The 1,010,850-nt window shown below is 41.2% G+C and overlaps 4 protein-coding genes, 1 non-coding gene and 3 pseudogenes across 13 annotated transcripts; 4 read left to right on the forward strand and 4 right to left on the reverse strand.

Annotated features, from left to right (window-relative positions):
• Positions 1-41,302: 41,302 nt before the first annotated feature.
• Positions 41,303-659,690, reverse strand: FARS2 (phenylalanyl-tRNA synthetase 2, mitochondrial). Of its 4 annotated transcripts, none has more exons than XM_037844227.1 (7): positions 659,670-659,690; positions 504,720-505,337; positions 446,292-446,451; positions 424,816-424,947; positions 285,495-285,655; positions 214,670-214,821; positions 41,303-41,587 (listed from the first exon to the last, which is right to left on the reverse strand). In XM_037844227.1, the coding sequence occupies exons 2-7, from the start codon at positions 505,314-505,316 to the stop codon at positions 41,449-41,451; spliced, it is 1,341 nt and encodes a 446-aa protein (XP_037700155.1). In that variant the 5' UTR covers positions 505,317-505,337; positions 659,670-659,690; the 3' UTR covers positions 41,303-41,448. The 4 variants fall into 4 exon arrangements, with proteins under 4 accessions (XP_037700155.1, XP_037700153.1, XP_037700154.1 ...); XM_037844225.1 differs by lacking the exon at positions 659,670-659,690 and adding an exon at positions 659,505-659,642; XM_037844226.1 differs by lacking the exon at positions 659,670-659,690 and adding an exon at positions 659,509-659,601.
• On the reverse strand, positions 191,599-191,654 carry LOC119541012 (annotated as a pseudogene).
• TRNAI-GAU lies at positions 332,162-332,240 on the reverse strand. Its single transcript has one exon. It is a non-coding gene; the product is annotated as a tRNA-Ile (tRNA).
• Positions 461,244-472,647, forward strand: LOC119539641 (annotated as a pseudogene).
• A 279-nt stretch (positions 659,691-659,969) lies between the features above and the next one.
• On the forward strand, positions 659,970-804,942 carry LYRM4 (LYR motif containing 4). 4 transcript variants are annotated; one of them, XM_037844230.1, is made up of 4 exons: positions 659,977-660,584; positions 699,007-699,127; positions 753,092-753,228; positions 804,509-804,942. In XM_037844230.1, the coding sequence occupies exons 1-4, from the start codon at positions 660,499-660,501 to the stop codon at positions 804,690-804,692; spliced, it is 528 nt and encodes a 175-aa protein (XP_037700158.1). In that variant the 5' UTR covers positions 659,977-660,498; the 3' UTR covers positions 804,693-804,942. The 4 variants fall into 4 exon arrangements, with proteins under 4 accessions (XP_037700159.1, XP_037700158.1, XP_037700161.1 ...); XM_037844231.1 differs by lacking the exons at positions 753,092-753,228; positions 804,509-804,942 and adding an exon at positions 728,609-729,536 and having other exon boundaries at positions 659,970-660,584; XM_037844233.1 differs by lacking the exons at positions 753,092-753,228; positions 804,509-804,942 and adding an exon at positions 699,267-699,360.
• On the reverse strand, positions 763,897-828,043 carry PPP1R3G (protein phosphatase 1 regulatory subunit 3G). Of its 2 annotated transcripts, XR_005218046.1 has the most exons (2): positions 824,786-828,043; positions 763,897-763,964 (listed from the first exon to the last, which is right to left on the reverse strand). XR_005218046.1 is itself a non-coding variant. In XM_037844229.1 (1 exon), exon 1 carries the CDS (start codon positions 827,180-827,182, stop codon positions 826,118-826,120), a length of 1,065 nt encoding a protein of 354 aa, XP_037700157.1. In that variant the 5' UTR covers positions 827,183-828,043; the 3' UTR covers positions 818,834-826,117. The 2 variants fall into 2 exon arrangements, 1 of the variants encoding a protein (XP_037700157.1); XM_037844229.1 differs by lacking the exon at positions 763,897-763,964 and having other exon boundaries at positions 818,834-828,043.
• Positions 828,044-927,610: 99,567 nt separating this feature from the next.
• On the forward strand, positions 927,611-943,930 carry RPP40 (ribonuclease P/MRP subunit p40). 2 transcript variants are annotated; one of them, XM_037843359.1, is made up of 8 exons: positions 927,611-927,772; positions 929,052-929,196; positions 933,942-934,010; positions 934,574-934,669; positions 935,395-935,520; positions 937,313-937,511; positions 937,634-937,768; positions 943,699-943,930. In XM_037843359.1, the coding sequence occupies exons 1-8, from the start codon at positions 927,650-927,652 to the stop codon at positions 943,895-943,897; spliced, it is 1,092 nt and encodes a 363-aa protein (XP_037699287.1). In that variant the 5' UTR covers positions 927,611-927,649; the 3' UTR covers positions 943,898-943,930. The 2 variants fall into 2 exon arrangements, with proteins under 2 accessions (XP_037699287.1, XP_037699288.1); XM_037843360.1 differs by lacking the exon at positions 927,611-927,772 and adding an exon at positions 928,018-928,395.
• A 32,067-nt stretch (positions 943,931-975,997) lies between these two features.
• Positions 975,998-976,228, forward strand: LOC119539009 (annotated as a pseudogene).
• The last annotated feature ends 34,622 nt before the right edge of the window (positions 976,229-1,010,850 follow it).

Here is a 1,010,850-nt window from a genome sequence, read left to right on the forward strand (position 1 = left end):
ATTGAGCTGTGGGGCTGGTTTACAGGTGACATGTGGTCGTGTGAGCTGGAGGGGGCAGTGGGCTCGAGTCACCTGCGGTGATACAGACACCAGTGCTGGGTCCCACCTTCCCCTCAGATACCCCAGCTGAAGGCTGCTTACCTCTTGCTCTTCCTAAGAGCATTGTAAGGCTCAATAAGCGGGCATTTGTTTGGGGCTGTGGCCCTCTTAGCTCTCCCTTGAGAACCAACCAGGCTCATCCAGTACAGTCCTTGCAATGGGAGGGCACAGGCTTCCCTGATGCCCCTCATGGAGCCTGCCCTCCTCTCCTTGGCTAATTGCCACATGGGAGTGCCAACAGATGCCTTTGAGGCTGCTTGCTGTGGGCAGGCCTACAGGGCCGCTCGACAGTGCTGTGATTTTCTCACTGGCCCCTTCACAGGGCACTCATGGAGAAAGCATTTGGAAAGCGCCTTCCCCCTAGTCCACAGAAGCTGCCCCCCTCCCCTGCCCCAGCTGCTTCCTCTCCCTGAGATGAAAGTTCAAAGCCAGCGCATACCAGACACCAACAGCCACGATATGGTGGGCCCAGGGGAAGCCAGGTGAGGGGCCATGGTAGACTGAATTATGGACCCCAAAAATGCATGTTCTGTCTTAATCCGTGTCCCTGCACGTGTGCACCCATTGCAAATAGGACCTTTTGAAGATGTCATCTTTAGTTAAGATGTGGCCTGATTGAAGCAGGATGGGCCTTGACCCAGACAACTGGAGGCCTTATAAGAAGAACCTGGAAGTCACGGAAGCCAGAAAGGAGAGGATACGGCCATGGGATGGGAGATGGAAATACAAGTCAAGGAACCTGTTCTGGTTTGCTAACGCTGCTGTTTTGCAAAACACCAGAAATGGATTGGCTTTTATAAAGGGGTTTATCTGGTTACAAAGTTACAGTCTTAAGGCCATAAAGGGTCCAAGATAAGGCATCAACTATAGGGTACCTTCACTGGAGAAAGGCCATTGGCGTCCAGAAAACCCATTAGCTGCAAAGGCACGTGGCCTGCTTGCTCCCAGGTTGCATTTCACAATGGCGTTCTCCAAAATGCCAGCGTCAGCTTTCAATGGCAGTCTTCAAAATGACTCTCTTGGCTGTAGCTACTCTGAAGTCCTTCTGCTTGTGAGCTTTTATAGGGCTCTAGTAAACTAATCAATACCCACCCTCCATGGAAATAATCTAATCAAGGGTATTACCCACAGTTGGGTGGGTCACATCTCCATGGAAACAACCTAATCCAAAGGTTCCAACTTAATCAACACTAATACGTCTGCCCCTACAAGATTGCATTGAAGAACATGGCATTTTAGGGGGCATAATACATCCAAACCAGCACAGAACCCCAAGGATTGCTGACAGCCAGCACCAGAAGGCAAGTCTCTGGGGAGAAAGATCACCTGAACAAGCCTTGATTTGAGACATCTTCTAGACTCAAAACCGAGAGCCAGTATATTCCTGTGGTTTCAGCCCACCGTTGTCTGGTAATTGTGATTGCAGGCTGGCAACCTCAGACACAAGCCAGTATGGGAAAACCAAAGGGGCCAAAACTGGGGAAGTTGAACCCTGACATCAGGTCCCAGGAAAGAGTTCAGGGCTGAAAACAGAAGGCGAGGCCAAGAGGGTCAGACTCTGGGATTTCTGTGTACAATGGGGAAGAGAAAGCTGGGAGCAAGGCAGGTGGATGGCAGAGGTCTCCAGCAAGCAGGCAGGGATGTCTGGATGCTTCCTTGCTGTGGCCTCTGCTGTGGAGCCCAGAGGTCGGGCTAGATTGGGCACAGCATATGCCAGGCTTGCATCTCTCTCTTCCTTGGGCTCCTTCTCCAAACCCTGCCCCAGGCTTAGATGCTGGCTTGCTATGTGCTACCGAGTCCCAGAGACCAGCTTCCAACAGCCTTCAGTCATGGCAGTGTATATGGGGCCAGGGGCTGTTGATAGAAGAAACTATCTCCTGCCCCTAAGTTCCGCAAGCTGACCCCTAAGAGTTTGCAACATGCTTTGACAGCGGTTCCAGCTTCTTCTCAGACGAAGGAAGAAGCTGAGCCAGGACTTGGTACTTGATGAATGTAATTAACACCACTGAATTGTATACTTGGAAGTGGTTTAAATGGGAAATGTTAGGTTGTTTATATGTTACTAGAATAAATTAAATTTTAAAAACCTCAGAACTGTACAACACAAAGAGTGAAACCTAATATAACCTATGGACTATTGTTAATACAATTGTAATCATAGTGGCTCATAAATTCTAACAAAGGTACCATGCGAATGTGGAAGGTTAAAATTTAGGGAAAACTGTGTGTGTGTTGGGGGTGGAGGATATATGGGATCTCTGTACTTTCTTCATGATCTTCCTGGAAGCCTACAACTGCTCTAATAAAAAAAGAAACGAAAGAAAATTAAGTCCTAAGGATCTTATTTTTATTAAAACAACAGCAATACACACCAAATTGAGATTCTCTAGTGGACTCTTGAGAATGCATGAGCTGCAGGTTGTTTTGTTGTCTTGTTTCTGCCCCAGCTTTGCGAATGTGATGAATCTTTACATCTTTATATTAACTATTTTCTGAAGTTTCACATTGCCTCTGTCACTGTTTTAAACAAAAGACGTTCAGCTAAATAAGCCTTAATTTTTTTTCATGTTGACAGCAAAAAAAAAAAAAAAAAAAAAAAAGGCTTTAATTGAAAAAGCAAAACAAAACAAAAGACCTCAGTGCTTACTCTGGAAGTCCAGAAGTCCTGGTACCATCTGATGCCCATCTCTGAATCCTTGGTTGATAAGACCAGAGTTCTGGGGTGCAGCCTCAACCTCCTGCCCCTCGGGACATTTGTCCAAACCTTCTCCAGCTCTGGTTCTCCTGCCCATGGGGTGGGCACCTACCAGCCTCGTGGTGCCTTAACCGCTCCCCCATGGCCCCAGGGGGTGACCCTCTGCAGCCCCTCTCACAGACCTCAGTGCTAGGCTCAGGGAAGCCCTGCTTTGGCAGACCCTCTCTACTCTCCTATTAAGCTCTGGTTTCTGGAACGTAAATTCAAACCACCCTGCCACCACTGATCATAACCTTCTCTTTCTATCTTCCAACATCTTTGGACCAGGTGCTGGCTACAAATGAGGCTCAACAACCCCAGCCACAAACCTCAAAGAGTCCCATTTGAGTCTAGTCTCCACAACTGTCTCCTTAACTGAGTTCCTCTTACCTGCCTTAGACTGAGCCATCTTGGGGCCTGTCTTCTCTTTCTTTGCAGGTGGGAGTAAGAAGTTCCTGCAGCACAGTCAGCCTTGGGATCACTGTGGTTTGCCTTGAGCAGGCAGAATAAAGTGTTAATTTTGTTATGATCCCTTTCTTGCAGGCCTTTGGATCCCCACCATGTTCTGGAAATAGTCCATGAAGTTCCTCTATAGCCTTTTCCTAGCACAGGGCTAAGGACAAACATTTCAAAATGATTGCTTCCAAGATTCCCACTCATGCACTTCAGGGAAGTTTTAGAGGCAAAGAGAAAGGAAGTGTGTATTGGAAATATTCTTTCAGTTAATTGTTGCTACTATTATGAATTCTTAAATACTTACTCTCAAATACCAATAGACACTCACACTATTTACCAAGCATCTACTATGAGTTGTACACTAACCCAAATGGGAGTGTCCAAAAGCCCTTCTTTGAGGTATGTCATTCATTAGTGGGGTCTATTTGAAGGACACCACTTTTCAGCTTTAGGGATGCTCTCTGGGTTGGTCAATGGGACCAAAGAGACAGAAGGGGGGAAAGAAAGAAGAAGGATTGTATGATAGTTAACTTCATGTGTCAGCTTGGCTGGGTTATGGCATCTGTGCTGGTTTGAATGTATTATGTCCCCCAGAAAAAGCCATATTCTTTGATGCAATCTTGTGGGGCAGACATAATAGTGGGGATTAAGTTGGAACGTTTGGTTTAGGTTGTTTGCATGGAGATGCGCCCCACCCAACTGTAGATGATAACTGATGGGATATTTCCATGGAGGCGTGGCCCCACCCATTCAGGGTGGGCCTTGATCAGTGGAGCCATATAAACGTGCTGACTCAGGGAGATGGAACTCAGTGCAGCTGTGAGTGACGTTTTGAAGAGGCGCAAGCTTGCTAGAGAGGAACGTCCTGGGAGAAAGCCATTTTGAAACCAGAACTTCGGAGCAGACGCCAGCCACGTGCCTTCCCAGCTAACAGAGGTTTTCTGGATGCCATTGGCCATCCTCCAGTGAAGGTACCCAATTACTGATGTGTTACCTTGGACACTTTATGGCCTTAAGACTGTAACTGTGTAGCCAAATAAACCCCCTTTTTATAAAAGCCAATCCATCTCTGCTGTTTTGCATTCCACAGCATTAGCAAACTAGAACAGCATCCACTTGTTTGTTCAAGCAGGCACTGGCCTGACTGTTATTGTGAGGATATTTCATAGATTTGCATGTATGGTCAACTGATTGCATCTACAGCTGAATGCATCTACAATCAACAAAGGAGATGGCCCTCAGCAATGAGGAGAATCTCCTCATCCAATTGGTTGGAGATCTTAAATCAAGAAGTGAGAATTTCAGCAGTCAGAAAGAATTTCTATCTCTGCTTCAGCCAACCAGCTTCTCCCGGGGAACTCAACATCGCTTTTATCAGCATTTCCAATGTGCAGCCTGCTCTATGGAATTCAGACTTGCCAGTTCCCAAAGTCATGCGAGTGAATTCCTGTAATAAACCCCTCCATATTTTCATATCTATGTCATATCTAGATATGTTTCTATCCATCTATCTATCTATCTATCTATCTATCTATCTGTCTGTCTGTCTATCTATATACCTATCTGGAGAACCTTAATACAGATGGGAAAAGGTAGGAAGAAATATAGAAGAAAATGTCTCCTCTTTCACACTCAGACTTTCCCTCAATCCTCTGCTTACACTCTGGAGAAGAGCCTCCAACTCCACATTTGTTTGCTCAGGAGATTGCTCTGGATTGCTTTCCACTGGGGTCTGGGTTTGGTAGATCCAAGCTTCACTAAGGCAGAGGGAAGCCTGGGTGAACCCAAAAGTTCATGATCTTACTCCCAAGGAAGATGCTGTCCCAAGCATTGGGGAACTCTGATGTAGTTGTAGGTGAGCTCTGCCCTCCAAGAGTTGCTGTCTGCCAGTGGAAAACATCCATCCTTTAGAGCTAGCCCAGGTTGAGGGGAGTACGCAGAGGGTGGGCAGGGGGAGAGTGGGGTAGGATTGAAGTAAAGCAACACCAGAGTGAAAGCAATGGTGGGGTAGGGTGGGGAGCATGGAAGATGAGAAAGTCTTCATCAACACCTAATTACATTTGCGGAGCAGCTAGTGCAGTGCAGAGCATGTAAGAGACCCTCTTAAAGAATGCTTGTTGTATCAGTACTAGAGGCTGGCCCATCCCCAAATCTTGTGAAATGGGAGGTTTCCACAGCAGCGGCAACGGCTTTCTCCTCTCAGGTTGCTGTCCACCCACCTCTGCCTTATTTGTAGAAAACAGGGGCTCATAGTATGGTTTTAGGAACTCTACAAGTTGCCCAGGGGTGCCTTAGCAACCAGGTTGGTAAGAAAGGGATGCTGAATGGGTAGGACAGCCCACCAGCCCTCCATCCAAGGAGAGTACTTCAGCTTTGATCTATTTTACTTATATTGGCCTGTTTAAGGAAAGAAGTAGAAGGAAGTTCCTCTGCTTTAAAAAAAAAAGTGTGTAAACTACTGTTCTGGAAACTCACTGAGGACAACCTGTGGGACCCCAAACCACCCCAGTCATTGCAAATGGCAGAGAGTACCAGATGCCCATGATCCTATTAGCCATGAGGAGCTGACCAGGTCCAAGGTGGTCTCTCCTCCTTCCTCAAGGAGTGAGCAATTTGGACCACATCCCCTACCTGGACAGGGCAGGTATGTGTTCCTCACACCAGGAACTGCTGCCCCTGGGAGTCAGGAAGGGCTGGGGAATGGCCAACCTACTGAATTCGGAATTGTCCGAAGGAGTTCCAGGTGGGGCCAGGATGCTGGATGCTCAGAACGGACACCTCCTTTGGGGCCTGGTGTCTATCAAAGGGAGTGGCGGGGGGGCGGCTTCACATGTTGAATTTGCTGCTATCTTCCCATGAGACATTTTCTAGAAAGCTAAAATTGATTTTTGGTCAAATGAAGGCCAATGATAGAAATGTTTCATAAAACATAACTAACAGTTGGCCATTTAACCAGTTCCCTTATTGTTCTCAAAGTCTCAGTGTCTCTATCTAGGTAGGGAAACTGACTACAAATCCACCCAAACTGAAGACTCTGGTTTCTGCACCCAAATCAGTGATTCTGAACCCTGGCTGTGCATCATAACCATCCGGTGAGTTTCTTTAACACCGAGGCCCCAGCCACACCCCCACAGATTGATGTTATGGTCATAGGAATTGTTCAAATGCTCACCAAGCGATCATGAAGGGGAGCCAGGGGTGACAGCCAGTGCTCCAGAATAAGTTGCATAACGTAGCAGGGGCAGATTCTTCTCACACTGTTCATTGCATTGAACTTTTGATTAGTGAAACAGAAGAGTGACACATTCTCCAGAGATTCTAATCATGCATGTATCGATAAACATGAAATAATTAAAGTCTGTTGCTGGTTGATGTGGTGACAACAGCATTTTTTCAGGGAAGAGTTAATATAAATGTTTCCCCTTGGCCAGTCCTCAAGACCAGGCTGATGACTGGCCCAGCCCTCATTAGGGGCCTTCCAGAAGAAAAGGACTCCCAATAAAAAAAGGCCACGCCCAGAATTCTACACCTCCAGGTTCAACCCTTTCTAAGTGCTATGGGTTGAGTTGTATCTCTCACAGAAGATGTGTTTGAGTCCTAACCTCTGGTCCCATTCATGAGAACTTGCTCACAACATCTTGTATGGAAATAGGGCCTTTGAAGATGTGAGTAAAGATGAGACCAAACTCATCTTTTAGGCAGGCCCTAATCCAATCTCACTGGTGCCCCTGTAACATAAGAAGGGGAGAATTGACCACACAGACAGACATCAGGGAGAATACAGCCACGCGAAGATCGAATAGGCAAGCACTGGAGTGACGCATCTACAAGACAAGGCTTGCCAAAGATTGTCGGCACACCAGAAGCTAGGAGATGCAAGGAAGGATTCTCCCCTATGGGTTTCAGAGGGAGCATGGCTTAACTGGCAAGTTGATTTTCACTTTCCAGCTTTCAGAACTGGGAGGCAGTACATTTCTAATGTTTTAAGCCACCCAGAGTCTATGGGACCCTGTTATGGCAGCCCTAGAAAACCAAGACCCTGATATTCCTGGCAGAGTGCCTGCCCCAAGTGTCAGTAGTTATGCACCCATCAGAACTTCATTATATGTTTTCCTAAGAGCAGGCCTTGATAGGGAAGGGGTGAGGAGCACATGGTTGAGAAGAGGGTTGCTTCCTCCTTCTTGCCACTTGCAAACTTGTTTCCAGGACCAGCCCTGGAGGCGAGGCCCACTGTAGGGAGGGCAGTGGGTGGGGCCCTTCTCCTCTGGCTCTCTAGCAGGCCCAGCTATTGGCCAGTTTCCCTGGAGGGGTGGTAGGTCCCAACTATTGCAGCCACCCCAACTGGAGAGAAGCTGAGTATGTGGGCACTGAGTCTCCATGCTACGCCGCCAACTCCAGGCAATTGTGCACAGACTATAAGAAAAGGAAAGAATCCATGAAAAACTCCATGCTAAGAGCTCAGCTTCTCTGTACCTCTCCTAAAAACTTCTTTAGGAGTTCTTAGTTCTTGGAGAAGCACTAGTGGGTCAATCCAGGAAGTGGGGCTCCTAGGAGGTGGAGGTTGACTTGCTCCCTGCAGGGCATTAATTCCATATGTAGCACATTTAAATGAAAACACTCTGCACTGACCCCAGTATCCATTCACAGATGAATGGATAAACAAAAAGTCGCATATACATACAATGGAATATTATTCAGCCCTAAAAGGCAATGAAGTTTTGATACACGTGACAGCATCGATGAACATTGAAGATGTTATGTTGAGTGAAAGACGCTAGACACAAAAGGACAAATGTATGCTCTCACGCCTAAGAAATAATTCGAATATGCAAATTCATAGAATCAGAAATTTGAATATAGGTTACCTGGGTCAGGAATGGAGGTGGGGAATAAGCAGGTAATGCTTAACTGGTACAGAGTTTCTGTTTGGGGTGATGGACAAGTTTTGGTAATGGATGTTGGTGATGGTAGCACATTGTGAATGTCATTAACACTGCTAAATTTTATATTTGAAAGTGGCTAAAATGAGAAATTTTAGGCTGTATATATATATTACCAGAAAAATTAAAATTAAAAAATTAAAATTAAAAATTAAAGAAAATCCCCCAAAAACAACCAAACAACCAACCAACCAAAAAGTGCTCTGCACTCAGGGCCAGAGAGGGACATGTGCTGAGATGTTTCCCAGACCATGGCCACACCATGGCCCAGCTCTCTCACCCATACCCCTCTGAGAGTGTCAGCACGTCTGCTGGGCCGGAGGTGAAGTGAGGTCTTGGAATGGCCCTGGACTGCCTCACCTCTGGGAGGAAACATGATGGAATGAGGTGGGCAGAGTGTTAGGCCCAGGGTCAACAGACCTTCCATTTACAAATCCATAGTCTTACTCTCCCTAAACCTCCATTTCTTCATTTCTAATTTGAGGCAAATAGCCCTGCGGCACCTACCATTCTGTAAGGTTGTAAGGATCCAATGATGGTGGGGAGGGGCAGCAGGTAAACTTTAAAACTGCATAGAGATTTCCAGATATAAGTGAACATTGTCATCATTTGCCTGATCTCCCAGCAGCCCTTTGGGAGAAATGGGATCAGTGTTCAACCAAGTGTGACCGACGGAGAAGTCAAGACAGAGGGGGGTTAATCCACTGAGAAAATTGGTTGTACTGGGTGGGTCCCATCTCTCAAGTCAGAGGTGCAATAATTCTTCCAGGTTGCATGATGTGGTCTTGGTGGTTACCAAGGTTATGTCTTCCATGTTAAATTCAAATATTAAAAAAGTTCTCATCAGAGTTTCCTGAGAAAAGAACTTTGTTTTAAGGTCTCTTTTTGCAGAGGACAATTAATGATAACAACAATAACAATAATAATATCCTCGATTCTGTTGCTAGATCAGTTGTTTGGGATCACAAGGCTTTGCAGACCCTAAAGAGTTGCCTGAGGCTGCTGTCCGAGGAGGAAGCTGTGGGCATGGTCATGAGCCATGACTGGCACCTTGGAAACTCACAGCCTGGCAAGGTGGTTGACCAAAGTGCAGGAGAAAAGAGGAGAGTGGCGCTCACAGCTCCCATCTTCTTAAGAACTGCAAAGGGCCAACCACCCAGACCCCGAGGACAGCTCCCTTTGTTTCTTCTCCAGGCAGCTCTTGGCTGCCCCAGAAGTTACATGACAACCACATGCCTTATAAGCAGATTCCTCCAGCTGGGGGAGTTGATGGTTTCAAGAACTCTGTTAGAAGAAACTGCCAGCATTGCAATCCTGGCAAAATTCTGTGGCTTGTCCCCCCCATGTTAACAGTTAAAATTCATCTCCGACATTGCACAAGCAAAAGAAATCAGCAGCCTCTTATCGGATCCCAAATCTGTCAGCCAATGTCTACCAGCCACCGGGAGCCAAAAGTCTTTTTGCACATTTGGGATTTGAGCTGAAAAGGGATGGGGACAACAGTGCAGGCAGCTCTGTTCTGGCACCCTTGTTCTCAAACATTTGCTCATTTAAAGCACAGGGAGCAGTGATGTCTCTGCTGCCTTCTACCTTGGTCCTGTGGGCATCCAAACATGGGCCAAGCACCTCCTTGGCATACCTTAGCCCCACACCACACTCTGAAGCCAGGAACCAAATTCGTGGCTCTTCTCCAATCCTTCTAGGCAGGCCCTGATCTCCTGGGGTGGGTAGGAGCTGGGGCACTGTAGAGAAGCTATGGTGCCTCAACCACTGGGCTTGGCCCACTGGGAGAGGGAGAAGCCCAGTACCCCGGGACAGGACTAACCCAAACACCTGCCCTGGGGGCTGAATGCTTTGTCCCTGGGCAGTGGCTCTGGCCAGACTGGCCCCAGAGAGTGCTGCTGCAACAAAATACCACGGACTGGCTGGCTTAAACAGCAGGATCGGGTTTTCTCCAAAGTCTAGCATTCCAGTGGTGTCTCAGCAGCTGTCCATAATGCAGCCTCTGCCTTTGCCTGATGGTTGTCTGTCTCCTTCTGTCTCCTTCCACTCCTACTACTGTGTCCAAATTTCCCCTGCTTCTAAGGCCCCTGTCACATTGGATTAAGGCCACCCTCATCCAGTTTGGCCTCACTTTAATGAATAATATCTTCAATGGTCCTATTTACAAAGGGCACCCCACACATAGGACTGGGGGTGAGGACTTGAGCATGTCTTTGTGGGGGACATGACTCAAACCATGACAGATCCCATTGTACATCTCTCTAAGATGCATCCTTCCGTTCATAAGTTTCCTGAGAGCAGTTTCAGGTTCTCGTCCATCCCAGGCCCGGCATATAAGACATACTAATACTAGTAAGTACATCTATGGGGCACCCCCCCCCATATGCTAAGCATCCCTCTTGTGGCTACTAATAATTCTTTTTAAGGAGACATTACATTATATAATGATCGGTGAATGATACATGAATGAATGAATGAATGAATCTGTTTTCCCATTTATTAATCAGTCTGTCAGTCAGTCTGTTTATCTGCCTGTCTGAACATAACCAGAAGGAGGTGTCCGGGTCTGAGTGTCTGAGGTGGGGGAGCCCCACCAGCGCTGCCCAGGTGAGGGGTGCGGTTTCCAGGTAAACGGTGTTAGTGCACACACCTGGCAGAGGTGTCTCGCCCTCACCTGCCACCTTCATGCCTCAACCTCACAGCGGATAGAGCCATAAAGGGGATGTTCTAGATGCTGTAGCACACAGAGAGAGACCAGGAAGGGGTCTCTCTCTTTGCTGGGTGAAAAAGAAGCCTGGTGGACACACTTGGCCGGCCCACACCCATAAAGCTAAAGAGATGGCCTACATCTCTCTGGTGGCATCATGCCTTTCTGCAGCATCTTTGCCCTGATGAGCTCAGGCTCTGTGCGTGATTTACACCTCCTGAGATGAAGCAGAGAGTGAGGGTAAAGAGCAGAAGCCAGTGTGATTGGCCCACCTACCCTCTCCCATGGGATCTCCTGGGCCTGTACCCCAACCTTCTTGTGCAGGTAGAGCTCAGCAGTCTGGGAGCAGTTGGATGGTGGGGCATCAACACGATGCTTTTGGAAATATTTGCCAAAGGACTGAAGTGTGGCTTCTGCCCCTTACTAGGAGTCCCCCTACTGTCACCTGCTCCTGCTCAAATGGCTCCTCCCAACCCTTCCCTGGGTCTTGGCCTCTGGCTTGAGTCATCTGTCATCCTCCCTGCCCTCACCCGGAGCAAGCAGAGCCCCAAGGCTGCCTCGGAGAGGTGTGTCTGTTACTGCCGCTGCCGCCGGCACCCCATGTCACAGACGGACACACAGACAGACAGCTCGAAGGCACAGACCCAAGAAGAAGGCCTTCTGGGACCCTGCAGGAAAACGCAACCAGCCACTCACAGTTATTGAGCTCTGACTACGTCCCCAGCCCTGTGCTGAGCCCTGAGCTGATCTGAGAGCAGAGAGAGGTGGATGGATCAGGCACAGCCTTCCGGGCACAGAAGGTCTGCCCTGGGCATTGTATGTCCAAGAAAATACAATCATGTTAACATTTTCAGATAGGAGCATATCCAGGAAAACTCCCTCTCTGGATTGAAAACTAGAAGATTATGTCTCTGCAGCCATCTGTGGAGCTACAGCCACCATCATCACTCATTGACTCTGTGGTGGTGCATGGGGGCCAGTGAGAACTGGGCACTGAGCTAGACCCTGCATGGCTGGGCCAGCCCTTCCCACCTCTCCAACCACATCTCCCACACCTTCCTGGGCCCCAGCTCCTGCCACACCCAGAGCTCCTCACCATCCCTTTGCCCCTCTGCCTCACATTCCCCCTACTTGCCCACCACTCCCATCTTGCCCGGGAAACATGCCCTCTTGCTTCAAGTCTCAGCTTGAAAGCAGCTGTTGGGGACTGAATCCTGTCCCCCAGGCCTGTGGGTGTGAACCCATTTGTAATTAGAGCTTTTGGAGATGCTATTCTTAGTTAAGGTGTGGACTCACTTGTGACTGGGACCTTCAAAGATCCTATTTAGATGAGGTCAAATTGAATCAGGGTGGGCCATCGTCCACATGACTGGAGGCCTTATAAGCAAAGGAGATTGGACACGGAGGTAGAAGCCAGAAACCAGAAGGTGCCAGAAGTCAGGAAGACAAAGCCACAGGGGAGGCCACGGAGACAGATCAGCATATGACACAGTCAGAGATGCCAGCCAAGGGGCCCCAGGGACTGCAGCAAGCCAGCATCACAGTGCTCCAGCCCCAGGAGAAAGCAGAGCCTGCTGGGACCTTGGCACTGGACTTCTGGTCTCCAAAGCCATAGGACAATGCATTCCTGCTGTTTAAGCCAACCAGGGTGCGGCAGTCCCAGGAGCTCCGGCACACTAAGGCAGAGGCCAGCCTCCCCGACAACCACAGAGCTGCTCCGCCTCTAGGCTTCCACTCACGTGCTTGCTATTTCATTGGTTCATGTACCACATAAATGTTGATCTGCCTACAAGCCAGACACCTCTGCTCAAGTTCAGAAATCTGCCTGTGGACTCTCTCTATCTAAATGCCCCAGAGATGCATGGGGCTGTTTATGTTGAGGGCTCAGTCTTCTCCCCAATGGATCTGACCTATGGTGGGTGTTCCAGTTTGCTAATGTTGCCATTATGCAAAATACCAGAAATGGATTGGCTTTTATAAAGGGGATTTATTAGGTTACAAATTTATAGCCCTAAGGCCATAAAAGAGTCCAAACTAGGGCATCAACAAGAGGATACCTTCACTGAAGAAAGGCCAATGGCATCCAGAACACCTCTGTCAGCTGGAAAGGCACATGGCTGGCATCTGCTGGTCCTTTGCTCCCAGGTTGAGTTTCAAAACGGCTTTCTAAAAATGTCTCTGGGATTCTGTCTTCACTCCTCTCTCTTAGCTCCTGTGGTCTTTGCTTCTTTCTCCTAGGGTGTTTCCCTCTAAGCATTTTGGGGTCCTGTCTTAGCTTCTCAGGGTAAACTCTGGACTTCGTCTCTTAGCTAAGCATCTCCAAACATCCCTTCTGTCTGCATCTCCAAGTGTCTCCAAGCATCAGTGTCAGCGTCTGTGTCAGCTCTTGAGCACTCTTAAGTCTCCAGTGAACCAATCAAGACCCACCTTGAATGGATGCTGTTCTAGTTTGCTAATGCTGCTGGAATGCAAAACACCAGAAATGTATTGGCTTTTAAAAAGAGGGGTTATTTGATTACACAGTTACAGTCTTACATAAAGTGTCCATCAACAAAGGATACCTTCATTGGAGAAAGGCCAATGGTGTCCGGAAAACCTCTGTCAGCTCAGAAGGCACGTGGCTGGTGTCTGCTTGCTCCCAGGTTGCATTTCAAAATGTCGTTCTCCAGAATGTCTGCATCAGCTTCCAACAGCCGTCTTCAAAATGTCTGTCTCAGCTACAGCTCGCAGTGAGCTCCTTCTGTCTGAGCTTATATAAGGCTCTAGTAAACTAATCAAGGCCCACGCTGAATGGGCGTGGCCACACCTCCAAGGAAATACTGAACCAACAGGTTCCAACCTAATCTATACTAACACGTCTGCCCCCACAAGATTGCATTAAAGAATATGGCTTTTTCTGGGGGACATAATATATACAAATTAGCACAGGTGGGGTCCGCACCTCCATGGAAATAACCCACTCAAAGTTTCCACCCTTTGTTTTAATTGAAGAAGAATTACTTGAGCTACAACTGAGGGCAGATGATGTGACATTTGGAAGGTTAAGTAACTGTGAAAGGCACAAGAGGAGTAGTCCAAAGGTGCATGGTCTGTACCTAAAGAGGCCTACATTTGGGAAGTGCTAATAGAAGGGAGGGAGGGAAGAGATAAAGAGAGAGAAGGGATGAAGAATGGAGGGAGGGAAGGAGAAGGGAAAGAGGCAGATAGGGAAGGAGAGAAGGTTTTCTAGAGAATTGAAATCAAGTTTCTGAAATGCTTTTTCTTTTTATCCTTTTTTGAAACAAAATGCCATTTGGCAGCCCCCAGATTTCCACACTTCTCCGGGCCCCAGGTTGTAGGGCTCCCCTTCTGTGTCTCTGATTCTGAGTTCTCTGAGAGAAAGAGCTGCTCGCTGAGTCACTCTCCTGGCTGGCTGGAGAAGCCCTGGATGGCTCCGTTCCCTTCACGGAGGGAGGACTCCCAGTACAAGCTGGAGCAAGGGGGTCTGCCTCTGGGACCCACACCAGCCTCCCCGGCAGGTGCCTCCTGCCCTGCACGCCGCCCAGCACCTGGGACAGCGACTGGCCCCAGCCTGTTTGCAAGCATCAGCTTATGCTGGGGCTCAGCCTTCTCGACCGCATCCCCATAGGCTCATGCCTCTCATTAATTTTTCTTTGTTGATGTCCCCTGTTTCCACCTTCTGAAGGTGGCCTCATAAACTCTGTGCTCAACGCCGAGTTCCTGGGTATCTCAGCAAGGTCATCAGTGGCAGATCCGCTTTCCACAATGGGGAAGGGGAACTGTGTCAATTGGTTGGTTAACTTTTACTTTCCTTGGACTTGTATATTCAGAATTAAAATTTGATTCTGTCTCAGTGTAATTCTTTATATATATTATTTCTTTTTATAAGCTTTCCCCTGAAGTCTAGAGATATGGGGCTATGCTCAGCACTAAGAATCCTAAAATGTCATTTTCCCTTATACCAAGATTCTTCTTCATTGATGAAAAATAAATTCAGATCATAGATCCCCTTATTGCTTCCTCTCTTTTCTTTTCTTTCATTGCAGAGCTAATCCAATATTTCCTAGAAAATATTGTGAAATATTTAAGATGCACACAGAATAGAGAAAAATTCAATGATCTACTATATAATGACCATACAATTTAACAGACAAAATATTAACAATATATTAAAGCTCTCTGGTTAACAACCAGTCCCTGGCTGCAGTGATCACCCCACCGTCAAACAATGAAATTAGACTTTATGATCACTGTGCTCTTCTTTAAATGTTACTATGTAGGCATGTGTCTCTATACAGCATTTAGTATGGTTTTTCATGCTTAATACTTATTATAAATGGAGTATGCACTCTATTGCAGCTTGCTTTTCTTACCCAAAATTATGTTTTTTAAAAATAATTTATTACAGAAGTTGTAGTTTTACAGGAAAATCATGCAGAGAACAGAATTCCCATAAACCCCCTCCCCCCAAACACACACATGCTGTTTTCCTTATTATTATTACTTTTCATTACTGTGGTAACTTTGTTACAATTGATACAATATTATTATAATATTTTATTAAATATAGTCCATAATTTACATTAGGATTCACTGTCTGTTTTGTACACTGTTATGATTTTTTTAAATGTTATTCTATTAACATACATACAACCTAAAATTTCTCCCTTTAAGCCACATTCAAATATATAATTCAGTGGAGTTAATTGCCATCACCACTTTCCATTGCCAAACTTTTCCATCACCCCAAACAGTAACTCTGTATGAATTCAGTATTAACTCCCCATTCTCTATCCCTTCCCTGACCCCTGGCATCATTATTCTACTTTCTGACTCTATGACTTTGCTTATTCTAATTCTTTCCTATCAGTGAGATCATACAACCTTTGTCCTTTTGTGTCTGGCTTATTTCACTCACATGTGTCTTCAAGACACAGGTATCAGCACTTCACACATATCAGCATTTCATTCCTTTTTGTGATTGAATAATATTCCATTGTATGTATATATCACATTTTGTTTATCCTTCATCTGTTGATGGACACTTAGGTTGCTTCCACCTGGCGATTGTGAATAATGCTGCTATGAACATTGGTGTGCAAATATCTGAGTTCCTGCTTTCAATTCTTTTGGATATAGACCTAGAAGTGAGATTGTCAGGTAATGTGGTTAGTCTATACTTAATTTTCTGAGGAACTGCCAAAAAGTTTTCCACAGTGGCTGCACCATATTACATTTCCACCAAAAATAAATGAGTGTTCCTATTTCTCTGCAACCTCTCCGACACTTATTTTCCATTTTTTAAATAGTAGTCATTTGAATGGGTATGAGGTGGCATCTCACAGGGGTTTTGACTGGCGTTTCCCTAATGGCTAATGATGTTGAACATCTTTTCATGTGCATTTTGGCAGTCTGTATATCTTCTTTGGAGAAATGTGTATTCAAGTCTTTTGTCTATATTTAAACTGGGTTGTACGTCTTTTTATTGTTGAATAGTAGGATTTCTTTATATATTCTGGATATAAACCCTTATTGGATATGTGATTTCCAAATATTTCCTCCATTTTTACTTTTATTATGAAGACTTTTGATGCACACAATTTTTAAATTTTGATGAAGTCCCATTTATCTATTTTTTCTTTTGTGGCTTGTGTTTTGGGTATAAGGTTGAAGAAACCACTGCCTACCATGAAGTCCTGAAGATGCTTCCTTCTGTTTTCTTCTAGGAGTTTCATAATTTGGTTTCTCATATTTAGGTCTTTGATCCATTTTGAATTAAGTTTTGTAAACAGTGTGAGGTAGGGGTCCACCTTCATACTTAGGCATACACATAACCAGTTTTCGCAGCACCATTTGTTGAGGAGACCATTATTTTCCAAATGGGTGGACTTTGTGTCCTTGTCAAAAATCAATTGGCCAGGCGGGGCAAGATGGCGGCATAGAGAGGAGTGGAAGCTAAGTAGTCCCCCTGGAACAACTACAGAAAACCAGAAACAACTAGTAAATAATCCAGAATAACTGCGGGGGGACAAACGAGACCATCCACTCATCATACACCAACCTGAATTGGGAGGAATGCCCAAGAACACAGCATAAAATCTGTAAGTAAAACCTGCGGATCCAAGTCGGGAGACCCCCTCCCCCATAGCCCGAGCTGCAAAGCCTCGTGGTGCCAGAGAGAAGCTCTCTCCCAGCAAGCAAATACAGCTCAGCTGAGCTCCAACTGGGGTTTTAAGCAGCGAGTGTGAACTGCTCACTACAGGTACGAATCCCCAAAAAACAGACAGAGGCTTTGGGTGACAACTGACCTTGGAAAGCTGGAGGGTCGCCTTGGACTGGCTCTGAAGGGGACTATCTGTTTCTTTTTCAGCTCAGTGGAGAAAGCCCCAGTTATTTTCAGTTTCCAGGGCTGTGACTCCAGGAAGGTTGGAGACAGCACAAGCAGAGAGCGAGACCATTGAAATGCTAATGACCTCCACCTGGGGGGTCTGTCTTCTCTAGAAGGAAAGGGGTGGGGCCCTTTCCATTCAGAACCAGACCCCAGAGCCTGGGGGAACACGGCCATACCTCCTCACACCAGTCAAGAATTATAGGCTAACAGGCATCACCTGCTGGGCAGAAAAGCACAGTGACCCGAGGCATCAAAGGGTGGAGCAATTTTCTAAGACACACCTGCAGGGAAACCAGATACTGAATATTTCTTCCCTCTGGGACCTGAGCCTGTTCTGGTCTGGGAAAACCTGATTTGGATAACCAAGGAAACCATGCCTAGACAACAGAAAATTACAACCTACACTAAGAAAAACAAAGTTATGGCCCAGTCAGAGGAACAAATGTACACTTCAACTGAGATACAGGAATCTAAACAACTAATGCTAAATCAATTAAAAAAGTTTAGAGAAGATATTGCAAAAGAGATAGAGGCTGTAAAGGAAACACTGGGCATATATATGGCAGAAAACAAAAGTTCAAAAAAACAACTAGTGGAATCTATGGAAATGAAAGGCACAACACAAGAGATGAAAGACACAATGGAAACATAAAACAGCAGATCTCAAGAGGCAGAAGAAAACACTCAGGAACTGGAGAACAAAATACCTGAAAGCCTACATGCAAAGGAGCAGATGGAGAAAAGAATGAAAAAATATGAGCAACATCTCCGGGAACTCAAGGATGAAACAAAGTACAATAATGTACGTATCATTGGTGTCCCAGAAGGAGAAGAGAAGGGAAAGGGGGCAGAAGCAATAATAGAGGAAATAATTAATGAAAATTTCCCATCTCTTATGAAAGTCATAAAATTACAGATCCAAGAAGCGCAGCGTACTCCAAACAGAAGAGATATGAAGAGGCCTACGCCAAGACACTTAATAATCAGATTATCAAATGTCAAAGACAAAGAGAGAATCCTGAAAGCAGCAAGAGAAAAGCAATCCATTACATACAAAGGAAGCTTAATAAGACTATGTGTGGATCTTTCAGCAGAAATGATGGCGGCAAGAAGGAAGTGGTGTGATATATTTAAGATACTGAAAGAGAAAAACCACCAACCAAGAATCCTATATCCAGCAAAGCTGTCCTTCAAATATGAGGGAGAGCTCAAAATATTTTCTGACAAACAGACAATGAGAGACTTTGTGAATAAGACACCCACCCTACAGGAAATACTAAAGGGAGCACTACAGGGTGACAGAAGACAGGAGTGCGTGGTTTGGAACACAATTTTGGGAGATGGTAGCACAACAATGTAAGTACACTGAACAAAGGTAACTATGAATACGGTTGAGAGAGGAAGGTGGGGAGCATGTGAGACACCACAGGAAAGGAGGAAAGATAAAAACTGGGACTGTGTAACTTGGTGAAATCTAGAGTGTTCAACAATTGTGATAAGAAGTACAAATATGTTCTTTGACGAGGGAGAACAAGCAAATGTCAACCTTGCAAGGTGTTAAAAATGGGGAGGCATTGGGGGAGGGATGCAATCAGCATAAACTAGAGACTGTAACTAATAGAATCATTGTATTATGCTTCCTTTAATGTAACAAAGGTGATATACCAAGGTGAATGCAGATAAGAGGGGGGGGATAGGGGAGGCATGTTAGATACTTGACATTGGTGGTATTGTCTGATTCTTTATTCTACTTTGATTTAAGGTTATTTTTCCTTTTGCTGCTTCCTAGCTGTCATTTTTTTCCTCTTTCTTTTGCCTCTCTACCTTCTTTGACTCTCCCTCCTGCCTTGTGGAAGAAATGTAGATGCCCTTATATAGATAGTGGTGAAGGTGGTGAACACGTAAATGTATGACCATGCAGAGAACCATCGATTATTTACTTGGGATGGAATGTATGGTGAGTGAACAAAACCATATTAAAAAAAAAAAAAATGGGTTGATGACAAAACCTCGAGGGCAATATACTGAGTGAAATAAGCCAGACACATTAGGACAATTATTGCAGGGTCTCACTGATAGGAACTAATTATAATATGTAAACTCATAGACATGAAATATAAGGTACCAAGATACAGGACGAGGCTTAAGGATGGGGAGTGGTTGCTTAGTATGAGCAGAATGTTCAATTAGGATGAACTTAAATGTTTGGAAATGAACAGGGGTGTTGGTAGCAAGATGTGAGAATAACTAACAGCACCGAATGGTGTGTGAATGAGGTGGAAAGGGGAAGCTCAGAGTCATATATGTCACCAGAAGGAAAGTTGGAGGTCAAAAGATGGGAAGGTATAAAACTGAATCCTATGGTGGGCAATGTCCATGATCAACTGTACAAATACTAGAAATCGCTTCCATGAACCAGAACAAATGTATGACAATACAATTAGAAGTTAATAATAGAGGGGCATATAGGGAAGAACTATATACCTATTACAAACTATATACTACAGTTAGTAGTATTTCAACATTTTTTCATAAACAGTAACAAATGTACTATACCAATACTATGAGTCAAAAATTGAGGGGGGTTGGTTAGGGATAGGGGAGGATTAGAGTTTCCTTTTCTTATTTTCTTTTTTCATCTTTCACTTTATTTCTTGTCTGGAGTAATGAAAAGTTTCTAAAAATTGAACAAAAATTAAGTGTGATGGATGCACAGCTGTATGAGGGTACCCAGGGGCAAGTGATTGTACACTTTGGATCTTTGGATAATTGTATGGTACCTGAACAATCTCAATAAAAATGAAAAAAAATCAATTGGCCATAGATATGAGGGTTTATTTCTAAACTCTCAATTTGATTCCATTGATATACATGTCTGTCCTTGCACCAGTACCATGTTGTTTTGATTACTGTAGCTTTCTAATCAGTTTTAAAAAATTGGGAAGTGTGAGTCCTCCAACTTCACTCTTCTTTTTCAAGATGATTTTGGCTATTCAGGGCTCCTTTCTCTTTCATTAAATTTGAAGATTGGATTTTCCACTTCTGCAAAGAAGCCTGTGGGAATTTTGATTGGGATTGTATTGAATCTGTAAATTGCTTTGGGCAGAATTGACATCTTAACAATATTTAGACTTCCAATCCATGAGCACAGATTGTTTTCCCATTTATTTAGGTCTTCTTTGCTGTGTTTCAGGAATATTTTGTAATTTTCTGTGTATAAGTCCTCTACATCCTTGGTTAAATTTATTCCTAGATATTTTATTCTTTTACTTGTTATTGTAAATGGATTTTTCCTTTATTTCCTCTTCAGATTGCTCATTATAGTGTATACAAACACTACTGATTTTTGCATGTTGATCTTGTACCTGTCACTTTACTGAATTTGTTTATTAGCTCCGGTAGCTTTGTTGAGGATTTGTCAGGATTTTCTATACATAGGATCATGTCATCTGCATGACATTTGCTTGAGCAGCCTAGGAAACTAAAGCACTAACTCTAGGGTGGGCTGGAGAAATGTCACCTACATGGCCAGGTGCTGCTTTGCAGGTGGAAATTGCTAATACTGGGATCTCAATTTGGGAAAGAAACACAGGCCCCATCTTACTGAGAGATGATGGATCACTTGGATGAGAAGTACATCTTTATGAGGACACAAGGATTTGCAAAGGAGATTATTTGGCACAGTGTTATTTTGAGATATTAACTGGTGTGTGTGTGTGTGCGTGCGCGTGTCTGTGTGTGTAGTGGTTCTTCCAGGATCTTCCCCTTCACCCCCCACCCCCATTTATGCAAGTCAGCCGCTGTGCCTAATGCCCCTAAGGTCTAAAACCAAAGTAATTTAAGGTAATTTCCTTCTGGCTTTTTAATTTTTTTAGGAAACCCTAAACACGTGGGGGAAGGGAGTTCACAGAGCACCTTGAAGAAATGTAAAGGAACAAAGAATCGTGCAGGCTTAAAAGAAAGCTCCCTGTCACTTCATCATCCCCCAAACCCTGGCTTTCCCCTCAGAGAGGCAGAAGAGCCCAGAAAGGAAGTGCTCCATGATGTGTCTAGATGGCAGGACCACAGGCAGAAGCACAGGATTTTTTTTTGCCCCAGGTGTGACACAGAAGAACATTAGGAAGATGCCAGAGGTTCTGTCACCATGGGTATCTCAGCAGCAACCTGGGTGTACTGATGCCCAAAGACCAGGTGGGTCCCCCCTGCCCCAGCCAATCAGTACTTTGTTAAGCCCCATAAGCCTAGCCCAACACTAGGAAAAGGGAGAAACCCTGGGAAGAACGGCAGCTATGTTTTTATCTTCCCTCGTGGATGCTCAGCTTTAAAAGATATATTATAGAAAATGCAAAAAGAATTATATTTTTGCACTCCCAGTTTTTGGGCTATGAGTTATACATGCTACACATCAATAAGTGGTAAATTCTTTTTTTTTTTATCTCTTGTTAGCACAAAGCTGCAACTAAACCTAGGTCATTGGTTTATGGCTGCAACTGCAGACAATGCACTAGGTATGAATCCACAGCATCCTGAATTCTGGTCTTGCAAACTCATACACAATAAAAGGTAGCAAACCACCTAGAGATTCAGCTCTCAGTCTCTGTCAGCTGATTTAAAAAAAATTGTGGTAATATTTGTGAAACATAAAATTTGCCGTTTTAAACATTTAATGTGTACAATTCAGTGGCATTAATAACTTTTATAATGGGATAGTAACATCACCATTTTCCATTACCAAAATTTTTGATCACCCAGAAACTCTGCACACATTAAACAATAACTCTCCCTCCCCAAGCCCCCCAGCCCTGCTAATCTCTAATTGACTTTCTGCCTTCATGAATTTGCTCATTCTAAATAGTTCTTAAAAGTAGAATCACACAATATTTGTCTTGTGTCTGGTTTCTTACACTCAGCATGTTCCAAGCTTAATCCATGTTGTTGCATGTATCAGAACTTCATTCCTTTTTAAGGCTTAATAATATTCTATTGTGTGTATATACCACATTTTGTTTATCCATTCATCTGTTGATGGACAGTTGGGTTGCTTCTACCTTTTGGTTTTTGTCGATAATGCTGCTATGGACATTGGTGTGCAAATATCTGTCTGAGTCCCTGCTTTCAATTATTTGGGGTATATATTTAGTGGGATTGTTGGGCCATATGGTAACTCTGTTTCACTTCTTCAGGAACTGCCAAACTGTGTTCTGTAATGGCTGCACCATTTTACAATCCCACCAGCCATGCAGAAATGTTCAGATTTCTCCACACCCTTGCTAACACTTGTTGTTTTCCTTTTCTTAAACTAACAGTGATCCCAGTGAGTGTGAAGTGGTATCTCATTGTGGTTTTGATTTCCATTTCCCTAATGGCTAATGATGTTGAGCATCTTTTCATGTGCTTGTTGGCCATTTGTATATCTTCTTTGGAGAAATGTCTATGCAAGTCTTCTGCAAGGATAGTTTTAAAGCTGAGAAAAGCCAGTGGGGATGTGGAAAATCCAGTGAGGAGAAAGGTGATGGAGACTTCTGAGTTTCCTTTTGAGCAGCTGGGTATGACATGCTCCTAGGCCCCGATGGTCTGATAATAACAATGGAGCCAGGGCAGAGACAGAGCACATGAGTCTGAGCTCCCAAGTTTCTGATTTCTACATGACCAGATTAATCATTCTATTATGCCTCATTGTATTTCTCATTGGGCCCCTGGTGAGTTCATGCAGCAGGGACATTTGGCACACCACAGGCTGTAGGTAATTAGATGCCACAGAACACACTGGTGGTTCTATTTTATTAAAGAAAAATGGAAATAAATTCACCCAAGAGAAAAGGTCCAACCATGAAGTCATACAGAAAAAGAAATGGACCAGACGGTTCTCTGTATTGTTCTGGGCACTGATTCCTGGGGTTAACAGTTCAATTGTCTTTTTAAACCATTTCTTTTTTCCCCCCTTTTTGAACTAATTCTGTCTAACCTTCAAGCACAGATACAGAACTGTTAACCTGTTAAAGAAGGGAAATGTGAAGGTCTCCTTGGTAACTGGTGTCTGTATGCCGGTTCTGAAGTGTTCAGAATTGTTCTCAGCATCTTTGCCTGGGGACATCAAGAAAGGTTTAGAGAGACGAGCATGACACTTCTCTGTGTTCGCAGCAGGATTTATGACTTGGTAACACAGGCCCTGCTTCTCCCTTAGTGTTATAAAATTCCTTCATTGGTGCCTGCTGCAAATCTGCCTTTTTCTATTTTATCTTCAAGTCTATGTTCAGATCATCCACAATGATTTTTTTTTTTTAAATAAAATAGTTGCCTTTGACCCAGAAATTCCCACTTAGGAGTCTAGCCAAACAAAATAACCCACAGGATAGATAAAGCTGAAGATGTTCACTGCAGTATGCTTTATACTAGTGACTGATGGATAGAAACTTACATTTTAAACAATAGGGAGATGATTGTGCAAATTGTGGTGTATCTAGGCATTATAGTATGTTGCCACCAACAAAATTATAATTAGCAATATGTGGCGACATAGAAAAACACATATTGGTAGCTTAAGTCCAAAAAGAATACAAAATGATACATATAGTAAGTAAAAAATAGCTGCACATGATAAAAGATTAGAAGGGAACCTGCAAAATGATACCCGTTACTGGGTGAGGTGAGTAGCTTGAAGCATAATTTTCCCTCCTGCTTTTGTAAGTAAAATTTCAAATACAAACTAGCATGATAATTATTCAGAGAGATCTCTGTTTCAATTTGCTAAAGCTGCTGGAATGCAATATACCAGAAATGTGTTGGCTTTTTCAATGGGGATTTGTTAGTTTACAAATATACAGTTCTATGAAATTGTCCAAATTAAGGCATCAAGACATACGTAACATGTCTGTGGAAAGGCCAATGGTTTCTGAGTTTCCTCTGACACATGGGAAGGCACATGGTGATGTCCACTGGTCCTTCTCTCCTGGGTTCTGGTTTCAATGGCTCTCTTCAAAATGTCTCTGGGTTCTGGTTTCAAAATTGCTCTCTCAGTTTCTGTGCATCCTTCTTGATTCTCCCAAAGTGTTTCTCATCTCTCTGCCCTCTTTCATAAGGGCTCCAGGAAAGGATTAAGACCCACCTTGAATTGGGTGGGTCACATCCTAACTGAAACAACCTAATCAAAGTTCCCGCACACAGTAGATCTGCCCCCACAAGAATGGATTAAAAGAACATGGTGTTTTCTGGGTGCACATACAGCTTCAAACCAGCACAGTCTCCTACCATTTTTTTTTTTTTCAACTGAACCTGTTAAGTATGGAGCCAAGAAAAATTAAAAGCTGAGCTTTTTGGAGCTGAAAAATCTCCAAATTTGAAAAATTTGGTAAAAGATCTTTTTTCATCTTACTGCTTTTCTTTCTACCCCAGTTTTGTTCTAGTTTTGTTAGGGAAAATACTGTGTTTGTCTCTGTATCTATCTGTCCATCTGTCTGCCTATCTATAGCTATCTATCCATCTACGCATTTTCTGTTGATATCCATCTATCTAATCTATCAATTATCTATCTATGTGTCTATGTATCTATTCATCTATCATCTATCTATTTACCTTTCTACCTACCTACCTACCTATCTACTTATCTACCTATCTATCATCTACCATCTGCCTACCATGCCACCTTTGGATCTTCAGATGACTATTTCCCAGTTGATTCTCTCATCCTCACTGCATCAGCAGGCTCAGATAATCATCACATGTTAGAACCGAAAGGAATCTTAGAATTTATCTGTTCAATGTCCCTCACATCATGGTCACTTGTAGCAGGGGAAAGATGTCCAAGTCTGTTTTACGTCCTTCTTTAATTTACTTCAGATTGATAACTGTATAATAGCTATAACACATAAGGATTAAACTTGGTTTTATAATTATGAATATCTAAGTATCATTGCAACAGAAATGTTTTCAGTCCAACAATAAGGAAACACGAGGAAGTTTTTTCTTTATAGGGGACCAATTCTTATGACATCTCCACCTATTTTCATATGTTAAGGAAACTGAGTCCAAGGGAGGAGAATTGACTGGATCCTGCTCACTCAGTTGTGAGGATTAGAACATGTTCTTTCTACTCCACTCAGGGCTTAGGAGTCCCTGCTAGTTCTGGCCTGTCGGACCCTATGCCCCAAGTCTAAGAGTTCAGTGATGATGTTGGCTTCCCGATGCCATCTCCACAATGATGATGAAGTGTTTATACCCAGCCCAGACCCACGTTCACATATCCAGCTGCATACTTGGTGCCTCCTCTGGGATGACTCACACCTAACACAGCCCTAACAGAATCCTGGGTTTCTCCCTCTCCCACCACAACTACCCCCACAAACCCATGCACCTGTAGTTTTCTGCACCATCTGCCCAGCGGCTTGACCCATAAAACCCAGGCAAGCCTCATTCATGATTCTTCCCCTCCCCTTGTTCTTTGCATCCAGTCAATCCATTTTAAATCTGCCCACTCTCTGTCCATCTGCCACTACCTTAGTGTTCACCACCACGACCTCCAGTCAAATGACTGCCACCTCCTTTGGCTGTCTCCCCACATTCACTTCTCTGAGATTAAAATCCATACTCCCCCAATGGCTGATATGGCACATCTGATTGTCCCAAACCCTCCCCTGCATCTTCATCTCACTGTCACCCCCCTGCCACTCTCTCTGCTCTGGGCAGTGTGCCGAGCCTATTTCAGCTTCTCAAGCACCCCATCTCCTCCTCTTCTCAGAGTCTTTCCCGGGCTCTGCCCTGGCTTGGATCACTGTCTTCCACTCAGCTGCACCTTCTCATCCTTTGGGCCTCAGATTAAATAACAAATCTGACCAATGCACATAAGTAGTAGAACCCTGTACCCTATTCCAGGCTGTTGCTAATGTCCTGCATAGCACCCATCTCAATGTGAAAATATTTGGCTGTTTGTCTGTCTTCACTTTTCTCTCCCATTAGAATGTAAGCTCCATGAGGGCAGAGCAGTGTCTTCTTCTTTCACCATCATCTTCCCATGCCCAGGGGAGTTGTAAATGCTCCATCAGAATGTGTTGGCAGTTGGCTGGCATGTACTGGATGGTCCCCTCAGCCCTCTCCCAGCATTTTACCCTGACTGCTGGTAGGTGTTGGGCCTGAGGCTGCCCCTGTCGGTAAGGACACTACACTTGACCAGGTGAGCATGTGGAGAACTGTGTACCACCTAATGAAAACAAGGGGCACCTCAGGGTGGGAATCTGGAGAAGGCTTCCACACATCACTGGCCCTCTTCTGAACCAGATGCCAGCCACCATGGTGCAAAGAACTTGGGCTAGAAAAGTGAAAGATGAGCCCACATGTGAAGTTGAAGAGGCCATGTGGAAGAGCCCTGAGACACCAGACATGTGAACGAAACCTTCTGGTACTTTCTACACCAGCTCACCCATGGCCTGCCTGAATTCCTGACTCACAGAACAATAAATTATTGTTGTTTTAAATAAAAAAATTTTTTTGAAGTGTTAGATGACTTCATTGAACCTTGAGTCAACAACATTTGAGTTTTCACGTAAGCCCTTTAGTTCCGCTGTTCCACATGACCTCCATTTGCAGAGCAAAGAACTTGGTCTTCCTGATGGAGCCTGAATCTTGTTGGTTCCAAACAGCTTCTGCTCCTCAACCTTCCACAGCCAAATGCTGGATGCATTTTAAAAGGGAGATAACTCTCTTTTATTGTTAGCCTGAAAGTAGCACTGGGTGTCCTTACATTTTATGTTATGAAGTAGAAGGGGGGGGTGTGTCACATGACATGACATTTTGACATCACGGGGGCAATGGGCGGATGAGCTTGTTCCAAAGCCCATTGAAACTGAGTTTTTTTGCCAAGTTGAAATGCACCCAAAGTTATATTTTGGGAAATGTGATACCCCTTCAGCACAACAACAGAGCAAGTTCATAGAGGGAGGTTGCTAGGAATAAAATTAAATATAAAAACATTTTGTTGTTTTCCTGTTTCATTTCAGCTTGCAACTAAACTGTCAGGTAACAGCTTTTTACTGAGTGGTTGTTTCATGTACAAAGATCTCTGTGAATGCCCTGCTCTGTCTGCCCCAGCTGACCCCACAGGGCTTGGGGCAGCAGCCTCCTCAGGAAACTTCTTTCTTCAAATGAGACCTCACCCTCTTTAAGTTGAATAGCTTCCAAATGTGGACACAACAGGCTCACAAAACAGATGACTGGTGACAGAGGGGACACATGCAGAGGAAGGCCTTAAATAGGCGAGAGGGAGCCAGGTTAGGTAGAGCTTGGTTAACCTGTCCACAAAAACAGGAGGTGGGGGGCAGGGGCCGGGGTGCAGCACATGGGGGCAGATTGGGTGGAGGGCTTGCGGTGTGCCCTCCTGATCGCCTCCATTCTCCAGAGGAACAAGAACTGAGATGGCCTGAGTATGGGGAGAAGGAAGGGCTGTTGGAAAAGGGTAAGAAGTCGTGATGTCGTTGTCTAGGAAGAGAAGTGAACTGACTGGTAAAAGGTAGCAAGATTGTCTGCGGTGCTGAGGGACCACCGGAGGTGCTGTGCTCACAGATTTAGAGCCACCCCATCAGCACTGGTTGACTGGGGGGATCCTGGTCAGGGCTGGTTGTTGGAGTGATGCAGGAAGTGCTGACAGGTCTTTTCCTCTGGGAGAGAGTGTACTTGGGTGCATGGGTGGCATAGAAGAAGAGTTACCTGTAAGCAGGGAGGGGTTTGCCAGGGAGGATGATGAAGACAGAGAGGTCAACCCATTTGTACATGTTTGCCTGAGAGTTAGTAAAATGATGGTGTCTGGGGTCTCTTATTGTTAAGTTCTTTTGGGGGTCCTGCCCATCCATCGTTCCAGCTGTCCCAAGCCTTGTGGACCAGGTAGAACGTGGTCTACTCCATTCTGTCTAGCCCTCCAGGCCTGCCTTCCACCATTCCTAAGATCAGGTCTCTACTCTGGGCCCACTTTTTGTTAGGTGAAAGATGCATTAATATATCAAAGGACAAGAAGGCTGAAGAGACTGTCCCTCCAAACTAGGGAGACCGTTTTTCTAGACTGTTACTCAACTAAGTCAAATATTTAAAAATCTGATTCATAAAATACCACCTGGAATGTTCCAGCAACATTTCCTCATTTGTACATTTAAGCACAAGTGGTTGACTAATTCGTAAGGTTTAAGCCTGTGGTACTTTGTTCGTCTCACATGTGTGTTTAGCTTCTTCTTGCTCCATTCTTTTGTTATTTATATTAAGTTCCAAATCAAAAGGACCTTTTGTGTAACGTTAAGGAGAGATAATGAAATCAGATGAATCCACCTGGAATTGAAAGTGAGTATATTGGATTAAGTTTGTTCCAAATATGAAATTATAGAGTGGGGCACAAGTAAGAAGCACTCTTGATTATGTGTGTATGTATTGATGTATAAACTCTGGACAAAATATTTAAAAAAAAAAACAAAAAACAACAATTTGAAGACACTGGAGAGCAAATATGCAGAAACTTAGGAGTCAACTTTTGAAAGAAGGGACGTGCTCTGTGAGAAGGCTCCTTTTTGCCTGGGTCTCTACCTGGTCCACAAAGCTTGGGACAGCTGGAGCAAGGTCTTACTGCCTCCGGGAGTCAGAGGATGGAGGGTGGGCTGCCCTAGTGGCTGGAGAACAAGGGAGAAAATAGAAGACAGAAAGGAGCCAGAGAGGGAAGTCCTAAAATCTGCATAGCAAATCCACCCCGTCCTTGTCTGTCCCGTGAACCGCACACACAGCGGGAACCTCCAGGGCCCTGGGGACGGGGGCAGGTGAAAGACTCAGGGGAGGGACATAGAAGAAGACACAATACCTTTCAAAAAGCAATGTTCTCTGACCACAGTGGAATTAAACCAGAAACTAGTAAATAAAGGATCATTTGGAAACCCTCAAATAGCTCTAAAGAACAGTATTGGAACAACGGATGACTTTTGAATATAGACTAAAGACCAATGTTACATTTTCCAATGTTGATAATAACCACTGTGGTTATATAAAAGATTGTCTTTGTTCTTAGGGAATACACACTTTAGTCTTTAGAAGTAAAGTGGCACAATTAGAGAGAGGGAGGGAGAGAGAGAGAATTACAAGGTAAATGGACTAAAAATTGGTGAATTTGGGCAAAGGGTTTATGGACGTTCCTTGTACTATTTGTGCAACTTTTCTGAAAGTTTGAGATTATACCAGAATAAATTCTACCTGTTTATTTGGCTTCCATTTTCTTCTTGAGTTGGCTGTATCAGAGTCAAGACTTTGCATATGAGGTGACCTTCCTTCCTTACTGAGGCAGAGCAAACAAGGATACTGAGCACACAGCAGACAGGGCTGACTGCCCCAGTGAGGAGGGCAAACCTTGTCCTCCCATCTCCAGGATCCCTCCTTGCACCTTCTCACTGCTGATTGGCTTCTTAGTCGACATGGCCAGGTCCCGCATTCAACTGTCGAGCTGATCTCAGAAAGCCAAAGACAAGGATTAGCATCCACCAGATAAATGACTAGCTGCTATTGTCATCACGTTCAAATAAAGAAACCTCTAAACTAGGAAGGCGAGAGAGCGGTTGTATTTGAATCATGAATTAGTGTGTGGTGGTGTTGGTGGGGTGCTCAGAGATGGGCGAAGAGGAAATGGAAAGGTTGCCTGTCATCAATAACCTCTTAAAATGCAGTAGTTATTTTGTGAATCTGCTTCTATGTTAACATTTCAAAGGAGGAAAGACACAATCACCAGCGTTTCTGTGCATCCACCATGTGCCAGGTACTTTATATGTGTCCTCTTTAATCTCCACGGTAGGTTTTAGTGTGGTGCAGGTTTGTCATTCTTTTTGGCTGCCCCACCCCAAATCATCTTCCCTTGTTTCCAGAATTTCCCATCTCTGGCGTCTTGATGGGAGGCAGAGCCTGACACCCGAACAGTAGAAGATGCAAATGCCAGGGGCTTGTTTCCTCAGTCTTCCTTGCAGCTAAGGGATGGAGATGTGACCCAGACTCCCCCAGGCAGATGTATCTATCCCAGAGCCCTGGGGACCTGGGATCTCTCTTGGGTGGCCCTTGTGGCTGCAGGAGATGGAGAACCTGGGCCAGAGGTGGAAGTGACAGCACCTGGTGACTGGAATAAGCAGGGCCTGTAGTGGCTGCAGCTGTGGGGTCTCCACGAATGAGCTCAGTGGTTTCCAGCTATGGGCACCAAGCCTGCTCCCCAGCACTCCCAGCTACTCCACAAGGCACCCACCTTTCAATACATTCTTTTCTGCTTAACATGTGCAGGGTTTGTTTCTGTTGCTTGCAACTAAGAATCCTGACTAACAGCTCATTCCCAGCTTACCGATGAGACAACTGAGGCTCAGGAAGCGTGAGTGACTTGTCAAGGGCTCCTGGCTGGTGGGGGCTTCAAGTTCTTCAATGATTTAGTGGTAAGAGCTCCGGGACAGTAAGTTTCCCGCTGCATCTTACTTGCTGCTGAATATGGTTCAGTAGTTCCTAACCAGGGTCCCTGGAGGCCCAGGGCTCCATGAATTAGTGACAGGGGTCTGGGAGCGATTTTAAATATTTCACAAAGTGTAATGGCAAACCTACAAATTCCTACAATGAAGTTGCTTAGGCTAACAAAAACCTAGAGTTTCTTTGCATTTGGCAGGGATTAAATCAACCCACGATGGTAATAAGGGTTATCTCCTGCTGATCAGAGACTCTGGATGGCAGTTATGTATATTTTTGATTAATTTTAAAAATGGGAAAATGAATAAAGTATTACTTGATAAATGCAGTTGTTTGGTAGATGAAAATCTTTTAAAACATGGGGTCCTTGGGGAGAAAAATCACAAATGAGTTTCATGGTGGTAAAAAAAAATCATGAAAGCATTAAGAAAAAATTGTTCACCAAGGAGCCTGGAGTTCTGCATTCTGTTGCTTGCATCTAAGAATCCTAACAGCTCATTCCCAGCTTACTGATGGGACAACTGAGGCTCAGGAAGCTTGAGTGACTTGTCAAGGGCTCCTGGCTGTGGGGGCTTCAAGTTCTTCCACTACTTAGTAGTAAGAGCTTTGGGACAGGGATTGTACATGGCTGGGCCCCAGTCTCCTCCTCTCCACCATCGGGGAGTTGGATTGCTGATTTCTAGGGGCCATTCTGGATGTGGTACCCTATGATTCTAATCCACTTTCCTGGAAAAGAGGCAATGAAGAGGGAAGGGGGAATTCATTCTTCTAGATGGCAGCATCACAGTCTGGCTTCCCTGAGCTGTGCCTTCCCTACCCAGGATACAGCAGTGTGCTCGGTGATGGGAGTTCCCTACAGACAGAGAAAATGTGGACACAGGTACCTTGAAAGTAAAGGGTATCCCATCTCTCTCTGTCCTTTCCTTCTCCTGCTGTGTCCTCTGCCTCATTGAAGGACACCACCATTCACCCCATCCACATTCATCAACTTAATCAGGCCCCAGTTCCTTTCTACATCCTTAGGATCCCTCCTCCATGACCACACCTTCCTATCCCCTCTGTTGTCTCCCACAGGACTAATGCTGGGCTCCGAGCCTCAGTCTGGGCTCCTCCTGGCCACTCCCCAATGCTCTCCTGGAGAACTTTCCAGAACATGGAAGTGTTCTTCTCCTCCTACCTATGGAGGTGTGGTCACGTCACTCCTCAGCCAGCATCCAAAGCTGGCTAGGACCCCTCTTGCCCTCTCGAGGTCCATGGTCCTGTGCTCCAGCCATAGGGAAACAAGTGCAGTTACCAAAAGGGCCCACTGTTCCATGCCTCCAAACCATTGGGCCACCCATAGTTAGTTTTCCGATGTTTGGCTTCAAAAAGTGACAAAGGGCTTTGCATTTTGATTTCTGGTCACAAATACTGCCCCTGACAAACCCAGAATGTCGTGTTTCTGTTTGGTTTTGAGCTGCCCTGTATTCTCTGCATCTGAATACTCTTATCTTTGGAAAGGATATGTGCCATCTACCTAACCATGAGTTATGGATATAAATAAATTAACATTTTTAAAAAGCTTAAAAACACTCAAAGGAAAGGTGCCCATCAGTGAGTAAACACTTTGTAAATCTGGAAGGCAATCTTTTGGGTCATGAATACCAACTTCTTCGGCGAATCCACAGATGGATGCTGGCCACCCTCTTTGACAAACTTCCCTGATGCAGAAGTCTTGAGGGTTGAGCCCAGTGGGAAGCTGGTTGGATGTCCCAGTTGAGTTGCCTCGTCAGGTCCCAGCACGCCTAGGCTGTCCTCCCTCCCTCACCTGGGACTCCAATCTGAGGGCTCTAGAAGCAGATGACAATAAAAGAGAATCGTGGCCTGTCCTGGATTCTCAAACAACATATGCCATTCACTTTGGGCTCCAAGTACAGCTTAATTAGTCTCCCAGCCAGGGATATTTTCCTCTCCTCCTGCCCTTCATGGTGACCTATTTTTAAAGGCCCTGCCCAATGGAGAGGCAGCACACTACAGGGAGAGAGATTCAGAAACGGGGGCATTGGGCCTGGAATTAAGAGAAATGGGTTTTAGTGGTCCCCATTGCTAGTTACCAAATAGCTGAATGACTTCAGGCAAGTCTGGGGGACACAGATGGTCACCTATAAAATACCATTCCCCATTCCCTTTATTTTTTCTAGTAGAGTGTTTTTCCTACATTTGAGGCTGGAAATGCTAGATACTCCCTTTCCCAGTTGTGGTTGCAGCTGGAGTGTGGGTCTGGCCAATGGGACTTAAAGGGAAGTTGGTTGAGGAAATACCTGAGAAAGATTTTCCCTCTTGTGGTGGGTTGAATTATGTACCCCGATTTAGACCTGTTCTTGGACTTAAACACTTTCCCGTAGTGTGAACCAACTGTAAGTAGGATCTCTTGAAGCTGTTATTTTTAGTAAAGGTATGACCCAACTGATTGAGGTTGGGGGTCCTTTATAAGCAGAAGAAATTCAGACAATGTGAAAAAAAGCCAATGGGAGGCAATGGAAGCTGGAAGTCAACAGAACCTGGAGGAGAAAGGGGAGGACATTGCCATGTGACGGGAAAGCCAAGGAACTCAAGGAACTCAACTCACAGAATGCTGGCCAGCCAGAATGCTGCTGATCCTTGGAGAAAGCAAGTCTTCTAGCCTCTGAAACCAAGAGCCAATATATATTCTTGTTGTTGAGCTAACCTATTATGTGGTATTGGTCTTAGCAGCCTGAAAAACTAAGATACCTATGATAAAAAGAAATACACGAAGAGAAATCAAGAGCCTTGCCCTCTTCCTCCCTGCTTTTGGTGGTGGTTGTGTGGGGAAATGCTGGTTGATGCTTTTGCAGCCACATTGCAACCACAAGGGAAGACACTGCCAACATTCTGTGGTTGGCAATGCAAAGATGGGAAGAGCCTGTGTACTTGAGGACAGGTTGAGCCACTGACCAGCCCTGTCACCTCCAGACTTCTTGTTCTAGGACATAATTATTTAAGTCAAATTAGATTGGGTATTCTGATGCTTATAATTGGAATCATCCAAATAATATAAGTCATTTTACTTCTCTGGACCTAAGCAATTCATCTCTAAAATGGGGGCACTTGACAAAATGATCTCCAAAGTTCCTTTAAGCTCAGAACTTCTGGTATGCTACCTACTGTCCCATCTTTCCAGAAGCTTCCAGACCTTTCCGTTCAATTAGATGGTGGCCCTCTCTGAACCCACAGCTAGATTCCCATTATCCCTTTCGTTGTCTACTTACCAGGCTTAATGCTAGCAGCTTTCATGTATGCTGTCTTCTAATCCTTATGACAATCTGGTGTCCCATTCTGCAGAGGAGGCTCAGTGAGGTTAAGTGGTCTGCTCAGGGGCACTGCGTTTGAAATTGCATCTGCCAGATTCCCAAGCCTGAGCTCTTAGCCCCTCTGTTGAAAATGTGCTTTAGGTCACTCCTCTGTTAAAAAGTTCTCTCAAGCCCTGATACACACATGGCATAAGCTCCAAAAGGTAACACTGTCTGTCCTGGCCTCAGTGGAGTCACCAGCAAATACCATTCAGAGCCTGCTGGAGAGGCTGGCACAGAAAAGGCTGTGCCCATCTGGAATAGCACAGCTTAACTGCATCAGAGCCAATCAGCCCGAAGTGTGATGTAGGGGTCCTGGCATTGCTTATAGTTCCCTCTTACGGGATTCTGTGGGTGGGCCCTTCAGGAAGGGACAGAGAGGCCGAGTGAGCATGTTGTCCCCATGCTATTACCAGGCCTGGCTGCCTTTGCCCGTCCTGGGCATGCAGCTGATTAATGCACAGCGACAGGAGAGTTGGCCTGCTGCCCTCAGCCGGGAGCCCTAATTTGCCAGGCGACATTTCCATAATCAGAGGGGGTGAGCAGGTGACCAGGCCCAGGGTACTTCCCGCTGGCAGGGGCTGTGGCTCCATTCCCATCGTCTAGGTTGGAATTAAATCCAGGCAGGAGCAGCCTTCCATAGGTGTGCTGGGCAGGAGGCAGATAGAGAGGGGAAAGAGGGAGGGAGGGACAGACAGAGGGATGGAGGGACAGAGCAACTGAAGGATGGAAGGAGCACTGCCCAGCTGCCTGAGCTGGGGCTTTGCAGGTTAGGGAAAACGAGTGACAAAGGGATTGAAGATGTCACTCGTGTTGTCCTCGGTTATCCCTGTGGGCAGTCCAGACTTCCTTTGCCTGGGTCAAGTTGGGGAAGCCATGACATGTGGCTGACTACGGGGGCACAGTAAAGCCCTCATCAACAAGCCACTACCTGCCAACAGGGGTGGAACAGGAGTCTGAGCTATGGCCTGTGGGGTTAATGGGCTCCCAATGGGCTCCAGTTAAATTCTGCTACTCCTCTTCCCAACCACAGTGGCGAATTCCCTGGGGACCCTGAACACCGTCGCCTGGGAGGGCAGACACCCCCGGGAGTATGTGAGGATGCCCCTCAGTTTCTCCCTGGTGAGCATGGGCAGCCAGTGGCCCTCTGCCCTGCTGGGCCCAGATGCCAAGGTCACAGTCAGCAGAACCCACAATCGTGCCCCTCTCTGCACAGGCAGGCCCTCCGCAGCCGACTTTGTCCCACTTAGGAGCTCGCCGGCCCGGTTGGCTCCTCTGAGTGTCGGCCACATGTTCTGGGCTCTGTGGCTTGATCCTGGGGTTCTCTCCAGGGCACCCCTCCAGGGGCTGCACAGATCACCTGGAGACCTTGTTAAAATGCAGGTTCAGATTCAGCAGGTCCGGGGAGGGACCGGGGGATCTGCATTTCTAGCAAGCTCCCCAGTAATGCCAGTCCAGGAACCTCACTTTCAATAGCCAGAAGCTGGTTTATCGAGCCTCGTTGAAGAGGTCAAGTACAGCCGGCTGCCCTGGGGAGAGGTGGAGAGGAGCAAGGTTCGTGTGTTGTAAGGGCAGAAATGAGAATGTTCCGGCTTAATATTCACCAAAATATATTTTCCACAGTACAGGTGTACGGCCAGATACGCCCCAAGCCTTCCTCGCTAGAAGCTGCCAGCTGTTTTTTCAGTGGCCAAATCCCTGGGAAGGTGGGAAGGACAGACTGCTGGTTTCAAGATGTGTTTCCACCTGAGCTCCGACTCAGTAAAATTACCAAGCAGCTCCCAGGTTCCCCTTTACATGCAGGCGTCTTCCAGGGCACGGGGAATTTTCATGTGATCGAGGAGAATCAAGTATTTGCCCTCGTGGAGCTTCTATTTGAGTCAGAGGAGCACAGAGCAGGCACATGGCTGCACAAACGCAACTTACAACTAGGTCAAGTGCTCCAAAGGAGAAACTGAAGTGCTCTTAGGAGAGGGCATGGAGCAGGGGGCCTGGCCTCTGCTAAGCGGGTCAGGGAAGTCTTACCTGAACGTGACATTCGAGCTGGGACCTTGCGGTTAGGTAGGAGTTTGGCAGCAGGGACAGCACTGCAGGTAGAGGGAACGGCATCCAGCGAGTATAGCATCCTTGGGGCTTCCCCGGCTTTCACTGGGGGGCCTGCCAGTGCCAGGCAGGAATGGGGGGGTCAATAGACCACTTACAGGAATTTAGCAAATGGTGAGCTACTCCTTCCTTTACACCCTCACTCATTTCCAGAGGAAATTCAGCCTCAGGGATGTAATGTGACTCATCTATGGTGGGCTGATCTTAGAATACTGACCTCAACTCAGCCTTGGGCTTGTTCCAGGACCCAGGAGGTGCCTCCGTTCAGCTCCCCTCCCAAGAGCAGCCCCTGAGCTCAGGGATGGGCTTTAGGCCAATGAAGGCAAGAAAAAGGACCAGCCCAGGGGGGGTCTCACCAGCACTGCTGGAAACCTGCCTGCAGCCCCTGCTCTTCAAGGGGGCATTGGCTTTTGTTGGTGGTGGTGACGGCTTTTGTTTTTGTTTTTGGCTTTTACAGCAATGGGACATTGCCCAGTACAGAAGCCACATAGGAGGCTCAGAGCCAACACAATCTTGAGCAATTGTTGAAGTCAGGAACAACTCATGACCTCCTCTCTCTGGTCCCTCCCCTGGTGCTAGGATACCTCCTGGGAATATGAGCCATTCTTGCTCGGTCCTTAGATGCCTCAGCTTCAAAGTTTCTTCCGTCACTCAGGAGCTGACCCTTCAGCTGCGACTGTGTCCTTGCATCCGATTTTCTGACCTGAAGGAGCTGTGGTTGCAACTGCTGACCCATCGACCGACCCCTTTGAACGTCTGAGAATAAAGAGGGGTTTCTAAGAGCTTCAACGTAGAGCCCATGGCTGCCTCCCAGGGTCCCCGTCACACAGCCAGCACCTCACCGATAGGTCCTGTGGCTGTTGTGGTGGCTGCTGCCACCATGCTGGGGACGTGGCTGCCACAACGTGGCTCACCTGCCGTCACCAAGGTCCGGAGGGCTCTGCCGTGGGAGAACCTGGGCAAGTGTGTGGGGAGGAGCAGAAAGCAAGGGTGGGTAGGCTGGGAGACGGGGTCTTGCCGTTCATTGCTCACCTGGAGAATGGAGATCATGGTGGTCCCAGCCTCATGGGGTTGTGAGGATTGAAGAAGAGGCACACGAAGTCCACAAGGGCTGGTCCTTTTCTGCTTTGTTTACAGCTCCATCTCCTACCCCAGAGCAGTGCCCATAACTCTCCGAAAGGCTGAAGGTATGTAGAGCACGTTCCTGGGACACTGTCAGTGGTGTTCCATCACCTCTGCCATCACTGTTGATGGCGAGGGCATCCCCTTCCCATATGAGGCAAACAATGACGTGACCTACACATGGGGGTCAGTGGGGCCATCTCAGCAGGAACTGCTATGTGCTACCTAAGTGATGATGACCGCTGGGAAGAGAGGAAACAGTTGGGCCCCTTCAGGTGTCTGGGCAGGCAGGACCAGCTGGGTGGGTGTTTGGAGGCTGCCATATATTCTTTGAGTTCCTCTTATATAAGAGAAAGGAAAAGAACGTCCAGTGCCGCAGGGCTTCCTTTTTCATTTCTTAAGTGCCCCGACCACCAGGCAGAGCTGTGAGCATCAGGTCACCGTTCAACCAGGTTGACGGGCACAAGCCCCAGGGACTGACTCAACGGGGTCTGGCTCAGTGGGAAGACGAAGGGTGAGGATGGGATGAGGGCACAAATGAGCTCTCCACCACAGCTCTGAGAGTCTGTGGCTGCAGAATTTGTCTTCTGGGGATTTGGGGGCACCTGCTGTCCTCAGTTCAACTGGTCTCTTTAGAGGTCTGGTCCTATGGATGGGTGAGACATGCAATGAAAGAGAAGGATGCTTTGTCCTCCCCTCTAGGATGTGGGCTTTAGATCATCCCAAGAATAGGAAAACCCCTCCCCTGAGTGTTCTCTCCTGCCTCGCTGGCTCCTAGGATGTCCTGCCCGTGAAGGAGGGTCTGAGAAGGACCAGACAGCAGCAGTGCAGAGATGTCCTCCAGGTGACTAAAGCCCATGGCTCTTTTGGGAGCCACCAGCTTTCCCAAGGGGCTGCAGCCTCAGTGGGAATCTCCCTGACCAGGGCTCTTCAGGGTCCTTACACAAAGACACGCTCAGTATGTGCAATCAGATATGGTGTTAGGAAATATCAGCTCTGGAAATCCAGCTTCTAGGCCCAGCTCTGCAGTAATTAGCTATGCCCTTGGGTATGTCATTTTCATCCCTTTCTTAGTTTCCCAAGGCTGCTGTATCAGAGTGCCAGGAACTTAAAACAACGGAAGTTTATTGTTTCGCAGTTCTGGAGGCTGAATTCCAAAATCAAGGTGTTGGCAGGGCCACGCTCCCTCTAAAACCTGTAGGGGCAGAATCCTTGCTTGCCTCTCCTGGCTTCCGGTGTGTGCCAGCCACCCTTGGGATTCCTTGGCTTGCAGCTGCAGCCCTTCAATCTCGGCTTCTCTTGTCACATCGTGCTCTGTGTGTCCCAATCTCCTCTTTTTGCAAGGACAACAAATCATATTGGTTCAGGGCCCACCCTAACCCCATTAAGCCTTGTCTTCACTAATCATGGCTTCAAATACCCTGTTTCCAACGAGGGTCACGTTCACAGGAGCAGGTGTTAGGACTGGAACATGTCTCTTTGGGGGACACAATTCAACCCTTTGGTGTCCCCAATTAGAGAATAAGGACAAGGGGATGATTGAAATATTGCAGGCTTCTATCTTTTTACTTGAATAATAATAATCAGAGCAGGTATTATTTCCTCATGGCTTGTTGGGGGATAGGTTCTGTGTTAAGTGTAGTGCAGGCGACAGGTCATTCAATCCTCATAGCAAACCTCTGAAGCAGGTGTTATTATGAAGCAGGTATTATTTTTATTCTCATTTTACAAAGGAGGGGCTGAGGACTCCCAGAGGGTCACAGGGATGGCTGGGATCAGCCACAGTCGTACTTCTGCCGTATGGGAATTGTATGTTTCTTGAACTGCAAAGTGGCTGTTCGTTTTGTGGATTAAATTATCCTCCTTTTAAATTTTTTTCCTTTTGAATTATTTTCCTGCGGGCATCTGTCTTAGTTTCCTAGGGTGACTGTGACAAAGACCCACAGAGTAGGTGACTTCAAAGAAGCAGAACTTTATTGTCTTACAGTTCTGGAGGCTGAAAATCCAAAATCAAGGTATCGGCAAGGCCAAGTGCTCCCCAAAGCCACGAGGGGAGGATCCTTTCTTGCATCTTCCAGGTTCTGGTGTTTGCATCCTTGGCGTTCCTCGGCTGTAGCACTTTAATAATCGCTGCATCTCTTGTCACAGGGAAGTCTCCTCTCTGTCTGCCTGGGTCCAAACTCCCTCTCCTTATAAGGACACTGGTCATATCTGCTTAGGGCCAGCCCCAATCCAGTGCGGCTTCATCTTAACTAATTCCATCTTCAAATACCCTATTTCCAAATATGCTGACACTCATGGGACTGGGGCTTAGGACTTGAACATGTGTTTTGGGGCTTTGCTATTCAATCCACCACAGCATCCCATGAGAGAGTAAAGAGCTGGCTTCCCTGGTGGTAGAGCAGGTTTGCTGCTGCCTGGGTGCCAGCTAGCCAGAGTGGGACCCTGAGGGCAGCCCCCACAAGCCCTTACAAGACAGAACGGAGCCCCAGAGAGCAGGAGGGACGTGCAGACACCACTGACAGCTAAACTTCTGTTGGGTAGAGATTCCTATCTGGAAGCAGAAGGCTGGAGCTAGTGTGAGTCTTGTCACGTCCTGGTTATTTTCTGGTCAAGTCCTTGACTTCCTGAAGCTTCTGAGCCTCATTTGTAAAACTTAGACTTGAGAGGCAAGCGGGAGAAAGCCCCCTGGGAGCTTCTGGAATGTTGGCCCCACCCCAGGCGCTATAGCATGCAGGGCTCGGCACAAGTATAGATTTCACAAACGTTTGCTTCTCAGAATGAAAGCTCAAGCTGCAGGCTATGGGGCAGCACCATTGTTTTGAGCATTAGCTATGCAGCTTGTTTTGCCAGGGGATATTAACAAATGCTTAACCCATCCTGGAGAGGAAGGGCATTTCTCAAAATGCAGCTCCAAGCTGGGTCAGAAAGGGTCTGCTTAGCAAATGCTGCCGAAGGAGGGAACTGCTGATTGTGTTGTGCATTCCAGAGCTGGTCCGTTCATTGGAGAAATTGCTCATGGTGGACCCAGGACCCTGGACAGAGGGCGGTTGACTTTTGGCTTCCAGCCTAGGGTATGGGATATGGGGCCCGGCTCCCTTGATTCCATGAAAAGCCAAATGAATCAAAACTGAGAAGCCCAATCGAATAACATGGTCAGATGACATTAAAGCTCATTTCTTCCCTTTGGGAAGCAGCTGCCCACCCCCCATCACCTTTAGCTGGTAATGGCCACCGCTCATCAAATATTGATCCCAACACTTGCAAACTGGAGGCCAGCGATGGAATCTGCTTATTAAAACTGGTCATGAATGAAGCAGGCAGACTACAAAGTGCCTGGGATGGGAAGGGGGGACTTCAAAGCCCCACATTCTTCCATAAAGATTGTCTTTGGAAGCAGAGACCTCCTGTTAGGAAAAAAGCTCTAAGGGATTTCAAGGAACTGGCCCCTCTCTGAGCCTCCAAGACCCCAGAGCAGCGCTCTCTCCTTTTTTTCCCTCTTCTGTGGGGCAAGAGGCAGATAAGCCCAAGCCCTGGGGCCAGAAGGGTTTATGAAAAGCAAACAGAAGTCTCACCCCAGCTCAGAGATGTGGCTCCCTTCTCTTTTGAGGGGAGCCCTGGCATTTCATTAGCATCCTCTTTGAAGTCTGCCCTTTAAAAAACAGGGTGGAAAAAAGAGAAGGGAGAAAGGAACCGAGGCTGACTCAAAAAGCTTTCTGTATCAGAGTTTCGGGATGTTCCCAAGTGTTTGGCTTCACTCATTACATGGATGGAAGAGCCTGTCAAGCAAGAAATAATATCTGGTGTTTTCACTTAATGGAATCCAAGGATCAAATAACAACGCTGAGCACCAACAGGCAACACATTTGTAAAAGGAATCACAGGGAGCTCTTACATGACGGCTCCTTTCTTCCCCTTTCTCCAAATAAGAGACAAACGCTATGCCAACTCTTTCTCAAAAGTGATCCTTTATTTTCTGAAAGTCCTAAAACTGACTCATTTATCAAAAGATGCCTGATGCCCTGGTTCAGGTACAATATCTTTTCCTCTTTCAGCTGTGAGCCATTGGGGGCACCCAGCCTGGGGGAAGTGTGACATCAAAACCTGCCCTCCACGCCCAGGTCCCGCACGGCGGCCTCTTGGATGGCCTGGTGGACGTGCTTGAGCTCCCTCTGGGACAGGGTGCGCTCCATGTGGCGGTAGGTGATGCGGTAGCAGTGGCTGGTCTTGTGCGTCCTGGAAGATGGAAGAGAAAGGCGGGTGAGAGAGGGACAAAGGGGCCTGCCTTCTGCATCCCCGCGTGGCCCGTATCTCCACAGACACAAGTGGAGAATCGAGGACACATCTGAGTACCAAGACATGACACTGCAAAAATATCGTTTGCCCCTATGACCTGGCATCTTCGGGGGGGGATGATGGTTAGGGAAACCTTAGCCTTGAATAACCGAGATTGCTGGTTCCCATTGGCTGGATGTATCCGAGTCCTCTGGGAAGCTTCTTAGGAATTTGATTCAGCAGGTGGGAGGTGGGACTTGGGCTTCTGGCTTTTTCCCGTGCTCCCAGGTGATTCGGACAAGCAGATGGGGTTAGAGACCATTGCCAGGGCTCCTCTGCCCTTTCTACATTGTGGAAAATCATCTTGTTTGTAAGGCACACTGCAGTAACTGGGGAGGCTGTGCCAGGGGCTTTGGCCACTCGGGAGGCTGAGGGGCTGTACCCACCCAGCACCCCTGTAGGCCCTGGGGGGCATTCACGGGGCCACCTGGTCAGTTACTTTAATCCTCTGCTTTTACAATGGTGGTGCTGACTCAGCTTCAGGAATAAATGGGTGGTTATTGAGTATATGGAATAAATGGGTAATTATTGCACATGTGGAATAAAGGCATAATTCTCAAATATGTAAAAACCATGCTAGTAAGGCCTTCTATTTGCATGACAGTTTCTAAGACATACTATATGGTAGTGAATTTGGCCTCCAAAGTGAGGTCTGGCCTTTGTCTCTGGAAGCTGGGAGATACTCTTGGAATGTTTGGAATTTCCCATGATAGGAGTGTCTCTTGACCAATGCTCCTGATTTCAGTGTACCAGACTCCACACACACCCAAGCCCCAGGTACCAAACGCCAGTTAGACAGAAATATTGGCGTAGAGGGAAACTGAGATGCCCCCACGAGTGGGAGATGATCATACGGTGCACCCAAGACCCCTGCTGCTGCCAAGTTCAGCGAATGCCCCAATTGTGGACAACTGACCTTCTACGAGGGCGCCAAGACCATTCAATGGGGCCATCTTGTAGCCTTCCCTATGGAATTTGGATTTGCCAATCCCACAGTTGCATAAGCCAATTCCTATAATAAATCTCTTAATATTCACACACATACACATATGTATATATATGCATATATGTGTATATACATATGTATATATATGTGTGTGTGTGTGTGTGTGTGTGTGTGTGTGTGTGTGTGTGTGTGTATCCTGTCAGTTCTGTACCTCTAGAGACTAATACAGACCCTTTTCTCACACCATAGAAAAAAAAATAACTCGAAGATGGCAGACTGGTGAGCTGTATGTTTTAGTTACTCCTCCAGGAAAGTAGGTAAAAAGCCAGGAACTGCGTGGACTGGACACCACAGAGCAATCTGTCTTTGGGCATACTTCATACAACACTCATGAAAACGTGGAACTGCTGAGATCAGCGAAATCTGTAAGTTTTTGCGGCCAGGGGACCCGCGCCCCTCCCTGCCAGGCTCAGTCCCGGGGGAGGAGGGGCTGTCAGCTCCAGGAAGGAGAAGGGAGAATTGCAGTGGCTGCTCTTACCGGAAACTCATTCTACTGATTCAAACTCCAACCATAGATAGACTGAGGCCAGACACCAGAGACTCTGAGAGCAGCCAGCCCAGCAGAGAGGAGACAGGCATAGAAAAAAAACAACACGAAAAACTCCAAAATAAAAGCAGAGGATTTTTGGAGTTCTGGTGAACACAGAAAGGGGAAGGGCGGAGATCAGGCCTTGAGGCGCATATGCAAATCCCGAAGCAAGGCTGATCTCTCTGCCCTGGGCACCTTTCCTTAATGGCCCTGGTTGCTTTGTCTATTAGCATTTCAATAACCCATTAGATCTCTGAGGAGGGCCGTTTTTTTTTTTTTTTTTTTTAAATCCTTTTTCCTTTTTCTAAAACAATTACTCTAAGAAGCTCAATACAGAAAGCTTCAAAGAATTGAAATTTGGGCACGTCAAGTCAAGAGCAGAACTAAGAGAACTCTGAGACAAAAGGCAATAATCCAGTGGCTGAGAAAATTCACTAAACAACACAACTTCCCAAGAAAAGGGGGGTGTCCGCTCACAGCCACCATCCTGGTGGACAGGAAACACTCCTGCCCATCGCCAGCCCCATAGCCCAGAGCTGCCCCAGACAACCCAGTGTGACGGAAGTGCTTCAAATAACAGGCACACACCACAAAACTGGGCGTGGACATTAGCCTTCCCTGCAACCTCAGCTGAATGTCCCAGAGCTGGGAAGGGGGAGCAGTGTGAATTAACAGAGCCCCATTCAGCCATCATTTGAGCAGACTGGGAGCCTCCCAACACAGCCCAGCAGCCCAGAACTGCCCTGGGGGGACGGCACTCACCTGCGACATAGCACAGTCATCCCTCAACAGAGGACCCGGGGTGCACAGCCTGGAAGAGGGGCCCACTTGCAAGTCTCAGGAGCCATACGCCAATACCAAAGACTTGTGGGTCAGTGGCAGAGACAAACTGTGGCAGGACGGAACTGAAGGATTAGACTATTGCAGTAGCTTTAAAACTCTAGGATCATCAGGGAGATTTGATTGTTAGGGCCACCCCCCCTCCCCGACTGCCCAGAAACACGCCCCACATACAGGGCAGGCAACACCAACTACACACGCAAGCTTGGGACACCAATTGGGCCCCACAAGACTCACTCCCCCACTCACCAAAAAGGCTAAGCAGGGGAGATCTGGCTTGTGGAGAACAGGTGGCTCGTGGACGCCACCTGCTGGTTAGTTAGAGAAAGTGTACTCCACGAAGCTGTAGATCTGATAAATTAGAGATAAGGACTTCAACTGGTCTACAAACCCTAAAAGAACCCTATCAAGGTCAGCAAATGCCACGAGGCCAAAAACAACAGAAAATTATAAAGCATATGAAAAAACCAGACGATATGGATAACCCAAGCCCAAGCACCCAAATCAAAAGACCAGAAGAGACACACCTAGAGCAGCTACTCAAAGAACTAAAGATGAACAATGAGACCCTAGTACGGGATATGAAGGAAATCAAGAAGACCCTAGAAGAGCATAAAGAAGACATTGCAAGACTAAATAAAAAAATGGATGATCTTATGGAAATTAAAGAAACTGTTGACCAAATTAAAAAGATTCTGGACACTCATAGTACAAGACTAGAGGAAGTTGAACAACGAATCAGTGACCTGGAAGATGAGAGAATGGAAAATGAAAGCATAAAAGAAAGAATGGGGAAAAAAAATTGAAAAACTCGAAATGGACCTCAGGGATATGATAGATAATATGAAACGTCCGAATATAAGACTCATTGGTGTCCCAGAAGGGGAAGAAAAGGGTAAAGGTCTAGGAAGAGTATTCAAAGAAATTGTTGGGGAAAACTTCCCAAATCTTCTAAACAACATAAATACACAAATCATAAATGCTCAGCGAACTCCAAATAGAATAAATCCAAAAAAACCCACTCTGAGACATATACTGATCACACTGTCAAACATAGAAGAGAAGGAGCAAGTTCTGAAAGCAGCAAGAGAAAAGCAATTCACCACATACAAAGGAAACAGCATAAGACTAAGTAGTGACTACTCAGCAGCCACCATGGAGGCGAGAAGGCAGTGGCACGATATATTTAAAATTCTGAGTGAGAGGAATTTCCAGCCAAGAATACTTTATCCAGCAAAGCTCTCCTTCAAATTTGAGGGAGAGCTTAAATTTTTCACAGACAAAGAAATGCTGAGAGAATTTGCTAACAAGAGACCTGCCCTACTGGAGATACTAAAGGGAGCCCTACAGACAGAGAAACAAAGACAGGACAGAGAGACTTGGAGAAAGGTTCAGTACTAAAGAGATTCGGTATGGGTACAATAAAGGATATTAATAGAGAGAGGGAAAAATATGGCAAACATAATCCAAAGGATAAGATGGCCGATTCAAGAAATGCCTTCACGGTTTTAACGTTGAATGTAAATGGATTAAACTCCCCAATTAAAAGATATAGATTCGCAGAATGGATCAAAAAAAATGAACCATCAATATGTTGCATACAAGAGACTCATCTTAGACACAGGGACACAAAGAAACTGAAAGTGAAAGGATGGAAAAAAATATTTCATGCAAGCTACAGCCAAAAGAAAGCAGGTGTAGCAATATTAATCTCAGATAAAATAGACTTCAAATGCAGGGATGTTTTGAGAGACAAAGAAGGCCACTACATACTAATAAAAGGGGCAATTCAGCAAGAAGAAATAACAATCGTAAATGTCTATGCACCCAATCAAGGTGCCACAAAATACATGAGAGAAACATTGGCAAAACTAAAGGAAGCAATTGATGTTTCCACAATAATTGTGGGAGACTTCAACACATCACTCTCTCCTATAGATAGATCAACCAGACAGAAGACCAATAAGGAAATTGAAAACCTAAACAATCTGATAAATGAATTAGATTTAACAGACATCTACAGGACATTACATCCCAAATCAACAGGATACACATACTTTTCTAGTGCTCACGGAACTTTCTCCAGAATAGATCATATGCTGGGACATAAAACAAGCCTCAATAAATTTAAAAAGATTGAAATGATTCAAAGCACATTCTCTGACCACAATGGAATACAATTAGTAGTCAATAACCATCAGAGACTTAGAAAATTCACAAATACCTGGAGGTTAAACAACACACTCCTAAACAATCAGTGGGTTAAAGAAGAAATAGCAAGAGAAATTGCTAAATATATAGAGACGAATGAAAATGAGAACACAACATACCAAAACCTATGGGATGCAGCAAAAGCAGTGCTAAGGGGGAAATTTATAGCACTAAACGCATATATTAAAAAGGAAGAAAGAGCCAAAATCAAAGAACTAATGGATCAACTGAAGAAGCTAGAAAATGAACAGCAAACCAATCCTAAACCAAGTACAAGAAAAGAAATAACAAGGATTAAAGCAGAAATAAATGACATAGAGAACAAAAAAACAATAGAAAGGATAAATATCACCAAAAGTTGGTTCTTTGAGAAGATCAACAAGATTGACAAGCCCCTAGCTAGACTGACAAAATCAAAAAGAGAGAAGACCCATATAAACAAAATAATGAATGAAAAAGGTGACATAACTGCAGATCCTGAAGAAATTAAAAAAATTATAAGAGGATATTATGAACAACTGTATGGCAACAAACTGGATAATGTAGAAGAAATGGACAATTTCCTGGAAACATATGAACAACCTAGACTGACCAGAGAAGAAATAGAAGACCTCAACCAACCCATCACAAGCAAAGAGATCCAATCAGTCATCAAAAATCTTCCCACAAATAAATGCCCAGGGCCAGATGGCTTCACAGGGGAATTCTACCAAACTTTCCAGAAAGAACTGATACCAATCTTACTCAAACTCTTTCAAAACATTGAAAAAAATGGAACACTACCTAACTCATTTTATGAAGCTAACATCAATCTAATACCAAAACCAGGCAAAGATGCTACAAAAAAGGAAAACTACCGGCCAATCTCCCTAATGAATATAGATGCAAAAATCCTCAACAAAATACTTGCAAATCGAATCCAAAGACACATTAAAAAAATCATACACCATGACCAAGTGGGGTTCATTCCAGGCATGCAAGGATGGTTCAACATAAGAAAAACAATCAATGTATTACAACACATTAAAAACTCGAAAGGGAAAAATCAATTGATCATCTCAATAGATGCTGAAAAAGCATTTGACAAAATCCAACATCCCTTTTTGATAAAAACACTTCAAAAGGTAGGAATTGAAGGAAACTTCCTCAACATGATAAAGAGCATATATGAAAAACCCACAGCCAGCATAGTACTCAATGGTGAGAGACTGAAAGCCTTCCCTCTAAGATCAGGAACAAGACAAGGATGCCCGCTGTCACCACTGTTATTCAACATTGTGCTGGAAGTGCTAGCCAGGGCAATCCGGCAAGACAAAGAAATAAAAGGCATCCAAATTGGAAAAGAAGAAGTAAAACTGTCATTGTTTGCAGATGATATGATCTTATATCTAGAAAACCCTGAGAAATCAACGATACACCTACTAGAGCTAATAAACAAATTTAGCAAAGTAGCGGGATACAAGATTAATGCACATAAGTCAGTAATGTTTCTATATGCTAGAAATGAACAAACTGAAGAGACACTCAAGAAAAAGATACCATTTTCAATAGCAACTAAAAAAATCAAGTACCTAGGAATAAACTTAACCAAAGATGTAAAAGACCTATACAAAGAAAACTACATAACTCTACTAAAAGAAATAGAAGGGGACCTTAAAAGATGGAAAAATATTCCATGTTCATGGATAGGAAGGCTAAATGTCATTAAGATGTCAATTCTACCCAAACTCATCTACAGATTCAATGCAATCCCAATCAAAATTCCAACAACCTACTTTGCAGACTTGGAAAAGCTAGTTATCAAATTTATTTGGAAAGGGAAGATGCCTCGAATTGCTAAAGACACTTTAAAAAAGAAAAACGAAGTGGGAGGACTTACACTCCCTGACTTTGAAGCTTATTATAAAGCCACAGTTGCCAAAACAGCATGGTACTGGCACAAAGATAGACATATAGATCAATGGAATCGAATTGAGAATTCAGAGATAGACCCTCAGATCTATGGCCGACTGATCTTTGATAAGGCCCCCAAAGTCACCGAACTGAGCCATAATGGTCTTTTCAACAAATGGGGCTGGGAGAGTTGGATATCCATATCCAAAAGAATGAAAGAGGACCCCTACCTCACCCCCTACACAAAAATTAACTCAAAATGGACCAAAGATCTCAATATAAAAGAAAGTACCATTAAACTCCTAGAAGATAATGTAGGAAAACATCTTCAAGACCTTGTATTAGGAGGCCACTTCCTAGACTTTACACCCAAAGCACAAGCAACAAAAGAGAAAATAGATAAATGGGAACTCCTCAAGCTTAGAAGTTTCTGCACCTCAAAGGAATTTCTCAAAAAGGTAAAGAGGCAGCCAACTCAATGGGAAAAAATTTTTGGAAACCATGTATCTGACAAAAGAGTGATATCTTGCATATACAAAGAAATCCTACAACTCAATGACAATAGTACAGACAGCCCAATTATAAAATGGGCAAAAGATATGAAAAGACAGTTCTCTGAAGAGGAAATACAAATGGCCAAGAAACACATGAAAAAATGTTCAGCTTCACTAGCTATTAGAGAGATGAAAATGAAGACCACAATGAGATACCATCTAACACCGGTTAGAATGGCTGCCATTAAACAAACAGGAAACTACAAATGCTGGAGGGGATGTGGAGAAATTGGAACTCTTATTCATTGTTGGTGGGACTGTATAATGGTTCAGCCACTCTGGAAGTCAGTCTGGCAGTTCCTTAGAAAACTAGAGATAGAGCTACCATTCGATCCAGCGATTGCACTTCTCGGGATATACCCGGAAGATCGGAAAGCAGTGACACGAACAGATATCTGCAAGCCAATGTTCATAGCAGCATTATTCACAATTGCCAAGAGATGGAAACAACCCAAATGTCCATCAACAGATGAGTGGATAAATAAAATGTGGTATATACACACGATGGAATACTACGCGGCAGTAAGAAGGAACGATCTGGTGAAACATATGACAACATGGATGAACCTTGAAGACATAATGCTGAGCGAAATAAGCCAGGCACAAAAAGAGAAATATTATATGCTACCACTAATGTGAACTTTGAAAAATGTAAAACAAATGGTTTATAATGTAGAATGTAGGGGAACTAGCAGTAGAGAGCAATTAAGGAAGGGGGAACAATAATCCAAGAAGAACAGATAAGCTATTTAACGTTCTGGGGATGCCCAGAAATGACTATGGTCTGTTAATTTCTGATGGATGTAGTAGGAACAAGTTCACTGAAATGTTGCTATAGTATGTAACTTTCTTGGGGTAAAGTAGGAACATGTTGGAAGTTAAGCAGTTATCTTAGGTTAGTTGTCTTTTTCTTACTCCCTTGCTATGGTCTCTTTGAAATGTTCTTTTATTGTATGTTTGTTTTCTTTTTAACTTTTTTTTCCATACAGTTGATTTGAAAAAAGAAGGGAAAGTTAAAAAAAAAAAAAAAAAGAAAAAAGACAAACAAGGAAAAAAAAAACAAACAAAAAAAAACGATGTAGTGCCCCCTTGAGGAGCCTGTGGAGAATGCAGGGGTATTCGCCTACCCCACCTCCATGGTTGCTAACATGACCACAGACATAGGGGACTGGTGGTTTGATGGGTTGAGCCCTCTACCATAAGTTTTACCCTTGGGAAGACGGTTGCTGCAAAGGAGAGGCTAGGCCTCCCTGTATTTGTGCCTAAGAGTCTCCTCCTGAATGCCTCTTTGTTGCTCAGATGTGGCCCTCTCTCTCTGGCTAAGCCAACTTGAAAGGTGAAATCACTGCCCTCCCCCCTACGTGGGATCAGACACCCAGGGAAGTGAATCTCCCTGGCAATGTGGAATATGACTCCCGGGGAGGAATGTAGACCCGGCATCGTGGGATGGAGAACATCTTCTTGACCAAAAGGGGGATGTGAAAGGAAATGAAATAAGCTTCAGTGGCAGAGAGATTCCAAAACGAGCCGAGAGATCACTCTGGTGGGCACTCTTACGCACACTTTAGACAACCTTTTTTAGGTTCTAAAGAATTGGGGTAGCTGGTGGTGGATACCTGAAACTATTAAACTACAACCCAGAACCCATGAATCTCGAAGACAGTTGTATAAAAATGTAGCTTATGAGGGGTGACAGTGGGATTGGGAATGCCATAAGGACCAAACTCCACTTTGTCTAGTTTATGGATCGATGTGTAGAAAAGTAGGGGAAGCAAACAAACAGACAAAGGTACCTAGTGTTCTTTTTTACTTCAATTGCTCTTTTTCACTCTAATTATTATTCTTGTTATTTTTGTGTGTGTGCTAATGAAGGTGTCAGGGATTGATTTAGGTGATGAATGTACAACTATGTAAGGGTACTGTAAACAATCGAAAGTACAATTTGTTTTGTATGACTGCGTGGTATGTGAATATATCTCAATAAAATGATGATTAAAAAAAAAAAAATAACTCAAAATGGGCCACATATCTAAATGTAAAACCTAAGACTATAATATTCTTAGAAGAAAATATAGGAGTAAATCTTTATGACCCTTGCTTAGTTAGGAAAAGCCTTCTTAGGTATGGTACCAAAAATATAAATAAATAAATAAATAAATAAATAAATAAAAATTAAAAATAAAAGTAAAGAAAAAATAGATAAATTGGACATCTTCGAAATTTAAAACTTTTGCGCTTCAAAGGATAACACTGTGAAAGTGAAAAGACAACCCACAGAATGGGAGAAAATCTTTGCAAAACAGATATCTGATAAGGGACTTGTATCAAGAAAATATAAAGAACCCTTACAACTCAACAACAAAAAATACAACCCAACATATATAAAACATAGGCTAAGGATTTGAATAGACATTTCTCCAAAGAAGAAATCCAAATGCCCAATGTACATGAAAAGATGCTCAAAATCATTAGTCATTAGGGAAATGCAAATCGAAACCACAGTGAGATGCCACTTCACCCCTGCTAGGATGGTCACAATAAAAAAGACAGACAATAGCAAGTGTTAGCAAGGCTGTGGAGAAACAGGAACCCTCCTACATTGTAAAACGTTTTGGTCACTTTGGAAATGGTTCAGTGGTTCTCAAATTGTTAAACACAGCTGGTATATTAAAAAAAATTAAAAAGAAAGACCTGCTGGGTTCTGGGTGGGTCTGCACTTCTGCAGCAACTGAGCACCTCCCTGAGGGCTCTGACTTGTCTCAAACTGTCTCCCTCACACTGCATTCCTGGAGGGCAGGAGCAGACTCTTTTTCTACTTTACACCTCTGTGCCCAGGGCAATGTCTGGTACACAGCAGGTGATGAAAAAACCTGCTAAGTGAAGCTCATGCAATACAGATACTTGGAACATCTGGCTGGGGAATCCACTTTAATGCCTAAGCATAGCCTTGCAAAGTATTGGGGAAGAGTATTCCTTTGACCTGCCAAGTTTCCATGGCCCCTACCCATGTTCGGCCTTGCCTTTCTCCCTCTCCTCTTCTAATGGTGACGGAGGCTGTGGTGGTTAGTTTCACTTGTCAACTTGGCTAGGTTATGGTGTACAGTTGTGTGTTCAAGCCCTGGCCTGCTTGTTGCTGTGAGGGTATTTTGTAGATGATATTTGCATCTACAAGCAGTTGATTGCATCTACAATAAACAAAGGCAAAGGTGCAGCTGCCCTGGAAGTGGGAGACCCACCTGCCCTTCCCTCCTGGGCCAAACATGTGGCCTTTCTCTCTCCTTACATCAAAAAGGAGGGAGGTTGCAGATTCCTGATTTTTCTCAGTGATGGAAGGTTCTAGGGGAGGGGAATTTAGTCAAAGAGCCAGAAAAAGGCAGAGGAATTGTGAGCTGCTTGATGATGGCTTAGCTCTCGCCATGGTGGGTACTCCATAGAACAGGAGTTTTAGTCCTAGTTCCCTGTCCTGGGTCCTTTCCTAATTCACACAGAGGCTCCTTGGGAGTAGGCAGGGGCCTGCTGGGTCTACTCCCAGCTCCTGCACTTCCTGGCTTTGATGTAACTTCATTAAATGTCCGTTTCTTCACCACTAACAGAGGTGACAGCACTGAGCCCATCAACCTTTACAACCAGGTGCAGTGACTTTGTGCAAAGTGATGGGACTCTGTAAATTATAAAGTACTGTATGAGTGTGAGATGAAAGCATAATTATAATTCTTATACTTTTATTTTAGTTTTGTACTTGGTTTACTCTGGTGCCTCTTAACCTAAGAGCTGGCAATGTGGCCAGCTCTTAAATTATACTTTTTAAGTTGGTTTTGTTATACGTTTAGCTATTACTTTATTTTTATATTCATAGCTGTTACTTTATTATTATTCTTTTAGCTATATAATACTTGTAGCCATGATTATACTTCTTTAGCTGGTTTACTCAGCTGCCTCTTAGTATATGTGGCCAGCTATACAAGTTGAGATTTATTACCAAAGATGAATGGGAAAAAAAAAGTTATTTTCCTGTTTCTATGTGCTTATAAAGGGGCTCTGGTAAGGACTCCTGGGATTCAAACAGCTTTTACAAAACATTTTGATGAGTTAGATGTACATGAATCTTAAACATATGGATTAATGTTATGAATTGAGAGAAATAGTATTTGGTAGAATGTTTGGGGATAATTCAGAAGATTCAACAGAAAACCAACCAGGTTTGCTTTTTCCTAACCTCAGTGGAGACAGTGAGGGCTTCCTTTGATTTGTACTCTGGAAACTTCTGTTTGGAGCTTTCAGGTGGCGAGATGCACCCCTGCCCTCCTTTTGCATGTGGGAGACTGAAAGGAAGGGGAGCTGCAACTGGGCATGAATTAAATCTGGCTTACGATCCAGGTGTCCTTGTTCTTGTGAAAACCCCGGATTAGGGAGCTGGGGGAACATGTAGCTTATCATTGAGGGGGTAAGAAAACAGGTTCTTCAAAGGAACATCCACCCCTCAGCATCCAACCAGCAGAAGTTAGCCCCAAGTGTCTGCAGTAGAGCTCTTTTGAGTCTTGCCTGCCATCTAATGCCACCTCCTTGAGCCCCGAGCTTCTCAATCTTTCTTCCGCCCTGCCCAACTGTCCCTCCACAGTAGCTAATGTTCATGTAGCACTCTTTATGGATCAAGCACTGCTCCAAGCCCAAATGTAACCCATAAAAGCACTGCAACCCCGTTGGGGAGACAGATTATTGTCCCTGTGACATGGATGAGAAACTGGGGCATGGAAGGGTCACACAGCTAACAAGTGGCAGGAGGGGGTTCAAGGTCAGGCAAACTGGGGCCAGAATCCAGCTAATGTCATACTTGACTGCTCTGTCTTAGTCCTCCTCTCCTTCTTTCCACATGTCCAATCTCTTCCTTCTATTGCAGCTTCTCCTAAAAAGTGACAAGGTTTGCAAACTACCGAGAAGAGTAACTTTCTCTAATCGTTCTGTGCAGGAAAGAGCCAGAGCAGGCTCCGTGTTCCTTTCCACCTCTGACCTCCTATTAACAGAGGGGGTGTTTTGGGTGTTCTGTGGAAGTTCTCTGGGTGATGAGGCGCAAACACGGACAGCAGCCAGCAGGGAAGGCATGGAAGGACACCTTCATCAGCTGAAAGGCCCTGGATGGGGAGGGCAGCCTGGGGCTCACCTAACCCAGGCTCCTGGGAGGGTCCGTGGTAGGGGGAGCACATGTGGGTCCTGGACTCCTGCTTTCACTGTCACCCAGAGAGGAGGGGCAGAGCTTTCAAACTACACAGTGCGAAAAGCAGAAGCAGCAAGGGCCATTCATGAAAGCTGGAGGCAGCATCCTATCAGGCCTTGATGGTTGCAGTTCTGCCCCGAGCAGGGCTAGCCGGGGTTGTTCACTCAAAAAGGGGACTTACGACTAGGCCAGGCAGGATAACGAAGCACCAAATATAATTTCTTTTGTGGCCCATAACCGAGGGCAAAGCTGGAGAGGAGCTAGTAACTGTGACCCAGGGACAGGGATGCTTGGGGAATGGTCCTTTCTGGTTAGAGGTCATTACATGGTGGGCTGCAGAAGTGAAGCAGCTAGCTGGGAAAACAAGAGGGCTGCAGGGAGAGGGTGGAGGCTGGAGGCGGGGCACAGCCACAGCTGGTCTCCACCCCGATAGGTGGGCAGCACTGGCGGCCGCCAAAGCCTCCCATCCTCCCCACACTCAGCTCGGGCACACACAGCCTTCAGGAGGAGAAACCCTTCCCAAGCAGGGAATATGCTGCATTTACAATCTGGGGTTTCAAAGGCAGCTTCTGCTCACAGGCAAAGTAAACTAGATTACTCATTACTTACTTTTAGAGGTCAAATCCCATTATAATGAGCTTGAAGAGAAAGTACTCAGCTTTGGGGGAATTGCATTGCATTGGAGTATTGGCTAAAATGAGTTGGTCACCGGCTGAAGCTTGAATTTTTTTTAAAGAGAGAGATGGTGTAAGGATCTTAGAATGCTGGGGTTGCAAGGGCTTCCTTCAGCTATCACCAGTTCGGCCCTTGCATTTCATAGATTCGTTTAGTCGTTCAACAAACACGGTGTTCTGGGTACTGAGCTAAACAGAGATGAGCACGTGAACAGACCCTGTACCTGCCTTCCTCAACTCATGTCCACCCAAGGTTCTGCAGCAACCAGGCAGGAGCCCAAGTGGAGGACCCCTCCCTCCTCTTTCTGCTCATTCTGATGGTGCTTGTACCTCCACAGCTGCTAAGGGCAGCTCACGGTCAAGTTAGTCCTGTCACATCCCACGCAGAAGCTCGTGGACTCCAGAGATGAGCCCCTTCTGCAAATGAATTTTTTAGTCCAGTACTTCCCAGTGAGCATTTACATGGTGCTATTTGTCTAGCTCAGTGCTGGCTGCTACACGGCACACAGAAGGAACGTCAAGTCATCTGCCCTAATTTGGGGGCTGACAATCTAGTCTGGGGGAGATAGGACGTAAAGCAGCCCACATGCAGCAGTGATCAGCTAGGTTAGAGCAGTGCCATGGTACCTGCTGTCCCCACCCCTCTAACTCTTCTACTTTCACAACCGACCTCCCATCAGCTCCCATTCTGAGAGAGTCAGCCTGCCTTGTGAATAAGAAACAGGGTGCAGATATTTTTGGACACTTACTTTCGCTTGGATCCTGTGCCCTGGCTCCAGTGATCATTAAGGCCTTCCCGGCTTTACCAGGCTGCACATGTGGGAGGTGGGGCTTGGTGGGCTTCCCTGAGTGGACCAGGGGGCCGGATAGCTGGCACACCAGCAGGGAGGGGCTGTGGATTTTGGTGCTTCTTCCTCCCAAAGCCCTGACTATGGATCCAAGGCAAAGGCTGTGTAAAGGATTGCCCAAAGGATTGAGGTTTAAAAGAGGCCCTTTTGAAAGTAGATTAGAGTTTACCAGGGGTCAGGGTAATGGGAGTTATTGTTAATAAATACTGAGTTTCTGTTTGCGGTGATGGAAAAGTTTTGGTAATGGATGGTGGTGATGGGAGAAAACATTGTGAATGTAATTAACGCCACTGAATTGTAAACTTAAAGCGGTTAAAATGGGAAATTCTGTTTTATATGTATTACCACAATAAAATTGAAGAAAAAAAGGATCCTTTCCCAGTCCTGTCGTATTTTTTTAACCGATGAATTAAATGATAAAACTAACAAGTACATTCCTCCCTCAAAGTCCTCTCTCGACAATCTTGTTAAAAATATTGTTGCTCTCCAGTTTAAAGGGTGGCCAACAACAGATCTTCTAAAAGAATGTAAGACAATCAAGCCTCGTTGGAAAGAAGGCACAACGGGTCAGAGTGTTAGCGAGGGCTGAAATGTTTCAACGAAATTGAAATTATACAACCACTTGACTCATCTTAGCAACTAAGCAGGATCCGAACTTGAAATAAAAGCCTTTCAAGGGATCCAGCCAAACCCCAGCTCTTACAACATACACAGTGGTCTGCTTTCCCATCTGTGACAGGAGCAGTCATCTCACGTTCTTGGATTGTGACGCCAATACCTCCTGGAATAGATCATCTCTGATCACTGGTCATTTCAGATACCACCTGTTTATGCCAGAGATCCCTCAGCAGGAGAGAAGATGCTGTCATGGGGTAGGTTCCGTTTTCTGACTAACAAAAAACAGTTTGTAGAATGCGGGAGCTCAGTCTGAACCCCCACAAGGTAGAAGCACTGCACCCCATGGGAAGGATTAATACATGCAACACTTTCATGGGCAACTCTTGTCCCAGTGTTTGACTCAGGCGAGAGGACAGTGGGAGGGGAGGATGGAGGGAGGGATATTTGTTCATGGCCGATCCTGGAAATACAAAATTAAATAGGGCATGGTGGAGTGGAGAAGAACACAGAGTTTGTAGTTAGGGAACTGGGGTTCAAATCCCTACTCTGCCCTTTGCTATCTGGATGACTGGGGTGATCTTCTTACTCCTTGAGCCTCAGTGACCTTATCTGTAAAGGGAGGATGACAACACTTGCTTCCTGGAGTAGGCGATGATCGGATGAAGGAAGCATCTAGAGTGAGAATGGAGCATCTGGCCCAGGGCAGGTGCTCAATGTCTACTAGTCTATCCTGTCCTCTTCCTTCATTCATGTGGCTTCTTTGAGAGAGGAATGAACTTTGGAGGGGGCTCGTATTTCCTGTGTGTTTCTTTTAATCTCCCTCTTTGGGTTTGGAATCTGACACTTAGACCGAGGATAGGACAGGCTTCCTTCCTACAGAGCACTGAGCAAATCAGATAGTTTTGGCTGGAAAAGTTCAGAGAAGAACGAAAAGTCAGGTAGAGTGTTGAGTGATTATTACTAGAATGGAGCACAATTTAAGTAAGTGATTTGGTAACGGGATCATTTTTTTGTAACTTTACCTTCCTTATATTAAAAAATAAAAGCCAGAAGGGAAGAAGAGAAAACGAAATTCTGATAATAAGACCTAGGATCCAGTGATTCTAACAGCTTTTCCTAGTGAACTGCTATTGGGTTTTTAAGAAAGAAGGGGTTGTCGGTTCAACCTAGTGGAAAAGACACAGGCCTGGGAGGCTGGAGATGTGGGTTCTGGTTCCCATTGCCAGTGACAGCTGACTAATCCATAAAATGAGGAGACTGGATGGAATGGATGCTGAGGTTCCTTCCAGTTCTGGTGACCCAAGACTCTCAGTTCAGATGACAGGGTTGATGCCCATGGAGTGAAAGAGAAGGGGACCCCAATCTTGGGGAATTTAAGATAGGCTAAGGCACAGTCAGAAGATGTGTTAGTGATTTTGCTCATGAAGATAGACAGCAGGGCAGGACCCACCAAGAAAACCATCCTGCACAAAGGTGTATCTGGAGTTGTAACTTACACAAGCTGGGTACCTTTTAGAGCCTCTCCATCAACCACCAACCCCTTGCCCATTCTCCTCCCAACCGCTATGCACACATCCTCTCCAAAAATAAGAGGTTTGCCTTCTCCTTCTCGGAATGGTCTGTTTTAGACCTGGAACACCCAAGAGAGCCCTTCTGAGCAGGGAGCCATCCCCCAGTCCATGGCTAGGGAATATCAGGGTTGTCTCTCACGGCAGCCACTGTTGTTGCAGTTTCTTCCCAGAGGGCTTTCTGTTCCTGGGAGTCAGTCACCAGAAACCAAACCAGATGGCACCTCTGACAGGTGCTGCCTTGGGAGAGACAGCTCAGATCCAGGCCCTGATCAGGGGAGGCCAGACCCAGGGAAAGAGAAGCTTGCTGGGGCACAGTAGAGCAGTCTGCCTTCCAAGTACCCCGAGCCCTTGGCAGCTAGTTGTCCCTACCAGGTTGGCAACTTAACGGTTCTTTGGGAGACACACGTTTTGCAGACAAGAAATGCTTTTTAGCATCAAATACTTGCCAAGTCCTTGGGGAAGTTTCAGAGCACCCCCCAGTTTTCCATCCCCATCACTCCCCGTAACTTTTCCTGGTACTTGTGGGTTGAGCGTCTCGCGCAAGCACCTCAGTGGAAGGAGTTCTTGCTGTGGTCTCCTGGAGGGTGGGGATGATGTTCTTGATCTTTCTGCATCTCGCAGGCATACCTATGAAAATACCTGCTTTGGGGGAATCTTTTAATAGGATTTTACATGGAGGGGCATGAGAATGTGCTGCAACCACTTCCCAGCTACAGGAAGCTGGGTCAGAGCTTCATCTCACTCTGGCCCAGCCTCCTTAGTTTTGAGACACAGATAATGAACTCACAGGGTTTTGGAAAAATCGAGTGAAAAAATATACGTAAAGTGTTTAGCAGAGTTCAGGCTTGTCGCTAACAACTGGCATCATTATTTCTGGAGTTAAAGATTTTAGAGTCTCCACTTTGGACCACACAGGCAGAAAGACCTGAATGACCTTAGACAAATTACCTGAACTTCAACTTCTTCTTTGGTAAAGATGACTAACTGGCATGCACCTGGCAGGGCTGTTGCAAGGCTATGAGGTGATTGGTTTCTATCCTCCCCAGATGGCTCATCTCCTTGATTTCATTAACTTAGCAACTAAGCAGTCCTACATTTTATACAAGTGATATTTATAGACCTCCCCCCATCCCCACCCCAACACTTCTAATGTTATGGCAGGGTCTTACCATAACTTAACAAGCACTTTCCAACTATTTCCTTGTCTTCCAAACCAACCTCTTCCATTTCTAACAAATTGAAATAATGTCTTGCTTTGCACAGATTTCTAAAGCTCTGTGATTTTTAGTTGCATGGAAAACTTGGATGAGATTTTATTTTTCTCTCTGGCTTGGTCTGCCGAGCCAAAGTCAATAGAGCCAACTGTAACTCTGTACTGCTACAAGGCAACTTCCCAATTGTTTTGACACCTGGGTGGATAAGGCAGGTTAAAAAGCAGATTTGTAGTAGGTGAAGTGCTACATTTCCAATTCTGTCAAGTGATCAGCAATTATTTATTCTGTGCTGAGCTAGACATTACAGGAGAGACACAAAACACATCTACGAATGGCTTGATCAATACATAAATATTCATGGAGGGGCTGTGCTGTGCATGCATGATGTTAGTGTAAGGGACAGAAGCATTCCAAAGTAATACAAACAAGGATTAGGCTAGATTACCCTCTACTTGGGGGGTTAAGACATTCACACCTGCGAACACAGCTACTCCTGCTAAATGCTAAATAAATGGCACAGGAGGTTAGGAAAGATTTGCAGAGGACGAGATTTGATTTAGATCTTGAAGTATGAGTAGGCTTTTGACAGTTAAAGGGTGGGGAGGGCATTCTAGCTAGCAAAACAACACACATTATATAGGTCACAGGAGAAGGCGCTTATTGCATTTTTTCCCTCTTTCATTTCAACAAACATTTGCTGAGTGTGTGTTCCAGGTATAAATGGTCCAATGAGGATGAGAAACCTGGGCTCCAGATGACCCCTGATCTACTAGGAGAAGATACGTGCAGTCGTCGTGGGAAGCCTGTTTGATGGTGGTAGGGACAGGAAGTGGTCAGTCTGCCCAGGAGAGATCAGAACAGTTCCACAGACTGGTGCCATGTGAACCAGAGATGGAAAGATGGGGCATGAGTTTGACATGTAGGTAAGTGGAAAAGAAAGGTCATCTCGGCAAAGGGCAAAAACAGAATTGTGAACATGCGTGGGCAGGTTCACAGAAAGGCCACTAGTTGAGAATGGCTGGTTTGGGTGTGCAGAGGAAAAGGCAGACAAGGGGTGAGGCAGGAGGCTTCAAGGTCAGTCAAGGTCACAGTGCCTTATATACTGGCTAAGAAGTCTCAGCTGAAAATGCATCGTTAGGCAGTCACCTCATGTTTCTGTTTGCAAAAGCTGCTGAAATGCAATATGCCAGAAATGGGTTGGGCTTTACACTGGGAATTTATTAGCTTACAAATGTACACTTCTAATGCTGTGAAATGTCAAAATTAAGGCATCAACAGGACAACATCTTCTCTGAAGAAAGGCTGCTGGCATCTGGGACACCTCTGTCACATGGCCGGTGTCTGCTGGTCCTTCTCTCCTGGGTTTTGTTGCTTTCATCTTCTGGTTTCTGTGGCATCCTCTCTCAGCTTCTGTGGGTGTGTCCTCGTCTCTCAGCTTCTCTGGGGCTTTTCTGAACTCTATGGGTTTTTTTCTGTGTGTCCTTTATCTTCTTATAAGGGATTCCAGTAAGGGAATTAAGACCCACCTTGAGTGAGGTGGGCCACATCTCAACTGAAATAACCTAATCAAAAGGTCCCACCTACAGTAGGTCTGCACCCACAGGAATGGATTAAAAGAACATGGTCTTTTCTGGGGTACATACAGCTTCAAATCACCACACCCAAAAACAACTGCATCCAGGATCAGGTCTCTACAGAATCCCAGGAAAGGATCGGGGGAGCTTGCTTAGGCAGTTTCACTGCATAAAGAGGCTGGCCCTTGGTTAACTTCACATCTCATTCCCTCCAAGTGATAGGAGACTACTGGAAAATTATGCATACTGTTTCACATATCTTATTAATAGTCATCTAAACAAGGATTATTATCTAGATTCTTCCTCAACCCCCATAATCCATGAATAGAATTTCCCATGACCATATTATGCTGTAATTAAGAAGGAACTATGCATTAGTAAAGAAAAACTTTTATATACATTTCCCGAGCAAAACAGTAACTGTCTTGCAAATACCTCTGGGCCATTTAATAAGGCCATCTCTTGACAAATAGTGAGTGATTGAGGCAGAAATGGACAAAACTGGACTTGATTGTCAGAATGAGCTTCCTAGATCCGTAACACTCTAGGCTGGAATACAACAGCTGATCTTAAGTATTCATCACACAAGTAACATTTTATGGAATCAAAGAATCTAGGATGAGACCTCAAAGATTGCTTCCAGTCCATGCTTGAGTTTCTTCCTAAAAGCCCTGACCAAGTAGTCACACAGCTTGTTTAGAACTGCTCCCGGAACAGGCCATTCCAGACTCTGACAGTGTGGGCTGAGAGAGAGCTCCTCTTCACACAGAGCTGACCATGCTCCCCATGCTTCTCCTCATTGGTCCTGGATTCGCTGCATCCTTCTCCTACATGATGTCCCATCAACTCCCTGACTCACTATCAGCAGCAAAATAGCAGGATGGTGGTGGCTGGGGACTCCCAGGACCATTGGTGATGAGAGTGGGAAGTGGCCTTGGAGGCAGCAATGCAATGTTTAACAACACTGTCCCAGGGGCATCCATCCATCCACCCATCCATCCATACACCCATCCATCCACCCATCCACCCACCCACCCATCCATCCACCCATCCACCCACCCACCCATCCATCCACCCATCCATCCATCCACCCTCCACCCATCCGTCCATTCATCCATCTCATGAACAGTGAACACCCACTCTATGTCTGGTGTTCTACTGGGTACTGAAGCTTTGGGGTCTTGACACTGTAGGATCTTTTTTAAAATTGGAGATATTTTATAAATAATAACAGCCCCAACAATAATGACAATTAATGATTATAAAGTTCTGAAGCTTCCAGAACATCTGGACCTATGTATTCTCCTTTGTTGTGGTCTACACAGCAGTTCTGAGAGGAAGATGTTGTCACCTCCATTTGCAGGGCAGGAAATGAGCCCAGAGAGATGGAGTGACTTACTGAGGGTTACCATCTAGAATGTGGCCTGCCCGGGGCTTCCCTCCCTTTCTATTCACTAAATTCTGTTGACTTGTACCCAACACATTCTATTCAGTTTATTAATGTCCACTTCAGCCATCTGTAACTGCCTTTAACATGGATATCACAGGCACAATTATTATTTACCAACTAAATTCTAGGATGCTTCTAGAAATATGATTACAGGCTTATCAAAAAAAAGAGAGAGAAAGTCCATGAGTTTAAATATGACTTAGCAGAAAAACTATTTGCTGTAAAAAGAAAGAAAAGGTGAAAGGTGAGGGGAGAAAGAAACTTCTTTAAAGGGAAGAATGATCTATTATGTATTAAATGATAACCACTTCAATGTGTCTCATTTTATCCTAATTAATAGAAAATATGAATAAAATTAAAAAGCAGAATGAGGGAAAATATAAGGTTGATGAAGTCAGGAAATCAGACCTGGAAAAATGGAGCACAGAGGTGCAGGGTATGAGTTAAACTAGGGGAGATACAAACTTGGTTTAGAACTCACACTCAACACAAAAGGAAAGCCTGATCAATTACGTAGTTTGCATAGACCAAGAAGAGAAAAGATCATAGTTCTTTGGGAAGCAAATTTTACCCCAACATGATATTCTAAAAGAAATTTCTCAGGTGGGGCTCTGTGTAGGGAACTTTATGATGATGATGATGGCCATTATTTATGAGTCACTCATTATGTCACTGATAATCCACATGTATTATCTCATTTAATTCTTAAAACAGTCCTATCATAATGGGAATGACTTTCCCTCTTTTGCAGGCGAGGAAAATATAGCTCAGAGAGGTTACAAGGAATTTGCCCAAGGTCTCCCAAGTAGTAGGTGACAGAAGTAGGATTCCAACTTAGGTGCCCCACTGCCTCCAAAGCCAAGTTCTTAATCTTGGGCTGGAGACTACATTTTGGGCCAATGTCTCAACCATATCCCTACTTCAACGCAGTAGCAGCCTTCATAAGGCTATTCCCTTGATGAAACTGGAGGCACTAGCCCTAAAATGTACTTTAGTGAAAAAGGAATATTGCCTGGGGCAAGGATGGGTGGGGGCAGTGTTCCAGGAGACAGCTGTTTTGGGAGTCTGGCAATCTTTGCTACTTGGATAAATCTATTGACCTCTGGAGGTCTCAATAAAACAGAAACAATGCTATTCCTTACTATTGCTCAGTTAGGAAAAAGCGAAGTCATGTGAGCAAAGCATTGTCAGCAACTTGGGAGGAAGGTATAATAAAGTAAAAGTCAGAGTCCATAAACCATTTCAAAATATTATTGAATTGCAGTTGTCCATTTTTAGACTCAGCAAAGAGAAGTGTTCTCTATTTGGTATTTTCTTACTTCAAAAAAAAAAAAAAAACAGATGTCAGGTTATGTTTCTGTTATACTGAGGAGAAACAATCAATTTCCTAAAACTGATTTATGTCCATTATAAATGCTTAGGTGAAATTCAATAAGACTGCCAATGGATTAATTCTAATGGTAAAATGCCAGTATATCTCATGCATACGTTCAAGGGGCAGACGTTGTCACGCCTTGAAGAAACCATTGGTGCGGTCCAGCATCTTTGGGTTCCCCTACTTCATGCTGAAGTTTTTACTGGGCAAAGGAATTAGTAGAGGGTTGAGTATGTGTTTTGGACAGATTGCTGGAACAGGTGATCCAAGAGTATGTCTGTTTCTTTCCCTACTATAATCTGCCCCATGTATGACAATTACTTCAAAAAAAGATAGTAATGACTTAGGAAGGTTCCAGAAAGTTGGCAGAATAAAACAAACTAAAGATCCTATTACTACAAACCCTTAGATATACTGAATAACATATTAGAACATTGAATTTTTAAAAAAAATCTGAGTAGAAAATAAGAAAGCAACGGGGAAATCTCCAGGTACAAAAAATGAAGAGAGAAAACTTGAGCAGTAAGTGTCTAATGTTTCAGCTGCCTGGAGTCAGAAGCAGTCCAAGCTGTTGTAACCTAGGGCTTAGATCTCAATGTCCACTTAGGAGTAGAAGATGAACGCCCACATGAGGCAAGAAATTGGAACTGAGTCTCCGGCACAAAGCTAGTACCCTAAAGGGCTGCATCTTTGATGAAATGGTAGTCTAGGAAAAAAAAATCCCTTGGCACAGAGAGGAGAAAAGGTCTTGTTTCTTTCTGGATTCTGAAAATAGAGTAGGAATCTACTCTGAGAATCAAACCACCAGGTCTATGTCTCAACCAGATTTGGGATCCAAAACATACAGTACTTTAGTGGTCTAAAGACCCTCAAGCTGAGAAATTAACATAAAATTGGTCCTGGGATGGTGCTAACCCTATGATGCTTAGCAGAAGACAGTGTAGCACAGCCTGGGAGAGAAGACTGGTGATGTGTGATCACTGCAGGAAACAACCCACTAAAATTAACCTCATATTCAAAAACTACAGAACATATGAGGAAACAACCCATTATAAGGAAGAGTCATTAGACACACACAAAGATAGTGTTTTAGTTTCCTGGCTGCTGAAACAGATACCACGGGGGGGGGGGGGGGGGCTTAAACAATGGGAATTTATTGGCTTATGGTTTTGAGGTTACAGAAGTCCAAAATCAAGGTGTCAAACAGGCAATGCTTTCTCCCAGATGACTGTGGCATTCTGGGGTTGGCTGCCGGTGATCCTTGGTCCTTGGCTTTTCTATCACATGGCAATGCACATGGCAGCCTCTTCTGTTTCTCCTTTTTTTTTCTGGGTTCTGTTTACTTCTAGTTTCTGGCAGCTCCCTATGTCTTTCTTTTCTGATGCTGTCTCTGTAAGTCCTCCAGTAATAGGATTAAGACTCATCCTGATTCAGTTGGGCCACATCTTAACTGAAGGAACCTCATCAAAAGGTCCTATTTATAATGGCTCACACCCATAGGAATGGATTAAGTTTAAAAATATGTTTTTTTTTCTGGGGAGATCTAAGCAACCAGTTAGTTTCCCAAGAATTTCAAATATAAGACAAATCTAAATTATGTTTAAAAATGGTTACAATTAATTAAAACACTCAGAAATGTTTAACATGATTAAAGACATCTAAGAATCACAGGAAAAGAACATTATGGAGAAAGAACAGGTGGTCCGGAAAAGATCTACATGAAAAATTTACAGAAATAAAATTGTAATCATGATTTTCAAAAGTATGGAAGGGTTAAACAGCAGATTAGTCTCAGGTGACTGGAGAATTAGTAAACTGGAAGATAGATCTGTGGAATTATTTAGAAATCATTTAGAGAAACAGTAAAGAAATGGAAAATATGAGAGAGGTTATGAAACATGGAGGATGAAATACAAGTACCCGGGGAAAGACTATAGAGAGAACAAAGAGAGGCAATATCTGAAGAGAAAATGGCTGAGAGAAATGAAAAAAGTTCACACCTAGACATATTGTAATGGCACTGCAGAACACCAAAGACAAAGAGATGACGTGACAACAGCTAGAGAGGAAAAACAGAGAACTCATGAATGAACAACCAAGAAAAAGCAGACTCCTAGCTACAAAGAGGTCAGGAGATCATGGAATAATGCCAATAATATATCAACCTATATCAGTTATACCCAGCTAAGTTGTTGTTCTAGAATGATGGCAAAATAAAAACATTTTCAGGCAAAGTTTGAGAAAGTTTACTGCTCACTAATACACCTTCACTGAAAGACCTGTGAGGGATCTATTTCAGGAAAAAGGAAACTGAACCAAGCAATAATATGATGGTTTAGACCACAACCTTGTGAAAGCTAGGTTTATGCTCCATCAGGACTCTTTTGAAGCAGTTTTATACCAGTTTTTCAGGGATAGTCTCCACCTGAGATGATGTCTTAGTTTCCTAGGCTGCCATGACACATTACTACCAACTGGGTGGCTTAAAGCAGCAGAAATCTACTATCTTACGCTTCTGGAGGCCACAAGTCCAAATCCAAGGTGTCGGCAGGAACATGCTCCCTTCAATGGTCCTAGGGTCTTAAGAATCCTTCCTTTCCTCTTCCAGCTTCTGGTGGCTCCAGGCGTTCCTTGGCTTGTGGCAGCAAAACTCCAATCTCTGCTTCTGTCTTCATGCGGTCTTCCCCTGTCCCTGTGCTCTCTTCTCCTCTTATAAAGTACACCAGTCATTGGATTTGGGGCTCACCCTAAGGATCTCATCTTCAGATCCTTAACTTGTTACATCTGCAAAGACCCTATTTCCAAAGAAGGTCACATTTTGAGGTTCTGGGTGGACATGAATTTTGGGGGGACACTATTTAACCCAGTACAGAAGCATTCCCATAATTGACTAGGTTGGAGTAAATAGCTCAGGAAAGACAATCTTCTCTGGTCTGTACATCAGTAGCAGGCTTCCCAGAGAACCTGGAGCATACAATGAGGACAGATGGTAGAAGGACTGAGAGCTTTGGAGTCCCACAGGCCCGATCTCGGCAAATATGAGGTGCAATTTCCTTCAGGCAAGTTACTGCCCCTCTCTAAGCTTTCAGTTTTGATGCCTTTAAATGGGGCTAATGAAACCGACTTTATAGATATATGTATGTAAGATCCTAACAGAGTGTCTGACACAAAATACATACTCAAAAAAGGAAAGCAATTACTCTAATTATAATTAACACTATAAGCTTTGTTAATGCGCAGTGCATCCATTCATTCAGCTTAATAAAAAGCTATGCCTCCCTGGATTACCTTAGAAAGCAAAAAATAAACACAAATATCAATATCAACTGATATTCATTGAGCTCCATGTGCTGAGCACTGTACACTCATCTTTTCATCACCCCTGGCCTGTGAGCATGTCCAACTGAATGAAATCTAAGCAGGTCCTCTGTCGGCACCACTGAGGGGCTGATTCAACCCGAATAGTGAGATGTCATGAAAACTTACAGGGAAGTGGGCTGGTGAGACTCTCTGAAAAACTGTATTGACCATACTTGATCTGGAAGCCATCTCCTGACTGTGTGTTTTTTGTTTGCTTGTACTCACTCTTGGCAATTACCTCTGTATGCAGGAAAAAAATCAAATAAGGAGAGAGAAAAGACAGATCCCGCTGTTTCCTTTTCAACAGAGAGGACGAAGCTAGGAAATTTATATACAATTTAACATGGGGAAGCGATGCTGGCAAAAGTGAGGCCTGGATTACTGATGGCTCCATGCCATGGCCAATCATTTTGTGTGCACTAAAAGACACACATTCCCCTTAGATTTGGCATATTCCAGCAACAAAAACAACTCAGAAGACAGGCAAGAGTCCAAGGAGGAAAACTGCAGCAGGATGTAATGTCTTGTTGGTAGACACCGAGCAGAGCTCTGCAGCTGGAAGACAGGTAGAAGTAGACATTCTGGGCCCTCAAGCAAAAATGCCAGAGAGGCTCCCCTTTCTCTTTGTTATCACCTATGAATGGATGCCCAAAGCAGAGCCCTCTCTGGCCACAGTCTCTTTTCCAGGGTTTGTAGAAGTGACTTTGATTCATAATACTTTTAAACCACACATGTGTTCTCTCACTCCTTCTCCTTCTCCCTCCTTTTGTCTCAATGCCCCCAAATCAAGATTCCATGGATTTTGAAGTGCCATGTTTCTACTTTGTGTTGGGCTCTTTCATACAACCATCTCATAGAGTCCATAAAACTCTCCTCCGTATTATTACTCCCATGTTAACAACAAGGAAACCGAGAGCCAGGAAGGGATTTGTGATTTGCCCATGTCACACATTTCACTGGGGACAGAGCCACGGGCAGGAGCTCTGTCTGCAAGATCTTTTCTACTGCACCATCCCTCTCCCCTCCCCTCTGGGTTAGAGCCGCCGTGGGTGCAGGGAAGGAGCCAGGCACTGGATGTCAGGAGGCTGGGGTTCCCGTGTGGTTATCTTTATTCCACAGCAGTAATCCTGAGCAAGAGCTCAACATCTCTGGGCCTCAGTTCCTTCTTCTGTAAATGAGGGGGCCGGATGAGATGACGCTAGGACCTCTGCCTCTTCAGTTCCCAGTTGCATAGAGCTGCCGTTATCAGGCAATGGTGAGAACAGACCAAAAGCTGGGATGGTAGGGGGAAAGCACATTTCTGACGCACTACAGACCTGGACATTGGTTCCATTCCACCCTGGCCATGATAATTGCTGATAACAAACAGGCTGATCACGGGCTTGGAGATCTGGCTGTTTGAGGCATCTGAAACCAGACATCCTGAATAAGTAGCTACAAAGCTGCTAATTGGAATCGGCAAGTTGCTGACTCACTGTCAGTTGTAAGAGCCGGTTGCTCTGCACAGCCCAGGAGGCCGAGCCTGTCAGCAGCAGAGATCCTTTGCTTTGTGATTAAAAAGAACAGGAGCGTGCAAAGCTGTAACTGTGGGTTAGCAGCCACAATATCTGATGAGTAATTAAAATCTAACAGACCACGATTAGAAAGCATCCACCACAACCTTATTTTGCCATTTGTCTTTTAATTAAATACATCCCATGATTTAGTTTTAACTCCGACCAGATCTCTCATCGGGGCGGGGAAGAAACACAGAGAGCTTGGAAGGCGCCCTGACGCATTTGTTACATCTTCCCATGGAAGGAGGGTAGAGAGAAGAATCTTAAGTGTTTCGTATAAATCACTGATTGCTTGCTTCTCTGGAACTTTGCACATCATCACTGAGATACTAAACCATCCTGCACCTTGCAAAGATGGGTTTGGAGCAGAGCTGGCTGGAGGAATTTTTTTTTTATCTTCCACCACTGGCAGGGTGACAAGTAGGAGAAATGCGCCATTATGCCATCAAAAAGAAATGCTCGCTGGGGTGGGGAAGATAAGTTTTAAATGGAAGAATTCAGATCAAGTCCTTTTTTGGGGATTTCAGTGGCTTGTCATGAATATGCAGTGATTTAGGGTACGGCACATCCGGGGCAACTGTGTAGAATCGGAGTGATGGAGAAGGGGGTCATGGAGCCAATGTCCTTGGGTAGGAACTGTCTCCCTGGCTGCAGCCCTGGTGGCACCTGAAGGGAGCACAGCATCCCTCCTGGTCCACCCCCAGGCTAGACCCTGGCATTACTCCTCTACCTCCTTATTTGGAGGAGGGCAGAGGGGAAGATGGTCCATTCTGGAAGCTTAGGAAAGATCCATGATTGGAATTAGATCTACTGACTCTCCTTTAAAGAGTTTCTCACTAGAACAGATGCTGGTGAGGGCAGAGTTGAAGGCAGTTCACATAAGGGATCATTCTTAAGCTTGCTTTGCTCTTTGGTTAAAAGGTACCTACTGCCTCCTGAGAACAGCTGCCTTTTCATTATTCAGCAACCATCGAGTCCCCAGAACGGCAGCTGGAACCCCAGGCTGCAACGTGCCATATGCTGAGGATCCTGAGAGTAGAGACGGGAACCCCAAGCCTAATGCCCTGAGTCACTTTGCCAGTACTCCTGGCTTCCCTCCCTACATTGACATGTCAAGGAGGCTTGATGTCTTGCACCATTTCCCAAAAAAGACAAAATCACTTAGAAAGGATCCTTTATAGAGTGTCACGATCCAAAATACCATGTACAGGCCAGTGACTTTGGGCCTGGAATGCTCACTGCTGTAATCTCAGGGCCTAGCACAGAGCAGGGGCTTAATCAATATTAATATATATTGATTATTTGTATCAAGTGATATATATTGTTATGGGCACTGAGGGGTAAGACTCAGTGCCCTAACACCCCAGTCCCCCCAGCTATCTGCTCAGTTTCCTCCTAAATGAGCCCCCAATCTCACCATCCACATCCTGCTGCTGCCTAGAGGCTGAGGGTTAGGGGTTGAATTGCATACCCCAGAAAGACACATTCGAGTCTTAACCCCCAGTCCTATGAATATTTATTTGGAAATAGGGTCTTGGAAGATGTTATTAGTTAAGACGAGGCCAAACAGCATTAGGGAGGCCCTACTTCAATATGGTTGGTGTCGTTAAAAGAAAGGGAGAACTGGACACAGACAGGAGAAATCACGGAATGCCGGCAAGCCACCATCGGAAGCCAGGAGAGAAGCAAGGAACACATTCTTCGCTACAGATATCAGAGGTTGATGGCTCTGCTGCCATCTTGATTTTGGACTTCTGGCTTCTGGAACAGTGAGACAATAAATTCCTGTTGTTTTCAATCATCCAGTAGGGTATTACTTTGTAACAGCAGTACTAGGAAATCAAGACACCGGGCCACTCTCTACGGAAGACCCCAGGTCTGAGTAAGGGCTGTGTTTCCAGAGAACTCCATTTGGTAAAACTAAGAGCACACCGCCACCCTCGGTGGCTGGGGGATTCCGAGGGGCAGTGGCCCAACAGCAGGGTCTCAGAAAGCCACTTTCCATTGTACTCCACGTGCAAATGAACGTAAGGCAAGCAGAAAAGAACCGCCATTTGTAACACACACAAACTGAAGGCAACTGCGATGGAAGTAGAGTGCATATTTTTACTTTTTGACTTCCTCTTCCATGTTCCATCTAAGGACCATTGGGTGAGCCTGACACAGACTCGTCACCAGGAAGGGCAGGGTGTGACTACTGGAAAAAATCCAGCCTGGCTTTGTGCTGGTCTCCACAGTGTAAAGAGACAATGATCTGCTGCTTGCCTGGGAATTTAAGGTATCCGAGAGATGCCTTAGTAATTCAAATAATGAAAGGAGTCATTAGGGCTAGAAGATATTTTTTGCCTTTTTAATTGAATACTCTAAGGAAGGGTTAAAATACGAATTGGTGAGGATCGTTCTGATTAATCTGTTTCATAATTATGGCACATACCAGCTGGGTGCTTGTTTCCACATCACAGGCTTTTGGGGTTCCTTTTAATGGTGGGCTTTTCCCAGTGTCCCCTCTGGACACCACACCCTACAGGGTCACGGAGTTCTCACTTTAAGTATAATAGGTGGCTATAAAGCCCGTGGATTTATTTTTTCTCTTATTTATTATTCTCTTACTTGCAGCAAATGGACATTCTGTGCTTTCTTCAAACAGACTTTTTTATTCCGCTGTCTCTGAAAAGAGCTAATAAAGAATCAATTACAAAAAATATACACAAACATAAATAGGTATGTCTCTATGCGGGATAACTGCTGAAAAGTAAAAAGATCATTAAACCACAGGCACACATAATGAAGTGTGTCTACGTAAGATCACCCACACAAGTGCCAGTGTTCCCTGGCTCTCCAACAGGAGGAAAGGGAAAGGGCCAGGCAGTGGGCAGGTGTAAGGGGAGGCAGTTATCCACTCTATACATTTGGAAATCTCTGTAGATGCTGTTTCCCCCCCCTGTGAATCTCGCATCACAAGAGCCAGAAAATAGAACAGGGCTAATAATACTTCATTGTTGCTATGGTCCTAATTCAGAAAGTCAGTTTCTTTCTTCTTTTTTTAAATAACTTTTTTCTAGGATACCATTTGGAGGGTATATTTGTTGCAGTTTATTATGGTATAAACGGTTTATTTAAGGAATAAATAGTATAAACACCATTATTTTCCCTACAGAGTGGCAAATGCTACAGATGAAATTACTGATGTCACCAGGCTGAGAAGATTGGCTAAGATGATAAGAGCTATTCCTTGACCACACACATTCAAGTGCCAAATAGATTAAGCCTGAGATCTTCTCTTCACAGTGGTTCACTAAACAGTCCATTTATATTGTATGTGCTTTTCTGCATGTCCGTTAGACTGAACAATAAAAAGGTTAAATGACTGAGGGGCTGCCTACCATGTGGTTTCCAATATGAGGGCACTGCAGAAGTCATGGAGATTGGCTATGCTCTGACTTTTATTCACTTTGCTCCAAAGCCTTCCTCCTCCTCCCACCAGAAAAGTGAGTGCCTCCCCGATGGCAAGTTGGTAAGGGCCTGAGAATGGACAGAAATCCTGGGCAGCAGAGGGCAGGCTTCAGAACCACCTAGAACAGGGTGGGTCTCCTAGCTCAGCTACTTAGGACTTGTGAGATCTGGTAAGTTGCCCCACAAAGCTTCTGCATCTTCCTCTCTGCAAGGTCACTATAACAGTGCTTATTGCAGAGGATTGTTGTAAGGGTTAATTTGTAAACATGGATTCAGTGCTGGTTATGGGTAACAGAAACCCCAAATTGAATGGGCTCAAAGAATGCAGAAATTTGTTGCATCAAATTTGTTTTGTTAAGATGTGGGATAAGTGAGAGGGCTATCTTCCAGCAGTGGATCTGGGCTTGGTTTCTCTCAGCTCTGCTTCCTACATATGCTGGCTGCCTCCCCAGTATTCTATCAACAGGACTGCAACAGGTCCAGGCCTCCCATCCACACAGATGACATCGGTCCTATGGTCTCTACAAGAAAGGAAACACTTCCCAGGAGCCCTCAGATACCTTACATCCTCCTCTTTAATACCGGTCTGGAACGGGCTATCATCCATTCCTAAACCAATCCATGTTACTTAGGAAGGATCATTCACTGATTGTCTTAGACCTGGGTTGAATGAATGGAATGGCCTTCATTACCTTGGATTAATTAGGGTCACCCTGGAGCTGGGGTCAATGACCCAATCTGTAGGGCTGTTATAATAATAATTAAGAGGGGGAAGGATGTTGCCTTAGTTTGCCAGGACTTCTATGACAAACACCACACAATGGGTTGGCTTGAACAGCAAGCATCTATTGTCCCATGGTTTTGAAGGCTAGAAGTCCAACACCAAGATGCTGGGAAGGCTGTGCTTTCTCCTGGCAATCCTCCATCACAGGGTGAGCTCGCTCCCTTCTCTGGCTTCTGATTTCTGGCTCCTCCTGGTTTCTTGTTTCCACTGACTGACGACGTCTGAATTCCCTCTCTTTATAAGGCTTCCAGTCATCTGTATTAAGACCTACCCTGATGCAATTTGGTCACACCTTAACTAATAAAAACATTGTCAAAAGATCCTATTTATGAATGGTTTCATGACCACAGGAAGGTGGATTAGGATTTGAACATGTGGGGGACCTGATTCAACCCCCAAAAGCTGTTGAGGAGAAAGGCACTGTGAGCATTACATGGGCACAAAATGTTCCCAGGATGCTCTTATCACTGAACCAGCCACTGCTGTGCACGAGATCCCTGTTTAGAGAATAAATTTGTTTTTGACTTCCTCAAAGGAGACTCTGAAACAGCTAAATCTAACCTCAGCATATTTTCAATGAATATGTTTCCCAAACCTCCATTCACCTCTCCTCCAACCCCTCCAGACCATGCTTGTGACCAACAACGATCTCCCATTGAAGCCACACTAACATGAAAACAATTTTGGTCCAAGTGTGTACCTTCAACAGCAGTGTTAGATGGAATATGGCTTTCTTCTAAGCCAGGCTTGTTACTGATCAAATGCTAGCATGAAACTTTCATAAGGTTATTATAAAGCATGGCCTTAACCTTCTAATATTCAAGCTGTTTACAGTTGTAAACAGACAACAAAACTAGGAGCATTGATTAAGTGCTTCTACCAATCAATACAAACACAGTAGCCTTTCTGCCTCTGCAAGAAAGGCAACATATGATCTTCATCTCACCTGTTGTCCCCCAGAGCTCGTGGACAATGTTCCATAATAGCTGGGCTATGGATTCCAGTGTTAGGAGTGGGGTGGACAAAAGTAGATATGCACTGCATTCAATGTGGCAGATCAGTTTGAAGGATGAAAGTGATCAACTCAAGGTCGTTTCATCATGAGGATTGTAGAGACGAGAAAAGTGAAAAGTTCAAAAAGGAGCTTAAGCAGACACTTAAGTTATTGGCACTCTTAAAGAACTTATCTCAAGGTTCTCAAGAGGGCTGGATTATAGTCAGGAAAATTTTCAAAACTCAAATAACTAGGCATAGCCTATAAGGCAGTACACTGATAATGTTATTGAAATTACTGGACCCATATGTCCTGCCTCTGTCTCATAACCCCATAATCCTCACATACCCCACTCCCTCCCCCCATACACACATATATCATCCATTGGCCATCAGGCAAAAGAATAACTTCTCTGAAGGGTACTGTGACCACATTTCTCAGCAGGGCTGTAGAATCCCACATCTTTCCTTCTACATCCAAGAATTCCCTTTAAGACTATCATAATTTTTTTCTTAGACAGGAAATTTATTTGTTTAGAAAATGTTACCTGACACCTTTTCCTTGTTTGCAACACCCTCAAACATATACCCATTTTTGCAGACACTCAAAAGGCTTGGGATAAGTGGAGAAGGAGAGGAGGAGGGGGTGGGGGTGTGCCAGTTTGGATGCATTATGTCCCCCCAAAAGCCATATTCTTTAATGCAATCTTGTGGGGGTAGATGTATTAGTGTTGATAAGGCTGGAATCTTTTGATTGTTTCCATGGAGATGTGACTTAATCAACTCTGGGTGAAAAGTTTGATTAAATTATTTCCATGGAGATATGGACCCCACCCATTCAGGGTAGGTCTTGATTTAATCACTGGAGTCCTATAAAAGAGCTCATAACAGAAGGAGCTCAGAGCAGCTGAGAGGGACATTTTGTAGAGAAGCTGAGAGCTGACACTGACACTGACAATGGAGATGCTTGGAGATGCTAGCACAGAGTTTGCTCTGGAGAAGCTAAGAGAGAACCTGGATGCTTAGATGCACAGGAGCTGAAGAAGCAAAGAGAGACAAGCCCAGAAACATTTTGGAGAAAGCCATGTTGAAACATAATGCAGGAGCAAAGGATCAGCAGATGCCAGCCACGCACCTTCCCAGCTGACAGAGGTGTTCCAGACACCATTGGCCATCCTTCAGTGAAGACTTCATCTTGTTGATGTCTTAGTTTAGACATTTTTATGGCCTTAGAATGGTAAATTTATAACTTAATAAATCCCCTTTATGAAAGCCAATCCATTTCTGGTATTTTGCATAATGGCAGCATTAGCAAACCGGAACAGGGGATATGAGAGTATGAAAAAGCAACCAACCAAACATACAAGCCCACAAAAAATTCTGCCAGATCAAAAATAAAAAGTTTTTATAGGGAAAAACTCCAAAATTCTTTTAAAGACTCTCCAACAGCAAATTGTTATCAAAGTCAGTGAATAGAGGGTACAACATATAATGGGAAAAAATAAAATACACTTAATTCTTGAGAATCATCAACCCTTTCTCCACCCTCACCCCTTAGACTAATTGATTTAGTTATTTTATAGAAACTATATATTGAATCAAAAGGAAACAGTCCCCAGAAGAGAAGCAGTGAAAGAAGAAAGGACCAGATAAAAGATGGGAGAAATGCGGGAAGATGAAAAGCAAAGTGGTGAGAGGGTAAACACCTGCACCCCCTAATTGGATCTGTGGGAAATCCCATTCATAAAGATACCTAGAAAATATCAAGAGCCTATTGACCATGGAGGCATGGAAGAGAAGTCTCTTGGCATCTGAACTCCACTCGATTGTGACTGTCTTGGCAATGTATAATTGGGGAGGATTTGGGAGCAAGCAAACCTGGGTAATAGTGTCAAGTAGACTTTAGGTTATTCCATTATATCCATAAATCTTAGAGATGAAAGAGTGTCTGTCCCAAGGACAAATCAACACAGAAACTTTCTGTCTCAAGTTAAATGGAAAGTTGGTGCTCAAGGCTGTATTCATAAAGATACCTAGAAAATATCAAGAGCCTATTGAACATGGAGGCATGGAAGAGAAGCTCTTGGCATGGCCAGGCTAGGAAGCTGCTGTATGGGCCACGGACATTAGCTTATAGCCACAGCTCATAAAATGATGGTCTGGCAAGAGAGTCTACAAGAGACTCACCTTAGACCCAGAGTTATAAATAGGTTGAAAGTGAAAGGTTGGAAAAAGATATTCCACACAAAGCTTAGATTGCTATACTAATATCATACAAAATACTAATATCATAAAAATATCATAAAAATATCATACTAATATCATACAAAATAGACTTTAAATGCATCATACAAAATACTAATATCATACAAAATACTAATATCATACAAAATAGACTTTAAATGCAAAATGACTGAGAACGTAGACAAAGAAGGAACACTATATATATATATGAAGGGGAATCCACAAAGAAGAAATAATAATCATAAATAATTATGTTCCTAACCATGGAGCCCCAAAATACATTCGGTAAACACTGGCAAAACTGAAGGGAGAAACAGACATCTTTACAATAATAGTTGGCTATTTCAATACACCACTTACATCAATAGATAGAACATCTAGAGAGAGGGTCAATCAGGAAAAGGAGAATTTGAATAATATGGTAAAAGAACTAGACCTAAAAGACATAGAACACTGCATCCCAAAGCAGTAGGTAATACATTCTTCTCAAGTGATCATGGATCATTGCCCAGGATAGACCACATGTTGGGTCACAAAAGAAGTCTCAAAACATTTAAAAAGATTGAAATTTTACAAAGAACTTTCTCTGACCATAATGGAATGAAGCTGAAAATCAACAATGGGCAGAGGACTGAAAAATTCAGAAACATATGGCGGTCAAACAACATGCTCTTAAACAATTAGTGGGTCAAAGAAGAAATTGCAAGAGAAATCAGTAAATATCTTGAGATAAATGAAAACAAGAACACAACATATCAAAACTTATGGGATGCAGTGACAGCAGTGCTGAGAACCCTAACTGCTTACAGCAAAAAAGAAGAAAGGGCTAAATAAAAGACCTAACTGCACACCTAGAGGAACTAGAATAAGAGAAGCAAAGTAAAATCAAAGCAAGGAGAAGGAAGAAAATAACAACTAGAGCAGAAATAAATGACATTGAGAATTAAAAAAACAAAAGAGAGAATTAATGAAACCAAAAGTTGGTTCTTTAAGATCAATAAAATTGACACTTAGCAAGACTGAGAAGAAAAAAAGAGAAGAAGCAAATAAATAAAATCATAAATGAGAGGGGGGACATTACTACTGACTCCAGAGAAATAAAATTAGACAACATAGATGAAATGGGCAAATTTCTAAAAACACATGAACAACCTACACTGACTCTAGAAGAAATACAATATCTCAACAGACTAATTACAAGTAAAGAGATTGAATTAGTCATCAAAAACCTTCCAACAAAGAAAACCCAAGGACCAGATGTCTCTACAGGGGATTTCTACCAATCATTCCAAGAAGAATTAATGCCAATCCTGCTCAAACTCTTTCGAAAATTGAGGAGGGAATGCTACCTAATGCATCCTATGAGGCCATCGTCACCCTAATACCAAAGTCAGATAAAGATACTACAAGAATAGAAAATTACAGACCAATTTATCTTATGAATATAGGTGTGAAAATTCTCAACAACATACATGGAAATTGAATCCAGCAGCACATCAGAAGAATAATTCACAATGATAATCTCTCCCTTGCTCAGTCTTCACCATTCCTCAATTTATTGTGTCATTATACTTGCCTGTTTGAACCACATTCTTAGTTGACACACTGCCCACCAATTCTAAGCTTATGACCACCACAGCTGAACGTGGTTGGAGATAAACACCACTTTTCATTCATGATTAGGTGGGCTCTTGATGTTGCCTGGAAATCATGGTGTATAACTGCAAGTCCATTTTCTCTCCCAATTTCCTAGGGGACTCTATCATACATTTTCCTCAAATTTCTATCGCCTTTACTCTCATTCTCATTCACAGCTGCTGACCTTTTACTCTCTTTTACTTAGCATATGCAAGGAAGCAGAAGAGAACTTCCACATCTAACCACCCAACTGATTGTGCACATAAAATAATTATTTTGCAGTTCATGCTCCAAGTTAAGGCCAACACCTCCTCTAGATAACTAGACTGCATCTCTAATCGTAATGAATCATGATGAACATACAATCTAAGTTGAGTAAGGAGAAAAATAAAGACCAAATGAAGATAGTTTAGCGAGAGACAGAAATCCATGCATTACCTTCATTGTATGGAGTGTTTATATTTATCAAAAATTACTGGCTTTGAAGAGAAGTGTATGAAAGAACTTGTGACAATAATTTCCAAAAGTTCTTGTGGTTTGAGCTTTAAGGCATTAGACACACAACCTCTTTGTGTTCCTTGTCTTTTGTTTTTTGCTCTAAAATGACAAGAGAAAAAGCCATACCAATCAAATGTTTGGGGAATTTTCTTTTTAATATTGTTCAAAATTGTAAACTGTAAAAAAAACATAGATATTGCTTCATATAATAAACTCTGCATACTCAGAAAAAGAATTATACACAATGATCAAGTGGGTATGCAAGGGTGGTTCAACATAAGAAAATCAATTAATGTAATACACTATATCAACAAAACAAATGGGAAAAATCACGATTGTCTCAATTGATGCAGAAAACGCATTTGACAAAATTCAGCATCTTTTCTTGGTAGAAAGTACTTAGAAAAATAGGACTAGGAGGAAACTTCCTCAACACAATGAAGGGCATATATGAAAATCCCACAGCAAACATCATACTCAATGGTGAAAGACCAAAGTCTTTTCCTCTAAATTGGGAACAAGCCAAGGATGTCCACTGTCACCTCTGTTAATTGAACATTGTACTGGAAGTTCTAGTCAGAGCAATTACACAAGAAAAAGAAATAAAACGTAACCAAATTGGAAAGAAAGAAGTAAAACTTTCACTATTTGCAGAGACTGTGATCCTTTATATAGAAAGTCCCGAAAAATCTACAACAAACTTACTAGGGCAAATAAATGAATTCAGCAAAGTGGCAGGGCACAAGATCAAAAGGCAAAAATCAGTAGTGTTTCTGAATACTAATAAGGAGCAATCTGAGGGGGAAATCAAGAAAGAAATTCCATTTACAATAGCAACTAAAAGAATCAAATATCTAGGAATAAACTTATCCAAGGATGTAAAGGGCTTGTACACAGAAAACTACAAAACATTGCTAAAACAAATCAAAGAAGACCTAAATAAATGGAAGGACATTCTGTGTTTATGGATTGGAAGTCTAAATAATTTTAAGATGTTAATTATACCCAACTTATCAATGCAATCCCAATCAAAATTCCAACAGCCTACTTTTCAGAAATGGACAAGCCCATTATCAAACTTATTTGGATAGGTAAGGGGCCCCAAATAGCCAAAAACATCTTGAAAAGGAAGACTGAGTTGGAGGACTCACACTGCCTGACTTTAAAGCATATTACAAAGCTACTGTGGTCAAAACAGCATGGTACTGGCATGAAAATAGATATATTGACCAATGGACTCAAATAGAGAATTAAGAAATAGACCCTCATATCTATGGCTGATATATTTGACAAGGCTGTCAAATCCACTCAACTGGGAAAGAAAAGGCTCTTCAACAAATAGTGCTGGGAGAACTGGATATCCATATGCAAAAGAATGAAAGAGGACCTTTATCTCACACCATACATAAAAATTAACTCAAAATGGATCAAAGAACTAAATATAAGAATCAGGACCATAAAACTCCTAGGAAAAAATGTAGAGAAGTATCTTCACGATCAAGTGGTAAGCAATGGTTTCTTAGACTTTACACCCCAAGTACAAACAGCAAAAGAAAAAATAGGTAAAAACTTTTGTGCGTCAAAGGACTTTGTCATGAAAGTGAAAAAACAACCTATTAATTGGGGAGACAATATTTGGAAACCACATATCCAGCAAGGGTTTATTATTCAGAATATATAAAGAGATCCTGCAACTCAACAATAAAAAGGCAAACAGCCCAGTTAAAAAATGGACAAAAGACTTGAATAGATATTTTTCCAAAAAGGAAATTCAAATGGCTAAAAAATACATGAAAAGATGTTCAACATCACTAGTTATTAGGGAAATGCAAATCAAAACCACAATGAGATATCATTTCACATCTACAAGAAAGGCTACTATTTAAAAAAACAAAAACAGAAAACTACAGGTGTTGGAGAGGATGTGGAGAAATAGGAAAACTCATTCCTTGCTGGTGGGAATGTACAATGGTGCAGCTGCTGTGGAAGACAGTTTGGCGTTTCCCCAGGAAACTAAGTATAGCGTTGCCAAATGTTCTGGCAATTCTGCTACTAGGTATACACACAGAAGAACTGAAAGCAGGGACTTGAACAGACATTTGCAAACTGATTTTCATAGCAGTATTATTCACAATTGCCAAAAGATGGAAGGAACCCAAGTGTCCATCAACTGATGAATAGATAAACATAATATAGCGTATATAAATATGATGAAATATTATTCAGCTGTAAGAAGGAATGAAGTCCCGATGCATTCAACAACATGGATGAATCTTTAGGACATTATGTTGAGGGAAAAAAGCAGACACAGAGGACAAATATTGTAGGATCTCACTGTTATGAACTAATTATAATAAGCAAGCTCATAGAGTAGAATCTAGAATATCAGTGACCAGGAAATGGATTGGGGTTAGAGAATGGGGAGTTGATGCTTATCTTGTACAGAATTGCTGTTTAGGCCAATGGTAAGGGTTTGGAAAGATGGTGGTGATGTAGCACATTATTGTGTGTGTAATCAACAGCACTGGACTGAATGGGTGAATGTGGTTAAAAGAGGAAACTTCAGGATATATATATATATATATATATATATACATATATATATATACACATATATATATATATACATATATATATATACACATACATACACACACACACATATATTTATTACTAGAATAAAAATTAAAAGGTAAAACATAGAACCGTACAGCACAGTGAATTGCAGTGTAGACGATGGGCTATAGTTAATAGTACAAGTTTAAGAATGTTCTTTCATGGGTTATAACAAATGTATGATACTAATACGGGGTGGTAAGAATAGAGTGGTATAAGGGAAAAATACACCTAATGTAAATGATGGACAATAGATGGAACTATTTTAATCTTTCATCATTTGTAACAAAGGTAAGTACTGATAAAAAAATAGTACATTATAAAAAAGGGCTATCATCAACAGTAACAAATGTTCTGCAACAATGCAAGGTGTTGGTAGTGTGGTGGTATATGGGAATCCTATATTTTACGTATGAACGTTTTATAAACTCCAGACTTCTCTTATTTAAAAAAAAAGGTTAATTTTCAGGGGTGCAGGGAGGAGGAAATGGGAAGTTATTGCTAAAAGAGTATGAGATTTGGTTTGGGATAATGAAAATAATCTGGAAATAGTGGTGAAAGTTACACAGGATAGTCAATGTACTTAATGCCAAAGAATTGTCTGCTTAAAATGGTTAAAATTATTTTTATGTTAAATATATTTAACCATGATTAAAAATAAATAATTTATTTTTTTAAAAAAAGAAAGAGAACCCCAGTGATCCTGGAGAAAATGCCCCCTCCCCATAGTTTGGTTTTATAACTTTCCACTGGAGAGCTGGGAACAGAAGCAGCAGATGTAAAGGGGCAGAAAAAGACTCAACGTCATATTATGGAAAGAGCTGCCCCACAGATTTTGTGTGCCGCAATATCCTCCAGGATCCCTGGAGCCAGCAAAGCCAACACAGGTACTGTCTGTGCACTTCCCGAGTTTGCTGGAAGAATAAAATTTGCAGATGAGAATAGGGTCTCATTTGTATTTGGTTAAGCGCTCCCTCTTCATACTTAAAAGTGTATTTTTTTTTCATAACAGAGGGAGAAATTCATGCACCAGCCCTCTTGCATGTGCTGGAGATTATGCAGAGGCTGGGAAGCTGGGAGGCTGGTGTGGGAGGGGAGGGGACATTTCTCCAGGCGCCCTGGAGGGCCCTGATGGGGTCCTCTGGGATGACGGACCTGGTTGGAAAGGGGGTCAGAAGCTGCCCCATTTCATTTTTCGTTGACCCGGTGGCTTGTTGCACATATTCTGCCTCAGTCAGGCTCCTGGGAAGGAGAGCACACCACGAAGGGCAGAGTGCACCGACATTTATTCTCTCAGCGACTGTCTCCAAGAGGCAAAGCTGGTGAATAGGATGCAACAAAAATCCTAGGGGCCAGGCTTTAGTAGCTCTACTCCCCACAGGCTACAGAGTAACAGCTCGTTTCCCTCATTTATTTCCCCAGATAATGTGTCTATTTGCTTATCGTGGGTAAAAGGCAAGTCTCCCGAGAGGGCTCCCCTCTGGCCCAGGTGAAGCTAGGTGAGATTGGTCTTTTCACTTCCTGTAAGCACTGAGCTACCTGCAAATGTGACATCTTAGGATGTGAGTTCTTTGTGGTTTCCTGATAATTCTGGGTGGGATGTTTTCCAACATCCTCAATGGGGTTGCTTAAACTAGGCTGAAGGATCTGTTTTTACAACCAAACCAAACCAAACAAACAAAATAACAGCCACAAGGCAGCAGATGGGGAGTAGGAGAGAAAGGAAGATTTTCTTTTAAAAGCTTTGCTTCTCACTTTAGCCACTAAAAGATCAGTTGACATTTTATTTTTATTAGAGACGATTCTTACGCAGCCCAGTGCTTCCACAGTCTTAAGAAACCTCCATTGCTTACTTACCTCATTGGGAAAAACTAAAACGGCCTCAAAGACCCAGGAGGTTCAAAATCACCAACGCAAGGCAAGCCCCCACAACATGAACCTCCCCGCATTGTAATTCTAACGGTCTCCTTATTTTAAAGTAATAGCTTAAATTTTCGTATGTGTGTTATAGCACCCCTTAGATTCAAAAGTTCTGAAGGGCTAGTGACAGATGAATGGATAAACAAAATGTGGTCTATCCATACAATGGAATATTGTTCAGCCATAAAAAGAAAAGAAGTTCTGATACACGCTACAACATGAATGAACCTTGAAAATTACGCTGAGTGAAATAAGCCAGACACAAAAGGACACATATTGTGTGGTTCCACTTATTTGAAATGTCTAGAATGGGCAGATTCACAGAGACAGAGAGTAGATTAGAGGTTAAAAGGAGCACGGGGAGGGAGAATGGGGAGTTATTGCTTAATGGGTGCAGTTTCTGTTTGGAATGATGAAAGGGTTTTGGTGATGGATGGCGGTTATAGCAGCACAACATTGGGAATGCAATTAATATCACTGAATCGCACACTTAAAAATGGTTAAAATGGAAAATTTTATATTATATATATGTTACCATAATGAAATTCCAAAAGAAAAAAGGTTCTGAAGGGCCATGACCCAGAACTTGGGGAATCTCAAGAATCCTGGTGGCCTCCAGGTACCTGTTTTCTGAATCACAGGTGACAGATGCTGATGTACCAGGGGGTTTGTCTCTTTTCACTTTGTACTAAAAGGAGTGAAACTCATCTGGACTAAAATAAAGGACTCGGGGGCCCTTTAAACCTCAGTTCAAGTTCTACAGTTTACTACATAACCTTGGGGAGATTAGTTAATTTTCCTAAGCCTCCATTTCTTCCCCTGTAAATGTGTCAGTAACTATCGCATAAGAGTTGTTGAGAGGACTAAATAAAATAATGTGAGGCACGCATTATCAGTGTGGCTGGGACATAATAGGTCCAAAGAATAGAGAGAGATCTAGCTCCAGACCTGGCTCTAAAATGCCACTTGAGCATGGGGCAGAACAGGGATTCTTCTGCTTTGATTCCCCCTTCTGGTTGGGGAACTCACCCCCTGCCCTCTGGCATCCCAAGCAAGGATTACAGAGGAAGTTCTGGGTTAGAGGGGGATCCATTTTGATAAATACTCCAGAATTCTGCTAGAAGTGAATCTTGCAGAAGTGAAGTGAAGTGGAAATGGGATTCTGTGCACAGGTCCCAGGGTTCCGAGGGCCCGAGGCCACTGTTCCTCCCCTCCTAGGCAGTTTTTAACTAATTTTAAAAGCCAAAAAAAAAAACAATCCACTACTTCACATTTAATTACCGCTTCCCAGGGAGGTGTTGTTCAAACAAAAGAGTGTCCTAACTTCCCCAAAGTTGGAAATGACTGAGTTAGAAGTTATGATTCTTGATACCTTTTGATACACACAACTTGGATGGCTCTTGAGGGTATTGGGCTGAGTGAAAAAAGCCAATCACAAAAGTTGCACATTCATGTACATAGTATCTTCACAATGACAGAAATCATAGAGATGGAAAACAGGTTAGAATGGTGAGGGGAAAGGGTGCATGTAGCCCTTTAAAGGAGGAGCAGGGGGGAGACCTCTAAGTATTCTGTATCTTGATTGTGAAGTGGTTACACAAAACTACACATCTGATAAAATGACACAGAACTACACACACATATAACTAACCCACAGCTTTGGTTTTAATCATTGCCTCTTAGGGCCCTTCATTCAACAATCATTCAAACAATAGGCCAGTGTCCTAACTTCTCTAAAGTGGAAAATTACTGGGCCAGATGTTAGGATTCTTGTTTTTTGTTCATCCATTTTCACTGTGTCTAAAAATGAGGTACTAGAGTGTTGTGAAAGCAAAACAAAACCAGTGCAGAGACAGAAACCACACAATCCCATCCATCGCCTGGCGCATTAACATTTTGCCCAATTCAACAGTGACAACATTGAAAATGTTCACCAAATGTATGTACAATGGAAACATAATTCGGTGTCACACACATGATTTTCCTCCTTAGCCTTCCCAGGGCTGATCCTGATGTTTTATCCCAATGCAGACAACCCTGTGGCTATGACACACATCTCTTCAGTGCCCAGGCCAGAGCGTTGTTAGACATTTTGAATATAATACCTAGGTCTTACAGGACTTTGTTCTGTATTCTACAAATGAAAAACAAAACAAAACAAATGCACAACTCTGATGAAAGTTTTATACTTCTGGGAGTCTTGAAACTTGCTTTTTTTTCTCTCTCTCTAAATGTAGGGTCTGTGATGAATATTTCGAGTTTAACTGTTGGGAGAGAAATCCGTGACTAGATTCGTGACTTGTAACCAACTTTTCTTGCTGTTACCATATGGTGTTTCCTTTAATAAAAACATTGTGCAGAAATAATGATAAAAAAATCACTTTAAGCTTTTGTAAAAGTTAGATGTTGCTGGCAATAAAAAACATTCCTTAAAATTATTAAGATAACTTTGTGTCTGGTGAACCGGAAAACTCCACTCCCCTTGTTACTTTCCTTCTAAGAAACGAGGATGCAATCTGCCCAGGCCATTCATCCTTAGACATTTTCTGAACACCTCATCCATGGACCTCTTTTTAGATCTCAGCCATGGACTTCACAGATCCTGTTCCATTGAAGTATTCATCTCCATTTAATCTTTGTAATAGGACAACAATTCCGCCTCTGCAGAGCTCTGAGTTCTGATGAGTTCAGCTGACTTGGCTTAAACACATAAACAACTTCTGGAGGCAAGCAGATCAGGGATACAGCAGCCATCAGGGATACTACGAGGGCTCTGGGCTCTTTCTTCTTTCTGTTCCACCATCCTAATCATGCCACTGTTATCCTCAGACAAGCTCACTAATGGTGACAAGACAACTGCTCCATCTCCAGACCTCACATCAGCATCTCAGATGGAAAGACAGAAGAAGGGCTGCACAGTAAAAAGCCAAAGGGGCATGCCAGGCAGAAAGCCTTCCAGAAACCTCACCCAGTAGCTTCTGCTTACATCTCAATAGTCAGAACTGGGTTGCACAGCCACCTTGAGCCAGGAAGAGGGAAGTTAGGGATGAGGACCAGGTTATCCCACCCATACCATCTTCCACTCACATGATTCCAGAAAGAGATGGGTGGGGTGGGGTGTAGGGGATAGTGGAAAGGGCTTGCTTGCCTTACCATAGGATCTGATTTCTGAAGGTTATTCTCCTTCTTGTTTTCCCCACTCTCTTTCAGAATCCCTGTGAGTGGTTCTTAGTGCTTATGTGTGTGAGGTTTGGGCTGCTCAATTTTACCTCTGTGGGAAGCCACCAGGCTGTCCTCTTTCAGGCTAACCCTCTGTTCCTGAGGTATAGTACCTATGAAGTTTAATTTCATTTCCTTACATTAATTCACAGGGCAAAGTGAAAGCAGGGTAAGTTTAAATCACTGTCTTCATCCAAAATAATCTGCTTTAGTACAGAGGGGAGGAGGGAGCAGCTTTATGCACGTATGGAAATAGTAGGGGACAGGGAAGAGCTGAGTAATGTGGATTACAGATTATTCTACATGACAATAACTGAAGCAGTAAACTGGTTTCATCAGTATGTATTTAACTGTCATTCTTAGATAACTTCCCACCTCTGGATTCAAGAAAGGAGTGCTCTAGACCGGGCAATGGTTTCAAATTCATAAAAGAGCTGAATTCATGTTGGTTCATAGTTAAAAGGTCTGTAGCTATTCTGTAATAAATAGCGGTGGATATATATAGTTCTAAAACAAACAAACAACAAACCCTGGAGGCTAAACGGAAAATACAAGTTTCTAGCTTTTGTTTTAAAACTAATTATTGGTTGGGGTGCATGCTCTTAAATACAACCCAAAAAATAACCAGGTGACTTGTGTTGGAATAAAAGTGAACTTAAGCTTCTTCTAAAAGCCTGCTTGGCATATTGGGTTGGTCTTTTTTTAGAGGCAAGAGTTGTGGCAAGAAGGAGAATTATCTCAGTTTTCCAGAGATGAGAATAAACTACTTAGGGGAGCCAGCCTCTGAGATGGCCTCCAGAGATCCCACATTGTCATGTGGTCCCATCCTACACTGCATCAGGGCTGCTCTGTGTGACCTTTAGAATATGGCAGTAGTGACGGCAGGCCACTTTGGTTGTAAAGACACTGTGGCGTCTGCCTGGCCCTCTCTCTCGGATCACTCACTTGTGTTGCCCTATGGAGAAGCCTCATGAGGTGGACCAGCCACATCCGAGCCCCAGTCAAGCCTTCGGATGAACGCAGCCCCATCAAGCATCTTGACTGCAACATTAGAAGTGAAACCTGGGGCCAGAACCATGCAGCTCTGGCACTCTTGCATCCCTGAGCACAGGAACTATGAGAAAATAAACATCCACTGCTTGAAATCACTAAGTTTTGGGATAAATCATTATGCAGCAACAGATAACGAATCTACCACCCTTTTGCCTTCTGAAATGGCTCAAGCCAGCTTTCTAATGTTCTCAAGAACAGTTTCCTAAAAGAAGGACATCAATGGTTGGCATGGTACTCAGTCTTTTTTTGTAATTTGTGGAAAGTCAAAATGATACAACACAGAATATGATTGCCATAGACAACCCACAAGATGTGTTTGATAGGCAGGGAGTCGGGGCAATTTGCCAAATAGTGAATTTGAACATTTAGGATATTACCCTATTGACTTAAAGTTATCGATAGTAACAATATTCAGAGGTTGACAATGGCTTTTAAAACTTCACCCTACCCTACAAGTAGGCAAAAGAAGAAGTCCTGGGAGATAGCAGGCTATTTATCATAATCGCAATTACCACTTATGCCCTGATGCCTTACATTCATTATCTCATCTTAAGCTCACAATAACCCCACAAGAAATGGAGGCCCAGTGAGCTTAAGTAACTAGAGAACAAGGAAATGACAACATCAGTGGAATCTGGAATTGGGCCGTGAGTTTTCTTACTACAAAGCCCCAATGCTTTATATGTATATATGTTGTTGTAGTTTGTTTTGTTTTGTTTTATTCTTTCTGTGGAGGAACTTTCCAGGCTCTGATTGCTTGTCCTCATTCTGTGTCAATTCTCTGAAGTGTGAAACGGGCACCAAATAAATACCAACCTCATAGACTTATCATGAAGGTTAAATGGGTTAATTCATGCAAAGCAATAAAATAAATCATCTGGCCATGTTAAGCTCTATGCACATGTTTATCATCATTGTTAAAATCATCATCTGTTTGCGCCTCCTCTAAGGAAAGGGATTCTGAGCTGATGAGCTGAGTTTCAGGACTCAGTGGGGAGTGGGTGGGATTACCGTGGGCTTAAACGGCAGCCGCTGAGGGCAAGCTCCCCCTTGCTTTATCTCACCATGCAAAGAAGGTAATAGGCCCAAGGCCTGTTTCTTCTTTTGTGTACTTGGACTCCTAAAGAGGTCCAGCTCTTCTTCCTCCTTAGGAGAGCCCACGTCCCTTCCCTTCTCAGGTGACCATGCATGCAAGACCTCAATCTCTCGCCCTCCAGTGGTAAGATCCCGAGTGCTGGTTCGGGGGCTGGTGAAAGAGGTCTCTTAGGTCTCTAGGACAGGCCTCATACTCCAGTCCAGTTTTCCAAAATTCTCATAAACCTGGTGTGGTTGGTACTATATGTCCCATTGCTCCTTATGTGTAAATCTGCCATTGGGACTTTTTAGGAAGCACAGGTCACTGCATTCATTTCATCCTCACAACTCTAACCAGGAGTTATTCTAATGTTGGGGAAACTGAAGCTCAGGGAGGGAGGTGATTTCTAAGAGTCGCAGATTTAGTGGCTAGGCCTCTCTAACTTAGAGAACCACTGCCTTAGGAGCCTGCCATTGATTGACGCATAGCAGCTACTAGCTCTTCAACTTGATTTCATCATGTGAAGGAGAATCTAGATGGGGCATATTGTATGGATGCCATGGTTTTGACGACAAGCCCAGCTCCGGGCTACTAATCTTTCTAAGTTCTAGGGTAAAGGGTGGGTAAAGACCAGAGAATCAGGGTGTCTACATAAATCAGGTGTGGCAGTGGGGAGGAGAGAAAATAAAATAGACAGGATCCCAGTTTGGTCCATGCAATGTTTTTGATGTTTTGCAAAGAGAATCAATGGTTAGGATAGAAAATAACATCATGTGTTTATTTTTTTTTTAAAAATAAACATGCCCTTTCTTACTTAGGCCATGGGATTGCAAAGGTTAAAGAAAATGTGCCACACGATTCCCTGCTAGGATCTGAAGTGACTCAGGACACACTTGAACCTAGATTGGGAAATGAAAGCCAGGCTGACAAAACTTCAATTTCCTCTGTTGAAAACCAAATCCCATTTTCACTTGGGGGTATTTCATTCATCTTTGCTTTTTTTGCTTTTCTTAATTACATAGCAGAAAGTGCTCCTGTAATTTCCTCTCCACGTGGCAACAGCATTATTCATCAGGAAGCTTTTAATTCCATATGGCAATTGCTTCTCTTCAAAAGTCTGATTTCAATCTCTGCAGAGGCAGAAGGGGCATGTTTTTTTCACCTCAGGGTTAATTACCTGCAAATAAGTTAAAATCACACAAAACCTCATGCTGGGAAAAGGGAATCCAAGTGCAACCCTTGGCTTTACCTATCTCATCGTCTTGGGGTGCTGGGCAACACAAGCGTCTTCATTTTCAATACCCCTTGGTCAAGTCTACTACACCAGCTGGAAGGTCAGGCTGGGTGCCCTGTTTCATGTTTGTCTGCCCTGCCAGACTGATCTCTGGGAGAAAGGGGGCAGACGTGTCTTGTTCACCTGTGCAATTTCAGAGCCTAGCACAGTACCTGGCTCATAGGATGGACTCAATCAATGTTGGAGAATGAATGGAAGAAGAGATTTTGAAACATTCCTGATTTTAAGAAAAGAAAAGCAAAGTGTATGAGAAGGCCCTGTTTCTTCAGAAAAAAAGAAAGGAGACTCATCTGGGGTCATCAAAGGACTAGTAACAGACCCCAGAGGAGGAAAGCTTGATTTATCCTTTGTCTTCCTCCCAGACTCTCCTCTCCCAATCACTTGGATCTCCACCACTTAATTCTCTTTCTCAGCAATCATCTCCTCTTCTCTCTCCAACTTCTCAAATTCCCTCTTGACGGACCCAACCTTCCCTTACTGTTGCTTCATTTTGATTAGCAAGTATTTCTGAGCACTGTATGTATGGCACCATATTGGAACTTGGGGGGAATGGGCTGGAAGGAAGAGGAGGTACACGGACAGGAACGGTGATCACTGACATCTATGGAGGGTTTCCTATGTGCCAGATGCATTGCAAGCATCTTCCAAGGGTTAACCCATTTACTCCTCACTGCATCCCTATGGGGCTGATAAGATACACGTCCTGCCCTCCTTTGAGGGCCACTGCCAGACCACTCACTATGTCACTACACACATGTGTCTCTGTGACACCTCCAAGGACTGCTAGCTCACTTTTGTATCCCCAGCACCTGGCACAGCGGCTGGCACACAAGAAGTGCTGAACGATGCTTCTCGTGTTACTTAAGAGGAAGGACATGCATGGGAAAAACAATGGCAAAACCAGGCACAAAGGGTTATCAGAGGGGCCAGGGGTGGGCAGAACCAGCGATACTCATTGGAACCCTGGGGCTGAGGGCAGCTTTGGGATCTTGTCTCAGGGAATCCTGGGATTGAGAGCAGGTTTGAGATGTTGTCTCAGGGAACCCTGGGGTTGAGGGCAGCTTTGGGATCTTGTCTCAGGGATGTTGGTCAGAGGACCCAAGGACAGGAGAGCAGGAGGTCGGGGGTACAGGAGAACAGCACAGGCTCCCTGAAGTTCTGAGGTGGCTGGGCCATACCGGAGCTCAGACTAGACAGCATGTGATGTCTCACTTTAGGACAGTGATAAGGAACAGGTCTCCCAGACAGGGCTAATAAAAGCTGAGGCCCCCAGAGGGACTGCTGGGCCCTATTTTTATGATCTTCAGTTTTTAATGGGAAAAAATGTCTGAGAAAACACACAGAGATCAAACAATGTGCCCCCAACTGAAAGCAACTAAGCTTGTGATGTAATTTCACTGCAAAGGGGCTTTGAGCTCCAAGTATATAATATGCCCCAGCTTCTGCCCCTCTGCAACGGACACGATGCTACCTACAGTGTAAGGAGCAAAAGGCCAAAGGGCAAAACCGAAGTAAAAACCGGAAATCAAAGCCACTTTCTTGTGTATGGAAAATGCTCAATGAATGGGACCCATAGCTTCAAATCCCAGCAGGAGCCTGTGGCATGGGTTCAGAGGCTGAAAACAGCAGGGAGGAGGTTATCAGCATCCAGAGTCACATTCTCCTGGGGGCTGGGACCACTGCCCAGAAAAGGAGATGAGCTTTGCTGGCTGAGTAGTGAGAGAAGGGGGATCTGACGAGGAAGGAAAAGAAGGAGGGAGGAAAGAAGAGGAAGGAGAAGGAAGGAGGTGGAAAGAGGAGGGAAAAAAGAGTTGATAGGGAAAGTTTTTCTTTCTGGAGTGGCAGTCCCTGGGGTATGTCCAATGAATTCAGTCTCCTTCCCCAGCTTCTTTGTGGCTTTTTTTCTTTAAAAAACAAAAAACAAAAAACAAAAAACAAATTCCCATATTCTCTTAAAGGGCCAAGATCTCAGATATCCTTCCTAAGATCAGCGGAGTTTCCTGAGAGTCATCAGCCCCTTGGCTGGCACGGTGGTGATTTACATCACCCAGGTCTCAATGTCTTCTCCAGACAGATGAGTAGCAGTTGGGGCCAGTGGTTTTAGAGTCAGACTGTGTGAGTCTACCTCCCGGCTCTACTGCTTAGTAGCTGTGTGACGCTGGGCAAGTTACTTAACCTTGCTGTGCCCATGTTTCCTCATCTTAAAACTAACCTCCTAGGGTTGAGAGGATTTAATCCATGTAAAGCTCTTAGAATAGTGCTTAATGCATATTAAAAATACAGTGAGCCATTGTTATTACTAATCCACAATGACTAGAGGAGGTAAGATCTCCACTAACAGAGGAACTAGTTAGTAAGAGTGAACACGAGAAAACTTAGCTCATGATCTCTGAAAGATTGCTGGCTCTTGTACAATCTGTATTTTGTAATGAACATTTTTGATGTCTTGGAATAGAAGCTCTTAGAAGGAGGCTTAATTTCTCTCTCCTAGCCTTGTGCTCGTCCATAGCAACCGATGATAATGAATTACTGCCCTATGATATATTTTGGGAAAATAAATCCAAGAAAAACAATTCCAGCTGGACAAAGATCCTCTGTGAGCCAGTAAATCCTCCTGCATAAACAGCTAGGACTGGAGTTAAGTAAAGTCATCACTTAAGCATCATTTTCTTCCTCATCATTCTTTCCTCTCTTTCCCATTTGTCTTTCCTTCCCCTGGTCTCAAAAAAGAAGTATCTATCCTCTTCCCATGTTATCAACACCCAACCTGACCCTTTATTGCCTTGGACCCAGTCACGTTTCCTCATTATCTCCTCTATCTTCAATTACTGCTTCTTTCCCAGAAAACAGTTCACATTTCCCTCATTTTATACATATACATATAAACAAACAAACAACAACAACAACAAAAAAACGAAAATCAAAGGCTAGCATCCCATGTGTTCCGGTTTGCTAATGCTGCCGGAATGCAAAACACCAAAAATGGATTGGCTTTTATAAAAGGGGGTTTATTTGGTTACACAGTTACAGTCTTAAGGCCGTAAGTGTCCAAAGTAAGTAATCAACAATTGGGTACCTTCACTGGAGGATGGCCAATGGTGTCCAGAAAACCTCTGTTAGCTGGGAAGGCACATGGCTGGTGTCTGCTCTGGAGTTCTGGTTTCAAAATGGCTTTCTCCCAGGATGTTCCTCCCCAGGCATCCTGGGAGTAACTCTTAGTTACTCTTGGGGCATTTGTCCTCTCTTAGCATCTCCAGAGCGGAAGTCTGCTTTCAAAGGCCATCTCCAAAATGTCTCTGTAAGCTGAAGCTCCTCTTTCAGCAACTGTGCATTCTTCAAAGCATCCCTCTTGGCTGTAGCAAGCTTGCTCCTTCTGTCTGAGCTTATATAGTGCTCTAGTAAACTAATCAAGGCCCATGCTGAATGGGCGGGGCCACACCTCCATGGAAACTATCCAGTGAAAAATCTCGCCCACAGTTGAGTGATCACATCTGCATGGAAACATCCAATCAAAAGTCTCCAACCCAATCAACACCAATACATTTCCTGCCCACACAAGACTGCATCAAAGATAAATGGATTTTGGGGGACACAATACATCCAAACCAGCACACCATGCCTTTCATTTTTGCTGACAAACTTCTTGAAACGGTATATTATGCTTTTTGCCTCTTCTTACTCATTCTTAATTCCTAACAAAAAGGCTTCCATCAACACCATCTTGAGGTCTTCAATAACCTCATAAAAGGCCCTTTACCCCAGGCTTTGCTTCCTCTTTACCAACATTTAGACTTTTTTGAGTTTGCCACAGTTGACCTCGACTTCCTCCATGAAGCAATTCACTCCCAGACCTCCCTGAAGAGTCTAAAGGACTGTTTTGTCTTGGGCTCTGAATGTGCTTCCCCTTTCCAGCCTCCTCACCTCTCCCACTTCCTTATGTCACCCGTTGACCCTGGATGTGGTGTTCCTGAAGGATCTACCCTTGACCCTTTCCTCTTCTAAGTTTGTGCTCTTCACTTTGTCTAGCACTTTGTCTAGTTTTCCATAAAGAGAACTCTGGTGCTAAACTCCCCTGCAGTCACACACTTTTAAATGCCTGCTGGGCACCCCCAGATAACCTCGGGTCGTATCGGGCTCAGACTCAACAGGGCCCAAAATGAGCCCATCTCTCCTCCTGCTCTTTGCCTTGGGTTCCACCACTCTGATCACAATACATCGTGCTCTCATCCATTTGGATACTTTCAAAGCCTTGGGGTCACCTCAGACTCTTTTTCTGGCCTTCACATCTAAATCCTAACAATTCTGCACTCTCCAGTGGACTTCACCTCCCATCAATTCTCCCTAATCATTTCCCAGTTCAGCTCCTCTTGACCAGCTTTCTGCTTTAGCCTTCTCTCCAGACTCTCCGCCATCAGTCTTTCCCCAGTTCCAGGCCATCTTCTTTGCTGCGAAGTCCAATCTAATTCCAGCCCTGTCCTATTTTCTACCAGGTGGACATTTTTCTCCTCTTTTACAGATGAGCAAAGTGAGGTTCAGAGATGTCAAGCATAAAGTCATACCATTAGTAAGCAGTAGGGCCAGAATTTAAATTCAAATATGTCTAGCTCCAAAGGTGACTAATGGACAGATGAGTGGATAAACATACTGGCAACTAAATGAGTAGTCTAAGAACTGAGAAGGATCCATCCCGCCATGTCTGGATAGCTGCCTTGACATGACTCCTTTAGCCAGTGGTTCCTAACTGGGGGAGATTTTGTCCCCCAGGAGACACCTGGCTATGTCTGGAGACATTTTTGGTGTCACACCTGGGGGAGGGATGCTACTGGCATCTAGTGGGTGAAGGTCAGGGATGTTGGTAAACATCCTACAGTGCATAGGACAGCCCCACCCAAAGGATTATCCAGCCCATTACATCAGTAGTACTGAGGTTGAGAAAACCTGCTTGGGAGAGATTCAGAAAGTCAATCCCTTGAGAAACAGGCAGGTTTTTTGAGGGAAGAGAGAAGAAATATAGTGAGCAATTTTAGACTTGCAAACCTGTGCCTTAAAAACAAAAGCAAACAAAAAAAGCACAACCAGAGAAAGCAGGGCGTGTCCTATGGAGCCTTGTGCTTAAAAGAATGATGGCTGAGGGGCTTGTGAGTGATCACCTGGTCCATCCCTCAGAGGCAAAGCAGCAGAGAGGAGGAGGACAGAAATGGGACTCTGACTACAGGGGAAAGCAAAGTGTGTTACATACCGAAAATGTGCAATAAAATGTGCAATAAAATTAGCACAGGCTTCACCCCTGGAAACTACACACAGCCAGATGCCTGCTGCTTTCTCTGAGCAACCTCCCCTGTGTCCTTTCCTCATTGTCTTTGCAAACCTGTTCCAGCCTCCTCCTCCCTGTCTTCCCTGGGGAGGCCCCCCCCAGGAGCCCCCAAGTCCAGGCCCGGGCCCCAGGAGCAGGCTCTGAGGCTCTCTCGCCTGGATAGAGCTTCAGCGTGACAATGGTGCAGGGAGCCTGGCCCCAGCCCTAACCCTGATGGGGCCTCAGGGGCTCTGGAAACACCTCATTCATTAGCACAAGCTACCAATTTCAGTTACCTTGGGGGGAAGTGGAGTCAATGCACACACAAAACCAATGCCAAACAACAGCTGTGCGGTGTTTGTCCCTGTAGTGGGAAGACAGATTCTGGGACTCAACACCTGCTTTCTGAAGTGTCCTTTGCAGTTAAGTTTTAAAAATGGAAACAACAGCCATCTGCAGGATGGGGGAGCGCTGCAGATGCCCAAAGCTATTGGATCCCACTGCCTGGGGACAAGGGACATCTACCCTGCCCCTGTCAAAAGTCAATCAAAGAGTTGCTGGGGAGCTTGGGTAGTTCTCAACCCAACAGGCTTGGCATATACCCAGAATACAAGGTCATCAGTGGAGGAGCAGGGGCCGAGGCAGAGAGCTGCTTGCTTCCTCCTGGTGGAAGATTTTCCCAAAAAGCACAGCTCACACTGGGCAAGGACCTGGTTATGTTCTGGGGTGGGGAAAACCCAGCCACGAGAGGCTCACAACTGGACCTGACATTTCCAGTACTCTAAACTGAGATGCTATTCCTTTTCTGCAGTGAGATTCACCCAAAGTACAGCGAGCTGTGTACACCAAAGCTTTCTTCGTGATTTAACCCAAATCGCTGCCAGCTATAGCTATCCACAGCACGCAATGTGTTTCTCCTGTCACTTATGGCAGGGAGAGAATCATGTGACCATGTTCTCAGCTTTGCCAACAGCAAAAATCATTTTGGAGGAGGCCTTCTTTCTAGATGAGTGGAATTATTCCCTATTCCTCCACTCCCCCTCCCCACCATGAATAAACAGTCATTTCAGCCTTAGCGAACCTTGTTTCAAAAACAGGCAAAGCAAAAGAAAACAATAAAGCCGTAATGCTCTAAAATCCATAATTCCCCTTCAAATGTCACCGTGCAAAAGCGCTTTAGCAAGCAATACCAGGCCATTCCCAGTTATTACACTATTTGGAAATAAACCCAAATTATTGGGTGGAACTGCAGGCCAGACATAATTCCTCCATTTAAGTTTCTCATGAAACTGTATCCCCATGATTGGAAACTCCAGCTACCATTCAAAATTAACAAAGGATGCAGACACTGTCGATGAAACATTAATGCCCAATCTGCAAATGTTCTCAGAACCCCTCAGTTCATCTCGGGTTCATCAGTGCATCAGTGCCCCCACCCATCTCTCACTTTATTCTTTTAATTATTCAGCATCCATTAAGCACCCACAGTAAGCTAAGATTCCAGTGACCTCTCACCTGCGTTACTTCCCTTCTCATAGCTTCATTCACTTAGAGGCTCTTCCAGCTGCAGGAGCCAATAGGCATTTGCCTTAAGACAGGAAGCTCAGTTGGAAATCACTCCCTGTTGGCATCCCTTGCTTTGCATTTCCAAGTGCTGAGAACACTGGGCAATATGCATGATGTGACAGAAGCTGTAGAAAGTTTTCTGGGCTGTTGCAATGCATTAGAGAGAACTGTCTCTGCAGATGAGGTCCTTGGGGTACCCTGATCTTTGAACTCCTCAGGTCCACTTTACTTAATTAATTTAGTCATCTATCATGTATTTACTGGCTGTCTGCAACGTCCCAAGCACTGTATTGGTGGGAAGGAGAGGCAGATAAGCAGATGGTAGCAATGGAATCAGTTGCCGCTGCAATAGAGGGCCAAGCAGTGTTGTGGGGTGTAGTGGGTTGAATTATGTAGTCCCATTTAGACACGTTCTTAATCTTAATCCGTGTCCCTGTGGGTATGAGCCCCTTGTAAATAGGATCTCTTATAGATGTTATGTTTCGTAAGTTGTGGTCCAACTGAATGAGGATGGGACTTAATCTGGATATTGGAGGCCTTATAAGGAACCAGAAGCTGGAAGTCTGCTGGAATCTGGAGGAAAAAGGAAAGGCCATCCCCATGTGAGGGGAAAGGCCAAGGAACCCAAGGATTGCTAGCAAGCCAGAAGGCTACAACCTTAGGAGGAAGAAGGCCTTCTAGACTTTGATAACCTGAGCCAATAAATTCCTGTTGTCCAAACAAGCCGTTGTGTGGTCTTTATCATAGCAGCCTGTCTCACGTGAAGGAGTTCTGATCACACTGATTTGGGGCCCACCCTCACATAAGTGGAGGAAGGATGGTTTGAGATGGACGGGGAAGGTCCTCCTGGTTTCATGATGCACCCTTCCCTGCCTGTTACAGGGACTCATATGCATCTCTTAAGGCATACAGACCAAATGCAGAAGACCCCCTACTACGCTTTCTTCAGTTACCTGAAACCCAAGAAGGCAGCATTTCTATGGGGCCCTTTCCTATGTTCTGGTTACTTGGCACCACCAATTACCCCTGAAATGGAGTGTTGAATATAAATGACACTGCTACCATGAAGGAAGCGGCAGATCCTATAAAACAGGCACGAACCCAATGTTCTGGGAGATGGGGTGGGGTGGGGAGATAACTCCTGGCAGAGGAACGAGGTCCAACCTCACAGAGAAGGAAGCATTTGAGCCAGCCATTGAATGATGGTTCTCTCCAATAAAACTCACAAACATTAACAACCTCCTGCTGCAACAGCCACCACTGGTCATGGAGCAATTCCCCAAGTGCCAAGCACCAGGCTCATGCTTTTCCGACTTTTGGTACTAGTAGAAGCCCAGTGAAGAAGATTAACCCTGTTTTACAGATGGTAAAGATGAGGCTCAATGAGGGTAAGTATCTTGCCCAAGGTCACAACCATGTACACAAGATGGTGGCAAAGGCGGACTCTGAATAGTGCTTGTTTTAACCGAAACCATCCCGAAGATGGCCTAAGGACTCTACACTTTCGCCCAAATGCCCAGTTAACCGGAAACCTCACTCTGGAAGGGCCCAAGGTCCTAGGGAGCCTTGTCCATGCAGAAGAGAGGAGCCCCCAGTCTTTGACAGAAGGTGCAGGAGCTATTCGCTAGGTCTGTCCAACAGCAGATAAGAGGGGAAGTTCTGTGCTGGAGAGAGCTCTGCAGAGAATGAACTGGGCCTTTAGTTAATGACATTCTCCAACCTTCTGTAGCCCCTCATGTCTCCTAAAGCAGTGGCTGGTCTGCAGTGGGGTTCTCCAAGGCACACAGGACTTACTTGGCAAGTGCTCCCTCCTTGATTTTTTCTGCTTTTTCCATGTTGCTAAAACAATTACAGATACATTGAAGAGATAACAGTTGATGTGCTCACCCTCTCCACATCTTAATGCAACTGTTGTCTGCCATTTAGCCACTTAACTGTTCAAACTCTCCCACCTTCCTTCCAATTAATGTTCCTAAAATAATGATGATGGTGACAGTGATAATCACAATACCAGCTAACACTTACATAGCGCTTTTCACATGCTGGGCACTGCTTGCTCAAATGCATCCATGTTTTTATACTGTCATGATCATCACGGATGTACAATTTTAGGTTTTAGCTCTTTTCATTTAACATTACAGCCTAAGCATTTCCCGATGTTGCTGTATGGCTTGCTGAATGACCACTCTGATGGTGGGCTTCGGTCATCAGTGAACCCTTCCTCAGGCATGGGGGCCTCCGGTGGGAGGGGGAGGCACCTGGGAATTCCTCCTTCAAACCAGCACATGGGAAGCATGGCCCCAAACTTGCACATGCACATTTTACACCCAGATGAATGAGTTCAGAGTGTAAATAATTCCAGGCAGGGACTAAAAAAAAAGATTTAAAAAAGAGCCATGCTTCTATTTGCATCTCGATGGCAGGGGTGGAGGAAGAGAACACCTGGAGAAGGTGCCGCTGGGGGATGACTACGATTGAGCCCAACAAGTCTATGAAAGTCGGGCCTCGTCAGGCTGTGTGTTCGACTGAGACAGCCACTTAACTGTTCAAACTCTCCCACCTTCCTTCCAATTAATGTTCCTAAAATAATGATGATGGTGACAGTGATAATCACAATACCAGCTAACACTTACCTAGCGCTTTTCACATGCTGGGCACTGCTCTGAAAGCTTAACATGCATTGGCCCATCCAATCTTTACAACTGCCCCATTGAAGACATACTCTGATTATTGCCATTTTACGGATGTGAAAACTGAGGCTCAGGGAGGACAACTGCTTTTCCCACGGCCAGTGGCCAGGATGTGAACCTGGGCAGCCAGGCTTCGGAGGCCATGCTCTGAACCATTTTACAGTAACTGCCTCAAGGGCCAGCCTTAAAACTCAGATCCCATCTCCCTCCCTGCTGAAAGCTCCTTTCTTACCTCCTGTTGACTATCAAATTCAGTTCCAGTTGGTTAGCATGGCACTTAAAGCCCCATACAACTTGCCACAAAACCCTTTTCCAGTTTTCCCTCCAGGAATCCCCTTCAAAACTGCTTCAATCTAGCCAGGTCCAAATATAGGAGAATGTCCCTCTGTCTTTCTGCAGATACAAATCTTACCCATTTTTCTGCTCAAATACAACCTCCCCAGGAAGTTTTCTCTTCTCCCATCTCCATCTCCCCCTTTTCCAAAGCCTAGAAATAGTGTTGTATCTTAGGATGCCTCCCTCCAACCCTCGATGTTGAAGTTCTCAGATGGGAAGGAAGAGGATTATACTGCACAGCACACAGCTAAACTTAATCCCCCCTTTTCATTTTCTCTCTGCACCCCCTCCCTAGTCTTGGATTTTCCCCTCCTTTGGGGTTGAGGTTCATCTGTATTTGTGACTGACCCTCAAAGTCGTGGAAGGAGCAGTTTTGGGAGGGCATTCAGGCTGCTTCAGTTTCCTTCTAAGGTCCCTGAGTTTTTGAAGGGCAGAAAAATGTGTTGGCCGAGCATTTTTACTCTTAGGTACAATTTGCTACAAATTGCTCTCTTGCCAGAACCATAACAAACAGGTGCATCCTTCTGCCTTCCTTGGACCTGGTCAGCACTTTGTTTATTCCTAAATCTACCCCACCTCCTTTTGGCTAGCATGTAACCCAACCTGCAACATTGGAAACACTGGGGCCCATCTCTGGCTGCATTGGGTAGCTCTTAGAAGCACTTTGAATAGGGACAGGAAAACGGCCTGCCACCCTTTGCAATCCTACCTGGGGCATCACCCACTCAGGATCTGACCCGAGGGGGCTCAGGCATGACTCATACTTTTACCTGGTGTTATTCTCATTTGAAAAGATGTCTTACATTCCCTACAAGATCCTGAGCTTCTCAGAGGCTAGGTTTAATATCCTATTTTTATTTATACCCCCCACCATGCTTAGTGTAATACCTGACACTTGGTAGATATTCAGTAAATGTTTGATGAATGAATAAATGACTTCATTCAACAGGCCCAATATTATAAACCCAGGAAGAATTAATTAATAATAAAGAAGTTATTCAACATCATATTGGAGGCCTAGTCAGTGTAATAAGACAAGAAAAACAAATAAAAGACATATAGATTGGAGGAAATAAAACATCCTCTATTTACAAATGACATGGTTTGTCTATGTAGAAAATCCCAAGGAGTCTACCAATAGAAACTACTAGAATTTAGCAAGGTCACAAAATACGAAGCCAAGATATAACAACTAATTGTATTTCTATAAGCTAGCGATAAACAATTAGAAATCAAAATAATAAAAACAGCACCCCTTACAGTAGCACCAAACCCCACGAAATGCATAAGTATACATCTTACAAAATAAGTGCAAGATCTGTATGGTGAAAACTATGAGCACTGATGAAATAAATCAGAGACCCAAACGAATAGTGAGATATACCATGGTCATGGATTGAAAGATTCAACAGTATTTTGATGTTAATTCTTCCTGGACTAGTCTATAGATTCAATGCAATTCCCATTAATATCCGAGTAGAAGTTTTTGTAGAAATCAAAGAAACTAGAACATCCAAAACAATTTTGAAGATAAGGACATGGTTTGAAGGCTCACACTATGACATTTCAAGATTTACTATAAAGCAGCATGAGGAGGCCAGCACACAGGTAAAAAGAGCAGAACAGAGAATGCAGAACTCGGGCCACATGGATACGGTCAATTGATTTCTAACACAGCTGAAGATGCAGTTGAATGAAGAAGGGAGAGTCTTTCCAACATGGTGCTGGAACAATGGGATATCCATGTGTCCATATGTAAACAACAACAACAAAAACAAACCTTCATTCATATCTTGCATTCTATGCAAATATGAACTCAAAAGGATAAAAGGCATCAGTGTAAAACCTAGCACGTTGTCATCTTGGATTAGGTAAAGATATAAGATAAAATACCAAATGCCTGATCTATAAAAGAAACATGACAAATTGGCCTTCATTAAAATTAACAGCTTCTGCACTTTGAAAGATACTGTTAAGGGTATGAGAAGACAAGCCACAGACTGGGAAAAAATCTGTGACTCTCCTATCTCCTAGTGAACATGTGTGCCGGTTTGGATGTATTATGTCCCCCCAAACGCCATTCTCTTTGATGCAATCTTGTGTGGGCAGAAGTATTAGTGTTGGTTAGATTGTAATTCTTTGAGTGTTTCCATGGAGACACGACCCACCCAACTGTAGGTGATAATTCTGATTAGATAATTTCCATGGAGGTTTGGCCCTGCCCATTCAGTGTGGGCCTTGATTAGTTTAAGCTCATACAGAAGGAGCAAGCTTGCCACAGCCAAGAGGGACACTTTGAAGAAAGCACAGGAGCTGAGAGAGGAGCTGCAGTTTATAGACACATTTTGGAGACAGCCTTTGAAAGCAGACTTTTGCTCCGGAGAAGCTAAGAGAGGACAAACGCCCCAAAAGCAGCTAAAAGTGACATTTTGGAGAGCAACCGAAAGTGACATTATGAAGAGCCGCTGCAGCTAAGAGAAGACAAAACACCCCAAGGGCAACACTTTGGAGAACGCCATCTTGAAACGCAATCTGGGAGCAAGAGGACACCAGCCACATGCCTTCCAAGCTAACAGAGGTTTTCCAGACACCAATGGCCATCCTTCAGTGAAGGTACCCTGTTGTTGGACACTTTATGGCCTTAAGACTATAACTTTGTAATCAAATAAGCCCCCTTTATAAAAGCAATTTCTGGTGTTTTGCGAAAAGGCAGCATTAGCAAACTGGAACATGTATTAAGAATACATAAAGAATCCTCAGAATTCAATAATAAGGAAATAAACAACCCAATTTTAAAAATGGACCAGAGATATGAACAGACAATTCACCAAAGAAGTTAGATATGTGACAAATTAACAAGCGAAAAGATACTCAACATCATTTGATAATTGCTAAATGAAAATTAAAACCACAATAATATAGCACTACACCAATTTAGCTCAGCTAAAAACAGAACAAAAACCTGACATTACCAAGTGCTGGTGAGGATATTGGCGAGGATGCTGAGCAACCGGAACTCTTGGGCATTGCCGGTGGGAATTTAAAATGGTATAGTCACTTCGGACAACTACTTGGCAGCTTCTTGGAAACTTAAAAATACATTTACCATATGGCCCAGCAATCCCACTCCTAGGTATTTACCCAAGTGAAATGAAACTTATATTCACACAGACATCTGTGTGTGAACATTTACAGCAGCTTTATTTGTATTTACCAAAGACTGGAAACAACTCAAATATCCCTCAACTGGAAAATGGACCAAAGCTGAGATTCAGTCATAGAATGGAATGTCATTCAGCAATAAAAAGGAACAAACTACTGATCCACCAAATGACATGGATGGATCTCAAATGCATTACACTTAATGAAAGAGACGAGTCTCAAAAAGTCACATACTTTATGATTCCACTTATAGGACATTCTGGAAAAGGCAAAAGTGCAGTATCAAAAAACAGACCAGTGGTTGCTATGGGCTGTGAGTGGGAGGAAAGGAGAACAGGGATATTTGGGGGGGAGGGGGCTGGTGGACCTGTTCTCTATCATGGTTTGTAGTGGTAACACAAATATATGTGTTTGTCAAAATTTGCAGAACTGTCCACTAAAAAGGATTATGTAAATATACCTAAACGAAAATGGAAATAAATAGAAAAATTGAATAAAAAATTTAAGTTCATTGGAAATCTGTGAAACAAGCACGCTTTCTGTCTTGGCCTTGGTCCACCCTGTAATTTTAGAAAAATGTGTTTCTGTTTGGTCACGTAAGCCCTACCTTGGCAGCATTTACAGAAACTACCCACAGAAGTTCCCTCAACTAGTCTCTTTTCTGTTTTGTTCATTCCATTCCATATACTTTGAATTTCCCCATAAGCCTCTGGCTCTTGAATCTTTGTCTTCTACCCAGTCCCTAAACTCTGCCCTAGAGCTGTGGAAGCTATGGGGGAGGCAAATTTCGGCTCAATGTGAAAATGATTCGCAGTTGTTCTCCAATAAGATGGGGCTGCCCTGAAGGGTTTAGGGACTGCTTGGAAGAGCTCGCTTGGGAGACGGCATGGAAGATGGGTTTGCAAGGGGTTCGAAGGCCTCTAGGATTCTTCGGTCCAGGATATTCTGAGCCTCTGGCTGGTCACGCAGTAGAGCTCTGTGCTTGGTGTTGGGGTGCCCTAGCTGCAGGAGGGGCTGGCTTTCGCATGGTCAGTCCCGGAGCATTCTTGGGCTCCCTCTGCACTGGGCTGGGGCCTCTTTCTGTTTCCCAAGGGAACTCTCCCCCTCAGCTGGTGGACCATTCCCGGGGACTCAGAGCCTGCCTCCTGGACCCCTTCTCATGGGCAGGCAATCCTGAGACTCACACTGCGATGCCATCCCATGCTCCTGCTTCTCTTCAGATGGGCACAGAGGGAAGCCATGGCTGTGGCAATGGATCTCACGTGGCATCTCCCACATGTGAGGGTCTTGTTTGCTCCTTGTCCCTGGGGACACGCAGGGCCTTAGGAGCTCCTCTTTATGATCCCTGCAATACTCTGCACCTCCTGGGCCTGGTGAGGAGGGGTGGGGTCTTTATGCCTGACAGCCACGGCCACCCCACCCTCTCTTAGGAGCATGGTTCTGTTGGTTTGGATGTATTACATCCCCCAAAACGCCATGTTCTTTAGTGCAATCTTGTGGGGGCGGAGGTATTAGTGTTGATTAGGTTGGAGTCTTTTGATTGAGTGTTTCCATGGGGATGTGACCCAACCAACTGTGAGTGACACCCTTGATTAGGGTGTGACCTCTTGACTGAATGCTCCATGGAAATGTGGTCCTGCCCATTCCGTGTGGGTCTTTGATTTAATCACTGGAGTCCTATATAGGAGCTCAAACAGAAGGAGCTCGCAGCTGCAGCTGAGAGACATTTTGGAGAATGCCATTTTGAAACACAACCTAGGAGCAAGCAGACACCAGCCATGTGCCTTCCCAGCTAGCAGAGGGTTTCCAGACGCCATCGGTGTTCTTCAGTGAAGGACCCTACTGTTCATGCCTTTGTTTGGACATTTGCATGGCCATAAGACTGTAACTTTGTAACCAAATAAACTCCCTTTATAAAAGCCAATCCATTTCTGGTATTTTGCAGAATGGCAATGTTAGCAAATTGGAACAATGGTCTAGGTTGTAGAAACTGCCTAATCTTGCAGATTCCAAAATCCCTGTCACAGAGAGCTGAGATCCTGGTGTGCAGGGGGAAAGCATTCTACAAATTTGTGAAACACGAGCCTGGCGAGGTCTCCTCTGACACACACCGGGGTGCCCTTCCTCTCCTCTGGAGCCCACACTTTCTGGAGGGCTCCTGCATGGCAGGCAGCAGTGTGCACACCACGGGGTGGCCCTGCTGTCCCAGGGGGCTGTGCCTGCCACCAGCAGGGTCTCACACAACAGAGGTGGCCTGCTGCGGTGGCTTCAAAATCCATTGAAAGCCACATTTTTGGCCTGAAGCCCTGAAGCCTCTTTTCAGGAAGAAAACTCAGAGCCTCCCCATTTTATTTTGTTTTCTTACTGCTTGTTCAAAGAACAATCATAGAGATCAAAATACCATCCTCAGGCAAAGCAAATTTAATTCAAACATTCTTAAGCACAGATTCAACAACATTTTCCTCACAAATAAAACAAAAAACAAACCTGCTTCATTCTTGGTTTTTCCCATTACACAAAGAAAGAAAACATGGAAAGAAGAAGGTGATATTTACAGGAAGGATAATTTTCACCGGCTCAGCACATGTGACTGGGAAAAAAATAAATGAACCACTTAGAGACCTAGTAACAAGCATTTCATGGGCATTATCTCATTAACTCCCAATAGCCCTAAGCGAGGGATCCCACTATTATCCCACTTTAGAGATGAAGACATGGGGCTAGGGGCTAAGCGATGTCTCCACAGTTGCAAAGCTTATGCTGCACAAAACAAAGCTGTGACTCCACACAGTCTTATGATGCTACATTGACATTTGCCTAAGTATGGTCAGGAAAAGCTAAGAGGTTGACTTTTGGTCATGAAGAAATGAGTGGGGGTTCTATTTGTTTCTTCCCCACTTTTACTTTTCATAGAAGTCTCAGGCACACATTTTTGAAGTCTCAGGTGCACAGTTTAATGATTGGTCCGTGCATGGCCTTTTTGCTTCTTAAGATATCAAGCATCCTTGCAATCACCATTCAAGATGAGAACGAGCATTTTGGAAAAAGACTTATTCTACCTGTGTTGTGTTCTACCAACCTGTCTTTCCGACTCCCCTATCTGAAGGAATGTTCTGAATGTTTATTTATTATTCTCTTGGTTTCCTTTTAACATAGCTTTATCACAATTGTAATATTTTTATAAGTTGTTTTGTATTTTTTAAAAAGAGTAGCATGCTGTATTTTGTCTTTTGGAACCTTTTTTCACTTGTATGAGCAATTTCAAACCCAGCAATTGTCACCTAGAGAAGAAGGAAGTGAAAGGGGGAAAGAAGATGTGTTCCCCTGGGGAAGCAGTGCAAGGCAGCCATTCCCTTTCCCGTTTGCTGAAACCAGGGTGTCCTCATCACCCCTAGAATAAGATCCAGCTCCCTACCTGGGTTTCTGGGGCCCAGCCTGGTGTGGTCCTTGATAACCCCACTGACCTTCTCCCTCACCACGTCCTTCTTACTCTGCTCTGCAGCAGCTGGCGTCCCCTTGCTGTCCCTTGAATGTTCCAAGTCTGCTTCTACTGCAGAGCCTGAGCTGTCCACTCTATCTGCTCTGAAGTTCTAGCTTAAATGTCACCTCCTTCAAGTGGCTTTCCATGATCATCCAACCTGAAACAGCCCCTCTATCACACTGTCCCATCTTATTTCCACAATAGCACTGGCATTTTCTCGTTCATTATTTGTCTTCCCCCTCTACAGGAAGAAAGACTTGTGTCTGTCAAACTGTATATCTAGTTGTTCCAGTTTGCTAATGCGGCTATTATACAAAATACCAGAAAAGGATTGACTTTTATAAAGGGGGTTTATTTGGTTACAAATTTACAGTCTGAAGGCCATGAAAACGTCCAAATTAAGGCATTAACATCAGTATACCTTCACCGAAGGAAGGTCAATGGCATCTGGAAAACCTCTGTTAGCTGGGAAGGCACATGGCTGGTGTCTGCTGATCCCAGGTTGTGTTCCAGCTCCACTCTCAGCTCCCGTGCATTCTTCAAAATGTTGCCCTTGAGGCATCTGTCCTCTTCAGCTTCTCTGGAGCAAACTCTGGGCTAGTATCTCCAAAGTGTCAGCAAAAGTCTGCTTTCAACGGCAGTCTCCAAAATGTCACTCTCAGCTGCTTTCAGTTCCTTCTGTCTGTGAACTCTTTTATAGGACTCTAGTGACTTAATGAGACCCACCCTGAATGAGTGGGGTAACACCTCCATGGAAATTATCCAATCAAAAGTCTCGCCCATAGTTGATTGAGTCACATCTCCATGGAAACACTCAATCAATAGGTTCCAACCTAATCAACACTAATGCATCTGCCCCCACAAGACAGCATTAAAGAACATGGCATTTTGGGGGACATAATACATCCAAAGCAGCACACTAGTACAGAGATTTTTTAAAGAATGGTCTTCACCTCTGGGGATCTCCAAGACCCTTTGGGGGGATCCATGATGTCAAAAACATTTTCATAATAATATTAAGACTCTTTTTGCCCTTTCCACTGTGTTGACTTTAACACTGATGGTATAAAAGCAAAAGTGGGTAGAACTGACAGTGCCATCAGTGGTACCAATTTGTACGAGTAATCATTGAACATTTTACCATCTCACAATTGTAGGAGGAAAACAACACCATTTCACTTAAAAATGTCCCTCACAAAGCAGTAAAAATTCTTTGCTTTATTAAATCTTAACCTTGAGAACATGTCTTTTGTATATTCTGTGTAACTAAATGGAAAATACACATCAAACACTTCTACTGCACAGCGAAGTGAGAGGGCTGTCTCAGGGAGAAGCACTCTGCAATCATTTGAGATGTCAGCTAAACTTGTCACTTTTTTCACAGAGTACCACTTTTACATGATAGACTATTGTTGTTCAAATGAGGGGATTTGGCAGAAATTTTCTCAAAAATGAAAAAAGTGAGCCTGTCACTTCAAAGAAAAGAACTGATAGTATTTTTTTTTTTTTTTTTTTTTTTGCCAATTATAAAATCCAAAATGTCAAGCAAAATCTGAATTTTGGAAAACTTGTATTTGCCAATGCTTTTCAATACTTATAACTTTTCTGATGGGACTGACAATGATATTAATGGATGTGTGTGTGTGTGTGTGTGTGTGTGTGTGTTTTAATCTCAGCTAATGAAATGTGTCAACATTTTAAAGAGCTCCACAACCCAGTAAATCAACATTTTTCCATTTGACTGATGTATGATGTCACAAAATCATGCATGACTAAAAGATCCACTCAAAGTGCAAGGCAAAGCAGTAGAGTTTAATATAACAAGTACAAAAAAGTTCACTGATATAGTTTCAGGTTTCACTTTGCAATAAACCTTGAAAATGATCACTTGCAGAGTTTTGGCATAATATCAAAGAAGAAAATACACAATTTTCTCAACAGGGTTTTAAGACACTTCTTCCTTATCCAACCACCCAGCTGTACAAGCTCTGATTCTTCTTCATATATTTCAACCAAAACAGGTGGAATACAGAGCAGATGTAAGAATCCAGCTATCTTCTATTAAGCCAGATATTAAAAAGACTTGCAAAAATATACATCAATGCCATTCTTTTCATTAAGACTTACATGGTTATTTTGCACAAAAATTTGTTAATTATGTTACCATGTGTGCCAGTTTGAATGTATTATGTCCCCCAAAATGCCATTATCTTTGATGCAATCTTGTGTGGGCAGACATATTAGTGTTGATTAGATTTGTAATTCTTTGAGTGTTTCTATAGATGCGACCTGCCCAACTGTAGGTGATAACTCTGATTGGATGATTTCCATGGAGGTGTGGCCCTGCCCATTCAGCCTGGGCCTTGATTAGTTTACTAAAGCACTACTATATAAGCTCAGAGAGAAGGAGCGAGCTTGCTACAGCCAAGAGGAACACTTTGAAGAATTCACAGGAGCTAAGAGAAGAGCTGCAGATGAGAGACAGTTTGAAGACAGCCCCTAAAACAGACTCTTGCTCTGGAGAAGCTAAGAGGACAAATGCCCCAAGAGCAACTGAGAGTGACATTTTGAGGAGCTGTGGCCTAGAGAGGAATGTCCTAGGAGAAAGCCATTTTGAAACCAGTACTTGGAGCTGATGCCAGCCACGTGCCTTCCCAGCTAACAGAGGTTTTCCGGGCACCATTGGCCATCCTCCAGTGAAGGTACCCGATTGCTGATGTGTTACCTTGGACACTTTATGGCCTTAAGACAGTAACTGTGTAACCAAATAAACCCCCTTTATAAAAGCCAATCCATTTCTGGTGTTTTGCAATCTGGCAGTATTGGCAAACTAGAACACCATGTAATGGGTTTATTATAATGTATACACGAATTAATAAATAAATATTTTTAAAATGTCCCAGTTTTAATTTCTAATATGGCAAATATCAGTTAGATATAACCCCACATAAACAAAAGCACTCTGGGTCTTTGATAGTTTTTAAGAGTATAAAAGGGATCTTGAGACCAAGTTTGAAAACTACTGTTCTAATGTCTAGCATAGTCTAAGTACTCAGCGAATGTTGTTGAATGACTATTTCCTTTGTTCTTTCATCATCTGCCAAATTAACTTCTGGAAAATCCTTTAATTTATTTTATTTTGTGAGCCATAAAGCTTTGATCAGGTTCCTAAGTGTTCGAGTAATGCTAGTGAGGTTAAGACCCAAGGATATCAACATGCAAGCCCCCAGAAGAGCTTAGAAGTTTCCCTCAGAATCACCATAAATGCCTCATTTTTCCCATCCTTTTCTTTTTCTTAAGTGCCTGCATCAAGATAAGAAATTTAAAAACTAGTTCCAAACTTGTTGACTGTGATTGCTTTTATTTTAATTACTGGTGTTGCTGCAGTGCTATTTTGTACTCTGTTCACTGTGAATGCAGGGTGATCTAGCCACACTGAATGCCAAATAGGAGCCTAGCGATCATTTTAACATCACTTTTTATAGGAAAACACATGCTGCGCTGGTTTGAATGTATTATGTCCCCTAAAACGCCATTATCTTTGATGCAATCTTGTGTGGGCAGAGGTTATTAGTGTTGATCAGATTGTAATTCTTTGATTGAGTGTTTCCATGGAGCTGTGACCCATCCAACTGTAGGTGATAACGCTGATTAGATAATTTCCATGGAGGTGTGGCCCTGCCCATTCAGCATGGGCCTTGATTAGCTCTCTGGAGCCCTGTAAAAGCTCAGACAGAAGGAGTGAGCTTGCCACAGCCAAGAGGGACACTGAAGAACACACAGTTGCTGAGAGAGGATCTTCAGCTTAGAGACATTTTGGAGACGGCCTTTGAAAGCAAACTTTTGCCCTGGAGAAGCTAAGAGAGGACAAACGCCCAAGAGCAACTAGGAGTGATCTTTTTGAGGAACTGCAGCCTAGAGAGGAACGTCCTGGGAGAAAGCCATTTTGAAACCAGAACTCCAGAGCAGATGCCATCCACATGCCTTCCCAGCTAACAGAGGTTTTCCGGACGCCATTGGTCATCCTCCAGTGAAGGTACCCCCTTACCTTGGACGCTTTATGGCCTTAACACTATAACTGTGTAACCAAATAAAACCCCTTTATAAAAGCCAATCTATTTCTGGTGTTTTCCATTCCAGCAGCATTAGCAAACTGGAACACATGCCAAGTGTTGAAAGTGATCCTCAAACTTTTGGGGGGCAAATTTACATGGTGGATATAACAGTTTCAATGGTACAACACAGAGAGCTCACAAAAGGTTTCCATCACTCTAAAAGAAAGCCACCTTTAGAAGCTATTGCACGTAAAAGTAAAAACACTGTGCGTTATGTAACACCAACTACATGTTTTTAGAAGGACTGAATGATGCTGCAGAACCTGAACTTGGAATCACTTTGTCCTGGAAAGGTGCACTCTCCCTCTTGGTGTCTCATCAGTGGTGACCAGTGACAGCGACAAACTCTTGGCTGGCCATGTTCCCAGAGATGCTCACATCCACACAAAGATGTTTTTGTGTTGCAGCTTGAGAGGGAGTTCACACACAGGGCACCGACTGTGGCCTCACAACTACCTTCCCCCGAATTCCCGAAAGAGGTCTTCTACTTCTCAAATCCCAGGTCAGCAAAGTGGTTTATTTCAGTCGCAGGCAGCCTTTCTTATCAGATAAGAATAAGTAAGGGAAGGAGATGGGAGAAAACCTCAGATCCTGACAACGATGCCAATTATGATGCACCATGTGTAAAAGTTGTGAGTGGTAAGGCTCAAAGTGGGATTACAGACAGTCATGTGATTCTCCACAGGTAGACTAACGAGACAGATACTGGTGCAGAAGAACCGAAGATTCAGTGTTAACAGGAAGATGCTAGATAAAATGTTCCTCTCCTTGCAACATACCTAAACTGGATTTAATAAAATTTAATAAAAACATTTTATTTACAAATTCAAAGTAAGAGGCCATATATTGCCTTGGGCTGAGAGTCAGATTTCACAATCTATGAAGGAATAGGCTAAATAGAAAAAAAAGGTAACTTGCATTTAAATTATGGCTCTTGAATTTGACATCCCAAATGTCCCCTTTGTATACCCACAGGTTACAGCCTAGTTCACCTGGTTTACTGCCCAACAGTGGTATCAGTCAAAACCAGGGAAGTCCTTTAAAACTTATCAGCAGGTTTCTCCACTCTTGAATATCATCATAGATTCAGGATTCCTTTTTAAAATTCTAGATGTATAAGCCATTGTAGACATTGAAGCTAACAAAACAAAACAAAAAAACCTATGAACAGATATGTTGTCAACCCGGGTACACAGGAAGTCTTAGATGAGGGTATATTTGCCATTTTACTCAACACATACTTAGTGAGTTCCTACCATGGATCAGGCTTGTGGAGAGTACAGAAGATCCAGTAATAAACAATACAGGCCTAGTTCCTGCCCTCAGGAAGTTTTCAATCCAGCAGGGGAGAGTTAAGTAAATTCTAACAGAATTAATATAAAAAATAAAATATCCCCTTAATTACTGATACCTCCTCATTTTCATGCCTTTGCAATGTCAGGGAAATGGCATATGATGAAAAGAGCACCGTTGCACCACTGCATCCTTGGGGCACATTTTAACAGACATAAATAATGGATCTAGGCAATGCTCATCAATACCTGAGAGACCCAATAGGAAAGAGTTGATGGGGCTATTTTACAATGGATATTCTAAGCTGACAACATTTGGATCCATTGATCAATCTTAATGTCACAAAGAGAGAGAGAGAGATGGAAGTACAGAACTGCACCCACAGAGTAGTCTCGACACGCACACACGCACAAGCAAGCCTTAATCTGATCAAGCCTCTAGATTTGTAGGAACTATAGAGGTCAGAAGACCATGTCAAATGACCCTGTGGGGATGCAATTTTGCAAAATTCAGAATGTGGAAAACCCTACATGACCCCAACAACTCAGTTTCTTTAACAACAACAACAAAATAACACACACACACAAAAGGGCAGGGAGGGGAAACAAAGATTAAAAGAGACTTAAGACACATATCAGCCAAATGCAAATGTGGGACCCCTGTAGGTCTGCATTCAACCAACTATTCAAAAAAGCATGGAACAAACAGGGAAAACAGGAAAATTTGAACATTGATTGCATATTTGATAACTTAGGAATTTGTTAAGTAGTTACAGTAACATTGTGCTTACGATTGTTTGAAAAGTATTTTTTCTTTTACAGGTACACACGTGAGATTTTATAGATGAAATGATAAGACAGGGATTAGGTTAAAAAAGAAAGCACATATAAAGATGCTTAGCCCATTATTAGCCATCAGGGAAATGCAAATCTGAACCACTTCACACTCATTAGGATAGCCAGAATAAAAAAAAACAGATAAAAAAGTGTTGGCAAGGATGTGGAAAAATTGAAACCTTCATACACTGCTGGTGGGAATGCAAAATGGTGCAGCCACTTTGGAAAATAGTCTGGCAGTTCCTCAAGCAGTTAAACATACATATACCACATGTCCCAGCAATTTCGCTCCCAGGTATATACCCAAGAGAAATGAAAATATATGTACACACATACACACACACACACACACACACACACACACACACACAAAATGTGAATGTTTGTAGCAGCATTATTTATAATAGCTAAAAAGTAGAAACAACCCAAATGTACATCAAATAATGAATGGATAAATAAATTGTGGTGTATCCATAGAACAGAATATTATTTGGCAATGAAAAGGAATGAAGCTCTGATACATGCTACAATATGGACGAATCTTGAAAACATTATGCTAAGTAAAAAAGGCAGTCACAAAAAACTACATATTGTATGGTTCCATTAAATGAAATGCCCAGAAGAGGGGACTCAATAGAGATTAGAAAGTAGATTTAGTGATCACCTAGGATTGGGGAGCAAAGCGAGATGGGTGAATTGGGGGGGTAAATGCTAAGGGTTGCTGAGTTTCTTTTTGGGGTAATGAAAATGTTTAAAAATCGGTCATGTTGATAGATGTACAATTCAGTGAATATGCTAAAAAACAGTGAAGTGTATACTTTAACAGAAAAAAGAATTGGGGAGGGGATGTGTAAGGATACAGTGAAATATAATTTCACTGGGTTGAAAATTTTTAAAATGTGCAGGCTATGTCGTCAGAATCCTGGACCTGCCAATTACTAGCTGTGTGATCCTAGGCAAGATATTTAACCTCTTTGAACCTCAGTCTCCCCAAATGCATAATGGGGATAATAATACAGGTTTGTATGGATTAAATGAGGTTGGTACATTTAGAGCACTCAGAACAGTGTCTGCAACACAGAAAATGCTTGGTTTACAGTAGCGATTATTATCCTCATCTGTCTTTCTCAGGCCAGCTCCTTCAAGAGCCTACACTTCCCTAGCATCTCCCTTAGAAACCACAGTGGTACGGCCATTTAGCAGATGCTAACAAAGTCTTCCTGATATTTTGTGATTCTTTTGCTGGTCTTTTCCTTCTTAATTTTGATGATTCTCCTTCATGAGGCATTACCGTTCAAAAAGTTTAGATTTTTAATTAGTTTGCTAGTTTCCTGCTGGTTTCAGGCTACAGATGGGGAGCTGGAGAAGCAGCAAGAGATACAAGGAGACCAACTGTAGCCGTATCAATGAACATTCTTCCAGAATGTCTGACTTCCTTACCTAAGGATAAGTCCCACAGCTGATCCTTCCAGACCCCTCACCTTGGGGGATGCCATAGGAATGAGGCTGGTTCAACCCAGAGCCAGTTGCATTTTGTTAACATTAATTGACCTACCAATGCCCCCTGCCCCCCAAAGTCTCTTTCTCTGCATTCTAATGTTATCATGTGCCACAGTGGTTACTAGTGTACCCTGACAATGTCCTCCTAAATTAGCAAAGTGCTTTGGCTCCTTTTCCCTAACAAAGGCTCTACAGGAGGCTAAATGGGTAAAACGATGATAAATATTTTATAAATGGCACTCTGAAAGCACAGCTCAGAAACACACACACACAAAATGAAATTTATAGGCTCACATATGCTTTCCAAGCAGAACTGCTGCATTTTCTCCCATTCAGATTTGCTCCCAAACAGATTTTTTAATTTTTATTTTCCTGTACTGTATGTATCAACTGCACAAGGCAATCAGCCAAGCAAAGATTTAGACATATGGACTAAATTTCACAGCTTTGGAAAACATGGTGGAGCAAGATAGTGAAATGGTCTTTTCTGCACTCTGTGGCAGCCACCCTGCTGGGGTAGGTTCCTGCCGTGCTTGGGAACAACTCACTCCAAGGCCACAGTGTTGAAGCAGTGCACCATCTCAGCAACCGCATCACATCTCTGCTCTGGCCAAATATGCAGAGAAAGGTTCCTGGGAAAGCTGTTTTAGGGCAGCTCTACTCAGTGTTCTTTTTCCCTTAAAAAAAATGCTCCTTTGCATGCAAGACCCATCTCCCTGGATATACTCAGAATCAGTGAGGCAATTAGTAATGCTAAATTTCTGTGTGTGCATGCATTTGATATGTTACAAGTGGGCAAGATTAAATGTTCAATAAATTACATTTTTTTTTCCTAAGTGTCAATTTTTCCAGACCTCTAATTCATTCACAGGGCGAGCAACTATGTACTACAAACAAATAAACCAAAAATCGACTTGATGTTACTGGTTGCTGCTATGTTATAATACCTATAATTTACAATATTGATAAAATGAATGGTGTTCTTTCAATTTATGTGCATAATCTTTGGTCTCCTCTGGGTGGTAACTGAGACGGAAATATTTATTGTATTGCTTTGCTTGGATACAATGTTGATAATGATGCACTATTTCTTGTAACCAAAATGCTGCCACCTCTGGGTCCTTGGCACATCCTCAACTACATGGTATATACTCTTGCCTTCTTCCTTGTCAAATGTATCCACTCCCAGGTAAAGAAAATAAAGGTAACTTAAAAAAAAAATCACAACTCAGCAGCTCCACAGCAATGCCAAATTGTCATAGCCATTGAAAGTGTGTTGGTTCCCACTGAGGGCAAAGGGAAGGACAACCCTAGAGACGGGATCAACCCATTGGAACTTGGCTCCTGTTCTTCCTTCCGGAAGCTTTTTGGGATGGAAGGATCATAACTGTGACAGCGACTGTGAGTAGCAGGTGCTCAATAAGTAGTAACAGTGGCAGCCCCTCGACTCAGCAGACCCCCTGCCTCACTCCTGCATGTCCTCCCACCGCACTGCTCCCAGGAGACCAGGAGGGTTCTTGAAGGGTTTATTCTTTCTCTTCAAGTACAGCTCAGACTTCAAGCTGGGGTTGACCTGATTTATTTTACAATTAAATAATGAAGGGATTTTTAGAGCTTTACTGAAGGTGAATAAGAATGAAAGGGGTTGTTTAAAGGCATGTTTCCCACAGATCAGCACCACAAATATAGACAGGTGCTTGCATGCTATACTTCTAAGGTATGACATTGGCACAGAGAGGTGACAACAGAAGGGCACATGGGAAAAATCTACACATTGCGTACGAGGGACTACAATTAACAAGAATACCATACTCGATAAAAGTTTCACTCACTAAGTTCATTTGTTAGAAACTTAAATTCTTCAGAGTGCCCCTATGCCAGCTAAGTCCCAAAACCCAGGGCAATAGCCCCTTCAAGAACATCAATTAGAAGTGTCCTCTTTGCTGATAAAGTTGACACCACTTTTCAACATGAACAGGTTAGGGTGGTCACTGCCTAGACATCCCTGAAGATTGGGAAACTGAGTAAACTAGAGAAAGGGGTAGCAACAGACATGATGGAATTTAACAAAGGATTATGAATACTGAATCTCTATATAATTTTCTTTTCCTTAGTTGCTAGGGTATTAGAATAGTTAGAAGGAAAAAAAAACTGAAATTTGTTCCATAGCTACTTTTTAAATTGTAATTTGAAAGCTGTATCTTTTTTGAAATTTGTTCTATACCTACTTTTTAAATTGTTCTATAGCTACTTTTTAAATTGTAATTTGAAAGCTGTATCTTTTTGTGTATATGTTAGATTTCACAATAAGGAAATGACTGCAACCTATGGTACTATAACTCATAATAACTTTGGAAATTTCCCTATATACCTACTAGTTAAATCATGCTTTGGGAAATAGTACCTTTTTGTATATATGTTATGTTTCATAATAAGGAAAGAACTAAAACTGTGGAACTGTAACCTATAATATTCTCTGAAATTTGCTAATTACTTGTTAAATTACAATTGGAAAGTTATCACTTTTATGGATATATATTATATTCTACAATAAAAAATGATAAAAAATAATTTAGGGTTTTGACTTAAATTTATTATGCAGTTTGAACTGTGTGGAGCCATCAAGGATGTCTGGGATGGCTGTCGTGGAGGGGAAGGGAAAGAGAGGAAGGAAAAAGGAGGAAAAGAGAGAGCTGCTTCCGCTGGACTGGATGTCATATTCAGGTGCCTTGTTAATATTCTGAGAAATCTTGTGAAGCAGACCTTTTTTTTTTTTTTAATTTTGAGTCTTCATTACCTTTGTTTTTAATATAACTTATTTAATTGAAAGTTTACAATTATTTTTAATAAACTTAATTTTAGAATAGTTTTAGATTTGCAGGAAAAAAACAAAGTAGCAGAAAGAGTCTCCAAACACCCCACACCCAGTTTCCCCTATTATTAACATTTCACATTTGTAGGATAAATTTGTCACAATTAATGGACCAATATTGATGCATTTTTACTAAATAAACTCCACATTTTGTTGGGTTTCCTTCATTTTCCCCCAATGTCCTTTTCCTGTTCCAGGATCCCATCCAGATCCCATATTATATTTAGTCGTCACATCTCCTTAGGCTCCAGTTGGCTGGGACTATTGATCTGACTCTCCTTGTTTTTGAGGACTTTGAAATTTTTGAGGAGTACTGGTCAAGTATTTTGTATAGACTGTCCCTCATTTGGTGTTTTTCTCATGGTTAGACTGAGGTATTGGGTTTGGGGAGGAAGACCCCAGAGTCAAAGTACCATTTTCATCGCCTCAAATCAATGGTACACAGCTTCGCCATGACTCGTCATTGAGGTTGACCTTGACCATCGGGCTGAAGTGGTGCCTGTCTGCCAGGTTTCTCCACTGTAAAGATACCTTTAATCTCCCCTTCCCATTTTGTCCTCTTTGGAAGGAAGTCACTGCACAGCCCTTGAGGGTAGAGTATAGTCACTGATCATTTGGAAATTTTCTGCACAAGAGATTTGTCCGTTCTCCCCCATTCACTATTTATTCAATCATTTCTTTCTATCAGTGTGGAGTCATGGCTATTTATGGCATATTTTGAATTATAATCCAATACTACTTATTTGCTTTCTTGCTTAGATTTACAGCTCCACCTTTGGCCATTGGGGGCTCTTTCAATTGGCTTCTGTGTCCCTACGGCTCATCTATATATTATCAGCCCCAGTCCTAGAATCAGCCAGTTCCAGAGGAGCCCTGTAGGGTTGCTTTTAATCTTTGTTGGAGCAGCCTTTAATCCAGGGCTAGCTTTTTCCCCAAACCATTGAGACCATACCCTTCTGAGTTACTAGACCAAGTTTTTTCTCCTTTAGCTGGTGGGAACAGGAATGCCTCTCTGCCCCCTATATGCTCAGAGATTGCCCTGTCTTCTCCCTCCTGGTAGTTGTTTCCTGGGCCTCATGTGCTGATTCTCGCTCAGGTGAAGTCTGGAGGGGCCTGCAGGTCCCCTCTCTCTCTCTCAGGAGCTCTCCTCTCTGGTACTCTGCCCTGTAGATTCTAGCTGCCTTGGCCTCCAGGAATTCTTAACTCTCTCCCAGTGACTCCTGGACTCTGTGTGGGTCTCCCCTACCTCTGCTCTTCCCAGGCAGGAAGCTGGGGCAATTGTAGGGCTCACCTCATTCGCTTCCTTCCTCTCTGAGATCACTATTCTACGCTACCTTACGTCCAGTATCTGAAAACTATTGTTTCATAAAGTTTGCCTAGATTTTCAGTTGTTTATGTCATTCCCGTTCACCATGTAAAGGGTTTCATTTAGAAATGCTATTGGCTTTGCTAAGGATACGAAGTAGTCTTGTCACAGTCAGTGTTCTGCAGAGTCTTCTCCTGACCAAGTGAGGGAAAATGGCTTTGACCACGCAGCATTTGGTGGCTAAATGAATGCAGCAGGGTTTGTCTGTATTCATACATAGGAGATGGCTGATGGTGCAAAATGTAAATATGATTAAACCTGGAAGCTCCAAAAGCCTGCCCATGTTCTTGACAGAAATATCAGAAAGCTGCTGGGGGAGGAGGGCTGCCCCATCACCTACAACTGCTCTTCTGAGGAGGAAAAAGGGCCTGGGCTGACAGCAGCCAACAAGGAGGTCAAGTGAAAAGAGTCCACATGAGTGACGTGCAAACGTCTGCACAAGTAGCCTTAACAGCCTCCAGAAGAATGATGGAGTTCACAGATTTCCCCCTCATCCCTGGCAGGCAGAGAAATGCTGGTTAATATGAGTTCTCACCAGTGGCTTGAAAAGTTACTTGCTAACAAGGATGGATGATGGACAATAATGAAAATGGCCCCCTGGGGCTCCACTCAGAGTTTTCCCTGTACCTCCACTACAGGTGGAATCAGTGACGCACACATGCACGCATGCACACACACATGCCCTTTTGGAACATAAGCAGGGAATGATAATTTTCTTCTGGGTCTCTCAATTTCATTGTCTTTGGATCGTAGAACTCTTACTCTCAAAACAGTGATGTAAGCTTTAGAGATTTGCAAATCAATCTTTTCTAAAATCTAGCAATGGATACTTTGCACCAGATTTGGAAGTCAGAAACACTGCAAAGGAAATTTTCTTTGAGCAGCTTTTCACATTCCTTAGAACTCCCCCAAATGGTCAATCTACTTAGAGTTCACAACAGGGAACCCTGAAGGCATCTCTGAGCCAGTTAAGGTTACCACAATCTCCCTCCTCCTTCAGTTGAACCCTAGACAGGGAAGGCTGCTAAGGAGCAGCAGGCTCCCCTCTTTTGCCCAGGAACAACTTGTCAGGATGCCTTCCTACTGAGCGTGGGGTCCACCATCAGCACCACGAGCCTCGTTCCCCTTCTTCCATTCCATTCCATGCCTCCTACAACCTTACTAATTCTGGTCCACCCAAAGTAAAGTAGCACTTAGACAAATGAAAATATTTCTCATAATAATGCTGGAGACTCCTAATTAATGAACTAACTATAAATAACCATTGGTTCAAACGTAGAGTTTCTTCAAGAAATTAGGAAGTGCCCCCATTAAGGTAGATGGGGGCTAGCACCTGGTTTTAGAGTTACTGCATATTCTTGTGTTAAAAGGGGTAGGGTATGGGGGGAGGGATGGGAATGGATGAGGGATAGTGGTTGCCATGAGTTCACCTCCAGCAGGGAGTCTGCTTTGAGCTGTTTTGTCCAGAAGTTTTGCATTAAGTTGGCCCTCAACAAATCTGTGTTGAATTAAACCCAAGTGCTTCCAATGACTGGTCACCCCCTTTCACCATGTTTCCTTCAGGATAACTGTCTATAGTCACAGCTGTGAATTCCCACACCCTGGGAGACCACAGGATAAGCTGAGGCTAAGTGACCATTAAGGACTTATTGACAAATGCTCTGACCACAAGATAGTCAGTGACAGATTCCCTTGGATCTCACATCCTGATAGAGTGAAATTAGGATAAAAAAGAATCAATGCAAATGCAAATGTAGATTAAAGTTCAAACTATGAAGAAATTCCTTATCCTGAGTGCATCTAAGGGATACACGTTTCCAGCAAAAATAAAATGTTATTTTCCTCAATGACCCCTTGTGACCTGCAGGACAATGCATAAAACCCCCCAGCCCAGGCATTTAGCTGGAACTCCCAACTGCTCATGGCCCCACAAGCATAGCAGGAACTTCTAGGTCTGGATGTTTCCATTCTACCCACAACATCCTTCCCACCTGTTCCACATGGCAAGTTCTTGATCATTCTTTAGGATTCTAGTCAAATGTCGGCTTCTCCACAAGGCACCCCCTAACATCTGGCAATAATGAATTAATAACAAATGCCTTCCTTCCCTGGTTCCTGCAGCAGGAATCCCCTGTATCGTAACCATTTGTTAAATGGTTGGCTTATGTTGGGCAATGTGAGGCTCTTGTGGGCAGGGGCTGTGCTTCATTCGTCTTTGTAACTCCTGAACACCCCAAAAATGCCTGCATGTGTTGGGGGCTCAATGGGATGTGAACCAGATGGATGGATGCTTGAAAAGATTGAAAACAAATGAGTGCGTTCATGTAGAGCTTCTAGGATGTTCAGAGTAGGGGTGTACATACCATCTTGTTTGCCCCTCCCTACCTTGGGAGACACATAAGGCATTATTCACACTCTGCTCAGAAGGACACTGATGCTAAGAAATAAATGAGAGGGGGTCCAACGCTGTGCAAAGTCCTGGACTACAAGTCAAGAGACCTAAGTTGTAGTCTTGACTTTCCTACAAATGGGGCTGGGTGACTTTGAGCAAGTCTGTGGGGCCTGGCTGTAAGAAATTATCTAAATGATCCCTAGTCCAATTGTATAAGTCCCTGCCTTATCTTAGGTCATCTGTCCCCCAAGTGGTAAAGCCTGAACTAGGATCAAGATTTCCTGACTCTTGGATCCTGGTGCCCCTTCAAAGTTCACTTCTGAATTCACTTCATTCTCAGATGCCACATTTGTTTTTCAGATCCGTGTAATATTGGAATAACGGCTGTTCCCAAACTGGTAATGAAAAGCTGTTTTTACGAGTGAAAACCATATCACCAGCCCTGCTTGAGCTGGGCCCATGCTGCTAGCTCCAGACAAGGGATTGGCGGGAAACTGCGGGGAAAGATTTGTTTCTTTCAGCAAATATGGCAACAAAGTGATGATATCAAGCAGGTCCCTAATAAAAGGAAGTGGGAAAAGGACATAGATGAAAGAATGAAAGTAAGAACAACCAAGCACTTACAGGTACTGGGCTGATTGTGCCTTTGTTAAAACAAAAAAACAAAACATTTCGATTCATCAAGGCACTTTGGAGAAAGTTAAGCTGTATCTGTTCAGTCTTTATTACAGCTTTGCTGGCTGCAAAATGGAAACAACAGGAGCCTGTAAATGGATGGAAAGATTGCAATTTCTTGTACCGCATCAAAGTATCACAAAAGTTCTATCTAAATGTTGTTCTGATAATTTCATCAAGCAAAATTTGGCAAATCTCGAGGCTGGAGAGGTAGCAACAGAATTAACAGAAGGAAGAGGAATGGAAGGGTAAGCTTGATGTATTTCTCTGTCATAAACAACAAGACACAACACAGAAAGGTAAAAGACTGTCAGCTATTAGCAACTGGCTCTCTTGGTTTAGTAGCCAAAAGCCCTTATTCGAAACCCAACAGAATTTGTAGCCTGGTGTTTGTAAAGAACTTCCTCTCGCTACTCTTGTTCCCCTGCAAGTGAATCCCACGAGCTGTTGGACCAAGTCTTGTGATCCTCAAGTTTGTGAGAAGTTGCTATCACTGTAGTGGAACTGAAGTAATGGGGAAAGCACTGGCCCATTCTAGTTGCAGAACTATCTACTGTTAGCCTATTAGATGGGATGGTGTGCTGATTTGAATCTATTATGTCCCCCACAAAAGCCACCGTCTTTAATACAATTTTGTGGGGGCAGACTTATTAGTCTTGATTAGGGTAGAATCTTTAGATTGAGTGTCTCCATGGAGATGTGACTCCACTCATTTGGGTGGGTCTTGATTAGTTTACTGGAGTCCTTTAAGAAAGCTCATGGAGAGAAGCAGCTCAGCAAAGCTGAGAGAGACATTTTGGAATGAAGCTAAAATACATAATCCATAGTTTGTCCTCAGGAGAAGTTAAGTAGCAGACACAAACCCAATCGTTTGGAGATGCTTGGAGATGCAGACAGAAAGATGTTTGGAGATGCTAAGCTAAGAGACGAAGCCCAGAGTTTGCCTAGGAGAAGCTAGGAGAGGACACCAAGATGCTTAGAGAGAAACGTCCTGGCAGAACAAGCAAAGATGCACAGGAGCTGAGAGAGAAACTAAGAGACACAGAAGCCCAGAGACATTTTGGAGAAAGCCATTTGAAACCAGAACCTGGGAGCTAATGGCCAGCAGATGCCAGCCATGTGCCTTCCCAACTGATGGGTATTCCGATGCCATCGGCCGTTCTTCAGTGAAGGTATCCTCTTGTTGATGCCTTAGTTTGGACACTTTTATGACCTTAGAACTGTAAATTTGTAACCTAATAAATCCCCTTTATAAAAGCCAATCCATTGCTGGTATTTTGCATAACTGTAGCATCAGCAAACCAGAACAGAGGGTATAGTAGTGATTCAGACACAGCTCCTGCCCTCACAGAGCCTGCAATCTAATGGAGGGAATGAGCAGAGCAGATGGAGGTAATGAATTATAAACAAGGAATAGATGGCAGTGTGATCCAGGTTCGGAGGAGGGAATGGCTTCGTGTGAGCAGGTGCAATTTAGATGGGCAATGGAAAATGGGTAAGATTTCGAAAGCAGAGACGGCAAGGTACAGAAGGACAAGCATGAGCAAAGGTTTGGGCTGCGGTGTGTGGAGGGTGTTTAAGAAATAGGAACATTCCAAAATGAGGCTGGGCATGGGCTGCATGAGAAGGACAATAGAAGGAAATAAAGCTGAGAATATGATGGTGTCTTATGTTTTTCAGACTGCACTGACAAACACCAGTACCACACAATGGCTTGACTTAACCAATGGGAATTTTCTGGCTCACAGTTTTGAGGCTAGGAGAACTCCAATTCAAGTCGTAAGCAAGGCCATGCTTTCTCCCCCAAATCTGTAACATTCTGGTAATGGCTTGCTGACAGTCCTTTGGGTTTCTTGGCTTGCATCTCTGCCTCATGTCACATGGCGATGTCTTCTCTTTTCTCTTCCAGGTTTCACTGATATCCATCTTCCAGCTCCTTCCCATGGCTTTCTCTGACTTATGTGTGAATTTCTTCTGCTTATAAGGGCTCCAGTAATCGGAATTAAGCCTACCCTTATTTAGTTGGGCCACCCCTTAACTAAAATTAACATCTTCAAAAAGTCCTATTTACATTGGGTTCACACCCACAAGACTGCAGATGAAAACTAAGAACATGTCCAAATTGGGGTACATAATCCAACCCACCACAGAGAGAATTAGATCAAAAGGGTCTAGAGCACTAGACTTGGATTTTAGGAGGGGAGAAGGGAGAACCACTGTGGTTTCCATAGAAAGGGAGGTTTAGGACTGTACTCTAGGAAGATTAATCAGACAGTAAAATTTAAGATGAATTCAGATTGGAGATGGGCAAAGGAGAAACTAATTGGCCATTTAGAAAGTAGCTTAAATAAAAGTTGATTAGAATTTGCCTTAGTCTTATAATCCAGGAGGAAGTAAAAAGAAAGTTGGGTATGAAAGTGAGCAAGTTCCAGAGACCAGGAAAAGAAGGGAGTCAGGAGAAGGAAGTGGGAAGTGATGCTGAGGTCCCATGCCCAAGTGACCTAGAGAAGGCTGAAGCCATTTAGAGATGGGAAGTCAGAGGGACAGAAAGAGTCCTGTTTTGTCCCCAGTGCAGACACATTATCCAGGTCAGCGTATCCAGCAGGCAGCTGGAGATGTGATCCTGAGGTTCAGGAGAGACATCAGCTTGAGAAACGTGGCACCCGGAGCCATCTGCTGGCTGCTGACAGCGGAGGAGTGGGTAAGCAGGCAGGAGGAGGGGGCCTCAGAGCGCACCTCAGGGATCACATATTTAGGGGATGATGGAGTAAGAGAAATCAGCCATTGGAGAGGGAGGGGGGGGGGCCAGCAGAGAGACCTGGGAGCATCAGGCAGTACATCTTAGCCTGAAGGAGAGGATCTTAGGAAAGAGATTGTGGCCACACCTCAGTTCGTGTTCTCCTCCTGCCAAGGGATTCCTTTGACATAGGTGCAGTGTGATTGCATAAAGATGATGGGTGCAGGCAAGGAGAACAGAAGGGTGGTAAAGACATTTCCCAGTTTTTCAAGGTAGAAGCCCTGGCCCTTCAATTTTAATAGGAGGAAAATACCTCTCACTATAACTGCTCCCCAGCACCAGCTAAAGAAACTCGGTACTTCCTATGCCAGCCTAGCTTTTCTTTGGCATTGGAGGATGACTAAGGGCATTTGTTACACACGTGGGCTGATATTATTTGGTGATTTAAAAAATAGTTGACTAAATCCTGAATAACAAAAATGAAACCATTTCCTGGGTAAGTCACTAAGCTCTGATGCCTCCACGTTCTCAAGAGTAAAATGGGGACAGCAACTGAACCCACGTTGCAGGGGCATTAGAGGGGTTGCAGAAGGTAATGTGTGTAAAGGGAAGCTCTAAGAACAGAAGACCATGTGGCACAGAGAAAGTCTCAAAAGTCAAAACTATGACTATCATCCCTACTGACACTTTGCTTGTTAGTACTCTTCTCCATTTCTTCTAGAATCAAAAATGCTAAATCACAATTACAGTCATTTGCACAAGGGCAAGTGTTCAGTGGCTTTGTTAAGATAGTTGTAGTCAGATCATAAGTCCATGAACACATAAAACACTCCAGAGCTACCAGGTTAAACATTCTGACTAGGGAGAGTGCAGTGGGCAATTCTTTTGCTGTCTTTGGTTCTGCAAAGTATTTCTTCATGTTCTGTAGTAGCATTCGGATGTAGCATTCTCATAAGTGAAGAGAAACAAAAGGAAAGAGGCCAACTTTCAGAAATCAAGTCTTTGCACTGCAAAGTCAGTTTAGTTGATGAAGTTCTGTTATTGCACCCTCAGAGTTTAAAAAGGGTGATAGTTCAGTGATAGTTTGGGGCTATTCAAAGTACTGCATATATCTCCTTGATTTCTTAAGTTCTTGAAATCATGGAGAGGCTTTCTACTGGCATTGTCACTGTCACAAGGAAATAGTGTCTTGTCCTTCATTTCATAACCCATGTGAGCAAATAAATATAATTCCATTTATGTGAAACCCAACAACAGGCAAAACTAATCCATGGTGACAGAAGTCAGAAAGTGGTTGCCTCTGGGGGGTGGGGTGGGGAGTGGTACTGACTGGAAAGGGGCATGAGGGAACCTTCTGGGGTGATGGAAATTTCTTTATCTTGTTTTGCATGGTGGTTACATGGGTGTGTACAACCGTTAAAGCTCATAGTACTGAATAATTCAGATTTATGCATTTTCTAGTATATAAATTACATCTCAATTAGAAGCATAATTTAAAAAAAAAAATTCTATGTGAACACATTTCCCTTCACCAGCCAAAAGCCTCAGTGTAGAACAGAAAAGTGAGGTGTATCCATTGTCTCTCCCTGTACAGGACACTGAAAAAACAAAGGTTTGCCCTGAGAGACCCTTGCACCTAGCTGTAACTCTCTTTCAGCACTGGATCTGGGTCAGGAAGCATCTGGTCGACCTCCACTATGGGTTGCCAGCATGTGGGAAGGGTATTTGGGAGCCAGTCTCTTTCTTCTCATAGAAACACCTTCTTCATAGTAACACATCAATATTGATTCCAGTGTGCTTTTTCCAATTTACAGCACACCTTAGGAATAAATATCATTCCCTAAATGAAAATTGTTTCATGGATTGGATTTGAGCAAATAAATACACAGAAAGTTGAGTGTTTCTTCAAATACCTTCCTTGCCTACGTGAAGAGCTGTGCTCTGTGGATCAGGCAGCCTGTGAAGGGCAGTGTCTGCTAACTCACCCAGTGACTGTACCTGCTCTTCACTATGTATGCACCTGAAATCCTTGAGCTCCTGCATGGTCAATTTACAGAGGATTTTGCCAATAGCTCACTCGGCTTTTACTCTGAGCATTATGTTAATTTGAAACATACGGAATTCCTGATGTTTAACCATTTTGGACTTACAAAAATGGCAAGTTCATGTTTCTAATTATATTTGCTATTTGCTTTTTGATTTATTTGGCCATGTTGTAGCCTGCACCACCTTTTGCAACTATGAATGATACTGCTACAATTTTGGTCACTTCAGCAACTTGCACAACAGAATTTATCACTTCAGTACTGAAAATGCTGTTTCATTTGTTCTACAGAGATCACCATGCTTTATGTTAATAATAATAGTAATAATAAGTAGAATAATGATAACATAGCAGTAGAGCATATGATGTATACTCTAAGCATTCCACAAATAATGACTCATTTATTCCTCACAACAATTCCGAGGTAAGTTCAGTTATTGCCTCCATACACAGACGAGGAAACTATTTTGCAGAATTTCACAACAGATGATTACCAGTAGGAAGAAAAAAGTTCAAATTTTCAAAAGTTCATTATCATACTGCCTATTTTTATTCTTTTGGCTGCTTTTGAAAAATCATCATGCTTGTAGATTCACAATCCACAGACACACTAGAAGCCTGTTAACTATTACCATTTACATAGTTGATTTGGGTTACAGAATTTAAATACTCTTTTCACTCTTTTTAGACTTTGATGAACCACTTCAAACTGCTCTTGTAACCACTGTTGGCAAATGCAAATTTAGCATATGTAAATATTAACATGTAAATGAGTGAAAATATATTTGCAGAGAATTACACCCTTTTAACTGAATGTTAGCTGCCTACTGAGACAGTCTGTGCAGCCTATGCGTGATACTTACAATTGTCACCTGAACTATTAAGAAAAATATCTGACCAGTGTTGGCGTATCACTGCATGCCCCGCCACCCATAGGAAGGAGAATCCAGCATTGTGTTTCTACAGCCCAGCAAAGGGAGGTGATGCTGAGTTGCCCAGAAAGGAAGGAGATGGAGGAAAGGGCTTGAAGGAGGAGGAAGAAGATGCTGGATTGGAGGCAGCTCAGGAGCCACAAGCCGGGGAAGGTGAAAAGGGTGTGGAGTGTCCTGAGAGAAGAGGAAAACAGTAGCCCATGCCTGCACAGGATCTCCTCGGGGGAGCTCAGGGATATGGGTGGGCCAAACAAAAGCTTCTGGAATCCTGGAGAAAGGCCTTGTGCACAGCTTTGCAAAGAAGCAGAGCAGCTGTCTGCCTTTAAGTGACTCTTGGGCTTAAACAGGGTGCTGGGTCAGCAGTTAGGAGCAGTGTAGCCTGGTCTGGGGTTGATGGTGCCCTTTCCCACATGTTCTCAAGTCTTTCACCCAACCTGGTGTGTGTGTGTGTGTGGTGGGGGAGTGATGGGAGGTGGGGGTAGTGTGAAATAGACCAAACCAAAATGGAGACAAAGGAACGTGGCATTTCTTACACCCAGAGTTGTGGGATAAAATGCTTACCTGCTATAAACCCAAGAGTTATTAAGAAAACAATGGGATATTTGCAAAAGTCACAATTAATCTTATATATTTTACATTTTCTCTAAACATGTTAAACTGCCAAGAAATCCACGAAAGATCACCAGTGGTCCATGTGCTACATTTTAAACAACGTGAGGGCAGAGACTTTTCAGCCCCTACCCAATAGGAAGCATACAGCAAAAATGTGTTTAAATGAACTGGTGATGTTTGACTATAGTCGAAGTTTCATGACTTCTATGAGAATCATAAAACAGTACGAAAATCTCCCATCTCAGGAGACACCAGAGGCTCAATCATTCTTTGGAGCCATAACATATTATTCACAGGACCTTACGGCCATATTTGCTTTTGATAATTGTCTGAATTTTATCAAACAAGAATTTATAAGGAAAATCATTTGTTTCCATGAAGATTTTTCTTTTTTAATATCTTGATTGTGGAAGTTTTCAAGTTTGTGAAGACCTCATTTAACTTTGAAGCAGAAGGATCTCATAAACACTGAAAAGTCTATATCCATAAAATGAAACTTGTATGTGTTGATGTTCTCCCAAAGTCCCTTCCTGTGAAATCTTCTGTTGTTCCTGAGGGGTGTCTGCGAGGGACAGTGAGACAAATCCAGCTGGCCTTTCTTAAATGGCCAGTCCCTCCCACCAGCCTACCCAAGATCCCCTCCAGCACGGGCTCCCCACTGCAAGACCTTATCCCAAACTGTTTGGGGTATGGCAATGAGTTGAAGGGAAGGGAAAACCAAAAGAATTTCATCCAAAAAATCTTAATTAACTGAAACCTCAAAGCTAGAATCCTCAAGCAAGCTTTTTTTTTCACTGCTTCATGTCACTTTTAGATGTTAGATGGAGCATTTGTTTTTCAACAAATGAAACGAAAACTTCTTAAATACAACTTAGGGACTATCCAACTTTAGCCTGGAATTCCTATATGTTCTAAAGTTTTACAATAAGAACTGACTTTCATTAATTCGTGGAATATTTATTGCCTTTCCACCAAGTTCTAGGAACATTTGTGATCATAACCTATCAAGAAAAAAATGCCGATATCAAATAAAGCTTATGGTGATATTTTATCTACACGACTTGCTAAAACAGAAAGTATAAATATATTATAGAAAGATAAGCAATAAGAATAGAAACAAAGGGTTTTCTTTATTAATTTCAATTAATAAAAATATGAATTAACCAGAAAGCACACTTCCTAGAATATTCCATTTAATTGAGGTTGACCTGTTGCAAACAATGGACTATAGTTAACATTATATCTTAATATTCTTTCATCAACAGTAACAAATGTACCACATCAATACTAGGGGTCAATATGGGGGGATTGGGGGTAAGGGGAATAGGATGTTTTGGGTTTTCTTTTCTTTTTTTTTACTGAGTAATGAAAATGTTCTAAACTTGGTTGTAAGTGATGAATGTATAACTATGTGATGATACTGTGAGCCACTGATTGTATACTTTGGATGAATTGTATGGTGTGTGAATATATCTCAATAAAATTGCATTAAAAAAAAAAAAGAAGCCACTGCCTCTGTAAACATTGCCAAGAAAAAAGTTTACTCCTTTTTTCAACATTGAAGAAAATTACTATTATAAATCTGAAAATATATTTGCTAAAGGAACATTTTGAAATACTTCACTTTCTGGTATGCCGGTTAAATAGCAAAAAAATTCCATTTCCATTAGGGAGAAAAATGTTTAAATGCTTTGTTTGTTGTTGTTTATTTGCTTACTTTTAATAGAACATTTAAAAAGGATATATACCATTGGTTTTCAAAGTCTCAGCTTTCTGGCTATGTTTTGGAAGTTATACCCAAAATCCAATTTGAGGTAATGTCAAGTACAACAGTGAAATAAAACAGAAGTCAGAGAACAGCTGGATTAGGATTAAAAATAGCCAATAGGAATTTGGAAATAGGGTTAGGACACACACATAGGCACACTGCTGTATTTCATATCTGACAAGTAACCCATCTATTTCCACCCACATTACTACTCTCAAAATCTATGTTAATATTTATCGTGTGTTCATAAAAATGAGCAGTGACCAAACCCACAACTCAACCCCGTGCCATGCATAACCCATATAGTACGAACAATTTACTGATCATTAGCATACACTGAGAATTCCAAATAGCCATTTTATTTACTAACATGTTGTAAATACAGCAGTTGACAAGAAGTTAACCATCCTGTGCATTTAATTTCTTCTACTTTAATGATTATTTCTTCATTTTTTCTGTTTCAGGAATGAAGCCAGAAATCATGAAAAACAAAAGCATTGCCAGGACTATCATTGTCAGACCTGATATTAACATGTTAAAAAAAAACTGTGGTAGATGAGCAACAAAAGAAAAAATAGATAAATGGTTCTCAAGCAAACTTTAAAACTTCTGTGCACCAAAGAACATTATCAAGAAAATCCAAAGGCAACCTACAATATGGGAGAAAATATTTGGAAACCATATCTTTAATAAGGGTACAATATCTAGAATATATAAAGAACTCCTACAACTCCACAACAAAAAGACAAAACAACCCACTTTACAAAAATGGATGTGGTGCTGGTAGCAAAACATTGTGCATGTAATTAACAGAACTGAATTACATATTTGAAATGATAAAAGGGGAAATTTTAGGTTGTAGATATGTTATTAGAATAAAAATTAAAAACAACAACATAGGACTGTACAACACAAACAGTGAACCCTAATGGAAACCATGGACTATAGTAATAGTACAATTATAATAATATTCTTTCATCACTTGTAACAAATGTACCACACTATTTCAAGGTGTTAATAATAGGGGGGTATATGGGAACTCTGTATTTTTTGCATGATTTTTCTGTAAACCTACAATGTCTCTAATAAAAAAATTATATTAAAAAATAGAATAGACATTTCTCCACAGAAGACACACAAGTGGTCAATAAGCTCATGAAAATATGCTCAATACCATTAGCCATTAGGGAAATACAAAGCGAAACCACTGTTAGATATGATTTCACACCCACTAGAATGGCTGCTATTAAAATACGAAACAACAAGGCTTGGAGAGGGAGTAGAGAAATAGGAAAGCTCGTGCATTCTTGGTGGGAAGGTAAAACTTTGGAGCCACTGTGGAAGACAGTTTGGCAGTTCCTCAGAAACTGAAGTATAAAATTACATACAAGCCAGCAATGCAACTTCTAGGATTATACGCCAAAGAGTTGAAAACAGGGATTTCAACAGATATTTGCACACTGATGTTCACAGAGGCATTACTCATCATTGTCAAAAAACGGAAGCAACGCAAGTGTCCATCAATGGAAGAATGGATAAACAAAATGTGATATATACATAAAATGGAATAGTATTCAGTCATAAAATTTAATGAAGTTCTGATACATACCACAGCATAGATGAACCTGGATGATATCATATTGAGAGAAATAAGCCAGACACAAAAGTACAAATATTGTATGACTTTGCATAAATGAAATACTTAGAATATGCAAATTCATAGTCAGAAATCAAAATGCAGGTTACTGGGGCAGGGGGGAGGGTGGGTAATGGGGAGTTAAGGCTTAAATTGTACAGAGTTTCTATTTGGAATGATGGAAAGGTTTTGGTGATGGATGGTAGTGATGTTAGAACAACACTGTGAATGTAATTAACTCAACCAAATTGTACACTTGAAAGCAATTAAAATGATTAATTTTAGGTTGTATATATGCTATCAGGATTAAAAAAAACAGCCATAGGATTGTACAACACAAAGAGTGATCTCTAATGTGAACTATAGACTATAATTAATAGTATAATTATTATAATAATGTTTCATCAATTGTAACAAAGGTACCACACTATGCAAAATGTAAATAATAGGGAAAACGAGGTATGTGTGTGTGGGGAGAGGGTTTATATGGGAACTCTGTACTTTCCACGTTTCTGTAAACCTACAGCTGATTTAACAATAATAATAATAATAATAAAATTGTGCGAGAGAACCTATTATTCTGATGTCTGCCATTTCACTCGCCCTCTAATTCCACCCCTGTTCAAAGCTGTGGCTGTGTGCAAAGTTTCTAGTCCCGTTAGGAGCCCAGCAAGGAGGCCCCAGGACATGCTTTCACGACTCCTTTACACAGGGAGAGAATAAGACTCTCGAGCTGCATGCTTTCCACAATGACACACACCCCATGCCTCCGGGCTGTCCAGTGAATGCAAAGAGCATGATTCCGAGGGCCATCTGCTGCTCCAGCTCCGAGGTGAGGAGACTTTCGGGGCTCAGATCACTAATACCAGGTTTTCGTGTGCTTGCCCAGTGGTCTTTCTGGAGCAAAGCCACAAACAAGCCTACACGGGGGCTGGGGGCTGAGCGCAGGGAATTTGAGGAGCTGAACACACTGGATCTCCCGATGCAGGGGCCCGGCACCTGCAAACTAGTCTCAAATGGGCAATAAATTATCTGCCTTGGTCCCCAAATGCCATGGATCTTTTGAGTCATGCATGGTAGGTATTTCATGCCTTGAATCTTATTTAATGGTCACACGAAGAAGGAACGGCTGCTCACTGTGCTCATCAGTCTTGTTGACAATTTAAACCTTGCTCAAATACAAACACAAAGAAAAGTATTTCTACTTTTCTGAGGATGTTTGGGAAAGAAGACACTGTACCCCTGACACTTGTTCAGGCTTTGTTGAGAGCAGGGCCAGCTCCAAAAGGTGGGGTTTGGTGTTGTGAACGCAGACCGGCAGGGAGAGTACTTGCAGCCTCATTTCGTTAGCAAAAGGAATTAAAGAGGTCAGAGATCTTCATTTGACCTGTCTCCAAAGCCAGGGGTCTCTCAAACATGTCACTACTCACAAGTTCACTGTGTTGAAGGAGTGAGAGTAATTAAAAGCAGTTTACCACTGCTACTACTACATGTACTTTTTTTTTAAAAGGTCCCACCCTCTGTTTACAATCCTCAAATGAAATCAAGCACATTCTTTCCAACATCTAACATATTTTTGAGGTTCAATAGAGAATAAAATAAAAAAGGAAATGTGGTAACATAGTAAAGCAATCTGAAGCTATCATCTAGGGGAATCAAGTTTTAAATTTTACTACCAGGAAAACACATTAAATATTCAGGTTAGTGAATTATTGCATTTTTATCTCAAGTTTCTGTTGAGAAATCAACAGCAGATATCTGTAAATATTATGAGATTTTATAAAATTGTCTCATGCAACTATGGAGATGCATGAGTCTAAACTCTGTAGGGCAGGCTGCAAGCTGGGAACTCCAATAAAGGTTTTTGATGAATTCCCCAGGAGAAGCTGGCCAGCTGAAGTAGAGATGAAAATTCTCTCTTTTGACTGCTGAAGTCATCACTTCTTTTAAAGTCTTCAGCTGATTGGATGAAGCATCTCTCATTGCTGAAGACCATCTCCTCAGTTGATTGTGGAAGTAATCAGCCATAGATGTAATCAACTCACTGATTATTTAAGTCCATGAAATATCCTCACAGTAACAATCAGGCCAGCGCTTGCTTGATCAAACAACTTGGCACCATAAACTGGCCTAGTTGATGCATGAACCTAACCAGCACACTGGGTAAGAGAATTTTTTAAAAAAAGCTTTCCAGCTTAAAACAAAATAAAACATACTCCAATGTGCTATCAAATCTGAGAAGCAATGCTATGGATAAGTACCATCCAAACTTTAATGTGCATGTGAGTCACCTGGAGATCTTGCTAAAATGCAGATTCTGATTCAGTAGGTCTGGGTGAGGCCCGAGGTGAATAAGATCCCAAGAGGTGCTGCTGCTGCTGGTTCATGGATTACTCTGAGTAGCAAAACCACAGACAACGGGAAACCACTGAAAATTTCTATAAGTTGGATTATATAATCAACACTGAGCCTTCCAAAATAGTCTTAAGGGGGAGAGACTGAAGGTCGGGAAACCAGTAAGGAAGCTACTGAAAGAGGCTAAGAAATGGGACTAATGATTCCTGGGAGCAGAATCACTGAGGAGAAGTGACGTCATAATTCAGTGCTGCCCCGCAAGAGGCTGTTGCTATGGGTTGGGCTTGCAGATGGTTGGGCTTGCAGATGGCCTTGCAGATGGCCTGACAGGGATAAAAAGAGACCCTATAAAAGTATCATCTACTTTGGTCTGCGGTCCTGCCCAGCAGTTTGAATTACTACACAGCACAGCATGGGTTATAGACACCAGTGCCTTTGGCTTCTACTCCTTTCTTCCCTGCTCCCCAACGTGCGGAAAAACTTCCATTGCTCCCCGTATCACTTCTTCTCTCCTTCCAGGCACACACGAGGATCACAATCTCCTGACCCTCTGAAGGTGGGAGGGCCATGTGACTGGTCTGATGCAGCGGCTGTGGGTAAAGGTGATGCCTGTCATGTCCGGGGCCAGAGCCTGCACCCACCATTGCTAAGGCCTCACCTTCCCCTTCACCAGGAACAGTTGAAGGAGTGGATCCTCCATGGAAGGATATGGAGAGCACCCCCACCAACAGGGTGGGAATCATACTTTTGTTGGGTTAAATCAAGGTTGGGATATTTGTCAGTGCAACATAGCCTGGTCAATCCTGACTGATACACTAACCGAATGGTCCCACACCTTGGTGCAGTCTCAGGAGATGGGTAGGTGAGATCTGAGGCTCCTAGTGGACCACTGCCCAGCTAAGAAGTGCCCAAATCTGGTGCACTATGGAGGTGCTGCTTGAAGATCCTGATCTTAATGACTTGCTTGATGCACAGGACCAATATGGAAACTTCTCAAGGCCACATATTTCAGAAGGATTTCCTAAGCCCCTGAAGCAGTCCTTGGGAATAAGACATTTCTGAAATAAGTACACTTGGTCAAGGTGTTTTATCTTTTCTTCAAGAGCTGAACCCTTGTCCTCCGTTACCATGGCTAGAGAAAATCAGATATTATTATTTGGCTTTCAACTTTAATCCAGCATATTAGTTAGGGTTTCCAGAGAAACAGAACCAAAAGGAGGATAAATATATATGTATGTATACACTTTTTTAAAGGAATTGGCTCATGTGACTATGGGGATTGGCAAGTCTGGATCTGTAGGGCAGGCCAGAAGTTGGAAACTTGATGAAGGTGAGGGTGAACTCCCCAGGAGAAGCTGGCTGACAAAGTAGAGATAGAAATTCTTCTTTCTGACAGCTGAAATCCTCAGCTCTCACTTTAAGACCTCCCAACTGATTGGATGAGGAGATTCCTCTGCCTGTTTAGGGCAGCCTCCTTTTCTGATTGTAGATACAATCAACCATAGATGCAAGTATTCAGTAATGATTTAAATCCATCTACAAAATACCCTCACAGTAACAATCAGGCCAGTGCTTGCTTCACCAAATAACTGACACTATAATCCAGTCAGGTTGATGCATGAAATTAACCATCACATCCAGATTCCCTCAAATCCAGTTTTCTACCTTCAGAGTGTTAAATAAAGAATGTGACACAAATCTGTTAAGAAGATTCAAATAACATTGGAAGGTTTTTTTAAATTAAAAAATAAGTTTTGTTTGCAAGTTGCGGATTTAGCTTGCTATTCTTTCAGACCTCTCACTTCACACCAAACCAAAGACAGTTCAGAGGGCTCTAATGTTACTCAGTTAAATTTCACTGTGAAATTAGGTATTTGAAGGCTGCAAATGAATGTAGAACAAGTTCTATGGAGCACAGTGTCACAATAATGACTTGAAACCACTTCAAAGGTGAATCGTCAATTTTAGTTTTATTTCATGATTTTGTCTCTGTTGAAAGCCGTACCTATTTCTCGAGTGAATAAGGAGCAATGCCCTAAGGAAATATTCTTCTTTCATCAGGAAGTATCAGGAAGGTCAAAGAATATCGTTTTGGGTACTACATAAATATTTTTAAATGACATTAATGACTAAACCAGACCTAAATTTCTCCTTTGTCAAGCAAAGGAGTTAAAAATCGTTTTCACCTCTCGAGCTTTTGTGCAATGCTGGTTTAGCATTCTCTTTAGAGGAAGATGTGAACCTATCTTGGCTGGAGACTTGAGTGTTTTTCAAAGAATTGCTGTTCTTTTCTCAGATTCTCTTATACACCCTCCAACTCTCCATCCATCATAATGTTTCCTTTAATCTCTCAGACAACACAATTTAAAAAAAGTCTAAAAATTTATTTTAATCAGTCATCGATTAAGCCATCAATCTGTTCTCTTTGTTTAGGAATATCTTGTCATTGTTATCCGAGTCTAAATTTATAGTCCATTAAAAATAAAGACCACGTGAGATTTTAATTCTGTTCTTTGAGCTTACTGGTATATTCCAAAATTTTGATAACGAACGTGCCACTTTTGTAAATAGAAAAAAAATTAATATATGTGAAATTGGACAACATCTTGGAAAGTGTCCTTCCAAAACAAGTTTATTTTCCTATTTCTGCTAGGCTGAAAAACTCATCTAGCCAGAGAGACTCATTCCCCAAAGAGTCTAGTTGATCTTGCTGAAATTTTTATTACCTTTATTAAGTTGTTGATATCTGTTCTTTATGGTTGGTTAAATTCTATGTCAACACAGATGACCCACCTAAAAATACACTGCTTCCTACAAAATCAGGGCCCTACCCAAAACACTGGGTATTTTAAAATTATCTTTTATTGTAAAAATAATATCTGCTCATAGCAAAAATTTTAAATTATACAGAGGGGGTAAGAACTGAAAAGTAGAAGATACCCACAAATTACAAATTATTTGAAGAAATAACAATTATTAACGTGTTAGACTGTTAATCAGAATCCTTTATATCTTTTTAGATATTTTCTAAGCATGCATGAAAAAGCCCACATTTATCTTTAAAAATACATGCAAAGGGAAAATGTGTTAATGGTATGTATAATGTTCTAAACTTGGTTCTTTCACTATATCTTGGTCAACTTTCCTTTTTGCTAGATATCAGTCTTTGTAATGGCTACATGTATTCCATGGTGTGCTGGTTTGGAGCTGTTATGTACCCCACAAAAGGCTGTGTTCTTTTAATCTATCCCTGTGGCGGCAGACCTAATGTGGGTGGGACCTTTTGGTTCAATTAAGACCCATTCGGGGTGAGTCTTAATCACTTTACTGGGGTCCTTTATGAGGATAACAGAGAGAAATCACCCAGAGACAGTTTGGAGAGAGCCACTGAAATCAAAACCCAGGAGAGAAGGACCAGCAGATGTTGCCAAGTGCCTTCCCATGTGACAGAGGAACCCTGGATGCCAGCAGCCTTTCTTCGGAGAAGGTATCTTCTTCTTGATGCCTTAATTTGGACATTTTCATGGACTTGGAACTGTAAATTTGTAACCTAATAAATCCCCATTTCTGATATCCCTCATTCCGTTTGGCAAACCGAAACACATGGTATGGACACTGTATAACATTTAATCAGTCTTCTATTGATGAATAGTTCTTGGTATTATATGCAACAATGCAATGAACATAGTGGTACACACAGCTTTGAATTATTACCAACATTAAGATATTTCTGGGATAAATAAATTTTGGATTGAAGAGTATGTACATTTTTAATTTTGATATATATTATGAAACTGGCTTCCAAAAGAGTTGCACCACTTTGCACTTCCACAAATAATATAGATGGATAGCACCTGCTCTCCTACACAGTTGACAGTCTTGAATATTGTCAACTTTGCCAATCTGACAGGTGACAAATGGCAACTTGTGGTTATTAATCTGCATTTCTCTAATCATGAGTGAGGCTGAGCACCTTTTTCTGTGTCTATTAGCAGTCTGTATTTCTCATTCTCACTGACTGATAAGAGCTCTGTGTTAAGAAAATTAGCCTTTTATCATGGCATGACAATTATCTACCTTCTTCCCCCCAACTTTGTCAAATGTCCTTGATTCTATTTTTTGGTACATTTTGTTGATCAGAACCTTTAGATTTTTATGTGGACAAATTCATCATTTCTTTCCTTTATGGCTTCTGAGTTTCCTATTAGGTTTATTTTTCAGATAGTAAGGAGTGCTTCTAAATTAATCTCTATAAACCTTGGAAAGCAATCAGTGATCCTGGCTCTATTACTTATATACGGTGTGACCTCCTGGAATTTCAATTTCCTCATCTGTAAAACTGGGATAAAGAAAGCTACCTGAAAGGATTATTGTGAAAACCAAATAAAAGAATGTAGTTACAGCTTAGTACCCAACACATAGAAAATGTTCGATAAATGGTAGCTTGGTTTCTCCCAGATTCTAAATATGGCTGTCATTTAACAATCCAGGGAATGAGGAATAGACCCATGCTGAGTTTTTCATTCCCTGGGAAGGAAAGAAAAGACTGAAAGTCACAGCACAACTACCCACGGGCCCATCAGCTTGTTGTGGTGTTGCCACAAATGCTTATGCTGGGTATTTTCCCAGAAGACAAAATGCATTCTTAGCATGATTCTTAGATTACTTTTGGATAAAAGACTTTTAGATCATTTGGGATCTGAGCAGCAAACAAAGCTCACTTGAAAGGCTCAGGACAAATGGTGGAAACCACAGGCCTCGAAGGTACCTGGACACACAGCTTTTGGGGTAAGCAAAATGTCTCTACCTTAACTTTGTGAGCATGAAGGGAAGAAATTGCCCAGGAGCAAAAAATGAACTGAAGCAAGAGATTTAAAGTGTAAAAGCTAATATGGCATTGCACATGGTATTCATAGATGAGAAATCATGAGCCCTATACATTGGCAAGATCCTTTACAAAATGAAGAGGAACACAGATGAAGATCGTATTTAAGAGATATGCTGAACACTCACAGTCTTTCATCTGATTTTGTTTACAAGGACTAAACAGATCAAGAAAATGAAAAAATATCTTCAAAGAACTCGATTATTGAAAAATTGCTTATATTAACCAAATACACTCAAATTTTAGGCAATTTTTATATGAGAGAATCTACCTTCCCTATATGTTCTAGTCATTGTAACATCACTATTATTCCAGAAAAAAAGCCAGCCTAGACCTAAGCTGTCATGACATTATAGATTCAAACTGGCAGTAGCTGTTTTTTTAAATTAAATTTTAATTTTCATGGGGCTAAAAAGCACTCATATTGGGTATCCATCGTTAACTCTGCACTCTGGTCTATTGTTCAACTATGAGGTCTTGCATAAAATGACCTTAGAGAGCACGAGATAAAGTCAGTCATATTCCTTAAACACATGGGAAACCAATTTGTTTCTTTCCTACAGAAATCTCCACATGGAGTGTGACATAATCCCAAAGATGGCACAACATTTTCCATCCAACATGCTCTTCTCATAATGCAATCTTGAAAATCCTCCCATTTTGAGAGGGGGGAGGGGTCTCTGTCTTTGGAAATGGGTGGGCTTTTGGAAATAGAGGGCAACAGAAATGATGCTATGTGACTTCCATGGAATGTCACAGAAACAGCACAGATTCCCTCTTGCTCAGTGGAACACTTGTTCTTGAAGCCATCAGCAACCATATAAGGGGTCTATTAGGAGGCCACCATCATGAGGAAGCCCAGGCCACATGGAGAGGCCATCTGTTGGTAGTCCAGCCAATTCCCAGCTGAAGCCCCAGATGACAGTCAGCATCAATGGCCAGACAGGTGTGAAGACACCTCCATTCCAGTGCCAGCCATCAAGTCACTCACACAATTTAAGACTCCTCAGATGAGGCCCCAGACATCACGGGCCAGAGACAGGCCATTTCTTCTGCCCTGTCTGAACTTGTGACCCACACGATGCATGAGCATAATAAAATAAATGTTCCATGTCACAAAGTTTGGGGATCATTTGTTATACAGCAATAGATAACTAGATTTTTACTCAAGGTTTATTTCAAAATAGGCTACCTTGCAACTGGTAAGGATAAATGACTCCCCAAAGCACTGCAAAACTCCTGCAGGAAAAATGTGAATAGATTATCCACCTCACCCATTAATATCATGCTAAACAGCCACACTTTGGAAGCAATCATTCTTCTCTTATGCCCTACAAGAAAGCAAAATGATGGATTCCCCATAAATCATCAGGCTGCTCAGAGATTAGTGATGAGGGGACAGGTCTGGTGAGGGTTTTCCAAAAAGAAAATAAAATATTTAGATCATCATGCAAGTTGCTGTTCAATGCTACATTTTTCTTTCTTCAGTTCCAGCTGACAATGTTTGACAGTTGTCTCTGTGGCTGTTTATACTTAAAACCATTTATCCTGAGAAAATTAAAGATGAATGTCAGCCTGGATCTGTTATATATAGAAGTGATAGGATGTTAGTGGGTCAAAAGAGTATAATAATAAATTCTTGCTATTATTAATATTTGTTTCGTAAAATTGATGAAATACAAATTCCCTGATACAGGTTCTAATACAAATTACTGGGATGGAGAAGCAGAAATATGGTACCAGTTAACCTGAAGCTATAAGGATTCTCATTCCTGGCAATACAGAAAAAGTTGGGAGGGTAGAATAAAGAGCTATGGGAGTTTTCCATGGAGTTTGAGATGTTGGCAGGAATCTTTTGTGGCTCATGACTGTGGTAGTTTGGAGCTTATGTTCCCCAGGAAACATGCTCTTAAACTTAATCCATTCCAGTGGGTGTAAACCCATTGTAAATAGGACCTTTTGATAAGGCTATTTCAGTTAAGGTGTGGCCCATCTCCATCAGGATGGGTCTTAATCCTATTACTGGAGTCCTTTATAAGAGAATGAAACTCAGATACAGAAAGAGAAAGCCACAGAGAGTGCAGCCAGAAGCTGAACGTCAATGGAACCTGGAAGAGAAAGGAGAAGCCAAAAGAGGCCGCCATGTGCATTGCCATGTGACAAGCTAAGGACCAAGGACCACCAGCAGCCCTCCCCAGAATGCCAGTCCTTAGAAGAAAGCAGCGTCTTAAAGATGCCTTGATTTGGACCTTCTCTTAGCCTCAAAACGTGAGCTAATAAATCCCCATTGTTTAAGCCAATCTATTACACTGTATTTGCTTTAACAGCCAAGGAAACTAGAACAGTAACAGTAAAACTGATTTGGCTTTAATAACATGTTCTAAACATTTGGACCAACATATGAGGACACAAATGCAAAATAGCTACACATATTATCCCACAGGTTTACATGGCATAAATGCAATATATTAGTAGACATAAGTTTTCATGTCAGCATCTATTAAAGTGGATTTTTTTTTCAGTAAATGTTGTTAGCAGTAAATGGACTAAATTTTTGAACCATTAAGCGTTACTTTTTTAAGACCACTAGCTTCTACAGGGGTATTTGATCTTAATATTAAGTTTTCTAAGATCCCATTGTCAAAGTACCATTGCTTCACAGAACCTGGCCCAGCTGCTGGTGCAGAGAGGCCTGAACTAGTAGTATTTTATGACTGTCAGAAAAGGAAGCCTGAAACCAAGAGAGTTTAAGTGGCTTGCCAAAGGATACACTGATGGCTAGCTATTATTTTGAAAGCTGAGGTTGAGGTCAGTTTTAAACAGCATAAAAAAATTCACGGAAACAAAGACTGTTATCAGCAATGTAAAATATATACATTTTTTACACTGTGGACTATGCTAGGTACTGCAAGAGAAGCAGAGATGAATCTCTTCATTCAGGACAGCCTTCCTTAGGCATGTTTTAGGGTGCTATAATTTAGGGCCGGGCATCATTTTCACCATTTTCCATGTGAATACTGAGAAAGTAGAGTGCCGTCTGAATATCTACCCAGTGGCATGATAGGAACTATAAAGATCTTCAGCTCAAATAGTATCCTTTAAAATTTATAGTTTCCATTCTTCTTGCTAAGGCAAGGAAGGTTTTTTTTACTGTAACATTTTTGGTTTGCTAAGCTGCCAGAATGCAATTGTGCCAGTTTAAAACTGTTAAATACTCCAGGAAACACTATGTTCTTTAATGCAATCTTGTGGGGACAGACTTATTATGGATGGGATCTTTTGATTTGGTTGTTTCCATGGAGATGTGACCCACCCAACTGTGGGTGAGGCCTTTTGATTAGATTGTTTCCATGGAGGTGTTACCCTGCCCATTCAAGGTGGGTCTTGATTAGTTTATTGGAATCCTTAAGAGAGTTAAGAGCTGACCCAGATGCTTTGAGATGCAGACAGAAAGATGTTTGCAGATACTAAGCTAAGAGATAAAGCCCAGAGTTTGCCCTGGAGAAGCTAGGAGAGGACCCCCAGAGACTCAGAAAGAAACACCCTGGGACAACAAGCAAGGATGTACAGGAGCTGAAAGAGAGAAGCTAAGAGAGACAAAAGCCCAGAAACATTTTGGAGAAAGTCATTTTGAAATCATAGTCTGGGAGCAAAGGACTAGCAGATGCCAGCCACGTGCCTTCCCAGCTGACAGAGGTGTTTCAGATGCCATCGGCCTTTCTTCAGTGAAGGAATCTTCTTGTTGATGCCTTAGTTTGGAGACTTTTATGGCCTTAGAGCTGTGAAATTGTAACCCAATAAATCCCTTTTATAAAAGCCAATCCATTTCTGGTATTTTGCAATAGGGCAGCTTTAGCAAACCAGAACAACAATATACCAGAAATGGGTTGGTGTTTATAATGGAGATATATTAGTTACAAATTTACAGTTCTAAGGCCATGAAAATGTCCAAATTAAGGCATCAAGAGGAAGATACCTTCTCTGAGGAAAGGCTGCTGGCATCTGGGGCTCCTCTTTCACACAAGAAGGCACATGGTGATGTCTGCTGGTCCTTCTCTCCTGGTTCTGGTTTCAGTGGCTGTCTCCAAATGTCTCTGGGCATTTCTATCAGCTCTTTGTGCTTTTACTGTCTTTTGTCTTGTCGACAAGGGACTCCAGTAAAGACCGACCTTGAATTGGGTGGGTCACATCTCAATTGAGAGCCTAACCAAAAGGTCCCACCCACAATAGGTGTGCCCCCACAGGGAGGGTCAAAAGAACATGGCCTTTTATGGGTACATAACAGCTCCAAACTAGCACACTGACAAAAGTGGAAATAATGTCAAGGCAACTAGACTTGAATTGGAAGTAACAGACCAAATATGATCCTTTTTGCAGGAAGACGTTGGATAGGATCTCTCTCTGGACCCGGGCCCTATCTTTAGAGGCCTGTCCAAGAGTGGTGAAGCCAACCTCCTCTTATGCCCATGTCCAGCCTGAGACCAACATCTGGAACCACAGATATTTTATTTATTGCAGGTAGAATTTAAATTGCTTCCTCCAGATTAGAGAGTCACTCTGGCTTAAACTGCTCACAAAATGAAGTCTTTCCTTTTTTCTACTCAGCAGAGAAAGTGGGGCTACTGGAAATGTGATCATCATACAGCATTCACAAGCAAAGGTCAGGTATGTATGGATTAAGCCATTCTATTGCAACAGTGACCTTGTAGTATGTCAGAAAACAGACCTTTCAGTTTACTTCAACTGTTGCAATATGCCAGGCTGGGGTTCGAAGGTGTCAAAAGGACAGTTTTGAAGTCAACCATTTGCTCTATAAACTTAAATCAGTTCACTACTTTGGTCTGTAGAAAGAAGAGGGAGAGGCTTACAGGAAAGCAAGGAGAAAGTCTCAGTTCCTACACCTGGTTCGATAATAATGAATCTTTTATGCAAAAGTAATTATATATATATATATATATATATATATATATATATATATATGAGGAGAAAAATATATTTCCCTGAAAGGGCTGAAATGAAGAAAATGTGGATTGGGTTTGGCCCCAGTCAACAAGACCTCTTCCCTTTTCCCGTTGGCCTGCATTTTGGGTTGCTCAGCTTCCTCCAGGACTCCATCAGGCTGTAATTGCCTCCTGACACTGGGGCAGTTACATCTTTTGAGGTGAATTTCTTCTCATTGTCATTAGCCTCCATGAATTCCATAGATTTTTGGGTCAAGGATTTTGAATTTCTTCATATCAAGACGGCAGAAGGGGAAGCTTCAAGAATCAGTCCCTCCACCAGAAAAACTATTAAACAGGCAGGAAGTGTCCAAATGCACTATTAAGACAATCCTGAGTCCAGTAGAACACAGTACAGCATCCAGAGAAGAGAGGAACAAAACTGGTAAATTATGGCAAATATCTGTAAACTGCTCTCTCCGTGGGGCAGTTACTGGCAACACTCTAGCAGCAGGCAGCAGTAGGGTCCAGCCCCAGGCGTAGGTGGCCGGTGCCACAGAAGACATAAAAATCCACTTCCCCAAGATCCAGGATGGGGAGAGAGCAGGCTGATCGCTGATCATGGCTTTTGATTAGCTATTTCAGGTCACTTAGGGCCTGGCTCTGAGGGCAGCCATTGTTCCAACCTGTCCCCAACAAAGGCAATGGCCGAGACTTAAAGACAGCACACTTCCTCAGAGCTGTGGAAGACAGTTGAAGATTTGCCTTGGCTGGAGTCAAGAAAGTGCAGCTTTGGGGATCTGTGGAAGGAGCTCCTGGCACCCCTCCTGGCCCTTTCTTTTTTGCTTACATTTTCTTGGTTTTATTAAGTCCTGATGCTCAAAAAAATCTGTCATATAGCTAGCTGGTTATAGGCTCAAGAAACAGATGTCTCAAGGAATAAACGCCAGAGTTAACATTTTACAATATTAAAATGTAGAGTGTGCAACAAAAGATTACAAGATGAACAAAGAAACAGGACATGATGGCCCATGCAAAGGAAGAGAATAAAAATCCAGAAAATATCAACAAAGAAGACCAGGTTGTGGCTATATGGAAAAAAGACTTTTTTTTTTTTTTTAAAAAAAATATCTTCTATATGCTCAAGGGGATGAAGGAAAAATATAGAGCAAGAATGAAAGGATATCAGGAAAATAATGAATGTACAATATGAGAATCTATAATGTGATAGAAATTTTAAAAAGAAACTGGAGTTGCAGACCACAATAACAGACACGAAAAATTCCCAGGAAGATTTCAACAGAAGATTGGAGCTGGCAGAAGAAAGAATCAAGACAACTGAAATGAGTCAGGCTGAGGAGCAGATAGAAAAAAAAAGTGGGAATAGCCTAAGAGACCTGTGGGGACACCATCAAGTGTACCAATATATGCATTTTGGGAGTCTGAGACAGAGAAGACAGACAGGAATGGGCAGGAGGAGTAGTCATAGAAATAATAACAAAAAACATTCAAAATTGGCAAAAGATGTGAATACGCATATTCAAGAAGCCTGAAAAATACCAAACAGCAAAAACTTGAAGAAAAACACATCATTTCACATATTGATCAAACTGTCAAATACAAAGAACAAGGGAAGATTCCCTACAGCTGCAAAAGAAAAGTAACGTGTTATGTACGAGGAGGTTCCAATTAGACAGAGTACTGGTTTCACATCAGACACCATGGAGCAAGAAGGCAATGGATTGAAATACTGAAAGTGCTGAAGGAAAACAATTGCCAATCAAAAATTTTATATCTGGAAAGGCTTTCTTTCAAAAATGAGGGAGAGATTAAGACATTCCAGGATAAACAAAAGCTGAGGGAGTGCACTGCCACTAGCCTGCACTACAAGCAATGCTACAGGGAGCTCTTCAAACTGAAAGGAAAGGATACTAGACAGTGGTTGAAAACAGCTTCAAGAAATAAAGACCTCTGGTAAAGGTAACCATTTGGGTAAATATAAATGTAGGCCTACTGCATTGTATTATTTTGGTATGTAACTCTACTTCTTATTCCCTGCAGGTACAAAAATCCAAATGCATAAAAAGTAATGAGGGTTCTATGGTTTTAGAAAATAATTTGTGAAGATATAATTTGTAACAAGTACAAAAAAAAAGGTGTGGGGATGGAAGAGCATGGGAACAATATATGGATATACTATGGAAGTCAAGTTGGTATAAAACCACATATGATTATTATATATTTAGGATGTTAAATTTCAACCCCATGGTAATCATAAGGAAAATATATGAAAAATATATCCAGACAGAAATGAGAAGGGACTTAATATGATATAATACAAACATAAAATAAATATGAAAGTAGGCATTAATGGAAGAACTGAGGGACAAAAATGGTATAAGACTTACACAGACTAAATAGCAAAATGGCAGAAGAAATCCTGCATTACCAGTAGTGACTTTAAATGTAAATGGATTAAACTCTCCAGTCAAAAGGCAGAGATTGGCAGAATGGATTAAAAAAAAGCATGACCCAACTCTATGCTGTTTATAAGAGACTCACCTTAAATTAAAAAATGTATGTAGGCTGAAAGTGAAAGGATGGAAAAACATATACCATGAAAATAGTAATCAAAAAAGAGCTGGGGTAGCTATACTAATATCAGATAAAATAGACTTTAAGTCAAAAACTCTTACAAGGGCCAAAGAAGGTCATTATATACTGAAAAAGGGATCAACTCAATAAGAAGACATAACAATTATAAATATATATGCACCTAACAGCAGAGCCCAAACATACAGAAAACAAATACTAGACAGATTTGAAGGGAGAAATTGAAGGTCCCACATTAATAGTAGAAGAATTTCACATGTTTGTACCTCAAAGGACTTTATAATGTAAGATGACAACCTACACAATTAGAGAAAATATTTGGAAACCATATACCCAATAAGGATTTACTATCCAGAATACATAAAGAAATCCTTCAACTCAACAACCAAAAGACAAACAGCCCAATTTAAAAATGGGCAAAATACTTGAATAGACATTTTTCCAGAGAAGATATACAAATGGCAAGAAAGCACATGAAAAGATGCTGTGCTGGCTGGATGTATTATGTCCCCTAAATACCATTATCTTTGATTCAGTCTTGTGTGGGCAGGAAATGTACTGGTGTTGATTGGGTTGGAGACTTTTGATTGGATGTTTCCATGGAGATGTGATCACTCGACTGTGGGTGAGATCTGTCATTGAATAATTTCCATGGAGGTGTGGCCCTGCCCATTCAGCACGGGCCTTGATTAGTTTACTGGAGCACTATATAAGCTCAGGCAGAAGAAGTGGGCTTGCTACAGCCAAGAGGGACACTTTGAAGAATGCACAGGAGCTGAGAGAGGAACTGCAGTTTACAGAGTCATTTTGAAGATGGCCGTTGAAAGCAGACTTTTGCTCTGGAGAAGCTAAGAGAGGACAAATGCCCCAAGAGCAACTAAGAGGGACATTTTTGAGGAGCTGCAGCCTAGAGAGGAACATCCTGGGAGAAAGCCATTTTGAAACCAGAACTCCAGAGCAGATATCAGCCACGTGCCTTCCCAGCTAACAGAGGTTTTCTGGATGCCATTGGCCATCCTCCAGTGAAGGTACCCAATTGTTGATGTGTTACCTTGGACACTTTATGGCCTTAAGACTGTAACTGTGTAACCAAATAACACTCCTTTTATAAAAGCCAATCCGTTTCTGGTGTTTTGCATTTCAGCAGCATTAGCAAACTGGAACAGATGTTTAACATCATTAGCCATTAGGGAAATACAAACCAAAATCACAATGAAATATTCCACACTCACTAGAATAGCTAGTATTAAAAATACGGAAAATGACAAGTCTTGGAAAGGATGTAGAGAAAAACAGGAACACACATTTTTTGTTGGAGGGAATGTAAAACGGTGCAATTGCTATGGAAGACTGTTTAGCAGTTCCTCAGAAAGTTAAGAATAAAATTACCATATGACCTGGCAATCCCACTTCTAGTTCTATACTCAAAAGAATTGAAAACAGGAACCTGAACAGATATTTGCACACTGATGTTTATGGTGGCATTATTCACAATTGCCAAAAGATGGAAGCAACTCAAGTGTCCATTAACTGATGAATGGATACACAAAATGTGGTATATATATATACAATCGAATATATATTCGATGAAGCTATGATACATGTAACAATGTGGATGAACCCTGAACACATCATGTTGAAAGAAATAAGCTAGTTACTAAAGGACAAATATTGTATGACCTTACTGATATGAAATAATTAGAATAAGCAAATGCAGAATCAGAATCTAGAATATAGGTTACCAAGGGAGGGGTGGGGGTAGGGAATAGGGAATTAAGACTTAAAGTTCACAGAGTTTCTATTTGGAATAATGGAAACATTTTGGTAATGGATGTTGGTGACGGTAGCACAACATTGTGAGTGTAATTAACATTTAATGAATTATATATTTGAATGTGGTTAAAAGGCGGAAATTTTAGGTTGTATATATGTTACTAGAATAAAAATTTTTAAAAAATCCATGGAACTGAATAACTCAAAGAGTAACCTCTAAGTTAAACCATGGGCTATAGTTAATAGTTATAAAAATATGCTTTCATCAATTGCAACAAATGTACCACACTAATACAAGGTGTTAATAAGAGAGAGGTATATGGGAACCCATATTTTATGTATGATTTTTCTGTAAACTCACAACTTCTCTTCCAAAAAAAAAAAAAAAAAAAAGAAAGAATAGAAATTATACAAGGAAATAATTGCTCTCTGGCTCCTCTTCTTCTTTTTTAAAAAATTCATATAGGGACAGACTGACTTGTTTTTCTCCAGCTGGTGAACTGGCAATTTGAATGTATTCAGAAGTTTAAATAGACTACTAGAAGTCAAAGAAACTTGTTTTAATAGAGTCTGCCACTGCTGTAATAGAATCAGGCCCCTGTGAGCAAGGAAAGCATCTAAGGGCTGAGATTAGCTCCCTAAATTGTCCTTTCAAATCCACTCTACCCTTCCCTTGGATGTGTAAGATACCTCCTGCGGGTGACAGGCACTTGGACTTTTCAAGATGCCATGTGAGGGGGAAAAAGGAAAGAAGTTCACTGAGGAGAACTATTAGGCAGTCCTTGGAAAGGTGAAATTCTCGTGATGTGGCTTCCCACTTATATGGCTGGGCTTAATTGGAGTAAGGGTGACAGAAAGTTCCCTTGAAAAGAAAAGGCAGCATCTGCCAACACAGGCGGCAGTGATCACGAAAAACAGTCCATCTCAGCCCACAGGAATCCAAGGAGAAGGAAATACAAATTTAATTTTCTGGCTACTTGGGGATTGTGCCGATTTGGATGTATTATGTCCCCCAAAATGCCATGTTTTGTGATGCATTCTTGTGGGGGCAGATGTATTAGTGTTGATTAGACTGGAATTCTTTGATTGAGTGTTTCCATGGAGATGTGAGTCAATCAACTGTGGGTGAAACATTTGATTGGATAATTTCCATGGAGGTGTTACCCCGCCCATTCAGGGTGGGTGTTAATTGAATCACTGGAGTCATATAAAGGAGTTCACAGACAGAATGACCTCAGAGCAACTGAGAGTGACATTTTGAAGAACAGCTGCAGCTAAGAGAGAACAAAATGCCTCAAGAGCAACACTTTGGAGAATGCCATCTTGAAATGCAACCTGGGAGCAAGCAGATGCCAGCCACGTACCTTCCAAGCTAACAGGTTTTCTGGATGCCAATGGCCATCCTTCACTGAAGGTACCCTGTTGTTGGACACCTGATGGCCTTAAGACTGTAACTCTGTAACCAAATAAACTGCCTTTACAAATGCAATCCATTTCTGGTATTTTGCATTCTGGCAGCATTAGCAAACTGGAACAGGGATGAACTGGAACATCCTTTTTGTTTCACTCTTGAAGGAAATCCTTCTAAGGCATTACCTTTATGTGCTGGTGCGCTGAGCTCACATGATGAGGAGCCGAAGAATGAAAGGACACATTTTATTCATAGCCACAGCACATCCATGGGGACCCCCGATGCCTGGTGCTTCTGCAGTGTCTGGGTTGCGATTCTAAGTATGAATTCTCACCGTGAAGTACTGCAAGTAGCAGTGACAATGGCACTGTGTGTCTGTTTTCAACTTTGGACAGTTTCCACAGCTGTTAAAGATAGGCCTGGGCAGATATTCCTCCCATTTCATAGGAAACTGCAAGTCAGAGAGGTGACGTGATTTGCCCAAGACCGATCTGCTGGTTTGTAGCAGAGGTGGCCTAAAATCAAGTTTCCTGCCTCCAAAGGAGTCCGCCACTCTCTCCACTGTACCAGGAAACCTCTTTCCTGCTCTGATGATGCAGCTATGGAATTCTGGAATTAACAGCAGCATTCAAGCTGACCCAGTACCCTGGAGTCAGATCTAGGGAACTTTCCACCAAGAAGTATTAAAACCCACTCTTTCGGGACATGACATCACCATTTATCCCATCACTCATTCCAAAACCTAGGACTTGTCCTGTCTCCTCTCTTCCTCACACCCCACATCCAATCCATAGGCATGTCCTACATGCCCTGCCTTCAAAATATAACCTTACTCTCTCCTTACCTATGACTGTCAACCCAGTCCAAGCCACCTGCCTCTCTCGTCTGTTCTGCTGGAATGCCTCTAGTTGGTTCTCTGCTTTCCCTCTTGTTCTCAGACAGTCCATTCTCTAACAAGAAGTCAAATGACACCCTCAAAACCTGCCATCACACTGAGAGTAGCTCCCTTGGTGTGGCCCAGCCCACCTCCCTGAACTCCCTTCTTCCCGGGAACACGCTGACCTTTGCCCCCACAGGGCCTTGGCACCTTCTACTCCCTCTGCCCGCCCCACACAGTACATGGCTTGCGTCGCTTCAACAAAAACGTTCCCTACTTTCTGAGAGGCGTCTTCCCCAACTGTCCTTTGCACAAGCCACCCTTTTCCAATTTCACTCTTTCACTTGTCTTCACTGCATGTATTCAGTACTTGGAACTATACTGCGAATGAAGGTGGTTAGTTGTTATTAGTGCTCTCCTTTCCAACAGACTGGAGACTCCACGAAGGCAGAGACTTGTTGGTCGTGTCCCTGCTGTGTCATCCACAGCTGGAACGGAACCTGGTTCAATATCCATGAATGTACAGATGAATGAATAACATGCAAAGAAGGGGGAGAAAAGCCATGTCTAGTAAGTGTTACACGGATCCAGGGTGGAAAAGACTCATATATTGACTGTCCCCTTTAGAGACAGCTGCCCATGGTAATATCTTTGAAAATGGGCTCTACCACCCTTACTGCAGTTTCATTTCTTTAAAATTTAACCTAGTACACAAACCACATTAAAAAAACAACCACCAACAAACCACACATGGGCCTAGCAGTGTCAGACATATGGTGAGCTCTCAATAAACATTGTTGAATTCGAAAAAAATTCTCTGCCATCAAATTATTTCCATTTTTCCGTGCTTTCTATTTCCTTTCAACACATGTATATATTGTTACATTTTTGTAACCACATAAAAGTATCAATTTGTTTGCAGCTTGTTAAAATAATGCTTCTGATGTCACAACCTAGTTTTTATAATTGTGAGTGGTTATGTAATATTCTATCAAGTTGATATGCTATAATAAATATATCCATTCTTTTCTTGTTGACTACTCCAAGTTCACTGAAAGTAAAACAGTAAATCGAGGTAGTATGGGAAACATCTTTTTACTAGACCTGAAACCACATTCTGAGGATGGCAGAGTAAAAGTGCATGATGGGCTGTCACTAGGCAGACATAATTCAGACTCTTTAGTTTATCGTAGCAAATGCAGCTTGTTGTCAGAACGATCTAAATCACTTCACAAATTATTTATGAAAGAATTATTTCAACCACCGACCAAATGTAGCCAGCCTCAGGAAAAAGCAACAGAGGAAGGAGGGAAGGAGCCAGAGGAGGATGAGAAGGAGAAGAAAACAGTTGTGGGAAACCTGAAAAGACATTATTAAAGGGCTGGCCAGAGCCTTCACCATCTCTTTGACCTCTTGAGAAAATAGGCAGTTAGTGGGTAGACTAATCAAAGCCAGAAAGGGGGAAAAAAGGATTCTACATCCCAAAGATTTTCCCATCCTGCATTGTTAAAGCACTTGATAAGCTGCTTTAAGATGTGGATTGTCTTGTCCTTTTTAAGTTACATTTTCTCTCTATATACAAATGAAATACTCACCCGTTGAAAATAATTTGGAAAAAATGGGTAAGGATACAGAAAATCAAAATCACCTGTAGTCCTATCAGTCAATGAAAACCACTGTTAAAGTTGTATTTGCTTGTTGCACTCTTCCTTAGGGGTACATATGCATATATTTATAAAATCTGAATTAGAACCCACATTCTTTTCTTTACTCTTTGTGATATCTTGTTTCTATGCACCCCAGAAAAGCATGTTCTTACTCTGAATCCATTCCTGTGGGTGTGAAACAATTGTAAATAAGATGTTTTGATAAGGTTACTTCAGTTAAGGTGTAGCCCAAAACGAATTGGTTTAATCTGGATTACTGGAGTCCTTTATAAGCAAAATGAAATTCAGACACATAGAAAGAAAGCCACAGGAAAAGTGGAAGTCAACAGAACCCAGAAAAGCCAGGAGAGGCCGCCACGTGCATTTCCATGTGACAGAAAAGCCAAGGACCAAGGATCACTGGCAGGCAGCCCTAGAATGCCGCACTCTACTAGGAGAGAGCATTGCTTTGATGATGACTTCATTTTGGACTTCCCCGAGCCTCAAAACTACGATAAAATAAAACAATCAATTCCCACTGTTTAAGCCAACCCGTTGAAAAGTATGTTTCAGAAGCCAGGAAACTAAAACACCCTTTAAACCTATTGTTATATTGTGAATATATATCTATTTTAATGTCAGTAACAACTCTTTAAAGTGTTGTAAATAATCTGCAAAATACAGCTCATTTTTCAGATGAATAAACCATAATTTGTTTCTCTATGGGTAAACGTTTAGGTTGTTTCTAAATTTTCACTCTTGTAAGTGATAATGCAGAAATCTTTAAACCCTTCTCAGATAAATTCCTCAGCACCAGTTTTTAAAAGAATTATTGGATCAAGGGTATGGATGCTTTAAAGCTGATTCATATTGCCAAATTATACTCCTGGAGATTTACACTCAATTCAGCCTTGTATGAGAACAGTTTTATCACTACTTTCTTATCAGAATAGATATTGTTTTTATATTTTTAACTGCAGATGAAGAATGGAATCATTATTTTAAATTGCATTTCTTTGATCACTGTTGAGGTAGACCTTTTAAAATTTGTTTTCTGGCTATAAATTTAGATACACTGTATATTGAATTGCTTTCTATTGAACTTTCCATCTTGCTATTAAAACAAGTAAATTTTTCTATGATTGTTTCAGCTACTGTAATAATACTTTTAAAGCAAAATAATCTATATTCATTTTAAACACAACTTTGCAAAAGAAAAAAATTATGTATAGTAACAGGATTAGAAGGAAATATACTAAAATGTTAAACCATGTGATTAGGTGGTGATACTATGTGGACTTGCTGAATTTTCTGGAAGGAGCATAATAAAAGGGTAACAGTAAACCATCTTCTATATAAACTGCATGTGGTGATGATGGCAGGAAAGACAGGGCAACTGGGTAAGAAATACAGGGAGTTCTGATTTTCTTTTTTTCCAATTTACCATAAAGTTATCATTTATCATTTTCCCTCTGTCCACCTCTATCAGGGATAGAGATACCGACCAGAAATCCTTTTCTATTTGACCCTGTCGGTAAACAAAGAAGGGTGATATCTGGATAATCTGATGGTTTGGATTACTTTGTGCAAGCCTTTACCATCAGAATTACAGTCTTGTTTTCCTGTTCATATACCTGGGTATTGGAAGCTGACATTGATCCAATAATTCTTCTTTTAAAAACTGGTGCTGAGGGATTTATCTGAGAATCTGCATTATCACTTATAAGAGTGAAAATTTGGAAACAACCTAAACATTTACCCATAGAGAAACAAATTATGGTTTATTCATCTGAAAAATGAGCTGTATTTTGCTCAGGACCACAGACTGAAATACAATTTTATCTAAATTTACACAATGTTCAGGTATATACAAATGCTCTGACCACAATATAATTTCTAATGACCTTACCCAGTCTCAAAAAGCTGCTACGATAGCTACTGGAGTTTGTTGAAATCCAATTGTCATTATATACCAGGAAGAAAAAAAAAAAGGCTATTAAAATATACCTGACTACTGCTGTTTCTACACTAAGTTGGGGGTTAAAATTCAGCTTTAGAGAGAGAAAGCCTCTTTAAGTTAAGAAAACACTTTAATTATTTAAAAAAATATTTTTAAATTACTTTCAATTTTTAATGACTTTTAAAAAGTAAGCCCTCTGGAAAAGGGAAGTTGAAACAGAGGAAGCTAAACTGCTCTCCACAATTAAATAAAAGGAGATCACCGTAGGTGATTGTTAGGAAGGAAGCTGATTTGTGGGGATTTCCTCTGCATCAGGCCAAAGGGAAAGGAGTTTTGGGGAGACCAGGCACTCAGGGGAAACCAGGAAATGGTAGAAGCTTCCTCTAATGAGATAACTGACCATGAATCCTTTCCTATTTGACCCTGTGGGTAAACAAAGAAGGGTGATAGCTCCACAATCCGATGATCTGGAAAACCTGGTGCAACCTGCAGCGACTTTTACCGTCAGGATTACCATCCTGCTTTCCTGGTCACATGTCTGGGTGGTGGCAGGGCACCTCTGCTCCAGAGCGCAGTGATCTGGAAACAGGTGAGATGGCCAGGAACAGTCTCTGTGGTGGGAAATGACTGATACGCTGCAACAAATGTGAAGCAGGAAGTTCAATTTTGAGTAGCGTCCTCTCCATTATTTCCAAACTTTTGCAAGCCATTGCACTGTTTAGGGTACGATGGGGAAAGAAGGGAGGTGGGGTGATCAGTATTGCAAAGTATTGATGAGCTGGCTGGGGTGAAGGAGGGTCTGGAAGCAAGAATTCAGAGCTACAGGACACAGAAAGACATAAATACCCCAGGCAATCTGTAAAAAAAAAAAAAAAAAATGCTCAAGGGGCTCCAGATGTCAGTTAAATAGGGCTTAATTTTTTTTTTTATTTGGATTTTAAAGGAAAGGCTGAGAGGCGACTGGCGACCTGAGGGTGTATTTTGGTAACAATTCTTTTCCCAAGGTCAGTGATCACTCATTTCAAGGACGCAGACTTTTAATGTCTAGCACAGTTAAGGTCTCTAAGGACATCAAGCATATCACTCCTAAAATGTAGCCTGAAGGAAACATTAGAAAGTAAAAGGCTTCCTTTGTCACTTTGCTTTCTGGCCTTTAACGGAAGGCCAATTGCGACATGTCATCTCTTCACTGGCTAAACATTTGGGAGACTATTTCCTCGGGACAGGCCTCTGGCAGGATGTTCCTACAGTTTAGCCGACTACTCTGACCACAAATCAATGTGTTTGAGACATTCCCTTCTGGTCCAAGAGACGCCGCTTCTCAATCAAGACAGCACTGCAGCCTAACTCATTTGGCTATCAAACAGAGAGTGGACAAAGACCCCAGGAAGCATGTGGCATTATTTGCCAAACTTTTCAGAGAAGTTCCAAAACTTTGGAGAACAAGGGGGTGAACATAGAAAAGGAATTATTTACAATATTCTCTTTGTGACTAACAGACTTGAAAGAGCTCGTATCAAGTTCTTTTCCTCCTATATATCTCTCATCTCAATGGATCCCTCTTCAGCATTTCTGATAGAGGAGGAAAGGATGTAGGAATTAGATGTTTGCAGCTCCACAGGCTGATGGACAGCTTCCACCCGCCCCGGCATAAACGTGCCCAGGCAGCCTTCGTGTTGTAAAGGATGGCAGGCTATGAAATGAGGGGACTCTCCTCCATCAGACATTATTTATTTAGAAATTAAGAGGTGCTCTGGAGCAGTGGCTTAGGGCACAGAATTTACAACCTAGATGGTTGTAAGGGGCTAATCCTAATTGGCAGTTATCCTCTAGAGGAGGGGAATCGACAAGGCTAGGAAAGCTTTCTTCCACAGCATCCTCAAGGCACCAGTCTCCCAAGTCTACAAAGGCTGGTGACCTTCAGGAATTGATGGATATGTTCTTTAAAACACGTGCATCTCCTAAGTCTATAAAACAGTTATTTTCTGTAACAAGTAATTTATCTGAAATCCGATCTCCAGGAAGCTGGATGGGGCATGGTAAGGGGAGACTTGAGATGGTAGGAAACTAAGGGCTGTCTAGATACTGCTTCTTAGAGAAGAGTATTTTTGACAGACTGTTTGTAAACTTCCATTCAACTTGTCTAAAAGTAAATTGGTCACTTTCCCTCGTAATATTCCTCTGGCCGAGTTCTCTATTTCTTTCACTATCTCCAGGATTCTCCTTTTTGCTCAGTACGAGATCTTGGAGTCATTGACTCTTGGCATCTCCTCAAGGACTTTCTCTTAATTTCACCTCCCTGCTTTTCACGTCCATCCATTCCTTGCAATTTTCAATGGTATCATTGGAATCCATGCCCTTGTTATTGCTCCTTGTATCAACTGATTGGCTGACAGACTGCTTCATTCATTCATTCATTCTTTCATTCCCTCACTCCACAAGTTTACTGGTGCCTCCTTTGTGACAGGTGTAAGACATAATTCCTGCCCTCAGGAATTTCACAATCAAATGGGTGAAAAAGATGTGAACATTTCAAATAACTGCAGAACAAAATCAGAAGTGTTGATGAAAGGTACATACGCCATGATACAAACATACAGAGGAAGGAATGATAACTCTGGACTTTGGTAACAGCTCCAACTTATCTCCCAGTGGGTGTCCGTCCTTCCCCGTCCCACTCAAGCCAGGTGGATTTCCAAGGCCATTGTCACTAACAGAGATTCATCCAGCACCTACAGAGGCTTCCTCTGTTCTTGAAGGCAGCTGCCTGTTTCTTTGTACTTGGCTACAAGTGTTAGAAAGTTTTTTGGAACAGAGCATCCTAAACGTGCTAGGCAAGTCTGAAAGAATTTTATCACACTGGTTCACTGCCAAGTTCTTAAAAGCTATTATGGTGTGAGGGGGAAAGGCAGGGGCCAGGGGCACTTGAACCTTGCAGCAAAAGAAGGTGGGGAGAAAGAACTTGCTGAAAGGGGGATTGGGAAAGGAGATGAAAGAAAGCTGAACACACACGTTTCCTACTTCACAGTTCTCTGATGGCCTGATCCTTTTCAATTCCGGTGCTTTGATTCTCAGCATTTTTATACTGTGCCCATATAAAAAGGAAAGTGAGACACATGGTTTGATAAAGAATTTGCTCTGATTCAATAAATTTATATAAAAGTTTTACAAAGAGATAAGCATGAATCCTCTGAGGTTATACATTTCAGATATTTTTAATTAAAAGAATAGCATTTCATGAAACTAATTGAGAAAAATCTTAGCTGTGTGAGCACTGGAAATATGCCTCTTAATGACAGAAAGATTTTTAAAGAAATATATTGGTCACTCTTCAAGTAAAGCAGGCAAAGTAATTCTTTCCAACCATAATGACCATTGCTTGGTTGTTCCAGGAATGACTATACTTGTTGGTCTTCTCAACTAGAATTTTCTTTGTACCAGGTTAAATATTGAGACAACATTTAGGTTGGCTCAAGTCTGTCTAGATTGGCTTCAATAAACAGAAAATATCGTGGGACAGACTCTGGATTGAGGGAGGGAGTTTATGATCAAAATTACCAAGGCAAGATGGGGCATATATTTAAGATTGGCTACTAGGATTTTTCCTTAATATTACAGAACAAAAGCACATACTAAGCCCTATTATGTTCAGAAAACTTAATAAATAATTAAACAAAATGAAACTTTCACATTCAGAAATACAGCTCCACGTAGAATTCTTTTAACTGCTTTAAGCCATTTGACATAAAATCCTACTTGCAATTATTTAATATATTATTACAAGGCACATGGTTTACAGTCTGTCTTAATGCGACACTATAAATGTCCTTATGGCTAGCTTAGAATGATACTGAAAGCTAAAGTAAGTTCCAAATCAGAACACCATAGCCATGTGCAGTAAAACATAGTTACTCTCAGGATTAAAAAATGGGAAATTATATAACTCTAACTTTCTGAATATGTGTCCAGTCTCATACATATGATATTGTTTAGACTGAACAAATACAAAATCCAATTGAATGCATAATAGGTGTGGGGTTTCTCTTTGGGGTGATGGGAAAGTTCTGGTAATGGAGGGTGGTGAGGGTATCACAACATTATGAATGTGATTAATCCCACAATTTAAAAAAAGAGGAAGAGAGATTAAAGAGACAATGACAATTAAATGCAATCCATGATCCTGGATCGTATCTAATAATAGAGGCAAAAATGCCCAAAAGGACATTATTGGGACATATGAAAAAACTGGACTATAGACTATGTTTTATATCAATGTTAAATTTCTTGAACTTGATCACAGTACTAGTTTAGTTGATAGCTGTGTAGGTCACATAAGTATCCTTGTTCTTAGGAAATGGATATGTAAGAAATAAGCGTTCCAGAAACATGATGTATACAACTTACTCTTAAATGTTTAGACAATAGATACATAGCCTCCTATTACTAGCTATATAAATACCCATATAAAGATAGATGGATTGATTGATAGGTAGGTATGTAGGCAGGCAGGTGATAGATAGATAGATATGGCAAATGTGGTAAAACATTACAAGTTGGTAGATATGGGTAACTGATTGGGGAGATATGTTGGAGTTCTCTGTATGGGTTTTGTGTTATCTTTGCCATTGTCCAGTAAATTTGAAATCATTTCAAAATAAAAAGTTAAACAAATCCAGTTGGAGTTAAAAGGACTTAACAAGAGAATGAAGGAGAGAAAGAGAAGGATCAAATAAAATCATCAAAAATAGACAAACAGAAACTCCTCTTTCATCTAATGCTCTACGCAAGTGAGTTTCATAGATAACTGAAATTGATATCAAGTGCCATTAAGAAAATCTTCTTGCATACAAACAGTGTTTTATATTAAACCTTTCTGTCACAAATATGAGTCAGGTTGTTTTGCTATTTTATTATCATTTTTAAATGAACCTAACCAAATTTAATAGTAGTTATCTTGATTTTGATTTATACTTTAAATGCCTCCCCCATTCAATAAAAAAGTGAAACTTCTGTCAGGTTGGGAAAAAAAAACTAATGATTTTCACCACAGTTTCAATTAGCACATGTCAGGATTATGACCAAGACATTTCCCAATATGTGAAAAAGCTGACTAAGAAAACAAATTTTATGATATGCAAAAGAAAATGGAATGAACTTCCTGATGGATATGCTTATCCAATAGAAAACATGATGATAACAATGCATCTTCCGTAGGATATTTATGAGTTTTCTCTCAACCTTTAATTCTATTTTGGTAAAGATTAGCTCGCCCAGGCACTTATACTGTACTTGTCTGAATATTTTCTAAGTCACTCTTTCAAGATGGAATTTGAGAAACTTTATAATTACTGGGTAATTTCCTACAGTGCTTGGCTCTGTGATGTATCCTATTTTAACATGAAAATTTTTAACACTATATTTGTTACATGTGGAAAGACACGTAACACAGTTCAGGAGTAAACAAAGAGTTACTGTCCAGATACCAAAACATATGCACACTGGCATGTGTGGCTTTCTCACGTCAACAGTTCTGTTAGGTGTTTACAGATAAGGAATACATTTCTTGTGGCTCCTAGACCTCTCCATCATTCTTCTCCAAAGCTTTCCCCTTTGAATAGAGCCATATAGGCTGGGGACATGTGACAATTATGTGCTTCTTCTGACTGAGAACAGACCTCCTCTTCCAGCTGTCTATTGCCCAGTGTCTCTGTGTGTGTGTTAAAATGGACTCAGTAGGTAAACATGTGCAAGTTTTGCAAACACCTTTTTCACCAAATATTTACTGACTGCCTATCTTGTACCAAACACTGTGTTATTTTTAATTTCTTTTCCCCTCAAAAAATACAGATTAGAAAACTTTTGTTTTGTTGTTGCCAATAATAATTGGGAAACTTAGGTAAATAGTACAGAATATTAGAAGTGGTAAAAAGAGACGTGGGCTCAGCTGTGTCAGTAACCACTTATGTGACATTGAGCATTTCCCTTTGCCTGCGCTGATCTCAACTTTTTCATTTGTACATTGAAAGAAATGGACCAGACAATCTTTTTTTTTTTTTAAAATCCCTCTGAGTCCTCAAATACCACAGTTCCAAATACGGATGTACTGGATAATGCCGGAAACTGGCAAAAATAGTACTTCTTCCAGAAGAACTTACGGATATGGTTCGCATTTAGGTTACAGGCATTCCTATTTCAGGATAATGTAACAAATATTTCCTGTCCTCTCCCTGTAAGGATCTGAGCCTAGGCCAAAAGAAATTAGGCATTCACAGAACTGTTGTCGAGAAAGTAAATCTGAATGACCATAAACATTTTGCAACTGTAGCATGCCATCAAACGCAGCTGTCAAATCGCCACTCCTTGTCTATAGACCCGGGGTAAGCGGAGGATGAGAACAGAAACCTCTAGCCTCCTTCAGCACGGATCTGTAAGATCCAAAGGTCAAATTAAGAACCGCCAACATCCAGTGGAGCTTTGCCAATTTTTACATCTGACCAGTAGGTTTTTTATCTCCTAAAATATTTATCAAACATATCCCTAACCAGAAGTTAACTTTATGAGAATTGGATACTGGAAAAAGTTAGCTGTTTGAACAGATAATAAGTTTGGAATCAAAGATAATGAATGGTGTGACTCAATCAATATGCAACAATTTCTCTGGTTTGTGACATCTGCTTTCTCTCTCCCTTCCTCCTTCCCTCCCTCCCTCCCTCCTTTCCTTCCTTCCATCCATCCTTCCATTTTGGTTTGGAAGAGAAGGCACAAACTGATAATAGTCATTTTTAAACTGACAACAAAAAAGGAGGACATTGCCTTAGGGCAAATGGTTTTCAAGCCAGTGCTTGAATATAACCTATACATAAATCTTTGGCTGGACCAGCACATCTCTGGTAAGTTTCACTTTGACATTTTTGCTAGTAGTTGGTTGGCTTAAAATATTACATGATGAATCCATATACTTTATTTAAAAATTAAAATATACAAATAAGCAAAAACAAAATATACTAAAATATAGGATGCCATCCAGAGATTACCACAATTAACACCTGATGTCTAGCCAGCCTTCTAGTCTTCTGGAATGTACATATATATATATTACTATAAGTCTGTAGCTATATCTATATTTATATATAAAATCCAGCCCATACTTCAGGCATGCCCAGTTATCCAGAGAGCTGAGGAGATCATTATCTAAGCACACCCACGATCCACCCACTATACATCTGTGTGCTAAGGAACCCTCTTTGGGGAAGTCCTGCTCTAGATTTCCTATAAGTTTGAGTTTGTGTTAAATAAGCACCACAGGCATTGCAGCTCAACCCCTTCAACTCTTGGAAAATCCCCATGCTTCTTATAACTGTCCCTCACTTCTACAGAGCAGGCACAAATCCAACTCTCTTAAGTGTAGCCACATTTTAAGTGAAAGCCAGGAAGCATAGACTTCTTTTCTGCTCAAGCCCCATTTTTTAAATAAAAATAACGTAACTGCTCTTGTTGACATGGATTTCCTCTCCTTTCCCCAGACAGATGCAACAGGGTGGACAGGCACCAATGGTGGCCTTCTTACTTCTGGCCCCCTGGGGTGGGGATGGAGGAATGGTGGGCCGGTGTGAAACCTTTATGGACCCCAGAAGAGCCATGATCTTTTAATCCATTCTTGTAGGGTAGAACCTTTTGATTCAACTGTGGGTGAGACCTCTGATTAAATTATTTCCATGGAGGTGTGGACCCCAACCATCCAGTGATTAGCTCACTGGAGTCCTTTAAGAGAGCTCATGGAGAGAAGGAGCTCAGAGAAGCTGAGAGAGACATTTTGGAGAGAAGCTAAGATACATTATCCAGAGTTTGCCCCAGAGATGCTAAGAGAGGACCCCCTGGATGTTTAGAGAGAAATGCCTGGGAGAACAAGCAAGGATGCACAGGGGCTGAGAAGGAGAAGCTAAGAGAGACAAAAGCCCAGAGACATTTTGGAGAAAGCCATTTTGAAACTAGAACCTAAGAGCAAAGGATCAGCAGATGCCAGCCATGTGCCTTCCCAGCTGACAGAGGTGTTCCAGATGCCACTGGTCTTTCTTCAGTGAAGGTATCCTCTTATTGATGCCTTAGTCTTGATGCTTTTATGGCCTAGAACTGTAAATCTGTAACCTAATAAACACCTTTATAAAAGCTAATCCATTCTGGTATTTTGCATAATGGCAGCACTAGCAAACCAGAACAAACAGCATACTGCCTGAGTCATTCTGTTTACCTGGGAAGGAAGAAGGTGCTGGAGGCAGTACCAACTCACTGCAGTTCAACAATCAAATATGTGCCAGACATTGTGCATTGAGCAAATGGGACGTGGCTCTTGTCCTCAAGGTGCAAACTGGTTAGAAGGGAAATAGACCCATAGGATTGTAATCAAGAGGGGAAGCAAAGAATATGTTTTTCATTGGTTTATGTTTTCCAAAGTGATTTTAAACTGGGGGACCACATCTATTCAACCTTTTGCCTGTTCAAGACTGGAAGCACAGTTCAGGGCATGCTGAATGTGCCTGCACAGTTGGTAGGTAGATTGACCTTGATATTAACCTGAAATGGTAGATGAAGTAAATTACCTTCATAGATTTAGGCTCTGTGGGCCTTTGGTTGTGCCAGTGACACGTCTTCCCCTAATAAATGGCTAGGCACTCTGTGTCACAGCAGGATGGCCAAGAGAGCTCATTAATTGCGGTGGCTCATTGCATCCCGGTACTTGCACTGTGCAAAGGTGCCTCTACTCCAAAGGCAAAATATGGTGTCACCAAACTCCAGGGACAGAACAGAAAGAATGCACGTTGTCAATGGCAACCAAACTTAGTTTCTCTCATGAATCACTGTGGCCTCATTCTGACAGGTCCAGTTGCAAAATAGCCCTGGATCACAGACACAAGGACACTTCAGGTGCTATTTTTAAGGGGGCAGGGGGTGTTGGAGGGGAGCAGGGGAAGGAAGAAGGTGTAGGGACGCTATATCATTTTTTCCTGAATTTTAACAGCCCCTACTAAATCTTTAGTTTGAGATCAGAATTCTGGAAAAGTTAAACCAGTCCTTGAAATTATGTAACACATGAAGTTTACTTTTTATATCACAGTTTGCCCATTAAAAGTCACAAATCCTTCCTCAGGCCCAAATGTATTTGAGCAAAATGGAAAAGGGGAGTTTACAGAAGGGTCTGGGGCCCAGGGAAACAACCTTGGTGCAGTGAAAAGAGCACTAGATTAAGAGTCAGGTTTAGAAGCTGGGACGTGAGCAGATGGTGGCGAGGCTGGGCCAGGGTCCCAGGTGGAGTCTCAGGTGGGCTATGGGGCACAGGTAGGTGGGCCCACCTGGCTGGCTCTGCCCTTTGGATTTGGCGAAAGAGCTCATCCACCCCAATTCAGCTCCCGTTGACTCCAATCCCATGTTCTTTCCATCCTTGTCTTCCCCGTGAGGAGGCTTTGTTGTTTTCTAACTCCGCTTTCACAGAGCAATCTCCTGATTCCTGTGTCCACTTACTCATCCTTCTCTGGCCTTTCTCCAACTGCTTCCTTCTCTTGAGCAATTAGAGCAATGCACATATTTCAGAGTAGATACATGACATTTTTTTTGTGTGGGAAAAGTAGGATGTTTTCTTCCAATACAACTTCCTCATGATGATCAGAATATAGTTTCCTCTCCTGGCAGTGGTCCTTGTCTTCAAGGCAACAGTCCACCTATGATATTGTTTAGTTTTTTTTGTCCCTTGAGAGAAGCTGATGGCTCAGAGGTGATCCTCTCGTACACCTCTTACAGAGGAGTCCCCCTCTGAACTCGCTGGTGGGGTAAATCAGCCAGGCTCGGAGGAGTTCTCATCAGGCAAAATCTGTTCTACAAAGGGTTCATCAGGTGGAAGCATCTTTAAAAGGTTAAACCACTCTCTGTAATATGTTTGTTTCTTTGAAAGATTCCTTTTTTTGATTTTTTCCAGAGCAAACACACTTCCAGGCTGGAAGGCCTAGGAAGAAATAACAGCCAACTTGCACCTATTGTTTTGAGAGGAAGGGGAGCATGGAAGGAGGGGGCAACCGATCTGCTGAGAAAGTAGTCGATATCGCCACGACTGCATGGAAGAGTTCCTTCTGTTACTTTAGGAGATTCAAAACTGAAATAGAGAGGAGAACTAACCAGAAGCTCAGTTTAGTTCTGAGATTCCCTCTTGCCACAACACATTAATCCAGTGTTAGCTCATAAACCAACAATTTTCAGCAATGAATCCATCCAACTCTGGGGAAAACAGGATGGAGACAGAGTGGGCGAAGCCCTCATGCCCTGTTCTAGAAGTTCCACTGCAGTGCCTCATTTCACTTTCTAAGAGGAACTCATGGATGCTGAAACTTCCTCCTCCTCACTGTTGGCCAGCAACAGGCCCTAAATTAGTTAAATTTAACTATAATAAACATGCTGCAAATGAATTATATTTAACTATAACAACCACCTCAGGGTTTGTCTTGAGATGGAATAATTTTAGCTTTGCTGCCATGAGTCCCCTAACTAAGGCAGGAAGCAATTACCTGAGGATTTCCCATAATGAGCTCACTGACACTCATTATTTATAGTATGTGAACGTTCAAATCCGTTATATAGTCAGGCATGGACTGCAGACTTCTGGATAGAGAGTCTTGGGGAGGACACAATAAGGACACTGAAAATAAAAATGTTTCGGGTAAATACTAATTCAATAAAGCGACCTGATTTCAGATTCACTCACTAAGAATTATTAACGATGATAAAGAATCGCAGTTGAATTTTAGACTGTCGGTAGAATAGGGCCTGCTAAGAAAATGTACAATGTAAACCAGAGAATAAGTTTTTGAGAGAGTAAACCAGGGTGAAATGCTTACTAAGTGTATTTACTTAAAAAAAAATGTAATTGGGTGTTCTAGCTTGCTAATGCTGCCGGAATGCAAAACACCAGAAATGGATTGGCTTTTATAAAGCAGGTTTATTTGGTTACAAAGTTACAGTCTTAGGGCCATGAAGTGTCCAAGGTAACATATCAGCAATCAGGTACCTTCACTGGAGGATGGCCAATGGTGTCTGGAAAACTTCTGTTAGCTGGGAAGGCACGTGGCTGGCGTCTGCTCCAGAGTTCTGGTTTCAAAATGGCTTTCTCCCAGGATGTTCCTCTCTAGGCTGCAGTTCCTCAAAAATGTCACTCTCAGTTGCTCTTCGGGCATTTGCCCTCTCTTAACTACTCCAGAGCAAAAGTCTGCTTTCAACGGCTGTCTTCAAACTGTCTCTCATCTGCAGCTCCTCTCTTCTCAGCTCCTGTGCATCCTTCAAAGTGTCCCTCTTGGCAGTAGCAAGCTCGCTCCTTCTGTCTGAGCTTATATAGTGCTCCAGTGAACTAATCAAGGCCCATGCTGGATGGGTGGGGTCACACCTCCGTGGAAATCATCCAAAGAAAGATCCTGCCCAAAGTTGAGTGATCACATCTCCACAGAAACATCCAATCAAAAGTCTTCAACCCAATCAACACCAATACATTTCCTGCCCACACAAGACTGCATCAAAGATAATGGCGTTTTGGGAGACATAATACACCCAAACCAGCACACTGGGCTTCAGCGCTGTGTATGCTAATTAGGAATCACATTTATCCATTAACACAGGTCTCACTCAGAGCATTTGTTTAGGAGACCTACAAGAAATCACAACTTGGCCCAAAAGCCATTCGTTATAAAATAGTCTGATATCCTATAATCTCCCTATTATAAACTTTTCATATCCATTCATCCTGCTTGCATTTATTGTTCATCAGTTACAGGCCAAGGACCATGAGAATTAGAACAAAAAAAACTTGGTCTCTGCTCTCCAGAAGCTAAAGTTTAGTAGAGGACCCAGCCTTGTGAATGAATACTTTCCGGCAGTATGCTACCTGCAGTGATTAGTGAGGTTTACTGCCTGTTAAATGCAAACTAATTGCTCAGTATTGATTTAGGTGATTTGGGTGGAATACCCAAATGTATCATGTGTCCAAAGGCCACATGTGCATGCGGCATAATCAGCCATGTTTGGGTACACATGTCATTACCACGCTACACCTAATTTGTATATACGTATCTGGGAAACTAGGTGTTTACATCTTGCCTCATTGTACGAAGGATTTGAAGAGGCATACAAAAGGCAAGATATGATAAAATAATGTTTAGACATGAACAAAAATAAAGAATGAATATCCTGGATAGGGTGGGACTGATACTTTTCTCAAGCCACTCTTACTTCTGCCCATTCCTGTCTCGTTCCCCTGCCAGCGTCTCTAAACTGATAGAGCCACACATAGTGGGTAAAGGGATCCTAACAGTTAAGACTCAGAATGAGGTAGCAGCTGTGCTTGAGCCAATTCAGCCTCTTCCAGGACTCTGGATGGGAGTTCTGGGGGCTCATACAGTTAACGAGAGGGTACCTGGTGACCTGTCCTATTTTGTTCCATGCATGACTCTTAGGAACCCCAGGAGGGCCCCAATCTCATGGGGCAGGACTGGGCAATTCTTGAGCAGTAGCTGTAATGCCAGCTAACAGCATCAAAACCACTCCTGACACAGGACAGTATGACCAGGGAAAATGTTAGTAAGAGTAGGACTCCCTGAGATCGGGGGAAGAGCGATGCAAACAGCTAGCCCTGGCGGCTTAGGCACAGAACCAGCAGAGCTTGAGGTTTGGCTCTGAGCCTCTCAGCAGCCAAAGCACCAAGTTGCAAGGTCAGTAACCAGATTCTGAAGATTAGATTTGCCTGCACTGTGCAGCAAGCTAAATTTCTCTCAGCATGAGACTCTTAAGAAAGTTCTCACCAAGGGGTTCATACAGGGGGTGCTGAGTGATACAGAGGATGAGACCTTCCTCCACAGTCTCACCATCAGCCACGCAGTCACTGATGTCCCATGGCCGCTGCTTATAGCATCTGTGGCAGACGCCAAGTGAAAATGTCCAGGAACCTATTGATGAAGGCCAAGATCCAGGAAGCCAGAGAAGCCCCATCTGGTTGGTTTTATGGAAGTACTCACCTCTCATTTTTCCATTCCAAGGTTACTTACTTTTTTTTTAGGAGGAAGGGAATTAACATGTGTGTATTTATTCTAGGTGCTGTGTTGGCTATCTCATATTGATTATTAAAATATAACTCTCTTACCTGCTTATAATTGGCCCAAGAGTCTCCCCCTGAGTACCTCTCTGTTGCTCAGATGTGGCCCTCTCTCTCTCTAGCTAAATCAACTTGGCAGGTGATCTCACTGCCTTCCCCCCTACATGGGACCTGACTCCCAGAGGTGTAAATCTCCCTGGCAATGCAGGATATGACTCCTGGGGATGAATCTGGACCTGGCATCATGGGATTGAGAACATCTTCTTGACCAAAAGGGGGATGCGAAATGAAACAAAATAAAGCTTCAGTGGCTGAGAAATTTCAAATGGAGTCGAGAGGTCATCTGGTGGGCTTTCTTAAGCACTATATAGAAACACTTTTTAGGTTTTAATGTACTGGAAGAGCTAGAAGTAAGTACCTGAAACTATCAAACTCCAACCCAGTAGCCTTGACTCTTGAAGACGATTGTATAACAATGTAGATTACAAGGGTTGACAGTGTGATTGTGAAAACCTTGTGGATTGCACTCCCCTTATCCAGTGTATGGATGGATGAGTAGAAAAATGGGAACAAAAACTAAATGAAAAATGGGGGGGGGATGATTTGGGTGTTCTTTTTTACTTTCTTTTTTTTATTCTGATTCTGATTCTTTCTGGTGTAAGGAAAATGTTCAAAAACAGATTGGGGTGATGAATACACAACTATATGATGGTACTGTGAACAGTTGATTGCATACCATGGGTGACTGTATGGTATGTGAATATATCTCAATAAAACTGAATTAAATATATATATATATAACCCTCTTGAAACCACTATGAAGTAAGTAATACCATCCCTATGAAAAATGAAAAGCATGGGGGCCCGGAGAAGTTAAATGATCTGCTTGAGGTTACAAAGCAGCTCAGTGGTAAAAACCAGGATGCAAATGGATCCTTCTCCAGAGTCATACATTTCTTTTTTTTAGTTAAACTTTTTATTTTGATATAATTTCTAACTTACAAGACAGTTGCAAAAATAATACAAAACTCATACACAGAACTCTGACAAACCCCCACTCAGATAATACCCAGATCCTCCAACTTTTCGCATTTTGCCAGAAGTGCCATATCATTCTATCATCTATCTATCTATCTATCTATCTATCTATCTATCTATCTATCTATCTCCACAAAGCCATGCATTTTTGTCTTGGCGGTTTCTACATAAAGAATACTAGATTAATTGTTTTGCCTGAATCAAGCAGTGAAAATCATCTAAAAAAATCAATCCATTTAGTCAAACAAGTCTTAGAGATCTTTTCCCACTGGTTTCTGACTGTTAGAAATGACCAAATTGATCAGTTATTTTAGTATCGTAGGGACATGTGGAAAACCCTAACAGTGAGCTGAGTATCCACCATGCTTCCTCAAAGTCAGGTCCTCCCAAGCTTGAATTGATACGATAGAATATACATTAGCTGTCACTGCAGGACAAGTGCAAGAGGGAAAATAAATATTTGCTCTCTATGGCTGCACATGAAACGCATGGAAAACAGAAAGTAAACCTCACTTAAAAGCAAGTTCTCAACATTCATAAGTAAAATTCAACATAACAGAAGTAACTAAACTCCGCATCATCCCTTGGGGGAAGAAGCAAAACTTAAAAACCTCTCATCTGTACTCAGACATCCTATTTATTATTGGTGTATAGAGACTTCTGGAGGAACAGAGCAGGGAAAGAGTAAAGCAAACCTCTTTGATGATGTGCTTTAAAGGAATCTGCACGACAAACCAATAAAGTAGGGGACTGTGAAAAAGCTGGGCGGCTTACGAATACTGCATTCTGGAGATAAAATTTCTCACAAACACCAGAAAGCGTTTTTCTTGCTCTGAGAGTCAGTCAACAGCAACCCCAATATTTTTATAGGAAACAGGGTCTGCCTCTTTCAACCTGCTAAATTTAAAGTGCATTTACCCACTGCAAATGCAGCCAGAAAGAAATGCAAACTAAAGGTTGCCAACAACTTTACCTCATTGGGCCTCAGTTTCCCCATCTGTAAAACAACAGATTTGGAAATGATTGCTTTAAGGACTCATCGAGCTCTGGCATTCTATAAATCTACGGGTCCAGCCAGCTAGTGCTATACTTAGTATTGATAGCTTCTTTAATAAGGGGTTATCTTTAATGTAATATGACATCTATTTCCCCCACCAAATTTGGATTTTGTTGGATTTTTGTTTCTTAATCACATTTTAATTATTTTGCCTCCTTGGTCTATCTTCTCTCCAGTGTCTAGGACTGAGCATTCCTAGTATGTAGCAAACCTACCAAGTACTAAATGTTTATTAAATTGCACTCCCTCCTTTCAACTGGCAAGTATACTGAGGCTCCAGGGACTGTATTGGAGAGGATCAAATATTGCTCCTGCACAGTCTGGTTGGCCGCTCTCCCATTATGAAGGCATGTTCACCAGAGTGGCTAGGTGGTAGCCCCTTCAACTCCAAGCCCATTCTGGGACCTGCCGTGGTCATTAACCAGCAGATGTTTACTGGGGACACTGATGTGCCTGCTCTGTATAAAAAGCAAAAAACGACTGGTGACTCTTAATTGTCTTCCTCTCAGGTGAGAAATAAATATTAGTGGAGGGATGCAATGGCTAATTTCATATGCCTTTGGCTCAGTTATGGTGTTCAGCTGTTTGGTCAAACACTGGCTTAGTAGTTGCTTCTATGAAGATATTTTGTAGGTGGGGTTAACATCTACAATCAATTGACTTTAAGTAAAGGAGATCACTCTCAATAATGTGGGTAGACCTCATCCAATCAATTGAAGACCTTAAGAGCAAGAACTGTGGTTTCCAGAAGAAGAAGAAATTCTGCCTCAAGATTGCACCATCTACTCCTTTCTGAGTTTCCAGCCTGCTGGCCTCTTCTCTGGACTTCGGACTCAAGACTTCAACATCACCATGAATGGAATTTCTAGCCTGTTGGCCTGCCCTACAGATTTTGGACTTGCCAGCCCTCACAAGTGTGTGGGGCAATTCCTTAAAAAAATCTATCTATCTATCTATCTATCTATCTATCTATCTATCTATCTATCTATCTATCCATCTATCTATCTATCTCTCCTGTTGGTTTTATTTCTCTAAAGAACCCTGATGCCTCGACAAAGTCAAAGGAGCCACTGATTCTTATTTTTATCATCCAACATTCCTAGTATGAGATACTGCAAAATGGAAGTACCCAGTGTTCGGGGGTTACCTGAGATAAATGAATCAATGAACACCATAGCCTTCTCTAGCATCCTCAGAACAACATCCCTACGTGAGCGCACAGCTTCTCCCAACACATCCAGTGCTGGGGAACTCACCCTCCCCTCCCAAATAACTCCCATCCTTAGAAAGTTCTTCGCCTTTTATCATTTTCTCCCACTGGTCCCAGTTCTGCCCTTGAAGCAGTAAGTATATGCCCTTTTCACCATGAACTGTCTCTAGAACAGAACAGATCAAACAATCAACCAGCATCGCTGCATCTGGAAAGACACGGGAAACTAGGTTAAGAGAATTGGCATGACTAAATTGATAAAGATAAATAAATATTTTTGGGGGAAACTAGCTAAAGGGCAATACAAAAAGAGATCCTTTTAACTTCTTTGCCCAACTGCCCTTGGGTAGTAGATCCATAGGAGTCTCCAGAGATCACGGTTATAAACTTCAAAAGGCATACAGGAAATTCCGCTCTGAGGAAAGTTCCAGGGCTGGAACAAACAGTACAAAGATGACCAAGACAAGGTTCTCCTCCTCAGCCCCTCATAGTCTACTAAGAGAAACAGAAGGGTAGACACACCTAGAGCTCAATGTTAACACAAGCTTTGTTAATGTATATTCAAAGAATTTACAGTTGTGGAACTATTGGCTTTTTTGCATGCTTTTGAGAGGATGCATTTTATGAATTATTGATTTGAAACAGAAATGGAGGAAATCAGGAGGAAAATATTGGGGTCTGGATACATGAAGGACTCACTGGTGCGAGACCAGCGAGAAACAGGCAGTCCCTTTGGCTCCTGAATTATGTCCACCAAAATGCCATGTTCTTCAATGCAATCTTGTGGGGGCAGACGTATTAGTGTTGATTAGGTTGGAATCTTTGGATTAGTATGTTTCCATGGAGATGTGACCCACTCAACTATGGGCAATACCTTTGATTAGATTATTTCCATGGAGGTGTGGCCCTGCCCATTCAGCGTGGGTCTTGATTTAATCTTTGGAGTCCTATATAAGAGCTCAGACAGAAGGAGCTCACTGCTGAAGCCAACAGAGACATTTTGAAGACGGCCATTGAATGTAGACTTTTGCTACTCCAGAGTCTGCCTGGGAGAAACTAAGAGAATACGCCTAGAGAAAAACATCCTGGGAGAAAGCCATTTTGAAACACAACCTGGGAGCAAAAGAAGAAGATGCCAGCCATGTGCCTTCCCAGCTAACAGAGGTGTTCCAGACGCCATTGGCCATTCTTCAGTGAAGGTACCCTATTGTTGACATGTTAGCTTGGACACTTTTATGGCCTTAAGACTGTAACTTTGTAACCAAATAAACCCCCTTCAGAAAAGCCCATCCATTTCTGGTCTTTTGCATAATGGCAGCATTAGCAAACCGGAAAAATGCCCAAGGCTTGATGCTGTATCCTGAATGGGAGGAAGCCTGTCACTTCCAGAGCGTAACCCTCATGTAACTCCGGGTATCTTGAGGGCGAGGAAAACCTCACAGACATTTCTCAGTAGGACTGATTTGAGGAATTCCATCTCAGTCACTCATAAAGTCTTTGATTTCCCAACCCTTTCTTCCCTTTTCTGATGTGTAGAGTCCTATTTTCAGCATAAGATTAGCATAGAGATGAAACCATTTCAGGGAACACGCAGTGGATTGACACAGGAGACATTAAGTTTTTTGCTTCTAAAATGAAAACAAGTTGTCCTTTTTCTTTAAAACCCCAAAGCTGCCCTTTAATTTGTGTTGTGATTGTGCTTCCACTGCTGAGCTGTCCCCAGTGCACCAGAGAAGGGAAAGAGGAGGAGCCAACGAGGAAGATGACAAGGAGGGCCTATTTCAGATCCATCCATTATGGGAACTTGAAGGCGCTGCAATGGCACAGAATTCAGGGAGCAAGCAGACGATTTGTCCTTTGCAACTCCAGCAAACACACTGACATCACCCAGGAGCTAACGCTAGTGCAGAATAAATCTTTCCTCCAAGATCTACAGGGCGGGACCTGCTCCAACGCTGCTACATCTCTGTCTCCAGTTTCCTTCGCAATCTTTCAAAGACATCTTCACTGCTCTTTTCCACAGGACTGTGCTGGAAAAATGATTCTGAGTAACTGGGCTGAGATGGATGACAAATTTGTCTCTGAGCCAGCTCTAGCCTTTCTTCCATGCCAACATTTGTTTTATTTCTTTTTTAGTTTCCCACATCCCCCCATCTCTGCTCTTTGCAGCTCTCCAAGTGCTCTCCACTCTTTAGTGGATGACTTCTGATCTCAATGGAAAACATTCTCTGAGTCACTAGCAATATAAGACCCTAAAGAAACCCCAAAGGCAACCCCTCTGAGGAGTCAATGTCAGGGCTTTTCAATTAAATGAGCTCAGAGCAGCTTTGAATACTGCTGGATCTTTACAACAACCAAACCAATCCAAATGCACTTGCAGAAGAATGTTTTTTGAAAGTTCAATCATCTGATTCTTCTGCTGCACAGTTTAAACAGCTGAAAAAGAAAGTGTTTTTATCTGTGCCACAATAGCTGAAGATAATCTCTGCAACAGAAGGGCCAGACAGTGCTGGGGTGTGTGTGTTTGCTTTTATGCAAAGGAAAAAGATATTGGTGATTACACATGCGGGAGATGATGGATATTCAGATACTGTAAAATTTTAGTATTGTAGACTGTTAATTTAGACATTGTGAAAAATTAGACAAAGAATAGCCTTCTTTTAGAATTGTATAGGACTAAGTGTTTCCTAAATGAAACTGCCAACAAGTGGAGGCAGAAGAAGATAACAAACTTCTGAAGCATCGCTGTATCTGAAGTGATCTCATAATAGTTGACTTTATTAAGTACTTATTATGTGCCAGCTGAGCTTTATGTGAATTAACTCATTTTAGCCTTAGAATAAGCCTATGAGGAAGAACCTATTATGTCTATTTTATGGAGAAGTAAACTGAGGCACAAAGAAGTTATAATCTGCCCAGTGTCACTCATGGCCAGCAAGTGGCAGCACCCCCAGGCACCTGACCTCAGAGCCTGAGAAATGACTACTTAGCAAGATTTTCTTAGCCAATTGCAGTTTTGAGAAATCACTGTAAGTAAAGCCATGCATCTTTACATGCACGTGAATTAATCTAGACACACCTTTCCCGGAGGTAGTTCAAACAGTAAATACTAGCAACACCTCCTTCTATGGCTGTCCCGAGAAAAATCAGGGAAGGCTCCTGCCAGCTTGTGCCATGAATACAAGTGGCAATATGAAGCCCTGAAAGCTGGCAGTGTGGGTGCCTCCTTCCACTGCTGTTTGAGTGTGTTATGTGTCGGGACTGTGTTGAGGTGTTATGGCAACCACGGTCAGATTTCATGAATTGCATTCCACTATTCACAGGGAAGTCTCTGCAAAACTGAAGTAATAATATGCATACTGAAGAGCAATGCAATAATAATATTGTATGTAACACACTGCAAGGATGGAAAAATATAACAAATGAAATGTATTGTCTGTAATAAAAGAGCTGACAGAGGAGAAAAGAAGATTGCAAAAACCTTGGTGGATTTAAAATTACGTTGAGGTGGAATAACACACAGTCAGAAACCAATAAAAATGACAGTGGCCTGACCCATGTCAAAGATAAGCCCCAAACGAAAATGTCAGTGAAACAATGAAATATATTTTTCCTTTCCTTTTTTCAGTAGAAGAGAGGAAGATAGCAGAGCAGGATTTTCAGCCTGTTTTAAAATGCAAAGACCCTGAGAAGGCATGTTTTAAAGTTCACGCTATTGGCTAACACATGAAATATGTGTGAAAACTCTAGAAGGATTTGGCAAGATGAAACTGTGCCTTTGCTGTGCTTTGCTATAGTTATGTCACAATTCCTTTAACACTTCTTGGTACTTTCTCCTTTATATGCCTGTTACCTTCAACTAGATTTTAAATTGCCTGAGGGCAAGGACCAGTAAATAGCACTGAAGTGGCTCTGGTGTCCAGCAGAGCTCAGGCCCTTATAAATGATTTTTCATGAATGACTCTGTTTCTGTTTGCTAAAGCTGCCAGAATGCAACATAGCAGAAATGGGTTGGCTTTTACAATGGGGATTTATTAGTTTACAAATATACAGTTCTAAGGCCATGAAAATGTCCAAATTAAGGCATCAACAGGATGCTACCTTCTCTGAAGAAAGACCACTGGCATCTGGGGTTCCTCTGTCCGACAGCAAGGCACATGGCTGGAGTCTGCTGGTCCTTCTCTCCTGGGTTTTGTTGCTTTCAGCTCCTGGCTTCAGAGGCTCTCTCAGCTCCTCCGGGAGCTTTTCCTCTAAGCTCTCTCCAGGTGTTTCTCTGTCACCTCTCTCTCAGTATTTCTCTCTGGGGTTTTTATGTCCTTTATCTTCTCATAAAGGACTCTAGTAAAATGGATTAAGACCCACCTTGAATGGGCTGGGTCACATCTCAATTGAAACAACCTAATCCAAAGGTCCCACCCACAATAGGTCTGCCCCTACAGGAATGGATTAAAAGAACATGGCATTTTCTGGGGTATATAACAGCTTCAAACCAGCACAGACTCATAGATTAAAAAAAATAAATGAATGGATAAATGGAACAATAGGCATCAAAATCAAGTTACCTATTTTATGATTGGGTGGATGGACAAGAAGTTGAATCAGTAGCTACCACCTTACCAGTGTAGGGGATGAGTAACAGGCTGGAAATTAGAAGCCAATTCTGTAATTGTCTGCTCACCTGATTGCCACCCCACTTAACTGTGAGCTCCTCACATGGCGGCGGGGACTTTTTATTTGTCCTCATTCCTCTTCATTTGGTTGCCAAATGAATTAAAGTCCAGTCCTAGCTCTGACACTAACTGGCTGGGTAGTGCTGGACAAGTCTCATCTCTTGGCTCAATAATCTTGAAAGTAAAAGGAGACAGTAGGACTAGACAATCTCAAAGCCCTCTCTCTCTGTGTTGACATCTGATGAATCTGTAACGAACCCAGTGAACAAGTGGAGAAAAGCTGGCGATGGGCATGGCGTACACTACTGCACCAGTCACCATGGGTCATGTGCAATTTAAAAAAATCTTCCATTGTGCTTAACATATCAGATAGTGCTAAGATGGACTGTGGTCCAGAAATAACTGATTCAACATGGGCAAGCTGCATAGAAGTCTCTGAATACGTTCAAAGCCTTAAAGGGAACAGTGGTGAAATGCACAGGGGGTGTGGTGGGGTCAAGCAGTCCCGAAGCTGAGGAGGCAATAATTCAAGTACAAAAATAACCAAACTCTAAAACTGGATATTAGCAAACTCTAAAACTGGATATTAGATTAAATAGTTGAGTCCACGGAAAGGATGATTAAGCAATCTGTCATCAATTAAAAATGACCCAATAACTTGTTTTTTTCTTCAGGGGAAAAATGCTTAATTTCTTCTTTTAGAAAATTCATCTCCTTGAAAATGTCTATGAAAGAAATCCCAATCTTAAGTTTTGCCGACACCGTGTCCCATTCCGGAAACATTTGGATCTTTCCTGGGAAATTCTTGGTCACTTCCCTCCAGTTGACACAATGTCAACCCCGTCACGGCCAGGGCAATGAAACACTGAGCAATATACATTCCTTAAAGAAGCAAATGTAAGAGTAGATAACTTGTGACCATCTGGGATCCCAGAAAGACATTTGAACAGCTCAATGTTCATGCCCTGGAAGCAAATATATTTTTAAAATTTTCTTATAACTATTTGGATGAAAATCTTTATAAAATGTCTTAATGCGTATTTCAATAAAACTGAATTTAATAAAAAAAAAAATGTCTTAATGCTTCCAAGGTATTCTCTGCAGAATAGTAACAATAATAACAATACCAGTAGCAACCACCAGCACTTATTGTGCACTGACTTCATCCAGGCACTGTTCTTGGGTGCTTTTATGGGTTAACTTATTTCATCTTCACAACAGTCCCAATCGTGAGGACGGCACTATTATTATTACCCAATTCACAGATGTGCAAATTGAGGCACATAGAAGCTAACTTGTCTGAGATCACAGAGCTCATCAGTGGTGGAGTTAAGACTTGAACCCAGGCAGTCTGCCTCTGAGCCCACATGCCTAACCACGATGCTACACTGCTCCTTTATAAACTCTTGACCATAATATAAACTTTTATTGGAAACCAAGAGTTATCCTTCTGAATGTCAAGGTTTGAAAATGATGCTGTATTCCCTTTCTCTGCTTTTAAAATCCGTTAATGCAATTCAGGCTTCATGTAGCTAAATGCATGTAAATCCCAGTAGAGCACTAACAATCCAAAGCCCCTCCAAAGGGGCAGAGGATGCTAAAGCAAAACAGCCAGCCAAGACCAGTTTCACAGTCACTGCCTTCCTGTATCTTAAGGGTGAAAAACTCCGGGCCCCCTATTATGTTGACTTCAGTGATCCTATGATGGGAGGGCAAATATTTTAAATAACTTCCCACCTCTTATCTTCCATGCCATTTCCTGTTCTAAGCTTGATTGGGCAATTTCTTCAGTGCAGCAAAATGGAAAAGATGCTTTCATTGCACCTTAATCTGTATTCAGCCAGAGGGAGTTAGGCTCCTAGGTCTTCCTTTTGGGAAAGGCTCTATCTTAAAACATATAGGGATCAGGCTTCTAAGCTGAGAGGGAGCTAGTATCCGAACAATGATAAAGGGCACTTCCTAGTATGTATTTTAAAAAATATATATAACCCCCCAAAAAAGAGGGTTAGGGGATAAGAGTTGAATTCTCAAGGCTTTTAAATTAAAGCATATTATTAAAGTTTCTGCCAACAGCCTATTGTGGGACGTTGGCTGGGCTGCCAAGATGCATCCAACACGAATGGCCATGCATGAGGTTTGCATTCTCATGGCATACATAGCAAGGAGGCTTACAACGGCTGTGTCAGAGAACAAGATTTTAAAGAGAATGTAGTACCGGTCTAGGGTTTGTTCAAAGTATCACTGTCCTGGGCAAGAATTAAAATGTAAGCAGAAGTGGACTGAGCACTCAACCTTGAGCACATGATTCACTCAGCTTATTTTCATCTGCAGGAAGCAGAATCCACAACAACCACGTAAACAAGGACAGCCACGGCAGCAGCAGCGAAAAGGGACTACCCTCTTCCTTGCCTTCCACTCTCTTATTTGGAGGTAGAGGGAGAGTTTCCAAGAAAAACAGAGATTTTGGTTTTACTAGAGGGCTAACGATGCCTTAGGATTATATGCAATACACTTGGACTTCAAGTCAAGCTTTCAGAGTGATAATTCATGACCATTGGCCAAGATAACTTAGTTGCCTCATAACTGTTTTAAAGAACTAATAGAAATTTGCTAAAATTTCTTAATTTGTGACCAGGAAGTAGTTAATGCATTTTCAAAACTTGGTCCATAAATACTCTAGTGATGGTGAAGGGGAAAAGAAACAACCCATTTAATTTTTAATTTTTAATTAGCTTCTGTGATAGGCAAAATAATGTGCCCCCTCCTTCCTCAAAGTTTTCCACATCCTAATCCTGAAATCTGTAAATATACTGCTTTACATAACAATAGGGGATTTGCAGATGTGATTCGGTTAAGGATTGTTACAGTTTGCTAATGCTGCCGTTTTGCAAAACATCAGAAATGGATTGGCTTCTATAAAGGGGGTTTCTTTGGTTACAAAGTTACGGTGTTAAGGCCATAGAAGTGTCCAAACCAAGGCATAAACACAAGTATACTTTCACTGGAGAAGGGCCATTGGCATCAGGAAAACCTCTGTTAGCTGGGAAGGCACGTGGCTGGCATCTGCTTGCTCCCAGGTTGCATTTCAAAATGGCGTTCTCCAAAATGTCTGCATCAGCTTTCAACGGCCGTCTTCAAAATGTCTCTGTAAGCTGCAGCAGTTGCTCTGAGGTCTTTCTGTTTGTGAACTTTTACAGTGCTCCAATAAACTAATCAAGACCCATGCTGAATGGGTGGGGCCACACCTCCATGGAAATAACCTAATGAAAGGTATTACCCACAGTTGGGTGGGTCACATCTCCCTAGAAACAACCTAATCCAAAGATTCCAACCCAATCAACACTAATACCCCTGTCCCCACAAGACTGCATTAAAGAACATGGCATTTTGGGGGACATAATACATCCCAACTGGCACAAGAATCTTGAGACGGAATGTTCTGGATTACTGGTTGGACCCACTGTAATCTTCATAAAAGGGAGGCAGGGGTCAGAGAAGGAGCTGGGATGCCGGGAGCAGAAGTCAGTCATGTGAGAAGGGGCTACCAGCCAAAGACACAGGCAGCCTCTAGAAGCTGCAAAGTGCAAGGGGATGGGTTCTCCCCTAGAGCCTCCGGAAGGAACACAGCCCTTTTCAACACCTCGATTTTAGCCCAGTTAAGCTGATTTTGGACTGTTGACCTCCAGAACTGTAAGGTAATACATGTGTGTCATTCTAAGCCACCATTTGTGGGAATTTGTTATAGCAGCCATAGGGAAACTAATACAGCTATGATGTAGTGAAAAGTGGGATCCCATACACCAAAATGAATGAACAAAGATCCAGTTGAAAAGGATTATTACTCAAATGCTAAAGAAAGAGTTTTCTCAGATCACACAGTGGAAACCAGGCTCTCCTGGGTTTAGGGAGACAATGTTTAGTTAGAGAAACACAGGGAGAAAAGAGCAGCGCTTACCGAAAGGACGGCAGCTGGAAGGTACTCACAGCCTGGCCTTAGGAGCATGCCAATAAGCGCTTCCAACACACGGAAGCTTTAAATATCTTCTGCACGGTCTTTACAATGCCAGGAATTCCGTCCTTGCAAAGTTTCAGATCTTTTGGTCTTAAAAGCTTTTTGGCCTTACCAAACATCCCGCTGATCCTACGGAGACAGGCAACATCCTAACCCTAGGGGCAACTAATGTAGTCCAGGCTATTAGTCACAAAGGATGGATCTGTCTGACAATATTGTTCTTTTAGGGATAAATATTTAAAAAATCAACTCTGGGAAAACATTTTAAAATTCTGATTTAATCTCTCTGAACCTGTGATCAGCTCACAGTGTGTAGAGTTGGGAAAGCGTCAGCTGGCACCACGATCTGCCTGAAGGGAACAGGATGGAGGCGGTGGGTAGGTCCGCCCTACCACCATGACCCTGTGGGGTCTGGGGGAGCCCTGGCTTTCACCCATGGCTTGCTGCTCGCTGCCACTCCCCTGAGGCCTGAGGGCCCTAATGCAGACTTAGAGGACCAGGGTGTGAGCTTCTACCCCTTATCAGGTAATGCCCACTTGCTGGAGACACTGGGAAAGTGCCAGAGAACTTGGGTGCCATTGAAACTGGATGTATGTACAGCACCCATTCCAGCCAAACCCCAAGACTGCCAAGAACTGCCCAGCCTTGCTGAAGGCTAATTTCACACTGAAGACTAACGTCCCACTGGCGTCACACAGGGAACTTCCAAATGGTCGTGGAAAGCAAGCAAGAGTTTTAACAAAGGAGAGGCAGCCTGACCTTTCTCGATTCTTGAAGGGGGCTCTGGCTGATCTGTGCACTCCATGAAGGCAGGGTCCTGTTTTGTTCACTGACGCGCCCCTGGTGTCCAGAGCAGCAACTGGTGTGCAGTAGGCACTCAGATTTGCGGAACGGTTCATTGAATGAATGAATGAATGAATGAAAGAGAAGAGGCTGGAGGTGTGTTTATTTTATAATTAGAATAGAGCAAATCCCTAAGAGTCAACTCATGCTGTTTCTTCCTCATTCCTGAAATGAGATCGTGTCCCCTCCGCACCCCTAGGAAGGAGGCTGTTTGTTCCTCTCATAGGCTATTCTTTGCAGTCTTGTGTTGTTACTTAGTTCTCATTATTTTCCTTCTCCAAAAAAATTGTAAGAGGCTAAGCGTTGAGCCTGCTTTACCTTTGTATCCACTGCGGCCAGCCCCATGCCTTCCATATAGGAAGTACCCAATATATATCTGTGGACTTGAATCAGCAAAGAATCTTTTCCCCAATTTTTTTTGGAGGGGTAGGGACTGCATTTAAAAGGTTACGTGGATTCCTGAGCAGAAGAGTATAGTAAGTCAATGTACTCTTTTTTAAAAAATCAAAATCATAATTACTCTATAATAAGAACTGCTATAAAATAATAAGATAATAATAATAATAATAATAATAACATGAGATCCCCCAATAAGAGGGTCCAGGCTCATTATGCCTGAGGGGCTGCTAGAAGTAAAAAGCATTTTTTAACCAATGCATAATCATTTTGATATATATGCTAATACATACACACATAGACAAATGACGATTTACTAATTAATAGGCTTTCTCTTCCTTGAAGTAAGAAGAGATAAAAATAAAACGGCATATTGCATTAAACAACAGGCATATGGAGAGCTTTATAAATATACACACTGGCTCTCTCTCCCTTATACAACATGCAAACCCCGAACTCTCTGACTTCCAAGATACTGGCCTCTTGCCCTAGTTTGAGACGCTAAACTGAAACAGTTAGGATCTTTGACACCATCATTTCCTTACAGACTGTCTGGGGGGGAGTTTTCCATTACTACCAGCCAGGAAATGCACTGGGTGCTCATTCCTCAGGATGCAATCAGATGCTTTCAGTGCCCTTCCCATCAAAGCCAGAGGCTTCTCTCCAACCGTATTAGTTCCACCCTAGGGCAGCCATTTGCTGAGCCTCGGTCCAGGCTCCCAAGAAGCCCACAGATGCTAACAAGTGCTCATCAAAGGGTTCTGTCAACAGATTCTCTACTGTTCTCTCCTTGGTTGGAAGTCAATGATCATGAAATGAAAGGGCAAGGGGTAGACGGGAAACTCGGAGAGAGGAAAATGGTGGGTCAACATAGCAGAATGTCAATCGGATTTCTGCATGTGATTGGAATTTGTTCCTAAAGGAAATAGGAAGGAGGAAAGCTAGCTAATTTACGGAGTTTCTAGGAAGATGAAACAACTTTATTTCATACCAATACTATAAGTATTTATTCCTTCCTAAAAGGTAGTTTCTATTTTTACCAAAGTTATATTTGCACGTACATGAAGAGTCAAATAGTTCTACAAGGCTTATTAAGGAAGATAGCAGCCCTCCACCCCTGGTTCTGTCATAGCCGGCTCTGCAGAGACTACCCATTTTCAACTCTTCTAGTTCATACTTTGGGTATTTCTCTCTATATCTTTAAATAAGATACTTTTATTGTACTTCTTGCCTTTTTTTTCCTCTTCTCTCTCCCTCCCTCCCTTCCTTCCTCCCGCCTTTCCTTCCTTCCTTTCTTGTGGTTTTAGGCATTAGATATTAGCTGTCCACTACAGAAAAGAAGCCTTTACCTCTTTTTTTCTTCCCTCTCCCCCAACCCCGAGTCCAGGCACACTCATGTCCCACCATCTTCTCAATAACCTTATGTTGTAGGTTTTGTTAGATCGCCATTGGGTTTTCACATTGTTAGGTAAACACATTCCCTACTGAGCCCCTTAGTAAACTATGAGTCCTTCTCCTTTCTTTTGTAACTTTGTGTTTGTCCCTAGCATTAATAACTGTGCTGATTTTTCATGTGCTCCATTTGCTATGTACTTATTCATTCCCACACTCTCCTGTTATGAGGGAGGTGGAAGTATGGTGTGATCCTTGTAAGCATGCACTTGGTAGCCAAACTGCCTGGGTTCAAATCTCAGTTCGGCCACGTACTAGATGTGTCTTTGGGTGGATTATTTAAGAACTGAGTGCCTCAATTTCCTCATTTGTAAGATGAGGATAATAGTGATTATCTACCCAACAAGGCTACTATTAGGATTTAACAAGTTGATTCATGTAGGCTTAGAATTGTTTAACCACACTGAACACAATAAATACAAGTGACGATGATGATGATTAGGTATTCAATGAATTTCATCCTCCTGAAGACGTCTCCCTTGCCCCGAACTGGACTGACTGCCCTCTGGGTTGATGGCTTCATAGTTGTTGGTTTGGGGCCACCCTTCACAGCCTCCTGGGGATTCCCTTTGCCTCCATCTCATGGATCTCATGTTTCGTGGAGCTGGTCTTGGTTTACTTCTCATTTTGGTGGGGCGCACCCTCCAGTGGTCTGAAATATCTGAAAGCATCATTCCACCTTCAGGTTTGACTGATGGTTTAGCTGAGCATCAGTCAGATTCTAGGTCGAAAATTATTTCTGTTTAAGCTTTGGAAGGAATTACTCTTCTGGTTTCTAGAGCTACTATTGAGATGCCTGGTATCATACTAACTCCTAATTTATAACTCTTTCTCCCAGCTTTTAGGATCTTCTCTTTTGTTTCCCTCATTTGGAACGGCACTGAGCGGTCTTGGTGCAGCTCTATTTTCAGTCATTGCACTGGGCACTTGGTGAGTCCTTTCAATTTGGAAACTCAAATTCTTTGGTTTGGAGAAATTTTATTTAATTGTTTCTTTGTGGAGTTCCTCTTCTACCTTTTCTCTGTCCTCTCTTTCTGGAACTCTTCTTATTTGGATGTTCCAATCCCTGCACTGTGCTCTAATTTTCTTATGTTTTCTTTAAAGTTTCTCTTTTTCATTTTACTCCTCTTTTTAGGAGATTTCCTCCATCTTATTTTTCATCCCTTCAACTGACTTTTACATTTTTGCTGTCACATTTCTAATACTTATTTTGTTCTTATTTTGTTCTCTTAATATTCCATTTTTTAATTGAATCTTCGTTTTGCTACCAAATGCAATCAATATTTTCTCTTCCTTCTCTGAGCATGTTTATTGCAAGATTTCTTTTCTTCTCCCTCCAAAGTCTGATGCCTTCAAGCTGCTCTTATTGTCTGTCTTGGTTTTGCTTCTTTGTTATCTTTGCAAATGCCTGGCATTTCCTGGACGTGTGCTCACGTTTAAGAGTGGGCTGCTTAGTGTCCAGCATGTTTATGCATGGGTATGCACATGAAGGCTGGGGTTTAGCGACTGGGGGGTTTACCGTAGAGTAATCTGGATGCTTGTTTCTTGGGGAACCACTGGTGTCAGTATACTTAGCTCTTCCCTGATAAGCTGGTTAGAGGGTAGGAGTGTATAAACCCAGCCGACTGTGTCCAGGAAGGCAACAGGAAGAATGGGATCTTGTGGTAGGTGGAATTATGCACCCCAATTTAGACATTTTCTAATTTTTAGAAATTAATCCACATTCCTGTGGGTGTGAACCCACTGTAAATAGGACCTCTTAAAGATGTTAGTTTTCACCAAGGTGTGTATCAACTGAATGAGTGTGGTCTTAAGCCAGATTGCCAGATTCCTCTATATGCAGAAGAAATTCAGATACAGTAGGGGAGAATGCCTCAGGGAGGAGCCAGAAGCTGAAGTCGATGGAACACAGAAGAGAAAGGAGACAACATTGCCACATGACACAAGGCAGGGACACAAGCCAAGAAACCCCAAGGATCACTGGCAGCCAGCACCAGAACGTTACAGACTTTGGGGAGAAAGCATGGTCTTGCTGACACCTCGATTTTGGACTTCTAGCCTCAAAACCATGAGCCAATAAATTCCCAACCTATTTTGTGGTATTTACCATAGCAGTATGGCAGAATAAGACAGATCTCAACATCCTGCTAATCAACTTTCACTTCATCCCCTTTCCCTTCAGGTATCCCAAAGCCAGAGATCCTCTGCTCTATCCTCTCCAGAGAAGTCTCCAGGCTTCCACCAAGAGGAAGGCTTGTTGGGCATTGGGCTGGGTGGTCATTTTGCTGCACAGACTTGGAAAGGAAATCTGGGGTTCTTTTCCAACAGGCTTTCAACAACACAGTCCTGGTCTTAGTCCTATTGTTGCTCGTTTTTCCAGAGGAAATTGGCACTACTAATTCCTGAATCTTTTGGGGTTCTATAGTTTAAGTTGGGCTGCTTTTTCACTTGGATTTGATTCTGCTAAGATAGCTACCACATCTCCATTTACTTTTCAGCTTCCAAAATTAAGCTGCTGATGTCTCCTCTCCCATTCACTTAGTCCTTGGTTAATTTATGCCTAAAAAAAAAAAACCCACAAACCCTTTATTGCTACCATAATAGCATTTTGAGAGGCAACTGAGGTTAATGCTTGCATTCAATCTGTCAGCTTTAATCAAAAGTCTATTAACCTTACTTCTTACCAGTAAGGTAACTGAGGCACCGGGAGAGGGTAAGTGATTTGTTCCAGCTCACAAAACCAGTAAGAGACTACATGAGAGTGTTAAAACAGATCTGCTGTGTCCTTTCCATGATGACACATTCTCTCTCTGGATGAACCTGAGCCTCTTGCTTGGAGCAGACTACTTAGAGATGTGTCCTACTTTGAGATCAGTAGCACGATAATATCATTCGACCTTGGAGATTCAGGTCACGTTCCTCAGCCTACAGCTGTTGCACATACCATTCCACATGCCACTCTTCCCCACCCCACTACTGCTCCATGAATCCTATCAAAAGCCCAGATTGGGCTCTGACCCCAGTTTGAAAGGGTTCCTAACAGGGAGGGGGGTGGGGCCCAACAGTGCCACCTATTTCCCTTTCTTTCCCAGTATCGTAACTGTCCACTGTTACTTTCCCCAGGCATCCAAATACTTCTGGGAAATCAAAGACACCCCTTCTCAGAAGAAAATCAGGGGTCTTTTTACTAAAAATGAGTGAGTGACAGGGACACTCCAAGTCCTACCTTGCCAACAGTTGTTGCTTTTCATTCTCGTTAGCAACCCCTAGTCCCCGTTGTTGAACTTGTTCTGTGGGTCCCTGGCAGCCCAAGTTCTAAGAGCACAGGTTCTAGAATCAGCCAGGACTTAAATCTCAGCCATGTCACTTACTACTTGCGTCACTTTGGGCAAGTGGACTTCTATTCTCTAAGCCCTCAGTTTTTCCATTTATAAAATGGTTAGTAATGGTATTTAATTAATTTAATTAACTCCATTTAATTTATGGAGTTGCCATCAGGTTTTAAATGAGGTAATGTACGTTAAACGTTCAGCACACCATACTGTCAGTGCATGGTCAAAGAGGCCTAGCTAATGTTTTCTTTTTCTTATTCATATTCAAGAAATGTTTATTTGTAAATTCATTAGAGATTCATTAAAACATCATTGTATATAGAATTGTGTTATGCCTTGTAGAGAACACAAGAATCAATAAAAGAGGAGTGGTTTGCAGTGTGGTGCCAGGCAGGGCGAGCCGTGTGGGTACCCTGTATGATGTTTTTGGGACAGCCAGCCAGCAGTCACCAGGTAAGCCGTGGGGCCACCAGAAGCTGGCTACAGAGTCCCTGGGGTTGCTCCCACTCATTCGTATCTTCTAAACAATTTGAACTGAGGATGGAAGCTTTGGTTTCTAAAACTTTAATAGAATAAAATGATGTAAGCTACTTTGAGGACTCTGGAGATGAACGATCTATTTATATTTTTATGCTGAAGACAGAAGTAGAGAAAAACACGGCACCCAAAGAAATGTTCCTTAAAATATATGAACAGCACAGATGAGAGATGCAGGCACAGAACAAACAGATGCTAACTATTCACTTTTTCACATCAGCCATAACTCTACAAGACTCATTAATTCATGGAGACTTAAAAGCACATTGTAATTGCAGAAATTAATTCTCTGAAAAATTGGGGCATGGTGTGTGTTGGTGATTTTTTCAAGACATTTTGTAATAAGACTGTCAAGACAGAATAATGAGGTGCTCCAAATTACCAGCCTTGACTATTATCCCACAACACTGTAAATACACAGGACAGTGTTGTTTTTGTGTTCTATTTGTTCAGCCTCTATTTACCAGGGGTCTGCTAAGTGCTAGACTATGTCCTGGGCACTGGAAGGAGAGCACACACCCTACAGAGTTCTTGTTTCATGCTGTGTTCTCTCCAGTGAAGGGAGATGGCCACTAGGCATGCTAATAAGTAATATTTTCATATAATTAAAAATGCTTTAAAGAAAATAAGAAAGGATAGTGCACTTGAATGATATACTTCAAATGAAGAGAGTTGAGAAAAAAAAAATCTAGCCTTTGGGATTTGTATTCTTGAAGGGTAGAGAGAGAAGTAAAAAGGAGAGAGTGAAAGAGAAGAAAAGAAAACATCATGAAAGAGGCTAAAGAGCTCTGGGGCTTCTTGAACAGGAACCAAGAGAAGACACTTGCCTGGAGAACTTCAGGTCCAAAGGACCCCACTTTCCCCCTTCCCTGCCTCTGTCCCACCTGGGTGAATCGCAGCCCATAGGAGGGAGCCAGCTCTGCCTCATACTCCAGGACACACAGTGGTCCAGGCAGGGAAAGGAACAAGCTGGTCCAGGAGAACCTGATGCCATCAGAAGATGAGAAGCTCAGGCTGCCTGGAGATCTGGTGGGAACTCATGCTCTTGCCAGCAAATGAGAGCAGGAATGGAAAGTTCCACTTAGGAAGCCAGTGCTGTTTCTGAAGTTTGAAAGAGGCCTGGGTATCAGTGCGCTGGCAAAAGAGGCTGGCTGGCTGTTCAGAGATGTCCCAAGGTGGTATTCAACCTGGTGAATTTATCCTGGTGCAGGATATATGACTTTATCAGCTCTCCTGATGGGAACTGCTCTGGAATTATTCTGACCATGTCTTTCAGACCATGTAGAAACCAAACTAGAGTAGATTTGCTTACAGTAAGAAATAAAAACTGCCATGGAGACCAGAATGTAGCATGCCTGGCAATTTACAGATATTAATTCATTTAATTCTCACCGCCAATTGCAGCAGAAGGTATTGTTAGCGCCACTTTACAGATCAGGAAACTGAGGCACAGAGAGCTTAAAATTAACAGCAAGTGAGCTATGACTTGAGCCCAGGCGGTCTGGCTCCTAAGTTCATGCTCTTAACCACTGGGTTACACTCCAAAGGCGGGAGTTGAGTAAATCAGGAAGGTTGTTTGGGTCCCTGGGTGTTTATGTCTATGTATATTATGTATGTTATATTTTTATATGTTTATGTTATATTATACATTGTCATTCATTGGTGATTCTATAGAAATTAAGGTGCATGTTGGTATTTTACTTGTACTTAAGTCTAGTCATCTTGCATTCTGATTCTTTAATCTGTGGCCGCCATGCTGTATTTTGAATCTTTTTGTTCTACTGAATTCAAAGTCTGATGCTACACATGTAAGGGACTAACTTTAACTTCCTGAATGAAGAAAGCAGTGATTTGAGTGAGTTTGGTAAAACGAGTTATATATTTTCCATGATGACACAGAAATCATAGGTAGTCAATCAATGATGAAAACTTTTTTGGTAGACATTGGTCTCTATTTATGCAGGAAATGTACCTTTCAGGTCCAGCCTGGGGAGTAACTTTGTGCTCTGCCTTTCCTGGTTTATAACATTAGCTTCCATTTTATTTTGTGAACATGATTGGTTATTTTAAATTCTAGTTTTAATTCTATGTATTCCTTCTCATCTTCTTGGTCTTGTCTATAGATGAATGTGGTCAACAAATATATTTTGATTATCTGCTATGGGCGAAACAATGCCAAGGATACAAAGAGGAATAAGGCACTGGCCCCTAGCAGGGAGAGAAGGCAAGTGGGCCTAAAGTCAACCTCGCTGTTTGGAATGGGATGAACGTGAAACCCACCCTGACAAAAGAGTAGCTAAGGATAGGTAACAATTACACCCTTACTAACTGTGGGTGAGGAATACAGCAAAATAACTAAACCAAAATTACATTCGCGCCATCATTTCCTTCTTCTGTTCCCAAATCTCAAACCAGTCAGTGCCAACAGCTAGCAAGGAGACATGGTACCCCCTCCCTGGTGAAAATATCCACCCAGAGAATGGAAAACATCAAAAAATGTTGCATATATTCCAAAACCTGAAGTGTTCCTAAGAAAAGGAGTTGATAAAGCATCTTGGAGATAATACTAATGGTTGTAATAAACAGGTTCATAATCCAAGTCCTATCTGTTCCTTTTAAAACCCCTCATCTGCTCTGGGACAGAGGGGCCACTGACTGGACTTCAGGGCCTAAGATACAGAACCAGACTCTTGATACTGAAAGGGACTATAAGAATCACATCGAATCCTCTGACTTTACGGGTGGGAAGCAGGCTCAGGGAGGCTAAGTGACTTGTCCAAGGTCACTCAGCTAGTTAGTGGCAGAGCCACTGTGCCTAGATGTTCTTCCCTAATCTAACTGTCATTGCAATATTGTAGCCTCAATATAAGGGACAGCATCAGACACGCTCTGAAAAGAATGAGATGCCGTGGGAATATGAAGGCCCTTAAAAAGTCATTATTAGGAATGAAAAAGGGTGTAGCCACCATGGAAAGCAAAATGGCAGTTCCTCAAAAAATTAAATATACAATTACCATATGTCCCGGCAATTCCACTCCTATGTATGTACCCAAAGACAGTGAATAGATACTTATACACCAAAGTCTACAGCAGCATTATTCATAAAAGGTAGAAACAACCCAAGTGTACATCAATAGACCAATGATAAACGAAATGTGGTATATCCATTCAGTGGGATATTATTTGGCCATAAGAGAGAATGAAGTTATGAGACCTGCTGCAACATGGAAGAACCTCGGAAACATTATGTTCAGTGAAATAAGCAAGGAACAAAAGGTCAAAGGTTGTATGATGTCATTTACAAGAGATGATTAGAAATACCAAATTTGCTGTGATATAAAGTAGATTAGAGGTGTCAGGGGATGCAGAGAAGGTGGGAAGGGGGAGTGTTTGGAAAATAGAAAGAAAGGGAAGGAGAGAGAAAGTCATAATTAGGGAGACAAAGTAACCCCCCAAAAAACCTTACCACATTTCTCCAGGGTCTCCTTGCTCCTGCCACTCTTTCCTCCCTGTTCTGGTTTCTTACTCCACTTGAAAACTCATCTTCATCCCCACCAGCAAATCCAGGAGAGACTTACACTGAAAACTAACAGCTAGATCCTGAGAACCGGATGGCATCTTTGCACCACCCCAGTCCTCCACCTCCGATGGCCTGTGAGTGAAAAACCACATAAACATGCCTCGCTCCTTTGATGAAGTGTGAGATGGTCAGTCATCACATGGCACTAAAAATGGTAGTGCTGACAAGGTTCTTTGTTGAAACGCACATAGGTTATTTATCCTCCAGCCCTCAGAAACATATGAGGACCGTACAATTAATTTTAATGTTCCCATGTGTTGATGTTTGAAGCACCAGGTCGATTCAATGCAGCCTACTGTGCCAGAAAACAGATTTGCCAAAACAAAGGCAGGGTTCGACCCAAGCACTTCTCAGATTCGGCCCCTTTCTTAACCCTGGCAGCCTCCACACACCGGTTTTATTTCTGGGGCTGTCCTGTTGCCGAGACTGCCGCAGCTTGTGCTTGGAGGGAAATTTTCAGAGGACAGCAAAGCAGGGGGTGGCTGTGTGCACTGAACAAAGGCAGGTTTGAGCTTCTGCCTTCCTTCTCTTCTTTCCTAAATGAATCTGTGAAACGCGGCTGCCTGAGCATGGGGCAGAGGGAGAGCCTGGCACTTTCCTTTGGTCCCTTAGGGTTTGTTCACCTATTTACTCTCTCTTTCAAGGTAATACTCAAATCCACCAAACAGCTTAATTTACTTTGCTCGTGACTCTAATTGAATGAATCTGAGATGACTGAATAGATGCCCTGGCCTTGAGCCTTGGCCAAATTCCTCCTTAAGTACTTGAAGCTTGTTCTGGCTTTTTCAGTTCAGCCTGGAAGTGGTTAAAGGCACTCTTGTCCCGCAGACTCCCGCCGATAATTTCACACCTGTGACACAACGATGGGCATTTGCTGTTTCAGAGGGAGCTAATATTTACCGATGGATGAAAGGATTGCAGGATATATAATCTAGGAAGGATTTACGCATCCTTGATGGTCTTATTCAAATCAGTTGGTCAGCTTTCAACACAAAGATGCTCAATAAGATACTATTCTGTCCCTAAATAGGACTTCTTCAAAATCATAAGATCTGAATTGCCAATAGGAGTTTATTTAGTCTATTTTCTAAGTTACATCAAGGTGAGTTCTGGGTGACCCTGAGTGTGTAGCTATTCCCATTTATGAACATATTCAGAGAATGGCCACTCTACTGAGTCTGCCACTTGTCCTAGCTTCTCTCAACCCCTTTGCAGGAGGTAAGAATTTTAAAAACTCTCTCATTAGCTACTGGGAGTAGATGCAGGATCAAGCCATGGAATCATCGTCAGATAAGCAAGCATCCGGTGACATGGAAACTGGCAGATGGAACCTTGGAGCTTCCCAGCTTTCCTCTGGGGGAAGAAGGGGGAAGGTGGGGAGATGCTCTAGCAAAAATGCTTTCACGGGTACCACATGGCTAAGGACGCTGAGTGCATTCTTAAGATCCTCTGAGTAGCTATGCTGGCATTCGTTCGCCTGCCCCAGGTGAAGACAAGGATGAAAAGGAACTTCTAGCCAGGTTGGTACCTCTCAAGGAAGGCACAGCCCAAGGGTGGTTGTCTGCAGCCAAGGAGGGATCCTCCGTGCTGTGGACAAATGAGGACTTTCTCTACCTGGGCACTGCCCTAGAGGGAGAAGGTCACCACAAGGAACATTTCTGCTCCTCAGCACGAGAGGGTTCTCATATCCTGAAGAGTTTGGAAACTCACTCTTTTGGGTACAGTAAATGCCCCAGCAAGCATTTGAGGCCAAGGATCTCTTCCCTCTTCTACAGAAAACAAATGGTCTCCACTTTCTCCACAATCCCACCATGCCACTGGCACTAAGGCTCTTCTCGAGTGCTTCCTCCAGTGGTGGAGTTATCCCAATTCTTTTATTCCTTTCCCCAGGTCCCTGGTGTCTCGTCGGGGACAAATGAGGCCCTGGTTCAACCACTGTCCGTGCTTGGAAATTGGTCCCTGAACCCCTGGGGAGCCAGAATCCACCTTTGCTACCGGAACACCCCTGAATTCAGGCTCGCACTTCCAGAGAGTCAGCCAGTCGCCCTGGCTTTGTCTAAAAAGAGCAGAATGTGCAAAGTGACCATAGCCCCTCTGCTGCTATCATCCGGGTGGCCCCGAAGAGTGGGGGAAATGTGATGAACAAATGAGCAAACGACTCCTTCGCTGCCTGGGGTGAGCCTCTGGGCTTATTAACTAGCCCCCGCCCACGCAAAGCAGCTCTGATTTGAGATTTTCCTTTCTTATATTCATTTTATGCCCCTCTAATCTCACATCTTGTTTTTAATCACAGCCCAGAGTGAAACACATGTAAGGTAATTACTCCTCCGTGCGCTGCGCTGGTGCTCATTGATTAGAAATCATTTTGAGAGAACGCTAGAACAAGGAGTTGTGATCAAAGCAGGATTAGGATTTCAGGTCTTTGACTCCCCCTCCTCCGGGAAGAAATTTATTGTGAGCGTGTGAAGATAGACCATCGGGAGTTAAGAGAGTTTTTTTTCAGGGTGGAGCTACTAATTCCCTTAACGAATCTAAAGTAAATATTCCTAAAAACAAAACAGCTAGCAATCAAGCTGGTACCTGAAGTTCATGTTCTGAACCCATCATGCCATTTCCCGTCAAACCCATCTCCCTTGGTTGAGACTGTGTCAGGTCAGGATGCCCTACACCGCGGGGCCAGACCCAACCCCAGCCAGAGCGAGTGCGACTCATCCAATCTGTCTGGCCCTGGGGACCAGGATTCGGTGGTAGCTTTCAAGACATGAAATACGGCGGTGGACGGTTTGATGCTCCAGCAAGTTTCACGCGGGTCCAAATTTTCTGTGCCTGCCTTACCAGACGACTTGGCTCTTAAGGGAGGGCCATGTAAATAGCATAAAGCATTTCAAATTTTTCCTTCTCTTAAGCATCTTAGACCGTGCAAATTATTCCCTTGTTTATTTAATACTGGAGAGCAGGTGTCCAAGGTCTGAGACAGAATCTGGGAGAGATGCACAGGAGGAAGTCATCTTTTGGGGATGGGGGCATTAAAAAATTCCTCTTCCATTTTTCTTCTGGAGCCGCTAGGTTTCCATTCCACATACAGGGGGAAAGGCAGAACATGCTATAACGTCAACTCTCAATTATTGCTTTAGATGGCGAAAGAGTCATGTTTGGTACCCCAAAAGTTTTGAAATCTGAGACTATTTTTTTTCAGAGTACTAGTTTTACCTCGGAGTCAACCATCGTTCGTCCTTAATCCAAACTAATCAGAAAGCTTAAACAATGGACAAATGACTTAAAATCAAAAAATTAAAAAGGTCTCATCAGGGATTTACAGCATTCAGAAGAACACTTCCCATGGATTGTTCTGGAACAGTACAGCTCTGGCTTATGTCTCTGTGCATTCTACACTTATAGTAATACACATTCCCACCCACCACCCCCCAAAAATGATGACCTACATGTGTTTAAAATATGTATTATATATATGTGTACATACCTATGTATATATGTTATAATACATGTATGCTCACATATATATACATACACACACACACCTACAGATTCATACACACATATATATGAATTATTAGTGTAAGTCTTTGGCTAAGGAGTTTTGTTCTGTTTTGTTTTTTGAGGGTTTTCTGGCTTTAGCCAAATTCTAAAAGAGCTAGACAAATTCTAAAAGAGCTGTAACACTGGCTAAGGGAGTTTTATTCATTTGGTGAATATTTATGGTAGGCGTTGAGGATAAAAGATTAAAAAGCATTCCCACCCTTGAGTTTTACTCTAGTAGGAGACACATAAAAACAGCAAGTGAAGTAAAATGTTAGTGGCCTTCCAACAGATGCCCATGTACGTATAGTGAAAACCAACGATGAACAACTTCCCTTAGAAAACAGAAGCATCATGGACGGTTTTCTAAAGGTGCATCTGGAAGGTGTTTGCCCAGTGGCCTCTGTAGTTGAGCTCTTTGATACCCGGTCACCCAGGCTCGAAAAACGTGGTAACTCCTGGATCACCAGTTTGGATGAGCAGGCATCTTCGACATTGGCTCACTGGACTAACAAGGGTCCTGAGTTTCATTACCTGAGTACATACTGCTTTGGCGCCAAGGGATTGCAGCCTGGGACAGTGTGGTTATGAGAACTATTGATGCACAGAACACAATGGGCAGCTCAGTGGGCAGAGAGGACACTGGACCGAGATGCCTGTTGGATGGGATTGGCCGGTGCCCTTTCTGATTCTGATGATGCACCACTGTGGAAAAGAAGGGCACTGAAGGAATGAGGTTTTGAAAATAAGAACCATCTTATGGAACAGCTGTTTACTATCCTCCCAGGGCTCCTCCTCCCTGTAGGAAGAGAACTGGCCTTGTCTCAGTGTGCACTGGGAGCAGGGCAGTGTGGGCTTTATTATGCAGCCTCTGCTGCTGTCCTAGTAGCTATTTGAGCAAGCCAGGCCCAGAAGAAATAAAATCCTGGTGTTTTAGTGGGGGGACGTGCAACTCCCAGATTTAATTTGGTTGTTCTGCATGCTATGAAGCAGAGTCAGGCCTGATGTGTCTCCTTTAAACCCTGCCACTGTATTTAGTAGTCATGTGACCTTAGGGAAGTAAGTCGGACTCAGTTTTCTTATTTGAACCACTTTGAAATATAGTAATACCTTATACAGAACAGGTGTTCAATACTGTATGTGCATACACATACACACACACCCCTAAGGCAAGTACCCATATTGAATTACAGGAAAAACAGACCAGAAAGACACATACTCATGAAAAAGTTAATATCTTGGATATATAGCCTTCAAAATCTTAGTCCAATAGTGAAGAAGTGATAGCAAAATGGAGCTTGGCATAATAAATCAGACACCCACCAGATGAGTTCAGAGCTTTATTAGTAAAAGAGATAGACGATTTACCTTAGGAAAAGCACGGGAACCCATCTGGGAAGGAATGCTCTGAAACGAGGGACAGAAAACAGGTGGCCCTTCAAAGACCCTCAGTATTCTGGCTTGATGCCCCAGAAACCTGGAGAAAAAGATGGGCAGCTCTATGTACACAAGCCTAGGGGAAAACCAACCCATCCTTGTGGAAGGTAAATGTCCTGGCTGTGAAAGAAGCAGATGGCCTGTTGGTCAATGAAATGTTCCAAGTACAATATATCATATGGCCTTTCCAAGACCTGGCTTCAAGTGCTCTCCTTTGACATTGTTCTTAGCTGAGCCATTGGCAAATAAAGAACACAACTTTGACTAAAGAAGAGAGGAAGATAGATCTGATTCCCGGATTCTCAATGGAACATGGCCCTTCCCAGGCAGCAAAGAGTTCCCACATGGCATTTATGCAAATGAACTGATGCACCTCCCAACCCAACCCTGTCCTTCTGCTGGGGCAAGCAGAATCCACTTCTCATTCCTGAAAATTCCCAAAGATATTCTGGAGATAACTGACCTGACTGCCAAATGGGTGCAAATCTTTATGAGTTCTTTAAGTGTGGGGTGTAAACATTATAACATTTCATATGCAAATTTAAAATAATACCTGAGAACACCATGGTTTCTGGTTAAGTGATAAATCCCATAACGGGACATGAAATATAAAGAGAGAGTAGCAGGCGCTGGGAATACATTGGCAGCCAAACAGAAGGCTGAGAAAACGTGTTAAAATTAAAAATTCAATCACCTTGGCTTTTAAATATTTTGATGTAATTGAAGTACTTCAACTTATTTTAGAATTCTGGTACTGCTTAGGAGGTAGAGTTGTTATACCAATATTTTAGATGATGAATCAGTGGCTCAAAGAGACCAAGTGAGTTGCTCAAATGAGAGAGAAGCTTGGGGGTGGGCTGGAATGCAGGTCCCTTTCTACTACACCAACTGATGTAATTATATATGCTTTTTGGAGAAACCTCTTTAAAAAGTAGATTTTATCTTGCAGCAGAAGGCTGTGTAAGCTACCTGCCAGTGAAGAATACCTCGTGGGAAGCACAGGACCCCTTTAGCAGGCCTCAGGTGACTGGACCAGGGATGGGTTGATCACCCAGCCCAGGGTGGCCTGAGCTCTGCCCAGTGGAGACCCTTAGCCTGCTTGGTGACTCTCTGAGCCAGTGAGGTTCTCTCTCCTGGGAAGGTTGGATACACCACACCCAAGAAGAGGGACAGTGACAGCAGCAAGTCCAGTGAAAGCAGCCAACATCCGGCACCTGGGCACCAGGATGGCTGCACCCTGGAGCAGGGAATACATAGTAGAGGAGGGGGGCAAGCTCAGGGGTGGCTGGTGAGGAACCCTATCCAGAAACAGAGGTCAGATCTCAGGGAGGCTCTATGTCTTCCAACCAGCTTGTACAACCTCCCCAGAAACCTTCACTCCCCGAAGTAGTCTTTGCATTGAAACATTATTAAAAGAGCAAAGTAGAGTACTTTTTAAAGACTTGTTTTAGAACGCAGGGTCAGAGAGTGACTCACCCACCATCCATCTCCCTGCATAATGTACAGCACCCTCAGGCAGGTCTGGCTAAGGCACCATTTTGGCAATGGCTCTTTGCTTACACTGCTCACCTGGACGTCAGGCTTGGACTGACCTCGAGAGCTATCCATACAACACTCTGGAGGGTCTCTGTTAAAGATACCAAGGAGGAATGCAAGTGCTTACACCCATATGCTGGAAGCAATATAATGATTTGGTAAGAACAGTCTCCTGGGTTCAGGCTTCTGAGGGTTGAGTGCTAGTTTCCTTGAGTAAGTGGCTTTGCTTCACAGTTTTTGTTTTTTTTTTTTTGCCTTGCACAACTCAGACGTGTAAAAGTCTTACCATCGGACATTTGGTAAACACTGCACTCAGGAAATGTGTGCTTTTATTCTTACACAGTTAAATGAGCCATTATCATATACAACTAACCTCACCAGGGAGGAGGATGTTATCGTATACGTCTTCCTCATCAGGGAAGGTTGAAAACCATCAGTCTGACTTGGCAATAAAAAAGCATCCTCTTTCATCCCTGGAACTCCCTTGTTCCTGAGTGCCGTTCCATGCCAGGATGGTTGTGTGTGTGTATTTGTTTCTGGATTCTCAGGCTTTTCCTATGCACTTTCCTGAAGTTCCCTTTAACCCTAGAGTGTTTATGGGAAGTTGTGGTGAAGAGGCATTCCTTCTTATCAGATGTTCCAGGGAATTCTACTCGTTATTTGGTGCCTGGAGTGGCTCTTGGTCTGTGAAGCTGGAAAGCACTCTGTTCCTAACTGGTCTGCAGGCTGCTACTGCTAGATAGTGGTATCAGGAAGTATAACTTACTAACTAAGATACCAATGGAGGCTGTGCCAGTTTGCATATATTATATCCACCAAAATGCCATGTTCTTTGATGCAATCTTGTGGGGCCAGATGTCTTAGTGTTGATTAGATTGGAATTCTTTGGTTGAGTGTTTTCATGGAGACGTGACTCAATCAACTGTGAGTGAAATGTTTGATTGGATAATTTCCATGGAGGTGTTACCCCGCCCATTCAGAGTGGGTGTTAGTTGGATCACTGGAGTCATATAAAGGAGTTCACAGACAGAAGGACCTCAGAGCAACTGAGAGTGACATTTTGAAGAGGAGCTGCAGCTAAGAGAGGACAAAATGCCCCAAGAGCAACATTTTGGAGAACGTCATTTTGAAATGCATCCTGGGGGCAAGCAGATGCCAGCCACGTGCCTTCCCAGCTAACAGAGGTTTTCCAGATGCCAATGGCCATTCTTCAGTGAAGGTACCCTATTGATGCCTTACCTTGGACACTTTATGGCCTTAAGACTGTAGCTGTGTATCCAAATAAACCCCCTCTATAAAAGCCAGTCCATTTCTGGTATTTCACATAATGGCAGCATCAGCAAACCAGAACAGAGGCTAAAAACAAAAGCTGTCAGTGGACAGAAGCAGGGACACATTATACCTCCAGTGTGTGTCTGCTGGACTCGTGGGGACGAGTCATAGAAATCTACCATGCTGGCCTGACCAAGAAGGGGAACTTGTTTCAGGAGGCAAGGACCAGGCGAGGAAGGTCTGCCAGCCCCAAAAAGGACAGGGGTGAGGGACTTGAATGTCCTCTGGAATCTCTCCTGGTCTCCTGCTTCTGCTTCCCTCTCCCCCTCAACTTGGTTCTCTTCTCTGGAGAATCATTCTTTGTGTCTCTAGTTCTCGAGGCAAGCAGATGACACCAACCCCAAAGCTCCTGTGAAGGTACAGCTGTCAAGAGAAGGCTAAATCTCTCTCATCCCCAATGGAAAATTCTCATTGTGGGTCAAATGCCTCCCTGGTCCAATCAGCTGAGACTCCATGTGAGAGAGAAAGCCTCATTGCACAAAATGGCTGCCAGAGCCTACTGCTCTGCATTGGGAGAGAAGAGCAGTTACCGGAGAAGAAGAAATCCTTGGGAGCCAGGAAGATACCCCAAATGTTACCACCACACTGTCAAGCCTTAGTTGAAAGAACTCAGGGTTTTATAGTCAAATTATATCAAACCCTCTATCATATGGAGCATACTTTCTTACTGAGATTTCTCCCTTCAGTCTTCTTTATAAGTGTTGCCACTTCCTTAGCTACAGCTGGTTTCATATATAATTTTAAATTCTGTAATGCTCATTAGATAAAACAAAACAAAACAAAACTATCACACTTCTTTAAAATCCTACCCCAAGAGAAACACGATAGCTTTTTGTAAATTAGTATTGCGCTGCTGTTTTAAAATAGATGTCTAGTAGCTGATATGTTTTAGAAATCATTTTACCATGAAATAGATTTTAAAACATCAACAGATTATGAAAAAATAGTGTCCATTTCCTAAAAATGATTGATGTCCCTAATTTCATGAACAGGGCCAGCAACTATTTGGTATTCACTTACATCACCAAATCCACTGCTTGTTGAATACCAAATCGGAATGCAAAGCACCATCTGCCTTAGGAAGGCTCCCTCTGGCATTTAGACTCTAAGGGGTAGACCTTGGGACCTGAATCCAACCTTGAGAAATAAAGGGGCAGGCTGGACATCTTGTCAAATTCCTCTTTCCAAGCAGATGAGCTGGCTGCAGATCCCAGGGCTGCCACTTCAGTAGTACGAAGGAGCTTCTCGTTTCCTCCAATAGCACACATTTCCTATGTCCTCTAGTTCTTCCTCTCTACACACAAAAAATGTATATTGCAACCTCTTTTCAAAGGTTCCTTTCCCAGATCTTAAACCCCTTCACACTTTTCTTCCCTTGTCATATCCTCAAGCTGCTTTGTTCTTTTTTTTTTTCACTTTTCGTATCAAAACAATCAGTCTTTCAGAAAGCTACTTTCATGTTTGGACTAAATTATCATCAAGCAACTGACTGCCTATTTTGAGTATGATCTTAACTACAGAAAATGTAATACACAGAGAACTTTTCAACTGGAAGCTTTATGGTTCTTGGTGTGTATTTAAGTGATTGCACTTATTAATTTCTCCCCAAAGAAACTCACCAGTAGAATATGGTCACCACCATCAACAACAGTAGCTAACATTTATCGTGTACTCATTATATGCCAGGCACTGTAAAATAACCTTTGAAGGTAGGTTCTAATGGTAAACTGATTTTAAAGATAAAGAAACTGGGGCTCAGAGACATAAAGTAACTGGCTCAAGGTCCCATAGCCCAGTAAGTGACAAAGCCAGGACTTGAACTCAGGGCTGCCTCCAAAGCTCAGGCTGTAACCACTATTCTAAAATGCATCACAGCACCAAGAAATGGCATATTCCTTCCTTGTAGGATGTATTGAGAAATAAGACAGAAAATGACAAGACAGCCCCTGCAGGTCAACTGATCCCCAGAATCAAGATCAATCTGACCAGATAAAGATTTGTTTGTGGCAAGGGGACGTGTTGAGGTTTTGCTGCCCAGTTACCACTGACAACAAAACTGGGACAAGGGTACAGCTATATGGCAATTCTGATCTGAAATTAACGTGGGGCTACTCTTTTGGTAAAAACAGAAATACACACAAACCAAGGTACAGGTGATCTGGTTCATACAGAAGCCAGTGCTTAAAGTGACTTTAAAAAAACTGAGCAAAATAATTCCTGTTTATGCAACAGATTCATTTACAGCAAATTATTAAACTTTTAAATGGTATTAAGAAAGGTGGTTAACTGTTTAGTTTACAAAGTTTTATCCTTTTACATCACAACACCATAACAAATTTCAGAAAAAACTAGGAATAAAAGTTTTAAAAATGAACAACATAAGAGAAAAGTAAATAAATATTCACATGATCTTGTGATGGAAAATGACTTTTTAAATGTATAAACAACGGGAGAAATTAACAAAAAAAAAAGTTAGCTATGACTGTACAAAAAAAAGTTCTCCATGTCACAAACACCATACAGTATAAATAATGCCAGATAATCCGAAAAAATATTTGTAACAAAAATGAGAGAAAATAGACTAGTATTCTGAGTATATAAATAGCTTATAACAATTGATATGGGAAAATAATAAAAGCTCCTCAAATTCATCTTGTATGATTAAGAGAGGAACACAATGCTTAACAAGTACATAGAAAGTTCCTATTTCATTAGTCACTAAAAGAACAAAGATGCTGTGATAGATTTATGCAAATGAAACATAACTTCCCCACGTCAAACAAGCATTAAAATGTTAAAATTACCAAAACAAAATTCTTTGAGTACATGTATGCATGCTATATCTACACTGTTTTTAAAAAGGCTCGCAAAAAGATATTAAAATGTGAACAGTGCCTAACTCTGGGTGGTAGAATTAGGGATAATTTAAATTTTCTTCCTTATACTTTTCTTTTCTAAAATAAAGATTCCTTATTTTTAATATCAAAATCCAACACTTTCAGTATGGTAAGAAGGAAGGAAGGGAGGGAGGAAGGGAGGGAGGGAGGGAGAATTCTTAGCCTTCAAGAGGAAGAGGTTAGGGACAATCAAAAAGTTTGAAGTGGTTTTTCTATAGGACTCTTATCTGAAAGCAGAACAATTTATGATAGATATGTCATACATTCCCAAATCTGGGAGACTTTGGATTCAGACGTAAAATGCAGTAGAGTAAGTGATACAGGTGAAGATATTCTCCACCTTACACATCAATTTTTAATTGCTATGTTAGCTAGTGGGCAAATTTTACGTATGGACTGTTTACATCTAGCTTTTCCTAGGATGCAATATTTTATGTGATATTTTAAGAGATATATTTTCTTTATCTTTACTGGGGGGCGGGAGGGAAACTGGTTTAAAAACAATGCAAAGGCTGAAGTCATAAACAAATATAAATTTTTGAAATTATTGATGCTGTTGAACTTTAATTGTTGCATTTACTGATAAAAAAAAAGAACCAAAGCCACCATCATCCAACTAAAATTATTAGCCACTCAAGGAAGCATACCAACAGATCATAATAGCTATTTTTCACAGTTGCTTAAAAGTGTGTCAGAGCAGCTGAATGGGATTTTAATTAAACAAATATGCAATTATGAGTACAATAACTGCCTTGCCGTTTTTACTTTACAGCTTGAGCTAGAGGGAATAAAAATCTTCCTTTTATAGGAGCAAGCATGCAACCTAAGTAAAAGTACTATGCAAAACAGTTAGTTGGTGGAATTACAATAAATAAATGTATAAATCTGGTCCCATTCCAACCTCCATTTGGTACCACCAATGGCCTAGAAAACCTGCCATTGGGGCAGGGTGGTCCCCAAGAGCTTAGAACCTTGCAGGGCTTTGAGGGGCACCCCACCCCAGAAAGGACGGGGAGAATCATGCTAGCACAACTTGCCTGGAGGGGTTCTAGACTAAAATCTCTAAGAGTCACTTGTTTCCTGAGAAGCATTTGAGACAGCTTTGATTTGAAGGTCATAGGAAACTTGAAATTTGATTTTCTATTACCTATTATGATTTTTCCATCTGGAATATCCATATTGATCTCCTTTACTTAAACTATGCTAAGAATAGCTTCTATTCAGATAAGTCTTCTCAAGAATTTGATCTGTTTAATATAGCCAGATATATTCCCATATCCCTTATCAGACATGTTATATGGCATTATTGGGGATTCAATATTTAGTCTCTTGCAGTAGGAATCCTAAAACTAAGAAGTTCAATGCACAAGTATAGGTCCTTGCTGATTTAATCTAGGTTAAGAAAAATACGCTTCTAAATATAATCAACTCTCCTGATATGTTCCTCACATCCTCCTTTCCTAGCTTTCTTCTTCTCATTTTGGAAAGTCTATTTTTGGCTTGAGAGGTGAGCGGAGGTCAGGTCTGCTTTCAAGAACTGTGTGTTCTTTGTATTGTATTGGAATTTGCTTCCCAAGGAGTGGATGAGACTATACCACCCGGCAGGTGAAAGGATTCCCCTGCGTGCAAAACTGAAAAGTATATGAAACTTTAAGGACAGTTGTTTCCAACGTGCCATTTTAGGAAATGCTGATCAAAATACTGTTCAAAGTACATGCAGATTTTCAGGTCTTAATTTGCATATCAGATCCTTTTTGAAGTTAAATGCACTGGATGCATCCTATGAAATAAACTTAATGAGGCTTGTTTTAAGTGGGCTGCCCCAGTGCTGGGATTCATTCCATCTATATAATTCTTCCTTCTCGAAGAGGACCTACAGGAGGTCTTTTATCTTATTTCATTCTTCCAACTCTAAATAAGCTATCCAGGGAGGGCAAAAAGAAACAGATAAATTTGTCAGGGAAGTAAAACTTCCCTACAACGTTATTCCCAGTGATGATTACCAGACACATAACAATGGAGGGGAAGGTCTAGTTTACAGATTCAGGAAATTTTGTTGGTTCCATAAGACATCAACCCTTTCTATAACAACAACAACAACAACAGCACAAAATTGACTATTCTCTAGTTACTAACGTTTGTGCAATCAAAAATATAAGTCAAGGTACAACAGGGGGAAATGTGAAGAAATATGGTTACTCAGATACAAAATATCTCCAGTCATTGAATTTACTGTCGCTAGGACTTCCTGATGGACAAATCCAACCAGGCTCAGTCTGTGTTCTGATTGCTCTATATTATCTTGCTCCTGCAAGACACCTCGCTTTCCACAGCTTTCATTCTCCAGCCTCTGCTCCTCCACCTTCTTGGTTCCTTCATTCCTTGTTTCTCTCCAACATCCCTTAAACCTTGGGTGTTCCCTGGGGCTCTTTCCTCATCGTGACTCTTCCTCTTGTTCTCAGTCATTTCTGGAGCTCCAGCTGCCAGCCTTAGGCTGATGATGGCCAAATAGACGTTCTAATCCTGACTTCTTCTCAGGAGCTCTCAGATGCTTATGTGAAGTGAACACACCCACATGTTCCACTGCAAACCCCGTAAGTCAGAAAGCACTAACAAAATCTTCTCTATCAAAGCATTCCTCCCCTTATTTAATCCCTATCTCAGTTCTTCCAACACAAATCAGGACTCTGGGAGTTAGTTAGCACCTAAAATAATGCCATGCTCTCGCCCTCTTGCCCTGAAATCAGCTCACATTTCCTATGGACTTTAACTCCTAAATATATATATATTTCCCATTAGGCAGTGTTTTAGTTTGGCAGGGCTGCTATGACAAATATCACACAATGGGTTGGCTTAAACAACAGGAATTTATTGTCTAATGGTTTTGGAGGCCAGAAGATGTCCAAAATCAAGGTCTTGATGGGCTGTGCTTTCTCTGAGTCTGTAGCTAGCTTGCTGCAATCCTTGGGGTTCCTTGGTTTTCACCTCTGCCTCTGTCACATGGTGTCCTCCAGTGGCTTTCTCTGACTTCTGCTTTCAATGAACTGACTGTGTCTGAACTTCCTCTCTTTATAAAGCCTCCAGTCATATGGATTCAAGCCCACCCTGAATCAGTTTGGACTCATCTAAATATTGGACTATTCACAAATGAAGCCACATCTTAATTCATAATAACGTCTCCAGAGGTCCTGTTTATAAATGGGTTTGCATGCGCAGGAATGTGGATTAAGCCTTGAACCCATCTTTTGTGGGGAACATGATTCAATCCCCAGCCATCTGCTTCTTGCAACTAGTCACCTGCCACTCTCTCAGTTCAGACTCTCATTGTCATTTGCTTCTATTTATTTCCCTACCTCCTACCTTGCTCCTCGCCAACACAGTCTCCACAGGGAAGAGGGAACAATCATTTTTACAAAGGCAAGTATTTGAATCAGTTCAATGATTCTCTGTATTTTCTGCCAGAGAAATCCACATTGTTTATAAGGGAATACAAGACCTTTAAAATCCAGCCTCTTCATAACTCTCCAGCTTCATTTCTTCCCACTGGGCCATGCTCCCTCTATCACAGTCAGACTCAATGACTCTCACACCTTCGTCTTGAAGTCTTTGTAAATATTGCCTTTCTGCCGAGAATATCTCAGCCCCTTCCAGACCTAATGCCTACTTGTTTTTCGAGATACAGTGAACCATGATCTGTCAACATGTCTTGAGCATCTAAGACAGAGGTAGGGGCCACCCCTCTTTGAGATCATGGTGCTTGTCTCATATAAGATACTTTTCATACTGGATTGAAAAAATCTGTGGGCATTTACCTCCCACTGGTCTGAGCTCCTTGAAGACAGTAGCTCACGTTTTTTAAAAAAATCATTTTCCTATCTCCTGGCCATAAATCTCACAGAGCACATACTGCCCCATCGGTGTAAGTGTTCAATACAAGTTCACTTGAATAAATGACTCACAATTGAATTACTGTTGATTTTTGGTTACTGTTGCTAAGAAGGAAAAAACACTTTCAGTCCACAGTGAATAGAAATGTTTGATTCCTCAAGTCCAAACAGCCTCACCTCTTTGGTGCTCCAGACTTCTCTGACATGGAAGTGGCTCACTTTAGCTTGCTACTTCTTCCTTCTTGCCCTCTCCAAAGCCAAGTCTTCAGTTATATACTGTAGTAGGACTCATTTGGTCTCGGAACCTCAACTGAAGCCTTCACCCTTGTTTTGCCCCTGAGCCCAATCCTGTCTCCAGGGTGGAGGCAGTGAAGTTTCCAGCTTATGGCCAGCAGGTCACTGCTGAGCTCCCAGGCATTCCTGCTGACGGTTCAGCTGCAACATCGGGTCTCAAATCCCAGGAAGTTGGTCTCCCACACTCCTCTGCAACTAGTGACTGGACTTCTGTCCCTAAGCCCAGCTACTCCGTGGCTGCCTGTCTGCATCCATATAGACCTCCACCATGCATGCTGGCTGCTTGGCCTTTGACCAAACACCCCCAATAAGACAGATGCCCTGGATCCTGGGCACCCTAGGGACCACTGACTGATATTTGTAGGCACTATTTGTCCTGTCCCTGGGAGTGGACTTCCCGCCTGCCCCCTGCCTTCTTTGGTACCCCTTCCTGGTACCTTACCTGTTGTCTGAGCATCAGTTGTGACCAACTTAAGGAAAAGAATGAGATCAAGAGAAATACAGGGCTGGCGCCTTGTGCTGCTCCAGCCTGCACCGCCATGGGAGGGACGTCCCAGTGTGGCATGATGCCGGAACCCAGAGTGACCAGCTGCAGGAAAGCTGGTGCTTCCTGCTCAGGAGGAGACCAGCAAGGCGAGGCCCAAGTCGGCCAGGCCTGTCTTGGCTTTTCAGAAATTTGAATTTTTGAGACATGACCCTAATAGGACCCAACTCTATGTCCTTGTGGCTTCATTATTAATCATTAATCTGTCTTTAGGGACTTAATTCCCAAATTTATAATTAGGAAACCTATTCCCTTGAGGCTGTATTTGAATTCATAGATCTCTTGGTCATTAAGAAAATATCATTAAATGTGAGGACTGTGGTCTGTTCAAGGTAGAGCTGCCTGGGGGGTGTGATCTAGGGTAACAGACACAGGTATAAATGGTTGGGGGAGGAGACTCAACCACCAGATTTGGGCATCAAAATTTGGTGGTTGTGATGGTTAGTTTCGCATGTGTCCACTTGTTTGGTCAAGCAAGCACTGGTCTGATTGTTAACATGGGGGTATTTTGTAGCTGGATTAGAATCTATAGGAAGTTGATTGCATCTACAGGTGATTGTATCTATGGCTGACTGCATCTACAATCAACAAAGGAGCTTGACCTCAGTAATGAGAGAAGCCTCCTTATCCAATTGGTTGATGCTCTTAAAGGCCAGAAATGAAGATTTCAGAAGTCAGAAAGAAGAATTTCTGCCTCACCTTCCCCTGGGGAATTCAGACTCAACTTCAAAATCACTTTTATTGAATTTTCCAGCTTATGGCCTGCCCTATGGATTTCCAACTTGCCAGTCTCCATGGTCACATGAGCCAATTCCCAATAATAAATCAAGCTCTCTCTCTCTTTTTTTGCTCTCTATTTCTATATATATTATGTCAGTTCTGTTTCTCTAGAAAACCTTGACTAATACAGTAGTAGTCAGTAGAAAAAAGTGACTTGTGATCTGGAATAGCAAATTTAAAGACCCCAAACACTTTAGAGCCGTGGGTGGGGCTGCCTCCCCCATCCCACTTTCGTGGTTCTATGACTTACTTTCCCCTCTGCAGGTGCTCTTGGGGTGCAGTTTAACTTGGTTAAATGTGACTGTCAGGAGAAGGGAAAAGGAAGCATCAGGGGATGTGAGACACTCTCACCTTGCATCTTGCAAATAGTTTTCTACTTCTACACCACAAGATGGTGCCCAGAATACCCAAAGAAGACAGCATCCAAAGGCCCCCCCTCCCCTAAAAGCTGCTAATTAAAAGTTAAAGAGAAAAGGGTGACTGCACGTTAATTTAGGTCACTGAAGAGATGGTTTGCTCAGTTTCTGTTTCTCTCCTTGTGTCATGCAACCCCTGCCCCTTAACTGACCTGTGAAGAGATGCTACTCTGGACCCAGTTGGGGGGGGGCACTGAAGGTAACCCCAAAAATCCTTCAGGCAATGGGATGTGCTGGGGGATAAACAAGTGTTCAGGATCTGAACTAATTGCATTTTGATTTATCTAACACTGGTGGCAAACGGGGCACTGACTGTGATGAAATGCCTCCCTTGTGCAACGCTTTGAAACCAGGCTTGGGGATGGAGGGAAGGGAAGGAAGAGAGGGGGAAAAAGTATCCAGACTAAAAATAGCTTACTGAGAATTGCTTTGTTGGCTGTTCGAACCACAACAATAAAAATCCTCATACCCACACACCACCATTGCAATGAAAATGGAAAATAAAAAAGGAAAGGAAGGCAGGAGTGTTCTGAAGCAGGTCTGGCCTCCTGCTGCCATCTCCTTGGTACCACATGCTGTCCATTGCAAGGGGACACAACTTCTGACAAGCTCCCTGAACTCAGGGCTCGCCCAAGCTCCTGATGGGAGGGTTAAGCTGTAGTGAGTTCTTCACTGCTGGGTAATGTTTAAATCCAGATAAGTGCACTTAACTTGGCTCTGTCCAAAGAATCAAGACCAGAGATTGATTTGTAAACCAGAGATATCATCCCTCCCCACCCCAAATTCCCAGTCTTTTCCCAATACACTTCTCAGAAAACAGCCCATTGACTACACAGCTCTGCTGCCTGGCCAGCATCTCTGCCATTTTACAAACGGTTTTAATGTTTTCTGATTAAAATTTTACTTCTTAAGTTGCAGGAGAAACATGCATCATCGCAGAATGGCAGTTTTCCATGAAGTCTTGTGCTGTTTCCCTTTGTAACTGGAACTTCCTAGTCATATATATTTGGTTGCACAATCCAAGTCTCCTAGTTGCACTGGGGTTATACTTTATTTTAAGGAACAAGTTGGGTTGACTCTGGAAGTTGTTATTTACTTTAATAACTAATGATTCTTTTAGAACACTGTGAAATTTGAAAGCATTTCACATACACAGCCTCATGTGATTTTTACATGATTTTTCATGATTTTTACCATTTAAGGGCAGTACTATTACTCCCAGCTTGCAGACGAAGAAACTGAGGTTCAGAGAGTACCCTGTATCAGATATCCAAGATATGGAGAGTCGGGACTCAAACCTGTGCCTTCAGACTTTAAATTCTGAGCTCTTTCCCTTAAACTACATTGCCTCTTTTTCTTATGTCATGGGCTATTTCCAGTCATTTAATAAAAACACCTTTAAGGAATGAAGAAGGATCAATTAACCATCAACCAAGCATTACACAGTGAACCTCTTCCATTATTAAACATTGAAGGAAGATGGAAATGTGCTACTGTGCCCTGGGCCCCCAAAGGGTTTCCATCAAGTGGAACAACCTAGAAAAGTTTAAATGCAAATAAAGATATAAATGAGCTAAAAATTAGGAGCAATTACAGAGTTCCATACATCCATATAGACCGGTGGGGTGGAGGAGGAAAGAGGAAAGTAGTACTTGGGTGTTTGACCTGAAAAAGCAAACACTTCTGGATGAAACTGCCCTACCCATGGCTTCCTGCTCTGGAAACAGGCTGGACTGTTTGTTAATGGCCCTTGACTCAATCATCAATGGTTTCTTGACCTGAGAGCAGTCCATCTCCAGATTGCCCAGAGACCCAGGGGGCAGCCTGGTGCAAAGGGCTCTGCCCAAAAGGGATGATGATCATTAGCTTGGCCAGTCAGATTCATTCCTTCCAGAATATGTACTGGGAAAACTGGGGGGACTGGTCAGAAAAGACCAGAACAGGTGATGCAGGAAGAGGCAGAAATGTTTATGTCGGGGGAGGAGCCGGGGGTGGAAGACTGGAGACAGGATCTCTGGCCCCTTGACCTCCTGGGTTCCAGTTGGTTTTCCAGTTTGGATTCAGGGAATTCTTAAATACTTTTTGTATTAAAGTAAGTTTGCTCTGGCTACAATAAGAGCCTAACAATCCAGAGTTCTTTTTTACAGAAACTGAGGGTTTCTACTACAGAGCACCCCCTCACAACTGTGTACATCTCATTCACAAGATTGCAGAAGGAAGAAAGACGAAGAGACAGACAGACAGGGTTTGCTATCCTGTCCCCACAGAGAGCTTTCCCAGACCAATGACCTTTCTCTCCTCTGAATCTATAGGCCTAGACGGTTGCCTCTCATTTCAAGTCAATGGAAGTTTACTGAGCATCAATTACGTGCAAGACATGGTGCTGGCCATTCATTTGGCTCAGCCAGTGCCTTAGTTTCCTATGCTTGCCATAACTAAGTAACAAAATGGGGTGGCATAAAACAACCAGAACATATCATCTCACAGTCTGGAGCTAGAAGTCCAAATCAAGGTGTAGGGAGGGCCATACTCTGTCTGAATTCTGTAGGGTTCTGGTGGTGGCTTGCCGACAATCCATGGTACCCTGTGGCATTACTCAATCTTGACCACTGTCATAGGGCTGTCTTCTTTGTCTCTTTACCACTGACTGTGTCCAAATTTCTTCACCTTGTGAAGACACTTAGTCATATTGGATTAGTATCCACCATAATTCAGTTTGGCCTCATCTTAACTAATAATATTTGCAACCATCTTATTTGCAAATAGAATCATACTCATGGGACCAGTGTTTAGGGTTTAAACAGATCTTTTTGGGGGACACACAAATCAACCCTTAACAGCCAGCCTTATTGTCATTGTATGCTTTTTATTGCTACTTGGCTTTTTTGTGTTTTATTTAGCACCATAAGAATTGGGGTCTTGCCCCAACATCCTTGTAGCTCTCATGGCCATTAGTCCATGTTTCCCATAACAAAGGAACTCAGGAGTCACTTGGTAAATTTATTATGGCACGCCTCTTCGTGTGAATTTCAAGGAAGTCTAAAAATGGTCGTGCCTGAAAATGAGAAGCGACTTTGTTTAGGATAAAGAGAAAACAAAGAAGGATCTGTATAAACAGTAAGCCTGTTGACTTGTACAGGAAGATCAGAGACCTGTCCACCTGACGCCCATGACTAATTAGACCCAGGGCGGGCACCTGGCTCAAGTGAAGCCCACCCACCTTGTGGTCAGCGACCTGTGACCTGCCAAGGAAAGCTGAGTTGGGTCACCCAGATCCCTGTGCCAAGAGAACTGGGCGAGGGACTTGCAGCTGGTGATGGGTGCTGGAACCTGAGGGTCATTTAGATTCAGGGGCTGGGCAGTGTTCTCGTGGAGTGTTAGCAGTGGGAGACAAAGGTTAACTTTCCCTTTGCTCTTCTTTGCTCCTTCTCACACCCCAGGCAAAGAAATATTTTGAACAATTGAGTTCTAGAAGAAAACCAACACTCCACACTATAATTTCTTCAGTTACATGGTCTTAGAGACTAAAGGTGATCCGTGTGTTCACATATGTGTTGGAGGGTGTACCAGTTTGTATATATTATGTGCCCCAGAAAAAGCCATGTTCTTTGATGCAATCTTGTGGGGGCAGACATACTAGTGGGGATTAAGTTGGAACATTTGGATTAGGTTGTTTCCATGGAAATGCACCCCACCCAACTGTGGGTGGTGACTCTGGATAGTTTCTGTGGAGGTGTGGTCCCACCCATTCAGCATGGGCCTTGATTAGTTTACTGGAGCACTATATAAGCTCAAACAGAAGGAGAAAGCTTGCCACAGCCAAGAGGGACACTTTGAAGAATGCACAGGAGCTGAGAGAGGAGCTGCAGATGAGAGACAGTTTGAAGACAGCTGTTGACAGCAGACTCTTGCTCTGGAGAAGCTAAGAGAGGACAAATACCCGAAAAGCAACTAAGAGTGACATTTTTGAGGAACTGCAGCCTAGAGAGGAATGTCCTGGGAGAAGGCCATTTTGAAACCAGAATTTTGGAGCACCAGCCAGGTGCCTTTCCAGCTAACAGAATTTCTGGACACCACTGGCCATCCTCCAGTGAAGGTACCCTTTATTGATGGACACTTTATGGCCTTAAGACTGTAACTGTGTAACCAATAACCCCCCTTTTATAAAAACCAATCCATTTCTGGTGTTTTGCATTCTGGCAGCATTAGCAAACCGGAACAGAGGGATATCTGGGTTCAGATGTTGAAAAACATAATTTATTTTCTTCAGTTTTCTCATGGGTCAATACATGCATAGAGTGCAACATTCTAAAGCTTCCCAAGGGTACATAGGGAAGAGCATCTCCCTCTCACCACTGACCCTAGGCCTCCAGCTCTCCTCCCCAGGGTTGATCCCTGTTATATACATAGTTTTAATTTTAAAAATATTTTCCATTTTAACCATTTTTAAGTGCATACATTGGTGGTATTAATTACATACACAATATTCTATCACCAAGACGTTTCATGATCCCAAAGAGATGCTTCATGACCCCAAACAGAAACTCTGCACACATTAGGCATTAACTCCCCATCCACCTCCCTCCTCTCCAGCCCTGGGAGCCTCTAATCCTCTTTCTGTCCCTAAGAATTTTCCTATTCTAGATAATTTTGTATAAGTGAAATCAAACAATATTTGTCCTTTTTGTGTCTGCCTTATTTGAGTCAGCATATGTCTTCAATGCTCATCCATGTTGTAGCTGCACCAGAACTTCACTCCTTTCTATGGTTGAATAACTTTCCATTGTGGGTATGAACCACATTTTGTTTATCCATTGTTCTGTTGATGGACACTTGGGCTGTCTCCACATTTTGGTTATTATGAAGAACGTTGCTACGAACATTGGTGCGCAAGCTATCTTTTTTCCTGCTCTCAGTTCTTTGGAGAATAATATTCCTAAGAGTGGAGCAGCTGGTTCCTAATTGTATGCTTAGCTTTTTGAGGAGCTGCCAAACTGTTCTGTACAGAGCTTTTGTTGTTGTTGTTACATTAAATTTTTGAACCATAAGAACTCTTCTGCATATTAAGTGGCTTATAGATTAAATGGCAATGATCCTCTGAAAGAAGGTTCTGAATGACCAGCTGGAACAAAATGCCAACTTCTTACAAGGTGAACATCTATCCTCCTTCAGCACATAAACTTATTTGTAATCAAGAAAACATTTCTCCATTTGTCTAAAATTATGAAATTACATTCATTATCCAATAGTTTGTCACCCTAAACATCCTGTGACTTGTCTTTGTTCAAAAAATAACACCCAATTTGTTCAAGAAATAGCACCCAACTTTCTTAAACTATTTTTTAGTTTGAGAGTATCCCTTGTCTTTCATTTAGTCCTAGCATTTCCCACACTTTTGATGTTTAGCAAGGAAAGGGTTGGAGTTCTTCTGAACTATCTAGCAATATTTTCATTTGCATGCTTTGAAAAGAAGATAAGTCTTGAGGTCAAGGCATACATTGGTGAGTACAAGGCCTGCCATCACCTAAATCAAGAATTCTTAATTGGGGGAGAAAGAGGGCACAGGGTACTTAAGGAAGGATGACCTCCTAGTGGAGTCTGAATGGAAGGTTTTAAAAAATCATGCATGTCTCCCTCCCCTAGATCAGGGGTTGGCAAACTAGAGTCCCTGGACCAAATCCAGCCCACTGCCTGTTTTTGTAATAAAAGCTTTGTTGGAACACAGCCATGTTTGCTTGTGAATATAATGTCTATGGTTGCTTTCACAATGGCAGAGTTGAGTAGCTGTGACAGAGACTGCCTGGCCCGTTAGGTCTGAAATATTTACTATCTCTCCCTTAACAGAAAAAGCTTGTCAACACTTGGCCTAGATATTTCCTGAGAATCATCACACCATGAGCCACCATTACTAATTACTGCCTTTTTCTTCAGGTATGTCCTATTCCTTAGGTACGTTTCTTGGTGCTGAATTAATTAGGTTTGGCTCTGGCAATCAGAAAAAAAGATCCGAAAAATAATGACTTAAATAAGATATTTCTCTCTTATATAGAAGTCCAGGGCTGAATTGACACTCCACGGCCTCAGGGACCCAGGCTACTTCTATGTAGTTGCTTCACTGCATACAGCTTCCATTGCCAAGGTCATGCCATGGTCCAAAACGGCTGCCAGAGGACCAGCCATTACATTCATATCCAGGTAGCAAGAAGGTAAAAGGACAGCCTCAACCCACCTTGTCAGGAAACTTCCTGGATATACCACTGAATACTCCCACTTATAAATGATGGGCTGAATTTGGTCACACAGATATATCTAACTGTAATAGAGATTCAAAAGTGTAGATTTTTAGTTGAATGGCAGGTTGCTTAGTGAAAAATCAGGGCTATGTAGTTAGAAGGGAGGGCAGGGCACAGAGGAAATTGGATATTGAGAGAAGCCCCTTATTAAGATAGGTGCACACCCTGTCTTAGGCTCACCCTTTCAATTAGCTCCAGTATGATGGTCTATAAATATTTATGCAACATTTATTTAAGAGATGGGGAGATCACTGCCAGTGAGAAGTGTTTTGGGTTGCTTGGTTGTTTTTAAATTTCCAAACAAAAGCACTGCCTCCTTCAGAAGGCAAAGGACAAATTTACCTTTTACTGCTTTTTATGGAGCTGTATGTAGGCCTGCGTTAGTAACCCATGTCTGTAACAGTCCAGTGATGCTGTATTGCATTTTACAGATCTGTGTCCCAGGCATGTGCCTATCTGATCTGTCCCTGAGTCCACAGGAGCCCTACACTATCCACTCCCATTAAGATCTATCCAATTAACATGCAAATCATTTACAAGTCAGAAAGATTCATGTTTGCAATCATTTTAAGCTCCCCTCCCAAGTTACCCTTCCTTCAAAACACATTTACCCACACAATCAGGATAACAGCAATTTCTCTCAGCTTCCTAGGTAGTACATAGGTTTTTAACCTCTCTCTCTAACCTAGTAGACTGATAATCACCACCTAAAAAGGGCTATTTATCTAACTTTTAGCATTGAAGGTGCAAGAGGCAGGGGTGGAGCTAAGACAATATCACGGAGTTAGAGATAGCTCCGTTTTAAAGTCCAAATTTAAAATGAATTTCTGGATCCTTGCTTTCAGAGGGTTTTCTGCATAATAAGCAAGGGTGGAAAAAATGAAAAGTCACATGCCTATAGGCATTATCAATTAGTACAATTAGTACAAATTAGTACAACTAGTACTTTTGTTCCCATATTTTCCCTCCTGCTCAAAAACCCGACTTTCAGTATCTACATGGAAACTCCTGAAACTTCTCTCTTGCATAAAAAGTCCAGGGCTGAATTGGCACTCCATAGCTTCAGGAACCCAGGCTACTAAAGCAAACCCTATGAATTCTATTTTCTGTAAAGTTAGGAGGCAGATATCATGTCCAAGTTCCAAAATATATTTAAACGCTTCCAAAAGCAGCTAAAATCAGATAGAAGCCAAATGGGAGGAAGTGAGGGGAAGAAACACACAGAGTGGCATATCTCAGAAAAGACCAGCAAAAACACATTTTTTTCAGAGCTGAGGGTTACAATCTGAAGTTCAAAATCTTTATCATTAACAAGTGCTGAAATTGGGGTAAGAAAATCTAAACTTTTCATTTATAACAAGTATGGAATTGGGGTGGAAGGTAGACCTACACGAAGAATCAAAACCTTACGTTTGTAAAAACAAACTCACCTCGTGCAGTTGACAAAGGAAACTCAGTGCATCCATTTGAGGGGGAAAAAGGCACTCATTTGTGCAACACTGATACATCAGTTCAAAAATATTTGAGAAAAAAAATGAGGATAATGGCAAAAAACCTCACTAACAGACCAAGAGAAATCATAGAAAAATATTGCCATTGGAGCATATGAAAATTCTGGCTAAATATTTTGCAATGAATTAAAAAGAAAAACCAACAAAATGAAAAAATTTCTTTATGGAGGAAGACCACAAAGCAGAGCTAATTTAGAGAAGAGACGGCAAGAAAACAGGAGGAGATGTAATGTGAACTTGCAGATCTCAGAAGAGGGAAAACAATGTAACTGAAGAAGGAAACGGAAGGCCCACGAGAGTAAATAGATCCCAAGAAAGCACAGTATGGGACAGAGAAGATAACAAACAGGGAAGTCGACCAAACGGAATGAAAAGAAAGAGTTTCAAAACATTAGTGAGAAAATAATGGGTGACAGAAGTCGGACAAAGGAGAGCCTACTCATGCATAACTGGAATCCTGAAGAATGAAACAGAAGAGAACAATGGACCAGAATAAATCTTTAAAGATATAATTAAAGAAAACTTTCTGAAAACAAAAGCAGGGCCCACTCTGTATAGTGAGAGATGACAATAACTACTAGGCGGAATAGATCAACACTGAAAAGGAACCTGATAAAGTTTTTAAACATTTCATATAAAGAAATAACTCTTTGGAATGAAGAGCAAGAAGATCAAATCTTGCCTCAGATTTCTTTGTATCAGATTAAGTGAGAAAGCAATTGTTGACACAAGATCCTCAATGAAAGAAAGGATGGGCCAATGAATGTATGTCCCACCAAATTGTCATTCGAGTATAGTATAAACAGATAAACAGTTTTGAACATGCCAGAGCTCTGGGAATATTGTTTCCACAATTTTTGAACAAACTTCTAGAGGAAGTGGCAGTGAGCACTGAACATCTTTATCTAGAGAACTAAGACTTTCAACAAACTACTACCAGAAAGGTAGGGGCTGAATATCAGGATAGAATGTGAGTGCCATATGCCCTGGTAGACATGACACAGTTACAAAAACTAGGAAGGAAGGAAAGAAAGGGTATGTGAGTTAGACAACATTTAGCAATTGCTCCTTCTCTAATAGCTGGGAGTCAAACGGACTCATTTAAAGGTGACAAGCCAGAAATGTCACTTACCTCCTCTGCTCCTAGCCTTCTGTGGCTTCCAGTTGCATTTAAGATAAAATCCCATGTCTCAGACTTTGCAAGTTCTGGCCCCTGCCTGGCTTTGTAACTGCATTTCCACCTCTTAATCATTACTCTTCACCCACTTCCCCTCTTACTTAGTTCCTTGAGTCTCCATGTGCTTTACTGCCTTACACATTTCAAATAGGCCACTTCGTCTCACAGGGATTCATATACGCCATCTCCCCCCACCATGGGTACACAGGCTACCCCCCCACTCCACCCCCACACACAGGGATTCATATATGCCATCTTCCCCTGTCCCCTGGGTTCACACAGGCCATTTCCCCCACCCCACAGGGAATCATATATACTCCACCTTCCCACCATGGTATTCACATAGGCTATTTCCCCCCACAGGGATTCATATATACCATCTTCCCCCATCATGGGTACGCAGGCTATTTCCCCCCACAGGAGTCTAAGTATGCTATCCAGAAGGCGCTTTGGCACCACTACCCCTCATACTTCTAACCCCAGCTTAAATGTCACCTCCTCAGTGAGGCCTTCTCTTTCAGTTTTTTGATTATGCTCGGTGGATTTTCCCTTCATAACACTTATGACAACTTTGTGTAATTATTTATTTAATACCTGCATCTCCCACAAGACTGTAGACTCCACCAAGGCAGAGCTAAGTCCGGTTTAGAACACATTTAATTCCTAGGACTTAATATAGGGCCTGGTGTGTGGTAAATGCTTAACAAATATTTACTTAGACCAACGAAACAGCCTTTTCTCCACGAAAGGCTCATTCCTAGAATGTGATATTGTAAGAGATCACTTCCCAAAAACAATACTGAAAAACTGCAAGATCTTTAAAACACTCTTACTTATTCTTTCTTTATCATGCAGCAAAGACCAAAAATGCATTTTAGCAAGATTTTCAGAAAGGATTGGTGTAAAAGTATTTTCTGATAATCTATTTGTTTACTATAAAATTCAGAAGATGCTTGTCTCTTAAGCTTTGGGTTTAAAGCAAAATGTTATTATAGGTTTCCATATGCCATTTGTCACAAAGAGAGTGAAGAAAACAGTGAGAAAACTGTTTACTTACTTTGGATGTTTGAACTTGTCTATAAGGTCCACCTTTTCCACCAGGTCTCCTCCAATTGTTCGGACTAAGTCATAGAAATCATTCTCTGTGTAATTCTCAGACGGCAACCAGAATGAAATGTCATTGATCACAGCAGGATATTTGCTAAGAGGCTAACAAAACAAGAGAAGAAAAGATAGATTGACTTGTTAGTTGGATGAGAATGTTTAAATCTTTCATGGAACGTTTCACTTGGCTAATCAGGAAAGGCTGGTAAAACATTATTTTGTCACCTGAATTTTCAGGGACAAAATGTACTTATAAGATAAGTCAATATCTAAAATAAGCAAGTTCCATATGAATGTTACAGACTCTTATCACATTCATGTGTATCACTACCATATAGTATATTTATATCCCTATTATTGTTCAATTTAGTATAAAGCAGCTTGAAAGTATCATAGTTTAGTTTTTCCCATTTGAATACTACAGAAGAAAAGTTCACATTTAATTAACATGTGATTCATTAACTTCTGTGATACTATCAGGAAGCCATATTAATAGAGAAATAAGTAGGGGCTTGTCAAAATTGATACTTCAATTAGTAATGTCATTATGTGTTAGTATTCCTAATTATTAAAATAAAGGACTGGGTTGATAAGTAGTCATTTAGGGAGCTATGCCTTTGAAGATGCAATAAGTGTGAATGTAGCCATTTCCCCCATTTTATTCCTTTTTTTTTCCAGTTTATCTGAGCTCAATGGGTTACCATTATATTGAACAGTCTTTTAATATCAGAGTTACACTTTTAGCAATTACTGTATTTATTTACATGGCTTACACATATGTACATCAATACTATATATATAGGCTTTGTTCTATGAGTTACTGCCATAAAAAAAATTGTTTTGTTAAATGTTTCATTATATCACTATGAAATTCTAAGGAAATATCTGCTAAAGCTACAGATTTGTTAAATGGGCAAATTTACATATTGATTTATATCAAGCCTGGTATCACTATAAATCCTTTGGTGAATCCCTGATCAGATACAGAATAAAACTTTTAAAATGGCAAAAATCTCTGAAGAATCAAATACAGAAACATAAATGATAATTCAACTTGATAGATCAATAAAGTTGTCAGACAAATGCATCTGTTAAGAACACACATTTCTAAGGTGAATGTGACAAAGTTCCCATATTGGTGCTCTTGAAAAAGATCCTACATTTTCTCTCCTAGAGTAGAGCCACGCTGATGTGATAAATAACCCATGGGTTAGTGCCACACACGCTGATGGGGGTTTGGTGGTGATGAAGGAAAATCCTTTTACAAGTTGCTCTTCCTTCTGCCCTTGCAGAACATGGGAGCTCACTGCACTAGGGCACTGATGAGGTAACGGCTGGTACTGCCGAGAATTAGCATGCAATCTCCTCCTCGGGTAATCCAGGCTGAGGTTAAACGCAGGATGTGACTCCAGTGACAGAGAACTGGGAGAAGGTGCCCCCATCGAGCCACTGAGTCAGCATGACACGGGCCACAGTCAGTGTGAAAACACAGTCAGCTACCAGACAGCTACCCAACACACAGTTCTCTAGTACAGTGCTGACTTCTGAGATTTTATACACGATCATGGTAAACAAAGCTTTAAAAACCATGGAGTGAAAGAACAACTTACTGGATTGCAAATCTAGCTCAAGCCAGGAAATTGTAACGAGTTTAAGCAGCAGTTTAACTAAAGGAAGAAGCATTCACTACGCTGGGTAATGGGGATGCTTCAGAGATGGGAGGCCTGCCAGTGACCCTTGCTTTTTTGAGGGGAACCATAAGGTTTTGCTTTGAAAATAGGAAGCTAATTCTACAGATCCAGGGTTACTGAGATGTAGGTTTTCAGTTGCTTTCCCAAGGTGGTACAAGTGGTTTCCCATTGCTCCAAGAGTAAAGTCTCTAATTTTTACAACGCTCTTCCTCTTTGCATCTTTCTCCAGGCTCAGGCCAGCCCGTCTAAATCCCAAATTCTTGAACAAATGCACTAATCTTCCTACAGACTGTTCCCTGCTCTTCTGTCCCCTTCCTCTCCACCACTTTCACTTCTCTGCTCCTCCCCTATACATCTCTTTCATGGTGCTTTTCATAATTGCAATTATTCACGCCATTTTTTATTTCATGTCTGTTTTCCTGTATGTTACAGTTCTTGAGGGAGAGGTGTGTATCCCTTTTTTCACCTCTGAATCTCTAATATCTTGCACTGTCCTGCTATATTATAGGTGTTCAACAGGAATAAATTCCAGCTCTGCCTTCTGAGAGCAATAGCATACTCAATCCATTCAGTTGTTCTTTCTGTTCGAAGCAGGCCAGCTCATGAACAAATACGGTGAGTAAAGGGCTGGAGACTTGCCTCCATCCCTTGCTTATGCTAAGATGAGGCAATAGTGAACACATGGAATGACAAAGAGGCTGGAGCTGGACAGAAAAGTAACCTAGTAGGGATGTGATAATTCACAATTATAGACATGGGATTTTAGAGCTGGAAGGGAACTTAAGTGGCATCTAACATTTTTTGTGTGTTTTCATATTTCTTTTCTTGAACTAGAACTATTTTATTAGCTTGAACTTGAACTTGAACTATTTTATTAGCTTTATCAGATAACCACATACTGATTACTTCTTTTGTTAATCCTCTCTATATTTCTTGTTTGATTATGTTTTAAAGAATTGAAAGATCAAAACAACAGATTAGTAGGGACTTTAAAAATCACAAGTAAATATCTAATAAAAATGAATTTTAAAACTTGGATTAAATGGATGTTTTTCATTCAAAATAGAAATCTTAATTAAACCAATGACTTATGTACCACATTGAATCATCAGGCAAATCTCTCTATAACAAAAACATTAGACTCAGATGGCTCACAGTGTAATTTTATCAAGCGTTAAAGTTAAGGTTGTCCCTTTCAAATGCAAACTATTTCAGGGAGCAAAGACAAGACAAGAAAGCTACCCAACTAATTTTATGAGGTTTTTCTAGACTTGAAACCAGATCTGGACAAGCACAGCACAATTCGTGAAAAATTTTAGGCCAATTTCCCTTAAAACCTAAATGAAAAATCCTGAATATAACTTTAGCAAACACAATTCAACATAATATTACACTATGACCAAGTGTGGTTTATTTCAGAATTTCAGGAATGTTATGAAATCAAAATTAATCTACTAATCAACATATAAAGGAGAAAAAACATGTGATTATTTCCTAGATGGAGAGAAAGTATTTGATGAATGTAATACTTATTCATTATAAGAATTTTTTTTTAGCAAACTAAAAATAGAAGAAAACTTCCTTAAACTCATAAGGTTATTTATTGAAAACCCTCAAAAAAACCATCATACTTAATGTTAAAATGTTAGGAGTATTCCAACCGAAATCAAGAGTAGGAAAATGAAAACACCACCTGTTCACGGATGGGAAGACTTAATAATGTTAAGATGGCATTCTACTCAAATCGATCTACAGATTCAACTGAGTACATATCAAAATCCCTGCTGGATTTTTGGTAGAGATTGACAAGCTGATTCTAAATTCATATGGAATTGAAAGGGACCCAGAATAGCCAAAACCATCTTGAGAAAGAAGAACAAAGTAGGAGGATTCAGACTTCCCCATATCAAAACTTCTCGCAAAGCAGCGATAATCAAGACAGTGTGGTACTGCCTAAAGAAAGACATAAAGATCAACATAATAGAATTGAGAATTAAGAAATAATCCTGGGAGGAACCTAAGATGGTGACTAGGTGAGACAAGGAAAAAACAACTCCGTGGAAAACACTAGATAAAAAACCAGAAAGGACCCAGAACACCACTTCCAGAGTAGCACCAGCTGGACAAGTTCTGCTAAAGCCACAGGGAATGTGTGTTTGGTGAAACCAGGAGTCTGCATTCTGAAACGAGTGAGTGAGTTGGCTGAATCCCTCGGGCACGCTGCGGTGTGGGGAAACGGTGGGTTGGCGTTTTTTTTTTTTTAAAAAAAAAAGAAGCCCGGGAACAGCTGCAGATAAGACGGGAGGTCTGGACTAACGCCTCGGTGTCTGGGGTGGAGGATAACCCCTCCCACACCCACTGCTGATTGTCTCGGGTCCAGGGGAGCAAAGGGGAGATGCACAACTTGCAGCTGTCTCCCCAGCGGGCGGGGCTACTCCTGCCCGGGGCTGAACACACAGCGCAGCCCAGCCAAGAAACCCAGCCTGACAGGGAGTCTCTCCCGCAGCACTGCTCACACGACACAATATTGGCCGTGGGCAGTGGCCTTGAATACACCCATGGCTGATTGTCCCGGAGCTGGGAGAGCGGAGCTGTGAGGAAAGGGGGAAGTTAACGCGTCCCATTCAACCATCTTTGAAGCGGGCTGGGAACGCCCCTACACAGCCCGGCGGCCCAGGGCTTCCCTGGAGGCTGGTGCTCACTTGTGACGTGGCACGGCCCTCCCTCAGCAGAGGTCCTGGAAAAGCACAGCAGGGAGGGGGGAACCACTCGGAAATCCCAGGGAACCTACACCAATACCAAGGACTTTTGTGTCAGTGGCAGAGAACAGCCTTAAATCTCTTGGGACACCTGGGAGGTCTGATTGTTAAACCTGCCCTTCCTCCCTAAGCATTCAGGCACACGCCCCTCATTGAGGTCACACAGCACCAACAACACACCCAAATTAAGTGCACCAATTGGACCCAAAAAGAATCAGATCCCCACACACCACAAAGTTGGGGAGAACTGACTTGAGGGGAATAAGTGACTCATGGACGCCATCTGCTGGTTAGTTAGAGAAAGTGTATGTCACCAAGCTGCAATTCTAACAAATTAAAGATCAAGTAAAGCAAATGCCAAGAGGCCAGAAACAACAGAAAATCTTAAAGCATATGATAAAACCAGACGACATGGAGAACCCGAACTCAAACACTCAAATCAAAAGATCCGAAGGCACACAGTTCCTGGCAGAATTAATCAAAGAACTACAGATAGGCAATGAGAGCATGACACGGGATATAAAAGACTTGAAGAAGAGCATGGCACAGAATATAAAAGACATAAAGAAACCCTAGAAGAGCATAAAGAACAAATTGCAAGAGTAAATAAAAAAATAGAAGATCTTATGGAAATTAAAGAAACTGTAGGCCAAATTAAAAAGACTCTGGATACTCATAATACAAGATTAGAGGAAGTTGAACAACAACTCAGCCTCCTCGAGGACCACAGAACAGAAAATGAAAGAACAAAAGAAAGAATGGGGAAAAAAATAGAAAAAATTGAAATGGATCTCAGGGATATGATAGATAAAATAAAACGTCCAAATTTAAGACTCATTGGTGTCCCAGAAGGGGAAGAGAAGGGTAAAGGTCTAGAAAGAGTATTCAAAGAAACTGTTGGGGAAAACTTCCCAAACCTTCTACACAATATAAATACACAAAGCATAAATGCCCAGTGAACTCTAAATAGAATAAATTCAAACAAACCCACTCCAAGACATATTCTGATCAGACTGTCAAATACTGAAGAGAAGGAGCCAAGTTCTGAAAGCAGCAAGAGAAAAGCAATTCACCACATACAAAGGAAACAACAGAAGACTAAGTAGTGACTACTCAGCGGCCACCATGGAGGCGAGAAGGCAGTGACATGACATATTTAAAATTCTGAGAGAGAAAAATTTCCAACCAAGAATACTTTATCCAGCAAAACTCTCCTTCAAATTTGAGGGAGAGCTTAAATTTTTCACAAATGCTGAGAGAGTTTGCTAATAAAAGACCTGCCCTACTTCAGATACTAAAGCGAGCCCTACCAACAGAGAAACAAAGAAAGGAGAGAGAGCTATAGAGACTTTTAACAGATATATATAGAATATTACATCCCAGGTCACTGGGACACACATTCTTCACTAGTGATCACGGATCTTTCTCCAGAATGGACTGTATGCGGGGACATAAAAACAAGCCTCAATAAAATAAAAAATAAAAAAATGAATTTGTTCAAAGCACAGTCTCTGACCACAGTGGAATACAAATAGAAGTCAATAACCATCAGAGACTTGGAGAATTCACAAACACCTGAAGGATAAAAATGAGGGGGAGATGAAAACATTCCCAGATAATCAAAAGCTGAGGGACTTCATCACCAGTAGATCAGTCCTAAGCAGGCTGAAAGGAAGAGACACTAAACAATTGACTGAAACCACATGAAGAAATAAAGATTTCCAGTAAAGATCACATGGTAAATATAAACACCAATACTACTGTATTGTTGATTTATAACTCCACTATTTACTTCCTACAGGATCTAAAATATATAAACTGTAATGATAAATTGATGGTTTTGGACTCAATGTAAAATATGTAATTCTTGATAAGAACTACATAAAGGTGGGGGAATGGAGGAATATAGGAACACAGTTTTCGTGTCCTATTGAAGTTAAGTTGGTATCAAAGAAAAGCAAGATTGTTATAGATTTAAGAGGTTAAACTTAAGCCCCATGGTAAACAGAAAGAAAGTATCAGAGAATATGACCAAAGAGATGAAAAGTAGAGTAGGGGTTCCAAGAAGTGGGGGAAGGGGCAATGGGGAGTTAAGAAATGAGAGTAGGGGTTTTGGTTTGGGGTGAAGGGAAACTTCTAGAAATGGATGGTCGGAAGGTGATAGCATTGCAACATTCTAAATGTGATTAATCCCACTAATGGAATGCTAGGGAGGGGTGGAATAGGAAGATTTAGGCTATATATATCTTTCCACAATTGAAAAAAAAAATAAGACAGTCTAAACAGATGACAAATGCCAAGGATGATCCTGGATGGGATCTGAGGTTGGAGGAGAGGAGGCTCAAAGGGACACAGATGGGACATAAGGGAAAAAAAAAAAAAAAAAAAAGGAAATACAGAATGTAAGCTTTATATCAATGTTGAATTTCTTGAACTTCTTAGCTGCGTTTAATGAGATTGCATAAAATAATGTTCTTGTTCATGGGAAAGGTATATGTGAATTATATTGTTTGTTCACAGATATGTGCAGCTTTCTCTCATATGTTCAGAGGATAGAGCAATAGATGATGGGTGTTAGGGAGGGAGGGAGGGAGGGAGAGAGGGAGGGAAAGAAAGAGACAGTGGTGTGACAGGATCTTAAAGGTGATGGATTGGGGTATCGGGGGAGGGAGGTCAGGGTATGATGGAGTTCTATGTATGGGGTTTGTACTGTTTTTACAACTGTTCCTGTAAGATTGAACTTATTTCAAAATAAAATTTATTATATATAAAAAAAAAAGAAAGAATCCTTCACATCTATGGTCAACTGATTTTCGACAAGGATGTCAAGCTCATTCAGTGGGGAAAGAGCAGTCTCTTCAACAAACGAGTAGCCACACGTAAAAGAATGAAATTGGAACCTCACCCTACACCAGACACAAAAAAATAACTCAAAATGGATCAAAGACCTAAATTTAAGCACTAAAACTATAAAACTCTTAGAAGTAAGTATAGGAGTGCATGTCCTTGGATTTGGCAATGTATTCTTAGATATGGCACCAAAAGCACAAGCAATAAAAGAAAAACTAAATTGTATTTCATCAAAATTTAAAACTTTTGTACTTCAAAGGATACCATCAAGAAAGTAAAAAGACAAGGCATAGAATGGGAGAAAACACTTACAAATCATATAGCTGATAAGGAACTTATATGTAAAGAATTCCTAAAACAATATTAAAAAGACAAATAGCTCAATTTTTAAAATGGGCAAAGGACTTGATAGACATTTCTCCAAAGATATACAAATGGCTAATAAGTACATGAAGAGATGCTTGGTATCAGTCATCAGGAAAACGCAAACCCAAGTCACAATGAGATACCACCTCACACTCTGTAGAATGGCTACTACTAAAAAGGAAAGTAGGGATGTGGGGAAATCAGCACACTCATACACTGTTGGTGGGAATGTAAAATGGTGTAGTCACTTTGGAAAATAGACTGGCAGGAACTCAAATGGTTAAATATAGAGCTACCATAAGACCCAGCGATTCCATTCCTAGGTCACATACTAAGAGAAATGAAAACATCTGTCTATGCAAACACTCGTACATGAATAGCAGGACTATTCCCAATGGCCAAGAGGTGGAAACAGCCCAAATGCCCATCAACTGATGAATGGATAAACAAAATGTGGCATACTCATACAATGGAATATTATTTGTTGATAAAAAGGAATGAATTGATGGTACATGCTACAATATGGGTGAACCTTGAAAACATTATGCTAAGGGAAAGAGGCCAGCCATAAAAGACTATGTATTAGACTGCTTCATCTATATGACATGTGGACATGGTAAGTCTATAGAGGCAGAAAGTAGGTTATTGTTTGTTTAGGGATGGGGTGGGGCACAGATAGGGAGTTAGGGTGTGACAGCTAAAGTGTATGGGATTTCTTTTTCTTTTCCTAAATTAAATTCAGTTTTATTGTAATATATTCAAATACCATACAATCATCCATGGTGTACAATCAGCTGTTCACAGTATCATCATATAGCTGTGCATTCATCACCCCAATCTATTTTTGAACATTTTCCTTACATCAGAAAGAATCAGAATAAGAATAAAAAATAAAAGTAAAAAAGAACACCCAAATCACACCCCCCATCCCACCCTACTTTTCATTCAGTTTTTGTCCCCATTTTTCTACTCATCCATCCATACACTGGATAAAGGGAGTGTGATCCACAAGGCTTTCACAATCACACTGTCACCCCTTGTAATCTACATTGTTATACAATCATCTTCAGAAGTCAAGACTACTGGGTTGGAGTTTGGTAGTTTCAAGTATTTACTTCTAGCTATTCCAACATATTAAAACCTAAAAAGACTTATCTATATAGTGCATAAGAATGTCCATCAGAGTGACCTCTCGACTCTATTTGAAATCTCTGAGCCACTGAAGCTTTATTTTGTTTCATTTTGCATCCCCCTTTTGGTCAAGAAGATATTCTCAATACCATGTTGCTGGGTCCAGATTCATCCCTGGGAGTCATAAGGATTTCTTTTTAAGGTGATGAAAATGTTCTAAAATTGACTGTGGTGCAAAATTCTGTGAATATATGAAAAGCCAGTGAATTGTACATTTTAAATGGGTGAATTGTATGGTATGTGAATTATGAATCAATAAATTTCTTATTAAGGAAAAAAAAAGAGTAAAATAAGGATGTCATTCTCTCCCTTGCTCTGTAACATTCCACTGGAAGTCCTAGCAATGCAACAAACAAGAACAGGATATGCATTAAAAGAATTGGAATATAATATATATTATACACATAAAATTTACAGGTTATGACAAATGAATTGGAGATTCATGTATCCCTATGCCTAAAACTCAAAAATATAAAGTTGAATTTTCTTTTAAAAAAATAAGTTATTAAGATGTGTTCTGTATGATATTTATATGAAATTTAAAAACAGGTATAGCAATAATATGTATGTACAAATTGTATTAAAACATGTGAGAAGGTGATATGCCAACTCTAGAACAATGATTACCTCTGGGGAAGGAGGGGAAAAGAGATTCAGGAGGGATATAAAAGGGATTTCCACCTTATCTTTAAGATGCAAAAAGAGTTAAATTTCAACCTTGATTTATGCAGCAAATGTACTTAGGGATGACTGCAGGCTAAGGGTATTGGTTGGGTTAAGGTGGAGTAGGGCAGTGTAACCAGAAGCAAAGAGCAGCCATAGCTCATACTTCATTTTCTTGATGCAGATTGGATGCTAAACATTCTTGTGACACTTTCTTCTTTGCCCAGTATTAATTGCATTGCTACTATCTCTAAATGTCTTGAAATTACATCCTTATTTTATTAGGTTGGACTAATCCTAAGGATCTATAAATGTTTTTCACAGTTCACCATTTTTTAAACCTCCTATTGGTGCCAATTTTTGATACATCCAACTCCCAAGAATTGTGTCCTTCCTTGTTGTGGGGGATGGGAGAGAACACATGAAGTTTTGTGTTTCCCTGAGCCCAGCACTACCCAGACCCCAGGTGGTATTTAGTGCCCCACTAAATATTAGTGAGAAGACACAGATAAAATTGAGGTGCATTTCTTGCCCTCTCCCCCTATTAATTTCTGTTCTCATCTTTATGATGTCCTTTCTTTGTCCCTAATTGGTCTTATTTGTTCTTTTTCCAGCTTCTTGAGTTGAATGGGATTAACTCATGTATTTGGGGGCTTTCTTATTTTTTAAATAAAAGCATTTAAGGCTATAAATGTACCTCTAAATGCCTCTTTAGATATATCCCATAAGCTTTTTATATCATATTTTTTTATTGTGGAATATAACATACATACATAGAAGTGATAACTTTCCAAGTGCAATTTAACACATAGTTAGAGAACAAATTTCAAAGAATGTTATGGGTTACAAGTCCACAGTTTCAGTTATTTCCTTATTGTTAAGTATAACATATATGCAAGAAGATACTATCTTTCAAAGTATGATTTAACAAGAACTTATATATGAAATTTCCAAAAAAGTTATGAGTTACAGTACCAAAGTTTCAGTTATTTCCTTATTGTGAAATGTAACATATATACAAAAAGGTGATAATGTTCAAAGTACAATTTAACACGTAGCTACAGAACAAATTTCAAAGGATACTATGTGTTATAGTTCCACTATTTCAGTTCTTTCCTTCGAGTCATTCTAACACCCTAGCAACTAAGAAGAAGCAAATTATATAGAGATTCAGTATTCATAATCCTTTATTAAATTCCATCTTGTCTGTTGCTACCCCTTCCTCTAGTTCAATCACTTTCCCAATCTTCAGGGATGTCTAGGCAGTGATCACCCTAACTTGTACATGTTGAAAAGGGGTGTCGACTTTATGAGAAAAGGGGACACATCTGGTTGATGTTCTTGAAGAGGCTATTGCCTCTGGGTTTAAGCTTTTATATGCACTATTTCATTGTCCAAGTTCTAATTATTTGTACATATAATATAAATATTGCTGTATTTTCTTTATTTGAGAGTGCACTCTTTAGTTTTCAAATATGTGAATTTTTTTTTTTTTCTTATTAGAGAAGTCATAAGTTGACAGAAAAATCATGCAGAAACTCCCATATAACCCCTCCCCCCAATTATTAACATTCTGCATTGGTGTGGTGCCTTGTCCATTACAAAACTTTTCCATCACTGTAAACAGTAATTCTGTACCAATTAAGCATTAACTCCCCATTACCACCCCACACCCCAGCCCCTGGTACCTTGTATTCTGTTTTCTGATTCTATGAATTTGCCTACTCTAAATAATTTCATATCAGTGAGAGAATCAAATATGTGAATTTTTGTGTCCTTTAAAATTGCCTTTTAATTATTTACTTCAAACTTATTTGCATTGGGTCAGAGAACATAGTATGATGCTCATTCTTGGAATTTGGCTGAAACTTGCTTTGTAACCTATAATGTAGTCAATTTTTGTAAATGTTCTGATTGTGTTTGTTTAAAAAGTTTATTATCTATCATTTGGACATGGAATTCTACATATATTCTCAAGAAACTTCTTACTTGTATTGTTCAAACCATCTTTATCCTTTCTGATATTTTTATTGGCTTGATCTTTATCAGTTTCTGCTAAAAAAAAGTTATATCTCCCACTATGACTGTGATTTTATAAATTTCTCTCAGCTTCATATATTTTGCTTCATATATATTGAAGCTACATTGTTCCACATATCTTTCTAGTGGATTTTTTTCTTTCCCTCAGCATTTTTAATGTTCTTGTAATCTCTATTAAGTCTTTTACCTTGAATTAGGACTTGTTTTATCAGCTTTTTAAAATTTAGCATTTGCTTGGTACATATATATAGATATATTTTCAATCTCTTTGATTTCAACTTTTCTATGTTGTTTACTTAACGATATTTTCCTTAAACAAGCTAAATTTCATTTAAAATCCAATAGCTTCTGAGTTAATACGACAGCTTAACCTATTTATGTTCATTGTAATTAACAATGTTTTTACTTCCAACATCTTCATCTATGTTTTCTGTTAACCAGTCTTTTTTTTCCCATAACTTTTCTCCTTTCCTGCCCTCTGCTAAGTTTTTAAATACTATAATTTTCCCTCTTCTGTTTTAGAAGCTATAAATTGTATTGCTTCTTTAAGTAATTACATATATGTGTGTGTATGCACGTGTGCAAGTGCATGTATGTTTGTATCCCCCTTACCACATTGTTCTAAAGCCCAAAGTTATTTAGTGTCCCTAGTCAGCTCCGAAGCAAGACAGGAACCTTAGTTTTCTTTAGCAGCTCTTCTCCCCAACTATCCATCTTCCTCATTATTATTTAGTTTTATTTTGTCTTTTTAAAAAAGCACACACAAAACAAGACATTGTTTAAGTCAACTGCTAATTTTAAGTTAAACATTAAAAAAAAATTCCCTGTTTCTTGCATTCCATCTATTTGTTGGGAGACAATTCTCCATGGAATTTCCGAACATCTTGTGACTGCTTGTATAAGAGTCTTGGAGGAGAGAGGTAGTTTTTCCCTCTGGACAGAGAGCAGATTTGTTTCCCAACAAGGATAGTAAAGATAATGCCTTCCTCCGGGGCAAAGATTAGCCAAGTTTGCAAATATTCCTTTTAAAACATTGGGATGAAACAAACAAGCAAGCAAATAAACAAAAACACAGGAAAAGGTGGGGGGGAGGGTGTTCCTAAACTTGAGCTTTTCTGGCTGTGATACAAACCCACTGTGTGTGCGGTATCAACCTGAGCTATTCCACATTGGCCCTATGGAACTCGGGGACAAGGTGAGGTGATGCAAATGTGAAGCTTGTGCTGCCCTCTATGCCATGAGCAATAGCCTTTTGTCTCTGACCCAGGAGTATCGTTTCATCCTGCCAGCATCTACCTCTACAAGCAGCTTCCTTGTTAACTTGCAAGAAGTATAAAATCTCACCTCCGTCCTGTCACAGTTCCCAACATACTTATTTTTCACTTTTTTTCTTGCAGAAGAATATCATTTCATAATTTTCAGTGTTTTTACTTCCACTATCTCCATTTATGTTTTCTGCTAACCAGTCTCTCTCTTTTTTTTTTTTTTTTTTTCATAACTTTTCTCCTTTCCTGCCTTCTGTTGGTCTATCAAGTTTTTAAATGAAAGTTTTGGGAGGCAAACTATCTCAATATTTATATATTTGACACCCTTCACACTTAAGTAATTTGGTGGGACATAAAACTGTAGGTTTACAGTTGTCTTGCCTCAGCACTTTGAAAATATTTTTCTGGCATCTATTAGTAATGATGATAAGTCTGCTGTTAGTCATTGCTGTTTCTTCATAGGTAATCTGTCTTTTGTTCATGGAGGTATGAAGCATTTTATCTTTATCCCTGAGGCTCTGCAGTTTGACTCTGTTTAGGCCAGGTGTGCATTTATCTTTATTTTGCTCAGTGCTCAGGGTGCACTTTCCATCAGGGATTCATGTCTTGTTCCAGTCCTGAAAAATTCTAGCCATTCCTCCCATTCTCTCCTGTAACTGCAATAATACATATTTTGGAGCTTCATCTGTATTCACTTTCTCTTAACTGCTCTTTTTAGGTCTTTATCTTTGTCTATTTCTGTTGCATTTGGGGTGAACTCCTCAGTACTAGTTTCTTATTTACTAATTCTCCCTTCAACTGGGTCTAGTCTCTTCTGTTTGTATTCCTCATTTCAATGAATCTATTTCTCATTTCCACAATTTATACTTGTTGTGTCTTTTTCCCATATCTACTTACACTTCATGCTGTTTGTTTCCACCCCTTATGCAGAATTTTCTGTTCCTTCTGTTTGCTTTAATGGTTGTTATTATTCAATATCTCTCTTTGAGGACATTAGATGTTTTCTTTTAGATTGCTTTTTTATTTTATTTTCAACTCCAGAGAATTCAGATTTGGATTGCTGATTTGGTTGACTGGTACTCTAAGGTCAGAGGTCTTCAGGTGGTTTGGAGTTTGGGTGTGCAGGCTCACCTGGTATGTGAGATAATGGTTTATGTCCTCTCACTCATTGCCTCTCCTTGGTTAGAGGTTTTTGTGGTTCCCCTGCTTGCACCCCTAGCCCAGAACCAATTCCATAGTGGTGGTCTGGGTTCCCGCCCAATGACGATATTGCTGATGGCCTACATTCAGTCACTGGGATAAGGGTGGCTGATCTCAGTTCCTGAGAAGGAAGCCATGGCTCTGAAATTCTCTCTCCCTAGGATAAAGCTCCACACAAGTAGAGGGGAGAGCAGCCAGCAGTGGGAGCAGTGATCACTGGCCTCTTTTCCTGAGTTGGAGAGCACAAGCACCTCCATCCTCACCCTATTTTCCAGCATCGAGTAGGCTTGGACCCCACCCATTACACAGACCTCTTCCACTCCCTGACCTCCAGATAAACTTTGGGCTGCCCCCTCTTGCTTATGACCCTGGAACCCAGTAGGGTCTTCAGTCTCACAGTCTACTAGGTGTTTATGTAAATTTCTCATCTGTAGAGAGATATCTTTTGGAGGAAAGGGGAGGAATGCTTATGATTTTCACAATATCCCTTTTTAGATTTTTATCACTGCTGCGTGTTTGGAGCAGGTAAAGAGCAGCCTACAAAGCAACACCAACTTGATTCTATATATATTTTTTTACATAATGATTCTTAACTTTGTGCGGGAGGGGGCCACTGCTCTCTCCAAGATATGATGCAAGATTCAAACCCTTATTCCAGAAAGTAGCCATTTTTACAGACATAGAGTTTTGCATAGATAGTCTAGGGACTCACCAACCCATTAAAATTCATGCAAGGAGTCTGAATAAGGACGCTAACTATGAACCACACTCAAAATTGTGTCATGTGCTTTAAGCACAGTTAATTGAAATTGTTGTCCAAAAATACCCAAAGCATACTTTACTGTCATATGATATATAGATACATGCATGTGTGTATGTAAACTCAGGATACATCTACACTGTAAAGCATGTATACGTCAAGACAATAAAACTATACATGAAGGTGTCACTGTCTTGCAGTAGTTACTTGAAATGCAACCCTATTTATTTAAATAAAAATCTGCTTTTCTATGGGCTGCACTAAGAAACCTCGCACTGCGTCTGGGGACAGCTCTGAAGGGCCATCCTGGTTTTGGAACTGCCAGTGGAGGCCTTTGTGACTGTATCATAGCCCAACATCTCCCTCCGTTCCATCCTGCTTCCTTCCCATCCACAGGTATCGACCCTGAGAACATGTGCTAATAAACGTCTAGTACACTAATCTCCATCTGAGTCTGCTTTCTGGGGGAATCTGACCTGAGACTTTCAGATACCGACAAAATGTCAGTAAACAGTTGGCAACACAATTTGGCATGTCTAGGGGGATAACAGTGTTATAAACTCATGGGGAGATGGATCAGGAGTGGAATTTGGCTCTGCATTACCAGCTGTAGGACAGAGAGGGACGACTCTGCCGTGGTGCCCCTGCACATACCCACGTGGGCCATGCAGACAAGGCTTGACCTGCAGCTGCAGCTTGTCTAAGTCTTGGCAGGATGCCTGGTGGTCTTCCTGGGACAAGCTCTGAGGCCACCTCCCACTCCCCTCCCTGTCTCCCCGGGGAGGCTGCCAGTAGTTTCTCAGGGCCTCCTGGGTCCTAAAGACGTATGAGGGTTCCTGTCTTGCCCCATCAGATCAGAGCTGTAGCATATACACCTACCTCTTAGCTGCAGCCAAGAGCTATCTCCTAAGCAACGGGCATCTCACAGCAAGTGTTACAATCATCCAGCCCTGTTTGTCTTGTGTCGTTCTTTTTTTGGTGTGAGGGACAAAAACTACAGAGCTGGCACCTTGGGCTAATCTTTCCTCCACTGTCCATGGAAGTAGTATAAACTGTCTGCATCTAAAAGCACGGGCTGTGTCTTTATCAGCCAGCTCGGTCAGGGTGGTCTTGCCTTATGTGCCATGTGCTTGCCCCATGACTGATGCCAAGTTGCCTCACAGTTTCTTCTATAAAGCAGAGACAGCAACTACTTCAGCAAACAGTGGTGAAGAGTAAATGAAATAACATTCATAAACCACATACACAATAATAACTCGATAAACATTGGTTCCTTTCCCCTGCTAAGAGTGGTACTAGGGGTGCCACTCCAATGACTCGGCATAGACCTGGTATTGACAGGGCCTGGGGCTGAAAGCCAAAACATTTTTCTGGACACTTCCAACAGATATGCAAGTTTGACAGTTGCCTGTGATCCAGTTACGAATTACAAGCTTCCCAAAATGATTGGGTGGTCTAAAATGTGGATACAAATTACCGGTACTATTTCATCCTAACTGGTCCCCCTGCTTCCAGACTTACCCTGATATCTAAAATGCACATTTCTATGTACCTCCCAGGTTAAAATCCTCAAAGACTCCCTTATCATAATTCCATGGATAAAAACAAAATTCTGGAGCCCCACTGGACCTGTTCATAAATATTCTCAAGGAAGATAATCTTGCACTGTCAGTTGGTAACATAATCTGGTACAGCGATGCCTGTATTCCAGTGAAGTTTGTTTTTACATCAAAATCATCTTCTTGACTTCAACTTCCTCCTCTTTTTTTAGCGTTAAGGCAGGATAACATGATCATCCTCTGTTATGCATGTTTTTCTATACTAGTTTACCTATAAAGTTGATCTAGGATCTTCTTCCCTTTAGGTTGTTATTCTGACTTCCTTCCTTCCTTCCTTCCTTCCTTCCTTCCTTCCTTCCTTCCCCCCTCCCTCCCTCCCTCCCTCTCTTTCTTTCTTGTTCAGAAAAAGAACCAAAAGGAACCTTTTGACAGAAAGGCAATCAAACAGTAGAGGGTCTCTGGTTTCTCTACAAGATCTCCAGTGTACTGAAATTATCAAGGTAACTTTGAGTCAGCTTCTAACCGTGACCAAATTTAGTCAAAGGATTACTTTGTAGCTTTTATAGGCATTTTCTCTTTCTAGACTGGAATGCATATCCCCTTGATTTGTATTGTGATTATACTATTAACAATGGATCTCATTCATGAGGTGCTTACTGTTTGCCAGGGACAGGGCTGAGCTCTGTGTGCCATCTCAGTAAGCACCCCACAAGCCTGCAACTATTACCAATTCTATTAGTAATTCTGTTAATCCGATTATTGTTATTCCCATTGGGTAGATGGGAAAACCGAGGTTTAGAGATTTTAAGTAATTGGCCTAAAGTCCAACAGCCAGTAAGTGACAGAGCCAAGATCCAAAGGCAGGTCTAGCCAGAATTATGCTCTTACTCTCTAAACCCTTTAAATCTAAGGACTTGTATAAAACATCTTAGCTTCAAGTACTATTTCAAGAAGAAGTCCATTCAGCCTAATTAATAATTATGTAAATAAGACCAGACCTAACATTTATCCCTACGGGGTCTTCCGTGACATTTCCTTTTCAGATGATTCATTTGTCTTTTGGATTAATTATCTTTAGTTATAAGCACTTGTAGTCTGTTTACTGTCCCTGTGTTGTGTTCTTCCCTAAAGCAACTTAAAAAAAAATCTGTTTGACCCATACAGATAGGATGTGCTACCAATTACTCAGCTTTCCATCCAAATGTTTGATAGTCCTTCCTTCAATTACATCTCCTCATTTTGTAATTTAAACAGCTTATCAAATTTGGCTGGAAGGTTTGGTACTTTATGAATTCAGGTTGTTCTAACTCAGCTCCTGCTGCCTGGAATGTTGACAGATTTTCTTTGTTCCAATATTTTAGTTTTATTCTTACTTAATTTCACCGAGTGCCAGGACAAGCCTGAGTTGGTCGGAAAAAGGCACAGTTCCTACTTTTGTTCTGCTCCTTCAGCAAAAGAGCACAGGAGACCCAAGTTCTAGACATTTTTCTAAACTTCAAGTAAGTTTCCTATCATATCAGCACTCATGCCTAGCTTTTGATAAAATTTCAGTTCTATTTGAAGAGTCACAGAAAACAAAGTACTTCCGTGAAGAAAGTCTAGAACAATCATTTTGGCAACCCTGTATTCAATGAACTTCTCATGCTCCTACATCAGGGTCCCCCAACTACCTCATGAAGTCCTTGAGGCAGAAACAGACTTTCAATCCGTTTTTAATCCTCTCCAATATACATTAAAGCTCTAAAACTCTTTATTTTAAACAAATCTTATTCCACAATGCATTAAAAAAAACTAAAAGATTAAACTCCGTGCTACTCCAGGTAAGCAGTGTGAGGGTGCTAAGTCTCTTCCTTCCCCCCACTGCAGGGTGACCCCACATTTGCTGTGAGACTCCTAGGGATTCAGAGCATGGGTTCAAGGCCCCTGCTCAAATGTAAAGGTTTTCAACTTAAAAATAAAAACAAAGCAAGCCTTAAAAATCTTTGTTCAAATAAAATACGGCACATGACTTTGGTTAAAGAAGTAATTATGGAGGCAGTGGGGAAAATATGAAGCATTATTTCCTTTTGCACTAAATCCAAACGAGTTCAATGAAGTCCATGACAAGACAATGTAAGACCTGAGTTAAAAGTAGATGAAATGTGAATTCAGCATTCTGATAGAGAAACACCCACTCTGGTGGGCTCAGGTGACAAAGTCTAGGACAAAACAATGTAAAGCCTGAGTTAAAAGTAGATGAAATGTGAATTTTGTGCTCTGATAAATGCCCACTCTCGTGGGCTCGGGTGACAATGTCCAGGACAAACCAATGTAAGTCCTGAGTTAAAAGTAGATGAAATGTGAATTCCATGCTCTGATAGAGAAATGCCTACTCTCATGGGCTCAGGTGACAAAGTCCAGGACAAACCAATGTAAAGCCTGAGTTAAAAGTAGACGAAATGTGAATTCCACACTCTGATAGAGAAACACCCACTCTCGTGGGCTCAGGTGACAAAGTCCAGGACAAACCAATGTGAGGCGTGAGTTAAAAGTAGATGAAATGTGAATTCCATGCTCTGATAGAGAAACACCCACTCTTGTGGGCTCAGTAACAAAGCCCAGGACAAAACAATGTAAAGCCTGAGTTAAAAGCAGATGAAATGTGAATTTAGCACTCTGATAGAGAAATGCCCACTCTTGTAGGCTCAGGTGAGAACTATGTGTCCTGACTGTGTCGACTGCTCTGGCCACTCAGATGTTGTCCCAGCCTCCCTGAGCTCACAGACTGGTGGGAGGAAGACCACAAAAGGTGGTCAGCACATGCTGAGGTAATCTGTACTGGGGGCAGAGGGAAGATCCCCTCGAGGCATGGAAGCAAAAACAAACTTCGTTGTAAATACTGGTTAAAAGCCCGTGTCAGGCTACCTGCCCTTTCCCCTTAGAAACCACACCTCCTCTCCATTAAGTAAAAGTCTTGGTAACCTAAGTTCATTAGAATAATAAAACATGGGATGCATGTTAAAAGGTTTTTGGCTGTTTGACTCATCGAAAAATCAAACCTGACAGGAACACCTGTGATCTGTGTCTTTTCTGGAGAAGATGCTGCCTTCACAGAGAGATCAGGCACAGGGCTGTGACTCTAGACCAAGGCCTGTTTCTCACGGAGGCTTCACTGTGGACAAACCACCAGCTCTCCGGGCCCCAAGTTTCCTCATCTGTAAAATAAGGTGCTTAGCACTTCACAAGCAGTAGTGAAAAGAACACTGTTCCATAGGATGCTACGAGGTTGAACTAGGGTTCTCCAGAGAAACAGAACCAACAGGATATATATCTAAGTCCATCTATATTCCCATCTCTCTCTCTCTCCATATATATCTATATTTATAAGTAGATCTAGATAGATATTAATAAATTACAGGAACTGTCTCATTTGACCATGGGGGCCAGCAAGCAGGCTGGAAACTCTAATAAAAGTGATGCTGAAGTCCTAAGTCCCAATTCCCCTGGAGAAGCTGACTGGCTGAAAATTCCAGCAAGAGCCAACACTGAAGTTTAGGCAGAAATTCTTCTTCCGACTACTGAAATCCTCAGTTTTGGCTTCTAAGACCTATAACTGATTGGATAAGGAGATTCTCCATGTTGCTGAGTGCAATCTCCTTTGTTGATAGTAGATGCAACCAAGTGATTGTAGATGCAAATCCCACGTCAACATACCTTCACGTTAACAAGTAGGCCAGCGCTTGTCCACACTACTAGACACCATGATCTAGCCACGCTGGCACATGAAATTAACCATCACAGAGGGGTAGCTTGAAAAACCTAGGCCGTTGTCAAGTATATCTGGAAAATGCTGGGTTTAACCAAGTTAGGCAGGGGAAGACCTGAAAAAGTGGGCTTTGTCCTTTTGAATTTAAAAAAAGAAAATCCAATGCAACCCAAAGTTTGAACATCTTGGGTGACACAAGTTGCACCTAGGCACCTCTCATGCACCAGAAGAGAACTCAGCAGGATGTTTAATGTACATTCCCCTGTCCTACTTCTCAGGGTTCCTCGGGCCTCACTTCCATCCAAATCAATCCCTGCCTTTAAAATGATTCTGGGCTGCTTATCAATTTTAAAATCTTAAATGCTTGGAGTTAAAAACACCAGCTTTTTAAGAGTTCCAAAAGATATTCCGCATAGTGTCACTAAGGCCACAAGCAAGCAAATGCATTACCCATGAGGTCATATCACATGCCCATCAATGATTAATTTCCCTAATGCAAAATGAATGATGATGTTTCTCTGCAGCTGAGCAGCCATGATGCTCAATTTTGTGATTTCTTCTTTTCTCCATCAACTAGCACATATGCTGGTTATCTGCATAGGACAGCAAGCGTCTTCACCTTTCATTTAACCATCCTAAGTAAGGCAGGTGGTATTATCTGGCTCTTATGGATGGATACACTGAAATACAGAGAGGTTAACTAGTCTGCTCAATGGTACACAGTTTATGAGTGAGATGTGAACACAGGTACATCTGATCCCCCAAGTCTCCAACTCACCCATTAAATCACACTACCCCCAGCAAAGTGTCCCCTCTTCCTGAAGGCCTTCCCAAATATGCTGAACCTACAGTGGCCTTGCCACCTGTGCCAGTTTGTATATAATATGTCCCCGAAAAAAAGCCATATTCTTTAATGCAACCTTGTGGGGGCAGATGTATTAGTGTGGATTAGGTTGGAAACTATCGGTTCAGTACTTCCACGGAGGTGTGGCCATGCCCATTCAGCGTGGGCCTTGATTAGTTCACTGGAGCTCTATGAAAGCTCAGACAGAACAAGCTCACAACTAGCTGGAGCTGAGACAGACATTTTGAAGATGGCCATTGGAAGCTGATGCAGACATTTTGGAGAATGCCATTTTGAAACGCAACCTAGGAGCAAGCAGACATCAGCCACGTGCCTTCCCAGCTCAACAGAGGTTTTCCAGATGCCAATGGCCTTTCTCCAGTGAAGGTAACCTTTGTTGATGGGCACTTTATGGCCTTAAGACTGCAACTTTGTAACCAAATAAACCCCCTTTTTAAAAGCCATTCCATTTCTGGTATTTTGCATAATGGGCAGCATTAGCAAACCGGAACACCACTTTTTTTATATCTCCTAGCTATGAGTCATGTCCCTTAGCTCCATGTAGACCCATCCATAAAAACAGGAATGATATCCTTATCTCTTGAATTATTACGAAAATCCGATGGGATTATGTATATTAAAAACTTTATAAATTATAAAACACCATACATGGCATGGTCACTTATCCTTTTCTCTTTTCTTGTGAGCTTTTTTTTTAATTCATCAGATTAAAAAAATAATAATAGCTATCTTTTAGTTGGTGCTTTCCATGTGCCAGGGGGCTGTTACCTCGTTTCGTCGTCAAGTTGAACCTATGAGGGAGGTTACTCAGCAGGTACAACTTAGACACTTACTAGTTTTGTGACCTTGGGCAGTTCCTTTGTCTCTTGGCCCCCCACATGTAAAAGGGGGATAATGCCAGTGCTCCCTTATGGGGCTGTTGTGACGATGAAAGGAGTTAATATACACAAAGCACATAGTTGGCACCTACGCATTTCTATTTTATTTCTCATCTGATATGTTGGAACTGCCATTCGACTCAGATCCAGCTGATTCTACAACCTTGTAGCCTTTGTTATCGTGGTGTGTAATCTCTCAGGGTGAGTTCACATATCTGTTTGCTTCATCTGATTCAAAATGTTTTAAGGGCAAGGACCACATCTTCCTCTTTCTGTTAATCATGGTAACTGGCAGAGAGTGGAAATAACGAATGTCAGCGGAATTGAATTAGAAAGCCCCTGGCTCTCTTTTCTGAGACCTGGCTTCACCAACCTTGATTTGGCTGTGGCATGAGGGAAGCTGGATCTCAGGGGAAGGAAGCCAGAAAAGAGGGCGATGGGCCATCAAAGAGATGCTGATAGATGAGAAAACCTACTGTAAAGAGCAAACAACTGGAAGGTAGAGCTGCGACTTCACTTTCCCCTTAGGTACATACATCAAAGGATTAAGGGACAGATACCTTTTGGCAGAGGGGATGAAGGGATTACAAATTGGAAACTTGGAAATGCTGAGGGTCTCTCAGACTTTTCTTTCAGAGAGCTAAGGGGTCAGGTCCAGAGCCTGGAAAGTAGGATACAAGAACAGGATGCTCAAGTCCAAGCGATGGGTTGGAGGAAGGCCCTTCTATTTCATCACAGGCTGGCAATGCGGGTCCCTGGGATGATGCCAATTCCTAAGCTGCTGCCTCTCAGCTCCCAAACCCTCTGTCCGCCTTGTGATGCTCCTGCCAGGCTCTGCCAATTGGCCCTGGAGGGAGGCAGCTGGCTGGAGCCTTGAGAAGGCACAGTCCCTTCTTGTCATCCTCCTGCTCCCCTCATCAGCACAGCTGGTGCCCCCCAGCAATGCCAGTTGGGACCAGGAACAGCAGCTGAAGCTGGGCTGCAGTCTGTCCAACAGCGGAACAGCCTCATCACACCCCCTGCTCAGAGACCCCATGGGTCCCTCCTCCGGGCTCCGAGACACCCCCACTTCCTCCTCCTCAGAGGTCTGGGTCTTTGCTCTGAGGACACTTTCACAAGCTTTAAAGTGTTATTAATTCCAGCCTAGAAGGGCAAATGTTCTCCCTTTGTCTTTCTAGTTAGTTGGTTAACATCCTTATTATGTTCAGTTCTCTGTGTTAAACACACACACACATGCACACACAAGAAACTGATGTGGTTTCTGTGTCCTGTCTGGCTCCGGCCGATCCCATGAAGGCAGGACAGGAGAGAGATTTACATTTGCCAGCAAGAATCTCTGATCTCTAATCCTGTGATCACCGCAGATTCTAATAAATTACAGAAATAAGATCCAGAATAGCCAACGCACACCCAAATCTAAACAAAGAAAAGAGGGGAAAAGGGTGTCAATTAGTTACTCGGGATAAGGCATTTGCTTCAAGCCCCAGTATTCTGCTCACTTTGGGACACCTCAAAGGCACCACGGGGACCTCCTTGTCTTACAAAGCTAAATAAAGAAACACTCTCCAAGCACCCTACCTTCTCCCCCATGATTGCTCACCTTGCTTTCCTTTCCTTTATCAAACAAAACTCAGGAGAGGCTCAGTGAGGTGCGGGGTGTGGGGAGGAGGTGTCGGGGCTGTGTGGAACATGGCAGCAGGGGCATGGCACTAAGTGGCAAGTCGCCCCTTCTATGGCTCGGCAGCCAGAGGGGTTCAGCCACCGCCTGTGCAGCCGCCTTCTACCCCAAGGGGCCATATTCAGTTGTATTTGATAAATAGCACCGAGTCAGCAAGCATGTGCTCTGGGTTTTTCTGGGGTTCCCCTCTCGCTGGGGCTTCTCCTCGCCTTGCAAAGTCCTAAGAAACTCAGCCTGAGCCTGAATAAAATGGAAGCAAACGTCCCTGTAGGCTGCTTTTTCAATAACTTCCTCCCGATATAATCTGAGGATGCAAAATGCTCTTTGTTCCCCTGAAAAGGGTGGGGAACTTGAATGTGACAACCTGGATACAAGGTCATTTTTTTTTGGCAGGGTTTTCCGAGGTTCTGATTTAATATATTCATGTAGGGAGGGGAGGGGTTTTGGGGATAAAGGGAAGGCACGCTGGCTCCTCATGTCAGGCATCTGCAAGATTTTCTCTGGTTTTTCTCTGCTGCGTCTGTTCTCTTACCTTCATCACCTTGTCCCTGATCCCTGCATTACTGTTTTTAGCACCCTGCTGGGCACAGTGCTGCTCCCCGGGGGTTGGGAGGGTGTTGGCAGAGGGTGGGGTGGGGGGAGCTGCAGTTTCTGTGCAGAGGTGCTTCCTCCAGGCGCACACCTTCCAAGAGAAATGGCCTACGGAGGAGCTCCAGGACCTCAAACTTCCTTGAGTTGATGGGCTCATTACTCCCTGCCTGTCCTGGGGGAGTCTGTCTGCTCTGCCTGTCCCCTCACACTTGCTCGGTGTTCCTAATGAACCAGAACCCTGTCTGGGCTCAGAAAGGCTTTGGCTGGCTCACCCCTTCTCTGACTGTGACCAGGGAATAAGGGAGAAGGTGGAAGGAAGAACTGAGGGCTGGGGAGGAGTGGGGTGAGGGTGTAAGGAAGAGCCGGCCCATCAGCCAATTGGCTAAAGAGCTGGGCTGAGAGTGGGGCTGGGCTGGGAGCAGGGCCCTGCCTGGGGTGCGGGTGATGGCTGAGCCCTTCAGGCTCTCAGCAGTCCGTGTCCGTGCCACAGCCTTCTCCCTGGGCTGCTCTCGCTTTTGGGGCAGGCAGGGAGGGCAGAAAGTACTGTAAATATGAAGTATTTCCTTGGTAAGAGGAAGTGAGGGGAGACAGAGAGGCTACCACAACACCAGAGCCACTGTCTGCCCTCTTTTCTCATTCTTAGTGGCTCTGGACTGTGGGTGGCTGAAATATGGGATCCCCTCAGTGGACTGGCAGAAGCCCTTGCAGCTCCATGCCAAGGGCTCCAGATCAATCCAGAAAAACAGAGGAAAAGCTTGGTTTGGAGGCTAAGCCTATCTGAGAGTTGGCTGTTTGGTGAATTTCCTGCTCTTCAATCTCACCTCAGTTTAACACTGTTTAAAAATATGACAAATCATAGTAGAGGTTGGACTCTCTTGAAGATTTGAGCCAATCAAAGCACAAATGGCACATTCTGGAAAGGCTAAAGTGAGGATATAAAAATATGAACATGTACAAAATGTCTGCAAAACACACTTTGCCATAAATCAGCCCCTCTGCGCTGGTCTTACCCTTTCTTATTTACCCTATTCCTTCCTTCATTCAACAAATATTTATTGAACTCTATGTGCAAAGAAACACATAAAGTACACTAGAGACACTGTGATTAATAAAATATTCTTTTTCTCAAGAAGTTCACAATCCGGTAGAGGAGATAAGCATGGGTTAAACTAAGTGTTTAATTTAAAAATAGGTTAAATTAGAATGAGGTCTAAACACAGTACTATGGGACTCCAAAGAACCATTATTACCAGTTGAGGCACTATGTGAAGGGAAGGGCCATTTGAATCTGCATCACAGAGAGGGAGAGAGGGAAGAGAAGGCTCTCAGGGCCAGAAGAAATGGTGTGAACAAAGATGTTATATCAGCAAAACCCAATAGGTACTATCTGAAGTTCCTCCCAGCTCCAAATGCTAAGAAACAGATGAACTATGTTGAGTGCAGTGGATCTGAAACACAATCAAGTGGACACATCTAGAAGGCCACTGGATTGTCTATCATGAGAAAGAGCTGAGGCAAGAAGCAAGCTTCATGAGAGCAGAAGATCCATGTGGTATGGTCTTTCCCACAACATCCCAACAAGAGGTTGCTCAAAGAAATTGACGTAACGCATAGAGATAACCTGAGATTTCTTGTCACACCCAATCAACTCCCAAATGTAAGAAGTTGACAGCTGTTCTGGTTTGCTAATGCTGCAGTTATGTGAAATACCAGAAATTAATTGGCTTTTATAAAGGGGATTTATTAGATTACAAATTTACAGCTCCAAGGCCATTAAAAGTGTCCAAACTAAGGCATCAACAAGAAGATACCTTCACTGAAGAAAGGCCAATGGTGTCTGGAACACGTCTGTCAGCTGGGAAGGTATGAGGCTGGTGCCTGCTAGTCCCTTGCTCCCGGGTTGTGTTTCAAAATGGTTTTCTCCAAAATGTCTCTGGGCTTCTGTCTCTCTTAGCTTCTCTCAGCTCTCTGCTTGGTTCTCCTGAGGTGTTTCTCTCCAAGGGTCTGGGGGTCCTCTCTTAGCTTCTCCAGGGCAAACTCTGGGCTTCATCTCTTAGCTTAGCATCTCCAAACATCCTTCTGTCTGCATCTCCAAGCATCTTTAAGCCCTCTGTCATCTCTTAGCTTCTCCCAGGGAAAAAGTCTGGATTACATATCTTAGCTCCTCTCTAAAATGTCTCTCAGCTTCTCTGATTTCCTTGTTTCCATGAGCTCTCTTTAAGGACTCCAGTTATCTAATTAAGACCCACCCATTGGGTGGGGTCTCATGTCCATGGAAATAATTTAATCAAAGGTCTCACTCACAGTTGGGTGAGTCACATCTCCATGGAAACACTTAATCAAAAGGTTCCACCCAACAAGATTGGGTTAAAAGATCATAGCTCTTGTTATTGCTGCTTGGCCTTGGGTCTCTTGGCATGAGTTTTGGCATCTAAATTTCATTTAAGTATGGTATTATTTCCCCCAAGTTCCAGGAAATTAATTTACAGTTTTGTCAAAAAAAGATGAGGTTAAACTGCATTAACACCAAGGCATTCCCTCGTCCATCCCCAAAGTTTTAGTAAACAGATGTCTGTCTGGGTTTATTACAAAAGTGTAATGCTGCATTTGTATTTGTTCCTCAGCTCCATCTTTCTTTAATGTTAATGATTTAGAAATTCTAATGACCTTAGAATAAATATTCATAGCTGGTTTTGATGACTGCTAATTGTCATGATTAATCCAATTCACCAGGAATTTCACTCTATGTTAGGAAAATAAAAATGAATAAAAAAGAGTCCTTTTCAACAGGAGCTTACAATTTAGTGAAAGTGAAAGGTCTTGAGATACATATAACCTGAGTGAGGCCTGATAGGCTATATGCAAAAGGGAAGAAAAAAAATTTTTTTCCAAAAAATTAAAGTCCTGACAAACTCAGTGTGATTTACGAAGCGAAATTAAGCATAAAATCTAATGGGTCAGGTACTCCATACGAGGCGTTTAGGGGTAAAAGATGAACGCAAATACTATATCGGTCCCATTTCCCACCCAAATCCCTATTAGCAGACCAGATATTGGGAATGCTTTCCTCAGAGGTGGGATGGCTGTGAACGACACTCATACTCAGCCTGTCCCTCACCAGTGAGGGCACTTCTTTGTGCTGGCCTCCGCTGAGGTGCAGGTGGCAATGTGGGCATGGTCAGGCACATCACCCCAGGCAGTACCTGGCTGTCACCTGGGTAGCTGCAAAGCAGGTGTGCTGGCCCAGGAGTTCTCAACTGGCTGTCTGGGAGGATCTGCATCTCGCGGGGCATGGCCTGGCATTGTCTCTTCTAAAAGCTCCATCGGCAATCCTGATGGCCATGGAGGGCGGAGAACTGCCGCTCCAGCCTAATGCAACATGCTTACCTCACTCTGTAAAAGGCCACAGGCATTGCTTTTCCCTCTCACCTTTGCCTGCACTGAGACCCAAATCACTAGCACTGTCAATTTTAAACATATTATCTAACATTTACTGAGCACTTATTAGGTGCAAGGCACTGAGCTAAGGACCTTATGTACATGTTGACATTTCATCTTCAAAACAACCTTTGGAAGCCAGTATTATTTGTTCCCCAGTACACAGATGGAGAAACTGTAAACTTACAGAGGGTACGTGACTTGCTCAGTCATGCAGCTATTCTGGGCTGCAGCTGGGACTTGAACCCCGTCTGCTTGGCATTGAAGTTGGTACTTCTAACCATGAAGATGTACTGGCTCATTTATGTGTATGGAACATTTCTTTTTAAAAATGTATTCCTGCATTTATGCTCAAAAGGCTATTTTGATATATATTTCTCCAAGAAATGGAGAAAAATAAAATGTGTGCTTCCAGTTGGTGATTTACCAAAGGGATATATATTCATAAGGTAAGAAAATTAAAAAAAAAAATAAAAATACTGAAGAAAAGGATATTTGGTCAGCATCTGTTCTCATAAAACATTTTGCTGATTGTGCACCTCCAATCTCAGCATCCCAAATCTCAACACCGTGACCCCAGATACGGAGTGTCCCACTGTGCTTTGTCGAACACTGGGGAGCCACTGAAGGAAGACTGCCTTGTTCTAGCACTGCAGAGCAGCCGCTTTCAGCCACAACTCGAACTCGTGTGGAGAAACTTGAGGTTGCCAGGTGAAGGTATGGGACTTTCGTTGTGTTTGAGATAAAAGGTTTTTCTTATATTGTTCTAGAGAAGATTCCTGCCAAAGACAAACTAGTTTTCTGAGCTTATTTCTCTAATTAGCCTTTGTTGCCCTCCTGCCACACTAACAGCAACCTGACTACTACTAAACACTTAACATTTGTGGGCCAGTTACTGTCCCCGTCTTTATATTTAATCCTCACACCAACCCCATGAGGTAAGGGCATTTATTATCTTCACTCTACAGACGTGGAAACTGAGGCCCAGAGAAGCTCAGGCACTTGCCAAGGTTGCGGAGCTGGGACCGGAACCCAGGTGGTCTGACTCAGTTCCGGAGCTCCCCACCGCCCCTTCTTCCTGTGTGCCAGGCTCAGTGATTATAAATAAAAGCTGAGGGGCGCCATTTGCAATAGAGACAGGGCAGGGAGGGCCAGTTCTGGGTGTGAGTCTACAGAGTGACCTAAAGACGTCAGGAGAAACTATCAAGAAAGGCTTCATTCGATAGTCTTTATTCCCAGAAACTGGTCCTCTGGGAAGCTAATAACCTGAGCCAGTCAGTGTGAATATGGAGAGAGGTGTAGAAGATGAGGCGTGAGGTGGGGCCTTTGGATTCTCATGGAGCTGGGTTTGAGGCTTGACTCAGTTTCCTGGGAGGGACCTTCAGGGTGGTGCAGGGATTACAAGATTAGGCAGCGGGATCCTTATAAGGGATCAAATGTGAGAGAATCTACCCAGAGCCTGGCTCCTAGGGGCAATCAGTGAATAAATGGTGATTAATTGGGCAGGGAGGACTCAGAGGAAAAAGGGTCCTGGATGAGAAAAGAGGGACCAATTGGCAGAACCAAAGGGACCCCTTCATTTAACACAAGTGGTGGGCTTCCTTCCCTCTTAGCAAGGGGAAAGGGGAGGAGTCAGAGCAAAGCTGAAAGGTGGGCAACGCGGCAGGGCAGGGAGAAGGTAACACCTGTGATCTGGTCAGCAGAGATGCCTGGGAGTTTGCTTTTAATGCAGAGGTTGCAAAACAGACAGTTCTTAGGCTAAACATGTTGTCTGGTGTTTTAATCTGAATAATATGCCTACATCAAAAAATCAGGAATGGTTACACCCATCTGGCTTTCTAAGAACTTTAAAAAGCAGATGTGGCAACACTGGGCTTACTTCTACAAGGCAATGGCAGTGGCCCTTTTGATAATGGGGTTGCAATACCCTATACTGAGAGGACTGCCATAAACACCCCCTTACCTTCACCTGGGTCCCCTAACTCCATTACGGCCCATTGGTCACCCTAAGCTGAGATACTGAAAACAACAGGCAATAAGGCCCCAATTCTCCTGAGAGTTGGAAGCAGATGTAAGTCCCATGGATGAACAGTATTCCTGAAAACCCCAGGGAGTGCCCTGGGTTCTAAGTCTCTTTAAAAGTTTTTCTTAGTAAGTTTATTTTTTTAGAAACTTAAGGTCTCCAGATTGCTCCTATGCCAGATAAGCCCTGAAGCCCAGGGGTACCAGTCTCTCCAAGAACATCAACCAGTTTCATTCCTCTACCCCATAAGGTTGACTCCCCTTTCCAGCATGAATAAATTTAAAATGGTCATTGTCCAGATATCCCTGAAGATTGAGAGAAAGATCAAATGAGAGGGAGGAGGTGTAACTGAGAAATTTGGGTTTAACAGATGACTGCAAATACTGACTCATTATATAGATATTTCTTTTTAGCGTCTAGTGTTTTAGAATAGCCAGAAGGAAATACCTTAAGTTGTTAAGCTGTAATCCAGTAGTCTTGATCTTTGATAATGATTGTATAAAACTATATAGCAAAACGAAACAGAACCAAAAAAAAATGTCGGTTGCTCATGTTTGTATGTATCTACTTGTGGATGTGTTGTTCCATTCCACTGATCTATATATCTACCTCTGACAACATTACACTGTTTTAGTTAACTACCTCTACTGTAAGCCTTAAAATTGGGTAGAATGCAATATTAGAGATCAATAAGAGGGGGGCATAAGGGATATGGGATGTTTGGGGTCTTCTTTTTTCTTTTTATTTCTTTTTCTGGAGCAATGCAAATGTTCTAAAAGTGATCATGGTGATGAATACAAAAATATGTGATGATACTGTAAACCATTGATTGTATACTCTGGATGGATTGCATGGTGTGTGAATATATCTCCATAAAATTACTTAAAAAAAAAAAAGACCCATGGATGTCCTGTGGATGGATTTGGGGACTACGCTTCACAGTAGTGAAGAGGTCAGACTGCCGTCTCCATCGTGGTGTAGAGCCCAGGTGGCAGCCACCGGCCTACAAGTGCTTCCAATCCACCTTCTGCCCCCCACCTCCCCCTCCCAAATCAGAGTTCCACATGCCTTTAAATGTGCTGGCCCATGCTTTACAGACAGTATCTCCGTTAATGACACATGCATTAAAGCATGTATTATCTCACTTAACAACCCCATAAGGGAAATATTATGTTATACAAATGAGATGATGGAGGCTAAGAGAGGGAAGTGATTTGTCCACACAGCTGAGATCTGCACGTGGCTCATGGACTTGAGCTCCGGGTCTGCTGGACCTGTAGAATGTCCCTAGGGGCTATCTTTAAAAAGGTTCCACAGTCAATGAAGTTTGGGAAATGCTGGCTTCCTTCACGTTTCTTAAAATACTAATGGGCTTTGTGAATCTCCAAATAAGGGAAGCCATCTTCCCGAATTAGCCATGAAATCTTCTTTTGCAAGGCATGTGACAAGAGGGATGCTCTGTTGGATTCTGGAGGTGGATTCTGGGTAGATTCTGGAGCCAAATGATTCAAAACTTTTAATATGGGTTAAGCAGCACAGACTTTGCAAACCAAATCAAGTGCATAGAAACTTCATATTTTTGGAAATATTTATAGAAATCAAGTAGCTGATGAACCCACCTTTTCCTCACTTGTCTGAAATCTCAATTAAAATAAACCCTGTTCTAAATTCTATTCATCTGAAATTTTATTCACCACTACTCTAACACACCCATGATAGCAAGATAAAAACAATCTTACCCATATAGGAAATTTTGACATTTATTGCTTTGCACATTCCTCAGTACAACCTTTGTGAATTAGGAATCATTGCAGTCCCGTTTTATAGATGAAGAGAACGACGCCCAAAGAGGATAAATGAATTGACAAAGATGAAAGAGCTCCCTAAAACGTTAACCCACTGAAACACATCCTCAAGGGCTGCACGATACTGATGTACCTACTAAATACAAATTTAATCATGTCTAACATAGTTTTGATATTAAATGCATTTTGTGTTCTTATTTATCAGTCATTTGAAAATTAGTCATATGGTTAAGTCATGTTGCTCCCAATTAACTACATATTTTGATGAAACCCATTCCTCAGCTGTGGTGGTTTATAAAAGACATATCAGTGATTCTAAATAATGTGGCTTAGCCACATTGTGATTACAACACATTGTAATCCACCAAGGAGCCAACCCTAAGGGCCGATAGTTTTTAAAATGGAAACCTGGAAGGTTTTTATTTTTAGCCTACGTAACAGTAAATATTTATTTTCCCCACTCAGTTCTGTTTTGTTTTTATATACAGTTGTTCCTACAGCTCTCTAGCCCCATGTTTGGGTATGAAAAAGGATATGGGAACCTGGAGATTCCAATAATCACAGCGAATCTCTCCTCCCTGGGCTGCCTCCTGTCATTTAGTTTCCATGTAAGCTAATTCTTATTCTGATCAGAGCAGAAGGCACTGAAAGCCAGGATTTTATTAACACCACCTATATCTAACCACACTCAGGCACATGAACAAACACAGCCTTCTTGTTTTCTAATTACACATTTTTCAGAGGAGCTTCTTGGGTTGCTCTTGATACAGGTGATGAATAAAGTAGCTTTTGTTTTTCGAGATTGATTTCTGAGACCTCTTCATTAAATGCTCTTTGGGAGCAGATACATGTCTACGGAAGATTAAAAAACAACAACATGATGATAAAATAGTCATATATCAAGGACGTGTGCTTCTGACAGAACCCAAGATGCTCTTTCTCCAAAGGACACATTCTAAGATGTAAATACACACACACACACACACACACACACACACACACACGAGGAGGGAGGGAGGAAAAAAACAACAGAAGGAGTGCCTTTTCAAAAGGATTTAAAAACCTATTTGAAATATATATATAAAATTCCTGTCTATAGAATAATAAGCACTTGAAGATATGGCTGGAATACGAAGGGCTGAGGTTTGTTCAAAGTCAAACCAAGAAGTCTGTCTGTTGTTTGTTATGATGTTGGTACAGGGGAGAAACAGATGACAGTGTTGCACAATTGGCCAGTTCTTGCAGAGAGTTTGGTAAATCCTGCTATTTCTGTCTTGCAGTGTGGATAAATGGGTTTATGAACATAAAAGGAAGCATGGAAAGTAGAATTCTGATAAGGGGGTGGTGCAAACAACCAGAGGTGGGCAACCCATCCTTGAGCTCTGGTTTCTTACCTTCCAGGCAGAACCCCAGGGCCTGCCTGTGCCCTCAGGGTGAATGGGGGAGGGGGGCGTTTGGGATGGTGGTTATTCCACAATAGCAATGGTGGAGAGGGCTCCAGGAAAATCCCCTGCTTGCTTCTGAATCCTCCCACAAACTGGGTGAAAAAGCCATTTAACCCTGAGGCAGCAGCCATAGTTTTCACAGGAAATTAAGTCCAGAATGTCTCAGATTTAGGGACACAAAAGAGAACCCATCCAGTGCAGACTTCCCCAGTGAAAACAGCTGCTGTCTGAGCCAGGGGGTGGAGGGGGTGGGATGGGGTGGGCGGGACACTAGAAGGTTTATCATGTGTACAGCAGACAGCCTGAGTGCAAAAGCTGGCCCCACCACCTACCATTCAAGCTGTGTGGTCTTGGCCTGTTAGTTAACCTTTCTGGGTATCAGTCTCCTCATCTGTAAAATGGGGATATCAACCATTTCCGTGTCATAGGGTTTTTATGAGGCTTAAATAAGCCAGTCTTTGTAAAATGCTTAGGACGGCTTCTGGAAGCAAGATGTAAGGATGTGTTAAAGCAACCAAATCTAATTGTGAATATAGGAGAGAGGGAGAGCTGGTTCTTGCCATTGAACAATCTGATTTATTAATAACTCAAAAGGCATCCATATTTCTCTGGAAGGTTTTAAACTGCTCCACAGATGAAATCCCTTGGAAGAAGAGCAATTTTCATTCACTATATAAATTGGGAAACTGAGGCACCAAGCAAACATCCTCGAGCACATATAATTCTTTTGTAAGCCCTGCACAGTGCCTCTCCTCAGGATGCACCCACAGCAGGTGCTCAGCAAATGCTTGTGGCCGGAAGCGAATTTCCTGAGGATTGAGAACTAACCAGGAAGGTAAGTGAAACAGAAATATTCTTCTTTATTCTCATTTCATTCATTTTACAGCTTCTAATCATTAAGGAATAAAAGTGACACATCTGGCATACTGAACCATTTGCATTTTCATAATGTTTTTTTTTTTTTAAGCATGAGAGCTATGTATTGGGCATAAGGAATACACATTCTTTGGTAAAATGTTTGTTTAAAAACTGTCAGTGGTCTAATGATGAATGAATGAGGGCTGGAAATCACCAAACCCTGCAGCACGTTTATTTCTTAAAGGCCAATTAAGGCCTTGGATAAGTGCTAATTTAATAAGCCTCAAACAGCTCCTAGGTGAGCTTCACGTGTTACCTTGCTATGAAAAACAAGTCATCAAAACTACACCAACATATGACATCACGGCACCTGCAAGGGTGAACAGTGTTATGTCAGTAATGACAATACAAGCTCCAAGATTTGTGTGTGTGTGTGTGTGTGTGTGTGTGTGTGTGTGTGTATTTCTTTTTTTTAAACTTCTGCAAAGGTCATCTACTCAACTTGTGAAATCTGATTAAAAGTCAGCCCAACTCCGGAGAGTCTGACATCAATTATATGTGCACAAGCTTAAAGCCATCGAGAAACAAAGACTGCCCCAAAGTATCAGATGGAACCAGAGGAAGCTGTGAATAATTGGCCATTTTGACCTCAAAAAGGCAATTTCACATGGTTCAACATAATAGTTATGTAACTTAGGACAAATTTCTAGGTTCCCCAAATCTCCATCTCAGTGTCTAAGTGGGGATACTCTTACTACTTACTTTACGGTGTTACTGTCAAGATTACAGAACACACATATGAAAAGTCCTCAGCCCAGCGACTGGGGGTCCGTAGTGCTTTTCGATAAAGGTTAGTCACGCTTCCCGGTCCTGATATGAGCAACTGGTTCTGACAATGATCTACTGAAGCAAATTCTAAGGATCATTTTGAAAGGAGTCAAGCTTCTTCGTTAGAAGCCACCCTGACGCCCCTGCGCACAGGCTGGACACCTGCCCTTCCTTCTTCTGTCCCTCCTGGGCATTTACAGCAGCAGCAGTTTTCACACAGCAGCTATCAGCCGGAGGAAGGTTCTGGAGCTGCAGGGTAAACACGCAGGCCCCACGGCTGGCACACACCTGGCTGGGAAATTCTGCCTGTGAGGGCTGCCCAGAGTGAGGGCACCCTGTGGGATGGTGGTCAGCATTAAACCAGCTGGTTGCTTTAGCAGCTGCACTAGCAGCCAACGGCATATGATGAATTTTTAATTTTTTTTTTTTGAAAAAGCAAAGTAAAATGCATACAAAGGCACTCTGAAAATCTACTTTTTCTGCCCACTATGGCCTGCCCTTCTTTCTCCTTTTTTTTTTTTCAAAAAAAACTTTCTTTTGCATCCCTAGTCAAGGGGGCAGATAAATACTCTGAAATTGTTTCTCTGCTTCTTGTGCATTAGTATTCTCTCCCCAGCTCCAGTGAGCACTGTCCAAGGCTGGAGCGCCCTTCCCCCACCTCTGTGCTGGGCACACCCCAGGAGTCCCCAACCCTGCCCCCAGGGCTGGGCTCTCAATAAAGGGATGGTGAATAATTGATGCTGCAAATGCAGTTGCGAAAATGGCTCCCGGTCCTCAATCACTCTGCATGCTTTTAGGTGCTGCAAACCTTCCAAACAAAAACCATCTTCTTTTTAGACTTCCTGCAAACTTGTCAGGCTGCTGTAATTTCAAACACTTACCCACTTTATGCACACAGAGGGATAACTTTACATAACCAAGGGATATATGATTTTTCCCACCAGCTCCCTTTCTCCATTATGCTAAACAAAGGTGGGTCTTGGCAGCTACGCTTTGCTTTTCTTTTTCCCCCACTAATTGCACATATTGACAGATATTTACATTGGAGATAAAAAGCAGAATTCCACGTGGGAATGAAGAGGGCTCCACAGAAGGGGAAGGGTGAGGCCCTCGCCCTGCAAAAGGCTTTCCTGACCTTCACATCACCAATAAAGGTCTCCAGAGGCAGAATGGTAATTGACATTTTGGTGGCATCATCCTGCACTGTCTTGTACGTTGAGTGATTTCACAGGCCAGGTCTTAGTCTTATATTCTGTGATGTAAGTAGGGGAGGCTTTACACCCTCTCTACAGGGAGGGAAACTGGGTTTAGAGAGGGTCAGCATCCATCTGGCAGTTGGTGCTGCTGTCCATTTGGGTATGGGGGTGAGGATGGGCATTGGGGGATGGGGTGAAGCTATTGGGAGGGTAGGTGATTTCTGTGTGGTGGTCTTTCTGCCAACCAGGTGACAGTGTAGTAAAAACACCTTGAGGCCTCAGTTTCTTCAAATAGAAAATGGGGGTAAAAGACAATCCAGAGAACCAAACATGTCTTAAACTTCATCGTCCACCATTTGCTATTGGCCCCGTGTTACGACAAAGGAAAAGTAGATGAAAACAAAGGCAAAAAAAAAAAAAAAAAAAAAAAGGACTAAGCAAGATTGTATGGGTACTTGATCCCAAATGGAAGGGCAATATTAAAAAAACCACAAAGCTATTTAATTTTTAACTAGGCTGGCAGGTACCTGTAAGTCTTATTTGCATCACCAGCAAGTGACGGTGTTGCCATGGTGATGACTAACCTGTACAGGAAGGAAATAGCCATAGAGAAATCATCAATGGCTCAACAAGCTATTGGCTCTCGGTCACAAACGATAAAGCACACACATCCCTTCCGTGTGGGATGTAAAGCATGTTCAGATGGAGCAAGGGTATTATTGATTGGGGGAAAAATAACTGGGACCCAAGAACAGGCATTAATGTCTTATTATTTATCCTATCTGTGGGGGAAGCCATTCCAGTAAAAAAAAATAAAAATTGTCTAAAAAAATTGTAGTGCATTTGCTCTCAATTTTAAGCACATATATTAACTCTGGACAGAGCAGGAGATTTTTTTTTTTTATATATACAAGCACTTGATATAATCATCTGCATACACATAAAGCATCTACCATAAATATTCATGTCAACATCTGTATCTATAATAGTTGTGAGTTACCGAGAATTTACTGTATGTCAGCCACTGTTCAAAGGATTTTACACATATTTAACATATTTATCCTACAGATAGAAATTAATATTATTCCCATTTTACAGAGGAGAAAACAGGACTGGAAGTTTCATACCCTAGTAAGTGGTAGTGTTGGTATCTGAATTCAGGTGATCTGGCACCAGAGTTCTTGTCTAACCACCATTTTTATTATTTATCTTTGCATCTCTTTTTAAAATAACTGTCATTTAAATTGAAAAAGTAATAAAGTCCATTTCCCCCACCCCTACCCCATGCACACAGGCTTCTTCATTTTGGCCAGTCATGCATGGAGTGTAACGCAGGCTGGATGTCGAGAAGGGGATTTGCTTGAGCACGGACCCTTCCCCAAGGTGCTGGAGCCTTGCCCAGAGAGAAAGGGCATTGCCTGAGCCGCTAAGGGTGGGCTGGAGAGTGGGTGCTGGGCCCTGGCTGTGAGAGCCCTCTTAGACACTGGTCCCCAACAGGTGTTAAGGGAGGAGCTGCTGAGCAGACACCAGGAAACTTAAAAACTATTCTTTCTAAGAAGGGATGCAGATAGACATCGGCACACTGATGTTCACGTGGCAGTATTAAAAAATTGCCAAAAGACGAAAGCAACCCAAATGCCCATAACAGATGAGTGGAAAAACAAAATGTGATACATACATATGATGGAATATTATTCAGAGGTAAGAAGGAATGAATTCCTGAATGAATCTTGAGGACATTATGTTAAGTGAAATAAGCCAGACACAAAAGGACAAATATGATATGATCTCCCTGATATGAACTAACTATAATATGTACACTCAGACATAGAATATAGAATACAGGATACCAGGATATAGAATGAGGCTAAAGAATGGGGAGCAGTTGCTTAATAGGTACAGAATGTTTAACTAGGTTGAACTTAAATGTTTGGAAATGGACAGAGGTGACAGTAGCAGGTTGTTGCAAGAATAATTAACAGTACTGAATGGTGTGTGAGTGTGGTGGAAAGGGGAAATTTAGAGTCATGTATGTCACCAAAAGCAAACTTGGAGGTTAAAAAATGGGAATCTATAACATGGTGAATCTTGTGGTAGACAATGTCCATGATTAACTGTACAAATATAAAAAAGTTCTTTCACATATGACACTGTTACAAGGAGTTAATAATAGAGAGGTATATGGGGAAAATGTACCTACTGTAAACTAAGGACTATAATTAAAAGTAATATTTTAATATTCTTTCATCAACAGTAACAAATGTACCACACCAAAACTATGGGTCAATAACAGGGCAGGATAAGGGTATGGGAGGATTTGGGTTCTTTTTTATTTTTATTTCTTTTCTGGAGTAATGAAAATGGTCTAAAATTGATAATGGGGAAGTATGCCAACTATTCATTCTAATCGGCATGGAATGGAAATATTACCAAATTTCAGGGAATATCAGCTTAAGTTTAATACCTGCAAGAGGACACTATGAATGACACAGTGGCATTTAAATTATTATTATTTTTTTTAATCAAAAGCAATTGCTAAATGTTGGTATTTCCTGCTTTTCTGGATCTATGATTATCCATGATTATCAAGGATTCCCTGGCCTCACTTTTCCAAAGTTTTGGTAAGCAGTTTGAAGGAAAAGAAAATGCAACTGGAGACTTCAGAAATAATTGTGAAGGAAGAAAATGTTAAGAAATCATAAAATTATTTCCAATTCCACAAAATAGTCCAGGCTCATCTTATACTTTCCTTCCCCAGCCATGGAATCAGCCCTTTCTACAAAGGGCACCTGCTTCCTTTTAGTGGCGAGCGGTATTTAGAAACCAAGATCCGAAGACTATGTGTGCTCACTGCTACTTTTGTATCATTGTTTAAGGGTGGATTCAAAGTTGGCAAAGCTAGGGAAAGGGGCAGGGTACACCCACATGTAAACACACATTTATATTTTAAATCTAAAAAAACCATGAGTTTACACCAACCCATGACTCCATTCTAAAAGCCAAAGCTTATTCTTGCCTTTCTTTTATCCATATCTATAACTCCCTTTCCAACAATGAGAAACCTAACTCCCATTGCCCTCAATATATTTATGTCTGCTCAAGCAATGTAGAATATACTCACACCACTGCAGAAAAAGACCCTCCTAACTAGAGTTCGTTTTTAAAGTCTTTTTTTTAAATTTACATACAATGACACATACAAATCATAAAAGTAAATTCCCTTGGGTTATGATAGATGTGTACAACTTTACAACCCACTGTCTACCCATTACGTTGGAGAGCATTTACAAATACCCCAGAAAATGCAAATGTGGGTCTAAGAATGACAGGGATGTCAAAGGACACAGGAGCTGGCCTGAAGACACTCCCACTGGCCAAATTTGGGAAAATCAGAGGTTTGAAATAAAACACATAGTACTGGATTATAACCCATTGAATAAAATATAAAGCATAAGTCCTTCTGATATAAATGAATGAATGGTATGAATGAATGGTAGAAGAGGAAAAGCTCTTCCTTATGATAGAATGCCAACAATAAATATTAATTTCCAAGTATCATTCATGGATGCTAAAACCTGAGAATGAAAGGTTGATGAAATGCAAGATTTTCAGAATATCTCCTTATTACTTACAAAAGAAAAAGACTAATTTTGTGGTGGAGAAACACAGGGGGCACTCCCTTAACCCCCTGATGAAAGCTATTACCACCAGTGTGGGAGGAAACTGACATCACACTCTTCCTGACAAGGACAAGACATTGCTTCTGTGCTATGCCTGCCAAGAGTGCACAATCTGAATCCAACCATGAGGAAACTTTGGACAAATCAAACGGAAACATATTCTACGGAATAACTGGTCTGTCTCTAAGGTCAAGAAGCACAAAGAAGGGCTTAGAAATGATTCCAGAGTGAAGGAGACCAAAGAGATATGACAACCACATGCAAAGTACGAACTTTTACTGAATGCTGGAATGCAAAGAAAATAGCAACAAAGGACATTATTGGGACAACTGCACACATAGATATGTATCTGAGTATAAGGCCTTCTGAGTAAAGGCGTTCAAGTGTTCTTGACTATTCTTCCAATTTTCTGTAAGTTTGAATTTATATGAAAATGATAAGTTACAAAAAAACCATGTCAAGTATAAAACAAAAGCAAAAACATAATATAGGTGCACTGTAAATAGCTCAAATGTTATAAAATAATATAAAATAAAAAGGATGTCTCTCTTCTAAATCAGACTACCAGACTCCTTCCCCACATTCAATCACTGCTACTAATCTCTTGGGTATACCTCTAGGGAATACACAGAGGCATAGATATCGGTCCCAACCCCTGGTCCTGTGTGTGAACTCGTTTGTAAACAGGACTTTGGAAGATGTTATTAGCTAAGGTACTGAAAGATGGTGGGCCTTAGTCCAGTATGGCTGAATCCTTATAAGGAAAGGAAATTGGATACAGAGAGAGAAAGCCCCGGGAAGAAGATGGAAGTCAACGCAACCTGGAAGAAAAAGGAAAAGATGCCACCATGTGCACTGCCATGTGACAGAAAAAGCCAAGGACCAACGATCACAGTAGCCAGCCTGAGAACGCCAGTCTCCTGCGAGAAAGCATCACCTTGCTGACAACTGGACTTTACAATTCTCCTAGCGTCAAAACCGGGGGCCCATAAAGTCCCATTGTTGGTATTTGCTTTAGCAGTCAAGAAACTAAGACATCAAGTAACTCTGGCACCTGGCATTGAACCTCCAAATGGCAGGAGAAAAAACAAGGTGTCAGAGTCATTAGGCCACGTAGGACAGTGACTGAAACAATGGGCAATGGAGAACAAAGTGGGAAAAGGGGTCTTAACCAGAGGGCTCGTGATTCAAAGGAGCAGTATCTGAAAATGCCAAACCTAGAGAACCCTAATCAAGTTCTCACTGTGCTTTCTTTCCTAATTTTGTTGCTCAGAGGGGCAGGATTCCCTCCCTGTTTCTTGGAGACCTGATTTTTCATACGATTCAACAATCTTTTCCTTTAAATTGTTTATTATTATTTAATAGCTAAGTAATCATCTACATCATCTTGAAATGACGGTATTTCACCCACATCAAGAAAGGGGCATAAATTAAGTCAGACCAAAATGAAATTGACAGGCCCACCTCGCGGAGTTTTATACATTCCTATAGACGCTCCTCTGATTACAATAAAACTAGTTAGTCGATAAATAATGTTTGAGGCTCTACCTCATTTGTTCAGAGCTCAAGTTCAATTTACATACTAATGGCTGCACATTTGCCTTTAATAAATGCACTATGTGAAAGCAAATGTAATTAATGAATAACTATTTAAGTGTAAAGTTACCATGTCTTGATGAAAAATCAGAAAATGAAACAGCCAGTAACTCTATTTACTTCTTCTATTCTAGGAAATAGAGCTAATCACAGAATGAGGTGACAAATGAACATTCTTTCATAGTGGTACAGGAGTGGAAGTGTCTCAAGGTCTCTCCATAAAGAAATGAACAGAAACGGACAGAAAAGAACAGGTCTCTCATCAGGCTTGACTTCTGTGATTTGGAATTGGAAATGTATGGCCAGCTGCCAGGACTGGGCAGATATTCTTTCCAGGATCAAGGGACCTGTCAATAATCTTTCTTGCTCTCTTTCTAGAATCTGTCGAATAATCAGGGTGAGTTTTCCAATCAGCAATAACACAGAGGCTCCACACCCAGAGACATTACTTCCATTGAGGCTAAATTAACCGACTGACAGGGAACATTTTTCATTCTCTCTTTTTTACTTAAAAAAAAAAAAAAAAAGAGGTTAAATAACACTGTGCTGGCTTGAATGTATTATATCCCCCAGAAAAAGACATATTCTTTGATTCAATTTTGTGGGGCAGACATATTAGTGGAGATTAAGTTGGAACATTTGGATTAGGTTGTTTCCATGGAAATGTGCCCCACCCTACTGTGGGTGATAACTCTGATTGGATAATTTCACGGAGGTGTGGCCCCGCCCATTCAGTGTGGGCCTTGATTAGTTTACTGGAGCACTATATAAGCTCAGACAGAAGGAGCAAGCTTGCTACAGCCAAGAGGGACACTTTGAAGAATGCACAGAAGCTGAGAGAGTAGCTGCAGATGAGAGACAGTTTGAAGATGGCCGTCGAAAGTAGACTTGCTCTGGAGAAACTAAGAGAGGACAAACACCCAAAGAGCAACTAAGAGTGACATTTTTGAGGAACTGCAGCCTAGAGAGGAATATCCCAGGAGAAAGCCATTTTGAAACCAGAACTTTGGAACAGATGCCAGCCACGTGACTTCCCAGCTAACAGAGGTTTTCTGGACACCATTGGCCATCCTCCAGTGAAGGCACCCAATTGCTGACATGTTACCTTGGACACTTTATGGCCTTAAGACCATAACTGTGTAACCAAATAACCCCCCTTTTATAAAAGCCAATCCATTTCTGGTGTTTTGCATTCTGGCAGCATTAGCAAACTAGAACAAACACAATACAACTTTCTGTGCTGCAGCTGTATAGCTAACAAGGACCTAACTGGGAAACTGGGTGCGAAGGAAAAAAATCCCATAAAACTAGAAATTTGCATCATCTGAGAAGAGGAATAATTTACCTTTAGAAGATGCAAACATCCTGGAAATACAATGTTAAATATGCATATTTAAGCCCATAAGAGTGGAAAAGAGAGAGAGAGAGACGTTATGGTTTTTACCATTCCACCAGAATGCTGAGAGTGTGCTGTAGTAGTCAAGATTATGAAGCTTTAAATAAAGAATGCAAACCAACTTTCAATATTTTCCCCTTTCCCACATGTCTGCCAAAACAAGCACATTAGGAAGATCTTCCAAACATTCAAACGTGGATAGCTTTTACTGGAATATTTGATTCTAACTTTTTTTCTTTCACTTATTAGTCCTTAGTCAAGGAAGAAATAATTTTCTATTTAAAATACAGAGACAACCCCAAGAGAAGAGATTTCTGAATGCTTAAGACAACTGTGAATTTTTAAGTTTTTTGTCTTAATAACTTGTCTTCAGTAATGATTAGAATTTGCACAACTTTTCCAAAGCAAGGCTAGTGAGCCTTAAGCATCTTTATGGAATCACAGCAGATGGACCCGTGAGCTGAGCAGGCACCAGTGGAGAAGAATATATGGCTGCCCCTACAATCCCTCCTGGATTCTACCTCCACCTCTGTCAACACACTCCTCATTTCTGGAGGATGCCTCAACTTTATCTTATCTGTTGGCTTTTGTACTCTGTCCCCTTTACAGCAATTCCCCAACCTCCAACACCAACCCATGCTAGTACTTGCTACCCAACTACATCTTACTTGTAATGATATGCACTCCCCAACTTTAATCTGCCCTGGGCCACCCTCTCCAAAGGACTCAGCTTTAACTCATCCTCCACAACGATTTCTGACCTGGATTGAGTTGTCACTTGGACACAGCTACACCTTCAACTATTGCCCAACTGAGGACCTAATTCTTCTGATCAAAACAAAAACAACAACAACAAAAGCAGTGATGACCAAAAACCCTAAGTTTAAATTTTTACACCCATGTACTCAACTTGATCAAAATTGTTGGTTTTCTTCTCCAAATCTGTTTTTCCTCTTATTTCCTGTCCACCCAGCTCCCAAGCCAGAAGTCTGGGAATCATCCCCTTTCCGCTTATCTCAGCTGAAGGTGATCATGCACCCAGGTGGCCCAGGCCAGTCCCAGGTGGACCTGTTGTTGCAGCATCGTTACCAACACAGCTGCTTGAAGCCTCAAAGTGCACCAAAACACAATTTAAATGATAAATTGTATGATCACTGCATCTCTGCCTCCCATCAGGCCCCAAGATCTTTCCATTTTGTCTCCTAAAATCATTTGAACACAAACCCCACTGTCTAGCCTCTCTACTGCTTCTCTATTCAATCTCAAGTCATTTCTTCCCTAGTCATTGCACTAGGCCTCGAGGGGACACCTAGCCTCACTGCCCCCAACCCATCCTCCAGCCCTGGGACCTGCCTAAAATACAAATCTCATCACGTCACACAAAATTTGAAGTCTTGCCAATTGCCTTCCAGAGAAAATTCAAACCCCTAATCATCACATCCTAAAATTTGCCCTTGCCCATCTTTCCAACTCTATCTCAGGCCACTTCCCTGTAAACATTCTAATCTGAACCACATGCTATGGCTTGTTGTAGGCCTCCCTTTCCTTCTCGCCATTGCCTGGATTACCTCCTGCATTCATTTCCTAGGGCTGCCATAACAAAGTACTACAAGCTGAATGGCTTTCAACAGAACCTTATTATTGCCTTGCAGATCTGGAGGCTGGAAGTGTGAATCAAGGTGTCAGCAGGGCCATGCATCCTCTGAAGCCTGAGGGTGATGGCGGTGGCTTGCCAGCAATCCATGGTGTTCCTTAGCTTGCAGCATAACTCGATCCCTGCCTCCACTGCATGGCCGTCTTCTCTCTCTCTGTACATGTCCAATTTCCTCTTCTTATAAGGACACTAGTCATACTGGATTAGGGCCCACTCTAATCCAGTTGGCCTTATTCTAACTAACATCTTCAAAGATCCTATTTCCAAACAGAGTCGCAGTCATGAAAAGTGGGGGGTTAGGACTTGAACCATCTTTTTGGAGGACAGGATTCAACCCATTACACCCACACTCAACCCAGACTCTCTAGGCCTACCTGTAACACAGCACTTGCATATCATATGAATGTTCCCTCCATTAGTCCAAAGGCAGGAAACTAAGCTCTCTTTGTATCCCATGTCTAGCACAAGGCCTGGCACAAAGCAGAAGCTCCAGGAAGTTTTCAGAATAAATAACTGATAATATTCCTGTGTTTGGAATAAATCCTGTCAAATTCCACACACTCATCAATGATTTCAATAAACAGCAGGGAAGTAACTCCCTTTCCGGATTTCATGCAGCCTGGACCCATTTCCTCCTTGGTAGTTTGCCAACCTAAATCAGATCAGAACCACATACTCAGAGAATGACAGAGACAGAAAACATCAAGTAGAAAAAGACAGCAAGAGAAACAGAGAGAGACATGGGATAATGGAGACAGATGCAAAGACAGAAGCAGAGAGAAAGGCAAAGAGAGGGGCTTTTGTCCCACACTGTTGGCTTAGATAATCACTAGTCAACTGAGAAAGGGATTCTTCAACAATATCCACAGCCTTTATCTATTGCCCAGAGTGAGAAATAATCCACATGTCTAGCCCTGCAGAGGGGAGGGGTAAGGACATCCAAATCCATGGGAGGTACAGCTCTTGAGGCTCCTTAATAAATAGCAGTTTTAAAGGAAATAGTTTTAAAAGCTAAAGATTTGGTTCTCCCTCCCTGATGTCGTATTACTATCTCCTTTCTGTTCCTCTTGATTTTAGAACCAAAAATCAGTTTTGAGGTATTTGTACCATCTGGCAGGACTAGTCTAGAACCAGTCATAATTTCTTTCCATATAAAACACTTTTTAAACTATTAAAATTTAATCAAAATGAATGTCAGGCGTAACATTCTAATCTCAGAAATTCAAGAAGAGGAGATAAGGAAATTCTACTCACCTTCATAGCACATAGAATATGGTCTTTGAGAATATCAGACTAAACTTATTTACCAGCTAGGGAACTTAGTAACAGAGTGGTTAGATGAGTGGCTCAGACCAAATATAGCTAGAGTCTAACAAAATAGGACTAAAGCCTAAGGCTTCTAAATTCCAGAACAATTTTTTCCTACCATACATTCAAAGCTGATGTTGGGGGTGGATTTTCCTAGTCTGTTATAAACTAATTACATGCATGATTTGCAAAGGCTGCTAGGGATCAACTGTTTCTCTTCCTTCTAATGTTTGAACCTTAGGGTGAACACACTAGACTGTACTCAGGGAATAGGTCTGTATCTAGAAAAAATACAGGAGTAATAAAAAAGGGTGACAAAATAATCACTTAAAAATAATACCAATTATCTTATAGCCAACAATGGCCTATGTGTTATAGAAGGAGTTTTATACCCTGCTAAATTATCATTCAAGAGGGAGGGCAACATGAAGACATTTTCAGATATACAAAGACCAAAAGTGTCCACCTCCTAAATGCCTCACAGAAAGAATATTTGATATGGGTATGCCATAATAATAAGGAAAGCAAACACTAAGAGAAGGCTTGGAATGCAGGAAAAAAATGGTGAGCACAAAAATTGATAAAATATCAGTAAATGTGCTTAATTATTGACAGCTTAAAAAATGAAATGTGTGTTTTCTAAAAATGTTGGGATAATAAGAGAATGTTATAAACAACTTTATTCCAATAAATTGGAAAATTTAGATGAAATGGACAAATTTCTAGAAAAACTACAATTTATCAAAACTGACACAAAACAGAAAATCAGAATACCATAATAACTATTAAGAAATTTAATCTGTGAACATGAACTCCCCACAAAGAAAACTCCAGATCCAGATGACTTCACTGGTAAATTTGATCAAACACTTAAGAAAGGAAAACAATGTCAATTAAAAAAAAATTATTCCATAGAATAGTAAAGGAAACCCATCCCAAATAGTTTTATGAGGATAACATAGTCTTAATATCAAAACCTGATAAGGACATTAAAAAAAGAGGAAATTTTCAGGCCAATCTCACCTCTGAACATAGATCTGTAAATCCTAAACAAATATGAGCAAATCAAATCTAGAAATATGTTTCAAAATATATCACAATCAAGTTATGCTTGTTTCAGGAATACAAGCCTGGTAAACACTTAGAAACAGTCACTATAAGTCACTACATTAATGGAATAAAGGCCCAAAATCTTGAAATCAACCACCTCAAAAGATACAGAAGGGTTTAATAAATTTTAACATCCGTTTATGATAAAAAGTCCTAGCAAACTAGAAATAGAAGGAACCATCTCTAATTTGATAAAAGGCTTTAAGAAAAAACCTACCGCAAACACTTTAAGTAAATACTTCTTTCAAAACTTTGAGACTAGACATTTAATTAGGCTCTAATTTTACATTACCATAGTTCATTTAGTTCAATCTCCCAAATTCAATTTACTTTAATAAGAATCAAAGAATCACTCATGGTAAAATGACTTTTTCAAAGGCAGTAAGCTAATAAACTGCCTTTCGCATTAAGACCTACAACTCTCCTGGAATTTACTTTTTAATAATTAGGAATATGGAGTCAAGTTTTCTTTTTTCCAAATGGATGTCCAATTATCCTTGTTCCGTTTGTACAAAACACTTTTCCTCTTGCCTCTGTTCAATGGTGTCAGTGATGTTATAAACCTAGCATAATAATAAGGTGTCTTTGTGGGACCTTTACTACATTCATGGATGTGTACGTCTATCCGCTCATCAGTTCCACACTCTCACAATTATTGTAAGCTTTCCAAAATGACTGGACATATAATTAAGCAAATCTGTCTACTTGTTTTTTTGGCTCTTCTTGGTCCTCTGCATTTCCATATAAATTTTAGAATCCACTCATCAAATTTCTCACAAAACTTCTCTGGATTTATATAAAATTATCTCTGGCAATTTAATATCAATTTTGTAAAAAAATTCTATAAATTGTTTCTGGATATATGGAAATGCAGAAAGAGTATAAAAACAAATGTGGGAGAGGAACTTAAGATGGCAGCTAGGTGAGACAGGGCAAAAAAAACACCTCCATGAAAAATACTAGATAAAAACCAGAAAGTGACCCAGAACACCAGTTTCAGTGATGCACCAGCCAGACAAAGTCTGCTAAATCCACAGGGACCATGCATTTGGTGAAAACGGGAGTCTGCATTCTGAAACGAGTGAATGAGACGGCTGAAAGTCCGGCGGCCACGCTGCGGTGTGGGGAAAATGTGGGTTGGCGTTTGGAGATGGACTAGTTCGTTTTTTTTTTTTTTTTTAAAAAAACCAGGAATGGCTGTAGATATGGTGGGGAGAACTGCACAGTGAAGCATGGCAGGAGCGGGCTGTACCAATGCCTCTGTATCTGGCGTGGAGGATAGCCCTTCCCACACCTGCTGTTGATTGTCTTGGGGGCAGAGGGGAGCCAAAAGGAGAAAGAAACCACGTCCCTTGCAGCCATCTCCCTGGCGGGCTGGGGACGCTCCTGCCCGGGGCCAGACCCACAGCCCAGAGCTGCGCCAAGAAACCCAGTGCGACAGGGAGTGTTTCCTGCAGCACCGTGCACACGCCACAATATCAGCCATGGACAGTGGACTTTAGTGCACCCACAGCTGATTGTCCCGGAGCAGGGAGGGCAGAGCTGTGTGAAAAGGGCGAAATTAACACGCCCCATTCAACCACCTTTGCATTGGGATGGGAACGCCCCTGCATGGCCCGGTGGCCCAGGGCTTCCCTGGAGGGCTGGCGCACACTTGTGACGTGGCACAACCTTCCCTCAGCAGAGGTCCTGGAAGAGCATGGCTGAGAAGGGGGACCTTCTCGGAAATCCCAGGGACCCTATGCCAATACCAAGGACTTGTGGGTCAGCAGCAGAGACAATCTGTGGCAAGACTGAAATGAAGGCTTAGACTCTTGCAACAGCCTTAAATCTCCAGCAACACCTGGGAGGTTTGATTATTAAAGCTGCCCTGCCTCCCTAACCACCCAGACACACGCCCCGCATTCAGGGCGGACAGCACCAACAACACACCCAAACTTAGTGCACCAATTGAACCCCACAAGAATAAGATCCCCACACACCATAAAGACAAAGTTGGGGAGAACTGACTTGAGGGGAATAGGTGACTCGCAGACGCCATCTGCTGGTTAGAGAAAGTGTATGCCACCAAGCTATAGATCTGACAAATTAGAGATCGGTATTTTTTATAACCTGAAGGAACCCTATCAAGTGAAGCAAATGCCAAGAGGCCAAAAAACAACAGAAAATCTTAAAGCATATGATAAAACCAGACGATATGGAGAACCCAAACCAAAACACCCAAATGAAAAGATCAGAAGAGACACAGTACTTGGCACAATTAATCAAACAACTAAAGACAAACAACGAGAGCATGGCACAGGATATAAAGGACAAGAAGAATATGCTAGAAGAGCATAAAGAAGAAATTGCAAGAGTAAATAAAAAAATAGAAGATCTTATGGAAATAAAAGAAACTATTGGCCAAATTAAAAAGACTCTAGATACTCATAATACAAGATTAGAGGAAGTTGAACAACAACTTGGCATCCTCGAGGACCACAGCACGGAACATGAAAGAACAAAAGAAAGAATGGGGAAAAAAATCAAAAGGATTGAAATGGATCTCAGGGATATGATAGATAAAATAAAACGTCCAGATTTAGGACTCATTGGTGTCCCAGAAGGGGAAGAGAAGGGTAAAGGTCTAGGAAGAGTATTCAAAGAAATTGTTGGGGAAAACTTCCCAAACCTTCTACACAATATAAGTACACAAACCATAAATGCCCAGCAAACTCCAAATAGAATAAATCCAAATAAACCCACTCCAAGACATATTCTGATCAGACTGTCAAATACTGAAGAGAAGGAGCCAAGTTCTGAAAGCAGCAAGAGAAAAGCAATTCACCACATACAAAGGAAACAACATGAGACTAAGTAATGACTACTCAGCAGCCACCATGGAGGTGAGAAGGCAGTGGCATGACATATTTAAAATTCTGAGAGAGAAACATTTCCAACCAAGAATACTTTATCCAGCAAAACTCTCCTTCAAATTTGAGGGAGAGCTTAAATTTTTCACAAAGAAATGCTGAGAGAGTTTGCTAATAAAAGACCTGCCCTACTTCAGATACTAAAGGGAGCCCTACCAACAGAGAAGCAAAGAAAGGAGAGAGAGATAGAGAGAAATTTAACAGACATATATAGAACATTACATCCCAGGTCACCAGGACACACATTCTTCTCTAGTGATCACAGATCTTTCTCCAGAATGGACTGTATCCTGGGACATAAAACAAGCCTCAATAAATTAAAAAAAAAAATTGCATTTGTTCAAAGCACATTTTCTGAGCGCAATGGAATACAAATAGAAGTCAATAACCATCAGAGACTTGGAGAATTCACAAACACCTGGAGGGTAAAAATGAGGGGGAGATGAAAACGTTCCCAGATAATCAAAAGCTGAGGGACTTCACCACCAGTAGATCAGTCCTATAAGAAATGCTAAAGGGAATTGAGCAGGCTGAAAGGAAGGGACACTAAACAATTGACTGAAACTACATAAAGAAATAAAGATTTCCAGTAAAGATCACATGGTAAATATAAAGACCAATACTATGGTATTTTTTATTTGTAACTCTACTATTTACTTCCTACAGGATCTACAGTACATAAACTGTAATGATAAATCAGTGGTTTTGGACTCAATGTAAAATATGTAATTTTTGACAAGAATTACATAAAGGTGGGGGAATGGAGGAGTATAGGAACATAGTTTAAATGTCCTATTGAAGTTAAGTTGGTATCAAAGAAAAACAAGATTGTTATAGATTTAAGAGGTTAAATTTAAGCCCCACGGTAAACACAAAGAAAGTATCAGAGAATATGACCATAGAGATGAAAAGTAGAGTATGGGTTACAAGAAGTGGGGGAAAGGATAATGGGGAGTTAAGAAATGAGTGTAGGGTTTCTGTTTGGGGTGAAGGGAAATTTCTAGTAATGGATGGTGGGAAGGTGATAGCATTGCAACATTCTAAATGAGATTAATCCCACTAATGGAATGCTAGGGAGAGCTTGGAATGGGAAGATTTAGGCTGTATATATGTTTCCACAATTGAAAAAAAAAAAAGACAGTCTAAACAGATGACAATTAAATGCCAAGGATGACCCTGGATGGGATCTGAGGATGGAGGAGAGGACGCTGAAAGGGACACAGACGGGACGTAATTAAAAAAAAAAAGGAAACAGAGAATGTAAGCTTTGTATCAATGTTGAATTTCTTGAACTTAACTGCACTTAATGGGATTGTATAAAAGAATGTTCTTGTTCATGGGAAATGTATATGTGTATAATGTAAACAATTATATTGCTTGTTCAAGGATGTGTGCAGCTTGCTCTCATATGTTCAGAAGACAGAACAATAGATGATGGATGATAGGGAGGGAGGGCGGGAAGGAAAGAAATGTTGGTGTGACACGATGTTAAAGTTGGTGGATCGGGGTATTGGGGGAGGGGGGTCAGGGTATGCTGATGTTCTGTGTATGGAATTTGCATTGTTTTTGCAACTGTTCCTGTAAGTTTGAATTTTTTCAAAAAAAAAAAAATGTGGGAGCATGAACAGCAAACTGAAGTTGGTGTTTACTTCTAGAAAGGAGAGTAGGAGGGGGGATGTCATCCAGGAGCCTTAGCCATTTCAACTGCATTGCTAGTCCTTTTACTCTTTAAAAGAGTCCAGAGCAAAATCCTAGGATTTGATAGAGGTAGAGAGCTGGGTGGTGAGCACAAGGTTCTATGTGAGCTTCTTTATGTTTGAAATATTTCATCATTTTAGAAATGTATAAAAATAAATATAGGAGGCGGGGCAAGATGGCGGAGTGGTGAGGAGCAGAATTTCGTCTCTCCCCTAGAGCAGCTGGCAATTACCCAAGAACTATATGAAACAGTGTTTTCGGGGTCTCCAGTAACCAGCCACACATTGGACACAAGTTTGGAATTGGAGAAAAAGCTGAGATCGCAGCGAACATTGTAAGTTCCCCGGACCAGGGGTCTGGTGCCCCTCCCCACCCAGACCTCACAGACTGTCTTGCTGCCGGCTCCCTGAAAGGGGGGAAAAAAAACAAAAAACAGCAATCTGCTGAGGGCAAGAAGGGAGGCTCAACCCAGCCTCAACTGTAGAATGAATTAACAAATTAATTGACTAACTTTGGGAGCTTGGGTGCTAAAGAAGGGCTGGACTCTCAGAAGTGGGAGCATGTAAAAGCAGGCACCCATTCCCAGACTCCAAAAAAGCCATTTTTTTTCCTACATTTTGTCCCTTCTGGCTTCTCACTGATCCCTTATCTTTTTGCATTTCAGTAGCCCCCAGCAGGGGTGGAACTGAAGCGGTTGGAGAGTAATTATCAGACAATAGCCCAAAGCATATCTTTAAATGCTCTATTCTGACACTGACAAAACTTCCAGGCTGGGGAAAGACTTTTAAAAGAGACTCTTTTTTTTTTTTTTTTTTTTTCCTTTTTTCTTTTTCTTGATTTCTTTTCTATTTTTTTTTTTTAATCTAAAAGTAATATATGTGGTTATTTTCCATCAGAAAGCCTAGGTTGAGGGACTAGGCTGGGCTTGTGGGAGACAGAGTACCCACAGTGTCTTTGAATTCCATATTCACTACTGAAGGCCTCCACCCCCGTCTTTAATTGGCAACTCAGGCTGACCAAGGAATCTACCCAGAGAGGCCCCAAAGAGGAGAGGGGAGAAGGATATAATGCCCCTGAGAGACAACTGGAGTTCTGAGGATTGGGAGAGTAGAGGGAAGTCCAGCTCAACTGGCAGTCCTCCTTCTGGGAATTCAGACCCCAGGGGCTGGAATTCAGATTCCAGCTTCAGTTAGCCATGCCCCTGACAGGATCAGAGTCACCAGGAGAACTAAAGTCTACATACCTCCTTACACTGGTCGGGGAGCTGCGGGCTGGCAAGCGCCACCTGCTGGACAGGAGAGAAAAAGCACCAATTCTAAAGGCCTCATAGGAGGGTCTCATTCTCAGGAAAACTCCATACCCTCCCAATGAGACCTGGGCCTCACCAGACTGGGAAAATCTGACTAGGGTCGACCATATCTGAGGAGACCCACTCACAAAAAGGTTACACAGAGGCAGAGCAAGAAACAGAAAAAACAAGAGGGGAAAAATTCTGATCAACTAAATAGAACCTAAGTTAGAGGTCTAGAATAAGTTGAACTGAATAACAGAGGCCAGAGAACAAAGCCAACCAACAAGAAAACCACTAGGTAAAAGACAGAAAACAAGCTCCAAAATAAAGTAATCAAGAAAATCAGATGCCTAGACAACTTAAGATAACAAGTCATACCAGGAAACACGAAAACATGGACCAGCCAAAAGGAACAAACTAATAGCTCAGCTGAGACACAGGAGTGGAGGCAACTAATGCTAAATAAATTTGATGAAATGAAGGAAGATATAGCAAAAGAGCTGAAGGATATAAAGAAGACACTGGCTGACCATAAAGAAGAATTCATAAACTTAAAAAAACAAAAGGCAGAACTCATGGGAATGAAGGCCACAATGGAGGAGATGAAAAACACAATGGAGGGACACAACAGTAGATTTGAACACGCAGAAGAAAGGATCAGTGAACTGGAAGACAGGTCATTCGAATTCATACACACAAAAGAACAGATGGTGAAAAAAAATGGAAAAATATGAGCAGGGTCTTAGGGAGCTGAGTGACAATATGAAACGCACAAATATACGTGTTATGGGTATCCCAGAAGGAGAAGAGAGGGGAAAGGGGGCAGAAAGAGTAATAGAAGACATATTCACTGAAAATTTCCCAACTCTTATAAAAGACAGAAAATTAGAGATTCAAGAAGTACAATGTACCCCAAATAGAATAGATCCCAATAGACGTACTCCAAGACACTTCCTGGTCAGATTGTCCAATGTCAAAGACAAAGAGAGGATTCTGAAAGCAGCAAGAGAAAAGCAATCCATCACATACAAGGGAAGGTCAATAAGACTATGTACAGATTTCTCTGCAGAAACCATGGAGGCAAGAAGACAGTGGCATGATATATTTAAGATACTGAAAGAGAAAAACTGCCAACCAAGAATTCTATATCCAGCAAAACTTTCCTTCAAAAATGAGGGAGAGATTAAAACATTTTCAGACAGACACTGAGAGAGTTTGTGAATAAGAGACCGGCACTACAAGAAATACTAAAGGGAGTGCTACAGGCTGATAGGATAAGACAGGAGAGAGAGTTGGAGAAGAGTGCAGAAATGACGATTATCAGGAAAGGTAAAAGGAGAGGAAAAAATAAGATATGACATATAAATTCCAAAAAACAAAATGGTAGTAGAAAGTACTGCCCTTACAGTAATAACACTAAATGTAAATGGATTAAACTCCCCAATAAAAAGACACAGACTGGCAGAATGGATTAAAAAACAGGACCCATCTATATGCTGTCTACAAGAAACTCACTTTAGATACAAGGACAAACATAGACTGAAAGTGAAAGGTTGGAAAAAGATATTTCATGCAAACAACAACCAGAAAAAAGCGGGAGTAGCTATATTAATATCAGACAAGTTAGACTTCAAAAGTGAAACAATTAAAAGAGACAAAGAAGGACACTATATATTAATAAAAGGGTCAATTCATCAAGAAAACATAACAGTCATAAATATTTATGCACCAAACCAGAATGCCCCAAAATTCATGAGGCAAACACTGTGATCACTGAAAGGAGAAATAGATACGTCTACAATAATAGTTGGAGACTTCAATACACCACTCTCATCAATGGATAGAACATCTAGACAGAGGATCACTAAAGAAACAGAGATGTTGAATTGTATGATAAATGAACTAGAATTGACGGACATTTATAGAACACTACATCCAAGAACAGCAGGATACACTTTTTTCTCAAGTGCTCATGGAACATTCTCTAGGATAGACCACATGTTGGGTCACAAAGCAAGTCTCAACAAATTTAAAAATATTGATATTATACAAAACACTTTCTCATACCACAATGGAATGAAGTTGGAAATAAATAAAAGGCAGACGGTCATAAAATTCACAAACATATGGAGGCTAAACAACACCCTCTTAGAAAACCAGTGGGTAAAGAAAGAAATTACAAGAGAAATTAGTAAATACCTCGAGGCAAATGACAATGAAAACAGAAGTTACCAAAACTTATGGGATGCAGCAAAGGCGGTGATGAGAGGGAAATTTACTGCCCTAAATGCCTATATTAAAACAGAAGAGAGAGCAAAAATTGAAGAGTTAACTGCTCACCTGGAGGAATTAGAGAAAGAACAGCAAACTAACCCCAAAGCAAGCAGAAGGGAAGAAATAACAAAGATTAGAGCAGAAATAAATGCAATTGAGAACAGGAAAACAATAGAGAGAATCAACAAAACCAGAAGTTGGTTCTTTGAGAAAATCAATAAAATCGATGGACCACTGGCTAGGCTAACAAAAAAAAAGAGAGAACAGATGCAAATAAATGCAATCAGAAAAGGGAAAGGAAATATAACTACTGACCCTGCAGAAATTAAGGGGATAATGAGAAGATACGATGAGCAACTATATGCTAATAAACTAGACAACTTAGATGAAATGGACAACTTCCTAGAAAAGCATAAACAACCAACATTAACTCAAGAAGAAATAGATGACCTCAACAAACCAATCACAAGTAAAGAGATTGAGTCAGTCATCAAAAAGCCCCCAAAAAGGAAAAGCCCAGGACCAGATGGTTTCACATGTGAATTCTACCAAGCATTCAAGAATGAATTAGTACCAATCCTGCTCAATCTCTTCAAAAAAATTGAAGAAGAGGAAAAGCTACCTAATTCTTTCTATGAAGCCATCATCACCCTAATACCAAAACCAGGCAAAGATACTACGAAAAAAGAAAATTATAGACCAATTTCTTTAATGCATATAGACGCAAAAATCCTCAACAAAATACTCGCAAATCGAATCCAGCAGCACATTAAAAGAATTATACACCACAACCAGGTGGGATTTATTCCAGGTATGCAAGGCTGGTTCAACACAAGAAAATCAATTAATGTGATACACCACATCAATAAATCAAAGCAGAAGAACCACATGATCATCTCAATTGATGCAGAAAAGGCATTTGACAAAATTCAACATCCTTTCCTGATGAAAACACTTCAAAGGATAGGAATAGAAGGGAACTTTTTCAATATGATAAAGGCAATATATGAAAAACCCACAGCTAACATCACACTCAATGGGGAGAGATTGAAAGCTTTTCCTCTAAGATCAGGAACAAGACAGGGATGCCCACTATCACCATTGTTATTCAACACTGTGCTGGAAGTTCTAGGTAGAGCAATTAGGCGAGAAAAAGAAATAAAAGGCATCCAAATTGGAGAGGAAGAAGTAAAACTTTCACTATTTGCAGATAACATGATTCTATATGTAGGAAATCCAGAAAAATCTACAGCAAAGCTACTAGAACTAGTCAATGAATACAGCAAAGTAGCAGGCTACAAGATCAACTCACAAAAATCTGTAGTGTTCCTATACACAAGTAATGTGCAACAAGAGGAGGAAATCAAGAAAAAAAATCCCATTTACAATAGCAACCAAAAGAATCAAGTATTTAGGAATAAACTTAACCAAGGACACAAAAGACCTTTATATAGAAAACTATAAGAAACTGCTAAAAGAAATTGAACAAGACCTGAAAAAATGGAAGAACATACCATGTTCATGGATTGGAAGACTAAATATAGTTAAGATGGCAATTTTACCTAAACTGATTTACAGATTCAATGCAATACCAATTCAAATCCCAACAACTTACTTTACAGAAATAGAAAAACCAATAACTAAATTTATTTGGAAGGGTAAGGTGCCCCGAATAGCCAAAAATGTCTTGAGAAAGAGGAGGGAAGTGGGAGGTCTCACACTACCTGACTTTGAAGCATATTACAAAGCTACAGTGCTCAAAACAGCATGGTACTGGCATAAGGACAGATATACTGATCAATGGAATCGAATTGAGTGTTCAGAAGTAGACCCTCACATCTATGGACAACTGATCTTTGATAAGGCAGTGAAGCCGAAGCAACTGGGAAAGAGCAGCCTGTTCAATAAATGGTGTTTGGAGAACTGGATATCCATTTCCAAAAGAATGAAAGAGGATGTCCATCTCACACCTTATACCAAAATTAACTCAAAGTGGATCAAAGACCTAAACATTAGCACCAAGACCATAAAACCCTTAGAAGAAAATGTAGGGCAATATCTTAAAGATCTTGTGAAAGGAGCTGGTTTCTTAGACCTCACACCCAAGGCACGAGCAACCAAAGAACAAATAGACAAATGGGATCTCCTCAAAATTAAACACTTTTGTACATCAAAGGACTTTGTCAGAAAAGTAAAAAGGCAACCTACACAATGGGAGATGATATTTGGAAACCACATATCAGATAAGGGTTTAATATCCCGAATATATAAAGGAATCCTGCATCTCAATAACAGAAAGACAAACAATCCAATTAAAAAATGGGCAAAAGACATGAACAGACATTTTTCTGAAGAGGAAATACAAATGGCTCAAAAGCATATGAAAAAATGCTCAACTTCACTGACTATTAAGGAAATGCAAATCAAAACCACAATGAGATATCATCTCACACCTACCAGAATGGCCATTATCCAAAAAACAGAAAATGACAAGTGCTGGAGAGGATGTGGAGAAAGAGGCACACTTATTCATTGTTGGTGGGAATGTAGAATGGTGCAACCACTCTGGAAGACAGTATGGAGCTTCCTCAGGAAGGTAAATATAGATTTGCCATATGACCCAGCTATTCCATTGCTGGGTATATACTCAGAGGAACTGAAACTTAAGACACAAACAGACATTTGTAAACCAGTGTTTATTGCAGCATTATTCACAATTGCCAAGAGATGGAAACAGCCCAAATATCCATCAAAGGACGAGTGGATAAACAAACTGTGGTATATACACATGATGGAATATTATGCAGCTGTAAGACAGAGCAAAGACATGGATCATGTAATAATGTGGATGAACCTTGAGGACATTATGTTGAGTGAAGTTAGCCAGAAGCAAAAGGACAGATTCTGTATGGTCTCACTAATATGAACAGACATTAATGAACAAACTTTGGGAGTTAAAAGCTGACAATACAGGCGACCCGGAGATAGAAAGAGGGCAGAGATCAGCCATTTGATGCTGAAGGACTACAGAATGTTTAGGATTGATTGCATAGATCCAGAAATAGATAGCATAATACTGTGTGATGGTAGCACGGTATTGTAAGTACACTGAACAAAGATGTCTATGAGTAAAGCTGAAGGAGGTGGGACAGGAGAATGTATGACACCAGAGGTAAAGATAGATGATAAAGACTGGGACTGTATAATGTGGCAAAAACTGGAGTGGCCAATGACTGTTACTAAATATACAAATATAAAAATGTTTTTGCATGTGGGAAAGCAAATGAATGTCAACCATGTAGAAATTTGAAAAAGGGATGGTATTCAGGAAAAAACATAATCAAAGCAAACTGGAGTTTATGGTCAACAGTAACATTGTAATATACCTCCATTAAATGTAACAAAGGCAATATGCTAATGCTAAATGTATATGAGAGGGGGATATAGGGGAGGAATATGGGATTCTTGGTAGTGGTGTTATTTGCTGTCCTTAGTAGTATATTGTATTGTATGACATGTTATTTTTCTTTTTATCATTTTTTCTTATTGCTAAAAAAAAAAAACAATTTTTCTTGTAGTAATCAATATGTTCAAGTGCTGATTGTGGTGATAAATGTACAACTTTATGATGATACCATGAACAACTGATTGTACACTGTGGATAAATGTATGGTATGTGAATATAACTCTATAAAATTGTAGGAAAATATATATATAGGAGTAAAAGTATTGGAGAAAACATGGTGAGAGGGATGATGCCTCACCAATATGGACTAACTGCAATGTGTAAACTCAGAATTGAATCTTAGAACATAGCCTAACGTGGACACAATAATTGTAATGGTCCCTAGATTGTAAGCTCTTACAGCAGTTAACTCTATCCCTGAAATGTAAGGCCTATCTCTAAACTTTGAGATGCTGATCCCCTAGCGTATAACCTGATTGGTCTCTGGAACAATGCATATCTCTGAGACACCTGAAACTCAGAGCTAGAGCTCAGCAGATATGAATGTCAGTATTAGTGCATACAGCCACTGTCAAAAAAAAAAAAAAAAAAAAAGCTGAAAAAGAGCCCAGACTTCAGTTAGTGATATGAATGAAGCAGGTCTGGTTAAGACCAGGGCCAGCCAGGCCAAAGGGTAAAGGTTGAAACTGATTGTGTTTTAAAACTTCAACTTTCATATGAGACCAAGGGAATAGATATCTATTTGGTACAGCATCTAAATTTTCTAAACGGTACAACTCTACAGTCGATTTGTTCAAACACCACAATTGCATGGAACTTTGAATAGGAAGTGAGATACGGTAGGTTAGTATAGGCTGGAGTGAAATAGTGACACATCCTAGAGTAATTTGGGCAGATAATAAAAAATATATTTACAGCCTCCCCCTCCCCAGCCCCAAGGATCTGGGGGAAGGTGCGGATGTGTTGGACATCCTCACCTGGACTGGTGTTGATGTTGTCACAAACATTGGGACTGGCGGTTTGATGTGCTGAGCCCTTGAGCATGAGACTTGCCCTTATGAAGCTCATTACCACAAAGGAGAGTCTAAAGTTGTATGTAATGGTGCCTAAGAGTCTCCCCCTGAGTACCTCTTTGTTGCTCAGATGTGGCCCTCTCTCTCTCTAACTGAGCCATCTCGACAGGTGAACTCGCTGCCCTCCCCCCTACGTGGGACCCAACTCCCAGGGATGTAAATCTCCCTGGCAATGCAGAGTATGACTCCCGGAGATGAATGTGGACCCAGCATCATGGGACTGAGAGTATCTTCTTCACCAAAAGGGGGATGCAAAATGAGATGAAATAGTTTCAGTGGCTGAGAGATTCCAAATGGAGTCGAGAGGTCAGTCTGGTGGACACTCTTATGCACTATATAGATAACACCTCTTAGGCTTTAATGTATTGGAATAGCTAGAAGTAAATACCTGAAACTACCAAACTCCAACCCAGCAGTCTGGACTCCTGAAGACAATTATATAATAATGTAGATTACAAGGGGTGACAGTGTGATTGTGAAGACCTTGTGGATCACACCCCCTTTATCTAGTGTATGGATGAATGGAGGAATGGGGATTAAAAACTAAAGGACAAATTGTGTGGGATGAGGGGATGATTTGGGTGTTCTTTTTTCAATTTTATTTTTTATTCTTGTTCTGGTTCTTTCTGATGTAAGGAAAATGTTCAGAGATAGATTGTGGTGATGAACGCATAACTATGTTATCATACTGTGGACAGTGGATTGTATATCATGGATGACTGTATGGTGTGTGAATGTATTTCAATAAAACTGAATTTAATAAAAAAAATAAAAATAAAAATAAATACAAAATTGCTATTTGGTCTTCAAACAGCAGTTAACCTGGGGTTCAAACTCTGCCAAATGGACTCTTATCGGGGCCATCTATTTCTAATTCACTATTCCTGTAGTGAATTATAACCTATCATTGTAATTTATGAATCTTACAGGGAGGCTTTTTAGAAAATAAATTCTCCCCTCACATTGAAAGAAAACATTTGACTCACTACTTAGTCATATTAATAAGAAGAATAATTAAGCTATCCACTATGTAAATTACTGCTTGCTTTAACCACATTCTTCATTTTCAAGATCATAAAATTACACACACAAAATGCCAATATAAATGAGCAAAGTTTGAAAAGCTCTGTGATAATGTAATCACAAAGTAATTCCCATTTCTTTGTCTAAACACAAGTGGCCTCTAAGTCCTAACATTTCAGATGAACCCAAATGCTTCCCTTTTCCTTTGGGTGAAGGAGCAGAACATGTCTCTAATTGAAAGAGTGAAGAGATTATTAGATTATTTTTTCTTTTGTAAAGGAAGAGGCAAATTAAAGACTCAGTACAACTGCATTTACCTCTCCTGGCTAATTAATCTTAGTAAGGTAAATTACACTGATTTCATTTGATCCTCAGAATATTAATAGGAACCATGAATTTTCCATTTGAATTGGTCCCTATCAACATCTGGTATTTCTTTCATAAATCTGAGGCGCTCATTCCTATGTTGAGTGACCTTGAACCTTGAATTTAGTATTTCAGCCTTTTTTTTTTTTTTTTTTTTTTGCCTTTGGGCCACCAAAGCTAAACTTAGCTGATATGCCACAAGAACCCTGATTTCTATATGCTCAATTTCGAAGAGAAAAAAAAAAGGTTTTATAGCCACATATGCCCACTTATCCCATTTAGTCATCCTATAGAAGGAGGCACAGCCAGTTCTAGGCCAAAGGAATATTTTACATTTGACTACAGATAAAAGCATTAAACTAAATGAAGAACATTCCAAGGTGATGTCAATCATTAGCCAGCAGAAGATAAAGATTTTAGGCTGCCAATAGTTTTTCCAGGACTCCTATTACCACATTTAATAAGTAATTGTTCATAGAAATGGCTGCAGCTATAAGTGATACCCTTGCCTATAGGACATAATTGTACATATTTGACGTTATTGGTTGTGAAATCATCAAAAGCATAAACCTTATAGGCAAGAGCTTGATATAAATTCAGAAAACAGCTAGCTAACTTCACAGACTACTCCAACTACCTTGACAAGGAGGTATGAGTAAAGTCTGCTGGGGACCTAGAAAACTTTTCTCCTTTAAAAAAGAAAACAAGGGTGTTCCATTTTCAGCCTCTGGACTGTGTTGTAAGAAGTCAGGTTGGTGCTCCTGCTGCCATTTTTTGGTCTGGAGGGGACAAGCCTGGGAGAAAAATGCTAGGAGTTCTAATGCCTGGCTTTATTGAGGGCCACCTGCTATTGTGTGATATCATCCATCTTCTTATATATGCCATTTTGGGTTGGACCTTTTCTTAGTTGAAGAGGCAAGCATCCTTACTGCTACCAGGTAACCATTATAGCTCATGTTCACATCCAGAAAACACCACTGCCCTATCCATACTCACATAATTGACATGTTTATAACTTATCTCATCCTAAGTCAATTCCTTCAAACTTGTATTTGCTTCTGGTCCCTATTTTTGATGGTCTCTTTCAAAAACCATAACTTAAACTTTACGATCCAGCTACTATCAGTCTCCAGTTCAGTATAATTTTAAAGTATCCTGGTTCCAGAGACAGAAAATATCAAAACCTCTTCTAGTGACACAGCAATTCCTGAAATAGATTGCCCATAATCCGTCAAATTGTATAGATGTTGGCAAGATTTAAATCTTAATGAGTTCTCTATAAATAGTAAGTTCTTGTACATTTCCATAAGGTTAATAGACAAGAAAATGTAATGAGGATATTGAATGTGTGTACATATAAATTGCACAGAACACACATCCTTCAAAACTACCCTACAAGAAATCTGTAGAAGAAGAGGCCAAGAATCCTGTTATTAATTCTTTTTAAGTATCTTAATAAATAAGAAAGAAGTTTGTGGTTGCAATTCTCTACACATGTCAAACATAACACAAGACCCCCTTAGAACATGATAGGTTCTCTAATGAATGAATGGTGTACATGTAAGCACTATTATGATTCCTGGTTTTCAAATGAGACAACTGAGGCACACAGAGGAGAGGTTAGCACCTTGTACAAAGTCCCACAGGCAGAGCAAAGCCATGATTGGAACCCAACCTTCTGGGTTATTGAAGTCAGGCTCATAATCATGACATCACAATTGCTTCTCTCAGTAGAGGGCCTACTCTTAGTTGGTGCACAGTAGGACTCAGGGAAAACAGGTGATGGCAATGACCTGTGGTGCTTCCTAGGTCTTTGCTTTAAGCATTACACAAAAACATAAAAAATTTGGCATGGAAATCATCTGGTCAAGTCCCCTTCTTTTACAGTTGAGTAACTTGAGACCCAGAGAGGCACACTGACTTGCTCAAGCAAAACAGGCAGTCAGTGGTAAGGCCAGAGCTAGAACTCAGGTCTCTTCATTCCCAGCCCAGAGAGTGACACTTACAACTGAAGAAGAGTATCTCCATCAAGATGATCAAGACTGTCATTCAAAACTGACAGGGTGTAAGAGCCTTTTGTATAACGTACCAAATGGACACATGGACTATGGAGTTTGCATGGAGGCAAGTAAGATAGGAAAGATAGCGAAATCCTGGAATCGCCAGTCTATTCACACGGGTGGACCAGATGTCTTTCTTGATGCTTTCACTACTTTCAGTCATCTACCATCGTCTCTTGAGGATTTTAGCTTCTAGTTCACTGTACGATTCCTAAACTCGTTCTGACTGACTTTAGTATCAACACAGATCATCTTTCAAATGCCCTGACCTCTCAGTTCCTTGAACTCCTCTTTCAAATGTCTTATTCACCAACCTACCTAAGCAACTAACTGCCATAGTCATATTTTACGTTGTAATGATCAGTGTTCCAGTTTGCTAATGCTGCCAATATGCAAAACACCAGTAATGGATTGACTTTTATAAAGGGGATTTATTTGGTTACAAATTTACAGTCTGAAGGCCATGAAAATGTCCAAATTAAGGCACCAACACGAGTATACCTTCACCAAAGGAAGGCTGATGGCATATGGAAAACTTCTGTTAGCTGGGAAGGCACGTGGCTGGTGTCTGGTAATCCCAGGTTGTGTTCCAGCTCCTCTCTCAGCTCCTGCGCATTCTTCAAAATGTTGCTCTTGGGGCATTTGTCCTCTCTTAGCTTCTCTGGAGCAAAGTGTCAACAAATGTCTGCTTTTAAAGGCCATTTCCAAAATGTCTCTCTAAGTTGCTCTGAGGGCCTTCTGTCTGTTAGCTCTTTTACAGGATTCCAGTGATTAAATCAAGACCCGCCTTTAATGGGCAGGATCCCTAGCTACATGGAAATAATCCAATCAAACATTCACTCACAGTTGATTGAGTCACATCTCCATGGAAACACTCAAAGGATTCCAACCCAATCAACACTAATACATCTGTCCCCACAACATTGCATTAAAGAACATGGCATTTTGGGGGACATAATACATCTGAGCCAGTTCGATGTATTGTATCCCCCCAAACGCCATTATCTTTGATGCAGTCTTGTGTGGGCAGACATATTAGTGTTGATGAGATTTTGGAATCCTTTGAATGTTTCCATGGATATGTGACCCACCCAACTGTAAGTGATAACTCTGATGAGATAATTTCCATGGAGGCGTGGCCCTGCCGATTCAGCATAGGCCTTGATAACTGGAGCAGTATATAAGCTCAGACAGAAGGAGCAAGCTTGCTACAGCCAAGAGGGACATTTTGAAGAACGCACAGAGCTGAGAGAGGAGCTTCAGCTTACAGAGACATTTTGGAGATGGCCGTTGAAAGCAGACTTTTGCTCTGGAGAAGCTAAGAGAGGACAAATGCCCCAAGAGCAACTGAGAGTGACATTTTGGAGAGAAGCCGAAGCTTAGAGAGGAACATCCTGGGAGAAAATCATTTTGAAACCACAACTTGGAGCAGATGCCAGCCACGTGCCTTCCCAGCTAACAGAGGTTTTCCAGATGCCACTGGCCTTCCTCCAGTGAAGGTACCCAATTGTTGATGCGTTACCTTGGACACTTTATGGCCTTAAGACTGTAACTGTGTAACCAAATAAACCCCCTTTATAAAAGCCAATCCATTTCTGGTGTTTTGCATTTCGGCAGCATTAGCAAACTAGAACAACATTCAAACCAGCATAAGCAGCAACTGAAATCCCTCCTAAATCTTAATTTCAAAGATCCCACACTCTAACCACCACCTTCTAAGATCATTCCTCTAGTATCCTGACTCCAGTAATCCTTACACCTGCTTACCTAGGACCTGTAATCCATAAATCCCATCACCTTCTCCCATGGTTCCTCTCTTGTTCACACTTACCTCTTTATCTAGCAAAATTCTCTTTTGCTCCTCTCTTATATTCACTTAACAAAATCCAAATCCTACTTAAATCCAATGTTCCCCCTACTAGGTATCTGCCACCACAAGGTGAGCATGGCTTGAAAAATAAGCACCACCAAGCTGCCTGTTCTCACTTAAAATTTATGACCCTCAACCTAAAGTGGGTTCTCAATGCTGCCCATTTACAGACAGTATGACTAAGGATTGCGCTGGTGGTTTCAGGCCAACGTTTATCAAAGCAAGGTGGACTTCCAAGAAATCATGGAAATTAGATCTAGAAGCTGTCTCATTGAAAGTACAATGCCAAATTTCCCTATACACAAGCCATTTACATATCCCATTGTCTTCATTCTCTGGCTTCTGTCTAGACTGCACATGTGTTGGAGGCATGGTCAATATCTCAGCAATGTTTGTATTGAACACATAATTGAATGTAGCCCCTTGGTAGAACAAGCAGTCAAAGGAAAATTATCTAGTCTCCTGGTCACTGCGTCTCTCCTCCTTTGTCAGTCAACAGTGCTTACTGGGCACATATAAAAGGTTCTAGCCTTGGCCATCTTCACCATTTCTTCCTCTACCTCTTTCTTTCAGCTTATTCTGGATAAACAAATGAAGGATGTTTCCATTGCATCCCTTTTCCAGGAAAAGAAAAACATCTGTGCATTTATTTTGCATGTGAGACGGGAAAAATATGCATGGACATGTGGAAAGTTTGAGATCTGATAATTTCATCGCAGCACCATGAAGCTGATGGGCTTCTCACAGCTGGATTTATTGGGCAATAGAGTGAGGAAACTGTAAATGCTGCATTAAGTCTCTCCCAGACAACATTTATGATGACAACAACAAAACTAGATCTAGGAGCTATTCCAAGCCAAGGAGATTAGCAAATAATCGCAGGCTCAGGTCCTAATACAATTCTGGAGAGACACAGAAGTATTTACAAAATTAAATAGCAAAACAGGATTAAAAGAAGATGCAGAAAATTTTGACTTCTACATTCATTGGTCAATACCTTAGTTAAATTCTACATTCACCTCTGTATGGCTTCAACACTGTACTTCCACATTATTCTACAAATCTCCCTTGGCTTATCTGTCTCCTCCCCTAGATTAGAAATGACATGAAGGCAGGAACTGTGGATATCACCTCACTGGCTTGAGCATCTAGCACAGAGCTTCACTACATGCATCAGAATAGCTTACTAGTTCAATATTAGGAGCTCTCTGGAGTCGGCTTGGGTTCAAATCCTGGCTCCATCACTTACTAGCAGAATTATTATGGCTGAGTTACTCGATGGCAACAAGCCTTGGTTTTATCATCTGTGATATGGGTCTGTAGTATCCACCCCATTGGATTATGGTGAATAAAAGCTATAATATAGTGAAAGCATTAAGTTGAATGCCTGGCACTTAGCATGCAACAAATGCTAAGTATTATAAAGTATTTGATGAAATAACGGACATACGGTGCACTGAACTGTGGTTGCTAGAAAGCACAGATAAGGGAAAAGGGCCAGCCTTGGCCTTAAGAAACTTCCAGTCCTCAAGCAATAAAGCATTCACTACTGATGCCTAGTCCTGGGGGGTGGGCAGGGATCAACGTGATTGACCTCAGCCATGACTGAGGCGGCACAAGACCCTTTCATAGTCACCATCCGCCCATGCCTACCACATGCTTTGCCGTTTGAGTTCCATCTTTCATCATCTCTAGTTCATTGGTTTCTGATTTAAACACTAACACTTTCCCTTCACAAATTACTTAAAGCGCACAACGACCAATGAACATGTTTTTAAATGTGCATTTAAATTACATGAGTTTATTTACACAGAGCCTCACCTTAACAGAAGCAAATAGAAGGAGAGGGTGGAGGGAGAGTGGGAAAGAGAAAGAGAGAGTGAGTGAGAGAGAGAAGAGGGGGAAGAGAGAGGGAGGGTGGGGAAGGAAGGAGAGGAGGGAAGGAAGGAAGGAAGGAAGGAGGGAAGGAAGGAAGGAAATCTTATGGCGCTCATCCCCAAAAAAGTGTAACGGTATTACAACTCTGTTTCAGATTCATAGTAACAAAATTTAGGGCAAGAAGAAGGAAGCAAGGGTTTAAGTGCTAATGGTAACATAAATTATAGAGTGCAGCAGAGAAGGAAGTGAGCATAATCACCTGGTCAGACCATCTCATTTTGTAGATGGGGGAACTGGGGCCCTGACAAGTTAAATGATCTTGTCCATCACTACTTAGATCCTGGCAATTGAATATGTGAGCTGTGGACCAGCAGCTTCTGCATCACCTGGAGCTTGTCGGGAAGGCAGAATTTCAGGCGCCACCCACTCCTCCAGAATCAGAAACTGCATTTTAACAAGATCCCCCAGGTAATCATGCACCTTAGTTTAAGAAATATTAATTAGAGCTGACTGGCTACCAATAAGTTCATTAGTTAAATAATTTAAACTCAGTGCCTTATTTTGCTGTAAAATGGATGCCAAACTTTGAGTTTGTTAGAAAAATTTAAATCCTTTGGCTCTGAATAATCAATCAATTTAAGAAGTTTTTACTCAAGATAAAACTTTATGAAATAGCTCCTTTAGCCCTTAATGAATTTTATGTTGTGGTAACACTGAAATTAAGATGACTACTCAGTTACAGTTTCCTCATTTGTAAAATGGAGATAATAATGGTAGCTAAACTCAGAGGGTTATTGAGATGATTAACTAAGTTAATACACGTAAAGCCTTTAGAATAGTGCTTGACATTGAGCAAGGCCTAAATGACTGCTGGCTACTAACCATGATATTATTATCTTGCATAGGGTGTTGTAATGGGGTGAATTACATCCCCCAAAAGACGAGTTCAAGTCCCAATTCATGGTCCCTTGAATGTGACCTTATTTGAAATAGATCTCTGCAGACGTAATCAAGTTAAGAGGAGGTCATGCTGGATCAGGGCAGGCCCTAAATTCAGTATTACTGGGGTTCTTATAAGAAGAGGGGAACTTGGATGCAGAGACACACAGACAGGGGAGAAGGCCAGGTGAAGACGGAGGTGGAGATCAGAGTGTTGCATCTACAGGCCAAAGAAACCCAAGGATGGCTGGCAAACCCCAGAAGCTAGAAGAGGCAGGGAGGAGTCTCCCCTACAAGTTTCAGAGGGAGCACGGCCCTGCTGACACTTTGATTTTGGACTCCTGTCCTCCAGAACTGTGAGACGATAACTTTCTGTTGTTTTAATCCACCCCGAGTGGCACGTTGTTACGGCAGTCCTCTGCAGACTAACATGGGAGTGGCACAAAAGATGTGGGCTACCACCCATCCATTCCATCTACTTCTCTTGCTGTGAGAAATGTTTGTGGCCATAGCCAGTATTGGGAATAAAAAGAGCCTGGGCCATAGAAGAGATCGAGAAAAACCCCTCACCTGGGAGAAAAGGCAATAGCCTACATTAAGAAATTATTTCATCAAAGCAGGAGTGAAAGTGTGATGCCGTGAGCCCCTATGGACAGACATGGAGTTAATAATTCTTAAGTAAGACATATGAATAAAATTTACAGCATTGAGTAATGAATGCTTTTCAAATACAAGTATTATTCTGCTTAAGATGAGACAAGGAATTCAGAATTTGGGGCTGCTAAAAAAAATTATTTTAAGAATGAATAAAGGTTGGATTATTGATTACTCGATTTGATGCACCAAAACAGCACAAGTTGGCAGGAGCATGTGTAACCAACGCTCAGATGCACGGGACGAGCACAGCATGGGAGGAGCTGTCCACTTGCACGATAAACCAGCCAAACTGTCCATTCACTTATTTCAAGTGCCAGTCCAGGATGCTAGAGGGACACAATGGGCAAAGTACTCAACCCAAAAGAGGGCAAACAAAAGCTGAAAATTAAAAATCGCATTATAACTTGCATTCCCTACTTCCTAGATTTAAGCAATGATTTCCAAGGCGCTCAGGAAGGGAGCCCCATAGAGGGGGTCTTGGGGTGACATAACTCAGAGACTGTTGCTATAATCACAGCTAGGTGCATGGATTTAAAGGGCTGTGGAGACCATGGCTTGAAGAGGCTATTGCAGAAGCCAAGAGAGCCTAGAGTATGATTTAGGAGGGCCTGAAGAGAGAGGAAGAGAAACCTCTGTCTCCTGCTGGCCGAGTACAACAGAGTTCCCAAGGGCTCCCAGGGTGGCCGGGCCAGAGAAACTGGAGATCCCAGCTGCCAGCACCTCTTTGCCCCCATGAGTCCCTGCTTTGGGGAAGAGTTTTGCATAGGTTTATACTCATATTATATATTCCCCTTAGGACAGGTCAATTAGATTAAGCAACAAAACTGGTTTTCTATTCCCTTCTTTTATATATATGGTATATATGCATGTATAATGTATATATATAGAGAGAGAGAGAGAGTACTGCTCCATACAAATAATGAAAACTGCTAACACTTTAATGCCAACTACATTGTTTATCCTTAACTACAAAATCCTGCTGTTATTTATGAAGAAAAGCAATTTGTCAAGATAAAAAAGTGAACATATAAAGGTATATAATCAATAGGCACTAATTTTAAATAAATAATTAAGAATCAGCTCTCTATCATCTGCAGTCTACGAAGTGGTCTACAGATATGTATTCTTCAGTGATCAAATCCTAAGTGCCCCATCAGAAGTTCTTAAGTTTATTGTGATGCAAACACAACCACATGGATGATACAAAAATGCAGATTTATATACATGAACTTCTGACTTTAAAGGCAGAAAAGAGAAAAAAATGTTATTCAATACAAGAGACCCAGTGTAGTCCCCTAAGAGAATAATGCTGTGTGTATGGTTAAAATTGGATTTAGGCCACCAAATTGTGGTAGCAACTGTGTCATTTATCTCTGTAGCCCCATTACAGCATGGAATACCTGCTTGGTGCAATGTGGTAGTCCATAAATGTTTGCCGAATAAATAAAAGACTGAATAAATGAAAGAGTGTCTGAGAAGAAAAAGCTTCCTCCTTAGCCAGATTTTCCTTTTGATCTTTTATAGAAAATGAGGGAGATTTATTTCAAATTACCTGGAAGGACTTGATGCTAAAATAAAAATAAATGTCTTATTTTAAAAAATAATAGGGCTGTTTCTTTAAAAAAGGCCACAGAAGTTGAAACTTTAAAACATTAAATAAATAAGAGGAGGTTCCACTTCTAGTTAAGATGCAGCAGAGACAGAGAACCAAAAACCCATCAGCCTCACTGTAACAATGAGAAAATAAAAAACTAAAAAATTCGTGTTTTTCCTTACAGAGGATGAAGAGGTATGGACACAAATCTAAATGAACTGAATTCCAGGGTGGGATCAGCCCTTCAGAAGTGGGCAGAGAATGGCAGCTGCTTTCATCACTGGGGCAAGCAAAAGAGTTGTCTAGCCCTTCATAGGCAAAGAAACTGTGCTGAAATAAGGGGAAACCGGCCAAACTTATCAGCTAAGCATGGGCTGGTGTGGCAGATTGGAAAATGGAGAAACAGAGCCAGTCGTCACTGTCAGCCAACTCTTCAAAATATTTCTGCTGAGTAAGGGCTGTTGATCGGAGAAGCTGGGATTAGGTTGGAAAGCAGAAAGAGATCTCATAGGCTCACATATATAAATCCCAAACTGCTGCAGGGCCCGATCTCACCCTCCAGATGAAATCAGAAGTGAAAATGAAATCAAATAAAGCAGCAACCCAGAACTAACCCTGCTCAACTATTGAACAGAAAAACAGATCAGCCCTAGCCATCTCATTTGCTGGAAGAGGTCTTTCTGGAGGTAAAAACTATGTACCTTAGTTTCTATGTTCTTTTAAACAAAATTTAAAAGTATAAGACAACTGAAGAAGCAGAAAAACAATGACCCATAACCAAGAGGGAAAAAAAAGTTAATAGAAGACCAATAGATAAGTTGTTGGAAATAACAGTCAAGGACTTCAAAAGACTATTAAGAATAAAAAGACTTTGAAGGAAAAACTGATAAAATGGGTGAAAATGCAAATAAGTTCGACAGAGAAATGGAAATTCTGAAGAAGGAGCAAAAAGAAGTGCTAGACTTGAAAACTACAATACATAAAATAATGAATGCATCAAATGGCCTTAATGGTAGAATAGATACAATGGAAAAAAAATAATAGTAAGCTCCAATATAAATTGATAAAAATTATTGAAAATAAAGCACAGTGAGAAAACCATCAATACTAAAAAATTTAGAGCCTCTTCAAATCCACATTATTTTTTATTTCAATAATTTTCTTTTCAAGTACATGAACCTTTCTATCCTTGAAAGCCGTTTTTATTGTTATTTACTTCATTCTTGCAAGATGTTTTACCTGAAATTTTACGTTCTGGTTGATATCAGCCACGTGGAACTGCTTCAGGAAACGCTCATCCTCACTCCAGAAGAGGCGGATGTCAGGGATGTCGTACAGGATCATAGCCAGTCTTTCCAACCCCAGGCCAAAGGCCCAGCCGATCTTCTCTTGAGCACCAGCTACAGTTAGAAAACAAAACAATCATTTTAAAAAGTGGAAAGGTTACAGCAACAAAAAGACAAACAACCCAATTAAAACATGGGCAGAGGATTAGAATAGAAACTTCTCCAAAGAAGATATGCAAATGGCCAATAGGCACAAGAAAAGATGTTCAACATCACCAGCTGTTAGGGAAATACAAATCGAAACTACAAGAAGCTAGCACTTTACACCCACCAGGATGGGCATTGTTCTAGTTTGCTAATGCTGCAGAATGCAAAACACCAGAGACGGATTGGCTTTTATAAAAAGGGGGTTTATTTGGCTACACAGTTACAGTCTTAAGGCCATAAAGTGTCCAAGGTAACACATCAGTAATCGGGTACCTTCACTGGAGGATGGCCAATGGCGTCTGGAAAACCTCTGTTAGCCAGGAAGGCACGTGGCTGGCGTCTGCTCCAAAGTTCTGGTTTCAAAATGGCTTTCTCCCAGGACGTTCCTCTCTAGCAAGTTTGCTCCTCTTCAGAACGTCACTCACAGCTGCACTGAGTTCCTTCTCTTTGAGTCAGCTCATTTATATGGCTCCACTGATCAAGGCCCACCCTGAATGGGTGGGGCCATGCCTCCATGGGAATATCTCATCAGAGTCATCACCCACAGCTGGGTGGGGCACATTCCAAGCAAATCTAATCAGCACCAAAACATCTGCCCCACAAGACTACATCAAAGATAATGGCGTTTGGGGGACACAATACTTTCAAACTGGCACAGGCATTAATAAACATAAAAGAAAACAAAACATGGAAAGTAAGTGTTGTTGATGATGCAGAGAATTGGAACCCTCCTACAGTGTTGGGGGGAATGTAAAATGGTGCAGCCACTGTGGAAGACAGTTGGGCAGTTCCTAAGAAAGTTCAACACAGAATTACCATATGACCCGGCAACTCTACTACTACATCTACCCAAAGGAGTTGAAAACAGCGACTCAAAGAGATACTTGCACACCAATGTTCATAACAGCATTATTCACAATAGTCAAAAGGTGGAAGCAACCCTAGTGACCATCAGCAGATAAATGGATAAACCAAATGTGATATATACTCACAATGAAATATTATTCAGCTATAAAAAAGAAATGATGCTCATAACATGCTACAACATGGATGAACCTTGAAGACATTGGGTTGAGGGAAATAAGCCAGACACAAAAGGACACATGTTGTAGTCTTCCATTTATGAGGTGTCTAGAAAGGGAAAATTCATAGAGACAGAAAGTAGAATAGTGGTTACCAGAGACTGGGGGAAGAGGGGAATGAGAAGTTATTGCTTAATGGGTATGGAGTTTCTGTTCGGGGTGATGAAAATGTTCTGGAAATAGTGGTGAAAATTATACAATGTTGTCAGTGTACTTAATGCCATTGAACTGTGAACTTAAAATGGTTCAAATGGGAAATATTATGTATATTTTACTGCAGTAAGAAAAATGCTAAAAATAAAGTATAAAGATCAGACAGGCAGATACTATTCCCTGATAACTACCAGCAGCATGGACTGAGACCCTGCTGGTAGGAAAGTGCTGGGAGGAGCTGCACAGACATCCAAGTGTGTGTTCACTCTCATATTTTTCTCCATTCCCATGTTCCTGACCTCCTTCATTCAGCCACTCTGGAGTCACATTGTCTCTAACATTTGTCTTTCATTCCTGATTAAATTCCAGGCTCTGTTAAGCCCTGGTTGCTGCATCTGAGCTATTATTTTTACTATAATCCTAACTTGCCCTGACTCAAGCCTTTAGCTGACTCAGTACAGAGTGGGGAGAAAAGAGTGTCTATGTCCCCATGTGGTTTACTAGGTGGGCAGGTATGTTCAAAACATATCACAGTCGACTCCTAACGTTAACAGAAAGTGTGTGTCAGGCCTTCAGGAACTTTCCGCCTCATGGAAACACCACAATCCTTGAGGTAAGAACTCCTTCAGCAATGGGTCGAGAGCAACCAGACAAAGGCGAAATGCAAACCAAGCACCACTCACCCCAAAGGTAACACCTGCCATTCAGATATTGCCCACACCATGCCTTCTAAGGTCTACTTCACACACGTGAGGCAGAGCATGAGAAAAGATATAAACTGCCATATGAAGAAGGTAAGGGAGCAATTCAGACGGCTGGGAAAGCTTCAGAGGAGCTCATGAAAGGAGCCTACTTTCATCAGGGCACGAAAAGATGGGTGGGATCCGGTGGAGGGCTGAATTCTGTGACGTGATCCCAGAGTCCACCCCCTGGTGCCCGTGCCCTGTGGAGCGCCCACCCCCAAGTGTGGGTGGGACGGTGGACATGACAGGATGGTGGCCTCTATGATCAGGTTAGTTCCAGAAGACTCCATCTTGGGTGACTGGAGGGAAAGGCAGCCCCATGTTGTCAGAGGGCCAGGTGGTTAGGAGCAGGGGCAGCCTCAAGGAGCCGGGAGGGCCCCGACAGCCAGCAAGAAAACAGGGTCCTCAGTCCTACAACCCGAAGGAACTGAATCCAGCTGAGAACCTGGATGGTCTTGGAAGAGGGTTCCAAGCCCCAGAGGAGAAGGAAGCCTGGCCAACACCTTGATTTCCACCTAGAGGGAACCTGGAGGGACCCTGAGGCGGCGAAACTGGGAGATAATAGATTGCATTGGTTTAAGCCACTAAATATCAGGTCATTTGTTAGGCAGCAACAGAAAATAGTACTGATCAAAAACGTGGAACAAGACAAAAGGAACCTTTGGACCCAGGGAAGCCCTTCAATGGCAGAAGGGCAGAGGCAGAGTAGAGAGAGACCACAGTGGAACCTCCAAGCACTGATGGCGCAGGGCTGTTGTGGGCACATCACCGGGATGTGGGTCAGCTTTCAGCCAGGGGCTGAAACAACAAGGATGACTATAACATAATTGGAGAGCAAAGGGGTGGGAGCTCCTGGGGGATATATGGATTTAAACAACATTCAAATGAGATCACAAAAGGCAAATTATACAGAAAGTAAGAGAATGGCTCAATAAGTGGGAGGGACAGTACACTTAAATGAAAAGTGTCTAGGTTAACTGCTAAGAGAATCTGTGCTGGTAAGAAGGAAAGCCCAGTAAGGAAGAGGAGAAAGGAGGGTATTCAACTCCAGGACTCAAGAGATGATAAACCAGTGTCAGCAACTCCTGATAGCTGCTCAATTGCTAAGAAATCAATGAAGATGGAGGCAAAAACATTTAGAGTAATTCACACTGATGTATGAAAACATTACTAAAGAGACTCTGATGACTAAAGACATGAAAATTAATATAACCCTGATATAACATGTTATATCTATTATAAGATTACTTTGTCCTTTTCTTTTTTTGATACCACCCAGTCCTGGAGAATGTGGTCCTGGCACGAGTATCCTTCTTCATTGCTGGTTGCAATAAAAATTTTTACAAGAGTTTGGAAAACAATATGGCAACACACAAGAAGACCCATGAAATTGTTCATCCAGTTGGGAATTTATTCTAAGGAAATAATTCAACAGAAGCAAAAAGCTAAATAAAGGAGCATATGCCTGGCAATATTACTTACAGATGCAAAAACATGGGAGCAGCTCAAGTGCCCAAAATTAGGCTTAAAAATTATAGCACATTTTAGTGTAGTCATCAAAAATCATAAATGCAGAAATAAATGTTAAGTGGCAGACTATAATGAAACATGAAAAGTACTTATGATAAAGTGAATAGTCCCTGTGTTACTACTACTTAACATAGTACAAGTGAGGAATGTACCGTGGAAAAGTAATTTAAAAAATGATGTTTGATGATTATAATAGATGACAGTTTGAAACTCCTTCAAAACAGTTTTCTGTACTTGTTATAGTCTTTGCAAATAAAAAATAATAATGCAAAGTCGGAGTGTTACTGTTGTTTCTTGATTCAGGCTTTTCTTTGTTCATGAAATCTTTTTAATTTTATGTATCAAATTTTTAGAGAAAACTACCACCAGGAGCCCTGTATCTGCAACACTGAATGAGCAGCAGAGTTAGGGTATTTGATTTTATTTAGGATCTAGCAATTTTTTAGTATCTTAGCTTTTCTGCTTTTCTACCATCATCCCTCAAAAGCCTCAACTTCCCAATTCTCCCAAACTTTCTAAAATAAGTTAACAAAATCAGCAAAAATAAGAACAACAAGGAGCCCCTATGTATAGGTTAAGAAAATGTTGATCAACCTAATTTAAAAATGGGCAAAGAATATAAACAGACCTTCACATTAAACGAAAGGAGAATGGTCATTAGCAAATGGAAAACCTTACTTAAGAAAAACGCAAAACAAAATTGCACCAAGATACCATTTTTTACATATAAAACATTTGATCACATGTGTGAAAGCAAGGTGGAGAGAAAACAAGCTCTCTCACACACTGCTGGTGGAATGACCTAAGGAAGATAATGTAGCAATAGTTATCAAAATTACAAATGCATATTCCACTTATCATCTACTTTTGGAATGTATCCTACATATTGAGAATTATAAATGTACAAGGTTACTTATTGGAGTACTGTTAATAATAGCAAAAGATTGGAAACAACCCAGTGTCCACCAATAGGGAACTGGTTGAGCAAATTATGCTATGCCCGTATAATGGAATATTACTATAAAAGTCTTTGACAGGTTTCAGAAACTGAAAACAGCACTTTTTAAAATTTTGGATACAGAAAGAACTGGGCAAATGCAGGATAAGGGTGGGGAAGACTTATAATGACAAGAAACATTTCAAGAAACAGAAATGTAGTAATTTGTTTTCTGTCCACCCCCCACCGCAAGAATGTTATAAGGAGTCAAAGTATTCCGTTTTTTCTCACACTAGTAACAAACCTTCAGAAGAATCATGAATAGTATGACCCCTTTCAGCCAGCATTGGTCTCTTTCTCCCCCTTACAACTAACACATTTCTAAGCCTATAAATTAGTGTCATCATCTGTGGCCACGAATCCTTACAAACCCCACCCTTGAATCTTGGCGGGCTTGTGATTGCTTCAATCAGTGCAGACCGTGAAGTGATGGATGCTATGTGATTTCTGAGGTCAGGTCAGAAAAGGCCACTCAACTAATGCCTGCTCTTCTAGGAATGCTCACTTTCCAAAAACTCCTTTCCAGGGTGCTGCTCCCTCTTAGAGGAGACCTCTTGGAACTCAGCTGCCATGCTGTGAAAAGTGCCCCAGAAGCCGGTGTCCGGTGTCCAGTAGACTCAGCCTTCCAAGTCCCCTAGCTCATCAGCAGGCAGGGGATGAAAAAGACTCGAGAGCGTTCCAGCCCCCAGCTCTGTGAATCACCCCCAGCTGTTAAGTCTTCCCAGCAGAGGTCTTAGAAATTGTAGATGAGACTGAAATCATCCCCATTGCATCCTGTCTGAATTTGTGAGCACAGAATAATAAAATGACTGCTGTTTTATGCTGTTACGCTTAGAGTGGTCTGTTATGCAGGAAGAAATAACCAGAACATCGCCCTTTTAAAGCCATCTGGGTTTTGCTTTGATTACAAATATCTCCCATTGTGGTAAAAATAAGGCTAAATAAACTACTACTACGTTTCTTGTTTTCCAGATATAAGAATGATACAAATAATGACTAGATAAGGTTTCGGATATGATAGATCAGAAATGAAGAGTTTAAAATAAAATGAATCCACTCTATGACATTACATACTATGTGTAATATCCATTCATCTAACCAAAGGCCATGTCACCCCATGTCATTTATCACACTGTTCATCCTGGAAACAAACCAGGCTGTCCTAAGACAAGCCTACCCAGTACCCCTTCTGCAAACCAACTACTGCTCTTCTCAGTTTTCTATATTGGTGTGTGGGATCATCATCCATACAGAGACTCAAGGCAGAAACCAGAGAGTGAAGTTTGACTCCAATCACAACCTCATTTCAGAAACAGACCTTTAAATTATATCTCAGAAATTCTCTCGACACCATCACTTCACTCCAGTCCTATAATCACTGCACACTTGAGCCCTGAACAAACATCTCTCATGGTGACTATTCCAAGAAACCCAAGTAGTCACCCTTTGTCTCTCCATCCAATCTGTGACAGTGCCACCAATTTTCTTTCTAAAACATATATCTGAGCACCATGACACGAGTAGATGCATGTGGCATGTGGGACAGTGCCTGACTGGTATCACAGAGCTACATTTAACATTTTGTTGTTTTATATTGCATTTAATGTCCCTCTAAAACATTTAAAAACTAGTTTTTTTCACAGCTCCCCGTTTACTCTAGCTGAATTGGAACACTTGTGAAGCCACAAGACTAAATATACAAGATCCAGTTGGAAAACCACTTTATTATAAGTTAAATACTGGTAGCATTTGTTATCGCTTGACACCAAGGTAATCAGAAAGACACATGCAAACATGGGCATTCTGTAAGTTACAGAGAGGTTGAGAAGCACTGATCTCTAGCGGATAACTTTTTAAAAAAACCTCCACCACATCACAGGCTGATAATTTTGTAGCATACAAAATTATGCACATGACACTCCAACAGTATAATTCACATTTTTCTCAAGTGCACGTGAATCATTCACTACCTCTGACCATTTTCTGGAACATAAAACAGATATTGAAAAAATTAAAAGGACTGAAAATGTACAAAGCATGTTCTGTTATTAAAATTGAATTAAATCAGAAATCAATAAGAAAAAGATATCTGGAAAAAAAAACAAATACTGGGAAGTTAAATAACAAATCTTAAAATAACATGAGTCAAAAAAGAAACGACAAGGGAAACTTGAAAATACTTTGAAATGAATAAAGATATTGTGCCAGTTTGAATGTATTGTGTCCCCCAAACACCATTATCTTTGATGTAGACTTGTGGGGCAGATGTTTTGGTGATGATTAGATTTGCTTGGAATGTGCCCCACCCAGCTGTGGATGATGACACTGATGAGATATTCCCATGGAGGCATGGCCCCACCCATTCAGGGTTGGCCTTGATCAGTGAAGCCATATAAATGAGCTGACTCAAACAGAAGGAACTCAGTGCAGCTGTGAGTCACATTCTGAAGAGGAGCAAGCTTGCTAGAGAGGACCGTCCTGGGAGAAAGCCATTTTGAAACCAGAACTTTGGAGCAGACGCCAGCCACGTGCCTTCCCAGCTAACAGAAGTTTTCCGGACGCCATTGGCCATCCTCCAGTGAAGGTACCTGATTACTGATGTGTTACCTTGGATACTTTATGGCCTTAAGACTGTAACTGTGTAGCCAAATAAACCCCCTTTTTATAAAAGCCAATCCATCCCTGGCGTTTTGCATTCTGCAGCATTAGCAAACTAGAACGGATTTTGGTACCAGAGAAGTGGGGTGCTTTTGCTGCTGAGTCTGCAAATACCAAACATGTTGGAACAGCTTTTCAAATGGATAAGGGGAAGATTCTGGAAGAATTGTGAGGAGCTTGACAGAAAAGGCCAAAACTGCTTTAAAGAGACTGTTTATGGAAATATGGACTCTAAAGATACTTCTGATGAGGACTTGAGCGGAAATGAATACTTAGCTGAGGAGATCTCCAGACTACATGTGGAGGATGTACCCTGGCTTTTCAAAGGGATAAGGGGAAGATTCTGGAAGGATTGTACGGAGCTTGATAGAAAAGGCCAAAACTGCTTTAAAGAGACTGTTTATGGAAATATGGACTCTAAAGATACTTCTGATGAAGACTTGAGCAGAAATGATGAATGTGTTGTTGCAAACTGGAAGAAAGGCAATCCTTGTTTTAAAATGGCAGAGAATTTGGCAAAATTGAGTCCTGGTGTCAGATGGAAGGAAGAATTTGAAAGTGACAACCTGGAATACTTAGCTGAGGAGATCTCCAGACTACATGTGGAGGATGTACCCTGGCTTCTTCTTGCAGCTTATAGTAAAATGCAAGCAGAGAGAGATAAACCTAGAACTGAACTCTTGGGTTCAAAGAAACCAGAAGCTAACAGCTTGGAAAATTATGAGCTTCCAGGGGGTGGAATCTCAGAAGCTACAGGACAACGTGAGGATGTAACCAAACATGGAACCCAGACACCATTTCAGTACAAGCCAAGATTGGAGATGGAATAATCCAGAAAGGATTTGTGGAAAGTCCTATTGTCTGATGGCTTTGACCCCTGCATGCTTCATGCGAAGCCAAGAGAATTTTTGCAAGATCTTTACAGACAGAGCCATTGCCAGTCTGGACTGGAGAAGACAGACAAGGAACAAACTGAAGGAAAAATTTCTTCAAAGACAGAGCCACGGAGGTTGAGGTCTGGAGTCAAGAGGTCTTGGGCTGGGAGAGTGGAGTGGCCCACATGCATGGAAAGGGTGAGTTTGCCCTGGAGGTCGAGGGCGGGCCTTCCGCCTCCATGCTCAGGAAATGTCTTGCCACCCCAAGCCCCAAAGAGGGTGGAGCACATTCCCAGGGAATTGGGGAGAGCCTGGCTGCCACCACATTGTTCTGAAGGGGTTGAGCATGTGCCCCGGAGATGGAAGGGAATCCGGGAGCTGCCTCAAAGTTTGAGGAGGGTGGGGCCAAGAAGGTGGTCTCCCCATTGTGTGGATATGTTGGAGCACTCACCCAAGTGTTTGGAGAGGAAAGGGCTGCCACAAAGGCCCTTAGGAAGGGTTCCACTCCCACTCTCTCAAGCCCCAAGGATGCAACATTGTTCTGTAAATGACTCTCAGACTTTGAAATCTAATGGAGTTTGTCCTGTGGGTTTTGGGAACTGTTTTGGTCCTGTTAACCCTGTTTTCCTTACTCTTTCTCCTTATGGCAATGGGAATGTTTATCCTATAAATGTCCCTCCTTTGTATATTGGAAGCATATAACTTGCTCTAAGTCCACAGATCCAAAGCTAAAGGAGAATTATGCCTTAGGACCCACCACACCTGTAATTGATTTTGATAGGATCTTGTACTTAACTTTTGTTACTGAAATGATTTAAGTTTTTGTGATATTATGATGGAATGAGTGTATTTTGTATTTGGAAAGATAATGTTATTTTGGGGTCCAAGGGGTGGAATGTGCCAGTTTGAATGTATTGTGTCCCCCAAATGCCATTATCTTTGATGTAGTCTTGTGGGGCAGATGTTTTGGTGATGATTAGATTTGCTTGGAATGTGCCCCACCCAGCTGTGGGTGATGACTCTGATGAGATATTCCCATGGAGGCATAGCCCCACCCATTCAGGGTGGGCCTTGATCAGTGGAGCCATATAAACGTGCTGACTCAAAGAGAAGGAACTCAGTGCAGCTGTGAGTGACGTTTTGAAGAGGAGCAAGCTTTCTAGAGAGGACCATCCTGGGAGAAAGCCATTTTGAAACCAGAACTTTGGAGCAGACGCCAGCCACGTGCCTTCCCAGCTAACAGAAGTTTACCGGACACCATTGGCCATCCTCCAGTGAAGGTACCCGATTACTGATGTGTTACCTTGGACACTTTATGACCTTAAGACTGTAACTGTGTAGCCAAATAAACCCCATTTTTATAAAAGCCAATCCTTCTCTGGTGTTTTGCATTCTGCAGCATTAGCAAACTAGAACAGAGATAAAACATCAAAATTTGTTGGTTGCACCAAAAGGAGAGTTTCAAAAGAAACTTAGAGCACTAAATGTTTATATTAGAAAATAAAAGACTCGAATCAATGATCTGAGCTACCGCCTTAAGAAACAAGACAAAAAAAGAGAAAGTAAATCAAAACAAAGTAAGTAGAAGCAAGGAAACAATAAAGGTAACAGAATAGGCAATTAAACAGAAAACAGAAAAATAATAGAGAAAATCAATGAAACCAAAAGTTAGTTCTTTGAAAGGATCAATGCAACTGATAAACTGCTTGCTAGGATAATAAGGGAAAAATATGGAAAATACAAAATAACAATGTCAGGAATGGTAAAGGACCTCAATAAAGATCCCAGAGACAGTAAGAGGATAAGAAGAAGATACTGTGAACAACATTATGCCAATGAATTTAACAATTCCTTAATAGACACAAAGTGCCAAAGCTCATTAAGAAGAAATATATCAATTAAAGACTTTAAATTTAAACATCTTCCCACAAAGAGAACTCCAGACTTAGGTGGCTTCACTGCTGAAACTACCAAACAGTAAGGGAAGAAATAATACCAATTTTGTAAAACTCTTCCAGAAAATAGAAAAGGATGGAATATCTCCCAACACGTTTTATGAGATGAGGATCATCCTTACACCAAAACCAGACAAAGATATTACAAGAAAAGAAAACTGTAGGCCAATATGCCTCATGACCATAAAAAACAAAAACCTTGAACAAAATATTAACAAACAGAATTCAGCCATACATAAAGGAAACACTCCACCACCACCAAGTGGGGTTTATCCCAGGAATGCAAGGTTGGTTCAACAACCAAAAATCAATCAATATATTTCATTATACAAACAGATCAAAAAGAAAACACATGATCATCTCAATAGAAACAACCATTCATTTTAAAAACTCTCACAAATGAGGAGCAAAAAGAAATTTCCTAAATCTGATAAAAGGCATCCATGAAAAACCAACAACTAATATACACTCAGTCATCAAAAACTGATTGCTTACCCTCTAAGGTCAGGTTGCAGGGAAGGATGTCTACTCTCACTACTTCTATTCAATACCAGTGAAACAAGGGGGAAAAAGGGCAAAATAAAGGACAGAAAACATACTAACAGATTGGAAAGGAAAAAGTAAAACTGTCTTTCTTTGCAGGTGATATGATTGCCCATATAAATATTCTCCGAGATATACTTAATAGAATGAATTAGTGAATTTAGGAATATCACAACATACAAAAATCAATTGTCTTTCTAAAGAAGAGTTATCTGACCCAAAATGTTAATAGAGTAACACTGCATTAAATAAACATTTAGCATGTATCACAGCAATTCCTTTCCTAAGTTTTTATCCAAGATATGGAAACATATGTGTACTTAAGGACCAACATACAAAAGTTCGTAACAGCTTTTTTCATAACGGTCCTCAAATTGGAAACAATCTAAATGCCCAAAACCAGTGTATGGATAAACAGACTCTAGTATTGCCATAGAATGTAATAATACTCAGTATTAAAGAAATGAATTACTCATACATACAGCAACATGGGTGACTCTCAAAAGCATTAAGCCTAGTGAAAGGAGAGAATCACCAGAGACTATATTTAACATGATTCAATTTATATGACATTCTAGAAAAGGTGAAACTATAAGGACAAAGAATAGATCAGTGGTTGGCTAGGGTGGAACATTGCGGTCGCAGTTGATTCGTCGGGGGGGGGGGGTGGCGGCCGGTTGCTAAATCCTAGGCTCTCAGGATTGCTTGGAGGGTACCGGCGGCGGGGGCTCTTTCCCGGAGGTGAGGGCGAGGCGGAGGACTGGGCCCGGTCCCCGGCGGGGGCGTGCAAAGTATGGAGGGCGGCGAGAAAGGAACAGGCGGGACACGGTTCTTTTAGGGTGAAGAAACCAAGAGAGTTTATTAGGGGAGAGTACAAGCTTATATTGGGCGTTTAGAGGGCGGGGTAGCTGTAGAGGTTAAAGGCTTGGATTGGTTCTGAGAGGGCGCGGAGGTTGATTGAAAAGGGGCGAGAGTTGCTCCGGTAATGGTGTCTGGCAACAATGTATGCACACTGGTGGTGATGGGAGTTGCACTGGCAACGGGGAGTGTCCGGGCAAGATAAGGGGGTGGGGAAAAGGCGGTTCCCTCCGGCAAGCCTCCCCTAACAGTGTTATTTTGGGTGAGGAAATGGGGCCTGCCTCCGGCCTCACTTTCCCAGGCCCCGGGGGCTGCGGAGGGCGCTGTCGCCCGTGCCCACCACCCTCCCCAGGGGCTGATCAGGTCCCCCAGCCCAGGCCCGCCAAGTTGAAGCACGTAATCAGTGTCCCGCATTTCCCCCTTCTTTTCTAATTAAAGGAAGAAGCTTACCGGAGAGGCCCGCTAAGGGATGAGGGAAGGGGGAGGCCGGGGAGGGGAAAAAGGGGTTGACGGTGGCTCAGCGAGGCTGAAGCTCGGCGTTGGTGTGGTGCCCGGGCGCTCGACAGGGGCCTTGCTGCTTGCGGGATGGACGAGGGTGGGGGGTTTAAAGTTGGAGGTTCAGAGAAGCTGGAGCTCGAGGTTGGTGCGATGTTCAGGCGATCGAGAAGGGCCTCGCGGTCGGCGGGTTGACCGGTGGCAGTGAGGTCGCGGAGGGTTGGTTGTCATTTCGGAGTAGGGAGTGTCAGAGGTGGCGAGTCGCTGGTACTGGACTTGCACGAACGAGGAGAAAATAGCATCCGTTTGTTTCCTTACAAGCTGGACAATTCTGCGGATAATGCAGGGTCCTAAGGTGAGAGCTAGAATAATCATTAGTAGGGGGCCGAGGAGAGGGAGGAGGTAAGGGAGGAGGGGGGTAAAGATGTGGGACCAATAGCTGGTGGCTTCACGGTCTCTTTTGCGTTGTTCCAGTCCCTCTCGGACCTTCTTTAGGCTGTCCTCGGCGAGACCCGTGGAATTGGCATATACACAGCACTCTTCTCCTAGGGCAGCGCAAAGGCCTCCTTCTTTGAGGAGGAGAAGGTCGAGACCTCGGCGGTTTTGGAGTACTACCTCAGAGAGGGAGTTAACAGAATTTTTAAGATGGGAAATAGCGTTTTGTAGGTGACGAATGTCCTCGTCAACAGCCTCCTGGAGGTGAGTTAGGGCGGAGCCTTGACTGGCTAATGCAGCGATTCCGGTGCCAGCGCCTGCAAGACCTAGGAGGGAGGCAATCGTGAGGACGGTGATGGGTTCTCGCTTTTGCAGAGTGGCAGGAACTGCAGTTCTTTCCAGGCGGAGGAAGAAGTCTTCCTCGCTGTGGTATAGGACCCTAGGGATAAGGACAATTAGGAGGCAAGTTTCATTAGTTGTATTGAGGGTTTGCATGTTAAGGCAGGGGGTAAGCCCTGTAGAGGAGCAGAGCCATTGGGAGGAGTTATGAGGAATGAGAAATTTTGCAGAGCTGCTGGGAGATGAGTAGTCGGCACAAGCTGTGAGGTTGGGAGAGTTACTTGAGCGAGGGCGGATGCACTTTCCTGTAAAGGAGGCTGAATGAAAGGTTAGGGGGACGGCAGAGGTATTCCAATTGCATTCCGAGGGGCTGTCCTCTGTGTTTTCTGAAAAGGAGAGGTTGGAGGCAACTGGCTCATACAGGGGGGAGGAAGTGGAGAGGCAAAGCCAACAAGAGGAGGTAAGATTGGGGTTGGAGAAATTTACCGAGGTGAAGGCTGCTTGGATAAGGCCGAGGAGGGGAGAGGAGTAATGAGAGGGGGGCAGAAAAGGTTGGGGTGGTGGGGTTGGCAATGCGCTGTTTGTAGCTGAGGTGCGGTTTCCAGATGTGCTGCTTGTAGTTGAGGTGCGGCTGGAGGGCTTTCGAGCGCAGGTTTCTTCGACTCTGGAGACAAAGGTGGCGAAAGGCTTACTCGGCTCCTGGAAGAGCTTGGTGAATTTATTAGGCCGACAGGCAGAGCAGTTGGCAAACGCTCGTAAGGCGATTCCCCAAAGGATAGGCCAAAAGGTGGCAGGTGCATTAATATAGGCAGATGCATTTATAAACGCTCCCGTGCCTAAATAGGCTTCGGGGTGATGATAGACTCCAGTGGCTGTGTCTTGCTCACTTTGTTTAGCTGCTTCCGCCTGGAAGTGAGCACGCCAATCAACAAACTGGCCGGGGTTAAGAATGGAACGGGCAAGCGAGGCCCAGTCTTGGGGGATGCAAAAGTCCATGCTGAGATCCTGCAGTATTTGGGAAGCGTATGGGCTACTTAACCTGTCCTCCTTGACGGCCCTGCGAAGCTGCTTAATAGTATCAGAGTCAATGGGATACCAGTCATACGGTTTCTGTGGTGTGGGGGTAAGGTTAAGAGGAAAGCAGCGAAAAGCACGAGAGAAAGGAGGACGCGCTTGCAGAGGGCTTGGCGCGGGAGTGGGGGTAGGGGGAGCGTTGCCCCAAGGGTTGCCTTGAGGTGTAGAAGGCAGCCAGGGGTTGTTAGTCGGCAGGGTGGGAGGAGCGGCGGCAGCTGCCGGTAGCGGCTCCGAGGGGGAGCTCGCCGGAGGGGGAGGCGGGAGTGGGAGGCCCCAAGCGTCGCAAGACGGCGGCGCGGTGGGAGTGGCTAAGGCATAAGATGGGGGACTAGCTCCGCCCTGTGAAAGGGCGGGGTAAAGCGCATGCGGTTTCCGGCCCAGCTTAGGGCTGACGTCATCGCCGGAGCACTTCCTCCCCTCGATGGAAGAAGAAGGAGGAGGAGGAAGTTCGCCATCTTGGCGAGGCTCAGTGTTATTTTGTTTTTTGGGAGTCACTTCGAGCGCATTGTTAATCTGCTCGACTAAGGACTCTGTGTCCGAATCGTGGTCTACATTAGTATCGCTGTCTGAATCTGTTGACTGGGTTGATAGGGCCTCCTTGGATTTAATGGGGCCTCGATCAGGGGGGAGGGAGCCTTGAAGGCAGGAGCGGACGGTTATTAAGGTGGGGAGCAAGCCGGGAGGGAAGCGCTTGCTCTCATGTTCCATGGCGTTGGTGACCCGATCAATAAGGCGATTATAAGTAACAGGGTCCCAAAGATGGCAAGTGGTGAGCCATGGGTTAAAGGGCAGCAGGAGGTCCCAGTATACTTGCAGCTGCCGGACAGACACCTTACAGCGATGTGTGTCTAGGAGACCAGCCAGAGCACGAACTTGGGGTGCTTGGCGTGAAGATAGACGATTACCCATAGCGGAGTGAGAAAAGAAAAAGGGGGGTTGATTATTGAGTAAAGAAAATGAGGTAAACCGTGGTCGCGAGGCCGAAGGAGACGGCGAGAATAGAAGGCAGGAGCCTCTAGTAGCGAGAGCAGTTTGGGGGGGGCGGTCGCAAAGAGGCACACCGCGCGAAACAAAGAAACAAAGACACAAAGGACCACAGCAAAGTAATGGAGGGGAAGAGGGAAAGCTACTGGAGGAAGAGTGTTAGGAGGAATGGGGGGACATAGGAAGAGAGGACGAAAGGTAGTCGGGGGTAAGAGTTAGGTTAACACGGGAAAGGAAGAGCGGCCCGGGCGCGGAGCGGCGTGGGAGAGGCGGCTCCAGACGTGGAGCGGCGAGGGAGAGGCGGCTCCGCGGGGCGGCGAGGGAGAGGCGGCCCTTACTTTGCAGGCGAGGAGAAGGGGAGCTGGAGAGGCGTCCGGGCGAGCGGGTGGTTTTACTGGACCGCTGCGTGGAGAGGACTTTTAATTCCAGGGGCCCCACGTTGGGCGCCAGTTGCGGTCGCAGTTGATTCGTCGGGGGGGGGGGTGGCGGCCGGTTGCTAAATCCTAGGCTCTCAGGATTGCTTGGAGGGTACCGGCGGCGGGGGCTCTTTCCCGGAGGCGAGGGCGAGGCGGAGGACTGGGCCCGGTCCCCGGCGGGGGCGTGCAAAGTATGGAGGGCGGCGAGAAAGGAACAGGCGGGACACGGTTCTTTTAGGGTGAAGAAACCAAGAGAGTTTATTAGGGGAGAGTACAAGCTTATATTGGGCGTTTAGAGGGCGGGGTAGCTGTAGAGGTTAAAGGCTTGGATTGGTTCTGAGAGGGCGCAGAGGTTGATTGAAAAGGGGCGAGAGTTGCTCCGGTAACGGTGTCTGGCAACAATGTATGCGCACTGGTGGTGATGGGAGTTGCACTGGCAACGGGGAGTGTCCGGGCAAGATAAGGGGGTGGGGAAAAGGCGGTTCCCTCCGGCAAGCCTCCCCTAACAGTGTTATTTTGGGTGAGGAAATGGGGCCTGCCTCCGGCCTCACTTTCCCAGGCCCGGGGGGCTGCGGAGGGCGCTGTCGCCCGTGCCCACCACCCTCCCCAGGGGCTGATCAGGTCCCCCAGCCCAGGCCCGCCAAGTTGAAGCACGTAATCAGTGTCCCGCAGAACATGAGGGAAATTGGGGAGTGCCAGAAACATTCTTTATCTTTGATTGTGGGGTGGTTAAATGACTATATATTTGTCAAACTAATCTCACTGTATGCTTCAAAAATGTGAATTTCATTGTAAACAACATTGCAGTATTTTAAAATCAAGCACTTGAATGTCAAGGGAATGTCAAATTGCTGTAAGTTCCTAAATACATACTTCCAATTTCTATGGTGGAAACAAACAATTTATGGACCAGCATCACTAAAAGGACCACACTTTGAGCAACGATTTGGATGATCTACAATATGCTTATGACATTTTAAAAACAAAAACACAAAGTTAAGAAATTCCATAGAAAACTCCTACAGTAAGAATTTGTCTGTGGACCCCTAGGAATCTGCAGACCCCAGGTTGAAATGAGGTCTGGTTGTAGACCAGGAAATGAAATATAAACCTCTATGTGTAGCCCTGCAGGCCTTCCATGCCTTGGCTACGTCTGACTCCCCAGGCTCCCAAGGAATGGACACTGGCTCTGCTTGAGAGCACCCAATGCTAAGATGAGGGGTCATCCTATCAGGCACTTTAATCTCAAACCTCTGCCTTGGATGTCACAGCATACGGATCAGACCTTCATTAGCAACAGGGAGTAGATGCACTCCAGGTATTCTTACCAAAAACCCTGGCTGTGACAATTGTTTACCATGGAGGTTTGCAAGAAAAGAAGTGGCATCTACTTAATGGCTGAGCTGTGGCAAACTTTGCCATTGAAACACATTTGCTTTGCTCTCATCTAGACTGACTGATTCTGAATTGTACCCCTGCATTGTGCCATTGGCCTCTTACATTATTCAGACAGACTACGAACTCCTATCGAGGATGTCAATCATTCTATTACGGTCTTCTCTGGGAGACCTCGTGAAAGACATTTATCTCAGATCTAAGAAAATCCCTTTGGGTCTTGGGAATAGAAAAGGCTTCCTGCTCTTGAACAAGTGGGTTATTTTTAATTTTAAGGATACCATGACTTACATAATTGATTATAATTCGCTCCGCTCCTTGGTCCCATGTAAGCTGAGAGCCAAACTTAAAGATTGCTTGAAAACTATACAAGTATATGAGGAGGTATTTTTCTGTGTGATTCTTGTCCCAGTTTTATTTCCTTATCCTTATTTCCTCTTTGTCCTGATTATCTCAGCTATTTTTTTATCCTCTTGTATGTACTTTTACAAGCAGTTCAAATTTTTTATGGAAGAAAATGAGTCATAAATAAATAGACACTTAAAGAGATTGTCAACTGAGGTTGGTATAATTTTCAGGTCTTTGGCACTCCTCAGCTGCAATTTGTTGCTGGATGCTCAAGGGCTGCCAGGGCTTGAAGGCAATATTTTAACTTCCCATTCCAAAACTAGAGGGTTTCAGTAGATTAGACTATCCACAGCAGAAAACTGACTGAAAAGAAATATCATCAATTAAATAGAATATTCAGAGTGGGAAGCAATTAGGAGTGCTAACTGATGTAACCTGGTACCACACTGAGTCTCCCAGGCAGGAAAAATTTTGTTGCTGTTGTTGCTGAAAATCTTTCTGAAAAGACCAGACCATATATAGAAGCATAAGAAAGTGGGACAAGAGTCCAGAGGTGGAAAAGGTGGGGGGATAAGAGAGTGGCAATGTAAACAAGGACAGTAAGAGGCCATCAGTCTGAAAGTGGAGAAACTAAATTGGTATTAGAGACTCTGGAGTTCTGGAAGACCACCTAATCCCATGGTGTTCCTTTTACAGCAGATGACTCTCCAGGCTCTCAGAAAGGCCAAGCGTGGAGGCTCTGAGCTCTGTGTGTGCATCCCCCAGACTGCAACTCCGACACAGGGACCCTATGGGCATGGGGCATCTCCAGAGTGACAGGGGGCACACTGGGTATGGGGTCAGGCTGGGGAGCAAAGAGCATCAGGGGAAGAGTGAAAATGGATGCTATTGCCTGATCCCTACCTTGGAAGGCCTAAGACCTCTGTGCTTTGTGTGGAAGTTCTTACAGGTACCATTGGGCCAGGCAGAAGGTACACATCCCCAGTTAAGGGCTGCGGGTGGCCAGTTCATTGAACATGCAACTGAAGTCCGGGCAAGTGCAAACGAGGATTTGTGCTGGACAGAGGCAAGTGAAGGCTACGTGCCTCAACCTAAGGCTGGTCAAGGTAAGAACATGAGGAAATGGGGGAGAAAAAACTGAATTTCAAAGGTGTCTTCTGTTAAGTGATTACCCTTAACTTTCAAGAAAATGAAAAGTTTTGGTTTAATCATTTGTGAAGGGTTTAGAATAATTCAGTTGGAAAGCATAGAATGTTTTAATGAAGTCCGACCTAACTGCGAGTGTTTTATTTAAAGAAGGTGTTATAGTAAGAAGATCACTCCCATTCTCTTCTGAGATCAACCGATCAATTTTTAATCAATGACCTATTTAGCCTTTTGGAAACTATGAGTAACACTCTTGCGTCAGCACGCAATTTAAATCAGATTATATTGAACCCCAAACACATCAATTTTTCAGAGATGAAATATAATATTTAGTTTGGTTTTTGCTGTGCTTTGTGTGATGGATGAGAAAGTAGAGGTGTTAGAGTATCAACTGATGAATGTTCTGTTTTCCTGGCCTTCTTATAGCAACTACCTTCCTAACCCTTACCCTACTAGTAAATGTCAGAGTGCTCTTAGCTTGCACAAAAGGAGGGGTTCACAGCATACACTTCCATTTGTTCAGAGATTATAATACCAGAGGAATAAAGATGAATTAAAACTAAAGATAAATTCAGTTAAAGATAACTGAGTTTTAAAATAAAATTAAGCTTCAGAGGATCTAAACATCTACAAAATTTGCAAGAAACTTCTGTGTGTTCTTCACGTTCTGAACGGAAAACAATACATTTTCTCTCAATACCATATCCATCTCTAAAGACAGTGAGATCTTCTAAGTGACCCATTATGTCATCCATTATTTCATGCCCTCAGCCTCCTCTCCCACACGTTGAAAGATCAGCAATAAGGGAGTTTCTGAAATTCCTTCCAGCTTTAACGGTCTATGGTTTCAATCAGTTTAGAAGTAGTTAACTGAGGTTTCTGCTCTAAATCAACTTTCAATGAAAGGCCAACTGTCTAAAAATAATTGTGGTTAATATTTAACAGCATAGAACAATCCAAGAATAGAATTAAGAAAACAATTCCATTCACAGCAGCATCAAAAAGAATAAAATATTTAGGAATAAATATTTTACACTTTCCTATGTTATTGGAAGTGCAAAACTTATACTCTGAAAACCACAAAACATTGTTGAAAGAAATTATGAAGATCCAAATAAATGGAGAAGTATCCATGTTCACAGACTGGAAGATGTAACATGGTTACGAAGGTAATACTTCCCAAACTGATCTTCAGGTTCAGCGCAATCCCTATCAGAATCCCAGCTGGCTTCTTTGTAGAAATCAGAAAGCTGATTCTAAAATTCACATGGAACTGTAGGTAGCCCACAATAGCCAACTCAATCTTGAAAAAGAAAAAGTAGGAGGACTCACACGTCCCAATTTCAAATCCTACTATGAGTCAGTGATAATCAATACAGTGTGATACTGGCATGAGGATAGACAGAGAGATCAATGGAATAGAATTGAAAGTCCAGGAATAAGTTCGCACATCTATGGTCTCAACCCTTGACAAGGATGTCAAGACCACCTAAAGGGAAAAGAATAGTCATTTCAACAAATGGTGCTGGGGCAACTGGATGGCCGTATGCAAAACCTCACACCGTATACAAAAATAAACTGAAAATGGATCAAAGACATGAAACTAAAAAATCTAAAACTAAACAGCTCTTAGAAGAAAACATAGGTTTGACATAGGAGTCTTAGATCTTACACCAAAACATGACAAGAAAAAAGTAAAGTGGACTTTATCAAAATTAAAAACATTTATGCTTCAAAGGACACTATAAAGAATGTAAAAAGACAATCCACAGAATGGGAGAAAATATATGCAAATCATGGATCTGATAAGGGACTTATAACTAGAATATATAAAGAACTCTCATAATGCAATAATAAAAAGACAACCCAACTAAAATGCAGACAAGTATTTAAAGAGACATTTCCCTAAAGAAGATACACAAACAGCCAATAAGCACATGCAAAGATGCTTGTCATTAGACAAATGCAAATCAAAACCACAATAAGATATCACTTCACACCCACTTGGATGGTTAGGAGAGAAAAACAAACAAACAAACAAAAACAGCAGCCAGAAAATAAAATTGTTGGCAATTGTGCCAGTTTGTGTGTATTGTGTCCCCCAAATGCCATTGTCTTTGTGGTCTTGTGTGGGGCAGAAATTTTGGTGCTGGTTAGATTTGCTTGGAATGTGCCCCACCCAGCTGTGGGTGATAATTTTGATGAGATGTTCCCATGCAGGTGGGCCATTCGGGGTGGGCCTTGATCGGTGGAGCTATATAAATGAGCTGACTCAAAGAGAGGAAACGGAGTGCAGCTGTGAGTGATGTTTTGAGGAGGAGCAAGCTTGCTGGAGAGGAACGTCCTGGGAGAAAGCCGTTTTGAGGCCAGAGCTTTGGAGCAGATGCTGGCTGCCTTCCTAGCTAGCAGAGATTTTTCCGGACGCCATTGGCCATCCTCTGGTGAAGGTACCCGATTGCTGAGGTGTTATCTTGGACGTTTTGTGGCCTTAAGACTGTAACTGTGTAGCAAAATAAACACCCGTTTTATAAAAGCCTATCCATCTCTGGTGTTTTGCTTTCTGCAGCATTAGCAAACTAGAACAGCAATGATGCAGAAAAACTGGAACCCTTGTATACTATAGGTGGGAGTGTAAAATGGAGCAGCTTTTTTGGAAAACAGTCTGACAGTTTCTCAAACAAGGAAACACAGGGTTACTTTATGACGCAGCAACTCCACTCCTAAGTATAGACCCAAGAGAAACGAAATCAAGTGTCCACATAAAGACTTGTATGCAAATGTTCATACCAGCATTATTCATAATAGCCAAAATATGGAAACAACCCAAATACTCATCAATAGACAAATAGATAAAGAAAATATTGTATATCCACACAATGGAATATTATTCGGCCACAAAAAGGAATGATGTTTTGGTGGTATATGGGAACTCTGTGTTTTATGCATGAATTTTCTGTAAGTCTACAACTTCTCTAATTAGAAAACAAAACAAAAAGAAAGAAAAAATGCATAGCACATATTAGAGATCCTTTTAAAAGAGAGTATGTGTGTGTGAGAGAGAGAGAGAGAGAGAGAGAGCGATGATGTTTTGACACATGCTACAAAGTGGATGGCCCTTGAAAAACAATGCGAACTGAAAGGAGCCAGTTGTGAAATACAAAAAATGACATACTATATAATTCCATTCACATGAAATAGGGAACTCTATGGCGACAGAAAGTAGATTAATGGTTGGTTGCTTAGGGCTGGGGGCTGGGGTTGAAGAACAGGGACTGGGGGTCCGTGAGAGCTAACGGGGAAGAGGGGTTTCTTTTTGAGGCGATGACATGTTCTAAAATTGGCTGTGGTGACGGTTGCGCATATCTGTGAATATATGTAAAGACTAAATTGTACACTTTAAATGGGTAAATTGTATGGTATGTTGAGTTATCATAATAAAGCTGTTAAAACGTAATAAACAGTGTAACAAATGATCTCTGTGAACTGCACTCTCTCCTCTGGCTGACCCAGCCTCCTTGTTATCCTTCAGACAGGGAGATACGTGTAGGCTGAGCTCTTTGCAGTACCTCCTGCGGGAATGGTTTTTCCTCCATCTTTTTCAAGTCTTTGTTCAAATATCACTTTCTCAATGAAGCCCTCCTGGACCACCCAGTAAAAAACTGCAAACCTCTCTCCAACAACCTATACTCCCAATCCCCCTAACTCTGTTCTCTGTTTTTCAGGCTTCATCACCTTCTAACATACTACAACATTTGAAATTTATTTCACTTATTGTTTATTGTCTGACTCCCTCACTAGACTGTAATTCATACTTCATGATGGCAGGAATCTTCCTTTTTGTTGTTACTGTTGTTACAGTTTTGTTTTTTTTTTTTTTAAACCTAAAAAAGAAGAAAAACCATCAGGGAAACCAGACACTGGATATTTCCTCCTTCTGTGACCTGAGCTTGTTCTCCTCTGGGAAAACCTGACTGGGGTGGCCTAGGAGGTCAGATGCCTAGACAGCAGAACACTACAACCTACACTAAGAAAAACGAAGTTATGGCCCAGTCAAAGGAACACACTTACACTTCAACTGAGATACAGGAGTTTAAACAACTAATGCTAAATCAATTCAAAAAGTTTAGAGAAGATATGGCAAAAGAGATAAAGGCTATAAAGAAAACACTGGGCATACATAAGGCAGAAATCAAAAGTTCAAAAAAACAACCAGCAGAATCTACGGAAATGAAAGGCACAACATAAGAGACAAAAGACACAGTGGAAACATACAACAGAAGATCTCAGGAGGCAGAAGAAAACACTCAGGAACTGGGGAACAAAACACCTAAAAGCCTACATGTAAAGGAGCAGATGGAGAAAAGAATGAAAAAATATGAGCAACGTCTCCAGGAACTTAAGAATGAAACGAAATGCAAGAATGTACATATCATTGGTGTCCCAGAAGGAGAAGAGAAGGGAAAAGGGGCAGAAGCAATAATAGAGGAAATAATCAATGAAAAAAATTTCCCATCTCTTACGAAAGACAAAAAATTACAGATCCAAGAAGCGCAGCGCACTCCAAACAGAAGAGATCTTAATAGGCCTATGCCAAGATACTTAATAATCAGATTATCAAATGTCAAAGACAAAGAGAATCCTGAAAGCAGCAAGAGAAAAGTGATCCATCACATACAAAGGAAGCTTAATAAGACTATGTGCAGATCTCTCAGCAGAAACCATGGAGGCAAGAAGGAAGTGGTGTGATATATTTAAGATACTGAAAGAGAAAAACCGCCAACCAAGAACCCTATATCCAGCAAAGCTGTCCTTCAAATAAGAGAAAGAGCTCAAAATATTTTCCAACAAACAGACAATGAGAGACTTTGTGAACAGGACACCTGCCCTATAGGAAATACTAAAGGGAGCACTATAGGGTGATAGAAGACAGGAGTGCGTGGTTTGGAACACAGTTTTGGGAGATGGTAGCCCAGCAATGTAAGTACACTGAACAAAGGTAACTATGAATATGGTTGAGAGAGGAAGGTTGGGAGCATGTGAGACACCAGAAGAAAGGAGGAAAGATAAAGACTGGGACTATGTAACTCGGTGAAATCTAGAGTGTTCAACAATTGAGATAAAATGTACAAATATGTTCTTTCATGAGGGAGAACAAGTGAATGTCAACTTGCAAGGTGTTAAAAATGGGGAGACATTGGGGGAGGGATGCAATCAACTAGAGACTGTAATTAACAGAATCATTGTATTATGATTCCTTTAATGTAACAAAAGTGATATACCAAGGTAAATGCAGATAAGAGGGAGATAGGGGAGGGGTGTGAGACACTTGACATTGGTGGTGCTGTCTGACTCTTTATTCTACTTTGATTTAAGGTTATCTTTCCTTTTGCTGCTTCCTAGCTGTCATTTTTTTTCTTCCTCTTTCTTTTTCCTTTTTCTTTTGCCTCTCTACCTTCTTTGACTTTCCCTCCTGCCTTGTGGAAGAAATGCAGATGCCCTTATATAGATAACGGTGAGGGTGGTGAACACATAAATATGTGACTATACAGGGAACCACTGATCGTTTACTTAGGGTGGAATGTATGATGTGAACAAAACCATCTTAAAAAGAATGGGTTGATGAAGAAATCTTGCGGGCAATATACTGAGTGACATAAGTCATACACATACGGACAAATATTGCAGGGTCTCTCTGATAGGAACTAACTGTAATACGTAAACTCACAGACATGAAATACAAGGTGCCAAGATATAGAAGGAGGCTAAAGAATGGGGAGTGGTTGATTCGTACGAGCAGAATGTTCAACTATGGTGAACTTAGATGTTTAGAAATGAACAGAGGTGTCAGTAGCAAGATGTGAGAATAACTAACAGTGCTGAATGGTGTGTGAATGAGGTGGAAAGAGGAAGCTCAGAGTCAGATATGTCACCAGAAGGAAAGCTGGAGGTCAAAAGATGGGAATGTATAAAACTGAATCCTATGGTGGGCAATATCCATGATTAATTGTACAAATATTAGAAATCTCTTCCATGAACCAGAACAAATGTATGACAGTACAACTAGAAATTAATAATAGGCATATAGGGAAAAAATATATACCTATTGCAAACTATATACTACAGTTAGTAGTATTTCAACGTTCTTTCATAAACAGTAACAAATGTACTATACCAATACTACAAGTCGACAATGGAGGGGGTTTGGTTAGGGATATGGGAGGATTCAAGTTTCCTTTTCTTTTCTTTTCTTTTTTTTCTTTTTTCTTTTCTTTTCTTCTTTCACTCTATTTCTTATCTGGAGTAATGAAAAGATTCTAAAAATTGAACAAAAATTAAGTGTGGTGATGGATGCACAGCTGTATGACAGCAACAGGGGCAACTGATTGTACACTTCGGATCTTTGGATAATTGCCTAGTATGTGAACAATCTCAATAAAAATTAAAAAAAAAACTAAAAAAAAATGTATTGTAGTAGTACATACACACACACATATAAAACATAAAGTCTGCCATTTTAACCATTTTTAAGTGTACAATTCAGTGGTATTAATTACATTCACAATGTTGTACTACCACCACCACCATCCATTACTGAAACTTTTTCATGGCCTTGTTATGGATTGAATCATGTCTCCCACAAGGACATGTTCAAGTCCTACCTCCAGCTCTGCAGATGTGAACTCATCTGTAAATAGGATCTTCGAAGATCCTATGAAGATGAGGCCATACTGAATCAAGGTGGGTCTTAACTCAACAGAACTAGAATCCTTGTAAGAGAGGAAATTTGGGCAGAGATACAGGTGCCTGAGTAGGGGACAGGAGCAGACAGAAGGAGACAGTAGACAGAGGGCCAGGGGACAGAGGCTGAGACTGGGTTATGGGTTGCCTGCAAGCTAGCGCCGGAACACTTAACACTTTCAGATAAAGCACAGGCTGGCCAACACCTTGATTTTTGCCTCCAGCCTCCAAACCCATGAGGCAATCAATTCCTGTGGTTTAAGCCAACCAGACTGTGGTATTTGTAACAGCAGCCCTGGCAAACTAAGATGTATCCCACACAGAAACTCTGTACCCATTAAAGGAATCTCTCCTTTTTTAATCACTGATGTATCTCAAGTGGCTTAAACGGTGCCTAGCACATACGGATGCTAAGTAAATATTCGTTGAAGAAATGAATGAATGAATGAATGAATGAATGAAATTTTCCACTTTTTTTAATTTTCTTGCTTCATGTAAGTGGGTAAAATTATAAAAGACTTCATACTTCAAATGCAGTTTTCACAAAAGGAGTGACTTTCTTAATTTTGAATATGTGAGAGTTTTTTCCTCTTATATCATGAAGCGAAATTTTAACAGTAGTACTATCAAAGGTGTCATTTCTGAAAAGACATCTCAGAAAGGAAAGACAAAGAACAAAAAGAAGGAACAGCAGGGAAAACAAGTATTTTACCAACTCACCACTCCCTGAAGTCATTATTTACTGAGCTCTATTCTGTATAAAGTTGAAGGCAAGGAGCCCAGGATATTATCACCACTTATGCTGTTTATTCTATCGTCAAGCCTTTATTTTACTTTCTTCCTCAGTAAATGTTGAAATGTAAATAGCTCCTGCATCCTGAGATTTTCTTCTCATAAGCCTGAGGCTTTGTTCTATTTCAAAGCCAAGGTTAAACAAAAACTTTACACTGTTATATATCAAAAAATATTTTTAAATTATATTAAGTATATTTTTCTTTCTTTATCCAAAGGCCTGATTTCTAGGAATTCTTTACCTTAATGAACTGACATTTCCCCCAAATAAGTGCTAACGAGTTACACTGAAACAACCTAGCAATCAACTTTCATATCTGATTATGAATTGATGGAACTTTTACCTATTACAAAACATTTTATCTAGTTTATCTTGACTTTGATCCTATGAGGAACGTCAAACTGATGTTATTCGTTACATTTAAAAAATAATCCCTGTTTAAGCAACATCACCTAGAGATTGGGACTCAAATCTATGTATTCTGACTTCAAGTACACATCCCAGCAAAGGTTCACACACTAACTAGAGGGGCAAGGTTCAAAGAAAGTCAAAACATCAGAAACCTCCACATATGTCTGTGTACTTTCTAATTTGTTATTGCTAGATTCCTGGTGGACCTCATCATTCTTCCCTGAAAGCTAGTGAATTGGCTTTCATAAGTGGGTGTGAGGTTATCTATCCCATAACACTGGATGCTAATATTCAGTTTTGCCCATATTGACAAATGAGATTGATGCTCCAAATTGACACATATACAGCACAGAAGTGAGAAGTCAGAGATAGGAGTTTACCTGGAAACTCCCAAACATCACTCTTCAGAATGTTGGTTTTCATCACTCCCAACACACCCTGCACACGGGATTTGACTGTAGCATGTACACAGATTCACAGAGTTATCAGACAGGGAGTGTGTTTTGCAGTAGTATTGGACCAAAACTTCCACTTCTCTTGATGATTATTTATAATGACAGGCAAGTGGGAATAAAAGCTTCACAATATCCTATAAGCCCCACACATCCAGAGGCCAGCCGAGAAAGGCCGCTGGCTACTACATATATTCTGATTTCTTCTTCTCTTGTCACCAAGGACTTACTCTTTGATCCCCTGCTTTCCAGAAACAATTCTTTAACTGTTCCTTCAGAGACTTGCCACTGGTGATTGACTTTTAAGCTGTGCCCAAAGATCAATTTCTTGCCTGAAAAATTTCACTAGTGGTATATATCATTGGCTCCACGCACTTCTGTCAATAAGTCTTTCACACTATCCAAATGCAGAACTGTCTTTTTTTTAAAAAACAACAACAACAACTTTTCCATGGTATGGAACAGACTGTGGATCAGATTTTATAAACCTGGAACAGAGTTTTCCTCAATAAATCAGAGTTAGACTATGTAATAATCAACTTACAGCAAGAAAAATTTAATAGACACCTTAAAAAGCACACTTTGGACTACTGCCTTTTCTTTCTGGGTCCTAGATTTCAATTTTCTGTAGTTTCAAGAGACAGTAGTCTCTGGTGCACCTACTAAGCAATAGTACATGAAACAATTCCCCAATTGTCTTGCCCAGTAAGATTTTCCTTATAGATGTCTTCAGCTTCCCTCAGGGATATATTTCCTAGAAATTTTCATCCTTCTGCTCCTTCAGGTTTTGGTCTAGGTGAGGTGGACACAGTTAATTGTTTCTCCAATGGCTATTCTTCCTTCTTTGGGATTTGGAAAATGACATACCAACCCCCAGGGGATGGACCTTGCTGGTCTCGGCCATTTATGGCAACCCCGGTTTCCAGTGACTGATCTAGGGGTAGGCATGGCCAATGAGATGTAAGGATAACTCTGCTAGGATGTTTCTAGGAGAATGTATCTGTCTGAAAAAATACCACAGGAATAAAAGGCCCTTTGGAACTCTTCCCTTCTTACTTCTTACTTCAGATGTGAGCACATGAAAATGTGATGTCTGAGCCATAGCAGCCACCATGTGACATGGAGACCTAAGACTGAGGTAGAAAGCCAATGTGCTGAGGATAGGGGAGTGGAGAAATGCAAGTATCCCAGACCTCTCAGAAGCAACACTACAACTTCTACATTAGACCTTCCTATGAGATGAATGATAAAAAAATGTTGTTTTTTTTTTTTTTAACCACTGTTTTCTGCCTCTTGCTGCCAGACACATAAAAACTGATAAACCAAGGAATGGAGATAGAAACATATAGGGCTATTTGGAGGACAGGCCCTTTTGGAGAGACAGGGTAATTTTAAGGAATAAATTCTGGCCTCCTTGAACCTTTCTCTCAGGACTCCAGACAAATATTAAATTTCAGCTTTTATTTGGGTCTCTGATTGCTTTCTTTAAAATCTAATCATATTTGTTTTGTATGACTGCATGGTATGTGAATATATCTCAATAAAATGATGATTAAAAAAAAAAAAAAAAAAAATCTAATCATCAAGCACCAAGGGGAGACATGCAGACCCAGGGCATGAGCCTCTATGGCACCAGACATGGAATTTAAGGTGTTAATAAGATTCTAAACAACCAATCTAAGGGGAGCAAGACTATGCAGGAAGTTCTGGAAAAACGAATCCAAAGAAGGCCATAGAGATTCACCCAAAACACTCAGAAAGTCTGTGATATACTTATTCTGTCACTGCTGCCAGAGAAGGATGACCTCAACTCTCATCAGAGCCCAGAAGATGACCCTGAGAAGATGGCCACATGATTGATCACTTCTCCAATGTGTCCGACAACTCAGAAGTGCAGCAGTCAGGCCTCCATGTAATATGCAGACATCTCTGGATGCAAAGTAAGTTGGTATCACCACCAGAGACAGGATGGGATTGAAGCCGCTGTGCCTAGTAGCACACTACCTAAAGGAAGCAAACTGACAAGCACATGCCTCCATCCCTGTGCTCCAATGAAAGGGCACCAGAAATCAGTGGTGTCAACAAGGATAAGGCAAGTGGTAGTCATCGCAGGTCACTGACCAAAAATGAGAGCAGAAGAACCCTAAACTCCAGATGGTAACCATCCTAGCACGGTAATAATCCTACAAGGAGAAAAGGGCAGCATGGGTGGTTAGTGTCTTGGTATTATAGGCTGGGAATTAGCAATGCTGTTTTGTTTTTGCTCTCATAACCCTCTTGAGGGTCACCTGTAATATCATTTTATCTGCATGTACTAAGAGGTGCAATTTACAGAAGACTGTACACACCCCCTAAAAACTTGCAAAAACTTTCCTTAATCAAAAAGAGTACGGCCAGGGCTGTAGCAGTTACTTTTTGCTGTAAAACATACCACCCCAAAACTTAGTGGTTGCAGACAACAGCTATTCATTTAGCTCACTATTTCTAGGCACTTGGTGCTGGGCTCCAGTGGAAGGTTCTTCTGTTCTCTACTGGGCTCACCCATGCATCTATAGCCAGCTGGCAGTCAGTGACCTCACTCATGTGTCTGGAGTTGACTGACTGTTGGCTACGGCACTTTAGTTGTCTCTCGTTACCCAACAAGCCAGCTCGGGCTCATTCACATAGTGACCACAGGGTTCTAAGAGCAGCAGGAGGGCAAGCCCCAATGTGAAAACACTTTTGAAGCCTGTGTCAGATTTGCTGCTTCCCTACTGGACAAAGCAAGTTGCATGGTGAAGTCAAATTTAAGAGGTAGAGAAAGATTCAATTCCTTAATGGGAAGATTAGAATTTGTGGCCATTTTCACAACACACCACTGTGGTAGAGTGGCTTTACTGCCTAGAGCTATTCTCCAAAACCTTCTCTCTCCTGACTGCCCTGATTCTCAGAAGGCTTTCTGCACCATACTCAGTAATTATCAAGTCTGTGGGAGAAGAAAGCAGTAGCTTATCTTGCAAAGACTGCTCAACTGATCTATTCCAATATTCGTTACTCATTCAACATATATTTTTTTTTGTGGCTTACTTTTATGCAAAAACAGTATAGTAGAAGCTTTCTGGGAAATGATATTATTTATTAGGGAAGGAACAATTATCTGCTTACCATGTACCAGAAAATAGTGATTATTTTATTTAATCCTCACATCAACTCTGTTAAATCACTCATTAGCTCCACTGTATAGATGAGAAAACTGAAGTTTAGAGAGTTGGACTAATTTGCCCCAGATTACACAGCTACCTAGAAATGCTTCTGGCTGCAAGTAACAGAAAACCCTAACAAGAGCAGCTTAAATAATAGATATTTAATTTCCAACATAAGGGTTCTGGAAGTAGGCATCTCCAGATTTGGCATAACAGATCAAGGATGCCATTAAGGATCCTTGCTCTTTCTATATTTCTTCTCCACCACCCTAAGCAGTTTGGTTTCCATCCTTATGGTTGTGAGCTTTGTGGCTGCAAGATGGATTGTCCCATATCCAGTCATCATAACCAAGCCAGGAAAAAGGCAGAAGGAGCAGTTCCAGTGAGTGCCATTCTCATGCCTATTGGTTTTAATGGTGCAACAAACACATCCCCAGCAGCCCCCTAAACTTCTTCTGCATTTCGCTGCCCAGAACCAGGTCACTTGGCCACCTGTAGATATAAGGGATGTGAGCAACATGCCTGCCTGGCTTCCCAGACTCTAAAGTCGGGGATGCCCGAGGGAAAATGGGGTTGGGAAGGGCATTGTGTTAGCCACCCCCAGTTCATGGTCTCAAGAGAGAAAAACGTATTATGTTATGGAATCAAGGAATAATAGTCACCTGCCTTGTAGTCTGAAAAATTGTGCCTTCCTATCTGTATTAGAAAAATTGCTTTTCAAAATGAAAGTTAATAGTTATACATATGTGATAAGTGCCATGGGTGGTAGAAACTAGGTTCTATAGGACCAAAGAGGAAGAAGAGGAGGATGGTTTGGAAGGGTCAGTCAAGTATGGTGTTAAAGGTTTGAAAAGGTAAAACTACCAGCCAGAGGGAAAACTAAAAGCAAACACATGGAGGGAGGCAGAAAGGTGAAACAAAGTTGAGTTGACCACATTGGCTACAGTGTGGGCTAATCCAAAACCTCTGAAAATGTGAAGGGAAATAGTCATGACCTCTTTAGTCTAAGAGTTAAAGACCAAAAATATTGACTTGAACATAATCAACCAAGGACTCATATCCCACCTCTTATATTTGCCTTTGACTATCCTAAACAAACCATGGTATTTATCTCTTTCACCCTCTTTCCTCAAATTTCAATGTAAGATCCTAGAACTCATGAGAATTAAGTACTGATTAGCAAAACATTCAGCAAGAATTGCCTCCCTAACAGTTTACTAGCTTTGGACATTTTCCATTTTTTGAGAAAGAAGTTGTTTTGGTTGGATTGTCTGTCTGTTTGTTGTTGCATGTGTTTCTAAATTAATTGCTTGAATGCATACAGAGCTTCAGGTAACAGTGTATTCCCCCAAATTACGGGTGAGACATTTTTTTAAAAGTGTATTAAGATGGTCATTAATTAAAATAATCACTGTCAACTAAATGTGATTTCATGAAGTGGATTTTTAAGAGGTGGGTCATATCCATTCTGTGTGGTAGAGGAAACACTGCCAAATGATATAGAGAGTTCTTAATGTTGGGAAATGTTTTCACTAACTTCAAAGGTATCAGTAGTTTTCCTTATTAACAAGAGCTATCAAAACTGGGCCACAACCAGAAAGTTTACTGGAATTTATTGAGGTTACTACATAAAAAGAAGTCTATAGGAAGAAAGGAGCAGAAATGGAAAGAGATTCAGCAAGCACCTTGAGCCAAAATCACAGGAACACTGTGAAACTGGGAGACGAGCCTTTCAGATGGTGTGGCCAACACAGTCCTTCTTACATACAGACACCCCTATCCTTTTCCTGCTCCAATTTCACTTACCATGAAACACAGATTTACAGGGTCAGCTCCATCTTGCAAATGTCACTTGGTCCATCCCCTTGCTGACAGATCAGAGTACAGCCCAAGAGCTAACAGAGATGAAAGCACAGCCACTCCATGTTTGTACAGTAAGTGCCATGGAAGAATGACTTCTTCGTTTCTGGGTGTGAAGAACATGAAAACCCACTGATGGACCTTTTAAGTATTTTGACCCATTGCTAAAATTCCTGAAGTATTAAGTTAGATGCATTTATTTGTTTCTTTCTGATATGGAATTGAGGAATAATAGTTGCCTCCCTTGTAGTCTGAAAAATCGTGCCTTCCTATTTGTATTAGAAAAATTGCTTTCCAAAATAAAAGTTAATAGTGCTCTATTTCTCATCACACTGTTGTAATTTTTTTAACCATGAAAGGAACTTAATTTAGAGTAAGTAATGCCACTGTCACTTAAATATATGAATGATAAAAGAAATGTCAGCTGTTCTAATTCTATAATTCCAAAGTAATGACAATTAATGAAATACTCTTTACTAGTGGGAGTCGTTTTAAGCAGAAGATAAAGGAGCTGCTGAGCCTTTTAAGATTTACTCTCATAACAAAATTGCATCTCTCTTCATCATTATCAAAAATATAATTAAAAGATGACATTTAAAAACAAACAAAAAATTAAATCCACCCCCACAGGAAAAGCAACTGACAGACAACTCTTTACTTCCACTCTGAGAGCTAATAGGAGTTTCCTTTTTCTAACTTCTCACTTTTGTGCTATATGTAGGTCAACTTGGAGCATCAATCTCACTCATCAATACAGAAAAAGCTGAATAATATTAGCATTGAATATTATTGGATAGATATTAATTGGATTGTTTCTAGGCTGTAGAAATATTCTCTGACCTTTCCAAAAAGAAAAATCAGTAAGAGGAACTTGTAAAAATTTCTGTTTTCTTCCTCAGTTTGCTCCAATAGTCTAAAACATATTGAGTTATGTATTTGTGGTCCTAATTGTTTTAGACCATTTGCCCCAGGAATTATCTACACCAAGAGAAAAGGCACTCTTTAATATTATCCCAAACACAACATTCAGTGGTCTGTACAACTCCTTGGCTGAAGCCAAGTTAATTATCAATACATACAACAAAAAATTTCTATGCCAAAGCTGAATAGATTGATCCAAGCTTTTCCTAAATAGATTGTATCACTCCTCTCCTCTCTGCTCAACCCTCTTTACTCCTTGCTCTCTGCCCAATCAGTGCCATGCCTCAAGCTGCCAAACCTGTGTCCCTATCCTGAGCTGAAGCAGGGATAAAAGCTTTGAGTTGGTTGGAAGACTGCACCATACTTGAAAATGACCAGAAAACCTATAGGATCTGGTTGAAATTTCCCTGTGTATGAGGAAGAATGATTCGACAGGACTTGTAGAAGCCAGTGGTGTGGAAAGACAAAGCTATTTTATAACCTCAGCTCTACTGAGTCCAATACATTCAATACAATGGCTACGAATGTGTTTTACTTTCATACCCACCCACCCCCACCATCCCAAATGGCTTCATTCAGTTCTCTCTTCATTTGGGCTTCCCTCTGCTCTCCACCTGGTCTTGACTTCTTATGCCTCTAGGCAACAAATAAAGACTTGAAATGTTTAAACATGTTATTTCTGACCCAAATCAGAGTGGCACCTAACGTTAAATTGAGTAGAAATGATGGGGAATGGAAAAGTGAAATAGAAGAATGTGGGTTAAATGTGCCCTATTTCTCCATTCATATTACTTTTATTCAATGTTCAATCGTGCCCAAAATTCACCCACAAGTCAAGAAAATAGCTCACTCTTCAAGCAAATCCAATGCATGTTTAAGCCATGGCTATGGATTATAAGAGATAAAACAGATGGAGGAGAACTTAAAAGGACATTGGAAAAAAAGTTGGATAAAAATAAGATCTCGGTTGGCAAAGCCAAAAACACACTTCTATAGGTCCAAGCCCATGAAATTTTTCTAACATAATGAGTTAGTCAGGCAGACAAAATTGGTAGAGCTTATCTCTGGAACAACAATACAGAATGAGCCCTTCCTCAACAAACTCCGTCAAGTCTCATCGGGGCCAGTGAGAATAATCTGTGTGAGAGAAAAAGCTTCATGAAAACCAAACCCTGCTTATTTCTTGGCCTCCTGGCCACAAAGGCAGAGGAGTGTCTCCTAGTCCTTGAAGACAGACTGGGGGCCATGTAACTGTGTTCTTGCTAAAGGAATCTGAGCCCCCTTTTTGAGACCCTACCCTTTCAAGACCATCTTCCCCTGGCTGTGGGGTCTTCGGCAGTTAATGGGTTTCAAATGTTACAACTATGGATGGAGGACCCCACACTGGTCTTTGCCTGGTTGAGAAATAAATCTTCAACATCTGAAGCTACTGAGACTTCTGGGGCCTTCTTTGTTAACACAGATTACCTGGCCTAGCCTAACTATAATCAGCCTTAACATTCTGGTTCACTAGAGTAATCTGGAGTCACCGAACAGCTGCACCAAACTCTTAAGATCCACTTTACACTTGTCCTATCAAAATAAGTTTGCTAACTCAGTATATGACTTTCATTTAAGCCATGGAGATCTGTAGAGACTCAACCAGTCAAAAATAGTCATTAAGAAGTGACGTCCTGCAACTATGTAAAGGTCCAACTAGCAAGAAGTATGCTAAAATATGTATTTTTAAAAATCCTTCAATGTCTAAGGAACTAAACCCTGGAACGGGTTCCCCAGGGAGGTCATACAATGATGAGTTTTGGAAGTCTCTATAATTAAGACTGACAATTACCCAGTCTTCCTGCATCAAAAATTGAGTTAGTTTGTTGCCTAGCTAGAGCCTCAGATTTTGGTCAGAATGTCCAGAAGAATTTTTCCAGTTTTATAATTCTTTGTGCAAGCAGTCGCCTCCTACTATAGGAAGAAAACAAAGTGAACTCAAGTGTGCATTCATTCAACACTTATTTAGTGGACACTGGCTATGTACATACCAACACTCCATGAGGATAAGGGATACAACAGTGAGTGAAAGAGGTTCTGCTCCTCCTTTCGTGATTTTGTAGTCATGTGTCATTTTAGGGCATCCCTCAATTTTATTCAGTAGGACAAGATCAGCATCACGTGTTGAACACCGCTTCTCAAACTTCAGCATCAACTGTCGAATGCCTGCCAGTCAACTAAATGCCACCAAATGTCAATGCACAATGTTTCCCACTGTCTGTCATCACCAAAAACCAAATCTTAGATTAAAACTTGCAAGAAATCATCAGGATTTTCTTTATGCTTCCTAGGATTTGGTCGTGCCAGAAATTTTTATTTTAAACATTAAAAAAGAGAAGCAAATCAAACAGAAAAACAAAAATAAAGAAGAAAGGAAGGATGTCTGTCAATTCTTGAGAGCACGTTAAAAAGCTTATAAGAACCAGAGCTGTTCTTTGTGTGATTTTATCAGGAAAGAAAAAAGTACAGGGCTATCATTCTTGTGGTTAAATAACACATGCCAGAAGAAAGCCTAGCCTGATTCCTTGGGGGTTGCAGCCAAATCCATCATTCAGCGGCCAATCAAAATCCAAGACGTTCAAAATACCCCGATTCACAAACATACATATATGTCAATATTTTCTCACTTTCAACTTTAATAAATTTACCATGAATTTTTAATCAATATTGTGTTTCCTTTTGGGGATGTGTTTATCTCTCAGAAGTTATCCTGCATGTGCTATCAATTCTCAGGAACTCTGAGGATAGTTTGAAAATACGGCTTCATCGTTTTTTCACTCATCAGACTGGTAAACATTTAAGTTTAATGATGAAAAATGGTTCCAAGAAGGTGGACAAATAGGTCTTTTACCCATTCCTGCTTGGGAGAAGGTGGAGTACAGAGTGGGTTTCCGTTGAATCTGTAATGTCTTATTTCTGGAGCTGGTAGTATGAAAAGGGTGTCTTTATACTTTGTGGAACGCTCAAAAAGTTTCATCATCATAGTTTTTGAAATGTGTCTTTGCGAGAGCAGAGACAGGATGGATCACTCCCTTCATACACTGTCAGATACAAAGAAATAATTATGCAAGTTCAGCCTAAGAAAAGAAGAGAGGCGTAACACTTTCCTAACCAAGAAGTTTTGTGCTGCCTGTGGCTATTTGCAGCAGAGAGTCAGAACTAAGACACCACGGGCCGTCATAGCCTATTCTTAAATGCTTATTCTCAGGCTAGAACTAACACAATTCTTAAAAAAAAAAATGACCCAACATTCTGCTCCATCTTTGAATGACATTTATGACCCTCGGGTTCTGCTCACCCTAGAGTACAGCTGGGGTCTGGGCTTTAGGGTACATTTTTGGTTTTGGTTCAGAGGGAGAACTATGGTCTACCTTCCCATCCCCATCCCCGTAAGACTCTGATGGTCCAGAATCGTGGGGCAATTGGCCAGGACTGTTCTGCAAAAGCACCCCAATGCTAATTATTCCACCCACTAGGAAGTAAAGTTGAATTTTAAGTCAGTCACCTAAGGTCATGGCTAAAAGCAACACAATAAAATTATTAACAGACAAACCATTCACTTTCTCCATGCAGTTCAACATTAAAATCCTGCCTGTACCCGTGCAGGTGAGAAACATGGAACAAACACTGTGATGGTATCTACAACTTGACAACTAAATTTGATAACACAATGGACCCATATTTTACTTTATTTGTTTAATTCCACAGGGGACTAAGAGAGTCAAATCATCTTTAGGGGATGCTGAAAAAAACGATGCATTGAATATGGAACTGCTCTTTCATCAGAGCTGCCTTCTTCCTTGGCCTTGTTGGGGGGTACAGGAATGCTGGAGAAATTAAAAGCATTATTTGTGTTCCAAGCCCAGGCTTTACTTACCTGGTGGACAGTGTATTAGTTAGGGTTCTCTAGGGAAACAGAACCAAGAGGAGATATCTGTAAATAGGACATTTTATAAAACTGTCTCATGCAACTGTGAGGATGCATGAGTCTAAATTTTATAGTACAGGAAGCAAGAGTCCGAATTCCTTAGGGCAGGCAGTGAGCTGGCAACTCCGATGAAGGTGTTTGATAAACTCCCCAGGAGAGGCTGGCTGGCTGAAGAAGTGAAAGTTCTCTCTCTTCTCCCTTAAGAGTCTTCAGCTGATTGGATTAAACCCAGTTGACTCAGTTCTCTCCTTGCAGAAGACACGCCCTTTGTTAATGTTATCAGCCACAGATGCAGTCAATTGACTGATAATTTAATAAACCAGCCTTTTGGTTTATTAACGAGCCACAGATGTCCTTGCAGTGACGGTTAGGACAGTGCTTGCTTGACCAGACACCTGGGTACCATCACATGGCCAAGTTGACACGTGAACCTAACCATCACACAGACAGTGACTTCATTTTTCAACCAATCAACATGCTTAAAGCTCTTCCATCACTACAAACCCTCCTTGACCTCTGTAGCTTCTAGCTACCTGTCTGATTTTACTTCCCTTCTGGACTAGCTTCTTGACCAAGCAGTCTACGCTCATTGCTTCTGCTTCCTCAACTCCCATGGAGTCTGAAGCACAATTCATTTTAACTGCAATCTGGCCTCTACCTCACCATTCCATCAAAACTGCTCTCACCGACAGTGACAAAATCCCCTAAAGGCCAAATTCAAGTCTGTTCTGTATGATCTTATAGCAGCTCTGCTGCTTCTGACACCTGATGACAACACTCCCTTTTTGAAGGGTCCACATTCATCCCTTGCGATGGGTGCTTTCTGAGGTTTTGCTTAGACAAGTCATTGCTCATATACCCAACACAAAGGCACTAGCAAACTTCTTGCTTAGTCACCGCTAGAGCCCATTCGCTCCTGCTGAGTCAGCACTAGACCTGGCCTTGGACAAACTTTCCCAACATGCTTTTCATTCAATGTAGAGTTCTGTGCGTTATACACTGTATCCAGGGTTAATGCATGAACATTTCATAGGTAACATTTTACCTAAAAAAAAAATCATTCTTATTATGTGCACAAATGGTTCCTTAAAGCATTGCAAGTATTCTGTTGGTTCACACTAATTTGGAAATCTCTAAACATCAGGCAAAACTGCAAGTGCTGATGTTACAACTGCTACAGAGCTCCTGTTTGCTCCAGAAATTCTTAGATTTGATTAGGAGCTGGTTTTGGTACTTACCAGGAAGTAGTTTAATTAGGAATATATATATATAAATACATATATAGTAATTATCAAAACATATTTCCTGCTTGATATGAAAGCTCATATTGCCACTAATAGAAATACTATACTTTTAACATTTAATGATAATAAAAATCATTGATCCTTTATGGAATTAATTGTGGGCAAATTTCTAATATATTTTGTAATCAATCACAGCCATATATGTTCACCTATTTTCCTCTGTCCCTTCCTTGAATGTCTGTTCCTCAGGGAACTATTATGTCTCACTTTCTATTCTCTCCAGGTGACCTTGTTGAATCTCATTGCTTATCTACCACCTGTTTAGCCTGATCACCCCACCCCAATCCATCCCTCTACTCCAGTCTCTGTCCAGAGCTTCAGATCCATCTACCCAAATGTCTTTTGAATGTGCCACAGCCAACTCATATCAATGCATCCAAATCTACAGTCATTACTACCCTTCCCAGTGCATAATCCACTTCTCCCCCAGTTCACAGTCTCAGTTTGTGACACAACCACCCACAGCCACTCCAGAAGGAACCCAAGTGTCACCCTTGACACCACTGAGCTCTGAGTCTCCAACTCTCCAGCTCCATAATTTCTACCATAGCTCCATGCAAGCCCTCATTTTTCTTTCCCTGGATCCTGCAACAGCTTTCTGACCTGTCTCCCATCCTCCACACTGGAGTCCCTCGCCCCATTGTCCCCATAGGCCTGAACTAACTAAAACACAAATCTGACCTTGGGACTCTCCACTTTTACATAGCTAAAGACTAAACCCCTTAGAGAAAAGCAACTAAGGCTCTCTCCATACCTCAACTGCCGTCACGCTCTGCACCATCAACTCCTGCCCCCTTTTGCCCTACAAGCTATGTTCTAGCACAGCCCTGTCCAAGAGCAATAGAATGTGAGCCACACAGTTTAAAATTTTCCAGCCGACACCTTACAAAGTGAAGAGAAACAGGTGAAATTAATATTAGCCATATTTTTAAATTTAATCTAACATAGCCTAAATATTCATTTGACCAAGTGATCAATCTGAAGAAACTCATAGTGGGCTATTTTATATTCCTGTTTTAGTACAAAGTCTTTGGAATTCGGCGTATATTTTACATTCAAAACAAATCTGCACTCCAACTAATCATGATCCAGTGCTCAGCAGCCACATGTGAAAGAAGCTCCCACACTGGACAGCGCAGCTCAAGTGCTAACTAAACACCCGATGCACTTCCCATATACCACGCTCGCTTTGCCTTGGGCTTCTGTTTGTTTCCAGATTAACTCATACTCATTCCTTGAGATTCGGCTCGCACAGCCCTTCCCACCTCCTGAGCTGTGCCAGGCACAGTGCCTCAGAGCCCATCAACTGGTTATATCGGCGCCATCGCAGTGCATCCTAATCATGCTGAATGCGGCATCTGTCTACATGTCAGTCCACAACACTAGGTCACTTCTCCTAGAGCAAAATCTGACCAGATCTATTCGTTTTTACGTTCTGAGCACCTTGCGAAATGCTAGTATACAGTAGAGGACAAATAAATTTTTATTGGACTAAAAAGATTCAGAATAACATGAGCACCACTGAAGACAGAGTTTTAAGTTTAAATTCTGATCTCCTGAGTCAACATTTTATGTTCTTGGTTAACCAAAAAATGTGAAAATATATTGCAAACATACAAGGTCCTTTTATAGGTTCTCTTTCAATGCAACGTCTACTTTTAAAAATGTTATATCTATGGTTATAGCTCGGGTAGAATAAAGAAATTTAGATTGTGGGGTTCTCAGACATAATCTAGTTATTTTATAAATGAGGAAGAATACTGGCAAGGGTTTTAGTGGCCAAGACAAATTCCAGTTAACCCAGAACTAGCACCATAACCAGGTGCCCGGTTCCCAATAACTTTTCATTATATTGCTGCTTGTGTCAACTACACACGTTAATACATTTTAATATTAAAATCCATTTAAAAGTTCAGGAAAACTATAACCGAAACTCTATTTTTTTGTCATTGTTGCTGTCGATTCCTTTCAAGATGGCATGGCAGAGAATATGTTCTGCTCAACGAATATTCCTTGTGCCCCACGTTTTGGTCCTCCCACATTCTAGTCAGTGAAATACGTGCGGAAGTGACAAGTGTCACTGCTGGGGCAAGGCATGTAAGAGTTGGTGTGACAGCTCCATCCTTCTCTTCCCTGACCCTGGAAATCAGTACTGGGATGGCAGTGTCACAAGATAGAAAGAACCTGCTGTGCCGAGCTACCAAATCAAGGGTGCCAGTCTCCACTGAACATTTAGCACTTTACAAGAGTAAGAAATAAGCTTTTGTGGTGCTAAATTACGGAGATGAGGTTTTTCTGTTGCTGCAGCTCGTGGTTAATTACCCTGACTAATGTAGACAGCCAACTAAGTTAAATATCAAAGAGTATGTATCTTAAGAATTTCAGTATTCTGCCAAATATAATTAACATCACTTTAAATGACTAAATATAAATTCACTTTAAAAATATTTTTCTGCTACCATTTTTCTTTTTGAAATGACAGGCTAAACTATAAATTAAATTTAAGATATATCAGGGTGTAAAATCTGGCTCAAACCACTTAAAATTATCAATGCAGAGAACTCACTGGCAAGATAAAATGCTGAATCGGGTTTTACTACCAGTTACTTTGTGTACATAAGACAATATTCCTATGAAATGGCTATACCAGTCAAAGTCATTGTCTGGGCCTGAGAGCCTAGAGTTCTTTCCCCATTGTGGGGACTTTACTCAAAGAGATAATCTTATCGGTAAGTGTACCATGGAATTCCAAGCAGACTGTGGGGGACCACCGTTGGATAACACTGATGCATCTCCTTATTTCTGCAACTACAAAAAATAAAAAAACCATGTTTTTACTATTACTGTCAGATGTAACTCTTTAAAGTTTACTAGTTGCAAATTATTTCCCGTTCTACACATATATTACAATATATCCTTTTAATTAAGCCACAAATGCCACTTTGGGGAGGATTGGTGATGTACAATTTGAAACTCATGACTGCACATGTAGGGATGTCAGAATAAGCTTGTTTTGGAACATTCGGAAAGAGAGTTGGTGTCAATTTTAGAGGAAATACTGTTCACCAGGCAGAGCCGCTCACAGCAATAATTATTTTGCAAACTGAAAACAGGATCATTTGTGTTTCAGCCAGAATAGTCACAGCCAATTGTAGGGTGAATTCCCTGAGCCCCAGAATGTCTGAATTTTAAATTTGTACTGAAAAACCTTTAGACATTTAGAATAGATTTTCATAGATGTTTAGACTTTTAAATGCTTCCAAGACTTTCTAAATAATGGATTCAACCAGGCAATTCCCAATTACTTTTGCAGAATGACTATGCACAGCAAAGCTACCCACATCTCTGGGATATTCAAGAATTTCGTCTTTTTAATGTTCCTCTGAAGTACATTTCCTTCCATTAAAAATCTGTACTTGGTTGGAAAGAATTTCATTATAATCCACAGAACTTGTTTTAACTAGATGGTTGGCAGATTACTTGTGCTTCATTTAAGAGTCTGATTGAATATTTGTCACTTTGGAATATTTTTTTAATTTTTAAAAATCAAAAATTAAAAAAATTTTAATCAAACTACACTTGGGACATTACTAGATTCACTTTACCTTATAGTTTTCCCTATCCCTGATTTTTATTTTCATTTGCTCATTTTTTCCCTATCTTACCATATTGTGTGTTTTCCTATAAGCAGCCTCAAATCCTCTGTGTAACCTCAGAGATTCCCAAATGAAGAGATCAAACATCACAAATAATCAATAGACTGTTTAAAAAACCTAATGTGTGCTTCATAAAGTCCTTTCTTCTTAAAGTCTTTAGGAGTTGTGATGGTTGATAAAGCCTCCTCCAGCATGAGAACCTGACAGAGCTTCGTAGAAACGTCCCTTGCTGGGGCCCAAGTGACAACTTAGAAGCAACAACCCCTAAGGACCCAGTTCCGTTTTCTTTGGCTGAAGGTTGCTAAAGTAGACTTGTAGAACAAAGCCGTTTAATAAATAGTAGATACCATGTCAATTTTCATCATTACTGTCACCCTGGCCAACCCACTGCCTCCCAAGACTGACCAAAAAAGCCTCCTGGAACAGCAGGCCAAGAGGCAAAGCCAAAGCTAGAGAGGAGGAAAAGGCAGCACCCAGAGCAAAAAGAGAATTGAATCCTAGGTGGAAATTAAGAGTCACAAAACATTGCAAATTCCTACTCCATCTTCCCTGCTCAATGCCAATTTTCTTTCAACCTTAGGCTAACTCTCTTTTCTTCAGGGAGGCCTTCCCTGACCCTCTGGATTAGGATACATTTCCATGCCACACAGTCCCTGAAAATCTTGTATTGCTCTTTTTGTAATATTCAGATATTCACTTGAAGCATCCTTATTGAGCACTTGGGCACTAAGGGCCGGCACTGGTCTGGGTAATGTGAACACAGCATGATCGATCTGGACAATCTGGCTCCCTTCCCTGAAGTTCCAGTCTCAGTTAATGACCTCACCATTTACCTGGACACCCAAGAGAGAAGCCTCAGAATTTATGTCCTGACCCCTTGCTCTCCTTCACTCCTCCCACTAACTGAAGCACCACGTCTTGCTGCTTTTGGCCTCTGGATTCTCTCTTGCCTCTAGCTTCTCTGCATCCCACCCACAACTTCCTAGCACAGTTGTCATCCCCTCCCCTGAGAAACATTCCCACAGCCTCCATCTGCTCTTCCAGTCTTCTCCCACCCAACCTCTGTACCTACAACTGCAGCTCCTGGAATGAAACCGGATCACATTGCTCTCCTGCTTCCAACCTTTCTAGGGTTGCCCCTACATTTATGGTGATTTGACGCTGGTTGACCTTTGACCCTCAACTCCCGTATCCCCCCCCATTGGAACCCTGTGCTACCACTAGGCTGAATGATTTGCAGGTTTCCACTTAGGTTCAACTCGTTTGTGCCCATCAGTGACAACTATCATGGCTCTTGGCACATAGTATATGCTTAAAAAATATTTGGAAGAATGAACAGATGAAGGAATTGATGATCTTATACATATTGGGCCTTCTGCTTGAAATGTTCTTTATCTCTGATTGTCAATGTCCTCATCACATTTGCATCCCAAATGCCTCACACAGCATCCATAACCTAGGATATGCTCAATTATGTTTGCAGAATAAATGGATGAACAAAATGATTGACGGACAAATCCTCTATCTTAGTTTAGGAGATAAAGTAGGTAGACAGGAAGGGTTTTCTCCTCTGTAGATGCCCCCAAACTTCAGCTAGTTTCCTTTATAAACATGAACTACGTAAGTCTTGAGTGGTAAAATCAGAGTAACCTGCCAGAGTGACCCCAAAGAGGAAACATGCCCCTCTTGTTTCATTTTGCTTTCAATTCAGCCGATATTGATTGAGGCAACATAAAAGCAGCCCCATGTAATGGAAACAGCTTTGCCCTGGGAGACAGAGGGCCTGCAGCAAATTCCACCAGATCCAACCACTTCACAAACCAGCCCACCCCTCAGAATTCCTACTCAAGTGAGGCTGGAAATTCCTTTTTTGCTTAAGTTGTTGTTACCCTTGAAACTGATAGGCTGACTAATACACCACTCCTATCTTCACTAGTGGTTGTACTACTGTGTGGGGAAGACAAAAAATACCAAAGCTAAAGCATACTTTGATAAGAGCAAAGCATTTGGCTAAAGTCTCTTATGATATACTCCTGAAAGAGAAGAGAGGGCTTGAGAGCTCACTTAGATATACCTGAAACTTGTTGAACTGATACATGCTAAAAGTTTTGATTAATGGATGCACACACACGGAGAGAGGCCTCTGGCCTGTCTCTCTTCTATTCAGTGTTCCCAGCAGCCACTTGGAGAGAAAAAGGTGGGTTGATCAGATTTTGAGGTTTTCCCCAAGCTGAGAGGAAGTTACTGTTATAGATGCTTGAATCAAGATTCCCTGGTTCAAAATTAACAGGATGAGTTTAATAAGGGGCACAGAGTAAAGGCCCAAATAGGATGCAAGTTTCTGAAATGACCCTTGGCGCCACATTTCCTCAACATTACCTAGTCTAGGAAATGACACTTTTTTGTCTTCTTTTTTGTTCTTTTATGACTTGTTATGAGGTTTCTTGTTTCTTTGCATATCTCTATTATGCTTTATGGATAAGGCACTATTTCATAATTCTAACTATTTGTAGAGTTATTTGGGAAAGATGCCCATTTATGATTAATTAGCTTTTTGATTATTTCATCTTTAAGAGCCTTGAGGCCTAAGAGCATATGTACCTGAAAATTAAAATGTATTAACAGTAACAAAATGAAATCTAAATGATTTTATGTAGCTGCATGATTTATCTTTATTTGGAAGGTTACTAAAATGTAATTCACAGGTGCTTTCTTGCCAGTTCAACTGCTTTCCTTCTCCTCATTTTCACCTACAGGAAAATTCTGAGATTTCTTATATTCCTTCTCATTCGAAAAATCTTCTTCTTGGGTTCTATTATTTCTTGTCATTCCTTTGGTCCCCCTGTGCTTTCCCCTTATTTGCTCATTTCGACTAAGAGCTTGCACCTCCTTGCCTTCATTTTCCCCACTGTCTACAGAGTGAAGGATGTGCAGTCCCCTCTCTGAGCTCAGAAGAGATGAGGAAGGGAGAATTCTCACTCTGCTCCTCAGGGCCACACTAGCCCCGAAAATGGAGAGAGACAAGGAGAGGGGAAAACTCAGATAGGATTCCAGACCCTAACATGGGCTCCAACTCTGCTTCTCAGGAAAACCCGGCCCAGAAGGAGGGGTAGTGGACTTCAGACCGCCATGAACAAACAGTAGTTCATTTCTCAGTGGGTTTTTATTTTTGTGGGTTTAGCTCCTGTGCCGGTTTGTGTGGATTGTGTCCCCTAGAAAAAGCCATGTTCTTTGATGCAATCTTGTGGGGGCAGACATGTTAGTGGGGATTAAGTTGGAACATTTGGATTAGGTTGTTTCCATGGAAATGTGACCCACCCAACTGTGGGTGATGACTCTGATTGGATAATTTCCATGGAGGTGTGGCCAGCCCATTCAGCATGGGCCTTGATTAGTTTACTGGAGCACTATATAAGCTCAGACAGAAGGAGTGAGCTTGATGCTTTGAAGGAAGCACAGGAGCTGAGAGAGAAGCTGCAGCTTACAGAGGCATTTTGGAGACGGCCTTTGAAAGCAGACTTTTGCTCCGGAGAAGCTAAGAGAGGACAAATGCCCCAAGAGCAACTAGGAGTGATATTTAAGAGGAACTGAAGCCTAGAGAGAAACACCACTGGCCATCCTCCAGTGAAGGTTCCTGATTGTCGACGTGTTACCTTGGACACTTTATGGCCTTAAGACTGTAACTGTGTAACCAAATAAACCCCCTTTTATAAAAGCCAATTCATTTCTGGTGTTTTGCATACTGGCAGCATTAGCAAACTAGAACAGCTGCCCTGGTGGTTAATCCCAGAAGGGAGGAGAGGACGGTGGTAGGATTTCAGAACCCCTTCCACTATATTCATAGTCAAGCTCACACCTCAGTATAATCATTCACTTATTTCCTCATTCAGCAAACACTGGTTCATGTGCTAGGGTCTCTACTGGGGTCAGAGATACAAAGATGAAGACAACACAGGCTCTGTCCTCAGATAGCTCAAGTCCTTCCACTCATTCGCCAGGGATTAGATGCCTGCGATGTGCAAGGACCACTCACATTGCTCTGGGAAGCTCAAGAAGCTTAATGACTAGGAGGAAAGAAAACTATGCTGCGGTGAAAGAAAGCAGTCTTTGAGGTGTGAAAAGGGAGTAACCGTATCAGGTACATGGATGTGAAAGGGTGTCATGGGAGAAAGCTAGCCAGGACATTGTCACTGCAGGGAGAAGGCAAATTCCTTCACTCTTTAACTACAGAATCAACAAATTAAAAAAAAATTTTTGAAATGAGGCGAAATCTTTGTTTAAAAGGAAAAGGGAGTGTGGTGGTTTGAAGCTGTTATAGACTGCAAAAGGCCGTGTTCTTTCAATCCATTCCTGTGGGTGTAGACCTATTGTGAATGGAACCTTTTAATTAGATTATTTGAATTGAGATGTGACGCACCCCATTCAAGGTGGGTCTTAATCCACTTACTGTAGTCCTTTATGAGAGGATAAAACATACAGAAGCCAAGAGAGATGAAATTAACAGAAGCTCATAGAGAAAATCCCCAGAGAGGCTGAGAGAGAACCCACAGAAGCTCAGAGAGGAAACCACTGGAACCAGAAGCTGAAAGCAACGAGACCTGGGAGAGAAGGACCAACAGGTGCCAGCAATGTGCCTTCCTGTGGGGAGCCGCTTTCCGGGTTAGGGCCTAGTGGACACGCCGCGACCTGCTCCAGAGTAGCCCCCGCCCATCGTTTGAGCCAGGATGGCGCCCGTATCCTGCTTCCGCATATGACGCATGAGGCAGCGGTTGCTGCTAGCCTATTGTACACGCTTGCGTACTGCCAGCACATTGGTTGTAACTATTGTATATAAGAAATTACCCGGGCTAGCCTCGGGGAGACAGCCCACAGGGAGCCGTGCCTGACGGCCGCATAGAGGTTGTTCTCCCACGGGGTATAGGGCCTCGTGTGGAATATGTAACAGAGAAAATTTTCTTCCTGGCTCCAGTAAAAGGCTTGCATTCACTGCCATTGCGTACCTCAAGTGTCAGTTTGTCTGCGTCTCTCCCTCTTTCCCTCTGTTCTCCTTGCCGGCCGAGGACAGGACGCGCGGGACAGAGCGAGAAGGCGCCGGACAAGTGGTGGCCCGTACGGGGATCGAACCCGCGACCTTGGCGTTATCAGCACCAAGCTCTAACCAACTGAGCTAACCGTACGGGGCACATACCTTTCGCCTCGCTCCTTTTTCACTGCAGCGGACTTCCCGCGCCTGATCAGCGCGAGAAGGTGAGTGTTTCTTTTACGTGAGAGTCAGGGCCCGTGGGTTTTCAGGTGACCCCGGGGGACTCGGAAGAGCTCTCCGAGTGACTGAAGTATAGTGCTGACTGCAATCATGGGGCAGTCCGGAAGTTCATCTCTCTTAGCTCCCTTAAAGAACCTTTTGAAACAACGGGGTATCTCGGTCAGGAAAAGCTCCCTTCAGCGTTTTCTTGATGATGTTGATACTTTTGCCCCTTGGTTTGCCTGCACCGGCAGCCTTAGCCTACCCTCTTGGATGAAGCTCGGTCGCGACATAGACCGAGCGCGCCAGACGGGCGTGTGTATGGACCCGATTCTAGTACCCATATGGGAGACCGTCCGTGCGGTCCTTGAACTAGAATCGGCTGCCGGCCTAAGCCCGTCCTCTGCCTTGCAAGAAGCACGGTGCGCGCTCCAAGAAACCCAGTCAGTTTCGTCAGCGGACGGCTCCTATAAGGGCAAACCGCCGGAGTCCAGTGACTCTGACTCAGAGTCAGATAGCGATACCGACGAGGAGGCGGAAGCATCCCCGCTAATTGAGTGGGAGGAGCCTCCCGCCACACCCGTGCGGCCTTCCGCCCCGCCAATGTCTACCGCTGCACCCCCAGGGACACCCCAGCTCCCAACTGACGCCTTGGGCGGTCCCACCAAAGGACCTCGCCGAGAGCTCCCTCTAGTGGCCATGCCCAGTAAATGTAATTATCCTTTGCTGCCAGACCCGGAAACCCCGATGGGCCGGTCAGGGGAGGGGCAACCTTTGCCGTACCCCCCGCCCGAGTACAAAGGCCCTGACCCGGTGCTCAGCTGGGCCAGAGGCTCTGTTTGTGTTTTTCCCCAGGAACCAGGACGTCAACCAGTGTGGGTTCCGGAAAGATTGGTGAGAACCGTGCAGTCGCCTGAGAACACCAAAGAACTGCAGCCTGACGGGTCGTTAAACCCCCAACGTGACCTGTTGGATCCAGTCCTCAACTCGCGTGATGAGCGGTCAAATGATGTCGACGGTGTCGACCACTCCCCAGCAGACCGGGAAGAGGGCCAGGAATATTGACCTTTTTTCCCTCCTGGTTCTCTTGGCCTAATCTGACCAACTGGGTTCTTCTTGCTGTGAGGTTATTAGTAGGTTTGATCATTGTTAAGAGTTTGCTGGAGCGTTTGTTTCAAAGACAACAGCAATTACGTGTTACCGCCATGATGGCCATGTCCTCTGCCTGTAACCCTCCTGATGACTATAGTCCCTCTGCCCAGCACCCATCCCAACCACTCGAAGCGGGGCATTTGGGGGCAAGGTTCGCAGCTAAGTATTTGGCAAAATCCCGGATATAAATAATCGGCACCAGTGGTCCTATTTTTGTCTCAGGTAGATCTCTTGGGCAGGGTCCTAGTTGTGGCCAGACGGGACCCCTGCCATTGCACAGAGACACCTAGTGACGCCCTCGACACTGGCTACCGTTCTCCTAACCCTCTTGTCCCCCAGTTGCGAGACTGAGTACTGCAAGGAGAGCCACATGGTTTCCAGCTCATGGGCTCTCCGGTCTCTATATGAGGTAAGCATTCTGGTCGGTGCCAGAGGTTCCGCCGTAAAATGGCAGGGGCCTAGTCCAGACTCCCCAAAGCACCAAAACATGTAGTGGGTCACTCAGGCCCACGGGAGTACACTCATCAATGGAGACACTGGGTTGAAATATATAAAAAAGGGGGAGATGTGGGGAGCCGCTTTCCGGGTTAGGGCCTAGTGGACACGCCGCGACCTGCTCCAGAGTAGCCCCCGCCCATCGTTTGAGCCAGGATGGCGCCCGTATCCTGCTTCCGCATATGACGCATGAGGCAGCGGTTGCTGCTAGCCTATTGTACACGCTTGCGTACTGCCAGCACATTGGTTGTAACTATTGTATATAAGAAATTACCCGGGCTAGCCTCGGGGAGACAGCCCACAGGGAGCCGTGCCTGACGGCCGCATAGAGGTTGTTCTCCCACGGGGTATAGGGCCTCGTGTGGAATATGTAACAGAGAAAATTTTCTTCCTGGCTCCAGTAAAAGGCTTGCATTCACTGCCATTGCGTACCTCAAGTGTCAGTTTGTCTGCGTCTCTCCCTCTTTCCCTCTGTTCTCCTTGCCGGCCGAGGACAGGACGCGCGGGACAGAGCGAGAAGGCGCCGGACACCTTCCCACGTGACAGAGGTGTCCCAGATGTCAGAGGCATCCTCAGAGTCCACATATCATCCTGTTGACACTTTGAGTTGGACATTTTCACAGCCAAACAACTGTAAATTGTAAGTTAATAAATCCCCATTGTAAAAGCCAATCCAGTTCTGGTATGTTGCATTTAGCAAACCAAAGCAGGGAGCAAATAAAATAAAATAAATAAATAAACCCTTAACCTGTGCCTCCTCTTTAAAACATGTGTGGCTACTGCGATTCCTTGCCTTCTATATAGATGGAAGTCTCTTCTTCTCTAACCCAATATTTGGCAAGCAGGCCTCACAAAATGCAAAGCTAAAATGACACTTGACACCACCATATAGAGCTCCAGGTGAAATCAGAAAACAAAATTGGGAGACATCATGTATTTTGAGTAAAAGGGAAATAAACTAAAAGCCATGTATTTATATAAACACATAAAGAAATATACATATGGTATATGTTGGTATATATAGATGTTGTACTGTGGAAAACGCTCTTTGCAGGAACCTGTTTTTCAAAAAACAGTAAACTACAGCAGATATCCACATAAAGAAACCACCCACTGTCTGAGAAGACAGTCCTGAAAAATCAAAAGCATTTGTCCTGCCTACTCTCGCTCTGTTCCCTGCTCTCCAGTTCTAGTGTCAAGATTGAATTCTTACCCTGCTGACGTCTTTTCCTCACTCATCACCTACAGCCTGGAAAAGTAAGTCACTTAGAAGTTACCAGCACCTCTTGTCTTCTCCTTAAGAAACTGCTCTCCTGGCCCCAGGCCCTTCTCTCTGCCCCTCATTTTTGGAGCTGCATTCCAATGTAAAAGCTGGGGTCAATTTTATTCTAACACCGTCAGCTCCTTTCCCCAATACGCTCACTGAATTTCACCCTGATGCTTTCCTCACCTCCATAATGTAAGCCAGGAATTTGTTTGAAAAACAGGTTACTGCAAAGAGCATTTTCCACAGTACAACATCTATATATACCAACATATACCGTATGTATATGTCTCTATGTGTTTATGTCAACACTTACCGGACAGAGGTCCAGCTGCTGAAGGCACCAGTGGGTTGTCCTGGGGGGTCATGCTAGGGACGGCTGGGATCGATGGAACGGGGCGATGTTGGACTTGGACTATCTCAGGAAGAAAGTTCTACTGCCATTCTGATTGGGCATAATGAAATCTTGGTCGTGGGGTGACCATTTTATCCCTAATGACCATTTCTATGCCCTTGGAAGAAAAATGTTTCTTTTCATTCCTTAAATCAAGGATTGGCAAACTCTGGCTCCTAAATCTGGCCACACGATTCAGGCTTTTGCACTAATGGCAGAGCCAAGCAGTGACAGAGAGCAGCTGAAGACTGGACCCCAAAGCTAAAAATACTTACTCTCTGGACCTTTACAGAAAAGATTTGCCAACCCCTGCCTTAGATGCATCACAAGTACTATCACTTCTTCCTCCAAGACAATCCTCAACAACTCAATGCCCCCTCCTTTCTGATGGCAGTGCTCGGATTCCGCTGTCTTCGCCTCCTGGAGTGGGGCCTCTCCCCTTTCCAGTCTTTGTGCACATTGCTGACTGGCTGAGCTCCTAAACCACCTGCTGAATCCTCTTACACCCTGGCCCAAGAACTGACATGCTCTTCATTACACCAAAGCCAATTGCCCAATTCTGATGTTTAAGGCCCTCAATTCAAACATCTCTCACTTCTTTCTTCTGCTACCACTGGGCTGGCTCTACTCCTCTCCATCTGTACGGCTCTGAGGCCCCGAGATTTCCTCTGCTTGGGGGCCCTGACCCTCTTGCTCCCTCTGCCCACCTGGCCTTGATGCTGCTCCCACATCCTCAATGTGTCTTCTCCCGACGACCGGCACATTCCCTGCCGGCCACCCCACATGCTACCCCTCTGCTCAGTCCGTGCTGCCAGGGAATCATGTATGTGACATTGCTTGCTGAATTATCTGCTCACCTTACTGATTCCAACAATGGCAGAAAAAAATAGTAATAAATTAGAATATCTGTTCTTGATAAATGTACATGGAAGTATTTTGTGTTCAAGGATCATGATGCATATACCCTACTCTCAAATGTTTAGAAAACTGATAGATAAATGACAGACAGACTGAAAGGCAGATAGATGGTTGGATTGACAGATAGGTAGATAGATAGAATGATATGGCAGAGGTGGCAAAACATTAAAATTCATGGATCTGCCTTTCTTGGGGGATATGAAGGAATTCTCTCTTTGGATTTTGTGTGGTTTTAGCAACTCTTCTGTAATTTTGAAATTATTGCAAAAGTAAAAATTTAAGAGAAAAAGGTAAAGAAAGAGAAAATTAGAAAAAAGGTATAGGAGATTCTGCTGAGAGGAATTCATTTTAGGGGTGACCCCCTCTTAGATGCGATATCTACAACTCTATGTGGACCACCTACGCTTTAGGTAAAATTTCCTCTCTCAATACAGGTTGCATTTACAGTTTAGATCACGTGTTTAATTGTTTTAAATTTCACATTTTTGCCCTTTATCCCCTCAGAGAGTTGGCATATGGGATAGGCATTGCAGTGCCAGGCAATAGGAGAGGAAGTAAAAAAAATGCTAAATTGTGGGACATAGAAATGCCCTGCTTTAATAAAATTTAGCCGTTTGTCTTCCTTCCATATCTGCATATGAAAAATCAGAACTTTAAATCACTTGCTTGACAGATACTCCGAATTTGGGAAGAAAATGGAAACTCCTCCAGTGGGGTATATTCTCTGATCCCAGAGACCCATTTGGATGGTCGGGTCTTGAATAGGTTGAACATTTATAAATATACTTTCAACATGATAAAAATCTTACTGTGAAATCTCTAAGAAGGATAGGCTGGAATTTTCCCCCCTTGTTCTGCCTTGTATTTATTCCTCTGTTAATCTTCTTGGTCTTTTTTCCACACTAGGAGAAAGGCACTACTTTTGACCTACTATCAAACAGCTCTCTGACTGCTGGGCCAGACCACTGGAAAACGAGGTTAACTTAGAAATTAAGCACAGATTACAATTTCTGCCTCTCTTAAAAGCAATTACCACTGACAATATCTCTGCCTTCCCTTTACATTCTATTAAAACCATTGCTAGTCTCCAGCCTTCTCCCCAGCCGGCCAGTTACTGAATGCTTTCTGGAAACTTATAGTTTCCAACTGCTTTTTTCCACCATAAATGAAGATGCTAAAAATGAATAGCTGAAAGAAGAGATGAAAGGATGAGGCTTCAAACTCAGTTTTAGCTATTACAAGCCAAGAGGAGCTAAACTTCTTCAGCCTCTTAAAACAAAACAAAACCTAACAAAACAAAGCTGCCTGTTTGCGAACGAGTGCAACATGGGTGGGAGAATGGGTTTTTGAACATGAAAATGTACGTCCCTAAATAAAGGCTGGCCAGTGTGACCACTCTTAACAAAGGGAAAGCTTGTGAGCCTTGGTGGGCTTAAGTAACCGCTATCGTCAACCACACTGTTAATGTCTTAGGTGCCATCTATTTTTTGCTGTCAAATCTCAAAGCCTCTGACTTTGAACAGCGGTGAGCACTGCATTCACAGAGAAGGTAGGTGGCAGAAAGGGGTTGGAGAGGTTAGGTATCTGTGTGAATCAGCTTTTACAAAGATCTGAAACTCTGAGCAGCAGTGGGCATGCACTCAAAAGTGTAAAACTGGAAACAAGTAACCCTGTGTTGAGCAATCAAAGCCATTTACAGTAGACACAGATCCAGGAAAGGGGGGCTGTCTTTAAATATATAGTTAGCCTCTTAGCCTCTCTCTGTGGAAAACTCTGGATTGCCCGGAGCAACAGAAAAGATGTATTATTATAGTCAGATTTTCCCTGCTATGTTATTGTTTGTGAACTTTCAGAGTGATTTTCCTTCTAGCTGTTTTCACAAATGCCAAAATGATCAACCACTGCAGCAGATGGCTTTTCTCATGAGTAGCCACATCTATTCATTATATCTGCTGTGTCCTCCCCAAAACAGAACCTTCCCAGGTCCAAAGCATCATTAATATTGTGACCGACAAGTTTTAATTATTCTAGGCAGCCATTTGTAAGTGGTAGTCTTCAACAGACTTGATGTACACTGGAAATCTTAAGGGAGGGGTGTGGGCTGCTAGAGACAAACCAGTGAGCCTTACTCACTGAGCCCAACAAAAACATGGTGAGGTGGCTCAAAGAATCATAAACAGAGAGCCATGAGGTTGTTAAGCTGCGGGCAGAGCAGGGATATGCTGGATTTCCTGCCCCACCCCACCCTCTCCCCGGGCGCTCTAGCTGTCCATTGAATGTTGCACGTGAGGACCACCAGTGGAGTGTCTATAAATCTTCAGAGTTTAGGTTCACGTTGTCAAAAGGACTTGTGGTGGGGCATCCTCCTGTTTGCTGGCCTCGTGTGTCCATCTGTAGAGAACCGTCCACTAGGGGAACTCTTCTCCTGCCAGAGGAGGAGTAAGTTCCCTGACTGGGAGGTGATCTCTCTTGGTCCATATTTCTGGATGCAGTAGTACACATCTACTGAAAGGCCTCAAATATTGGCAGTATGCTTTTGGTCTGTGCTGTCCACCTCAGAGAGACAAGAAATAGCCATTTTGGAGACTGTGCTCTGTAGACACAACCACTCCCATAAGTGAGCTAGAGTGGACGGTGGGATGGACAGAGGAGGGTTATCAGGCCCTCTGCGATGGAGAGCTCGACGGAGAGCTCAGGCCATGTGGTCCAATCAGCTCATGGAAATTCAAGTCCCGTTTTCCTCCATCTACTTCAATGTCTTTTTCTCAACTGGCTTTAAACTCTGAAGGAAAAGACAAGACTCTTATGGTTGCAAATGACAGCAGTCAAAATGGAATTTATAATAGCAAAGGGTTAACTTACAAAAATATTCAGGTGTCTGGTGGAACCAAAGGGGAAAAATTGGTGCCTCTCACTCGGCATTTGCTTTTGAGTTCTTTTTCTCTCCATCTGCAGACTGGCTATCTCTGCTTCTCAAGTCCAAAGGATGAGATACATGGGTTAACAGTTCTTAAGCTTCACATCTTATAGCTTCAGGCACTAAAAATAGAGACTGTACTATTTCTTGTCTTAAATCCAAAATTCCTGGGCAAAAATTGTGATTGGCCCAGCTGGGGTCAAGGGCCCATTCCTAGACGGTCAACTGCCCAAGATGAAGTAGAGCTAATCAATGACAGAGGGAGGTGGGGGACAATGTGGAGCATAATAGCTGTTCTCACGGTTACCATGTGGTTGGGGAAAGTAGGTGCCTACCACAGATTGCATAACCAGATGTCATGCAACCCAACCATCATGCATTCACTCAACAAACGTGTTGGATACTACTCCAGGTAACACAGTAGGTCTATTAAAAAAGCAAAAAATGAAAACTATCAATGTAAGCAAACATAAATATTATACATACAGAGAACATTGGGGTCAACATGTCAGGATCTATTTTGTTTTATATGATGCTACTGTTCTTGTAACCTTGATCATTTACTACATTATGAATTTTTGACTCAGATTCAGGGGGAAGAAACTCAGTTTTTAAACACCTGGATTTTTAAAGACTGGAGAGATTTCTTTCTTTTTAATAATTATTTTAACCTTTTATTTCATTCTCATTGCAAAATAGGGAAAAAGCCTTCATCAGGAAGTTATTTGATTATTCACAGATGCTAAATGTTGGCTAATGCTGCTATGGTGCCCCAAAAAGAGGGTGGGGTGAAAGGAAGTCACACAGGAAAATGCAGCAGAAGCCAGACCAGGCTTAAGCAGAGTCTGTGTCAGCGGACCCTTAAAAAGTCCTTACTGTGCTCATCTTAGATCTCCTGATTGACAACACCAGTGGTGAGGGCTGAAGGGCTGGAAATTAGACAAATGGGGAGGGGGGCTGGTGGCAGTAGTGATTCCCACCACTCCCAGAATGGGAGATGTGCAAGGCAAAGGTGAGGAGGCAGATATGGTTTCTGCCTTTGCAGACCTCAGGATACGTAATAACTAGAAAACACAATCAATGCTATCATAACAGAAGAAACAAACAACTAAGGCACAACCAGATGTTAATTGCCAAGCTGGACAGACTAACGAACCCCCAAAGGAATGAGTTTCTGGGTTCCCAAACCCTTTACAATCTGATCTTATATTAACTTCCACCATGTTTCAATCCTCATACCACAGCTATTAATACATGGAATGTCCATATGATTTATCATCCAAACCAGGACACTGGTTAGGGTAGGTGCCAGAAATAATCAAAATCGTGTTGTTTAAATATTTCCTTATTGACTAACAAACTGGTTTTCTTGTATTGGTGGATCTATAGAATTGCTTTCTTCAGAAATTATTTCAAAAAAGAAAAACTTCCTTAAAAATATGCCCATGTAAATTAAAGGGAAATAGAAAACAGTCTTTAGATTAATTTTCTGAACATTTAAAAGTAACATAAACAATTGCTCTTGGCATATATTTACATACCTAGATCAGTTTCTTAACTGTATCTTTTTAAAACTATCCCTAGTATTTTTCTAAAAATATATGTTTTCAATGTGATCCTGGAAGTTTTAATTTTTACCATGAGGTTGCCTATAATCTTGGTAGTTGCATTTTGTGCAACTGGAAATTATTGATACTTCAATGGACTCTTCTGTGAAGTCTGTTACTATTTTGAATTTTGAAAACATTCTCCCTCAAGTTCTGAGGTATCTGGTAAGCTCAGAGCAAGTCTTTCCAAATGGAGAATATTCTCATTTCCATTTTTTATTGGAATGCATAAATGTTTCAGCCTTAATATTTTCGAAGGAACTGTCTTTTGCTTCCATTCAACAGAACGAAGATCTTCATATAAATTGTCTCTATTTATTATTCCTTTGAATGTTTTACCAAATTTGGATGAGAAAATATTGTAGGCTTTCTCAACTTCATTCCAATCTGCTATAGAATAAAAATTTATCAAGTTAAATACAGAAGTGCCATCAGAAATTCTTTCCACAAGCAGAGCTATTCTAAATCAACATTATAGAATTCCAAAATTAAATATACTAGGGTCCTCATTGTATCATTTGTTGAGTCTCTCTTTTGCTTTTGTAGGGCTATAGTACAATGTCTTCTACTTTCCAGGCTTTGCTTTTAATAATTGCCATTCTCTAGAAGCTTCAAATGTTGAAATTACTGGTGCTTCATTAATTGAATACTTTAAGATTTCCAACTGATTTGGGATAAAGGTGCAATTAAAATTCAAAGAACTCATACATTCAACAACATTGTTCAATCATTAGTGTGAGATAAAAGAAGTTTTTCAAAGGTTGCCACATTTATAAAATTCGGTTGATGGGTGGCAAAGAGAGTAAATGTGTTCTTGCCATACTAAGGTAAATTTTTTTCTATTTAACTTCAGCCTTGTCATAAAAATTTTGTAGTTCACTTATTCTGTATAAATATATAAATGTTTGTAAATTCTTTTACTACAACAGCTTCTAATTCTATTGGTAGAATATCGTAGCTTCTTTGAATTACTAGTTTTCTACATATATAACCACAACTTATTCCATGTATATTTTTGTTCCACTTTTCTTAATTTAGTAAGAATAACATTTTTATTAAAACACTGTGCTCCACAAAATTTTTCATTATACTGTTGTTGTAAAAGCAAAGAATTTGATCGTAAATGTTAAACTTCTGGATTTACAGTCACAAGTACGATAATGTCAGATGTGTTATGCTCAGCAGAATGGACTTCCAAAAGCTTTCTTTTGAGTTCATGAACTGGATGAAAAATTTAATTATTGAAATTAATATAGCTGATTTTCTATTTTAAGTATCTGATGAGACTACAGTGATTAAAAAAATCACATGCATCACTTAACTCTTTGCCAAGTGCAGCTATCACTACACTTTTTGCGTGCACACAAGATAACATGAAATCTAAAATGAGTGAAATTAAGTTAGAACAATAGTTACTTGATCTAAATGAAAAGTCATTCTTCACAAAACATTTCACAACATATGTTAAAAACACCTTCCATGACTGCATGTTTTAAATTGCCATCTTTGGAATTTTTAAAGTAAATGCCAATGCTGCTTCTTTTGGCTTTTTCATGGCCAGTAACATCACTATGATCTTCATGTGAAGGACAAATATTGACAGGTTACACAATCAATATCGACTTTCAAGAGAAATGGAAATCTGGTATTTCATTTTTCCTTACAAAGGTGCTTTTTTTTAAAAAAAAGAATCACTAGGGGTGCTATGATAAATACCACAAAATGGAATTCATTGTCTCACGGTAGTTTTGGAGGCTCGAAGACCAGAATCAAGGTGTCAGTAGTATCTCCACTTAAGGATTGAGAATAAAACTGCAATTTGTGGAAATATACTGTCATTTCAATAACTTTTGTGTTAATTACTGAAATGCAGATGCAATCAGTCCCATGCTTAGCAGGAATTTCAAAAAAAGTAGAAATATAAAAAAAGTCTTGAATGATACTTGTATTACTATCTTTAAAAATCTTCATCTCTCTATACTACAAAGCTACTTTAATCATAAAAATAAATAAATAAATAAATAAAAATAAAAACAACCCAAAATAGGGCAAGCTATCAGTATAAAATTGTTTGAAGCAATTTGCCATAGTAAAAGTTATCATTTGATAAGAGAATTTTCTATTTGGTATTCTGTGTCAGTGTCAAGCAAGAATAAAATATTGCTTAAATATCGTAAAAAAAAATAAACAGAAAAAAAAAGGTGCTGGCAGGGCCATGCTTTCTCTAAAGTCTGTAGAGTTCTGGTGGTGGCTTGCTGGCAGTTTCTGCCTCCATCACATAGCTGTCTATAGCCTTCTGTCTTCTGCTATGCTATGTCCAGTTTCCTCTGACTGATTATAAGGACTCCAGTCCTACTGCCTTAAGGCTCACATGATTCTGTTTGGCCTCACCTTAACTAATAACATTGTGCCAGTTTGAATGTATTATGTTCCCCAAAACGCCCTTATCTTTGATGAAATCTTGTGTGGGCAGATGTATCAGTGTTGATTAGATTGTAATTCTTTGAGTGTTTCCATGGAGATGTGACCCACCCAACTGTGGGTAATGACTCTGATTGGATAATTTCCATGGAGGTGTGTCCCCACCCATCCAGCACGGGCCTTGATTAGTTTACTGGAGCACTATATAAGCTCAGACAGAAGGAGTGAGCTTTGCTACAGCCAAGAGGGACACTTTGAAGAAAGCACAGGAGCTGAGAGAGGAGCTGCAGTTTACAGAGACAGTTTGAAGACAGTCTTTGAAAGGAGACTCTTGCTCCAGAGAAGCTAAGAGAGGACAAACACCATTTTGAAACCAGTACTTGGAGCAGACGCCAGCGGCATGCCTTCCCAACTAACAGGTTTTCTGGATGCCGTTGGCCATTCTCCAGTGAAGGTACCCGATTGCTGATGCATTAACTTGGACACTTTATGGCCTTAAGACTGTAACTTTGTAAACAAATAAACCCCCTTTTATAAAAGCCAATCCATTTCTGGTGTTTTGCATCCCAGCAGCATTAGCAAACTAGAACAAACATCTTCAAAGATCCTTCTCACAAATGGGGTCACACCACAGGACTGGGGGTCAGGACCTGAACATGTCTTTATGGGGGGACATGATTCAATCCACAACAGTTCCCCAAAGTGATTATTGTAAAATAACAAACATTACCCCAAAGCAAAACAAATGAAGCATTTCAGATTTATACCCTCAAAAATACAACGACCCCCTGTAGCAACGACATGTAGTACTCATCTTTACAGATGTGGGCCCTGTTGCTGGCTTGACCAGCCTCTTTCCTGCCACATATTTCAACCTAGAATTTTTCAAGTTCCCGCTGACCCTACTGATGGAGGGCCAGCAGCTTTGCACATCCTGAAAGCTATGGAATGGGCATGTCACAGCTGGCTGCTTGGCCACATGGCAGGTAGGGGAGCGGTATCAAATTCTTCTCCACCACCACACTGGACTGGAGGAGTTAACTGCTGCCAGCTGGGAGCCTCTCAGCTCACTTTGTTACATCAGTGAATATCCTGCATCCTGTCCTTAAAGGGGAGGTGCTAGTGAAGCTGCATCTTGCAAAGCTTGGGAAAAGAGAGGAAGATTATCGATGGTGAAATTTATATTCCACTAAAAATCGTGACCACTGCACATGCATCTCACATACTCCTGGAGGAAACCAAGGCAGAAGTTGGAAATATAAAACTAAGGTCTATCAAACCCATCCCAGTGCTATCTTAATGCAACCATTAATAATGATACTTCACTTTTAAAACAATGAGAAATCCAAGACAAATGCTAATTTGGAAGAGGGAAAGGCATAAATCAGTATCATTTGGAGCAAAATGGGATGTGTAGTCACCCATCAGCTAATGGCTATGCTAAGAAAATATAATTAACAGAGCCAAAAATCCTTGAGTACTTACTAACCACAAAGCATACACTAAGAGCTTTACAGGCATTTCTTCATTATTTAATGCCCCCAGTGAGCCTATCTATGAAACAAGCATTATTATTTTTTTCAGCAGATTTATGTTCTTTGGTTTTCTTGGGTAATACCTCAAAACTAAGATATTCAAGGTATTCCCCAAGTCTTTAAAATTTCAAATATTAAGATGCCAACTGGTAGAATTCATTTATAGATCATATGTATCATGATATAGCATATATATCATTTATCAGATCAAAGCTGTAGGTTTGGTCTTTTGGTAACGGTACCCCAAATTTCTTTCAGTGAACTAGCCTTGTGTGTATATTAATCACTATGCCTTCCCACACCAAAAAAAAAAAATAGAGAGCAAGTCCAGACCAACTCTCTCTCTCTATCTTTTTCAGGGATTTCAACCTTGAATGAAATGTCACAAGGACAGAAAATGTTTTGTTCCCATCACTTCAATGGCTGTTCTGGATTCTAGAGCTACCCTCATCCCTATCCTTTTTGAGGGCTAAATGTTCAACTCTTCCATCAGTTCCATGAATAGGACTTTTTTTTTTTATTTTTAATTTAAGTACCTGGAATTGTTTCCAATGCCTTATATCCAAAGAACCCTAACTCCCACAGGAATTAAATCCGGGTCTGCCTGACTCAGTCTGTGCTCCGAACCTTGGCAGCGTGGTATCTTCCATGGCACTACCTGGTGCCAGGTATGCCTGCACATTGCAGTGTGATGAGGACACAGCGATGGACAGAAAGAGCACAGGCCTCTCCTCTGGAAGACTCCATCAGAAGCACGTCACCATCCATGGCTGGGAAGCATGGTGCCTGTCTTCACCCCACTCTCTGCTGGCTCGGCCGGCTTTGATGTCCACTGGGTTGTCCATTGGGAGAGATAACTTTGCAAAGTGCTGTTTACTTCCTCAGGCTGTCCTCAGTCTAAATTCTGCTTCAGTAGAACCACAGGGAGCTGTGAGCAGCCATGAGAAAGCAGCATTTCTATAAATACTTTCCTAGCTCCACATCAGTCTTTTCTCAAGATGCTGAAGAAAACTCATTACCCAAGTGAACAGGACTGTTCACTGTAAACTACACACACTTTCTCAAGCTGGAGAAAATAGTTTCCCAGGGGCAGGAAGGGAAAGAAAGGGAAGGGTAGAAGGGAAGCCACATAATTGAGTAATAGAGAATTGGATCAGACATCCAACAGGCTTTCCCAAGGACATCAACTGACAAAACTGTTGATGCAAAGGATCATGTAAAAAAATATATCTTCATAAAATAACACATTCACAAAGGACACGGCCCCTGTACCTGCTACGTTGGCTTGGCACAACTGGCATTTGCTCCTGGCAAAATCTCGGGTGCCCCTTATGGTGATTTATACAGAGGAAAGAGAGAAGGCTCTGCCAGGGAAGGAACCAAAGAACCCTATATATATCCAAAGTTGAAAACCAACACAAAATGAACAGGAAATGTCGACCAATGGTGTGACTCAAAATTTAAGTCGTTAGTGACTCCTATGAGTCAGATTTGGTTTTAACAAGTAAAAGAGCAACATATGATCTTATCAAAGATATTTTGGCACATAGGACTGGATAAATGCCTTTGTATCAGTTTTCTATTTCTACATGCAATGACATCACCAACCAAAAGGAACCAAACTGGGAAAAAAATGATTCTTAAGTTTCAACTATAACAAACAGGGAACGTTCTATGGAGAACTTAAGGAAGTGAAGAGCAGCAGCAATTAGCTGTGAGTTAATTCAACTCACTCATCTTATGGATGAACATATTGAGGTCCAGAGAGTTTAAATGAGTTGCTCCAGGTCACAGATACAATCAGTGGTGGACCTGAAATTAGAATCAAGCCACTAACTCCAACCTCACCATTCCTTCCTGTTCACCACGTGGCCCTGATTCACATATTGCTAGGCTGAAGGATACCGGACTGTGCAGCCTACATCCCACGAGGCAAGGATGGGGCCTACCTGACTAAGAAAACCACCGGGGATCACCACGGGCTGACTTGCTTTCCTTCTTTCTACTCTCAAAGTCATTTGCTCCATCTCAGGTTCAGTGGGGTACACTTTGGTCAGAACCTGGATAGAGTGCAAAGTCCACCAAAGAATCAGTGAATACCTCACTCCAAACTTCTTCAATAACACAAAGATATTGCTTGCTTCAATGGAAAAGCAAACTTGCAAATATAAATTGCGAGCATCCTGACTCATTGATGTTCTAGGTTCTCCCTATTTAATTGAGGACCTTCTCTTCTGGATGCAGCCACAGCAATCTAACCTTCTATCACATGCCATCCTACTGAGCTAAAGGCAGGGGTTCAACCTCAAAGTGACTAAATGCTGGAGAGGGTTACAGTGGCAGCTGCTTTTGGAGGGCTGGCGGAGTCATTTACAGGAAAGTTCAAGCCAATTCTGCTCTTTGGGGAAGTGGAAAACAAAACAAAACAAAAATACATGGATCCCAAATAGAATTCAAGAACTCAACTCAGCCTACATGGACTGAGGGGTCTGGTGTGTGGTCACTCTCTGTGGCGTTGGGGAGTTAAGTGATGAACAGATTCCTCACTCAGGGAACCTAAACCTAGAGGAGAAACACAAAAATAAGAAAATCGAAACACCTTTAGTCTTATGATGAGTAAAATAGGCTATATCAGACTTCCTGGTGTCAGATAGTTAACTTAGCCCAGCTGATTTTCTCTCTGGTATTTCTTTTCCCATGCTGACACTCTTGAGCAATGACTCTGAAAAATGAAATAGCCAAAAGCCTGATGACAAAGAGGACAAGGGGAAAAAATAAGGATCCTGGAACCACCTCAAAATCCAAATAATCATATTTTCTAAGATAATCTAGAACTGCCTAGTTTTTCATCATATTAGGTTGTGTTTCCCATTTAGAACTCTGATATATGAGAAACTGTATTTTTTGTACACAGATGTTGATAGTTTTATTCATAACAGAGCAAAACTGGAAGCAATTATGAAAAAATGGTGACAAAAATATTTAAATCATATCTTATCCTTGAAGATTGTGTCCTAGATTCCATTCGGTGGAACTACAAGTAGCCTAGAATTTGCCTAACTCAAATATGCAGGTCTTAATCACCCCCAGAGAGCCTGCCCCCACTCCCCCAGCGTCCCCAACACAGGCCACTGGAGCAGATGTGTTTGGAGGAGATATTTATTCCTCTCAAAACTGGCTCTAGAGCTGTATAACTAGCTACGCAATTCCTAAATTATAGCAGTCTGGGGAAAGAGGGCTGCAAACTATTTGTTTATTCACAATGAACGATAATGTAAAACATTTAATTGGCTTCAAATGCTCCAGCTCATATTACAATGAAAGGTTAATGGATTACTTATTCGGGATACAGGGAAATAAATTAAGGAATTATATATTTAAAACTGATAATTTCTTCAAATTCTATTTAAAAACGAACCTAAGAGTAATAAAATCACCCACATCCACGACTCGATCAAAACATTGAGGAAAACATTTAAAATCTACTCAGAGAACTGTAAGAAGTTTGAATGTTACCACTGCATTCGTTTTCCATATTAATAGCTTATTTACCATGATAATAGTTAATGCAGGCTTTTAATTGAAGGTGTGAAATTATTTTTGGTGAAATATTTTGATTTCTATTAACAAAGGGAACATAATATTCCTTTTACTCATCTTTCTGACATTTAATCCATGACAGCAAATCATTTCAGGCACTGTTTGGTTTTCCTTCACCCCACAATAAAAATTTTATTCTCAACAGCCCTGCCAAAACGTTGTTTTAGAACTGTTCTGAACTCCGTGGTGTTTCCAGGATGCTAATTTTTTGATCCTGACCCATCATGCTGATTTCCTCCTCTGCAGAGACTAATTTCACTGGTATTCTTAGAAAAAGTATCATAAATTCAAACTCTTTATATCCTCATATGGACAGGGCCATTTCAAATAACATTTTTATAACTTTATTACATTAAAATAATCATTATATTTACTTTTATGTGCTACATAATGAGTATGGTGCTACCATTCTTATAGGAGGGATATGGAATTTTCAAAATCTGCACACCCCAGATTTCTTTTAACTCACAGTACAGTACGATAAGGGGCAATGCTTAGTCTAATTTTTCCACTAAATACTGAAGGTAGCAGAGGTTGTAATCTGCCCACAGAGTTCTCAGTCATGGGATTAGAACTTAGGCACTGCCCATCTCTTAGATGCTCTACATAGATCACAGGTTTTAGGTAGAAGAAATTCACTAACTTCCCAAAACTCTTTCCTCGCTTGTCGAATGCTGAACACCTACCTCATGAGGTCTTACATTCAATAAGCTGAGACTTATGAGCTTAGACTTATGACCAACATGAGTTGTCATCTAAAAACATTTAAATGACAAAAAAACACATGACAACTGACACGAGCATGCCCTGCTAAGCAACTTGAGACACGCGCAACATACTCAAAAACGAATGGTAAATAGAATGAATTTAAATAGAGTGAGATTTACAAAACCACAAAAAAGATGAGGAAAGGAAATACATAGTTTTATATGATGAAAGTAAATGGGAAGAAACTTATCAGAGGAGTCAGCTGGGGAGGAAAGGGTAATCATAGTGGAAAACCAGGTAATAGTAATTTGTGGGTCATTGATGTAACAAGATGGGTTTTCTCTCATATGCAGACAGGAGTGGAGGGAAATGAACATTAGGCCAAAAAATGTTTTGCCAACATTTAAGAGCAAAACCTTTATTCTTGCAGGAAAGACATGATCTTGAAAGAAACACAGAAGTTTTCATGCTAAACATTATGCTAAATTAAACAAAGAAACAAGTTATAAAGGACATGCTGTCAATCGAAGATCTAACTATTCTGGTAGCTTCCTAAGATCAAGGGAAGTCCAATGGATCAACTAAATCCCTTTCCATATCTATTTTCACTCAATGCCAGTTGATGTACAATTATTTGAGAAAACAGTTTTTCTTCCTTTTTCTGTTTTGCTATATTTTTTTGGACCATGTTGCTGCTCTACAGTACCTACATACAAGGAAACAAAGGAAATCAAAAAGGTGAAATTAGAGAAAAAAATCTTAAGAGACTTTAGAGGTCACCTGATCCAGCTCTATAAATGTTAAAATTCTTTAGCAATTCTTGCAATTGAAAAAAAAGTTACTAGAAAAGGAGGATGACGCTATTGGCTGCAGATCTATTTACTTCTTTGATTCACATTAGCCCTGGTTCCTTCCCCTCCAGGTAAGTGTAAGAAAGGAATAAGTTTCGTTTTCACATAGAGACAGCATGGAATAAGGGAAATGGAGGCAAAACCAGTTTAAACAAGCCCCAGACAAAGAGAAGAGAGAATCTGCCTGATGTAAAGAGACATGAGGTAGTATCAGAGGCGGGAACTCACAACAAAAAAAATAAAAATTTGGGGGGGGCATTGGCTAATCAGTTCAAAATCTCAATAATGAGCTAGTTGGCTCTCTGGGATTGGCTGTACAAATTAAAATCTCAAAAGATGAATTAGTTAGTGTTCTCGGATAGGCTGTAACCTCTGTAGTACCCAGTCAATGGGGAAACAGGGGAGGGACTTGCGAATTAGGAGTAGGAGATTTAAACATCGCCATTCTCTTCCTCTGGCGCGCCAGCCTTCCACGTGTTTGGCTGGACGCCCCATCTTGCAAGATCGTAAATAAATTCTTTTCTCCTCCAGAACCGAGAGAGCGTTTATTCCCTTACAGGTACCACTTTATTTCCGACAACTTGGGGGCTCGTCCGGGATCCAAAGCTTCGGAGGGGGACCCCCGAGGTGGACAAAGGGAAGGCGCGCCCCGCTGATTGAGCGGTCTCGGACTCCGCCATTGGGGGCCCATCTCCGGCAGCTAAAGGGCCCGAGACCAGATGCTTGGATCTGCCGGTTGTGGATGAGAAAAGGGGGAAAAGAAAAGGCCTGCCTCTGGTTAACCAGGCAACTCCGTGCACGGACCAAGGTAAGGAAAGAAATATTATATTACCTTGGTGGTTAAAGCATTCTGAAAGTCTGGGGCTGATCCTGAGGGAAAGATGCCCAAACAAGACTCAGAATGGGGACATTCTGATGAGCCTAGAGCTGATCCTAAGGGAAAGATGCTCAGGCAAGACTCAGAATGGGGAATAGAGGCAGTCAGCCGGCCGGGAATAAAGGGAAGGGGGTACCTTTAGGGTCCCCGGGGAACATTCCTCTAAATAATCCATTGGGAAACATGTTAAAACATTGGGCTAAAAGTAATTGGACCAAGGAAAAGGGTAAAAGAAAATGATCAAATATTATTGTTATGTTTAGACAAAAAAAAAAAAAAAAAAAAAAGGCATTTTGCTGCCAAATATATTCTGGCCAAAATATAAGGCAGATAAGAGTTGGCTTTGTGCTGACCTCGTGTGTCATGTTAATAAAAATAAACCTTTTTCCAAGGCAGAATTGAACTGTGCCATGTGGTGGCTGCAGGGAAAAAAGAAACTAAAACCTGGGATAAGCATTCCCCCCACCTTATGGTTTCCCCTCCCCCACTGGGGCGGGAACCATTAAAGCCTGGGGTTTTGGTGGAAGCAGTCTATGCCCCCAGGCAATTGGAGAGCCAGTTAATGCTGACTGCTCCAGTAATTACAACCCACCAAAAGTTAAAAAAAAAAAAAAAATGGAGAGATTTCCAAAAGTTTCTGTTTCTAAAGGCTCTTAAAGAAAGGAAGGTAAGAATCATTAATAAAAAGCCTAGCAAGGCTAGCTGAATAACAATTAACTTGATTCTTAAAATCTGGTTTATGTAAATATCCCTTTCTTCGGAGAAGAAAGGGAAATCGGAAAGAGGGCGGCTATGAGAGAAAGAGAGAGACTGCATCCACCTAAAATAAAATTGGCTGTACCCATATCCCCAAAGAACGATGAAAGTTGAGGTCTGAAGTCAAGTGGTCTCAGGCTGGGAGAGTGGAGTGGCCCACATGCATGAAAAGGGTGAGTTTGCCCTGCGGGTTGAGGGTGGGCCTTCCGCCTCAATGCTCTAGAAAAGTTTTGCCGCCTCAGGACCCAGAGGGTGGAGCGCATTCCCAGGGGAATGGGAAAAGCCTGGCTGCCACCCCACTGTTAGGTAGAGCCTTTACCCCGAAGAGGCAGAGTCTGGGTGGCACCCCGATGTTTAAGAAGGGTGGGGCCAAAAAGGTAATCTCCCCAACATCACCCCAGACTTTGAAAAGAAAAGGGCTGCCACAAAAGCCTCTAAAAAGGGTTGGACTCCCACTCCCTCAAGCCCCAAGAATACAATGTCATTCTGTTAATAACTCAGACTTTAAAAGGTCAGCTATGTAAAGGAATTTTAGCCTAATATTCAGAGAAGATCCAAAAATCGATGAATGGCTGAATAAGCCATTAGAGGAAATATTCAGAGAGTCAACAAGCCAGGGAGGAAACAGACAAAAGTGAGATAGAGAAGTAATTGGAGCAGTTTAAAATAAAAAAAAAGGAGGAAGGAAATTTGTAGCATGGGGTTTGTGTGATTCTCTATTCATATACTTATGTGGGGCTAAACAGGTATTAATAAATACATTTACATATTTTAGTGTGCTGTGTAATTAAGTCTAAGGCATGTGGAAGCTACATTTAAAGTCCCTTAATGTGTGTATCAGGGTATATAGAAAGTTATATGCACATTTTTTAGGACTGTATTTGGATGCATTCTGAGAGTTAAAACTTCATGAATCTAATGGGAGTTTAAGTTGTATGTTTACACAAGAATGTGGGATAGTTGTATTTGTATGTAATAAAAGCATGTAATATAATTACGTAGGAGTCTTTCAAACTGTTAAAGTTTGTCAGTGTGTAATTTAAAACTTGGCAAAAATTTCCTGTGTACTCATCTATAGTAAACTGAAGCTATTTCTTTGTGTCTTTATAGCGTATACTAGTTTGTGTGTACTCTAAAGCTGGGCAATTGTGTGCAGTTTCACAATAGTGTGAAAAATGAAAAAAAGTGAGAAAAACTGTGTAAAAGTTTTCTATGTATGTGTAACAGTAGTGTATTGGCTATACATGCTTGTAAATGGGAATGTATGTCTGTTTCGTATGGTTATGAGTGTGTATATAAGTTATATGTGTCTGTATTCCAGATATATGAGACTGTGTATTCTTGTAAAAAGCAGAATAATTTTTCTGATATATTTTGGGCAAAAGCAAAAGGTCCATACTCAAAGTGCAAGTAAATGTTCCTATAAAAGGGTTTAAGGTTCACTAAAGCTGAATTAAACAAACTTAGAACAGTGAATGGTTCATATCTCTTCCCAGGTCTCCATTTGTTAATGCCAGGTTGCTATCTTAACATTAAGTCTAATAGGAATAAAGACACCACATATATTGTCAAATACTACACACCAAGGCTTGTCCTCCTCTCCCTGGAGAGTGGGTTTTTACTCATCTAACAGCAAAACTTGTGTGTATGTTCAGGGTATGCATATATGTGAATCACGTATATTCAAGCATCACTAAACTAGGTGTACTAAAAACTGAATTTTAAGTTAGCATTTAAGAGTGGTAAGCCTTTTTATGTTCATTAATCTTAGGTTATTGTAAATTATTGTTGTCCTTTAGTCTAATTGTTCTAGCCTGAAATGTTGGTAAGTTCTTGCTGCTCTTCATACACATGACTTCAGGAGTGTCTGTACCTAAAGCAGGTATTAGCAGTTTTACACTAGGGGAGTCATTAGAGGGGTGCAAGCCATGTGTAATTTAGTACTTAGGCAATTACAAGGTGTAGGCCTTTGGTTTTTGGTTTGCCTTTCCCCAGGAGGACTGGAGAGCTCCCCTCCCTAGACACAAAGGATCTTTTTCTTAAGAATTATATACTGGCCTTGTCTTCTACTTTATCATCTCTCAGGCACCGTGAACTGCTGGCTCAGACCCCGCCTCTTGAATTTGCTGCCCATCGACATCAGCCTGGCAGCTGGGTTCTGATCCAGTCGTGAAAAGAATCCAAACTTCAACCGATCTGGGAAGGACCCTATCAAGTCTTGCTGACAACTGAGACGGCAGTCCGAATGGCAGAAAGAGGCTGGACTCATTACACACAAGTGAAGGGACCGGTGCCTGAACCAAACGATAAGTATCCAGCAACTCAACCTGAATCCTGGAAAGTGACTCCTACCTCAGATCCCCTAAGGATCACTTTAAATAGGCAACAGTTAAAGGAACATATTAGAAGGGAGAAAGGGCTGAATTAAACCCTATGTTTGCATTGTGCTCTGTGTATAGCTTAATGATGAAATTGCTTATGCTGATCATAATGTTCTATATTCAAGGAGTAACAGGTTCTGCTAAGCTGGTTATAAGTGTAGTCAAAGGCTTAAAGTCTCAAACTGTACAATTTGATGTTTGTCAAGTAATGAGCTGTAAAAATCTAAAACATCAGCAACAACTGAGGGAGGAATATAAGCATTTATGTAAGCAGACTGTTCAAATAGAAAGCAAGATTGTTGGGGGGCGAACATTTGAGAGTATAACTTATAAGACACCTAACCCCTGTTATTCTTGGAACACTGCTTGGTGGACCACACAGTATGAGGGATGGGTCTTACCCAGGTTGGAGGAAAAACCATTAAGGAAAACTTGGCTGGAATTTAACTCTCCAGTACAAATTGACCCCAAGGTCATTAGAATACTTAAGACCAAAGACTTAAAGCAAACCACAGAAATAGAGACAGGTTATGGAAATACAAATGCCTGGGTAGAATGGGGCAAACATACCATCCAGAGTCTAAACAGAAGTGACTGTTATGCTTGTACAACCAAACAACCCACTGTTCAGATTATGCCCTTCCCCTTGGAGATAAAAAAGCATGAAAGGGAGTTTAAATGTATAACACTCCTCTTTCAAAATGCTACTCCTGGTGAAAGTTGTAGTACGTTGTCCTCCCTTTTCCCTCCAGTCCAGGAGGGAAGTGTCAAAGCCATACCAGCGTCTCACCTTGGTCCCGGAAACCACTCTGCCTGTCTCTCCAGATGGGAAGAAGGGCTCCAGGATCTTGGTACCATGGCTTTGTGTACACAGGTGTGGAATGTGAGCAAGGATAGTACTGGCAACTTCTCCAGCCTAACTATACCCCGAGCAGACCTCTGGTGGTACTGTGGGAAGGGCATCCTCTGGCCAACACTACCTGAAAGGTGGGGAGGAACCTGTGCTCTGGTTCAATTGGCTATCTCATTTACCCTGGCATTTGAAAGTAATAAAGTACCAACCCAAGGCAAAGGAGAAAAGAAAAATGTACAAAGTGTACCTAGTTCCTTCAATAAAAAAATGTTTGTAGATAGTATAGGGGTTCCCCAGAAAGTTCCTAATGAGTTTAAAGCTAGAAATCAATTAGCTGCAGAATTTAAATCGTCCTTATTCTGGTGGGTCACCATCAATAAAAATGTCAATCATCAGCTAAAATTTATCAACTATACCAGGAATGTCATTAAAGAAATAGCAGAACAGTTAGATGCCACTAGCCAAATGGCATGGGAAAACAGAATGGCCCTAGACACGATGCTAGCTGAAAAAGGAGGCATCTGTGCTATAGTTGGGGGAAATTGTCGTACATTCATCCCCAATAATACCGCACCTAATGAAACTATCACCAAAGCCCTACAAGGCTTAACAGCCTTATTTCAGAAACTAGAAAAGAATTCTAGCATTAACAACCCACTCATAGAATGGTTGAAAAATTGGTTCGAGAAATGGAAAGGAATTGCAACATCTATTTTAATTTTCCTTATCATTCCAGCCAAAATGTTTATAACAGCTGGGTGCTACATAATCCCGTGTGCTCAAAGGCTAGTTCAAAAAGCCATCAAAACCACTAGAATCAAAAATAAGAAAGATCCCTATGATGAGGAATGTAAAAAAGCCCTTAGCAAATTTGAAAATCTAAAATGTGAAAACTAAGAGTGTTTAAAAAAAAAAAGAGGAGGGAATCTGTAAGAAAGGAATAAGTTTCGTTTTCACATAGAGACAGCATGGAATAAGGGAAATGGAGGCAAAACCAGTTTAAACAAGCCCCAGACAAAGAGAAGAGAGAATCTGCCTGATGTAAAGAGACATGAGGTAGTATCAGAGGCGGGAACTCACAACAAAAAAATAAAAATTTGGGGGGGGCATTGGCTAATCAGTTCAAAATCTCAATAATGAGCTAGTTGGCTCTCTGGGATTGGCTGTACAAATTAAAATCTCAAAAGATGAATTAGTTAGTGTTCTCGGATAGGCTGTAACCTCTGTAGTACCCAGTCAATGGGGAAACAGGGGAGGGACTTGCGAATTAGGAGTAGGAGATTTAAACATCGCCATTCTCTTCCTCTGGCACGCCAGCCTTCCGCGTGTTTGGCTGGACGCCCCATCTTGCAAGATCGTAAATAAATTCTTTTCTCCTCCAGAACCGAGAGAGCGTTTATTCCCTTACAGGTACCACTTTATTTCCGACATAAGTGTCCAGGGGTTTTGGTATTGAATCACTTTCACATCCAGCTTTTCTCAATATAGAAGCATAGTAAGTATACTAAAAACTCTCCAATACCATAATAATACCCGAATGTTTAAATGATTTTCATTTCATTCATTCACTCAACACACGTCTCTTGAATGTTTATGGTGTGCCAGGCACAGACGTAGGTATCAAAGAGGCAATGGTGGATGGAAAGACATTTTCCTTGCCCTCACAGAGCTTAAATTCTAGTTAGTGTACAATGCAATAGTGTGAGTTCAATTCAAGGGAAGGTGGTAACGAAGTGAGGGGCTGGTAAGCTGCCCAGGCAGGACCTCACAGCTTTAACAGGTTTGCCCATTTATCTCTTGCAATCCTTCTAAGGCTAGCACTCGCCAATCGGCTACTTTGAGTTGATACAGGAGTTCTACTCTATTTACTATTCATGCTTAGAACATGAGAATTTAAACAAAAATCTCACTCAGATTCCCAATAATTCTACTTAGTTTCTGCTCTTGTGGACTTCAGCTGGGGAGATAATTAGTGGGCATCAAGCCAATGAAGAACAGTAATGATCCACTGCCTCAACCTTGGCCGTTTAATTTTGGATAAAACCCAACTGATGAACTTCTGACCCAAATAAAAGAGAAAATTTGGAGTAGATAACCTAAAGGTTGAAGGATTTGTGTTCCATTATGAGCACTTTACCCTGAAAATAGGTTCCATTTTCTCTTCCTATCTCTAGATCCTTTTTTTCCACCTTTTTGTATTTCTTTTAGAATAGACCCTGGAAATACCAGCAGAACAGAGGCTGTGTCCCATTTCCAATTCACTTTTAATTATAGAAAACAGTTGGCAAAATATCAAAACCCCATGTACAATTTCTTCTGGTTCTACTGGGAGCAGAGAGGTTTACCAAAGGGAGCGAATAACAGAAAAGCAGTAAAGTTTGAGAATTATGACAATGCAGAAAAGGAAAGAAGAGATAAAAATGAAACAAAGGGCAGAAAATGTGACAAATTTACCTCTTTCCAGCTGGCACATCACCTTGGACCAAAAGCTAAAAATGTGCAGTCTAATTTACAGTGGCTACAATTGTCACTGGGCTTACCCCAAGTCACATTTCTGACCTCTACAGTTTCTATAGTTAGAAAAAAGATTTCATTATTTGAGAGGGTAGAAAATGAAGGTCATGAGAAGTGGGGAAGAAAAACACCAAAGATCTCCACCCTGGCCAACCTCCGCCTTCCGGAATGTGCCATCTGACACAGCTAGTCATTTAGGACCTGTGTTCCAGACAGAAAAGCAATTACTTCCTTAAATGGGCCAACCTGTTCATTTGTTTAAAAGGGTCAAAAAGAAAGAAGGGATTAATCTTAACTAGAAGGAAGCATGTAATAGAGTTATTTTCCATTGCTTTGTCCTCACCTAGTTTTCATTTGACATTTCAGATCATTAGGATGCCTTCAACACTTTAGCTCTGGGGTTAGTGGGGAGGTAGGGAAAAGGGGAAAGAATGTAGCCTCTCAGTATAGAAAGTGTTTGAAATATCATTCATCAAACATGTGAACTCGTGCAGGCATTATGGTAAGAGAGACTCAGGAAAGATAAAGGAAGATAAAATGTGAAAAGCACAAGGGCAGAAGAGAACACCCACAGTGAAAATGGTGGTTGCTGGGGAGAGAGAGAACAGATCAGTGGGAGTGGACCAAAATAAATGGGGCTTGCCCTGCCCACTGGAATATCACCCTCCTAAACATGTGAAATAAGACTTCCCAGTGTTCACATTATCTGCTCACATTAATCACTGGAAGACGCAAAGGGAAAGAGGACATGCCAAAGACACCCAGATGCAGCAGGGTGGTTAGGTGTATGTATGACACGTGATGAGAAGTGACGCTGTGTGGAGGGCAGAAAGCATGGGCCTGGGTTGCAGTCCCATGGCTCCATTGACTAGCTCTGCCACCTCAGGCTTCTTGAACCCTCTGAGCCTCACTAGTAAAATTAAGAAGGGTTAGACAGGTTGATGTCCAAGGTTTCTGCAGCTTCTAAAATGTTACAATCCCAGAATCCAGGATTTTACTTTTTAAAACCAAATCTGACCCAAATAGTGGTCATTAGCTATTTAAACTTTGGATATATACCCCAATTGTTAAGCCCTCCCCACGAAGACTGCTTGAATTATGTACCCTAATTTACAGATATTCTTAATCTTATTCCACTTTCCTGTGGGTGTGGACCCATTGTAAAGAAGATGGCTTGAAGATGTTATTTTTAGGTACTGTGGTAGTTTGGAAGCTCTGTGTATCCCAGAGAGGATCATGTTCTTTTAATCCATTTGTGTGGGTGCAGATATATTGCAGGTGGGACATTTGGATTAGGTTGTTTCATTTGAGATGTGACCCACCTCATTCAAGGTGGGTCTTAATCCTCTCACTTAATCCTTTATAAGAGGATGAAAGCCCCAGAGATGCTGAGAGGTGAAATTAAGAAAAGCTCACAGAAAAAAGGCCCCAGAGAAGCTGGGAGACAAGAAAACATGCAGAGGTTCAGAGAACAGGCTGCTGAAGCCAAAAACTGGAAGCAACGAAACTTGAGAGAGAAGGAGAGACCAGCAGACATCGCCATGTGCCTTCCCATGTGACACAGGAAACCCCAGATGCCATCGGCCTTCCTTCAGGGAGGAGGTATCTGTTCTGTGGAAGCCTTCATTTTCACAGCCTTAGAACAGTAAACTTGCAAGGTAATAAATCCCCATTGCTAAAAGCCAGTCCATTTTATGGTATATTGCCTTTTCTCAGCTTTAGCAAACCAAAACAGTTACCAGTGAATGAAACTGGGTCTTAATCTGGATTACTAAAGTCTTTATAAGCAGAAGAAATTCAGACACAGTGAGAGAAAGCCATGGGCAGGAGTCAGAGGGCAACAGAATCTGGAAGTGAAAGGAGAGGAAGTCACCATGTGACAGGAAAGCCAAGGAACCTGAGGATTACTGACCCCAGGAGGAAGCAAGCCTTCTAGGCTCCAAAACCATGAGCCAATAAATTCCCATTGTTAAAGCCAAAGCATCATGTGTTATTTGTCATAGCAACCCGGTAAACCAAGACACCATAGAAAAAGAAAAAAGAAAAGGGAAAACAGAAAAGGAGAAAAATAAGTAATACCCAGAGTAGTGACTGCCTCCCACAACGACCCAAGATCAACTTTTTGGCACCACTACAACTCAGTTTTGTCCCTGAGTGTTCCACTCTTCCTCTCATTGCTTCTGATAATAAACCCATGGTATCTGCAAATTGAACAAATATTTTCATAATATAGAGGGATGTAATATTAACACCACAGACAAAATAAAAGCAAATCACAGTCATATATTTGAAAACAGTACTTTATAAAGTGATTTGTCATAATATTTCTAGAGCTCTATAACAAAAATATTGTAAATAAATTTTAAAATATTTTGAGCACCTATAGATGTAAGAGATAACCTTCTAAATCCTTTTTGTGTATCACTTTTCTTAATCCTCAAAAGAATTCTATGACTAGCTAATTATTGTCCCCATTTTATAGATGAGGAAATTGAGGCTAAAGATCATTAAGGCCCTTGTCCAAGACTGTGAGCTCACTAGCAGTACAGCTAGAACTCAGAAGCCATGGCCTGGCTTGGAGGCCTGGTGGCACACCTAAGGTCCTACTTTGGAGACTATGACCTTGACCCCCTCAAAGGTCAATGTAATGCAATCTTGATCTAGCCATGCAACACAAGATGCAGATCTGCCTCAGACATGCTCCTAAAGTTGTAGGGAGACAGTTCTAGTTAGATCCAGACCCTTAGAGACTCTGGGCACATAACTGTGTTATCAGTTTGTTGTTCTGGTGTGTTTCCTACATGCCAGAGGCTGTGTTAATCACTTTGCATGCATTATCTCAATTTATCTTCACAACAACCTCAGGAAGAAGGTACAATGATAACCACATGTTATAGAGTAGAAGCTTGAGGTTGAGGAACCTGCCCAAGATCACGTGGCAGGGCCCTAACTCCCTACCTCTGATGCCACTATTCTCAACCATGTGGCTAGCCCCACTTGGACCTTCCCAGGTCCTCTGAATGGAGACTGTTCCAGTTTGCTAATGCTACCGTTATGCAAAATACCAGAAATGGATTGGCTTTTATAAAGGGGGTTTATTTGGTTACAAATTTAGAGTCTGAAGGTCATGAAAATGACCAAATTAAGGCATCAACACAAGTATAACTCCACCAAAGGAAGGCCAATGATGTCCGGAAAACCTCTGTTAGCTGGGAAGGCACATGGCTGGCATCTGCTGATCCTGGGTTGTGTTCCAGCTCCTCTCTCAGCTCCTGTGCATTCTTCAAAATGTTGCTCTTGGGGTGTTGTGTCCTCTCTTAGCTTCTCTGGAGCAAACTCTGGGCTGGCATCTCCAAATCGTCAGCAAAAGTCTGCTTTCAACAGCTGTCTCCAAAATGTCACTCTCAGCTGCTCTGAGCTCCTTCTGTTTGTGAGCTCTTTTATAGGACTCCAGTGATTAAATCAAGACCCATCCTGAATGGGTGGGGTCCATATCTCCACGGAGACAATTTAATCAAACGGCTCATTCATAGTTGATTGCGTCACATCTCCATGAAACACTCAAAGGATTCCATCCTAATCAACACTAATATGTCTGCCCCCACAAGACTGCATCAAAGAACATGGTGTTTTGGGGAACATAATATATCCAAACCGGCACAGAGACTGACCTAGGGTTGGCCTGCACCTATAGGATCCAGCCTTGTCCAGGTTTGATTCATTCCCTATGACTCGCCAAAGAGCGCGAGCTATGGGTAGGGAAGATAGGGACAGATGCACAGACATTTACTCTCAATATTTTGTCACATTCTTTCTCTGTAAACAATATTTCTTAAATATTCCTCTGCATCATATTCTCTACTAATAGATAGGGTGATCCCTACTTGCAAGAATATTAAAATCTAACTGGAGAGATGAGGTAGGAACAAATGGAAAGTAAAAGCAACTTTCCAAGAGTTCAGTAACAAGATGGCAATGGAATGTTATATGTCATTTGTTTCTAAATGAGAAGTACAGAGAATAAATGGGAGAAAAAGGCCAAGGTAGGGATTTTTAGGTGCTTTTGTAAGCCACCGAGACCATACTGATATGAAGATTAGAGAGAAATATTAGACCCATTCCACAAAGGCAGACTTTTAAAGCTGAAACCCTTTAAAGTGGTAGATGGCAGGACTGGCGCGTGGCCTGCTGAGTCTAACACGGAGCAAGCCGACTGCTGCCACTAAGAAAAGTACATAAGCAAAAGGTGGCAGGGAAAGATAATAAATTGGTGAAGTATTACAGAATGTATGAAGTTAGAATAAAGTAACTTTTTAGACTACATTAATTTAGGCTCCAATTATATAACAAAGGCATTGAGATAATCAAATTGCAGAGCCCCAAATGCATTTAATAATCACAAAAAAAGAAGGAAGAAAAAGGAGGAGGAGGAGGCGGCGGCGGCAGCAAAGGAGGAGAAGCAGCAGCAAATGCACTAATGAGCTTAGCATAACCTGGGTCATTGCTGAGAAAAAGAAAAGAGTAATGAGTCACAAAAGTAAAAAGAAAGACATCAGATATGCTCTTCTCTCTCTAAAATCTTCTGCACATTCTTTGTTCCAGTAGCACCTGCCTTGCCTAATAAAGAGCGAAGAACATTCAGAAACTTTTTGTACTTTGGTTCCCATCTTGGACCTTCTAGAACGTCCTTTCCTAACTCTTGACATCTGGTTGGGGAACTCCTATTTGCCTTCCAAAACTGCCCCAATGTTACCTTTTCTGGCATATTGAGGCAGAACTAAACCTTCTGCCTTGGGCTTTGCATGGACACCTCCCACTGTATTCAACATTGTCCCACAGAGAATAAAAGTCTGCACGGCTGCCTCCCTGATAGCAAACTCCCTAACTATAAAATCCTTAGCTCATTCACTGTCATTTCTCCACAGCCTAACATTACGTCCAGACATGGTAGGGGCTTGATAAATACTTTTGGATTATAAAATAAATTGAAATTCATTGAAAATATGCCAACTGCCAACACTGGCATTTACAGACCTAGGACAATGCTTAACACATAACAAAATACTCAGTAAATATTTTCTGATATGATTATATTGCTGGGTAGAATCTAAAATCTGTGCTTAAAATAAAGCTGTGAGGAAATGCCCATTTAAACAAAAGCAGCAATAAATAGTAATATTGTAACAATGTTTGCATAATACTTTTTACTTGTTCAAAGTATATACCCCATCTTATCTCTTAAGCTAGAAAAGTCCAGACATACATTATCCTATTAGAGCTTTACAACAACTCCGTGAAGTGGAAGTTATGAAAATTCTCCTAATCTGATTGAATACCACTCTACTAGAATTCTCTGTGATTTATACTTAAATTTGAAATGCCATAGGAATAGTATTAAGCCCATGACAAATCTGGTAAGTACAAAAGCTGTGAGTGTTAAAGGAACCAGTGAGAAAGACAGTGAGATTATGATGGAAACAAAATTAGAGATGATTGTGAAATGTGAACAAGGAATGAAAATGAATTTTGCATGTGCATGTGGAATGAAGCAGATGGTAGGAGAAAAAATTCTAAGGGCAGAGAAAGAATCATGCAACCTGGGGAAGGTAATTTGTATCTGCGACTCTCAGGACTTGGCAAGAGACAAGGAAAAGTAATTAATGATACGGAAAAGCTTTTGAGTGGTGGCCCTAGATGATTAGCATCAATGACAGGTGATTATTAACTCCATGTCACTTCAGAAAAAGGCAAGGAGATCAAATATGTAAGGCTAAATCATTTGAAATGCTACTAAAAAAACGTTGCAAAGTGTTTTAGTTTGCCACAGCTGATGAAATGCAATATACCAGAAATGGGTTGGCTTTTACAATGGGGATTTATTAACTTACAAGTTTTGCAGCTCTGAGGCTGTGAAAATGTTCAAATCAAGGCATCAACAGGACGATGTCTTCTTTCTGAAGAAAGGCTGCTGGCAATCTGGGACTCCTCTGTCACATGGGAAGGCACATGGTGGCACCTGCTGGTCCTTCTCTCCTGGGTTTTGTTGCTTTCAGCTTCTGGCTGCCCTGTCTCTCAGCTTCTCTGGCTTTTCTCTCTTGGCTTCTCTCTTTTAGCTTCTTTATCTTTTTTTCTGTCAGCTTCTCTCTGTTTTTATGCTCTTATAAAAAGGACTCCAGCAAGAGGATTAAGATCCACCCTGATTGAGGTGGGTCACATCTCAAGTTAAGATCCTGCTCATCAAAAAGATCCTATTTACAGTGGGTCCACATCCACGGGAATAGATTAGCTTTAAGAACATGGTATTTTCTGGAGTACATACCACCACACAAAGCCTACCTGATTCAGCACAACCACCATTACAGAGGTCATGACTCATAAGGATTCACACAACTACTCTTGTGGAGATGTGCATCAGATTTTCAGGGAAGACAAAAGAAAACAAAACAGAAAGACAAAGAATACAATTTGTAAAATGGGCAAAGGACTTGAACAGACGTGTCACAAAAGAAGATCCACAAATGGCCATCAAGAACACGAAGAGATGCTCACCATCACTGGTCATCAGAGAAATACAAATTAGAACCACAGTGCAATACCACTGATCACCTACTAGAATGAAAAGTTAAAAAGACTGACAATATCAAAGGTGGCTGAGGATGTGGAGGAACTGGAACTCTTGTTGTGTTAGTTATAAATTGCTGCATAACAAATTATCCCCCAGGCTTGGCAGCTTAAAATACAAACATTAATGATCTCACACAGTTTCTGATGGTAAAAAAATCGACAAGCAGATGAGCTGAGAAGTTCTGCCTCAGGTTCTTTATCAAGGTTGCAGTCAAGATGCTGCCCAAGACTGCAAGCATCTGGAGATAAAATTGGACTAGAAAATCTGCGTCCATGCTCACTCACCTGGCTGCTCCTAGGAGGTATCATTTCTCATGGACTACTGGCCAGAAGCTGCAGTTCCTTACCATGAGGGCCCTTGCACAGGGCTGCCTGTCTAGGCAGAGAGCATCTGGTTCTCCCAAAGTGAAGGATTCAAGATAGAGAGACAGAGACAGAGATAGAGACAGAGAGGGAGAGAGAGACAGAGAGGACAACTAACCAAGATGGAAGTTGCAGTGTATTTTATAACCTAACCCTGGAAATGACCTCCCGCCACTTCTGCCGTGTTCTATCAATCACACAAACTGAAGCTGATACAATGTGGGAGGAGAATACATAGAGGAACGGATACCAGGAAACACGATCACTGGCGGCCATCCTGCAGGCTGGCTACAGTACTCTCACATTGCTGGGGGGATGCAGAACAGCACAATAACTTTGGAAAATAATACGACAATATCTTATAAAGATAAATATACAGTCACATGACCCTTCAATTCTAGTCATGTTTACCCAAGAGAAATGGGCACATACGTCGACACAGAGACGTATGCATAAGTGTTCATAGCAACACTATACATACTAGTGCCAAACTAGAAATGTCCATCAGCTGGTGAATGAATAAACAAATTGGGATAAATCCGCACTATGGAATACTACTCAGCTGTAAAAAGACAAAATATCAATACACCCAACATAGATGAATCTTAAAAATACTGTTTTCTTTTAAGAAATCAAACACAAAAATCTACATATTATATGAGTCCATTTATATGAAATTCTAGCAAAGACAAACTATAATGATAGGAAGCAAATCAGTGATTGCCTGGGGTAGGGAAGGGAGAGGGAGAGCAACTGCAAAGGACTATGAGGAAGTCTTTAAGGACAAGGCAAGTCTCTATATCTTGACCATGGTGGTGGTGATGTGATCATATATGCTTAGCAAAATTCATCAAACTGTACATTTGAAATGGATGAGTTTTATTTTAAGCATACCTAAATTAAAAAAAAAAAAATTCATGCTTGCCTGACATTATTGTATGCTCCTCAACTCCAAAGAAAATAATGGAAATCTATTAAAGTCCATAATACTTTCATAAAATATTCATTCACATATAAGTTCAATATACAACAAATTCAAAAATATTTCTATAGGCCAGTGATGACTAATCAGAAAACTCAAACAGAAAAGAGATGAGTGACTTGTAGACCCATCTGAAGACTAATGCAACCGAACAGGAGAGAATGAGCTAGAATTAATGGCAGTGTGAGCAGAGAAGAGGAAATAGATGGAAGCTGTATTACATAGGTTGAACTGATTGAATTTGTCAACAGATTGAAGGTAAAGGAGAATCAAAGGAGACATTCAAATATGACTTTTGGGAGGGCCATGAAACCATTAACCCATCAAATGTCACCTTTCTAATGAGACATCTCCTGTCTGTTCTATTTTACACTGAAATGCCTTCACCCACAGCCCCTACCCCCACCCTCAGCACTTTCCATCCTCCCTCCCTGCTACTTTTTTCACTATATTATTTACGAACTTATGGAACTAAAAAACATACTTTATACATTTACTTTACTGATTGTCCACCCCCGTCAGACTGTAAGCTCCACAAAGGAATGGTTTTGATCTGTTTTGTTCACTGTTATACGCCCAATCTAGAAAAGTACCTGGTACATAGTAAGAGCTCAATACACATTTACTGAGTGAACTGAATGAATGCATTAAAAGACATAAGGGAATCAGAAAAAGAAATGGGTGTGTATGTGGATGTCTTTTTGAGGGAGCAGGGAGAAATGAAGGGTTCAGATTTGGATATGCAGAGTTTGAAGAGTTGAACAGCTGAATACGGGCCAGAGACTGCAGGAGACGTTGAGGTTGGCGATTTGCTCAGAGACGATGGCTGAAGCTCTGCGAAGACAAGAGGGTCCCCAAGAGGCACCTCAAAGTCAACAAGTCCACAGCTAAACTCTCCTTCTCCATTAAACATGCCCTCTTTCAACAGAGAGGGTCTACGACAAACAAACAAATCTAAAACATTTACTTCAGCCCTGTACTTCACTGTGCTGCATCTCTGGGTCTGAACATAATATTCACCTTGTAGTGAAGACTTTGTGCATCATCAAATATCAGTTCAGGGCAAATAATCCTGCCCCTTATACTGTTTGCTCTGCTGTCAGGCCACCTGGGGGTGACTCCAGGCTCTGCCACCTACTAAATGTGTGACTTTGGCACTTATTACTTAGGGTTCTCTAGGGAAACAGAATCAATGAGAGGTGTCTACGGCTACAAAATTTATAAAAGTGACTCATGCAACTGTGGGTATGCACGAGTCCAAATTCTGTAGAGCAGTCAGCAAACTGTCACAACCCCAAGGAAGATGTCCAATGAACTCAGGAAACGAATCGGCAACTTCAACGAACTCCTCAGGAAACGCTTCGCTGGGCAGCCGAAGAAGAAGTGAAGGTCCTCTATCTGTCTCGCTTATAAGTCTTAAGCTGACTAATTGGTTTAAATCCAGCCAACTGCATTCTCTCATTGTGGAAGACACGCCCTTAGGTGAGTCATCAGTAACAGCGGCAGTCAATTGACTGATAATTTAATAAACCAGCCTGTTGGTTTATTAACCAGCCACAACCTCGCAGCAATTGTTAGGCCAGTGCTTGCTTGACCAGACTGCTGGGTACTACCACCTGGCCAAGTTGACACATGAACCTAACCATCACAGGCATGTTACTTTCTCCACGCTTCAGTTTCAGTATCAGAAAAATGGGAAGAGCAACAATAGTGCCAAATATACATATCAGGTTGTTGTAAGTAGTAAATGAGATATGTGAGGTAGGTTGCTTTGCTGACCTTGGGAGCTGGCACAGAGTTGCTAAGGGTTCAAAATAAGCCAGCAAGCAATTGAAATTCTGTTTTTGGAGTGGTTATTAGAGGATGGTATTTACTAATATTAGACTCTGATCCAGGGTTCAGGGTCGCTGGTGGTGATGGTTGGAATGTGCCCCCCAAAAGGATATGTTCAAGTCCTAATTCTTGGTCCCTTGAATGTGACCTTACTTAGAAATAAGGGCTTTGAAAATGGGATTAGTTAAGATCAGACCAAATTGGAGTAGGGCGGGCCTAATCCAATATGACTGGGGTCCTTTAAAGAAGAGGGATATTTGGATGTGGAGACATACAAAGGGAAGGAGGTCATTTGAAGACAGAGACAGAGATGGAAGGCTGCAGCTGCAAGCCAAGGCACACCAGGGACGGCTGGCAAACACCAGAAGCCAGGAAGAAGCCTGGAAGGATTCTCCCTCTACAGGTTTCAGGGGAAGGATGGCCCTCCTGACACCTTGATTTTAGACTTCTAGCCTGCAGAACAGTGAGACAAGGAATTCCTGTTGCTTTAAATCACCAGGCTGTGGCGCTTTCTTATGGGAGCCCTAGGAAACTAAGACTGAGTTATTTGGCTTGACTTGCCTTCATCAGCCTTTGGTCTAGATGGCTTGTTCCTAAAATGTCCCCACTCTGTGCATAAGGGCTGGTCCCTGCCTGCCCAAACACCCTTTGCCCCAGAGGCCCCATCCTTTGGCTCCCACCTGCCAGCATCAGCGGTTCTCCAGCCCCTCCTCAGAAGGCAGAGGACACCACTGGCTGAGCAAGGAGGCCGGGCATATCCACGGTGGTGCTCTGCCAAGCCCTCCAGCAGGCCTGGGCATCGTGAAGGGGATCCATCCCGTTGGGAAACACAGAAGTCCAGGCGCACAACAGGACTGCACATCTCAGACAGGAAACAACAAGACACCTGGACGCACAAATGAAAAACCAACCAGAGAGCCTTCTTCATACATGCAGGGTTATTTCCGCTGAGTACTGTCTTTCTATACCCCTCACGTTGTAACTTCTCTGAGATAATCACCAAAACCCCTGGACATGAGCAGCCAACATCCCTCCACTTTCTTTCCTGTCAATGATGGGGCCTTCTAGGGTTCCACAATATGATACATGCAGCCGGAAAAACAAGTGACGGAGCCCGGACGTCTTATAATTCAACTGATTAAAGGCCCATTCGAAATTGCTAGTAATTTAAAATTGTAAAGTGATGCTACTAACACTTAAAGACCAAGATCTCTCTCTGGAGAGGGCAGAGGCAGATCACATTGCAGAGGAAGAGAAAAGGGTTAACTCTCAGTGAGCTGCTCCTGCATTCCCAGGGTGTAACTATGGCTGGCAGGTGTCTGCCAGGGTATAAAAAGGCCACAATGCCACGCTTAAGGAAGCCATGACCTGACCACTGGGCCTCCTGACATTACATTTGGCTCATTACAATATATAAAAGAAATTTTGTTGCTTAGCAACAAGTACTACAGCTGTGCTGCAGGAGAAGTTAATCAATATAGCATTGACTGTAACTCCTTTATAAGCAAAAGTAAAACAGTAATTTACTCTGAAATTCTGATTGCCGAGCATTGTCCCTGGTGAGTTAACCTTTCTCTCTACCCCACCGCTAAGCTGAACAAATATTTATCATGGATTTTTCACGAAATTACCACAGGGTGAGCACTAACCTGCCTAGAAGGTTAAAATGAAAATAAGGCACAGCAATGACAGGCAACAAGAAGTGGGAACTTGGGCAAGGACTTAGAAGAACACTTCCCTCCTCGTCAACTCCAAAGACCCCTAACCAAAACCTTATCTCACAAATAGTCTGGAAAAGGGATGAGGATCCCTTTTACCAAGTATAACTTTTTTTGAAAGCTGAGCTTTCTTAGAATCAGCAGTAACAGAACTGCAACTGCCAGGCTAAGTCCTGGACAGTCACGAAAACCCTTATACCTCCTTGAGAAACATAACGTTAAAATTTCCATTGCACAGATGAGGGAGCCAACGGAGGCTCAAAAAAGATCAATAACTAGTCTAAGTCTACACGGCTAGTAAGTGGCAAAGTGAAGATTCCCCCTAACCCCAGAGCTGTGCTGCCCAATAGAACTTTCTGTGGCCAGCAATGTTTTCTCTCCGTGCTGCCCAGTTCTGTAGCCAACAGTCACCTCTGGCTACCGGGCACGTGAAATGCGGTTGGTGAGGCTAAGGAGTTGGATTTTAAATTTTATTTGGTTTTCTTTATTTTAAATTTATGTAACCACATGTGGCTAGTGGCTGTCATATTGGATGTTGCAGCTGTAGAGCCTATTTTTGTAGGGCCACGAACTAAGAATGTTTTTCGTAGTTTTAAAAGGTTGTTTTTGAAGAAGGAAGAGCAGGAGGAGGAGGAGGAGGAAGAGAAGGAGGAGAAGGTGGAGAAGGAGAATCAGCAGCAGCAGCAACAGACAGTACACAGCTTGCAAAGCCTACAATATTTACTATCTAGCTCTCAATAGAAAAAGTTTGCCAACCCCTGCCATGGCACACCATGAATCGCTGCCCCTGGGAAGATATTTCAAACCCAGGCCCAATAATTAAACATTAACTGCCTGAGGATAAGCTTAAAAAGCATATCATATGAGCATTTCCGTAGGATCCACGAACAAAACTTGAACAAAACCAAAAACACTGCCAAAGTTACACCCTAATTAAGTTCTGTACAGTCAGCCACCAAAACAGGACTTGACATCTACAAGCTGCTTTGCCATTTGTTTACTCACGTTTTATTGAAAACAACCTCACAAGCAAGTATGCCCATTTTCTGAAGGGGAAAACTGAGGCACAATGGGGTTAAGTACCGTATTAAAGAAGTGGCAGCTCCAAGTCCCCTGATTTATCCAAGAAATGGCATTTCTGTTGATGCTAAAGAAAATGGCACAAGGCCTGAGGGCCTAAGAAGTTTGACTTACCCGAGCAAAGCAGTGAAGGCCATATGTTTTCACCCTTGGGAGAAGCAGCCTCTGTTTTCTTCACCAAGTAAATGGGTGCAGAGGGAGAGGTGAGACAGGGCTCCCCCAGGGCTCTCGCTGTTTCTAGAACATGCGCGGTCTCTGAAGGCAATGGAAGCTTTCTCCCAGGGGCATCTGAAACCCAACAGGAACCACTCCCAGGGGTCCAGTCCTCCTGGAAAGTGTGGGCAGTCTTGTCCCCTCCACCTGACCCTCGAGTGGGCCCATTCATGATGAATTCCACTCTCGCTGCAGGAACCAAGACCCTCATCTCACTGTGCTGCTCCAAAGAGCTCAGAAGTCTTCTCTCTGACCAATAGATCTGACATCCTCCATGTTCCTCCTGTGTACCTCGGACGTGAGGACCCTCTGGGACTTGCGGTATGTAGCAAACTATATAGTATTTTCTGCCCTAGGCCCATTACTGTCACCAGGTTTTTCTATAGGTTGCATATACAGGCCTTGAGGATTTTGTATCCTTTTTCTTATGCTCTAAGGCTGCACTGTCCAGTATGGTAGCTACTAGCTATATGTGTGTCTTAGCTGGCCAGAGATGCTATGATAAATAGCACATGATGGGTTGGCTTATTAGACAACAAACATTTCTGGTCTCACAGTTTTGAAGGATAGAAGTACACAATCGAGATGCTGGCTGCCAAGGCCAGGCCTTCCCCCAGGGTCAGTGGTGCCCTCGGGATGGCAGTCCTCTGTCACATGGTGATCTCTCTCTCCTTCCTGGCTTCTCCCGACTTCTGGCTTCTACTGGTTCCTTCGGATGGCCTATGTCTGAATTTCCTCAGTTTATAAAGCCTCTAGTTATATGGATTAAGGCCTACCTCAATTTCATTTGGCCACATGGAAAACAGTATCTTAAAAAATCCTAATCACAAATGATAACTAATAAAATAATCTTCAAAGGTCCTATTTACAAATGGGTCCACACCCACAGGAATGTGGATTAAGACTTGAACATATCTTTAGGGGGGACATGGTGCAATTCCCCACAATATGGCTACTTCAATTTAAATGAATTCAAACGAAATAAAACTAAAACTCCATTTTCTTAGTCACACTGGCCACATTTCAAGTGCTCACCTGTAGCTGGGGGCTCCTGTATTAGCACAGACCTAGAAAATTCCCAATATCCAAGAAAGTTCTGGACTGCACAGCAGCCTAAAAGCTAACATCCACCTAATCCTGAGGAGATGCAAATATGTCATGAGGGAAAGCATTCCTTTCTTCTAACCTCTGATTGGTCACAGAACAACGCCACATAACCTTTACCAAATTGTTTCTATCGATTACTAATAAAACTTTTTCACAGCTCCATAAATTCAACATCTTATCATGATTATTTTTTGAACGCTGCCCTCCACAAGTTCCTCTCGGCCCATGACAATCTATTCATTTATTTATGGGCTTGCCCAGAAGTTTCACCTGGAATTTTCCCTTCCAAATCTCCTTTCTCACCTGGAATGCCCTGCACTTGATGTCTAGCAGCAAATCTATCCAAATTAACATTACCATGAGAATCACTAAGAGCTCAGAAACACAGGTGTCCATTTAACCTCTATCTGGTTAGCTCTTTGTTGTCTTTTTCTTATGCCTTCCTTGACCTACTCATCCTCTTCTCCATCTCCATCTTTGGGCCCACTTTGTCATGCTAGTTTTAAAATATATTCTAAATCTCCTCAATACAAGCCTTAAGTAATTATGATTGAAGGAAATCTCAGTAGCAAATTAGTTTGGCTTGCATCAGAAGCAGGTGGGTTTGGGGTGGAGGTTGGGGTGGGGGTTGATCCCAGGAAGCCAGAGTGAAGGACAAGGAGAGTGAGAAAAATAAAGAGCAAGCTAAAATAAAGATCTCATGAGGTCACCACTGGTGAGCAGTAGGGTCTCAGATACACCATATAAAATACTCTAGGAATTAGCAGCCTGAAACAATGGGATTTGGGGGGCATTTATTGCCCAGATCTGATCCCTCATTAACAGATGGCTGCATTTGAAAGACGTCCTTGTACATGGGCCTGGTGAGCTCCCACAGAGCTGGAGAAGTCTCTGGGGTGAACACGGGGAGATGTGCAAGGTGGGATCCTCACAGCAGAATGGGAATCTGAGCTTTCGTGATTCTTTCCACTGCAGCTGTGGCTGAAACCAGAGCTGGGCTGGGGAGGTGGGGTGTGTGTGTGTTGGGGGTGGGGGGGGGAGGACAGGGGGACAGGGATGGGGCATTGTATTATGCAGGTGCCCAAGGTTTCTTCCACCAATGAGAACAAGTGATCTTTTTCTTATTGTAATTTCTTACCTGTGCCAACCATGAACTTTCTTTTATCATCTTTTAAGCCTCAGCTTGAGTTGCTCTATCCTTGAAGCTTTTCCTGCTGAACTTTGGGCTGGGTGCTGCTTCTCTGTGCTTTCCCAGCATCTTGCAAGGCTCGCTGCATTGAATTCTAAGTATGTGTTTACTGGGTCTGTCTCTCTCCACTAGACTCGGAAGTCCCTGAGGACCGGGCTACCCTTCCTCTCCAGGAAGCTGCACCCAGACTCCACGCCTGCAGACTGAACAAATGGAAGGAGGAAAAGAAGGAAATGAACATCCTAGACATCAAGTGGGAAATACAGATGCCAAACCTCGATCCATGAATCACAGGGTAAAGGACAAGTTCACAACAAAAGTAAATAAGCGTTTAGAGAGCCCTGCCCTTCTCATGATATGTCAACGGCCGTGGTGGGTTAGGCCAGATTTCATCAAATCTGAGATGCTGCTGCTTCTTCTAAGATGCTGCTTTATTTTATTTACCATTAGCAAAAGAAAATAATCCCGCCAAAATAATTAAAAAGTGATATTGACTGTAAGATAAATACTGTTTTCAAAGACAATAAAACGGGGGTTGGGGGAAGTCTGTACTTCCTATAATTAGTGAAATAGGATATTTATTAATTTCCCACTTAGTTCAATAAAAAGATTTCAGGTGGCAATCTTAATATCTCCCTTGAAGATATTATTATTTGCATTTAACCAATGAAAAAATTGAGGCTTATAAGGAAGACTGTATTTCCTTTGCTTTCCTCCCAGCCACACAGGAAGCTCAGTTTTCAGTTTGGTAAGAAAAGCCTTTGATGAACTCATGTGTGCTGAGAATGAACTTACAAGGACAGTCTTCCAGGGAAATCCTGGATATTCCAGGTGTATTTACAATTTGAACAGAAGAGCAAGAAGCTCTCTTTGAGGTCTCTAATTGTGAAAATTTAGCATCAAAAAGCAGACTGGTATCCTTGATTCTTGAAGGCAAGCATATAATTATGTAGTTTATATGATGTGACAGTGTGATTGTGAAAGCCTTGTGGATCACACTCCCTTCACCCAGTGTATGCACAGATGAGTAGAAAAATAGGGACCAACAAGGAAATGAATATTATGGGGAAGGAGGGGTATGGGGCGATTTGGGTGTTCTTTTTGCTTTTATTTTTATTCTTATTTTTATCTTTTGGAGTAATGAAAATGCTCAAAAATTGTGCTGATGAATGCACAACTATATGATGATACTGTCAACAACTGTTTTACACTTTGGATGATTATCTGGTATGTGAATATATTTCAGTAAAAAGAAAATAAATAAAAAAAAAAGCAGACTAGGAAAGTATATTTGGAAGCCAGGGAATATTTTCAACAGAGCCTGTCACTGCAACTCGGATAGGTACCCTGTCCGAATGTTTACTAGCACAGACACTCCAATTCCACAGGACCAAAAAAAAAAAAAAGTCTCACTTAAGCTAAAATAACCAACAAGAAATTTAAAAAGAATTTCTCAGGAAGCTGTGTAACTAAAGCAAGCAACAAATCAGACTGTGATTCTGAAAGATAATGGAATCGGCGATGGGGGAAACTCTATCAGATTTTTGTTTTCAGCTGAAGAGTCAACTTAATGATTGCAGAGCATAGACTACAAATGGTTAGAGCCAGCTCCCCACTTCCCCAAGCCTAAGAATAATGAACTCAGGAGGGACCCGGAGAAGAGGAAGGCAGAACAGAAGCCGTGGTAGTAATTACAACTTGCCACTGGAGCCTGATTGACAGCTTGCAATATGTCGCACTTCTTTTATGCTCTCTTCATAACACCACAGGTGGCCGTAACCAGCTCATGAATAGGCGTCAGCAGCTAAATGTTTGGTGATGCTCCAGCACCCCTCCTTGCCCAGTCTTGACTCCCCACCACTAACTATTAGCCGGCCAGCCTGGCACGCATCCACGGTCCATGTGGCGTGCCTAGCAGGGACGCATGGAGGGCTCCCCTGGGCTCCGAGAGGCAGGTGGTACCCGCTCAGAAGCAAGGCTTTTGCCAGAATATTTCTTTCCAGAGAGAAGAGACAGGGGATTGAAAGGGAGGTGTAAGACGTGGCATAGAGGCCTCGTTGCCTTCCCCTGCTGCCAGTCAACACTCTGCTGCAGGCTAACTGCAAAAAAAAAAAAAAAAAAAAAAGACTTAAAAGAGTGCTTTCATTTTTAATTTTGCAAAATGGATTCAACCAACAGTCTGGCACAAATGGATGCGTGAATGCACAGACACACAATGCTTTTTTCATTTTTTAGTGCCTTCTGTGGAGCCTTTAGGGAAGGCTGTTTTACAAAGAGGAAACCATTAAAACATTTTAAACTCACAAAACAGCTAAATCTACTTGGGGGAGGGGTAAAGACTTCTTTCTAATCAGTGAGAAAAGGAGACATGTAAATGATAGCTTTTGTTTTCAGTGGTAGCAGTAGCAGAGGGATAGGGTGGCAGAGAGCAAAGAGGGGGAAAGCAAAGGGCAGGGCAGATGTTGACAGTCTCAGGCTTCCAGGATGTGCTTTGAAATGCTCATTTCCCTGTTCAAAGAGTTTATACAAAAGTTACATATCTCAACATAGCTCACCTTGCAATTAGAAATATTTCCACTTGACCCACTAAAATAGGTACACTTCTTGGTTATACAGAATTCTAGTACATCTCTGGTAAGGGAAAAAAAGAAAGAACCCAGTAGATGGAATAACCCAAATGTGGTTTGCTCAGTATTATTACCTTTCTGGAACTGCACATTGTGCTTCCATAATATCCTCGAAATTTTCCAACTGCCTTATTATAAGCTAACTCATATTGAATTTATGACAAATTAAGTCCTCTACCTCTCGTAACCCGAGAATTGTGCAATTAATTTTTTAAACCTAAATTAAAGACTTCATATTTATCTTTACTATTTTTCACCCTATTTCTGGCACATCATTTTAGAGTCGAGATCTTCTTGACTCCTGTTCAAGTCACTAATCATATTAGCTATCCCTCCCAGCCTTGTGACAACTGCCAATTTGACAAACATGTCTTCATCAGAGTCATTGATAACAATGGTGAGCAAGACAAGTCTGAGGACAGGGCTCTGCATCACTCCGCTATAAATATCCCTCCAGGTTAACATTCATCCAATAATCAACAATGTGGAAAGATCTGTCCAAGTAAATATAGATCTAACTAAATGCATTATTCTTCTACCCCAGTCCACATTTTTTCCATGTAACTCATGAGGGCCTCTGTGGAGATTTTATCAAATGCCTTGTGGATGTACAATATACTATGTCATCTCTTGATGTGTTGTTAGATAAAATGAGGTATTGAGCTCTGGTGGGAGGGGAGTAGAGAAGAGAGGAAGGGAGCAAAGGGCAGGGGGGGGAGGGGAGGGAGGGGGTTTTCAGCCAAGTCTTGACAGCATCGTGGCCAGGATGACCTGACACCCCCAGTCTCAAAAAAGTAGGGAATCACCATAAATTCCTTCTTACACAGAACATCATCTCTGTATCAGGAAATGGCATGATGACTTACATATGCTATTTATCAGAGGTGTGCATATTGGTGGGTTAAACATCTGAGGTCTCATCTTCAAACATAAAACAAAAGAAATGGAAAATCTGAGGTTAACTTTAAAAAAGCCTCTCACAATGAAAGCACAAAACACAAAGCCCTTGGCAATCTATACCAGAAGGGATGTCGAACTGGGTCTCAGAAGACATATTACTAGAGCTAGTAAATGCTATGGCCCTGGTCATGTAATTTGTCTTCTGTGTATTTCAATCTCCTTATGTATACAAGGAAGGAGCTGACTTAGGTGTCTCTCAGGTACATGAGCTCTTCAATTCTACAGAAACCTTTACTTGCCCTCATTCAGCGAAGCCTCTTTTTCACGTTGGGGCACTGGGACTAACCTGCTGGGGACCAAAATATCTCAATAGACTGTGTGTGTGTGAGTGTGTACCTACCTGTATGTGTGTCTTGCATAAGTGTATGTGTGATTACTATAGTAGAGAAGTGCAGGATCCACAAGACACAAACTTGAGAGCACAAGACAGTTAGTCTCTAAATCTTCCAATCATCCTCCCCTCCTCTTGTTCATAAAGAGCAGGGTGTTGCAATAGAATAGCATGCATCAAGACGGCAGGCTGATGTCTCCTTAAGTTGGCAAATTCAGCAAGTAGAGCTGTGTAGGTCTTGTCTTTACATCAAAGTTGTTACTTAATCTTTAAAATCAAGCTGTAATGTATTCAAGACTATAGCTCAAACCAGAACGGGTATTTTTTAATCATTCTGGAATTTTATATATATAATGCCATCAGAATTGGGTCACTGCACAGGGCTTTGGCAATTGTTTTACTGTGCAGAGAATTGAGCTATACCAAAATTTGCTTCAAGATGCTGTAACTTCTATAGCTAAGTTATGCAAAAGTAGACAATGGGAATCAGAAGTGTGAATGAAATTAAAAAGATAAACCATAACATAAGAAATGGTTTCACCATGCTGGGAGAAAGGACCAGATGAATTCACGGAGAGCCTTCTGTTCTTGGGTTTTCAAGAAGAGAGTCATGAATGATCACAGGGTAATAGAGGAAAGTGGAACTCCATTTGCAGTAGATTGCTGTATGTGCCCCAACAAGCACATATTCTTAATCTGAATCCATTTCCCTGTGGGTATGAATCATTGTAAGTAGGACCTCTTGAAGATGTTATTTTTAGTTAAGGTGTGGCCCAGCTGAATGAGGGTAGATCTTAAAATCTGGATGACTGGAGGCCTTATACAGAGAACCAGGAAGCCACAAAATGAGAAAGGTGAAGACACCACCATTTAACTGGAAGCAGAAATCCAAGTCAAGGAACCACAAGGAGTGCTGGCAGCCAGCATCAGAATAGACTCCGCGGGAAATGAAGTCTTGCCACTATTTCAATTTTTTAATTATTCTAGCCTCAAACAATGAACCAATTAATTCCCATTGCTTAAGTGAACCCATTGTGTGATATTTGTCATAGCAGCTCTGGCAAACTAAGATACCATTCTTTGTACAGAGTTCTTAAACTTATTATACTTCACACTGCCTCTCTCACAGTGCCATTACTGGAATAGATATAACCAATTTTTTTAGCAGAATGAATGGAATATAACTATGCCAACAAGAAAGATCAAACAAATCTAACACATTCTGAAGGTGACATGTTAAATACTGTGCAAGGATTTCTGAACAAAGGGATCCCAAGTGAAGAGATCCATATACCGAGACCCAAACATCCTCTGGATTCTTTATTGTGGCTGGGAGAAACTCCAGGCATCTGTAAGTAGCTATTAGAAACACAGAGTCACAGGGTAAGCACAAAGCCATAATTGTGCTGAATGATAAATCATTTTAAATACTTTAAACATTAAAATAAATGCAGTTAGTATTTTGGGTATTTTATAGTCAAGAAAAGACAGGCAGCTTCCAAATACATTTGCCCTTACAACAAGCACTTGGGGCGCTGTCTCACAGCCCCACGGGCTTGAGGCCTCCCTTCTCTGCTGCGAGGGAAAAGTGCGTGTGTTGTGGGGGGAGCCCTGAGAAGAACTGCTACATGTGGATCAGAAAGAATTGATTAAACTGTAACCACCTGACCATTCCTGGATGCTCGGACTACAACATGAGACAGCCCAACTAGCAGCAATTTAGGGGAGCAGATGGTAAATCTACCTTAAATAAAGTAATGAATTTACGGGACCACCAAATCCAACCATTTTAATAGTTCTGTGGCAGTTGCCATTGTTTTCTGCTTGCAGGACGGGAGTTCTGAGCCAATTTAAGAGAACCATGATGGTTTGGGCATGTATTCCCTAAGCTTCTGAGTGTTCATTCTACCCTCCAAGGGTAGCATGGCATTAACAGATGGGCAGCTCCAGCCAAGGGCTAGGAAACAGGATGCTCAAGCTCTACTTACGGTTCTGCCACAAGTTATCAGGACATTTAGCCTGACTATGCCTAAGCTTCCTGATTCATAAAACAGGAACGATATTATCTGTCTGTTCTCAATCAAGGTGGCTGTCTGTCAGGCTGACATCAGAGAGTGAATGAGAATGTGATCTGCAAAAGCACCATACAATTTAGAAATATATCATTATTATCTGGAAAATTATTTCTACCTCTATCATTCTAGAATTTTATTTAGATTTGGAAAAAGCTACTGGTGGACAGATGGGTTAAATAGTATCTGGTTCTTTCAATTAGACCCCACACAGTTGCTGAGTACACCCATAGGCCACAGCACTGACATTGCACTTTATGGGTTCTAAGCACTGTTCTACACACTGAGGCTCAAAGAGATTAAGGAATTTGCCCAGAGTCACCAGCTAGTAAGATAAGACTCAATTCAGCAGTCTGTTCTTAATCGCTGTGCAATATATCCTGGAGACACCACAGTGAGCCAAGACTAGAGGTGACCTGCTCTCATGGACCAAACAAACAAACAAAGTTCAGCTTTCAGGAAAGTAGCAGGTGCTATGAAGAAAAGAAAATAGGGTAACCAAGTTGGAATGCCAGAAATAGGCCTGCTTGTTGGCTGAGACTCTGCTCAGAAATCTGCCCTAGGCATCTCAGATTAATCCAAACTACTTCCAGGACTGGTTCTGCTCGGCCGTTAGAACCAGGGACGGTCAAGGCACTTTGTTTGTTTTTGCATGCTTTTAATGAAGGGATTATGTGCAAAGTATCGTGACAGGCACACACACATCAGGGACCTTGGACACATCAGGCTGAACTGGGCATGGTTGTGGATGGAATTGTGTCCCCCATAAAGACATGTCCTGTGGGTGTGACCCCATTTGTAAATAGGATCTTTGAAGGGTTAAGTTAAGGTGAGGCCAAACTGAATCAGGAAGGGCCTTAATCAAGCATGACTGGAGTCCTTATAAGAAGCAGCAACTTGGACACAGTCAGCAGGAGACAGATGGGGAGACAGTCGGCCAAGTGACAGAGGCAGAGCTTGAGGCACGGATTGCTGCCAAGCTGTCACCAGCATGCTTAACAACCTCAGAGAAAGCATGATCCTGCCAACACCTTGATTACAGTCTTCTAGCCTCCCGGTCTGAGAGATGATAAATCCCTGCTGTTTACTCCAACCAGACTATGTATGGTATTTGTTACAGCAGCCTTGGCAAACTAAGTTAAGCACAGATCCAGGTCTGAGTAACGTATAGCAAGTAGGAAAGAGAAGATCCAATTGCCAGGCCTGGTTATCTTTATGAAACAAGTGGGGGATATTTTCTTCTGATTATCAAAGAAGTATATCCTCATCACTGCATTTTCAATTATCAGCTAGATCTAATTGGCACTTAAAATATGACATTTCCAAAACACACTTCCTTGTTTTCCCCCATGACTCCTGTTCTTCCTTCTACATTCCCATTTCCTCCAATGACCCTGGCTACAAGTCTCAGGGGTAAATTTCGCTCCTCCTCTTTTTCTCCCCCAGATTCCAGTTTGATCAGTTGCTGTTCCGGTTTGCTAATGCTGCCATTATGCAAAACACCAGAAATGGATTGGCTTTTATAAAGGGGCTTTATTTGGTTACACAGTTACAGTCTTAAGGCCATAAAATGTCCGAGGTAAGGCATCAACAATAGAGTACCTTCGCTGAAGGATGGCCAATGGCGTCTGGAAAACCTCTGTTGGCTCAGAAGGCACATAGCTGGCATCTTCTTCCTTTGCTCCCAAGTTGTGTTTCCAAATGGCTTTCTCCCAGGACATTTCTCTCTAGGCGTCTGGGGGTATTCTCTTCATTTCTCCCATGCAAACTCTGGAGTAGCAAAAGTCTACTTTCAATGGTCATCTTCAAAATATCTCTTAGCTGCTCTCCAAAATGTCACTCACAGCTGCTCTGAGCTCCTTCTGTTTGCTAGCTCTTTTATATGGCTCCAGTGATTTAATTCAGACCCACCCTGAATGGGTGGGGTAACACCTCCATGGAAATTATTCAATCAAAGGTCTTGCCCAAAGTTGATTGAGTCAACTCCATGGAAACACTCAATAGGTTCCAACCAAATCAACACTAACACATCTGCCCCCACAAGACTGCATCAAAGAACATGCACTTTGGGGGACATAATACATCCAAACTGGCACAGTTGCCAAGTCCTGTTTGGTCTATAACGTGCCTCTTGTCTGGCCTCTCCACCATGCCCCTGCCACAACTGAGGTTCAGGTTCTCACTGCAGCTTTTATGAACTTTTCTGCCATAGCAGCAGCCTCCAACCAGCTCTCTCAACCCCTTCTCCATGATATTTTTTATACCAAACCACACTGACCTCCTTCCCTTGCTCCATTTATTTATCCATTCATTCAATAAATATATCTCGATCACACTGTTGGAGGAGCCGGCTGATCGATAGTCCACAAGACAGGTAAGTTGCTGCCCAAAGGAAGCTTAAATTCTAGTAGGGAAGACAGACATCAAAATGTAAATAAATAAATAAAGAGGCTCATTTCATATAACGATAAAGGCCATGAAAAAAATAAAACAGGACAATATGAAAGAAAGCACATCAGTTAGAATGCTTTCAACTCAGGTGGTAGAAAACCTGACTCAAAGGGATTTGAAAAAGGACTAACATCTCACAAGAGAAAAAGTCTAGGTGTGGCGGGGGTCCGGGTATGCCCCATCAGGATGCAGGCTCCTGTGGTTCTCTTGGTGCTGTCTTCCCCTGGGGATTGGTTTGGGCAGCACGCTGGAACATCTCCTCCCAACAGTGACCTTCCAGAGGGAGGAGAGAGAACATCTCATCCTCCAACGCTTCCTCAGATGTGAGAACACTTCTTCCAGAGGCCCCTGGTTGACTGTCCCTGTGTCTCATTGGCCAGGATGGGTCACATGCTTATGACTAAACCAATCACTGGTAAGAAGAGGATTACTCTGCCCTAATTAGACCAATCAGGAGCCATCCCCCTGAAGAAGGGACAAGGGCACCTTCCCCTGATGATCTGGAACAAAATCAGGGCAGTGACCACCTGGAAAGAGCCCCCTGGAGGTGGGGCATGGAGGTTGGGAAAGGGTTAGATGCTCAAAGAAGGTCTCTCTGAGCCGCCCCCTAAATAGTGAGAAAAAGGGAGCCACGCCAAGCCCCGGGGAAAGAGTGTTTCCGCTGAAGAGAAGAAACTGTGAGGAGAAGACAAGCTCAGCACATTTAGGAAACAGAAAGATGAAGAGCATGACTACTACGGGGTGAGAGAAGGACACAGTGGTCGACACAGCCAAAGAAGTAGGCAGGTGGGATAAGGCAGGAGGTGTGGGCTGTGGCCTGGAGGGAGTGCTCTACCTCAAGTTTCCAGGGAAGCCTCTAGAGGATGTAGTCAGGGGATTGACCAATGTAAAACACCAGTGATTCATGAAACGCCCTCTTCTATTGTGACTCTGCTGCCTCAACTATTCACTGCCTCTAAAACTAAGTCCAAACTCCTTGGCTGCGTATTTAAGGTCTTCCATGATCTGGCTCCAAACGACTGTTCCAACCAACATCGTGCGTTCAAATCAAACTCTCTTTCCTTGTTCTGTTCTAAGTTTTATTACTCCCACATTCTTGCCATGCCTAGAATATACCGCTTTTCAAGCCTACATATCCAACTCAATACTTTTAGAGAACTGTTCAAGAAATTTAGTCTTTTGAACACTGGTTATGACTGCATTGGGAATCTCTTCAAAGATCAAGTCAAATGCCACGAAACCTTCCCCAGTACCCAAGGAGAAGTCATTTCTCCCACCCACAATCACTTCATCTAGGTTTCCTCTTGTGGCACCTGCCAATTTCTACCCTCTATTCATTCTTTCTTTATATATCTTATCTCTAGAATACACTTCCAGCATAAAATATATATGCGTGAGTCTCCCCAACTTCTACCTTCCTTCACCTGCACTTCAAGCATCTAGTACATAGCCTGGCATATTGTCAACTGCTCAGTAAATAATAAATTAATTAATTAGTGAATTAACAAGTAAATGAACAAACAGCCTTTGGGCTGGCCCTGACCATTAGAACTCCAGGAGAAATCAACAGAAGTAGACAGTGGCATCTGCCATTAGAGAATACTGATTTTAAAATGCAATGGTATACATCCCAAAGTAATTTGGGCAGAGAACAAAAATGTATTTGCAAAGCCCTTCTGAGCAAGTGGAAAATTAAACTTCCCCACCTGAGGAATTACTGATATTCTTACAATTTAGAAGGCCAAACCCTCAATCTTGGGGCTTGCCTTATGAAGCCTGTTACTGCAAAGGAGAGGCTAAGCCTACTTATAATTGTGCCTAAGAGTCACCCCCAGAGAAACTCTTTTGTTGCTCAGATGTGGCCCTCTCTCTCTAAGCCCACTCGGCAGGTAAACTCACTGCCCTCCCCGCTACATGGGACATGACTCCCAGGGATGAACCTGGGCCTGGCATGGTGGGATTGAGAAAGACTTCTTGACTAAAAGGGGGAAGAGAAATGAAAGAAAATAAAGTTTCAGTGGCTGAGAGATTTCAAATAGAGTCTGAGAGGTCATTCTGGAGGTTATTCTTATGCATTATATCGATATCCCCTTTTAGTTTTTAGTGTACTATAATAAACAGCTAGAAAGAAATACTTGAAACTGTTGAACTGCAACCTAGTAGCCTTGATTTTTGAAGACGACTGTATAACTATGTAGCTTACATGGTGTGACTGCGTGATTGTGAAAACCTTGTGGCTACCACTCCCTTTATCCAGTGTATGGACAGATGAGTACAAAAATGGGAATAAAAAGTAAATGAATAATAGGGGAGCTGGGGGATGGGATGTTTTGGTTGTTCTTCATTACTTGCATTTTTATTCTTATTTTTATTTTTATTTTTTGGAGTAATGAAAATGTTCAAAAATTGATTTTGGTGATGAATGCACAACTATATGATGGTACCATGAACAACTAATTGTACACTGTGGATGACTGTAGGGTATGTGAATATATCTCAATAAAACTGAATTAAAACTAATTTTTAAAAATGCAATGGTAGCCAAGAAGCATGTAGCTACTTTAGTAGGGTGGGTATTTCAGGGATGATGTGTGTATTCATTTCCTACGGCTGCTGTAACAAATTAACACCAACTTAAAGGCTTAAAACAACAGAAATTTATTTTGTAGCAACTCTGGTGGCCAGAAAGGCACAATCAAGGTGTTGGTGGGGCCGTCTAGGGGTGAAACCTCCCTTGCCTCTTCCCACTTCCGGTAGCTCCAGCAGTTCCTTGACATTCTCCGAATTACAGTTGCATCGCTACAAAATCTGCCTCTGTCCTCACATGGTCTTCTCCTATCTCCCTCCTCTTCCATCTGTGTCAAATCTCCCTCTGCCTTCCTCTTACAAGGATACTTGTCATCGGATTTCGGGCACACCCAGGTAATCCAGGATGATCTCATTTCAAGATCGTTAACTTAACTGCATCTGCAAAGACCCTTTGTTCAAATACGTGAACATTCACAAGGCTGACCTGGACATATCTTTTTGCATCCCACCACTCAACTCATTTTCCTTCAGATTAATTCCTGGCAAAAATGAAGGGCAAGTTATAGTGAGGGCACAAATGTGGGTTCCTGAGGTTCCCAAATCATCTCCAGCTGGACAGAGTTTATTGGTAAGCGCTTTAAAAAGTAGAGATTTTAGTGATCAGGAATGTAGGTATCCAGAAGTATCCAATGGACAGCATCTCTAGTGCACAAACACTGTGGTGAGATCTTCGCTTTAGGTGGTTACTTCCTTTTACTACCATGTTGAAGGATGCGTCTACTCGCATCCAAACAAATCCTTTCTTTATATGCCTAGGTAGAACAAGAAGCTGCAAGTGACAAAGATAATTCAATTTAGTCTGCAGATTAAAAAAAAAAAGAAAACTGAGTCTTCCACTGAATTCCCTTTAAACACAGCAATGGAATAACCCTAAGAACTCTGAAAGAAGAAAAACCATGCACGTGTGTATAATTCAATATTCTCTAAGGCTTTAGATGCCCTGTCATAAATTGGGAGTGGGATATTCTTCACTCACACAAAGCATACGAGGTGCATAAGTTATAAACATGAGGCTTTGCTTTTGCTGGCTTGTGCATGACTTCCGTGGTGTCACTTAAATGTAATGTTTGTATGCAAATATGAATAACACCAAAACTAAAACAAGAACAAAATAAGAACGGTACATACTGCTTAAAAATAATCCCGTGTATGAACATGTTTATGGACTCCAAACATCACTCTCTTAAGCTATAAAAATATATTTGCAGATAGTTCATCCAAATGTCAGCATGATTTTGTTCCTGGTGCACAAAATTCTGTACATGACGTAGACTGTGTCTGTGCTCCTCTTATTTAACAAAGTTGTGTGTACATCCTTCTTCCTTCCACCCAAATAAATCAGCAGATGGGCATCACAAGGTTTCTTTCTGCTTAGGCAGAATATTGAGCAAACAAATATTTATTCTGGGTTACTCAGCTGTGATACATAAGGGGATTCATGACATGCTATGTCTGGTGTCTGCTTAGCTTTTACGAGATAATTGCACCTTGGACCACCTAGAACACTGCTTTCAATGGAAAGACCTGATTTTAAAATTTAAAAAACATGGAGTGGGCAGAATTTAATCAGTCATGCGTCCATAAAATTAAGAGAGATGGAAACAAATGGGCAATAGGAAGGTGCAATAAAACCAGGATTAATCAAACTGTGATTAATGCAGGATCAGATTAAAGCCAACAGTGCCAGCTGTATCAGTTCCATTTGGCGGCATTGTCCTCTTCTGCTCCTTTTTGTTACCCCTCTTCCCTCCTTCCCAGTCCCCTTTGCTCTCACCCCCAGGGCACCCTCCACAGTGGATAAACCTGCAGGAGAGTTAATTGTCACATACATGGATTTAATCACATTGTCCATCACATTTGGGGGCCCTGCCTTCAGCGATCCATGACTAATTGTTGTGGTAATTTTTCAATCATTAACAGGGGCGCATATGCTGCAGACAAATCCCAAGGTGCCTACTAAGCCTCAGTGACAAGGGGCAAGCAAGCTCCAGAAGGTTCCCCCCTCGCCTCGCCCGAGCCCCCAGACCCAATCCTATTAGTCACGCATGGTCATTAATACACAAGTCTTCCTGGGATGTGTCAGCCTGCGGTGAGGTCGGAGGGGCTCCTGCCTGCTCCATCACAGAGCCTAGTTTTCGATCTATTCTTTAGAAAAGGAAAAGGAAAGGGAAAGGGAAATTATAACTCCATGCGGGACAGCTCGCTGAAGCCTGTTTCTCAATTCCCTCGCTTCTCATTCATTTGCAGGCAGCCTCCGGAGCTGCCGCAAGCGCCCTTTCTTTGGGTGTCCGCGGTATTAGCGGTCGCCATGGCAACCAGGGGCGCTCAGCTGCTGCGCGCGCCGCAGCTCCCTGGGCTCAATTCTCAAGTGGCCCTGGTGTCAGACGGGGCACGCTCAGGCGCTGGTGGGACGAGACCTTGCCTTGGGGAGTCGTCCAGTTGATTGAAGCCCTCCTCTAATCACCACATAATATGAGTGAGCAGGATCACACGGAATATGATTTTCCTGCCTGGGTTCCAAGAATGCTGTTTATTTTTCATTTTCCTTTTTTTTTTTTTAAGGGTCTTTGTTGCTTAAAAGCAAAGAGTCACTAAAAGAACTATCTTACAAAAGGGATTAATTTTAAAATAGGCGGCAGAGTATTGTGGGGAACTGGTTTATCTAAAGGCATAGGCTCAGATCCTTTGCATTAAAGGAACTGTTCAATGGAAATGAAACTCCTGGGTTTTCCCTTAGGTTCCTCCTAAATGAGGCACACTTGGGATGGTACTTAGAGGCTGGAAAGGCAAGAGAAGGATTCCTGGGTTATTATCCAATTGTGACTCTTCCTTTAGAGTTTCAGGAAATCTCCTCAAATACCCAGTTTCCCTGATATTTAAAATAAGATCTACTTATTTTAGGCACTTAGCACTGGATCATTGAACAAGGCCTCAGCAAGACTTAATTAATACGTGCAATTCATTTTTAGCTCTTCAAATGAAAGATGTTGGGTGCAAGCTCCTTTATTATGAAATGAGGGGCCGAGCGCCCTCTACTGCTGCTTCAAGGTCCTTTCCATCTTTCTGAAATTCCGTGACTAGGGGTCACTTATTATTAGCACGTATTCTTATACTCTGCTTGAGGAGGCATTTACTGATAAGTAGGAACAGGAGGAAAAGTGTAAGGGGAGAGGAAGAGAAAATCTGGTAACAGACTGGCTGTTATGAATAGAAAATCCCTGTACCAAGACTAGTTAACGCTGTCTGAGGTTATGTACAGCACAGCGAGAGAGGTCTCTAATTCAGGGTGCTCGGTTACATCATGAACATGCATTAAAAGGATTAAAATGGAGTCTTTTACTTTCTCATTCATATTCTTCCTGGACAAGGGGGAAAACCAAAATACAGGATAGCAATAGAATCTTGCAGATTGCTCTGTTTTCTAGAAAAGTCAGTGAAAAAGAAAGTCCCATCCTTCTTGGAATTTTTACATTAACGACAATAGTGAGTACTCAACAGCCTTTCTGAGTTTAGTTTGAACAAATTCAGACTCATACTCCAGAAAACCACACAGAACAAATCCACTTTTGAGCCTATACATACTTATTCGTTATTACAATAAACAAAAATTATACCAATGAGAAAATAAAACAATTTGAACATTGTTTCACTTTCTTTTTCCTTTTCTTTTTTTCCACTATAAATGACCCTTAAACATTTAAACAACTGCAACCACAAGTTCAGCTTTGACCTGAAATTGGGCAGCATATTGAAGCAATTCTGCTTCTTTATTAAAAAAATCATTCCTTTTGGAAACACAGTGATAAGAATAATCATAATGATAACAACACAGCAAATAATATATTAAAATCAAATATGTATTCATGAGCTTGCATTCTTCATCAGAAACTGTTCTGAGTGCTTTACATGCACCATTCTGTAATGTTTACAACTCTTCAAGGTCAATACAAATACTATTCCAATTTTTGAGGTGAGAAAAAATGAGACTCAGGGAGGTTATCTTGTGACAAACCCAGAGTTCAAATCTAAACCCGAAGCCCACAAACATAACCACAAAGCTATGTTGAAGAACTCGGAGGAGAATCAAATTCTGAGAATCCTGTAGTCAGAATTTAAAAATTCGTGATCATGAATCTAGTTCCTTAAAAAAAAAAAGAATTATGAAAGCTCTGTTTATTTTATGTTAACTCCTCCAAACCCAAACTTTATCTTTTTGGAAATAAAGATCACAAAACCTATGTATTTGCCATCACTTTTAATATTTTCATGGGGCATCATCAGTTTTACCCTAGGACCAAGTCACTGTCACTGAGAGAAACCCAGCTCCCCTAAGGAGAGCTGGGGCCAGTGCTTAGAATTCTACATGACTGAATTCCAGGACCTGGCAGATGGGCTGTGAATCACTGTAACAGCAATTAGCAGCTAGCTGCTGGATTCTGACATGCTGGAGAGTGGAGAAGGGGTTTTCTGGGCTCTGAGCAGTTGTCTAGGGAGAAGGACAAGAAAGGAACTAGCCACTAGTCACCCTCACTGAGTCTTTTCGGTGGATGCTGGGAGGCACACAGAGTAAAACGAGTCTAATGCATGCAGTGGGGCATCCACGAGATGGGTAGGAGGTTCTGCCATAAGTTGGCACCAACAGAGCAGGCGTGGAAGGCATATAGCGCTGTGCAGTGGAGGAACCTGAGGGGTCTGATGAGTGGTGACGCGGCATGTGGGAAAACAACAGAGGACAGTGGTCCAGCTGTGGGCCTGGTCACTGAACGTCCCCAAGAAATGGCCACAGTGGAAGTGGCAATGGTGAAAGATTGGTTGCTGTCAAGGCATTTGTGTTAGTTTCTGGTCCTTTTCAGGACCCTTTTGAAGTGACTAGCCTCCAGCAAACCAAGATCGGAAGGAAGACATATTTTCAAATTTTGCTTGTCATAGAATAGATGGAAAAGGGGGTTATGGGATGCCAAGTCAAATACATACCTACATTTTACAGATACAAATTCCGGATACAGAAATCTTTAACTTTCATCATCTAAAAGAGGTATAGGCTCCAGAGGCACATGTCATACAGCCTATGATGAAGACAAATGAAAGGATCCTTTCACTCTTATCTCACTATTATTTTCCAATGTATTTATATAAGAACAGGAACTGCTTCCTAGACATCCCACTTTTGCATAAAGTGTGAAGAATCTGCTAGTTGTTAGGATACAAAATGGTTTACAGATTATGAAGGGAATCTGTAACCTATTCTGTAGACGTAGCAAAAAGATGAAAGATCAAACACTGCTATTCGGAATGACTTCATTACATTTTATGAATGAAATGGCTCCTGTGAAATAGATGTTTAGATTTCTGGTCAGATTATACTTAGAAAATAAGTATTCTTTCTATAATGGAATGGATTCTCCTTAAACAGCTCTCTCTTTAAATATGAAATGTTTGATGAGCATATGAAAGGGAAGTGTTACCCTAATAAGACACATTATTTTACTATCACACAGATCCTCCTTTCATTTGATTATATGGCTAAAAGAAGTTTATCTATCACCTACTAGGCATAAAAAGATCTAATTGGCATGCTCTGAAATATTAAGCTAACTGTGGTGCTACAGATGTGCAGTCTTTTGCAGCTCAGGAATATTATGTTGCAGTGTACTACAGGATGTGAAGTACCACGTAGGAAATCACGGGTTTTGATGTTGCTCTGAAAGAAGGGTTTGCATGACATCAAGCTCTTCAAAGTTTATCTTGATTGTATAACATATCACCAGAATCCTCAGATTGTGAAAACTTTCTGCAGGGACAAGACGATCCCTTAGGTCCCTTCCGGCTCTGATATTTGGTGAGCGTAGATTTTTACCAGTGGTCTCAGTCTCTGAATATATACTGCAACAGTTACATACCCAATTTAATGGAATTTGGAAATTAAACATATTATTAAGGAAAAAATAATCTGAAACATGGCTCATCATACCCTTCAGATAACTTTCTTAAAGCAACGAACACCTATGTCATCAAAGTGCATATCTAAAATCACAGACCCCTAAAACAGTAAAGGCCCAAAGAATTGCAGATATACTCTTTCAGTCCAACCCCATCTATTTTATTGATGTGGAAACTGAGGCCCAGAGGAACGTCATAATTATAACATATTATTATTATTAACAGCTAACGTGTACTAAAAGGTAAATGTGTTCAAAAAACTATCCTAAGTATTTTATATACATAATCTTCTTTAATCTTCTCAAGAGCACTAAGAAATAAAAATTAATATTATCATCCCCATTTTATCAGATGAAGAAACTGAGGCACAAGGATCTTAAATAACTCATGCAAGTTTATCCAGATGGCAAGTGATAGAAGAAAGATCAGAACCTAATAGTCTGACTCCACAGCCAATGCTTTTAACCACATGAAACCATGAGATACCACACTTTTCTGGACAGACTAACCAAATTCTTACAGTTAAATGCATATGACTAACCTAACACTGGCTATATAGTTCAGGATTACTGTGCCCCAGTTTTTAGTATCCTCTCTATGCCACCGACTAGAGGGGTAAGAAGGGAACTCTACCCTCAGACCAAGGAGCTAAGACCATCAAATGCAGAGACGAAGACCTCCAAGGACTGTCACAGTCTAAAGACAGATGCAGACAGTGAGTGATCCAGCAGACAGAACCCAAACCATGCTGAGAAGCACACTCTGGGAATGACATAGGATCTTTGAAAGTAGGACTGCCTGGGAACACCTGGGCCTCAAAAGCCACCCCAGCTGCAAAGCAGAGATTCCTACAGGGGGACCTAGTAGTCTGTACTTTAAAGTTAGAAAGGGAGAAAGGGGAAGGGAATGTTTATTTAGTGGCTACTACCTGAAATACAATGAAGACACCTTTTACCTTCTTGTATTCTATCTCAAAATAGGAGCCCAGAATCCCATGTGAATATTCAGTCTTCAAAATGGCAATTTTCATCCTCACTATCTGTACCAGTTTGTATATATTCTGTCCCCCAGAAAAAGCCATGTTCTTTGATGCAATCTTGTGGGGGTAGGAATATTAGTGTTGATTAAATTGGAACATTTGGATTCGGTTGTTTCCATGGAGATGTGACCCACCCAACTGTGGGTGATGACTCTGACTGGATAATTTCCATGGAGGTGTGGCCCCGCCCATTCAGCATGGGCCTTGATTAGTTTACTAGGGCACTATATAAGCTCAGACAGAAGGAGTGAGCTTGCTACAGCCAAGAGGGACCCTTTGAAGAACCCACAGAAGCTGAGAGAGAAGCTGCAACTTACAGAGAAATTTTGGAGATGGCCGTTGAAAGCAGATTTTTGCTCCGGAGAAGCTAAGAGAGAACAAACGCCCCAAGAGCAACTTAGAGTGACACTTCAGAGAGAAGCTGAAGCCTAGAGAGGACCGTCCTGGGAGAAAGCCATTTTGAAACCAGAACTCTGGAGCAGACACCAGCCACGTGCCTTCCCAGCTAACAGAGGTTTTCTAGACACCATTGGCCATCCTCCAGTGAAGGTACCTGATTGTTGACACCTTACCTTGGATACTTTATGGCCTTAAGACTGTAACTTTGTAACCAAATAACCCCCCTTTATAAAAGCTGATCCATTTCTGGTATTTTGCATCCTGGCAGCATTAGCAAACCAGAACACTATCCTCTGAGAAAACACGGCCATGAGGTGATGAGATGATTGGCCAGACGCCTCCATAGATAAGGGTGGAAGCTACTGGAAAAAATTAGATTACTCAACTATAGCCTATAGCAAGGAGAAATAAAGGGGAAAAAAACTGTCAAATACTGAAAACCTAGGAAAATGGAAATACCTACATTTTGGGAGTTAAAAAAAGGCAGTCAAAGAAAGAAAAAAGAAGAGACTGAGAAAATAGATCACTAAGCGAAGAGTATTCTATTAACATTTCAGATCTATTCTATCTTATTTCTGCATCTACAAAATCTCCACGGGTAACTGCTATTAGGTCACAACTACATTGGCCCGGGGTCAAGGACACTCAGATATTACAAGGAGAAAGTACTTGGCAATGATGACGGCAAATTTTTCAGAAATGCAATGGGCCCCGAACCTGGGCTTCTGAAGCTTCAAAAGTGATTCCTTACCCCGGTAAAAGATTGTTACTTGCAGCTTAAAATGTCCATTCAAGGACTGGCTCATAATAGGTGACAATCTGGGAAAAAGAATCATTAACACATTCATATAAAGAACCTAAGCCACATGCAGAAACACCCGATTTGCACACACTGATTCTTAACAATGTAGGTCTTAACCAATAGACGGGACTGGATGATTCACCATGGGTATCCTGTTTGCCAGTTATAGAACTTGAATTTGTATTCTAATTTTCAGGAACGCATTGGTTGTACGAATTGAGGAAGACGTGCCTCTTATGAGTCCTGCAAAGAAGATCGCAGGCTGTCTCATGAAGAAAGAAGCTCTTGCAGCAGATGATCTGGATGTCCACGTCCCGGGCAACCTGGAAGCCAGAGAAGAGCAGGCCCAGGGCCGCTGCCCCAAAGCTGGCTCCTTAACCAAATGACCTCAGAGCTTCTTGGAATGGCTAACTTCTCCCTGCACCAAAACTACTGGGGTGGAGGTAGGCAGCACTGCTTCAAACTGCACATCGCAGAGCACCCACATAGTCAGAATCCAGATCTTGGGGGGAATCTGCATTTTAACCAGCTTCCCAGGTTTGAGACCCACCGTGCTAAGGCTAAGTTGTGGAGTCAAAAGAGAGAGGGAGCATTATCCAACACTGTGCAAGTAGGAACTATATATATGTATAGGAGCTGCGTGGGAGAAATAAGGCTCCAAAAGAATGCTGGGGTCGGAAAGCATGGGCAGGAATATAACGCTAAGGGTTACCTACACATTAAACCTACACAGGTTTAATGAGATATGTTAAAAATAAGGACAAGGTTGATTCCTCTGCAATGGAAGCATTTTAGCATTAACCCTGCAGAGAGTCAAAAGTATATTTTTAAAAGAATATGATTGTGAAGAAAAAAAGAATATGGTTGTGAAGAGGTTCTTATGATATTTAGGTTAAAATTTTTAAAAAATAAAAAAATTGATGCATACTCAAGAAAACTTCTGATAAAGGTACGTTTTATATTAATGAGAGGAAAAAGCTCCTAGTCAAAGGGCTTGGCTTTCCTAAAGCACTTAGGCTGGGGCAGCTATAAAGGTACCACTGGACTGAGAATTGGAAGTGTGTCCATCTGGGTGGAGGTAAAGGGAGAATAACATGTAAGTGGACAGACTTACCAGGGATCTTTAAAAAGTCATGCATGACACACCCCCTTTATCTAGTGTATGGATGAGTGGAGGAATGGGGATAAAAACTAAAGGACAAATGGGGTGGGATGGGGGGATGATTTGGGTGTTTTTTTTCACTTTTATTTTTTATTCTTGTTCTGGTTCTTTCTGATGTAAGGAAAATGTTCAGAGATAGACTGTGGTGATGAACGCATAACTATGTTATCATACTGTGGACAGTGGATTGTATATCATGGATGATTATATGGTGTGTGAATGTATTTCAATAAAACTGAATTTAATAAAAAAAAAAAAAAAAGTCATGCATGAGTAAGAACAGAAAATCAGTTGGGGATGTAGGCAGAAGCCAGTCTAATAGCTCTGCTCCAGATGCAAGCTTCGGAGCTGGTCAGATTTTGGCTAGAAGTCAATCGGCAAAAGTGTAAGTAAACAATAATCTGAAGATAAGACCGGCATGGAGCCCAGGCTGAGTTAAGTTTAAATGAATGTGAGTTAACTTGAAATGAAGAAACAAATAAATGAATAAAACACACACACAACAACATCGACAACCATCATCTAGCTAACTCTCTTCTCTCAAAACTGTTCTCATTGCTTCTACTTTTTCATATGGCAGAGACGTAGTTGAGATGGTCACTAAAGGCACAGAACGCATGTTCAATTGGAATCCAAACCGAACATCACAATTAAGTAGTTAAAATTTTGATTTTACTTCTTTTCTGCTTTTAAATAAATAAATGTGATAGACACATGTAGCTGAAATGGATTTGCCAGAGGACAACCCATAAACCCCAACTCCTTTCAAGTCAGAGTGTGGTTAAAACACCCCCAGGAGAAGAAAATTGAGCCACTAAATTTTTAAAGGTTCAGCATACACTAAGTATGTATCAGTTCCATCTTCCCCAATCTTCATGTGCTAGACAGCCTTCCCTGCATCTAACCTAAAGCCCTCATACCGCAGTTTGCATGCTGCATCTAACCGTGCCTTCAAAGACGACGAAGAGACATGTCTTCTTCATAGAAATTTCCAATCTAGTAGACGAATGGCCATTTTGCTATATTTGGTTTGTACAGGCTAAATACTACAAACATATACATCAGTTATTAACCTCTCTGAAATATAGTTTTCTGATTTATACAGAAGGGGTATTATTCTCTGGCATGGGGTACTTGATAGTTGAAAATGGTTAAAGTAAAAAAGTAAGGGATGCTGGTACTGCTGCTGATTTCACAACTGCATGAAGACATGACACAAGGTCCCTACATTATAAGACCTTATAAGTCAAAGAGGAAAGCAGACATTGATTAGGTTGAGATAAAGTTGAGTACTATTAAAGAATGTTCACATCAATGGCAATTAAATAAAGGAGAGGAGGTGTTCAAAATGGAGAGAGGACAAACTGACAAAGCAATTGGATACGTTCAGCAAAGTATTTCTCTACCAGAGATTCTTTTCCCCAATGTATCTCTAGTAGTGAGAAGGACTTGGCGGGTAAGGTGTAAGGCAGTCCGGAAACCCAGTGACCCCACCCAGACTGCCCTAGTAGACTAGAAGATATCTGCTGAGAGCCAGTCAAGGTCATGACCATCCGTTCGTGGGCGTGTGGGATCTCTCCATGAGGTGGAAACAGTCCACCAACTCGGCTGCTATGCTGGGTCTCATCCTACAAGCTCGGAGGATGGCAGCTCAGGAAACTATCTCCATCTCATTCCAAATGGAGCCCTGACTCCTTAAAAGGGCTTACTTTTCTTTGCATTTCTAGAAACAGCACCCAGCAGATGCTGAATAAATGCTGCCAAATAAATGAATAAATCGGTTAATGAGTGAACAAATAAACAAACAGTGATCACTAAAATTAGCCTCCAAGAGACATATATGGCCTGAAACACGGAGAACAGCAAGCAGATGTGTATGCTTGAGGTCAGAGGCTGAGCCTTGGCCCTGCACTTCCTGCTGGCATGAACTCTTTGCACTAGGACAATGTCTTACAAAACCTCCCTTGTCTTAAAAAGATCAACATGAGCATGTTACCGTATTAAAGACTTTTCTATTTTTCCCCTTTAACAAGGCCCTTCCAATTTGATTATTGGGGGGTGGGAGGGAGAGAACCAGTGATGCAAGCAAAAAGAAAAATGAAAATAATCTAGGCTTGAAACATGCAGTTGAGGGACTCTGCCGTGAAGAATCAGAAAATCAGTTTTCATGCAGAGAAGCAAGGAGAAACTGGTACATGAGATGTGCCTCAATGCAGCATGTTTTTGGAAAACAAATCTGCTCATAAATAGCACAGACCTAAGCAAGCTTACTTTACAAATGCTGTTTATGTATTTATGCCACAGGCACAGGAATAGAAATCTACAGATTATCTGTACTATTAACGTTTCATCACACCTATTATTGTTGTAAATTTTTCCTATGATATTTTAAGGAGAGACATAGTAATATACCTGTGCTGTTTGATTTTTCCTTACAAAGACAAGCTGAAAAACTAACCCCCTAAACAATGGATGAACATGGACCCACTCCAGGGTATATAAGGTGAAGTTTCAGAACACTGGGGACAAACTGAGCTTTCTAATTAGTCCCAGGAATCCCCCAAAATATCTAGAACCAATAAGCAAGTTTAACAAAGTCACAGGACACAAGATCAAGATTTAAAAATAATTATTTCTATTCACTAGCAGCGAACAAACTGAAAATGAAATAAGAAAGCAATTCCATTCACAACACCATTAAAAAGAATAAAATACTTAAAAATAAATTTCATAAAATAAGTGCAAGATTTCTAGACTGAAAACTACAAAACACTGCTGAAAGAAATTAAAGATGCTCTAAATCAGAGTTCTGCAATCAACAGCTCACAGCCTGGCCATCTGCTTTTGTAAATAAAGTGTCACTGGAATCCATCGTCACTCATTCATTTATGCATCATCCCAGGCTGATTTCTTGCTGCAACAGCAAAGCTGAGTAGTGTGACAGAAAGACTGTGTGGCCCATAAGCATAAAATATTTACTATTTGGCCCTTTAAGAAAAACTCTACCAACATCTGACCTAAATAAATGGAGAGCCATTGCATATTAACTGAATATTGTTGCGATGGCAATTCTCCCTGAAATGATTAATAGATTCAGTGCAGTCTCTATCAGAATCCAATAGGTTGTTTTCCTTTTTTTTTTTTTTTTTTGGTGACATTGACGAGCCAATTCTAAAAATCGTATATTGAAATACAAAGGAGCCAGAAGAGTCAAAAGAATTTTGAAAAAAGAAAAATGTTCAAGGTATTTCATTACCCAATTTTGAAATATGCTATAAAGCTATGATAATCAAGACCATATCAATTTTCAACAAAGATACCAAGATGATTCAATGGGGAAGGAGTGATCTTCTCAGCAAATGGTTCTGGGACAACTGGATATCCAATTCAAATTGATGAACTTAGAACCTTACCTTCCATCATATATGAAAATTAAATCAAAATGGAATATATATCTACACTCAAGAGATAAAACAATACATTTCTCTAAGAAAATATAGGAGAAAATCATTGTGACTTGAGTTAGGAAAAGAGTTCTTAGATGACACACTAAAAGTACACTCCACAAAAGAAAAAAAATGAGAAATTGGATTTCATCAAAATTAAGAACTATTGTTCTTCAAAAGACACCAATAACAAAATAAAAAGGCAAGCCATAGACTAGGAGAAAATATATGCAAGTCCTATATACAATAAAGACAATAAGGAACTTAGAATACCTGAAGAACTCTCACAACTCAATTATAAGACAAACCACCCAATTAAAAATGGGAAAAATATATGAAAAGGCATTTCACCAAAGAAATGCAAATGCCTAGAAAAGACGCTTAACATCATTATTCATGAGGAAAATGTAAATTAAAAATATAATGATATACCACTACAAACTGGAGTGACTATTATCAAAAAGACAGACGATACCAAGTATTGGTGAGGATGAGGAGATATTGGGACCCTCATGCTATGCTGATGGGAAAGTAAAATGGCTCAGCTGCTGTGGAAAACAGTTGGCTGGTTCCTCAAAAATTTAAACATAGAATTACCATATGATTTGGCAATTCAACTCACAGGTATATATTCAACACATCTCAAAGTAATTTGGGCAGAGAATAAAAATATATATTTGGGGTCTCTCTGAGGAGCTGGGGGAGGATGCAGAGGTGTTGGACTTCCTCACCTGGATTGCTGCTGATGTTCTCACAAACACTGGGGACTAGCGGTTTGATGTGCTGAGCCCTCTGTCTTGGGGCTTGCCCCTATGAAGTTTGTTACTACAAAGGAGAGGCTAAACCTGCTTACAATTGTGCCTGAGTCTCCCCCTGAGTACCTCTTTGTTGCTCAGATGTGGCCCTCTATCTCTAGCTAAGCCACCTTGGCAGGTGATCTCACTGCCCTCCCCGCTACGTGGAACCTGACTCCCAGGGTGTAAATCTCCCTGGCAACACAGGCTATGACTCCCGGGGATGAATATGGACCTGGCATCGTGGGATTTAGAACATCTTCTTGACCAAAAGGGGGATACAAAATGAAACGAAATAAAGCTTCAGTGGCTGAGAGATTTCAAACGGAGTCAAGAGGTCACTCTGGTGGACATTCTTATGCACTATATAGATAAAACTTTTTAGGTTTTAATGGATTGGAATACCTAGAAGTAAATACCTGAAATGACCAAACTCCAACCCAGTAGCCTTGATTCTTGAAGACGATTGTATAACAATGTAGATTACAAGGGGTGACAGTGTGATTGTGAAAACTTTGTGGATCACACTCTCTTTATCCAGTGTATGGATGGATAAGAAGAAAAATGGGGACAAAAACTAAATGAAAAATAGGATGGGATGGGGGCGGGGGATGATTTGGATGTTCTTTTTTACTATTTTTTTAATCTTTATTCTGATTCTTTATGGTATAAGGAAAATGTTCAAAAATAGATTGCGGTGATGAATGCACAACTATATGACGGTACTGTGAACAGTTGATTGTACACCATGGATGACTGTATGGTATGTATCTCAATAAAATTGAATTTTAAAAAAAGTTAATCATAAGATTACCATACAACCAGAAATTCTACTCCTGGATACTTACAAGAAATGAACTTGTATGTCCAAAAACAGACCTGCATGAATATTCATAGCAGCATTACTCATAATGGTCTCAAACTGAGAACAACCCAAAAGTCCAACTGGTGAACGAATAAACGAAATGTGGTATATCTGTACAATATTATCCGATAATATTGTACAATAAGGAACTAAAATATTGGATACTTTATTAGGGATGAACCACAAAAACATAATGGTCAGGAAAAGAAGCCATATACAAGAGATAAAATACTATATAATTCCATTAATAAAAAAATATCTAAAAAGATATGTTTATAGAAACAAAAGTACAACAGCGGGAGGGTAGGAGTGGTGACTGACTGCTACAGGACACACAGAAATTTTGGGGGATGATAGATACGTTGTAAAAATAGATTATGGCACTGGTTACAAAACTCTACAAATTTACTAAACAACCCTTGAATTGTAAAATTACAATGGATGAATTTTATGTTATGTAAATTACCCTCAAAAAAGCTGTTTTGTTAAAAAAAATTAAGTCCCAGGGAGAAAATCTGGTCACTAATAAATAATCAGGAATTAAAATATCTTCAAAATTCTAAACAGGAACACTAGAATCTGTAAGACAACATTCTAAAACAAAATGATTGTCACAGAAAACATAACCTGACAAATTGCAAGTATAAGGACAGAACAAATTACTTTCAGACAAGCAAGGACTCAAAGAATTTGCTTCCCACACATCCTTTCTCAGAAAGGTACTAGAGGATGAGATCCATCAAAACAAGAGCGTAAACCAAAAAAAGCCAAGACACCAACGACATGAAGAGCTAAGTATGGTGGAATGGCACTTAGCAATCATTCCCACTTCTCAGTGCCTTTTCTGTACTGCAGAAGCTGGAAAGTAAACAGTGTATTTCCTGGTCTTCCTTGCAACTAGGCTCCTTGAGACAAATTAGGTTCCTCCAATCAGATGCACTCAAGTAAGATGCGGATAATAGAAGTGGAAGCCATTCTTCTGCAGCTTTGGCTCTCTTTGTGGTCTACACAGTGAAGGAGCCAGTGGGTTTTTGCACAACCAACCAGTGTGCAGTCACCAGCTTCATGGCTATTAACAGAGCAGTTATAACAGGTTCTGATCCTTGGGCTGCAGCCACAGCAGAATGTTGGAGCAAGCAGTCCCAGAGGTGGGTTCCTGACTCACTCACGGCCCAGGGTGGCAGAGACGGGGGCACCCCTGGCAGGACAGTGCACCAGTGTGCTAGGTGCATTCCCGGAGGGCCAGCTGCAAGCCTACACCCTCAGCCCTTCCAATAATTTTGAAGGCATCTAATCCCTGTTTTCAATCCCTTTCTGTCTAAAATAGCTAGTGTGGCATCAGTTTCCCTGTCTAACCTGTGAATAATATAATATATGGAAAGACACAGGAAACAGTATATCCCAAACAAAAGAGAAGTAAATGGGATTTCCAAGAGATTGCCAAGGAGAGACACCAAGATGACTGCCAGTGCCTGGCAGAGAGACCAAGCCTACCAGACAGGAGCAGGTCAGAAGGCTCTGGGAGAGACATCTCCAATAAATGAAACATAGAAAAGACCTACATGACTATCTTCAGAGTAGGCCCAGACAATTTGCAGAGAGTGTGGTGTTCAATTAATGATAAGTATACAGCAAACCAGGCAAAGAAACAGACAAAAAAGTCTAAGTAAAAGGTTGTGTAGGAGAGGAAAGGAAATCACGGTGTACTAAATATTCCATCTGTAAATAGCAGTTTAGATAGGCAAAATGACCAAATGCAGAATGCTGATCTAGCCCAAAGGTATGCCATGAGTGGAGAAGCTAGGGATAAGAGGGCATATGTGTTGGTTTTACAGTGGAGAGGAAAACAGCTAAGTCTCATAACTTCATAATCCATAGTCAAAAGAGAATGATTGAAACTGGAAAAACAAATAGCAAGCTGAGCACATTACTTAGAGATATAGAGAGTGGTGCCAAAGAATCAGCTGAAAGATTGCAACTGGCTACCCTAAATGAGGAGGGAATGGGGGGGAGGAGAGGGAGAGGGGTAAGGTCTGGCCCCATTGAATCAGATTACCGGATGCCTTTATTAGCAGAGTGAAAGTCAGATGCAGAGGAAAGCCAGGAGGAGTACCAGAAGCTGAAGTCAACAGAACCAGAAGAGAAAGGAGAAGACGCTGCCATGTGACAGAAAAGCCAAAGAACCCCAAAGACTGCCAACCAGCCAGCAGATGCCTACCTCCGGAGGAAGCCAGCCTTCTAGGCTCTGAAACTGTGAGCCAACAAATTCCTCTTCTGAGTCAATAAATTCCTGTTGTGGTATTAAAACTGTTTTGTTTTCCCGGCTGCTAAAACGGGTGGTGCTGGGTGGGCTGGGGTGGGGGCTGTTTTTTTGTTACTAAACCTTGTACAATTACTTGAGCCCTTAAACTATGGCATGAGGAAACTTCAATTAAAAGGAAAAAATATATATTTTAAAAGAGTAAAGGAAGGTGAGGTGGCTTCTCCCCTGTTATCCTGAGGCCAAGCTGCTATGGGTTTGGAAGTTCCACCTGCTCTTTGCCCTGTGGCTGCCAGCTCTGGACACACCAAGAGGGACAGCACGCAACTGGGCGTGTCCCCCTCTTGTCTACAGGTGGCCGGGTCACTGAGAGCCAGGAACCCAAAGGAGGAAATAAGCTCAAGTAAAACTGTAGCTTCAGTGTCACAAGAAGACCAGATATAAAAGTGACATCCCGGTATACTGAGGGTCAAGTCAGAAGTCATAAACTGGTTTTCAGAGATGAAAAATGCTCTGAAATAAGTTTGAGGCCGCCACGCACTATCTAAAACAGTTGTGCAGATGCCAACATTTGGAGCTAAAGGTTAATTAAGTTGCCTAAATTCAAATTTGCTTTTGAACCCTCCAAGAGTTACAGTTCCCAGAAATATATGAAACTAATCTGTTTTCCTTGGAAGTAGAGTTGGTCTAAGATACAGCTCTGTACTGTGCTCAGAGGAATCATATTTCCTTCTGTGCTGTCTGCATGGCCCAGTTTTCACCAGTTCTGCTAAATATCATGGGTGATGAGTCAATGCAAACGCTTTTATGAAGTGACATATTTGAGCTGAAATAGACTCCCTTTAATCAAATTAATATATTTTGTCCATTAGTTTTTAGCCTAATTCTTCTGAAAGGACAAAAAGAGAATAAAAACTACCACTAGCCTCCTGGTTAGAATTTATCTTCAGGGTCAGATTGCATGATCGACACCAGAATGGACCATCTCATCACAATAGCTAAATTTGCACTTGCCTGAGCAAAATTTCATTCTTCCTGCCATCAAATTGCTACCAGCATGTTTGTGAACACTATAAATCTGCCCGTGTTGATTCCTGAAATGAAAAATATCAGGGGAAATAAATAACCCCTTATGCTCTGCCATGCTCCTATATAAAAAACAAGAGACTGCGATGAGGAGAAACAATAAAAGTGTCCTCACTTAGGAGACTTCTATTTGGGAGCTCTAGCCACAGTATAACCCATGTGTCCTGGGCAGGTTATATAACTGCTCAGGTCTGAAGCTCGGTGTGGAAAACAAGGTCCTGATTTTATGATGTTAATAATTCATTATAGTTAAAAGTATTGGGGACAGGGGAGAGGGGGTGCTCCGCATCACCTCCAGCTCTTTGCATTTGTGAATTCATATGCCACGTTAGACCACGGAGGCCCTCGATCTGGCTGGCCAAGGGGCTGGTGGACCTCTTTTCTGGAAAAGAGCTGCCCCACGATCCTGGGCAGGAACCGGGCGTCTTGCACCCCTAGTGGAGGGCGGGCCTCAGGGTTCTTACAAGGAGCACAGCCAGTTCTTGCCCAAGCACCTTCCCTGTCCAGCCAGGGCTGCATTTTCCAAGCGGGGATGGCCCTTGTTCGACACGACTACAAAGTACTAAACCCAGACAGACCGGGAGAGCAGAAGGCAGAGTCAGGCCAAAGTGGAGTTAAGAGAAGGAAACCAAGGGGACTTGGCAGCAGAAGCAGACGCACAAGCTGTGCCTGGAGCGGCTCGCAGGCCCGTGAACCACAGGCAAGGCCCAGAAAAGGGGCCCATGGCTGCCACAGGGAAGCTGTAGGAATGAGCGAAGGGTGCGTCTATGCCTTAAATCACAGGCTCGGCTGATGCCAACGCAAAGCCACTCAGCTTCAGGAGGCTTTGCAGCAAACAGAGCATAATTTATATATACAGAGCTGAGTGTGAAAGGTAAGAAACACTTCTACATGAAGGGAGGGATTTGGAAGCTCTTTAAAATGATGCTGCTCTTTTACTGCTTCGTTTCTCTCTGATCTCTCTGCCACCTTGCCCAATTTTTAGCCTGGGCTGTGACATAAGCTCATGAGTTATTTATGTTTCTTTAACTCAGTCCTGTCCCCCCCACCACCACACACACACACAAAGAAACAGGAGTGAAAACCATGTGCTTCTCTCCTGCAAATTCAATTATACAAGAATTAATTCAATTCTGTTTATTTCAGGTCATTAAATATTTATTGAGTCCAGGAACCAGGTGCTTCGGGGGATTAAAAAATAAATAAATAAAGTCCAGACCCTGCTGTCAAGGAGCTCAGGTTCTAGGAGGCAAAATGAAATCCTCAAATAACCACACTGCAAGGTGAAACGCAGTAAATATCGTAGGAGATTATGGTGACGGTCAACTGACAAACCATTTTTGTGGCTCAGGCATGTGCCAGGCATTGTGTTAGGCACAGAAGATAAGAAGACAAATAAGAGTTAGTCCTCACCCTGAAGCTGTCAGCAGTCCAGGGGGACTGTGGTGCCTCAAGGGAGGGTTGAGATGACATCTGATCATGGTGGTCGAGAGTCCAGTGAGAGGAGTCAAACAGGTTGACGGAAGTGCTACCACTTGATTTGCACTCTGATAGAAGGAGAAAACTGTGGGAAACACCACACAGGCTTGGAGCTGGTCAGTGGGCACCCAGGGAGCTGAGGGAGTGCCAAGTTGCCCATTGGCCACACCCAGTGGCACCCATAGAGGAGAGGGAGACGGGTGATTTGGACCCTCATTGGAAACGTAGGTGTTTGCCCTTTACGCTCTGATGATGGAGGATCACTGAACATTTTGGAGGGTTGCAACTGGAAGCTAACAGCTATTCTCACAGGCAGGATGGCACAAACTCTTAGCCAGAATTGACGGTTTGGGCCCACGGATACAAAGGCCTGATACTAACCTTCACTCCAACTTCCTGCTGTTATGCTGGTAGAGCTTTGCCAGGAAGTGGGGAGGACAGGAACAGGACAAGTAGCATCCGTTCCTCCCTGCTAACCCTCAGGTGCTGCTGGAAACACCTGGGGAGAGCAGACTGTCCATTTCAACATCCAAAACAAGACAGAGCAGTGCTTTTCAAGTCCTGCCTGGCCAACAACGCTGCCCACCAGCCATAGTCTCTAACCATGCAACCCTTTAATCACATAGACTCTTTAAAACCCTGGTAACTCACTAAATATCAGGAAGCCCCTGAAATCCCCCTAGAATGCAAGCTCTAGGAGGGCAAGCGTCTCCACTGGTTTGCTCTCTGCTGTATCACAAGCACCTCGTAGAGCACCTGATACACAGTAAGCATGCAATAAATATTTGCTTGTTGAACAAACGAAGATTGATGCACGGGGAAGAGTGTAAACTGAGACTATAAGCAATCTTAAGTACCATCTCTAATCTTTTCCTTTTGCAGATAAGGAAACCGGGGCTCTGAGGTGTTCAAGGACTCCCCTGGGGTCACACAGTCCGCCAGAGAGTTCTTCAGTTAGTTTTAAAACCATAACTATCATCCAAGTCTCCTGACACTGAGTATAAAGCTCCTTCATCATAGGCGCGTGTCACCTCTGTTCTTTGCATTTTCAGTACCCTATAATTAAGAGCAATGAAATTAGAAAGGAGCAGTTTATGGATCTCTAAAGAATTTTCCCCTAAAGATGTTTTAGAACCTCCATGACACAGAATATTAAAGTAATAAAAACAAATTGGGAGTTGGATGGGGAAAACATCCCGATTTCAGGTCAAGGAGATGAAAGCGACACTCTCTCTGCGCTTTTACAACGCTGCTGTTTGGAATTTCTGAGATTACCTCTATTACTTTGCTTTGAAATTGCTCAGTAAACTACATCAGACATGACTCAACTAGCACTCTCACAGTCTAGCCTTCCCTGCTGGGTCCCCAGAGACTAACACATACCCAAGCTTCAAAAATCTTCCCCTGGCACTAAAAGTGTATATATTTTAAAAGGTAACAAATAGAGGCTTGTGTCATCCTTGGATGGCATTTTGGGATCTTCCGCAAAGACTAGAAATCAAAATGCCGCTTGGTAGCCATCTGCAGGATAAGAAACAAATAATAAATGAGCGATACCCAAAGCAGTTTTGAATGAAGACCAGAAAAGGAAACCTGACGATGACACCATCCTTCAAACACAGGTAACTGTGGGCACCATCTCCATGCCAGGCACTGTGAAGGCCATGAGTGATCCTGTTCTCAGGGCGTGCCTCAGTTTCCCAGGGCTGCCATATCAAAGTACCACAAACTGGGTGGCTTTAAATGACAGAAATTTATTGTCTCACGGCTCTGGTAGCTGGAAGTCCAAAGTCAAGGTGTCAGCAGGGCCATGTTCCATCCGAAGTCAGTAGGAGACAGTGTGTCCCATGCCTCTCCCCTGGCTTCTGGCGGTGGCCTACCTCCTTGGTGTTTCCTGGCTTGTGGCATCACTCAGCGTCTGCCTCCATTGCCACATGACCTTCTCCCCCGTGTTTGTCTATCTCCTCTCCCCTTTCAATAAGGACAGCCAGTCATGCTGAATTAAGGGTCTATCCTACTCCAGTATGACTTCATTTTAACTCAACTAAGTGCATCTGCAATGACCCTATTTCCAAATAAGGGCACACTCTGAGGTCCGGGGCTTACTAAATTTCAACCATACCCTTTTGGAGGACACAGATTGTGCTGGTTTGAATGTATTGTGTCCCCCAAATGCCATTATCTTTATGGTCCTGTGGGGCAGACGTTTTGGTGCTGGTTAGATTTGCTTGGACTGTGCCCCACTCAGCTGTGGGTGATGATTTTGATGAGATGTTCCCATGGAGGCATGGCCCCGCCCATTCAGGGTGGGCCTTGATCAGTGGAGCCATATAAATGAGCTGACTCAAAGAGAGGGAACTGAGTGCAGCCGTGAGTGATGTTTTGAAGAGGAGCAAGCTTGCTAGAGAGGAACGTCCTGGGAGAGGGCCGTTTTGAGGCCAGAGCTTTGGAGCAGATGCCGGCTGCCTTCCCAGCTAACAGAGGTTTTCCGGACGCCATTGGCCATCCTCCAGTGAAGGTACCCGATTGCTGATGTGTTAGCTTGGACACTTTATGGCCTTAAGACTGTAACTGTGTAGCTAAATAAACCCCCTTTTTATAAAAGCCAATCCATCTCTGGTGTTTTGCATTCCTCAGCATTAGCAAACTAGAACACAGATCAACCTATAACATGGTGCTTAGAGTCTCAGGGGGTTCATGCCTAGCCTGCCCACCAGGATGGGAAGCCCCTTAAGAAATTCCTGCTCAACTCTGTCCCATCCTGGGTACCCAGTCAGGTACTGTGCACACAGGAGCTGCAGGAATTGACTGCAAGTGAGTGACTGGAAAGAGACAGAAAATGGGGCATGGAAAGGACTTGTGAATTTGGGTTATCCATGTTTGACCTCTCCCTCAAAGAAAGGAAATTCTTGAAGATCTGCCACAATTAACTTCATTATCTGTTAAACAGGGCAAATGAAACCCTTATCACCACTGCTAAGAAGAGGCTAACACAGCTCTGCAAATAAACTCACTGCCCTCCCTGCTAAGTGGGATCTGACTCCCAGGGGTGTAAATCTCCCTGGCAATGTGGGGCATGACTCCCGGGGATGAACCTCACCCTGGTTTCAGGGGATTGAGAAAGTCTTCTTGGCTAAAAAGGGGAAGAGAAATGAAACAAAATAAAGTTTCAGTGGCTGAGAGATTTCAGATGGAGTCGAGAGGTCATTCTGGAGATTATTCTTATGTATTATATAGATATCCCTTTTTAGTTTTTAGTGTATTAGAATAGCTAGAAGGCAACACCTGAAATTGTTGAACTTCAGTCCAGTAGACTTGGTTTTGATGGTAATTGTATAACTATATAGCTTTTATCGTGTGACCGTGTGATTATGGAAACCTTGTGGCTCACACTCCCTTTACCCAGTGTATGGGCAGATAAGTAATAAAATAAAGACAAAAAAAAAAAAAAAAAAAAAAAACAGAAGCTAAGGGACATTTAAAAAAAAGGGACAATGAAACACATTCTTGCATCCTTGTTTTTGATGCTATTCTGCCTCATAGATGGGGGAATTTTCTCTCAGGTTTCAATGTCTAGAATAGTGTGCTTTCTCTGAAAAAAATAAAATGGGCTTGTTTTTATTTTGCAGACACTACACCATTAATGTTTCCCTCTTTTCTTTTACTAGTAGGCAACTAAATTTGTCCCCTTGCAGCAACAGAAGACATGTATATTTTTTTGTTGCCACCTTATCCCAGTTTTATTTATTTTCCTATTCTTATTTCCCCGTTCCCTGGCCCCTCAATTTTTGTTTTAGCCATACATATCCACATCTATAAGCATCATTACGTCACTGTCGTTGTAGAACTATGTTCTGAATAAATCTGTAAACAAATTAAGTAATTAAGCAGAGGATGCTTCAGTGCCCCACGATTTACTGTTTTGCAACCTTCAATACTAAGAGAGTTTTTCAAGCCAAGGTAGTTCATTCTCAGTGAAGCTGATTTTCAGCCAAACCCACACAAGTGGCTTCTCCTGCCCCCAACTCCTGTACCAGGGAGTGACATGATCAGGTACAGCATCAGGCATGAACCCTCAGGGCTCTCTAATTCTGCTGCTTCCCGGGGCACTTCACACCCATTCTATTAGTTGATTGCTGGGTCCTGAAAGTTTTACATTCTCAGGCCTCCAGAATCTATTTCCTTCTTTGACTTTCTGCTGCCACAGATGTAACTCAAGCCCCCAACACTTCTCTGCTAGGCTACTAGCCGATGCTCCCAGCCAATCTGCCTGTCCCCCATCTCTGCTCAAACCAATCTGTCTTTCAGTCCTGTAGGAGAGTTTTTAGGCCAAACTGCATCCACCCATCCAGGCGTTCAACAAATATCTACTGAGTGCCAACTAAAGGGGAGGCGGACGTGAGGCTCTGGTGACAAAGAAATAAAGAAACTGGATCTCCTCGTTTAAATAGCTCATGAGCTGTGCAGAGCGGACTAATAAGCTACAGTGCAGTATGATAATATGGGATGCCTGGCGTCTGTTGGGAAACACGGAACATGTGCACAGCACATTCAAGTAGTGGCAAGAAGCTCCTTGGAGCACAGGATGCCGACAGGGGGCAAAGTGGGGAAAGCGAGAGACGCAGGCAAAGCCAGACCTCGAAGGGTCTCATGTGCCAGAATGACCTCAATATATGATTTATGATTCTCCTTAGAAGCTTAAGGGGTTCCCCATTTCAAACCCTGAAGTATGGCATTTTCTGCCTCCCGATCTGGCCACCACCCCACTTTTCCAAGTCATTTCTAACTTTTAGCTCTGTGCTCACAGCCCACCATGTATGTGTCCCTCCTCAAAGGCTCGGTGTCTTTCGTGCCCTTGTTCACTATCGCATCTCATCCACTTCCCAACCTGCTGGTACTGTTTGTTTCATTTTTTTTTTTTTTAATCTCACAACATATGAATTAAATATGGTTCCTACTCTTAGGAGATTGGAGTCTTGTGGGAAAAAAAGGGCAAACTCTAATACTAACTATGAAAAAATGTGGTACTGATGTGTTATGTGTTATTTCTGTAAAATAATTACATAATTGCAATAACAACATAGGGCAGGTGATCAGTTGCTGGAGTGTACAGAATTGGAGAATGCCTCAAGAAGAGAAAGCAGCATTTCATCTAACCCCTCTTGGTTGAGTAATAGGGTGCAACCAATCAGAACAGACAACCAATACCAGCCCCACTTGTAACTCCTCCCATCTCTTATTATTGTTCCTTGCCCACAGCAGAACCTTGAAAATTGCCTGCTGATTAAATCAACCAAATATAAGAAATTCCAAAAGCTAATATTAATCATGGAGAGCATTCTCGTTAATATTTCTTCTCTTTACAAAAAAATCTAGAGGGACTATTAGCTTGTATGATGGCTGTACTGATGAGATGGGCACTCCCAATGGGCCCACAGATGGGGTTAGGGCTGCAGTGACAAGAAGTCTCCACTGGCCATTTCCCCATTGATTATAAAAGTGAGCAGTGAGGTCAAAATCCCAAATTTGTAGAACAGCTCAAGAACCACGCCACGGACTTACTTTGGAATTGAATACTAAGCAGAACATGTTTCCGGGAGACAGGGATAATTGAATTTTCATGAAACATAATGCAATGTTTGTTCATTCTATGTAAACATAACACAGATTGCGAGGAAGGCCAGAGTAATTCCTTCAAGGCACACTAGATTTCCACAATCCTAATGAAGCTGTCGGAGGTAATAAAGCTTTAGAAGTCAACATTTGAAGACTTTTTCATTTATTTCCTTCTACCTGAAGTGGCAGGATAAAAATGAGACAAAAATATGGGACTTTTATATGTAAATTAATACCAACGTAATTTTTCCAAGAAATATACAAAAAGCTCAGATTGCAAGCAAACTGCATAGGCGTATAAAGGAATGAAATATATGAGTATGACCTAGAAAGCACTGGAAATGTTTATAGTACCTCTGCTCCTATTAAAATACGATGGTATATACTGATGGAGCAAAAGCTTTCCCAACAACTCCCAGTAAGGGAAGAAAAGCCTTTCAGAAGGGAAGCCGAGGCAAACAAGCAGACAACGAGGGTGGAGGACCTCAAAAACCTTCATGAAGAATCATGGTAAGTTTTTCAGAAAAGCACAGAAATAACGAGAGGTGGTCCAAAAAGATGTATGCAGTGATTGCATGCAGGGTAGACCCTAGGGGCAAGGAGACCAGCTAAGAAAAGGACACTGCAAAGTCCCCAGTGCACTCTCTTTTGCATCCCAACCTTTGAACTACAACCTTTTACCTTGAATACGGGGTAAGCAAACTGTAGCCTCAGGGCAAATCTGGGTCACTGCCTGTTTTTGGCACAGCCTGCAAGCTAAGAACGAATTTTACATTTTTAAGTGGTTGCAAAAATGTATTGAAGTAAGAATCCTATTTCGTGGCACATGAAAATGATATGAAATTCAAATTTCAGGGTCCATAAATAAAGTTTTATTGGCACACAGCCACACTGTTTGTGTACACATGCCTAGGGCTGCGCTTGCACTGTAGAGGCAGAGCTGAGTAGTTTTGACAGGGACCAGACGGCTAGCGCAACCTAAAATGTTTACCATCTGGCCCCTTACTAGTAAAATTTGCCGCTTCTGGGCCTTGAACATGCTTCCCTTGCTCCCCCTTTCAGTAGACTAACTTTCCACTCATTCTCCATGTCTCAGATTAGACATCACTTCCCAGAGGAGTCCTTTATAAAGTCAAGACTCCCCCACTGGCTCCAAGTGTTTGCCACCTCTTTTGGTTTGCATGGCGCAGAATTCTCCCCCACCACAGCGGGTATCACACCATACTGTGATCACATGCTTATTTGTCCACCCTCCCCATCAGGCTCTACAAGGGCAGGGGCTATCTTTACTTTTTCTTATTTTTATCACTACTTGATAATATCAGGTATTCAGTAAATACTGAATGAAGCAATGTAAAAATGATGAATGAATGAATGAAGACCTAAACCATGCTGGGAACTCTCCTTTTATGCCAAGTCTAATGAATTCAATAGATGAAGTAACCCCAGAGAATATTTATTTTTCTGATACTGTTTCCACCATGACCCTTCTTTGTCTATGATGAGCTATTTATTATCTCAATGTCATGACTCTTAGCTACACTGATGACTCAAAACTTTCTTACAAAACTCTCTTACAGCCTCCAATCTTGTTTGTCTGATTATCTCCTAGATGTTTCTAGCTGGGTGTCCAGCATTTCTTTGCACAAGCTGCTCTCTTTGTCTGGAAAAGATCTCTTCCCTTTGTCTGGCCAACTCAACATTTACTGCTGAGCTTAAACATCACATCCTCTGCAAAGCCTGGCCCAATCTCTCGAGGAACTGTTTCCTCCTTCCTCTGTTTCCATGGCACTTTGAACACATCCCTCCCTGGTCTAGCTCTTCCTTCGCTGCAGTAATTTCTCTGTCAGTCTCTAACCTAGAACTATGTCTTCAACAGCAAAATCCACCTCTCTAGCCACTGCAACAGCATGGCACACAAGTACTTGATAAATGTTTCTAGAAGGAATGGAAAGAGGGAGGGAAGGCTTCTAATAAGTGGAAATGTCAAATATGCATAACGGATTTTGTAGGTTTTCCTTCTTAATGCCTTCAAAGCCCACAAGCCCTCGATTCTCAGAGCTCCACAGACAAGTACTCTTAACCCCCAAAAGAATCTTCTAAATGACTTATGTTAATACCAGCTATTTCCCTTCATATTGAAAGCATTCCTCAAGGTAAAATTAAAAAAGAGTGTCTTACTTTGGTTTGTCACTACTTCTCCAAAATGTAATTCTGTCGGCCTCTTAGTTTACTGTCAACCCCAGCAGTCAATGGACAAGCCTTTCCCACTGCACAAAAACTCTTTCACAAAAGGATTCTGAGGTCACGTGAGTTTGGGAAACGCTGTGCACCCTGTTCCTTACATGGAGCTAGTCCTTCCTAGCTCTGAAACATTCTCCAGCCCAGAAAGCCGTTGAACTTTTTCCATCCATCCTTTTCCACACTCAGTTGGCTAAGAAAATCTTTTTGCCACCAAACCCCTAATAATATCCAGTGTTTTACGTAACATACTTTGAAAAATGCTCCACTTGACCAACTCCTAAATTACACCAATTAAAAAGCACAGTTTGAAAATCTGGTATATATTCAGTGTAATTATATTACTTCATAATGACATGGCCATTTCACGAAGACATTGCTCCCAGCTTAAAGCCCGGAAATGAACCTTGAAAGAAAGACATAAGAAAAATAACTAAGGAGATTGTGTTTATCCCCACAGTACTATAAATAATTTCTAAACTTCTAAGTTGTCTTTTTGCAACATACAAAATAAAGTTGAGCCATTAAGGGGCATATCACTATCTGCCTGCAAAGCTGTTGTGCATCCATGAAGCAAGGGTTTCATAAAGAGTTTAAATAAAATTCAATTATATGAGCATCCTTTTATTTTTTTAAAAAAGCTCTGAGAGTTTCTTTAAGGGGGGAAAACCTGATCAACCAACCATATTCACCAAAGTCCTGCTATGCAATTTTCCATGCAGTGCTATAAAACAAAGCATAGTCCCCTGTGCATTTGATTAATATTAAAAATCTCTAGCTTGCTTAGGAGCAGAATCCTATAATTTGAGAGCTAAAAGGAAATTCTGATATTAAATAATCTGGACTCCTCATTTTACAGATAAAGGAACCAAGACCCAAGAGACTTACCCTGATCACTAGCCCAGAAAAGGGACAGGTCTGGCTGACCCAGGAGTCCCTAATTCCAAGTCCATGAGCTTCCTGTTGGTCCAGCCTTTTTGACGCAGGGATTACCCCGAGCTGTGGAGGGCAGCTAGAGCCAAGGGCCAGCCTGGAAGACTAGGTCAGTTTTCCTCCACATTTCCACTGCTTCCATGAGCCTAGAGAAAGGAGCACTCACCCTGGAGTTTCTATCCACTCAGGCACTCATCCATCCATATTATAAATAGGGACTGAGTGCATAAATGTGTCACACATTGTTCATGGGGAATGCAACAGTAATCAAAACAAAAACAAATTCCGTGTCCTCATGAAGCTTACATGCTAGTGATTCCAGAATTTTCTATCTGAGCTTAATTAAATACAGACAGCTGGCACAATGGCTTCTCCAACGTAGAAAGGAAATAGAAAACATCAAGCTCTTTTGACACATCTTTCCTGCTAAGTTAGAAGGGGAGGTGGTGAGGAAAAGATTGAAAAAATAAGTGAATTCTGCTGAGCTTTCAGTGAAATGGTATTGGCTGATAGAATCTTAAGATCGGCCAAGAAAGAATATACAAGACAACCATAAAGCACATTTTATCAACAGGCTCCTGCTGATTGACAAGCAACTACACAGTCTCAGCAGCAGACAACAGCAACCACGCTTCTGGGAAGCTGGGCTTCAGCTGCTCCAGACCAGGCTGAACTCTAGCCCACAGGTCTGGAACAGGTCACTCCACATGTTACTTATTGTTCTGGAACCAGCAGGCTACTTGGGAGCATGTTCACCTCGGAACAAATGCGGAGGTGAAAAAGAGCAAAACCAAATGCCTAAGTACATTTCAGTCCTCTCATTTTGTCTTATCTGCTAAGCTCCCTTTAGCCAAAGTAGCCACATGACCAAGTCCAAAATCAATGGGGCAGAGAAGAACCTTCTTCCCATAGTGGAAAGTGCTTCAAAGTCAGCTGGCAAAGGCACGAAAACTGACAGGGATGAGGAATCAGGAACAGTAAAGGAATCCGATCAAAGAAGGGCCAATTGCAGAGATCCAAACTTGCCACATGTCTCTTTCTTTCCAATCCAGCCTCTTATTTTGAAAACTCATAAACGACCCCATCAGCTTCAAAGTGTCAAGAGCTAATGGTTTGAATTGGTGTTATAGGGGACCCCGTTTTAGATGCTGGGGGAGACAGTGGGAAAAGGAAGACCAGTTGACAATGAGAAGTAAAGTTCACACTGATGGGATAAGGCCCAGGGAAGTAAACAGTAGTTGATTTAAATTGGCCAGAAATATACAAGATCTAGACACTGGAAAGAATACCCAGGAAAGACTGTACTTTCCAGAATTCCCTACGTAGATGAATCAGGTCAAAAGTCACTATGCCACCCATCCCATAACAGCAGCAGACTTATCAGAAACACACACAAGTTGAAGCAAGTGGCCAAAGCCCCGACTTTTATTACAGTGACAGAAATGCTACCGCGGATTGGGGGTGGGGAGGGCATGACTTGGAAGCAGGAAGAGAGAGTACCATATATACCAGAAAATAAATCTTATTTTGTCAGAATGGCATAATTTGGGTCCTCAGGCAAGCTCCTAGCTACATTTCCTATTCAAACTAGCACATCCTCAAGCATATATCTTCCCAAATGAGAGAAAATGTCAGAGAGGGTGGGACCCAATCTGACAAACATTGGGAAAGTGAAGGTGGATGCTTGACAGTCATTAAACATTTAGAATCTCTGTGCTGTTGAACATAGACATTCTGCGGAAATAACATCAGAGAATTAAACTACCCGAAATCAAGCATGACAAGCAGGAGGGTTATCCTCATGAAACTTGTCAACTTACACCCACTCCATAGTCCCTGATGAAGTGACTTTTCGGAGAGTAATGTTATATAAAGAAATCTACAGCTACTCTTGAAAGAAATATATATTCTACTTGTGAAAGAACAATTTAAAAAGAGAAAAGAAAAAAAGAAAAGAAAAAGCCACAAACCTGGAGAATATAATTATAAGACATAAAACTGACAAATGCTTAGTATCCAAAATAAATTGAAGAACTCCAAAAAATCAATTTTAAATGATACAATGAGCCCCAGAACAATGAGCCCCTCCAAAATGAACAAAGGAAGAAACATAAATGTCAAGTAAATGTCCTGATGACCTTATTAGTCATCAGGAAAATGCAAACAGAAACCACAGTGAAAGTCTATGTTAAACTCATCCGGTTGGCAAAATAAGTTGAAGAAGACCATGTATTAAAGAGCGTGGAGAGACACAGGAATTTTCCCAGTGCTGAATCGTGTAAATTGGCCCAATCGCTTTGGGAACAATTGGGAAATATCCAACAAAGCTAAAGATTCTCACAATCGCTGATTTAGCAATGTCAGTGCTAGATAAAATACACTATAGAGAAACTCTTACATTTATGCTTCCAGGAAGAACAAGAGTGTTCAGCAGGAGTGTCTGTAATAGTAAAAAAAAAAAAAAAAAAAGGACAGGAAATAACCCAAATGCCCACTGATTGGAGAATGGATGAATAAACTGCGGCCCACTCATCCAGTGGAATTTGAGCAGTGAAAACAGACGAGTTATATAACTCTACACGGAACAATGGAGATGGACTGCATGATGTTGCCTGAAAAACTAAAGCCCCAAAAGGATGTATAGTGGGGTTTCCTTTGTTAAAATATAAAAGCATGAGAAATTAACTACCTTTAAAATACATAAAGTAAAACTATAATGACAACCAAGGTAATAGAATAAAATCAGAATTGTGGTTGCTCAGAGGAGGGAAGTAAGGAAAAAGAAAGATACTGACAGGGTACACAGGGGACTTCCACATTATAATGTCCTATATCTTGAGCTGGGTGGTGGATACCCAGCTGATAGATATAATAAAGAATTGGAAAATAGATAATGAGAAAGAGAGAGAGAGAGATCACAGATATGATGGAAGGAAGGAAAGAAGGAAGGAAGGAAGGAAGGAAGGAAGGAAGGAAGGAAGGAAGGAAGGGAAGGAAGGAAGGAAGGAAGGGAAGGAAAGGAAATTCTTGCACTTGAATAAAGTATTTCAATTAAAGTTGGGATTTTTAAATGGAATTTTTTCCCAAAAAGCTAGGAAGACTTGTGTATGCCTATGGCAGAGTAAAGAACAGATGAGAAAATATGAAACAAAAATGTAAGGAAAAGTGATGCAGAAAGATTCCAGAGAGGAAGGGAGGCATGGTGCCCAGGGCCGTTGCCACTTAGTTGTGGGGAAGAGAAGAGGTGGCTTAAAGATACAGAGAAGAGGGATATTGAGAGAGTTCACTTTAGGGGACGTAGCTGTTCGCAGTTAAATGGGAAATAGACAAGAGCACAGAGATGACATAAGGTTATGGATTTGAGGTAGGGGGAAAAGAGAGCATGCATATATTTATCCTAGCTTCCTTTCCTTAAAAACAGACTGAGCTAATAACTTCTAAAAATATATTCAATTCACTAGTGACCAAATTAAAGCAAAAAAACAGAACAATGTTTAAATGTTTTTTTCTCTCAAATGCAAAGAGTAAAGAGACTGATGGTGTTCAGTGTTGGTGAGGATGTGGGAAAAGAGGTACTTTCAAATAGTGCAATTTCCTGGTGTAGATCTGGCCAAACCCATCATCAATCAACCTTGGGGATGGGGTGGAGGGAAAGCCAGCAATTTCAACTCTATAAATTTGTCCCAGGGAAATACTATGGCAAGTATCAAGACTGTTGATTTTCAATAACTCATTGATACAGAACTGGCCAAACATGATCCATCAGTAATGACAATGCAACCATTAACACTGATAATGTAGATGGGTATTTGGTGATATGAAACGGTATTATGTCCTATTTGTAATGAAAGAAAAACAATACAAAAAACATTCAAAGTGTGATTCTATTTTTATAAAACATGCATATATAATTTCTCTATATAGGTATATCTGACAATTGTGTATTCACAAAAATTTTTAAAAATTAAAGTTTTATTTAGGTGATGATACAGTTATTTTTATATTCTTTTTATACTTAAGTTTCTCAATTTTTTCAAAGATGACAGATTGCTTTTCTAAAAGAAAAAATCTTGACACCTTATTATCCATTTTGAGAAAGAAAAAAAGACAAAAGGTAAGTACATATTTCAACAGATATATCTATTCTAACAGCTTGAAAGTAAGTCACTAGGAGGTACTAGAAAGCAAAAACTACCCATGAGGCTGACATGTACTTGTTTGCCAAAAGGGCACTAAAAAGGCCAGTGCTAGCTTAAAGGAAGGGAGGAAAGTTAGAAGGGTGGGAATTAAAGAAGCAAATAAGAAAGAATGAGAAGGGAAGTGAGGGAGTGAGAGAGAGGAAGGGAAAGAGAAAGGAAGGGAAAGAACCAGGGCTTGACATTTCTTAAGTCTCAACTGGTTGTTTTACCTCAAAAATCTATCATGCTTAATTCAGATTAATCAAGTTCTGGATTCAATATACAAGTGGAATCAATACACCCGTACTTTTCTCTCACCACATATTTGCATTTTGCAATCGCTTCACCCAGAGTGCCTTCCCCAATCATCCTAGAGTTTGGGTCACCCTCCTGGGGCATGAGCCACTGCAGTCTATCCCTCTTTCCAACTGCAACTAAAATCAAACAACTAACAGAGGACTCTGAAATTAAACAAATGTAGGCAAAGTGTGAAGGAGAGTCAAATTTGGAGATATAACCCACATGGGCCCCAGGTGCAGCGCTGCACAATAACCTGGATGACTAAACATCTAAGAGAAACCTGTCTTTCTGCAAGCAGGTTTCTCACTGGTAAATGCCTCTGTGAGCTGGAAAGTCTGTGGGGATGATCCTGGAGTGAAGAGAGCCAAAGAAGGGATGTCCTAATTCTATGTGTGAATCCGCACAAGCATCACTGCAATCCCTGAGCTACGCTGCATGGCAGGGACCCAATCCAGCATTTTAAAAGCTTAGAGAACAGAATTGAGATGGGAACCATTCATATAAGTTTCAGACAGACCTCTGAAGTACACGTGTGCGGGACAGAACAGATGCAAATGAGCACAGCAAAGCTGTAGAGATGTGAATCATTGCTCGCAGGAAGCAAGTCAGAACTTTTGACTTAAACTTAATGAGTTTAATCACCTAAGGAAACAAGCTAATAACATTTGCTACAAGATTATAATAGGACCCAGAGTGTGAACAACTTCCAGGATACAATGCATTTGACAAAAAAACCAGGAAAATGTGACCAATTCTCAATAAATGTCAATCCCAACATCTCCAAGGTATTAGAACTATCAGGCAGCGGCTTAAAAGCAACTATTATAACTATGTTCCATGAGGGAAAGAAAAGCACACTGGATAAGAATGAAATTATAGGAATTCTCAGCTGAGAAACAGGAACTATGAAAAAAGAACCAAAGAGAAATTTTGAACCTGAAAAAAAAAACAAAACATCTGAAATAAAAAATTTACTTGATGACCAGTAATCCAATCTGAAAAACAGAAAAAAAAGATTGGGGAAAAATGAAGGGAGCCTTAGGGTCTTCTGGGATGAAATCAAAAAAGTCTAACATTGGTGTAATTTGAATTCCAAAGGGAGAGGCAAAAGAGATTGAGGCAGACAAGTTTTCTAAAGGAATAATGGCCAAAAGCTTTCCAAAATTGGTGAAAGACATAAATTTAGAGATTCAAGCTCACTGAACCCCGAAATAGATAAACTCAAAGATGTATCATAAAATCTCATGGCTGAAAACCAAAGATAAAGAAGAAATATCTTGAAAGTAGCAAGAGAAAGACAACATATTATATATAGGGGAACAGTGATTGAAATGATGTTGGATTTCTCATCAGAAACCAAGGTGGCAGAAGACAGTGGGATAACATCAATCCAAAATTCTATATTAAATAAAAATGTGCTTGTGATAAAGACATTCTCAGTTAAAGGAACACTAAGAACTTCGTCACCAGCAGACTTGCTAAAGAAAGTATGGGTCTTCAGGAATAAAGGAAGAATGGTAAGCGATGGGTAAATATAAAATAATACTATTTTACTCAAGTTTTTAAAAATGCATGTGATTGTTCAAGACAAAAATTATAACAGTGAATGGCGAAGATTGCAACGTACATAGACATAATACCTGTAACTCTAACAAAAAGGTAACTAGGGTGGGGGAGTGGGGGAAAAGCTGGGGTGATTATTTTCATATAAAATAAACAGACTCCATAAAAAGAGATCTACCAGAGAAAAAGACAGAAATTTCATAACGATATAAGGGGCAATTCATCAGGAAGACATACAGCTACTTAAGTAGCTGTATATACTTAATAATATAGCCTCAAAATACATGAAAAAAAAATGTCAGAATTGAAGGGCAAAACAGACAAGTCCATAAGCATAATAGGACATTTAACACTCTTTTCTGAGAAACTGATAGAACTGAGACCAAAAACATCAATAGACATAAAAGTTCTGAACAGCACCATTCAATTGCATTGATCTAACTGACATTTATATGCCATTCCATTACTAGGTTCTTTCTCGATAGAAATAGAAACATGTGTCCATATGAAAATTATACAAAAATATTCATAGCCCCTTTATATATAATATCCCCAAACTGGAAACAACTCAAATGTCCATAAATGGGTGAATAGATAAACAAATTGGGGTATATCCATACAATGGAACACTGGTCAAAATCAAAAGGAATAAGCTATTGATGCAAACAGCAACACAAATGGATCTCAAAATCACTATGCTGAGTGAAAGAAGGCAGGTATAAAGAATACAAACTGTATGATTCCATTTATACAAAATTCTAGAAGATTCCAAGTAATCTAAAGTGACTGAAGATAGATCAGTGGTTGCCTCGGGACAGAGCTGGAGGAAGAGGTAGGTTACAAAGGGGCACGAGGAAACATTGGTTGGTGATGGAAATGTTTATTATGTTGACTGTGGTGATGGTTTCACGAATTCATATATATGTCAAAAACTGGTCAAATGGTATACTTTACATATGTACAGTTCATTATATTTTAATTGTACTCCAGTGAGGTTGGGGCAAAAAACTCAACCTACTGAAGCATGATCTAAGCATGGGTCACTCATAGAAAAATAATTTATTTGTTTAAAATGCACACCCCAGTCCCCATCACAGAATCTGATATTCTCTGAGAAGACATTGCAAATTCTCCAGGTGATTACTAGGCACACATTTGAGAACCACTGTTTAAGGCCACTTCTATCCATTCTCCAGTGACACATATTTCCTTCTTCTCGTGTCTGAAAGCTTCTTCTCTCAAATGGCACTTATACTGCATGTTCTAATTACCTAGTTTTATCTTCCCTGCCACACTGTAAGTTTTGCAGGGAAAAGTCACGTCTTATCCACGTTTGTGTCTTCCTCTTTGTCTAGCACAGGGCCTTGCACACAGAAGAAGGCATGCCTACTTGTAGAAAACACCATGTTGGCTACCTTTGTCCATGCTGTCGAAAAGTTCTCCAGCTTAGATGAATAGCACTGAACAGTCCAAGTGTGTGCACAGGCTCCTATGATCAGCTACAAAGGAGGAACAGACTGGAAATCAACTCACTCATATAGGAGAAGAAGCATTTGGTGTGTCCACAGGGCAGCCAAGCAGACACAGCTTCTTGCAAAGAGGAGCCTACCTCCCTCTGTGGTGCACATCTTAAACACCTACGTCACCACTTTCACATCCCCAACGTGACCAGGACAAGACTTAGGAACAATTTTCTCCAATCCCTCACCCCCAAAGTCCCTCTGCCCACTGTACCTCTCTTAGGAACACTCATCACATGTTAATGTATCATTTATTTTTATGTCTGTGTGTACTAAGATATTTTTAAAGGCAGGAACAATGGTGTGTCGGTTTCAATGTATTACGTCCCTCAAACGCCATTATCTTTGATGCAATCTTGTGGGGCAGACATTTTAGTTCTGATTAGATTGGAATTCTTTGAGTGTTTCCATGGAATGTGCCCCACTCAACTGTAGGTGATAACTCTGATGAGATATTTCCATGGAGGTGTGGCCCCATCCATTCAGTGTGGGCCTTGATCAGTGGAGCTATATAAATGAGCTGACAGGCAGAGGGAACTCAGTGCAACTGTGAGTGACATTTTGAAGAGGAGCTACAGCCAAGACGGACACTTTGAAGAAAGCACAGGAGCTGCAGATGAGAGACAGTTTGAAGACGGCCGTTGAAAGCAGACTCTTGCTCCAGAGAAGCTGAGAGAGGACAAATATCCCAAGTGCAACTTAGAGTGACATTTTTGAGGAACTGCAGCCTGGAGAGGAACATCCTGGGAGAAAGCCATTTTGAAACCAGAACTCTGGAGCAGACGCCAGCCACGTGCCTTCCCAGCTAACAGAGGTTTTCCAGACACCATTGGCCATCCTCCAGTGAAGGTACCTGATTGTTGATGTGTTACCTTGGACACTTTATGGCCTTAAGACTGTAACTGTGTAACCCAATAAACCCCCTTTTATAAAAGCCAATCCATCTCAGGTGTTTTGCATTCTGGCAGCATTAGCAAACTAGAACAAATGGTTATTCAGTTTTCCATAGCCTTAGAAAGACTTTAGGAAATAGTTAACAAACAAGTTAACAAACAAACCAATGACTGTCTAAAACTGGAAACTGCTCATGTATGTATTTACAAGGTTTTCCCAAAATAGTCAATGTTTAAATTTTAATGAAGAGATAAGGAAGGAGAGGCAGTTTTTAAAAGGTTATTTTCCACCATTGAGAGCCCCCCCCCCCCCCCCGCCCCCAGCCTATGAGAAATCTTCTAAACTTCTCAGGGGCTCAATAGATAGTAAATTTCTTCCTGGTACATTCACCGCCTATGGCCACCCTGGTGATCGTTTTAGATGTCCATGTTCCATAGACTATATGAAAAGGCATTAGCAGCCTGAGTCAGCCCAATGGGAAATAAGTGTGTATTATCTGGGGGCATGACTCAGTACAGCCCTCAAAATACCTCACTCAGGAAAAAAACAATCAAATCATCATCGAGATGTCATCACCCACATCACAGTGACTATATCTAAGGGGCCTGAAAAGCAATGGTGAAGAAACTATAACTTAAGGAAGGAGAAATAAAGTAAAATTCTGTAAGCTACCCAGAAAAGTCTCATTCCATGCCCAAAATACACATGTGCTATGGTCCCCTTCAATGTGTAACAACATGCTTTCATCAACTGTTCAAATTAGCAATCTGACTTTGTGCTTGGAATTAAATACGCTCGAACACAGGAGATAACGTACATGGTGGTCTAGCCCTTCAACAAGAAAATACACAAGTGCTATGGTCCCCTTCAATGTGTAATGATATGCTTTCATCCACTGTTCAAATTAGCAATCCAACTTTATGCTTGGAATTAAATACACTCGATCACAGGAGATAACGTACATGGTGGTCTAGCCCTTCAACAAGAAACTATGGAACACATTGCCACTTGTTTGTTTTCTATTGATTTTAGTTTGTCATTCCAAGTAAGGCAGGGCAATTTATTTGAAATGAATTTGTAGCCGTTTCAAAATTATACCTGAACTAACAGGGCAATTTACTAATCAGGCCGCAGAGCAGTTTACTCTGGTGTCAGGAAGATGTGGTCAAGTATTACCGCCACTGTCTAGCTACTTGATCCTGGTCACCTTTCTAGGGCTGTGAAATGAGGATAATAATAGCACCTAACTCAGGTCCAGTTATGAAGGCTCAATGAAATAAAGCACACTGAGCACTTAGTGAGATGCCTGGCATACAGCTGGGGCTCAACTGATGCTTGCTGTCATCATTGCTCCACATAGTTTCTTTCATTTATGGTCATTTCAGCATTACCTGCACGTCTGTAAGAAATCTAAAAAAAAGAAGGAGAATCTATAATAGTAAATTTCATTACTTGTTGGAAGTTCTGGTAACAGGGAAGGGAAGGAGAAGGGAGCAGAGAGGGGGAGGGGATGGAGGAGAGGGGAAGGAAAGGAAAGGAAGAAAATGATAGAAGAAAGGATAGAAAAAATGGCAAAACTGAACGAGAAGGATGAAATCTACATAACCAGTCTATGCCATAGGAACTCAGAAAACATAAAATTGTCTGTACTTGTAAATAATGCTTGTGGTTAGTGACTGTCAGGCACATAGTTTAAAAACCTGAACTGCAGTGTCAAAACACATTCGAGTCTGAAAATACAGAGCAGAACTTTGTCACAATAACTTCAAGTTCGAAGAGCAAAGCCTACACAGATTTGCCTTTATAAAAAAGTCCCCTCTTCATTGCTCCAGTCTCCCTCCCTTGCAAGATGTCCACTTCAAATTTTATATTCACAATTTCCAAACAACTTGCAGCACATCCTACCATCTCTGTGACTCTCCCAGACCTATCTGCATCTTAGGTGTTCTTTGCTTCTTGTTTTTTTCACTTTGCCACTCTCTTCCACAATCCCTGAGTCGCAGGCTGATCTAACTGTAGAACAGTGGCCTTATTAACGCTCAGTAATGACCGGGAAGCCTGCTTCAGATAACTACATTCAGGCAATTACTGTGTGAATAAACCTCACAAAAACCCATCAAGGATACTGGAAAACAAAAGGCAAGCACAATTCCAAGTGACAACTGAGATGAGAGCTGAACAATCCTGGTTTGCTTTAGCTCTGGCCCCATAGCACCGGACACAACTGGGAAAGAAGCATGGGATTTATTCAAAGTTTTTGTCTAAAAAACAAAATAAAACTAAACAAACAAAAATGTTGCACAACTCTTTGAGATGAACTCCTACTCTGGAAGAGATTAAAAAACACATTTGCTCCTAGTATTTTGTGCTTTCTGATGCGATGCATGTGCATTTATTAGGCTGGTTTTCCTTTCCTTCATGTTTCTTATTTATCTATCCTCTTTTTTTCTTTTTCTCTCTAAAATCAATTACTTGATCTAGAATCATGGAAACAGATGACTAAAGATCAAAGAGGTAAATTAGTTCCTCCTGATTAGAAATCATTCCTTCTACATCCAGGAAAGCCTGTTTAAATATTTCCTACCGTCTTAGAGTTCTCCAGAAATACAGAACACACACATATGTAAAATAATCAATAGATATGTAAATGTTAAGAGATTTATTATAAGAATTGGCTTATGCGACTGTGGGGATTGGCAAGTCTGAATTCCGTAGGGCAGGCTGCAAGTTGAAAACTTAATGAAGGTGAATTTGAATTCCCTGGGATTAGCTGAAGTAGAGACAGAAATTCTCTGTTACTGTTGAAATCCTCACTTCTTGGTTTAAGGCTTCCAACTGATTGGATGAGGAGATGTCTCTCTGCTAAAAGCAATCTCTTTTATTGATTGTAGATGCAGTCAGCTGTAGATGCAATCAACTGACTATAGATGCAAGCCCATCTATAAAATACCTTCACGGTCACAATCTAGGCCAGAACTTTCTTGACCAAAAAACTTGGACACCATAACCTAGCCAAGATGACACAGGAAATTAAGCATCATACCTACCAGAGAGAGCGCGCATTGCCATAAATGGACTTTCTGTTGCTAAGTAGCTCTATTAACTATAACATTTAAATACAACAACAGCAGCAATTGATTTTTACTGCATGTTTATTATGTGTCAGACCCTGTGTTAAGCACTTCAGGATCACCTCAATAAATCCTCATAATTACACTCTGAGGCAGATAGTGTTGTGTCCACTTGAACTACGGAAACCAAGACCAACAGGGGTTAAGCAACTTGCTCAAAGACACATCAACTGACAAAGTGTATAACAAAAGCCCAGGCCTCAAAAGCTTGACTCACAGGCCCTAATTTTCCACCTCTATGCTCATTCTTCTACAGGACAGCCCTTAAAGGCCCTTCAAATGTTTGATGAAAACATCACTGAAGAATTTGGAACTATGTGAGGCTTTCCCCCAAGCCTTCCCTGGTAGAACGGAGAGAGCACGTCGATTTTATTGAGCACAGCATCCTCCAAACGCAGGATACATGAGAGTAAGAATGGAAGGCCATGGCTCCAGTCTCCCAGCCCAGGTAGGATTAAATGCCATGCCTCACTGCCACCCTGTCTCTGCATTGTCACCACAATGCTTACTCTCCAACTCCTTGACCAGGTATCACACCCAGACCCCACGGTTGCTCCACACCGCCAGTCACAAACAGGGAGCTCTCCTTTCTGCTGTAGGAGGCTGGCCAACAACCCCCAGGCCAGAGTCACCCTCCAGCCCCACCAGCAAACATCCTTCTATAGGAGAAGGATGGAGAGCCCAATGACAAGTGGCAACCATTTCTCTTCACTAGGTGCTTACGCCATGAACACAGGCTCAGATGCCCATTTCCAACTGACATCCCCTGAGGATTTATACTCCAAAAACATGTTTTCATTAAATTCAGAGAGTGATTTCTTGTTATATCACAGCTCTGAAATTAAGTTTAGAAATAATCATTTTTTTATTAAGAAGTGGTCCTGCAAAAAGGAGTTTGAGAGACCTTTATCAAGTCCCTACAGACATGAGAAGAATTTAATGAAAAACTTGTCTTTTACTCTCCTTCAGTCAGAGGGCACCAAGAACCTAGAGAGTGGCTAAAATTACAAACTATAGGCCTACTTAGCTTTTTAAATGTGTCTTATTGCATTTATAAAATCTCTTCTGAATTTGGGACACTACACTAAATGCCATAAGGACTAAACGATTGTGCATTGGCTTTGTTCTTAAATAGTTTGGAAGACAAAATGCATTTGGTGTGATACACAGCAAAATACCTTTGGGATAATTATAAAGAAAAGCATCAACAAATGTGAAATTACAACATACAGATCCAATGCCTAAATGCTAACCATGAAGATTTTTAAGAACAAGAAGCCTTCGCACAATTAGATGTGAGAGATTACTTTCTTCCCTGGTTAAGTATCAGAGAGAAATCTAGGGGACAGTGAGAGCAGAGAAAGATTGCGATGTGATCCCCAGATGAGTATGGAAATACATGTGCATGAGCATGGAAATGACATCAAATGGGTAGAAAGTGGTTTTCAGAAGAGGCTGTGAATGAAGTTCTGGATTCTCGTCTACCTGAATTGACCAGTTGTTGTTCCATCACCCCACAGCCAAGGATCTCCAGCCATTCTCCACGGAAATTGACTTCCATCTCAAAGGAAGGATGAGTGAAGGGGAAGTAGCAGTCCACCCATCTTATCTCCAGCCCTGCAAACAGGCCAAATAAAAAACAAATGAACAATTTGAAAAGGCCTTTTACACATTTTTGTGACCAAACTGGCCCTTCAGCTAATGATACCAATTACTACATTACCAGTTAAATAAATAGCAAACAAACTAATTTGCAACACTGTAGGGAGAGGCCATAAATCCTAAAACTTGTGGAAAACAGGGCATGTCTTTTCCAATATGAAAAACACTTTGTTCAGTTCCAGGAGCCTCTGAAACCAAATTGATCATCTGTCAAATCCCTGCAACCAGCTGGTAGAGAAAAAATTAGGCCGAGATTGTGGGAAAGCAGGTAATTGTTAGTTTCTGTTACAGAAAATGACATCTTTTCAGAGTTAAAGAAACTGTATTTTTACCATATTGTTCTTCAGACTCATATATCAACAATATGGCCAATTTAAGTTAAACTGATAAACTTTCATTTCCATAAATTTATGTGGTATATGTATTAATTTAAAGTATATGTATTAGTGTATGTATTGTTACATTTATAAGCAATGATGAAAATGTTAAGTCAAAAAGATAAATAAAAGAAGAACTATCAGTCAAATTTAAGCAAAACATTTACAAGTCAAACTGTTTTTCCTACATACGAATGATAAATATGCTCACACCTAAACAAAAAGAAGAAAATGCTGAATGTCAGAGTAGATTTCTCAATCGGAAATCATAAACATGGAACATCTGAGCAATAATCTTACTATTTTACAAAGGAAAAGAGCAATGATTTCAAAACAATTAAAATCTCCAAAGAGTGGAAGTCACAAAAAGCAAAGAAACCAGAGGAGCTGGACGTCTCCTAGGAGCGACAGAAATGTGGACGCTTTACAAATCACCTTCCACGTTCCCCTGCCTCTTGTCCCTTTCGCTTCATGTAATGACCTTTCTCTTTTTCATTCAAGCAACACTGCCTCCTTGCTAAAAAATCCAATTCTCCATGTTAACATGTCCCCCTGTGGATTTAAAATACCATATTTTTCTCCTAAGATTAAGCCTTGGACTAATCAGAATGTGACAATAATAATAACCATAATTGTTTCCACTAATTGAGTACTAACTATGACTCTATTATCCCATTTCACAGACAGGGGGAAAAAAACAATCCTCCTAGAAAGGTCAAGTGTCTTGCACAAAGTTGCACAGCTAGCAGATGACTAGGCCAAACCCAAGTCTGCCCAACTTCAAACTACTGCTCTTGGTAATTACAACATAATCCCCTGCCTGTCAAAAAACGCATTTCAAGGTGGGAGAGGAATTATGAAACAAATTTTGGGTGTGCATGTGTTTTCCATAGTTGGCTCAAATTTTACCAGAAGGGGAACCAAACTCAGGGTTAACATCATGATTTCATCATGATCTAATTAAATATTGCCTAGATGCCAGTTATGAAATTACACAAAATAAGGTAGAGGTTGTATCTTTGATTCTTCTGCTTTAATTTTATTTTTTTTTCCTGGTTACCTACAGTCTATGGCATGAGACAACTGATTTCTGTTTATAAATGTAATCATTTCCCTCATTTTTAAAGGTGTATTGAGGTATAATGAACATGTGATAAATTGTATATACATAAAGTGCACAATTTGAGAAATGTTGACATATGTATACACCCATCAAACCGTCACCACGATCAAGGTTATGAACATATCTATCATCCCCAAAAGCTTCCTCGGGCCCCTTTATAATTCTACTTATGTGTTCATTGCCCCTATCACTTCTGCTGGCTCCCCACCGATCCCCAGGCCACCATGGATCCAAAGGCTGTCACTAGAATTAGTTTGCATTTGCTAGAATTTTATAAGAACGAAATCATATAGTATGTATCCCTTTTCTGTCTGGCATCTTTCACTCAGCATAATTATTTGAGACTCAATAATATGTCAATAGTGTGCTCCTGTTTATTGCTGAGTGTGTTTCACCAACACTTTTTCTAGCTAGGAAAAAAGCAGGCCCTGCTGCAGACCTTTGGGAAAATGTCCACAAGTCTCCAAGGTAGTCCAAACTGTTCTGTATGGAAGCTCATACAGAAGAGCAATTGTTTATTTGCAATTGTAATTTTGCAAAGATGGTATCTGTGCACCGGTATGCTTGTTCATCGTTGGGACCGATATTTTCATTTAAAAGCACCAGAGATAATCCTGCTGGCAAACAGAAATGTGTGAAGCATTGGAATATATAACCAGGAGAAGGAGTGGCACACAAAACCATTTTTATCATACTCTTTTGGAACTCCTGGCAGGTAAGCACAAATGGCTTTCAGGAGAACAAATTAGAAAAACAAATTGCGTGTGCATGGCTTTTCATACCTGGCTAGAATTTTACCAAAAGTGGAACCAGACTCAGGGTTAACATTGTGATTTCATCGTGATCTAATTAAATATTACCTAAGTGCCAAAAACATGGTAGTTGGGTGAGATCTACACAAGTTAATTCTCTTTGTATGTCTCTACTTTATTTATTGGACAGAGGTTAGCTTATATAGATTTATATCTCATACCTATAATATCTCGGGTTCCTCTAGCCAGAAGGCAAGAATTTTAAAGACATTAATAGCACTTAAAATAATTAAGTGTTGACTGAAGTCATTGCATTATCAAAGTTTATTAAGCCCTAACTAAATACTTACTGCAGAAGGTCTAATGGGAATCTGAGCTTTTATAGATATGGGAAGCTCTTTACCTGCCACCCATTTGAGCTATTTTTATTGAAGAGGCTTGAACTGCACTAGGATCAAATAAAAAGGGGGACGATGACTGTTCCCCTTCTCCAGGACATTCTTTGATTGACAGGCTTTTCCTTTATCACTTCAAAAATTAGAAAAATTCTTACTTTGCATTACAACATTTTTATACTGTTGAATAAATTCGTAAGATAAAATGTCCTTCTGCTGCATCTCCCCTTTGTTCTCTTTGGTAATATGGTTTAAGACCTTGGCCATAATGGCCTGTTTATTCTACTTGCTCAATCTTCCTACAGATGTCTCTTTCAAATTGCAATGAAAGTAACTAGTCTCCACTAAAAGCTACACGCATCAAAGCACGAAAAGGGAGGGAAGTTAGCCAACTTCTCAGAATCCATGAAGATGATAAAGATTAAAGAGTTGTGGAGAAGAATATATTGATAACAATATCACAGAATCTAAGATGGAAACCACAGACTGGGAAAAGTTGTATCCAAAGTATAGGGGAATTTTTCATTCCTTAGTAGCCTCTCATATCCGTTGCACAAATAGATTACTTTTTAAATCTACATGACCCTGCAAAGAATGCAAAATCTATAAATCATTCATTTCCTTTGTTCTACCACCTTAAGGGGTTCTTCACTTCTCAAGTTTTCTTTCTCCACGTAGTCAGGCAAAAGCCGAAATCCGCAAAATCATATTTTTGAGCATTTTATGGCAACACTTCAAACAAAAACTGAGTATTTGAAAGTGAATTATATTAATGTGCATATTTTGTCAAAACATAGTGTTATGTATTCTAGAAATTAAAATTAAAATTACATATGACATATTAACAGTGATTTTTCTTTATAATTGGTAGAGGAATTATTTATTGAATACTTTTACCCCAGAAATAACCTTGCTTCTTGATTTTCCCCCATGACCTCAAAACGATAGTAAATACTGTTATATATGGTTGAAACACATTTTTTCATGCACCTTATATTAAAAGATTTTATAATGAATAATTGGCTCAAAACCCTATTAAGTATGGCAAATGTACAAAGTCAGAAAGTAGAGTAGAGGTTTTTAGGGGATGGGAGTGGGGGCATTTTTGAATGGTAGATATTAGAATGTTTGTAAATTAAAAAATTTTTTAATTATATTCATTATGTCACTATCAGGAGTAAGTGAAAATATTCACTACAACTATGTGTTTGAGTTATATATTACTAGAGGGAAATTTTTAGTAAGCATGTTCAAATCTTATGGATTCATTTTACATTAGACTAATAATTTCTTATTGCAGTTAGAGAAAAATTAAATGGACATGAATTATATATCTAATGAAATATAATGCCAAGTTTTTTCTTTTCTTTCTTTTATTCTCTTTCTCTCTCTCTCTCTCTCGTATCCTTTATTTACTAAACCATTTCATTAATGAAGCTCAAAGCTTTCTTCAAAATAATCTTAGAAATCTTGAGATTATAGCAAATATCAAAAGTATACACCTTAATATTTGGCCTTGAAGTAGAAGAAAGAGCACTTTAGAATAAACTGGTTTGTATGGTAAGTCTACATTTAACTTTCTGAGGAACAACCAAACTGTCTTCCATAGTGGCTGCACCATTTTACATTCTCATCCACAATGAATGAGTGTTCCTATGTTTCCATGTCCTCTCCAACACATATTTTCCATTTTGTAAATAGCAGCATTCAAGTGGGTATAAAATGGTATCTCATGATGTTTATTTGCATTTCTCAATGATCTTGAATATTTTTCATGTGCTTTTTAATCATTTGCACATCTATCTTCTTTAGAGAAATATCTATACAAGTCTTTTGCCCATTTTTAAGTTGGATATGTCTTTTCATTGTTGACTTGTAAGAATTCTTTATATATTCTAGATACTAAACCCTTATCAGATATGCGGTTTCCAAATATTTTCTCTTATTCTGTAGGCTACTTTTTCCCTTCATGATGAAGTCCTTTGATGTACAGGAGTTTTAAATGTTGATCAGGTCCCATTTATCTATTTTTACTTTTGTTGCTTGTGCTTTGGCTATAAAGCCTAAAAAGCCATTACTTAACACAAGGTCCTGAAGATGCTTTCCTATGTTTTCTTCTACTAGTTTTATATTTCTGGTTCTTATATCCATTTTATATCCCTTACATATAAGGGATATATATATAAATTGACCAATTTTGAGTTCATTTTTGTATACAGTGTGATGTAGGGGTCCACCTTCATTCTTTTTGCATATGGACATCCAATTTTCCCAGCAACATTTGTTGAAAAGACTATTGTTTCTCAATTGAGTGGACTTGGCACCCTTGTCAAAAATCAGCTGGCCATAGATGTGAGGGTTGATTTCTGAACTCTCAATTTGGTTCCACTGGATTATATGTCTGTCCTTGTACCAGTACCATAATGTTTTGATTACTGTGACTTTGTAGAAAGGTTTAAGATTGGGAAATGTGAGTCCTCCAACTTTGTTCTTCTTTTTCAAGAGGGTTTTGGCTAGTCAGGGCTCCTTACCCTTCCATGCAAATTTGAAGTCTGGCTTTTCCATTTCTGCAGGGAATGCTCTTGGAATTTTGATTAGTATTGCATTGAATCTGTAAATTGCTTTGAGTAGAATTGACATCTTAACAGCATTTAGTCTTCTAATCCAGGAACACAGTATATTCTTCCATTTATTTGGATCTTCTTTGATTTCTTTTAACAATGCTTTGTAGTTTTTTGCATTCAAGTATTTTACGTCCTTGGTTTGATCTAGTCCTAGATACTAGATTCTTGTAACACCTTTTCTAAATGGGATTTTTTTTCTTCATTTCCTTTTCAGTTTGTTCATTACTAGTGTATAGAAACACTACTAATTTATGTGTATCGGTCTTGTACTCCACCACTTTGCTGAACTCAAACAGATATTTGTGCACCCGGGGTCATAGTGGTATTATTCACAATTGCCAAAAAATGGAAGCAACCCAAATATCCATCAACTGATGAGTGGATAAACAAAATGTGCTATGTACAGACAATGGAATAGTATTCAGCCATATAAAGGAATAAAGTACTGATACATGCAACAGTATGGATGAACTTTGAAGATGTCATGTCAAGTGAAATAAGTCACACAAAAAAAGAAAATATATTGCTTGATCTCACTGATATGAAATAATTAGAATAAGCAAACTTATAAAGTCAGAAACCAGAATATATGTTACCAGAAGCTGAGGTAGGAGTAGGGAAGAAGAAGTTAATGCTCAAATTGTACAGTTTCTATTTGGCGTGATGAAAAAGTTGGTAATTTGATGATGGTGATGGTAGCCCAACTTTGTGAACATAACAGCACTGAATTCAATATTTAAATGTGGATAAAATGGGAAATGTTAGGTTACACACACACACACACACACACACACACACACAAACAGAATAATTATTTTTTTAAATCAACCTTGGGACTGTACAACACAATTAGTAAACTATGGACTTTAGTTAATAGTACAATTATAATATTATTTCATCAATCATAACAAAGATACCACCTTAATGCAAAATGTTAATCGTAAGGCATGGGGTGGTATATGGGAACACTGCATTTTCTGCATTATTTTTCTGTAACTCTCAGCTGCTCTAATTAAAAAAAAAAAAAAAGAACAAAGCAAACCTGGGTTCAAATCTCAGACCTGTACATTTTCCTGTGTAACTGGGGACAAGCTGATGAACTTCTGAGCCCCAGCTGCCTCATCTCTACACTGCGGATAATAATTGCTATGCCAGGCAGCTGTTTTAAGAGAAGCACACGCAGGAGCACAGGTCTTCTCAAGAGCCAGAGCTCCCCTTTGGACTTTGGGGCACTGAATCTGCTTTTTCTCCTGAATGAGGGTCTGAGTTTGTCCAAGAATGAGGAGAGCCCAATATCTAGAAGCGTTCCCTCAACTGGGACCTCATAAATTATGAGTGCTGATTCCTTCAGCATAGTGATATGAGTCCACATGGAAGAAGTGAAGCAAGAATCTGAATCTTTCTCAACTCTGGCAGGACACTACCCGCCACCACCTTCACAGGAGTCCCGGGGCATGGGCAAGGCAGCCTTGCACCTATTCCGCTGCGTGTGCTCGCCGCCCAATGCTGTACCCTAGGCCAGTCACGTCAGGGACACATGCCGGCGTGTCTGTGCATGTGTGGACTCTTCCCCCAATGCCAACTGCCATGCGGTGAGGGAGCCCTCTGCGCTCTGACATATAGGAAATGTCAACTAGGGCCATTCCATCCCGGCCTCGATGCACCTTCATGATCGATCTCATATTGAATCAAAGCAACATTTAATTTTCATGACTTATTGACTCATTAAACAGATTCTTCCTTTGTTTCCTACATGCCTTATATTTGAAGATGGCACTCTGCTATCAAAACTGCCTCCCAGAGGGGGTAGAACTCAATTTTAAAGCTTAATGATCAAATTAGGACAAAACAAACAAATAAACAACAACAACAACAAAAAAAAAACAGTGATTTTTCTATATCCTACCAAAGCTACTCTTCAATGAAACAGATAATTTTAAAAATTGACTGTATAGATACGCAAATTAATCATGACTGTTTGGCATTAATTTTTCAATGGGTTTCTCTTTGGTTGGTGCCAGAAAAATAGAAGAGTACAGCACCCTGGTCATGGTTCCTGAACAATACACAGTGTGTATGGGTCCAGGGAAGGAAAAGATGGTGGGAGAGAAAAAGGAAGGAAGGTGCTCTCTGGCCAGAAATGAATTCTCGAAAAATTGGGATTATTCTCTGTGATCACACCCTAACTAGGGAAATGACCCAGCTGCACTGTCATGGGCACTTGACAATTCCATCTCTTTTGCTTCTGTTTAAGATCCATAACCTCTTTTGTTTAAAATTGTGGCAAGAGATATACAACACAAAATTGGCCATTTCAACCACTTTTAAGTGTAGATTCAGTGGCATTAATTAATTTCAAAATGTTGTTCAGCCATCACCACCATTCATTACCAAAATTTTTTTATCACCCCAAAAAGAAACTCTGTATCCATTAAGCAATAATAATTTAATAATAAAAAGAAAAATGATAAAAATAATAACTCCTCTTCCTGGCCCCGGTAACCTTTAATCCACTTCTGTCTCTGTGCATTTGCCTGGTCTAGATAGTCATATAAGTGGAATCATACAACATTTGTCCTTTTGTGTGTGGTTTCATTTGCTTTGTGTAATGTTTTCAAGGTTCATCCATGTTGTAGCATGTGCCAGCACTTCATTCCTCTTTACAGCTGAATAATATCCCATTGCATGGATATACCACATTTGTTTATCCATTCATCTGTGGATGGACACTTGGATTGTTTCATCTTTTGGCAATTGTGAACAACGCTTCTATGAACATTGGTGTGCGAGTGTTTGAGTACATGTTTTCAATTCTTTTGGGTGTGGAATCACAGCCTTTTAAACTGAATACATAACAAGTAGCATACAGACCATCTTTTCCTGATTTCTCAATATTGTTCTACTCTAATAGTTTTCCTTTAACATAATTTTTTGCTTTGAATAGGCAATGCATTCACAGGATTCACACATCAGAACAGGATGCATCTCACTGCATAACAGGGTGTACAGGGAGAAGGCTCATTCACATCCCATTCCTTCTGGGCCCCTATAAATATACTCCTGTGGTTTCCCTTTTATGGCCAGATGTAAGCAAATACAAACATGTATTTCTATTTTCCATCTTTTCTTATATAAAAGATAGCATACTATATGCATTTTTCTCTAACATACTTTTTTCACATAATTATAGGTTCTGAGCCAAATGCACAGATCCATCTCCTTATTCACTTTCTTCTAGTGAAAAGCATTCCACCATGTGGCTTTAGCATTGTTTCTATAAGCACACCCCACTGATATACACTTGAATTATCTCCAGTATGTTACTATTAAAAACAATGCTGCAACAAACAACACTGGTATGTCAAAGAGTAAATGCCTTTGTAACTTTAATAAATATTACTAAACATCCTCAATCAGAGTTGGGCCATTTTGTACTCCTATTAGTTGGATGCATTTCAAGGACAACAAAGCTACACAACTAACTAGTGAAAGAGCCAAAAACTAGAACTCAGGTCCCTGGAAGAAGATCCAGGACTTTGCTTATAAAAGACCACCAGCTTGACCTCCTTACCCAGCTCTCGCTTAGCTAATGTAACCCTGGGAGAATGTGCAGTGCACTCATGGCCAAGAGTTGCAGGTTACAGGTTCCTCCTGGCTTCCCTGCTGTGAGTCTTCATCTTCATCTCTTCCCTGGCAAAGGAAGTCCTCTGGACCAAGTACCCATGTGGCTGACAGTATGAGAAAGAGGAGGCACATGTAAGAGCAGAAAGCATACACGTGGGAGCACAAAAGTTGATCCCACTTCCAAAGCCTGCCTCACCAGTAGAATGAGGTAACTGATGATTTACAGTTCACCCCCTATCAAGAGCCATACAAACCTGGCAACACCAACACTGTGAGTCATCAGTGTGCCCTGTGTATATCCTGTGTGTCCACCCAGCCACATACCCTTGATTCCAGTACTCGAGACTTCTAAGTGGAAGAAAAATCATTCCTACAACAAAGCAAATGCTGAACATTACCTTTTCCCTCTTGTAGAAGGTAAAAAAATATCCTCTGGTATGGGACCTCCATAGCACACAGAAGATCTTAGCACTATTTCAGTCCCAATGACTCCCTCTGCTGAGACATGCACAAAGTAACAAGGGAAAGTAAAAAGGCTAGTGAAATCCCCTACTATTGATAATGGTGTAACTGATCCACAGCTATTAGCCTTCCATTTGTTGGAAAGACCAGTCTATTCAAGTGTTCTTGCAGGCTATTGCCCTGGGACTCCCATGAACAGGAACCCTTTCCAAGAAGGTTTTGTCCTTAAGACGATATTGTCATTTCTCTACCCTCCCCACCCCCAGTGTGGTTAGAGATGGAGTGTGGCAACATTTAACGTGCCCCCTCATTCTAAATTCTGGGCATGGGGTCAGGGGCACTAAAATAAGTGACCACTCCCCTGCTATTTATCAAGCACACAGAGGGGACATGATTCACAAAATCCAGTCTAAGGGCGAGACACAACTACAGGCCCTTTGGTTCTCAACCCCCTCTCCAACCCATTCGCAAAGGAAATTATTTTCAGACCTCTACCAGCTACACAGACATGCCTTACAGACAGAAGTGGCACACACCATCCTGCAAGAAGCATCTAATCGGTCAAAGCCACGTGAGTGGGCAGGGCCTAAGTGTATGGCCCAAGGCTCAAATCCCAGCTTTGCAACTTTCAGGTAACGAACCTCAGGCAAGTTAACTGACCTCTCACTACATTAGTTTCATTTAAAATAAGAATAATACTTACCTCCAAGAGTTTTTATGACAATTTGCTAAGGTAAATGAGTATAAAGAACCTAACAGAGGGCTTGGAAGTTAGTAATTGCTCAATGGGTGATTCATGAACTGGGTGTCATGGAAAATCAGGCCATAATCTAAAATGCGTTCACAGTTTAAAATATTAAAACATAAATACTTATATTTGTGTTCCTAAGGCAATTAGCATATGTTACTCAATTACTAAATGCTAAATGTGGTGCTAAATACTTTCATATCTTATCTCATTTAATTCTTACACAGATGGAAGGCTATCATAAACACTGCACAACCAGTAATATGACTCCTGTTTTACAGATGAAGTAAATGTGGCTCAGAGAGCTTACGTAACTAATCTGAGTTTATATAGTGATTGCTAAGATCAGAATTCAAAACCAGGTTAACTGACAACAAAGCCCTATGCTGCCCTCCACTGGAGCAGATAATAAAAAACTGCATCAATATCACTTCCCATTTAATGGAGGTTCACACACCAGGATGGTACCAGACCAGGTGGCCCAGTGAGGTGAGTCTGTTTGTTCACCAAAAACAAAACAATGGCAAATATCAGAAAAAGAGAAAATAAAAAAGGCATAGGCTATCCAAGACTTATGAGTCTCAAAATTTATAAACTGGAAGAAAACATAGGAAAATATCTTCAGAGCCTTATATTAAGCAATGGTTTCTCAGACGTTATACCAAAAGCACAAGCAATAAACAAAAACATGGATAAATGGGACCATATTAAAATTAAAAACTCTTGTGCATAAAAGGACTTCATCATGAAAGAAAAAAGACAATGCACAGAATGGGTGAAAACATTTGGAAACCATATATCTGATAAGGATTTAATATCTAGAAAATATAAAGAAATCCTACAACTTAACAACAAAAAGATAACCCAATTAAAAAATAGGCAAAAGACTCGAATAGTTATTCCTCCAAAGAAGATACAGAAATGGCCAATTGGCAGAAGATGCTCAACAGCATTAGCCATTAGGGAAATCCAAACTGAAATCACAACCACTAGAATGGCTACAATAACAAAAAAAAAAGGGACAATAACAAGTGTTGGAGAGGATGTGGAAAGATAAGAACTCTCACACATTCTTGGTGGGAATGTGAAACAGCACAGCCACTAAGGAAAGCCGTTTGGTGGTTGTTCCAAAAGTTATCTAAAGAATTACCATATGAGCTGGCAATCCCACTTCGAGGTGTATACCCCCAAAAATTGAAAGCAGAGACTCAAACAGATATGGGCACACTGATGCTCATAGCAGCATTATTCACAATTGCCAAAAGATGGACGCAAACCAAGTGTCCATCAACTGATGAATGGATAAACAAAAGCTGGTGTATACATACAAAGGAATATTATTGAGCCATAAAAAGGAATGAAGTTCTGATACATGCTACAACATGGATGAACCTTGAGGACATCATGTTGAGCAAAATAAAGCAGACACAAAAGGACAAATATTGTAGGATCTCACCAATATAAAATAATTAGAATAATTATATATTTCTAAATTATTAATTTATAGAGTCAGAAACAAGAATACAGGTTGCCAGGGGCTGGGGTGGGGTGTAAGGAGTGGAGAGTTAATGCTTAATGGGCACAGAGTTTCTGTTTGGGGTGATGGAAAAGTACTGGTAAGGGATGGTGGTCATGGTAGCACAACATTGAATTATATATTTGAAAGTGATTAAAATCATAAATTTTAGCTAGTACATGATACCAGAGTAAAAATTAAAAAACAAAACAAAAGACTGCACAACAAAAACAGTGAATCATAATGGAAACTAGGGACTACAGTTAATAGTACAACTATAGTAATATTGTTCTATCAATTGTAACAAGGGACTACACTAATTCAAAATGTCAACAATAGGGAAAATTCTTTGGGGGGTGGGGCATATGTGAACTCTGTACCTTTGGCAGGATTTTTTTATAAAAGCCTATAACTGTTCTAATAAAAAAATTTTAACAGAAAAGACAGAGCCTATGTTCAAAAACAAGATTACTACCTCTCTAAGTATGAGAAGATAAAGCATGGGTTTGCTGGGCTTGGGGACACCCCCAGGTATAGGAAGCCAGCAGCTTGATTTCTACAGGAAAAAAGACAACCTAAATGTCCATTGACAGCTAAAAAAGATAAACAACTTGTAGAATATCCATATAATACAATACTGCTCAGCAGTAAAAAGGAATGAACTATTGATAGAGTCTGCAGCAGAGACGAATCTCAAAATAATTACACTGAGTAAAAGAAGCCAGACAAAATAAGAGTACATATTGTACGGTTCCATTTCTATAAACCTAGAAAATGCAAACTCATCTATAGTGACAGAAAGCAGATCTCAGGTTACCGAGGAATGAAGTGGTAGGGAGACTGAATGGAAGAGGTGGAAAGAGAGATGACGAAAGGGCATAAGGAAAGTTTTGGGGTGACGGACACATTCACTATCTTGTTTGTGGTGATGATTTCAGATGTGTACACATAAGCCACAAACTTATCAGCTTGTACATGTTTAAACATGTTCAGCTTACTGGAAACCAATTACAATTTAATAAAGCTGTTTTTAAAAATCGAGCAGAGAGTCTCAGCGTAATAAGTACCTTCCCCAATCTGTTGTCTTTTGTAATATGGAGTTCACTGTGACCTTGACAGAAACAGTTAAAATGAAACCTAACCAACACTGCACAGCTTGAGAAAAGTAGTAGTTCATGAAGTGTGGCTGAAAAAGAAAAGAAGAAGTTATCAGAGTAGGACGGAAGGCCAAATGATGGCATTTGTTTATTTGTTTTATTTCAGGGATGATACAGACTGGAACATATTTTAAAGAGATAATGGTGGAAACAAGGTCCTGGAGAAGATGCTGGAATGGGAGTCAAGGGGAATGGGATCAGAAGCTCAAGTAAGTGTAAAGTTCACATCTAATCGCCTAAATTGTCTTCATGAAATAGAAGAGCTTATCCTCTGACAATGAGTAGGAAAGTTGAGTGGTTGTGGTCTGCAGTAACTGAGAAAGGCACTTGCACAGCAAGCTGGTCAAAGATAGAACAAAGACAGCCAGCCTCCTTGACTTGGTGGTGGATCAGAATTGCAGAAGCACCAAACCGAACAGCTGTAGGAGGAAGAAGCAGGGAGAGTAGATTTGGGAGTCAATTCAAGGTTAAGTCTTTATCAAGTGAGTAACAGTGCAGGCTAAAGTGTAAAGGAGTTGAAGGGTATATTAGTTAGGGTTCTCTAGGGAAACAGAATCAACAAGAGACATCTATAAATATAAGATTTATAAAAGTGTCTCATACAACTGTGGGTATGCATGAATCCAAATTCCGTAGGGCAGGCAGCAAACTGGCAACTCCAATGAAGATGTTCAATGAACTTCTCAGGTAGCAAACTGGCAACTTTGATGAACGTGTTCAATGAACTCCTCAGGAAGCGAACTGGCAACTTCAATGAACTCCTCAGGAAACGCTTCGCTGGGCAGCTGAAGAAGAAGTGAAGGTCCTCTATCTGTCTTGCTTAAAAGTCTTCAACTGACTGGATTAAATCCAGCTGATTGCATTCTCTCATTGTGGAAGAGAAACCCTTCATTGATGTAATCAGTCACAGTTGCAGCCAATTGACTGATGATTTAGTAAACCAGCCTTCTGGTTTATTAACCAGCCACAAATGTCCTTTCAGTAACGGTTAGGCCAGTGCTTGCTTGACCAGACACCTGGACACCATCACCTGGCCAAGTTGACACATGAACCTAACCATCACAAAGAGGTTGAGAAGAGAGGAAGGAGTTTAGATAACTACCCTTGGTTTGATTATCTATCCCTTGCTAGAGATAGACGAGAGGCCAGAAAAGAAGTGACAGAAATGAATCAAGGATTTGGAGCCTTCTATAAATCTAAGGAGTAGAGAGGGAACTTTCCTTCTTTCCCTAAATTTTACTGATCTCCAGATTGTCCATACTCCAACCACCTGAAAGACTTATTAATACCAGTAGAAATAGTATGCAATAGGTGTGGTTCCAGGGACATTAATCCTTCTGGTTGCAATATCCTTAAAATCTTATGTACTTCTTTCACTGCACCACCAGGCCTCAAAACTTTATTACAATTAACATAAAACCCCAAACAATTTCAATTTTTTGTTTCCCTAGAGTCTGGACCCTATCTGCTGGCACCTGTCCAATTACCATAGAATCACAGACTTTTTAAGACTCCTTAGAAGTTTTTCAGTTTGATACAAATATTGCTATCTCAAGCCTTCTCCCATGAGGCTTCCTTGGGCCAATTCCTTAGGCCAAAAATGTCAACTGTAATATATGTTATCTACATTCAGCAGGAAGCTAAGGAAAAGCTGGCCTTAGGTCCCAGTCCAACCTCATTTCTGAGGTGACGTCCTATTTCCTCTAACTGAGCACATCTCCTGGGCACAATGTGAAGCATTTCACATCTCCATTTCGTAGCTAATGACCCCAAGATTCAGAGAGGTTGAACCCATCAGCCAGTGTTCATCAGAAAGTGCAGCCCCTGTGAACTACATCCAAGACCCAGTGAAAGAAGGCAACTCAAGGAACAAAAGTTGGTGGTTCTTTCAAAATTGTTTGAGGGCAACTATTTCTTTGAAGCCTTCCATTCTAGAAGAACTCTGAGAAAGACAACTGTCTCTGACTCAGACAACACCAGAGTCCAGATTTAAAAAAAATTTTAAGTAAAATAGCATGCTTAAAAATAATTTAAAAAATTGATTCAATTTAAGGAAAAAAAAGTAGATCTAACAATTATATTTCTAATTTTTGTTCTCAATCCCTTTCGTTTCATTTAGATTAAAAGGGATTCATAGCTAGAGAAAGATATGAAAAGATGTGGAAGACCTGGGGTACTTATAACCATTGTCAGGTGACCTCCCTGCAGACGAAGCCATTATCTGCAACAGAATGAGGGTTCTAGAAGGTTCCACTGGATGGAACCACATACAGCTCCTGATGCTGGCTGGGTTCTCCTGAAGCAGACACTGAGATGAGTCCGGGAAGCAGGTCATTTGGGGGAATCAACACCTATGGAAGAAAGGGGGTGGAAGCAGTTCAGGACAGAGGGAGAAGGCAATGAACTGCAACGTAGGCCCAATGAAGTCTTAGCCAACTTCAAGAAAGTTCGGGAGCTTTTACAGTGTATCAGAGTTGCCCCATGGTGGGTCAAAATGTTGAGTCACTATGGTTCTGCCCCAATTAGCTTTTGGATGTAGACTACTCTGGGAAGAGGATGTCCTGGGCAAGGAAGATCTCTGCAGTGGAGGCAATGCCTGAAGGCACCAACAGCTGGAGGCCATCTGCCGTCACACCCCCATCATCTGAAGATCCTGGAAGGGGCCTCTCAGTGACCACCATGGGCCTTTCATGCACTTAAATGAAGGGACAGGGAAGAACCTGACTTGGCAAGGTGACATGCCTAGTCAACGGCAGAGGATCATAATGCATCTCTCCTTCCAACCAGTGAACCTGAACTGAGTTATGAGGCCCATGCTTTAAAAAAGGAAATTCCAATGTTTATCAAAGAGACTGTGCCAAAGAAGGGCCATAAACCCTGAAGGATAAAAAGAGAAATTAAAATTAAAATGTTAGGAATCCCTAAATCCTCACCTTAGTTGCTCTGCAAGAAATGATTGGCCAAACACGGTCCAAATATATACAGAAAACAATTTAGAAATGTTAAAAATGACGAGGAATCCCACAGACATAAAAGAAGTCTAAAGAGCTATTTGATTTCTTTCTAATTCTGAAATGGTAACTTCTGTTACAATAGCCTTAGGATGCCAGTACAACTGAAATATTAGCAGAAATAATAAACTACATATGGGGGTGGAAGGGAGGACTAAAACCAAAGCAGATATAACAATGAAAAGTTGCCACAAGGAAATCATGTGTTCTGATTCTTAATTTTGCTTTTCAAGAGCAAAGGAATCTAACAGTAAGGTGAAAAAATCCAAAGCTTAGACTATATATATATATACACGCACACACACACACATATGCATACATATATATATATATATATATATATATATATATATATATGAAGAGTTGTTGACTATACCCCATGCCTGCCCAAGCAGTTTTCATTCATTAACTAATTTTTAAAAGAATGAAGTTTTAATTATAATCATCTTTGGTATCCACAATGTAATTGGATATGATATAGTAAATATGGGCTTTAGCAAAGCTAGCTCTGGAGAGTGGAAGGAGGTGGGAGAAAGGAGTCAAAGAATACCTGGGGAGAGGCCCATTGTTGGGGATTTTTAATAACACTATGGCTTTGTTAGGCCTCCTGGTCTCAAAGATCTTATTAAAACCCCATTTCTTCTATCCTTTCAAAAGAACGAACCTTGAAGATGGGCTCTGAAGTCAGTCTGCCTGAGCGCAAATGGTGCCCCAAATCCTTACCAGCTGTATGGTATTCAACATGCTTCTTAATTTCTCTGTGTCTCTTCTCTGAAGCCTGTGATAGGACTTATATCACAGATGCAGGCCAAAAGAAATAATCTTTGTAAAGGTTCTTAGTACAAGCTCTGACACTGTTCACAATTATCTCTGTTATTTTCATTATCAGTATTCTTATTGCTACTATTAATCCAAAAGACATCCATGTTGTTTGTTGTTTGTACCCAGATAGGCTTATCAAAACACTTTTCAGAAGCTAAAAAAAAAAAAAAAAAATACAAAAAAAAAACCAATAACGCCTCTGAAATGTGCCTGGAATAGGATCAAGATTTGTCTTCAGAGTTCAGAAGAAATGGCCCAGAATCTTGAGGGAGTTGTTAATATTCAGTGTGAACACTAGGAAAGCGCACCACACCTGTCTTTTCTGTAATACATAACCTTTCAACCTTGTAGTTCATAAAACAAGCCTGGGTCTGAGTTACCTTTCCACCCCACTTAGCATCTCCACTGTAAAGCTTCCCAGCAGATGTTGCAAACATGGTAAATACAGCCCAGGACAAGCTCCCACATCTCTGCCAATGACAACTTCCTTAGCAATAAACGCAACCAAGATGCATAAGGAGTGAGACCAAGATATAAGGCTAATGTACCTTTAAGGATTTTCAGGTTAGCTACTGTGTGAACTGAGTTAAAAAATGATCTGATGAGCTCAAAGGAAAGAAAAAAACAAAAGACTTTTTTTTTCATAGTTATACTTTAGTGTATATGAACAGCAAATATCCTCCAAGCAGATGGATTTTCAAATTTAATTCCATTCTACCATTCTGCTGACTCTGCCTCACAAAGAAAAAGTACATTTGAGGATTTTTAAAAGCGTAACACTAATCTGTGTTAAAATCTGTAGCCTAAAAGTCTAGGCCTATAGCATTTTTAAAATCATATAGCAAAGGTTCTCCTGAAATAGAGCAGCTACAAGTTTTATTGCCGTCTTAGAATTTAAGATTCTTAATTCTTGGCCGTGAGCATGTCAAGATAGATATTGCAGTCAGAAAAATCATATACTGCAGAAATGTTTTTTTTGCTAAGAAAACTGCTGCATGGAAACTTTGACCTCAATGCATAGCTTTGAAAGTCATACAAATACAAATATTAAAAATAATAACACAAAATTTAGGATTATATATGCAGGGAAATATATATCATCAAGGCCCCAGGGAAAGCTTTTATAATCATGATTTTTGCTTTATAAAAAATTTTGCTCAGTGAAGATGATAAGGCCATCATCTATCCCAAAATAACTGCTGTTATCTTTTAGTGGAAAGCTACATCTCATTTCACTTGACACAATAAAGATAAATCAACCATGACTACTGTTCTTTGATTATATTAGTATAGCCTCATCCTCTCCCTATTTCTAGTGCTTTGTCTTAATTTTCCTTTCCCTCTACATACCTTCATTTTTCTCATATTTACAATTTAATAATTTCTACTTACAAGGCACCCTTCACATATTATCTCACTACATTCTCAAGAGAAATAGGTGTTGTTATCGTGATTTCAAAAATTAGAAAACATACCTAAAACACTAAATGACATGATCAAGATTTCAGGGTACATGGATGAAAGAGAACTTAAATTTAGTTTTTCCAATTCCACGCTGCCACTTTCCAGTGGTCATAAGGTTCTTCAGTCAATTGTTTTCCTCCCTTTCTCCTCTTCTTTTTTTTCATTCCTTAATGGAGTACCCTTTTATGCTTGTTCTCTATGATAAGTATTTGGGTCTGTCCTTTTGCTGTGTTTCATTCCTTGCCTAGTCCCCACCAGCCCCTGCTCCTGGCTGCTTCTTGCTTATTCCCTGGGTGTCAGTTTGGCCGCCCACCTCGGTAAGAAACCTTTATGGAAGCTCCTAGACTGCCACGGATGAGAGGCCTCTACAAGGAGCTCCCAGGATGTGTGTTTCCCTAGGAAGGCATTCAAGATGCGCAGCGGCCTGAAGACGGGGCGCACATCTAACTTATTCCACGTTGTGATGCTTGCAAACTGGAAGAAACCCGGGGGTTCTGACTGTTCAGGAAATTAAAAACAAATGCCCCAGAAGAGTTTATGAGCCACTGAGAAAGGAGACAACCTGCCTACTCAGAACCATTCAGTTATATCACTGTTAGCTAGTTCTAAATCTCACAGACAGCAAATCATTTGATTAGAAATATGGAAGACAGAAATAAGGAGAGCTCTAATAAATATTCTCCCCATAGTTTGACAATGGGAAAACTCTGACCATCCAGAATCTCGCTGTAAAGCCACCTGAGGCAACACTATCTCAAGACACTAGGCTCTCCCTTTTCCACCCTGCCTTAAAATGGGCCCAAACAACACAACCCAACTCCCTGAAACTCAGTGTTAAACAGACCGTATTACAGTTAAAAATACCACAAGTCCTTTTCTTTTATCACAAAAGTAAAGAGAAGTTGACTCTAATAGTTTTCACATCAGATATCTCTACGCTGAAACCTGTTTCACTATTATATTATACCATTTTAACATGAAATGTTTCAAACTTAGAGATAGGAATGGGCAGTAACAAACACCCTTGGATTCTATTCAGTTTTATCAAATCATAATGAACATAATCAAACATTATGGACACACTTGATGCCTTGTTTCTACCACCTTTTTGATAACATTTCCAAATCCTAGGAAAAGGCACTATCCAGATGTCAACGTATACTCTTCACATGCATGGTTTTATGCTCTTTTAAAGAACGCATATATAAAGAATATATAGCATTATTTAGTGGGTGATAAAACATTATATGAACTATGCATTTGACAATATGGCAATCTAGACATTCTGAAAAACCTAGCCCAAACAGAGCAGCAGAAGCCCAATAAATTACAATAAAAATCCTTTTAAATGCCTATTTAGCTCACAATAGGTAGGGGAAATCTGGAGGTGCTAAAAACTATAGCTAAAACTAGCAAAATAAGTAAATCCTAAAGTCCCACCTGGGGGAGTGTAAACTGAGACTCCTACAAAAGGCCAGCATTCTTCGTAGTATACCCTATTTCTCCATACCTTATAAATGTTAGGCTTTTAATTTTTTTTCCCATATGAAGGATAACAAATGACAGATGATGGTAGCTACCATTTGCATTTCCCTGATTATGAATTGGGATGTGGGGGCATCTTTTCATGTATCCATTGGTTATTCTAGACTCATTATTTGTCAACTTTGTGTTCAGCAATTTCTTTCTGAGGTCACTTTACTTGTTTATTTGGAGGACTCCTCAGTATATGCTGAATGCTTACTCAAGATACCACCACACATATATTAGAATGGCTAAAATTCAAATAATTGACAATTCCAGGTGCTACAGGGGATGTGGAGCACCTGGAATTCTCATGAACTAAAAGCAGAAAGGTATTCTGGTGCAGCCACTATGGAAAACAGTTTAGCAGTTTCTTAAAAAGTGAAACATGCACCTAATCTGTGATCCAGCCATTCCCCTCCTAGATATTTACCCAAGAAAACTGAAAGCATATCTTCAAACAAAATGTACATGACTGTTCACAGAAGCTTTATTTGTGATAGCAAAAAAACTGGAAATAACCCAAACGTCTATCAATGGATGAATAGATAAACAAAATGTGGAATGGAATACTACCCAGCAATAAAAAGGAATGACCTACTGATACATGCTACAACATCAAAGGATCTGAAAATAACTAGGCTAAGTTATTTACTAGGCTAAGTGAAACAAGCAAAACAATAAAAGAATGTATACCAGAGGATTCTATTTATTTACATAAAACTCTAGAAAATGCAGATGACTCCATAGTATAAGAAAGCAGATCGATGGTTGGCTAGGGTGAGGGAATGTGGAGAGAGCAGGAAGAAGGGATTACCCAGAGACAGAAGAAATTTTGGGGGTAACGGATATGTTCCTTACCTTGATTCTAGTGATGTCATGGGTGCAAAGAGTGATAAACTTGTGCAAATATGTTCAGTAGTATTTTGAATGTTATTTTATCAAATTGTATGCTTTAAATATGTATAGTTTATTGTATATCAGTTATACCTCAATAAAGCTGTTTTTTAAAGATTAACAAGAATAAGAGAACAAAGACGCATCCTAACCACACCAGGTTTCTCTCTTGTAAGCATTTTTTGAGTGCTAGGTCATAATTAAGGAACATCTCCTAGCTTTCTCTTCCCATCTCTCTAAAAAGAAACAAAATATTCTCTTAGATTACAAATACTTGCAGAAGGGAGGCACAGCACTGCCAACAAAAAATTTCTTGCAAAATAATGAAGGGGAAAGGACTAAAGAGAGACACCAGGTCTTAGCAATATTTCTTTCCCTACAGGAAATTTACTGTTAATATTCCTGTTGTTGATAATATTAGTCAGTGTGTCAATAAATAAAATTTATTTACATGATTAAGAACCTTGCAACACTGGCCAAGTCCAATCCAATCATAATATACCAATCCAATAACACTAATAAACCTGCACAATTTCTGCCAATTGATGATAGGGATCTAGCCCATTAGCCTCTTTATCAAGGGTTATACTCATTTTTTCTTTATCTAGCTAATTCCATCTCATACCTAATGGATCAAATCAAATAAACCAGGAAATCCATAAAATCTACCCACGCCAAGGACCTGAAGCATTACGCTACAACTTAGACTAAAAAATCTAGACACAACCAGCCACAGTGATTTCAGTAGCAAGGCAATTGTTGAACACTGAAGACCCCAAAGACAAAGGCATATGGGTACCTACCATCTCCAAAAAGATGTGTCACCAGCCTGGTAAGTGTCTGTTTCAGGTCAAACTCTACTAGCTTGACAGCCTCCATCGTATGTGTCTCTTGTTTGTGGGCAGAACGAGAATTCTGTTCAAAGAGCTGCAGGCTTTCTCCATCCTTTATGCCAACAAATAACTGTAAACCAAGAGGAATAATACAAATAAATAAAAATAGTATCCTGGCCCAAAACTGCTAAGACTGGATGGTATTTTATAGTTAGAGTTTCCTCAGATGGATAGATTTGCAGACAGCAGGGAAACAAAAAAATGGCACAGACTTTCTTACTCAAAAATAAAAGCAATTTCTTAATTTGACAATTATAATATGGTTACCTAAGATGTTAACATTAGGGGAAGGTGTGTGAAGGGTATTTGAAAATGTAAAATTAATTGAAATAAAAACTAAAAAAAAGAAAAAAAATTGATGTGGATGTGAGGAGTGAATAGGTTGAGAGAGAAAACAGGATTGGCCATAAGGTGATAATCTTGAAGCTGGATGATCAGTACAGGAGGTCCATTATATGACTTTCTCTGACATTTTCAATAACCACCCTTTAATATGATTAAATAAGAAAGAAAGGCATCTGAGGAAGAATTATGCTCAATTCAACTTCAGTATAGTGTTCAAGTACTAAAAGGTATCCTAACAGATAAGAGCTACAGTAGCTACACTAATACCATAAATCAGACTTTAATTCAAAAACTCCTACAAAAGACAAAAACGGTCACTATATGCTGATGAAGGAGTCAAGTCAACAAGAAAACATAACAATTATAAATATATATACACCTAACAGGAGAGCCCCAAAGTATATGAAGCAAATATTGGCAGATTTAAAGGTAGAAATCAATGTAATAGATTAATAGTAGGAGACTTCAATATACCACTTTTAAAGATGGATAGAAAACCAGGCAGAAGACCAATAAGGAAATAGAAGACTTGAATGATACTATAAACCAACTAGACCTAACAGACATATAGAGAGCACTTCACTCAATGGCAGCAGAATATACATTTTTCTCTGGTGCACATGGGTCATTCTCCAGGATAGACCATATGCTAGATCACAAAACAAGCCTCAATAAATTTTAAAATATTGAGATTTTGCAACGTATCATCTCCGACCACAATGGAATGAAGCTAGAAATCAACAACAAAGGGAGAACTGGAAAATTCAGAAATATATGGAAATTTAAACAACATACTCTTGAACAACCAGTGGGTCAAGGAAGAAATCAAAATGGAAATTGAGAAATATCTTGAGGTGAATGAAAACAAAAACACAATATACCAAAACAAATGGGATGCAGCAAAGGCAGTGAGAAAAGGAAATCTATAGCAAAGAATGCCTACGTTAAAAAAGAAGGAAGATCTCTAATCAAAGGCCTAATCTCACAACTGGAGAATCTAGAAAAAGAACAACAAACTAGACCCAAAGAAGCAGAAAGAAGGAAATAACAAAGATCAGAGTAGAAATGAATGTAATAAAGAATGAAAATACAATAAAGAATGAATGAAACCAAAATTCGGTCCTTTGAAAAGACCATTAAAATCAACAAAGCTTCAGGTAAGTGACAAATTAGAAAGCGAGGGTGCAATAACTAAAATCAGAAATGCAAGGGGGACATTACTACTGACCCCAAAGAAATAAGGTTTATAAGAGGATACTTTGAACAACTGTATGCCAATAAATTAGATAACCTAGATGAAATGAACAAATTTCTAAAAACACACCAACTACCTAAACTGATTCAAGAAGAAATAGAAGATCTCAACAGAACAATAACAAGTAAAGAGATTGAATCACTAACCAAAAACGTCCCAACAAAGAAAAGCCCAGGACCAAACGGCTTACCAGGTCAGCAAATACAGGTTACAAGGCACTGGGGCCGGTGGGGGGCTGGGGGTGGAATGGGGAATTAGTGTTTAATTGGCACAGAGTTTCTGTTTGGGGCAAAGAAAAGTTTTGGTAATGGTGATGATGGTAGCACAACATTGTGAATATAATTAACACCACCAAATTGTATATGTTAAAGTGGTTAAAATAGAAAGTTTTAGGTTGCCCATACACTACTACAATAAAAATTACAAACAAACATAAGACACACATGGAGTGAACCCTAATGTAAAATATAGACTAAGCTTAATAGTATAATTATAAGAATATTGTTTCATCAATTGTAACAAAACCACCACAAATATTAATAATAGGGAAAATTGGGGGAAGGGAATTATGTGGGAACTCTGTACTTTCCGCAGTTTTCTATAAACCTACAACTTCTGTAATAAAAAAAAAATGAATTCAGCAAAGTGGCTGGGTACCAGATCAGGATGCAAAAATCAGTGGTGTTTCTATACACTGACAAAGAAAAATCTTAAAAGGAAATCAAGAAAAAAATTCCATTTACAATAGTACCTAAAAGAATAAAGTATATCAGAATAAATTTAGCAAAATATGTAAAGAACTTGTGTGCAGAAAACTACAAATCATTACTGAAAGAAATTAAAGATGACATAAATAAACGAAAAGATTATTTTTATTAGAGAAGTGATTAGTTTACAGGAAAAGTATGCAGAAAATACAGATTTCCTATATGCCACCCTCACCCCTCACACACAGTTTTCCCTCTTATTGACACTTTGAATTAGTGTGGTTCTTTTGTTAAAATAATATGAAAGTGGACCATTACACCTAACACAATATACAAAAATTAACTCAAAATAGATCAACAACCTAAACAGAAGAGCTTAAATTATAAAACCATTAGAAGAAAACATAAGGAAACATCTTCAGGACCTTGTATTGGGTACATGGATTCTTAGACTTTACACCCAAAGCAAAAGCAATAAACAAATAAATAGATAAGTTGAACTTCATCAAAATTTAAAACTGTGAGCATCAAAGAACATTACCAAGAAGGCGAAAAGACAACCAACAGACTGGGAGAAACTATTTGGAAACTATTTGGAAATGATAAATCTGATAAGGGTTTAATATCCAGAATATATAAAGAACCCACACAACTCAACAACAACGAGAAAAAAACAAACAACCCAATTTAAAAAATGAGCAAAGGACTTGAATAGGCATTTCTCCAAAGATAAACAACTGGCAATAAGCACATAAAAAGATACTCAACATCTTCAGCCATCAGAGAAATGCAAATCAAAACCACAATGAGATACCACCTAACACCAACCAGAATGGCTATTATTAAAAAAAAAAAAAAAAGGAAAATAATAAGGGCTGTTGAGCACTTATTATTGTCAGATGGAATGTAAAATGGTAAAACTGCTACGGAAAACAGTTTGGCAGTTCCTCAAAAAGTTAAACAAAGAACTACCATATCTACCATATGACCTGGCAATCCCACACCATATACTCAAAAGAATTGAAAAGACTCAGACAGATACTTGAACACCAGCCCAGTCTCCAGTTTTCACATGTGCTGCTCCTCCCAGCTCTCATTGCAGTTCATTTCCCCCAACCCTCTCCTTTAAAACTTCTCTCTGCGAACCTAAGAAATAAGGTAAAATTATTTTATGCGGCATCTAGTTGGTTTTTTAGTTAGCATGTCTAGTCTGCCATACAGGGAGACGAAGCTCCTGGAATCCACTTTTTAAACTTCTTTCAGAGTCAGATCATGACCCACCCAGGGCCAAAAAAAATCCTTCATTCTTTCACACCTTGTTCTTAATTAAAAATGGTTACCACCCAGCTTGATCGCCCTGCTCGCCCTGGGTCCAAATGAGTTTTGATTGTATTCAAAAACCAAATTTCTCAAGTGACAAAGTTTTGGTACCAATGACAATTTATATAGTGGAACTGAAGACAATTCTAAAAATATTTTGAGCAATTGCAGCATCTCTGGAATTAATATCTCTGGAGGAGATAAAATGAAAGATAATAGCCTTTTAATTACTAGAATCTGTTTCAAAGTTGTCTTGAAACCTTTAAACATAATATACATGTAACACTTGAGCTCTTGGGAAAAGAACATCTATGAATTCAAGGCTTCAACAAAAATTTTCTTCTTTAATAACAACAAATTTATTAAATACAACAGCTTAAATCAGCAAGAAATATTTATTTTTCTTTGTAGAACACCTAAATGAGAAATTAGGAAGCAACAATATTCCATTACAGAAGCATTGTGGGCCCTGACATCAAAATTAAAACCCAAGATTTAAAGCAAAACCATAACATTGGAGAAATATGTCATCAATAGGTGATAAGATTACCCTTAACTTCTTCTACTTGGTGCTTTTCTGTTAGTTCATATGTTTTCCCAATGAGGAGGGGAACATTTGAGGCTATAGAGGAAATAATAAACATCAGTTGAAGGAGGAAAAGGGGAATGGGAAAGAATTCAAATGTCAGTATCTCCTATTGCAAAAAACACTGTGCTGTCTCTAAAATCTTTACACACAAAAAAGACTTTTATGCAAAAAACTCAGGACATAGCTGTTTAATATTCCAACAGAGAAAGGTAAAGTTGGGTTACTTTTTTTTTTTGGCCAAGGATGAGAACTATTCCAAGGTTACATTAATTAGTGAGAAATAAGGAGTACAGAATAGAGAAAGTAGGATGAGATGGAAGGGAACAGTTCATTAGCATTAATGCAAAGAAACGAAGTCTTCTTGGTCATAATGTGGATCTAAGGTAAAAAGTGTCATCCCTAAAAAATAAATAACGGATCAGGGCAATAGGAGCCCCGGGTTTCAAGAGATACTTTTGCAATTTGGCAATCGCCTCAATATCCTGTTACCTGATCTTAAGCATTTACTAACAATTATACATTAAAAGAAAAAAAAAATCAGTACAACGTTGAAGGTCATTCAACTAGAAAAGAAGACCAGAACTGGGTCTTGCAGAATAAGTCTGGTTTAACTAATAGCAAAACTCATAAGGGGTCCCACAGTGTGACAGCCCTACTCTGTTCAATTCGAGGATGAGGATAACCAGTTTTACAAGGTGGAGTGTGGTTCTTGTACCGCTTCAAAGGTCAAAATGGGTGTCACGTGAAAAGTTAACGAGCACCAAGAAATAGCATCTTTTTATGCTGTTATTTAAGAACACTGAATATTTAAAATAAAAAAATAAAAATAAATAAAAAATGAAAAAAGAAACAAAAACCTGTTCTCCATATTAACAACATGGATACTTCAAAGTGATACTGGGAGGTGAAAAACCAATAGCTTTTGTCACTTACAAAAGGCACATAGGAAATGGCAGGCATCTCCATCAGACACTTCCTAATTGGAAACTCAGATTGTAAAATCCCAGAAGGGCAACAAAGCCTTTATTGTTGCATTGTAACCTTGTAATAACTTTTTAAAAAATTTATTAAATGAGCTTTATGCTCCTCTGTGTTCTGAAGCTGAAATGCAAGCCAAGGTCATTACACTATTATGAAAAAAAAAAAAAGGAATCCAGCCTCAAATTTCCACTCAAGCCAATGAGAAAGGCTTGCTTGCGTAGGAAGTCGGGACTTGAGTGCAATGCGGTCATGCTCCTGGTTTTCACAGGCAAAAACTGAGGATGACGAGTCCTGGGACAAAAACTAAAGCAAACACTCTTTTAGCCTGACTGAATTATAACACGGAGCTCAAGAGGTCCCGTTTATCCTGCTCCTTCTGTAATGGACATGGAACATATTGTTGAGTAGATGGACAAAGACAATAGCGCCACCAGCCGTGGCCGCAGAGTTCCTTTTTCCAAATGTGATGTGCTTGCTGATAATATTAATTATACTTCCCATTTGCAGTGTATGATGACTAAAAAAGCAGTATCATAATCCACTATTCCTTTCCATCTGCTAAAATAATCCTCCCACTGTACACCTGCCGTGCCTGCCAGCTCCCACAACCACCATCACCACCATTTACAAAGACAGAATCTAACTCTTGAAGAGGGTAGATCTGGACCAACATCCCACAGTGGGCTTATAATAACCCCGGGAGTCTGATCGTGGCCCACCTAGTTTCAGTAGATCAAGCCGAAGCACTGGATACGTACAGAAAACATATCAAAAATAGTGGAGGTGGGGAGAGGGGTTGAAGCACCAAATCCAAAACCCAGCCAATCCAGAAAAATCTCAAGCTGTCATTAGAGATTAGTGAAAAAATCATCATTACGGTTCTGTAAAAAGACCCAGATGACCACCTTCAGGAAGCAAAGACCTGTGAAATAAAAAGACAGGTGAGAAGTGGACTTGGCTAAGAAACAGCCGGTAGGAGGAAAGGAAGTAGTGCCCCATGCAGGTGCTCCATGAGGGTGATGGCACCTGTGGGTCAGCACAGAGAGCCATTTCTGAAAGAAAGCGCCCATGGAGGGACGGCTATTTCATTAGCACACCCTCGCCAGCATCAGGTACATCAGCCCTTCTTTCCTGATGACAGGGCAATCCCCTTATTTTGAACACACGTCCTTCCGACTCTTCCCCTCCCACAGCCTTTCTATCCCTTCTCCTCTGCCCCATCTCCTTTGCCAGTTGCCATGGTGAACCCTCTGCCCTACATGTGACACAATGCTGTCACCACAGAGCAGAAGAGAGCTGCCAGCTCTCTCAAGGTATAAAACTAACTCTGGGCTTGTCAGCATTTTCAAGGAGGTATTTCCCAAAACATGGAGCATTTTCCATTTAGAAGATTGAGGGAGGTACAGAGATAAATACTTTCTTAATAGTTACGTACGGATTTCAATGCGTATGGTGGAACTGCCATACCAAGTCCACGCTGTCAGAGATACTATGGCTTAGGATAATGCTAAGTAAAAGAAGTCAGTCAACTTAAGGCTGTTTTTTTTTTAAAGTATTAAGTTTAAAAGTATTAAGATCTAATAGTGCAGTGTATGGACAAGACCAAAAAAAATGCATGTAATACATACTAAAGGTTGAAGTTTGGAGAACTCAGAAATGAGGAAACATGGTAATTTGTAAGGCCATCAGCACTACACAGAAGAATAAGACCACAGAAACAAGTCAGCAAGTATTTCTAGAGGAATATAGTATCAGAGCCAAAAGGGCTTTAACGATCAACTAAGCCAACCTCCAACTAAGGAAATAAATCCAGAGAGGTGAATACCCAGACAGGCTAAGACCACTTAAATTGAGTCAGAACCAAAACACCTATCTCATCCCAGATTCCAGGGGCCTTAAGTGGCCTCCTCTCTCTTACCCCGCAGTTGGAAAGACCTCACAGTGTTTATGGAATTAAATTATACTTCCATTAACTGCACAAAATAGGCTGTGCCATGTATTTTTCCACTAGTACTTCTTCTATCTCACTAACATTTTCTTGAGTGTCCTTATACAAACCCAAATGACCCAGAACACAAAATTTCAATCTGGCTCACAGAAGCCAGGACAAATATTTCGCCAACGAGAAAAGAACAGGAGCGAGAAATTAATTCTAATTTAGCTTAAGAATAAAAGTGGATTGCAAAAGCCAATTAACTTTGAAATTTAGAAAGCCGAGAGTTTTAAAAATGGCCCCAATTTTAAATGCACATTTAAAAAGCAAATAAAAAAGCAAGCAGTCAGAATAATAATATCCATCTATGCAAAATCCCATGAACAGCCAGGGGAAAATGCAGCTTGGATGACCACGGAATTTCAGCGAGTTATTTAGGATTGGTCTGCGGTTCCCAAAGCAGTCATTTTTCCATTCAGCTGTTTAAAAATATACATTGATCATTGGTTTAATCTGTTCAGGCTGCCTTACAGATTGATGCTAAATACTTACCCATTCTTCTCTCTCTCAGTTCCTGAGACAGATGTAATGACCCTGTAACAAAGTTGACCGCAGCAGCTTGCGCCACTCTTGGCTAATATTGATTGATCATTTACTATACTTGCTACCTTATTTGGTGCTTACCTTACTTAAGATATGGTCTCATTTCATGCTCACACTCCTCATTATTGCCCCATCTCTCAGATAAGAAAACTGAGACTCAAAAAAGTTAAGTAACTTGGCATTTTACACGGCACATGAGGGAGCACGAATTCAAACCCAAATCTTTCGGACTAGCTACCCCATTCTAGGCTCCATGTTTCTCTCCATGACTGTGGCACCTACAATGATCCCAGTGCCTTACAAAGGTTATCACAGCCTGTAGGGAACCAAAGGGAAACGGCAGTAGAAATGTGGGAAAGAAATGCTTGAGACCGAACGATGAACTGATTCTCAAAAGGAAGCTTTATTGCTCAAACCCAAAAGCTGTTTAGAAGAAACCCTCCAGACGGAAAAGACATGAGTTTGTGATATTGTTATTCATTTTATAAAACTCTGAAACACGATTTTAGGGATCGAATCATGTCCCCGTGTTCCGAGTCTTAATCCACGTCCCAGTGGGGGTGACCCCATCTGTAAATACGACCTTTGAAGACGTCTCATTAAAGTGTGGACTCTTTGATGAATGGCGTCTTCGAAGATCCTATTTAGAGGAAGCCAAATTGAATCAGGACGGGCCTTAATCCAGATGACTTGAGTCCTTATAAGCAAAAGAAATTTGGACATCAGTCAAAAGTAACCAGAAGTCAGCAGAAATCAGAGGAGCTGACACAAGGACAAAGAGATGACCACACAAGGCAGGGCTGCTGGGTGCTGAAGGCTTAAGCAGAAAGCAAGAGAAAATAATCAAAATAAAACCTTAACTCAAGTAGTCCCCGTAGTAGGGAGCCCATAAAAGGCAGGGTCCCTCAAGGGTGCCCAGTAGGGATATTTTAAGGTGTGGGGTGCACAATAGCATATATTTATTGCCTTTTAAATTAATCCCAGTGCTGATGAAATAATTCCTCCTAGTTGTCCTGGACCCAGACATTGGTTTGGGGGCAAGCCCAATCTCACAGAGAAAGAAATTATTAGTGCCTGCTTTCTGAGTTCTGGAACAAGAAAGCATGGTAGCCGTCTCAATAAACATTTAGGAGACTGCAAATTAGAAAGAGATGTAACATTGTCAAATTACAGGGTCTCTCCCCCCTACGTGGGACCGGACTCCCAGGGGTAGAAATCTCCCTGGCAACACAGTATATGACTCCCGGGATGAGCCTGGACCCGGCATCCTGGGATTGGGAACACCTTCTTAACCAAAAGGGGGACGCAAGATGAAGCAAAGTGAAGCTTTGGTGGCTGCGAGATTTCAAATGGAGTCGAGAGGTCACTCTGGTGGGCCCTCCTGCATGCTATATGGATAACCCTCTTTAGGTTTTAGTGTGTTGGAATAGCTAGAATTAAATACCTGACACTATCAAACTCCAACCCAGTAGCCTTAACTCTTGAATACAAGTGTACTGCAACATAGATTGCAAGGGGTGGCAGCATGATTGTGGAGACCTTGTGGATCGCACTCCCTTTGTCCACTGTATGGATGGATGAGTGGAAAAACGGGGACAAAAACTAAATGAAAAATAGGGTGGGATGGGGGTAAGATTTGGGTGTTCTTTTTTACTTTTGTTTTTTGTTCTTATTCTGATTCTTTCTGGTGTAGGGAAGGTGTTTGAGAATGGACTGGGGTAATGGGTGCATAGCTATGTGGTGGTGCTGAACAGTTGACTGTGTGCCATGGATGGTTGTATGGTGTGTGAATATATCTCAATAAAACTGAATGTTTTAAAAAATTACAGGGCCTTTCAGCATTGCAGCATTGGAACAAATATGATAAGGTCACTTCAACAGCATTTGAAATTTGAATCAGATGCTACGTGAGAAAGTCAACAGTATATCACCAAAATACTTAATTTGAGGTACATGAGTCAATCTTTGCCTGAGGTACTAGAGCAACAGTCTAAAGCTCTATGGGAAAGACCCTAACAGCTTTCTTGCTCTATGCCCCGTCAAATGCAACCACAAGTGACATAAGCAGTGCAGAGATGTTCCAAGATAATCTTAATAGAAAAACTGCTGGGTGAGGCAGCCAGGCAAAATAGTTTAAGCAGAAAGGTTGAGTATGGGAAAGAAATGAGGTCATATCTACGTATTCAGGCTGTGCAAACCAGTATTCAAATGAGGAGGAGGGAGAAGGAGAGTGGAAGGAGCAGCAGTTTAAAAATTCAACAATAGCACCCAAGTGACATTCTGGTCTGTCGATGCACATTGTACAAGAATACATTATGGGGATGCTGTGCTTAAAGTCATAAAACATTTTTAAAATGTTTAATTTAGGTGTATGATTTCCACTACAAAGGATCTGGCTATAAAGATTACCAGTTTAATTAGAAGGAAAAAAACATGATTTTCTGAGTAATAAGAGAATTCTTTGGCAGTTGGGGGCATCGGTGGGCTTTTCTGTGGAGGACAATAATAAATTGATAGGATTGGGAGGTAAGAATCCAAAGGTAACTCAACACACTCAGGGAACACAGATAGCTCTGCATGTTGAAGATAATTTCTTTTAAGGGTTTTGAAATTTCCTGGGGCTGGGAGATGGGTGCCAGAAAACGAGATTCTACTGGAAGAATGGCTGAGAACAGCTCTGCACTGCAACAGAAAAGGGACTTGGAGAGGACGGCTGGAGGATCCATTAGAATGATTTCACTGCAGGTTCCATGATACAAAGCCTCTCCTCCATCTTATTCATGAAACTATCAGCAAATTCCACCTCATTCATTAACGATTTTGTATGACCAGACTCTTGCAGGAACTTAAGTAAAAGAGGTACCTAGTTCTGGGTTCTGCTTGGATTGAAATGAAAACAGAGTGCACAAGGAAATGCAGAAATAATGCTAACCCAAAAAGAAGACACTTTTTTATTCCAAATGGTGTTGCTTCAAATTTAAATGCCTCTATAAAATAGGGGCCATCTAGGGACAAAGAGGAGGTAAGTGGCTGCTTTCCACAGGTGATGGTGCACAATCTTGCCACTGTAAAGGATTCATTTAATCATTTACCCCCCATCATTTATCCTCATCCTTTCAAAGGTTTTTGCCTAACAAACTGCATTCCCAAGGTAATAATACTTCTTTAATAAAGATGCATATCTAATACCAGGGTCATAATGATTTGATAAAATTTCCCCTGCAGTCTTTTGTTTCTTATAGTATCATTTCTATAAAAGACAAGAAGGAAGTTTTAGGATAAGACAACACCAAAGTTCAAATTATTGTTTCATCTCAGGTTTCTGAAGGATCAGTAGATAGTAAGAGTGCTCCTCCCAAAGGACAAGATAAGCAAGAAAGTTTGGAAATAAAGACATAAAATGGATATCAGTAATACACTATAAATGCTGGTTCATTCATTATGACAAATGTACCAAATTAACGTAAGATGTTCATAATAGGGAAAACTGGGTGTGGGGTGTATGGGAAGTCTCTGGCCTATTCTGCAATTTTTTCCACCAAGCTATGATGATTCTGAAATGAAAAGATTATTAAAAAATTGAATATATGGGGCTATATATTCCTCTGACTGGGGTGAGCATACTATAAAAGGATAAAGTGCAAAGAGTCACAGTACTGGCTCTTAAGAGCAGAGAACACGTGCTTGCATGGTTTTTAACCAACCTAAGAGCAACAGGGATGGGCTGTGTGGATCGTGGCCTGACACAGCGCCTTGAACTTAGCAGGCGCTTCCTGCATGTCTTTTTCATTACTTGATTAATTTAGAACTGCCCCTATCAGTACCTGCTGAGTCAAGAACCAGATCATGGAGAAGGAAGTATTCACTGTTCTCTCCAATTAACTCCAGAGCCTCCTCTAAACACTGCTTAAAACATCACTCCCACCCACACTACTTTCACCTGGGGAAAAAAAAATGATGGCTTTCCTTCTTCCTGGCTGAGAAAAAAGAAGCCATCGGCTAAGAAACGCCTAATATTCAGCCCTCCAGACCCAGTAATAAATGCTTCAGTCTTTGTAGCCATACTTTAATCCTTCACCCCACCTTAGTTTAAAAAAAAAAAAAAAAAAAGGTACACCTTCTTCCTGGAAAACTCCAGTCCAACCCCTCTCCCTGGGTCTTGGATCCACTCCATCCCATTTCCTTCCATCTCCTCATGGTTCTTACTTAAAAATCATCCCAGCTTCCGGAGAAGATGGCAGCATAGAGATGAGTGGAAGTTAGTCCCCCCAGAGCAACTAATAAAAAACCAGGAACAACTAGTAAAACATCTGGAATAACTGCTGGGAGATGACCAAGCCTGTCCACACATCGTGCAACAATCTAGATTGGGAGGAATGCCCGAGATCTCAGCATAAAATCTGTAGGTAAAAACTGTGGACCCACGCTGAGAGCCCCTCCCTCACAGCAGCCTGAACTGCAAAGCCTCGCTGTGATAGGGAGCAGCACTCTCTGAACAAGCGAATATACCTCAGCCCAGCTCCAACTGGGTTTTTAATTAACAAATGTTAACTTCTCAATACAAACTACAAATCCCCAACAAGAGGACAGAGGCTTTTGGTGACGACTGACCTTGGAGAGTCAGGGGACGTATCTGTCTCAGGATGGGGAGTTCAAAGGATCAGGTGCTATCTCTGGCCGATGAGTGAACCTGGGGGCCAAAGACAGACCCTGAAAGGGGACTTTCTGTCCCTTTCTCTCTCTCTCAATCTGGGCGGCTCAGTGGAGAAGCCTCAGCTGTTTTCAGCTTGCAGTGCTCTGCAGTAGAGAAAGCCTCAGCCACTTTAAACTCGTAGCACTCTGACCCAGACAAGGGTAGAGAGAGCAGAGTCTGAGAAACAAAGAATCTATTTATATGCAAATAACCTCTCTCTAGGGAGCATATCTTCCCTAAGAGGAAGAAGGTGGTGCCAAGCTCTACTACCCACCTTCCATTCAGAACCAGACCCCAGAGCCTGGGCATAAACAGCCACGGGCCACACCTCCTTACACCAGTCTGGAGTGACAGGCTGACAGGTGCCACCTGCTGGGCAGAAAAGCACAGGGAGTGTCAATCCTCTAAGACACACCATCAGGGAAACCGGATATTGAATATTTCTTCCTTCTGGGACCTGAGTCAGTTCTCGACTGGGAAAACCTGACTGGGGTGGCCAAGGAGGCCAGATGCCTAGACAACAAAAAACTACAGTCTACACTAAGAAAAATGAAGTTATGGCCCAGTCAAAGGAACAACCTTACACTTCAACTGAGATACAGGAATTTAAACAACTAATGCTAAATCAATTCAAAAAGTTTAGGGAAGATACGGCAAAAGATAACGGCTATAAAGAAAACACTGGGCATACACATAAGGCAGAAATTGAAAGTTTGAAAAAACAACTGCCAGAATCTATGGAAATGAAAGGCACAACACAAGAGATGAAAGTCACAATGGAAACATACAACAGCAGATCTCAAGAAGCAGAAGAAAACACTCAGGAACTGAAGAACAAGGCACCTGAAACCCTACACACAAAAGAACAGATAGAGAAAAGAATGGAAAAATACGAGCAGTGTCTCCGGGAACTTAAGGACAAAACAAAATTCAGGAATGTACATGTCATTGGTGTCCCAGAAGAGAAGGGAAAAGGGGCAGAAGCAATAATAGAGTAAATAATCAATGAAAATTTCCCATCTCTTATGAAAGACATAAAATTAGAGACCCAAGAAACGCGGCGTACTCCAAACAGAATAGATCTGAACAGGCCTACGCCAAGACACTTAATAATCAGATTATCAAATGTCAAAGATAAAGAGAGAAGCCTGAAAGTAGCAAGAGAAAAGTGATCCATCACATAGAAAGAAAGCTTGATAAGACTATGTGCAGATTTCTCAGCAGAAACCATGGAGGCAAGAAGGAAGTGGGGTGATACATTTAAGATACTGAAAGAGAAAAACCGCCAACCAAGAATCCTATATCCAGCAAAACTGTCCTTCAAATATGAGGGAGAGCTCAAAATATTCTCTGACAAACAGACAATGACCAAGTTTGTGAACAAGATACCTGCTCTACAGGAAACACTAAAGGGAGCACTACAGACAGAAAGGAAAAGACAGGAGAGGTTTGGAACACAATTTTGGGTGATGGTAACACAGCAGTGTAAGCACACTGAACAAAGATAACTGTGAATATGGTTGAAAGAGGAAGGTTAGGAGCATGTGGGACACCAGAAGAAAAGAGGAAAGATAAAGACCGGGACTGCATAACTCAGTGAAACCTAGAGTGTTCAATAATTGTGATAAAATGTACAACTATGTTTTCTCATGTGGGAGAACAAACGAATGTCAACCTTTCAAAGTGTTAAAAATGGGGAGGTATTGGGGGAAAAATACAATCAACATAAACTAGAGACTATAATTAACAGAAACGTTGTATTACGCTTCCTTTAATGTAACAAAGGCAATATATACAAAGGCTAAATGCATATAAGAGGGTGGCATAAGGGAGGGGTATGGGACTCTTGGCATTGGTAATGTTGTCTGACTCTGTATGCTACTTTAATTTAAGGTTATCTTTCCTTTTGCTGCTTCCTAGCTGCCACATTGTTTTTGTTTTTGTTTTTGTTTTCTCTTTCTCTTTTCTTTTTCTTTTGCCTCTCTGCCTTCTTTGACTCTTCCTCCTGCTTTGTGGAGGAAGTGTATGTAGATGTCCTTATATAGATAGTGGTGAGGGTGGTGAGCACACAAATACGTGACTATACAGGGAACCATCAATTGTTTACTTAGGATGGAATGTATGGGGTGTGAACAAAACCATCTTAAAACAAAAACGGGTTGATGAAGAAACCTTGAGGACACTATATTGAGTGAAATAAGACAGACACATAAGGACAAATATTGCAGGGTCTCACTGATAGGAACTAATTATTATATATAAACTCAGAGACATGAAATATAATTTATCAGGACATAGAACGAGGCCAAAGAATGGGGAGCAGTTGCTTATTATGAGCAGAATGTTAAACTAGGTTGAACTTAAACGTTTGGAAATGAACAGAGGTGATGGTAGCACATTGTGAGAATAACTAACAGTGCTGAAAGGTGTGTGAAGATGGCGGAAAGGGTAAAGCTCAGAGTCACGTATGTCACCACAAGGAAGGTTGGAGGTTAAAAGATGGGAATGTATAAACAGTGAACCTTGTGGTGGGCAATCTCCAAGATTAACTGTACAAATATAAGAAATCTCTGTCATGAACCAGAACAAATGTATGACATTATAACTAGAGGTTAATAATAGAGGGGCATATAGGAAAATATATATCTATTGCAAACTAAAAAAAAAAAAAAAAAAAAAAAAAAAAAATCCTCTCTCTCCTCTCTCCTGCACCTGTAATCTTTCTTTTGGCTCTTTCTCTGCAATGAACATACCCAATTATGCCCTTTAAATAAACACCCCAGGAAACAAACAGGGCTCCCTCTCAACCCGGATCACGCTACCACTACCTTCTTTCCTCTTGACAGTTAGGCTGGCTGCTCTGTCTTGGGCATCTTCATCACTTCCCCTTCCAGACCTGCTGCTAAGTATTTGTGGTCAGCAGGCCTCCTTTTCAGGCCTGCATCCTGCTCACTCTGCATAGTCTCCCCCAGGTGGATTTGCACCAAGTCCCAACATTGCCAACCTTCTGTATGCAGGTGCGTCCTCAATATCTGTCACCAGGGGCCCAGACACAAAAAGATAGCCACCTCCCAGACACCTCCACTTGCTAAACATACCCCAAACTAAACTTTCTCCCCCAGACCTCTACCCCAAATGTGCCCCTCCTTCTGTGTTCCCTAACTCTGCAAACAGGACCAAGAAAACACCCCAAGAGTTCATTTAGCTGCTTTTCCCTTTCCCTCACATCCCCCACATTCAGCCACCAAAGCCAGCAAATTCTACCTCCTTAATATCTTGGTTCTGTCCGTCATTGCTGCCGCCTCTGCCATTTCTATGGCTTGGCCTGCACTGCTGCTCTCTTGGGTGGTTCCAATCATCTCCCAGGGACACTCCCCATCTCCACAAGCCTGCCCAATGTTGCTCCACACCACAGGCTACCCTGCAGGATTATTTTTCTAGAACGGCAATCTGATTGCTTTGTTCTTATGTTTAAAAATCATCAGTGCCCCCTCACTCTTTTTAAAACTAAAGTTCAAATTCCCCAAAGCTGGACAGAAGGGCCTTCGTGAAGCCGTCAGTGCCTCCCTCTCTGACTTTATCCCCTATCCCTTCCCCATGCACCCCCACCCACCCACCCACCGACACACACACACACACACACATTGCACATACAGTCCAGGCACTCAGCACACGACTCCACATCTTCAGGCCTTCAAATCTGCTACTCCCACCAGCAAGAACACAGCACCCTCTTCTCTGCCTGGATCCCTTCAACTCTGGGTTTAAGAATCTCTGGGAAGCCTCCTATGAGCATCCCTCTCACCCCAGGGGTGGAGATTTCCCTCTTCGGTGCCTTAGCCATCTCTGTTCCACTGTGCTGACCGTGCTGTGTATAATTCTCACTTTCAGACCTGCACCCTGCTCACTCTGCATAGTCTCTGCTTATTTATTTCTTTCTCTCACCAGCCTGTAAACCAACAGAGGAGTGCTTAGTCAGGATCCTATTTTACAATGATCCTGACTAGGATGAGGCTCCCAAGAACACACTGCATCCAAACCCAGAGACCATTTATATCCAACTGAGCCTGACAAACCTGTCACTAAGCAGGTCCCCTGCGAGCCCCGGAGACAAGCCAGTCATTGCAGAGTGACAGACACAGCCTGTAACGTTGATGAATTACAGCCTCGTAGATGTGGCAGACCCACTGCTTATTAATTCCCAGTTCACAGACGGAGAAATAAGTAAGAATCCATTCTAAAAATAAGCACATTCACATATCTTACCACAGGCACTCCCAAACCTTCATTTCCCCCAAATGTAGCAAGCAAATTCAATTACGTTATTCAAATCCAACTAAAGCATTTCAGCAAATATTAAGTATTCAAATTACTTTGGAGGGAGGATTGGTATGTCTTAGCGAGATGAATAGACAAGACATATTAAAGGAATGTCAGGCTCATCCAAGTGGATTTTAGCTTCTAATTTTGCAGTTTTTAATTTCTTCAGACAACTGGGCCCTAAGTGAGAACCGCTTGATCTCAGCATTTGGGAAGACTGGTGTATTAAAGGCCCAGTTAAATACAACTTGTCCCAGGGTCTCTGTGGGAAGTACATTTCTGTTTTAGCTAATTGATATTGAATCATTTCTGTCATTCCTGGATTTTTCTGTAACTCACCACATGCCAATTAATCAAGTTACAGAGATTAGTGCGGGGGAGGTAATGCATTAAAGCTCTGTACCGCGAAAAGCAGACTTTAGTTTCTCCCTGCTGCTTGCCTCATTTCCTCTCCTTGCAATGAGATTTTGTGCCAGAGGAGTAATGGGAAGAGATTTGAAACAGTCAGTGTTCTCTGGTGAAAGATGCTGCACAAACATGTCAGTGGCGGAGAAGTAATTTGTGCCAGGCAGCTGAACAAAATACTGGCTGTCAGGGGCGCTGCAGAAGATGAAAAACTCAAGCTTCACAAGAACAAGTCCCTCTGTTTAAATCTAAGCTTTCTCAGGGAACCCCCTCCATCCCAGGCCTTCATTTTCAAATTCAATCAGGTCTTTGTTGGAGAGATTATGGTCTTTCCAAATCCCCCACTCACTGATGCCTCTAAGGGAGAAAATTCAAGTTCAGTATATCACAGAGGCTATTTAACTCCTTGTTTAGTGACAAAAGTACATTGTCTCAAGAGGCCAGGGTCAAGGCCAGTCCCCAGGACAAGAAGGTACATCCGAAGTGCCTCTACACCCAGCTGTTGTCTTGAGTCAAGGGCTTCCCTCTCGGAGCTGCTAGCAGGATATCTCCTGCCCTGACTCCTTGTGCTCCCCGCAAAAGTACAGCCAAATGCTTCCGGATATTTCAGCAATCTGGCCAGTTGTCTTGCCTGCTTTTATTCACCTTGACATATCATGACAAGTGCATTTATCGGCCCTTTTCTTCTCTTAGGGGTTTCTGTAGGGGCACCAGTGAGAGCAGAGAGTAGATTAATAGTTTGCCAAGCACAAGGAAAATATCAGAAGCTTCAATCAGTCCAGGCAAGGAAGTTACATGAAGCTGTGTGCAAACTGCATGAGAGACAAAATGTCTAAATGTGTGGGGGCAAAAAGTAACAGCAGCAACGACAAAAAGCACTCCGTCTCAGTGCAAATCGGTGCTCCTAACAACCGCCATTGACAAGAAGAGAAGACATCATCTGCTCTGCCATGGGCTTTAAAATTATGATCTCCCACCATCCTCCTCCTAGGCCATGATGGCAGATAAAACACAGAGAAGGAGACAGCATTTTCTTCTTCAGGTGACTCAGCATCTCATTCATGATGCCAGTGAGTGAAATATAACAGGCCCAAGGCCCCATCTAAATTCTATCAGCTACTCTAAATAAAAGGAGGAAGACAAAAGATATATTACCATCTGAAGGGAGAAGACAAAAGACATAAATTACTAATCAGTCAGTTACTGACGGCAATGGCTTAAGGAAAAATTAAAAGAAGAAAGCAGATCAGACTTACAGAGTAGGACCCAGGAGAAATCTGATTCACATCAATGATATTCAGGTAAATCTACACCTAATCAGTACTAAAGGAGCAAACATCTGTTCTAAAGATGAAGACGAGGGGATGGGACACAGTCTTCGGGCCAAGCCATGGTGGACATTTCGAGGGCAGCCTATGAACCCGGAACCACCTCTTGCTGGAAACCAGAGACCACACCAAACCTTTCTCCCTTTGTCTCAGAACCAAGTCCACCGATGAGAATGCTAATTCACTAGCTGCCCACCTTCACAGACTCAAGAACAAAGGGAGAGACAGCACAGAAATGAGGGGCATCGTATAGAAGTTAATGTGGAGCTGAGGAAGGGTGACCAGATGCTGAAAAAGAAGAAATGTCAGCTCTTTTCCTGGTGATGCCACTTCTCCACCACAGGAAAACCGTAATAACCAGGACACTGTAAATTGGTCTGTTGATGACATTGTCAAAGACATATATAGCAACAATTTGGAAAGCCAGCTCCAAGCTACTCAAGCTTATAGGAAACTGCTTTCCAGGGAAAAACAGCCCCTCAAAGACAACATAATCTGGGCCGGTTTGATTCCAAAATTGTGTTCTTCTTGGGCAGAACTGACTGCACTCCTATTCAGTTTGCATCTCCTTGGGTGCTCACTAACATTGTTTCTGGGACATCAGAACAGACCAAGGCTGTGGTGGATGGAGTGGCTATCCCAGCACTCATCTTTCTGTTGGCAGCTCCCTATGGTCACATCATTGAACACGCAGCATGGACTCTAGGAACATGGCAGGTGATGGCTCATCTTTCCGAGACTTGGTTATCAAGAATGACACGTCGATTCTCTGTTGGCTTTACTTGCAGTTCCCAATATGTCATTTTAGCGTGCAGTTACTTACATAATCTTACCTGGACACTTTCAAATCTTTGTTGCAATAAGAACCCTGTACCCCCTGTGCCAGTTTGTATGTATTATGTCCCCCAAAATGCCATTATCTTTGATGTAATCTTGTGGGGGCAGATTACTGGTGTTGATTAGGTTGGAACCTTGTAATTGAGTGTTTCCATGGAGATGTGACCCACCCAACTGTGAGTGACACCTTTGATTAGGGTGTGGAGGTGTGGAGGTGTGTAGGGGTTTCTGTAGGGGCACCAGTGAGAGCAGAGAGTAGATTAGGGTGTGGAGGTGTGGTTCCACCCATTCAGAGTGGATCATAATTGAATCTCTGGAGTACTTTAAAAACAGCCACCAAGGCCCAGACGCTGCTGTAGCCTAGATAGGAACATCCTGGGAGAAAGCCATTTTGAAACCAGAACTCTGGAGCAGATGCCAGCCACGTGCCTTCCCAGCTAACAGAGGTTTTCCGGACACCATTGGCCATCCTCCAGTGAAGGTACCTGATTGTTGATGACTTACCTTGGACACTTTATGGCCTTAAGACTGTAACTTAGTAACCAAATAAACCCCCTTTATAAAAGTCAATCCATTTCTGGTATTTTGCATAACGGCAACATTAGCAAACTGGAACCCCCCCGTTAGAGGCTGTTGAGCAGATTCTTCCTACTTTAGTGCATCTCCTGCTTCATGATGATCCAGAAGTACTAGCAGATACTTGCTGGGCCATTTCCGATCTTACAGATGGTCCAAATGAAGGGACTGAAACTGTTGTGAAAACTGGAAAATGGTTGTGAAGCGTCTAGGGGCTACTGAATTGCCACGTGTGACTCCTGCACTAAGAGCCACAGGTAATATTGCCACTGGGACAGATGAACAGACTCAAGTTGTAATAGATGCAGGAGCCCTTCCCGTCTTTCACGGCCTGCTAACTAACCCCAAAACTAATATTCAGAAGGAAGCTACATGGACAATGTCAAACATCACAGCTGGCAGTCAGGACCAGATGCGGCGAGTAGTAAATTGTGGATTGGCCCCTTTGCTTGTTAGCATTCTTTCCAAAGCAGACTTGAAGACACAAAAGGGAACTGTGTGGGCTGTGACCAACTATACAAGTGGTGGGACAGTGGAATGGATTGTATACCTTGTCCACTGTGGCATAATAGAACCATTGATATGTCTTTTAACTGCAAAAGATACCAAAAGTATTCTGGTTATTCTGGATGCCATGTCAATTATCTTTTAGGCTGCTGAAAAACTAGGTGAAACTGAGAAACTTAAAATAATGATGGAGGAATGTGGAGGCATGGACAAAATTGAAGCTCTACAAAACCATGAAAATGAGTCTGTGTACAAGGCTTAACGAAGCCTGACTGCGAAGTCTTTCCCTGGAGTGGAAGCAGAAGATCAGAATATTGAGCCAGAAACAACCTCTTCCAAGTTCAGCATGCTACTCCTCAGACTTTTAACTTGGAGATTGTACAGCTGCAGTACAAAGTTGTTTGTGTACTATGTTTGGTATAAGTTTGTCTTGCTGTTTATCTACTAAGAACTCATTTTAAATGTGATTTGTTATGTAGCACTTTTTGTAACAAAACTCTACTTGAACAGTTCCAAACTGTACATACTGTATAAAGCTCCTCCTCTCAATGCATTTATTTCTGTGTAGAATTTCGTATCTTGCAGTATCCGGTAAATAAAGATTAAATTCTAAGGGAAAAAAAAAAGCGATGGGAGAAGTGGCATTTATTAAGCACCTCCTACTCCACAGGGAGTATGCTAGGCTCTTTAACCATGACTTGGGCATTGTCCTCATTTTAGGTGAAGAAACAGAGGCTCAAAATAGATAAATAACTTAATTACGGACTCCAGAGAATGAGATGCAGAGCAAGGATTTGACTCTCCTCTCACCAGCTCAAAGGTTAGCAACATTTCCAGAATACCAGAGCACCACAACCTGAAACAATGGGCTCCAGAAGCCAACACCCCAGAAGTTCAAGTCCTTGTTATTCAGTCTTGAAAGATGAAGGGTGCAAAACTCTGCATTCCTCTACTTTCATGCACTAATAAAGGCTCTTTGCTAGTAACTAAGTGGTTTATTAAGGGTTACAAAAATGTGACTTCCATAGAACACATTTAAATAGTTATTACAGTTAACAGGGGATTTTCTGTCATTCTCCAAAGTCTGGCTGTCCAAGAATGAAAAACCCTGAAAAGCTCCTATAGCCCTTGCACACATTTGAAAAGTTGGAATCAGCACAATTCTCAGGAAGGAAATTATCAGTAGATCTTCAGTGGTATCCTGGGCTGGTTATAGATGTAATCCTGGTTCATCATTATGGATGAATTTTTTATGATTTCCTTGATAAACTCTAAAGCATATATTGATGCATGATAGCATCAACCTCCAACAACTAGACCTTAAAATTGTACTTAAGACCTTGTAGTTGAAATTAGAATCACTTATACCACTATTGCCAAAGCACTGGTATACATAGTCTACATAGTTCCTCCATCAAATTCCCTATGGAATAGCACATTGCTATTCCTGAGTTTTTTCTGCACTGCAAAAGGGTAAAGTATTGGGGCAAGTGAACTGAGAGGTCTCTCGCCTTATCTTGAAGCCCACGGCTTACAGATATTGAGAACAGTCATCCTGGAGAAGGGAGCTCAAGTTTCCTTTGTAACTCATTCTCCTACTCAGAATTCTTATAGAGAGAAAGTTATTCTTGCCATTTCTCTAAGGTAAATCCTTCTGTGGTTTGATTTAAGCTTAGCTCATAAATCTATACAATGTGTTATCTAAAGCCCAACACTAAGAGGACTCCAAGGGTCAACTTCTGGATGCAGGGTCAGATCTGCAACCCACTGCTCCATGCTACCCAACCCTGTACCTCAGCCCCATCTCCAGGTCTTAAACTTGCCTTCTCTTCCTTACAGCTTTCTAAATAGGTCAGATATTTTTACTTCTTGGTTCTGGGATAAACACTACATAGGAATTCTTCCTACCCCAGGAGAGAAGTTCTCAGACTTAGGCAGAAACTGCCCCCTTGGTTCCCCTGAATACATTCATCTCCCCCTCCTATTCCTTAACATCCAACTTGACCCCCAATCCTCCAAACACCCCAGGTGCTGACATCCGCTATTCCCCAGTTAAGACAGCATTCTCTGCCCTCCCAGAGCTACCTTAACCCTAATTTCTACTGATGTTCATGGAATCCACCACCAAACACAATTTCAGAATGGTAACATGATCCAACAAAAGCATGAAGAAGCAGCACTGGAAATGAGAACAGAGGGAATTTCTGGGAGAAAATCAAGAACAATAGATTTTCCAGTCTACTACAAATCTAGGTTGGCAATTACCCACATGGAGAATGAAACCATCTCCTTGATCCTGACTTCTAATTGCATAATCTAATGCAAGATCCTATGCAACCATAATTGTGCCTAAGAGTCTCCCCCTGAGTACCTCTTTATTGCTCAGATGTGGCCCTCTCTCTCTCTAACTGAGCCACCTTGGCGGGTGATCTTGCTGCCCTCTCCCCTATGTCGGACCTGACTCCCAGGGACGTAAATCTCCCTGGCAATGCACGATATGACTCCCGGGGATGAATCTGGATCCAGCATCGTGGGATTGAGAATATCTTCTTGACCAAAAGGGGGATGCGAAATGAGACAAAATAGTTTCAGTTGCTGAGAGATTTCAAATGGAGTCGAGAGGTCACTCTGGTAGACATTCTTACGCACTATATAGATAATACTTCTTTGGTTTTAATATATTGGAAAAGCTAGAAGTAAATACCTGAAACTATCAAACTCCAACCCAGTAGTCTGGACTCCTGAAGACGATTGTGTAACAATGTAGATTACAAGGGGTAACAGCGTGATTGTGAAAACCTTGTGGATCACACTCCCTTTATCCAGTGTATGGACGGATGAGTAGAAAAATGGGGACAAAAACTAAACGAAAAATAGGGTGGGATGGGGGGATGGTTTGGGTTGTTCTTTTTAACTCTTATTTTTTATCCTTATTCTGATTCTTTCTGATGTAAGGAAAATGTTCAGAAATAGATTGTTGTGATGAATGGATAACTATGTGATCATACTCTGAAAAGTTGATTGTACACCATGAATGACTGTATGGTATATGAATATATTTCAATAAAACTGAATTTAATTTAAAAAAAAAAGATCCTATGCAACCCCTTAAACAATAAGAAAAAAATGTGCATGTATATATAGGGGGATGTGTCCAAAGCTCTCATCAGATTTTGAGATGGTGAAAGAGATAGGAATCATTGTTACATTGAAATGCTACCAGTCATATACAAAAATCATATAAAGTTTCCACACAGCTAAAAATAACTACATGGTACTTAGATAACATATTTAGTTAATGAAAACTCAAACTCATTTGTATTAACAAAAGTTTACAATTTCACAGAGATCTACCCCAGAATGAGTGGAGAGGATAACGTTAGAAAATAGGTTCGAAGGCAAAGGCCCAGAAAGGGGACACTTCAAGTACCAGTTAAATGGCACATTATTTGTCAGTAAGCAGCATTTTAATCTTTTACACCCACGAGTAGACTAAGGAATGTGAACAGACAATATAACTGGATGTTGTCAAAGGTTGCTAGCAGGTTCTGGAGGCTGGTTGGTAAACAAAAACTCCTTCCCATCTACTGCCCCACTTGCATCTACCAAGCTGAAAATGTGAAGTTATTCCACACCACCTGTACGAGTACCAGTCAGTATTTCACACCAGGCAAAGAAACATAGCCCATAGCAGGGTGTGAAGTCTACTGTGAAAAAGCATAATACTGCTGTGAAAATATTACTTCTGTGAAAATATTTTTGTTGCATTCACACACACTTCAGCTGGTACAAAAAAGTTTTGTTACTGTAATTACATGGATTCGGTAAAACCTAATAAGGCCCCTCTGGTCTCCAAGAGAAAATGCAGAAAGTAAATGGCAATAATTTTCCTGGAATCTCAGAGGAATGAAATGTAGTGGATATTCATCTGTTTTTCTCCAGATACTACTATTAGTTCAAAAACACAAGCATTTATCCACTGGAAGACCCTCCATCCTCTACAAAATCCATGTACTGAGAACCAGTAACCAGAAGGCTTCCTCACTACCTATATTATGTTCAGAAATTCTAAATTAGAATGACAAAGAAACATTTTTGCCTTCCTAAATGTGACTTTCCCTAGAGACTCATTTATTGGGCAAATAGTGGCCTTTCTCCCTAAAGACTTCCAGACATTCAGGAAAGGTGGCAAGCCTACTGTGTCAATTATCAATCTATTGCGTCTCAATCACAAACCAATCCTTCATCACCCGCCCTGTAAAAGCTGAGTTGGGCCCTTTAAACATGTTTGCTTTGCCAGCTGGCACAATGTTGTTTCGTCACTAGAGGGCGCTGGAGAGACATTACAGGAGGGAGGCATTCTTGCTGCTTCCAGGGTGCTCCTTTTCCCCAGCCCTGCAGTGCAGGTGGCAGCACCCGGATCCCCAGGGGCTCCCGCAGCAGCCAGCAGCTTCCCCAGAAGCCCTCTAGTGCGGTTTCATAGCAGAGTGCAATCTGCAAGGTACATCCCCAAGAAGAGCTTTCCCCAGCATGCTAGAAATCAGATTTCCAGCAAGTTCCAGAGTGTGGACCTCCAGCAAACTGCACCGGGGCAGCACCACTGCCACTTCACTACCATTCAGTGCACCCCCAGTGCACCACAGCTCGGGGTGCCACAAGGGTAAGGACTGCTCCTTATAGCTCCTGGTCCAGAGTTCTTTAGAATCCTCTTTACTTCTTAGTAGCCAGTGCTTCACTACTCCAATCCTGACTGGTAATTCTTTACGTAAAACTTTTCGTGGTTTCTGTCTCCTGTTTGGACCCTGGTGGATATGCCTCCTATCCACTCCTCTGGAAGGACAGAGGGTGAGAAGTAGCTCAGGAATGCCCAACCACAAAAACAGGCAGGTGAAAGGAGAGGCTAAACCTGCTTTTAATTGCGCCTAAGAGTCTCCTCCAGAGAACCCCTTTTGTTGCTCAGATGTGGCCCTCTCTCTCTAGCTAACCCAACTCGGCACCTGAACTCGCTGCCCTCCCCACTGCATGTGATCTGACTCCCAGGGGTGTAAATCTCCCTGGCAATGCAGGATATGACTCTCAAGGATGAATCTGGACCCAGCACCATGGGATTGAAAACATCTTCTTGACCAAAACGGGGATGTGAAATGAAACAAAACAAAGTTTCAGTGGCTGAGAGAATCCAAATGGAGTTGAGAGGTCATTCTGGAGGTTATTCTTATGTATTACATAGATATCCCTTTCTAGTTTTTAGTGTATTGGAATAGCTAGATGGAAATCCCTGAAAATATCAAACTGCAACCCAGTGGCCTTGACTCTGGAAGACCATTGTGTGGCAATGTGGCTTACGGGGGGTGGCAGTGTGGTTGTGGGGGCCTTGTGGATCATACTCCCTTTGTGCAGTGTGTGGATGGATTGGTGGAAAAATGGGGACAGAGGCTAGGTAAGGAATGAGGTGGGGGGGGGTGATTTGGATGTTCCTTTCTTACTTTTATTTTTTATTCTTATTTTTACTTTTTCTGGTATAAGGAAGGTGTTCAAGCGATGGATTGGGGTGATGGGTGCGCAGCTGTGTGGTGGTGCTGTGGATGGTTGCTTGCGCACCACAGACGGTTATGTGATTTGTGAATATATCTCAATAAAACTGAATTAAAAAAAAAAAAAGCAGGCAGGTGAGCTGCCACACAGGTAACCATGGTGGCCGCCATCTTTTGGCCAAGTGGGAGTTGCCAGAGGAGAATGAAGGACACATCTGAGTGCCAGGTTTGCTGACTGCTCCTCTGTGCAGGTCCCTGGGTTACAACGAGGAGGCGCAGAGAAGACAGAGTGCCACCCTAGCCAGGTCGAGACGCCAGACATGCACAAACTGACAGCTCAAGGTGGTGAGTGCTGAAAGATACATGAGGGTCATGAGCAATAAATGCTAAGGGGCAGTGACAGGGTCTCAGGTTGAAAGGCTAATAGTGTCTGCCTTGTCACGAGCACAAACTAATTATCAGCAAAAACCCCATGCTGCTGAAAAGGCATTTCCCATTTAAAAAGTCCTTCCTAGGCCCTTTTCTCTGCAATAATGGGGTATTACTAAAGTACAATATGCCAAGGACTCCTCGCTGTGCACTATCAAGAGATATGACGAAGTAAACATTGGGGCAGAGAAAAGAAGAAAAACGATTTCAATTTAACTGCATCTTTGACTGGAGGAGACCTTCCTAAAAGATTTTAAAGAAGAGATTAGGGAAACATGGGGACTGTAATCTATCAAAGCCAAATAAAAGTGCCTTCAATAAAGCTCCTCAACAGGAGGCTATTAAGGAAACCCAATGGCCACATGGTGGAGAATAAAACCCTGTCACTCACTGAAAGATAGAAGAGTGATTCAGGGCAGAAAGCAAAAATAGACTACCTTTGGCTCATCGCAAGAAAAACAGTGGGGAGACTAGAAAAAAGAAGCCCAAGAGCAGGTGGGCTCTAATTAACCATCTGGAAAGTGGGAGAGAACATCAAAGGGAGCAAAAGAGAAATATTCTAATGATAAAGGAGGGAGGTTTTCGGACAAGGATAAACCACAAAGGATGCAAAGTGGAGTGTTTGAAATGAAGGATACTCCCTCAAAGAGGACTGAATCATTGTAGGCAAGGAGCACAAACTCTGGAAGGAACCACTTAAGGACACTCCTACATGAATGAATGGAGAAATGACAGCAATTATTTTAAAAAGGGAGGGGGGATTTGAAATTGATGATCTGATGGAAGCACCATTTCAATAATGAGTTGTGGTCAAGAATATACCAAAAGTTCATTTCTCTGTACACCTTCACTCACCTCTTCTATAAAATCATCTCCTTCTGATTATATGTGAACATTCAGAAATCATATATTAACTATATAATATTATAATGTCTCCATAACATAACTATGTTCTTTGTTTATTAAAACCTAAATTTTTGGACTTCGTGGACCAGTAAAATTTTCAAAAAGTTCTAAGCACTAAGATAAGGTTGGCAATACTTTATTTTGCCAATTATAGGCATATTTTAATAATACAGTTACTCTCACTTCATAAGAGAAAGAATATTTTAAGACCAAAGAAGGTAGCAAGGAAATCATCTCAGGATAAAGGAGAGCCCTTTAAAGTGAGTAAATATACCTTTATAAAAATTGCTATATTGGAATGGACCCAGACTAGTTTTTAGATTCAAGTTTGAGAAAAGTTAGCCAAGAGGACAAGGGACAAGACAAATACACATATTCTGACATAAAATTAAAAGAAAACATAAGAAGTATTTAGAAAAAAAGTTTTTTGGATAATGAAGACAGATGTAGGAAGGATGAGAGGCTCATCACCGAATTATTAGAAAATTCAGGAGGAAATAATGCTTGCATATGTGTGTGTAGGCGAGAGAAAGAGCCTGGATGAATCTGACCTAGAGGGTGAAGACAAACTAAGAAAACAAAGACTGTAGCCAAAAAGAATGAGCTGTAAAATGTTGGCCTCCCATACAACTCCTGTGTACACCCACAGCCCAGCTGATAAAACATGAGGAGGCACCTCCAGCGACAAGAGGAAAATATAACTTCTCTGAGCCCTGGTCCATGTATGAACTTTTTGATTAATATTTTTAAATCAGATTAAATAGAAACAGGATGGGTTCCCTCTGATGGATGTGTCAAATCCATAAAAAATGCCATCAGGTCCAAAAGAAATGGCAAAATAAATGCATTGTAAAAATTTTGATTTGAAGCTAAAGAACATTGCTTCTCAAACTTTTTCTATGTAAATTTTTGCTAATCAATTAAGAAGCATAACATTTAGCATCATTTGCAAACCTCGATCTTATAGGTGAGCACTATCCTGATTTTGGATACATGTATTTTTGTTTCATGCCTATCTATATATGTATCTAAGTGGAAAAAAATTTGTGTTTGAGATTTGTGTGTCTGTGTGTGGAAAGAGGAGGAGAGAGAGGGAGAAAGAGACAGATGCAATGAGTGAAATAGGGAGATAGAGATGAGGGCGGGGGCGGAGAATGGGAGAGGAATCACAAGCAAGTACACAAGGACATGCTTTTTTGGGTGTTCTTCAAATATCTAAAAAAGATGTCACAGTTTTGTATTACTTACAAGTTATTTCTTTCCCTCAACACTGTTTTTAAACCTCAGCCATACTGACAAAGATAACTCTAGTTTATTTTAATTGCTATAAAGTATTCAATGTACAAATTAGAGCTCATTTTACTTCTGTTCTTCTATTATTTTAATTTTAAACTTTTTATTGTAGTAACAAATATATATCTGAAAACTGCCCACTTACATCACACTGAAGTATATAATTCAGTAGTATTGATTACATTCACAATATGGTGTTACCACCAATATACATAACCTCCAACAAAAACTCTTCACCCGTTAAGCTATAACTTTCTTACTGCCCCACTCCACACACCCTCACCCCTGGTAACCTATAAATTACTATCTACTATCTATCTCTATGAAGTTTACTTCTTCTAGGTGTTTCATATAAGCGAAATCATACAATAGTTTTCCTATTGTGCCTGGCTTATTTCACTCAAAGTGATGTCGTCGGAGTTCATCCATGTTATAACACATATCAGAACTCCATTCCTTTTGCTGGCTGAATAATAGTCCATTGAGTATATATACCATATTTTGTTTATCCATTCTTCTGGTGATGAACACTTGCGTTGTTTCCATGTTTTGGCCATTGTGAATAATGCCACTATGAACATTGGTGTATAAATATTTGTTTGAGTCTGTTTTGGTTTGCTAAAGCTACCAAGATGCAATATACCAGAAATGGGTTGGCTTTTACAATGGGGGTTTATCATCTTACAACTTACAGTTCTAAACCTGTGAAAATGTCTAAATTAAGGAATCAACTGGACGATACCTTCTCTGAAGAAAGGCTTCTGGCAACCTTGGGCTCCTCTGTCAGATAGCAAGGCATGGCAAAGTCTGCTCTTCTCTCCCAGGTTTCATTGCTTTCAGCGTCTGGCTTCAGTGGCTTCCTCTCTCAACTCTTCTGGGTGTTGCTCTCTCAGCTTCTCTGGAGTTTGTCCGTGAGCTTCTCTTAATTTCATCTCTTACCTTCTATGTGTGTTTTATCCTCTTATAAGGGACTCCAGTCAGAGGATTAAGACCCACCTTGAATGAGGTGGGTCACATCTCAATTGAAATAACCTAATCAAAAGTCCCCACCTACAATAGTCTATACCCACAGGAATGGAGTAAAAGAACATGGCCTTTTCTAGGTACATAATAACTTCAACTAACACAGAGTCCCTGGTTTCAATTAATTTGGGTACATGCAAATAAGTGGGATTGCTGGGTCATATGGTACTTATATTTTTAATTTTCTGAGGAACTGCCAAATTGATTTCCACAGTGGCTATACCATTCTACAGTGCCACTAGCAGTGCAAAAGGGTTCCTATTTCTCTACATCCTGACAAAAATTTATTATTTTCTGTTTTTTATAATGGCCATCCCAGTACCCACTGGGTATCACATTGTGGTTTTGATTTGCCTTTCTCTCTTCATCAATGATGTTGAATCTTTTCATGCACTTACTGACAATTTGTACATCTTCCTTACAGCAATGTCTAGTCAAGTCTTTTGCCAATTTTTTAATTAGGTTGTCTTTTTGTTGTTGAGTTGTAGCAGTTCTTTATATTCTGGAAATGAAACACTTATCAGATGTATGGTTTGCAATTATTTTATCCCATTCTTTTCCCTTTTTTGATGGTGTCCTTTGACGTAGAAAAGTTTAGTGGTTTCTTTTTTTAAAAAAATTGACAAAGTCCATTTTATCTACTTTTTCTTTAGTTCCTCATGCTTTACGTGTCATATTTAAAAAAATCACTACCAAATACAAATTTACCAAGGTTCCCCTCTATGTTTTCTTCTAGGAGTTTTAGAGTTTTAGCTCTTACGTTTATATCCGTGATCCATTCAGAATTAATTTTTATACATGGTATTAAGTAAGTGTCCAAATCCGTTCTGTTCCAAGTGGATATCCACTTACCCCAGCACCGTCTATTGAAGAGAATGTTTCTTTATGTAATTAATGGACTGGATAGCCTTCTCAAAAATCAACTGACCACGGATGTAAGGGTTCATTTCTGAACTCTCAATTCTATTCCATCGGTTCTATGTGTCTATCTTCATACCAGTACCGCATTGTTTTGATTACTGTGTTTGTGTAGTAAGTTTTGAAATAAGGAAGAGTGATACCTCCAACTTTGTTCTCCCTTTGCAATATTGATTCGGCTATTCAGGACCCCTTACAATTCCATATGAATTTAGGGATAGGCCTTTCCATTTCGGCAGAAACAGCTGTTGGGGTTTTGATACACATTGTACTCATTCTGTATATAGCTTAGGTGGCACTGACATCTTAATAATATTAAGCATTCCTATCCATTAACACAGGATATCTTGTCATTTATTTAGGTCAGCAACATTTTGTAGTATGCAGTGTGCAAGTTCATGGTTAAATTTATTCCTAATTACTTTATTATTTTATGAGCTATTGTGACTGGAATTTTTTTTTTAATTTCAATTTCAGAATAGTCCTTGCTAATGTACAGAAACACAACTGATTTCACATGTTAATCTTCTAGCCTGCAACTTCACTGAATTAGTGTTATCATTTCTTACAGTTTTCTTGTGGATTCTTTGGGATTTTTTACATTAAGGATCATGTCATCTGTAAATAGAGATAATTTTACTTCTTCCTTTCCAGTTGGTGGTTTTTATTTCTTTTTCTTGCCTAATTGCACTGGCTAGAACTTCCAGAGGTGAGAGCAGGCATCCTTGTCTTGTGCCTGACCTCCAAGGGAAAGCTTTCTGTCTTTCACCATTGAATATGTCAGCTGTGGGCTTTTCATATATGTCATTTATCATGTTAATGAAGTTACCTGCTATTCTACATTTCTGAGTGCTTGTACCATGAGAGGGTATTGGATTTTGTCAAATGCTTTTTCTGCATCAATTGAGATGACAAGTGATATTTTTTTGCCTTCATTTTGTTAATGTGGTATATCATATTAATTGATTTTCTTATGTGGAATACTACCTGCATTCCTGGGATAAATCCCAATTGGTCATGGTGTATAATTCTATTAATGTACTCTTGGATTCAATTTGTTAGTAATTTATTGAGAATTTTTTCACCTATATTCATAAGGGATATTGGTCTGTAGAGTTCTTTTCTTGTGATGCCTTTCTCTGGCTTACGGTATGGTTGGCCTCATAGAATGAGTTCGGAAGAGTTCCCTCCTCAATTTTCTGGAAAAAATTGAGACGGACTGGCATTAATTGTAGTTTCAATGTTTGGTAGAATTCAACAGTGAAGCCGTCTGGTCCTGGATTTTTCTCTGTTGGAAGGTTTTTTATTACAATTCAATTTCTTTAGTTATTATTGGTCTGTTGAGATCTTATATTCTACTTGAGTCAGTTTACGCAAGTTGTATGTTTCTAGTAATTTGTCCATATCTTTCAAATTATCTAATTTGTTAGCACATAATCATTCATGGTATCTTCTCGTAATACTTTTAATTTCTGCAAGCTCAGTGGTAATGCCCTTGCTTTCATTTTGGATTTTAGTTATTTGTATCACCTCTTTTTTTCCTGTCAGTCTAGCTAAAGGTTTGTCAATTTTATTGATCTTTTTCAACAACCAACTCTTGGTTTCATGGATTCTCTCAGTTCTTTTTCTGTTCTGTATTTCATTTATCTCTGCTCTAATCTTTATTATTTCTTTCCTTCTACTTGCTTTAGGTTTAACATGCTTTTCTTTTTCTAGTTTCTCCAGGTGTGAAGTTAGGTTACTGATTTGAGATCTTTCTTCTCTTTAAATGTAGGCATTCATTGCTATAAATTTCCCTCTGAGCACTGCCTCCACTGTGCCCCATAAGTTTGGATATGTTGTGTTCTCATAGTCATTCAAGATATTTCCTGATTTCTCTTGTGAGTTCTTCTTTGACCCATTGATTGTTTAAGAGTGTGTTGTTTAACTTCCATATATTTGTGGATTTCCAGTTCTCTGTCATTATTGATTTCTAGCTTCATTCCATTGTGATCAGAGAAGATGCTTTTTAATTTCATATTTTAAAATTTATTGAGACTTGCTTTGTGACCTACCCATGTTGTCTATCCTGGAGAATGATCCATGAGTACTTGAGCAGAACATGTTTTCTTTGCTGTTGTTGGATATAGTGCTCCGTATATAAATGTTAAGTGTGTAGCTCATTTATAGTACAGTTCAAATCCTCTATTTCCTACTGATCTTCTGTCTAGATGATTTTATCCATATTTAATGAAAGTGGTGCACTGAAGTCTCCAACTATTACTGTAAAAGGATCTATTCTTTCCCTTCAATTTTGTCAGTGTTTGCCTCATGTATTTTGGGGCTCTGAGATTAGGTGTATATATATTTGTAATTGTTATATTTTCTTGGTAGTTTTGTCCTGTTATTAATATATAGCATCCGTTGTCTCTTGTATCAGCTTTTTACTTAAAATTTACTTTGCCCAATAGTATAGCCATTCCAGCTCTCTTGTTGTTATTATTGCATGGAATATTTTTTCCATTCTTCCACCTTTTGTGAAAGTGTACTTGGGTCTAAAGTGAGGTTTCTTCTAACAACGTATAGTTGGATTGTGCTTTTTTATCCATTCTGCCAATCTGTGTCTTTTGTTGGAGAGTTTAATTCATTTGCATTCAGAGTAATTACTGAAAAAGGAGGGCTTACTTCAGCCATTTTGTCCTTTGTTCCTGTATGTCTTTTACCATTTTGTCCCTCTTTTTCTTCATTGCAGCCTCTGAGTATAGTTGCTCTTTTGTAATGAAACAGATAGCTCCCCTTCTCATTTCTGTTTCTGTATATACTTTAAACATATTCTTTGCAGTTACCATAGAGGTTGTATTTAATAACTTAAATCTATAACTAACTAGTTTGAAATGATAATCTCAATAGTAGCATAAATAGTCTTGCTCTTATATTCCTCCATTACCCCTCTTTATGTTGTTTTTGCAAACATTACCTCTTTATATTTTGTGTGCCCATATCATAGAAATATGATTATTTCTTCTTCTATTCAAAATCTTGTAAAAAAAAAAAAATAAGAAGTAGAGCTACATAATGAAAATACAGTAATACTGGCATTTGTATTTACCCATGTAATTACCTTTATAGACGTCTTTATTTCATCATATGGCTCCAAGATACTATCTATTGTTCCTTTCAACCTGAAGAATTCCCTTTAGCATTTCTTATAGGGCTGGTCTCGTGGTGATGAATTCCCTCAGCTTTTGCTTATCCAGGAATGTATTAAACACTCCCTCATTTTCTTTAATTCCTTTATAGAGAAGTTGTGGGGTTTACAGAACAATCATGCATAAAATACAGAATTCCCATATACCACCCCACCACAAACACTTGCACTGGGTAGAACTTTGTTAAAATTAATGATAGCACATCTCTATATCTCTACTATTAATTCAAGTCCATGGTTTAAATATCCCTCATTTTTTTTAAATTCAGTTTATTGAGATAATATTCACATATCATACACATATCATACAATCATCCATGGTGTACAATCAACTGTCCACAGTACATAAACTTGCGCATTCATCACCCCAATCTATTTCTTTTTGAACATTTTCCTTATACCAGAAAAAGGAAAATAAGAATAAAAAATAAAAGTAAAAAAGAACTCCCAAATCAACACCACCCCCCCATTGTTCATTTAGTTTTGTTCCCATTCTTCTACTCATCCATCCATACACCAGATAAAGGGAGTGTGATCCACAAGGATTTCACAATCACACTGCCACCCTCTGTAAGCTATACTGTTATACAATCAACTTTAAGAGTCAAGGCTTCTGGGTTGCAGTTTGATAGTTTCAGGTATTTACTTCTAGCTATACCAGTAGATTGAAACCTAAAAAGGGTTATCTGTATAGTGCATAAGAATGTCCACCAGAGTGACCTCTCAACTCTATTTGGAATCTCTCAGCCACTGAAACTTTATTTTGATTCATTCCACATCCCCCTTTTGGTTAAGAAGATGTGCTCAATCCCATGATGTCGGGTCCAGATTCATACTCGAGAGTCATATTCTGCATTGCCAGGGAGTAAATCTCCCTCATTTTTGAAGGACAGTCTTGCTGGATACAGAATCCTTGGCTGGCCGTTTTTCTCTTTTAGTACTGTAAATATGGTGTACCATTGCCTTCTTGCCTCCATGCTTTCTATTGTAAAAATGACACTTAACCTTACCAAGAATCCCTTATATGTGGTGAATATACTTCTCTCTTGCTGGTTTCAGAATTCTCTTTTTATCCTTGCCATTCGACAGTTTGATTACATGCCTTGGAGTGAGTCTATTTGTGTTTATCCTGTTTGGAGTGCCTTGGGCTTTTTGGATATGTATACTCATGTCTTTCTTCAGAATTCGTAAGTTTTTGGCCATTATTTCCTCAAATATTCATTCTGCCCCTTTTTCCTTCTCCTCTCATTCCTGGACTCACAAAATGCATATATTGGTATGCTTCATGTTGTCTGAAAGATCCCATAGGGTCTACTCACCTTTTTTCATTCTTTTCTCTATCTGCACTTAAGACTGTATGATTTTGATTGTCCTGTTTTCTATTTCACAGATACTTTCTTCTGATTGTTCAAATCTGCTTTGAATGCCTCTCATGTATTTTTAATCACCATTACTGTACTTTTTCATCCCAAAAAGTTCTGTTTGGTTCCTTTTAAAATTTTTAATTCCTCCTTTTGCTCATGCATAATTGTCTTTATTTCCTTTAGTTCTACATCCATGTTTCCCTTTAACTCACTGAACTACTTAGGAGATTTGACTGTACATTGTTTATTAATTGTTCTAATGTCTGTGCTTCGTCTGTTGTTTTAATTTGTTCCTGTAAGTGGGCCATCTCTTCCTGTTTCTTGTATGGCTTGTGATGTTTTTTAAATGTCTGAGCATTTGGCTATTTTGATGTACTATATCTGGAAGTCAGTTTCTCCCCCTTCCCTAAGGTTTTAATGTAGATTGGCTGTGTGCTAAGTCTCTTCTTCAACACTTAGTCCAGTTTATACCAAACCTTTAGCACAGCCCATTGCTAACAGTTTAGTTTTTCTCAGGTATCTCTGAGCCTGAGTCCTGTCCTGGACATGTGCAGTAACTTTCAAGATTTCTCTAACATGCCAAGCGTCTTCTTCTCCAGGGGAGGATTTCCTCACTCCAGCAACTCATCTTGAAGTCCTGGGCAGTGCTATTTGTTTTTGTATAGTTCTTCCTGCCTAGTGTCTACCTTTATCTCAGTTCCTCTCCCACATTCTATTCTGCCCTTTCACTCCAGCTCTCAGTCCTGGGTCTACTCTGCTCCTCATTTCCAGATTTTCTGCTCCCAGTAATTTCCAGGGTAGGGTTCCCAGACCCGAACCCGAGGTCTGTTTTCCACAGAAGCAGAGGGGTTGATGTTTAAAGATACCCAATATTTTCATTTAGGTGGAGCGGTAACCAGATTCCAGGGCCCTGGACTAGTCACCAAAGTGACACCAAGGATTTGGTCAAGCTTCAGGAAACCGTACTGTAAAGCAAACACAAAGTGACACCATGGATTTTTCAAGCTTGAGGAAGCCATATAAGAATGCAAACACGGACTGCCACACATGGGTTTTTAGGACCTCAGGGCTCCAAGTTTGAATGTGTGTGGGTTGCCCAACCACCATTACAGGTGAATCAGTTGTCAGGGTCTGGGAGTAGATTGTGCCCTGTCCACAGAGCCCCTGTCATGAGTCACACAAACTGCCACATGGATCCAATCACGAGGGAGAGCCACAGACCAGTAAATGTGCCCATCACTATACTGTTTCATAGATGATTTTTTTTGACTCAGTGTTCATTAAGTTGTTCTCTAATCTCCACCATCTTAAGAGCCCTGATTTTGCCCTTCTATTTTGTGCTTCTTAAGGGAGAGAATTTACCCAGATATCCAACACTATCATTTTGATGATGTCACCCTTCTCTATGCTCTGAGTGATGGTCATTTAAATTGATTCTTGTTTTGTACACTTAAAAAAACTACCAGGTCATAAAGCATTCAAATAAAAAGCAAATAATGGCAATTATCAAACTACTCTCCAAAGTGGGGGCAACTATTTACACTGCCAATAAGAGAGTATAAAACTTCCTCCAATCACTTGGTAGTGTCAGAATTCTTAATTTTTGCTAATCTGATGGATTTTAAGTGGTATCTGGTTGTTTTAATTTTTGCATTTTCTTAATTACTAATAAAGCTGATTTTTGTTTACTGGCCATTCACATGTCCTCTTCTATCAATAGGCAGTTTGTTTTCTTTGCCCAATTTTCTTTATTTAAAAAAAATTATGAAATAAGTCATACATATAAAAAGCATATATTTAAAAAATGAAAAAAATAAAAATATGTGTGCATGTGTGTCCACCACCCATACCCTACTTCAGAAAAAAGACTAGTACCAGAAATTCCAAAAGCCCCTTCATATTCCTCCCTGATCACATATGCCCCAACCCCACTACTCACAGACATAACCTCTAAATTCAATTTTTTAAAATTATTGAGGGAGAACCTAAGATGGCAGCTAGGGGAGACAGGGCAAAAAAATACCTCTGTGAAAAATACTAGATAAAAGCCAGAAAGTGACCCAGAACACCAGTTCCAATGATGCACCAGCCGGAAAAGGTCTGCTAAATCCACAGGAACCGTGCACTTGGTGAAACTGGGAGTCAGCATTCTGAAATGTGTGAGTGAACAGGCTGAAAGTCCGGTGGCCACGCTGTGGTGCGGGAAAACCGTGGGTTGGCATTTGGAGATGGACTAGTTCTTTAAAAAAAAAAAAAAAACCCAGAAGCGTCTGTGGATATGGTGGCGAGAACCGCACAGGGAAGCGCGGCAGGAATGGGCTGTGCCAATGCCTCAATATCTGGTGTGGAGGATAGCCCTTCCCACACCTGCTGCTAATTGTCTCGGAGCCAGGAGGGCAGAGGGGAGCCAAAAGGAGAAAGAAACTGCGCCTCTTGCAGCCATCTTCCCGGCAAGCTGGGGACACTCCTGCCCGGGGCTGGAGTTACAGCCAAGAGCCACGCCAAGGGTCCCAGTATGACGGGGAGTGTTTCCCACAGAACTGCGTGCACGCCACATTATCAGCCGTGGACAGTGGCCTTTAGTGCACCCACAGCTAATTGTCCTGGAGCTGGGAAGGTGGAGCTGTGAAAAATGGGGGAAATTAACACGCCCCATTCAGCCATCTTTGCAGCAGGCTAGGAATGCCCCTGCACAGCCCAGTTGCCCAGGGCTTCCCTGAAGGGCTGGCGTGCAATTGTGATGTGGCACAGCCTTCCCTCAGCAGAGGTCCTAGGAAAGCACAGCTGAGAAGGGGGACCCACTTGGAAATCCCAGGGACCCTACGCCAATACCAAGGACTTGTGGGTCAGCAGCAGAGACAATCTGTGGCAAGACTGAAATGAAAGTTTAGACTCTTGCAACAGCCTTAAATCTCCGGGAACAACTGGGAGGTTTGATTATTAAAGCTGCCCTGACTCCCTAACCACTCAGACACACACCCCACACTCAGGGCGGACAGCACCAACAACACACCCAAACTTGGTGCACCAATTGAACCCCAAAAGAATCAGACCCCCACACACCAAAAAGACAAAGTTGGGGAGAACTGACTTGAGGAGAATAGGTGACTCGCGGATGCCATCTGCTGGTTAGTTAGTGAAAGTGTGCGGCACCAAGCTGTAGATCTGACAAATTAGAGATTGGTATTTTTCATATCCTGAAGAATATTATCAAGTAAAGCAAATGCCAAGAGGCCAAAAACAACAGAAAATTTTAAAGCATATGATAAAAGCAGACAATATGGAGAACCCAAACCCAAACGCCCAAATCAAAAGATCAGAAGAGACACAGTACTTGGAGCAATTAATCAAAGAACTAAAGACAAACAACGAGAGCATGGCACAGGATATAAAGGACATAAGGAAGACCCTGGAAGAGCATAAAGAAGAAATTGCAAGAGTAAATAAAAAAACAGATGATCTTATGGAAATAAAAGAAACTGTAGACCAAATTAAAAAGATTCTGGGTACTCATACTACAACACTAGAGCAAGCTGAACAATGACTCAGCATCCTCAAGGACCACAGAATGGAAAATGAAAGAACAAAAGAAAAAATAGGGAAAAAAATTGAAAAAATTGAAATGGATCTCAGGGATAAAATAGATAAAATAAAATGTCCAAATATAAGACTCATTGGTGTCCCAGAAGGGGAAGAGAAGGGTAAAGGTCTAGAAAGAGTATTCAAAGAAATTGTTGGAGAAAACTTCCCAAACCTTTTACACAATGTAAATACACAAAGCATAAATGCCCAGTAAACTCCAAATAGAATAAATCCAAATAAACCCACTCCAAGACATATTCTGATCAGACTCTCAAATACTGAAGAGAAGGAGCAAGTTCTGAAAGCAGCAAGAGAAAAGCAATTCACCACATACAAAGGAAACAACATAAGACTAAGTAGTGACTACTCAGCGGCCACCATGGAGGTGAGAAGACAGTGGCATGACATATTTAAAATTCTGAGAGAGAAAAATTTCCAGCCAAGAATACTTTATCCAGCAAAACTCCCCTTCAAATTTGAGGGAGAGCTTAAATTTTTCACAGACAAAGAAATGCTGAGAGATTTTGCTAATAAAAGACCTGCCCTACTTCAGATACTAAAGGGAGCCCTACCTACAGAGAAAGAAAGGAGAGAGATATATAGAGAAAATTAACAGACATATATAGAACATTACATCCCAAATCACCAGGACACACATTCTTCTCTAGTGATCATGGATCTTTCTCCAGAATAGACCATATGCTGGGACATAAACAAGCCTCAATAAATTTTAAAAAAATTGAATTTATTCAAAGCACATTCTCTGACCACAATGGAATACATTTCAAAGTCAATAACCATCAGAGACTTAGAAAATTCACAAACACCTGGAGATTAAAAATGAGGTGGAGATGAAAACATTCCCAGATAATCAAAAGCTGAGGGACTTCATCACCAGTAGATCAGTCCTATAAGAAATACTAAAGGGAATTGAGCAGGCTGAAAGGAAGGGACACTAAACAATTGACTGAAACCACATGAAGAAATAAAGATTTCCAGTAAAGATCACATGGTAAATATAAAGACCAATACTACTGTATTTTTGATTTGTAACTCCACTATTTACTTCCTAGAGGATCTAAAATACATAAACTGTAATGATAAATCAGTGGTTTTGGACTCAATATAAAATATGTAATTTTTGACAAGAACTACATAAAGGTGTGGGAATGGAGGAGTATAGGAACATAGTTTATATGCCCTACTGAAGTTAAGTTGGTACCTAAGAAAAACAAGATTGTTATAGAGTTAAGATGTTAAATTTAAGCCCCATGGTAAACACAAAGAAAGTATCAGAGAATATGACCATAGAGATGAAAAGTAGAGTATGGGTTACAAGAAGTGGGGGAAGGGGCAATGGGGAGTTAAGAAATGAGTGTAAGGTTTCTGTTTGGGGTGAAGGGAAACTTCTAGAAAGGGATGGTGGGAAGACGATAGCATTGCAACATTCTAAATGTGATTAATCCCACTAATGGAATGCTAGGGAGGGGTTGGAATGGGAACACTTAGGCTGTATATATGTTTCCACAATTGGAAAAAAATAAAAGTAAAAAGACAGTCTAAACAGATAATGACAATTAAATGCCAAGGATGATCCTGGATGGGATCTGAGGATGGAGGAGAGAAGGCTCAAAGGGACAGTTGGGACATAAGAAAAAAAAGGAAATAAAGAATGTAAGCTTTGTATCAATGTTGAATTTCTTGAACTTCTTAGCTGCACTTAATGGGATTGCATAAAAGGATTTTCCTGTTTATGGGAAATGCATATGTGAATTATATCGTTTGTTCAAGGATGTGTGCAGCTTGCTCTCATCTGTTCAGAAGACAGAGCAATAGATGATGGATGATAGGGAGGGAGGGCGGGGAAGAAAGAAATGGTGGTGTGACAAGATGTTGAAGTTGGTGGATCGGGGTATCGGGGTATACTGGAGTTCTGTGTATGGAGTTTGTATTGTTTTTGCAACTGTTCCTCTAAGTTTGAATTTATTTCAAAATAAAATTTTTAAAAAAATACAAAACAAACAAAAAATTATTCCCTTGCTTTTTATACTTACGAACCCCTAAATAATATGTTGGTTAATTTCACTCCTATCTTTTATTTTATGTAAATTTAGTCATACAGCGTATGCTTAACATTATTTTCCATGTTCCATGTTGACAGAAATAGTTGACTGCGATTTATTCATTTTCATGATGACATGATATACATTCATTGTAGAAATATGCTGCAATTTACTTATGGGCCCAACTCTTGGTGGATATTTGGGCAGTTTGGGGCTATTACTGACAATGCTATGCACATTCTCATCTCATCTGTGTCCTGATGCAAGCACACAAGAATTTCTCCAAAGTATACACCGAAGAGTGGAATTTCAGGCATGAGTTTTTACGCACCTGCCAGCTTAATGAGCATTCTCCATTGCTACACAAATTGGCCAACATTTGTCACTGTCGGACATTTTTCCTATTGGATTCTTTTTATCATACTGAAATCCTTCTATATTATCAATATTAATCTTCCATCAGTTATATGCATAGCAAAAATCTTCACCCAGTGTGTAGCTTGTCTTTTAACTTCAGTTATGGAGTCTTTTATTAACAAAAGTTTTACTTTAATGTAAACTTGAACATTTTACAAATTGAACATTTTTTTAAATAGGATTTTCCTTCTACTGTGTTTAAGAAATCATCTACCCCGAGGAAATTAATCTCCCTTTTTTTCTTCTGAATGTTTCAAAGACTTTCTTTTCACAAATGAATTGTTGATCCATGCAGAATTGAATCTTTCATTTGGTGCTAGGTAGAGATCAATGTTTTTCCTATATAGATAACAGTCTCAGAACAATTTATGAAGAATCTATCATCTCCCCACTTATTTGATGTCACTTTTGTTTTATAACAAGTTCCTAAACATGTATAGAGCTGTGTCTGTGTTCCCTATTTGACTAACCTTGTGCCAATACTAAACCATCCTAATAACTATGGCATTACTAAGTCTTGATACCTAGAAGGCATGTTCCTTGACACTGATGCTCTTAAAAATTATTCTGGCTATTCTTAAACTTGTTCTTCCTATGAATTTGAAGATCAGTCTTTCAATTCCCCCAAAACGTTCACTGGACATTTTGATTAGATTTGCACTGAATTTATACATTAATTTTAGGAGAATTATCATCTTCATGATATTGTTTTCCTATCTAGGAATCTATGAACATGGTATATGTCTGCTTTTTCTTCTTTTTCTCCTACATCTTTTAATAATATTTGATAAATTTATATGTAAATATCTTGAGCATTTTCTGCAAGTTTATACCTAAGCCTTTCAAAGTTTAGTTCATACTATGAATGAAATCTTTATTCTGTTACATTTTCTAATTGATTATTACTTGCAGATAAGAAGGATATTAATTGTTCTATATTGCCCTTGGACCCAGGAAGTTTGCTGAACTGTCCTGTTAGTTCTAATAATTGATCTATATATTCTATCCAATGCTTTTATTTCTTGTACTGGTTCACTGCATATGCTATAACTTCCCACACAATAAGGAACAGAAGCAATGATGACAGGAAATCCAGAATTTTTGCCCATTTTATTAAAAATATTTATAGTGATTCACAATTAATTATGATGCTTAGTGAGTGCTTGATAGGTATCATTTATGAAGTTACAGAAGTTCCCTTCTATTCCTAGTTTGTAAAGATTATTTACCACTAGTCATTCAATGTCATCAGATGCTTTTTCTACATCTATTGAGATGATCATGTGTTTTTCCTCCTTGTATCTATTAATGGTGCAATGCAACACAAGTATAATAATAATGTGACAGCACACAATATCCCAATGGATTACATTTATAAATATTTCATTTAATAATTCTGCATCTGTTCATTAAAGAAACAAAAGTGATTCTGTTCAAAAGGATGAGTCTTCTAAATTTTTTTTATTACCTAGTTTGGATACTAACATGTCTAATCTCATAAAATGAACTTGACAGCCCTTTCTTTTTCTATTCTCTGAAAGAGACTGAACAAAATCAACAGTTCTTCCACAATTTGGTAAAAACTCCCATGCGAAATCATCTGGGACTGATGTCCTTGACGGGAGAGAAGCTATTAATTATAGACTTAAGTATTTTCAGTTTTCTATTGCATGCAGGTATGCTCTTATCATTAATACTTCCTGCCTTCATTTTAAAAAGAATCGTAATGCTCAAAGGTCTTCCCCATGAAAGCAGGGAAGGAACTCACGACTGTTTGATTCCTTCGTACAGTTCTGGATTCCAGTAGATGCTCAGCAAATATTTTTTTGACTGACTGACTGGTCCCAATGTTGTCCTTCTTGTTTTTTTGTCAAAAATTCCAAATATTAGAAAAATAGAAAAGATAATGATTCCTCATTTATCTAACACCCAGCTTCAACCATTAACAATTCACGACCAATCCACTTTCATCCATACCCCACCACCCAGCACCCTTCTCATGTTATCTTGAAAAAAATCCCAGACATTATATTATTTCACTCATAGATATTTCAGTATATATTGCTAAAAGCAAAGGAATTTCTAAAAATATAATGCAACTATCATACCTAAGAAAAAAACGGATTCCTTAATTTCAAATATCCAATGGTTTCAATGTTATAGGTTTGGGTTTGTTTTTTTTTTTTGTTTTTGTTTTTTTTTGGGGGGGGTTTGTTTTTAATATGGTTCCTCTGGGTCAGAAGCTACACATTGTAATTGGTTGATGTGATTTTCTCTTAATCTCCTGGTTATATCTTTTGTTTTTCCTGCAATCTATTTGGAAAAAAAAAAAAGGGATCATTTATCATGGAGTGCAGGGCTTCTCAAAGTGTCTGTGTGTGGTAAAGAGACAGTTTTAGATCTCCAGTCCATCATGAACTGACACCTGGTCCTACCGTACGTAACTACTACATAGACTGCACCACATGCAACTCACCAAGAGCGTTTAAGAATACCTGAAACAGTTTACACGCTGGTCAACAAAGTAAGTCCACTGATAAACGTGCTTAGACATTTCTCAACACTGAAACATTTCTCTGGAGTACTCTACTTCATTATGCAGACTGCGTCTTGAATAGCAGGGCTGTAGGTTCCCACAGTTTGGATTTTGTGTATTACATCTCCATGGTGTAACGTTCCTCTGTCCTTGTACTTCCTAGAAATTTGGCAGTTGGATCTAAAGACTTGATCAGACTCAAGTTACAATTTTTTGGCAGGACATCATAGTTGATAAAGTGTCCTCCCATCAGGAGGCAAAGCACACCTGGTAGTCCTTCTTTTTGTGATGTGAGCAGCTATTGAGGAACAATGTTACTAATTGTTGCACAATAAATTCTAAGGTTATCTAAGGTCCAAGCCTGTTCTCTGGGAGACTCCCAAGAAAGCTCTGCTTTTGGCAAGCCCCATAGCTTCCCTCCACTTCCTCAGTTTCTCTCACAATATAGATCTTCTAGCTGTCTGCTCTTAGTTGGAGCCCACCCATGACGGAGGACCTTGGGGAGATCTCGTCACCTGGTTGCATTGTAGATATGTTGCCTGAGTTTTCAGTTGCACTGTCCGCGTGGAGGGATTTAGGGAGATTCAAAATCTATACATCCACCCCACCCCCCTACATTTTTAGAAGAATGATGTTTGTTTTAACATTAAACACTTAATTCATTGATTTTTCAGGTTTTTTTTTTATTTTTTAAATAAACGCATTTAAAGTTAAATGTGCCACAAGTGTCTTTTTAGCTGCATCCTATCAGATTTTTTTTTAATGTTAACTCTGATCATATGGTTTAAGTAGGGTCCACTTATTTGATTAATTAAGTTACTCCATAATATAGTGACTATTTTTTCCCTACGTCTCAATGGTTTTGAAGTGAGTATTTCCATTGTTGCTCAGTTATAAGTAATTTTCAATTCATGGACATTTTTCTCTTTAATCCATGAATCTATAGTTATACATTTTTAAATTTCTGAACATATGGAAAGTTTTTATTATCCTTTTCTTACGGCTTTCTGCCTAAACTGTATTGTAGACAAGCAGAGTTCTATTTATATTACTGATTCTTTAACATTTGTTTCGACTTGAACTTCTGAACTAGCAAATGGACAATTTATTTTAAATATTCCATGTGACTCAAAAAGAATGTATACCGCTGACTCCTGGGAACGGAATTCAAATATGGTTGTGTGTGTGTGTGTGTGTGTGTGTGTGTGTGTGTGTTTACTGTATCTTAGAAATAAATATATCAAACTTGTTAATAATGTTGTTCTAATTGTCTACATCTTTACTCATTTATCTGATTAATCCATTGTTTTTGATAGAGGTAATTTTCAATCTTCTACCATGATAATGAATTTGCATACTTACTTTTAATTCCTCAGTTTTGATTTATCTATTAAGGCTATAAATGATGGGTACCTAAAATTCATAATTCATAAAGCTTCTTGGTTGATGTATTGACCCTCTTTATTGCTATTTATCATTTTTGCCATAAATTCTATTTTACCTAATATTAATATTGCTGCACCAGCTTTCTTTTAGTAAGTATTTGCTTGATATATCCTTTTCCTGCCCTTTATATTCAACCTCTGGTGTGGTTTCGTTTTAGGTTTCTCTTTGAAAAATGTCCAATATCTGATCATCTATGTCTTTAACTGGTGAGTTAACCCATTTGAATTTGTGAATACTGCTATATTTTGACTTATATCTACATCCTTATTTGGGGTTTTCCACTTACTATTCTTTTCCTTTCTTTCATTTTCCTGACTTCTGTTAAATTGAGAACATTTTCTATTTTCCTTCCTTTCCGCATTATAAATTTGGAATGTAGAGATTGTAGAGACTGTATTGCAGTCTATTTTTTTTTTTCCAACAAAGTCTAAAGTTACTCAGCATTTCTATACTTTGCCTAAATGTGGTAAGAACCTTAGCAGGCTGTGATTACTTACTGTGACTACTTCTCCCAATTTAGTATTGTTGGTTAGAAATCTTGCCTTTTTTTCTGAAACAAGCAATTTTTTTCCCCACAATTAATAGTTAAATGTATTTGCTGTCATAGCTCATCCATTTCTATGCTTGTCATTGTTTCTTTTATCCCTTATCTCTCTATTCACTTTTCCTCTTGTTGGAATATACTGTGCAGTGACTAAAATCATGATTACAAAGGTTATTAAATAGCAAGAAAACTGTGAAACATACTATAATTTTTAATATAACATATGCAGCATGATTACAACTATCAAAAAACTCCTATTTACAGGAGAAACAACTGACAGAGGAAGAAGCCTTTTCTTGGGAGTGTTACAGGACTAAGATGGTGGATTTTCTGCCCAATGTGCAGAAAATTGCTAAGATACCCAGGTTTCAAAGAGAGAGTTTTCTCGATAGGTGCAAAGCAGGACAGCAGATAGCCTATCGGCCCAAAATCTGTCTCCCTGAGCTGCAGTAACTCTGAGAGTTTCATAGTATCAAAAGATGGGCAGGTTTTAGGATAATGAAGACAGTGGCCCAGATGATATAATTAGAGGTGATCTAATTATTAGAGGTGATTGATTACATGCTTACTCACAGAACGTATGTAAGAAAATGGGGGCCTTAATATGATAATGGGCGTGATTTTTAGTATTATAATGAAGTATAGGTGATATATACGTTAAAGTCTAAGCTGCTGCACATGTCATTTTGGTTAGATCCAGCTTCGGTTATCAGGATAACTTGGGACTTGGGGTGGGTTAGTTCTGGGCTGACCCAAGGTCCTTCATTAATAAACATCAGGGACTCTTTAGTAATCATAGACTTTAAAGTCGAAAAACTGGATAAATGGATACAAGTGAAGCTTAGTCACAAGGTTTTTACAATTACCAGGGCACAAGATAAAAGCTAAACAATCAGTATTAGAGATCAGGGCAGCTGGATTACAGTACAGAGCTATCAGGTATTTCCCTCTGTCTACTCTAATACACCAGAAAGTAAAAGGGAGTATCTATATAATGATTCTGTAATCGTAATCATTCCCTAAATCCTAACTTCTCAGTTACAAGAATTAAGATTAAGTAAGATTAGAGCCGGCCCTTCAGTGAAGACCAGAAAATCAGAGAGCAACACTACCTTCTTCCCCAACACAAGCAGGGCTCACTTAGGAAAGCAGATTCAGCTGTCTCTCGGAAGCTCAGCCTAGCATAGTAAAATGAGCAATGAACTCGGAAGGCACGAGTTCAGGTTTTAGCTCTGTCAGACTGGGACACGCTGGGGCAAGTCATTAGGACTGCAGTAAGCGGAAATAATCTACCCTACGAGGCTTTTGTTTAGAGGAGCAAATGAAACCATGAATATGAAAGCATGTTATAAAACTCTAAGGGGATTTTTTTTAAGCATTTTTATTGATAAATTTCAAAACATAGTTTAACAGGTAGTTATAGAGCAAATTTCAGAGTACAGTATGGGTTAGAGTTCCACAATTTCAGGCATTTCTTTCTGGCAGTTCAAATACACTGGAAACTAAAAAGAAATATCTATATAATGATTCAGTAGTCATAATCATTGGTTAAATCTTAACTTCTCTGTTACAACTCCTCCCTCTCATTTGATCATTTTCTCAGTCTTCAGGGATATTTGGGCAATGACCTTTCTAACTTCTTCATGCTGAAAAGGGGTGTTGACATTATTGGGTAGGGAGATCCAACTGGTTGATGTATAGGAGAGATTGGTACCTCTAAGTTCAGGGCTTATCTGGCATAGGAGGCTTTAAGTTTCTGGAAAATAAGCTTAATAAGTAAAACTTTTATAGTCTTAGATACAGCCCTAGGTTTTCTTTAGGGTTTTCAGGAAAACTGTTCGTTGCACTTGACATACCATGGCAATTTATAATATCTGTCTGAAGCTTGCTTAAGAGTAACCTCCAGAATGACCTCTCAACTCTATTTGAAATCTCTTAGCCACTGAAACCTTATTTTGTTACATTTCTTTTCCCCTTTCTAGTTAAAGGGATTTTTTTATATATGCACACAAACATAGGTTTATGTGCGTGTATAATTTTTAGACTTTAAGGCAGTGTTCTAGTTTGCTAATGCTGCTGGAATGCAAAACACCAGAAATGGATTGGCTTTTATAAAAGGGGGTTTATTTGTTTACACAGTTACAGTCTTAAGGCCATAAAGTGCCAAGGTAACACATCAGCAAGCGGGTACCTTCACTGGAGGATGGCCAGTGGTGTCCAGAAAACCTCTGTTAGCTGGGAAGGCACGTGGCTGGTGTCTGCTCCAAGTTCTGGTTTCAAATGGCTTTCTCCCAGGACGTTCCTCTCTAGGCTACAGTTCCTCAAAAATGTCACTCTCAGTTGTTCTTGGGGTGTTTGTCCTCTCTTAGCTTCTCCAGAGCAAGAGTCTGTTTTCAACAGCTGTCTTCAAAATGTCTCTCATCTGCAGCTCCTGTGCTTTCTTCAAAGTGTCCCTCTTGACTGTGCCAGCTCATTTATATGGCTCCAGTGACTTAATTTAGACCCACCCTAAATGGGCGGGGTAATACCTCTGTGGAAATTATCCAGTTAGGGTCATCACCCACAGTTGGGTGGGGCACATCTCCATGAAAACAACCCAATCCAAACGTTCCAACTTAATCCCCACTAATATGTCTGCCCCACAAGATTACATCAAAGAACATGGCTTTTTCTGGGGGACATAATACATTCAAACCAGCACAGGCAGGATATATAGTCACATTATCACACTCAATTAGCCACGTGTGCTACCCCAGATAGACTGGATTGAACCCAAAACAAACTATGAAACAAGACAAGGGCTAATCCCCCACCCCACTTCCTAATGTCCATCTTCCGTGAGAACCTTGATTTTTTCCTCCGTTAAGACACTAGTTTGGTCATGCAGCATTCATTACCACTTTCAGGGCATGCAGCTTACAAATTAGCAGACACTTTCCCTTTTCCCTTTCTTTAATGAGCTAAGCTGGGCTGAGCACCTGTCAACTGCCATGACTGGGATTCGGTCCTGCTGGCCTCACGGCTCCGCTTGCCCATTAATTGTAAGCGGCATTCTATCACTTTGTCATGCTTTCCAGACTTGCACCTGTCTTTGCTCATTTCCTTTCAGTATCTTACTAGGTCCTTAGCTTTCTTACTAGTTACTATCCCTAAATTAGAAGGTAGTCCGCTATTTCAAGTAGTAAGACTACTCATCCCAGCTCCTTTGAGGTCAGGAGTGGATGGTGTTTTCGCATAAGATGAACTCGTGGCTGTACCACAATATGCTCCCGGGACACAAGCAGGTCCTGACACACCAGGAAGGAAACCCAAAGCAGGGGAGGCAGTCTGGTTCAGTTGTCTCTTTCTTCACGACTTGTTTACTTGTTTACTAAAACCAAGCAACAGTTATTTATTAGCCTAAGCATCCTATACTAAATGTTTTCAAATTAAGAACCCATTTAGCTTGTGCTTCCAGGAGGGAGCCTGTGATGATAATTATACTTCCTGTTCCAATGAACAAATCATGCCTGAACGTATGAGAAATGCTAACGGAGTGAAGTGAAGAACTCCCCATGTGCCTTGGTTTGCCAGGGATATATGACAAATACCACAGACTGGTTGCCTTCAAGAACAGGAATTTACTGCCTTGTAGATTTGGAGGCTAGAGTCCAAAATCAAGTTCTCGACCAGCTATGCCTCCTCTCCGAGTCTGTAGTGATTTGCTGCTGGCTTGCCACAATCTTTGGGGCTCCTTGGCATGCATCTCTGCCTCTGCTGCGTGCTTCTCCTTCTGGCTTTTATTTTGCCTGTTCAGTCCTCTGTGCTTCTGTCCAGGTTCCCTCTCCTTAATGGACTTCAGCCATATGGGTCAAAGACCACCCTGATTCAATTTGGCCTCATCTAAATAGAATCGTCAAGAGATCCGATTCACAAATGAGTTCACACCTTAATAACAACTTCAAAGGTCCTACTTACAAATGGGTTCACCCCCGCAGGAATGCAGATTAAGGCTTGCAGCTGTCTTTTGTGGGGGACATGATTCAATCCCCAACACTGGACTTCGCTTATTTCTGCATATTTCTTTACGTAAAAACGGAGATAGTTCAAAAGTATATGAATGAAGGAAAAGTTGTATTACAGGCTTTTAGGAAATGAACTCAAGCTTTTAGGGACTTTAACAGTTTGCCACACACCTGCAAAAAAAAAAAAAATGTATGCACTATATTAGGATGGCAGCTAACAGATGCAGGCAGTTGATGCTTTTGCGAAAGGCCTGAAGATCAGACTTCTTAGTCAAAATGGCTCTATTCATCTAAATATATACTTTAAGAATAGCAGCAGGAGGCGGGGCAAGATGGCAGACTGGTGAGCTGTATGTTTTAGTTACTCCTCCAGGAAAGTAGGTAAAAAGCCAGGAACTGCGTGGACTGGACACCACAGAGCAATCTGTCTTTGGGCATACTTCATACAACACTCATGAAAACGTGGAACTGCTGAGATCAGCGAAATCTGTAAGTTTTTGCGGCCAGGGGACCCGCGCCCCTCCCTGCCAGGCTCAGTCCCGGGGGAGGAGGGGCTGTCAGCTCCAGGAAGGAGAAGGGAGAATTGCAGTGGCTGCTCTTACCGGAAACTCATTCTACTGATTCAAACTCCAACCATAGATAGACTGAGGCCAGACACCAGAGACTCTGAGAGCAGCCAGCCCAGCAGAGAGGAGACAGGCATAGAAAAAAAACAACACGAAAAACTCCAAAATAAAAGCAGAGGATTTTTGGAGTTCTGGTGAACACAGAAAGGGGAAGGGCGGAGATCAGGCCTTGAGGCGCATATGCAAATCCCAAAGCAAGGCTGATCTCTCTGCCCTGGGCACTTTTCCTTAATGGCCCTGGTTGCTTTGTCTATTAGCATTTCAATAACCCATTAGATCTCTGAGGAGGGCCATTTTTTTTTTTTTTTTTTTAAATCCTTTTTGCTTGTTCTAAAACAATTACTCTAAGAAGCTCAATACAGAAAGCTTCAAAGAATTGAAATTTGGGAACGTCAAGTCAAGAGCAGAACTAAGAGAGCTCTGAGACAAAAGGCAATAATCCAGTGGCTGAGAAAATTCACTAAACAACACAACTTCCCAAGAAAAGGGGGGTGTCTGCTCACAGCCACCATCCTGGTGGACAGGAAACACTCCTGCCCATCGCCAGCCCCATAGACCAGAGCTGCCCCAGACAACCCAGTGTGACGGAAGTGCTTCAAATAACAGGCACACACCACAAAACTGGGCGTGGACATTAGCCTTCCCTGCAACCTCAGCTGAATGTCCCAGAGCTGGGAAGGGGGAGCAGTGTGAATTAACAGAGCCCCATTCAGCCATCATTTGAGCAGACTGGGAGCCTCCCAACACAGCCCAGCAGCCCAGAACTGCCCTGGGGGGACGGCACTCACCTGCGACATAGCACAGTCATCCCTCAACAGAGGATCCGGGGTGCACAGCCTGGAAGAGGGGCCCACTTGCAAGTCTCAGGAGCCATACGCCAATACCAAAGACTTGTGGGTCAGTGGCAGAGACAAACTGTGGCAGGACTGAACTGAAGGATTAGACTATTGCAGTAGCTTTAAAACTCTAGGATCATCAGGGAGATTTGATTGTTAGGGCCACCCCCCCTCCCCGACTGCCCAGAAACACGCCCCACATACAGGGCAGGCAACACCAACTACACACGCAGGCTTGGGACACCAATTGGGCCCCACAAGACTCACTCCCCCACTCACCAAAAAGGCTAAGCAGGGGAGATCTGGCTTGTGGAGAACAGGTGGCTCGTGGACGCCACCTGCTGGTTAGTTAGAGAAAGTGTACTCCACGAAGCTGTAGATCTGATAAATTAGAGATAAGGACTTCAACTGGTCTACAAACCCTAAAAGAACCCTATCAAGGTCAGCAAATGCCACGAGGCCAAAAACAACAGAAAATTATAAAGCATATGAAAAAACCAGACGATATGGATAACCCAAGCCCAAGCACCCAAATCAAAAGACCAGAAGAGACACACTTAGAGCAGCTACTCAAAGAACTAAAGATGAACAATGAGACCCTAGTACGGGATATGAAGGAAATCAAGAAGACCCTAGAAGAGCATAAAGAAGACATTGCAAGACTAAATAAAAAAATGGATGATCTTATGGAAATTAAAGAAACTGTTGACCAAATTAAAAAGATTCTGGACACTCATAGTACAAGACTAGAGGAAGTTGAACAACGAATCAGTGACCTGGAAGATGACAGAATGGAAAATGAAAACATAAAAGAAAGAATGGGGAAAAAAATTGAAAAACTCGAAATGGACCTCAGGGATATGATAGATAATATGAAACGTCCGAATATAAGACTCATTGGTGTCCCAGAAGGGGAAGAAAAGGGTAAAGGTCTAGGAAGAGTATTCAAAGAAATTGTTGGGGAAAACTTCCCAAATCTTCTAAACAACATAAATACACAAATCATAAATGCTCAGCGAACTCCAAATAGAATAAATCCAAAAAAACCCACTCCGAGACATATACTGATCACACTGTCAAACATAGAAGAGAAGGAGCAAGTTCTGAAAGCAGCAAGAGAAAAGCAATTCACCACATACAAAGGAAACAGCATAAGACTAAGTAGTGACTACTCAGCAGCCACCATGGAGGCGAGAAGGCAGTGGCACGATATATTTAAAATTCTGAGTGAGAGGAATTTCCAGCCAAGAATACTTTATCCAGCAAAGCTCTCCTTCAAATTTGAGGGAGAGCTTAAATTTTTCACAGACAAAGAAATGCTGAGAGAATTTGCTAACAAGAGACCTGCCCTACTGGAGATACTAAAGGGAGCCCTACAGACAGAGAAACAAAGACAGGACAGAGAGACTTGGAGAAAGGTTCAGTACTAAAGAGATTCGGTATGGGTACAATAAAGGATATTAATAGAGAGAGGGAAAAATATGGCAAACATAATCCAAAGGATAAGATGGCCGATTCAAGAAATGCCTTCACGGTTTTAACGTTGAATGTAAATGGATTAAACTCCCCAATTAAAAGATATAGATTCGCAGAATGGATCAAAAAAAATGAACCATCAATATGTTGCATACAAGAGACTCATCTTAGACACAGGGACACAAAGAAACTGAAAGTGAAAGGATGGAAAAAAATATTTCATGCAAGCTACAGCCAAAAGAAAGCAGGTGTAGCAATATTAATCTCAGATAAAATAGACTTCAAATGCAGGGATGTTTTGAGAGACAAAGAAGGCCACTACATACTAATAAAAGGGGCAATTCAGCAAGAAGAAATAACAATCGTAAATGTCTATGCACCCAATCAAGGTGCCACAAAATACATGAGAGAAACATTGGCAAAACTAAAGGAAGCAATTGATGTTTCCACAATAATTGTGGGAGACTTCAACACATCACTCTCTCCTATAGATAGATCAACCAGACAGAAGACCAATAAGGAAATTGAAAACCTAAACAATCTGATAAATGAATTAGATTTAACAGACATCTACAGGACATTACATCCCAAATCAACAGGATACACATACTTTTCTAGTGCTCACGGAACTTTCTCCAGAATAGATCATATGCTGGGACATAAAACAAGCCTCAATAAATTTAAAAAGATTGAAATTATTCAAAGCACATTCTCTGACCACAATGGAATACAATTAGAAGTCAATAACCATCAGAGACTTAGAAAATTCACAAATACCTGGAGGTTAAACAACACACTCCTAAACAATCAGTGGGTTAAAGAAGAAATAGCAAGAGAAATTGCTAAATATATAGAGACGAATGAAAATGAGAACACAACATACCAAAACCTATGGGATGCAGCAAAAGCAGTGCTAAGGGGGAAATTTATAGCACTAAACGCATATATTAAAAAGGAAGAAAGAGCCAAAATCAAAGAACTAATGGATCAACTGAAGAAGCTAGAAAATGAACAGCAAACCAATCCTAAACCAAGTACAAGAAAAGAAATAACAAGGATTAAAGCAGAAATAAATGACATAGAGAACAAAAAAACAATAGAAAGGATAAATATCACCAAAAGTTGGTTCTTTGAGAAGATCAACAAGATTGACAAGCCCCTAGCTAGACTGACAAAATCAAAAAGAGAGAAGACCCATATAAACAAAATAATGAATGAAAAAGGTGACATAACTGCAGATCCTGAAGAAATTAAAAAAATTATAAGAGGATATTATGAACAACTGTATGGCAACAAACTGGATAATGTAGAAGAAATGGACAATTTCCTGGAAACATATGAACAACCTAGACTGACCAGAGAAGAAATAGAAGACCTCAACCAACCCATCACAAGCAAAGAGATCCAATCAGTCATCAAAAATCCTCCCACAAATAAATGCCCAGGGCCAGATGGCTTCACAGGGGAATTCTACCAAACTTTCCAGAAAGAACTGACACCAATCTTACTCAAACTCTTTCAAAACATTGAAAAAAATGGAACACTACCTAACTCATTTTATGAAGCTAACATCAATCTAATACCAAAACCAGGCAAAGATGCTACAAAAAAGGAAAACTACCGGCCAATCTCCCTAATGAATATAGATGCAAAAATCCTCAACAAAATACTTGCAAATCGAATCCAAAGACACATTAAAAAAATCATACACCATGACCAAGTGGGGTTCATTCCAGGCATGCAAGGATGGTTCAACATAAGAAAAACAATCAATGTATTACAACACATTAAAAACTCGAAAGGGAAAAATCAATTGATCATCTCAATAGATGCTGAAAAAGCATTTGACAAAATCCAACATCCGTTTTTGATAAAAACACTTCAAAAGGTAGGAATTGAAGGAAACTTCCTCAACATGATAAAGAGCATATATGAAAAACCCACAGCCAGCATAGTACTCAATGGTGAGAGACTGAAAGCCTTCCCTCTAAGATCAGGAACAAGACAAGGATGCCCGCTGTCACCACTGTTATTCAACATTGTGCTGGAAGTGCTAGCCAGGGCAATCCGGCAAGACAAAGAAATAAAAGGCATCCAAATTGGAAAAGAAGAAGTAAAACTGTCATTGTTTGCAGATGATATGATCTTATATCTAGAAAACCCTGAGAAATCAACGATACACCTACTAGAGCTAATAAACAAATTTAGCAAAGTAGCGGGATACAAGGTTAATGCACATAAGTCAGTAATGTTTCTATATGCTAGAAATGAACAAACTGAAGAGACACTCAAGAAAAAGATACCATTTTCAATAGCAACTAAAAAAATCAAGTACCTAGGAATAAACTTAACCAAAGATGTAAAAGACCTATACAAAGAAAACTACATAACTCTACTAAAAGAAATAGAAGGGGACCTTAAAAGATGGAAAAATATTCCATGTTCATGGATAGGAAGGCTAAATGTCATTAAGATGTCAATTTTACCCAAACTCATCTACAGATTCAATGCAATCCCAATCAAAATTCCAACAACCTACTTTGCAGACTTGGAAAAGCTAGTTATCAAATTTATTTGGAAAGGGAAGATGCCTCGAATTGCTAAAGACACTTTAAAAAAGAAAAACGAAGTGGGAGGACTTACACTCCCTGACTTTGAAGCTTATTATAAAGCCACAGTTGCCAAAACAGCATGGTACTGGCACAAAGATAGACATATAGATCAATGGAATCGAATTGAGAATTCAGAGATAGACCCTCAGATCTATGGCCGACTGATCTTTGATAAGGCCCCCAAAGTCACCGAACTCAGCCATAATGGTCTTTTCAACAAATGGGGCTGGGAGAGTTGGATATCCATATCCAAAAGAATGAAAGAGGACCCCTACCTCACCCCCTACACAAAAATTAACTCAAAATGGACCAAAGATCTCAATATAAAAGAAAGTACCATTAAACTCCTAGAAGATAATGTAGGAAAACATCTTCAAGACCTTGTATTAGGAGGCCACTTCCTAGACTTTACACCCAAAGCACAAGCAACAAAAGAGAAAATAGATAAATGGGAACTCCTCAAGCTTAGAAGTTTCTGCACCTCAAAGGAATTTCTCAAAAAGGTAAAGAGGCAGCCAACTCAATGGGAAAAAATTTTTGGAAACCATGTATCTGACAAAAGACTGATATCTTGCATATACAAAGAAATCCTACAACTCAATGACAATAGTACAGACAGCCCAATTATAAAATGGGCAAAAGATATGAAAAGACAGTTCTCTGAAGAGGAAATACAAATGGCCAAGAAACACATGAAAAAATGTTCAGCTTCACTAGCTATTAGAGAGATGCAAATTAAGACCACAATGAGATACCATCTAACACCGGTTAGAATGGCTGCCATTAAACAAACAGGAAACTACAAATGCTGGAGGGGATGTGGAGAAATTGGAACTCTTATTCATTGTTGGTGGGACTGTATAATGGTTCAGCCACTCTGGAAGTCAGTCTGGCAGTTCCTTAGAAAACTAGAGATAGAGCTACCATTCGATCCAGCGATTGCACTTCTCGGGATATACCCGGAAGATCGGAAAGCAGTGACACGAACAGATATCTGCACGCCAATGTTCATAGCAGCATTATTCACAATTGCCAAGAGATGGAAACAACCCAAATGTCCATCAACAGATGAGTGGATAAATAAAATGTGGTATATACACACGATGGAATACTACGCGGCAGTAAGAAGGAACGATCTGGTGAAACATATGACAACATGGATGAACCTTGAAGACATAATGCTGAGCGAAATAAGCCAGGCACAAAAAGAGAAATATTATATGCTACCACTAATGTGAACTTTGAAAAATGTAAAACAAATGGTTTATAATGTAGAATGTAGGGGAACTAGCAGTAGAGAGCAATTAAGGAAGGGGGAACAATAATCCAAGAAGAACAGATAAGCTATTTAACGTTCTGGGGATGCCCAGAAATGACTATGGTCTGTTAATTTCTGATGGATGTAGTAGGAACAAGTTCACTGAAATGTTGCTATAGTATGTAACTTTCTTGGGGTAAAGTAGGAACATGTTGGAAGTTAAGCAGTTATCTTAGGTTAGTTGTCTTTTTCTTACTCCCTTGCTATGGTCTCTTTGAAATGTTCTTTTATTGTATGTTTGTTTTCTTTTTAACTTTTTTTTTCATACAGTTGATTTGAAAAAAGAAGGGAAAGTTAAAAAAAAAAAAAAAGAAAAAAGACAAACAAGGAAAAAAAAAAAAAAAAAAAACAAAACGATGTAGTGCCCCCTTGAGGAGCCTGTGGAGAATGCAGGGGTATTCGCCTACCCCACCTCCATGGTTGCTAACATGACCACAGACATAGGGGACTGGTGGTTTGATGGGTTGAGCCCTCTACCATAAGTTTTACCCTTGGGAAGACGGTTGCTGCAAAGGAGAGGCTAGGCCTCCCTGTATTTGTGCCTAAGAGTCTCCTCCTGAATGCCTCTTTGTTGCTCAGATGTGGCCCTCTCTCTCTGGCTAAGCCAACTTGAAAGGTGAAATCACTGCCCTCCCCCCTACGTGGGATCAGACACCCAGGGAAGTGAATCTCCCTGGCAACGTGGAATATGACTCCCGGGGAGGAATGTAGACCCGGCATCGTGGGATGGAGAACATCTTCTTGACCAAAAGGGGGATGTGAAAGGAAATGAAATAAGCTTCAGTGGCAGAGAGATTCCAAAACGAGCCGAGAGATCACTCTGGTGGGCACTCTTACGCACACTTTAGACAACCTTTTTTAGGTTCTAAAGAATTGGGGTAGCTGGTGGTGGATACCTGAAACTATTAAACTACAACCCAGAACCCATGAATCTCGAAGACAGTTGTATAAAAATGTAGCTTATGAGGGGTGACAGTGGGATTGGGAATGCCATAAGGACCAAACTCCACTTTGTCTAGTTTATGGATCGATGTGTAGAAAAGTAGGGGAAGCAAACAAACAGACAAAGGTACCTAGTGTTCTTTTTTACTTCAATTGCTCTTTTTCACTCTAATTATTATTCTTGTTATTTTTGTGTGTGTGCTAATGAAGGTGTCAGGGATTGATTTAGGTGATGAATGTACAACCATGTAATGGTACTGTAAACAATCGAAAGTACAATTTGTTTTGTATGACTGCGTGGTATGTGAATATATCTCAATAAAATGATGATTAAAAAAAAAAAAAAAAAAAAAAGAATAGCAGCAATTAAATCACCCCCATACCATCCTGCAAAGCAGGGGAGGGTAAGGAAGGAGCCCAGGGACAAGAACACAGTTAACGATCCAAGCCAACAGGTCACCAGTCCCCATCTGCTATATAAGAAATTCGTTAACCTCTAATAGCATGACACATAATTAACTTCTCCTGTCTGAGAACCGGAATCATGAAACCACAGGTATCAATCAGTGTTGTTCCTTCACTTGTCTTGCATTAAGGGTGAACTGAGCCAAAGACTGTCAATGGACATAAAAAAAAAAAAAACCCAGGGAAAGGCAGGTTTGGAACTGAGAGAAAGCATAAGGGCAAACAAGTGACAGCAAAGGCCTACCAATTTCTATGGTTACCACCCCAACAAATCCATCAAAACAGATTGAGACGTGGCCCGCACAAGGGACTTCATTAAGTACGGAAGATACTAAAGCAAAATGAGATCCAGGATGACCATGATGCTTTCATAAAGATAAATGTTAACGACCTCAGCAACAAATGTCCCAGGACTCACCTCGTGCTTGGAGAAGAGCCGGACGCCCTCCAGCTGGTGGAAGACTGGGTAGTGCTGGGCGTCGATCTGGTCCCGTCGGTAGACGTCCCCCACCACCAGGAAGGCGTCCAGCCCCGAGTGGATCAAGTCCCACTGGTGCGCTGACGTGTGCGCCCTCAGCATGTGGGTCCGGTTCAGGTAGTAGTTGTCACCCTTTTTCCGGCTGGGGTGATCGGCTGGGATGAGCAGGCTGTCAAAGTTCTGCCAGGTGGTGACCACTGGAGGTAGGTTGTCGTAGACAGAGAACAGTGGGGTTCTGGAGCGGCCCAGGTACTGCCTGTAGAAGTGCTCCTTCACCCTCTCCTTGATCAGCCATAATGGGTGGTGTGGCTGGTTGTGCAGGTTCCTGCCAACCTTGGAGAGCACCTTCCTGGTGAGGTTGGTGTAGGTGTCCTGACAGTAGGCTTTGCCTAGCAACTCCACCTCACAGCCTGGGGCTCCCTGGGCGCTGGACCCAGGGCTCAAGGCCCTGTGCTGCTGACCTCTGGAGACACTGCTGATCTTTCTCACCAGGTAAACACCTGCACGGGCAACTCTCCTGAGACCCGAACAAACCATGGCAGAAACTTCTCGCGGATTCTGGAAAGAGCACACAGGCGAAGCACAAGTCAAATTTCACTTTGTGGAAAGGGATAAACCTGCCCTGCGAGCCTCCTGCCATCTCTCCCGTCCTTTTGACATCTTTGCCTCCCCAACAACACCACCTCCACGCAGCTGCAAGACTCAACTAAGGAAGTCTGCACTAAGTCCAAAGACTCTTGAAGTCACTTTCAGATCCATGGTCATTTCTAACAGTCCTCCCCTTGCTGTTTAGATTCCTGGCTTTGTAGGGATTCCCCTTTAACAGGTTATGTCATGCTCTCAACCCCTCACATGGGACATGACATTGGATGGGGCAGCTTCTTTTTGTTTTTACTACATTTTAGAGCCAAAAAACACTCTAAAGGGATCACTTAAGACAGAGTTTGGTAAGACCCTAGCAGGGTCTCATTAATTAAAGGATGCACTATACATGTACACCTCTGCAATACGGTAAAAGTGGTGACTTTCTAAACAGCCATCCTGCACAATTCTGCCTTTCATTCTCGTCTACCCAGTTCTGCATGACTTCCAGATTATTTTATTATGTCACAAAGTGACTTTGCCAATATATATATTTTTTAACATTTTGAATAAAATGTATCAAGATAGCTGGCTGTTATTTTTACTTAATTTTTTAAAAAAATAAAACTGGAAGAATTATACAAAGTGATAGACCACCCCAATGGACAGCTGAGACTATTTTTATAACGCAAATCTTTTCAGTCCTCACATCTGGTCATGTCATTTAGGTTTAATGCCATTTTGACATCCCATCAATTATATTTTTGGTTGGTAAAAGAATAAATTATTACACACACAATAAACCAGATGCTGGACTAAATCTACTGAGGTAGGGGTACAGAGCAGCCAGATGACAGAGTACTGATCCAGGATGTTTTTTTAAGATGCCCAGAATTTAATGAGAAGATCACCAAGTTTCAGGGATGCAAGTTTCCTCCAAAGCCATCTAGTAGAGGCCCTTCCTGTCACAGATGAGGCGACAAAGACCCAGAGTATAAGCAGACCTTGTCAAACCATAGAGTCATGAGACAGTTAAGACAACAGCGAAGGATTCTGGACCACTAACATAGTGGGTTTTAACCGCTTCCAAGGAAGCCATGCTTTAAAATCATACTAAAAATCATTAGATGGCAAGCCTCTATGCTCATAAATAATTTACTGTGAATGCACATCACTCAATTCTATCTTTCAAAACTTGGGATTTTTAACCACCAGACTATTATGAAGCATACAAACATGTGGTTGCTATACTTCAGGGCCATGCAATCATGCAAAGAAAACACATAACTGCATGGCACTGAACAAGCAGATTGAGCAGAATAAGGAATTATCGAGTTTCACGTGACCACCAGAGACATATTTAATACGTACCTGGGCATCTCAGTTCACCTAGTGCAGAAATGGAACTGAAAATCTCTTCCTATGCATGTGTGGTTGCTTATTAAAAGTCATTGTGTTGCACCCTGGTCTGAGACTGTCTTCATCTGAGAAGTTTTCAATGATACCCAGAAACTCTCTGAATTCATTCATTTATGGGACTGTTTTGTCAGGGTTGTTTTGAAAGTGTTTTTGGCTGAGCTTCAGCTGAAATATGTCCTCCCATCTATATTGTTCAGCGGCTTGTCACTGCAGTGGATATGAATTTTAAATATGCATATGCAGCCTTACACATCTTAGCACAAAGTCAGACCCAGCTTGGCACCCTTGCCGAGACACAAGAAAGATTTCTTCTTTCCTAAGTCAAATGCTGTCATACAAAGTTCAGAATCGTGCTGGGAAAGGGGTTTTTGATGCAATCCTGCATAGTGTGCTGACTACACTTTCCTTCTCAGTTTCCAGACCCTCAGACCCTCAAACCCACTTCTGGGGTTCGGTTCCCACTCCTCAATTCCTTTCGTTCTCCTCCTCACCCCCACCCCAGCTTAGCCAAGAAAGCTGAACTGACTTGCCCTCATTTTTAGGTCTTTTATCTATCCACTCAACCCCTGCTTATATCCCCCCTTCTCATTTGTCCCCAACCCAAACAATTCTTTGTTCTTTCTGTCATCTGTCTCACAGAGATTAATACCTAGGATAGCTTTCCCATTTCCATCCGAGAAATCAATTCTTTCTGACACTGTCGAGCTGCACTTTAAGAAATATTTCTTCCTCATTTTTGAAGGACAGCTTTGCTAGATAGAGAATTCTCGGCTAAAGAGTGGGGAGCAGTTGCTTACTATGTAGTATGTTTAACGAGGTTGAACTTAAATATTGGGAAATGGATAGAGGTGACAGTAGCATGTTATTGTGAGAATAACTAACAGTGCTGAATGGTATGTGAGCGTGGTGGAAAGGGGAAGTTTAGAGTCGTGTAGGTCACCAGAAGGAAAGTTGGAGGTCAAAACATGGGAAGGTTTGTCTTGTGGTAGACAATGTTCATGATTAACTGTAAAAATATAAAAAAGTTCTTTCATAAACTAGAGCAAATGTATGACAGTTATAAGGAATAAATAATAAATGAATGTATGGCAAAAAAATTTACCTATTACAAACTATGGACTAATGTTACTGTTAAATATTAAAATATTCTTTCATCAACAGTACAGAAAATAAAAATAAGGAGAAATATCAGATTTTTAAAGGAGACGCAAAGCAAATTTAGAGGAAGTGTGAATTCAGAATGCCTAAGGAAACACCTGTGGTACAGTAACAAATGTACCACATCAATACTATGGGTCAATAATATGGGGGAATAAGGAGGATTAGGGTTTTCTTTTTTATTTTTATTTCTTTTCTGGAGTAATGAAAATGTTCTAAATTTGATCACGGGGATGTATGCACAACTATGTGATGATAGTGTGAGCCAGTGATTGTATGCTTCAGATGGTTTCTATGGTGTGTGACTATATCTCAATAAAATTGCATTTTTAAAAAAGGGACAAAAATGAGAGAGAGAGACATGACATGAGCACATGCTATTGGAAAAATAGCACTGAGAGACTTGCTCAACTCAGGGTTGCCACAAACCTTCAATTTGTAAAAAATGCAATGCCTGCAAAATGCAATAAGTTCAGTGCAATTTAAAAAAAAAAAACAAGAACAAACAAACAAAAAAATAAACAGACCCAGGACCGCTAAATTCAAATGACAACTCTTCAATCACCTCCCTAAAGTTTGATTTATCTTATTTAGGTTAGACATCTATGCATTTTAAATACATAAATGAATGCATGAATGAATAAATAAATAAATCCAATAAAACTCATTTGGTTGGATGGTGGAAATGAAGTAACTATTTAACTCAGGGTCTGAGGAAGAGTTTCTTTTCCTGGCTGGATTCTGATAAAAAAAGTTTTTTTGGAAGACAGCAATGAGAGAATGGATAAAGATATTAAAAACTTCTAAGGCAGAAGGCAGGGAAGTTGGGGGAATTTTTAATAGATGGCCCTGATTTCCTTAGAAAAGCTTTAAAATTTGTATAAGTAAATAAGTTTTAAACAATATATTTTAAAACAATCATTCTATATCATTTTAACACTCACCAAGTAAATCTGATTTACCAAAGAAGAATGCTATGGTTTAGAATGAGAATTTGTGAATATTAGGGAGCAAGGTTGGGGGGGGGGGGGGGGTCCTATATATGAAATCAAGAGGAATCCCTTTAAGAATTATTTGTGGAAAATAAAAATTAGGAGAAGTATCAGATTTTTAAAGGAGACGCAAAGTAGATTTAGAAGAAGTGTGAATTCGGAATGCATAAGGAAACACCAGAGGAAGAAAGATGATTGACACAATTTCTGGAACCTCAAGAATCAGCCAGAAAAGAAGTACAGGCACACCTAGGAGACACTGTGGTTTTGGTTTGCAGACCACCACAATAAAGCAAATATCACAATAAAGCAAGTCACATGAATTTTTTTATTTCCCAGTGCATGAAAAAGTTATGTTTATACTACAACGTAGTCTGTTAAGTGTGCAATAGCATTATGTCTTAAAAAAATGTACAGACCTTAATTAAAATGTGACATTGTATAACATACAGTGACACTGTATAACATAGTGAATCCTGTTATGGATGATGATGGTGGTTAATAATACAAATATAAGAATGTTCTTCCAAGAACTAGAACAAATGTGTGTCACTATTACAAAGTGTTAATAGGGTGGTATATGGGAAAAATACTACTAATGCAAACCATGGACTCTAGTTAATAGCAATATTTTAATATTCTGTCATCAATTATAACAAAGGTACCACACCAAGTCAAAGTGGCAGTAATAAGGGGGTACAAGGATATGGGTTTTTCCTTTTCAGAGCAATGAGAATGTTCTCAAATTGATTGTGATGTGATACTATGAGCCACTGATTGTATACTTTGGATGGACTGTATGGTGTGTGAATACATCTCAATAAAATTACATTTAAAAAAAAAAGGAAAAAACTGATTGTGGTGATGAAAGCACACCTCTGGTTAAATGAGAGCTAACGATTGTACACATCAGATGGATTGTGTGGTGTCTGAAAAAAACTGCTTTAAAAAAAAAAGTTTTAAAAAAAAATACAACACAGAAACGCAAAGTGAGCCCATGCTGTTGGGAAAATGGCGCCAATGGACTCATGTGACACAGGTTGGCCACAAACCTTCAATGTATAAAAAAATCAGTATCTGTGAAGCCCAAAAAAATGAGGTATGCCTGTATCATTTTAACACTTACCAAGTAAATCTGATTTATCAAAGAAGGATGCTATGATATCCAGAAAAGCCTAACAGCAGAGAGCACTCACTAGAAGACTTTTTCTACACAGACTGAAAGGACATAGATTTAAAAAAAAATTTTTTTAATATATATTCTGGGAAGTGACTACCAAGGGCTCAATGGCTGTGAGATAGTACACTGACATGAACACTACTTGGTACCAGATGATCTGTCCCCAGAACAATAGGACAGCTGGTGATCATGTTCCTAACATGTTAATGTTATCTTTTGACAAGTAATTATAATAACAAGAGTGCTTGACATTTTAAAAAATATTTTCACAAACATTTTATTACTGATTCCCATCGTATCTCCTGAAGAACATACAATTATTATTCTCAATTCATAGATAAAGAAATATTGGTCCATAAATGACATACCTCAGTTCCCATGGCTAAAAATTTGCAAAGATGGGCCTCAAATCTTTGCCTTCTAACTTTAAAATCACATATTCTTTCCACTCTGCCCTAAGCCCCTTAATAAAAAAAAATGATACATGAAATAATTAAAACAAGCAAACCTTTAGAGTCAGAAACTAGAATACTGGTTACCAGGAGCTGGCACGGGGGTAAAGAAAGAGGAGGTAAAGCTTAATTAGTGTCGGAAATAAAGCGGTACCTGTAAGGGAATAAACGCTCTCTCGGTTCTGGAGGAGAAAAGAATTTATTTACAATCTTGCAAGATGGGGCGTCCAGCCAAACACGCGGAAGGCTGGCGCCCCCGAGGAAGAGAATGGTGATGTTTAAATCTCCTACTCCTAATTCGCAAGTCCCTCCCCTGTTTCCCCATTGACTGGGTACTACAGAGGTTACAGCCTATCCGAGAACACTAACTAATTCATCTTTTGAGATTTTAATTTGTACAGCCAATCCCAGAGAGCCAACTAGCTCATTATTGAGATTTTGAACTAATTAGCCAATCCCCCCCCCAAATTTTTATTTTTTTGCTGTGAGTTCCCGCCTCTGATACTACCTCATGTCTCTTTACATCAGGCAGATTCTCTCTTCTCTTTGTCTGGGGCTTGTTTAAACTGGTTTTGCCTCCATTTCCCTTATTCCATGCTGTCTCTATGTGAAAACGAAACTTATTCCTTTCTTACAATTAGTATAGACTTTCTGTTTGGGGTCATGGAAAAACTTTGGTACTGAATGATAATGATGGTGGCACAACATTGTAAGTGTAATTAACAGAACCAAATTATATATTTGAGTGTAGTTAAAAGGAGAAATTTTAGGTTACATATTTGTCAGAAGAATTTTAAAAATCTGACAAACCATGTACAACATAAACAGTGAACCCTAATGTAAACTATGAACTATAATCAATAGTATAATTATAATAATACTGTTTAATTGATTGTAACAAAGTCACAGCATAATGCAAAGTATTAACAATAGGGAAAATTGTGTGCATGGTGGAGTTACGAGAACTCTATTCTCTGCATGATTTTTCTCTAAACCTAGAACTTCTCTAATAAAAAAAATATTTTTTTTTAAAAAAAGGCCACACTGAGAGCACAGTAAACTCCGTTATAGCACAGTGACTAGAACTGGTAGAGGACTCAATAAATGTTCTTTTTGTTTAGAATAAACAGATTTTAGAACGGTTTCGACAGTCTTTCCTTGCAACCCCCTCTTCCCTGTGTGTGAATGAGAAGCTCAGCAGGACACAAACTCTTCTTGACAGATAATCTCTCTGAAGTACAGCTATTGGAAAAGGCCACAGTAAGCAAATGTGGCCAATAAATGGCCACGAGCATACAAAAGAGAGCAAGCCCCTTCCATTAGCCTCCAGCTGCAGTACTTCACCAGTTTCTACTGGCAAAAATGAAGCCTGGTAATGAAAATGTTCAAAAATTGAACGTGACGATGAACGCACAACTATATAATGGTACTGTGAACAACTGACTGTACACCGTGGATTACTGTATGGTTTGTGAATATAGCTCAATAAAATTGAATTTTAAGAAAAAAATGAAGCTTGGTTCAGTCAACACACAGTTTACTATACACGTTTTAGTCTACTAAATAATGGTGGGAAAATGGTCAACTCCCATTAACTTTTACCCTAAAAGGGCAAGACAGGAGTATGTTTATGTTCCTGCATACTAGTATGAATTAAAAAAAATATATATCCCTAAGCAGGCACTTTCCTATTTACTGGTGGGAGTGTTATCGGAGCAATGTTTCTAGAAAGCAATTCTCTACTATCAAGAGATTTAAAACTGTTCATACCCTTTGAAAGAGTAATTACCCTTCAAGGAATTTATCACAAGAAAAGAATGTAAAAGGAAGACAAAAGTTATATGCAAAGAAGATTCATTATAATATTATTCATAATAGGAAAAAAATTATAAACAACATAAATGTCCCCCAACAAGGGAATGGTTAAGCAAATTATAGCAAAACCATACAATAAAATATTATGCAGTCATTAAATAAAATGTTTGCAAAGACTTTTAATGATATGCTGTGTACTGATAAAGTGATAAACAAGATAGAAAATTGTACGTATGATATGATATTAACTACGTGAATATATAGCTGCCTGTAAGTACATCTGAACTGTAATTAGAAACCCTGGGAAGAACTATGCAGAAGAATTAATAGTGATTATCCCTGGTGCTTATTTTCTATTTTATACTTTTATATATATGTAAATTTTATAAATGTACATTTATTACATTCTGATTGGAAACAGTTATTACTTTTATATAAAGAAAAAGTTATTTAAAAATCTATGTCAACCCTTTTCAACATGAATAAATTAGAATGGTCATTACCCAAATATCCTGGAAGAAAATGATCAAATGAGAGGAAGAAGTTGTAACAGAGAAGTTAAGATTTAACAAATGATTATGACTACTGAATCATATAGATATTTCTTTTTAGTTTCTGGTATATTAGAACAGCCAGAAGGAAACATCTGAAATTATGAAACTGTAACCCATACTATACTTTGAAATTTACTCTATAACTATCTGTTAAACTGTATTTTGAAATTTATCACTTTTCTGTATATATGTTACTTTTCACAATTAAAAATGTTTAAATATATATATGTCAAGACGAGCTCCAGCAATTTCAAAAGTCTGTATTAAAGGTACTTTTAATTATATCAAGAATAAAAGTCAGTGTAAGTGCAACATTGCAAAAGGTAGCTTAGTTAATTGTGCTCCATGGCCAGCAAGCAATTATTTTGGTAACATTGACGGTGGAATGCTTGGCAATGCACAAAATTTATTTACCTTTCCAATTTTCTTTCACTAGCTATAAACCAACTGTCAATCGCATAATGCCAAATACTCAGTGCTATTTTCCCAAGGCATTTAGATTTTCTAGGAAACTGATAATACCGGATTCTATACCGAATAGAAGTTTCTAAATTACATCCATTAAATAATTTTTCAATTCATTTTAAAGCTCAAATGCTACATTATGTTTAGTCAGAAGAAAATATTTCTTACTTCTAAGGGAAAAAATACATTAAAACATAGTTCTGGAATTAGGCAAGAAAAAAATTCAAAGGCATCCAATTTCAAAGAAAGAAGTAAAACTATCCCTATTCACAGATGACATGGCCCTACGTAGACAAAATCCAAAAGAAACTGCAAGAAAGCTACTAGAGCTAATAAATGAATTCAACAAAGTGGTGGAGTACAAGATCAATACACAAAAGACAATGATGTTTCTACACATTAGTAAGGAAGAATTTGAAGAGAAAATCAAGAAACCAAGGACGTAAAGGACTTGTATATGGAAAACCACAAAACGCTTCTGAAAAAAAGACCTAAGTAAATGAAAGGATATTCCATGCTCATGAATTGGATACTTAATATTGTTAAGATGTGAATACTACCCTAAGCGATTTACAGATTAACACAATCCAGATCAAAATTCCAATGGCCTACTTCACTAAAATGGGAAAGATAATCATCAAATTCATATGGAAGGGCAAAGGACCCCAAATAGCCAAAACAACCTTGAAAGAGAAGAACAAAGTTTGAGTACTCACACTTCCTGATTTTAAAATTTATTGCAAAGTGACAGTAATAACAACAGTGTGTGGTACTGGCACAAGGACAGACACAGAGACCAAAAAATTAGAACTGAGTCCACAGAAATAAAACTACATATCTACAGCCAAATGATTTTTAACAAAGGTGCCAAGTCCACTCGATGGGGACAGAACAGTCTCTTCAACAAATTGTGCTAGGGAAACTGGATATCCACATGCGAAAGAATGAAAGAGGACCCCTAACTCACAAAATACAAAAATTAACTCAAAATGGATCAATGAACTACATATGAGAGCTAAAGCTATAAAAGTCTTAGAAGAGGGCCTGGGGAAATATTTTGGGACTTTGTATTAGTCAATAGATTCTTAGACTTCACACCAAAAGCAATAGCAACAAAAATAAGTACACTACACTTCATAAAAATTTTAAAAACTTTTGCACACCAAAGGACATTATCATGGAAGTGAAAAGACAACCAAAAGAATGGGAGTAAACATTTGGAAACCACATGTTTGATGAAGGTTTAATATCTAGAATATATAAAGAACTACAACTCAACAACTAAAAGCCAAACAACTGAATTTTAAAATGGGTAAAGGATGTGAATAGACATTTCTCCAAAGAAGATATTCAAATGGATAATAAGCACATGAAAAGATGCTCAATATCATGAGCCACTAGGGAAATGCAAATCAAAACCAAAATGAGAAACCACCATTTTACACCCACTAGAATGGCTATTATTAAAAAAACAAAAAAAAAAAACACACACACATACAAAAAAAACAGAATATGTGCTGCTAAGGATGTGGAGAAATAGGAACACTCATGCATTGTTGGTGGGAATATAAAATGGTGAGACCACTGTGGAAAATAGTTTGGCAGTTACTCAAAAGGTTAAACACAGAACTACCATATGACCCAGCAATCCCACTTCTAGGTACATACCAAGAGAACTGTAAGCAGGGACTCAGGCAGATATTTGTATAACAATGTGCATTATTCACAATAGCCAAAAGGTGGAAGCAGCCCAAATTTCCATTAGGAAATGAATGGATAAACGTAATGTGGAATATACTTATAATGGAATACTACTCAGCCTTAAAAAGCAATGAAGTGATGTAGGGAAAATGTTTGGAAATGGATTGTGGTGATGGATGCATAACTGTGTGGTGGTGCTGAGAGCAATTGATTGTGTACCATGGATGACTGTGTGGTATGTGAGTGTATTTCAATAAAATTGAACTTAATTAAAAAAAAAAAAAAAAAAAAGCAATGAAGTTCTGATACATGCCACGGCATAGATGAACCTTGAAGATATAATATTTAGTGAAATAAGTCAGACAAAAGGGACAGATACTGTATGATTCCAGTTATATGAAATAATTTGAATATGTAAACGCATAGAGACAGAAAGTAGATTACAGTTTACTAGGGGCAGGGGTGGGGAGGAGGGATGAGGAGTTAATGCATAACGGGTATAGCATTTCTGTTTGGGGTGATGGGGAAATTCTGGTAATGGATGGTTGTGAGGGTATCACAACATTATGAAAGTGACTAATCCTACTGAAGAGTATGGCAGGCAAGGTTTGAGATGCCAAAGTTTATGTCATGGATATGTTTCCACAATTTTTCAAAAAGAAAAAAGAAAAAAAAGCAACTAACAGACAATGACAAATAAATGTAATACACAATACTGGACTGGATCTAATAATGGAAGAGAAAAGGTCCAAAAGGACATAATTGGGACATAAGAAAAAACTGGAGAACAGACTGAAGGCTTTATATTAATATTAAATTCTTGGACTTGATAACTGTACCTAAGGTCATTACATAAATGAATATTATAGTTCTTAGGAAATGTACATGGAAATATTATATCTTCAAGGAACATGATATATACAGCCTCCTCTAAAATTGATAGGACAGATAGATGGACAGACAGATATAGATGAATGGATGGATGGATGGATGGATGGACAGACATATATATAATGGACAGATGGAATAAATGTGGCAAAATGTTAAAATTGGTGGATCTGGGTACAAGGTTGCTGGAGTATGTCAGGGTTCTCTATATGGGTTTTGTCTTCTATTTGCAACTGTCCTGTAAGTTTGAAATTATTATAAAATAAATAGTTTAAGGGGGAAAAAAAAAAACTTAGTTCAAACTTAGCTCAATCCCTCATTGTATCTGGTTGCCTGAGGACCATAGAGAAGTGGGCAGCATCATTGTAATCATCAGCGTCAATCTGGACATCTATTGGTGGGCCTGGAACATCATTCTCAAGAGACAGGCATGCCCTATGATAGAGGTTCTTTAAAAAGGCTCATTCCTGAATAAAAATATATATATTTGGGGCCCCCCTGAAGAGCTGGGGGAGGATGCAGAGGTGATGGACTTCCTCACCTGGATTGTTGCTGATGTTCTCACGAACATTGAGGACTGACAGCTTGATGGGCTGAGCCCTCTATCATGGGACTTGCCCCTATGAAGCTTATTACTGCAAAAGAGAAGTAAACCTGCTTATAATTGTGCCTAAGTGTCTCCCCCTGAGTGCCTCTTTGTTGCTCAGATGTGGCTCTCTCTCTCTCTAACTAAGCCAACTTGGTGGGTGCCCTCCCCACCATGTGGGACCTGACTCCCAGGGGTGTAAATCTCCCTGGCAACACAGGATATGACTCCCGGGGATGAATCTGGACCCGGCATCATGGGATTGAGAACATCTTCTTGACCAAAAGGGGGATGCAAAATGAAATGAAATGAAGTTTCAGAGGCTGAGAGATTTCAAATGGAGTTGACAGGTCACTCTGGTGGACATTCTTACACACTATATAGATAACCCTTTTTAGGTTTTAATATATTGGAATAGCTAGAAGTAAATACCTGAAACTACCAAACTCCAACCCAGTAGCCTTGACTCTTGAAGATGCTTGTATAACAAGCAGATTACAAGGGGTGACAGTGTGATTGTGGATCACACTCCCTTTATCCAGTGTATGGATGGATGAGTAGAAAAATGGGGACAAAACCTAAATGAAAAATAGGGTGGGATGGGGGGAGATTTGGGTGTTCATTTTTATTTTTATTTTTTAATCTTATTCTGATTCTTTCTCGTATAAGGAAAACGTTCAAAAATAGATTGGGGTGATGAATGCATAACTGTATGATGACACTATGAACAGTTGATTGTACACTGTGGATGATTGCGTGGTATGTGAATATATCTCAGTAAAACTGAATTAAAAAAACAAAAAGGCTCATTCCTGTGTCTCACATCTTTTAACATAAGTTTCTGTTCAAGCTATCTTTTCTTAATTGAGTAATCTCTTGGTCCCTGTGATCACTGCACGTTATTCAAGGCTGGTAATTAACTGATCACACATTTTTCACCAGATAGCTTATGGGGGCTCATTTACCTGTATCCATGTCCTCATCATTATCACTATTCTCCTCATATTCCAGCAATTTTCCCGTCACTCAAAGATTGAGCAATAGGTGCATCATATAATGTTCAGCATTTATTCAAGTTATTTACAGTTCTTTCGGCATGAGAAGTGTGATACAATCTTTTCATTTAGCGACATGAAATCCTTCAATGCCTTCTTTGCAGATTCAGTTTCAAACATCACTGTTGTACAAAGACAGTGACAAGTGTTTGTAAATGTTGATTTATCAATCTCATTTTAAGTATCAGCAACGGCATAAAAAGCATTTTTTTAATACATTGAATTTATTTAATGAGTGGATACATTCTGTTTATTCTGCTTTTCTGTGCTACTTGTAGAAGCTGTCTTTTGCATTGTTTGGATGGAGGTCTTAATTACTCATTCAATCCCTCAGATACCACATCAACAACAAATAGCATTTTTAAGGCTGAATTCTTTCAGAAGGTCTTGAAACCCTAGGAATCCATTAACTATGGCAAGCATATTTTTTTTGTTTTCTTTTTAATTATATATGCTTTTTCTGTAAAAAAAGCATAGAATTTCTTTGATGCAAGTCTCTACTACAGATGTCATATTGTGGGAAAGCAGATGCCAAAAGCATCACTTTTCACGAGAAGTTGAAAAGGAAGCTGTGTGGAAAAGTCGTCTAGGAAAAACAAAATCTTAGTTTTTCTTCAGTTCAGCTTATCTTTGGTGAGCCTGCATTGCTGGTACAAGGTAGAACTGAACTGGTGAGAAAATATTTCTCTGGTTACCCATGCTTTCATATACACGTATACATTTATATGTCTATAATGTACTAGCAAATTGTGTACACCTTCCAGACATCTTAAAGTAGGTTTTTTCTAGAATTGCTACCCACTTTATCTTGAGTGTGTAGCACCAACACACCCAAGCACAGTCATACAACCAGTTGTTGCTTTCTCATCTGGAAGCCTTAATGCCTTTCTAGAAACCCAGCACCAGTACAACAATATTTCGTCAACCCTGCAAATTTATTCAGGACTAAAGTTTTCAATGACTATTATCTTAGGAAATTCATCAATGGGATTTTCAGCCAGCTTCTCATGAGCAAAAGCTTTCTCATCACAGGATTTTCAGATATTTTACATCATAAAGACTCCTACATATCTGCAGCTAATCTCTGAAAAGTCACACTCATCTTTGATGTTGAATTTGTTTATGGTTGATTCTAAGTTACTTCATACCCAATAAACCATTCAGTGGTGCACTGTCAGTTTTTCACTATCACAATCCACTCTATTAATGTTTAGTCAGTATCTGCATTTTTTGTCTGTTTTAGTTTCCTTGGTTGCTCAAGCAAATACCATGCAATGGGTCAGCTTACATAATGGGAATTTATTAGCTCACAGTTTTGAGGCTACAAGAAAGTCCAAATCAAGGCATTATCAAGGCAATGTTTTCTTCCTGAAGACTGGTGTTCTGGGGCTGGCTGCCTGTGACCCATGGTCCGTGGCTCCTCTGCTACATAGCAGTGCACATGGCGGCCTCTCCCAGACTCTCCAAACCCTTCAGATGAATTCCAGCTTCTTGCTTCTCATGGCTTTCTCTCTGTCTGAATTTCATTCTGCTTAAAAAGGACCCCAATAACAGGATTATGACCCATCCTGATTGAGGCGGGACACACCTAAACTGAAGTAACCTCATAGAAAGTTCTACTTTCAGTGGGTTCCACCCACAGGTATGGATTATGCTTCAGAACATGTTTTCTGGGGTCTATACAGCTCCAAACCACCACATTGCCCATTTCAGATTTTCCTATTTTTCATTCATTCTTGGTCATTGCTGTCACTGTAAAACTTCCACAACTCGTCTTTCTGTTTCTTCAGGTTATATTGGGCGGTTTCCCACATACATTCTTTAGTAACAGGCACACCACAATCAGATTTATAATAACTCTAATATTCTGTGTTCCAGTTCTTTTCACTGTTACCCCCAGGGCCATCTCTTAACTCTTTTTCATATTTTCACAGTGAAAACTTTCAGGTTTCAGTGCTTTTTTCAGATTTTGAATTTGCAAATAAAGAGCTCATGAGCCTGTAGCTACTAGCTTTCCCTGGGTTGCAATTCCATGATTTCACGGTTGGCCACTGCTCTGGTCCCTTTCATTGGCTTTTTCACCTTCAAATCCTTCCCACACTGTGTGTCCAGGGACATCCCTTTTGAAACACATATTTGACAAGGTCACTTCTCTGCTGGAAAACTCTTAAAAGTTCCCAATATGAAGTCTAGATTTCTTTACAGCCCAATCCCAAACCAACATTCCTATCTCCTCTTGGACTCGACACCCTCCAGGTTTCAGTTCTCAGTCACCTAAGTCTTGGAGAACAATACCAGGATTGTGAGTTCTAACATAAACAGCATTTTCTGTAGTGCTAATATGGCAATATGAGTATGCTAACAGCTGTATTCAAATTTTAATTAAATGGAAAAAAATTATAATTAGGCTCAATAAAGTGGTTTCACCTCACATAAATGATAGGTGACATTGTTCAGAAGAGAAATGTACCTTCGTATGTTGGAGAAATAAAATACATCAGGTTACATGAGTAGAAGAAGCAGGTGTTAACTCAACATTCTGAATTCAGGAAAATCTATATCAGTACTCAAGACATTTTAGAGAAAGTGACAACGTAAAACTATCATATGCTTACATATACTGATCACAAGAGTTGGAGAAGCCCACAACACAGGTGAACCTTCACCAAATAGGACAAAGGTCTTAAAGATTAAACCACACAAGCCCTGCTCCTGGTTCTGGTTAACTTGGCCAGAGGCCCTTCCCCTAGAGAGTGAAACTAATGAAAAACGCCACATGGAAATGAAGTCGGTCCTCAGAGAGGAGACCACACTTCATCTTGAGGGGTTTTGTACAATACACAAAGAACAGACTCACCAAGGGTCAGCTTGAATGTGCATAAAAAAAACAGAACAGACTGAGTCTACAAATTCTGGAACTAACTGGGCACCAAGGAAACCTATTTCCCACTAGCTTGGTTGAGAGCAACATAAATAACCTGGATGTTTAAAATAGAAATATTCACACTTTTCATGCCAGATAACCTTAGTAGAAATTATCCATGGACATGCATATCTCTCCCAGTAGAAGATAACCCTTTGAGGACAGGAGCCATTCATTTATTTGCATCTATAATAAGGTATATGAAGAACCTGTTCAAAGAAAGTGCTTGTTCAATGAATGAAATGCATAAACAAATGAGTGAATGGCCTTCCACTGCGTTGCACATGTAATTGTTTCCAGTGAGTTCAAGATGATGAAACAACTGAAAAGTATGACCATTCAACTAATACAGGGTTCAATGGACAGTGTGTTATCAAATAATGAACTTGCAGTAACATGAAATTTCTGGGAGAACCTTTCAACACAGTTGCTGAGAACCTCCCCCACCCTCTCCCTGAGTTGTGCCCACCTAGACTTAATTATTAGTTTCACAGAATCCAGGGTGCCTAATTCCTAAAAATGATCGCAGCCTCTGATCAACAATCTTGCTTCCGCCATGGACACTTCAACAGCCTTGAAGAGCTTGAGATAAATAAACTCTTTTCTCCTAGGGTGCATCGTGGTGTGTTTTTCTGATTGATTCTGGAGAATGCAAGCAACAAAAGGGGAGCCGCTGAGGCAGGAAACTTCAGTCCCAGCACGCAGGAAGGCCTATAGCTCCTCACCACTCACAAACGCTCTTGGCTTGCCTGGGCAAATGCAAGTCATTTTTAGCTCAAATGACTATTTATTAATCCATCATTGGTCTCAACAAAGTATTCAAGGCATGGCTTGTGACCACCAGCAGGAAACTGGCACTGCACTTTGCCACCTGGGGCACATGGCTTCCACGGCTAGGAAGAGGCACATTGCAATATTAATGAGTATGTCACATGTCAAGACAATTACGGAAGAACTTATTAGCATTCGCACAAAGAGGCAGGTCCTGTAAGAGAAAGCACCAGGGCACACTGATCAGAGACGGCGAGAAATCACCTGACTCTTCAGTCTTGTTTTGTAACAATTACATTTTGTGGACATAATGTCTTTAAAAAAAAATAATAAATGTCTAAAGGAAATGGGGGGGGAGCAATTCTAAACACAATCATTATCTGAATACACAATGCCATCTTCCCATTCAGAAGAGCTGTCCTCTCATCACTTCAACTCAGCTGGGAAATGACAACAAATACCTTTTTTTTTTTGCTAATAAAATGCCATATTATCAAGAATGAGAGATTTGAAGATTTTCCATCACATGGGAAGCTTCTTTACTATTCAAGAATAGTAGAGCACCCCAGAGATAAGCATCTTGCTGGACACGAAAACAAATGGGAAAATACAATTTTTAAAGGCTGTGGCAGTCTTTAAGCCCACAATTATTAAATAGACACTAACATCCTGAAATATTTCTCCACCTATAACTGTTGACATATTATCTCCTTCTCTATGATGCCTTTTCCTTTTTTAAAAAATATTTGTTTCATTTAATCCTCACAACAACACCATGAGCCTGCTATTATTTTAAATAGCTCACAATTAAAGAAGCTGAGGCACAGAGACAGAGACATAGTTTGCCCAACGGAAAACAATGAATGGCAGCCTTGGGAGTCAAACCCAGGTCCTCTAGTTCTTATCCAGTTGCACTCCACCCTTCTGGTTCCATTACTTGAAATCAGCTCACCAAATTGTCTACTTTGCTTTTTTCAATAGATGTAGTCCTGAAAAATTCCTTGTGACTCAAAACACAGCTTCCCATTGACATGATTCAGAACTCCCGAGATGCATTATCTCTAGGAAACCCAGTCTTAACCCCATTTGCCTCCTTAGGTGGCACAGAACGCTCTCTTCTTTCTTCCCAGTGTTTCCTATACACAGTTCATTCATGGCATCTAAAACACACATCGAACTCAGCAGTCAGGATACCAGTTCATCTACCACATCTCACGCTACTTGAGCACAGGGACAATCATTGTCCTTGGAGTCTTGCACATTTGATGGATGAAGAAAGAGTAAAAGAAATGTTTTCCCAAGTCAAAGGAGTAAGCACAAATCTACTGATAAAGCAGTCAAAAACCCAAAGCATAGCACTGAAGTCCACTCAGCAAGACACTTACAAGGATGGAAATCAAACTACACTTTTCAATTCCCAATGCAAAGAAGGCTGCTTTGTGCACGTGAAACATAACCTGAACAAGATGGTAAAAGAGAGGAATTTAGACCTAAATACCAGGGTTCCCTCTTCAGCCCCAGTTATAAGTATTGTGTTCTCTGCTAAAAATCTCCTTAAAAAAAAAAAATAGTTCTGCATTTCTCTATAAACTTTGTTTAGTCTGCTCTAAGGATAGGCTAGCAATTGAAAGCATTTAATTGAAATTGCTAAGTATCTAGGAAATAACCATGAAATTAATGAACATATATTTTTTTTTTATTTGATAACAGTAGCTGCCTCCAAAAGAAAGAGCTTGGTGGCTAGGAGACAGAAGTGGAAGGGAAATTTGCTTTTTACCATATAACTTCTTAACCTTCTGAATTGTGTACTGCATGTACATGAATATGTTTGTGAGTGTGGGTGCATACTATCTATTCACAGCATTAATTGCCAAAGCTAGACTCAGACAAAATAGCCTTAAACACATTAATTATCTAAAACAAGCAAAATAATTTAGCATTGAGTTCAAGGAGTTAATAAAGGACAATAAAATAAAATTAAGAGGCGGGGCAAGATGGCAGACTGGTGAGCTGTATGTTTTAGTTACTCCTCCAGGAAAGTAGGTAAAAAGCCAGGAACTGCGTGGACTGGACACCACAGAGCAATCTGTCTTTGGGCATACTTCATACAACACTCATGAAAACGTGGAACTGCTGAGATCAGCGAAATCTGTAAGTTTTTGCGGCCAGGGGACCCGCGCCCCTCCCTGCCAGGCTCAGTCCCGGGGGAGGAGGGGCTGTCAGCTCCGGGAAGGAGAAGGGAGAATTGCAGTGGCTGCTCTTATCGGAAACTCATTCTACTGATTCAAACTCCAACCATAGATAGACTGAGGCCAGACACCAGAGACTCTGAGAGCAGCCAGCCCAGCAGAGAGGAGACGGGCATACAAGGAAAACAACACGAGAAGCTCCAACGTAAAAGCAGAGGATTTTTGGAGTTCTGGTGAACACAGAAAGGGGAAGGGCGGAGATCAGGCCTTGAGGCGCATATGCAAATCCCGAAGCAAGGCTGATCTCTCTGCCCTGTGCACCTTTCCTTAATGGCCCTGGTTGCTTTGTCTATTAGCATTTCAATAACCCATTAGATCTCTGTGGAGGGCCGTTTTTTTTTTTTTTTTTTTTTTTAAATCCTTTTTGCTTTTTCTAAAACAATTACTCTAAGAAGCTCAATACAGAAAGCTTCAAAGAATTGCAATTTGGGCACGTCAAGTCAAGAGCAGAACTAAGAGAGCTCTGAGACAAAAGGCAATAATCCAGTGGCTGAGAAAATTCACTAAACAACACAACTTCCCAAGAAAAGGGGGGTGTCCGCTCACAGCCACCATCCTGGTGGACAGGAAACACTCCTGCCCATCGCCAGCCCCATAGCCCAGAGCTGCCCCAGACAACCCAGTGTGACGGAAGTGCTTCAAATAACAGGCACACACCACAAAACTGGGCGTGGACATTAGCCTTCCCTGCAACCTCAGCTGAATGTCCCAGAGCTGGGAAGGGGGAGCAGTGTGAATTAACAGAGCCCCATTCAGCCATCATTTGAGCAGACTGGGAGCCTCCCAACACAGCCCAGCAGCCCAGAACTGCCCTGGGGGGACGGCACTCACCTGTGACATAGCACAGTCATCCCTCAACAGAGGACCCGGGGTGCACAGCCTGGAAGAGGGGCCCACTTGCAAGTCTCAGGACCCATACGCCAATACCAAAGACTTGTGGGTCAGTGGCAGAGACAAACTGTGACAGGACTGAACTGAAGGATTGGACTATTGCAGTAGCTTTGGGACTCTAGGATCATCAGGGAGATTTGATTGTTAGGGCCACCCCCCCTCCCCGACTGCCCGGAAACACGCCCCACATACAGGGCAGGCAACACCAACTACACACGCAGGCTTGGGACACCAATTGGGCCCCACAAGACTCACTCCCCCACTCACCAAAAAGGCTAAGCAGGGGAGATCTGGCTTGTGGAGAACAGGTGGCTCGTGGACGCCACCTGCTGGTTAGTTGGAGAGAGTGTACTCCACGAAGCTGTAGATCTGATAAATTAGAGATAAGGACTTCAACTGGTCTACAAACCCTAAAAGAACCCTATCAAGGTCAGCAAATGCCACGAGGCCAAAAACAACAGAAAATTATAAAGCATATGAAAAAACCAGACGATATGGATAACCCAAGCCCAAGCACCCAAATCAAAAGACCAGAAGAGACACACCTAGAGCAGCTACTCAAAGAACTAAAGATGAACAATGAGACCCTAGTACGGGATATGAAGGAAATCAAGAAGACCCTAGAAGAGCATAAAGAAGACATTGCAAGACTAAATAAAAAAATGGATGATCTTATGGAAATTAAAGAAACTGTTGACCAAATTAAAAAGATTCTGGACACTCATAGTACAAGACTAGAGGAAGTTGAACAACGAATCAGTGACCTCGAAGATGACAGAATGGAAAATGAAAGCATAAAAGAAAGAATGGGGAAAAAAATTGAAAAACTCGAAATGGACCTCAGGGATATGATAGATAATATGAAACGTCCGAATATAAGACTCATTGGTGTCCCAGAAGGGGAAGAAAAGGGTAAAGGTCTAGGAAGAGTATTCAAAGAAATTGTTGGGGAAAACTTCCCAAATCTTCTAAACAACATAAATACACAAATCATAAATGCTCAGCGAACTCCAAATAGAATAAATCCAAAAAAACCCACTCCGAGACATATACTGATCACACTGTCAAACATAGAAGAGAAGGAGCAAGTTCTGAAAGCAGCAAGAGAAAAGCAATTCACCACATACAAAGGAAACAGCATAAGACTAAGTAGTGACTACTCAGCAGCCACCATGGAGGCGAGAGAAGGCAGTGGCACGATATATTTAAAATTCTGAGAGAGAGGAATTTCCAGCCAAGAATACTTTATCCAGCAAAGCTCTCCTTCAAATTTGAGGGAGAGCTTAAATTTTTCACAGACAAAGAAATGCTGAGAGAATTTGCTAACAAGAGACCTGCCCTGCTGGAGATACTAAAGGGAGCCCTACAGACAGAGAAACAAAGACAGGACAGAGAGACTTGGAGAAAGGTTCAGTACTAAAGAGATTCGATATGGGTACAATAAAGGATATTAATAGAGAGAGGGAAAAATATGGCAAACATAATCCAAAGGATAAGATGGCCGATTCAAGAAATGCCTTCACGGTTTTAACGTTGAATGTAAATGGATTAAACTCCCCAATTAAAAGATATAGATTCGCAGAATGGATCAAAAAAAATGAACCATCAATATGTTGCATACAAGAGACTCATCTTAGACACAGGGACACAAAGAAATTGAAAGTGAAAGGATGGAAAAAAATATTTCATGCAAGCTACAGCCAAAAGAAAGCAGGTGTAGCAATATTAATCTCAGATAAAATAGACTTCAAATGCAGGGATGTTTTGAGAGACAAAGAAGGCCACTACATACTAATAAAAGGGGCAATTCAGCAAGAAGAAATAACAATCGTAAATGTCTATGCACCCAATCAAGGTGCCACAAAATACATGAGAGAAACATTGGCAAAACTAAAGGAAGCAATTGATGTTTCCACAATAATTGTGGGAGACTTCAACACATCACTCTCTCCTGTAGATAGATCAACCAGACAGAAGACCAATAAGGAAATTGAAAACCTAAACAATCTGATAAATGAATTAGATTTAACAGACATATACAGGACATTACATCCCAAATCACCAGGATACACATACTTTTCTAGTGCTCACGGAACTTTCTCCAGAATAGATCATATGCTGGGACATAAAACAAGCCTCAATAAATTTAAAAAGATTGAAATTATTCAAAGCACATTCTCTGACCACAATGGAATACAATTAGAAGTCAATAACCATCAGAGACTTAGAAAATTCACAAATACCTGGAGGTTAAACAACACACTCCTAAACAATCAGTGGCTTAAAGAAGAAATAGCAAGAGAAATTGCTAAATATATAGAGACGAATGAAAATGAGAACACAACATACCAAAACCTATGGGATGCAGCAAAAGCAGTGCTAAGGGGGAAATTTATAGCACTAAACGCATATATTAAAAAGGAAGAAAGAGCCAAAATCAAAGAACTAATGGATCAACTGAAGAAGCTAGAAAATGAACAGCCAACCAATCCTAAACCAAGTAGAAGAAAAGAAATAACAAGGATTAAAGCAGAAATAAATGACATAGAGAACAAAAAAACAATAGAAAGGATAAATATCACCAAAAGTTGGTTCTTTGAGAAGATCAACAAGATTGACAAGCCCCTAGCTAGACTGACAAAATCAAAAAGAGAGAAGACCCATATAAACAAAATAATGAATGAAAAAGGTGACATAACTGCAGATCCTGAAGAAATTAAAAAAATTATAAGAGGATATTATGAACAACTGTATGGCAACAAACTGGACAATGTAGAAGAAATGGACAATTTCCTGGAAACATATGAACAACCTAGACTGACCAGAGAAGAAATAGAAGACCTCAACCAACCCATCACAAGCAAAGAGATCCAATCAGTCATCAAAATCTTCCCACAAATAAATGCCCAGGGCCAGATGGCTTCACAGGGGAATTCTACCAAACTTTCCAGAAAGAACTGACACCAATCTTACTCAAACTCTTTCAAAACATTGAAAAAAATGGAACACTACCTAACTCATTTTATGAAGCTAACATCAATCTAATACCAAAACCAGGCAAAGATGCTACAAAAAAGGAAAACTACCGGCCAATCTCCCTAATGAATATAGATGCAAAAATCCTCAACAAAATACTTGCAAATCGAATCCAAAGACACATTAAAAAAATCATACACCATGACCAAGTGGGGTTCATTCCAGGCATGCAAGGATGGTTCAACATAAGAAAAACAATCAATGTATTACAACACATTAAAAACTCGAAAGGGAAAAATCAATTGATCATCTCAATAGATGCTGAAAAAGCATTTGACAAAATCCAACATCCCTTTTTGATAAAAACACTTCAAAAGGTAGGAATTGAAGGAAACTTCCTCAACATGATAAAGAGCATATATGAAAAACCCACAGCCAGCATAGTACTCAATGGTGAGAGACTGAAAGCCTTCCCTCTAAGATCAGGAACAAGACAAGGATGCCCGCTGTCACCACTGTTATTCAACATTGTGCTGGAAGTGCTAGCCAGGGCAATCCGGCAAGACAAAGAAATAAAAGGCATCCAAATTGGAAAAGAAGAAGTAAAACTGTCATTGTTTGCAGATGATATGATCTTATTTCTAGAAAACCCTGAGAAATCAATGATACACCTACTAGAGCTAATAAACAAATTTAGCAAAGTAGCGGGATACAAGATTAATGCACATAAGTCAGTAATGTTTCTATATGCTAGAAATGAACAAACTGAAGAGACACTCAAGAAAAAGATACCATTTTCAATAGCAACTAAAAAAATCAAGTACCTAGGAATAAACTTAACCAAAGATGTAAAAGACCTATACAAAGAAAACTACATAACTCTACTAAAAGAAATAGAAGGGGACCTTAAAAGATGGAAAAATATTCCATGTTCATGGATAGGAAGGCTAAATGTCATTAAGATGTCAATTCTACCCAAACTCATCTACAGATTCAATGCAATCCCAATCAAAATTCCAACAACCTACTTTGCAGACTTGGAAAAGCTAGTTATCAAATTTATTTGGAAAGGGAAGATGCCTCGAATTGCTAAAGACACTCTAAAAAAGAAAAACGAAGTGGGAGGACTTACACTCCCTGACTTTGAAGCTTATTATAAAGCCACAGTTGCCAAAACAGCATGGTACTGGCACAAAGATAGACATATAGATCAATGGAATCGAATTGAGAATTCAGAGATAGACCCTCAGATCTATGGCCGACTGATCTTTGATAAGGCCCCCAAAGTCACCGAACTGAGCCATAATGGTCTTTTCAACAAATGGGGCTGGGAGAGTTGGATATCCATATCCAAAAGAATGAAAGAGGACCCCTACCTCACCCCCTACACAAAAATTAACTCAAAATGGACCAAAGATCTCAATATAAAAGAAAGTACCATAAAACTCCTAGAAGATAATGTAGGAAAACATCTTCAAGACCTTGTATTAGGAGGCCACTTCCTAGACTTTACACCCAAAGCACAAGCAACAAAAGAGAAAATAGATAAATGGGAACTCCTCAAGCTTAGAAGTTTCTGCACCTCAAAGGAATTTCTCAAAAAGGTAAAGAGGCAGCCAACTCAATGGGAAAAAATTTTTGGAAACCATGTATCTGACAAAAGACTGATATCTTGCATATACAAAGAAATCCTACAACTCAATGACAATAGTACAGACAGCCCAATTATAAAATGGGCAAAAGATATGAAAAGACAGTTCTCTGAAGAGGAAATACAAATGACCAAGAAACACATGAAAAAATGTTCAGCTTCACTAGCTATTAGAGAGATGCAAATTAAGACCACAATGAGATACCATCTAACACCGGTTAGAATGGCTGCCATTAAACAAACAGGAAACTACAAATGCTGGAGGGGATGTGGAGAAATTGGAACTCTTATTCATTGTTGGTGGGACTGTATAATGGTTCAGCCACTCTGGAAGTCAGTCTGGCAGTTCCTTAGAAAACTAGATATAGAGTTACCATTCGATCCAGCGATTGCACTTCTTGGTATATACCCGGAAGATCGGAAAGCAGTGACACGAACAGATATCTGCACGCCAATGTTCATAGCAGCATTATTCACAATTGCCAAGAGATGGAAACAACCCAAATGTCCTTCAACAGATGAGTGGATAAATAAAATGTGGTATATACACACGATGGAATACTACGCGGCAGTAAGAAGGAACGATCTGGTGAAACATATGACAAAATGGATGAACCTTGAAGACATAATGCTGAGCGAAATAAGCCAGGCACAAAAAGAGAAATATTATATGCTACCACTAATGTGAACTTTGAAAAATGTAAAACAAATGGTTTATAATGTAGAATGTAGGGGAACTAGCAGTAGAGAGCAATTAGGGAAGGGGGAACAGTGATCCAGGAAGAACAGATAAGCTATTTAACGTTCTGGGGATGCCCAGGGATGACTATGGTCTGTTAATTTCTGATGGATGTAGTAGGAACAAGTTCACTGAAATGTTGCTATATTATGTAACTTTCTTGGGGTAAAGTAGGAGCATGTTGGAAGTTAAGCAGTTATCTTAGGTTAGTTGTCTTTTTCTTACTCCCTTGCTATGGTCTCTTTGAAATGTTCTTTTATTGTATGTTTGTTTTCTTTTTAACTTTTTTTTTTCATACAGTTGATTTGAAAAAAGAAGGGAAAGTTAAAAAAAAAAAAAGAAAAAAGAAAAAAGACAAACAAGGAAAAAAAAGATGTAGTGCCCCCTTGAGGAGCCTGTGGAGAATGCAGGGATATTCGCCTACCCCACCTCCATGGTTGCTAACATGACCACAGACACAGGGGACTGGTGGTTTGATGGGTTGAGCCCTCTACCATAAGTTTTACCCTTGGGAAGACGGTTGCTGCAAAGGAGAGGCTAGGCCTCCCTGTATTTGTGCCTAAGAGTCTCCTCCTGAATGCCTCTTTGTTGCTCAGATGTGGCCCTCTCTCTCTGGCTAAGCCAACTTGAAAGGTGAAATCACTGCCCTCCCCCCTACGTGGGATCAGACACCCAGGGAAGTGAATCTCGCTGGCAACGTGGAATATGACTCCCGGGGAGGAATGTAGACCCGGCATCGTGGGATGGAGAACATCTTCTTGACCAAAAGGGGGATGTGAAAGGAAATGAAATAAGCTTCAGTGGCAGAGAGATTCCAAAATGAGCCGAGAGATCACTCTGGTGGGCACTCTTACGCACACTTTAGACAACCTTTTTTAGGTTCTAAAGAATTGGGGTAGCTGGTGGTGGATACCTGAAACTATTAAACTACAACCCAGAACCCATGAATCTCGAAGACAGTTGTATAAAAATGTAGCTTATGAGGGGTGACAGTGGGATTGGGAATGCCATAAGGACCAAACTCCACTTTGTCTAGTTTATGGATGGATGTGTAGAAAAGTAGGGGAAGCAAACAAACAGACAAAGGTACCTAGTGTTCTTTTTTACTTCAATTGCTCTTTTTCACTCTAATTATTATTCTTGTTATTTTTGTGTGTGTGCTAATGAAGGTGTCAGGGATTGATTTAGGTGATGAATGTACAACTATGTAATGGTACTGTAAACAATCGAAAGTACAATTTGTTTTGTATGACTGCATGGTATGTGAATATATCTCAATAAAATGATGATAAAAAAAAAAAAATAAAATAAAAAAAAAAATAAAATTAAGAGAAGGGGAAAAATAATGAGGGCAGAAAGAAACAAATTAAAAATTTTAAAAAGGACAAATATTTGGAGTTTATATTGAGGAAAATAAGAGCAAACTCTCCTAGTAGGCAATGGCATAGAGAATTATTTAAAGGCAAAGAACTACATTAGCTCAAGTTCTCAACTCCCACCTAAGGAGGGGAGAGAGCAAGGATGATACAAAATGAAGATACTTTAAAAATAACTATGCAGTAAGGAATGAGCTTTACACATAAGTGATTTCTATACAGAAATTTTACAATTTTAAACACCACCAAATAAGTCTGTATAGAACACTGGTTCTATATCAGTCGGTCCCTGAACCAGCAACATCTAACTCGGCATCACCGGAGAAGCTGTTGGAAATATGGATCTGAGGCCCCATCCCAGACCCAGGAATCAGGAACTCTGGGGCAGGGTCCAGCAGTCTGTGCTTTATCAAGCCCTCAGCATGATTCTGATGATGCACAGTAAAGTCTGACAACCACCAGTATAGAAATACTTTAACACGTTATTATACCATAAACAGAAGCTAAAGACAAATAATTCTCAATTTCCTAAAATCATTCTTTAGCAAAAGCTATTGCTATTCTGTGCAAGCATAGAGTTTTTCAGTGTTTTTCATTTTGGGGGGCTCCTCCTTTGATTTCAGTCAGCCAGCAGATCCTGAAATATTATTATAATAGAAGTTCCAATAGCTCTGCCATCACCCCTGAGTTTGAGACTTTCACTGTGTTGTAAGCTAGGAAGGAAGTGAGATAATTAAGTTCATTAGAAGTGAAAGCTAAGCAGGCATCAGTAAGGCTGGAATGAAGACCAAGGAATAAAAGGCTTGGTTAATTTGTGTAGGAACATCGGAATGGCCATCTTTTACCTGTGGAGGCTTTTTAAAAAAATGGTGGTAACAAATATATAATGTAAAATTTGCCATTTTAACCATTTTTAAGTGTACAATTCAGTGGCAATCGTTGCTTTTACAATGTTGTGCTACCATTGCCACCTTCCATTACCAAAACTTTTTCATCAAAAAACCAATAGTTGGAATACAAACATAAATAAACAATGGTTCTATACTTAAGGCTTATGGCCTGATGGAGACAGTTATGGGGAATTAGACATAATACAGTGAAACAAGTATGGCCTTCATGCTTTCTGAAGCTATGTATTCTCCCTGGGTAACATCCTACCATTTACATACTAGTGAGTCCCAAATATTTATATCCTGACTTGTGCCCAGTTTTTACATTTTCAGAACCCATCAGTGAATTCAGCAGACAGTAGGGGCTCAGTAAATGATGAATGAGTAAATGACTAAATAAATATATCAAAGTGCTAGAAGGCAACCCAGACCTCCAAAGGAGTTAACTTTTAAGATGCATTTTTTAATTGAAATGTTTTTTTTAATTTTGAGATAACTACAGATTTGCATGCAGTTATAAGAGATAATACAAAGAGATCCTACACAGCCTTTACCCCAGCGATCTTGGAAAAATGACAATACCATATCACAACTAGGATACCGGCATTGATACAACCAACATACAGAACATTTCCATCACCGCAAAATCCCTCATGTCGCCCTTTTATAACTGCACCCACTAAGTGGACATGGGATTGGATCAAGAGTTCAATGGCCCACTCCAAGAGGAGGGATCTTAGCCCCTACGTCTATTTTTCCAATACTATGGCTCTGTGGAAGTGGCTCAGGGGCTGCTCAGAGAGACGAGACAGGAAAGTGGGGCTCAGGCCACAATGAACCCACAGCAGCTCTACTTGTATATATTTCATAACATGCATTTCATGTTAAATAGTCTTCAAGGCTCCAATGATACAAAGAAACACACACAGACACACACATACACACACAAACAGAAAATCACTGCTGGTGGTGAGGATGAATTTCATCTATGCAAGTAACACAGGCCTCAGTGGGTAAGAAAATATCTATGCGGAATGGTGGAGTAAAATATGCAGGTTGGTGCCGCATGTGTATGCTCATAGATTCAGGAGGCGGGAAGGGACATTGATGTCACCTGGTTTGGCATCTTGGTTTAACAGATGGGAAACCTGAGTGCGAGAGAGGTGAGACCTGCAGGCAGGCGTCTGGGGAAAGCCAGGAGAAATGAAGGAGGAGATTAGGCTCCCCCACACCACCACATCCTGCCGTCACCCCAGCGCTCCCGAAGATTCTCTGAGTGAGATTTTCTAGATATTTCGGTGACCGGCATTTTGTTGTTGTTGTTGTTAAAAAACTTTTTATTGTAGTAACTTATATACAACTCAAACTTTACCATTGTATCCACTTTCAAGTGTAAAGTTCAGTAGTATTAATTATATTTGCAATATTGTGCTATCATCACCAATATCCATTACCCCAATGTTTCATCGCCTCAAACAGAAACTCTGCACACAGTTAAGCATTAACTCTCTCTCCACGACCCCTGGCCCCTGGTAACCTGTAAACTATTATCTGTCTCTAAGAAATTTGTTCCTTTTAGGTATTTCATATAAGTGAGATCATTTTATGGCTGAATAACAGGGTGCCTCTTTTTTTTTTTAAGAAAAATGTTAAATTTTATTGTGGAACGAGGTTGGGACTGGGGTGAGGCAAGTGAGGTGCCTGGGCACTGTTCAAGGGGTGCTCGCTGGCAGGCAGGGGGACTCTGTCTGGTGTGACCCCAAGAGCGAGCAACAGGTTCCATCTTGGGGCCCTCCCTCAGTCTGGTCCCAGCCCCGCTGTGGATCAGAGAAGATGTGAAAAACAATGAGCTGTGTCAGGAACTCAGATGGGAAGGCTGTGCATGGTAAAAAGTACCAATTTTTCTTGAAATAAGTCAGTGACAGGCATTTGAAAAATAGCGTCTGTGCTTCATATGACAAAACACTTCAAGAAGAGAAAGTCCATTTTCTTCCTAGCTGCCTATTGAAAGATTATAGGCCTATTTTCTGCTTTTGACATTTATTTGCAATTCAGATTGTACTGTATAACCTAATACGAGCTATGAAGATAATTAATATAAATGTGAAAATCTCAGGGTGGAACGGGAGGACTGAGGAAAGGGGACATTCTTAAAGTTCAAGCCGCTTTGCTGAGCCACGACACATTTAAGGGTCTGCTATTCGCAAACACAAAATTCAAACATTATGTTTGCAACGACTCTCTTCTCTAAATCTGCTCTTACCTGTTTTGAACGACAAGCATGTGCACTTCATCATATACATATCTGAGAAGCTGGGGGTAAATTGCTATTTAAAGGAACCCTAAACTTTATCTTTCACTGTAGTCAAGATCCTTTGCTGTAATCAAGCCTCTCTTAATTTAATTTACCTGAAGGGGAGGTGACACACCTGTAAAACATGCTCTGTTAATCCTCTGATCTTTTTGATAGAAGCTTGCCATTTCATTGACCCATCTCTGGAGCAGATCAAAGAAGAAATCTCTATAAGCTGAGTTTTCTACTTACTAACTCCTCCATGAAAAGTCTGGTGGAAGAACAGATGAATAATAGAAACAATAACAATAATAAAAACATTATTATTTCTTGAGTCACTGACTGGGCACTTTATATAAATCATCTCATTTATTCATCAGCACAACTCAAGACTGATATCATTTTGTCAAAAGGGCAAATGAGGCTCTATGGTCAAACAGCAAAAGGGAGGTAGTGGCAAGAACCGGAAGCCTGGGTCTCACTCCAAAGCCCACACTTATCCCACTGAACTTGGACTGTGGATAAATTTCTATGGTCTAGGCCCTCTCACTGTACAGCCTCTGGTGGGTCAGGGAGAGCTTATCATTTGGGGTGATGTGTCCTTCAATGCAGATGTGGGCTTCAGGGACAATGGGTTGCCCCGGAACTGCTCTAACAAAATGCTTCCACCTGCTCCACTGCCAAGCCCTGGCCTTTCCACCCAGCGGAGGAGAGAGGTACAATGACTCCAAGAGAATCAACACAGGTTGCCGGAGACATGGGATTAGGACAGGCAGCTACCCTGAGAGGAAATAGATTTATCTCCTGAGGGCCTTTCTTGGGGTCAGTTTGATCTTTCTGGAAGTCAGCCTTGTCATTTCTTTCTGGGCCTACGGTATCCCTGCTCCATCCACTCTCCCCTTCTGTGCAGCGATGGCGTTAAGATCAGACAGCAAACGACCCCCCTCTTTGCCCACCACCGCAGCCAGCCTCTCCCCAGGGCACAGCAGCAGGGGCCTTTCAGAATCACAGTTTGGGACCCGGATAAACTGGCCCTGGGTAAAGTTTGCTTTGAAGGCACCAAATCAAATGTACAGATTGTGTGACATTGGGTTACAGGAACCTAAGTGATCATTTAGGGAACCACACACCAGAAGCAGTCAGAAAGACCTCTGGTAAGGAAGGTGAGCAGGGCAGAGCTGCCCCGAGGCTGCCATCAAAGGGGCAGCCCAGTGCCCTTCAGGACCAAGGATGCTCAGCCTTCACCATCACCAGGCGTAAGTAACACACCAGTAGTTCAGTGTGTTATTTGAGCAAATAAATTATTTTTTTCTTTCAAAGGGGCTGGGGAGGTAAATTTCATTTTTGGAATTCTTAAGGGGCAAAACTGACACCCACAGTCCTAAGAGGAGAGGGATCTGTAGGTTAAACAGCTAAGGAAATGCCTTCTCACTCCCCACAGCAGAATCCCCAGGCAGAGTACAGCTGACAGCAGCCTGAAAAAAAAGGACCCTCCCTCCCTCTCTCAGTGACCCTCTCTGCTCTATACGTCCACACCCCTTTCCACGGGCAGGCTCCCAGTGGCCTACATAGGTGTGTCATTTTTGGGTGGCTTTCGTTTTCCACTTTCATTTCTATTTCCCTACTTGTGACTATTTACTTTTATATTTTAGCATAAATATATATCCCTGTTGTAAACTGCCTTCAATGACTTGAGTTAAGAGCAAAGTAAAATAATAAATAAACAAATAAATAAACAATAACTCCCAGCTTCTTATTCAGACAGGGCTGAAAAAAAGATAAAATAACCTTGTTCAAATTATATCTAAAGTAAGAATATTCATTTTCTGCATCAGGATCTGGAAAGCTCAAGTGGAATCACATTTTTTCATTGGAAAGCATCTCAGAGGTCTGAAGGCCAATGTGATTTCCTTGCAGAAAAGGAAACCAAGAACCAGAAAAGATGCAACCGAACAGAGATCTCCTCGCCAGTGTTTTATGGACATTCCACAGCATCACAGTATCCCGTGTTCACTTCCAACATGGAAAACAGACTTCCTCAAGCCACCTGGTGGCTTCCATGCCTCGGCAAACATATCCAGCACGTAGCAGCAGTTCCACTTTGCCCAGCAGTGCTTATTTGTGCAATTATTTGAATATTTCGTTGAATTTACATATAGTAGTGCCTAAAAATAAGTGGAAATGGAGATATGCAAGTGCTGTTACTAACAACGATACAAGCAAGACATGATTAGGTGACTGGTGTTAAAGGACTTTGGCTGATTGGTGTGAAAAGATGAAGAGAAAAAATTAAAGATGTTCTAAATACCAAAATTATAGTGTCTCAAGATTTTCCAGCTGATGAAGGGAAGTGATAGAAAATTTAGAAAAGATCGTTAAAATGCGAAATGGAAACTAGCGATGGAAGAACATTCCATTAATTCAAATACAGACAGGGAGTTCATGACTGTTGATTAGGTATATATGTTGCTACAGACTCATTTATCAAGACAGGGTAGCTAGTTCCTTTCACAAAACAAACAATCTTCCATCAAAATCTATATCACTAGCTCCTGCTCAACCTCTTACAAAATCAGCATCGAAGACTCTTCAGTCCAAAGAGTATTAACTATTTATTTTACTGATTATAAGCAGTATTACAACTGAAAGAAGCACAATGGGTGCTACAAAATTACTTTAGAAAATTAAGTGATTATCTACATTTCAGCTTAATATATGTTTAATGCTGCTTTTAAAATCACATGTCCATAGCATAACAGACATAAAAATACATCTTTATAACATAATAAGAAAGTTTACCTTTTTTTCAGCTCTCTAGGAACATGTTAACAAAGTGATTAACTCTTGTACTTTAAATAGTTACATTCATTTTCACAACCGTATTGTGCACAACAGTAGAAGACAGCCTGAGGTGGCGGAGAAAGGACTCGAACCCAGGTCTCTTGAGCTGTATATGTTTGACATTCCCTTGGCTAGCCTCCTCTCCTACAAGAAGACTGCATGGATTTTGTGACAACTACTCTGGCTACTCAGAAGCTATTTTTAATTGCTCATGGTTATTGGCACAAATTCCAGGACCTGCAAAGATACAATCAATGAAGAACTGATAGATTTTCTTCCACTTCATTCCTATTCAATGAGAAAATGTGGTCAAAGGCAATTCACATTTCACTTTCAGTTGCTGTTTTTGTTTTTTTTTAAATAAAGTGCATCCAAGGAAATTAGTTTTGAATCATAAACAAAAATTCATGGGGAAGAGAAGAAAATCAATCAAACCACAAATAACCGCCGCAACTGTCAGCCTTGCTTATAAGCTCATAACTGCAAGACAAAAGGGAAAGGAGAAGAAGGAAAATGCAATTGTTCCTCCCAGAAATGGGACACATAGTATTCCTGGGATCTGCATGGTAGCCAGTGACTGACCACCTAGGATTTCCATTTATACGTAATGATTTGGTTAAATAAATAAAATAAAATCAGTACCGTCACAGAGTCTCAATAAGGCTAACTATGAAAAGGTAAAGGTAGACATTTTCAGTGCCCTTTTCTTCCTCTCTTAAAGTCCTGGCAAGCTGCAATCAGACTTTCCTACTATTTTTCCTAATGAACTATTTAAGCTTTATTGCTGGTCATTTACATAGCCATGAAAACATATTTTCTTTGTTTAAAAAAAAAAAAACCCTCTCTTGATTCACGTCCCCTTCTAACCACTACCACATTAATCTCCACCCTTTCACAGCCTCCAAAGAGCCCTATGCTGATTTCTCAAATTCCTCTCCTCAGTTTTCTCTCAAACTCCTTCTGCTGAGGCATTTATTCCTATCACAACAGAAGAGCCAAATGGTTGATTCTCCAAGTTCATCTTTCTTGAATGATCCATAGCAGGTGACAAAGTTGATCCCTTCTTTTTCTTGAAACACTTCTTCTCTTAGCTCTCAGCTCAACACTTACTCTTCTCCTACCTCACTAGTTGTTCCTTATCAGTCCCATTTGCTTGTTCCTGCTCATGACAGATCCTCTAAACACTGAGGTACCCCAGAGCTCAGTCTCAAACCACTACCTCCACTCACTCCCTAGATGACCCTATCCATCCCCCAATTCTAAATACCATCTATATGCTGAAAATTTTCTTCTAATCATATCTCTAGCTCAAACCCCTTCCCCTATTCTCCAGAGCACACATAAATATTCACTGGAGACAGTCTGATTCTGCTGGGCATGTTTTACACCACCAGCCCCTTGGTATATCTATCCGTGACAGAAAGGGAGTGAGGTTCCTACGCTACAGCACACACACACGAGAGGAGTACGGGATTTACAACATCCCCCTGCATTGACCATGGATTGAGACCCGCTGGCTATGGGAACTGGCACCCACTGGTGAGGCTGATCTTGCTCAGTCTCTCCTCTACTTGAGGACAATGTTGTTCCATCCAGCGCTATGTGAGTCGTGCTTCTGCAGGAGACCCTGACACCTGCATGGGAGGCGGCTGACATCTCTTAAGGTGTCTCTCCTTCTGCCCTACAATAGCCTACAGCCTACTCAACATTTCTACTTATGTCTTAGTTTGCCAGGGCTGCTATGACAAATCCCACACACTGGTTGGTGTAAGCAACAGGAATTGACTGTCTCACAGTTCTGGAGGCCAGAAGTCCAACAGCAAGGTATCAGCAGGCCATGTTTTCTCTGAAGTCTGAAACGTTTCAGTGTTGGCTTGCCAGTCACCCATAACTCAACCTCTGCCTCCATCACACCATGATCAGACTCTGACACCGCTGTGGCTTCTGGTTCCAGGCCCAAACTTCCTTTGTGTATGAGAACTCTGGTCATATAGGATTAAGGCCCATCTTGATTCGATTTAGCCTCAACTAAATAGGTTCTTAGACAATCCTATTCACAAATGAGTCCACACCTTAATTAACAATAACATCTACAAAGGACCCACTTACAAAGGTTCACGCCCACAGGACCCAGGGTGGGACTTGAACTTGGATGTCTAATAGTCATTTCAAACCTAACACATCCAACACTGAACTCTTGACTTCGCATGGCCACCTCCAATTTGCTATCCCCCAACTCATGCTTCCAGTGGCTCAAGTCAGAACCCTGGAGTCATCCCTGTCTTCTCTCTTTTTTCACATACACCTTATTGAATCCATCCACAAATTCTCCGAGATCTACCTTCAAAATGTATCTTGACTCCAACATCGCCACCTCACCTATGCCCCATCACCATGATTGAAGCCACCAATCTCTCTCACTTGAGTTTTTGCAGTTGTCTCCTAACTGGCCTCCCTTCTTCCACCCTTACTCCTATACAGCAGGAGACATCCTTCAAACACCTAAGTCAGATGCTAACAAAGACATCCCAATTAAGAGGAATAAAAGCCATAGTCTGTACAATGGCCAACAATGGTCTAAACCACCACCCCCACCACCTTCATGACCTCATCTCCTACTCTTCCTTCTTTGTAACGTACTCCCGCTTCAAATTGCCCTTCAAGTTTCTTCTATGCCAGGTACTCTCTTGTCCCAGGGAATCTACTTCCTCCAGGTATCCACTTGCTGGTCCTTCAATCATTGAGACCCTCCCTTATCATCCCACACTCTCTTGACTCCCAACCCCATCACGTTGCTTTATTTTTCCCATTACACTTATTACCATTTGACATGCTATACAGTTATCTGTTTGTTGGTTATCTTTCTCCAACAACTGAGCAATAAGTTCCTTGTAAGGGCAGACTTTGTATTGGTCACTGCTGTATCCTCAGCTCCTAAATCTGTGTCCAGCACACTAAGGTAGGCAGAACCTAAGAGGACCCCAATGACTCACATCCTTGTATAATCCCCTCCCCTGTGAGTGGGACTTGTGAATATGATGGATATCCCTACCCAGGGTTATGTTATATTATGTGGCAAAGGTGAAGAGATTTAGCAAATGTAATTAAGGCCCCTAATCAATTGACTCTGAGTTCGTCAAAGGGAGGTGGTCCTGGCTGGGCCTGACCTAATCAGGTGAGCTTTAAAGGGCTTAGGTCTTCACTAAGCTCAGAGCTGGTGGAGTCAGAGATTCTCCTGCTGGTGATAAAGAAGCAAAGAGCTCTCAGATAAACCACCTAAGGAGATGGCCCCATTGGAAGTAGAATGCGGGTGGCCTCTAGGAGCCAAGAGCCTCCGTCCTACAGCGGCAAGGAACTGAATTCTGCCAGTAACCATGTGTTTGGATGAGAACCCCGAGTTCCAGATGAGAATGAAACACAGCGAACACTTTGATTTCAGTCTTGAGAGACTCTGAACTGAGAACCCAGCTGAGCTGTGCCCAGACTTCTCCCCTCCAGAACTGTGAAATACTAAATGGGTGTTACATTAAGTCAACTGAGATTGTGTTCATTGTTAACTAGCAATAGAAAAGTACCACACACAGGTATATATTCAATATATATTGTTGAGTGAATGGTTTCCCATTCATTTAGGTGCTTTGAACAATGAAAGCTACAGGACCAAACTTCCTCAATTCGCAAGACTTGGTATCATATGAAATAAGTTAGTGCAAAAAGGGCAGGAAGTCTAAGTTAGTATTTCGATCAAATAGCAGACGGTAATGAAAATCAAATTCCAAAGGAAGAGAACATGAGAATTAGGGGGCTTTTTAAATATTTTCCTTTTCTATCATATTCTCAACATACTCTAAATGGGGAAACAACTGCATTAAGAATGTGGCTAGCACTGACTAAAAAAAATTTTTAAAACAGAAACATAGCACAGAGAATTTTGCCATTCTGAAGATGTGATGTGATGGTAAATAAGGGAAGAAAACCTTCTTGGTGCATTTTTAGAATTTTTTAAATATTTATTTGGCCTTCGTTCAAAGTAACTCGCTCAGGAGCACGTTAGGGAAATCAGCAGACACCTGTTAAGCAGCCATCGCCCAATTTCAGGTACCTGGCCTCCTTCTCTGGGGAAGTCACTAACACATGCAAAGTGGCCATCCTCCGGCTTCCACTCCCCCCACCTCCTCCTCTACTGTGTGCCCTTCTACAACCTTGGGGACATGTGAAGTCTAATGACAAGGCCCAGCAAGACCTTAAACCTGGAAACCAGGAACAAGCAACTCCAGACACTTATCAGAACAGGAATTCTCAGTGGCAGGGTCCCCCTTCCCCAGAGATGAAAACCACACTCAAACAGCACAGAACTGTCTCTCTTTGGCGAGAAGTGGGGCGTGTGGAGCAGCCATCCCTAACCCGACCCAGAGCAGTGTTCAGCCATCCCCAGGAGACCAGCCTCGATGAGACTTCTTCCCCAGCTCTTTTGGACTCTCTGTGCTGTGTGCTGGTTTGAAGCTGTTATGTACCCCAGAAAAAGCCATGTTCTTTTCAATCCAATAGGTACCTATTGTGGATGGGAACTTTTGATTAGGTTGTTTCAACTGAGATGTGTGACCCACCCAATTCAAGGGGGTCTTAATCCATTTTACTGGAGTCCTTTATGAGAGGATAAAGGACAGAAAAAAGTCAGGGAGCTCAGAGAGAGAAACACCCAGGGAAGCTTTGAGGAAAGCCCCGGAGGCGCTGAGAGAGACACTGAAGCCAGGAGCTAGAAGCAACGAAACCCGGGAGAGAAGGACCAGCAGATGCCAGCCATGTGCCTTTCCATGTGACAGAGGAACCCCAGATGCCAGTGGCCTTTCTTCAGGGAAGGTGTTTTCCTGTTAATGTCTTAATCTGGGCATTTTTATGGCCTTAAAACTATAAATTTGTAACCTAATAAATCTCCATTTTAAAAGTCAACCCATTTCTGGCATATTGCATTCCAGCAGTTTTAGCAAATGGAAGCACACTGTGTGAGTGCCAACAAGATTATTTGCCCTTTCTGGACTCTTTATGCTGTGCAATAATAAAGGGATCATTTGCTGAAAGTTTCTTTTCTGCCCTGAGCCTCCTGGGTCCCCACGACACACCGTTGTAGCAACTCACTCCATAGAGCACATAAAATGCAGGGCTGAGTTTACACATCTGAAGACAACAAAAGCAAACTACAAAATAGTAGTAAAATCTGCATAAAAATGAACATCTGGGTGCGGCACAGGAGATATCCAAGGCAGGGATATGAAAATTAAAAAATGACAATGCCACAGTTCTCGTGGGCTGTGAGAACAACATGCCAGCAGACAGCCAAACTCTACCCACTGTCCCCCAGGAAGTTTCTCACATTGCCCCTCAGAATGACTGCTCTCACAGGACATAAAGTCTGTCTGTGTGGCCACAGAGCAGGCAAATGAAAACAAAACCAAGTGCATATGGGGAAATGTGCCCATCAAAACACTTCTCCATCCATTTTCTGTCCACATCCCATACAGATAGGTCCTCCTTCCCAACTTCCACCTAAATTACAGTTATAGCAAGACCCACATAGGAAACCAGAGGCAGATGGTGGCTCCGCCTGGACTTGACTAACGGGTCACAGAAGTAACCCCGATGCCCACGACCACAACAGACAGTTTTCCCTATTGGAGGAAAAGGAGAGGCTCGCTGGATGCAGCTACTCCCCGAGGCCCACTTCCATCTTTCATGTAAGCCTATGGAACTTTTAGATTCATCATCTCTAATGGTTCCTAAACTACAAAAATGTTTGCTAAAAATGGCTAACAACGATAAAAGAAGAAAATTCCTGACTTCGATTTTTAAGGAAAATAGCTTCAAACTAAAGGATTCATTTATTTACATGGGAATCATGGGGATCCAGGAGAAAAGTGAGAACACCTGTAGAGCATTCTGAGCCGTTAGGAATAAAAACACAAACTGGCAGCAGGATTAGTCTTTCACCTGAGCAGACGGCAGTTAGCATTTTCTACTTGACCTAATAAAAAATAATGAGTACAGAATGTGTCTAGGGCACACACTATTCTCCTCCTACAATATATACCACTGTCTGCATCACCCCAAGTCACCTAACAAAGCCTGCTTCCTGAAGGTTTGGGACATTTGGTAAAAGCAAGGTCATGAAAGAAACACTGCAGAAAATACAATGAATGCAAACTAAGGACCGTAGTTAACAGTGATGCTGTAATATTCGTTCATCAATTGTAACAAAGCCACTATACCAAAGTTAAGTGTCAATAACAGAGGGTTTAAGTAAGGGGTATGGGATTTTTTTGGGGGGGAAATGAGAATGTTCTTATATTGACTGTGGTAGTGAATGCATAACTATGTGATTATACCAAGAACCACTGATTGTACACTTTGGATGAATTGTATGGTGTGTGATTAACACTGTTTACAAAAAAAAAACAAAAAAAAATGAAAGAGGGAGGCAGGAGAGTCAGAAGAAGAGGAGATCTGATGAAGGAAGTTGAGGTAAGAGTGATGCAACTACTGGCTCTGAAGACAGAAGAAGGAATTCCTTCGCCAAGGAATGCAGGCAGCCTCTAGAAGTTGGAAAAGTCAAGGAAACAGATTCTCCTCTAGAATCTCCAGAAGAAACACAGCCCTGCGGACACCCTGATTTTATCTCAGTAGGTCCCATTTTGGACTTGACCTCAAAAACTTAAAGTAATAAATTTGTGTCATTTTAAAAGAAAACAAACAAACAACCAAGTATAAATGTTACACAAATGATGATTATAAAAAAAATTTTTAAATATGAGTTTGTAGAGTAAAAATTTATTATTTCCCATTAAAAAAAAAACAAGGAAAAAGAAACAGCTCCTAGGTGACTAGTTGTTACCAGAGCAAATGTCCTTGTCAGAAAGCAAGGATCACCATTAAATATCAAAGCAGATAAGCAGATTCAAACATCAACCCCAGGTTATTGTTATGATTAAATGTCAAAGGCACATAATAAGAGATCATTAAATATTTAGTTGTCATTACTATTATCACTCTCATATTAATCATGAAAAAAATATTATAGCTCCCTTTGGTTGCTCTGACTAGAAATATTTTCTAGGCACAACTAAATGATTTGTTACGAAGATGAAAATTTCCCAGTTAAGTTTCTAAGAAATTGCCAACCAACACTAGAATAAAACATTTTTCACTAAAATACATAAAATATTGACAGAGAAGTACGGTCACAACAAGAATTGGCTTTTGCCACATTCGGGTATTTATCATCTTGCATTTTTTTCTGGTTCTTTTGGTATATTTTTAGAGAAATTTTCTTTTTTAGTTTAATGGAAACATCATAAGAAAAAACTTTAGTTTCAATTCATTTTATAATAGCAACACCTGAGGCCCAATAAACTAAGAAAAGCAAAAAATATGAATTGGAACTGTATCAGGATCATTGTTAAGAAAATATATTTGAGAAAAAATCATATTCAAAGAAGAATATTAAACAAGCACATATCACGATCATTATTAAGATAACAACGTATTCAATTCAGGGAAGGCTGATAAACCTGGGAACTGTGTAGGAAAATCCCAAGAAGCATGTTCCATGGCACTGAACACCTAAGAACAGGCACCCTTCCACTCATCTGTCCAACAAACATAGAAGAGGCGAGAGGAGGTGCGGAGCCCTGGAGATCACCCAGGACCCAGCCACGAAACCCTGCGACAAACAGCGAGCATTTCTCCAGGGTACAGACTGCAAGGCTGTATACCACACAGGTTCTGGGCATCCAGATGGTCAGAGAAAGCTCCACCCAGGAGGAGAACTTCTGAGGCCAAGCCTGGAGGCAGCCAGGATGGGTGCAGGTGGAGGGGGTGGTGGGAGGCAGGGAGGCCGAGGAAACGTTCCAGAGCCCAGGAAAGAGCAGGAGGCAAGCCACTGAGGCGGGAGTGACAGGGCACTGGTCACTCTCGTTCTATAAGGACCGCACTCAGGACTGGTGCTAGGTCAAAGGCTGCTGGGGAGAAAGGACGGCAAAAAATATGTAAAGAACATGGGGCAAACACGCACCAAAGAGAAACCTGTGAGATGTTTTCACTGTCTGTCACCAGAGCAGACACCCTTTAGACTGAAAACAGCACACCATGGAGGCAAGTTAGTTAGTAGGAGAGTTATATGCTTACTGAAAATTGTAGCTAACTCTGCCTCAATCTAATAAAAAATTCAAACTCTGTGTTATTACTTAACCATTCATTCTATTCTATCTAGCCAATAGGCCTATTAAAACAATCACCCATAAAATTGGTTTTTACTTTATAACCATTGAACTCACACTATTTGTAACTGAATTTCACTTTACCAATACCGACACCAATACACTTTCTACCCAGAAAAATTAAAAGATAAAAATACACAATAATCTACTTAAAAATCCGCTTTAAATTAGTTTTTTCAGGCTACTGTTTTAACAATTTTCCCCTGAAATTCTAATTGTGCTACTAAAAATATGAAAAGATAACGTTGACTTGTTACCAGGGTAATGTGAAGCTTTTCCAGAAACCTGTCTTCACAGTAAAAAGTAACATTCAGTCTCCAGGTGAGCTATGAAATCCTTTCAAACAGAGAAGAGACACTTTACAAGCAAATGTCTTCAGAGTTTTTAGGGTTTTAGCCAATGTAAGAACATAAAACAGAAAGTAAAGGAATATGACTACTAGCAGGAAGCAATCTAAGTGCTACCACTGGCTGCAACGAAATTGTATATCTAGAAAGCTCAATGAATCCGCTGGTAAACTATTAGAAAAGACAATACTTTGGTGAAGGGAATAAAGATTAAAAAAAATTGTTTTTTAACTTTATTTATCAAAAAATTAAAAAAAAATTTCCAAATAAAACAAAGCAAAGGAATAGGAAAATTAAATATCCTGAAATAACTTCATTGATTAAAAATTTTTTTTAATCAATTGCTTTCTTAAATCCCAGCAATAACCAGCAGGAAATAAAGTTAAACTGAAAAAATATCTTTTACAATGACAGATAAACAAAGGGGCCAATTTGAAGCAAATTACAAGAAATACGGAAGAAGAGATGAATAGAGAGAGATTTTGTATGGCAAGAATACTGTAAAATACCATCTCTTCCCAAATTATGTTAATGTAATTCCCAATTGCAATTTCTAGAGGGAAAGGACTTGTAAAAATCATCCCCAAATTCATCTGAAAGATTAAACAAATGACAGGAGCTAATAATTTTTTTTTAAAGAACAACAAATTCTTAAGATAAAATAATGATAACAATGAAATAATGAAATAATAAAAACTGGCCCAAGAACTAATAGAGGAATAGACCTTGGATATTAAACAAAAAAAGCAAAAGCTTAATATATGAGCTCATAAACCAAAATAGATGGAACAGATTATATAAGAAACAGTTTGGAGAAATTGACTAATTATTTGGGTGAAAGCTGAAGTGGTCTTCACGTCATACCATGTGCCAAATTGACTGTATAGAGAATTCTGTTACATATTAAAAGGGAAAAGGAAAAAATCAAAGACCAGAAAAATACACAGATTTGAAGTTAGAAATGACTATATGAAATACAAAAGAAGTAAATGTAATTGAATGTAATTGAATGAAAGATACAGAAATTTGACCACATGAAAATTTAAAACTTACAAACATCAAAACATTTGAAAGAGTAAAAAAGAAATTGGGAAAAATTATCTGCAGTGAATGACAAAGGATTGACCCCTTGTGCTCTGGAACAGAATATAAGCTGTCTGAAATGTCAATGACCTTTTTGATATACTACTCCATATAAATAGCTCTTTGCATCATTTTCAGTACAGAGCTGGGAAACATGAATATACGTTTTATTTCATAAACAAATCAGGGCTTTTGAAAATAGCTTATTTGCCCATAGATTTATGGAAACCCACATATGTGAAAAAATATCTTCAGTTATAGAAACACTTTGAAAAGACTCATGGCTTCCAGTTATAGGGATAAGAAATAAAGTCCCTAAGACTTTTTAAAACCATCAAACTGCCATGTCTTTGTTCTTATGAAAAAAAAAAAAAAAAAAAAGACCGTCTTCTTTTATAACTCTAGAATGATATATATAGAACTAAGGTTTTTTTCCTCCACTCTGAGCTTTCTGGCCAAAAAACCACAATATTACTTTTCAGTTTGTTATAATCCTAAAGGACGTAATATCTGATAAATAAATAAATAAAAAACAATAGGAAAAAAGCATCTGAGAAATAATGGTTTAACTTCATTTATACCTCTTCAGCTTTTCACATTAAGTCTTAAAAAGAGCTCTATGTTGAGGAAATGGGTCAAATTGCTTCTCCAAGCCCAGAGTAGAAAGACAAGAAACTGGGGCAGCCCCTCTGATGTTCACACATTCCCAAAAAGAATATCAACTCCCATTCTCCTCTCTTCTATAAAAGGCAAAATATTTGCCTGTAGGAAGAAAAAGAATGGGGTTAAAACCATAGGCATCACGATCCACTAAACTTATTGTACATATAAGTTCTACCACTTAAATAGTTCTTTGCATCATCTTCATTACAGATCTGGGAAACATGCATATATGTTTTATTTGACAAGAACACTAAATAAAACAAAATTTTCACTTCCTACATTAATTGGGTAAATATTATATTCTTTGATTGCTGGTGGCACAATTTCTCCAAAAGCTTACCTCTCCAGAAATAATAGTGAAAAAACTCAAGACACTTACACACTGAATCATCGAATATACTTTGATTCCACTTAAGGGCATCAATAGGATATTATAGAAAAATGATTTGCATTACTAGTTAGTAATTACTCGATAACATGTTAATTTGCACCCAAGAATATTTCGTTCAGAAGAAACAGAGCTTGAAATGCTTTCCATCTGAATGACATCTGTGCATTTAATTAAATCAATTCTAGATTTCAATATTGGTCAAAAAATAACATCAATACATAAGTGCAAGACGCCAAGACTAGAAACACATCTATTAATAGCTTCGTGGATACTGTCCATCCAAGCAGAAAGCTTTCAACACTGTGAAGCAGCAGCAGCAACATACAGCCCCTGTAAGTGCTCACCCTGCTGGCCAACCAAGGATCTTTCCTTTCATTCCCACTGCTCCTATCTCCAGTTCTCCAGGAGGGCACTTGTTTCCTTCTGGCCTAGCCAGTCTAACAGATCACAAAGGGTCAGATGGGGGCACAGCTGAAATGCACAAGGTCTCTGCAAATCTATGAGCCACTTAAAGAAATCACCCTCCTGATGTGAGGACATCAATTGCAAAGTGAGAGCTCGGTCTTTACCTTACTGAAGCACATGTCAAGGACTGATGGTTTCATTGGCCATGTGACAAGAGATGGTCACTTAGGAGTCAAGTTCAGTTTCATCAACTTCATGGAAATCATCGAATCATGACAGAAATCATCAAAAGGCAGTTTCAGATTCTCTACCCTTAACTTACAAATATAAATAAGCCTTGCTTCTCAAAACAGGGCTCGCCTACACCTGGAGGCAGGTCGTCCAAGGGCTTAGCAAAGCCACAAGACAAACATGGTTCACCTCCAAGAGCAGAGATTTTGATTGAAGAAGTTTTATTTTCTTCTAGCAGAGGTATTGCTTTTTTAATTGTTTCCCTGATATTAAATGATTTACAATATTTTTGGTTTGAAGCTGGTATTAAAAGACTTTTCAGATCCCCAGGGTAGAATGGGATGGAGCATGGGACATTCACTGCTCTATGCCATTAGGGTTCCTCAAAGTCAAGTTCTGAGATGTACGTCCTCAGGCAGCCTGAATCATCATGATACTACTCCACCACCATCAACACCATCACCACAACACATGTCATTTATTGAATACTGTTATGGATTGAATCGTGTCCCTCACAAAAACATGCTCGAGTCCTAACCTCTGGTCCTGTGGGAATGAGCCCATCTGGAAATAGGATATTTGAAGATGCTATTACTTAAGGCGAGGCCAGCCTGAATCAAGGTAAGCCTTAACCTGAGATGACTGGAGTCCTCTTAAACAGAGGAGATTTGGACACGGTCAGGATGCAGATGGGGAGGGAGATGGCCATGAAGCAGGGGCAGAAACCGAGTCATGGATGGCAGCAGGCCACCGGCAGAACAGTACAGACTAGAAAGCAAGCATGGCCTGCCAATGCCCTGATTTGGGACTTTCAGCCTCCAAAACTGTAAGAGAAATTCCTGTGGTTCAAGCCAACTGGGTCTGTAATACTTTGTTACAGCAGCCCTGGCAAACGAAAACAAATACTCATTATAGATCTGGCCCTATGCTAAGCTCTTTACACGCATTACCTCATCTACCCATTGCTAAGTCTATAGACTTGGGAATTTGAAGTCTGTTCTACCAGACTTTTAAAAATTTAATATTTTTTGTAGATAAATCATGAGTATGGTAACAAAATTCAAATGTTATGAAAGGGTAAGCCGTGAAAAGTAAATTTTCACTGCCTCCTGTACCTCCCTGTAACATAGTGCTGTGCTATATAATTTATATATGTATGTACCTACACACGCACACACACATATACACAGGCAAATAGCTATACCCATCTCCCACAGATTTAACTTTCACACAAATGTTAGCATCCTGTTCTGTACCTTGTTCTTCTCAGTTAATTTCTACTGTTGATGTTGCATAACAGCACAGTAGTAAATATAGATCTATCTCATTCTTGCTAATAGCCCCAGAGTATTCCACAATGTATTTAGCCATTTCCTTGTTGAGCATTTAAAATGCTTCCAATATTTTGCTAAAACGAATCACTCTACAAAAAATATCCTTGCACATATTCTGTGGGTACACACGCAAACATTTTCAGGAAAAATTCCTAAAAGTCCAGTTGCTAGATTGAGGAGTTTATGCATTTTTAACTGTAACATGTGTGGCCAAATGACTCTCCAAAGAAGTGGAGTACCAGTTAGGACTCCCACCAACAATGCATGCGTGTTCCGTGCCCCACAACCTTCTCACACCCTTTACGATCAAAGTATTTTACCTCTTCACTGACAGTTTTACAGAAATAAAATTATACTAAATGATTTGTGAGCATTAAAAAAAAAGTCCTACTTTGTACATAATACTGTTGTTTAAATTACCATCCCTGATATTCAAAGAGTTTAAAATATACGTTTGAAGCTCTCTAGCTTCCAGGGCATTCCTAGTGAAACATGGAAATTTACTTATAAAAGAGCATGTGATTAGCAAAAGGACAGCCACAAATCACTTAGGGTTTCAGAAGGAGTAGCAGCAAATATAGAGAATGGCTGGGGGTGCACTCATGGAAGAGGGGATTCAGTGATGAGTCAAGGCTGGAGAGCCAGAAAAGAGTAGGACAAGTATCCTAGATGGTGTACAAACAAGATGAGCAAGGGCAGAGTTTAAAGTCAATACAAACAATTATGCAGGGTGATATTTGTCAAATACCTGGCTAAACACTGCTCAGAATGCCAATAGGACAGCCAGACAAGAAAAGCAAATCAATGCCCTCGTAGTACTGTTTCACAAGTAATGCTTACCAAAAATAATTTTTAAAAAATCAATTACAATCAGAGACCAGCAATTCAGAAAAGCGTGATGAGATCCTCAATAAAAGACTCAATCCCTAGAGAGGCAAAACTTCCCTTCTAATTTTCTAGACTCTCTGTAGGACTCTTTTGAGGATAGCTACTTAATACGATCATGCTGCTCAAAGTAAGGAAATCTAACACCAAACTGCAGCTGTACCATTTCCTGATTTATAATCTTTCTGATAATTGCACTTCAGTCATTTCAAGTCAGAGGTAGCACATACCACAGCAAACACAAGGATTTTGAAAGAAAAGGCTCTGGGTTCAAATTCTGACTCAGTCTTAACTAGCAAAACATTTACTCTCTGGAAACCACAATGGCCTCATCTGCAAAATGATCATAAATGTTATGCAGAAGGAAGGAGACAATACATAAAAAGCATCTATACACAAGTTCCTTTTTCTCATTTTCTACCTATTTTGAGTAAAACCAAAATATATAATAACACTTAAATACTGACTGCTTCCAAGCATATCTTTTAGTTTTCTAATTTCAGTAAGTCCATCAAAACAGTAAAAAGAAAAGTGCTTGATGATAACAAAAAATCCCCTAGACAATTTAGAAAACAGAATAGTACATTTTGGAAATAACCAATGCCAAGAAAAAATAATTTAGATTAAATTCAGTGTTAGTATAACATTCTGGATTTGGCCTATAAACCTAAGCTTAGACCTGAGTCAACTAGGAATTATTTATTTTGTGGAATGAAAAAAAAATTCTAATACCTGCCTATCTCTATCCTTTTTTTAATACTGAGCTGCTGTTTTTAATATACTTCATTCCTTTTTTTTAGTCTAATCATCTTTCTGTATAAGCCTTTACCCTATTCTCCCTTCACACATTTACATTAGCCTCTCTGGCACAATATCACGTGCCAGACAAATGGTATTGAAACTGCTTGATAATGCCCTTGTTTTATTCATTTCCTCTCTTGCTCTCTAACACCTTTTTACCTAACATCCCACAGGTGTATACTTTCAGGTGCATAAAAGTAAGTTTCTCTGAATGAGCATGGCTTTAGATAAAGTAATTGTATTAATCTGAGCAACTCAGCTACTTGAAGAATATCATCATCAAAATCAGCCCCAAACTGCTAGAGTAGCATCTTCCAAACTTTACATAAATAAATCTGCTAGTTGCTTAACATTCCACGCTTTCCATTAGCCTTTCTATGGCTCTGCTCATTTCTTTTTTATAACCATATACTTCTTCCTATTGATTTTTAGCACTTTATATATTGGCAGGAAACCACTGCCAACCTAATATAATGCCATGCATTTATGCAGTGCTTTTAATTAAGTCATTTTGGGATCTCCTTAGCATTCCAATGAGGAAAATGTGCTATTTTCCTTGAGAGTGGGGGTGGTTTGATCCTTGTTTGCATTCCCAGCACCCAGCCAGAGCTTGCCATAGAGTAGATCCTGGATATCAGTCCCTGGAGCAAAACAACAGGCATGGTCACCAAAGTCACGTAGTCCTGGATTTGAATCCTGGCTCCAGGACTTTCCAACTGTAAACTGAGGCCTAAGCAAATCTTCTTACCTCCTGAAGATTTAGTTTCTTGTCTGAAAAATAAGGATGCAGAGTATCTGCATCAAAGGGTTCCTGTGACAATTAAGCAAAATAATGCAATTCGGGCTAGGGCAAGATGGTGGCATAGAGAGGAGTGGAAGCTAAGTAGTCCCCCTGGAACAACTACAAAAAACCAGAAACAACTAGTAAATAATCCAGAATAACTGCAGGGGGACAAACGAGACCATCCACTCATCATACACCAACCTGAATTGGGAGGAATGCCCAAGAACACAGCATAAAATCTGTAAGTAAAACCTGTGAATCCAAGTCGTGAGACCCCCCACCCCATAGCCCGAGCTGCAAAGCCTCGTGGTGCCAGAGAGAAGCTCTCTCCCAGCAAGCGAATACAGCTCAGCTGAGCTCCAACTGGGGTTTTAAGTAGCGAGCGTGAACTGCTCACTACAGGTACGAATCCCCAAAAAACAGACAGGCTTTGGGTGACGACTGACCTTGGAGAGCTGGAGGGTCACCTTGGACTGGCTCTGAAGGGGACTATCTGTTTCTTTTTCAGCTCAGTGGAGAAAGCCCCAGTCATTTTCAGTTTCCAGGGCTGTGACTCTGGGAAGGGCGGAGACAGCACAAGCAGAGTGAGACCATTGAAATGCTAATGACCTCCACCTGAGGGGTCTGTCTTCTCTAGGAGGAAAGGGGTGGGGCCCTTTCCATTCAGAACCAGACCCCAGAGCCTGGGGGAACATGGCCACACCTCCTCACACCAGTCAAGAATTATAGGCTAACAGGGATCACCTGCTGGGCAGAAAAGCACAGTGACCCGAGGCATCAAAGGGTGGAGCAATTTTCTAAGACACACCTGCAGGGAAACCAGATACTGAATATTTCTTCCCTCTGGGACCTGAGCCTGTTCTGGTCTGGGAAAACCTGATTTGGATAACCAAGGAAACCATGCCTAGACAACAGAAAATTACAACCTACACTAAGAAAAACAAAGTTATGGCCCAGTCAAAGGAACAAACGTACACTTCAACTGAGATACAGGAATTTAAACAACTAATGCTAAATCAATTCAAAAAGTTTAGAGAAGATATTGCAAAAGAGATAGAGGCTGTAAAGGAAACACTGGGCATATATATGGCAGAAATCAAAAGTTCAAAAAAACAACTAGTAGAATCTATGGAAATGAAGGGCACAACACAGGAGATGAAAGACACAATGGAAACATACAACAGCAGATCTCAAAAGGCAGAAGAAAACACTCAGGAACTGGGGAACAAAACACCTGAAAGCCTACATGCAAAGGAGCAGATGGAGAAAAGAATAAAAAAATATGAGCAACGTCTCCGGGAACTCAAGGATGAAACAAAGTACAATAATGTACGTATCATTGGTGTTCCAGAAGGAGAAGAGAAGGGAAAGGGGGCAGAAACAATAATAGAGGAAATAATTAATGAAAATTTCCCATCTCTTATGAAAGACATAAAATTACAGATCCAAGAAGTGCAGCGTACTCCAAACAGAAGAGATATGAATAGGCCTACACCAAGACACTTAATAATCAGATTATCAAATGTCAAAGACAAAGAGAGAATCCTGAAAGCAGCAAGAAAAAAGCAATCCATTACATACAAAGGAAGCTTAATAAGACTATGTGCGGATCTCTCAACAGAAACCATGGAGGCAAGAAGGAAGTGGTGTGATTATTTAAGATACTGAAAGAGAAAAACTGCCAACCAAGAATCCTATATCCAGCAAAGCTGTCCTTCAAATATGAGGGAGAGCTCAAAATATTTTCTGACAAACAGACAATGAGAGACTTTGTGAACAAGACACCTGCCCTACAGGAAATACTATAGGGAGCACTATAGGGTGATAGAAGACAGGAGTGCGTGATTGGGAACACAATTTTGGGAGATGGTAGCACAACAATCTAAGTACACTGAACAAAGGTAACTATGAATACGGTTGAGAGAGGAAGGTGGGGAGCATGTAAGACACCACAAGAAAGGAGGAAAGATAAAGACTGGGACTGTGTAACTTGGTGAAATCTAGAGTATTCAACAATTGTGATAAAAATGTACAAATATGTTCTTTTACAAGGGAGAACAAGCAAATGTCAACCTTGCAAGGTGTTAAAAATGGGAAGGCATTGGGGGAGGGATGCAATCAGCATAAACTAGAGACTGTAACTAATAAAATCATTGTATTATGCTTCCTTTAATGTAACAAAGGTGATATACCAAGGTGAATGCAGATAAGAGGGGGGGATAGGGGAGGCATGTTAGACACTTGACATTGGTGGTATTGTCTGATTCTTTATTCTACTTTGATTTAAGGTTATTTTTCCTTTTGCTGCTTCCTAGCTGTCGTTTTTTTTTTCCTCTTTCTTTTGCCTCTCTACCTTCTTTGACTCTCCCTCCTGCCTTGTGGAAGAAATGTAGATGCCCTTATATAGATAGTGGTGAAGGTGGTGAACACATAAATGTATGTATTCATACATGCAGAGAACCATCGATTATTTACTTGGGACGGAATGTATGGTGAGTGAACAAAACCATGTTAAAAAAAAAATGGGTTGACGACAAAACCTCAAGGGGAATATACTGAGTGAAATAAGCCAGACACATAAAGACAATTATTGCAGGGTCTCACTGATAGGAACTAATTATAATATGTAAACTCATACACATGAAATATAAGGTACCATGATATAGGACGAGGCTTAAGAATGGGGAGTGGTTGCTTAGTATGAGCAGAATGTTCAATTAGGATGAACTTAAATGTTTGGAAATGAACAGGGGTGTTGGTAGCAAGATGTGAGAATAACTAACAGTGCTGAATGGTGAATGAGGTGGAAAGGGGAAGCTCAGAGTCATATATGTCACCAGAAGGAAAGTTGGAGGTCAAAAGATGGGAATGTATAAAACTGAATCCTATGGTGGGCAATGTCCATGATCAACTGCACAAATACTAGAAATCACTTCCATGAACCAGAACAAATGTATGACAATACAATTAGAAGTTAATAATAGAGGGGCATATAGGGAAAAACTATATACCTATTACAAACTATATACTACAGTTAGTAGTATTTCAACATTTTTTCATAAACAGTAACAAATGTACTATATCAATACTACAAGTCAACAATTGAGGGGGTTTGGTTAGGGATAGGGGAGAATTAGAGTTTCCTTTTCTTTTTTTTTCTTTTTTCATCTTTCACTTTATTTCTTGTCTGGAGTAATGAAAAGTTTCTAAAAATTGAACAAAAATTAAGTGTGATGGATGCACAGCTGTATGAGGGTACCCAGGGGCAAGTGATTGTACACTTTGGATCTTTGGATAATTGTATGTTATCTGAACAATCTCAATAAAAATGAAAAAAAAAAATGTACTTCAAGTGCTTAGCAGAGTAGCTGGCACATAAGGGCTCAAGAAGAAATGATAGCTACGTTTCACTAAGCATTGCACATATCCTCACACAAGTTCTCACTGAGATTATAAATTACATAGGCAATGGCAGACAGTGGGTTTGGAGGAAGGCTGTCTTTCAGACCAGTGACTACTAAGGGGTGGTTCTAGGCCCCAAGAAGCAGCAGACACTCTGGAATTCACCTTGACCACCTTGGAAGGTTTCCCACACCTTCTTTCTTTGTCTGATTCCGCCAGTGTTGACTTGTCTTCCTTTCAGACTCATCCTTACTCTGACCCAGTAACAATTCCAGCTGATGTGATGCCAAGCCAGCTAGTTCCCAGTTCTCCCATTACATATGTCCTTCCTCCGAAGTGACATTTGCTCCTCCACTATCAGCACTAACAAACCAAAGGGAGCTAAAGAGGAATGTGAACAGAAGTGTGTAAAGAACAGAGTCAGATAAAAAGGATTCAATCCCAGCCACCTGGAGAGCAGTGCTAAAGGAGCCTGTCCCCATTGCCAGGGGATCCTAAGAGGAATACTTGTTGGGCCAGACATGGGATATAGTGTCCATCTGAATACTCCCTGGAGATGTCCACCATGGCTCTCAAACCTCATACTGAGCAAAAGTGGTGGGTTCTCTGCCCAATACGCTCAAATTACCAATTCCTGAGACACTAGGGTTTCAAACAGAGAGTTTATTGCTAGGCACAAAGCAGGAGATCAAATGGCCTATCGGCCTAAAAATCTGTCTCCCCACACTCAATAACTCTGATAGTTTTATAGTGTCAAAAGACTGGCATGTATTATGATAATGAGCACAATGGCTCTAGATGGTATAATTAGAGGGGATCTAATTATTAAGCATGCGCAAATTGATTACATGCTTAATCACAGGTGTGTAAGAAAATGGCAGCCTTAACATGATGATGGGCATGACTTATAGTATTATAATAAAGTATAGGTCACTTAAAGGTTAAAGTTTAAGCTACTGCACACGTCAGGCCAGGCCAATTTTGGTTAGATCCTGCTCCATCTAGCAAGATAGTTTTGGAATTGGGGAGGGTTAGTTCTCAGCTGACTCAAGGTTCTTCATTACTTCTAAACATTAGGGGCTGTCTTTACTGATCATGAGACTCCAAAGTTGAAAATCCAGATAAAAGGGGTACAGGTGAAGGTCAGTCACAAGGATTTTACAATCACAGGATAAAGGTTAGACTGTTATACAATCATTATCGGAGATCAGGGCAGCTGAATTACAGTTAGAGATTTCAGGTATTTCCCTCTGTCTATTCTAACATACTAGAAAGTAAAAAGAAATATCTATACAATAATTCTGTAATCATATCATCCCCTATATCCCAACTTCTCGGTTACAAATTCTCATAGTGCGTACATACATATGCAGTGGTCTAAAACAACTCTTTAGCAACCATGCTTTGACAGCACCCACATTAAAATGCAGAAGGCCCTGATTAATTCAGCCAGGGAAAATAAAAGAGAAAATTCATCTTTTATCCAAAGCCCACCTAAGAAGAAAGCTGGAAACTTCAGAAGTTCATGCAAAATGACAGATACGTGGAACAGGATTATCAATCACAAGTATTGATTTAATGTCTACTCTAATAAGGCTAACATTTGTACGGTACTTTTGAATTTACAAAGTGCACTCAAATACTTAACATACTCTTACTTCTAAAACCTAAATACCCATCAGTGGAGAAGGAACGAAGCCTGGAGGCATAATCCAAAGGGGCCTGTTAATGAACATGGAATTGTTTTGATGTCTGTTTTATCACAACAAATCCACGTGAACTTTGTTTCCTACTCCATAGTCCCTGTTTGTTTTAATATAAAAATTGCCCCCAAAGCGTTGAGTGAAAGTGATGCTCCATGAAGATGTGCTATAGTTATGCTACCATCCTGAACTGCCCCATAAGTGAGGCACTCCACACCCCACATGCTATGCCAAATGCCCCTAGGAGTACCTGTGACCCAGCTGGAGAAACACAGCTTCTTATATGGACACAACGCTGAGCCAAGCGGAGCTGCTAATGCAGAAGCAGCCTAAGATATATTTGCTGCCCTCATGGGATTTAGACCTATTTCAGGATATAAAACTGAAGGGAAAAAAAAAAAAATCAACAGGGTAAGGCAGTGCCGAAATAGAGAAGGTTCCAGAGATGTTCAAAGAGGGGGGTGTCCCAGGAGAAGGAAAGTGAGATCTTAATGGATGGACCTGATAGAATGGAAGACATAATGGCATCTCACCATGTCTTGGGGCTATCACGGCAAGAAGAGCTCTCCACCACAGAGCTAGGCTCTTCTGCAGGAGGTAAACGAATGGCGCCATTAAAGGAGCCAGGATCACAGCTCAAGTTCCTAGACCCTAGGGCTACAGTGGGAAAAAAAACATGCTCACCAGGAGAATGAGTTCAGAAATCGTTCTCATTATAATGGGATTCCTAATTCAACATATGCCCTAATACCTTTGAAAGCCAACAAGAATAAAACAGGAGGCATGAAGACACCAGAAATGCACTGCCATCAGAGTTACGGTTCAAAAGTACAAATTAACACAAAGGAAAAGGCGTAGACTCAGAATACTTCAAATGTGTAACCAACCAGAGGTCTGCTTGGGAAATTGAGGCCCAGATTGCCCATTTTCATACAGGAGCTCTTGGGAACAGAGCTCACCCTGAACCTGAGTCTCCTGAATCTCAAACTGTTCTTGTTTCATGACTTAACACTGCCAATGAAGAGGCTGATTCAAGGACTCTGATTCTTTTTTTTTTTTTTAATGGCGATGAGATCTCCTAGAGCTGTCCTCTGGCCCAGCAACCACTGGGCAAGAGAGCAGCTCTGTGAGATCAGATTGCCAGTCTCAAATTCCTATGTCTACACGGATAGGGGTGAGGGAAGGAAGGGGGATGACAGCAGTCTGCTCCTAAAATGAAGTATTTTCCGCAGTTCCTTAAAAAGAAAAAAAAAAAAAAACTATTAAGAAGACTCTTACCAATTTATTTTCTGACAATTTGCAGGGGTGATGGGGAAGGGGAATACTTATTAAAGCTGGTCTATACTGGACTTTAGCATAAACAGCTATCTGATTTAAAGGTAGCAAATATAAAAGGTATGCATTTAGTTACTGTAAGATCTATTGGGGTCAATATGTTAAGGTGACCTGCAAAGAGTGGCATGAATTCCAAGGGCTCTTTCACCTATGAGAGAACAGATCCCCCTCCCATCCCCTGCCTGACCTCGCAGTGGGGTAAAATCTCCCCCAATGCTCCTGGAAGCCCACTGTACAATCCAGTACAGGTATGCTACACAATAACACCCAAGATAAGGCCAATGCCCAAGGAGAGCCCAGAAAGCAGGGCCAGGGCAGGTGTAGCTGGCCCCCTCCCAGCCTCCCTGACTTGGTCTCATCAGGTAAGGCAGGTGGGGTCTGGTCACCCCCAGGACAAATGCTAAGAAAGGGGGAGACTGTGAACCCCAGCTGCTGCTGCAATTTACGCAGATCGGACCAGGCAAACCTTAAGGGGCTCTATTGAGCGACCTTTTCTGCTTTTCTTCTCTTCCTCAACCAACTTCTGGGAACTATATAGATTTCTTCCTGAACAAAATAGAAAATGTGCAATAATAACGATTGCAGCATTGGCATGGTGTCTATTAAAGTAAAAAGAGTTTAAAAAATGTTAATTTCTTTTCCTTCCTTGCCTTTTCCAGGGCTGGGGGCTAACTCACCCAACAGTTACTAAGGCACAATTTCCCTAGAATTTGTTAATTGAGATATCACTCTTGCAAAAGGAAGCCGGGCTAAGAAGCAGCTACTGCCAGCTGCATTTGTAAGTCACCTAATCTGATTTACAATTTCATGATTATGTTTTTATAAATCAATTCAGCATTTCATGCCTGTAATGCCCTTATTACTGGGTCTGGCTACAACTGCAGTTCACTGCACTAATTAAGTGAATTCATAGAAGAGTATTTGGAGTTAGTTATCAGAGGTTGATATGTAAATTAATGCAAAGTGGATGTAAATAGGTTTCTAATTCCAAGTGCTGCCTCTAAGGAAAGGATATATATATCCACAGCACAACACAGCTACTATGTTATCCCCACACTCACAACTCTGGCTATCTGGTGACATTTCCACGTGGGGGCATAACTAATTATTACAGAAAAAAAATCTAGCATCTATAGCTGTGAGGTCAAACTTAGGGTCTCAGGTAAGGTCAATGAAGTCCAGTCCCATAAGAGAATGGAAGTTACCAGACCATGCCGTTTCACAGAATCCTGAGCTTTAACAAAGGTGGCAGAAGAGCGAGAAGGAGCCTGGCTGTTTGCTTAGCAACCCCAGGCCCTGCCGGCTCTGGTAAGGAGGGGAGAAACCCAACCTGTCCTAGATAAGGACCTACAGGTAGATCCCAAAGCAGCCACTCTGAGCCTGGAAGAGAGGAGCATCTTTGGCCAGGCTTCATCCGTAAAGCGTGGCCCAACTGCCAGGCTGCAAGAAATTACTGATTTGCTGTAGGGAAATGAAAAGTGTGATCACTCCATCCAGATAGTAGAACAGCCTTGCAGTCACCAGTGTGGTAAGGGGCTTGCTTTGGGCCAGAGAAGCCATCCTTGAGACCAGGAAGTTGCATATCAGAGGGGATGGGAGGTGGAGAAAGCTGTCTACTGACACTTACATAGAAACAGTGCCACATCAAACAATCACAGATAAATAACCTCTGGAGCTATTTCAGGATGAGGTAGGAGGGGTGAAATTGCCATGTCAAAAAAAAAAAAATCTGTATGCATACTTTAAATGATAATAATATATTGTCAGCCTTGGGGTTGAATGGGTTGAACTGTGCCCCCCACCCCCAAAAAGATACACTGCCCGTCTTAACCCCCAGTACCTCAGAACATGACCTTATTTGGAAACAAGGTCTTTGCAGGTGTACTTAACTAAGAGGAGGGCATCCTGTAATAAAGGGGGCTCTTTAAGCCAATCTAACTGGGGTCCTGATAAGAAGAGAAGAGGTACAGACAGACAGAGGGAAGATGGCCAGGCGGAAATGGAAGCAGAAACTGGAGCTATGCGGCTACTAGCCAAGAATTGCTGGCCACCAGGAGAAGCTAGCAAGAGGCAAAAAGAATTCTTCCCTAGAGCCACTGGAGGGAGTGTGGCCCTGCTCATGCCTTGAAGTTGGACGTCTGGCCTCCAGAACTGGGAAAGAATAGATTTCTGCTATTTGAAGCCATCCAGTTTGTAGTACTAGGTTACAACAGCCATAGGACACCAAGCCACTTAGAAAAGCATAGTACCTATGAATGTTCCCATCCCTAGTATATGAGGTGTGTCCCCCAGTTCCTCATGGGGTCCTGTGTAACAGTCTGATGCTTAAGAGTATATGTTTTTATATTCATTTCTTTCCTTATTGATGATGATTGAAATCTTTTCCTATTTTTACTAGACAGTTGTACTTCTGTTAAACTTTCTATTCTTGACATTTTACTAGTAGGGCGTTGATTATTTTCTTATTAATTTGTCCACTACATGTATTGCAAATATTGCAAATATTTGGTTTAGGGTACCTAATAATTAAGATAAATAATTTTCATTAGAACAATCTCATGACAAAGTATAAATCATGTCAGCTTCTAAACAAGTAGACAACTTTTTTCACAACAAGCCTGAAAATATATGCACAATAGTTCTACCTGAGATTTGATTTTTAGAAACCTGTTGCTTGAGCTGTGGGAAGGTTATTGCACCCTACTATCAACCATCATCAGAAATGCATGTGGCTCCTTCTCTTGGGCAGTGAGGGATATTTTGTATTCCTGAAACTGCGAGGCTAGACGCAGCAGCCCGGCTCCTGGCTAGCAAAAGCACCTGGGATCAGGCCCACCCTGCCCACCGGTGGGCAGACAGCACAGAGGCAGCAGTACTGGGTGTATCCATTACATGCACTTAGCATCGGAGATGCAAAAAATTAATAATGCATCCCTCTAGCAATCTCCTTAGCTGCTATAGTCAAGCTGGAAATAGATTTGCTTCAAGTGCTCAGTCATCCAATATGACAGCAATTCCTTTCACTTTTGACCAAGGAAAAAGAAAACAGATTTTAAAAAGCATCCACCAGAGCTGCCAGCTTACAAGATATCCCAAACGGACAGCTAGACTATGGAGTAGCTAAGCAACATACAAACATTCTCCTTTAACCTAAAAAGACTAACCAGAACTAAAAGAGAACATTTTTAAAGTGAAAGGCATTTTGGATAAATGCTCAAATTTCAAGAGACATGTAACTGTGAGGCTGATGGAAAGGACGCGGAACCAGATGCTTGCCCATGCTTGCTAGCACACTCCCTCCGGTGGCAAGATGGCGTATCTCACAACATGACAACCCAAGGAGGTGGCAATGTGACAAAGGAACATGCGGGTGGTGAGCCAGCCTGACTCCCCTTCATATCTGGTCTCTGAATGCACAGCTCTGGGAGTTGGCGGTGGGGGGTGGGAGGTGGGGGGTGGGCAGCATCTTGGGGGCTGCAAGCCATGCCCAGAAGTCGAAAAAGTCAGATTCCATAATACAGTTCATCAAAATGTCATGATGAATGGCTAGATATTCTCAAACACTGTTTTTACAGTTTGTCATATTCCTATGTTTCAGATTCCCGGATGTAAACTCTTAATAAGTCAGTACATGGAAATTCATCTCACCAAAATGGCTTAACTACTTCTTTGTGGACATGTTGGAAAAACTTGTAAGAAGAAGAACCAGAACTGAGAAAGGGAGGGGCTGATGGATCCAATTTTTTGTATAGTATTAGCATGGAATCATAACAAATTGGTAGAAAATCACACTCCTCCAGACTGCAGTAATCCCTAAAAGCAACAGTGATTGGCAGGAAAGGGAAGAGAAAGGTAGAATAGACTATAAATTAACTGGTAAAGAGAAAAATAAATAAATCCCGGAAGTAAATTGTCAACCAGTTTCATGCAGGCAAAATGTATTATTCCTAATCTTTTCTGAATAATTTGATGGTTCTGTGCAATAGGAACTGCTGACATTGCAGAACCAGGGTCAGCTGTGGGGTGTCCCTGGAGAAGCTGGCTTCCTTCCCTTCCTCCCTTTGACCCAGCTGTAATGAGCCCTTTCCCATGGGGTCAACCTAGTTGGTCCTCCTGGATGGCCAGCAATAAATCCTGGTGATTCTGGATGATAATTGCTTTCCATCGTAGATATTTATTTTATCAGAAATTCATGATGAAAAGTCTTCAACACTTAAAAGCATACATCTCTAAATGTGTCATTTCAGGTATATGGAAAACAATAGGTCTTTTTCAGAATCTCTCAGATCATAATGCAAAAATACGCCATCTTCATAAGGCCAATCCTTGGTATATATAGTGTGCAAAGTAGGGTAAATCCAAGACGGTCGTGTGCAACATTATTCTCTGTCCAACAAAACTAACTTTAAATGATGCAGTGGTTCTTTCAAATAAGTAAGTTGAAGAATATAAAGAAAAAAAAACTTACTTGAGAGAGAAAATTTTATAGCTCAGAGGAAAAACATCTAGAATTTTCACATCTTATAACCAATAAATTATATGCCCTATTCTATTCTCATGGGTATATCATCAGCATGCCTGTAATAAATACATTTAATCATCAGCTCCAAAACAGCCAGCTGCTTAAAATAAAACAACCCAGAAACATAGAATTACTGTTTGTTAGCTTATAAAACTAATAACACCCCAGTGGTTTCCAGGGGAAAGGCTTCCCAACAGCAATCATTATTGGTAGGTGTTGCAGTTTGCTAAAGCTGACAAAATGCAATATACTAGAAATGGCTTGGCTTTCACAATGGGGATTTATTAACTTACAAGTTTACAGTTCTGAGGCCATGAAAATGTCCAAATCAAGGCATCATCAGGACACTACCTTCCTCCTGAAGACAAGCTGCTGGTGATCTGGGACTTTTCTGTCACACGGAAAGGCACATGGCAGCATCTGCTGGTCTCTCCCTTCTCTCCTGAGTTTTGTTGCTTCCAGCTTCTGACTTCAGTAGCTTCCTCTCTGAGCTTCTGCCTGTTTCCCTCTTTTAGTTTCTGTCTCTCTTAGCTTCTGTGGGTCTTTATACTGTGCCTTCTTTCTGTCTTTTATCCTCTTATAACGAACTCCAGAAACAGGATTAAGACCCACCTGGGGCACTCTTGGACTGAACTTAATCAAAAGGTCCCACCCACAATGGGTCTACACCCACAGGAATGGATTAAAAGAACATCTTTTCTGCGGTACATAATATAGCTCCAAACCATCACAGCCAGGATTAAAGAAGGTGAGAGCTGTTACTGTGAAATAAAAGAATTAATCCAGAACTATCCAGATTTTGATTAATGACAAAAGTATTTCATCAAATGCCCAGGGTTGTTTACTTGGAGATCAAACTTCCATCACAGTCCCTGGAAGCATTTCTGAAACTTTCCCTGGGGACACAAGTTTTTTGTCTTCAAAAATAGCAGTCAAAAATTTAAAACAGAACAAACAGAAGGCAGAAGATGATGAATCCTGCCTGGGCAGGCACTTCCAGAGACCTAGAAATTCAAACCATGGAAAAGCAAATCTGCTTGCCTCCTAGAGAAAACTTGACTCCTTGAAGCTCTGTGCTTCATAATCCTATCACCAGGGATAACCACTGTTCAGTGTGGTTTATAATCAGCTTTTTCTATGCATATGCAAATCCCTCATTTCTATAAAGAAGGGATTACATTCCATACTTTTACTGTGATAAAACACATACAGTAAAATTTGCCATTTTGACCATTTTTAAGTGTACAATTTAGTGGTGTTAATTACATTCACATGTTGTGCAACAATTAGCACTATCTAATATAGTTTTATGTCCCACTGTTTAAACATTCAGTGATATATTGTGATCATTTTACAATTCTTTGAAAATAATTTCCATGGCTACATACTATTAAATCATAAGACTGTGTCATAATTTATTCCACTATTTTCCTATTGGACATTTATGTTGCTTCCTTTGATGACATTATAAGTAATAGGGATAAAAATCCTTTCTATTTCTCTATAATACATTCTCAGAAGTCAGATTACAGTCAAAGGTGATGAACATTTTTAAGCTCCTGACAACCTTCAGCAGTACTGAATGTCCAAGAGAGTGTTTTCAAAATCACCACTGCTAAAAGGATGAGAGATGATCTGGAAACTAAAATACTCCCAGTTCTGTCAACTCCAGGACAAGTGCCCTTCAACAGGCAGGAAGCTTTAAAAACAAGTCGCTAACGCATGACGCTTTGGAAACAGGTTCCTATCACACTCTTTGTCAATGTTCAATAAATTTTAGTGACTTCAACTCTGTTGAAATAATTCAGGTGCTAGAATATGGAATCTGGTTAGCGTGTTTGCATTAAAAAATGTTTATGTTCCCCGATTGTATTTAATGCAAATTCCTTTTAAGGAACTGCTCATTTCTATGCTTTGGTTCACAGGATAAAATATTATTATCTAATAATTATAATAATAATATCTAATATTATTCTTCAAAATGGGCGAAACTCTAACACCAAGACTTTGGCAGAGATAAAATAACAAAAGAGAAACACTAAGACTAGGGTTTCCCAAACTTTATTCATAGATTTCACAGGTTGTAAATAGGAGTTTGCAAATAAAGGTTGCTTGTGTTAAGAAGTTTCAGAAAGGTTATATAATATATCCCCTTCTTGGAGAATCCAGGAAAGGTTTATTAAACACAGGTTATAAATTTTAAATAATCCTACAGTAAAGAAAATCTATTTACCCCAGCACATTTCAAACATATTTTGCCTCAAAATGTTTTATTCACTGAATAAAACATACTTTGGGAAATATACTTTGGGAAATGATTTCAACCAATTTCACTTGTGAATATAAAGAACAACAACAAAAAATGTAGCAAATGAAATCTAACTATATACTAAAAAGAATAATGACTGTAACCTAACAAGTCTATTCTAGGAATCCAAAGTTGCTTAACTGTTAAGAAATATAGTAATATAATTCACTGTTTACTAGGCTAAAGGAGAAAAATCATATGATCAGTTTGACAGATGTCTAAAATTTATTTGAACAAAGAATGCTTTTCTGTTTAACCAACAACTAATGTTATTCTAAAATCAACACTTACTACACATTATATATAAAGAGCTCTGACAATAAGAAAAAAACCTGAAGAAAATTAAGCAAAGGAAATAAAAAACCAATGTTTTTAGATATTTGACATCACTACTACAGTGAAGAAATGTTAAATGAAACAGACAGCATTTTTGTATATTTATTGGTGAAACTGTAACACCCTGCTTGAATTATGGGGAAATGGATAATTCCATCCACTGCTGGTGGAATGGTAAACTGGCCCAATTTTGCCTAAGAATAATTTGACAACATATATCTAAAACCATAAAATGTACATATCTTTTTACCCAGCAACTCTATGTTTAGGATACTCTTCCAGTTTGCTAAAGCTGTCAGAAATGCAATATACCAGAAATGGATTGACTTCTACAAAGCAGTTTATTAGTTTACAAATTTACAGTTCTAAGGCCATGAAAGTGTCCCAACTAAGACATCAACAAGAGCATACCTTCACTCAAGAAAGACCAATGATGTCTGGAATACCTTTGTCAGCTGGGAAGGCACATGGCTGTCGTCTGCTGGTCCTTTGCTCCTGGGTTGCGTTGCTTTCGGCTTCTGATTCCAATGGCTTTCTCTTTAAGCATCTGTGGATCCTCACTTGGCTTCTCTGGGCAAACTCTGAGCTTCATCTCTTAGCTTAGACTCTTCAAACGCCTTCCTGTCTGCAGCTCCAAAATATCTCTGGGCATTTTCTCTCTAAGAGTCTCTCTTAGCTTAGCATCTCCAAACGTCTCCCTGACTGCATCTCCAAGCATCTCTGGGCTTCTGTCTCTTAGTAAACTAATCAAGACCCAACCTGAATGGGTGGGGTCACATCTCCATGGAAATTATCTAATCAAAAGGTCCCACCCACAATAGGTCTGCTCCCACAAGATTGCATTAAAGAACATGGCTTTTTATGGGGTACAGAGCAGATTCAAACCAGCACAGATAGTAAGAAAATTACCAAAGAACTGGGTGAAGATACACATGCACAGTGATTGTAAAAACATAAAAATCTACTATTGAAAAGCATGTTGGAAAAGAAAATTCATTTACTCATGAAATTTATGAATATAGAAAACGTTAATGTTAGTGTGAAGCTCCTAAGACCAAAAAGCTAATTATTAAGCAACAAACTGAGCATAACAGTGTTTTCATAAAATAATTTTAAAATTATATCCATATAAAAATGCTGAAGAACTGCGAGTTGATCCAATTTTTTCCCTTCTCTGAGACCAAGTCCCAGCAGTTACTCACTTTTTTTACCTCTTCTTTTATTTTCCACTGACTTTCTCAGCCTTTTTCAACAATCCCTAGGATCCTTCATTCAAAAATAAACAAGACTGCTCTCCACCCTGCTACATCCACCAGCTCTTTGCCCCGTCTCCAGTTTCTTTTCACATAAAAATAAGATTGAAGGTAGTCCCTACTGGCTCCCTCTACTCCCATTTCCTCCGACTCACTCTTCCACCCATTGTCATCAGGTTTTCATGCTCCTCACTGCACTGAACATTCTTCAAAAGTGGATGATGACCCTCTACTTGGCAAACCCAACTGCATTTCTCAGTCACCTCAATCTCCTCAATCCCACTGCAATAATTTGATATTACTGAATTGTCTTAAATCTCTCTCCTAATTTAGCAAATTTAAGATCCTCGCTACCTCATACCTGGACTATAGCAATACTTTCCAAATGCCTCCTGCCCCCAGGACCCACCACCACCACCAACTACCACTACCCTTCTATGCAACGCCACTGTGCTCGGAATCAAGTGTGGACCCACCTCACATATTCTGATGATAAAAAACCTTCATTCCCTCCCCAATACCAAGAGGATGGAATCTCGACTCCCAAGCAGGAAATCAAGGTTCTCAATAATCCAGTCCCAATCAATACTTAACCTCTACATTTCACAATATTCCTTCCACAAATCATAGGAATCCAATTCAACTGACTCGACAGCACATACCCTGGGCTTCCCTGTTTTTTGCTTATGTTGTCCCCATTTATGAAAATACTTTCTCTTTCCATCATCAAGAAACCAAAATTTGCCCATTTGGTGACACTATGAAACTTACCTTCCTAGGAGTTATCACTATTGTAACTCTATCTCTATTTATGTGATTTGCTTTATATCCCTTGGTTTGAATAAGTGATAATCCATAATCACTATTAAAATTCAAATATTATATATGTTACAGTATGGTTTTAAAATTCTATGAGAAGGTGAGAGGTATCAAATGACATAAGTGATATTTATGGATACATTGCATATCAGGGTGATTCCTAAAGCTTCTGGCTCTTACCCAGAACAAAGGGTCAGTGATGAGGAAGGATAGAACAAAACGTTTCCATAGTGATTTTGAGAAAAGAGGTGGTAAGGAGGCAATTTTAATACTGAATAGTGGGTTCTTTTTAAAACGTGCTTTCCTAAACCACGTGTGTGTAACTGTGCCGGTTTGAATGTATTGTGTCCCCCAAATGCCATTATCTTTGTGGTCTTGTGGGACAGACGTTTTGGTGCTGGTTAGATTTGCTTGGAATGTGCCCCACCCAGCTGTGGGTGGTGACTTCGGTGGGATACTCCTATGGAGGTGTGACCCCACCCATTCAGGGTGGGCCTTGATCAGTGGAGCCATATAAAACATGCTGACTCAAAGAGACTGGATGGAGTGCAGCTGTGAGTGACGTTTTGAAGAAGAGCAAGCTTGCTAGAGAGGAACGTCCTGGGAGAAAGCCATTTTTTTGAAACCAGAACTTTGGAGCAGATGCCAGCCATGTGCCTTCCTAGCTAACAGAGGTTTTCCGGACGCCATTGGCCATCTCCAGTGAAGGTACCCGATTACTGATGTGTTACCTTGGACGTTTTGTGGCCTTAAGACTGTAACTGTGTAGTGAAATAAACCCCCATTTTATAAAAGCCTATCCATCTCTGGTGTTTTGCATTCTGCAGCATTAGCAAACTAGAACAGATTTTGGTACCAGAGAAGTGGGGTGCTTTTGCTGCTGTGTTTGCAAATACCAAACATGTTGGAACGGCTTTTCAAATGGATAGGGGGAAGATTCTGGAAGAATTGTGAGGAGCTTGATAGAAAAGGCCAAAACTGCTTTAAAAGGACTCTTTGTGGAAATATGGACTCTAAAGATACTTCTGATGAGGCCTTGAACAGAAATGGTGAATGTGTTGTTGCAAACTGGAAGAAAGGTGGTCCTTGTTTTAAAGTGGCACAGAATTTGGCAAAATTGAGTCCTGGTTTTGGATGGAAGGAAGAGTTTGAAAACGACAACTTGGAATACTTAGCTGAGGAGATCTCCAGACTACGTGTGGAGGACATATCCTGGCTTCTCCTTGCAGCTTATAGTAAAATGCGAGCAGAGAGAGATAAACTTAGAACTGAACTCTTGGGTTCAAAGAAACCAGAAGTTGATGGCTTGGAAAATTACAGGCTTCCAGGGGGTGGAATCCCAGAAGCTACAGCCCAACGTGAGGATGGAACCAAACATGGAACCCAGCCGCCATTTCAGTACAAGCCAAGATTGGAAAAGGAGTTAAGCAGAAAGGATTTGTGGAAAGTCCTATTGTCTGATGGCTTTGACCCCTGCATGCTTCATGCAAAGCCAACAGAATTTTTGCGAGATCTTTATAGACAGAGCCATTGCCAGTCTGGATTGGAGGAGACAGACAAGGGAAAAATTAAAGGAAAAATCTCTTCAAAGACAGAGCCATGGAGGTTGAGGTCTGGAGTCAGGAGGTCTCGGGCTGGGAGAGCGGAGCTGCCCACATGCATGGAAAGGGTGAGTTTGCCCTGGAGGTCGAGGGCGGGCCTTCCGCCTCAATGCTCTGGAAGAGTTCTGCCACCCAAGGTCCCAAAGAGGGTGGAGCACATTCCCAGGGAATTGGGGAGAGCCTGGCTGCCACCCCACTGTTCTGAAGGGGTTGAGCATGTGCCCCGGAGATGGAAGGGAATCCGGGAGCTGCCCCAAGGTTTGAGGAGGGTGGGGCCGAGAAGGTGGTCTCCCCAATGTGTGGAAATGTTGGAGCACTCACCCAAGTATTTGGAGAGGAAAGGGCTGCCGAAAAGGCCCTTAGGAAGGGTTAGACTCCCACTCTCTCAAGCCCCACAGATGCAACATTGTTCTGTAAATGACTTCTCAGACTTTGAAATCTAATGGAGTTTGTCCTGCAGGTTTTAGGAACTGTTTTGGTCCTGTTATGCTTTCTCCTTATGGCAATGGAAATGTTTATCCTATGAATGTCCCTCCTTTGTATATTGGAAGCATATAACTTGTTCTAAGTCCACAGATCCAAGCTAAAGGAAAAGTATGCCTTAGGACTGACCACGCCTATATTTGATTTTGATGGGATTTTGTACTTAACTTTTGTTACTGAAATGGTTTAAGTTTTTGTGATATTGTGATGAAATGAATGTATTTTGTATTTGGAAAGATAATGTCATTTTTGGGGTCCAGGGGGTGGAATGTGCCGGTTTGAATGTATTGTGTCCCCCAAATGCCATTATCTTTGTGGTCTTGTGGGACAGACGTTTTGGTGCTGGTTAGATTTGCTTGGAATGTGCCCCACCCAGCTGTGGGTGGTGACTTCGGTGGGATACTCCTATGGAGGTGTGACCCCACCCATTCAGGGTGGGCCTTGATCAGTGGAGCCATATAAAACATGCTGACTCAAAGAGACTGGATGGAGTGCAGCTGTGAGTGACGTTTTGAAGAAGAGCAAGCTTGCTAGAGAGGAACGTCCTGGGAGAAAGCCATTTTTTTGAAACCAGAACTTTGGAGCAGATGCCAGCCATGTGCCTTCCTAGCTAACAGAGGTTTTCCGGACGCCATTGGCCATCTCCAGTGAAGGTACCCGATTACTGATGTGTTACCTTGGACGTTTTGTGGCCTTAAGACTGTAACTGTGTAGTGAAATAAACCCCCATTTTATAAAAGCCTATCCATCTCTGGTGTTTTGCATTCTGCAGCATTAGCAAACTAGAACAGTAACTCTGTAAGCAAACATAATTATTAATTTTTTATACACTAATAAGCTTACCAATGATGGAAGTTGATATGAGCAAAGGAACAGATTTTTTTTTTCGTTGCTCTTAAAATGTGTCTGACCCTATGCTGAAAAGTAACTTTGACGTTATCTTTAATCATACATTTGCCATGTGACATATATTTATGATCATAACATTAAGATATGTCACTGAGCCCATTTAAAATCTAGGGAATGTGAATTATTTTTCCAGTACTTTTGTGAGCATATCAATAAAATCTCTCTCGACTTCCTGGAAAAAAAAAATTCTATGAAAAGAAAGTGAAAACTTTGAAATTTATACAATCAAATTTATCTGTTCTTCTAATTTTTAATTTTTATTTCAACTCTTCCTTTCTCTTCCAATTCATGAGAAATTTATAAAAAAGACATTCACTTAATTACTTTGAATAAAAGGAAATCTTTAAAATTAAAAAAAAAAGGAATAATGAGAATCAGCTGTCTTGACAGAGGCACTCCAACTGAATACAGTTTTAAATCCAGAATTTTGGTCATTCATGATAAGCAAATGGTTCAATGTTCTTCTTCTCTCAATCATCTTCCTAACTGAAAATGTGCTTAAGTGCCTTGTCTGCACTAATCAAGAAAGTTGTGATTTTCCTCAAAGCAAATTTCTGTGAAATCTTTACGAACCAGTAACACCCTTCTGGAGAAGGAGAGGGAGCAGGATTATACTTCTTCACAGATTTGCTCCACCGACAATAATAATTCTCTAGTTCATTTTAAAGACCTTGATCCTTTGTAAGTTCTTGGTGGAATCAGTAGAGATGATTTCTGCTTATCGACATTTTTTAAGGGATGTCCTCTTGTTGTTCCATTCAGAAAGCCAACCATCAGGATAGGTGACTAGGGAAGAGACGGGTTCAAATTCTATATGAATGTTCACTTGCCACATTAAGCACTTTGCTTCCATTCAGTGCTGTGATAGAGGAAATCCATTTCCAGTCCTTGAATTTGCTCTTATGACAGAAGAGTTACTTTTTAAATATACAAATTATTTGTATGTTAATGCAGTACACTAAAATTTAAATATAAATCACACTGTTAATCAAAATAAATAAATAGATAAATAAATGAATGAATAAATAAAAATAAAAATGAATGTTTGTCTGCCTCACCAGACTCTGAGCTCATGCGCTTGCTTGTGCTCACCATTACATTCTCATAGGGTAGCAGTGCCTGAAACATAGTAGCCAGGCTATAGCTTATGCAGAATGAATGAAGGAACACGTCCTTCCATTCTTGGCTCACATTAGCCTTATCCACAAAGCATTTCCTAATCCTCACTTAGCTGTACATCATAGTCTCTCCCTCTCCTGAAATTTCCCTCTAGTTTTGTTGTTGTTATTGTAACTCTTTTGCAAGGAAAACAGGAGAAATACTATCTACTGAATACCATTATGGGCCACACTGTTCTTGACACATTCTTGAAGAAAGTCTGTGTGAAAATAGTTGCACCCAGCCTAAAAAGCATGCCAGAAAAGCCTGCAACAGAATTTTAACTCAAGGGCCCTTCCAGAACTCTGTAGTGACCACACCAAATAATCTGACTCTGCAAAAAGCTCAGGAATCCCACCCTAAATGACACCTCTGTCCCTATGTCTAGGGACTGTTGGAGAGGCTGGAAGCCTGCAGCACACTGCAGCTCACAGGGGACCTGCTGTAGCAACCGATCCTGGGCAGGCAGACTTGCCCAGCAGCTTAGGAAGGGGTGCACTAAACTGAGTTCTAACCAGCTTTGATATCAAAGAGGAAGCTACCTGAACTTCTTCACATCATCTGCAAAGAGGGGAGGGAGAAATGTAAAGGAGAAAGCCCTGAATCATAAACCATTGGCCCATTCTGGAGAAAGGGAAAAGATCATAGTATTCTGTGCTTTTCTTGCCTTATTAACATACTGTACTTGAGTCTCAGGGGTACGTGCCCAAAATAAGGACATCATTCCTCCACCCCCTCAAATCGCCAGCCAGAAATAGATGTGCGAATTATCACTCACTCAAGTGAACAGAGATCTCTGTTTTCTTCCCCCTTAAATGACACTGAGAAAACTTAATGAATGTCTCAGATTGTTCACCTCACATATGGGAGATACAAAAACTGCAATGCTTCAACACAAGAGTTTAATTGAAAATAACAGAAGACATTTACTGTCCTTCACACCATAAATTTTGAGTGGCTCTATTTGTTTTACTGTCATAATGCACATGTTTAAGCAGCTGAGCAGGTATCTAATTAATCATTACTAATCATGCAAGGAGAATGCTACTTCGCTTCCTACAGATCAGCCAATGAGCGGGAGAGGTTTGGGGGACGAGGGAGAAGATGGAGCCTGGAAGTTCCAACATTCAACTAAATTTTCTTTTAGAGACAACATAACCTTTCATAAGTTAAGCGATTTATATGATCAATTCTGACATGATGGAAAATGATTCTAGAAGACACCTACCTGAATTGGGGTGAAGTCGATAGAAGGAAACCGAGAACAGTATTCTGCTCTGTATGCATTCCTATGTGAACACCCTCACGATCACCACACTGCACTGCCCTAACCTCACCTTCTACAAGGCACAGAGGCCATGGTCAATTATGGTAAGAGGGAAGGATAAACACAAGAATGCCATCCCCCAACACACACCCCGCCCCCCCCACTCCAACCCCCATCTCTCATGTTTCCTGCCTCTTCTATGTCCAAACCCTACCCATCCTTCTAGACCCACCTGAAATCTACTTCTACGAACAAAAAGAGTACAAGAACATAAGCCAGCCACACCAGCCAACATGCTCTGTGAAGACACAGAGTATTTAAAAAGTCAATGAGCATCATGGAAAATACAAACCGAACCTGCTGAAACTAACACTTGAAAGATACATACTGCTATCAGGAGACTAACCGGACAATGATCACTTTGTGCAGCCAACCCAAGAGCAGAAGCTCTGAGGAATCAGGAGTACTCTATTACTTTTTTTTTTTAACCTTTGATGTCCAAGAGTAGGTCAGATCCTTTCTGAATGACTAGACCTTGCCAATAACTCTGACATTTTCAACATAGGTGAGAGATTGCTCTTATGTAGCTCTCTATGAACCAATTTAGTTCTCTTCCTTTGAATCTGAAAATCAGAGAGAAAGCACAATTTTCTCAAGTGTCAACAGACCAAACTAGACCAAATTACTCCCCAAGTAACCTGTTCTATCCCTATCAAGAAGTCCTCCTTTCTCCCAACTAATATTCCAGCTATAAAAATACAAGAACAGCTGCTCACTACAATATGCATGCGAGGCTGTTCATGTTAGAAGGATGCAAAGAAGTAAGAGAAGAAAGGAGCAGATGTGTTCCAGCCATTGTGTAAAGCTGGTACCTTCAGTAGCCAAAGGGCTCACAAGATGCAAGCACAGGACAGACCATCAGTGGTTGAGTTGAAGACAACTTCGTTCACTCTCCATTTCTGCACCATCAGTGCTCCTGCAGCTGCCTCCCTCTAGGCTGCTTTAGCTTGAGGCGTTCTCTATCAGGAGGGAATCAGTGCACTTTCAGGGATAATCAGACTGCTTAAAACTAGTCAGGTAACTCCCCTACCACCTGAGTGCTTGGTCAGTATTTCCCGAAGTGTATCTAGTTTCTCAAGATGCTCAGGTGAAAAGCCACCCAAACTTCTGGAAAACAATATACTTTACCCCTTCTTAAGAGCCACATTGCACATTTGCATTTTCCAAAGCAATCCGACTTTGAGACCTGTTTATCAAATGGCACTTAGTAACAACCCAAGCATCCTATCCACTAAAGAACTTATTATGGAAAGCTCTGAGTGAGTGCATCTGAAATTTTCTTAATTGGGGTCCATGTTCCAGGCAACCCAATAAAATAAGTGCAGCATGCTTCCTGCCTCTACTGACCCCTACAGTCCTGAGTTCATTTCCTCTGCCCATCCTTCCTGGTGAATCAAGTGGGCTTTGCCTGCACACACTTCCGCATGCTTGCTGCTAATACTCCTAAACAGTACATCCTGCTGTCTTTCTCAGGGCCAGTCTGAAGGTCCTCCCACACCCTTCCTTCCTCAGCCAGTTAACTTCCCCATCTTAAGGACAATTCAACCATCACACCCTTCAGAAAGCCTCACACCAAACCCCTATCCCCCTAACCTGGACTCACTCCTCCCCATGCTAACATACGCTTCATCAACATTTTCTACAGCATTCAACAAATAAAAGTAATGAGATGGGGGGACTTCAGGGAAGATGGCAGAGTAGGAACCTCCAGGACTCATTTCTCCTCAAAAATAGCTAGTGGGCAGGCATGAACTGTCTGAAACAACTGTTCTGGGGCTCAAGAGGCCAGAGGAGCATGGTACAGCATCCAAGGAAGAGCGGGAGGAGGAGGCTGAGAAACTGCAGTAAAGAACTGTGAGTAACTCACTCTGCGGCAGCTACCAGCAGCCATCCCCCATTCTCAAGGCCAGCCACCTCAGGGTCCAGTCCCTGTCTGGCTGCTGAAGATGGAGAGGGAAATGGAAGTCCTCTTCCCTAAGAAAAGGGAGGGCATAACACAGTCAAGCACTGATCATAGCTTTTGATCAGCGAATTCAGATCACTGGGTCCCTGCTCTGAACTGCTGTTTCAGCCCACCCTGGACAGGGACAGACTGTGGCCATTGTTCCAACCCCACCACCATCAGGGGCATACACAATGGAGACTGAAAGACACAGTACCTCCTTAGGGCTTGGGGAACACTTTGCTGAGGAGCGCTATCTGCTGGGCAGGACAGGAGCACACACTTTGGGGAATCGTCAGAAAGGTCTTTCCTGACACTCTCCCCAGGGCTATCTGGAACTCCTCTGTGCCCAATTCATGGGTCCCTGGCGCTGTTTTGGCTGGGAAATACTGACTTGGGAAAATCCTCTACAAGTTGAACCTCCTCTGAGAATTTGCTCTTCAGGCAAAAGCTGCTAAAAGCAAGGAACGGAATGTCAAAAAAGCTATAGAGACAAAACAAAAACAGAACAGATCAAGATTCACAGAGAAGGAACGAAGGAAAAAAGCTTTCTACTGGAGTGAAACAATTGCACAAATAGCGCAAGACTAAAAGTTGTTCTGATACCCAGAACAAGAATCAGATGAAGAAGAGCTGGAAAAATTTGATCAGTTAAACTAGGGCAACTCTAAAGGTCTAGAATAAGTTGAACCAAGTGTCCAAGAAGAACCTTAACACAAAGCCAATCAACAATAAAACACTAGTCAAGAGAGAGAAAATGACCTTCAGAGTAAATGCATCAACATAATCAGATGACGAGACATCAGCAAAAAATGACAAGCAATGTTAAGAAACATGAAGTCATGACCCAGTTAAAGGAACATATTAAAACCACAGGAGACAAAGAATTTGAAACAACTAATCAATGATGTTCAAACAAGTCGCCTAAATCAATTCAAGGAGATGAAATTTGGCTTAAGAAATAAAGGCTATTAAGAGGACAGTGGGTAAGCATAAAGAAGAATTTGAAAGGATAAAAAGGAACACAACAGAAATTATGGGAATGAAAGGCATAACAGAAGAGAGTAAAAATACACTAGAGGCATACTGCCAGAGAAAAACTGCCAGCCAAGTATTCTTTATCCAGCAAAACTGTCCTTCAAAAATGAGGTAGAGTTTTAAATATTCACAGATAAACAGAAAGGAAGAGTGTTCATCAACAAGAGTCCTGCACTACAGGAAATACTAAAAGGAGCTCTGCAGGCTGTGAGGAAAGGACAGGAAAGAGGGGCTTGGAGTAGAGTGTAGAAATGAAGATAATTACTAAGGGTTACTAAAGGTAAAATCTAAAACGGTACAAAGACAGACAAAAATAAGACATGACATATAAAAACCAAAGGATAAAATGGTTGTGGTAAGTACTGCCTTTACAGCAATAACATTGAATTCTACTGGATTAAACTCCCCAAACAAAAGACACAGATTGGCAGAATGGATTAAAAAATATGATCCGTCTACATGCCATCTACAAGAGACTTACCTGAGATAGGCTGAAAGTGAAAGACTGGAAAAAGGTATTCCACACAAACAGAAACCAAAGAAGAGCTGAGGTAGCTATACTAACATCAGACAAAAGAGACTTTACATGCAAAACTGTTATATAAGAGACAAAGAAGGATGTTATATATTAATAAAACAGGCAATACACCAAGAAGAAATAATAATCATAACTATTTATGCACCTAACCATGATACCCCAAAATACATGAGGCAAAGGATGGCAAAACTGAAGGGAGAAATAGACATCTCTGCAGTAATAGTTAGACACTTCAATACACCATTCACATCAATAAATAGAACATCTAGAGAGAGGATCAATAAGGAAACAGAACTTGAATAATAGGACAAACGAACTAGACCTAAGAGACATATACAGAACACTGCCTCCCCCGCAAAAGAACAGGATATGTATTTTTCTCAAGTGCTCAAGGAATATTCTCCAAGATAGACCACATGTTGAGTCACAAAACAAGTTTCCATAGATTTTAGAAGAATGAAATTATACAAAACTCTTTCTCACCATAATGGAATGAGTTGGAAATAAATAATAGGTGGAGAACTGGAAAACTCACAAATATATGGAAGTTAAACAACACACTGTTAAACAATTAGTGGGTCAAAGAAGAAACTGCAAGATAATTCAATAAATATCTCAAGATGAATGAAAAAAAAGAATACAACATATCAAAACTTACAGGAGGCAGTGAAGGCAGTGCTGAGAGGGAAATTTACAGCCCTAAACTCCCAAATTAAAAAAGATAAAAGAGCTAAAATCAAAAACCTAACCTCACAACTGCAAGAACTAGAAAAAGAACAGCAAATTAATCCCAAAGTGAGTAGAAGGAAGGAATAACAATGATTAGAGCAGAAATAAATGAAATTCAGAAATTTTAAAAAAGCAATAGAGAGAATTAAGAAAACCAAAAGTTGGTTCTTTGAGAAGACCAATAAAATTGACAAACCCTTAGCCAGACTGACAAAGAAAACAAGGGAGAAGATGCAAATAAATAAAATCAGAATTAAGAAGGGGTGCAGCATTACTAACCCCACAGAAATAAGAAGGATCATAAGAGAATACTACGAACAACTGCATGGCAAAAAACTGGACAACTGAAATGGAATGGAAAAATTCCTAGAAATGCATGAACAACCTACACTGACTCTAGAAGAAATAGAAGATCTCAACAGACCAATTACAAGTAAAGACATTGAATCAGTCATCAAAAAACACCCAACAAAGAAAAGCCCAGGACCAGATGGCTTTACAGGTGAATTCTACCAATTATCCAAGAAGAATTAATGCAAATCCTGCTCAAATTGAAGAGGAAGGAACACTACCTAACTCATTCTATGAGGCCAAAATCACCCTAATACCAAAGATAGATAAAGATACTACAAGAAAAGAAAAATACAGACCAATTTCTCTAATGAATATAGATGTTAAAATACTCAAAAAAAATACTTAAAAATTGAATACAACAGCACATTAAAAGAATTATACACCATGATCAAGTAGGCTTAATCATAGGAATGCAAGGCTAGTTCAAGATAAGAAAATCAAATTAATGTAATATGCCACACTAACAAATCGAAGGTGGAAAAGCACATGGTCATCTTGATTGATGCAGAAACATCATTTCACAAAATCCAGCATCCTTTCTGAGTAAAAACACTTAAATTTCAAAAGACAGGAACAGAAGGAAACTTCCTGAACATGATAAAGGGCACAAAGGACAAACCCACAGGTAACACTGTACTCGATGATGAAAGATGGAAAGCTTTCCCCTCTAACATGTGGAACAAGACACAGATGCCCACTGTCACCATGGTTATTCTATGTTTTGCTAGATATTCTAGCCAGAGCAATTAGGCAAGAAAAAAGAAATAAAAGGCATCCAAATAGGAAAGGAAGAAGTTAAATTTTCACTATTTGCAGATGACATGATCCTGTATATAGAAAGTCCCAAAAAATCTACAACAAAGCTACTAGAGCTAATAAATGAATTCAGCAAAGTGGCAGGATACAAAATCAGTAGTTTCTATACACTAGTAATGAGTAATCTGAGAAGGAAATCCACACACAAAAAAAATCCATTTACAAAAGCAACTGAAAGAATCAAATATCTAGAAATAAATTTAACCAAAGATATAAAGGACTAGTACACAGAAAACTACAAAACATTTCTAAAATAAAAGAAAGAACACCTAAATTAAATGGAAGGACATACCATGGCCATGCATTGGAAAATGAAACATCCTTTAGATGTCAGTTCTACCCAAATTGATTTATAGATTCAATGCAACCCCAATCAAAATTCTAACAGCCTTATTTGCAGAAATGGAAAAGCCAATTATCCAATTTCTTTGGAAGGGTAAGGGGCCCTGAATAGCCAAAAACATCTTGTAAAAGAACAACAAGGTTGGAGGACTCAAGCTTCCTGACTTTAAAGCATATTACAAAGCTAAAGTTGTCAAAACACCATGTTGCTGGCATAAAGATAGATATACTGACCAATGGAATCAAATTGAGAGTTCAGAAATAGACCCTCACATCTATGGCCAATTGATAATTTGACAAGGCTTCCAAGTCCACTCAACTGGAACAGAATAGTCTTTTCAACAAATGGTCCTGGGAGAACAGGATATCCATATACAAAAGAATCAAAGAGGACCCCTATCACATACCTTATACAAAAATTAACTCAAAATGGATCACAGACCTAAATGTAAGAACCAGGAACATAAAACTCCTAGAAGAAAATGTACGGAAGCGCCTTCAAGATCTTGTGGTAGGCAATGGTTTCTTAAACTTTACACCCAAAGCACAAACAACAGAAAAAATAGGTAAGTGGAACTTCCTCAAAATTAAAAACTTTTGCAATTTAAAGAACTTTGTCAAGAAAGTGAAAAGGCAACCTTCTCAATAGGAGAAAATATTTGGAAGCCACATATCTGATAAGGGTTTAATATCCAGAACATATAAAGAAACCCCACACTCAATAAAAAGACAAACAAACCAATTTAAAAATGGGTAAAAGACTTGAATAGACATTTTTCCAAAGAGGAAATACAAACAGCTCAAAAGCACCTGAAATGATGTTCAATATCACTAGCAATTAGGGAAATACAAACAAAGCCACAATGAAATATTATTTCAAGCCAACTAGAATGGCCAATTAGAAAATTAAAGTGATGGAGATGATATGGAGAAATAGGCACACTCATTGACTGCTGGTGGGAATGTAAAATGGTGCAACCATTGTGGGAGACAGTGTGGCGGTTCCTCAGGAAGCTAAGTATAAGCTAAGTGGTTCCCCAGGAAGCTAGAGAATGGAAAGCTGATGCTAAATTTGTGTAGAATTTCTATTTAGGTTGATTGTAAATGTTTGGAAATGGATAGCGACGATGGCAGCATATTATTCTAAGTGTAATTAACAGTCCTGAATTATATGTGTGAATGTGGTTCAAAGGGGAAGTTTTGGGTCACGTACGTTATTAGAAGGGAAGTTAAAAGACACAACATGAGACTGTATAACATAGTGAACACTGTTGTGGATGATGGACTGCAGGTAACAGTACAAAAATAAGAATGTTCTTTCATGAATTATAACAAATGCATGAAATTATTAAAAGATGTTAATAATAAGGTGGTATTGGGAAAAATACACTTAATGTAAACTTTAGACTATAGCTAACAGTACTATTTTAATATTCTTTCATCAGTTGTAACAAAGGTACCACACTAATGCAAAGTGTCAACAATGGGAGGTATATGTGAACAGTATACTTTTTACATGACTTTTTTTGTAAACCTACAACTTCTCTAATTAAAAAAAAAAAGTAATAAGGTACTTATTTCTTTAGTACCTGCGTAGTGCTAGGCACTTAAAAGTACCCAATAAATATCTGTGCATGAATCTCCAACTAGTATCTTTGCTCCATGAGAACAAGAATTGCATCTTGCTCATCTTTCTAGCTCTGGTATCATGCAAGCATATAGTATCTGCCCAATGAATACATTCTTTGACAGATGTGTATTACACATATTATATACACATCCAGTACCTAACATCTCCTCAAGAGTCAAAACATTAACTACTTGGACACATGAATTTGTACATTAATAGAAAAGTACTGTGATAGGGAAACAGCCTTTTTCAGTTTAATAAGTAAATTTTAAATAAACGAGATGTTCATTCTGAAGACAATGTTCCACAATTGCTGTGTAGCTAATAAGAATTTTGACATGAGGCAGGAGAGGGGGCCAAGCAGGGGCCAGTTTCCTAGCCTGTGGTTTAGATCTGCACTTGGTGCCTACTAAAGCTGGAACACCAGGAGGCCAATGTTGCCTTCGGACGAACTTGACTTCCAAAGGGCCGACAAGGCATGATCCCTCAGGCTAACTCAGGTTGAATCCACTGGCAGCTTTTCCAGCACTGTGGACAGCTTCAATTTTTCTTGCACATTTCCAAGACAGAATTTGTACTTCAGGACCATGTCCACCTTATGCAGAGAAGGACTTGGGAGACTGCAGGCTAATTTACAAGGAACACTGAACAGCACTACACACCGTAGCTGGTTGTCTCAACTCTCGTGTGACTCTGCATTGTTCACTTTAGAGGAACACTGTCAGCAAACTTAAACAGATTCCAAGAAGCAAGACTGGAGATAAACAAAACTGAGCCAAGGGAGGCTAACAGCACAAGCTCAGAGCACAAATTTTACCATGCACAGCTCTGCGACTTTCAAGAAGCTACTGAACCTTACTAACCATTCATTCCCAATCTGGTCAATGGACATTTGTTGCTAAAATTAATTGGAATGGCACAGAAAGTCATTAGCCAACAGCAAATGTTATTGTTAGTTGTTGGTGCTAATATTGTTATGGTTATAAAACCTGGTCAAGGAAATGGCAACCCTATGTTCTCTAAGACAAACATAAACCATGAGAGCCATTCAAATCAATAATCACCTCCCACAATCCATCATCGAAAGCAACTCAAAAATGAAGACGTTAACCGCTTCCTCAGTCCATCTTTTGGTTGACCAAAGTGTCGGGTATTGGTAGTTTTAGAGTCCTCCATTTGTACCACGTCCATAACTTCAAAGACATGAGTTTATTTCAAGTGTTTCACTTGTAAAATGTTATTTGAAGGTTCAATATTTACACCCAGGAAAGATAAACTCAGCACAGATGAATGTTTAGAGAGGGTGCAAATCCCTCCCGCCGCGCCGCTCACCCTGGGTGAATCTTTCCCAGAGAGTCTGACATTTAAAACCGCTCTGGTTGTTTTGATTACAGCAACCCTCTCTGTATAAATAACTTCTTAAACAGATGTCGGCCGATGTGGAAATGGCTCCATTCATCAGGCAAGGCTGCCAGTTAAGCATCTGGAGAGTCACCAGCTTCCCGCTCCGTAATGAAGCCTTTGCAAGATGCCACGGTGAGCACCAGCCCTACATGCTGCTCTACGTCCTAGGCACGACACATTTGTGGATGCCCTGCAAGGGAGCAGGAGGGAAATTACTTCATTTAAATAAAGTGGTTTCCTGGATGGTCGTTTATCATGGCCATTTGCCATTGGACATGTATTTATAATTGGCCATCACAAATGTCATAGGGATTCAGCCTTCTGTTCCTGTCTCCAAAAAAACAATCCATCCGTTAGAAATGAAAAAACAACCCAAAAACGATTTTTTCAAAATTATATGTAGCAAACACTAGATCTTGTTACTTTAGGAAATATATATATAGAGAGATAGATATGTTTTATTTCTTTGAAAGATGAAGGAGGGCTATTACTTTATTACAAATATTTAACATCAGGGTCTTCCAATTTTTCAGATTTCGGTGTTGGTTTGGTTTTATCTTTTGCTTTTGCCGATCGTGTTTTGGTAATTTCTCTTGGCTGCTTTTTCTTACCATCAAATGTACTTTCCATTTACCCCTAGGGTTTCAGGCTTCAAAACAACCTCATTTTACCTAGGTAAACCAATAGTGCATTTCATTACATAGAATTTATGACTGTAGAATCACATTCACAGCAACAAGCCAAAATGTTGCTCACATGGTTTTGATCTCACTATGAGGTCCTGCAGGTGCCACACACAAAGAAAGAGATGGGAAAACTACACAAAATCTACAGTGGTGGGGCAAGTTCAGACAGCACGAATAAAGGCAGCCTTTCTTTCTCTGATGTGATCTTATCCAGCACTGGGCTGGGGTGTCCAAGAGTCTCAATACAATCTTAGAATGACATGTAATTCCCAGGTAGGCAGTTGTTGATAGCAAAAGGTTATTCCTGAGATCCAACTCATTCAAATAAACAGAAACCTTCCTTTATAAAAAGGTTTCTGCAGCAATATTATGGAATCCATTAGCAAATGACCCAGCACCCACCAGTTATCTCTACCCAGAATTTGCCTGCTTCATAATTTCAGATTTTTGTATATTGGATTTTCATCAACAAGAACACAACTGAAATTCTGTTACATAGACTGTGTTTCCTTTATTGCTATATAAAATCTGCCTCACAAGTTTTCCAAAAACCTTTCAAATAAAAGTGATGCAAGTCTCACAGGAATTATATGAAAGAAGAATAAAATCTGTACTATCTCTATACAACACAACTCCCTCCCATTCTTAGCAAAAGGGAGCCAAAGCCCTTTCGATATCACTGAGCCACTGGTAACCCTTCCATGGATCTCAGTGTAGTGAAGAACCTCCTAGATAGGGCCATAGATCTCTCTGGTAAATGAGATATGCAAGAAGATAAGTCATTAGAGAGAAAAACACTCCCTCAAACAGAGGAGGAACAAGATGCAAGTACCTCTGCCTGAGTAGAGTATTGGCATTTCATCAAATTCCTGATGGACATCCCCAGCTTTTTCTTGTAAGGAGAAACTGGAAAGCAGGGCAGGTGGTCATGGACTCAAGAGAGGCCTCAGGTGAGCAGGGCTGGTAGGGTGGTCTCTGCTGAAACATGGAAACCACAACCTCCCCCACACCATCCCATCTCCCCCCTACTCCCACCCACCCAGGCTCAAGTCCCTCTCCTTACCCCACGCACCCATCCAGTCCATCACAAGTTCTGCTGAACCCATCTCTTCAGTGGCTCAGGGATCCTGCCACCTCTTTTCATCCCTACTGCTGCTCCGTGGTTCAGACCGCCATTGTTTACAGGGGCCCCCGAAAGGGTCTCTCACCTCCAGTCTTAGCTTCTTCAACCCAATTTCCCCAAAGCAACCAGAATGATCTTCTTAAATTAAAAATTGGATCAAGCCAGGCCTCTCTTTAAAAAAATCTTGCAGTGGCTCTTAATATCCTCAGGATAAAATCTAAGGTGCTTAATAAACTAGCTCAGTGCTTCCCAAGCTTTGTTACACACTGAAAGCTGGGATGCTTTTACAATCCCCAACGCCCCATACCCATTATATCACAATGTCTGGGGGTGGGAGCTAGGTATCAGTATTTTTTTTTAAATCTCCAAGAGATTCCAATGTACAACAAAATGGGACCACTGAACTAGCCCCTACTTACCTCTCCTGACTCTTACTGCTCCCCCACTCCACGCCACAGCCTAGCCTGCCTGAACCCTTCCCCATTTCTTCAGCACTTCCTCAGTCTCGCTGGAACCCAAGGCTCTGTCTAGCTTGTCCCCTCTGGAATGTTCCTCCCTCGTTAGGGCGTGCAAATCTACTTCCAGGAACCCCATCCTGCTATTTACGGTGGAGCTCTTAAAGCAATCCCTAACAGAAATCACCTAGTGGAGGACATCCACTCAAGTTACCAGCAAGGTAAGCAAGTATCAAATAGCGATGCATGCAGAGCTGTGTTGTAAAAGTTGTGAGGTGTAAGTCATGAATAGACGAATTCACTAAAATGTTCAAGCAAGGGCCTGCACTTTAACTGGCCATTGTCCAATAAATTTGTTCATGGATGAGCTGAAGTACAAAGTGTAAAGCCAGAAGTGCCTGGGTTAGCAGAAGCAGCTGACAGCAGTCCCTCAGCAGCAGCTTTCTGCAGATGGGCAGCCGGGGTCCTGGGTGAAGGGCCAGGGCACAGTCCAGCCTGATGAGAAGGGGCAGGTGAGTCCTTACATCAGATTCAGCTGCTGCTTTCATAAACCATTATCTGTGTAAATAACACTGAGGTTTGTTTTGGAGGGGCTTGTTTATTTGTATTTTGATTAGTTTGCTTTGTACTCCCACCACCTCCCAAATACACACACACACACACACACACTCCCCCATCCCAGAATCCCCAAATCCAGATTCAATGCCAAGCCCATGAGCTCACTGGCAGCTTGTACTTCCCCCATTATACCATTTAATAGAAGATGCTGGGATTCTCTGTTTACCCAGTGGCATCCTCCAGTAGACATAAGGTTGTCTCGGAGCAAGGACCACATGCATCTTGGGGACCAAGTACCCTGTAAGGAAGCACTAGACATAAACTCCTTAGGAAGGGAAAGTCCTTGTGTCTTGGTTGCTCAATGCTGAGTCTTCCTTCAGCCGTTCCTACTGTACTTGCACATAGTGTGCAATCAAATCAACCCTCCAGGTTGGAACTCTTGAAATTGATAAACCAACATCTGGCCCTGTGGTCATGAAAATCTGAGAGTCCCACGCTTTCAAACACCTCTGAGAATAACCCTACTTTTCAAGACCCTCCTCAATGAGCACGTTCACGAAGGCTACAGAGACGAGCTAAATCTTTGAAGCTTTGATACTCCCTTGGTTTTTCTCGCAGCTTTACTCTAATACTCTGCACCACTGTCAACGTCTTTTCTAGATTGACAATTCTGTTCTCAAATATCAAACAATAAGTCCTCAGATAATAACTACAATTCCCAGTCTACTTCCCATGGTTGTCATGAAGCATAAATGAGAATTATGAGAAGAAAAAAAAAAAACCCTCTGAAACACACCAAAAATACTACACAAATATAAGTTATGAGACCTCATTATAGATTAACAGTTAACAAAGCCCAGAAGAGATTCTTATTGAAATTTTTAGACTTTAATTTCTGGGAATAAATGAATGCTTTGAATGAAACTGCCAATCTTTTGAATTAAAGGCACATTCAGAAGAATTGCAGCTTCATTCATAATCTGAATTGCTTCCAAAAGATGGTCCCAAGTTATTTGCTGGTTTCTAAATTATCTACAAGTTTCTGACATTGCACACATCTAAAAAGTTCAGTAGAAGTCAAGGAGCTTTACGTACCTAAATTTGGTCTGTGGATGAATATATGTATTTCTGTCAGTTTGTATATTTATGTCCCCCAGAAAAAAAGCCATATTCTTTAATGCATTCTTGTGGGGGCAGACATATTAGTGTGGAATGGGTTGGAACCTATTGGTTCAGTGTCCATGGAGATGTGACCCACCCAACTGTAGGTGATAATCTGATTGGATAATTTCCATGGAGGTGTGGCCCCGCCCATTCAGCATGGGCCTTGTTTAGTTTACTGGAGCACTATATAAGCTCAGACAGAAGGAGGGAGCTTTCTACAGCCAAGAGGGACACTTGGAAGAACCCACAGAAGCTGAGAGAGTAGCTGCAGATGAGAGACATTTTGAAGATGGACATTGAAAGCAGACTCTTTCTCCGGAGAAGCTAAGAGAGAACAAATGCCCCAAGACCAACTAAGAGTGACATTTTTCAGGAGCTGAAGCCTAGGGAGGAACGTCCTGGGAGAAAGCCATTTTGAAACCAAAACTCCGGAGAAGACGCCAGCCATGTGCCTTCCCAGCTAACAGAGGTTTTCTGGATGCCATTGACCATCCTCCAGCGAAGGTACCCGATTGCTGATGTGTTACCTTGGACACTTTATGGCCTTAAGACTGTAACTGTGTAACCAAATAATCCCCCTTTTATATAAGCCAATCCATTTCTGGTGTTTTGCATCCCAGCAGCATTAGCAAACTGGAACAGTATATTATGTAATACTCATAAACATTCAGAAGAGTCTATAATACATGAAAAATTATTTAAACTAACTTTTATTCCCAAATAAATCTACAGTGAGAAAAATTCACATGGGGCCACAGTATATATATAATATCATTGTGAATCAGAAATATATTCCAGACAAAGAACAAAGCAGTCTGTGGGTCCTTTTTTGTCTTTTTTTAAATTTTTATTCTAGTAACATATATACAACCTAAAATTTACCCTTTGAACCACATTCAAATATATATTCAATATATAATTAAAAACATAATATATTCAAATATATAATGCATTGCTGTGAATTTACATTCACAGTGTTGTGCTACCATCAAACCATCCACTACCAAAAATTCCCATCACGCCAAACAGAAATTCTGTACCTATTAAGCATTAACTCCCAATTCCCTGTCCCCACCCTGGCCTCTGGTAACCTGTATTCTAGTTTCTGACTCTATGAATTTTTCTAATTGTCTATCATTTTGGACAGCTAGATCCAAGCATGGGCCTCTTGTTCACATCATTTACAAATGTTCACCTCCTTACCCCACCCTCCATGTCGATGGTTTAAAAGATGCACCTGGGCCTCTTCTTAGCAAATTACACCGCTAAGGTCAAAAATGGAGAAGGTCTCGATTGTAAAACAGTTTCATATATCTCACCTCTTAGGATAAATAACGTCGATCTGAGTTCAATAGCAGCATCTACAAATAAAGAAATCTGGGAGAAATGTTTTTCTATGTAACATTTATTAGAGGCATGTGTGTATGTTTTAACACAGAGAAGTAAAAAGAGAAAAAATTCGGTCATCTTATATGCAGATAATTCCTGTTGAGTTAAAATATACATGATTCAAATAGGCCGTCTCCTCAATCTCCACCTCAGTAACGTTGTTGCTTTTTCTAAAACAGTAACGTTTCCTATGATCCCTGTGTGTGTATGTGTGTGTGTGTGTATGTTGGGGGGGAAAGGGAGGAAGTCCTGAAGCATCTACGTAACCCATCTATAAAATATATTCTTTTTGATTATTACAGCATCATATCCCACATCATGCTTTTCATTGAATCACAGCATGCATTAGAATCCGCTCTCTGTCAGCACATACAGACTCTATTCACTGTTTTCGGCAGCTACCTATTACACCTTCATCCGGATGGGCCCTAATTTACTTAAATGTTCCCTCACTGATGTGCTCCAGCTGTTCCCAAGTTTCCGCTATTACAAATGATGCTGACATAAGCATCCTTGCCCACTTACCTTGACTAACATTAGAAGTATAGACAAAGGGTAACTTTAATGGTGGGATTTCTTCAATAAATGGCAGAGGCACTTTATTTTGATATTGCCAAACTGCACTGAAGAAACAGTGCTCAATTTACCAACAGTTATCTTCTCATTCATTTATTCAACATGTGTTAATTGCACAACTACCATTCTATACTCTGGGATATAGCAATGGATTAGATTTAAAAAGGGCCCCTTTCTGTGTGGATCTTGTGGTTTATTGGTGAGAATTTCTGTTTGTCCAAAGGCTGAGGAGCACTTGGAAATTTTTGTCAAACTGACAAAATATGGTGTCTCATTATTTTGAAGTACTTTCCTTTAATTTTCATTTGATTTTTGGCAGCATTTGCATATTTTTTCTTAAATACCACTTCACAAAAAAATCTATTGGACTAATAGTTTTTTTATTACTTATTTCTATGAGCTTTTTAAATTAAGATAGTTACTAGCAGACTTTCTTGGTCTTTTGGGGCTTTTCTTTTTCTTAAACAAACCTAACTTCTATATAATCAAATATATAATCCTAATTATATAAAATATATAAAATTTTATATAATCCTAAGGCTCAGAGAAAGGTCTTCCCCACTCCAAGATTATTGAAATTCACCCTGGTTTCCTTCTAGAGGTTTTATTTTTTCATTTGTGCATGCTTAAATCTGTGATCTCTCTAGAATTTATCTGGGTATAAAGAGTGGAAAGCAATAATGAATTTTGCTTAATCTTGTTTCCCTAAATATTGAAATTATTGGATAATCTATTTTCCCAAGTGATTTGAAAACCATCATTATCATAATCTAATTTCAGGTCCATTTCAGTTTTATTTCTGGACACTATTTTATTCCATTGATCTGTCTGCCTATTCTTCTTCTGTAGCAAGAAGCTTAAATTATTCAGTTCCAATGTTTAAATTATTGTAGTTTAATAATGTATCTCAACTTCCAGTAAATCTAGTTGCCTCTCATTACTTACCTTTGCAGAATTTTTTTGGTTATTCTCACATTTTTATTTTTCCAGATGCATTATGTATCATTTTGCAAAGTCCACACCTCCCACCCCACCCCCCACCACTTGACAACAAGAACAATGTCATATTGGTATTAGAATTTGGATTGCATTGACTTTATAATTTTTGGAGAACTGACATCTTTTTAATGTCAAGTCTTCCTTTCTAAACTCTTCCTTGTTTCATTTCTCTAACTCTTTTCTCATGTCCCTAAGAGTTTTAAAGTTTTCGTTATATATGTCTTCCACATTTCTTAAGTTTATGCATAGGTATTCTGTCATTTGGGCAGTTGTAGGAAACCTTATTTTTGACATATTTTATTGGATAGGTAATACATAGATCCAGAGCAAAGTTCAAGACGCAAAAGGATATAAAGTGAAAAGTAAGGCACCCTCCCACCTCTGTCCTCCAGCCACCCAGATTTCTTCCCCAAAGGCAACATCTACCTGCAGGGAAATTAACTTCAAATCTGCATCAGGATGTTAACCACCTTGCTTTTAAGAAATTATTATCTCTCTAAAGCCTCAAAGTTCAAGGCTGAAAAAGAGTCTACCACACTCCGCCCAAGTCTAAAGGACAAGACTTTCTTGCCTGGCATGTTACTCGCACACCTGAGAGGCAATCCGAGTCTTCCTCCTCCTTAAATCTTCCAGATCCAATCCACCTATAGAATCCAACTGCAAAATACATCTCAAATCCACCCACTTCTCTCCTAATGCAACCGGACTAGGATCTGAGAAGGGAGAACCACACGTAGGTCATGTCCTACTGTTCACCTTGTGCACAGCAAAGCACCAGCCATGGGTTATTAAGAAATGTTCCACTGCCCGGCCCAGGAAATACTCAATACGGTGTCAGAGACCATGGCTGCAGTCTCAGTCGGGGCTACTCAAAGTGTGGTCCGCGGACCAGTGCCTGTTCATGGACTGCCTGAGCCCAGTCCATGACGAGATGTGTCCGACACTGAGATGAGGCACACAGACACCTTTGTGGCAATTTGACATTGCAGCAACATCCAGTGCATGGTCATTTTTCTGGTAATTCCTGTTTTGTGTAATTTTACAAATATATCAGCGAACAACAGATTAGAAATAAAAAATAACAGTCTTTCACCGGGGGCAGTTTAGGAAGCACTGGGTTGGAGGCCTCCATCCTCTCCTCCTAGACTGCCCCGTAGCCTCCAACTGGACTCACTGCTTCCTCTCTTGGCCCCTCCAATCGTTTCCAGAGAGCCAGAGTGAGTCTTCCCAAGTGACCTAGAACCCCATGCCCCCGGTATTCAAACCCTTCCGGGCTTTCCCTTTGGATTTCCCATGACCTACAGTGCCTGCATCACCCGGTCCCCTCCTGCATCTGAGACTTCATGCTGAGCCTTCCTTGTTACCCCAGGATGTGTCTCACTTCCCAGGAGCTTCCATCATGCTCTGTTATGGGTTGAATTGTGGCCCCCCAAAAAGATACGTTGGCGTTCTAACCTTGGGTACCTGGGAGTGTGACCTTTGTGGGAAATGGGTGGTTGCAGATGTAATTAGTTCAATTGGAATAGAGCAGGCCCTTGATCCAGTATGGGTGACATCCTTATAGAAAAGGGAGAGCAGACACACAGGGCAGAAGGCCATGTGACTAGAGTGATGCAGCCACAAGCCAAGGACTGCCACACGTAGCCGGCCACCACCAAAGGACCCTCCCTTTACAGCCAGCAGAGAGAGCACAGCCTTGCTGACACCTTGATTTCAGAACTGTGATGAAGTAAACTGCTGTTGTCTTAAGCCACCCAGTTAGTGGGACCCTATTATTGCAGCCCTAAAAACTAAGTCACCCTCTTTCAGCCTGGAAGCCTTCTCATGGGGTGCTCTCTGCCTGGCATGTGTGGTCCAAGGTAAATGCTTAATAAATTGCTGAAAGAACGAATAGAAAAAGAACAATTTTCTAGCAGCCCTTTTTAATAAATGTGAAAAAATTCTCAGATCTATGCCCCATTTTTTTTAGATAAACATAACAACCTCATGCAACTCCCTTAAAGCCATTAGAAATTTCCACATAAAATGCAGTTACCAATCCAAATTGAAGCAATAGGAATTGTAGAAACATTTACTCCGGTCTTAAAAAGATTTTAATCTCATGAAGGGATGCACTGCCCTGCCACTAAGATAAAGTGGGAGCGAAAGCTCATATAATGTGGGTTTATGTCCACACTAAGTGCAGCTTTGTTTCCTAGCCACAAACACTGCACACCCCAGAGATTTCCCAACGCCTCATCTTTCCTGCCCACAGCTTCAGTGCAGAAGACCAGGTCATCCAGGAGACAGGAAATCAAGCAGTTAACGAATGCATACCAAAATGCTCAAACTTCCCATTGGGCAGAGAAATAGTGCCCTTTTGTCCCTATGGAGTCACTAAAACTTTAGCAATAATAATACCCAATATTAGTTTAATGTCTGGTTGGTCACATATTTGACTTTAGTAGATCACCTTGCAGAAACAATATATCATGCAACATAAAACAATGTAAGTGTATACATATGTGCTGGTTTAAAACTGTTATGGACCCCAAAGAGCCATGATCAGTTAATCCAATCTCGTTGGGTGTTACCTTTTGGTTGAATGTTTCCACCATGGAGCGGTGACTCACCCAACTGTGGGCGAAAGCTGTGATTAAATTATTTCCATGGAGGTGTGGACCCCGCCCATTCAGGGTGGGTCTTGCTTAGTTGACTGGAGTACTTAAGAGAGCTCAATAGCTGACACAGATGCCAACGCTTGGAGATGCTTGGAGATGCAGACAGAAGGACGTTTGGAGATGCCAAGCTAAGAGACAAAGCCAAGACTTTGCCCCGGAAAAGCTGAGAGGACCCCCAGACACTTAGAGAGAAATGCCCTGGGAGAACAAGCAAGGATGCACTGGAGCTAAGCAAGAGAAGCAAAGACAGAAGCCCAGAGATATTCTGGAGTAGAACAAGGAAAACTATAGGTGTGTTAAGTTAAAAAAAGGGGGGGGGTGGTGAGTGGGTAAGATTTTCCTAAATAGATCACAATAACATAAAAATTATGCAAAGGAAAAGAATTGTAAGGAAATTAAAATGTTATAAGTAGTTTGCATTCAGATGGAGGGGACTGGGGTAAATTTTCTCTCTTCTTTAAATTTTTCCAGCTCCCCTTAAGAACAAGCTTCTCTTTATTTTACCGTGAAGGTAAGTAAATAAATAAATTCCTCTTGGACTGAGCAAAGTGCAAAGGAGCCTACTTTCGCACATGGTGGCAAAATGTTTACCAACAGCAGATCAGTGAGTATGCTTCTAACTTCTATTTGTGTATAATCTTATTGCCTCTTATCGTGCACAAGACAGGATGGTGACAGTTTAGTGGGGCAGGTTTAGTTCACTAGTCCACAAGTAGGGTCATACAGATATTTTGGTGCTGTCCCAGGGAGAAAAGGGCCTACACACTGGGGACGGTTTTGAATACCCTAGAACCATGCAGAGAATGAGCTATTCAGACATACCAAGGACAAACATCTCTACTCCAGAATTACAGAAATACAGTTAAAAGCCCTCTGAAATGTAAACACCCATAAATTCCACACCTGATTACTCAGTAGCCATAAGCACGGATGGTGCAGGAGGTTGACATCAATTCCAGGGGACCTCAAGCCACTGTGGACTGAGGACGTCCCAGTCACCTACACATCACTCAAATCCCACGACAGACATCATGACAGCTGTTAAAAGAACCAGTGGGCTGTTCATTGCCAATCCTCCTTTGTCTCCTCTGTTGTTTCATTTGACATTCACCATGTGTGCTTCCCTCACTATTAATGTGTTTAACTTCAGAATTTCAACTGTGCAGCCAAATAGGCTTGCCTTCCTGGGGCCGAGGGGTTATGGAGAGAAAGGAGGAAAAACTACCCAGAGGGTGCTGCTATACGGAGGTTTAGATTTCAGTCACACAGGAGAAATCAAGAAACCCAAAGTTAAGGCTCCCTTGACAACCTTAAATCTCTACTCCAGGCATATGGATCATAATGAGAGTTTTATGAGGATAGCGGTAGTGGCAAATATGCACTCAGATCATGTACACTTCTAACACTATGTCTTCTTTCGCCCCTTAAAATAAAAATAAAAAAAAATTCAAGTTGATACTCAAACTCAGAGATAATACAAAACTGCAGTTTGGTATGGAAATGAATTATGATTTCACACTGCCTCTGCGCCCTCAGTACAAATCTCCAGGCCTTGATCTCTCTGCTTGTCCTAACCCATCCCACCCCTCCCAGCTGACCACACACATCAAGGTCACAGTAATCACAAAGCACATTTCTGTTCAGCAAAGAGAGGAAAAACTTGGGCACAGAGCAAAGAAACTCCAAATATACAACGGTGGAGGACATGGTTGGAGGGGGGGACAAGCACCCCAAGTTCTCCCAGCATGGTACAATGGAAAGGGCACTAGACCAGGAATTGAGAAACTCTGGCTTTGAGTTCCCAGTAGTCCACTGTCTGTGACCTTGGGGAACACACTTCTCCTCAGTGGGCTCAATTCCCTCATCAGCAAAACCAGAGGTTGCATTAGATGATTTGGGGGGTGGCACAGATGATGCAAAGGTCTTCTCCAGCATTATCCTTCCTAAATTCCTCAGCTGAAATTTCCTCTTCTTTACCTCCATGGCATCTGCTGGAAATAGACTACTTGTGGGACCTACAGCAAGAACTGTGGGATCCATTACTTAACTGCAGGACTCTGGTAGCACACTTGGGACCAGGAGAATAAAGTTCTAACTTCCCTCATTCACTCAGTCACTCACCCCTTCAGAACGAACAAAACCACCATGTACACACATAATATACCAATATGCTAGACATTTTAGGAGATGGGTATAAAATTAATAATTTTAAAAGTGCGTCCCAATTTTAAGGCATTAACGTGTACAATCAGAAAAATGAAGAGCTGAAGAAAATTGCAATGACAAAGTTCTAGAGCAAATTGCTAATTAATCATGGCACCTTTCCTACTGAGCCTAGAGGTGACAGGTGACCTTAAAATCCTTCTTGACATGAGCACTCCATTCAGCATCCAAAAGATGGTGGCCCCTGTAATGGTTCAGTTCACATGTCAATTTGGCCTGGTTATGGCATCCAGTTGTTTAGTCAAGCAAGCCCTGGCCTGATTGTTACTGTGAGGATATTTTATGGATGTAAACCATTAGTCAGTTGATTGCATTTATGGCTGATTCCATTTACAATCAACAAAGGAGACTACCCTCAGCCATGAGAGAAATCTCATCCCATCAGTTGAAGACCTTAAAGGAAGAACTGAGGATTTCAGCAGTCAGAAGGATGAATCTCCATCTCTACTTCAGCCAGCTGGCTCCTCCTGGGGAATTCATAGAAACCTTCATAGGAGCTCCCAACTTGGGGCCTGCTCTACAGAATTCATACTTGCCCATCCCCGTGGTTGCACGAGACAATTCCTATAATAATTCTAATTTTATATATATATATATATATATATATATATGTTTATATATATATGTTTATATATATGTCAGTTCTATTTCTCTAGAGAACCCTGACTACACAGCTACCAAATGAGGTGAGGGTTATTTGTGCTTCCTGGGCCAGCCACTTTTCTGAGCACATGTCCAACACGACACCCTCCTCTCACCTGTTCTACCAACCTCCTCCAACTTCCACCTTCGCCTCCAAGTCATTAGGTATTTCCTAAGAGTAGGGAGTCACGAAGAACCTAGTCATGAGGGTTGAATGGGCTTTTCAATAACCTTTGTCAACTCTTTATAAGATTCCAAATTCTAGGCAAATAGGACATACATATAACTTGCTTTATTCCATGTTCAGGACACTGCTATACCAAACACTGAATTGGATGATTTCTACATTGACATTAGATACCTCATATATCCCTATGAACAAGGATTGGTCAGGTGGCATTGGGGCTTCAATCAATGCACATATGAAACAACCAGTTTTGTGCACACACATGCTCACGCACCTGCTCCTCTCCTCTTCTCTCCTCCCCCACCCTGAGAGGCTGCATCCCTAACCTTGGCCAGCCATCTGGGACATGGATGTCTTTGTGATGGCATTGTAAATCGGTCCCATTCTTCTGGAAAGCCATTTGGCAATATGTTTTAGAAGCCATAAAAATGTTCCAAGTCTCTGACCCAGTAATGCCACATCTGGGACTCTAACATAAGAAATGAATTCAAAATACGGAAATAGCTACCTGCATAAAGATACAGCTCACAGTGTTATTAATAAGCATGAAAAGTCAGAAGCAATATATGTGTCAACAATAGAGTTAAGTATTTAATGGTACAGCACTACTCCAATAGTACATTATGCAACCATTAAAATGGTAACTCTGGAGATTGAGTAGCATAAGGGAAATGCAGATACAAAACAATAGGTACAACTGGGTAAAAATCATTGAAGAAAAGATTAAAATTGATGATCATCATATTAGGGTGGCAAATGCAGGTGTTTTTTCCCTTCCTATTTGCTAAGTGTTTTGTCATGCTGTTATGATGCTATTATAATTAAAAGATAATCTTTTGAGGAAAACAAAATGCATGCCTTGAAAAACTCAAGGACAAAGAGGAAAGAGTCCCAACAAGCTCATGCAGTCTGCTAACTTTGCTGACCCCACTAAAACTGCAGGTCCTTGTAGTATGGACACGGCATCACCCCCCTCACGTTACATGTGTGCAAGGGACGGGAGCTGTGCTGCACGCCAGCAGCTTCATGGAAAGCTGGCTGGAGCTGGTGCAGACTTGGCAGTAATGCCCCCAAAACGAGCAGTGCCCATCTGCTAACCCCAGGAAATCCCCTTCATTAGGAGCATCTGAAGGCAGCAAGGTCCCCAGACACTTTGATGTCTGTTTAAGAAATGTATGTAGGGTCACCCAGGGCCCTGCAATGATTTGTTTTAAGTAAATAAACACTGATTTTCATGTCCAGGGTAATGCACAATATGCCTGTGGTGAGAAACGCAATCATTGCCAAGGTCGAGTGAAGAAAGCATTCCTAGCCTTCTGTATCTGATGAAGCAGGGAGGTTGCCACACAACTGAGCGTTGTGAGACAAGGGGGTGCCCAAGAACTAGGAGTCTGAGTGTAGGTAGGACAGCCCCCCCTAGGCAGACACTGGGATGGCAGGCGTGGAGGGACAGAAAGTGGTTCCATCCTATTGAATGTCAATCATCGGTGGGCACCGATTTAAACGGAGGCTCTTGAATCCCACACAGTCCTAGCTCTGTGCCTGACCTGCTCTCCCCCCCCATTCCCAGGAGGATTTTAAGGAGCCCCAGGCCAGTATCCTAGATACTCTCGCCTCTTCCGCTGCTCTTGGCTTCTCACTCGAATCCCTGTGATCACGCACATTTTCCATGCCCAGTTTCAATAACCAAGTTCCTGTCTCTCCCCTATACCTTAACCTCTGTTCCAAATTCCTGCCCAGGGAGGCAGCAGAGCAAAGAAGTTCCAGACATGGCCTTTGAAATCAGACAGAACTGACCTTACAGTCAAATTATGTCACCCTCCTCCCTGGCAGAGCTAATCTCCCTAAGCTTCAGCTTCCTCATGTGTAAAATGGTGAAGAGTTGTACCCACACCATAGGATCATTAGAAGGTTTAACTGAAACGCCGTGTGTAAGTTACAGCACCTGACAGTACCTGGCACTGAGTAACGCTTAGTAAAAAGTTGCTACCTGTAGGCTTCTGGTCTTGAGCCACCCATAGCTAGTAGCCATTGAACATGGACAGCATGACCCACTCTCCAGTGCTAAACCCTCCCTAATACTGACCATACACCTGTTCAAAGTTTGCCTTCTGGAACATTCCACTACCCACACCTAGACACTCCCATTTCTGAACCAGGGGCTGACTGCACTTCCCTACAAATGTGGTATCACATGCACCGAGGCAGCACACAATGATTGTTTCAAAACCAGTACTGAGGCCTGGGTTCAAATCCCTGCTCCTACTTAACTTCCCTGTGCCTCGGTTTCCCCATTTGTAAAACAGAGATGGTAATAGCCTTCCTTATAAGGCTGTTGGAGGACTGAGTGTACTAATAAAGCTCTGGAGCCATGCCTAGCACCTAGTAAGCAGGCACTTCTTTTAAGTCCTCTTAGGAGTGTTTAGGCCAGAGGCGCTTGGTTAGCTGCCTGTGTTATCCCAAACCATCAGGTCACACAAACATCTCTGCTGACATTAGGGGAAATTTAAGTAGACTCCCTAGAGCAAAGCCTCGCTATTCCTATGTGGTCCTCAGACCAGCGGCAAAGTCATTACTCGGGAGCTGGTTAGAAAGGCAGATTCTCAGGCCCCCACTCAGACCTGCTGAATCAGAAGCTGCATTTTAGCACATTTTGTTTACTATGAGTCACCTGGGGTTCTGGTTAATGTGCAGGTCAGGTCTGGGGGGCAGGACGCTGACAGTCTGCTGTTCCACAACCGCCAGTGAAGCAGCAGGGCTGAGGAGCAGGTGCCTGGCTGAAAAGAGGATGCTGCACTCTCGGAGGAAATGGACAAAACAGGAGACAAAGGCTGCCAGGGAATCTGTGACCTGAGGATCTGGTAGATCAGGCATGAGTGATAAGAAGAAGGAAGTGCATGGCTAAGAAGCTGCATGGCTGACAGCCTAAGGAGCTCCTTGGTAAATTCTGGGAGGCTTTCTTTTCTTATCAGCATGCCTGATAAGAGAGGAGGGATCTCTGTCATCATTTGATACTGCCTTTCACGTTTGTGGGACCCATCGGTTTATCCCCATCTTCAATAAAGCTGAAACAGTGTTTTTTAAAAACACACACACAAACTCAATTGTTTTATAGTTAAATTAGTTGCAACCCACCCCCCCACCCCACCCCCGCCATGGTATAATACTTGATCCTGTGCTTCCTATATGAAGATGCTGCAAACTTTGTTTGACAGAGGGCATGGTTTCTGACTTGTTTCCCCTTGAAATGATGCTAGCTTTGAAGGACCCAGGAAGTAGGGGTGGGGATTGGAGGAGGAGATGGCAGCACATCATTTGCAAAACTGTTGTTAAAGAGGACATGCTGGATGGCCTTTAAGGAAAAGCATCTGCTACCTTGTTGCCATTTTTATTTTAAACTCCCAGCATGTTAAGAACTAAGTTAAGGCAACAGGAAATTAAGTGTCTCATTTCTCTATGCCTTTTCTTAGTGCCACATATAACTAACCAGTCCCTGGAGATCAAAAACAAGGGAGTAATTAAAGAGAGGGAGGCAGGGAAAATAAATGACAGTTGAGAATAGAAAAATCATACCAGCCGACCCAAGAGTCCCTTACAACCCTCCCTGGGGAGCAGTCTTCATTTTCTAAGACATCAGAAATGACCAGGTCCCCTGCCTTTTATCCAAGCAATCTGTATCATCTAACAGAGCCTCCCCACCCCTCCCCACCCCCCTTTCACCTGGTAATTAACCAAGGGGTGACAAATGTCAAGAGAGAGACAGCTTCCCTGGTCCCTACACTGCTAGGAAATTATCTAAATATGAATGCAGTAGCAAACCCAAGTGGGCTTCTTTTGGAAAAACCGAGAATCAGTGGCAGACATCCTTTCTAAGTCTGAGAAAGAAGTCAAAGGTGAAAGAGGAGTTCTTCAATATTACTCTGAATTAGGAGCTATGCAGGAACATAAATAAACATAACATTTATAACTACCTATTCTATATATGCCTATACATATGTACACAAAGACACAGACACACACGCATACATTTTTTTTTCCCCTTCTGCCTACATCAAAAAAAGATTTTAGAGTGGGTAAGGAAGTCCTTGTCCTCAACTCCTGGTGTACCCCATTTGTTTTCTGCACTAACCTGAGGTTCCTAAGTGCTAACACAGCAGGAAAATCACCCTGGACTAAACCTCCTTCCTGCTCTGTTGAATGAGAGAACAGACAGAGAATGACAGAAAACAAAAATAATGGTGCATTTTTACTTTTTACTTCTGAACACTCATTTTTTTAAAGACAAATGAAGGTAAGGAGAACAAACATTTTTTTCCTCCAAAGCCCAAACCTCATCTCCAAACTCTGATGAACTTTCAGCTCAAAAATGTTAAGGCCACAATCCAACACAGCCGCTGCAGCTAGAAAAGTCCCGGTGCCTATGTCCCTGCCTTTATAAAACCTCCAGGTCCAGGCAGGGCTTAGACAAAGCACGCCACCCAAACTGATTGTGTGGTTTACTGGAAGATACATTCAAGATTTCCCAATGTAATGGCGCACCTCAGTGTTAGACGTGCAGGAGGCAATGCTGTAATTATGTTCGCAAGAGGAGGCGAAGGTCTAAAATGTGCAGCCTTCAGGAATTACAGAAATGCCGGCACAAACATCATCATACAGTCTTCATTTTCTACAATGGAACTGCTGTCAGAACCCAGAAAGCAACCTGGAGCTCACACAATAAATCCAGGTGAGCAGGTATCAGGGGGTCCTTCCAGATATTTCTAAGCTTGAGGCTGTGCAGAGTAACCGGGTCTGCCTTCTATGGAAACTAGCGCTAAACTGCCTGAATGTAAAGAAATACCCCAGAGGAATATGAAAATAATGTTTCGCCACAGAGAAACAAGAGACGTGCTCCAGTGTGAGGAGGATACATTCTCGTAATCCCTGTCAAGAAGGAAACCCTGAGAAAACACATTTCTGTTATTTTTTTGTGATGGTAAAAGCCTTCATGGGGACCCAAAGAACAAGGAAGTAAAGAGCAGTTAGTGTGAGGATTCTATGTCTTCACTCCACATTGGAATCCCCCAAGAAGCTCTGTAACCATCCCAATGGCCAGAGCACACCCCACACCAGTCACCCCAGTACCTCCGGAGGTGGAACTCCAGCATTCGGTCTTTTTTGTTGTTGTTGTTGTTTTTAATGCAATTTTATTGAGATATAATCACACAACATACAATCATTCAAAGTGTACAATCAGTTTTTCACAGTATTGTCATATGGTTGTGCTTTCATCACCACAAATTTTGAACATTTTCATTACTCCAAAAAATAAAATGAAAATTAAAATAAAAAGCACATCCAAAACATCCCATTCTCCTCCTCCCCCCATTGTTCATTTACTTTTTTTTAATACAGTTGAATTGAGATATAGTCACACACCCTACAGTTATCCACAGTGTACAATCATTCACAGCACCATCATACAGTTGTGCAATCATTACCAGAATCAATTTTTGAATGTTTTCCTTACTCCAAAATAAAAATAAAAGCAAAAAAGAACACCTAAATCTTCCCATCCCCTCCATCCCACTCTATGCTTCATCTAATTTTTGTCCCCATTTTTCCACTCATCTGTCCATACACTGGATAAAGGGAGTGCGAGCCACAAGGTTTTCACCGTCACACAGTCACACTGTTATACAATCGTCTTCAAGAATCAAGGTCACTGGGTTGCAGTTCGACAGCTTCAGGTGTTTCCCTCTAGCCATTCCAACACACTAAAAACTAAAAAAGGTTATCTATATAGAGCATAGGAATGGACTGATCTCTCGACTCCATTTGAAATCTCTCAACCACTGGAACCTTATTTTGTTTCATCTCTCTTCCCCCTTTCAGTCAAGAAGATCCTCTCAATCCCACAGTGCTGAGTCCAGGCTCATCTCCAGGAGTCCCGGCATGAGGTTTTAAAGTTCCCAGATTGGTACCTAGGTGCAGGCAAGGTTGGGAACCACCGAATTAGAGATTATTCTGAAGGTATCTTCCAAACCAGGGGCTAGACAGTCAATACATTAAAACAGTGGTTTACACTTTGTATCATGCACATAATTTCCTTAAAGTACAGGTGGGTGAGCCCCAACCCCACACGTTCTGGTTCAACAGGCTGAGCCCCAGAATTAGCATTTCTAATAAATCCCCAGATGATGCTGATGATGCTGATCCAGGGACCACACTTTGAGAACCACTGAATTAAAAACAGGAGATCAGTGCCTAATGAACACCATGAGACCCTAGTCTAAGCCTCAGCACTGTCTGGTAATCCTGGAATTCCTAGTCAGCCATAGGAGCCCTATTTCCTCTTTATCTCCATCCTAGGACTATGTCCTCAACTTCCTGCCATTAAGTTTAGCATGTCCCTGCACCAGCATCCATCCCCCCTCCTGAGCAAGGTGAACCCCTCACCTGTGTACTGGACTGCACATCCCTCCCCCACCTCTACCCCTTTGCAGGAGGACTTCTGGTCAATTCCTCCAAGGGAGAAGGACACTCACAGGGAATGAGATTTCCTTCTCAGAGTAGGTGAATGGAATTGACTGTAACTATCACCTAATGTCCTTGCTAGTCAAGGTCAAAGGGGTTTGGGTTTGCCTTCCCAGAAGATAGCCTATACAGATGCCCAAAGGAAGGAGTGTTGAAAATATCTGCAAATTCCCAGCTAAAAGCACCAGGTGGAGAAGGAACAACTGAAAGTCCTAACTGCTGAGGGGAGTGTAAAAGGGTAAAAAATACACTTCAGAAAAAGGGACTGGCAGTGTCTTCTAAAGCGAAACTTATGCCTGCCCTATGAACCAGCAGTTTCACTCCTGGGCCTATGCCCAGGAGAAACGAATGCACAGAAGACTACATACAAGAATGTCCATAATGGCTTTACTAATAATAAAAAAAAACCTGAAAACAACTCAAATGCCCATCAATGAAAAGAAGGATTAATTGAGGTATGATCGTACGATGGAATACTATACAACAACAAAAAAGAATTGCTGATATACGTAATGGATGAACCTCACAGATACTATGTTGAGGGCAAGAAGCCAGACACAAAAGTGTGTACTGCATAAATTCCATTTAAATGAAGTTCAAGAACAAAACTCAGAATAGTAGTTACCTCTGGGAAGGGGGTATAGAGCGGGAAGGTATGAAGGAACCTTATGGGTGCAGACAGTGTTCTATAGTTCAAGCTGGTGGGGACTACACTGGTGTATATATGGGTAAAAAAAAAATAATTGAATCATTGGGTTAGCATATTTTATGCACTTTACGTACATTATTCCTGAATTCAAAAAAATATGTGACAACTTACTTTATCTAAAAATCATACTTGCCTGCCTTATATGTTGCCATAAAAGAAGAGAGAAATCTGCCCCATATGTTTCCCAAATTAGGTGAAGAGAAGTTGTGACCGAATGTAAATTTGGGCTCACAATTCTCCCTCACGCAAGGTAACAAAAGGGGCCAGGATACCACACTTCCCAAAGAAAAGCAAGCCACACCAGCTCCAGAATCTGGGATTATTTATGCTTTTAAAGAATCCCACCTCCCAAAGAAAGCTGAAAGGAGGCTGGGAAAAATCGGAGTATTGAATAATACTGTATTTGATGAAGAAAAAAGGAAGAAAGTCCAGAAATTGTCTCACAGCGATGAACACGTGCCATTTAGTCCAGAGAAGGTGGTCATCCCTAAATGTGGCAAGACACAAGATAAGAAGAAACCTTCCCAGGCTTGCTGATAATGGAGATGCCCTCTCTCCACAGGTTCCTTCCCAGAAACTGTGAAACATTGGGAGGTCTCTTCTATCTCAAAAGCAAACAAACCAAATCCTCTCCCTGAATCTATATCCTCATATAGATTCTTCATAGACGATGACATCTCTCTACTCCATTTTACACACATGTGTCTTAGAAGAGCTGAGTTCAGGCACCACCAGCATATCCTCAGCGTCCCTGAGTCAGCCCAGGATGTCACATCTGACACAAAATTACACCCACCTCCAGCCCCCAGAGTGCCTACTGCCCTTCCACTGTCCAGTGCTGGCTAAGCAAACTAGCTAAGGAAAACCTGCTCACCCCATGGGCATCTCCATGTGGGCTGGGCACACACGGCTTAAAAGATATCAGTGAAACCAGACCGACCAGCATAAATAAGGATCTAAGGGCCCAGTTAACAATCCAGGTATAAGAAACATGAAGCATTAGTATTCACTTCAACTGGAAAGCCCTTTTTCATTTGTGCATCTTCCCAATGTCCTAGCCATTGGTGATATTTTACTCAGTCTGTAGAAACTTACCAGCTTTTTTATGTGGACTGTCTGGAGCAAACAGACAAACAGTGTGTCATACTGAGGACCCAAGACAGAGACTTCATCGCAGTATGATTGTGTGTCTTGCTATGCTGAAAGTAGCACCCAGCTATGACGGCTCTTTCTTCGTGGGCCCACCCTCCATCCCCAGATGAGGTGTTTTGGACCAAGCACACCTGGTTCCCCTTCTAAAATGTGTTACAAGACCCTGATATGGCAGGATCTCAGGCCCCTTGGTCTTTCTTTCCGGGGGTCTCTTCCCTGGTGTTAACATGAGAAGCACCCAAGACGAGCTGAGACAGGACACACCAGGCCCAACTAAGCAGCACCACAGGCACAGTGCTCTTTCCAGAATCCCATGCACAAGTGGCCTGCGCCTGGAGACACACCCCAGCAGCCCCGTTCTGACCACCCTGAGAAAGAACACACACCCACCGAACAAAATACAGGGACAGTAAACAAATGCATGATTCCTAACTGCTGCTCTACTGCTGATAAAGCTGGAAAATTCACTTTATCAGAACTAAAAAAAAAAAAAAAAAAGTACTCAATGTTGACCATCAATATCTTCCAGGTTTTCCCTAATTTAAATCTGGTTTTACATGCCTTTGCTTGGTTTTATTTGAAAGCAAACTGCCAGCAGGGGTGGGTAGAGCAGAGATGCTCAAAAAAACTCCACTGGAATTTTTATTTCTTTGTTTCTACTCAAAAAAATTTAAAAGCAAAGTTTCACCCCAGAAACTTAAAAACAAAATCAAAACTACTGCACAGTTTTTAAAGATAATGTTTTAATAACAGTATAAATTTGGAAAGGCAGGAGAAAAACATATGGAGATATTTAAAGGTTAATATCTTCCTACAAAAAAAAAATGAGTTATTTAAAACAGAACATTTATTTAAAAAAAAAATTTTCTATATGCTAAAGCTAAGAGTGCTTAAGAGCATGGGGTCTGCAGGCAGACAGCCTGGGTTTGAGCACAGCTTTTACGCTACTGGGCAGAGTGCCCTTCAACGTGTCCTTTAGCCTCTCATGCTCATCTTCTTACCCGTGTATCCTACGAGTGAAGGTTCTAAAATCAGACATTCAGTCGGGCACATGGTAGCTATATGAGCTCCTTTTCCTGCTCTGTGCCTCCTTTCCTGGCCTGTGGCATTTCCATAAGAATTGAACCTACCTCATAGGGCTGTTCTGAGGATTAAATGTATGCAAAGTGCTTAGGACATGGCCTGGCCAGAGTCAGCCTGTCATAAAAATCAGCTACTATATATTATTTCCCTGCCTTTGGCGCTCACTACAGTTCCCGCTACAGTGTTCTACATAAAAAGATGTTCACTGACTAGACCCTGACCCTCCTCCCTGGGGCTGTATCTCTTCTGGAATGATATATACTAGGATAATTTCTAGTATAAATGCTTCTTTGTTGCAAGGAAATTTCCGCTGCAACTGGATGAAGATGAAGAAGCCACCTAAGTTCAGAATTGAGACTTCACTCATTAGATAAAGCTGAGACGACCACATAGAAAAACAAAACTGATTTTACTGTCTTTATTTCCTTAATGGTTTGTTAATAAATTTGACTCAAAATTAGGTTCATAGCATAAGGCTATCATGCAGACCACTGAAAGTAGAGAAGAGTGAAGAATATCTCCCTGCTATGCACAAATATTCTTTCACTTCTTATCACAACCAAGATGATCTGCTTTCTTTATTTGATCATTTTTAAAATTTTTTACTATGAAAATTTCCAAGCATACACAGAAGTAAAATTCAACAACCCCCATCCACCCAGCTGCACAACCAACTTTAATAAGAAAACAACTCTAAATTCTCAAAAACTTATAAAACACCACAACAGCTACATTGAAGAAATTTTCATCCCAACAGTAATAATCATCGTCACTATTTTTTTCGTTACCTTTAGAAGCTTCCTTTTTTAAAAATTCTTCTCACCTCCTTTCAGTTTTCTTCTTTTAAACTACAAATAATTTCTAGTACCACCTTGCCAAGGCTACTGTGAAGATATATCTGGAAGCTCATAGCTTAGTGTCTGCCATGTATTAAGTTCCTGATAAATATTAGCTCTGCAGAGGCCCCTGCCTCACTACTCTCCAAGACTGGCAGATACACACACACACACCCCTATGTATTCCTCCCTTCCTTTCTAAACACTAGTCCTTGCTTCCTTCCTTGTTCCCTCTCCCCTTCAAAGCCAGGGATCCCAAATTCAAATGCCTAATCACAGATCCATTCATCTAGATGACCCCAAATATAAAGGCAAATATAATAAGCAGCTAAATTGAACTGATACATACCATTTACGGTACCAGTCCCCAAATTAAAAATAATGAACATACCCAACTTTACTGCCTATTCATTATTTATACCTATATAGAAAAATCAGGCCTCATACTAAGCTTTAAAGTATCCCCAACAGGAATTCTTATCCAGGTCATTCCTTGATGTGTGTGTATGAGTGTGCGTGCACATGTAATATATATTTTAAACATTAAACTTCTTTTTTGATGACCCCAGAAGTTTTATATGCTGATGAGATTCATTTCCTTGCACTACTTCTTGCCTCTGGCAAACATGCCACCTCTAATTTGTTTTAAAAGGAATTCTAATCACCCAATCAATCATACTCTTGACCTTCAGCCTTCACAGCCACTTTGCTGTGGTCAAAATTGGCTCTAAAAATTCATGTTGTAATAGTTCTGTTGTCCTCAAGCTCCAAAATGTCAATGACAGGAATATAATTTGAGCAAACCCTCCAATGGATGAAAAATGGTGCATGGAGTTTCTAATTCATCTTCTACCAAGATTCTTTAAGTAAAGGTATCTGCGATATTAAGTGATAACCTTTTCCACATTGGTATTTAAAGACTTATAAATCATCCAAGTTTCTATGTAGTGAATCTACTTAATCTACTCACCACAAAATCAAACGGTCCACTTTTGGTTTTTAAACAACTTTTCTTTCTTTATGCAAGATACAAAATTAACTAAGTAAAAATCTTCAAATTCTCATCTCCTCCTCCTAGCACATACAAAATCTTACCTGCACAGGCATCCAGATTACCTGCTTGCAACCTTTTCAACAGAAGAGGAAGCTTTCTTCATGCCTAGGACAAAGCCTTATGGCTCATACTCTTTGGCATATAACCACGCTCAATTTCCTCCCACTTAAACAAAAAGCACCCAATTTCTTCACAACCCCATACAGCTACAGCCCCCTCTGACACTGCCTTACCTCTTTCTTTCCTAAGACATTGAGACTTAAACATTATACACTTCTTGTATATTTTCTTATCACCCCCTCACTGCTCAACCCCGTGTATTCTAACTTCTGCTCCACCTCTCCGATGAAACTCCTTTCAGTTGTGTCACCAGTGGCCTCCAGTTCCTCCATCCGAGGCCACTCTTCAGTGCTCACCTTACTGGAACTCTCTAGCACTGGACACGAGTGGCCACACCCTTTTTGAAACCATCTTCCCTAGTTTGGGGGCAATGTTTTGTCTGTGCTTCCTCCCATCTCTTTAACACTCGTACTCAGCCTCCTTCAAGGCTCTACACCTTCAATCACCCCTCAGCCATTGACCCCAGGGTTCCATCTTTGGCTCTGTTCTCTTCTCCCTCTCTTGCATGCCCTTCCTCAGTCCCATCGACCTGCAAACAGAATTGCCTTCAATTACCCATCTTATGTCAAGGTCTCTAGAGTCTATACCTCCAACACCAGTCTCCCTCATGAGCCCCAGTCCATTCATACCACTGTCCGTGCAGGACTCCTCAACTCGGGCATCTTCAACTCAACACATCCAAACTCAAATACTACTTTGTGAATATTAACTTGTTGAATGCAATCATCAATGCTGGATTACCCTCTCCAGAAAACAGGGAACTGTCCACCACCTCACCTTCTCCTCCATTCCTCATTTCCATATCAGCTACCAGGTCCTGTTGCTTCTAAATCCCAAGCCACTCTGGGATTGGTGCCTCCTTCTCCATCGTCTCCACTGCTGCTAGTTCAGCCCCTGTCATTTCTCTCCTAGATTACCAAATTACACCATGAATGTGGTTCGCTGCCTCCAATCAATGAAGTCTTTCAAGGTCACTCTTCCACTAAAAAAATCCCTTCAGGAAAAATCTAACATCTTTGAACTTCATAATTTATTTCCCATTTGCCTGACTACCTTCATGTCTTGTCTTCAACTACCTCTTCCCAAACACCAGTCATTCCAAAGCACTTGCTGTACCCAAGCTTACCAAGACCTCCATTCCCTCTCTAGCTCCCATACCCACACAAATACAGGTCCCAGCCAAGGAAAGTCCTCCCATCCTCTTCACCTAGTTAACTCCTGCTCAGCCCACAACCATCCTGAGGATCATCTCCTTCAGAAAACCCTCTCTGACTTGGCCTGCCTGGCTTAGGTAACCATCCTTTCTGTCCCACAGCACCTGATGAACCACTGCCATAGCACAAGTCATCCTGTGTTACAGTACCTTACTGCTGTTTGTTAGTCTCTCTACTATACTCTAAATTCTGAGGAAGGGTGTCTCATTAGACTTAGTATATATTACAATCACCACATCTTTGTAAAATTAATGAAAGAATATTCATCAGGAAAGCTTATTTGTATCAAAATACTCAATATTTAATTTTGAAGGATAGAAAAGATAGACAAAGCTCTCACTGAGAACCAGTTCAGAAAGAAGAGATGGCTATTTTTCATCAGAGACACCTCAGATTTTCATTTTCTTACAGATTATAAAAGACAAAGGGGATTTTCTCTTTTCTTCCAAATTTAATAGTTTAGGCAAGTGGAATCACCACAGGGCTCGTCAGCCCCTCGCCCACCTCCTGCCCATCCCTCCAGCACCATGCCTTCAGAGAAGAGCGTCAAGCAGTGCTGGATCGTGGAACAAAGATTAGAAAACATTCGGCTTATTCAAGAGCAGCATCCTACTAAAATCCCAATGACAAATGAAAGCATCAAGGTTAGGAAGCAGCTCCCATGCCGGATAAACCATGTTCCTTGTATCAGATCATGTCAACAACAGTGAACTAATCAAAATAACTGTGCACTTAGCAGGTAAATACTAATCAAGCTCTTTCCTAACGGTGAACAGACACTGCACCATAGGTTTCTACAGCTCTTTCTGAAGTGCATGAAAGTGAGAAGGATGAAGGTGGATGCCTATACTGTGTGTGTGTGTGTGTGTGTGTGTGTGTGTGTGTGTGTGTGTGCAGTATAAATGGAATGTAATTTTCTGAAACTAGCAAAGTGCTTCTATTCCAGTCTTTTTAAACCAATTCCCAGGGTGGGGGAAAGGGGGGTGCCACCATCTAAGGTTGCCCTAATCATCTAATCACAGGTCACCACAGTTTTTGTACATTCAGTAGAAAAACTGAGCTAACTACTTAACCATGTTTTGCTTGAAAAACTCTTACATTTTCTAACCTAGGCTGTCTTGTTTTCAAACTTTAGAAGTTTAGAAATAAACATACTTGGCATTTTAAGTTGCCAATAAAGTAGACATTCAAGTGACTTTGATGACCTTTTCTCCCAAGGAACCTGAGAATCCGATAGAAACTTAAAGGCAATCAGTGAGATATCACGACTTATGTCTTATGTCCAGAACCTTCCAGCTTTGTATAGAAAGTGTTTTACTTAACTAGAAAAACCTCTGCAAAAGGAAACATAAATTGTCAACTATTACCCACCCCCCCATACACATACAGACATATCAAGTCATTTGCCATTATAGATGCTGCAAAGCAAATAGGGGTTAAAAAAATACCTGACTTTAAGCCTTCTGTTGAATGCTCCAGATTCCTTAGTATGATAAGATATGCTATATACCCAAAGTCGACTTTCCTGCAGTTTGAGGAACGGTAGTACACAGCAGACTATTTTTTTTCTCAAGACACCATTATTTAATAGCAAACTTGAAAATTTTCTAGTTTCTAACTAGCTTCTCAAAAGACCCCAAGAACAAAGGAGTGGCATTCCTTCTGGAGTTTCTCTGGTTTAAGAATTCAAATCATTGCATGATTTGGTAAATACACACATGTTATATCAGTTCCATTTTTTAGGGCAGTGGAAGAAACTATAAAATCCTGAAACTTTGGCACCTAAAAATTTAGACTTATTTCTAAATTAGGCTTAAATCTGAAGTTTGATTTATGTTATGTGGTAAATGTGGCACCAAAATATTTTATTAAATTTGTCTTGCATTTTTAAGAATACTTCCATTATCACTGTTAAAATGAATCATTTTTAAGAATACTTCCATTATCACTGTTAAAATGAATCAACCATCAAAATTCCAATGGCATGTCAATTGGGATGAAAATGCAGCAAATGGGGGAAATATCCTCTTTACAATGTTAATGTCAAGAGTTAAACATCAGAGAAGTTCCACCCAGAATAAATGACTTGATATTTTTGCTACTTCCATAGAGTTTAAAACCACCATTTTCACGTGTCAGCTGCATAACTTTAGGTTGTATACGTAGTCTGTTAAAATGTATCCCTGTATTTGGATGTGAGTGGAATATTTCCTACAGGTAGCTCAAGAAATTATAGGGATATAGAGGTCTTACAACGGCCCTAAAATTTGCCTCACTGTGATGCTGGTGGAAACAGACTTGATAACTGTGCTGCTTAAAATCAGAGCCAGTGAAGTAATGGCACACAATGACTGGTAGCTCTTCTCTCTCACTTATGTGATGAACAGACCAATAGAGTAGGATCCTTTCTCTGCCTTTCCAGGGTATGTTCTTAAGCTCCACAGAGGAGAATGCAAGCTGCGTGAAAGCGGATTCTTGTCTGCTTCCCCTCCCCACAATATCACCAGCACCTACAAGGGTGCCTGGCATGGCATGTTTATTTGCTGAGTGAATGGTTGGATCAGGCTACATATATTCAAAAGCACAGGTCATGGCTGCTTCCTTGAACAGTTATCATCAAACTCTGTAGCGTCGGAAAATGTAATTGGTGAGAAGAGTACACCATGCAAGAGGGGTGGTCAACCTTGCCCCCACAGTCAGGCAGCTCAGAAGTTCATAAAAAGTTGCTCTCAGCTATTGAATGGAAAACTTAAAGAACTGAAACAGCAAAAACTCAGGACAGATGGATGGACAAGACACAACAGACAATCGCTGGGCTCAGCACAGGTGGAAAAGCAAGATCCTGAGAAGAAAGTCCGCTTCACCAGGCATTGCCAATGAGCAATGGGAAAGAACATTTTGGATTTGGTGAAACTCCCAGACAAATACAAGGAGGGCTAGGGGAGCAAGGCAGGACGGAGGAAGACAGAAGACTAGAAAGGAGCAGGAAGAGAAGAAATGCCATGGAACCAGAGATATACCTGAAATTGACGGGTTGGATAGACTAATGAGCTGAAGGCTCTGTGGGCCTCCTCTATACTCATCGTTATCCCCTAACTTCATCAGTGAAAGCTTTAAATGTTGCAGAAGCAAGGCCCCGAAGATGAATCACCTATTGAAAAGAAAGCTTGGAGCCACAAGCAGCTGGGATTATCCTCAAGAACACCTCATCTTAAAAAAAAAATCACACATTTCAACTAATGGTTGAATTTCAACTTTTCCTGGAAAAGGCCAATATCCAACTATTCATATAAACAGAGCTACTTCTGACAGAATGTGCGGCTTACTACAAGGTCCTCCAAGGAAGGGAAAAGTAGGCAGGCCGAAAAGTTTCCTTGTCTGGAGGAGTAGGGAAGCTGAAAGAGAATGTCTTATTTTCCTAAGAAATACAAACGCAATGGCGTAAAACAACAGGAATTTATTGTCATGTGGTTCTGGAAGCCAGAAGTGCAAAATCAAGGTGTCGGCAGGGCCGTGCTCCAGGCCTCTCTGGCTGAGTCGTCACCTGGCCTTCTCCCATCTGTGTCTGTGTCCAGTGGTCCTCTTCTTATAAGATCACCAGTCATGACGGATGAAGGGCCCACCCTCCTCCAGATGGCCTCACCTTAACTTGCCTAATTCCATCTGCAACGACTCTACCTCCAAACTAGTCCATACTCTGAGTTCCTAGGGACTAGAGTTTCAACACATCCTTTCGGGGGACACAATTCAAACCCTGGCTCTGAGTGAGAGGAGAGCGGGGAGAAGCAGAAAAGCCACATCCCCTTCCATCCTTCTGTACCAGGCCAGGGGCAGGCAGAGTCACAGGGAGTAGGAGAGGAAAAACGGCCACTCTTGGATGCTAGGAAGGGAGTCAGGGAAATAAGAGGAAATACTGCAGCTGGGAAGCAATAGGCCTGGGGAGGGATTTGGGACACCTCAGTCAGCAGTCCTGAGCACCAGGACAGGGTGATAGCAGGTAGAAACCCCTGCTTTCTCCTTGATCTTCTCATGCCTGTTTGTTTTCTTCCTCCTTTCCCTTACGAATTTATACCATGGCTACCTCTGACAAAAAGTCCATAGCAAATGATTACAGTCTGTTCCAGTTTTCTAAAGCTGCCGGAAATGCAACATACCAGAAACGGATTGGCTTTTACAAAGGGGATTTATTAGATTACAAATTTACAGTTTTAAGGCCATAAAAGGCATCAACAAAAGGATACCTTCACCGAAGAAAGGCCGATGGCATCTGGGGTTCCTCTGTCACATGGGAAGGCACATGGTGACATCTGCTGGTCCTTTGCGCCTGGGCTCCTGTTTCAAAATGGCTTTCTCCAAAATGTCTCTGGGCTTCTGTCTCTTAGTTTCTCTCTCTCAGCCTCTGTGCATCCTTGCTTGTTCTCCCAGAGTGTTTCTCTCTAAGAGTCTGGGGGTCCTCTCTTAGCTTCTCCAGGGCAAACGCTGGTCTTCATCTCTTAGCTTAGCATCTCCAAGCACCTTCCTGTCTGCATCTCCAAGCATCTAGATCTGTTTCTACCCCTGAGCTCTCTTATTAGTCTCCAGTAAACTAATCAAGACCCACCTTGAATGGGCAGGATCACACCTCCATGGAAATAATCTAATCAAAAGGTCTCACCCACAGTTGGGTGGGTCACATCTCCATGGACACAACCTAATCAAAACATCCCACCTATGATAAGTCTGCATCCACAAGATTGGATTAAAAGAACATGGCCCTTCCTAGGGTACATAACAGTTTCAAACCTGCACACAGTCCAGTGCCACACAAACAAAGCCAAAGAAAGGTAGATTAGGCCAAGGAAGTGCCTGAGGCTCATTACTCAAAATCAAATATGATACTTATTCCTAGGAAATGTACATGAAAGTATTAAGTGTTCAAGTAGCATGGTGTATACAACCTACTCTCAAATGCTTAGGAGAGAGAGAAAAGGAGAGTGATGGAAAGAAAGACAGACAAAATGATATGGCAAATGAGGCAAAATGTTAAAAGTTGGTGGATCTGGGTGGGAGGAATGCTGGAGTTCTCTGTATGGGTTTTGTATCATTTCTGCAACTGTCCTGTAAGTTTGAAATTATTTCAAAATAAAAAGTTAAAAAAAAAAAAAATCAAATATGAGCATATGCTAAAAGGAATTTTCCAAACTCAGGAAATTTGATTCTTTGCATTGTAAAGACTGACAGCAAAACCTAATTTTGCTAGAACTTAATGGGCAGCGCTCCACAGTGGCAAGCTGGAGGGTGATGGCCAGATGTTCTGTGCTCTGCACACAAGGCCAGATCTGGAGGCCACAGGCTCAGCCTTTCTTCTGAGTCAAGTCTAACAAGGGTAGGCTTTCCGCCTTCAGGGTCAGAGGGAAAGGGCACTTAGGAAGAGTCTCCAACTCTGGGAAAGATTCTCAAGTAATACCAAAGTTAATATGGAAATTATTTAAGGTGCAAATAGTGTGCACTTACATATTTATGTTATATATCTATGATTATGATTTTATAGTGTATATCATTATATATAATGCACACACACATACATATGTGTATTCTATACACAGATGGAAGATACAAGGATAATGAAAGGGGCTTTATATTCTGAATAGAAATAGTAATTTAATGTCTTTAAGAGAAACACTGACAGTAAATAGGATTACAATTCCATAGGGAAAAGGCAGAAATATGCCCTCCTTGGAAATAATTAATCCAATTTTCCTTTCCACATGTCCTGTGCAAGCCTACAGAAATTAGGGTACATCTAGGAAAGAGCACAGAGTCCACAAATCAATTATTCAGAGAAAGAGGAGCAAAATTAGTTAGGCTTAGCCCAGAGAAGACATGCCATCACGCAAAAAGAGGGCAGATGTGTGGAAGGTAAGTGGACAAGACCAAGGGTGGGAAGAGAGAGAAAAGTATAAGAACCATATTCTCCACATACAAACTTTCTCAACAGTTAGGGCAGATACTGGAGTGAAAATCCCTGCACCAAGGAGCACCGTGAGACTGTGAGGACTTCAACAGACCCTTCAGTGGAGTACACTGTTCTCTGCTGCCAATACAGTGAAGCCAGTGCTGTGGAAGATATTCCAGCATGGCCTCCAAGGTTTGATTTACATGTAGGGAGGCATTAAGCCCATCTCTACCTGCTCCAGAGCTATCAATACCAAACTGCCAGGAGAGAGAACAAAGCACTCCTCCTTGAATAGAAAAACGTACTTGCTTGTGGCAGCCTTCAATTCAAGGAATACTTGTGAGCACCTACTATGTGCTCAGATTAGCTCTTGATGAGCCTCCAGGCCCATCTACAGATTTTAACAGGCATCTATCGCTAGGAGTTCAGAGCAGGATGGTGCTGACACAGACAGAGCACAGCTGGAGGCTCCTTCTCTGGGTCTCTCTGGACCTTCCCTCCCTTCTATTCTCTCCTGCCCCTCCTCTGGAGGGGGCCATACTCCTCCCAGGTTTACTGATTCCAGTCACTTCCCAGGCATGGCTCCCCTCAGCCTCTGTGATCCTGGCATGGGACACTTCTCACCCTTGACCGTTTCCCTCAACGTTGACCTCCTTTCCTCCTCAAAGGGGTCTTTTTCTTTACCATGCAGATGGCCATGTTAAGGGATGTAGGAGAGAGAGATCCACACTAGTGCATCGCAAGGAAGAGATAACTTAAGACTAGAGAGATCATGAGAGAGGCTCTGGTGGGGGGCAAACAGAGGCTGTATCCATGAGGAGGTAGAGAATCCACCAAAGGGCAGAGAGCACAACATCACAGATGCTGAGGAAGGAGAGCATTTCAAGGTGGGCACTGTGTGAAATGCCACAGTTAAGTTGAAGACAGTGAAAGACTGTAAATGGGGTGGGGGTGGAGTATAATTTACTCACTAAGAGTTATTGATGGTCTTTGCAAAAGCTGTTCAATGATGCGTAAGATATAAACCATAGCATTTATGAATCAGCATGCAATGTAAAAATTCCAAATAAAACCCAGAAGCCACTAAGGAAACACTACGACATGGCCAGCAGGATGGTGGCTGACAGTCATACGTAGAATGCAAAGATAATTTATGACAGGAAACCTATTCCTCTAATTCACCCTATGAACAAGAGAGAAAAATCATATGATCAGCACCCCAGATACTCAAAAGGCATCTGACAAAATTTAACATTCACTCTTGAAAAGCAAACTAAACTCTTAATAAAATAGGAAAAGATGACAGTTGCTTTAAAGCAATCCCAATACAGCAGCCAAAACTCCAGAATCAAGCTTTATGAAAAACTACTATAAGCAATCCAATGAGAGTCAAGAATCAGACTGAATTTCTGTTATCACCACTATTACTTCAGTTTATTCTGAAAGTATTGGCCAGTGTAGTTAGACAAAAGAAAAAAAAATAAAACATACAATTTAGAAAGGAAGAGAAGCAGAATGACCATATTTCACAAAGAATATGATTGTATAACAAACATCCACCCCTCCCCCCAGAAAAACTCATACAGAAGGATTACAAACCAACAAGAGAATTCAGTATGACAGCTGGGTACAAAATTAATATTCAAAAATCAATAGCTTTCCTAAACGCAAAAAAAATCACCAATTAGAAAACAATGGAATTAGAGATTCAATTCACAATAACAATAAAAGATATGATAAAATAATTTGAATGAACATAATAAGCGAACAATTTACTTTTGAAGAAAAATGTCAGGTGCCACCAAGAGACAAAAATAGAGGCCAAATAAACGCAAATGCAGGCAGGGACTTTTGTATGGGGCAGTAATCAAAAACAGAAATTTCTGAAGTAGGACTACCTGGGTTCTAATCCCCACTCTACACCTTACTTATTGGGCAAAGCTGTTTAACCCCTCCTTGCTTAAGTTTCCTAAACTTTGAAACCTGGAAGGCAATAAGATTGTTGTGAAGTTTGAATGAATAATTACAGAAAAAGCTCTTAAAACAGAATATGGCACATATCAATTGTTCAGTCAATGTTTGCCACATATTGCAGCTCTCTACAAATTAATTTCTAAAACTAGCAGACGCCAATAAAAATACCAACAGGATTTCATTTAGACTTAGACATGCATATTCTAGAATACATATTTTTTTAAAAAAAAATCCTTGGTGGAATATCCAGGAAAATTCCAGAAAAAAAGAAAAAGAGAAATGATGGGTGAACTACTACTGCCAGATATAAAACAGGTTATACAGCAAAAGCAATTAAAATGGAGTTGTGGGGGGGGCGGGGCAAGATGGCAGACTGGTGAGCTGTATGTTTTAGTTACTCCTCCAGGAAAGTAGGTAGAAAGCCAGGAACTGCGTGGACTGGATACCACAGAGCAATCTGACTTTGGGCATACTTCATACAACACTCATGAAAACGTCGAACTGCTGAGATCAGCGAAATCTGTAAGTTTTTGCGGCCAGGGGACCCGCACCCCTCCCGGCCAGGCTCAGTCCCGGGGGAGGAGGGGCTGTCAGCTCCGGGAAGGAGAAGGGAGAACTGCAGTGGCAGCCCTTATCGGAAACTCATTCTACTGATCCAAACTCCAAGCATAGATAGACTGAGACCAGACACCAGAGAATCTGAGAGCAGCCAGCCCAGCAGAGAGGAGACAGGCATAGGAAAAAAACAACACGAAAAACTCCAAAATAAAAGCCGAGGATTTTTGGAGTTCTGGTGAACATAGAAAGGGGAAGGGCCCTGAGGCGCATATGCAAATCCTGAAGAAAAGCTGATCTCTCTGCCCTGTGGACCTTTCCTTAATGGCCCTGGTTGCTTTGTCTCTTAGCATTTCAATAACCCATTAATCTCTGAGGAGGGCCCGTTTTTTTTTTTTTTTTTTTTTAATCCTTTCTTCGTTTTCTAAAACAATTACTCTAAGAAGCCCAATACAGAAAGCTTCAAAGACTTGCTATTTGGGCAGGTCAAGTCAAGAGCAGAACTAGGAGAGCTCTGAGACAAAAGGCAATAATCCAGTGGCTGAGAAAATTCACTAAACACCACAACTTCCCAAGAAAAGGGGGGTGTCCGCTCACAGCCATCATCCTGGTGGACAGGAAACACTCCTGCCCATCGCCAGCCCCATAGCCCAGAACTGCCCCAGACAACCCAGTGTGACGGAAGTGCTTCAAATAACAGGCACACACCACAAAACTGGGCGTGGACATTAGCCTTCCCTGCAACCTTAGCTGATTGTCCCAGAGTTGGGAAGGTAGAGCAGTGTGAATTAACAAAGCCCCATTCAGCCATCATTTCAGCAGACTGGGAGCCTCCCAACACAGCCCAGCAGCCCAGAACTGCCCTGGGGGGACGGCACTCACCTGTGACATAGCACAGTCATCCCTCAACAGGGGACCCGGGGTGCACGGCCTGGAAGAGGGGCCCACTTGCAAGTCTCAGGAGCCATACGCCAATACCAAAGACTTGTGGGTCAGTGGCAGAGACAAACTGTGGCGGGACTGAACTGAAGGATTAGACTATTGCAGCAGCTTTAAAACTCTAGGATCACCAGGGAGATTTGATTCGTAGGGCCACCCCCCATCCCTGACTGCCCAGAAACACGCCCCATATACAGGGCAGGCAACACCAACTACACACGCAAGCTTGGTACACCAATTGGACCCCACAAGACTCACTCCCTCACTCACCAAAAAGGCTAAGCAGCGGAGAACTGGCTTGTGGAGAACACGTGGCTCGTGGACGCCACCTGCTGGTTAGTTAGAGAAAGTGTACTCCACGAAGCTGTAGATCTGATAAATTAGAGATAAGGACTTCAATTGGTCTACAAATCCTAAAAGAACCCTATCAAGTTCAGCAAATGCCATGAGGCCAAAAACAACAGAAAATTATAAAGCATATGAAAAAACCAGAAGATATGGATAACCCAAGCCCAAGCACCCAAATCAAAATACCAGAAGAGACACAGCACCTAGAGCAGCTACTCAAAGAACTAAAGATGAACAATGAGACCATAGTACGGGAGATAAAGGAAATCAAGAAGACCCTAGAAGAGCATAAAGAAGACATTGCAAGACTAAATAAAAAAATGGATGATCTTATGGAAATTAAAGAAACTGTTGACCAAATTAAAAAGATTCTGGACACTCATAGTACAAGACTAGAGGAAGTTGAACAACGAATCAGTGACCTCGAAGATGACAGAATGGAAAATGAAAGCATAAAAGAAAGAATGGGGAAAAAAATTGAAAAAATCGAAATGGACCTCAGGGATATGATAGATAATATGAAACGTCCAAATATAAGACTCATTGGTGTCCCAGAAGGGGAAGAAAAGGGTAAAGGTCTAGGAAGAGTATTCAAAGAAATTGTTGGGGAAAACTTCCCAAATCTTCTAAACAACATAAATACACAAATCATAAATTCTCAGCGAACTCCAAATAGAATAAATCCAAATAAACCCACTCCGAGACATATACTGATCACACTATCAAACACAGAAGAGAAGGAGCAAGTTCTGAAAGCAGCAAGAGAAAAGCAATTCACCACATACAAAGGAAACAGCATAAGACTAAGTAGTGACTACTCAGCAGCCACCATGGAGGTGAGAAGGCAGTGGCACGATATATTTAAAATTCTGAGTGAGAAAAATTTCCAGCCAAGAATACTTTATCCAGCAAAGCTCTCCTTCAAATTTGAGGGAGAGCTTAAATTTTTCACAGACAAACAAATGCTGAGAGAATTTGCTAACAAGAGACCTGCCCTACTGGAGATACTAAAGGGAGCCCTACAGACAGAGAAACAAAGAAAGGACAGAGAGACTTAGAGAAAGGTTCAATACTAAAGAGATTCGGTATGGGTACAATAAAGTATATTAATAGACAGAGGGGAAAAATATGACAAACATAAACCAAAGGATAAGATGGCTGATTCAAGAAATGCCTTCACGGTTATAACGTTGAATGTAAATGGATTAAACTCCCCAATTAAAAGATATAGATTCGCAGAATGGATCAAAAAAAATGAACCATCAATATGTTGCATACAAGAGACTCATCTTAGACACAGGGACACAAAGAAACTGAAAGTGAAAGGATGGAAAAAAAATATTTCATGCAAGCTACAGCCAAAAGAAAGCAGGTGTAGCAATATTAATCTCAGATAAAATAGACTTCAAATGCAGGGATGTTTTGAGAGACAAAGAAGGCCACTACGTACTAATAAAAGGGGCAATTCAGCAAGAAGAAATGACAATCGTAAATGTCTATGCATCCAATCAAGGTGCCACAAAATACATGAGAGAAACACTGGCAAAACTAAAGGAAGCAATTGATGTTTCCACAATAATTGTGGGAGACTTCAACACATCACTCTCTCCTATAGATAGATCAACCAGACAGAAGACCAATAAGGAAACTGAAAACCTAAACAATCTGATAAATGAATTAGATTTAACAGACATATACAGGACATTACATCCCAAATCACCAGGATACACATACTTTTCTAGTGCTCATGGAACTTTCTCCAGAATAGATCATATGCTGGGACATAAAACAAGCCTCAATAAATTTAAAAAGATTGAAATTATTCAAAGCACATTCTCTGACCACAATGGAATACAATTAGAAGTCAATAACCACCAGAGACTTAGAAAATTCACAAATACCTGGAGGTTAAACAACACACTCCTAAACAATCAGTGGCTTAAAGAAGAAATAGCAAGAGAAATTGCTAAATATATAGAGACGAATGAAAATGAGAACACAACATACCAAAACCTATGGGATGCAGCAAAAGCAGTGCTAAGGGGGAAATTTATAGCACTAAACGCATATATTAAAAAGGAAGAAAGAGCCAAAATCAAGGAACTAATGGATCAACTGAAGAAGCTAGAAAATCAACAGCAAACCAATCCCAAACCAAGTAGAAGAAAAGAAATAACAAGGATTAAAGCAGAAATAAATGACATAGAGAACAAAAAAACAATAGAGAGGATAAATATCACCAAAAGTTGGTTCTTTGAGAAGATCAACAAGATTGACAAGCCCCTAGCTAGACTGACAAAATAAAAAAGAGAGAAGACCCATATAAACAAAATAATGAATGAAAAAGGTGACATAACTGCAGATCCTGAAGAAATTAAAAAAATTATAAGAGGATACTATGAACAACTGTATGGCAACAAACTGGATAATGTAGAGGAAATGGACAATTTCCTGGAAACATATGAACAACCTAGACTGACCAGAGAAGAAATAGAAGACCTCAACCAACCCATCACAAGCAAAGAGATCCAATCAGTCATCAAAAATCTTCCCACAAATAAATGCCCAGGGCCAGATGGCTTCACAGGGGAATTCCACCAAACTTTCCAGAAAGAACTGACACCAATCTTACTCAAACTCTTTCAAAACATTGAAGAAAATGGAACACTACCTAACTCATTTTATGAACCTAACATCAATCTAATACCAAAACCAGGCAAAGATGCTACAAAAAAGGAAAACTACCGGCCAATCTCCCTAATGAATATAGATGCAAAAATCCTCAACAAAATACTTGCAAATCGAATCCAAAGACACATTAAAAAAAATCATACACCATGACCAAGTGGGGTTTATTCCAGGCATGCAAGGATGGTTCAACATAAGAAAATCAATCAATGTATTACAACACATTAACAAGTCAAAAGGGAAAAATCAATTGATCATCTCAATAGATGCTGAAAAAGCATTTGACAAAATCCAACATCCCTTTTTGATAAAAACACTTCAAAAGGCAGGAATTGAAGGAAACTTCCTCAACATGATAAAGAGCATATATGAAAAACACACAGCCAGCATAGTACTCAATGGTGAGAGACTGAAAGCCTTCCCTCTAAGATCAGGAACAAGACAAGGATGCCCGCTATCACCACTGTTATTCAACATTGTGCTGGAAGTGCTAGCCAGGGCAATCCGGCAAGACAAAGAAATAAAAGGCATGCAAATTGGAAAAGAAGAAGTAAAACTGTCATTGTTTGCAGATGATATGATCTTATATCTAGAAAACCCTGAGAAATCGACGATACAGCTACTAGAGCTAACAAACAAATTTAGCAAAGTAGCGGGATACAAGGTTAATGCACATAAGTCAGTAATGTTTCTATATGCTAGAAATGAACAAACTGAAGAGACACCAAAGAAAAAGATACCATTTTCAATAGCAACTAAAAAAATCAAGTACCTAGGAATAAACTTAACCAAAGATGTAAAAGACCTATACAAAGAAAACTACATAACTCTACTAAAAGAAATAGAAGGGGACCTTAAAAGATGGAAAAATATTCCATGTTCATGGATAGGAAGACTAAATGTCATTAAGATGTCAATTCTACCCAAACTCATCTACAGATTCAATGCAATCCCAATCAAAATTCCAACAACCTACTTTGCAGACTTGGAAAAGCTAGTTATCAAATTTATTTGGAAAGGGAAGATGCCTCGAATTGCTAAAGACACTCTAAAAAAGAAAAACGAAGTGGGAGGACTTACACTCCCTGACTTTGAAGCTTATTATAAAGCCACAGTTGCCAAAACAGCATGGTACTGGCATAAAGATAGACATACAGATCAATGGAATCGAATTGAGAATTCGGAGATAGACCCTCAGATCTATGGCCGACTGATCTTTGATAAGGCCCCCAAAGTCACTGAAATGAGTCATAATGATCTTTTCAACAAATGGGGCTGGGAGAGTTGGATATCCATATCCAAAAGAATGAAAGAGGACCCCTACCTCACCCCCTATACAAAAATTAACTCAAAATGGACCAAAGATCTCAATATAAAAGAAAGTACCATAAAACTCCTAGAAGATAATGTAGGAAAACATCTTCAAGACCTTGTATTAGGCGGCCACTTCCTAGACTTTACACCCAAAGCACAAGCAACAAAAGAGAAAATAGATAAATGGGAACTCCTCAAGCTTAGAAGTTTCTGCACCTCAAAGGAATTTCTCAAAAAGGTAAAGAGGCAGCCAACTCAATGGGAAAAAATTTTTGGAAACCATGTATCTGACAAAAGACTGATATCTTGCATATATAAAGAAATCCTACAACTCAATGACAATAGTACAGACAGCCCAATTATAAAATGGGCAAAAGATATGAAAAGACAGTTCTCTGAAGAGGAAATACAAATGGCCAAGAAACACATGAAAAAATGTTCAGCTTCACTAGCTATTAAAGAGATGCAAATTAAGACCACAATGAGATACCATGTAACACCGGTTAGAATGGCTGCCATTAAACAAACAGGAAACTACAAATGCTGGAGGGGATGTGGAGAAATTGGAACTCTTATTCACTGTTGGTGGGACTGTATAATGGTTCAGCCACTCTGGAAGTCAGTCTGGCAGTTCCTTAGAAAACTAGATATAGAGTTACCATTCGATCCAGCGATTGCACTTCTCGGTATATACCCGGAAGATCGGAAAGCAGTGACACGAACAGATATCTGCACGCCAATGTTCATACCAGCATTATTCACAATTGCCAAAAGATGGAAACAACCCAAATGTCCTTCAACAGATGAGTGGATAAATAAAATGTGGTATATACACACGATGGAATACTACGCGGCAGTAAAGAAGGAACGATCTCGTGAAACATATGACAACATGGATGAACCTTGAAGACATAATGCTGAGCGAAATAAGCCAGGCACAAAAAGAGAAATATTATATGCTACCACTAATGTGAACTTTGAAAAATATAAAACAAATGGCTTATAATGTAGAATGTAGGGGAACTAGCAATAGAGAGCAATTAAGGAAGGGGGAACAATAATCCAAGAAGAACAGATAAGCTATTTAACGTTCTGGGGATGCCCAGGAATGACTACGGTCTGTTAATTTCTGATGGATATAGTAGGGGCAAGTTCACAGAAATGTTGCTATATTAGGTAACTTTCTTGGGGTAAAGTAGGAACATGTTGGAAGTTAAGCAGTTATTTTAGGTTAGTTGTCTTTTTCTTACTCCCTTGTTATGGTCTCTTTGAAATGTTCTTTTATTGTATGTTTGTTTTCTTTTTAACTTTTTTTTCATACAGTTGATTTAAAAAAGAAGGGAAAGTTAAGAAAAAAAAAAAAAAAGGGAAAAAAAAAAAGATGCAGTGCCCCCTTGAGGAGCCTGTGGAGAATGCAGGGGTATTCGCCTACCCCACCTCCATGGTTGCTAACATGACCACAGACATAGGGGACTGGTGGTTTGATGGGTTGAGCCCTCTACCACAAGTTTTACCCTTGGGAAGATGGTTGCTGCAAAGGAGAGGCTAGGCCTCCCTATGGTTGTGCCTAAGAGCCTCCTCCCGAATGCCTCTTTGTTGCTCAGATGTGGCCCTGTCTCTCTAGCTAAGCCAACTTGAAAGGTGAAATCACTGCCCTCCCCCCTACGTGGGATCAGACACCCAGGGGAGTGAATCTCCCTGGCAACGTGGAATATGACTCCCAGGGAGGAATGTAGACCTGGCATCGTGGGACGGAGAACATCTTCTTGACCAAAAGGGGGATGTGAAAGGAAATGAAATAAGCTTCAGTGGCAGAGAGATTCCAAAACGAGCCGAGAGATCACTCTGGTGGGCACTCTTACGCACACTTTAGACAACCCTTTTTAGGTTCTAAAGAATTGGGGTAGCTGGTGGTGGATACCTGAAACTATCAAACTACAATCCAGAACCCATGAATCTTGAAGACAGTTGTATAAAAATGTAGCTTATGAGGGGTGACAAGGGGATTGGGAAAGCCATAAGGACCACACTCCACTTTGTCTAGTTTATGGATGGATGAGTAGAAAAATAGGGGAAGGAAACAAACAGACAAAGGTACCCAGTGTTCTTTTTTACTTCAATTGCTCTTTTTCACTCTAATTATTAATCTTGTTATTCTTGTGTGTGTGCTAATGAAGGTGTCAGGGATTGATTTGGGTGATGAATGTACAACTATGTAATGGTACTGTGAACAATCGAAAGTACGATTTGTTTTGTATGACTGCGTTGTATATGAATATATCTCAATAAAATGAAGATTTAAAAAAAAAAAAAAAAAAAAAAGACATAATGCTGAGCAAAATAAGCCAGGCACAAAAAGAGAGATATTGTATGTTACCACTAATGTGAATTCTGTGAAAAATGTACAATGTTTTATACTGTAGAATGTAGGGGACCTAGAGATACCAATTAGGGGAGGGGGAATGATAATCTAATAAGAACAGATAAACTATGGAGGGTAATCTCAATGTTATGGGAATGCTCAGGAATGATTATGGTTTGTAAACTTTCTTGGATATAGTAAGATCATGTTGGAAGCAATAGAGTTATTTTAGGTTTTTTTTTTTCTCTTATTCCTTTGTTTTCTTAGGGGTTGTTAATTTTCTTGGGGTATGGCAGGAACATGTTGGAAGCAATGTAGCTATTTTAGATTATTTGTTTTTCTTACTCCTCTGTTTGGACATGGTTTATTAATTTTCTTGGGGTATGGTAGGAACATATTGGAAGCAAAGTAGTTATTTTAGGTTATTTGTTTTCCTTAATCCATTGCTTTGTTTGAAATGTTGTGGGGTTTTTTTGGTTGTTGTTTGCCTGTTTGTTTTTAATTTTTTGATAAACAAAGTTAAAAAATTGAAAAAAAAATCAGTAGAAAAATGGGAGTAAAAACTAAATGACAAATAGGGTGGGATGGGGGGATGGTTTGGGTATTCTCTTTTCACTTTTATTTTTTATTCTTATTCTGATTCTTTCTGATGTAAGGAAAATGTTCAGAAATAGATTGTGGTGATGAACGCATAACTATATGATCATACTGTGAACAGTTGATTGTATACCATGGATGACTGTATGGTTTGTGAATATATTTCAATAAAACTGAATTTAAAAAAAAAAAAAAAAAAAAAAACCTTTGACGGATGTATCCATAAAAAAAAAAAAAAAAAAAAAATGGAGTTGTATTAGCCCACAAACAGTTCTATGGTACAGAACAACTAAAAACAGACACAAATACATTTAAGAATTTTGTACATAATAAAGGTAGCCCCTCTTCTCAGTAGGGAAAGGGGAGAATGGAGTATTCAATAAATGGTGTAGGGACAACTGGGTACCCATCTGGAAAAATGTGAAGTTGGAATCCTACCTCTTTCCTTTTACTAAAATAAATTACAAATGGACAAAGACTTACATGTAAAAAGAAAAAAAGATACCAAAAAAAAAAAATATATATGAGAGGTATTTTGTAGTTTTTAATAATCTTGGAGTGGAAGATCTTTCTTAGTATAACAAAAAACCCAGAAGCCTGATAAGATTGATAGATTATATGCATGTCAAAAAGTACTATAACCAGAGACAAGGCTAAAAACAAACTAGGAAAAATATTTGCAACAAATACCACTTCTAATAGGCTCATTTCCTTGATATAGAAAAAACACAATTCAACAAAACAGACTAACTTCAGAACAGAGAACTGGGAATTGGCCAGTTCTCTAAAAAAGGAATTAAAAATGCCTCTTAAATTTACGAAAGATGCTCAATCTTATTAGAGAAATGCACATTAAAATAACAACTAAATGATGGTTCTGTAAACCTGCAACTTCTCTAATAAAGAAAAAAATCACAATGAGATATCATTTATAGACAGATTGGCAAAGATCAAATTGTTTGATTACATCCTATGGGTGAGGGTTTACTAACAGGTATGCTGATAAAAACTCTATAGAAGACAATTTGGCGATATCTAGCAACATTTAAAATATACCTTTAGTTCAGTAATCCTATTTGTAGTAATTTAAACCTGTAAATATATTTGCTTGTACATATGTAAAATAGCATAAGAATAAGGATACTCACCAAACTATTTGAAAGAGTCAAAGACTGGAAATAAATTTCTATTAACTGGGGACTGGCAAAGGAAATTAAGAATGAAGCAACTCGACACATATTGATATAGACTCTCTCTAAGATATATTGTTAGGTGATAAAAACAAGATATTGATTGGCATGCATGGGAGGTAACTTTTTTTCCAGAGGAATATAAACATAGCTTATTTATATATACACACATGTAAGAAAGTATCTAAGAAACCGGTAAGAGCAATGGCGCTGGAAGGGTAGCAGCAGGTGGCTGAGGAACAGAAGGAGGCGAGAGGCTTTCTTTTCATCATTCACACATGAATTTCTATTCAACCTGGTGACTTGACGGTGACTCTTGACCTCCTGTCATCCGCCAACATTCAACCAATTGGGAAGACCTGTCTATCTTCACAACATCCCTGCCACTTTGCCCTTCCTTTCCATTTTTACCACAACTGACATAATTTAAAGACCCTCAGTATCTTCCTTCTAGATCATTACAGCCTTTGGCCACTTTCCACTTCTAAACGGTGCTTTCTCTGACTTGCTTTGGGTGCTGTTCCTGGACTTAGTGTCCTTCCTAAAGCTTCAGAAGGCCTGGGGTTCCACCTGGCCACCTTTCTCCCCGGGGGACTACAATCCGCACTGCAGCTGCACAGAAGTGTTCACAGGCTGCAGCTCTAGGGGTCACCTCCACCTGGGATGGCCTGTTTAATCCACTTCTCCCTTCCCCATGGCCACCAGCTAAAATGGTGTGTGGCGCTCAGCACACCTTCAGGAGGTGACTGCTCTTCCCTCTACAGTCCGTGGAGCCATGTTTCTTGTACAGCCCTTACAGTAGGCTGCCTTCCATGACACTCTGTGGCTCCCTCCTCAGCACTCAGGCCCAACAGCCAGCCTCCCAACATGGGGATGCATCTCTTCATCCTCTGGCTGCTGGGCACTGTGCTGTAACCACAGCAACACAGAGCAGGGCAATTGTTAAAGATAACACTTTCTTCATACTATAAGACTATATCCTTCAAATTCCCCAAATTCCCTTAGCTTCTTAAATGATAAGGAGTCATCCTGAATCTACAAGTTTCAATGTGCTTATTTTGCATGCTTAGCCAATGTTCTACATGATACACTGATAAGTTAAGAGGTATTTAAAAAATATGAAATAACTTATTCATATTACCTGTCTCAATGGACACTGGTCAAAAATTTGGATTGCCAAGGCCAAGCACATGACACCACATATCCAAGGAAAGCCTATTTTACTACCTGTAAGTTAAAAGCAATTTTCTAGAGTTAGTATTTTCTTAAATGAGAGAAATGATCTGACTCAGGGTGCACTTATAACTTTATTGATGGCTAGGAGCGGTACCTAAATTGGCGAGTTTCAGATCCTTAACAAGAAACTTCTACCATTTCCCAGTAAAAAACAAGTATGCATTTAGTTAGGTTGAGGTCATTTTAAAAGAGGTGATCTCTAGGAATACACAGATCATAGCACTATGCATTAGGTTGAGTATAGACGACAGACAAGAATAAAAAAATCCACCATGAAACATGCCTTTTAAACATTATCTTTATTTTTAATACAGTAAAATATGGAACACATTCTTTTTATTTCTAATTTCAGAATTTTTGTTTTAAGAAAAGGCTCTAAAACTTAAACTAAATAGAACATCAGAAGTTTACTTTCAATCTGATTATTAAAATTTAATATTAACTTTTTAAAAAATCCTACCTTCTTGGAAACTGGTAATAAACTATTAAATTTTAATCTGCTAATTTTTTTTTTTTTTTTAATCCCACTTCTCACTTGAAAAGCTTCTGGCCCTCCAGGAACAATCCATGCTAAATACTCACATAGCAACTGGAGCCTAAAAACCTGCTGGCAATGGTTAGCCTTGCAAAGCAAGCTGCAGAACTCAAGTATACAAAGGAAACCCAACGCTTATTCCCTGAAGAGTCCTCCCTCAAAGTAAACCCCAGGACAGCTACAGTCAACTGATATAATACAATTACAATAACAAAAACCAAAAGTAAACAAAGAGATTCACTTCCACTGGTGTTGCTCAGCTAAAATGTGTCTCATCCCAATCCAGGTCAAATAATTTCCGACTATTTCCTTATTTAAGGAGGATTCGTCCAGCCCTTACTTTTCATTTGAATTTTGCCATCATGTATCTGAAGCAGGCATCCCATCGCACACTCATTATGCACAATTTCAAACTTCTAAAAGTTAAATTAAGTAAGACACTGGATGGATTATGGAAAGATCGCAGAGTAGGAAGCTCCAGGAATCAGTCCCTCCACCAAAACAACTATTCAACACAACACACCAAAACTCTGAGAAGTAGCAAAGACAGCGCTCAGAGGAAATTTATAGCTCTAAATGCCTGCATCAAAAAAGAAGAAACCTTTTAAATCATGGACCTAACTCCAAAATGGAGGATCTAGAGAAAAAGGCAAACTAAAACAAGCAAAAGCAAGGAAATAATAAAGATTAGAGCAGAGATAAATGAAATAGAGAATAAAAAAAAAAAAAAAAAAAAAACTGAGAAGTTGGTTCTTTGAAAAGGTCAATAAAATCAACAAACATTTAGCTAGAATAGCAAAGAAAAAAGGGAGAGGCTACTTAATCAAAATCAGAAATAAAAAGGGGTACACTAATACCAACCCCACAGAAATAAAAAGAAAACTATAACAAAATGATATGAACAACCATACACCAACAAATTAGACAATCCAGATAAAATGGACAAATGTCTAGAAACACATAAATTACCTATACTGACTCAAGAAGAAACAGAAGATCTCAATAAACCAACAACTAGTAAAGAGTTTGAATCAGTGTGCCAGTTTGGGTATATAGTGTCCCCCCAAACGCCATTATCTTTGATGTAATCTTGTGTGGGCAGACGTATCGGTGGTGACTGGATTGTGGTTCTTTGGGTGTTTCCATGGAGATGTGCCCCACCCAACTGTGGGTGATGACTTTGGTTGGATGGTTTCCATTCAGGGTGGGCCTGAATTAAATTACTGGAGCACTATATAAATTCAGACAGAAGGATCAAGCTTGCTACAGCCAAGAGGGACACTTTGAAGAAGCTGAGAGAGAGGAGCTGCAGATGAGAGACAGTTTGAAGATGGCCGTTGAAAGCAGACTCTTGCTCCGGAGAAGCTAAGAGAGGACAAATGCCCCAAAAGTAACCAAGAGTGACATTTTGAAGAAGAGCTGCGGCCTAGAGAGGAATGTCCTGGGAGAAAGTCATTTTGGAACCAGAACTTGGAGCAGGCGCCAGCCACATGCCTTCCCAGCTAACAGAGGTTTTCCGGACACCATTGGCCATCCTCCAGTGAAAGCACCCTTTGTTGATGGACACTTTATGGCCTTCAGGCTGTAACTGTGTAACCAAATAAACTCCCTTGTATTAGCAAACTAGAACAATCAGTAATCAAAAACCTCCCAACAAAGAAAAGCCCAGATGGCTTCTTCGAGGAATTTTACCAAACATTCCAAGATAAAAAACACCTATCCTGCTCAAACTCTTCCAAAAAATTGAAGAGGAGGGAACATACCGTAACTCATTCTATGAGGCTAACATCACCCTCATACCAAAGCAAGATAAAGATACCACAAGAAAAGAAAATTACAGACCTATATCCCTTATGAATAAAGATGTAAAAACCCTAAACAATTTACTAACAAACCAACTCCAACAGCACAACATGAGAATTATAAATGATGATCAAGGGGGATTTATCCCTGGTATGCAATGGTAGTTCAACATGAGAAAACCAATAAATGTGGTACAATACATTAACAGAATAAAGGATAAACCCACATGATCATCTCAATCCACCCAGAAAAGGCATTACACAAAAATCAGCACCCCTTCTTGATAAAAACACTTGGAAAACTAGTAATAGAAGGAAACTTCCCCAACATGATAAAGGGCATATATGAAAAACCCATAGCTAACAACATACTCAATGATGAAAGACTGAAAGATTTCCCTATAAAATCAGGAAAGACAAAGATTCCCATTGTCACCACTGTTACTCAACATTGTTCTGGAAGTTCTAAGTAGAGCAATTAGTCAAGAGGAAGAAATAAAAGGCATCCAAATTGGAAATGAAATGAAATTTTCCCTATTTGCAGACATATGATCCCATAAACAGAACATCCTGAAAAATTCACAACAAAGCTGCTAGAACTAATAAATGAATTAAGCAAAGTGGTGGAGTGTAGGGGAGGACTTAGCGAGTTCTGGAAACTGATTTGAAGTGCATTTTGCAGCTGTCTCATTAAACTTGAAACACCAAGCACAGCATTTAACCGACACCCATATCCATTCCGATGGGGGAGTTAGACAACAGTCTATATATTATCTGAGGCAGTTTTCCTTCTTCCTCTAAATCACCTGCCATTTTGTCATTTCATTTCTTGAAGCGCCAACTTCTGAGTGGGCAGGTAGGGAAAGAGCAATTAATTTTGTTACTTCTTAGCAGAGGAAAAATGGGATTAGGCGAAGTTTCTGAATTACTGTGAATTTTAACTAGCTGTGCTCTTCCAGGCCGCTGTTAGCCTGTGTCATGAAGATGTTTTCATCCCAGGCTGAGGGGTTTCCATTGGAGGGCAGGTCGTTATTGATGCCAAGGACAAATGACTTACGCAGGCTTTGTGCAGCCATGCACTGCTGGCCCTGGCAGCAGACGGCCGGGATGCCCCTTCTTCTGGGAAATGCAGTTGGCTGCCACGCAGTGGAAACCACAGCATCATCTCGGCCCCCGGGAGAGGTCTAAAAGCACCCCCAGCCTTCTAAGACTGGACTGAAGTGGGAAACCAAGCAGCCAGGGCATGTGCAGAGGCCTCAGCACCCCTGCCCAGCAACCGGCTGAACCGCACACACAGACACTTTCATTCTGCTCTCTTTCCATCTTCTCACTGCCTTTTCAAAGTGGCCGTGAGACTCTGTCACTTTTCCTCCAATTTCTTTCTAAGATTCGGACTCTCGCTGCACTAATTACAGTACACCCTCCTCAGCCCGCTTCCCTTTCAAAGGACCTACAAAAATCTGTGGGATGCACACAAAGGCCTATGCACACCACAGCTGAGGCGGGAGGGCCTAAGCGTGGCCGCCATTTCTCTCCTGGTCCCACAACACGCCTGCGAATGGATGGAGGACACCTCCCTCTACCAAACGCTCTAGGCATTTTCCATCCAGCTGCATTGCTTTCAGAAATTTAAGAAAAAAAAAAAAAAATAGAACCCATTTGGCTGGAGAGAGCTAAGTGTTAGGCTGGAGAGAGCTAAGTGTTAGGCTGGAGAGAGCTAAGTATTAGGGAAAAAAGGGTGCGGGCATACCAAATTAAGAGTCAAATGTGGAAATTATGCTACCCACTTCAGGTTTTGATTTTTTTACCCTTAATGAACAAAACACCAATGCTGACTAAACAGGAAAAACCAAATGAGGTTGAATAGATACGGAAGGTAATGTTAAGGAATGTATTTCAAATCCGCACATCTTACTTCCATAGAGACGAGACATTTCTGCCTAAACATAATTCAGTAATTAAAATTAAGCTTCTTTCAGGTAAAGTATGTCATTAAAACAATCATCTTGAGTAAAAGACCTTGTAAATACACTTCATTTTAGTCTACTTTCAAGAAACCATAAGCTTCTGATATTAGAATTCTGTGAGTTTCAAACAACAAAAACTTAAAACCTATCTTCCCGTCAGAATGTGCCACTCATAGCAACAATACCAAACCCTTCTGACACCCTCTTTATTTTAAAAAAACAAAGCAGAGTAATGAAATTTGGCCACACATCAAACCAGCTGGGCCACAGACCAGGTGGAACCCTGATCTCCCAGTGCTAGGATCAGCATTTTTAATACCTAAAAACTGCCAACAGGCAATGCTGGTTTCATCTGAGATTACAACTTTGATGAATTAGAGATACAGTACAACTTTAAAGAACAACTATTTTAGTCCAAATGGAGCAGGACACAAGATGTCAACTCACAAGTACCCATTCTGTCCAACATTTCCATCGTTTATTAAATGTGGATATCCAGAATCAACTGGGCACGAGAATCGTCCTTAAAAATGGAGGTTTGAAAGGCACTATACCAAAGCTAAATGTCAATAATAGCAGGGTATAAAGGACATGGGATTTTTTTCCAAGAAATGAGAATGTTATACAGATTGCGGTGGTCAGTGTACAACTATGTGATTATACAAGGAGCCACTGATTGTACCCTTAGATGGTGTATTAGTTAGGGTTCTCTAGGGAAACAGAATCAACAAGAAATATCTGTAAACATAAGATTTTACAAAAGTGTTTCATGCAACCATGAGGATGCCAAGTCCAAATTCTATAGGGCAGGATGCGTGAGTCCAAATTCCATAGGGCAGGCAGCAAACTGGCAACTCCAATGAAGGTGTTCAATGAACTTCCCAGGAGACGCTGGCTAGCCAAAGAAGAAGTGAAGGTCCTCTCTCTCTTTCTCCCTTAAAGTCTTCAACTGATTGGATTAAATCCAGCTGACTGAATTCTCTCATTGCAGAAGACATACCCTTCTTTGATGTAATCAGCCACAGATGCAATCAACTGACTGATGATTTAATAAACCAGCCTTCTGGTTTATTAACCAGCCAAAAATGTCCTTGTAGTAACAGTTAGGCCAGTGCTTGCTTGACCAGATCCCTGGACACCATCACCTGGCCAAAGTGACACATGAACCTAACCATCACAGACGGATTGTATGGTATATGAATAAAACTGTTTAAGAAAAAAAAAAACAGAAAACTACAAGTGCTGAAGAGGGTATGGGGAAATAGGAACACTCATTCACTGTTGTCTGGGAATGTAAAATGGTACAGCTGCTCTGGAAGGCAGTTTGACGGTTCCTCAGGAAGCTAAGTATAGAATTGCCATATGATCCAGCAATCCTGTTACGAGGTATATACTCTGAAGAACTGAAAGCAGGGATATGAATAGACATTTGTACACTGATGTTAGTGGCAGCATTAGTCATGATTGCCAAAAGATGGAAGAGGCCCAAGCACCTATCAACTGAGAAGATGGGCAAACTGTGGGGTATACATACAATGGAATATTGTGCAGCTCCAGGAAGGAAGTTGTGAGGCATGCATCAACATGATGAACCCTGAAGACATTCTGTGGAACAAAATAAGCCAGATATAAAAGGACAAATATTGTATGGTCTCACTGATACGAACTAACTATAATGAGCAAACTCTGAGCATTAAATTCAAAAAGCATAAGTTATCAGGAGATAGAAAGAGGATAGAGATGGGGCGATTGAAGATTAAGGAGTACAGAATGTTTAATAAGGTTGATCGTAAAGATTCTGAAACGGATAGGAAGATAGTATGATGGTAGCACAATACTGTAAGTGTTAGTAACAAAGCTTAGTGAGTATGGTTGAAAGGGGAATGCTAGGATCAAGTATGTCACCGAAGGAAAGCTAAAGGATAAAAACTGGGGCTGTCTTAACTTAGCAAAACCCAGAGTGGACAATGATGGTGGTTAATTGTACAAATATAAGAAAGTTCTTACATGAACTAGAACAAACGTACATCACCTTTTACAAGGTGTTAATAGAGTGGCATACGGGAAAAGATACAATTAATGCAAACTAAGGTTGATACCGATCAAAAGTGGAGGTTCTTTGTCCAATGCATTCAAATGCCCAATTCCTGAGACACCAGGGTTTCAGAGGGAGAGAGTTTATTGCTAGGCGCAAAGCAGGAGCTCAAACAGCCTATCAGCCTAAAAATCTGTCTCCCTGAACTGTGTTAATCCTGATAGTTTTATAGTATCAAAAGATGGGCAGGTTTAAGGATAATGAGCACAATGGCTCTAGATGATGTAATTAGAAGTTATCTAATTATCGAGCATGAACACAATGATTACATGCTTAGCCAAAGAACGTACGTAAGAAAATGGCAGCCTTAATAATGACAGAAGTGATTTTTAGTAGTATAATGAGGTATAAGTCACTGTTCCGATTTGCTAATGCTGCCATTTTGCAAAACACCAGAAATGGATTGGCTTTTGTAAAGGGGGTTTATTTGGTTACACAGTTACAATCTAAAGGCCTAGGGTATGGGCATCCAGAAAACCTCTGTTAGCTCGGAAGGCATGTGGCTGGCGTCAGCTTATTCCCAGGTTGCATTTCAAAATGGTGTTCTCCAAAATATTGCTCTTGGGGCATTTTTGTCCTCTCTTAGCTGCAGCTCCTCTTCAAAGTATCACTCTCAGTTGCTCTGAGGTCCTTCTGTTTGTGAGCTCTTTTTACAGGACTCCAGTGAACTAATCAAGATCCCCCCCGAATAGGTGGGGTCACATTTCCATGGAAACATTCAATCAAGAGGTCACACCCTAATCAAAGTTGTCACTCACAGTTGGGTGGGTCACATCTCCATGGAAACACTCAATCAGAAGGTTCCAACCTAATCAACACTTAAACGTCTGCCCCCACAAGACTGCATTAAAGAATATGGCTTTTTCTGGGGGACAAAATATATACAAATCAGCACAGGCACTTATAGGTTAAAGTTTAAGCCCATTTTGGTTAGCTCCAGTTCCATTTATCAAGATAGCTTTGGAATTGGGATGGATTAGTTCTGGGCTAACTCAAGACCTTTCATTAATAAATGTTAGGAGCTGTCTTGAGAGATCATAAGACTCTAAAGTTGAAAAACCAGATAAAAGGGGTAAAAGTGAGGGTCTATCACAAGGTTTTTAAAATCAAAAGGGCACAAGATAAAGGCTATACAATCATTATCAGAAATCAAGGCAGCTGGATTACAGTTCAGAGATTTCAGGTATTTCACTTTGTCTACTCTAATATACCAGAAAGTAAAAAAGGAATCTCTATATAATGATTCAGTAATCATATTCAATCCCTAAATCCTAACTTCTTGGTTACAAAATCTACAGTTAACAGTAACATTGTAATATTCTTTCATTAATTGTAACAAAGGCACTATACCAAAGCTAAATGTCATTAATAGGGGGAAAGAAGGGGTATGGGATTTTTGTTTTACAGAAGAAATGAAAATGTTCTCATATTGACTGTGGTGGTGAACACGTAACTGTCATTATACAAAGAGCCATTGATTGTACACTTAGGATGACTTGTATGGTGTATGAATAAAATTTTTTTTGTAAAAAAAGTCATTCAAGGTGTTAACATTAGGGGAAAGTGCGCAAAATACAGGAACTCTCTCTTTGCAACTTTTCTGTAATTCTAAAAACATTCCAAAGTAATTTTTTTTAAAAAACGGAGGTTTGGGGGAAGAGGTGGAAAGCAACAACTTGGTGTTAGGATTTTATTGAAAAAATATTTCCATAATGCTGAGCAAGGGAAAAAAGTCAGTGTTCTTCCCTGTTATGAATAAATTAAGATACATGAAGAGTCAATAAAAAGCCAAAAGTCCCATATATCTTTCAAACATATTGAAATATCTTTTAAACATTAAATACATTCATTTCCAAACCTGCTAATTCTGATAACATTATTACATGAATACAGATCCGTTTCAATACTGCCAGATGTAGATTATTTGGGAAATAATCTCACTTTAAGAAAAATGTATAAAGTACTTGGAAGTAAGCATTCCTTAACTCAAACAAGTTTTATTGTGTTTCCTTTGCCTCTGAACTTGTACCATTCCTGTAAATAAAGATTTCTGTTATTGTAACTGAAAAAGAAAAAGTATATACAACCATCCATTTAGAATTGACAGCAATTTTCTTTTCCTTAAAAAACAAAATAGAAAAATACAGTCATTCCAATACCTTTTGGGCCAATTTAGTTTGTTTTAAAAGCAAATCATTTTGCAATTCTAACCTGCCACTTTATGTTTTGATTTCTTTTAAGTCTTCCGAAAAGTCAAATACCTACATGTGACAAGTGAAAAGTACCAATTCATCAAAAGGAAATACCATTAGCCAGTGCCTGCTTACAAATGTAAAAAGCTTTGAGTAGCATTAAGCTTCATTCACTACCTGTGCAAGCATCCTTCTCTTCAGTCACCATTTGATCAACGAATACCAGGAAGGTGAGGTTAATTACAGCAGCTTCCATTTAAATTAGGCTTAAGCACCACAAGAGGAAAAATTATGGTGCCTTAAACCACATTATCAGAGGCTGACTCAGGAATATAGTGAGCCAGCATTTGAGAAGCACAGCTGCATTTTAGTTCAAGGCATAACAATGACATATATTTCTTCCTGTGCTGCCTGATTTACAGAGACAAGAAGCAATGGACAGCCAGATATCTTTCCGGCTTCTCCCGTCCCATGGAAAGTATCTGGTCAGCCCAGGCTTCTCCCTCCTGATCCAGACTGCCTTCCACCCACCAGCCAGTTAATTCCTGCATTACAGGGGCCTTCTTGCACCACTTTAAGTCCCCTAAAAACAGCCTGCTTGGGGATTTTGTGGCTTTCTTTGCTTGTTTTAATATTTGTTCACTGTGCTGGTTTGAAACTGTTATGGAACCCAAAAGAGCCATGAGCTTTTAATCCAATCTTGTTGAGTGGAAAATTTTGATTGAGTGTTTCCATGGAAATGTGACTCACCCAACTGTAGGTGAGATATTTTGATTAGATATTTCCATGGAGGTGTGGTCCCACCCATTCAGGGTGGGTCTTAATTAGATCACTGGAGTCCTTTCAGAGACACTTGGGAGCCAACAGAAATTCTTAGAGATGCTTGGAGATGTGGACAGAAGGAGTTTGGAAGTGCTAAGCTAAGAGATGAAGCCCCAGGTTTGCCCTGGAGAAGCTAAAAGACGACCCTTAGACACTTAGAGAGAAATGCCCTGGGAGAAAGAAGCAAGGATGCACAGGAGCTGAGAGAGAGGAGCTGAAACACAACCCAGGACCAACAGACGGCAGCCACGTACCTTCCCAGCTGACAGAGGTGTTCCGGACACGACTGGCCATTCTTCAGTGAAGGTATCCTCTTGCTGATGCCTTGGTTTGGACACATTTATGGCCATAGGACTGTAAATTTGTAACCAAATAAATCCCCTTTATAAAAGCCAGTCCATTTCTGGTATTTTGCTTAACGGCAGCTTTAGCAAACCAGAACATACACACAGACCTATGCATACTTCGGGGGATAAAACCAAGATAATCTACAGAGGCGCTTAAATTCTAGAGTACCTTAAAGGAAAGGAAACAAAATCACAACTATTTACTGGCACTTATTAGTGAACAAGAGGTGCTGGGCTGTCTTCTACTGGAGAAACTGTATAAGAAAAAGTCTTCACTCCCAACCATGTAACAAGTTTGGCCTTGCAAGATTCCAGGCAGGTTATAGACAGTTACTGTGATTTTATCAGTCGCATATCCTGGTAGCAGCTCTGGGAACCAGTGGGTCTCATTCTTGGAAGAACACTGGACCTATCTAGGAAGCTGTTTTAAAATATCTATGTCAAGGCAGCACCTCTAGAGGTTTCTATTTAATTGAATATGGGGATGGAGGTGCGCTGGTATTAGTAGTTTTACACATTCCAGGTGATTCTCATATGCAGCCAGGATGGAGAAGCATTGCTAGAGACTGACAGCCCACAAATTCCCACCACTGCTGAGGCCCCAGGGCCACCCTGATTCTCAAGATGTCAAGGGTTGTTCAATTCTACCTTGGATTTCATGGAACACCTAGCATCCTACCCATAAATTTCCTTTATGTTTCAAAAGAGGGCTTCTGTCATTTAAAGACTGTTTTCTTAATAATATACAACCATAACTTAGGAGGCTTTAAGCACATTTAGATAACCGTTTTTAAAATTATCCAGATTTTCTAATAATACCACTTTCACTATAAATAGCTCTTCATATGAAAATTCCATTTTTAATTAATCACTGAGATCAGTCAAAATGTTATTTAACAAATATCCTATTTGGCAAAACAAAGTAAGCAGCAAAAAATGTTGGTCCTTTTCAGAGGGCTCCTGAAATTATCTCCAAACCTTCAACGTGAATTTTAGCTAAGAGCAACTCAACAACGGGCTGCAAAGATAGAAATTCAGGCCTCAGCGTATACAAAATTAGACTTTGCTTTATAGATTTGCTGTTAAAGTTTGAAAGAATAAGGCCGATATGTTTCAAGAAGACTGGTTAAACAGAGTAGTAAGAAGTCTTAGTGGAATGTTAACTGTCACATAGTTCAAGATTCTGGACAGAATCAATTCTAAAAACTGCCTAACGGAGGAAAAGTTCAAATAATGGATATTTTTTGCCATAAGAGTAGGTCCTCCCTCACAAACAATAAGTTTACCAAGAGAAACTCAGCACAGCTAGCCCACGGTCAACTGGAGTGTTCCCAGAGCACCCAACATGCCAATGTCAGGTGACAATGATCTGCTTCACAGTACCTACATCTTCCTAGGGGCTGGGGTTTTAACATGGCCCTACTGTTAAGAAATGCCGACAACACCCCAACATGGGGCAATAAGCATGGGTAGGGGGTGGCTCCTGCTATTTCAGTCAGCTGTCTGATTTGACAATGGTCCTCCATCCTGGTAGCACATTAGAAGCCCCTGGAGCTGTTGTGGTTTTATTTTTCTGTTTTTTTTTTTTTCTTTTGTAACTTCTTCCGTGGTGACATATAGACATGACATTTCCCAGTATAACCACTTTCAAGCGTACAGTGGTGTTAACTACATTAACAGTGTTGTACTACTATCACCGCCATCCATTACAACTTTTGCATCACCCCTGTGGTGGTTTGAAGCTGTATGTATCCTAGAAAAACATGTTCTTAAATCTAATCCATTCCTGTGAGTGTGAACGCACTGTAAGTAGGACGTTTTGATGAGGCAACTTCAGTTAAGCTGTGACCCACCTCATTCAGGAAGGGTCTTAATCCTATTACTGGAGTCTTTTTTAAATGGAATGAATTCAGAGAGAGAGAGAAAGCTACAGAAGCAAGAAGCCGAAATCAATGAAACCTGGAAGAGAAGGGAGACCAGCAGATGCCACCACGTGCCTTGCCATGTGGCAGAGGAGCCAAGAATCACCAGCAGCCATTCTTCAGGAAGAAAGCATTGCTTTGATGATGCCTTGATTTGGACAATTTCACAGTCTCAAAACTGTAAGCTAATACATTCCCATTGTTTAAGATGGCCCATTTCAGCATACTTGCTTTGAGCAGCCTAGGAAACTGAAACAATGCCAAACAGAAACACCCTACTCATTAAGCAATTATTCCCCGTTCCCTGCCCCTGGTAACCTATAATCTTCGTTTCTATGAATTTGTACATTCTAGCTATTTCATGTACATGAAATACAATATTTGTCTTTTTGTGTCTGGCTTATTTGACTCAACATGATGTTTTTAAGATTCATCCATGTCATATCATGTTTCAGAACTTCAATTCTTTTTACAGCTTGAACAATATTCCATTGTGTGTGTGTGTGTGTGTGTGTGTGTGTGTATATATATATATATATATATACACATTTTGTTTATAAATTAATTTGTTGATGGGCACCCAAGTTCCTTCCACCTTTTAGCTATTGTGAACAATGCTGCTATGAACATGGTTTACAGATATCTGTCCAAGTCCTTGATTTCAATTCTTTGGAGTCTAGTCTTAGAAATGGGATGTATGGGTCATACAGGTATTCTATACATAACTTTCTGAGGAACCGGCAAACTGTTTTCCACAGTGACTGCACCATTTTATATTTCCATCAACAATGCAAAAGGATTCCCATTTCTTCACACATTCACCAACATTTCCTATTCTCTGTTTTAACAAAAGCCTAGAGTAGGTGTGAGGAGGTATTTCATTGTGGTTTTAATTTGCATTTCCCTAATGGCTAAGGATGTTGAGCATCTTTTCATGTGCTTATTGGCCATTTGTTTATCTTCTCTGGGGAACTGTCTATTCAAGTCTTTTGCCCAATTTTTAATTGGGTTGTCTGTCTTTTTGTCATTGAGTTGTAGTTCATTATATGTTCTGGACATTAAACCCTTATCAGATAAATGATTTGCAATTATTTTCTCCCATTCTGTAGGATGTCTTTTCATTTTCTTGATAATGTCCTTTGAATCATAAAAGTTTTTAATTTTGATGAGGTCCAGTTTATCTATTTTTTTTCTCCAGTTGGTCATACTTTCAGTGTAAAGTATAAAATCCAAAGAAGGAATCTGAATCCTAGAACAAAACACATCCTTGTGGGTTTTAGTCTTATGGCCTCAGGTTCAAATTCCAGCTTCAGCACTTCCGTAAATCATACACTTTTTAAACTGTAATATATTCATTATTAGATGGGGATAGTGCCCTCTATCTCAAAATTCTCAAGAAAACTAAAAGTGTGGATGCAGTACAGTGCATAGCATAGGTGTACACTCAGTAAACCTGGTTTTAATCTCTGGCCACGAAGTTTTTGATAAATTATGCCTCTAAAATATTTCCTCTTCATAAATCAAGCAATTCACAAAACCAGAAAGCAAAATTTCACAGACAATCTAATTAAAGGATACTAAAAAGATATTTTTTTGAGGGGTGGTTTCTCTTTGGGGAATGGGGGATAAAAAGGGAAGAACAAAATAAGACATGAATTGAGACATAAATTAATTATGCTGAATACTGGCTTCAGGTCTTATATAATATTCCCAATATTTGAAATTCCCATTACAAAAATATGGAGAAAAAGAGTAAAAATGATAATGTCATAGGTTTATTTTTTTCTCTTTAACGTAAAATGAATTGCAATGGCCTTCTAAATCTTGGGGTTGCCATCAGCTAGCCAGGTCTCAAAGGAGAATTCAACAGAGGTACAGATCAATTACTAAACACCATACAATCATATTAAATTATAATGAGACACATATAGGAAATCTATATCAAACATTTTGCAACTAAATGATACAGAAAGCTGAGATGCAGGATCAATTTACAAACAACTGTCATTGATGACAGAAAAAAATTCAGTTTTCTACCTGATTCATCTACCTGCTCTATCTAACAACATACACATACATAGTTTATGCATATACAATTATCACTATGATTAAAATGAGCAGTATGAGAAGCACAGGCTATAAGAAAATAGCAAACACTGGATTAATGACTTATGTTTTTTTTAAGAAGGACAAAAAGTCTACAGAAATCCATCCACATGCAATCATCTGAAGCACTGCAACCAGTATCACTGATACATTGATCTGGCCATGGAAGGACATACTGAGTATCTGGCACTGTAATCGAGAACTGGTGGCACCCCTCAAGGAGCTCACAGACAAGGAGGAGTGAGCAATGTCAGTCCCCAATTAAATTGCAGGACAGCATGGCTACTGGAGGTCAGTGGAGGAAGTGACTAACTCTACCTGGGACAAGAGGGAAAGCAACTAAGAACAGAAACGACTTCACAAAGACTGAATCTTCACTAGCATACTGAGAGTGCACACCATCAGAAATTGTGCACATCTCTTCCCAGTTCTGCATCCAGACTTCATGTGCAGGGCTTGAAATGGGTATAAATACACCTGCCATGGCCAAATCTTACAAATCAGGGCTCCCCACCACCCACCATGAAAATGGTTGCTAACCATCCAGCAGCACACCACTGGTCTCGATAACAAGGTTCGAAGCAGAGGGAACCACATGTGCAAAGGGCCAGAAGCAGGAAAGTGGGAAGATTCTGAGTGAGATGAGTATACAGAATAAATGGAGCTGTGCTAAGAGACAGGGAAAGGAATGGGAATTGTGAGCCGCATTCTGAGAAGCTAAGGGCCCTGGTTTTTATCCTGTAGGAAAAGTCGAGTCAATAAAATTAGAGGAGCAATATAATGGCATATATGTGTGTGTACAAACATCACCATGGAACTCAGGAGGGAGGTACAGCTGAAGGAGCAGGAATGCAAAGACAAACCATCATCAACGTCTAGAACTGACAGTGCCACAGTGAGGTAGGGTGAAGAAGAGAAGACAAAAGTGGACACTACACTACAAAACACAGAGCTTATGACTCCAGGGTTTTGAACATCAGCCACGCTGGCCTGAACACTGAACACTGAGGGTGTCCCCAGAGAGTGGGGAAAAAAAAGCCACCAAACCCCAACTGAAACTCCAGTGTCAGCAAAGAAAAACTGCCTTGATCCAGAGATAATTACAGGAAAAGAACGAAATCCAAGACTATCCATAGAAACTGGCAGGGGAAAACAATATAAAAAATACTATTAAAAAAAGAAGAAAATATTCATCAGAAGAGAAATTATCCTAGAAACATAGGAAGTCTACAGACAAACTGTTCTCCACAATCTAAGGAATTAAAGATACATCGGTCTTGGGGAGAGGCAAGTCAAGGAAGACATACAGGAGATGAAAAAGAGATTTTAGGACCAGAAAAGATGAAAACTGAGTTGGTACTCCCGAGGTGGTCCCATTGGCGCTAGAAAAGCCAGTGTGATACGGGCTACTGCCCTCTCCCAGCCCAACTGGGGGCCCAGGTGGGGCGTGGGGGCATGTGTACCCCACTCAGCTCCAGGAAGAAGTCAGCTCAGAGGGTACCATAATGTAAGAGCCATCCATCAACAATGGATCTGAAAAAGAAAATGGAGCTAGAAATGAGGCTTAAGCACATGGTGTAAAGACCAGTGCCTGCTGGGTATAAAACAAAGAAATAGAAAAGAAAAATGAAACTAATACAAAATGAGTACCATATTGCAAGTAACTGAATTTTAAAGAAACATGAATAAAAACCTCATCAAGGGCACAGAAGACAGGCCTGAGACACCTCATAAAAAGATAGAAAAGAATACAAATATGAAAGTGACCAAAGAGAAGATTCTAGATGTCAGACAACAGGGATCTAATGTCACACTACTAGTACTTCTGAGGAACAAAAATCAAGTCAACAGAACAAAGAACATTTTCATAGACGTCACAGAAAAAATATCTCTCCAAATCAAAAGGGCCAACTATGCTCCAGGAAAAATTAAATATGTAATGCTCAACACTCATAGCCTACTGATGTTGCTGAACTTCAGAGACAAAGAATTCATCACATAGGCTCAGAAAGGCTGTAGAGTGTAGTGGTTAAAAGTGTGAAATCTGGACCAGACTGCCCAGGTTCAAATCCCAGCTCTGGTGCTTATTAGCTGTGGGTCTTAAGCAAGCTACTTCACCTCCCTGAGCCTCTATAAAATGAGAGGGGAAAAAAAAAACAATAGCTGTAAAGTGCTGACAACAGTGCCAGGCTCTTAGTTAGTGTTCAACAAATAGTTGTGACTGTTGTTATAAGGCAGAAAAAGCAAGTTACCTAAGAGAGAGAAAAGTTAGGCCGGCCTGAGTTTTCTCAAACATGTAAGAATTCAACTGATAAGCCTTCGTGAAAAACCTTGATTTTAAAATCCAGCCAAAGGGGGGGGGGGGAGGTGCGGGGGGGAGGGTGGAGTGGATTGATCAGAATAAATATCCAAGAAAATATTAAAAGAACTGTTGGTAAGCACTGAAACCATTTAAGAGTATGGCTAAAGAACCACCGCAGTTACCGGTCATGGGACAGAATGTTTAAGTTTAAACATCCTGACAACATAGAAATACAAAAATAACAAATCAAAGGGCAGCGCAGGGAGGAAAAGTAGGAAGAAATGCAAATGAACTCCTATTTATTCATCTTTCAAAGGGATTACACCAGCTAAAACTGAAGTAATCTATTAAATCATAATGCCTCAAACATCAGTGCTCCATGACTGTTTTGAAATTCAGCAGTCCCTTTTGAGCGTTACAATTTTGCTTTCTTCTGTTAAATTTAAATAAAGTTAAATATTTTGTTTAATTAAAAATACCTTGTATGGCAATGACCGTATCTTTGAAAAAGATTTTCTAGCCATCTATCTTTCATCCATCTCTATACATACTCACAAGAGGTGTTTACAATGATGTCTACCAAATATTAACCACAGTTATTTCTAGATTATAAGATTTGGGGGAATTTAATTCTCTCTCTCTACTTTCTAATTTGTTTAGATTTTTAAACAGTGCACATGTATCCTTTTTAGAAAATGTATATGTCAAGACGTTAAACTGAAGTTTTGAACAAGGCAAATTGAAGAAACAAATGCCACATACCAAAATTTACAATTTACAAAGGAAATGGGTGAAAATCATTTCCACAACTCTAGAACTACACTCAGTCCAAAGATATAAAAAGGGGCCAGAGTGGAGGAGGAGAGAGAATTTTATGAGGATTGCTTCAGAGAAAGCTTTGGTGGCGCTTCTGCCTCCCTGCTCCCCAAGGAGGACGTCTGCCCCCTTAGCTCAAAGAGGGGGAACTCCAACTGACCCCCGCGGGAGAGGTGCTGACATGTGTCCCATGCAGGTGAAGGACTCCATGACCATGTCCCCATGGAAAAGCTAGGATCCAGAAGTAGGGCAGGGAGAAAGAACAGAAGGCTACATTTGGAAAGTTAATGTCCCTACCAATGGTGGGCCTTCCTCATGGACCAGATGAGGGCAATGTAGGTGAGATCCAGCCCAGAGCCCAGAAAGAGCACCTGGGCAGATGAGAGATGTTCAACAACGAACATTTCTTCTGTGGAAAGGACCACAGGAGAGCCAGGAGCAAAGCAGGGCATAGCAAGCTAAAGAAGAACCACCTAATTCAAGGAAGCTGGAATGGAAGGCACCCAGTAGGGGTCCTAAAGAACCCAGGAAAATGCCCATTAGACAGTCATACCTACAGCACTATGCCATCCAGCTAAGGTAGACCATCACTCTCCTTCACAGCATCCCTTTCCTCTCCTCCTGTCCCACCCTTCAATACAGCAGGGGCCTAAGTGGTAGAAAGAAAGCTTAGGGGAAAAGGATAAGCAGAAAAAGAGAAAAAAAGCCAGCCATATACCAGCACCCTGTGCCATCAAAGGTTCCTTTTCACGTGGAGATGATGGGGAAGAAGCAAGTTTTCATCCAAAGGCAAGGGAACATTACCCCACCAAACGCAATTTTAAAGGGGCATTGGGGAAGACAAAAAAGTTATGTTTTACTTACGTCCCACGGGTCATGCTAGTTCAACATATTGGTTATATGTGTAATATCCTTAAATCACTCAGACACCCAGTCTATGGTGGGTAGAACAGGTGTTCATACAGCCACAACATTTCTTCCTTATACTGTAAGTCAAATCTATTAATAAAAGCACATCAATGAAACAGAGTCAGGAAATAATTAGAACTACAAACAGATTCATCTGAAGCAGAGTAATTAGGATGATATTAAAAAGCCATCATCACAGAATCCAGGCCGGGTAAGGAGGGAAGGAAGGATATGCGCCATCTCATCTGGAAGGATGAAAAGGTGATAAAGTCAACGGATTACAAGCCCTGCTAGGGAAAAAGAATTGTTGGAGTCGTGGTACTAAACGGAGTGAACTGGAAATGTAGGAAAAGCAGGGGAGAAATACTTAAAATTCAGATTATGGAAGAGGTCAGGTCAATAAAACATGTTTTACACCAAACCCCAGCTGGGCCACTTTATGTTTCCTCATTCCAGAGGATTGTTATGCTTATTAAATAGGTAACACATAAAGCAGCTAGCCCAACACCTGGCACATAGTAAGCACTCAAAGAGTAGTCACATTAATTCAGATGGGAGCTGATGAATCCATGTGCCCGGGAATGTCAGAGGAGTGAGGGAGAAAAACAAAGGAGCTATCAGAACAGAAACATACAAGGTTTAAAAATCACGTGACTTAGCTTCAACTACAAGACTCCCGCAGCATAAAAGAAATTCAGTTTTGAGGGGAAAAGAAATATAAGAAAACCCAAGGACTTCACTAAATCATCAAAGAACAGCACTGGTAGGATATTCCATTGAATTATTGATTAGCAAATATTTTTAAATCCTGTGCAAATATTTGTTGAATCTTAGGCAAATAGCTTTTGATCCTATGCAAGACACAGTCAATCTAATAATTTATTTCAGCATCTATCTGCTAATGATATACTGTTCAACACAAACAAAATTAGAGATGGATTAGAGGTAGAATAGATGAACTCTATTGATTGCTAGTATTTACAAGGAGGGGAAGGAGCCAAGGTTGGCCGGACCCAAGGAGAATGCCTAGAGGATGACACGCTTCTGCAAAACGATGGAGAAAAGACATAAAACAAAAGGGTTAAAATGGTGGCCACATCCTGGCATTACAACTTAACCAGGGGTTCCCAACATATTCTAGCATGAGAACAACACACTACAACCCACACAAGATCAGCCATATACTTTTAATATTCACTATATAATTCAAAATTACTTGAAAGCATTAATGAATCACAGTAGCTTTTGATCACTGCATACTTTTCTAATCACTATACCCCCTGCATAGGTTTGAGAAATGGGAGGACATCTGTATGTTGGAAACTTGGTTTAATCTGCAGATGATGTTTGGTACACGGAGGGATTCGCAAGCCCTTTCTTTCTGGGCTCCCATGGTTCCCTAGCAAGGGGCTGGAAACCACTGTTGTAACAGAGCGAGCTCATTGACAGGGCCAAGAAACATTCACAATTCATATTCCTCAGCCTAAAGTAGCAGAGCCTGCAGTATAGGGGGAAAATCCAATAATGAATTTGAGAAAAAGGTTGAGAAGGATTCTAGCAAAATACAAAACCAAAGCACACGTTTCATCAAATTATAAATCAAGTAGCAAATATTTATTGAATACATATTGCATGCAAAGTAAATGATCATTCATTCTAATCTTATTTACTTACACATCTACATGTTAACTTTAATTTTTCAAGCACATAACCCAAGAAAATGCAAAATAATCCCGTCCTTGGGTAAGTAGGGCTTGAAAACAAATGCTTACCCAGAAGTAAAACAGGATGCACCATAGGAGGATGCTAATTACAGAAAATAAGAACTAAATGTAAATTATGTTTTAGTTTCTCAAGCTTTTAGGCTTCCTACCACCAAATCAGATGTGGCATGGTACAGCCTGGAAAACAAATATTTTGGAATCAAACAGTCCTCGGCTCAAAGATCAAACCTGCCACATGAACTGAGGCCACTTATTTAAGCTCTGTAAGCTTTAGGGTTTGGAGTTTTGTTTAGTAAATTTTGGGTAACAATACCTACTGCATGCATTTAGTACGAGAACCAAGTCAGAATGTACATCAGGCATCTTTTTTCTTTTTTATTGTGGTAACATACATAAATATAATATAAAATTTGCCATTTTAACTATTTTCAAGTGTACAATGCAGTGGCTTTAAGTGTCAGACACTTTATAATGTCTGACAATTTTTTAAAGTTTGGAAAGGAAGCAGTCTATAATTATTGTCTGCGACCCTCAGGAAAATCTTCTACATGAAGCTTGAGACCACATAGTGCTGACATATAATCATTTTTTTTCTTTTCATGGGAGGCAGACTGAATTAACAGACTATGACTATCTTAACCCTGGTAAGACAGCATCTACAGCCCATTCGAAAGGATAGACTGCAGGGAATCAACAACAGAAAAGGAATTGAAAAGTCTGGAAACCCCCTTGTGGGGACCCAGGGCCCAGGCTCCCCCTCCCTAATGGAGAATAAGGCCCCACATCATGTAGCAGCCTGCATGACCCAGGCAGAAGTTGAAGGTCACCTCCTCAGGGAATTAAGTATGTACAGATGGTATCATAAACAAAGCACTGAAACTCCCCTCCCCTGATCACTGCTGATAATAAACCTCAGGACCCCTGTGTCACAAGACCCTGCTAAAACTCTGTTCCCACACCCTATGGAATGTCTTTGCCCTAAACCCTTATAAGCTGTTCCTTTGCACCCCCACCCTTAAAGAGTGCTGACTTCCATTTTCCAGCTGGCTGCCACTGGGAAAAAACTTCTCCTATTTGTAAGTCCAAATAAACCCATGCCTGACTCCCTCCCTGGCATGTTCTTTGGTCTTAAGGCTGCAACGACCCAAGTCCTTCAAGAGCTGAGTTGGAACACCCCTGCCAAAAGCCCCTGTGCTGAAATGCCTGGGTTTTTTTGTTTGTTTGTTTTTTGTTTTTTTGGTTTTTTTTTTTTTAATTCAATTTTATTGAGATACATTCACATACCTTACAATCATCCAACGTGTACAATCAATTGTTCCATCATATAGTCATGCATTCATCACCCCAATCAATTTTTTGAACATTTTCCTTTACCAGAAAAAGTGAAAATAATAAAAAATAAAAGTAAGAAAGAGCACCCAAATCATTCCCCCATCCCACCCTATTTTTCATTTAGTTTTTGTCCCCATTTTTCTACTCATCCATCCATACACTGGATAAAGGGAGTGTGACCCACAAGGCTTTCACAATCACACTGTCACCCCTTGTAAGCAACATTGCTATACAATCATCTTCAAGAGTCAAGGCTACTGGGTTGCAGTTTGATAGTTTCAGGTATTAACTTCTAGCTATTACAATGCATTAAAACCTAAAAAAGGATATCTATATATGCATAAGAGTGCCCACCAGAGTGACCTCTTGACTCCATTTGGAATCCCCCAGCCACTGAAACGTTGTGTTTCATTTCGCATCCCCCTTTTGGTTAAGAAGATGTTCTCAATCCCACGGTGTCAAGTCCAGATTCATCCCCAGGAGTCATATCCTGTGTTGCCAGGGAGATTTACACCCCTGGGAGTCAGATTCCACATAGGGGGGAGGGCAGTGAGTTCACCTGCCGAGGTGGCTTAGCTAGAGACAGAGGGCCACATCTGAGCAACAAAGAGGTACTCAGGGGGAGACTCTTGGGCACAATTATAAGCAGGTTTAGCCTCTCCTTTGCAGTAACAAGCTTCATAAGGGCAAGTACCCTGATAGAGGGCTTGGGACAGCAAACCGCCAATCCTCAATGTTTGTGAAAATATCAGCAACAATCCAGGTGAGGAAGCCCAACACCTCTGCATGAAATGCCTATTTTTTATGTTTCCATTAATGCTAGCAAGTTTTTGAAGCCAAAGGAAAGTGAAATACGACAGTGATTCAATATAACCACACACCCAGAATTTGTATTAAGTGAAACAACAAAAGACGCAGACTGCTTTCCTGCCTCCCAAACACACACCCTAGTACAGCCATATGATCATGCTCAAAGAGGTTCAACCCTAAGGCACATTTGCAAAAACCTTTTGTTGCCCACCCCCTTTCCCAACCTCCCATAGCTAATGGAGCCACAGCGGTTTGGGGACCCTGGGTTGTCCAGACAACTGAAGAGTCCCACCTTTGGGCAGAAGGCAGCAATGATGCAGGGATCCTGTAGGATGTAAAAAGGAAGTGAAACCACTTGATGAATTTTGGACTATTGATTCCTGCCATTTCTATCTCCTTGCTCTCAAAAGCATCTATGGCCTTGACATGAGAGGGGAGGTCTCCCTAATTGAGGAAAGCCCTAAGACAAAATGGCAGGCAGATTAATATTGTCATCACAAATTATTCTTTCAAATAGGATGTCCATACATCTCAGTTTGCCCAAGATGGTTCAGGGTTCTGCCTGTTGTCCCACATAATTATTTAACAGCATTCATGTTCTCGGATCTCAAAAATGCCCTGATTTGGGAAACAAATTATATGACCACTGAATGTTAAGTCACTTAGTTAAAACGATATGGATGGTCTATGTGAAGTGCCACCACGGTGACAAAACCCTAGTCATGGTTTCCCACTTAATATCACATAAATACAGCAGTTAGTGATTTCAAAAATGCACAATAAATAAACCTCCCTAGAAAGAATAAAACACCTACAGTCCAGGATTACAGCACGCTGAAATTTTAAAAAAAAGAAAAAGAAAAAAAGAAAGCTGTTTATTTAAAAGTAATTATAAGTCAATAACTTATTATTAATGATTCATGTGGATTTCCTGAGACTACTCTTTTAGAAAGAAAATACAGAGATTCTAAATGCAATTTTAAATAGCTAGTCTGGTAACTGGGTACAATAACCTGCTGAGGTATCACTTCCATGTTTCCATGGTAACCCAAAAAACATAAAATAAAAAACGCTCATTACCAGAGGCTCCTCACTTCATATTATAAAAATAGTGCCCAAAAAGTTTGCTTTAAGTAATGTAGAATTCTGGGACAATAAATCATAACACAAGAGAAAAGAGTGTCCAAAATATGTACCACTCTTAAAAAAGGAACTGGCAAGATGCTTGCTTACTTAGGATGCTAAGTAACTACACTATGCTCATTATAGTTTCCACTGAGGCAAAGAAAATGAAAATCTAAACCTAAACCCTGACACACAGGGAGCAACGTAATCTGAAGAAATGAAACCCAAGCTGTGCTACGGCTCAACACCACATGCTATATAAAATTGTTGAGAGTAATGGGGCAGGGCGCTGGATAATACAGGAATCCAAGTTGTCCAGTCTTCTTTTCTTTCACTCATTCATTCAACAAATGCTTACTGAACACTTAAGTAGGCATAGTTTAGATGCTATGCCTCCAGTGACAAACAAAACACATATGGTCCCTGCCTCTGGAATTGACATTAGGGTGGGGAAAATCAACAGTAAACCAATAACCTATAATTATGCAGATATATACTTTTAAATGTTAAAATTACAATTTATACTTACAAACAAATTTATAAATTTTAAAAAGTTCAAGTAAAGAATGCAATGTTGTAAGAATGATAAGGAGGGTGCGACTTTAATTGGGGTCATGGAACACTCGGCTGAAAAAGTGACATTTAAGCTGAGTCGACACTAGTCAAGTTAAGAATATTGGAAGAAGACTGATTAACCCAGGGAGGTACACTCACAAACAGAAGTCCTGAAGTAGAAAAAAAACTTGGTTTGTATGTACACATTACAATTTCCATTTAAAAAAAAAAAAAAAAAGAAATGAAAAATATATGTATCCCAAAGCTTTACAAGCAGCAGAGAAATTACCTTATATTAATAAGTGTAGTAAATTCTAAATAAGACTTTTTGACAAGGATAAAGCAACAAAGTTCCATTTTATTTTGGGCACTTTATCAGGATATGTTGAGCTCCAAGTAACAGAAAGCCCAACTAATGGCTTAAGACAAAGACATTTATTGCTCACTCAACAAGAAGTCTGGAGGTATTCAGTTCCAAGGTTCATTCAGCAGCTCAGAAAAATCAGGACTGTAAGTTGGAATCTCTTTTATTTTCTTGGCCTATCTGTCACACTTTTTCCTCATGTTGGCAAAATGGCTGCTGAGCTTCAAGCATTATTTCCTCTTACTAGTATCCCAAGCAGGAGGGAAGCTATGGCATGATCAAGCACTCCTTTGTGAATATCTGGCTTTCAACAGAAAGCAAAATCTTTCCCAGAAACTTTCCAGCAGACCTTTCTACGTCTCACCAAGTAGAACTATATCTCATGGCTATAAGAAAGGCTGGAAAACCAAGTGTCTGGCAAAAAGTTAATGATTGTTTTACACCATTATAATTTCTTTAGAGGAACAAGGCACATGGCCACCCAAACAAAATGAGAATTCTGTTGGCCAAGATGATGAATGGTTGCTGGGTAGCTGTTCCAGTTTTCTAAAGCTGCTGTTATGCAAAACATCAAAAATGGATCGGCTTTTATAAAGGGGATTTATTATGTTACAGATTTACAGTTCTAAGGTCATAAAACTGTCCAAACTAAGGCAACAACCAGAAGATACCTTCACTGAAGAAAGGCCGATGGCATCTGGAACACTTCTGTCAGCTGGTAAGGCACGTGGATGGCATCAACTGGTCCTTTGCTCCTGGGCTGTGGTTTCAAAATGGCTTTCTCCAAAATGTCTCTCTCAGCTTCCCCTTTCTCAGTTCCCTGTGCATCCTTGCTTGTTCTCCCAGGGCATTTCTCTCCAAGTGTCTGGGGGTCTTCTCTTAGCTTCTCCAGGGCAAACTCTCGGCTTCATCTCTTAGCTTAGAATCTCCAAATGTCTTTCTGTCTGCATCTCCAAGTGTCTGGGTCTGTGTCAGCTCCTGAGCTCTCTAAAGGACTCCAGTAAACTAATCATGATCCACTTTGAATGGGCACACCTCCATGGAAATAATCAAATCAAAAGGTCACATCTCCAAAGAAACAACCTAATCAAAAGATCCCACCCAGGATAAGTCTGCACCCACGAGATTGGATTAAATGAACATGGCTTTTGTGGGGGGCATAACAGATTCAAACCAGCACAGTAGCCAATTAACATTATCTGTCAGAGCCACCCAATAATTTTACAGGTGAGTTATTTACAGCTTATGTGACTGGTTCATTCATTCATGCAACCATTGTTATTTATTGAACATCTATGTGCAAAACTAGGTACTGGCAATCAAAAACAGACATGGTCCTTGTCCTCATAGAATGTAGAGTCTGGTTTCAGAGAAAGTCATTAACCAAATAATTACATGAAGAAATATTAAATTTTGTGTAAAAATGCTATAATGACCTTACTGCCTTTTACAAAAAATTACTCCCCCTTCTCCTGATAACTATGTCAATCTTGTTTTGTGAGCCACCATGCCCACACACTGTCCCCTGACTTTCACAGTCTATGTACTTCAGGACAGCTGCCACCACCATTGCCTCTAGGAACTAGGCAGATGGTTCAAGGCTGAACTAATCAGTAAAGCCATACCCCCTGGCCACACTTATTTTTTCAGAGATGGAAGAGCATGTGCTCCAACTAAGGCCAATGAGGTGGATGGAGAGGAGAATTGGGTAGCTCTCATCTGGAAGCCTTCTTGATCTTCCAAGTTTCTGGAAACAAGTGCCCCAGCACTGTTGGCAAACTTCTGGAGAGAATGTCTGCCTAGGAAGGAGATGACACTGCAGAAGACAAAGCAGAGAGAAGGGAAAACCCATGTCCTTCATCATGGCACTCAAATTAACCAACCATAAAGCTTTTCTGTCTGCTGAACTTTGAAGCTACAGGAGATGATAAAAAGCCACTATGTTGGTTTCAGCCAATATGAGTTGGGTTTCCTGTAGCTTAAAACTGAAGACACTCTCAATCAAAAGGTATTACACCATACTATGAGGGCTTAAAATAGGAAACCAGATCAAGCCAGAGAAGGGACCTTTAACAACTTCTTAAACTGAGATGTGAAGAGCAATCCAGGTGGCTGGATCAGCATTTGCAAAGGGCCCCAGGAGAGAAGGGAAAGAAGCAAGCACCAAAGAACTGAAACACTGTCAGGGAAGGAAGCAAGCAAAAGAGAATGAGGTGTGTTATGAGGCTGGAGAAGTAGGTAGGGATCAGACACCTCAGGGTTTTGTAAGCTGTGTTACAAAGGTTAGACTTGATCCTAAAAGCACTGTGAGTTTTGGGAGTAGAGAGGAGCAAAGAAATTATTGTCAATAGTTTGGTACAATTAATTCACATAAATCCAAAAAAACCTACTTGAGGACCAGAACTATATTCAGTGTTTTATTTTCATATAGCTTTCAAGATGATAGGAAAGGATTTTCAGAAATCCGAAACTTGGCAGCCACATGATCTCCTCCAAAAGGTCCCTGTGCCAGTTTGGATATATTATGTCCCCAAAACACCATGTTCTTTGATGCAATCTTGTGGGAGCAGACATATTAATGTTGATTAGGTTGGAATCTTTGGATTAGGTTGTTTCCATGGAGATGTGACCCATCCAACTATGGGTAATACCTTTGATTAGATTATTTCCATGGAGGTGTGGCCCCGCCCATTCAGGGTGGGTCTTGACTGATTTACTGGAGTACTTCAAGAAGAGCCACACAGGTCCAGATGCCTGCTGCAGCCAAGAGAGATATCTTGGAGATGACCATTGGAAGTAGAATTTTGCTAGTCCAGAGTTTGCCTAGGATAAACTAAGAGAATTCCCCCACCCCCCACCCCCACCCCCAGATGTCTACAGAGAAATGTCCAGAGAGAAAGCCATTTTGAAACCAGAACCCCAGAGCAAACGCCAGCCACTTGCCTGTGCCTTCCTGGCTAACAGAGGTTTTCCGGACACCACTGGCCATCCTTCAATGAAGGTACTCTATTGTTGATGCCTTATGGTGGACACTTTATGGCTTTAAGACTGTAACCAAATAAATCACCTTTATAAAAGCCAATCCACTTCTAGTGTTTTGCATAAGAGCAGCATTAGCAAACTGGAACAGTCCCTAATAAAAGTCATCCAGATCCAGCTTGGATGGTTCTGGTGAAAGCAAGCTCACATCCTGAAATGTATTAACCCAGGATAGTTTACTCAGAGGCTTTAAAAAATATATAGGCAATTATTTGAAGATTGGGCTATACAGATGAGAGCTGAAAGGTATTTTCCATCATACCAAGCTCTCAGGGGCTGGAGGTGCTCTTACAACACCTGGAAGGCAAGGTGTACATGAGATTCGCAGGACTTAAAGTCATACATGTCCAGGTGTCCGGGCAAAGGTACTCATTTCAGATTGTTCAGACTTGAAATATACAACAATGTCTGTAGGTTGAAATGTCAAGGAGGAAAGCTGCCTGATAAGCTATCTCCTCTTTCAAGACATCTCCATTTTCACCTTCCCTCTGCAATTCAGAATTCCAGAAATGTTTATAAAGATAATTCTACCAATAAACCTCTTCTCATGAACTGAAGCTAACTCTGTATTACTGTCTGCCAATATTACTGTAATCCATTTTGCATAAGTCAGGTTTTTATTACTCTTCAATACTACTGGTTGACTCAAGCTCACCAATTACACATATAGCTGAAGTGCTCTGTGTTCAGTAAATAAATGTTTTGACTAGAAATTATAAAATATTAAATTATATAAAAGTAAAGTGTTCACTATGAAGGCAAAAATATCATGAATTCTCTGTATAGCTTCTATCATTAACAGTCCTCAGCATAGTAACAAAGACATATTCTCATTCTGAGAAATCAATTAACTTCACAGAACTCAGCACTGCACTGACCTAGCCTTTCTCCAGTGATTAGCAAAACATAGGCTGTTTTGCTAAGCAAAGAGTCAACGAGGCAAATCCGAACTGTTTTTGGTAAATCAAGCTAATCTGAACAAACAAGAGACAGTAGCTTCTACTCCCCATTCAAAGAAGTCAATCAGAACTTCATATTTCTGATTATAACAATTACAAAAATGAGATGCCTGCAAAGTACCCAGCAGAGCTCCTGAAAGAGAAATAAACTTTAAATCAAAAATAGCTATCATTATCATGGCATGTAGCTAGCTTGAGTAACGAATCATTGTTAAATATCCAGACAATATGAAAACATTATTCCTAAAATAGATAAACTCCATAACTGGTAAGAAAAGAAGAATGAAAGTGATCTATAAGAGAATATTACCATAAATCACATTATAAAAGAATTCCCATGTTGGTGGGGGTTTGTAGTAGGAAAAGACGGTTTTTTTCCTTCAAAAGGCAAAGAAATAATGTTTTTTTTTTAAAAAAAAAAGAAAGAAAAAAGAATCTTCTAAGACCAAGTGACATTTGATACACTTTACACAAAATCAATTGTCAATTTTTGTGCTGCTGCCCACAAGAGAGAGAGCCCTTAGCCTCCAATCAATGAAGCTAGAACATCCAATTGCAAAATTATCCTGGCTTTCTAAATTCTCAAAACAGAAAACAGATTTTCATAAGCATTTTTGAAAAGAGCTTCAACAAAACTTTTGAGTCTTAGAAAATCCCCCAGAGGATCACACACACATACAACACACACACACGAATAGACAACCTAAAAAAAGGCACTAGCCTTTTCAGAGATGTTAATAGGAAAAAAAAGAAAAATGTAAATTTATCATAAAAGACTAAACAACTAGTATAAAAATGAACATTTCAGATTATCTGAATATTTAGGCTGTGTGTTACTATTTCCTATACAAACCAGTTAGCTTTATAAATAAGTGCAAATCTGAGTAAATAAAAATTCCAATATGATGAAATTTTTTTTGCCCATGTTATCCCAGAAAAATCAGTAAACTTCAAACTCCTTAAGCTGGCACTGAAGATCTTGCATGAAGCAGTGTAGCATCATAGTTGGGTGACTCCCTGTTCCAAAATGCCTATCCCTGAACTTCCTGGCTTTAGGACCCTGCTAAATAATCAAATGCTCAGCTTCCCTTCCCTTAAGTACAGACACAGGCTATCCCATCAGGTAGGATTAATTGAGAACTGATAAATATTCAGCTCTTGTCTGACTTGTATATGATAGCCGGATCTCCCAATACTCCCCCTCACACGCTCTCCTGCTCTGGACAAAGACCCCCTGTGTTCTCAAAGGCATAATTATTTTTCCCTGGACCACACTCAACCCTTCTTCCTGCAGCAGCCACCATACTACCCATCCAAATCCTGCAATTCCTAGCAAGGCCCAGCTCAAGCTAAACCCTCTCAAGCCTAACACCAACACTACCTCCTCCATGAAGCCCCTCATTTCCACACATCAGTGTTTCTCTGCCCTGGCTACACATTCAATCACGTGGCCCTCGGGGGATTTTACCCAGCTAATAAGGTGTGGCCCAGACATCAGCCAATGAAGGAACCCCTCCTTCCTCTGAGACTCCATGGCACTTCATCAGTACTTCCCTCACAGCGCTTGCTCCTTTCGACCCCGTATTTTAATTACATACAAATTGTATCTAAACTCTAAACTCCTGGAAGACAGCATCTATGTCTGAATTTTAGCTTCAAGTCACCACAAGAACAGTGACTTGCACTAACAGGCTCATCAACTACATGTCGAACACAGGAATAAATGAAATGTCAGTACTCGAATACAGGATTCAAAAACATGGCTTGAAACAAGAGTCTACTGACACCTGGAAAACTAATCTCCATGACAATGGCTCGGATGTTAGGTTCTACTTGATTAAGGAAAACTAGGCAGCAAAAGAAATGACACCTCCCAAAAGAGGAAGCAGCATTAAAATACAGCAAGGCAGTGCTAACCTCTTCTATGGTCTCACAGATGGTCCCTCTCCTCATCCCACCTCCCCACCATTCCAAACCACTTGAAGTTCCCTGAATAAATCCTGCTCCCTCATGCCTCCACGCTTTGAACATACACCACAATCTCTGATTTACCACATTCTTCTTCTGGCTCTTGCTACTCATGTTTGTAAATACCATCCCTACTGGAAAGCGTTCCCTTGGATCAAAGTACTGGTTGAATGTCTTCTCTGTACTCCCCTAGAATATGGTAGTATACCCAGTTATGGCTTGAATTACATCCCCCAAAAAAGACACACTGAAGTCCTAACCCCAGGTTTTATTTGGAAATAGGGCCTTTGAAGTTGTAGTTAGTTAAGATGAGGCCAAAATGGATTATGGTGAGCCCTAATCCAGCAAGACTGGTATCCTCACAAGATGGAAATTTGGACACAGAGCAGACCGAAACACAGAGGAGAAATTGGAGTTATGTTGCCAAGGAATGCCACCACCAGAAGCCAGGAGAAAGGCAAGGAACAGATTCTTCCCTACAGACTAAGGAGGGAGCAGGGCCCTTCCAAAACCTTGAATTGAGTCTTCTAGCCTCCAAAACTGTGAGATAACAAATTTGTGCTGTTGTAAGCCACCAAGTTTGCAGTAACTTTTTATGGCAGCCCAAGAAAATTAAGATATACCCCTATCAGAGCAAAGCCCAAGAATAAATTATTGCTTTGCTTATCTAGTCCCCTTTTCCTTTCTTGAGAGGAAGGGACCCTCATCGTTATAACTATCATCTTGTGTAATGTATGGCATTGGACAAGTATTCAATAAAGGCTGAACGAATGAATGAGAAAGGAGGCTTCAATCTGTTCATCTGTAAGTGTAAGTGAATTGATGTGTAAGGTCCCTTCCAACTTCATTACTCCATAAGAATAAAAGATCAGTAAAAACTAATAGGGCTTATTATCATAAAGATTCATATCCATGTATGGAGTAAAATAATTTCCAAATGATAATATCACAAGTTGCTTATTCTATACAAGATTTTCATTACACATCATTTTGATATTTCAGCTTAAGGACAGTAAACTGTTGTTATACTGCTTATTATAGTTGAAGAAATTTCTATACATAAACCATTAAGTGCTCATTGACAATACTATTTTTAATACAAGGTAATATATGATTTTACATAAGTGGTTAAAGAGCTATATGTATTATTAAATATGGATAGTAAATATAAAGAAATTTTTACATTTTGAGGCCTAAGTGGTAGTAGATAAAGTAGTGTGTACCCCCTACTTTAGAGTCACTTATCTAAGAAATGTCTTGGCTGAGTAGAATGCACATCAAAGGACATATGAGTAAGGTCCACTCTTAGCTTCTGCCCCAATTCCACTTTCCACCTCAAATAGTGCCATTATTAAAAATACTCAACTCTGCAATGACAATGTGCAATAACAGATTTGGCTTTGTTAAGTGTTTTTTTTTTTATTAGTCTTTGAAGGTAATAATACCCAACATTCTCATGAATCATTTCAAATAAAACAATATGTTTTTGTGAAAACTTAGCTTAGAATTAGCTGGGAAGCTATAGCTTTTTTCACTGATGATTGCTCAACCATTCCTTGCACTGTCAACTAGGCTAGTCAAGCAAAACATTACCTATTTATTTGTAAAGTTTTATTTTATTACAATGAAGTTAAAAGTCACTTAAATAAATCAGTTGTATATACTGATTAAATTGTTTGATAATTAGGCATAAACAATTATATACAGTAATAATTATGCCAAATCCATTTGCTAGATGAAAGCAAAATATGATAAAATACTGTAATCCTCCATATTTGCAAACAAGCAAAATCTTTCCAAATTTTTCCTTTTCACTTTGATAGTTTTCTCTATCTGTAACTTGCATTAACATTTTAGTTTTTCCAAGTACCACATACCATTTTATATCATCATTACTCAACACTGTAGCACATTAAGAGAAAAAAGATCCGGATCTTATTCGATAATTGTGCAATCCCTTAATCTTGAATACTTTTAAGAAACACCAAAAGGGAAAACTCAAGATATTGAATGCCTCTTCAATAAATCCGAGGCAAGATCTGCCCAATGACCCAACCAGCCAGCAAGAGTGACAGCAGTCCTGGTACCCTGTAAAAAATGTATTTTGAGACACATGGATGCACAAGACCTCAAAGAAATCAGACATGAGGATTAAAAGCATTTTAATAAAAGCTTTTTCTCTTCAATGCCTTTTGTTAAGTGTCGCTGCAATAAGACTAGTAAGTATACTTGGATGCAGGGAAAGCATGTTCCAAGTACCCTGAAAAATGGTAGGGTCAGAAAATGTTTACTGCCCTTCAAGTTCTCGAAATTATGAGGCTGCTTTGATATGGAGCAAGTGTCTGGGTGTTGAGTAGTCATTTCAAAACTAGATATAGTAAGAGATAAGAACACGACCATAACTCAGTCGTGAAGAAAGATGCCTGTTAATGTGAAGTCGTTTGTTTTTACGCACAAAGTTACCCCGTGTTTGGGGACAGGAAGCTGTGTTTGTTCCTAACATTGATCACATAAAGGAAGATTCCAAGAATAAGTAGGGTAAACACCTCTAGAACTGGCTCAGGCTTCCTTGTGCCCAGACCCACGCTCAAGAACCAGCACGAGCAATTTTATCCACCACTTTAGCAAGATGATTCAGAAAAGCTGAAGTCTTCTGAGAATAGCCAGAAGAAAACTTTTCCACGAAAAGCTTCAGGTAAAAAACTCACTCGGCTTCTCGCCTTGGGTCTGAAATGATCCCAAGAATCCCTAAAAGCCTAAGTCACCCAAATTTCCAGTCCAGGCCTCCGATCCTTTTATGCATTTATTAAATTACAAAACTCTGCGGGACTCAAAAGCAAAAACTTCAGAGCCTCAAAGAATATACTGCTAAAATGGGAATATCCACGGCCAAATGCAATCTCCCTCCCACACCAACCGCCCGCATCGCGTCCCCAGGCTGCAGCGAGGCCGGCACTCACCCACCGCTCGCCCCGGAAAAACCCGGATCTTGGGGTGTCAGAGTCAGAAGTGCGGCAGACCTGCTCGCTCGCAGCGGTAAGGGACTTAACTCCCCACCTCAGGGCCGATCGTGCACGATGGGCGCGGCCATTTTGACAAGAAAGTGGGCCCTAACCCCGAGTCACCTTAGCCTGTCGCCCTGAGCGGAGCCGGAGTGAAAAGGAGCCCCCGGCCCATGGCCTCGGCGCCCCCCGCGCCCTGACCCCGCACGCGACGAGTGCCCCACGCCCTAGGCCCGCAGAGAGATTCTGCCGAAAGGCACCGACCCGGAGCAGCCCCCAGCACCGCCACACAGGCAGCGCCGAGGGCGGCCGTAGACCGCGGGCCCGTGCGTCTGGAACGGGGGCGGGGCGTCCCCAGCTTCGGGAGCGTGGAGGCAGACGCCGGCAGAGACCGGGGGCGGGGCATCAGCGCGCGCTTGGTAACCCAGGCAACGCGGCGCAGGGCCTCAGGGAGGTGCCTTCAAGCGATGCGCCCCCAGACACAAACGTCTGCCCGGCAACTCCGACCGGCTGGCGAAAAGTCACCGTGACGGTCTGCCCCCCTCAGGGCCCGGCCTCTACCCGCTGTCCCCAAGAAGGCGGCTCGGTGCAAGCGGCAGGCCACAGGCCAGCCCTCCCGCCTCCGCAGGCCTGGTCCTCGCCCCTCCCAGGTCGCCCTGGAGTCAGGCGCGCTCCATCCCGCCGCCCCTCCGGGCCGCGCCCCTTAGCTGCCCCGGCCCTGCCTGCGGCCTTCCTCGGGAGCGGCGCGGGACTCCTTGGCGCCTTCGGAGACTTGGCGAGGCCGCCGCGCTCTGACGACCCAGCCTGCGGCCCTTGCCCTGCCAGCGAAACCACCCGCTGCATTTCATTTCGTTCGTGGATTTTATTTTTTCGATAGGCTGAAATTTGGTGGGTTGCGTTAAACGCGGGACCTCCGCGAAGAGGACCCATTTATTATTTTCCCCTGTCCAAAATGGCAGCCTCCAGCCGTGCACAGGTGTTAGATCTTTACCGGGCGATGCTACGAGAAAGCAAGCATTTCAGCGCCTACAATTACAGGTGACCCGGCGGAAAGTTCTGCGGGGGCCGGGAGGAGGCTGGGAGGGGCCGGGGACTCCCGCGAACGTCCCTGGGTGAAGGGAGCCCACGTGCCGGCATCCCCGGGGCAGTGATGGGAAGGGTCTCTCCGCCAGGAGTGTCCCTGGCCACAGGAATGGCCCCCTGAGATGAGACCTCGGGGTGAGTTGCAGGGGGCTTGTCCTTCATTGTTTCCAGGAAGATGTTTAAGTCCTGTGACATGTGACATTGTACTCTCGGGGCACGGTTAGTGTCACGTTTCTGCTATAAAAACGATGGATGTGAAAGTTGCAAGTGATGAATTTAAAACTTTTGTAGAACTTTCCATGGAAGATGGACAGTTGACAGTGGAAATTACCGGTCGGTGGGACAGATCCACAAAAATGAAGGATTACGCTAGCCACCCTTTCCCTTTTAGCTTTTAATTAGCTCTTTCAGCTTCAAGGATCAAATTCATTCTAGTTGGAGTATTGGGGAGGGCAGGGTGAAGTTGGGGTTAATAAAAATGATTCACCAGTAGCTGTAAGGGAAACGGGACTCTCATGAGTTTCCGGAAGCAGAAACATTAGTTTATCCTGGCCACAACAGAACTGAATCCAGCTTAGAGAACCTAAGCAGCTGGAGAAACTGGTTCTTAACTCTAGTAACCTGTCCTTAATGTAGCACACTCACTCCTTCCAGGTGTACACCATTCTCCTTATATGCCCCTGAGTCCTTTTTTCTGTGTGTAAATCTTTTCTCTATCTCAGAGCCTCAGCTTTCCCATGGTTTCTGCTTCCTAATAACTTCTAGCCAATCACTAACATGATACATCTTATGGATTCTCTCAGAGTCTGAACCATATTCTCAAAAGGAAGTATGTAGTAGGACCAGTTCATCTCTTTAAACCAGGCCTTTGTTTTAGGTGACTGCCCAGCCTCTGGACTGGGTGTCATAGGAGCTGATGCTTGCCTCTGAAACAAAATGTGATCAGGTAGGGTCTCCCTACCTGTAATTGTTCAATCTAGTACAATGTCATTTAGTAGACAGGACTACTTAAGCCTCTCAGGCAATGGCTATCTAAATGTTAGAAACCTGCATAGAAATGGTACTCATCCTATGCACTTGAGAGGACATGCCAATGAGGTCATAGCCGCCCAGTCTAGTGGTTAAAAGAAACTTTCATGAGACAGTGTATTAGTTTCTTAAGCTGCCAAAATAAATACCATGCAATGTGTAGACTTAACAACAGGAATTTATTGGCTTGTGGTGTTGAGATTTTTGAGTCCAAAATCAAAGCATCAACAAGGCACTTTCTCCACAAAGACTGTGGCATTCTGGGGCTGGCTGCCAGCAATACTTGGTCCTTGACTTCTCCATGGCAATGCACATGGGCAGCGTCTTCTCCTTTCTGTTCCAGGTTCCATTCACTTCCACTTCTGGCTGCTCCCCCATGACTTCCTTTTCCATGTCCAGTTTCCCTTGCTTACAGGGAATTCAGCCATATTGGATTAATGCCCACCTTCCCTCAGCTTAGGTGCACTTTGATAACCCCTTCAAAAGTCTTGTTTACAAATGGGTTCACACCCACAGACCAGGCGTTGGGACCTGAACATGCCTTTTGTGGGGTGCATGATTCAGTCCCCAACAGAGGACATGGTTTTACTTAATGACTTTGGCTTTGGAAGGTAAACACTATAACCACTAGACAAACTGATGGAAATTTTTACAAAAATTAACCGAATATATAACAACAAATACTTAACCATGTCTATCAAGGGTAAGCACTAAGTGTGCATGTGAATAAATGGAAACCAATCATTTTGACCACAGTCTGAGAGAAGATATTTTGTCATCTAAATGGCTTCAGAATAAACAAGGACAGGAAATCAGCTCACAGTTCACACACTGTGCTAGAAGACCTGAAAGAGTGTGTAACCTTGACTCATCACCCAGCCTCTCTGTATTTCAGGTTTCTTGTTTGTAAAATTAGGCTATTAGAGTAAATAATCTGTAATGACCCTTCCATTTCTAAAATTCCATTTGGAAATGATTTCTGATCCCAGTGATGAAATCTACAGATGAGACCAAGTATGGCCTAGTGAATTAATGCCAGTCACACAATGGGAAACTGCAAGAACTTCCAAGGCTGTGTCCAGTAGGCAGAAAATTGGAAATGAATTTCAGCGTGAGCAACTATAAGATAATATACATTTAGGAAACAGCTGTTCAAATTATACTCCAAGGATATGTCTTAGAGCTAAATTTATTATTCTGAATATAAATGTATTGTCCAAAGAAATCTGGTAATCATTTTATACTGTTTCCTAAAATCATGAACCTAAGATCTGAGATTCCCACTAGGATCCTCTCCTAAAATAAATCTGTTATAAAATCCATCCTCCTTTTGTATTAAGGCTGTGTCTTACAGATTTCATGGATATCTGCTTCTCCCCTCTCTGATCTTAGCAGCAATTTGTTATTGATGGCAAATGAACAATAATAACATCCACTGACCACTTGTGTTTGCCACTGCTATTTTATGTCTTTACATCTGTATTAGTTTCCCGGCTGCTAAAACAAACTCCAAACAGTGGGTTGGCATGACAACAGGAATTGATTGGCTCACAGTTTCAAAGGCTAGAAGGCTTGCTTCCTCCCAGGGTCCACAGTCATTAGGGCTCCTTGGCTTTTCCTGTCACATGGCAATACACATGGCATCGTCATCTTTCCCTTCAGGGTTCTGTTTATTTCCTACTTCTGGCTGCTTCAGGTGCCTTTTCTCTCTGTGGCCTTCTCCATAAGGCCTCCAGTTATAGGATTAATACCCATCCTGATTCAGATGGGTCACACCTTAACTGAAGTAACCTCATTAAAAGGGCCTATTTGCAGTAGGTCTGCACCCACCAGAATGGATTAAGATTAAAAACGTGTTTCTGGGGTAGTAACTCCAAACCACCACAGCACCACTTACTGCAGTTATTTTTGTCAAGAGCCCTGTGAAATGGGTCCTATTTTTATTGCCCAATGAGGAAACTGAGGCACAGACAGGTCAAGTAATCTCTTAAAAGTTACACTGCTGTTAAGTGGCAGAGTTTCTTAGAATTGTAGTTCCTGGATAAGCAATCAAAAGCAAACTAGTGCAAATTTTGAAACCACCTTGAAACTGCAATGCCAAAAAGATAATAATTGCAATAATTAAATAAAAATTTTTAACAACCCAGGCCCTGTCTACCTCCCCAGTCTCCTTCCCAACCAGTCCCACACATACATCCTGTGCACCTTCATAATTATTTGCAGTTTCTCAAAATACCATGCTCTCTCGGGCTTCCATGCACTATTTGCCATGCCCTTTATCATACTTGCTAGAGTTCCTTCTCCTCCATTGAGACTCAGCTCAATCACAACCTTCTCTGGACAGAGTTTTCCTGATTCTTTCCATTCCATAGCCCCTGCTCCCACCCCCACCCAAACAGGTCCTGTTCTGTCGTCTTTTATTTCACTACTTCAGTATGTTAAGGTTTCTTTGCTAAGTACTGTACCAGGCCCTGGGGTTACAAAAATGAGAGATTTGGTGTCAATAAGGCACCTGCCATCAGTGGCCTTCCAGACCTGTGCAGGACAAAGGGCGTAGAACCAAAGCAGCTTCCTGCAAGAGATGGCATCGAGTCAAAAGCATGAAGCAGCATGGTGTGCTCAGATAACTATAAACAGTTTAATATTGCTGGAGAGTTAAATGTGACCTAGGGAGTGGCAAAGGATGAGACTGAGAGGTTGGAGAGGAGAGGGCCAGATGTTCAAGAGCCTTACAGATCATGCTAAAGAAGCTGAACTTTATTCTTAGCGAAAAGGCAGCCCTAAAGAGCTTTGAGCCATAAAACAGCAGGGCCAGATTTGTCTTTTAGATAGATCACAGGGGCAGTAATGTAGAAGATAATTTTGAGGAGCTAGAAACAAGGACACCAAATGGGAGTTGATTTTACAAAAGTGCAGAGGAGAGATTAGGGCCCTAATGAGGGGAGAAATAGTGAAGGAGAGATAATTAGAGAGTCATAATAATTAGAAAGTAAAATTGCCAGAACTTCATGAATGTGAACGAAGTGTAAATTTCCCCTGGGACATTCAACAGAGGTAGCCAACTACAGGAGTCTAAAGTTTAGGGGCTCCGTGCCTAAAAAACATCAGCAGTGGACTAGTCATTGCTACTCATTTGTTGTGTGACGCTGGGCGAGTCACTTGACCACTTAGTTCTGTAGTTTCTGAATCTGTAAAATGGAGATAATAAATGTCTTTGTCATGGAATGGTGAAATATAAATGAATTAATATGTCAAGTGCTTAGAATAGTGCCTGGCACAGAGTAGGCACTCGGTAAGTGTTAGGTGTTATAAGTGGAATTAAAACCTTAATACTAGAAGAAATCTCCGGGAAGAATATTTAGGTCAGTGGTGGTTGCTACATCTGGGATGGGGGATGCTTCTGGCATCTGGTGGGTAGAGGCCTGTGATGCTGCTAAACATCTACAATGCACAGTATTACCCCTTTCCCCCCCAAAACACGCAAAGAATTATCTGACCCAAAATATCAATAGCGTTGAGGTTGAAAAATTCTACTTTATAATGAGAAGGGTAGTAGGCTAAGAATGTGATTCTAGGGGACACCAAAATTGAAGGGGTTAGCCAAAGAAGGAGAATGTGGTTCTCAGTCTTTTTGGACTCAAGAAGTGAAAAGAGGGACACTTTTTTGCCATTTTTACAAATCTCTTTAATGTCTGGCTTAATAGACAATTGTTGCTGACTACAGTCTGTTGCTTTACCACACATCATGTAGCCTCTGGGAAGCTCCGCTGTACACTCATGAAAGAATGAGAGTGGAAAACACAAATGTCATCTTGCTATTATGAAAATACTTTTGCCTCATGGATCCCCTGAAAGGGCTCATGAATCCTGACTGGTCTCTGGGCCTCACTTTAATAACTACTAGTCTAAGAAGCAGGAAAGGAAGCAGCAGAGAGACTAGTTTCATGGAAGTCAAGAGGGTCATATGTTTTAGGAAGGTGGATGTGGTCAGCAGGGTCACTTGCCCTAGGAAATCACAATAAGTGAAGAGGAAATGTGGTCCTTGGACTTGGCAATATGGAGATCTGATGGCCTTTTTCAGAGCAGTTATAGTGGAATGGTGGAGAGTGTAGAGGATTGAGAAGTGAGTGAGCTGATACACTGAGTGTAGACTGCTATTCCCACTTCAGGAATTTCGGTTAACAAAATACGGGAGAGTGGATAGTTGCTAGAGAGAGATCCCACAAAAGCTGAAAAGTAGTATGTTCAAGAGCACAGATGGTGGGATTGGCTTTGGACAGAAGGACGGTGTTCTAGTTTGCTAATACTGCCGAAATGCAGAACACCAGAGATGGATTGGCTTTTATAAAAGGGGGTTTATTTGGTTATACAGTTACAGTCTTAAGGCCATAAGTGTCCAAGTTAACATGTCAGCAGTCAGATACCTTCACTGGAGGATGGCCAGTGGTGTCTGGAAAACCTGTTAGCTGGGAAGGCACGTGGTTAGCGTCTGCTCCAGAGTTCTGGTTTCAAAATGGCTTTATCCCAGGACGTTCCTCTCTAGGCTGTAGTTCCTCAAAAATGTCACTCTTAGTTGCACTTGGGGTATTTGTCCTCTCTTAGCTTCTCCAGAGCAAGAGTCTGCTTTCAACAGCCGTCTTCAAACTGTCTCTCATCTGCAGCTCCTGTGCTTTCCTCATAGTGTCCCTCTTGGCTGTAGCAGCTTGCTCCTTCTGTCTGATCTTATATAGTGCTCCAGTAATTTAATTCAGACCACCCTGAATGGGCAGGCCAACACCTCCGTGGAAATTATCCAAACAGAGTCATCACCCACAGTTGGGTGGGGTGCATCTCCATGGGAACATTCAAAGAATTACAATCTAATTAACACTGATAGGTCTGCCCACACAAGATTACATCAAAGATAATGGCATTTGAGGGGACACAACGCTTCATTTCCATCAGTGGAGTGAAGGAAGTGAAGATAAATTGGGATGTAAGTAAAGAGGTGATTCTTGACATGCCTAACAGCCAATTTCCAGATAAAGTGGATGTCAAGGAAGCACCCCGTCTTGAAGTTTTTTCATTGCCCCGGCACACACTGTCAAAGTTGATGGTTTACTTGTCTCTGTAATTTGTTCCCTGATGACAGAAATTCTGCCATATCTCAGTATTCCAATTGCATAGCACGGTAATACCTATCTAGTACATGGTTGTAAATGTTTGTTAAAAGGCAAGAGTAAACTGTATTAAGAGATCAGTTTTATCAACCTGTCGATTAAAAAATACATTATTGCAAAACGTGAGAAAAGGCAGAAAAAAACCTGCCAAATTGCTTACCAAATTGAGTATCAGACCTCTTCAACTCTTCATCAAATATTTATATGTTTGATATATTTAATACACACTAAGTGGTGTGCTAGGAGCTGCAGATCTAAATGAGCTTGCCCATAAGAGGTAAGTATTATAAGAAATTTATCAATAAAAGTATAAATTAGAGGTTCTATAGAGGAGCTGGCCTCTAAGTGCTTCCTTAAAAAATAGATATCTTAGGAATGCTTTTGACTGCAAGTCATAGGAAACCCTTATACAGTGACTTAAGTAAATGGGGGTTCATTCTTCTCAAATAGGAAACATCTAGAGTCTATAGCCGCTAGAGTTGATTTAGCAGCTAGATGACATCAAAATACCTCACTGAGACTCATGCTTATGCCTGATGGTTGCAAATGGCTATTGAAACTTCAGGTATCCTGTGTTTATTCAAGTCAGGAAGAAGGAAGGACAACCCCAATCAGGAAACGGTCAACTTTCTAGTAGACTTCTAGTTATGACTCCTTGGCCAGAACTCTGTTGCATTCCCACCACTAGCTGGATAAGAGGCTGGAAAATTAGGATATAGCTTTCCTAATGTCTGTAGTGGGCAAAGGGAAAGAGAAAGGATGGGGAATGATTGTTGGGCCAGCCAACGGTTAGTGTCTGCCACAGATAAGAACCCTTGGAAATGGGGTGGAGCACTCCAGGCAAAGACATTAAGTAAAGTGTTAGGGAAACAAATTTCAAGGAACACTTAAGAACCAGATGTGGGTAATTGTGCCCGAAGCATTGGATGCCAGCGAGCTCATGGTTGACTCCTGGGTAAAACAGTTAGTGATAAATAGGTCTAAAACAAAGATGAGACATGTTCCAGTTTGCTAATGCTGCGGTTATGCAAAGTACCAGAAATGGATCGGCTTTTATAAAGGAGGTTTATTTGGTTACAAATTTACATTCTACAGCCATAAAAGTGCCCAAACCAAGGCATAAACATGAGTATACCTTCACTGGAGAAAGGCCCTTGGCATCCGGAAAACCTCTGTTAGCTTGGAAGGCACGTGTCTGGCATATCCTGATCCCAGGTTGCATTTCAAAACAGTGCTCTCCAAAATGTGTCTCTCAGCTGCAGCTCTGAGCTCCTTCTGTCTGAGCTCTTACAGGGCTTCAATAAACAAATCAAGACCCACCCTGAATGGGCAGGGCCACACTTCCACGGAAATAATCTAATCAAAAGTATTACCCACAGTTGGGTGGGTCACATCTCCATGGAAACATACTAATCCAAAGATTCCAACCTAATCAACACTAATACATCTGCCCCAACAAGATTGCATTAAAGAACATGGCGTTTGGGGGGACATAATACGTCCAAACCAGCACAAGGCACAGAGAATAAGTAGTTTCAAAGCTTCTCCGCTCCCAGTGTGGTGCTTTTTCCACAATTCCACACTGCCTCCCTAGTGAAAGACCTCTCACTTAAATATAAACTTCCTACAACCCAGGCAGCCTCTGAGTCGGCCTTCAAAAGTGTTGGAAACATCAACCCAAAGATAATTATTTTCACAGTTTCTCTCATTTCGGCTAAAGGAGCTAAACAGGCTCTCTAGTTTCATAAATGGTAAAATCACTAAGGATAAATAAATGTCAAGTTTTCACTTACTGCATACTGCACAGCTGAAGGAAATATTCACAAAGCTTACAAGTGTTTCAGTCCTAACAAGGAAGTAAATAATGACTCAAGTTTAGAAGTCTATTCTCTTTTTGTGCCATGGCAACTCTGTTTAATAAATGGCCAGCTGCAATCCAGACTGAATGGCAAGCTAAGGACTTAGAACCATGAGTTCCTGGAGAAAGCAGGGATAAGGCAGCCCTCTTATCAGAGGGTTGCCTTTCCCTGTTTCTCTGTCCATCATCACAGATCTTTTTACATTGGCCACCTCACCTGCCCCATGTACATCTGACCAAGAATGCGAATGTAAATAGTCACAACCCTAATGTGAATGGTATTAACACAAAGCACCCTTTGCTTTCTAAATCAGGACAGCTGCCCTGAAAACCTCCATGCCAAGTACTCTTCCATAGGGCAACAAATGGACAAATGAGTTTGTCCATAGTATTTCTTGAAACCCCATGATATTACTGCACTAAGGCCTAGGAGTAAATGGAATACAAATTCAAGATGGCACTGCTGTTCTTTTTTATTATTATTTTAATAATTCGATTTTATTGAGATATAGCCACATACCATGCTGTCATACCAAGCGTACAATCCATTGTTCACAGTACCACCATACAGTTGTGCATCCATCACCAAAATTAATTTTTGAACATTTTCATTACCACACACACAAAAGTAATAAGAATAAAAATTAAAGTGAAAAAGAACAATTGAAGTAAAAAAGAACACTGGGTGCTTTTTTTTTTTGCCCCTGTTTTTCTGCTATCCAACCATACACTGGATAAAGGGGAGTGTGGTCCATATGGCTTTCCCAATCACATTGTCACCCCTCATAAGCTACATTGTTATACAATTGTCTTCAAGATTCAGGGGTTCTGGATTGTAGTTTGATAGTTTCAGATATTTACTGCTAGCTATTGTAAGTCATTAGAACCTAAAAAGGGTTATCTATTTGTGCATACAAGTGCCCACCAGAGTGACCTCTCGGCTCCTTTTGGAGTCTCTCAGCCACTGAAACTTATTTCATTTCATTTCACATCCCCTTTTGGTCAAGAAGATGTTCTCCATCCCACAATGCCGGGTCCAGATTCCTCCTCGGGAGTCATATTCCACGTTGTCAAGGGTATTTACACCCCTGGGTGACAGATCCCTCGTAGTGGGGGAGGACAGTGATTCCATCTGCCAAGTTGACTTAGCTAGAGAGAGGGCCACATATGAGCAACAAAGAGGCATTCAGGAGCACTGCTGTTCTTAAGATTGTGGTCTGGTTGGGCATATGAAATGTACATACAAAGACACCTCAAGAAACTTACAGAGAAAACATGCAAATTGAAATAGTACCACAGCACTGGAGATTTGCAGAATGGAGTGGAGTTGAAAAGACAAATTTTCATAATGATGTTCTGGCTGACACATATAAGATTACATAAATAGCCTTGCAGTGATTATTTCAGGCCTCTAGGCCTAACCTCTGTTTCATTCTTACCTGTATGCACCTTGTCTCATTTAGAAACTTAAAATCCTAAATGTGGCCTTCATTTTAATAAATGTAACTCCAGTCTCCCCACTAGGAAAATCTTTGTTCTCAAAGTAAAGCCTGTCTTTGGAAATTCCATACTCTTGTTCTTTTTCATCATTTATCCCTTGATTGAATTCAGAGCTACAACAGGCATATCGCCTGGGACAGTTGCCACCTTAGTGAGCAGATACTGCATTTTGCCTGCTGGCATTCTTTACAAAATTATGAGAGAGTTTTTTTCTGGTTAAAAAAATAATCAGATTTCTCTTTTTTTAAAAGTCTTGAAATAATGCTTTTAATGCATATTTATTTTATGAAATATTGAGGAAACCATAGAATTCTCTTTTAGGCAGCCAAGTAAGATTTTGACGCACTGTGAAATGTTGAACAAATCGTACCCCTCTGAAAACTGTTTTAACGTTTTTTATCACAGGATATGCAAGAACACATAGAAGAAAGGGAAGAATAAAGGAAAAAAAGACTGCTTTGTTAAATGTTCTAAGTTCAAATGAGTGTTAATTTTTCAGAATTTATACTGTTTTGCACACAGATAGCCTGTAGCACTTTGTTAGAAAAAGCTGTTGTTACCTGACCCCTTCTACAATGACCCAAGGGCAACTGGATGCAATTATGAATTCATATGTGCCTAAAAACAGTTTCTTAGAATTGTGAGAGGTTGATTATTCATTATCACTGAATATGCTTGGAGCTTCCAAAAGCGTTTTTTTTTTTTCTTTTATCGTTGCAAAGTTCTGCCCTGTTGAATGATAATAATTTTGAAAAATAAACATGGTAAAGTTAACTTAGAGAAGAAAACACATAAAATACTCAGATTGAGTAAAATTCAGCAGCCTAAATTGAGGTGGGAGGGTAGAATACAGTATTATTTTTTACTCTAGATAGAAGGAAATATTTTTTAAAAATTATTAGATTTAAGAGTCATTGCTGATTTATTGACTTCAGTTTATGAGAGTTTCCAGATTGCACTTATTATATTTATACTTCACCTTGGCTCATAAAATGTTTTAAAAACTTATAAAAATATAAGCAATACAATGCAAAGATAATTGTTATAATTAAAAAATATTGGGAATCAGGGCAAAGGGAAAATAAAGGTAGAGAATATAAGGAAGTGACGAGTAAAGTTAGACCACAAAATGCAATTAAAATTAATAGGATTTCCTTAATCTATAATATCTTTAAATTATTCTATGGTGCAATAGGGTAATACTTTTTTTTTTTTTTAGCAAAGTATAATTACAAAGCATTCTGTTTGAAACTGCTATCAGGAGCATAGCAACTTGCCTGCCTCTTAATGATTCACATCAATAGCCATATGCATACTTTGTTGTGGATGAAAGGTACTTTTTATCATATTACTTCTCCTCTTTGCCCCATTCCTGATGCTCTGAATCCCACTTCCTCACATAATAGATTTTTACATATGCCCTAGCATTTATTTTCTTAATTAACTGATATACTTAGCCAATTTGGAAAAATCGCTACCATCAGAAACCAAATTAAGTTAAAGTAGATAAGTTTCATGAACTAAGCTGTGAGCTTCTGTATTCAACAAGATTCAGCTAAGTGCAGGTAGGTCCTCCTGGCTCTTGTCTCCAACAGTATCAGAAAGACGAATAGCAGCATTCTTGAACCTGATCTCCTCTACCTCCCCTATTTTTAGAGGCAGATTTAACATTTCAAGATCAAGATATAGTAATGATGACACTGTGACATCCTGATTATCTATGTGGCTTCATAGCAACTCAGAATTCTGTTTGACAGTAAAATAGTTATTTTAACTTAGACACATTGAGGTAAAAAACACCTCTCAGAAATTACCCTTCACAATTAATAAAAGAGAAACAAAAGTCTCAGAGACACGATGCTAGGATTTCTCTGCCATTTTCTACCCTGAAATTGTGACTCCTGAGCTAATTAGCCTTATTTATTATTTTCTTTATTATGAATGAATATCATGAGTGGGGCAATCTTGATTTAGAAAGATTTCTGGCCTTTAAATCAGGAAACCTTGGTTGAAATTTGAGTTGTGCAAGCTACATGCTCTCTGACTCTGGTATAAATCGTTCATTGTATTAACTATAAATTGAGAATACTAAAATTTCCTTATAAGACTTTAAAGATTAAATAAAATGATTTCAAAACTTAAGTCTTTGGCATATAGTAGATGCTCCAAAATCACTTCTGTTTTTCAACAGACACGATAAAATAACAGACAGTAAAATCGATACTATGTAGTTCTCTCTTACAGTGGTGGTCCACCTGCCCAGCTAGCAGTCATTTAACCATCGCATATAAGCTTTTTGGACAGTAATCCATGCCAAGTATTGATTAGCAGTCCAAAGAACTGTATCATTGGAATATGTACTTTAAATATAATGAGTTTTGTGCTTTTGTTCTGTAAGCATCTTTTGGGTGCATGCCATGTGCCAGGCCCATCATTCTTTGCCGGTGGTACAGAGAGAAACAAAACATGATCTCAGCCCAAAAGGAGCTTGCTCTTCATTGGCATAGACGAATGTATTCACTGAAAGTTTTACAATATGGTGGCAATGTACTGATAAAGAAATGAAAGCGGTATTATGAGAGCAGACAGGAGGGACAACTTAACCTTCCCTGAAAGAGAATTGGAGGGTTAAAAAGGCAGTGGTGGCTGACCTGAATTGTAAAGATTTAGTAGGGATTAGCTGGTGAGGGGAGGCAGGAGCAGGGGGACAGATGCAAAGAAACAGTGTAGTCGGTGTTGGGTACAAGGAACCAGCCGCAGTTTGGTGTTGCTGATGGAGATGTAGCGGTAGAAGATGAGGGTGGAGAGATGGGGAGACCATGGATCACAGCGAGCCTTGTGTGTCACGCTCGGGTGCTGGAATGAGGTCCTAGGCAGTGGAAGGCCACTCAGGTGTTGGAGGTAGACTTCACGCCAAATGGATAAGAGACTAAAGACCTGGAAGCCAGGTAGGAGGTAATTGCCTTAGTTTAGTTCAGTGATAATATGGTGGAGATAATGATAATAGTGATGGAGACACGGAGTGAGGGGGACTAGTTTTGAGATGTATTGATAAATAGAACCAGCTGGTCTTAGTGCTTGGATTGGATAGAAGATTGAATTGAAGATAATTCTTAATTTAGGAGAACACAATTGGAATAAGAAAAATCATTCCCAGTGAGGCAGAAGATATAGGGAGCAGTGCCAGCTCGGCATGAGGAAGATGTTTTCTGTGAGTACCTGACTGTGCCGTGATAGAACTGCATGAGAGGCATCTGGACGTTCCAGGTGCCATTTTTAAGCATTTCTTTGGATCTCAGGGTGAATTCAATCTGCTTATCTAACTATTCTTTCTACAATTATTATGGGTATCTTATATACCAGTGTTATTAATCTGCCATTTATTGTTCATCCATGGTCGATTAGTTCATTGTATATGTTCTCAGTGATTATTTGTTACATTTAATGGATGGCTGATATGCTATTAGTCTTTTGTCATTAATACATCCATATAGCCTTGTATTCTTTTGTTTCTGGGGTAATTTTTTGAGTGGGTTTAATACCCCCCTTTGGCCTTGTTTATGAAAAGTTACTTATATGACCAATTCATATAATTATGACTATTACTCTATAGCATAATTACTCATCTAATTAATGTCTTCATACATTTCTTTCTGCCTATGTACATTTTGAGAATAAATACGAAAATCTTTGCTATATAATTATCCCTCCCCCACATCTGATCCTTAGGAGTGATGTTGTTTTATTGAGAAATCACTTCTACGGGCAGAAGTATCTCTTAACTAAAATCCCCCTTGCCCTTGGCTCATCAAGAAGCTAAATTTAATGAGAACATAGCTCCTTACAGCCAGATTGGAGGCAGAAAAAGACATTGCTCCTCTGTCCTGTCCCAGTAGTCTCTTACTCATGCATTCTACAAATCTTTGTTGAGCACTTACTATGTCCTAGAGTCCTCATATCTGACTCTTCAGGCTAAGCAAGCAGTCAGCACTGCAATGGACCTTTAAACCTGTAGACATTGGGATAGTAAACCCAGCTTAGAGTAGCAACTTGGTACATTAGCCGCAAACCTGAAACTCTACAGAAGGAAATCCCCAGCCAGTGTATAACCATATTGGAGTAGGCCCTGGTTAGGTAGCCTTCTGGAAGTGGCATGGCTCACAGGGTCTGCCCACTCTGGGCCCAGAGTCCTGACCCCAGCCAGTCAGTCTGCAGTGCCAGCTTGGACCCCTCTCCTCTCTCCCTTTGCATATCTGAACGACTTCTTTCACTGAAGAATGTAAGTCTCTGAAAGGTATACCCAATACCCATACTACCCAGGTTTTTCTTGTTGGCCCTTTGCTCATTTCTCTTTTGACCCCTTCCCTGTAAATTCTTCACAATCAGTAGTTTTAGCCATCTTCTACCAGCCCTCTTCACTCCTTGGAGTGAGGTTGCTGACATGCAGGTGGAACATTTACTGAGTTGTGTGCCAGGCACTGGGCTGAGCTGGTAGGTGGATTAGTGGAGGTAGTACAGTGGTTCATCCAAGTTATAGAGCTACCAAGTTGCAGGTCTGTGATTCGAAGCCAGTCCTCCAAGTCCAAACCCTGTGCTATCTTAACCAGCCCTTCCACTCCCTTGTTTAAAATATGCCAGTGATTCCAGGGACTTTTGGAATGAAATCCATTCTTCTTAGCCACTCTTTCCTGCTCTGCCCTCTCTTCCCATCTGTCTTCCCATCAGCCATATCAAGCTGTTGGTGTTTTCCTCATAGCATCCTGTGGCTTCAGGCCTTTGAGTGCTCCCATATTCTCTATCCTGTGTTTGGCACACACTTTCAGCCCCTCATAGAGCAAGTTTCAACTCATTCTTCAAAATCTAGCAAGTAGGCCAACTCTGGAAAAGCTCCCTGAAACCTCCCAACCCCACCTTGCTCCCTGTGGTGGTTAGTTTCATGTGTCACCTTGGCCAGGTGATGGTGCCCAGCTGTCTGGTCAAGCAAGCACTGGCCTAACCATTACTGCAAGGACATTTTGTGGACTTAAATCATCAGTACGTTGATTGCATCAGTGGCCAATTATCTCTGCAGTCGGCCAAGGGAAGTGCCTTCCGCAGTGAGTGACATATAATATAATTGGTGAAAGGCTTTTAAGGGGGAGGTGATTGCTTCAGTAGTCAGAAGAAAGAACTTTCATCTCTACTTCAGCCAGCCAGCCTCTCCTGGGAAATTCATTGAAGACATTTGTCATAGTGCAAGCTCACAGTCTGCCCTATGGAATTTGGACATGTGAATCCCCACAGTTGCATGAGACACCTTTATAAAATCTCTTATTATTTACAATATCTCCTATTGGTTCTGTTTCCCTAGAGAACCCTGACTAATACACTCCCTTATTGAAAAAAGAAAGAAAGGAAAAAGAAGAAAACTTAAGTTGCTTCTTATTGTTCTTGGGATAAAGTCCAAAATCCTTACATGGCCCACAAGGGGTGGGATTTCACTCTGCCTTTCCAGCCTTAGCAGGAAATGTATGTCTGTGTAACTGTTTACAAATAAGTAGGATAAACTACCAAGGGTGACCATATCCAGGACCCAAACAGTCATATGATTTTGTTTGCCTTCCTTCCTCTTCACCTATCTGAATCCAGAGGAATCCCATCGAATTTTAAGATAGGATTTGCTTTTCCCAAAGCAAATTTTCATCCATCCTTTTTTTCAGAGGCTCACCTATTATATTAAAAAGGTCTTCCTGCATATGAAATCAGCATGCTTTATTCCTTCTTGGGATCAGTGTGATGTTATGTATAGGCAAAGAGCAAACACATCATCCCACAGTAATAGGATGGTTTTTTCCAAGCTGCCTCCCCATGCTTGGAGAAGACCCCCAGCAGGGTTTATGCAGCACCAGCAGGAACCAGAAGCATGGCCCCCCTCACCTGCCCCACCTACCTCCTTACCCCATCCAGCTCTTTTCAGAATATTCCCATACTCCCTTAGCTGCCCCGCCTACTGCGGCTGGGGCTGCACATTCAGCACAGACTGACTCTCTGCCGGCCGGCCTGTCCTTGGTCCCTCCATTGCCATGGCCTTGTGGGAAGGTGGGCATAGCCATAGCAGGGCCCAAGGCACCATCCCAGGTTGGGACTGTTTCTCCCAGCATTCTGGCTGAGGGTGCAGAAGGCTCCACACAGGCATCCCTCCCTCGTCTTTCCCAGCATTTCTGCTCTTCAACTCAGCCAGATGATCCCATGCCCTGTGATCTTCAGATGTGGTCTCTACCCTAAAGGAAGAGCAGGATTGTGGGTAAGCATAGCCTATCACAGTGCTATCATATCAGTAGCATTTTTAAGATGTAGAGTAAATTCAGGAAGTGAGATGTGTTGGAAACGGCATTTCTTAAAAAGCTTTCTCTTTTCCCTTTTAAAAATAAAAACACAAGGAAAAATGACCCCCAAGTATTGCTCAGATGATGAGCGGAATTTGGGATGGAGGGTATAAAGAAACATCCTTGAAAATGGCAATTATGGGGATGTTGTTTTACTAAGTTGCAGCCATCTGTTTCACAGAGTTGAATTTTCAAAGGTCAGAAGAACCACTGTGTAAGATAATATACGGAAAAAATAAGCCTTTTTGCTTTAATTAAAAATAACCAAAATGCAAGAAACTTCTTGTTTCATAATCTCTACTACAGTTATATACAGTTCATCTGCTAGCAGCAATAGTATTATTTCCATGGTAATTAACTGTAATCCACAATCATTTGAAAATCCTCATGTATTTCAGGTATATAATTATTTCTCAGGAAATGGTTTCCCTGCATTCTTGTAAACCGAAGGGAATTAGAGAGAATCCAGTGTTGATTTTCACTGTATCCTCCTTTTTTTCCTCCTCTTTGCTAAGAAAATGTTATTACTTTTCAGTGCAGCCTGTTGTTGTTTTGCAGTTCCTTTATATTTGCATTTGCCAACCTGGAGAAAATGTTTTCAGAATCCTGGAACCTAAGAAAACAGAATCTGGTTGATTTATTTCCTATTCTTGTAGTCTTTAACATCTGCAAGAGAAAGGGAACTGAGGGCAGCAGGATTTGAAAACAGTGTTCTTTGCACCTGGGCCATGAATATCTCTGGACTTTTGACTGTCTGACTCGCTAGCAGAGCAGTAGGAGGAGAAGAAACCCAAGGCTGGAGGGAGAGGCCCAAGTCAAGGGTGGTCAGAGCAGACATTTGGAGGAACTTAGCAGAGTCTGCCCTTGAAGGAGTTGTTATCCCCTACTATATTTTGAATTCTTTAAGGGCAGGAATTATGTCGTGTTAATGTTTTGTTAATCTCCCACTGGCTTTGCCTATACTAGGCCCTCTAATAAAAAGTGTAAGCAAACCATCAAATTATTAATCGAGAGAATTTGCGTGCAAAGCCTTTGTGCTGTGTAAAGCACTTACAAATTAAAGTGGTGTTAATATTTCAGGTTATTTGTGTATTTGGTTGTGCTTATTTAGATCGAAGTAATCGTATTTTATGGTTTTTCTGAAGAAGATGGAGGGCTCTATGAGAGCCTCAGTATTTCTGAGTCAGACCAATGTCATATCTTATAGTGTGCCAGTTGTCTGACACCAGCGCGGTAGCTTCCGCTTATACCCTATGCCTGTTCCATTTTGCTCTTTCCAGTCCTTGTGGACAGTAACTTTTTGACAAAGACATTGATGTATAACATATGCTTGAGGACTATATCCATTCAATTATAAGATATTTGTTGAGCTTCCATTATGTACCAAGCACTTCTAGGCACTGGGAAGACAGCAGAGAACAAAGCTTATCAAAAATCCCTGCTTTCATGGAGCCCACAATCTAGAAAAAGTGTGTTTAACAAAGGTCTTCGAATACTTTTGATACTGAAATTCACTTGGGTATAGTCTAACAGATAACCTTTGTTGGACCAAATTCTGCCTTATACCTTAATTCCAGGGATCAAAAGCATAGAAAAAAAATGATTTCACTCAAATTCTGATGAGATCTATAATGTTAATACATCCATATTTGCCTTAGGGATATCCTATATTCCCACAAATTCCCTAGGATTCAGGGAGGAGGAAGAAGAAAGGAACGATCCAAAATGAATTGACATTGGTTGAACACATCCTGTATGACAGACACTATATATTAGGAACTTTAACACGCACTTTATAACTTCATATGGGATTACCACAAAGTAGGACTTATTTGTCCATTTTACAAATATAATAATAACAATAGCTCTTTTTTAATTGAAGCATTTCCCCTGTGCTAGAGACATGCCAGGCCCTCCCTTGCATTATCTCATTTAAAAGCCCTCATAAAAACCCTATGAAGCAGATACTTTTAATTTCCCCAGTTTTCCAAATGAAGACACTGCAGCTCTTAGAATTGAAGTGGAAAACCTGAAGTCCTTCAGCTGGTGTGCAGCCAGATGTACACCTAAGTCTTCCTGGTTCCAAAGCTTTTCCCAGCGTTGCATGTTAACTTGGGCAGGAAGATGTCCGTCTTGGTCTCAGGATGGGCTTCTGTGTATCAGAGAGAGATTGCTTACTCTGGTGGCAGGCCAGGTGGGTGCATGTTAGCCTTCGGAGAACCCCACTGTTGAATTCCTGCTGACATCATGGTGGGTCTCTTTCTGTACTTGCAGGCCCTTGACTTCAAAGTGCAGGTGCGAGGTTGGACCCTTTTATTAAAATTCCCTAAATAATTATTTTCATGTTCTTGGCAGTCCTTCATTTCTCTGGCCTTGCTTTCAAAACAGCTAAAACCCACACTGAATACTCTTGCTGAGGGTTGTACAGCACTATCTGGGGAGGTAGAAGCCTCCCAGTTTCTCTCACCAGGATATCTTGTCTTTAGAACTCCTCTCTTTCCCCATGCTGGCAAAACTCTTAGTGTGCTTACCTTTTAAGCAGAGGGTAAAACAGATACTTTTATTAAAAACTGTCATTTCATAGTTGATATTTTAATAGATGTTGCCACCAGCTGAAGCAAATGTTTTCTATTGTGTATGTATACCCTAAGGCAGTCTTATCACAGAAGGTGTAGTTTTGTAAATTGAACATAACTTGGGTACATGCCATGTTCTAAAATATCAGCAGAGGGCAGGAGCAGTGTTAATGAAAATTAATATTTCTGCAAAGTAGTTAGAGGACAGAAAATAATGGAGAGGAATGGGAAAGAGGAGGCAGAATTTTATCTGTGTGTGTGAGAGAAGAATCTAGAAAACTAGTGGAAAGACTGGGAGAGGGCAGTGTGCTATGTAGAGGTGAGTTCTGCAGTGGTAGAATTCAGATGGGGTCAGTTTGACAGAGGTGGGCTGTTCTACTCAAAGGTGGAATTTCCAAGGTCTGGGGAGTTTTGAGTCTCATTTGTCCTAAGGCCACTTTGTGACCTGTTTACCTTCATGGAAGAAAAGAGTACAGGTCCACAGGCCCCTGGTTTCCACCTGATAGACACACAACTCAAGTGTCCGGCCCTGGGACCTCGCTGGGAACCTGCCAGCCCGCAGCCCTGCTGCCATCACCGGCTCAGTCACTTGTTCTGTTCTGGATCCCTACACCATTCCTTATGGGGGTGACTAAAAAGGTTGCTGAGGGCCTGCGCTAAAGTAACATCATAGAGCAGCAAACTGGGTTCTGTAGAAACACATTCTTCCTCGGAAGGAGCATACATGTGGTTTGTATCGTTCAGGATGTGGTTGCTCTTGATAGGAATGAGCTCTCCCTTCTCCGACAGTTTCTTCCTACTCCTTATTCAGTGCAGCCTGGCTTGCCATATTCCATTATTCTCTTTCCTTACCCTGCTTAGCGTGTCTTCATCTTGGGGTGCAGATGCCTCCTTCCTTCCCTAGTGTGCATGATCCCGCAGTCCCTAGTCTCTCTTCTCTGGCCCACTCCTCAGCTCCCTTGAAGGCTCTTCTGGTGCTCTTCCTTCCACATTGGAGCCCCTCGCATTCCATCCTTGAGCACCTCACACTTACTCTAGATGCTCCCGGGAATCCATGGGTATACTCTGATGATTGCCCTCTCCATTTATGCTTCCCCCCTGGGCTGCAAACCCATCTTTCCAGGGGCCTTCTGGCACTTTCTGGATGTCCCCCCAATACCTCAAGTTGAGCATGTCTAAACGAAGACCCCTGTATCCCACCCTCCCACCAGATTTGGCCCTCTTGCATTGCCTCTCATCATCCTGAAAGTCATTTGCCCAGGCTGGTATGCATTTGTGGTTCTCTCCTTGCTTTACCCGTGGTCCTTTGGTCTTTATGCCCAGCTGAGTTTCTCTCCAATATTCCTCTTAACTGGGCTGTCTTTGTGTCCCCAAGGTGATTGCCTAGGTTGGCCCCCTTAGCTTTTGTCTGAATTTTATAACCACCTCCTCCTGATCTCTCTGCCTCCATTTATTAGCTCTGCCAAGCATCCTTATTGCCACCAGCATGTTTTTTGAAATCCCACGTCTGACTGTGCCACTCCCTGAAGTCATATCTATATAGATAGCATGAGAGTTAACAAAAGGAAAATTCTCCCTTTGGAAACTATAAATTTGCCAAGAAGATTTGACGTAGGTCGAATTCCAATGAATAAATGCTGAATGAGAGCCCAATAAATATAAGCTGTAGTCTAGGACCACGAATAGCTTTCCCCAAGACATTTTGATGTTTATCCATATGAAATATGCTGAATTTGCTTCTAAAATTCAGGTAGTCTAGTAGATCAGTGTTTTGCTGCTGGAAATGTTAAGGATTGACCCTGAGTCAAAATTTGCATTTGCTTCCTATCATGTGGAAGCTTTCACAAAATAAATAAGATGATAAAATTAACATCTTATTCTTCTTCAGAGATCTGTAGTCACTTCACCACTCCAACTGAATTAAATTACCTTTGGTTACTTGTTTATATAAGAAAAAAAGAGCAAGTCAACCTGCTGAATAAAATGTAGAGTATTTGCACTGCCTTTGGGCTTTCTCTTATTTAAATTCTTAGGAGTTTGTTAGGTGACTCCAACTAATGTATCTTGTGTCTATATGAGTTTTGGTCATCGGTGAGGTCTTTTTAAACTCAAATCCTCTAATAGGAAAAATTTCTTTTTTAGCATGAGGTATAATTAACTCTGCAGAACTTGTCTTGAATCACAGTGGTGTCTGAACACTGTAATTTTCCTCTATTGCGGTTAAGTTGGATTTCCCTGGACTGGCTGCCATCTTGTAGCATTGTTTCAAATTCTTAATTAATAAATAAGAACTCCATCCTTTCTCATATAAACTGAAAACAAGCTGCATTTAATTTTATTCTTAATTTATTTTAATATGTTTTTTTTAACCAATGAATCAGGATTGTGTATATGTATGTTTGTGTTTTAATGAGAAAATCAGAAAAATAAGGATAGGAAAACCAAAAATGAGGCCTAAGGTGAGATTAGCAAGCAAATTGGATGTTTAGAAGACCAGGACGCTTGGCAGCCAGAAGCAAGGCCCCTCAGCTCTGGCTCAGAGCTTCCTAGTAGCCTATGCAGAGTCATGAGCAGTTATGCATAGCACAGTGTCCTTGATATAACAGCCAGTGAGTTGCTTAGAATAAATGCAATTCTGCTAGATACTGAAACCCAGTAAACTTCTCTTGTGGCTCTTTGCATGAAGGACAACACCCTTAACTTAAATACAGCCAGTTTCAAAGGACAGCTTTGTTTTTTCAGGGGGAAGGAGGAGCCTCTCTTAATAGTAGCAATGGTGCAAGGACACAGTAAAAGCAGTTCTGCAAGGGACCCAGATTGCAGGTCCCTGGCATAACCCCAAGATACGTTTTAGAGTATCTAGAGGAATAGATAGAAGGGTTGCCTTTTAGGCAATCCTTCACAAGTAGTATTTACTTCAGAGTTTTGACAGGTTTCAAACAGCAGTGGGTATACAATTATGCTCCCAGACAACAGCCTCAACTGAGTAGAAAGCAGGTATTTTACCTTGAGGGACTTCCCATGAACAGAGCCAGGGACTCCTAAAAATTTTGGATCCACCCAAGTTCAATGCCCCTTCAGTTCTGTACTATAAAGATTTTCTTTGGGGATTATTGTGACAAACCATCTGTTTTAAGCAAAATAACTTGCGGATGGGACTTCCAAAATAAATTAGTTGTAAATTGAGCCCCTGTGTAACTAAATAAGCCGTTCATTTTGTAGGGTTAATTTGAGCTATGAGCCACCTAATATGTACCAAAAATGAAGGCTTTGGTTTCAGAAATCTTGTATCTAAAGCTAATTTTTTAAAATAACATTTTGAGCTCAGAGCCAGTTATCTATTAAGAGTGTTTGTTAAAACTGTGACATCTGCATATAGGAAATTGGTTTTTCCTCTGTACTTAGGGAGAGATATTTGATATATTTTGTTCTTCTTGAGTGTTCCTAGCTGTGCTGACATAGAGTTCCCTCCAAGATAGCTGCAGAACAGGGAAGTTTAGTGATTAGGATTGTGATAATATTTGTTCTTATTCTAAGCCAGTACATATATAAGTAGTGTGTGTGTGTGTGTCTATGTGTGTCTGTGTGTCTGTGTGTCACTAATATCTCAGAACTGGTGAGGACATTTTATGTTTTCAAATCTTTTTCCACAGGCAGTCAGTAAACACAGTTTGTTTTTTCTGATGGCCATTTTGGAATCTGGTGAGGCTTAGACACAGCAGTGAAGGAACAGGCTAGGAATTGTACTATTAGAGCAACAATTAGATTATTTTTCCATTCAAAGAATTTACAACATATCTTATATCCACATACTTAATGTTGTTACAAGAGTGGAGTTAAATTGATGTGTTCAAAACCCTTATGCCTGATATAGCTAATACTAAAAGAGAATATGCTGTAATTAGTGGTACATGAAAATTATTTCCATAATTGTCTAAGATTAACAATTTGCTATAAACAATAAAAATATTATCCAAATTTGCCTATTAGGTTAAAAAAATCAATTACTATCAGTTCAGGCAATTGATGTATATAATTCTTCTGGCTAAATGTAATTGAATTTTTTATTCCTTTTAGAGGAGAAATCATACATTTAGCTTCAGGTCATAGGTTTCTATGGGGATATAATTTGTGTTCTAATTAAATGAAAAATTTCAGTTCAGTGCTTTTAAAGGACCTGCTATGTGCAAAGCACAGTATGTCCTTTGAGGGGGTGTAAAGATGAACCAAGTCAGGGTTCTTTCCCTGAAGAAGTGAGGAACCTGATAAGGGGTACAGACCTGTAGAGAAATACTAGAGACCAAGGCAGTCCAGCGGTAACATTAGCCACAAAGTGTCGTCGGAGCCCAGGCTGGGGGAAGTGGTCCCGAGTATGGCCTACAGTCAGGAAAACATAGTCAGCGGGACCCAAGGATTTGGGCATTCCCATTAAAGAGACTCAGTTTTGTTGGTGAGCTATAATACTGAAACTCCAACTTCACTTGGAAGTGTTTTCCTTCTCCCACAATCTAGCAGTTAAATACCCCCAGAGAATTCCGTCCCATGTACAGAGTCACATGTCAAAAAAAAGAAAAGAAGAGGAAAAACATAGTCTGTCTCTAATTGGTTGTCCCTCTCTCCTTCCTCCAAAATTTTCTATTCCTTCTTCCATATTTTTTCTTAAGTTCTCCATACATGTCCCCAGTCGTAGAGCAATACAGGATCCTGAATTCTGAATTCATCACTGGCCTCTCTTTCCCCTCTCTGGTGAAATTCTGTTCATCCTTCCAAGATGTGAACCTCCCTGGAAAAGCTTCCCAATCCCAGGCTGAGTTTCTCCCTTCTTCTCCCTGTTCTCAGAGCACTCCTATATATATTCCTATTATAATATGGAGGAATCTATAATGGGTCCCCGATGCCAGGGGCTCTGTAAAGCCTTGTCCTGTTTCCACTGGAATCTTTAGTCCCTAATACAGTATCTGGACTAAATACAAGTGATGAGACCAGTGATCCAGCGACTGGGTAATAAGTACCCTGGGGTACCTCTCACAAAAGTTTGCTTTTCTCTACATCTCAGGGATATTAGATGCAAAGAGAAAAAATATTTGTAAAATAATGCTGAAGTTTCCCCCAAAACTAATACTTCAGATATAAAGCAGTGCTAAATTTAGTCTCCTTAAATAACAAAGAGAATTTTAATTTGTTTCTCCCCCACCTGCTACCATGACAGAAAATATGTGGTATTGGCTGTATTAAGAATGATGGTTTGGAATTAGTATTTTGGCCACCCTTCTTAAGCACAGTAGGTGAGCCACAGTGGAGGAGTAAGGGAAATGAGCAAGGGGAAAGAGTTAGCAACAGTATACCAATGGGGGTAAAGGATGCATAGGTGTGACCAGGTTTCACAGCTGTAGATCAGCACCTCCTCAAGGCTGGAATTGCCCCTTGAGTTACCCTGCAGGCTGCCGTGACCGAGCGGGGCATCCTCTGTGGGATGAGTACTGTCGTAGAGTACCTTTTAGAGGAAGGGGTGGGGGCTTAAATGAAGATCTGGGCTCTCACTTATTGAACTTGCACAGCTAAGACCAAACCATGTGCTTCTCACACAGTGTTGCTAGATGGTTAAATGAGGTGATCCATATCAGGGACTCATGCAGTGTCCGTGCACTGGGTCAGAATTAGCTGTTGAAGTTGTGGAGTGGAGGTTGGAGATTGGCTATGAAGCTCTGCAGATAGTCTTTCATGAATGAGCAAACTGCCCTCCCAGCGCCTGGGCCTGGCTAGCCAGCTTATTAAGGCTGACACAGCCTCTGTCTTCTACACCTTGAAGGAGCTTTGGGGTAGTAGTTTTGTCCAGATCAGCATTTCCCAAAGTGTAATAGCTGACGTTGGGGGCGGGAGAGATTCTGTGAATGCTTATAAGTGCATCGCTTTGTCCTGTCATATGCTTCCAGGCTTCTCCATTGCTTTAATATGCAAAGGCTCTTTGTGGCTCTTCCTGTGAAATACATAGGAGTGTTCCGTTCTCACCTCTCAGGACTAGTATTTCAAGTAACACGCTTTGGGAACAACTGGTCCACACGTCCATCTGATTTTCACCTGCCTGAGGCTCTTAGTGACAGCATGGGCAGGCAGTTAGCTGGCCCGCCCCCATTCTGCCAAATCAACCATTTTTTTGTCTACCAATGTTGATCATATAGATGAGGCCTCCTACCTTCTTGGAAAATAGGAAGCAAAACGTTTGGCAAGAGAATGCAATGAGTTTTCCAACTGAACTTCAGTTTACTGAACATTGAGCCAAGAGGATGGTACTTCTCTTGCTGTGTTAATGTGATAGTTCTTTTATGATCTTTTGTTTTCTCTATTCTATTTTATATTTTCTTTTATTTTTTTTAATGTGATGGTTCTTTTAAGCCTTTGCTAAATACAGTTTATCATACCCATGTGGCTTTTAATGCAAAGTGGACAATCTTAAAATTTTAGTAGGCAGCCAAGTCAAATGGAACTCAGTTAGCCTACCCTGTATTAAAGTGATTGCTAAATACCCACTGTGAATGCATTGCTCATTGATTCTGGACAGGGAAATAATAAAACAATATTACAGGCCAAGTTCCTTCTTGCTCTGATAATTTATGTATATTGAAAAGTTGGCCCTTTCTTTAGGCCAAGTAATAAAAGCTCCATGCAACTCAAAATGAAAGTTTTGCAGTTTTTTGATCCCTGAAGCTCTTACTTAGTGCTCAAATATAAGCCGCGGGGAACAAATCCCTTCATATGGTGCAGTGATACCTGCTATCTGCACAGCTGTGGGCAGCATCCAAAGAGCAGCAGTTGTTTGGGCTCTGGACCTAAACAGTTCAAAGATCAAATTTGAAAAGAATAAAACTCCAGGCTTTTTTTAGCCATACAGTGAATTCCTCTCTGCACTTCCTTACACTTCTGTAAAGTATACCAGCTCCTATAGTTTAATACACTCAATTGCCTCTCTTTGCCATGTCTTCCAAACAAGATTTAAGGTCTTAAGTGTCCAGAAAGTCCTTTGAGAACCATCTCCATCCCAAGAGAATTTCCAAAAGCCAGCTGGCCAGCCAAACAGGTGCTTTTGGCAAGAGAGTTCTGTGTAATTACAGACCCATGGACGGTTCCAGAGAAGAACCCTCAGCCAAGTTCCTTCAGCTACAGTGTGCCCTGAAGGGAGAGATGAAGACTCTTGTTTACCAATCTTGTGACAGAATGAGAAGATTTAAGTTTATGTTGATCACCAGAGTTTATTTTGAGATGGCATTTTCTATTTGACCTCCCACATAGAGTTTTTTTTTGACAGATAATGTCAAGCATTGTTCTAATTTTATTTAGTCAATATTAATCTGAAAAAGTGGCATGCTAATTAGAAGAATTTGTATATACAAATGTTTGCTCCATTCTCTTCAATCTGAAAGTCTTCACATTCTTTAAAATAAAATTAAATCTTAATACAAAAATACCTACTAGATGATTCACAGGGAATGTTATTGAAATAAAGTATGTAATGCATGAAAACATTTTGACCTAATTGGAAGAAAGATGCAATAACAAGCTATTTGTATTATAAATAGCCAAGCAAACAAACTTTGTTTCAAGCCAACATAGGACCCCTCAAAATAACCATATTATAGGGATGATATTATAGTCCATGTCAAATACTGCTTGAGGCATTCCAGGAGATGTAGAGGTTATTGTTAATCATACTTTTAAATTCATAGAATTATAGATTAAAAGAGACTTTAGAGATGCCTCTTCTCTATGAAAGGCAAAATTAAATTTCTCCAAAGAAGGGAGGAGCAGGCCACCAAATTTTGTCAGTAAATCCAGGAATGTGATTTGTGTGTTCCTTTGCATAAATATACATATAGAGTTCAGCGCCCTTAACTCTAAGCATAATAAAGTTAGTTAATGGAGTGTCTCACCCTGGATTCTTTCCAGTATTCAGGAATGGACTAGAGACTGGGTTTGCCCCTTTCTGTCTCATTTTAAGGCCAGCAAGCACACTGAAGGGGAAGCACATCAGGATTTTGACCTTGCTCTTTACAGTCTCCATGAATTTCAGACCCTGAAGCCTTTTTTTATTCACTCCCTGGTTTCTAGCTTTCTTGCAGATGGGTAAGGTTGCTATCATCTGAATTCTGGATAGATGAAATATTATTGTATAGGGGTTTTTTCCCCCCTTTTTAATAGCTCAGCAAATATTCTACCGTTTCACACATTCTAGGAGGGGGAAAGAGAATTGAGGTTCTGTGGGTTTTAGCTGTGTGAATTGGCCCTGATGATAATGTTGAGGACAAGCTATGTGACTTACCTATGTCCCCAGTTCTCCTTTCCTTCCTTACCTATTGTTGCTAGTGACTAATGGCAGTAGCAAAGGATAAAACTAAAGGCATTTTGATTCCTTTTTAGCAACACCGATAAGACATTTTAATGAAGGCGACTGAGTTTTAAGAACCAAGGGGAATTTCCATTATTCCTGCTTTCTTCTCCCCCATAAAGTAGAAAACCCAGAATTAATTGGATATTCAACCCCAGATAAATTTTAAATCATTTAAAGTCATGTCTTACATTGACTAGTTCACATTAAAATAAAATTTTAAAAAAATGTTTTATTCTGCATCCTAACTGTTGAGCCCTTATTAAACCTGATGGAAGCTTGTGCTTGCTTTTCTTCTGTGGTAAGCTCATTCATTTCTGATAAGAGGATGTCATGGGAAGAAGCCAGAACCACCCCCTGTCCGTGGAGTCTGTAAATATAAAGTTACAGTGAGATTTTTCCAAGAAATATGGACAATTCAATGAGAAGGGGATAATTCGATGTGAGAGGAGTTGATACATGAGCATTGTCTTGTGTTTTTCCCCTCACAAGGGTACTTTGCAGGACTCCACACACTGAATGACCCATTCACCTCATCTGGGAGAGTGTGACAAGGGAACCGGAATCCTAGCTGCAGCCGGGGTTCTGGCTTTGAGGGTACAACACTGTCCAAAGAGAAAAAAGAAGCCAGAGACCTCACAACTGCCTGCTCTGTATGCCTTACTGCAAGAGCTAAATGCGTTTTATAGGTGGCCTTCACTTGATTAAATTGGTTACGTTTTGCAACAAATCTTCTTGGCAACAAAATGTCAGTGGGCTACAAGGATAAATTCAAGTGATAATTTCGAGTTTAATTTTGATGAATTATAGGGTGAAGATCTTAAATGTTTTTTAAGCACCAAAAAAGGAAGCCAAGGCAGTAATGTTTCCAAGTTGTTTATCTCTGGGCTGGAGGGGAGCATGGTATAATATGGTGGTGCTTTCTTTCTTCCTTTTATTTTATTATTTTTTAAAAGAGAATGTACCTTAAAGAAAAATCCTATAGAACTGCACCTAAAATCTGCAGTTATGTAAAAATTACTTTTTAATGTCATCTTGTTTGAATATACTTTTTTTGTACACAATTAATATTTACTATTTTAATAGGTATATTGCATAATATGCCATAATTTCTTTGACCATTTCTTCAACATTTTAAATTAGGGCTTAAATCCTATGAAGGGGCTTGAATGGGGGAAAGCCTTAGGCTTTCAGAAATTGGTGACCTGGGAGAAGAAATTCCTTTGAGCTCTGCAAAGAGTCTTCTCCCCTCCTTTGTCCTTCTTTTAAAACCCCATCTGTGAAAACTGCAACTGAATTTACTCTGACATTTGTCTTTGCCATATCTACACCTGGCAACTGAACACAGCTGGAGAAGAAAAGTCACCCAAGTGTGCCAAATTGGGTACCACCATATTTGGTGTCCCCACCTTAGCTGTCCTTTCTCATTGCTTGCAACTCTAATATTTTCCTGGAGTCACCCTCCCTCGCCCAGTTTCTGAAATGACTGTTTTAGACCCTTTTTCTTCTCATAATTTTATTTTGTTTCTGATATATAACCCAGAAGCCATAGATGAGAAAACAAATTGTTTTATTAGCTAATTCTATTTTTTTTTTTTTCATTTTTAATTTAACAATTTTTTTTTTACCTTTTTTGCTATTTTCTCATGGGTTACTATTTTGCTTTTCTAAAATGTAAAATATATTCTTAATTTATTAGGCTTTCTTAAGCTCTGCTTTTGTTATATTTCTAATAAAGATATTTAAACCGTTAGTGTTCATCTAAGTATGGCTTTGACTACATTCTAAAGATTTTGTGCATTATCTTTTTCATTATTTTAAGACAGTTTTCTTATTGTGCAATGAATTTCTCTGTGGGTCCAATTACTATTTATGAATGTGTTTCTATGCATTTTGGGTTTTTTCTCCATATATTTATGGTATTGTGGTCAGAGAAGGGATAGCTCATAATTCTTGCTGAAGTCACTAATGTCATCCTAGTAATAAATTCATTTGAGCTCTTTCAGTCTTTATCTGAGCACTGTCTAGGCCATGTGACACTTTTAGCCACTCCTCTTTTAGCCTTATAAAGTATGACTACTTTCTGTGAATAATTGGCTTCCTTCCCTTCACTCTGACCCTTCTTTCCCCCTCTTCTTTCATGGATCCTCTCTGTCTGCTCTTAAATGATGGTACAGTTTCTCCAGTGTTTTCATTCTACTGCTTTCTTCTAAATGAAGTCATCTAGTCCACAGTTTTCCTCACAATTACTTGTGGATGATTTTCAGGTTTATACTTCCAGTCCAGACCTTCCACCTAAGCTCCAAAACTATATTTGGTAACTAAGATCTGATTAGGCCTTAATATCCAGAATATATAAAGAGATCCTACAAATCAACAATAAAAAGACAAACAACCCAATTATAAAATGGGCAAAAGGCACAAATAGACATTTCTCCAAAGAGGAAATACAAATGACTAAAAAGCACATGAAAAAATGCTCATTTTCACTAGCGTTAGAGACATGCAAATCAAAACCACAATGAGATATCATCTCACACCTATTAGAATGGCCACTTAACCAAGCAGGAAACTGCAAGTGTTAGGATGTGGATAAATAGGAGCTTATTCACTGCTGATGGAATGTAAAATGCACAGCCACTGTGGAAGACAGTTTGGCAGTTCCTTGAAAACTAAATATCGAGTTGCCCTATGACCTCAGCACATACCCAGAATATCTGAAAGCAGTGACTCGAACAGACATTTGCACATCAGTGTTCATAGCATTATTCACAATTGCAAAAGATGGAAAACAACCCAAGTTCCATCACCTGATGAATGGATAAACACAATGTGGTATATACATACAATGGGATATTACTCAGCGTTAAGAAGGAATGAAGTCCTGAAACATGCAACTACATGGATAAACCTTGAGGACATAATGCTAAGTGAAATAAGTCAGACACAAAAGGACAAATATTGTATTATTTCACTAATATAAACTAGTTAGAATATGTAAACTAATAGTCATAAACTTAGAATATAGGTTACCAAGAGATAAAATAAAACTAGATAATGGGGAGTGGTTGCCTAATATGTACAGAATTTTTAACAAGGTTGAACTTAAACATTTGGAAATGGATAGAGGTGATGGTACCTTGTTATTGGGATTATAAGTAATAGTGCTGAATTGTAGGTGAACATGATTGAAAGGGGTAGTTTGGAGTTACGTATGTCACCAGAAGGAAAGCTAGAGGTCAAAATATGGGAATTTATAACATAGTGAACCTTGTGGTGGACAATGATTAATATTAGAAATATAAATAAGTTCTTTCATCAATAGTACAATTGTATGACACTTACACAAAGAATTAATAAAAAAGTGGTATATGGGGGGAAAAGTACGTATTGCGAACTACAGACTGTAGTTAATTGTAGTATCTTACTATTGTTTCATCAACAGTAACAAATGTATCCATACCAATACTAAGGGTCAATAATAGGGACAGAATAGTATGGAATGTTTTGGGTTTTCTTTTTTTTATGTCTCTTTGTTATTTTCCTTTTGGAGTAATGAAAATGTTCTAAAACTGTAATGATTGCACAACTAGGTGATGACACTGTGAGACATTAGTTATATACTTTGGATGGGTTGTATGGTATATTAGTTAGGGTTCTCTAGGGAAGCAGAACCAACAAGCAATATCTGTAAATATAAGATTTATAAATGTGTCTCACGCAGCTGTGGGTATGCACGAGTCCAAATTCCATAGGGCAGGCAGCAAACTGTGGCAACTCCGATGAAGCTGTTAGATGAACTCCTCAGGAGACGCTGGCTAGCCAAAGAAGTTTTTTGTTTTGTTTGCTTTTTCTTTCTCTCTCTCTCCCTTAAAGGTCTTCAGCTGATTGGATTAAATCCAGCTGGTTTGAATTCTCTCATTGTGGAAAACATGCCCTTTGTTGATGTAATGACCGGTGATTTAATAAACCAGCCTTCTGGTTTATTAACTGGCCAGAAATGTCCTTGCAGTAATGGTTAGGCCAGTGCTTGCTTGACCAGACACCTGGGCACTATCCCCTGGCCAAGTTGACACATTAACCTAACCATCACATATGATATGTGAATGCATCTCAATAAAATTTGCAGTTTAAAAAAAATGAGTCGGCTCTGTTTGTGTTGCCATGAAGTGATCACTGAAATCTCTGGGAAGCTACCTAAGAAACTGCTAACTGTTATTGTATTTAAAGAGAAGAACTGGTTGGCTGAGGAACAGGTGTGGAAGGGAGACAGGGTTTTCACTTTATACATTTTCATTTTTTTGTACCAGTAACTTTAAGTTTTTTTGAAACATCTACCTTAAAAGTTACATAATATTTTATATAGCCACTTTTCCATTGTTGGACATTTAGGTTGTTTCTATTTTTAATGCATATAATTCTTTAGTGATCATCTTTCTGTATATATCTTTGTACATATTTCAGATTATTTCTGTAGTACTTATTTCTCTCTCTGAAACCGCTATTTGTGCTCTTTTGTGATTACTGTTTCGTGCCTTTTTCTCATTTATTTACTGTGGTATTAACGTCTGTCAACTCGATTTATATGTGCTATTTTTTGCTAAGGATGTTAATCTTTTGTCATTTTTGTTTTTACCCGGGTTAGATCTTTGAAAAGAAATCAGAGTTAACCAAGAAATCCAACTGGAGAAGGACACTCCATGCAAGGGGAAATAGCAGGCCTAAAGAAGAGTTAACTGAGAAAACTGCAAGTCTTCCCTTGTGGCTGGAGGTTGTGCTCCCTGCTGAAAGTGGGATAGTGAGAGAGTCCTTCACCCCATCGAAGCTAATGCATTTGACCCTTATCCTGAAGATACAGGGAAACCTAGGGAATTTTAAACAAAGACATAGGTGTCAGGCTTTATTTAGATACTTTGGTCTCCAAAGCAGGTTTTCTGATAGTGTCTTCCCCTCTCACTCCACAGTCTTTCTCATTGGTCACTGTCCTATTTTTTTTAGACAATTTAACTCTTTTTTTTTTCCACTTTTTTTTCTTGCTTATATCGGGAGCCCTTTTCTATGTAGTGGTCTCAGCCACTTGTCTTAAGAACCTGTTTGGTGCTTGAACTATGCAGTAACACTTGAAGCAGTATTGAGAGACTAAATGAGCCCTCCAAGCCTTGTGGTGCCAGAGACAGTTGTTGTAATGCTTTCTCAAATGAGTAGCAACTTGGCTTATACAAAGTACTTACCAAAGATTGGATAGCTAGACTTTCTAGACTGTTGGAGGAGAGATAATAGCTTGGGGTTGAAAATCATAGAGTGGAGTCAGCTAGATTCAGATCCAGCTCTGCCATTTATTAGGACGTGATCTTGGCCTAAAATTTTTTAATCTCTCCAAATCATGGTGTGTGTGAGATTAAATAGATATAGTTCCCTATGCATGGTACCTGTACCGTAAACTACAGCTATTCTTTCATATTTTTTGGACCCTCAAAGCGTCACTGCAAATGACTGTGGAAAGCAGCATTTTTCTTTGAGAGTTCTGAAAAAAATCAGTTCACACTAGAAATCTGAGGATGTACTTACCTACCTTCCATTCAAAATCATCATCGACTTAAAGTTCCCTTTCTTTGTCCTTCCTTAAAGTTTTTTTTCTTCTCTGACCTTGGAGTTTAGTGTATTGTAAGTAAATACCTTGGTATTGTCCTCTGGCTGTTAAAAGTCAATGAATCTTCTCATTTTTTTTTATAATCACTTCTGAGACATTTTCTCTAATTATAATTTTAATTACCATCTCAGTTCAGTTTGTTCACACTTATTATTCATGGGTATATATCTTTGCCCTGTTCTGAAGATTAGTTAATTTTTTTCTTATCATATTGCCCATCAGTGCATTTAATTTTTTCATGACTTAAATTTGATTTCTAGTTGTCCTCTGTTCTGCTTTTATGATACAGCGTTAACTTTTACTTCTTTCAGCGATATACGTAATTATTTTCTAGCATTACAGTCTTTGTTTTCTTGTTTTTTTTTCCTTTGCTTAAAAGTGATCCATCTAACAATGTACACACTAATGCAAGGTGTTAATAATAGAGTGGTATGTGGAAACTCTTATTTTATACATGATTTTTCTGTAACTTGTAACTTCTCTGATTAAAAAAAAACAAAAAAGCAATTTAAAAGATAAATCAATAAATGCAGTATGTAGGCCTTAAAAAAATGATAAAATATAACTTCTATATTGTTTATTTTTTATTTAAAAGTCAACTTATTGAGGAATGAGTTATATACAAAAATGGCATCCATTTTAAGTATATAATTTACTGTTTTGACAAGTACAGGGGCCGTGAAAATGCTACCCCAGGCAAGATAAGAATCATTCCATCACCCCCTAAAACTCCCCTGCACTCCTTTGTTTTCACTTTTAATGGTTTCTCTTCATCTTTGTCTATATAGATTTCATCCCGCAGCAGATCCTAGTCTTCCTGAGGCCAGTAACCTTGTTTATCTCCTCAGTAGCCTCAGCAGCTAGCATAGTGCTTACATAAGTGGTATTCAGAACGTTTCTTGAATGAACTCTCATTGTGAATTTTGTAATGATTATGTTTCAGGGACTATTTCAGTTTGGGGGCTGCAAACCCTTTTGTCATTCTGTTTCTTTTGGAATTTTGTATTCTTTGCTCTATTTTCCTTATTGATTATTGGTATTTTTCTTGAAGATCTCTTGATATTGGCTCTGATAGTTTGATAAGTTCATTTATCTGGTAAACATGTATTGAGCATGCTTATTGGTGACCAACACAAAAGTCACCATTTGTGTGGGGCTTACATCCTAGTGGAAATTTACATTCATAAGGAGGAAACTTTCTGCTCTGTTCCCACTCTGTTATCTACCCAGAAGTTCTTATGACCTTCTAATGGTCCTTGAACTTTCTCTTTATTGCTAATATCCATTTCATTATGTGCCACACACGCACATACATACTGTCATCCCGAGGCTATTGCATTTGTATGAGAGATAAGAGCCTGAACCAAGAACTGGGCTGAGGGGAATGGAGATGTGACCAGTGATTCAGAAGGGATGGAGAAGGTTGAAGCAATAAGATTTGGTGATTGAATATAGGGAGTTAAGAGAAAGAAAGGAATTTAGCATTACTCTCCAGGTATCTGACTTGAGCACTGGCTATATGGAGACACTCTTAACAGTGGAAGGAAGTACTGGCTGTTGGGGGAAAGAGGAAAGGAAGATGGTGACTTCAGTTTTGAATGTGTTGAGTAGAAGAATCTGTATAGTATTCTTGTTGACAAGTCTGGAAGTCTGTTGGCCTGTATGAATGGGGAACTCAGAATGGATGTCTACACTAGAGAGGGGTGGTAGCCTGTGGCATCTATATGATAGTTGAAACCTTGGGCATGAGTGCCAATGCCAGGGCAGATTTTACTAGAAAGAAAAGAGTGCTACATATGGAGCCCTAGAGAATATCCTGTCTAAGAGGCAGAAGAATGAGATGAACCCACCAAGGAGACAGGGGAGAGATAGCTAGTATATCTTAAGACCAATAGAAAAATCATCCGATGGACCTCTCCATCAGTGGAGCAAATATACCTAGGTAAAGGATTGTAGATGGTATCATTCATATCATTATAAAACTTGGTGGTTTTAAAAGACCTTATTTTTATTAAAAATTGTGATAATTTTTAAAATTTCCTAAAATTTGTGGCCTCTTTATATGCTGAGTATCCTTTAGATAGTAAGCCTTGAAAATTGACCCGGAAGTGAGCGGATAACAGAGACATAGTGGTGTACCACATGGTCTAGTCAGATGGCATGGACTCAAGGATGTGTCCAGAAGGATCAGTGGATCCAAGAACACACTGGCACTCTTCTCTAAGCCCTGTGGGATATGAGGTGTGCTAGAATTAAACAGCTTCCTCTTAATGCAAATAAAGCAAGTAGGTAGAGGATATGTTCTTCCAAGCAATTGCAGATGTATGCAAGTTTGCCCCAAAGAGGACAGTAGAAAGGGTTGGGTTGTTATGTTATTGGGATACTCAACTTGGGGTTAGGAGGAGCTGAGAAAAGCACAGATATTTGTACAGGATGGACAGAGAATTCAGCCTTTGGAATGGTGATGAAGGATGACAAAAATGAGAGGCATTAGAGTAATTGGCTTTTCCAGATTGTACTTTGGGATTCAGCTTCTTGAAGCTAAAGTAGACGTGAGCCTCTTAAGTGCTGAGAAGGCTCTGATTTTAGACTTCATTTGGCTGTCAGTGATCTGGGAAGGGGAGAATGTGAAGCCGGACCTTGGCACTAAGGAGCTTTGATTGCTACCGCCTGCTGCATTGCTTTGGGGCCGGTAGAATTGAGGGGTGGAAGGCTTTTCAAAAGGAGTTTTATCCTTGCAATGCTGGAAGGGCAGCCAATAGAAGAACCTCTGGACACTTGGAGATCTGAGGGTAGGAAGAAGGGGAAAGGCTGGGGTGAGGGAAGGAAAGCCAAATGGGAATCTAATGAACTCTGCAAAGCTTCAGGGGGATGGAAGCAGAGCAGTGATTGTGTAAGCAGCACATACCTTCCTGTTTCTGTGGATGCAATCTGCTTTTTCCCATTTGTTAGCTGTTGCTGTTCTGTTGCCCTTTATGTGTTAATTTTTCATGCCTTATTTCAAACAGCATCTGACTCATTAGGTACATCCTAATGTGAGGCATTGTGCAGCAGCTGGCTGCTATTTCCATTGCAGCATCTGCACATTTTTCTTTGAAATGTTCTTGCTCAGTGATATAATCAAGAGGCCAACAGCCAGAATGTATTCAAGGATAAATGGTTTACATTAGTAGCTGGCGAAAAAGATGCAAATAATCAAAATCAGGGCAGAGGCAGATTTGAAAGGTTTGGCAGTTAGCCGTCTCCTCCAAAATTTAAAGGTTCAGCCAGATTTCTGATTCCCTTTACAAAACTGTGATTATTTGAAATCAGAATTCATGCAACTGAGAAACAAGCTGTTCATGGAATAGTAGCTTTCAGTTTCTGAACCAAATGAAATGTCTTCTCTTGGGGCAAAGGAAAACATCTTATGTTTTAGGTGGTGCTCCTAGGAGGAACATGAAAGAGAGGGAACCTCTATGTCCTTCATTTCAAAGGTGTATCCAGAATTGAAGTATCATAACTCTCGATTATTTAACAACACATCCAATCCCAAGATTTAGCTAGAGCTTCATGTCTTCATGTATGAACTTTGGAGATTTGGGGAGACAAACAAGAATACACATATTGGGAACTGTGGACCTTTTGCTCAATTGATATGAATTGTTGAGTGCTTTAAACTCTTTTTTAATTTTTCCTTAAACTTTGGAAGAACTTAGCTCTTCACATCCCAAGCAGCACTCTTTTTCCGTAGCTATTCTGTGCTAGTTGCTTGCATTTAGGAAGATGAGTTAGTAATGACTACTATTGCTCATTTTGCTTTTCCAAAAGGCCCTTGCAGCATCCTGAATGAAGAATTAAAACAATGGACAACTCCTGGAGGATAAATTCATGTTATAAAACCAATTCTGCATATGGAACAAAATATTAGAATTGAATAATGTTGCCCCCTCCCTGCTCTGATCACTGCCAAAAAAGAAACTGTTTTGGAAGAGCATGTGGGTGTGAGGAAGAAGAGTGATGTTGTGTTATATAAATAAACATTAGGCTGTGCAAGAAAAACACCAGAAATTGCTTCTTGCTCACCTAGCTGTCTGAAATTGTGATAGATTAACAACTACACATGAGGAAAATATATATTTAATATCTTCTACTAGTTAAACCTTCCTATATCCCTTTATGAGTGAATAAACCCCAGTTAAATTATATAGCAACTGCTTTTACATGGATTCCTTTTACAGTCATTGTAGCCCCAAAGTTTGAGATTAAGCACCCAGAAGCTTCCAGTTGGTTCACAAAGGGTTAAGATGAAAGTCTGTTGCACTGTCATATTCTAAAAAAAAGTCCTTAAACTGTCTGCCTTTCTCCTTTGTGGTTCTTACATGGTTGCAAGATTTGGGTTTACTGTTGCTTTTAAATGCTAATCAGCCTCATGGTTGGAAATTTCATTGTTTAAAACTTGTTACTTTAGAAAAAAATTATCGAAAATAAAATTATTCCTTCCTAAAATGAGATTTCCCAGTAAATTGTATCCATCTCCCAATCCTTCCCCTCAACCCCCAAGGAAAATGGTATTCCCCTTCTCTCAGTTCTTTGCCTGTTTCCATTCTTCTGAAGCTAATTGTCATGAATCTTACCAAATAGTTTCTTTAGCTCCTGTTTAAAGTTCTCAGCTAAGCAATCTGACATCACTAAAGAGAGGGAAGGAAACATGCCTGCTGGGTCTGACTGGGCTGCCTCTCCTTAGTCCCTCATCTTCCAGCTGGAGTAGGTGGTTGGGCACAGGTGTTGAGGAAGTAGCATCTGGCAGCTGTGGAGTTTGTCTGGTTAATGACCATGGAGTCACCTGTGATTCTAATGAGCCAGCCCACTGTGCCCTCTGAACTCACAGTAGAGGGGCAGAGTAGGGGTGGGGAGCTTTGTTTGCAGGAAGAGGGCAAGGCCGGGACCTGAGAAGGGGGGCTGTCAATGACTTGAAGGTGTAACAAGAATAAGGACAACAAGACTAACTTGCATTTATTGAGTCTTTCAATGGACCAGGCTTTATGCCCAGTTTCAGACACGCATTAATATAAAGCTTAATCCTTACAACAGCACTGTAGGGTAGGTGATACTATGCCTGTAGGGTAGGTGATACTATGCCAGCTTGACAAATGAGGAAACGTGGTTTTACGTCAACGAAACTGCCCAAGTGCCCTGCAATAGTAAGAGCTGCAACAAGGATTCAAACCCAAACCTGTCTGATTTGAAAGTCTTGCTCTGGAACTGTGATTTTGTTCTGCATATCTGGAGCTGTGTGTGTGTGTGTGCATGTGTGCACACACCCACACACAAGTGCATGTGTATAGACATATGCATATGCTTTCAGGATAGGGGCAGGGAGCATGTTGGCATAACTCCAGGCTTCTCCTGTGGTAGAATCCCAGTGGGGATCACAGCATTGCCCTCTCTATTCCAGAAGAGGAAATGATGGCCAAAATACAGGGCAGGGTTTGGAAAGCCAACCCAGGTCCAGCAGAGACCATGGTTTTGGTGCAGGCATAAGGGATACATCATTTAGCCTCATAATTCTTGATTTGTCTCTTTACAGTAAAGGTTCAGATATCCATGTTCATGGCAGAAAGCCAGATGTCAATAACTCTAAAGAAGCAGTAACCCAAGCCATAGTTCAGAGGCAGTTTGCCATTTGTATGGGGCTGATTTTCCTAAATCTGTTTGCTGAGTCATCTCAGAGTAATAATGGATGGACCCATCCCAAGAACAAATTATCCAGAGAGGAATATTAAACAGATAATTCTAGAGGAAAAGCTTTTAAATTCATTTAAAAATCATAACCTCAGACACGCTGACACCTCTTCTTTTTTCCCCTGAATTCATTTAGAACATATGCTCTCAGGCGGATAAGAGATGCCTTCAGAGAAAATAAAAATGTAAAAGATCCTGTAGAAATTCAAACCCTAGTGAATAAAGCCAAAAGAGACCTTGGAATAATTCGTCGGCAGGTAAGGTGGTTCAAGAATTTACCTATTTTTCATTAGAGTTTTAAGTATTGACATTTCTCCCTTGATTTGACATTACTACTTTCGGTGTTTATGATGTACCCTTTGGGATCATGAAACTCTATTCCTTTTACTCATATAGATGTGAAAAGCTGACCTGTTACCTTACTGCATTCTTGGAGAGCACAAAGGAAAGTATCCAGTTTTCAGTATTTCCAGGAAATGCATCCTACTGGAAAGCTGAGTTCTCATAGTTTATTAAAGGTTGATGCTTTAGGTGTGGGGAACTTTAATATAACTATGGTTTGGTTTGTTTTTCTTTTGTAATCTAGATCCTTGTAAGATGTATATTGCACATTTATACGTGGACAAACGCCAGAGAATATATAAATACATTCTAATTCTCCTAGCATCCTTAAATCATAATTCAAGGTAAATATAATGTTGACCTTTTCTTGAAAAGCCTGCCATTGATGATAAACCTGGATTATGTTGCCATGTGGAAAGTATGTCTGCATGTGCAGATGGTGGAAAGCACAACTACAGAGGTACTGACCCTAGAAAGGACCCTGCAGGGTGTTCTTGTTTTATAGAAGGGCCAGAGATCACCTTGATTTGTGCTTGTTTTTCTCTTTTTCATGAGGTGGAGTGGAGCATATGCAGCAGCATGGTCTCTGGAGCAGTGTGAGATGTCTGTCTGCAGAATTGATTAGGAAGTCAAAGGCTGAAATAGTGTTCTTGGTTTTTTCTCTAGAATCGTCACCGTTTTCACTCTTCTTCAATTTAGCAACAATCACCCCGTAAACTCCATTTCTGCTTCCATTTATTTTTCTCTCTTACTTACAGTAGATTTATTTATAAAGTGTGCAGGGGGAAATCCCTTACCATTTTCCATAAAGTTCTGCTGTCAAGTTTTGGAGAGTACTTCTTTCTCGTCATCAGAAGTTGGCAGCTTGTCTGACATTACACCGGATGATGATTTTTCCCTAAACCCTTTTGCATGCTTGACTCTCAACAGAATTCAAAACAAAGCAATATTTAAAACTGTAGTTTTCTTTTTATGTCAAGATTCAAAGTCCTGCTTTTATTGCCTACATAATGGAACATTCCCTTCTAGGATAACGTTTCTGATTCTGATAACCCTCCTTGAGTTCTATAGTTGTCTAGAAATAGAATAGCTTGGCCACATTCATAGAAGCCTAGGAAATGATCTTTAATTAAAGGCATGAAAAGGTAATAGGGCAGTCAGAAAAAGAAACCAGTCTATACATTTGCACATACTTTCATAGTGGCAGATAAATGACTCTCCATTTTGAAAACTCTAGATGGATGGCATTTTCCAGTCATCTGTGGTGGAATTTTATGGGATCCTTTAGCTCTGGAACTTAGAAAAACAAGCAGCCTGAGTCCTTATTTTGCTTAAACTCAGAAAGATTCAATTCATCGGCACCTTCATGGGTAGAACTTGGCAAGCATCTTCAAAACAGGCTGGTTTTATCTTTAGTGTAAAGCTGTTCAGAGCAGAAACTGCTTAGAAAGGGGGCCTGTAAATAATCTGATATATCTCTATAATTCCCTTCTTGGTTTGATTTGCTAAAATTACACTTTTGCAAAAAAACAGACTAGACTGTGGTCTTAATAGACATCTTTAGTAAATCCATATCCTCGTTAGACATCCCTAATAAACCCCCACTTAAAACAGACTCTTAAACTTCCTGGGCCTCTGTCTTTTGGAGCAGCCAGACCCATGTGCCTGGATAGGAATGCCCTCCCAGGACAGTCTCACAACCAGCACCTTCCTTGCTGGCTGATGAACTTGTCAGCCTACAGTCAGACACAGCGCTTCCTTATTAACCTAGTGGAACAGCAGGTCATCATGTCATCCCAGAAGATGCTCCTCAGAGAGGCCCAGGACCTCGAGAGACATTCTCATTCCATCAGAGAACTAGTTCACCAGTTGTCTGTCAGCAACTGTGCTATTCAGATAAGGATATTTCCCAATTCTAGATCAGGGCAGAGCTTTTGGAGCCATCCCAATCTCGCCATCTGCTTTTTTGTTGTTTTTTTTTACTTTTTATTTTGAAATAGTTTCAAGCTTACAGGGCAGTGGCAAAAATAATACAAACATCATACAGAGAACTCCAACATCCACCCCCTCCCCCAGATACCCAGATCCACCAATTTTATCCCCTTTGCCATATCATTCTAGCTGTCATCTCCCTCCCTCCCTCTCCCTCTCCCTCCCTCCCTCCCTCCCTCTCTCTCTCTCTGTGTCTCTGTCTCTCTCTCTCTCTCCGCCCCTCCCTCCCCCTCCCTCTCTCCCCCTCTTTTTCTATCTATATATCTATCTAGCTTCTGAACATTTGAGAGCAGGTTGCACACATCACACTCCTTGAACACATAATATTTTCATGTTCATTTCCCACAAACAAAGATATTCACTTATCTAATCACCTTAAGTGCAGTTATCAAGTTCAAGAAATTTAACGCTGATATAAAGCTTACAATCTATATTACATTGTTTCTTATTTTCCAGTAATGTCTTTTTGAGCCTTTTCTCCTCCATTCTTAGATCCTATCTAATATGATGTATTGCATTTAGTGACTGTTATCTATTCAGTTTATCTTTGTTTCTTTTCTTAAAGTTGTGGAAACATGTATACAATATAAATATTCCCTTCCCAAACCATCCCAAGCATGCCATTCAGTGGAATTAATCACATCCATCATCCATTTCTAGAACTTTCCCTTCACCACAGACAGAAACCCTGCACTCATTTGCCTTAATTCCCTATTGCCCCTGGGCCCCACCTCTGGCAACCTGTACTCTACTTTCTGTTTCTATGAGTTTGCATATTCTCGTATTATTTTCTTTGAGGTTACCATGGGGCTTAAATGTAACATCCTAAATCTATAACAAAATCATTTGATTTGATACAAACTTAGCATCAATAGTATTCAAATAATATCTTCCTATACCCTTCTGTTCCCCCACTTTTATGTAATTCTTGTCACAAATTATATATTCATATATTGTGAGTATAAAACCACTAATTTATCATTACAATTTGTGTATTTTCCTTTTAGATCTTGTAGGAAATAAAGAGAGTTATAAACCAAAAATACAATAGTACTGGTATTTATATTTGTCATTATCTTTACTGGAGATCTTTATTTCTACAGGTTGCTTCAGTCAATTGTCTTGTGACCCTTCCTTTGAACCTGCAGAGCTCCCTTTAGTATTTCTTCTAGGGCCAGTCTCATTGTGGCAAACTCCCTCAGCTTTTGTTTATCTGAGAATGTCTTAATCTCTCCCTCATTTTTGAAAGACAGTTTTACTGGTTATAAAATTCTTGGCTGGCAGTTTTTTGCTTTCAGCCCTGTAACTCTGACTTGCCACTGAGTTCTTACCTCCTGGTTTCTGATGAGAAATTGGCACTTAATCTTATTGAGCAGCTTTTAGAATTCTCTGTCTTTGACATATGACAGTTTGATTATAACATGGCACAGTGTCGGCCTACTTGGGTTTATCCTGTTTGGAGTTCATTGAGTATCTTGGATGTTTATATTCATGTCTTTCATAAAGTCTGGAAAGTTTTCAGGCATTATTTCTTTGAATATTCTCTCTGCTCCTTTCTCTCTTTCTTCTCCTTCTGGGCCTCCCACAATGTGTATATTGGTATGTCTGATGGTGTCCCACAGGTTCCTCAGGCTCTGTTCATTTTCTTCCTCCTTCTTTCTGATTTTCAGACTGGATGATTTCAATTGTCTTATCTTTAAGTTTCTTCTGTCAGCTTCAATCTGGCTGTTAAACCCATCTGGGGAATGTTAAATTTCTCTTACTGTAGTCTTACGCTCTACTTGGTTCCTTTCCATAATTTCCATCTCTCTATTGATATTCTCTTTGTGTTCATCTGTTGTTTTCCTGATTTCCTTTAATTCTTTGTCCATGTTTTCCTTTAGCTCTTCAAGCATGTTTTGGACCATTTTAAAAAAATCTTTGTCTGGTATGTCCCAGCGCTGGTCCTCTTCTTAGATGGTTTCTAATACTTTAGTCTTCTCCTTTGCCTGGGCCTTTAATTCCTGTTTCTTGATGGTTTTTGTAATTTTTTGTTGAAACCAGGACATTTTCATATTTTAATGTGTTATCACTGGAACTTAGACTTTGAGGCATCTATTTCTTAAACTGCCATCTATATAGTGTTAAAACAGGCTTTCCTTAAATGCCAGGAGCTCACACACACACACAAAAAAAAAAAAGAAAGAAAAAGAAAGCACCTTTCCCAGTCTTTGGAGATTGACCTTTGCAAGTGCTTTCCTTCAGAGCTTATCCATACAAGAGTTTAGAGAATAACTCCAGGCCAAAGTGTAAGGGCCTCCCTGGTCCTTTCTGCGCATGCATCTTGTCTTAGGCGTGTGCATATGATCCCCATTTAGGAGGACAGGAATATCCCCCCTTTCCTAGGAAACAGTTTCATCAGGGTCCTGAGCACTACATTATATGTCCTACAGCCAGCAGTCCCTTGCCCTAGGCAGCCACTTGACTGCTCTCCCACAGCGTTCTGTAGGAGAGCTCCGTACGCTGCCTTCTACAAGTTCTGGAAACGGTGAGTCCCTCAGGCCGCCACCAGACAGATGAGGCCAGATACGCATGCTCCCAGTTTGTGCACGAGGGTTATTTTGCTTCCTCCGGAACCAGGACCAGAGGGATCTGCACTGGGAGCACAGGCTGGCTCCATGCCAAGCAGGTGGTGGGGTGGGGGAGGGCTAGCCAAGGCACCATGAGATCCTTCTGCAAAAGCCTTTTTCTTGATTTGACACTCACCCTATTAGCACAGTCCTTTAACAGTTTCCTGGAGCTTTGAGAAAGATGTTTCTGCCAGTTCTTGCTGGTCGTTCAAAGCTTCTGTTGCTGGCGGGGGACAGAGCCCTGAAGCGCATCTCACTTGCCATCTTGATCAGCTTTTCAGTGATCACAATTTTCTACCATAAAAGCTGTTCTTCAGCTAGTTTTTTTTGTTTGTTTGTTTGTTTGTTTTTAATTAAACAGGTCATACACTGGATGTAGCAGACCCAAAGCTATGGACTTGCAGTTGTGATTAAGAGCAGGACATTATGGTTAGCCAATAAAGGGTTGTTACTGCATGTAGCATGCATTTTTGTTATGTGTGAGATGAAGCATTTTCACTGTCTCTTAACTTACACTTAATTACTCTTTTTTTGTAAATCACTAAAATCAAAATAATTTGCCTACTTTATTGGCATTTTGGATGCTGGTAGGTGACAGTCTCTGAACCAGTATTTATTTTTATTTTTATTTGCTACTTTATGTTTTAGTCTTTTAAATAACCATTCAAGAGAAAAGTCCATCAGTAACTTTTTGAATGCACCTGGTTTGAAGTGGGGACCTAGGGAGCAATGACTGTCTTCTCTCATGGTCATTCGTTGCAACATCTGCTCCAGTGCCCTAGCTGGTGGTTAAAAGTGATATCTTACTCAAAGTTTTCATCCTTTTAAAATAGCCTGCTCAAAGATAGGATTGTTTCAGGTCCTTTGCAAAAAAAGTAATAGTGAACCCCTTATCTTCCTACATGTATCCATTTAACTTAAGTAGGTTTTTGATAGTTTGGGGGAATTTCTAAAATTTACTTGGCTGTCATTTTGACGGAATAATGGGAAATCATTTAAGAGCGCTTAAAATACATGAAAAGATTTATTACTAGTCGTTGATCGCTTTAATTGGGAAAAATAAAGTTAAATGCTTCTGAGTCTGGGATTGGAAGATTGGAAGGAAGCTCAAGTCATTTTAAGCTTGAACAAGTGAATTATTATCTGTGAGCCTTATCTGTAAAATGAAAGGACTATACTCCTATTTCTAAAGCTCCTTCCAGCTCTAAAATTCCATGATGATGCAACGTTTCACATAAATATCTGCTCCCTTCTTCTTTATTTGCAGAGGCTACTGATAGATTTCGGAGTGAATTACTCTGCCCAGCTTTTCTTGACCATTTTTCATCCAGAACTTAACTCCACAGGGTTCAGGCTATGGATGAGCAAAGCTGGATGCCATCATAAATTCCAGAAACCTCTCTTGGTTGAACCTTTCCGCTATGAGGAAAGTTGGAAAATTGAATTATTTTATTAATGTTGCTAGCACCTCTGCTACTAGCCTTTCCTGGTAGAAGACACTTTACCAGTACTAGAGCATACGTGTGAGCAGCCCATGTTCTTCCAAAGAAAATAAAATAGTAGTTGAAGAGCAATAATGTGATAAATCATGGGCAAAAGAAAGATTGAAATGCATTTCCCAAGCCCCACCTTCATGTTCGTACTAGTTTCTTCTTGGTCTGTCTTCTCCCTGCTCCCTGGCTGCCTTCTTCGCTACACTAAGCACAATCATTTAGATAAATCAAGTAAACTGCGTGGTTTGTAATTCTACTCCCACATTTTCTTTCCACAGATATTTATTGAGCGCCCACTCTATGCCATATAAGTATGAATTGACTTTATAAACTCTTTGTTGGCAGAGTTGGGATGGAATTATGAGGTCCATTAGAACCTTCTAGAAGTTCTTTCTCATTTTGACTCTTTGGAGACATCTCTCCTCTCAGTTCCACGATCCATCTCTTCTCTTATTAAATTGAATAGAAATAGAGTTTAGGAATGTATTCCAGCAGCACTTTCCCCTATGCCTACATAGATCAACTAAGATTAGATCAAAGAATCAGACTACATATTTTTAAATAATAATAAACCAGTCAGAAGCAAAGGAGATTTTTAAGTACTCTGTCTTGAACTTCAGTTTCCCTCAGGAAATCAACATGAATTTATATACAATGACCAGAATTGCCCCCAAAGTGAACCCAATATCTTTTGGCTTTATGAAATCTTTCAATCTGAATGAAACATTCCTCAGCCCCCTGTAGAAATTGAAGAAAACAGAGTTGTTCAGTTTTGTAGCTTAGCCTGTGTATGACATTCGTTTTTTCAGTCTATTCAATATCTAGTTCCGTTGAAGCTCTAGAAACAACCACGTCATACAAGAATTTAAGCTAATTTCCTCCCTCCCTGGTTTTTCTAGGAATTCAGGTATGTCCCTGAGTCTGGGACAGTATTATTCCCACAGTTGGCATTCCTGGAAAAGGAATGCCTCTCAATTGGTTGGCAATGGCCCATTAAATCTGCTGGATTCCTCCAAGGTTGACGTGCACAAAACCAGATTACATTTCTTTTCCAGAAGAAGTGTATCTCACTGCTGGATTTCTCATATACCACAGGAGTTCTTTTTTATACTTCCATGTGCAAAGAGCTCGGGAAGAAGGCAGCATTCATGCTATTTATAGGAAGCTTTCGCAGGTGTTTCTTTTGGGCATTTTTTTGTGGTAGCCATCCTTCTCCCATTTTGTCCACCATCGCTGTTCGCTCTGGAATTCCTTGCAGTATATGGTTACTGCCGAAGCGCTTAAAACTGAAGGAGATAGTATCAGCTCTGAGGTGGACAGGACACCAGTCTCATACACAAGAGACAGAAGTTCTAGTCTCAACTCAGCAAATTACTTATTTTCTTATTTATCATATCTGTAAAAAGACAGTTTTATTGATGATATAATGATGATTTTGATGAATATTATCAGTGATGATTCTATGCACCAGACTCCATTCTCAACATCCCAAGTTTTCTCAGTTTCTCCTGATGGCAACCTTGTGACAGAGGTATTATTAGTCTCACTTTCAAGGTGAGGACATGCAGCCTTAACATGCTAGAAGAATTCTCCCAAGGCCACACAATCTTGAGAATGTTGAGCCCACAGCTCTTCTCACTTGTTAGCTGGTTCTTGGGAAAGGGAATCACACCCCGGGTGGCCTTATCTTGACAAAAGGTAAACAAGACATTGGAGATGAGTGAAGAAAGCAAGGCATATGTTTTTTTCTCTAACCGTTCATTAAAAACTCATATTGGAAAGTAACAGCTTATCTTGTGCAGGCTCATAAATCGTTTGATCCTAATAGTTTGATCCTTGGAGGCCAGGTGCCTTTATCATTTCTTTAAAAATTTTCTCGCTCTGTGCCTTTGAAAGGGAAAAAAAAAAAAAAAAAGCAAGTTCAGCTACCTTATTTAAGAAGTGTTTGTTCAGAATTTCCCCATAGAGCTGAAGGCTGCAGTACCAATTGTGCTTTTTCTGACAAGCTATCACTGAAGCACCCTTCAGTGGAAACCTTTTGATGTCTTACTGCTTGGCTTGTCCTTTAAAGTAATCAAAGTTGATTCCAATCATGCTTATGCACAAGACAGTCTTATGTGATGACAGAGGAACAGTGTCACATCTTTTAGGAAGGGCAATAAAAGGGGCTCGCCCTTGTTTGTGTTAGTTGATGTTTCTGTCCCAGTATCCTCTGTGGTGGCAGGATAGGTGACAGTGACCCCCAGGCCCAGGTGTATTTGAGTGCTTGTACTCATTTCCTGAATGCTCCATATCTGCAATTTAGTCCTCTTGTTAGGTTTGGTATGTTTTACCTGTGTCTGAATGAAGGACAGTTACATTGGTGCCATCAGAAGGCTTTCTCCAAATTATGCATCTATCAGGCTAAAAAACTGGATTTTTTTTTTCCTGAGACATAATAAGTATGCTGGGTAAAAGTAGAGGTTTTGAGCAAGATACACCTAAATTTAAATCCTAACACTATTATTCAGTGGCTTTCTATCCTTTATTGTGACACATAATCTCTCTAAAAACATTATCATCGTTCAGTTTTTCTACTGAAAGCAAAGGACTGCCATTCTTACTTTAGTATTTGCTGTGTTTATGAAATACTAAGGCCAAAATGTTATAGCTTCCTCAACCTGGTAATTAAAGCTCTGTTTCATGGACGTCAGTTATAAGTAATCAAAAAGTCCTAAAAATCCCCAGTGAAGTGGTACTGTAACAATCTCAGTTTTTTCAAATAATGCTCATGCAAAATTAAAACCTTGTTTTAAATATTTTCCTTTTCTCCAAACATTTCCACTTCATACAGCCTACAAGGTACAGCTCCCCTCCCCACCCATCTTACCTCCTCAGTGTAGTGAAAAGAACACCAATTTGCAAGTCTGAAGGGTTTCCCTTCAAAGTCCGTCACTCATTAGCCATAACCTCGCCCTGAAGTCCATGGCCCACTAGGCCTCCTCTACAAACTATTAAGGCATTGGTTGGATTGGTTTCCAAAATCCCAAATAGCACAAGACTTGTTTTTATGAATCTGCTCTTGTTAACAACCTAAGTTTAAATGCCTTGTTGAGCTTGGCATTTGGGATTTCTTTGCGCAGGTGATGGCATTTTATTAATAAGTAGATGCATTCCGGAATTGCTGACAAAGGCATAGTCACACGTGATAGTCATACGTGATAAACAGTCAGTCACTGTTCGCAGGCCGGGGATTGCAGGCCGGGGAGCCCGGGAGTCCTGGGTTCCCACCCCAGCCACCCCTCCAGCTGGCAGGCGGTCCTCAGAACACCAGCTTCCCACATGGAAATGGCAGGGGTGTTCCACCCGTCTCAAAGACCCCCTTCAATCCTGACATCCTGTGATTCTGAAAATAACTGATAATGATTGTTAGATTCCAGAAAAATACCTGCAAATGTGAGATTTTGACCAAGGATGATTTACTGAATTGCCTTTGAAAAGAAAACTTGCCTGCACAGATCTGCGAGGCAATGTGTTTTGTTGAGCATGTGTGGGAGTAACTGGGTTACATAATACTGTGATTATGTAAGGCTGGGTCTTTGCATTGGCCACTGCAGCGGGGCCTATTAGAGAAAAGCCTTTGGCTACATTTTGTAAAAAGCTTTTAACACCCCAGATCACTCTGCCTTCAGGTGGCCTGTGAACTGTGAAACCAAAGCTGCCCTTTCCTACAGGTGACAGATCTTAGCTACATTTACTAATGAAGTTTTCTTCACTGGGTCTCAGCAGAGCTCCTGAAAAGGAACAGGGTGGGAAAGAGGGACTGATAGAAAGAGCAAAAATGAGTTTGCCTCTTGCTATGAACCAGGGTCAAACTTAGTCTGGGTTTGTTGTTGTTGTTTTGAATAATTCTTAGCAATTACTTAAAGTTAGCAGCTGTCTGTAGCTGTTTTTCATAATATTAAAGTATATTTTTTTTAACTAGAGACATTTATTAAAACCCAGCCCGTTTCGTTTCTACTAAGACATTGACCGGTTTCTCTCCTCTCAGGCAGTTTTGGGAATCAGTAGGAAAATGGCTTGAACCTGTTTCTGCACCCATGGACAGTTGGACTTTGTGTCTTGTTTTTGCAGTATTCCAGCTGCTTCCTGCCCGTATGTGTCTCTTCAGCTGCATTGCAGGGTCCTCGGGCACAGGGCCTAGCATAGTCCAGTGCACACTCGAACTTTCTGCATCTCACCACCTCCCCCTGGGAAGGCCTTCAGTGCCCCTCCGTCCCCTTCCTTTGGGCCTCATTGTCCTCTGGGCCACCAAAACCCTTGCAATGGCATGTTAATGTCATTTGCTGCCCTTAGTCTATGAGCTTCTGGAGAGAAGGGGTCCTTTTCTTCATCCCCTTTGTACTCCCTGTGCCTCAGATGTAGTAAAGCACTCCATGAATTCTTCAGAAAGGCAAGACAACTGGGTAGGAAGGCACAGAAGGAAGAGTTCTAAAACTGAAAATCAGAAGAATTGGCTCCAGTCTAGACTGCCTCTGACTTACTCTGTAAACTAAGGTCTTTACCTTTCAGATCTGAAGTTTCCTAATAGATAAAGGAGATATCAAATACCTACCCTGTTTACTGCATAGTATTTTTGTGAGTACAAAGTGAGACCTTGTGTGCTAATGCCCTCTGAAAACAGCAAGCACCCACCAATGAGTAGTGTCCTCCACTGACCAGCACCCAAAAAGGGGCCCTCTCCTTACCAGGAGGGACGCCAGAACTCCTTCTGGAAATGAAGAGTATTGTCCCCCCAGAACAAGCTGCAAATAAGGTGTGATCTGATGAAGTGAATTCCAACAGCATGAGGTGAGGCTGTTGAACTCTTTCTTTTTTCCGTATTTTCTCTCACACTCCACTAGGAGACATGAAAGGCATGTAATGTGGTTTCAAATCCTGGTTGTCACTCGCTAGCTCTTTGAACTGTGTTACTCATTTTGCTTTTCTGTAAAATGGCCTAATTGTTTGTACTTTGTAGAGATGAGACTGTGTAAAACACTCAGCACGTGCTTGCCATACGTAGTAAATGTTCAATAAATGGAAGACAGCATCTCCTCAATCTGTTGGGCTTTTTCCCATAATTCTTTACAACTTGAGTGCTAAAATAAATTCAAATGGAGACATGTCAGAATTTGGTTTGAAACCCCAAAGCATGGAAGAGGAGGGGCTGCTGGCTCCTCTCTCAGGGGTTCTGCTCTCTACTTCCATCGAAGCTGGCCTCAGAGGCTTTACCTGTCTGCAGTCTCTCAGGATACAGTACTCATTATAACATAGGTCTGATTTTCCCAAGTGTTTTTCAGTGATTTAGGAAGAACTGTGAAGACTAAATTCCAAGTGACAGTCTCAATATGAAATATTTATCAATGCCGATAAAAATATATCCACCAAATAGAATTGGGAGGGCAAGGGGGAAACCCTTCCTTATTTTAAATGTCTCTCTCCCATTTCAGACTGCCAGGCAATGAAGGGAAAATAATAATAGCAGATACTGCCAGTTGGTGTTTAAAAGTGTAAACTGGGGTACCTTCATTTGAATAAAGTTGTTCTCAAATTCAGACTATAGTGGGCAGAACCAGGAGCCCTTGATGGGCCTAGCAAGCAGCTCTTCCAGACAACAGCCTGTCCACGTAGGAGGACCCGATTCCACAGCTATCTTCTCATCCACACTCATATACATAGAACAGTGCCTGAGCAGCTGGATATGTCTTAGCAGAGTGTTGACAACATTTTCCTTATATTTCCATAACAGTCATCTTGGAGACTCTGTATTCTTAAGCATTATGGAGTGCCCACTGGAATGCATTCCAGGGGAGGGAGATGGTGACTTTGGTCTGTATTTGAGGAAATTATTTTCTAGTGACAGGTGGAGACTTCCATGTGTCTGTGTTCAAAGAGGAGGTAGAGAGGTAATGAAAGTTGCACGTGTGGCATCTTGGATTATTAGGGTTATTTGTCCATATAGAAAATATTTGCTGGATGAATTATATGCTTTAATTTCAAAGGACTGAATTATACATACTTGCATTTCTTAGTAGTGGCTCCATGTCATTCAGTGTATTGATGGAATAACCTTTATCAGCAAAGCAAAAAGTCTTATTTAAGCTAACGAGATTTTATTCATAGCATGCAACAATAATTAGAGCCGTAACTAATTATGATAGTTCTCTGTCTGGAGGCAGTTGGCAGTCCTAGCGTACATGCAAACTTGTGACAGTCTATTTGTATTTTCTTGGGAGAATTGGGGTGGTGTGGCTAAAGCCACTTTGGAAAGGACTGCTGAAGCAAGTAGTTCTTGCAGAAAGATTTGAACAAAAAAGACACTTTGATGCTTAGACTTCTGGGTCCTTCCAGCATCACATCAGCCTTCTGCAGCCTCTTGGGATGAAGTTCATGTTCCCCCTGTTTTCAGGAGGAGGTTGGAAGTTGAGAAATCAGCCTGCCCATGATAAATGCAGAAGCCACCAAGGCAAGTCCAGGGTCCCAGCCCTGCAATGAACCAGGCTCTCCTTACCTCTCAATTCAGTTCCCTACAGCTTCTCACCTTTACCCTGTGGGAGAGCCCTATTGATGAGAATTCATACATGCCTGAAAATACAGGAAGAGCATATTCAGTAAATGTCTTACCAGGGTGCTCTGTTTAAACCAGCACATTCTAAAAATTCAGGTTTACCAAGAAAATGTAATTAGACATTGACTGAGCACCCATGAAAACTAATGCATTCACAATTAAACAATGATACTTCCTCATATTACCACTGGAAATGTCATGTGCTCCCATCCAGCAGGACAGAGAATATCCTCGTGACAATGCTCCTTGAGGTTAGTGCTGATATTGCAAAACAAGATACTTAGCAGCCAAGTAGAGTAACAGAAGTTAATGTTGAAAGAATAGCAGGGACAGGTCCTTGGGAATGGACTCCTCCTAACAGGGAGAAGTTATTTATGCTTTGGGGACATATTTTCATGCAACTGAGGAATTGTTATTCATGTAAATTGTAGCTCCTCCATCCTGCATTTCTGGGAACAGAGTTGTCACATTAAACCTTGCAATAAGAATTATCTGCAGTTGTCCCGTATCTTTGGAGCAGGCATCTTTCCAATTAAGAATCCAAGTGCATGTTGAACTATTAAGAAATTCATGTGCCTTCTCTCTTTTCAAGGGGAATGTATGGGAAGAAAAGGAGATGATTAACATATCTGTATACAAAGAAAGACATTGTAAAATTTGTTCGGCACATGAAGATTCTTGCTAGGAGTATGTCTGTACTTTGGACTGTTTTGAAACGGTCTACCAACCACAGCTGAAATGTTGTTTGCCAACATCTACTTTCAGATCACCTTGGGATACAAGCAAGGAGGACAGTGGACGCAGAAAAGGGCAATAGCTTTTGCGAACAGACCCAGTGGCAACTGCTAATGCATTGTGCCAAATTTTGTAGTGCCCAAAGAAACTGGATATCAAGGCTTAATTTGGGGTAGGTTGGAAAGGCCAATGCACAAAACTTTTCCCAAGGAGTTGCTTGGCAGATTCCTAGTATGATTCTTTCTCGGCACTAGGACCACTCTAGGTCCAGCCCATTGATGGAAATCTCTGGTGCAGTTTCCATCTGGGAGAACTGTTGTCCTGGGGAAGGCCAATGCTGTTTAGTTTTCACAAGATGATGTGTATCTCAGTTTGCTAGAATATTTAGTATATGCCTTTTGTTTTTTTTTTTTACTAACCGTTTTATTGAGATATAAGTCATATACCATATAGTTCACCCATGTAAATTGTACAATTCAGTGGCTTTTAGTATATTCACAGAACTGTGCAGCCATTACCGCCGTCAGTTTTAGAGCATTTCATCACCTATTAGCAGTCATTTCCCATTTGCGCCAACCCTTCCAGCCCTAGGTCACCACCAGTCTACTTTCTGTCTCTCCAGATTTGCCTATTCTGGATATTTTATATAAAATGCAGCCATACAAAGAACTAGCTTTTTGTCTGGATTGTTTCGCTTAGCATAGTGCTTTCAAGGTTCATCCATGTTGTATCATGCAACAGAACTTCATTTCTTTATATGACTGAATAATATTGCATTCTGTGAATATACCACCTTTTATTAATCCATGCATCAGTTGATGGACATTTGGGTAGTTTCCACTTTGGGGCTATTATGAATAATGCTGCTATGCACATTTGCTTACAAGTTTTGGGGTGGACATTTGTGTTCATTTCTCTTGGCTATATACCTAGGAACAGAATTGCTGGGACATGTGGTATATCTTTGTTTAACCTTTTGAGGAAAAGCCAGGCTGTTTTCCAAAGCAGTTGCACCATTTTACCTTCCTACCAGCAGTGTATGAGCATTCTAATTTCTCCGCGTTGTCTCCAACACTTGTTATTATCTGTCGTTTTGATTTTAGCCCCCTAGTGGGTGTGAAGTGATACACTGTATACCTTTTGTACATAGAAACAACCAGGTTTAGATTGGAAGGCTAAATTCAAACCGGTTGCTCTTGGGACATATGAAGGAAGATTAGAATTTTTTTCCCTCACAAGAACTTCAGGCTAGTCCTATTCTCTGTATCTAAACTCCAGTTCTCTGTGGATTGAGAACCAGTTTCACCCCTTGCAGACTTTACAATGCTTATGAGAGAAGAATATAATTTGGGAACATGAGTGGCCAGGGTTGCTTGACATGATCTGGAGTTCTGGGTGAGAATCCCCACCTGTCACTGCTCCATGTGGCCCTCCCAGATTTAATTGAAGAGAATGGCCTTCCCAAGAGGACAAGGAGGATGATAATGTGTCTTGTCTTTGACATTGTCTGATAGAGTTCTTTCCCACAGTAGGTACTGGTTGGTTTTTTTGAAGTCTAGCTTCTTCTCTACACAAATGCAACTGCTATCCCCAAAGCAAAGATCTCCGTATTGCTAAACCAGTCAGTCTTTCCTGTATTCATGTTCTTCTTTACAAATTTCATGTCACTTACCATACCTCCTCCTCAAACCTTCATCTTTGCTCTTCTCTTTTCATCCAAACTGCTGGCCTCTAAATCTAGTAAATATTTGCACTTGGATGTTTTACCAGCCCTTGACACCCAGTCATGGCCCAAACTGAATTAGTTATCTGCTCTTCCTCTTAAACTAATTGCCCTCAGATTCCCAGTTCTGCCGTTCTCTCAGCCACCCAGGCTCAAAGCCCACCTCTTCCCCATACGCAGAGAGTGGAATCTTCATTCTTCGCGTTGTCCATTTAAATTAAATCCAGGGCTCATTCAGGTCTGCATATAAGACCTCATATAGGGTATCTGGGAATATCAAGATATTCTAAGTTTCCCTGGAGCCTGCCTTTTTCTCTAGGTTCTGCCTCTTCACCTGATAAAACCACCTCAAGTATCTGACCCACCCTTTACCTAAGCTCATGTGCCATATGCTTTGAATCCTCTTGAATACTTTCCTTGCCTACCTGACAAATCACCAGTTTTTTCTGTAGGACTTTATTTGATGTTCTGTTAGATATTCTTGTTGACTCGGTGCTCATCAGTTTAAATAATCACACTTTTAATGTGAAAGCACCCTTTGTTTCCGGCAGCCTAATTTCCCTCAGCATGTATCACGGTTAAATGTGTATTGATGGGCATTACTCTCTAACTGCTTGTGTCAAAGCACTTTTGGAGGCTCATCAGTCTCGTGCTTTTTTAATTGACATCAATAACTCGTTTGCATTTGTCAATATTTCCTAATTGCCAAGTTATAGCAGTGGGAACTTCTGTAATAAATCATGACCACAGATAACTTCAGACATTAGGGCTTAAAGTTCCTATCAATATTTTGATGTATTATCAATTGTTTTTATGAGGATTTTTTTTTCCTATAAGAAAGGAGGAGCTGTGTAAGAGATGAAGAATTGAGTCAATGTCACCATATAAAATTAAGTTAAAGAGCCAGATCATAACCCATGGAAATAGAAGAAAGCTATTTCCCAAGCCAGTACAGTTCGTTCCCATAAAGTTCAGCATCACTGTCCAGATTGATGTTCTTGCATCTCCTCTGAGAGTGATGTGCTGTGCCAATGCTCTTTCCGAGGAAGGAAACTGGGACAGAAAGACAATGAGCACTCCTAGGAGGAAGGTATTGTTACCACTCTGTTTTTCAGAGGAGGAAACTGAAGCTTAGCGTCCGGAGTCAAACAGCAATTTTGCAGGCCCAGAGATCTGGAGGACGCCAAAGAGGTTTGACCTTTCAGGGACTGGGCTCGAACTGAAGCAAACCCAAAGGAGAGGGACACCCGAGTGCTGGAAGGACTGGATCCACATCATCTGTCAAGTCCCTGAAGCACTTGGGTGTGTGGCATGGGAGACACATCTTCCTGCATCTGAAAGACCATCACGTGGAAGACATGGTCTGGGCGTCCAGACAGCAGAAACAGGCCCATCCATGGAGGGGGTGAGAGGCAGCATTGGGTAGAAGTCAAGAGCAGGACTTTGGAGCCACACAGCCCAAGCGGGTCCCAGCCCAGCCACTCACCATCCGCAGTCTGGGGCGAACCACTGACCACCTGGCACCCTGGCTTCCCTGTCTCTGAGATAAGAGCAATGACCGTGCCTGACTCAGAGGGTGACTGTGAGGATTTAGTGAATTAATAAACCAAAAGGGCCTATGACAGTGTGGCATAATGCTCTTATTACGTTTACAAAACTGGGCTTCCACTAGGCATGAGAAAGTTTTCTTAAAAATCTTTCAGCGTTTATGCATCAATTCTGCAAGTATGTAAGTGGTAAGGCTCAGTTCTGGACACTGGGGGATAGTGGATGATAGGACAGATCTGGTCCCTGCCCCTGCCTTCAGGCAGCTTCCATTCTGTACTGAGGGAAAAGTGAGTGTTCAGCCCCTGAATTAGCTGCTTGTGACACTGTGAACCCCTCCTCCTCTCCCCAGTATCACTGAACATGCCCAGGCAAAGGCTGACTTGAGGTCACTGTGGGATGTCACATCGTTCCTATTGTCACCCTGCAGTGAAAGCTTAATTAAATCCAACCACCAGTGAAAGCATCACTGTGAGCACTGTTGTATATAAACCTCTTTGGCATCCTCCAGATCTCTGAAATGCGAGCAGTGGGGGCACCTCAGGGTTTCTGCAGGGCAGTCCTGGGAGTTGCAAGAAAGAAGGGTAGGACTTTTTATTGAGAATTTTATCTCATCTTTTAAAATGCATATTTTTGAATCTGTTTTGTAATGTGCATAATGTAGTAGCAGAGGGTAATTTTAAAATAAGTATGCATGTATTAAGGTTGTGTGCATAACAACTTTTTGCTAACGAGGTAAACAATTTTACAAGCTTAATTCTGCCACCATAAGTTTTACCAAAACACTTGAACTTTGTCAAGCCAGAAACCATTGCAGTAATGAGGCAGTGTTTTTATATTTTCCTGATTTCTGATTTGGCTATTTATGGATCATTTTCAACTTGAAAGATATATATCTATCTTGGCACATGAATGGCAAAATAAGGCATGCTTTCACCTCTACTGCAGAGCTTAAAGAAAACATCATGCTAATACTTGGTATTTTCCTAGGACTTGGTGGTTTTACTGCATTTAGTCCTCCTGGGAGCCTGTAAGGTTGTTCTTTGACCCACTTTGGAGATGAGGCAACTGCACACTTTCGAGGTGATACCCAGTCACACATCAAGAATGTGGTGAAGCTTGCATTTAAATTTAGACTTCCTGGTGCTAAATTCACTATCCGTTGTATGACTCCAGCCATACCTAATCCTTTCAGTTAAGGAATAAGCACAAATGCTGGTACAGCAGAGGCACAGGAGTCGTTATCTGGAGGACGTGGTGTGATTTATTGAATTCTCAAGATGTAATGACATGATGAGGTAATTTCCAGCCCAGACAAAATGATAGATATAGAGTCAGGAAGGAATGGCTGCCCAATACAGTGATGTCTAGATGAATGGATGCCCTACAAAAAGCAACTTTTATAGGACATCAGCTATGTTTTATATAAACATATATACACATATATGGAATCATATGTATGTGTAAGCATGTATGTACATATTCATAATTCATACCAAAGATATTCAGCAGATTCGACTTGTTTGCTTTTGCAGGACAAAAATGCTGCAGCACACATTATCTCTTGGCTCCTCATCATTTTGCCAGAGAACAGAAACTTTAAAATTAAGGACTGTTAAGTGAAAAATGTTGCTGTTGTAACTGAGGGACTGAATTTTTACTTTTATTTAATTTTAATTAATTTAAATTTAAATTACTCCTTGTGGCTAGTGGCTACCATATTAGGCAGCACAGTTCTATAACATTCTATGATTTTCTGGATTCTCTAAGTTTACCTGTTACATGAGATATAGACTTAGAAGATGAAACAGATGGAAGCAGGAATTTCTCCTTAGTGAAGAATTGCATTCAGATTTTAATACCTGAATATTTTTTGAGGAGAGGGGAGTGTACCCAAAAAAGCATTGTAGAATAGTGTGTAAATCTTAGGTTTGAAGTTGGAGACAATAAATGTGAAAACATGTTATGAATTTGAAAGCACTTTATATGTGTTAGTTATTTTACTATTACATGAAATCAGTGCAGTTGTTCCTACCAAATCACAAAGATCTCATAGCTTTTCTCTTATGTGTATTTTGGGGGCTTGTGGGTTTTTTGTTTCTGTTTCTGTTTTTATTTGTGTTTTTTTTAATATATAAAGAGCAAGGATAGTGAGTGAAAAACAGCACATGTAACATGACATTTAATGTTACTCCATAACTTCAGATTTATTGTTTCAGCACTTGTGGCTAGTTTGTTGATGACTTCCCTCCTTAGAGGCATTCCTTGGGATCCAGTTTATTGCCGTCAGTGGCAGTGTTACTTTTTTGCAGGCCTGGAAGATAAGACTATAAACCTTTTGAGGAGAGGCATAGCCTACTTCACATGCATAACTAGCAGACCATATTTCTATTAAAACAGCTGAAATTAAACATGAACCCTTAATTTTCATCTTCTTTTTATTACAGTTTGGGAAATTATAAGTACCTAGATGCTCTCTGTTTTCTCGGATTCCTTACCCTTATCCTCTTAACTCCTAACCTAATCATACGTGCAGGCTTTGATTAGTAGGGTCCTTTCTAAGTCTCCTTAAGTCCTTTCTGTAGTGATACTTGCCCTGGCCTGTGCTGATTGACTTTCAGAGTTTCCACCTAGGGAGGTCGTTAGTATCTCTGGCCACCTTTCCTCGGCTGCATCCATCCATCCCAGCCATAGATGTGGTCCCTTGACACCTTAAATTGCTAGGTTATTAGAGGACAACTTTAGTTTGCCTTTTTGCATTTCTGATGATCTAGGAATGTCTACTCCACCCTCCCTCTGGTCTGTCTTCTCTAAGATCACCTGCTGCCTCTTTTTCACAAGCCAAAACAGGAAGAGCAGAAATGCTCATGCAGTTGACCTGGTCTGGCCATATGAAATCCCCGATCTGGCCATTCTAAAACTGGAAGAGTAGATGCTTTGGAAAGAGTGAAAGAGCCCTTCCCTTCCATTATTTGTTTCTTCAGGTAGTGTGGCTTTCAAGCTACAACTGGAAGTGTTCTTCAGAAATGCTGGTCTTAATGAAATCATCTAGGCATTTGTAAAGTGTGCACCTTATGGAAAAATTATCACATAAGCTGAAAATAGAGCTTATTGCCCACTCATGTGAGAAGAAAGTATATTGTACGCCAGGCTATTTTCATCATGTCACCCTTTCATTCTCTCTGTCAAGGAATCTTTGCTCTCCTGCCCTCAGGCAGCCTTCCTTCCAGAAGTTCTCATCCTCAGTTGAAGTGACAGCACTTTAAATGTCACTCACAAGGTCCTGCAAAGTACACACAAACTTTACATCATAAGCCCATTGCCTTTTCTGACACTGAGACTGTCATGGGCTCTGTACTTTGCCTGGAAGTCACTTCTTGGTTTGTTAATGTTGGGAGGCATCAACATTTTGTTGCCTTTTAAAATTCTCACCCTAATTCCATAAAGCCTGTAATATATACGGATAATGTTGATGAACTTGCAGATCCAACTCTGAAGAGGTTTGTCACTCACCCTCTCAAAGGTGGGCCTGCACTCAGGCTGCATCACCACTGCTGACAGATACCTGGGATGGCTTCCTGGTCGGAAAAATAAAACTACTCTCTGAAGCACATTAAATAGTTTAAGTAAAAGAATGAATATTTACTTTGCACCTAAGTCTACCAGTGTTAACATCTTTGCCACATTTGCCACAGAATACCAAATGAATTTTCTTCTAAATGGGTTTTTCCGAAGCAGTTACATTGTGCTACAATACATCCGTATATAAAGAGACTATTTAGAAGCTGTTAAAAAAAAAAATTTTTTGAGCATTCTCAGTTTGAGTCAAATGTTTAACAAAACAAACAAACAAACAAAAAGACTCAAAGATTCAATTACTTTGATCTGTTAAGGAATTTCTTGAGACTTCTGCAGGTACAGTCTACACTGTGTATAAGTGCACAAAGTCATACTTTGTTGTTTCAAAATAAACTCAGAACTGGCTTCAGGAAAATCCTATGAAACAGATTAAAGCAAGGAAAGCTGTAATCCTTCTGTGCAGTATTCGAGGCAATTTAGAAACTAGCAGACTGTTAATTCAAATCTGGCATTGTCATTAAATTACTAACGAACCTTAGGAATCTTAATAAATTTTATTTGCCTTTCTCCATTTAAAAGTGGAGATGCCACTGGCATTCTACTTTTCTTGCCCAGGCATTTTACTTTTCTTTGGGTCAGGGCAACTTTTGTTATATAAAGATTATTCAACACAACAGTACTCTATTGGAAAAGGCTATGTTTGGGAATAACAGTGATTAGAATCATGTATTAGATGAAACGTGTTCATTTTTTGGACAACTGATTTAGCCTCCTTTGGGGGTGAGTGGGTTTTGGTGCTTTTAAACTCTTTATAACATCATTATTAACCATTTTGGACAAATTTAAAATCTTGGTAAGAACAGTTATGATCGTCAACAGGGTTACCTTAGAGTACCACCTTGTTTTGTGCTGTCCAAGGCGCCTGTGAAGCCGTGTCCCTGGTGGCTGGGATTTCACAGTCCCCGCAAATTCATGTCAAAATCTGGTGACCTTTTGTTGGATTCTCATATTCTCTTCTGGTAGTTTGATAGACCAAGCGCCTTTTATTTCACTAAAAATTCAAGGGCACTGGTCAAGAAAGTCCTCAGTTCTCTCCATCTTGCCTCAAAAAGAAGCATCCATGTTGTACCACAGTGACCAGTTCTGTCTTTGCTCTCAGGAGCCTCCTTTTCATCCTCGAGAAGGCTGCTGACCCTGCTTCGTCAGCTGCTCCCTCGCTTCAAACCTCAGCCTCTCCCTCTCCACTAGTTCCACCTCTCACTCCTCAAAACATCTTCCAGACGCCCACATCCAGAAATTTCCTCTTGGCCTCTTTGCCTCCATGTCAAGCTCCCACCCATCTCTTTTTCCCTTGCCTTCTGCAAGGCCATTTGCGCTCACCAGCTCCACTTCCTCACCTCCCTTACACTCCGCCACCCACTGCCATCCGAAGCCACTGTCCTGAAGCTGTGCTTGCCAAGATAACTGGTGTCCCAGCTGTCACCAGCAACTTCTTTGCCTTCGTGCAGTTGACCCTGTGACTTCTGCCTGCACTTTCTCCTCCCTTCTGCAGTTCTGTCCAAGCCTCCTTGGCTGCCCTCCTTCTCTGTCCCTCAGCATGGCCACCCCCAGGTCCCATCACCAGACCCTCTCTTTCCCAGTGACCACATCCACCACCATGACCACTGTCCCCACAGTTGACCCTCAGACAATTCACAGGTGCTCCTCAGTTGGGACATCTCACCTGAGTTTGGTGCTTCAGGGCACAGTCATGGAAAGCAGACAAGCCTGGACTCGGCCCATAGGAGCCTTAGGAAGCCACTTCTGTCTCTCGGCCTCTGGGTAGGGCTGTGTTTCCTACCTTCTCGTGGGCAGGTACCAGGTAGGATTCTATTTAGATTAGATTAGATTTTACCTTATCTAGTACTTGCTTTGTTTCAGGTATTATACTCTACACTTCACATATACCTCATCTAACAAATAGGGGTGTTTGTATTCCCTTTTTATTTTCACCCAGAGCTATTCAAAGCCAAAACCCATCCCTTCCTTATATTTCTTGGTAACTCTTCAGAAGCTTATACTCTTTCAGAAATGCAAGATGTGTTCTGGAAACACACACACACACACACACACACACACACACTTCCCCCTTGCAATCATCTGAAATGCCTGTGCTCTTTCCTGCACACACACACACACACACACACTTCCCCCTTGCAATCATCTGAAATGCCTGTGCTCTTTCCTGCACGATGCTGGCTCCCTGGCTCAATCCACTTTCCATTTCTCCCAGTGCTGAGCACAGGGCAGGCACCTAGTTATTGTTTAGTCACTGCAAACACAGCTTCCCTTGTTCATTCATTTGTTCATTCAGTCATTCATTGAAGACCATTATAATGAAGCAAAGTTAGTACAAGAGGGCTGGGGAACACACAGAAGGAGGAGAGAATGAGGGCAGGCTCCCAGAAGCTAAGGGGCAGGTAGGAGTCAGGAGAAGGCCAGGGCATTTGTGACAGGAGGTGACAGGAGATCAGCAGGAGCCTGAGATCTCATGGGTCTTTGCATCCATGCTTAGCCTTTATCCCAAGGAGGAGCCATTCAGGGTTTAATCAGAGGTGCGACCTGATCCTATTTGTGCTCTCTGCACTTGCGGAGTGCCCTGTGTTTCCTTTGGATGTCTGCACTGGCTGTTTACTTGCCGCCCTTTGGAAGTGCGTAGAGAACAGAACACCAGAACCTAGAACAGTGCTTTAGCCACCAAAGACACACAGCCTGGGCTCAGTGGGCAACAGCGTTGGACATTAGAATGTCAGGCATATGAACCAAAGGGTCTTCTTTTCCCTAAAACAGAAAGCAGGAATTCAAGAGTTATCGATAGCCTGTTTGTGTATTTGCTCTGGAGAACCAGCTCCATTTTCTGAACACCACCTGGCCTAAATAAGTTCATTAAAGTGCTAATAAGATTGATCTTTATAAAATATAAGCAAGTCTTTTCCATTTGTTTGGGTGGTTTTGACAGCATCTCTACAGAGCAAAATCAAATCTTAATAGAAGCATGCTTGCCGCCATAGGTCACTGTGTCAGTTTGCTAATGCTGCCAAAATTCAATATACCAGAAATGGGTTGGCTTTTACAATGGGGATTAATTAGCTTACAAGTTTACAGTTCTGAGGCCATGAAAATGTCCAAATCAAGGCAGCAACGGAACGATACCTTCTCCCTGAAGAAAAGGCCACTGGCATCTGGTGCCCCTCTCTCCCATGGGAAGGCACATGGCGGGGTCTGTTGGTCCTTCTCTCCCAGGTTCCATTGCTTTCAGCTTCTGGCTGCTCCATCTGTGGCTTGCTTTCTGCACTTCAGTGTGTTTCTCTGTTTTAGCTTCTGTCTCTCTTAGCTTCTGGCTTTTCTCTCTGAGCGCCTCTAGCTTTTTTCCTGTGTCTTCTCTGTCTTTTATCCTCTCCTCAAGGACCCCAGTAAGAGGATTAGGTCCCACCTGGGGCAGACCTCAGCTGAAATAACCTAATCAAAACGTCCCACCCACAATAGGTCTACACCCACAGCAATGGATTAACTTTAAGAACATGATCTTTTCTGGGTTCCATAAAAACTCCAAACCATCACAGTCCCATTTGAACATCAGGTTGTTTAATATCTGTTCCCTTCTAAAGGGGAAAAAGAAAGAAACTTTCCTCCTCTTTTGAGGAAGGAGGGGAGACTGTCCTGTTAACCATTTTGAACACCTTCATTGTGAAATGCCCTGTCACTCACCATTTCTATGCTGCTTTAGAATTTGGGGGGCTGTTTGTTTATTTTACTATACAGCACCTAAAATGTGGACATTTCAGGATATGAAGTATCATTATCTTTGAGGATGTGTATGGAAAAGCATTTGTCTTCAGTGCCGGCAAGTCTGAAGGCAAGAAAATGGACTCAGATACCTAAGTCCCTTATAGGAAATCTTTTGAGACTCAAGAAGATAGGACTTTTGAGTCTTTTATTCTGAACAACTCAAGCAGAGCTCTAAATAAGAGCCAGGCTTTCTTACTCAGTTGTCAGATTCCTTTCCCTCTAATTTGGTTTATTTCTAGTCATACTGCTAAAAGCAGGAGAGAAATGACCACTTCCGGGCCCCAGGTTTAGGGAATCTGAAGGAGGGGAAGTGGGGTGTTGGATTGAGGAGAAATAAGGTCTGATGTGAACTTCAAAATAGGACACCGTACAGGCTTAACAGAACTACCAGGTAGTAGGCACCTTCTCCCAAAATAGGTTTCACAACTAGGATCTTTTAGGATTATTGCATTGATGCACTGTTCATCCCTTTTGGATAGGAAACCCGTGTTCACTGTATAATAGTTATAGAGTAATGACAACAACAATAATAATAAATAGCAGCTACCATTTATTGTTTTATTAATGTACCAGACACTATATAACCCATTTTCACCAACTAAAATTTAAAAAGAGCCAGGTATGCCACTGGGGACTGCAGAATCACACATTTACATATTTAAGCTGTTCACCCCAACAGCAGATGGGGAAGGCTGGGCAGGAGTGGAGAGCACCAAAACCTTTCATTTTTACATCAGTAGAAAGGGTAGAAATCACACAGCAGCATATTTTCTTTTCTCTCTCTTTCCTACAACTGTTTGCTCAGCTTTCTGCTCTGGATTACCCAGCTGGAGGCTCAATCCCTGTCTGCCTTTCTAAATAAATGCACGTTGACTGCTGGGTGAACATACCTCAACATGGAGATCAAACTAGGGTGGCGGTTGGTGGGGGAGGCCAGCCACTAATGAATAGACGAGTGTCAGGTATACTCCCTTAAAATCTAAGATTTATGGCTCTGTAACTATAGATGGCCAGTGCTAAATGATAAACACAAAACATGAATGCACATTAAATCTTTTCACACACACATACTCATCCCTCTAACAGAAAATATCCCCCACTTCCAGGTTATGGCCTCTTTGAAAATTGATGCATTTCAACTAAAGAATACTGAAGGTCCATCAATGCTGAGCAAAATGTGGTTCAACTGGTAATGATTTATTTAAGTGTTACACGGCCACACTGGTAACTGAAAAGAGTCAGAACAGTGGTCCTTAAACAGGAATGCACTTCAGAATCACCTGTTTGAACTATTCTTACCCAAGCCCAGTACTCCAAAATCCTGATTCAGTAGTTCCCAGGTGGGGCTGGTCACCTGGACTCCTCCATCTAAACTCACAACTCTAGAACACCATTAGGACAAAAAGAGACAGGCATGAAGTGTGCCGCTCCAATGCTGATTGGTTTTCAATGTCCAGGGGGTGGCTTTTGGCCACAGCTAAGTTTGTTCTTGATTTTGTGATTAAACTTACATATCCAAGAAATGAGACTTTGAAACTGATCTTTGCTGAACGTTTAAGCATTGATTAAAAGCTAAATTTTATTTCCTTAGCCAATTTAAAAAGCAGTTACTAATCTAATACAGCTGCTGCTTTTAAACTCCTCAAAGACTTTGACAAGTAGCTAAAACAACCCAAAAATAGTCATTACAAAGCCAATCACTGTATTTACACTTGAACCTATTCTGAAACATCAACACCATTGTTTAAACTCAAGTCTTCATTATTTCTATGCTTGGTTTTACTGATCAAATCCTAGGGTTTCAGAAGTGTCACAGTAATACCTTTCTTGGTTTTAATAATAAAAAAAATGAATAATAAAAGAAAATGAATACTGGGTCACAGGACCTGGTCAAGGCAGTCGTCTCAGCTGCCTTTATATACATGCATTTGTCTTGTTACATCAGTACAACTGTGTGTGTGTGTGTGTGTGTGTGTGTGTGTGTGTGTTGTATTGTGTTGCTTGGGACAGTGGAAGTGCCATTTATCGGCAAAAGAGAACAAAAGACAGGATCCATGTAAAGGTAGGAAAAGTTCTCTTTGAGACATACTGAATCTAAGATGTCAGCAATGTGTCTTATAAGTGTGTCCAGCAAGCAGTTGAAAATGCAGACCTGAACTCAGAGGCAGGGCATGGCAGGAGACCTGTGTTTGGGAGTTATCTGACAACAGGTGAAACCCTGAGTCTGGGCCACGTTGCAGAAAGGCAGCCTAGAAGAGTATTTCAAGCAGTGGCGTTTGGCGGGATAACTTACTGAGGAGGTCTGCAAAGAGGCAAAGGAGACCATCTGCAATTCCAAGAATACCTTCACTGGAAGAGAAAAGACTCCAGTTCCCAGAGGGTGCAGAACAGGTGAGAGATCAGGAAGCGAAGGCATCAGGTGTGGGCGAGGAGCTTGGTAGTGACGAGCTGGGGAGAGCAGAGCTGGTGTTTGAGGATCTAGGAAATGGGTGAGTGGGTTTCTCTGGGTTTTTTGTTTATCTGTGTCTGTGTGTGTTTAAGTATGTAAAGATATTATTGTGTTTATTGACTTAAGAGGAAGAAGCCAATGCAAAGGAAGTCACTGGAGACAGTAAAGAATAGGAAGAAAACAATGCAACAGCAGCCTAGAGCAACCGGGGGAAAGCATGGAACCTAAAAGAAGGGGGAAAATATTTAGCTGTTAGAGAAGAGAAGGATAATAAAATAGATAAGAAGACATGTAGGACAGTTCTGTAGCAAAGAAGTTGAAAAGCTCACATTTCCTTTCTCTTACTCTGTCATTCATCTTTCAACTTGGTTTTGCGGTTTGGACTGTAAAAAAAATTGTAACTAGGTATTGAAACATACAAATAATTTCTTTTACACTTTTTGGTTTTCTGGGTATGAAAATTCATCTGATATATCTTCAATCCGCTGAAAAGATTATGAGAGCAAAGCTCTCTGCTCAGGGGTTAAGAAGGGATAAGAAGGTAGCTGCACAGCAGAGATATCTAAATTAAAGCTGAATAACATAACTTAGTAGCAAGACCAATCAGTCCTGTTTGCAACATCCGCAACAGCATGGGCCAGGAGCAAATGGAGAGAGTGGTTGGTGCCATCTTCCCCAGGCTGGGATTGGAAAGGAAGTTGCAGCAATAGAAGTCTAGGAAAGCCAGGGCACCCATAAGAGTGTCCCCGCATTGACTATTCACGAGGCCCAAGCTGGCCAGAGCAGCTCTGAGGCTGGAAGGGGCAGAGAGGCCGTGAGAATGGAAGGGATCCAGGAACCAGAGGTTACATTGAGGATTAAGAGTCAGGCTGAAAGACTGAGAAAGTGTGAGGGCAGGGGGTTGACTTCAAGACCTGAGGCTTGGTTGAGTTCTGAATGGCAGCACCAAGCTGCAACATACCTTATAGGAGGTGAAATTAAGGAGGAGGCAGTGAGAATCACTGGATCTAAAGATAGCAGGACCTGTGTCTGGAGGGTCATTAGCACAGCTGCTGAAGACCCTCAAAATGCTAGCAGAGGAGTGAGTGGGTGAGAAACCATTGAGCTGGGTACTGAAGTCATTAAAGAAAGGAGCTCAGAAGATTAGAGCTACAAGTTTGGGAGGAGGGTCAGGACTGCCACCTCGTACACCTGTGCACATGTGAATACCTGTGTACACATGGTGGCCCTGGGAAAGGTGGAGTAAACAGGTGGTATAAAAAGTGCCAGCTCTGCAGATTTCATCAGGAACCAGCCTGTAGAAGATGCTAGCATTCTCAGTTTCACCCAGGTAAGCCAGCCTATTTATTCAGCTGAACTGTAATTTGTGGCTCTGTGTTGAGACTCGGCTGGTTTGTTTCCACCTGAGAAACTGCAAAATGTGACTAGAAGTAAAGGAAACTGATTTGCCTGTGTGCCTGGCATAATGAGACTCCAGCCGCCATAGTCACAGCTCCATGATTAAACACCGTAAGAAATTAACAGTAAGCAGAGCCGTAATCTAAAATGGATGTAGGCATCATGGGACAAATATTACAAAATCTAGCTGATGAAACCCTGTCTCTGAATTATTGAGGGCTGCTTGCTCCTTTCTTTTTTCTTTTTCCTTTTTTTTTTTTCTTTGCAATTGTGCATTTGATCCTCAGTGAGATCAGTGAAAGCATGGCCCATATTATCATTCTCTAACCTTACAAGGGCATGTACCTGCACACCCATGTGTGTGTATGCAGATGCAAACAGACACTTGATTCCGCTTTGAAACGGCAAATTTGAACCGCCAGTATACCTACTTTCCCTAAAAGGAACTCACTTTATTTTAACTCTTTGTGGCAGGGAGGAATAACCAGAGAAGACCCCACCTAGTTTTACTCAGTTTCTCTCCTACATCTCTCTGGGTCAGAAAAGGTAATACACGTAAAAAAATCTTTCAAAACCGTACTTACTCTATAGATGTAAGGCACCAAAATGTGGCTAACATTTTCCAGCCTGGCTTCACTGGGTTCTGAAAATCAAGGCACATTGTTTCTCTAGGCATGAGGATGCAGGGTTAGGGATGATAAAGGTGCCTCATCCTTTCTTCTGTTCAAAAGAAAAATTTGATAAGGAAATCTTAATTTGAAAATACCATCTTTTAATCATTTTGATTTTTTTTTTTCCATTTTTTCCTACTCTGTCTCTTAGACACTTTGGATCCTTTCCCTATGATTGCATTTTTCCACACTCCTACATTCCATGGGACTTGGGTTAAAAGATCTTTGAAACCAGCACAACAATTACTGCCACAGGAACATGTGAGGCAGAGAAAGAACAAGACTGGGTCTTTCTAATTCTTTGTAGACCAGAGAAAGAAAAGAAGGGGGAAGAATATTGAACAGGAAGCCACGATGGAAAAACGAAATGTCCCAATATAACAGATTGCAGAATATGAAGTCCATCCATATTATAATGTCCATTAAGAAACTTCCCAATATAAATTATTTTTGTATTTTTCACACACACACATAAATGCATACACACACTTCTGCAGAAAATGAAGAGTTTACTTTTAGAAGCTTTATTTCCTCACAAAGTTATGCTTAAGAATCCCTGAGCAATGATTTTTAGGAACCATATGAGAACTTCTATATCCAAGTGTTATTCTTCAAATTATTCACCTTAAGGGCTGTGATGGTTTGGGACCGTATGTACCCCAGAAAATCATGTTCTTAAAGCTAATCCATTCCTGTGAGTGTAAACCTGTTGCAGCTAGGGCCTTTTGATTCGATTACTTCTGTTAAGATGTGGCTCACGGTGGGTCTTAATCCTTTTACTGGAGACCTTTATTAAGGGGATGAAGACACCAAGAGAGAGCGAGCCATGGAAGCAAGAAGCCGAAAGCAAGAAAGCCCCAGAAGGAGAAGGGAGAGACCAGCAGACACCGCCATGTGCCTTGCCGTTTACAGAGGAATCCAGGATTGCCAGCAGCCAGTCTTCAGGAAGAAAGCATCACCTTGAAGGGTGCCTTTATTTGGACATTTTTCTCAGCCTCAAAACGTAAGCTTGTAAGCTAATAAATAGCAATTGTTAAAAGCCAACCCGTTTTATAGTCTCTGCTTTGAGCACCTTAGCAAACTAAAATAAGGGTCTACCTGTTTATTCCAGTAAACTTCCCTTTCAGAACTTCCTTTGGTTTCAGCTTACAGTGCGCATAAGAAAGCTGAATAGTAGCACAGCCTCTTTCTTCTTACTTGACTCTGGAAGACTTTCACTGTTTCCAAAATGTAAATGTACCCTCAAAGAATAAAACTTTGGCAACATAGATATCATGCAAAGGAATGTATGAGTTATTCATTCAATAAATATTGAATATCTACTGTGCTGCCAAGTGTTCTGCTAGACACTTGGGATATGTATGAGATGAAAAGGCAATTCCAGTCCTTACTCTTAAACTGCTGACAATCTTGGGAGAAGACATTCCTACAAACAATTAAATTACACAGTGAGAAGAGTGGCATGTGTTGACCAGAGTGGAAGCCTAGGGCAAGGAATGACTTTCCAGAAATGTCTTGAACAAAGACACCCTCCCTGGAATGCATTCTAATAGCCCAAAGTGACAGGAAAGTATTGAGGTCTAGCATATTTCTTGAAATAAATCTGTCTTCATTTCCTGCTCGTCACTTCTCATCTCTACATAAAGGCACTTCACCTGACTTGTTTGCAGTAGTACAAAATGGACACTGTTACCCTGTGGGCACTTGTTCTTTATCCCCTCAAACTGTTCGAAGAAGATATTAAGGCATTAGAGTACCCTGGGACTCTCGTTGGATTTTATATTTTTGTTAGTCATTGAAATAACCTAGTGCCATAAGGACATATTAGCTATGGCTAATAGGATTGAAGAAAAGACTTAAAATACTCCTCAGGCCAGAGCAGCAGGACAGTTGTCACAGCAGCGTGAGTCATGGGAAGATGACACAGGAGGACTCAGTCTAGAAGTAAATTAAATGAGCATCCTTCACTCAGTGATAATTGTGTTGGCACCTGAGAGCCTGTGTATTGCTGAATTATGCTTTTAAAGAGGAATGTGGTGCTTAACAAGGAATCATCATGCAGAACAGGGTAAGATTTTCTAGTCAGATCCTTTAGTTCCAAGCAATTAAAAAGTTTGGATGTAGGGCTCCTTCTCCAAGGATGTGATTATCCCTATCACTAATTTCTAGAAAAACTTCTGTCTGCCATCCTGAGGAGAGCCTAAACAAGCTATGACCTAGCTGAGAAAAGTAAAGTTGAGAAATTTCTAAAATCATCTATGACTTATACTGTCAAAAATAACAACTATGTCAGCAGTGATTACAAATGTCAAGAGCACAGCTATCTTAGATACATGTGCAAGAGACATTAGATCCTGGTAGCCCTCCTTCAGTTATTGATGGTGCAGTAGTATTAGCACTTTTCCAGATTTTTCCTTCATATAGCCTATCCCATTTTACACACATTTATAACATTTACACGGTAGGGCATCTGTTCCAGTTTGCTAATGCTGCTGTTATGCAAAATACCAGAAGGAGGTTTATTTGGTTACAAAGCTACAGTCTGAAAGCCATGAAAATGTCCAAACTGAGGCATCAACACGCATATACCTATACCGAAGGAAGGCCAAAGGCTTCTGGAAAACCTCTGTTAGCTGGGAAGGCACATGGCTGGCATCTGCTAATCCTGGGTTGTGTTCCAGCCCCTCTCTCAGCTCCTGTGCATTCTTCAAGATGTTGCTCTTGGGGTGTTTTGTTCTCACTATTAGCTTCTCTGGAGCGAAGTGTCAGCAAAAGTCTGGTTTCAGCAGCCATCTCCGAAGTGTTTCTCTCAGATGCTCTCCAAAATGTCACTCACAGCCTCTCTGAGGTCCTTCAGTTTGTGAGCTCTTTTATAGGACTCAAGTGATTAAATCAGTACCCACCCTAAATGGGCGAGGTCTTTACATCCATGGAAGTAATCCAATCAAATGTTTGGTTCACAGTTGATTGAATCACATCTCCATGGAAACACTCAATCAAAAGATTCCAACTTAATCAACACTAATACATCTGCCCTCACAAGATTGTATCAAAGAAAATGTCATTTTGGGGGACATAATACATCCAAACCAGCACAGGATCCATCATTGGGAGATTTTCAAAGAGCCGACAACTCTAAACAAAATGAAGGCTAATGAAATGTGTTATTTAAGAGAATTAAAAAGCATATTCCTGTGTAGTTCACTGCTTATATATAATTACATTATGGAAAACTTGGAAAAATATTTCAGAGGTTTCAGAAATAATATCCTTTGCCTCCATGCCAATGTAGATAAAATCATATTCTCTAAAATTTTTGAAATTTGAGATTCAAATTCACCAAAAAAATTTAACACCTGAGAAATAAATAGGTAATCAATTGACATTATCCTCATTCTGAAGATGAAATTAAGGCTTTATTTTCAAAGAAAAATCTGCCACAGATAATAACACAGACAAACTTTCCTTTGGTGCTTCAGCCCTCTGCCAGGGAACAGCCAAGAATGTTTTCTAAACCACACTGTGTATCAGGGTGAAGACTTTGAAAACTGCCCGGGTAACCTCCTTCCCATTGGTTCCTGAGAAGGAAAGGAACAGTGCAGATAGCTGAGGACTGTGATTTGAATGTCTCTAATAAGGCTTCAAACCCAGCGGAGACTAACTAACAGTGGCATTTACAACACATGCATACACAACATTTCAGATACTCTCTTAGTATTCCACAGGCCCTGCTCCAACAATCCTTTGCTACCACCCCAAAACTTAACAGAGTAAAACAACTACCCTTTTATTATGCTCATGAATTTTGTAGATCAGGAATTCTGAGGTGCACCATGGGAATGGCTTGTCTCTGATGGTCATGTTGGCCTCCATTGTGAAGATGAACCCACTGGAGATAATTCAGATGGCTGGGGGCTGGAATCATCTGGAAGCCTCTTCACTCAGGTCTGGAGCCTAGGCTGGGATCAGCTGGGACTGCTGACAGGAATATCTGCCCATGGCCTCTACATGTGGCCTGGGCTTCCCCATGGCATGGCAGCCTTCAAAGTAGCCCTATTTCTTATATGGTGATCAGACTTCAGAGCACAGGACAGACGTTCCATGGCTTTTGTTGGCCTAGCCTTCAAAGTCACATAGCATCACTTCTGCCATTTTCGATTGGTCAAAGCAGGCACTAGCCCAGATGCAAAGGGGTGGGATATAGGTCCCCAACTCTCAGTGGGAGGAGTGTCACAGAATTTGTGACCATGTTTTAAAGTCTCTGTGACCAGAGACCCTTTGTCCTGGAATCCTCAGAAGAATGGTTTTGCCAAATTAAGCTTTTACTTTTCCTCCCACCCTCCTGTTCAAGGATAAGGGCCTAGGAACTCCATGCACGTCCATCCAATTACCCCTTAAATCACCAGGTCAAGCAGGAAATAGCGGGGTAAAGTAGGCAGAGTAGAAGTGCATCTGTAAAAAATGTGAGTGGAGAAAACTGTGGCCAACTGGAAAGCATTTGTCCATTTTAAAGGAACAGTTCTTAATTCCAACTGAACTTAAAAAGGAAGATCTTCCCATTTTTAAATGAAATTTGATTTTTAAATGTTGCTGTGAGCCAGCAAAATACATCTTTGGGCCTGGGTTTATGCTATCATTTATGCAGTGACTCTAGAGCCCCTCTTGGAAAGGCCCAAAACTCACAAAACAAGGCAATATTTAAGATCGCACATTCACGTTTACATACATAAATCTCCACACTGGGGTCTGGAGTGCCCCCTCCTTCTTTAAATGCTGCATGGCTTAAGTAATAAGTTTTTAAAGCATCTAAATAAGGGCCCAGGGCCTCAGTAAGTGGAAGGCATCCTTCCTCCATCAGTAATTAGCACACGGATGGCCAGCATTTTAGTGTGTGAATAGATACAATGATGTCTTTAAGCCCAGCTGGCTAATGAGCAGATCTTTAATGATTAGTGGGTATAAGATTTAAGAGGAACTTGATAGGGTTGGCTTACATTTTATATTCTCAACTCTTCCAATATCTGTTAGACTTTTAGACTTGTCCTAGACATGACATCCATTGTTTTTATTATATGCATATAGGATTGTTTTTATTATATGCATATAGGATCTCACAATCACCGACTATCACTGTAAAGACAAACTAAAAATTACAAGAAAATAGGAAGACAAAGATTTTCTTGGGGTATGGTGGGAACATGTTGGAAGCAATGTAGTTATTTTAGATTATTTGTTTTTCTTACTCCTCTGTTTGGACATGGTTTATTAATTTTCTTGGGGTATGGTAGGAACATATTGGAAGCAAAGTAGTTATTTTAGGTTATTTGTTTTCCTTAATCCATTGCTTTCTTTGAAATGTTGTGGGGTTTTTTTGGTGGTTGTTTGCCTGTTTGTTTTTAATTTTTTGATAAACAAAGTTAAAAAATTGAAAAAAAATCAGTAGAAAAATGGGAGTAAAAACTAAATGACAAATAGGGTGGGATGGCGGGATGGTTTGGGTATTCTCTTTTCACTTTTATTTTTTATTCTTATTCTGATTCTTTCTGATGTAAGGAAAATGTTCAGAAATAGATTGTGGTGATGAACGCATAACTATATGATCATACTGTGAACAGTTGATTGTATACCATGGATGACTGTATGGTTTATGAATATATTTCAATAAAACTGAATTAAAAAAAAAAAAAAACTATGCGGTATTAGGGGTGAAGATAGTCACTATAAAATGATAAAAGATTAAATTTGTGATGAACATATAATAATTCTAAACATATATAGCTAATAAAATTGCATTAAAATATAAAAAGCATTCAACCTACAAGGGAAAATGGGCAAACCTATCATCACAGTGCGAGAATTCAGCATACTTCTAGCAGCACTTGATAGGTCAAGTAGAGAAAAAACTTACTAAGTATATAGAATATTTGAGAACACAATTAGCAAGCTTGATTTAATGGTTATGTATACAGAGAGAACTATGCAACCATTAATTATTGATTTATGTTCTTCTGAAATGCAATGGAACACTTATGAAAACCGACTATATTTAAGCTGTAAAACAAGTCTCAACATGTATCATGTAGCTGGTACTATGTACAACACATTCTCTGAACATACTGCAATTTGACTCAAAAATCAATTACAAAAAATAACTTTTTAAAGACCTCATATATGTGGAAATTTTTAAAAACATGCCTTTATGGAAATTAAGAAAAAAAATGCTCGCGTATCAAAAAGAAATCAAATGAATACTGAAAAATACTTAGAATTGAGAAGTAACAAAAAGAAAACTCACCAGAATTGTGGAATGTTCAAGGTTTCATAAGTGCACCAACCATCAATGTTTAGCATGTGTGTTAAACAGTACTCTCTATTAAATTAATCTGTTAAAAAAAGAAAAAAAAAAAATCCACCCTCAGCGATGCCGGAGATATGCAACATGACCGCTAGGGCTGATGCAATAGCGGCTTAAGTTGCCCTCAGCCTTCTACGAAGTGATAGCCGTTAGCGCCTAAGATTTGCGCCTAGAGTGCTAGCTTTACTACCTGCCTTCTACCCCAGCAACAGTAGCCACCAATCCTGTGCTAGCCTTACATCTGCCATCCGCCCTAGCAACAGCAGCAGCCAATCCTAGACTGCCACCCGCCTTTGCAGCCACCAATCCTAGGCCGCCACCCGTTTGTACTAGCCACTCCCTCTACCTTAGAGTATATATACCCTGCCTCTTCAATAAAGTTTTGCAGCTTCATCAGAAAAAAAAAAAAAAAAAAGAAAATCTGAAGCTAAAGCTTTACTTTTCTCCCTGCCCCCTTGAACTTATCTTTAATTCAGCCCATCAGTAGCCCCATCCCTTTGAGAGGAAACGTCATCTTCATGAATCCACCGAATGGTCTTCATTTTCATTTCTGTAACTTGAGTCTCTGTGAACACTTCACTGTTCATTGTACTTCCCTTGGGTTCTATTCATTATCACCTCTGGACGAGGCCAGGGTTGGGGAAAGATGGAATTATTCTCATTTTAACAACAATAATTGATCTTAATAGTGGCACCATCCTTTGTAATATGGCCAATGCCCTCTAGGGGTAAAAATACTTGTTTTTCTCTCAGTGAAGGTGAAGTTTTAATGATTTTCCAATATTTTTTTGAGCTGTTCACTGTACCCTATAAAAATTTATTATGAAATCTAAACACAGAGCTGCTTGTGGGACACTCCTAGTTCCTCATTTACCATAACTTGATTTTTTTTTTTAAAGGCAAAGAATGTTTCCCAACAATCTACCATAGAAAACATCAGGTCAGGTCTAACAACAATAGAGAAGGAAGAGGAGCCCTTCTTGGTTTGGGTACAGGGTCACAGTCCTCCAAGAACCCAGAAGGGGGCGTCAGTGGCCACCAGGAGCTTCCCCATGAGATTCCTGTTTACCCCCAGCCTTGGAACAGGGTCACCCAGTCTAGCTGCCAGTATCATGTCACAAGCCTTCTTAATCCACACCAACTCGTGCTGCGAGGAACCTGCTAGTACCCCTAGGACAGCTTCCTGCCTAAAGCCAGCTCTCTGTCTAACTGATCCTAAAGCAGGCTACAGCTGTATTTTGAAAGCTGGTACATTACTTTAAGACATACATCTTTATTCAGATGGTTTTCTTTTTTGCATGGGCATTTAAATATGAGCCCTACTCTCAGAAAAATTGACCACAGAGGCACATAGTAGGCACCCAGTAAATAGTAAATGCTTAAAGGGAAAAAACTTAAAACATGAACCAATGTATTATTGATCCACCTTGTACTCATTAACTGCTCTCTTCAACAGCATAACTTAGTTGAATTTCAAACATGTTAATACAGGTTATTGTTAATTTAAAAGGAAAGGATTTCAGTTTTAAACTTCACGCTTAATGCAGCTATATGTTTCTTCTTGTTCTCTGATTTGTTTTCTGTATACAACTTGAGAACCTACCTGAATGTGTTGCTGCTCGGGTTAGAACCCAGGGCCGCCTCCAGGGTAGCCTAAGAGCATCTTCCACACAGAAGGTTCTAGTTCCTTGAGCAATGCCCAGAGCAGCATGTGGCAGTGTTGATATGTCTAATTGCTGTGTTAGCATTATCAAACGTGTAATGGCACAGAGCACAGCAAATTTCATTACATGCTGACAAATTCATATTGAAAGAAGGAAGGACAGATGGCTGAAAAGATCCATCAAATATTTCTATTACTTGTCTGCAAAAATCATTAGACTGCAGTTAAAGAGATGTTATTAATGGATCAGATTCACTTGGGGAGTCATGTTTCTATAATGCACATTAAAGCAATGATGCTTCTGGTATTTTTAGTGTAATCAGGGCCAAAGACAAACATATCTTCCTGTGTAATTAGAAAATAGATTTATCGACAGTAAAGAAGCAGCTATCAACTTGGCTTAAGATAATCTGGGGGAGGTTATTGTGTTTATCTTCTGGAGGCAAGGTGTCAGACCTAGCTGGGGGCTAGCCCTGTGGGTCACTGATATGAAACCATATTGTTTGGTTGTTATATTTGGGGGAGATGGGAAAGGGGTCAAATCATTATTTCTGAAAAATCATCAAAAAGCCATGCCTGCATAACAAACCAGTTTGTGAACTATGAGTAAAAAATTTTAATTTCCCAAATCTTTTAACATGTGCCTTCAGAATTAAGGCCCACATCAGCATTTCGACCTTGTGAGCATGAGAATTTTCAGGGTGTACTCTGTGTCTGGGTCATGAGCAGCACAGTGTCAGATGTTGAGGGGCCCTTTGGTCCAAGTTCAGTAACCCCATGTGGTCCCCACTCTGCAGAGCTAAACTTTCATTGCACATGGGGTAAGGATCAGGGGCAGATGAGTGAATCTAGCATCCCAGCAATAGGAAGGAAAACTTTCATAGAACTGTGGGCATTGTGCTTTGGTGGTGCAGGGCTCCCTCTCCATTGAAAGTGTTGAGAAATGCACTGACAAATCCCTTTTCCTTTGCTCTTTTTCTGGGCATTCTGAGAATGATTCTCTTCAGGTGAAGCTTTTCCACCCAGTAGCAATCCATGTGTCAGCTGACTTTCACAGCATGTTAGAATGTGTAAATTTGAGTGTGTACGTTTGAAGCTCAGGTTTTCCCTTTGTACAACTTGGATCAACTGCCGATTGATGGCTTCCAGGTGGTCCAGTAATCTGTCTTTGGTGTTTCTGGAACCCCCTTTGGGGATCAAGAAGGCCCCCTGTGCATACCTGGTCATTACTGTGTCTCCAGAACACCTTTGGGAATGGGGAAGGCTCCCAGTACACAGCCAGGGATGTTCGTGGTACAGGGATTCTTCACCCTGCAGCCAGGCGTGTGTCCCTAAGACACTGGACCTGGGGCTACAGCTCCACATGGCTGTGCACATGTCACTGTTGCGTTTATGGACCCTGTTCCAATGGAGTAGTAATTTACAGTGTTCTGTACTAGAACTGATTAAGTCTGAGTAGATTTCCCCACCATTCATAATTCTTTCCTTATACCTTTGACCTAAAAATAATAATAAAATCAATTTAAAGATGTTCCATAAATCCACCACCTTTGATGAAAGCAAGGGGAAATCTCAGCACCTAAAATAACAGTGGTTTAAAACCTCCGCATTTTGCTTTATGAGAAATCCCCCCACAGAAAGATGCTGTCTCATCGCTTTGGTCTCTGAAAATGTTTATGCACTTGCTTAACAAGCATCAGCAAAATGATAACACCTGCTTATTCATTCTTATATCGACACTTTGCAAAATTTAAACATCTCGAGTTTTTCCTGATTATAATAATATCTCCCGGCACTCTTTTAGCCTCCTTTTTTTTTTTTCATTGTTCATTTTTGCTTGACATTGGAGTGTCTTTCTCAAGTAGGAGGTATAAACTGTGAACTGAAAACAGTCTTCCAAATGTTAGATGCTGAATGGCTTTTGTGATGCCTACTTGTAAATGTAGGAATTGAAAGGATGGGGGGCTTTTATGAAATAGAGTGTTTTAATGTTTTACCTGACAAGAAAAGGAGAGAGTTAGGGTAGAAGCTACAAAGAGATATAATGTTGATGGATGATTAGGGATTTTTTTGGCATTGGGAGGATTCATTTAAGGGGAATATTCCTTGTTTTTTACTACACAGATAATCTGTAATTATAATATTTGAGGGGAAAAAATTATGAAATATTACTTTCACATATATCCTTCAAGAATGCTGTTTCTGCAGATATTTGTTTTTGAGTAAATAGAATTCCACTAATCATTTATGACTTACCTTTGTGATTCCCTGATTTAAAATTAATTTACATTTAAATTTTAAATTATTTTTTATTTGCATTTAATGTTTTTTGAGTTAATAAGAATATGCCTGCATCATCATTTTTAAATGGACACATAGGGTACTGCTGAATGCCCTAACCTTAATTTATTTAGCCAGTCCCCTATTGTTGGACCTTTAGGTCACTTCCAGTTTTTGGTCACTTCCAGTTTTTGGTTCCTTAAATAATGCTGTAATGAACATCCCTTGTGAATAATTTATCTTTGTGCTCTTATTTGGCTATTCGTTTAGGATAGATTACTGGAAATAGAATTAGTAAGTCAAAGTTTATATCCAGTTTAAAGAGATTTTATACATGCCCAGTTTGGAGGGAGAAAGTATGTGTTTGGCTTGTTTGTTTGTTTAATTTTATTGTGGTAACTACATGTGTAACATAAATATCCCTGTTGAACCATTTTTAAGTGTACAGTTCAGTAGCATTCATTACATTTACAATGTTCTGCTCCCATCACCATCATCCATTACCAAAACTTCTTCATCACCCCAAATAGAAACTCTGTACCATTAAGCAGTAACTCCCCATTCATTCCCCACCCACCCACCCCCAGCCCTTGGTAACCTCTAATCTACATTTCATCCCTATGAATTTGCCTATTCTAGATATTTCATTTAAGTGGAATCATACAATACTTGTCCTTTTGTGTGTAGTTTTATTCATTTAGTATAGGGTCTAATGCAGGGTAGTGATACAATAAGATTTACTGCACAAAGCACACCAACAGCATGGAATAGGTTTACTATATAACCTTGTATATTTATTCAGTTCTATTTATTTGATTGTATTATTGGCCATGTCATTAAAAGTCCCATTGTATTACCTCTTTTTGCATAGTTAGAGAGTGCTCACATGTACTCTGCCTGACAAGTTTTGCTCAAATCCTTTGTTGTTTATGTCACTCAGCTTCTTGTTCTGACCAGTTTTTACCTCCCCACGGAATCCCAAAATGATCAAATCATCTCCCTGACTGCTCTCTTAAACAGAAGATACAGTGTCTGTGTTAATCGAGGTTCTCCAGAGGAACAGAAACAACAGGATATGTATAGATACAGATGTAGAAATTTCTTAAAAGGAAATGGCTCACACGACTGTGGGGGCTGGCAAATCTGAATTATGTAGGGCAGGCCAAGGGCTGGAGATTCCAGTAAGAGCGATGTCAAAGTCTTGAGTCTGAATTCCTTAGTCTGGAAACTCAAGGAGTGGAGGCTGTAACCTTGAGGCAGAATTCCTTCTTACTCCAGTCCCCTCAGTTCTTTGCATTTTAGACCTCCAGCTGGTGGATGAGGTCCATCCACACATTATCAAGAATAATCACCTTTACTTCATGTCAGCTGATGGTAGATGCTAATCCCATCTACAAAATACCCCCACAGTAACAACTGGGCCAGCGTTTGACCAAACAGCTGGACATCATAACTCAGCCAAGCTGACACATAAATTTAACCATCACACTGTCCAAGCAAGCAAGAGCCACAACAACATTGGCCTTTGTTTCCTATTTTTTATTTTGTAAATTTTCAGGAATATAAAATTCAAAAATAATATAATAAAATTCTCTATACCCTTCACCCTGATTCACCAGTTAGCATTTGCCACATTTGCTGGCTCTCACTCATGTGCACAAGCTCCTGCTCTCCTCCCTCTCTTTCCCTATCACTAACACTGTCGCTTTCTCTGTATATTTTTTCCTGAACCATTTGAGAGTCAGTGGCACATATAACAATCACCCTAACCCTACTCTTCAGCATGAATCTCCTAAGAACAAGGACGTTCTCCTGCATAAGCACAGTACTACTGTCACACCCAAGATGTATATCAATGATGCAGTAATATTATTTAATATACAATCCTATGCAAACTTCTCCAGGTGTTTCAAAATATCCTTTAGCCCTCCACACCCTAACCCCTGCCATTCAGAATCAGTAGAGAATCAACACACCGGTGGTCCATGGTTGTCATATTCTTCATCTCCTTTAACTGGACCATCCCCCTCCTTTTTTTAGCTCTTGTTAAATTTGATTTTTGAAAAGTCCAAGCCACTTGCCTTATGTAATGTCCTGCAATCCAAATTCATCTGGTTATCCACATGCTTAGATTCGGGTTAAAATTTCTGGCAAAGTGATGTTTGTTGTGTGTTTCCCTTTCCTTAAATCAGAAGGCACATACCATGAGTTTGTCCCATCACTGGGGATGCTAAGTTTTATCTCTCACTTAAGATCTCTTTCTCCTTGTAATTAGTAAGTGATATTTGATACTTAGATATTTGATATCTAGTCCTAGTGTGCAACAGCCTTTCACCCAGTTTTAGCATCTATTGATGATGGCCCTTGCCTGAATTAATTATTTCATAGGTTTTGCAAAAGGTGATTTTCTAACTAGCTGGTATTCTTCTATAAAGAATAGCTTTCTCTTTTCCTCCTTCTTCTCTCCTCTCCCTGTTTTTTAAGTATCACTCTTGACTCACGGACTCTTTTTTTTATTCAAGGTGTTATAATCCATTATTATTTCTTTTGATGCTCAAATTGCCCTCTATTTCCCCATGTGAGATCTTTCTGCCCAGTACCTGGGTCCCTTTGACATGGTCCTATTAGTCTTTGAGCATTTCAGTGTTTTCTGACATAAGATACAATGATCTATTATTTGCCATCCACAGCTGTTTTTTATCAGAACAGCCAAGCATTTTAAACAAGCAAACAACAAAAGTATACCCCATTCATAGCCAAAAATAAAATGCAATGTATTTCTCCAGAAATGGATTTCTGGAACAGAGCCTGTTGCATGCCCAGCACCAAGCAAAGTGCTATCGCAGATAAAGAAGAAAGATTGTTAAAAAAACAGAAGCAGATAAACCAGTTGAAGGAAGGAAACAAGCATTTTAAAAAGGTTAAATATGTAACAGTGTATTTACCAGTTTTATGAGAATTAATAAGGAAGGAGATACAGTAGAGCTGAATGTGGAGGAATTAGCCTGTGAAGGAGCTCAAAGCAAAGTTAAACTAAATTGATGACCATGTTTCTGTGTGTTTGTACAGCTGTAGAGCAAGACATTTGGATAATTATAAATGGCAGTACTGTTGTATTGTAAGTTTTGGTACATACCTCCACTTTTTACTTCTTACAGGTTTTTAGAATACAAATGCATAAAAAATAATGATACATCTATGCTTTTGGACATACAATGTGTAAAGATATCATTTGTAATTTGTAACAAGTACAACAAATGGGTGGGTAGTCAGAGGATATAGGAACAGTGTTTGTGTATGCTGTTGAAGTTAACTATTTGGAAATCACCTAATTGGTAAGGGTATAATATTCAGAATATGTAAAGAAATCCTACAACTCAGCAACAAAAAGACAACCTAATTTAAAAATGGTCAAAAGACTTGAATAGGAATTTCTCCAAAGAAGATATACAAATTGTCAATAAGCTCATGAAAAGATGATCAACATCATTAGCCATTAAGAGAATGCAGATCAAAGCCACAATCAGATACCATTTCACCACCACTAAAATAATTACTATTTAAAGAATGGAAAATAAAAAATGTTGGGGAGGATATGGAGAAATAGAAACCCTCATATATTGTTGGTGGGAATGAGAAATGTTACAGCTGCTCTGGAAAACACTATAGTGGTTCCTCAGAAAGTTAAGTATAGAATTACCATATGATCTGGCAATCCCACTTCTACTTACATGCCCAAAAGAATTGAAAGCAAGAACTTGAAGAGTTACTTGCACACCAGTGTTCATAGCGGCATTATTCACAGTTGGCAAAAGATGGAATCACCCCAAGTGTCGATCAATAGATGAAAGGATAAATAAAATGTGGTATATGCATACCATGGAATATTAATCAGCTGTAAAAAGGAATGAAGTTCTGATGCATGCAACAACATGGGTGAACCTTGAAGCATCGTGAAATAAACCAGACACAAAAAGACAAATATTGTATGATCTCAGTTGTATGATATAATTAGAATAAGCAAATTCATAGAGTCAGAAACGAAAATATAGCTTACCAGGGGAAGGGGTGGGGATAGGGAATGGGAAATTAATGCTTAATTGATGCAGAGTTTCTACTTGGGGTGATAGAAAAGTTTTGGTAACGAATGGTGGTAATGGGAGCGCAGCATTATGCGTGTAATTAACAACACTGAATTATATAATTGAATGTGGTTAAAAGGGGAAGTTTGGGGTTGTTTATATGTTAGTAGCATAAATTAAAAAAAAAAAAGTGAGACTGTACAATACCATGAACCCTAATGTAAACTATAGACTATAGTTAATAGTATAATTATAATATTTTTCCTCACTTATAACAAAGGTACTACACTAATACATTGTGTTATTATTAGGGAAAACTGTGTGATGGTGGCAATACATGGGAACTCTATTTTCTGCATTATTTTTCATAAGCCTACAACTTCTCTAATTAAAAAACAGCAACTATCAAAGACTCTCAGCATTCTGCACTGTTCAGATCATGACATGATTTTATTGGGTAACCTCTGTGCTGTTTTAAATGAAACCTCTAAATAATTAATGTAGTTTAAAAAGGTTTTTCCACAGATGGCTTTCAGCACTACTTCATATGTCTGTGTTGTGATGGTTATTGTAATGTAGTCCTTAAAAATTCTGTTTCTTTGAACTGCATTGCAAAAGTCAGGATAAATACAAACAGAACAAAATGTTCTTCTGATAGCGCTTTTCCAACAATTGATATTCTAATATATGAGAACTTATATTCTGCTTCAACAGTTTGTGTTATTTTTATTTAAATTTGAATTTTAATTGTGTTACAATCTTATACAGCTTTATAATTTGTGAAGAATAACACTAAAATTGTCAATCTAGCCTTTTAATTTAGTAGTTCCGTTAAACAGCCTCATCTTTTTCTGTAATTCTTAGTTTCATCTTTTCATTCTCATTTATTTATTATAGAAATGTGATCTTCTATCACAGTAGGTTATTTCCTAGAAATAGACTGAAAGGAAGTAAACTGGCATTTACTGCATGTATATTAGGAAATTGAGTTATGCCATTTCTAAAACGGAAATGTCCTTGAATTCTGTATTGCATCCACTGATTAGTTTAGCACTGACACTGAGCTAGAGAAAAACATTAGGACAGCCAGACATCAACATTATTACCAACCTGTAACTGATGAATGAAGGTACCCACAGTGGTGTGCATGTTTTATGATGTCCCATTTCTTCGCAAATACAGTATACCCTTGTGCCCATGCTAAAGGCATTGAAAAATCACTGCAACAGGCAGGAATAATTAAGTGATGATTTGAATGGAAAATTAAGACAAAATGTCTCCTTTTAAGAAAACTTTGTTAAAACCTAATATTCCTACAGAACCTTGCAATATCATAAGAGTACAATTCAGTGAATTTTTACTAACTGAGACAGGCATGATTTACCCGGAACCTAAATCAAGAAAGAGAATACTAGCAGCAAGCCCTTGTATTTCCTTGTCACTGTGCCCCACCAGTGATAACCACTATTCCTGATTTCTAACGTAGATTGGCTTTCCTGTTTTTGTATTTTAAATAAGGAATCTCACATAGTATGTACTCCTTCGAATATTATGTAAGTGGAATCGCTGCTTTCACTCAGTATTGTTTATAAGATTTGTCGGTACTGTTGCATGTAGGTATAGATGGCTCATTCCCAGTGTTGTATATTTTCTAGTATGCAAGTAAAACACAATTTATCCTATCTATAACTGATGGTCATTTTGGTAGTGTCCAGGCTTTTGTGAATAGTGCTAATGTGAACCTTCTGGTACTTACCATTTAGCAAGCACTAATTGTTGGGGATTGAATCATGTCCCCTACAAAAGTCATGTTCAGGTCCCAACCCCTGGTCCTGTGGGTGTGAGTCCATTTTAAAAAGGATCTTTGAAGATATTATTAGTTAAGATGTGCCCAAACGGCATGAGGGTGGGCCTTAAGCAGTATGACTGAAATGTCCTTGTAAGCAAAGGAAATTGGTCACAGAAAGAGAAGCCACAGGGAGCAGCCAGAAGCTGGATGTCAAGTGAACTGGAAGAGTAAGGAGAGGATGCCACCATAGGCATTGCCATGTGAGGGAAAAGCCAAGAAACCCCAAAGATTGCTGGCCAACCAGAAGATACCGACACCGGGAAGAAGCAGGCCTCTGAAACCATGAGCCAATAAATTCCTGTTGTTAAGCCAATCCAATGTATGGTATTTGTTTTGACAGTCTGAAAACTAAAGCAGTAATTCTAGAAATGGAACTGCTAGGTCCCGGGACATGCATATGTTCAGCTTTGGAGGATAGTGCCGAGCAGTTTTCCAGTGTGGATGTCCTTTGGATGCATTCCCACCAGCATTTGTTTCCATATCCTTGCCAGTACAGATATTTCTGTCTTTTCTTCATTTTAACCCTTCTAGTGGATATATAAATAGTATCACATGGTGGTTTTAATTCAGTTCTCACTAATGACTCATGAAGGTGAATACCTTTTCATTTATTTATCAATGGAGGGATATTCCATGCTTTTAGTTTGGAATACTCAGTATTGTAGAGATTTCAGTGTTCCCCAAATTAATCAATAGATTTCATGCAGTTCCAATCCAGTTATTACCAAATTATTTTTACAGAAACTAAGATCATTCTAAAATTCACATTGAAATACAGGGGGCCAAGAACAGCCGAGGTAATCATAAATGAAGAGAAGAAAGCTGGAATACTTACTCTACGCTCTGGTAATGAAGATTAAGTGTGGCATTGGTGCAAAGATAGACAAAGAGACCCACTCACGTCAGGGTAACTCCTGATTTATGACAGAGGCAGTACTGCAGTGCAGTGGGAAAGGGATGGATCCTCTTTTCAGTAATTGAGGTTCTGCCAATTGGGTAGCTATTTGGGGGGGAAAGTATCTTGACCCTTTCCTCACACCATTAAAATCAACTCCAAAAAGACTAAGTTTAAATTTGAAAGGTAAAACAAAGTTTTAGAGGAAGACAAAGGAGAACATCTTCATTAAGATTTCTTAAACAAGGTATTATAAACAATTCCTAGAAATCAATTTTCTAAAAGACTGAACAAGTTTAAAAATGGGCAAAAGACTGGAACAAAAGGTGATATACAGATGGTCAATTAACTTACAAAGATTCTTTTTGGTTTTTTTTTGTTTGTTTCCCTTTACTTTTAATAAGAGAATCTGTACATCATTCAAATATTCAAATACTTCTTTACTACTGACATTCTAAAATAATATGCTTAAGAAATGTCAGCATTATATGTGGTTACATTAACGCACAGTGCCCTTTAAATATTATTGTTTTGGGTGCATGTTTTGATGCCATGACATATATATATGATCAATCTAAAGAATGCAACAGCAGGAAACACCAGATGGTTTCATGCGTACTTATAAACCTTAAAAAAAATTTAACTTTTCTATTACCATAAAATGTGAGCAAACAGATAAATCTCCCCCCCCACACAGAGACACACACAATCCAGTCTCTGAGCTATAAATATATCTCCTCCCTGGTCTGGAGCCCCATCAGGCTCACTGTGTCATCCTTAGGGAAATAATGAAGGGACAGTTGAGCAGCAGAGATGGGTGATGTAAAGAGGCTTATTGTACCCTGCCTGGAAATTCTTACAAGCTGAAGATTCAGTGGTTTGCTTTTTAAGTGTGAAATGGGTGTGAAATTTACACAAAGGCCAAACTCAAACATCCTACTTGATTAGAACCCCATGGAGAGCTTCCAGCACTCCTGATGCCTGGGTCCCACCCCACACGTTCCACTTTGATGGGTCCAGGATGCAGCCTGGACTGTGGGAGGTTTGAAAGTTCTCCCAGAGATTCTGATGTGCAGTCAAGATTGCATTTAAAACCTGTCTTGACTGCCCTAAAGAGCAACCGCGTTAGACTTCGCAATGTGTGAGTTGATGTGGTGGGGGAGGAGGGGTCACTGTTCTCCTGAGCTTTGAAAACACTGTTTATGCACTGGGCCCCCTCCCTCCTCCTTCCCTTCCCTCTCCCCACCACGCTGATTAAGAATTCCTGATAATAACTGTCACTACCTTCACAGCACCAGTGTCTTCTGATGAAAACCATGATGGTTGTGACTTTTTTTCATTTTAGTTTTTAAATGTCATGGATACAGATATACTGTGATTAGAATACATCCCTAAGACTTTTGCATAATTCAAACAGCCTTTTGTAACTGCTTTCTTCAGTGATTAAAATCTTACTTACTTTCCTCTTCAGTAACAATAAATGACTGTACTATATTTTAATATTTTGTGCCATACTGCTTCAATTGATTTCATAAGTAATTCTTAATACTAACCACTAAGGCTATTATATACTCATCTACTAAGCTACTAAAGGTGATAATGCATTAGAGAAAAGAGAGTATATGGAATAGTTTGAAGGCCATGCAATAGAAAAGTCTCTAAGTAAAAGCAAATAAAAAACTTTTAAAGGCATATCTTATTAATTTATCATTTAGCTAGTAGTTTTTTCCATATCTTTTATTTCTTCTGTCCCTTTACCTGTCTTTCTGCCAATCGAAGAGCAAAGAGGAAATAACGTCTTTAATCTGCTGTAACCCACAACCTCATTCTTATTGTTAGTTTTCATTCACCAGAAAACCAGATCTGAATATTGGTGTATCTTTTAAATAAAGATCTAATTCATATACCATTAACCATAATTTGGAATAATTTGATTATTCCATAACTTAACAATTTCTTCCTCTAGTTTTAGACATATTGTATGTATTATCCCCATGTAGATTCTCAACATTTTCAGTAGGTTGAGGCAGGACTGGTAGTAGTATCTTCGTTTTTCTAATGGGAAAAGGAAAGCTTAAGTTGAGAGAAGTCAGAGTATAATTTTCTATATTTTTAATTTGAGATACAGCTATCACTGGAGTTCCATTTTTCTGACCTAAATCATTTGCTCCTTACATTGTTTTTGGAGCATATTCTTCTCTATAAATTTATGGGCTGATTGACTTGGAGGCAGAGAAAGGAGAGGGAGAAAGAAGGGAAGTTTCTAATGGTCAGTGAGCCATGCATATACCATTCCATGCCTTGACTGAGCTGAGAACTACAACCTAGGAGGTCAAAATCCCAGCCTCCATTTCTCAGGTGAGGAAATGCAAAATCAGAGAGTCTCATAAACCATTCCAAGAGAGTTGAACCCAAGCCTGTCGCCTCTGAACTTCATACATTTTGGTACTTCTCCAGGAGCTTAGAATCCAGTTGAGAAGAGGGAAAATAAATATACACCTGAAAAAAAAAAGCACCATTTACTATATTTACTATTATGAGTTGCAAAAATATCAATCACTAAACTTAAAGTTGCTCAGAAAATAAGAAAATCACTCCAGGAAAGGATGATGGCTTAGAATCCTAAAGCCATAGATGAGAGGCCATGCAGAGCTGGAGAGGTGAGCACCTGGAAGGGTAGATTCCAAGCCACTGCACATGTGTTGACCACATTTAGCATGTGCCAAATATCAAGTATTAATATAAATACATTTTGAGGATAAAGGGTTTCCAGAACATTGGACTGAGGGCAGTCCCTTGAAGCTTCATAGCACAGATGTGTTTCAAGCTGGGTGCTCAAGATAGGTGTGAATCATAAAGAAAATCCTTGAGCAAAATGTCAAGATGGGAAGACCAAAGACCAAAGTGGGTTAGAGGCTGGGAGGACAGCCTTTCTTTGAGAGGATGAGATGGGCTTGGATGTAGCCTTGTAGGCAGCAAAGAACCATTAAAAATGTTTTAGGTCAACTGTTGCCCTCACCAAGGTCACCCATGGCCTCTTTGTTGCTAACTACGAGGGATAATTTCATCCCATATCTTACATGCTCCTTCTCACCAGTTTCTCTTCAAAACCCTCTTGAACCGGTGTTTGGTTTGCTAGAGCTGATGAAATGCAGTATACCAGAAATAGACTGGTGTCTAACAATAGGTATTTATTAGCTTACAAGTTTACAGTTTTAAGGCCGTGAAAATGTCCAAATTAAGGCATCAACAGGATGATATCTTCCCCCCAAAGTCTGACTACTGGCAGTCCTCACCTCCTCTGTCATGTGGCCAGTCACATGGCGACATCTGCTTGTCTCTCCCTTCTCTCCCGGGTTCTGGCTTCAGTGGCTTCCACTCTGTTTTCCATATGTCCTCTCTTTTAACTTTTGTTAAAAAGTTAATGGTGCTTTTTTTCTCTAGGGGCCTTTTTTCAGGTTTTTATCCTCTTATAAAGGATTAAGTAAGGGGATTAAGACCCACCTTGAATGAAGTGGGTCACATCTCAGTTGAAGTAACCTAATCAAAAGGTCCCAGCCACCATAGGTCTACACCCACATGAATGGATTAAATTTCAGAACATAATCTTTTCTGCAGTCCATACATACATCACACCTGGTTTTTGACACGTGCCACTTTCCTGGCTTCCCTTTCACCATTGCCCTTTGTGGTCTCCTTTCTTCCCCTGTCCCCCAGGTCCCAACACTATCACAATCCGACCCTCTTTTCTTTCCTTTCACCTTCATCCTCTTCTGTGGCTTCGGTGATGACCTTAGTGCAGGTGACTGTGTGTCTGTGGCCACACCTCTGTGCAGCAGATGTTGCTGTGCCCATCCCACTAGCCTCTTCTCCGAGATGAATATCACACCTGCTGTCAGTCTTGCCCTCTCCCTGCACCTGGAAGGCACTTGCCCAGTCTCTTCTCTCCCCTGCTGAAAACCCTTCCATGACTTTCCCAGTTGGCAGCATTAGCACTTCCCTGCCCTCATGTACGTGCCCAGTGTGGCCCAGCTGAGTGCCACATTCCAAGCCTACCTTTGTAATGAGGGTGCCGAGGTCCTCTTCCCACCCAATTTTCAGTAAAATTGTAAATCTTTAAAATAATCCCTCTCAAACATGTGGTCGTATTGCCTCTAGAAATCTTCATTTCTTCCTGATTGTACCCCCTTCTGAACTAGCGGAGACAGAGGCCATGACTAGGCAGGCTTCCACCTCCCAGCTCAGCTGAAGAGCTGCAGACCAGAGTAAGAAACCTGCCCCGTTGCCAATCTGTCTCACTCTGTGGTAAGTGCCTTTGATTAAGAAGACTGTTATTAATGTTGGCTGATATTGACATTATGTTCAGTATACATTTTCATTGCCAAGAACCTGCCACAGGTTTTCCCATCCACATTTGCTTATGGTTCTTGTAATACTTTGAAATACTGATCTGCTACTCTTAAATGTGTATAAATACATGTGTATGTAATACATGCATGCATAAATATAAACATCTGTGCATCATACATATGTGCATGCACACATACATATAAACATATACAGATATACACATCTGTACATTTATGTATATGCACATGCATGTAATATACATACATAACTTTGGTGGGCGGGCGGGGTTTTTTTTTTCTTCCTTATTTCTTTCTCTCTTTCTGGCTCTGGACCAGTAGTAAACAGGATTGGGTTGTGTGTTATGTTGTTGCTGCCTTGGAGTTTAGTCCTGGCCCTCCTTCCAAAGGCCTTCTTCCTTTCTTAGAGCCCCAGGGCTGGCCACAGAAGCCAGGGCAGCTCTGCTGAAGCAGCCAGAGGGGTTTCCCTGCAGTCCTTGCCTAAGGCTGGCTTGGAATCTGGCTCATGTTCTCCTTCTCTGGCTCAGGCCCCATTAAAATTGAAAGATACATTCAATTTTAAGCAAGAAGAAACTACATCTGTTTAAGGAACAGCTTCCTGTGGCATTTCTATAAGACTAATACATTGATCTTTGAGAGAAATTAGGAGCCATCCTTCATATTTTCATTATTAAGCCAGATGAAATGAAAACCAAACCTCACTCCTGAAAGGCCACCTTTGGGAATTTCGCTGTGTTGTTTCTATTTTAAAATAACCTGCAGGATTTCTTCTTTAGTTAAAACATACTATTGTAAATATAAAATTTCAGTGTTTTTCCTTATTTTTGTTTTTGTTTTTTTTTTGGTTGGTGTTGAACTTGAGGCGCTCCTTAGTTGCTTCCTGTTTGTAGAGCTCATACTAGAACCATAGTTTTATAATGTTAAGTGGCTGTGACTATCTAATCATGTGAAAAATCATAGCTGTGTATCTAACTTCACATATTTAAAAACTGGCGGTCTGAACCTGGTAATAAAGTACTAATTATTAGAGCACTGCATCACAGTCCTTTGTAGGTACCTAAGTCCTTATTCATGTAAATGTTGATTTTTAAGTGAAATTATCAGTTATAAAATAATATTTAGGCATTAAATTTTACCTATTGCTATATTGGATTATTCTTGGTAACTTAGTGACCATACTTAATTGTATTGGAGATTTTCACTAAACTGGTTATAAATGAACAAATACCCCTATAACCTTAGAAGAGCGAAAGAATGCTTTCCCCTTGTTTTGTAATGGTCACAGAGTTGCTGAACTTGCAGCTTTGGACTCTATCTGAGTATAAGGAGAAATCCTGGAAGGTGGACTTAGCATCTCCTTACTTTTACTAGGCAAAATTCAAAACACTGGTGGGGTTGTTTGCTTGCTTGTTTGTTTTCTTTCCAAAGGATGGAATTGTGCTAGGTGGGGAGTTAGTGGAAGGTCTTGTGGCACTGCCAGTGATATTGGCTAAAGTCTAAGGCCCTTGCTGGTGGCATTGGAAAGCTGGATGCTGCCCCTGGGAAAAAGGCCCTGCAGTCACAATTTCCCTCCAGGCCACCACTCCCTGAGGAGCTCCCTGGAATATCTCATCAAATTGGACCTAATAGGGTGTTCAGGATGCATGAAACAGGGTTTGTTATGGGATGGGGGTTTATACTAGCAACCCCTAGAGAAATGAGGCAGCTAAGGAAAGAGCATCAGCAGTTCAAGGGCCATGCCTCTGAGAAATGGGAAAGTCCTTCCAGATGTTGCATTCCCCCTGCCTATTCTTTCTGTTGCCAGTGGACAGGCACTCTTCAGTTGCTTCCTGTTTGCAGAGCTCATACTAGAACCATAGTTTTATAATGTTCGTTTTCTCTCAGTCCCCTGAGATCAGTCTGGATCCCCCACAACCCCCATGAGGCCACCTCAGAGACCAGACCATTAGCCAAGGCCTGGGGTCCAGCCCCTCTCTCAGGCTCATTCGGCTTCATCCTGGGTAACAGGGATGTCCCACCAGAAGCTTGTCGTGCAAGCTGCCCAGCTGGCCGCCTGTCTGTCATCTTGAGTCCAGGAGGTATTTTGGGCACAGTCTTTTCTTCAGAGCTAACACTGTAGCTTCGTGGTTTGGGATTTGATAAGGACTTGTTCATTCTTTGCCTTTGCCTCCTGTTTTGGCAAACACGCTAGAAGACAGATGATGCGGTCCTATGGAAGAATTCACTATTGAATAACCAAGGCAATAAATCTATCTGGCTGCCTCTGGAGAACTCTTGTGTACCCAGCCGGCCTCCAAAGATATCCTACTTTTCTCATTGCTGTTTGTTTCTTAGCCATAAAACTGAACTGATACTTATTTCACAGGGATCATGTATCATACTTCAGAAATTCTGAGAGCTGTGAAATACCAAAGACCGTGCTTTGCTTAATGCTTTCAACCTTTCCAAGTGCTCTCCTGATGTTATCCTTTTCACCTCCCAAGTAGGTACCACCACAAACTCTTACTCGCATTTTGCTGCAGAGAAAACCGGTCCAGAGCTATACAACAAGGTAATGGCTGGACCAGTACTAGAATCCCAGTTTTCTGGTATGTTCCCTGACATCCCAGTACAAAAGCATAAGCTCATTAAATGAGAAATGTTTGCATGGCCACACACCCCCACCCCCAATATAAGTCGCACGGCATTAATAATAATTTCCATTCCGTATATTTGATCCTGGTCTAGCTGAGAAACTCAGTATTAGCCTAATAAAGACGGAGTCTGGAAACCTCTGTATTATTATTAGTAATCTTTCTAGTGGTAGGTGGTGTAGGGCATTCAGTGATGCTGTACAGGAAGAAACTGTGTTTCTGAATGTCTGTGCTTCCTTCTGCCCATCCATTAACCAGCCATCCTGTTAGAGTGGCCTTGTTTATAAAAGGTCCCAGGCCTGGTTATCATGGGAGCTGAATGCAAATGCCCCCCTCTGCCACAAAGTATGTAATTTGGGGTAAGTTACTGCTCCTTTGTGAATCTTTTTTTAATCTGTAAAATGGAGATGTTGGGTTTTTGTTTTCTCATGTTTCATCAATTTCCTACATGATATTAGTCCCCCCACACTGTTTCTATCCATCACATCATCTCCCCTATTTAACCTCCTTTCCCACCTCACCCCAGGGCTTGAAGGCTGATATATTAAAATTCTACCCTATATAGACCCAACTTGCAGGTGCTATATGAAATCCCTCTGCCATTTAATTCCACTAAATTACATTTTTATGTTAACTTAATAGGCTAATATTTTATGAACTTGTTAGGGTGAATGCATGGATTGAAATCAATACTTCTGATAATTACTTGTTGGGAATGGGGAGGTTCAGTAGAAAATCATTTAAAACTTCCAGACCAATATTGATTAAAATTAGTGCCTTGAAGATTTAGAATATCTAATTTACAGGGGTTTCGTTTTCTTGATATATTCTATAGCCTTGGTAAAAATTGTAGCACCAGCATTTATGATAACACTTAGCAGGTAATTTTCTTTCCTGGATTTAGAGAAGAGGTGGTAATTTAGAATCAGAGCATTCCGTGTATCCCCATATAGGGTGTTCTCAGACTTTATTGCTGCAATTTAGCATTCTTATCTGGGGTGATCTGCCTCTGAGGTGCAGACTCGGTGTTCTCTTTTGGAAACATCCTTTGTATCTCCTGTATTCACAGAATATATGGTCATTTCATTCAAGTGTACGTGAACGGTTCTAGAAATAATCAGTCATTTCTTACATTTGTTAACAGCATTGGTCCCCAATTCCTGCTACACATCAAAATATGCTTTTTAAGACTACAGAGATGATTCTGCTGAGCATCCGTGTTGAAAACCACAGGTTTGAAGGGTATCAGGTGACCGTCCATCACCAGTTGAGGAAGGAAAGGCAAGTGTATCCCCCCTCTTTTACAGAGAAGGAAACTGAAGCTCTGGAAGGTCGAGTGAGTCACCCAAGGTCATACCCCTTGCTACCATGTCATCCACTTATTTCCAAGTCTTACAGAAATAAGATGTGTGGTGTCTCCACCAAGCTGGGCCAGCATGGGACACGCTGCGTTGTGACCCCAGGAACTTAGTCATGTTTGAGTTTATCAGAGGCTCAACAGAAACAAAACTGGAAAACATAGCCTGTGTGATAATCATGGCTAATCATGGAAGCACAGAGCTGCATAGTTAAGAGGAATACAGAGTAGTCTTCTCATGGAAGGAAACAGAGCTGGAAATCTTAAGCGGCCTTATTAACTACTGGTTGTTACCTACGTGGCTGGATTTAAGGAAAATGTCAAATACTTTTATTGTATATAATCAGCTCTTCATGCCTTTCTCTGCCTGTAGGTTCATCATCATAGGGCCACAGATAAGGTATTGGTTCCATTAGCCTTCTTATCCGGCCTAGAAATCCTCCCTGGCCATTTACAGAGCGGACCCAAAGAGGGCTTTCCCCAGAAGGACATGATTAACAGCTCCTTATCTGGGAACATTTCCACTTGGTGTGTTAGTCTGAGCTGGGTTGTAAGATTTAGCTGGTTGTGCACCAGGGCAGTGAGGAAACAGGACCTTTCAAAGGGTGAGACGGCAGGTAGAAGGGGGCAGGTGAGGGCTGAGCAGCCAGGGGAGGGACAGGCAACATCACAGCGCAGTCCCGAGAAGGAGACAGACAGACGCATCCTCTACATCTTCATTCACCTCTGGCCAGCCTTGCCTCCCAACAGGTTATTTATATCAAAAAAAAAAAAAAAAAAAAAAATACAATGGGATATTCCTTCTTTTTTTCCTCCAACGAGAAGGACGAAAGATTATTAAAAGCCAGTTTTCATTCTTTGTTTAATCTAGTACATCATGACAGATGCTGGAGATCCTACCAATGTATGGTCAGATTGCAAGTGTGCTTATTTCCCATGGATGCTTCCCTGATGGTACAAATTAGATGGGAAGTAGCATTCTCCTAAGAGGTACCTTTGGTGTCACATCCCTGCCAGTTGTGCCCCAGGAGCCAGGGAAGCCTCATGGTAGGGTGGGAGAAGCACAGAACAGAGACTCAGCCGCGGTTGACCTGCACGATAATCACAAGCAAGTCACTTCCCTTATCTAGGTTGTATAGTTTCCACATCTGTAAGATGGAATTGAGTTAGTGATTTATTTCTGAGGTTCTTTCAAGATCTCATATTCAGTGATTCCATTGACTCATATTGGCAAGAGTATCACAGTCATACCTTGATTCATTCATGAAATATGTGTCTCTCACCTTCTGTGTCCGGAAGCTATGCTGGCTGCTGTGGGGAATGCAGCAGTGAATCCTGGAGCCAGCTAGGAGAGGAAATAACTCCCAGAAAGCAAGAAAGTGAAAAGTGCCAGTTGAGGAGGACATGGAAAAAGAAAAGTATTTCATTCAGCCTCTGTATGTGCCCAAGAAGCTCAACTTGGTACTTTATATACATTTAATTTAATCATCACAGTAATCCTGTGAGGTAGGTGTTGTTATCCCATTTTATAGAAAAGGAATCAAACATGTGGAAAGTAATAATCTGCCCACCCAGCGAGCAGGCTGAGACAGGACTCAGAAACAAGCCTGTCAGAGTCCAGAGCCCACACTTTTTCTATCTGCTGATGCTGCCTCCTGATAATGTGCTAGGAGAATTGGAACAAGGTGGTAATAAATGCCATTTGGGCAGGATAATCAGACTTTCTGGTAGAGGAGTCATTTGCTCAAGTACTAACAAAAAAAAAAGAAAAGGAAAAGGCGGAGTTGGCCTGTGTGCCTTGGGGAACGTATTTCCCACAAAGGCTCAGGAGAGCGGGCACTGGGGGCATGTGAGAAACCAGGAGGAGGCACTGCACCTCACAAGCATCACCTACAGGGTACTCAGTGGTAAACCTGGTGGGAAAGTGCATGGGCCCACAGAGGCACCCAGAGGCTGACTGAAAAGCACTGTGAAGCCAGTGCAGGTCTGGAGTAAGAAGTCAAATAAGTAAGGGTCAGATCTCGCCTTGCCTTCTGGGTTCTGGGGAAGGCCAGGAGATAGCTGGCAGCAACCTGGCCCAGAGGACAGCAAGAAAGCAGAAGGCTGGACAAGAGCTTGAATACTGGGAAGGGAGAAAAGGAGACAGAAGGAATGGGACAGGCAGGATGGATAAACCCCTTGAATTCAGAAGAAAGGGGCAGCGAAGTGCAAACGAGAGTCCACGACTGGGCTTTAGGTGACAGGGAGGAAGGTGGTACCAACAGGAAACTCAAATACAAGAGAAGGAGCAGACTTGAAAGTCCCCATGATGTGGCCCATCTTAGTGAATCTTGGCTGTGAGAGCTGTCTTCAGGTAGAATCCTAGCAGTCAGAACCTGAGACCTGGACTAGGGGCCATCTGCCCTCAGGGGAGGCTGCAGGCTGAGGATTAGAAGAGTTGGTAAACCGTTCTTGGCTCTGCTGCTTACAAAGCATGTTCACATTTGGTATCTCTCATGCTTTTTGAGATATGGACAGAAGATACCAAAAGCAAGAACAACTGTGCTATTAGCTAACCATTATCGAGTGCCTTGGAGATGGGCATTGCTAGTATCGCCATTTTACATAGGAAGGAACTGAAGGGAGGTGGGAAAACTCAACCATGGTCATGCAACTAATTAATGGCAAAGCTGGGCTTGAGCCTCAGTCTGACAACTTTCAGATCTCCAGACTTGAGTAAACAGAGAAGGAAAAGAGGAGCCATAATGGGGGGAGGGAGGGTGCTGTGCATCTGAATCCAAAAGAAGAAAGAATTGCAAGGAGGGCAAACATGGCTGATTGGTTTGCCATTAAAATTTTTGAAGATAAAGGCAGAGAATGCAGCTATGTTGCATGAGGTATGTGTGCCTGGTTCATTAGTGATCACCTGCCTTCCACAAAGCTTGCATTTGAGCTTTCACTGATACATTAGGGTTTTTCTTACCAATACTGGAACAGATGGATGATGGTACATGACTGCCTCTTAATACCCCATTTTGCTTTAGCCTGGAACAAGGGTGAATGAATATCTGTGAATGTCAGCAAGGACTCAAGGATCCCAGGGGCTTGCTGCTGTGCTCATCTGCTCCTGTGCATAAATATTTAATGCTTGCCCTTTTTTACATTTATCATAGTGTTTTTTAACCTTATCTTTCTGTGACGAATGTTTTACTTGTGGAAAGTCATTTATAGGGGCGACAAACTTAATATATGATGAGTTGGTAAAATGACAAGCCCTTGGAATGGCTTGTACATGCTTATTTTGTGTGAATGTGTGTGTGTGCGTGTGTGTGTGCACACAATTTTAAATGGAATTGTGTCTCTAATTTTTACATTTCTAAGTACATATTTACATATGATTTTAGGGGAACATTGGCTCCAGATTTTCCATTTTCACACCTCAGAGATATTGCAGGTTCAGTTCCAGATCACCACAATAAAGTAAATATCACAATAAAGCTAGTCATGAATTTTTTTGGTTTCCCAGTGTGTAAAGTTACGTTTATGCTATACTGTAGTCTAGTATGTGTGCAATTTAGCGTCATGTCTTAAAAAAACAAGGTATGTACCTCAATTAAAATGTGATGCACAGAAACCAAGTGAGCACTTGCTGTTGAAAAAATGGTGCCAGTAGACTAGCTCAACAGAGCATTGCCACCAACCCTCAATTTGTAACAATGCAGTATCTGCAAAGTGCAATCAAGCAAGGTATGGCTGTATTCCAGTCATAGCTCAGGAGGCAGGCTCATTTGAAGCTTTGACCACCCACCCTAAATTATATTAAGATATAAGTAGCCCTGTGGTACCTTGATCTCCACAGCAATCAAAAATTGCAGGACTAGTTTTTTTTCTTTTTTCACAAAAGACATCCCACCGTTTTTAGATTAATTTTTCCACCAACTTTGGGCATCCTATAATCCTGGGATGGTTAATAGCCAAGTAAATTAGGTAAACAGGCTGCTGAGAGTTACTCTGCAATTTGTTTCTCTCCCCACCAACCACTGCCCGCCAGGAAAAAACGCTTGGAGAATGTCTCCCTAGAAAAGCAGCAAGGCACCAGTGGTTTGAACCATGTCTTTGAAACCAGGCATCTAAAAGGATTAGAATCCCAGCTTGGCCAGGCTCCATCTGACCTTGGCTAAACCACTAAATGCCCCCCTAGCCTCCATCTCAGTGCCTCTGAAATAATGAGCCCGACATCACCCTTGATATTTAGGTATCCTCAGGACCCTGCTGGACTGAATGAGCTGATCCCCATAAAATGGCCTCAGAGTCTTGGACTGCAGGGCCCTTCTTAGGAAACCTTCCTGTAGGAGTGGCTCTTTGCGCTTTGCCCCAAACCTGGTTTTCCCTTTCATTTTATTCTCAGTACCACATTAGTACCTATTTCACTTGTAGTTTTGAAATCCTGAAAATATCACACATATTAATGAAGTTTCACTGAATTATTCATGGGCACTCAGGACTAGACCTCCAACAGAAAGCAAAATTGCCTCACCCCATCATTTATCTGAAATGCGGTGTCATCCTATAACCCTAAACATGTAAACATTAATATGAAATTCCAAGTTCAAATACAGTGTTGAAATATCAAAGAAGCATCATGTCAATAATTGAAATTTTTTTAAAGGAGCTGTTCTAGATGATTAAGAAACCTCAGTAATGAAAAGAATCCAAAATCCACTTTTAAGTTTATATGTGAAAGTACATTATAAATGACAAGATAATTTTTTCTGAGTTCATTTGCATAATATTCAGTGTAAGTGAATACCAACTTTTTTATTCTCCAGGTTTATGCCTACTTCTAGATTTGTTAAAAGGCATTCATCATTGATTTATTTTAATGTTAGAATATGCTAGAAAGTTTTATTCCTTATATATATGAACTATAAAATTAGAAAATTATTTTTCTTAGGAAGATATTATAATACAATATTTATAAAAACTTGCATGTACTATAGATAATAGTAGCTAAGTAAAAAATGAATACTATTTATTTCTACCTCATAGCTCTTGCTTTAAACAAACCTTATAAGAATACGATGTATGAAAATTCTGATATGCCAGAAAGATAACCTATTTATTTGCTTTATGGAATCATTCATGAAAGTTATTTGCTTTATGGAATCATTCATAAAAGTCCATGCATAAAAAGTAATATTCCCTGGTACTTATAACATACAATTAATTTACCATAACTTTTCAAGAACGTATCTACCATGCAGTTATATTTTCATTTTAATATATTTCTCTTTTAGTTTAGAAACAGAATGCAATAATGTTTTCCCCAGCACATTTTTGCACACTCACAGCATTAACCTTCCCAAGTGGAACTTCTGAAGGATATATTGATGTATTTTCCATACCTACTGTTAATGGCAGGGATTGAGATCTATGCATGGGGCTGTGGACAAGGTGATTTATGGATGGATAGATAGATAGATAGATTTAGGTAGCAACCATTTCATTGCCTATCTTTCATAAGAAAATAATGGAAAATTATTTCAAGTAAGAAACTCACTTTCAGTAATCATTGTTGGTATAGTTTTGGGAGAGTTGATTTTTTGGTTGCTCTAAGGAGTTTGTGTATGTGTGCACGTGTGTGTCCTCAACAGATAAAGTGTATTACTTTTCAACTAATCTGAAATTTCTTCTTTCACTGAAAAAGAAAATATGTTTCATAACTAATTAGTTCTCTCATTTTTTAATTCATGTTTTACCCTGCAAAACATTTGGAAGGCCCAGTGACTTCTTCAGGGTCACATTCCAAATGTGTACACAGATCAGGATTAAAATTCAGAGTTGTGACTCTGACGCCCCCCTTTCACACAGTGAAGCTGTACCCCTGTGAAACGGCAGGAACTGATTGCCTCGGAGCTTTTTAAAGACCTTTTCTTCTCCTCTGTTTATTCATTTATTCAGTAAGCACTCAGGCAGGGTGCAAGGCCTGGAGTAGTGAAGGATGCAGATAAGGCTCCTGTCCTCAAGGAGCTTACAGTTTGTGTGAGAACACATGTTAAACAACACAGACCTGGAAAGAGCTTTGCAGGAACCAGAAGAAGACAATGGGGCCATTTCTGTATTTAGTATGGGCATCCCTGCACAGCTCCTTTGACTGGCTTCTCCACTCAGAGCCTCTCTCTCCACAAGAAGAGAAGGCTCTCTGTAACTGCAACTGCCAATTAATTTGTAAAAGAGAAGTCAGACAATAATTTCTTATCAGTGCAGCTCGTGAGACTTAGAGCTTCCGGGGCTTCCAGGAGGATTAAATTTAACAAACTGCACTGTTACTTCATTGGGAGGGAAAAAAAAAGAGGAAGAGGTGAGGGAAAAGTCATGATTTGGCACCCACTCAACTGGGCCTGGCTTTGCTCACGAACCCCAGGACCGTGGGGTGCTGCCAACAGAAGGTGACCAAGACATACTTCTCTGCCCTGAAATATTTTATCTCAGTGAATTTTTATATCTGTTTCCTGACTTCTTCCAAACAGTGAATAAAAAGAATCAAGCAGTCACATGAGCATATATAAAATTGGGTTAAGCAAATCCAAGGGTTTTTTTGTTTTTTGTCTTTTGGTTTTTTTTTAACCTTGGGCAATATATTCACTGGGCATTGATATCCCACAATGTTGGCTATAACTCCACATTGATTTCCAATTCTCGGCGATAGAGGCTCCACATCTATTTTCTGGTCCCTGGCATTTTAAGTGAAATCCCAATGTGATTGTTTCTTGGTGGCCCAATTAGCTACTTAAATTTTCTGTCCCACAGTCCAGGTCACAATGTTGCAATCTCAGCTAGATGGTGACTACACACTTTGCTTGCTAGAAGTAGTTTAACTGGTTAAAGAAAAGAAAAATCCCAGTATATCCTTGTTTGTTAAGAAAGCAAGGTTTGTTAAGATGTGTGCATATAAAACATATGTTTAAATTGCTAAAAAAAAAAATTTTTTTTTAGCTCGAACACAAACATCACAGCAGAGCTCACCTGTCACCAAGTTACGAGCATCATTAAAGTATAAGTCCTCATACCTGCTCAGCCATCCAAAGATGATGGCTCTTGGTGGACCATAGGGGATTGTCTCCCTGCAGGAAAAAGCCCCAGCCCCTGGGAAGACAAATGATGCAGAGATCGTGCCATCATCTTGCCACTGTCTTCTCATATGCCGGGCCATTTTCCCATAAACTGATCCAAAATGGCCCTCTTTGGTGGTCTCATTCTACAAAACCCTGATGTGAGAATGTGTTGGGATTATTTTATGTAACAGCAAGTCCTGGAGTGGTTCAGTCAGTACCCCAGCGACTCCCTGGCCCCAGCTTAGCCGTCTCCAGCTCTAGGAAAAGCCAAGTTCCTGCCACAGACCTTCTTTTAAGAATGAAGGAACCTTTTCCATAAAGCCCAGCCATCCTCCCCTCTCATCACATCAGCCAGGGCTGTGTTAGTTGGCCATGTCCAAGCCAGTCACTGGCTGGTGGGTGCTGACCACCAGGACTGGCTTAGAGCAGCCAAGACTGGCGCCAGTCATTAAGCTATTGAGATACTGTAGTTACTCTGAATGCCACTCCAAATTGAATCCATTTCCAAAATTAAATCTTTCTGGAAAAATGCCTGGTTCCTTACCTCGTAACTTCTCCATCATTCCAGATCTACTCATTTGTGTGCACCCATGGGCTCTGGTCACCCACTGTAAGACACACTCCAGCCCTGGGGAAGGAACACTCCAAGGAGCCCCACCTCAGAGGTGGATTCATTTAAATGTGCTCATGGCTAAGAAGGGCATTTTAAAATGAAGCATGCTCCGCTGGTAAAAGAAACCACTACTGAGTAACTGTTCATCCCCACTCTTCTAGAGCCCCAAGCATGGTGCCCAGACCCTTTGCCTAGAGTTTTTCAGAATCTATGGCCAGAGACAAATCCTTTGACCCCCATTCTGGCGGAACATCTGTTCCCTGTAGCCAGTCCCCATACACTTGGCCCCCAGACCAGCATCTGCCAGCTTCCTCTCCGGGCCTTCTGACTCACACTGACACCCCAGCCCTTCCCCAGATCTGCCCTTCTCTATCATGAAGGTACTTGGGCAGCCATTCTAATGGCACGTACCCTGTGCTCAAAGATTCTTTTTGCAAGATAATCTGAGCCTGCAGATGAAATGCACCAGATTCCAGGGGCCCAATCTTGCCCCTTCTTCAAGTTCCAGCTCTGCCTGGTCATCCATCCCTGGCCACACCAGCTGGAAATGGTGTCTTTGAACAGTGTCTGAATGTCACCTATTATTTCTGCCAAATTCCTGTTGCCCAATGGGATTGGTTAAGCAAACACTTGGGTCTGCATTCTGGGCTCTCCTGTTTCCAGCTCTGTGACCTTGGACAAATTACTGTGTTTGTTCTGAATCTCAGTGTTCCCACCGATGAAAAATGAAGGTAGCAACACCTGCCTCAGAAGATTACATGAGATATTTGATGAATGAACGTATCTAGCCCAGGCCTGATCTTTACTTCCACCTCGGCTTAGCTTTGGAATGTTGAAGGGGTTCCTAGTCCCTATGGCCATGGATAGCTGAAGTTCTCTGGAAAAGACTGGAAGAAAAGCCCTGTGATTTCATATCCCGTATGACAATTTCACTTTTTTTTTCCATACTTGACATATTTCTTACAAACAGGCTGTTCTTCATTCCTGATAAGATATAATCTCCCTCAAGAAGGGGCATTAGAAAAGGACCCCACCTCAGTCCGGCACTTAGCACATTTCGTTTACTTAAGGGGCATTTATTCACCAGGGCAGACTAGGGAAAAGGATGCTGCTAAGCTGATGTGGTAGCGATATATGAACGAATGAGACCTACCCTACACCCAAAGAGCTCACAATCTTAATGAGGCAGACAGGTATAAATATCACTTATGACAAACACCATATGCAAAGAGAGGATATCAGAATATTTTGAGCAGTGACAGTATCAAATTTATGTTTTAGAGGGATTGCAACAATAAAAGGAATTGTAGGGAGTTGGTAACAGAGGCACGCTGTGCAGGTAGAAGACCCAACCCAAGCAAGAGAGATTTGAGGGCAGAGGGCAGGGAGCGGCAATGGGAATGGAAAAGTGGATCAATCTAGAAGTTGTTTAAAGGGAGAACATGCTGGTTTGGGGGCTCAAGAGACAGGTCCAACCTAGTTATGTAGACTTGGCATTAACATTGGTAATGGAGCCTTGGGTATAAAGGTATAAATGAGATCACATAGTGTGGGTATTTATTAAATATGTGTTGATGGCCTTATGTTTTATACCGTTTCATTATCATCATTGGTGAGGAATGAAGAAACAAAATGTTCGTTCTTTTCTCTGCCTTAACAACCATCTCTCCTGTGATTTTTTTCTCCTCATACTGACTAAGATTATATCATTTCCCTTTAGATGATGCTTTTTTTTTACTCTGTGGGCAAAAGGACCTTAGCTGTTGAAGAGAACAGCTAGCCTCACACCCCTGCCCCCTCCCCACCATGGTGATTAAAAACATGGACTGTGGCATCAGACATTGTCACGGCCCAAGGGGCTTTTGCAGCCAAAGCACTAAAGAAAGCACTGGACACATGGAGACGTGAGCTTTATTTTCAGGGCTTACCTACAGGGTGGGAAGTGGTCGTGTTGCCCTGAATTCAGGAATTGCTCTGAATGGCAGCAGGTTCAGAGTTCAACATAAAGATACTCCGCAAAAGCAGGGGGTATCAGGGAGTAGTTTATAAGGGTTACGGCTAAGACATTCAAATGAGCATGAAAGCATAAGTGCAGGAGCAGGGGTCTTGTAACCTCAGGAGGGCTTGATTGTAGTCAGCAGGGAGGAGGGGAGGATTATAGTATATCTTATAGATAATAGTAACTCAAGGAGTTTCAGGGAGGAGGGAGTTTCAGGAGGGAGGTAAGCTATAGATTACATTTAGTGCTAGAGGCCTGATTTTACCAGGAGAGTAGGTCAAACCTTACCTGCCCCAGGTCAAGTAAGCTGCTGTGTGTTCAGCAAGTGCCCTGAAGCCTGGGCTCCCACAGACATGGACTCTTTTTAGTTCCAGCTACACTCAGTCTTGGATTCTCGCCATGTGAACTTGAGCCAGTTTATCTTTATAAACCTCAGTTTCCTCCTTTAAAATGGGAATGATAACATTCCCTACTGCACAGCGTTAGTGCACAATTTAAATGAGATAATGTGCTCAAACTGGTCAGCACTACCTGGCACATAGCAAACAGTCAACAAATATTAGGTATTTTTATCTCCACTTTTATAGCATTTTCTCAACTTTATTCAAACAGAGAGGCAAACGAGGAAGGAAACAATGAGAAAGAGCAGGAAGAGCTTTCCTTAGATGTCAACTAATATAATGTATCAATGACTGAAGCCAGAATGCCAACACTTTGTGTATTGAAAACTACCAGTTAGCATTCACTCCAGGGATTTTCCTATATTAGTATGCTTTCCATAGAAGTCATGTTCCAGCTCCAGGCCTGGTGATAGCCTTTCTGCCTCTGAAATACCTCAGCTTCCCACTCACAAAACACACACCTGCTCTGTCTTGAAGAAACCTCCAGCTCAGCTTAGCTTTGCAATGCTGAAGGGGTTTCCTAACCCCTGTGGCCACGGATAGCTGAAGTTCTCTGGAAAAGACCAGAAGAAAAACCCTGTGATTTCATATCCCATATGACAATTTCACTTTTTTTCCCATACTTGATGTATTTCTTACAAAAAGCCATTCCTCTTCCTTGTCCAAGCTGAGAGTAGCCTACACTGTCGCCAAGACTAAGCCCACATGACAAAGTGAGGGTGACCAGCAAGGGCACTGCAAGATGGAGGGGGCCCAGGGGACAGCCGTCAGAGGCAGGAGGCCTTGGACAGCTTTGTCTTGGGGAAGCCACCGCACAGACATTGGCTTTTCCCAGCACACCCTTGTCATCCATCCTGACCGTGTGGTCACATCTCCTTTACCCTCTCTCTAAGCATTTCTTTTTCTGGGGTATTAAGTGGCTCTTCTGGGAGGAAAGCAATTTGATGTCAGGGGCTTCTATGAGCCTTGGGAATTAGGACTCAGAACCTTGGAATTGGAGCTCAGCTGCTGGTGGAAAATACCCTGTGAATATTTTATCCTGTAATGCATATATAACATTGAACAGAATCCAAATACATAAATCACTTATACAATAGCTGTTAAAAGCCACCTTCCAGCATTTCAGGACCCAGCTGCCAGAATTGCTTGCAAAGTCCTCTATTGCCATCTGCTGGTGGAATGTTTTTACTTTGCTTTTTAGTATTTTCAGTTCCTCTCAGCCGCTTCATAGTCTTTTACCACTCAGGTTTTTCTAGGGTAAGACTTGCCACCCGAAAGATGAAATGCTAATTGTGTTTAAGGATTGGAAAGGAGAACCCTAGTGCTCTTTGAAACTCTAGAAGGACAGAGAGAACAGGATGGACAGAGGTCTTTTGCCCAGCTCCATGTGCATATCTGAGCCCTCTGAACTTAGGCCCCATCCAGCCTGAAATCTCCAGGCCAAGGACTCTATTCTGGATCCTGTCATCTCCAGGTCTGCATTATAGTCACCAGTGTATCACATCAAAGAAACAGGAAGGCTTGGTATCACCAGGAAAACCTGCCCATCCATCAGCAGAGGCTCACAGGAGAGAAGCCTTACCCCACAGGCCGCCACTCCTCTCCAGAGCCAGAGGGCAAATTTCATCCTCAGTATAGGACACAGCTGAGGATTATCAAGTAAACTTTTTTATATCAGCTGCAAAAGAGTCTGCCCCTTGATGACGATGGTGTGTTGACAAGGCCTCAGAGTCTAATCCTAACTGAAGGCCCACTTTCAGTGTGGCACTTAGATTCCTCAGTATAGCCATGGGTTGTGGAGCCCTAATGGATGGTACTTAAGGCTTCCCAAGCAAGTTTCCAGCATCACCCAGGAGCCATTCTGAGCATGAAGTGGCACCACTGAGGTCTCACCAGCTCTGAAACAATGTACATGGACACCCAGCTCCTTGCTGTTTTGTAGAAGGCTAGATGGAGAAGATCCAGAATGCAGCCCCATGGTGAGCTGGGCACCAAACAAGGAGATGGGCACTGGACAAAGGGATGGCGGGTGGAAACCTGGGGCAGCAGGCAAGCTCTGAAATGTCAGAGCTCATTTTAGTCAAAGGCCCCAGGAGATGCTGTTATTTACTGTCAGTGGGGAAAAATTCAAAAGCAGATGGCCTCTCTCTTTAACCATCTACTTATGGAAAGAAGTGTGGAATGGTAGAAATGGTAGAGATGAAAATTTGGGAAATCTGACAAAGACTAAAAATCCAAGGACCTTATGTATTAGTTATCTATTGCTGCGTAACAAAGCACCTCCAAAACTTAGTGTTTCAAAACAACAGATTTACCATCACTCACAGCCTCTGTGGATCAGAAATTCAGTGAGGATGGCTCATCATTCTCTGTTCCACAATGACAGAGACCTCAGCTGGAAGGCTCACAAATGGGGGGCTGGAGTCATCTGAAGTCACGTTGACTTACTTGTCTGGCAGTTGATGCTCCTGTGTTAGAGGCCTGGCTGCAGATGTCAGAACACACACACTTGGCCTCTCCAATAGCCCAGTCTTCCTGACAGCATGGTGGATGGGGTCCCAAGAGAGAAAGCAAGGAAGAGGGCCACACTGCCTTTATAACCTGGCCTCAGGAATCAGGCAGAGTCACTTCCAATGCATCATAAAGGTAACAGCAGTTAGAAATGTCAGCCCTGGTTCAAGGAGAGGGAGCCTAGACTCTTTCTCTCCCTGGAAGATTGGTGGACATGTGGGCTGGCATGTACTCTGGCACAGCTACCTTTGGAAAATACCATCTGCCATACCTTATTTCATTCATCTTTCTGAAACCCCATCCCCACACACACATAATGAATGGATGTAGCATGTCATAGGCCCTCAGAGATCACTGGACAGGCTTCTGATGGATGAGGGGGTAGATGAGTGGAGGGGTGCTAATTCTGGTTCTCTCTCCAATTTACAGCACCCTCTTCTGGAAAACAAAAAGACTGAGCTCTGAATTAGTGAGCATCATCCTTTTCTTAGACCCTGATATGCATGCCTCAGTGCTAGTGGGGTTCTCTGCAGCAGGAATTCTGCTTAAGAGTGATGGTGAAAGTTTGGGAAAGCCCTCCTCGAAAATTCTAATTGCTCCTGCCCTCGCCCAGTTGAGAATCCCTGAATTAGACAGTCTTGAAGGTCCCTTCCAGCTCTCATCTCCACGGTGTTGAAACCCTTTGGCCTCTGGAGGTTTCAGTTTCCTGCTCTCTAAAGTGAAGGACTTACAGAATTATCAGTTAAACTTTCTCCAAGCCCTCAGATTGTGTTTGCTTTCAGTAATCCTTTTGGCATGACAAACGTCCTCCCCCAGTCCACATTAATGCTCTCTTGCTCCCATGGAACTGCAGAAGAGATCCTGCATCTGCAAGTTTCTGCCCAGGCTCTTTGAGATGTCTTCCTTTCTGTGCAATGATAGAATCATCTTGTAGGGTATTTGGATATGAGCAAACCCTCTGCTTACAAATGAAGAACCTGAGGTTCCAGGGCAAGTTAGTAGCAAATCAGGCTAAAATCCTATTGCCTAGGGTAGTGTACTTTCTATTTGTGTGACATCACCCTTTTAATAAGAAAAATATGCAAATGTGTGAGCTCTGAATCACACTGCCACCCCATCTCTGCCATCTCTGTCATTCCCAGGAAAGCCCTGAACCCAGGCAGGGCTGTCTTCTCTGTAATTCCCTCCACAGATGTGACCAAGGAACAAATAACTTGAAAAATACAGATTTTTTTTTTCAGACATGAGAACACTAGATTAAAACAGAAAATTCAAAGTAATTACAACCAAATGTAATTATGATCATACATGCAAGTTCTTGGTGTGATATCTACGGAGAGCAACAGTATTTGAATACTTGTAGAACTAGACATTTTAAATACAGGTAAATAGGTTTTTAATCTATTAAGTTAATTACTTAGGAGGTCAATGATGGAAGCAAGCGGTACTGCTAAATTACAGTATAGGAGAAAGGAAAGGGGCTACATTTTGTCTTAAATTTGTTACTTTTTTTTTTTAATTCATTGCCCTCAGTGGTGAAGATAATAACAAACTTTCATTTTCATTTACAAATGTTATGTTTTTAATAGGCTTTTATTGAATGAGTAAGAACCCAGGAAATGACCAGCTAGGTGTCCGTGTTCACAATTGCAAATCAAGTTGAGGCCTAAGATGACTCTTTCCTAGGCCCAAATTCGTGCTCCAGAGGGAGAAAGGGTCCCCAGCCACAGGCTGTAAATACCTGTAAATATCGTGAAGCACATCTTCATTTATAAAATACTTAGAATACATCATAGTTTGTTGCAACTTTTATACCAGTCTTCTTCAGCACTCAAGCCCTATATAGTTTGGAGGGATTCATTATATACTCAAAAGCTTCTCTTCCTCCAAACATATTTCTTAAAATCTTGTCAAATTTTAGCTGAACTTTATTTTTTAAAACAATACATTGTGTAATATTATACACAAGTATGGCAAAGGTGTCAGACTCAGTGGAAGTGCTACTGTTGTAAAACCAGCTAAACGTTGACTTTTATGTAACACTCCTCAGTCACCTACTTGAGTTTGTAGTTTTTTACAAATACAGTGTGGCCTACTATCATGAATAGGACTTGATATTCTATTGCAGGCCCTCGAAGTAGATTCCATTGTTGAACGGAGTTCTAGGTGTGATACATTCGTCATCAGCCATGAGATGGTTTGAACTCTGGGGCTCTGTTTGTACTTCACCATTAAGCATGGCTGAATGCGGTAGGGGCTGTGGAAAGAGCTCAGCCTTGGGGCCAGCAGGCCTGGGTCAGAGTTACTGCTCTGCAGCTTTCTGACTATTGTCATTTAGAACAGGTTCCTTATCCTCTGCAGGCCTTTCTCTTCCCTAAAACAGACTGTGATACCTATTTCCTAGCAACGTAACAAGGATTACTTGGAATATGGTAGGAACTCAATGAATATTAATATTCTTCTTCTTTGGGGATTAAACTCCCTCCAGCTTTATCTGTAGCAAACAATTTAAAGTTCCCCTCTGATGGCTCAAAAGACAATTTATGTAAGACTTTAAAGTATTGACATGACTGTGGAGAGCAAGATGTCTATGGCTGAAGAATTCATCTCATTTCTAGCTCTTAACTTTTCTTAACCATCTCTATCACTTGCTTTTACTTAAAGTCTCAAAGAACTCTTCCCACTCTTGCTTTTGCTTTTTTCTCCTTTTTCCCCTTATCATAAAGTCACATTCATGGCTGTCACCAGGTTTGTTTTGTTTTGGATCCAGATGTTTTTGTGGGTTGTGATTAGGGAACACGCTAGGGTTCCTTATGTGATACACAGATGTCATAATATACAAGGCTTTTTGTGACTCAGTCTGAAAAACCACTCATAAAAACCAGTCATTATTTATTCTTACTGATTCCAAAGTCTTCAAAAGAGGAAAACTATTTAGTATTTGTGATGGTTAACTTCATGTGTTAACTTAGCCAGGCTGTGGTACCCAGTTGTTTGGACAAGCAAGCACTGGCCTGATTGTTACTGTGAGGATATTTCATGGATTTAAATCATCAGTAACTTGACTGATCACATCTGCAATCAAGTAAGGAGATTGCCTTCCACAATGAGAGGAGTCTCATCCAATCAGTTGAAGGCCTTGAAGGGAGAACTGATGATTTCTGCAGTCAGAAAGAATTTCTATCTCTGCTTTAGCCAGCCAGCTTCTCCTGAGGAATACATTGAAAACCTTCATCAGAGTTCCCAGCTTGCAGCCTGAACTATGGAATTCAGACTTGCCCATCCTCACAGTTGCATGATCCAATTCCTATAATAAATCTTAAGACATTTATGTTATATATATAACATAAATATATTACAGTTCAGTTTCCCTGGAGAACCCTAACTAATACAGTATTTTTACCCTATGTAAAATCTTGGCAGAATTTTTCTTTTGTCATCATGAAATATACTTTCATGATGCCTTCTCAGAACCCTTACTTAACTTTAGTCTTTATTGCAGTCCTCTTTTAAAGTCCTGAAAGAGAGCACAATAGCATTTTTCTTTGTAACTGGCGGATCCACTACCATACCCAGTATAGTTGACCAATGACAAAAGAAAGTCTGTTCCACCTCTAAGCATATGTTCCTGGAGGTCAGATATTGGACAGAAATGAGTCTAGTTTTAAAAAAGAAAAAGAGGCAATATGATCCAGCAATTCCACTTCTAGGTGTGCACCCAAGAGAAATGAATACATATGTTCACATTAAAACTTATACACAAATGCTCATAGCAGCATCATTCATAATAGCCAGAAAGTGGAGAAACAAACCAAGTGTCCACCAACAGATGAATAGACAAAGAAAACATGGTATAGCCATATAATGGAATACTGTTTAACCATAGAAAGGAAGTTCTGATACATGCTACAGCATGGATGCACCTTGAAAACCTTATGCTAAGTGAAAGAAGTCAGACACAAAAGGCTACATTTACATTCCATTTATATAAAATGTCCAGAAGAGGCAAATATGTGCTTGCCTAGGACATAGCAGGGAGGGAGGGGTTGGGAGTTCATGGCCGAAGAATGAAGGGTTTCTTTTTTTTTTCAATTCAGTTTTATTGAAATATATTCACATACCATACAGTTATCCATGGTGTACAATCAACTCTTCACAGTACCATCATATAGTTGTGCATTTGTCACTGCAATCTGTTTTTGAACATTTTCCTTACGCCAGAAAGAATCAGAATAAGAATAAAAAATAAAAGTAAAAAAGAATACCCAAATCATCCCCCCCATCCCACCCTATTTTTCATTTAGTTTTTGTCCCCATTTTTCTACTCATCCATCCATATACTGGATAAGGGGAGTGCGATCCACAAGGTTTTCACAATCACACTGTTACCCCTTTTACTCTACATTGTTATACAATCACCTTCAAGAGTCAAGGGTTGGAGTTTGGTAGTTTCAGGTATTTACTTCTAGCTATTTCAATACATTAAAACCTAAAAAGTGTTATCTATATAGTGCATAAGAATGTCCACCAGAGTGACCTCTCGACTCCATTTGAAATTTCTCAGCCACTGAAGCTTTATTTTATTTCATTTCGCATCCCCCTTTTGGTCAAGAAGATGTTCTCAGTCCCACAGTGCCAGGTCCAGAATCATCCCGGGGAGTCATCCTGTGTTGCCAGGAGATTTGCACCCCTGGGAGTCAGGTCCCACGTAGTGGGGAGGGCAGTGAGATCACCTGCCAAGGTGGCTTAGAGAGAGAGGACCACATCTGAGCAACAAAGAGGCACTCAGGGGGTGACTCTTAGGCACAATTTTAAGTAGGCTTAGCCTCTCCTTTGCAGTAACAAGCTTCATAGGGGCAAGCCCCACAACAGAGGGCTCAGCACATCAAACCGCCAGTCCCCAATGTTTGTGAGAACATCAGCAGCAATCCAGGTGAGGAAGTTCAACACCTCCGCATCCTCCCCCAGCTCCTCAGGGGGGCCCTGAATATATATTTTTATTCTCCAACCAAATTACTTTGGGATGTGTTGCTATTTCACTCTAACCTATACAGACCTGCCATAGCTCACTTCCTATTCCAAGTTCCATGTAATTGTGTTTGAACAAACCAACTGTAGAAGTTCCATTGTTGAGAAAATATAGATCCTACACCAAATAAACATCTCTTCCCTTGGTCTCACATTGAAGTTGAAGTTTTAACACACAGTCAGTTTCAACCTTTACAGGGTTTCTTTTTGGGGTGATGAAAATGTTTAAAATTGATTGTGATGATGGATGCACAACTCTGTGAATACACTAAAAGTCATTGACTTGTGCTCTCTAAATGGGTGAATCATACAGTAGGTGAATTATATCTCAATAAAGCTGTTAAAATAAGAAGAGGAAGCACAGGAAAAGGTCAGGTGGCAGCCAGAATTCTTTCTGTGCAGAGCCTTCTCCAACAAGAGATGGAAGAGGCCGAATGTGTTCTCCTACAGGGGTTGGTGCCTCAGCCATTCACCTGCCATCAGAAGAGGCCACGGGCCTCGCCGTGACCTCGCTGTGATGTGGGTGCCACTCTTCCGGCCCAGCCACCCGGACTTGAAATGGAAGTAATCTAATTAATAGGAGCCATTCCTCAAATGCTTTGTGCAAGGCATTGTCCTAAGGCATTATAAACCACATTTAATTTACGTAAGATTGGTATCATCACATTTTGTAGGTGAAGAAACTGAGGCTGTACGGTTAAATAATATACCCCAGGTTTCAGGGCCAGCAATTGGTAGAGCTGGGATTGAAACCCAGGTTTGTTTTAGGTTCAATGCCCAGGGCATTGTACCCTTCTCTACCCTAGCCCTGCCCCATTCCAGAAGGCAAGTTATCATTTAGGAGAATATTGGCTTGGTTTAAAAGTACTGGCTTTGTTTCAAGTTCTAGAGTTGGAAGGCTTTTTTGAATGGATTGAGCAGGAAAACTTAAAAGAATTTTCTTGTCTTTGAAGGAGTCAAGGCCTGAGGCATCCCAAGCCCACACACCTAGGGAGCTAACTTCATTACCATGAAAACCACACCTGTGGGTACTCTACATCCAGTTTGTTCCCAGTTCTGGGGAATGGAGTTAGCTAGAGAAACAAGGAGAAGGGGAACAGAGGAGGCTTCTTAAATAAATAGGCATTTGGTTATGTTTTCCCCTATTTGTTAGCTTGCAGGGGCTGGATTTCTTTTGTTTGTTTGTTTTAAAATTTATTATTATGGAAAAGTTAAAACAAATATAGAAATAGACAGAATAGTATATTGAGCCCCATGTATCTGTCACCCCCCTTTATTAATTAGACACTCATACTCATGGCCACCGTTACTTTGTTATATACCCACCCATACAGGACCTCTGTATTATTCTGAAAACATTTATATCACTTCATATAAAACTATTTTAGTACATATCTAAAAATACAGATTCTTTGTTTAAGTTTTATTGTGGTAACATTTATGTATCAAAATCTGCCATTTTGGCCAGTTTTAAGTAATACAATTCAGTGGCATTAATTACATTTATATTCTTGTGCCACCATCACCATCATCTTATTGCCAAAAAATTTCCATCACCCCAAACAGAAACTCTGTACCCATTAAGCAGTAAGTCCCCCGACACTGGTAGCCTCTAATCTGCTTTGTCTCTATAAATTTGCTGATTCTAAATAAGCAAACATTTATATAACAGAATTTACCATTTTAGCCAGTTTTATGTGTATAATTCAGTGACATTGATTACATCTACCATGTTGTTCTGCCATCACCACCATCCATTACCAATACTTTTTTGTCATCCACAACAGAAACTTTGTACCCATTAAGCATTTCAGTAAAACCATGCAATATGTGACCTTTTGTGTCTGCTTTCTTTCGTGTAGCTTAATGTTTTCAAGGTTTTTCCATGTTATCGCACGTTATCAGAACTTAATTCCTTTTTACAGCTAAGTAATATTCCATTGTATGGATATACCACATTTTGTTTATTCATTCATCTGTCAATAGACACTTGGGCTATTTCCATCTTTTGGCTATTGTGAATAATGCCTCTGTGTACATTGATGTGCAAGTATCTGTTTGAGTTCCTGCTTTCAATTCTTTGGGGTACATACCTAGAAGTGAGATTGCCGGGTCTCTCCTATGTTTAATTCTATGGTAATTCTGTTTATCTCTTTGATGAACTGCCAAACTGTGTTCCACAGTAGCTGCACCATTTTACATTCCAACCAGTAATGCACATGGATTCCGATTTGTCCATATCCTTGCCAACACTTGTAATTTTCCATTTTTTTAAATAATAGCCATCCTATTGTGTATGAAGTGATATCTCATTGAGGTTTTGATTTGCATTTCCCTAATGGCTAATTATGTTGGTCATCTTTTCATGTGATTATTGGCCATTTGTATGTCTTCTTTGGAGAAGCATCTATTCAAGTCCTTTGCCCTTTTAATTGGGTTGTTTGTCTTTTTGCTGTTGGGTGGTAGGAGTTCTTTACATATTCTGGATACTGAGCCCTTGTTGGAGAAATGATTGACCATTATTTTCTCCAATTCTGTAAGTTGTCTTTTCAGTTTTTTATAATGTCTGTTGGTGCACAAAAGTTTGGGGGGTTTTCTTTGATAATTTTATCTCACTTTAATCTCCTGGACAAAAAGAAGTACTAAAGCACTTTCTGTAACATCTTGGGAACATTTAGTCATATTCAGGTGGTTCCGATTATTATAATATAAAACCTAGATGTGAATTTGCAGTATTTCTTAAATACTGATTCCAATTATCAGTGGACAGCCAGGGTTTCTGTGGTAATAACATCAGCACATATTGTAGCATTTTCTATGTGCTATGCACTGCTCTAAATATTTTTAAGCATTTTTATTAACATACCATACAATCCATCCAAAGTGTTCAATCAGTGGCTCTTAGTATAATCACAGAGCTGTGCATTCATCACTACAGTCTATTTTACAATATTTTCATTGCTCCAAAAAAGAATAACTCCTATTACTGACACTTAGCCTTGGTGTGGTACCTTGGTTACAGTTGATGAAAGAATATTAAAATATTACTGTTAACTATAGTCCATAGTTTGCATTGAGTCTATTTTCCCACCCGATTGTTATCACCTTCTAATAGTGACATACATTTGTTCTAATTCATGGAAGAACATTCTTATATTTGTACTGTTAACCACATTCACCATACACAACAGGGTTCACTGTGTTATACAGTCCCATGTTTCATCCTCTAGCTTTCCTTCTAGTGACATACATGACCCTAAACTTCCTGTTTCAACTATAATCACATGCACAATTCAGCACTGTTATTAGACTCAGAATAATGTGCTGCCATCACCTCTGTCCATTTCCAAACATTTACAATCAACCCTTATTAAAAATTCTGCACAAATTAAGCATCAGCTCCCCATTCTCTGCCTTCATTCCATCTTCTTATTACCTATATTCTAGATATTAACTCTCAAGAGTTTGCTCATTGTATTTAGTTCATATTAGTGAAATTATATGTTTGTCCTGTGTCTGGCTTATTTCACTCAACATAATGTCCTCAGGTTCAGCCATGTTGTCACACGTATCAGGACTTAGAGCTGAATAATATTCCATCATATGTACATACCACATTTTTTTATCCATTCATCTGTTGATGGACACTTGGATTGTTTTCATCTTTTGGCAATTGTAAATAATGTCCCTATGAACATCAGTATCTGGTTTGCATCCCTGCTTTCAGTTCTTCTGAGTATATACCTAGGAGCTGAATTGCCAGATCATATGGCAGTTCTAAATTTAGGTTCCTGAGGAACTGCCAAATTGTCTTTGACAGCGGCTGTACCATTCTACATTCCAACCAGTAAATAAGTTTTCCTATTTCTCCACATCTTCTCCAACACTTGTAGTTTTCTGTTTTTGGAATAGTAGCCGTTCTAGTGGGTGTGAAATATCTCATTTGGTTTTGATTTGCATTTCCCTGATAGCTAGTAATGTTGAGTGTCTTTTCATGTGTTTTTTAACCATTTGTATTTCCCCTTTGGAAGAATATCTGTTTGTGTCTTTTGCCCATTTTTTAATTGGGTTGTCTTTTTATTGTTGAGTTGTAGGATTTTTTATATATTCTGGATATTAAACTCTTAGCAGATATGTGGTCTCCAGATATTCTCTCCCATTAAGTAGACTGCCTTTTCACCTTTTTGCAAAAGTCCTTTGATGAACAAAATCTTCAGTTTGGAGGAGGTATCATTTATCTATTTTTTCTTTCATTGCTTGTGCTTTGGGTATAAAGTCTTAGAAACCATTGTCTAATACAAGATCCTGAAGATGTTTCCCTACATTTTCTTCTAGGAGTTTTATAGTTTTGGTTCTTATGTTCTTTGATCCATTTTCAGATTTTTTATATATGATGTGAGGTAGGGGTCCACCTTGATTCTTCTGCATATGAATATCCAGTTTTCCTAGAACTGATGGTTGAAGAGACTATTCTTTCTCCATTAATTGGACTTGGCAACATTGTCCTCACATAACAGTTTCTGACTTAAAGTCTGTTTTACCTGATTTTAGTATAGCTATACCAGCTCTCTTTCAGCTATTATTTGTGTGGATATTTTTCTCCATCCTTATACTTTCAACCTCCTTTGTGTATTACACAGTGTATTTAAAAAAAATAATAAAGTTCAGCTAAAATTTGACAAGATTTTAAGAAATATGTTTGAAGGAAGTGTGAATACTTCACCTTTGTTCTTTTTTTTTTTCCAAGATGTTTTTGGCTATTCAAGGCCCCTTACCCTTCCAAATAAATTTGATAATTGGCTTTTCCAGTTCTTCAAAGTAAGCTGTTGGGATTTTAATTGAGATTGCACTGAATCTGTAAATTAGTTTGGGTAGAATTGACATCGTAACGCAATCTAGTCTTCCAGTCCATGAACACAGTATGTCCTTCCTTTTACTTAGGTCTTCTTTGGTTTCTTTTGACAACATTTTGTAGTTTTCTATGTACACGTCCTTTACATCCTTAGTTGAATTTATTCCTAGATAGTTGATTCTTTTAGTTTCTATTGTAAACAGAATTTTTTTTTCTTGATTTTGTCCTCAGATTGCTCATTACTAGTATATAGAAGCACTTCTACTTTTTGCATGTTGATATTGCGTTCCACTACTTTGCTGAACTCATTTATTAGCTCTAGTAGCTTTCTAAATATAGGATCATGTTATCTGCAAATAGTGAAAGTTTTACGTCTTCCCTTCCTATTTGGATAGCTTTTATTTATTTTTCTTACCTAACTGCTCTGGTAGAACTTCTAGCACAGTGTTGAATAACAGTGGTGACGGTGGGCATCCTTGTTCCCGATCTTAGTGGGGACATTTTCAGTCTTTCACCATTGAGTATGGTGTTAGATGTGGGTTTTTCATATATGCCCCTTATCATGTTGAGGGTGTTTTCTTCTATTCCGATCTTTCAAAGTGTTTTTATCAAGCAAGTATGCTGGATTTTGTCAAATGCCTTTTCTACTTCAATCAAGATGATCATGTGGTTTTTTCCCCCTTATGTTAATCAATGTCGTATATTACATTAATTCATCTGCTTGTATTGAACCACCTTTGCATACCTGGAATAAAACCCACTTGATCATAGTATATAACTCTTTCAATGTGCTTTTGGATTCTCTTTGCAAGTATATTGTTGAGTATTTTTGCATCTCTATTCATTAGAGAAACTGATCCATAATTTTCTTTTCTCATAGTATCTTTCTCGGACTTTGGTATTAGGCTGATGTTGGCTTCAGAGAATGACTTAGGTCCTGTTCCCTCCTCTTCAATTTTTTGGAAGCATTTGAGCAGGATTTGTATTAATTTTTTGAATGATTGGAAAATTCCCCTGTGAAGCCATCTGGTCCTGGGTTTTTCTTTGTTGGGAGGTTTTTGATGACTCATTTAATCTCTTTATTTGTGATTGGTTTGTTGAAGTCTTCTATTTCTTCTAGAGTCAGTGTAGGTTGTTTTTTTTTTTTCCTGGGAAATTGTCCATTTCATCTAAATTGTCTAATTTGTTGGCATACAGTTGTTCATAGTATCCTTTGATGATCTTTTTTATTTCTGTGGAGTCAGTAGATTTTATTTATTTGCATCCTCTTCTTTTGTTTGTCAGTCTAGCTAATGATTTGTCAATTTTATTGACCTTCTCAAAGAAACAATTTCTGGTTTTGTTAATTCTCATTGTTTTTTAATTCTCAATATCATTTATTTTTGCTCTAATCTGTATTTCTTTCCTTCTGCTTTCTTTGGGATTAGTTTGCTGTTCTTTTTCTAGTCCTCCAGCTGTGCAGTTAGGTCTTTGATTTTAGTTCTTTCTTCTTTTTTAAGGTAGGTGTTTAGGGCTATAAATTTCCCTCTCATCACTGTCTTTGCTGCATCCCATAAGTTTTGATATGTTGTGTTCTTGTTTTCATTCATTTTAGATATTTACTGATTTCTCTGGTAATTTCTTCTTTGACCCACTGATTGTTTAAGAGTGTGTTGTTTAACCTCCATGTATTTGTGAATTTTCCAGTTCTCCACCTGTTTTTGATTTCCAGCTTCATTCTGTTATGATCAGAGAACATGCTTTGTATATAGTTTCATTCTTTTTAAATTTATTAAGACCTGTTGTATGACCCAACATGTGGTCTGTCCTGGAGAATGAACCATGAGCACTTGAAAAGAATGTATATCCTTCTGTTAGGGGGTGCAATTGTCTGTGTATGTCTATTAGGTCTAGTTCATTTAACGTATTATTTAAGTTCTCTGTTTCCTTATTGATCTTCTATGTAGATGTTCTGGCTGTCAATGTACTGAAGTCTCCAACTCTTATTGTAAAGACATCCATTTCTCCCTTCAGTTTTGCCAGTGTTTGCATCATGTATCTGGGGGCACCTTGGTTAGATACACATAAACGTTTATGATTGTTATTTCTTCTTGGTAGATTGCCCCCTTTTATTAATATATAATGTTCTTATTTGCCTCTTATAACAGTTTTGCATTTAAAGTCTATTTTGTCCATTATTTGCATAGCTACCCCAGCTCTTTTTTGGTTACTGTTTGTGTGGAATATCTTTTTCCAGCCTTTTGCTTTCAACCTATATGTGCCCTTGGATCTAGGGTGATTCACTTGTAGACAGCATGTAGAGGATCATTTTTTTTTAATCCATTCTGCCAGTTTGCATCTTTTGACTGGGAAGATTAATCCATTAACATTCAAAGTTTTTACTGTAAAGGCAGTACTTACTTCACCCATTTTATCCTTTGGCTTTTATATATCATATCTTTTTTTTTTTTCTCTCTCTCTTTTTACCCTTTTGTTTACCTTTATTGATAATCTGCATTTACAGTCTCCTCCAAACCTCTCTCTCCTGTCTTTTCCTTTCAGCCTGCAAAAATCCCTTTAGTATTTCTTGTAGGGCAGGTCTCCTTTTAACAAACCCAATTTCTGCTTATCGGTGGATATTTTAAACTCTCCCTCATTTTTGAAGGACAGTTTTGCCTGATAAAGAATTCTTGGCTGGCAGTTTTTTTCTTTCAGTATCTTAAATATGTAATACTACTGCCTACTCACCTCCATGGTTTCTGATGAGAAATTGGAACTTAAGTCTTATTGAGCGTCCCTTGTATGCGATGAATTGCTTTTCCCTTTCTACTTTCAAAATTCTCTCTTCATCTTTTGCATTTGACATTCTGAATATTATGTGTCTTGGAGTTGGTCTGTTACAATTTATTCTGTTTGGAGTAGGCTGTGTTTCTTGGATATGGATATTCATGTGTTTCATAAGAGTTGGGAAATTTTCAGCCATTATTTCCTCAGATATTCTTTCTGTCCCTTTGCCCTTCTCTTCTTCTGGGATACCATCATATGTATGTTTGTGTGCTTCATGCTGTCATTCAAATCCCTGAGATGCTACTCAATTTTTCCCATTCTTTTCTCTCCCTGTTCTCTCTCTAAGATTTTGTATGCCCTGTGTTCTAATTTGCTGATCCTTTCTTCTGCCTGTTTAAATCTGCTGTTGTATGCTTCTAGTGTATTTTAATGTCATCTATTGTGCGTTTCATTCCCATAAGTTCCATTCTTTTTCTTTGCATGCTTTTACATGCTTCTTTGTGCTCACCCAGTGTTGTCTTAATATCCTTTATCTCTTTAGCCATATTTTCCTTCATCTCCTTGAATAGATTTAAGAGATTTGTTTGAACATCTTTGATTTATTGTTCCAAATTCTGTCTCCTCCAACTTTTTAATTTGTTCCTTTGGCCCTGTCTTCCTGTTTCTTAGTATGGCTTGTAATTTTTCCTTACCTCTAGACATCTGAGTATCTTTATGTGTTTACTCTGGTGGTCATTTCTCTCTCTTGCTTAGAGTTTTGTTGATTGGCTTTGTGTCGAGGCTCTTCTTTGACACTTCATTCAACTTACTCTAGATCTTTAGAATTGTCCATGTTTAAATGATCAAAACAGGTCCAGGGGCTATGAAGGAGGTGCAGGACTGATTCCAAAGGGCCCTGGGGAGAGAGTCAGGAAAGATGCCTGCCAAGAAGCCTTTTTTTCTTCCCCTCCCCCAAGCTACTATATCCTGGCCTGCCCAGAAGATGGCAGTCTTTGGCAAACCTTTCCCCACAGCCCTAAAGAAGGAATGTATTTTTTCAACCTCCACCAGTAATGGCCATGGGGATCCTTGTTCCAGGCAGGTTAGAACCGCAACTGAGAGCCAGAACCCAGGAGTCGAAAGTCACCAATCAGAAGCCATGCTCAGTACTCAACCATTTCCCACCCCTATTCCTGGGGAGGAGGACCTTCAAGCACTTCTCTGTCTGTGGCAGCTAACACTGACCAGATCCAAGGCAAGCTTCAAGGGTGGGGGATGGGTGCTGGCTGTTGTGGTTGCATTTCACTCACACTTTTTGCAGTAGCTTCTCAGTGTCACCGTCCCCCTCTTTCCTGCATGCCGTACAGTGCTCTCCTAGTCTCCGGAGCACCAGAACCATCAATTCAGACAGTTTCTGCCTGTCCACTATCTGTTTTTGTTGGAGGAGTGTGCCCTATATCTCCCTACTCTGCTATCTTCCCCCGAAGCATTCCGCAAAAAAGTTTAATTTTGATGAAGCCCGATTTATTATTATTTTCTTTTTTTTTTCCTTCATGCTTTTGGTGTCTTATCTAAAAACTCATTGCCACATTCAGGGTCATAGAGATTTTACCCTACATTTTCTTCTATGAGTTTCATGGTTTCATTCTTATATTTAGGTCAGTAATCCATTTTTAGTTAACTTTTGAGTTTGGTGTGAGGTAGGTGTCCAACTCATTCTTTTGTATGTCTGTTCAAGTTTCCTAGGCTGCTCAAGCAAATACCATGAAATGAGTTGGGTGAAACAATGGGAATTTATTAGCTTATGGTTCTGAGACTAAAAGAAAGTCCAAATCAAAGCATCAAGATGTGCTTTCTTCCTGAAGACTAGTGTTCTGGGGCTGGCAATCTTTGGTCCTTGGCTTGGCAAATGGCAGCATCTCCTGGTCTCATCCTTCTTCCAGGCTGTGTTGAATTTCAGCTTCTTGTTTCCTGTGGCTTTCTCTCTCTCTTGGTCTGAATTTCTCTTGGTCTGCTTATAAAGGACTCCAGTAATAGGATTAAGACCCATCCTTATTAACCTGGGCCACATCTTAACTGACGTAATCTCATCCAAAGGTCCTACTTACAATGGGTTCACACCCACAGGAATGGATTAAATTTAAAGACATGTTTTTCTGGGGGTCATACAGCTTCAAACCACCATGAAGTCCACTTTTCCCAGCACCATTTGTTGAAGAGACTGACTCTTCCTTCCTGTTGAATGGATTTGGCACCCTGGTCGAAAATCTATTGGCCATAGATGTGTGGGTTTATTTCTGGAGTTTCAGTCCTATTCCATTGGTGTAGGTGTCTGTCCTTATGCCAGTACTATACTGCCTTAATTACTGTAGCTTTGTAGAATGTTTTTAAATCAAGGCGTGTGCGTCCTCCAACCTTGTCATCCTTTTTCAAGACTGTTTGGCTATTCAGGGCACCTTACAATTCCATATAAATTTTGAGGGTTGGCTTTTCCATTTCTGCAAAAACAGAAGCTATGGAAAATGTTTTTCTTAAAAACAGAACTACAAGACCATTACAAGACCTTAAAAATTAATAATAAATCACTAATAGCATTGAATGTACAGTGTTTAAATGTTGAATTGCCTCACAGATATCATAATTTTTCCGCTTTACTTTGAGTATGTTTGAATCAAGATCCAAATAAGGTCCTGGATGACATGTCTTTTAAGTTTCTTTTAATTGTACAGGTTCCACCATATCCTTTTTTCTCCCCCCTCACTATCCTTTTCTTCTTTGCAATTTGTTAGCTTCAGAAGTTAGATCTCTTATCCTGTAGAGCTCTCGAAGTCTGGACTTTGCTCATTTTATCCTTGTGATATCCCTTAACTTATATAATAATTGGTAGTTGGATTTAGAATGGTGGTGCTTCATCTTGGCTGGACATTAGGCTCACCTGGGGAGCTTTTCAAAATCCTGACATGTGGAAAATGTTTTGACAGTTCCTCCAGAAGTTAAACATAGAAGGACCATATGACCCAGAGTTCATAGGTTTTCAAACAAAAGCTTGTACACAAATGTCCATAGAAACACTATTCATGACAGTCAAAAGGTGGAAACAACCCAGATGTCTGGCAGCTACTGAATGGATAAACCAAATGTGGTGTATCACATAATGGAATACTACTCACGCAAGAAAGGAATGGAGTTCTGATACATAGCACAGTACAGACAATACTTGAAAATGTTACATTAAGTGAAATAAGCCAGACACAAAGCCACATATTGTATGATCCGTTTATATGACTTATCTAGAACAGGCAAATCTGTGGAGTCAGAAAATAGATTAGTGGTTGCCAGGTGCTGGGAGAGAGAGGAATGGGGAGGAACTGCTTCATGGGTATGGGTTTCCTTTTAGGATGATAAAATGTTCTAGATGGTGGTGATGGTTGCATAACATTGTGAGTGTACTTAAGGCCTTTGAAATAGATACACTTCAAAATGGTTACAATGGTAAATTTTATGTTATCTCTCTTTTACTACCATTTTTTAAAACTCCCACTGTGAAAGCCATGCATTGTTCACTTATTCTGGGGAATAGCCGTGTCTTCTCAGTTCCTATCAGACAGCAGGCGCTATCAGAAATCTGATGCCCAGGAGTCACACAATATATTATTGTTTTTCAGAAAATAAAATTTAGGAAAACCTAAAAAAAAAGACATGTCATCTTACACTGACTGATTATTTTTTGTATATGAGGGAAAACTGCTTCTGTTTCTAGCTTCCGGATGTGTAAGGCAGGGCCACTGCCTAGCAGAGCCCAGGAAGTGGCAGCACGAAGACAGTAGCCCCAGGCTCCGCAGCATACACACACGTGCACACAGCCTGCCAGTACACGTTAAGCCTCTGTCCTGTCACTTCTCACAAAAACCAGACTGTAACTGACAAAACAACCACTACTGACTGCTCAGAGAGGGAAGTGGACTTGATTTTGGCATCTCAGAATCTGGGGATGGCCCTGCTGTCCTCTGCCCTATAGAATCTCAGCAATGCTTGTGTCCCTGCCTAGGAAGGAAAATGCTGTTTCCTCAGCAAGACACACTTCCCCAGAGCACAGATCAGGCGGCAGCAGCTGCTGGGTCTGCCAGCCTTGGCAGAGTTGCACATAGGTTAAATGTAAATGGAGAGTTCTAGTTCTCCTAGCTTCAGCCAACTTCCTTTTCTGGCAAAATCTGAATAAACTAGAATAAACTAGTAGGGGATGGGGGGCTGGGTGAGTGGCTTGCTGCTCCCCACAGGTCTTCACAGAGATAAATCCTGTTTAAGTGCTCCAGGAGATGGATGGCTTGTGACTTTCTTTGCCTGGCAATCCTCAATTAATACCCTCAACTCCCATTTGTGAAAACAGTTATGGCTGCAGTGGGTTTCTGGAGCAGAACTAAAGGTTAAATTTTGGAAATCAAGACTCCACCATCTACCATCACCTCCTTTTGTGTAGCCCAGCCTCAGTGACTCAAGGACTCTTCCATTTGGATAACATGGGGCTTTGATCAAAAACAGAAGGCACTTTTCCAGAGGAAGTATGTTGTAATTTAAAAAGAGGCCATGGACATTGGAATTCAGACAACCTTAATTGGAATCACAGTTCTGTGATCCCTTTCCCAGTTGTGTAAATTTAAACAGGTTACTCAATTTCTCTGAACCTATTTACTCATCCATTCTCTCCCATCCACCCCCGGATCCCTGGTTACCACTAATTTACTTTCTGTCTCTACAGATTTGCCTGTTCTGGACATTCCATAGAGATGGAATCAAACAATATGTGGCCTTTTGTACCTGGCTTCTTTCACTTAGGATAATGTTTCAGGGTTCATCCACATTGTAGCATGCATCAGAACTTCATTCTTTCTTAAGGCTAAATAATATTCCATTGTATGGATAAACCCCATTTTGTGTATCTGTCCATCAGTTGACGGGTATTTGGGTTGTTTGCACTTTGGGGCTATTGTGAATAATGCTGCTATGAACATTTGTGTACAAGTTTTTTGCATGGACGTACATGTGTAATCATTTCTAGGAGTCAAATTCCTGCCCTGAATCATTGTTGAACAGTACTTTAATTGTAATTTTTACCTGCATTTTTTTAAATTTTATTGTGGTAACGTATGTAACAAAATTTCCCATTTTAACCCATTTTTAAGAGTACAATTCAGTGGTAGCTACTGTTTTATGTATATTTTCCTGGCCATATCTACTTGTTTGTTTGCATTCTTCAAGTAATTGAGGACTTAAAGCGTCTGCACTGCAAATCTCCCCCACTTTCTTGGGGAATTTGTTTCTGTTTCCTTGAGTTTAACGAGTTGGTGCTGGGACCTTGGCCATGTCCAGGTCACCATCATAGGACTGAGGACATAAAGAGCTTGTATCACTTTCTTCCAAAGGAGAGGAAGTCTCTTGCAGGAAGCCATTTTACATTAGAAGAGTTTAGGACATGTCTACCAAACATAAAGCAAATAATCCTGATACAGAGGGTTTAAGTTTTTGGTAAAACTCTCCAATTTCCTACAAGGGGGTCCCAAAGCTAAGGGGCAGAGACACATCATTCTAATTAAGAAACTCTCTTTAAAGGAGACTGTTCTAGAAGCAGGGCTTGCGTGTCCCCACTGGGCACTATCCCCAGCGCTCGATCCTCAGCCGGTCTCTTCAGTGCCAGCTCCCCTCTCTCATGTCCCATGCATAGGACTGGGACATCTTAGTCCAAGGCAGCGTGAAGAACAGCGCAGAGAGGGCTGTCTCAGGAAGAAGCAAGTGCTCCTCGGCCAGCTCTGGGCACAGGGTTCTTGGTCCTCCCCTGCCAGGCTTGGACAGGACCCTCCTCTTCCAGGAGGGTCCCTCCCTCAGCCTCAGGGTCTGGCTGAGACCTGCTGGGCGCTGAGGATGTGCCGTCTCCCTGTCCCCTTGGACAGGCTAACAGGGGTGTCTGTTCACAGACTGGCTCATAGGCTCCAACAAGGACTGCCCAGACCCCAGGTTCCAAAAGCAAGCGATTGGTGAGACCAAGTTCTTTTGAATGGGGTGAAGGTTTCATGGAAAGCCTAGAGTGTGGCACAAAATATGAGAAGGTATTTAGTGGCTATTTTAGGGTCTGTCAAGAGCTAGACGTGGAATATGACTGCCACACGGAGAACGAGCAGGATGTCGCGAACACCCCAAGCAGCTTTCCACATCACGATGAGGTCCTCAGCCCATATCCACCAGCTCCATGTGGCGAAGCGCCTCTGGCAAACCTCAGACACACCCAGGTCCGAGAACTCCTGGCAGAGGCAAGCTGCGTGACTTCAGCGGGAGGGCAGGTCCAGGAAGACACCCCAGATGTGCCGCCACCCTCAAGGCGTCTCTCTGGATGAATTCAAGCTAGCCAGGCTGCTGATTATTTGTTAAATGATTGCCTTGGTGAAGTTGTAGTGATTACTTAAAACGTACCCCCATTTCCCAAACTGAGAAATTATCCCTTGGAGATTCCATCACTGAGGGTTACACATGTCTGAATTCATGCTTGTAGCCCAACTAGAAGCCTTGGTAAAGGGGAAAAAGAAAAGGGAGAGAGAGTAGAAACAAAGAAGCAGCAGCAAAGTACACATGAACTTAGAAAAGTCATATATTTTCTAGGAAAAAATATTTTACCCAAAATTAAAAAAAAACACATGGGAATATAAATAAACATTATCCTATAGTTGATAATGCTTTGAGCTGAGCTACTGAAAATGAAACTGATGCTAGAGTTGTTCAAGTAACACTGTTTAAAACTTAGAATTGTGAACACTGTTTAGAAACGGGGAAATGTGTATGATATTAGAATTCTAGATTAGAAACATCAAATAGTATATGCACGTAATCATATGGGAACAATGAGTTTTAGCTTTTGATACGTCAACATGACAAAATGAGTGGACAAAAATTAAAATAAAGTTGATTTGAGATGGTGAGATTATGGTTGACTTTTAAGTTTCTTTGTAATTTAATTTTTTTAAATTTAACTGTTTCACAGTTCACTGGGATTTTATCCCAAGAATGAAGGATTTGAACATAGACTTGCTCAAGTCAGAGTAATATAATAAGTATTGACCCTGCAATGTTAGATAAATACCTTCACCTCTAAAGCCTTGATGCCTTCATCTGTAAAATAGAGACGATGATATAACACCTGCTCTACCTGCCTTAGAAGGAGCCAATGAGCAATAAAGTGTACAGATACTTTCCCACTCTAAAGTGTGAGTCAGATATTAGTTACCCCTGTAATAATTACAGGCTGAAGTTGGAGATTGTCATACTACAGTGTGGTTTCATTTAAGGAAATAAAAGTGAAGAAATGGCCCGTCTGCTAGATTGCAGTTGCTTTAACAAAATGAAATGGTCACAGGCTCTTTTTTTCTTTTTAAGCTTAAAACAGCAACATGTATTAGCTCACAATTTTCTTGGGCCAGGAATCCAGGATTGGCTTACTGGGCTCCGGGCCTCCCACAAAGCCCACAGTCATATCAGGCTCAGTCACTCACTCAGTGGTTGTTGGCGGGAGTCAGGTCCTTGAGGGTTGTTGGACTGGGGCCTCCCCAACGTGGTCCTCTCCAAAGGGCCTGTCACAACGTGGCAGCACCCCCATTTTTTTTTTTTTTTTTAATTTCTGTTGTGGTGACATATAGACGACATGATATTTTCCATTTTAACCACATTCAAGTACACAATGCAATGGTGTTTGTTACATTCACAATGTGGCGCTACCCCCACCTCCATCCATTACCAAAACTTGGTCATTACCCTGAAAAGGGAACTGTGTAACCATTAAGCCTTAACTCCCCATTTCCCCCCAAACTCTACCACAGCAGTGGCAGCAAATCGGGGTGGAACAGTGAACTTTGCTGGCACTTTCCCCTTAACATTTAAACATCAGCTTGTTTAAAGAGATGGTCCATATCCCCCAGAGAGGAGCAGTTATCTGCAAATGTCCTTTTCCACGGTGCACGTTTCCACAGGTGTGTGGAAGGAGGCAGCTGCTGCAGGCAGTCCCTCTTGGCTGCGTCCTTCTGCGGCACCAGGGGTCACAGGAAGGGGGCAAGTAGAGAGTGGTCTCACTGGGCTTATTTTGTGGTCCCAGCCTGTGCTTCCCTGCCGCCCTCTCCTCCCCTGCAGCCTGACCCCTCTGGGGGCAAGTGGAAGCAGGACTTGGCAGGGAAGCCACAGGCTGCCCACACTGAGCCCTGGGAAGGGCCCTGTAGCTGCTGGTGGACAGGCAATTCCAAAGCCTGTTCTCTTCCTCTGTCCCAAACCAAACTCGCAGTTGGCATCTTGGATACTGACTCAGGTATCTGGAGACTTGTTATTTCATCCAGCTTCAGCATTGTGGCATGTCTTCAAAAAGCATCATGGAGAACAGTAGTGGACATAGGAGCAGGATAATAGAGGACATGAGCCAACGCTGAGGTTCACCTTCTGTTTGGAGGTCTCTAGAGCCTTTCTGGTATTGTTCCTTTTCTTCCTGGGTGTTTAATTGGGAGGGGTATTCCAGGGCTACAGTCCAAGGACAGCACAAAGGCTGTACGGCCAATGGGTGAATTCCCATCTCTTACGAGAGTCCCAGGAACCGGGGAGGTGGGCTTGCTGAAGAGGAGGCATATCTGCCCTCTCCTCGACCAGTGAAAGCATAGGAATGCCAAACAGCCGCCACCATTGGACTGACCCTGGGGAAAGCAGGATCCCCACTTCATCAAATTCATGGCTTCATTGAATCCATGGAGGAGGGAGGCAGAGTGGAAAGTGGGGATTCTGGGGGGTAGGGGCTTGAGGCAGCAGTTGTTGACCAGCTGGCTTGGAAGTACTTCGACATTTTAATAGCCATCAATCAGTCAAGAGTTTTCAAACTCAAACCAAGGAATGTCAGTGACTGTGCTCCATAGTGATGCTGTTAATTTGCCTCTAGCAAGAGGAGGGAAAGCCAGCCCAAATAAAATACAGTCAGTTCTCAAGTATCCAAAAATGCATTGTCTGAAATGGTGATGCATCTAACTCAGCCATGTGTCTTTTTTCTTCCCTGAGATTCCCTTCTCCATTAGTCACTTAAAGCCAACCTTAAAATCAGCTGACCCTGAAGGGATAAAATGGCAAGAAGCAGCCCAGTGGTCCCAGAAAGTTGTCCAAGATATTCCCCAGAGCGGGCAGCAAACATCCCTCCAATCAAGAAGTTGTTTGTTCCCTAGGAAGTATCAGCTTCAGCAGTCACATCACCATGTAGCTAATTACAGCTGTGCCAAACTCTGGCCTCACAGGTCTGGTGAACTGGAACTCCAAGGTCAGGGGCAGGAGTATAACCTTTGATGTGACCTTGTCTCTGAGCTGGCCTCTTGTTGTCACCGTCCGGTGGGAGTGCCCAGTTTTGCTCTGATATGACATTTGGGTCCCATGTTCTGCTGTCTTCCACAAAGGGCCCTGGTGACCAAATAGCAGTCGTGCCAACCTGGCTGTGGTGATGCCTTCATCTCACAGGCTTGGTTACATAATGCCTCAGCCAATTCCCAGGGTGGAAAGCAGACTGTTAGTGTCCAGTGTCCCCAATGTCCCCTGGCTCGGCAAGGGTCCACGGAGGGGCAGGGTGAGGGAGGAAGGGGGTATGTCAGAAGACACAGTATGTGTCTCCACTTCTCTAGGGGTCTGCCCCACTGAGCAGGATCTAGAGGGGCAGAGAACTAGCCATAGATGCTCAGCACTTCTGTCTTAGTTTCCTAGGGCTGCCGCAACAATATACTACAAACTGGAGGCTACATAAATCCTCACTTGTGAGACCCGGGCCACATGTACCCTGAAAAGCTGACCTAGTGGTCCTGGGGCATGAGCTTTGTTAGGAACCTCTGCCCTAGATGTGTATCTGTTCAACAAGGACTCATTCCTACAGAGGGAACAAGTAGCCGTGCTGGTGTGGGAAACCCTGCCATTTCCCCATGACTTCAGACTCCTCCGAGGCCACAGTTCTCTGAGATCCTTTAAATTAGTTTAATTTCCTTTACCACAACAGCCCAGAATGCCAAAGAGGCCATCACATGGTGGGCTCATTTCTTTTAACTGTACATCAGACAAACAGAAAAGCCCAGAAAGCTGACACCAAAAGTTAAGAGTTAGGGAAACCAGGTAATTTATCATCCATATGGGGATCTGAGAGTGAGCACAGGCTCCATCCATAAGGTGTGAACCACAGTGTATAGTCATGCTAATGAGAGTACACAGCTGTTGCATCTGGGCTCTCTCTTGTTCCCACAAGTAAGGATGAAACACTGTCATTAGCCGTGACATGGATACAGGGGAGACATGTAAATTCATTCATCACTCTGCCAGCAACATCACAGAGTAAGTAAGAGACCCCCATCACCACTACCACCACCACCCTCCGCAATAAGAATACCCAGTCTCTAAAATTCAGAGCTCACAGAGTGAAAAGGAGATGGAGAAAAGAGATGTAAGACATATTACAAAAAGATTCACCACTCAGTTCTTTTAAATGGCCTTCTTTCTCTGCTGATGCATTAATGAATGACTCCATTTTTGCAGATTTAGCTCGAACATTTCAGGTATTCTTCCATTAAAAGTAATAATGTTGTGTTATTATATATAAACATTTTGAAAAACAACTTAGACTGCTGGATTCTGTGAAGAAATTTTTAGAGGAACCATGTGACCTATATTCATAAGTTTGGGTTTTGTAATATCTCTTGGTGCTAAACAGAAATGACATAAACAGATATATATAATTTTAGGTATCCCTGTTACAGTTTGCTTCTTTCAAAAATTATTAGAAAGTATAAACTATAGAAAATACAGTGTATTTGAAAAATAAGTTTGTTGTAGCACATGACTTGGCTTTGACAAGCTGTAACGGTGACCTGCTACACTGGACCTCACCAGAGAGAATTGCTGCATCATTTGCAAATAGTGTGTAAAACTGTTCAGTGCTGTCCTGTGCCAAAGGAAGGATACATACTTCATGCCCACTTCCCATAGTACAGGTTGACCAGCTAGCCGGCTGCTTTGTCTAATGGGAGACCAAAAGCTCTCCCTACTGGCTGAAATCACACTATCAAAGATTTATTATAAAGGTGGCTCAAAGGTTTTTTGTTTTGTTTTGTTTTGTGTGTGTGTAGGTTTTTTTGTTGTTGTTATTGTTGTTGTTGGCCTTCAAATACTTTTTTCAAGTTTAGCTCTCCTAGAAAAGTGTCATATCTTTAAAATATGCCTCTCAAATTGGATGTGTTGAGAGGTACTCAAAGCCACAGTATAAATAGAGTGCATTTCATCTGAGGGCCAGAGTTACTCGATAACCTGGGAAAAACATTTTTATATTAATATATATATATATGGCAGAATGCACCATTTACATGACAACCAAGTGAAGGCTTCAAAGAAATGTTCTAGTTCCTATAGTCCCTTCAAGCTAAGCCCTAAATCCCCAGGAATATGATTTCATGTAGTAAATCCTTCTCTCTGACAGGGTCTGGTTTGTAACTACCTCTGCTATTCTGTTCATTTCCCTCTGTTTGGACAACTGCCATGTTGTCTTAATTGTATCTCAAATACAAACACCTTTTTTCAGGTGTCTCAAAAAATCCTATTGGGATCTTTATCATCCTGTGTTAAATATAAATTAATTTGCAAAAATTGACATCCTTATATGATTTCATCTAACCATGAACATGGTCTGTCTCTCATTTCATTGAAACGTGTTTTACATTTCTAAGTTTTATAATTTTCTTCCTAAAGATCACACACATTTTTGATTAAGGTTGTATCTAGGTGTGTGATTTTTTTTGGTTTTGTGACCATTGCTACTGTCTTTTCCAATTATGCTTTCAGTTTGATTCACTGAGAAGCTGGCTTCTTACATGTAAGATGGAAAAATGTGCCCACTTGAACAAGTCCACTCCCTCCAAAAAATGGAAATTAAAGCAAAGCAGGGCAGATAGAGTTTGCCCGTAAAAACCTATAAATTAGTGGTAATTATACCTTCCTCATAAAGTTGTGACATTAAATAATTATTCTTAATAATTATTCTTCACGAAGCACTTAGAACAGTACCTGCCACACAATAAATGTTCATTAAATGTTAAGTATTACTTTCATCATTACCTGTGCAAGCCACAATGCCAGAGACAAGATTTGACACTGTCACCCATCGGCCCAGGATAGCTGGGGGGGTGGGGGGAGGTGCTCAGAGGTCCTTGAGGTCAGGACCTGGGACCCTAAGTCCTTCAACTGGACAGCCCTCAGGCCGTGCTTCGTGCACAGAATGAATGCTTAGCGAGCCCCTACCACCCTGCCACTATTCTCATTGAACCATACCAGCAGCATTATGACATTCAGTGTACTTGAGCCCCAGGGGTTGCCAGGGCAATTGGCAATTTTCTTCACATCTGGTGTCCCATTGGATCTTCAAGTCCAATCTGTGAAACAGGCACGAAGTGGCAAGGCAGGATGGTGATCACAGCCTAGGATTGGGTCCCTTCCCCACCTCACCCCCCTCCACAGACCCCAGACTCCTCTATCAGCCTCCACACCCCACCCAGCTCCTTTTGACACAGAGTCAGGCTTAAATGCATTGCACAGGCAACAGTTGCACTGCTTCAGAAAAGTAAGTAAGCAAAGCAATGAAGGTCTGAAAAATTGTACCAAATTTTAATATTCTTGGATCCTATTCCTCCCCCCACCCCAGGCGGTTATTGGTCTAATGAGTCTCAGAGCTAATAAATGCCTCTGGGCCATCCAGTCATTGTAGCTCTTTGCAGTTGAGTGCTGTGTGTATTTTTCTAATGGACTCTAATGCCAACTCCTAAACTTTCTAGAATAAAAGTGTGATAGCTTTAATGACCACTTTATGCATGTTATCGTCTGATGGGGCTGTGTAAGTCAATTTGGGATTCTGGAGGGAACGTAGATCGATGCTGCTAATTGTGCTTCCTCAATCCTTGACCATCGTGTCTCACCTGCAGTCGGGAAGCGGATGCTCTGTCATTAGCACCGCAGCATCCATCCCCAGCAGGCCTCCTGATGTGTGCGGACATATTTTACAGCCCAAATAAATGCACGGAACCATTACACAAACATTTATTGCCTCAACCCAGTAGCCCTTGTGAAGAGAACTGTTTAATATTCCCTCCCAGGGTGAACTGAGTATTTCCCTTAACTCTTCTGTAATTGCTCCAGGCTAATCCCTTATAACCCTGGATTAGGACCTTAAACCCCCTGCGGGGCCAAATTTAAATCATTTGATTCCACTCAGCAGCCAGCAAATATTCTTGTTACAGTAAATGGCACTATCATGGTTTTTATTGACTTGCCTTTATCATTTCCATATTTCCATCATATTTCCATTAGCAGCTCAGCATCAAAGGCTCCCTAATCACGTATTATGCTGGGTTTTAACACTCATGGGCATGGAGCTTTCTAGCCATGGAATAAAGACCTGACACTGTTAGTTATCAAGTACTTATGAGCACCTTCTGTATGCCTGACACTGCCCTAAACTGTGCTGTGAAGAAAGCAGAGTTCAAGCAGAACCTGACCCCCTACCCCTTACTCCCCATCGGTAACGATATCCACGTAAGGAAACTGAAGCACATACACAAGGGGCTGCAGCTCAGGGGACAGGTGGCAGTACCACGCAGGTGACACGGTGTTTCCAGGAGGGGACCAGGGGCGCTTCAGGCATGGATCCAAAGGCATGTGGGCATGGAGTGAGCCTTTCTCGGTGGAGCTGTGGTAGCCACCGAAGAGGGCATCTTGGCTCCAGGGGAGCAGTGGACTGTCGCTGTTAGACGGGCCTTGGAGAGACAGAAGGACACGTGTCTGTCCTCACACCGTGAATAGGATTAAGATCTGATTTCATTCATTTTTCTCCAGGGCCATAAAATTGTTATATCTGATGAGATTTTTCATCTAATTCATACTTTGTCAGAGTCAACTGTAAATTGAAATTTTTGTTGTTTGTTTTGATTTCAAGTTTCCTAGAACTTGCGCTCTTTGGATTGCCCCTGAGTTCTGCATCGAGTGCTATCTTTTAGCTTATCACCCAGTAAGGGGAAAGGAGAGATGGTTAATTAGGTAAGCAGCTCATTGTCTGCCATAATTATGGGGTTATATGAAATTTTAATAAGTTTTTAAATCACTCAGAGTTTTTGCAATAACTACAACTGTTTTAGAGTGAAGAGTAATTAGTGTTATAAAGTAATTAGCGTCAGGTAGGGAACCAGTAGGGGAGTAGTGTTTTGGGAAAAAGCCCTGAACAGAGATCCAAAGGTGTAGGCTCAACTCCGTGCATCTCCGGGGGTTGACATCTCTGAGCAAAAACGAGGGCAGTGATCTCAGTGTCCTCGTGAGTCGATCTTGGTCGACCCAAGGACTTCTCCGACCTGCTTGCTCCTCTCTCTCTGCCCTCTGGCCCCTCTCCAGTTCAAGCCAGAAACATCTCACCTGCACTCACTCGCCATAGGCATGGCCAGGCGCCCTGGCTGGTCTCCGCATCCTTCTGTTTGCCTTCTCACTGCCATAACCTGGCTTCTTAAAGCACAGATCTGAAGAGGTCAGGCCTCTATCTTTAACTTTCAGTGGCTCCCCATTTCCATCCTTGATCTGGCCCTAACCTACTTCTCTTTTATTCTGTCTCTTCTCTGCCTTGGACCCACCTACAAGCTCACAGTCCCTCCCCCTTTGTCCTCAAGCCCCTCCCCTTCATGCTCACAGCCCTTCCCATCTCCATACTCAGCCTCACCCCCTCTGTCCTCCAACCCCTCCTCTCCATGCTCACAGCCCCTCCCCCTTCATGCTCACACCCCCTCCCCCTCTGTCCTCAAGCCCCTCCCCTCCACACTCACAGCCCCTTGAAGCCACAAAGCTAAGAGTTGCCAGAAGCAGAAATGGCATCTAGCCCAGCCCTTCTCCAGCCTCACTTTCTGCTCCTGACAGTGACAGAGAATTATGACTTCCCCAGTCCACTTCTGAACTACTCTATTAAAGAGTTTTTCCTTGTGCCTTCCCATAACTTTCACCTGCCACCAGAGCCTTGAAAAAATGATGATAAACTCAGGCACTCCTGGAACATATGAAAAAGATTCTTGATGAACCCGCCAAGATCGAATAAAAACAAAACAAGCCATATATATATATATATATATATATATATATATATATATATATATATATATATATATGAAATATATAGACAAATAAATATATATACATATACTTGAGTCATTATATAAAATTGCTTATACTAGCCTAGTTAATTATAGGATACATCACCCAAAAATATTTTTTAAGAATAGTTGAGAGGTGGGGCAAGATGGCAGACTGGTGAGCTGTATGTTTTAGTTACTCCTCCAGGAAAGTAGGTAGAAAGCCAGGAACTGCGTGGACTGGACACCACAGAGCAATCTGACTTTGGGCATACTTCATACAACACTCATGAAAATGTGGAACTGCTGAGATCAGCGAAATCTGTAAGTTTTTGTGGCCAGGGGACCCGCACCCGTCCCTGCCAGGCTCAGTCCCGTGGCAGGAAGGGCTGTCAGCTCCGGGAAGGAGAAGGGAGAACTGCAGTGGCAGCCCTTATCAGAAACTCATTCTACTGATCCAAACTCCAACCATAGATAGACTGAGACCAGACACCAGAGAATCTGAGAGCAGCCAGCCCAGCAGAGAGGAGACAGTCATAGAAAAAAACAACACGAAAAACTCCAAAATAAAAGCGGAGGATTTTTGAAGTTCTGGTGAACATAGAAAGGGGAAGGGCAGAGCTCAGGCCCTGAGGCGCATATGCAAATCCTGAAGAAAAGCTGATCTCTCTGCCCTGTGGACCTTTCCTTAATGGCCCTAATTGCTTTGTCTCTTAGCATTTCAATAGCCCATTAGATCTCTGAGGAGGGACCTTTTTTTTTTAATCCTTTTTTCTTTTTCTAAAACAATTACTCTAAGAAGCCCAATACAGAAAGCTTCAAAGACTTGCAATTTGGGCAGGTCAAGACAAGAGCAGAACTAAGAGAGCTCTGAGAAAAAAGGCAATAATCCAGTGGCTGAGAAAATTCACTAAACACCACAACTTCCCAAGAAAAGGGGGGTGTCCGCTCACAGCCATCATCCTGGTGGACAGGAAACACTCCTGCCCATTGCCAGCCCCATAGCCCAGAGCTGCCCCAGACAACCCAGTGTGACGGAAGCGCTTCAAATAACAGGCACACACCACAAAACTGGGTGTGGACATTAGCCTTCCCTGCAACCTCAGCTGATTGTCCCAGAGTTGGGAAGGTGGAGCAGTGTGAATTAACAAAGCCCCATTCAGTCATCATTTCAGCAGACTGGGAGCCTCCCTACACAGCCCAGCAGCCCAGAACTGCCCTGGGGGGACGGCAGTCACCTGTGACATAGCACAGTCATCCCTCAACAGAGGACCCGGGGTGCACAGCCTGGAAGAGGGGCCCACTTGCAAGTCTCAGGAGCCATACGCCAATACCAAGGACTTGTGGGTCAGTGGCAGAGACAAACTGTGGCAGGACTTAACTGAAAGATTAGACTATTGCAGCAGCTTTAAACCTCTAGGATCACCAGGGGGATTTGATTGCTAGAGCCAACCCCCTCCCTGACTGCCCAGAAACACGCCCCATATACAGGGCAGGCAACACCAACTACACACGCAAGCTTGGTACACCAATTGGACCCCACAAGACTCACCCCCCCCCACTCACCAAAAAGGCTAAGCAGGGGAGAACTGGCTTGTGGAGAACAGGTGGCTCTTGGACGCCACCTGCTGGTTAGTTAGAGAAAGTGTACTCCACGAAGGTGTAGATCTGATAAATTGGAGAAACGGACTTCAATAGGTCTACAAATCCTAAAAGAACCCTATCAAGTTCAGCAAATGCCAAGAGGCCAAAAACAACAGAAAATTCTAAAGCATATGAAAAAACCAGATGATTTGGATAATGCAAGCCCAAGCACCCAAATCAAAAGACCAGAAGAGACACAGCACCTAGAGCAGCTACTCAAAGAACTAAAGATGAACAATGAGACCATAGTACGGGATACAAAGGATATCAAGAAGACCCTAGAAGAGCATAAAGAAGACATTGCAAGACTAAATAAAAAAATGGATGATCTTATGGAAATTAAAGAAACTGTTGACCAAATTAAAAAGATTCTGGACACTCATAGTACAAGACTAGAGGAAGTTGAACAACGAATCAGTGACCTGGAAGATGACAGACTGGAAAAAGAAAGCATAAAAGAAAGAATGGGGAAAAAAATTGAAAAAATCGAAATGGACCTCAGGGATATGATAGATGATATGAAACGTCCGAATATAAGACTCATTGGTGTTCCAGAAGGGGAAGAAAAGGGTAAAGGTCTAGGAAGAGTATTCAAAGAAATTGTTGGGGAAAACTTCCCAAATCTTCTAAACAACATAAATACACAAATCATAAATGCTCAGCGAACTCCAAATAGAATAAATCCAAATAAACCCACTCCGAGACATATTCTGATCACACTGTCAAACACGGAAGAGAAGGAGCAAGTTCTGAAAGCAGCAAGAGAAAAGCAATTCACCACATACAAAGGAAACAGCATAAGACTAAGTAGTGACTACTCAGCAGCCACCATGGAGGCGAGAAGGCAGTGGCACGATATATTTAAAATTCTGAGTGAGAAAAATTTCCAGCCAAGAATACTTTATCCAGCAAAGCTCTCCTTCAAATTTGAGGGACAGCTTAAATTTTTCACAGACAAACAAATGCTGAGAGAATTTGCTAACAAGAGACCTGCCCTACTGGAGATACTAAAGGGAGCCCTACAGACAGAGAAACAAAGAAAGGACAGAGAGACTTGGAGATAGATTCAGTACTAAAGAGATTCGGTATGGGTACAATAAAGGATATTAATAGAGAGAGGGGAAAAATATGACAAACATAAACCAAAGGATAAGATGGCTGATTCAAGAAATGCCTTCACGGTTATAACGTTCAATGTAAATGGATTAAACTCCCCAATTAAAAGATATAGATTCGCAGAATGGATCAGAAAAAATGAACCATCAATATGTTGCATACAAGAGACTCATCTTAGACACAGGGACACAAAGAAACTGAAAGTGAAAGGATGGAAAAAAATATTTCATGCAAGCTACAGCCAAAAGAAGGCAGGTGTAGCAATATTAATCTCAGATAAAATAGACTTTAAATGCAGGGATGTTTTGAGAGACAAAGAAGGCCACTACATAATAATAAAAGGGGCAATTCAACAAGAAGAAATAACAATCGTAAATGTCTATGCACCCAATCAAGGTGCCACAAAATACATGAGAGAAACACTGGCAAAACTAAAGGAAGCAATTGATGTTTCCACAATAATTGTGGGAGGCTTCAACACATCACTCTCTCCTATAGATAGATCAACCAGACAGAAGACCAATAAGGAAATTGAAAACCTAAACAATCTGATAAATGAATTAGATTTAACAGACATATACAGGACATTACATCCCAAATCACCAGGATACACATACTTTTCTAGTGCTCACAGAACTTTCTCCAGAATAGATCATATGCTGGGACATAAAACAAGCCGCAATAAATTTAAAAAGATTGAGATTATTCAAAGCACATTCTCTGACCACAATGGAATACAATTAGAAGTCAATAACCATCAGAGACTTAGAAAATTCACAAATACTTGGAGGTTAAACACCACACTCCTAAACAATCAGTGGGTTAACGAAGAAATAGCAAGAGAAATTGTTAAATATATAGAGACGAATGAGAATGAGAACACAACATACCAAAACCTATGGGATGCAACAAAAGCAGTGCTAAGGGGAAATTTATAGCACTAAATGCATATATTAAAAAGGAAGAAAGAGCCAAAATCAAAGAACTAATGGATCAACTGAAGAAGCTAGAAAATCAACAGCAAACCAATCCTAAACCAAGTAGAAGAAAAGAAATAACAAGGATTAAAGCAGAAATAAATGACATAGAGAACAAAAAAACAATAGAGAGGATAAATATCACCAAAAGTTGGTTCTTTGAGAAGATCAACAAGATTGTCAAGCCCCTAGCTAGACTGACAAAATCAAAAAGAGAGAAGACCCATATAAACAAAATAATGAATGAAAAAGGTGACATAACTGCAGATCCTGAAGAAATTAAAAAAATTATAAGAGGATATTATGAACAACTGTATGGCAACAAACTGGATAATGTAGAAGAAATGGACAATTTCCTGGAAACATATGAACAACCTAGACTGACCAGAGAAGAAATAGAAGACCTCAACCAACCCATCACAAGCAAAGAGATCCAATCAGTCATCAAAAATCTTCCCACAAATAAATGCCCAGAGCCAGATGGCTTCACAGGGGAATTCTACCAAACTTTCCAGAAAGAACTGACACCAATCTTACTCAAACTCTTTCAAAACATTGAAGAAAATGGAACACTACCTAACTCATTTTATGAAGCTAACATCAAGCTAATACCAAAACCAGGCAAAGATGCTACAAAAAAAGAAAACTACCAGCCAATCTCCCTAATGAATATAGATGCAAAAATCCTCAACAAAATACTTGCAAATCGAATCCAAAGACACATTAAAAAAATCATACACCATGACCAAGTGGGGTTCATTCCAGGCATGCAAGGATGGTTCAACATAAGAAAATCAATCAATGTATTACAACACATTAACAAGTCAAAAGGGAAAAATCAATTGATCATCTCAATAGATGCTGAAAAAGCATTTGACAAAATCCCACATCCCTTTTTGATAAAAACACTTCAAAAGGTAGGAATTGAAGGAAACTTCCTCAACATGATAAAGAGCATATATGAAAAACCCACAGCCAGCATAGTACTCAATGGTGAGAGACTGAAAGCCTTCCCTCTAAGATCAGGAACAAGACAAGGATGCCCGCTGTCACCACTGTTATTCAACATTGTGCTGGAAGTGCTAGCCAGGGCAATCCGGCAAGACAAAGAAATAAAAGGCATCCAAATTGGAAAAGAAGAAGTAAAACTGTCATTGTTTGCAGATGATATGATGTTATATCTAGAAAACCCTGAGAAATCGACAATACAGCTACTAGAGCTAATAAACAAATTTAGCAAAGTAGCGGGATACAACATTAATGCACGTAAGTCAGTAATGTTTCTATATGCTAGAAATGAACAAACTGAAGAGACACTCAAGAAGAAGATACCATTCTCAATAGCAACTAAAAAAATCAAGTACCTAGGAATAAACTTAACCAAAGATGTAAAAGACCTATACAAAGAAAACTACATAACTCTACTAAAAGAAATAGAAGGGGACCTTAAAAGATGGAAAAATATTCCATGTTCATGGATAGGAAGACTAAATGTCATTAAGATGTCAATTCTACCCAAACTCATCTACAGATTCAATGCAATCCCAATCAAAATTCCAACAACCTACTTTGCAGACTTGGAAAAGCTAGTTATCAAATTTGTTTGGAAAGGGAAGATGCCTCGAATTGCTAAAGACACTCTAAAAAAGAAAAACGAAGTGGGAGGACTTACACTCCCTGACTTTGAAGCTTATTATAAAGCCACAGTTGCCAAAACAGCTTGGTACTGGCACAAAGATAGACATATAGATCAATGGAATCGAATTGAGAATTCAGAGATAGACCCTCAGATCTATGGCCGACTGATCTTTGATAAGGCCCCCAAAGTCACCGAACTGAGTCATAATGGTCTTTTCAACAAATGGGGCTGGGAGAGTTGGATATCCATATCCAAAAGAATGAAAGAGGACCCCTACCTCACCCCCTACACAGAAATTAATTCAAAATGGATTAAAGATCTCAATATGAAAGAAAGTACCATAAAACTCCTAGAAGATAATGTAGAAAAACATCTTCAAGACCTTTTATTAGGCGGCCACTTCCTAAACTTTACACCCAAAGCACAAGCAACAAAAGAAAAAATAGATAAATGGGAACTCCTCAAGCTTAGAAGTTTCTGCACCTCAAAGGAATTTCTCAAAAAGGTAAAGAGGCAGCCAACTCAGTGGGAAAAAATTTTTGGAAACCATGTATCTGACAAAAGACTGATATCTTGCATATATAAAGAAATCCTACAACTCAATGACAGTAGTACAGACAGCCCAATTATAAAATGGGCAAAAGATATGAAAAGACAGTTCTCTGAAGAGGAAATACAAATGGCCAAGAAACACATGAAAAAATGTTCAGCTTCACTAGCTATTAGAGAGATGCAGATTAAGACCACAATGAGATACCATCTAACACCGATTAGAATGGCTGCCATTAAACAAACAGGAAACTACAAATGCTGGAGGGGATGTGGAGAAATTGGAACTCTTATTCATTGTTGGTGGGACTGTATAATGGTTCAGCCACTCTGGAAGTCAGTCTGGCAGTTCCTTAGAAAACTAGATATAGAGTTACCGTTCGATCCAGCGATTGCGGTTCTCGGTATATACCCGGAAGATCGGAAAGCAGTGACACAAACAGATATCTGCATGCCAATGTTCATAGCAGCATTATTCACAATTGCCAAGAGATGGAAACAACCCAAATGTCCTTCAACAGATGAGTGGATAAATAAAATGTGGTACATACACACAATGGAATACTACGTGGCAGTAAGAAGGAACGATCTCGTGAAACATGACAACATGGATGAACCTTGAAGACATAATGCTGAGCGAAATAAGCCAGGCACAAAAAGGGAAATATTATATGCTACCACTAATGTGAACTTTGAAAAATGTAAAACAAATGGTTTATAATGTAGAATGTAGGGGATCTAGCAATAGAGAGCAATTAAGGAAGGGGGAACATAATCCAAGAAGAATAGATAAGCTATTTAACGTTCTGGGGATGCCCAGGAATGACTATGGTCTGTTAATTTCTGATGGGTATAGTAGGAACAAGTTCACAGAAATGTTGCTATATTAGGTAACTTTCTTGGGGTAAAGTAGGAACATGTTGGAAGTTAAGCAGTTATCTTAGGTTAGTTGTCTTTTTCTTACTCCCTTGTTATGGTCTCTTTGAAATGTTCTTTTATTGTATGTTTGTTTTCTTTTTAACTTTTTTTTCATACAGTTGATTTAAAAAAGAAGGGAAAGTTAAAAAAAAAAAAAAGAAAAACAAGGAAAAAAAGATGTAGTGCCCCCTTGAGGAGCCTATGGAGAATGCAGGGGTATTCGCCTACCCCACCTCGATGGTTGCTAACATGACCACAGACATAGGGGACTGGTGGTTTGATGGGTTGAGCCCTCTACCACAGGTTTTACCCTTGGGAAGACGGTTGCCGCAAAGGAGAGGCTAGGCCTCCCTATGGTTGTGCCTAAGAGCCTCCTCCCGAATGCCTCTTTGTTGCTCAGATGTGGCCCTCTCTCTCTGGCTAAGCCAACTTGAAAGGTGAAATCACTGCCCTCCCCCCTACGTGGGATCAGACACCCAGGGGAGTGTATCTCCCTGGCAACATGGAATATGACTCCCGGGGAGGAATGTAGACCTGGCATCGTGGGACAGAGAACATCTTCTTGACCGAAAGGGGGATGTGAAAGGAAATGAAATAAGCTTCAGTAGCAGAGAGACTCCAAAAGGAGCCGAGAGGTCACTCTGGTGGGCACTCTTACGCACACTTTAGACAACCCTTTTTAGGTTCTAAAGAATTGGGGTAGCTGGTGGTGGATACCTGAAACTATCCAACTACAACCCAGAACCCATGAATCTCAAAGACAGTTGTATAAAAATGTAGCTTATGAGGGGTGACAATGGGATTGGGAAAGCTATAAGGACCACACTCCACTTTGTCTAGTTTATGGATGGATGAGTAGAAAAATAGGGGAAGGAAACAAACAGACAAAGGTACCCAGTGTTCTTTTTTACTTCAATTGCTCTTTTTCACTTTAATTATTATTCTTGTTATTTTTGTGTGTGTGCTAATGAAAGTGTCAGGGATTGATTTAGGTGATGAATGTACAACTATGTAATGGTACTGTGAACAATCGAAAGTACGATTTGTTTTGTATGACTGCGTGGTATATGAATATATCTCAATAAAATGAAGATTAAAAAAAAATGAAGATTAAAAAAAAAAAAGAATAGTTGATATTTTAGCCTTTCTTCCTGAATATCATTTAACAGTGGACTACTTGTCTTTTGAGGTTTATATATGAAAATAAAAATATATAATATTCAGTATGGAGAAAAATACCAATCTTCATCTTCTTTGTAATAGGGTAAATATGGAGTCAGCTCACCGGCTGCTATTTCAGGTTGTAAGGGAAGCTGTATTCATTTTCTAGGGCTGCTAGACCATAAACTGGGAGGCTTTAAATTTGTTCTCTCACAGTTCTGGAGGCCAGAAATCCAAAAATCAAGGTGTTGGAAGGCCACCCTCCCTCTGAACACGGAGGGGAGAATCCTTCCCAGCCTCTTCCATCTTCTGGTGGCCCCACACATTCCTTGGCTTGTGGCCACATCTCTGTCTCTAGCTTCACAAGACCTCTTCTCGGTGTGTCTCCGTCTTCATGTGGCTTTCTTCGCTGTTTCTTTTCTTCTTCTCATGGGGACACCAGTCATATTGGATTAGGGACACCCTACTCCAGATGACCTCATCTTACCTTGATCACATCTGCCAGGCCCGTTTCCCAGCTGGGTCCCTTTCACCCGTACCACGAGTCAGGACTTCAGCATATCTTTATGAGGAGCAGAATTAAAACCAAAACAGAGGCCAAAACAAGTCCCGCAACCCCACCCATGGTAACTGCAATGAGAGCCATCTAAACCCCGGGCGACTAATGCCGTCCCTCAAGGTGGTCTGAGACCTCACTGTCAAAGTGTGGTCCATGGGTTGGCAGCATCTGCCTCACCCAGGGGCTTGAAAGAAATACAGAATCCCAGGCCCACCCCAGTATCCTTGAGAGAAAGACGCAGGAGCAAAACTCATCAACCTGACTTTTGTCAGGGTTGTGCTAAAGCATTCATCACCACCACCACCACCACCACCACCTTTTTTAAAAAATAAGGAATTCATTGGCAGTTAAAAATACCCATGTAATCACCCCCAGCCCCGCAATCTCTGCTCTCTACTTTGACTTTCCTTTTTGATAACGTGCCTGCTCTCTTCTCCTCCTTCACTTTCTCCTAGTGCCACACAGTGTTTAACAAGCATCAGTGCTCACAGGTCATCTCAACTCCTCTGTACAAATGGCCAAGGGCACCAGGAAACCGGGAGACCCCATGGCCTGTGCCATCGAGGAGCCTCCACCGTGTCACACTGTTCCTCAGCAGTGATGTCACCTCCCCACTTTCCTGGGCCCTCTTTCTAAAACAGGGTATTAATTCAGCAGAGAGGGGTACCACATAAGGAGATCTTGGTTCTGTTCCTGGGCTGCTCTGGGCAGCCACCCGGGCCATTGGGAGGTTAACCTCATTTATCTAAAGAGCGCTTACGTACCCCAGATTAACTTAGAGATAGCAGTGGCCAAGTTCTCTGAAATGCAGATACATTTTCTGATGCTCACCCCTTTCTTCACGGATGGTTTCCTGTTCCTAAAAAAAGCATCACCGAGGAAACACTTCTAGAGAACAATCATAATGAAGACACTTTGTCTCAAGGAAGGCCCAGTTAGCTGCTCTAGCACCATCCAAGCATGGGAACAGGGAGCACTGGGATACTGAAGAGACACTTGAAAAAGAAAGGGGGATCTCTTAAAAAGCTAAAGGTAGGCTTACCATACAATCCGCTTTTGAGCTCGTACACATCTACCCAAATGACGTGAAAACTTAAGTCCATGCAGAAACCTACACATGGACATTTATAGCATCTTTATTCATAATTGCCCCAAACTGGAAGCAACCAAGATGTCCTTCTTTTGGTGAACAGATAAACAAACTGTTTCACATCCATACAATGGAATATTATTCAGTGATAAAAAGAGATGAGCTATCAGGCCACAAAAAGACATGGAGGAGCCTTACATGTAGACAGCTAAGTGAAAGAAAACAGTCTGAGAAGGCCACGTACTGTATGATTCCAGTTTTCTGACCTTGTGGGAAAAGCAAAACTGTAGTGACAGTGAAAGGATCAAAGGTTGCCAGGGGTTCTGGGTTGGGAGAGAAGGATGAAGAGGTGGAGCCCAGGACATTTTAGGGCAGCAAACGGATTCTGGGTGATGCTGTAATGGTGGATAGACGACAACATGCATTTGTCAAAACCCATAGAACTTTAAACACCAAGAGTGAACCCCAGTGTAAACTGTGGGCTTTAATTACTCATAATGTATCAATGTTGGTTCATCGTATAACAGATGTATTAGATGTTAAGGTAAAAGGGGGGTTGAGGGGGGCAGGATATGGGAACTCTGTACTTTCTGCGCAGTTTTTCTGTAAACCTAAAACTGCTCCAAAAACCGCAGGAGTAATTTAAATTAGAAAGAAAAAAAAAAGGAAAGGGGAGGCAGTGGATGAAGGACCACGGACAGCTCTCCTCAGCCCCTACCCCTACCCCACCCCACTCAAGAAGCAGCAGCCCCCTGGACAAAATGCACTTCCGCTTTACCCCGGAAGTCTCCTTAACCATCTTGGGTGAGCAGCGGCCGCGTGCAGCTCCTGGGGGCCCTGCCTGCCCCCTCTGAGGGACGGGCCCGTGGGTCCTCAAAGCTGCCTCAGCCAGCTGGGAAAACAGGCTGCAGGGCCGGTTCAGAGGCCAGAAGGAGTGGGAAGCAAAATGGAACTAGACAAGGCAAATCTGGTGAATACGCTTTGTCCCAAGTGCCATTTCCAGAAGGGAGTAGACCTCCCAAGCCAGAAAATGGTCTTTCAGACATCAGAAATCCTCTTTCCAACCTTTCACAACCCATGAGAGTCATCCAGTTCTTGACCTGTGTCTTTTCTTTGCCTTCAGGTCCACATTAGCCAAATGTACTCAACGGACAAGCTCATCATTGAGAATCAAGAGAAGCCCAGGACCTAGGGGGGCCCAGGGACCAGCCACCACTGGCACCCATGGATCACCTTCGGCATCCATTCTGCTCCTTCAAGGGGGCTCCCAGCGTAGACAAACAACCTCTTATACCAGCTTAAAATAGCGTCTTGCTCTAGCTGCCCTGTAGGAACTGATGAACTGAGCAACATTTCTTTTTTTTTTCCGGCCTTCAGGGAAAAGGCTGACTCTCTAGTTCAAGTGTTGAAGTGTCGAGCTGGAGCTCACTCAAAATAATGCTGTTATTACATCTCCTCTTCACCCCCACCCTGATTTTGTTGCCCTTCACCACTTGTGTAGAGCATATCGAGACTCTGTTTCTTGGTCCTTGACAATAAACAAAATTGTCTCCCTAAGCCTTTTCCATCAGATAAACCCCCAATCTCTCAGAAACCCGAGCTTTTCTCTGAAAGTCTCTTCAGGACTTACTGCCTTTCGTTTCCTGCTGGTGTTGATGGGGAGACCAACAGGGAGGTCCACTCCTGAGCCAAGGCCTCCCTCGTGAAGAGCAAGTCCAAGCATCAGGCAAGCCTGGGGGGCTGTGGGTGGGAGGGCAGGAATGGAGGAGGTGGAGGGTACAGCCCAGGGACTCAACAGCAGTAACTTATTTTTTTTTAACTTTATGTATCAAAAAATAAAAATTAAAAAAAAAAACATTTCCAAATAAAACATAGCAAAGGAATAAGAAAAACAAATATCCTGAAATAACTTCATTGCTTCCTATTGTGCTCCTTCCATACCACAAGAAAATTAACGAACCATAGTCATTCCTGAGCATTCCCATATCATTAAGATTACCCTCAGTATCTTACCTGTTCTTATTAGACAGTAGTAATTTATACCTGGGCCCAATGCCTCAGCAGAGGAGACGGGTGTGCAGATAGACACCTAGAAGTGAGTCCTTTACAGCCCAGCTCCTCAGAGTGTTAAAGCAGGGGGCCTCAAAACCTACCCCAACCCTTTGAACCAGAATCTGCTCTCTAACCCGCTCCCCAGATGACGGCTGGGCGCATTGAAGGTTGAGAAAGGCCTCTCTCAACATGGGTCCCCAAATCCAGCTGATCATCAGAATTGCCCAGAAAGGATGAGAGATTTTACCAAGACAAATTCCTCAGTCCCTCCCTCCCACAGATTCTGACTCAGTAACTGAGGGGTGGGGCCCCATAATTTATCTATATTTTTAAAGCTCTCCCAGTGTTTTCAATGTTTAGCCAGTTTGGGGATCCTCTGATCTTTGAGTATGTTAAAGATAATAAAGGTGTCATTTATATGCTTTGCCCCTTGGAAATACATTTGTTCAAAATCTATAGAAAGAACTTAGGAAATAACTTCACTTGACCTCTGGGGAGTTTACGAGGAACCCAGACCGTGAGGGTACTTTCTTGTTTCCCTTTGTACCCACTACTAAGTGAATTCTTTATGTGTTACATTTTCAAAAAGGTCATATAAATATCTTCAGGTCCTAAACATCTTTGACATTTTCACCAGTGTGCCAATAAACCGTCCCTCCTGAGTCATTTTAATTTTCATCATCCTGTGAGTCAGGCAGAAGGCATTCTGGATCCATGTCCATTTTCACCCTCATGTTAAAATATTGTGCTTGCCCATCTTCTCTACCAATCATAGAAGTTGTCACGACAGTTCGAAATACAGTAAATGAGTGGTCATCCTGTTTGGCAATACAAGTTTTGATTTCAGGTTGCTTTTGTCCAAAGATAAAGTCACGTGCTGTAAGACTGAAGTTCTTAGTGCGTCCAGGACTAATTACATCCCTAAACAGTCCACGTACAGCCTTGGGAGTGTTGTATTAGAATAACTGTTCAGAGTAAGAAAAGCACAGGTAACATGGGAAGTGTGGCCTCCCGCCAGCTGACTGCCACATGCAGATTCACCAGCACTGGCTTCAGCGGCCGCGGGTCACCATTTCCAATCTGCAGACGTAGGGTGAGTGTCCTTTCAGCAACAGCTGCATCCACCCAGGATGGTGCATGTCACCTCTGGTTTGTGCTTCCCTTAATTCATCAAAACTGCTGCTACTTGGAAACCTAAGCCCAGATTTGAACCTCTCCCCTAAAAGTATCAAATTGCCCGCAGGCTGAGAGCTCCAGAGGAAGCTTCCCGAACCCCCAGGTTTGAGTCCTAGAGGCAGTAGACCGAGCAAACTGACTTATTTTGCAGGCCTTAAATAGCAAGTCACTTTTGTGTTCATTAAGCCACATGCAAGTGTTTGAACATGCCCAGAGCCTTGATAACACAGCTGATTTTTGGAGTTCAAGTAAAATTAGCTGTGTATTTGGAATCTGTAGAAAATCTGCACATGAATTCTGCAAGATAAAAAGCCACACCTGGTGGATCTTCAACCTCCCTCAAATTCCAGTTGCAGGTACGGCTAGACTCATTGGGTATACCCCAACTCAGAGGGTCTAAGGTTGGTGTTAGAGCTTTGAATAAAATGTCATTCTTATGAGGCTGGTCCCTTGTGTTTCCACCTGCTTGACCAGGGCCTGGCTGACAGCTTTGGGGATGAGGAGATTGGGGGGGAGGGGGGGGTTCCTGCACCAAACATCCCTGTCACCTTCCAGCCTTTCTTTTATATGCAGCTATTCTGAAGATGGGGTTCAGGCAGGGGTCTAAAATACCCTCTAAGTTAACTTCTCCTTAGACAAAAGCCTTTGGCCAGGCATGGCTGCTTCCTAGACTTACACAGATAGCGCTTGGGTGTTCTGGCTATAATGCTTCAATACCAGGGAAACCTCACAGAGCCCAGTGCATTTTCTGATCACTCTTGTCCCCTGGATGGTAGAAACGCAGTTCATTGTGGAATTGAAGTAGAATGCTTATATATATGCTCTGGGTCCTGCCACCAAATAGCAGTTGCCCGTAACTCCCCTGATACATAGCCTCACCCAACATCTCAAGCCCCGCAATACAACACACCATCCAACCCAACAGCCACCAAAATCCAGGAGCAAAGGGGATGGGCCATGGGGGCAGCCTACAATGGTGACAAAGTGTGAGAGCCAACAGACGTTAGAGCTGCCCTGGTTGTCCCACCCCAAGGTCTGCAGACAAAAGCCAAGGTGCTACACGTCTTGGGGTCATTCGTACCCCACACCCTCTCCACCACACCCTTCCACTCCTCTCTTAATTGATGCGTTCAGTATCACTGAAAGCTAATGAGAGCCAGGTACCGGGGAGAGACCCAGTATGCCAGTTTGGATGTATTATGTCCCCAAAAACACAGTGTTCTTTGATGTAATCTTGTGGGGGCAGACTTATTAGTGTTGATTAGTTTGGAATACTTTGATTGAGTGTTTCCATGGAAATGTGACTCAATCAACTGTGGGCAAGACCTTTGATTGGATAATTTTCCATGGAGGTGTTACCCCACCCATTCAGGGTGGGTGTTAATTGGATCACTGGAGTCGTATAAAGGAATTCACAGACAGAAGGACCTCAGTGCAACTGAGTGACATTTTTAAGAGCAGCTTCAACTAAAAGAGGACAAAACACCCCAAGAGCAACATTTTGGAGAATGCCATTTTGAAATGCCAGTTGGGAGTAAGCAGACGCCAGCCATGTGCCTTCCCAGCTAACAGGTTTTCTGGACACCATTGTTCATCCTCCAGTAAAGGTACCCGATTGTTGACGCCTTACCTGGGACAATTTATGGCCTTAAGACTGTAACTTTGTAACCAAATAAACCCTTATAAAAAGCCAATCCATTTCTGGTATTTTGCTTAATGGCAGTATTAGCAAATCAGAACACCCAGGAACAAGGTGCAAACACTGCCTTCACAAAGCTTGCAGTCTAGCTGGGAAGGAGCAAGGAAATGAGCAAATCCAAAGTCTGATGGATGTTACAAAAGGTGAAGTATGGGGACTGTAGATGCTGATGGTAAGGGCGAGGGAAGGCCGCCCTGAGGAAGGGGTATTTATGTTTAAGATTAAATGAGGAGTTGGCTGGTGAATGGGAAGGGAGAGGGGTTCTCCAGGCAGAAGGAATGACATGTGCAAAGCCCTGCATCAGGAAAATGTCCCATGCAAGGAACCAAAGGCAGTCCAGGGTGGCTGGTGGGCATGGATGGAGTGACAGACAGGTGGGGTTTTGTCTTCAGGGCAGTAAAAAACTATTGAAATGTTTAAGCAGGATGAGGTTTGTATTTTTAAAAGGTCACATTATCTGCTGTAGGGGAAACAGATTGGGAAGCATGCTGGGAGGCCAACTTCGGGAGGAAGGGTTTTGGCATTATAATCCAGGCGAGAGACAACGGTGACCTCACCTAGGATGGCGACAGATGGAAAAGAAACTGGAGTCATCATCACTGTGAAGAACTAGCTTTGGCAGGCCCGCTGTTCCCAGGAGGAGGAGAGATGTGGAGAGCTGGGCCCCCACCCCAGCAGACCCACAGACACACGAGGAAGTCTAGCTGAGCCTCCCTGCCAAGTCCAGTTTACATCAATCAAGGCCAGGCAACCCCTGGACACGTGGTAAATAATGAATTGCTGTTTAAGTCACCAACTGTGAGAGTAGTTTGCTATGAAGCAATGACAAACCACTATAGAGAGCTTCTAACATGACTCCTTAATTTATTACTTTTTCAGGGCCACATAGCAAACCAGAGGAGGTAGAGGAACTTGGCCAAAACTGTGGGTCTCCTGGGTAGGACTGTTTCCCGAAATATCTTAGGAGGTGTGATGGTTAGGTTCATGTGTCAACTTGGCCAGGTGATGGTGTCCAGGTGTCTGGTCAAGCAAGCACTGGCCTAACCGTTACTGCAAGGACATTTGTGGCTGGTTAATAAACCAGAAGGCTGGTTTATTAAATCATCAGTGAATTGATTGCATCCATGGCTGATTTACATCTATGATCAACTAAGGGAGTGTCTTCTGCAATGAGAGAATCCAATCATTTGGATTTAATCTAATCAGCTAAAGACGTTTAAGGGAGAAAATAGAAATTTCATGTCGTCTTCAGCCAACCAGCCTCTCCTGGGGCGTTCATTGAAGACTTCATCGGAGTTGCCAGCTCTCTGCCTGCCCTATGGAATTTGGACTTATGCATCCTCACAGTTGAGTGAGACACTCTGATAAAATCTCCTGTTTACAGATATCACCCTTTGGGTCTGTTTCCCTAGAGAACCCTGACTTAAAACAGGAGGACAAGTCATTCCCTTTTGAAGTGAGCACTGGAAGAAAAGTGTCATATATTCTACGGACAGAAGGGCTCCCAAAGCACTGGAACTCATTGGATGTGAGGAGCTGGGGGCGGGAAATGTCTAAGATGAGTCCTGAGTTTCTGGCTTGGGTTCTGAGCCAATGGGGATCCATTAGCTCAGACAGAAAATGAGAGGAAGAAAGCTTTTCTTCTGCAGCTGGGTTCAAACAACTTTAAATTCCAACAGAAGGACTGGGGTCTATGAATTTATCTTTTAGTTCGAAGGGCTAAAAATATGATTATATCAGTTTATTCATTTTACCAAAAAGTCCACTGGAATAAAATAAAAGACCCTTATAAAGAGACTTTACCTGTAGCTTACTGTAGAATAAATATTCTGCTTCCGTTGGTAAAGCCTTTGGTATGTAAAATCATTGACTGGGGGGAGCGGTGGTAGGGAAAATGTGTCCTCTATTCAGCAAAAGGGGACACGGAATTAAAAAAAAAAATGTTGGAAGGAGATTGGCCTAAATATCGACCTCCTGGTTCTAAGACTTAAACTAAAATGCACAATAAAATATCAAGTAAACTAGAAGTAATGAAAATACATTTTATGCCAAAGTGAGCTGCTTTTTTTTCCTCTTAAAAATATTTCACGCAAACTTGTTAATTTGCTTTCTAGATTAAAGGATATCGCAGGCATTTCCTCCATTAAGGAAAACGTCCTCTTTGAAATGGGAACTCTTCTTCTGGACCTACCCACTTCCATGGACAAAGAAATTCCTCGATATATGTGGTCTGAACCCAGATGAACGAATCTCAGCCAAAGCCAACCATAACGACCTGTTTGAAGAATATTTTTAAAAGCCTGGCACGTTAAACTGTGCTGGTGGCTTCATGACAGCAGCCCCCGGTATGATTCCAAAGCCACATGAAGCAACAACATTCTCTGGTCTTTGGGATGGACACATTGGTAAGACCACACAGATTGATGTCAGCCAAACCCATGCAGGGGTTGCCCAGATTACAGGCATCACCACAGCCAACAGATGCCTCATCACTAACCTAGCACTCACCGGTTATTAAAAAGGGGGGGAGGGGCCTACGTGGGACCCGACTCCCAGGGGTGTAAATCTCCCTGGCAATGCAGGATATGACTTCCAGAGATGAACCTGGACCCAGCAACATGGGATTGAAAACATCTTCTTGACCAAAAGGGAGAAGCAAAATGAAACAAAATAAACAAAGTTTCAGTGACTGAGAGATTTCAAATGGAGTTGAGAGGTCACTCTGGTGGACATTCTTATGCACTGTATAGATACCCCTTTTAGGTTTTAATGTATTGGAATAGCTAGAAGTAACACCTGAAACTATCAAACTGCAACCCCGTTGCCTTGACTCTTGAAGATGATTATAGAGCAATGTAGCTTACAAGGGGTGACAGTGTGATTGTGAAAGCCTTGTGGCTTATCCAGTGTATGGATGGATGAGTAGAAAAATGGGGAAAAAAACTAAATGAAAGATAGGGTGGGGGTGGTTGTTTGGGTGTTCTTTTTTGCTTTTATTTTTTATTCTTACTTTTATTTCTGGTATAAGGAAAATGTTCAAAAATAGATTGGGGTGATGAATGCACAAGTATATGATGGTATTGTGAACAGTTGATTGTATACTGTATTAGTTAGGGTTCTCTAGGGAAACAAAATCAATGAGAGGTGTCTATGACTATAAAATTTATAAAAGTGACTCACGCAGCTGTGGGTATGCACAAGTCCAAATTCTGTAGAGCAGTCAGCAAACTGTCAACTCCAAGGAAGATGTCTGATGAACTCCTCAGGAAACGAACCAGCAACTTCAACAAACTCCTCAGGAAATGCTTCACTGGGCAGCCAAAGAAGAAGTGAAGGTCTTCTATCTGTCTCACTTATAAGTCTTCAACTGATTACTTGGATTAAATCCAGCCAATTGCATTCTCTCATTGTGGAAGACGCCCTTTGGTGAGTCATCAGTCACAGCTTCAGTCAGTTGACTGATGATTTAATAAACCAGCCTGTTGGTTTACTAACCAGCCACAAACATCCTCGCAGCAATTGTTAGGCCACTGTTTGCTTGACCAGACAGCTGGGTATTATCACCCAGCCAAGTTGACACATGAACCTAACCATCACATACACCACGGATGATTGTATGGTATGTGAATAATCTCAATAAAACTGAATTTAAAATAAAAAATTAAAATTAAAAAAAAAAACAGGAAAAAAAGTGGGGATCCAGAGAAAAGCTGGAAATTGATAGAGATAGCAATGATTTATGGCATAGCAGCCATTTTTCTAACAGTTTCCACAGAATCTGTATGGACAGTGGCTCAACACAGTTCCAAAAGCAATGGGATCTTCACTTTTCAATCTTTCTGCAGCCCTTAGTAGTACTTCAGGAACAATTAGTGAAAATTGCATCTCATGTTGATATCCATTCGGGAGTAAGATGGACACTGCTGCTTTTGTTCAAGGGCAAAGCTTTAAGTCCAAAGACCCTGAAAAGGCAACCCAGAAAGAGACCTCTAACTGTATGCTATTTACCCAAGGGGATCATTGACACCACAATGGCTCCAGCAAATAAAGTCCTGACGTCTTGAAAATAAGCCACAGGAAATGATTGGCACCTACAGAGCTGGAATTGCATTTGTTGGAGGCCTTCTAAGCTGATTGGTTTCAGACTGAACATAGCTGAGCTGACCAGAGTGTGACCCATGTTAATAGTTAGCTTTTGTGCTGCACCTCCCTAGAGACGAGAGGCTTGCAGTGATTAGCTGGCTCCACAGAAAAATGGAAAACTACTTCCTGTAAATTATCTGCATCTTTTTCCTACTAAAGCAATAAGCTTTCTTAGAAGTTTCATGACACTAGGTAGAAACTTCTCTCTCATCAGCCAGAATATTACTACATTGACATTGTTTGCAGAGTATCATTCAGTTGAACATTGTAAAAACATTTCAATAGAACTTCCTATAAATTGCTTAGTGAGTCCAGGAGAATTCATCTGTTTTAAATAAAGATACAGTTTAGTAATAATATAAAGTTTCTAGGTTTTCAAAGGAGGCTTTCATTTAAGTGTGTATATGGATACACACAGCACATATAGGATATATGATCAAGGCTTGCAATATTATGCTAAATATCTTCTCTAGATTTGCCAAATACACTCTTCCACTCGTTCTGCAAATGCGTAACATATTTAGGATTATTAGTTAGCCAAAATTTAGCATATATTTAAAGATTCAAATCACAGCCCTAGGCCCTCTTGTGCTTCTCTATAATTCAATACACTAAACAGAAGCTTGTCCCAAGGGGGAAACCACATCTCAGTCACTCAGCTAAAAATAAAACATTTCTTAATAAAAAAAATCAGAGGAAGGAAATAAGGTGTGGTGCAAGGTTAGGAATGGTGGAAACAAATTAACTAGCTGGGACAGAAGAACCTGAAAGACCTGTTGAATGTCAATTTCACTAATTGACTTTGTGATTTTGCCAAAGTCACCTCAAAACTGGGCCTTTGCCTCCTCCGTAGGAAAGTGGACAGGCAGATCTCAGGACCCCTAGAGAACTTTCTAGCTCTAAGAGCCTGCAATTCCAGTTAAATCAAAAGGAAAAGGAAGGAAACCATCCTGGAGACCCTCTGAACGTTAGTCTTTGGAGTAATCAGCAAGAACTCTTCAGGATGGGTCTCCGGCATTGGTGGCCTTGTCTTCGGTGGTGTTTGCTCCTCTGTGTGTGGGCCAGAGCTTTCATTCCCAGCCCATGTTCCTCAAGAACCAACATCAGGGGTCTGCATAGGCCCAGGGAACTTCTAGGGAGAAAGTCCTTGGCCCCTCGGATTCCTCATCGGCCCTGCTCCAGCATCTGACCCAGCACACGTGCTTCCAATTTTTTCTGAACTGAAAAGTTCCTGTCCTCTGCAAGCCTCTGACCTTCCTAAAGCCATAACTGGACCCAGCTGGAAAAGAGAGGGGAATTCTATTTCTTGCATACCCAGCCATAACTTTTCCCATACCTAACTACTCAACAGGAACACCATTTAAAAAGGAAGTTCTGAATGTGTCTGGGGAGTTTGGGGTGGGGACATGTGGTGGACCAGCATGAGCCAGGGGTCCCTGCCCCCAAGAAACTTACTTTATTGTTGGGGAGATGAGCCAAACACGTGTAGAACAACTAGCAAATGACAGAAAGTAGACTGGCTATGAGAGACGAGATGAGTGTGAACTGCTAAGACCTCACAGACAGCATTAGGCATGACTAAGCCTGGGGGGATTTGAGGTGTTGAAAAAGGAAAGGAAAATGGAGATCATACTGTTGAAGGATCTTGAAGAGCGGGTGCCAGGTGAGTACACCCAGAAACACGGAGGGAATCCTAGTCATAGAGATATTTATGGAGAAAATAAGGATAAATTGATAAGGTAGTCCCAAGTTATGGAAGACCTAGAAAGTCATTCATTCATTCATCTTCCAGTTCTCTTTCTGGAGGTGAGCTCCCAGGTAAGTAAACTTTTCCAAGCTTCTGTTTCCTCCTCTATACAATGGAGATAATCACACATCTACTTTACGGGGTTGTTGTAAGGATCTTAAATGCATAATTATGAAGTTGTCCCACCATGTTTGACATAGAGTCACTAAGCAAGAACCATTAGCTTCTTTCTGGTTCAGCCTAGAGCTGAGTTGGACACTTAGGGGATATCAAAATGGACCAGACTTGGATTCTTCTGTTAGTTATAGTACACTTGGCACAGTACTTAAGACATGCATGCAGACAATTTTACAAAGTCATTAAAGTTGCCTCAGAGAGGCACAGATAAGATTGGGGCAAAGGGTGAGATTCAGAAGAAAGAGAAATTCCCTCTTCCTGAAGATCACATATGCTAGGCTAAGGAGTCTGAGTTTTATTGGGTGGGAAATGGGAAGTGTTAAGCAAGGGAATGGTTGGTATGAAGCAGAATTGCCACTATTTACATACAAGAGGACTGAGTTCCAGTTGAGAAGAGTGGCAGTGTGGATTGAATAGAGAAAGGAATGAATCCAAAAGGCATTTCCAAGTGCCACAGCTTGATGAGAGATTGGATGCACAGAATAAATAATAGGAAATTCTTTATTCTGTATATCCAAAGATAACTCCAACTTTCAGATCCCAAAAGACTGGCAGGTGATTTGCCCCTTAGTTAAAATAAAAAGATGAAAGGCAAACAATACAACCCCTTGATACAAATGCATGTACACATACATACCTTCACTCCGTTGCTGCATGCCTATATTGCACAGGATTGTGTGTGTGTGTGTGTGTGTGTGTGTGTGTGTGTGTGTGTCTTTTATTTGTAGTGGAGACACTTGGGTGTCTGCCCATCTCATGATAGCCCCTTTTGCATCCCTCACAACGGGGGTAGGAGGTCTTGACAACCCCTTTTTCATCATAATCCTACCCAGCTAATGAGACAGGGATGAACCCTTCACCCAAACTTGGCCAACATTTTTCTCTTAGAAACTTGGAACAAGGAATGGCAGTTTCTATTTCTATCTGGACTGTTTGCTGGAACTCAAGTGACAAAGACGTGGGAGTACAGAACATCTATCTCTATCTCTATCCATCTATCCTGGAGACAGCAAAGAATCTTAGCTGCAAGGAGAGAAGAATGCAACAGTGGAGAACAGAGACAGGACAGAGAGAGATTCCATCCTGGTCCCTGATGGCTTCACACTTCTTGGCTTCCAGGCCCTGGAGAGGACAGCTGCCCTTAGATTTCACATGATAGCCCAATATCCATCCAACCTACTGTTTGCTTAAGCTGGCTGGTTGCTTTCTGTAACTTTCAGTTTGAACCATTGACTAACGCTGTGGTTTACTGAAATATGGAGCCATGTTGAGGCCTTCAAGAAGTCAGTTCACATTCTTTTTTAGAACAGTAAGGTCCCCAGCAAAAAGGGAAGCTAGTCCTAGCGTAGACCCCCAGAAGCAGCCTGGAACTTTGATGACAGGTCCTAAGTAGGAAGAAGAAGGAGTTGACTTCTCCTGTGCAAATATTAAGATGTTAAGATGTCTGGGGCCACACCTTTAGGGATGCAAAAAAGGGCTATCATGAGATGGGCAGACACCCTAAAGTGTCTCTACTACAAATAAAAGACACACAAACCCAAGCAAAATCTCCCTTCCTTCCTACAGATGAAGTCAAAATACATGGTCCTCTCTGTTTGTATTCATTGTAGCAGTATATAGTATATAGCATAATTGTAAAGAAGAGCAAAATGGATTTGGATCGGACTGACCTGGGTTCAAATCCAAACTCAATCTCTTACTCACTGGGCAAAGTACTCAACCTCTCTGAGACTAATACCCATCTCACAGGATTGTGTTGTGGGTCTCTAGGGGGCCAGTAAATAGCATTCTTCTCCCCAAACCAAGTTGTGAACCACTCAAGAAATAAGAAAAGTGAGGGGTCAGTGTGATCAAATGTCATCTTTATAACTGGTAAGAACCTTTATAATTGGATGAACAGTGTTGCTAAGTGTGAAAATCAAAATTGGTTAAGTCAGTCCAAATTGCCAACCGAACCCTTCCCACTCAAGGGAAAGGGGGAATCTGCAAAGCATCCACAGGTAATGGCCTCCTGACTGGTCAAAGAGGAGAGGGGAGAGAGCCATGACCCACCCTCAGAACCTCTGATAGATGAGCTCATCCCATCAGGACATGTGGATTCCAGGCATGGCCCACCAAGCAGGTAACTGTGCAGGAGCGAGGAGTGGGGCAAGAGGCCAGAAGAATGGGAAACCCTTTGGAAACCAGAAGTGGACAACTGATGTTTGTCACCCAACTGAGAGTTGTTGGGATTGAGTGAATAACCCAGGTGAATGGCTTCACATCCTTTGGCCTCTAACCAAAGCTAAATGAGCCATTCTCTCCCCAGCAAGTGAGAGATCTGACAAGTGATAACACAAGAGGTTCTGCCCACCATTGATTCAATGGGTGAGTATGAGGGTGGGTGTGAGATGGGACATGTAACTCCCTCGCTCCACCTCAGTCCACACCACCCTACCAGCAGGATGCATTCACCTCCATGGGCTCGGTGTGACCACAGTACACGCCGTTTCCAGTTTTGACTATTAAAAATAACCCTGCCATAAATATTCTTGTACACGTCTCTTGGTCCACACATTTCTATATCTATGTGGAATTTCTGATCATAGGGCATGTATATATTCTGCCTTAGTAGATACTGCCAAACAAATTTCCAAAGTGACCAGCCCGCTCCACTGGTGATTTTAGACATATTTGCACCTGGGAGCAGGGCTGATGTAAAGGGTGGAGCAGATGGAGCAGGTCCCAGATGAAGAAGCATCCTTGTGTCTTGGGAGGCAGCAGACTTCATCCAGAGACCACCCTGCCCTGCACCATGAGGAAGGATGACTAAGGGAAACTGAGGCAGAGCTCCATGGCCCTCTCATACCAGAGAGCCAAACCTGGGCATCCTGAGTGTCTGTTTCATTGAGGAAAATGGCACTTACATGTGTGGAACTGGCTGGGGTTTTGGAGAAGGAAAGGAGATAGAAGTGGGAGCACAGAACAGGTATCTAAGTGTCTACAGGTGCAGATTGGTGGTGTCCCCAGAAAAGTCTAACTGTGCAGAATGCAAGCTCCGTGAGAGTGATATCTGTCTGTCTGTCTTAATCATTCCATATCCAATGCTATGACCATGCCTGATGTCTGGTAAGAGCTCCACTGAGACTTGCTGAAAGAAGGCACAGATTTTCCATGGGCTTACCAAGGCACACTGGCCACCCTGGGGGGTTTAAGAAGAATCAGTTTTTCCCTCATGGGATTTACAGCATCCTTCCAAGAGAATAAGGAGGTAGAGGCAGATTCTTGGAGGATAGCATGGCAGGCAAAAAGAGAATAAGCCCCCATGGGACTGAAAAGCAGCAGCTCGGAGAAGGTGGTGAATCAGCAGGGGGTGGCCCCAGAAACCAAAATAGTGGTTCCAAAGAATGGATGTTCAACACGCCAAGAGTAAACAAAGAGGAGGCCCTCCCAAAGTAGCTGCGTAAGATGGGCCTGATACTCTCTTTAGGAGCTGTCCTAAGAAACTGCAAGGGATATAAGTCAGAGCAATGTATAGAATGTATGTCATAATAAGATGTATGCATAATATATATCCCATCATGTGAATATCAAGACACAAATGGCAGGTCTTCAGCCCAGTAAACAAGAACAGTTTGGCTAGGTAGCACATTTGGGGCGACTGTCATGCATTCCCCAAATTGGAAAATTCAGTTATTCTTCCTTCATGCAGATGAAGTCAGACCACATTTATCCTCAATGAAATAAGCAGAAACCAACTGGCAGGGGCCAGAGAGAAAAGAGAAAGATGCTGAGAACCAACTGGATACTTCGCACTTCACAAATCATTTCCCTCTTGGCTCACAGCAATTAATTAGGCAGGAATTACTGCCCCATTTTGCAAGGGTGGAAATACATACTCGCTAGGGTAAGGGGCTCGTTGGAAAGTGGGCAGCCAGCCAGGGATGGCGCTCGTGTCCATTCTGGGTCTGGTTGACCTGATCTGTGCATCTTCCACGTCATGCCACCTGCCCCTGGCAGCAAGGAGAAACTGCTTCACCCGCAGAGTGCCTGGCCAAGCTTTAGACACTTCTCAATGACAGGCTTTTTTAAAAGGTTCTGTTTAAATTATTATTGTTGTTGTTGTTATTGTACCTTTTTACTTTGAACTAGTTTAGGACCCAGGAAATTGCAAACATGCAGAGTTCTCATGTACCCTTCACCCACCTTTCCCCCCTGAATACATCTTATTATACAAACACAGTACATTGTCAAAACTAGAAAATCAACACTGGTACAATACTCAGGGTTTCTCAACATTTTGGGTCAGATAATTCTTTGCAGTGGGGGGGCTGCCCTGAGCATTGCAGGATGTTTAGCAGTACCTCTTGTCTCCACCCATTAGATGCCACTAGCACTGCTCCCCTCCCCACGCCAGATGTGACAATGCAAAATGTCTCAACCTCAATGACAGCTTTAAAGTTCCAAAGAAATCATAAACTTGCTTTCAGTTCTTTATTCAAATCAGGGCTTTGGGTTCAGCAATTTTAGGCATCACACTTACAGAAAAAGAACCATACAGAAGAGTGGCAAACAAGAAAGTGCAAGAAAACAAAATAAAACAAAACAAAACATCCCAGAATTGAAAAGACACTTTCAAACCACAAAGATGTAACAAAGCTTGTAAAAGTCAAGGAGAAGCATCAGGGCTGGGTTTTGACTACAGCAGCTCTCAGTTTAAATAAACATTGTCAAAAACCACATTCACAGAAATCTGCTATTCATCCCAAACATCCCACTGGGCACATTTCTCAAGCAAGTCTTAAAATGGAAGTTAATAAGGTTATTTTCTTTCACAGTATTGGAAGGAACTGTGTAAAATTCCAACTAATCACATAAAAATATACTATCCAAAATAGAGTCCTGGCTCAACTGATAAAGGCATGCTTGGCTCCATTCGGTTTCAGTTGAAGAGGACAGACGCTGTGTCAACAAAACGAGGTAGTCACCTCTGTCCAGCGCTTAGATCCCCCTTCACCCCCAGGCAGGGCCTGGGACCTCATCAACGCCCATCGGCAAGTCAAAGCAGACCCTCCACAGGCAGTAACCCTAGAAAGCTCTAGGAAACTTCAGATTCCAGGCATGCACCTGGTGACGCTAAATTCCATTTTCAAACCCTGGAGAAGTGACTCGGGCATTCATGTGAAATTACGATCCTGGTTGACCTTAATAGTACAGGGTTCCGGGCTCACACTAGGAGGTCACACTTGGACGTGTTACTCACAGAGGGAGCCAGTGCACATGAAATGCAGTCTCCCTGCCCTCCATTCCCTCCCATTGAATAATCGTACACAGGCATCCACCATTGCCTCTCAGGCCCGTGTCTACAAAGAATGTTGCCAAATGTTCTAGAAAGCCTTGGCTCTAACATAGTCATCTGGATAGTGCAAGCTCCATTTGTAAGGTCCACTCTTTCTTTGCTTCTCAACCAGTGGACGTGGCAGAGGCAAAAGTGAAGATCACAAAGCCTCCACTCTCACTGCCCAGGCAGGGAGACCCTAGCAGGCTTTTATCCACTCCATTTGCTCACAGACCAGCTCTAGATGTGGGTGTTCTGGATATGGGAGTTCTAGATCGGGCACTACAGCCAGCCTGGGGCAGCCCCTGGCTTCCAGAACTCAACGTCTTTACGATCCACTTTGACGGTGTTATTTCCTGCTGCGAGAAAAACCAGTCTCTCAAGGTTCATTGTGCCAATACATAAATTCATTTTTAAATGAGTTTTTGGTAAACAGCAAAGTCCAAAATAACACCAGAAGCAACATCCATTCCGATTTTTAAGGCAAAGGGGTTCACAGACTTTTCTAAGTTTGTTTTTTTCCAGAAAAGCCTATTGTATATTTCATTGTTAAGCAGTTGTCTGCAATTTAATAAATTTGTATTTATAGATGTTCCAGGGACCTTGAAACGCAACTGGATTTATAATTTTAAAACCCCAATATAGCAACTATAACCCCACCAGTCTTGGGGTAAGCACTTAAATCATGACATGGGCTGATTAGGCTTTTGTGTTTTCTGGCTGTAAAAAAATATATATCAAAACCAACATGCCTGAAGTTTTTATTAAATCCTAACAGCTCTTTAACCAGACTGAAGGAAACACACAAATGGAACAGTCTGGCAGATTTAAAGTGGTTCTGAATATAAATCCATCACATTTCTTTTTAAATAACGCAAAACCTAAGAAAAACCTAATTCTGACCACGGAATAGTAACCTCTTTCACCTACATAGGGTATGAAAACTTGCCACTTCATCTGCAAGAGAGCAGCCTCCTGAAAACAAAGGTCCCTCCTAAGAGCAGTGAAAGGTGGCCCTTCTCAAAGTCTATTTGTCTCCCATGAGCATGAAATTCTCATCCGCTTTAATGGATGCTTGCTTCCCCAACATCACACACGTGTAGCTATTTGTAGAAAAGCCATCCGCAGGATGTGCTCAGGAATTTATTAACTTGGAGCGCCAATGTTCAAGTTCCATTCCAGAAATTCTCCAGCCTTGACTCCTTTTTAATTCAGATTTTCAAACCACTTTTTCCATTTCAGCACACGTTCAGATGCTGTTTGCCCTTCTTGGGAAATGACGTCAGGTTAACAAGCCTCAAAGGACAGGAGCTGAGCATTAGCAATAAAATAAGTGGGCTGAGTAAATGCAATTGGGGGAAAATATGCTGGTCCAATTTCTTAAACTCTCTGTAATTACTCTAAAATATCTTTGTTTTACAGAGATGTTTGTATACAGGTAGATTTCCCAGATGAACTGGCTCCAAACTCATTACTACAACAAATTTCTATTTTATTAGTCTCACTAGGCAAATCTCAGTAGCGCATTTTAAAATAAGCCCTTGATCTCTGCATCTCAAAAATCTACTTTTAGCTGAAATGTGGCTCTGTTCTTTCTTGCAAAAATATGCCTGCCCACAGACTGCCAAGGTCAAAGAATTAAACTCCACAAATAACAAAGTTTTCCTAAAAGAGTCAAAGGAGTTGAAATCGTAATGAGCCTGAAGTTAGCAAGTGTAGCTTCACCAACCAACTCTTGGAGGATTAAACGATCTTGAGAGGTGAATTGTCACAGTCTCCCCTGATCAAGTAAAGGGAAAGCAGCATGAAAACAGTGTCCATTTGTGGAATATGTCCATTGCACAGAAAGGGAAACCAGAGTCAACCTCTCTGTGGGCTTCCAGGCACCTGCTCACGTGTCTACACGTGGCTACAAGGTGGCCAAGACCGCTTGGCAGGAAGGACGGGAAGGTCACTGGGACGGCCCAGGATTGTCAGGTGCTCCCCCAACCCCCAACTCCCAGCCCCTTACCTTGGTAACAACAAACAGCCCATTCCTGATCCCCAGGAGACCCTCTGGCCCAAGCATCCTGGGACTCAGCTGGGCAAAGGGTGGACTGCAGGCTGCTCGTGGTTCATCTGTGTTGCTTGTCAAATTACCCCATGCTGCGGCACTGATCTTTTCAACCTACAAACCCGTGTCCTGATGCATGCAATCAAAAATGCACGTTTGATTCAGCACCATGATTCCACTAAAAAGCAGAAAATCGAACTTCTTCCATACGACTGTCACTTGCACTGCTGACAAATAACTGACGATGCTGATGACAGTCCCCCAGGTGGCTATAAGCCATGAAGCTCTTAAAGATAGAAACATGCAACTGAGTCAGGGAGCAAGAGTTAGAGAGCAGAGCTATGGAAAACTTGTGAAAGGCTGTATTAAGAGTAGTTAAACACTGACACTCCAAAAATGAAATGAGCAAGGAGGCTTTGCTTCCGTATGTTTTGACCTCTCATGGAAAACTGTCTCAAGGACCAGTGTTTCCAGGGAAGTCCTCACCCCCTGGCACAGGCCAGATCGGAGCACAAGGAGGAGAGGGGATGGTCAGGGCTGTCCAGAAGGACAGAATTCCCCTGGAATTACACTCAAGATCCATTGATAATGACAACTGCCCCATTCCCAGTGGCCATGGCGAGGCCGTCTGAGCTGTGGCCCCTGCTGTGGGTGGACAGAGCATGTCTCCAAAGCTCAGTGGGCGTCCCAGAATCCAGCGTTCACTCCTGGGGCAGGATCCCTAGTTTGGTCTTGGAACCAGCTGGCCACCTTGCCTCAGAAACCTGAGAGATATGAAGGGAAATTCTGTTCCATACAAACATCTACCGCATTTCCAGCCTCTGCTTCTGAAACTCTTAGAGTTAGAGACAGGCATTTCACTCAACATTCCCTGACTCAATGGTCCACAGACCTACCTGCTCATAAGGAAAAAACAACAATCTCTCACTGGCAGAGGGCAGAGTCATTAAATGAGCCAAGTACAACTTAGTTTTTAATCATTAGAGTTAGGAAAGGTTTTCAAGCTATTACGTTTTCAAGCAGAGTGACTTACACTCCAGTTGAGGGAAATATTGTTGCAAAAAAGCAATGGCTGCATTACTGGAATTTTGCTTTGGGGTATGTGTGCATGTGTATGTTTTAATTCCTTTCAGGAAATACACTCAAGTACTTCCTAATGCCTTTCAAACTAAATTCCTTTGAATTAACTTTTCAAAAAACTTATAAATAAAACCTGTTTTAACGTCTTTACATTTCATTACAAAATATTTGCTGTTAGTCTACAATGGAAAATTGGCACTTTATAAAATAAAATTGACAATTAAAAGAGTCAATTCTAGTAGTTGAAAGGCTATAATTGTTTGCAGAAAGACTAGGCTATTCAAAAAATTCTACAAAATCCTGCATCTTCAAAAAGCAATTCTGCAAGATTTAGGGGAGAATAAAGCTGGATTTCCTTGCCAACAAGCTATGTTTGATATTCACTTTACTATGAAATATTTTTAAAATTAATTTTTGAATTCCAAAATAGTTTTTAAATTCAACAATGGTTTTTAATAACAGAAAATCTGTACACACCTCCTAAAATCCATGTATTATCTATTTCATTCTAGATTTCGTGGGTTATCATTTGAAAGGATACTAGATGAGAAGAGCTCTCATTTGATCATGATATTGGACTTACTTAAATTTCATCCTAATTTAGATTTTAAATAATCTAAAATAATTCATCATTATCATATAAAACAGCTTTTCCCAAATTGTGGTACAGGCTATCTATAATAAAATATCTTTTGATATTTTTCAGCTAAAATGTATTTATAAATACATAAGAAAAATATAAAACATTTAAGCAGGTGTGGTTATAATATACAATTATGCACTTTAAAGAAAGGGTATACTAGCCCTAAGAATACCTAGAAGCTGCACAAAAATGCTTGGTTCTTTTTGTATTTAATAGCAGAAAAATGACTGAAAGCTAGTAACTGGTTAATTTTTATTGTCAAAGTTTTTTAAGCACACATGAATTAAATATTATATCATTGATGTGGCCATTTTTTGAAGTCTGCTTTACTCCAAGTGTAAATTATGACTCACTAACCTCCTGGTAGTTTTTCTGAGGGAAATTATTAGTAATCTAGTTAATAAAAATATTATTTTACTTTTAAATTTTGCATAGTCACATAACTTGGGAAAGCACCACCACTGTCAACAGGGATGTCTCCAATGAAAGTTAAAACTACATATTTCTATTACTTAAGATGCCGCATTTTGAGGCATGGAAATATCTAAGCATTTTTTTTAGTTTAATGGAAATTCAGATATGGACTATATCTCAGATGATTTGCTACTATTTCTTACATGAAATAAGGTAGCAGGTGGAATCCCCTCCCCAATACAGTAATAACTGCACAAATGGTGGCCTCACTACTAATTCTAACCAAGATTAACTGAGGATTACCTAAACAGTTTAAAAATATTACCCAAAAGAGGTTTATTTCAAGTGGCAAAATTCACTTTAAAGTTTAACCTGTGTTGATAGTTCGCTGCTTTTAAGCATAACTCTCAGCATAAAGTATTTTTAAAAGTAGTACTTTTCTAGACTGGGGTTGGCAAACTTTCATTGAAAGGCCAGAAAATAAATGTTTTCGGCTTTGCGGGGCCATACCATCCATGGCTGCCGCAGCTACTCAACTCCACATTGTGGCAGGAAAGCAGCCTTGCACAATAGCAAAGCAAATCCACTGGCTGTCTTCCAACTTTATTTATGGACCCAAATTTATATTTCATATAACCTTCACATGTCACGAAATAATATTCTTTTGACTTTTTTGAAAAAACATTCTGTAAAAAAATTCTTAGTGCACAAAAATGGGCTGTAGGTGGAGTGCAGCCGATGGACTAAGTTTGCAGACCCCTGGAGGGGTCCCCCAGTGAAAATCACCCCTCCTAAAGACTACCATTCCAAAAGGAATTGATGGTGCTAGCAAGATAGGAATATTTAAAAAGGGAGGGGGGAGGGAGGAAGGAAGGAGGGAAGAAAGGAAGGAAAGTTACCAAAGAATGGCCAAGTTGTGAAGAAATCAGGCTCACCCAAGATGCTCCAACCCCTCCATCCGTAGCCACATCATCCTGGCTTCACAGCCAACAGCAGTGAGTGATCCCTCACTGGTGATCCTCAGTGTACACGTGGCCTAACCGGTACTGAGCACTGGCTGGGCATCCTTCTACATCATCATCATCAACATCACAAGCTATAGCTCAGAGTTGCAGGCTTGGAGTCCCCGGACAGAGCTCAGGCTCTCTGCGGGCTATAAGGGCCTGGGGACGTCTAGCAGCTGCTCTGTGCTTGGGCTACACAGGGGAGAGGGAGCATGAGGCCGCCTAGAAACAGTTCTTAGTGCTGGCAGCCAAGGCCAACGGGTTACAATGGCCTTTCAGTTCACCCATCATCTTATTTGGGGGCAGAGTCTTTCTACAAAACTTCAAAAAAAAAAAAAAAATTTGTTGCTCAGTGGGGGAAATCCAGGCCCTTCCTCACCAGAGAGGAAGACTCGGTGAAGGGACATTTGGAAATACTGACAATTGTTACAGTGCATGCGTCATCTGCTGGCAAAGTCAACAGTCTCAAGGCCCCCAAAGGCACGACAGTCAAACTATAAAGTACAGCTTAAAAGAGCGGGCAAGTGGCCTCTACGTTTTTTAAGTGCATTTGTACACAAAGGCAAAAGTTAGGTAAATAACGTTAAGTCTGGGCAAATACGAGAAGAACAGGGCGGCCTGCTGCTCCCCGGCCCCACTCCCACCCGGTTTTCTCTGAGAAATAGGCTTGGGTGCAAGGGCCTGCGTCGCAGCCTCTCAGCCCCGCGTCTCCCTTTGCGCTAGGACGCCCGGGATCGGCAAGCCCTGTCCTTTCCCAGGGGTCTCCAGCCCGCAGCCAGGGCTGAACCACGACATCTACAGGTGATACAAAGGCCGAAGTCCCTGTTTGTAGCCGCGCTCAGGTGTCAGTTGCCTTTCTCCCGGAGAAAGCGACTTCTGGGGCCTTGGGGTTTTCTCCCCATTCTGACGGGGATGAAGGAGGGGTGTGGATTCTAGAAGTTCCCTAGGTAGCCCCAACCGAGGAGCAGGCTGAGGCTGGCGAGGTTTGCAGCTTTGCCAGGCTCTGTGCCGTGGGAAGTTCGGGCTCCCTTTCCCCCCACGCTCCCCTCGATCCACCGACGGCACAGTCCGCCAGGGGCCAGAGTTCAACCACGGGTCCCTAGCAAATCACCAGGGAGACACGAGCGGTCCCGGGGTTGTTGAGCTCCCGCACTGCTTGGCGCCTGCTCACGGCCCCGAAGCGCTCTCCAGGAGGGCGCGGGCTATGGAAAGGCCGGGCCTCTAGGCTCAGAGCGCGTCCGTGGGGCGCGCGGGACGCAGCGTGTAGTTGGCGCCCGCGTTGTTGTCCCAGTACTCTCCCTGAGCGCACTGGTAGCGGACGGCGAAGTGGATGGTGACGCCCTGCCCATCCATGTCCTCGTCCTCCGTGGGCTGCAGGCCCGGAGGCAAGCACAGTGAGAAGTGGAAGCGCTCAGCGCCCGGCTCCTCTGAGGAACCACCAGACCCCGGTACCCCCGAGGGGACCTCTGGCGGGGGCAGCTCGGCGGGCTCGGGTTGCAGCTCAGCGGGCACGTCCAGGAAGGAGCGCCACTCGGTGAAGGTGTAGCGCACCGTCACGGACCTGGGCCCCGGGCAGCCGAGCACCCGGCCGGAGCCGGTCACCTCCACACCCGAGGGCGCCGCGCAGTCCACGCGCTCCAGGCACACGCGCTGCTGCCGCAGGCGCTCGGCTGCCGCGCCGGGGCCCGGGAGCTGGAAGAGTGGCCGCAGCCGGGGCGCCGCGGGGAGCGGCATGGGGAGGGGCGCGGCCGCGACCAGCAGCCCACCGAGCTGCTCCAGGTCCGCGGCGCGCATGGGGAAGCTGCGCAGGCGGGAGAGCACGGCGGGTGGCACCTGCGGTTCCTCGGCCTGGCTAAAGTGCCTCACGCTAGCCAGGCGCAGCCCCAGCGCGTCAGCGAATTGCACCCGCTTCTTGCACTTGGGGCAGCAGCCGCCGGGGTCGTGCGGCTCGTCCTCACGCGACGCTCCCAAACCCAGGGCCTGCTGCTGCTGCCGCTGCAGGAACTTGGCCGCCTGCAGGATGGGATCCACGGGCAGCGAGAAGGAGCGCGCCCGGCGCCGGCACTCCACCAGCTCCTCCTGCTCGCAGAGGGAGGCCTCGTCCTGCAGGGACAAGGGGCTGACCGCGCGCTGGGCGTCGGGGTCCAGGGCCTCGGAGGCGCCCCCGCGGTCCTCGCCACTCTCCAGGCACAGGATCGCCGGGGCGGGGAGCTCCTCGGCCGCGGGGGCGTCTCTGAAGGGTGCAGGTCCCAGAGCCTCCAAACTCATTAGCTTCGCCTCCGGGGCTTCCATGATGCCGTCGGGCCCGGGCTGGTCCGCTTTGCGTGTCTTGGCTCAAGATCCTCGGGAGACTTAACGCGTCCTCAGAGGTAAGCGGAGCCTCCACCTCGCGCGAAACTCCTGGCCGGATCCTGCCCGGGGCCTTGGAGGAGACTGCGGCGCCACTGGGAGTCTCCAGCTTTTAGCGGCCGCTGCTCCGAGACAGGGTGGGGCCCGGGGAGGGGCTGGGTGGGAGGTGCAGAGGCCCTCGGCCACCTGGGGCTGCTGGCCCAGCGCGGATCGCGGGGCGCCAAGTAGCGAGCAAGCAGGTTTCCTTGAGTGTGCGCGCGCCAAGTGGGCGAGCCCTTTTGCAGGCCGCGGTCTCCCCTCTGCGCCACCCCCGGCAGGAGCGGCGTCTATCCGCCTCCCCGAGCGCCTCGGGGGTTGGCACGGGCCGCACCAGGGTCTTCTCGCGGAGCGGAGCGCAGTCCGCTCTCTGCGGTTGGAGTTGGCTCCCTAGAGCCCAGCGGGTCTGCCCTCCAGAGGGTCGCAGAATAGTCTCCTCCCTGCAGTCGCGTCGGCCAAAGGAGTTCCCGGGGCGGGAGTGGAGTTGACAAACACACAGAAAACTCCTCCATAGAAGCTCTCAGCCTAGAGAGGAATCCCTCCTCTTCTTATTCCTTCCTTCCCCAAACTTCTGGGACCCCGAAGCCAACCTCGCCCGGAAACCGGACACGCCCCAGCGCACTCGGCTCTCGGCGGTTCCCAAAACCCGGAGGCCGGAGCAGCCGACCCCACCCGCCAAGTGGCGGCGCGGGTGGGCTTGACCAACTTTGGCCCGGGAAGGCGCGGGGGACGCGCCCGGGAAGGCGGGCACTGGGACGTAAGCAGCCGGAGGACATTCGCCCCAGGCCCGCGCGCACGTACCACCTCCCCGCCCCGCCTCGCTGCGGAACAGACATTCACCTCCTCCTCCCCGGCGCCCGCAGACCCGGCGGCCCAGCTCCCCACGAATCTTCCTGGGCCACCGGGAGCCCCGGGGGGGCCTGGCGCTGGCGGGGCGTTGGCTACCCCAGCTACGCCTCCCGAGGGTCCAAAGCCAGAACTACAGGCCGCGAAGGGGGGATTCTGTCACAGTAACTAAGGAATCCGGCGCGGGGGCTTCCAAGAAATGTGTTTGTTTCTTTGTTTGTTTTAATTACCTTGATTTTTGTCTGTGCTTCTCAGACATTTTCGGGCATCAGCATCACCTGAAGGGCTTGTGAAAACAGATTGCTAGGTCCACCTCCAACAAGATGACACTGATGGTGTGTCCTGGGGCGCACAATTTTGTAAGTGATAAACCTGCGTGGGTGTGTGCACAGTTACCTGCAGAAAATGTTGGGATTCTAGGAAGAAAGATCCACTATTTCAGAAAAAGTAAAAAAGCAAAACCAAGCCTACGAAGGTCATTTAACTGTGGCGTAATAAGCTAAGTGGAAAACTTAAGGTTGGCAGAACTGACAGGCGGGTCAGGTTTAGGTGCAATAGTGTAGGGGTATGTAAAAAAGATGGTGAGTGGAGAGTAAGGATCATTTAAATAACCAGTACTGATGGACAGTTAGTGCTGAGGGCTCCACCTGGGTGATCTTAGTCTCAGACGGACGCTGGGAAGTGGGAAAGCCAATTATTAACCCTACTGAATCTATGGGACATTGAGGTATAGCAAGTTTAGCTAGCTAGCTAGAGGCAGTCTAGAGGGAGGATTCATCACGTCAGGACCAAGCCAGGGTGAGAGGTGGTGGACCTCTGCCCAGTGTGGGGTGACATGACTGCTTCTCCACTTGGTAGGGGGCGTATAAAGACTTTTCTGCATGTCCCGGAGAAACGCCAAGATTTGGAAAGAAGACATTGCTTTTACATTTAAGTGAACGTTGATATATTACGGAATTAAATTCAAAATTTGCAAGATATTTTAAAGATAAAATTGAACTTCAAAGATGTTAAATTTTTTTGCCATCTTAACCATTTTTTAGTGTATCATTCAGTGGTGTTGGTTACATTCATCATGTTTGTTAGGTTTTTCAATTGAGAAGAGATGAAAACTCGATCAAAAGGAGTTTTATTGTCTGGCTGCGCACAGGCAGGCTGAAGGCTAAGAAAATGGCAACAGCCCGAAGCCAAGGGACAGTGGGGTTTATAAAGTATGGTTGGCGGAAAGTTCTTTGTCCAGGAAAGGGGAGGCTGGCAGGTCTAGGTATGGCAGTGTCTCAGTGGCTACTTTTGGGAAAGGGGATCATTGGCAGGTTTCCATTGGCTGGTTTGAAAGCGGGGGTGGGGGGGGTAGTGCTTGGAAGCAGGAGAGTTTAAAATTTTGTTCAGGATTCCTAAGGGTGGGGGCTGTGGCTTATTGCAGACCTGCAGGGTTCCTAGAGTGGGGAGAGGGACAGTGGCTCTATAGCAGAATTCCTAAGGGTGGGGGTGGGGTGAGGGACCAGGGCCTAAACCTAACAATATTGTGATACCATCACTACCATCCATTACCAATACTTTTTCGTTACCCAGAAGAAACTCTGGACCCCTAAAGTAAACTTCCTCATTCCCCGCCTGTCCCCTAATCTACTTTTTGTCTCTACGAATTTGCTTGTTCTATCAGTGAACTCACACGATATGTGACCTTTTGTGTCTGCCTTCTTTCACTTAGCTTAATGTTTTCAAGGCTCTACCTTGTTTTAGCATGTGTCTGAACTTAATTCCTTTTTATAGCTGAATAATATTCCATTGAATGGATATACCACATTTTGTTTATCCATCCATCTGCTGATGGACACTTGGGTTGTTTCCACATTTTGGCCATTGGGGATATACATAGGATAGAATTATGGGATAATTCTATATTTAATTTTTTGGAAACCACCAAGCTGTTTTCTGCAGTGGCTGTACCGTTTTACATTCCCATCAGCAACTTGTGAAGGTTCCAGTTTTTCCACATTCTCCCCAACATTTCTTTTCCATTTTGTCATTCATTAGCAATCCTAGTGGGTGTGAAGTGGCATCTCATTGTGGTTTTGGTTGGCATTTCCGTGATGGCTAATGATATTGAGCAGCTTTTCATGTGCTTATTGGCCATGTGTATATTCAAAGACATTTTGAGGTTGTGCTGACCCTCTGTCACCTTCTGGAGTGACTCGGAGGCAGATAGAATAAGTCATCAAGGCTGTGCTCCCTGATCTTCTATTCCACTTCAAAAGAGTTAATGCAGACCCCCAGACTTCTCATGGGACAAAAATTTCCCCTAAGGTAGATACCTGAAACTATCAAACACAACCCAGAACCCATGAATCTTGAAGACGATTGTATAAAAATATAGCTTATGAGGGGTGACAATGGGATTGGGAAACCCATATGGACCACACTCCCCTTTGTCTAGTTTATGGATGGATGAGTAGAAAAATAGGGGAAGGAAACAAACAAACAAACAGACAAAGGCACCCAGTGTTCTTTTTTACTTTAATTGCTCTTTTTCACTTTAATTATTATTCTTGTTATTTTTGTGTGTGTGCTAATGAAGGTGTCAGGGATTGATTTTGGTGATGAATGCACAACTATGTAATGGTACTGTGAACAATCGAATGTACAGTTTGTTTTGTATGACTGCATGGTATGTGAATATATCTCAATAAAATGAATATTAAAAAAAAAAAAAAAAATTCCCCTAAAGCTCCGAAACCTCCCCAAAGCATAAAAGCTTGTAAAATAATGGGCCCAAAGCAAATTCTTAGTTACTGACAAAAAGCACTCCCACTCTCCCTTGAACAGGCCCACATTATCTCTTTAATTCTTTCTCACTTTCTTTGATAAACTTTACCACTTATTCCTATTGGCCCTTCTCATCTCTGAATTCTTTCTGTGGTGAAAATCCTGAACTTGGAACAGGCTTCTTCCTGACACTGTGGCCAGCAGGGCTCCAGTTACAAGACCAGGAGGCCCTCCCTCTCAGGCCCCTCATCCCAGGCAGGAACTTTAGAGGAATTGTTAGAGAAGCTGTGACAGTTTGAATGTATTATATCCCCCAAAACGCCATTATCTTTGATGTAATCTTGTGTGGGCAGATGAATTAGTGTTGATTAGATTGTAATTGTTTAATTCTTTCCATGGAGATGTGACCCACCCAACTGTAGGTGATAACTCTGATTGGATAATTTCCATGGAGGTGTGGCCCCACCTATTTAGCATGGGCCTTGATTAGTTCACTAGAGCCCTATAAAAGCTCAGACAGAAGGAGCGAGCTTGTTACAGCCAAGAGGGACACTTTGAAGAACGCACAGGAGCTGAGACAGACATTTTGAAGACAGCCGCTGGAAGCTGATGCAGACATTTTGGAGAACGTCATTTTTGAAATGCAACCTGGGAGCAAGCAGACGCCAGCCATGTGTTTTCCCAGCTAACACAGGTTTTCCGGACACCATTGGCCATCCATCAGTGAAGGCACCCAATTGCTGATGTGTTACCTTGGACACTTTCTGGCCTTAAGACTGTAACTGTGTAACCAAATAAATCCCCTTTTATAATAGCCAATCCATTTCTGGTGTTTTGCGTTCAGGCAGCATTAGCAAACCGGAACAGAAGCCCTACAGAGCTGACCCCTTTGCATTTCTTTGACACCCCTGCGTTTCTATGGACATAGGAGATGGTGACGGATCAGTCGAGTCCACATCTGCCTTGCACACCTTGACCCCTGTAAATGTCAAATGCCAGGGGAACTGGGGGGAAGGCCGGCCTGCCAAAGGAGCAGGGACCGGGAGAGCTCCACCATTGGAAGGAAACAATTCCAGGGTCCCCTTCATTTTAACTCAGATTGCTCCAGCAAAAAACTCTATGGAGGGGTGCCACTTGGTCCTGGCCTGCACTGCCGTCTCTCCACCCAGCACCCCCAAGCCTCCATGAGTGTGTTTCTCCCGGCTCACTCCCTGCCTTCCGTGGTCAGGAGGAGGGCCACTTTTACAGGACGAAGGGGGCCAGAGGACTCCTTCTGGGTGCTGCAAACCCATGCATCAAGGATTATAGCAGCAGAGTGTCCAAATCACCACAGAACCAATGCTTTACTGGGTGGCTCCAGAGAGGAAGGGAGGGCTATCATTGAACATCACTAGCAGGAGGGCATGGGGGTCCGTGGGAAAGAAAACATGGAGTTCTCCAGGTAGAGGCAGAAAAAAGCTGTAAATCAACGCTCCAGAAGATGCAGCCCCCTGAGTAAATGCAGTTACTCAAAGGGACTGGAATTAGACTCCACTTTTTGATGGAGAAGCATCAAAGACATTGCAAGCAGGTTGTGAAACCAGCACACTATGATAGATCATGACAAATTAGAAAGGACCCAAGAGAGCTCAGCTGGTTTGAAGCTTGAATTTTTCAGCTGTGGAAGCTGAGGCTCAAAGAGGATAATTGATTTGATCAAACTTCACTTAAGGCAAGGATTGAGCTGGAATAAAAATGTTCTCCTGACTCAGCCTTTGAGACTCTGCTTCAGGATTTCAGGCCTTTTTTTCTAAAGATAATATCATTTCCTGTTAACTGCTGACTTTCTTTTTTGATTAAACTGGTCAGTCAGTGGGGAATCTAATATTTTTAATATAATGTGAAATCATATGTAATATATTAAAGTATTAAAAGAGCAGAAGCACTTTAGAGACATTTGCCCAAACTCTTTAGCTTTTTTTTTTTCTCTCTCTCTTTCTTTCTTTAGCTTTTTGAATGGGATTGGATTAAGTTAAAGCCACGGTGGCTTTTCATGGGGTTAAATACAGCAATGGAAACTTCCACAAAAGATGCCTTCTGTCCTGAAGGGGGCAAATTCAACATCACCTGTGGCTCCATTTATCAACAGAAATAGAGCAAAGGAATAAATTTGCAACAAATTTGCAAAAACATCACCCTGCTAGCCTGGATCATTTTTCTCTCCTATTTGTGCCTTCTAATAGAAACAAGGAACTTTAAGAGCTCAGAACACAAGCGACTTGTTTCAGAAGTAGAGAAAAATAAAGCCAGGGTAGTTTCAAGTGATTGCTTAACTAAAGCCATGCAGCCTCCCAGAAGAGGTAGGACTAGAATGATATAGAATACGGTTAGCACAGCTTGAGCTCCATTCTACCCACAGCTCACATCATTTCATGTCATCCTCACACAACCCTACGGGGTGTATGTTATTCTGATCCCTAATTTGGAGAAGGACCCAGAGGCTTAGAGAGGTTAACTGAATCACCCCCTTCAGTAAACTGCTGAGCTGGGATGTGAACCAAGTGTGCCTGGCACAGTCTACTATGCCAGTTCCAGCACTTTCTGAAATACCAATCACCTCTAACTCAAGACAGGCCTTGTTGATTTGGCTTTACAAAAAACAAATAAGGAACAAGCCCGTCAGAGGGGACCTTCCCACTTTCCCATGGCCAAAAGGATGAAGGATCAAGACAAAGGTTTAAGGCCATATTTATCTTGTTAATACTCTTTGGCCTCTCCATTTCAATGGTGTCTTATTTATGTTTCTGACTGTCAAGACTTTCAGCTGGTTTGCATCATCTCTTCTCAGTGTCACTTATGAAATGGCCCGCGATCAAAAGCAACAGTTTTTTTTCTGAAATTAACAGATCCACTTAAACTTTAAATTTTAAAGAGACTACTAGAATCTGGAATCTGGTTGACCTCCCACCTAGCAACACTTCAGGTTTTAGTATGTGAAATTTTTGTTCTCCTGGTGATATCGATTTTATGCCACTTTCTTCAAGTCATTTCATTTCACTTAGTGATTTTTGTCCTACTTGACTTTGAATGACTGTAAGTACCAATCATGATTTCAAGTGTAAACAAACGTAAGATAACTCAAATTCCTGACGTATGTGGCTGGATGCTGATTGGTGAGCAATAAGACAGGTTAGGGGTCAACTTCTGATAATAGACTCCACGCAGCCATAAGCTAGCAGAGCCTGACCCTAGCTTCCTCCAGCCAATGGGAGAGAGATCTTTGACTTGCCTTCTCAATCTTGCTGCCCACTTATTTTCTCTATGAGGGGCAGAAGGGAAGGGTGAGGGAAACGACCAGGTTTGACATCTTTCTTTTAAGGGAGGAAGGCAGGGAGACAGCATTGCGTGGCTGTTGGCCACAGAAACCTCGTGAGCCTGCATCCCCCCTTCTGCCTTTCTAACAGAACCTTCCTTTGATCCCGGCCTCCTTCTGCGCACAGCTCCTGTCCCAGGAGAAGCCGACCCCACTCTGCAACAGAAAAGCACCTCTCTGATCTAGGCGTAGCCCCTTTGCCTGTAACTGGCTTCACCGATGGGTGAGAGGGAGGGAAGTCAGCTAGGAAACTTCTGCAGCAACTTTCCTTTCTCCCTCATTACCATCCCGAGATGAGACAGACTGTTGCTGAACTTGGGAAGTGGAAGGACGGAAGGTGGGACTCCTTGGTGTGGGCCTGAACCCTGCCCTCTCAATGCTCCAAGCAACCCCAGACGTCGTGAGAACCAAGAAATCCACACCATTTCCAAATAGCCTCCTTCAAGCAGAGGCACACCTCTCCCCCACCTTAATATGTGGGATTAAAAATATAACCACCTTCTTTAAGCCACTTTGAGTCACAATTTCTGCTACTTGCGGCTCAGAGTGGCCAACAAGGAAGTATTATTCTTACAATAATTTTTAAAGGAAGAATAAATTGGATTTCAAAGATTTGCCCAAAAGTATCAACAGATCGTTGGCAGAGTCAGCATTTGGCTTGAGGGCTCACTCCTAAACTTGGCTATTTCCTGCATGTCGGCTTCCCCTCCCATTTGCTCCACTTCACTATTCTGACTCTTCTCCTTCCTAACAGCTTCTTCCAAAAGAACAAACCTGGTTGGTTTATTCAATGGGAAAAAAAAAAAACAACACAAACTAACCAAAAAAGTAAAGAACAGAATGCATGTGTTGAAAAAAGGGAAATGTATACAGAACATTTATCTCTTTGTCGACACAGGGAATATTCTGGAAACGTGTTAACAGGGGTTGTGTCTGGAGAGTGCAGCTAAAGCCCTGGGACCTGAGATTGGAGGGAAACTTATTTCTCATCCAGGATCCTTTTGTACTGTTGGAATTCATTATCTTGTGCAAGTATCTTTCAATGTTATAAGGGAGTAAAATTTTAAAAGCAACTGTGGCATTCAATGTTTTTTTAAAATTGGATTCATTACACTTGATTCTCCCCTTTCATTGGCTACCTTGAGCCACTTTCTTCTTATTTTTGTACCCATGCATCCTTTCATTATGGTGTCTTTTGCACTTGTCCTTTCCTGTCCCAGCTTCCCTGTTGTCCCGGTGGGGAAATCATACCCAACCCTTGCTTTGGTGCCAACATACACATCTACCAAGGAACGTCCAAACTCCTCATCCCAACACCAGCCAACTCCAGCCACTTCTCTGTCCCCCTCTCCACTGTCTGCCTTGAGCAGTTGTTTTCTGCAAAGCTCCCTTAGGAGGCCCCAGGTCTGATGTGAGCTGAGGCCCCAGGGCCCCAGTGGGGAGAATGAAGCTGAGAAGCTTCACCTTCACCCATTTTACTCATGGGGCATCCCTGAGATTTTGTTGGAGGAAAGAACTCCACTGTAAAACAGCTACACCACCACTGCAACCACCATCATGTTTGAAAACAGTGCCCAAAAGAAAACTTTTCCCAAGTCACTTCCCTCAAAAAGTACTTCCATTTCTTTTCACTGCCTAGAATGCCCTGCACCCCACTTCTAGTATTTGAAATCAACTGGTCTTCAAGGTAATTTCCAAATTTTACCTGCATTTTTGTGAAGTTTTTCTGGACCAACCTCATCAATAAGGATCACTGATGCTCAGATTTATGGAGAAACTAATGAAGCTTAATCCTTCTTTGACTCCTTCCAATGTGATCACCGAGTCATGGTTGCGGTCGCAGTTGATTTATCTGGGGGGGGGGGGGGGGCGGCCGGTTGCTGAACCCTCGGTTCTCAGGATTGCTCGGAGGGTACCGGCGGCGGGGGCTCTTTCCCGGAGGCGAGGGCGAGGCGGGGGACTGGGCCCGGTCCCCGGCGGAGGCGTGCAAGGTGTGGAGGGCGGCGAGAAGGAACAGGCAGGACACGGTTCTTTGAGGGTGAAGAAGCCAAGAGAGTTTATTAGGGGTGAGCACAGGTTATATAGGCTGGCATAGAGGGCGGGGGTTGTTACAAGTCAATGCTGAGGGGATAAAGGCTAGGATTGGTTCTGAGAGGGTGCGGAGGTTAGGATTGGTTCTAAGAGAGCACAGAGGTTGTTTGAAAAGGGGCGGGAGTTGCTCTGGCAACGGTGTCTGGCAACAATGTATGCGCACTGGTGGTGATGGGAGTTACACTGGCAACGGGGAGTGTCCAGGCAAGATAAGGGGGTGGGGAAAAGGCGGTTCCCTCCGGCAAGCCTCCCCTAACGGTGGTATTTTGGGTGAGGAAATGGGGCCTGCCTCCGGCCTCACTTTCCCAGGCCTGGGGGGCTGTGGAGGGCGCTGTCGCCCGTGCCCACCACCCTCCCCAGGGGCAGATCCGGTCCCCTGGCCCAGGCCCGCCAAGTTGAAGCACGTAATCAGTGTCCCGCAATGGTTTTGTAACATTTGCACAAGGAAAATATTTCAAATGCAACTGATTAAGGCCACTGCCCTTTGCCACTTGTGTGAGGTGGTATTGGGATGGCCAAAGGTGTTTTGGGGATCCAGATGAGGGGTGGGTGTGTGCTGGTTTGCTAAAGCTGCCATTATGCAAAATACCAGAAATGGAGTGGCTTTTATAAAGGGGATATATTAGGTTATAGATTTACAGTTCTAAGGCCATAAAAGTGTCCAAATTGAGGCATCAGCAAGAAGATACCTTCACTGAAGAATGGTCACTGGTGTCCAGAACACCTCTGTTAGCCAGGAAGGCACGTGGCTGGCATCTGCTGGTCCCTTACTCTCAGGTTGCATTTCAAAATGACTTTCTCCAAAAGCACAGGGAGTTAATGCATGTTGAGTCCAGAATTTCCGTTTGGGGTGATGGAAAAGTTTTGGTGATAGATGGTGATGATGGTAGCACAACTTCGTGAATATAATTAACACCACTTAACTGTATACTTAAAAGTGGTTAAAATGGGAAATGTTATGTTGTATATATGTTGCCATGATAACAATTTTTTAGAAAGAGAATTTAGGTCCGGTGTGCATTATTTAATCACAGTGGAAAGGGGATCTTGGGACAGAGAGAAAGTAGGGAGAGGGGAGGCTAGGAGAAAAAAAAAACTATGAAATCAATATATTTCTAATGAGTACTGTGCCAGTTTGGATGTATTATGGCCCCCAAAATGCCATTATCTTTGATGCAATCTTGTGGGGGCAGATGTATTAGTGTTGATTAGGTTGGACCCTTTGGATTTGATTGTTTCCATGGAGATGTGACCCACCCAAATGTAGGTGGTAACTCTGATTAGATAATTTCTATGGAGGTGTGGCCCCGCCCATTCAGTGTGGGCCTTGATTAGTTCACTGGAGCCTTATAAAAGCTCAAAAAGAAGGAGCTTCAGCCAAGAGAGAGCAACTTAGAGTGACATTTGAAGAGAAGCTGTAGCTGAGAGGCCAAAATGCCCCAAGAGAAACACTTTGGAGAATGCCATTTTGAAACACCACCTGGGAGCAAGCTGATACCAGCCACGTGCGTTCTCAGCTAGCACAGGTTTTCCGAATGCCATTGGCCATCCTCCAGTGAAGGTACCCGATTGTTGATGCCTTACTTGGGCACTTTATGGCCTTAAGACTGTAACTGTGTAACCAAAGAAACCCCCTTTATAAAAGCCAATCCATTTCTGGTGTTTTGCAAATGGCAGCATTAGCAAACCGGAACAAGTACTACTATGTGCAAACTTTATATATTTTTTCCCATAACACATAGTGTTATCAGGTATGTGGTATATTTTATATATTTGTTCGTATGTTATTTGTCTTCCACTCCCAGCCACTAGAGCATAAGCTCCCTGAAAGCAGGGACTTGTGTCTGTTTTGTTGACTGCTGTGTCCCCAGCAGGTAGAAGAATGGCTGCGATGTAGTAGGAATGCATTCAGTATCTGTTGAATTAATGAAGGAAGGGACTATGCTAATACATAATAATAGGACATAAGTATTGTGCACCAATAAGGGCAATTTGCATGGCTTTTATTCTTCTAATTGTCAAAACAGCCCCATGGTGTAGATGCTAACATTATCCCATTTTTCAAATGGGGAAACTCCAGTTAGGGAGCTTCCTTGATTTCTGGCAATGGTGAGGCTGAAATTTAGGTAATCTGTCTCCCACGTCTTCAGTTCCAATGAAGTCTCCTCTATCACACTCTGGGAATGTTACAAAAACCAATTATACTTGGTCCCTGGCACCCAGACAGAGATAGGCTAACTGGAGATAAGATTCAGAAACAATTCAGAACTTGCTAGGGCAGTAAATGTTAAGAAGTATGCCAGAGAAGTACACAAAGAATGCCAGAGGTTTGCAGTAGTCAAAATAGGGGTTTATCCTGGAACATGGAACCTGAGACTTGTGTAAGTGGGAGAGTCTTTTTTAAGAAAAAGAATACAAAATTCCAAGTGCAAAATTAGAAGGAAAAAATATTGATGTAGAATGATAAAATAACAAATTGCAAACTTTAAAAAGCTAAGGTATATATGCAGGTTTGAATGTATTGCGTCCCCCAAAATGCCATTATCTTTGATGGAATCTTGTGTGAGCAGATGTATCATTGTTGATTAGATTGTAATTCTTTGAGTGTTTCCATGGAGATGCAACCCACCCAACTGTGGATGATGACTCTAACTGAATAGTTTCCATGAAGGTGTGCCCCACCCATTCAGCATGGGCCTTGATTAATTTACTGGAGCACTATATAAGCTCAGACAGAAGGAGCAAGATTGCTACAGCCAAGAGGGACACTTTGAAGAATGCACAGGAGCTGAGAGAGTAGCTGCAGATGAGAGACAGTTTGAAGATAGCCATTGAAAGTAGACTCTTGCTCCTGAGAAGCTAAGAGAGGACAAATACCCCAAAAGCAACTAAGAGTGACATTTTTGAAGAACAGAAGCCTAGAGAGGAATGTCCTGGGAGAAAGCCGTTTTGAAACCAGAATTTGGGAGCAGACGCCAGCCACATGCCTTCCCAGCTAACAGAGGGTTTCCAGACACCACTGGCCATCTTCCAACCAAATAAAAATTAAAGAAGAAAACATAGGACTATACAACATTAACACTGAACCCTATTGTAAACCATGGACTATAGTTAATAGTATAATTATAATAATATTATTTCATCAGTTTTAACAGATGCACCACACTAATGCCAGGTATTACTATGGGGACTGGTAGTGTACAGGAACTCTGTTTTCTGCATAATTTTTCTGTCAACCCACATCTACTCTAATAGAAGGATTAATGCAAACATTAAACTTGCTAGATTAAAGAAAGAGAGTATGTGGCATCAAGAGCGCATCAACAAGTTGGAACCCATAGTTTCTTTTGTAACCTCATTGGAGAAGTGACCTCCCGTCACCCTTCAGTTAGAATTCAGTCCCTCCAACCCACCCACATTCAAAGGAGGGAGATTGTACCAGGTGTGACTATCAGGAGCCACCTTGGTGGCTGCCTGTCGCAGCGCCCCAGGGCACCTGTATCCATGCTACTGTGAACTCTGGCCTCGCACCCTCCTGTCACATGCTGGCTGAGCAAGTGCAGTGGGTCCAGGAGTGTCCTGGGAGCCATCTCAATGCCAGAGCGGCTAACAACACCTTAGATATACACACAAGTACCTGAGAACTGCATCAACACATCCCACGAACCTTAAAGAACATGGATTTCCAATGCACCTTGTGCCAGTCTGAAGCCTTTATGGACCCCAGAAGAGCCATGATCTTTTAATCCAGTCTTGTTGGGTGGAACCTTTTGATTGGATTGTTTCCATGGAGATGTGACCAACCCAATTGTAGGTGGGGACTTTGATTAAATTATTTCCATGGAGGTGTGGATGCTGCCCATCCAGTGATTAGTTCACTGGAGTCCTTTAAGAGAGCTCACAGAGAGAAGGAGCTCAGAGAAGCTGAGAGAGACAGTTTGGAGAGAAGCTAAGATATGTAATCCAGAGTTTGTCCCCAGGAGAAGTTAAGAGCCGACACAGACCCAGAAACTTTGAGATGCAGGCAGAAAGATGTTTGGAGATGAAGCCCAGTTTGCCCTGGAGAAGCTAAGAGAGGACCCCTAGATGCATAGAGAGAAACACACCAAGAGAACCAAGCAGAGAGCTGAGAGAAGCTAAGAGAGACAGAAGCCCAGAGACATTTTGCAGAAAGCCATTCTGAAACTAGAACCCAGGAGCAAAGGACCAGCAGATGCCCGCCATGTGCCTTCCTATCTGACAGAGGTTTCCCAGACACCATTGGCCTTTATTCAGTGAAGGTATCCTCTTGTTGATGCCTTAGTTTGGACATTTTTATGGCCTTGGAAGTATAAATTTAATCCACTTTATAAAAGGCAATCCATTTCCAGTATTTTGCATAATGGCAGCTTTAGCTAACCAGAACACTCCCCATTCTCCAAACTCTCCCTTGCCCCTGGTAATCTGTATTCTACTATTTGTCTCTATGAATTTTCATATTCTAGATATTTCATATAAATGAGAGCATACAACATTTGACCTTTAGTGTCTGACTTTTTTTACTCAACATGAGGTCTTCAAGCTTTGTCCATGTTGTAATATGTATGAGAACTTCATTCCTTCTTGCAGCTGAATGATATTACCTTATATGGATATATCACTGTTTATCCATACATCTGTCAATGGACACTTGGGTTGCGTCCACCTTTTGGCTATTGTGAGTAATGCTGCTATGGATGTGGGTGTACAGATATCTGTCTGAGAGGCCTTGAACTCTTGATGTTGGCCATGTAGACACCATGCCGTGGGTCCTGGGTATAGGATAGAAAGGGCTGCAGCACAGAACAAAGCCCAGAGGTTATGTGGCCTCTGTCCTGACATCTGAAGACATCAACAAGTGTTTTGATGTGAGTTTTCTCCCAGATGATCACACGGTTGTACTCTTGAGCTTGCCCTCCTGTGTGATCAATAGTTGATGCCGTGTGTGGTCAGGACAGTAAACACCAGGCTCCCAGGCAGCGTGTGGGGAATGAGGAGACTGGGAGGTGCTGGGAAAAGAGTGTCTGATCCCAGCACTGTCTCCTGGAGTCTGGCCTGGCTGCTACTACAGGGACCTTTCACCCTGTTTATCTTCTTTCTGCTCCCTGCAGCTGGACACCGTTTGATGTCACATTTAAAACTGATGAAAGCCACAACTTTGATTTCACTGGATGGGGGTGGGGGACAAATCTGTTTACAAATTAGCAGAAGCCCAAAAGCCCCAACTCAAAATGTCTAATTCCATGCCTAAATCCAAGTGAGAGCAAGTAGGACATTTTTTTAAGAGGAAAAAAAAAACTTACAGCCACTGTTCCATAAACATAAGCTTTCTGTAGCATATCCAACAGTGTGATGAATGTAGAGTGATCTTTTGAGGAGATTTTAAATATGCACAAGTTAATATATTCCTGGAATATTCCCATATCCAAATAGTAGCATATTTGTGTGAACATTAAACCCTCATTCTATATATTAATGTTTAATCATTTTATTATCCCATTATTATGATGATTTAATTCCTCAACACAGATTATTTCTAACATGTGGCATGGTATTTGCTTTAATACTGTTTACTGTGTGTGCATCAATAAGCTTAAAATTGATTAAAATACATAATTTTTCATTTTTGCAAATATAAAGTATCCCACAAAACAAATCCATGATCTGCTGTATGTGGGATCCAGTTTGCAAGGTAGTCCCCAGTAATGCTGGCCTCCTGCTATTCCAGCCTCTCCCATATGAAATAGGGCTGAACTGTGTAAGCAATAGGAGATTCTGGAAGTGACAGTATGGGGCTTCCTAGCCTAGGCATAAAAGACTGAGCTGAAAAAATATTTGAAGAAATAAGGCTGAAACTTCCCATATGTATTGAAGAGCCATAATCTACACACATCTGGAAAGCTGAACAAACTCCAAGTAGGCTAAATATGAAGAGAGTGTTGCTGATCAGTTTCTGGGCAACCAAGATGGCAGTGTCGGATGCTACAGGGTGCCATCTCCCCACAGAATCTTTGAACAACTAGCAGAAACTGGCAGAGTCATCCTGGAAAAAATAGTTAAAGGATTACAGACACTGGAGGAGTGCTGAATCAAGAAAACACAACTTAACAGTAGCGGAGGCTCATGGTGCCCTTGCCGGCCCTTCCCTCACCCCTTCCCAGTGTGCTCCCCATGGGAGTCCCTCGCCCTGTTCCAGAAGAGGCACAGTACTCCCTATAAGCATACTGGGTGCCTGCATGTTAGAGCCGGTCTATCTGGTGGCAGCCTGAAAGACTGAAACAGGACGCTCTTCTTTGGTTCATCCTCCCAGAACTTGCCTTGTGGGCAGAAGCAGCTTGCTGACAGCTAAAGTACAATAAGAAACAATTAAACCAAAGCAGCCTGGGGCAAAAGATTACTGACTTTAGGTCATATAATAGGGCATCTGAAAGGGGGGCTGTGCTGGTTTGAATCTGTTATGTACCCTATAAAAGTCTATTTTCTTTTAATCCACTCTTGTGGGGGCAGACCTATTATGGGTGGGACTTTTTGATTAGATTATTTCCTTGGAGATGTGACCCCACCCATTCAAGGTTGATCTTAATTAGTTTGTTGGAGACCTTAAGAGAGCTCAGGGAGAGAGAGAACTTAGAGCCAACACAGACCCAGAAGCTCAGAGATGCAGACAGAGATATGTTTGGAGATGCTAAGCTAAGCCTAGAGTTTGCCCAGGAGAAGCTAAGTAAGAACCCACAGATGCTTAAAGAGAAAGCCACTGGAATCAGAAACTGAAAGCAACACAACCTGGGAGCAAAGGACAAGCAGATGCCAGCTTCATGCCTTCCCAACTGACAGAAGTGTTCCGGACATCACTGGCCTTTCTTCAGTGAAGGTATACTCTTGTTGATGCCTTAGTTTGGACATATTTATGGCTTTAGAACTGTAAATTTGTAACCTAATAAATCCCCTTTATAAAAGCCAATCCATTTATTGTATTTTGCATTTCAGTAGTTTTAGCAAATCGAGAGAGGGGGTGTCTATTTCATAGGGAATAGAAGGGGCATTCTGACTCCTGTAATCATAGGAATTCCTAACTCCACAAGCAAAAGCCCAGGAAAAGATGTGGACAGTGAGGATCCTGCACTTTTATCTTGGCTGATTCTTCATAGGAGGGCTAAGCTCTGAAGAAGAGCACCAGCTAATGAGAAGCAAATTTGCAAAGACTGGGAAAGGTATTTTTTACCCTTGTTTTTTTGTCTTGTCTTGTTTTGTTTTTTTTGTTTTTTGTTTGTTTGTTTTTGCTTTTTTAGCTCCTGGTATGCAAGGGAATCTCAGTCATAGCACTAACTAGGTACAAACTTAAGGAACAGACAGCTCAGGGACTAAATCCCAGAGTTCACACATTAAAATATTAAAATGTACAGTGTGCAACAAAAGAATACAAGACAGACAAAGAATAGGAAATGATGGCTTATCCAAAGGAACAAGATAAAAATCCAAAAACCATCAATGAAGAAGACGAGACTTTGTACATACCAGACAAGGACTTTAAGGAGATGATCTTCAATAAGATCAGAGAGATAAATGAAATATGGAGAAAGAGCTAAAGGATATCAGGAAAATGATGAATGAACAATATGAGAATCTCAATAAAGAGATAGAAATTTTAAAAACGGAGCCAAACAGAACTACTAGAGTTGAAGATCACAATACATGAAATTAAAAAAAATTTTTCCTAGAGGGTTTCAGTAGCAGATTAGAGCAGGCAGAAAGAATCAGTAAACTAGAAGATAGGACAGTTGAAATGATTCAGGCTGAGGAACAGAAGAAAAAAGAATGAAAAACATGAGACCTGTGGGACACCATCAAGTGTACTAGTATATGCATAATGGGAATCCCAGAAGGAGAAGAAAGAGATAAAGGGACAGAAGGAATATTCAAAGAAATAATGGCAAAAAGCTTCCCAAATTTAATGAAAGGCATGAATATGCACATTCAAGAAGCCCAACACACAACGCAAAGAGAATCATTCCTAAACACATAGTAGTCAAACTGTTAAATGCCAAGGACAAAGAGAAAGTGTTCTGAAAGCTGCAAGAGAAAAGCAATGTGTTATGTACAGGGGAGGTCCAAGAATGTTAATTGCCAATTTCTCATCAGAAACCATGGAGGTGAGAAGATAGTGGGACAACATTTTTAAAGTGCTGAAAGAAAACTATTGCCAACAAGAATTTTATATCTGTAAGACTGTTTTTCAAAAATGAGGTAGAGATTAAGACATTCCCAGATAAACAAAAGCTGAGGGAGTTTGTCACCACTAGAACTGCCCTTCAAACAATGCTAAAGGGAGTTCTTCAGAATGAAAGGAAAGGACACTAGACTGAGAATTGAAATGGCATAAAGAAATAAAGATGTCCAGTAAAGGTAACTGTTCCAGTTTGCTAATGCTGCCATTATGCAAAATACCCAAAATGGATTGGCTTTTTTTTTTTTTAATCTTCATTTCATTGAGATATATTCATATACCACGCAGTCATACAAGACAACTCGTACTTTCGATTGTTCACAGTACCATTACATAGTTGTACATTCATCACCCAAATCAATCCCTGACACCTTCATTAGCACACACACAAGAATAACAAGAATAATAATTAGAGTGAAAAAGAGCGATTGAAGTAAAAAAGAACACTGGGTACCTTTGTCTGTTTGTTTCCTTCCCCTATTTTTCTACTCATCCATCCATAAACTAGACAAAGTGGAGTGTGGTCCTTATGGCTTTCCCAATCCCCTTGTCACCCCTCATAAGCTACATTTTTATACAACTGTCTTCGAGATTCATGGGTTCTGGGTTGTAGTTTGATAGTTTCAGGTATCCACCACCAGCTACCCCAATTCTTTAGAACCTAAAAAGGGTTGTCTAAATTGTGCGTAAGAGTGCCCACCAGAGTGACCTCTTGGCTCCTTTTGGATTCTCTCTGCCACTGAAGCTTATTTCCTTTCCTTTCACCTCCCCCTTTTGGTCAAGAAGATGTTATCCGTCCCACGATGCCAGGTCTACATTCCTCCCCGGGAGTCATATTCCACGTTGCCAGGGAGATTCACTCCCCTGGGTGTCTGATCCCACGTAGGGGGGAGGGCAGTGATTTCACCTTTCAAGTTGACTTAGGTAGAGAGACAGGGCCACATCTGAGCAACAAAGAGGCATTCGGGAGGAGGCTCTTAGGCACAACCATAGGGAGGCCTAGCCTCTCCTTTGCTGCAACCGTCTTCCCAAGGGTAAAACCTGTGGTAGAGGGTTCAACCCATCAAACCACCAGTCCCCTATGTCTGTGGTCATGTTAGCAACCATGGAGGTGGGGTAGGCGAATACCCCTGCATTCTCCACAGGCTCCTCAAGGGGGCACTGCATCTTTTTTTTTTTCCTTGTTTTTTTTTTTTTTTTAACTTTCCCTTCTTTTTTAAATCAACTGTATGAAAAAAAAGTTAAAAAGAAAACAAACATACAATAAAAGAACATTTCAAAGAGACCATAACAAGGGGGTAAGAAAAAGACAACTAACCTAAGATAACTGCTTAACTTCCAACATGTTCCTACTTTACCCCAAGAAAGTTACCTAATATAGCAACATTTCTGTGAACTTGCTCCTACTATATCCATCAGAAATTAACAGACCATAGTCATTCCTGGGCATCCCCAGAACGTTAAATAGCTTATCTGTTCTTCTTGGATTATTGTTCCCCCTTCCTTAATTGCTCTCTATTGCTAGTTCCCCTACATTCTACATTATAAGCCATTTGTTTTACATTTTTCAAAGTTCACATTAGTGGTAGCATATAATATTTCTCTTTTTGTGCCTGGCTTATTTCACTTAGCATTATGTCTTCAAGGTTCATCCATGTTGTCATATGTTTCACGAGATCGTTCCTTCTTACTGCCGCGTAGTATTCCATCGTGTGTATATACCACATTTTATTTATCCACTCATCTGTTGAAGGACATTTGGGTTGTTTCCATCTTTTGGCAATTGTGAGTAATGCTGCTATGAACATTGGCGTGCAGATATCTGTTCGTGTCACTGCTTTCCGATCTTCCGGGTATATACCGAGAAGTGCAATCGCTGGATCGAATGGTAACTCTATATCTAGTTTTCTAAGGAACTGCCAGACTGACTTCCAGAGTGGCTGAACCATTATACAGTCCCACCAACAGTGAATAAGAGTTCCAATTTCTCCACATCCCCTCCAGCATTTGTAGTTTCCTGTTTGTTTAATGGCAGCCATTCTAATCGGTGTTAGATGTTATCTCATTGTGGTCTTAATTTGCATCTCTCTAATAGCTAGTGAAGCTGAACATTTTTTCATGTGTTTCTTGGCCATTTGTATTTCCTCTTCAGAGAACTGTCTTTTCATATCTTTTGCCCATTTTATAATTGGGCCGACTGTACTATTGTCATTGAGTTGTAGGATTTCCTTATATATGCAAGATATCAGTCTTTTGTCAGATACATGGTTTCCAAAAATTTTTTCCCATTGAGTTGGCTGCCTCTTTACCTTTTTGAGAAATTCCTTTGAGGTGCAGAAACTTCTAAGCTTGAGGAGTTCCCATTTATCTATTTTTTCTTTTGTTGCTTGTGCTTTGGGTGTAAAGTCTAGGAAGTGGCCACCTAATACAAGGTCTTAAAGATGTTTTCCTACATTATCTTCTAGGAGTTTTATGGTACTTTCTTTTATATTGAGATCTTTGGTCCATTTTGAGTTAATTTTTGTGTAGGGTGTGAGGTAGGGGTCCTCTTTCATTCTTTTGGATATGGATATCCAACTCTCCCAGCCCCATTTGTTGAAAAGACCATTATGACTCACTTCAGTGACTTTGGGGGCCTTATCAAAGATCAGTCGGCCATAGATCTGAGGGTCTATCTCTGAATTCTCAATTCGATTCCATTGATCTATATGTCTATCTTTGTGCCAGTACCATGCTGTTTTGGCAACTGTGGCTTTATAATAAGCTTCAAAGTCAGGGAGTGTAAGTCCTCCCACTTCGTTTTTCTTTTTTAGAGTGTCTTTAGCAATTCGAGGCATCTTCCCTTTCCAAATAAATTTGATAACTAGCTTTTCCAAGTCTGCAAAGTAGGTTGTTGGAATTTTGATTGGGATTGCATTGAATCTGTAGATGAGTTTGGGTAGAATTGACATCTTAATGACATTTAGTCTTCCTATCCATGAACATGGAATATTTTTCCATCTTTTAAGGTCCCCTTCTATTTCTTTTAGTAGAGTTATGTAGTTTTCTTTGTATAGGTCTTTTACCTCTTTGGTTAAGTTGATTCCTAGGTACTTGATTTTTTTAGTTGCTATTGAAAATGGTATCTTTTTCTTGAGTGTTTCTTCGGTTTGTTCATTTCTAGCATATAGAAACATTACTGACTTATGTGCATTAACCTTGTATCCCGCTACTTTGCTAAATTTGTTTATTAGCTCTAGTAGCTGTATCGTCGATTTCTCAGGGTTTTCTAGATATAAGATCATATCATCTGCAAACAATGACAGTTTTACTTCTTCTTTTCCAATTTGGATGCCTTTTATTTCTTTGTCTTGCTGGATTGCCCTGGCTAGCACTTCCAGCACAATGTTGAATAACAGTGGTGACAGCGGGCATCCTTGTCTTGTTCCTGATCTTAGAGGGAAGGCTTTCAGTCTCTCACCATTGAGTACTATGCTGGCTGTGGGTTTTTCATATATGCTCTTTATCATGTTGAGGAAGTTTCCCTCAATTCCTACCTTTTGAAGTGTTTTTATCAAAAAGGGATGTTGGATTTTGTCAAATGCTTTTTCAGCATCTATTGAGATGATCAATTGATTTTTCCCTTTTGACTTGTTAATGTGTTGTAATACATTGATTGATTTTCTTATGTTGAACCATCCTTGCATGCCTGGAATAAACCCCACTTGGTCATGGTGTATGATTTTTTTAATGTATCTTTGGATTCGATTTGCAAGTATTTTGTTGAGCATTTTTGCATCCATATTCATTAGGGAGATTGGCCGGTAGTTTTCCTTTTTTGTAACATCTTTGCCTGGTTTTGGTATTAGATTGATGTTAGCTTCATAAAATGAGTTAGGTAGTGTTCCATTTTCTTCAATGTTTTGAAAGAGTTTGAGTAAGATCGGTGTCAGTTCTTTCTGGAAAGTTTGGTAGAATTCCCCTGTGAAGCCATCTGGCCCTGGGCATTTATTTGTGGGAAGATTTTTGATGACTGATTGGATCTCTTTGCTTGTGATGGGTTGGTTGAGGTCTTCTGTTTCTTCTCTGGTCAGTCTAGGTTGTTCATATGTTTCCAGGAAATTGTCCATTTCCTCTACATTATCCAGTTTGTTGCCATACAGTTGTTCATAGTATCCTCTTATAATTTTTTTAATTTCTTCAGGATCTGCAGTTATGTCACCTTTTTCATTCATTATTTTGTTTATATGGGTCTTCTCTCTTTTTGATTTTGTCAGTCTAGCTAGGGGCTTGTCAATCTTGTTGATCTTCTCAAAGAACCAACTTTTGGTGATATTTATCCTCTCTATTGTTTTTTTGTTCTCTATGTCATTTATTTCTGCTTTAATCCTTGTTATTTCTTTTCTTCTACTTGGTTTAGGATTGGTTTGCTGTTCATTTTCTAGCTTCTTCAGTTGATCCATTAGTTCTTTGATTTTGGCTCTTTCTTCCTTTTTAATATATGCGTTTAGTGCTATAAATTTCCCCCTTAGCACTGCTTTTGCTGCATCCCATAGGTTTTGGTATGTTGTGTTCTCATTTTCATTCGTCTCTATATATTTAGCAATTTCTCTTGCTATTTCTTCTTTAACCCACTGATTGTTTAGGAGTGTGTTGTTTAACCTCCAGGTATTTGTGACTTTTCTAAGTCTCTGATGGTTATTGACTTCTAATTGTATTCCATTGTGGTCAGATAATGTGCTTTGACTAATTTCAATCTTTTTAAATTTATTGAGGCTTGTTTTATGTCCCAGCATATGATCTATTCTGGAGAAAGTTCCATGAGCACTAGAAAAGTATGTGTATCCTGGTGATTTGGGATGTAATGTCCTGTATATGTCTGTTAAATCTAATTCATTTATCAGATTGTTTAGGTTTTCAATTTCCTTATTGGTCTTCTGTCTGGTTGATCTATCTATAGGAGAGAGTGATGTGTTGAAGTCTCCCACAATTATTGTGGAAACATCAATTGCTTCCTTTAGTTTTGCCAGTGTTTCTCTCATGTATTTTGTGGCACCTTGGTTGGGTGCATAGACATTTACGATTGTTATTTCTTCTTGCTGAATTGCCCCTTTTATTAGTACATAGTGGCCTTCTTTGTCTCTCAAAACATCCCTGCATTTGAAGTCTATTTTATCTGAGATTAATATTGCTACACCTGCTTTCTTTTGGCTGTAGCTTGCATGAAATATTTTTTTCCATCCTTTCACTTTCAGTTTCTTTGTGTCCCTGTGTCTAAGATGAGTCTCTTGTATGCAACATATTGATGGTTCATTTTTTTTGATCCATTCTGCGAATCTATATCTTTTAATTGGGGAGTTTAATCCATTTACATTCAACGTTATAACCGTGAAGGCATTTCTTGAATCAGCCATCTTATCCTTTGGTTTATGTTTGTCATATTTTTCCCCTCTGTCTATTAATATCCTTTATTGTACCCATACCGAATCTCTTTAGTACTGAACCTTTCTCCAGGTCTCTCTGTCCTTTCTTTGTTTCTCTGTGTGTAGGGCTCCCTTTAGTATCTCCAGTAGGGCAGGTCTCTTGTTAGCAAATTCTCTCAGCATTTGTTTGTCTGTGAAAAATTTAAGCTCTCCCTCAAATTTGAAGGAGAGCTTTGCTGGATAAAGTATTCTTGGCTGGAAATTTTTCTCACTCAGAATTTTAAATATATCGTGCCACTGCCTTCTCGCCTCCATGGTGGCTGATGAGTAGTCACTACTTAGTCTTATGCTGTTTCCTTTGTATGTGGTGAATTGCTTTTCTCTTGCTGCTTTCAGAACTTGCTCCTTCTCTTCTGTGTTTGACAGTGTGATCAGTATATGTCTCGGAGTGGGTTTATTTGGATTTATTCTATTTGGAGTTCGCTGAGCATTTATGATTTGTGTATTTATGTTGTTTAGAAGATTTGGGAAGTTTTCCCCAACAATTTCTTTGAATACTCTTCCTAGACCTTTACCCTTTTCTTCCCCTTCTGGGACACCAATGAGTCTTATATTCGGACGTTTCATATTATCTATCATATCCCTAAGGTCCATTTCAATTTTTTCAATTTTTTTCCCCATTCTTTCTTTTATGCTTTCATTTTCCATTCTGTCATCTTCCAGGTCACTGATTCGTTGTTCAACTTCCTCTAGTCTTGTACTATGAGTGTCGAGAATCTTTTTAATTTGGTCAACAGTTTCTTTAATTTCCATAAGATCATCCATTTTTTTATTTAGTCTTGCAATGTCTTCTTTATGCTCTTCTAGGGTCTTCTTGATTTCCTTTATCTCCCGTACTATGGTCTCATTGTTCATCTTTAGTTCTTTGAGTAGCTGCTCTAGGTGCTGTGTCTCTTCTGGTCTTTTGATTTGGGTGCTTGGGCTTGGGTTATCCATATCGTCTGGTTTTTTCATATGCTTTATAATTTTCTGTTGTTTTTGGCCTCGTGGCATTTGCTGAACTTGATAGGGTTCTTTTAGGATTTGTAGACCAATTGAAGTCCTTATCTCTAATTTATCAGATCTACAGCTTCGTGGAGTACCCTTTCTCTAACTAACCAGCAGGTGGCGTCCACGAGCCACCTGTTCTCCACAAGCCAGTTCTCCCCTGCTTAGCCTTTTTGGTGAGTGGGGGAGTGAGTCTTGTGGGGTCCAATTGGTGTACCAAGCTTGCGTGTGTAGTTGGTGTTGCCTGCCCTGTATATGGGGCGTGTTTCTGGGCAGTCAGGGAGGGGGGGTGGCTCTAACAATCAAATCTCCCTGGTGATCCTAGAGTTTTAAAGCTGCTGCAATAGTCTAATCCTTCAGTTCAGTCCTGCCACAGTTTGTCTCTGCCACTGACCCACAAGTCCTTGGTATTGGTGTATGGCTCCAGAGACTTGCAAGTGGGCCCCTCTTCCAGGCCGTGCACCCCGGGTCCTCTGTTGAGGGATGACTGTGCTATGTCACAGGTGAGTGCCGTCCCCCCAGGGCAGTTCTGGGCTGCTGGGCTGTGTAGGGAGGCTCCCAGTCTGCTCAAATGATGGCTGAATGGGGCTTTGTTAATTCACACTGCTCTACCTTCCCAACTCTGGGGCAATCAGCTGAGGTTGCAGGGAAGGCTAATGTCCACACCCAGTTTTGTGGTGTGTGCCTGTTATTTGAAGCACTTCCGTCACACTGGGTTGTCTGGGGCAGTTCTGGGCTGTGGGGCTGGCGATGGGCAGGAGTGTTTCCTGTCCACCAGGATGATGGCTGTGAGCGGACACCCCCCTTTTCTTGGGAAGTTGTGGTGTTTAGTGAATTTTCTCAGCCACTGGATTATTGCGTTTTGTCTCAGAGCTCTCCTAGTTCTGCTCTTGACTTGACCTGCCCAAATAGTAAGTCTTTGAAGCTTTCTGTATTGACTTCTTAGAGTAATTGTTTTAGAAAAAGAAAAAAGGATTAAAAAAAAACAAACAAACAAACAAAAAAAAAACGGGCCCTCCTCAGAGATCTAATGGGTTATTGAAATGCTAAGAGACAAAGCAACCAGGGCCATTAAGGAAAGGTCCATAGGGCAGAGAGATCAGCTTTTCTTCGGGATTTGCATATGCGCCTCAGGGCCCTTCCCCTTTCTATGTTCACCAGAACTCCAAAAATCCTCCGCTTTTATTTTGGAGTTTTTCGTGTTGTTTTTTTTCTATGCCTGTCTCCTCTCTGCTGGGCTGGCTGCTCTCAGATTCTCTGGTGTCTGGTCTCAGTCTATCTATGGTTGGATTTTGGATCAGTAGAATGAGTTTCTGATAAGGGCTGCCACTGCACTTCTCCCTTCTCCTTCCCGGAGCTGACAGCCCCTCCTCCCACGGGACTGAGCCTGGCAGGGAGGGGCGCGGGTCCCCTGGCCGCAAAAACTTACAGATTTCGCTGATCTCAGCAGTTCCACGTTTTCATGAGTGTTGTATGAAGTATGCCCAAAGTCAGATTGCTCTGTGGTGTCCAGTCCACGCAGTTCCTGGCTTTCTACCTACTTTCCTGGAGGAGCAACTAAAACATACAGCTCACCAGTCTGCCATCTTGCCCCGCCTCTCCGGATTGGCTTTTATAAAGGGGGTTTATTTGGTTACAAATTTACAATCTGAAGGCCAGGAAAATGTCCAAATTAAGGCATCAGCACACATATACCTTCACTTAAGAAAGGCTTTTGGTGTCTGGAAAACCTGTTAGCTGGGAAGGCACGTGGCTGGCATCTGCTGATCCCACTATGTGTTCCAGCTTCTCTCTCAGCTCCTGTGCATTCTTGGATCTTTCTCCGAGGATGTTTCTCTCTAAGTGCCTGGGGGTCCTGTTTTAGCATATCCTGGGTCAAACTCTGGGCTTCATCTCTTAGCTAAACATCCTTCTGTCTCCATCTCCAAGCATGTTTAAGCGTCAACGTCAGCAAAAGTCTGCTTTCAACAGTCACCTCCACTGAGCTCCTTCTGTCTGAGCTCTTACAGGGCTCCAGTAATTTAATTAAGACCCACACTGAATGGGTGGGGCCATGCCCCCTTGAAAATAATTCAATCAGAATTATCACCTACAGTTGGGTAAGTCACATCTCCATGGAAACACTCAACCAAGAGGTCACACCCTAATCAGAAAGATTAATCAATCTGCCCCAACAACATTGCATTAAAGAATATGGCTTGTTCTGGGGGATGTAATATATCCAAACCAGCACAGTAACTACATGGATAATTATAAATGCCAGTAGCATAGTGTTGTACTTTTGGGGATGTAACTCCACTTTTTACTTCTTACGCACTTTACTTCTTACGGGTTTTACAGTGCAAATCAATCAGATATGGTCACCAACTTGTCCTGGCTGACTTGTCTAGAGCTTTCCTGATTTTAGTACAGAAAATTCTTTCATCCCCCAAACCCTCTCAGGCCCAGGCAAACCTGGACAGCTGGTCATCCTACCTGAGGGGCAAAGATGTTAGTGAAGGCTCAGTAAACAGTAGAACAAGGGAAAAATTAAACAATTGTGATTCTTACCTTAAATCTTAGTTTACTTGGAGTGTCACATGGGCAAAAACAAGAGACGGATTTTGATTTTGGGAAGGACTCACTGCAGGTGAATCTGCACAAATTGAACAGGAGATTTTGATATTGTCCTGTCAACTTTCTTCAAAACAAATTCTTCACTTTAAAAGTCATCTGTACCCCTATCAAAAGATTTTTGAGCCCATAAAATTCTCATCACATTTGTATCACAAGACTTTTTTATGACAATTTTCATCTCTCAATGTTCAAGTTCTCACTGTTTCCTGTACCAATATACTGGATCCATGTATATAATCTTTGATGCTCTATTTCCAACATTTGAAACAGTTTCTTTAATTTGCTTTTACCATTGAGCACACATTTTACCTGTGCAAACCTAGTAATCTCAAAGTTTGAGGCATAGCTAATGATTCCTATCTTTGTTTCATTAGTGTTATAAATAATATCAACCCTTTTAATTTTAGAGTTGTTCACTGTTTTATATGAAATAAGAGCAAAAATGCAACAAAATAGTCAAGTAATTGTGAAAGCACCGCTCTGTAGTGTTTTGGATGTCATGTGGAAGTCTTTGTGTATTGAGGTGCAAACACAGCCAACCAGCAGAGAGTGCATGAAAGGAAATCTTTATTAGAGTCAAAGTCTGTGGCATAGGGACCTGAGGCTCAGCTAACCTCGGCTCCTGCGAGGGTCTGTGGAGGAGGTGAGTGGAGAGCACACGTGGGTCCCAGGCTCTTGCCTTTATCGTGATCTGGAAGGGGGGGGGGGGTAGAGCTTTCTCACAGATACTAGTGATCGGCACTTTTAAACTACATGACGCAAAAAGCAGAAGTGCAAGGGCTGTTTGGAGAAGCTGAGGGCAGGTTATATGAAGATTCATGCCTTCCTAGTAAATCATGTGGTGCCAAAGGGCAGAAGTGACAAGGGCCTTTCGGAGAAGCTAAGGTGGCTCTTATCGTCCAAACCACACGGAAGGGCAGGTCTAGCTGTTTGTGATTAAGCCCAGGACAGAGCCAGCTGGGGTGATCACTCAAAAGGAGAATTTATGCCTGGGAAAAATGATGAGGCATCAAATTGAATGATTTACTGATTTACTCCCCTGAGGGAGACTGAAATGCTTGTTCATAACCTGCAATTCACTAGCTTTATTGCCACACACAGCTTATGGATGCTAAGGTACAATGTAGAAAGCACACACTGTGTAATAGCTGCACAGAAATTGAGGACTGCCTGTAAGTCATGTTTAGAAAAAAGAGACAAAAAGTTAAAGTCTGAGAAATAATTTTAAATCATGAAAATAGAAAGATTGAAAGAGTAAGACTGAATTAAAAATTAAGGAGCTAAAGTAAAATAATACCAATAAAAAACAATTTTCTCTTAAATACAAAGCTAAAAATGTAAGGCAAGGGAGATAGAATATTTAGTGGAAGAAAAATTCAATTTAACAATAGCAACCAATAAACAAGAAATACACAGGCTCAAGTTGGTACATTGAAAAAAAACTTTATAGTTCTAATAAGAGACATAAAAGAAGACTTAAATAAATGGAAAGACAACCTCCTATAGTATCGGAGGAAACAATGGCAAAGAGATGTCAATTCTTCCTAACCTAATCCACAAATTTATTGAGATCCCAATAAAATAAAAATATTTTTAGGAACTGGGTAAACTTATTCTAATTTCTAGCTTTGAATAATCTAACTTATTCTTATTTCTAGCCAGGAAAATTTTGAGGATAAAAAAAAGAGTAAAGAGAGGATTGGTCTCAACACATGTACTTAACACAGCTTGCCCTATAAGGCAATCTATATTATGTGATTGCCTTACGTAAATAAGCAAGTTGATTAATGGAACAGACTAGAGAATTTGGAAATAAATACATATATCTATGGAAACTTAGTATGTTATAAACATGGCTTTTAAAATCAGTGGAGAAAAGATGAATGATTTAATAAATTCTACCAATATAACTAGCTGACTCTCTGGAGAAAAATTAAAACTCTCTCTCAATTCTGATTCTCAAAATAAATTCCAGATAGGTGAATTTTTTTAATGGAAAGATTGAAACCAAAAGGAGATAGAAGAAACATGTAAGAGTTTTTAAAAATCTAGATTGGGGAAGACCAGTCTCTTAAGTAGAAAACAAAAATCAAAAGTCATACATACATTTACCTGTAAAACATAAAAATAAATTTAAGTGTATAAAATTCAAAACTTCTTCATGGCAAAAAATATACTAAAGTCAAATGACAATCAACACAGAGGAAACTATATCTCCAACATCTCTGATGAAGAACTGTTTTATTTAATACACAGAAAGCTCTTACAAAATATTAATAAAAACACTGTCTCAGAAAAAAGTCTTGAAGCAAAGCAGAAAAAATAGGCAAAAAGCACATATCGGTAATTCATTGAAAATGAAAAACAAGTCATGTCTAAACAAATGAAAAGCTGGTCAACTTCCTTCATGTGCCCCTTGAATGTATTATGTCCACCAAAAAGTCATTGTCTTTGATGCAATCTTGTGTGGGCAGATGTATTAGTGTTGATTAGATTGTAATTCTTTGATTGAGTGTTTCCGTGGAGATGCGACCCACCCAACTGTAGGTGATAACTCTGATTGGATAATTTCCATGGAGGTGTGGCCCCGCCCATTCAGCATGGGCCTTGATTAGTTTACTGGAGCACTATATAAGCTCAGACAGAAGGAGCGAGCTTGCTACAGCCAAGAGGGACACTTTGAAGAATGCACAGGAGCTGAGAGAGGAGCTTCAGCTTACAGAGACATTTTGGAGATGGCCTTCGAAAGCAGACTTTTGCTCCAGAGAAGCTAAGAGAGGGCAAATGCTCCAAGAACAACTAAGAGTGACATTTGGGAGAGAAGCTGCAGCCTAGAGAGGAACATTCTGGGAGAAAGCCATTTTGAAACCAGAACTCTGGAGCAGATGCCTTCCCAGCTAACAGAGTTTTTCCGGACACCATTGGCCATCCTCCAGTGGAGGTACCTGATTGTTAATGCCTTACCTTGGACACTTTATGGCCTTAAGACTACAACTGTGTAACCGAATAAACTCCCTTTATGAAACCAATCCATTTCTGGTATTTTGCTTAATGGCAGCGTTAGCAAACTGGAACACTTCATAATCATAGTAAGGGAAGTTAAATATGATATTATGTGTGGTGGTTTGGAGCTGTATGTACCCCCAGAAAAACATGTTCTTAAACTTAATCCACTCTTGTGGGTGAGAACCAATTATAAATAGGACCTTTTGGATGAACCTACTTTGGTTAAGGTGGGGCCCAGATGAATCAGGATGGGCCTTAATCCTGACTCTAGAGTCCTTTATAAGTAGAATGAAATTCAGACACATAAAGAGAAAGCCACAGGGAGAAGCCAGAAGTCAACAGATCTTGGAAAAGAAGCCAGGGGAGGCTGCCATGTACATTGCTGTGTGACAGAAAAACCAAAGACCAAGAACCACTGGCAACTAGCCCCAGACTGCCAGTCTTCTAGAGAAAGTATTTTCTTGCCAATGTCTCAGTTTTGGACTTCTCCTAGACTCAAAACTGTGAGCCAATGAATTCCCATTGTTTAAGCCAAACCATTGCCTGATAATTTGTTTTAGCAGCCAGGAAACAAAGACACCATGTTTCACCTGTAAGATTGGCAAAGATAGTTCAAAAAAGTTCAATAAGAGGCAGCTGGTGGGGGTGTGAAGACAGAAGCTTCTTTGGAGGGCAGTAGGACAATATCTACCCACATTCTCGATGTGCATAGTTTTTTGACCTAACAATTCTTCTTGAAGTTTATCCCACCCTTTCCTGTGTACATACATATTTCACCAAGCACCGTTTGTAATAGAAAAGGCCAGGACATTCTATTAAAAGGGGACAGATTCAATACCTCAGGGTACATCCATAATTTATGTTATGGTTGCAGTCTTTAAAAATATTGGGGGAGGGGGAGGGGAAAGATGGCAGCATAGAGAGGAATGGAAGCTAAGTAGTCCCCCTGGAACAGCTAAAAAAAACCAGAAACAACTAGTAAATAATCCAGAATAACCACAGGGGGACAAACGAGACCATCCACTCATCATACACCAACCTGAACTGGGAGGAATGCCCAAGATCACAGCATAAAATCTGTAAGTAAAACCTGCGGATCCAAATCACGAGACCCCCTCCCCCATAGCCCGAGCGGCAAAGCCTCGCAGTGCCAGAGAGAAGCTCTCTCCCAGCAAGCGAATATAGCTCAGCTGAGCTCCAACTGGTGTTTTAAGTAGCGAGCGTGAACTGCTCACTACAGGTACGCAGCCCCAAAAAACAGACAGAGGCTTTGGGTGACGACTGACCTTGGAGAGCCAGAGCGTTGCCTTGGACTAGGTCTGAAGGGGACTATCTGTTTCTTTTTTGGCTCAGTGGAGAAAGCCCCAGTCATTTTCAGTTTCCAGGGCTGTGACTCAGAGAAGGGTGGAGACAGCACAAGCAGAGAGAGAGACTATTGAAATGCTAATGGACTCCTCCTAGAGGGTTTATCTTCTCTAAGAGGAAAGGGGTGGGGCCCTTTCCATTCAGAACCAGACCCCAGAGCCTGGGGGAACATGGCCATACCTCCTCACACCAGTCAAGAATTATAGGCTAACAGGCATCACCTGCTGGGCAGAAAAGCACAGTGACCTGAGGCATCACAGGGTGGAGCAATTTTCTAAGACATACCCTTAGGGAAACCAGATACTGAATATTTCTTCCCTCTGGGACCTGAGCCTGTTCTGGTCTGGGAAAACCTGATTGGGGTGACCAAGGGAACCATGCCTAGGTAACAGAAAATTACAACCTACACTAAGAAAAACAAAGTTATGGCCAGTCAGAGGAACAAACATACACTTCAACTGAGATACAGGAATTTAAACAACTAATGATAAATCAATTAAAAAAGTTTAGAGAAGATATTGCAAAAGAGATAGAGGCTGTAAAGGAAACACTGGGCATATACAAGGCAGAAATTGAAAGCTCAAAAAAACAACCAGTAGAATCTATGGAAATAAAAGGTACAACACAAGAGATGAAAGACACAATGGAAACATACAACAGCAGATCTCAAGAAGCAGAAGAAAACACTCAGGAAGTGGAGAACAAAACACCTGAAAGCCTACATGCAAAGGAGCAGATGGAGAAAAGAATGAAAAAATATGAGCAACATCTCCGGGAACTTAAGGATGAAACAAAGTACAATAATGTACGTATCATTGGTGGCCCAGAAGGAGAAGAGAAGGGAAAAGGGGCAGAAGCAATAATAAAGGAAATAATTAATGAAAATTTCCCATGTCTTATGAGACATAAAATTACAGATCCAAGAAGCACAGCGTACTCCAAACAGAAGAGATATGAATAGGCCTATGCCAAGACACTTAATAATCAGATTATCAAGTGTCAAAGACAAAGAGAGAATCCCGAAAGCAGCAAGAGAAAAGCGATCCATTACATACAAAGGAAGCTTAATAAGACTATGTGCGGATCTCTCAGTAGAAACCATGGAGGCAAGAAGGAAGTGGTGTGATATATTTAAGATACTGAAAGACAAAAACCTCCAACCAAGAATCCTGTATCCAGCAAAGCTGTCCTTCGAATCTGAGGGAGGGCTCAAAATATTTTCTGACAAACAGACAATGAGTGACTTTGTGAACAAGACACCTGCCCTACAGGAAATACTAAAGGGAGCACTACAGGGTGATAGAAGACAGGAGTGCGTGGTTTGGAACACAGTTTTGGGAGATGGTAGCACAACAATGTAAGTACACTGAACAAAGGTAACTATGAATATGGTTGAGAGAGGAAGATGGGGAGCACGTGAGACACCAGAAGAAAGGAGGAAAGATAATGACTGGGACTGTGTAACTTGGTGAATTCTAGAGTATTCAACAATTGTGATAAAACGTACAAATATGTTCTTTTATGAGGGAGAACAAGCAAATGTCAACCTTGCAAGGTGTTAAAAATGGGGAGGCATTGGGGGAGGGATGCAATCAGCATAAACTAGAGACTGTAACTAATAAAAAAAATATTGGGGTAGCATTTTTGTGTGCTGATGTGAAGCAATCTTCAGGATTTGGGGTTAGGAAGAGAAAGGTCCAGAATCTTGTGAATAACTAGTTTCTCTTGGTGCAGTGAAAGGGGGTGGGGGAAGATGCTTGTTGTGTGAATAGAGGAATTTGGGAAGGAAACCCAAGAAGGGGGTGACACCGTTTCCTCTGGAGGCGGGAATCAGGAGGCTGAGAGTCTTGCTTGCTTTTCATTGTAAACCCTCTGTATCATTTTCAATTTTGATTATATATTTATATTACTTTTCCTGTTAAAAACAATCACTGAAAATCAAGGAAAGCACATTGGAAATGGGAAGTTTTTACCTCTAAGAAATACAATGGAACTCAAAGTAGAAAGGAAAACAAACAGCAGATCTTACAGCAATATGATACAATTTAGAGACCCAGAGCTGTAAAATGGAATACTCCAATTGATAGGACAGGAAAAACAATAGGGGAATGAGGTAGGAGGAAGAGAACAGTAACAGCTGAAAGCAGACAAAGGGAGGAGGAGGGATCCATGGAGCTCACAGGTTGGAGCCAGGTGATGCCCAAAGCTGAGCCACACCCAGCCGCAGCCAAGACCCCAGGGTGGAAAAGGCCAATAGGACAGAGGGACTTGAGGGAGTGGGGCTGAGCACAGAGCTGGCAGCAGCAGAGAGAGGGCTAGCAGCTCTGGACAAGCAAACCGGTCACACTTGGCAGGACTATTTTCACTAGCTGCCCCGCACGGCAAGGCAAAGAGAAGCGGTGTCTACAGAGATCTGATTGGACTCCAGCTGTCTCCAGGCAGGGAGAACCCGCTGTGGACTATTCAGAAGGAGGCACTGGGTCTTGGTTAATTTGGAACAATAAGGGAGATGCTATAGTATTTGAAACCTAATTGAGAGGAATGGGTCATGAATAACAATGAAGGACAGTGAGCAAGAGAACTTTGAGCTCTAAAGCTGAGGAGTCCCTTAGGGTTTCCATGCCAGCCTCTTCTGTCCCAAGGTTGGGGTGGAGGGTGGGGGTGGGAGATGGGGAGTTGAGGGGGCCTTGAGAGTCCCCCTTTAGGTTGGAGTGGGAGCCAGGCTTTAGCCATGATGGCAGGAGGGACAGCAGTTCTCAATGTGTGGTCCCTGAATATCCAGGAATCCCAAGACCTTTTCAGCAGGTCCACAAGATCAAAACTATTTTCATATCAATACCAAGACATTATTGACCATTTTTATCAAGTTGAAGTTAGCACTGATGATGCAACAGCAAAGGGGGTAATACCATGCCTGTATCACTTAAGAATAGCCCAGATAAATCAGTAAAAGGCATTAATTTTATTAAATCTCAACCCGTGCAATTTAATAAAATTAATACTCTGCATAAGAGGTAGGTGGAAAGCACTTTTGTGGCAACATGGAAAAAGGAGAGTTTCCTGGAGAGAAAGAACTTGGGTGATTGTTGAGTTGTGAGTGGAACTAGCTGCTATGTCATAAAACACCATTTTCACTCAAAGGATGATATACAGACTATGAACATTTGAATTTAGGTATTCGGCAGACATTTTCTTGAAAATAACAGTAGCGTGTCTCTGACCTCAAGGAAAACAACTGAAGAAAAAAAATGTTGTGAATGTTAGAATTCAAGATTTGAAGCAAAAATTATAATTTTGGAAGACTTGTATCCACCATGAGCTTGACAGTTTCCCAATACTTAAAAACTTGTCTAATGAGATCAGAAGTGAAACTAACATGAAGTTTTGTTATTGGATAATGAAATGTATCAACATTTCGAAGATCAGTAAACTCAGCGAACCCACATTTTCCAAATGACCAATGCATGATGTTGCAAAATCATCTGCGGGTAAAAGAGCCATCAAAATTGCAAGGCAGACCAATTGTAACAGGGAAGGAAAAGTTCATTCAGATTCCACATTGTAAGCAATCTTTAAAAAACTACATTTAGAGGTGGGGCAAGATGGCGGACTGGTGAGCTGTATGTTTTAGTTACTCCTCCAGGAAAGTAGGTAGAAAGCCAGGAACTGCGTGGACTGGACACCACAGAGCAATCTGACTTTGGGCATACTTCATACAACACTCATGAAAACGTCGAACTGCTGAGATCAGTGAAATCTGTAAGTTTTTGTGGCCAGGGGACCCACACCCCTCCCTGCCAGGCTCAGTCCCGTGGCAGGAAGGGCTGTCAGCTCTGGGAAGGAGAAGGGAGAACTGCAATGGCAGCCCTTATCAGAAACTCATTCTACTGATCCAACCTCCAACCATAGATAGACTGAGACCAGCCACCAGAGAATCTGAGAGCAGCCAGCCCAGCAGACAGGAAACAGGCATAGAAAAAAACAACACGAAAAACTCCAAAATAAAAGCGAAGGATTTTTGGAGTTCTGGTGAACATAGAAAGGGGAAGGGCAGAGCTCAGGCCATGAGACTCATATGCAAATCCCGAAGAAAAGCTGATTTCTCTGCCGTATGGACCTTTCCTTAATGGCCCTAATTGCTTTTTCTCTTGGCATTTCAATAACCCATTAGATCTGTGAGGAGCCCCCCTCCTTTTTTTTTTTAATCCTTTTTTCTTTTTCTAAAACAATTACTCTAAGAAGCCCGATACAGAAAGCTTCAAAGACTTGCAATTTGGGCAGGTCAAGACAAGAACAGAACTAAGAGAGCTCTGAGACAAAAGGCAATGATCCAGTGGCTGAGAAAATTCACTAAACACCACAACTTCCCAAGGAAAGGGGGGTGTCCGCTCACAGCCATCTTCCTGGTGGACAGGAAACAGTCCTGCCCATCGCCAGCCCCATAGCCCAGAGCTGCCCCAGACAACCCAGTGTGACGGAAGTGCTTCAAATAACAGGCACACACCACAAAACTGGGCGTGGACATTAGCCTTCCCTGCAACCTCAGCTGATTGTCCCAGAGTTGGGAAGGTGGAGCAGTGTGAATTAACAAAGCCCCATTCAGCCATCATTTCAGCAGACTGGGAGCCTCCCTACACAGCCCAGCAGCCCAGAACTGCCCTAGGGGGATGGTACTCACCTGTGACATAGCACAGTCATCCCTCAACAGAGGAGCAGGGGGTGCACAGCCTGGAAGAGGGGCCCACTTGCAAGTCTCAGGAGCCATACGCCAATACTAAGGACTTGTGGGTCAGTGGCAGAGACAAACTGTGGCAGGACTGAACTGAAGGATTAGACTAATGCAGCAGCTTTAAAACTCCAGGATCACCAGGGAGATTTGATTGTTAGAGCCACCACCCCTCCTTGACGGCCCAGAAACCCGCCCCATATACAGGGTGGGCAACACCAACTACACACACAAGCTTGGTACACCAATTGGACCCCACAAGACTCACTCCCCCACTCACCACAAAGGCTAAGCAGGGGAGAACTGGCTTGTGGAGAACAGGTGGCTCGTGGACACCACCTGCTGGTTAGTTAGAGAAAGTGTACTCCACGAAGCTGTAGATCTGATAAATTAGAGATAAGGACTTCAATTGGTCTACAAATCCTAAAAGAACCCTATCAAGTTCAGCAAATGCCAAGAGGCCAAAAACAACAGAAAATTAAAAAGCATATGAAAAAACCAGATGATATGGATAACCCAAGCCCAAGCACCCAAATCAAAAGATCAGAAGAGACACAGCACCTAGAGCAGCTACTCAAAGAACTAAAGATGAACAATGAGACCATAGTACGGGATACAAAGGATATCAAGAAGACCCTAGAAGAGCATAAAGAAGACATTGCAAGACTAAATAAAAAAATAGATGATCTTATGGAAATTAAAGAAACTGTTGACCAAATTAAAAAGATTCTGGACACTCATAGTACAAGACTAGAGGAAGTTGAACAACGAATCAGTGACCTGGAAGATGACAGAATGGAAAATGAAAGCATAAAAGAAAGAATGGGGAAAAAATTGAAAAAATCGAAACGGACCTCAGGGATATGACAGATAATATAAAACGTTCGAATATAAGACTCATTGGTGTTCCAGAAGGGGAAGAAAAGGGTAAAGGTCTAGGAAGAGTATTCAAAGAAATTGTTGGGGAAAACTTCCCAAATCTTCTAAACAACATAAATACACAAATCATAAATGCTCACCAAACTCCAAATAGAATAAATCCAAATAAACCCACTCCGAGACATATTCTGATCACACTGTCAAACACGGAAGAGAAGGAGCAAGTTCTGAAAGCAGCAAGAGAAAAGCAATTCACCAGATACAAAGGAAACAGCATAAGACTAAGTAGTGACTACTCATCAGCCACCATGGAGGCGAGAAGGCAGTGGCACAATATATTTAAAATTCTGAGTGAGAAAAATTTCCAACCAAGAATACTTTATCCAGCAAAGCTCTCCTTCAAATTTGAGGGAGAGCTTAAATTTTTCACAGACAAACAAATGCTGAGAGAATTTGCTAACAAGAGACCTGCTCTACTGGAGATACTAAAGGGAGCCCTACAGACAGAGAAACAAAGAAAGGACAGAGAGACTTAGAGAAAGGTTCAGTACTAAAGAGATTTGGTATGGGTACAATTAAGGATATTAATAGAGAGAGGGGAAAAATATGACAAACATAAACCAAAGGATAAGATGGCTGATTCAAGAAATGCCTTCACGGTTATAACGTTGAATGTAAATGGATTAAACTCCCCAATTAAAAGATATAGATTCGCAGAATGGATCAAAAAAAATGAACCATCAATATGTTGCATACAAGAGACTCATCTTAGACACAGGGACACAAAGAAATTGAAAGTGAAAGGATGGAAAAAAATATTTCATGCAAGCAACAGCCAAAAGAAAGCAGGTGTAGCAATATTAATCTCAGATAAAATAGACTTTAAATGCAGGGATGTTTTGAGAGACAAAGAAGGCCACTACATACTAATAAAAGGGGCAATTCAACAAGAAGAAATAACAATCGTAAATGTCTATGCACCCAATCAAGGTGCCACAAAATACATGAGAGAAAAACTGGCAAAACTGAAGGAAGCAATTGATGTTTCCACAATAATTGTGGGAGACTCCAACACATCACTCTCTCCTATAGATAGATCAACCAGACAGAAGAGCAATGAGGAAACTGAAAACCTAAACAATCTGATAAATGAATTAGATTTAACAGACATATACAGGACATTACATCCCAAATCACCAGGATACACATACTTTTCTAGTGCTCACGGAACTTTCTCCAGAATAGATCATATGCTGGGACATAAAACAAACCTCAATAAATTTAAAAAGATTGAAATTATTCAAAGCACATTCTCTGACCACAATGGAATACAATTAGAAGTCAATAACCATCAGAGACTTAGAAAATTCACAAATACCTGGAGGTTAAACAACGCACTCCTAAACAATCAGTGGGTTAAAGAAGAAATAGCAAGAGAAATTGCTAAATATATAGAGACGAATGAAAATGAGAATACAACATACCAAAACCTATGGGATGCAGCAAAAGCAGTGCTGAGGGGGAAATTTATAGCACTAAACGCATATATTAAAAAGGAAGAAAGAGCCAAAATCAAAGAACTAATGGATCAACTGAAGAAGCTAGAAAATCAACAGCAAACCATCCTAAACCAAGTAGAAGAAAAGAAATAACAAGGATTAAAGCAGAAATAAATGACACAGAGAACAAAAAAACAATAGAGAGGATAAATATCACCAAAAGTTGGTTTTTTGAGAAGATCAACAAGATTGACAAGCCCCTAGCTAGACTGACAAAATCAAAAAGAGAGAAGACCCATATAAACAAAATAATGAATGAAAAAGGTAACATAACTGCAGATCCTGAAGAAATTAAAAAAATTGTAAGAGGATACTATGAACAACTGTATGGCAACAAACTGGATAATGTAGAGGAAATGGACAATTTCCTGGAAACATATGAACAACCTAGACTGACCAGAGAAGAAACAGAAGACCTCAACCAGCCCATCACAAGCAAAGAGATCCAATCAGTCATCAAAAATCTTCCCACAAATAAATGCCCAGGGCCAGATGGCTTCACAGGGGAATTCTACCAAACTTTCCAGAAAGAACTGACACCAATCTTACTCAAACTCTTTCAAAACATTGAAGAAAGTGGAACACTACCTAACTCATTTTATGAAGCTAACATCAATCTAATACCAACACCAGGCAAAGATGCTACAAAAAAGGAAAACTACCAGCCAATCTCCCTAATGAATATAGATACAAAAATCCTCAACAAAATACTTGCAAATCAAATCCAAAGACACATTAAAAAAATCATACACCATGACCAAGTGGGGTTCATTCCAGGCATGCAAGGATGATTCAACATAAGAAAATCAATCAATGTATTACAACACATTAAAAATTCGAAAGGGAAAACTCAAATGATCATCTCAATAGATGCTGAAAAAGCATTTGACAAAATCCAACATCCCTTTTTGATAAAAACACTTCAAAAGGTAGGAATTGAAGGAAACTTCCTCAATATGATAAAGAGCATATATGAAAAACCCACAGCCAGCATAGTACTCAATGGTGAGAGACTGAAAGCCTTCCCTCTAAGATCAGGAACAAGACAAGGATGCCCACTGTCACCACTGTTATTCAACATTGTGCTGGAAGTGCTAGCCAGGGCAATCCGGCAAGACAAAGAAATAAAAGGCATCCAAATTGGAAAAGAAGAAGTAAAACTGTCATTGTTTGCAGATGATATGATCTTATATCTGGAAAACCCTGAGAAATCTACGATACAGCTTCTGGAGCTAATAAACAAATTTAGCAAAGTAGCGGGATACAAGGTTAATGCACATAAGTCAGTAATGTTTCTATATGCTAGAAATGAACAAACTGAAGAGACACTCAAGAAAAAGATTCCATTTTCAACAGCAATTAAAAAATCAAGTACCTAGGAATAAACTTAACCAAAGATGTAAAAGACCTATACAAAGAAAACTACATAACTCTACTAAAAGAAATAGAAGGAGACCTTAAAAGATGGAAAAATATTCCATGTTCATGGATAGGAAGGCTAAATGTCATTAAGATGTCAATTCTACCCAAACTCATCTACAGATTCAATGCAATCCCAATCAAAATTCCAACAACCTACTTTGCAGACTTGGAAAAGCTAGTTATCAAATTTATTTGGAAAGGGAAGATGCCTCGAATTGCGAAAGACACTCTAAAGAAGAAAAACGAAGTGGGAGGACTTACACTCCCTGACTTTGAAACTTATTATAAAACCACAGTTGTCAAAACAGCATGGTACTGGCACAAAGATAGACATATAGATCAATGGAATTGAATTGAGAATCCAGAGATAGACCCTCAGATCTATGGCCGACTGATCTTTGATAAGGCCTCCAAAGTCACCGAACTGAGTCATAATGGTCTTTTCAACAAATGGGGCTGGGAGAGTTGGATATCCATATCCAAAAGAATGAAAGAGGACCCCTACCTCACACCCTACACAAAAATTAACTCAAAATGGATTAAAGACCTCAATATAAATGAAAGTACCATAAAACTCCTAGAAAATAATGTAGGAAAACATCTTCAAGACCTTGTATTAGGCGGCCACTTCCTAGACTTTACACCCAAAGCACAAGCAACAAAAGAAAAAATAGATAAATGGGAACTCCTCAAGCTTAGAAGTTTCTGCACCTCAAAGGAATTTCTCAAAAAGGTAAAGAGGCAGCCAAGTCAATGGGAAAAAATTTTGGGAAACCATGTATCTGACAAAAGACTGAAATCTTGCATATATAAAGAAATCCTACAACTCAATGACAATAGTACAGAGAGCCCAATTATAAAATGGGCAAAAGATATGAAAAGACAGTTCTCTGAAGAGGAAATACAAATGGCCAAGAAACACATGAAAAAATGTTCAGCTTCACTAGCTATTAGAGAGATGCAGATTAAGACCACAATGAGATACCATCTAACACCCATTAGAATGGCTGCCATTAAACAAACAGGAAACTACAAATGCTGGAGGGGATGTGGAGAAATTGGAACTCTTATTCATTGTTGGTGGGACTGTATAATGGTTCAGCCACTCTGGAAGTCAGTCTGGCAGTTCCTTAGAAAACTAGATATAGAGTTACCGTTCGATCCAGTGATTGCGCTTCTCGGTATATACCCGGAAGATCGGAAAGCAGTGACACGAACAGATATCTGCACGCCAATGTTCACAGCAGCATTATTCACAATTGCCAAGAGATGGAAACAACCCAAATGTCCTTCAACAGATGAGTGGATAAATAAAATGTGGTATATACACACAATGGAATACTACACGGCAGTAAGAAGGAACGATCTCGTGAAACATATGACAACATGGATGAACCTTGAAGACATAATGCTGAGCAAAATAAGCCAGGCACAAGAAGAGAAATATTATATGCTACCACTAATGTGAACTTTGAAAAATGTAAAACAAATGGTTTAAAATGTAGAATGTAGGGGAACTAGCAGTAGAGAGCAATTAAGGAAGGGGGAACAATAATCCAAGAAGAACAGATAAGCTATTTAACATTCTGGGGATGCCCAGGAATGACTATGGTCTGTTAATTTCTGATGGGTATAGTAGGAACAAGTTCACAGAAATGTTGCTATATTAGGTAACTTTCTTGGGGTAAAGTAGGAACAGGTTGGAAGTAAAGCAGTTATCTTAGGTTAGTTGTGTTTTGCTTACTCCCTTGCTATGGTCTCCTTGAAATTTTCTTTTATTGCATGTTTTTTTTTTTTTAATTTTTTTTTTCATACAGTTGATTTAAAAAAGAAAGGAAAGTTAAAAAAAAAAAAGAAAAAGTAAAACAAGGAAAAAAATATGTAGTGCCCTCTTGAGGAGCCTGTGGAGAATGCAGGGGTATTGGCCTACCCCACCTCGATGGTTGCTAACATGACCACAGACATAGGGGACTGGTGGTTTGATGGGTTGAGCCCTCTACCATAGGTTTTACCCTTGGGAAGACGGTTGCTGCAAAGGAGAGGCTAGGCCTCACTATAATTGTGCCTAAGAGCCTCCTCCCGAATGCCTCTTTGTTGCTCAGATGTGGCCCTGTCTCTCTAGCTAAGCCAACTTGAAAGGTGAAATCACTGCCCTCCCCCCTACGTGGGATCAGACACCCAGGGGAGTGAATCTCCCTGGCAACGTGGAATATGACTCCCGGGGAGGAATGTAGACCCGGCATCGTGGGACGGAGAACATCTTCTTGACCAAAAGGGGGATGTGAAAGGAAATGAAATAAGCTTCAGTGGCAGAGAGAATCCAAAAGGAGCCGAGAGGTCACTCTGGTGGGCATTCTTACGCACACTTTAGACAACCCTTTTTAGGTTCTAAAGAATTGGGGTAGCTGGTGGTGGATACCTGAAACTATCAAACTACAACCCAGAACCCATGAATCTCGAAGACAGTTGTATAAAAATGTAGCTTATGAGGGGTGACAATGGGATTGGGAAAGCCGTAAGGACCACACTCCACTTTGTCTAGTTTATGGATGGATGAGTAGAAAAATAGGGGAAGGAAACAAACAGTCAAAGGTACCCTGTGTTCTTTTTTACTTCAATTGCTCTTTTTCACTCTAATTATTATTCTTGTTATTTTTGTGTGTGTGCTAATGAAGGTGTCAGGGATTGATTTAGGTGATGAATGTACAACTATGTAATGGTACTGTGAACAATCAAATGTATGATTTGTTTTGTATGACTGCATGGTATGTGAATATATCTCAATAAAATGAAGATAAAAAAAATTTAGATAGCAAAAAAAAAAAAAAAATGGATATGAGGCAGGATGAGAGTAGGCCTCATTTTCTCTTAGAGCAAGGAAGATAAGTGGTTCAAGTTCTGGTCCTAAACACTTAAGTGGAGGGACAACAGCTCCTGGTTACTATTTGTTTCCAACTCTTGACAGCCCAGTGGGAAAATAGTACTTCAATAACCAACAGAAATACGAATTTTATATGCATATTTAAGAGTGAAGGAGATATGGGGATTGGTTGGGAACACTGATGAGCATTTATGAAGGTCTGAAATGACTGCTATATGGAGAGAAGTGATCATAGATTCATGGATATACATATGGTGTGTACATACAGATGTACACACAAGGAGTTAACTTTTCAGTTGAGCACATAAGGCAACAGTCACACGTTGCCGAAATTACTCATAAACATCTCTTTATATTCAAGATCTGGGCTCTTAAAACTTAAAAACAAAGAATAAACTTTTTGGTTTCTCTTTGAAAAAAAAAAAACTACGTCTAGTTGAGTTTTGGTGTCATGTCAGAGAAGGCTATCCGAAGGCTATTAAAACCCTCTTCCCTTTTGCAACTCTGTATCTATGTGGGGCGGGATTTTCTTCATCTCCTTCAACCAGAACACATACCATAACTGATTCAATGCATAAGCAGATAGGAAAATCCAGCTGTCTTCTTCTAAGGCAATTGTTAAAGAGATTTGGAAAAAATGTAGAACATTCTACCTGCCTTAGATTGCCAGAGCTGCTATGACAAGTACCACACAGCGGGTTGACTTAAATAACAAGCATTTATTAGCTCATGGTTTTGGAGACTAGGAGTCCAAGTCAAGGCGTTAGCAAGGCCGTGCTTTCTCCCAGAGCCTGTAGCAACATGGTGCTGGCTTGCCACAATCCTCGGGGTTCCTTGGCTTGCATCTCTGCTTCCTATCACCATGGCGATCTCTCTCTTTCCCTGTATCTGCTCTTCCAGTTTTCCAGACTTCCATATTCTGGGTCCTCTTTATAAGGCCTCTAGTAGTTCAGATGAAGCTCGGCCACACCTGAACTAACAATAGCAGCTTCCAAGGCCCTATTTACAATGATTCATCCTTATAGGAAAGTGGGTTAAAATGAAGAGCAAGCATTTGTTGAGGGACAGAATCCAATCTGTCTCACTACCCTGCTTACTAACTGTTTTTGGAAACTATAGGGTTTTTTTTTTCCATAAAATTATGTTTTTTGCATTAACATGTAATGGGTTCATTATTTTTATATGAGTTAATAAATAAATACTCAAAAGTTTTCTCAGTTTTAATTTCTAATATGGAAAATTTCAACAGATAGAACCCATATAAACAGAAGCTCTTTGGGATTTTCAATAATAATAATAATAAAAAAGGGATTGTAAGACTATGACTAATAATAATGGGATTGTAGGACTAAAAAGTTCAAGGACTTCTAGCCTGGGAGTAACCCTAGTAGTTCCATTTGGCAGGAGGCACGTTGTTGTCAACTGTTTGGAGGTTGACTTTTAGTTGGGACTCCACTGGCCCTGTCCCCCCTGCTGTCCTGGATTGGAGCCATGCATTGAATCTCTGCATGGATTCTGCCATCGTTGGCAAAGGCCCGCTTGCCTCGGGATGCTCTCCACCCAGAGAGAGTTTGTGAGTTTGTGAGTGGAGGGAATATTCTCAATCCTGAGATGGCAGTCAAGAACCCAAAACTCCTTTAAATGCATCAAGAGGACCCAGGAGTGGGAGTATGACGGGGCGACAGCATAGGAGCTGGGGAGAGCTTGAGCCAGATCTCGAATGACAGGTCATGTTTGACCCGGCAATGCAACGTACGCAGGTCAGTGGTGATCCCAGCCAGGCTGACTTCTTTGTGGGAAAGCCATGTCAGTTCTCAACTTCTCTTGCCTGCTCTTATTCCCACCCCACATCCCTCCCCATAACCACGTATCATTCCTAAGACTCCCGTGACATGCTCTGGAATAAGGCTATTATCAGAGGATACTCTGGAAATATGCTTTATTATAATTTGGAACTCAGAGTAAAGTTTAGGTGTGGTGATGTGTGCACAAACATCCTGTGACAAGAGGGCAGAACTCAGTTAGAATTCTGGCTGCCCATCTCCTGACTCGAGGACCTTGAGCAAATTCCTCAAACTCTTTAAGCCCTGGTGTCCTCATCTGGAAAGTGGACATTGCAACACCAATCTCTCAGAGTTGTTGAGACAATTAATCAAGAGCGTTTGTAAAATCACAGTGCCTGGGACAAGGCATTCATTTAACAAATATTGATTTCTTTCCTTCCTTTCCGACCTCTTACTTTTCTCTGGGCAATTATGACCAGCAATCTACCATAAGGACAGAGCCATCCCAACATTAGTCCCTCGGTGAAAGTAAGAGATTAATTAAACTAGAAAATACAATATGCTCCATAGAAAAATAGCCTTTTTGATGATTATTTGTCAGTAGTGAATCAGTGAGAGCATAGGCACTTTTAAACATTTTTTATTGTGTTGGCATACACACAGCAAAAATTTCCCATTTTAACCACTTTCATGTGTATGGTTCAGTGATGCTAATTACATTCCAGTATTGTGCTACCATCACCACCATCTGTTGCCAAAGCTTTTTCTTCACCACAAACAGAAACTGTGCACCCATGAAGCAATAATTTTCCTCTCTTCCCACCCCTACCCCTGGTACCCTTTAATCTACTTTCTGTCTCTATGAATTTGTTTATTCTAGGTATTCCATATAAGTGGAATCATAAAATATTTGTCCCTTTTTATGTTTTATTTCACTCAACATGATGTCGTTAAGGTTCATGCATGTTGGTGGCATGCGTTGTAACTCCATTCCTTTTTACAGCTGAGTAATATTCCATTTGTTTATCCCCTCATCAGTTGATGGACACTTAGGTTGTGTCCACCTTTTGGCTATTGTGAATAATGCTGCTGTGAACACTGATGTACAAATATCTATGCAGATCTCTGTGTTTAATCATTTTAGGTATATACCTAGGAGTGAAATTGCCAGGTAAGAGGGTAATTCTATATTTAACTTTCTGGGGACCTGCCAAATTGTTTTCCACAGTGGCTGCACCATTCCAACAATGCACAAGGGTTCCCGTTTCTCCACATCCTGCTAGTGCTTGTTACTTTCTGTTTTTTTGTTTGTTTGTCTGGTTTTTTTTAATAATAGCCATTTTTGTAGGTGTGAAGTGGTATGTCAGTGTGGTTTGATTTGCATTTCACTAATGGCTAATGATGTTGAGCATCTTTTCATTTGTATATCTTTCTTGAGAGATGTCTATTCAAATCCTTTGCCCACTTTTAATTGGGCTTTTGTCTTTTTGTTGTTGAGTTGTAGGAGTTCTTTTTATATAGTGGATATCAAACCCTTATTGGATATGTGATTTGCAATTATTTCCTTTCATTCTGTAGGTTGTTTTTTCAGTTTCTTGAGAATGTCCTTTGATACACGAAAAGAGCACAAGCATTTTAATGTAAACTAACTCAGAACTTGAGGCATATTCTGGGAGTGGGCAATTTACCTGGTTTTGCCCACATTAGGTTCTAGATTGTTTAACTGTAATAGACAGAAGGCACTCACTAAAAAAAAATTTTATATATATATATGCGTGGCAGGTCTTTATATTGAGACTTCATGAAGACAACAAAGAGATTCATTGAAAATGGCTTAAATTCCTTCAAATGCAACAGGAACTACATACAACTGGAAACATTAAAAACACAGTACATAATTTCCCCAGGGATTGTGGTTTCTGTGACCAATTTCTTAATGATATTGCTTCATTGTGTCAGGGCAGCTATTATTTGCAGTAAGCTCTGATTATGTGACCACCCAAAAACTTAAGAACAGAGTCCTTACCCATGATGTTCTAGAGAAGTCTTCTAACATTTCTGTCAAATGTCTGTTGCTACTAACTGCCCAAGGAGTGACCTCTTCTCTCTTTCTCTCCCTCCCTCTCTCTCTCTCTTCCTCCCTCTTCCTCTACCTCTCCCTCTCTGTCTCCTTCCCTCCCTCCTTCCCTTCCTTCCTCCTCCTCCTCTCCCTTCCCTTCCCTCTCTCTTCGTATCATTGTCCCTAAGGCTGAATTCTCAGGTTTTCCACTTTGGCCCACCATCCCTGTTTCTGAGTTCTAGTCTCTGTGGACTACTGGAGTGGAGCAAAGGGTTTTCCCTGCTCACGTTTTGGAAAAACAACTTCCTCATTTGGGTAGCAGCCGAAAACGGAAACCCTGTCAGAAACAGGGTCATCGTGACATTTCCTGTTTAACACCAGTAAAAAAATCCCCCAGTCCTCCATCCTCTGCAGAGGCTGCAAGGGGCTGACTGTTTAACCACCCAATAGCCAAAACAGTGAGCACCGTGTAAGCATAAGCTGCATGTATTCATAACACAAGTTTCAGTTTGCATAGCTCTGTAAGGTCACGAGGTAGCATCTGGTAGCATATATCTCTTCATTATTACAAATGACCAAAAGAGCAGGAAATGCACTGGTAAAGAGGAAGCAGTAAACCCAAAAATGAGTGTCTACTCTACTCCCCAGAAGTGAAGTGTAAAGTGGGCAGGAGCAAAAGAAAGAAAGATTAGGTAGGAAAAGATGCCCCTTTGAGAGCACAGGGTGCCACTTAATGTAGGGTCTGGATGCCCAAGACTGAGAGGCCAGTAACCCCAAATTCTGGAAGAGTGCCTCTGCCAACACTGGGAAAAGAGATCTGAATTAGGTTCTCGATCAGAGAGACCAGGTGCTATTACAATGAGCTACTATTATCCTCATGCTATAGGTGAGAAAATGCTTAATAACTTACCTACTGAGTGTTCTATGGCTCCTATATGTCATCTTCTACAAATTCTAAAGCCTGTGACCTCAGTGTCTGTGCAGGTCAAAATCAGGGGGATTTTGTGGAGTGGTGGGAGCAAGGAAGACTCATGGACAGCACATCATGTCCTCAGTGGGAAACTTTGTTCCCAGGGGGATAGCTCATCACATGGCAAAGCCTACAGGTGTGAGGGGAGAACCCCTTCTCTGTGTCTCTATTTGGGCAGTGCTGGGTATTCCATATAATACTGGAAAGGAGGGCAGAACTCCTCAGTCAGGTAACACAGATGTCCTCTGGGCCAGGGATGGAGGTGAAGATCCAGAGTCCTGACCATGTCAGACCAGTCCCATAACTGTCCGTCTCTCAACTGTCATTGTCATAGGATCTGCACTGCCCATTTCCTTTTTTTTAAATTCATTTTTATTGAGATATATTCACATACCATGCAGTCATACAAAGCGATCATTCAGTTGTTCACAGTACCATTATATAGTTGTGTGTTCATCACCAAAGTTAATTTTTGAACATTTTCACCACCACACACACAAAAATAGTAAGAATAAAAATTAAAGCGAAAGAGAACAATTAAAGTAAAAAAGAACACTGGGTGCCTCCCCCCCCATTTTTCTACTCATCCATCCATACACTGGACAAAGGGGAGTGTGGTCCACATGGCTTTCCCAATCACATTGTCACCCCTCATAAGCTACATTTTTATACAACTGTCTTCGAGATTCATGGGTTCTGGGTTGTAGTTTGATAGTTTCAGGTATCCACCACCAGCTACCCCAATTCATTAGAACCTAAAAAGGGTTGTCTAAATTGTGCGTAAGAGTGCCCACCAGAGTGACCTCTCGGCTCCTTTTGGAATCTCTCTGCCACTGAAGCTTATTTCATTTCCTTTCACATCCCTCTTTTGGTCAAGAAGATGTTCTCCATCCCATGATGCCGGGTCTAGATTCCTCCCCGGGAGTCATATTCCACGTTGCCAGGGAGATTCACTCCCCTGGGTGTCAGATCCCACATGGCAGGGGGTGGGGGGTGGTCCTTGCACTGCCCATTTCTGCACTTCCTTCCAATACTAACCGCCTTCCCAACCTTCTCCAAAGCACCTTCTCAAGGCTCTCTTCCCCTGTAATTGAAACTCCCTTTATCCTTGTCTTAGTTTGCTAGGGCTGCTACAACAAATATCACAAATGGTGTAGTCACTTTGGAAAATGGACAGACAGTTCATCAAAAAGTTAAACAGAGTTCTAAAAGTGATAGTGGTAATGATTGTACAAGTCTAAAAAAAAAAAAAAATACCACAAGCTACTTGGCTTTACCAACAGGGATTTATTGGCTCTCAGTTTGGAGGCGAGAAGTCCAATATCGAGGCACCAGGAGGCCATGCCTTGTCCAAAATCTGTAGCTTTTTGCTGGTGGCTTGCTGGCAGTCAGTCTCTGCTCTGTCACATGGTGACCTATTTCTGTCTTCTCCTCTGCCTTCTCCTTCTATATCCAAATTTCCTTTGTTTCCAAGGACTCTAATCGTACAGGATTAAGGCGCACCCAACTCAGTTTGGCCTCATCTTAATAAGATCTTCAAAGGATCCCATTTACAAACAAGTTCACACCCACAGAGCTGGGGGTTTAGGACTTGACCCTGTCTTTTTGGGGGACAGGATTTGATCTCCCATGGTCTTCAGCTTCCTTCCCAACTTCCTCCCTGAATGCTGGCTCTACTTCCTGCTCTCCCTGAGAGTAGTGTTTCCCCCTGCAGTCCCTTGGAGCAGGACTGCCGTATCCTTCTACACTTATTCCCAAGTTCCATGAGCCCAGAGGGGCTGGCAGCTTTCTCCCCCTCCCCACTGTCACTTTCAAGCCATTAGTCTTCCTTTAAGCAATGGTTCTTCTCATTTGAAGTTCATATGGCTTGGCATACTCTCCTGTGTGCTACCATCTGCCTTCTGGGGTCACTGACCATGTGGGGCTCCAAAGTCAGAAAAGATGGGGTGAAGTAGGGATGCTTGATGGACAGCACAGAATGTGCTGATAACAGAAATTCAGAGTGTCAAAGTAGAGCTTGTCTTTGCATGGAATGTGTCCATTCTGCTTAAGTCAAGATAGACACGCAAAGACTGAGCATGTCTTCCTACAGATTGTCTTGTCACTAAAAAATTTAATCTATTTTCCATACAAATTTTAGATGTGCATAAGTTTAACAGAAAATGAAATGTGCTAGTGGGCACTGAGGCTAAGAGGATTGCATTTATCCAAGTCCATTTCAACCACCCAGAATTTATCAAGGACATACTTTGTAGAAAACCATTGAAGGAGATTGATGCTGACTGACTTTTTAAAAAACAAAACTTTTTACTTGGAAATAATTTCAAACATACAGGAAAGTTGCAAAAATACAAAACTAATATAGAGAACTCCAATGTACTCCTTACCCAGATATCCAGACTTACTAACTTTTTAAAATTTTACCATGTTTGTTATATCAGTCCATCTGTCTGTCTGTCTATCCATCTAGCCGTCTATCCACTTGACTGTTTATCTACTTTCTGAACATTTAAAAGTAACTTGCATACATCAAACTCCCTCTGCCTCTCCCTCTCCCCTCCTTTCCTCTCCCCTCAACTCCTCTCTCTTTCTCTCTCCAGACAATGCTGACAGATTTTTAAGGAAATTTCCAACTCTGATGGGGAACTCAGGGTGCAGGGAGCAGAGCTGGATGCCCTTCCTCATTGCCCTCACCCAGGGCTCAGAGCCACTGAGTGATGCTTGTCTGCTCAGCACTCTTTCTACTTCATGATGGTTGATGCTATTATAACAAGGAAAAAATTGCGATGTATTAGTATTCACAACCCAAATAAAATTTGAACTGCTTTTTATTTTATTTTCCTGACGTATCACTGGTTCTTTGACTATGACCCTCCCCACTAAGACTGGGTCATGTGAAGTGCCAGGTTTATGAGAGTTACATTTTAAGGCACTGTGATGCTTTGAAGCTATATGTACCCCCAGAAAAGATCATGTTCTTAAAGCTAATCCACTCCTGTGGGTGTGAACCTATTGTGGGTGTGGATCCATTGTAAGCAGGATCTTTTAGCGAGTAGGATCTTAACTTGAGACGTGACCCACCTCATTTAAGGTGGGTCTTAACTGGAGTTCTTTACAAGAGGTAAAATTCTGAGAAGCACACAGAGAAGCTCAGAGAGAAAAGCCAGAGAGGCTGAGAGGGAACACACAGAAAACAGAGAGAAACCACAGAAACAGAGAGAGGAAACCACTGAAGCCAGACGCTGAAAGCAACAAAACCCTGGAGAGAAGGGAGACACCAGCAGATGTTGCCATGTGCCTGGCCATGTGACAGAGGAGCTGATGATCGCCAGTATCTGGTCTTTGGGGAGAAAACACTGGCTGTTGTTGCCTTGATTCAGACATTTTTCATGGCATCAGAATGATAAATTAAGTTAATAAATCCCCATTATAAAAGCCAACCCATTTCTGGTATATTGCATTTTGTCAGCTTTAGCAAACTGAAACACGAATACTACATGAGATTTTGGATCTAAGATGTGGCACTCAGATGTATCTTGGATTAAAGTAATCAATCCAAAGATTCATCTTCACTGCCAGCTTATTGGATTTATAGAGCTTTGGAGTCAAACGAACCAGATGTAAACCACCAGAATGTCCCCAGGACATGGGGACATTGTGGAGACCTCACAAGGATTGGAATCTCAATGGTTTGAGGAGGACAGGCATGAGCAGCATTATGTAAGTTCATGGATTTGAGGAGGTCCAAAAGTAGAGTGACCAACCTTCCTGGTTTGCCTGGGACTGAAGGGTTTCCCAGGATGCAGGATGTTCATTGCTAAACCAGGAGTGTTTCAGGAAAATGCACTGATAATGGAAATATAAAGGATACTTAGAAATATGAGTTAGTCACACTATTTAAAAGACACTTTCATGTAACTATCAGCCAGAAGGTGACTTGTAACCTAGTCTCTAAGGACATATAATTTCATAAGAAATTAAGAATTCTTTCTAGAATGGAAAAGGAGGTTGGTAGCAGATACGTCAAGACTAGCTCATAACTTTTCCTGCACTTCACAATTTGAGACAAGCTCTGCTGGGAACTTGGCTGTTGCTGTGAAATTCACAGTCCAGCAGACTTTGAAGTCATTGCTACAGGCTTGAAGAAACTTGAGAAATTAGTGTGATGGCTTGCAGAAGCTGGTCTCCCAAGATGGCTCCCAAATATAATAAATTATACCTTCTTGTATTTGTGCCCTGTGCAATCCCCTCCCCTTGAAACTGGGCTGATCTGTAACATTTTCTTAAATTTATTTTTAGGTCATTTGTAGGTTTACAAGAAAATCAAGCAGAAAGTATGAGACTCACTTTTCTCCAACAGGATGTGGCAGCAGTGATACTGGCATGACTTCCAAGCCTATGTCGTTAGAAACCTTGAAATTCCACCTGGCTATCTTGGAATATTTACTCTGAGGAATGCCAGCTGCAATTTTAGAAATCCAACTACTTTGAAATCACCATGCTGTAAGGAAGCCCAAACTAACCATGTGGAGAGGCTACATGAAAACAGAGAAATGCTCGGGCAGCCCCCGGCGGTTCTGGCTATTCCAGCTTAAGTTGCAGACAGATGAGTGAAGATGCCATCTTGGATGTCCATCCTCCAAATGACTGCAATTGTGGTAGAGACTTGAAGCACAAACTACCCAACTGAACCCCACCCATCCGCACAACCATGAGAAATAGTAATACAATGTTATTTTAAGCCACTAAATTTTGAGGTGGTGTGTCATGTAGCAAGAGAATGTTGAGTCGTGATTGGGGCATGCTACTGAAAGGTAGTCCAGACAGGGATCTTCGAAAGGCACAATATGTGTGTGTGAGTGTGGAGTCCAGCCTTAGGGATTATTTGCTGAGTCAGTGCCACTAGGACTTGTGCTTTGTGTGTGGAATCTCTCGCTTCCCTGACTCCCCAGAAGAGAGTATAAAGCCAGCTTCAGAGTAGCAGCAACTTGTATATTGAACTCTTAACTGTGTATCAACAGAAAAGAAAGAAAACTCCGTGTTTGTATTCAGACTGGACAAACTGTTAACATGTTTCCTCCACCAGGCAGGTCATAAAGCCAGGCTTGGGAAATCAGAAGTGATTGGAACAGGTCAGTGCAGGGGAGCTTAGAACCAAGTATGATGCACCAATCCAGCCTTTCTGGAGCAAGTCCAATTGACAGAGGTCAGATGTGGGGTACCGTGGTGCAGGTGGGGATCTCGAAGTAAGGCAGGTGTCTTAGCTTCTGAGGGCTGCTGTAACAAAGTACCACAGTCTGTGTGGCTGAAAACAACAGGAATTTATTGTCTCGCAGCTCTGAGGGCTGGAAGTCTGAAATCCAGGTGTCCATAGGGCTGTGCTCCCTTGGAACTCTGTAGGGGTCTGCTGGGGGCTTGCCGGCAATCCATGGCATATCTCAGTCTCTGCCTCCATCACATTGTCATCTCCTCCATCTCTCTGTCCGTATTCAGTTCTCCTCATATAAGGACACCAGTCATATTGGATTAGGACCCACCCTGAAGCAATTTGGCCTCATCTTTAGAACACCTTCAAGGATTCTACTTCCAAATAAGGTCTCATTCACTGGGGACTGGGGATTAGGACTTGAACATGTCTTTTTGTGGGGGACACAATTCAATGCATAACAGCAGTGAGCTACCTCACCCTCTGGCACTGGGGATGGGGATAAGCCCTAGGGTATCCCTCCCCTCCCGGAGCCAGCCTGTGCTACACACAGGAGACAACCTCTCCCAATTTACTCCCAATATGGGTGGAATGGAGACAGATGGGTTTGCTTTACTCACCTTGCCACTTGTTCCTTGACTTATCAGAGCCGCCTGGCATGGGTGGCACCAGTGCAGCAACACCTCCCACCTTCCCAGACCATCAGGGGTTGGAGCTTTCCCCCTGTGTGGCAGCGTGTGTGTCATTTCATGGCCAAGTTCCCTTGTGAAGGAAATAACACAACACAACACACCCTTGTGGTGCTAGAGACAGAGACCCTGGAGAAGGAAGAGATGACGTCCTTAAGCTGGTATATTTTCTCCGAGGTCTGCAGAGAGAAGCGTTATTGGAAAAACCCAGGCTAAGTCCGGGTGCACCCTCAGAGGTTTCAGGGGGATTCCCAAGCAACATGGAAGGAGAGCACTTCCAGGACAGAGACATAAATATGCTCCTCCTCTTTGCGGGGCCCCACGACTGTCTATCGAGGAGGGAGGGGAGGACTGTGAGGTCACATATGCATTTGAAGTTTTCCTTCCTTCTCTTCTCCTCCTCCTGCCACCTCCCGCTTTCTGCCCGATCATTTCCCGGCTACTGGGCTCTGCTTTGTAGACTCCAAGAGCTAAGACAACTTCAACAAAAGAAAATTTAGAATCCAGAAAGGCAAAACTGATCTGTACAATAAAGAGATGGGCAGAAAGGGGAGGAGAAGGAAAAAAAGGAGCACTGAGGGCTTGGTATTGGGGACAGTTTGTGGTATGAGGTAGGGTCTTCGGGGAGCTGTGATGGTGTGTGTGTGTGTGTGCGTGTGTGTGTGTGTGTGTGTGTGTGTGTAGGAGGAGGATGAAGACAGATTAAGAAATGAAATTTTTAAATAGTTTTGCTGTGTCTTAAGAAAAAATGCACAACTTTGTGAATGTAATTAATTCCACCAAATTGTATAATTGCAAGTGGTTAAAATCAGTAACATTATGTTGTAGACAGATTACCACGATAAAATTTTTTTAAGTTGTCTCTTTCGAGTTTCCTCAAGAGATGAGACCTTCACATTTTTATATCAGGCTATTATATCTCAGACTCTAGCAGAAGGCACGTAATACTGGGGCCATGTTTGGGCCCCACATTTAGACAGGCTACATTATATTGAACTGTGTGCACCCCTTTTCCTCTTAAATAGTAATCCATGATGATTTTGCGACTATTCGATTTTTAGAGAAAAGCAGAAAAAGTAGTTCTGGGCTTCATGTTTTTGGAAGTGAGGGAAGTCTGGATGTCACTACTGAAGGACAGTAGGACATGCTGATGTCATCTCTCTCAGAAGCCTGTTCCTTTCTGTTCTGAGCTAATGCTCTGAGGTCACTGTGACTTTTTTCCTGAGGAACCATCTACATAGAACCAAACAAAGCGAAGAATGCAGAAACAATTCAGTGCACCAGCCAGCCTCTTGGGCTGCCGTTTGCCTTGTGGCAAAAAGGTTTGGCTCACTTTCTCTGCTTCCTCCATCTGCTTTATTTTTTCTCAATTTTCTTGATTCAGTGGTGGCTTCAGGTTTAAGACTAGGCACAAAGTCTTTGTGACTTCTTCCAGCTAGAGAGATGGGGGCAGGAGGTGGGGGTGGGGCCTGTTTTTGGAATAGCAGTGTCACACCAAATGCAGCTCACTTCTGGCAAACGATGGTTAATTGATGAAGTCAGGGCAAGAGGCCTATTTCAAGAGATGACCAAAAAAAAAGAAAAAGAGAGGAAGGGAAAATGTGCAGACCATTTAAAAATAGTTCAGCTAGCAGAGAAGCCGCTCTCTGGCACCTCTGATGGAAAACCTCTGTTGAAAAGGAGACACCCCCTACCCCCCACTTCTGCAGTTTTAAGCCAAGAGAGTAGCTGCTTGCTACTTTTCTTCCTCCCTCAAAGGGGATCAATTACAGTCTCTCAGATCTCATCCCCAAAAGTCCTGTCTGTGCCTGCTGACTCAGGAGAACCCGACAGAACTGCCTCTTGAGATCTGCAACACTTCTCCTTAATTGCTTTGAAAAATCGTGCTGGGTCCCCAGGCAGCTGCTGCTTTCCCGGCTGGGTCAGTAGCGGGGGAGGGAGAGGAAGGAAAGAGACATTTCACTTCTTGCATTGCCAAAGCTCCCTCCCGTTGCTTTCTCTGCCTTCCTCCTTTAGCTTGCTTCTGGGAGCCATCCCCAAACTTTCTTGAAAAGCTGGCCACATTCAGCCTTTCCAAGGTTTCTGCTTTTCCTCTCCTCTGGGAGGAAGTTTCTGGGGGCAGCACTTCCTGCCTGATGAGTCATTAGGGAGACAGATTCCTTGTCTTGTACCTCTACCCCTGGCCAAGCGTGAAGTCCTCTGCTATTTCTCCTTTCGATTTAAAGCCAGGCCTCTTGTTTTCTCTCTAGCACTTACCCTTCTTTTTTCTTTTAACTGCTCCCCTTCCTGAGCCTCCAGTTTCCTAAATTATGCTGTTTCGCAGCAGCTGGAACCTACAGGCACTGGGGAAAAAGCAGGTCCTCTCGGATTGCATTGAAAATTCTGGCGAGCACACACAAGGCTGAGAGCAACTCCTTGACTTTTAGCTTGAGGAAGGAAGAGATGGGAAAATTTTATCCAAGCAAAAACTACTCGGAAAGAGATCTCAACAGAGCTCTGCTCGCTTAGCTTCCTTCCATCCATTCCCGGCTCCGACACCTCTCCCGGCAACCCTGGGGCTCCTCAGAGCACAGTTTGAGAATCACTTTTAGAATCTAACATTCTGGGATTTTGTGATTTGGAGTTTCATCTTAGAAGAGAGAAAAGAGAATCTGCATTGTGGCAACCTTGTCCCTCCAGGTTGTTTAAGAGCCCTGGGCTGAGGGCTGGGGACAGGAAAGAAGCAAACTTAGCCCTCATTGGCAAAGATATTCTTGCTACAACAACCCCAGAGCCGCACTTGCCCAAATAGCATGTTTGGGGAAACAGGTGCTTCTCACCTCCCTCAGTCCAGCCCCATGAGATGAGCTCGAAGAGGTAGGCAAGGTCTCAGTGGCTTTTGCTTTTCTTCTTAATGCAATTGTGCCAGTTCAGATGTATTATGTCCCCCAAAACACCATCATCTCTGATGCAATCTTATGTGGGCAGACATATTCATGTTGATTAGACTGGAATTATTTGATTGAGTGATTCCATGGAGATGCGCCCCACCCAACTGAAGATGATGACTCTGATTAGATGATTTCCATGGAGGTGTTACCCCACACATTCGGAGTCACTGGATCACTGGAGTTGTATAAAGGAGTTCACAGACAAAAGGACCTCAGAGCAACTGAGAGTGACATTTTGAAGAGGAGCTGCAGCTAAGACAAAATGCCCCAAGAGCAACATTTTGGAGAACACCATTTTGAAACGTAACCTGAGAGCAAGCAGACACCAGCCACGTGCCTTCCCAGCTAACAGAGGTTTTCCGGACACCAATGGCCATCCTCCAGTGAAAGTATCTGACTGTTGATACCTTACCTTGGACACTTTATAGCCTTAAGACTGTAACTATGTAACCAAATAAACCCCTTTTTATAAAAGCCAATCCATTTCTGGTATTTTGCAAAATGGCAGCATTAGCAAACTGGAACAGCAATGGAAAGTATTCATAAGGTTTTAATTAGAGGCTCAGCCTCTAATCCTCTAATTACATGTTTATAAAGGTACATGTTCAAAAGGCTCTGGGGTTGGATTGGAGGTAGGTTGAAACGTTTAAACTGGGTGCAGGGAAAACTGAGATGTTTATTTGCCAGACATATCAAGAGATGATGGGACACCCAAGAGAATGGAAAACATAGGTTATATCCATGCAAAAACATGTACACGAATATTCATAGCAGTACTACTCACAATAGCTGAAAGATGGAAACAACTCACATGTCCATCAATGGATGAATGGATGAAAAATATGTAGTATAGTCCTACAATGGAATATTATTCAGCCATAAAAAGGAATAAGGTTCTGATACACATTACAACATGGATGAACCCTGAAGTGTCATGTGGAGTGAAATTAGCCAGACACAATATTGTATGATTCCACTTTCATGAAATATCCAGAATAATAAATCTATAGAGACAGAAAGTAGACTAGTGATTGCCAAGGACTCAGAGGAGGTAGAAGTAGGAAGTGTTGCTTAATGGGTATGGAGTTTCTTGTGGGGAGTGGAAGGGGGTGGGTGGAGGTAATGAAAATGTTCTGGAAATAGATTGTGGTGATTACAGTATGTGAATTATATCTTGATTTTAAAATTTAAAAAAGAGATGATGGGAGGCTAAAGAATGATGGACGTGGGGATGGAGCAGGCTCAAGAACTTTCACGAAATGGAATAGAATTTGGCTACTGGTTGGCTATGGGAGTGAGAGAGAGAGGAGCCAAGGCTGGCTCTGGAGACCCCAGAACTGTTATGTCTGCGTGAACAGTAGTGTCATTATTAGTCAAGGCAGGTAGAGAGGTTGGGAAGCAATTTGAGTGGGAGAAGCAGGATAGAAGGGGAATCCAAATGAAGATAAGTTCCACTGGACAGGTTGCCTGGAGGTGGGACATCTAGGTGAGGTGGCCATCAGGAAGAGGCAGCAATCCTCCATGGATGTAGATTTGGAAGCTGTCAGCAAATAAGTGGTAACTCAGGCCAAGAGCCAAGGAAATAGCCCAGGCCGCCATCTTGTTTTGGTCCTTTGTGTCACAGGCGATGCAGCTCCCTCCATCCCAAGTGCCTTACACACCTTCTTTACCAAGATGTTATGTCCTCTGGCAAGGGCATTCTAAGCCATTCTTTCCCATTCATCCCCACTCTGGGCTTGGCTCTCAAGCACTCTGTGCTGATCTTTATCTTTGCCACAACTATTTGATATTGAGAAAGTGTGTTTTCCAGTCTATTCCACGCAATAAGGCAAGGACTTGTTTTGTTTTTCTTCTTAAATATTGTGTCCAGAACTAAATTTCTGGTATGTGGCAGGCACATAACATATGTTTATTGAACTGGGCTAAAATTTTATTTAATGTTTGTCCATCCTCTTCTTTATTTGGCATTGTTTTCCCTGCCCCTGATCCCCATTTTCAAATGCAATTTTACTGAGATATAGTCACATACCATACAATCATCCAAAGTGCACAATCAGCTATTCACAGTATCATCATATATTTGTGCATTCATCGCCACAATCAATTTTTGAACATTTTCATTACTCCAAAAGATAAAAATAAAAATAAGAATAAAAATTAAGGTAAAGGAGGCGGGGCAAGATGGCAGACTGGTGAGCTGTATGTTTTAGTTACTCCTCCAGGAAAGTAGGTAGAAAGCCAGGAACTGCGTGGACTGGACACCACAGAGCAATCTGACTTTGGGCATACTTCATACAACACTCATGAAAACGAGGAACTGCTGAGATCAGCGAAATCTGTAAGTTTTTGCGGACAGGGGACCCGCGCCCCTCCCTGCCAGGTTCAGTCCCATGGGAGGAGGGGCTGTCAGCTCCGGGAAGGAGAAGGGAGAACTGCAGTGGCAGCCCTTATCGGAAACTCATTCTACTGATCCAAACTCCAACCATAGATAGACGGAGACCAGACACCAGAGAATCTGAGAGCAGCCAGCCCAGCAGAGAGGAGACAGGCATAGAAAAAAAACAACACGAAAAACTCCAAAATAAAAGCGGAGGATTTTTGGAGTTCTGGTGAACATAGAAAGGGGAAGGGCCCTGAGGCACATATGCAAATCCTGAAGAAAAGCTGATCTCTCTGCCCTGTGGACCTTTCCTTAATGGCCCTGAGTGCTTTGTCTCTTAGCATTTCAATAAGCCATTAGATCTCTGAGGAGGGCCTGTTTTTTGTTTGTTTGTTTGTTTGTTTGTTTGTTTTTAATCCTTTTTTCTTTTTCTAAAACAATTACTCTAAGAAGCCCAATACAGAAAGCTTCAAAGACTTGCTATTTCGGCAGGTCAAGTCAAGAGCAGAACTAGGAGAGCTCTGAGACAAAACGCAATAATCCAGTGGCTGAGAAAATTCACTAAACACCACAACTTCCCAAGGAAAGGGGGGTGTCCGCTCACAGCCATCATCCTGGTGGACAGGAAACACTCCTGCCCATCGCCAGCTCCATAGCCCAGAACTGCCCCAGACAACCCAGTGTGACGGAAGTGCTTCAAATAACAGGCACACACCACAAAACTGGGCGTGGACATTAGCCTTCCCTGCAACCTCAGCTGATCGTCCCAGAGTTGGGAAGGTAGAGCAGTGTGAATTAACAAAGCCCCATTCAGCCATCATTTCAGCAGACTGGGAGCCTCCCTACACAGCCCAGCAGCCCAGAACTGCCCTGGGGGGACGGCACTCACCTGTGACATAGCACAGTCATCCCTCAACAGAGGAGCAGGGGGTGCACAGCCTGGAAGAGGGGCCCACTTGCAAGTCTCAGGAGCCATACGCCAATACCAAGGACTTGTGGGTCAGTGGCAGAGACAAACTGTGGCAGGACTGAACTGAAGGATTAGACTATTGCAGCAGCTTTAAAACTCTAGGATCACCAGGGAGATTTGATTGTTAGAGCCACCCCCTCCTCCCTGACTGCCCAGAAACACGCCCCATATACAGGGCAGGCAACACCAACTACACACGCAAGCTTGGTACACCAATTGGACCCCACAAGACTCACTCCCCCACTCACCAAAAAAGGCTAAGCAGGGGAGAACTGGCTTGTGGAGAACAGGTGGCTCGTGGACGTCACCTGCTGGTTAGTTAGAGAAAGTGTACTCCACGAAGCTGTAGATCTGATAAATTAGAGATAAGGACTTCAATTGGTCTACAAATCCTAAAAGAACCCTATCAAGTTCAGCAAATGCCACGAGGCCAAAAACAACAGAAAATTATAAAGCATATGAAAAAAACAGACGATATGGATAACCCAAGCCCAAGCACCCAAATCAAAAGACCAGAAGAGACACAGCATCTAGAGCAACTACTCAAAGAACTAAAGATGAACAATGAGACCATAGTACGGGAGATAAAGGAAATCAAGAAGACCCTAGAAGAGCATAAAGAAGACATTGCAAGACTAAATAAAAAAATGGATGATCTTATGGAAATTAAAGAAACTGTTGACCAAATTAAAAAGATTCTGGACACTCATAGTGCAAGACTAGAGGAAGTTGAACAACGAATCAGTGACCTCAAGATGACAGAATGGAAAATGAAAGCATAAAAGAAAGAATGGGGAAAAAAATTGAAAAAATTGAAATGGACCTCAGGGATATGATAGATAATATGAAACGTCCGAATATAAGACTCATTGGTGTCCCAGAAGGGGAAGAAAAGGGTAAAGGTCTAGGAAGAGTATTCAAAGAAATTGTTGGGGAAAACTTCCCAAATCTTCTAAACAACATAAATACACAAATCATAAATGCTCAGCGAACTCCAAATAGAATAAATCCAAATAAACCCACTCCGAGACATATACTGATCACACTGTCAAACACAGAAGAGAAGGAGCAAGTTCTGAAAGCAGCAAGAGAAAAGCAATTCACCACATACAAAGGAAACAGCATAAGACTAAGTAGTGACTACTCAGCAGCCACCATGGAGGCGAGAAGGCAGTGGCACGATATATTTAAAATTCTGAGTGAGAAAAATTTCCAGCCAAGAATACTTTATCCAGCAAAGCTCTCCTTCAAATTTGAGGGAGAGCTTAAATTTTTCACAGACAAACAAATGCTGAGAGAATTTGCTAACAAGAGACCTGCCCTACTGGAGATACTCAAGGGAGCCCTACAGACAGAGAAACAAAGAAAGGACAGAGAGACTTGGAGAAAGGTTCAGTACTAAAGAGATTTGGTAAGGGTACAATAAAGGATATTAATAGACAGAGGGGGAAAAATATGACAAACATAAACCAAAGGATAAGATGGCTGATTCAAGAAATGCCTTCACGGTTATAACGTTGAATGTAAATGGATTAAACTCCCCAATTAAAAGATATAGATTCGCAGAATGGATCAAAAAAAATGAACCATCAATATGTTGCATACAAGAGACTCATCTTAGACACAGGGACACAAAGAAACTGAAAGTGAAAGGATGGAAAAAAATATTTCATGCAAGCTACAGCCAAAAGAAAGCAGGTGTAGCAATATTAATCTCAGATAAAATAGACTTCAAATGCAGGGATGTTTTGAGAGACAAAGAAGGCCACTACGTACTAATAAAAGGGGCAATTCAGCAAGAAGAAATAACAATCGTAAATGTCTATGCACCCAATCAAGGTGCCACAAAATACATGAGAGAAACACTGGCAAAACTAAAGGAAGCAATTGATGTTTCCACAATAATTGTGGGAGACTTCAACACATCACTCTCTCCTATAGATAGATCAACCAGACAGAAGACCAATAAGGAAATTGAAAACCTAAACAATCTGATAAATGAATTAGATTTAACAGACATATACAGGACATTACATCCCAAATCACCAGGATACACATACTTTTCTAGTGCTCATGGAACTTTCTCCAGAATAGATCATATGCTGGGACATAAAACAAGCCTCAATAAATTTAAAAAGATTGAAATTATTCAAAGCACATTCTCTGACCACAATGGAATACAATTAGAAGTCAATAACCATCAGAGACTTAGAAAATTCACAAATACCTGGAGGTTAAACAACACACTCCTAAACAATCAGTGGGTTAAAGAAGAAATAGCAAGAGAAATTCCTAAATATATAGAGACGAATGAAAATGAGAACACAACATACCAAACCTATGGGATGCAGCAAAAGCAGTGCTAAGGGGGAAATTTATAGCACTAAATGCATATATTAAAAAGGAAGAAAGAGCCAAAATCAAAGAACTAATGGATCCACTGAAGAAGCTAGAAAATGAACAGCAAACCAATCCTAAACCAAGTAGAAGAAAAGAAATAACAAGGATTAAAGCAGAAATAAATGACATAGAGAGCAAAAAAACAATAGAGAGGATAAATATCACCAAAAGTTGGTTCTTTGAGAAGATCAACAAGATTGACAAGCCCCTAGCTAGACTGACAAAATCAAAAAGAGAGAAGACCCATATAAACAAAATAATGAATGAAAAAGGTGACATAACTGCAGATCCTGAAGAAATTAAAAAAATTATAAGAGGATACTATGAACAACTGTATGGCAACAAACTGGATAATGTAGAGGAAATGGACAATTTCCTGGAAACATATGAACAACCTAGACTGACCAGAGAAGAAATAGAAGACCTCAACCAACCCGTCACAAGCAAAGAGATCCAATCAGTCATCAAAAATCTTCCCACAAATAAATGCCCAGGGCCAGATGGCTTCACAGGGGAATTCTACCAAACTTTGCAGAAAGAACTGACACCAATCTTACTCAAACTCTTTCAAAACATTGAAGAAAATGGAACACTACCTAACACATTTTATGAAGCTAACATCAATCTAATACCAAAACCAGGCAAAGATGTTACAAAAAAGGAAAACTACCGGCCAATCTCCCTAATGAATATAGATGCAAAAATCCTCAACAAAATACTTGCAAATCAAATACAAAGACACATTAAAAAAATCATACACCATGACCAAGTGGGGTTTATTCCAGGCATGCAAGGATGGTTCAACATAAGAAAATCAATCAATGTATTACAACACATTAACAAGTCAAAAGGGAAAAATCAATTGATCATCTCAATAGATGCTGAAAAAGCATTTGACAAATCCAACATCCCTTTTTGATAAAAACACTTCAAAAGGTAGGAATTGAAGGAAACTTCCTCAACATGATAAAGAGCATATATGAAAAACCCACAGCCAGCATAGTACTCAATGGAGAGAGACTGAAAGCCTTCCCTCTAAGATCAGGAACAAGACAAGGATGCCCGCTATCACCACTGTTATTCAACATTGTGCTGGAAGTGCTAGCCAGGGCAATCCGGCAAGACAAAGAAATAAAAGGCATCCAAATTGGAAAAGAAGAAGTAAAACTGTCATTGTTTGCAGATGATATGATCTTATATCTAGAAAACCCTGAGAAATCGATGATACAGCTACTAGAGCTAATAAACAAATTTAGCAAAGTAGCGGGATACAAGGTTAATGCACATAAGTCAGTAATGTTTCTATATGCTAGAAATGAACAAACTGAAGAGACACTCAAGAAAAAGATACCATTTTCAATAGCAACTAAAAAAATCAAGTACCTAGGAATAAACTTAACCAAAGATGTAAAAGACCTATACAAAGAAAACTACATAACTCTACTAAAAGAAATAGAAGGGGACCTTAAAAGATGGAAAAATATTCCATGTTCATGGATAGGAAGACTAAATGTCATTAAGATGTCAATTCTACCCAAACTCATCTACAGATTCAATGCAATCCCAATCAAAATCCCAACAACCTACTTTGCAGACTTGGAAAAGCTAGTTATGAAATTTATTTGGAAAGGGAAGATGCCTCGAATTGCTAAAGACACTCTAAAAAAGAAAAATGAAGTGGGAGGACTTACACTCCCTGACTTTGAAGCTTATTATAAAGCCACAGTTGCCAAAACAGCATGGTACTGGCACAAAGATAGACATATAGATCAATGGAATCGAATTGAGAATTCGGAGACAGACCCTCAGATCTATGGCCGACTAATCTTTGATAAGGCCCCCAAAGTCACTGAACTGAGTCATAATGGTCTTTTCAACAAATGGGGCTGGGAGAGTTGGATATCCATATCCAAAAGAATGAAAGAGGACCCCTACCTCACCCCCTACACAAAAATTAACTCAAAATGGACCAAAGATCTCAATATAAAAGAAAGTACCATAAAACTCCTAGAAGATAATGTAGGAAAACATCTTCAAGACCTTGTATTAGGCGGCCACTTCCTAGACTTTACACCCAAAGCACAAGCAACAAAAGAGAAAATAGATAAATGGGAACTCCTCAAGCTTAGAAGTTTCTGCACCTCAAAGGAATTTCTCAAAAAGGTAAAGAGGCAGCCAACTCAATGGGAAAAAATTTTTGGAAACCATGTATCTGACAAAAGACTGATATCTTGCATATATAAAGAAATCTTACAAGTCAATGACAATACTACAGTCGGCCCAATTATAAAATGGGCAAAAGATATGAAAAGACAGTTCTCTGAAGAGGAAATACAAATGGCCAAGAAACACATGAAAAAATGTTCAGCTTCACTAGCTATTAGAGAGATGCAAATTAAGACCACAATGAGATACCATCTAACACCGGTTAGAATGGCTGCCATTAAACAAACAGGAAACTACAAATGCTGGAGGGGATGTGGAGAAATTGGAACTCTTATTCACTGTTGGTGGGACTGTATAATGGTTCAGCCACTCTGGAAGTCAGTCTGGCAGTTCCTTAGAAAACTAGATATAGAGTTACCATTCGATCCAGCGATTGCACTTCTCGGTATATACCCGGAAGATCGGAAAGCAGTGACACGAACAGATATCTGCACGCCAATGTTCATAGCAGCATTATTCACAATTGGCAAAAGATGGAAACAACCCAAATGTCCCTCAACAGATGAGTGGATAAATAAAATGTGGTATATACACACGATGGAATACTACGCGGCAGTAAGAAGGAACGATCTCGTGAAACATATGACAACATGGATGAACCTTGAGGACATAATGCTAAGCGACATAAGCCAGGCACAAAAAGAGAAATATTATATGCTACCACTAATGTGAACTTTGAAAAATGTAAAACAAATGGTTTATAATGTAGAATGTAGGGGAACTAGCAATAGAGAGCAATTAAGGAAGGGGGAACAATAATCCAAGAAGAACAGATAAGCTATTTAACGTTCTGGGGATGCCCAGGAATGACTATGGTCTGTTAATTTCTGATGGATATAGTAGGAGCAAGTTCACAGAAATGTTGCTATATTAGGTAACTTTCTTGGGGTAAAGTAGGAACATGTTGGAAGTTAAGCAGATATCTTAGGTTAGTTGTCTTTTTCTTACTCCCTTGTTATGGTCTCTTTGAAATGTTCTTTTATTGTATGTTTGTTTTCTTTTTAACTTTTTTTCATACAGTTGATTTAAAAAAGAAGGGAAAGTTAAAAAAAAAAAAAAAAAAAAAACAAGGAAAAAAAAAGATGTAGTGCCCCCCTTGAGGAGCCTGTGGAGAATGCAGGGGTATTCGCCTACCCCACCTCCATGGTTGCTAACATGACCACAGATATAGGGGACTGGTGGTTTAATGGGTTGGGCCCTCTACCACAGGTTTTACCCTTGGGAAGACGGTTGCTGCAAAGGAGAGGCTAGGCCTCCCTATGGTTGTGCCTAAGAGCCTCCTCCCGAATGCCTCTTTGTTGCTCAGATGTGGCCCTGTCTCTCTAGCTAAGCCAACTTGAAAGGTGAAATCACTGCCCTCCCCGCTACATGGGATCAGACACCCAGGGGAGTGAATCTCCCTGGCAACGTGGAATATGACTCCCGGGGAGGAATGTAGACCTGGCATCGTGGGATGGAGAACATCTTCTTGACCAAAAGGGGGATGTGAAAGGAAATGAAATAAGCTTCAGTGGCAGAGAGAATCCAAAAGGAGCCGAGAGGTCACTCTGGTGGGCACTCTTACGCACACTTTAGACAACCCTTTTTAGGTTCTAAAGAATTGGGGTAGCTGGTGGTGGATACCTGAAACTATCAAACTACAACCCAGAACCCATGAATCTCGAAGACAGTTGTATAAAAATGTAGCTTATGAGGGGTGTCAATGGGTTTGGGAAAGCCATAAGGACCACACTCCACTTTGTCTAGTTTATGGATGGATGAGTAGAAAAATAGGGGAAGGAAACAAACAGACAAAGGTACCCAGTGTTCTTTTTTACTTCAATTGCTCTTTTTCACTCTAATTATTATTCTTGTTATTCTTGTGTGTGTGCTAATGAAGGTGTCAGGGATTGATTTGGGTGATGAATGTACAACTATGTAATGGTACTGTGAACAATCGAAAGTACGATTTCTTTTGTATGACTGTGTGGTATATGAATATATCTCAATAAAAGGAAGATTAAAAAAAATAATAATAAAGGTAAAAAAAAATACCTAAAACATCCTGTATCCCTCCTCCTCCCCTATTATTCATTTACTTTTTGTCTCTATTTTTCTACTCATCTGTCCATTCAGTGGATAGCGGGAGTGTGAGCCACAAGGTTTTCACAATCACGTGGTCATCCCATATAAACTATATAGTTATACTCTCATCTTCAAGAATCAAGGATACTGGATTGCAGTTCAACAGTTTCAGATATTTTCTTCTAGCTATTCTAATACACTAAAAACTAAAAGGGATATCTATATTATGCATAAGAATAATCTCCAGAATGGCCTCTCAACTCCAAATTTGAAATCTCTCAGCTACTGAAACTTTCTTTTGTTTCATTTCTCTTCCCACTTTTGATTCAGAAGGGTTTCTCAATTCTATAATGCTGGGTCCAGGCTCATCCCCAGGAGTCATGTCCCACATTACCAGGGAGATTTACACTCCTGGGAGTTATGACCCACATAAGGGGGCAAGGCAGCAAGCCCACCTGCCAAGTTGGCTTAGAGAGAGAGGCCACATCTGAGCAACAAAAGAGGTTCTCTGGGGGTGACTCTTAGGCACTATAATGCATAGGCTTAGCCTTTCCTTTTCAGTAACAACCTTCATAAGGGGAAGCCCCCAAATCAAGGGCTCCATCTACTAAACTCCTGACCCCCATTTTTAAGTTTCAGCGGCCAAAGCCCCATGTGGCGTTACAAATTTGAACCTACTCTGAGGCCATGTTATATGGGAGGCAGAGCACAGGAATGGAAATTAACTGGTCTGGTTTCCAGTTTGGTTCTGCCATGAGCTTCCTGTTTATCTTTAAGTAGGTTAATTCATATATATTCTTTAGAACTTATTACTTGTCTATAAGATAAGGCCTATGGCCTAGGTATTCTCCAAGACAGCACTGTCCAATAGGACTTCCTGTGATGATAGAAATGTTCTATGTCTGAGTTGTTCGATATGGTCACCGTAGCTGTGTGAGATAACTAAGCCCTTGACATGAGCTAGTCGCTGCTGGGTTGGAAACCAGGTCTAAGAGCACCTCTAACTTCATGATATCACTTTCTTTGTTTTCAAGTTTTTACATATGAAAATAGAAAACCCAAAGATAAAATATCTTTTTATCAGGTTTTTGGTTTGGCAAAATGTCTACGTGTTTGTAACATAATTAATCATGAAGGAAACTGCTTAGATAGTTATTTTGCAGAACTGAGAAGAAAAAAAAGGTCTGCCCTAGCAGCAGAAATTGGGAAAGCAAACCATGCCCCTTGAGGGCTTGGGCAAGACTTGCTTGTATTATCAGCTCCTCCAAGGTGCCAGGTGAACAGCCCCTACAGCTGCCTCTCCTTTCTGCTTGGAGTTCCAAGCATCTGGACGCTACAACATCTGCCCAGCTATTGGACAATGCCAATTTGGAACATAAAGGTTTGCTGCTACATCTATGAGCCTGTGCCCATGGTCCATGTAAATGTGCGCCCCTTCCAGAAGAGAATTGTTATTTATAGCAGTGGTTCTCAACTGGGAGTGATTTTTCCCCCAAGGGGACATTTGGCAAGGTCTGGAGACAATTTTGGTTGACACAAATGGGGGAAGGGCGAGTGTGTGTGCTACTGGCAGTGGATAGAGACCAGGGATGCTGCCAAACATCCTACAATGCCCAGGAAGCCCCCCACGGCAGAGAATTATCCAGCCCCAAATGTCGATAGCACCCACGGTGGGAAAGCCTGATTTATAGCAGTGCTTTCCTCGGGAGACAAAGCCCTATTGCCAAACACTCCTGGATCCCTGAAGCAGAAGGAAATTTTGAGTGAATTAAATGGCTTATCTTCAGGACAATTTTGTTTGGTTCTGTTTATTAACTAGGAAAAGAGCCAGCAGCTGTTCTAGTTTCCTCCTATTTACATCCATCATATACAATTTTATCTGTTAGGCGGAGTGCAAATGACATTAAACAATCAATTAAAAGAAGAAAAGAATCAGTCACAAAATGTTTTGATTATATTGATCAATCAGAATACTCAGTCTTTTATGAAAGAGATATTTTCTCGCTTGGTTCTTTCATAATTGTGGCTTTCTTCTCCTATTAGTGTGTGCATGTGTGTGTCATTGTGTGTATATATAAATATATTTGCACATATTTTTAAATGGGCTATAATTTGTAATTCCAACTTGGCTGTAAAAATGCTACTTAATATTTATAAATATAGGTATATAATACTTACCAGCTGATATTTATCAAGTATTTAATATTTTTATTCAACAATTTCACATGTATTTAATTAACCATGAGCAGTCTTGCAAGATGATACTATTCTGGTTTTATAGTGAGGCAAACTGAGATGGATTAAGGGGTAAGTGGCTCCCTCAAGGCTAAAAGAAGGATCAAGTATCTAACATTCAAGTATTTCTATCCCTTGGATCTTTGTGTGCAAAATGCTTTAGCAAATAATTGCTTATTAATTTAGGTAGCTAAATTTTTTATTTGCTCTATTTTTTAAGCTCAGTTTCATTGAGGTAATTTACCTCTATTAAAATTAATAATCTTAAATGTAAAGTTTGATAATTAATGACTATTGTTGTTTTTAAACTTATTTTTAAAGCAACATTTGTTAAATATACAATAAAAATAAATTTAAGAGGCACAGTCTGATTGACTACACAGCATTGTCATACATGGAAAGATTAACAGTTGTGCAGATATATCAATAAAATCCCACTAATTTGGTCAAATTGTGACCAAACAGGAACAATTTTGAATTTTAGAATATTTATTAAGGAAATCTAATTTTATTACCCTTTAGGAATTAGTGGACTCTGCTGTGAAATCACCATGTGACCTCAAGCAGCTCACGTTACCTCTTTGAATCTTGATTTCTTCATTGAGATAGATCAGGGGTTCACATTAAAAGATCTCTTGGGTCCCTTCCAGCTCAAAAGTTCTATGACTTTCAGTTTATGCTCTCAGTACTAATCCAGACCACTCCTTCCCGGAAACTTTCCTCCACCTTCCATTACTCCCACGCTCTCCTGGTTTTTCTCCTCTTTCTCCTGCTGATTTGTCTTGATCTCTGCTCAGCCTCCTCTTAAATATTGGAATTCCTCAGGGTTTACCTTTGGCCTTCTGGTCCTTGAACTACCCACTCTTCGTGGCTAATAACTTCCAAATCTCTATAAATCTACCCCACATTCTCTGCTTCTAGCCTCCTGGCAAGCATACCAAATGGCTACTTTATATTTGTATTTGGATATCCCACAAGCATGTCAAACTTACAAAGTCCCAAACTGGATACCTCTTCTCCTCCTTCCCACCCCAAACACCACTTATGCCAGTTTGAATATATTATTTCCCCCAAAACACCATTATCTTTGATGTAATCTTGTGTGGGCAGACGTATGAGTGTTGATTAGATTGTAATTCTTTGAGTGTTTCCGTGGAGATGCGCCCTGCCCAACTGTGGGTGATGACTCTGATTGGATACTTTCTATGGAGGTGTTGCTCCGTCCATTCAGCATGGGCCTTGATTAGTTCACTGGAGCACTATATAAGCTCAGACAGAAGAAGCGAGCTTGCTACAGCCAAGAGGGACACTTTGAAGAATGCACAGAAGCTGAGAGAGTTGCTGCAGATGAGAGACAGTTTGAAGACGGCTGTTGAAAGCAGACTCTTTCTCCAGAGAAGCTAAAAAAGGACAAACACCCCAAGAGCAACTAAGAGTGACATTTTTGAGGAACTGCAGCCTAGAGGGGAACGTCCTGGGAGAAAGCCATTTTGAAACCAGAACTTTGGAGCAGACGCCAGCCACATGCCTTCCCAGTAACAGAAGTTTTCCGGACACCATTGGCCATCCTTCAGTGAAGGTACCTGATTGCTGATATGTTACCCTGGACACTTTATGGCCTTAAGACTGTAACTGTGTAACCAAATAAACCCCCTTTATAAAAGCCAATCCATTTCCGGTGTTTTGCATTCTGGCAGTACTAGCAAACTAGAACACCACTTCTCTCCCTATATTCCTTGTTTAGGTGAAAAGGAACCAGCACTTACTTAAATCTTCAAATAAATAACTCTGAGGTGTTATTATTGCAATTACATAGAGTATACATATTCTAGATGAAAAAAATGGAAGCTTAGAGTCAAATAACATAGGTAAGGCTACCCAGCAAGTAGGTGTGGAGTTTGGATTGAAACTAAAGTGTCTTTGACTCTAAAGCAAAAGCTCTTAATCATAACCCCACATTCACTCATTCACTCAAGCCAGAAACCTGATAGTTGTCCTAAATTTTTCCCTCTCACCACTCATGTCCAACCCATCATCAGGATCTAATGACTTGAATGGGTCTCAAATCAGCTCCTTGACCAACTGTGGTCCCTGCGTTGTCCAACCATGGTCCCTGTTCTTTCACCCTCACCCTTTGCCTGGATACAGCATTCTCCTAATCTCTCTCCAGCCTTGGTCTTCAAGCCACATCTTACAGTTAGCAAAAGTGCTTGTCCTACAACACAAATCAGATCACTCCTTTGTTTAAAATCCTTTATTGGCAATCCATGGCTTTGGGGACACAAGAGCAAGAGTTTACCACTTTGCAACAGCTTCTATCCACTTAGCAACAGCTTCTATCTGCTCTTGTAGCATCACGGCCACTATTGTGGCCATAGTGGCTCCAGTGCCACTCAACTATTTGCAGTTGCCTGCAAACTCTTTCCCTGGAGAGTCCACTCCTTCTCATCTGGTCTTTATCAACTTAAAGGATGAAGTTTAATGCTTCATCCTCTAAACCTCAGCTCTAGTCATCCCTAGGAAGTCTCTCTGGAGCCCAACCCCTTTAGGGTAACTTAGATATTCATCGTCTATTCCTATTAACACACTGTGCATACATCTCTATCTTAACATTTACCATATTAACACAATTGTTGATTCATTTATCCATCTCCCCCACCAGTCACTAAGCTGCTTGAAGACAGGGCCTATTTTATGTATCTATATATACATCTATATCTATGTCTATGTTTAATCTATGTCTACGTCTATGACTATGTCTAAGTCCAAGTCTGTGACTGTATCTAAGTCTCTCTGTCTATGTCTATATCTAATTCTACATCTATATCTATGTCTAAATACTTGTCTTCATCTGTTTCTATGTCTCTAAGTTTAGGTCTATGTCTCTGTCTACATCTACATCTATGTTTACGTTTATGTCTACATCTATGTCTTCAGCTATGTCTGTGTCTAAGTCTTTGTCTATGTCTTTAAATCTAAGTCTATGTCTGTGCCGGTTTGAAACTGCTATGTACCCCAGAAAAGCCATGCTCTTTTAATCTAATCTTGTGAGTGCAGACCTATTGTAGGTGGGACATTTTGATTACATTGTTTCCATGGAGATGTGACCCACCCAAGTTAAGGTGGGTCTTAATCCTTTACTGAAGCCCTTTAAGAGAGCTCATGGAGACAGAGAGCTCAGAGAAGCTAAGATAAGTAATCCAGAGTTTGCCCCTCAGGGCAGCTAAGAGAGAAGCTCAGAGAGATGTTTCAAAGAGACGCTTTGGAAAAAGTCATTTTTGCGGGGACTGAGCTTGTGCCTCGACTTACCAGGCCTGGGCCAGGGGACCTGATCACCCCCTGGGGAGGGTAGTAGGTACGGGCGTGAGTGCCCTCTGCAGCCCCCCCGAGCCTGAGGAGCGAGGTCAAGGCAGCTCCCTTTTCCTCACCCAAAATGCCACTGGCAGGGGAGGCTTGCCGGAGGAAACCGCCTTTCTCCCAACTGCCCTTTCCCCACTTCCTTATCTTACCCACATACTCCCTTGTGCCAAGGCCACTCCTGCCACCGCCAGCGCGCATGCACCATGGCCAGAACAACCCCCGCCCGCTGCAACGGCTCCTGTGTCCTCTCAGAACCAATCCTAGCCCCTCTCCCTTCAATATTGCCATTTTAGGCTACTTCACCTCCTTTCCAGCCCTGCCCTTCTTACCAGCCTATATAACCTGTAATCACCCCTGAATAAATCTCTTTGGCGCATACTCCTACTGGATGAAGAGTGTTTTTTGTCCTTATCGCCGCCCTCCACACCTTGCACGCCTCTCGCCGAGGACCTTGGCCACGTCCTCCGCCTCGCCCTCGCCTCCGGGAAAGAGCCCCCGCCGCCGGTACCCTTTAAGCAGCCCCGAGAGCTGAGGGCTCGGCTACCGGCCGCCACTCCCCCTAGAAGCAGTAACCCCGACCGCACATTTTGAAACCAGATGCCGGGAGAGAAGGGCCAGCAGACAGCACTATGTGCTTTTCCATGTGACAGAGGAACACCTGATGTCATCAGCCTTTCCTCAGAGAAGGTATCTACCTCTTGATGCCTTAATTTGGACATTTTCCTGACCTTAGAACTGTAAATTTGTGAACTAATAAACCCCCATTGTAAGAGCCAACCCTTTTCTGGTATTTTGCATTCTGTCTGCTTTAGCAAATCAAAACAATGTCTATGTCTATGACTATGCTTAAATACTTATCTTGGTTTATATCTATGTCTGCATCTATGTCTATGTCTATATCTATGTTTATGTCTAAGTCTATGTTTAAGTCTACATCTATGTCTAAGTCTATGTCTAAGTCTCTATCTATGTCTAAGTCTATGTCTGTCTATGTCTATGTCTATATCTATGTCTATGTCCATGTCTATGTCTAAGTCCATGTCTATGTCTATGTCTAAGTCTGTAAGTCTATGTTTAAGTCTAAGTCTATGTCTAAGTCTATGTCTACAAATCTACATCTACATCTACGTCTACATCTATGTCAAGTCTGTGTCTACATCTATGTCTACATCTACATCTATGTTCTGGTTTGCTAATGCTGCCATTATGCAAAACACCAGAAATGGATTGGCTTTTATAAAGGGGGTTTATTTGGCTATAAATCTACAGTCTGAAGGCCATGAAAATTTCCAAATTAAGGCATCAACATGAGTATACCTTCACTGAAGGAAGGCCAATGGCATCTGGAAAACCTGTGAGCTGGTCAGGTACATGGCTGGCATCTACTGTTCCCAGGTTGTGTTCCAGCTCCCTCTCAGCTCCCGTGTGTTCTTCAAAATGTTGCTCTCAGGGTGTTTAGTCCTTTCTTAGCTTCTCCAGAGCAAAGTGCCAGCAAAAGTCTGCTTCTGATGGCTGTCTCCAAAACATCTTTCTTGGCTGTAGCACTGAGTTCCTTCTGTTTGTGAGCTCTTTTATATGGCTCCAGTGATTGAATTAAGACCCACCCTGAATAGGTGGGGTAATACCTCCATAGAAATTATCCAGTCAAAGGTCTTGCCCCACAGTTGATTGAATCACATCTCCATGGAAACAATCAATAGGTTCCAACCTAATCAATACTCATACATCTGCCCCCACAAGATTGCATTAAAGAACATGCCATTTTGGAGGACATAGCCCATCCAAACTGGCACTGTATATGTCTATGTCTAAGTCTATGTCTATGTCTAGTCTACGTCTAACAGTAAGTCTATGTCTAAGTCTAAGTCTACGTCTACATCTATATTTATGTCTAAGTCTACGTCTGCATCTAAGTCTGTCTACAACTAAGTCTATGTCTAAGTCTACGTCTACGTCTACATCTACGTCTACGTCTATGTGTAAGTCTAGATCTAAGTCTATGTCTAAGTCTCCATCTATCTCTATATCTATATCTGTATCATTTATATCTATCCATATTTTTAGTGGGTGGCTGAAATCAACACTCCAAGATATTTCTTTTATTAAATTCACATATAGTACCAATCCATATTTGATTCTATGTTCTGGTACTTAGCATACTGGTCCATGGAGAAGATCAGTAAACATTTGTTGAAAAAAAGCATAAAGGCTAACAATGTTCATTCACGTTATCAAATTGCATTTCCTTGGGCCATATATGTTTAATAAATAGATAAAATAATTTTAAGTTAACATATTAAATTAACAGCTTGTTCCCTTTAATATTTTAAACAACTCCTTCCTTAATTTGAACTATCTATAATAAAATTTTGCTGAACAAAAATAAACTCCAGCTTAGTCCAAATGGGATAATTACAAATCTGGAAAAAGCAGCCTGAATTAATGAGTTTTTACTGTGCTCAGTATAATTCTAGAATATTAGAGCTGGAGGAGACCTTAATTTACACATGTGTTAATTAGACTCTTCCAGGTTATAAGAGATGGGAGAGGAAAAAAAAAAAAAAAACAGAAACAGAATCAGCCCTCATCAGGTTGTGTGGGGCTGGGGCTGAAGGTCATTGGTGCACAGCCGGGGTCCAGCCTTCTGAAGCCCTGCAGGGATCCAACTACTCCAGCTGTCTCCTGGAGAGTAGGCGTTTGCTTCTCCAGGAGCTGGGGCCCCGCTGTTATAGAGAACCCCCCACTTTCAGCCTCTGCTTCTTCATGGCTTGTTATGACTCAATTTTCCACCGCTATGCAGTCTGTCTGTCTGCCTTATACTTCTGCCCAGACTAGAAACTCCTTATACTTCTGCCCAGACTAGAAACTGGAGGTCTCAAGTTCAAATGCCCACAAATAAAGGATATGATTGCTTCAGATAGTTCCTCTCATTCCTGTGGGGCAGAGCTCTTGCACCACTCACCTGCTAAAATGGTGGCCAGCCTATAAGTTAGCTGCCCTTGGAGGCAACCTTCTCCTCCTTGGTCAGGATGGTGACGATGTGGTCAGCTTTCTTAGAAGACCTGTGGACCTGGGATACACTCAAGTCATGCCACTGGAAGTTCCTCTCTGAATCAAGAGAGGCAGAAACTGAAGTCTGAAAGGTTAGGTGGCATGAAGAGCATCCCAAGGAGAACTCCTTTCAAAGGCTGCTACGATTGAGGTCTCTGAAGTGCATCTCTCCCCAGTTTTGACAAGACTTGTCTCTGACTTCTTTCTTTTGTTTGCACCAAACATTTAAGTTAAGCCTGCAAAGTCTGGATTAGCAGACACCTAGGGCTTAAGGAATGTCCGATGTCTGTGTCTTTTACCAGAATTATTTATGGTTAAAAATTAAGGATGTCTGGCTATCACTGGAACATGAAAGAAGCGAGCCCACAACACGTTGCTTATTTTCATCTATTTCCCTTAATCTAAATAACCAGTTGCTGCTTTAAAAATAATTAAGTACTGAGCAATTCCACTCCTAGATATATACCCCAAAGAATTGAAAGCAGGGACTCAAATTGATATTTGCACACAAATGTTCATAGCAGCATTATTCACAATAGCCATAAGGTGAGAACAACCCAAGTGTCCATCAATGGATGAACAGATGAACAAAATGTGGTGCATGCACACAATGGAATATTATTCAGCCATAAAAAGGAGTGAAATACTGATACATGCTATAATATGGATGAACCTGGAAACAGTTGTGCTTAAGTGAAAGGAGCCAGACAGCAAAGGAAAAATATTATATGATTTCACTTATATAAAATACCTTGAATAAGTAAATTCATAGAGACAGAAAGTAAATTACCAGGGGCTGGATGGGAGGGGAAATGAAGAATTATTGCTTAATGGGTACAGAGTTTGGGGTGATGGAAAAGTTTTGGTATGAATGGAGTTGATGGTAGGCACAACATTGTGAAAGTAATGAATGCCACTGAACTGTACACTTAAAAATGGTTAAAATGGAAAATTTTATTATATAAATAAATAACCACAATAAAATTTTAGAGAGAGAGAGTGAACAAGAGAGAGAAAGAAGCACTGCAAGGGAAACTGATATGAAGCTTACCAGAAATTGCTGTTACTTGAGATTTTCATATTGCTTTGTTTCAGAAGTTTGAAGCCAAGCAATATGGAAAGAAGTATGTCTTCAGTTGATACTTATTGGGAACTAACAATGTGCTATAAGCAGCAAACATGACTGACATAGCCCCTGCTCTCATGTCCCCACCAAGAGGTTCAGGTCCTCATCCCCAGTGCTGTGGAAGTGAACCCCTTTGAAAATAGGGTCTTTGAAGATCCTGTTAATTAAGGTGAGGTCAAGCTGATGCAGAGTGGGCCTTAATCAAACATGACAGGAATCCTTATAAGCAGAGGAAATTTGGACACAGGGGAGACAGATAGGGAGAGAGACTCCATGTGACAGAAATAGAGGCTGAGCTGTGGACTCCAGCAAGCCACCTCCAGAACCCTACAGACTTCAGGGAAAGCATGATCCAGCCAACACCTTGATTCAGCCTTCTAGCCTCCAAAACTATGGGATGATAAATTCCAGTGGTTTAAACCAACCAGCCATGCTATTTGTTACAGCAGCCCTGGCAAACTAAGACACATAGTATATATTCAGTCGACCTCTATCCCATTATTTCAGAAAAATAACCAGTTGGGTAAGGGATGAGGGTCAAAAGTAATTCCTAGAGTCCTGTATCAAAGCTTTTTAAATAAACTATAAATGGACAACCTTAAGCAACCAAATTAGCAATTTGAACATTGGCAATTTAACAACAGCTTTAAGCAAGCTATGAGTCAGAGTAATCCCAAAATGATATTTTTGAATAATTAATGGACTTGCTACTTCCCAGGGTTTCTTTCTTTCCTTTCTCCCCCACTCTCATTTCCCCTCAGAAGGAAAAAAAGAACAAACCTCTCAATAAATCACTAGCAGTCAACAATTTAATTATCTGACTGGTTCTAAGTCTTCATAAACCCAGGGATGTATGAAGACCCTTGGGTACTAGCAGCCCTGGGTAGTTACCAGTTTCCATCACAAAAGACCCAGTATTGTCCCAGCCAGTGTCCCTCTGAATTATTCAGTCACAGGACAGCGTGAAAGGACCTGCCCTACTTCCAGCTCAGATTTATTTTTCTACAGCAGATTCCTCACTGCTCACAAAACCTTTCCTTGCAGCCCTTTTAAAAGCCCCAAAGTAAGGGTCATTCATGAATGGAGCACTCACTCCTGTTCTTATCTTCGGCACCGGGGAGAGCCTGCTGCCAGCAGTGGGCTTCTGAAAAGCACGTAAAATATAACTCGTCATCTGTGGTGCATCACTTAGGATTGGCAATGACCTAGATTTCTGGAGGAAGGTTCCATTGCCCAGAACATCAAACCTCAGATCAGGGCCAAGAGATGAAGTTCACATCATTCCCCCAAATCAAAAAGATATTAAGTCCATGCCCTTATGATGCTCATTACTGCAAGGGAGAGGCTAGATTTGCATATAATTGTGCCTGTCTCCCCCTCAGTATCTCTTTGTTGCTCAGATGTGGCCCTCTCTCTCTAGCTAAGCCAACTTGGCAGGTGAAATCACTGCCCTCCCCACTACGTGGGATCTGACAGCCAGGGGAGTGAATCTCCCTGGCAATGTGGAATATGACTCCTGGGGAGGAATCTAGACCTGGCATCGTGGGATGGAGAACATCTTGTAGACCAAAAGGGGAATATGAAAGGAAATGATATAAGCTTCAGTGGCAGAGAGATTCCAAATGGAGTTGAGAGGTCACTCTGGTGGACACTCTTAGGCAGTATATAGATAACACCTCTTAGGTTTTAATGCATTGGAATAGCTAGAAGTAAATACCTGAAACTATCAAACTCCAACCCAGTAGCCTTGACTCTTGAAGATGATTGTATAACAATGTAGCTTACAAGAGTGACAGCGTGATTGTGAAAACCTTGTGGATTGCACTCCCCTTTATCTAGTGTATGGATGGTTGAGTAGAAAAATGGGGAAAAAAACCTGAATGAAAAATAGGGTGGGATGGGGGGATGATTTGGGTGTTCTTTTTTACTTTTATTTTTTATTCTTATTCTGATTCTTTCTGATGTAAGGAAAATGTTCAAAAATAGATTGTGGTGATGAATGCATAACTATATGATGGTATTGTGAACAGTTGATTGTACACCATGGATGACTGTATGGTATGTGAATATGTTTCAATAAAACTGAACTTAATTAAAAAAAAAAGATATTAAGTCCAAAAGTCAAACCTTGGCCTCTGCCTGAAAATTTCCCATATATATTTATTTAAAGAGGTGAAGTTCACATACCACAAAATTAACCATTTTAAATCAAACAGTTCAGTGGCATTTACTACATTGACGATGTGCAACCACCACCTCTGTTGAGTTCCAGAGTGTTTTTATCACCCCAAAAGAAAATTCTGTGCCCATGCAGCATCACTCTCCGTTCCCTCTTCCCCCAGCCACTGGCAAAAAAAAAATCTGCTTTCTGTCTTTATGGATTTACCTATTCTGGGATATTTCATATAAATGGAATCATACAACACGTGACCTTTTGTATCCAGCTTCTTTCGGTTAGCATGTTTTTGAGGTTTATCCAGGTTATGGCGCATATCAGAGAGTCATTCCTTTTTATGGTGAAATTATATTCTGTGATGTGTATATACCATGGTTTGTTTCTTCATTCATTAGTTGATGGAGACTTGAGTTGTTTTCACCTTTTGACCACTGTAAATAATGCTTCTATGAACATGCAGATACATATATCTGATTGAGTCCTTGTTTTCAATTCTTTTGGTTATATACCTAGAAGTAGAATCCATTCATATTTTTTTTTCATTTTTATTGAGATTGTTCAGATACCATACAATTATCCAAAGATCCAAAGTGTACAATCACTTGCCCCTGGGTACCCTCATACAGCTGTGCATCCATCACCACACTTAATTTTTGTTCAATTTTTAGAAACTTTTCATTACTCCAGACAAGAAATAAAGTGAAAGATGAAAAAAGAAAAAAAGAAAAGGAAACTCTAAACCTCCCCTATCCCTAACCAACCCCCCTCAATTGTTGACTCCTAGTATTGATATAGTACGTTTGTTACTGTTTATGAAAAAATGTTGAAATACTACTAACTGTAGTATATAGTTTGTAATAGGTATATAGTTCTTCCCTATATGCCCCTCTATTATTAACTTCTAATTGTATTGTCATACATTTGTTCTGGTTCATGGAAGTGATTTCTAGTATTTGTGCAGTTGATCATGGACATTGCCCACCATAGGATTCAGTTTTATACATTCCCATCTTTTGATCTCCAACTTTCCTTCTGGTGACATATATGACTCTGAGCTTCCCCTTTCCACCTCATTCACCATTCAGCACTGTTAGTTATTCTCACGTCTTGCTACCAACACCCCTGTTCATTTCCAAACATTTAAGTTCATCCTAATTGAACATTCTGCTCATACTAAGCAAGAGCATCTACATTTCTTCTACAAGGCAGGACGGAGAGTCAAAGAAGGTAGAGAGGCAAAAGGAAGAGGAAACAAAAAAAAAAAAAATGACAGCTAGGAAGCAGCAAAAGGAAAACTAACCTTAAATCAAAGTAGAATAAAGAATCAGACAATACCACCAATGTCAAGTGTCTAACATGCCTCCCCTATCCCCCCCTCTTATCTGCATTCACCTTGGTATATCACCTTTGTTACATTAAAGGAAGCATAATACAATGATTCTAATAGTTACAGTCTCTAGTTTATGCTGATTGCATCCCTCCCCCAATGCCTCCCCATTTTTAACACCTTGCAAGGTTGACATTTGCTTGTTCTCCCTCGGAAAAGAACATATTTGTACATTTTATCACAATTGTTGAATACTCTAGATTTCACCAAGTTACACAGTCCCAGTCTTTATCTTTTCTCCTTTCTTGTGGTGTCTCACATGCTCCCCATCTTTCTCTCCCAACCGTATTTATAGTTACCTTTGTTCAGTGTACTTACATAGTTGTGCTACCATCTCCCAAAATTGTGTTCCAAACCACGCACTCCTGTCTTCTATCACCCTGTAGTGCTCCCTTTAGTATTTCCTGTAGGGCAGGTGTCTTGTTCACAAAGTCTCTCATTGTCTGTTTGTCAGAAAATATTTTGAGCTCTCCCTCATATTTGAAGGACAGCTTTGCTGGATACAGGATTCTTGGTTGGTGGTTTTTCTCTTTCAGTATCTTAAATATATCACACCACTTCCTTCTTGCCTCCATGGTTTCTGCTGAGAGATCTGCACATAGTCTTATTAAGCTTCCTTTGTATGTAATGGATCACTTTTCTCTTGCTGCTTTCAGGATTCTCTCTTTGTCTTTGACATTTGATAATCTGATTATTAAGTGTCTTGGCGTAGGCCTCTTCATATCTCTTCTGTTTGGAGTACGCTGTGCTTCTTGGATCTGTAATTTTATGTCTTTCATAAGAGATGGGAAATTTTCATTGATTATTTCCTCTATTATTGCTTCTGCCCCCTTTCCCTTCTCTTCTCCTTCTGGGACACCAATGATACGTACATTATTGTACTTTGTTTCATCCTTGAGTTCCCAGAGACGTTGCTCATGTTTTTTCATTCTTTTCTCCATCTGCTCCTTTACATGTAGGCTTTCAGGTGTTTTGTTCTCCAGTTCCTGGATGTTTTCTTCTGCCTCTTGAGATCTGCTGTTTTATGTTTCCATTGTGTCTTTCATCTCTTGTGTTGTGCCTTTCATTTCCATAGATTCTACTAGTAGGTTTTTTGAACTTTTGATTTCTGCCGTATACATGTCCAGTGCTTCCTTTACAGCCTCTATCTCTTTTGCGATATCTTCTCTAAACTTTTTGAATTGATTTAGCATTAGTTGTTTAAATTCCTGTATCTCAGTTGAAGTGTACGTTTGTTCCTTTGACTGGGCCATAACTTTGTTTTTCTTAGTGTAGGTTGTAATTTTCTGTTGTCTAGGCATGGTTTCCTTGGTTATCCAAATCAGGTTTTCCCAGACCAGAACAGCCTCAGGTCCCAGAGGGAAGAAATATTCAGTATCTGGTTTCCCTGCGGGTGTGTCTTAGAAAATTGCCCCACCCTTTGATGCCTTGGGTTACTGTGCTTTTCTGCCCAGCAGGTGACGCCTGTTAGCCTATAATTCTTGACTGGTGTGAGGAGGTATGGCCATGTTCCCCCAGGCTCTGGGGTCTGGTTCTGAATGGAAAGGGCCCCACCCCTTTCCTCCTAGAGAAGACAGACCCCCCCAGGTGGAGGTCATTAGCATTTCAGTGGTCTCTCTCTCTGCTTGTGCTGTCTCCACCCTTCCCAGAGTCACAGCCCTGGAAACTGAAAATGACTGGGGCTTTCTCCCCTGAGCCAAAAAAGAAACAGATAGTCCCCTTCAGACCCAGTCAAGGCGACCCTCCGGCTCTCCCAGGTCAGTCGTCACCCAAAGCCTCTGTCTGTTTTTTGGGGCTGCGTACCTGTAGTGAGCAGTTCACACTCGCTACTTGAAACCCCAGTTGGAGCTCAGCTGAGCTGTATTCGCTGGCTGGGCGAGAGCTTCTCTCTGGCACCATGAGGCTCCACAGCTCGGGCTGTGGGGGAGGGGGTCTCCTGACCTGGTTCCCCAGGTTTTACTTACAGATTTTATGCTGTGTTCTCGGGCATTCCTCCCAATTCAGGTTGGTGTATGATGAATGGATGGTCTCGTTTGTCCCCCCGCAGTTATTCTGGATTATTTACTAGTTGTTTCTGGTTTTTTGTAGTTGTTCCAGGGGGACTACTTAGCTTCCACTCCTCTCTATGCCGCCATCTTGCCCGAGTCCTAGAATCCATTCATATTTAATATCACTTTTTTTAATTAACTTTATTTATCAAAAAATTTAAAAAAAAACATTTCCAGACAAAATAAAACAAAGGAATAGGAAAAAACAAATATCCTGAAATAACTTCATTGCTTCCAATATGCTCCTACCATACCACAAGAAAATTAACAAATCATAGTCATTCCTGAGCATTCCCGTATCAAGATTATATTATCTTATCCGTTATTGGATTGTCATTCCCCCTTCACTAACTGCTATCTATCTCTAGGTCCCCTGTATTCTACCTTAACAGTTCACATTAGTGGTAACATACAATGTCTCTCCTTTTGTGTCTCGCTTATTTCACTCAACATTATGTCTTGAGGGTTCATCCATGTTGTCATATGCTTCATGACCTCGTTCCTTCTCATTGCTGCGTAATATTCCATCATATGTATGTACCACATTTTGTTTATCCACTCTTCTGATGCAGGACATTTAGGTTATTTCCATTTCTTGGCAATTGTGAACAATGCCACCATGAACATCAATGTGCAAATATTCGTTAGTGTCACTGCTTTTAGGTCCTCTGGATAAATACCAAGAAGTGAAATTGCTGGATTGTAGAGTAACTCAATACCTAGTTTTCTAAGGAACTGCCAAACTGTCTTCCCGAGTGGCTGAATTTCACTTTATTTAAAAGAGGACATGGATTTACACCCTTGAGCTATCTCCTCACTCTGCTCCTGTCTTCTGCCACAGTGTATATACTCTCCTTCCTCAGCCCAAATCTCTCCCCTTAATTGGCCCCAGTTTTAGTTTCTCAGCTGCTAAAACAAATGCTATACAATGGGTTGGCTTAACAACAGGGATTTATTGGCTCACAGCTCATGGTTTCAGAAGCTAGCAGGTTTGCTTCCACTCCGGACTGGTATCTTCTGGCTGGCCTGCAATCTTTGTGCTTCCTTGGCTTTTCTGTTACATGGCAGCATCTTCTCCTCTCTCTCCTGGGTTCCACTGACTTCCAGCTTCTAGATGCTCCCGTGGCTTCTTCCATATCCAACTTCCTTTACTTGTAAGAACTTATAATACATTTATTATGAAATGAAACTGAAATATTTGTTATACAGCAAATTTGCAAGTCTGGAATAGATTTTCCTAAAGGCATATTCACTTTTCTTGTGGCAATCCATCTTCATATTTAAAAAAATAATAATAATGTCAATTATTCTTGAAGTCCAGCAGGTGATTCTAAAAGCAATTTAAAGCCCCTCATCCAGTAGTTATTTTGAGTCAACCAGGTGAAGTGATACTTACAGATACCAGATGAATCTGTGACTCCCGACAGGGAGATGTCAATAAATGGTTTCTTGGCTTTTCTTATAGTAATTTTGGGCATAGAAATTGCTTTACTTGGTTATAAAAAAGGTCAATTAGATGATCCAGAATATGCTCATCTCTTTTTCTAAGATTGTCATCTAAAACATTTTTAAAGTATTTTTGAGAAATCTGGGTTCATTGACAATATATCTGTACACCTGGGAGTTTGGAAAACCCTGCTAGAGTTTGTTTCTGCTGAAACAATCAGGAACTCCATGCATCCCTCTCATGATGTGGAGATTTCTGTCATGGGCCAGACTGACCCACCAGACTTGATTGGTTTGCTGACAAATCTGTTGTAATTATTTGCTGTAAACTTTAACTGGAAAGGATTTCTTGCAGAGTATGTTTAACGTTTAAAAGATTATGTAAAATACTGTCCCTGTTTCTTGGCAACTAATCCTGCTATTGTCATTCATGAAGTATCATAATTACAACAATAAAAATCCGAAACAGGAAAAAGACCACTCTGAAAATAGATAAAATCCAGTAAAAAATAAACACTAAGTCAAAATCCCAGCAGGGTTTTTTTGGTCATTTATTTATTTATTTATTTAGTAACATTTTTTATTTTGAAATATAACATATATAAAGAACAGTGATATCTTTCAAAGTATGATTTAACAAGTAGTTATATAGGTAATTTCAAGGGATGTTATGGGTTGCAGTTCCACAGTTTCAGTTATTTCTTTATTGTAAAATATAACATATATACAGAATGGTGATAACTTTCAAAGTACAATTTAATGAGTAGCTATAGACCATCATGGTTTTTAAATATGAAAATTGACAATCTGATTCTAAAATTTATAAGAGATGCAAAGGGCCAAGGAAAGCCAAGACAGTTGTAAAGAAGAACAAATAAACAGAAATTACCCTATAGTTACAATGATTTACTATAAAGCGACATGAATTAAGGCAGTCATACTGAAATAAGAATGGAAAAGGGACCAATGGAAAAGATCAGAGCCCAGAAAGAGACCCACGCATATGAAGATACAAAGGAAGTATTACAGATTAGTCATGAAAAAACACTAAAAAAAAAAAAAAAAAAAAAATGGTGCTAGGTCATTTTGGAAAGCCATGCAGAAGAAGGCAAATCTTGAAGCCTATCTTACGCCATACACAAAGACTACTTCCAGAAGGAATGAAGCTTTAAGTATGAATGTTAACAAAACAAAGCTTTCATGAGCTAAGAAAAATTATTTTTATGAATGTAAGGTATGGAAATATTTCTCAAAAGATCACAAAAATCAGTAGTAACTATAAAGGAAGAAATTGATAAACTGGACTACATTCAAATTAAGAATTTCTGCTTATCAAAAGATACATTTCACCCCCAGAGAACCTCTTTGTTGCTCAGATGTGTCCCACCCCCCTCTAAGCCCACGTGGCAGGAGAACACACTGCCCACCCACTCTACATGGGACTTGACTCCCAGGGGTGTAAATTTCCCTGGCAATGTGGGACATGACTCCCCGGGATGAGCCTGGACCCGGGATCATAGGATTGAGAAAATCTTGACCAAAAGGGGGATGCAAAATGAAACAAAATAAAGTTTCAGTGGCTGAGGGATTTCAAATGGAGTCGAGAGGTCTTTCTGGAGGTTATTCTTATGCACTGCGTAGATACCCCTTTTTAGCTTTTAGTGTACTGAAATAGCTAGAAGGAGGTAGCTGAAACTTTTGAACTGCAACCCAGTAGCCTTGATTCTTAAAGACGATTGTTTAACTATGTAGCTTATATGGTGTGGCCGTGTGATTGTGAAAACCTTGTGGCTCACATTCCCTTTATCCAGTGTATGCAAAGATGAGTAGAGAAATGGTGACAAAAATTAAATGAAAAATAGGGTGGAATGGGGGGGGTGGCATGGAATGCTTTATTTATTTATTTATTTTTCTTTTATTTTTATTCTTATTTTCATATTTTTGGAGCAATGAAAATGTTCAAAAATTGATTATGGTGATGAATGCACAACTATATGATGGTACTGTGAACAATTGATTGTACACTGTGGATGATTATATGGCATGTGAATATATCTCAATAAAACTGAATTTTAAAAAAAGACATTTCAGAGAGTAAAAAGGCAAGTCACAGAAGGGGAGTTGATATAGTCAACACATTAAACTGACAAAAAGGTCACATCCAGAATATTTAAAAATTTCATATAAATCAATAAGGAAAAGAGAAGTTAGTAGAAAAAATGGATAGAAGAACTGAACCGGTAATATACAAAAGAATGTATCCAAGTGGTGCTCAATTTCATTAATAATCATATAAATGCAAATTAAAATCAGTACATACCCACCACATTAGTTAAATATAAAAGATTGACAACAAGTGTTGGTGAGGATATGGAACAATGGAAACTCTCATTTACTGCTGGAGGGAATATATTGGAATATAACAAATATCTTAAACACTAAAATAAATCAAACATTTAAAAATACAGAGATGTTTAGAAACATGTGTATATAATCTGTCTATATATAATATGATAAAGAATGATAGGAATTGCAACAGGTGAGTTTTGCAAGCTTGAGTCTTTTTGCCTCAAAGCCCTTCAAAACCTGTACATGGTCCAGGTAGGCAGAAAGCCATAGTCTTATTTATGGAGGTGTGAGCAGATATATTTGGGGGCTAGCAAAGTAGCTGGAAAGTTAGGGGAGAAATTCTGGAGAGGAGAGAACCAAAAAAGGGCAAACCCCAAAACTTTCATGCAAGTTTCCCCTAATTTTTGGCAGATCTTTGGACTACATTTGTGCACAGCAGAACCCAGGGACCCAGCACAAACACATCTGTTGGAAGCTGGAAGAATTGAACAAGGATCTCAACTGGGTCCACTGTAGGGAGATAGAGATTGGAATTTGAATCCAGCCCAGGTTAACTGCCTGCTAGAAAAATATCAAGAGTCTTCAAAGCAATTCAACAGAATCCAGAGTCTCCATAACAGTCATTCATAGTGTCCAGTATTATAAAATTTAAAAAATCACAAGACATGGAAAGAAACAGGAAATTGTAATCGATAAACAAGAGAAAAAGCAGACAGTGGAAACCAAGTTCAAGATGTCCAGGGTATTGAAACTAGCAGACAAAGATTTGAAAGCAGCTATTTTAAATATGTTTATGGGGCTAAGGGACAGTGTACACATAATGAATGAACAGATGAGGAAACTCACCAGAGAAATGGAAATTGTAGAAAAGAACAAATAGAAAGATTCAGTATCATTAATAAAAAAAAATTACTCTGGGGGCTTAACAGCAGATTATGGACAACAGAACAAAGAAACTACATGAAAGAACAATAGAAATTGTAAACCCAAGGGGAGGAAAAAGTTTGAAGAAAAACGAGCAGAACCTTAGAGACCAGTGGTATGACTGAGTCTCAGAAAGAAAAGGAAGAGACAATAGGGCAGAAAAGTAATTGAATAAATAATAGGCCCAAACTTCCTAAATTTGGTTTAAAAAAAAGCAACCAAAAGTATAGATCCAAGAATCTCAACAAATGCCAAAAAGGATAAATATAAATAAAACCATAACTAAACACATCATAGTTGAACTGGTGAAAGCCATTGGTAAGAAAATATTGAAAGCAGCCAGGGAGAAGCAACATATTACATACAGAGGAAATAATATGAATGATGGCTAGACATAAAATAAAGAACAATAGAGGCCAATCAAAAATGGAGTGACATATTTAAGTGTGAAAAGAAAAACTAAATGTGAACCCAGAATTCTATATTAAGCAAAATTTTCCTTCACAATGAAGCAGAAACCACAATGAGTTATTGCTATATGCCTATCAGGATGATTGACATAAAAAACAAAGTTGAAAATTCCAAATGCTGGTTAGAAGGTAGAGCATCTGGAACTGGGAATACAAAATGGTTCAGTGATTTCAGAAAACAGTCTGGCAGTTTCTTATAAAATTATTCATGCACTCACTGTATGACCCAGCTACTATACTTGTAAGCATTTACCAAAGCAAACTGAAAATTTATTTTCAAACAAATATCTGTGCATAAATGTTTATAACAGCTTTATTCATAATTGCCAAAAGCTGGAAACAAACTGATGCCCTTCAACAGGCAAATGAATAAACATACCATGGCACATCCATTCAATGGAATAGTACTCACCAAGAAAAAGGAACAAACTATTGATTCACATGGATGACACTTGAATGCATTTTGCCAAGTGAAAGAAGCCAGACTGAAAAAGCTACATATTATATGATTCCACTTATGTTAAATTCTACAAAAGGCAAAATTACAGGGATGGAAAATTGACCATTGGTTGCCAAGGAATGGGGTAGGGAGAGGGTTGAGTACAGAGCAGCAACATGAGAGTTTGGGGGTGAAAGTAACTTTGGAAAACAGAGTTTGGGCTGGATATTGCAAGGCAAAAGAGCCGTACACCAACTCTAGCTGGTAAACTTGTTTCTCACAGGGTATGAGTTAGCAATTCTGAAAGTACTTTACATGCCTACTGGGGTTGGGCAGATAAGTAAATATATTGTAGATAATTAGAGTCCAGTTCTCACTGCTGATGAAAGAAGTTACAATTAAGCAAAGGGAGAATGCTAGAATGAAGCCTGGGTGTTGGATTGGAGTTGGAGACATCATTAAGAAGTCATGTTTATTTTAATATATACATACAGAGAGGTACAGAAATAAACATAGAGACATGTGTATACCTGGGTTTGTATTCATACATGCATTTCCAAATTCATCTGCTGGGAGGGCCTAGAAGCACTGATGTCCTAGTATCAATAAGCACACCCAACACCCGGATCTTGGTTTCTAACTACCTTTCTCCAATAAAAGGAACCAGAGCTTCTTGGAGAGAAAACTGGGCAGGAAAAATATAAGATAAACTGGTAGCATCTTGCAGTGCCAGAAAGTTAGGAGGCGTTTTAAAAAATAATAAAAAATGTATAGGGACATTTCAAAGGAAGCCAACATGAAAGAACTCCCAATAGCTAAAGCTGGGACAATTTGAGCAAGAAAATAAGTAATGATAGCAGTGGATTATAACCCAAAGAATAAAATAAATATTCATGAGTTCCCAATGATATAAATCAATGAATGAATTCATGAGCAAATAAATAAATGAGAGACAAGTCTTCCTTTCAGAAGAAATCCAAATAATAAATGTAGGAGAGAGAGAACTAGAAAGTCACTATTAGAATACTAAAGTAATAATTACTATAAGCAAAACCCACAGATTATTTTAACATGTCAGTGAAACTGAAAGGAGAAACAGATAATTTCATAGTCTCAAAATATCTGTCTTCTGATATTTATTAATTACTTTAAAAAATTTCTTTAAAAGACCTATTACTATTTAAAAGAAAAATCATAATTCTGTATTATTGGATTTATAACACACCCAGGTGAAAAATTTATAACAATAGCACAAAGGATAGAAGGAAGTAAAGGCAACTATTCTGTAGCAAGGGTTTCATATTTTACATTTATTAAAATAGGTCAACATTAACTGTAAATAGATTTTGATGTGTTAAAAATGCATATTATAATCTCTAGAGCAATCACTTAAAAATGCAAAGAGGTGTCATTTAAATGCTAATAGAGGAATTAAAATAGAATATAAAAATGTATTTATGCAAGAAAATTCAGAGACCCTTTAGTTATAATAGCCCCAGGCTGGAAATAGCCGAAATGTCCATCAATTGGAAAATGGATAAACAAATTGTGGTGTGTCTGTATAACAGGATACTACTCAGCAATAAAAAGAAACAAAATATACAATATAGTTGAATCTCATTGGTGTTATGCTGAGTGAGACAAGTTGGACATAAAATAAGACATGTAAGATTTCAGGCAAAAAGAACCTATAGTGAAAAAAATCAGAATAATCGTTGCCTCAGAAGGAAGAGAGAATTGCCTGAGAAGGAGCATGAGGGAACTTCCTGGGGGTGATGAAAATATTCTCTTCTTAAAAGGGTTAAAGATTATATTGGCATATCTATTTGTCAAAATTTTATGGTTAAGATATGTGTCTTTCACTAAGTACATATTATTTCAGGAAAAGAATAATTTAAAAAATAACAAATTGAGGGATTGGGAATGGGTTGAGGTAAAAATGAAACAAAAATGGCAGATAATTAGTTGTTGAAGCTGGGTGTGATGGGTATATGATACGATTTTATTTGGTATTTGGTATATGTTTAAAATTATTTGTGATAAAACATTTTTTAAAAAAAGACAAAACCGATCTACAATATTAGGTATTAAGATGTCAGTTACTTTTGGGTGATTGTGAGGAGGGCAAGAGAAACGCTAGCTCCATTGCTTGGATACACAAGTGTATTTTGTTAGGTTCAGAGCCATTCAAAAATCCACACAAATGCAGCAACTCATGGTTTAAGTAGAGAGTTTAAAGTTTATTAGAGGAAGAAAACAGAAGAAAGCAGGTGGGAGCCATCAGAAAAGAAAGAAAGGAAAGATGGCTCCAGCCCTCTATCTGAGAGCAGCATTTTTAAAGGAAAAACCCACGTGGGGAGGGAAGGGTGTTGGGGGAGAAGGTTCCTGCTGAGTGTGTTCTGGGCCTCGATTGGGTGGGTGTCTGTCAACTTCTAGGCTGAGAGGTTGTTAGGATTCTAGCCCATTATTATTCTCAGAAAAGCAGCTACATTATCTATCTAGGGAGAGCAGGCCTTTTCAGTTGTTTGTCCTACAGAAATAACTGATCTTGCTTTTACCCGCCTTTTGGGGTTGGGGCACCACTGTGGCAGGGACAGCCTTAAACAGCCTTCATTCTTTAGTTTATGGGGCGCCTGTTTTCTGTGAGATAACCTGCGGGGCCTCTGGGTTAGAAACTCCTTCTACATGTTACTTCCTTTCTTTCTGGGATCTAACATATTTAATTCACTTTGCAATATTTCGAGCTTCACACGGATGATTTGTGCATATATTTCTGTGTGCAGGTTATATGTCAAAAAAAATTTAAGTTCTAAATATTTGCACAGAAATCCTAACTCATTAACTCAGTCTTCCAGCAGGGTTTTGTTTTTTGTTTTATGATAGAACATGTTCACTCCTTGCAGTCTTGGATGGATTTTAATATTCCAAAATACCTATTAATGTCCCAACCCATGAGTGACACTATTAGATCTTTTAATTTTTGCCTCAGTTTGGTAAATAGCATGGTTTTGATTTTTTTATAATGCACTTTTTTTCCCAGAAAACCCCTTTGCCCCACAGTGGTGCCTTCAATATTTGTTAAACTGGATTGAACCGAGAAAGAAACCAGTAGTAGTGGTTGAGCCATGCAAACGGTGGTAAGTAGATAAGGCAGTGAAGATTGAAAGGCTATGACTCAGCAACAAACGTTTTTACATTTATTTGAGAAACCATTGGAAGACGTTCGCAAAAAGATGTTGGTTTTCAACCTTGGCTGCACATTGTAATCACCTGGAAAGCTTTAAAAAAATTCTGGTGCCTTGGTCTCACTCCAGAGATTCTGATGTAATTGTTGGTTTTGCAGCTTGGGTTGGGGAATTTTTAAGTCCCCCTAGGTCATTCTAACCTGCAGCCAGAGGTGAGAACCACTGGTTTAGGGTTAGAGGTGCATTCACTGTAAGAGATTTCCATATGTGGCAGGGGTTTTGCTCCATTGCAGCTTCTCAGTTTAGTCAGGAAACAGCTTTGCCCTGGAAAAATCAAAGAACTGCTTCAAGACATACTCAGCTGTTTGGATAAATTGCAGCAGGAAGAAGTGACTTCTCAGCAGACCTATCTTTATGTCACTTGCTTTTGGAATACAAGGTTGTTTCAGACCCAGTAGTTCGATTTTAGGCTGTGTTAAAAATCATAAATAGCCCTCAAAGGCCAAAAAGGGATGAAAAGAATTTGCAAGCATGTGGGGTAGGCTACCTGTGTTTTCAAATTGCTCCTGTATTAGAAATGAAAAATATATTGCCAGATCTTTGATTTTTCTAAACTTAGCCCTGAGCCATTTCCCTAAATTATTCTAATTTCTTTCAAGATAGTTTGGGATTCTCTCCAGGGGAATGTTTCCTAATGGCAAAGAGAAGTGGAAGTGAATCTCAAAGGAAGGCTGCTTCTATTGCAGAAGCACTGTTCTCCAGAAATTAAAATGAATAGCAAGCTATGAACCGTGTGATCTAGTAGAAAGCACGTGTGCTTTGGAATCAGGCAAATTTAGTATAGTCTTAACTCAAACAATTAGTAGTTGTGGGGCTTTGGACAATTTCGTTAGCTCAAAACAATGAAATAACCTCATCTGCATAATGATACTGATTGCAAAAAAAGGACCCAGTTTTTCACCTCTCTCTGTACCCATGCCTTTTGCAATGTGATTTTACAGCTCCTCCCACCAACAGACAGACTCTATTTCCCTAAACCTTGAATCTTGGCTGGCCTTATTTGCTTTGGCCAATTGGAAAGGACAGTGTACCAGTTTCCAGCCTAGGCTCAAAAGGTCTTGAATGCTTCAGACTTTTCTTTCAGAACCCTGCCATCCCCATGAGAACAAGCTCAGGCTAGCCTTCTGGGGGATGAGGTACCATAGGAAGGAGAGCCAAGGTGTCCCAGTTGACAGCCAGCCAACCCTAAGAAGCAGAGCTTCCTGGTTTATCCACAATGACCACACACACATGAAGGAGCCCAACGGAGACCAAAAGAATAGCCCAGCTGAGCCCAGCCTGAATTGCTGACCAGCACAATCAAGAACTAAGTTCTAGGGTAGTTTGTTATGCAGCAATAGCTAGCTATTACATATACCCACTGCAGATGGGATGTGAGGATTTAATGGCATATTGATTATAAGTTATCTGGTAAACAGTAGGTTTCCTATAGGCACAGTTTTCCTTTTTCTGTTGTCTCAAGTTGGTTCTCTTGTTAGATGGTGTTGAATTATATATAGAAATGCATGTGATTGGTATTTAAACTCACACAGTACCCCATACCACAGGGAAAAGCAGATGAGCACAGCCTGGTAGGACCCTAGGCAAAATTGCAAAATAAGAAATTTGCCTTTAATCTATTCCCCCCAACTCTGGAAGTCAAGGCAGTAGACTGATCTGAAGACATGGGGATCCCTCCTCCTGGGGCCACATCTGTGTTTCATAAAGGGGCCTAATCCAACAAGCAGCTGGGAAAGCAGTGGTCTACTTTTGGAAATTCCTGCTTGAACCCCTCTGCTCTTTTTATGACATTAAAAATTTTATATTGATTACACATTGAAATGATAATATTTTGGATATATTGGGTTAAATAAATTATATTATTACTACCAATTTCACTTGTTTCTTCTTATTTTCTTTTATATGGCTCCTGGAAAGCTTAAAATAATACACATGGCTCACATCCTATTTTACTGCCTTTGAGAATTGCCTCCCTTTTCAAAGCTCAGGCTGCCTCTTTAAGAGACCAGAAGCCAGAAATGTTATGAAAGCTGAAATTTTAAATGAATGAATTTGTCATTTTATTGTTCCTGTTTGTGAGTAGAGGGTTTTATAAAGCTTTTTATCCCAATATAACCTTTGCAATGCATGTTTCAATCACTTCTAGACACTTACCTTGACTCAGTAAAACTGTCGGCATGCTCTTTTCATTTAGTGATCATCTGTGTAACTTAGTTTCAGAAACTGTGGGGTACGCATGTTTCACTCACTTCCAGGAAGGTTTAACATTAAAGTAAATTGCATTCATTTCAACATCATGCTAGGATTCAACAGCATTATTTTAAAGTGTGGTTACAAAAGTAGTGGTGGGGAAATTTAGGGTCATGTATGTCACTAGAAGGAAAGCTAGAGGATAGACTGTATAACACATTGAACCCTGTTGTGGATGATGACTGATTAATAGTAGAAATACAAGAATATTCTTCCATGAATTTTAACAAATGTACGTTGCTGTTACAATGCATTAATAATAAGACGGTATATGGAAAAAATACACCCAATGCAAACTATAGTTAATAGTAACATTTTAATATTCTTTCATCAATTGTAACAAACCAAGGCTAGGTATCATAATAGGGGGATATCAGAGATATGGGGTTTTTCTTTTCGGAGCATTGAAAATGTTCTAAAATAGATTGTAGTGATGAGTGCACAACTCAGTGATTAATTTGAGAGCCATCGATTGTACACTTTGGATGGATTGTATGGTATGTGAAAAAAATGGTTTTAAAAAATAAAAGTAATGGGAAGGCATTATCCGCATCTCTCAGAAGCTGACAATCTAGTGAGCTTAATCAAGGATCAGTTGCAGATCCTTGTATTTCCATTTTTTTAAAGATTCTCTTCCTCCAGCGTGATTAAGGAGCAATGCCAAAATTAAGCTAGATACTTTCAGAAACCACAGGATTTTTCTTTTTGTGGCTCACCAGCATTTTTAGTTTCTAATAGCAGAAATACCAGTTGCAAGCCCCAGCTGGGAAAAATAAGATGATTAATTGAGTCTGGAGTCACACTGCCCCTGATTTTCACATGCACATGCGTTGCTGGAAAGGGACATAACCCAACAATTTCAGTAAGTTCCCAAGACTTAGTTCATTGGGAGCATTAGATAGTGACGCTGCCACTCTTCTGTCACCAGGGTTGAAAAGGGTCTGAATATGATGAATTCAGGGCAGACAGAGGCTGTGATTCTCTGATGGAGCCAGAATGTTGCAGAAACACCAACTCACACAAGTGTGATGGCCAAGGGCAGTTGACTCAAGGCAACTTCCTTCCTTTCCTATTCCAACACACATTTTCAGGGAGAAAAGGCCAGTTCGTTGGAAAAATGCTTTGATGGAAGCTTAACATTATAACTGAATTCAAGAGGAATAAAGAAGATGGATGATTCTTTCTCTCTGAATGTATGTTTCATCAGCTGCATAATGGACTAATAGTTCTGAGTGCTCATTTGGGAAAAAAATTTTTAAATACAATTTCTCATAATAAAATCAAACTCAGATTTTAACTAGTTAACACGACTTCTGTCATACCCTAACAACAGCTGATTGTATGTTGAAAGATTTTTTAGAAAAGGAGTTCTCAAAAACTAGTTTTTATTTTTTTTAAAAAATGGTTTTCAAACTTTAGTAAAATCTGAGGTATCCAGAATCTCTGGGAAATGCCTCATTCTAGATATGTGAAGTTTCTGGATAGCTAAGATTTTAATTTGTTAGGGACCACTCTATATCTAAACTTATGTTTTTAAACTTAAGCAAACTAAAAGAATGAGCCTTGTTAAAAAAATGCTTAACCTTTTCCAAATTCTCTTCCAAATTTGTTCATGGACATGTGTTCTGCTTTTTAAATATTTCTTCATTTGTACACGTCTGTGTAATCATAAACTCCGCAAAGTTGCCATATTTAATATGATGGTGTGCTTCCAATTTCCATGCCACTCTGAGGGCAAACAGCCTAGGAGAGAGGAAATGAAGTGGTCTTTTGTGCTGAGCCCCTATCAGTAGAATTTCTGGGCCTGGGGTCCTCCCTTCTCCTGGCTGGTTCATGGGGTGGACACATATTCTTCTTGGGGCCATTACATTTTTCCATTGCAGCTCCTGCTGCCCATTTCCACTCTGCTGTCTGAGGGCAGTTTTGATCTTGTAAGTCAACACTGATTGATTTGTGGTGGCTGCATGGAACCCTGGGTTGAAAAGGACTGCCAGGTCCAGTTCAGGCTCAGCAAGAAGAAGTCTTCTGATTTATTACTCATGTCTGCAACAGTGATGGGCCTGGGAGTTGGCAGTGCACCTTGCATTTCGCTGCTAATTGGGACAAGATGATGTTCGAGGACTTCAGGTTTGGTGCTACTTTCCCCACTGACATCACCTGCTAAATCTTAGAGCTTCTAAGTCAGAGAAATCTCTCCTATCACCTACACTGCATATTGCTGGATATGATACATTTGCAAGCACATGCAATAATGAGCACTGTTAATGTGTTTTGGATTTGCACCCTGTGTTAGTTAGGGTTCTCTAGGGAAACAGAACCAACAGATGATATCTGTAAATAGGAGATTTTATTAAAGTGTCTCACGCAACTGTGAGGAAGCATGAGTCCAAATTCCGTAGGGCAGGTTGCGAGCTGGCAACTCCAATGAAAGCCTTTGATGAATTCAGGAGAGGCTGGTTCTTCTTCCTTAAAAGTCTTCAACTGATTGGATTAAATGTTTGAATTCTCTCATTGCAGAAGGCACACCCTTCCTTGATGTAATCAGCCACAGATGCAATCAATTGATGATTTAATAAACCAGCCTTCCGGTTTGTTAATCAGCCCCAAGTGTCCTTGTAGTAATGGTTAGGCAAGTGCTTGCTTGACCAGACAACAGGGTACCATCACCTGGCCAAGGTGACACATGAACCTAACCATCACACATCCGGATCCAGCCTTACTCTGAGCCTAGTGATCAGCCTGTAATGAAAACTTACAGCCTTCATTTCTTTCCTGAACACATGTCTTGCCTTGGACATGTGTATGCCTTTCTAAATTCCTCCATATACATGGGGCCTCATAATGCCCCCTCTTTTCCAAGGAAACTCTCCAAAGCCTTCCTCTCAGGCTCTGGGTGCTCTAGCATGTCTTGACCTATAATCTTTCACCCCAGGGGGCTGTGGTTTGCTTTTTCCCTTACAGTGTTTTTTCAGCCATGTCTGCTGCTTTCTAGTTAGAATTTCAGGATAGATGAGACAGAGATGAACTCCCTGGATCAATGCTTCAGGTAGCCATCAGACAAGTTGGAGCAGATGTACATACATCTATTTTGCAAACAAGGTGTGCTCGGTTTCTTCTGGAACCAGGGACCAGGGACCTACACTGGGAACCCAGCTGCTGCCCCAAAGATGGCTACACCAAGTCAGGGAGGGGCTGGGGAAAGGCTCATAAAAGTGCCACAGAGGCTTTCCTACCATTCTTGAGTTGCACTTTTCTTGATTCACTGTTTGCTTGGTTGCTGCAAACCTCTGACTGTTTTCCAGAGTTCTGAGAAATTTGGTTCTGACAGTTTCTGCTTGGTTTTCAACATTTCTGTGGGGGGATAGGATTTAGGAGCTTCCTATTCTGCCATCTTGATTGATGCCTTGGCTTTTTAAAAATCCATTTTGTTACCACATGATTTGGGGTATATACAGACAGATGAGCTATATTTTCACTGCCTTTTTTTTCCCCTAACCATTTCTGACCCTTTATTCACTGTTAGACTTTTCCTTCTATTCCCTATGCTCTAGAGTTTATGATCTAATATCTATCAGTTAAGATTGCCTTTAGTTCTACATACCAGAAAATGCAACATACGATAGTGTGAATAAGCAAGAGTTTGCTTTAATCTCATACAATAAGGATTCTGGGGATTCTGGGGTAGATGATCCAATGCTGCTGTAGTAGGTCAAGATTGCCATCAAGATATCCAGATCCTTCCAACTTTCTGTTCCACCATCTGTACCAAAGGTATTCCAGAAAGGAAGTCAGATGGAGTGGAAACAGCAAACTTAACCAACTTGTTCTTTCATCTCATTGGCCAGAACCAAGTCACATGGCTCCCCCTAGCTGCAAGGGAGGCTAGGAAATTGAGTACATTCATTTTTTAGCCTCAATAATAGAGGAAGACAAAGGGCTTGGTGTGGATGTTTACTGTGTCAATTTACAATTTTTGTTTAAATAATTTCAATTATTTTCTCATATTATTAATTCAGACCATCTGTTCACTTACAATCCCTTACCTTTTGTCTTTACATATATTTATTATAGATAAGAATTTGTTGGGTTTTCTTTTTTAACCCAGTCCATGGCAGTTGTTTTTCAAAAAAGAAAGCCCATATCAATTAAATTCAATGTTATAATTAGTACATTTGTGTCATTGACTGGTAAGATATTTTCTTTCCATTGTCTTATATTTTCTCCTAGTTTCCATGCTGTATTATTAGCTTATTGTTCCCTTAAAGTATGCTCTAAGATAGCCTCTTCTAATACACCCTTTTTTCAAAAGCAAGTGTCCCAAGAAAGCAAGGAGAAAGTACCTGACATTTTAATGATCTAGTTCAGAAGTCACATCGTGTCACCTGCACCATATTCTATTGGTAAGAAAAGTCACACAGATCTGCCCAATTTCACTCAATCAGAGGGAAATAAAAGAAGAATGTGAGATAGGAGATATTGTTGCAGCCATCTTTGGAAAAAAACAATCTGTCACAAGCATAGACTTTGAGAAGTTTATTTTGGCTTTGTGGGGATATTTTGCTGGGCTCTTTTCTGGATGGGTGACTTAGCTAAAGAGCCAAAGTCTAGATAAAACTTCTTTTATTATACCATTTCTTTTACTGTGCCTACGGAAAAATGCAGTCTTTTTTCCAAATAATATACTTAAAGTAAAATATTGGGAATATGATCTGTTGTAAGTTAGGAGCATATCCTTGAAAAAAGATTTAGAAACATGATAGAGGAACTTTCTACTGAGCCCTCGCCCCATACTATTTGCCTAGCACTTTATATCTGCCAGACACTAACTACCTTAGGTAACTCATTATGAGGCAGAGTTGCAGCCCTCATGAAGCTTACATTTAATGGAGTGGAGGCTGGTGATAGCAAATGCATAATTACGCTGATTTCAAATCATGTCAAGTGCCTAAAGCAGCACATGTCTGGCAGAGGGGGGTGGGGCTACACGGTTGAGGTAGTGAGAGAGTTCTCTCAGAGGAGGTGACATTTGCTCTGAGACCTGGGGAAAATGGAGGACAAAGACCGTGAATAAAGAATAAGCGTGTGCATTTGAGGAGTCTGGAGCACTGGGAAGGAAGGGTGGAATGGTAGATGAGACCAGCCAGGCAGGCAGTGGCCAGGTTACCTAAGCTTTTATTCTACTACAATGAGAAGCCAGTTGCAGGGTTTAAACAGGGGGTTGGTGTGATAAAAAGCATGTGTGTTAGCTTACAGTTATGTATCTCCCCCCCCCCAAAAAACCATTCTGAATCTTAATCCATTCCTGTAGATGTGAAACCATTATAAACAGGACTTTTGATGAGGTCACTTCAATTGGACTTAATCTTATTACTGGAGGCCTCATGGAGAATGCCATGGGGAGAGAAACCATGGGGAGTAACCAGAAGCTGAAAGGCAACAGAGCCAGAAAGAGAAAGGAAAAGACACCTGCACGTGCACTGGCATGTAATAGAAAAGCCAAGGAACCCCAAAGATTGCTGGCCAGCCAGTAGATATTATCCATGGATGGAAGCAAGCTTCCAGCCTCTGAAACTGTGAGCCAAGAAATTCCTGTTGTTAAGCCAATTTATTGTATGCTATTAGTTCTAGCAGCCAGAAAACTAACAGCATGTTTTCAAAAGATGACTATGGGTGCTGAGTCAATAGCAAGAGAGGAAGCAGGGAGATGGGTTAGAGGCTGCCTTTGGCACTGGACCACTAAGAGATGAAAGTGGGTGAAACTAGTTATGGAAATGGAGATAGGGAGAAGAGGTTGTAATCAAGATCAATTTTACAGGTAGAGCCAACAGGATCTTTTGTGCATTGCATGTGGGGTGAGAGGGAAAGAAGAGTCAAGGATGAGTTCTGGGTACACCCACTCAGGGGAAAAGGTGCAGTGTCCTGGGGGGTTATCAGCACATGGAGGGTATTCAAAGCTGTGAAATTATGTGGCATCATTCCGAGAGAAGAGGTAGCCAGAAGAGAAGAGAGGGCTGAGATAACTAGAGATCTGGTGGAGAACGTAAGAAGGGAAGAAGAGAGAAGGAAGTGGAGGGTATCCAGGAGAGAGGGGTTTCTTGAAAATCCAGAGCAAAGTGTTTCAAGAATGAGGAAGTGGGACAATTGTATTATCTGTGTCAAATGCAGCTAAAAGGTTGAGTGAGACAAGAACAAAATCCTGACCATGGATTTGGCAAAATGTATGTCACTGGTGACCTGGATAGAAACCATTTCAGTGAAGTGGTGTGGAGGAAAATTAGAATGGAATGGATTTGGGAAAGGAGGTGAGGAGAAGTAGCTTGAGTGGGACAGAGAAACAATACGGTAAATGGAGAGGAATTTGGAGTCAAAGGAAGTCTGTTTTTTTTCATGCACAACATTTAATACACAAAAATATGCAGATGGAATTGATCATAGAAGGGAAGGAGAAATGAATGATATCTGTAAAGGATTATTACAGACATAGAACTATAGAACTCAGGAGACATAGCCTGAAAGGACTCCTCAGTCCCAAATTTACTTGAAGTGTACAGCTTTAATCTTTAAAATAAACGTGATTTTTTCCTTCCATTTCAGAATACAGGCATAACCCACAGGACACATCCCCAATATTCCTGAAACAGCACCTCTTGATTTTTAGAACCCCATATGTAGAGCAGATATTTATCTCTGATGCTTATATAGATACAACTTAACATTTTAAATTAAATGGTTTGCTCAGAAAACCTCATGTTGCATTCCAAATACAATTGGTAGACCATCCAAATCATGCTAGTAACTTTGCAAAGCTTTGGAGTATTGACAAAGGAGATGTACCTCTCTGATGTTGCTGGTGTTAGCGAGGCCATAAAGAAAATTGGTGGAGTTTCCCATTGATTTGCTAGGCCTTATAATTTTTCCTATTTTAAACAACGGGACGTAGGTTCTCCCCACAGTTTTCTCAGGGAAAGTGATTTTTCAGGCACAGAGTACTGACATTAATGGCAGATGACTTTACAGGCTTGTCTTAATTCTAAGTTTTTAATTACTCAGCTTGCCATTATTTAACATCTTTTCTTCCATCTCTTGTAGTAAAATGAACAGTCCTGGAAGATGTACCACAGATACTGTTTTGCACCCTTCCTGCACAGATGCTGGGTTGTGCATGCTCTAGTTTGAGAAGCTGTAATCACGTAGAACTTGGAGTCAATCAGAAAAATGAAATGCAGAATAACTTAGAATTATCAGTGTAACCCTCAACAGTAACAAATTATTAAAAGTGTTTAGGAAGGGTAGGTTAAGAATCTAAGCCATGTTGCAAGAGGAAAATGCAGGAAGGGCCCATAACCATATTCACTTCAAAGTAGAGTGGGCATCTCTAACGGTTTTGAAAGGACCAACAGAAACCCTTGGTCTTGTTGATCTATGTTATTTATGGCCAAGAGATCCACAACAGGATAACGAGGTGTGAACCAGACTGTCACAAATCTGGCATGAGTATGGTCACCCAAAGAGGTTTGGAGGCCACTTAACTGTGCAGCCTTTCGTCAACTGTGCGATTAAGTTAGACTTTTCACTTTGATTTCCCCACATTTTCATTATGACAGAAGCACCGAACAGGCCAAAGGTTTGTGTCAAGAGACAACAGTCAGGCGGGGGTGGGGGGGTGGGGGGGGTGGGTTGGAAGTAAAGTGGTGGGAAAGTGGCTTATAAACAGGAACGTTCGCGTTCCCTCGTACGGTATTTCTCAACGAAGGCAGCGAATTTACGGTTTCAGAAACCCACCGGCGCCCTTACGCGTGTGTTCTCGGGGAACCTAAGGCACACCCAGAAAAGGCACAGGAACCGCTCACGCTCAAACTGCACCCACCCGCGGGCTCGAGCCGCCACGTGCGCAGCCCGGCTGCAGTGCGCGTGCCCGCGAGGGCGGGGCGGCGGAAAGGGGCGGGGCGGCGGGCTCGCGAACAGCCGAGTTCCCGGAATCGCGGAGAGCATGGCCACCCTGCGGAGGATCCGAGAGGTGCCGCGGCACTTGCTGGTCTGCGAGAAATCCAACTTCGGCCACGAAAAATCGCGCCACCGGCACCTCGTGGAGATGCACTATCACAATTACAGGGTGAGTCGGCCGTCCTGGGCCTGCGGGATTCCTTTTCGGTTCCCGCCGGCGGAGAGGCTCGAGGAGAGTCGGGCGGGGCGGTGTCGCCCTCGCGAGGCATACTGGGAGCTGTAGTATTTTCGCCGCCTCTGAGCCGTGGCTCGCGGGTCTGGGAGGACTACGACTCCCACGGTGCACCGGGCGCGCGAGGAGGGACGGAGGCATTTTGCGCGCCTCGGCCGCCAGCTCGTGGCTTGTTCCCCGGGAAAGCGCGGCCAGGGCGCGCGGGAGGCGGTGCTACGGGGGTGTGGCGTCCGCCGGGTGCCACTCCTGTCTTCCCTTCCATCCCCCAGCTCGCTTCCGTCTCCACCTGTGGCTAACCCGGCCCCAGGAAGCGACCTGCTTTTTTAAAATGCTTACGGGAACCGGATTGAGATCCGAGAAACTTCCAGTTTTGCCTTCTGTCCTCTGCTTCCTCCAGCCCAAAATGGGCTATTTCGGCAGCTTTCGGGAGAAGGGCGCCACTCAGTGCCACCCTCACGGGGCGCCGTGTTCACGGGTGTGGAAGCTGAGGCATCAGTGAGGTGAATTATTGGCTTACCTTGAATCTGCTGAGAGTAGAGGACAGCGACCCAGATTCCTAGGCAAGTGTTTGTTGGGCCCTTTCCACCAACCCATTCAAGTCTCGCAGTCTGGGGTTTATTTACCTTACCACGTAGGATCTGATCTATTGACTTGGAAATTTCTGTTTGTAGAAAAAGGAAAAATGGAGGGACACTTCTGCCTCCATGTAGCCTTTTAATCATTGGACAGCTCCAAATCCTTATAACCTTAAGGGACATTTCTTTTGATTCCAGGATGGTACCAGGGTAAACAAATCGAGGGATATTCAGTTGTACTGTATTTCCTTGAAAATGAACTAAAATAGTAAAAGGAACAGGATGTAAAATATTTTGCTTATTTGCAAAAGAAAAAATGCAAGCCATCTGCATGGTATGTGAATATCTCAATAAAATTGAATTTAAAAAATATGCAAGCCGTATCTTTCCACTAAAAATTCTCTACTAGGTCTCAATCGTATACTGTATGTTTGAATGCAGAAACAAAAAACCTGAATTGTCAGGTGTCTCTTTTTCCCTGAGATTGGTAATTTAAGAGTTTTGTTGTGCACGTTTATGTTGGGGTGAAGCCATTGGATGAATAGCTAGCAGCTTTCATGATGCCATTTTTTTTTCCCATAAGAATCTGAGTGTGAATCTGCGTGGAAATAAGACTTTGTTTATATTGCACTTTCTGATAGGTTTCACTTCTAATTCCTGAATGTGGAATACTATCAAAAGAACTGAAAAACCTGGTCATGAAAAGTGGACCTTATTACTCGGTGAAGAATTTACCTCTTTATGAACTAATTACATATGAATTCATCAACACCTTTATAAAGAAAGGTAAGAAAACCATGAAATGCCTGTGAACCTGGCAAAATGAGGGACTACAAGTAGACCATGTCACAATATTCAGGTTCTCATTTGAATTCAGGCCCCTGATGATAGTCTGTGTAGCCATTCCTGTATTTTCATTCTACTAGAGAAGTTGTGTGTTTACGGAACAAACATGCATAAAATGCAAGATTCCCATCTACCACCCTATTATTAATACCTTGCATTGGTGTGGTATGTTTGTGACAATTGATGAGCACACATTTTCATAATTATACTATTGACTATAGTCCATGGTTTAACTTAGGGCTCACTGTGTAGTACAGCTTCATGGATTTTTAAAAAAAATTTTTCTATTACCATACATACAACCTAACCTTTCCCTTTTTAACCACATTCATATATGTATTCCAGTGCTGGTAATAATAGCATTCATAATGTTGTGCTACTATCACCATCATCTATTACCAAAACATTTCCATCATTCCAGACAGGAACTTTGTACGTTTTAAGCCTTAACTCCTGTGGTGGTTTGAAGTTCTGTGTACCCCAGAAAGACATGTTTTTGAATTTAATCCATTCCTGTGAGAATAAATCCACTATAATTAGGACCTTTTGATGAGGCTACTTCAGTTATGGTGTGCCCCACCTCGTTTGAATAGGTCTTAATCCTATTACTGGAGTCCTTATAAGTGGAATGAATTCAGACATGAGAGAGAAAGCCACAGAAGCAAGAAGCTGAAATCAGTGGAACCTGGAAGAGAAGGGAGAGACCAGGAGATGCTGCCGTGTATCTTGCCATGTGATGAGCTAAGGACCAAGTGTCACTGGCAGCCAGCCCCAGAATGCCATGATTTGGGGAGAAAGCATTGCCTTGATGATGCCTTGATTTGGACATTTTCCTGGCCTCAAAATCATAAGCTAACAAATTCCCATTGTTTAAGCTGAGCCATTTCATGATATTTGCTTAAATAGCCTATGAAACTAAAACAACTCCCTGTTCCCAGTTCCTGCCTTGTCCCCTAGTAACCTATATTTTAGATTGTGAATCTGACTTTGCTTATTCTTATTATTTCATATCAGTGGGATCATCCAGTATTTGTCCTTTTGTTTCTGGGTTATTTCACTCAACATCATGTCTTTAGGGTTCAATCATGTTGTTGCATGTATCAGGACTTCATTCCTTTTCATGGCTGTATAATATTCCATTGTGTGTATGTACCGCATTTTGTTTATCCGCTCATTGGTTGATGGACACTTGGGTTGCTTCCATCTTCTGGCAGTTGTGAATAACGCTGCTGCTATGCATTTTTGTGGACAAATATGTTTGAGTCCTTGTTTTCATTGTACTCTTTCTTTTACCCTTTTTAGGTGGTAGGCTTTTTTGGTTATACTTTTCCACAAGTGTTGGATGAGGATGTTATAACATGAGGTTGTCTTAAAAAAAGGGTCATTGGAGATTGAAAGCAATCTCTGTGTTCAGATATGGACTGGTTGGGGATCTGGCTGGGAAGACCACTGTGCTTTCAACAGTCCCCACAACAGCTGTCTCAAAAGGTTGGTGTTCCGGTGTGAGACAGCTACTGTTCGCAGAGCCAGGTGTTCCTTGTGAGTCAGAATCTTCTCATGTTGTGGCTCTCACCCTGTGTTGCTCACCCCATTTCCAATCATACCTGGTGGGTTGATCAGTTTGTTCTGGTTGTTTCCTGGGAGCCCTGGCTCTGCCATTGGTTTGAAACTGCATTTCAGGGTGTCTTTAGGGATTCCACTCTCACTACATGAATGACTTCAGTTCAGCTCCCTGTACAGTAGCCACTTACTGATTTTGCTGTGAGTCCCCATACTTGTTCTCTCCACGAGAGCTGTGATGAGTTCTCAGTACATGTGGTAGCTGCTCGCATTTTGACCTGCTGGCATTTTGTCTTTGGTCTCATAGACATTACTCCTTTCCTCTCTTTTGAGGTCTCGTGCTACTCTGTTAATAATGTGGACAACTGCTGTAACCGACACTTTTATGTATCTTAGCGAATTTAACTTTCCCAACTCAGTGAAGTAGATGTTATGATCCCCATTTTACAGGTGAGGAATCTGAGGCTTGGAGAGGCTGCGTAGCTTTCTTAACTTCACACAAGTTTCTGGTGGCTTTTGAATTTTAACCTAGAACTCTGCCTCTAAGGTGTGTACACTTACCTGGGACTCTACCTTGTGCTTCCCTGCCAGCATCCCCAATTGTATGTGGTCCATTCTGAGTCCATTTTTCTACTTGACGATAGTGAGCTTGCTCCTATAGGCCCTTGGTGTAGGGGAGTGTATTAGCTGGAGCTTGGCCTTCCACGTCCTCCTTAGTAGGTTCTGGGTTATAGTGTGAGCTGCAGCAGTGGCACACTGTTTTCATTTCCTGGTTGCTAAAACAAATACCATACTATGGGTTGGGTTGAACAGTTGGTTTTATTGGCTCACAGCTTTAGATGCTAGAAGGCTTGCTTCCTCCTGGGGTTGGTATCTTCTGGCTGGCCAGCAATCTTTGCGGTTCCTTGGCTTTTCCATCATACAGCAATGTACATGGTGTCATCTTTTCCTCTCTCTTCTGTGGTCCGTTAACTTCTAGCTTCTGGCTGCTCCCTGTGGCGTCTTCTTTTGGGTCCAATTTCCTTTGCTTATAAGGACTTTAATTGTATTGGATTAAGGCCCACCCTTCTTCAGTTTGGGCACACCTTAACTAACAACAGCTTCAAAAGTTCTATTTACAAAATGGGTTCACACCCAGAGAACCAGGGTTTGGACCCTGAACGTGCTGTTTGTGGGATATCAGTCCCCAACAAGCTGCCCTCGGATCTGCAGAAAACATGTTCTTCCCACATGCAAGATTCCATCACAACATCCCCAAAGCCTTAAGCCATTTTAGAGCAATGCAGACTACAAGGTCTCATCCAAATCCGTTTTGGGACATGGTCTGTCTTGGAGCAAAATTCCTCTTCAATGGACTTGTGAAACCTAGAAAACAAGTTACCTCCTTCCAATGTACAGCTTTGGTACAGGCATAGGATAAACATTCCCATTCCAGAAAGGAGAAATTGGAAGGAAAACAAGGATCACAGGTCCTGGACAAGTCAAAAACCCAGCAGGGCAAACTCCTTCAGATCTCAAGGTCTGAGAGCCATCTGTGGCTTGCTGCTTTGTCCTCCAGGCCTGACGGAGTGGCAGCCCCACTCTTTGTAAGCATGCGGTGGCCATGCTCTGCCTGAACACGAGGCCTCACTCTCTCCAAGCACTGGGGTGGTAGCCCTCTCCCTGAACATGGGGCCACAAAGCCAGCCCTCTCTAAGCACGGGGTGGACCTGCCCTCTCCACACACCTGGTGGGCCTGCTCTCTTGGCCCAGGGTGTTCCTTTTGGATCCATTGTTCTGCGCTTGAAGTCATTCTTCCTTCAATTTGCCCTTCTCTATCCCTTTCAGTCCAGGCTGGCAGTGGTTCTGCTCATACAGGATTTGGGAAAGTCTGGTCAGCTTTGCATGTAGTTCCAGGGCGTCCAAACCATCAGACAATAGAACTTGCCACAGAGCCTTCCTGGATAACCACATTTTCAATCCTGACTTTCCTTGAGATGTCATACTGGATTCAGGTTCAGCTGCAGTCTCGTTAGGAAAGAGTTGTTCAGTTAAACCCTCACATGGAGCACTGTTCTCTGAGGACTTACTTCCCAAAAGCTCAGGGATAGAGCCGCTTCTGGCCCTAGCTTCAGAGCACACTAACATTAGGCTCAGAATTTCTGAAACCATTAGTTTCTGGTTTCTTTGTGCTTAAGGGTTCAGTTCCCAGCTTATCCCTTTCCTCTCTCATTTTACTGTAATCTGCAAGGAAAAGCCAGGCTGCACCTTCGACACCGAGCTTGGAAATCATCTCAACTAAATATCTAAGTTCATCTCCTTCAAGTTCTGCCTTCCATCCAACATCAGAGCACAATTTCACCAAGTTTTCTGCAACCTTAAAACAAGGCTCGCCTTTCCTCCAGTTTCCAATAACACATTCACCATTTCCTTCCAGGGCCTCATCAGAAGTACCTTTAGCATCCATGTCACTACCCACAGTCTCTTCAAAGCAATCTAGCCCTTTCCTATCAAGCTCCTCATAGTTCTTCCAGCCTTCACCCAATTCCAAAGCCATTTCCACATTTGTCACAGATGCACCCCACTTTTGAGCATCAAAAACCGTTTTAGTTACCTAGCCTCTAAAACAAATAAGATCCAACGGGTTGGTTGAAACAACGGGAATTTATTGGCGCAGAGCTTCAGAGATTAAACAAGGCTTGCTTCCTCCTGGGATTCGTATCTTCTAACTGGCCGGCAGTGTTTGGGGTTCCTGGGCTTTTCCGTCACATGGCAGTGCCCGTGGTGGCATCTGTTCCTTTCTCTTCCAGGTTCTGTTGACTTCCAGCTTCTGGCTGCTGCCTGTGGCTGTTTCTTCCATCTCTGGTTTCCTTTGCCTGTAAGGACTTCAGTTGTGTGGGATTAAGGCCCTCCTTCATTTGTTCGGGCACCTTAACCAACAGCATCTTCAACGGTCCTGTTTGCAAATGGGCTCACACCCACAGGACTAGGGGTTGGGCTCTGAACATGCCTTTTGAGGGGGACCTGATTCTATCTCCAGTGTATACGTCGACCATGACTCGCTTCGAAGATTTATCAGGTGAAAATAATTAACTTTTCAGGTGCTTTTCTTTGTCTTAATTTCTCCTTTGGATTTTGTCTCATAGGCTCCTGCTATGCGCTAACATACAATACAAGTATTGATGAAGACAATACTGTTGCCCTACTACCGAATGGTAATAGCACTCTTTTTTTTTCTTCTTTTTCTATTTATTAAAAAAAAGGTCAAGTCATACAGTTGTATACAGTAAAGTGAAAGTCCACCAGCCTGTCCTTTACCCTCTTGCCTCCAGTCCCATTCCCCTTCCTACAAGTAACTTTTGTTACCAGATTGGTGTTGATTCTTCCAGATATTTTCTATATCATTATAAACACACACAAGGATTTTGTTTAGTTTGTTTTAGCATAAATTGTCATACTATTTTGTTTTGCAGTTTGCCTTTTTCTGAGTTGTGTATAATAGTCTTATATTTGTGGCTAAAAGAAAACAAGGCAAATTGAGCAGTTGGATATCAGTGCAGTAAGCTACATACAAGGATGTTACTGCAGCATTATTTATAACAGTGGAATTAGAAATAATCTATATTTCTATAAAAGGAATAAACATGATACACATGTTACTTGTTCTTTGAAATACCTTCAAGCCATTAAAAACATTAAGTTAGAACAATATGCTTTGATACAGAAAGATAAGTGGTATTTTCTAACATCTCTTATATAGGAATTATTTGATTTATAGGGAAATTAATTTTATCACTGGATAAAGACACTTACGAAGAAACTGGACTTCAAGGTCATCCATCTCAGTATTCTAGCAGAAAAACTATGAAATTTAGTAAGTATTATTCAGGTTCTATTGGTTTCTAACACATCAGTTACCTTCCTACAGCAATTTAAATTTAAATGTTTGAATTGCCTCTATTCCCTTTGTTCAGCAAAAGTAAGGGTTTTCCTTGCCTTTAAAATTTCTGATTCAAGGGACTGTTGTTTGGGGTCCAGAGGAAGCTGTCATAACAATTTCTTATCAGCTGTAGGCTGCATCTTAGAAAACTCACAGAGTGGAATTTGATCCATTAGATACATATGTTGTAGGTCAAAAATTTGAAGACCCCAAGATAAGGGTCTAAACTTGTTCTTAATAACTTCCTTTGATTTCTGCAAGTATCCAGGATTACTAGTTAAATAGGGAGGAGGGGTAGGTGATAGAATGATTTTTCTCTCTGAAAAATCCCACGAGTGAAGAGATAAGGATGGAGGATAGTATCTGAATTGAACGTCAGTAGTCGAGGCTGTCACATCCATAGGTTATTCATCCTTAGTCCTTGGCCTAGGCAAAATATGAATTAAAAACGTCTGTAGTTATTAGTTCTCAATATTAGAGATGCCCATTTAAAGGAGCAGTACATTCAGTAAACCGAAGGTAGTACAGGAAGAGTAAAATAATTTTGACTATCCATAAAAGTTCAAAAACTTCTGATTTTTTTTTTATACAGCACTTTTTCCACAGTGTGAACCGTGTCTATATGAATGAAGTATTTATTCCTCTTTCCATTTTTTTAGTCGTTACCATTGATTTGATGGATTTATCCTTTAACCTGGATTCTAAAAAGTACAAAAGAATATCTTGGTCCTTCAAAGAAAAGAAGCCATTGAAATTTGATTTTCTTTTGGCTTGGCATCATACAGGTATGAACAGTAACGCTATAAAGATGTAATGATGGTGAAATCGAATTGTTCATTGAAGGGGAGTAATGGAAGATTAAATGACAAGTCATCCCTATGGTTAAGGGATATTGTATATGTATACATGCCACTATTACTAAGGAAGCCACTTTGGCCTCCTTTGCCATCCCTAAGATGCATTGTTGAGGATAATCTGGGCATGCAAGCCAGCTGCCAGAGTCTCTTTGGGTTAGATGTAGATCCACAGATCTTTAGATAGTTTCAGTGCAGCCAACTTTTATCTATTTCTCTCCTTCTTTTCCTCCAGCTTATTTATTACCGCCCTGGCTATAATATTTTAAAATAACACCAAGTATAGGTATTTACACAAACTGCTTATTCATTGTTGCAGGTTAATAACCCAGATAAACCAGATTAAATTTGTTATATCATTTCATTGATTATAACACTATACTGGTTGACAGTTGAATGTTCACCAGTGCGTTAATCTGCTTATAACCACAATGCACCTTGCTCCTTTTAGAAGTGTATCTTTGGCCCATCACAAGATGATGACCCAAATCATGAAGTATTTTGAAGGTGCAGTACTCTCTTTTAGAAGATGGGAAAGCATATAGGACCTTTTTGGAAATATGGCCTACTGTTTACTCCTCATGGGAAGTTTCTGGATATTCTGTGCCCCACATTCCTTCCACAAGTCCTAAATCTGTAACGCTGGCTTCTCTCCCTCCGCTAGAGATAAAAGAGGGCAGAGACTTATTTTGGTTTTTGTTCTTCTCATCCTGTGTCTTGACTAAAGACTAGCATCTCATGAAATTTTACATGAATACCATTCATTCATTGGAAAGCTATTCTGGATAGCTTTCTGTTGCAAAGACTCCAGATTGTTTGAAGGGCTTATCAAGAACTGTAAAGGGTTCCAGAGCTTACCCTACTTGCAAGCTAACAAAGTTAGCCTTCTGCAGCTTCTTGGATGCTGGCAGACAACACGAGATTCCTCCTCAGAGAAAGAGCACTTATTCCTCAGAGCAATAGCAGTAGCCAGAGTATCAGCATTTTCTTGCATCAGTTTTCCACACTCCAGATCCCACGGGGTGATACAAAGAGGACCAGGTGACAACTGCTCACACAGTAGGTTGCATTAGAGGAGAGGAGCCCAGAGCATAAAGAACCCAAATCTGTTACAATGGGCAGTAAGCCTATCTGAGCTTTGCCCTGGTGAGAGGGAGGGAGACGTTATTTTTGTTATACTGGACGGCTAATGAGCCTGCCCTTTGCTCCAGAGGGGCCACTGTTTCTTCTAGGCTGTTACCCATACAACATCTCCTTTGAAAGATAGACTTTTGAGCATCACTGGGTTTTCAGAGGCAAGCTTGAATGAAATTATATCATCGTTCAGTTCCTCTTCTGTTTCCTTTAGGGAGATTATGCAAATATACTCCATTCTCCTAGGATTCACTAATTTTATTCATTTACAAGGAATGCTTTGGTTTTATTTAATAAGTTGAAATTTTCTTATTAAACAAATGATCACACTAGTATGGGTTGGATCTAAAACTGTTAGGCTTTTCCAGGAAAAGTGTGAAAGAAGATGCTGTTCTTAGAACTCTGGCACAAGGAGCTGAAAGCAACTTAAATGATTTTAATCTGAAAACAGCTTTGTACAACTTCCTTCTGTTTCCATTTTACTTAATCCTACTGGCTTTCCATAACTCTCAAATGGGAATAGCATAGTTTTGGGGATTTTCTGAACTCGTTTGCAATATGTAAATGACTGAATATGGTGCATTTTAAGGTTCGGAAGAATCAACGATGATGTCATACTTTTCCAATTACCAAATTCAGGAGCATCAACCAAAAATAGCACTGAGCACACTGGCCTCTCTGCAGTGTCCAGTGCTGCAGAGCAGTGAGCTCCGGGGGACACCCGAGGTGGCCTGCACTGCCCAGGAGCTCTTCGATTGGCTCGGAGCTGTCTACAGTAACGTCGAATTGTGCGTATCTCAACTCCCTGGGATCTTTTATGGGTCTGGCTTTCTCTGTTTAAAAAAATATGGGTTTACTTCACAGATGGTAATTATGAGGTGGATATAAATGTGTTTTTTTTTCTTGACAGAAATAATGAGCCCAGTAATTTCATATCAACCTATTGCTGTCCTCAGCCAAGTACAGTGGTGACAAAAGCTTCTTTGTGTACAATCACTGGTTTCATACTCCCAGAGAAGATATGTCTCTTATTGGAACAGCTGCGGTGAGAACTTTCTGCCTTTTATGTCTTCTTGTCTGGGGAGTGGGATGTTTTAGTGACAGGGCCAGTGTCCTAAATTGCAGGGTATCCTCCTACACATTTCCCTTTCTTGGGCTTAAAGTGTAGTAAGTGTAGTAATAGTATCATCTTTTTTTTTTTTTTTTTTTTTTGTGCTCCATTAAAACTTTTATTTATAAAAACAGGTGGTAAAAAACAAAACAGAACAGGTGACAGGCGCAATTTGGCCCACTGGTCATACATAGCCCTGCTGTATACCCTTCACCCAACTTTCCCTAGTGTTTAATCTTATACAGCGTTGGTACATTTGTCAAAACTAAGAAGTTAGCATTGGTACAATACTGTTAACCAAACTACAGACTTAAATTTTGATTCTAACAGTTTTACTCCTGATTTTTTTTTTTTTCTGTTGCAAGACCTAGTTCAGCATACCACATTACATTTAGTCATCGTGTCTCCTTAGTCTCCTTCAATGTGTGGCATTTTCTCAGTCAGTCTTTTGTTTTTCATGACCTTAACTGTTTTGAAGAACTCTGGTCAGGTACTTTTTAGAAAAGTGTTCCTCACTTTGGTTTGTCCATTGTTTTCTCATGATCAGAATGGGGTTATGGGTTTGGGGGAAGAATACCGTGGAGGTGAAGTACCCTCTTTGTTGTATCCTGTCAGAGTGTATGATATCAACATGTGGTATTTTAAAATATATTTAATATATTTTTATTATATTTTTAAATAGATGATTTAATACATTTTTAAATATATGATGTCAACATGATCCCTAGTGATGTTAATCTTGATCACTTGGTTAAGTTGGTATCTGCCAGGTTTCTCCACTGTAAAAGTTACTGTTTTTCCCTTTCTATGTTATATTCCTTGGAAGCTGGTCACTAAGTCCAAGTGACAGTCAAAGGGAGGGGTATTAAGTACCACTTCTTGGAGCATGGGTTTTAGCTACATAAATTACTTGGAATTGTTTTTAAGATAGATGTGTTCCTTCTCTCCCATGCATTTATTCAGTTATTTATTTATATCATTATAGACTCATGAATATTAATTTTATTCTTTGGGCTTTAATCCAGTGCTATAATTATTTACTTTGCTGTTCAAATTATTTTTTGAATGTTTACTTTGTAACCAAATAGTATTCTCTTGTACATGCATATCACTTTTGGTTTATCCACTTTCCAGTTAATGGACATTTGGATTAGTAACACTTTATGGCTACTATAAATTAATAGCTGTATGTCTTCACTCTTAAATCTTGTGTTGATGCATTTTATTTCCTCTTGGTTAGTCCCTTAGGAGTGGAATTGGAGTTAATACTTAACTTTTAAAGAAACTGCCAAACTGCTTTTCAAAGCAGCCATACCAGTTTAGTTCCAGTTTCTCCACATCATCATCAATATCTGTTTTTGTCTGTCTTTTTGAGTGTAGCTATTCTAGTGGGTATGAAGTGATAGTTCATTTGCATCTCCCTAATGGCTAATTATGTTGAGCACTTTTCATGTACTTATTGAAGCTATTCATGTTTTTTTTTTTTCATTCCTATCACTTTTTTTATTTTTAATTTTTTTACATTTTATCTTGAAATAAATTCAAAGTTATAGGAACAGTTGCAAAAACAATACAAACCCCATACACAGAACTCCAGCATTCCCTGACCCCCCCCGATACCCCGATCCACTAACTTTAACATGTTGTCACACCGCTATTTCTTTTCCTCCCTCCCTCCGTTCCTCCCTCCTTCCCTCTCTCGCTATCGATCATCCATCGTCTATTGCTCTGTCTTCTGAACATATGAGAGCTAGCTGCACACATCCTTGAACAAACACTATAATTCACATATACAATTCCCATGAACAAGAACTTTCTTTTATGCAGTCTCATTAAGCACAGCTAAGAAGTACAAGAGATTCAGCAATGATACAGAGCTTACATTCTATATTTCCTTTTCCTTATGTCTCAACTGTGTCCCTTTGAGCCTCCTGTCCTCCATCCTCAGATCCCATCCAGGGTCATCCTTGGCATTCAATTGTCATCTATTTAGACTTTTTTTTTTTTCTCAATTGTGGAAACATATATACAGCCTAAATCTTCCCATTCTACCCCCTCCCTAGCATTCCATTAGTGGAATTAATCACATTTAGAATGTTGTAATGCTATCACCTTCCCACCATCCATTACTAGAAATTTTCCTTCACCTCAAACAGCAACCCTACACTCATTTCTTAACTCCCCATTGCCCCTTCCCCCATTTCTCTTAACCCATACTCTACTTTTCATCTCTATGGTCATATTCTCTGATAATTTTGTGTTTACTGTGGAGCTTAAAATTAACCTCTTAAATCCATAACAATCTTGTTTTTCTTTGATACCAACTTAATTTCAATAAGACACATAAACTATGTACCTATGCTCCTCCATTCCCCCACCTTTATATAGTTCTTTCAAAAATTACATATTTTACATTGAGTTCAAAACCACTGATTTGTCATTAGAGTTTGTGTATTTTTTATCATGTAGGAAGTAAATAGTGGAGTTACAGTTAAAAAATTATTGACTTCTATTTGTATTCCATTGTGGTTGGAGAATGCGCTTTGAGTATATTCAATTTTTTTTTTTTTTTTTTTTTTAATTTCTTGAGGCTTGTTTTATGTCCCAGCTTATGGTCCCTTCTGGAGAAAGATCTGTGATCACTAGAGAAAAATGAGTGTCCTGGTGATTTGGGATATAAGGTTCTATATATGTCTGTTAAAATTCTCTATATCTCTTTCTCCTTTCTTTGTTTCTCTGTCGGTAGGGCTCCTTTAGTATCTGAAGTAGGGCAGGTCTTTTATTGGCAAAGTCTCTCAGCATTTGTTTGTGAAAAATTTAAGCTCTCCCTCAAATTTGAAGGAGAGTTTTGCTGGATAAAGTATTCTTGGTTGGAAATTTTTCTCTCTCAGAATTTTAAATATGCCATGCCACTGCCTCTCGCCTCCATGGTGGCCGCTGAGTAGTCACAACTTAGTCTTATGTTGTTTCCTTTGTATGTGGTGAATTGCTTTTCTCTTGCTGCTTTCAGAACTTGCTCCTTCTCTTCAGTATTTGAGAGTCTGATCAGACTATGTCTTGGAGTGGGTTTATTTGGATTTATTCTATTTGGAGTTCGCTGGGCATTTATGCTTTGTGTATTTATATTGTGTAGAAAGTTTGGGAAGTTTTCCCCAACAAATTCTTTGAATACTCTTTCTAGACCTTTACCCTTCTCTTCTCCTTCTGGGACTCCAATGAGTCTTAAATTTGGACGTTTTATTTTATCCATCGTATCCCTGAGATCCTTTTCAATTTTTTTTGATATTTTTCTCCATTTTTTCTTTTGTTCTTTCCTTTTCTGTTCTGTGGCCTTCTAGGACACTGAGTCATTGTTCAGCTTCCTCTAATCTTGTATGATGAGTAGCCAGAATCTTTTTAATTTGGCCAGCAATTTCTTTTATTTCCATAAGATCTTCTATTTTTTAATTTAATCTTGCAATTTCTTCTCTATGCTCTTCTAGGGTCTTCTTTATGTCCCTTTTATCCTGTTCCATGGTCTTCTTCATGTCTTTTATATCCTGTGCCATGTTTTCATTCCTCGATTGTGATTGTTTGATTAATTGTGCCAAGTACTGTGTCTCTTCTGATATTTTGATTTCGGTGTTTGGGATCGGGTTCTCCATATCGTCTGGTTTTATCATATGCATTAAGATTTTCTGTTGTTTTTGGCCTCTTGGCATTTGCTTTGCCTGATAGGGTTCTTTCAAGTTGTAAAAAAAAAAATACCGATCTAATTTTTCAGAAATACAAGTTGGTGACGTACACTTTCTCTAGCTAACCAGCAGATGGCGTCTGCTAGTCACCTGTACCCTTCAAGTCAGTTCTCCCCAACTCTGTCTCTGTGGTGTGTGGGAAGATGATTTTTGTGGGGTTCAGTTGGTGAACTCAGTTTGGGTTTGTTGTTGGAGCTGTCCACCCTGAACGTGATGTGTGTGTCTGGGTGGTCAGGGAGGCAGGGCTGCTTTAATATTCAAACCTCCCAGGTGTTCCCGGAGATTCAAGGCTGTTGCAAGAGTCTAAGCCTTCATTTCAGTTTTGTCCCAGATTTTCTCTTTCACTGACCCACAAATCACTGGCATTGATGTAGTGTCCCTGGGTTTTCTGAGCGGGCCCCTTCTCAGCTGTGATCTTCCAGGACCTCTGCTGAGGGAAGGCTGTGCTACGTCACTAGTGTGCATCGTCCCTCAAGGGAATCCCCGGGCCGCCGGGCGTGTAGAGGCACTCTCTGCGTGATGCAAAGATTAGGCTATAATGCTTGACTGGTGTAAGTTCTGAATGAAAGGCAGGTAGTAGAGCTGGGCCCCACCCCTTTCCTCTTTAGAGAAGATAGATGCCTTAGGGGGAGGTCATTAGCATTTCAGTGGTCTTTCTCTGCCTGTGCCACACCCCTGTCTGGCTCACAGAACTGGGAACTGAAAATGGCTGAGGTTTTCTTCACTGAGTTGAAAAACGAACAGAGCTAGTCCGAGGCGACCCTCCGGCTCTCCAAGGTCAGTCGTCACCCAAAGCCTCTGTCTACTTGTTGGGGATTTGTACCTCGTAGTGAGCAGTTCACACTCGCTAATTAAAACCCCAGTTGGAGCTCAGCGGAGCTATATTCACTTGCTGGGAGAAAGCTTCTCTCTGGCACCAGGAGGCTTTGTAGCTCAGGCTGTGGGGGAGGGGTCTCCTGATTTGGATCCGCAGTTTTTACTTATAGATTTTATGCTGTGATATCGGGCATTCCTCCCAGTTCAGGTTGGTGTATGATGAGTGGACGGTCATGTCTGTCCCCCTGCAGTTATTCTGGATTATTTACTAGTTTGTTTTATTTTTTCAGTTGTTCCAGGGGGACTACTTAGCTTCCACTTCTCTCTGTGCTGCCATCTTAGATCCCATCCAATAGTATCATCTTAAACAGCATAATTCTCCTTGCTGATAGATTCTGTTGCCAAATACTTTTCCTCATGAAAAGGAAGAGAGCAGAGCTTAAAATATACTTCTTAGAAGCCACTTGCTCATTTTTCTTGTTCTGCTTTTCTGTCCCATTTTGGTATAGTAGAAGTTATTATATTACTTAAGAAAATAGCACTACCCTGTGGAACCAGTTGTGTCTGTTTTAAATATCAGGGTTCTACAAAATGTTTCATTTTGGCAAAGGGTGGCAAAAAAAGAGTTTGACCATCTCTGAATCCAGATCATATCTAAGATGCACCAAGTAGTGTATCAAGTAGTATTTTTGCTTTTGGGGGGAAATATATAAATAAAATAGGTACATTGTGTCTAATGTCAGGAAACACAAATCCTTTATTGAAAAGACTAAACATTGAGCTAAATAATCCTACTTACTAAGCATGCTTTCAAAATCTTCAATTTTAAAATGTCTAAGATTTAAGTTCAGAGGATTTTCCTTTTTAAACCCAGAATTCTTTTTCATTTATTAACTAAGCACATTTTCTTCAGTAGGAGAGTCAGATTTCTTAAAATCCAATAAATTATTCCATACTCTTTCAATTAACATACACTGAGAACAGCACTATGGAAGGAAGGGAAACTGTTCTTGTACATGTTGTGGGTTTTTTTTGCGTGGGTTTTTTTTGTTTGTTTGTTTTTATGTTAAATGGTCTTTCAGAGTAAGGGTAGAAACAGCTGAAGCTTGTCTGTATGTGACCAATTAGTTAACCTTTACTGAGTTTACAATATCACATCAGAAATTCAATCCATGTCTGCAAATTTTTATAAATTAAAGCTAAGATTTAAGCTTTGTCAGGACATCAGAAGTACTGCTTATCTTGGATACATGAAAAAAAGATGTGAACATTCCCAACTGTCCCTGTGTGTTAAAAATCATCTTTCTGTTTCAGTCGCTACTTCGATGAGCCAAAGTTAGCTCCTTGGGTTACCTTGTCTGTTCAAGGCTTTGCAGACAGCCCTGTTTCTTGGAAAGAAAATGAACATGGTTTTCGAAAAGGTGGAGAACATCTGTACAACTTCGTGATTTTTAATAATCAGGACTATTGGCTTCAGATGGCCGTTGGAGCAAATGATGACTGTCCACCATAAAAAAATAAATAAAAACATTTGAAATAATCTTTATTTTTGTGCTTGTTTTCAGATTTCTTAATGGTAATAAGGGCTGTGTGTTCACTCAGGCTTGTGGCGTGATCATTTCTTACATCAGTTCAGCTAGCATTCTGCTCTAAACTTAGGGCCTGTTTAAGTGACTGCAGCTGGGCCTGTCATCCATTGAATAGCTAAGAGTTGCTTTTTCTCTGTCATTATAAGCACAGGGTTGTGAGTTACTGTATGGTAGACTGGCCTGGATGGCAGAGGACCAGCTGTTAATGGAACAAGGGGTTTTTGTTGTTACAGAATCCTAATACTGTACTTAACAGTGCCAGGCTCTGTTTTTGGTGCTGTTTTTTTATTTTTTTTTTTTATTTTTCATTTTTATTTTTTTATTTTTTTATTAACTCATTTAACTCAGTTCATTTAATTTTCACACCAACTATGTGAGGAAACAGGCACAGAGTGGCTGTAAGCTATCCAAGGTTCCACTGCTGTAGATCTGAAACTTAATCTCAGGCTAGCTGGGTTTCTAAGTGTGTATACCCATTTTACTGCCTCCAGATGCTGGAAATTGTTTAAAAAAGAAAAATGCAAACGTTTTGTTTCCATCAGTATGGTTGATTAGATACAAGGGCAAGCTGAAAACAACTAAAAATTCTGGAATACATATCAAGAACCGTTTTTCGGATGTATCAATGAACTGCAAAATAAGACTCCTCAAAGGCAAATAAATAAAAAGGAAATGGAAGCCCAGAAAAGTAATTAGGGCACAAATGCCCCTTTTTAGCCTTAGGACATTTGCCAAATGTTAAATTGAACTTAGTTTTTCACAGCCTAGGGCAGGAAAGGCTGGTAGAGCAGCAGACAAAGATTAGGGCTTGCCTAAGGTAGGTAGGCTGATAAGAGACCTCATAAAGTTGGGATCCTGAAAGGATAGTTTTAATACAAGGCTGACTATGGAAATGAAGTTTAAAATGAAACCAGGTTTTTAGTGCCTTCTGCCAGGTGACAGGGAGAAGCAAAAATACTCTCTCTGAAGGACTTGCAATTTCAAGGAATATAAGCTCACAATCAAAAATCACAAACACACAAAATACACACCACAAGCAAAAGCCAGCAAAAAAAAAAAAAAAAAAAAGCAGCAGGCCTCCAAAGACTTAAGACAGTAGAGTTACAAAAAGCATAAAAGGTGTTATATTACAGAATTAAAAAGAGAACTTTAAAAGCAAGAGTATAAAAACAATCAAGAAGGCAGGGAGAAGAACCAAAGAGAAATCTAGGAATGAAAAGTTGTAACTGAAGTTAAAAACTCAATGGATTGGTTTAACAGCTGAATAAACAACTGAAAAGAGAATAAATATGAAGAAATAAAAATTCATATGTACAAAAGACTTTGTTGTAGCACAACTGCACTACAAGAAAAGTTAAAGGAAATCTTTTAGGCAGTAGAAAGATGGTATCAAAAGGAAATCTGGATCTACACAAAGGGAAAACACTGGAAATGGTAACAATGTAGTAAGTATATAAGATTATTATTTAAACCTCTTTGGAAGAATTGTTTAAACAAAAATAGTAAAGTAGTGTGGGATATATGACATGTAAAAGTAAAATAGGTGATAGCATAAAGACTAGGAGGTGAGAAATGAAAGTACACTATTGTAAAGTTCTTATACTATATGTGAAGTTGTAATGGTTAGGTTCATGTGTCAATTTGGCCAGGTGATGGTACCCAGGTGTCTGGTCAAGCAAGCACTGGTGCCTAACCATTATTGCAAGGACATTTGTGGCTGGTTAATAGACCAGAAGGCAGGTTCGTTAAATCATCAGTCATTTGATTGCATCTGTGGCTGATTACATCAATAAAGAGTGTGTCTTCCTCAATGAGAGAATTCAATGAGCTGAATTTAATCCAATCAGCTGAAGACTTTTAAGGGAGATGAGAGAGAACTTGCACTTCTTCTTCAGCCAGCCAGTCTCTCCTGTGGAGTTCATTGCAGACCTTCATCAGAGTTGCCAACTCACTGCAGGCCCTATGGAATTTGGACTTGTGCATCCCCACAGTTGCGTGAGACACTTTTTTAGAATCTCATATTTACAGATATCTCCTGTTGGTTCTGTTTTCCTAGAGAACCATATCCAATACAGAATTGATATAATTAAGATACTACCACTTGAAGATAGACTGTGGTAAGTTGAAGATGTATACTTTAAACCTTAAAGCAACCACTAAAATAATCCATAAAGTTGTAGCTAATAAGCTAACAAAGGAGACAAAATGGAATTGTTAAAAAAAAAGCAACAACTTGGTTTATCTAAAAGAAGGCAGAAACAGATAAAAGGGAACCAAGAATAAATGAATAGAAACGAAGCAAGATGATAGACTCCAAGCTAACCATATCAATAATCACATGAAGTTTCAATGGTGTAAACACTGAAATTTAAAAGGCAGAGATTGACAGATTGGGTAAAGTAAGACACTACTATATTCTGCTTTCAAGAAAGTTACTTTAAAGGGTTACAAGAGAAAGGATGGGAAAAGATACACAGGGGGCAAGATGGCGGCATAGAGAGGAGTGGAAGCTAAGTAGTCCCCCCTGGAACAACTACAAAAAACCAGAAACTAGTAAATAATCCAGAATAACGGGGGGGACAAACGAGACCATCCACTCATCATACACCAACCTGAACTGGGAGAAATGCCTGAGAACACAGCATAAAATCTGTAAGTAAAACCTGCGGAACCAAGTCGTGAGACCCCCTCCCCCATAGCCCAAGCTGCAAAGCCTCGTGCCAGAGAGAAGCTCTCTCCCAGCAAGCGAATACAGCTCTGCTGAGCTCCAACTGGGGTTTTAAGTAGCGAGTGTGAACTGCTCACTACAGGTATGCATCCCCAAAAAACAGACAGAGGCTTTGGGTGACGACTGACCTGGGAGAGCCGGAGGGTTGCCTTGGACTGGGTCTGAAGGGGACTATCTGTTTCATTTTTGGCTCAGTGGAGAAAGCCCCAGTCATTTTCAGTTTCCAGGGCTGTGACTCTGGGAAGGGTGGAGACAGCACAAGCAGAGAGAGAGACCACTGAAATGCTAATGACCTCCACCTGAGGGGTCTGTCTTCTCTAGGAGGAAAGGGGTGGGGCCCTTTCCATTCAGAACCAGACCCCAGAGCCTGGGGGAACACGGCCATACCTCCTCACATCAGTCAAGAATTATAGGGTAACAGGCGTCACCTGCTGGGCAGAAAAGCACAGTGACCCGAGGCATCAAAGTGTGGAGCAATTTTCTAAGACACACCTGCAGGGAAACCAGATACTGAATATTTCTTTCCTCTGGGACCTGAGCCTGTTCTGGTCTGGGCAAACCTGATGTGGATAACCAAGGAAACCATGTCTAGACAACAGAAAATTACAACCTACACTAAGAAAAACAAAATTATGGTCCAGTCAAAGGAACAAACGTACACTTCAACTGAGATACAGGAATTCAAACAACTAATGCTAAATCAATTCAAAAAGTTGAGAGAAGATATTGCAAAAGAGATAGAGGCTGTAAAGGAAGCACTGGGCATGTATATGGCAGAAATCAAAAGTTCAAAAAACCTACTAGTAGAATCTATGGAAATGAAAGGCACAACACAAGAGATGAAAGACACAGTGGAAACATACAACAGCAGATCTCAAGAGGCAGAAGAAAACACTCAGGAACTGGAGAACAAAACACCTGAAAGCCTACACACAAAGGAGCAGATGGAGAGAAGAATGAAAAAAATATGAGCAATGTCTCCAGGAACTCAAGGATGAAACAAAGTACAATAATGTACGTATCATTGGTGTCCCAGAAGAAGAGAAGGGAAAGGGGGCAGAAGCAATAATAGAGGAAATAATGAAAATTTCCCATCTCTTATGAAAGACATAAAATTACAGATCCAAGAAGCGCAGCGTACTCCAAACAGAATAGATATGAATAGGCCTACGCCAAGACACTTAATAATCAGATTATCAAATGTCAAAGACAAAGAGAGAATCCTGAAAGCAGCAAGAGAAAAGTGATCCATTACATACAAAGGAAGCTTAATAAGACTATGTGCGGATCTCTCAGCAGAAACCATGGAGGCAAGAAGGAAGTGGTGTGATATATTTAAGATACTGAAAGAGAAAAACCGCCAACCAAGAATCCTGTATCCAGCAAAGCTGTCCCTCAAATATGAGGGAGAGCTCAAAATATTTTCTGACAAATAGACAACGAGAGAATTTGTGAACAAGACACCTGCCCTACAGGAAATACTAAAGGGGGCACTACAGGGTGATAGAAGACAAGAGTGCATGGTTTGGAACACAATTTTGGGAGATGGTAGCACAACAATGTAAGTACACTGAACAAAGGTAACTATGAATACAGTTGAGAGAGGAAGGTGGGGAGCATGTGAGACACCAGAAGAAAGGAGGAAAGATAACGAGTGGGTCTGTGTAACTTGGTGAAATCTAGAGTATTCAACAATTGTGATAAAATGTACAAATATGTTCTTTTCCGAGGGAGAACAAGCAAATGTCAACCTTGCAAGGTGTTAAAAATGGGGAGGCATTGGGGGAGGGATGCAATCAGCATAAACTAGAGACTGTAACTAATAGAATCATTGTATTATGCTTCCTTTAATGTAACAAAGGTGATATACCAAGGTGAATGCAGATAAGGGGGGGATAGGGGAGGCATGTTAGACACTTGACATTGGTGGTATTGTTGATTCTTTATTCTACTTTGATTTAAGGTTATTTTTCGTTTTGCTGCTTCCTAGCTGTCATTTTTTTTTCCTCTTTCTTTTGCCTCTCTACCTTCTTTGACTCTCCCTCCTGCCTTGTGGAAGAAATGTAGATGCTCTTATATACATAGTGGTGAAGGTGGTGAACACATAAATGTATGACCATGTAGAAAACCATCGATTATTTAGTTGAGATGGAATGTATGGTGAGTGAACAAAACCATATTAAAAAAAAAAATGGGTTGATGATAAAACCTCGAGGGCAATATACTGAGTGAAATAAGCCAGACACATTCGGACAATTATTGCAGGGTCTCACTGATAAGAACTAATTATAATATGTAAACTCATAGACATGAAATAAAAGGTATCAAGTTATAGGATGAGGCTTAAGAATGGGGAGTGGTTGCTTAGTATGAGCAGAATGTTCAATTAGGATGAACTTAAATGTTTGGAAATGAACAGGGGTGTTGGTAGCAAGATATGAGAATTACAGCGCCAAATGGTGTGTGAATGAGGTGGAAAGGGGAAGCTCAGAGTCATATATGTCACCAGAAGGAAAGTTGGAGGTCAAAAGATGGGAATGTATAAAACTGAATCCTCTGGTGGGCAATGTCCATGATCAACTGTACAAATACTAGAAATCACTTCCATGAACCAGAACAAATGTATGACAATACAATTAGAAGTTAATAATAGAGGGGCATATAGGGAAGAACTATATACCTATTACAAAGTATATACTACAGTTAGTAGTATTTCAACATTTTTTCATAAACATTAACAAATGTACTATATCAATACTACAAATCAACAATTGAGGGCAGTTGGTTAGGGATGGGGAGGATTAGAGTTTCCTTTTTTCCTTTTTTCATCTTTCACTTTATTTCTTGTCTGGAGTAATGAAAAGTTTCTAAAAATTGAACAAAAATTAAGGTGATGGATGCACAGCTGTATGAGGGTACCCAGGGGCAAGTGATTGTACACTTTGGATCTTTGGATAATTGTATGGTATCTGAACAATCTCAATAAAAATGAAAAAAAAAAAGATATACAGTTCTAACTCTATTCAAAAGTAAGCTGTAGTCGCTGTGTTAATATCAAAGATTTCAGAGCAAAGAATATTAGTAGGCAATACAGAAAGTCATTCCATAATGTTGAAGTGGCCAATTAATGAAGAGGACAAAATGATCCTAAATGTTTTTGCACTAAGTAACTGTTGCAGCCCATGAGGGCCATGCCAGTCCAGAGGCCAAAGAAGACAACGAGCATTTTTTGATACATGAACTTTTATTCAGGGCTTACTTACAGGGTGAGAAGTCGTGGAGAAATCATGATGGCTCTCTCAGGCTGGGCAGGCATCGCATTCGCAGGAAAGTTGACCGCGTGACGCAAAGAGGATAGCAAGCCATTTATAAGGGTTTAGGATAAAGGCATTCCTAAGGGTGGGGGGAGCATAGATGCGGGAACAGTTCGCTTTGACCTGAGGGTTGGTGCAGGAAGGACTAGAATAACACTTGAACAATTACATTTTGCTCTTTTTATGAGACTAAGAGCCTCTCACCTGCCTGCTTCCCATAAAGTTACATTTTAAGGTCAATTTACCCTTTTTCTGTTTGCTGGCTTACAAAGATGATAGGTTAAACATCAGCTGCCTAGGTCATGCAGACTGCTGTGCACCAAGATCTGCAGGCCTGTTTTGCTCAGGCCATGGGCTGCCACAATAACAGTGCTTCAAAATGCACAAAGCAAAAACTAACAGAACTGCAAGGAGAAATAGACAAATTCACAATTATAGTAAGAGATTTTAATGTCCCTCTCTTCAATAATTGATGTATCAAGTAGGCAGAAAATCAGCAAGGATATAGTAAATCTAAACAACACTATCAAACAATTTGATTAATATGTACAGAACATTCCACCCTACAACAGCAAAATATAAATTTTCTTCAAATGCTAATGGAGCATTTATGAAGATAGACTGTTCACTGCCTATAAAACAAGTCATAATAAATTCAAAAGGATTCCTCATTCCAAACATGTTCTCTGACCATGATGGAATTAAATTAAAAATCAGTGATGCAAAGATTCTTGAAAATTCCCAAATATTTGGCAACTAAATTACACACATCTAAATAACCTGTGGGTCAACAAAGTAAAAAGGAAATTAGAAAGTAATTTGAAGTAATTAGAAAATAAAAACACAACATATCAGAATTTGTGGGTTGCCATTAAAGCAGTACTTTAGGGAAGAATTGTGGCATTAAATACCTACATTAGAAAATAAAGGTCTCAAACAGTGACCTCAGTTTCCACCTTTAGAATGTGGAAAAAGAAGAGCAAATTAAAGCCAAAGTAAGCAGAAAAAAAAGGAATAGTAAGATCAAAGTGGAAATCAATGAAATAAAAAACAGAAAATGATCCAAAAGCTTGTTCTCTGGGAAGATCAATAAAATTGATAAACCTCATCCAGATTAGCAAGAGAAAAGGAAAGGTTCAAATTACCAATATCAGGAGTAAGAGAAGTCACTTCACTACAGATATTAAAACAATAGTAAGGGAACATTAGGAACACATTTACACCAATAAATTTGACAACATAGATGAAATAGAACTCACTCATGAAGAAATAGTTAACCGGAATAGCCTTGTATCTATTAAAGAAATTGAAATTGTAGTCAAAGCTCTTCCTATAAAGAAAATCCATATGGCTGTAAAAGGGAGGCTAAGACTTCCTATAATTATACCTAGGAGGCACCTCTAGACAACCTCTTTTGTTGCTCAGATGTGGCCTTTCTCTCTCTAAGCCCAAATCTGCAAGTAAATTCATTAACCTCCTGCTTATGTGGGACATGCTCCAAGGGGAGTGAATCTTCTGGAGACGTGGGACATGACTCCCAGGAATGAACCTGGCTCTGACACTGAGGGATTGAAAATACCTTCTTGACCAAAAGGGGGAAAAGAAAGGTTACAAAATAAGGTTACAGTGGCTAAGAGATTTGAAAGAGAGTCAAGAGGCTATCCTGGAGGTTTATCTTATGCAAGTTCCAGCTAGACATCCCAAATGGCTACAATATGCCAAGCCCTAATGAACAGTAGTCCCGAAATACCTAGGTCCCTATCTGAGACTCTAGAAAAATTTCACTCACTAAGTTTCTTTCTCAGAAACTTAAACCTACCTTTCTTTAGAGGCAACTGCCTTTTTAAGAAAAACAATCAAATGCAGCCTCCTTCCCCATGCTGTTGACATCCCCTTTAATTATGAACAAATTAGGGTCGTCTCTGTTTAGACACCCCTGAAGATTGGGAAAGTGATTAAAGAAGAGGAAGGAGTACCAACAATTGATAGGATTTAACAAAGGATTACAAATATGGAATCTTTATATAATTTTTTTTTAGAAGCTAGGGTATTAGAATAGCTAGAAGGAAATAACTGAAAAGGTGAAACTGTAACCCATAACAGTCTTTGAAATTTGCTCTATAGCTACTCATTAAACTGTACTTTGAAAGTTATCACCTTTCTGTATATATCTTATATTTCACAATAAGGAAAGAACTGAAGCTGTGGAACTGTAACCCATAATGTTCTTTGAAATTACCTATATAACTAATTGTTAAAATGTACTTTGACAGTTATCGCCTTTATGTAGATATGTTGTAGTTTACAATAAGGAAATAACTGAAATTGTGGAACTGTAACCCATAACATTCTTTGTAATTTGCTCCCTAACCACTTGTTAAATCATATTTTGAAAGTTATCACTGTTATGTATATATATTAAATTTCACACTAAACAAAGTATTAAAAAATAGATTCTCCTAACGCAAATAAATAAATAAATAAATAAATAAATAAGGAAGAAAGAAAAGAAAAAAGAAAAAAAATCCGATTATAGGTAGTTTCACTGGTGAATATTACCAAACATTTAAGGAAGAAATAATACAATTCTACACAAAGTCTTCCAAAAAATTGAGGATGAGGGAATACTTCCCAACTCCTTCTATGAGCCTAGCATTACTCTGATACCAAAATCAGGGTACAGTGTTACACAGAAAGAAAACTACTGACCAATATTCCTCATGTACATAGGTGAAAACATTCTAAACAAAAGTTTGATATAATAAAAGGATAATATATCATGACTAAGTGGAGTTTCAGCTAGGAAAGTAGGGTTGACTTAACCAACCAACCAATCAATACACTATTAAAAGAAAGAAAGAAAAATCATATGATCATCTCAATCAGTACAGAAGAGCATTTCACAAAATCCAACAGCCATCTCTGATAAAAATTCAAGGAAACTGGGAATAAAAGGGAACTTCCTCAATCTGATAAAGGTCATCTACAAAACTCTACAGCTAATATACTTAATTGTGAAAGAGTGAATACTTTTCTCCTAACATCAGTAACAAATTAGAAATGCCTGCTCCCACAAGCTCTATTCAACCTTGTACTGGAAGTTATAGACAGTGAAATGAAGCAAGAAAAAGAAAAAAAAATCATCAAGAATGGAAAAAAAAAACTGCCTTTTTCATGGTTGACATGCTTGTTTATGTAGAAAATATGATGGAATATTCTAAAAAGTCACTAGAATAATTGAGTGTATAAAAGTTGCAGTCTACAAGATCAGTGTACAAAAATCAATTGTATTTTGTATTTCTTACAGTTTGTTACAATGAACAATTGGAAATTGAAATAAAAACCAACCACATCTACAATAGAATAAAAAATGATTTACGAATAAATCTGACAAAAATGTGAAAGACCTGTACAATGAAAACTACAAAATACTGCTATGAGAAATTTTTTTTTATTATGATTGTTCACATACCATACAACATACAATTATCTGAAGATCCCAAATGTACATTCAGTTGCCCCCAGCACCATCACACAGCTGTGCATTCTTCACCACAATTAATTTTTGTTCAGTTTTTAGAACATTTTCATTACTCCAGAAAAGAAACCAAGACAAAAAAAAAAAAAAAAAAAAGAAGGAAACTCAAATCCTCCCATGTCCCTAACCAACCCCCCTCCATTGTTGACTTGTAGTATTGGTATAGCACGTTTGTTACTGTTTATGAAAGAATGTTGAAATACTACTAACTGTAGTACATAGTTTGCAATAGGTATATATTTTTTCCTATATGCCCCTGCTATGAGAAATTAAAGAAGACCTAAATAAATGGAGAGATATACCTTGTTTGTGGGTCAGAAGACTCAGTATTGTTGATATCAATTCTCCCAAAATTGATCTATAGACTGAATGCAGTCCCAATCAAAATCCCCACAGACTATTTTGTGGAAATTGACAAGCTGTTTCTGAAATTTATGTAGAATAGAGTAGCCAAAACAGCTCTGAAAAAGAAGAAAAAATTATGGAGACTAGTATTTCCTGATTTCAAGAATTATTCTAAAACTACAGTAATCAAGACAGTGTGGTATTGGCATTGAGACAGACCAATAGATCAGTGATAAAGGACTTCTACCCAGAAGGTATAAAGAACTCTCAAAACTCAACAATAAAAACACAATCTAATTAGAAAATAAGAAAAAGATATGAACAGACTTTTCACTGAAGAGGTTAAGCTAATTACAGATGATAAACTAATGAAAAGTTGTTCAGCATCATTAGCCAATAGAGAAATACAAATTAAAACCTCAATGATATATAAGTACACACCTATTAGTGGCACCCAACGTGGGGCCGACCTCTCCACGCAGCGATCCAGTACACCACCCGCTCGCCCGGACGCCTCTCCAGCTCCCCTTCTCCTCGCCTGCAAGGTAAGGGCTGCCTCTCCTTCGCCGCTCCCGGAGCCGCCTCTCCCTCGCCGCTCCGCGTTAGGGGCCGCCTCTCCCTCGCCGCTCCGCGTTAGGGGCCGCCTCTCCCTCGCCGCTCCGGAGCCGCTCCTCCCTTCCCCAATTATCCCGGCTGCCTCTCCTTCTTTTCTTCTATGACCCCCATTCTTCCTAATGCTCTCCCTCTTCCCCTCCATTACTTTGCTGTAGTCCTTTGTATGTTTCTTTCTTTGTTTGGCGCCGTGTACCTCTTTGCAACCACCCCCCCAGACTGCTTCAAAATGGCGAACTTCCTCCTCCTTCTTCTACTGAGGGGAAAAAGTGCTCTGGTGATGATGTCAGCCCTAAGCCAGACCGGAAACCGCATGCGCTTTACCCCGCCCTTTCACAGGGCGGAGCTAGTCCGCCATCTTATGCCTTAGGCCCTGCCCTTTCACAGGGCGGAGCTAGTCCGCCATCTTATGCCTTAGACCCCGCCCTTTCACAGGGCGGAGTTAGTCCGCCATCTTGTGCCTTGGACCCCGCCCTTTCACAGGGTGGAGCTAGTCCGCCATCTTGTGTCTTGGCCACGCCTACCGCGCCGCCATCTTGCGACGCTTGGGGCCTCCCACTTCCACCTCCCCCTTCGACAAGCTCCCCCTCGGAGCCGCTACCGGCAGTTGCCGCCGCTCCTCCCATACTGCCGACTAACAACCCCTGGCTGCCTTCTACACCTCAAGGCAACCCTTAGGACAGCGCTGCCCCTGCCCCCACTCCCGTGCCAGGCCCTCTACTTTGGGTGCACCCTGCTAAAAGCCGGCTTAGGAAAATCTGCCCCGCAGTGTGGCTCTGAATCAGCCTAGCATCAGATCTAGTCACCCTGGCTGTTCATGTATTTGGAGAGCCGCCGGAAAAAATTGTTTAGCCCCTGAACGCAGGCCAAACCCGCCTGCTTATACGTGATAACCCGGACATGCAAATCCTCTTGAAAGGATTTCAGGGGGAATTCAGCTGCCATTATCCTAGCCATCGACTGTTACAGGGGCTCGCCAAGCTTCCCTTCCGCAGCCCCTTCCATCCTTTCCCTTCCTCTGTACCCATCCCGGGTGCCACTACCGTCTTCACTGACGCCTCCAAAACCCGTTTCGCCTTCCTCTCTTATTCTCAGGACCACCCGGAACCCCACCTATTCAGTTATGTCAACCTTCATTCAGTCCAAGTGGGGGAAATTCTGGCAGTGTCATACGCGCTAAACACCCACTGCAGCCACCCAGTAAACATTTTCACTGACAGCCTTTACACGTATCAGGTCTGCCGAGTCCTCGCATTTTCCACCTTTTTCCCCGGGAACTCGACCATCGATAAAGCACTTTCTGACCTCAGAAGCATCTTAGAGCATAAACAGGATCCTTAGTTCGTTAGCCACATTCGTAGTCACTCAGGCCTTCCGGGGCCCTTAGCTAATGGCAACAGTATAGTAGACCAAGCGGTCTCAGCTCAAAATATCCAAGCTATGCTAACCCACACGGCAGCCCCTCCGGGGGATGCTGTTAACCAGGCCAAGTTATTGCATTCCAGGTTTCACTTTTCGGCTACGTCATTGCATCATTTATGTGGCCTCCCCCTAAACACCTGTAAACATCTTGTCTGCAATTGCGCAACTTGTGCGCCCTTTGCGCCGCTTGGCCCCCTGCAACCTCAGGGAGTCAACCCACGAGGCCTAAAACCCAATTCTAAATGGCAAATGGACGTAACTCACGTTCCGTCCTTTAGACGCCTCAAATATGTGCATGTAATAATTAACACCTTCTCGGCCATGTGTTATGCAGTCCCCCTCGCCGGGGAAACGGCCAAACACTGTATCAAGGCCCTAAGACAAGGAATTCTCTTCATGGGAGTCCCCTGGGACATAAAAACGAACAATGGGCCTGCCTATCGCAGTGCCTCCTTTGCGGCCTTTCTTCAGTTATATAACATCACCCATCATTTTGGCATCCCCTATAATCCACAGGGGCAAGCCATTGTGGAAGCAGTCCATCGCCGCTTAAAAACACAAATTGAAAAAGAGAGGGCAATGCTCCCCCAGGCAACTCCAGGGGACCTTATCATAGCAGCCCTTATTCACCTTAATCTACTCACATTCAATAAGGAAGGGCTTTCGCCCCTACGTAAACATTGGGGGCCCTCGTATAGGCCCACCCAGGCCCCGATGGTTTACTGGAAGGACCCAGAGAATAATGCCTGGAAGGGTCCCTCCCCACTCCTCGCCCAGGGGCGCGGGTTTGCTTGTGTTTTCCCAGATGATGCAGCACAACCAATCTGGATCTCAGGAAGAGCAATCCGGCCCGCCACCAGCAACCACACGTCTAACGAGACGAGAATGCCGTCGTCTCCGCAACCTAGTGCACCAGATGACAACAGTACACCTGGGCCTGGACCCCAGTCTGAGTGAACCCCCTTTTTCCACAGCCCTCCAGCCGCACCTCAGCTGCAAACAACGCATCGCCAACCCCACCACCCCAACCTTTTCTGCCCCCCTCTCGTTACTCCTCTCCCCTCCTCGACCTTATCCAAGCGGCCTTCACCTCAGTGAATTCCTCCAACCCCAATCTTACCTCCTCTTGTTGGCTTTGCCTCTCCACTTCCTCCCCCCTGTATAAGCCGGTCGCCTCCAACCTCTCTTTTTCAGAAAACACAGAGGACAGCCCTTCGGAATGCAATTAGAATACCTCTGCCATCCCCTTAACCTTTCATTCAGTCTCCTTTACAGGAAAGTGCATCCGCCCTCGCTCGAGTAACTCTCCCAGCCTCACAGCTTGTGCCAACTACTCCTCTCCCAGCAGCTCTACCAAGTTTCTTATTCCCCACAACTCCTCCCAATGGCTCTGCTCCTCTACAGGACTTACCCCCTGCCTTAATGTACAAACCCTCAATACAACTCATGAAACTTGCCTCTTGATTGTCCTCATCCCTAGGGTCCTATACCACAGTGAGGAAGACTTCTTCCTCCGCCTGGAAACAACTGCAGCTCCTGCCCCACTGCAAAAGCGAGAGCCCATCACCGTTCTCACGATTGCCTCCCTCCTAGGTCTTGCAGGCGCTGGCACCGGAATCGCTGCATTAGCCAGTCAAAGCTCCGCCCTAACTCACCTCCGGGCGGCTGTTGACGAGGACATTCGTCACCTACAAGACGCTATTTCCCATCTTAAAAATTCTGTCAATTCCCTCTCTGAGGTAGTGCTCCAAAACCGCCAAGGTCTCGACCTTCTCCTTCTCAAAGAAGGAGGCCTCTGCGCCGCCCTAGAAGAAGAGTGCTGTGTATATGCCAATTCCACAGGTCTCGCCGAGGACAGCCTAAAGAAGGTCCGAGAGGGACTGAAACAACGTAGAAGAGACCGTGAAGCCACCAGTTATTGGTCCCACATCTTTACCCCCCTCCTCCCTTACCTCCTCCCTCTCCTCGGCCCCCTACTAATGATTATTCTAGCTCTCACTTTAGGACCCTGCATTATCCGCAAAATTGTCCAGCTTGTAAGGAAACAAACGGATGCTATTTTTTCCTCGTTCGTGCAAGTCCAGTACCAGCGACTCGCCACCTCTGACGCTCCCTACTCCAAAATGACAACCAACCCTCCGCGACCTCACCGCCACCGGTCAACCCGCCAACCGCAAGGCCCTTCTCAATTGCCTAAACCTCATACCAACCTCGAGCTCCAGCTTCTCTGAACCTTCAACTTTAAACCTCCCATCCTCGTCCATCCCGCAAGCAGCAAGGCCCCTGTCGAGCGCCCGGGCGCCACACCAACGCTGAGCTCCAGCCTTGCTGAGCTACCGTCAACCTTTTTTCCCCTCCCCAACCTTCCCCTTCCCTCATCCTTTAGCGAACCTCTCCGGTAAGCTTCTTCCTTTAATTAGAAAAAAGGGGGAAATGCGGGATACTGATCACGTGCTTCGACTTGGCAGGCCTGGGCTGGGGGACCTGATCAGCCCCTGGGGAGGGTGGTGGGCACGGGCGACAGCGCCCTCCACAGCCCCCCAGGCCTGGGAAAGTGGAGCCGGAGGCAGGCCCCATTTCCTCACCCAAAATACCACCGTTAGGGGAGGCTTGCCGGAGGGAACCGCCTTTTCCCCACCCCCTTATCTTGCCCCTGACACTCCCCATTGCCAGAGCAACTCCCCCACCGTCAGTGCGCATGCGCAGTTACCAGAACAACTCCCGCCCCTTGTCTATCAACCTCTGCGTCCTCTCTAAACCAATCCAAGCCTTCGACCTCTACAGCTACCCCGCCCTCTAATCGCCCAATATAAGCTTGTGCTCTCGCCTAATAAAGCTCTCTCTCTTAGTTTTCTTCTAAGACCCAAAAAGAACCGTGTCCTGCCTGTTCCTTCTCACCGCCCTCCACACCTTGCATGCCCCCCCGCTGGGGACCTGGCCAAATCCCCCGCCTCGCCTTCGCCTCCAAGAAAGAGCCCCCGCCGCCAGTACCTTCAGAGCAAGCCTGGGAGCCTAAGATTTAGCTACCGGCCGCCACCCCCCCCCCCAGACGAATCAACTGCGACCGCAACTAATGAAAAGTTGTTCAGCATCATTAGCCAATAGAGAAATACAAATTAAAACCTCAATGATATATAAGTACACACCTATTAGAACAGCTAAAATAAAAATTAGTATAACACCAAATTCTGGCAATGACTAGACAGTGGATCTCTCATAAATTGCTGTGGGAATGTAAAATGTTATGGCCACTCTAGAAAATAGTTTGGCAGTTTGTTTGTTTGTTTTAATTCAATTTTATTGAGATAAATTCACAAAACAATCATCCATGATGTACAATCAATTCTTCACACTACCATTATATAGTTGTGCATTCATCATCACAATCAATTTTTGATCATTTTCATTACCATACACAAAAAAGAATAAGAATAAAAATTAAAGTAAAAAAGAATACCCAAAGCATCCCATACCCCCCAGCTCTCCCTATTATTCATCTGTCCATACACTGTATAAAGGGAGTGGGAGCCACAAAGTTTTCACAATCACACAGTCACACAGTGTAAGCTATATAGTTTATACAGTCGTCTTCAAGTATAAAAGGCCACTGGGTTGCAGTTCAACAGTTTCAGGTATTTCCTTCTAGATATTCCAATACATTAAAAACTAAAAAGGGATATCTATATAATGCATAAGAATAACCTCCAAAATGAACTCTCGACTCTTTGAGATCTCTCAGACACTGAAACTTTATTTTCTTTCATTTCTCTTCCCCCTTTTGGTCCAAGAAGGCTTTCTCAATTCCATGATGCCAGGGCCGAGCTCATCCCTGGTAGTCATGTCCCACATTGCCAGGGAGATTTACACTCCTGACGGTAAATGTGTGGGGGAAGGCAGTGAGTTTACCTGTAGAGTTGGCTTAGAGAGAGAGGCCACATCTGAGCAACAGAAGAGTTTCTCTAGGGGTGACTCTTAGCCACAACTTTAAGTAGACTTAGCCTCACCTTTGCAGTAACAAACACCATAAGAGCAAGCCCCAAGATCAAGGGCTCAGCTTTCTAAATTGGTAGTCCCCAGTTCTTGTGAGAGTATCATTCATTTCCCAGGTGGGGAAATTTAATATTGCCACATTTTTCCCCAGTCTCTCAAGGGGACTTTGCAAAAACATCTTTTTCTCTGCCCAAATTACTCTGGGATGTATTGAGGCTGTACAAACCAACCAGATTTCACTCCCTATTCAACATTCCATGTAATTATGTTGTTTGAATAAACTGACCATACAAATTAAATTGTATAGTATGTTGCAAAAAATATAGATTTTGCACCTAATAAACATATCTTCCTTTGGATTCACACAGAAGTTGAAGTTTTAAAAACATTTGTCAATATCATCCTTTACCCTTTATTCTAATTTACCTTAGTCCTAACCAAGTGCATTTCGTTCATATCTCTAATTGAAGTCTGATCTCTTTTTTCAGATTCCTTAACATTTGCTGTATGGGGTAATGCTTACATTCATAGCTGCCGGACTCTGGCTCTGAATCTCAGGTGTCACACAGATACCCATAGTTCCAGGGACTGACTAGATTATAAAGAAAGAGCTCAGCATGTCAGAATTTAGAAATAACCATTAAAACTCATAAATAGATGTAACTGCTATAAGAGCTTACAGTCTAGGTACCTTTACAATAAGTCTTCCCCTGGTAACCTATGCTCTCAGACTCAATTCTTGGAGCTTTGCACATTATAGTGAGGCATCAAAATGTTTTTCTTTTCATTTCTGGTTTATTTCACTCAACATACTGTCTTCACTGTCCATTCACCTCACAACTTCACTCCTTCCTTGTAGTAGCTCAATATTCCATTGTATGTATACACCACAGTTCACCATTCTGCTCATCAGTCGGTATACCCTTAGGCCACCTCCATCCACTGTGAATCATGACTACTGACACCATAATACATCCCAGAGTAATTTGGGCAGAGAATAAAGATGTATTTGCAAAGCCCCTTTGAGGGACTGGGGGACAATGTGGAAGGCACAGATGTCCACTCATGTCTCCCTTTCCCATTCTTCCAACTATATACCCAATAACCAAGTTGCAGGACCATAAGGCAACCCCATGCTTAGCTTCCTGTGGAACCACCACACTGCCCTCCAGATGGGCTACACCATTCTACTTCCCCACCAACAGTGATTAGGTACATCCTTTCTCCACCTTTTCTCCAACACTTGTATCCCTCTGTTTATTTTTTAGATGGTTTTATTCACACGCCATGCATTCCATCCTAAGTAAACAAACAATAGCTCCCTGTATAATCACATAGTTATGCATTCACCACCACTATCTATATAAGGACATTTCTATTTCTTCCAGAAAGAAAGAGGAAGAGGTGAAAAAAGTAAAAAGTAAAAGAAAGAAACAAATGACAACTAAAAAGCAACAAAAGAAAAATTAAAATGAAATACAATAAAAAACTCAGACAACACCATCAATGCCAAGAATCCCATATTCCCCCCTTATATCCCCCTCTTATAGACATTTAGCTTTGCTATAATGACTTTGTTACAATTAATGGAAGCATATTACAATGTTACTGTTAGTTATAGACTCTAGTTTGCATTGATTGTCTTTTCCCCCAATACCATTTTTAAATACCAAGGTTTTAAAACCTTGCAAAGTTGACATTCATTTTTTCTCCCTCATGTAAACACATATTTGTACATTTAATCACAATCATTGGCCACTCTAGGTTTCACTAAGTTATACAGTCCCAGTATTTATCTTCTATCTTTCCTTCTGGTGTCCTACATGCCCCTAAACTTCCTCTTTCAACCATACTCACAGTCATCTTTGTTCAGTGTACTTATATTATTGTGTTACCATCACCCAATATTGTGCTCCTGTCTTTTCCTATCTGCCTGTAGTGCTCCCTTTAGTATTTCCTGTAGAGGAGGTATCTTGCTCACAAACTCTCTCAGTGTCTGTTTGTCTGGGACTATCTTAAACTCTCCCTCATTTTTGAAGGACAAATTTGCCAGATATAGAATTCTTGGTTGACAGGTTTTCTCCTTCAGTATCTTAAATATGTCATATCACTTCCTTCTCACCTCCATGGTTTCTACTGAGAAATTCACACACAGTCTTAGCTAGCTTCCCTTGTATGTGATGGGTCACTTTTCTCTTGCTGCTTTCAGAATTCTCTCTTTGTCTTTGACATTTGATAATCTGATTATTAAGTGTCTTTGTGTAGGTCTATTTGGATCCATTCTGTTTGGGGTACACTGTGATTCTTGGATCTGTAATCTTATGTCTTTCATAAGAGATGGTAAATTTTCAGTGATTATTTCCTCTATTGTTTCTTCCCCTTTTCCTTCTCTTCTCTTTCTGGGACACTTATGAAATGTATATTCATGCACTTCATGTTGTCATTCAGTTCCCTAAGATGCTGCTCATATTTTTCCATTCTTTTCCCTATCTGTTCTTTTGTGTGTAGGATTTCAGATGTCTGTCCTACAGCTCATGAATCTTTTCTTCTGCCTCATCAAATATGCTGTTCTATATCTCCATTGTGTTTTTCATCTCTCATATTGTGCCTTTCATTCCCATAAGTTCTGCCAATTGTTTTTTTTTCCCAAACTTTTGAATTCTTCCTTATGTTTGCCCAATGTTGTCTTTATATCCTTCATCTCTTTTGTCATATCTTCCCTCAACTCATTTATTTGATTTTTGGATTCATTTAGGAGATTTGTTTGATTAATAATTAACTGTTTCAATTCCTGTATCTCAGTTGAAGTGTAAGTTTATTCTTTGACTGGGCCATATCTTTGTTTTCCCTAATGTTACTCATAACTTGTTGTCTAGGCATCTGGTTTCCTTGATTATGCCAATCAGATTTTCCCACACCAGATGGGCCCAGGTCTCAGGAGGAAAGTGTAATCAGTATCAAGTTTCCCTTAGGAGCAGGTTGTCAGACTTTCCTGTGAGTCCTCTAGTCTTGGTGCTTTTCCTATCCTGTTCAGCAGATGGCACTTGTCAGCCCACAACTCCCCATTGGTGTTAAGAGGTGCAGTCCCTTTAATTCTCAGTGGAACCTGTCCTGGCCAGGAGGTGAGGTTGTCAGAAGCTGAGCTTAGTTGTTTCTGGTTCATGCTCCCCCCACCCCTCCCCCCAGGCCCTGGGGTCTGAATTCTCTGAGGGAGGGTGGCCACTTAGCTGGGCCCCACTCCCCTTTTCTTAGGGAAGATACACCCCTTAGGGAGTCATCTTCTATACTTGAATTCCTCCTTTGTCTCTCTGACTCTGTTAACTCCACCCTTGCCTGGATCAACAGCTGACAATTGGAAATGCCTGAGGCTTTCTCTAATGAGCTGCTTAGAACGAGAGGAAAAAAAAATGAAAAAAGAGCAAAAACCCCTTTTCAGAGCCAGTCCCTAGCCACCCACTTTCGCTGGTCAACCATGTTGTTACCTCGTTCCCTGTGCCCCTTTTCTTGGGACGTAGCCACTTTCCAGTATTCTGAGCTCAGCTGTCTCCAAAAGCCTCTGTCTTTATTTATTTATCTATTTTTTTTTTCTGTCAGTCCTGTGTCCTCTTTTCTGGGAGGAACCTCAGTTCCTTTCCTATTTGCTCCAGGTTTATCTGTACTTGTATCTTATATTCAGTAACCCAAATTTGTTAGTTAAAACCACAATTGGAGCTTGGTTCAGCTACATTCCCTCTCTCGGGCAAGGACTGCTTCTTTCTCCCACAGCAAAATTTTGCAACTCAGCCTGCCATGCCAGTGGGGAGGGGCACCAGCTCCATAGTTTGGGGAGCTTTACTTACAGTCCTGTACTGAGATCTCAGCTACTCCCCTCATTCCAGGCATGGATGTTCCCCAATATTTGTTCCAGACTATTTACTAGTTGTTCCTGGCTATTTACTAGCTGCTCTAGGGGACTAACTAAATTCCACACCTCTCTATGCTTCCATCTTTTCCTGCCTCTCTGTTTTTTAATAAAACTAAACATATAATTATACAATACTAGTGATTTAACTCTTGAGCATTTATCCCAGAGAAATGAATTTAAATTCCCACAAAAACCTGTGCATGAATTTTCATAGCAGCTTTATTTGCAATGGGAGAAAACTGGAAATTACCCACATGCTCTTCAACAGATGAATGGTTAAAACAAAAATTGTGGTACAGCCATACCATGGAATGCTCCTCAGCAATAAAAAGGATTAAGTTATAGATACACACAATAAACTTGGATGGTTCACAAAGGAATTATGCTGAGTGAAGAAAGCTCATCCCAAAAGGTTACATATTTATGATTATATTTCTTTAACAATCCTGAAATGACAAAATTATGAAATGGAGAACAGATTAGTGGTTGTGAGGAACTGAGGATTGGGTAGGGAGAGGGAGGCAGGTGGCTGTGGTCACAAAATGGCAGCATGAAGGGTCTCTAGTGATGGAATGTTCTGTGTCCTGACTGTGGTGGTGGATAAAAGAACCTCTAGATGATAAAATCACCTGGAACTAAGTACACACACACATTCACATACAAGAGTACAAATAAAACTGAGGAATTCTTAATAAGGTCTTTGGATGGTACCAGTGTTAATATTTTGGTATGTGTAAGATGTGACCATGGGGGAAAGCTAGGTGAGGATGCCTAGAACCTCTCTGTACTATTTTTGCAACTTCCTGTGAGTCTGTAATTATTCCAAAATAAAAAAAAGACAAAAACAACCAAAATTAAAAACATGTTTTTTAGAAATACATATGGATAAGATAAAACTATACAAAAAGGAAGCAAGGGAAAGATAACCATGCATTTAGGGGAGAAGCAAGGAGATGGGATGGGGAAGGACCACATAGGTAGATGAAAATGATTGTCATGATTTCAACTCCTTTGTTGAATAAGACATCCCTGGGAGTTTATTACATTATTCAAATAAATAAAAAGCCATGCTTGGGACCAAGATGAAAGAGTGACCTAATCAATGATTATGGCTATTGCATTTCTGTGCACCTGAGACTAGGAGGAGAAGTTTACACAGGGTATGAAGGAGGACGAGGTTGTGCCATTTTTAGACCAGAATTAATTATGAGTTTCCAGGAAGCAACTGGGAGCATGGTGCTGAGCAAAACAGAAAGACAGCATTTACAGCCCAGAATGTGCCAGGGGAGGGCAGCAGCAAGGACTTGCCTTTTGCACCTTAACTCTGGCTTGTGGCCAAGGCACTGACCCTGGTGTGGATGGCCAAGGCAGGTCCCAGGGTTGGGCTCCGTTGCAGCCTGCTTGGGTGCCCATCTTCTGCTGGTTATCTTGTCTGGGCCAAGAATCTTTATTTACAGAGCCCATCTCTGGTCATTACACTCACTGAAAACATTGGCAGTATCTCTCCAAGAGCATCTGCCACCACCCCTTCTCCACTAGCCTTTTCCTGTCCCACTCAACCGCAACCATCTTTACTGACAAGTGGTTGGCTATTATGTTATTAATAGACTTTATGTTTTAGAACAGCTTTACATTTACAGAAAATAATTGAACAATTAGTAGAAAGAGTACCCATTTACTCCCCACAAAGTCCCCCCTATTATTAGCATGTTACCTCAGTCTGGTACATTCATTATAATCAATGAATGCATGTTGATGCATTATTATTAACTAAAGTCCATAGTTTATTCAGATTTCCTTAGTTTTCCCCTCATGTCCTTTTCTTCTGTTCCAGGGCCCCATCCAGGATATCACCTTACATTTAGTCGTCTCGTCTCCTTAGACTCCTCTTGACTGGGGCAGTTTCTCAGACTTACGCTGTTTTTGATGACCTTGACAGTTTTGAAGAGTGTTGGTCAGGTATATTGTATGCCCTTTTGGAATTTTCCTGATGTTTAAACTGGGGTTATGGGTTATGGGGAGGAAGACTACAGAGGTGAAGTGTCATTCTCATCACACACAGCTACCAACATGGCTAAATGTGGATGTTGACCTTGACTACCTGGCTAAAGCAGTGTTTGTCAGGTTTCTCCACTGTTAAGTTACTCTCTCCCTCCCCTCCATCCATACTGTACTCTTTGGGAAAAAATCACTATGCGTAGACCGTGCTTGAAGAGTGGGGGTTTATGCTCTTCCTCCTTTAGGGTGGAGCGTCTGTGCCGGTTTGAATGTATTATGTCCCCCAGAAAAAGCCATATTCTTTGATGCAATCTTGTGGGACAGACATAATAGTGGGGATTAAGTTGGAACTTTGGATTAGGTTGTTTGCATGGAGATGTGCCCCACCCAGCTGTGGGTGGTGACTCTGGTGGGATACTCCCATGGAGGTGTGGCCCCACCCATTCAGGGTGGGACTTGATCAGTGGAGCCGTATAAATGAGCTGAATTAAAGAAATGGAACTTAGTGCAGCTGTGAGTGACGTTTTGAAGAGGAGCAAGCTTGCTAGAGAGGAACGTCCTGGGAGAAAGCCATTTTGAAACCAGAACTTTGGAGCAGACGCCAGCCACGTGACTTCCCAGCTAACAGAGGTTTTCCGGACGCCATTGGCCATCCTCCAGTGAAGGTACTGATTGCTGATATGTTACCTTGGACACTTTATGGCCTTAAGACTGTAACTGTGCAGCCAAATAAACCCCCTTTTTATAAAAGCCAATCCATCTCTGGTGTTTTGCATTCCAGCAGCATTAGCAAACTAGAACAGCATCTCATCATTTATTTGGAATACTGTTCTGGTTTGCTAGTGCTGCCAGAATGCAAAATACCAGAAATGGATTGGCTTTTATAAAGGGGGTTTATTTGGTTATACAGTTACAGTCTTAAGGCCATAAAATGTCCAAGACAAGGCATCAACACACGGTACCTTCACTGAAGGATGGCCAATGGTGTCCGGAAAACCTCTGTTAGCTGGGAAGGCACATGGCTGGCATCTGCTTGCTCCCAGGTTGCATTGCAATATGGCGTTCTCCATAATGTCAGTGTCAGCTTCCAACGGCCATCTTCAAAATGTCTCTGTAAACTTCAGATCCTCTCTTAGCTCCTGTGCGTTTTTCAAAGTGTCCCTCTTGGCTGTAGCAAGCTCGCTCCTTCTGTCTGAGCTTATATAGTGCTCCAGTAAACTAATCAAGGCCCACGCTGAATGGGTGGGGCCACGCCTCCACAGAAATTATCTAATCAAGTTATCACCTACAGTTGGGTGGGTCACATCTCCATGGAAACACTCAATCAAAGAATTACAATCTAATCAACACTAATACATCTGACCACACAAGATTGCATCAAAGATAATAGTGTTTTGGGGGATATAATACATTCAAACTGGCACAAATACTTCTGCATGGGAGATTTGTCTCTTCTTCCCCATTTATTAATTTATCCAATCATTACTTATATCAGCATGGACTCAAACTGATATAAGTAAATATTTTAAACTTTATTTTTAGCTCAAATTTTTCCAGTTTTGGCCATTGGGAACTCTCAGTTGACATCTGTGTTCCCTTGACATAGAGCCATTGTTGTGTGTGCGTGTGCATGTGTGTACGCATGCCATGTGTGTTTGAGCATTTTCTTACTTTTTGGCACTACAAGATGCCCCAGGCTTATCTTATATATTTCCTGCCCCAGTCCTAGAATCAGCCATTTCTCCAAGGAGCCCTGGTTCCTCTTATTGGAGAATGGTATTAGAAACCAAGGTCTGGGCACTAGATGGGCTTATTGCTACTACTAAAATTTTGAGATATAATTTTAACACACCATTCTCATGTTATTCTCCAACATAAGCTCTCTACCCCAAGCAAACCCTTCTCCTTGCATTTCCTGGTATGCAAGGAGGAAATGGCATTCCTACCCGTGTCTTCTTCACCTCCAACCCCAGCCCCTCACTGCCTCCCCCTTTGTCAAATCCCAAGTGAGTTGTCATGGGCATCGTTATCCCAGCCCAAAGTAGCCTCTCTAATCTCTGCTCTCCCAGAGCCCTTTGCACTGCTTTGCATCTCCCACACATTTGAGTTAGACTTTCTCTGTTCCCCTTGTCATTCTCTCCTTGAGAGTAAGTCTTGAAGGCATGGTCAGTACCCCAAATCACTGACTCACCTGAATTCCTAGCATGGTGATTCAGGGATGCAGGTTTTGGAACTTGACAATCTATCACCAACCTGGGGAAACCTGTCCCAGGAGAATTGTAAACCTGTCCATTCCTCATCTTTCAACCTAATGTAAACACCAGCCCAAGCAGGAAGCCATGAGGTGTTTTTCTTTCAGTTTCTCTATAAGTCACATGCCAACTGAGAGGAAATTAGGAAGTTAAATGAGGCTTAATTAATGAGGTGTCACCTGAGGTTGAAATAAGATTTATAGCCATGGTTGTCAGGTTTTTACCAAGCTATCTAAATCTGCAAGTTAAACATTTTCCATTTCAAATTAAAATTAAATCTTATATATATGTTACTAGAATAACAATCTTTTAAAAATCTGTGGGACTGTCCAACCCAAACAGTGAGCCCTCCTGTAAAATTGGACTACAGTTAATAGTGCCATTATAAAAATGTTCTATCATAAATAATGTACCACACTAATGCAAGATTATTGTTAATAATAGGGTGTTATATGGGAATTCTGTATTTTATGCATGTTTTTTTGTAAACCTACATATAACTTCTCTAATAAAAAAAGAGGGATTTTAAAAAGTTGAGCTGAGGAATTTACATAAATAGGAATATAGACTTGTAGATCTGGAAGGAACAAGTGTCAAGCAGTTTCAAGGGGGGGGAAAAAAAACCCAAAACTACCAAGGTGGTATTCTTAGGTTTGGAGCAGGGAAAACAGTAACAGAGCAACCAATTCTCAGACCTTGTATATTAACCAAAAGCCATGCCAGAATCTCCCCTTTTAGGGAGTTAAGATTTTGCTCCAATTCTGTCAGTGTAACTTGACGGGACTTGGGAAGCAGAGAGACCATTGAAAGCACATTCTTTAGAACCTAGACTGGGAAAAAAGTTTCTCCTTCGGGTGCAAACTTAAATTCTTAATGAATTTATCAAGTATTTAGCAGGAAGCCAAGTGCAACCCACCCATTTCTGAGGAAATGCCCAGAAGTCAAATATGATTACTTTCGTCTCTTATGATTGGAGAAATATCTGCCTTTCTCCTATTGCCCAAGTTGGGTTTCCCTCGTCGCTCTGGCATGTTGCCTCTAAACCCACGTGCCATGTCCACCAGAGAGCTCCCTCATGAGTTACTTCAGTCTGCTGTCATGTTTATTGAACATCTGGTTTATATTCAATACGGTTGCCATGGGGGCAGTGAGGACAAAACAAATCCCTGTCCATGACTTTGAGGAAAATATGTTTAAGGCTCTGCCTGACCTCATTAGCTCTTGGCTCCTGCTGAGTGGAAGACGATTTACAGCCAAAGGAACTGGATGCCCGTGCTGGGAAGGACGCGTCCTCGGTCAGCTGGGAGGAAAGCCCCTTGGTAACCTCCTGCTCCTGGAGCTCCTGGCCCTCACCCCACCGCCTCACCCCTGGACCCCCGCGTACCACTTTGGGAAGACATGGCTCAACAGGACATCTGCTCTCTTTCGTGGGAGCTGGAGGGGTGCTATTTTCCTCTAATAATGAATGGAAAACTTATTTTTCAGGAGAATGTGCTACTTTATAGAAAATCATTTTTCTTAAATATAACCCTGTGCTCCATTTATGGAGTAGCAGTTAATGCGTTGCTTCTAGAGGGTTATTTTCCTTATTTTAGGAAAGGGAGACTCATGGAAAAGTTGGCTGGACTCAGGGTTGGACTGAATTTGTTCTTTCTCTTTTAATATCCTTATTAAGGGGGTTGGAGTAGGGAGTGGCAGCAGGAGGCTGAGAGGGAGAGCTGCGGAAATCACCTGAACACTCACAGGGTGGGACGCTTTCATGTGCAAGTTGGACATGCAAGCGTGTTCAGCAACCAGAAGTCTGGGTTACCACCCACTTAGCATCTGTGCACTCTGTCTTTAAGAGAAAACAGGCACGAAAGAAAAGTATATCCCCGCAGACTTTCTCTATTTCCCTCCACTAATGAGAAAAGTTGGAGTCCTTTTCTTCCAGATACAAAGAGCTCACATCTGGCTCTCCTTTCAGACAATAATTGGCAGCAGCCTCCAGGCAGCAAGTTCTGAAAATTTGGGTGATTCTCTCTTGCTCTTAGGCCAAGCTGCCTGATGCAGTGCTCTGGGTGAGAGACCCAGATAAGATTTGTGGGGCTTGAGAACGTAGGGACTGTCCCTTAGATCTATGAATAGCCAGGATGTATTGTTTCTCTTAGCCTGGCTCTCCAACAGGACTCAACCTCTTGGTTCCAGAGGGAAAGTCGTGTTCTCTTTTTCTCAACTGGTAAACGTTGCTTCCTATTTCATTTTGAATTGATTCTAAAGTTCACAGAGTAAAATACCAGCCATTATATTTGATTTCATAATAATAGCTAAGAAGTACTGCACTTGCTGGATGTTCAGGTGCTGGGCTAAGCATTTCATTTGAATTCCCTCAGTTAATGTCCGCTAAAGCCCCTTGAAGCAGGGGTTACTCACACTGTACAGGTAAGGTTAAAGAAATTAAGTAATCTTCCCAAGGCCACATGGCTAAGCAAGCAGTGAAATCAGAATCAGAAATCAAGTTTGAGTCCATAGTGAGTGATTTTAGAATTATCAAGCTATGTTTACTGTCTCTCATAAATTTCCTTATTCGTGTTATCTTCAATTGAGATAAAATTCATTTTAACCACAGTGTACAATTCAATGGGGTTTAAATTTTTTTTTATTGAGGTGATATTCACATAACATAAAATTAACCATTTTGAAGGGAGAAATTCAGTGGAACTTAGTACAGTCACAGTGTTGTAAAACCACTACTTCTATCTAGTTCCAAAATGTTTATCATCCCAAAAGGAAACTCTGTATCCATTCCCCCTGCAACCCCTGGCAACCACAATCTGCATTCTGTCTCTATGGATTTCCCTATTTTGGATATTTCATATAAATGGAGTCATGCAATATGTGCCTTTCTGTGTCTGGTTTATTTCACTTAGTTTAGTATTTTCAGGGTTCATCCATGTTGTAGAATTTATTGGAACTACATTCCTTTTTATGGCTAAATAATATTCCATTATATGTTTATAGCATGTTTTGCTTATCTGTATGCCAGTTTGGATATATTCTGTCCCCTCCAAAAGTCATATTCTTTAATGCAATCCTGTGGGGGCAGATTTATTAATCTTTCTGATTAGAGTGTGACCTCTTGATTGAATGTTTCCATGGAGATTTGACTGCACCCATTCAAGGTAGGTCTCGATTAGTTTACTGGAGTCCTTTAAAGGAAGCTCACACACAGAGCAGCTGAGAGAGACTTCTGTAGAGACACTTGCTGACACTTTGAGATGCTAGCCAGAGTTTGCTCTGGAGAAGCTAAGAGAGGACAAAATGCCCCAAGAGCAGCTGAGAGAGACTTTTGGAGAGATGCTTGGGAGCTGATGCTTAGGATGTTTTGAGATGTTTGGAGATGCTAGCCCAAAGTTTTCTCCAGAGCAGCTAAAAACAAGCCCAGAGACATTTTGGAGAAAGCCATTTTGAAACACAACCTGGGAGCAAAGGACCAGCAGATGCCAGCCATGTGCCTTCCTAGCTAACAGAGGTGTTCCAGACGCCATTGGCCATTCTTGAATGAAGGCATCCTCTTGTTGATGCCTTAGTTTGGACACTTTTATGGCCTTAGGACTGTAAATTTGTTGCCAAATAAACCCCTCTATAAAAGCCAATCCATTTCTGGTATTTTGCATAATGGCAGCATTAGCAAACTGGAACAATGGGCATTTGGTTGTTTCCCCTTTTTGTCTATTATGAATAATGTTGCTATGAACATTTGTGGACAAGGTACATGTGAACATTTCATTTCTTTGGGAGTAGAACTGTTGGGTCATAGAACAAAATCTATGCTTAATTTTTTGAGGAAGTGCCAAATTATTTTCCATAGCAGCTGCACCACTTCACATTCCCACTAACAATGTATAAGGGCTCCAATTATTCATGTTTTAGTCTGAAAATCAGATTGGGAAGATGAAAAGGAATTGTTTCAGTTATGCATTGCTGCATAACAAACCACCCCCACATTTAGTAGCTTAAAACAAATATTTATTATTTCTCATGATGCTATCAGTTTACCAGGTATGGTACTAGGTTGGCTGAAAGATCCAAAATGTCTTACTTCCATGGCTGGCGTTGGTGCTGGTTACTGGCTTGGATGTCAACTGGGGCTGTTGGCTGGGGGCCTCAGTTCTCTTCCATGTGGACCTCTCCACGTGGCTGCTTGGGCTCCTTCACAGCATGGTGGGAAGGCTCTAAGAAGGAGCATTCCAAAAAGACTAGCTCCTTGGGAAAACACTTATTAAGCTTCCACTTGTAATATACTTGCTAATGGCCATTGGCCAAGTTAGTCTCATGGCCAAGCCCTGAGTCAGTGTGGGAAACTATACAAGGACGTGAATCTTGGGAGTTATGGTTCATTGGGGTCCACCAAAGTAACAGTCTACCACCAGAATTATGTGATAACATTTTGTTTGGTTGAGAAGCCTATTTCTTTTCCTCTCGGCTAATAGGAGAGCCAAACAATCAGAACTGCAAATTGCATTTATGGCCCTGAGACTATAGTAAGTTTCTACCTGAAACTTCTATTGGTGACGTTCAGGTTAGTTACATAGTAATCAATAATTGGCCAATTTGTTTATTTATTTACTCTCTCCTGCTTTCCAAGTCTAGAGAGAAGGATGGATGAGTAAACAGGGGTTTACTACACAGTGCAGTTAGTCAGCTGAAGAAAGGGGCTATCCAGAATGCACATGTACCCCTTGGGTTTCCTGTGTCCCCCATGTCGTAAGTGCAAATGCCTCTGCTAGGTTCACAAGGCTTTAGTGGTCTGGTCTCCACTTACCTCAGAAACCTCATCCTCTTGCCCTTTCACATTATTTGCTCCATGCAAAAGGACCTACTTAAAGTTCCTCAAATGCTAAGCTTTATTGCTTTGGGCCTTCATATTTGCTGCCCTCCCTGAGAGAATATCTTCTTGGCTCACTCTTTGCCTCAATTCCTAGTGTTGGGCACACATACTTGCTCTGGCTAATCCCTTAGGAGTCAGTTTAAGGCCCAGCCCTCTGGGAACCCTTCCCAGTGCTCTCCTGCTGGGTTAGGTGCCACTTCTCTAGGCTCCATACACCCTATGCAGTTTCCACACTGCATGGAAATGATTGGTTTAGAGCTTACTTATCCTTCTCCTCTCTTGAGTGTGACTTCCAGGCAGGCAGGGACTATAGCTTGGAGTCTTCATGTTCCCAGGCTTAAGAGCTCTGAGACTTGGGGAGGGAAGTTGTGGGGCCTCCACTCTAAAACAGGCTGAGTGGGTAAGTCTTTCCAGGTGGCCACTTGGTGGGATGGTTAGCTTTATGTGTCAAATTTGGCTTGGCTATAGGACTCAATTATTTAATGAAATGCTAATCTAGATGCTGCTGTGGAGGTGTTTTGTAGATGTGATTAGCATCCATAACCAGTTGACTCCTTACATAAAGGAGATTACCGTGGATCATGTGGATAGGTCTCATCAATCAGTTGAAGTCTTTAAGAGCAAAAACTGAGAGTTCTTGAAGAGGAAGAAATTGTTCCTCAAGCCTGAAACATCAACTCTTGCCTAAGGTTCCAGGCTGCCAGCCTGCCCTACAGATTTCAGACTTGCCAGTCCCCACACTCATGTGAGCCATGATGGTTGAAATCTGCTGAGAAACAGCTGCATGACATGAGCAGGTTACCTCACCTTCCCTACTGTAGAATAGTGACAATAACTCCTACCTCTTGGGCTTTATGAATATTAAACAAGATGCCAAGTGTGATTGGTAGGTTAACTCCATTTGTGCCTATCCCTTTTGCTTCTTTTACATTTAGGAGCAGATGAGGGTTTTATACAAGGTGCCAAAAAGTAAATGAGCATTTATTATATTCTGTTAATCCATGTTGCACTCTCCCCCACCCTCTCTCTCCATATATATAGCTATACATTCTATTGGTTCTGCTTCTCTGGAGAACCCTTACTGTAACAGATTCTGGTACTGAGAGCAGTACTAGAGGAACAGAATCTTAAAGATGAGTTTTCTGAATTGGTTCTGGAGTTTCTGGAATTGATTCTCTAATCTGGTTAGATGTAAAGGCACTAATGACTCTATTTCCAGGGGTAAAGAGGGCTTTGATAGTCCATTGTGTGATGTGGCAACAGAGATAGGCAAAATATCATCCTTGGATACTACAACTCAAATACTGATAAGAGGCAAGGTCTGGGAGATTGTGCATTTGATACCTCAGAACACTTTGTCAAGTGTATGGGGATAATGAGACTGGCTAGTTGCTCCTAACCGTGCTGGACAAGGTGGAGAGAGAAAATGGTGAACTCAGGGCTTCAAATTCCCAGCTCGTGCTCCACATGAGTGAACTGAAAGTTTCTGTGTGTCCTGAAAGTAACCCTTATCTCCCATAGCCACAGCACTGAGATTTGTGTAAACCAAATCCAGTCTCATCCTGAGAGTGGCCGAATTACAATGCAAATTGAATTCTGAACCTCATAAGGTGTCTGCTGTTAAAGTGAGTCCATTGACGGGGAAGGAATGGGATACTGAAAATTGCGATAATGATATTTGAACAGATCCTGATGAAGGTGGGGACGTTGAAACCATAAATTCTGCTGAGTCTTCTTTGCCAGTAGAAGAAGCCCTTCCATACCTCTCTGAGGAAGTTAACCCTGCTTTGCCTGAGGAAATTGTAATGGCCTCTACTGAGGTAATTGCCTTGCAAGACACTGCTGATTCTCCTGAGGACCTACCAACTGTTTCCAGGATGAGACGTTGCCAGAGTAGTTGCTTGTGGAAAATTCCATCTAACCTTTTGTTTGAGCTCTTCTTGCTTTCAGAAACCAAGTGCAGGATGCCAGCAAACACAGGGCCAGCTCAGACTAGTTCTACCCAAGATGGTGACAGGGTGGTGTAGGCAAACAGTGAGGTGCTGAGTGCAAAACCCAAGATGGTGATGAGGCTCCACGCACAAACAGCACCAAGTGCAAAAGTACCGAGTGCAAAGAAGGATAATCTGCATATGCCCAGGCCGGTCCCCCCATCTAACCTGGATCCCCTATAAAAGAATCCCGCACACATCCCTTTGGGGAGAAGGTGTTATGAGGACACGAGTCCATCCTTCTCCATTCTTTGATCAAAGAATAAAGTTTCTGCTCTGCTTTATTGAATCTGGTCTCATTGAATTGGCATGAAAGACACCAGACAGGAGGCCCATTTTGAGGGTCTGACCCGGGAGGGGTGGGTAATACCACCACCATCACTCTTTGCTTCTAGGCCTATAACTGGACTCAATTCCCAGGAGGCTCCAAAGTGTGAGGTACAAAGCGTGACCCATGAGGAGATGATTTTTCCAATTTATACAGACAGAAATCTGGGAAATATTTGTGGGAGTGGATAATAATGGTGTGGGATAATGGTGAAAGGAACAAAAAGTTGGACCAAGTTGAATTTATTGATAAGGGCCCAGTAACCAGAGATTCTAGATTCAGTGTTGTAGCCTGAGGGGTTAGAAAGAGCTCTAACAGTCTGGCTGGTTGGTTGAAATACAGACCAAAAGCTGCCTACACTAAGTTGAAATGCCAGAACTGGCCTGGTATCCAAAGGCTTAGGGGACTGTAATGTTAGAGTGGATTTATCACATAAGACCTGCTCATGCAGGGAGCAGCTGCTGCAGCTGGCAGGTGGGTGGGGGTCAGTGGAAGCTGACCATGCACGTGGTTCTGTGTGGCATGACATTGAGGGAATGTGGCCTTGGGGCAGTAGGCTAACGCAGTCCTGGGAAGTCTCCTGAGTTTCTGGGGAGCCAGATTTCCCTGAAAGACTGACTTCCTGTAGAGGTTTGACATTCTCATCTTCTAAGGGGGAAAACCCAGTATAGCCAATGAACTAAAGACAAGAAGCTTTCCAATCAGTCCCTGCTATGTGGATATTTGTTAGTAATGACTGATGTGGAAACTACATTGGAGATTTTATTGCTTCAGGAAGAACAGGTAGAAGAAATGCGATACACAATATCCTGGTCTCCTTTGCAAGTGGCAACAGCAATGAATTAGCCTTGTCAATTAGCAGGTCTTGATTTCAACAAGACAGAGGGTGAACAAGACGCACAGTGAAATTCGACAGAACAAAGTGGGGAATCACAGGGGGAAGCAGCAAAATCCAAAAGCTAACAAACACCCCACTTTGACCTTCAACAACACCTGATGATGTTTGAAGTCTCCATGGCTGGCTGGAATGCATTTGTTTCCATGGGTGCAAAGGGGAAAAAGAACATGGATCTGCTGCATCACAGGCACCTGCCTGTTAGCACGTTAAAAATGGGTGCATGGGATCTGACACCCAGGGAGTGAATCTCCCTGGCAACGTGGAATATGACTCCCAGGGAGGAATCTAGACCCGGCATCATGGGGTGGAGAACATCGTCTTGACCAAAAGGGGGATGTGAAAGGAAATGAAATAAACTTCAGTGGCAGAGAGATTCCAAAAGGAGCCGAGAGGTCACTCTGGTGGGCACTCTTACGCACAATATAGACAATGCTTTTTAGGTTCTAATGAATTGGAATAGCTAGCAGTAAATACCTGAAACTATCAAACTACAACCCAGAACCCGTGAATCTTGAAGATGATTGTATGGAGGTGTGGCTTGTGAGGGGTGACAGTGTGATTGGGGGAGCCGTGTGGACCACACTCCCCTTTGTCTAGTTTATGGATGGATGTGTAGAAAAATGGGGGAAGGAAAACAAATAAACAAACAAAGGCACCCAGTGCTCTTTTTTACTTTGATTGCTCTTTTTCACTTCAGTTTTTATTCTTGTTATTTTTGTGTGTGTGTGGTAATGAAGGTGTCAGGTTGATTTTGGTGATGAATGCACAACTCTGTAATGGTACTGTGAACAATTGAATGTATAATTTGTTTTGTATGACTGCATGGTATGTGAATATATCTCAATAAAATGAATTTAAAAAAAATGGGTGGAGATTCTTGACCAAAAGGAGGATGTGAAATGAAATGAAATAAAGCTTCAGTGGCTAAGAGATTTCAAATGGAGTCGAAGGTCACTCTGGTGGACATTCTTACTCACTATATAGATAGCACTTTTTAGGTTTTAATGTACTGGAATAGCTAGAAGCAAATACTGAAACTACCAAACTTCAACCCAGTAGCCTTGACTCTTGAAGATGATTGTATAGCAATGTAGATTACAAGGGGTGACAATGTGATTGTGAAAACCTTGTAGATTGCACTCCCTTTATCCAGTGTATGGATGGATGAGTAGATAAATGGGGCCAAAATCTAAATGAAGAATATGGTGTGATGGGGGGGATGATTTGGGTATTCTTCTCTTATTTTTACTTTTTAATTCTGATTCTTTCTGATGTAAGGAAAATGTTCAAAAATAGATTGGGGTGATGAATGCACAACTATATGATGGTACTGTGAACAGTTGATTATACACCATGGATGATTGTATGGTATGTGAATATATCTCAATAAAACTGAATTTAAAAAAATGGGCACAGAGTCTGGGCTGGAGACAGATTTTCTCTACCTCTGCCATTAGCGATGGCTGAAAATCATGAGGCTTGTGTTTGAATGTCATTTTTATATGGATCTTTTCACTTTACCGTATGATGAAATGCTTTTAGAGAATAGCACCGACACTAGATGATAATTCTTCCTGTAACTCTGGCCCCTCAAATGTCAGAGGATTTAACTGTGTCTAATCACAAAGGGTTGATTGAACCCCAGGGTTTAAAGATCTCTGGTGCAAGTATTCACCCAGTAAAAGAATCATCCAGAAAGCAGTTTTTAGAATTATACATCTGTGTGTTGCTGTGTACTTTACACTGTTTTGTATTGTACAATATAGATGCTCAGCACTGCTCCCTTCTTTAATTGCTTATGAAAAACAAAAATGACGTATGTTACTGTGAATTTTTATACCACATTTTTTTTAAAAGGCTGCCTTCTTTCCCCCTTTTCCATACTGTGATGGTGTTCATAGAATAGAGCACACATTTTTTTAAACTCAGTCTTTACCCTCATTCCTTCCATATGGTTGTTCTAGTTTGCTAATGCTGCCGGAATGCAAAACACCGGAGATGGATTGGCTTTTATAAAAGGGGGTTTATTTGGTTACACAGCTACAGTCTTAAGGCCATAAAGTGTCCAAGGTAACAAATCAACAATTGGGTACCTTCACTGGATGATGGCCAATGGTGTCTGGAAAACCTCCATTAGCTGGGAAAGCATGTGGCTGGCATCTGCTCCAAAGTTCTGGTTTCAAAATGGCTTTCTCCCAGGACGTTCCTCTCTAGGCTGCAGTTCCTCAAAAATGTCACTCTTAGTTGCTCTTGGAGTGTTTTTCCTCTCTTAGCTTCTCTGGAGCAAAAGTCTGCTTTCAATGGCCGTCCTCAGACTCTCTCTCATCTGCAGCTCCTGTGCATTCTTCAAAGTGTCCCTCTTGGCTGTGTCAATCTCTCTCCTTCTGCCTGAGCTTATGTACTGCTCCAGTAACCAAGACCCACCCTGAATGGGCGGGGCCACACCTCCATGGAAATTATCTCATCAGAGTTATCACCTACAGTTGGGTGGGCCACATCTCCATGGAAATACTCAAAGGATTCCAATCTAATCAGCACTAAAATGTCTGCGCCACAAGATTGCATCAAAGAATATGGCTTTTTCTGGGGGACATAATACATTCAAACCAGCACAATGGTGAATTGATTGTCTGACAGATTTATCAAGACCCCTTTACTTTCTTATACAGGCATTAAGAAATATGCATTAATGTGAATACTACCTGAATTCAGTCTGTTTGATGTCTGCACAGACCAGAATTCAGTCTGTCAATTTTGTTTTATTCCCAAGCAGAGAGCTTTGCTCAACTGATATTTTTATTTTAATCATGAGAATTTTGGGGGAGTGAGAAGGTAAGAAAGAGAATTCAAGATAATACTGTACAAAGAACCAGAAATGCTTTGTTCTTATGGAATCAAATTTTGATGTAAGCTATTATTTAAATTTGGAGGACAGCTTACCCACCGAGGCTTCAAAAGATGGAAATAATTATTGCCTTGTAGTCATGTGGACACTAATCACAAAAAAACCTTTGCATTGTGTTTTTCTTGTCTTTATTCAGCCCTATCAGATCCAAATGTTATTATGCACTTTTTAATACTTATAAACTTTTACTATAATTGGAGTGAATTGCATTCTGATATAATAATAATCATTAGAAGATGACAAAATATTCCTTAGTATTGTTGATGGTTTGTTGTGTTTTGACATTATGGCACTTATTGTATGGTCATTTTCTGTGTGCTGTGTAGCCCATTTGGTTGGTATTATGACATCATTTATCAATGGTAATAAATAAGGAACCATTAATTAAAAAAAAAAAAAAAAAAAAAAAAAGACCTGCTCATCCACTCTGGGAGTATACAGAGGATACACTTTTCATCATAGCTAAGAGAAATAAATCTGTGAGAGAAGCACCTTCATCCCTTGGAAGCTCTGTGGTCACTTTTCTCTGTAGGTTAGATATTACTGAGGGAACTGCTGCCACTGAATTTGGATCCTTAGATGCAGTGGGGATTCTTGGATCCTGGAGTGGCACAGGACAAGTGGCAGCGTTTAATTACCAAAGAAAGGTGGATGTGGTCATTGACATAGACATTGGAGCCAAAACAGTAATCAGAATCGCTTGACCCACAGAGTCCTATGATGTGGGTGGACTAGTTGACCATGGAGTACCTAGAAGCACAATAGATGGACAGTCTACTAAATTCTCACTTGATCTGTGTAAGCAGACGAGTTCTAGGTTAAGTGACCATAAGCCCAGCTTGAACTACTGAGGTAGAGAGTCTCTCAATTCCCAGACTTGAGCCAGTTTTCAGACACAAAACCCCTTGAGTGAAGTGGAGGCTGTGTCCCCTGCAGGAAGGACCCTGTGACATTCTCAGAAATGTATACTGTTAATCTTTCTTCCGGCCTTCCCCAGAGGGACCTAAGGCCTTTTTCCAGGGTGACAGTGCATTGAGGTAAAGGAAGTAGACATTTTGGGGATTATTAGACACTGGCTCTGAATCTAACACTAATTCCAGGAGACCCAAAATGTCATTGAGGTCCACCAATCAGACTAGGTCTTATGGAGGCCAGGTGATCAATGGAGTTTTAGTTCAGGTCTGTCTCACAGTGGGTCCAGTGTGTCCCCAGACCTGGCTATTTCCCTAGTTCTTGAATGCATAATTGGAATAACATACCTAGCAACTGGAAGAATCCCCACATCAGTTCCCTGACCTGTGGAGCGAGGGCTATTATGGTGGGAAAGGCCAAGTGGAAGCTGCTCCAACTGTCTGTACCTAGGAAAATAATAAACTGAAAGCAATACCACGTTCTTGGAGGGATTGCTGAGATTAGTGCCCCATAAAGCTTGAATGATTGCAGGGGTGGTGATTCCCACCATAGCCCCATTCAACTTGACTGTGCCCAAAACAGATGTATCTTGGAGGATGACAGATTATTGTAAACTTAACCAGGTAGTGACTCCAATTGCAGCTGCTGTTCCAGATGTGGTATCATTGCTTGAGCAAATTAACACATCCCCTGGTACCTGGTATTGCAACTACTGATCTAGCATATACTCCATTCTCAGTAAATATTTGTAAAGACCACTAGAGGTTGCTTTCAGCTGGTAAGGTCAGCAGTGCACCTTCACTGTCTTACTTCAGGGGTATATCACCTCTCCAGCCCTATGACATAAGTTAATCTACAGGGACCTTGATTGCCTTTCCTTTCCACAAGACATCACGCTGGTCCATTATATTGATAATGTTATGCTGATTGGACTTACTGAACAAGAAGTAACAACTACTCTAGACTTATTGGTAAGAAGTTTGCATGTCAGAGGGTGGGAAATAAATCTGACAAACATTCGGGGCCTTCCATTTCAGTAGAATTTCTAGGGGCCCAGGAGTGTGGGGTATGCAGGGATATCCCTTTTAAGGTAAAGGATGAGTTGTTGCATATGACCCCTCCCACAATGAAAAAGAGGCATAATGCCTGCTTGGCCTCTTTGGATTTTGGGTGCCATACCCTGGCCCATTTCCCAGAGGGACCTGAAAACTGCTAGTTTTGAGTGGAGCCCAGAACAAGGGAAGGCTCTGCAACAGGTCCAGGCTGCCGTGCAAGCTGCTTTGCCATTTGGCCCATATGATCCAATAGTGCTTGTAGTGTCTGCAGAGAGAGAGATGCTGTCTAGAGTTGTTGGCAAGCCCCTATAGATGAATCACAGTGCAGACTCAGGAATTTAGAGCAAAATCCTGTCATACACTGTGGATAACTACTCTCCTTTTGAGAAACAGCTTTTAGCCTGCCACTGGGCCTTATTAGAGACCAAACACTTAACCAATGGCCACTAAGTTATCACGTGACCCGAGCTGCCCATCATGAACTGGTGCTGTCTGACCCACCAAGCCATAAAGTTGGGCGTGCATAGTACTCCATCATCGAATGGAGGTGGCATATATGAGATCGGGCTCAAGCAGGCCCCGAAGGCTCAAGAAAGTTGCACAAGGAAATGGCTCAAATGCCCATAGCCCCCACTCCTGCCACATTACCTTCTCTCTCCCAGCCAGCAGCTATGGCCTCTTGGGCAGTTCCCTAAGATCAGTTGACTGAAGAAGAGAAAATTTGAGCCTGGTTTACAGACAGTTCTACATGACGTACAGGCACTTTCTAAAAATGGACAGTTGCAGTACTGCAGTGCCTTTCTAGGACATCCCTGAAGGATAGTGGTGAAGTTGTACCAAGAACTTTTACTTAGAAAGAGAAATAGCCAGAGGTAACTGTGTATATTGACTCATGGGCTTTGGCCAGTGGTTTTACTGGATGATCATGGAAAGAACATGATTGGAAAACTGATGACAAGGAGGTCTGTGGAAGAGGCATGTGGATAGATTCTTCTGAGTGGGCAAAAAACATGAGGATATTTGTGTCCCATGTGAATGCTCACCAGAGGGTGACTTCGGTAGAGGAAGGTTTGAATAATCAAGTGGATAAAATGACCCATTCTCTGGATACCAGTCAGCCTTTCCCCAGGCACTCCTGTCATTGCCCAATAGGCTCATAAACAAAGTGGTCATGGTGTAGGGATGGAGGTTATGCATGAGCTCAGCAACATGGGTTTCCACTCACCAAGGCTTACCTGGCCACAGCCACTGCTGAGTGCCCAATCTGCCAGCAGCAGAGACCCACACTCAGTCCCCGATATGGCACCATTCCCCGAGGTGATCAGGCAGCTGCCTGGTGGCAAGTTGCTTACATTGTGCACCTCCATCATGGAAGGATGCAGTGCTATATGTGCGTGGTCTGTACAGAGATGGGAACCTTTATCGTAGGCATAAGCAAGGGTTTGATCCTTGGCCTGAGAGTTAGCAGATGTCCACGAGGCCCTGGCCTACATACTATGCCGTTTCCACTCAAACGACAGATGAGAAGTGTATTAGTTATGGTTTTCTAGGGAAGCAGAACCGACAAGAGATATCTATAAATACAAGATTTTATAAAGGTGTCTCACACATCTGTGGGAATGCACGAGTCCAAATTCCGTAGGGCAGGAAGTGAACTGGCAACTCTGATGAAGGTGTTCAATAAACTCCTCAGGAAATGCTTCGCTGGCTAGCTGAAGAAGAAATGAAGGTCCTCTCTCTCTCTGCTTTAAAACTCTTCAACTGATTGGATTAAATCCAGCTGATTAAATTCTCTCATTGCGGAGGACACGCCCTTCGTTGATGTAACCAGTCATAGGTGCAGTCAATCAACTGATGATGAACCAGCCACAAATGTCCTTGCAGTAATGGTTAGGCCAGTGCTTGCTTGACCAGACACCTGGGCACCATCACCTGTCCAGGCTGACACATGAACCTAACCATCACAAGAAGTAAAGGTGACACTGATGTTATTTATTCCTGTCAATAAGTGAAACAAAGAATGAGTGGCTGCTGGAAAGTATGGCTCCTGCCACATTGCAGAGTGGGTGGAAAGATGGAAGGACAAATGAGCGTGTTGGGAGCAAGGGCACCTGGATAAAAGACAGCCAGAGGACTGGCAGGCTGGGCCTGGCTGCGGTGGGCAGGGGCCTCCAGCCATCAGCCAGAGCAGAAGTGGAGCAGAAGCTGCTTGAGTGGCTGGACAGAGGGAAGTGGGCTGCCCTGTTCCTGGGTTGCAATGCTGAAAGAATATGTACCCCGCTATTTCAAAGTGGTACAGTGGGGCTTAACCATGGGTTCCTTTGATTTCGGGGGAAGCCAAGTTCCAAATTCCTGTACTTCTTAGACGTGGGCTCGCAACTGCCACTTACGTTCATGGCGTTGGTGGTTATTAGTCAGTGTGCCGGTTTGAGTGTATTGTGTCCCCCAAATGCCATTATCTTTGTAGTCTTGTGTGGGGCAGAAGTTTTGGTGCTGGTTGGATTTGCTTGGAGTGTGCCCCACCGAGCTGTTGGTGATAATTTTGATGAGATGTTCCCATGGAGGTGTGGCCCCACCCATTCGGGGTGGGCCGTGATCGGTGGAGCTATATAAATGAGCTGACTCAAAGAGGAAAGAGAGTGCAGCTGGGAGTGATGTTTTGAAGAGAAGCAAGCTTGCTAGAAAGGAACGTCCTGGGAGAAAGCCGTTTTGAGGCCGGAGCTTTGGAGCAGATGCCAGCTGCCTTCCTAGCTAGCAGAGGTTTTCCGGACTCCATTGGCCATCCTCCGGTGAAAGTACCCGATTGCTGAGGTGTTACCTTGGATGCTTTGTGGCCTTAAGACTGTAACTGTGTAGTGAAATAAACCCCCATTTTATAAAAGCCTATCCATCTCTGGTGTTTTGCATTCTGCAGCATTAGCAAACTAGGACAGTCAGTGATGGAGATTTACGTTGGGCCAGATCTCAGGACAAGTTTGGAAAGAGAGACAATTGAAATACCTAGACTCATCTGAGCTAAATGTATGGTAAAAATCCCTTTTATAAAATGCTTGTTTTCTTTAAAGGAAACAGAAGATGGATGTTTTACAGCACTCTGGGTTGTTCATAAACACCTACTTGCTTTCATTTAGCCCAGCATCTGAAGAAGAGACAGAACCAAGGGACTTTGCCTTTCTCCTCTCCCACAAGTCAACAGACAGCAAGTTGCTGCTTGGCATAAACCCAAGCTCTGCACGATTAATAAATGTAACCAGGCAGAGCCAGCAGGCAAATGAATTGGTCTGTTAACAAGTGCATGTCCAGCCAACAGGGTTAGCTGAGGTGACCCTCTCCCCTTTTCTTGAGCCTGACAGATATACTCAGTGCAATCAAATGTAGCCACTTTCTGCCCCAGGCATATTCAAAAGGAAGAAAAGAATGTGTATTTAATTAAACCCAAAATCTTATACAAAGACAGATCGACAGGACCAGCCGGCACAATCCTGCCAGAGAGGGAAAACATCAATTTAAATATTTGATCTGTATCCAAAATCCATTCCATCAAAGGCTTGGCAACTATGACAGTCTGCTGATCCATTTGAGAAATAAAATAGAGATTTCTGATGTGCTGGAGAGCTATCCTTGGCTCCCGAGCCCAAAGCCGTAACTGGCTCAAAGTATTGGGCATCAGATTACGCCAGCCCCAGGATAACACACTGTCAAGTTAAACAGAAACCAGAGCCGCCCCAGACTGCTGCTTTACGTCGCTGGGAGCCTGAGCTTCCTCACAGCTAAGCGGGGCCCAGTCCGTGAGAACTCGCGGAGGCTCAGAGGAAAATCATGGGCCAGATGCTCATGCCAACCCTTCTCACCGATTTCTGTTGCTCCTTTTGGACCTTTGAGATGCAGGTATTTGAGTGATCTGCCAAAACCCGAGATGGCCAGTGAGCTGCAGTTTGCACAGCTGTTCCATTTTGCAACTGTTGTCTTCATTCAGAATTTTCTGGAATCCTGAGTAGCTAGCCAACAATCGTTTGTTTTTTGTCTTCAGACTTGCACTTGGTCCTCCAAGGCGAGGAACTGGGAATGTCTCCTGTCGGCTGCCGCAGATTGGAACGAGACACCAGACACCAAGGGGCCAGAGGGCAAGCAAGCTGGAACATTCCCAGCTTCTTCCGGGCAAAGGAGTTGCCTCAAGTTGTAATACCCCCAAATGCTCAGCTGTCTACTTCATAAGCAGGATACCATTTGTGGAAGGCAAATCATGATAAAAATGACAAGTAATAAACCAGACAAATCTCCTCCCTCCCCCCGCCGTGCCTGGCACATAATAGCTGCCCAATGAATGTCAGTCTAACTGAGTTGTTCATTGACAAGAATGCCATGCTGACGCACAAGTGCCTTAACTCACTTTCCGCGCTTTGGAAAGGTCAAGTTACTGGTACCTCGTAGACTTAGTGCAAAACGAATCACTGTTTCAAAACAACATTTAGCTCATCAAGAACATGAGAGACATTTTGTCTCCAATATTCAGATATGCACCTCAAGGAGAAAAACACACTCTATAGAATTTTGGTGGGTGGGGTTGGATTTAGAACATATCTTGAGGCTGAGGGGAGAATAACCTTTCAAATGCACAAAATTGGCATTTCTATTCCATGAAGTTGTAGTAACAAAACCTCCCAGGGGTCACCCTCCCTGCCAAGGTGACCAGGTTTGCTGTCTGTTGATGGTGGCGTCGCCATTCTTAAGGGTGATGGGAACACAGATCTCCACAGTTGGGTTTCAGCCCTCATCCCAGGAGGGATTTAACACAGGTGTCTGTCCAGCCCATGTGCTCCCATTGGCGTTGGAAGCATGGCGACCCATGCGATCCCTTCCCTCTCCCAGCCTTCAACCTACCCGGGTCTCTCCTGAGCTCTGATGGCCATCCTTGCTGCTGGCTCTCCACCTAGCTCCTCCACTGCCCTTGTTGCTGGTCTGCTTAGCAGGTACCCCGGCTGCCCTTGCTGCCCCATTTCCTCCCCTTCCCTTCCTTGCAGCCTGGCTTCCTCCTGCCTTCCAGTGCTCTCGTTGAGCTCAATGACGACTTACTAATTACCAAATCCTCTAGGCCTGCAGAGTGCTTCTCTCACTTGTCTTTCTGCAGCAGAGCAGAGCCCCAGGTTCTTGAGGCCCTGCATGCTCCTGGTCCCCCTTCAGAAACTCCCCTCCCCACTGTGACCCCTTCTTCTTCTGCTTGCCCCTCAAGGGCTGCTGCTCTGAGCCAACCTTCTCCTCTCTTTCCACCCTGAATGGTGGCACTCATTGACCTGGCCTCACCTATACACTGACACCCCTCAAATGCCCCTGAGCCTTGCACGAGCGTATCTACCTGCTCGCTGGACATTTCCGATGGACCGTGTCACAGGTGTCTCAAATTCAACAGGTGTGAGATAGAGCACCTTATCCTCCCTGCCCTCCACACCTGATTCTCCACTGCACTATTTCAGTGGACATTGATTCCATCTTTGTAAACTAGAAACCCAGAACTCGACACTGACTTGTCTCTTTCTTTTAATCGTAACCAACCAAGTCCTGCTGATTTTACTTCAAGGATATAAAAAAAAAATCCGTTCAGTATTTTCCCATCACCTGCAGAATGAAACTGTAGCTCATTAATTGGTATCCAAGACTCTCCAAGACCCCACTCCAGTCTCTTTTCCCCCCACTCTGGGCTCACTCCACTCAGTTCTGGAGGCACTGCCCACGCCACACTGTCTAATGATCCTGGGACTCCCCCCTTTTCTGCTGTATCCTCCTAAATTATGCATCATTTAAGACCCAACATAGGTATCACTCCCTCCAGGAAGGCATCCTAAATCCCCAGGCTGGGTTGGGTGTCCTTCCTGAGGCTTCCACAGCAGCCCGTGTGCCCACATCCTCATCAAAACCATGGCCTTGTCACCATCGCAGCAATGTAGCAGCACCCCTGACCAGCGATCACTGTGTGTCTGGCACCTTGCTTGGCATGTTGGATCTCATTGCAGCCCCACAACAACCCCATGAGGTAGGTACGATATTTATCCCCAGTTCACAGGTGAGGAAACTGAGGCACAGAGAGGCTAAGGAACTTTTCCAGGGTCCTAGTCTATTTATAGCACCCATCCCCTGGTACTGTGTTCTCCTGCCTGGACAGCTTTCTGCTCTCGAGAATAGGAGCCATGGTGAATTTAGTTTTGGAGCCCCAGGGCTTGGTGTAGCTTCTGATGAGGAGGAGTTGCCATGCAGAACTGAACGAATCGAAGGGACCTCAGCCTCGTGACTCAAGCCAAAGTGGAGGCTCAGTAAAATGGGTCCATATGCAACCAGTTATGACTCTAAGGATGCGACCTTCCCACACAAAAAACACTTCTCCTCTCTGCTCCACCAAAGCTTCATAGCCCCTTAACTGAATAAAGACCTTCACTCCAGAAGCAAAGGTAAAGATTCAAAAGAAAATACAGCCAGTCCCCACCTTCCACCACGAGGCATCTCCCAATTTTGGTCACTGTTAAATTTGTTGACTTGGCAACTTCCCTTCCCAGTTATCCATTAATTCTAGAGTCCGTAATCCTCTTTATTATTATTTTTTTAATATGCAGTCACAAAATAGAGTTATTACATGGGAATCAGTCCGCTAAAAGTTTTCCTGCTTGTTACTATTTTACAGGAGGAATGAACAGCGAATGAAGATGACAGCCAACAGAGTTTGTTTTAAATAAAATATAGTGCTTATTAATCTGCAGGAGTTATTAAAAAATAAACTTTCTAAAATTGAAGTATAATATACATACAGAAAAGCAACCAATCTCAAAAGTACATTGTGAAGAATTATCACAAAGTGAGCATGGCTGGGACACCAGTTTCCAGATCAAGAAGTAGATTATCACCAACACCACAGTCACCCTCTCTCCCAAGCACCCACCCTCCCAACCACTAGGATAATCACTATTCTGACTTTTAACATCCCAGTTTAGTCTTGCCTGTTTTTGAACTTCATATGAAGGGAATTGTAAAGTATGCATTCCTTTGTAACTGGCTTCTCCCACTCAAACATTAGGTTGGTGAGAGTCATCAGCCATGCATAGCAGTTGTTCATTAGTTTTCATTGCTGTACGAATTCCACCGAATACATAAACTATAATGTATCCATTCTCCACTTGATGGACATTTGGGGCTATTCCAAATAGTGCTACTACAAAAATTCTAATATTCTTCATAGGTACACATTTCCATTGGTTATCCTAGGAGTGGTATTTCTGGAGCATAGGATATGTGTATGTTCAGCTTTAGTAGCTACTGCCAAAGAGTTTTCCAAAGTGGTCATGCTACTTTACATTCACACCAGCACTGCAGAGAGTTTCACACTCCACATTCTCACCAACACTTGCTATTTTGGCAGTCTTTTTCATTCTAACCATTCTGGTAGGTATTTACTGTTTTCTCATTGTGGTTTCAATTTGCCTAATGACTTAAGTTGAGCATTTTTTTTATATGGTTTTGGCCAATCCGGATTTTTTTTTTTTTTTGGTGAATGCCTGTTCACTTCTACTGCCTATTTATCTACTGAGTTGTCAACTTTTTGTAGGAATTCATTACATATTTTCAATATGAGCCATTTGCCTGCTATACAGATTACAAATATACATGCCCATTCTGTGGCTTACCTTTTCACTCCCTTATTGATGAAGAGAACTCTTCATTTTACTCCTGTTGAATGTGGTGAACTTTCCCTTTTTGGTTAATGTATTTTGTGTCCTGTTTAAGAACTCTTTACCTGCCTCTTAAGGAGAGTTTTAAAATCTATGCAGGTCTCGGCAGATATGAATGTCAGTATTAGTGCATACAGCCACTGTTAAAAAAAAAAAAAAAGATGAAAAAAAGCCCAGACTTCAATTAGTGATATGAATGAAGAAGGTCTGGTTAAGACCAGGGCAAGCAGGCCAAAGGGTAAAGGTTGAAACTGATTGTGTTTTAAAACTTCAACTTCCATATGAGACCAAGGGAAGAGATGTCTATTTGGTACAGGATCTAAATTTTCTAAATGGTACAACTCTACAGTCGATTTGTTCAAATACCACAATTGCATGGAACTTTGAATAGGAAGTGAGATACGGTAGGTTAGTATAGACTGGAGTGAAATAGTGACACATCCCAGAGTAATTTGGGCAGATAATAAAAAATATATTTACAGCCTCCCCCTCCCCAGCCCCGAGGATCTGAGGGAAGGTGTGGATGTGTTGGACATCCTCACCTGGACTGGTGTTGATGTTGTCACAAACATTGGGACTGGCGGTTTGATGTGCTGAGCCCTCGAGCATGGGACTTGCCCTTATAAAGCTCATTACCACAAAGGAGAGTCTAAACTTGTATGTAATGGTGCCTAAGAGTCTCCCCCTGAGTACCTCTTTGTTGCTCAGATGTGGCCCTCTCTCTCTCTAACTGAGCCATCTCGACAGGTGAACTTGCTGCCCTCCCCCCTATGTGGGACCCGACTCCCAGGGTTGTAAATCTCCCTGGCAATGCAGAATATGATTCCCGGGGATGAATGTGGACCCGGCATCATGGGACTGAGAATATCTTCTTGACCAAAAGGGGGATGCAAAATTAGACGAAATAGTTTCAGTGGCTGAGAGATTTCAAATGGAGTCGAGAGGTCACTCTGGTGGACATTCTTATGCACTATATAGACAACACCCCTTAGGTTTTAATGTATTGGAATAGCTAGAAGTAAATATCTGAAACTACCAAACTCCAACCCAGCAGTCTGGACTCCTGAAGACAATTATATAATAATGTAGATTACAAGGGGTGACAGTGTGATTGTGAAGACCTTGTGGGTCACACCCCCTTTATCTAGTGTATGGATGAGTAGAAAAATGGGGATAAAAACTAAAGAACAAATGGGGTGGGATGGGGGGATGATTTGGGTGTTCTTTTTTCACTTTTATTTTTTATTCTTGCTCTGGTTCTTTCTGATGTAAGGAAAATGTTCAGAGATAGATTGTGGTGATGAATGCATAACTATGTTATCATACTGTGGACAGTGGATTGTATACCATGGATGATTCTATGGTGTATGAATGTATCTCAATAAAACTGAATTTAATAAAAAAAAAAATCTATGCAGGTGTGCCAAGCCCCACTGTTCTGATGCCCACTAGTTGCCAGAAAATGAACTGAGCACATTCACAGATGTTATCTCCTATTTTGTGGGAAAAACCCATCTTCATCACCCTTTTCACAGTGTGTATGCTGGACAGTCTTCATGGCTGCCCTACACCTGAATGTCCTTTCTGCATGTGAAGAGAAACAGCACCTGACAGCAGCTGGGAACCAAGTGGGCATCTACACCCACCCCCACGGGGATCCCATGGCTGGAGCACTTGGAGAATGCAATGAGGCTTGATGTGCTTAGCACAGAGATACAGCCATACACAACGTGTGAGGTCTATAAGAGTCATTTCTATTGACTGAGGTTCCCTGTGCTGCGGTGGGGCTTGGAGAGCAGCAGACCGAGGAGGAGCAGAATAGTAAGGGGTGAAGCAAAGAGGAAGGAGAGAGAAGAGATGCTCCTTCTGCTCAGCAAATAAGTATTAGAGGGGTAAGTGGTGAGGATGTGTTCCAGTTTGCTAATGCTGCTGCTATGCAAAACACCAGAAATGGATTGGCTTTTATAGAAGGGGGTTATTAGTTACAAATTTACAGTATGAAGGCCATGAAAATGTCCAAATTAAGGCATCAACACAAGTGTACCTTCACTGAAGGAAGGCCAATGATATCTGGAAAACCTCTGTTAGCTGAAAAGGCATGTGGCTGGTGTCTACTGATCCTGGGTTGTGTTCCAGCTCCCTCTCAACTCCTGTGCATTCTTCAAAATGTTGCTCTTGGGGGGTTTATTCCTCTCTTAGCTTCTTCTGGAGCAAAGTGTCAGCAAAATCTGCTTTTGAAGGCCGTCTCCAAAATGTCTCTCTTGGCTGTAGCACTGAGTTCCTTCTGTTTGTCAGCTCTTTTGTATGGCTCCAGTGATTGAATTAAGACCCACCCTGAATGGGTGGGGCAACACCTCCATGGAAATTATACAATCAAAGCTCTCCCCCACAGTTGATTGAGTCACATCTCCATGGAAACACTCAATCAGTAGGTTCCAACATAACACTAATACATCTGCCCTCAAGATTGCATTAAAGAACATGGCATTTTGGGAGACATAGTACATCCACACTGGCACAGGATGCAACAGGTGGCGTCCAACACCCTAGCGGCATTCGTTATTTTGGTGTCAGAACGAGCCGTGTCCCAGACTGCACAGAGCCTACCCTAGACAAGCAACGAGTGTTGCTGCAAAGCTGGTAGAGGGCCCCAGGGCCTGTATCCTAGGAGGGGGCTCCAGAGCATGGCCGGGGCTATGATTAGGGCAAGGCATCCCCGGAGGTGGCCCCATACCAGCCTTTGACCTCTCATTCTTGCTCTTGGAATGGAGTGTCTTAAACCCACCATGAAAGGTCTGACCTACAGAAAGAAAATATTCGCCTGCTGGGCTTAAAAATGGTACTGTAAGTAGTTTGCAAATCTTTTTATTTATGACAGAAAACAGACCAGTGATTGCTTTGGGGTGGGGTGTGGTGGAAGGGAGTGGGAGGGAGGGGCTGCAAAGAGGCACAAGAAGACTTCTGGGGGTGACGAACATGCTCGCTGTCTTGATTGCGGTTGATGATGGTTTCAGGGGTGTCTTCATATGCCAAAACTTGGCAAATTGTACACTTTAAATATGTGCATTTTATTGTACGTCAATGACACCTGGATAAAGAGGTTAAAAAGTGCTCCCAACACATGTACACACATACACACACAGAGTAGTTTGCAATGAAGAGGTTAAATCTCCATTGTAATCACTCAAAGGAGACTACACCTTTCTCCAAACCTGCCTGCTTGCTGGAGTCATGCTCTTAGTTCTTGTCCTGGTCACGAGAGGAGACCTGATTTAGATGGTCTAATTCTGGAGCTTCAGTGTCTTGGGGCTCTGGGAAAGGCCCTAGCTGGGGAGAGAACTCAGCAGAGGAGCCCATAGGAAAGTCCGTCAGTCCAGCCTCTATCTTGCCCACACAAGTGCATCCACAGTCAGTGATGCTGGTGCTTTCCACAGGATCCCTTTTTTCCCCTTACAGGCAGTGGGATATTCTTTTCCTCTTCCTTCATGGGAAAATTGGAAACAGAATCAAGAGGGTGGGATGTGTTAAAGCACTAAGAGAAGCACATCTGAGAGTTCCCCAGACCCAGCCGAGGATCGATGTCTTTGTTATGATTTATGGGGAATTTTCTTCTCTCCAAACAGTGTGTTTTTGTAATAGTTTTTCACTCTGGGATATTTTAAAGCTCCAGGGACTATCTCTGCTAATAAAGAAAAGACGAAAACCAAAACCAGCGGTAACTGTCATAACTAACAGATTGCTACAAGCAAAAATTTACAGCAAGGTGTAGAAAAACAACATATTATTTTTCCGTTTGTCAGCAGGATGCCTGCCGTCTAGGAAGACGTGCTTCAGGCGGTCTTTGAAGTGACTGCCATCCACAGGGGTACACTGCCTTTTCCTGGAGTTGTGAGTTGGCCCTGGTGCATTTGAACTTCCTTTCTTGGTCTCTCCGGTGACCGATGGTTGTTGCCAGGTAACCAGCCAAGGTCTTTGGCAATGGGATCAGAGGCTGGTGAACAGGTCCCCAAGCCAGGAGCAATGCCCCAAGAACACAGTGCTCTCACCATCTGATCTCCCAACTCTTGAGGAAAAGAAGAAATCGTAGTTGAGCCCCAAAGCAAAATGTCAAAAAGCACCCTCTCTCCTATACCTCAAAAATTCCCAGCGATGGACAGGGGGTGACTGAGTGCTGGAAGACAGAATTGTCTGCTTCACAGTCAAGTCTAAAAGGTTCATGGGGTGCATGGGTGGGCACCTCTTCAATGCCCAGCCCCACCAACTGCAGCCCACACTAAGGACCCACGGAGGCTGGGATCTTTAAATAGGAATGAGTGGCCAAAGTGATGCTCAGCCCTCTGAGGGCATCTATTTCCAAATATTTGCATGCAGTCCCCTTTGGGAATCCGGGTTATGGTTCTGTAGGTAGGGACAAAGGGCATTGCAGCAACAAGTACCTTTCATAAAAATTAGTCATGTCAACTTGCTTGCAAAAAATTGAAATGTTACAATTGGCTACTTTAAAAGTTTCTCATAATCCCACCCACTAGAAATAAGCAGTGATAACAGTTTGATGTCTTTTCCATGAATGCATAACTGCCCCTCACCAGCCAAACCCATTTGGGTCCCGATTTGGAGAATGAGAGTCAGGCAAGTTTGAATCAGGAGGGAGAGAGCGTGTTATTCCAATGAATTTGGTTCCCGAGTTTAAGACAATGAGTAGCAAGAGTTTATATAGTAAGGGATTTATCTAAAAGTCTATCTGACTTTATTTGCTTCTGGAGATAGCTAGTGAAAGTTCAGACAACAAGGGATCCCTATAATAACATACATGTAGCAAGTGGCATAAATTGCTTCTAACATTCAAGAGGCAATAAACGTCACATTCATTTCTATTTCTAAACAAAATCAAGTCTGATCCCCAGTTGCTCATTTTCAGGGAATGAGAAAGTTCAAGATCTCATGGCTTCTTCCCCTTCATGAGCTTATCTATAACAATCTTTCTACAGAGCCCAGGGGACAAGGAAGGAAAGAGAACTGTTCTTGGGTGTGATGTGGTTGCTGTACAATCTCTGCTCCAATACGTAGTAGCAGGTGACATTTGTAAAATTATATGGCACCTATAAGCCTTGGTTTTCTCTTCAGAAAAATGTAGCTGATGATAATAATTGTCATCAAATAGAGTAGTAAATGTTCATCGTTATCATCATCATTATTGCATTGTTTTTAAGAATTCCACAGAATTCCATTTGTGCCGGTTTGGATGTATTATGTCCCTCAAAATGCCATTATCTTTGATGCAATCTTGTGGAGGCAGACGTATTAGTGTTGATTAGGTTGGAATTCTTTGATTGAGTGTTTCCATGGAGATGTGACTCAATCAACTGTGAGTGAAATGTTTGATTGGATAATTTCCATGGAGGTGTTACCCCATCCAGTCAGGGTGGGTGTTAATTGGGTCACTGGAATTGCATAAAGGAGTTCACAGACAGAAGGACCACAGAGCAGCTGTGAATGACATTTTGGAGAGGAGCTGCAGCCAAGATAGACACTTTGAAGAATGCACAGGAGTTGAGAGATGAGCTGGAACACAAGCCATGTGCCTTCCCAGCTAACAGAGATGTTCCAGATGTCAACGGCCTTTCTCCAGTGAAGGTGCCCTATGGTTGATGCCTTACCTTGGACATTTTCATGGCCTTCAGACTGTAACTTTGTCACCAAATAAACCCCCTTTATAAAAGCCAATCCATGTCTGATATTTTGCATAACGGCAGCATTAGCAAACCAGAACACCATTGTACGGGCATAAAATAATTCATTTACCCAATCCCCAAAAAGGAACATTTAAATACAGAGAATTAACTTTTACCAACTGTAACTGTATGCTAAACTGAAAATTTTAACTGAGACCCTATATCTATCTATCCATCCATCCATCCATCCATCCATCCATCCATCCATCATCTATCAATCATCTATCATCTATTTATCATCTATATCATCTATCTAACCATCTATCACCTATATATCTACCTATCTACCTACCTACCTGTCCATCTATTTATCTCTATCACTTATCTGTCTAATCTATTTACTTACCAAATACCAGAGTGAGCTATAAGACTGACCACCATGGGTGTATTAGTTATCTACTGTTGCATAACAAATTATCCTCAAATTTATTGACTTAAAACAACAGCATTTACTGTCTCAGCTTCTGGGACAAAAATCCAGGCATGGCTTAGCTCAGTGCCCTGGTGTAGGTCTCTCACAAGGCTGAAATTAAGGTGTTGACCAGGCTACATACATCTGAAGGCTTGAATGGGGAAGGATTCTCTTGCAAGCTCATTCTTGTGGACTCTGGCAAGACTACATTCCTCGTGGGTTGTTGGACTGAGGGCCTCATTTCCTCACTGGCAACTGGCAGGAGATCTCATTGAAGACCTCATTGAGTACCTTGCCACATGTGCCTCCCCAGAAGGCAGCTCACAAGTGGCAGGTGGTTTTCCCCAGAATGAGAAAGGAAGAAGCAGAAAGAGCAAGTGTATGTAAGATGGCAGTCACAGCCTTTTATAGCCTGATTTCAGAAGCGACATCCCATTACTTTTGCTATTCTATTTGTTAGTATCATAGCTATTTCCAGTACACACTAAAGGGGAGGGGATTACACAAGAGTGTGAAAACCAGGAGGTCGAGATCCCTGGGAGCCAGTTTAGAAGATGTCTATCAAGCTTACTAGACATTTGCAAAAATAAAATAACTCAGAACCAGTTTCACAACCTTTAAATCCCTCACCCACACTGAAAGTATGAGGGTCAGATTTTATCAGTTACTGAGTTGTGTTAAAAACTTCCTTTATGTTATTGCACCTGAATTTTTTCTCTAGTATATCTGTGCATTTTGCTTTATATATTTTGAGGATAAGTTATTAGGTGCAAGCAAATTTGGAATTGTTACATCTTTCTGGAGAATTCAATCTGTTGTCATTATGAAGTCACTCTTTCTCTAGCATGCTTTTTGCTTTAAAAGATATTTCATTTGATATTAACATGGCTACCCCAATTCTTGTTTGGTTAGTATTTGTACAGTATATATTTTCTACCCTTCTACCTTCAACTTTTCAGGTTTTGATGTATGTTTTTGTAACAGTATATATCTATCTATACCTATACCTAAACCTATAACTATACCTATATCTATATATTGTTAATGTAGCCTAGAAATCTTTCACAGGAGCATTTAGTCCATTTTTCTTTAATGTATTTATTAATACTTTGAGCTAAAAATCTACTGTATCAACTATGTGCTTACTACTTGTCCTGCCAATCTATGTTCCTTTTTTGATCCTTTCTTGCCTTTTTTTTAAATAATTAAATTTTATTGAGAAATAGTCACATACCATGCAGTCATACAAAGTGTACAATCAGTTATTCACAGTACCACCATATAGTTGTGCGTCCATCACCAAAATTAATTTTTGAATCTTTCCTTCTTTTGGATAAATTAAATCTTATTCCACTTTATTCTTATGTTAGTTTGAGGACATATGATTTCACTTTAAAATTTTGAGGTATAATTTACATACTGCTATGGATTAAATTGTGTCCCCAACACAGACATGTTCAAGTCCTGACCCTGGTCTTGTGCATGTACCCTATTTGGAAATAGGATCTTTGAAGATGTTATTAGTTAGGATGAGGCCAAAACTGGATTAGGGTGAGCCCTAATCCAATATGACTGCAGTTCTTATAAGGTAAGAAAATGTGAACACAGAAAAACAAAGAAAAAAAGACAGTCACATGGCAAGAAAAGAGACTGAGTTATGCTACAAGCCAAAGAAGGCCATGGGGTGCTGGCAAAGACCACCAGAATCCTACAGACTTTCAGGAAGCATGGCTCTGCTGGCACCTTGATTTTTTTTTTTTTATCTTCATTTTATTGAGATATATTCACATACCACGCAGTCATACAAAACAAATCGTACTTTCGATTGTTCACAGTACCATTACATAGTTGTACATTCATCACCTAAATCAATCCCTGACACCTTCATTAGCACACACACAAAAATAACAAGAATAATAATTAGAGTGGCACCTTGATTTTGGACTTGTCGCCTCCAAGTGCTTGTGAGATAATAAATTTCTGTTGTTTTAAACCACCCATTTTGTGCCCCTTTGTTACGATAGCCCTAGGAAACTAAGACACATGTCATAAAATTCACCATTTTAAAGTGCACAAGGTTCACAAGACTGTCCAACTATCACCATCTGATTCCAGAACATTTTCATCACCCCAAAAGAAACCATGTACCTTCTAGCAGTCACTTGTCCCTAGCTCCTGGCAACCACGAGTCTACTCTCTGTCTCTACGGCTTTACCTATTATGGATATTTCATAAAAATGGAGTCACACAATATGTGGCCTTTGTGTCAGGCTTCTTTCACTTTGCATAATGTTTTCAAGGTTCATCTGCATTGCACAAGTATTAGCATTTCACTTTTATTGTCAAATAACATTCCATTGTATGGACACATCACAGTTTGTTCATCTGTTCATCAGTTGATGATCATTTGAGTTGTTTCCACTTTTTGGCTATTAAGAGTAATGCTGCTATGAGCATTCATGTAGAAGTTTTTCTGTGAACACATGTTTTCAATTCTCTTGGATAAGTACCTAGGAGTAGAATTGCTGGATCATATGGTAACCCTATGCAAAACTTTTTGAGAAACCGCCAAACTGCTTTCCATAGTGGTTGCACTGTTTTACATTTCCATCAGCAATGTAGGAGGGTTCCAATTTCTCCACATCCTCAACAACACTTGTCATTGTTTTTTTATTATAGCCATCCTAGTTGATGTGGTTTTGATTTGCATTTCCCTAATGACTAATAATGTTGGACATTTTTTCATGTGCTTATTGGCCATGTATATATCTTCTTTGGAAAATGTCTATTCAGGTCCTTTGCTCATTTTTAAATTGGATTATTTGTCTTTTTATTGTTGACGTGTAAGTGTTGTTTGTATATTTTCAATACTTGATCTTAATCAGATACATGGTTTTCTCCATTCTGTGATTTGCCTTTTCACTTATTGATTTGAGATCTTTCTTCTCTTCTTAAGATAGAAACTTACAGCTATAAATCACCCTCTGGGCATTGCTTTTGATGTACTCCATAAGTTTTGGTATGTTGTGTTTTCATTTTCATTCATCTAAAGGTATTTTCTAATTTCCTTCATGATTTCTTCTTTGATCCATTGGTTGTTTAAGAGTGTATTGCTTAATTTCCACATTTCTGTGAGTTTTTCAGTTTTCCTTCTGTTATTGATTTCTAATTACATTCCATTTTGGTCAGAAAAAATATTTTGCATGATAATGAAGTTTTAAAATTTATTGAAACTAAAACAAGTTTTGTGTCCTGGAAAATGATCCGTTTGCTCTTGAGAAGAATGTTAATTCTGTTGTTGTGTGTTTTATATATGTCTGTTAGTTTCATTTGGTTTACAGTGTTGTTCAAGTCTTCTACTTCTTTATTGATCTTCTTTCTGTGAAAATGGTGTATTTGAGTCACCTACCATTATTGTAGAACTATCTATTTCTCCCTTTGATTCTGTCCATATTTGTTTTATGTATTTTGGGGGTTATGATATTAGGTGCATATATATTTTTCTTTAGTTCTTTAGAGATGATTTCCTTCAGCCTTTGAACATATTTAAATAGCCAAGTTAAAGTATCCTGCCCTGTAAGCCCAAAGTCTGGGCTTCCTCAGGGATAGTTTTTATTGTTTATTCTCCCCGTGTGTGGGCCATACTTTCTTGTATTTATACACGTTTCATAATGTTTAGTGAAAACTGGACGTTTTAAACACTATAATGTGGCAACTCTGGAAGTCAGATTCTCCATTCTCCCTAGCATTTCTCTTGTTGCTGCTTATTGTAGTTGTTGCTGTTTGTTTGTTTAGTGACTTTTCTGAACTAATTCTGTAAAGTCTTTATTCTTCATCATGTGTGGCCACTGAAGTCTCTACTTGGTTAACCAAGTGGTCAGCTAATGATTGGTAAGAGATTCCCTTAAATGGCTGGAACCGATAACTCTCCCAGATTTTGCCAAGGGGTTTTATGAACATGTTGGGCACACCTTCAACACTCGGCCAGGCAGTTTACAATTCTGCCTTTGCCTTCACTTACCACTTGTGCAGAGTCCCAACATCAGACAGAAGTGAGAGCTTAGAGTCTTCTCAGGTGTTGCCTGAGAATGTGCACAGCCCTTCACCTTCAAGTGACCTTGTAGATTCCCGGGAATATGTCAGAGACTTGGAAAGGCCCTATAGCCATCTCATTTCTTTCTCAGCTTTTTCTTTCAAGCTTTTTGTTTAGTCTACTGTTTGCCTCAATGCTTATCCACTTCTTCAGGCAGCCAGAATGTTAAAATAGTTGCTGTAAATGCTTTTGACAAACAATGCTGGGGAGAGGCATTTGGCAGCAAGTGAGCTTTGTGTCAGGTCAAATAACAACAAGCCATGTGAATCTTCCAGGAAACCACCAGGCAGCTCAAATAACGACAATTCATTGGGAATGAGGCTTTGCAAGAGCTCTAGCTCTATCATGCTCTCTCCAGTACCAAGAATGTTGGTTGTTACTTTTCAAGGTTCCTGCTGAGCTGGTGAGTTGGGAATGGAACTAGGGAAAGTTAAAATGGCACAAAGCTAGCTGTTTTTACTGGAATTCAGTTGTTTTCCTGAATAAATGCTTTGTAGGTTGCTGTAAGCTTTGATTCATTTACCAAGTTCTGGAAAAATTCATTCAAAAATTTTTTGACTGTTTTGTCATTGCTTTTATAGAGGAGAAAATTTTTGGTAGTCTGTAATCTGCCATTGTCACTGATGTCACTTATATGCTCTTTTAATGATATTTGAGTGGTTACCCTAGAAATTAGAACATGCATCCTTGACTTAACTAATTCTCCTGCAGTCAATCCATTTTGTCTCCTCCGGGACAAGGCAAGGACCTTAGCACACTTCAACTCCATTTACTCTCATACCAGATAATATGCTATTTTGTCATGTATTTTAATTCAATATGTATCTTAAACCCAGAAGACATTATTGTTGTTATAGCCAGTGCTAATATAGATTTACCTAAATTGTTTTCATATTTGTTTTTTTTTTTTTTTTTTTTTTTTTCTTTCTTGCATCTCTGTCCTTCTGGAATCATTTTGCTTCTGGATGAATGACATTCTTTATAATTTACCTTAGCAGCAGGTTTTCTGGTAGCAAAATTATTTCATTTTTATTCATCTGAAAATTTTATCTCATCCTCATTACTGAAGGATATTTGCTTTGACCATAGAATGTCTACATTGGCATTTATTTTCTTACAGCATATTGCAGATATCATTTTATTGTCTTCTGACATCCATTATTGCTCTGGGGATGTAAGCTTCATTCTTATTGTTCCTTTCAAACTCTGGCTCTTTTCTCTGGATACTTTCAATACTCTGTCTTTGATTTTGTGAAATTTTCTCACAATGTGTCTAGCTGTGGATTTCTTTTTACTTGTCCTGCTTGGGATTCACTGGAATTCTTGAATCTATAAATTAATGTTTTTCATCAGTTTTGAAATATTCTTAGTCTTTGTTCTAGTTTGCTAATGCTGCCAGAATGCAAAACACCAGGGATGTATTGGCTTTTATAAAAGGGGGTTTATTTGGTTACACAGTTACAGTCTTAAGGCCATAAAGTGTCCAAGGTAACACCTCAGCAATCAGGTACCTTCACTGGAGGATGGCCAATGGTGTCTGGAAAACCTCTGTTAGCTCAGAAGGCATGTAGCTGGTGTCTGCTCCAGAGTTCTGGTTTCAGAATGGCTTTCTCCCAGGACACTCCTCTCTAGGCTTCAGCTTCTCTCCAAAATGTCACTCTCAGTTGCTCTTGGGGTGTTTGTCCTCTCTTAGCTTCTCTGGAGCAAAAGTCTGCTTTCAAAGGTCATCTCCAAAATGTCTTTGTAAGCTGAAGCTCCTCTCTCAGTTCCAGTGCATTCTTCAAAGTGTCCCTCTTGGCTAGTGCCTCTTCAAAATGTCACTCACAGCTGCACTGAGTTCCCTCTGTTTGTCAGCTCATTTATATGGTTCCACTGAACAAGGCCCACCCTGAATGGGACTCCATAGAAATGGTCTCATCAGAGTTATCACCTACAGTGGGTGGGGTGCATTTCCATGCAAACAAACTAACCCAAACATTCCAACTTAATCCCCACTAATATGTCTGCCCTGCAAGATTGCATCAAAGAATATGGCTTTTTCTGGGGGACATAATACATTCAAACCAGCACAGTCTTGATATCTTCAGTGGGGCCTCTGCCCCATTCTCTCCTCTTCCTCCAAGATTCCAATTAAATGTATGTTAGGCATTCTCACTGCATCCCCTTGTCTCTTACCTCTCTTTCGTATTTTCATTTTGAATCTCTTTGTTTCAATCTAAAACACTTTCTTCCCTGTTTTCCAATTTGCTAATTCTCTCTTCAGCTGAGTCTACATTTCTTGTTAAGCTTATCCAATCAGTTTTTTTAAATGCAATTTTGTTGAGATATACTCACACACCATATAATCCATTCAGATGATAAAATCAGTGGCTCACGGTATCATCATATAGTTGTGCATTCATCACCACAATCAATTTTAGAACATTTTTATTACTCCAAAAAAATAAATAAAAATCAAAAGAACACCCAAACCATCCCATTCCCTTTATCCATCCTATTATTAATATATATTTTTGTCATTAATTTATTACTCATCTGCCTATACACTGGGTGAAGGAAGTGTCAGTCACCAGGTTTTCATTATCACATGGTCACATGATAAAAGCTACCTAGTTATACAATTATCATCAAGAATCAAGTTTACTAGATTGTGGTTCAACAGATTCAGGTATTTCCTTCTAGCTATTCGAATACACTAGAAACTAAAAAGGAATATCTATATAATGCCTAAGAATAACCTCCAGATTGACCTCTTAACTCTATTTGAGATCTCTCAGCTATCTGATCTCTCTATTTGAGATTTAAAACAAACAAACAAACTTTATTTTTCTCATTTCTTTTTCCCCTTTTGGCCAAGATAGCTTTCTCAATCCCATGATTGCCAGGGCCAGGCTTATCCCTGGGAGTCTTGTCCCTCATTGCCAGGGAGATTTACACCCCTAGGAGTCATGTCCCATGTAGGGAAGAGGGCAGTGAGTTTACTTGCAGAGTTGGCTGAGAGAAAGAGGCCACATCTGAGCAACACAAGAGGTTCTCTGGGGGTGAATCTTAGGCATAATTATAAGTAGGCTTAGCTTCTCCGTTGCAGGAATAAGTTTCATAAGGGCAAGTGCCATGATCGAGGGCTTGACTTATTAAATTGGAAGTTCCTAATGCTTGAGAAAATATCAGAAATTCCCCAGGTGGGGAAATTTAATTTTTCCACATTTCTCCCCAGTCCCTCAAGGGGACTTTGAACATATTTTTTATTTTCTGCCCAAAAATACTTTGGAGTGTATTGAGGTATCACATTAACTATACAGAATAGCAAGATCTCATTCCCCATTCTACGTTCCATGCAACCATGTTGTTTAAATAAACTGACCATACAGGTTATATTAGAAAGTGTGCTACAGAGAATATAAATTTTGTACCAAATAAACATCTCTTAGATAAGGGTCAAACCTCATAAATATATGTGACTTCTGTAACAGCTTACAATCTATGAACCTTTAAAACCAGCCTCATTGAACACTCTTCACTCCTGCATCATCAATTACTTGGTCCCTGTCCATGTTCTATCCTCTGGTACATATGCTCTCAAATTCAGTTCTCAGCATTTGCTCATTATAGTTTATATTAGTGAGACCTTACAATATTTGTTGTTTTGTTTCTGGTTTATTTCACTCAACATAATGTCCTCAAGATTCATTCACCTAGTTGCATGCCTCATGACTTCATTCCTTCTTGCAGCCACTCAATATTCCATTGTATTTATTCACCACAGTTCGCCCTTCCATTCACTCATCCATATACCCTTAAGCAAGCCACCACTATTCATTGCAAATCATGAATACTGTTGCCATAAGCACCAGTGAGTAAATGTCTATTTGTGCCCTTGCTTTCAGTTCTTCCAAGAATACACCAAATAATGGGGCTGCAAGAAGATATGACAACCCTATACTTAGCCTCCTGTGGAACCACCACACTGCCCTCCAGAGGGGCTGCACTGTTCTACTTCCACACCAACAGTGAATACGTATTTCTCTCTCTCCAGCACTTGCATCTTTCTGTTTATTTTTAAACTGTTTTATTTCCACACCATGCAATCCATCCTAAGTGAACAATCAATAGCTCCTGGTATAATCACCTAATTATGCTTTCACCACCACAATCTATATGAGAACATTTCCATTTCTTCTGCAAAAAAAAGAGAAAAGAGTATGAAAAAAGATAAAAGAATAAAGAATAAAACAAAAATAAAAAAGGAGAAACAATGAAAAGAATCTCATACCCCTCCCTTATATCTCCCTCTGTTGACTTCAGCTCTAGTTGTATTGCCTCTGTTACAATTAATGGAAGAATATTACAATGTTATTGTTAATTATGCATCCTGGTATTTTTTCCCATATATCATCCCATTTTCAATACCTTGCAATGTTGACATTCACTTGCTCTCCCTCATGTAAAAACTTTCTTATATTTCTACGTTTAATCACCATGATTGTCTACTCTAGGTTTTGCTAAGTTACACACTACCAGTATTATCCTCTATCTTTCCTTCATACATGCCCCTAAGCCATCCTCTTTCAACCATACTCACACTCAGCTTTTTTCATTACACTTACAATATTGTGCTACTATCACATAGTGTTGTGCAATCCATTTCTGGATCTTTACAATCAATCTGTTGAACATTCTGTACTCCTTCAGCATCAAATGCCCAATCTATACCCTCTTTCTACCTTCTGATAACCTGTGTTCTTAACTTGAATTCTGAGAATTTGCTCGTTATAGTTAGTTCATATTAGTGAGACCATACAGTATTTGTCCTTTTGTTTCTGGCTAATTTTGCTCAACATAATGTTCTCAAGGTTTATTCATGTTGTTATATGCATTGTGACTTTATTTTGTTCTACAGCTGCATAATGTTCCATCGTGTGTATATATCACAGTTTGTTCATCCGCTTGTCAGTTGATGGACAATTTGGGCTGTTTCTGTCTCTTGGCAATAGTGAATAATGCCACAATGAACATCAGTTTTCAAATGTCCATTCATGTCCCTGCCTTCAGTTCCTCTGAGTGTATGCCTAGTAATGGGATTGCTGGATCATATGGCAATTCTACACTTAGCTTCCTGAGGAACTGCCACACCGTCTTCCAGAGTGGCTGCACCAATCTACATTCCCACCAACAGTGAAAAAGTGTGCCTCTTTCTCCACATCCCCTCTAGCACTTGCAGTTTTTTTTTTAAATTATTATGGCCATTATAGTGGGTGTGAGATGATATCTCATAGTGGTTTTGATTTGCATTTCTTTAAAAGCTAGTGATGTTGAGCATCTTTTCATGTTTTTGAGCAATTTGTATTTCCTTTTCAGAAAAGTGTCTGTCCATGTCTTTTGCCCATTTTTTAATTGGGTTGTTTATCTTTTTATTGTTGTATTATAGGATCTCTATATATTCTGGATATTAAACCCTTATCTGCTATGTGGTTTCCAAACATTGTCTCCTGTTGCATAGGCTGCTTTTTTTACTTTCCTGACAAAATCCTTTGATGCACAAAATTTCCAATTTTAAGAAGATTGCATTTATCTATTTCCTCTTCCATTGCTCGCACTTTGGGTGTAAGGTCTAGGAAACCATCTCCTATCACAAGATCTTTATGATATTTCCCTACATTTTCTTCTGAAAGTCTTATGGTCTTAGCTCTAATGTTCAGGTCTTTGGTCCATTTTGGGTTAATTTTCGTATAATGTGTGAAATAGGGGTCCTCTTTCGTTCTTCTGGATGTGGATATCCAGTTTTCCAAGCACCATTTGTTGAAGTGGCTGCTCTGTCCCAGTTGAGTTGACTTGACTGCCTATTGAAGATCCCTTGTCCATAGAAGAGAGGGTCTATTTCTGAACCCTCAATTCTATTCCATTGGTCAGTATATCTATCACCTTGTTGAGTGTCTCACAGCTTCACTCCTTGCAGTTACTCAATATTCCACTGTATACATACACCACAGATCACCATTCTGTTCATCCATCAATGTACCCTTAGGCCACCTCCACCCATTGCAAACTGTGAATACTGCCTTCATAAACACCAGTGTGCTAATGTCCATTCGTGTCCCTGCTGTCAGATCTTCCAAGTACATACCCCGTAATGAGGTTGCAGGACCTTACGGCACCCACATACTTAGTTTCTTGTGGAACCACCACACTGACCTCCAGAAAGCCTACACCATTCTACTTCCCCACTAACAGTGAATAGATACATCTCCCTTCAGTTTTGTCAGTATTTGCCTCATGTGTTTTGGGGCACTCTGGCTTGGTGCACAGATATTTATGAGTATGTCTTCTTGATGGATTGTCCCTTTTATTATCCAATCAGTTTTTAATTTTGGTTATTATATTTTTCATTTCTAAGAATTCTATTTGTTTCATTTTCAAATCTATGTTATATTTCATGGTTTCCAGCCCCCAAGTCAGAAGTTTAAGTTGCCTTTAATTCTTTGGACATATAGGCACAATAATCTAGTCTGTTTTATACCTGTTCAGTAATAATAGTATCTGTAACCCTGTGGCTCTGTTTCTGATGATTGTCACTCCTATTGTCTTGCCTTCTCATGGCCCTGGTTTTCTTTGATTAGGTGTCATCTCTGAATTTGAGAAAAAATTTTTGCAGAAACAATTTGAAACCTAGGGTAAAATGATCTTCCTCCAGAATTTATTTTCATTTGTTTTAGGGCATGTGCCTGCATGAACTAGCAATCTGGGGTTACTTTAATCCAATTTCAGGGCAGAGATTTCTAGGCCGTGCACATGACTGAAGCGGGGTATGAGGGCTGATTTATATTTAATTTGCCATTACTTCTAGGGGACAGGTTTCCAAGGTCCTTTCCCAAAGCATGCATTGGTTTTCTAAGGTCACCACAGTTCGCAAATTCTGGACTCCAATTTTGTTCCCTTAGCCCTGTGAGACTGTAGAAAGTGCAACTTAACTTCTCAGCTGCCTGTTCCAAAGGAAGAGTTGTCACCTCTCCTTCAATTGTGCCCCTCTCTTTGAACTTGGCACAGTAATTTCTCAGCATTTTATTACTTTTGATGCTTTAAGGATTTTAAACATTTATTCTATATTTGTCTTCAGTGGGAGTCTTGGTCTGATTATCTAGTTTGTAATTACTGGACACTAAATTCTCTCCTTAATTGTTTCATAATTACAAAAATATCTGATCATTCTGATAGAAAACTACAAATTGGTAGGTCAAAAAAAAAAATCTAAAATCTAGATCCATTAAAGCACTTTGGGGAGATTTGAAGAATATGGTTAATGGCTCTGGTGGCCTATGCTAAGGAACAAGATTTAGCAGCAAGGTATTTCATGGAGGAGTGGCTGTGGGTGGCCGAGGAGAGGACAGCCTGTGACCTGGGTCTATCAGGTCAGCCTGGCACTGCCCTCAGGAGCCTCAGTCTCACCTGCACCTCCAAATCCACTCTACCCAGCCCACCTGGTTTTCTTCGATTAGGTGTTGTGCTGGTTTGAATGCATTATGTTCCCCAGAAAAAGCCATATTCTTTGATGCAGTCTTGTGGAGCAGACGTTTTGGTGCTGATTAGATTTGCACGGCAATGCGCCCCACCCAACTGTAGGTGGTAACTGATGAGATATTTCCATGGAGGCATGGCCCCACCATTCAGGGTGGGCCTTGATCAGTAGAGCCATACAAATGAGCTGACAAACAGAAGGAACTCAGAGCAGCTGCAGCTGTGAGTGATGTTTTGCAGAGGAGCTACAGCCAAGTGGGACACTTTGAAGAAAGCACAGGAGCTGCAGATGAGAGACAGTCTGAAGGCGGCTGTTGAAAGCAGACTCTTGCTCCGGAGTAGCTGAGAGAGGACAAATATCCTAAGTGCAACTAAGAGTGACATTTTTGAGGAACTGTGGCCTAGAGAGGAACACCCTGGGAGAAAGCCATTTTGAAACCAGAACCCTGGAGCAGACGCCAGCCACGTGCCTTCCCAGATAACAGAGGTTTTCTGGACACCATTGGCCATCCTCCAGCGAAGGTACCTGATTGCTGATGTGTTACCTTGGACACTTTATGGCCCTAAGACTGTAACTGTGTAACCAAATAACCCCCCTTTTATAAAAGCCAATCCATCTCTGGTGTTTTGCATTCCGGCAGCATTAGCAAACTAGAACAGGTGTCATCTCTGAGTCTGAGAAAAAAATTTTTTGCAGAAACAAAATCTGGTACTGATCTTTCTATCCACTGGTAACCAACATCGGGGTTGAATCATGTGCCCTACAAAAGACATGTTGTTAATCTTAGTCCATGTTCTGGTGGGTGCGGACCCATCTGTAAGTAGGGCATTTTGAGGATGTTATTATTGGTTAAGGTGTGGCCACACTGAGTCAGGGTGGGTTGTAATCTGTGACAGAGGCCTTACAGAAGAAGTTTGGATGCAGTGAAGTCAGAGAAGTCACAGGAAGCAGACAGAAGTCAGCAGAAACTGGAAGACCAGACACAAGAAGAGAGAGAGATCACCATGAGCTAGAGGCAACGAGGCAAATCATGGAACCCCAAGGACTTCCAGAACCATAATGCTATGGAATCTGGGGAGAAATCATGGGCTTGCAGACATCTTTTATTTCAAATTGCTTTTTAAAAATTTCGTTTTATAGAAGAAATTCCCCAGCTCCCACTCTGAGGTGGGGGAGGTACCAACCTTGTCTGCAGGGCCGAGTGCTGGCCTGGGGTGCAGGCTGCAGGTGGGGAGACGGGCAGGGCCTCCCAGGGGGCTGACATGGGGAGGAGGCCCAAGCTGGCCAGTGTAGGATAAAGAAGGGGGAAAGGAAAAAGCCAGAGAATTTAGAACTTTTGGCCTTCGAAACTGCAACCATAAATTCCTGTTGTTAAGCCAACCCGTGTGTGCTACTTGTCATAGCGGCCTGGAAAACTCAGACACCAACTTTCCCCAGCCCGTGTCCTTCTGCTGTAGAATGCAGTAAGGGGTTCTGCAATAGGACCCCTCTGATGCAGTAGTCCTAGGTTTGTCCCCCAATGAGGTGTAGACAAAGGGACTGCTTTAGGATTTTTCAGATGGTCTCCAGAACATGCCAGAAGGAACCTCGACTTTCCAGAGGGGGAGAGAGAGATTTGGGGGCAGGTGAGCAGTGATCATGAGGGGCCCTGGAGGAAAGCCCTGACCTTGAGAGTGGAGGGGCCATGACCTCATCACACACGCCTCTTAAATTTCACAGGAGAAAATGGAGGTCCTGAGGCCCAGGTGGTTTGCCCATCTTAGGCAGCCTCCAGGTGGCCCACACTGAGGAACAGCAAGTGCTCTTTCCATGCGCTGTGCTCCTGTCTTCCTCAAAACCCTGAGCCACTAAAATCAGTCACATGCAAACGGGCAAAGGGTGGTGCAGAGCCATGAGTGAACATTTTGCAGCACGTTAGAATCACATGGCGAGCTTAAAAAAATCCTGATGCCCAGGCTGCACGTCAGACCAGTTAAATCCCAATCTCTCAGGTGAGATGGAGGCCTCTGGGGTACCCCAGCCAGGGCAGGAAACCTGACTCCTCCATGCCCGGGCACAGGGAAAGGTAGGAGTGATTTGGAGAGCCCAGTCCAGTGCCGGTGTCCCGTGGCCTGTGATTCTGTGGGGGGCAGTGGGGTGGCTGGAAGCTGCTTGGTGCCCGGGCTATTTAGGGCCATTTTCCAGCAGGGGCTGCACCTACAAGAGTTTTCTGATGGTCTAGGAGCCATTTCTACAACTGGTGCCGTTAAACCCGTGCCTCCAGCTCTCTCAATACAAGCATTTAAAAATAAACACCCTTACTGCTCGGCAACAGGAGGGAAGGAGAAAGGTATTCCAGGAAACCTGTCCCTGGGCTCTGGGAACATCCTGACAGTGTCTCTGAAGAGGTAGACACATGTTCAGCTTTTATGAAAATGCAGAAATCAAATTGTGTGATTTGAACATTGGTTTAAAAATTGCTTTTTTGGTGGGTAGAAAAATGCAGTATTTTGAAATTAAAAGGCTATTGTATGATCTTAGAGCCATATGTATTTTAGATGAGTTATAAATTGTTTTAAAAAGGCATTAGTAAGAATAAAAGCTAAGATCCAGTGAGTGTTAACGTTATTTTCCTAAATTTTACACTGTATTATAAAATGGAGACACATCTATACGTGTATGTATATATATATGTGCTTGTGTAGATATACATTTATACACACACACATACATATAATATGAAAGACCTGGACAGCTTATGGCTTCAAGTGCATGTCATTTCTTGGTAGGTGATGATTCTCCTGCAACCTTCCTTTGGAGGATCTGTAATACGTGTTTAGAAGATGTCAGCAAGGAAGTTATGAACTTGGACCAGTGGAGCCTGTGCCCACAGCTGCTGGTGGGCGTCCTGCATACAATTCTCTCCTGCTTGTATCTGGGGCTTGGAGTTCCCCGAAAGATCTTCCAAGTTCTGGGTCCTTCTGATTTCTTTAGTCATCACTAGTTTTCTTGCTAGGGATGAGGAACGAAATCAGCTGACTCCAAAGTTTTTTTGTGTGCTCTCATTTTATAATCATGTATTAATAATATATATTATTAATATATTCTATTAAAATATACTATGCTTTGTGCAATGAGCACTAAAAAACAAACAAAACAAAGCAAAACACTAAATGAGCTAGTAAATGTAAAGCACTGAGCACAGGGCAGGTATGGGCTATGGGAAAGTCCCAGCTAAGGAAATGCTAGCGCAGAAGAGGACCCCCTGGCTCAGGTGATGTGGGAGCTGGTGCCACGTCTGGCCCTCAGGGGTACCGGGCTACCTGCTTCTTCCTACTCCCAAGGAGCTGCAAAGCACTGAGGGAGAGGAGCTGTTTATCTCATGCACTCTTTGAAACTTTCAAAAGCAGAAAGTGGGTGCTATTGACAGTTGTTCCAGACCTGCGTTTCTTCCCCTAAGACTTTATAAATACCCCATCGTTTTTCAACAGCTGGTAGTCCACTGTGAGGTTGTTGCCAAATTATTTCTCTAAAGCCCTGCTGACGGGCATGCATGCCACACCAATTTCTCACTATTAGAAACCGTGAGATGAAGTCAATTGCATATGTATCGTTACTCTTGTATTTCCTCTTAAGATTTCATTCCTTAAGACGAGTCTTCATAAATAGAGTTAGTGGGTCATGGTTTTTTGAAGTTCGTATCGACAGATACTGGGAAACTGTCCTCTCAAGTTGAACCCATTCCGACTTCCATCAATATGAAATTGCATGTCCTTTCACCCACACCCACACCGGGCATGAAGGCAGAATTCAACGTTGTCAGGGCCTCCTCCGAGGCTGGGCTCGGTTCTCTTGCTGATGAGGTGGAAGGTCCACAGGACACAATGTCCTGGATGATGGAGCAGGACCTTCTACTGGGGAAATCTACTGAATTAATTTTTCTGGGTAAATTCTAGAGACACACACTGTGGTTCAGTGGCTGGAATACAGGCTTTGCCACAGAGAACTGGGTCTAAAGTCTGGCCCCACCTGCCCAGGTGACCTACGTAACCCAGGAGCCACAGGGTTAATGCTTCAGTGACTCACCTGGAGGACAGGGATGGCAATACCTACCCAAACCCATTGTGGGTTTGGGTAGAGAAGGAACAAGACACAGTTCTGACACAGACAAAATCTCTTAAACGTAATACTGAAGTAAAGGAAATCGCAGCAGCTTTTATGAGATATGAAAATAGTTAAAAAATGGGCAGAACTAAATAATATTATTTTAGGAATATCGTCATTGGGGGCAACACAAAATTCACACAAGACTTCAGGAAACAGTAACTTGGGTGAGGGGTAAAGTGGATGGGAACTGGAGAGGGAGCTGGTTAC

This window comes from Choloepus didactylus, chromosome 7 (genome assembly GCF_015220235.1).
Source record: "Choloepus didactylus isolate mChoDid1 chromosome 7, mChoDid1.pri, whole genome shotgun sequence".
In the NCBI taxonomy this organism is placed as follows: domain Eukaryota; kingdom Metazoa; phylum Chordata; class Mammalia; order Pilosa; family Megalonychidae; genus Choloepus; species Choloepus didactylus.

Bases quoted from the DNA above. Each gene is read 5' to 3' on its own strand.
- FARS2 (XM_037844227.1), bottom strand. From the start codon at position 505,316: ATGGTTTGTTCGGGTCTCAGGAGAGTTGCCCGTGCAGGTGTTTACCTG. The intron at 424,948-446,291 runs GTAGGTACCCAT...GCCTGTTTGCAG, and splicing joins GACACATCTTTTTGGAGATG to GGCTGGAGATAAGATGGGTG. The intron at 285,656-424,815 runs GTAGACGAGAAT...TTCTAACTGTAG, and splicing joins ACAACAACTGGTCAATTCAG to CTGGTGCTCAAGAGAAGATC.
- LYRM4 (XM_037844230.1), top strand. From the start codon at position 660,499: ATGGCAGCCTCCAGCCGTGCACAGGTGTTAGATCTTTACCGGGCGATG. The intron at 660,585-699,006 runs GTGACCCGGCGG...GAATTCATTTAG, and splicing joins TTCAGCGCCTACAATTACAG to AACATATGCTCTCAGGCGGA. The intron at 699,128-753,091 runs GTAAGGTGGTTC...ATTTGTTAACAG, and splicing joins TTGGAATAATTCGTCGGCAG to CATTGGTCCCCAATTCCTGC.
- PPP1R3G (XM_037844229.1), bottom strand. From the start codon at position 827,182: ATGGAAGCCCCGGAGGCGAAGCTAATGAGTTTGGAGGCTCTGGGACCT.
- RPP40 (XM_037843359.1), top strand. From the start codon at position 927,650: ATGGCCACCCTGCGGAGGATCCGAGAGGTGCCGCGGCACTTGCTGGTC. The intron at 937,512-937,633 runs GTGCGTATCTCA...TTTTCTTGACAG, and splicing joins GTCTACAGTAACGTCGAATT to AAATAATGAGCCCAGTAATT. The intron at 937,769-943,698 runs GTGAGAACTTTC...TTTCTGTTTCAG, and splicing joins CTCTTATTGGAACAGCTGCG to TCGCTACTTCGATGAGCCAA.